This window comes from Apiospora aurea (assembly GCF_038362705.1).
Source record: "Apiospora aurea strain CBS 24483 chromosome Unknown utg000008l_segment0_segment0, whole genome shotgun sequence".
NCBI lineage: Eukaryota > Fungi > Ascomycota > Sordariomycetes > Amphisphaeriales > Apiosporaceae > Apiospora > Apiospora aurea.
Window position 1 is genome coordinate 3,345,318 of NW_027117395.1, and position 1,026,596 is coordinate 4,371,913.

Consider the following 1,026,596-nt stretch of genomic DNA (forward strand, 5'->3'; position numbering starts at 1 on the left):
TCTACCTAGGATCCGGATGGTAAAATTTAGTCAGAGAACGCGGGGATACACACGGTGCTACCATACATACGTTGTTGACGATTGATCGATGGGGTGCGGCAGCGTCCCGTAGTAGCGACTTGTTAGATCTGACCGCAATCTACACATCTACTAGGTAGACAGAACCAAGGACGTGTTTATTTTTTGTTAGCCAGCTTAACTTTTTTTCGATGCACGTACCTCTTTAGCCGGCTTATTCGAATTTTATTCGAAATAAGAATTAACGTTTCGGGAAATCGAGTGTACGTTAAGGGCCGAGCGTAAGTAATACTATACTTATTAATTTTAATGTACGCCTATTCGAGGACCGAGCGTGAGTAATACTACATAGTACCCTTTATAAGTTACAGTACCCTTTATAGGCTATAATACCCTTTATAGCACCCTTTATAGCGCCTTTTTTACGCCATGTAAGGCTTTGTAAGGCACTCGAAAAGTTGGATGAGCCGGACTAAGGTCGGTTGATGCTGTTGATCGAAAAAAAGCTGAGTAAGTCGATAGGATTGGTCGGTTGATGAGACGAGACGAAAAAAAACGAGATGACGGTTAGCCGGCTTTTTTACTCTTTTAGCCAAGGGGTCGAAGTAAGTATACTGCTAAACTGTTGGCTGATATGTAGAAAAAGGGGGCCGTTACCGGATATATGCTCCTAGCCCCTTTAAAGGGACGTGCGCGGCAGAAAATTAAGCTGGCTGACAAAAAGTAAACACGTCCCAAGTAAGCCCCCTTCTGCTAGGAGGGAAATTCGCCATGCACCCAAATAATGCCTAAACGACCTGCTGCTCGGCACTATTAGGCCAGGCTGTGTCCGAAATGAAACCAATCAATATGCAGGCAGATTGGCACATATTACTCCCCTTGCTGTCGCTACCTGGCTGTGCTAGGCTGTGCTAGGCTGTGCTTGGCTACAGCTACGCAGCAGCGCTGCAGCAAGCCGATTTGACCACAGAACAGAAATTACTTAATGCACTGCCGAGTTATTTTTAGGCCATCAGGCTGCGATCATTAAAGTCGCATACCATCCTGGAAGTACGCGCTTAACCAAAGCAAGTTGAATTCAACTGTTGTATAGAGCCCGGCAGTGTCACTTCATCATAGCAGTAAAAGTTATTGACGAACGAATTTTCTTCTTTTTCTTTCATGGTGAAAGCAGCTATCGATTCAGACCGACCCCAAAAGAGAGGATGGCGGAGGTATGAGGGTAAGTGAGGTGACTTCTTTCGCACCCCCGCCATTTCCGCCAGCCTGATTCCCATAACCCCGGGCGTTAGCAGTGTACCTATTTATGCAGTCTATCTGCAGTGCACCAAACTTGATTTAAGACACAGACATACCTCCCCGTTTCTAATCTTGGCATGACAGAGGACCCAGCCTTACTGCTGTACATAAACAATTGCTTGTTTCTGTCTTTCAAACCCTTTCGGTTCCAGGTTCTTATATCAATGAATAAAGTTGACGCGAAGCACGATAAAAGGAGACATAATGGATCCTATGTCATCTGCCAACCTCCTAGGCGCCCGTACCCCACCGGACAATGCCGAGTCACCTCGACACGGAGTTCCTCCCCCCGGCATGTCACATTCTACCGGCTCCGCGATGAAACTGGAGATGTCTCCCATAGACCCCGGCAGCCATGCCGGAGGAGAAAGTGTCGAGATAGCCAGGGACGAAAACCATGCTGATAAACAAGAGCCTAGACCTCCAACAGCAACTGTACCAGCTGCTTCGAGGCGATGGGAAACTGGAGTAATGACTAACCTACCCTGGACCTTCATAATTGCTCTTCTCGGTACTATCACTTGGTTCGGCGGCTGCATCGGAGTCGTCTCCGCCGCCGACCGAACCAAAACCAGCTCCTGGGCGGTATCCCCGACCGTTATTTTGGCCATACTCGGACCACTTGGGAGCATGATGCTGCAGTATGCTCTTTCCTGCGGGCTGGCCATAACATGGTGGCACTCGGCTCTGAACGGGACGACACTCGGTACCCTCCACAGGCAATGGGACCACGGGACCAGCGCCTGGGCCGCAGTCACGTCGAGAACGCACATGGACAAGATCGCTATCGCGAAGCTTGTGGTGCTGTCCGTCTTCGCCGTTAACCCACTACTCCAGCGAGCACTCACAACAAACCTTTCGACAGAACGTGAAGACGTGGTAGTGTCAACTGCCGCAGCCACAGATGTCAAGTCGCTACAGAGCATGAACTTCACAGACGCTTCCATAGATGGCTTCTTTAACCCAGTACAACTCTCCCCTCAAATGGCTTGGATTAAGCAACAGTTCACCGAGCGGGCACCCATATCTGGTGCTATATCCGGCTGCACTGGGAATTGCTCCGGAACCCTTACAGCTGCGGGAATCGATGCTCAATGCAATACGGTTCGCAACACGAGTTTCATTGCCAACTATGGCAAGGGGGCCGGGGGCGAAACACCGGTTTTCAAGACTGGGACAAATATCATGAACTCTCGAACGGGCGCCTTTTTCAACTTGACCATTTTCTACGCCGAGACAAACATAGACCAAGATGACAACTATTCGGCGTACGAGGAAATGAAATCATGCCGCGGAATGTCGACAACAGTTACCTGCGTTCTCCAGCACGCCATCGTAGCTTACCCGTTCGCGCAGAAAGACGGCGTCATCGTCCCCGAAACGCAGCCGGCTCGCATCCGCGTCCTCTCGACCGAGCCCGCGCTCGTGAGCGGCCACCAGCCGTCCGCGCCCGACCACGAGCCCATCTTTGGCGGCCTGAGCATCGCGGCTGACAGCATCCTCAACTCGACGGGCACGGTGCACACCATGGGCAAGTACGGCTGGGGGTTCCGCACGAGCGGGCCCCTCACGGCGACCTACCTCGTCCGCGGCGGGGACAAGCAAACCTGCGCCGTCGCGTTCGACGATCCGACCGACCACGTCCTCGCGAAGCTCCACGAGATCATGTTCCGCGTCGCCGTTGCGGCGCCCAACGCCTCCAGTCCCCGGGCCGAGTTCGTCGCGCAGCAGCAGACCGTGGCCATCATTTACGAGTCGCGCTACATTTACCTGTGGGGCGCGATGGCCATCACGATGTTGGCCATAGCGGCGGTTGGCTGGACCGCTGCCGGGTTCCAGAGCCTCGGGCGGCCCGTCTCGCTCAGCCCGCTGGAGATCGCGAATGCTTTCGGTCCACCACTTCTTCGGGATCCTGGGACTTCGAATATGACGATTGACGAGCTGATGGGGGCGTACCATGGCACCGGCGTTCAGTACATGACGACAGAGGTTGATCATGCCGGCGACCGTAAAGGTGGCACAGAGGATATGGATATCGAGGCAAGCGCCTCTGGCAAGAGATTGCAAATGTGTTTTCCGGGGCATGGGACAAGGCCACAAGCACAAGACTTGTTTACTGGTTGAAAGGGTTGATGTCGGTTTCTATTCAAGTCTGCCCTGTACGTCTCCAATGTATCCTTACAGCTGTGCTTGGGGTGCCCTGAAGAACTTCTTTAAGCAAGCATGTGCAGTTATCACATAAAATGACTAGGGTTGTGTTCCGGAACGCTCACAGCTGCCGGCATTTGACCCCCGCTGCGACACGGTTCGCAACACCAACCCGCAATGCTTTACTTCTACCAAGGTTAGATGTTGATGGTATATTCAAGTCGATCATGTACAAGCGAAGGGAGAGCGAAGGGAGATTCAAAAGGTTCTTTAGAGAAAATCGCTTGGTTTCTAGCATAAAAGGAATGCCATATACAAAATCCGAACTCGGGTAACTCCATCAAGAGCATCCAGACCCAAAACCCCCAGCCAGCCAGTCATGATCTCAAATCAAAAGCCAAATCCACCAAGAGACCAAATTGGTCTTGTCAAGAAGAAAAGTCAAGGATGGAACAACACGTCGCCACCAAGAAGAAAGCCAAAGATGCCCTGCAAGCATTGACACGCAGGATTGAAAAGCAAGATAAATTACCAAGTCACGGCTGTGGAGATATACTGGTGCATCGCTATTCTGAGTCAACAAACAACTTGAGGAAAGATAAAGTGTCCATCCTCGTGTTCGTTCTCCTTACGAGATACTTGAACAAAGGACAAATTGAGGCGTTTGCAGCCCATACACCCACACTACACAAGGCGTCGGGATGCCTGGAAAAGCAGGAAGAGTTCCCCTCTACCTGGTACGAGAACTACCTAAGATGGAAAAAAAACCAGTCCTAAGGCAGCATCTCTATATTTCAAAGGTACTAGAAGTGACGGTTCTTTCTATAACAGGATAAGCTAACATGATACAGAAGTTACGGAGCCTTTTCTCGGTCCGAGCTCGGTTTCTCTAGTATGTGTGGATGCGCCGGAGTTATGTTAAATTTATTGTCTATTATCGCTTTATATATAGCGATAGTTTAGCTTTAAGAGTTAATGCGTGCATTATTTTTAAAATAATGTTTATAAGCTAGTTTATTTATTATTAAACTGTGTTACTTATAGGCGTTATAGTTAATATTATTACGATTTAAGCGTTAATATTTTTCTATGGGGCGTTTTTAAAGAAAAGTTATTCTTAGCTTATAAGCGTTAATATAATTATTTTAAAAATTATTTTAATAATCCGGTAATTTAACTTAACGTAGTTTATTATTATATAACGTATATTATTTAATAACGCACTTTTTTTATTTCTTAACCTTTTTATATAAATTAATTTAATTATAATAACGTGGTTTACTATTACGCAATATATATTACTTAGCGATAGTCATGTAGCTAGGCCCCGCTAAGGCCGATGCACGTGGATTAATTAGTTGCTCGATGCAGTGCCCCACACATCACTACTTTACCCTTCGCACCGCATTAAAGCTAACCTTTTTTCCTCCTTCTTTCTTTTCCTCTCTAGCCTAATATATTATTAAATATCACGTGTATTAAATGGAAGCAGATATTATGTAGTTTAGAGTAATTTATTCTCCTCTATTTATCCTTGTAAAAGAGATTTTTTTAGTTATTTATACCCTTTTTAATTAAAGTTTTAAGGTATTAACTTAAACTCTGTGTATTAAAGTTATTATAGTAGGTAATTTATTAAGGTTTTCTATATTCTTTTAAAACTAGCCTTTTAAAGAAACCCTTTTATTTAATATACCCCTTTAATTATTAACCTCTTAAAATAGACGAGTTAATAACTAGTGATATTTGTTTTTCTTCTAATAATTAGCTTTTCGGCTGCTTCGAAGTTTTTTAAAGTTAAATTCCTTTTTTATTTAGCTTTAAGTTTTTCCCTTATATTTACTAGTTCGATTTATTCGATAAATCGTTAATGCTTTTAGTGAGAAAGTGTTTTCGTAAAACTATCGGTAATTATATGCTTTAATAAGGTATATATTACCTTAAAAGTCTCAGCACGAACTTTTTACCTTAGTTAATGGTTATAAATGTTTATATACTTTAGGCGAGTATTTAAAACCGTAACTTTCTCTTAGATTAACCGTATTATTTGTGAATTATCGCATTCTAAGCGAATTTTTTAGGTATTTAGCTTTACTCCTAATTTTTTTAATAGTTTAAAAATAAAATACCCTTTTTTAATAGTTTAAGTAAAGGAGAACAACTCCGCTTTCGTTGTAAAAGTAATCACGGTTTCTTATTTATTCGCTCGTTAATTAATAGTGCCGCTAAACAGTTTTATAGTATACGCTTATAAGCTTTTTCGGTTTAGTGAATTATCGGCGAAAAGAAGCGTCGCTTACTACAATAAAGTTATCGGATCCTCTTAGTTATAATACGAAATGCTTTATAAAATAAAAGTATTAAAAAACTCGGTCTGCTACAGTATAATATAACGGTTTAGAATTTATATTAAATTTAAATAAGCGAAAGGCGGTAAATACGATATTTAATCGAGTAATAATTACCGTATATAGGATCGAACCGATCTTTTTTTAATATAAATTAACCTCGCTTAGCCGTGTAAGTTCGTTAAAAGGTAAAAGTTCGTTTTAAGCTATAAAAGTTCGAAATAACCGCTTCGATAATTAATTTAATAGTTGCGTAATCTTATCGATATAGTCGACTTATAATAGCTAAATATATCTTTTAACGCGGTCTCAAATAACGTTAATTTCGAGAAACTATTAAAGTTTATTACCGCTCGTAAACTAGTAGTACTCCTTTAAAAGTATAATCGTTTAATTAACTATATACCTTTCTCGATTTTTAAATACTATAACGATATCGTTAACGTAAAAGAAAATTAATATATTCCCTTTTAAATAATAATAAAGTTTATAAGGGATTTAAACGAAACTAAGCTCGAGGAGCGTTTAAATAAGCTCTTTTTATTATAATAGTAGTAATTTTCAGAGCCCGTATAAGGCTTTATTTAACTTAGCTAATATAGTTATTTTCCTATAGCTAAAAGGCAGTCTTATATAAACGTCCTTATTAATTTTAACGTTAACGAACGCGTTTACGGTATTATACTGGATTAGTTTTAAGTCGAATTTAGCCGTAATAGCCATTAGTACTCGAAAAGAACGGCTAGCCAGCGTTAACGTATATATATTTTCGCATTTAAACATTATTTATTAATTATTACGCACGATTAAGCGTATTTTATATTTAATAAACCGGCCATATTTATCGAACTTATATACGTAAACTTATATATAGTTAAATATTTAATATCCTAGAGCTTAATGTAACGGAATTTCCGTTTATAATTTCATTTCTCGGTGGCTAAATAAATATTGCTTCTCTGCCTTTTTAAAGAGTATTCTATATAAGTGTATTATAAAGTTACGGTGATTCTTAAGTAAAGTCGGTATTTACCTCTTATAAAGTTTAATGCTTTTTAATAATGCCTTTAATATTTAATTAAAAGAAAATACCGAGGAGCTAAATTTTATTCTATTAGGTTAGCTCGGCTTTTAATTTAAAAATGCTTTAAATCGTGCCTTGCTTACGTTTTTCCCGTTAATTAAGCTTATAATAGTAGATACTCTTTCTACGTTAAACGTAAACTACTAGCTTATATATTAAACGGGAAGGGATTTTACTTTATTTAATGATACGCACCGGAGATCGGGCAGAACTATTTCCGGGCCTATGCGATTACGATCTCCGTTATTAGTAGAACTTTTAATAATATTAATAAAAAGGGAAGCCGGCCGGGTAAGCAATGCCTCGAGGGTTAAGAATAGGACGAAGGTTACGGTAATATAAGGGTAATTAATCCTTTTCGTTTCCTCTGTTCGTAGTTATTTATTAAAGAAACAGGATTTCTTTCTTATTTAATTTTCCGGGCTCGAACTACTCTTAATTATCGGATTATTTTTTTTTATTGTTAAAACTAGTCGATATGTCTTTATTTTCCTCTTAGGTCGCTATACTTAGCGTTAAGTTACTTTTTTTAAAAGCGTCGTTAATTATAGGAGCTAGCTTAGGGCTTAATAATTAATTTTTCGAAGATTATCCCGTAATTATTAGATAGCGCTATTAAAGACTGAGTTTTTATTAAATATTACGTTGCGAACGGCGAATATTTCGTTAATTAATAGATTTTATACCCTATAAATATTAGTTAAGTTATACTTAATAAGGTATTTAATTTATGCCTTCGGGTTTAGCCGCTTAAGCCGGTGTAATTTTTTTAGGGCGTTAATCGTTAAAGTATAAGCTTTATATTTATAAACTTTAAAATACGTTAAGTTTAATTACTTCTTCGCTTTAAAGCTGCCGTTTTTATATATTATATAAGCGTAAAGAGTTTTATATAGGATTTTTTAATAAAGGGAGTACTTAAGTATTCGGTTATTTAAATAAACTATTAATTTCCAAATCTTTTTCTATAGGAAATTCGGGAGCTTTAAGCTTACTCTTATCGCGCGAGCCTTTTTTTTAATTACACCCCCTAAGTGTTCGGCGGCTCTATTTTGTGACTAAATATACGGCGCCGAGGGCTCGAAAAGGATAAAGTGTTAGTTTTATAGCTAATGTGCTACGCCAGGAGTTTTAATTAGAATCTCGTTGTCGTATTTTATAATTCGAACCTTAAAGCTATATTATTTTTAAAAGAGCCTAATAAAATAGCGAAAAGTTATAATAAGAGTTATCGTTTCTCGATTTTTAAAATAATAGTTCCAAATTATTTTTATATATCGATTTATTGCGAATATAACGCTTTTATTACCGTTAGGGTTTAGTTCGAAATTATAAAAGTTTATTACGATATAATAACCTAGTTCGGTTAAATTTACTCTCGGGGATCGTTTAATTTAGCGTTTCGCTTTTAATACACCGCATACTTTATATTAAACGATAAAAAGTCCTTTTATTTTTACCCCCCGAGAGTAATTCGTTAAATATAAAATAGCTTCGGGTCTAAGATAGCTAAGTCGAAAGTGCTATTTATTATTTAATGCTAAGCTCGGAGCTTTTTTTATTTAAATGTTAATTTAGTTTTTACGCGTATAAAAAACTGCCGAGGTATAAAACTCTAAGATATCTTCGATAATAAACTAATTAAATTTTTCTACTAAGTGGTAAACGATTATGTTATTTTTTCGGCGTAGGCAGTTATTCGGAGCCTTATTATTCTATTAATACCCTTTTAGCCGTAGAAGCTTAAAGGATATTAGGTTATAGTTAAAGTTTTTATAATAGGCTACGTTTATTAATTTTATAATCGTTTTTTTTAAGCTATTAACGGTAATGTTAACGTTTCCGTAGCTAATAATTTAAACCGAGTTATTTCTTATATAGACTTAGTTATTTAAATACGCTTACCGGAATCGGTTAAATCGATTAATCTAATTAAAGATATAAATAGTAGTCTTTAAGTCCAGGATTACTAAGTTCCTTAAAGGGTAAATAGCCGTAATAAAAACTCTTTTAAATGCTTATTAAATAATAAAGTAACCTTTAATTTTACCGATTATTCGTAGCGCGAGTTATTAATTTAAAGAGTTTTTCGATTTCTTTAATCGCTTAACTTTTTTTATTAGCTTCGTATGTATGTTTATATTATATTTCACAAGTTTTTAAATTAGTTTTAATGCTCGCTATCCTTAAAAAGCTTTATTCGGGAAGAGATAGAAATAGTTAGTTAAAGTATATTTACCGAAGTATACTCCGTATTCCGTATCGGTCTCTTTTCTCTTTTTTTAACGCTTATCTTTTGGGCGTCCTTTCGTAATTATACTAATATCCTTTTCGAAGTAGTATTAAGACTAAATTTAAAGGCTTTCTAGTTCGTTATACTTTAATTAAAATTTTACGCATAAGGTTCGTTTTTAAGAACGTCTTTAAAGGTAATAAATAACCTTTTAAATATTCTTAATACCGGAGGAGCCTTTATTATTATTTTTTAAAAGATTTTTAGGTCGGAAACTATTTTCCGGTACTTTATCCGTCCCGAATAAATATTATTTTGCTTATTAAATTAAAAATTAGTAACCTAATTTTCTATAATAAGTTTAAAAATAACGATAAGGTTTTAATATTAAGCTTAAGAGTTAAATATTTTTAGCACTTTTTTTCGGATACTTTCGGCTATTACGGTTTCTTATTAAATAATCTAGGCATTAAAATCTCGAGGTATCTTAATAAGAGGCTTAATAAATGTACGGTAAACCTTTTTAGTTTCTATTATTTAATAGTTATCCTGAACCTTTTTAATTTCGCGAAGGGCGGTATATTAGCCGTTTAAATCGCTGTTTTTATCGTAGTAAGTTTTTTTATATATGTTAGACACGGTATTTAATACTTAATTAAAAAGCTTTTCGACCTTATTTCGATAATCTTTATATTTTTTTGTTTTATAGGTATATATAGTGTAATCGAGCTAAAAACTAATTCGGCCGTTATTTATTAAGTCGGTAATAAATATTATTAGTGAATCGTTTTAATTAAAAGCTAAACCTCCGCCGATATTAATAAATAATCGTTTATTCGGTTACGCTAGTCTTTTAGGATAATCGATTAAAAGTAGTCGTTACGGAGAAGATATTTAATCGATTTTTCGTTTTAAATTAATATATTCCTAGATTTTAAAAGCCTTAGCCTTTTTCCGAAACTCGGATCCTTAGGTATCCTAGTTATTTAGCGACTTACAGTAGGTTTTTTATGTATTATCGTTATTCGTTATTATATAAATCTAATTAAAGTCGTAATACCTTTTATTCGAGATTAATAGGAGTAATATAAAACTTTTAATTATTAAATATTACGTGTATTAAATAAAAGTAGATATTATATAGTTTAAAGTAATTTATTCTCCTCCGTTTATCCTTATAGAAGAGATTTCTCTTAGTTATTTATACCCTTCTTAATTAAGGTTTTAAAGCATTAACCTAAACTCCGTGTACTAGAGTTACTATAATAGGTGACTTATTAAGGTTTTCTATATTCTCTTAAAACCAGCCTTTCGAAGAAACCCTTTTATCTAATATATATTTTAATTTCACCTAACTGGCTAATTTCGCACATACTGCCGATGGCGCCATGTAACTGCGACGCACTTTAATTTAATTTTAATATAATTAAACTTTAACGCGTAATACCTTTATAATTATAATGCTTAATTAATCCTAAAAAAATCGAATAGTTTTAATAATTTAAGTAATACGAAACGGACCGAATTAAATAAGCTAAATAGTAACAGTAAAAGTTTATAATATACCCGAATTAAATTTATATTATTAAATTTACGGCCGAACTTTAAAACGCGAAATCTAACCGAAATAACGTAAAATAAATTTAATTAAAAAAGAGGTATTTCGTAAATATATAATTAATTTAAATATTCGAGGGATACCTCTTAATTTCGCTAATATAAAAAATATAGTTAATCTTTTTACCGCGTTATATAATAGCGACCGCGTCGATAAGCATTAAATTAAGCGTTTTATTAACCGTAACTTAAACTTAAAAATTAAAATAAATTATCGGTACGATTATTAAAGGGCTTTTTATAAGGATTCTAAAATTATTTCTGCTTAGTTTACGTTAATCGCGAATATAAAAGCGAAATACGGGATCGTCGACGAAAATATTTAAAATTTCGATAAAACCGGCTTTATAATAAATATAATCGGGTTAATACTTATTATAATACGCGCCGAACAATATAAAAAAGCGAAATTAATTCAGCTTAATAATTAAAAATAAATAACGGCGAATAAATATATTAATTCGTAAAGCTAATATATTCCGCCGTTTTTAATCGTTTAAAGCTAATATTACCTCGCGAACTAATCTCGCGAAACCGATTTACCGGGCGATTAAATAATTAAACCGACTTTTAATAATTAAACTAATAATAAAATAAGCTTAAACTAAATTAAATACTTCGATAAATATATTAAATCGTAAATAAAAGGCCGCTATCACCTTTTAATTCTTAATAATTATAAAAGCTATATTTCAGCTGAATTTAAAGTATATCACTAAAATAACGATATTATTATTATTAATAACGTGGTTTACTACTACGCGACGCATATTATTTGGCGACGCACTTTTTCTACTTCTCGACTTTTTTATATAAATTAATTTAATTATAACGCTTAAAATTAATTAAAATTACTCGTTATCCGATTTTTCGTTTAATTTTATATCTTTTTTACATGTTCGCGCATTATAACCTGTTTCGCCGTAAATATTACAGCGTTTTTTACCGGTCGCTCTCTATTTCGACGAACCCTTATTTTTATTTTTATCGGGCGTTAAACGTTTTTTTTTTACTTTTTCGTTTTGTAGCTGTTAAGATTCTTTAATAGTAAAAGCTTTTTTAAGCTAAACTCGCGATTTTTTAGTTCTCCGGCGTTTAAAAAGTATTAAATTAACCTCCTTTAATATATATATTTTATTACGTATAAGGGTTATTTTATAAACTATTTTAATTATACTCTTCGCTATTTAGTCTACCGCATTTAAAATCGGCGTCGAAAAGCTTCCTTAATAGGTAAACACCCTTTTTTTAATATAAATAAAGTATTTAATTGTTTATTAGGGGTTGAACGGCGTTTAAGGGTCGTAAATACTGGCCGTCCCTAGACGGGATAGGTTAAATATAGGCGTCCGGAAACGTACATCTAGCTTATTAATTACCTCGTTAGGGTTATAAAGTATTAAACTAGATGCGCTAAATCTAAATTTAATATTAACTTCCGTAAAAATAATAAAATACGCGGCTTTAAAAGCGATAAAGAATTCGAGCTTAGTAATATAGTTTATAAAAGCCTTAATAAATAACTCGATTTCTTTTAAATAAACACGTTTTAAAAACGAATAAAGTATTATATTAAAAGGTTAAAATAAATATAATAAATAGGGAGGTATACTAATAATAATAATATCGTTATCTTAATAATATACCTCGAATTCGGCCGAAATATAGCTTTCGTAGCCGTCGAGAATTAAAAGGCGGTAACGACTTTTCGTTTATAATTTAGTATATTTATTAAAGTATTTAATTTAGTCTAAACCTATCTCGTTATTAACCTAATTATTAAAAGTCGGTTTAATTATTTAATCGCCTAGTAAATCGGTTTCGCGGGATTAATTCGCGAAGTAATATTAACCTTAAACGATTAAAAACGGCGGAATATATTAACCCTATAAATTAATATATTTAATCGCCGTTACTTATTCCTAATTATTAAACTAAATCGACTTCGCTTTTTTACGCCGCTCGGCGCGTATTACGATAAGTATTAACCCGATTATATTTATTATAAAGCCGGTCTCGTCGAAATTTTAAATGTTTTCGTTAACGATTTCGTATTTCGCTTTTATATTTACGATTAACGTAAACCTAGTAGAAATAACTTTAAAATTCTCGTAAAAAGCTTTTTAATAATCGTACCGACGATTTATTTTAATTTTTAAGTCTAGGTTACGGTTAATAAAACGCTTAACCTAGTACTTACCGACGCGGTTACCGCCGCGCGACGTAGTAAAAAAATTAGCTATATTTTTTACATTAGCGAGATCGGGAGGCATCCCTCAGATATTTAAATTAATTATATATTTATAAAGTACCTCTTTTTTAATTAGATTTATTTTACGTCGTTTCGGTCGGATTTCGCGTTTTAAAGTTCGGCCGTAAATTCGATAACGTAAAATTAATTCGGGTATATTATAAGCTTTTATTACTACTTTTTAACTTATTTAATTCGGTCCGTTTCGTATCGCTTAAATTATTAAAACTATCTGATCTTTTTAGGATTAATTAAGTATTATAATTATAGAGGTATTACGCGTTAAAGTTTAATTGTATTAAAATTAAATTAAGGTGCGTCGCTAAGTGATATACGTCGCGTAGTAGTAAACCACGTTATATAAAAGAATTAAGAAATAAAAAAAGTAACCGGCGAAGTAATATAATTAATTTAGTAATAAACTACGTTATTTATATTATTAATATATTATTAAATTTTATTTTTATTATTATATTAGTTTTTATTATTATTAAACTTAAAAAAAAGATTTACTTTAATTTTCATTTTCTTTAACTTAAAGTAAATTATAAGTTTTTTATTAATAAATTCTTAAATTAATATAAACTTAGTGTAATTATAGCTTTAATATTTAAGCTTATTATATACTTTAAAGAGTAAATTATATTCTTTTAACCCCTTATTAAGTTAAACTAGCATTAGCCCTTATTAAAATATCACTCCCAGCCCTATAGTAACTCTACCTCCGTGTCCGAGAGTTAAACGAAACGTCTACCTAAGGGTTATATAAATAAGCATCCCATGATTCTTCGGTCAAGTCTCGAATGGGATTGTTTAATAATCAGAAAACGCAATCGAACCCGTCCGTATCCTATTCGCATGACGGGGCGCTAGACATTCCGTTTCACCCATATTCAAGCAACGGTGCTCAGCTTCTAGTCCATGGAAGCCCGGATGAGATGGGGCGATGGCACTAATTAGGACGTGTTTACTTTTTGTCAGCCAGCTTAACTTTCTGCCGCGCACGCACCTCTTCAGCAGCTTATTTTGTGCCAGCTTTTCGATCCGGCTTACCAGCTGATGCTCTCGTCGACGTCACCGGCGCCTTCCGTGCTGGCGTCGAAATAAGGCCAGCGTTCATCCGGTACGTTGACGGCCGAGCGCGAGCAATGCCACACTCACAGTACCCTCTACAGCACCCTCCAGCACCTTCTATAGCACCCTTTATAGCACCCTCTACAGCACCCTTTACAGAGCCCTCTACGCCCTATAAGGCCCTGTAAGGCCCTAGAAAAAGCTGGATCAGCCGGCCTAAGGTCGGCTGAACCATTCAGCCGAGATTCGTCGATCCGATTGGCCGGTTAATAGGAAGAGACGAAACGACGGCAGCCAGCTTTTTTTCACTTTCAGCCAAAGGGTCGAAGTAAACACACTGCTGAATTTTCGGCTGATATGTAAAAAAGGGGGCCGTCACCGGACATATGCTTCTAGCCCCTTTAAGGGGACGTGCGCGGCAAAAAGTTAAGCTGGCTGACAAAAAGTAAACACGTCCTTAGCATGGAGGTACGCTGAAAGATGTGATAAGGCCTTGAATTATGTATTTCCTCTCACAATGGCATTTTCATTTCCCTTTCCTTTGGGCAACAAACCCATCGTCCATGTGAATTCCCGTAACAGAATGATATCCATCAGCGTATCACGAGAAGCTTGTATCCTGATGTGTTGGCTTGGCAGGGCCTTGACGTATTAGGTGAAAGCCTCGCTATATCGACATGGGCACATCAAAAGTACCGGAATCCATTGATACGCGAACCAGGCAGCAGGAAGCAGGCAGCGGTAGGGCCGGCCCTCCCCGAGCCCGCCACGGGAAGGATTGAGTAGCATTCCGCATGCATTACAGTGGCACATGGAGTGAACACCTTCCCATGAGACCTTCGCAAGGCAACGTATGAATTGACGTCTCTCTTTCCGCTCTTCCCCCTCCCCCACGCTCTCATCAACCTAGCTTTTCGACCCCATCCAACCACTTTGATGCATGCATCAATCATCACATGCATGTGTACGGAGCATGGTATCGAGCGAATTGCTAGGGCAACATTTGGAGAAACAGCACTGTGTGCATCACGCCATGCGGTTATGCTGATATTGGTACGTTGTATGCAGCAGGCTGCAGGTTGTCAGCTTAAGGACTATGGTAAGAGTGGACTGAGAAATACGAGCCGCCCGCATCCCACGTCTTTGGCATTGATGGTGTTAGTGAAAGTTTCGTGACAAGGCATACATGTCTTCCCACCCTGATGTACTTACACACATGATTTGTATGATGTCAATTTCTCTACCCTGAGTGACGACCGAATCCTCGTAGGCATACCAGTTTGGAAGCAACAAGAGGTATGTAAGGTGCTGCAACGGTTTATGAGCAGAGTTGTATAAGGTGCCTTGGACGTAGAAAGCCGTCAGTCGCTTCAAATAGACGTAAAGCAAACGACCAAAAATGGCGTATTCTTCTGGACATGGAATATTGGGTGGCACCTTGTGCTTAAGAGGAGGTCTCCGGAATAGGAATGTGCCGAGCACGGCATAAGCGACGGCAGTTGTCTGTTCTGAGAAACAGTGTCAATGCCTCGGCCAAGCACCGCCGGTCTTCTCGGAGAGATTTCGAGCCCACGACAGGGATGAATCCATCGTGAGGTCCAGCGACACAGAACCGGACATCCGGGCAGTGATCTCCAGCTGAACATTGGGAGCCGGTTTGAAAGCCCAATCGCCAACAGTTCGGTGGCGTACTCCATTTGCAAGGGGCGCCCATCTGCCCTAAGCGGCGTAGAAGCACAAACAGCCGACACATTTACAGGCCAAACTGCTCGCTACAACTGCGGTTTCCACTGGCCGCTCGTGGCACCTCAACAGCGCCTTCCAGACCCAAGTAAAACAAATACGGAACCTCAGTACCCACGGGAAACCTGGACGGCGCCCCTGAAGATACTGCGCATATTAATTAATGTTTTGCTTATCAATCAACACACGGTTCCGGATGCGGTGCCCCAAGAAACGTGTAAGATTTATTGCCACTGTAGAGCAAAAGGAGGACAGTTGCCAACCGGTATATTGGCGCGAACTCTTGACCAAGAAAGGAGTGAATAGAGGACGCCACGAGGGCATTCAGAAACGCACTATTTACACGTAGTGAGAGAATTGCCCTGAGCCAGGGGCTGCATGTGGTGCTTTTGGAGGATTCTCAGTTGGAGACGTGCCCGAGTAATGACTATGCGACGACGTAAGTCCGTGCAATCAGGTCCCTGATATTCAACAAAACAGGGGCGAGATGGTGGCATAGGGCGTCATGTACAACCAGCCGTCCAGTGGTGTCTATCGTGTAAACATTTGGCCTCCTGGCGAAGAAAACATCGAGCATCTACGACGGGAACATGATTCAGGGATGACACTTACATGACTACGAGTACCGTTGGGCGGGTCAGCTGTCGCCTGTTTCACACCAGATCGAGGGGCTGAAGAAGACATGCATGGCTGGCTTGTGAGTCCCGTGCCTCGTCACAAGCATCCTTATGCGTGCCCCGTGGGCCTAAGATTAGTATCGTGGGACGAGGGGTTGAAATGAATATCTGTCTAATGCCTAGCCGTGAACCAGGACGCTTCTCAATTACTAGTAACGTATCTATTATCTCAGCCTCATTATCCTGCTTAATTTCTTCTGCACAGCAGAAGTTTATAAAATATAACCCGTATATAACTGACTTCCTGGGCATATTACTTACCTCTCGATCGGTATAAGAACGGGTACACTGCTATGAGCTCGACGTCGTCGGTGATGTCGCCCCATGCAAAGTTATCCATGTGCATGACTATAGCTTTAGGTCGGCCACAGTTTCGGCACATCTGGCAGGATGGAATGCAAATCGTATAGGAGGTGAACGGAAGACATCTGAAAGGACTTAGGGCCTTACGTCCTCAAATATACCAAAACAAGTGACCTCTTTACACAGGGCAAGAACGTACAGCAATACACCAATGTATCCCCTCCCTCCTCGCCAGAAAGAGACCCTCACAACTTCGCCTTCACCCTCCTCGCCCCCTCCACCTTCCTCTTCTTTTCCCTCTCCATCAGCACCGGCGCCTTCACCACCTCGCTCCCCCGCGCATCCAACAACGCCACCTGCCCGCGATACATCTCCTCCTTCAGCATCCCATACACCCCCATCTTCCCCTTGGTCGTCAACTTCCTCTCCTCCACCAGCTTCATCACCCCATCCTCCCACCCGCCAAGCACATCCACAATCCCCGCCTCCAGCGCCTCCCCGCCCCCAAACCGCCGCGCCTCGAGCGCGAGCGTCCGGTACACCGGCGCACTTAACTTTTCCCGGAAAATCCCCGCCATGGGCGGCAGCAGCGGCGCCCCGAACTCGAGCTCGTTGACGGCCATGTACCCGCGCACCCCGCCCCCGAACACGCGGTAATCATGGTGCATCGCCAGCATGAGCCCGCCCGCGAAGCAGTGCCCGTTCACCAGCGCGACCGTCGGCATCGGGTACGTCAAGAACCGGCGAAACAGCGGATACAGGCTCTCCTCCGTGAACCCGGGCGTGCCCATGGCGAGCTGCAGGTCCAGCCCGTTGGAATAAAACTTGGGAATCGCCGACGTCGTGACCAGGACGCCGTTCCGGAGCCCGCCGAACTCGGCGCGGTCCAGGGCCTCGAGCAGCGCCGCGCACAGGGGCGGCGTCAGCCGGTTGTCCGGCGGCGAGGCCAGGGTCAGCAGGTACACCTGCGGCGCGGGCTCGGTGCAGGTGACGGTGCCGCCGACGTGGCCCGGGATGGACGGGATCGTCACGGTGAAGTGGGTTTTGGACGCCATGCCTTTCTTTATTTGGCTGTCGGATCTGCAGGGCTGCAAGGTGTATTCCGGTGAATCAAGGGGCTCTTCTCAGAAGCGCGTAGGCGTAATGATCCGTTGAATATGTGGACCGTGCGTGGCCCCTTAATAGGCACGTTGGATCTGTCTTCTAGGCTGAAGCTGCAGGAATATGATTGGCGAAGAATGGGCAGCAGCAGCTTGGGTATGTTACGATGATGGGAATGTTATTTCATGCAAGGCAAGGTGGTAGTCGTCGGCCATCGGCATTCCACATCTACGAGACCCACTTTTGGCCGAGCATCACATGCGAAACGTGAGCTGACCTCAGCAGCAGGGGGCATTCAAGTCTGACAGCGACAAAAAACGTGCAGCGGGTTGGTTTCCTTCATCATTTATTAATTTTGGTATTTGTTTAGGTAGATGAAGGATCTACTGTGTTTTTACGGCATTTCCCCAGTCCTCTAGGTCTTGACATCGGGCTCGTCACGGCCAACAAACTCCTTGAACTTGAGCAGGTCCGTGGCGAACTTGATCTCGGGTGCGAGGAACTCCTGCGCATCGAGACCGTACTTGGACTTGTCGTCGGTGTATTGCTCAATGTACAGACGGATGGTCGCACCCGACGAGCCAGTACCCGACAGACGGACCACGATGCGGCTGCCGCTCGAGAAGCAGGCGTACAGGCCCTGGTTGGACGCAACGGAACCGTCGAGATCCGTGTAGGAGAAGTTTCCAGCATCAGTCACAGTGCGGTCTAAAAGTCTATTGTCAGTATTTTCTCGCGGATGGAGTAGGGCTGAATCTCTTGGCTTACCACCAATCTTGCTGCCCTTGAACTTGGGGTCGGCAACCAGGTCTTGGAGAACACCGACAACCTTGTTGGCACCCTCGGAGTCAACGTTCTCGTAATCGTAACGAGTGAAGAAGGTTCGGCCGTAGGTGTTCCAGAAGTCCTCCTGGATCTGCTTGATGCTGGGCTTGGTGTCGGGGTGAGCCTCGCCAAGACCAGCGATGATGTTGAGCCATGCGACAACGGCCCACAGACCATCCTTCTCACGGACGTGGTTGGATCCGGTACCGAAACTCTCCTCGCCGCAGATGCTGAGCTTGTCGGCATCGAACAGGGCGCAGAAGAACTTCCAACCGGTGGGCACCTCGTAGCAGTTCAGCTTCTGGGCCTTGGCCACCAGGTCGACGGCGCCGGAAGTGGGCATGCTGCGGGCAAGGCCGTAGACACCCTGCTTCTTGAAGTAGGGGATGAGCTGGGCGTGGTGGGCAATGATGGCCAAGCTGTCACCGGGCGAGACGAAGGCACCGGCACCGTAGATCATGTTGCGGTCACCATCACCGTCGGAGGCAGCTCCGAAGGGGATGCTCTCCTTGTCGACCTTCTCCACCAGAGAGTGGGCGTAGACAAGGTTGGGGTCGGGGTGGCCACCGTTGAAGTCGGGCGAGGGGATGCAGTTTTGCGTGGAACCGGGAAGACCCAGCTCCTCCTCGAAGATGGCCTTGCCGTAAGGGCCGGTCACACCATGCAGACCGTCAAACAGGACCTTGAAGTCCTTGTTGTTGGCGAAGAACTTCTTGATCAGGTCGAAGTCGAAGATGTCCTTGAGCATCTGCATGTAGTCGGCACAGCTGTCGATGACCTCGACCTCGAGGTTGCCGTATGTCTTGGTGCCGATGGTGGAGATGTCGACGTCGGGGATATCAGCCAGCTTGTACGAGGTCAGGGTCTTGGAGGTCTCGTAGATCTTGTTGGTGACGGACTCGGGGGCGGGGCCACCGTTGGCCAGGTTGTACTTGATGCCGAAATCTTGGGTGGGGCCTGGCGATCCATTATGTCAGTATCCGATAAAGCACAGGCAGCAAGACATTGGACAGATATAGAGAACTTACCACCGGGGTTGTGGCTGGCAGTCAGAAGAATACCACCGGTAGCCTTGCGCTTGCGGATGACATGGCTGGCGGCCGGGGTAGACAGGATACCGTTCTGGCCGATCAACAGCTTCTTCACGCCGTAGGCGGCACCGATCTTGGCAATCAGCTGGATCACCTCGGGGTTGTAGAATCGACCATCGCCACCAATGACGAGGAAAGCATCTAGGGGAGGTTAGGTATACGTCGAGAAGAGTCGAGTGGCCGGCGAGCCCAGCAAGGGGGAGCAGCTAACCTTGGGCGCCCTCGGGGATGGAGAGGAGGATGCTGGTGACGAAAGATTCACTGTAGTGAGGCTGCTGGAAGACCTTGACCTTCTTGCGAAGACCGGAACTGCATCAGTACTGTTAGTGGCAGGCGTCGAGATAAGAGACACGCAGCAACAAGGCCGGCCATCGTATCGTGAAGCGTCACGGTGACGGTGGTGGAGCTTTGTTGAGACGATGGACGGCGGGGTAGCTAAGGGGAGAGGAAGATCAGACGTACGTTCCGGGCTTCTGGTCGGCAAAGGACTTGAATTCGACGGTCTGGACGCTCATTTTGAAGTCTGTTGAATCGAATTGGACAGCAACAGTGATGGTGATGTTGGGAGAAGGGAGGGAGGAAGATAAATGGGAACACGAATGACGGAGGCCCGGTTGCTTAAGAGCAGGGTCAACAAGCTCCTATTACCTGAGAGAAACCGTGAGGGGAGCTTCAGGTCCTCAATGCAATAGCAAATAACCTAGCACCAGCACTCGTGTAGTGGGCTCCATAGCTGATTGGCAATGGGACCTCTGGTGGGTTGGTGGGGTAGCCACTCCCCAAGCGCAATGACTTCATCCCGCCAAATGGTGTTGAGGAAGCTGTCTTCTTGACTGGCCGGCTTTGATGTGGCGGCGAGAATCGTCGCGGTTATGCGTGCTACGTGATGCACATTCCGGATATCACTTTACTTGATACTGTGGGCTCTTGGTGTTCTGTTCCGTGTGCCATCTTTTATCCTCATATCCATCTATCATCTCTATCGTCCAGTGCCCATGTCAACCAACAAGATGGGCTAGATCTACCAGTAGGTATCGCTATCGCTTCCCGCCTTCAGCCACTGAATTGGCGAATCCAAGCCCACGGAATCCGCCACCACGCAACGCTTGCCTGACACACCCACCCAGAGCCACGTCGCAAGCCATTCCGGTACCGACCACCAAAGGTGGCGGTCTAGACCCCCCACCCTGCTCAAATTGACACTCAACGGAAAAGGGAGGCAGTATCTCAAAGAGGCTGAGAGGCTGAGAGGCTTCACGATGATAAGCCGATTGAGTTTCAACGTACCGATTTGGTTTCATTGCTTTAACATTTGGGCAGTTGTGACAGCCCGCCATGCGTGGCGGGCTGCTTATCTACTGCCCGCCCGCCGGCTTGCCCTGAAATATGACGTCCTTGTAGTACCTGGCCTCCTCAATGCTCTCGAGGATATCCTGCCTGGCCTCGTGGAGGCCCTGCTTCGCCGGCGCATTGCGGTTCACCTCGCGCGGGCACCAGCGCTTCGCCGCCTCCTTGAGGGTGCTCACGTCCAAAATACGGTGGTGCAGGTGCCGCGTGACCTTCTTGTAGGGCTCCTTGCGCAGAAAGGCCCGGTCCGCGTGCACGCTGTTGCCGGCCAGCAGGGCGCGCCGCTCGGGCACGTGCTTCTGGATGTAGGCCAGCAGCTCGTCGGCGGCCTGCTCGGGCGTGACGGTCGAGGCCAGCACTTTGGCCGTCAGGCCCGTCTTCTCGTGCGTCTTGGTGCACCACTCGTCCATCATGTCCATCCGCTCCTTGGTCTGGTGGATCACGGTGCCCCAGCCGGCCTCGTCCATGACATTGAGGTTGCCGTCGGTGATGATGCAGAAGATCTCGATAATCTCCTCCTTGTCGGGGTCGAGCCCCGTCATCTACACGCGCCAGATCTGGTTCAGCATGTCGGACATTCATGTAAAAAGCCGGCTTCCACACAAGGGAGAGCTCTCACCTCGCAATCAATCCATACTAGTGCATCGTTTGTCGACATTTTGAGACAGATTCAGCTGTTGTATAAATGATGGTTGCTGATATGTAATTTTGTCGTCCTACATTTATCGTAGATGAGCGTCCACGGCGAGGAGTCATGTACGTTGCCGACCCAGCTAAGTGGCCCTGCATTCACTGCACCAAGCAAATTGTAAGGCTAATAAAAGCCTCAGGCCAACTGCCACCTGGACACTTTCTGTAGCAGTTGCAGATGCCTGTGTCATAATGGAGTGCACTACTTCAATTCGGCCATTTCTGCCCAGAGATCCAATGGTTTTTACTTGGTCTTGATTGATTTATATATCGTTACATAGTAAACAGCCCGACGTTTTGTATGAATTAGAATTATGTTCAATACATGTGCATGTGTTGGTGAGCCCGGGCATCTCAATGGCTCTCGTCAATCATGGATAACCGCCTTTGCCTTTGCGCTCAAGGTTTGCGGTTCCAGCAAGAAGAAAAACAACAAAACAAAACAAAACAAAAAACAATTCCCTATACAGGGCCATCCCTCAATTCCCATGTTTGGAAATGGACTGGCTTCGTACTGACGCCTCGGTCCCAGGTTTAGAAAAGGATTGGCTTCTTACTGACGCCTCGGCCCCATGCTTGGAAAAGGACTGAGATCGTACTGAGGTCTCGTGTCCGCCCTCGGATCGGCTCGACGTCGTCGGCCGCACCTGCAACTCGTGATCGCCGCCCACCTCGCAGCTCGTCAGGCGCGCGATCTGGAACTCCCAGAGGCGGTCGAGCGTCGTCTTGAAGTCGTCCAGGATGACCGAGTCGGTGAGGCACTTGAAGATCATGGCCAGCTTCCACCACGGGTTCAGCCCGACGGCCGCAAAGTTCTTGAACGCGTCCGTTACGGACAGAATATCGACGACGATGAACACGATGCTGATGAACATGGCCGCCAGCATGACGGTGAACTTGGCCGACGCCATCAGCACGTGCGAGTACCGCATCTCGTACCGCTTCCGGATGTTGTGGATCAGCAGGATGCACGCGATCACCCACCACGGGTCGCGGAACAGCGCCTCGAACGGCCGCGTCCGGAGGAACATGTCGTTCATGCCGTGGAAGTAGGCGAAGTTCGCAAAGATCTCGACGACCCAGTACGGCTGGACGAGGATGATGGTGCCGATAAAGATGCGGCTTTGCCATCTGGATAGGAAGGGCCGCAGCTTCATCCAGGCGACGACGTTGTGAATCGACCAAGAGATGTTCAGTGGTATCGCGCCCACTGACAGGACCCATGCGTACAAGGGGTCGGGGAAGAAGATGTAAAAGCTTTGCCAATATCCGAGGACAAGCTATATCACCGTGGTCAGTCAGCTGCCGACAGGCACGTGGTAGTTGTGGCTCGGCTCGATGCGTACCTCGAGCAGAATGAGCTTATGCAAGAGCACACCCTTCTTCATATTGGCGACGGTAAGGAACGACATGATGATGAGGCATCCGAGCACTACGTTCGCCGGTCAGTATACGCCTTCGCGTGGCAGAGGATGCAGGTTGAGCACGTACTATCAAGATGTTAGCTGCTGGTTTCCGAAGCATGTTTGATATCGGTCACGATAACATCAGTTATCGGGGCACTACTTACCAGAATCCATTGGACCAAACCTCGACGACGAGGCCGACCTGGTCGACAATGGGAGGCTTCGACAGGGCCTGGTCGGCCGTGGCAGCAGTCGCCCGTGACTGAAGCCAGGAATCGCCATCGTGGGACGGTAGGATCATTGGGGCGATGGGTGAGACCGAGATTCTGGCCGAGGAAATCCACTTGTGCTGATCATCGTCTGGGGAAAGAACAGAGCTTCCTCTCTCTCTCTCTTTGGTGTAATGCATCGGGTCGCCCTTGAGTATGTATACCCCAGGCTTGGGGGAACTGGTGGGTGGCTCTGACCCCCTGTGGCGGCCTGTCGAAGGTCGCAACCGTTATTGGGCTAGTCTAACGTGGACGCCAGGGGCACGCAGGTACGTCGCTAGCGAGGGCGCCCGAAAGCGAGCGAACAGGAAAGGCCCTCACACCCAGGACCCTGCATGGGGCACCGCGTGTGAAATCCCGGAAAAGGAAGCAGCAGGAATCTAGATCCTGGACTTAGAGGGCGCCGTTAGATTGCTACTGCGCAACCGATCACATTATTGGGGTTCGTTTCTGCGTTCGGTCGACAGAGCCGACCAGGGTATCCCTCGGCTGTCGTATGTTTGCGTCGACCTCGAGGCTCGAGCGAAAGCCCTTCGAGGCCTGTGCCTGTATCCGAGAAGCAGCACACACCATCTCGGGCCACCCGGCTAGCCGCCCGAGCGAGATTCTATGCAATGGCAAACAAGTTGAAAGGGCATGTTGTGACCTTGTGAGTGTGAGCGATGCTCATCTCCCGATGCTTTGGGTGAGGTAAACTTTGTATCCCAGAATAGCGTGGCATGGCGTTCTTAGCCCTTGGCCATGCCTGTCTACTGACTAGGCAGTGCTGGGTACGGTATGGTCAATTCGAGATGTTAAAAACCGCGCAAATGTGCGTGTGTTGGAGACTGCCTGCTGCTGGTTTCGCTTAGTTTGGGGGGATATCCATCCGCCGTATATGGTGTGATCTCCTTCATTCCCCAGACGGGGCCCCGGGATAAGACGACAATACCACCCACACTCAGATCCACATTCACATCCACCGCAAAGCTCAGCAGGTCCCAGGGTTCTGGTAACTACTAAGCAAGCTCCCCTAAGGTCTTGGGCAGCTAGCTAATTTAATGGGTTGCGACACGTCTCTCCAGCGCACGCTATGCCTCTTAGCCAATCCGCTTGTCAATTCCACCCTCATTAGGCCATGGCCCATCCCCCGTTCAGCCCCTCTCTCGCGCGCGCGGAACGAAGCGGCACAACACTGTCGATTCAGAACCCATCTCGCGTGATAACGGGTGGCCGCCACCGCGTGGCATTCGCAAAGAGAGCCGAAATCGGGATCAAGTTGGCCAGGTGTGGTGGTTTTGTGATATTGGCATTTATGCACTTTTGCTCCTTCCCCTCCTTGCCTCCCTCCATCGAGAAATGGCGATCATCTCCTGCAGCTTCCATCCAACGAGATCATACCTTGTATTCCTTCCAAACACCGGCAGTCTGTTCGGTTTCGGCAGTTATGAAAAAGAAGGAAGAAGAAAAGGCCGGCCGCCCTGCCCGCCCGGATGGTTGAGACACTTTTCGCGACATGCACCCCTGATACTCTGCAGTTGATTGCAACACACCCATGCTCGCCATGTGTGCTTGATTTGGTGATCCGAACCAAACCAACCCATACCCCGGAGAGCGCCAATACTGCTACTCCATGTTGGGGAAGAAAGGCCGACGATCTCGCCGACCTGCCTTGGGCTGCTCTTCCCCACGCACACGGATTCTTAATTCCCCAGATTACAGAAGACTGTTTATTGCCAATAGCTTCTTGCATAAGCACATCAGGCAACATAACTAGAGCGCCATGGCCTGCCTATACGCGGGGATTATGCCTTTATTAGACGCCCATATCTGCTTCCTGAAAGGGACCATCACGTAATTTTTCAGAACTGGTCTTGAAATACTTAAGAGCAGCGATGTCGACGTCCAGCTGAGTGGGGTTCATATCCTTTCCGATACTAGCTTGCAGTTGCACGTTTTTTCTAGAAACCCATAGTACGTTCAACTATGGCCCATGGTTTAGTTGACGGGAGATCATCCGCGGCTCTTAAAGGGGGCTATAACGACTCAGGAAACCCCTCGCGAAAATTCTCCTCAGCTAATATATGTGTTATCACTCCGGTACAGGTCCTTGCATCCAGCCCTCATTTGATATCTAAAGCATTGTCCTAGCGGACAGCTAGCTCCAGTCCATCTACCCGCTTTAGCTAGGTCCTGTGAGTAGGCTACCTCTCACACGTCTCTTGGTGTCGTCGCTGTCGTCGTCGTCGTCGTCGTCGTCGTCGTCGTCGTCGTCGTACCATAATGGCACGAGACCCCGATCACACTCCAGCAGTTGAGAAATTTTGAAGATAGCCGAGCGAGTAGCGAGTGGGATAGCTGGCGATAGTTGGAGAACTAATCAGCTGCATAAGAGAGATAAACCTGGCACAGTAAGTGACTAGAAAGACTAGCTGGGCAAGGGGGTTCTAGCGGCTGGACCAGCTCAACGACTAAGAAGCCCTAGCAGCCCAAACAGCGCTGGGGGAATGGGCGGCTAGAAAAACACTTGCTTAGTAGCCGTCCAGGTCGCCTAACGACTGAATCGATGACTAAAGGAACAAGGAAAGGGTCAGCAGTAACCCAAAATGCCTAGAATCGCGAAGCGGCTGAGCTGCCGCTGAGATATGCCACAGTCACTATGGTCCAGCTATTAGTGCACGAGGTCTCGAAGTCTTATTTCTTATGACGATCACAAAGGAAGCATGGCCTCCCTTCCTGGGGTGATTCGAGCACTAGAATATGGATCATACACACAGAAGCCATCGACGGCTGACCTTCTACCCCAGCGTCATTGAAGCCGCTATTGATAATATCATTCGCCTTCCTCCCTGGTCCTCAGACAAGTGCGATATCCACCTCCCGGTTATAGTTGCGAAGCCCTGGGGTAGCCCCGTATGTAGGTACGATCAGGTAAGATGGTGCCATTTGGTGGCCCCCTTATTTTGGTCAAGATTTCGTTCCTGGACGGATTTACGTACAGTACATACCGACCATGAACCCTGACGAAGAGGGGTATGCGTTCTCGATCTGTATCCGGATATCCGGAGCTTGAGAAGAGGAAACCTCAGCCCCGAGTCTTCGTGTACTAAGTAAGAAGCTAGTTCATCGAGCCCACCGGCGACAGTTTTGCTCTCATGCGGTCATAGATACCAGAATTCGACCTGCTTACCCGCTGCTTATTCAGGCACGGACAATATTGCCTGAGCTACGCTACTCTGGTTTTGTATGTCTAGTCATTATTACTTTCAAGAATTCTCCGTAGGGGTTACGGGGGAGAGGGTTATTTTCTAGAATAGGGCATTGACAAACAGATGCGGGTGAATCGGGACGACTCCGACCTTTTTGGGGGGCGATGTTTCCCCAGTGGTATAGTGTTATACCCAGCTAACGTCCAGCCGCTCTCTTGTCTCTACACCCCTTCCTGATGGCCGGAACCGAGAGGGTTCATCTCGTATATGACGCAGATACAGACAGGCATCCACGAACCCACATCAACGACCAAACTGGGCCCCGTTGCAAGGACTGCAAGACACGGATATGGTAAAGCTCACTCTCGTGAGATCCCTTTGGGCCGAGGTACAGTTATCATACCGCCTTCTATGAGGACATCGAATCATCGTGCCATTCGGCTGTGGGTGATCGAAGTCACTACCCCAAGTCCCCGTCCCTGGAATCTGGAGTAAGATACTCTCCGTTAAACTCACAAGACCGTAGTTAGTTGGGGTACCCTGCTCGTTGTGAGCCTATTGGTTCTGATAGGTTGGCTTTGCATTTGTCAGAGTAAGAAACGGGATTGCTCCCAGGAGCTATTTGTTATCTATGAACAATAGTATGATACTAAGATATGTTCTCGGAAACCACACGGCAAGACCAAACAGGAGTGACCTTGTCTTGAAAATTAGCGACCTCCTCTTACTATGGAAGATAATTCGTCTTCTTACGAAGTCGAATACTGCTTTTGCCACGGGACGGATATGCGGCGAATTTACCAGATCTGACCAGATAAAAACACTACACGCAGATATCAAGCTGCACGTAGTCTGGCCGACGCCCCTGTTCTTAATATTTCAAACCGTTTCGTGACAATCGTCAAAGCAATGAAGTCACGAGTTCAAGATGGTTCAAATACCCTCCAAAATAGTCTGGCCAATGAAATCGAAACTACCATCATATGCCACAGATGATCTCCAGAGAGGCCGGCGTCGTGGGAGTAGTAACGACAAACTTTGACTATTCGTAAAGCCCCTGGTCACTATACACTCTGCAACCTTCTCTTTTTCAACTATGTGATCTGGTAGCCTCAATAGTCGAGAAAGAAAGATTGCATCTATTAGTCCTTCAGCCATGCCCCCATCAGCTAACCAGGATGTGAAGCACATCGAACTTCAGCGGCCCTGATACCTCTTGGAGCTCCATGAAGGTAGACAGTGCCGAGTTTTTGGCTATTGCCTGCTCGCCTACTACATAGTACCGAGATGCGATGAAAGCTGGCTACTCGTCAGTGGTCTAGACTAGTGAACTGAGTACTCATAGAAGCGTATGGGATTAGCCCCCGTCGCAGGTGTCATATCAGTGCGATGGTATCATTGTTGTCGCTGTCGTTCTCCGAATGACGCCTGCATCCTTGTGCAGTTTCATGGAGGAAGGCAGCAGCTGTGAACTACCTGGGCGGGGCGAGCCTGGCTGACAACAACACGCGGGTATTTCCATCACTGGCGTCATGAGCTTTTCAGTCGGCCTATGAGCCAAAGGTACTGTTGCATGATAGAAGCACTGGCGATTTCGAGCCACACGCGGTCAATCGTCCTGCTTTTCAAGCAAACATGTACGGTCGACTTCAAATCTACGCAGTTGCTCGCTTCTATTGGAGTTGTTTGGCAATAAATTGTTCACCGAAGTGACGATAAGGTTTCGCTTTGAGCTCTGATTCAAATCACTGGTTTAACAGGAATGCAGTGAAGTAGCTATAAGCTGTAATAATTGTGCATTACAGCATCCTCAAGCCAGAGAAAGCCTAGCTTGTGTAGTGTAGTGGCTATCACTCCAGATTCTGATTAACCATCAAAACTTCTGGCAACCCCTGTTCGATCCAGGGCACGAGCTCTCTTTTTTCAGCTTTTTGCACTTTGCACCCTCGGCTTCATCAAATCTGTACTTGTGAGGAATCTTTTTTCCGACTGGAACTCTTGTTCTAGATTACGTCGATCGCAGACTACGTGCTCCTAGGTGCAGTAATTGGCGACCCGGCTCCTCCCAAGTACTGGCGCTATGCAGTGCTACCGCCATGCCGGCTTGCGACAAACCAGCTTTTTATGCAAACAAGCCATGTCGTGAACTTGATTTTTGGCACTTTGCATAGCCACCCAAACCCCGAGCCAGCCTGATTTCGGGCAAGACACAGCGATCCGGGAATGTGTAGACACAAACATGACGAGTGATTATTTCGAAGACCTGCATGTCCCCATCCTATTAAACTCGGGCCTAAAAATCGATTCGTAGTCACAAGTGGCTACTAATACGTTGCAGGCGGCACAAGTCGTTCATTCACTCTGAATGTGTCAACACGTCACGGACAAGACAAAAAGACCGGCTAAGCCACACTGGTCACGTGACGGCAAACCTAGGAAACTGCGCTCCTGGGCGCTCTGGGCCTGTTGCTTGTCTCACTCTGTAACGCAACGGCTCCATCGGGAGGGGGATGATCTGACTGGTCCGTTGGGGTTTGCAATCAATGCCTTAATGGAAAAAAATGGGTGGGTGGTCGAAGGAGTGGCAGGGTGGTTGTGTGGAATCCAACGGCCGGGCAGATCGGGGGGCAGTCTGGTCTTGGTGGTGGTTGCTGGCCGTGTTCCCTCGACTAACCTTAGTGGGTGAGTTCCCTCCCACTACAAGTTGATGGCGGCGTCTGCTGCCTGCCCCGCGTCGTCAGCGCTCTTCACAGTCTTACTCGCTTCACCAGTCGTCGTCGCTAGCCAGTGCGCAGTAGAAGATCAACAGTCAAGTAACGTCTAGCCCGTCTGGCACCCAGTGACGGCGCAGGTGACCTCCAAAGTCGACGCCGGTGGTTACATGTACAGTTGCTGCAGGTCTCTGATTGACTGTACGTACATGGATGATGCATATTTGTGCATAACCTCGCGCGCCCGACAAGACATTTGATCACTCTCTTTCCTCCCATTCCATCCCATGTCTCTGGTCGTGTCGCCTGGCCTTGCCCTCTGGACAGTCCTCTGGAAATCCTCGGGTTTTTTTTCTGAACCTAACTCGACAACCCTTTTCCCATTCTGCTCCAAGTCCCTCGTCCTGTTTCCTCGTCTCACTCACTCTGGAAGTGTCCGGCCAGTCCGGCCAGCTTATTTCCTGTTACCTCTTCGATTCTTCGGCTTGACGTACCTTTTTTTTTTTTACCCCAGATTCCCGTTGTTATTTTTGTTTTATTTCCCGTTTTGCCTCTTTTTTTCGGTTGTTACCTACTTTCGGGACCCTGGCCTAACCAGCATATTAAGCAAAACCCGCCCCCCTCGACAGTCACATCGTTCTTTTTTTCTATTTTAGATTGCCTATCGCTGCACTTCTTTTTTTCCCCGGCCCCTCCTTCGCTGGTTAAGCAATGCTTCCTTCGCCTTCAGCGACATCTGGCGGCCAAGGTATACTACCCACCCCAGGCTCGACGGCGGGGACAAAGCGCCCGGCCACATCCGACCTGCATCGCGCTGCCGGCGCCACTTCCACGCCCACGAAGCGACATGCGACCAAAGGTTCCGTTGGCTCTGCCGCTGGTGCTGGCCTGGCCGGCGCCTCAATAATGCAGACTCCCACCACCGCTCCACCGGCGCCACCTCCGCCGCCCCTCCACCACCAGCCTCCTCCTCCGCAGTATCCTCACCAGCATGTCCTGGCGCCTGGTCCTGCCCATGCGCCCGCTCCCCCGATGCCCGCTGTCATCACCGAAGACCAGCTTGTGGGCAGGACTCCCGAGCAACTCATGGCCACCATCCTCCAGGTCCAGAACCAGCACCAGCAATACGTCGCAAGCATATCGGCGCAGTACGAGAGCATCACCCACCAATTAAACGAGCTCCGGAGCAGCCTGGCCGCCTTCTACAATGGCCAGTCGGCCGCACATCAAGCCGCTATCGCACATTTACAATCCTCGCCCCCAAACCCGTTTGGTGGAGACCATCCTCGACTGCCTCGAGTTCCCGTCGCTCCGGCTCCTCCGCCTATTGCGCCCCAGGCGCCTCAGTCGAGTCCTCCACGACCGCCAGCCTCTATGACCAACCGACCGACAAGGCACCCGCCGCAATCTCCGTTACAAACGCACAGCGATGCGCGACTTCTACCGAAACAATCCTCAGGGCAGGCGCCCCAGACCCCGGGCCCCCGGCTTATGACTACAGAACGGTCGGCACGGTGGAGGAGGTCTGGAAGGAGTACAGAGAGGGCATGGACGGCCAGCCCGCCATAGAAGAGCTGGACGCCACCTGGGGATCGCGATGGCGGCCTGAGCCGCGGGGTCGAACCTGGTACTCGCGACGCAAAGTGATATGGGATAAAATCAAGGATTTTATCGCCGAAGGAATGGAAGAGGACGAGGCGGTCAAGGAGGTAGAGAAGCTACGCGACGGAGGCACAATCAACAAGCTCATTCGCATGCTGCAGGAGGAGCGCAAAGATAAGGGTCTTCCAGACGACAGCATCACTACATGAGCATTGGCGGGCCCCAGTCAGCTAGTGGGTGGAGGCGCGAGGATGAGGCGCTAGGGTGGATTCCTGGATGAGCGAAACGCGCAGGGCGTGATGATGAAGACGATGAAGCTGATGATGACGAAGAAGGAGCAGATGAAGCAGGAGATGAAGCAGCAAGACAGAATGACGAGCACTCAAGGGAACGGCGTTTGTTTGAGGGCAGAATTTCAGTGATACCCAGGGTAAACGCACAAGGGGTGTGTTTTTTTGCATTCAAGGGCCTTTCAGTGGTATCTAGATGAAGGGGGAGACATCTCTGGGAATCGTTTATCCTTTGGTTTACTACTACTGTTTACCCGGTGGGATATTCCTATAGTTTGGCTGGCTGCATGAACCCAAGAGGTTGGATAGGGACGGGAGTTACAATAGGACAATAGCATTGTGTTTTGTGTCTTGTTTGTTCACAGGTTTTGGACAACAAAGAAACCAAAGGGTTGCTGCATTTCTCGGGCATTGTCTATCGAGTCCCCGCCATAGCTAACAAAATATATCACAAAGCCCCTGTTCAGCTGGCCTTCAAAGGCCCGGCGTATGGCGCGTGAAGGCTAGAAGTGATATTGACACGCTTAAATGGGTCGCCTGGCGACGTCCTAGCAGGCCGGATTGGGTCATATATCCAATCTTGCCACTTCTTGACTCGGGAAATCTTCTATCATGTGCCTAACGCTCTTTACCCACCACTGCTCCGTTGGGCACGAAACCCGGCCCCTGTGTATGCTCAACCCGGCGACGGACTGTACGGTCCGGAGCCCATACGTCGAGCCCGCGCGGAACCCGTGCCTGGCGCCGTGTAGCGGCATCGTCGTGGACGCCGCGAGCCAGTGCGCCTGGCATGGCAAGTGCTGCCGTCTCGTCCGGACGCCCATGTGCGGTGCCTTTGACCCTGGCGACTGCCCCAACAATGTCGCCTATCACCAGAGAAAAGAGCCCACGACGGCGGCCGATAACGACGGTGATGTCGAGATGGCCCCGCCACCGTTCCCGCCGCTGCCCGAGTTCAACGAGGAGCCGTGGTTCGTCGCGCTCCGCTGGGACTTCTTCCAGGCCGGTACGGACCTGCACAGCGTCGCCCAGCGAGGCCCGCACTACGCCGCGGCCATGGCCCGAGCCAAGTCCAAGCCCTCGGCCGAGGCCGCAGACGCCGCGGCGCGGCGGCAGGGATGGTTCAGGCAGGCGCGCAGGGGCTACCGCGAGAACGACAGCAAGTACCAGCACATCGCGCTCTACCTCGGGCAGCTGGCCCGGGTCTGGGACCGCAACGCGCAGTACGGCCTGTGCCGGCCGCGACCCGGGCGAAGGCCGGACCCCGCGCTCGCGTGGCCGGGGTATGCGCGGGTCGATCCGGACGAGGGGGTCTGGTCGATCGGGTTCGAGCTGGCGCGGAACGTGGAGAGTCCGGTCGTAAGGCCGCCGGAGGGGATGGGGGTGTTTGAGAGGCACCATGTGCCGCGCAGGGTAGGCGTCAATCCGGTGGATTGCGTGGCGCTGCTCCCGCCGCTTCCTGGTGTGGTATTAGAGGACGGTACTGACGATGGTGACAGCAGTGACTTGGACTCGATTTTGGCGCCTGAAACGGCTGTATGCCCGGTCTCGCCTGCCCCGACCGCTGCTTCCTGTTCGACTATGAACCCATATGCCTGTTCAGCTCCCTCCACGCCGCTGGCTCCTCCCCCGATCCCTCGTTGCATCGTCCCCGAGACCCCCGCTGCAGCGCTGGCGAGCCAAGCCTCGCTCGAGCGCTGCCTCGCGCTGCAAGATGCTGACATCACCCACCAGATCCAGATGACTGGGTTTCCGCAGCAGCTCTTTGCGCGGTACGTGGAGCAGAACCATCATAGCCATAGCCGTGATAACCACAACAATGACATGATCCCGGACGACGGACTGATCAGGCAGTGGGACCCCGTCATGCGAGATCGCGTGGCCGCGGCGCGCGATGAGGTGATTATCAGTCCGCAGTCGTCGACGATGGTTCTCATGCCGCAGCCTGGGGAGATGGAGACGCGGAGGGTCGGGGTCGGGGTTCAGATCAAGAGGAGGTCGGTGGAGGTGAAGATGGAAGATATTTCGTGGATGACTTGGTAGCGTACATGCGTAGTTACGTTCGGGCCCGGGAGGAATGAAAAAGCTCCAGTGGTGAGTAGAAAGGGACGGCCCTTCAAGATAGAATAGCTGTTTGTAAGTAAGCCTTCAGAACTCTGAATAGGGAGTAATCATCTGCCTCTACCCGCCAAAGACGGGTTTTCAGGGGTAACGCTGGTCGGTGGGCACATGTAACGAGCATATGCGACGACCCAGGCCTGGTAGCCAGGATAGAGAGCAGTATGATGAGCAGTAAGTAGCAAGGTAAACTAGGTGGGTAAGAGAAAATAGGAGATACTTTGACTAGCTTGCACCAGCTTGTCTATTTTTGATCGGTTTGTAACTTCTTCTCTGTGGCGAATTCCTTTTAATATGAACATTTGTGCTATACAAGCTTGGCATTTTGCTTACTATAGCTGAGACTTAGACGACATACCCTGGCCCAATTTGCTGATCAGAGTACGAACTGAATGATAATTTCCCGTTTGCCATCGCCACATATAAAAATAGAGACTCCGGCGTTCATGTTTGCTACGCAGAGGTAATTATGATTTCGATATTATTGGGGTCTTTGCTACACCCAGAGGATATTATGACATGATATGCTATGGCTATGAGCTGTTCCCATTGGAGGATGCCTCCAGCTCGAATATCCTCGCCAGAGCCTTCTTCATTGCCATTTCGAAGGCCGTGGCCACGTTCCCCGCACGCTCCTTGCCTGCGAGCACCTGCAGTCCCCTGGCCGTACAGCCTCCCGGTGTGGCCACTTCTTTTATCAGGTCGTCGGGGGTCTTGTTCTGAGCCAAGACCATCTCGGCAGCGCCTTTCATTGCCTGCGCCGCCATGCGGAGCGCGAGGTCCCCGTCGAGGCCCGCGGCCTTGCCCCCCCGCGGCGACTCCCTGCAGCACCGGGGCGTAGAAACCGACGGCGCAGCCCGCCGTGATGGTGCCGGCGGCCATGAGATTATGGGGCAGCTCGGTCACATGGCCGATGGACCCCAAGATCCAATCCGTCAGTACGTTGTACCGCTCCGGGAAGCCAGCCGGCCGGGGGTTGACGATAGTCTCCGACTGGCCCACGAGACTGGCGGCGTTGGGCATGGCGTGGACGAAGTAGTACTCCTCCCTTTTCCTCTCGGCGGCATCGGCACCACTAACACCGCTGGAAGAAGGAGGTTGACGGCTTATCATTTCCCAAAGCACCGTGTCCGTGATGCCCGCGCAAATGTTTAGCACCAGCTTCCCCCGCAGCGCGTCGGTCATGCCTTTCTCTGCCACGACTTGGGCGACCTGCGATGGCTGGCAGCCCAGGATGACGGCGCTGGCCTGGCGCACGGCCTCGACGTTGCGGTCGGCGCGCCAGATATTGACGACCTTCTTGTCGTCCTTCGTGTTATTGTACGCAGCAAACTGACCCTCGAGACGCGAGGCGCTCTCGGCCGTGCGGACGCAGGCCAGGAAGCGCGTGGGCAGCAGCGGCTCCTCGCTTCCGGAGTCGCTGCCGTCCCCCTGTTCGCTCTGCGGCTGCTCGTTGCTCGTCTCGAGCACGCGCTGGAGGATGGCGCTGCCGAGGCTGCCTATATGTGTGTGCGTGTGTGTGTTAGCGACGTGGCTGTTCGTGGTGACACCAGACCGGTGGTGAGGCAAACAAGTAAGTGTATGGGCAGGGTCGGCGAGAACGTACCGCAGCCGATGACAGCCATCGTGGGCTCTAGATCGACCGTCATGTTGAGATTGGATGGATGATCTCTTGCGTCGAGTGGAAGTCCTATTCAGCCCTCACGAGAGCTGTGAGGTGTCGAGCAATATCTCGTGATCTTTGGAAGAAGTACTATTCGGATTGGCTCCTGTCCGTATCTTCGTACTTGTTTGTGTACGTTTGCGAGACACTGGAAGTTGCGCGTGTAATACCGTATGGGTGGCAGTGAGTAAGTAGGTATGTAACGACGGTCAGGTCTCCTCCGGTACTAACCACCACAGGGGCCCCCAAATTTTGCCACGGGCATTCGGGGGTTGAAGTTCGAGCGGACGTTGCATCGACGCTCCATCGGCACTGCACCATCCTCGTACGGACCTGCTGTATACGGCATACGCGGCGGTTGCATATGACCAATGCACAGGACGTTTCGAAAGTGCCGATCTCCTGCCGTTTCTTTGGTAGTGCGGGCGCGACACCAGGCCAGACTGGATCAAGTATTCGCTGCGAATACTCCAGCCGTCGGCAGTCAGCTTACTCTATTGCTCACGCACTGGCACCGCTATGCAATCGCTCGTCACGATTATGCGGTGTATACGTTTCAGTTTCTTTTGGAGGTGGGTGGTGTGAGTGCAGATGACCGGTTGGGGATTGCTATGCAGTCAGACGGGTTCCCTCCCACCCTTAGCTCGGAGTGCCGGGTAACCAATCGTTGACCAGCCCCAGGGGAGGGATGGCGCTATAGTCGAATCTCGGATATTTTCCCCGGCGGACTTGGAGGAGATGCATGCTGCAACACTTGGCGCTGACCACCTTACGTTATGTAATGAGTTGGGGTTGAGGACCGATTACAGATCTAAGGCAGCAGGTTCCCGAGACCTCCTGCATCGGTCCCTGCCCGCCGATATGTCATCGACTATGAGCTGCCATAAGTGCATTGGGACTCTGGGCGTCTGGGGTACTTCGTCATTCGCTATTGAGGAGTAATGATGCATACTATCGCTTCGGCAGTTGAAGCGTTTTGGGGTCTATTCGTTTCAATTACATAGGATATCATATCGGTCATCAGCGTGAACACAGCCTCAGTGCTGCATCTTCTTGAACCCCAGCCCGAACCCGAACAAGGCAGACAGGGCCCCGCCCGCCGTTGCAACATAGAAGCACTGAGATATAGCCGAACTAAATGCGTCCCGGAAGACGTCGTGCTGCCCAGGGGGCGCCAGGTTGATGATCTCCGTCGCGCCCGTGTTGATAATCATCTCGCGCGTGAGCCTCTCGTCGACCTCGTGAAGCTGGGCATACACGCGCGACGCGAAGACGTTCTGCGTGATGCTCAGCATGACGGCCGAGCCGAGGGCCTGGAACAGGGTGACGGCCGCGATGGCAGTGGGGATGTCGCCCTGGTCCAGACCGATCTGAACAATGACGGCCCCCTGCTGCATCCCCAACCCGACGCCGATACCCACCATGGTCTGGTAGCCGATCCACTCCCCCGCACCGCTGTTGGGGTCGATGGTGCTCAGCAGCCCCGCGCCCGTAGCGGAGATGACGGCCGACACGAAGATGATAAGCGCGTAGTGGCCCGTCTTGGACACGATGACGCCCGAAACCAGTGAGAAGAGCACCGCGGCCGCAATGATGGGAATCAGCCGTATGCCCGAGTCCCTCGCCGTGATGCCCTTAATGGACTGGAACCAGATGGGCAGGAAATAGGCGACTACATAGTAGACGCTGTCGAGCATGAAGCAGTACATGGACGCGCTGACGACCCGCTTCATGCGCGCGATCCGCGGCGGCAACGTCCCGCGCTCCCCGAGCCATACCTGAACGCCCGCGAACGCGAGCAGCAGCATGCCAAAGACGACGAGCAGCGCAATGGGTGCGGGCGCGCTCCAGCCCGAGAAGCCGCTCACGTGCAGCGCGAAGAAGAGGCAGATGATGGCGCCCGTGAATAGCGACAGGCCGATGGGGTCCAGCATCCTGGCCCAGTCGGCCACGGAGAGCAGCTGATCCTTGTCTCTCGACGCGGTGCGAGGAGACGGGTGGTACAGGAGCAGGATGGCGAGAGCGACGGCGGCGCCGAGCGGGAGGTTGATGTAAAAGCACCAGCGCCAGGTGAGGCGGCTGTCGGTCAGGACACCGCCCAACAAGGGGCCGCAGATGGCCGCGACGCCGTAAATGCTGCCCACGGAGGAAGTGTAGATGGCGCGCTGGCGCAGGGGCACGACCTGCGAGACGATGATGAGAACACCGCTAACAATCCCGCTCGCCCCTATTCCCGCCACGACCCGACCGACAATGAGCGCGTCCGACGACGGCGCCGAGCCGCTGACGGCGCTGCCCACCTCGAAGACGAGCAGCGACGACAGCAGCACCCACTTGCTCGACAGGTGCTTGTACAGCTTGCCGAACGTGAGCTGGAAGCAGGCCATGGTCATCATGTAGCCGGACCCGTACCAGCCGACGTCGTTGAGCGAGTGGAAGCCGTCGGTGATGCGCGGGATGGCCGTCGCGATGATGGACTCGTCGAGCGCCATCAGGAACACCGACAGCGCCATGGCGAGGCTCAGGGTAACGAACTGCAGGCGGTTGAGGTGCTGGACGCCCGTCTCGTCGTGGCCACTACCGCCACTGCCAGTGCCATCGCTGGCGAAGGCCTCTTCGGGGCTGTCTCTGGTTGACCCTTGAGACGCATCCTTGGTTGACGGGTGAAGAATGGACTTCTCCATATCAGGGGTAGGGCCTTGGAGGCCAGCCTGCTCTATCTGCTTCTCCATTTCTGCGAAGGAATGTTTTCTTTCCCAGCGCAAGGAAGACAGGAAACAGAAATGGGCCGAGTGGAACTGGCTGTTGGAAAGACCCCTTCGGGAGCCTTCCTGGATACCGTGTGACTTGAAAAGGGGGATGGAGAGAAAAGACCTCCGGTGCGGCCACCGCCGGAAGGTAGAATGGTGTGCTTCAGGCGGTCTCAACGCCTGCAGTGTATTTTACCTATCACCTTGCAGTCTGGAACACCCTTGAGTAGTCCGCAGCGCTAGTTTCTGACAAGACAGGGTATAATATCCACTCCCTAGCCCAAGAGAGTGCATACTTCGTCGCGGGAGACCGGGGCAGCGAGCTACGAATACGGCGTTCGGCTCAGCACCTTCCTCTTTGGAAAATCATGGTGCACTGTTCCACTCCCTACTCGATTGATGTCCTCGATTCAGAAAGGTTGCCCAATCGCGTAAGTCCCCGGGAAGCCGAGGAGCCGTCGTTACTGGCGGATCCTCCCGCGCCCCCGTCGTTCATCGTCTCTTCAACGGAGGGTTCGTCTTGAACCGCGTCACTGGTTTCCACAAGGCAGGGTTCTAGATTCACTCCATACGAGGCCTATACCACAAGGACTATAGGCATACACTTACAGGATGCGGTTCCAGTTGGACTTCCGCCCACGGGCTTTCACGTTGCAGTCGTCCCCTTGATTGCCTTGGCGCGCCTGGCGGTCAAGGCGCAACAGAGATCCTGCAACCGGTATGGCTATGACCGTATGCGGCACGGCGATCCAGCGTGAGATTTTAGTAAGCCACAAGGATGCGAATGTCAACAGGCTGACAACGTCCCGTCCCCGGTGAGACACATCATGTAGGACGGCACGCATGTGGCTGCCGCAAGCAGGCACTCTGCAGGACCGTTGAAGTTGCTTTTTATTTCGAATATGCCGACGGGTTGGAACTCGTATGCGCTTATCCGATGGTGTCCGACATCGCTTACCTGCTGACCCCCTCGCCAACCGCGGCCGAGGTAGCCCGGGTGTTACGGGTGATCGATTCCGTTGCCTTAACGGCCATGGCATTATTTCAGCAAGCATGTAGGGTTGGCAAAATGCGAGGTATCTGCAGAATCGACTTCGCGACCTTGAGAGAACCATTCGTACCAGGCGCGCAAGAAGACTCAGTGTCCAAATCGATGCAGTAGTAGGCAAAATGACCTATGCCACCATTACCCCTATCTTCAGAGGCGGCGACGGCGGCGGCGACAGCCAGGCTCAGGTGTCCAATTTCATCGAAGCCCTCAAATTCAGCTTTTCTATCGTACTTCATCACTTCTATGACACGGACGAATATGCTGTCTTCCGCGAAGATATCAACTTGAGCGGAACGATCATCCAGAACGGGGACGCCAAAGCCAAGAAGAGCAGGGGCATTGGTAAAAGGATCGCATATGATCCTCACATGTATCAGAACGTCTCATGTTCTGAAGCTTTGGAGAACTCATCCTCACCTTCAAGTGGTGACGTGGACGTGGGCTCCTTGACAAGCCAGGTCAATGGTGAAAAGGGGACATCTCCCACCAGTACACCTTACCTCATGGTCCTCAATTGCGACCCACCTGCACCAACGAACAATGAAGCGCAATATGACGATATCGGCGTAAGTTCGTTAGAAATCAGTTCACCAAATTTCGCTTCGTGTCAAAAAAGCTAACCACGTATCACCCCGTAGTACGGCCTCCTCATTCACGTGCAGTGCACCCAGAAGTTACACAAAGTATCGCTCCGGCACAATGAATCCACTTACTCGGATTTCCAGATGCGCGGATTCGCCAGGACACTGAAGAAGCTTGTAGGCACCATGGCCGAGACACCTTCGCTCCCCGTCGCTAGCCTGGACCTCGCGGGTGATGAAGATTGTCAGATAATAGGCGACTGGAACCGGGAACCCACGATCGCTGAGAGGGCCTGTCTGCACCAGCTAGTCGAGCGGACGGCGAGAAGCCGCCCAGATGAGCCCGCGATTGTCTCCTGGGATGGCACCTTAAGCTACCGGGAGCTAGATTCACTCGCGGGCAGACTAGCTTCTCATCTCAGCACCAACTATGCCGTAGGCCCGGGAAAGAAGGTACCCCTCTGTTTCGAAAAGTCGCCCTATATGGTGGTCGCCATGCTGGGCGTGCTGAAAGCCGGCGGCGCCTACTGTTGTCTGGACCCGGCCCATCCCAGGGCCCGCCACGAGTACATCATCAAATCGGTTGACGCCTCGCTGATCATAGCCTCTCCACACCAGGACCACCTGTTCCAAAGGGTCCCAGGTGTATCGGTGTTGACACTCGACGCGCGAGCCCAGGATACACTGTCTCCCACGGCAGCAGCAACCTCTTTCTCCTGTAGCGCCGTCGGTCCCGACGACACGTGCATGATCGCCTTCACGTCGGGCAGCACCGGCGTACCCAAGGGTATCGTACACACCCATTCCACCGTGGCCACAGGCCTGGTCGAGAGCGCACCGCGCCAGCGTCTGAACCAGCCGGGGACCCGGGTATTCCAGTGGGCTGCGTACACGTTCGACGTGAGCCTGTCGGAGATCTTCTGCCCCCCTCCTCCACGGCGGCGTCATGTGCATCCCCTCCGAGGAAGAGCGATTGAACGACGTCGAGGGCGCCATGAACCGGATGCGGTGCGAGTGGGCCTTTTTCACGCCGACCTTCTCCCGCTTCTTCCGCCGCTACGACGTGCCCTCCCTCCAAACCCTGGCCATGGGCGGCGAGGCCGTCATGGACGACGACATTAACGCCTGGGTTGGGCGTGTCCGAAGCGTGTTGCAGGTCTACGGACCCGCCGAGTGCGTGACGTGGTTCATCAAGGAGTACACGGAGCCCACGTACACGACTATTTCCTTCGGGAAAGCGACCAATGCGCACTTATGGATCGTCGACCCCGATAATGCCGAGAGGCTGATGCCGGTCGGGGCCGTTGGCGAGCTCTTGATAGAGGGGCCGGCCGTGCATGTTGGGTATCTCAACGACGCCGCCAGAAACGAGGCGGCATTTGTACAGTCGCCACCCCAATGGCGTAAAGCCATAGGTGCGCCTTGCACTGACAGGATATACAAGTCTGGGGACCTCGTACGCTACCTTCCTGGTGGCGAGATGGCCTATGTCGGACGTAAGGATGCCATGGTCAAACTGCGCGGCCAACGCATCGACCTGGGGGAGATCGAGTCTGTGCTGCGCGTCACTTTGGGAGGCACCGCCGACGTCGCGGTCGACTTAATCGTACCGGCCGGCAAAAACCGCGACCAGGCGCTCGTCGCGTTTATCCGGTTTAGAGACCAAGAAGCACCCGCACAGGAGACGCTGGCACAGCTGGTACCCTCGTTGCAGATGGAATTGAGAAAGGACCTGCCGGAGTTCATGGTGCCTCGCATATTTTACCCCATGGAGGAATTGCCCTACAACGCCTCCCGAAAACTTGATCGTAAAGCGCTGCGCGAGTTCGGGTCGTCGCTAACTATCGAAGCCCTCATGAAACCAAACGCTGCGGCGGCTGCTCACACAAACGGCACACAACAGCACCCAGCGGTCCTTACACCAGCCGAACAGTGTTTCCAGAAGCTGTGGGCGGACTTGTTGCATGTGGAGCAGTCCGAGATCAAACTCGATGACAACTTCTTCGCTCTTGGCGGATCATCCCTTTCGGCCATCCGGTTGATCGCGTTCGCCCGAGACGCAGGCTACTCGGTCACGTACACGACCATCTTCAAGAGCCCGACGCTGCGAGAAGTCGCCAGTAGCGCCATCCCAAAGGTGGAACATCAATCGGCTGCGGCAATTGAACCTTTCGCATTGGTCCGAGAAGATCGCCGGAGTGCCGTGTTAGAGGAGGCTAGCACCCAATGTACGGTTCCACTGGCAGACATTACCGATGTCATCCCCATCACGCCACAGCAAGAAGGCCTATGGGCGCTGTCTCTAGCAAGTGACGGCAACGATGGAAGCTACGTCGCCCACTTCACCATCCGGCTGCGCGAGTCGACCGACGTGGCCAGGTTCTGCGCAGCCTGGGAAACGGTGGCAAACAATGCGGCTTTCATGCGGTCCCGATTCATGCAGTCCAACGCCGGTGCGCATCAAGTCGTGCTGAAGAACGCCGTGGCTTGGAAAGAGGGGCCATCAGTCCAGGAATTTGTTCAGTCGGAGTTGCAAGACTCGGTAGACTTTGGCAAGCCTGTAACCAGCTACGGACTCATAAGGGATGAGCCCACTCTGAACCCTGCCCTCGGTTTCTCAAACAATGTGGTCGTGTGGAAGTCCCACCATGGGCTCTACGACGGCCACTCCATTGTGTCGTTCCTCAACGCCGTGGCCCAAGTCTACCGAGGAGAAACCTTTGGGCCAGAAGTTCCGTTCCCACGGTTCATCCACCACCTGCAGACGATGGACGAACGCGCGTGTCGAAATTTCTGGAGATCGCGATACGAGGGGGTCGAGGCTGCCACGAACTTCCCCAAGATCCCCTACCCGACCTACAGGCCGCGGCCATCCGGGTTCTACCGGAGATCCATCACATTCCAGCAGCCGGACCACTCGCGCATCACCAAGGCCAACGTGCTACGCGGGGCGCTGGCACTGACCATCGCGCAAGTGACGGGCGCCTCCAACGTCAACTTCCTCGAGACGCTCGACGGCCGCTCCGTTGCCGTACCCGGCGTCGAGTCCATCATCGGCCCCACGTTCAACACGGTTCCGCGCAACACGGCCGTAGACCTCGGCCTGACCGTGGAAGGGTTCTTACTGCGCATGCAGGACACCAGCACCGAGATGATGCCTTTCTCTCTGTACGGTCTGCAGAAGATACACACGCTGTCACCGCAGTGCGCGTCCGCGTGCGAGTTCCAGTCGCTGCTGGTCATCGAGCCGTCGTATTTGCGCGAGTACACTGATGTGTTTGACTTCGACGAGACCGGAGGAGGCATCCACCGATTCACCAGCGACTGCATCCTCTGGAAATGCGACATGCATGATGCTGGGGTCGAACTCGGGACGAGTTTCGACGAACACGTCATTGATGCCAAGGAACTGAGATGGGTGGTCAACTTATTTGAAGAAAATCTTTACTTCCTCTGCAGCGGGGAGCAATCTCTGCCATTATCCGCCAATCCGGCCACGCTCATTGCATCGCACGCATTTGCGCATAAGACAACCAGCAACGGCGTTGCTGCGGCCCCTGAGCCTCCTGCTACAAATGGGACAACACCCGCGCTCATGAACGGGTCAGGTGGCCAAGTGTCGCAGCTTTTGAGTAAGGCCTGGATCAAAACTCTTGGTATGGAAGAGGACGAGTTCTCCTTGACCGACGACTTCTTCCTGAAGGGCGGTAACTCGATTCGAGCCATGGAGTTCGTTGCGGCAGCTAGGGCTCTGGGAATATCCATCACCGTCGCCAAGGTATTCCAGAATCCTTCTTTCCTTGCCCTGGTGAAAGTAGCGGCCTTGCAGAATATTGAAAGGGACGACGGAAGCCTGCCATTCTCAACAATAGGTCCGCAGTACCCCAAGGACGAACTCATCAGATTCGCAGTCACGCAATGCGACGTCAGCCCCTCTGAGATCGAGGACATCTTGCCTGCAACTCCCCTGCAAGCAGGTTTCATGGCGTCTTCGGTTAGAAAGAAAGGCGCCTGGATGACTCAAACCCAGTACACCTTCCCGAGAGACGTATCAGTCGAAATGATACGAGCCATCTGGACCAAGCTTCACGAACACTACCGTACGCTGCGCACTCGCCTTGTTCAGACCTCTTCAGGGGTCTACCAGGTAGTCACCCGATCACCGCCGCTGTGGCTCGTGTTTGACGATCATTCGGTTTATATGAACGCGGACCGTGAGATGACCATGAAGTATGGGGATGCCCTGACCCGCTACGCAATTGGCTCACCGGCGGCTACTGGCGGCAGGCGACGGTCAATTTTCACAATGCATCACTCCATTTATGATGGCTTCACGCTCGATAAGTTGCATCACGCTCTGAACCAAGCGATGAGTGGGCACCAGCTTCTCCCAGTACCGACGAGCACGCTCTTCATGCGGCACATTGCTGCTATCGACGAGGCAGCAGCCAAGACGTTTTGGCAAAGATATCTCTCGGGCTACTCGGGCAGTGACGCATTCCCGCCTCAAGTGAGCGTACCCCATGTTCCTGAGGCCAACCGCACGTTGAAGATCGGGATCAATCTTCCTAGTCATCGAGAGTGGCCCTCCATCACCCTGCCCACAATCATCTTGGGGGCGTGGGCGTTGGTGGCTGGCCACTACTCTGGCGAGACAGAGGACGTGGCATTTGGCACGAGAGTATCTGGCCGGGGCGCGCCGGTGCAGTCCGTCATGGACATGCTGGAGCCGACTATTGCACACGTCCCGGTGCGCGTCAAGATATCTCGCGATCAATCAGTGGGGAATTTCTTGCATCGTCTCCAGATCGAACAGTCGGAGGTTATGGCGTACGAGCAAACCGGCCTTGCCAAGATTGCGGCCTACGACGAGCACTGCCGGGCGGCCTGCTCGTTCCAGACTATGTTGGTGATCCAGAGACCCAGCGACGAAGTGGTTGATGGACTCGGACAGCGGATCGGGGTATACGAAGAGCTGTCCGATTACAAATACTTCAATGACTGGGCGTTGCTGGTGGATGTTTTCCCGTCGCTCGCGGGCGATGGAGCTCAGTTGGTGTTCTGTTACGATGCCTCTATTCTTAGCGACGGGCGGATCAAGGAAATGGCGCAGCGTTTGGAGCGGGCCATCGCTCTTCTCGCCTCATCCAAAGACGGCATAGCCGGTACCACGGAAGCAATAGGGTCGGATATAGATCTATGAGCTAGTGCGGAACAGAAGGCGAAATGGGTTGAAGATGGGAGATGCATTGCGGAAAGGGAATGAAGCAAGTGGGTTTGGCCGAGAAATGTACTTGTCGTTGACTCTCAAGTGTCGCTGTCTGGAGGCTGGCGCAGCTGAGGCTAGCGACGGAAACTGGGAAAGGGCAAGGTTGGGCAAGGTTGGTGGTCAAGCGGACAGTTCGAGGGAGCCCACTTCAAAAGGTTGGAGGCCGGGAAGGCACCAAGGCATTGGGTAAACTACTACAAGGAGGAATGCTGTAACCTAACTAGTGCTGGGAAGGAACAATACGACAGCGCGACGTCGAACAGGGTTTTAGAATAATAGAAAGATAAACCAATACCTGTCTCTTGAAGAAGAGTATGCACGTTATTTTGAAGTACCTTTTCTTTCGAGCCTCCCGTTTCTCTGGTATAGCTCGGTAAAGTCAAGTGGTTATCGCGAATACTTCGATACCAGCCTCCAGCCCGCCTGGTGCCTGCCAGGTGGAAGGGTCAACTCGGAAGAACAGGGCTTCTGAACTTGAGGGTCCTCTTTAGTGCCTTTAGTCGCTCGGGTGGGGAATCGTTGCTTCAAATCCGTGCGCTTGCAGAAGCACTGGTTCCTTTCTTTTCCCTCCCCTCCCCCCCCTCTTAGCTGGCAATCTGGCAATCCGTCAAGCGCCGGGGGCGCGCATCAACTCCAGTAATGCAAGAACTCCAGTAATGCAAGAACTCCAGTTCTGGGCGTCCCAATCATGCAATGCACACACGATTGGGTCCCGCACGAAACACCAGCAATCACCACAATCATGTGTGGATTGGGCAGCAAAGCAAAGGGCTGGGGCGGCTGGCCGAAGGAGGGGATGGGTCACTGGGGAGAGCGACTCTAGCGGCTGTCTGGCTAACTGACGTTTGGACGGATAAAGTGTCAACCCAATAGATCGACCCAGCCCGGCCAGTACATGCGCAGAATGGAGACGACTGGATGGGCCGGACGCGCCGGCGTCCACTTAGAACCCCGGCCTGCGATCAACGACGAGTCCCAAATCTTCGATACCTCACCGCTTGACACGTTCCCAACCCGGGCCCAAGCTTTTACGATGAATGATTCCTCATCTCCAGGGCGATGGAGTCGATCGTTGCATTGCGTCCTTTTTTCTTTTACCTACCTGCGCTGGACGCTGGCGGTATTCTGTGAAATTTCCAGCTACTGTTTACTCGTTTCTCTCTTTTTCCCATAGGCCCAGCCAGCAGCAGGGGAGCCCGAAGGAAAGGAAAGCTCGGCTGTTTCGACGACGATAACGGCCCTATCGCGGTAGCTGAAGCGAAGCCGGGAAACTCGGTCGTCCCTCTCAGGATGTGGGCATGCAACAAATCCTTGCCCGTCATCCCGGCCCCAGATGTCGTGGGCTTGGGTGTATTGATCGCTTTTGTCGGCTCGAGTAGTCTGGCAGTCGTGGGGTTGTTCATCCAATACCTATTCTTCTACAGCCCCAAGCATGAGATTTTGGCGACGCCCGAATTTCAGCAGCAATGGACCGCCACCAAACGACCAAATCCCATCGACGCCGTGTTCCTATGGAGGTTCCGATACGTGCTCCGCCAAATCGGCATCAAGTGCACGTGGGTACGGACCTCGCAGGAAAAAAGTGGTCTGGAGGCCGCTTTGGACCAGGTTGGTGCTAAACGGTAACCTTTTTGTGTTGGACTCGGAAACTGATTGGTGATGCAGTGCATATTAACGATGGCTGATACTCAGCTGGGAATGGGCATCGCGATGCTCATCTACGGTTTCGTGTTGCTCTCTTCCGGGTTATCAGCCTACACCTGGTGGAACATTGTCGGACTGGTCTGGTTCTCGTTGATCACGAACCTCGTTGCTCACTCGTACTTGCGCACCCACTACTCCGCACAACCCGGAAAGCGGCGATGGAGGTTGTGCCTGGTCATTGCTCTGCTTTTGGCCCTCATGGTTTCCATGGTCCCGACAGCGCGGATGAGGACTGTCACCATGGCGGCTCCTGAGCACCAATCACAACTGCTCACGACAAGGGCACTGTGCTACTTTCCCAAGCTGGGCGAAGGTCTGGACGTGAGTCGAGGTGATCGCTCGTCAGCACTTGCCGGAGCCTACGTGCTCGCACTCCTGTGCCTTGTCTCGATCTCGTCCCTTCTCCTACGGCTCTACGAAAGGCCGGGCAGTACGCTATACAACTGGTGTACGCAGTACCGGGGGAGACATGCGGAAGCCTCTCAGTGGGCATTGGATTGAGTGCGTGCGCTGTGAGCATCGCTACTTGCTCCTTGCTGTTCGGCCCTATCTGGCGTTCTGGCTCGTGCTACGCGTGTATACGGATTTGCTGAATTCCATCTTGACCGAGGTAAGCTTCAGACTATGTTCACTGTATTCGTTGGCAGCCGACTAACACACCGTAGCTACTCTGCAGTGGAGCTCTTCTTGCTTGGGTCGTTGTCCGTTACTTTTCGATTCGTGCCATCGACGGTTCAATTGGGATAGAGTGGTCGTTGACTCAATTCATTGCGCTGGTCTTCTTTGCTGCTCCCTTAAAAGCTCTGGCAGATTTGCTCTTCACACGTAAACCGACATTAGCGACAGTACCTGAGCCCAAGCTGCAGAAGCCTACCCCCTCCTCGGTCCTCGTGGTGGAGCCGGATCCGGTCGAACAAGCGAGCGCAGGAGCAGGGTGGCAACGTGGAAAGTGGTGAGACACAGTCATTGGTCACGCCATCTATGCAATTGGCAGGTTAGTAAACTCTCGACTATTTGGTTCGTCATAGGCTAACATAAATGAAGGCGAAACCGAGAGTGCCGTCGAGCCGACATCAGTACGATTGGAGGAAACCGATCACGCGGACCATGCCGAAGATGTGGACGTGAGTTCCTACAGCTACCTCTTCACGGGGCTGGAGGGGCAAATCTACTTCGGTACGCCGTGGTTTCCGGTAGCGCTGCCAACACTGGCATTTGCCACGGTGTTATACATCGCCCTCCTTTTCGCCCTGCCTCTGGTCAACGCGATGCTGCCAACAGAGATTGTGCGGTTGACGGGGATATGGTATCTCATCTATCACCCCGCATTGATTCTCATCTTCTTCCTGAGCTGCATGGCGGTTGAGGAACGGACAAGGTCGATCGAAAAAGCCCAAGCGACGTATCGGACCCTGGCAGCGGTTACAATGTTTCTCTCGGCTGTTGCGGTCATCGACACTATATTTGGACTGGGTGGAATCCCCATGTCTTACATTGCAATGGGTGCGCTCGGGCTATCCGCCCTGATTTACATACTATACGGCTGTGTGACAGGACCCGGGCGTCTGGCCAAGGGCAAGGACCGCTGCAACTACACGGGAGACGACGACGTTGAAGATCAGCGAACACCCTTACTCGGGCCTAGACAGGTCGCGCCGCCGCCTATTGCCCCGGTACGCACGTTTCCAGTTCGCAAGGCGATTCGCTACCACGGTCCTGCGAAACGAGCACGCCCTGGTAAGTCTGGCCTCAGCAAGAGCTACAGTTACGGCACGATTTCATGAGTATGTGCTACATCAACGATGCATGTGAATGACAGGTGTTTGGGTTTTGGTTTTGGGGTTTGGGGGTTTCTGATTTGGAACGAATTTCTTCTGTGGTATCATGAATGACTAGATGACGAACGAACTCAAAAGCGCTGGATTTAGAGGGGAACAAAAAAAGAGAGAAAAAGGAAGCAGTCACAAGAAAGAAGACTTGCAACCGTACATTGCATATAGAATAGATTGGATACCCCATACAAACATACATGGATGAAATTACAATTGAAGGTATACTTCACATTGTGTCTCGGGCTCTCATTTCGGGATGGGCGTTTCGCTATTGGATTGGTGCTGGGCGGGCTTCCGAATGTCTCTGTCACCTTTTCCTTTTCGCCCATCTCAATATCATTTGACAACGACCCTGACGATCCCGACGAGACGGGTGCACGGGAGAGGCGCATAACAAGCAACATGTTATTGGTTGCTTTTTATCCCAGTCCCGCCAAGAGCCTCCTGTCCACACCCCTCCACATTGGATCCACGGGATCCGACGGGGCCGATCAACCCAGGAGACTCCTTTCACGGATGTGTAGGCCAATCTTGATTAAGACAGGCGGGCACGTCGCAAGGATACCTTTCGTAAAAACCCCAGATCTCCCGCATCATCTTATTCTATAAACCTAGCCTTGTCCAAGCCCAATCGTCTGCTTCCGCTCAGACGTTGACAGGAGCCAAGACCGTTGAAAAGAACGGTTGCGATTCAATCTCCATCTAAGTGGTGAACAGCAATCCGCCATGTCGTGTTTCCGCCGCCGCGAGGGCGACGACGAGGGGACGATTCTCGCCGCCGCCAGACCCGAGGACGTTCTACGGCCCCTAGGCGCATTGTAATTATTCCCGTGTGCTCCTTTCGCTCTACTAAGAACGGGGTTGATTGATGATGACGGGCTTTTTCGCTGACCATTGGGCACTTACTTCCTTTCAACAGGGAGCAATTCAAGAGCGCCATGCACTCTCTCGGCATCTACTACGGGTGCGGCGTGACGTGCCGGTTCGCAATCCCGGCGGCCCTCAGAGGTGGCGGTGCCCAGTCCGAGGAGGCGCTGCGGGAGCACTTTGAGCGCGCCGTCGCGCTCGCGGTGCTCGACCACCCGCTGCTGCAGGTCGGCTTGGCCGGTGAGAGCACCAAGGCGCCTGTCTGGGTGCGCCTCGACCGGATCGACCTGCACAACCACATCCAGTGGCAGACTGTCGACGTCGATGACTTCGGGTCGAGTGCCAGTAACAGCAACAGCATGGACGCCGCCCTGGAAGATGTCATCAAGGTCCAGCACGACACGCCCTACCCGGACCTCGAGACGCGCCCCGGCTGGAAGATGGTGGTGCTGCGCTCGCCGCACCTGGACCACGTCGAGGCCTTCTTCGGGATCAACCACGCCAACGGCGACGGCGAGAGCGCCAAGATCTTCCACCAGACCCTACTCGAGAAGCTCAACCTCCTCTCCTCCTCCTCCTCGTCGCCGACGCCCGACGACCTGACCAGCTGCCTAAGCCCAGAGGGTGTACTGACATTACCATCCATGACCGCGTCGGCCTTCACGCCCGCGCACGAATCCCTCGTCGACCTCTCCGCCTCGGTGCCCTGGGTCCTCTCCAGCGCCCTCAAGCAGATGGCCCCCGCCTGGATGCGGTCGCAGCCCCTGCAGCCCCTGCCCTGGGCGCCTCAGCGTCCCGTCCCCGTGCGGACCGCGCTCCGGCTCGTTCATCTGGACGCCGCGGCGCTGCGCCACGTGCTCGACGCCTGTCGCAGCCACGACACCACGCTCACGGGTCTTCTTCAGGGCATGGCGGTGACTTCGCTCACCATGCGGACGCGGACGACGTCGCATGACACTACCGCCAAACAGAAGAAGAAAAATTCGACCTCGCACCCGCTTCCACTCGTCTTGGGAACCCCGGTGTCAATGCGCCGCTACATGCGGCGCCCCGACGCCACCTCCTCCTCCCAAAACGTGCCGGGCCCCCACCGGACCATGGTCAATTCGGTAACGTACTGTTTCCACAAGTACCACGGCCGCCGCCTGTCCACCCTCTACGACCTCGCCGGCAAGGTCGTGGGCCGCGACAACACCAACACCACCGCCTACAACGCCGAGCGCCGCCTCGAAGACGCCCTCTGGGAGCAGGCGGCCCGCGTCCGCCGCCAGCTCGAGCAGAAGCTGGCCAAGGGCACCCGCAACGACCTGACGGCGCTGATGGGGTACATCTCCGATTTACGCGGGCGCTTGGCAGAGGAGATGGCGGCGGATCGGCCGCGGGACGTGGCGCTGGAAGTGAGCAACTTGGGGGTCATTGACGGCAGTGGCCAGGATACGGTGAAGCCCAAGGCGTCGCTGCAGCAACAGCACACGGAGATGGTGTTGAAGGATTGTTGTAGTAGCAGTACCAGCTCCGTCGTCCCCGAGAAGGAAGGAGGAAGAGCGCAGGACTCTGCTGTGGAGGTCGGTGCCATCAGGAGAGAAGGGGAGCAAGAGGAAGAGGAAGGAATGGAGAGCCAGGGGGGAAAGGAGAAGTGGACGATCGAGCGCGCCATGTTTACGCAGAGCGGGACCCCGTACGGTGCGGGGTTGATTGTCAGCCCCGTCGCGGTCCAAGGGAAGGGGCTGACCATCGCCGTCAACTGGCAGGCGGGACTCGTCGACGACGGGGTGGCGGCGGGACTGGCGGCGGATTTGGAGGCTTGGTTGGGGAGTCTGGGGAGGGGGGACCATATCGCGTTCTCGGGCGGCAGGGTCAAGGCTGGGTAGTCATATATCTGAGGCTCGATTTGATGAAGGCTCAGATATGGGGTGGTAAGCAGGTGGTATGGCGTTTCGCGGTTTTCAGGGTCATGGCGTTCTATGTGGTCAGGATAATGAGTGGTACTTGGCTTCGGGGGCTCTACAATACCCATTCCAGCGACGTGAGGGATCTGCGTTCTTGAATATATCATTGTGTTTAGCCTTTTCACTATGGGTTTTGAATCTGCACACATAAACATATATGGCTTGGTGACAGCACACGCTTGTTCATTGACTGTTTTACTCATAAGGATGCCCCCCCTATAGATTCTACTGCTTCAATCATTCCCCTTCGCCATGGTAGATACTTATTGCAATCACGTCCTTACCTAGTTACTTACCTAATCGTCATGGCGATAGAACCGAGCCCCTGAGGGCGACTCGATAGCCTTCTCGACCTCATCGTTCTGCGAGATCCAGTCGAATTTGCTGCCCTTGCCATCGTCGTCCCAAATGCCCTCTCGGTTGCCAGGGATGGTAATAGGACCGACATTTGGCCGCTTCTTAATCTTCGTCCCGATCTCGCGGCTGGAGGTCCCCTGTCGGTTCTCCTCCAGATTTCGCTGCGCGTCTAAGTACTGGCGGCCTTCCTTTTCCACACGCTCGGGCGTGGGGCATTTTCCTTGGTCCTTGGACCGAACTTGACCTTCCATGATGGCGGATAGTTGATGGGGCTTGGGCTGCAGGGGTTGGTAACTGAATGGAAGGTCTTTGTTCAACAAGGAGATGGAGAACTAGCTTGGTATGGGATTGCTCAATTCTACATAACGTGGGAACGCTTATATAGCAGTGACGGGCTCACAAACAATGCCGAAGAAAGACTACTGTCCACCTTTTCCAATGGATATTGTGATCGAGCGAACACACGAAGGCTCCTTGTTCTACTCTGATACCACAATGCCTTTGTAATCACCACAGAGCCTCAACCTCCGTCGGGGCTAGACTCATCGAGAAACCGTCATCGAATAGTTTTGTTTATTATCATTACCATTGTAGTCGAGAACACGCAGTCGCACCTCCCAGTTTTAGCCCCCTTCTCGACTGGGCATTGCGCGGTTCCTTCTCCGTATCGTTCAGGGTGTAGTCATCCAGACGGCCATCCCTAACGGCCGCGTAGATGACGGACAACCGGGAGCCGATGATCTTCTTGGGTCGCCCGTGCCCCGAGGCCCGTGGTCAGCTGCGACCCCTTCAAAAAGTCGCGGGTGTTGTGGGCCGCCTCCATCTGTCCGCCATGGGGCCGGGCGTTGGCACCCAGCCCTTCGGCCGTCATGGCCGTGAGAAGCTGGCCGATCATACATAAGTTGTTGGCGTCATATCCGGCGAGGCTCGCGACGGCGGCCGACGGCGCCGTACCGTTGGTCAGCGAGAGGCCCTCCTTGGGCCCCAGGGTCACGGGGGTGATGCCCAGTCTTTGGAGCGCCTCATCTGCACCTTGATGTCGGGGTTACTTACCCATAACGCTCCCTGCGGTATAGAAGAGAGCCATGAGATCCTGCGAGGCCGAGATGAAACCCCGCAGGGAAACGAGCTGAGTACAGTCGGAGCCGACGAGCTGCGTAACGGCTTCCTTTTACTGCAGGTTTGCGGCGGCATTGCCGAGGTCGGTGCAGGTGCCCAGGTCTATTAGCCACTTCCCTTGCGTACTCAGTTGGGCCCTTGCGTAATTACATGTTACATGTTGTACCTATGTGCAAGTGCCCGAGATGTCTGATGTCGAGGCCTGTGTGGTTCGTTCCTACCATGACGTCGCAGCTGCCAGCTGCCGACCCGGCCCGTTATCGCAAGAGAGGTTCTAGGAAGCCGACTAGCGGTCAATCCTGGAATGGTTCCATGTTGTGTCATACATGTATTGGGTGAAGTTGGTAGTACAGGCATGACCTGAAATGATGAGGTACTTTTAATGTAATTTGTGTGCGCACTGCTGTCCACCAATGGATGACGTGGGTGAGTTGTCCATCTCGTCGCCACCAATCAAACAGCATCTGACGTATCTCTTCAGTGCGTCGTTGTTGATATTGTCAACTCTATATATAGCGCATACAGTTCGATTCTTCATGCCCGGGGCAAGATTCCAAGTTCAAGTCCGTGGGTTTGGTTTTATGTTTGTTATATACAGTGCCACCATCCAACTTTCGCATCATGTCGTCCAGCGTGAAAGCCGACAACTAGGAGCAAGCACCTCTTCCGCCCGAAACGCACCTCTATGGAAACAGAAATTCCTCCCGCGAAGAGGAGTAGCACCTGGATCGACAATTGCACGGCGTCCGCCTGTGTCTTGCTATGGGTAAGGAGAGACGCAGAGACCTGTGTCCAGACGGCTAATGTATCACTGATGCAATGCCAGACGTGACCCTGGTGTCGACCCTCTCCGCTACCATGGCGGACGCTTTCTCCGCACTATCCCTGGCCTCCTGGTTTGGCTCGTCCTACCTCATCGTCTCTGCCGTCGTTCAACCACCATGCGGGAAGTTGTCGGAAATGTACGGCCGCAGTTGTGGTTTCTTCGTTGCACTGGCCATGTTCGGTCTGGGCAACGTTGCCTGCGGGATTGCACCACGGGCCTGGGTGCTTCTTGCGGGAAGGATCATTGCGGGCCTCGGCGGAGGAGCGGGTAAGCAGCCACCTTGGTCTCATCCGTGACGTGACGGCTGTCGGTGACCTGCTACCAACGGCAGTCAATTGGTCACCACGGATCTCGTACCGCTCCGGCAAAGGACCGTGTGGTCGGGTATTGGGAACATTATATGGGCTGCAGGAATTGGTCTGGGTGGTGTGGTGTGGTGGGCGGCCAAGCTTGATCTCCTGGGCGCCGCGACTGTCACTGGAGCTGTTGCATGCCTGACTGTGGGCATTGCCCTGACTGAGCAAGGCAGTGTCGTCTTGACGTCGGGACTACTGGTTGCATCACTCCTCGCTATTTGCTTTGTTTACGTGGAGAGCGCACCGTTAGCACCCAACCCAATCATGCCCCTGTGCTTTCTCAAAGACCGCAGCATCTCGATGGTCTGTCTGGCAGACGTCTTCGTGGCAGGTTCCATGCATAACCTTCTTATTTCAGGTCAGGGGTTTCCGTGCATCCGAAATTGGTGTACAAATGCTTGGCGATCATGTAGGCGCATCCGTCGGTTCGCTAGCGACGGGTATTGTCATCAAGACCTTTGGGGGTTACAAAGCCGTGAAACCGATTGTGTTTATGCTCTATCTTGTTGCCCCCTGCGGTTTTACGCTGAGCGATCTGGTCACGAGACCTTGGGCCACGGTGGCCATCTTGGCCGCCATGGGAGCCGGCTTCGGCAGTGTGTTGACGGCGCTTCTGATCTCGGTTTTTTTTGCTGACGGAGCGACACGTTCAAGCTACAGAAACCAGCATGTTATATTGCACTCGTTAAACCGGTGCCGTATGCGGCGTCGCAAGCTCAGGCATCATCCTGGGGTTAGTTACGACGGCTCATGCTGGCCACCAGCCCGTGGATCTGCCCAATGTCGCGAGCAATGTGACAGGCATCTATTCCCAGGCCCCAATCGTCCACGCATATCGTCGTTTATGGCGATGGATTGCACCAATTATTCCTTTCACGGCCATTCTCGGTCTCGTCGGGCGAATCTGCAGCTTCATGATACGCAGCAAGTCACTTAGGTCACAGTGAGGTGAGACTGTTAGTGCTTGAACGACGGTCTTTCAGCACAGCTACCTTTCATAAGCACTGGCATGTAACATTGATAGAGGCACTGGATGATGTCATGTCATCCAGCTAGGGATCTGAGAGTTTTCGTGGCGAGTTGATTCGAAGCCTTCGAGGTCTATAAGCAGCTTCTGGTGACATACCCCAAAATTCATGCGACATTTCGTCCCGCATTCCTGCAGATCTCCATCCTGGTCCTGCAAGTCTTCTAATTCTGTAACTCAGAAGAAGCCTTTTGTATATATAGAGAGCTATACGGCAGTCCTCTTTTATCAGACCTTCTTCCAGAAGTCAGCACTTTATTACTCTTACTATTCGACCCCATACTCTCACCTGTGCTGCCTTTTGCTGCTCGTGTTAATGCGACAGACATTCTGTATACCAATCCTTGATCTTCAACTTACAGCCACCGAATCCGTCTGGACCGCAACCCGGACATCCATCTATACCAATCACTACCAGGCTCCAAGTCCTTTCGCCTGTTTCCTGCCAGTCTCTACGTCACGATGGATCCAATTCCAGCGCTCAAGGATGCAACCAATGCCGGCATTGTCAAGGGCCTGAAAGACATTTCGGGCGTCAAGCCTCGCCTTGACATTGATATCATGATTTGGGACCAGCCTGACACTTTCAATCTCTTCATCCTGGCTCTTGACAAGATGCAGAAGCCTGACTTTCAGCCCCATGTACTGCGATATGCAGGGATCTCCGGTAATTATACCCCTTTATCCAACCAAGACTTGTGTTTGATATGGACAAAGGGATTCATGGCATACCCATGAAACGATGGGATGGGGTGTCCGGTAAGGTGAACATGGACAAAGGCGACGATGCGGGTAGCGGGTATTGCCACCACGGCAGGTCCACGTTCCCAGTCTGGCATCGGCCGTACCTGGGTCTACTCGAGGTATGATTCAGATCATTCCACCCAATCAGATTGCATCATCTTCTGACTCGGTACCTACAGCAAATCCTCTTCATCACCATGGTGGAACTTGCCAAGCAGTGGAAGACGACGGAAAACAGGGAAAAATACCATCAGGCTGCCCTCGAGTTCAGACTGCCGTACTGGGACTACTACCGTCCAAGGGGCCCCCGGGTCAACTTTCCCGGCATCATCGAGAACGGAATGACGTCCTTCACCTACGACTACTCTTGCCCCATTGCTTTCACGGTGGAAAAGATCAATGTGCGCACCGCTCCGGACGACAAATGGACGGCAATGGGAAATCCTCTTCATCATTGGGATTTCGAGAAGGACTTCGTACCCGAGAAGGACTGGGTCGGCTCCAAAGCTTACATCCTGGATGAGGTACGCAAAGAATTCCTTTACAGAAGCAGAGTTCTGATCATCATAGCTCCTGTACGCCAGGGATAGGACTCACCGCTACCCATTAGCAGGGAAGGACAAGAAGCCTAGTCCTGAAATGGAATCCGCGAAGCTGCTCAATCAGGTACTCAACACTCTGCGCATAGATTCCAACCGCCTTGCCCTGGCCTTTCTGCTGAGTGAGGCTTACAATGACTGGGACCTGTTCGCACCCAACTCGACTCCCAAGGAAGGCTACACGAGCCACACGGACGCAGGCTACTACATGGAGTTGAAGGCATCAGGGTCCCTCAAATCTTTGCACAACCTCTACCACGGCCTTATTGGGGGAAACCCCAAGACCAAACGGGGAGACAACGAAGAAATCCTCGTTGGTGGCGGCGGAGGGCATATGTCGAAAGTGAGCACGGCGGCATTCGACCCCGTCTTTGTGAGTACTGCCCGTCACTGGCACCCATACTACCTATCCGGGTCCCGCTCGGCTAATCTGCATGATGACTGACTGCCTACGTAGTGGATGCACCATGGGTAATTATCTATCGAGCGCTTTTGTAACATCCTCTAAGTTGTCCTCCTACTAATGAAGTTGTCTAGTCAAGTGGAGAGGCTTGCCTCTATCTGGCAGGCTATCCACCGAGGCGAAGAGCACAGCTGGCTCAAAAAGGCCGATGATCGTGAACTCGCTCTCTTCCCGTTCCGCCAGTCACCAGGCATAGCCGCCGAAACCATGTGGAAGGCAGACATGTTGAGGGACCACGAGACTCTCGGATACACGTTCGACGACATCTAGGGAACCAAAGATGAGATCCGAGATAGGTTGAAGGACATGTACAGCTGGTCCATCTACGACCCTGACCGCCGCCGTAACTGTGAAGTCAAGGCGCCGGCCAACAGCGAGTCTCCTGTTCTTTAACCACCTTTGAGGTTCAAGGCTGACTCTTGTTCTCTTCATACCACAGTGGAGCCGATAGCTGTAGAAAAACGCAGTTCTTTGAACCTTTGATTGATGAACCGCCCATCCTCAGTGGCCAAGCACCTGGAGATAAGCTGCTATCACATGAAGACAAACCGGCCCCTGGGAAACACTTTGCCGTATTCCACCCGAAACACAACTCGCGAGAGTGGTACATAGACAACATGGTGACGAGGTATGCGATGCATCTATATATAGATGCGTGTCTCAATCGGTCGAGAGACGTCCTGGTTACTTACTTACTAACTGCTTCGGGCAGACAATTTCTCAACGACACGTTTACCGTCCTCTTCTTCATTTCCGCCGAAGCACACGGCGCCGCCCCCGACACGGCCCACGACGCGTTCCAGGCGCCCACTCTGGTGGGCGTCCACCACATCTTCACCGCGCCCGCCCAGATCTGCGGCAACTGCGGCGGCCACGCGGCGGCTGCGACGGTTGTGGAGACGACGATCCCTATCACTTCGATGCTGATCGACTTCCGAGCCCAGCGCGTCCTCCCCAGCCTCGAGCCGGAAGATGTGAAGCCCTTCCTCGCGAAGCGGCTCAAGTGGAGGATCTGTACAGTAAGTCTAGTATCCCCCCTTTCTTTTCCTCTTCGTTGGAAGAGGGTTGTGTGTGTGTATGTGTGTGTGGCTGATACGGACGAAAACAACAGGCCGACGGCAGGTTCTTCGATCCCCGCGTCATGGCTGGGACATCCACGTTTAAAGTCGGCATCAGCACCAAGTTCATTAAAGATGGACAGGTCTCCTACTCTCAGTGTGGAGACGTCATCGATTCCATTGTGGGCTCGGCATCCGCAACTTGTGATGCCGCCGCCGCTCTCGGTGATGGTCCCGGGGGTGCTGCTGGAGTGTTTGGTCCAGGCTAGGCCAGACTTGGAAGAAGTGTTACATTGGTGCCGCAGTCTCTTCGCGTGTACCAGGTGGATGAGGCATTACAATTCAGGGGGGGTTCAGTTGCTTGGAGAGGTACCAAAGATGTGGTCCTTAAGTTTGGTCACTGTATCTTGAGTCTACCACACTCGTTATGAATCTATGAACCCTGTAAAAGCTCAAGAAAGTCTACACCCCCGGGGAAAGGATAAGCAGACCGTAAACATATGGCAGTTAGAACGAACTGTTACGCTATATTATTATACATGGAGTGGGTGCTGATCACTAATTATACAACTGAGAAACTATAGCTGTTAACTCCCCGCTTGTGTGTTCAAACCACCCCGAGCGAGCCTGAGCCACCGCTAGAAATTCTGCAGTAAGTCGATGCACCCCCCTACGCTCACACCCCCTAACGGTCATCGGCGAAAAATAAAAACACCACAAGTAATAATATAGTAGATTAGTTTATAGAAAAACAACGAAAAATAGTAAAAATATAGAAATAACGTTATTTTATTTTAATTAAACTAAAGGCCTTACTTTTCGCATTAAAACTTAATTCTAGTGTTTCTTATAATAATATCGGCGGAGTTACACGCGCCGGCGTATACGAGCCACTTATATCCTCCCTCTTTACTTTTTTTACCTTTATTATTAATATATACTTCCGGTTAAGGTCGGGGATGAGCCTTTTCTTTTTTTTTTCTCTTTTTTTTTAAATTAGTTTTTAACTAAGCCTTCTCGTATTAAAGCTAGCCGACCTAGCCGTTTAAAGAGTCTAGGCTCTTTTAAAGCTTTTAAAACCGTACCCTTCGTATTGCGCTATCGAATCGCATATTATTATTCTTTAATTTCTCGGCTAAATTTTTAATCTGCCGGGAGCTAATTAAAATAACTAATAAAAGTGCCGTATATTCGGCCTCCGGATTCGGTATTGGTTTTTTAGCCGGTCCTACCGTTTACGAGGCCTCGAACTTTCGGAGCCGAAAGTTTAAGGGTTTATTAATATTACGAGGGAAAATACTAGCTGCTTTTTATTCGCCGGCGATAATATGTAGCTTAAAGGTAAAAGTTTTAGCCGCCGCGTAGTACTTTAGAAACTTTTTTTTATTTATTTTTATATTATTAAGCTTTAAATAGTACAGTATAACCTTTTAGTGGTATTTCTTTTTAAGTATATTAAACACTTTTAAATTTAAAGGTTATAAGAGGTGCGACGTGTAAGCCGAAAAAAAGGAGCTAAACTTTATTCTCGATATACGTTAATAAAAACTTTTTAGTCGAGTAGGAGGCGTAGCTATTTAGTATAAAGAGGCGTTATTAGTCGGTATTATCGGGGGTAGTTTAAGGGAAAAAGGTTTATTTAAGCTATATTAACGTTAGCTCGTTATTCGTTTAATCTTTCGGTAACGCCGCGAAGGTTTAGCCTTTTATTTAATCGGTGAAAGTATTATTTTCCTCGGGAAACCATTATAGTTAAAGTTATTAGCTTTTAAATATAATTATCGGTTTAATAGACCGGCTATCGGTATTAATTATTTTTATTATAATTACCTATTCTCGGTTAATAAAGCTTTTAATAATAACTCTTTGCACTCCGATAAAGCCGATTACTATTTAATTATTACCGGCATTTAACTATATACTAATTTCGTTATAGTTCTAAATAAAGGCCGGTGAGATAAACTTTAAGAAATCGTGTTTAAGCCTTTTGAAAAACTTTCGGATATTTTCCTTAAAAGTATTATTAATACGCCGAAAATCCATGGTATATAAAAAAATAGAATCTAAGTAAAAGTGGCGCTTAAAAAATTTATTAATCCAGCGTTTTTTTAATATATAATAACTTTTATTAGCTTTAAGTATACGTTAAATAAATATCTTAAAGTAAATATACGGTAATATAACACTTAATAAAACCTGTATAAGAGCCTAAGACGTAATTCGAAACTCCTCTACCGGAGTTAATACTTAAAGCGACTTATTTCTGTCTTTTCGAGTTAACCGGCCTTTTATCCGAGCTTTTAAAATTATACGGCTAACCCGGTGCTTTAAAACGGCTATACTAACACGCGCGCCGCGGGAAACGTCTTAAATCGCACGATTAAGGTTTAACTCGTTTACTATAACGTTAAGTGAAAAAAAAAAAAAAAAACGAAGAGAAAGAAGTAATTTAATTAAAAGTGCGACGAAAACTAACTTATATACAATTGCAGAAAGAAGGTGGTGTTGATCAGGGATAGTGTTTTTGCCTATGTCCGTTGGGGGGTGTGAGCGTAGGGGGGTGCATCGACTTAGAGGTCATTCCGGCTTCCAACAGGCGAATATATCCTGCTCCCAACCCGTGAGAGGCAGACTCTCGGCTGCGTCGATCAAGCCGCAATCCAGCCCAGCGCTTGGAATGCCGCCGCGAAGGCCAACACGGGGAACATGGCAGCCTCCCCATGCTGGCGGTAGTATAGGCCGATAGCCGACAGCATCAGTATGACGGGGGCGGTGAGGATCCTGATCTCGGATCTCGTGTAAAGGCCCTCGGACGACCAGCGGTAGTGTAGGTAGGCCATGTTCAGCATCAGCACCGCGATCCCGTAGAAGTTCGCCTTGTAGCTTGCCAGATCCTTTCCCGGCATGGATTGCGTGATGGAAGGCTTTTGGAAGAGCTCTAAGCCATATTGCTATTGCGGGTGTTCGTTGTTAGTATCCTGATATCATTATTTTGTTTACTCGTCGACGCCCCTATAAACAGGTAGTTGGAAGGAAAGGGGGAGTAGGGAGACGTACTACGTGCCCGGCGGCGAACACGACGTACCAGGCGGAAAGAGAACGGAAGAGGATTTTGCGGGTAGTGGTGGACATGGCGAATGGTGGGTCTGCTGTATATTGGAACAGGAGATATAAGCTGCTATTGTTTCTATTACCTTTTGTTATACATGCCAGGTGTGCACACTTTATAGTCGATCCTAGATTCCAAGTAAGCAATTATAGTGGCTCTGAGTCACTGGGACACAGTCCCGGGAGTTTCCGGTGTGAGCTAAATGCCTCTACCGCAACACACCGCCGAAGAAGCCGGAGGATCGCGAAGTAGAGTAAGCATGGAGGCTAGTGTTGCCCGACCCGAATAGGATCCACCATTCAGCTGACGGCTGACTTGGTGCTTCTGAAGAAATACCTGTCATCCACCCGACTTTACGAATACATCCAATGAACAGCCTGTTCATCTATTTAAGCTTAAATGCCGACTTAATTCCGCCCGGGTCAGGTTTCCCCGTCTTACCTCTGTGGTCAAAGATAGGTACCAAGGAGATTGGGTCTGAGTTGGTTTGGGGCTTCAAGGCACTGGCTGGACTCCGGGCGAGCCGTCTGAGAATGGGGAGAGACTTGCCCGCTAGCAGTGATGCATAAAATAGCAAGATCCCAAAAGACTGTTTCTGCTATTAACTGCCCAGATCTGTACGTTGATCAATCTCCCTTTGGATTTGGGCAAAATGTTCATATTTTGCAAAGCCGACGTCTGTAAATCAAACCCCTTTTTCTTTACTCGGGTCGACGGCTGCAGCCGAAGACTACTTGCTTGGATATATAATTTCGAATACAGCTTCCTTGACTGGATAATTTCTTCGTTTCCATCTTCAGCGCACCCGGTGGCAACCGTTGCTGGCCGAAGTCCACGGCGACTGCCTGTGCCCTAGCCTTTCCTCTGAATTTGAATTCAGTCTCAACCAGGACTCCGTAAGGACTCAGGGCAGACATCACCCACGCACTGGCTTCCCAGAGAGACATATAAGTCGCAATGATACCTGATTCTCTTGACCGGGCCGGGGTAGCCTAGCGGTAGTAGTCTTATTCCTATACTTAGAGGCAAAAGGGTTCAACTCCCTCTGCGGTCACTTTTCTTTTTTTTTTTTTTTTTTTTCTTTCATTTCCTCTCCCCCCTTTTCACTTCTGCCTTGATCCATTTCCTCGCACCCATACGAACATCACTTCCATTCGACTTCACCCGCATTAGTCACAAATATAATTACTTTTCCAACCTTTTTATTTTTATTTTAGTTCTTTGTTTATTCCTTGGCGAAACGAGCGTGGACGAGGGCGTCTGCGGGCGGCCTATCGTTGGTCTATTTCCTTTAAAAAGCAAGAGCTTCCTACCTGCCTTTGCGTACTTGTAGACGACTTGCAATGGCTGGCCGTGCCCGCTGCGTGCCGCCTTCCTCCACCTGCATGCGATCTTTCCATTCTTGTTTTGCGCCTTCCTTAACTTACTTGACTGCATCAACGCTGCTTGAGGCGGGGAACCGGGCAAGCCATGACCACTGACACGACCACCACCTCCACCAAGTCCTTTACAGTTGTACGGATTGTATAATCACAAGAAAAAATGGTATCAGCCTCGCGGACGACTTGGAGGCATCCGAATTGGCCAAGTCATCGACTTCAACCAACTCCCCAATCCATGACCGCCCCGACGACGCGTCTTATCTGTCCTGCAGTGCCGTCGCCAGGGCCGGCCCGGGGGCAGCACCGTCAGGGGGTATTGGCTCGCCAGCGCGTCGGTCTGGAATCGGTGGCATGACGATTGGGCCGGCAGCTGCTCATTGTACTGCGATACGTCCGGCTCGATGCATGGTTTCACTTCCAATGCGCCTTCTCCCATCCGTTCGCTTCTCGGTTCTTGTCGCTCTCCTTCGCCGTCGCCTTCGGCCATTTGGGGAAGGTGTGCGTGAGGAACCTCTAGCACGGATCCGAAGTCCACGCTGGGACCTTAGGTTAAGTACTTACTCATCTCGTGCGAGAAACGGGCCAGTCGGTTCTTTGCTTGCGCCTGGACCTCACAGCTGCGCGACATACACCCACGGCTCGCGTTCGGCCCCACCAAAGACTGTTTCCCAGCTATTCACGGCTACGAACACGCATCGTGGGCTCAGTACATGACGCAGATTCGCAATCCATTCTGCGCTCAGACTATGCTGCCGGCTCGCAATTCACGCTTGCCCATGCGAGCCCGGGCCTCGAGGGGCTGTGTTGGAAGCATTGCCATTCGCTTCAACAGTCTCATGGCGCGCGCGCCAACTGAACTGCAGGCCCGGCCGGTTGTTTCGCGCAACTATGGACTCGGTGGGTGAGACGCGAAAAGATCAATCACTGCGATGAATGGCAATCGGTACGCAGGGCGCACTTATTACACCGAAGACGGGATTCGACGGAGTGCAGAGACTGAGCGATGGGGAGTTAGACGGAAGCCCGAAGTCGAGATGACGCAGAAGCCGTTGGCGCAGGGGTCTTATTACTATCAATATACCTGCACGACATCCAATCCGACCGAGAATGCTGGGTCGATGAAAGAGAAGAAGCCGGGCGGTGGACCAACGAGACGGGCCGTGTGGGCCGCTAGGATGTGAATCAGCTCACTTTCTGAACTGACGATGCGACCGAGGCTTCTTGAACTTGTTTCCGAGGCGGCTCCAGGAGGGGGAGGAGCGACGGATATCGCAAGCAGAGAAGTCGGGGAAAGAGTCACACGGCATCTCCTGAGTCGGAAGCAGCCAAGCCCTTCCCAGGCCCCTTCTCCTCAATGATAGTCGTCCGACATGCCTATCCAGGACGCTGGGCAGTGGGTGAAGCGCTACTCCGTATCGCCCTCGCCAAAACGTGGGGTAGTGCTGAAAACAGCGGGTCCGTCTTCAGGCTTTATTGACTCTAGGCACTCTCGCAGGGCTACCAGCAGCTGCTACTTCCGTACGAGACTGCAGATAAACGGGGCCCGCGCCAAATCGATGGAGACGCATTCGCAACTGCTGACGATCACCTGAGGCCCTCACCCGTCGCCGTTTCGCCCGTCAAGGCGGATGGGTTCCTGATGGATTCCACGGGCTTTCTTTCTTTTCTTTGCCCGCGCCGTGGCGTGAGTGCGAGCGAATGATTTCGTTTCAATCACCACCGAGGCCGCGGAGTACCGGACTTTGCACGGCAATCGACTCAATCCATCGCTACTATGCGGGCGGGGAGCAGATAGCCGTGGGCGCGCCAAGTAAAACGATCGCTATTGCCCGTAGCACCGCACCATCACTGCCCCAAGCGAATGGTTGGCCCCGCCATGTCGCGCCTGGACCTGGACGCCGAGCCGCAGGGGGAGATTGAACCAACAACATTGCACTGACGAATTCGGGCTTTGATGGACGGTGTATTTGCTTCTGTCTCGGTTAATCAGATACCCCGTGACTAAAATCTCACCGGGGACCAATGGGCGAAAGGGAGAAGCAACCATGATAGGCTACGTGGGCTCTGGGCGTTGGCCCGGCCCAGCGCCTGCACCCTATCCCGCTTGCTGGATGGCCATGGATTACTACATAAGCATCGGCTCCGTCCTCCCGCTCACGAGAGATAGCTGACCTGGCCAAACACCTTGTTGGATCTCTATGCCCACCACCACCACTTCCCTGAACACTCTCGCCAGCTTACCTTGCTTACCTCGAGTTCTCTGACACCCATCTGGAAGACTAACAATACTGCCATTACATCACACCATTGGCCCTATAGCACCGGATCATACCATCTTCCTCATCAGCATCCATCATATATTTAGCCCGTCCGATTAACATGGACTCATACTTCGCCAGAGCCCCGGCCGAAGTCCGGCTGCTCATCTACAGCCACCTGTTCACCCACCCCAAGGACGTCGCCATTGAGATCCGCAACGCGGGGGGAGAACCGCCTGCCACGGACACCAACCCGGATCCGCAGCCGGTATCACGTGCTGGAGAAGCAGTCCATGCTGCAGCGCCGGTGCAGCTACGAGACCACGTACTACTACCACCAGCCGCAGGCCCCGCTCCCCCTTCCACCAGCAGCAGCGCTACCTGCCCGGAGTGCCGGCCAAAGCGAGAGCTGGAGAGCAGGAGAAGGACAGCAAGACCGCCGCGAAGGATGATGAGTACTATATCTGCGCGGCCCTCATGCGCGTGAGCCGCCTCGTCCACGAGGAGACGTCCCACCTGGTCTACGCGCAGCACTCTTTTGACTTCGGCGCCGACATGGAGTCCGTGGAGCCCTTCCTGTCGGACCTGACGCCCGCCTCGCGCGACATGGTGCGCGCCATCTCCCTGTACAAGCGCGGGCCCGTCGCCGGCTACGGCTTCGACAGCGACCGCTGCGAGTGGCGGTCCGTGTGCCGCTACCTGTCCAAACTGCTGCCAGCTTCCTTGAGTGGCGATAGCAGCGACGATGACGAGAAAACCCAAGAGCAGCAAAAGCAACTCGACCAGATCCAGCGCCAGCACCAGGGGATTCGCAAAATCCGCCTCGTGGTGCAGTGCGGCAAGCCCCCGGCCTCGTACCGGCACTCGGACGCCGGCCAGGCGGGGCCCCCGCGCGAGATGTCGGCCGAGGACTTCCAGCTGCTGGCCGACATCAAGCACGAGAGCCTCGACTGGGTCGCCGAGCTGGCCCAGGTCGGCGGCATCGAGGAGCTCGAGATTGTGCCGCACGTCGTGCACTGCCCCCCGCCCTCCAATACCAACATGATCCTCTTCGCCTCGCTCTACGCCAGCGTCGAGCGCGGGCTCGCCGAGTTCTTACGGAAGCAGTTGAGGCTGGTGGGTTGAATCGACCAAGGCTAGACTAGTCTCGCTGAACGAATTTCCTTCTTTGGCTCTTTCTTCCTCTGGAGTTTGGGGGTGGGAGGCCTTGGGCGCAATGGCTATGACTCGAGGGGAGTTAAGCGGGTTGTGGATTTCTTTTTCTCCATATCTGGGTGCTAGGTTTGGAACGATATATCCTGTTCTGGATAGGTTTTACGAATTATCATGCCATATATATACGTTTATAATGACTCTTCCTTTCGGATTTACGCAATCGCTTGTATTTATAGATCTGGACTTCAAACAGCAGCATAACAATGCGCTTTTTCAAATAATTGCCTGTTTATACATCTGAGGCCAAATGATGTGACTCCCGAGTCCCGCTATACACCACCAGCAATGTACAGAGAAACTACCGAATGCGTGCGTACGTACGATGCATACTTGCTACAGGTCAACTAACCACTGATTTGCCTTGATAACAGCACCGCTTGAGTAATAGCCCGCCGAGCCACTCTCTACCAGCAATCAATCCGCTTCAATAGGGATAGAGTAAACATGTAGTAAAAGACAAGGTTCAATAAATTTCCCCAATGCGCCGAGTAATGCATCTTTTACACACCTCGCAAGTTGGACTGAGACTACGAGTGGGCTCGCTCTCTCTCTCTCTCTCTCTCTGTCTCTTTTCGTACATCACGCCACAGAGAAAAACAAAAGGAAAAAAGGGCCTATATCAAGAGAGAAAGAAGAGCAGGCACCTAGGAAGAGGGCTTCTTCTTCTCCCGGACCAGCACCTTTGCCGCCTCCGATATAATCTTGCCCGTCTTCTCCGTGATGTTCTGCGCCAGCTCCAAGTCGCCCGCGTCCACCGCGTCCCGGATGGCCGGGAAGTACGCCTCGTCGTACCCGGACCACAGCTGCGGGCCGAAGACGACGTGGACGAATTGCGTCCGGTTTGGTATCTGTTGGTGCGGTGTTAATAACAAAGGAATAAACGAGGACAGAGTGGAGCTGAAGGAAGCAGCAGGAGGGTTGTTACTCACTCCACCGCCATACTCGAGGTCCAGCAGGGCCGTCTCAAAGTCGGCCAACCTCGTGTTGTACGCCGTCCGGAGCCGCCCCAGCGACGCGGGCTCCCACCCGTTCGCGTTCGTGACGTCCTCTTCCCACTTGATGGCCCAGAGCTGCGCCTGCATGACCGAGTTCTCGACCTCGTCGATGGCCTTCTTGATGGGCGTGAAGTCGAGCTTGACGCCCTTGGCCTCGCAAAACTTCCAGAGATCGCTCAAGTAACGGCCCATGGCGCGCGCGTAGGCGCCAACGTCGAACGCCAGAATGGGCCGGTCGGCGAGTTCGAGAATGAGTAGACCCAGAACCTGCCCCAGCAGGCCGTGGTACACAAACTCCGGGTCGCCGACGCGCTCCATCCAGTCGAAGTTGTCGTAGCTCGAGTGGTAGGGGTACTTGTCGCCCTCGAAACGGATATCAATGGAGCTCGTGCCCGCAATGTCTTGGAAGGCGACATAGTCGCTGCCGGCGCCCAGGCCTTCGAGCTTCGCCCGCTTCTCCTCCCAGAGTGTGCGCAGCGATGCGTTGCGCCGCGGGTCGTACACTCGCTCTAGGACCTTGGGCAGGACGGCCCTGAACATGGGCGAGCCGGAGGCGGCGAAGTCGGTACCGGTCACGGCCGTGTCGAGGTTGATGTAGGCCCACGCGTTGTCGCGGAGCTCGTCGAGGTTGTTTTCGACGTACTCGGTGCTGCCAATGAGGTTATACTCTTCCGCGTCCCAGCTCATGAACTCAATGGTCCGGAGTGGCCTCCAGCCTCGGGCAAGGAGATCACCAAATACGCGAGCCACCTCGAGGAACACGGCTTGACCGCTGCCGGGGTCCGTCGCACCGAAACCCCACGCATCGCGGTGGCTGCCGATAATGATGCTCTTCTCGTTTTGCTCGATGCCCACGATTTTTCCGTAGATGTTCCAGATGGGTTGCTGCTCGTTTTCATCCTGTTCGTTCTTCAGTCTGACAATCGGAGAAGACGAGTTGCCCGACCACCATTCGACATCGGGCACGCCACCGCGCCAATCGTCTGAGCACGGCTCGCCGAATCCCTGAATATGCTGCAGCAGAACCTGGGCGTCGCGCCAGGCCAGCGGAAGACTGGGGATCTGTACGAGGCCCTTGGTCTGTTTTGGTGTCATCCGCGGCTGGCCCTTCGTGCTGGCCCAGCCGGGCGTGAGCACGTCTCCGACCACCCAGCTCATCAAGCTGACGCCGCCCCGCTGGACGCCGTCCTTTGGCATGAACCTCCCCTCGGGCGCCGTCTTGCCCTTCACGAAACCATCATCGGCCGGGTCGCTGTAGATGATGCAGCCAGCAAATCCAGCAAGCTCGGCTGCCTTGATCTTCAGAGCCCGGTCGCCTTGTGTGCCGTAATACCGTACGAGGGCGATGGCGCCCTTTGTCTCGATGCCCTTGTCCTTGAGTTTCTGGAAGTCCTCCCGGCTGCCATAGTTGGCGTAGATGAGAGGGCCCTTGACGTCGCCCGACTTCGAGTGGCCGTGGAAGGCCAGGGTTTGCCTTCCGGCCGTAGCACCACCAGTGTCGTCCTCCTCCAGCTTGGCACTCCACTTCGCCTTCTTACCATCCTCGGACATGATCTCAACAGCCCGACCGTCCGGCTTCGGGTAGTTCAGATATACGTAGTACTCGTCAACACGAACGTCTTCCAGTCCGCTCTTCATGAGGGAGTTGCGGACGTCCATGGCCAATGCGAAATCGCCTTCGGTGCCCGCAATGTGAGCGTAGCTGGTGAAGTGTTCCAGGGTGTCGCGCATTCGCCCTGTGTTGATGGCCATCTGCACGTGTGTCCGGACGCTCTCCGGGTCGAACATCTTGCCACCCACGCGGCGGGAGAAATTGGCGAACATGTCGCTCACGAAAATCAGATATAGGAAACCTAGAACGAGGAAAACGGCCAGCAGTCGGCCAATGATTATCAGGACAGCGGCGCTGTCTATGCTAATTTTTGGTAAGTTCGGTAACCTCGATCTCAACCTCGTCGCGAGGGAACTCGTTTCCTGGGTGCCGGATTCGTTCCTTGATTCGGTGATGCCGTCGGTCTGTCGGGGGAGGCGCACGGTGAGACGCGGCAGGCGCCATCGCCACTTCCACTGGGGAAGCGAGAAGTTGATGCGTTTCCGCCATAACGAGGAATTACTGCCGGAATGGGAGCCGTTCAGCGGGTCCTCGACCTCCAGCTCCTGCATCTCCCGTCGCATCTGGGCATCTTCGGGCGCATCGTCGTCGTCGTCGCTCTCGAGGCTCCAATTCGACTCTTCATCGTCGGTCTCGACATGGGGCGGCCGGTAGCCGGCGGGCAGCCTGGGCCGTTGGCCGGCGGAGGAGGTTAGGAGGGACTGGGCTTCGGTTTCCGCGTTGGGCCGGAAGTCGGCGGGCGACCGTGGGGGCGGTTGCCAGTCATTGTTGGAGGCGGAGCTGTGGACGGCCTCGTCGTAGGTAGGGATGGGCGGCGCCGGGGTATAGTGCGACTTGTCGTCGGAAGGCATGGTGGCGAACGGGAACAGGAAATCATGGGGTGGTGACGATGTTGGTGGTGTCTTGCTTCGTTGCTCGGCTCGTCCTAGGGCAATAGGCTGTGTAACGTGGGCCGAGACTCATGTGGGTGTGGTGGAACAACAGAGTGCATGGAAAGTGGTCAGGTAGGTATGCAGTTGAACGAGCGATGTATGAGGATCGAATTGATTACGAAGCGATAAGGAGTGAAGGGTTGGAATAGACCAAGAACGTAGTGGTTAATCGACAAAGCGGCTCATCCAGTCCAAGCCACCAGTGCAAGGGACAGCGAAGTTCGAAATGTCGAAACGTTAAGCAGGGAGAGGGTAGGGGTCGGAAGTACATAGGGTAGATTATTAGGTCGGCAGTCCTACGTAGAGTAGACGGGGGATTGTCGCTCCATCGAAATCGAATCGGCCAGTGACTTGATGGATGGATCAATGGATCGTGGACGGTTTGGATGGGATTACTACTGACTGGACTGCCATCAATCAATCACTCAGCAATCGGCCATCTGCCCAAAGCCCAGGCGGCCACTTCTGACGCGCTGGTTCCATTTTTGGTCCAGTGCAGTTGCCCAAGGGCGTTAGTCCATCGCCTGAGCACAGCCACTCTTGGGGGACCTTTCTGGACCTGGGGGGATCCCTTGGCGCTGCACAACAGCGTGTTTAGCGTCTACCGCTGCAAGCTGCAGCTGCATCCAGTACTTACTCAAGTACTTATCCGGCTTTCCGGCACGGGGGAATCTGGATGGCGACTGACCAGAAGACTTACATTGCGATGTTCATATTTCAAACGTCTGCCCAATCTTCACTCTATCAAACAGTCCTGGGTAATTGTGCACATCCACTCACACGAATACGTACTATGAAGAGAGAATATCCAACTCTTACTATTGAACAGCTAACTAAGGGAACTTACCGACACGTACAAATAAACAATTGAATCCAGCGCACTAGCCTAAGTAGAGGACGCACCCCAACCCACTAACCCCTAACCCCTAACCCTCAAATCCAGCCCTTTCCAATATATATCCTCATTTGACACAGGCCATGAACAAATCCCACGCGTACGACAACTGCGGCAGGGGGATCGTGAGGTAGTACCACTCGTTGGCGTACTGCGCGCGCGTCAAGTGGTTGGCCGCCATCCAGAGGCTGGCCTTGTGGCCCTCGGCCCCCATCGTCAGGAAGGCGAGGATGGTGATGACGGCGCACAAGAACATCATGTTGTTGAATCCGTCCCAGTCTTCGGCTTGCGTCGCGGGCGTACCGGGTTCGCCGCCGCCGCCGCCGCCGCCGCCGCCGCCGCCGATACCAGTCCGACCTCGGTTGCCGGTGCCCACAGTACCACCCGCGCCGCCGTTGAAGAGGTTCGCGGCGCCGGTGAAGATGCTGTTGCGCAGAATGCCGCCCACGGGGGCCGTGACTCGCTCCGGCAGCACGACCTCGCCCATCGTCCTGACCGGACCCGCCGTACCCGCAGTTTCCGTTCCTCTCGATTCCGTAGCGGTGGTGGCGGTGGCGGTGGCGGCATTCGCGATAGCCGCAGCAGCGGCAGCCTCAGCAGCAGCGGCTTGGTTGGTTGCCTCCGTTGCCCGGGCGTCGGCAGCAACAGTAGCAGCCTGAGCGGCAGCGGCCTGAGTAGCAGCCTCCGCCGCCCTGGCATCAGCAGCTGTAGCAGCAGCCTGAGCGGTAGCCTCAGCAGTCTGAGAGGTCTTCTGAGCAGCTTTAGCCTCCGCAAGTTGCTTCTTCAGCGTTTCCACTTGGACCTCCCACTCGCCGGCCCGTTTCTCCGTGTGATTATAGCCCGATTGCAGGCGGGTAAGGTCACGCTTCATATCCCGGTTCTCCTTGGTCAACTTGCTGATCGTCTGCTGTGCCTCGGTAATCTGCTTGCGTTGCGCCTCGGTCGTCGTACCGGCCGTCTCCTCCTCCTCCTCCTCCTCCTCTTCGGTCAACGGCGTGAGGTCCTTGCCTTTGTCCTTGCCCTTGCCGCTGCCGCTGCCTGTGCTCGCCCCCTTGATCCGGCCTTCGAGCTCCTTTATCAGTTTCTTCTGGGTACCCTCCACCGCCGTGAGACGAGCTAAGGCAGCCTCGCGCTTCTTCGCCTCAGCCTGTAAACCTTTGATGTTAATCTGGAGACCATTTCTGGCTTGCTCCAGCTCTGCCACCCGTGTGTCCGATGCCCCCTTCTGCTTCTTGTGCTCGTCGCGGGTGACCTCCAACTCCTTAATCTGGCGCTCGAGGTCTTGTATCTTCTTTTCGGCGACCTTGCCGCCCGCCTTTGCGGCGGCAAGATTCGACAGCTGTTCCTTCTGTTCCTTCACGGTCGCATTCAGCTTCTCGTTGTCGGCCTTGACGGTGCTTTGGCTGTCCTCGAGAGCCTTGTTCTTCTTCTGGAGGTCTTGCAGCTGCTTCGCGCCGTCGGCCTCGAGCTGCTTGAGCTTCTTCTCCTTCTCCGCCATCGTCGCGTTCAGTTCCTTCCCCGCCTCCTGGAACTGGTCACGCTCCTTCTGGAGCCTGTCGCGCTCCTCCTTGGCAGCGGCCAGCTGCTTCTCGGCGTCGGCCGCGGCCGCCTTGGCGGCCTCGAGCTGCTTGAGCTGCTTGTTCTGCTCCGCCGTGATTGCTTTCAGACTGTTCTCAGCCTCCTTGTACTCTTTGCAGGTGGCCTTGAGCTGGTCGCGCTCCTTTTCGAGATCGGCCAGCTTCTTCGCGGCCTCTTTGTCGACCGCCGCCTTGCCGGTCTTCTGGGCCTTGACAACCTCGTGGTGCTTCTTGGTGAGCTCCTCGTGTTGCTTCTCAAGGTTGGCGTTCTTCTGTGTGATCTCGCGGTGGGTGGTTTCGAGCTGCTTGTGCTTCTCCTGGATGCTGGTCTTCTCCTCTCTCTCCTTGTCGGTGTCTTTCTTTACGGCATCGAGCTCCTCGCGGAGGCTCCGGATCAGGGTCTTCGCCGACTCGGCCTGCTTGCCCGCGTTGGACGCGTCCTCCTCCAACTTGGTCCGCTCGGTGGCCTTGGCGGCTTTCAGATCGTCGATCTCCTTCTTGTCCTTTGCAGCTTGCGCGCGCAGATTCTTGATGGTTTCCAGGTGCTCGGCCTCGTTGGAGCCACTACTAGATTTGGCCGTCTCTGTCTTGTAAGCCTCAAACTTCTCTTGGAGCTTCTCGTAATCTTCATTGGTCTCGTATCTGGCCGTTTGCGACTCCTTCAATTCGCCTTGCAGTTCTTTGAGCTCCTCCTCCCTATCGTTGAGTTGTTTTTGCCTCTCAATTAACGTATCCCTTTGCTCCTTCACCTCCTCTTCGAGCTTCTTCACACGACCCTGTGCTGACCCTTGCCCTTGATTCAGCTTCTTGGAGTTGGTTCTCTCTTTGTTGAGATCTTCTTGCAACTTGTAATTATCCGCCTCGAGTTGATCGATTATGTTGACTTCTTCTTGGTTCTTTTTCAACAAATTGTCGTATCTCGACTTCCAATCAGTTCCGTCCGTGTCAGGGTCATCCTGCATCTTCAGCTGTCCCTCGAGATTTTGGACTTTGCTCTCGAGGTCCTTGTTCGCTTGCTCGAGGTCCGCAAGCTGGTTTCGCTGTATCTGCTCAAGCTTGGTGGGCCCCCTGGACGGCTGATTCTTGAGCTTCCCCAGCTCCTTATCCATCTCCTCCGCCTCGCTGCTGAGGACCTGGACCCTCTGGATCGCGTTGGCCGCCACCTCGGCGGAGGCGTCCTTGTACATCTTGAACTCCTTCTTCTTCAAGATGTTGTCGAGCTCCTTGTCGAACTTCTCCACAAAGATGCCAACGAACTTGTCGTTGGCGGGCTTCGGCTTCTTGCTGTCGAGCCCCGGCAGCACGACCATGTCGTAAAAGGTCGCGTGGATGATGCTGCCCATGGTCGTCTTGAGGTCCGGGATCCCCTTGCTCTTGAGCTGCTTCCGCACCTCGGCCAGCTCCTTCTCCTTCAGGCGCGCGTCGAAGGACTTCCAGAAATCGTTGAGGAACTTGTTCTGGTTCAGCGGATTCGGCGACGCGGGCTGGCTCTTGAGGGCCTGGCCCACCGTCTCCACCACGGCCTGCTTGAGCGAATCAACCGTCGCCATGAGCTTGTCGTCCTTCTTCTTTCCCTCAAGGCTCTTGGTGACGGTGCTCCTGAATGTGGCTATGTACGCATCCATACCAGCTCCTCCTGACGCTTCGCCGGCCGAGCCGGCCCCCTTCCGGCGCTTTCGACATGGTAGACGACGCAGTATTGCTACTCTTTTTATTATCTCAAGGTTGGGAAGATCTTGTACACAAATGATATAGGGACAAAAAGAGCGAGAGAGAGAGAGATACAAGTGTTCGACTATTGGCTGCTTAGGATGATGCCAAAACGAAATTTCCTGATCACGGAGATGATGGGGGAAATCTAGGAGTCAAGTCCACACTGCGCATTTGCAATATGTTCACCTCGATGGGCCTCTCTTGCTGAAAGGCCGCGAGTAACCCTTTGTTGGCCGAGTGGTAGCTGTGTGCGGAACTCGAGGGGACCTTTCATTGTCAGGGGTTTCTTTGGTAGCAGGATATGGACACTGAGCGCACAAAGGGCCAGGGCTGTATAATGAGAGCATCATCGTCAACCCGATCGACACCAGCTATTCATCTGCATGCAACTGCGACAAAGGTAGTTCTGAGTCAACTCTTTGGTTGCCCGGGTACGAAAACGTAGCAGCACTTTTTGAGACAGTGCATTCCGTGGCGTATCGGCCATTTTCGGCTTTCAATGCCACCCTAAGCCAAACACGGGTAGCCATTTGAAGAAATCCAAGAGGATTCAAGTGAGCATAAGCGTTGGTCTTTTCACAAGCAGGCGGTGGGAAAAGTTTTATAGCTTAACTTGTATTTCTATAGGCGACCGGTGGAATGCTTCGGATTTAGGCCACGAAAAAGGGAATACAAAACATTGGGAACCTCGGGAGACCTGACCCAAGATTCCTTTGCTCGCAGCTTCAGAGTTATCGGTTTGTCGTTCTCATAGTTTAGGGCTAATAGACTTATCCAGCTACTAGCAGACGAAAATATTGCGACTAGCGATAAACGGAGAAATTATCGATAACTCGGTCGAATTATCGAATAATCGAAAATAAACCTTATTATTTAAATTTACGAGGTCGAATTGACCTAGCCGAACTTTTATCGAGGGGACGCAGTTAAGGCGCTACGGTATGGATAATTTAATAAATAATTCGATAGTTATTAATACCGGTCGCGCCGGATTCGTATAGAGTTAATATTACCCGCGAAGTAACGTCGCGGCGTATAATTAAGGATTTTAAACGTTTTAAACGCGTTTTAGTAGCGAAAATAGTTCGAGAAAAAGTATCGAAAAAAGATTAAAGTATTTAAAAAAACTAATCGCTAATTTAATAGCCTTTAATAGTAAGCGTAAAGAGATTTTTTAAATAATTAAGGAACTTTATACCGAAACGACCGAATTATAATCGTACTTCGATAACGACGATAACGCGCCGGTAATCCGCGGGGAATTACGAAAAATAGTCGGAAAAGTTATTGTTTAAATTACGTAGGATTTTAAAATTATATAAGTTAAGTTTTAGGCTTAAATTATATTTACGCCGCGTAATAGCGATTTTATTATTTAGTAATTAAAAGTTATTATTTTAACCCGCCGAAACCGCGAAGTAGTAATTAAAAACGTAAATTAATTTAACGATATTTAAAAAAGAGGTTAATAAATATCGTGTAAAGCGTTAATATAGTAATTAGATATAGTAAAGCTATTATAGTAAAGAAATTATTTAGCGGCGATATCGTTTTTTATTTTTAAAAAACGAGGCGAAGAAATATATAGAGAATAATAAATAGGTTTTAAACGTTTTTAAGATTAACGCGTAATTTATTTATAAAGAACTCGTAGTTATTGCGAAAAGGGTCCTAGCGAAAAACTGCGGGATATTTATAATAAAGCCGCGTTATTACGTAGTTTACTCGTAAATAAATATAACCCGAAAAAGATTTCGAAATATAAGCGTAGCTTACCGAAAAATTCCGAAGTACGCTACGCTTTTTTTATTTTATATACGAGCTTCGTTTAAACTGCGAAAGATTTATATAATAACGGTTTAATATAAGATTTCGAGATTTTTAATTACGAACTATATAACGCTAGCCTCCGTATTTAATAATGTTATCGCTGTTACGATTACGGTTACGTAGTTAAGTATTATCGAAAGTAGCAGCGATATAGTTACTGTTTTATAATAATATATTTTAAAGGAGATTAAAAATACCTTTAAAAAAAACTACGAGGTAGAAAACGTTACGTTAATTACGGCAGGGAATATACGGCGTAGGATCGCGGCTGCCTCGTAACGATCTAATAAAAAAACGCGTAAGAAAAATTTATACTTACCGGCCTTATTAATTTAAAGTTCGTAATACCGGCGACAGCTCGGTAGGAATAGGGCGTTTATTACTATCAATAACGCTTTTTATTAGCGATAAAAAAAGGTATATAGTAGTCTCGCGAAAGAGAAGCCGCCCGTAATTCGATTCGATAGCGAGTAATTAAGGTAAAAAATACGCTCGTAAAGCCGGCGCGGTACCGTCGTTTTTTTATTAGCGTAAAATATTATTATAGTTTTATAATTATAAGTTTATAAATAGTATATTAAAACGTTATAATATTAAAAATAATAACGGTATTTACTTTAATTAATTAAAAAGAGTACGATATATTAATACTATAAAAAGTATAAACGAACTTTTATATATAGGCTATGTATTATTTAAAAATAGTTAAGTATTAAGTAATTTACGGCGAGGGCTAAACGGTTATTTATATATATAAACGCTTCGATATCGTTAAACTAAAAATTAAGGCAGGCCTCGATTAGGCTGCCGTTATAATACCGAGGAAAAAAGTGGCCGTTTTACCGTATAGTTTATATATTCACTAATTTAAAAAACTTTTCGGTAGCGGAGCCCTTTAAGTAATTTCGATACGATTTCGTACCCCGGGCGACATTTACTCGTTAAAGATTTTAATATATACTACCCGCTTTGGAACGTGTATAGCAAGAAATCGTACGGAGCAAATAACCTTTTTACTTTTACGGATTAATAGAATTTAAAATTAACTACGCTATATAAAGAAATTATGAAATAACGCTATAAATAAAGAGATTTTACGTTAAACTTAACCTAAGTAACACGAGGAACGATAATTTTATATAAAAAAAACTTTAGCTTAAAAAGTTCCGATTATAAAGCGTAGGTTATTCGCGTCGAATTAAAAGCTAACTCATTACGAGGTAATAAAACGAAAATAAAAAAGATAAAACTAAACGATATTAAATAAAGGGCTAGCACGAGCGAAAGCCGGAGCACGTTTAACCGATATCGCCGAGCTAATAAGCCCGGAAAAACTAAATTAAGCTATCGATAACCTTATAAACAACCTACGAAAAATTACCGATATAATAGCCTTAAAAAAACCCCTATATTAATAAAAATACGCCTTAATAGTTATTAAAGGTTTAAAAAACGCAGATTATAACGAAATAACGATACCGAGCTTATTTCGCGGTACCCTCGTAATATACTTAAAATTAATATACCGAATCGAAATTAGACTTAGAAAAAATCGTTTAAAAAGCGAAAACGAAAAACTAGCGTTACGTAGTCGCCGCTACCTCCTACGATTTTAAAACATTTTAATCGCTCGAATAATAGGCCCGATTATAAAGCTAGACGTTACTATAAATAGCGGGAATCTTAAAATTACGACGTAGCGAAAAAGCTGTTATTAAGGCGCGAAGCTACGACGAAAAAGCTACGCTTTTTTCGGAGAGGTTTTTTTTAACTTAAAAGCCGACCTTACGAACTTAAATACCGTATTAAACTACGCCCCCTAGCTTTACCTCTATCGAGGTAAAGGTAACGGTTAAAGAAATAAAAAATATTATTAAATAAACGGGACTTTAAAAAGTTTTAAGGGAAAACTTTTTACTTATTAATTTCTTTAAAACGTGTGGGGGAACCCTTTTTTTAAACGTTAACCGGCTTAACGACAGCGAGTTTCCGGCTTATTTATTTCCTTAAACGTTTTTATACGGTAAAAGTTATCGTAATCTTAAAACTAAATAAAATAATAACCGAAAAATAAACACTTAGTGAATAAAGACCTATTTTATTACTTAATATAGTCGGGAAAGTAATAAAAATAACTATAAACTAACGAATTACCGGAATAGCCGAAAAGTATTCGTTTTTATTTAAAAACTAAATAAGGAATTAAACGTAACGGTTTATTAAGCTAATTATTCGATTAATTACCGATATTATTTATATAACGTAGTAATAAAAGGGCGTCGTTTTTTTTTTAGTTCGATATTAAAAGCGTTTTCGATATAGTTAATTATAAAAGACTAATTGTTACATTCCGCGAAAAAGGACTGCCGGATTAAGTTTATTGATAGGTTAAGAGCTTTATTACGAATAGATCGGTCCACTTTTATTTCGACGGCAAGTCGTTAAAGAGGATTTAGCTCCGCGTTAATATTTCGTAAAGCTTTCCGTTATTACCGATCTTTTTTATTTTTTATATTATTATATTATACGAGGAGCTAGAAACGTACGAGTAGTTTATTATCGTCGGATTTATAAATAATACGAATTTTATTATTATAAGGCTAAACTACGTTACGAATTACCGAAGCTTAAAAAAAGTTTAAGAGATATGTAGCCGCTAGGCACGCACGAAAGGGATAAAGTTTAAATTTAAAAAGAGCGAGCTTATTTATTTTATTAAAGCGCGAAAAGCTTATACGTTATAGGTACGCTTCGAAGACGTTATTATAACGCCGGTAATCTTTACGAAATTCTTTAGCGTTTAGTTTTATCGGAAATTATAATAGAAGGATTATATTTTAAAAATTAAAGTGAAAATAGTAATTTAAATATTAATTTTTACTAGGCTTGTAGCGTTAGCTTAAGAATGTTTAGTACGAAGGGTAAAAAAGTTTTATACGAAAGTAATACGTAGTATATTTACGTACGGAGCGTCGGTTTAGTATAGAGTAGGCGATATCGAAAAAAGGCTAGCTTTTAACTTTATAATAGTTTAAAACTCTTATTTTCGAACCGTAATAAGGGTATATAAAGCGACTTTTTAATATTATTTAGAAATTAAAGCGGTAGTTTCTTTTTTTCGACTTTTATTTAAGTGCGAGGGTAGTTAATTTCGAGATACGTACGGAGATTACCGGGAAACTATAATTTTTACGCGGCGCTTATATAAAAGCGATAAAGATTATTAATAAAAAACGTAGTATAAAAAGAAGGAGATAAAGGAAATTTTAAAAGGCTATTAACGAAGCCCCTATAATTTTATAGCTAAGCGACGTTTAATTAACGTTAATTAAATAATAATTAAATAATTAAACGGTTAAATAAGCGTTTAAAAAGAAATAGAAATAAAGATAGTTTTATACCGTTATTTCGACGCGAGGCCGCCGCGAATTAACTGTAAAGTCGCCGTTAAACTGGGGAGCGTGCCGTCGTTACGACGATATACTTAAGTACGAAGTATCGGTTTTAATATAAGTACGTATTAAAAGAATAGGGCTTAAATTGTTCCTGTTTACTTGTCGAGTTTTAAACGTTCTAACGCCGCTATATTATTACGGTAAAAAACGGGAGATAACCGAACACTTAATCTTATATTATAAAGACTTCGAGGGAAAATAAGAGTAATTAATAAAATAGTTAATACCTAATTTATTACGAACTCGTCACGATTTAGCGGCGCTTATTATAAAAAAAATACGGCGAAGGTTATCGCAAAATAGCTTTTACGGACCGGTTAACTACCGCTATATAAGTTAATAATAAAGATTAAGGGACCACTCGAACCTAGATAATTTCTTTAAACCTTAAAGTAAAGGTTACTAGGCTAGTAGGTAAGAATTAACATAGTAACGTTAAGCACGTGAAGTAAATTTTACGATATTAGCAACGTGTATTTTTAGTCTAACTTAAGCACGGTTTATTACACGAGGAACTAGGTAAATATACCGAAGGCCTTCGGCATACGGCGTACTATTAATAATAATAATAATATTGCGACTTTCGGCAGAGCAAGGGGATCCATGGCCATCTTGGGATAGAAGCACAACGCTTTTATCTTAAATTTACCCCACGATGTTTCCGTATTCTAGGCGCTAATATTTAACATCGAATTTGTGACAATGTCCGTCAATTAATCTAAGCCGAATCTCGCTTCCCCGTACCCTGGTACAATTATATCTTTAATAGCAGACGACCAGAACGTTGGGTAAGCATATCGTCATGGAGAGTAGCTAATTAAAAACAAATGGAAAAAATTTTCCGAAGACGAACGAGAGATGGGTACCGGAATGCAGAAAGGCCGGAACCGACCTCCGCGCCATACGCCAGAAGGAACAGGCACTGCCCATCTTCACTATAGTCCAGAACCTCTAACGTAAGGTGAGATAACTAACAACTTCATTGTTTGTGAAGGATAACACCACGCGGAAGTTTGAATAAGAAAAGAAAAATATTGCGCCCCTTTCCCTTTTACGTGAACTTGGGGTGTTTCCCCTAGCCCCCTGCTATACAGATAATATTGAATCTTTCTACTGATTTGTTTGAGTCCGGATCCGGTCACTATGACTGAATATCAATATTTAATGCACCTGTTACGTCTGTTAATGTTATATCACTTTTCGTTTACCTCTCGATTGCAGCAGCATGGCTAAAGGGAGTCCAAGAAACGCAGCGGCAAATTAATTACCCCTGATTCTACATAGAGTAGAATCGTACGATTCACTGACAAGAAGAATCTTGTTGCATATTCACACGTAAGTCCTTTTCGCATGCATACATCTAGCTGCGTAGGAGGGTATCTCTCTGTTGGTTTTCTTGGTCCCAATGGATAGCGCCATATATTAATTTTTTGACCCTCCTATTCCAGTCCAATGCCTGCTGCATGAGATAATGCGTTACAATACATGGCGTAGATATAATACAAACTGTCTTTGTTCTTTTTTCCTTTTTTTCTTCTTTCTCAGTGTCGCGTAAGCCGCGCGCTAGCGCTCTTATGCTTCTGCTTTCGCCCCTCAGTCGGTTCCGCCCTGGAGGCGCAGCTGCTGCTAGCGGGAATATCGGGCACAAAGGGGAACGGCGGCTCGCGCCTCTCCCTCTGCGACTCGGCGTCCCACTCCATGTTGACATGCAGGGTGCGCCAGATGCCCTTCTGCGAGGTATTGGACTCGTCGTCGTAGTTCCCCGTGTCCCCCGCCGCTGTTGTATCGTCCGTAGGCCCGGTCATGACCGCCGTGGTGCCCACCCGCAGCATGTCGGCGCTGTTGCCGCCCTTGTGGCCGACCTGCTCGAGCACCACGACGTCGTGGTGGTGGTCCTGGGCCTCCAGGTCGCGCGGGCCGAAGTCCAGCACCGAGTCGTCGAGCCGCCGGTGGTGCTTGTTGTGGCGGTTGCTGGAGAAGAAGGTGCTGCCGCTGAGCTTGGAGCCCGAGGCCCCGCTGCTGTGGGCGCCGCTGTGGGCGCCCGACGACTTCTCGCCCTTCCAGACTTTGTGGAAGAAGGGACGTAGGGTTGGGATGCAGGCGGCTACGATGACGACATTTTGTTCGATGAGGCCCCAGATGACGAGCGGTGCGACATCAAAGACTACCATGGAAAAAAGGGATTAGTTTGCGTCGAGGGAAGGATTGAAAAAGGGGGAGAAGCAAAGACCAGACTCTACTCACGTGGGTCAACCTTGTCATTGAACAAACTCAAATAAGTCGCCTTGACAACCGTCACGACAGCAGAGAGCAGCGTGAGCCCCATCATAATACAAACGCCGACCTTGGTGTTGTTGCGCATCTGGAGGCTCCAGAAGGACGAAATGGGCACCACGGCCAATACAATGTCGGTCAGCGTGGTGTAGGCCGAGAGAAAGTACGAGAAGTCATTGAGGACGTCGGGGCTCCAGCACGTGCCGGGGAGCTGCTTGTTCCACACCTTCGCCGTCGGCTGGCACTGCTTGAAGACGATGATGACCGAGATGAGCGCGATGACGACCTGGACGATGACCATGGCGTACAAAGCGCGGGATCGCGCCTTCCAGGGGTCGAGGAGCCGCACCACCAGGATGGCGATGGAGATGTTGGGGAAGCTGAAGGCGCCGATGTTGAAGGCTGGATAACCACGCGTGTCTCCTCGTCAGCAAAACAAATACCTCCACGTCCTTGACGAGAAACATTAGAGGAGACAAATATTGAACATACGATAGCCTAGCTGCTGCCACATGGCCGTGTTGACCAGACGTTCTGGTCCATCAGGTTCCATAGCCACCGCTATCGTGTGCCGGCCGAAGCCCAAGTGCACCGAGTACGACACGAAGGCGGATGCAATGATGCTGAGGGCCTAATAACCATATTTTCGTAAGCAAATGTTAAACCATTGTACAAACGTTGCCCTCCACGCTTCCGTTGTGAACTTTGTTATGTTTTCTTTCTCTTTTTACCAAAAGGGGGAATATCGACAGGGGGAACCGCGCTCACCAACGACAGGAAAATAAAGAAGTCATCCCATCCAACAATCTTCGTTACGCGAGCCCGGACAAAGAGTTTGAAGAAGACGACGGCGACGGCGACGCCTGTGCAAATCCAGGCGACGAGGTTGATCTCGAGCTGCCGGTTCTCGTTGAAGTCGACGTCGGTTCTGAAGGGCAGCGGCGGCGGTGCTGGCGCCGCGGGTGAGCCGCCCACGACTGGCTGTCCCGACATTTGTCGGAAGTTGTGGCCCCAAAGGGGGCTCTTGTGGAGGTGGAGCGCGTTACGGATCGACCGAAGAGGCAGGGAAAAATTGGGAAACCTCAGGGGGAGGATTTCCTACTGTTACTAGCTTCGTCTACGACGAGCGAGATGCGCGCGTTGTGCATCAGGTCTCCAGGACAGGAATCCAGCTCGTTCTTAACATATCATTAGTACAAAATCATGCCGCGGGCGGTTGCTGGAGAGCGTGTGCGACTTTCACGAACTTACAATAACAAGGAACGGAAACCCCTTGGCTGCTCTCTCATGAGTAAGTAGGGACCCTGTGTACGGTAGCATACAAAGAGAAACTATCCGACGACGACTCATGGCTACGTCGCATCCGACTTCATCTCATTACATGGCCGAGAAATAGAGGAAGAAGAATATGGTGAGCATGATTGTTGATTGTCTCCAGGGTTGCAGCAGAAGAAAGAGATCTATTGGGAGGAACCCTGTATTTCCCCCGTTCAAATCTGGCTATCAGCTGCAGCTGGGAACCTGGTCTCCCTCATCGCTGTTTGAAACCCCTGCCCCCATGCACTCTGTGCCGATAGGTATGTATATCTGAAATGGACAGTTCTGTGCCCCCGGTAGTGAAGTGCGGCTAGACCATTGGGGGGTTTAGAGAGTCGAGGCTAGAGCGATCCAAAGGGAATGGCGTCATTCCCTACTTCCCACTTCTTCTTCAGGATGTGAGCCAGGATGTGAGCCAGGGTATGGCGGAGAACCCAGCACGCGCATCGGTCCGGCCACTGGCCCCCGAGGGGATCCAGCATAGCTTGAGAAAGAGGAGTATGTGACGGGGGGAGGAATGGCTCCAGCCATGACGCCTCTGTCTCCCGATCAGGCCAACAAGACTGATTCCTGTAAGGCAGAGAAGAGATTACCTAAAGATGGGCTACAGGGAATAACGCTGTAAACCCCATATTCTAATCGCGCCCTAAGTATACATTAAGCCTTATAGTAAGGACAAGAGATGAGATCCGGCGTGGTTTACCACCACATTACTGGCTCAGCTAAACCCGGCTCCTTTCTTACTGCTTCCTGCATCACCATAGCGCACCCCTCCGGCTGGCCGGAAACGACTCTTTTGGCGCAGGGGTAACCACGGAGGGGAGTGGGGTCGGGCCGCCCTAGAGCTGCAACGGTGATATCTCCAGACGACGGTGGGAGGGACGGTTGACGACCGCCTGGGTATGGCCGGGAAGCAAAAGATCAGATCAAAGTTTTCTCTTGCAAAGTGCTGCAGCAACGGTACTGGCACCCATCATTACACAATATTGTGTCTTTGACCAGGTAACCCAGCTGACCCAGGGCAGCGGGAGAGCGATCTGGCCAGCCGAGTGGATCGTACATGAGTCGGCAACCGGAGCAGAATGCAACCCGGCAATACCGTCCCTGGCAGCCCGAGACACTATCATTTTGGCGCCGCCCGCTATACCGAGCACGGCCAATGATGGGCATCGACGGGTCTCTCTTTCGACTTGATAGGCGCCACAAGGGTTTCGCTTTTCATCGATAACCTGCCGATTTGCTTCGAGGACCACCTCGGGTTGCTACCATTTACTACATGCTCATCCTTGGATTGCTACTCTTTCAGATATCGTTTCGTTTAGGGGCCCTTGCACAAATTGTTCATGCGCTTCTATCCCGGGGCGTACGCAGTTGCGTATCTGCAATGCACTTCACTCTTGCTCAGTGTGAGTAACTCAGCAATATAGCCACACACATTGCATGGAATGAGTCATGCCCTCGATATAACCTACGCATCATCCCAAGGGGAACTAGTCAGCCCCCGTTGCGTAGCATATCAACACTGCAAGGGGCAGTCCAAATGTTCACAATATAGCAGTCGCATCATTGTGCAAAAATATGCCGAGTCAGGTCTATCCGTCCTGTATGTGTGCGGCAAGACATCCAATCTCTGTCTCCCAGACAGACAGACCCCTGTGCCACACGCATCTTCTTGTTCTCCTCCTAGTTTCTGCTGAGATCCTCCCGGGGCTCCCGACCGGAGGCTCCTCCTGCGATGGTCCTCTCAGCGGAGGTGGGCCATCGCCCACCCCCTCCAGGGAGAGGGGCCGACACCTATCACACACGCGAGAAAGTAAAAGACAGAGGTTCTCTCTCCCTCTCTCTGGTAGCTAGCTCCAGATGGCGGCGGAAACGGCGCGACTAGCAGATCGCATGAAGCGCTTGAGAAGGGGGCAGGGCACTGCAATTAAATAAAGAGGCGCACTAGACTGTCCATATCTAGCTTGGGGGTGTCGAAGTTGCTTATATATGCAAGCAGCAACAAGGCGTGATACGGATCAGCGTCACTCGCATCTGTTCGTGACGCACTAGAGCAACCAACCCATACATATCCAAGAATGAGCTCGCCATCCGTCTCCGCGCTGCTCGAGCGCATCGCCGCGGCCGGCAACGCTTACGAGCATAGCCAAGAGCCCGGCTCCCGCGAGGACCTGATTGACCTCAGCCAGTCCTTGGTCGCCGCGCTCGAGATCCCCAGTGAATTCATCCAGCGCAGCTTTTGGTCCGAGGTAAGCTGGGCTATTCTTACCCACCTGCCTTCATCAACTGGTGTTTACCGTGCACACACACATACTTGTATTCTGTAACCAAGGAGGCTCGACTAACACAACCATAACAGCCCGCCAAATCGGCCCACATCCGCCTAGCCGTCGACGTAAACCTCTTCCAGCACCTCCGCGAAGCCGGCGCCTGCGGCCTGACCGCCGAGTCCCTCTCCCACAAGACCGGCCTCGACGCCGCCCTCCTGCAGCGCATCCTGCGCCACCTGACCTCTACGAAACTCGTTCTCCTCCAGGACGGCCAGTGGCGCGGCACCCCCTGACCGACGGCCTCGCCGAGCCAAAGTACCAGCACAGCGTCGCGTTCTGCTACGACGTCGCGCGCCCCTCCTTCAACGGCTTCCCGGCCTACTTCAGGCGAACGGGCTACCGGCAGCCGACGTCCCTGACGGACGGGCCCTTCCAGGCCGCGCACGGCACCGACCTGCCCTTCTTCGACTGGCTCGTCGCGACGCCGCCGCACCTGGCGCACTTCGACTCCTTCATGTCGGCGTACCGCGCCGGCAAGCCGGACTGGTGGGACTTCTACCCCGTCACGGACCGGCTCGTCGCCGGCTTCGATCCCGTCGCCGCCAGCAACAGCGACGCCTTCCTCGTCGACGTCGGCGGCGGCCGGGGCCACGACCTGGTCCAGTTCGCGCGCGTGCACGGCGGCCACCCGGGCCGCCTCGTCCTGCAGGACCGCGCGCCCGTCATCGCGACGGCCGAGAGGAGCGACCGCTTCGAGGCCCAGGCGCACGACTTCTTCACGCCGCAGCCCGTCCGGTTCGCGCGCGCGTACGCGCTGCACTCGATCCTGCACGACTGGGGCGACGCGGAGGGCGTCAAGATCCTCGAGAAACTGCGGCCCGCGCTCAAGAAGGGCTACTCGCGCGTCCTGTTCAACGAGATCGTGCTGTCCGAGGAGAACCCGACGCTCGCGGCCACGTCCATGGACATGATGATGCTGGCGCACTTTGCGGTCAAGGAGCGCACAGAGAGGGAGTGGCGGGCTATTATTGAGAGCGCGGGGTTGAGGGTGGTTAAGATCTATAGCTACCCGGGCGTGGCGGAGAGTGTCATTGAAGCGGAATTGGCTTAGGTCATCGATACGAGCTTGGGAGTTGCGTTGGATTGACTAGCGTTATAGACAGTATATCTAATAGAGCAGAAAGAGAGAAACCGCCTATGTCACATGGCCCTACAGTTCGGCGTTGTTCAGGTATTACCTACCCGCCAGCAACCCCAAGATGCAACCGTCACGAGATATGCTGCCCGCCCGCCCCTTTTCCTGGCGGAAAGGCACGAGAAAGCCGTCCGGGTTCAGCATCACCACCCCGCCATTCATCATAAACCCCGAACCAGAGGCGAAACAACTAACGACGATGCATGTCCATTCGGTTCGGTATAACCCGAGACCCATCGCGCCGCTCGCTGTCCTGGCTTTCTCCCCAAGTCGAAGTTGAACATTGACGGTTGTTCAGCAGCCGGTGTCCGCTCACCCAGCCAAGGTCAACAACATCCGCAATAAACAAGCCGGCTCCCGCACCCACGAGTCAGCTTCCCCTCCGTCGTCCGATTGGTCGCATTCATTCCTACCTTGAACTGGCAAGGACCGGGTCGGTTCAACATCAAAGCAAGATGCATACACACGCACCCCTTTGATGATGCGACATCAGCCAGTCGGGCAATTAGAATAAACTTTCCTCCCACCGGGCATGATCCCCGACCTCCACCGGAACCTTCTTCCTCCAACCACCTACCGACTCACTCCGCTCCCACAACTACCGAGACGGCAGCGGTCCTGTCGGAACCCCTGAAAATCAAACCAAATATCTAACGAGCTCCCTGCCTCGCTTGCTGCCCCCTCCACTATGGATCTGTCCAATGCCTTCCGAGTCCCCGTCGACCACGGCATCTTGTGGGGGCTGGCTATTCATGCGACTCACCACGGCAGTGGGGGATTTCCAGCAGGGATGTCCCAGGAAGGAGAACCTCTGCATTGCAGAATGATGCGAGGAAAATACAGGAAATCTAGAGCGACTTGACAAACGCTAAAAGCCCAGTGATAATAACCAGGGGGGTAAGAAGGGAACGGACAACAACGTACCCCTCTCTTGCTCTCCTCGAGAACCTGCAGCTCATCGCGCCCAACCCGACACCACGCACACAGTCTCTCTTCCTCGCATTGCAAGCGAATTGTAATTGAACAAGATACAACTCAAGAACTACAACCCGTCCTGCGGTCAAACCAGTAGTCGCATTGGTAACCCCCGAGTAATCAGTTGTCATTGTGTACTCTCCAACGCGCGACGTCATCGTTCCGTGGTCATGTTTGTTGGCGGCGAGTACCGTGGTTGGACATATCCTTCCCATTTCTACATTGACATTCAATACTTGCTCGAGTACCGTCGCTGTCTACCCTGAGCGCGTCACCACACCGAGCCCTAGGTGAGTTCACATGAGGCAGGGCAAGTTGTCATCATCTCTCTCGCACCTCTCGCTTCAGCCCTTCACCCCCAAAAGAATCAAAGTGTGACCGAGATCGTAAAGTTCTGGTTATTATTGATGCTGCTGACGCTGTTCTGGATTCGTACAATAATCTGTGCCCTCCCCTTCCCTCCCCACCCAGAGAGAGAGCCCGCAAGCCATCTTCTTTCATTTTGCTCGTCTCCCCCGGCTACGATACGTCCGTTCGTTACGTCACGTCACGTTACGTTTAAAAAAAATCTTTCATCATTTCTGGGGATAGAGCACCACACCCTCGTACCCCCTACCGGCAATGTTTTCGAGGGTGTGCTTGAAGTGCTTTTTGCTGCTCTCCACGCTCGCCGACTCCTGCTGGTTCGTGCCCAGGTTCGAGTGAATGAGCTCGATGAGGCCGTTGAGATACTTGGTCGTGACCTGAGGTTTATCGTTAGTTATTTGGACACCGCCTTCACGATCGAGGAACTGTGTACTTACCGACTCGTTCTGCTGGTCGAAATAGTACACATATCGATCAAGAATCTCCACAAAGAGCTCAATTGAGGTAGCCTGCTCCATGCAGCTGTCCGCCACACGAAGGGCACGCTGTAAGCACTCGAGCACGCGTTTGCCGTCGCGGTAGAGACCCTCTTCCGATTCGTCGGTCGCCTGGATGGGCGTGGCCCACCACAAGTGACTCGCCAGGTAGACGGCGCGGCACTGATCCGGCTTCCTCAGGAGCTTGCTTCCGTGCAGGGCGCATTTCGTAATCAGGGTGTCGTAGTTCTCCTTGCCAAAGTTCCTCGTCTGGTGAAGAGCACTAGCAATAACACACACCGCTTGGAACTGGGCCTTGGAGTCGCTGATGGCCTCCTCGTATACCGTGAACGCCTGCGCGAAAAACTCGTAGGAGACTTCCTCGAAGCCGTTCATGTCCGCCGTCTGGCCACACGCAGAGAACAGACGCAGCGCGAGCTCGGCGGCACCAGCTCCGTTCACCCTTGCGTAGATGCTCGAGATGGCAGAGTGCATGAACTTGTAAAGCGCAGACGACTGCGTTTCCCAGTTGTCCTCATAATGCTCGCGCGCCTTGAAGCGGCGTGCCAACTTCATGCCCGCGGTGATCAGCGGTGGTGTAGTTGTTCGGATGCGCTCGTTGCCCTCGCCATACGCCTTTCGTGTCATCTGCAACAGCTTGAACTGCGTGTCGTTGTTCTCGCTGTCCAACAGATGAACAATCCTGGCCAACCAGCCCTGTTCCTCCATTGTCTCATCCGTCTCCACCGCGCGACGCTGGGGGCCTCCGGGGTAACCAGCCGGAGGCTGAGAGCCCTCCTTGATTAACACCTTTAGTACTTCTAGCACATTCTCAAGCTGGTCTGTCGTAGTAATTTTGGTGTGGTTGCGGAGAAGACTCGGGCGACTTCGCCAGCCACAGCCCTTTTTGTCGGGTAGGTTTGTGACTGGAGAAGGGGCACATATGTCGGTAAGGATAGCGCAGTAAACATAGAAACATATCTCTTCAGCGGCGCTTGTAGAAGTGCCAAAAGGCTGGCTTGCGCCGGTGGCGAGTGCAGATCGGCACTGTTGGCATGCTCCCGCACCTTGTGGTTGGCGTACTCCAGCACCTGATCTACATAGTCGAGCCGGTCGGGGTAGATGTTAAGTGCCAGGTTGGTAAGCGATACCAGCAGGGCGATAGTATCTTGTATCGGGAGATGTTGGGCCGTGACGAGGTTGTTGACTTGGTCAAAGAAGATCTCGTAGAGCTTGACATTCTGTGGTATGCCACGCTCCTTCTTGGGCGATGCCTCTTCTGCGCCCGCTTCGCCATCAACAGCTGTCGTCTCGGTTTCTGCGATCGACGGTGCCGTTTCTGTTTCCGACTCGGCAGGCTTATCTTCCGTCTGCTCGGCAGAATCGCCGTTCGTCCGTTCCTCCCCCGTTCGTGTCTGGCGCAGCCTCTGCGGATGGTTCTGGATTTGACTCTTGTTCTTCCTTGGCCAGCTTGACCTTCTCGAGCAGTTTCGAAAGCGCCTCCTCCTCCATTTTGCCCTTGTCTTCATTGACTTCAGCTTGCGACTCGCGCTCCGCGTAAGCAGACAGGCGGTCCATCAGGCCAATGACAATAGCCTTGACATTGACATGGGGGTTGAGCCGCGACACGGCGCCCAGGAACTGGTCCAGGGTGTGAAGGTGGAATTCGTCGGGGAAGACCTGCGTGATGATCTCCAGAAGGTATTCCTGCGCCAGCACATCGCGACACTGGACGACCTGCTCCAGTAGCGGACCCAAGATGCCATTGCTGTACGTCTCCAAATCCACCAATTGGCTCAAACGCACGATGTTGCTGCCGACGAGGAGCTGCAGTTCCTTGCGCTCTTTGGTGCGCTGTTCGCGTTCCCTAGAGTGGCCCTGGTGCTGCAGTCGTACCCATAGCTTGTTCATTTCGACGAAGTTGGTAAGGATGAAGTTGATGGAATCTTGGAGGTTGCCCTCGGGACCATCGCCTTCGCCGGTGGGGAGGAAGTCTCGGGCCTGGCCCGAGAGGAAGTAGCGGAGGAAGAGGCCACGGATAGGGTGTTGGACGCCGCGACTCATATCCATCATGTCCTTCATCAGCTCCTTGACGGGGGCCTCGGGTATGGCCATGTAGGCGGTCCCTACCGTCATCATAAGGTACAACCGGGGAACGATGTTGCCTGCATACTGGACAAGCTCATATAGATCGGCGAGGTGGTTGTGGGGGTGGTTCTCCTTGAGATGGACCGAAAGGTAGCGGAGTGCGTCGAAGACTGCCATGTACAGCTCGTAGTACTGTTTGGGGCCCAGGCTGCTTGTCCTGAGTTCGCTGACGAGGGTCGAGCTATATGACGAATCGAAAGGTCAGCCAGGATAAAGAGGGCACGGGTGGCCGTCCGGAGTCCGGGTCGGCGGGCAGGTCGCCAGCCACCAGAGCTGTGTGCTGCTGCATCATCACGAGGGTAGATGTAGATATATAGTTGCGTACCAGCACTTAAGAGCATCCATAAGCTTCGAGGGCGTGTCAAGACATTTGCGCATCAGCACTGTTTGTTGGCGCACGGCGATGAGGGCATCTTCGAGCAGTCGCGCCTGGTCCTCGGGCGGCGCAGGCGTGTTCGACATGACGACGGTTACGAGGGCTGGGCAACGCGGACGGGTAGGTAACGACGGCGATCGACTTCCTGGGCGAGATGCTGGATCCGACCATGCATTGGAGGACTCGGGATTGGCGTGTCGATGTTTGGAGCCGGATTGGTTTGAATAAAAGCGAGGAGGTAGGTGGAGGCGTGCGATTGCGCTGCTCTGTTTCCAATTGAAGGAAATCCGGGTGCCTTGGATGTCTGTCTCACTGGGGGGGATACGGGAATAGTGCCGCCTCGTTGGGGGGACTTTGAGGCTTAGGCTTCTGCAAATGGGAGCTTCGTCAACCTGCAATCGATGCACCCAATCCCTGCTCCAGTTGATGGTAGGGGCAGTCTGGACTTTGGACACTTGCTGTCAAATGCGTAAGCCACAGCTTCATTACATCAGCGTGCACGTGCACGGTTCTTCTGCACTCCAGTGCACCCACTGGACACCCTATCCACTAACCCACTACGCAGGGTCGCTAGGTTACTGCTATCCGTCCCGCTGTTCGTTGTCAACATGGCAGTTATTTAGTAGCATACATCAAGTCGTTTTCAGATCTGCATAGAACCATTCATTGAAATACAAATAGATTTAATAGTTAAATAGTAGTAATGTATGTACTGTTGTCCCCATTATGTGTTGTCGGGTAGTAGCTAATAAGTCAGTAAGTAATTCCAACGCATTCTAACCAGCCAGTCCAGCCCTCATTTGTTGCTGGGTAAGGGATGGCCAGCAACGTAAATGTAGGAAAAGCCCATTCGACAAAAACTGCCAGGAAATGCCAATGCCCGCCCTTCTGTTGATTCTCCGCCACGGAGAGAAAGTGTAAGTGTGTAAGACAAAGGAAAAAGCAACAGAGACCGTAAACAAATCCAAAATGTCCCAGGGGTATACTTGCTTAACGCCACAGTAAATGCATGCATCCATCACCACATCCAACGTATCGTGCGTGTCCCGGCACTGGCTTGGTCTCAAGAAGCCCGCTCCGTGTTCAACCTATCCAACACCACCCCTTGCTGCTCCAGCACGCCGTTGCTCTGCAAGACCGTAACTGTCTCGTCCTCCTCATCTTCTTCTGTCACCTCGTCCCGCTCTTCCTTGAGGATCCGCCTCAGCTTCTCCTGGATGACCGGGTCCTGCTCCAGCTCCTGCCACATCTCAAGGTGGAATTCCTCGAGGCTCTTGTCCGTCTCTGACTTCTTCCACGGCGGCCACCGCCACAGGCGGGCCAGGATCATGTTGCGCTTGACAGCCCTGTAGACCAGCTCCACGGTCATCAGCAAGGCGACGACAATGATAAGCGTCAGCCACCAGATGCCGTCGCCTCCAAAAGATCTAATGAAACCACCGCGCACAGCGTACGGGCTCACGCCCGGATTGTAAATGCCGCCCAGGAGCGCGCACCAAACCCACCACCCGATAATCGTGATAGCAAAGCCAATAAGGATGACCTTGGTTTTCGAGTGTGTTTCGATGATACTAGAAAAGTAGTAGTTAGCTTCGTTCGAGTTTCAGAATTGAGTAGATCAACAAGAGCAACCTACAAGAGCTTGTAGTTGATCCATATCACGTTCGCCGTGAAAGCCAAGTTCCCGAGCGCAAACAGGTTCTCATCGTCCACCATACCCATCACACCACCGTACCCAGCCCAGACCGCGAACCACACACCAATGCCCTCGGCGGCGCCGGCGACCATCCAGCCGATGTACTTGCGGACGTTGAGACCGGTGTTGCGCTGTCCGTAAACATACAACTCCGGGACGGCGAGGAGTGTTTGGGCGTCGAGATCCTGGTCAAACATAGCCGGCAAAATAACCGCCAAACTGGTAAACAGGATGTTAAAGACGGTCAAACTGGCCATCTCGTAAAGGGAAGTGCCCGTGTAGCCATTGTAGCGCTGGTACAGCGCCGTGGGCAGGTAAAAGTACATCTCCTTCCAGAAGGTCGCGAGGATGAACTTGGCGGTGCGGACGTAGTTCCAGCGGCCGTGCACGAGAAGTAATCTCTGCAGGAAGCGGAACTGCGCGATGGCGTAATCGGCGACACGGGCCGCTTGGAGGCCTTCCTTGCCAGAAATACCGACACCGACATGGGCGGCCGAGATCATCGCCAGATCGTTCGCGCCGTCACCGATGGCGAGCGTAAGCGCGCCAGGAACGCGGTGGCGGATGGCCTTGACGATGTCCGACTTCTGCGCCGGCGATGCTCGACAGCAAATGACGGAGTCAATCGTGGGGATGAGCGTGTAAAACAGGTTCCTGACAATGGGATCTTGCTCAACGACGCCAAGCGTATGGCCGTCAATGACCACAACACTGTGAATGCATCCGGTACGAATATCCTCCACAATACCAAGAATCTGCGCTTCAAGGCCGCCCTTGGTAGAATCCAGGATGAAGATATCAGACCCCGGGCGGCATATGCGAGCCGAGTGTGCAATATTGATGGCAGTCTCGCGCTTATCACCCGTAAGCATCCAGATCTTGACGTTGGCCCGGCGGAGCTTCTCGATAGTTTCCGGAACACCGATTTGCAGCTTGTCTTCGATCGCAGTGGCGCCGACTAAGTCCAAAGACTGCTCGATCATCTCACCCGCTTCTTCAATCAGCTCCTGGCGGTTCACCAGACTCGTCGTGGCATCGTTGTACACCTTGCGCCATGCGCGGTATTCGAGCGGCGCTATAAACTTGCGTGCGAACAGAAGCGTACGAAGGCCCTCCGAAGCGAAATCGTCCAAGTGCTTGAAGCAACGAGTGAAAACGGCCGAGTCGTCATTGATGAGGGGATCGTTGAGAAAGTCGAACCTGTCATCCTCCATAGGCGATGGCATCGTACCATGTACAGACAGCGTCTTGGAAATATCAAACGACACCGTTCTGACACCGAGAGACGGCCGCGGCTTGTCATCAGAGTGCCGGAGCTTGAACATCTCGACGGACTGACTCCGCTCAATGGCCGGTCGCTTCTTGGATAAGTTCGTTTGCGAAGAGCGCGCACCTATACTCTTACGGCTGAGGGTCATGCTTGGACGACCGCCAAAGCTGTTCCGCGGCTCCAGCTGCTCGCTGCGTCGCAACATCTCGTGTTCCAGATCGGCACTTTTCCGAACCTCGTTGGCCTTCATGAGAGCCAGGTTCGCCAGCTTGAGGCGTGGCAAGATAGCCGAGTCAGCGCCCTTGCAGATGAGGCAGATCCTGCCATCCGGGAACCGCACGACAATCGACATCCGCTTTCGCGCACTGCTGAACTCGATGATATCCAGGATTTCGTAGATTTCTGTCCTGTCGTCTCCGCCGAGCCCGGTAATCTTGAGTGTGATGGTTTGAGCCGATCGGTGGGCAACAAGGTACCCAAGCTCCTGGGCAGCGCGTACGAGCGCAAGCTCATCCGGCGAGGACGCCTGAAAATCGATTATTCCGTCCTTGACCTCGGGCAAACAAGTATGGCACAGCGCCATCGACAGTATGTAGTCGCGGGCCTTCCTCGAGAAGGGGGAGGCGGGTCTCAAGCGGATGTATTCGAGCAGATCCACTGTCGTGACATCTGGCTGCGGGCGGTCTGGCCGGCCGGTAGATCTCCATTGCGAGGAAGACCTGCGGCTTTGAAACGAGGGCCTCTGGGGAAATTCCGGGGAAGTGATCGTAATAGCGACCGGTGAGGTGACACCGTGCTCCTCGTCTTCCGCAATACATCGCGTAACTTCCCGGGACTTCCGTGGTACCGTTTTGCCCGACTCTCTCGTCGCTGTAGGAACAACGGGTTCAGTCGGCTCCTCCTTCTCCAGGTCCATCTCGTGTAACCATGAAGTCCCGGCGATGCTCACTTTTCGAAATTTCATAACGTTCTCCGTCAGGGTTCCAGTCTTGTCGGAGAAGACGTAGCTAATCTGGCCCAGGTTCTCCAGAATGGTGTTCGTGTTACATCGAGCCGGGGTATCCGTGGCTTCGTCGTACATCTCAATATCGTTGTTGAGCATAAGCATCTGTCCGATTTTGACGATTTCCAAACTAACGTAAAGCGCCAGCGGGATGACGTTATTGAACTGAATTGCGAAACCGATGATAATTTCCTTAAAAGGTACGGTAGCATCCTTCAGGTACCACGACCTGGTTTCGTTCGGATTCTTCCAGATGAGGTAGCCCATCGAGCACCCCACCGATAAAACAATGACATAGATCGCCAAGGTAATAACAATTTGATTCGAAATCCTCTCCAGAGCGGGCTTCTTGGCCTTGGGATGTTGGTTGGCGTTGAGGCGGATTTTGCATTCCTCGCCGGTATTGATCACCATGCCGATGGCGTGCTCGGTGTTCCTCAATGTGCTACCACGGTACACAACTTCGTTCGAAGTGACTGGCATGCTCCTCCCGTCAACCGTCACCTTACCCTCGAACCGGTACAGGTCCGGGTTCGGGTCCTCGAGGACAAACTCGCCGCTGACTCCGCGGAGCGCGGCAATCGAGTCGCATCCCTTGAAAGCACCCACCGAGCCCTTGCTCTTCAAGTTGGTCTCTCCATCCAGGGCCATGGTGTCGATGTATGCCAGCCCATTTTCTCCAGTCGCATGCAGGAGTACGATATCGGCCGGTACATCATCATCACGCGACAATCGAACAATATCGCCAACCCTAATGTTTCTCCACTGGATCTTGTTCCATTGATAGTCGTCGTCGAGATCGTGCTCTTCTTCTTCCAACTCTTCTTTCAACGGATCGACATCTTGCTGAGCCCTTTTGCCTCGTTTGAACCACGCTCGCCTGCTCTTCTTCGGCGCAGGCGTCTCATCCGACTTTGGCCGGCCTAGCACCCGAGCAATATTCGCATTCTCCAACGTATCGAGTCGGTGTCGCTTGTAATCATCGTATCCCTCCTTGAACACGGTCAAGAGCACGAAGAACAGCAACGGTAGGATAGTCGTGAAATTTCCCGTCGTACTCAGACCCGGGATGGTCTGCGGTACACCGACACAGAGGAAATAAAAGTTGGCCAGGCGCGTGAACTGGAAAATCAGCTGCTTCGGCAGGAAATCATATACGTTGTAGCGAGCAGTCCGGATTGAGTTCGAGATGTACGGGTTGGCCCGTCGCTCGTCGATGAGCGCCTCGCCGTGCTCGATGCGCAGGGGCACATGGCGCCCATCCTGGGATGGCGGCAGGGGTTTCTGGCGCAGCACGCCCTCGATGAAGTATTTCTGGTACCAGGCGGCCGAGTGGTCGGAGACGCACGCGCGGATCTTGTTCACGCTCTTCTTGGTTCGGCTGGCCGCGGCCACGGCAAGATTGCTGAACTGTTTTTCGTCGGTTCGGTCATCCTGGGAGGAGGTCTTCCCGACCGCTTCTCCCATCATCGTCGCCAAGCAGAGCGGGGACAGTTGTTTCGATCGCCAATTGCCCTTTCCACTGTCCGAATCATTGGCGCAATATCCAGAGTAACGTCCTGGTGAGGGAAGGTGATGGGACAAAATTTCTTTCGTTCAGAATCCCGGGCAGCGGATTGGGAACGCGCGGACCCAAGCGGGGGCCCTGGGTAATGAAGTAATCGTCAAGTCTCCGGCAGGGCCGGCTTAGATTCGACCCAAAAACGAACGTGCGGATCGCGAGCCACTTTTTAAGGGGTTGACCGCGTCTAAAAAGGAATTGTCGGTTCTCCCCGTCCAAAATGCCTAACAGCGACTGTGTCAAGAATCTCAAACGAGCGTTGGACGAGCGGCTGTAAGAAAAATCCTCATGGTGAGAGTAGGTGTGCGTCTAAAGGCAGCTAGACAGGTTGAGTTGACGGGTTGAAGTGATGGGCAAGCAAAGCAAACGAACGAACGAATGGAATGAGCGGCGGACCATCTAATCCATAACACTTACTACTAGCAATGCATGGCAGGGATTGTTAGGATCGGGACAGGATGGGTTTAGGATGGGGATAAGGGAATCAATGGGAAAAATGCATGCCAAGTCCAGACGAACCGGATTACAGCAGCACCAATGACCGCATCACATGCCCGTCCTGGCTTGTTTGGCCCGCCTGCCGCCTTCTGTGCCGCCTGCCGGGGACCCGTCAGAAGATAGCCTTGGCGGGATGGCGTTCTGAGAAATCGGGAGCCCAGCAGGTATGCAGTAGCAGCCAGTAGCTTTGCTCGGCCTGGGCTGGGCTGGGCTGCAATTACCTACCCCCTGTTCCCTAGCATCCTAGCTAAAGTAGCTAGGTTAGCTAAGTAGCCAGCATGCCAGCTAGCTCTCCTGCAGTCTGCTTTGCTATGTTTTGCTGTGCTTCGCTGTAAAATCGAAAAGTAATAAGTAAAGAAATAATCAATCCACTCACTACACGTGGGTTGAGCCGCTCCGACGTCAGACATGCATGGACAAGCCTCATTAATACGAGAGAGGCCCAAACGCTCCTCGGCTTTTGAGTTGCCAAAATGCCATTCGTCAACTCAATAAGTCCAGATAAGCATAACCAAACAATTCGTGCTCCAGTAGTTTCACGCCCTGAGCGTTTCCAGAACGCCCGGCTTCAATCAGCTGGCCTACTGTCTTTAGGGTTGTCAAAACAATCGGGCCCGTGTCATTTCAACAGCATCCTGTCTCACTCGAGTCGCGCCGCGAGAATGCCATTGGAGGCCGGTGTCAAACATGCAGTTCAGAACCCCCATATCAAAGCAACAGTTTCAAGACAGTGTAGGTATGGTGTTGTAGTATTATGAGGGGGTATTGTGAATCATCGACTGGACGCCGTGCTTGCAATGGCTGGCCAAGCGAATCCTGTAGCCCACAGAACCTCCCGTGCTCCCATACTATACGCAGTGTGACAATGGAAGCTTAATGATCCGGCAATTCCGTTTCAATCAGTAAGTAGACATGCGTCTGTTATCAAAGCCACAAAAAATGACATGTTTACGTGCTCAGTGCCAAGCAAGCATCAACTGCAAGACCGACTCTGCATGTCTTCGTTAGCCGACTTCTCATGGAAAGAAAACAAAACAAAGAAATGATCAACTTACCGCCCTTCTTTCTGGTACACCACATCACTAATGATGTCTCTGTCAAGATCGGGGAACATCCCAGCCAGGGTCTCTACTACATTGTGGTGCTCGGCTCGTGAGACACGTTGCGCTTCTGCAGCTTCGGCACTAGCCTGCCTGGCGGCCGCTTCCTGAGCCGATAGCTGCAATCGCGAGTCAAGTGAAGTTGTATTTTCACCGCTAGCGAGTGGGCTCGGCCTAGATGGTGCCGCATCTTGCTGTGGTGTACGCGCTGGTGAACTTGGTCCAGCTGCACTAGGTTCGTCAGAGAACATGCGGCCTATTGTCGACAGCGGCTTTTGTATCGTGCGGAGCAGGCCAGTAATGGCCGCCCCATCGTCAGACTGGTCGGATGAGGTAGACCTCCGTGGTGTCCCTGGGGATTCGGTATCCATGGACAGTCGCGCAGAATATTCTGCGCCCGAGCTCATTCCAGTCTTTTCCGACTGCTGTTCCGCTCGAGGAGAGGAGGCTTCCTCCGCTCGGTGCCTCTCCGCGATGGCAGACACGGCGGTTTCTACGTTCTTCTCAAACTCCTCATCGGTGATGGTAAGTGTGGTTCGGTCCATATTCTCGACGAACTGAATAGCCCCCATCTACATCCAAGTCAGCGTTGGCCGTCACTCATGGGAAATTGAAGTGTCACTTACAAGAGAAGAAAGATAGTAGCCGGCCTCCCCGCCTAGCTTTTCCTGGTTACGGAATCGCAGTATGTATTGGACGTTAGAGACCAGGTGGTCGGGGTTGCATTGCAGTACCACGTAGATCAGCAGAGGCATGAAGGAATCTGCAGACGTATCCGACTTCGCATTTTTGAGCAGTCCTAGGAGCGTTAGTAAAGGAGATGAGATATTGTCGTAGCGTGGAATCTACCTACCAAAGATGACCTTGCAGCAGTTAAGCACGCATATGATTTTGTCTCTAGGTGCTCGGTATGACCTGATTTTCAAAAGTTCTATAAATGACAAGTTAGCGAAGAGTTGCGTCCAAAAGGGGCGAAGAACAGCATCACAAACTGACCTTGCTGAGCCAAGTTGAGAAAACGCTTGCCGCTTTCGCTGACTGGCGGAATATCCAAATGCTCTTCTCTGACCCAGCCATAAATATTGATTTTCTGCGTGAGAATCTCGTCTCGTTCTACATCCTCTTGATGCTGACCTCTCCTACCGGGGCCCATCGGCGGTTCGCCGCCCCGGCGCCTGGGTTTCGCGCCAGGGATAGGCTGAGGAGGTGGTATCGCTGGCGAGAAGGTTTGGGTATATAATCGATTCATAACAAGTTTTTCCATGCCCTCTCTTGCATTATCGAACTCGGCATCCGACACGTCTCTCCACACTTCGCATTGTCCCATCTTGTTCGCAATGAAAGCCAGGAAATCGCCAATAATTTTGACCTGCTCATGAACCATCCATTGTCGCTTGCCAAACTCCTGCAGGAATGACTTCAGATACCTGGCCACTGGGTCGGCCTTCTTCTTCTGCAATTGCTCGAGGAAACGGTGAAAGTCGAAAGGGAGGCTTGGCTCAGGTTCAGGTTCTGGTGGGGGAGGTCGGTGTACTGTTGACGCAGGTGACATTGGGGGGTCCGAAGCAGACTTCTCATCGGAAGGACCATCCTTGGGTGGTACCGGGGGTCCCTGTTCGTCGGTGTCCCGTTCCTTCGTCTTCGAACGAACACTGGCAGGGGATTGAGAGTTGACCCGTAGCCCTTGTAAATCCTGGATCTGCTGTGCGATACTAGGAGCAAGAGGTTCAAGACTAGATTTCCGAGGCGGGTGCTGCGCTGGTGGACTGCCCAAGAAGGGGGAGGCGAAGGGAGAGGCAATTTCCAGACGGGGACTCATAACTTCATCGACATCGGGTCCACCACCTTCCTCGGGAAACTGCTCCATGATGCTCTGGATTTCCGATCTCGAAGCGCCTTCTTGTTCATCCTCGCTGGTGAATCGGCGGTCGTCGTAGCCAGCATCCGACCGCGTCGGAGATACCTCAGAGCCATGTTGCTTGGATTTGTGTGCCGAATTCGTCCTCGAGGGGGGTTTAGAGCCTGCGGGTGTCGGAGGAGTCGGGTCGACGTAGGGGGGTGTGTCAATCGTCAAGAACTGGTGTCGGGCCGGCTTTAAGGCTGCAACGGAGGAATCCATTGGCTCTGTGTTGGTAGCCATATCGCCAGATGGTGGTTTTCCGGACAAAGGAGCCTTGACATCTGCGGGTTGGTCTTTGGCGGGAGGTGGAGGGGGCGCATCGACAGTCTTGGTCTTTTCCCCTACATCGATGAGATCATTGCTGGTAGCCTGACTTTGGGGGCCAGCAGCGCTCGGTAGGTCAGGGTTTGGAGCTTGGACTTCATCTTTGACTTCGGGTGCCGGTTTCGCAGGCGGTGCTGCAGATATGGAGGTGGCCGTCGGTCCTGTTTCATCCGGTTTTGTTGGTGATGGCTGGGGGGGTGAGATGGGCAGCTCCGCCGCGGTTTGTTTGCTCATATTGGGGTCATTATAAGCTGTGCTTTCGGCAACCGATTGACTCGAGGGTTGCGAAGGTACAGAAGAAGCCTGCGCATGTTCTGGAGGAGGCATACAGGGCATAGGCAGCCCACCAGCGTCTCGGCGTTGCGTTGATGGGTGTTTGGGGTATGTTCCGGTTATCGTTATCTGACTTGGCGCAGTTCAAGGAAGGGGTCCTTTTGTGGCTGCCATTGTTGAAACGTGGCTTACCGCAGAGCTGCAGGCACAGCACGAGCCACAGTCTTGAGATCTCCATCCAAGGTTCTTACGTAAATACAATTACATATGCTGCTTCCAACCCCTAACCCCTTTTCTTCAATATGCATTGTGTCTGAGAATCTCAACTCATGGCCTACGAGATCCCAGCATATCACATAAACTGTTCTAACTATCGGATCTTATTATGAAGTGACTAGCTGAGAGCAGCGTTCGGCAGTAGTGGGAGAGAACACGGTATTGAAGGTGTCCAAAAGCCTAGCAGATTGTGGACAAACCTGTGAATCTTGCTTTATAATAGCAATAGCACTGCGCAGGTATTTCTTCCTCTAAATCACAGGTTGAGCATCCACAAGCAGAGAAACAGGAAAAATAGAAATCAAAACGCGCATAGGTCTTTGAGGGAGCGTCCCAAGTTGGTGGGTTGCCTGAGTGCACCACTAGAAGACCTCATCTTATGTTGCAAGGTGTTGTTGATATGCAATGATAGAATAGTAGTGTACCGAGGGCATTTTTTAGGAGAATTCAGCACCTACCTTAGCAATGGCCATGCCAAGTCCAAGCCCACAGCCTTAGGACAAAGCCACGTTGTCTCTTACTGTGTCGGAAACAAATGCCTTGTGAAAACTGGTCTTTATCATGTTGTATATACAAAGAACATATTTGTATATATACAACAGAGATTGTATACCAACAGCCTCCATGGCCGAATGGTAACGAAAACCTGACACAATGTGGCACTGTCTCCTTTCCAGCAACCTGCCTGGCATTGCTAACTTGTTCTCGTTGTACAAAACGCCGCCGACTTGTTTTGTCTGATATCCACAGAGGGGGGAGGTATTGTTACCGTCTCGTCATCATGTGTTTCATGATCAAGCGATACGCGGCGTGCGTGGTCTTTGGTCATTGTATCAAGGAAATGCCGTCGTACGACCGAGAAACCTGCGAGCAGGCGAGAGCCGAAGGTGCCTTCGGGTTCTGCAAGGAGGTCCGGGCCAAATTTGTTCCCGAGTTCACTTGTCCCTTCTGCCCAACCTGTTCCAGCATGGAAAGTTGGTTGTTCCACAGGGCGAAAGCAAGCGTGGCATCAAACCGAGCCGCTGGCAGGTTTGAGCAGCCCATATTCACTGAGGCATTGCTAGTACAGTTCCGCGGGATGATAGATGCGCCTGGTCATGCCCCGGTGGCTACGGTCGCCTCGCTGACCAGCTGGATGGAGACATGGGCTGTTGCCAGTATAGAGGAACAACAAGCCGAGCTAGCGGAGAGCTGGGTCGACCGTCAGATACGTTTGGCCAGTGATCGGGTAAGTATGGAGGGCATGACCGAGCAGTTCGCGAGCTGGGTGACGGCCGTATACAGGTTGAGTCTCATCGAGGACGCTATCTTCCTTGCCAAATGCGAGCAGGATGAACATCGCCTCCAGCTTCTGCACATGCTGGCCATGGACGCGGAGGTTCTCGGCTGCTACAAGGCTAGGCTAGAGTATCTTGGAGCCTGGCAATTGTTCTTGTCCTTCGCCGGGATTAGAATTTAGCTGGGTATAACGACGTAGAATGATGGTAATTTGTTAGCATACGGAGCTAATAACGTCTATAGGCGTGATTCCATATATATAAAGGTTAGTCTTTTATTGTTTTTCCAGTTCCTCCCTTTCGCATCTAATGTTCACAGAATAGATAGGCCAGTGACAAAGGCTACCAGCCCCTAACCATGTCGTTGCTTCTCGCTCTGCAGCGCCTGCCTGCCTGCCTGCATGCCTGCCTGCCTGCCTGCCTGCAATAACGGTCAATCGAGGCAGATCACCCAGACGGTCGACTTGAACCAGCTATACCCTCCATTTCTCTTCCCTTCCAGCTTTCTGCCTAAGTTGACACTCTTTCCCACCCCCATGAGGTCGATACTCCCTATTCACCCGTTTGCCACAATCTGAACCCGACTTTGAATGCGAGGATAACACTATGCATGCGAAAGCCCTGGACTAAGCCTGCCACGTAACCTTCCAGCACTCCGCCGGCCAGCTCTGTATACCAAACAGGCTACGATTTAGGAATCCATTGCCGACCCCCAGAATTGAGATGTGGCAGCCGTCGACGCTGGCGAAGTGAGCGCGCTCCGCCTCAGCCCGCGAACCTCTCGAGAGCGGCGAAGTACGTCTCTAGTTGGGCGCGGGCTAGACGCGCAGCGTCCACCACTGTGCCGTCAGCGTGGTAGGAGCGGTAGATGCCGTCCAGGTCGACGCTGGCGAAACCGTAGTTGTGTTCGGCCCTCATTAGATCAGGGAGCGGAGCGAGTGGAGTTTCGCTGGTTCGAGGAGACTAGGCCAACTAGTCAGTTTCGATTCGCATGCACAAAGAACCTTTAGGAAAACTGATAAACAAGCTTACAACCACAGCGCCTTGACTGATAGAGGCAGCCATCCCAGCAACGAAGGCAAGCTTTGTCACGAAGTACATCGTTGTAATGATGGGTTCGACTGTAAGATCTAGCGAGGAGAGATTTGGTAGAGAGGGCTATGTTGATATGAAGATAAACCTGATGTCTCAAGTCGAAGAGGCAGTCACTCGGGTTTTATACACAACACCTTACCTCCTTCTCTGTCCTTGGTGTCGCGGAGAGCTCGGATTAATACCAACTCAAGCTTTACACCAGTGATCTTTTTACTCCATCTCCAACCGAATGATCTCCTCTTAAACCTCTCTAGATTATTGATCGTTATAAGGAATCACTGTACTACAATCAGACGTGAGATGTATGGCAGCAACTACAGTAACCTTTGTGAAAGGCTTCGGCATTCACCACACGTGATGTTGACATCCAGGAGGGAGTTTCGCTTAGTGACTTTGTCTAAGCGAAGGTATGGTCATTTCTTGATTTGTATTGCCAACTCAGAAACCTCGTGATACATCTTCGCTCTTTAGATTTGATCTGTGTCGTGAATCCTGCGTAGAGGACTGACACTGCCTCCAAGAAAGAAATTGTAGCGGCCAGATGGAATGACGATCGGCGCAATGATGCGAGATTCTACTATACCTTGATGAATGAAGCGCACATTCATGGAACGATGGACGGAGAAACAGCCCGCGAACACCTTTCTTCTGGTTAGGGATAGAGACGGGTCTTCGAGATTCATCAATCGCAAGGTACAGGGGTGTATGGCAGTATATGGGGGCGGGCCGTGTATATTCTGAAGTTGATTAATATTTTGAACTCGCGTTTTATTACATACGACGAGTGCAAATCTTCACCATAATACTTCCCTGTTTATATTTTAAGGTACTTATATAGAGCCACATCATTGTACATACTAATATTAATGGTTATGGGGGCCAATCTACATACCTCAACTGATGCAGCTGACCTCAAATACTCTTGGTCACACAGAGCACAAGTCTGATCAAAGACGACATGGTGTTTTAAACGGAGAAGCGGTAGGCGGCATATGCGAGAACGGACATGCAGGCCTTGCTAAGAGAGCTCGTTGATTGCGATACGACTACTACGGACATTTCGGCCATGAGCCCCTTACTTGCGACAAAGCCTCCCCGTCTCCATCGTCAACCAGTCCTCCTGGCGCGTGATATACCAACCCTCCGATCCCACCGCAGTAGGCGCCCAAAACACATCCGAAGGATCGACCTCCCCTCTTGATCTCCAGAAGCCGCTCGTAGTTGGAACCGTAAAACGCCTGGCCAGGATTAGGCTCCATCACATCTCCCTCGTTCAGATACCCCCCTCCCCCCGGCGTGACCTTCCGCAGCCTCTCCATCCAGTCCCGCGAAATCTTGCGGTTCCCCGCCTCGACCTCGTCCGGCGTCGTGTCCTCGCTCCACGCGTACCCGATAATGCCGAACCAGACAGCCTCGCGCCACGCCGGGTTGACCGCGCTCTCGGGCGTGCCCTCGGGCGCGAGGCCCTGGATGTTGTACTGCACGAGCGCGGACCCTTCCTCGATGATGCTGCGGACGGCGCCCATGGTCGCGTTCAGCAGAGCGTCGTCGTCCCAGTTCTTCTTGGGGAACAGGCGGGACGCGGTGCGCACCCGGTCGACCGCGACGTTCTCGGTGGGAAAGTGTGTTTTCCACGTGTCGTAGAAGTTGTCGTGCTCGAAGTATTCCGGGGTGAAGTTCAGACCCAGCGCGGTCCACTCGGCGAAAAGGGGCGCGACCATGTCCTTGAACTCGGCGAGCGGCATGCCGGGGACGACCCAGGGGAGCATGCTCCAAGTGAAGCCGGTCTCGGTGGGGGAACATGATGGAGTAGCCGTACGTGTGCCGCGCGGCGTAGGACGGGAACTTGCGCCAGTAGGCGTACATGGCTTGCCAGTAGACCTCGTTGCTGTTCTCGGTGCCCGGGCCGCTGGCCAGCTCGAACGTGACCCCCGAGAAGCTCGAGGCCGGGTGCAGCTTGAGCACCATGCCCGTAACTACGCCGAAGGTCGAGCCGCCGCCACCGCGAAGTGCCCAGAACAGATCCGTGTTTTGGGTCTCATCCGCGGTCACAAAACGGCCATCGGGCAGCACGACGTCGACGCTGAGGACGGAGTCGGAACCCATTCCGTACTTGGAAATTAGGGGTCCGTGGCCGCCGCCGGCCATGTAGCCACCGGTGGCGCCGACGCCCTTGCACTCGCCGCCGACAGCAGTGTAGCCGAGTTCTCGAGTCAGATCGTACAGGTCGTGAATTTGGATTCCTGAGCCGACTTTGAGCGCAGGTCCCGTGTATGATGGCGTCTTGAACTCCTCGACAAACTCGGAACTCTTGAGGTGGTGCGTCCAGATTGACAGCGATCCAGAACCCATCGACTTCCCGAAGAAATCGTGGCCCGTGTTGTGTACAACCAATCGCATGTTGGTGTTGCGCGCGAAGTTGACGGCCAGCTGGATCTGCGCCACGGTGGAGACGTTCACCGCGTACTCCGGGAACCCGCCTATCTCGCAGGTGCTGTTGGCGTTGCCGCCATTCTGGGGCATGCACGTCTGGCCTTGGAGAAGGGGGATCATGACCGAGGTTGGATCACGAACGCTGGAAGTAGAGATTAGCCGTTGTTGTTTGTAATGGGGGCTGCATGTGCTGCATCATCGTGGATTCATGTGGTGACGAGCGTGGCGACTAAATACTCACTGAACTTCCGAGTCATGCCAACCGTCGAGGATCTCTTGACATTTCGCTGCGTCGTACGCCTCATGGCCGGGATAGCAGGCGGCACCGATCGGGACGGTCTTGATCAGTGCCCCGCCGGTCAGTTGATCGAAGGCGTCCCACTCGGACGCCGAAGGCCAGAGCTCGTCGCCGGGATAGGTTTTGCAGGCCGGGAATTTCCGGTGTTCCGTCCCGTTCTCGGGGAAGCCGAACAACGACAAGTCGACGTCAAGGTCGGCGTTTGCCTCCGCCAGGTCCTGCAGAACAGCATCTGTGAGTTGCAAGGATGCAGCGTCCCCTGAGGCCCAGGAGCCGCTCAGGGTCTCGGCAGCGAGTCCAAGCTTGACCTTGGCAGCAGCAGCTAGAAGGACCCAGTCGGTCAGTATGGTGCTTGGAGAGCAAAGCATAGTAGATCGAAGATCACTTACGTAACAGTTGGCCAACTACGCTGTTCTGGAGGGACGAGAAGAGCCCTAGAGCAGGGAGCACCGTTCGGCTAATGCGAGTCATAGTGAGCGAGCGGCAGATCAGCAACAACGAGTGGCGTGCCCAAGGGAGGCACGAGTAATGATCATCGCGCGCACTGTTACCACTATATATATGCAGATTGATCACTTGGTGGCATGTTGGGATATGCTGTGCCGTACAACGCTCCCCCTGACCCCGGCAGGGAAAGCTCCATTCTTTTCTTGCAGGCTAATGCACAACCGACAGGTACCAGGATGTCAACGTTGCATCCCCGGTTCCCGGTGCGGTACCCGGCGTTCTGTCACGACAGTGGTGCTAACCCTATTTCGACGATTCCGTCGACATGCATATATTTGCGGGGGTGTATACCACCCAAGCATGCACACGCGGGATGCCTACACTGTTCTGGGCAGCCGTGGGTTGCACAGCCAATTTAAACCAATTATCCCGGATGGAACAGCAAAAATCGCGAGAGCTCGAAAACGGGATCTCCAATGTCGATCGAAATCACAACGACTTCCTGCAAAGAAATGTCACATGTTATGGCCGCTGCTTTCGTCCAACGGCCCGAACGAAGCCTTTGCGAGAAAGACCATTCCCGTAGCTCGAGCCGGCCATGCAAGTAAAAATGCTGTTCGCTTGTCGATGCCGTAGTTCTTTCTGCCGTTGGAATTCCGTATTACTGACTAGTTCGGATTAATAAACAATAACAGTGGTGGCTTCTGCGAATATAACACCGGTCATACAGAGTTTGGCGTGTTTTGATGCTGCTCTATTGGCATGATACATCTGGGCGTAGCACGCATTGGCGAGTGGTTGCAATGGCACGAAACCCTGAAAACAACAGACTATCGAAAAAAACACACACAAGATAATACTCATGACCGGTCAGAATGCTACCCGCGTGAAGCTTCGTGTGCACTTGGGCTTGGAACCTACTCGCACCAGCCGATTACTGTGCCACGTACCATGGCTCGAGTCATTGATCCATCTGGAAGTGACGACTTGTGATCTTGAATACAATACAGGGCTAGGGAAACCGTGACCGAGTAATCAACCTCCTGTTGCAAGCACGACGTGGAATGAATGGGCAGTTTCGTAAAGAGCAAGAAAGCTATTTAGGAAGTCACTATTCGTGTATTTACCAGCTGTATTTCCCCGGGTTCAAATATAAACTCCATCCTGCATTTTCACCCACACCACTTTCATTACCCATCAACCTCCCGTCAATAAAACCGACTTTCACCAAACTCCCAGGACTCCAAAGACCCATACGTCTATAGGCAAGATGCTTTCCAAGATCATCAACTTTGCCCTTCTCTGGGCTCTCTTCTGCTGCGCCTTTGCCGCACTTGGCGTCGTGCGTTCTCCTGAACCCCATTTTATTAGGCTTTGCTGACACATATGGCAGGAGGCAGCTTCGCTGCCCAACGGCAAGAGAGGTCAATCCAGTCTCGTCAAGAGAGGTATTGGCAATGGCGACAGTCGAGGAATCCTGTTCAAGCTCGCCATCGAGGAGGGCGGTCCCATCATGGAATTCAACGGCACTCTCCAGGTAACGGAAATACCCTGCCGTAGATTCCGACCAGGAAACTTGTTGATGCTGACTGTCGGGATGTAGTCGGTCATGAAGCAGATCCAGGCCATCAAGCCCGACTTCAAGTTCACTCCCGTCCCCCCAGCCAACACCGTGGCCCACAACCAGCTAGACGTAAGCCTACTCCCATCCCAGACGCCACCTATTCTGACCGGTGATTGCCTCATATCTGTTTGCTCCCATTTTAACCGAAGACATGTTCTCCATATATAGATACACCGACAGTGCCTCGACCCACGCATCAACTTCGCCCGGGCCAGCAAGATCCAAGACGACATCAACTACCTCCGGGGCTTGGGCGACGCCATCTGCGGCGACCACGGCGGCAGCGACGGCACCCACTGCGGCCAGATCAGCTGCGAGTGGAACAGCGCCATCAAGTGGTGCAACAAGGGCCCCAAATACTACGAGACCCAGTGCAGCGTGTTTGCCGACTACGCCCAGGACATCTTGGCGCAGTGCACCAGCGAGGAGAATGGATCGACCGACAACGTGCACGGGCAGGAGGAGGATATCGTGCCCGATCACGACTTTCTCGTCGTGGTCGAGGCGTCCCAGTGCTAGGTTGGACGGCGTGTTGAGGAAGCGTGGGATAGGACAGCCACGTCACGGTTTATGTATTAAGTGGACATGATGCAATGTTAACTAGGTCGATAGCCAGGTAGAAGAGGACTGATACCCATCATCGTCACGTCACAAACACATAACATATATCACGTTGACCGGAGAGTGGCTGGAATATGTGACAAACAATGCCGCGTATCCATTTGGATCCCCCCCAAATCTATCAGAACCTCCGAGACATCAGCAAATCCGTTCCCTGTTGGCCCATGTTCCCCTCTACACTGGCCTCTTGGCAACCCAAACACCACAATCAGACTTCATCACCTGACCGTTGGGCAACGTCGACCCCTTGATCATCGTCCGCTCCATGACCCGGACGAACCCCGCCTTGGCCGCGACCCGCTCGCTCGGGACATTGCCCTCCTGGATGAATGCTATCACCTCCGCCGCCGCCGGCTTCGTCTCCCAGTACTTCTCCAGCATGAGTCCGACAGCCTCGGTGGCGACGCCAAGGCCCCGGCAGAGACCGGCCACCCACCAGCCGGCCTCCTCGGGCGCTACGCGGAGGACGCCGGCGACGCCGATCAACTTTGGCGGGTTGGTCTCTTCCCTCGGCCCCCCTGCTGTTGCTGAGGCGAGTCATCATTGGGGACGGCGGCGGTCGCTAGCCCATACAGCGGAGACTCGGGCCCGACCATGATGGCAAAGTTCACGATGCCGGGCTTGGCGCCGTAGGCGCGATCGCGGATCATGGTGCGGGTCACCTCTAGGGTCGGTGCTTTTTCCATGCTTCTATTGCCCCCGCGTCCGAAATGTAGTCAGTAAACAAACGGATATACATCATGTACGTGGTACATTGCCGAGCTGTCCTCACTCACGTTCCTTTGATATTGGCCGGATCGCTCCAGTGGTCGTAGACGCCCTGGGCGTGCTTCGCCTCCGACAGGGGCTCCAGATAGAACCGCGGAGATGGGTCGGCCATCTTCAGTTATGGAATAAATACGAAACTGGCGAATTCAATCTTGTGACTGTCGTTGGCCTTTATGACTTTTTTTCTCTTGTTCCTCTTCCAGAGCTTGGGCTTGCTGACAGGGACGTCGCATGTCAGACTTCTTGCTTGACAAATGAGTCATAGCCCCGCAGCTGCGGCTGCTGCTTATGTTATCCCGTATGGAAGCTGACGATCGTCGCTCAGCAGGGCTAGGCTGACATGGCCAAACATAAGCACTGGCTACATCGTGGAAGATAAGAGCATGTCGTTCCAATCGTTCCTCTTCGTTGCAACTTATTAGTGTCCTGGTGGGTCGTAGTTATCGTATGATTCTCTTGGATTATGAGATTTACCGCTGATAACAAACCCGCATTTGACCCCACGTACGGTGGAAGCCAGAATCGACTTTTGCCCTACGATTCATAAACAGATATGGCCTCAAGATGGTATATAAGTTAATGATAAATGATAACCTCAGAGCTTAGTAGTCTCAAGACGACGCAGCTTCCCCAGTAGTGATCTCCAATCCCTCGAGTCGCCCAGTACTCCTCCACTCCTCCAGGAACTCTGTCCATGCGTTGATGCCCAAGGGGTAAACCGCCGTCTTAGCAGCCTTGACAGCATCGTCGCCGACGTGAACGGCGCCCTCATCATTCCGATAACTGGGCAGACAGAGACTTACGGGCGCGAGAAAAGCGACATGCGAGAGGAGGCGGTTCACATACCCCTCCTCCGCCTCCTTGGACGGCTCAATAACGACCCTGTCTTCCTCGCGTCCCTCCTCCTCCTTCTTCTTCTTCTCGGCCTCGGCAAGCACGTAGGCCGCATGCCGCGCCGCCACGTCGTACATGTACGTGATATTCCCCGAGATGCCCTGCTGCGCGGGCCCCGTGAGCAGCAGGTTGGGAAACCCGCGCGTGAACAGGCCGTGCAGCGACCCGGGCCCGTCCTCGCGCCACTTGGCCGCGAGCGCGCGCCCGCCGCGGCCGGCGACGGGCGCGTTGGACATGGCGCTCGGCTCCGCGAGGGCGTGGGCGGGGCTCCGGTAGCCCGTCGCGAAGACGAGGACGTCGAGCGGGTACTCGCGGCCTTTCGTCACGAGGCCGGCGGGGGTGGCGCGGTGCAGGCCGTGGGACTCGGTGGGGACGAGGGTTACGTGGGGCTGGTTGAAGGTTTGGAGGTAGGTGTCGTGGAAGCAGGGCCTGGATAAAGAGAGAAAGAAAGAAAGAAGCAAGGGTCAGTATGGTGGATTGGGTAGAGAGGGGAGGAGAAAAGGGGGATAGACATACCTCTTGCACCAAGTCGGGTACCAAGGCTTGAGCGCCTCGACCGTCTCCTGGTCCTTGGTGACAAGATCCACCACCCGCTGCCGTATCCGATTAGACCGCGGCACGTCCTTCGCCAACATCCGCTCAATATGCCCCGGCACGTCCTCCGGCCGGAGCGGCTGGTGTCGCGCCCCGGCAGCCATGCTCATGGTCGGCGCCTTGGTCCAGCCGTCGTCCACGAGGTCCACCTCGGGCTCTGCGCCCACGACGGCGTCGATCCAGTTGATGTTGCGCCGCGTCCACCACCCGGGCTTCTGGCCGTCTTCCGTCACCTTGGCCCACGCCTCGGCCGTCATCTCGCGCTGGTCGCGCGCGTCGACGGTGCACGGCGTGCGCTGGAACACGTACACCTCGCTCGCCCACTTGGCGACCTCGGGCATGCACTGGACGCCGGTGGCGCCGGTCCCGATGATGCCGACCTTCTTGCCCTTGAGTTTCGTCAGGCTGGGGTCCGTGGGCGAACCGCCCGAGATGCTGTAATCCCAGCGGCTCGCGTGCATCATGGCGCCCTTGAAATTGTCGAGGCCCTCAATTTTGGGCGCCTTGGGGTGGTTGAGGATGCCGTTGGCGAGGATGACGTACTGCGCCGTGACGGTAAGACGAATGGAGTCCTTCACTTTCGGTCCGCGACATTGCTCCAGTGCAATGACCCAGCACCGCCGGTCTTCGTCCCAGGTCAGCCTGTCGACGCGGGTGCGGAAGACTCCTTTGCTGTCCAACCCCCACCTCTCCGCCACGCTCTCGAGGTAGCGCCGGATATCCTCACCGTACGCATATCGATGCTTGGGAACGTACCCCGTCCTCTCCAACCACGGCAGGTAGATAGAAGCCTCAATATCGCACGCGAGCCCGGGGAACCGGTTCCAGTACCAAGTCCCGCCGAATCCGCCAGCCACATCCACGAGCCGGATATCCTCGGGAACGAAAGCGCCCGTCTCAAGGAGATGCGTCGCATACACAAGGCCGCCGATGCCAGCGCCCAGCGAGAACACCTTGACATGCTGGCCGTCCACGAGGTTGGGAGGCTGCGCGTTGAGCGTACCATGATCCACCCAGGGGTCGTCGGCGAGGTGCCTCAGCCGGTCGTTCGCGCAGGCTTCGAACTCGTCGTACTGCGCGCTACCATCCGGGCGGATGCGCTTCGCCTTTTCCTCCTCGTACTTTTGAGTCAGAAACGACAATTCCGCCGCCGTCGGATCGTCACCTTTGCCACTGGTGCCATCGTCATGAGGTCTGGTGGCCATGTTGAGACAAGATCGAGTGCTTGTCACATATAGTACGAAAATGTAATGGTGGTGGGCAAACCCACCCCCCACGGGGGGCCTCGCAATCATTTATAATATGTAAGCGGAGAGTTGTCCATCCGCTTTTTGCCGTGCCTATTTGGAGTCGGGACAGACCTACACAGGCCCCCTATTGGGCGAGGAGCGCCCCAGTCTTAGGGCCAAGAAGGACCAAGAGGACCAGGGGTCGTCATCACTCCTCACATCAGAATAACCAGGTTAGCGCTGCATTGCTCGTGTGCCCCAAATAAGCCTCAGCCCCAATAGCGACACTTGATATGCGAACAGCGCAAGTGGGCGCGGCTCTCGCCTAGGCAACGCAATGCAACCACGTCGAGGGGAAAGAGTCATCTTGAACCAACACCAAGCGGGGTCAGGTCCAAGACCGTTCCATTGCATTGGGTGTTGGTGGCAGACGCGACGCCTTGTCGCCAAGGTTAGAAACGAGCACATAGTTCATTCGTTAGCTTACCCAGAAGATACCGTTGCTACCTTATGGAGGGGGGGACTCACCATCGATAATGGCGAGTTCTAGAAGTCGTGTGTTCAGAAAGGTGGTGGCTTGTTTATTCCCTGAGGCTCACGTATCATACATTGATCAAAACCACCAGTGGAGGTGAGCAGGAAGGGATAAGCGCCAGGATTGGCAATGCTATTATCAGCTATCAGGATAATCCAAGTATTTCGATTCAAATATCCAAGGAGAATCCTCCAGGCACAGATTCGCACGGAAATAACGAGACAAATGGTATCTACGTAACCCCAAAGCCCAAAGAAATAATGTCCGAAGAAGGGGGGTCGTAACGATTCGTGACCTTGCGCCGGCGCCCACGTTTCCGCCTAAACAGGCGCAAACAAAACAACCCAACCAAGGGGTCGTTCACTAGCCAGCCCAGTTCATACCTGTTGTCCCGTTGCTCCTCATATCAGTGCCGTAGCCCATTCCCCCGAGGCTAAGATATGTGTCAATGTCCGTCATTCCTTCGTTCTCCAAAACACCCATTAACTCCGCCTGCTGAGCGTGGCTTAGGCTGCCTTGTCGCTCTGGTGGCATGCCATGCATCTGTGTGTCGCCTAGCCCCATAACGCCGAGACCATTCGGGTTGTTCGAAGGTGCCCAGTATTCGTGGTGAATCGCGCCAAAAGTGTAGGGTGAAATAAACGGTGGCGGTGGATTGAACCAATCGTTAACGGTCGTCGTTTGTGGCAGTGGCCTTTGACCTTGAGGGTGGTGATTAGGTGGTAGGGGAGGTATAGCAAAAGCCGCTGGATTCCGTTGTTGCTGCTGTTGTTGTTGAGGATGGCCCATTGCGTGGTTCTGTGGCAGATTGACAGGGGACGCGTGTGTCAAGTTCGGTGTGGCCATGGCAGACGCGGGCAACATAGGTGTTGACATGGTAGGGGTAGCGCTAGCACCCGGTTGGACCGACTCAGGCGGGGTTGGGAGATGATTTGGTGGTGACAACAGAGGAGGAGATGCGTTGGTGTCCGACTCAGGAGGTGTGGATTCCTCAAGTAACAGATTCTCGTTCGATTGGGTGAACTCTGGAGGGAAATAGCTGAAGCGTCGACCAGAAGGATCACTGGGAGCCGGGTTATGGAAGATGGAGTTGGAGCGGAAAGTTGGCTGGCCAGCAAAAGGGTTGTCGAAACTGACTGGCTCCGGCGCGGTATTAAATACGTAGCCGAACTGCGGAGGGTTGAAAGCAGGCGCTCCATTTGTGGGACCTTGCCTAGACACGGTCGTCGCACTGGAGTTGTCAGAGGCTGATGGCGAGTTCATGTCTTGCTGTGATGATGGTGTTCCAAAAGTACTGGAGACTGACAGCACGGGGGTGTGTCTTGCCTCATAACTCCGAAGGCACGCTTTCGAGAACGTGGAATAGAGTTCAGATGCAGGCTTTATTCCGGGCCAACGATCTGCGCACTGGTCCAGGATATCAAGAGCCACGTTGACAAGCTCTTCGACTTCGTCCCGAGAGTGCGCGCCGCGGACATCGGGGTAAGCAGCAACACTCCAAAGTAGGGTGTTGAGTGCCATGTATAAGGTGAAGACAAATACCCATGTGATGTCGACTGCAGCCGCCATCATTTGCTTGCTGGATAGGTCGATGATGAACGCGGCAGAGTCGAAACACTTGACGGCTGACCTACTGGACGGCTTGGGTACCTGAGGCGACGGCCTGTGAAGTGAGATGACCATGGTATGGTATTTGCCGGTAAACCTGTACGGTGGTTAGCGATGCTGGACTGTCAAGCAGGGCAATGCTGGTGGTTGAGGTAAGATACTAACCATGGCTTACACCAAGCGGGACTTGCTGGGGAGGCGTCGAGCCACTGGTCCAGTTTGGTCTCCATTGCCGCAAACCAGGGATGGCGCTCGTCCCTGGGTTCTGGTTGCTTCTTCTCGTACAAGACTCGGTTGATTTCTGACTGACACAACCTCATCTTACAGAAATGTATCGCTATCAGCTTCTTTTCGTCGGCCGGGCCTTGCAATATGCCATGTTCGGTTATGTTTTCGTCTTTGGCGCTCTCAAAGAACTTCACATCAACAATATCGTCGCTCTTGGCAAAGCCGTTTGGCCGGCCCATGCTCGAGGCCAGCCCGAACTCGAACGCTGTGATGGTCCAGCTCAATCGCCTACGCATATCCAGCGTGAGGGGGTCCTCGGTGCCCATGGCTATTGTCTTTTCATCTGCTAGACCTAGCTGTTGACATATGCGCGTTGCTAGACCGATGATGTAGTAAACCGAGGTCCGAGTTGGGGTCAACAGTGAGTACTGCCCTATCAAAGCAAGGCACTGGATTGTTTTCAGGTCTTTTGGGCGGACGACTTCCTCAAAACGCTGCATAGAAGCGAGGTAGTAACTATCAGCAAGCCCTGCGTAGCCGGTATCGAGCTTCTGCATGCTGATGGCCATGACCATCCCAATCACGAAATGCTGGTATGCGTCCTGGCTTCCATTGTACACGTCGTCAAGGTCGCTGGCTAGCCTGTTTTCATGAAGAGTCGGTGTCAGGATTTGCCCTAATTTCACGTATTAGCAGTGTTCCTGCAGAGAATAGTTGTACGAGCTGCCGTACCACGCTGGCAGTACACTTCGACCAGTTTGTCTGCAATGGCCCGGCTGGGAAGACTATCTGCCGGGAAAGCACTGATCATGGGATAGCTCTTCTTCCTCGACATCATCGGGGGCGGTATGCTGAAGGATTGCGACCGTAGGCCCATATGACCTGGGCCGCCGACTGCCGCTTGACGCCGCCCTCGAACTTCGGGTATGAGCTGTGAGATGTGCTGAGAGTCCGTGTAGCGCTTGGCTTCTTCCATCAGGATCCGCGTCATGGCTATTCCACTCGAGGGTCCGAGGTAGCGGGGGGTCTCGTCTGTCTCGTTCAATCGAACCAAGCCTCCGGGGCCGACAATGTCGTCGTTGTTTTGAGGGAAACTATCCTCGTCCGTGTACTGGCCGAGCTCGGCTTCGAGAGCCCGCACACGTGCTTGGAGCTTGACGACATAGTACCGGCTGATCTTCTTGCCCTTGGTGGTGTCGAAGTATTCGCAAACAGATCCGGAGCGTTCGCATGGGAGGCAGCGGGGCAGCGTCGGGTCGCATCGCGTCTTTCTCTACATAATGCAAAGGGACAAGTCAGCAGGGCGGGTGCTGGAACGGAAATGTCGCAAACAAAAACCTGGCAGTTCATGCAAGTTCCCTTGCGTTGGAGAAGGACGGCACGTACCTGACGACAACGGCAACATGCCGTTAGAGTGTGCGCGATGCGATGTGAGCCATCTTCCTCCACGTGTTCATCCCGAATAGCAATGGCCGGGCGGCCGGGCGGGTGGTAGCCTTGCGGGAATCTCGGTTGGTATGTTCCTAGGCCCTCGATATGGCGGAACACATCGGAGGCGTCCATCTGTGTGCTTGTGCTCTAGTGGTATATCGGATGAGGTCGTCGCACGCGGTCGAAAAGGGAGCGAGAGGTAGAGAGAGTGTGGTGTCGCTGCGAGGTTGCATCAGCTGGACTGGATTGGGGGGTGTTGAGCATGCGATGCGATGGATGGGATAGAATACGCGGGGGATATCGTTATCTACGTCCCGCGCTGCTGTTGCAGTGCAACTGTACCTACGGCAGGGCAGGGCCGGCTGGCTGGGCGAGCATGTATGTACCTATTTTGCTACTGCTGGCTATCCCCTGTCAATGGAAGCTTCCAAGGTTCTAGTCGGGCGGGCAATACGCTGGCAATAGGACGTGCAATAAGGTTGTCGATCAAGGCCCCACGTGCGGAGGGGCGGTTCAAGTTGTCTTGTCTTGAAGGAGACACGGTTGTTTTGAAAATAAAAGATGGGCAAACTAGGGCACCAGGCCGATTTCATCGTCGCATCATCCAACCAAGAAGACCACAGGCCATGGGGCATGACTTTTGCACTGCCGGTCAGGCCAGTTTGAGCATCGACTTGGCGGAGAGGAACATGAATGGATTTGACGTTTGACGGCACAGCGCTAAGTTGGACGCGGATACAGTGGTTGTAGACCTTCTAGAAAGAAATCCATTGGTTCCAGGTTCCAAGCCCCTCCCTCCCCAAGCGACTTTTTGGGCATTCAGGTTCCCGTTCCCGTACTCCCCTTTACTCCTGCGTTTGGATGGGGCTCTTTTAGATTGTGAGTCCAGCCGTAAGTATGTGCGTAAGTGGACATGGCGACATGCGGTCACTTGTATGCTGTTTCGTTTCCTCTTTTTCTTCTTTCCCTTTTCCCTTTAGGGCCCGACGCTTTCTCCCAACTGTCTGTCTGCCCTTGCCGCGTTTCATCTTTGCTCCCTTACTCGATCTGGGTAGAGGGCGTGTTAAGATGCGGCAGGCCGCAGTTCGTTAGGAGCCTTCCCTGCCTGCAAATGCTGCGTGGCGCGGGAGTCTAGCGGGGCCTTAGGGGTCTGTCAGAACTCCATTTTCAACAAACAAAGACAGGTATCAACCCAGCAGTTGTTCATGCTCGGACGTACCGAGCTCGAGGTGACAACATCGAGTACTCGGCGCCTTCAGGATTTCTTGTCCTTTTTGATTATCTGCGACGAGGCTGCTTCACCGTTGGTCGATACACTAGTCACATTGGACCTCTCCACAGCCTACACTATGGGTGAACTAGAGATTATTGCAAGTTGGGAATAAATTTCCCAAGCACATGAGACGATTTCCCAAGCTGTCAAGCGACTCAACCCGCCAGGCCCTTTCGTTCACGCCCGGCCTGTCCGCACGCAGCCCGGCAAATCCTCGCTGTTTTTTTTTTTTTTTGGTTTTTTTTTTTTTGTTGGCGCGAAGTCGTAGTCGACGATAGCTTCATCGCCGGAGCCGCTAATTTGGGCGGTTTCGGAACTCAATCCAGCTACAATTCCAGTAAATCCAATGGACACTCTGCCATTGTGAACCCGGCATTCATATGTATCCTGTGACTTGCGTGGATTCTCCCCACCTCTGCACCCAATCGCCTGGCATGGAGATCTATGAATCCCAGATATGGGAACGGTTTGATATTCTTCTGATCACTTCATCTTTCTTTTTTGGCTGTTGCTAGCGCGATGGCGTAATGGCGCAATGAGCCCGACAGGTCGGGAGGAGACCACAGGAGGTGGGAGGTACTTGATGCGCACATATCCTCAGCTCGTATTGCTTTGGTACCGGCCTCATGAGGGGTTAGAGCAGTTCCACCTGGCTAGCCCGATAGATCTTAGAAGCGCCTGGGAGAACATGTCAAACTACGGCAAAAGTGCGCTAGCAAATGCTTCTAACACGATCTCGCAACATGAAACTGCCAGATTCGGAAAGTGAGTGACCTGCCCTTGGGGCCATTTTCCCAAGGGGTCTCTTCCATCATGGCCAGATCTCGAGATTGTTCGGACATAAAGTGAATCGTTGAGGTCTTCATGTCCCTCAGGTAGGACTCGATGAATTGGTCGGAACAACTGCCGATAGCCAGAGGCTACCCAGATCCGGCTGCATGTGCTTTGCGTTTTTCTGCTTCGCCTGCCTCGCCCAAGGTCCTGGTGATGAGAAATATATGTATGGTAGAAGAAGAATTAATCGCCCCGTCTTTGCCATTACTGAGCGTGACAAGATACGATATATGTATCTATATTCGCATATCGCTAGGCAGTACAGTCATGAGAAGAGAGCTTGGCCAGGATATAATCACTCTCAGTGTGCATCAAACAGGACGCGTACTACGTTGTCTCGATGCCTAACCTGCATGTCTATATCCAACGTCTGAATGAAAGGGGCTGCCCAGGACGACCAATACTCGGTACTACAAGTACATACAAGCAAGAAGCATGCATTTAATCAAGACAGACACGTGCAAGTCTAGTTTCCTTAATGAGCTGCAGCTACCTTCTAGCATGTATTGCGTAGAAGAAGGGCAATAGTGGGTTGGTGACTTTGCGTCCCGCCCCCGTGCGGCCGTGCCTGGCCAGGTAGAGTCCAGAGAGTCTACCTAAAGAGAGAGTCTACGCGGGATAGAGAGAGGCGTGCCATCCTAGCAGTAGCCGTCGGTCAATGTCTGCCATGGCCATGGCCACGGTCACGCTGCCACGCTTTTCTGAAGGTGATGCATGCATTACCTTACCCCACCCTGCTTATCCCTCATCCCTCATCCCTCATCCCTCATCCCTCATCCCTCCATCTCCCGAGGCGCGTCCCCTCTATCCCACCTAAAAAAGTAGCTGCCCCTTCCGGTCGATCACATTGTGCCCAGCGCCCAGCCCAAGTGCGGTTTGTCAGACGGGAAAGCGAGAATTGCAAGAGGGCCGGTGGAGCCGCGACGAGAATCCGCTCTCCCACCAACACCAACACCAACTTGCTAATCTTCATTTAGCCGCCTCTCCAGCTTTTGCGACTTGCTCGTCTCGTGAGGCTCTGTCCAATGTTCCCTGGTGTTGAACCCCATGATACCTACATAACTTTAACTCCCCGCAACTGCGACTGTTTCCGTCATTGACATCAGCAAACATTTCACTCGCACTCTCACAGTCACCCTCGCGACTCGCTTCCGCTAGCTTCGACCCACAGACGTCGTGTTTTCATCCCTACTTGGAACTACCGCTTCCAACCAGGTACCGCTTTCGCCAGGCTGTCGGAGTAGAGCGTGTTCGAAGGGATCCAAGCAAACCATCGGCGCCGGCCTTGCAGGGACGATCTTCGAGCCCATAGAGCGCCACCCCGATATCTGTCTCAAAGTCGCATTGCTGAGCTGATAACCACCTGCTCCTTTTCGGGCTATTGACCCTGCGATCCCGCGCCGCCGGCCGACCGCACGTGCAATGCCTCGCTCAAGCTTCTCAGACAACCCTTTACTTCGTGTATCACGCCCCGTCTCCGCCTGCTCAAGATGTAAGCTATTTCATATATGTGAACCCTTTGCCACTTTATGCATTCTACGGGGATCTCATGCTCATTCGGTAACAGGTCGATCTGCCAAAGTCAAGGTGAATAGAGCTGAGTCCGATGAGTTGATGAGTCTGCTGACTGACCTTGTGGGAGTAGTGTGACGGCAAACTGCCAGCATGCACGGCTTGCGAAAAGGCTGGCCGTGAGACCGAATGTTCAAGCGCAAATGATCAGTTTGCTAGAGGCAAGGAACGAAGGTTTGACGCCATCAGCCAGGAACTGCATGCAACCCTTACTAATACTGGCTCAGCTATGTTGCGGCCTTGGAGTTGCGCATTGAAAAGTTGGAAAGGCGCCTTACCTATGCGCGATCCAGAAAGGCATCGGTCTATCAGCACGAGACGGATGCACCTCCGAGAGAACCAGAACGCAAGGATTCTCTGGCAACTATCAGAGCCGCCATCCATCGCAATGCTGCCCGAAAACGCGAGACATCAGACGTCAACTCATTGCTGTCTGATTTTGGTTTCCTGTACGCCGAGAAGTCGTCACTCCGCCTCTTGTGCATTCACTGACTGCGTACAACTAGGTCCATCAATGCCACTACTAGGGATTTTGAGTCCATAGGCAACATGACCTTCGCGCGCCTGGTGCTAGCCGCTGCGTCGAATGATACCTTGCCAGACCCGCAAAGCTGGTCTCTGCCGCCGAGACAGACGGCGCTGGCCATTGCACAATATTATATGACCAACATTTACTCTCTATATCCGGCTTTCCCGGAAACAAGTCTATATAGCGTTCTCGATCAGATCTATATGACCCAGGACAGATACATCAAAGACCACGACTACTGGCTAGGCTACATGGTCCTTGCCGTCGGTTCTATGGCCCAGAGTCAGACAAGCCAAGATGAGCACTACGCCAACGGGTTACACTTTGTGGCAGAGGCTCTCCAATACGCTGACGGGGCCTTGATGCCAGGCCACGTTGCTCAAATCAGGTCATTGATCCTGCTGACGCAATACTCCATGCTTGACCCGGCACATTTTGACAGCTGGCATTTGATTGGATTCACGTGCCGAGCAGTGATTGATCTGGGCTTCCACCAAGACCCGCCCACGGAGCAGATGCCGGACAAGACGATGCTTGACATGAGGCGAAAGATGTTCTATTGCGTATACTCGCTCGACAGGTGCGCCTACCAACAACCCACTACTCGAGGAGGACTTCACTAACGATGCAGTAGGTCAATCAGCATGGTACATGCACGCGCTTTTTGTTTCCCTGATGCTGCAACCCATGTCGCCTGGCCGAGACCCTCCTCATTCAGTCGGCGAGCGTCCATTACTGGCCAAATTCTTTCGGGCTCTGAGCCGGCCTTCTTGCTTTTCCAGCTGCGTCGAGCGCAGTCGCAGTGGTACCAGATCCTTTTTCAGTCAGATCCTACGCCGATACATGACGCGACATCGTTCATCTGGCAGATGTGCCAGGATATGCGCGAGTGGGCAGATGCCCTTCCAAGCACGCTGCCAGTAGGTATGCGTGAGCTTTTCGATCTTGAGGTCCGCTATAGTCTGGTATATTGTCTCGCACCATCGGCCAGGGCCCCCACATCACCGACTACGGCCGTGTCTTGATTTTCGAACATACCCTTGCTTATCTCGACCGGATATACGAGGTTGCCCACAGTGGCAGAAGTGTTGCTTTTTACACCTACCACGATGCCCTCCGAGTGTTTTTCATGGCCAACCAGTTTGCTGCCGTTCTCCGCGACGCAGAAGATTTACTTTTGGCTGGGGTAAACGTTCCCCCGCCGGACACGGAACACGGCAAACCTCAACCACCTCCACTACCATCACGGCCTGGAGGCCCGGCGGGCGACAACCTCGAAAGAAGCATCGCCTGCTTAGAACGGACCTTGCAGCTGATGGCGAAGTTTGGCCAGCTATGGGCAAACTCGGCATCGCTAAAACAAAGCCTTGAGCTAAGCACGAGCGACTTGTTTGCTAGATTGCAAATGCGACAACAGATGCGGCAGCGATCCCCGCCACAGAATGTATCACCGCCTATGCCAAGGGAGATGAGGTGGGTCGGTGTTGATGTCGAAGCCATGATACGTGGGAACGCTGGCGGTTCAAGAAATGTGAAGTACGAGCAATGAACTACAACGGCACTTTAATAATATATAATGAGAGGATGGGCGCTTTGCCCAGCGAGATGAGCTGTGACGAACTACTGCTGGTCAAGGCGGTGTTGCGGCGGCGATATGCGGCGGTCAGCCGAGAAGAAGGAGCAACGTCAAGAAAGGCAGGGTTTCTCTCTCTTGCAAGGTTTCGTTGCTGTTGGAGTGCGTTCTTTTAAGCTAGTCTATTTGACCTGATACCCACCACGAGTCTTGATGTCTGTCGACATGATTCAGCAATTTGGGGAACGCAAAGCCAATCAGAGGTCATCGAGGCAGCGATCCACAGGCTCGGTGGCATGCAGCCATCGCGTTTCACCTTGAACCCTTTGACCGCCAACATGGAGCCCTGGGCTTTTCTAGTAGGCTAAATCCTTAATCTAATGATGGTCACTCACAAAACATGGGTGCCAATGAACAGGCGTAAAGTGGCCAGACCTTGGTACCCGCTCGCACAGCACGCACCCAGATGGCGAATTCAAAGTTCAGCATGAACCAGAGTGACTTGGTATCAGAGAGGATTGGCATAAGAGAACACTCACCTCTAGAACGTGGCATATTGAGTCTGGGAAAGCAGTGGCGCCATCGGGATGTCACCATGATACAGAGGTCAAATTATCCAAACAAACTGCGCCCTTCAAACGTCAGGTTTTATATCAACACTCTCAGTGGCTATACCTTGAGTGGCATCGATTGCCAGCTCGGAGGGGGGGGTATTCTCTGAATGGTGACTCGATGTGGGCAAAAGAGGAGTTAGAGGAAGGTTGGCTTCTGCCAAGGCATTCTTCGAACATTATGTAGGAAGATCTCGCTATCTCTACCTCTATGCTTCAAGAGTTTCTTTTAACATGGAAAGGAAGCACAACCAAGGCGTTCTTGAACCTAACCCTATGCCTTTTGGGTAGTCTACGTTTACGTTTATATAAAAATGGAAGGATAGAAGATGCTTGTGTTGTTCGAAATTTCATCCTGATTATTTCATCTTGGCTTTTTGGAGGAAAGAGCACGACTCTCTCTTTCGCGCACACACACTGAAAATGGCGTCCATATTCTCTCCCTCGCGGCTCATCGTGGCCTTCCCACTGTCGGTGATGGCCATTGCCACTATTCTTACCGGCTTATCTGTCATCCCCTTTTATATAATGTAAGAAATCCTCTCTGTTTTCCACCTCTCGTTTGCCCCTTTGCAATGACGACGATTATTATCTGTACACACCTCTACTCTATACTCACCAGGAGCTGCTTTTAACCTCTCTCTGTCTCTCTCTCTCTCTCTCTCTCTAGGCTATGGGTCTTGGAATTTGTCTTCCGGGTATTGGCTCAGCGGGCCGGGGAGCAAACGTGCCGCGTATGTCCGCAGCAACCCAGATGCCCAAAGCACGCGAAGGCTCATAAGCTCGCGCGCTTGGCGAGCACCATCGTGGCCGACCTAGAGGATTTTCGCAGCGGAATCCTCCGTTGGGGAGACAAGGTCCTCAGAAAATTTGAGGCTGTGGAGAAGACGCTGAAGAAGAAGCCCCTTGTTGCCCGGGAAAACAAATAATTTGTGAGGATGGGGGGGAAGCCTTGGGGGAAGGTGTAGGAGGCGTGGCTGTAAGGGAATCATGATTAAAGAAGGCTCTGGTGGTAGAACCCTAGGATCATGGCTTACCCGTTCTTGAAGGGAGATTATGGGGATCTGTAGATTAGAGAGTATGAAATCGGGGGCCGGCAAACATTGTATGCCTGCGTCGGGGCGATATAAGGGGCCTGTTTGGAATACGGGGCAAAGGCATATTTTCTTGGGATGTAGACAGATGCGGTGTCCAATATTCTTGAATCTTTTGTTGTCTTTTTGCTTCTTTTGCTTCTTGTTTCTTTTTTTCTTGTTTCTTGTTTTGCATATACCTCCCTGCTACTTGAAAATCATTTATCCTCGTCTATCCTCGTCTGTTGATTCAAGTCTCGTATGTCATGAACATATACAATCCTACTAGCTCAGGCATTAACTACATACAGCCAATGGAAGACTGGGTGAATGCAAATGAGGCTGGATCTAGAGAACCTGGGTGTGGCAAGAAGTGTTCGAAGAACATCTTACTATTCCAACTGGGGCGGAAAGGAGAAGCAGAAAGTTCTTGCACCGGCCCCACAGATCAGAAGTACGACTTTGTTTCCCGGTTCTTTTGCTTTTCGACTCATACCAGCGCAGGCCAGCAGCAGATCAGAAGTATGATTTGATCACTGTTGCCAACATCAACCTGTATCCTTCCTCATATTCCCACTCTAAGTATCTCTAACAATCCTGATTATATCGTTTGGCCCATGTTGAGCACTTTTGGACTCCCACCAGGAAGTTTCCATGACAGACGAGGAAGAAGAAATCTCCAATAGCGAAGAAGCAGCAAAACTGGCTGCCATCGAAACCGAGGAGGCGAAGGATGGAAAGAAGAGGAGCCTGAAATACCGGCGGAAGGTGAATGACCCTGGCCGAGAATCAACCTGTGGAGCAACGGGTACGCTATCCCCAGAGTCGCTGCTTCCCCGACTTTGTGCTGTGGGTCGTCCCTTCCATTCCACTGTAAACCTGGAGAAGGCATGGGGTAAGGGCTTGCGCCCAAAAGATTGCGGACAACATTGAAGCATCTTCAACTCCTTTGACTCCCGCCTCAGTTGTCGGGGAAACATACGAAAATACTCAGTCGCTGATAAGACGCATCCATCTCAACTGTCAGTCATGTTGAGCCGCATGGTTGCACTGCAGTCGAGATAAGGCGAGCGCCTAGCCGACGCTGCGCTCTTGACATTATTGTTGCCATGCTGCCACGCTTCTGCAGAACACGGTGCACAGAAGCACAGAACGGCGCCGTCCTTCCCGCCCGACACTGAGACGGGAAAACTGCCATTGGTGGGAATTCACCTCGCAATTTTACCGTCAGCAATCTCACCTGCGCTCACTTTCTGTCGACTGCCTCGCCCCTGCACATTGGTCTTGAAGTTGGTCTGGATCGGCCTAATTTCTTGGTACCGCAAGGAATTGTATCCTATTCCATCCATAGCACTATTTCCCCATCATCGTCACCAAGCAGAAAACCCCATTTCTGCCCCAACTCCCCGTTGTGGAGTGTCCTGGACTACCTCATGGGCAGAGGGCCAAGCACCAAGCTAGAATCCAGAGTCTGGGGTTGACCGATAGTCTATTCGACAGGCCTGGCATTGATGTGTGGCCATGGGGATAACTATCCGAGCCAATCATCGAGCGCTGTCGTGTAGTAAAGTCTGGACGGACGGGCCCTCCTGTACTCCTAGGATAACATGGAAGGGTACCGGGATGTAATCCTACTCTGCCTATGACAAGGGTTGGACGAGCGACACTGCATGCGGTGTAGTCGTATATCTACCATGATGTTCGCTGTTCTCCGTCTGCTACTTTGTCTGACCTACTCGCGATTATTTGCCGTTGTGGCGTCGCTCGGGACTGTATTTCCCAAATCTCCCTCTTTGGTATTCAGCTGGACGAGACCTGCTAATCTGGCACCATGGTGAGCTCAACGAGGGTGTACAATTGGTAAGTCTGTCTGATCCGTTATAGCAACTCTCAAGGGGCGCATCCGCCTGACATACCCATTCAGGTACATTTGCATGGTCGCAGCGACCTGCATGGTCCTCTACGGTTACGATGCCTCGGTCTTCAACGCTGCCCAAGGGTCAGCAAACTGGCTGAACTACTTCGACCTCCACAAAAAAGATGACGCCTACCTTATCGGCCTGGTCAATACGGCTTACACCATCGGTGCCATCGTTGGCGGTTTCTTCATGGCCGGGCCATTGGTAAGCCCTCTTCGTCTGGCTTTCGCGCAGAACATATCTGGGACAGAATTCCCACGAGACACCAGGAAAACGCTGACTAACCGACCTGGCGCAGGCGGACTACTTCGGACGACGTGTCGGTATGGCATCTGGATGTGTCCTGGTCATCATAGCGACATTCATGCAGGCGTTCGCACCTAGACACAATCTTGGCTGCTTCATTGGCGGCCGTGTGCTCATCGGTATTGGCCAGGGTCTCTCGCTGACCGCCGGTGCCACCTACATTAGCGAGGCGGCCCCTTCCGAAATCCGCGGCACGATCATGACCTTCTGGCAGCTCAACTACTCGGTGGGATCTTTCATCGCGTACTGGATCGCCTATGCGACGAGCTTGAACATCGAGAAGCTTGGCGACTGGGACTGGAAGCTCGTTGTCATCTTCCAGCTCTTGTGTCCCGTCACCATCTGCGCGCTCATCTTCCTGCAGCCCGAGTCGCCGCGATGGTGGATCCAGAGGCACAACGACGTTGCAAAGTGCCGAGCGGCCCTCACCAAGATTCGCGACACCGAGGCCGAGATTGAGGACGAAGTCCTCGCCATCCGCGAGGCAATCGAGTTCGAGAAGGAGGCAATAAGCAGCTCATACTGGGCCCTGTTCAAGGACCCCTCTGTCCGCCGCCGCCTATGGCTTGCCTTCGCCCTCAACATTGGTCAGCAACTGTCGGGCCAGGGCACTCTTAACTCCTACTCGACGAGCATCTACAGCAAGGTGTGGGATTCGAAGCAGACCATCAACCTCATCAATGCCTTGAACGCGACCTGTGGGATACTGGTAAGTAACTACGCCCCCTTGGAGTCAGGTTCTTTGATGTACCGCTATCTGCAGTGCACTCTTTATTTGTGGAGATACTGGTTCGCTAACATGCGGCGTTAACATAGTTCACATTGAACGCTGCTTGGACGGCTGATCGCTTTGGTCGACGATGGCTGCTGATCTTCGGTGCAGTCGGCATGGCCGTCTCCATCGGTGTTGTCGCCATCGTAGCCGGGGCGACGCCTTCAACCGAGAGCGGGGCCAAGTCGCAGCCCGTGGGCATCGCCATCGTGTTCCTGCTGTTCCTGTTCATCTTCTTCTACAAGCCATCGTGGGGCGCGACGGTGTGGATCTGGACGGCCGAGGTGTTCTCAATCAACGTGCGGGCGCAGGCCGTAGGCATGTGCTCGCAGATGCAGAACGTGGCCAACACCATCTTCCAGCAGTTCTTCCCCGTCTTCCTCGCGCGCGAGGGGCTCAAGTGCCTCTACTTCTTCATGGCCATCAACGTTGTGCTCGCCGTCTTCGTGTGGTTCCTCGTGCCCGAGACTAAGCAGGTATCTCTAGAGGAGATCGATGTGCTCTTCGGTGGCCAGAACCACGTCGAGAAGGGTGGGCAGATGATGGGCGTCCCGGACCCGCACCACGCGCCGGAGACGGTCGATGAGAAGGCGGCGGTGGAGATTAGAGAGGTTCGAAGCGTCTAATGGCTTTGAAAAGTGCTGGGGATATTTGTTTGGCTACTTGAAGAGACATTGATAGGATAGCTACCAGTAGAAGTGTTCATAGTATGTCGGGCTAGTAATGAGTGTAGCTAATCACGTTTGAACAGCCGACACTTGGCATCACATTATGCTGTTACCTCATGGATACTACTTGGTGTCGGCCTGCAGGACCCCAAGGACCAAGGCATGATTAGCTTGATTAACCTAATGAGTTCAAGTAGCATTGCATACAGCTGTACTCAGCTGTACTCGCCATCAAGTGCCGACTCGGCTGTTGGAGATGGCCTCTCTCCACCCCTTTTCTCCGCACGATATATATTAAAGAGCGGATTGGGCTGAAAATGATGCATCCCCATCCCATTCATCCAGACTTGGTTCAATTCTGGATATATAGCACACCGTTACCTAGCTTCTTTCGGAGCTGTAATGCGACTCCGTGTCGTGTCCAAGTCGTTCGAGGTCACCTCCTGTATCTCCACCTGATCCCACAGCTATATCTGTCAGTGGACCTGCCCCTTCTAACTCTTATCGCTGACCATGGATCCTACTTTGGATCGATAGTTCATGCCTTCAAAGTTGAAGATTGAGCAACTCAACCTCTCACCGCCCAGTTCAGCGCTGAGAACTGGACGTGTATTTGCTCTCAGTTACGTGAATATATGCCGCGGCAAGTGCGCTGCTGACGCATCTCCTTCTCCTTCCATTTCACCAACGCTCTCCTTCTCCTGGCAGTTCAAAGCAAGATAGGTATGCTATGTCTCCTTCCATCATGGTGTCTAGTCCGCTCGCATTAGCCACTCTCGAGACAACCCAAGCTGGTAGCCGAGCAGGCTGGCCAATTGTTGCTCCATCTCACGACCAAACGGGTTCAAGCCAGATTCTGAACGAGAAGTAATGTATATTTGCAGGTAATCTATATACAAGATTGAAAAATTGCAAGCTGGGGCGAGTCGCCCCAAGCTCGCATGGGATCCTCCACTTTGACCATGAGGGAAAATGTGCGAGAAAGGAGAAAGTGAAAAAGTATATACAACAAGAAAGTGGCCAACTTCATGCCGTCTGTCTACCCCCTTTCATGATGTCCATATGAGGATTCATGTTCTGTCTCTCATATCAAGTCATACATGTCATGAAGGTCATCATCCATTCATGCATCATCCACTGCCGGAGGAAGAGACTCTTCTGCTTAGTTCAAGCACTGGCTGTAGTAGTCGTTGGACTTCTTGCAAGTGCCCGAAGAGCAGCAAGTCGGGCCCGAGTACCCGTTACCGCCGCACTGCGCGTACAGAGCCGCGCAGTTGCCCGAGGGAGGCGAGGAGGTGGTGCCCGGGTTACCCGAGCGCGTGGTGGTGGTGGTGGTGGGCGGGTCGCTGGGCGTGCCCGGGTTGGAACCGCCGCCGTTGCCCGAGGTGGTGGAGCCGATGGGCCCGAACTTGATGTTGGAGTAGGTGACCTTGGCGTCCGGGTGATTCTTCTCGACGTCGGCGGGCGCGCCTGAGCTGGTCGCGCAGGAGCCGCGCTCGCTGCCGGGCTGGCCCGCCTTGTCGGCCGGGTAGGTCGAGTCGAGCCAGAGCATGTTGCTGGCGTGGTCGTCCCAGACAGACATGACGAGGACCATGGGCTTGGAGACGGCGTCGCCCATCTGGGCCAGGCCGCCCTTCTGGGCGAACACGTCAATGTCGCCGAACGCCGTCTTCTGCGCGGAGCAGTAGTCGGCCGTGATGGAGTTGCCGCCGGCGCCCGCGATGGTGGACTCGGAGTTGGGGATGGTCTTGCCGCCCTGCTGGTAGAAGCGCTTGATCTCGCTCAGGTTGCCGTCGGAGCCCTTGACGAACTGGGTCACGACGGTGACGGGCTTGGTGCTGTCGACGGTGAAGCCGGAGCCGGGGCCGTAGAAGGTCTTGTTGCCCTGGCGGTAGCTGTTGAAGTCGCAGCCGTCCGGGTCGCAATCGCCGGCGTAGCGGTCGTCCGAGTAGGTGCCGCCGCAGTCGTTGCCCAGGCACGAGTGGTAGGCCGAGTTCTGGCAGGGGTGCGGCGTGTAGGCCGTCGAGATGCTGTTGGCCTCCCAGATGTCCATCTCGGCGCAGCAGGAGCCCATCTGGCCCACGCCCGAGTTGGCGTCGTTGCTCGCGCCCTTCCACCCTTCGCTGTTGGCCTTGCCGTCGATGAACTTGAGGTCCTTGGGGCACTGCGAGTCGCAGTAGCCCGTGCCGTACTTGGCGCCGGCCGTGTTGGACTTGTGCGTGGCCGCGCCACCGTCCTCGTCCATGGAGACGAAGTAGACGGCACCGTTAAGGCCGCAACTAAATTCCCAAAGAGTAAGCTGATGATCTTCATGCCGTGACTGGCATTGGGGAATGAGGGATTGGTACATACGGCAACTTGGAGGCATCCACGTCGAAGGTGAACTCGTTGCCCAGAAGGGTGAACATCTGGTACTTGTTCTCGGACGCCATGAGGTAGAATCGGCTACCGATGTTGGTGCCCGAGGAGCCCTGCTTGAGGAACTGGAGCGACAGGGCGCTGCCGCTGGTGGTGGCGCCGTAGGTGCCGGCGTAGTCAGCGCCATCGACACAGCAGTTCTTGGTGCAAGTCGCGCCGTCGGGGCCTGTTATGCATCATTTCAGTCAGTTTTTCGTTCTCCTTTTCGAGGTTAGGCTGTGACTGGTTGTTTTTTACTTACACAGCGACGAGTCCCACTTGTTGCCGGTGTAGCAGTTGGTCGAGCCCGAGGTGCTGTGAGTCCATCGCCAGTTGGCATCGATGACAACGGAGCCCGACTTGCTGGTGCAGCTGCCGCCCGAACTGCACTGCTGCCAGGACATGGAAGGGTGCGTCTCGGCCGTGAGCGAGCAGGCGCTCTGGGCGCGGACCGAGGCCACAAGGGCCGCGATCGCCGCAAGCTTGGAGTGCATGGCGACGAGGGGCATGAAGAAACTGGGTGTGAGTGTTATGAAATGAAGGACAGTGAGAGAGAGTTGGTGGTGTTGGTGGATGGTGGTAGTAGTGGTTGTAAGAGATCCGAGGTTACAGCGGCGCAGGGCGATGGTTATATACTTGTCTCCCTTCACTTCATCTCACTTCATTCCAGGCAGGAGGGGGATGGATGTCGTCCCTTGCATCCGAGGCCATCTCCGCCTCGCCTCCTTGCCACACACGCAACGTCGACAGCTACTGCGGGCCAGGCCTCGCAAGGGCGGCACGACTAACGTACGCATATGGGGTCGCTCGGACACCAGAGGCCTTTGCTGGCACGTTAGGAGCAGACGACACCGGGTGGCGGCCCGGAGATACTCTGCGAATCGTTTCCCGTCCGGGCAAATCTGGGTGTCGAAGCCCATCGAGTAACTTGAAGTGGCTAAGCCTCGAAGACGATGGGGCCCTTCTCGCACGGCTCAGAGAAAAGAAGCAAGTGACAAGAGAGCTTACTCTGGCTACTCTCGTCGAGTATGCTTCCATCGTTGTGGGTCACCAGCAAGCTTGTGGGTACCGAGGACTGCGGTGACGGAGCACCGGTACCATTCGAGCTGCATCGTGGCTACACGGAGGAAAGAAAAAGTATGCGCATTGGATGTTTACCTTCAGACAGAGAGATTGAAGTTTCCAAAACCGGCATAGACTCCCATCGCTGATTGGAGGGTTTTTATTCCAGGGGTCCCAACCCAGAACGGAGGCCATCTGCCGGATGCGACGACGATGGCGAGATATACTTGTCTTATATGGCGCTAGGACCCAAGGTACCAACGGTCCATCGCCGTTGATTCGTTCGAGGCTTCCAGGGTCAAGCTCAACCCCACGCTGAACGTGACAAGTCTGCAGCATGCACGGAAGCCTGGGCAAAGCCAAAGGACATGTCGTTTCCACCCAACGCCGTTGGAGACTTCCCATCATGGTGCTTGTTGGCGTGCATGGCCCCCGGAATTGCAGGGATACTCCGCAGCGGTACAGCTGGTGGCCGTCGGCTTGTTCCTTTTTGTTTCCTATTTCCCCGCACACGTCCTTAACCTAATACGTGCGGGCAGGGGGTTGGAGTCGTTGTCTCTGCGTGCAGTCGGCTGGTAAACGAGCGCACCCTCATTCTGTCGGTTTGAGGTCACTCTCCTGCCGCCCAGTGTCCGCTTGGTGAGTCTTGGTTAATCTGCTGAGAGCTTGTTGTAGACGATCTTGACTGTACGCGATCGCTAAGCCTTTGAAAAATAGAGGACGGCAGGCGATTAAGCATCTGTCAAGAGTGCTAAGCTTGTTGGTGGCTAGGCCTGATATCGCCAGTTTAATGGCGATCCATAGTTGAGAGAAATTCAAGGTGAGGGTTTGCAGACTGTTCCTGGCTCCAAAGTTCGACACGAAAACGTACGGCATGATTGGATTAACACGCCGGCTGTATTACCCGGTAACCTGGAACACGCCTCATGTGAGCAATTAATATCTGATGGACGCCCCTGTTGGAGGTTAGCCTTCGATGTAAGGCGCTACTTTCAGTGGCCATTCCTTCTCCGTCAAATAGAGTGGTGTTTATGTGATTATAGACCGATAGTGATCTTTATTGCCCACCTACGGAAGCCGTGCCGACGGCGCCTTTATTAGGCCTCGTAAGCATCGCACGAGAAGGCGTGGGAAATGTTAAATGCGTAGAATTATATATTATTATAGGTTATATAACGTGGTTTACCACTACGCGACGTATATCACTTAGCGACGCACCTTTTCTATTTCTCGACCCTTTTATATAAATTAATTTAATCATAACGCTTAAAATTAATTAAAACTATTCGCTATTCGATTTTTCGCTTAATTTTATATTTTTTTTATATATTCGCGCATTATAACCTGTTTCGCCGTAAATATTATAACGTTTTTTACCGGTCGCCCTTCGTTTTAACGAACCTTTATTTTTATTTTTATTAGGCGTTAAACGCTTCCTTTTTACTTTTTCGTTTTATAGCTATTAAAATTTTTTAATAGTAAAAGCTTTTTTAAATTAAACTCGCGACTTTTTAGCTCTCCGGCGCTTAAAAAGTGTTAAATTAGCCTCCTTTAATATATATATTTTATCGCGTATAAAGGTTATTTTATAGGCTATTTTAATTATACCTTTCGTTATTTAGTTTACCGTATTTAAAATCGGCGTCGGAAAGCTTCTTTAATAAATAAACACCCTCTTTTTAATATAAGTAAAGTGCTTAATTATTTATTAAGGGTTAGACGGCGTTTAAAGGTCGTAAGTATTAGCTGTTCTTAGACGGAATAGGTTAAATATAGGCGTCCGAAAACGTATATTTAACTTATTAATTACCTCGTTAAAGTTATAAGGTATTAAACTAGATATATTAAATTTAAATTTAATATTAACTTTCGTAAAAATAATAAAATACGCGGCTTTAAAGGCGATAAAAAACTTAAGCTTAATAATATAGTTTATAAAAGCTTTAATAAATAGCTCGATTTTTTCGAATAAGTACGCTTTAAAGGCGAATAAAGTATTATATCGAAAAATTAAAGCAAATGCGATAAATAAAGAAATATATTAATAATAATAATATCGTTATTTTAATAATATACCTCGAATTCGGCCGAAATATAGCTCTCGTGGCCGTTAAAAATTAGGAGGCGGTAGCGACTTTTCGTTTACGATTTAATATATTTATTAAAGTGCTTAATTTAATTTAAGCCTATTTCGTTATTAATCCAGCTATTAAAAGTCGGCTTAACTACCTAGTCGCCCGGTAAATCGGTTTCGCGGGATTAGTTCACGAGGTAATATTAATTTTAAACGATTAAAAACGGCGGAATATATTAACCTTACGAATTAATATATTTAATCGCCGTTATTTATTCCCGATTATTAAGTTAAACTAATTTCGCTTTTTTATGTCGCTTAATGCGTATTATAACGAATATTAACCCGATTATACTTATTATAAAACCGGTCTCGTCGAAATTTTAAATGTTTTCGTTAATAATTCCGTATTTCGCCTTTATATTTACGATTAACGTAAATTAAATAAAAATAACTTTAAATTTTTTATAAAAAACCCTTTAATAATCGTATTAACGATTTATTTTAATTTTTAAGTTTAAGTTACGGTCGATAAAGCGCTTAACTTAGTACTTATTAACGCGGTCGCCGCCGCGCGACGCGGTAAAAAAATTAGCTATATTTTTTATACTAACGAAATCGAGAAATATCCTTCGAATATTTAAATTAATTATATATTTACGAAGTATCTCTTTTTAATTAAATTTATTTTACGTCGTTTCGGTTCAATTTCGCGTTTTAAAATTCGGCCATAAATTCGATAACGTAAAATTAATTCGGGTATATTATAAGCTTTTATTATTACTTTTTAGTTTATTTAATTTAGTCCGTTTCGTATTGTTTAAATTATTAAAACTATCCGATCTTTTTAGGATTAATTAAGCATTATAATTATAAAGGTATTACGCGTTAAAGTTTAATTATATTAGAATTAAATTAAGGTGCGTCGCTAAGTAATATACGTCGTATAATAATAAACTACGTTAATCTTTAATTTATAAAGGATTATATTTAATTTAAAAATATATTTAATAATTTATTTATATAATAAGGGTAAAGGGGACGGGGTACTTACGTACTAGTTCCGGCTTTACTTAGCCGCCTTATATATATAAAAACCTAAGCCCCTTAGAAATATAATAAGATAAGCGTTAGCTTTATCTTTTTATTACCTTTTACTTATCGTTACCACTTAAATTCGTACACCTTTCATAATTTATTAATATCGTTATAAAAGGAATTAAATATATAATTAACTCGTAATGTTTAATTATTAAGATTATATTAAAAAACGGAAAGGACGTTAATTAAATTATTAATAAGATATTTCCTATTAAATTTATTATTAATTAACTATTTTTAACTTTTTAATCTTTTCTTTTTACCGCACCGCTTTTACTATTAAATAAAACTTTAAAAAAGCGACTCTTTTATAATATTTTACGTAACCGTTAAAATACCTTTAAAGCTTTATTAAACTTAATTTTAAATACATTTTAAAGTTATAGTATTTAAATTCTAAACTATTTAAATAATTCTTATATTTTTTATCTTTAAATTAATTTTAAATATAATAATCTCGCTTATTATTAAATATTATAAAAAGTACACCGAGTAAAAATAAAACCGAGTAAAAATATTTTAAATAAAAATAATTATAAAGAAAAAATATTATTTTAATTAAATTAAATTAAAATAGCTTTTTAAACGTTAGGTAATAGTAAATATAATACTTAAGCTTTTTATTATAACGTATAATTAAGTAACTATCTTAAAACCCTAAATTTTTAATAATATAAGCACTAATTAAGGGGTATAGTCTAATTAATACACTATACGCATGCATGCGATTAATAGGCAGTGTTAGTCTTAATCCATATACCGTACGTTTTTAATACTAGACCCAAAGGGATCTTGGAAGCCTCACATGCAAGTCTCACGACAAATTGAAGCTGAAACCCTAATAAGCCATGGGTACTTTCTTGTAGTTTGCCACCAAGATGCATAATGATAAAAAGAGGCTTCGGAACGTCTGGGGTCTTTCACGGAATGTCGGGGTTGGCAGTATTCAAGACCTCGACCGAAGAGGCCGCCGCCCGCCGTTGCGCCTCCCTCTAGTTTGGAAAAGTCGAGATGACTGGCATGTTCAAGCCGCTATAACCAGTTTGTCCACAAATTTCAGGCCTTGAGTGCCCGAACGAAGTAAGGCTTAGGCGATTATGCTGGGCGGGAATCCGAATCCGAACCCATACTCGTGCATCGGCCGAATGATATGACAGCCAACATCGTATCATCCCTTCACCCTTGTGAATTTCCGGCGGTAGCCCCATTCGCTGCCACAGAACGCAGGTCAACGGAAACCCGTAGCTCAAATGCGGCAAGCATGTCGGAAATATGAGTTCCGCTCCCGTACCAGCTTTCGAGCGAGCTGCGGATTACTTATCATGCATTCATCGGTCCGTTTAGCGTCGTCAAAGTGGCATCACATTCAAGACATGCATACCAGACAGACAAAAACACCTGCTGGACAGTCAGCACACGACAAGCTGAGGCACGAACTCACTGGTCTTGGGCCAAAGAAATGTAGCAGTCGACTTGTGGACAAGACGTTGTATTATTTCCAGTAGATCACCTCGTACCGCTGTGCATGATAGTCCTTCCAAAACAAGAAGATACTACTTGCTGACTATGACATACGCTCACATCTTACAAATGATCTCTCGCCTCATTTCGTCCGTTGCGGCAGGACACTGTCGAGAGACTCCGTGCTGTTTGCGGGTGCGGCCACAGTGGGCTTTCTACCGGGGCGCTTCTTTCGCTTGGTGGTTGTTACGCCTGCTCCTGCGGGCGCTTCGCGCACCCATCGAGCCACGGCTTCCGCACGCTCAGTAAGAATGGGATACTCGCGCCCATCATCCACTGCCCACCTCTTCTGTGAGGGGACAACTGGAGAGGATGCCGAATTCCCGTTGCCGTTAGTGGCGGGGGCGGCGTTGGCGTGAGCGAGATCAGCCTCGGCCCTCCGCTGACGTGCGAGTATGGCAGCCTTGAAGCTTGCCTCATCGTGGACACGTTCATCTTCTAAAGCCTCTACTATGGCCTTGTGCTGCATAACCTTTTTGCGCTCTTCCTCCTCTGCCTCTGCTGAGCTTTTCCCTCCCGTCAGGGCAAGAGCGTTGGCATTTGCCGTGGCCGCCGGTACATACCCATCAAGTGACATTTGAGTTGGAAGCGGCGCCGGGGCACACAGAAATTCCCATGAAGTCGACAGCTCAATCCAGTTCTCCGCACGACGCAACACCTCGATCCAATCGGCTCTGGCCGGAGACCTGCTCGCTTGGAAAACAGGATAACCATCTGCAAGCCTCGCCAATCGAGCAACCATATGGGCGTGACGCTGAAGTTCTTTAGACGAAGTCTGAATAAGTGCGTGGCATAGAAGCAACGAGTGCAGCGCGTCGGTGAGAAGCGGGTGGTAAGTGACCATTTCTGTCGTGCTCGGGAGAATTCCCGGGCTAGATGCCGTGACGAGGTCCGTAACAGGGTACAGGGGGAGGTCCGCTGGGGGGTGTGGCAGAGAACAGCTCATGAAGCCGGTAAACATTGTGGGGTCCGAGTCCATCAGTAGGTGTACCGGGATCTTGAGTAAGATTCTGGCCACGATAGCGTCGGCCTCGGTTGTTGGCCTGGTTGACCTGCCGGGTGAAGTCATCTGACAGCTCGATAGGCATGTCGGGGGAATAATGAAGCGGCTCAAGATAAGCCATGTAGTCTCGAAGAGCGCGCTTAGCATAGAGCCTCACTCGCTTCATATTGCGACTCTCCTCTTCAGTTGGCTCATTCGATGATGCGCTGGCATCTGGGATGGTTTGCTCACCGGCCCCATTCGTGTTCCCAGTCGCATCGGGGCTCTCGGCCTCGGATACCGACTCCCTGGGTGTGGTCTCGCCCGCAGACTGCGGCAGGGATGGCTCCACATGATCGCATGCTAGTGTAAGGTAGCAACCTGCCCGTTGGAACAGGATCTGCACTTCTGTACTGCTAGGCTGGTCGCGCTCATCCAACGAGGGCAATTCCCGGCGTCGCCCATTCCTCCTCTCAAGTTGCTTGTTCTCATAGAGCAGCTTGTGAGAGGGCTGCTGGTGGAGTCGGAAGACATTCAAGGCAGAGGTCAAGTCGCGGGCAGCGCCTTCAAAATCCTCCTTGAACATGCGCACGATAGCTCGGGTCCTCAAAGGCTCGCAATCAGCTGGTCGCTGGCTTATGATGGAGTCCAGAGTGTGGAGGTCTGTACATTCGGCAAGTTGTCTGCTCGGGATCTTCTCGTGGAAGAAGTTGACGTAGTTGGCGTCGGCGTCATTCGGGGCCCTCTGCAACACCAGCGCCGCCACATTCTCGAGGGTCGAAGTGGATTGCATAGTGGCGACGCTGGAGGCGATCTCGTCTATGCGATAGGCCTTGGAGAGTTTCTGGGTCGCTTGCTCTCGTAATTTGTGCCGCCGCTCGGGACTGAGTTTCATACCACCTTGCCCGAAGCCCAAGCCTAGAGCGGCCATTTGATGGGCAGCTCCCCCGGCCAGGGAGCTCGTCTTGGGCGAAGTGGTGATGCCATTCGCAGCGCGCACAGCGAGATCGGTGGCATTGTCGACCAGTTGTCGAATCTTGACGAGGTCGTAGAAGACGGCGGGGTCGACGGGCCGGGGCAGGGGCATGTAGTAGTTCGCATTCGCTAAAGTCTCGAGGACTTCCAGTGGCAGTTGCAGCCACGGTCCATGGAACGATGATATGTAACGCCAATGCCTGAAGCCTCCATGTTAGAATCGCATTGGCGCAGGTTCGCAACCGCAGTTAATTACTCACTTGTTCCGGCAGATGACCAGGGCTGGCGACGGGGGCGCGGTCGCAGCAGCTCCCTTGGCGCCTTTTTTGGTGTTGGCATGGGAGTCCACCGATTGACTTGACGCATCGGCCGAGGCCTTCTGGTTCTTCTTGGGCATGGCGGAGGGGTGCTCTGCGGAATCTGGCGGATGGGTGATGCAATGGGCGATGCGGCGACTATGTCTTCATGGTTCTCGACATGTCTCGGGCGGAGGGCTACGCAATGCGACAAGCGACAAAGAATGCTCGGATTGGTAGGGGAATTGAGAATGCGATAGGTCCCTCCAAGTTCGGATTCGAACTCGACTCGACTAGGCTGGACGTTGTCGCAAAGTGCCCCGATAAGCTTCAAGTCCGAGTCCCAATAGGTTGGTGGCTCTTGACCCGCTGCTGCTTTTCCTGGAGGATGATCAACTAACCTAGGAGGGCACTGTACTTTACTTTTCCACTAAAAAACTACTGGAACTTTTTGGCGGGCAGGCGGGCGCTGGATGGAATAGTAGCCCACTATCACCACGTGATCTGCACCTGCAGTGCACCCGCAGGTACCCGGAGCGGGAGAGGACAAGATCATGCTCAGATCTTCATCTACTTCCTACGAATCCTACAGATGACTTGGCTTCATCCTTCATTCGATTTCTTTTGTGGCATGTGTCAACCAATACTACGCAAGACATGATACATGCCGTATAAAGCTTCGGGTGGTTCGAGCTGTATCATCGGCCGCAATGCATCGATAACTTGGAACTAACAACCTTTGACCAATGCTAAGAACCGAACCACCTGCAGTTGACCAGTCAAAGCGATAGATTTTATACCTAACCCACGCATTGGGTTACACTAACAAGCACTGCCGCTCAAGGACTACTGCCCACCCGGGCCAGCTCGCCATCCGTCATGTCCAGCCCCCGCCGCCCGCACCGATGCAGCCCGCTCACGACGCGGTTGTAGTACTTGATGGGCGCCGTGGCCGACTCGAAGGCGTAGTAGCCCTTGCTGCACACCCAGCGGGGGTACTCGGCGTCGCCGATGAACTTGGCCAGGATGTAGCGCTCCGCCTCGAGGCTCTTGACGTCGAGGTGCCACCCGAGCTCCCAGTTGAGCCGCAGGAACTCGACCAGCAGGTTGTCGTTGTCGTACTCGGCCACGCACCGCTTCAGCCGCTCGGCCTGGTCCCGCGGGAACTCCTCCGCCTCCGCCGCGTGCGCCGCCTGCAGCTGGTCGATGCTCTGGAGCAGGACCGCGCGCGAGAGGTGCTCGTATCTTCTGCCCTCTAGCTTCTCCGTCCAGAGCCATTTGAAGACGGCGATCTTAATGCCTAGAGAGCCCAGCTTTCTGGCCACGGGGAGGATGGCGTCGAAAATCGCGATGTCTCGCTTAAACGTTTTCTTCATAATTTCGGCTAGTGGCATCTAAGGGTCCTGAATTAGCAACTGCTAGGGTGCAATCACTGAGCTAGGTGGGAGATATATACCCTACGACGGAGACGTTTGATGAATATCCGGACCTCTTTATCGTCTCGTACGGGATATCCGATCTGGGAAAGCTGCCGGACCATCTGGTCGCCTCCCGATCTCGCCTGTTTCGGGTTCAGCGCCTTATAGTAGGTGAAGTACCCCCACATGAGGATCATCTTGAGCAGGTTGAAAGCACAGGCCCGCGCCGCCTTCTCCGGGAAGTCGCAGAGCGAGCCCATGATGCGCTCGTAGACGGGACCAATGACCTGATCCTCGACCCGCCTCGACGCCTCCTTGGCCTTCAGTCTCAGTGCGGCCCGCCGGGTGATCCAGGCGTTCCACTCCTCCGGCTGCCACAGCGATGGCGTCGTCGGTGTCGTCTGCGTCGTCGACGTGGGGCTGCGACACGACGACCAGAAGGAATGGACGGAGCTGTGGCCGTCGCTGTTGACGCGCTCTAGCTCGCTGCTCTCCGATCTATGCCCGTAGCGGCGGCGCCGATCGATGTCACTGCCGCTAGACATGGTGCAAGCTATTGCCACATTTATCTGACGGGGAATTTCAAGGAACCAGCCACTCATTCTCATTTCTTGGAAACAAATACAATGGACAGGCCTTGGGGCTTTTATTTATTTTACGATCTCCTTGAGTTGCAATACATCATCTACGAGTCATCTAGGTTGGTAGGGTTGCAGATCGATCTGGGCTCCTGCGCTACTTCCAGGGTTTTCTGTCCTGGATGCAGGAAGAAAGTCAACGCGACACCCTCTTCGCTACAAAGCGGAAGTATGTTTGGAAGAAGGCCCGTTTCGTTCCTCATGTTTTCATGTTTGGCATATCGGCATACATTCCCAGAAAGTCTCAATCAGCAGATTTGAAAGCACACTCTGCAGAGTGAACTGTTCCAGCCTTCCTGCGGCGTTGTAACGCGGCTCGATCCTGAACATTAAACCACTTTGAATTCTTTCACCTGTCGCCGACTGTTCCAAAGGCGGCTGTCAGACGCCACGTTCTGAACCTTGCGAGCTCTGCCATGCGAACTGCCGGTAAGTTTTGGAATAGGTATGAAGCAACGAAGCTCAACTGCCGTAGCGCTGGAGAGATCAGCATGTCAGTTGAAAATTCGCCAGACTCATATCACTCAAATCTAGGCCGGTAATACCTATATATTTCACATGACTATTATTACCGCAAGACCCCTCCCTCTATCTAGAATGTTTCGTGTGCCTATTGCGTTGTCGCTACGTAGGTAACATGCATTATCCGCTCCACCAACGACATCCCACCAACGTCATGGTCGGGACTATATCACCTCCATCGCCGAGTCATATGTATTCTCAACACAAGGCAATCATGTATTGCGATTGCCGCTCTGGGAAACTTCAAACTTTGTGTTCCGTTGGCGTCCTTGACGTGGTAATTACCTGCACTATCGCTTCTCAACCACCAAGGACGGCGAGCTGCCTTTCAAGCAAGACATACATTTCCAGACCAAGGCCTAGATAGAAGCTGGTTGACAGAACCCGCCTGTTTGATGACAGGACGCGAACTAGATCGGTAGCACTACAAAATAGCACAGGTGCTGATGAGGCATGCGATATGAGATATGGAAGCATTATACCAAAGCAGAACACGGCCTTGTAGATGATTTGAGGTACCGGTTTCTTCAAAGCTTTGTGTAATGAGGTGACTCCTCATAGATTCCTGAGAGGTACACCGGCCTATGTACAGAGATAGGCAGGGCCGACCGGCATAGCCAACCAGCAATCCGCTCACAACAAGAACGCCATCCCCTCCTCCGGCCGCGTCTCCCCCTTAGCCAACCTCTCCCAACCGCCCTTGACTGCCTCCATCCCCTCCCCCCACCGCACCTTGAACCCCTTGACCCCCTCCTCCTTAAACGCCGCATACGCCGCCTCGGTCCCCTCAAAGACGGTCCCGCGCCCGACCCGCACCGCGGCCCGCTCCCGCAGGTCGCCCGTGTTGACCTGCATGAACCACGGCGCCTCCGTCTCCTTCTCGCCGCCGTCGCCGCCGCCCTCTTTGGGCGCGAGGCGTTTCAGCACATCCGCCGGGGAATGCTCTCCGGCCTCGGACCCGATCCCGACCAGCAGGAAGCGGCCGGGCTGGCACAGCTTCCGAAACGCCGCGGCCCAGCGCTGCCCCACGCCCGCGCGGCCGCCGCAGTCGATGAGGACCACCTTCTCCCCGGCGTCCACATCGACGCCCAGTCTCTTGCCCAGGAACTCCGCATCCGGCGTCTCCGTCGTGGAAACCGTGGCGTCGTAGATCCCCGTCCCCTCTACAAACTCCCTCGACGCCTCGCTCGCCGCCCCCACGACCCGCTTCGGCCCCGCGCTTCCCGGCGCGGCCCGCTTCCGCATCGCAAAGCCCATCGCCAGCGCCGTCTTGCTCGCCGGCGCGAGCAGCACGACCGTCGCGCCCGTCAGGTCCGCCATCTCGCGCGTCCACGGCGTCTGCGCCGGCGCGTCGGGGCCCATGCCGGGGTGGGTCGGGTTCTGCGCGTCGAACATGAACTTGGCGACGAGGTGGCCGCACTCGAAGAGGGCGAAGTAGAGGGCGTCGAAGCCCAGACTGTCGTCGGAGAACGCTGCACTTTTGCTGCTGCTGCTGCTGCTGCTGCTGCTGCTGCTTTGGTTCTGGACCGCGGCGCGCAGCTGCGTGGCGACGGCCGAGTCGCGCGCCACGGGGAAGTAGCGGTTGTAGAACGGCATGAGCCGGGCGCGGTACGCGCTCGTCGCGAGGACGTGGCCGGGAACCTCGTCGTCGACGCGGAACTCGACGTCCTGGGCCAGGGTCGCGAGGGGCAGGTACCCGAAGACGAAATCGCCCTCTTGCGGGCCCCCCGCCAGCGTCGAGTCGAGGACCTCGGCGTACCCCCACGCGCTGACGCGGCCGTACTTTTCCGGGTCGTCGTAGGGGGCCGGGGTCAACCCTCCAGCGGGCAGCGGATGCGCGTCCCACCAGTGGACCAGGAACCCGAGGGCCGCGTAGGTGAGGTTGTTGTGGGTAAGGGAGACGACGCGGGTACGGAGGCGGAGCGAGGAGGGGGCCGTGAGGGGCGGGTACGGCACCGCGCCGGGGACGGGGACGAGGGCCTGGGTGAAGTAGTGGGCCTTTTCCAGGACCTGCATCACGGGGACTTCGGCTCCTTGGTTGGAGGCAGCCATGGTAGCGGTGTGACTGTGTGCGTTTGTCTGAGAGAGTACGTGTTTATTGGGAATTACAGAGCCGAGCTGGATAGTTTGTTGAAGTTGAAAATCAGGCTGCCAACACGAAAGGCGCCTTTGAATAAATACCTATATCCCGGGAGCCCCGGCGTCGGTTTGCTCCTCACTTCCTTCTGCCCTTACTTGTCCAGCCGGGTCGTGCTGCCAAGGGGGAGCCTGCATATGCGTGCTGACAGGCGCGGGGCAATTCGCTTACTGTTTCACGAACTCCGCACTGGTTAGTCCCGCGGGGCTGGAAAGACGAGGACAGAGACCGATCCATGAACACGTCAGAGCGCAATGGAACTTTCTGATAGTTCGATCAAGTCGCGCCGAATCCAGGCCGCGGCGGGTGGGGCAGAGATGCAGCAAGAGGCGCCTTCGTGGCATCCACTTTGCGCCGATAGAGATGTCGGAGATAAAAAGAGGACAAGAGCTCCGGCGAAACCACCCGGGTGGTTTCAGAAATATCTGCATAGTAGTGGCGCATACATAACTGTTCATTTCTCGTATTTTCTCGTATATTCTCCGGGTCATCTTGATCTGCTGTCTCTTTTTACATCAAACCCAGTCCCATCCCAATCATCCCATGATCGGGCGCCCAACGCCGCATCAAACATATAAAGATTCACACGCAGGTATCTACAATGGCAGGCGCTCGTGAAGGAACGGCTTCTTGCCATCGCCCTCGCCGTACGACCCGGCAACCTGTCCACGACCGCGGATCTTGTACTTGTAGATCATGAGGCCCTCGAGCCCGACGGGGCCACGCGAGTGGATCTTGTTGGTGCTGATGCCGACCTCGGTCCCGAAGCCGTAGCGCATGCCGTCCGCCATCCGTGTCGACGCGTTCCAGTAGGTGCCCGCGGCGTCGACGCTGTTCATGAAGCGCTCCGCCAGTTCTTGGGATGCTGTCAGGATCGCGTCCGTGTGCTTGGAGCCGTGCGTGTTGACGTGCGCGACGGCCTCCTCGAGGCCGGACACGGTCTTGACCGCCAGCTCGAGCGCCAGGAACTCGGTGTCGAAATCGGCGTCCTTGGCGTCTACGATCTTGTCGCCGTGCTGCGGGGCGAAGCTGGTCTTGGCGAGCGCCGCCTTGCTCTTGGGGTCGCAGCGCAGCATCACCCCCTTCGTAAGCAGAGCCTCGGCAGCGACGGGGAACAAGGTGCCGAGTGCGCTCTCCTGGACCAGGAGGGTTTCCAGGCTGTTGCAGGCTGCCGGGTAGTTGGCCTTGGAATCGACAATGACCTCGGCGGCCATTTTGGGGTCGGCCGACTGCTCCAAGAACATGGAGCACAGCCCGTCAGCGTGACCCAGCACCGGGATCTTGGTAGATGACTTGATGTAACGCACGAGCTCGTTGCCTCCACGGGGGATCACGAGATCAATGTACTGGTCCAAGTCGAGCAACTGCGGGATAACGTCTCTCGTCGTGACGAGCTGAATAGCGCCATTGGGCACCTGGGTCTTGGTCAGCGCCTCCGAGATGACCTTGGAGATGGCTTTGAAAGATTCCGTCGACTCCTTGCCTCCTGCGGAGATTGTTAGATAATCTGGTATCCCACAGCATCGTAACTGCCCTCGTCTTGCAAATACGTACCTTTGAGAATGGCAGAATTGCCCGACTTGACTGCCAATGAAGCAATGTTGGCAATAACCTCCGGTCGCGCCTCGAAGATGATGAGCAGAACGCCGATAGGACACGTAACCCGCTCCAAGTCCAGACCCTCATCCAGCCTCGTGCGCATCGTGACCTTGCCGACTAACACCAACAGTCAGTAAACAGAAATCCACACGACCGTACGCCGCACGCCGCACGCCACAACCCAAAACGGCGACCGCGGACTGGCACTGGCCGAGCACGAGAACTCACCAGGATCCTCCAGCCCCCGCACATCCAAGATCCCCTTGAGCATATCCTCAAACTTCCCCTTGCGGCCCAGGTCGAGCCGCGACACGAGGCTCTGGCTGAGCGGCTGGCCGTCGGCGGCCTGCCGGCGCGCGGCCTCGAGGTCCCGCGCGTTGGCCGCGAGGATGTCGTCGCGGGCGGCCTCGAGCCCGGCGTGGATGGCCGTGAGCGCGTCGTTGCGGGCCGCCGCCGGCAGCGTCGCCAGCACGTGGGACGCCGACTTGGCGTCGCGGGCGGCGTCCGCGGCGGAGGAGCTGGTCAGAGACATGTTCGCACTTCTGTTCTTGCGTCCCCTCGTTCTCTCTTATATGCAAAGAAAAATAAATAGAGATAGAATTTGAAGAAAGCAAACGACTATGGTCGACTTGGTCACGTGTTGCTCAAGAGGCTCAATCCAGGGGCTGGTAGTCGTAGGGTAAGGATGTAGGTAAGGTAGGTAGGTCATCGTTCAATTTGAAGCCCAGTTACTGAATGCGAGGCGGTTCAGCGGAGCACTGCCTGCAATTGCTCACAATTTTCGGTGGAGCTCCGAGTTCGCACTTTATTCGAGGTTACGCCAAACGTATAAGTTCTTCTCGCCTACTTGAGAAATCAATTGGCATGACAACATCACTAGGGCTTCGTATTACTGCCAGGAATCTTAATCCTGAGACACAGATTGAGAACGCTCTGCAGCTCTTACTGCTGACGGGCTCGGTTGCCCAGTACTCTACACATCAGATCAACAGTGACTATACTGCTCAAGCCGTGTGATTTATCGAAGAATTATGTGGTTTGGGTATATTATATGGACGGCATGCCATAATACTCATCTAGCTCGCCTTCCGTAACGAATTATAGTGCTCGCCGAGCCCGTAGCCATGACGATAATACGCCAACCATATCGTCTTGCGCTCGCCTTCACCCTCACCACTCAGCTCGCCCGGATCAATCGTCTCGGTCCGCTGCTCCTGCACCACCTTAATCTCGACCCCGTACGACCGAGCGAGGGCCATGAGCTCCAGCTGCCCGCCCCACTCCGCCGTATCGCGGATCCTGTCCACGTAGCGCCCAAACTCATCCTCCATGAACGGCGCAAAGTCGTCCTCGTGCGCCCGCATGTAGTCCGTAGCCCGCTTGCGCACCGTCCGGTACGGCAGCTCCCCCTTCGTCGTCGTATCTTCCGAGCCGCCTCCGAGCGGGATCGAGCACTCCCGCAGCTGGTCCGCGACCGCCGAGAACAAGCAGTGCCCGTCGGGCTGGATCTCCCTTCTCGTCCAGGCCGTGGGCCTTGAACTCCTTCAGCATGTACGTCTTCTCGACCTTGCGGTGGTCTGTCATGTTGGCGGCCTCCTCCTCGGCGGCCAGGGCGGCGGCCTCCTGTTCGGCGGCGCGGCGGGCCAGGCGCTCCTTTTGCCGGTTGCGCTTCTTGCCCGGCTGTTTTTGTGGTTCTTCTTCGGCGGGGGGCTCGGATATCGAGGTTTGTTGCAGCTTCTCAGCTATGCCGTTCGCGTTGTTCGCCGTCTCGTTCGACGGTTGTTCTCGGGCCTCATCTCCGTCGTTTTGCTCCTCTGGCTCCGCGACGTCGTTCGACTCCCCCGTTGAGCGCGGCTATTTCTTGTTGCTGCCGCTCCCTCAGCCGTAGCTCGAGATGGGCGCACTCGTCATTGACGCCCTTGCGCGTCTTCTTGGTCGCATTCTTCTTCTTGCTCGTGATGCGCGACTGCAGGTCCCGCTGCTCTTTGCGGTGGCGCGCCTGGACGGTCTCTAAGCTTTCCGTCGCCTCCATTTTGTTGTGTGATATAGCCGGATCGATCTTCTATCTCCTGGAACGACGGTCTTCCAAGAACAAAACAGCATAAACCGATTGTAAGAAGCCCGAATCTTTGGGCGGGATTTGTTAAGCGTGGGGTACATTCGTCACACTCAATTGACCAGTTGTTGGTGGGGTTATGCTTGCTGATCTTCAAGCCCAAGGTCCACTTAAGAGGGGTCCAAAAATAGAGCCCTGCTAAGTAACACGGCCAAGCAACAACTGCTCGTCACAAGGTCGATGTCGCCTAGAAGTCCCAAGTCACCAGGACATATCATATCGAGTCTCCAAAATAGAAGGAATACATCGCGTGTCTTCATCAGAACTGCCTAAAAACGGCGGAAACACTGTACAGTAGTGTCCGAAGAGGTGTGAAATGGTTTTGTACAAGAACATTAAATTAGAAGGGCGCGCCTCTCTCTGTCTCGAGTCGAGGGCCATTGGTTTCCGGTTTTTGAAAACCCCAACCACACCCGGGTTTGTTCGCCTGCTTGGTCCTCCGTAAGATCAAGCTTTCCCACCAGATACAGACTCGCTTCTACTAAAGCGGCCTCCCTTTCCTTCCATTGCCTTTGCTTTGCTGGGCGATCATGATCAAGATCCCTCCCATTCCATTCCATTCCTATATTTCCATCCGCCCCCCCTTTGTTGGTATACACTGCTATATAGAGCATCCCAAAAGAACAAGAAAAAGAAGAACGAAGACGAGAAAATAAACACAAGAGAATACGCCATAAGTGAGCCTGTAACCTAGGTTAGGCGCAGTTCATCTGCCGCCATTTCCCCTTTTCCTGGCTGGATCGATTGTACAGAACCAAAAGAGACAAAACTGAGTACATGGCAAGGAAGGTTGGTGGGAAATCCTAGGGGTGAAAAGAAAAAGAGATCCAGTTGGCTTGAATAAGGAGCGTGTCGCAAGGCAAACGAGTGGACGGGACACCTCACGGGGTAGGTGGGTGGGTGAGTGGTCGTGCCTCGTTAGCCAGCTTTTTCCTCGAAGCTCCCAAAACTCCATAGGTCTTCGGTAAGAGACCCAAGGGTGGAAATGCCAAGCATTGCGGCCCAGCAATAAATGTAATCCATGATGCCCTGAAAGAAGGTGGCGGGTCATCAGGATGAGAAATCACACGCTCGGGGTATCTTCATCTGCATATCAACGCCAGGCGGATGGTTTCCCCATATTTCGCCTCTTCATCTCCTTCAAGTATCATTCACTCAGAATCCCTTGAAGGGATCGTCTCGGAAGTAGTCTTCTTCTCTCCTCATACTGCTTGCCGCGTACCAGTCGTCGGTGCCGCGCGTCGTCCGGGAGTTGAAGCTGTCCCGGTGGCGGCTGCGACTCCTGCGTCGGCGCACCTCCTTGCTGCGCCGCCGGGCTCGGTATTGCATCTCGTTGTGCTCTTCTGGGTACTCCTGCACGCGGGGGAACGCCAGAGGGCTGATAAATGCCTCCATGCGGACCGTTCCTATCGCCTCGAAGAAGTTGTTATCCGGGCGAGAGGATGCCTCGGACATCCGTACCGACCCATTGGTGCTCATACCCCATGTGGAGCCGTGGCTGGCGCTGGATGTGACAGCGTAGTTGTCTGGGTTATCAGCCGTAAATACACTGTTGCCAGCGTTGCTGTCGCTTGCGGTATGGTAGCTGCCCGGGCCGCCGCTAGGTCCAGAGAAGCCGCGGAACGACAAGGGGGGTGGGATGTGCCCACCCGTGTTGCTTCGCTTGCGGCCATGAAGCACAACCTGGTTGGCACGCTCATGAACCCTCTCAGTAGAGCGGTCGTGATACCGAGGGATGAACGGCGGTTCTGCCACTTCTCTCGAAAGGTCACGCGCATGGTTCAACGTACTCAAGGCCTCGGGCGTCAGTTCATCTTCCAGTTGCTCGGAAGAGACAGGCAAGGGTACCGGCCTAGCCAGTTCTGGGTGCTTTCCCTTAGTGATTCGGATAGAATCTCGAATGGTCGGCTTCTTGGTCCGCGTTACTGGGGGCTCATGAGCAGGAGCGGATGTTGGCTTGAGCAATGGCTGTGAAGGTGCCGGGGACAAGCTCTCCGGGACAGCCTGAGACGAATGTGCCAAGAAGGACAGAGAAGTGAGCCACAAGTAGTGCCTCTCAGACGACGTGGCCGTAAACTTGAGCGCCCGTTGAGGCGTCAGAATCAAGATGGAGCGGTTAAAAAGCTGGCCTGCACCCTTGGGGGGCTGGGTTGTCGTCTTTGACGTCCAAAACTGATTGAATGCTCACTTGAAATCATTGTTAGTAAGGTCAACATAGAAGAAACAGATCGGCGGGTAGACAACTCACGTTTCCGGCCAGACTTCCCCATCAGGGCGCTGCCCGAAGAAGGCTGCTTGCTGCTCCAAAGGATGGCTCTCTCATAAGGAGCCAGCCAAACCCATCGCTTGTGGCGGTCATTGCTGGTCTCGTCCGCCTTCGTATCGGCCATGCCAAACGACTTTCGGCGTCTGACATATTTGTACATCCATTCTCCAACCATCGTCTGTGCGATGGCGTCAACGACACCCGAAGCTTGCGGACCACTTCCAACAGATCCGACGTTAGTATTATCCGTGTTGGCAGTGGTTGTCGATGGCTGAGATCGGTGGCCTCTATACCGTCCAGTCCCGTAGCCACGGCCCTTCTGCGGAGTAGTGATGTCATTCTTCGGCAGAGGAGGTAGGATTGGGCTCTCAGGTGCTTCCTCCGAGGGGGTCATGGGAGGGGGCGAACTACCCCGCCGCCTATTCCTGGCAGTGCGTGGCATTGCTGCGGCAGACCGCACTTTTCGGATACTGTTGGATCGGGTTCTAGGGCCGCGCCGCGGGTAACTCTCGGTCGCATAAGTCGGGCTGCGCTGTGCCTCTCTGGGGGGCACTGGAAGTGAAAGGGGGTTGGCGCGAGCTTGCCCTTGCAGGAATGGGGAACGGAGGATCGAGGGGCTCCCCAAGACTTGGGCTTCTGGAGCGGCCGTGAGATGTAATGCCGCTCTGTATCAAAGCAGACTTGCGCATAGCACCAGCTCGCGTAGAAGAGTTCATTGCCTTCTCGCCAGGCCGGGCTACTGCAGGCATACGGCCAACGGTATCCCTGTCTTCGGCCAAGTTGTAGCTTCTGTACACCTCGGTAGTTCCAATGTGCTTCGCTGTACTCCTTCCATGTCTCGGGATGGGTGGCATGGTGTCCATAGTAGAAGTTGTAGCCGCAGAGTCTCGCGACTTGTGGCCGGCAGATGATGAGATCGGTTTAGGGGCCGATAGAGCTGTTTGGAACTCGCCATCACTCAAGTCACCGTCCAATAGCTCATCGGCTTCGTCGGAAGTTGCGCCATCAAAACCAGCGAACAGACTGCTGATACGATGGGGTCGCCGCACTGGTGCCTTTTGGCTCGACAAGGGGCCATCGTCATTGTTGCCTGGGTAAGCGTCTTTGATAACAGGCTCAACAGTGGACGGCGAAGCCGGGGGCGAAGAGGTAGGACCGTTCCTCGACGTTAAACGCCGTGGGTTTCGAGGTGGCAGATTGCCCGGAGTTGGGCTAAAGACAAGTCCATCGTCCGCATTTGAAACCGCAGTAGGCGCACTCGGCGAAGTTGGTCGCGATGAGATAGCTGAGGGGTGTAGATGAGGCGGTAATCGGTCCAAGCGCTTGTCCACGCGAATCTCATCTGTTTGGACAGCAATGGAAGTAGTTTGTGTAGTCCGCATAAGAGACACCTGGCAGCCGAAATCTTTGACGTACTCTGGCAGACGGTGCTCCTTCGGCGTCTGTGGCCGACTTGTAGGGGGATGAACGCTGATACTCGGAATCAACAGAGGGAGCATTTCAGGTTGTTCAGGAGATGGTGCTGGACTAAGCTCCCGAGGCTGTCGTTTGTCCGTTTGTGTAGATACTGTCGACATGCGAGTCCGCAAAACGGGGAATGTTTCGTCTTGCTGCAGCTTCGGGGTTGTGGGAGGACTGAGCGGTGCCTCGACTGTTTGCGACGCTGCAGATACCATCGACTTCGAGGAGGTTTGGGGAAGCTCGAATGGAACCGGCTTCTGAATGTGTACGCGCTTCCTTCGCTGGTTAGCCTCGATCTCTGTGTCGCCACGTGGTGGGCTTTCGACCTCGATGGGCTTCTCGATCTTGACCATTGGCTCAGGGGTTGCTGGTTTGACTGGTACGATCTTCGGCGAAGGCGGTGGAGAGAACTGCACACCCGTATCAGTGTATTCGGGCTTCGGTGGCGGTGTTGTTTCGTCGTCCTCGCGGATGCCACCCTCGAGCCTATCGAGTACGTTCTGGTTGATGTACATCCTGCCGCGGGCCACGCTACCGGGTCGCATCTGGCTTTCACTGCTCATGTCGCGCCGGTGAGTCTTCTGCAGGGACATCACGCTATCCCGGCTGAACTGGCGGTTGTGATGGTTAGACAGAACACTTTCCCGACCCAGGATGCTCTCGCGGCCGACAATGCTTTCCCGGCCATCCGGTTCTGTCTGGTAACCGTCGGAGTCGAAGTTGAGTTCATCCGCGAGGCTGTTCCCAGGCGCTTCAGTTGGAATCGTCGAGAATTGTATGCTGTATGTTAAGCTATTCGTTCGCACACTGGCGGCATCGTTGTCCTTGGCTTCTTCTCTGTCAGTCTCGGTGTTGGTCTGGCGATTAACCTGAGCATCTTGGAGGTTGGCGACCTCTTCAAGAATGGTCTTCATCCGAGCGTCTGCAACATGCAATCTTCTCTCATACTTGAGCTTCTCCTCCTCCCACTCATCCCTTTCTTTGGCCCACTGTTCATGCACTCTCTGCGAATCCTCCTCATGGCTGCGAACCTTCTTCTGTGCTGTTTCCAGTCGTTTCTTGGTGTCAGTAACGGCATCCACAGCTTCATCCCGTTCTCTGGCGAGCTCGCCCAGGGCAGAGGATGTCCCGCCCTCGAGGAGGGCTAGTTGGCGCTTGAGGGATCTGTTTTCTTTTGATGTGCTGAGAAGGGAGGCCTGTTCAGTCTCTTGATCCTGTTTTGTTGAATGCAGGTCCACCTCGAGCCTCTCGATAATTTTCAGCTTGTCTTCCTGGTCCCTACGCAGGTTCAAGATCTCTGACACCAGGTTGGCGTGCAGGGTCGGAGTAAACCGGCGTGGGTCAAGCATGCTGTAGGGTTCTTCCGCTGTCATAATCTTGGAAGTTCGCTTGGAACTCTTCTCCGTTGGCATCGGCGGAGGCGATGAGCTGGCTCCTGGAGGCGTGGCTGAACGGCGTGAGCGCCTCGATGCGCGCGACGATTTCCGCGATGGTGTCTGGTATGGTGTGTCCGAAGGTGTTGGTAGTGATGCAGCAACGGGGCTGCTCACCTCTTCGTCCGTCTCCCATGCAGCCATGATCTCTCCTGGTGAGAACGACTTTGTGTCACTCTGCTCTCGAGTCTGATCAAGAAGCCTCCTCAACACTCAAGTGCATATGGGTCGGAGCAACCATATAACCTACCCAATCGCAACTCTTCGGTTGGATAACTTATCTTTTCTCGAAAACCGATCCGAGCACGTCACAATATTGGATTCTAATGCTCCTTCCCCTTGCACTTAGTCAGTGGAGTGCCCTAAAACCGTTGACACATGCACTGCCCCCGGCATATAATCCAACTGTCCCCAGTGTTAGCATTAATGTGTCTCAATGGTCGTATCGGCACTAGAAGATCCCACGAAACACCCAGGGGCCAGCCAGTTTTTAGCGTTGCCAGGCCGCATTGAAATGGGAAATCGGAATTTAGAAATGGAATGATACGGCCAACGATTCAGTCGCACGGAGGCCCTTGCCGACCACGCAAGGCCACCCCTCATGAAGTTCAAGTACCGCCAACTATTGCAGCGTACTATAAGTAGCGCTGCTACCCTAAAGAGGATCTCGAGTAAGAAGAAAGAACTTACAGTTTCTTTTCGGGGCTAATGCCGGTTATTGCTCGGGACTCTTGCCGGAGTTGTCGTCCAGTGTAGCGTTCCCTGGTGCAGAGGGCGGGTTGGCGCGGCCCAGTCATTGGCCAGTCGTTTATTCTCTGGAGCTCGACGTTTCCAGGTAACGGTCACCGTTTAGCTTGAGGTTCTGCTGACAAGAACAATACGACCAGCGATAATGACGTGTGGGGGCCGTAGAGTTATAAGTGCGAAGATGTTGCAGTGAAAACCAGCAGGACTGACGAAGGACGTTGACGCATGAACTGCAATGGCACTCTGGTCAGTCTTGTCGCCCGAGAGACCGGGCAGTAGACAGACTGGACACAACAGAGACGTAGAGTTGAGACAACCCAGGCAACCTCAGTTCCCCGTCTAAGACCTACGTTTCGAAGTATGCTTTGCCAGCCTCTCCGGCAACGAAGGGGGGAAATAGAAAGTGCCTTTGCAATTGCGATTCCCCGCAGCAATCCAATTCGAGTGAATCAGCTCAATGTCGATTAGACCTTGGGCGGATTGGGTTTGTGGGTGTGGGCGACTTTTGGGTTGTAGATGAGTTATCGAGGTGCCTGGCCCAGTGAAGGGTTGCGCAAAAGGGTTTCACCCACGACGAAACAAGTCGGCAGTCGAGGGGCAGTCGTACATGGCACAGCACCGAGGCAGACTTGCGCGAGCACGGTTGTCAAGAGCTTCAATGGCAGAGCTCGGCCTGTGAAACGCAGCAAGAAAAGAAAAGATGATTGAACTCGTGGAGAGAGCTTCTTGCAAGCGCAAGCAAGGGACCAAGAGAGGAAGAGTGCGGCGCTAATTGTAATGATAATATCCACTTCCTTGCCCACTCCAGACGGACGGGCCAGACCTTGCCAGTAGTATTGGCGACGAGCGAAGAGAGAGTGCTGTGGTAGGTACCGTAGATGGCGATGCGGATATTGTACGCATCAGTGGGTGAGTGCTACTGCAGCTGCTGCGGCCCATACATAAGCGTGATGAGTAGTGCCATGTACTCCAGGTGTCCCGAGATGCACACGACTGGACAACCTGTTCCCCTACTGCCCAAGGTGCTCCCCGAGGTGCTAGCAGTCGATCCTAGGGTTGGTTGGCTTTCGGTTGAAATGCCGGGGTGGACAAGGATACCTTGGATACCAGGTTGATGTGCAGGCCGCTGGTCATTGCAGTATGCGGCATACAGCTTGCGCCGAATAGCGTGGCCCGTGGGTGCCGCGACGAGATCAGAGCGCGGAGTTCGCTTGCGATCGGTACATTGAATTGATTGATGGCGACTGAAGGAAGTGGTGGGCAAGAACCAGTTGGAGAAGTTCGGGGCAGGACAGCCAAGCGGGCTGGCGGGCAGAGATCAAATCAAGTCCAGTCAAGTCAAGTCGACATCAGTCACTACAGTGAAGGCCCTACTTTAAATTCGGTGTCGCCATATTATCAAGGTCTCGCGGGATGTACAGTACAGTTGGTAAGTAGGCAACTCTCCTTTTTTTTTCCCTGTTTCTGCATCAATCAATCCTACATGCACCTAGGTACGTAGCACTTGGAGGCGTAGGTTAGATAGTGTATGTCTGCAACGAATTGCATGCCGCAAAACACAACCGACAGAGTTTTGAGACCATGGCTTCCTCGTCGAAATGAGGGCCCCCTGGGCGCTGCAACGTCGTGTCTCTAAGCTCTGAGTCTCTGAATTTCCCAACGAGCCTTATCCCTTTCGAGTCTGGTGACCAGCCTGAGAGTGGGCGAGCTAAGGATTCGTCAGGGGCAGGGTGTTCCCAGAGCGGCGGATAGTAAGCAAGTACCAACTTTACTGAGTGCCAGGGGTTTCACTAATAGGACCCTGGAATTAACAGGTGATTGCTCGATGGCAGAAAAAAAGGAGACAAGACTGCTCGCTATACGTGTACGACCGACAAGCCTACTTGAACGAGTACATAGGTATGAGCCAATCGATCAAATGGCCCTCTCGCTCCAACGGAACCTGCCGGGGAGGATTACTGCCCCATGACGGCGAGATAGACCTGCCGACGGGAGTTCAACGCATCCGCAGCCAATTGATGCGTCCCACCTGCAAGTACGACTCAGGGACCTACTACTTAGTATACGCTTCCACCAGCCACGGCCAACCGAGTGCGGTTGGAAGGGGGAGAACTTCAGGAGATGGCCACGAAAAGAATACTGCGCATGTGATATGAGTGCAGCGCAGCATGTTCGTCCCGGCCGCGTCGCAGCGTTGCAATTCCCTCACAATGTTCCATAGGCTAGTGTTGTGAGGAATCACCTTCCATGCGGCCAACGGCTAAGCCCAATGCGAGTGAGGCTTTTCAGGTGACGTCGAATAAGAGTCCGGGTCACCGTCCATTACAAGAAGCGCAATTTCTCAAGCGCTGATCATATTGGATCGACTCTCCGTCAGTGCAAGCAAACGGTTCCACACACTCTCTGCTGCTTACCAACTTGGGCCAAGCAACCCCTGCAACATCTTGCGTGGCACGAACATCCCATCGCAAAAGCACACCATGAGAGCATGTACATCGTATAGCAGATAGCTGATAGCAAGGTCTTTTCTGCGGACAAAGTACCTACAAGCACAAGCATTCAGCTCCAATATGCAGTGATAAAGCAGGATTATGGCAAAGCACTGGACACGTTCGTCTGCTGCACATTCATCCATGCCCACGTACCCGATTGCCAGCGGACAACTTGAAGATGCGTGTGCCTTACCTCCTAACAGGGCAGGTGTGCAGGCACTAAATTGCCCTTGTGCGGGATGGTCAACCTCAAACGAAGTTGGGTGCGATAAGTCGCAGCTGGAAATTAGCAAGTGCCAGCGGCGTGCGTTAGTCGTGCATCCACCTCGTGGGATGGCTGGCTTTGGGCTTCGATGCAGTAAACAGCTCGCAGTCATGTTGCCAGCAATAGCACAATTACTAACACGTGTGTAAGTCGCGGGCAATATCCTATCAGTTGGACGCCGTGCGCGGCTCAACTGTCCCCGGCTCTTAAGACAGCTCGTTATTATGCCCAACAACCCTCATTGGGAACGCCACTAGGAACTGAGGGTGCCCGTGTAATACCAATACGACTTCAATGCTATTTTGATCATGACATGCAAGTACAAGTACGAACTTGAACTCACTTCATCCTAGAGGTCATCTCTGTGCACGAACGGGGGCGCAATCTGTCCCCATTCTCTCAAGCAATAAGGAGGAGAGGCGGCAGAAGGGCAAAGAAAGACCCTGATTTGATTAGCCATGCCGCGCCGCATGCCAGCCAAGCAAGAAGTCGTGCTGGTGAGGCGGTTGACGGTGACGGATCCCAACGTGTGCCATCCATACTCATCTCTCCTTCCCTTCCCTTCCTTTCCCTTCTTCCCTCTCACGGCCTAAGTCCGACAAAACTCTTCATCAGCATGCCAATATATCCGTACGCCTCATGCATTCAAGGTACTTACTCGACCCCACGTGCCGACGGGAACCTCTCCTCTCGAGTCACCTGTCAATGTCCGCAAACGAACCATCCTCCACATAGCATCCAGCACCCCCAGTCGTCGGCCCACTGTGACAGCCCACGATAACCTTGCAGGCGGCGTGCTGTGCATCGGTTACAGGCATCGAGTTGGCAGGTCCAAAAAGAAAACCATAGCAATAAGGTTGGCTGCTGCGGGTGGGACCTACCCGAGACTGGCCTTGATCATCAATTGAAAAAATGGAGTTCCAATCTACGTAATCAATCAGGACCTTCCGCCTCCAAAGTTTGGTATGCAATAGGAACATTACGTGAGAGTGCCTTGTTGTCTATCATTGGGGATTGATCAACGCCGATTCTGGGTGAGCCAGTGCGGTTTTCATTTGGCCTTGAGTACCGCCGGCTAATCAGATCAACAAACAGCCGTCGAGCCAGAAGCGCCATGCCGACAGGCTCGTGGCTTTGGTCAGCTCAGCGGCGTGCATGCCCTGAAATCCTTTGTCGCTACCAAATCGCCGCTCTCGGTATCCTGTCGGACTTACTGCCCCTTTTCGACGATAGGTTGTGACGGGCCAGGCGTGGTCACACAATTTGGGGCCTTCGCAACCAACAGCGGCAACGGCTCAAACTTCCAGGCATCGGGGCTTCTGGCCTTTCCCACCAATCTCCGACATTCCCGTCCCTCCGTCTCAATTAGGGTCAAGCCTATCGTACTCGATTGGCCTAAACCCGATTCCCAAGAGAATCTTCAACGCATGCAAGGTTGGTATTAGTTGAAAACAGTGCATATCGGAGGGCGACAAGTGCAAAGAGAGGAGAAAGAAAGAAAGGGAGAACACCCCCATCGACACCCAACGCCGGCAAAGGAAATGACGCGCCTCGGTCTATAATACCTAATACCACCATCCCAGTGAGGCCAACGTCTGTGTGTATTCTGGATCTTCGTCCAAGGTTCCATTGGATGGCACTCTATTCCAATTTTTTCCAGCGAGAAACAGCGCGGCAGCGCGAGAAAAGGGTTAGGCTGCGACGAAGAAAGGCAGGCACGAGGACGGTGGCATCGGGATCAGTCCGTCCCAAGATTCAACTCGACCTGGATTCAAGGCCCTTCTGTGCGTCCTTCACGTTTCTTCGCCGTCCGTCCGTTTTGCGACTTTGCTGCATCTTTGGTTTTCATTTTCCTTCGATATCCCACTTTACCCCGGGAAGCACGGCCACTCATTAGGTGAAAAGAAACATGCAAGCCAGCGGCCTAGTTACATGTAGTTACCAGATTTCGGTTGATCAGGTCGAGCGGCGGCACCCTCGCCCGCTTCCCCGCCCTCGCAAAAAGCTGCTATCAAATGGTGTTAAAAGCTGCAAGCCAGATCACATCGAAGTAACCCCCTCTTGATTAGCTAGCTGTAGATCGTGAAACGGCAGGAATTCCAAAAAGAGAAGGAAAAAGGCAATTCAGCCCGTCTAAAGGCTGGTTCGTGGCTGGCTCAGTCTAGATGGAACAGCAGCAGTTTTCTATGTGTTACGGGACTAAATCAACACCAAACAGGACCGGCTAAAGAACCATCGACACACTATCCAACCGTGCCGTGGCGGCCCGTCGGGGCCTGGGTCTGCCTACTAACAATATTCATTGAGTGGCCGCCACTTACTAGTCGTAAGTTCTAGTTCACGAACCGCTCGGCCTAATGACTTCATATACTCCGATTTCCAGTTTTGTTCCCTGCTGCAAACTATCCTACCAAGTTAGAGCCGGCTGCGGTCGAGAAATAAATTGAATCATTGGAAATCAATGTCCAACAGAACCTCACCAATCTAAAAACTCACTCCTCACTCCCTCCATACCCAAAGCGGCGGATGGTGCACTTCCGATTCGCCACACTACGCCGGGGGCCACAATTACTTACAAACATGTATATCAGGTTCACGGTAAGGCTGCTGCTCCCATCGACTGAGTAGCATGGCCTCTCTAGCCTTTGCTTTTGGCACGTCAAACGCGAGATTGTGCAGACCCTGTGCATAGACCAGTTCCTAATATAACACTTTCCTAAATGTATGCTGCAGAGCGACGGTGAACGTTAGCGTGTTCACCGTCCGGGTCGTCCGTCCCTGAGCGAGACACGACTTGGGGGAGAAAAAGAAAGAAGCCCAGCATAAAAAAAGCACATATGTACTACAGATTATGTGCTGACTGCATACATATGCACGTTTGATGGGGGGCTTATGAAAGACACTTGATGAGCAAGAAGAAAGAAAGAAATAGATGGGCCCGTAATTACGTGACCAGGCCACATTCCGCATTCCAAGTCCAGAATGCCGGTAACTTGGAATTTACCTGCCCTCGCTGATGATATCCTAATATGAAATGCAATAAAGGTGTCACTAAACGGCTGCTGCTCATGCGCTCACGCAATCAATATTGACCGGAAACGGTTTTGTGGCTAAGAGAAGTCTCGGATCAGAGGAGAGATCACTTTAACTTTTGGCCTCTCCGTGTAACCAACCCCAAAGCAAAACACACACAAAAGGCAAACCATTCATGCAACATGTCCTAGACACAGCCCGTGCTTCGTCAACATGAATATGCTTAATACAGGCCGTTGGGTTTAGAAAGTCGGGCTCCCCTTGCATGCTTCGCTCTCGCTCTCTTCTTCCAGGAGGAGCTCAATCCCCCCCTTTTCCTTTGCAAGGTGGATGCTTAGGGAGACCCCCAGCATCAATCTCGATAAATCATATCAGGCTGTTGGTTACTGTTACTGACCGGGGGTGTTACCGGCTCTCTGGGACTGGAAGGTCGCATGCATGCAACAAAGCAAGCAAACAAAACATTGCTCCTCGTAAACCACGCGGTCGGGCCACTGAGGGCCGAGTAAGGAGGCGCCGAAGTGAATGATTTTGACGTGAGCAGGCAGCAAACTTGCAGTTATATCACCCATCGTCTCGGTTGCCCCCATTTCATGACACGAGGTTTGTACAAACATGTGTGTAACCTGGCTAAACAGCTAGTTGAAAGAAAGAGGAACAAACCAGCAGAAGATACAATCGGCTGGACCTTCTCCTCCATCCCGTGTCTTCCCCGTCACCCCTGCACTACATCAGTACATAGCCTGAGATGACGGTTCGGTGTGATAACGAAAGGCGATGGAAGATTGGAGCCGGACTAGAATCGTCTGATCTGATCCCCAACGATCAGTCTACAATCAATGGTAAGCGAGAAAAATTAGGGCAACCGTTATTTGTCCCGATTTGGAAGAGAATGTGTGTGATTCCATGCTTCCACCACACACATGGCGTTCCCACTGCTCACATGGCTGCATGGTCCGGGGAGTGTCCGCGAGGCTCGAACCGAGGTCAAGACACCCGTGTCTCTGATGGAGGAGCTAAGGGCTCAGGCCCGGCGTTCCTGACGATCATTCCAAACGAGAGAGAGCGCGCGAGAGAGTGTCAATTCAATCGGTCGGCCCTTGCGTCCGCTCTGTTCTCGGATCACTTAGCCAGCCCTGCGCTTTCCCTCGCCTATGATGATGGTGCGTGCGATTAGAATAGAGGGTCCCCTCTTCTTGATTTTTCTTCTTCTTTGATATGTATTCACAAACCCTTGGCGGCTTCAAAAATTGACGAGACAGATCACGTAGATACTTGGCATCCGTATGTGTATCAGGTTAGGAGTGATCGGCAATTCCAGGGCAAGCGTCCCTCCACTAGGCGGCGGGAAAGAGTTGATACACCGGATGACTCGCCGCATACATTTTTTGACAAATCCCAAGTCAAGACTTGGTTCACGTCACGGGAGCGCGGGTCCGATAGGTAAAGCTCTCCTCTCCCACAACTGGGCGGTCACAATTCCGTTCTTACGGCAGTGCTAGCTCCCGCACCGTTCAGAAACGCAAGACGTTGGCAAAAGGGATGAGCCGATCCGGGACCATAATATGTATCAAACATGTATTTATCTCTCAATCGATGGAGGCACTAAACGGTGAAGCGGTTGTTCGTGGACTCAGATGGACAGGTTCAGCTTGCGGGAGGTGAAACATTTGATCCAGCGCGTACTGGTAATTACTACAACCGTTTCTTGGCACAAGGAGGATGACCCCTGGAACTCAATATCTCGGAAATGTTGCCGTTGCTGATGCTCCGGTATGTGGTCCAGGTTGCGGGAGACTTCGGGTTTGGCTCGCCATTGGGAGTTTATTCTGGCACAGCTCACATGGTCTAAACCACAGCTGATGCGTACTGGATATGATGATCCAGAGGTCACCAAACTGATGACATGGAAGGGGCCATGTGCATTGTGCCTCGACCAAGTTTTTCGGTGAGTACGTGTTTGGACTTTCTGTGCAATAGATACCTAGTTATGCCATGGAGGATAGGAACTCGTGAGAGTATTGGAAACCTATACCAACTCGATAAGCAGGAAATGCAACCGCGGTTCTGATACAGTGTATATATGCAAATAAAATGACAATATTTTGGGGGTGTTTATAGAATAATATTGCCGACGAACTTAGCCGTAAGATAAGTTCGAGTTCAAGGAAAGGTATTAACCCTCTAGACATGCGGTATCGTAGATATCGACTTGCTCAGCACCACGGGATACTTGTCCAAGCTTTCGTACCACTGGATGATACTTCCGATCTAGTAAATAGTTAGCTAATAGTTGATCAATATAGAATACCGCATATGAACAACATCCCCAGAAGACGGAAGCGAGAAAAGGGGGGGGTTCACCATACCAGAAAAGCCCAGCTCCCGATAAACGTCGCCAGAGTAGACGCGTATTCCACCCCTTCATCCTCGATCGCAAACCCCAAAGCACCACAGGCCGTAAACCCCAGCGCCCCGACGAGGTTCCACAGTCCAATATGCCAGCCCAGCACCTTCGGCGCCGGCCGGTACCAGCTCGGCTGCACCTCGAGCATGAACAGGCAGCCAGACACGATAAAGCCTGTGCCGCCCACGACCTGCGGCAGCCAGAAGATGCCGTTGGCCACCGGCGCCGAGAGCGCGTCGAAGATGGGTGGAAGGCCGGTGAAGCCCGAGACCCAGAACACGGTGGCGCCGACGAACTGGGCCAGACAGGCCAGGAAGCCAATCTCGCGGAAGTAGTGCGTTGTGAGCTCGTTCCACGTGGGCCACCATTGCTGTTTCTCTTCACCTCTGCCGCCGCCGTCATCTTGCGTGACTTTGGGGGAGGAGAGAAGGGACCGCTTGTTGCTGTGGTGGTGAACACATTGACTCGGATGCGGACGTAGACTGAGCCGATCACCCGCTCCTTCTTCGGCAGAGCGAGTAGCAGCCGTAGTCTCTTTTTCGAGAGCCCAGCCGAAGCAGTCGGTGCAGTGCTCGTTGACGGCCTCGAGCATCAACAGGACCGAGCCCAACTCGAAAACCGTGGCGCCGATGAAGGCCGTGATCCCGCCTCCCAAGCTCGCCTCGTTCGCGAACGCGGTGGACGGGTCTTGCAGTGGCAGCCAGACGAAGAAGGCGTTGATGACCCAGATCACGCAACCTAGGAAGTTCATTTGGTCAGAAATGATGTTGCGACCCTTGACCCCCTTTTTTGAGAAGTAGAAAGGGGAAGGGGGGTGGGAGAGACAACTTACCTATTGTGAACATGATAGCGACATCGTAAGATACATCCCATACCGGATACCTCACAGCCATCCTCCAGATTCCGCTTAGGATCTTTCTTGGAGCATTCGTGGCCTTGGGCAACTCCAAACCTGTCCCCGCCGGATGCGACGGTACTCGGACAGCCACAGCATGTCTCCCCTTACGGTTATTGCGCGTCTGCCAGACATGATAGGCGGTACCCGGTGATGGCTTCTCGGTTGCAGCAGCTGTTGCACTGCCGTCGGTGGTAGTAGTTCTACTATTCGCATTGCTCGGTGTCGGCGATAAGCTGTTTCTCCTTCCATCCTCCACGGAATGGTGGTATGGACTTCCGGTCGCTGCCCTGCCACTCCGACTGACGGCTACGAAGCCAGCAGTGGGGTTGAGAAAGGAGACGGGGCCCCTGATATGGAGGGCATGCGACGGACAACGGCCAAGCCTCCTCCGTGGCCCCGAGGGAGCATGAGGCGACATGATGTTCAACGCCAGTCGTCAACGTATTCCTACTACACACAGATACACCACGTTCCCATGGCCCTGTCGACAAGCAGCTGTGCTGGCTCTAGGTTTGGCGTTCCATTAAATCCAATGATTCGTACCAGTTCGAGTGTGTCGGGGGTTATGTCCCGGCTCCAAGCACCTTTATCTGTTATTTATCTCGCCAAGTTTATGATGTTGAATGCACGCGATGCAGGGCGCCGGCAGGTGGTATCTCAGTGCCTCTTTTATGTTGTAGGATCTGGTGTTTTGACGTGAGGAGCCGGTCACGGGCATTGCTACGAACAGCCGCATTCGCCCGATTGGATGGCTGGTCATGCCAATCGTCCGGCGGTCATATCTACGTAATCGGTGCCTTTCTAGGCGATTCACTCAGCCTCAACAACCAAACACCGCATATGACTTTCATGTTGCACGCTGCTTCGTCTTGCTAGTCACCATCTAGCTATTTCAGTAGGGCACGGTCATGTTAGCTTCGACTGATGGGCTGGCGCTTCAGTTGCGCCTCGTTCTTCAGTAACCAGGCCAGTTCATCTACCTCACTGATGTACTTGCATAGCGTCAACCCTCGCGACTCCTGCCTCTCTTTAAGACTAGGAACAACACCCCCCCGGGGAAGCACTATGCATGCCTTGGGCACATGAAAAGACCATGGAGAACTTTTGCGTTAAGTCAATCTGTGGGGATCATGGCCATCCGGCTGTTTACTGCCCCTGGTTTCCCATTTCTTGGATGCCCCGGTTTGGCCCCGATGGCTCTACCCCCTAACTGCATAGCAGCTGGCTTTCACGCAGGCGCTCCTTTATATCCACCACCCCGAGCATAGCGAATCGGTCGTCAGTGCCTCGGGTCCACCCATGTCCTCGGCACTACCCGCATCACCGGCAATAACAAGCAGGGCCCCTTTCGCGTCGGATATACGAGAGGCGGGGTGCTTGGGCAGAGATGGTTGGGCAGATGGGCATCCATCAACCCAGTTTCCCACGAAGGCCTGAGCCGTTCTATTCCCGGGCTCCGTTGAAACGTCCCCGGTAATCTAGCCATTGGTAATCTCGGGCTCGCGTGGTTTGACGCGAAGGGAGGGTCCGAAGCGGAGGCAAGTGGATCACGTTCCCGAACTCCGTCATGGCATCGTATACCTATACTTACTTTTGCCGTTGGGGACTCGAGAGCCGGGGAAATCTGACGAATTCCTCCCTTGGGATGGCGAGCTCGGCACGCGGTATGGGAATGCGCAAGTGGGTAGAACTTCTCTGCACGTAAGATTCATAGGCAGTTTGGTGTGCGTGGAAGTATTCCGCACAAAAGTACGGTAATGGGACAACGACCAGGAACCATCTGGCACGGCAGTTTCTACCTGAATTGCCGAGCGCATGTGTGATATCTTTTCTAATATTACGATAAGCCCGCAAGGTGTCGCAGAGGTATGATGAAAGTGTACTGCACTTGTTGATAATCTTGAATGTATCTAAGATCCGGCACCCGTTCGTCGATCCCATGCAGCCTCCGTATACCGAACATCTCATATAACAGATATATGTGCTTATGGTTTCACGAAAGGCCAATGCAACACGGAAGTGCAACGTGGACTAGGGAACGTTTGCATGCCAAGATAGGGGTATGAAAAGCCTTTTGTTGGGCCGGATGGCTGGAGTTACAGAATAACAAACCAGAGCCCATGCCGTCCGGCAAAAACTCATAGAAAATGCCCATGCTTACGAAAGAAACGTTGCATGCTCTGCTTACAGTACGTGTCAAGAAATGTTAGCCCCCCCCCACTGTTTCCCGAAAGGCAATAGAATGCCATGCCCTTTACCGTATATTCTAGGCCGGTTTGATCAAAAGTTAACCTTTGCAGGCATAGATTTTCCCACTATACTTTAACTTTTCGGTAAACAGTGGAGGGGGGCTAGCATTTCTTGACACGTACATACTGTATGCCTGCATACTTATTCGGCCCATTCCTCGGGCATGCAAAAGCAGACCTTGAAAGGTGGGGGATGACATAGATATGGCACAGATTTGCAGTCCCAAGTTGTTGGAGACAAAAGGCCCAGCTCGGCATTCGCTAGGCTCCCAGACCTCCAGACCTGCAAGGTAAGCTTATTGCCGAAAAAGGACCTCCCCCACCTGTAACCCCGAGTGAATACAATTCCTCGATCATCAACAAATCAGGATCTCGGCACTTAATCAAACAAAACACCCCCACGGCGGCTCGGTCAACGGATCCAGGAAGGATGACGGACGCTACACCACTTCCAGGCGTCCAAGCGCTGCTCTTCGACGTGTTTGGCACCGTCGTGGACTGGCGCTCGACCGTCGTGGCCGAACTGATCAAGCGCGACAGGGAAAAGAGAGATGCTCCTGCCTCCTCCTCCAACTCGTCGCCCCCTTCGCTGCAGGCCCGCCTGGCGGAGCTGACCGACCAAGACTGGGCGACATTTGCGCAGCAGTGGCGGACCAGCTACGGCACGTTTACCAAGGGGTTCGTGCCGGGCGAGACGGCGTGGAAGGACATCGACACGCACCACTACGACAGCCTGCTCGAGCTCCTCGAGCGCTGGGGCCTGGCCGGGCTCTTCCGCGACGACGAGGAGACCCGGCCGCTCAGCCTGGTCTGGCACCGCCTGCAGCCGTGGGCAGACACGGCCAAAGGCCTGGCCCTGCTCGGGACGCGCTACACCACCTCGACGCTCTCAAACGGGAACCAGGAGCTGCTCCGGGACCTGAATGAGCACGGGCAGGGGCTCGGCTTCCGCCGGCTCATCTCCGCGGCCGACTTCGGGGCCTACAAGCCCAACCCCAAGACCTACCTCGGCGCCGTCGAGGCGCTGGGCCGGCAGCCCGGGGAGTGTGCCATGGTGGCGGCGCACCTCAACGATCTCAAGGCGGCGCGGTCGTGCGGGCTCCGGACCGTTTATGTAGAGCGGCCTCGGGAGGAGGACTGGGCGTCTCAGCCAGATTTGATCGAGGAGGCTCGCTCCTGGGTCAACGTATGGGTGTCCGCCGACCAGGATGGGTTCGTAGAGGTTGCGAGACAACTTGGGATCTCCGGGTAGGAGGTGATATCCAGATCGTCGACTTGGTGGAACGCATCGAGATCATAAATCCGTCCGTCCTTGCTTACAGCTTCGGGAAATAGTGGTGGTGGGGGGGTTCTTAACACATGGTTGGTGCAAGAAATCGAGAGTCGGTGAAGAAGGGGAGTTGAGTAGGTAGTGGTCAGCCCGTGGCCAAGCCTTTTCTCCCGCACCACTATTCCACGTGCGATGCTAGCTGGTTACACAGATAACCGGAGTAAATCAAGTGAGACAACCCAGAGTCATCTGCGTGCGTGTACGTCGAGCGAGCGTGCCGAACCTAGCGTACCCGGGGGTGGACTCCACGGTGACGGGTGTCTGCCTTGTTCGTTCAATAACGAAGCGAATACAGGTCCCACGTGCACATTACTGTACCTATCGTATCGTGGGGTGCGAGTTAACTCTTCCGTGTTTGCTATAAGTATAGCATACAGGTACATGTAGCTTGCCAGCCACTTTGGGGGGTTGCTAGACCCAGTTCATGCTCGGTATACATAATTATAGCTGGACGACAATAATAGCCTAAAGGCGTCTCCGCGGACGGTAAGCTGCATGAATCGCAAAAAAACAAACCTTGGCGTGGCTGGCACCAGTGTATGTCAGTCATCGGGCTTATTTCTCGACCACCAACAAGCAAATCAGGACCGTCCCATTCGGCAATCCAATGTAGAATAACGCACAACGTGGGTGTGTGCCACCACCTAGACATTTCTTTCACCGTTGAATGTAACTCCCTCTGGCAAAGCGGTCAACATGCCCAGCATGGAAGGCAAGAGGAGGTGGTCCTATATCCGAAGTGCTTAGATGTACCGTTTCGGGGGGCGAAGCAAAGATGGGGTGAGAAAACGCGAGAAAGAGAGAGAGAAACAGGGAGATCGAGGCCGTCATGCCTCGAGGAGCAGAGAAAGGCTCGGCGAGATGAGCCGATTGCAAACGTGACCGGCCAACTTCGGCCACTTGCCGGGCCTTGTCGCACAAACAGTCCAGTGGCTATGGCGGCGATGGCCCAGACGCGCTCACCCCCACGAGACGCCTAGTCCACCACATCGCTCACGCTGGGGCTCGTGTATCCATCTCGGCACGGATTGATAGGCAACGACGGACCAAACGCTATGTGAGGAGTTACTGCTTTGCAGATACACGCTAGCCAATGACCGTGCTGTCATCCCTCCGATTGTTGGAGGTTGGCTCGTGAACTCCCATAATAAAGTCCTTGGGCATCGCAGGCAACGTGACAGTGAGCCCGGATGAGTCCGTGGCTGAACCATAGTAGGTACGCCAGGTCCGTCTGTACGTTGAGGACGGCTGGGTTGGCAGTCAGTTGTAGAGGCACGCATGGTGCCTCTGCAGGGGCTCAGCAACGAAGATCGTGAACCACACTTCAGCTTGCTGAGAAGAGCAAGAGGAGGGTGCATGTGTGAGAGCGATACGATCTCGCTGAACCTTCCTGGCATTAGACGCTTGCCGCAGCAATCGGGCCAAGACCAAAAGCATTGTCTCTGCCATGCTTGATCTCTGTGAGGAAGCGGTCCCGACAGAATGGATTGTCTGATATCTCGTTTCGTTTAGGTATGCAAGGTTAGCAGGAAGGCATGGAACGGCTAGGGTAGCAGGACAAACTCCTCACGCGCAAGCAGGGGGTTGAGGCTCAGTTGAAAACGGCAGGAAGGAAGGTGGTGCATTTCATATCATCGATCTCTCTCCTTACGAGATAACCATGCTCCAGGCCATGCAGGCAAGTACTTGACTGCGTCATGGCTGCTGCAGCCACACTGGTCTGCTGCAACGCGATGGATCGTGTTCAAGCAAACATTCTCCCATCTCTCCCGGTCTGGTCTTTCGGGAAACGAGTACAACATGCTATGGCATGCCGTCAGGCATGTCATACTGTGCTCGCGTAAGTAAAGCAAGTACATACATGCATACCTATACGTGTGTATTAGTAGGCAGGTAGTAGTAATCTGGTTGTTAGATATTTGTGGCGCCATGTCCATGATCGGTCATCAATTTTATGGATGGTGGGCTGGTGGGGTTGGAGTGGCAGCTCGTCTTTTCTCCGATCCCCGACCCTGTTATATAAGGAATTTGGGATCACTCACTATCGGCCTAGCTTCCGGTATCCAGTTGTTTTGTATTTTCTCCTCCTTGGGTTCTTGTTTCGCCGTCTCTCTGGACCTCGGCCGGGTCGGGAGCGATCAGTTGATACTACCATGTACGGAGTAGGTGGCTATGTTAATTGCATGTAGGCAGCCTTTGTCACATTGCAATGCGTCAATGCCGTGCGGCAAGCGCTGGTAGGCAGCAGGCTCTTCCAGCCCGTTAGAAACGTTCAAGCAGGTGCGTGTGCCTTGGTGCCTTGGCTGGAGACGGGTGTTTTGCTTGTGCCCACCGTAAGTCGACCGTCACAGCACAGCACAGCAGGCAAGGCCGCTTGCTATAATCCCTTCGCGCGCACCCGCAAGCGAGATGTGATATATTCCTGCTATTGGGCGGCTCGACGCTGAGCTCTGCCCTATCATATCCCCCATCCTCATTCCCATTCCCAACCCCGACGCGGTTTCCGTTCGACCCCGTCGGCCAAAAAGTCCAAATCCGCGGCCATCTCGGCGTTTGGGCTGCTGCTGCTGCTGCGGGGTTGTGTGAAGACATCTTCGTACGTATGGCATGTATGGGTACGACTACTGTATGTCTAATGCCGGTTTGTCGATCAAAGGCAGTCACCAGCCGTGCGGTGCGCTTGGGTTTTCCTTTTCCAAGATCATCATTGCATCCTGCAACCAGCGAACCCGTCGATAACTCGGGTCGTGGTCGTTGGGCAACATCCGGGAAGGGAGAGAGGGAGGGGGCAAAAAAAAGTAGCAACAGCTGTTCTGATGCGATACGATACGTAATATTCTGAGTCGTGGTCGGGCAATTAGTATGGCTTCGTTATTGTTCCTTGTCCGTGTCCGCCGTGGTAATGGCTCTCGCTCCGTGGCTGATTGTTCCGAGTGCCGTAATTACAATAGCCACTGTAACCTGGAATCTACACCCCAACTGACCGAACAGGACTGCTGCTTTCCCACAAAAACCGTAACGGCCTCCGTAGCCAGGGATCCCTGAATGATATGCAGACCCATCCTGCATTTGATTGCTTTTATCGCTTCATTCCGCGGAAGAGGACAGTCACTTCATATCTGGTAAACAGCAGCTTGAACGGGCTGCTGGGTCATTGGCCCCAGAACAGGCGAGGCGTTATTGTGACTGTGCAGCCAGCCCATGTTCGCTCTTGGCTACGATCCAGTCCCTTGGATACTTCCGTACTTTTTAGTCGCGCTCTACTAATGTAGCATTCCAAGCTCTTTCTTTCTACTTATATATTGCCTACCTGCTACTATAATAACTCGAGGCCTGACCTAACCTGTTTGTTGTCCTTCTAGATTAGATCCGTGGGCATAAACATGGGTTGCACAGTCACGCCGGGCGCTATTGGTACTGTCTGACCTAACGACATCACAAGCAAGCGCGTGTGCTGTGCGATAGGACCTATCATATGCCCTTCTGCAACGCCAACAACAGCTTTTTTACACAGACCTCCCACCGGTGAAGTCTCCGGCTCCGTGCGATCTTCTCAGCCACTGCTGGCCCTCTTGTTTTGTCAGTCTTGTTCGCTTAGCGTCACCTGCCCAACAGAAGAGCGCGAGACAAACGGGTGGGAGTAGGAGGGAATAAAGAAAGAGAAGCGAACATGGCAAAGGTAACACCACGCGCATAAGGAACAAGCGCGGAAAAGCAGGCCAATAAGGTTTCGGGGGTCGTCAGCCATACGGCATAACGGAGTATCTGTCCGTCTACCTACCCGAGTGAGACCTGTCGCAACGCAACGCATAGAACACAACATAGCATTGCAACATTGGAGGATATACTCTCTGCCTCTTTTTGCCCCCGTTAGCTGTTCATACAGGGACACTACTGATGTACATGCATGACATGATGGCTTTGCGTGCGAGGTCAACTTCCTCCCCAAGTTCGCATCTACTACCCCACTAACCTAAGGGCTGGCTGACTGAGCTGGGTTGGGCGATGAAGAAAAACGGTGCTGGAGACGGGAGCTAGGCCGTCTAGTCCTTCCTGCTCTCTAGCTGTTGCTGTTAGGGGAGGGAGGCCAGATGCAGGTGCTTTCTGCTTTGATATCTTTCTTGCGTCACTACTTAAGTATGTACCTTGAATCTACATCTGTGAGCTGGTCTAGCTGCTGCTGCTACTGATACTACTACTGCCACCACCTGCCTGCTTTCCATGCAAAGCGCCGAGCCGAGTCTGGGCTGGTTACTTCTTCTGATACCTACTACCCAGCACCCAGCACCCAGCACCCAGCACCCAGCACCCAGCACCCAGCACCGACCGACCACCCCCAGTTCCCAGTCTGGTTTCTTTGGCCCCCCAGTTGAGCCACAACCCCCCCAAAAGCGACCCCGGCACTTTTTCCCTCCTCCACTTGGTTCGCAGCCAGTTGCTTGCTTGCTTGCTTGCTTGCTTGCTTGCTTGCTTGCTTGTAATCCTTGACCCTTGAGCACAGGAATTTTTTTGGCCCTTCTTGCTTGATCCTTGGCCAATTGGCATGGGTCGGTAGGCCGGTAGGTCGGTGCCTTTTGCACAAGAACAGAACTCATTACACTCCTCTTGGCTGGTCTACCTACCTGCCTGGCCGTTTGTGCTTTGCCTCGTCGGCGTTTCTCTAGCTGCGTAGTTGACCTTTTTAAGAAGTCTATCCCAAATACGATTGAGTGCACTGCCTGTCGCTATCGTTCGTCCTGTATTCGTTCCATAATCATCATCGTGTATTTATGTACCTGTGCTGATGGTCCAAAGGCTGTACGCGGATGGAGTATATCTATCTATCTAATCTGTCTGCATGTATGTACATACTTGACTGCAGGTAGCTGGTAGCAGGTGCTGGTGGCAGGTGCTGGTAGCTGGTAAAGTGGTAAGGCAGCACATGATTTGTTCTCGTTGACCTACCTACCTTATTTTGCTCCTGATTGTCTGGGCCGTCATCATTTGGATCCATGTCCCTCCAATTCGCGAAGAAACAGAAAGAATAAAAAGCAGGATACTCTGCTACATGCCTTCATACACGGCGACCCAAGGTACTGCCATCTCCCATCTGTACCGCAACCCTGCAGCTCACCATCTCCCAGAAAGACCGGTCCCTTATTACATTGGCGACTAGGTATATAAGGTATTGTTCCCCTACTGCGCATATACATACCACGACCGGGCCTGGGTCTCTCCTAAAAAGAACCGTCCAAGCTCAGACCCTCTTCTTTCCCTCGCCCTCTCTCTCCCGCTTACATTGGCTTCTCCACACCCGAGCTCGAGTCTCGCTATCCCTTCCAGCGTCCTGCCTCTTTTCTCCCACACACGAACCAAACCCCTCTGTTTTCCTGCTGCGTGCTGCTGCCGGTTTATTTTATTAGCCCAGCCCAGTCCCAGTCCACCCGGCCAGAGCAGTTCCCCAGTCTGCTTTCGTTGTTGTTATTAACTCTTTTCGCTCTTGACTTGAGCTTGACTTGCTTGACCCGAGAGAGCTGCTGCTACTTCTTTTGCTTGCTGCTGCTGCTGCTGCTGCTACCGCTACTGCTGCTGCTATTGCTGCTACTGCTGCATGCCACAATCCATCCCTACCGATCTACCTACCTAACAACCACCAACCACCACATCAACAAAACCCCATCCCTGAACCAGACAAGCAATAAACTCTCACGTTGTCTTGTTATCTCTTGCAGTGCGCGCTTGCTCCTCTCCCTCCCTCTCTCCCTCCCACGCCTCCTCCTATTATCCCTCCAACATCAGCTGCTGCGCACCCTTCTTAACCCCCTCCCTCCGCCTCCCGTTACGCAAGCATCCCAAGTGATTTGTTCTGATTGAACCCTCTGGATAGCCGGGATTGCCTTCCACAATCACAAGCGGCCTCCGCATTTTCCTCAGTGATCGCGACCGGAATCGACAGATCCAAGTGCACACTGTCTAAACACTGCTACCAATCTGCCCAATCGTCGTCGTCTATCGGTCTAATTGTCCGTCGCCTGGTCGGTCAGTCGGTCCCATCTGGACGCTACCATACGTTCGCTTGCTTTCCGTCGCTCCAAACCTTTTGGGAGTTGCTTGGATCCAACATTGGCTTTGCGGCCGTCTCCGACCCCTCTTTTTGGACAGACACTCAAAAACCAAGCCTACAACAACGCAACGCTCGTCCGCCCCTGTCTCGTCTCCTCCCTACTGTAAGGACACGGATTTAATTGACGGCCTGGTTGAGCCTTTTGGAAGATACACGAAATCCTCCACTATGGCGGGCAAGATGGTATTGTACAAGTTGGTGGTGCTGGGTGACGGTGGTGTTGGAAAGACAGCTCTGACGATTCAACTGTGTTTACAACATTTCGTCGAGACTGTAGGTCGCCCCCCCTCTCGCCCCGGTGCCCAATTGCGCAGCTTCTGCTTCGACTCGAGACTAACCTGTCACTGGAATGTAGTACGACCCCACGATCGAAGATTCGTACAGAAAACAAGTCGTGATAGATGGCCAGGCGTGCATGCTGGAGGTGCTCGACACAGCCGGCCAAGAAGAATACACGGCACTACGAGATCAGTGGATCCGGGACGGCGAAGGTTTCGTGTTGGTCTACAGCATATCGTCACGATCTTCTTTCTCACGCATCAAGAGGTTTCACCACCAGATTCAGCGGGTTAAGGAATCCGTCAACGCATCACCGACGTACCCCGGGTCCCCGATATCCAACGTGGCCGCTAACGCCAACGTCCCCATCATGTTGGTTGGCAACAAGAGCGACCGCGTGACAGAACGAGAAGTATCGACACAAGAAGGGCATGCTCTGGCACGCGAACTAGGCTGCGAATTCGTCGAGGCGTCGGCCAAGAACTGCATCAATGTCGAGAAGGCCTTTTACGATGTTGTACGGATACTCCGTCGCCAGCGACAAGCAGCTGCGCGGCCAACGCAACAAGATCGCCGCAATCCCGCCCCGAACGGTGCGTCGAGCGCACGCACAGGCAAAGCAGGAGGCAAAGGCAAGCGTAATTGTGTCGTATTATAAGCCTCTCGCGCCACCTACATTGCTCGCGGGGATAGGAACGCGCGGGCTCTGGAAGGGCATCTCACGGCGACAACTCGGTCGCACACGTTCTTCCCAGGTTTCGTATCGAGCCGGGTTGTGCAGAGACCCGAGACGGTCGGTGTCACTACGCACAAAGGTGCGCTGTGTGCATCCGCGACGTCGGCTTTGGTCGAGACCCTGTTTATACCACACATCATACGTTCATCTTTATCACAGCACCATATCAGAGATATCTACAACCAGCTTTCGGTCTGGCGAACGGCGTACGATAAAAAAAGAGGCATCTACGGGCGCAAGGTTCTTTTAGTTACCCCCTTTCGAATGCTAACGGCAAGGATGAGCAAAGGCAGCCGGGAGTCCTTGGTCTTGGATGCGGCAGGAAGCCCCGGTGGAGTGGTGATGTCTTGGAGGATATAGTTTGGCGTCGGGGAGGGGGCGAGCTTCGTGACTTCGGATCAGAACCCCGTGTGTCTGAAATGTCTTTTTTACGGCATGTTTGTGAGACGCCCAGTCTTAGTACGTACCTACCTGCCTGCATCTTGGATACTTGTTCCATTGTCGAGCACTGCAGGCCCCCATGGGGACATGGTCCCCCAGATACCTCTTGCGTTCACACGCGTTACAACCAATGGGCCGAGCCAACACATGCTCAATTGAATTCAAATTGCTGGGCAAAAGTCTATGTCTCTCCACCCTTGCCATATCGGAACCCAGTGACGGGCTGACTGCTGCCCATGACGAAAAACTTGGCCTTTGGACGCTCCAAGGCTCGGTGAGGCTGATTGGCAATCTATCTTATCTGCGTAGGCGACATGCGTGTATCATACTTGGCCGTACACGTTGGACTGGATGCTGTTGTTGTTGTTGTATGGTGGACGGACTAGGGGTAGTCGGAAATTGAGTGCCTGCCTTGCGGTCCTCGGCGCTATCAATCAACCCCACAGTCGCAGCTCTAAAACAGACGGCTCAGTACGAAACAGGCGCAGCCCTCGTCGAGATCATCGTCCCGCAGCCAAGTTGCGCCCCGTGCAGCGCAGTTTGGGATTCGGAGCTGGGGGTTCCAGGCCATTATGATCTGCTTTTCCCCGTGCAAACGTCACACCTATTATGGGCTTGGCCAGATACAATACGCAACAAGGAAGGACGAGCCTCATCACAGGGTTCTTCTGCCTAGGGGTCTTGTGCCTAAGGGTCTTTTTTACCCATTCGGAAGGAATTGCAGACAGCCCGTCGCTGTTGCTTCTCCTGGAGTTTGGAGCTTGGGGGCAGGCAGCCACCCCCGTTAACCCTCTCTCGTGCCAATCGTGCCAAGCTTGACGCAGCTTTATACGATCCTCCTGCCAGGCCATCTACATCCACTTACATATCATCCACCCTTCTTAGGGCTGGGGGGGGACTAATGGAAAGCGATCAGCTCTCGCCTTGCCGCCTCATTGGCCCCCGGGCTAGCATTTGTTCATGCCTTGAAGCAGTAGTCCGCTGCCAACGAACCACTACAGCCTGCCGGGCTCGCCCGCTAGGCTAGTCGAGGGCAAAGGCATGTTTGACTCGGCCGACGAGGGGAAGGGGGGGGGGCAAGCAAAGGCAAGAAGGAGGAGTAGGAGGCCAGGCGGCGACGGTGGAGGAGTAAGGAGAGAAAGCAATTAACCATATTCCATATTAGTAATTTTGATAATACGGTTACTAGGACATGGGGGGAAGGGCATTGACCGTTGTGAGTTAGCACGGCTTTGACTTGGGTACTTTTTTTTCTTCTTCTTTGTGCCTGGGCCCCGCCCTGTTCATTGGGCAGCAACGGGCAATACTACTTGACTACATACATACCTTACATACCCTCTTTCTTTTATTTCTCTGTCCCTTTTCACCTAATAATAAGTATTGTTCCGGGCGGAAACCAAGATCTACACTTTTGGGTATCCAGATAGGTCGACTAAGTATTTTAGTTTACGGAATAAAGTAATACAGTTCATCATCAATGCGCGTACGTAAGTGACTGACTGTACTCCGTACCTGTTTTTTATTCGTATACGCCAATGAAAGGCCTTTACCCTGTGGCCTGTTGTCCACCCTGGCTGGCTACTGCGCTGCCACGCGACGAACTCCTGCAAATGTACGGATTTAAGTAAGTACAGTACAGCAGTATGTATGGAGTAAGTAACCTATTAGGGAGCATGTACAGTAGTGGTGCAAGGAGTGCGTTGCCCCATATCTGTGTCGTTCACCTTTCGCTAGCACCTTATGCAAACCAGTTAGCCCGCTGTGGTGTAGCCCGCGCGCCGCCCCCTCTTCCCTTCTTCGCCCCTCTGGTGGTGACATTTTGCCAAACCGGATGAAGATAGCAAGTCGTCGTCGTCGTCGTCTTCGTCGAAACTTTGAGGCTCTCTTCTGTTTTTTTGTTTTTTTGGCGCATATTATAGAATTGATTACCAATGCCACTTGCTGCTAGGCGACGTGTGTCAGATATACAACAAGGCCCGCTGGACGCGACTATGTGCTGACTGTTAAGACCCGGGTTATTTCTACCGTAGCGTGCCGATAACTCCGATCCTCCATGAAAATGGAGCTACAATTATTACCGGTACTGGAAAGAGCAACGAAAAAAAAAAGGTACAGTAGCCATTTTCGCTCACCACTCAACCCAACCAACCAACCGGCTCTCTCACCTTGCATTCCCGGGTAGTCTTGAGGGGGGCCTCGGCCACTCACACCGACGGTTTGGGATACGGATACCTACCCAGGCCCGGCCCAGCCTCTTTTCCTTCTTCGTGCTGCTTTGCCGCCGTGCCCACTGAACAGGCGACCAGAGGCGACCAGAGGCGACCAGAGACCAGAGGCTGGCGGCTGTTCCGACATTCCGGAGGCGCTGCAAGACGAGAAGCCGTTCGTGAACCTTTTTTTGCTAGCTGCAGCACGCTAGTGCCCCTTCGGCCGCTGAGCTGTTGGTCGACTTTTTGTTTGCTGGTGTGCTTTTCTGGGGTTTGTTCATTTATTGATAAACTTGGGTTACTTACTACTGGCTTACTAACACGCCGGGATGGGCTGTTGTCGACTGTCATCGCCTTCTCCCCAGTATGAATGACGTAGAGAACGTCTGTTTCCGCAGCCGTCTTTCTTGTTTGCTCTGGTCTTCCTTTTCTCGCGCTATATCCCGTTGAGCTGATGTCATGCCAGAACTACACGCTCTCCTTGTCCATCAGGGATCTTGACGCAATAGAGCTGGGCTGGCCCTTCCAGGGAACGCAGCCGCGGGTGAACACGCCGTCGGTAAGACGGGCCCGTTACGAGAGGGACGGGATGCACATCGCCATACCCTCTCCCGGTTGTCATATGTTTTACAGGTTTTACTTGCGGACTATTCGCTCTGGCTGCCTTGCTTTTACACAACACCGGCCGGATCCTTGCTTGCTTACGTGCACTACAGCTACTTACTATACGGCGCGCGCTTGCTGCACGGCACTATTATTAAGTATCTAAAAAAGAATGGGCTGCAGTCGGCGGAAGTACAGTAGGCCGGCGAACGACCCAATTCCACAGCCGGCCTATATCGGGTACTCATATAGGGTATTTAATTTCGACATTGGAGAACCGACCCGCGGCAGTCTGGTCAAGTGGGCCCCGGGAGTTATTATAAGCTCCAGTCAAGTGATACATATACCAGACAGTTTGGCCATACCTACTTGAGTACGAGACAGACGATAGAGTACATACCTAGATGAGATTGGAAGAAGACTGCTAAAAGAAGAAAAAAGAGGAAGAATACCTAGCCCATTGCCCCATGAGGAAAGAGGTCGGCAGGTCGGTAAAGGGGCGCTTCGGTGAATGTCCAATTAGCAATTGAATAGCCGATGGACTGGCAAATCAATAATGTGAAAGAGAGAGAAGAAAAAAAAGTTCGAATCCCTCCGTCCACCCCTGCTGCGTGTCCACGTTGAATCCATCCGGCTTTGGTTGGGTCTTTACTCCGGTCCCCCACTTCCCGGAAGACCAGGACCCTGGGCCCGGTGGCTATCGTTGCATTGGGCCAATGAACCCTTTTTCTTTTCTTTTTTCATTTCTTTCTTTTTTTCTTCTTTTCGTTCTTGCGTTTCCCCCTCCAAAGTGACTAAGTAACCGAACTGTCTGTTCATCATGGCCCGGAAGAAACGAGGCAGGTGACCGTCTCATGTGTTGATGCTCGATAAGGAGTTTGATTTGTAACTTTGGGGGGCAGATGAGAGCCGTACGTCGGTGGTAAAAACAGTGATGCCAGTTTGTCGTAAGGACGACGGATGGATACATTAGCGCCGAGGCATAGCAACAAACAGACGCACGCTGCCTTCGCTTAATGTCTTGGCTTGCTCTCCATGCTGCTGCTGCATATGTATTGACTCGAGGGATTTTGATCTTCTTCGCATCTTGCACTCCTTTTGGGTTTTATCGTAGCCCCTTGCTTGGCCGGGAGGGAGGGAAGAGTCGTTCTGAAAATTGCTTGGTAGACGAATGCGTGCATGTACGTTCAGATAGCCAGCCACACGCCCGCTTCCCATCGACGACTTGCAGTCGTTAATCCTCGCAGCATATACCATGACTCTGTTGAATATATACAGCAAACATCCCAAGCGTCCCTGCTCGTCGCATGGCAAAAAACGTGGCCGGCCTGATCTAGAACCACGGGCATGGACTTTACCTTAACCCTACCTACTACTTTACCGTTCCGTACGTGTTCCAGCAGCGTTGTATAGGGACTGTCGGGAAGGGGGAGTGATCTTCACCCAGGCGTAACCATATGGGTACTGTTGTATATCGAAATCACCCCTTCTGGAAGCATGCCATCTGGTACCTAGTCAGGGCCACACGTCCGCCTTCCCACCCAGCAGCAATAAGGTTTCTGACTACCAAATACGCTCTCCCGGGGCCTATTATTACTCGCTCAAGACCCTTCTCTTCCTGTTCCCCCTTCTCTTCCTATCTCCTCCTCTTTCTTTCTTTCTTTCTTTCTTTCTTTCTTTCTCTCGGCCCTTTACATGGAAATGGGGGTAGGCAAGTCAGATTAAGCCAGTTGTGGATTCGGGGACTTTGTGTGACTTCGTGACCCCCACGAACAGATATGGCGGTATCGTATGTCCGATTCAAGGAAGGATCCCCCTCACCAAAACTTGGAACCCGCGAGTCGGTCTTGTCCATTGCCTGAGGCTTTCTCTTTCTCTTCAGCCGTTCTCTCCCGTCTTCCCATCTACCTACCCTCGCCGATTCGGACGGGGTCCGAACACGAGCAACCAATGGCAAACAAGTAGTGATGTCTGACTATCATAGCCCTGTGGGAATGCATACGGCGGCGCGCCACTGCTGCTCCTGCATCACATACATGCATGCAGAGATAAGCCCGTGGGCGTATGTTGCGTCTCATCCTTGGGCAGATGGATTGCTCTGCATACCACTTTATCAGGCGTCGTCGTCGGTTAGGGTTCTTCCCATCCCATAAAGAAATATGTCCGTTATGTAGACTAAGGGGCGGACTCCGCGCCCGCGCGTACATACCCCCGAATCGTGTGTATGGTGGACTCTCCCGGCTGTTGCGCGGCTCGAAACTTACGACGAGCGAGGCCCAGATATAAAAGTACAGTGCATATGTGTGTGTGTGTGTGTGTGTGTGTGTGTGTGCAATCCACTATCACCGAGCAGGCATCCGTTATCCCGGCTGGCGTTCCTTTCGCTATGCTCTTCCTTCTCCTCCACCTTCTATTGAACCCTGTGAACCATAATAAATGCGCAGTACAGAATTACTGGGGCTACCAGATGCGGCCTTCTCTCAATACACAAGGGGTTCATTGCACGTTATGTACGTTACGTTACTTACACCGGGTTTGCCGGGGATTTGCTGCCCTCTTCAAGGGGAAGTCCGGTCCGGGGGCTGACCTGCGCCGCATCCTACGTCCGTCCCAGAGTCTAGCCTGTCAGCCCTGTCAACTGGCCATCCGGTATTCCTTCTCGTTTGACTTCCTTCCCGTTCGGGTAACCACTGTACCATCCACCCCCTGGGAGAGACGGATGTTGCGTTGTAGTGAAGCGCACGTCCGTCTTCCAGCATCCGTCTCCGTCAGCCCTCTCCTGTCGGGGCAACGAGTTGAAAAGGGTCCTTGCATGGAAGTGAACAGAACCCTACTCTTCTCAACCGCTCAACCGGTGTAGGCAAGAAAGACAATGAGATTTGACGTCTTTCTCCTTTCGTGCACAATCTCCGTGAGAGTGAAGCAAGACGCCAGGGTTGCCATTTTCGCCTAAATGCAAAACCAAAGTCGAGCGTCTATGTAAGTAAGCCGTGGTAGTTGCGAAGTGACCAGAAACCCGTCAGACTGATGAGATGCCTTCCTGTCTCTGGATTCGGCTGAGGTAGGTATGTATGTATCTGCCAGGCGGGACGCGGCCGCGCTCGAGTTCACTTGGCGACGCATGTGAGAAGCAGCCAGCCATGCTGACGGCATATGCGCATGCCCTTGACGCAGCTTCGCTCCCCGAACACGGGGAGTGGACTCGGTTAACATGAAGAACCGTAGGCTTGCCACTGGCGCAATCTATCGTCATTCCTTGCATTGCAGACGCCTCGGGAGGCTACATACATACAGATACCTATCAGATAGTCGACCAGGTGTGGGGGTTAGTTAGTTGCTCCGGAGTTAGGATTCCGACGGGTCCATGCCCCGAGGTGCATATGTGTGAATCGCGTCTCCTCGGTAGGGGCAATGATAGTCGGGTTGTTGGGTCTCAGCTGTCTATCTAAATTCATTCGCTCGGTATCGTGAGCCACATGCATATGCACATGTGTCCCATCGAGAAGCTCCGGTCCAGTTTTTCTTGTTCCGTCATGCCGGGTGCGAAAAAGGATCTGCGTACTTATATTCCTACCAAACTCCTACTCCCAAATCCCATGTATGTATGTGCTGCATGTAACCTACCAGTCACACCCCCACTGCATAGGCGAATTCCATGTAGCCAAGGAGAGAGGGTTCCCTACCTCTCTCTATTTTCATTATATATGGATCTTCCACTGTGCCGGTGTTCGAGCCTGCAGATACCGTCAACCGTCGCGGTGGGATGGCGTGGCTGGCACCGAGACATGTAACTCACAGAGACAAGAAACTCCGACTGACGATCTTTCTTCGGTTGGTTCCCGAAATGTGGCATCCCGCATACGTCAAGCCAACCAGCACACTCTCTCCTTTCTTGCCCACCTTCTCATTTTCCCGTGAAAGGTCCTCGACCCGAGACACGGTGGCATACATGTGAGTAAGGCTATGTGTAAATCCCCGATACATGTGCAGCAGTCCCCGATATGCGAGAAGAGGCTGCATACAGGAAGGCCAAAGGAGAGAGGGAGAATAAGCTGCACGTCAGCCTTGTCTTGGCCCAACCAAAGATGACCCTGACGCGGGAAACCCGCCGTTTCCTCCCTTCCCCCAGGTTTCGGGGAACCAGGGTGATGCATTTCCGGAGGAACATTGCTGCTTGCAGGCAGCCGGGTTCGGGCAGCCTGGACACTTACTTGCTTCTGCGGCGCATTGCTGTTGGCTCAATGTCGGTCTACACACGCTGGCTACTTTCTCGGACGCCATCACATCCTCCCCATTATTGGCTGTTGAAGTGTCATTGGAAGAGAATGCCGTCATCGTCACTTGATGCCCAGCTAAGTCCATCCAATCCCTAGTTACTTACCCGTCATATTCCCTTACCTACCCAACATCAAATCCTATCATCACCATGTAAGTAAGTTCCTTACCTCAGAAGAGCCCCCAAAGATCTTGCGCGGCGCAGCCTCGTACTCCTCCTGCAATCCAAGCGGCGAAGTCTCAGCCCGAGCAACCACCTCGCGAAGGCCCGCCACCAGCCCCGCCACGTCGTCAACGACGCGCTCCATGCCCCTGATGAGCCGGACCTGCTCGTCCCCGGGACCGACGGCCACGGCGTCGTTCTCCGCCACCGGGCGGACGACCGGCAGGCTGTCCGCGAGCCGCGCCGCCCGCGCGACCAGCTCGTCCGAGCGCGCCCCGACCGCGGCTGTGCTCCGCTCCACGCGCCGCCGGAAGTAGGCGAGCGTCCCGGGTTTCACGGTGGGGGCGGCGGCGAGGTGCGGCGGGTTGGCCATCGGGCACAGGGGCCGCGTGGGTGGCGGCGATCGCGTCGACGAGGGCCGCGATGCGGCCGAACCGCTTGGCCTGTGCCACGTAAAAGGCATGCGTCTCCGTCAACAACACGCCGCCGTCCGTCAGGTGCCGCTGCAATGCGTTGCGGCGGCCGTGAGCGAAGGGGCCCCGCAGCTCGGCCTCGAGGGCGCCGGCGTACCGTGAGCGTAGCCCGCGGGCTACCAGGGCCAGCAGGGCGCACATGCGCTTGGCTTCGGGGATCTCGGGGTGTTGTTGCTCCAGGGCGGGCCTGACCCAGATTAGTTCGGCCAATGGCGGGGACGAAGAAGACGTGGCTATACCTGTATTGATTGCCACGACGATGATGAGGATGATTGTTACTGGTGCGGGTGCCGCAGGCCTTGTGCAGCCAGACGGAGATGTCACTGTAGTATGACACCTGCGATTTGCTGCAGGGTCGGCAGGGTAGGTCGGTCTTGACGGCCAGGGCCTGTGGTAGGACTGCTCGGTCCTGTAACTTCTTCCATATCTCGTGGGGCTTGGGATCGTTTTCTGCATGCCCACATGACTTGAAGGTAAAAGTAACGGGAGCCATCTTGCTGGGGACGGCAGACAGTATGCTAGTGAGTTACTGGCAGTGATAGTTATTGAAAAACGTAGCACAGGGGACTCTTAAACAATTAGGCCACTGTCTCTATGGATGACAGCTAGACCTTTCCTGAAAATGTTTATTGTCCCCTTAAGTGCTGCCCTCGAGCTCTTTTACGAACACAGTTATACAATGCGATTCATCAATACAATGTCTTTGGTTTTTGTCTAATACAAGAGCTGGCATTCTCTTTCAGCACACCCTTTGTTGTTGTATATAGGGATATCGATCAAGAATAGTGCCATTGGAGTCGAGAAAACCTTACAGGAAGTGATTCGTTTTGAGGAATTGACATCTCGTAACTCTTCTCGTCAAAGTATCCGAGGTCTGCTATTTGATAGGGGCTGTGTGGCTCTTAGTTGGAGTATTCAGTCCATGACCCGATCATGTCATCACCCGGAAGCCTTCTTTCCTCGACCTTGGATTGATTGAATTTATGAATCATTGGCCAAGAGACCGGCTGATAAGAGAAACGAACGACTAATGCCAGCATATATTTAGGTTGATCAAACTGCACAAATCTGAGAGATGTGTCATGAGGCAGAAGCTCAAGTAGACGTACTACTTGGACAGTATTGGAACAGTTTGAAGGAACCAATCAGCGATATTCCTGTCCTTTCCTTTCCTAGTGCTTATCTTCCTTTCATTCATGATACGAGCGGTTTCGCTAGTGGTATTTCGCTTTGGTAGCTGCACGGGAACTGCCCCTATTTGTTTTGCACCCTCCAGGACGTGAAACTACAAAGGCGCATGGCCAATGATAATTAACTATGCCTCAGCCGGAGATCGATGTTTCTGCCAGACCTCTGATATGGCTACCGTACGGTCGGATGAGGTCGGCGGCCCCCAAAATCCTGCAAGTAGGGTTCCAGCACATGCAATAGTTCGTCTGCTGGACATTCGGCGATGTGACTCTGCGGCGGGGAGTACGGTTGCAAGTACGGTTACAAATACGGTTGCACAAACTGCGAGGGGGGCTCTGGACCGACTGGTTCTTTCGCCCATCGGTGGTGATTTTGCCGTGTCGGTAGCTATATCGTTTCCCAGTATAGGACGGTCGTCCCCGGGACAGCCGGAGTTATAAGAATGATATCGTTACAATATAGTACATGGACAACTCTGTCAAAGCACCCAGGCCTCCTCCTTCTTGGTCATCGTCAACTCCTCAAGCCATCCCTATACTCATCATTGCGGCCCCAACTCATCCTGCCAACATGGACGGGCCCGGAACAGACGGCTGGTTCAAGGTAATCATCGTTGGCGCCGGCGTTGCCGGCCTGACCCTCGCCCATGCCTTCGACAAGGCGGCCGACATCGACTACGTCGTGCTGGACAAGCACCCCGTCGCGCCCGCGTGGGGCTCCAGTATCAGCATGTACCCGAACGGCGCCCGGATCCTGGACCAGCTGGGCCTCTACGATGTTATGGTTGCGAAGACGGCCGAGATGCAGGACTTCCACCTCCGCGGTTCGGACGGGAAGACCCATACCACCTCCCCTTTTCTCAAGGAAATATCGGATAGGTGAGCAGGTGTCTTAACAACACCGTCCCTTTCCGTACTTGCCTGTCATCATGTGTTCTCTGACTAGGGGGTTTATTCAAGAAACGGGTATCTCGCCATGACCTTCGAAAGAAGAGTCTTCCTCCAAACGCTCTATGACGAGCTCCCAGACAAGTCCAAAGTAATCGAACACGCCCGCGCCTCCAGCATCACCGAAGATGCGAGCCGCGTCAAAGTCGTGCTCGCCGACGGCGCGGTCCACGAGGGCGACATCGTCATCGGCTGCGACGGGATCCACAGCGCCGTGCGCGAGCTGATGTGGGAGCGCGCCCACCGGCTGTGCCCCGGCCTCATCACCGTCGACGAGAAGCAGAGCATCACGGCGACGTACACCTGCCTGACGGGCGTCGCGCCCTATCAGCACGGCCTGGGCGCCGACGCCGTCAGCGCCGTCTCCCACGACGGGTTTTCGTTCTTGTTCTTGACGCAGCCGGACCATGTCTACTTCTTCCTGTTCGTCAAGATGCCGCATGGACGGGTGAGCAAGCATCCCAACCGCCTGCGTTTCACCGAGGCCGACGCCGACGCCGAGGCGGCGCGGTATTTAGAGTGTCCCGTCTCCGAGACGCTGGTGTTCGGCGACGTCTGGAAGACCCGCACCTGCGGCGTGCTCGTGGCCCTCGACGAGGGTGTTCTGTCGCACTGGTTCCTCGGGCTGACCGTGCTATGCGGCGACAGCGCGCACAAGGTCACGCCCAACGGGGGTTCGGCGGCAACCTGGCCATGGAGAGCGCCGTCGTGCTGGCCAACGAGATCTACGCCGCCGTCGACCATCGTCGGCATCGATCGGACGACGAAAAGGAAAAGAAGCCCAGCGATAACGAGATACGTCGCGCGTTCCAGGACTACCAGGAGTCGCACATGCCCCGGATCAAGCTGTTTTACCACCTGAGCTGGGCGTGGACGCGGATGCAGGCGTACGACGGCTGGGGTTGGTACATGATGCAACGATGGATCCTACCGTGAGTGCCAAGCAAGCAAGCCATTACCGCCACTAGCAGAGCAACGCACGGTTCTAACACCGCCAATTCCTTGCAGTGCCTTGTTCGTGCCAGGGGCTAAGCAGGTCGCCGTGTTCCTGGCGTCCGCCCCGAAGCTGAGCTTCGTCCCCTTCGAAGAGCACATTGGGACGCGCAGCTGGGCGAAGCAGAAATGGGAACTTCCGGCGGCGAAGAAGAACAACAACGAGCCTCAACTTGGGTCTTCCGGGAGGACGGTCTTTTTCAAAGGGCTGGTTTTTCTCTTTGCCGTCTCGGCTTTCATCATTTACTCTGCAGGAGTCTGGTCTCTTGGGAGAGGAGCCAGGAGCCCGCTGGACTTGGAATAAGGGTATTGCCCGTAGCTGGGAATGCGTTATAAACCATGGACCCTTCAGAGGAATGCCCCCAGGGTACTGAGGGCGTCATCGGCCAGGGTAATTGGTAAGATGTGCCTTGTAGTGATGTGTGTATGGCGACTGGGTGGACGGTGACTTGAATAGCGTCGAGTCTTGCTGGGGAAAAGCCCGACATGCTTCTCCTGAGTATATGCTGTGTTTGTTACTGATCCAACTTTACCACACTATGTCGGCCTTGGGCATCGCGGCTCTTTCCGGTCTCGCAAGTCACCTCAAGGCATGGATAGATTTCCTAAACAGGTAACCGGAGACCTGGTCGCCCTTTTCTTATGCCAGCTTGGGGGACCAGGGTCCCGATGTCCCAAAGAGGAAACTACCGCTTGCAACTCAGAACATTCACGTATAGTAGGTGGATTTGGGTCGTCGTCAACGTGGCTGACTGGAGTTGCTACATATACAGACGCATACCGAGTGACCAGGGTCCCGGCATCCCAAAAGGGAAAGGAGGAACGATTTGCCCATGTCTGTCTGCTATAGACACCCAAGCATTGCCTACACGGTCAAAGCTTTTTTCTTACCTGTATGCATGCTTCCATGGCTTCAAAGAACGCGGCTGAGCATCCTCCTACTCCCAGCACCGACAAGAGCTTACTGTATAGGACTGACCGCCCAAGCAGCCCCACAGCTAGGCCCAGCTCGTCTCAGCTCAGCTGAGAACACACCCGCTAGGCAGATACAGACTGTTCGTTCTGCAACATCAATTCACAACATTTTGAGCAGTGTGTGTGAGAGAGGGAGAGAGAGGGTGTCGAAGGAATCCATGGTATCCAGCTGACATTGTGTAAACATTTCAAATCGTCCGTCGTTATCCTGTCTGAGCATGGCTCGGTCGGCTCCGCGCCGTTGGGAGTAAGCCGCAACATACAAGCACCAGCCAGGATCCCGGTTTCCGAAAAGGGAAATGCCACACTATTATAGTGCGGCTCAGCTCCCAAACCCAACGTCAAAGCTTCAGCCGCAGGCTGGTTGTTGGATCTCGAAAAGACCCATCTGTAAGTGTGCAGCATGAGCTGTGTGACCAGGGTACCGACATCTGCATTTGGGCAAGACTTGATGACGGGCCAGGGTTCATGTCTCCTGAATAGGAAAGACGTAGCAGCCTTTGCTTTTCGTCATATCCACAACTCCACAAGCCGCTGTGATGTTGGGATATTTTTTGGGGCTATATAAGTAAGGTGAATTAGGCTTTGGTGCTTGTATATGTCTTGCTGACCGCCAACTTGCTCATGCCAGAGGACATGGAGAGGAGGGTGAAGACAGTTGCTCCTTCTACGACCACGAGACACTCAATTGGACGTATGCTCGTCCAGCTGCAGTCTGGCCGATCTCATACGGAGATATCGCCTTGAATGGAGTTCATCGCTCCTGATAATATAGACCAGAATTGTCCAGGACCGGTGTTCTCTCAACCCAACGGTACCCAGCTCGATCACGACAGTAACCTTTCAAGAGGCTCCCCCTTTTCATGCCTTCGCCATCCTCGTATACGCAGAACGCCGAAAGCATGACCGAGAAAAGCCACCCCAACAGGCAGACGAACCAGAAAGACGGAGGGAGGCTTTTTTCCAATTCCGACTTCGAATAACACCGAGTCCCCTTTCAAGCACCGCTCCCCTTTTGTCCATCCATTCGTCTTCCGCGTCGCTCGAGTATGCACAACCGCGCCCGACTCCCCCAGCTTCAAGTTGGAGCCCACGCACAAGTAACGATGCACAGTCCCACGCTCGGTATCTCTCTCTCGGGCGTCGTTGCACGAAACTTTGTACGTCATAGTGGCGGAGCGGTAGTGACTGGCAAACTGAATAGGGACAGGTTGCTCATGCGGAACGTCTGAACGAATGAACGCATTGAAACCCCACAGGTAGGGAAGTATCGGTCTGGCGTATGATGATATGGGAATATCTCGCACGAATACTTGTAGACAGCATAGTTTGGGGTATACAGGAATCCGCAAGCTGCTGACGAACTAGGTACAGTATTCACTTCTGGTATTTATTTGGCCTCGCATGATAATACGTAGATCTGTGACACTATGAGGTCACGAATTGGTTTGTCATTCAAAAACATTGCATTTCTCGTCTCTATATCGAAGAAGATGCCGTATGGAACAAACGTCCTCCGAAAATAGCTTGAGGCGACCATATACTTCATGGTCTACAAGAAGGCCACACTATGAGAAGGCTGACCACTGAGTTCACATCATTCCTATTCGGAGATGCCAGGTAAAACGCCATAACCGCTTGCTCCGTGCCTTGGAAATAAATGATAAAAAGAAAGACAGGCTCGTTCAGGGGTTGCCATAGTGGCTGGCCCCAGAGGGATAAATAAAGATCTATCCAAAATAGATACTCGAAGAAAATATATGGGGTATAGTGTCGACATCTCAACGTCGGCAAAAGTGTCGTCGGGTTCTTGTTTTCTTTACACGGTACGAGTAGGTAGAGAATCCGAAAAGGTCTACTCTACTCTTTCACGGCGTGCTGGTCCCCAAAGGGGCTGGTGCATTCACGGGGCACCGAGGTCATCGAACGGGGTGCCGACGCCATCGAGTTCGTCCTGCTCTCAGCTGCCCGACGGGTGGCCTCTTCAATCAACCCACTCAAATCACTCTTTGTGCGAGGAGATTTGGGAGATTTGGGAGTTTTAGGGGGCTCGGAAGGTTTGGGAGGATCCGAGAAAGGCCCCTGGTCGACGGCTGGCGTGTCCTCGATCTCGGTAACAGCCTTTGAAACCCGGGCCGCGGCCTTGGCTTTCGGTGAGCCCTCGGCGCTTTCCGGTTCTTCAGCAATGGAATCAGTCGGAGTCTTTGTCTTGATAGAGACCTGCTTAGGGCCGCTACTGCCGACACTGACGACTTGAGGGCGAACTGCTGTGGCTGTAGACGCGCTTGCGTTCTTGAAGAATGTTGCTCCAATACTGAAGGCCGGCGATGGAGGGGGCTTGTCATTATCGTATTTGTTATAGTCGACCGAGGGTACAGGCGGCGTGACGCTTTCACCACTGCCAGCCTTGGACTTGACACTAATGATAGACGGCTTCAGAAGGGTGCCCTTTTGCGCAGGCATTTGCGACACCACCGCGTTCTTGCCGTAGATTGTCGACGCGACACTGGAGCGAGGAGCGTAAGAGGTGCGAGCCATTGACGTGCGGTCAGTGTAGCCTGAGATGCCAGAGTACGTCGAGTCGCGAAGATCGCCAGGCACAAAGAAATGCTGCTCCTGGTAAGGCGAAGGGCTTCCCGACTCGGAGTGAGCAAGAGGGATCGGCGGCACAGGGGGTACCAAGACGGTGGGCGATGTGGGCGTGGCTCGGTTGGTAACGCCTGGGATATAAGCGATCTGGATGATGTTCGAGGCCCGTGTAAGAACAGTCGAGGCAAGGGAATGGACCGAATGCGTTGATTGCCGTGCCGACCGTCTCGAAGCCATATCGTCGTTTCCTTCCTTGCTATGCTCCGGGTCCGTTTGCCATTGCTCTCCCTGGTAATCTCCCCGCTTGTTCTTTATGCAGAACCTCCAGACCAGGTATGTTAGAATGGCGATAGCTGCCAACCCTCCGATTACACCACCAACGATGGCACCCGTGTTTGGCGATGAGCTGCTGGTCGAGCCTCCTGACGAGTTTTGGTTTGCTGCGTCAGGGTCGAGGGCGCAATAGGCTTGCGGGCAGGCGTGGCATGATTTCGACGTGAACTGGCACACCTCGTTGTCTTTACAGTCGGGACATGTTGGACTAACGTTCAGGCAGTCTAGACAGCCTTCTTGTCGTGAGAAAAGAGAATGAATGGTATCTATGGCTCAATGTTAGTCTCGTAGGCTGACCATGGTTGTCGGTAGCTGAGGGTGGAGTCTCACCAGATGCGAGTGCCGCATGGCTCGCCATTGTGGGCAAGCGATATGGTGACAATATCTGACAAATTGAAAAGCGAGGGGCGTAGGAAGTGTTGATACTCGTCAACAAAAACCCAGGCGGTATATCGAAAATAGGCGAAGGCACTTGGCGAAGTATTGGGATGGCTCAGCGCAGATCCCGGTCGTGCCAAGCGTAGCAACCACCTTTTTCGGATGGTATCCCACTTCGATAATTTGCTATAGCGATGCGTGCGTGACGGCTTCCCACAGTATCCAAAAAATCCTAACGGCGGTCCGAGGAGAAGACGGGGGCGAAGGAGGATGGCGTATGACGAAATGTGGTGGTGGAAAGGGGTGGAGGATTGATGGCTGGTTGCTGGGCTGGTGAGGCTTGCTTCACCTGTGTTGCCGGGCGCAGGTGTTGTGCGTAGAGAATCAAACTGGAAACGAGTGGACTGAGAGACTAGCTCAAAAGAAATGGAACGAGACCGAGGTGGCTCTTAGATGATCATCCAGGACATCGGCAGCGTCGAAGTAGGAGACGGCGGCGAGAAAGAGGGCGATGACAAATGGTTGAGGCGGGTGGTGTTGGCGAAAAAGAGGCGCTCTCTCAGTGTGTCTCGCTCGTGGTGGTGGTAAGGTAAAGAAGAAGAGAATGGATGGGATGAATACAATGGGCTTGGGCCTCTCTCGAGACGGAAGACGGAGCAGAGCAGACGAACGAACGAACGAGCGGGTCGATGGATGGATGGATGGATGGATTGATGGATAGGATGGGGGTGGTGTGTGTGTGCGTTGCGTTGCGTGTCTGGGTGTGTGTCTGTCTGGGCTGGCGACGGGGGTGTTGTGTGGTGATCCGTCCGGGGGCACTCAGCTGATTCAGGGAGTCAGGAACGAAAGGTGCTAGGAAACGCCAAAGATTGCGGGTGCAGTGGCACTCTTAGCGAAACAAGTCGAGAGGGGCTGCCTGGCCTCCTATTCGCCCGACTCGTCGAGCATGCGCCAAGCAGGCCAAGGAGGGCAGACGGAGGGTAGCATCCTTGGACCGCCCAGGGACAGGAGGCCCACTCGGATCAGTGAGAGTGGCAGACGAGCGCCGCAGACGAGCGCAGACGAGCGCGCATGGAAATGACCACTCGGCGCCCAGGGCACTCATCTATTATCTGACCGTCTAACGATCGTGTTATTGCACACACCCCTCCTCGGAAATTTCAGCCGCTCAGGGCCAATCAGGGTTCTTTCTTGCGCCGCTAGGGGAGGCCCTAGAGAGGCCTTGGGGAGACATTGGCACGACCCCGGGCGTAGGCGGAGGAGCCCTTTGGCAGTCCTTTGGCAAGGCAGGCCAGAAGGCAGGCCACTGCAGGTGGCCAGTTGGCTCGCGGATGGTCGCCACCCCTGCAGCAGCGTGCGCTCTTTTTAGTTGCAGTTGCAAGCCCCCCTTCCTGCCAATGCAGCTCATCATGGCCAGAACATTCGCATCTACTGTCGATCCAAACCTGATAGTCCCGTACAATGGCTTATCCGAGACATTGAGACAGCCGACGTTCCTCGTTTTTGGCTTTTTTGACAGCCGTTCCATCTCCATGCCGGCAGAAACAATGTGAAGCAGCCACCGCCAAGGAACAAAAGGAAAGAATGAAAGCAGATCCAATCTCGAGACCGGGCCATTTCGCCAGCAATCGGAGATTTCGTACATACAGCAGGTGCTTAAGGTAGCGCGCATAGGCATAGGCTCTAAACTGAATTGGCTTTCCTGATTCCATGTTGCATCCCAGGACCGGTCTTGGCTTCAACTTGTGGAGGACGCGCGCGTTGACGACACCCGATGGCACGTAAAGTCGCAAGCAGCAAGCCAAATGCCGCCGTCGATTCAGTCAATCCAACGCGAACCCAGCAAACCCCAGTCCGCCTGGGGCCTACCGTGACCCTACCTTGGAGCTAAGCCTCCGACCGACAGCCCGAAAGCCAGCAGGCCCCCCCATGTTCCCATGTTGCTCTGCCAGAACTGCTGTCGGGCACCCTGTCAGCCAGCCAGCCCCCCCAAAGCTGCCAGGTATTGTTCAATGAACCGAAACAGGCCGTCAAGTGCAACGATGATCCCCGCCTCTGGCAGCCTGGCTTGATTATTGTTTCCCAGATTAACATGCTCGTATATGAACTATTTGCTGCCCTTGCCTGTTTGCCGAAATTAATTAACATGAGGTTACAAAGGCCAAATCGCTGGTTTCGAGTTCGATTAAAAAGCACATATGCATTCTCTATTCGATCCGGTCATTGGCCCCAACCCAGAGGTTGTTAATTCCCGGCGACACATTTGTCGGCATAAGGCAGAAGGCAGAACAAGATGCGATCGAACCCCTCCCTCCTGCCGTGCCTGCCTGCCTGCCTCCCTCATCACACCAGAGCAGAGCAGAGCAGAGCAGAGCAGAGCAGAGCAAGAGCGGTGCCGCTCCGACTTTGGGAAACTTGGTCAGGGCGCGCTTTGAATGTCGTGCTACGTATCACTTTGCTAAATTGAGTCCTGTGCAACCACGGGCTACGAGTATGCAGTCACCTGGTTGGTGTTACCGCAACCTCGGCCGGTCTGATTTATTGGCTTTTGCCTGACGTGCGAGCCAGGCTAGCCCAAACCTGGACAGTGACATGCCGTCCGGAGGTGTGACATTTTCATCTCGTCCTTTTTGACTTTGCGTGCCTGGCCCCCTTGCAGACCACGAGAGAAGCGGCCGGGATATGGGAAACAAGCCACAAAGAAGAAGAAAAAGTACGTACTGGATGGTGGCGGGAGAGATCGGAAGGGAACCAATTGTACGCCCGCCAGGTTCTGTCTGTTCAATTGGTTCTTTATCCTGCCGGGTCACCACTGTTCCGAGCAGATGTTGATAGGTGAACTCACGCTTCTGGCCTGTCCTTACTGCCTCTTGGACATTTCTTATTTCCGATTCGGCGGTCGGTAGTGGTGGGATTTTCGTACGAAGTAAAAAGTTCGCGCGGGGCAACAACTTTAAGATAAACTCTGGCTTGACAATCCGATCTGATACATGCGTTCAGGCCAATAAAGGGGCGGGAGACAGGAACTGGGACGAGATCATCAGACGTTCCTCTCATCGATGTCGTAATGCTATGGTTCCGAGCCATGTGGTTTGGCAGGGATACTGTCCATGTCCAGCCTGCTTCAGATCCTGCGTGGCAGCAACTTTATCTTAACACACACGCACACGCACACCAACCCTGAGGCTGGGCGTGCTGTACGCTGCACCATCAGTAGTACATACGCAGTTATGGTGCTTATATCAAGCCGGTTGTGCATTGTTGGTCGTGCTCACCCCTCAAGCCAATAAGCTACCATGACGGTTCCCTTTGTCTCGCAGGCTATTGGCGTTTATACCGATCTCCTACTAGGTGAATGAACTGACCCTGATATCATGATAGAATCCTTACTATATACAATGAACGGCCATTTTCATAACAACAGAGCGACTGCCAAATATTTTAGGTTCGCCCGCCGGGTTTCAGTCGTTTGCCCCCGAAGTTCTGACATATCGCACCCCTTTCCATAATTCATGGAAAGAAGGGGGGGTCGAGGCAGCCCAGAGTCCGCATGCGCTCGAGCACTGCTCATGAGGATACGCTGGTATGCGTGTGTACCATGCTACTAGACCCAGTCGAGCTCACTGCCTCGACATCAGCCGGATCACCTATAAGTGCGCCGATGCCGCCGCCGCTGTGACCCTCCGCACCATGCCGATCGTCACCTCGGTCATCTTCGGCGTCGGCTGGACCATGAGCCACAGCTACCGGGAGGACTTGCTGGACCTTCTCAAGGGTCTATGTGTAGTGATAATAGTGGCATAGTGATGAGCGTATCGGCCAGAGCATCCCCGGAAAAGGGGCTTCCGCCTTTGTTCGGGAGGAACGCGATTGGGAGAAAAGTCGGATATGTCACTCAACCTTTGATGGATAGTCGCTGGAAGGTATGCAGCGAGAGTATCCTACGCGGACATACGCTAGGCGTTTACTACGTCCTACACGCCATCTTCCAGGCTGAATCAAATTCCGGGACTACCCAGCCCGCCCCCTCGGAAGGAATCGATCCCATACAACAGTTATGCTGCGGAGTTTGGCCCGTTGACGTCCGCTTCTGGTGGGATACTGTTTGGTACTGTTCAGGCTGCTCCTCAGCAGCACCCCTGCCCCCGGCGCCAGCCATCGATGTTGCTCATTCGCCTAAGAAAATCCTTCCCAGTGTTATTTGCTTGTAGCAATCCCCTTCATTTGGGCTACCACAAGTTATATCCATCCCAGTCGTGTTATCTGCTATTCCGCTCGGCGTGACTCTGCCGCTTACTCTTGATCAACCCGCGATATACCTCACCGACCATTTCTTGTCTTCTAGAGGTGCGCGTCTAGTCCAGGGAGGTTGGATCATTGGGAAGGGATGTGTTAAGAGAGAGAAGATCCCAAGTTCGAAACTTGATTTCGACGGTGGGCGAATTATGTACTATCAGGTTCACGTGGGATAGAGCCAAGTAACGTTTGGAACACGATCATTGGAGGCCGTGATCGAAAGCTTCGACCACTCCATTGGTGACGTATCTGGTAGTTGGAATGTCTTTGAGGATCTCGAAAGAAACATTGAGAAGTGGTCTGATGTGTCGAAAGAACGAAGAAACGGCCTTAAAACGTGTATTAGACATGAGTGTCTAGCGTGACAGTTAAAGAGTTGAAGGACTTACAAGGCTAGAATCTCGAAATATATCCTTTATATTGTGAAATCTCCCAGGCCTTTAGGCTGTGATAGCCATGTCTCTATACAGTTTTGGTGTCGAGTTCTTACTACAAGCACATCGGCCAAGGATCCGACCCGACCTCATTCGCGGAGCGGCCATGTATAACCAGTTGTGCTTGTTTTGGGTGTGCTGTGGCGCGGCGATCATGTTGGGACCACGGTATATCGGATTCAATGAAGATCTATGGCAACTTCTCTGAGTTCGTCTTCTCGCTCTGCCCATCAGCTCGAGCGCCCATGCCCTCCCCTGGTGGCAGATATTGTACCCGTGACGGACCGCTTCGTAGTAAATAGATGTTCCTGGTGCCCTAAACCACCTGCCCTGCTCTCTTTTGGAATATGTCACTTCAAATTATGTGGCCCTCTCGGTAGGGTATGTCCCCGAGAGAGAGGTGCAAAGCATGCAGATGGGGAAGAAAGGTGACATGGCAGATATCATGGCAGGATTGGGACGTCTAACTTACCCCTATCTTTTTATATTCGACCTTATTAAATAATATTTCAGTACGTATATACAGCAACAACCACACATGTGTCTTTGGACCAAGATCTGCTGAGGATGGCTCCGAGCTCCATGAGGTAGATGACCCTCCTTCCAGAGAGGCAATATATCCGTCTTGGCTTCAGATTCTCATCTTGCAGCATACCAGTCGTTTCACTGTCTTAGGAGCGGCAAGCAGATCCCTGTGGCAGGTACTCTTTCTCCATTCCCTACTCAGAAACATATGGCTCGCATTTATCATTCGACGCGGAAGATTCGCAAAAGCCCCCACGCCATGGAGATCATCGGGATTATCGCTACCAAGTGCTTCGGGCTCAAGAGAGGGAGCGTCCATCAGGAATCAAGCAGAGGGCATCTCAGCCCTGTAAAGTTGACAACGCGACTCCAAGTGGGCATCTTGCGAGATATATCAGCACCTGCAGCGAGACTACCAGATTGATATGATATACCCATTACACGGCCTCTCGGAGTCGCCAAGGAGCAGATCCGCGCCAAGTCCCTACCGAAGATGAGGTCGTCTTGCTTCGCCGTGAAACCTAGCGAGAACAGCAACATTCAGTCCACGTAGGGGCAAATCATACGTCGGAATACATCGATTTCATGTCGTAGCTTTCCGAGTACAGCCCCAAAGCTCGAGAACCGATTTCATAGTGATCGACACACTGGCAACCAGCAACTGTAGGGTCATCTATAACGAGCAGAATAAACCCTGCGCTGTAAGCTTCAGCCGGGAGGCAACTACAGGATGACATGGCATCTATGCAGTTTCAGAGTCGTTAAGATCTTCAATACTAGGTACCGGTAGAGAAGAGTTCAAACAGTGTACATTCACGTGACCTCGGTTTCGGCGACAGATCCGACTTCTGCTGACTCTGGTGCGAGAGCGAAAAATGACGTGGATGCTGACGGCTTGGTCGCTGGCGACAGCGATAGTTGAGTGGTTGGCAAGTTACCTAGACCTCTGACAGCTGACAGCGGGATGGTCAGTACCAGTCCATCGTGGCCGCTGCTGTTGGCGTGGGAAGAGGGGAGGGGAGGGAGGATAAGGATGGCTGCGTGCGCCCCGTATTTGCATCTCGGGCCGACATTGTATGTGTGTTTTTGCTGTTGAAACGTCTGCCTAGTTGTGCGAACCAGCGGGCCGTGAAGGATCTGAAATGTTTCTATCGTATAAAGGGAGCCCTCCACACAGTAATACTAGTCTCCTTGAATTGCAATTGCATTGGGCATGAACCAGAAGCTTACTAAGATCGCGGGCTTGAGGCACAGGATCAGACTGACTAGCATCTAGCATGCGTCGGTCAATCCCGACATGGGATGGGACAAATCTGCTAATACGAATAAAACTTGGGGTAGCGGCAGGAATCCCAGGATAACTCAGGCATTTTTATTAGCGATACCTTTAATAAAATATTATATTAATAATAATTAATAGTATTTTTTAATAGTAACTTTATAATCTTTTAAAAATAATCTTTTAATAATATTAACGTGGTTTACCACTACGCGACGTATATTACTTAGCGATATACTTTAATTTAATTCTAATATAATTAAACTTTAACGCGTAATATTTCTATAACTATAATGCTTAATTAATTCTAAAAAGATCGGATAGTTTTAGTAATTTAAGCGATACGAAACGGACCGAATTAAATAAACTAAAGAGTAGCAGTAAAAGTTTATAATATACCCGAATTAACTTTACGTTATCGAATTTACGGCCGAACTTTAAAACGCGAAATTTAACCGAAACGATATAAAATAAATCTAATTAAAAAAGAAGTACTTTATAAATATATAATTAATTTAAATATTCGAGGGACGCCTTTTGATTTCGTTAGTATAAAAAATATAGCTAATTTTTTTACCGCGTCGCGCAGCGGCGACCGCGTTAATAAATATTAGATTAAACGCTTTATCGACCGTAACCCGGACTTAAAAATTAAAATAAATCGTTGGTACGATTATTAAAGAGTTTTTTACGAGGATTTTAAAATTATTTCTGCTTGGTTTACGTTAGTCGCGAATATAAAGGCGAAATACGGGATCGTTAACGAAAATATTTAAAATTTTAACGAGACCGGCTTTATAATAAATATAATCGGGTTAATACTCGTTGTAATACGCGCCGAGCGGTGTAGAAAGGCGAAGTCGGTTTAGTTTAGTAATCGAGAATAGGCAACGGCGATTAAATATATTAATTCGTAGGGCTAGTATATTCCGCCGTTTTTAATCGTTTAAAGTTAATATTATCTCGTAAACTAGTCCCGCGAAACCGATTTATTAGGCGACTAAATAATTAAGCCGATTTTTAATAGTTAAACTAATAACGAAATAAACTTAAACTAAATTAAGCACTTCGATAAATATATTAAATCGTAAACGAAAAGTCGTTACCGCCTTTTAATTCTCGACGGCTACGAGAACTATATTTCGGCCGAATTCGAAATATACTATTAAGATAACGATATTATTACTATTAATATACCTCCCTATTTATTATATTTACTTTAATTTTTCGATATAATATTTTATTCGCTTTTAAAGCGTATTTATTCGAAAAATCGAGTTATTTATTAAGGCTTTTATAAATTATATTATTAAGCTCGAGTTCTTTATCGCCTTTAAAGCCGCGCATTTTATTATTTTTATAAAAGCTAATATTAAATTTAAATTTAGCGTATTTAGTTTAATACCTTATAACTTTAACGAAGTAATTAATAAATTAAATATACGTCTCCGGACGCTTATATTTAACCTATCCTGTTTAGGGACGGCTAGTACTTATAACTTTTAAACGCTGTTTAACCCTTAATAAATAATTAAGCACTTTATTTATATTAAAAAAGGGTGTTTACCTATTAAGGAAGCTTTTTAACGCCGATTTTAAATGCGGTAAACTAAATAGTGAAGAGTATAATTAAAATAGCCTATAAAATAACCTTTATACGCGATAGGATATATATATTAAAAGAGGCTAATTTAGTACTTTTTAAGCGCCGGAGAGCTAAAAAGTCGCGAATTTAGCTTAAAAGAGCCCTTATTATTAAGGAATCTTAGCAGTTATAAGATAAGAAAGTAAAAAGGAAGCGTTTAGCGCCTAATAAAAATAAAAATAGGGGTTTATTAAAGCGGAAGGCGACCGGTAAAAGGCGCTATAGTATTTACGGCGAAATAAATTATAATGCGCGAATATATAAAAAGGATATAAATTAAGCGAAGAATCGAATAGCGAGTAGTTTTAATTAATTTTAAGCGTTATAATTAAATTAATTTATATAAAAAGGTCGAGAAGTAGAAAAGGTGCGTCGCTAAGTAATATACGTCGCGTAGTAATAAACCACGTTATTAAATTATTTATTAAAATATTAAATAAAAATATAAAATAATTAATTAAATATTATTACTTTTTAATTAACTAATTAATTATATTATTTAAATACATATAAAAATACTCTTTTATATATTAATATATAATATTTTAAGGTTTACCGTAATTATTATAATACCTATATATACACGCGTTTTATATATCGCTATTAGCAGGACGCGGGCACCTCCTTAACCTAAGCCCCACCGAGGACCGACTTTTAAACCCCCCCAGTATGTAGAGCACTGCTATTTTTAATTTAGCCCCTGACTTCTAGAAGGGCAGCTATCAGTCGCCAGCGCAACCGCACACAGCAAGCACGCAGAGCACACATAGTTGCATTGCACGCACACGAGGAATGTTTTTTCCGAACACGAAATCTCTCCGGAAGGAGCCTTGTGGAGGCCGACACACGTGTGCGAAGATCTCCTTCCAAGCGTTATGTTCCAGTGTATGTAGGACAGACAGCCTCCCATCGATCGAATAAGATTGAAGTGCCGATTGATGCGTCTCATGGAAGGGGGAGAATTTAGAAAAGCTGGCCGGGAAAAGCGAGGATCACCAAATACATGTACTCTAGAGAAAACGGTCTAGGGCGAGATCTAAAGTTTCAGGCTAGTCTGCTCCCGGTTTAATAAGGCTCGACGGGTCAATGTGAGCCTTTGTGAGGGGGGGGTCTCGGGGGATAGCCAGCTTGGCTACTGGCAACGACGCCAGACCACTCTGCCACTCGGCCAGTCATAGCCAGCAGCCAGGCGATTCGGGCTGGCTCTAGCGAAAAGGGGGGATAGTGTTGCCGGGCTAGAGATGGAGCTGGGACGAATTATGCGGCTAGGCGGCTGCTGGTATCATTGCTGGCTGGCTTTGCGTTTGCGAGCTTGCTTCTTTGCTTTGTTGCCTTGGTGCGCATTGTGGCTGTATCTCGACTTTCAGGTGGATTTGGATGGGTCGGGTTGAGTACAGCCGTCTGGCACGGTCTGTGTGCGTAGCCACTATTTTCTCACGCCCGGGATGGATTCGCGTCTGGTCTGGTCTGGTCCTGTCCTGGATCCTGGATTTTATGTAATGTACATTGCACTCACTTTACATTGATTGATTGATTGATGCATCCTCCACGGCTTTTTCCTATGCAGATGGATGCCATAATAATAGTAGTCACCACACCCTGACTCGCCCAGGTTTGCTGTATGTCTCTGCCTCGAGCACATGTCCCCAACCACGACCCCTCCAGCACCAGGACCTGCCCAAGCCGGTTTGTCAACTGTGCTGCCCGTGATGCCGGTCATGCGCCTATGGGGAGGGATCGGGTTTGGGATGACAGCTCTGACGTAGGGGATACTTTAAATCACGGTTTCGAGGTAACCTTTGGGCCAAGTGATTGGAATTATATCAGGGAACGGGTTCTGGAACGAGCAACGTGCATGGTCACAGTGTGGGTGTCCACGGCAATTGCGAGATCTCAGGTACAGCGGTGGCAGAGGTTGGCAGAGGCGGCCTCTTGACTGCCACCAGCTGTACTTTGCAGAGGCCCGGCGACAGTGCCGACGGGGGCCAATTATACTGTGGCTCCGCCGGCACCGCAGCGTGTATGCGTGTATGCAAGTTTTAGTTCCCCCTTCTCCTATCCATGCGATGCGCCGCGTCGCCAACGCATGTTGTGTGTTGCTGCGGCGTGTTAGCGACTGGGCACTCCTGCATCCCTCAGTGTCGACCGACTACTGCTAGACGCCCCCGTCACTCGATGAAGCGTAGGTAGTGAATACAATCAGGAGGAACAGTAAAAGATGGCAGGGCGAAGTATGTACATAGAGGCTGGCTAGCGAAGACCCAGGTGCTCGCGAACAGAACATCACCTACCGATTGATCAGAGGGATTCAATCAGCCAGTTCTTCTCTCGTAACCCGCTCCAGGTAGGCTTGACTGCTCGACTTGGCGGTGGGCAAGTAGCTTGTTGTTTTTCTCCCGTTGTTGTCCACCTCAATGCCCCCCCTGCTCCAAAAAACCAAGGCGCCCTGTTCACCCCATAGCATAGCTGAAGAGAGAGAGGTTGAGGTCTCCGTTCTATTCTGCAGGAGGGTACCCCGTTAGTCCCAAAAAGTGCTGGCCGTCCCAGACCAACCCTGAAAAAAATACGAAGCCGCCTGTCTCTTCACTTCTCCTGAACCCGAACGAGACACACGGGTCGACAAATCGTAATTCCCATCATCGAACCTTACTTTTGTCAAGCTTCATCCTCCCGCCCATCACCATCCATCCTCCCCTTGTGCATTGTTGTTGCATCTGCATTTGGGCCCCTTCGTCCCATCTAGCGCCTGTTGTCTGCCTGGCTTCCTTTGATTAGCCTGCCTTGATTTGTAGCCTCTGCTGCTGCAAACAGGCCACAATCGCTTGAAGGCCTGCAAGAAAAGAGCTCCTTTGTTCTTGCCAAATTTGCCGCAAGAGCCTGGCTTTCTACTTCTCAACCCTCGTTCGCCATTTCGTGCAACCGCAAGTTGACTGAGCACCGGCTTGACCACGCCCTGAAGCTCCGGTGACGCCTATTCTCGACACCCAACTCAGAACCTGTCGCTCGTTCCTTTTGCCTTATACAGGCTTCTGATTCCAGGCCACTGAGCCAGCTCTCCCATCGACATCATGGCGTACAATGGCCATCCAAACGATTTTGAGGGCCACAACCTGCAGGACATGCCTGCCAACAGCTCGGTAAGCCTCCAGAGACCCCTAGGGTTGAGGTGGAAGCGTAAAGCGTAAAGCACGAAACTAACGGGAAGCTATCTTCAACTACAGTATCACATCCCTCCCCAGGAAGTAGATGATGATGAGACCCAGCGGCATCTGCTCGGCAGCAATGCCCCCTATGCATATGACCAAGATCGACTTGGTGCCGGCACTCCCCAGTCCGCCCGGTCTCTGCCTACAGTCTTACCGAGTCCTACGCCCCTGGAGCCACCACCACACCGCAACCTCCGGTCTACAACACCGAGTACGCTGGCCAGGGAGGCTTCGCCACCGGGCAGCAGCTCGAAGACACGGGCTACGGCTACGGCAGGCCCGCATCCACCGTGAACGGCGAAGACGCCTGGGTACGTCGCCAGCAACCTGGTGGCAATGGCGGCGGCGGCGGCGGCGGTCTGGGCCGATCCAAGACCAGAAGGGTCAAGCTTGTTCAAGGTTCCGTCCTGAGTATCGACTACCCCGTTCCCAGTGCCATTCGCAATGCCGTTCAGCCTAAATACCGCGATGTCGAGGGCGGTACTGGAGAATTTGTCAACATGCGATACACCGCCGCTACTTGCGATCCCAACGACTTCACCCTGAAGAACGGCTACGATTTGCGCCCGCGAATGTATAACAGACATACCGAGTTGCTGATTGCTGTCACCTACTACAACGAAGACAAGGTGTTGTTCGCGCGAACAATGCACGGTGTCATGCAGAACATTCGCGACATCGTCAACCTGAAGAAGTCTACCTTCTGGAACAAGGGCGGTCCGGCCTGGCAGAAGATTGTCGTGTGTATAGTTTTCGACGGTATCGACAAGGCCGACAAGGACACCCTCGACGTCTTGGCCACTATTGGTGTCTACCAAGACGGTGTGGTCAAGAAGGACGTTAACGGCAAGGAGACCGTGGCTCACGTCTTCGAGTACACCACGCAGCTCTCGGTCACGCCTAACCAGCAGCTTATCCGACCCGTGGACGACAGCCCGCAGACGCTGCCGCCGGTCCAGATGATTTTCTGCTTGAAGCAGAAGAACACCAAGAAGATCAACTCGCATCGTTGGCTGTTCAATGCCTTCGGCCGAATCCTGAACCCCGAAGTCTGCATTCTGCTCGATGCTGGTACCAAGCCCGGCAACAAGTCGCTGCTTGCGCTTTGGGAGGGTTTCTACAACGACAAGGATCTCGGTGGTGCTTGCGGTGAAATCCACGCTATGCTGGGTAAGGGTGGCAAGAAGCTGATGAACCCGCTCGTCGCCGTCCAGAACTTCGAGTACAAGATCTCCAACATTCTGGACAAGCCCCTGGAAAGCTCTTTCGGCTACGTTAGTGTGTTGCCTGGTGCTTTCTCGGCCTATCGCTTCCGTGCTATTATGGGACGCCCGCTGGAGCAGTACTTCCACGGTGACCACACCCTCTCCAAGATTCTTGGTAAGAAGGGTATCGACGGCATGAACATTTTCAAGAAGAACATGTTCTTGGCCGAGGATCGTATCCTCTGTTTCGAGCTGGTCGCCAAGGCTGGTTCCAAGTGGCATTTGACGTACATCAAGGCTGCCAAGGGTGAGACAGATGTGCCCGAAGGTGCCCCTGAATTCATCAGTCAGCGTCGTCGATGGCTCAACGGTTCGTTCGCCGCCAGTTTGTACTCGCTGATGCATTTCGGTCGTATGTACAAGAGTGGCCACAACATCGTTCGCATGTTCTTCTTCCACGTCCAGCTTCTCTACAACATTGCCCAAGTCGCCTTCACCTGGTTCAGTTTGGCCTCCTACTACCTTACCACTACTGTCATCATGGATCTCGTCGGTACTCCTACTGCAGGAGGTCCTTCCAGTCAGTTGCATCATGGTTGGCCGTTCGGTGACCGCGCTACGCCCATCATCAACATGATCCTGCAATACCTGTACCTCGCTTTCGTTATCATGCAGTTCGTGCTGGCGCTGGGTAACCGTCCTAAGGGTTCCAAGTGGCAGTACATCTCGTCTTTCGCCCTCTTCGGTTTCATCCAGCTTTACATCCTCATCTTGTCCGGTTACCTTGTCGTCAACGCCTTCAGCAACTCGCAGGTCAACTTCGAAGATGATCTGAAACAGCTCTTGACCGGTCAGTCCCAGGTGGCCATTATCCTGCTCGCCTTGTTCGCCACCTTTGGTCTGTACTTTGTGGCCTCGTTCATGTACCTCGATCCTTGGCACATGTTCCACTCCTTCCCGGCTTACATGGTGCTCATGTCTACCTACATCAACATTCTCATGGTGTACGCGTTCAACAACTGGCACGATGTTTCTTGGGGTACCAAGGGTTCAGACAAAGCGGATGCACTTCCGTCAGCTCAAGTCGTCAAGACAGACAAGAACGAAGCTGCCATTGAAGAAGTCGATAGGCCCCAAGAGGATATTGACAGCCAGTTCGAGGCTACTGTCAAGCGTGCCCTTGCGCCTTTCATCGAGGTAGAAGAGGAGGAGGCTGGCGACATTGATGATTCCTACAAGGCTTTCAGAACCTCTCTGGTTCTGGCGTGGCTGTTCTCCAACGCCTTCCTTATTGTGGTCTTGACCAGCAACAGCTTCAACACTTTTGGAATCGGAGTAAGTAACGCCCTATCCCGGCACCTAGTGAATCTGATGCTAACATTTTACAGGGTACTACAACCAAGCGAACGGCAGCGTTCTTCCAGTTCTTGCTTATTTCCACCGCCATTCTGGCCGTTGTGCGTTTCATCGGCTGTGTCTGGTTCTTGGGTAAGACCGGTCTCATGTGCTGCTTCTCCAGGCGGTAAGCGAGGCCGTGTGCCAAGAAGTGTGTACGGCGGACTGAGCCAGGTCTGCCGGAACCAAGTTTGTATACAGGATTTCTTGTATTTGGGCTCCGGCGTCAGCAATGAGATTCTCCGCAAAGGACGGAGAGGAAAAGAAGAAGAAGAAGAAGAAGTTTGGCAGGGGGCATCCCCGATGACGACGACAACAAGAAGTTCTAAAAAGAGCCTGGATTGGCTGACCGAAACGATTGCTATTAATCATGGCGTTTTGATGTCTTGTCTTTTCTAGATACTTGGTATAATGAGATAAAACCCACATAGCTCTAGGCGTTGTATAATTTATGTAACTCGACAGATGACTTATGCTTTTACCTTTTTCATCCTTAGTTGCCTATTGTGTGTAGCTATATCCCGAGATCCCTATCTACCTCGTTGCAGGCTACGTTTTCGCTATTGTTAAACATCAGGGTCTCGCAAACGTACCTACATGTAGCATGTTTGAATGTTTCAGGATGACATAGATGTCTTACCATGCTATAGACAACCACCAATTAGTGATCTCTTTTCCTTTTGTGACACTGCGGCCTACCTTGGTAAAGTTTGGTGACTTCAGGGACCAACCGCAGCGTTACTGTAGGAGGGAGGTAAGCAAAGCGACAGCAGACGGACAAGGCTGTCGAGGCCAAGGTAGGAACCAACGTCGAATTGAAGTATTGGCGTCCCTTCCCTGCTAATGAGGTCAAGGTTGGTATTACCTAAGGCTAAAGCGCCCCTCCATTTGTGGTACCGCCTGGCGGGCAAGGCTCGCTCTCTGCCTAATCGTTTTCTAGGTCAATGTTCTTATCGGGCGGATTCCCCTCCAACCTACTCCATCATCGCTACCTTACCACACGTACTACCGCACGCGATCATACAAGCTTGCATTCACTGTCTTTTCATCCCACGACCACCCGACTCGGATCAAAGCTTTGGTCATTTCTGGCAACTTTCGTCCCTTGAGGTTTAGATCGCTGGTTCAGATCGCTTGTCATCTTCCTTCATTCCTTTTCTTTCCGACCGCAACGCCTAGAGTCCGTGACCGACAAACGTCGTCACCGTTATAGCCGCCATCATGTTAAAAATATGGTCCATGGTGCGTTCGCCTCTTCCTTACATGCGCGCCCGTAGCAACAGAAGCGGCAGAAGCTGACACCAACTACAGAAAAAGGAGCAGCAAAAGAAGGATAACGATGAAGCTGCTGCCGGGGGCAAGAAGAAGAAGGTTACCGCTGCGCAACTGCGAGTTCAAAAAGGTACGATGCGACGCCCAACACCAAACCCAACATTCGAACTTCACTTGGACTTGCGACAGAAACTAACAGTGCACTCTCTCCAGATCTGAACGAGCTCTCATTAGGCTCTACCATGACGACGGAATTCCCGGACCCCGACAACATTCTCGAGTTCATCCTGACTATCACGCCCGATGAGGGCCAGTACACCGGCGGCAAATTCACCTTTTCGTTCAACATGAGCCCAAGCTACCCACACGAGCCGCCCAAGGTGCGCTGCCAGCAGAAGATCTACCACCCCAATATCGATCTAGAGGGTAAGGTCTGCCTGAATATTCTGCGGGAGGACTGGAAGCCTGTCCTTAATCTGAACGCTGTAATTGTCGGCCTTCAGTTCCTCTTCTTGGAGCCCAACGCGTCGGACCCGCTGAACAAGGAGGCTGCGGACGATCTGCGCCAGAGCCGCGACAACTTTAGGCGAAACGTCAAGAACTCCATGGCCGGCGGCTCCATACGCGGAGTACAATACGACAGGGTGCTCCTTAAGTAGAGCGAATCGGGCACTTCCTCTCCGACGGAACAGACTCGCATCCCCCGCCGGAACCGAATACGCCCACTCCGACAGAGCCAGCGGTGCAGTCTGGTCTGTGTAGCAGACCATGGAATATCTTGTGCTGCGTTCAGATGTGGCATTGATTCCAGACCTCTGCCGGGGGGCATCTATTCCCGTACGAGGCGTTCCTGTTTAGCGGCATTTGCTTTTACATTTTTTGGGGGGGAGCTTGGGGGTTTGGAGTCGTGGGAGGCTCCTACAAGATTTGCTGCTTTTCCCGAGTTACTTGATCCGGGCTGTTTCCAAGCATAGCATCAGGGCAGCACTATAGACACAGGATGGCAGAATATAAAAACTTTACGCGACACTTGCATTCGATAGCGATGCTTGCTTTTGAGTTTCGCCGATGCAACGGCAATGTAGTTGACACGGATACGTTCTTGTTCTGGTTTGGTATGTATGTGACGAGACGAGAAGGTATTGCCTCGAACGATGGAGGAGGCCTACAAGGAAACGTCGTCATCCTATATCTGCTTCAGCCGATTCGGCGCATATGTGTGGATGCATAATAATTGGACCTTGGATGCCAGCTCCGAATCCAGGCGGTCCGAGAAGGAGTCACGGTCTCCCACTATCGAATCCAGCTACACGGGAGATGCCTGGCCCTCCGATAACCGTTCCCAAGAAGCAAGCATGTCGCCCATGTCGCAATTACTTGTGGGCAGGGGTCCAGCAGGCCGACGGGCAGTGTGATAGAGTGTGCAGCTGGACTGCGCAGGGTTGTGGATGGAGACGATCAGTACTTTTAGCGGTGACTCTGGCGCACTCTGCCCTCTGTTACTGCGCTGTTGCCAGTGCATCCCAGGCATCCCAGCAGGTCGAGCCTGCGCAGAGCCACCCCCAGCCAATTGGAATTGCCCCTATTGGCCCTGGCTGTACCCCAGGAAGGCCACTGGCCACTTGCGACCCAGCGCCGGGCCCCGCTTGTTTACACCCAGCTGTCGCCGAAATCGCTGTCAAGTGCCCTGCTAGCCCGCGTCTCCAAAAAAATTGTATGTTGCGAAAGCGCTGCAGCTCGACCTTTGCCTTCATCCATCCTCCCAGTAGTTAAATCCCGTGGGAACCTGGAATCTTGATCTTTTTCCCCTTCCCCCAATTCCTTAATCTTCTCTAGAAGCAAGAAACGAGCCTCTCCCCTCAATTCTTCTCTACCCCCGTCACAATGGCCTCCAGAAGCTTCACCAAGGCCCTGCGCTCGCCTCTGGCCCGCCAACTGGCCTCGCCCGCCGTTCAGCGCCGCACGTTCGTGGCTGCCGCTGGTGCCGTTAGAGCCTCCGCCGTCAAGGCCGCTGCCCGTCCTGCTCTGGCTGGCGCTGCCCAGCAGACTCGTGGTGTCAAGACCATCGACTTTGCTGGCACAAAGGAGGAGGTCTACGGTAAGCTCTTCCCCGCAGTGTGGACACGATCCGCAAATTTGCCTCAGTTTTGATGAGCTAACCAAGACGTCACATCACAGAGCGTGCCGACTGGCCCAAGGAGAAGCTCTTGGTAAGCCATCTCCCTGCTTTCTCAATGCCTCCCCAAAGGCTTTTTCGTGCTCGTAGAGCTATCTGACATGACCAATGGCTAACCCCCGCCGCAGGAGTACTTCAAGGACGACACCCTCGCCCTCATCGGCTACGGCTCGCAGGGTCACGGCCAGGGGCTCAACCTCCGCGACAACGGTCTCAACGTCATCGTCGGTGTCCGAAAGAACGGACAGTCCTGGAAGGATGCTGTGCAAGACGGCTGGGTCCCCGGCAAGAACCTGTTCGAGGTCGACGAGGCCATCACCCGCGGCTCCATCGTCATGAACCTCCTCAGTGACGCCGCCCAGAGCGAGACCTGGCCCGCCATCAAGCCCCAGCTGACCAAGGGCAAGACCCTCTACTTCTCCCACGGCTTCTCCCCCGTCTTCAAGGACGTCACCAACGTCGATGTCCCCAAGGACGTCGATGTCATCCTCGTCGCCCCCAAGGGCTCCGGCCGCACCGTCCGCTCCCTCTTCCGCGAGGGCCGTGGTATCAACTCCTCTTTCGCCGTCTACCAAGACGTCACTGGCAAGGCCGAGGAGAAGGCCATTGCCATGGGTGTCGCCGTCGGTTCCGGCTACCTCTACAAGACCACCTTCGAGAAGGAGGTCTACTCTGACCTGTACGGTGAGCGTGGTTGCCTGATGGGTGGTATCCACGGTATGTTCCTCGCTCAGTACGAGGTTCTCCGTGAGCGTGGCCACAGCCCCAGCGAGGCCTTCAACGAGACCGTCGAGGAGGCTACCCAGAGCTTGTACCCCCTCATCGGTGCCAACGGCATGGACTGGATGTACGAGGCCTGCTCTACCACCGCCCGCCGTGGTGCCATCGACTGGACTCCCCGCTTCAAGTCTGCCCTGAAGCCCGTCTTCAACCAGCTGTACGACGCTGTCCACGACGGTACCGAGACCAAGCGATCCCTCGAGTACAACAGCCAGAAGGACTACCGCCAGAAGTTCGAGGCTGAGATGGAGGAGATCCGCAACATGGAGATCTGGAAGGCCGGCAAGGCTGTCCGGTAAGTCTATACACTCCTCACCTTTGTCGAACATTTACTCCTAGACACAGCATGCTGACTCATATTTCTACTACAGATCTCTGCGCCCCGAGAACCAGAAATAAATGCGACTTGACATTCACGCATTCACATAGGGAGACACGACGGTACTGAAAAATGGGCTGAGATAATATTCCCCGGGAAAGAAAGCTTTTGTACTTATATTCAGGATTCCCAAAAAGGAGCTTTTAGAGGATCTTGGGAATATGGATCCCAAAAAGGTATCGCCGGCATTACGGCGTGGGAGTGTTTTCACAATATAGCGATCTTTCTTTTCTTCTCAATGGCCATTGCGACTTGACTCGGTGATTTATTAATGTTGTACGATTCGTGCGGCTATCTCTCCGTTATCGGCCGATAAGCACGGTAAGCCCCGTTCTAGTTATGACCGCATTCAATTACCAACATCGCCAACCCATGTGTGAAACAATGTAGTCCTCAGTATATAATTGTTGTCGGCTCGTCCCTCTTGCGGCACAGCATTTGATTTATTAACTGTTTCGATGGATACTATCGTTTATGCCTGACTCAAACTGCTTTCCATTCGGGGTAGAGTCGGCTTAGCGCCTTCACATCGGTTCCTCGGGTATTCTGAGACTGTATCTGTTAATATCCCTAGTCTAACGTCTTCTACCAATAAAACATACCTTCTCACAATAGCCCCTGGATTTTAGAGCTTGTCTCAGCAGAGGGCGACCATAGAAGTCAACCAATCAAAAGCGGAAAAGACATACAGACAGAGACATACCCCTTCCCCAAAAAGAATGGCCGACCCCGCGACCTCGCCGCCCCTCAACCGGGCCTCGGTGCAGGCGGCGCGCGAGCTGATCGCGCCGTACGTGCACCACACGCCGACGCTGACGAATCGGACGCTGACGGAGCTGGGGTCGACGGCGCGGACGCGGGAGGAGGTGCTGGCGCGGGGCGAGGGCCAGTGGGCCAAGATCGACCACCCGGCCAGCCCGAAGCTGCGGCTCTGGTTCAAGTGCGAGAACTTGCAGCGCGTGGGCGCGTTCAAGGCGCGCGGGGCGTTTCATGCGTTGGGGCGGTTGTTGGAGGAGGAGGGGGTTTGAGAGGGGGAGGGGGTGGTTACGCATTCTAGTGGTGAGTGAAACTGCATTTGGGGGTGTTTGGATATGATATCAGGGGTCAGGGAGGGGGCAACTTCGAGAGTGTCAAGATACTAAGTTCTTTCCACAGGCAACCATGCCCAGGCGCTGTCGCTCGCGGCCCGCACCCACAATGTCCCGGCCTACATCGTCATGCCGGAGATCTCAACACCGTCCAAGGTTGCGGCCACCAAGGGGTACGGCGCCAAGGTCATCTTTAGTGGGTCGACGTCCGTTGAGCGCGAGGCCGCTGCTGCGAAGGTCATTGAGGAGACTGGTGCCCGGCTCGTGCCGCCTTACGATCACCCGGATATCGTGTTGGGCCAGGGGACGCTGGGGCTGGAGTTGCAGGAGGACGCGGCGCGGATGATGGCGGAGCAGGGTCAAGGTCAGGACCAGGACCAGGAGGGCGGTCGGTGCAGCTTTGCTGCTCCCGTAACGAAGACTGACAATGCTACAGCCGGAAGGAAGAAGGTCGGCCTCGATGCCATCCTCGCCCCCTGCGGCGGCGGCGGCATGCTCTCGGGCGTCGCCCTCTCGTGCGAGGGGACCGGCATCCGCGTGTTCGGGTGCGAGCCGTGGTACCAAGGCGCCGACGACGCGAAGCGGGGCTACGAGTCCGGCGCGCGGGTCGAGGCCGTCTCGACGCTGACCGTGGCCGACGGGCTGCGGACGCCCCTGGGGAAAGTGCCGTGGCACGTCATCTACGAGCGGCGGCTGGTGAGCGGGTTCTACAGCGTGAGCGAGCGCGAGATCCGCGACGCGCTGCGGCTCGTGCTGGAGCGGCTCAAGATGGTCATAGAGCCGAGCGCCGCGGTGCCGCTCGCGGTGGCGCTGTATAACGAGGATTTCCGGGGGATGGTGGAGCGGGAGGCGGGGGAGGCGGGGTGGGATGTTGGGGTGGTGTTTAGTGGGGGGAATGTTAGTCTTGAGGCGCTGGGGAAGTTGTTTGCTAACGCGGAGGAGGGGAAGTAGTAGTGGTAGTATAGACGAGTGATTTCAGGGGTGGGAGATTGGGCAGACAGCTTTTACTATGAGGTATCAGCGTGCCCACTGTGTCCATGAGAGTAGCCAGATGCTCTGTACAACAGACAGGCCCATGAAATGTTTGCTTGAACTTCGCCTTGGCTTGGTAGACGTATCGTGAGCTGCGGGGCTTCGTATAGTCATAGAAGGATGGACGGAAACCCCTTAGTATCTTTTGCGGCTCTGTGAAGGCTACATGCTCTAGTTGGAATGGGAGCTTTCAATGCAAGGGCTCCAGGTACGAGTCAACAAGGGGGTAGCCGAGAGTATTGCAAGTCTTCCAATAACCGCGTGTAGCCCTGGTACAGCTATGGGAGGCAATGATATCAGTCGAGTCTGCTATCAGGAATGGTGAAGGGTGGCTAGTTCTGTGCGGTCTTGAACGGCTTAGCAAGGTAACAACATGGGCGAGGTGTATTTTGTAAAACGAAACCAAATATCGAAGGAGAGACGCCGAGCAGCAGCGATCATCTGTTGCATTCTGTTCCCTTGCATGCTAAGCGGGCGAATCAGGAGTAAGCTATAGTCAAACCATTGTATCGCTTCGCAGCCTTACGCAGCATCTCAAGACGTAAAATCTGGGCGGACGTATACTTCCGCTTCTCATCCAAGCATCGATGTTTCATCCCTAGCACCATCACGGCCTTGGACGTGTCCACCGTGTAGACATCCTCCAGCTAGCTGGGCCTGTGTTCCTCACGAGGATGGGCACGAGCGCCCGGATCGCGTCGACGGCGACCTGGGTCCTGCACGTTCTGCCTGACCTAGAAAGCGCTGCCCGCTGGCCTCGGGGACTTCGAGGGCGGAAACGTGGGCCGCGGCGAACCCGCTGCAGTCCAAAGGCGGCACCTCCTGGGCTCCCTCCTACCAGGTCTCACTTGAGGCACAGGAACTCGCTGAGGTGGCGAAGGTCATGACACCTTCGCCGTCACCCCCGCATAGTGGTCGAAGACCCAGGGCGATTTGATGGCCACGAGCTCAAAGTCCGGCTTGTTCGAAGCGGCCCAGTCCTACATGGCCCGCTCTGGGGCGCAGCTGAGCTCGTCGGCTGAGGCGGGGAACTGGTCCTGCCAATGCAGTTGCCGCTAGGATCGCAGCCCTTCCGGTCAATGCATTGAACCTGTCGGGAGGGAGCCCCTTGAAGTACGCCCTGGGCAAGCGCGGCTCTGTAAGTAAGCAGTCGTGTATGACAACCCTTTGGGGACATTCCCGAACGGAGAAAGGGGGTGTCCACCCGAACCACGGAAGTTCGCTTATCGCGAACCGGGGAATCGCTATGATGCGTAAGTGATAGCTCTGGCCCAGGGCGTACTTCAAGAGGTCCCTCCAGTATCGCACAGGGAGAAAGCCTGTCACGATTGACTATTCGTTCATATAGGTGCTCGGCATCATCAGCCTCTCCAACCATCCATCAGTGGTCATCGTTGCCTATGGTCATGTTAGGCCATGCAGGCATCGTTGGGCACCTTGCATAGATGGTGTGATTCCTCAATCTGTATCCTGGGTATCACGTTGGGTGAACTCGGGCCTTCCGGGCTCTGCTCAGCGACTGGAAACGTAAAGTCAGCCGTCTTGGCAGGCAAATCACACCAGAGAGAGGTTGGTTCGTAGCCACGACAAAATCGTACAATAGCGCAGTCTTCTTCGTATCGCCTATGAAATCAAAAATCAAGTAATGCATATATCGGAATGCCGAAATTGCAAATGGCTGCAGGCCAATTATCAAGTGCAGGTATTGGCCCTGAGCTGCTGTTGTTCGGTGGATGACGTTTCATCACCCTGGAAAACATACTTAGAAGTGAGTGCTATGCCGATGGAAAATAGATCAACGAATCGCTCGATTGCTTGACAAACAGATTTAGCAGAGACAGTTATGAACCATACACGAAGACCTTTTGCCAGCGTAGGTACGATACCTACCGAGGTACACTGAATGCATTCATCTTTTGAATCGTATATCAGATTTCGGAGCTGCCGCGAAGTTGTAACAATGTGCCGAGCACTTGTGTATCGTGACAACCCCTGAGCCTCTTGATATTAAAGAAAGGGGTTGTCGCATAAGTGAAGTGCCATGGCGATGCAGTCTTCTCAGAAGGATCTCCGACAGGAAGGGAATATTGAGACTTTGACTGGGTGGTTGTCCTTTTTTAGGTTGGACGCATGCAGCAGTAAGTTTGAATCTTCAGGTGTTGGTTGGGCTGACTCTGAGTTTGATTGCCACGACAGGAACAGGAGGAAGGAATGGGTGGATGGAGTCTGTCTGATCTCAGCTGACTGGAATTTAAGGCTGCGAGGATGATCGACGGCTAAGAAGAAAAATGGTCATTTCGCTGCTGGCAATGCGGAAAGTGGGATTGGCCAGTCCTGCCCGCGACGGAGACTGGGACAATTCCGGCAACTGGTGACTTGGGTCAAGGGTGGCATGACCGCCCACTTAGAGGGGTTCGCTCTACCTCGTGTAAGTGGTTACAGTGGTTACAGTGGGAAAGACTTTGATTTTATCACGTTATGACCCAGAACCACACCGGGCAGGTTGCTGGTCTCTGACGGAGTTTGGCAATGGAACAAAGGAAATATTGAATAAATAGAAAAAAAGAAAAAACCCTGGCTTGTGATTAAGCTGGGGTGTGTGTGCCAAAGCACCAAAGTACGAGCCGCAGCCGTAATCTGACCCCAATTTCCCTGTTTTTATGCCGAAGCGATGCTCAGGTACCAGCGGCCTAAGCAGAATGTGTGCCGCCAAGCAACAGCAGCAGCTGTACGCAGCTACGGTTGGTTACACACTTTAGTGACTTGACTTTTTCCTGGGCCCTGCCCGCGCCCGAATTCTTTGAATCTTTCCCTTCGACAACACCATTTTGGTGAATTAGCAACAGCCACGACCAACCAACACCACTCTCGACGCGCAGCACTCACGCGCAAATGCAGGATAAACAACAGCCAGAGAACCCTCTCTTTTCTTCGTTTCTCTCCTGGAGCCAGATGCGCCTTTCACAACAAAAGCGAATCCACGGCTTCCTCTTTGAACCTCGCGCCGACGCTGAACGCCGACGAGGCACTCACCTACCTTGAATCGGGGTAGGCTGAAGTGCTTCTTGCTTCTATAGAGCGATAGAAATATAGACGTCATTTCTACCACATTTACCTCCCACCATATAGACGGTCCCCGTCGCGACGCCCTCCATTAGCGCACTCCCCCCGCCAAAATGTCCAACATGTACCCGTCCGCCGCGCCTGCGCTTACCACCGTCCGCGGCTTTGGCCACACCCCATTGCAGTCCGGAGACGAGGACTCCGACAGCTGCAAGACGCCGCCACTGACTTCGCGCCGCACTCGCCCGCAACACATCGGCATTGATGACGTCGTCAGCGCAAACTGTTCTCCCGTCTTGCGCGGCCAGAACTCCCCCGCAGTCAGCGGGATTGCCAAGTTGCGCCTGCAGATGGACCCGCTGAGCCTCAACTGCGACTCGCCCTCCAGCACCATGACGCGCCTGAGCAGGACCAACAGCCACCAGAGCGTGCTCTACCGCAGCGACGACGACATTTCCGAAAACGGCTCGACGAGCTACGAGGTCCAGCTCGAGCACGATTTCGTGAGCGAGAGCGTGCGCGAGAAGCCCATGATTGGCGCCATCGAAGGTGGACTCGTCCAGCGTAAAATGCAAAACGACGATTTTGAGCCCCTGCGATGCCTGGGCAAGGGCACCTACGGCACGGTGCTGCTCGTGAAGCAACGCTCCACCGGCCGTCTGTACGCTCAGAAGCAGTTCAAGAAGGCGTCTGTCATAGTACACAAGAAGCTGGTCGAGCAGACCAAGACGGAGCGACAGATCCTCGAGTCGGTGAACCGACATCCATTCGTCGTGAAGCTCTTCTACGCCTTTCAGGACCACGAGAAGCTCTATCTCATTCTCGAGTATGGGCAGGGCGGTGAGCTCTTCACTCACCTCAACACCGAGAAGATGTTTCCCGAGCCGGTCGCCGCCTTCTACATGGCCGAGATGGCTTTGGCGCTGTCGCACTTGCACGATACGCTCGGGGTGGTGTACCGCGACTTGAAGCCTGAGAACTGTCTCCTGGATTCTCAAGGTCATCTTCTGCTGACAGACTTCGGACTGTCCAAGGTCGCGCTCGACGAGGACTCTGGATGTAAGTCCATCTTGGGGACGGTGGAATACATGGCCCCGGAAGTCGTGCAGGGACAGAAGTACGGCAAGGCGGTGGACTGGTGGTCGTTTGGTGCGCTGGGTTTCGATCTGATGACGGGCAACCCTCCTTTCCGTGGTGGAAACCACGCGAAGATCCAGCAGAACATCGTCAAGCAGAAGCTGGTCCTACCTTACTTCCTCAGCCCCGATGCCAAGGATCTGCTCACGCGTCTGCTGAGGAAGGACCCCGCCAAACGATTTGGCAGCAACATGCCCAAGGACCTTCTTGCCATGAAGAAGCACAGGTTCTTCCGCACGATCGACTGGAAGAAGCTTGCCGCCAGAGAGGTCGAGCCGCCGATCCAGCCCATGATCACAGACCCCGAGCTCGCGGAGAACTTCGCGCCCGAGTTCACCGAGTTGTCGCTCAGCCCCGTGATTACGGCCAAGGATCCCTGGGCCTCGATGGCAACCAAGGACGACAAGGATGACCCCTTTGGCGGGTTCAGCTTTGTGGCACCAAACAGTCTTCTGGAGAGCAATGGCTTCGCAATGATGGCGGAGGCATAATGGACCGGGATCCTACCACGTGTGTATTTGCTAGCGGCCGAGGCCTAGATACGAGCTTAGCGAGACAGAATCTCGCGGGATGAGATGACCAAGCGGGTGTAGACGGGAGATGGGGACAGATGGGCGCAACATAGCTACGGGTGCCTACTTGCACAGCCTGCCGCTTCTCGGGAGGTTATGACGCAAGGTGTGCGCGTCGTTTTAGAGAAAAGCGACAGAGATTGGTCGCAGGCGGGAGGAGAGGCAGAGCCGACTCAGCCGAGTCCTTGGGATATAGAATGAGGTGCTACAGGAGTTCTTGTTTGGTGGGAGGCCTCAGCTTCTTGGCTGTTTGGCAGGGCATTGCGTTTCTTTCTTTCCTTTCTTCCTAGGATATGTAGTGATAGACTGCGCAGATGTGCATGTTTTCCGCTTGATACGGCCTTCATCATCAAACAGTGCCCCCCCGCCCCCAGAGCCCCCAGAGCCCCCAGAAACCCCCCACTCGTGTGCCAGCTTCTTAGCTCGTTTGCTCGCTTGTTAGTGCCGAAGGGTCGGGTGGCAGTGTTGTGTGGTAGGGCAACCCCGTCCGCACCATTTCGAATCCAGCCGGTCGGAGTGGTACCTCAAGGCGGTAGTTGGCGCAAGAAATAGACGACGCCCCCCTCCTCGCCGGGCCCCCCGCAGAACCCCAGGGCCTAGAACCACTGATTATGGTTTCCCGCTAGCTTGTTAATTAGCCAATTTCTTCCGTTTAGGTTAATTGGCATATTCGTATCAAGGTCAGGGCGGCACTTGGAGCCCAGGCCTACAAGTTCCAGCCCGCCAGGCACAAGCTTTTTGCTGAATCGGGCATCGAGAGGGGACTCAACATTACCCAATGCGGACAATGAGAAATGGAAGCCTGGCCATTGGGTCAGGCTGAATTCCACCACTTTATCTTGCACTGCCTCTGAAACACTCTTGCCGGCTTGTCCTAGGTTGATGTTGTTGTTGGTGTCTTCATCTATCTTGGCTATTTATTGATGGGGGTTCTGGTACTTATACAGACTACAGTACACAAGATACTGTCCTTATGTCGCAATGATAGATAGTAATAAAGGACTGGACGAATGACGACAGCATGCTGCCAGCCGGTTAGGGTGGTATTATTTGGCGGGTTTGGCATGTTTGAGATCTTGCTCTTCTTCCTATTCGGCTCCGACCTGCAGACTGCAATATCATCCATCATCCATCCCACTCATCTAATTGGAGAGGGGGGTGACAGTGAACGAAGGGAAGGGGGAAAAAGGGACCTGCCCAATCGGGTCACTTCGCTTGTCCGATTTGGCATCACACCAAGATCTTGACGTGTTGCATCACGGCTACGATTCTACGAAGAGGAGGATTACAAACCTTTGACTAACACGCCGGGCCACGTATGGTCCTGTCTAGTCTGTGTAATGGATGGCGCATTGCATCTGTCTGGCATACCTCTTTGTGATGGGTGTCGATATGCATTGCATGCATATGCCAACGACTCCTTTTGTGGTCTTCAACTCCCCAAAGAAAGACAGGTCTCGGTGACGTTGAAGGGAGGGCAAAGTGCCAAAAGATAACGTCGGCGCTCGGGAGAGATCTCGCTTTTCCGTCGATCGTCTGTGCAGAAAACCCTCAGACGTTCTGTACTACGATGTACACCAGCCAGCAACGATACTCTCCATCGACCACTTTGGCGGTTCTTCGGTCCCGTCGGCCATCCTGCTGATAGGTATGGTTCTGAGTCTGGAATCATCCGGATCCTACTTTGATGGGAGCTCCAGGAAGGTGCCATTTTCGCAGATATCCATGACGAAATTGCACCAACTAGAAGGAAGGAACTTGAGGTAGTCTGTAGAGTACAGGCAAGAACCCAATCTTATCGCATCCAACTTCGCCTGCTTCCTTCCTCCACCAACTCGGGCATTATCAAGTCGAGCCTAACGGGGCTTCATTGGCACCTTCCCGGACTTGTCTCTAGTGCACCCAACACAGTTACCATTGGTCTCCTGTCTGCCCTCGACGGGTCATTATTCATCGACAAGCGTCGGCGAAGCCAGTGCAGGTCGCGAAGTCATGGAACTTGCAAGCGATGAGTAACCGCCCATGCATGCGTGCACTTAAAGAGACATCAGCGTGCCGCCTGTTTTCCCGCTGTTGCAAGATACTCAGCCGTGCACCTCTTGTCAGTCATGTACCCAGCAATTGGGCCATTCCCCGACTTGCCTGCCATTGACTTCATCCCCATTCCTCTTGGCGTCTACTGTATTCTTAAGCGTCCCGCCAATCACCTGCCGATCCACTCTTGGGATCATATACTCATCTGGGGGAGGAGAATACAACCTCGCATCAATCTGGAGACTTCAGCACCGTGCAAGCGCACCTCGTCCCTCCGGACCCCTACAACCCCCAAACATGGATATCGTGCCAAATCAAACACGGCAAACTCTATTGACATGCCCTGTCGACGTAACCTCCACGAAAGATACCGCTGCGGCTACTACTTAGCCAACGTCAGGGCACGAGCCGAGACAGCTTTAGTCAGCAGGTAACAAGCCACCGCATGCGACTCGTTTACGTGGCCGGCCCATAACGCGCTTCGCGGGCTTCACGGACGTTACGGTGGCCGATCGTGCTAGTATCTAGGCAATAGGCTTGCTAATGTACAGTAGTAGTAGAGACGACGGATAAGATTTGGGGGATGATGCTATGATGCAATGCAATGCAATGCCATGCCACCTTGGCACGTGTCTCTGCATGTGTACTGCATCTTCGGTCTCTCGCCTGGCCTGCCTGCCGCCTACCTGTCTGATGTTGCCCATGCCTGTCTCAGTTGCCGATCTAAGCGCTTCGACTTGTCTACATACTCGAGTACGAAGCAGGTACCTCCTCCCACCCAAGTCCGTCCGCCGTGGCTGGGCCATGGGGATGGTTTTGTGCCGACCAAAAACAAAAGTCAATGGGCTTGGCATCGCTAATGGCTGTCATTCCTGGCGTGCTCCCGTATTAAATGCCCGGCCACATCCCCATCGGCATTGCCTTGCTTTCTCTCCCGACCTAATGTCTATAGTACGAATCTGTGATCACTAAGAAGCAGTAGTCCAACATGCTCTCTCTTCGACGATCCGCGGTCTTGTGTAAGTCATTATCTTTGTACACCCTCTTCATTATGCCTCCATGACTCGGCTACACACCCACTGGACCATAACAGCAACTTCACTTCACTTCTGCCTCCTGCGTTGCTGTTGTACTGATAACTAGCTAACCCTTTCCCGCAGCCGCGCTCGCCTCCTATGCCGCTCTCACCCACGCCGCCACGCAGCAGACGTGCCCGACGACCGACGTCTGCTTCGCCGTCGGCGTGCCTGAGGCGTCGGCCAGTTCCGGCTCGGGCAACATCTACTTCCAAATCTCTGGGCCGACGACATACTCGTGGATCGCCCTGGCCACGGGCACACGCATGGCCGACTCCAACATGTTCGTAATGTACCAGGACGGCCAGGGGAATGTGACCATCTCGTCACGCCAGGGCACCAACCACCAGATGCCCGTCGAAGACACGAGCAGCACCGCGGCCAAGCTGACGCTGCTCGCGGGTTCGGGCGTCGTGGATGGCGGCAAGACGATGCGCGCCAACGTGGCGTGCTCCAACTGCAACTCGTGGGCCAACGGTGGCTCCATGCAGCTGAGCTCCTCGTCCACGCCCTGGATCGCGGCGTGGAAGGCGGGCGACTCGCTCGCTACGACGGATAAGGACGCTTCTATCAGTCGTCATGACGACTACGGATCCTGGTCGTACGACCTGACGAAGGCGACCGTCGCGAGCGACTCGAACCCCTTCATCAACGAGCAGCAGGGTGGTGGCAGCGGCAACGGCAGCGGCAGTGGCTTCGGGCCTAACGGCGGCAGTGGAGTACCCGGCGGTAGTGGGCCCGGTGTTATTCCCTCGGGCGGCGGCTTCAGCAGCGCCCGCGACGAGATCACGAGGCTACAGCGGGCCCACGGCATCATCATGGCTCTTGTCTTTGTCGTTCTGTACCCCGTCGGCTCCATCCTCATGCCGCTTCTGGGTAACTGGATCGGCCACGCCGCATTCCAGTTCTTCAACTTTATCTTGATGTGGGCCGGGTTCGGTCTTGGATACGTGCTCTCTCAGAAGACTTTCATGGTACGTCGCGTTTTAGTATTCTCATGGCAAAGTATAAAAAGAGTAGACACTAACAACTATCTGCAACGACACAGGGCTTCCGCGAAACCCACACTGTCTTCGGCACTGTCATCGTCTGCCTTATGGTGCTGCAGCCGATCGGTGGCTACCTGCACCACATGCACTACGTCAAACACCAGCGCCGAGGCGCCGTCTCGCACGTGCATATCTGGTACGGCCGCGCCCTGATGATCCTCGGCGTCATCAACGGCGGCCTCGGCATCGAGCTCGTGCGCAACAACGGCGGCGGCGGCACGGGGCTCATCGTGGCGTACTCGGTCGTTGCGGGCGTCATCGGGCTGCTGTATATCGCGGTTAAGGGGTTCACGAGCTTCCGCAAGCGGCGCGGGGGTAGGCTCGAGGGGTCGGGGGCTTATCCTGTTAGGAGGAAGGAGATGAGCAATGCTTCTTGATCGGTTGGTCGATAGATTGCGAGGAATCAAGGGCGGGTGGTTGTAGTCTAGTACAGTATAGGGTGGTGTTGTATGTACATGTCATTTATACCAGACAGCGTTGAGGTGTGCGTGCGATTTGGGGCAGGTACCTGGAGTTCAGATTATCTATGCATATGTTTAGCTCGCTACGAATGATCAATGTTATGTTAGGACTTTCATGATTGATACTTGCTTCTTCTACCGTGCACTGAGGAACTGGCGGGGTTGATTTGGACGTGCCGTGCGGCTCATCAAGGATCGACCAGCCGGAATGATAGATAGCGCGATGCAAGCTAAAGTGCATGCCGCATATCTTACTAATCGGCTCCGGTACGTCCGGACGGCATCGTCCAGGCTACACGGTATGGGTAGTGGCATTTCGGAATGCCTGTCATGCTTGGTAGCTTGAACACCGACATCTCGGCCCCGAGATGTCGATATGAATCGCTCGTCCAAACACACTTCATGGGACAGGTCGGATAGGTAGATCGAAGTGATCATCATCGCCGGGTCGGTGGGCGGGTCAATCGGTGTATTCCGAGTTTCAAAAAGAAGAAGATAAACGCCGAGTTCCGTGGTGTTGGAAGCATGGATGGATATCTGACGATGGAAGGGGATGCTCGGCACCGACGGCCATCGAGGTATATAAAAACAAGTTCCCACGGGCGCTTCCTTCTGGGTAGAGTGATGCTCCAATCGCCGTGTTTTTCGTTTGTTTGGAAAGGCTCCCGGTTTCATAACATCAGCTCAAACGAAACGAGAGAAAAAGGTTGGAGACGTTTGCGCTTTCCCGGATGGGCGTCAGGGCATCGAGAATCAAGTGTTCCCTTTCGTTTGAACTTGGCGAGATATAGCACCAGACCTCGGTATCTCCATGATACTTTTCCTTCCCGAAACAACGGTATCGTCGTTTTGGTGGTGCACGGAGGGGCTGGCAAGGGGCTCCGCGGCCGTGGTCTTGGGGCTGTGGTGTCGCAACGGTACTGTTTGATCTGATCTGATCTGATCTAGTTTCCCTGATCGTGCTGAATCGAAACGACTCGGGCTTGGCCCTCATTGGGGTGGCATATATAAGCCGGTCGTTCGACAGTCGACGTTTCCTCCAACATACTTACATGTTTCCCTATCATTGTACATAATTTGATATCATTATCCGTGTGTTCCTGATATTATCATACATCTCATCAGAAGTAATCATTAGTAGCGGTTCCTTGGTTCAATCACCAACCCAACCTCTGGACCAGTTTCCCATCTCCCTAGAGCAAAAAGCATGCATCTACCATCGCTGTTCTCCCTCTTCGCCGTGGCGGTAGCCGTGGCCGTGGCCCAGAGCCAGAACCAGACGGCCAGTGGGCCGCAGATGTTCCCCGCTGGCGTCGAGTCCTGTGATAACGGAGGGTATGTCTTCCCTCTTCTTTCTTATGCCCCAAGCAGGTCTTGAAAATATATCAACGATGGAGCTAACGTTCTGCTCTCTTTGCAGGAGCGATGTTGCATGCCGCTGTGACGACGGTAAGTAGCTCTCCTGCCAAAGGGAATTTCGGCGTGGGGAGTGAACAGGAAGAGAGACCCAATAGATGGTGGATGATACGTCGTCCTCGATCCTGGTGTCAACTGTTCTCTGCTTTCGCGAGACGAAATTACGTGGCGGCCTGCTAACGGGCGGTGGCTGCATTCAGGCAACTGCTACATGCGTGGCGCCGATGAGGACTGCAACCTCCCTGTCGGCCAGTTGGTCAAGTGTGACGAGTTCTACGACATGTCGGACTAGAGTTGGGGTCTAAGGGTGTCGTTGTTCCCTGCTTCTGCGTTTGACCGGAAGATTGAGACGGTGGAAAGGTCGATGGCGGCTTCATAGGGGGAGCAGGGGAGCAGGGCACTGGGCACTGTCGGCGCTCGATGTCAGCAACTTCGTTCGTTGTATATACATGGAACTGATCTTCTGTACATGCCTGGTTGGCGCGTTGTATATATGTATGTTCCACTTGGTCCTCGATACTGCTGCTCTGTTGAAGTTTCTCTATCTCGTGTCGATGCCCGTGTAGACTGATAGGGACCACGACCTCCGTATCATGGATATTTCGTAGCAGGCGAGGGTCGTAAGCAAGGCAGGATGGTATTTTCTTTTTTTGGCGTATTTACCCAGATGTTGAACAAGACCCTCATGTGGTAGGAATGCGCCCCTGAGCCTTGGACCTTTAGACGAGACGGCGGGTATGCTGGAGCAATGGCGTTGCCGTGATGGCGGATGAGCTGACCCGTGTGGGATACATCGTTATATGCATGATATCGGGAAATTTTTAATGCTGCCAGCATTGTACTTGGGAAAACGGATGGGGTGGGCACACTGCTATGGTGTTGTGTAAAGGATTCGCCTTCACGATGACTCGGAAAGTTTCCATATCTTATTCATACATATTGACTTGGAGAGATAATTCATTGGTGCTGCAGGTTTCTTCTGCTTTTTCAAGGCTGGATAGATGGTCTTCTGAGCTACCTTGGCCTGGCAGGGAAGCTTGATATTACCAGAGCAGAGGCCTTCAGGCGACCTCCCTTGGGAGTTGGTATGGTGATTTCCTCTACGTAGGATAACTCAAGCATTTATTAGTAATGTAGATTAATTCAGTAGCAGTGCCAGTGCATGGGAATGTGGATAAGCCGGCGAGCAGTAGGTCAACCAGCAGCAGCAGCAGTGGTCACCAACACCGCCAGTGACAGGCCTGCCTGCCCCCCCACCCCCTCTCACCCACTGTAACAATCAGGTTGGAAGCCATTCACAGATACCTAAGTACAATCAGATAGCTACAGCCTCAGGCAAGCTCCCATCGGCAATAGGGGAGCTCGGCTAATTGCTCGGGAAAACCAGAAGGAGACCTAATAGGTGCCAGTAGCAGGATGATTTCCCAAGCCGAGCGATCCCTCCACTGAAATCGTAACTTGATGGTCAGATGAAATACAATGAGTGACTCAGCTAGCACCTCCGACAGGCCCCTCCACTGAAGCCTGACTTGAGGAGGAGAGTCGCCAAGGTTCTTTCTCGATCCCGGGTCGTGCCTCACACAGCCTTCCCGGGTGCTCTTTTTGAAGTTTTTTTCTGCCATGCCACATGCTTCACGAATGCTTCCCTGCAATTGTTACGAGTTTTAAATTATTTTTGGGTCGGTGTTTTGGCATTCAATGTCTTATTGCATGCGCCCATGGCTGGTGCTGGCTGTGATGATATCTTGGTGTCTTTTGGATGAGCTGCACACCAGACCGTCACCTACCTTTTGTTCCTCCTGATATACGTACCCAAATTGCTTATGCATCCCAGTACAGGTGTACTTATTTTTCTGTTCTCGACATACCCATTGCGGTGCTGTAACGGCATGGTAGGCACGCAGTTGCTGCTGGATCTCGGCAGGCTGGCCATGCCTTGTACCTGCAGTTGACTTGACTTTTCCCGAGATACAAACCCAATACCAGTGCTTATAACCACATCTGCACCATATCCTACTTGGACTTTATTATGCTTGAATCCCTCACCAACACCAGTTGGCGAGGCTTGTAAGTGTAGCTATGCCCATTGTGTACTTACAAACAGCCATCGCTTCACCACGCAAATGGTATGGGAGTTGCAGACACCAACTAACGGGGGGCATTCTCAAGCTTCAAACGATTACAAGCCTTTCGTTTCAACTCGCAGAATTACAGGTCTCTTGTAATTGAGGTCCCAATGGCACTGATTATATGATATGTTCCAACGACGCCCCCCAGCTTTTGGGTGGCCCACCCCGATCGCCGCTAGATGATTAGCGGCGAGCACCACAACGCACACAACCAACGGCATGTCAGAATTTGACCTCCTCTTGGTTTGCTTGCAGTTATGCTCATCTTAGAATGATGATGCTGGACACGTTGGCGCCTCGTTAAATGGCTTTGGTCATATTTGCCCCGAATTGGTTCGTTCAAGCGGACTCTGGCTTGGTGTCATGGTAGGCACTGGTTAACATCCCTCGTACTAGGGACAGAGCAACTGGCCGGTGCATGTCAAACCACACATGAGTTGGGGAGTCAAGATGAGGATCTGTTTCTGGTAACTTTCCACGAGAAAGCGCATGAGGGGAACCGCAGCGCTGTGCAATCTGCTCCTAGCGCAAGGGGAAGGGTTTCCAGTGGCCAGTTGTCAGGCCCAACTCGGAATCACTCGGTATCTCTTGGCAGCATTGAGCTTCCAATGTTATGCGTACAATCAAATGAGAAAATAGAAGTCGGATTCAACGCATCTTACAAGAGCTAATCTGGACTTGGAGTCTGTTCAACAGATATACGAGCCACCCATATTCGAGAATCGGGAGACCAAGATAGGGGTAGCTTGTGCATCTCACGTCTGCCATATGGATTCCCATCAGATTTCTCGATTTTAAGCATAGAACTTCCGTTGTGGAGGTTTCATCACAGACGGAGGAGCATCCAAGCATCCCAATTCGTAGTATTTGTCATGGGGAAGGTCATGATCTGAATAATTGAACCACTCATGTTCTATAGCAGCTACAAGCAGGAAGAGTCCGTGAGAGTGACCGGCAATGGAGTGCACAATTCAAGCGCCGGTCCGGGGCTTCATGCCCTTTCCGAGAACGGAATCCGTTTCTATCTTGTGCATATGCGATAAGTCAACTTCCAACAGAAACAAAATTGATAACTCGTCGTCGTGGCCAATGTATTTTTAGGCCATATCACACCGTCAAGTCGGGGAAAGCAATGGCGGTGTAAACTGAGCCACCAACAACAAGGCACGTTGGGGAGGTCAAGGGCAATCCAGTCGTATCAACACACGGTGAGCCCTGGCCATCAGCAACAGCGCATAAACTAGTCGATGGGACTACCAGGAAGTCCTCATATCGCAAACGATGACGAGAATATCAGTCACTAGTCCAGCCCATGCTGACACTCGGATCCCAAAGTGAGGGGAGGGGGCTTGCTTCCCCCAGACCCCAATACCCGGGACCAGACCCACTTGAGAGGCGGCTGTTGACCATGCACATGCAAGTAAAGTAAAGTACCTACAGAGTACTGTAGTCTGGGGGACACCATGGATAGCACTTAATGAGTCACCAAGGCCAAGACCATCAGGGCTTTTTCCTTTTTTTCCTTTTTTTTTGGTCGACTTGAAAGAAGCCAAGTCTGACGGGAGCTAGGCGAAGGTTCCAAGGAATTTGAAAGGCACAGCACAACACGAGGGCAGAGGGCCTGCTGACCGCTAGAGAAGATCTTGTTTTAGCCAAGCTCCGTCATGGACCTAGCGGGATGATGCTATGGCTGGCCGCCATGATCAGGTGTTTGTGGTACATAGCTCCTGAAGGGAATTGACTAGGTAAGATGTTCGGGTGTAGTGTTGATATCATCGAATGTTGAAGCAGATATCTCGTAAAACCGTAAGCAAGTTTGGGTGCGGTTGGTCTATTCACGTGACCTCCGTCTTGGCGTGCGAGGTTGGAGAAAACAAAAGGTCCAAGCTTCTTTCTCCAGGTTGTGAGGAGCTGAGCGAGAGAGCTTTTACTGGGCAAAGTGGGTGCTCACTTCACTGCACTGTCAGTGAGCGACCTCTGCAGTGAGTGAGTGAGTGAAGGCCGTCCGTCCAATTTTCCCCGAAGCGCCGAGCAGCCGCAAAAACCTCAACCTGCCGACCACTTCACCTCCAACTAATCCTCGCCCATCATCATCACCACCCATCCCCCGCACATCCTCACCGACGACCACCCGTCGACCACACAGTCAATTGAGCATATCCCGATCTCCTCCATCCATCAAAATGCTCTTCCAACTCAGACCCTCGGTATGTGAAGCCCAATGGCAATGCCCCGCCCCCCAGTCAATTGATGCACCTCCGACGAAAGAGACACTAACCAGTTTTTGTCGCTCCGTAGACTGCCAGGTCGGCCGCCAGTGCCATCACTCGTGTTGCCCGCGTCAATGCTACCAGAACCTTCATCGCCCCTACTGTCTCGCGACGAGGTACGTTTGGAATTGCCACTCTTTTTTTCCAAGGAACGAAGCACCAGTCGGAGGTTGCGTATGGGAAGGAATGGACGACATCATAGAGCTCGGAAGTCAATTGCTTCCTTTCGCCGAGCTCCGAACGTCGAAAATCAAGATTTTTTTTTATCACCATTCGCAAACCCCGTCGTCGCAGCCGAGATATCGGCCCTCGACTACACTATATCCATCCCAGCAAGCCCAGCGACGACCATGTCTTCATGCAATCCCAGTCCGACTTGCTCTGATGGAAAATTCTTGCCTCTTTCCGCAGACACAGTTTGACTAACACATGACTTTCCGTATAGCCGACTTCGTCCAAGAGCTGTACCTGAAGGAGCTCAAGGCCTACAAGCCCACCCCCGTCAAGGACTCCGATGCCGTCGGTCAGGTCGCCACATTCTCCGCCCCCAAGACTCCCAAGTCCCCCGAGGAGGCCGACCTCGCCAGCAACCTGAAGGACTACGAGACTATGGCCGTCGAGGTTGAGGGTCAGGAGACCGCCACCCCCGGCTCCGCCGCGCCCGTCGTTGAGGACTGGCTCGAGGAGGAGGAGGAGGAGACCACGGCCGCCCACTAAATCCGAAAATTCTCTCGCGAGCATTATCGGTTAAAATCGAGCACGTTTACACGCTGGGGAATCCGGATTGAGTAGTGGTTTGTTCGCGAATGCATAGAAAGCGAACATGGTTCCTTAGACGGTACGAAATGGGGAAAGGCAGATGGTCGATCAATATTTTACGATCACACATGTGTTTCGATGGCAAAGACAATACAAATAACCGCCGCATGGCAGGGCGAGTTGGAGAGGCAAGAAAGGAAGGAAGAGGATGATATCTTTTGAGGAAAAGAAGTGTAATCCTTGTACATTTACTCCAGGATCGCTGTTGCTGAATCCGACATGAAACCAACTTCTGGTACCATCTTATACCCAAGGATGCCGTAATCGTCCGACATCCAGCAAAACGTGATCGCCACAGGATATATTCGTGCCAATGGGGTACACTTCGCTCCAGGGATGGGAATAAGGGTATGCCAAAAGTACTATGGTGTATGCAAGCCCGCTTGGGACAGCATGCGTGCTGATACTTACTTGTCCGCAGTTAAGGGGCAACAACCCCAACCTCTCGTTTGTGCCACCGCGCAGCCGGAGGAAATCGAGGAAGGACGGATGTATACATATGCCATTGGTGGTCCCAAACAAGTTGGGCCGTCACGGGTCGGTACCAGGGTCCCCAATCTAACTACGTCAAATATCGGCCCTGGCATACCATTGAAGTGATTGACGGCACCAGCTTTTTGCCTTCTCGGTGGTATACTCTCCCTATTCAATCCGTCCTGGCCAAGCCCGTGTCGATGGAGAAAGGGGAGACGGACAGAGGCGTCAACAGGCAGAGGTGCGCACCACCAGGTCTCCAAACGCGGACGCTTGACCTTGAAGGCGAGCAGCATGCATTTCTGCTCGATACAGGAACTTTTCCAATGCTCAATAAATAACACGAGATCACTTCATCTGCGACAACACCGATGATTGCTATTTCTTCTGGGCGGGAAACCACAGATTGAGCATCTCCCCCATCGTGAGACCACGACATTCCAGCTGCATACTGCCTACTAGGGGTTGCCGTGTTCCTCAAAAGTGCAAGCAAGGGGGAAGTAGAAGGAGGAGAGGATGGGAGAGGATGAGATAACTGCCTTGAAAGCCATCCCCCTCCCCCCTCTTCGTTGGGTTTCCTATCTCCCATAAAGAAGGAACAGCACCTAGGATGTAAGGTGCCTTCCTATGCTTTTCCTTCGCCACTCCCCCTTTTCACAGCCACCGACAGGGGCCGCAGAAGAGTGCTCTTGCTTGTGTATCCTGCCTGATTCCGTGGTGGTCCCTCCAGAAGGGGTTGACAAATGGGAGAAAAGGGGGAATGAGACGGGGACTCACTCCCCTTCCCAGCGGTACTGACCAGTCATGTATGTGGTCAATGATTTTGGTTCCTGGCATCAGGTAGGTAGAAAATAAGAAAGGACGCGAGAAGCTCAATGGTTGGTCTATCAAATACTGCAGAAGTTGAATTGTGTGAATGTGTCTGCCTACCTAGGTGAATCAGACACTTGTTCGTATTGCATCCAGGGCTGCTGTGCCATTCCTACCACCATTTCACAGGCAATCTCCCCCATCCCCGTCCATCCTTTTCTTCCTCCTACTAGTGTGCTTGTTTCCACTCTAGCTTACCCGTCATCCGGCTATCGTTAATACCCCGTCGAAAGGACTGGGCGCCAGTCACCAGGGTTCAATTACCTTGCATATCGAGAAAGATCAATATGTCACAAGGAAAGGTCATCATCCATCATTCAGGCGCTATCAAGATGCTCTGATACAAGCAGGGGGTTACTGCTATTCATATTATCATCACTCCATGACATGTACAAACATTGTGGCAGAGCGAGATTGGGTAGATGGAATCTTGATATATTCGAGTTTTACTATCTATCAAGAACTTATTAGGTGAATCCACCAGGCGCCATCATACCGCGGGTGCGTTTGCTCGACACTGTTCAGCAATCTGTCAGATGGCCGGCCCGTGTCAGGCCGGAACCACACGTGTCCCAGCGGCGCCACCGGTTCTGATGCTGGAAGCAGCATCAGCGCTTCTCAATGTCATGTTCGTTGAGAAGTTGGCCTGGAGGATACAGACTTGCACTTTCGACGGGGGTTCAAGGACCCAGGCACTGACGAGAAGGACAAGCATGGCTGGGCAGCTTTGGCCTGCCAACACGACAGTCCTGCATTTCAACATCTTTGCCGTACAGCGTGTTTCTGCTTGCGTAGCATTCTGTATGTGCCATTATTCCTCATATTTGCAAGACCTAACGCCTTTCAACCTCCCCACCATCCACTGGTGGCTGTGTTATACCCCATGCAACAATAGCCGGCTGATGCAATAATGCAGATCGTTATGAAATTTTTATCGCACGCAGACTGCTGGAAGAACGTTAAGGACCGTTGACAAAACCAAGACTCGCCCCGAAAACCAAATCAGGTGCATGGATATAGATAGGGCCTGGCAGCCCCTCACATATCGAAGTGCGAATTACCAAAAGGCTCGTCGTGTCCCCCTGTTCGTACAATGCCGCTCATGCGGTTGTTTGCTTTTCGAAGTTCATTTTCGTCGATGTCGTCCCAGTCATTACCCCGACGATCGGCATCCATTTCGTCATCATCGTAGCGCCCACCGAAGTGGTCGTCCAACGCGTTGTCATCAACAAAGGTGAAGCCCTGGAAGTGGGCTTGTGTCGTGGGAGAAAGCGGTGTGGAGTTCGCGAAGCCCGTCGAGAGTGCGTGGGCTCTTTCATTAAGGGAACCAGCCTGGCCCATGGCGTTTGTGAACTCGGGATCGAAATATGACACGTCCGTCTCCGACTTCAACTTGGGCTTAAAGGGCGGGGTGATGAGCTTCTTGGCCAAGGCCTCCCAGTCGACATCGGCAAAGAAGGGATGTCGCTTCAACTCATGCGCGTCCTCGACGGCTCCCAGACGATGTTTGGGGTTCCTGTTCAACAACCCCTTGACGAAATTCCTGCCCTCCTGCGACAACGTATCTCGGGGGAAACGGACTTTGCCAAATGCAATGTTCTTGTACATTTGTTGGGTATCCTCCGCGTAAAAGGGACTCCAGCCGCAGCACATCTCAAACACCAGAACGCCCAACGACCAGAAGTCCACCATCTTGGTGTATCCAGCCTCGTCCAACAGAACCTCGGGTGCTAAATACTCGGTGGTTCCACAGAAAGTGTTCGTCGTGTCGTTCTTGGTCAAGTTGGCTTTCGAAAGACCGAAGTCGCAAAGGGCGATGTGTCCGTTGGCGTCCAACAGGATGTTTTCGGGCTTGAGATCGCGGTACACAATATCGTTTTTGTGAAGGTGTTGTATGGCCAGGATCAGCTCCGCAATATAAAATTTGGCCCTCTTCTCGTCAAAACGGCCTTCTTTCTGTAGATGCCAGAATAGCTCGCCTCCAGACATATAGTCGGTGACCAAGAAAAGATCTCCAGAAGTTTGGAAAGAGAACTTAAGCCCCACGATGAAGGGCGAATCCGCCATGGCCGTTCGCACCAAAATGTTTCTTTCGCCGACTGTGTGCGCAACCTCTTTCTTTTGCACAATGACCTTCTTTGACAAGACCTTCATGGCGTATATGCGATTCGAGTCCTTCTTCCGAACTTGGTAAACTTGTCCGAATGTGCCCTTGCCAATCAGCCTGAGGATCTGGAAATCTTCAGGTCCGTAATGCTTCTTATCGGAATGCTGGAAAATCGTTTCGACGTAGATTTCACCCGTGGGTGCGTTTTCTTCCATGGTGTCGGCGTGGCCCTTCAGAGGGAACCATCCTCTGACAGGGATCTCCTTGGTGGCCTGGAAATCGATGTGTCCCAGGAGATCCTCCCCGTTCACACCGTGGTCATATACTGAGACGTCCACCGACATGTCCGTGTCCACGACGTCACTGGAAAATGTTAGTTGACCTGCTGCTTCGCATTGGTTAGCATTAGGATAGACTTACAAGAGTGCCTCGGCATCCCATTTAGGGCTGGTGAAAGATCGTCTGGGGCGATTTCGGAACGTATGCTGGTCAGACATGCTCGTGCTACTGCTTTGACGACTTTTCATGGGAATAGCCATTGGGCGACCGGAATCACTGGTCTGTCTCTGAATTGGGACGCCTCCAACCCCAGGCGGGGGTGCGTTCGCTTCGTCCTCATCCTCGAAAGTTCTTGGACCTGGTGAAATGAGCTCATTCCGCTGGAAGACGGCCACGACATATGGATCTCGGCTCTTGCGCAGGCCTCGACCTTCCAGGATTTTGATAATGAGTTTTCCTTTCTGCGTTTGGAGCCCAGAGCTGCCGCTATCTCCGCTCTTCTCAGATACGGGGGTTTCGCGACCACTAGCTGCCTCCACTACATCCCCATTGCTCCGCGACTGAGAGCTCTCCGAGCGCGAAAGCGGCTCAGGCTTAGCGGGGGGCTGTTGTGTGGAAGAGAGGGCTCGCGTGGGCGTGGATGGGCCACTCTTATTCGCGGCAACATTTGTTAGCTTCTTAAGCCGATCGACAGAAACGGACTTGGATGAAAGAGGACCAGCAGAATCCAAAGAAGGGCGGGATCCGGAAGGAGAACTGGGGGTGGTGGTGTTTGTGGTGGTAGAAGCAACGCAGCCGCTGGGATTGGACAAGTGGGTCGCATGGACAGACGAGGCGGTGACGACATTGGTAAGGGGACTGGCCAAGCTCGCTCTGCGGGACTGCATCTGGGCAAGTTCCGAGATCGACTTCTTCTGGCTTGTGTGGGCTTGGGAACCAACGTCAAAGCTGCCTCTCGATGACACACCCCCGGCATCACTGCCCACCTCGCTCAACCTCACGCCCGTCTCCGATGGGGTTTTGGAACAGGGCGGCGTGGGGTAGGGGTTGGTTTGTGATTGGGAGGCTGCCGGCTGTGAGGACTCGGCTTCTGCCGGCGGCGTTACTCTCTCATGAGGGAGGAGAGGTAAAGCCTCGGATGCGGAGTCCTTGTCATCTGTGCCGGGCAGTGGTTCCGGCAGAGTGGTCTTCTTATCGGCATCCTTCTCTTCCTGATGCGGGGCAGGAGAGGCGTCTTCAGTTTCTCGTGCTCGGGAGGTGGAGGGCGTACGAGAAAAGAAATTCAAGGAGGAAGAACCAACCTGGCTGAAATAACTCATGATACCCGGTAGCCTCTTGTCCTGTAGGTCGGGCTGCGGTGTTGCAATGCCTGACCGGGGAGTATCAGACCCTATCTGGTCCCCACTTTCCTCATCTCCCGCGCTTTGCCTGGGTTTATCGTTAGAGCCAGCCATGTTGACGAAGTTGTGAAGTTGCTTTCCCGGCAACGGCAACGAGGAGCAGTGTGACCAAAGTGTGATGTTTCAGTGCTGCAGGGCTAGAGACGTGCAGAAGAGATGGGTCGTGAGATGGGGGGTGCAAAAACGGCAAGAAGAAGAAAAATAACAACAGTAGTAGGACTGTCAACGCTAAAGCGAGCCACACGAAGGGAGAGGAAGTTAGGGTGGCTTTCGGATCAGGAGCATCTCAAAACAGCAGAGTTCGCAGTATGAGAAGTCGCTCATCCCTAGGTCACCACGATGCAAATGATGAGGTAGCGAGAAAAAGTAGGACAAGAGAACGTATGAGAGCTAGCACTCGCTGTATGGGAAAATGGGACATGTCACACAAGATTTTGCTCCGAGAATTTGAAGGGGACCAGGGCTTTCAGAGAGCAAATCCATGTGAAGAGCCATGTGGTGGAAGGGTTAAAAGTGGGGGGTGTATCGCGAAAGTCTCATTGTGAAGGTCGGTATGGGTGGGGAGAGAGCCCAATAGCCAGACAAGCGCATTTGCCCTGCAGCCTGCTTGGGGAGGAGGGGGTGGGATTGACTGAGGGAGAGAGCTATTTAGGTGACGCCGGGCGGCGAGTCAGACCCTCTTCTCTCTCGTCATCAGCCCCCGGGGGGGGGGGCAAGCGGCCTACCGAACAGGCTTGGCTCGCTGGGAAAAGCCCATGGCTGAACCCGCCGTCCCATGTAAGTTGGGAGTAGCAGTGGCTCGCTCTGCTGCTTGCTGCCCATATGGGCTCTCTCTCTCTTTCGCTGTAGCCCCATGGCGCGCCTATCGTGGCCAGGCGCCTGACAGTGCATCGACCCAACAATGGATGCCGTGTTCAAAACGCACTGCGCCCAACCCCCATGGTGCCAGCGAGGGCCACAGTGGCCGGTCGTCATGCAATGAATGCCCAGCACCCAGCAGCTTCATCGTTGCAAGCACTTGCCTGACTCGAACTCGAAGCGGAGCCCTGCCATGTAATGAAAGGCCGAGATGGGTACTCCTAGTGAAGGCGCCAAAACGGACCGCTTGAGTCGCTTCGGTACAAGGTGTGTGAACAGGCTACTGCTACGACTACTACCCCTCGCTCGTGAAATCTGCAACCTAGGGCCGCAGTCTTGGGGAAGATCAAGGGTCCATCTCTGGGACGCAAATCTGGCACTGGCATCCGCCGGGACCGCGGCAAAGAGGCATGGCTAAATGGGAAGGGGAGAGCGCGAGAGCAAAACACGTGTAACAAGAGGCCAGAGACCCGGCGATGGGGCCCTTCCCAGGTCTGATTAAGGGAACCGATAAGGGAATATGCAACAAGTCGAGGGGAAAATGGCTCGAATTGTGAAGCAGCCAGTGCATGGGATAGCGGAGCGAGGAAAAAAAGGCCCGTAATGAACGATATGGGGAGGGCGGATGCAAGGAAGTGAAGAAGTGGAAATTGATGTGCTTACTTTGACATCATTGCCTGAGTTGCCCGCCGAAGCAGGTCGTAGCCACCATCGGCACCAGACATTGTTTGCGGCGACCGAGAGGGAGGGATCGTTTTTCTTGTCGCCCAATGTCAGGTCCGCAGGCGAACGGGACAAAATGATTCCGGGGGGTTGGTTGGTGGATGGGCCAGTCGGTGAGGCAGGTCGATGGTTCGTCGCCTAAAACGAAAGGATGCTCTGCTGAGATTTGTTGGTGATGGTTGTTGTTGTAGCGGTTGTTTGGCGGGTGGGTTTGGCGTTGGGCGGTGGTGGTGGTTTGTGTGAGTGAGTTGCAGGGTGATATTGAAGATGATATGGGTTAAGTGCTGCTGTTACTTGCTACGGTTGCGGGCGTAGGGGGAGGTCTGATTTTTGGTGCGAGGTGAGGGGGCGGATTTGGTAGAGGCTGGTTCGCTCTGACGGGATGGATTTGATGACTGATGGAGATAGGCCAAGTGGGCAGGGGAAAAAGCTGGGCAGGCAAGGAACGGGATTGATTGATTGAAGAAAAAAAAGTGAGGGTCTCTCTGGGTGCACAATTGTTGGCAGGAACAACAACAATTGTAGGTAGGAACTAGCAGCTAAAGGAGACAGACACCACACAAAAACCCACCATACACATCAGAAAGATAGCAGGGGATGAGTGGATTGGCTCTCTGGCTGTGCTGCTGCGTCTGTTGTTGTTCCTGTTGTTGTACTTCTTCTTCTTCTTCTTCTTCTCCTTCTCCTTCTCGCACTCTCTCGCTCTCCGGGAATAGTTCCAATGTCTGTCTCCTGTCATGTCTGTCTCTCCCGTTAGGCTCTGGCTCTGGCCTTGACTTTCCGCTCCAAGGGCCAAGGGTCAGTCCAACCCAATGGCCGTGTGCAACTTCACCCGGCGTCTGTCTCGTTCTTCTTCTGCTCGACCTTGCAGAGACGAATAGGATCGATTGTACGGTCTGTAATGGCGGAGAGGGAAGGGGTCGAAGTGGGCTAGGCACTGGGCAGAGACAGGACCGACCCAAAAGACCAGGCAAGCCTAATGGCTGGGTTCGCCCGTATGGCGGGGCCTCAGCTCCGTAGTGAGGTAATTCAGTCAAATCGTGCAGCACTGGGTGAGGGTCCTTCGATTGATGCGAGAACAGGCTTCTTCTGCCTCCCAAGTCCCAGGGCCCTCTTTAAAACTAGCTGGCCCTTCTAGGTACCGTATTCTGCCGAAGTCGAACCCCGACAAAGCAATTCCGTGCGTCGTGATTCGATATAAGCCGCCAGCCAGGTGGACTATGCCCGATTACTGTAAGTAATCCACCCCACCTACCTAGACCTGACACTGGGTAATCGGCTCCCCCTACTGACCTCTCTACCGGCCTTTCTATGTACAGTGCGTTAGAGCCAGGGCAGTGTACACCTGTAGTCAGTGACAGGCAGGTAGCCTTGAGTAAGTTGTTTCTAGCTCAATTCGAGACGCCTTCCTTTTTTTTTTTTTCCTTTTTTAATATTAGATTCAAGCATTAAGAGACAAACAAGTGAGGGTCTTGTCTGCTAAGGAATATACGAAAACGTCTGCTATGTACTGTATATTCATAAACAGAAAAAGGGATTGATCGACAGTGGGGTGGCCCTTAACTGGAGCTGAGAATAAACTTGCTGTACATGGGCATACCTATGTAGGTATGTATGTAGACGGGCGGGTAGCAAGAGTGTGTCTTAAGTATCGGCATTGCCTAATCCAAGTTGATGGCCTACCTCCCTAAGGTAAACGCCGAGGTAGAATACATACATCCGAACGGGATAAAGGAACAGGCAGCCAGATGAAACGAGAAGACTATCTATGCCGAGCTGTTATTGATTTCTACGGATTGTCCATGACGATGAGATACGAGCACGATGAGATAAGTCGAGCTAATCTGTACCGTGGAAAAATATGGCGTCTAGAGTTCCGTCACGGCCCAAATCCCGTACTTATTTGAACTTCTGAAAGTACGTGTGCCGTGCACCGGCGACCGCATCAACGGATCAGAAATGCTGGGTCCCGTTGGATTGGTGGTGTGGTGTGGTGGTAGGAAACGATACCACTCTGCGTCTGCCATTTGCAGTTTCTCTGCTTCAACGATAAAAGACGGGTGGGCGGACGGTATGTGGAGCGGAAGGCAGATCGTGGCTAACTAGCTTTTAGCAGCGGGCGAGCGATCGATCTTCTTTTTTTTTCAACATTGCCGGGGGAATGATGATGAATATGATGTACTTTTTTGACACCATCAGAGCAGGCTGAATAAAGCGGCATCAGCGCCCACTTCTTCATCTTGCTTGGTGCTCTTCATTCCTGGTCGGTTGTTGCACCGCTGGCTGGTCGGCGTGCGTACGAACCCCAGGTAGGGCCCATGTATGCAAGTACATGCGTACTCGTACATACATACATGATACGACGGGATACAGAATTAATAAGCTGTAAGATGGACTTGAGATGAGGCGGCCTGGGTGCCGAGCCGCTTAGAAGGGACAGAAGGGACGAGATCCGGGAAAAGGGTCTTGTCTATTCCCCCTTTGACTAAAAAAGCCCAACTTGACTCCAAACGGAGCCCAGAAGGGGTTTTGGGGTCCGTCCGTAATCAGACCATCGGATTGAGATCAAAATACAACGTTGAAGGGGGTCTCTTGCTCGTCTTGTGCTCTCGGCCTTGTGATAGATGATATGTAGAGAATACCTGAGCAGTACCCGTTAACCAAGCCGTTTGGGAAAAAGTGATGAGCACAGTCAGCCAGCCCAGAGCAATCCCGACGCAAGAAAGGGCCTCAGCTACCAATTCTTCATGCAGGTGTACTTCATATAGGTCTGTCTGTAGCTAGGCCCCTTCGCTCGTGATACCGGATCGGGCAGCTCTATCGGTCTCTGTTCTGTCCAAAGAGGCTTTGAGGGACACCCCCGTGCTGCATGCCCTCCAACCCTCCCGCATCCCATCGTTTGCGATCAAACAGCCCAAGCATGGAAGCTAGACCGATAGATGATAGATAGATACCCTTGAGACCCCCAACATCATTCCGGCCTCTCATCGGACATACACAAGACGGCGTTTCCGACGTTTGGGGCCAGAAAAAAAAGGGGGGTCCTCACCGTCTCACGCAACCTTATCGGACTTGTTGATAGAAAGCGGCTCTTCTTTCGCCGCTTTCAACCCGCCCCCCTATGTCTCTGAGTGCCCTGTGCTGTATGTGTGCTGTACTTTGGGGCCGCTGAGTCGTGACGAGGATCTGACGGACCGCCCCCGGTGACGTGATGGCTCGCAGTAGTGGTAGTTGCAAGTAAGGTAAGTAGACCAGCCAGCCAGTCGGTCGGTCGGTCTGCCCAAGTCGAAGACCGCTTAGAGGATCGATGGGGAGGGAGGATCCGAATCACGACACGACGACACGACACGGACACGACAGGTATTGGGTTCGGGTTACCTAACTAACCTTGTTATTCGGTTGCTGGTATTACCGCATTGGGCGTGTATGCTTTTTTTTTGTCGCATGTCTCACCCGCGGACCTGTTTCAATTCACCGTTTCTTACCCTCGCCCTCGCTCTCGCTCGCGGAAGGCTGCCGAGGAACCAAGCAAGTCATCAGCCGCATTGGTGGTGCTGGATGCCGGAAAAAGCATATGTTGGACGCTGCGGAGTCGGCGGGGAGGGGCCATTTGTCTCTGTCTCTCCCTACTACTACCTCCTCCCTCGCTCTCTTTGTGCTGCTGCATCAATTCAGCTTGCACCTTGCCAAGCCACTCCTTTTCCCACCCACCTACGTAACATCACGTCGCGCATACATGCCGTTCGATCAGCGCATGCACATCCCGGAAAAGTGTATGTAGTCTAGATGTATTGTCGCAGTCCAACCGAACGAACAGCAGTGCAGTGCCAATGCGTGCGATATAAATAAGTCCGCATCATAGGTCGACTGGCCTTGCCTTCGTAGCATTGGGGTCTGGCTGCTGTCACCTGTGCTGTGGCCATGCACACCGCCATACTCAATTAGTGGATGTTGCTTCATCGATCCGCAAGGCCGGAAGCAAAGTCGAGATCTCGAGCAACCGATATTGCAGGCCATCCATGGCTATATCGGGATATATAGCAAAAGTACCTTTGGCGCGTAGGTAGCCAGCACCCACGACAACAACGGCGACGATGACCAGAAACAAAACCGTTCCCGGCATGGAAATTCTGTTGCAGTTATTATTCATTAATCATTATCGATATCCTCATTTCTGATTTCTGACTCCTGATTGATTCCTTGCCACCACGAGACAAAAGCCGCCTGCCATCAAATCCGATATGTACGACGTACCCGTACCACGAATAGGAAATGCCGTCCTGGTGCTCGTCAGTGGAAAACTCTGCTGAGTCATCATCCCTCGCAATCGCAACCTTGAGAGCGAGTCAGCGGCCAATCCTCTGGATTGGAAACACCGTCCAACCATTGGACGATTCACATGCCAATATCCAGTAGCCCACAAACCCACGCAGGGCCCGGTGAGCAGAGAATGCTTCTGGAATTTCTGTCAAAAGGCAGGCCTAAGGGGTGTGTGGTGCAAGTGCAAGTGCAAGAAACGGTCCCTCGGTCCCGCGGCAGGGATCGCTATCCTTCTTTTATCCCCCCTTCCCTTCCCGGGTAGCATCGAACATGTGTTGTCGTTCGGTCGTCAGTCAATTGTTGTCGTGTCGGTCTGCGGCTATCAGCTCACAGCCACGGAGCAGTCGAACGACATGGGCCGGTCTAGATTGCTTGTTTCTCCCGCCTCTTTCCCCATACGGGCTGGGCATCGCTGTCGAGTGAGCAGCAATGTGCGTGTCCGTCCAACCCTGCCTGCCCTGCCCGTAAGTAGAGCGATCTGCCTTCTTTTCCGCTTTGCAGTCGGGCCAAGGTGTCGGGAACGCTCTCTTCCTTTGTCTCCTGGCCGCCGCCGGCCACGAACGATCTCGAGCCAACCAACCAACCACCCCCTTCTTTCTTCTCCCCCAGTCTCGTCTCCCTGTTCCACCCCGGATTTTCGTCGTTCATCGTGCACGCTCCACACACACACTTACACACTCCTCTCGTTGTTCTTTGACACACCGCGCACGAGGGCCGAAGCGAAGCGAGAGAAGCGACTTGGATGAAACCACCTGCGCTTACCGCCGTGCATGTCTAGGCCGATCCCAACTGACGGGTCAGACCTGTTCGCATCGGGTCTTGTCCTGCGAATGCTAGCGTAATCTGCAACCCAAAAGTCAGGTCCAGCATAGAGCGCTCCCCTTACTGATGGGAGGAGCATGACTGCTTAGTTGTCATCATGGCCAGAGGGCACTGTACATGCCGATGGTGAAGTTGGAGTCCATTGAAGCTTAAATGGTGACCTAGTAGGGCCCGACTATGCGTTGTCCTTGTGCCTACTCTAATAGTGATCCCAACTCGGTCCCTTCTCGTCCATTGCGCTTGACGGTCATGTGCGTCTTGTACAAGGGTAGTAATGGAGGCGGCAAGGCCCATCTAAGACGAAACCACATCATCGTCTACAGAGACAGGGCACATATGAGATGGCCATGCTCATCTCTGACGGGTATACAGTATCGTTCACGGAGACAGTTTCACATATCAAGCTCATGGGGCAACAACATATCAGTAAAATCAATGCATTGATCGAGTGAGTCTATGTAAAATCCTCCTCGAAGTCTCAAGATCAATAGAGACGAGTCATTATCATTGTCAACGGCTGTAGTGAAATGATCCTTGAATAGCTCTTGTCTTCACCACCGCGACAAGCCAAAAAACAAAGGGGTATCGTGCAAATATCTGAACCGAACGCCCAGAAGAAAGGGAAGTGCAATCGCCCATGACCATATGTCCAGTCCATATAAGGGGCGTGTGTATGCGTGTATGTTTATCCGCCGAAAATGCATCATCATTATCATCCTTCCCCTTCCATGCAAGGTTGCTTGCTTCGTAGCGAACCTGATCCTCAACCGACGACACCAGGCATATAAGTCCTCAAGGAGCAAAGCAGAGCAGGCAGCGGGCCTCAGTGGAGATTGTCAAGGTCGACTCAACCGCCAGCTTAGAGGTGCGCGGCACCGCGGTGGCTCTTCTTGGCACGCTTCATCAGCGGCTTCTCGTCGTCGGGTGACATATCGCCAGCAGAAGAAGGCTTCCAGTTGCTTTCGGGCAGCTCCTTGCGCTTACGGCTGGTCTCCGTCGCCCGCTTCTTGATAGGCGTGGCGGCAGGGGTCCGAACAGAGGGGAAAGAAAGATCCGCTGCGCTCATCACCTCATCTTTGACTGGCTCCTTGATATCGTCATCTTCCTCGTCCTTCTTGGTGGGGGTAACAGAAGGTGCGAGAGCGGGATCGTACTTCGATACAGACGATGACTTCGGCTCATCCTTGAGCTTCTCGAGCATTCCGGGGCTCATGCTGTGAGGGAAAGACTTGCTGACCGGGTTGGGAGTCACGAACAGCGATGATTCAAGGGGGCCTGCGGCGTACGTCCAAGGGTGGCAGAACGGTCGAACTGAGCCATGAGGTCCTCGACCGGGGTGGCGACCATATCACCAGGGACCATATCACCAGGGACCGGGGACTCGGGCTTGGCAAAGAAAGTGGACGCGCTGACAGGAGCCCATAAGACAGGAGTAGGTTGCTCGTATTTGAGCTCGGGCGAAGACTCGGCGGCGGTGGCAGCAGCATCCAGTGCGTCCGCGGCCGTCTGTCCATTTACCTTGGCCTCGATGAGGACGTACTCGCCCTTGGATGCGTACTTCTTGATGGCGGGGAGGTAAGGTCGGAGCTCCTCGCGGCCGTTCTTGGATTGGTAGTAGGCGCGACGTTCGACAGCACCGTTGGGGTTGAAATCCGTATCATCCAACTGGGGGAAGCCGCGGAAAGCATTGGCGCGACGGACGATCTCGGGCATGTCGCCGTCATAATACTCCTCGAGGAGCCACCTATCAATGGTTAGTTTTGTTTATATACAAGTTGTATAAAGCAAGAGAGAAACTGTGAGTCCATGTGTGTTGGTGAGTGGTGTACTTACTCATAGTACTTCGTCATGTCATTACCCCCATCCCAGAAGAGGTTGGGTGCAACCACCATGAACTCATCATCAGGAAGAGAGTAAACAATGCTATCCATCAAGCGATTGAGATTCGCAGGCTTGTTCTTCGCCTGGATCTCGCGGTCCCTGGCCTTCTTCTTCTCGAGTGCCTTCAGTCGCCGCTCTTCAGATTCGTCTCGAACAATGCTTGTAGTCGATAGTTCGGTCTTCACAATTTGTGAGGGTTTGTCCTGGAAAATGCTCGCCGTGGACAGCTCGCTCTTCACAGATTGGTCGGACTCATCATGGCCAATGCTGATCTTGGGCAGATTCGTTTTCACGTACTGCATCTTGATCTCATTGGGATGACCCGCCATTTTCAATGCGAACTCGATCTCCTGTAATTATCGAGTCAGCCAGGCAAATTTGATGGGACAGAAGGAGGAGTGGGCCTTCACGGCTTGTGAGATAAAGATTCACTGACCTTGTCATTGGGGCCACCAAGGCGGCGCTGAGAGGAGGGGGTGACAGGTATGCGGCCTGGGCCTTCTTTTGGCGACGCTCCTCCTTGGAGGGAGGCGTGCTCAAAACGAAGCCAGAGTTGCGGTTGGAATTGAACGAAGACATTGTCACAACGTGGTAGTAGCTGAGATGTTGTTGTTGGGTACGGGTTGCAGGGTTGCAAGGTGCGTGTAGAGCTGGAAGAGGTGAAGATGTGGTGGTGATGGTGAAGTAACAGAGAAAGCACAAATTGGTATGCAGTATGAATGCGATGTTGAAGGGACAGAGAAGACAATTATCAACTGGTTTGTGTGATGGGTGAAGGGAAGAAGAGAGAGGTGTGCGAACTTGGATGTGTCAAGTAAGTTGTGGTGGAAGGAAGCAGATGGGTTGATGCGGTTGGGACGAACACAAGAGCAGTAGAATTTTTCTTCTTCTCTTTTGAATAAGTGAACGGCTGGGACTTGCAGAACTGGCTTGATTGTATTTATAACTTGATTTCTGTGGTATGTTGGGTTGTAGTCGCCCGTGATTGTTAACAACAATACTCATACTCCATTGTTCTGTTCAGACCACCATGTAAAAATGTCCAACTCTGGACCACGGTGGTTCCCACCGTGAACCACCAGTGAAGCAGCTACCCTTATTATTATTCCGGGCCATTGAAAGCCAAGCTATCTTCATGGTAAATGCAACACCTTCCCTCACATGAACCTATCCTCAGACTAACCTTCGTATCAGGGATATATATTATCCAGTTACGACGAGGTTGAAAATTGCAAGGCCCAGTCTTGGCTGGACATAGAGCACATAAGGACAAGGAGGAAAGCCAGTATCTGCTTTTCATCACTGCTTGGCATGCCATTGTAGAGATATTATGCGAGGTGTGTTAGTCCATACAAGCTGTGTTCAACCAGGACGGTCACCCGTCTATCTTATGTTGCGCCTGGAATTTATGTACAATTGCTTGCCCCTTCCGCCCTCCCCCAGGGACCAAATTACATGATAATGGCTGTATCTTGTCAGCCCTAATCATCTATAAGTGATTGATTCAAGGATACTGCTGGGGGGGTATGTATCGTGGGTAACATCCAAAGACGGACTTGGAGGGATAAGGGACAACCAACAAAGCGAGAAAGGTACCTTTCTCGAAGACCATCCATTAGTATGCTGTAGGAAATGCTCCTGACACTGAAGACAACATCCATACACAATTGAAGCCACATCCAAACCTCTAATGTAGCACCCCAAGTCTACCTACGCGGATCTCTCCGTGATTATACACAGATATCTGAGCCATGATGCTTGTTACTTCGTATTCGTCCATATACCATGGGTCACCTACCAATACCACACCAAGGGGGAAACATAACCCGTTGAGATATGATGGTGTCATACACCGGCGGCGAATGAGAGGGCCACCTTGCAACAACGTGATGACTCTGACGGTGGCTTCGAACGAGTTGGGAGCAACCAAACCTGCGACTAGAAGAAAGGTCTTCTCATCTGGATGTCCTCCCTCCGTCCCCTGCCACAGTAAACGATCAGCTCTGCCCGCATGATATCCGCGGTCCTCTTCGAGTTCTGAGCTCACCATATCATCACGCCTCCCTCAAACGGAAAGGGTACGACCAGTAGGAACGTAGTTTCTCGCATGTAGGCAAGTATGCCACTCGACCATCCGCATATCAATGCCAAATCCCGCTATCATCTGCTATTTGCCTACCAACCCTTCTCTGAGAAACCTGCTCAACACTGCGAATTGCCCATGTCAAACCTCTATGTGGATTCTTAGAATTGTGGCCTCAAACCCTGAGATCCAGTCCTAGTCGAGTTCAACTCGCGTGGTGAACAATGACGATACATGCCTCCCATCTTCCTCACATGTTGTACCCCAGTCATATTATCATCCATTGACTTCGTCTCTCACCTTACTTCCTACACCGTTTCTTACAATCACTCTCAGCCTCACCCCAATGCCAGGAGGAGAGTGATGTGCCCACACACACTCTCTCGCAACCGACAACAAGCACCACCATACCGTAGCGGTCATTGATCCGCACAACATCGCTGGTCGAGAAGGAATTTTCCCCTTTCAAGGACGTATACCATAAACCCAACATTCCAGTCTTGAGGCCAAGCCCGCTTCACACATTGACCCATAGGCAATGCTACCCATCATAAGTATACTCAGGGGCCCTTGACGGAGGACAAAGAAAGATATCGAGGCCTAGGGTAAATAGCCTTGTTTCTATTAGCCTGGACCAGTCAAGCGAACCTACCGATCTGAATCGTGGAAGACCAGGTACGTGGTGCGGTATCTACAACCACCCACTCATGCTGTCGAATGGGCGCTCCGTACATAGTACGCAGGGACGTAAGCAGTGCACTGGAGATTAAGATGTCACATAGCAGCAAAGTCGGTTACTAAATTGCTCACATTAGGTCTGCAAATATACAAAGGCAGGGAAACAAGTTCATAATCATCCAAAAATAACATCAATACCAGGCAAATTGGCGCAGGGGAAGAGCAAAGATTATGAATTCCATAAAACACGCGTATAGGAAGAAGGAAGTCTGTGTGTTGCGATGTGACCCTCATCCGCCCTGCTTCGTGCATCGAAGTACCATCTAGCAAAGGCGCGATGTTGGCTTCGGACCGTCCTCCCCACAGAGATGGGAAGACATCATTCGCATAAATGAATCGTGCTTGCTCTCTTTCTCTCTTCACCACTCCCTCCTCTTTCTGCGTAGTCAACCCCATGACTACTCCCCCTTGATCCTCCGTCCCCCCGAACAACAAAATAAGATCGATTGATTATATCGTAGGATAGCCTAGCCACATTCCGTCCTCGAGTGTGTGTTCGATGAAAGGGACGTGTGTATGCTCGTCGTGATGTAGTAAGGATTCGTGGCCGTGCGGCGCAGCGCGACCCGTCTTTTTCCATCTTCCCAAGACTTGGCTTTGACCTTGGCAATTGCTTGTTGTTGGATCGTCGCGTCATTGATCGTCGGCTCGAATAACTCGTCGATGTTTGTTTACAGACAAAGCTCGCAGCAGTCGGCGCAGCACTCGCAACCCTCTTCGCAGACGCAGCAACAGCACAGCGCGGCCAAGCAGGCGGTCAGGCAATTGGAAGAGCCCTGCTTCTGCTGGGGAGGAGGAGCCTGCTGCTGGTAGCCCATAGGGGGCTGGCCCTGGGGAGGGTAGTACTGTCCCGGGGGAGGACCGTAAGCCTAGCAAATAATACATGTCAGTAAATGCGCGCGCAATAATGATCTCAACCGAAGCCCTTCCAATCCGTCGAGGAAGCTGATTGCAAGCCATGTCGGCAACGCGAACAAAGAGCACCATAGCTTGGCGAGACACTGGTCTGCGACCTTCGCACCAAAGCTTCGGGAATCGTTGTCGCAATCACAACAACGGATCGGTCGGGCTGGCGGTAATTGACAGAGCAACAGGGAGAGAGAACGTACAGGCTGAGGCTGCTGAGGGTAGTAGCCCTGGGGAGGAGGGCCCTGCTGGTAGTAACCTTGGTTCGACATGATGAATGTGTTGTTGTTCTTGTTGGATTGCGCTGCAGGAAATCAAGTATTGTCAGTCTTGGCCGAGTCGCAAAATGATGCACGCCGAGAAAAAAATGTAAGATTGGCGAAAAGCAAGATAGAGAAAAAGGGAAATGCGAGTGAGGTTCAACCAAGCCTACCAAGCCTGCCAAGGCGAATGCCAATCCATCAATGCCAAGGCGGGTGGGAAGCCCGACTCGGGGGTTGGCGCGGTTCCATGTTCATCTGACAGGACAGGACAGGACAGGACAGGACAGGACAGGACAGGACAGGAAGAAAGCAGCAACAACGTACCGATGGAGTCGCAATGAATTATCGACTTTTGGTGATGGTGATGGAAATCTGTCGCAACGAGATTGCTGGTTTCTTTCTTCTTTCTTGAGACCGGTCAAGAAAGCAGAGGAAGGATGTCGATGGGTATTTTAGGAGAGTTGTACGTTCACACACAGACGACACAGGAATGAAGGAAAGTAAGAGGTAAGATGCCAGGATGGACGAACGGGCGAAACAACAAGAGGGCCAGGTTAAAGTCGGGGTGCCGTGCGGCGTAGGCGCAAAAAGTCAAGTTATGCTATGTATGTAGGTACATGCAGTACTTTGTTATTGCGAGAGGTATGCGAGGTAGGATCCTTGAATGCAGGACCCAGGCTTTCTTTCAAGGGCCACAGATGCAAACCAAAGATCCTCCTTTGAATGCCCCCCCAAGTTTCAACCCAGACTATCACCGAACCGATAATTAATCCCACATTCAATTCAATGTACATGCTGGACTACCTATATCAAGTAATACCCTGGTATACAGCTTACAGGTCCGTCCCGGCCTTGCTGGTGCTGCTCCCTCCAATGAGCTCTCTCGCCCTCCATCAAATGACACCGTTCCCACGCCCATTAGGCGCTGGTTGATGCGTTCAGGCTCCACCATGGCCACTCCGATGTTGATCAACCACAGAAGCATAACCACTCTCGAAACGCAGCTTTTCCCGCGGTGAGGGAAGAGACAATTATTGGAGTACGTATTAATAAAGATATTGGCCACCGGATGACTGATGTTGGCGGCGATGCTGATGCTATCGCGGGTAACCGTGGGCTCTGTTTCAAACCAGCCACAACCCTGGCGAGGGCGACGGGGGCCATGCGGGTTTCTAAGAGGCCTAAAGAGGCCTGATTTGCTGCTCTTGCGTGGTTTGCCTCACGCAAGCCTGAGCTGAGGCAAGTGACTGCATATCAGAAAACTCTTTTCCTCCTCGACCCTACATAGCCACTTGAGGCAATTTACAATACATACATACATCATCTGAACCCTATTGCTTGCATGCGTGCTTTTCCTCGTTGCGGGAAACTGGAAACAGATCGGGCGCGACCGGAAGCAGTCGCATGCCTCGCCCCCTTTGCGCTCGCTCTGCGATGCACACACACAACGAACGTGTGTAAGGTGTGGCTGAACTTTTGCATACCTCCTACCTCTACGTTGAGGCGTTTTCCTATTTTCGTCTCCGCTCTGCTTAGCCGAGTCCTTGTAAGACTGATGCTACGATTTCGGTTCGTCATGATCCTCGTTGTCCTTCTTGCCACAAAGGAACGGTTCGAACGAACCTCGGAAGTGCATCTCGGTTCCAGACCCCTTTGGCAGGCCACTTAACGGTTAGACGGCGCCCTAAGGACCCGTGGCTGCGAGACCTGGAGCTGGAGAGGCGGAACCTGCCTCTCTAACTGTTGGCGATGTACCGAGATTCTCCCATGGCAGGTCGTTCGCACGACCTTCGATTCGTCTTCCTTAGCAGGGCATGTATGTAATTACCTTATATTTCGATCTCCTTGGCTAGTCGAATGTTTCCCTCGTCTGGTTCCACGGGCTTCCTGATGTTTGGCAAGAGGTGACGCGAAACATTGATCAAATGGAAGTACATGCAGGTTCCTGACCCAAAAGACGTGACATGTACCTTTTTCTTACCCACTGCACGTGCCGAGATATCCGTCCCACTGAACGGGGGCCCGGGGGGGGGGTAATCTATCCATTAGTCGAGAAATTATAAGACGAAAGGCTTAGATTAGGTATTAAATATTTTTATGTCCCCGGCGTAACTATATAAGGTATGCTTTTTAATTAGATAGGGTACATTTAATTTAAATTAATAGTTAATTAATTAATATTAACGTGGTTTATTATTAAACGAGTTATATTATTAAACGAGCTATATTATTAAACGAGCTATTCTTTTTAATTTCTTATATATTTAAAATTTAACACGTAATATTTTTATAATTATAATACTTAACGTAATTTACTATTAAATCGATTATATCACTTCGCCGGTTATTAATCTAATTAATATTCCCTATTAACTTTTAATACGTTTTATTTTTATAACTATAATATTTAATTTTTTATTAATAAATAAGCTCGAGTTAATAATTTAAACGACGCGAAACTTTATAAAACTTATTAATTAAAAGGCTACTATAAAGGCTTTTAACGTCTTATAATCGATATTTAACGACTAATTAAACGGCTAAATTTTATAACGCGAAATTCGATATTTATAACGAAAATTAACGTTAATTAAAAGAAATACTTTAAAATTATATAATTAATTTAAATATTTAAAAAATACCTCCTAGTATTATTAATATAAAAAATATAGCTAATTTTTTTATTACGTCGCGTAACGATAAACGCGTTAATAAGTATTAAATTAACCGCTTTATTAACCGTAAGCCGGATTTTAAAACTTAAATAAACCATTAATATAATTATTAAAAAGCTTTTTATAAAGATTTAAATATTATTTCCGGTTAATTTACGCTAATCGCGAATATTAAAATTAAATACGGCATCGTAAAAAAAAATATAAATTTTAACGAAACCGGCTTTATAATAAATATAATCGAATTAATACTCGTCGTAATACGCGCCGATTAGTATAAAAAAATAAAATCGGTTTGATTAAATAATTAAAAATAAACGACGATAATTAAATATATTAGTTTATAAAACTAATATATTTCGCCGTTTTTAATCGTTTAAAATTAGTATTACTTTATAAACTAGTTTCGCGAATATAATTTATTAAACGATTAAATAATTAAATTAATTTTTAACGGTTAAATTAATAATGAAACGAGCTTAAATTAAATTCGATACTTCGATAAATATACGAAAAAAGCGAATAAAAAACACGAATCGCCTTTTAATTTTAAACGGTTATAAAAGTTATATTTCGGCCGAATTTAAAAAATATTATAAAAATAATAATGTTATTAAGCTTAATATAACGTAATTTATTACTAAATTAATTATACTACTTCGCCGGTTATTTTTTTATTTTTCGACCTTTTTATATAAATTAATTTAATTATAACGTTTAAAATTAAATAAAACTATTCGTTATTAGATTTTTTATTTAATTTTATATTTTTTTATATATTTACGTATTATAGCCTGTTTCGCCGTAAATCTTATAGCGTTTACCGCTCGTCGCGCGCCTTTTTAACGAACCTTTATTTTTATTTTTATTAAGCGTTAAACGTTTCCCTTTTACTTTTTCGTTTTATAACTATTAAAAACTTTTAATAATAAAAACTTTTTTAAACTAAACTCGCGATTTTTTAACCTTTCGGCGCTTAGAAAGTATTAAATTAACCTCTTTTAATATATATATTTTATTACGTATAAGGGTTATTTTATAAGTTATTTTAATTATTTTTATTATTATTTAGTTTACCGTATTTAAAGTCGGCGTTAAAAAGCTTTTCTAATAAATAAATACTGTGTTTTTAATATAAATAGAATGTTTAATTAATTATTAAAGGTTAAACGGCGTTTAAAAGTCGTAAGTATTAGCTATTTTTAAACGGGATAAATTAAATATAAACGTTCGAAAACGTATATTTAATTTATTAATTACCTCGTTAAAATATAAAAAATTAAAATAAAAGCGTTAAATTTAAATTTAATATTATTTTCCGTAAATATAGCGAAATACACGGCTTTAAAAGTGATAAAGAATTCGAGCTTCGTAATATAATTTATTGAGGCTTTTATAAATAGTTCGATTTCTTTTAAATATACACGCTTTAACGGCGAATAAAATATTATATTTAAAAGCTAAAAAAAACAAAAAGAAAAACAAGGAAGCATATTAAACGTAATAATAATATTATTTTTATAATATTCCTTGAATTCGGTTAAAATATAGCTTTTATAACCGTTTAAAATTAAAAAGCAATACGTATTTTTTATTTACTTTTTCGTATACTTATTAAAATACTGAATTTAATCTAGGCCCGTTTCGTTATCGGTTTAACCCTTAAAAATTAATTTAATTATTTAATCGCTTAATAAATCGTATGCGCGAAATTAATTTATAAAATAATATTAATTTTAAACGATTAAAAACGGCGGAATATATTAACTTTATAAAGTAATATATTTAATTATCGTCGCTTATTTTTAATTATTTAATTAAACCGATTTCGCTTTTTTACGTTAATCGGCGCGTATTACGACGAGTATTAACTCGATTATATTTATTATAAAACCGGTTTCGTCGAAATTTTATATATTTTCGTTTATAATACTATATTTAGTTTTAATATTCGTAATTAACGTAAGTTAACCGGAAATAGAACTTAAATTTTTATAAAAAGCCTTTTAATAATCGTATTAATAGTTTATTCGAGTTTTAAAGTTTAAATTACGGTTAATAAAGCGGCTAATTTAATACTTATTAACGCGCTTATTATTATATAACGCGATAAAAAATTAGCTATATTTTTTATATTAATAATATTAAAAAATATTTCTCGGGTATTTAAATTAATTATATAATTTTAAAGTACCTCTTTTTTAAGTAATATTAATTTTCGCTATAAGTATTAAATTTCGCGTCGTAAAACTTAGCCGTTTAATCGATTATTAATTATCGATTATAAAACGTTAAAAGCTTTCGTAATAGCCTTTTAATTAATAAGTTTTATAAGGTCTCGCGTTACTTAAATTATTAATTTAAACTTATTTATTTATAAAAAATTAAGTATTATAATTATAAAAATAAAACGTATTAAAGTTTAATAAAGAGTATTAATTAAATTAATAACCGGCGAAATAATATAACCGACTTAATAATAAACCACGTTATATATTAATATTAATATATATTAATATATATTATTAAAATATAATATAATTAATATAATTAATATAATTAATATAATTAATATAATTAATATAATTAATATAATTAATATAATTAATATAATTAATAACTATAATTAATATAATTAATATTTAACGTGGTTTATTACTACGCGACGTATATCACTTAGCGACGCACTTTAATTTAATTCTAATATAATTAAACTTTAACGCGTAATATCTCTATAATTATAATGTTTAATTAATCCTAAAAAGATCGGATAGTTTTAATAATTTAAGCGATACGAAACGGACCGAATTAAATAAGCTAAAAAACAGCAGTAAAAGTTTATAATATACTCGAATTAATTTTACGCTATCGAATTTATAGCCGAACTTTAAAACGCGAAATCCGATCGAAACGACGTAAAATAAATTTAATTAAAAAAGAGGTACTTCGTAAATATATAATTAATTTAAATATTCGAAGCATACCTCTCGATTTTATTAGTATAAAAAATATAGCTAATTTTTTTACCGCGTCGCGCGGCGGCGACCGCGTTAATAAGTATTAAGTTAGGCGTTTTATTAACCGTAACCCGAACTTAAAAATTAAAATAAATCGTCGGTACGATTATTAAAAGGTTTTTTATAAAGATTTTAAAATTATTTCTGTTTAGTTTACGCTAATTACGAATATAAAGGCGAAATACGGGATTATCGACGAAAATATTTAGAATTTCGACGAGACCGGTTTTATAATAGGCATAATCGGGTTAATATTCGTTATAATACGCGCTAAACGGCGTAAAAAAGCGAAATCGGTTTAGTTTAATAATTAAGAATAAGTAACGGCGATTAAATATATTAATTCGTAAAGCTAATATATTTTACCGTTTTTAATCGTTTAAAATTAATATTACCTTACGAATTAATTCCGCGAAACCGATTTACCGGGCGATTAAATAATTAAGCCGACTTTTAATAATTAAATTAATAACGAAATAAGCTTAAACTAAATTAAGTACTTCGATAAATATATTAAATTATAAACGAAAGGTCGCTACCGCCTCTTAATTCTTAACGACTACGAGAGCTATATTTCGGCCGAATTCGAGGTATATTACTAAAATAACGATATTATTATTATTAATATACTTCCTTATTTATCGCATTTATTTTAATTTTTCGATATAGTACTTTATTCGCTTTTAAAGCGTGCTTATTTAAAAAAAATTGAGCTATTTATTAAAGCTTTTATAAATTATATTATTAAGCTCGAGTTTTTTATTACTTTTAAAGCCGCGTATTTTATTGTTTTTACGGAAATTAATATTAAATTTAAATTTAGCGCATTTAGTTTAATACCTTATAACCTTAACGAGGTAATTAATAAGCTAAATATACGTTTTCGGACGCTTATACTTAACTTATCCCGTTTAGGGACGGCTAGTACTTACGATTTTTAAACGCCGTTTAACCCTTAATAAATAACTAAACACTTTATTTATATTAAAAAGAGGGTGTTTATTTATTAAAAAAGCTTTTTAACGCCGATTATAAATATAATAAACTAAATAGCGAAGGGTATAATTAAAATAGCCTATAAAATAACTTTTATACGTAATAAAATATATATATTAAAGGAAGTTAATTTAATACTTTTTAAGCGCCGAAAAGCTAAAAAGTCGCGAGTCTAATTTAAAGGAGCCCTTATTATTAAAGAATTTTAATAGTTATAGGACGAAAAGGCAAAAAAAAAGCGTTTAGCGCCCGATAAAAGTAAAAATAAGGGTTCGTTAAAGCGAAGGGCGACCGGTAAAAGGCACTGTAATATTTACGGCGAGATAAGTTATAATACGCGAATATATAAAAAAGATATAAAATTAAGCGAAGAATCGAATAACGAATAGTTTTAATTAATTTTAAGCGTTATAATTAAATTAATTTATATAAAAAAGTCGAAAAGTAGAAAAAGTGCGTCGCTAAGTAATATACGTCGCGTAGTAATAAACCACGTTAAAAGATTTTCGAAATAAATATAATTATTAAATATAATTTATAAAGTTAAAATATAATGTATTTAAAGTTAATAATAAAATATATAAAAAAAAAATATATAATGTCGGTGCGTTTACGCTAAGCGTTAATCTCGCATTGAAAAGTAGCTTAAAATATAAAAAATAAAAAGTCTTAGCGCTCCTTCCGTACTTAGTTAAGTATACCCTGCACAGTTAAGAGGCATACCCTGCACAATCACGCCGCATGTCCCAATCGAACCCGGCTTGGGAGCCTATCGAAGGGGTCCTACGTGCCAAGACCTGCGGTTATTTCTGTTCTTATGTGCTGCAACCTACAGAAACCTATCAAAGCGGATTTAGATCGATCTCTGATCCGCATCTCCAGCGCTTCGTCGCGACTTACTGTAAGCAGTAAGGAGCCTATGGGAAGAGAGGATGGATGGAGCTCACGACTTGGGAATCCGTCCACCGACCTTGCTTTGCGGATTACTACATTTGGTGTGTTGATTGAGTGGCTTTCCTCCTCCGGGAACATGGATTACTAGCACTCCTGATACAAGCTTTGTCCTTTAATAAAGTTTGCGCTAGGTAGCTTGTCTATTCCTGCCACGAGACGAGCCATCACGAAACGGGCTCTCCGGACGTTAATGCTCGCCCATTTCCCGGCGCTTGCGTCAATACTATCACCTCGTCCCAGGCGGGTTTGTGTGCACTGAGAAATAATATACATATTTTCAGAAAAGGCGCGCATCTGCAAACATTCATCAGGGATGATCGACACTTCAAGTCCCACGGCCGGATTACCAGCCACTCGAACTTGGTTTGCTCGTATGCGATTCGGACATGCTCCTTCATATATCTCTAGAAATAAGCAGGCTATTTTTCAGTTTTTCCCCCGCAAACACCGGCTTTCGATCGAAATTTTGGTCCTATTTGGTTAAGTAGGTAGTAGACGAACATAGAACTATGCTACACCTCATCTCTCCTCCATCTTGTGACGCTTATTGGTCCAGCTCGACGTAGTTGGCAGGGAATAGACCCGTGTCTCCGTTGTAGTGTCCGAACCACCAATCATCATCGGGGAACTCCAGGTTGGTGACGGTGGCTCCCTCAGGGAAGCTCAGCTCTGCAAGTTTGGTTAGTCAGGGGCCAACGTGAGGATCGAGTCTTCAATTGTGCACTTACCGTTGTCCTCAGCAGCCTCGTAGTCGAACTGGGCTGTGGCAGTTGGGCCGGAGCCGCCGGACTGTGCTGGCGCGGACTCGGGCTCAGCAGCAGCCGGAGGCGGAGGAGGGGGCATATGTTGCGCAGGGGCAGGCGCTTCCTCCTCCTCCTCGACCAGCTCGACGTAGTTGCTAGGGAAGAGACCGCTCTCGCCCGACGAGTTGGTACCCATCCACCAGTCCTCATCGACCATCTCGATGTTTGTGACATACTCGCCCTCGCGCAGTTCCAGCTCGTTGTCCTCCGCCTTCTCGTAATCGTATTGAATCAGAGCTCGGCGGCCTCCAGTTGCGTCACCTTGTACATCAGCGACTGCACCGTGGCCAAACTGTTCTTCTGCAACAGCGGCTGCCGATGCTCGAGGATCGTGTACTTCCTCCTCTTCTTGGAGCTCCTCCTCCCTCGGCAACTCCTGCTCGATAGGTCGCGTCGGGAGGGATCGCGGCGGCTCGGCAGCCGGCTCAAGTTCCGGCTCGGGACCGCGCGCAACAGGCATGGCAACCTGGATTGGCTCAGGCTCCTCTTCCTCCTCCTCGTCAGTAGGCGGAGGGGGCGAGATGGCAAACCGGGCAGCGCAAAGCCGCCCTGAGGCGCGTCTTCGTTGGGTCGAGTCCCCATGGGCGGAGGTGGTGGGCCGGAGTCCTCTTCCTCGTCGCCATGAGTCGCTGCGTATGCCGCAGCACCGGCACCAATACCAGCCGCCGCACCCACACCGGCAGCAGCTCCGATCGGCGCATTGCCCTTGAAGCGGTCGCGGATAGCGCCAATACCCCCTGAAGGAGACGCGGGAGCCTGCTGCTCCTGGCTTGGGGCTTCCTCACCAGTCTTCTGACCAGCAATACCCTTGCTGTATGTGGGAGGTTGGACGGGTGCCCAGCTCTTTCCGCTGTAACCGCTCTTCCAACCGCCTGCTTGACCACTAGCCTGAGGCGAAATTGGGTTGGAAGCCGGAGCCGGAGCAGGGCTGGGCGCACCACCTCCTTGAGCAGCCTTCTTCTCGGCCCACAGCTGTGCTGGGGTCTTGCCAGCCGAGTCGGCAAACTTCCTGCCCGCAGCACCAACCTGACCGCCACTGCTGCCGGTAGCGGTAGGACCAAGGAGACCAAAGCCTCCCGGGTTGAGGGGCTTCGTTCCAGTGAAGCTCGAGGCTCCGCCAAACTTGTTCGCGACCTTGGGCTTCGGCATCTCAGTTATGCGCTCAGCCTTGGGGGGCTGGCTGAAAGCTGCGCTGCGTTCTGAAACAGGTTTCGGCTGTTCGGGCGCCTCTTCTTCCTCTGCGGCCGGCTTCTGGGCTCGTGCTCGGATCGCGGCAATATCGACCTTTCCGACAGGCTCATAGGCACCCTTGACGGTGGTGGGACGATCGTCTTGCTTCTCCTTGGCGGCAGCGCGAATGGCAGCAATGTCGACCTTGCCAACGGGCTGGTAAGCTCCTCTGACAACACCGGGCCTGTCGTCTTCTTGAGCACCGCCCGATTGCGAGGGTTCTTGCTTCTGTTTGGTCAACTCGGCCATGTTGACCTTGGTAGGCTTGTAGGCAGGCTCGACCTTCTCCAGTTGAGTTCTCGAGACTTGAGGTGCGTCATCACCCCAGCCGTCCTCGTTGGTGTTCTGCCGTAGCTGCGCATTGCGTGCGGCGACTATGGGGTTGAAGGAGATGGTACCGGTGGCAGTCGTGGGAAACACGGGCTTGCTCTTCACTGGCGGGGGAGCACCACCGGCCGGTTTCACCGGAGCACTGCCTCCAGCTGTGTACTTGGCGCCCGAGGCATCAGCGATCTTCTGCAGGATGTTGGCGGGTTCGAGGTCGGTGTCGGAGCGAGCGGTGATTTGAACATGGTAGCCATGCAGAACTTTAGATACGGCATTCAGATGGCTTGTGAAGTAGCCCTTGGTGCGCTCTGGTACGCCGCCACCGCACTGTAACTCGGGGTAATTAGTTTGTGCAACATTAAAGGGGTTGACCGTAGAGAAGTGGAGGGGAAACGAACCCATGCGATCAAGGCATGCTTGGGAAGACCGGAGTTGGGGTCCTTGATCTTCAGAAAAGCGAACTGGACACGGCCCTCGTTGAAGTCCTCAATGAGCTCCTCGAGCTCGCCCTCGCCCTTGTCCTGGACCTTGAGGATGCTCTCCTTGTTGCCGCTGTCTTGGAAGGCGTTGGCAAGCGGGGCTTGGACGGAGAAGAGGGCCCAGTGAGCGTATGTCGAAGAGCTTCCAGCAGGAGGGGCCGGGGCGTTGATGACGCCCTGGTAGCTGCTCTTGATGGAGGGGCCGTTGATAGAGAGGTTAAGCGACGCCATGTTGGGTGACTTTCCCTGAGAAGATGTTCAGGGACTTGTTGTGAGAGTGGACAGGGGAAAAGTGACGAATCTCGTTGGAGGGAGAAGACAACGACCTGAGTGCCCAGTTGTGGGGGTGATGTCAGAGCGCTAACGCCGGGTACAGTTGGGCTGCCGGAGCTGTGGCCAGACCTAGGCAAACCTGGACTTCCAGGGAGCTTCAGCTCTTGGTACGCGGCAAACAGGGGACCAATGCGATCGATAGGAGGCAATGGAATGCGAGTGGAAGCAATAATGCGTATGCGGAGTGGAATTGGTATCAATGTTCAAGTACGGATGTTTGTAGGTACGAATTACAGTTGAAACAGAACGGTCATCCCAAAATCGGGAGGGGTCGGTGCAGGTGGTTGCTCAACTCTTTAATGAGCACATAGGAGCTATTGATCTATGTTTGTTTCTTCGACTGGCTTCAATCTTCTTCTACCTGCAGCCGGTGCCGACTCCTGAAGCGGTGCCTGGCCTGAACCGAAGCTGGGCAGGCAGCCTGGGTACTGCCTGGGCGTGTTCGTACCAGTTTCGTACCCCCATTACGACGGAAAGTGGGCAGTGCAGGCCCCCATTTTACAACATTGAACTTGCTCACTAATAACATGGAGAGTCTTTGGGGAAGGCACAGAAGCGACTCCATTAACACACCGCACTGCTCTCAAAGTCGCACACTCAGCCGGCTATAATCTCACCACGAGTAAGTCACCTTAACTAAGGCTTTATAAAATAAAGAATTTTTGTATATATTCTTAAGCGCCCTTAAATTATTACTATAATTCTTAACATTTTATTTGAGCGTTTATGGGCTTCAACGTGGCTGGTTAAAAGCAGGCTGTTATTTGGCGGTACACTTTAGGAGTGCGGTGTCTTGTTGGAGTCGCTTCTGGAAGGCAAACAACCAGCATCGACCAGGGGGTCAACTACTAAGTAGAACCTCAAGCCACGGTTTAACTGCCGAATAAGGCTACGAGAGCGTCTGTTGTACGTATGGATACCTGCCCCAAGCTGCCTGTACTCAATCGATATTACCAAATCAATCAATGGCTGAACATTGAACCATCGCAAACTGACAGTGAGTAAGTACCGTACGTTCGTTGGTGTAGGCGTTGATTTGAATGAAACGAACATTGAGTTGACTTGACAGTAGAGCTTCTTTTTTTTTTTTTTTTTTTGCAGCCTTGTCAACTGCATTCCAATAACCCAATCCAATCCAGTCTTGTCCATGCTTGATTGCCTAGACCATCTGAGGCCCATGACAACGCCCGACAAATAATTAATTGGTACCAAAACAGCTACTTATCATTCAAAGTCAAACGACATCCTCACCTCCCGCGACACAACAACCGCCGTCGATTGCGAATCTGACTACCATTGCCGATTCTCCATCAACGCCCGTTTTACCGTTGCGTCGCGTCGCGTAGTAGCCCACTCGCATTTGGTCGGAACTCTCGCCCACCATGGTCCTGCTCTCAGAATCCTCGTCGGAGATAAGCTCTCTATCGTCAGACTCCCCTGAGGCCGACAACGACTACGACTCGCCCCTACCACTGGAAGAGGAGCCGAGCCTGCTGCCCCCCTCGAAGCGCCAGAAGCTCGGCGCCGACGGCGCCTCGCGCGCCTCCTCGTCGGTGCACGTGGGCGAGCAGGAGCTGCACGCCCCGGACTCGGACGACGGCGGCGGCCCCGGCGGCGCTGGCGGGCCCGAGATCGCGGACGAGGGCGACATCTCGTCCGACACGGACGGCGACGTGCCCAACTCGCCCATCAACGCCAAGCTCGACGAGGAGGAATTCCAGGAGCAGGTCACGGTCTGCGCCTGGGACGGCTGCCGCGCCGGCGACCTCGGCAACATGGACAAGCTCGTCGAGCACATCCACAACGACCACATCGAGAGCCGGCAGAAGAAGTACACGTGCGAGTGGAACGGCTGCCCGCGCAAGAGCATGCCGCATGCTAGTGGCTACGCCCTGAAAGCTCACATGCGGAGCCACACGAGGGAGAAGCCCTTCTACTGCTATCTACCAGGTACGCTAGGAAAGAGAAAAGATGACACATCGGCCCCCATCTGGGATTTGTACATTTGCTGACACGAGAGACTTGCGCAGAATGCGACAGAGCCTTCACCCGATCCGACGCCTTGGCCAAGCACATGCGAACCGTCCACGAGACCGAAGCCCTGCGGCCCTCCGACCCCGTACCCAAGTCGATGCAGACGCGCGAGCCGGCGCGGGGCCCCAACAAACTCAAGATCATCCTCAAGACGCAGCAGCCGCACAAGTCGAGCGGCCACGGGGAGGACGGCCTGATGGGCGGCGACGACGGCGACGGCAGCGACGACAACATGGGCTCCGATTTCTACACGCCGCTCACGGAGCAGCAGGGGTTCACCGACAAGGAGCTCAAGATGGACACCAAGTCGCTCTGGAAGATCTGCGTGGCGCACCTCAAGTGGGCGACGGGCGACGGCGAGGCCCTGCGCGACGAGTGCCGCGAGCTCGAGGAGATCAGCCGGCTCGAGTGGCTCGAGAAGGAGGTCCTGCTCGACCAGGTCAAGCAGGTCGAGGAGGACTGGTGGCGGCGGCGCAAGGCGGTGCTGGCGGGCGAGGCGGACGTCAAGGTGAGCACTGAGACCCTCAAGACCACGCTGGAGCCCGAGGACGAAGGCAGCGCGGCACCGGAAGCGGTAGACTCCCGTGAGGACGACCCCATCGAGGTTGACGAATGAGGGAAGGATAGGAGGAAAAGAAAATACCGGGAGCGTCGGGTGCTGAGTCAAGCTTCAAGACACAGAGAGGTTTCCGGGAGGAAGGCGTTCCGGGTTCTATTATTATGGCGTTGTTCATATTCTGCTACTGAAGCAGAACTTTGTAAGAATGTAATTGCATGATATCACAAGACAGACACGATGATAACATGGGATTGGAATGGTCACGATTCGATGGGGCTATAGAAGCTCTCTTCCTAGGATATCTTCCTAGGAAGACAGACAAGGTGTCAAAAATTGAAAGATCCAAAACATTACAGCGAGGCAGCAACCACTGGCTGACTTTCCCGAACCATATCGTAGGCATTGGGATGAAATAGATGGTTTGCCTATTCTACACTATAAAGCCTGTGAATGCCATAGTGTGGCATTTCCTCACCATATTTCAACTATACACACTTTCATCGCTGAGCTTACAACACCTTCCCCCGCTGCTGCTTCTTCTTGTCCGGGTTGCCAAAGGGGAAGCCGCTGGTGCGCTTGTCGGCGCCGGTGCGGCGGCTGACGCGCGCCTTGTCCCCGCCGAAGAGGACGCACCAGAGCCCGAAGGCGGCGAGCACGGCGCTGCCGCTGAAGCCCAGCACGAACCCGGTCTGGGACGTCGCGTTGTACCGCGCCCAGCAGTAGAAGGCTTGGGCGCCGTGGTGCAGCGTGGTAAGGAGGATGACGGCGTTGGCGTAGGGGCTGTTGGAGTCCGTGGGGGCTGGATGAGAGTCGGGCTGGTCAGTTTGAGTTGTTCTTTAAATATAGAGCATGTTATAAGATCTCAATGTTGAGGATCCCAGTAGTAGGAAATCGGGTCTGTGGTGTGTATGCTCACTTTCAACCATGCTGGTCATGGGCAGCGCGCCGGTCAGGACCACGGTAACCATGCCCAGGGTAAGTTGGGCGAAGCCCAGGCAGCGCGCGAAGTAGAGCTCGACGCCCGACGCGGTGAGGCCCGCGGGGGAGGGGGCGTCGATGTTCAGCAGGCCGATGATGACCTGCGGCCAGACGATGAGGGGCACAGACTGGAGCATGTGCCAGCCGAGCGTGGCGAGCGAGTAGGCAGTCACGATCTTTATGGGCGAAGAGTATTTGATTAGTAGGAGTGTAGTTACACCAGGAGCAGAACAACTGCACTTACGTCCATGGTCGTTGGCTTTTCTGGTTTTCTTCTTTTAGTCGGAATTGTTCTTTCACAGTGAGTGGAGGTTGACTAGCAGCGAACAGCTTGAAGAAGTCAAGGCAGGTTGATAGAGAGAAGTCAATTGGTGTCAATGTCGAGACAGAATCTATAACAGACCCCAACCCGAGCTCAGTTTTGCAGAGGGTACGTAGTGGGATCTTATATACACACGATGACGCTGAAATGCTGTGGCCGAGACAACCGAGCCGCGGGGGGGGGTTTATCAAACCTATGCATCACAGCCCGCCTGTTCTCGACCTTGAGCCTCACCTGCGTGCGCACCTATGTGAAGTAACCTACCACTGGAAACGTATGGCGGATGCCGGTTACCCATGTCCGCGTACAATGCCTACGTCATGGGCGCTGGAGCTCCAGGCCGCTCGTATCCTCTGCTGTGATTGGGTAGATGATCCATTCCCAACCGCCAGACGACGTCCAGCTTGGACAGGTACGAGCCGTCCTTATTGCTAGGGGTCATTTAGTCCCGTAACCCGGTATTACGAGTGCCTGGCTGCTGTTGCCCGAACAGTGTGCAAGAGTGTAACCTAACGGGCTTGACGGGGACAGGCAGAGGGACGAAAAAAAGATACCTGTTACTCAGATCGATTTTCTCAACCCCACGTTTTAGCCCCGCCGCCACTATCCATCAGTTTCCGATTTCGCATGCAGGCCGTCCAAAAATTCGCATTGCATTTCAAAGCACGCCGTCACAGCAAAGATAGCGTCGCAAAAAGTAGGGCAGATAGTTGGAGCATCTCCGGGCAAACATTTGTTGCTCGTTTCTAGTCATAAACGTCTACTGGCCTTCACTTTCCCATACGATCAAGTTCTCCGCAACGTATTTTACAGCTTGAATCACCGGGCGTCCCACCGACTGATACGACACGCATTGATCGATCAAGTCTTCACTTAACTCCGAAAGCAGAGAGAGTCAGGAAGCAACGCGAGCTGTATTTCGATAGCCGGGAAACCCGCTTTGCGCGGCACTTCATTTACGCACACAGACAGACAGCCGACAACGTCCGCCCGCCGAGGCCCTCACCACAATGTCCGCCATCTTGTCAACCGACGATCTCAACGACTTCATCTCGCCCGGCGTTGCCTGTATCAAACCCGTCGAGGCCCTTCCCGCCGCCGCTCCCCCTACCGATGTCTCCCTCGAGCACGAAGTCATCCTGGATGGCACGCCAGCCGCCGCCGCCGCTGCCACTGCCAAATCGAATGCGCCGGCTGAAATCTCCCTTACCGACTGTCTCGCATGCTCTGGCTGCGTGACCTCGGCAGAAGCGGTGCTGGTCAGCCTCCAGAGTCACAGCGAGGTCCTGAGTCTATTGGATTCAGCGCCTGGCCTACAAATACGCCAAGATGAAGCATCCGGTAAATGGAGTGTCGAAGGACTCGAAGACCCCGACTCGAAGCTCTTCGTAGCGAGCGTGAGCCCTCAGGCCCGGGCAAACCTCGCTGCTGCCTGTGGAGGACGCATAGGAGAGCAGGCCGCTGGCGACATGATATCCCATCTTTTCTCAAGCAGGGACGGACTAAGAGCAGGCGGGAAACATGGTAACGGCTTCACATGGGTAGCAGACACCAATGCTACGCGCGAGGCCTGTCTTGTTCTTGGGGCGGAGGAGGCCCTCGGCGAGGCACTTGGAGGAGACAACAAGGCGTCGAAGCCGATCCTCAGTTCCAGCTGTCCTGGCTGGGTCTGCTATGCAGAGAAGACACACCCGCATGTATTGCCGCACCTCTCGCGAGTGAAATCACCACAAGCCCTAATGGGTACCCTCATCAAGACAACTTTAAGTCGAGTTTTGGGCATTACCCCAGACCGGATATGGCATTTGGCCGTCATGCCATGCTTTGACAAGAAGTTGGAGGCGAGCCGCGAAGAGCTCACAGACTCTGTCTGGGGAGGAGACGGCAACCCAGGGCGGGGAGTCCGTGATGTGGATTGCGTCATCACCAGCAAGGAGATTCTGATGTTGACCGAATCGCGAGGCCTTGATTTCTTCGCTTTACCACAAACGCCCGTGCCTCAAGCGCAACGAACCCCTTTTCCCGATCCTGGCATCCAGCAGTTCCTCTTCCCTCCCCACCGGAGGCGACAGGCAGAACCCGCGGCAGGGACCTCGGGTGGTAACCTGTACTATGCCCTCCAGTATGTTTCGGCAAAGAACCCGGGCTCCAAGATCGAGACTGTCCGTGGCAGGAATGCAGATGTTGTTGAATACAGTGTTGTTTCCGCTGCAGGCCAGCCGATCTTCAAAGCTGCGAGATATTATGGCTTCCGGAATATCCAAAACCTTGTCCGGAGACTGAAGCCTGCGCGCCCCTCGAGAATGCCGGGGGGAAAGCCTGTTGGAGGCTCACGTAAACAGCTGGAATACGCATACGTCGAGGTTATGGCATGCCCAGGAGGCTGCACAAACGGAGGTGGTCAAGTCAAGATTGACGATCCCGTCGTTGTCGAAAGAAAGGGCATAGTATCGAAGCCCGGCCCTCAGGAGCAGAAGGACTGGTTGGCCGAGGTTGACGAGGCGTACTTTTCCGCCGAGGACTCCAGTTGCGGAGAGGACTCCGTGTCTGGTGCAAAAGAGACAACGGAAGACTTGGTCGGTGGGATTTCGCCATCGAAAATTCGTGATACCCTGGCCCATTGGGCCAGTATAACTGGCATAGACGCGAATAGATTGGTGTCGACGACGTATCGAGAGGTGATTAGCGATGTGGGCAAAGACAAGTCGACTGACACGGAGAAGGTTGTCCAGCTGGCTAGCAAGATTGGCGGCGGTTGGTGATATTGCGCTGCCTCCTGCGTGTCCTTTACCAAGTATATAGATAGAACAACAATCGGACAAAGATACCCCCTACCAGCCAGCATCAGGAGGCGTTGACCCCCTTTCAACCTTCCTTGGCACCTCGTTTTGCAAACCCGAAGCCACCACGTCCTCCGTTATCAGAACCTGAAGTCGGTGGGCCGCGTGGTGCCCTTATGACTTGGTCGTCGTCCCTGGGTGTCGACCGTCCTGATAACGGAGCGCCTCCGCCAGTGTTGTTGTTTCTTCTGTCGAACGTAGAGGTGGGTTTTGGCGAATAGCCCGGATCGTAGAGCTCGCTGGCGACTCCGCCTCCTCCGGACTGGTTGATAGGCCGTTGATACTCGCTGCGCTCTCCGCCGCGATCAGCGAAACGGTCGTTGCCTCCGTCGCCGCTGCCGCCGCCGCCGCCACCACCACCACCTCGTCCACCGCGGTAGCCCCTCTGCCACGCCCACGGCCTCGCCCGCCGCCCCTTTGCGTCGGCGGCGTCACGTTGCCGGGAGTGCTGGTGCCCGAACTTCGTCCGCTTCCGCGACCGGCGCCAGACCCAGTGCCGCTGGTAGTGCTGTTGCTGGTCTCTCCGAAGATCTTGGCGCGCACCTCGTCGTAGCGCTTCTGCTTCTCCTCGCGCTCGCGCTGCTGCCGCGCCCGGATCTCCTCGGGCGTCTCCTGCGGCTTCTTGTTGGCCTCGTCGTCGTCGTCGTCGTCGTCCGCCATGGTCAGCCTCGAGAGCCCCGTCACCGGGTCCCGCTTCGCGATCATGGGTTTCCGGGCCAGCACCGTCATGGGCGGCTTGAAGGGCTGGGCCAGCGGCGGCGTCGGGGTGGAGGCGAGGAACTGGAGGGGCACGCCGTTGCCGGGGGTGTCACTGAAGAGAGCGAAATCTTAGTTTAGCTATATTGTAACCTCAGGGTGGTGGTATTTGGGGGACGAAGAAGAAGGGATAGAAGGGAAACCTACGCTGTCTCCCATATTTTGCGATTCAGCTCGGCATGCTGGGCAAGTCGCTCTTTCTTGGTGAGGGGCGCCGGCGGTGCTGGTGCGGCGGGTTCTTTGGCTTCCTTGTCGGCTTGCGATTCCCAATCGTCCTCCCAGGCGTCGGGAACACTGCTCTTTTTCACCATCTTGACTATCTTGTTGCCCACAACGGTGGTTTGGCAGAGGGTAAGATACGGTATAACAGCAATTGCCAAGATAGGTAACCAAGAGAAGATGGTGTAAGAGTATACCTAGTGCTTGCGTCCTCGGAGAATTATTTGAAGTACTTGAGGGCGGGTTGCTGCAATGGCAGCGAGGAACCGAAGTTGACGATTTGGCAGCTACTGGAGAAATGTGTGCCTGCGCTGGTCAAGGTTTTGGGTTGGAGGGGAGGGACTTGAACTGAAAATCAATTTAGCAGGGCGGCTCTGCTGTTTCAAAACTGCCTTCCAATGGAAAGCCACGATCAATGGGTTTTACTCGCACCAGGGTCCGAGTCCTGAACAGCAGGCAGGTTGGCAGGCAGCCTTGACGTCCAGCACCGGTGTGGGGTAATGTACACACGTACCTGTGGATTCCATATGTGAGGCGGGGCTGACCTATCCATTCAGTGCCCAGCTGGGTGCTGTTTCCAAGCTCAGCTCTCGAGAATTGACGCCCCTCCACTGTTGAAACGGACTGCCTTGATCAGGACATCTGGAACGCAACAACCTCACAATACTTACTTACATGTAACCTAGGTAGGTACTCACTGTTTGATATCAAAAAACGCCGCGTACCTGCTCGGCTATTATCCCCATATCTTGCAACAGGACCTAATCCGTCGGGTTCTCGTTCTCTTACTATTATTAGATCTATACCGGCTGTGTTGTTCCGGCCTCGGGCATCGAACATGTCAGATAAGGTGGTTAGTACTGTTAGATAAAAGTAGCGGTACATTGCCCGCTTTTACCGATAAATAGCCGAACTAGCTCTATAGGTATAAATTTATATTAGAATAATTAAATTAGATTAAACACGTAAGAATTATATAAATATATAATTCTACGCGTTTAATAAAATAAGCTATCTCGACTTAATAGCTTAAATATTATATTAATATAAAAACGTGTTTATTTTTTATTAATTAACTTAATTTTTTACCGATATATATATTTCTTTAGCCGGCTTAATCGAATTTTATTTAAATTTTATTTAAAATAAAAATTAACGTTTTAAAAGATTAAGCGTATATTAAAAGCTAAGCGTAAATAATATTATATTTATTAATTTTAATATACGCCGATTTAAAAATTAAGCGCGAGTAATATTATATTTACTCGTATAGTATTTTTTATATATTATAGTATTTATAATACTTTTTATAGTATTTCTTATAACGCTCTCTTTATACTTTATAAAGCTTTATAAAATTTTATAAAGCTTTAAAAAAGATAAATTAATTAAAAAATCGTAGTTAATATTATTAATTAAAAAAGCTAACGTAATCCACGGTTTAATTAAACACACGGTTTAATTAAACACTTTCTAAGGCCTCGTATAATAAAATATAAATCAATTCTATCACAACGCATTTAATATATTAAAATTAATCGGAATCTTCCTTTCTAGATATTTCTATATTATTTTAATAGGTACGCGTATTATACCCGGGCTCCCCGCAAATTTTATAGCGTCGCGGGCGCGTTTTAAGCCTTTTTATACGACTATTACTTCGGCGCGATTTATTCTATAACTATTTATTAACGTCTTTTTAAGATTATAAGTTTTTTTTTAGCTTATATACGAAGTAATCCTTTATTTTATAGCCGTTTTTTTTCGTACGGCGGCGCCGGCTAAGTATTTTATTTACCTCTCGTAATACGGTTATTTTACTTTTTAAAAAAGCGAGCTAGTATATTATTTATATTATACCTTTCGTAATTTAGTTAAGTCTAATTAAAATCGATGTCGGAGAGCTATTTTAATGCCGTATAATATAGTTTTAAACGTATTCGGTTTAAGATTAGGCTTTAATCGGGTTATTTAAAGTCTTTAATTCCTAAAAAATAAGTAAGCCGAAAAACGTCCCCGGAAATATTAAAGTACGTAACTTTACATTTAACTATAAAATAATATATTCCGGATCGTACGAAATAAATCCGGTCCCTCGAAAGCCTCCTTATATATTAAAAATAGTAAAAGTCGCCTAGAACGCTTTTAAAAACGCTAGTAAGAAATCCTCCTTTAAAATATAAGTAATATACGCCCGTATAAAACCTTTAATTTCTTTCCCGTACGCCTTTTTTAACGCATAAAAACAGCCGACATTAAAACATTAAAGCTTATATAATGAATAAAAAAATATATAAAATATAATAATCGAGTTTTCTTTATAATAAAACTCGAAAACTATCGAGTAATAACTTTTATAGCCGTTAAGTATTAATAAGCGATAAATACCCTTCGTACGAAACTTCGTATATTTATTAAAGTATCGAATCTAGTCTTTACCTCTTTTATTCGTAGTCTAGCTATTTTTAATAACTATAATTACCTAATCTTTCGGTAATAAGCTATTTTTATATTAAAAAAAGAGGTACGTTTTCCTGGTAAAAATAATATATAAAGGAATAACGTAACCGTGTAATTCGACGCCTTGTATCACTATAACCTATTCTCGGTTCCCTTACTGTACTATTTTAAGCCTTCCACGTCGATCGGAAATAATTACGACTATTTCGAACGAGATTTAACCTATAAAAAACCCGGTCTCGTCGAAATTATATATATCCTCCTTTTAAATTCTATATTTATTAATTATATTCCGTACGAAAATAAACTACGCGCGATACGCGTTAAAATCTTCGTAAAAAACTCTTTAATAATCGAATTTTCGGTTAAAACGCGTCTAGAAATCTAGTTATCGTCGTATAAAATTAGAGGCCCAGTTAACGCCGACGCGTCCCGCATCGCGTAAATTAAGTAATCGATTCGCTATATCTTTAACACCACTTATTTAAGGCGAAAACGATCGCGAATCTAAATTAATTATATATTATACGATTAATTACTCTTCGAAATTCATAAGTTTTTACATTAACGACTACGTATCTCGTCGTAAAATATCACCGTAACGCCGATAACGTAAAATTATATAAGGAATATTATATATTCGCGTTACGACTCGTACGCGTAATTTAAAGTCTTTTTTAAAGCGCTTAAAGCGCTAATTATATATCGTTCTCTTTTTATTAATTTACTATCGTAAATAATAAAAATATAAAGCATAAAATATAAGTTATACGGAATTAAAAAAAATATTCAATTAAACCGTGGATTACGTTACGTTAAATATATTAATAAAATTAATTAATTAATAAAATAAAACGAAAAAAAAACGAGATAATAATTAGCCGGCTTTTTTTCTTTTTCAATTAAAAAATCAAATAAACACACTATTAAACTATCGGCTAATATATAGAAAAAAGGGCCGTTACCGGACATATGCTCCTAGCCCCTTTAAAGGGACATGCGCGGCAGAAAGTTAAGCTGGCTAACAAAAAGTAAACACGTCCTAAGCGGTGCCACAACATTTCCCTCCCCTGATTTAAGCCAGTTGTAACCTACCCACCCCATCCTGTTACACCATAATATGCAACCGTACTACTAGGTAGCACAGCTGACAACTTATACAGCAATTACCTGAATTTCCGCGTTGGCAATCATGGAGCGTCAGAACTTGCCTCGGCTCCCCGCCCAGCTTCACACTCCGACGCAGTCGTTCAGCGAATCCCCCGGTACTGGTGCTGGCGGTGTCGCTACTCCCGACATGTCAGGTGCCGCTAGAGTGGCCGCCTTCAACGACAAGAAGTTCAAGGAGGAGTACGAGTATAACAAGTCCAGACTCTCCGATCAGAAATTCGACATCCGTATGTTTGCCTGTCCACATAACTATCTCCTGTCTTTTGATCTTTCTCCTCATCCCTTTTCATAACAGCTAACTTTGGGTTGCAAAAATAAGGGGACTATCCCGACCCTCTGCTGCCGAGAAACCCCCAGCAGGAGCCCTTCCTCCCGAGAGGGGTCACACCTGAGTTGGAGCAGCACCTCATCCAGCTTGTTCAGGACACCAAGCAAAGATTGGCTGCTTGAGGACTCATGTGTAGCAAGGATGGTGCGTGCATTGTGAGAAACCTCTGAAAAGTGAGGAGGCATGGCATGTGGGGTGTTTCGGCGTTGTGAGAGAAACGAATGCGAACACAGATGTGGTGATCGGCTGCTTCGTTAACTACTTGTTTTATCGCGATCAATTGAACTTGATTGAGCCATCCAGCCTGGCTACGGGATTCCTTGGCTGTATATCTGCCTGAATATAGGGGTGACATGTTCCTCTTCTGTCTAGAATCATAGCTTCCACGTGTATGTTGGCCAGTCCAAGAAAAAAACCCCTTTCCTTTTAAGTAGATGGTATCTGCAAGACAACGCGAGGCCACACGCTCGACATGGCAATTGTTGAGTGAGGTCTTTCGAGAACATTGATAGAACCAACATCAATACTACATAGCCAGAGCAATAGCCCAAGATCTAAATCGGGACACCAATATACGAACGCAAGGAATACGGGGTCGCAGGAGTATGGTACAGTCGAGAATTCGCCTCTTTGCTAGAGGTGGCACACTCAAGAGATGAATACGTTATTCGCCTTGGCTCGACGACCTCCGGATCTTCTAGCAGATGCCACATTGCTCTTGAAGGGTAGCTCGCAGTACCCCTACTTAGCCTCGTAGCCAACGGCAGGCCAGGAGGACGGGTTAGCTTATGTGGTGCTATAATAAGCCCTGTGTATATTTAATCTGTTCTATAACATGCTCGCAAACAACCAATGACAAGTCTCCCCTAGTTGCAGGCAGCGATTCCTGTGCAAGGATAGACAGGGGCGGGCAGTGCTCGGCCGGTTCTGCTGCTTATTGGTACATTCTGTATAGAGCTTGCTTTGATGACAAAGAGCGACCATAGAAGCTGATTGCGCTGTATACAATGGCTCATGTCGATGCCGGGATGACTCGGAGAAGTAGGAGGTCTGTGTCACCGAACGACGAGGCCCATGGCGCAGTAGAGCAGTAGAGTCACAACGGTGGACCATACACTGTTATCATGTCTCGTTCAGAATTTCACTCCACGTGAACATGTGCTACTCAAGTTGGCTTAGGGACCTTTATCTAAGGGGTGTGTTACATGTTCTGGAGATCTTGCTACTTGCTCTCAAGACGCCATGTGTATCTGGATATATAAGACGTTGAGATGCTTAAGCGACGGGTAGAATACCATGGTTCTCCTACCATATACATACGATTTCCGCATGGGAACAAGCTCATATTCCCACAATTAACCACGTGTGTGCGTGCTACGTAGGTTACCATGCACTCGGTAGGATCGGACCGCTGACTAGGTTCTTGCTTGCTCTCGTTGCAGCCAAGCCCAGTCGATTGACGAGTTACTGGGGTCGAGCATTGCCTCGATGAGGCAAGAGCTTACTGTCAAGTCCACCAAGACATTATACGGGATACCCATCTAGGCTGACCATGTAGAGAAGCCCGGTGTTTAGCCAAGAAGCTACATGGACACAATGCATCCTTCTCACCGCCCATATGTCGAGACCAATAGGCTTTTAGTATCTTGCCTGATATGCTGGTAGGAGAAAAACTATGTAGGGCTGCACCGCAGATGAGCTCGGCAGGCAGTAAGACCTGGGAAGCATGGTACTTTTTCTTCTTTGGGAAGCATAGTACTTTATAAGCTTATCCTTCTGACACATACATCCATTGCCGGATATGGTATTCCGTGGTTCGTGCTGGTCTTCATCTTCCTGCATAGACCCCGAAGACGAACCTTGGTTTCGACTACTGGGTGTGACCCGACACTAACACTTTCGTACCATACAGGCATGAGTATTTCAGATTGCTATTTCCCGATGGAGATATAACAACGTGTCGTCAACCTGTCTTTCCAGATGGTAATAAAGCCTATCTGGCTGGCCTTCTCCGTCGAACCTATTCATGCGGGGCGTAGAGCCTTTGCTTCGCACGTAGTCAGTCGCCGAGACTTGCTAGCGACGGATCACCATATATGACCCTGAATACCACCTGACGTATGCGGTTAAAGGCTCTACCGCACGTAGGATCCTTGCTGCGGATCTTCAGAGAAGTGGACTTCAAACCTCGCCGGCGCCGGCGAGCCAGCGTCAACATACATGTTCTGTTGAAGACTTGGCATCGTATCCGAGAATGACCGGCAAGTTTTGGCGAAGTGCTTGACCTAATCGATCTTGTAATTGGACTCTCTAGACCTGTCACCTTCTACATCACCCAATCCGGCTTGATAGAGGTCGATCCACGGCAGATCATGCTAAGCTCAGGCAACGCCAAGAAAAACGCCAAACTCGAGGACAAAACATATTTGAGGATTTGCGAAAAGCCGTTGACCCTAGATGATGTCGGTCAAAATGGTGTGATATTTTCCCATCCCCATGTTTTCTTTGTCAGCAAGGCATGGAGTGTGGTTGCCTGCCTCCTGTCATCCGAATCCAAGATAAGCAAGTATGCCATTCTCGGCATAGTGCCGTAGGACACGCTGGCTAATACGGTGGCTTTGGTCGAGAGGAGATGTCTTGTGCGTGCACTCGTGTCGCTGCGGTGTGGTTTCTCACAGGAATAGAATCCGAGCCTTGGCATTCCCATCGTCCATGCCCAATCACATCCCTCGACAACCAGAGGATTCGCAAACGTCTTACTCCCCCGCCTAATTCATTCAGACTTTGCACCCGCCGCATCCTCCCTGCAGCAGCAAGAAGCCGGGCCTGTGGGATCACTTATCTAATGTGCTCAAACCGAACATCATCCTGCATGAGAGCACATGGTAAGCCCGGCTTCTCCACCGACATCTTTCCCGTCCAATATAGCCGCACAGTGTCGCCATTATCGAGCCCTGCGATACCCATACTGTCTATAGTCACAGGCAGGCAAACGGTACTCCGTGCGTGCGACTCCATGACGAATCTTGCGTGCAAACCGAAAGTTCCTCGAGGGTTAGTCATCCGGTGTCATGGGTCGAGAGGCTCGTTGCTGTGAATCCAGCCAGGGACTGATACTATTTCCAAGCCTCGACGTAATGGTCTGGGATCCCTATGCACACGAACTTGTCGTAAATACACTATTTTCCCTGTGAGCGGCTCGACTCTCCCCGATCAACAATCCAGCTATAGCTTGATGCCGTTGCCGTAGACGGACATGTGGATTCCTCAAATACTCATCTCATGCCACGACGATCTGGACCGGGCCATGTCAGTCTTCTTGCATGACCCGTCTCTCATTAGCTGATCAGCACATCCGAGGTCGCGGGAACTCGCTACCAATTAACCGGAGCGGCATGGATCATTTCAACTCCACCGTCTTCAATGGGACTGTGGTGTCGACGAGACGGGGCTTCACGGTGACGAAGCAGAAACACAAGGGTTTATCGTTCGTCAACGCCTCCATACAGGATGCCGATACCAGGAGCAAACCACAAACAACAACGAAGACCGCCAACGTCTTGCCTCCCGCCGCTACTATTACTTTCGTCACCAACCAGGGAGAAGGGAAGAAGGGAACAGCTGGTCAGCTCAAGACGACAGCAGCAAGCAAGGGGGTTCGGAGCTCGCCAAAATCGGATATATCGAAACGACGACCAAAGACACAGACACGGAGAAGGTCGTGTTCCAGTTCTACCTCTGCAAGTACTCACAGCTCACTGGCTTCGGACATAGCTTTGAGAAACATACCTGATGGCCATGAGACCGGCAAGGGAAGCAATCCGCTGTCAAAACCTCTACCTCCCTGGGCCTCGTACAAGCGCCCACTAAGTCCGTTGGACTTCGTCAGGAGATTGAGATTCATGGCGTATGCGCTTACACCATGCAAAGCCTACACCCTCAATGAGTTTCGACTATCCGGGGAGGGATCGCTGAGTGTACCCGAAGAATTATGGCTCGAGAAAGATCCTACGAGTATACATTGCGCCACTACTCTAGGTGTTCTCTACGACACGTTGGCATCGGGGAAACGGGAGGCAGAGAGGCTGTCCTCACTTTCATCTCAGTTGGTCTGGGTTATCAACCGAAAGCTCAACGCCGCCGAGCAAACCAGAACTGCCAACAATGTTACAATACATGGAGTTTCCGCATTAGCTATAATAGCGGTAAGCATACCCCGAAGACGAATCGACGAGATCAGGGTTTGCTGATGGAAGATAGGGCTACCAAGGGAAGTATGTCCACTGGCAGGTACACATGAAGGGTCTCATGCGCCTTCTTGGGATTGCCGGGGATCAAGATAGGCTTGATGTTAGAACCGTCAACACGATACGCAAGTATGCATCCTTCCAGACCCTGGGTAAGATCGGCCCTCTAGGACTCATGGCTGACAACTCTGCAGAGCAGACTTCACAGGGGCCATCTCTTCTGCGACAAAACCGTGTATACCTTTCGCCAGGCTGCACCATGAGTTACTGGTGCCACCTATGGTATACGACACAGCCATGATCCGTGCTATCCAACAGCATCTTCAAGCTTGCGCCCTCGACCCTGCGACGGTCAAGACGATATCAGACCTTGCTCTGTTCAACAGGTACATGGACTACTTAACGACGCCCGGCAGCAGCTCTAAACACGACACCCAGACAGTCATCGAGGAATACTACTTTCTCAAACATCAACTGCTTTGTAAACCGAGACCCCTGAGGGAATCCGACGAAGCCATCTCAGCCGACGTCTCGTCGTCCGTGCCATTAGACCCAAATATGGACCCCTACACGAATTCGATGGAAGCAGCCGTACGGATATTATCGTTGTTGCTGATACGAGACCCAACATTTGATCTGCCATGTGAAACGGTACTCACGGACATCCTACACCAGCACACGAGGACCATTCTGGAATGCCGCCGTCAACAGCACCAAATCTTGAACACGATGGTCGACCCGAAGATGTTGCTGCAGGAGCCATCGGCCGTTCACCCACAGACCCCGACGCTGCTTTGGATATGCATCACGGGGCATTACCTCTCCATGCTCAAGGCGGGGGCTACCACAACATCATCATCGAAACAGGCGTGCTTCGTTTATAGGGAATTATTGATAGATATGCTCGGACCTGAGAAGGCAGCGCATCCGGAGCTCGTGTCGGACGGGGAGTTGGAGCTTTGCCGATATTTGAGTATGCGGCATCTGAGGGGTGAAAATTACAGCGAAAGGGGCGATGTAGGAAACTTGGCAAGGGCAACGAAGGCGGAGCAATATCTACCTGATTAGAAGTAAACCGGCAACGGTGATTGACTGAATTCAACCACATCACCTATTAAACGCCAAATCTGCATCCCCTAAGTGGTATTGTGGCATTCTCGCGCGACTGAGAGAACCCCTGGCCGTTCAGCTTGCTTGACCTACGGCAACATTGTGAATGGCCACCCAAAGCAATTCCGGGAAATGACGCAATAGGAAGCCCAGCGATTGATAAGACGCCAATTGATAATCAGGCACTAAATTTTACTGCCCCGCACCCAATCGGCGGTGCCTGGTACTTACTGTAGAAGCAAGCAGCAAACCCACCCCGCCATCACCGATGCCCGGCGGCCACCAAAAGTGTAAACTTGAGTCGTGACTGGAACTGAGGTGACCTCTCATGATTTTGCAATCAACCCTCCAAAAAATTCTCGACCAAGTACATACATACCAACCACATCGGACGTTTACCCTACGAACGAACGAGTCGAAATCCACCTCCACACACATCGTCAACGACAAAAACAACACAAGCAAACATGTCCACGATAAAAGAAATCACCAGCGAGGACGAGTGGCGCAGCCACGTCGCCTCGCTGCACAAGGAGACCCTCCTCATCATCTCCTTCCACGCGCCCTGGGCCGCCCCCTGCGCCCAGATGAGCACCGTCCTCAAGACCCTGGCGTCCGAGTACCCCGCGCCCACAGCCGACAACGCCACCAAGCCCGCCGCGACGAGCTGGGTCGCCATCAACGCCGAGGAGCTGAGCGACATCTCCGAGACGTACGACGTGACGGCCGTGCCGTACCTGGTGCTGCAGCGCAACGACAAGGTGCTCGAGACGGTGAGCGGCTCCAGCGCCGTCAAGGTGCGGGCCGCGATCGAGAAGCACGCGAACAGCAGCAACACCCAACAGCAGCAAAACGGCACAGCATCAGTAGTAGGCGGCGGCGCCTCGTCAATAGCCGACACCGCGACCAACGAGAAGAACGCCGCCGCCGGTGACGACGCGCCCGCGGACTCGGAGAGGGCAAAGGAGGAACTGTTCAAGCGGCTCGCGGAGTTGGTCAAGGCGGCGCCCGTCATGCTCTTCATGAAGGGCACGCCCAGCGCGCCGCAGTGCGGCTTCTCGCGGCAGCTGGTCGGCATCCTGCGGGACCGCTCCGTCAAGTACGGCTTCTTCAACATCCTGGCCGACGACGAGGTGCGGCAGGGGCTCAAGGAGTTCGCCGACTGGCCGACGTTCCCGCAGCTGTGGGTGGATGGGGAGCTGGTTGGTGGTCTCGATATCGTAAGTTTCTATTCTCCTGCTCTCTCTCATACATCTCTGCTGGGGCCGGTATTGTCATATTCTTGCGATGGTTTTACTAACCTAACTGTGCTATGTAGATCAAGGAGGAGTTGGAGAGCAACCCCGAGTTCCTGAAGGCATACAGCGTGGCCAAGGAGGGAACTGCTGCGGCTTGAGGGCTCGAGGGACGATGATAACGAAGATCGACGAAGTGATGGACTAGATTTCTTCGCGAAGAATAACGCTTGTGTGGTATCCTGACTTTGAGCTCGGTTCCATATGAGAGATATGGGCATTTGATCAGTACGGGAACAGAGATTGCATCTCAACAAACAGAATACTGCGTGTTAGTCACATAAATGCCGCGCCATGGCTTGGTAGTCTCAGCTGGGCCACATTTAACGCTACAACTGCCTTCAGAGTGTTAGACTGATACTTCACGAATCTCAATAAATTGCTGTTAAAACCATTATGTATCCAAAAGTGCATTCCTTCGTGCTTCTTTCTCTATATAGACGTATCTCCATCCTTGGGTATAAACAAGTAATGCTATGTACATATCTGCAAACAATAAAGCAGAAGAAAATAATATATATATATATCCAGTATATGGTAAAGTCCTGGTGGTGGGCACCTTCAGTCATATAATCCCCTCCAGAAACCGATTTATTCATCATGGAAGCCGGCGAAGACCTCGTCCGGCGGCGCGGCCCCCAAGCTCAGCACGTCGGGCGCCGCGTCGCACAGCTGCCGGTTGGCCTCGGGAACTTCCCAGCCCTTCAGGTCGCGCAGGCGGCTGATGACCTGCAGGCCCATGCCGGCCTCGGCGTGCCAGACCATGTGGCAGTGGAAGAGCCAGACGCCCGGGTTGTCGGCGACGAAGCGCAGCAGGGTCCAGCCGAAGCCCTCGAGGGTGACGGTGTCGCGGCGCAGCGGGTTGGCGACGACGGTGTCGTTGGCCGGGTCGAGCAGTCCCTTGCCGTGGGGCTTCAGGCCCAGGGCCTCGTAGCCGGGAAAGTAGCCGTGGCCCTGGCCCAGGACCCAGAGGGGCATGCCGTGTAGGTGGAAGGGGTGGTTGCCCTCGTCGACGTTCTGGAGGATGATGTCGACGGTCTCGATGCGCTCGTGCGAGAGGACGAGCTCGTGCTCCGGGTGGAAGGCGGCGTCGTTGACGGTGGCGTCCTTGCCGGCGGCGCTAAAGGAGTCGTTGCCCGAGGCCAGGCCGTCGACGAGACGGTGCAGCGTTGGTTGCTTCAGGTCAGCGCGGAAGGAGGACTGGTTCATGAAGCCGCGCTCTAGTCGCCAGTCGCCGATGGCCATGTTGACCCGGAAGTACCAGGAGTGGTCCGCAACGGCGGGGGCCGGCAGCGCGGGCACGGGCTTGTAGACGTTGCGCGCCGTCATGTCCTTGCACTGCATGGCGTAGTCGACAAGCGAGTTGGTGCTCGTGGGGAGAACCTGAGAGACGGCCGTACCATTGTTACTGACAGTATTAGTCGGCACAGTGGCATTAGAAGGCGCTTCGGGAGTCCCGTCCATGCCGGTCGGCATGACGTAGCGCATGATCATCTTGGCCTCGCTCACGCCGTTGTCGGGCAGCTTCGGATCGGAGAAGCAGCCCTCGATCATGCGGGCGCGCAGCCAGTACTCGGTGAAGTCGAAGCCGGCCTGATCGGTCGCGAAGGTGACGCTGTAGCGCTGACCGGGTGAGAGCGTGATGTCGGCTTCCTGGAACTGCTTGACGGGCGTGCCATCCACCTCGTGCACCAGCAGGCGCAGGTGGTCATCGATGGCGACCTGGAACCAGGCGAAGCCGCCCGCGTTGACGAAGCGCAGGCGGTGGTACGCGCCCGCCATCATATCCATGCTGGGAAGGAGGGTATTGGCCGTGTCGCACGTCCGGTTCGGGTGCAGTGCGCAGTCGACCTTGTTCATGCCGTTGATGAGCGCGCCATTGGGAATCGGCGAGTTCTCGTTGCCCGGAGAGAGCGAGTCGCGCAGCAGGGCCTCGGCTGGGTCATGGTACCAGTCCTGCAGCAATATCACCCGGTCTGTGGTGTAGGGATCTGTGCTAGTGGCGGATTCGTTCTTACTGTGAATGACGAGCGGGCCTACAAGCCCGCTCAACATTTGGACTCCTTGGTGAGCGTGATAGTAATCTTGATGGAATTATCAGTAATCAAGATCTTCATAAGCCACTGCTGGTATGCTTTCAGAACTTACAGGTTCCCTGCTGTCCCGTGAGAGTGAAGTTATACTGGAACGAGCCTCCTGGCGCAATCGGGCATTGCGTAACACCTCCCACCCCGTCCATGAAGTTCGTTCCGTTCTGGAGCAGGCCGTGCCAGTGAATGCCGGTAGCGTTCTTCGCAGCGTTCTTCACATTGACGATCACCGTGTCGCCTTCGTTGACCTCCATCATCGGACCGGGGAATTGTCCGTTGATCATCATCATCGGCTTGTAGACGCCGTCCGGGTTCCCTTGCTTGTCGACGATCGTCCAGTTGTACGTCCGGACTTGCGGGGGCGCCTCGAAATCCCATTTCGGGTTTAGAATATACTCCTCCTCCGGCCGCTGAAACGGGATTCTCATCAGCGCGTCGAGATGAGGGTCCGTCGAGGTAGGCGGACTTGACTGTGTCTTGTCGTGCGGTACGAAGAAAAGCCAGGCGTCAAAGGCCATTAACACGGTCAGCATGATGCCTGCAACAACGATCCAGAACCGTTTCCGATCCTCCCCGTCTACCACTGGCGTCGTAGGACCCAACTTCTCCATGTCGCGCGTCCCTGATGACAAAAGCCCTTCGCTCTGCTCTGCCTCAAGATTTTCGGGACCCGGCTTCTCCATACTGTTGCGCTGCTCCTCAGACAGCCTCTGCCCCGCGGGCTCTGGGGAGGCAGAGCGCACAGCGTCGTAGCGAGCCATATTGATAATTTTGAAGTGATCCCAAAGCAATTCCCAGAAATGCAAACGGTAGTGATTAACTTCCAAGGCTGGAGTTAAAGCTTTCCTTCCACCACCAGGGTATACACAGAGAGCCGTGAAATATAAAGTCGATTAGGGTAGGGGGTATTATTGCATGACCGACAAGGGCATGGAAGGCTCGCTGCGCTCTCAATAAAACAAGGCAGGACAGCAGCAGTTGACGAGAATCCAGTGCTATGCTCTCAAAAATGCCCGTCGCAGAATCTACCAGAGCCGCGACTTTGGAAAACGAATCGAAAAGGAATACAACGGAACAATGAATCAAATGCCGACAGAATGGTCACCGCATACTGAGGAACAGATGGCAAAGTAGAGAAAGGAAGTAAATTGTTTCCCGAGGTTGCGACAGGTTAAAGTCTGACAACTGGAAAAGGGCGCCAAGAGGATTAGCGAATGGGGGGCCCGACACTGCGAAACACTTTTGGGTTGGACCCCTGCACCCTCCTGAAACAACTGCCGGCCAATAAAGAAGAGGCGACTGGCACGACCAAAGGAGCTTCGGACCGGTCCAGATGATATAAGATTCGATCGACGAAGAAGCACCTCGGCCTGGATTTTTTCAACTGATCGTTCATGATTGAGTTATGTGTCGTCTATTCAAAGACGGGATTGTGAACGGGCGGACTCCTGTCACTTGTCATCCTGTTCAGACGATTCGGGGAGCTGCTTTGAAACGTGGTTCGCAGGACCTGTATCATTGGCTGGATTGCTTGGCGAGCGCTACAGCCTGCCTGCTCGCCCGCCCTGCTGCTTACCTAAAAAACTGGAGGGGGGCGTGATGCACTGATCGCTTTAGGGGACTTTAGGGGGCCCGACCCGTATGCGGTGCCTTTTCGGGGCTCCAAGCCGGGCGGTTCGATGAGGAGGGTTAGCGGTCCACTGCACCGAGCCTTAGCCTCCGTGTCTCTTCCACTTCTCTGCAACGTGCTCAGATATCTTGGTACTCGGAGATGAATATTATCAAGACAGTAATCGTTGGCCGGCGAATAGTTGTGTAGTGTTCATAAAACTATTTATAGTTCTCTCTTATTGAATTGAGGGTTCCAATGGCCACACTTCATGTATACTGTAGATCTGGGATTGAAGCGATAATGAGCTCCATCTAATATATCCCATTTCCCATGTAATACAATGACCAGCTATGGTTGGCTATGTCAGCCACGGCCCGATGGCCTCGAAAACCGAATCGATAGAACGATAAAGCATTCAATCAACAACGATATTATAGAGCGCTACACGAGTCACACTGAATGCATGCGGTTTATAGCTGTACACTTAGGAGAGCAGATCTTCCAAGCATGTGCATTCAAAATCGCAATGCGTACATGCCAAGCATCTGAGCCTCCCATCGACTGACGGGCAACGCAGTCGACTGCTGCCTGCCTAGCCGACCTCTGCTAATAACTAACTCCCCTGAAATGCATAGCTAGTCAGTCAGGCCACATATGGAAGTTACTGAATGCTGATAGTCAAGAAGCATTAAAGATAATGCCTGGTCTTAGTGCAGATGACGGACTTAAGGCTTAAGCCCGGGCAAAGTGGAGGGCCCCCAATTTGCGTGAGTCATCTGGGCTGCATTCTAATAGCGGGAGTTGATTAGAGTCATGCAGATCGTGAGGCTGAAGCTCTTCCGTGTTAGGGTCGGTACTGCATGTGGTGAAAGACGCGGTTATCCAGCCCTAGCTGTACTCGGGGAGAAGGGGAACTGCTTCTGGATACATGTAGTGCTGCTAATCAAGCCCCAGGCAGAGGGAGTCTGCAAGATACCTCCTGAGGAGTGGAAGAAGGAATTGTTATTGAATAAGAGATTTAAAATGGCGTTATATTATAGTCAATGCATTATCATATATGCCTGAGATTGTAAGCAGACACCTGGGAGTTTGGGATCGATATCAAGACTATCAAGAGTGTTTCCCGTACTTACCTACTTCTATCTAATTGCCAGCTAGCTTCCGCTCTCTGGGGGAAAGGCAGCGATAGTACTCGCAATAACCAGCATGTATCCTTGTAAGAAGTCGGTAGGTAGGAGTGAAGGAAACCAGAGTAAGCACTTGGCATTTTACGTGTAAACGTTCCGATTGCCCATCCGGCGCCACTCCACCACCCTTTTCCCATTCTGTCTCTCACTCTCGACTGTCATTCTTGCATTTGGCGCTAGTCGCAGAGTGGCCGCATTGCAGAGGCAAAGGCACATTTCAAATGTTCTCCCGCTTTCTTCTCCCAGTCGCAAACCACGACTTCATCCTCTCTCTTGACGATTCCTGGTGACCTTGCGCATTCGGTCAGGCCTAGAAACCAGGCCTACATCTGCATTGGGGGCCTCGTTGAAGCTGACCTATCCGCACTGCTCGCAGTTTTGCGACGGCATATATGCCTAACTTGGTCGCATCTTACTGCCCCTCTTCTCATACAAACTGAGGTCGCGCGACTCGAGCTGACGACTGAATTTGGTCGAATCGTACGGTTTCAAAGGCAGGAACTTGAAGCTGCGAGTGCCCATCTCCACCACGATACCGCTGTCCCGGTACAGCACTCCATCTGGCCATCCGATCTCTTTGCTTCAGTTGTCGATCAACATCCGCAATCGAATCGGCGGGGTTCTAGGCTTCCAGCTCGCGACACCACTCACAACGCTACCCCAATCCCAACCCCAACCCCAACCCTGGGACGCGACTTCCCAGGTTATTGTCGCCAGCGGCTATCAATCCTCATAGCTGGTCCCAATTAACTCGATTCATCCCAAGTGCATGATAACTGGATGGAGTCTTTGCGCCGAGCTCGAGAGACTTGCACGCATTGCCGGCCAAACAACCGCCCTACCATGATCAGTCAGCTCTGATTGCAACACCAATCGCAAGAAACATTCGATTTGGCCGTGGAATCCGAGGTGCACTGCTGGCCACCGCTGCACATATACTGGATTGTTGAACTTGGGCGACACGAACTGTTGCGCGCATATAGACCGAGGACCTTACGAATCACTTATAAGTTGAAAAGCACCCGCCAAAATGGCTCCTACACCGCCTTCTGCCTCTTCATCTGGAGGTCATTCGCCTGAAGAACAGTTTCGGGTTGTCAGGCGCAGGAACCGGGTGCCCCTCAGTTGCTTGCCGTGCCGCACAAGAAAGTAAGTGGCTTACGAGTTGAAAGAGGAGAAGGAATCATTGATACCGGTACCCCATTTTCAAGACAAGACGAATTGCTGCTCAAATTTGAAAGGAGTTTTGCTGACATGTGCCAGGCTGAAATGCAACAGGGGAACGCCGAGTTGCGAGAATTGTGTTAAGCGTGGTGATACTCAGTCTTGCACTTATGCGAGCCCCGCTAGTCGAAGGAGAAACCAGTCCAATGCGACCGCGAATGCGACTCCTGATGACATGCAAAACCGCATCGACCGGCTCGAGGGGCTGGTTCTGAGCCTGATGCACGGAGGTGCTAGTATCGATGCATCTTCCATCGAAGCGCCTGCTGCGAATGCCCACGCCTCGGGGGCTTCCATGACGGATAGCAGTGGCCCGAGGCTCGACAGAGACGATGAGGCTTCCATGAGGGACGAGGTGGATGAAGACAGCGATGTAGACGACGGGCTCGCCACGTCGCTCGGTGTGTTGAAGGTCGATGCGGACCGGGGCAAGTCAATGTATATCGGCCAGGAACATTGGCACACGTTGCTAGCCGATATTACCGAAGTCAAGAGCTTCTTCGCCTCACGCAAGAAGGAACTCGAGAAGAGTTACGAGAGGGTTCTGTCTTCGAAGCCAGCGGCCGCCAGAGACTCGCCCATCTTCTTGCTTTCGTCTCCACCTGCTACCGAGACCGAGCTCCGTGCTGAGCTTCCTGCTAAAACTGCCATTACCACGCTGGTTTCACGGTACTTCAACTCGCTCGATACGGCCGTGAGTATTGTACATGGACCGACGTTCCAGCAGCAGCTACGGAACCATTGGCAGGATCCCACCAAATCGCCGATAATGTGGGTAGGGTTGGTATACTCGATGTTGACGTTGGCCATGCTGTCCTATCACAAAGTCGGCGACGAGCCTCCGGAGTGGAAAGGCAGGTCACTCGAGCTCGCTGCCGAGTACCGATTGCGGACGGTGCAGTGCCTTGTAGTCGCAGACTATACCAAGCCTGTCGACTACACGGTGGAGACGATGATGCTTTACTTGTTTGGAGAATGGTCTTCGCGATGGGATGCTGATCTTGGCTTGTGGCTTATTGCCGCTTTGATAACACGGGTAGCGTTCAGAATGGGATACCATCGTGATGCGGAATGGTTCCCTTCCATAACGCCATTTCAAGGTGTATGTTGATCCCTCTCATGCCCCCCTAGCACAGAGACGTTTCGGAAGCTGACCGAGAGGCAGGAAATGAGACGAAGAACCTGGGCGCTGATCCGCATGTCGGACACTATGTTCTCCCATCAAGTATGTATATGATGGAATTACTCTTGTTTCCTGGCGTTCTGCTAACAGTACAAGGTGTCCTTACCCACCATGATCTACGATCATAGCACGGACACGAAACTTCCTCATAACCTGTTTGATGAGGAGTTTGGTCCAGATACAAAGATCTTACCGCCCGCGCGACCACCGAATGAGCCGACTCCTATTGCTTATATGATTGCCAAGACCAAACTTACGATCGAGTTTGGCTCCATCTTACAAGCTGTCACTCGAGTGGGGAAACCAGTGTCATATGATGAGATCCTTGGACATGACCGGAAGCTTCGAGACATCATGGACGAGCTCCCTCCGCATCTGAGAGTCCAGCCTTTAGAATCTTCGCATGATCCAGTAAAACTCATCGTGGCAAGATACAATGTATCCATGCTGTACAACAGGATCATATGTATGCTTCACCGCAAACACTCACTCCGTGCCCGGCAGAATCCGCGTTATGCTCATTCCCGCCGTGCCGCCGTGGAGGCCTCACTGGAGACGCTCAAGAACCTCAGAACTATACACTATGAATGCCAGGTAGTCAATGGCCGATTGCGAAGCATGACTTGGTTCGTGCAGTCTTGCGCGAAGGAAGCGTTGTTGCCAACAATGCTGGTTGCGCTTGACCTTCATCATGAGAATCAGGCCACGGTCAGCACTACTACACGCCAGAACTCGCAGTCCATGTTCTTTTGGACTCCAGAACAGCGTCTCGAGATGTTGGGTCTGCTCGAGGAGATCAGGGATATCTGGAAGGCAATGAAGGAATCTTCAGTGGAGGCTTTCAAGGCTTCCAACATCCTCGATATCATGATCGAAAAGATCAAGAATCCCGCCCCGGCCGCCACATTACCGGCAGCGCATGTGAAAACTGATCATTTTAGAGGATTTGAAACAGCAGAGGCAGAGTTACAACCGGAGCATTCCGCTGCTATGACTCTTGGCATGCTCTCGACTGGACTGACGCCCAATTATCAATCACCGGGTGGGACCACCTATCCACCACTTGAAACGGTAACAGGCACGGGGCTTACGCCCGATTTCTCTGGTGACGTGATGGGTGGTTTCAACAGCAATGCGACTCCGTTCTCGATGTTCACCAATCTTGGATCGGCGGACATGAACATTGACGAGAACTTTGACTGGGTAAGTTTGGCACGCCAACAACTCGCGATCTGTGCATGGAGTCACAAGACTAACGGGACGCACAGAACGCATTCGAGAACTACACACAGAACGCCAACTGGGTGACGGAGCAGACATCGTTTGGACTATTCGACCCGAACAACCAAGAAGCTCAACATGGCTCGTCTACAAGCGGGTCATTCTTCATGAATGCAAACACGCCCAACTCAGGGAAGTCGACTTAATCGGAGAACAGACTGTGCTTGCTTTAGCCGAAGGCCTGGGGGACATACTACTGGCAATGTAACACAAGAGTTATCGGCCTTGGCATGGTTGGAGTGCTGAAGAAAAGGGGGTGAAAGAAAAAGAAAACGGGGATAAGTAGGGCCGAGCGCGAGTAAGCTGAATATCATAATTGCATGAATATAAGGACTCTGCTTTATTGCTGACATGAGATGTACAGGCAACTTTGGTCAAAGTTGACGTTGGATCATGGCTTGTTCCACCGAATATGGCAAGTTGATCGACATGACATGCGAAACTCAACCTCCACGTGATGATAGCCGAGCCCCAGACGGCACTGCTGTCGCAGTTATATTACCGAGCGGCATTGCCCTGGTCGCTCGGTAATTAGGACCAGCAGGCCTGCTTACTCTAAGCAAAAGAGGATAGATTCGGCCCTACTTGCATTGTGCGGTCTGACATGGGGAATCTCTCATTGGAACTCCGCCTCCCGCAACTCGTCTTGCTACACGACACGTCATATTTCCATGGCACACTTGTCTGTCGATGACAGTTTTCGAATTGGCCAGCTCTGCGACGATAGCCGCTCTGGAAGGACATGTGTATGTGTGCCATGACGCCAAGGAGTAGCCAAGGGACACAGGGGAGGTCGAACGATTCGGGCCTTCTCTGGCAGTACCGATCATGTCGGAATCCTGGCCGGCTTGCCTGTCGAGTACCACCAAAGCCAGATCAGACTCCGTCAGTGGTCTCCCGTCCTGGTGGTTGTGGGGTTGGACGGGGGTGTTCCCCAAAACTGTGGGGTCGGCCCGTAGGCCGGACTGTGATGCCCAATCCGGGGTAGTCTTGGTGGTCTAGTGACAGACTTAGTCATCGGCCACGACGAGGGTCACGAGGCTTGCCTCCGTTTCCAGTTACATCCAGGGTGGTGCCCGTCAGCGAGCCCACGCCTCCCTCCCCACGACGAGACACACCACACACCATACTATTTGCTAGCTTGCTTGCTGTTCTTGACCTAACCGTTACTCTATTCCCAACTTCCCATACCCGCCCGCGCCGCGCCGTGACCCTTACTTGAACTGAACAAGTGCCTATGCCCCCCCTGCCTTGCCTTCCTATAAGGTGATCGAAGTCCCGCCTCGAGAAAAACTCCGACACCCCAGATTAGAACACGGCCACATCTCGGTCGGTCGTTGGTGTCGTGGGTTGTTTGGTGGCCTACGCTTGGAATTTGGAGATCGTTTGGTTGCTTTTTCGACAAAGTTCCAGGGCGCTTGGGTGACGATGGCTTAATGACGGGTGTGGATGAATCGCCGACAACTGCCTCATTGCACATTCGATCTCGCGGCAGGCACATATGTTAGAGAAAATACCACAACCGAGCAAAAGAGTTTGGGAGGAGGTGATATAAATATCACGTCGGCGTCCTGTCTTCAGTCCTGATTCTGCTTCTTCAGCCCAGGTCAACACAATAACACAAGTTGAGTCCCAGCCACTCACTCGCTGTCCTCTCAGTATCTTGCCCCCGTTGCCTAAAAGCCATCTGGTCGACTTCAAAAGACACCTCAGTTCCTATACACTCGCGGATTCCACTCTCCGTCGGTTTCGCCCAGTATGAAGCTGTCGCCCGCCTCGCTCCTCTTGGGCGCCGCCTCGGTCGCACAGGCCCTGAGCGGCGCCGAGTGGCAGAAGCAGTCCATCTACCAGATCCTCACGGACCGCTTCGCCCGCACCGACGGCTCGACCACCGAGCAGTGCGCCATTACGAGCTACTGCGGCGGTACCTACAAGGGACTGATCAACCACCTGGATTATATCCAGGGCATGGGCTTCACTGCGGTAAGAGATTGCTCGACTTCTGGCCTGTCATGGCACCATGCTGGATTTGTCATGTGTGTAAGACTTCGAATACTAATGCAATGGTTATTCTAGGTCTGGATCTCCCCTATCGTCAAGAACCTTGAAGGAGACACTCCCCACGGGTAAGTACTGTTTCTGCAGCAGAATATGGAAGCCCCCAGCCTGGCGAAGCGCATACTGATGGTATTTTGTCGTCAGAACCGCGTACCACGGCTATTGGGCCCAGGACATCTACTCGCTGAACGAGAACTTCGGCACTGAGCAAGACCTGATCGACCTGTCGGCGGCGCTGCACGCGCGCGGCATGTATCTCATGGTGGACATCGTGACGAACCACATGGGCTACAACGGCTGCGGCGACTGCGTCGACTACTCCCTGCTCAAGCCCTTCGACAACAGCGGCTACTACCACCCGTTCTGCGAGATCAACTACGACGACGACAACTCGGTCCGGACCTGCTGGGAGGGCGACAACCAGGTCAGCCTGCCGGACCTCAAGACGGAGGACAGCAATATCCGTAGCACCTTTAGCGAATGGATCCAGGACCTTGTTGCCAAGTACTCCATCGACGGTATGCGCATTGATAGCGTCAAACACGTTGAGAAGGACTTTTGGCCTGGGTTCTTGGAGGCGGCGGGTATCTACGGTATCGGCGAGGTAAGTTTCACTCTCATGACCTTGAGGAACATGAAGGGCACAGCACCTATTCAGCTGTTCATCCGGGGGGCATGGTGGCTAATCTCTCATGTGCGCCCTGCAGGTTCTTGACGGTAACCCAGCCATCTATGGCGACTGGCAGCAGTACATGCAAGGCTTGATGAACTACCCCCTCTTTTACTGGGTGCAGGAGACGTTCTCGAACCCCTCGGCTACCATGGACAACCTCGTCAACGGCATCAACACCCTGAAGGGACAAGCCGACACGGCCGCCCTGGGTGTCTTCATTGAGAACCACGACCAGAAGCGATTCGCCTCCTTGACCGGCGATATGTCCCTCGCCAAGAACGCCATCGCCTTCACCCTCCTCTCCGACGGCATCCCGATCCTGTATCAAGGCCAGGAGCAGCACTTCTCGGGCGGCGACACGCCCAACCAGCGCGAGGCGCTCTGGACCTCGGGCTACAACACGGAGTCGGAGCTGTACCAGCTCGTCGCGACGGTGAACCAGGTGCGCAACCACACGCTCGCGGCGCGCAACGCCGAGTCCGGCTACGTCAAGTACCAGGCCTGGTCCGTCTACTCGGACAGCCACAGCGTCGCCATGCGCAAGGGCGACGTCATCGGCGTCTTCAGCAACCTCGGCAGCGGCGGCAGCGGCTACCAGATTACCATCTCGGGCGGCAACACGGGCTACGCCGGCGGCGAGGAGGTCGTCCAGGTCCTCGGCGGGGATTGCAACGTCGTTACGGCTGATGGGGCTGGGGGGCTGAATGTGGATGTTGGGCCGGATCCGGTGGTGTTGTATAAGGCTTCGGCGCTGGAGGGAAGTGGGCTTTGTGGACGTTAAGATGGGTTGCGTGGCTCTTCTCACGGGGATATTCGGTTGATCTTAGGACGAGAGTTGATGTTCGCTTCATCCAGTGAGCAGGTATGCCTGGGTGCTGTCGTAAGTGACCATGCCGGCTCACTTCGAGACCGAGTTAGGGTTTCAGGGTACATAAGGCGGACTATGTTCTCCTAAAGTGCTGTTCTGGAGGGAGATGCACTTCGATGTATATACAAACGGATTCATATTTCATGCGTCAATGGGCTACAATATATTGGCTTCTACGTATCATACAGTGGTCGTATATTTGCCCAGTAAGCACTTGTCGCCTCCAAGGGGCATATTACACAGTTGCAGAAATTCGTTCTCATCATCATATTGCGTCTCGGGTATCTCATGATACATCAGGGAGACTAATTCCCATATAGTACATGTGCTTGTCGTAAAGCTCCCGAGTAATACTGAATGGCCCTTCTACCTCTTCTTCTCCTTCGTCCTCGGGAGGGCCATAGGGGCCGTTTCCCATGGACGGCTTCCAGTCAATCTTCCCACCGAGAATAGTGACGGAGTTCTTGTGGGAACCAGAGACTATCTTGATTCGCTGATTCAGGCACACATGGATGTAAGCCATGCGTACACCCGTCCACCCCTGTGCCAGATCCTCCGGGGCCGGCGCGAGCAGCTTCTTGAGCACTTTCAGAGCGGTAAAGTCGGGCCTACCCCTCTTCAATCTCCAGCTGGATGTGAGGATCTCGGAGCCGCCCAGTTGGAGAATGAGCCCGATGGTGTCTATAGCTTCGTCGACTTGTTGGGGATAGTCGTAATCTTCGATCGAATATCCGGCTGGAGAGAAGTCGGGAGAGAAGTGGATGAGCAGCTTCTGCAGAAAAACGCTGCCTTCTCGCGGATGACGGCATCAACGCGAGTTCTCGCGCATCCACGAAGTATCTGGATGTGTTCGTATCTGCCGTAGTCGCATGCGATCTCAAGGATGTCGAACAGGTCTGCGTCGTCCGTCTCGTTACTAATTGTGAGTTTGCATAACTCGCGGAAGAATCCGAGCCGGCCGCCTTGCTTCAAGCGTGTACCGAAGGGGAAGCCGATGCCGCCACGGTCGCCCTCTGATCGGAAGGGATTACCGCCTCGCTCCAGGAGCGCACGCAGGACGCCCACGTCGTCGCCCCATCTCCCCTCCCAAGCGTCTGGTCCGTAGTGACGTTTCTCGGGGTCGAGATGGGAAACCATGAGTCTGTTTGGGTCTTCGCCCAGGTCCAGCAGCCGTTTCGTGAGCTCTGCACAACCATGATGAGTAGCGTAGAAAAGCGCCGTTCTGTCACCCAGTGGGTCAAAGTGGTAACAACCGCCGCTGTCGAGGTAGTCCAGGGTTGCCTCTTCTCCGCTACTGCAGTCCAGAAACTTGTGGCAGAGCTCCTTGAATGTCTTGCTGGATCGCAGCAGAACCTCGCTGCCGCCCAGTTGGAAAAGGAACTTCAGGCAGCGGAGACGCCGGTCTATCAGCGGGGTTGGGTCTTCTATCCACCACGTACTTGTGACTATGCTGAAGAAGAACCACATCTGTTGCTCGGTACATTCTGTGTAGGCGAAATCGACTACTTTTGCCAGCTCTTCCAGTATGCCGTACTGACCTCTGTCTAAGCAGATATAGAACAGCTCGAGGGCAGGCGGAAAGCTGCAGGTCGGCTGCGAATTGTAGTGGCGAGGCGCCCGCAGATTAGTCGTGCGCAGTCTCTTTCGTGTATTTGGACATCTTCTGGCACCTCTGTGTTATCATAATAATCATAGACAACATTGCAGCATAAGTTTTTCAATGTGGTGATGTAGGAACTGGTGTCTTCCGAGTCCGTGCAGCCTCTGCTGAATAAGAGCGTGATGAGCTCTTGCAGCTCGGGGCATGGGCTGCAGTGGTAGCATGCGTAGTCCACCAAGCTTTGCTGATGGGCATACCTTCCGGTATCAAAGAAACAAGAGTCATAATGGAAGTCTTCAGATCCAATCTGTGCCAAGGGGAATGGCGGTCGGATCTCAAAGGGCGTCCCCTCAAGCATTGTCGAGCTTTCTATACCAGCATCAAGTAGCAGAGATACCAGTGCTGGAGTCGGCCATCCAAGGGCATATTCCATGACTTCAAGGAGTGTCCTTCTCTGTGATCTAAGGTGCATCTTGCATACCTTGATTGCATCAACCATCTGTGACACTGCTATGGTGTGGTCGGTGTGGTAATCCCAGCTCAAGCGTGTAGAATGCTGGAAACTGGGGCTATCGAGGCACAGCCTGAGTGGTTGACGTCCTGCCCTGTCCGGCTTGCTGGGGTCGCTACCATGGTGAACCAACTTGATTACAACATCCCAACGGCTCTCAAGGCATGCTTGATGCAGCAATTCAGAAGCGGTCGGATTATCGTTTGCTCGAAACCAGAAATGGTTCATCTTTGGAAGCAGTGTGCTGGCGCCCTCAGCAAGTAGGTAGTCGAAGACATCGTCCTTGAAGTTTCGATAGGCGTACGCGATCGCCGACCAACCATCCTCATCTTGCTCATTAATCACCGCCTTGTGTCCACCCTCGATGATAGCCTTGGCTGTTGCCAGTGAGCCATGGATCGCACAAAAGTGAAGAGCCGTAATCCTGCCGCACTCCTGCCCATATGGTTTTCCGTCATGCCCATTTTGGTCGACGTAGATTGAAGTCTTGTTGGCTAACAACAAATGGGCGATTTCTTCTTGGCCTGTGCAAATCGCGAGGTGTAGAGCTGTATATTTACTACTGGTCGAAGGCTCTTTGCAACAGCAGTAATTCTTCGACACGGCATCGATCCATGCTCCATGATGTAGGAGGGTTTCGACGATCTCTTTCCGGCCGTGGCGTACGGCAACGTGAAGTGGCTTCCAGCAGGAATTCCAGTGAAGACTAGTGCCGACGGCGTGGATGTTGTCCATATAGGGAAAGGAAGGCGTATCCTCCCAGGTATTGGTTAGCACCCTGCTCATGGAGTTCGTTGAGATAGAAGGCTGGAGTGCGATCTTTCATTTTATGAAAATTGCCCACTTGGAGGTTGAGGTTAGGAGTCTGTCGCGACTCCAGCAGTCGATTGAGGGCTCGGGTGCTTCCTGCGGCGCATGCCCACATGAAAATTCGGTTCCTCTTATCTTGGTCGATGCTGTCCCAGAAGCGCTTTATGGCGAGGTAGTAGAAGCCACGGTTCACGGCAGCCAATGTCTTCCACTCCTGACCAGTGTTGATGTATCCGGTAATCTCAAGAAAGAGCTCCAAAGGGAGCTCGAGTAGCCCGACCATCGTGGCGGGTTGTCGCGGTTCACTGGCTAGACAAAGCAAGTGTGATGAAGGAGAGGAGGAGGTGAGGGACAGCAAGTGAGAGAAGTCGGCGATCTATATATGCTGGCAGGGCGCGCATTGAATGCATTGAGAAAGTGAATAATACAGTTAAAACAAGAAGTGCAATTGAATACAGAAGCAGCTAATGCAGCGACGTCTAGCTGCAAGCCTGTCTAGCAAGCGCACATTGTCCACACAAGGCATTCACAGCACATTGAGATCAGAAGTATTGTTATTACCTGTGGGTTTCTTCCATCCTGCCTACTTTCAGTCTATTTCCAAGATCTCTGTTAGTAAGCGTCGTCACCTTTCTCCTCGCAGATGCAACCCCCACGTCAACGGGATCTCCTCGAGCAGGTCCCATTCTGCCTCGTCTGCTGGCACATTGGGATCATTCAGCTGAGATGGCCGCGTGATTGTTCCACCCTTGATTGTGACATTCGTCTTCCCCGTGATTGTATCGATCTTGATTCGTTGGTCCAAGCACCAACGGATTCTGTAGAGATACCTTTTCTGAATATCATCGCAAGGCCAGTTGAAATCGCCATCAGGGTGCGGATTCTCGGGTGTAAGCAGCTTTTCAAGCAGCTCGAAAGCGAAACCCCGATGATGGCCATTCTTCTTGCCCAGTCTCCATCTGGGCGTAAAGGTGCTGGTGATCCCCAGCTCAAGAATCAGTTGGTTGAGACCAATGACCGCGTCCAATTACCTCATTTACTTCTACATAATAGGTTTCATCCTAAGGGAAGTAGGCCTCTGTCAGCAGCGGTTGCAAGAAGGATATTTCTCTGTGGACAAACAGATCTAACAATACTGGCCAGGTTTTTGATGTATATAGTGGACGTGCTGTCCTGGAGGGTTTTTTTAAGTGAACAATCAATTACCACAGCTGATGTCGTCCCCAGCAGGTTATGTGGCACATACAAAAAGAATGACAAAAAGAAAGAAAAAATTGTTGTCTTCACTAAATCCCATTGAGCCTGTCCTAATTAATCCATAACTCGAAATCTTCTAGATAGTAGGTCTGGATTTGGGGGAGCCTGCTCGTTCTTTTCTCTCTTCTTCTGAAGGCTCGTAACAATCTTTTCCTTCTACCAGGCCACCTGAGTCCCGCATCAAGGACCGTATGTTCCATATTGCCTATCAAGCACCTCAATTATCCGCATCTCATGCAGACACTCCTTGTACTTTCGGCCTCAGTCCGAGTACAAGCAGTGTCTGCAGCCCCTCTGCGTACGAATTCTCTCGAATACACCGTACATCTCTTCGGCATATTCGGGGCTATCAGCCGGCCCCTTAAAGTCCTCGGGCCACTGGATTCGCTGGCCGAGTATCGTTACGACAAGTCTGCCCGGGCCTGTCTCGGTACTAATACGCTCACTGAGGCACCAGAATATCCTGTATTGCAGTCGCTGATGGAATTCGCACTTACCCCAGGAGCTTTCCAGGCGCGTATGAGGATTCTCCGGGGGCGTGAGGAGCTTCTGGAGGACCTTGAGCGCGGTGAAGTCCTCTCGGCCTTGCTTCAATCTCCAGCTCGAGTTGAGGGTGCTGCGGGGACCCAGCCGAAGAATGAGGCCGATTGTGTCAATGGCCTCGTCCATGTCCATTATGGTCCTAAAGTAGCCAGCGAGGCGATCATTGATCGGGGTCATGTTGATCAAGAGTTTCTGGAGGAAGAGAGCGGCCTTCTCGCGGATCACAGCATCTACTCGACTCTTTGCGTGTAGGCGCATCTCCTGGATGCAATGGTAATAACCATGGGAGCATGCGAAATCGAGGAGGTAGAATAAGTCCCCGTCATCGGTGTCTTCATTGAGTGTAAGTCTACACATGTCCTGAAAGATCGCAAAGTCATCGTTGTCTCCTCGCATAAACTCCTTGAAAAGACAGTCTAAACCGGGCTTCTCTTCGGCCATTCTGAGAGGGTTGAAGCCTCTTTCAATCAGCAGCCGTATGAACGTTGGTTCGCGTGCGTCCCAGAAGAAAGCCCATCCGCAGTGGCCTGGGAGCTGGCGCGTGGTGAATTTGTTGGGATCATGTCCCAGGTCCAGCAGCCTTTCCGCGAGCTTCACGCAGCCCGAGTTTGTGGCCGCAAAAAGCGCCGTGCTGCCATCCTCGAAAGTGAAGTTATAACGACCACCGCGGTCGAGGAAGTCTAAGATAACACTTTCGCCATCGTCGTTACGGCGCAAGAAGATATCGCAAAGTGTCTCGAACGCTCGATTGTGCTGAAGAATGCGGCCGTCTCTACCTTCTTGGAGCAAAACGTTCACGCAATGGGCACGTCGGCTGCCTGAGGAAGTGCCATGTTGTCTCATGGCCTCTAGGAGTCGCCAAATCTCTTCTTCGCTGTAGGCCGAATAATTCATGTCGAAAACCTTGACCAGCTCTTCTAGTATGGTGTCCCGGCCGAATGCGAGGCAAACAAAGAGCAGATCGACTGGCATCTGGGGTTCGTGGTGTTTATCGGATTCGTTTTTGGGGGCAGAGGGGATGTATGAGCAAATTATTCCCGCAGAGTGTTGCAATATTGGTAGACCATCGTTAACCTCATGAGTTTTGTCGAGGCGACTCACGTGGCAGCAGAGATTCTTTAATGCGCGCACGTAGCAACCCAGCCCCCCCTGACTTTATGTAGCCTCTAGACAGCAGTAAGCTAATGGTCTTTTGGATGCCTTGGCTGTGGGCGAACTGTGGCAGACAATCCTCGAGCAGGGTGGTAATGTCTAAACCATTGTCGAGGAGAAAAGACAGGAATGGATAGAGCCCTCCACCAACAGCATACTTTGAGGCGGTGTTAAGAGTCTTTCTGTTCACCCCGACATGCATTTTGCATGACTCGACTATGCTGATCATCTTCTGCGTTTCGACATGCCCCTGCTCATCGATCTCTGTAATGTGGTGTCGGCTTATAGGTGCGAAGCCGGAAATGCAATACTGGAGTGGTTGTAAGCCATCCTCGTCAGGCAGGAGTGGATCAGTACCATGCTCTACCAACTTGACCACGAGCTGCCATCGATTATCCAGGCAGGCTTGGTATAGTAATGTAGAGGACCAGAGTACAAATGGACGTGATTCGTTTTGCGCGACACGCAGGCTGGCACCCTCTCCAAGGAGGAACACAAGAAAGTCTGCTTGGTCGAAGTGGTAGGCGTACATCGGAGGCGAGCAGCCGTACTCATCAAGTTCGTCAATTGCGTCCCCATAGCCCATATTAATTAAAAGCTCGGCCGTGGACACCAGGCCTTTGAACGCACAAAGATGGGAGGCAGTAATTCTACCGCGTTCTGGGTGGAGCTCGGTTTCTGGCGTTTGGATGATCCTATGGTCGACATAGATCGAGGCGCCATTACACGGTTCACTGCTCGTTTGGCTCCTGCCGCGCATGCCCATAAGAATATCTTGTAGTATTTTGTTGCGTTGGTCGCACCCCAGATCTTCTTGATGACCAGTTCGTAGAAGTCATGCCTGACACATCCCAGGGATACCCAGTCCTTGGCATCGTCAAGGTTGTCGAGCACGAGAAACATGAGCTCCCAAGGGAGCTCATGAATATCGGCCATGGTTGCGCGTAGTTGGTGTGTGTATGATGGAACAGGAGGGTTAATGTCAATTAGCCAGAGGAATTGCTGCTAATGGATGAGAAAGGATAGGTGGGGGAAAGAGGAGATGGTTGGTTGATGTGAGGCAGGGGAGAACCGGCGATTTATATATGTTGTCAAGTTGGTGGTGGAAACACCCGACATTGAATGCATTGAAGGGGTGAATACAATAGCCAAGTACCAGTGCTTCAAAGGAATATCTGGCTAGTCAACTGATCACCCTTCATTCACCACGAAAATAATTTTAAGAGATAGAAATGAAGCCACAATGAATCTCCGGGCAATAAATTGTATGGCATTGAGACTGCCACCGGCCATGGACATTGATACCAAGAACTGGTGCCATTTTCAACTCCCTGCTGCCTACCAAGCTTGAGGCACCGAGTCCTTTGTGATTGTGCCTGTCGCAATGCAATAACTAGAGCAGTCAGAAAAGGTAGGTGGCAGGAAAATTTATATTGTACATACAACTCATACAACTCAAACAGGATGAGGTGCCTAAATCGGCCTTCTGCCTTCTATGGACGAAATCTACCTATTCATGGTCGTAGTCAACGACCCCAAGAAGCCCAAGAAGAAAACGATATCCCGCCGAAAGCCGAAGAAGTCTACGGCCAGTACCAATTATATCCGATATCTCGGACTCTGGTGTTCTCAGCTAACTCACAGATGCATTTCCATGGCATGGGTATCTCTTGCAGATATCCACGTTTCGCATCATCCAATTCGTTTTCTGGCCTCGCATAGGGCTCGTACCAATCCTTTGGCCAGGCGATTTCCCCACCAAGGATTGTCACAGCGGTTCGCCCATGGACCGATTCCGTCTTGATCCGCTCGTTCAGGCACCAGGCGATCCGGCCTCGGTATCGGACCGCCAGTTGGTCGCAATGATTCCTGTCGTATTCGTCGATATGCGGGTTGTCAGGGTGTGTGAGGAGCGTCTCGAGCAGGCGGAGTGCGGTCAGCCCCTCGATGCGAGGCTCTTCCAATCTCCAGCGGGACTCGAGAACGTCGGAAGGACCCAGCTCGAGAAGAAGCCGGATGGTGTCGATCACTTCGTCCATGTCCTCGACGGAGACATACTTTCGGTAGAACACATCGTCGCTCTCATGGTCCGTGTCACCATCCTCGTCGAAGACATACAGGTTAGCCAGAAGCTTCTGTAGGAAAGGCACCGCGTTGTCTCGGATGATCGTATCGACTCGGTTGCGGGCGCGCGAGCGCAGTTTCTGGATGCCGGCATGCTTTCCCCTGGCACAAACAAGCCCAACAATGTTGACGAGGTCATTCTCATTGGTTTCGTCATTGATGGCGAGTTGGCAAAGCTCTTGATAGAATCCAAATTCCTCATCAGACCCTTCCAGGTATACGGAAAAGGGGGAATGAATGCCAAATTTCGTGTTGCCTCCTCGAAATGGGTTGCATTCTACGAATGGATTGCCGCCTCTCTCAAGAAGGAGCCGCAGTACTTCCAGGTTGTTGTCGTTTAGGTACCAGAGACTACGCCAGTAAAAATGTCGCTTTTCGTCCGGGGCCAGATTGTTGGGGTCTGCCCCCCCATGTCCAGAAGTCTCTTGGCGAGCTGTACACTGCTCGTAGCGCAGGCTTTGTAGAGAGCCGAGCTGCTTTCATCGTCCTCGAAAGTAAAGCAGTAGCGACCGCCGCGGTCGAGATAGTCCAGAACGGCCTGTTCTCCCCCTTCGTGGCGGAGGAGAAATTTGCAGAGCTTCTCGAATGTATGCTCATGCTGTAGGAGGAAGTTACTCTTATCCGCTTGGAAGACGAGCCCCAGGTCACTGAGTCGTTGCCTTCTACTTCCATCGTAACCGTAATCAAAGTCCTCCACAAGAGTGAGGAAGAAATGCATAAGCGCTTCCTCGCCGTAGACCACGTTGTGGAAATCGAAAACCTGTAGCAGCTCATCCAGAACAAAAGGGCGGCTCGCTTTAAGGCAAACATAGAAGAGATCAGCTGCGGTCGCGGGATCCCGCTCTTGATGGAAGCAGAGAGATGAGAACAGATCGTCTGCACGCAGTGTTGTAGATGCGAATTGGACGCTTCCGACCGGTAGGTTTGATTACAGCAAAGGTTCTTGACTGCACGCACGTAGGGCTGGGCATCTCCGTGTTTGACACAGCCTCTAGTGAGCAGCAGTTCGATAACATCTTCCAGATCTTCGGACAGCTTATTGTGGTAGCAGACATATTCAAGAAGTGTCTGTTGCGTTTTAGCCCTCCCGGTGTCATTGTAATGAGAACCGGGGAGTTCTGCTTCGGGTGCTTGCCCATCATTACAGCACTTATCCCAATCCCACTCTATCCAGCGATACTTCCAATTATGGAGCCATTGGTCTTCCTCATGTGCTGGAACTTTTGTCGAGATGTCGAGGCCATAATCGAGAAGCGAGGAAAGGAGTGGCGCCACTGATCCCCTGAGGGCATATTTCGCAACGGCAACAAGCTTCTCTTGAGGTATGTTAACATGCATTCCGCATGCCTCAACTGTGCTGATCATTCTGTTCAACTCCGTGGGAAATAAGGATTCGCCTCGACTCTGGCCATAGAGAATCTCGTGGAGATGGGATTTGATCCATATGATCATTGGAGGATCGCCGTTTCCGTTCAACTCAAGTGGATCGCTGCCTTGGTCGACCAGTCTGGTTACAGCCTCCCATCGAGCATCATGGCAAGCCTGATGCAAGATTGAACGGGCATCTGGCTTGAAAATAGTCAGAGTTGGTGTGTCGGTGAGTTGAGGATTGGCGCCTTGGGACAGGAGGTAGTTGAACACGTCGTCGGAACGGAAGTGGTAAGCGTACATCAACGGAGAGTAGCCAAATTCATCAAGTTGGTCAATTCCCGTCTCGCAGTACCCTTGTTCCACGATGAACTTGGCCGTCGACAACAAGCCGTAACTTGCACAAAGATGCAAAGCAGTAATTCTACCGCGGTTGAAGCCGCATGTTCGGTATGATCGATATATATGATGGTCGACATACATCGTAGCACCGTGGGAAATCAAGGCCATGGCGGTTTCCTCTTGACCTCTGCACAGGGCTACATGTAGGGGCGTGAATTGTCCGAGATCTTTGGGCGCACCGTCTGGGAATATGGGTCGGGTACATTTGCAGTAGTTCATTGATGTTGCATCAATCGACGCTCCATGCTGAAGCAGGGTTTCGGTAATTTGGCTCTGGCCATAGTGCGCAGCAACATGGAGAGGCTTCCAGAACTGAGCATTGTTTCGACCCGAGAAAGGTGCGGCAGGATCGTAGTAGTCGTCCATGTAGGGTATGCAGGCATACGAATCGATCCAACCGGCCTGAGCCAAGCTGGGGTTGGGTGGAAGTCGAAGGTAGAATTCTGGCGTCAACTCCTCCAGGTTCGTGTCATCCTTCAACTGGAAATTGAGGTTTGTCGTGAAGCCCAAGTCGAGGAGCCGACGCAGTGCTCGCAGGCTCCCGGAGGCACATGCCCACACGAAGATTCGGTAGCGATGGTCTTTATCGGCACGAGCCCAAATGCGGTCGATAGCCAGCACATAAAAGGACGGGGTGACGCATGCCAAAGATTTCAAATCGTCGATATCGGTAAGGTGGCCGAAGGCCTCAAGCACGAGCTCAACGGGAAGCTCGAGAATCTTGTTAGCCATGGTTGGGTGTTGTCATGCCATGCCTTGTCTTGTCATGCAATGTCTCGTGTGTTTCGCAATAATGGGTGGGTAGGATGGTGGATGCAAGCAAGGAGCAATAAGCAGAGCAAAGGGTTTACAAGTTGAAGAGGTTCCCAGGCTGATTCGGAGAGCAAGGGAAGTACATTGTATGGCTTAAATACAACCAAAGGAGTGAAATTGAATGCATGGACTGCGGTACTGTAAGGGGATATCGACCGACCGCTCACCCTTTGCTCACTACGAAGAGACTTTTAGGTAACGAGACAGAAATCATAACACGACAGCGAAAAGGCAATCAATTATGTAGCGAATAATACAGATGCGAAATGTTGGTGTCATTTCCAGCCTGTTGCTTACTTATCTAGCTTGAGGCACTGGCTTCTTCGTAAGGATCCTATGGTACATACTCTACAGAAACACACTGAGCTGCTGAGGACTGTCTGTCTTTGGGATACCACTTATTGCGATATGCCGCTGTCCTCCGTACGGAACCCTCCTTAGCTGTATGGATCATACGGCGGCTCACAGTCACAACTCCACGGTGAAGGGATCCAAGACAGAACCCATGCTTGATCTTCATAGTACGGGCTCTCAGTGTCAACTTCCCACTCCAAAGGCCATGTGATTCTTTGATCCAGGATTGTGATGCTCGGGTTCCCACCAGAGTTTGTGCTGCACTCCATGCGCTGTGTAAGGCACCAGTGGAATTTGTAGCGCCGCTTATCAGCATCGTCACATCTCGCAAGGCCGCCCAGGTGCGGGTTCTCCGGATCCGCAAGAAGCCTTTTGAGTAATTCGAGTGCAGTCCAATCATCCTGGCCGTCCTTAAGCTGCCAGCTAGACGTCAGCATACCTGAGGGGCCTAGGTCAATGAGGAGCTTGACCGTGTCGATTGCTTCGTCCATTCGGTGGATGTTGCGGAAGTCGGCGTTGGACTCTTCTAACTCAGTGTGCGGAGACAGGTTGAGCAGTAGCCTCTGCAAGAAGAGTGCCGCATTCGCTCGAAGGACATCGTCAACTCGGGTCTTGGCGCACGCGCGCATTTCCTGGATGTAGTTATACCTGCCGCGGGCACAGGCAAGTTCCAGGACCTCGCAAAGATGCCTGTCGTCTGTATCATCGTTGATTGAAGATTGACATAGCTCTCGGAAGAGCGCTGGGAGGATTTCGTCTCGTTCTCCATCGGCTTCCAAGCACGCATCGAAGGGAAATCCAAGGCCCGGGTCTTCTCCGTCCATTTTGAAAGGATTGGCGCCTCTCTGGAGCAGCAGGTGCAAAATCGCAACTTGATCACCCGGGTGATATGACCACATCGCGACTGAGCCGTAGTTCTCGTACTCTGTTCCGGGCTCGATGAATTTGTCGGGGTTAGCTCCTAGGTCTAGAAGCTTTTCAACCAGCTGCAAACTGCCTTTGTCGCAGGCTACCAAGAGAGCCGACTGATCGATCGAGAAGGTGAAGGAACACTTGCCACCGCGGTTGAGGTAGTCTAAGATAGCTTCTTCACCCCCATCGTGACCTAGATATGCGTCACATAGCCCCTCAAAGGTGTCGTCGTGTTTCATTAGATAGTTATCGACATCGACTGGGTAGAGGAACTTGAGGCAGTTGAGACGGGGGATGGTAACACCACACTCACGCCGAGGGCGCGTCAAAGCCTTGAATAGACGGAGCGGTTCATTCTTGATGTAGCCTACATTGTCAAACGTGAACGTTTTGGCTAGCTCTTCCAGCATGCCTCTCAGGTCTCTCGCGAAACAGAGGTATAGCAGATCGACCGGCATTCGGGGTCTCTCGAGATCACCCTGAAGCCCAGCAGAGAGATGTGCACATACAGTCCTAGCACATTGCTGTACTGATTCCGTGCGCCAGTAAAAGCCCAGTCCCCCAGCGGCCAGATTCTTCAGGGCACGCACATGGCCACCGATGTCTCCCGACCTCAGACAGCCTTTGATGAGCAGAAAATTAACCAGTCTATGAGGCTCTATGGCTATACCCGACACGGCATAAAAACAGGCATAATCTATCAGTGTCAGTTCTGCTAGGTGATGTCCAGTGTCGTCGTAATAAAGCTTGGAGTCGGGATCGGAAGCTTCGGGCGTACCCTGTCGCTTCGGGTGTGGTCTCCATGTGCCAGGCGGGAGCTGTAGCGGGTCCGTTATCGGGTTCTCAAGCAGTGTCGAAGCGTCTACTCCGGCTTCCATGAGAAATGAAACAAGCGGTATCAACACGCAGTCCAAAGCGTAACCCATAGCGTCGACTAGGGTCTTTCGTTGTACGTGGAGATGCAGTCCGCGTGATTTGATATTGCGGATCATGTTTCGTAGCTCGACGAGCTTCCGCTTGGCAATTCCAGGCTCCCTCCTCCAAGAGCCTAAGTCCACGGCGCGATATAGGTCCACCACAAAGGATACGACACAAATAAGCAGTGCTTGTCGCCCTTTCTTGTCGAGCTCGAGTGTATCATGACCATGATTGATCAATTGATCCACCGTGTCCCATCGGAAACTGAAGCAAGCCTCGTGTAGTATTGAGGCAGCATATGGCTCAATAGCACTGTTGATGCCGCGTACCCGGTTACCATTCCACCCCTTCGACGGTGTTGCAATACGTGTGCTGGCACCTTGGGTGAGAAGGTAAGTGACCACACTATCTCGGCGACAGCAGTATGCATACATGAGCGCAGAAAACCCGAACTCATCCAGATCGTCAATGGCCGCTTCGTATCCTTGCTGGACCAAGTATCTAGTCGTATGTAGTAGGCCCTTGGAAGCACAAAGGTGAAAAGCCGTGAGTCTCTTGTGGTCGATGCAATGGGCCTGTTGCGTACTTTTTCTCGATGATCGACATATATGGACGCGCCGCTAGATACCAATGACTTTGCCATCTCTTCTTGGCCTGTGCAAAGAGCCACATGGAGGGGTATATATTGACCCAAGTCTCCTGACCACCAGTTATCTCGGGATTCTATCAAAGGCCATGAGTCTTCGGTGAACCCCTCCGCTGCCCCATCGATCCATGCTTTGTTTTGTAGCAGGATGTCGACAATATGCTTCTGGCCATGATACACAGCCACATGTAGAGCTTTCCAGTCTGCATAGCCGCCCCTGTAGAAATAAGGTGTGAGTGATGTGTCGAAACCATCACCGTCAGGCCGGAAGGCAGCTCCAGAGGGAGCTGGAACAACCTAGACATCATGTCTAGGTTGTTACGGTTTCTGCTGCTGTTCGTTGGCAAGATAGGCTAGTGAGATGAAGGAAGGATGGAAAGGTGAAAAAGTCGGCAAGTGGGAGGGATGCATGGCTTAAGTACTGGTGGGAATGAGGTGAATGCTTCAGTCAATTGAATACAGTAAAACATTATTTGTGGGTACTCATGTTCTTATGACTGACCGGCCACCCTCTATTCACTTTCAAGGGTTCATCCGTTTTATAGAAGAAAAGCCCATTGAGGGGAAGACACACCAGACCGGCAAATTAGATACTATAAAATCAAAATCGAAAAGGCGATTCCATAGTAGACGACGTAGCGAGTTGAATATCGTGACTGCCGCCGCTTCAGCGAGTTGAAGAACCTGGTGTCACCAAGATCTGAAAAGCTGTATCAGAGAGACACAGGCATCCGAGGCATTGGCTGCTGAGATATTTAACCTAAGTGACGCCAACAACTCTGGAATATGTAAATGAAGCTTATAATTCCCTTGGTTTCAGTGCTGGTCAGGGGGTATTATATCGAGGTACACACTCACTGGTTGCTGCGTCCATACAGCTTCACTCCAGCAGAAAAACGATAACTGCAGTTGAAAGTAATCTTGAACTCGTATCTGATGTCCTATAGGTGTCCGGAGAGGCATCTGGACTCAGCACAGAAGCTGCTTGCATTTTGTATGTGTATCCTGCGACGCTTGCGGTTTCCTTTTTACCCTGGCTGTAAGTCCTGCAGGTGTTCAGCAAAGCCTTCATTCAATAACAATAAGCGTCATTTGCCAGACAACAACAGTCCATCAAAGGTAGTCTTGATTGGCAAAATTCGCATCGCCATACATTCGTCTCCTGTTGAGGATGCATGATTTGAGTCACATCTCGCTCTCGATTGTCAAGACGAGCTAGATCTTTGGTGCTTGAGGTTTACCTTGCTGTAACTCGTTTGCAGGTACAGCCCAGGCTCATTACCATACACGCAAAGATTAACTAGCCGTGGTGACTATTGTCATGTTTCCCTGGCCTGAGATTCCAGCCAAGCATCCATACACGTCAAGAGCGCGGTGGCACTGGGGTTGGGGGCCAATGACACTGACCAAGTGCTTCAATGTTGCTGGACTGAGGTCGCTACCGGGGGACCACATTTGGCCGATCCTCAACTCGCTATTTCAACCACTTAGCTGCCCGATCGGTTTCTGGGAGACTTGAATGATTCCCATCTGCAGCAGCTCAAGATTCCCATCGGCTGACGGGGCGGCCGAGTTGATGGAGTTATGGTCGTTGCTGGCCCTCGCTTCGAGTTAGTGCACTGCTAGCTAGCTTCCTGTGTAAGTTAATGCGCGCCCAAAATAGCACACAGAGGACATTTTGAGTCGGTGTAGACCATCGGGCTGCGTACCGTATCTCCTTGCGAAAAAAAGTCTGGCCACCCAGCTTGGATAATGCAGAGGATCGCATAGGACACATATCCAATCAGTCAAACGGATGAAGTTCGCCATCCAGCACCGCCATCTCTCCAACACGGATCAAGCCACACCCGCAGGCGGGTGACAAAAAAGAATGCACCGCAAAACCAGACAGCAGGTTTACCATACAGCAACGCTTCCACGTAGGGTTGTAAAAAATGTGAAAAAATTTATAATACATTCTAATTTTGATAAAGAGTAATGCATTTATTTTTTCATATCTTTCCAGTTTTTTGTTGTCTCGATATGGACTCTCAAAGATGAGGTGGTAATAAGGAGTACTTTGGTACAAGCCCATTTGCGGTGCATTCTTTTTTGTCACCCGCCTGACCCGAGCACTCGAGTTGTGGCAGTGCTCTACTTTTTTTTCTTCGTAGCGACGATCTACCTAGACCCAGAACATTAGGTTGCCATTGCGAAGACAAGACCCACCGCCGCACGCGACACCTACAGCAACCAGGTCACGGCTCTTCACTATCTACATACTATTTCCAATGGGTCATCAACACAGACACCAATAATTGACTGCTATTGATCAATTGCTTCCAGTACCTGAGTTACCTTACTTTGAAGCTTTTTGGGCACGAGGGTCCGGAAGGGCCAAAGACACCAAATCGAAGAGATCCTTCAATGTTCCAGTGGTCCCTCCCATTTCCCATCATTGTCTCCTACCGCCTACATACCTAGGTAGGTAGCCTGCTGGCGTGGCGTGACGTAGGTCTGTTGGTGGTTGAACCAGAGTTGGGCTGTTGTTACTCCATGCGTTTCATCGAATGATCGGTCAGCGAATATCGGTTTCCATGTGCTGTTTGGCTCGCAGCACTAGCAAAAATGCCGTCGTCGCTTGGAGGGACGCCTCCAGGGCGGACCAGAAGGCGGACGACCGTCCTCGCCTGTCATTCGATCAGATCTCCCCGGTGTCGTCATACTCGGAGCGCCCCCTGCCACCTGATCCCTGCCGCAATTGACCATCCTAACCGCTCGCTTCGACCTAAACTCGCAATGACCAGCAAAACCACAATTCAGGTTTCGGAACCACCATTGCAATAGTTCCTCTCACTGTTACCAATTGATGCAATCCGTTTAACGGGCATGATGTAGCCCGCAGGAGCCCCTGTCTAGCCCTATGTCCTGTCCCCTATGGAAACGTCCCAAATGCGCAGCCCTCGTCCGCTCGAGGTAGCAGAGGATGTAGTTGCCCACCAACTTCGCGAGCTTCTCTACTTCAAAGCCGCCCTCCCGTAACGTAGTAGTAATAGCCCGGAGCATGGTCCATTACTGTATCCCCGCGTGCTGGCTTACTTGCCGGCATTTGCCTCCAGGGTTTCTCCTGCATTTCGAGAGAATGCGCCGCGTCTGTCTGGTCGGGCATTTAAAGAGCTGCTGCGTGACCTCATCCTAATGTCCATCATTCTCCACCAGTAAAAGCACCAGGTTGTGACTCCCCATCCTTTCTTCTACTCGTATTGCGATTGCGTTGCCTGCCAAAATAAAGCGGATAATGGCCTGAGCGATAATGTTTGAAATATGTCGCCAGCAGCCAACATGAGTTTCAACAATCTTCCCTCTCGCAGTAATAATCCCATTTCCTCATCACCGGGCGTCGAGAATCGGCCTGAAGCACCGTCGCTGCGCCCCAGATTCGACTCTACCAAGACTTCCCACCGCCTACGCGAGGGCCTGCCGCAACAACTACCCTCATTCTCAATGTCTAGCATAAGGAAAGGACGGAGGTCGATATTCAAGGAGATAGGCCTGGGCGACGACGACGAATTCGGAAACGACCACTATGGAGCACGATCCTCATCCTCGGCCGCCTCCCGCATGATGACCGAAAGAGAATTCCACGAGATCATCGGCCTCTCGTTCGAGGACCAGCACGCCAACCCGCCGCGCCCTCGGGAACGACGAGACTCGAGCGACGACGAAGGAGGAGACGAGATGTCCAAGACGAGGCTAGGCTGGTTGTCGAAACTGTCGCCGAAACGGCCCAAGATAAAGTCCGCTGCCGGTGCGCCCCCTTCCGCTGTGTCGGGCCTCCACCGTCTCACTATGATTGCGTTGCTCATTGCTGTTTTTATTCCTGCCATCAGTTATCGCCATGGTTATGAAAAGGTTGAGATCAGCGGTGCAGATGCAGGCGTCATTCCGGTAAAACGCGACATCGTCCTCGACACCCGCGCCGACAGCCCCGTCGATGTCTGTCTGAGATGGGCACATCAATGTGAGTAGAGTACCTGGAAACCGAATAGGAAGATAAGATTAAAGTATATTTGACTGACTGCATACAGCCGCCATGGTCAACGGCACAATATACATCTATGGAGGCCAGGCCAAAACCGAAGGCGACCAGAAGCAGAACACTTGGAGTAAGAAGAGAGTTTGCTGCAGGGGAAAAGTAAAATGGCTGACAATAGAACAGACAATAACCTACTGATTCTGGATACTACCAAATCATGGGAAATCAGCTCGCCAGCCATGACTGGTCTGGCAAAACCGTCCGGTCCACCAGCCGTCTCTCTTGGCTACCTGTGGAACGACTACAACAACCTCTTCCTGTACGGTGGAGAATTTGCTGACAACCCTTACACCGAGCCGGAGCCGTACTCTACATGGAAGTACGACATCGCCGCCAAGTCCTGGACCGAGTTCAACAACCCGAAGACGTCGGCCGGAAACGCCTCGGAGCCCGCCGGCGTGCCGATCCAGCGCGCCGGCGAGGGCGCGGGCGTCTCCGTCCCCGAGCTCGGGCGCAGCTGGTACTTTGGCGGCCACCTCGACCTCGCCACGACGCAGGGCTGGTCCAACCAGATCGACCGTGTCTACCTCAAGGGCCTGCTTGAGTTCACGCATCCGGGCTACGCCAACGATGGTGTCGACTCGCTGCACGCTTCGGGCGCGGGCGAGGGCGGCGCCTACCGCAACATCACCGAGGGCGGGATCCAAGACTCGTCGGGCTTCACTGAGCGGGCCGACGGGCAGCTGGTGTTTGTACCCGGCTGGGGCCCCAGCGGGATCCTGCTGGGTCTCGGTGGTGGCTCGACCGCTAACAAGGACTCGACTGCCGAGTTCGCTAGCATGTCCACTATCGACGTGTACGATATCCAGACCAGCGTGTGGTACCACCAGCAGACGCGCGGTGAAGCCCCGCCAGTGCGTGTGAACCCCTGCGCGGTCGTCTTCTCGGCCCCTGACGCCTCATCGTTCAATGTTTACCTGTATGGCGGTCAGAACCTGCTGCCTGTTGCGGGTCAAACTCAATACACCGATCTTTGGATCCTCACAGTGCCCTCCTTTACCTGGATCAAAGTCGACATCGAAAAGGACGGCGAGCCACCAGCGCGTGCGGGACATACATGCCATGCGCGCGACGGTCAGATGATCGTCGTGGGCGGCTACATCGGGCAGACTACTCAGTGTGACGGTGCAGGCGTCTACAACTTCAACGCCTCCTCCCTCAAGTGGCAGAATGAGTTCGCCGCCGCTGACCATCCAGCCGATCTGTCAGCGGACAACACGATTCTGGCCGACAGCTACGGCTACCAAGTCCCCGACGTCGTACAATCTGTCATTGGAGGTAACTCTGATGGTGGTGCTACAGCCACGCATCCAGCATCCGGACCCGCAAGTGACGGACCCTTCGCCACGGGCAAGCCCCCCGTCTTCACGGTAACAGCGCCAGGCAGCGGCGCGACCGTGACCTCGCTCCCGCCCGGCGTGAACTCAGACGGCAGCCCGAGCGGCGCCCCCAAGGGCGCCCTCATCGCCGCCGGCGTCGTCGCGGGCGTGCTCGGCGTCGCGGCGCTCTATTTGGGCTTCTGCGCCTGGCTGTACCGCCGCCAGGTCTCGGCCTACAAGAAGCACATGCTGGCGGCCAACCGGTACAGCGGCGCCGTCATTCCCGAGGAGGGCGGCGACGCCCCCGACAACGGCCTCGCGCACGACTTTAACAGCACGACCTACGGCGGGGCCGGGGCGGCGCTGGCCGGTGCTGGCGGCGCGGCCGCCATCAAGGAGAAGCTGCGCAAGAACAAGCGGCCGGGCGGCAGTTCGGGCGGCGGGAGCGCGCGCGAGCAGTTCGGCTGGGTCGGGCAGCAGCAGCGCCCCGACAACGGCGCGAACCAGCCGTTCCTGAGCGAGCCCAAGTGGAACTCCGACGACCCGTCGCCTGGTGTTTCTTCGTCGGCTACCGGGGGGGCCGGTACCGCGTCGTCGCATCACAAGTACAGCAGCAGTGACAAGGCGCCGCGGCCGAGCGAGGACCGGAACCCGTGGGGCTGGTTCGAGAGTCCCAGCTCAGGCAACACGGGCGGCGGCGTCTCGCGGAACAAGAGCAGCGCGACGCGCAGCACGGCGAGCGGGCACTCGACGGAGGGGCTGCTGGATGGCCGGGAGCCGAACTTTTTCAGCGTGGTGTTGGGGCCCCGGCGGGCGCTGCGGGTGGTGAATGGGATGGAGGAGTGATGATTACGAAAGAGATATCCATTGCTTTTTTGCTTCAAGCTTGTTAAAAGTATACGACGCGATGATATGTTTCAGACGTTTTTTTTCTCTGTATTCTTTTATTATTTGGTAAAGTGTATTACTGTTGGGTACATGTATGGACAGTGGGGTTTTGTACATATAAGATTATTGTGTCATGATGATAATGAAAACTGCTGTACTACTACTACTACTACTACTACTACTACTACCCCTGAAGAAGACTTGTGATATTGATGTCTGCGTATGTGTTAGACTTTGGAGCCATAATCCAGTTTCTCAAGAGTTTGATAGGGGTGTTGTTTGTCATGTTTGATCACGAGTCGTGATGTTTTTGAATCAGGAGCAGCCAACACATGGAACATTCCTTCGGTACAGCTGAATACCTAATCTACAGGTACTGATACTACAATAGCTCGGTAGATGGTCTATCACGCGGGTATCTGCATCTTGATTCGGGGGTTTTCATACACGGCCTTGCCATTCATTTTAAAAAATGCTTCTGGAAGCATTTGCCTTGGCGACTTGACTTCACCAGGACCAGGGGGTTACGATAAGAGAGACTGAGAGATGCCCGATAGAAAACAGAGGCCCCAGTTCTAGAGGGAATTGACTGTGGGGTTGGGCGAGAAAGCTCCAGCTGCATAGCGACCCACACAGTCTCTCCTGGGAGATTCCCCGTGTCACCTCGTATACCGAATGAGGGAGGTGCCCTCGTAGACAGGCCGAGGCCACTGGATGCAGTAAGGGCATTCATGCGATGCTGGGAAAATATTTTCATGGGATCTAGAAGGATCGTATGTGTATGTTAACTGTCAAAGAATCTGCTTCGATTATACCGGTGCTATTAAGTCAACCACATAGTCGCTAGGTATACACAGAGTGGTAGACATCTAGACGTCTAGACATCTAGACACGTCGAATACCACGCACTGTCACCTCCAAGCTATGCCCCTGTCGCCTGCCCTGGTCTAAGGGTCCATGGCGGGGCGAGTGGCCAGATAACGTCCACCCACCAGCCCACTGTGTTTGGGGCGGAGCGCAGGAAATCTGAAAAGGGAAAAGGAAATTGCCTGTATTGGATAAACGCCATTCTCGCCCACTCCCCAACCGTCCCTCCGAGATGCAAATGCCATCCTCACGCCACGATGCCACGATAAACTGTCTGCAGCAGTGACCTTGCCTGCTCGAAAGTGTCTGGGCGCAACTGACGGGCTGGGGCTGGGCTGGCAAGCTGGGCAGACTATTGATCCAATGGACCTAAAAGTAAAAGCCCGGCTACGGCCAGCTGTCAATTCCCCCTCTTCCAGAAACGTTCGATTGCATAATAAATAAATGTCACGACCACCCAAGGCTCGCCCTTCTAAGGGATCTTGGGAATGCAACCTACCGGAGGGAAGGAAGGGGCAGGGGGGAGAACAAACGAATGGTGGTTGAGTCCACGAGTCCTTTTGCAAAACCCCTCACAGCGACCTGCATAGCAGCTGCAGGTCTAGCTGACCTCGATTGCGTAAACCAGAAACCTGCTGCTGCTGCTGCTGACGTTGGTCGGAACAGTTTGTCCTGCAAGATGACCTCCCCAGACAGAGGCAGAACAGTTGCTGAATGATGTTCGCTTATCGTTTGCTCCATGTACAGTCGGGGTCGGGTAGTTGTACATTCGGACCATGTACACGTTGTTCTTGTAGGGGTGGTCCCTTTCCCATTGATCATCCGCCGCACCCCAGAATGCAAACCCACCAGGCCCAATTTGGCCGTCTCTCGCTCATTTCCTTTGGTGATGTACAGGCGATGAAACAAACAGTCGAAATCCTGCAATTGATCGCTCGTGAACAAAACCGGGTTTCAAGATATGCAAATGTAGCAACAACCAGGGCCCTAGCATCAACGAAAAAAAGTAAAGTGGCAAGAGAGAGAGAGACATACGGCCGCATCTGCACCTTCTTTGAGCCCCAGCGACTGCGCATTCCCTCATTATTATTGCCAGTTGCAGCCCATCTCGGGTGGCGCCTCAATATCAATCTACCTCAAATCTGTCGCATCCCACCTTACCCGGTCTTTCGTCACTCTAGCAGGCTAGTTTCGCAAATCTCCATTATTCGGATCGCCGAAGCCGTTGTCTTGCATTAGCAGTGCACCAGGCCGAGAGGAAGGGAGCATCTGTGGCATCCCCCCACACTCCTTTTTCCCTCGCTCGGTACACATGGACTGATAGATTGGACGCATGCCTGCCCTGCCTGCCCTGCCGACGCCTACGCCGAATCCCTCCCATCCCTAAACACTGCCATTCCCATCGTCCATTGGAACAAGCATCAGATGTCGGTGTAGTGTCCACCCGCGCAACAGACGGCACTGGATCAAATCAACGAAACTCGACTCGAGCATCACCACCACGTTTTTTCTGCCGATTATCCCAATCTCCTGCCTCTGCCCTGGTCTTCGTCCCACCTTGGCAGCGTGCATCTCCCACTACTTTAGCCTCCCACCGCTGAAACTTGGGCATCTGGGGCTGAGGAGCGAGGTGAGGCAAGGTCAGGCCTTTATTCTCCAGTTCAGTCCGGTTCGTGTCTGTTACATACAGCGGAGTACCTACCTACCTACTCTACACGTACGAGTCTGAGTCTGTCTGTCTACTCACATCAATACTCCCCCTTCTTCACTCCCTGTGTCCTTGTCTGTCCCTGTCTGCGCAGAAATCCCGTGCTTTGCACCAGCCGCTCAACCAAATCAGATCGGGTTGCTGTTGTTACCACCACCTCACATCACCCAAACCTTCTTTTTGGATCCGTTCAATCAGACCAACAAGGTGACAGTGACAGGCATCCCCGTGATCTTCGCGCTGTCCAACACACAACCACATTCCCTTGTGCTTCCTGCCCCAGCCGAGCCGGTGTGTTTCCAAAGGAGGGAAAAGCCCGTCTCGTTGTCGTACAGTTAATTGCCTCTGGTCACTTCCCTGTGTGCGCGTGTGTGTGTGTCTTGCCTGGTGTGTGTTTGGTTCCTCCGTTCCATGACACCGAACCGGCACTGCCACCATTTTTCCGTAACAAACATCCAAGTACGATCAGCAGCAAATCATCAACCACTCACCCGCTCACTCTACATCATCCTCTCACCCACCAGGACGAATACACGTCGATCAATTGCGTACGCCTGACCGACAATCGACTCCTTCTTTTCGGGTTTTAACTCTTTGTTTCACTTTACCTTCTGTTATCCCAACCTTAACCCTCCTCTTTGGATTCCAAAACCATTTGTTTGTTTCTCCGAATGTATACTTCGAATCGGCCGGCCCTCTTAACATAAACAGCCCTTGGGCTTTTTGTCCCCCTCCTGCGTCCATCCCACCCCTATATTCCCCCCATATAGGCACTACACCACACAACCGCCACAATGTCTTTCGGTGTTGCGTTACAGTCGGCCATCTTCTATGTGGTGGCCTGCACACCATGTGCCCAGGCGAGGGAACATCGCGACTCGAAGAAAAAAGCAAAGAAGGACAGGGAGGAGAAGATGCGGATGCAAACCGAGATGCCCGAATTATATCAACATCCAGATCCCTTCAACACAAATCCGTACTGGTCGGAAGAAATAACGATGGGACCACGTTTACCGACGAAAAAGAACACCACTGCGAGTAAGAACACAAGCCAGAGAGCACTGAATAGTTCAGGAAGGGAAAGTAGGAGCACAACAGCCAGCAGTATAGGTCTGGACAGCACACATTTAGGGAGCAGTCCGACAATTATACCAGAGGGCGAGGAACTGCGGCAATCTATCAGTATAGGTTGGTCTGACGACTGGAACAAGAAACGATACCAACGCGAAGACGAAGAATTATGGGGTCGCGAGAGCTTTTCTACGCGGCATAAGTTTGTGGACGCTATCAAGCAGACGGGACGCAGGCTCGAGGCAAGTCTCGGTATGGAGAAGGAACCGAAGAACGTGACCGAGGAGGAGCGAACCGACTTCTACGCCCCCGTCAGGAACCCGCCTGTCAACGACTACCACCCTCCGGTTGTCAGCCAGCGACCTCTGCACAGGGATGCCGCTAAGTGGATGCTGCAGCCTCCGCCACCGGCCAAGATCATGGAGGGCAAGGTTCCTAGCAGGAGTATGAGTCTTGCCAGCCAGGCCAGCCGACGGACCGCCGCAAGCGCGCGAAGCGCACGGAGCGCCCGTACCATGACCAACGAAGGACCTCCTCTCGGAAAGCGGATGCACGAGAAGATGGTCGAGAAGAAGCTGCGCCAGGGAAGCGATACGCCCACCGAGGCCGAGCTTCAGGCTGCCTTGAACAGGCCCTCAACTGCGCGCAGGAGCACCAACGCGAGCCGTAGCGGTTTGAGCCAGCGTAGCGGTTTGAGCCAGCATAGCACCAGGAGCCGCAGCCTGTCCAACGAGTCGTCAGATACCACTTCGCCCGAGTTGAAAAAGACGACGACGCGCCGCAAGCGACGCTCGCGAGTGCCGATCACGGTCGAGAGCGATTCTTCCGACGACGAAGAGTTCTACCGAGGCAACAGCATCGAGTCGTTGGGCGCCATGACCAAGGCGGCACAGAGACCCAAGCTGGAGACCATCTTCAGCTCGCAGAACAGCGCCCCCAAGACGGAGCAGAACAACCGCCCGTCGACACCGGATAGCCACATCGCCAACAAGGTCCGCTCGCCCTCGCAAGAGACTTTCAACAAGGTCCCTGCCACCATTGCTGCGCCGATTAAGGATGTCAACATGGCATCTGGCGTTGCCGTCCAAGCTTCGGCCTAGGTTGCTGACGACCGGACAAATATGGTGACATTGCGGGACGTTTTGGAACTGCGTCCTCGAACCGAGAGATGCTGGAACGTCGTCGCGGCGAATCCTCGTCCTATTTCACTTCATTCCTTGTAGGAAAAGCCCTTTTTAAGAAGACACGACGTGGGAGTAAGCAAGCAAGCAATTGTTTACTTGCTCCACGATGGGTCCCACCAATTTTTCTTCTTTTTCACACTTCTCCAACGGGCGGTGTTTTTTATTCCAATTATTTTGTGTTGTCCAATTGGGGGAAAGCATACTTCTGCATGCGAGGCGTTCTGGATGGGTCCGAAAGGAAAAACGAAGCATAAACAAGGGGAGTTTTTTGATGGTGTGTTTTCATTTTTTAATTTTTTGTCCCGGCATAGATTTACATTGGCATGAGATGGATGGACGGAGAGAAGAGTAGTATGGAGAGCATTCTTTTGGTATATGTTTCCCAAGAAAAGAAAAGCATGTGTATGTAGCTATGTCGGCGGCAAGTTGACGGACGGACTGGCGAGAGATGCAAAAAAGGAATGGAATATATCTCGACGAAGCTGTTAAACATCAGTTCTCTATGGCTTTTTATCGCTCGTGAATGCTCCCTTATGTGATTTGTAACTGGCACGCTGGCATTGAGGCCATTCTCTGTTAACACATGATTGACTGGCTGGCTGTTGTGCGAGCAGATACTGTAGAACCCAGAGGAGCCTCTCTGCCTTGTCCTGGACGTGTTAATTTGCAATCAACAAGTCTACAGTTGCCACTGGACAACACCTCCTAACCAACACATTGCCATGGAGATTGCCGATTAAGGACAAGAGTCTCCCTAGAAACCATAAGGTTGATCTTGAGTTTCGGAATTGCATATGTATGGCTGATCATTTCATTAATTGACTGCAGTGATCTGCGGCCAGGGGGTCGCATGCATAGACACTTACATACGTACTCATTAGGATTATTATTACATTAGATACATCTTCATCTTACACATGCTTACCTATGCATGGCGTTTTTGACAGACAAAAAAGAAAGCAATTCCTGTGAGGCGGAAGACAAGTGGCAAGCAGGAGAACATTCATTCGGCACTATCGCATATCACATAAGCCATTCATTCATTCGCATTCGCATTCATTCATTCACTCCGACCAGGGAAATGACTGACATGTGCACAAAATGAACACCTCCAATTATTGGTTGTCGTTCTGCTCTGCCTTCTAGAAAGTTTTTCCACACGAGAGAGAGAGAAAAAAAAGGATGATGCGGTCTTTCCTCCGCTTCCCAATCTTTGCTCGTGATGAGAACAATCTCAAGCATATCAAGCGAACCACCGATGACGACCCCTTGGAAGTTGGTTGGATGGTTATGGCTCCACCACTACCAGTGTCTCATCCATCCAGGCCACCCAGATCGCCGCCGAGCTTTAAGTGGCCCCAGTCCTCCTCTTCGTCTCCTCCCTATTGCCACGTAACTGAAGGAAATATGGTGGTTTGATGTCTTGCCCTCGTACACTGCACTGCAAACGAAATGCAAATTTCTCGCTAAACAAGCGAGAGCGATGCAAATATAAGGGAAACTGGTCGTCACTTGTGGTTCGTCGTGATGTGCGGTGCTCGTTCGGATCCTCATCCTGGAAAACACAAGTGCATTCGCCTTTTACAGCGAATAGGGGAGTCTGGTTGAAACAAGTTGTGGTTGGGTTGTACAATACAAAAATGCAACGAGTCTGGAATCTCTCGTATGGCCAGCTCAAATAAGGCCTAAACTCCGTCCCGATCCAAGCCGAACTTTTTGGTCTGAATGCCCATGCCTGTGAAATATAATCGCCTAGTTTGAGAAAGAGATCTGCGACGCAGTGTACAATGCGATCTCGAGAAAGTAATGTACGTTGACAGAATGGGGTGTAAAAGGTCGCTCATTAATATCCATGCCCGACTGACAACGTCGAATCATCATTGTCGTTTAGGAATGACGAGTTCATACCTCCCACTCCTCCTCAATCTCGTTATCGTCAGTCGTCTCATCGGGGGTCAGGGCAGCGAACGAAGAGCTGCTGCTGAGAGTGGGCTTGGTCTTGCTGTTGCCGTTGACAGGGGCCTTGGGGGCCGGAGCAACAGCCGGAGTCGCAGTGGCAGCGACATTCTCCGTAGAGGAGGCCAGGTTGGCGGAGCTGTCGTTGGCCTTCTTTCCCTTCTTGCTCTTCTTGGTGGTGACCTCGTTCCAGGAGTCTTCGTCCTGGAGCAGCTTCATCTGCTCCTCCTCAGAGGGGACGGCGGACATCCAAGAAGAATTGGTTGCAGAAGATGATGGCTTGGGAGCGTTCACGCTGGCAGCCTTGGGAGCGGGCTTCTGCTCCTCAGTGTCAAGAAGCTCTACACGCTTGGCAGACTCTTCTTCAGGCTTGGGCTTCCAGACGCTCTCCTTGTTGGCAGCGGCCATGAAGCCAGAGCCGTCCTTGGCAGCACGGCCCTCGGCAATGCGGGCCTGTCGACGCTGGGCCTCTTCAAGCTTCTTGCGCTCGATTTCTTCCTCTTCCCTCGCAGCCTTAGCAGCCTCCGCCTTCTTGCGGTTTTGACGCTGCTTCTTAGACTCGACAACCTCTGCCTTCTTCTCCTTCTTCTGTTTGGCCTTGACAGCCTCGGTGTCCGTAATGCGCATCACCGAGGGTCCGGGAGAAGTCTGCTCAAGCATGTCTGAAACATCACGGCTATCGGCAGCTTTGACCTCGGGCGAGTTTGCTTCGGAGAGATCGTCGTCGGCATCGCCAGTCGTGGAGGACGGGACCGAAATCTTGTCATCGGGAACCTCGATCTCCCGGGCGCGCGACTGCTTGATCGACTTGGCCTTCTTGTCGTCTCTCTTCGCGGCCTCGAATTTGGTACCCGACTTGGCATTGGCATACTGACGGGCAAACTCGTCGTTCGCCCTCTTGTTCGCAATAGCCTCGGCCTCGGGGTCGTAATCGGTACCTGACGTCTTGGCAGTGTCGGCATTGGTAGTCGTGGTGGAGGCCGCTGGCTTGGGCTTGGGCTTGAGGGCCTTCTCAGCCTTCTTCTTGGTAGCGGTAGCAGCAGCAGCTACATTCTTCTCGTAATCGCCTGTGGGGATCTTGGCATGTGACGAGCTGCTCTTGCTGGCTGGCTGCCGGCGACCTGCCTTAGTCTGAGCTCTGTAGTAAATCAGGCCACCGACGCCAATGATGACCGCCCATCCTCCGACCGTGGTCAGGGTGCTGGTGCTGATGTTCTCCATTGTGACAATTATTGGGTAATTGGTGCTGTGGAAAGGACGTCTGGGGTCACGATCACAAGATCAGTGGCAGTGTCGATCTACTTGCCAATAACAGACAGCTAGCTGTCGCAAGTTGGACAGGATGGATCTGGTGCTTGGGGACAAATGGGACACTAGCGACAATGTCGTTTAAGTGCTACGCCAATGACGGATGTCAGAATGCGAAGGAGAAGGTTGTGAAGCGTTGCTCTGGGTAGTCGCAACTAATTGTGAAGGTGTGTAAAAGGATCAAGAGAGCTAACACATCTGGTGGATTGGGGGAAGGAAGCTGTGTGTCAAGTAGATCGGGAATTTAGGAATCCGATTAGCCGATTGTTCTGCTGACACTGGAGTGTGGTATGATGGGTGCACTACTATAATAGTGAGAGTGTGTGGAAAGAGGGAGGGATGGATGGCAGAATGGCCGCTGGTGAAGCCGAATAAATGGTAGGGCGGGAGAATATTGAATATTGTTTCGATCAGGATGGATTGAATGTTAGAGAAGGGGAAGCTGTAAATGGCAAAGTCTTGGCGCTCTGCTTGACTCTCTCAACGTGGCCATTGGGAATAGTGGATCGGACGGAGATACTCCAGTCAAATTCCCCGGCTCTCCAAATTCACGTAAGGCAACGAACTCTCCGACCTGGAGTCGATTTGAGACCCAGGTGCCAGCCAGGCCACCAAGCACGCCAGGCCCGACCGAGACAAAGCGAGGGCCAGAACCTCACGACAACTCGACCCCGAAGAGGGCTCAAGCGCGATAACAATCGAAAGATCAATTTATGCAGTGTGCTGTCTACAGTAGATTTGTTCAGAATCATTAACATTGAAAGTAGTACATCTGGGCAGGTAGGTTAATGAAACCTAATGTATTCACATGTGCCTTTCCGAACTGAGGCAGTATCTGATACGCTGTGTGTGAGCAACCAACATTGATGAAGTCCCTCTCCTGCTATCTACCGGTGTCCCGCCCGTGCTCCTTGTACTTCCCGATCGGTATACAAGACAACTAGCCAGGGACGTAATCTGGAGATGCTTTTTTATGTGTTGCACGGGAATGCAAGCGGGACGTTTCCCATATCCACTGCAGGCGGTTTATTTGCTTTTTGCGAACCTGGGTGGTTTGGGGGTTTGGAGCTTTGGTCATTGCAGTCCCGACAACCTGCAGTCAGAACTGCAGTGATACATGGGCAATCGGTATCTGTGCGTCAGATTGAGTGTGTATGTACGTAAACTCCGCACGAAAAGTGATCAAAGCACGTATTCCAACGCCTGTGTGACCAACATCTGCACCAAGATCATTAGTTGCAGGCAACGAGACATCAATCCACCTCTAGATTCAGGAAACAGATCAGCGGGATACCAAGTTAGGGGCAAACAGGGGCAACAACTGCTGACTGTCGGGTAGCAGCACGATTTGCACGCTACTGTACTTGTTGAACAGCCTAACATCTCCCTGAGCTCTCTCACTACCTCCAAGAGTAGCGCCATTCAATGCTACCCTAAAGTAGGCAGAACAAGGTCTGCATAAATAGAACAGGTGCAGTGGCACTGAGAGAGATTGCGGGGTAGTTGATTAGCCCCGCCTCAACTCTACAAGAAATCTACATGCAAGCACAAAGCATCAGACAGAGCCTCATCGGTTGACAGAGAGCTGGGAAATAGGAGAGAGATCGGGCGACCTGACGATATATATTCGGCCAGTGGAATCTACGTACATGATTGTATGCTTTCTAGATGAAATCGAAGATGCCTTACTTCCGTGTGACCGGTGGCCCTGGTGGGCTTCATTGAATGCTTTAACTGGGCCGCCGCGGCTTATCTATCGGAGTAAGGGCATCATAGCTCCAGGAAAACAGCTTGGAGCACTTCCCAGTCAACTTTCACTTGCTTTAACTGAACAGGTGAACTCGCGTATATACTGGCAGTCGTTTACACTGCGCCTGACTGTCTAACTGTTTTCTTCCCAGCGGCATTCTCATAGAAATCATTCCAAACTTACTTTGGCCGCGCTCGCCCTAGAATCCGCTTTTTATACCTATTCGTCGCTGTTGCTCCTATTTTGGGAATTTCGGTCAAGCATCGATAGCATATCCATCATGGCGCCTAAGCAGAGAGTCATCTTCGACACCGATCCGGGTAAGTCTCTTCCTTTGAGAGTTGCATTTCGAGAGATTTCTGCAATGTTACTCACCATCAATGTGACCCAGGTGTCGATGACATGATTGCTATGCTCCTTGCTCTTGCTTCATCGCCAGAAGATCTGGAGCTGGTCATGCTCAGCGTGACGTATGGCAACGTGAACCTCAAGAGCTGCCTCAAGAACGTCGTCGCCATGTTCCACGTGCTCGACAAGGAAATGGAATGGCGCAAGTCTCAGGGCCGGCCCCTGGGCTTCGATGCTTTGAGGGCGTACAAGCCCATCGTGGCTATCGGACCGGAGCACGCTCTTGAGGAGGAGATATTGATGGAAGATGGCTTCCGTGAGTCTACTTCCTCGGCTATATCCCAAAGTACGAGGGAAACTAACATTATTTAGATGGTTCGGATGGCCTGCACGGAGTTCATGAAACTGTACGTTGACAATACCTTCTAACATACCGATTGATCTGCGGAAGCTGACATCAAGACCTAGCACCCCCACCTAAATCCGGCGGATACATGGAAGTCGCTCTTCCATGACGACGCCCCCGGCGCATCAGAGGACCCTTCTTTCTACTCCTACTTCAAGCCCTCCAAGCTGCCTGCGCACAAGGAGATCCTCCGGATCCTCAAGGAGGAGCCTGAGGGCAGCATCACCATCTGCGCAGTCGGTCCCATGACCAACGTCGCCATGGCCGCCGCCGAGGACCCCGAGACCTTCCTGCGGGTGAAGGAGCTCGTCGTTATGGGCGGCGCCCTCGAGTGCCCCGGCAACGTAACACCCGTGGCCGAGTTCAACACGTACGCCGACGCCATCGCCACTGCTCGCGTCTTCGCCCTGACCTCGGCCGCACCGGCTTCGACCATGCCCGTGGTCCCCGAGAAGATTGCGCGACTGGGCCCTTACCCCGAGAAGCTCTCCAAACAGCTGCGACTGAGCCTATTCCCGCTGGATCTTACGACGCCCCATTTGCTGAACCGCGGCTTCTTCTTCGACACCATCACCCCCACGTCAATGCGGGAAGCCCGCTCGCCACCTGGGTGAACACCATGATGAGCGGCGTGTTCCGCAAGGTTCTGGGCAGCTACGGGGACGAGGTCGAGCCGGGTCTCTCGCTGCACGACCCCGTGACAATCTGGTACATGCTGACCCACGACCACCCGGGCTGGAAGACGGTGGCCGGTGCCCCGGAGGATATCCGAGTGGAGACTTCAGGACAGTGGACGCACGGCATGCATCTGATTGACCGCCGAGGCCGCAAGAGAGCGGGCGAGCCTTCGGCTGTCGGTGTTTCTACGGACGCTTCAGGGGCTGTGGATGTCGAGGAGGTCCCGGGCGACGACTTCGGCTGGCTGAGCGCAAGGAGGGGAAACAGAGTGCACCGATTCGCTGAGAGCCCCGGACCTGAGACGTTCGCGCCCTTCCTGATGCAGCAGCTCTTTGGCAAGATTTAGATTTGACATCATAAGCGATCCATAAATAGCACTGCATCCTATTAGACATATTGGTTCTCCAGAATAGACAAATGTCAGCATGACGCAAAGATGTGTGGTATCATTGAGGCAGGGCGTACCCCTGCCAGGAGTTTTGGTATCGAATTCCTATAGCCGCCAACCAAAAATAAAAGAGAAAAATAAAAGGCATTACAATTTTCCTTAACGCCCTAAATATGCAAGAAGACTCCCCCTTCCCCCTCGCCCCTCATGTTCGTCCGATCGATCGTTCGTGGTCCCGGCGTTCGCTGGCGTTTAGATATGCTTGATGCCGCCGATGGCCTCGCCCTTGACCTTTGTCCAGTCGATGCTGTTGTCCAGATCCTCCACCACGAGACCGATGGTGCAGACGTTGTCGCCGCGCACAATGTAGAGGCCGCCCATGGGGACTTCGCTCGAGGGTTCGTCGTCGTCTTGCGAGCGGATCACGCGCTCTACGGCTTTTAACAACACCTGTTCCGCCACCATGGTCAGCCATCCGCAAACGCCAGGATACGTGTGGGAGAGGAATGAGGCCGAGCTTGCTAAACTTACCAGGTTGGTTTGCGTGTCGTAACTGGAGAGCTCGCCGACCAGGATCCGGGAATCAGCCGTCATCACGCATACTTTCTCTACCAAGCTGTCAGAATCCCCATGCTGTAAGCTCGTATACGAACTATTTTCGGTAGAATTGGAGGAGGGGGCGGAGTAGTGGACTTGTGGGAAGCTTAAACTTACTGTTAAGATAGGGTGCGAGCGACATGTTGACTTGTTGATCCTACCGATATGGCATGTATGTACGTAGGTATGTGTTTGTGTGTACACCACCAGGCAATGGGCAGACAGGTAATAACGCACGGGCTGGAGCACAAACAAGGAGGATATGACGCTAGCTTTTTGGGTAGATGGCGGTCTTCGGTATGTAAGTACAACGGAGTTGCGATCGTATGTACTTTTGCTTGCTGCTGTGTTGAAATGAGTGTGGTGTTCCAACTTCCAATGTGCTAGGTCCCTGCCTTGTTCATGCTGGCTGGCTGGCTGAAGCTTCAAAATCCGCAAGGCTCAAAAAGAAGGTCGTCCAGTCCGTCCTGCTGCTGGCTGGCTGACAGTTCAGTGGAGCTTAAAGTCACAGGCGGCCGCCCGATGGGATGGCCCAAGCTTCTTTTGACTGGTGGGGGCGTACGACGCTCGGAAGTGTCACTGTCACTTTGGCTTTGGCTTTGGCTTTGGGGGCCAACGGCCAGTGCCAGCGGCGCAAGCGGCGCATACAGTAATTCAATGGAGAAGAGGCTCCTATTTCCGAATACAGAAATAGGTCAATCGACTACATCTCATAGCAATGCCCAGTCTACAGATCTGATCACATTCCTTCGTATGCTGGTAGGAACAGTAGGAATAACATATACGTAGCCTGCATGTCATCCTCATCTTTGATGTAGTAATTCAAAAGACCTTTTCTTTTGCATATGACCATGATAGTAATCATGAGCCGCAGGGCCTCCTCGGCAAGCGGCAATGGGCATCAGCCAGTGCTTGCTCGTGTATGTGTGCTGCGCCTTGCAATCATCACCAAGGACCAGGAACGGTTCGGAGGTAGCGGCTCTTTCTGGCCCCCTGATCCGACCTAGGCCATATGCACTATGCTCGTTGGTTCCTGCGCAAGTGTGCAAACCAGGAGCATAACTAATGAATGGTCCAGCCCGAAAGAAAAATAAGAGAGAATTAAACAATCAAACCCCATCAACGGCCATAACATCGAACGAACTGGTAGGACGATGTGCAACAAGTGCAGCTGGAGGCTTGTGGCCAATCATTCCGTTGGCTGTTGGTGATGAGCTTTGTTTCAAGTGCGTCCGCTGTTTCACCAGGCCTCGGGCAAACGAGACGGAGGCCACCAATTGGCTGGGCGAAAAGCTTGTCTGCACTCCACACGGCTTTCCCGCCCAGTGGCGTCCTCTCTAGTACGAGAGTTCTGGAGAGGACCCCCAAAGCCCCCTGTAGACTGCCTGTAGCCCACCCCTGCACAGCCAGACGGCTGGACCTCCAGTGGTGAGTGGCCCTCAGCTATCACAATGCAACTCCTGCAGATCCCGGTTCATATGGCCCGAAGGTAATCGATCCGCCGCCTCTCTTTCGCCGCAAAAGTTGGCCTGGATCCGTAGCCATGGGTCACATTAGGGGTCAGGTACATATCCCTTCGTATGTCGGCTAGCAGCTAGTCGGTAAGGTACTACGACCCGACGAGCCAAAGCGCCCTTCGAGTCAGGGAGGGTGGAAATACAAAAAGAAGGAGCAGCGCCACTAAGATCTGACTTGATATTCATTCACTCGTGTCTCTCATCATCTCGTCTACTCCTCCTCACCTGTCCTTCCTTTCATCAACCTCCGTTCATTCATTCACCTCGGTCCAGAGCCTCGTCTTTGTCCGTCAACTTAAACCTGACCCGTGACTTCCCTACACGATTGATTGTTGTCTACGCCACTCTTTGTCTACTCCGCCAAGGTCATCATTAGCAATCGCTTTGGTTCCTTGCGTCGAGCTATCAAGACCTTCAGTCCGCCGTTAGAGAAAGCAACCGAGTTGCGGGATTACTTATTCGAGCAAATCGAACAAAAAGGACATAGACAGATCGTCCGAGACGGTCATCATCCACATTCATCCAAAAATTTTCACCTTGACACAGAGCTAGTCTCTCATTTCACCTTCATCATGCAATTCACTTTCGCCACCTCCCTCCTCCTGGCCGGCCTCGCCGCCGCCAGCCCCATCGAGCGCCGCGGAGGCTCCGCCGTCGACATGGTCCTCGCCATCGCGCCCGGCTCCAAGTCGTGCGACGGCTCGGCCGACTGCCGCACCGCCCAGCAGGCCGCCCCGTTCATGATCCAGTCCTTTCAGGACTATAAGGTCTACGCCGCGGGCCAGATCGCCGGCGTCCTGGCCCTCATGGCCTACGAGTCGGGCGACTTCAAGTACAAGCACAACGTCAGCCCCGGCCGCCCCGGCCAGGGCACCGCCAACATGCAGATGTACCCCAACAACGTCAAGTACGCCGCCTCGATCCCCGACCTCAAGGCCAAGGCCGCCAGCTTCACCGAGAACAGCCCGGACGCCCAGAAGAACGAGCTCCTGGCCATGGTCACCGACGACAAGTACAACTTCGGCTCCGGCGCCTGGTACCTCATGACCCAGTGCGACTCGGCCACCCAGTCTGCCCTGGCCAAGGGAGACGATGAGGGCTTTGCTGCCTACATGAAGTGCGTCGGCGTTACCGTCACTGACGACCGCAATGCCTACTGGCAGCGTGCCAAGAAGGCCTTCAGCCTTTAAGGAACCTGGACCAACAACAGATCAGAGGCATGTCCTGTCTGCCTGTCGAGAATGCAAATGATGGCCCGGAAAGCATACAAACATGCCGGGTTGGAATACAGCACAACTAGGATTGCCCTCCATTTGCCAAAGCTCGTTGACTTCGAGCAATGGCATCTTTTACACATCCCTGATTCTCGGGGTTTTCTCTTCTAAATGTATATACCTTCTTCTACTTCTCTTACGATATCCCATGAGCGCGATGATACGTGATGTACCAATACGTCACTAAGACACAAGAACAAAAACAATGGTTCATATTTCACTTGATCTTACTAGATTGAAGACTTAGTAGTGTTGTCAACTGTTTCCCCATTGACACATGTGAGGACTTCTTCTGATTGAGACACTTCAGTCGGCCTAGGCAAGGAACATCCCTAGTTAAAGTAGTTTTAGATGTGGAGGTTCGTCGTCTTCGTTCATGACTCTTAAGTCGCACAATCAATCAATCAATCTTTAATACGCGCGGGTAAAGTGAACGGCACTCTGGCACGGGTTTGATTTTATTCAATGAGGACTTCGTATCATTCTTTACAACAAAAGCACCTAAGGTGTCATTTTCAGAAGTATTCTTTGACTCTATTAGTATTCAGCCAACCTGAATGAAGTAAATGCCTTTTTGAATTGGAGTTAGTATCTCATTACATGAAGACATTTCCCGGCGATATAGCTGGATATATACGATGAGTGTCTGGTATGAGTCCTACAAGTCTCCTTTGACTTTACTGCCATTGAGGGCAATCCAAGCCTATTTAACGACGAACCTTATGAAGGCGTACACGACTGGAACACCAAGCATGGTAAGTATCTTGAACCGGTCATGCCACGAACCTTCGCAATGGGCACATACCCAAATCTGCGCGCATGATCCAAACTACTAACTCGTACATGCACCGTTTTTCGTCCTTTCGTACCCTTCTCAACACCAACCAATCCCAGCAACCTCAAACTACGACGACGACAACTGATCATGGCGCATATCTCGTTCGCGTTCCAGGCGTCGGCCATGAACGCATCGCTCAGTATAGGCTGGGGCTTCAGAATGGCCTGGGCGACGGCACCTTCCTCTAATAATATCGCCATTACGAACGACACAGCAGCAATGGCCAGCGTCATCGATACCACCACCAACACCATCATTATCACCACTACCACTCTGGTAGATGACCAACTCCGCCGCCAGCCACCATCACCACCTCTTCTCCAATGGATGATGGCCAAAGCATGCCAGCTGATGTTGCTACGTCGGTAGACAATCATCGAGCCACGACGACAGATACCGTCAGTTCGTCGATAGACTACGATGACGATCTACCCCCGCCGCCCGCCGCCTTCCATCCGTCAGATGATTACGGCATGCCACCGACTGTATGGGGAATGATTACCCACGTCGTCGGCGGCGTGCTGTTCTTTTTTGGGCTCGGCCTACTCGCCATGATGACGATCGCAGTCGCCGGGGGCGCGCTTCTGCTCGTCTTGTTTGGGCTCGGCACCGGCGTCTACCACGGTTACAGCTGGCTTAACGTGCGGTGGAAGCAGTGTCGTCGTCGTCGTCGTCGTCGTCGATCGGAACTGATAGCGGCGGTGGCGGAGGAGGGGCAGGATATGACAGAAGAGGATGATGATGATGATGATGATTCCGACGACTCTGACTCCGACGACTCTGACGACTCTGACGGCGACTCAAAAGAAGAGAAGAACACCCCGTCTACGTCATCGGCCTCCTCGTCATCGTGCTCCGTCTCCGGTGCAGCCGGCGCCCTGGCGAGAAGAGGTGCAGGCGCCCCTCGGCCATCAAAGTTACCCAAAAGGACAGGGTGAACAGTTTGACGGTGCTTTGCGACCTCTCATACTGGCGCGGGAAACATGCGTCTTTCTTTTCCCTAGCGCCTATGCACTCCCAGAATGAATATCCTGTCGATTCATCATTCAAAGATCTGGAAGAGAGATTAGGGGCTGGGGAGGGGAAGGAAAGTCCAACGCAATGACACACGCTTGTGATTAGATATACTTAGCTCTATCCAAAACCCCAATCTTTTTCAGGCTCAAAGAACCGGGACGCTTCTAATACTGTCTCTATCGTCCCACGTTATCTGCGTAGCTGAAGGGTATATTCTGCCGCCATCCTCATCACTGCCACTCGTCTCTTTCTCTCCCGCGTTCTCTTCTAAATCATCATCCACGGTCTGGAGTTTCGTCGTCTCCGCGGACGGACTCTCCGCGACCGCGGTGGCGTACGACTGCCTGTGTCCCGATCCGCTCTCCTCCTTCTCCCACTACTTCCCCGCCCCGCGCGACCCCCGGAAACAGCCGGTGGTGTTTTATCGGGACCATCCCGAGGTCGATCTCGAGCATTTCGAGCGAGTCCAGCCCGCTGAGCGAGCGCGTCGGCCGCGGCCGCTTCATGCCGCCCAGGGCGCTCGTAATTGGCGGGGGCGGAGGCGGGGGCGACGAGGGCTCGCACGCCGTCGTGGTCCACTCGAGGTCGGTCACGTTGAGGGGGTTGGTGGCCTGGACGACCTTGGCGATCAGCTCGGCCAGATTCAGCTCGATGTGGAGCTTGATGAGGTAGGTGAGCGGGTGGAATTGGATGTAGCTGGGGACAGGACAGCACATGTTAGCAGCACGAAACATGGGGTTCTAGGAGTAGGGGCTCTTGAGAGGCTCACATGAGGCCGCTTGGGAGTGACATGGATCCGATCAGGATCAACTGTTTAATGTCTAAGTACGGTTTCTCTCCCCGTTATAGTCAGTGGTATATGCTTCTCACTCACATCCAAAGAGATCGAGACGCAGATCATGGCGATGTTGTAGCGGAAGAGGGCCCAGTACTTGGTGAGGCCGTTGGCGATGAGCTTGGTGCGGACGACCCAGAGGAAGTACGCGTTGAGGCCGGCGTCGATGGCAGCGAAGACGGCCTTTTCCGTGCGGTCCCAGATGTCGTTGATGTGGGTGTAGCGGTTCGAGATCTGCAGCTGGGCCGGGATCCAGATGCAGAAGACGCTGATGTTGATCATGGTGATGGCGACGAAGGTGGCCAGCTGCAGCTGCCGCGCCCGGCGCCGGTCCAGGGTCAGTATCGAGACGCGGTTGAGGATGATCTGGAGGATGCATTGCATCTGGGGTGGGTTTCGCGTGTTAGCCAGGCGCACGTAGTGAGGAATGCAGATACACAGAGAGCGAAATAGGGGGTAAACTTGCCTGTATAGTCCATAAACATACTGAAATTGATATGCCGAGGTTAGCATAGTCCATGAGAACAGTTTTCGCCCTGGGAACACATACAAATTGCAAAGAACAGCCAAAAGCTAATCAACGGCAGTATGTCAGCCCAAGTGCCCCAAAAACTCGAGGGGCGATGGAAGGAGAGAGAGAGAGAGAGAGAGAGAGAGAGGGTTGCACAACCTTTTCTATTCCATTCTCTTTCTTTTGGGAATAGAAAGAAGGATCAGAGGAATACGAAAAGTGTGCGTATCATTGTAACGTGCTGCTCGTCAGCCTACTGACCTGGGGTTGATGTTCCCCTTGAGGAACAACCAGCAGACGATAGATATCGTAACGCTGGAGATCCACTCGGCCCAGATCATGACGATGTAGGCGCTGACGCGCCGCTTGCGCCGGCACACCGTCCACGTCTGATGGGCCGCTTTCGCAGCGGTGAAGACGGCGCAACACAAGGAAGCGCCCCAGATTATGCTGCAGAGCTCCATGTCGGCCGCCTGGGGCCGGCCGCTGCGGTACCACGGGGGCACCAAGAAACCTGTCCCGGCCATGGACGGCGGTGTCACATAACTGGGTTTCGAAGATTATGTGTATGTTTATGTGTGTATCGCTCGATGGAGTCGGCGCCGACAAGACTGCAGGGGCCCGGCGACGGTGGGGCTGTAACTAGGTATGTGACGGGGGGTCGGGAATAGAGATGATGCTATATTTGTTTCTTGTTCCTCGGAGATGCTGGAGTGGTCAGGGGGAGGCTCTTCTTCTTCTTCTTCTGGAACGACGTAGCAGGCGTGAGGCTCTATGGATCAACGAGAAGCAGCCAGACACACATCGTGAGGTGGGAGTTGGCAGCAAGTACAAACATATGCGGGAGTGCGTACAACAGATACCTACTTGACATGGATAATCGACGAATCCTCCATATTATTAAGTTTCTTCCAGCTTGGACCGTTCAAGACGGGATGCCGACGCCGCGCCCTACAGTACGTGTCAAGAAAGATTAACACCGCCCCTGCTAGATCCCGAAAAGTCAAATATTAAACAGAGATTCTATACCTACCAAGGCTAACTTTTGGAGAAGTTCAATACTAAACAGAGAATTTATACCTACCAAGGTCAAGTTTCGCCGTCTAGTATTTGACTTTTCGGGATCTAGCAGGGGGGGTTAATCTTTCTTGACACGTACTGTATCTGGCAGCACGACCCGATCAGATGCAGCCTGAGCCAAGTTGAAGCAGATAGAATTTCCAGGGTCCCACCGGGTCGCCCGCCCGGCATGTTGCGGGAAGGGGAGAAGTATGATGTAGGGCGGATGCCAAACGCACATGCAATGCGATGCGATGCGATGCGATGCGATGCGATGCCAGACGAGACAAGACCAGGCAAGACACAACACGACACACAGGCAACTTCTACAAGAGAACGAGTGACAGAGTCTAGTAGAGCAGAGTTCGTCCGCCCCCCGCACTGGCTTCCCCCAGGTTGCCAACTAGTCAGCATGTTGTGTGTAAGTGCGTTTAGCATGCGGGCCCTGCGCCGAGCGGGCAATCCGGGGGTCTGTTTACTCTCCCTCTTTTCCTGTCGCCAAAATCTCCTCGGCCTGGTCACGAGATACGTCATTGGGTGGTGGCAGCGCGGCCGAGTCAGGCACCGGCAGCCATGATGTGGGGTCATTCGGATGCTGTCCCCCTTGACTTTCTCGAGGTTAACCTTCACCTGTCACTTTTTTTTTTTTTTTTTTTTTTTGACTTCGCAATGTGAGCCCACGACTGCATGCGGGTCGACGTGCGTAAAAAGGATAAAAATACGAAACCAGCGAACCAGGCGACGCCGTTCTATCAATCTCTTTGTCGCTCGCCCCGGCTGCCAATTATTTGTATCAACTTCTTTTCCTTCGTCCGTGATGAGTTCCTGCGAGTCGAGTCTCACCATACTGAACTCCAAATTCATTTTCGCCGTCATCGGGTCTCTCGTAGTCCCAAGTCTCGAGTCTCGACTTGTCGCCTCTCGAGAGTCTCATATCGACTATTTCCTTTTCCGCATCCACGCAATGAGGACCCCTATTTCCAATCATCAGATCAATCAAACCATACTAATGGACTCGCGATGGGTTTTGGGAGGGACGGAATGATATCACATCTTCGCCGCCGTGAGTTGGTCCCCTTGTCACTCTCTCCTCTCCCGCCGCGGCATTTGCCGGCACGAAGGCTGGTAAACGTCGGGAACTGTCTGGGGAGGCGGAGGCGGAGGAAGTGGAGGCAGCTATGATGAAATCCCATCCAGGTCCTCGGTGTCAAGAAACCGCAATGTGCGTTTGCTCCTCACTCGAGTCGGGGCCCCGAGTTGTTCCTTCGCTGGCCACGCAAGGTCCCGGGCCATGACCATGCTGTTCGCGCTGACGATCCCGACGATCCTTCTCGGCTCTTTCTTTTGCCTATCCCTTTCACCTTTTCTCGTAGTTGTCGTATGAGCGACGATTCAGTCAGAGGGGCAGCGAAGACGTCTTTCACCACGCCAAGCCGTCCCGCCGTCTCGCCGTCTTGTCCTTTCGTCATCCCGTGGTCACAAACGCATACCAGGTAAGACGTCACTGATGCCATCGTGATACCTCACGGAAACATACATCTACCCAAATCCTCCGATGACGAAATCCCGTTCTATGGCAATTTGAGAATTGGGTGATTTTTGAGGGGAGAGAAACGCGATGCCGAGGGGACTCCCGGCGCTTGCAGCCCTCTAGCGGCGGCAGCTACTCAATAAGCTATGCACATTGAAACGAGTTGGCGCCCACGCGGGACCCCTATTTCGCCTCACACAGTCACGCCTATCAATGTCATCAATGTGCAACTAGCCGGGCTTGACGTAACGTAGGTGGATTGAAGCGAGACCTACCCTCGACCACAGACTTGACTGGAAGGGGCATTATTAAGGGCATGGCGTATGTCTCCCGAATCATTCGGGCGTACGAAAGGTGATAAGTCAGGTGCCGTGGCTGCCGGCGAGGCTAAAGAGATAGAGTAATCAAGTAGGCAAGTATCCAAAGTATCCACCCGACGGCTTGTTTGATTGCTTAGCCTGTAGATATAGAGATAATGGAGAATCGCCGATTCCTGCGACGGCTGATTTCGCGATGTTTTTTGGTTATGCGCCTATTGTAGGTTGTCACGGACTAGCGGCTTCAAGCATCCAGTCAAAGGGGCCTATGCAGAACGCCACAAATCGTCGTGGGGATGAAATAGCCGTAGATGAATGCAGGGTCTTATGCAATGCCGCCAAGGGTCGCCTATCAGCTTAACAGCTCGACTGTCACGATGGTTTCGGCAAATATAGCCTATATGCATGCACATTTGCCGGCATGGCGACAAGAAGGTCGAGGTCAAGGTCAAGGTCTCTCACTCTGACTCTCTCTATTGAACAACACCCACGTGGCCATCTCCCCGAAACACTTGCGAGAACAGGACACGCAGCGAACCAACACGATTGCCTCTTTTCTCTCTGTTATGCTTATGAGTTTGCAAGATCTCCAGTTCATGCCGAACGTATGGATGAGACGATCTAGGACAGGGACAAGGCGATGTGGGGGTGGATGTGTTGGGCAGTGGTGATTTCGCGCATATCTGAAACCGGCGTCTGTTACCGCGGGCATCTGAGACGATCGTACCCGGCCGTTCATGCAGCCCGACCAATAGATTCCGTAACTGCAGCTTCGTGCCCATCTTGAACGTAACTTGAGAAAATATCAGGCTTTTGTTGTTCTGTATGTATGTGTGTGTGTGTGTGTGTGTGTGTGTGCGCGCATCAAGTTCCCCCCCTCTCTTTCGCTGCCAAATACGTACCCAACTGCCGAATAAAAGGGATGAACATCCCCACGGAAGGCTTGGCATCAATGTATTCGTTCAGCTCGACGAGGACCAGGACTACACGACGATACGGCCGGATTGAAGTTGAAGAAAAAAAGGCCAATGAGCAAAGGCACCAGGTCGTATTTCAGCGAGGCCTCGTTCGGGAGCCTGGACGAATTGACCAGCGCAGCGCCCGAACCGTCCCGGAAGAACCGGCGCAAGTCGTCGATCGGAGGAGTCGTGGGCGAGATCCTGGGCGGCGGCAAGAAGAACAAGATGTCGGCACCAAATAACGTCGCGAGCGGGCCCTCGGCGGCGGCAGACAAGAACCGAAATGTGTGGGCGAACCACATCAAGAACGGCGACGACCGGACCCACGTGCCGCCGATGGGCAAGAAGGTGTTGATCATCCGGGTCGTGCAGCTCGTCTTCGCCGTCGTGTTTCTGGTCCTGGCGGCCTTTGCGGCGTTCACGCTGAATATGGGAAATGTAAGTGTGTGTGTGTCAGAGAAGAGAAGAAAACCGACAATTTTCGGTGGTGATCGTTTGGGGAGTTGAAAGAAGCCATTTGACGAGGAACATCTGCTAATGCAACGTCCCCCCTTTTCTCCAATTGTAGCTCCCGGCATTCGGTACGTAGCACTCCTTCTGCTATCGGCACGTACTGCCAAGGCCAAACGTCCCTAGGGATTGGGACCATGCTGACCAGTTTGCAGGTCTATCATTTTTCGTATTCTCTTGGACCGTGGTCTATTTCGTGTGGCTGGGCTTGTCGATACTCTTCTACCCCGTTCTCTATCACTGGATCGCCCATATGTGAGTTGTCAACCCATCTCCCCTCCCCTACTTCTCCGTCCTTTTCGAAGCGCACATTGTTAATGCCAACCACCCCCTTCGCACCAGAGTCATCGAAGGCCTCGCCAACGTCTTCTGGCTAGCCGCCTGGGCCTCGCTGGCGAGCCTCGCCTCGGCCCTCAACGTCGCGCGCGCGGGCTACTACTACGTCCTCGCCGCGAGGCAGACGCTGGGCACCGGCGTGTATCAGCCGCAACGACCGCCGCCGCCGCCGCCCCACGAGATCGGCGTTCCGCCGGACGGTGGCCGTGGGCCCGGCGGCGCTGGCGCTGGCGCTGGGGCAAGTTCCGCGGCGGCAGCTTCGGCGGCGGCGGCGACGGCGCGGTCGACAACCCAGGCGGCCAAGGTCGCCATCTGCGTGGACGCCGGGCTGGGCGCGCTGATCTGGGTCTTGTTCGTCACTACGCTTATAGCTACCAGTGAGTTCTTTTCCTTCTCTCTGTCTTGCTTACCTTACTCCCGGCCTACTTATGCGCTTCGCTTCTACCGCCGCTTTCTTTGCCGTACCGACTGGCTGCCCCTACTAACACGACGCGAAGGCACGTCCATTATAAACCACCGGAAGAACAACAGGGCCACCAAGAAGGGCAAAGGGCCGGAGGTAGCGGAGGTGTAGGTAATGTGTAAAACAAGGAAAGCAAATGTCTGTGTTCTTTTGTGGCAGGTTCCCCTCCCGCGGAGCTGCAGGACAGCGGCTTTGTTTTGTGCATGCTTAGGTAGTGCCTGATTTCCAGCGTTCGGGAGCATGTCATGGTAGGCGCGTTTCTGAACTTATCTTTTGATACCGCTTATTGTTTATGACATATGAAGGAGACCAATTCAGCAGGCGAATGTTTTCTTCTTCTTCTTTTTACTTTCCGGCCAGGCTATGATGGCTTGGGCATAAGTGTATGAGCTCGCCAGCTAGGTACTGACACAACCCGCTGGCTGTGGGAGCCGAGGCCTTGGGCCAGCCGCACTAGCTGGCGTGACTCAACCGGCGAGATTCCACTAACAAGATCAAAGCCCACTGCCCACTGAAATGGAAGTATATAATCATATCCAAGTTTCTGAAGTCGCGGGAACGTCCAGAGGTAAAGAGAGAAAAAGAACACACTACCCAATAATAACAGCATCGATTCTTAAAAGCTGCAAGGTTATCAATACCTTAGTAGCTCCAAGATGCCGGTGCCGCCGCCGCCGTCAATAACACCACCCCCACCCTACCGCCAGATCCGCGCCCTCCACGACGCCGAGACCATCACCGTCTACCAGGCCTACAACGCCGAGATCGCGTCGGCGGCCGTCGCCCAGCAGCGCCTCGACGCCTCGCCCCGCTTCCGGACGGCGCGCATGACCTGGATCAAGCCCAGCTGGTGCTGGATGCTGTACCGGGCGGGCTACTCGTACAAGGACCCGAACCAGGCGCGCATCCTGGCCCTGCGGATGCGGCGCGCGGGCTTTTGGGAGCTGCTCCGGCGGGGGGGTGCTTAGCAACCACGCCGGCGGCGACGACGAGGCATCGAGGACCGCGGAGGAGGAGGAGGAGGAGGTCCGGATCCAGTGGGACCCCGAGCGCTCGGGCCCGGCTCGAGAAGCTGGGGTACCGCAGCATCCAGATCGGCGTGCCGGCGGCGCTGCAGGCGCGGTGGGTGGCGGAGTGGATCGAGAGCATCGAGGACGTGACGGAGAAGGCGCGCGAGCTGAAGCGGGTATTGGACGAGGGAAACAGGACGGCCGGATGGTGTTGCGATAACCGACGACGCCGCACTGGTGGGACGGGGGCTGCTGCCCCAAGAGACCGAGTTCGTCGTTCCGCCGGATCTTCAGGAGGTTCTGGGGATGGCGATGGTCAAGGCATGAGAGAAAAGGTTCACGTATTCGGAAAAAAAAGAAAAAAACTACCCACCCGAGATTGTATTATTGCGAATCTTATGAGCTGCACCTTCATTACCTACGTTTATGGAAAACCCCAAGGCATTGAGGGCTGCGAATTGTCGCAAACCACTGGACCAAGAACAGAAAGAAATTGAGTTTACTGGTGTTTTCTGGATTTGCCTATCAGGAAGAGCTATGGCTCATTTATCCCTGCCGCATGATGATGTGTTATACATGTACGCATTAGCTAATCGTCGTAGAAAACCGTCGTCTCAGACCTCCAATACAGAATCCCTCCTCCGCCTCGCCGACTCCTCCAAATAGCAATCCATTGGTCGTGTATCCTACTCAGGGGTGGGTTCGTCAAAAGAGCCTTGCTGCGCCGGATATTGTTTACTGCTGTTGGTGTAGTCCTATTACAGCAATCACATCCGGTTTTCTTCCATGCTGCCCACGAATGCTCTCAAAGCGGCAGTAGCGGCTCCGTTCTGAGAGCCATCGTGGAACCCACTTGTCTCTGGTGCCAGGCGAGGGTCTTCTCCCGGAACTCGGCACTGGCGTCGGCCACGACCGGCTCGAGCGACATGACGCGGCCGAAGTCGCCGCCGAAGAGCTTGCAGAACTTGGCCACGATCCAGTGCTGGAGGAGCGCGTCGGTCCAGACGTGTTAGGCGGCGTCGAAGTCCCGAACCGCCTGGACGAGAAGCCCGTCCTTCTTCTCCTCGTCCTCCTCGGTGGTGTCGTCGTCGGTCGGGAGGCGGAGCTGGCCCAGCAGCTTCGGGGCGGCGCGGAGGATCGAGTGCTGGATCACGGCGCACTTGAACAGCTCGGCCACGCGGGCCACGCGGGCCAGGGCCACGAGGCTGGCGACGCGGGTCCCGTCCGGGCCGAAGATGTCGATGGCGACGTAGGTGTGGTGGTGGGGACCTAGGCGGTGCAGGACGTCGATGAACCACTCGATGGTCTCGGTCGCGACCTCGTCCTTGCTCCAGGGCAGGGTGATGGGGCTGCGCAGATCCTTGGGGGACTGGATGCGGATGTCGGCCTGCTCTCTGATGACGTAACAGTGGTTCCAGAGGAGCTGGCGAGCCACGTGGAAGACCTCGTCGCCATGTCGCAGGGCGATGTACAGCCTGGTGGTGAAAGTGGGCACCTGTTAGTGTCGGGAGGGAAGGATGGCTTCCCCATCCGGGGGGCGTATTGCTGGTTCATGGAGGCACTTCCTGGTCCAAAGTCATGAAGCTAAGCATGCGACAGAGTGTATCAGGGCCTGAGCCCGCGCCTCCGCGACGCTCGGGGTCGAAGCTGTCGCTCATCTTAGTGTGTCTGTTTGACTAGGAGCTCACTGGACGAGTTGGGCTTGTTGACTTGTGATCTGAGGAGAAAGAAAAGGTTACTTTCTGCAAGGTGAATTGCTCCCTATTTATGCCCCCAATGGAAAAGGTGAAGCTCAGCGGCGCCCCAAGCCAGACATTGAATACAACAGTCACAGGCCTACCCGGAATCATCTAGCTAACCTTAACATAGTAGTGAGTAGAGCGCGCATAAGAAAAACCGGAGTCTTCAGTCAGTGTTCAGACCTCAGCCGCGAACCCCTTACTGGCGCAGCCGCAGTTTTATAAGGCGGGGCTCATGCTACAGTCACAATGAAAGGATACTATGATACTGGATTACTATTCTGTTTCTATCCTCTTTCCAACATGAATGGGCGCATTCGTAGTCTCCGAAGTCATGGGAGTGAGTGTGGCGAGTCACCTGAGAAACAAAGGCGTTGAGCTTCGATCGAGATTTTCTGGATTGCTGTTGAAGGAGCTTTGATTTAATTTGTTGACTTTGTTCGGCGTCATGGAAAGAGAAATCAGATGATTCTGCCTTCATACATACATGCCGGACAATATCCATCAGTCTCTTGATTTCCGGTCACCACTATATGTCCACCCCTTTTCGGAAATCAGGGACTGACAGCCGTCTCTCGGTGATGGCTCTACCCGATCAAGGATCTTGGACAGTCTCCTCTATGTCACCACCAATTACACTCCAAAGACAGAGTCAGTGACATCAGCATTGTGTTCGACCGAAGGCTTCTGGTGGTAGGCAAGAGCCTTTTCTCGGAACTCGTCGCTGATGGCCGGCTCGAGAGAGATCGCGCGAGGGATATCGTCGACAACCTTGCAGAACTTCATGAAGATCCATTGCTTGACGAGCGTGTCCGACCAGGCGATGTAGGCCGCGTCGAACTGCCGGACCGACTGCTTCATCTCGGCGTCGGTGTCTTGCGGGACGTGGATCTGCCGAATGATCCTTACGCCGGCGCGTCGGACGAGGACCGGGATGTCAGGACACCCGAGCAGCTCAGCAAGCTCCTGCAGTCGAGGCAGAGCAGCGAGGCACTCGAGTCGGTTCTCCTCTGGGCCATAGATTGTCACGGAGCGGATATCGTAGCTGTTGTCGTATATCTCCGACAGTACCTTAAGGAACCATTCCATGGTCTCGGGCGCGACACGATCGCCCCAAGGCAAGTCAATGGGAGCCCCGAGGTAGCCTCCGGGAGCCCCGAGGACCTGCCCATCAGCATAGTTCAAGACCTTCCGGATGTATTTACTCCACGTGGTGGTTTTGCGGGACACGCAGAAGGCTTTATCGCCTAGTCTCAGCGCGACAAGGTCCCTAGGAGAAGTTGGTAAGTTCAGAGGTAGGGATCTCGCTATTTTTTATTTTATTTTTCTTTCTTTTTTCTCCGGCCGTTCACTTACATGTTGATTGCCTTGGGCTGCTCGTTCGGCTTGACCTCCGTGGTCGTGGGCGTGGTATTGTTCATCTTGTATGATGTCGTGTTGGGTGATGTTACGAGTTGGCGTGCTAGTTGGTAATGCAGCTAGATTGCGTTGGCATGCTAACCGTTTTCCTATCGTACATGTGACCTATGAGAGAACCAAAGGCAGGAAGGATATATATGCTTTGGGAACAAAGGAAGGTCTCATGGGGGTGAGGTGGCTGCCATATCTGACTTGCATCCACGGACGCAGATACAAGGCCACCTGCAAGGACTAGGACAATCAGAAACATGACCATGGAAATGAACAAAAAGCGAACTGTTCATGAAGACAGTCAATTCCAGCGTAGAAAGAACATATCTGCCCCTAAAAGCTGGACCTATGTCCCATGCCCCTGACAAACAGGCATAGGTGTGAAAGAAACGAACAACTCAGGGTACCAATCTTGCAGTCGCCATCAGAATCTCCTACGAAATTAATCATCTGACTTATATTCGTTGTTTCTGTACACAAGCCGTGTCACCGACTTGGTACATATATGTCTCCGCATTCCATCTCGCTGCTTTTCGCGTTTCCGCCCGTAATCTTTGTCCATGGAACACAAGGAGACATCCATACACTGTTCTATTGGAAACATAACAGTTAAGGTGCTAGTATAGTACCACCATTGAGTTCCGTCCGTTTGAGTCGAAGCTGTAGGCTTCGGGATCATTGGCAGCAATTGGATCGCCTGTATCGATAGCTCTGCCGATAGGATGCTCTCAGGGGCTGTAGGACGTCATGGGCTTGCTGCACGCAGACACAACAGCAGTCAATTGACCGAAAAGCAGCAAGTGTATGATGTCTACGAGGCGTGCCTCTAAAATGGCAGCCTTTTCTATGCTGTCTATCTGCATCCCTCTCTTTAAGTGGGAGTAAGATCCCATCCTCGCGGAATCTAGTATAAGAATCTAAAGCCCCTGGACGTCGCTCTGCCCTGTTGCACACGCATCGCGCGATCTATGTTTCTACCCGTCTCGCTCTCAAGTCGTGGGGCTTCTGTCGATCCACCCGTCTAGTCATCATCGTCTCATGCATCAGCTACCGGCCCGGCCATCTATCGAAACCCGCCTACAACTTCGCTCCGCCCGCCCTCCGACGGTACTTCTCATTCTCCTTCTGCAGCGGCGCCGCCTCATCGCCCGTCTGGCCCGAACCCTGCGACTTCGCCGGCGCCTCGGGCGCATCGCTCTTCTTGGGCGCGCTGCGGTACCCGTCCTCGACATTCTCCTCGTTGGCCACGCGACCCTGGGCATCGCGCTGGATCCCCAGCTCGAGCAACTTCGCGAAAACAGCCGCAAAGTCCCGGAAGAACAAGTCCTGGTCCGCCGCGTACTTCTCGACCCAGGCCCGGAACTTGGGATCGCTAATCAGACTCATATCCGTCGGCAGCATCATCAGCCCCTCCTCCTTTTCTCCTTCCCCCTCCTCGCCCGCCGCCAGATCCTCATCCACGTAAACGAACTGCTGCAGCCCATTCGCCAACGTCGTCTTCTTCCACTCGCCCTCGAACTTGAGCAGCAACTTGAAGTACTGGTTCGAGAACCGGGTAGGGTTATTGACCCACTTCCCCTCGAACCCGCTGCGGTCGCCGTGGCACCTCCCCAAATTGTGCGCGCCGCTCAGCGCGACGATCTCCTGGTCGCTGAAGCCCATGCGGTAGAAGATGAAACGCAGGTGGTCCGCGCCCTGCGCGCCGTCGGGCAGGCGGCCCCGCGGCGGCACTTTGGCGTCGTCGGCGTAGTCGGTGCGCCCGCCCTGCCAGGGCACCGCGGGCCCGCCCATTTCCGCGACGGCCACCGTCGCCGCGAGCGTCCAGAGGTCGGCGTAGGAGATGAAGGGGAACTGCGACTTGACGGGCTCGAGGAAGGCGCGGGCGTGCTGGAGGCCGGCGTTGGCTGGGTCGCCCTATTAAATGCGATTTGCGTCAGCATACATACACATTTTATTGTCTTCTTGTTGTTGTCTCGTAGTCATAACTCGGGTGGGCGCAAAAACTTACACCTTCCTTCTCGTATCGCATACCCGCCCCGTTCGAACCCCCGGTATTCGTCTCCTTGCAGTACGTGCCGGCCGAGTGCCAGGCGAGCCGGACGAGCACCGGTCCCGCGGAGCCGTCGTCGTACTCGGGCTGGTGCAGCAGGGCGCGAACGGCGGCCTTGACGGGCTCGAGCTGTTCGGCGGTAGGCGCCGCCCCGGGGGCAGGAGCGTCTTGAGGCATGGCTTTCTTTTTCGTTCTTCTTTTTGTTATGCGACCGAGTACTTCGTCGTCGGTTACTGCTGGGAAAATGAGCGGTCTAAAGCGCGGGTTTGCCTGGGGGATTCAGCGAACGTAGGGTCGGTCTATCGGTAAAAACACAGGAAGGGAGAGGAACGAGAAAAAGGAACGACGAAGTCGGTGGCTAAACCAGTCTGGACATGTGAAAGACGGACAAAAACACCCCAGATTCATGGCCATCCACGGGTTCCACTTGCTCTCTCTACGACATAACTAGGTTAGCCTCGGCAAAGATGACGCTCACTCCCGTCCGGATGGGCTTGGTTTGCCTTCCCGATATCGTGAGCCTTATCGTCGGGTGGTCCATTTTAATTTAGCGGGCTAGATCTGCGTGTCACTATTCCGCTAGCATGGCTGGTACCTGTGTTAGTATCAAGTCGCGAGTCATTCAAATTCATCCTGTAGGGGGTGGGTGCCTTGCAGGTCATCAGCAGCTGTCCTTAGCGGAAGGCGAATATTGGACAAGGGCAATCATATTCAACAGGAGGTTTTGACTTTTCGACCTTTTTAAAAAAAGATAAATATCAGACTAGTAAGGTGGTACATAGCCTATTATTATCCCTAACCCAGACACCGCCCAAAGAATCAAGTAGAATGAACAAAGGTATCAATAGAAGAATTCCCTAAACCCTACAAATGCAATGCAAATTGTGCTATGCCAATGCTTGAATGCCCTCATCACGCTAATTTTCGCCGCTGGAAAGTTTCCCAGTACGACTCGTCTATCAGGTCCAAAAGTGAGAAGTAACCCCTTATGATGAACCACCTTCCATGCTGCCTTCCAATATGTCTCTTGAAAAGAAGAAGAAGAAAAAATTCAATCTTGAATCGCTTATCAATCCAGACAACTTCCAATTGTATATGCAAATAATCCTACAAAGTCAGGTGTCGTTACGTCGTGCGCATCCCCCTACTCGAAACAAACCAACAGCCTTTAGAAAGCTTGTCCATGGTAACCTTGGTTGTAGCCCTGCTGGCCGCGACCCTGCTGCTGTGGGCTCATCACCCTAGGAATCTGCCCAGGTGGCGGGCTAAACGGGGGCGAGAACTGACCCTGTGGCGCCGCGTAGCCTCCTTGGCGGGGCGAGTTGGGTCCCGGGCTGTTCCATCCACCGCCCTGGGCATACGCTTGGCCTCCGCCTCCGACAAAGTTCTGGGGGTATCCCATAGCTTGGGGCCCAGGTGACTGGGGGAATCCCATAGCTTGTGGCCCCGGTGACTGGGGGTTAGCCAGCATATTCCGGCTTGTGTTCATGCTCGAGTACATCCCAGCTGGAGGTGGCATGCCTCCAGGAGACATGGGCTGTGCATAGTTCTGATAGCTCTGCTGCTGCTGCTGATGCTGCTGCTGCTGCTGCTGCTGCTGCTGCTGCATCATCCGGCGCTGGTCGATTGCTTGTTGGATAGCTTGTCCGCTGTATCCTTGCTTCGCTTGCTGCCTCTCCCGCTCCCTAGCTTCGATGGCACCGACGAGACCGGGTCCTTGTTGCTGTTGCGGTGGAGTCCTGTTGGATGCCATGTTGACCAATGGTGTACCCGTCATGCGTGCTACCTGCTCTTGCTCTCTTGCTGAGAGGTGCGAGTCGCCCTGGCCGCCCTGGCCTCCCAAGACAGCCCCGGCTCCTCTCGAGCTGGGCCGCTGAAGTAGATCCTGCGAGGTGGACCGAGAGTGGCTGCCCATATAGTCGCGGGCACCTTGGCTTCGCTCGAGGGGTGGCGTTGGTGTTCCAGTGCGATACCCGCTGAGCGAAAAGCCCGAAGACTGGCGCTGGTGGGCGTACAACGGCGTGGATGCGGCAACAGCACGTTGCTGAACGAACTGCTCAGCCGAGAGACCACGACTACCCGAGCTGTCAGAGCCTTGTTGCGCCCCCGCAGGTTGCCATACCACACTCTGGCGATTTGAACTGTCTTCGATGATTGCCGATTGTGATTGCTGCCGATTGTGCGAGACTTCAGGGACCGGGGACTTCCTCATCGGCTGCAGCGGCGCAGGGGAGAAAGATCGGGGACCAGGCGAGAATGATGGTGCGGGTGAAGCAAACCCGGGAGTTGGTGTTTTATTGCGAGCCGGATTCGCGAAGTTGAAGGTAGGTCCGAAATCAACGTTCGGAATGTCCGGCCTAGACGCATTATGAGATTCGTCGCCGACGGTCCGGAGAACGCCAGCCCGAGGTTTATCCACTTGTCTCTCCACGGAGGGAGCTGTGTCTATCGAGGGCCTGGTACTAGCATAATCCGGGCTTTCGGTCGAGTCGTAGCTACTCGCATAGCTTTGACCCGTGTTCTTGCGACGCATCACTCCTATGACGCCCTGTTCAGGTACTATACCTTGGGGTAGGTCTGGTAGCTGTTGGGGTGGGGGTGTGCTTCTGCTGCTGGAGTTACTCGCATGGATTTGGGCGAGTACAGTGGGATCAAGCGCACGGGTGAAACTGCCGTTACTCGAGGCTGCCGATGAGGCAGGAACTGAGTCGTCCAACCGGCTCTGGAGGCTGTCGGACCGGGTTGGTAGTGGCTTCCGGTGAATGGGAGGCGATGTGTTCACAGGGGCTGGTGGCGGCCGCCGGCTTCCACCAGGGGTTGTTGGCCTTGATCCTGGTCCTCCAGGGCCCGGCGGTGGACCGCGGTAACCCCCCCGTCCCATATGAGGCGGAGGGCCACCTGGTCCAGGGGGTCCACGACCCGGTGGTGGTCCCATGTTTCCTGGGGGAGGTCCACGTCCATTCATCATGTGAGGAGGCTGTCCACGCCCAGGCGGCGGTCGGTCAAAGCCAGGACCAGCTCCCGGCCCATAAGCCGGGCTGCGCCTATCGGGAGTCTGTGGGCGGGAGCCTGGACTGGGCCCACGAAAGACCGGACTCGGAGGATACATCTCATGATTCAAAGATGACTTAGATGGCTTTGTATTGAGACGAAGTCCGGGAGGGGGCAGGGCAGGTGAGTGTGGCTGGTCTTGGTTCCCGTTGTCACGATAGCCGGCATTAGCAGCCATCCCAGAGCTGGGACCGTGTGCAGGTACCGGAGGGCCACGTTGGTCCGCCTGAGGAACAGCTAGAGGGCCGTTAGCTCTTTCCCCCAGCTTCTCAGCGTTCCAACCCTGCTGCTCGCCAACTCCGCCAATGCCACCAGCTTGCGCCAGCTGCTGTAGTGTATTGACGGACATGCGACTGTTTGCGCGACGCATCTCGGGCGAATGATATGGCCTTTGGTTCGGCCTTGCTCCTGGAGCATGGGAGAAAGCAGGTGGCTGGGATACTGGTTCCGGTGTCTGAAGCGCCCGCATTGCTTCCAGGCTCGGAGGCTCTCGATCTTCGTCCGAGCTCATTCGTTCTGGGGTCGCGGCCAGATCATTCACGAACTGGCGCGGTGGGCCCCGTCCAAGAGGGCCGTTGCCCACAGGGAAATCGGAAGAAGCGATATTGGAGTCGGACGCATTTCTAGCATGTCCAGACTTCGTAGCGCCTGCCATTGCCGAAGGTGCACGTTCGCGATTGTGATCCGGAGGAGCCGAATCGGTCCTGGGCAGAGGTCGGCTGGTAAGTGACATCGATCGCGAAGAACGAGCGGAGGAAGGGCTGCCCTCGGCAAAGCCCACACGTGGTTTGCCTGCACCATCCGCACCCTGTCCGAAACTCAGTCTCTTCGTCCTGCTATTCGTTCTGCTGTGAGTGGCGCTGCCGGGTTCGTCACTGATGCTGGTCATACGCTGCCCTGTCAAATCTTTGAGTCGCTTTCTCCAGTCCCTCTCCGACCAGGCTTGGCTCCCGTCCGACGATATCAGCCCGTTGACATCCATTACCTCCAAGTATCCGTAGCGTCTGTGCTTTGGCATAGCAAACATCAACGATCGAGAGTCTATGGTGCTGGCGACCAGCCGGCCAGGACGACCATAGAGGCCAAACGTGTCCCAGCAGGGAAATAGAGATCGCAGCATCGTCTCGAAGCCACTCACTGCCGGGTGGACTTCTGGCATGATGAATACAAATCCCTCCGTCGATGAAGGTGGATCCGAATGAATCGTGATGTCGCCTTCGATCTTGATCAATGTGGAAGCGTCAATCAGGGACTTTGCCTGAGGGTAGATGGCGTAGGCCGAATAAGCATCCGTGATAGTCGCAACTGGCTTTGCCTTTTTCAGCTTCTTTCCTTCCACCTTGCTCTCGTAGAACCGGATGTCGCCTTTGAGTATGGGCGCATGCGAGCGATCGTACGGGGACCTCTTCTTCATCTCTTTCTGAAGCTTTATATATTCCTTCTCATCCGGAGGCGAGATCACGCACCAGCAGCGTTTCCATGGCACTCCAGCACCAAAGCGAACTCGTACCCATTCCTGGGTTACGACTCGGGATCTTTCCATTATTATGGCAATGTTGTTCAGTGTCTTTCCCTTGCCAGCGATCAGCGCTCCCGTGTAGGCTTCCTGCAGTGTCGAGTGCTCGTAAATCGAAAGTCGGATGCTGGCAGTCCATTGAACAAGGGAGTGACGCGAGTTGAAATGCAGCAAGTATCGGTTCCTTCCAGCCGTGTTGATGCTCAGGATATTCTGCAGTGGCTTCTCTTCGGGAGATCGCGTCGGTAACGAGTCGATCTATCACTCAAGTTAGCACTGCATTCTGCCTGCACGAAAGGTGCGGGGTCGTGATTCCAAGGGTATACCGCCACTTCCTATACATACCATCTTGATTGTCGCGTCAGTCAAATTAATGAATTTGGGGAGTACCTCGCCCTCCTCGCCGGCGGTGTCCAGTTCGCTGGCATCCCATAGCGACAACACCGTGCCGACGAGCTGGGCGAAACATTCTGTCCATGTCCTGTCTGGGTTCGGACGACCCTCTGAACCGGGGTGTTAGCACCATGCATGACTTGACTTGACTCGCAGCATCAACAATCGGACGGTCGCCTCGGAAAATTTTACGCACGTATGTTTTGGTCGTCAAGCTTCAGGAAGTAGCCCTCTTGGTACAGCTTGTTCGCATGGCTGTTGAGGAAGGTGAAAATGGGCTGCAGCTCCGGGATGGTATCTTCGGTGACGTCCATGAGGTGCGGTTGGTAGGTCTGCACCATAGACAAGGGTCGCGACGAACTTCTGTTGCGGCCTGGTATGCGCTTGGGGGCTTGAATCGGGGAGTCGCCAGCTAGGGGAGATATATCATGTTTGTCGCGAATGGGCGACGAGGGCACGGGCGTGGATGGCAGACGTGCTGAGTTGGAGCGAAATCTGCCAAAAGCCGGGAGCGAGGAGCGCTCGCCGCGTTGATTGAGACCAAAGTCGGGTTTCCGGTCGGAGTCGTTGGCAGGTGATGTTGAATTCGGCGATGCAGTAAAGGAGTCTCTAGGATTATTCCCAGAAAGCTGGGACATAAAAGAGAGGACTGTTTGGCTCAATAGGGCATGATTAGCATGATGCTCATTGCAGATTATTATTATGGCATCGGCTTGGCAAAACGTCCTAATTAACAGGAAATGCCGAGCAAAACGAATGGATGCCCAGCAGTGCCTAAAGGGAGGGTGGGTGCTGGCTGTCTTTGTCCGGCACGCTGAGCCGAGCTGCTGGAATTGCTGCTGCTTAATGACTAACTGATATGTGATGGGCCCTTTTTGGGAATAACTCCTGCACTTGAGGAATGTGAAATTGAAATGCGCTTCAAAACAAGTAATGGGTCTGGGAGGGAAGCGTGGCAAATAAATATGTAGCGAACGGTCGCCGGTGCAGCTCAGCAAACAAGCAACAAAAGCTCGTCGTCAGCCGTAGGTCAAAGCCGCAAGCAAGCGATCAATAACTCCCGGGCGGTCTCTCAACTTTTTTCCCCCGCAGGCGTCTGTGTGCGCATTCACCGACGGGCAGATAGCAACACTCAAGCCAGCTGGCTCTATTATCATCGGCATAGAAGCTGAAGAGAGAGACAAACGCGCCCGGCCTAAGTAAGCTATTGGCTTGTGCTGCAAGCGCCATTCAAGAACACGCATAGGCAAAGGGCATGTCATGTCATTTGCTGCCCTGAATACAGCTGCACCAATGTTCTTCACATCTTCATACAGTATGCGTGCTGAAGCTCCGTGATACAGGGGAAGCCAAGTCCAAGTGACGCACCAGCTAATAATACTCCCAAGTCCCGGGAATGGATCAAGAGGAATTGGAAGTACCATGGTGGGCCGATGGGAAGATGAAAGGCGGGACTGTATCACTTCATAGCAGGTGGATGGGGGAGTAGAAAAGTCCAAGAAGAATCCGAGAAGAAGGGAAGAATATACGAACCTCGCTTTCGCACCATCGTGAACCGCACACTCTCGGCAAACCTGCCTGGAGGTTGATTCTGGGTGGTTGTTGTCGACACGCTCTGCCAGCAGCAGCAGCAGCGATGTGGTAGACCCGAGACTCAAGTGCGCTGAGCTGCCGGTGCAGCAGGCAAGACCCACCACAGAGAATTGCAGTCTTGGTCGCTTATCTCTACCATGCACACTCGATCATCAGCCTTCGTCAACCAGGCCAAACTTGCGTGTCCGTCCGTCCGTCGCCGTTGTTTGTCCCCTCTGCGCAGTTGGTCGTCCTAGTGCAAAGTTAAGGGGAGGATGGGCAGAATGGACCGAAGGGCTTCCCCGGGCTCAGCGTGGAGATATTACAAAGCTGCCAGCGAGGCGTCCCGCTTCACTGAGAGCTCCGCGGGACGAGAAAACGAGGAGAGCAAGGGGTTGGTAGGTATGGGTGGATTTTGGCCGAATTCGTAACTTGTTCGCCGTTCAGGTGAGGTCTCCTTGGCACCAGGGGGCAGAGGGGGAGACTCGGGCGGACTGGGACTTGGCTTCGGCTTATAGAGGGAGAGCATCAACTACTCACATTTGCTGGCTTCAGCTGTTCGTCGGATTGGCGGCGCAAGACAGATGTGGTCATCAAGAGGCGAAAACGAATGTCGATGTAGAAAGCCCCCGAGACAAACAATATGTGATAGAGGAAGAAATGCCCGCCGGCTGCTGAAACTTGCACTTCCCCAGCGATAGTTCCTGAATCAGGTTTCGCTCAAACGAGGTGCGAGTAATAAGTGCGCGTCAACCGTATTCTATTGGACACCCGAGTTCGGATTGACTGTCTGTCGTCGTCTCAGGATGGGATTTCGCGGAAGAGTCGGGGGCGGACTCTAAAAAGATTTAATCCTGGTCGTCCGGTCTCAAAATGTCAAAGAGGGTTCTCCCGTGGCTCGAAAGCCCAAAACTCAAACCTCGGTAGCTGCGTAGGAGCCGATTCGACCTCAAGACGGGCAAGGCTATCTGGTGCTGTTCCAATCTGGAAGAAGGCAGGGCGGCCGGGAAGGGAATGAAAAAGAAGGTTTGTCGCAAGCTCGAGAGGGTCCCAGTTCAAGCAGGAGGAAAATCTGCAGCAGGTGCGATGAAATATATTCTCGTCGGCCGTCTCTCTATGATCACGACCGACCGGCCTACTGCTACACACTTGCGCACTTACGTACCTAGGGTAGCCAAGATTGACCCGTCCAACAAGCCAGCCCAACCACGGGCGGATTGGCTACGTAGCTCTGGAGGTGTATCACTATTGGCTGCATGGGAATAATGGGAGGCGGTGGTGTAAGTCGTATGACGCTATCCGATCTTTCCTGCTAGCAGTGTTGACAGGGACACGAACAAGCGCGGGACTAGAGGGGAAACCACGCCCCACTACCCAGCGCGCGCAACAAGGGCCGGAATTCTACTCTCACCTTGAAGCAGGCAAGGTACTGTAGGTAGCGGAGGTTTTTCGACCTTGAAGCGTGCCGGAGGTAAAAAATAAAATAAACTCGCTCCAATCTTTCCTTATTGTATGGGCATCGTGATGTCGCAGCGGCAGCACATCATACACAGATCCGGAACAGCTCTATTTGAACTCTACATTGGAAGACCTGTAGGACAGAAAGAAGCAAAGGCACAGTCAGTTTCTAGTAGAGCAGAGGTGAAATACGAACCCATGCCTTTCCGGCCACCTCTTTTTCTCTGTTGCGGATAAGAAAAGCCAAGATGGCCTAGCTCCGTCTATGACAGGCACAACTGTTCTTACTACAGCACCCATCACTTTCACTTACACGGCCCCCGGGCTCGGCGACGCTTTTGGGCAAGGCCTACATACTATATCGCGTACGTGCAGCAATACGTGTATTTGCATTGCTTGGCCCATATCAAGAAAAAGCAAGGATACGCGCAGGCTTTTGGGCAGGAAGCGCTTGGTCTAAGATAGGCCTTGCCAACGAGCGTGCGCTTGCGATGCCATTGTACGGGGAAACGTAGAAGTGAGACCTGGGAGATATCACGGCCACCGTCGCCCTGACAGCTGAGCTTTCATTGTCTGTCTTATACGAGGCATAATAACCATATTCGATACATAAAATTATAAAAGTGCCCTCATGTACGGGAGGTATTTCTTAGCCGACAATGGCTAACATACATTACTTGCATTCTCAGCTGATATGTAAGTATTACAAAGCTAAGTCACTCCACCGCAATGAAGTTCTCCATGCTGCCCCTGCTGCCCCTGTTTGTTACCGAACCAAACCATTGGGTTGGAAGCAGCTCGGGTGAGACGGATAACCAGAAAGCAACAGCCACATGCCTCTACATACAGCAGACGAATGCTTTTGTGTGAACAGCATCCTCGTGTCTCATGTCTCTAGCTGTGAAATGCCATGGTATCCGATAGTGCCGGTAACACCGGCATGTTGCAACCTTGTTGTTGCAATTTTCAGAAGACCTCAAAACCCCAACCCCCTAAGCCCCTCAGCGGTGGGGACGCAAAGTCTAGGCCGCATCTCCAGCGCCAAAAGTCCTGGCGCCCACCGTTATTGACCAAACACTGGCTACGCTGGGAATGGGCGTTAGCTTCGATATCAACCATGTTGAACTGCAAATGGCAATTCTGTGTATCGACACGTTTAATGCACATCCGAAAGATGATTTGTCTCCCACCTACTGTGGCTAAATGTTCGGCACACACTTAAAGTATGTTTCATCCAGATATATCTTTGGAGTGCATACCGACCTCATCATTCTCTCTTAAGGACCGTGTAAGCATCACGTAGGTCGAGCCTCAGCTTGGCAGGCTTGGCGCAGTGACACGAGTTGCTTCCAATTCGCCCACACGCGGATAACGGCTTGATGGAATCGTCTGGGTATGTTCTCTCGTCGGCATTGACTAGGTCAAGTCTGCCGGTTGACTATCAGCTGCCCCCAAAGTCCGATCCTCCTGTCTAAGCCCACCGGGACGCGCGTTTCCACTGCAGCCATCCTGTTCTGCGAATTGCGATGTTCCCAAGCCCACCACGGTATTTGTAGATCTTACAATACTCCTGCCCCGGGCACCTGGCTCAGGACGTCGCTGATCGTGAACGCCCGTCATCATCCGTATGAGCTGCCGCCGTTCTTGACCCGGGAAAGACGAGGCTGAGGACGGGAAACTATTGTCCCAAAGCTTCCTCATCGACGTCATCTGATATTACCTCCCTGGTCAAAGCCATCTGGGGGAGATTCTAGACCATTTACTGACTCAATTTCTTGAATGCGAACGAGATTACACGAACGAAATTTCTTCTTCCATTCTCCTCCATGGCAGGGTTGCGGCAGTGGCAGCGAATGTTCCATTTCGACAAGCCTTCATTTCACGTTAATGGGCTACACACCCAACATGTCTACTTTTCGTCACAGGCTACGACATGCAATTTATTTGCTAAGGATTCAGCCGCATGCTGAGATGATGTCATGCACACATTGGTTCGAATCTTGAGGCAGAGTAGAGCAGAAACGGGCAAACATAAACCGTGTATGCCATACCCAGGTACAGACTGAATTGGGTAAGTGAGAGTTAATGTAGATGTCCATCCCAATGGGATTGGCGTTGAAACACGCCATGTGAATGTCAATGTCTCGCCATTGTCCTGCGAGCTCGGAGTAGGGGGGACCCATGATTACGGCGGCTTACAGCAGGTGCCGATGGCTCTAGCAGCCTTCCCCAAATGCCGTCATCGGATCTCCGGAGCACCACTTTACGACTTTCCAGCGTGCAACACCAGAACACTGGTACACGATCTCGTATCGCACCGCGCAACAAGTTTCTGGCTGCATCGGAAGTTCGCTCCTAGGTCTTGATTGACCTGGTCGCGGGAATGAGGAGGTCACCTCTCCCAATCCACCTCCTGGCGTCCACCCCCTTCAAACTAGCAGCGTTAGCCAGCCCTCCCCAACGGGCCTTTCTCCATTTTACTTGTCGATCGTATGTCGTCCACACGCGAGCGCCGCAGCAAGTCGCCGTCCGCAGCAGCGACCAACTTGAAGAAGATGAAGAACTATTGAGCTCCTCTGCCGTCGCATCCTCGCCGCCGCCCTCGTCAGGCTCATCCCCTGCGCGACTCCCCTTCCGCTTTGAGACGGGCTTCGCCCTGTTCGCGAAACGAGCGCCGCGCCCCTTTCCGCCGCCGTTCTACAGCCCGCCGGCGGGCTCCTTCAGCGACCCCCTCAGCACGCACCACCAGAGCCGCGACAAGCGCGTCTTCGTGGGCGGCGAGCTGATCCGCGGCTGGACCAACGGCGACGACGCCGTCTACGAGAGCGACCGCTTCCTCTGCGCCAATGACGGCGTGGGTGCGTGGTCGCGTCGCCCGCGGGGCCACGCCGGGCTCTGGTCCCGGCTGATCCTGCACTTCTGGGTGTCGGCGATGGAGGAGGACATCACAAAGTCGCGGCGAAGCGGGGGAGCCGTATACGCCGAGCCCGCTCTCGTACCTCCAGGCGGCGTACGAGCGGACCCTGGAGGCCACGAGCGGCCCCGCGGAATGCTTGGGGACTACGACGGCGTGCGGCGCGCAGCTGCACTACAAGAACAGTGACGAGCCGAAACCCCTATTGTACGTGACGAACCTGGGTGACTCGCAGGTCATGGTCGTGCGCCCCAGCCAGCGCGAGATGGTCTACAAAACTACGGAACAGTGGCATTGGTTCGACTGCCCCCGCCAATTGGGCACCAACAGTCCAGATACCCCCAACGACAACGCCGTCGTGGAGACGGTGGAGCTGAAAGAAGGAGACATCGTGCTTGCCATGTCGGACGGGGTCATTGACAACCTGTGGTCGCATGAGATCGTCGAGAACGTGTCTGCGAGCGTGGAGCGCTGGGAGAGCGGGCAAGGCGGCCAAGCCGGCGGCGACAGGAAACATTGTGCCAATGGGGGCATGGACTTCGTCGCTGAGGAGCTCATGAAGGCTGCAAAAGTCATTGCAACTGACCCCTTTGCGGAGAGCCCGTTCATGGAACATGCCATCGACGAAGGCTTAGCAAGCGAAGGAGGTAAGTTATCCTGTCAGCCGGGAGAAGGCGAAAGCGTGGTGCTAATACGATTAGGGAAACTTGACGACATCAGCGTGGTTGCTGGACTCTGCCAGCGTAATAGTGAATAAGGACCTCAAAAGATTGAGACCGAGATCCGCATCGTTGCGATGCTATAATGTGGTAACAACCCAACAGCTTTTATCTTCAGGGGGTTACCGGTATAACTACAATAGGTATTGTGCGAGGAGCACATGGAATGGGTGACTAGCAGATTTCAAGGCGACATTGCAGCAAGCGAGGCATTTGGTGTTTACAGGTTCAGTGTGTTAATAGATTTCAACATCGTGGGCGGCAGCCAGTCCATGGCGTTAAACGGCGTTACGGCTACATAGCAAGAATGAATTCAAGTTCAAGTTGGTAGTATCGGAATTGGTTCCGAGGTATGGCGTCCAAGACAACTAGCTGCAGGGCGGCAGGGTGGGGGGTAAATTTATATAGTGGAGCCATATCTCTTATCTAATCGAAGCTCCAGTCAAATTTCCAAATGGAACTTTTTCGACAACATCTCGAGCATCAGTGACGGCAGCAGTGCTCAATAGACCCGGCAACTTTGTCGAACACCTTCACGCGCAGCCCAAATCTGACAAGTATCTACCGATTCGGCCCATCTTGATATCCAATAACTGCCCAAGATGCCTCGCGCGAAGAGAGCCAAGCAGTACCGCAAGGTCATGTCGCAGTACTGCATGAACTTTGGCTTCAGACAACCCTACCAAGTCCTCGTGGACTCTTCAATCCGTAAGTCGCTTCAGGATCTCGAGTCGTCCCCGATGTGTCACTAACCTCAAGCAGTGGCGGATGCATGCCGATTCAAAATGGACTTCACCAAAGGTCTCCAGCAAAACTTGCAAGCCAAGGAGATCAAGCCGCTCGTTACCACCTGCACGATGAGGAAGTTATACGAGAGCAAAGGCGAGCCAGGCGTAGAGGACGCGATCACTTTGGGAAAGACATTCGAAAGACGCAGATGCGGCCACACTCCAGAAACACACCCTGAACCGTTACCCGAACTCGAGTGCCTGTCAAGCTGTATCGATCCGAAGGGCTCCGGAAAAAACAGCTTCCATTACTGCCTAGGAACCAACGATATCAATATTCGCAGCTACTTCCGCGGCGTCCAAGGCGTGCCGCTGCTTTACATCACGCGCAGTGTCCTCATTCTGGAGCCTATGGCGCCAGGCTCGGTTGCCCAACGATCGCGGGATGAGCGAGCCAAGCTACGCGCCGAAATCCTTCGACCTGGAGGTAAGAGAAAGAGAGATGAAGACGAGGAAGACGAGCCCCGAAGCGGCGAACGTATTGGTGGAAAGTTGGTCAAGAAGGCAAAGGGCCCCAACCCGTTGTCAGTGAAGAAGCCAAAGAAGAAACCGGCTACCGAGGGCCTTACATCCAAACCCAAGACAACCTCGACGACCGCAGAGGGCGCAGAATCGGCGGAGGGACCCAAGCGGAAGCGCAAGCGGAAAAACAAGTCCACAGCCGGTTCCAAGGACGAAGCTGCAGAAACCACCGAGGCTGGAGAATCCCATGGTACTGAGGAGGCTGTTGAGGCATAATGATATGTACTTAGCACATAAAGTGATCGACTACTGGCGGATTACACGATTCGCAACCATTTCTATAGGCATTGCTAGGCGTTTGTGGTTATGAAAAGGGGCGACCACCATTCACGAAGGATGGGTCACCTATGGATTTAGAGAGCAATTGATACCATCTATAAGCTCCTGTATGATGTTGGATAATTGACTTGCATTTGCCTGTGTATCTTCTGATGCCGGACGCCGATCACTGCCTACATTGGTATCCCTTCAGGTATGTAGGTAAAGCTCCTCAAGGCGTCGCACTAAGAGTGCATCCATGTGGTCGACTTGCCCGAATTGTATTGTTCGAAAGCAGATTAGAAGCAGGCTGGCAGGTGAAGCCAGCTTTGTGTCGGCATGCGGCTTATGTCGGATTCCTGTGCCGAGTCTATCCAACTTGAGCAATTGCGACAGCAAGCCCGAGGTGCTGTAGCACATCGGATGTTTGATGCGCCCCCTAGGAGTCTAGGACCCTCCTTTAGTGGAGTAGCTTTCATGTGGCCCTGCCTGGCACTGGCGATTTGACCCCCCAAAACTCCATCCTTTGAGACCTCGGAATTCAGGAACAGCACCAGGCCATCGCTTTGACCCAACGTAAAATGGAGATTGCCGGCTGTCTTTGAAAGGGAGGCACGTGGGAAGATCGCAGAGGATTGCTTTTTCTTTATGGAAAAAGCTGTTGTCGATGGGAACCATTGAAGGAATGGGTCGTTTCACCCTGGATGTTGCTAGTTACATACAGATGTTAGGTTAGGCAAGCAGGCAACTAAACTGGAGTTCCATTATTTATTTAATTGCATCAACAACCTCCTAGAGTCGGGCGATTCTGCGCCGCTGCATGCCGGGACCCTTGAATGCTACACTACTTCCTACAATTGATTGCGCCAACCTACCCACCACTAACACCACCCATCCACCTCTCCTCCTGTCTGCAACTTGCATGCGAAGTCTTCTTGTCTTGTCGTTGAATTGCATGTCCAACTTCCAACATATAAACCCCCCCCGGCAGACTGCAGCAACTTTTTGGAGCCAAGCAATTCCCTCGAACTCCCTCTGGGGAATACTATGCCCGATACTGAGGAAATCTGACCCCCGTCGAACCCAACAACCTTGGCAAAAAACCTCAAGAAAAACAGCAGGCCGTAGTAGACCCGAATTCACATGCGAAGCAAGACATACCAATGGCGGCGGTAGCACCAGTTCAGGAATTCGACGACTTCGGGTTGCCCATAAGAAAATATGCCAGCCCCCCACCCGAACCAGAACCCGCCGATCCGGGGCGCAACGACGTAGCCAAAGATAAGAAGAGTGCGGACAAGCAGTCCACCAAAAGCTCCTCTGAGCGTGGGCCGGGCGAGGAGACCAAGCCCAAGCCCAAGGCCGAAGGATTGACCGTCCCGACCAAGCCGGAAAAGGAGGGAAAATCATCGGCCGGGAACAGCGATGACGACGACTTTCAAGATGCACCCACAACTCCAACCCCGCGAACGCCCAACCCCGAACCTGCAACAGAGAACGACGGCTCCAAAACACCCGTGCCGACTGCGACGGCGACTTTCCCGACCATGGCGGCCCCAGCCCAGAGCGACAGCAAACCCAAGGACGAGCCGGAGCCTACAGAGTCGGCGACCTCCGCCCGGCAGAGAGCGGATACGGCCACGTCCATATCCGGACCCTCGCACAAAGAGATAGAGGCTGCGAAGAAGAAGTCCGAGGAATCGAGCAAGGGCCCTGTTGTCGATCACAGCCGCGACAACAGCACAGCAAGCTCGGCGCACATAATGTCCGAGTTCTCCCATCAGCAATTGACGGCGCCCCACAAAGAGGAAGAAGAGGATCGCGATGAGGGCTGGCAGACGATGCCGGCGTATGCGCCGTACGATATTTACGACGACGACGATAGACTGGTTGCCAAGGAACACAACGAAGAGGAGGATGAGAAGTACGTCTATGCTGGGCTGGGCGGTGCCGGCAAGGGGTACACGCGTGTGCTCGTCGACGACGACGCTGATTCCGAGACAAGCATGGACGGTAACACAAAGTACCTGTTTAAAGAACACAGTAGCACCAGCGCCATCGACCTGGACGAACAGAGAGATGCCGTGTCGCAACTACAGGCAACTAAGGATCTGCTGACTGAGGGCCAACGAATCGCGTACGTGGGTGCAACACGACTGGAGTTGTCCGAGATGCTGAAGGAGGCAGAGTCGATGGAAAAGACGAAGAAGGCGAAGAAGGATATCACCATGGCAGCCGAGGCTATGAAGATGTGGTCTCAGAAGATCATGGTTCGACTCTACGCGCATATGGAGATTAGCCCGGCCGAACAGGTCATGATCGAACAATTGGCAGAACATGGCGTTATGCCGCAGGACCTCACCCCCGCGCTCATGCACAACGCGAGAGTGAAGAACCCCATGGCGGATTCCACGCCCAGCTCTGCGGCGGCCAGCATTGCGAGTCCGAGGTCTTCCATCGCCCCGAAGTTCGGCGAGGAGAAAGCGGCGGAGATGCCTCCGCCCTACGAAGTGCACGATGGCGAGGAAATGCCGGATGTCAAGACTCCGTCGCAGCTACCCGGCACCGCCAAGCTGGATATCGATCTCCGCTGGACCGTGCTCTGCGATCTCTTCCTGGTGCTGATCGCCGACTCCATATACGATGCCCGGTCGAGAGTCCTGTTAGAACGCGTGGGCAAGGATATCGACATCCCCTGGATAGACATTTGCCGCTTCGAGAAACGTGTCACAGACGCCCTCGAGATGCAACAGCAGGCCGAGTCCGAGAACTGGAACGAAGATGAGCATCTTGAGAGTAGAAGGAAATTGGCCCTCAAGCGCAAGTATGTCATGATGGGTCTCGCTACCGTAGGCGGTGGTCTGGTCATTGGCTTGTCCGCAGGTCTCCTTGCGCCCCTTATTGGTGCTGGTCTTGCAGCTGGCTTTACAACCATCGGCGTGGGTGGAACTGGCTCTTTCTTGGCCGGCGCCGGCGGTGCTGCCATTATCACTTCATCGGCTGCTGCGTCTGGTAGTGTCATTGGTGGCCGAGCTGCGAATAAGAGAATGGGCGCCGTGAGGACGTTTGAGTACCGGCCTCTGCACAACAACAAGCGAGTGAACCTGATCGTCACGATTTCTGGGTGGATGACCAGTACGAACGATGATGTTCGATTGCCTTTTAGCACGGTCGACCCAATCATGGGCGACATCTACTCGATTCTTTGGGAGCCTGAAATGCTTACCAGTATGGGTGACACCATCAATATTCTGGCTACAGAGGTATGATAAACTAGTTTCTACATCGACACCTCGTTGCTAACTCATCACACCAGGCTCTTACTCAAGGTCTCCAACAAGTATTGGGAAGTACCATCCTGATCAGTCTGATGGCTGCCCTGCAGCTACCGGTGGTGCTTACCAAGCTGGCGTACCTGATCGACAATCCCTGGGCGGTCTCTCTCGATCGTGCCTGGTCTGCAGGTCTGATTCTAGCGGATTCGCTGATCGACCGCAACTTGGGAACTAGACCCATTACACTTGTGGGCTACTCCCTCGGCTCCCGAGTCATCTTCTCTTGCCTCTTGGAGCTGGCAAGAAAGGGCGCATATGGCCTCGTCCAGAACGTGTACCTCTTCGGTGCACCCCTAATCACGAAGCAGGACGAATGGCTAAAGTGCCGTACCGTCGTCGCGGGCAGGTTCCTAAATGGATATAACCGCAACGACTGGATCCTGGGCTACCTCTTCCGCCTCACCAACGGCGGCATTCGTAAGGTCACCGGCCTAGGAGAGGTGCAGGGGATCCCTGGCGTTGAGAACATGGATTGCTCCGAGTTCGTGGTCGGCCACATGGACTACAGACAAGCCATGCCGAGGCTTCTGCGCGAAGCTGGATGGCTCGTCGAAAGCGACGAGTTCACGGAAATTGAGGACCCCGACCCAGATCAGCACCGGGAACAGCAGCGGGAGCTGATCGAAGAGATCGAGGAGGCCCGCAAGGAGCTCGACAAGGAGGGCAGCGGGAAGAAGGGCGCGTTCGGCGGGTTCTTCTCGCGCAAGAAGAAGGCCAAGCGGGAAGACTGGGAGGTCTACGAGGACGCCTACAAGAACCAAAAGGGGGCGGCAGCCGCAGCGCCCGCCGAAAACTCGCGGACCGAGGACAAGTTTGGCAACAACCACGGCGTCCTGTTCGACGTGGACGCGATGCGCGCCGAGCTCGCGCGGGACGCGGACCGCGCCAGCGGCGCCGACGAGATCGCGCCCAAGGAGCTCAGGTCGACGCTGCCGCCCATGAAGCTCGACGTTGCTTCTCCGGAGAGCAACCCGCGCAGCAGCCTGCGGGAGACGAAGAGCGATGACGCCACGCGGACGCTGCGGACGTCGCACTCGCCCGGCCTACGGGTCTCGTCAGAGCGGACGCCGACTTTGTCTAGCGGGTTCGGGTACACGAGCCCGCTCCCGTCGGCGGCATACTTTGAGCCTGAGGATTCACCTGTCCATATGAGCTTCGATACCTCGTTCCATGAGGATCCGCTGTCGTCGTCGCCGCCGGCACCGCCGCCTAAGGACTCGCTGTACTCGTCTTCGCGGCCAGAGATCAAGTCGAGCCAGACGGTGCCGAACATTGCGGTGCATGATCCGTGGGCGGATAGTGATGATGACTTTGGCAAGGAGAAGGAGATTTCCATGACCTTTGCTTAGCCTCAGCCTCATTTTGAAATCTGCCCCGGATGGGACTTGAGGCGCATCCCGCAGGGGACGCTCGAGTTGAGTTTGGGTACTCAGTTGCTGGGCTAAATTATCCGTCACACTTTCTACTGGGGGTAGTGATTATCAGACAGACAGACGCGCATAGCATTTCGGCGTTTTGCACATGGGCAATGGAGTTTCTTTGACACATTTTGCTACTACATACATAGTTATTACGCGTCATGAGGCCAGATATGGAGGGAGGATGCGCTGCAGTACTCGCTTGTCTGGCCGGTTATTACGTTACTTACGAGAAAGACAACGGAGGGTAGGTGGGAGATACATGTAAGGAAAGCAAGCAAGCAAGAAAGAAGGGAAGAGTGAGTTGAGTAAAGTGGTTGATCCAAGGAGACTGATTACACGGCTAACCTGGGCGCGGGTGTTGGAGGAGAGTGCAAGATTATAAGTATATGGACCTGCCGAAAAGATAATTCGGGACTGTAGATAGGATGATGGGATGGATCGGTCGATCCACTGGCTGGAATAATAAAACTCCATATGTATCTACGACAGAGAATACCAGCAACATACCTATATTCGACTACATTTACTATGATGCCTCTAACAGTAAGACTGGCGATTCGCGGAGCTCTCTTCTGTGGCGGCGGGTCGACTTTTGCGCGCGCGCTTGGCCGCTCCTCGGACGGCCGCTCCTTGCATTCAATCTCTGCTTGCGACTAGGCCACGCCGTTGGGCCCGAGAAGCCTTCCCGGCGCTATCTTGACGAACCGGTCGGCGCCTGGGTTGGGTCTGCCGGTTGTTTCATCGACCACACAGGCCAGGAAGACTGTTGGGTTCTTGCTCTTTCATGAAACCTGGGGTAAGATTGGGCAGACTGTCACTACGGCATACCTGCCGGTGATGGTGCTGGATCTCCACACGCACCAATTACATGAGGCGATGCTGCTTTGGGCGCGTAGGGCTGGGGACCATCTGCATGTACGTAAGAGGGCTGCTGCAAGTCTGCACGGCATCGATGTCATTGGTCAGGCTGTTGAGAGGAATATGATGATACACTACCTCTGAGCATACAAGGTGGATGTTGGCTTCTCAACACGTAGAGACATGACACCCATTGCTTATTACTCCGCGGCACAAGCGAGTTGCTAGCAACCATACATAGTATCCATACGGAGAGATATATCGGGAAAAGGGGAACGCCAGTCAGCATCCCACGGAGATAAGGAAATGTGCAGGCCGGTCTAGGCAGTCAGGAGAGCACCGTGGATGTGGCTATGATTGCCTTTTTCCAACCTTTGGGATTTGCCGTACGTAACACGAACCAATCACAGGTGTATTGGTGATGGCTCATGCTCGGGGGCCCAAATATGTGAGATCTGCGGAAGATCTTTGGGGACCTTGGCAGGTTTTCTTTCCATCGGCCCGTTTGCTGGTTGGCTTCGATAATTTTGCACAATCGCGGCACATCCCCAAGGTAACCCTCGCGCCTCCACATAGCCTTGCTCTCAGTAGGGATGAGTTGGGCATCTGGAGCATACTCTTACTCGGTATAACCAAGCAGTCTTCGGTGTACTGACTCAGCCTATGGGAAGAGAAATCGGTATCGAGCTTTTCTTTTCTTCTTCTGCAAATTAATTTCTCATTGATTGATATAGCGACCAGGTATGTAAGATATAGCCTGGCGGTGTTGGAGTTTCTAAAATTAAAAAATGGCACTTGTCGTTCGGCTGCGGGCATGGATATGGAGGGGTAAGAACAAAGAAGGGGGGAGGAGGCGCCAGAAATGGAAACTTGGGTCCACTAATCCAGACGAGGACTGGCGCAACACCAGCGCCCGGATGGACCCCCGTCTTAGGGCTTAGGTGAGACGCTTGGGGCTGGTCCAGCACAGTAAAAGACCGACTCTCGATGTTGAGACTGGAAGCAATACTGGGGCGATGAATATGCTGTGTGATATCCAGAAGGCTGCATATCGTGCATACATGTTCTTCTTCATCGTTTCTCTGGAGTCTGGGCTCTGCATCTACATATACATAAGAACAGAAGGTCGAGACCAACCACGGCAGAAGAAAGAAAATGGATCGGGGTGGCAGGGCTGGCTGCTGCGTCTTAAAAGTAGCGCGGCTCAGCCGTACGCGCTAACGAGGCAGGCATAGGCAGGCAGGGTATGGCAGTCGATACATATGCAAGGCTCGGGTCTCTCCATGATTCCGAGCATGCCACCCATCTGCAGGCCTGTACGATGACACACCAAACTCAATGGCACACATACATGTCGACTACAATACTCGAAACATACCTACTTGAACATTGTGCATATCTCGATTTCGCGCGCGCGCACTTTCCGGGCCTTACTCAGGACCGAATTGTGGCTGTATCGACAGCCTGGTCGTCAGTTGTCAGATGTCATATTGGGCAATTTTCCTACTGGGACTAGGTCTTACTGTATAAAGTCGTCTTTTTTGCTTTTGGCCCAATAGCGAGTCCCGACTAGCTGTCAACCCGCCTCCTATCCACCCCCAAGGGTCGAGTGGGGTTCCTCGCTCAGAGAGGAAAAAAGATATGGAGCCCGTGTGTAAGTCTGTATGCCTAATCAGATGTCGTTCGTCATCACATAATATCAGGAAATGGAAGGTGTTCCAAACGTCTTGAAGAATGAATGAAATGGTGGGTGAATACAAGAGTGGCTTGCCCGAACCGCGTGATCTCAAGACAGACAAGTCGTACGATATTGACGCTGGGGGGGTCTCAGCGGGTGGTAGGCAGGCGTGTGACAGAAGGAAAAGGCGGCGTAGGACGAGGCCCGGAGTGGACAGCGAATTGTTCGTTTTGACGACGATCATCCAGAGGCGCAGCAAGCCGCACATGCGGTTGGTCTTGGTGACACCAGAACACAAGGAGGAGAGACTCAATCAGCCCAGTCGACCAATCAATTATCGCCAATTCCCGGTTTGCTGTACCTACATACTTACTCCTACCTACTTCCCCCAACCAGCCCGACGAACCCTTGGTTCCCAGACAGGCACCACCGTACCCAATGGTCGTCACCTCTTCACCCACAGATACGCTCCCTGCATCTAACCTTGCAGTTGGGTGTTTGAAGTACTTCCAAAGTGACCATTATTGATTGATTGGGAAGCAAGACGATCGACTGCGGCGCGGCACTTCCACAACCTGGCGTCTTCTCTTTCCCACAGACGTGGTAACTAGCAGCCTGCCGAGCCTACCTACCTTGCTCGCTAATTCCTGACTACTTCCCAAGTTATACGGCTGAGAGATTGGTCAAGCTGACACCGCACACACACATACATTCACACATCCACAACCAAGGGTTCGGCACTAGTGCACCACGCCGCAGTTTGCCCCCACCCCCCCCTGCCTGCATCCCGCTGGTCTTTTTTCGTCTCCCCCGATCCCTTCCCACCCCCCCATTACGATCTGTGTGTTGCTTCTCTTTTCACATTTCCGTCTCTACTGCTTCTGTTTCTCCTGATTCTATGCTATTCCGTTCGTGAATTTTATATACTAATTCTGTTCTACGTCGTCTTGCTCGTTCGACACCTTGCGTCTCGCAACAAGTTCGTTGCTTGGCTTGTCGGTTTTCGCTTACACGGCCATAATCGAAGAAAGGACTCGCGGGGTGGGAGTTTCGTTGGTGTCAAACTCCATACATTCAACGTACGGGTGGCCATGAGTCTGGTGGCATAGAGAAGGAAGCATCATACAAACTTTGATCAGTGTCGTTATCGACGAACGACGGTCCCATTGAAACCGGGCTGAATTGGGGCATCAACATACGACAGACATGCGACTCAATGCCGCGATATTCGGGCTCGTCGCCTGGCTAGGTGAAGCGGCGGCGTCAACCACCACGACAAACACGCCTCCGTCACTCGTGAGTGATTCTACCGCGACTACCAAACCGACAACATCTGTCTCACCCAATACCCACGTCAAGTTTTGGTATAACTGGAGCCAGCAGACCCCCCGTGTTTTTGTCGCCCCGCCGGGGCAAAGGCCACAACCTCAACTAGGTTGGACAGTCAATGATGGCTATCAACTTAACATAAGTAGAGCCTCGCTGTACGTAGTCGAAACCGACAATGACACCGACAAGGGAAGGGTAATCGCTACTTCCACTCCCAGTCCCACTGTAAAAAGAGACGTTGAGAACCCTGTGTCGTCAAGTGAAGCGGCAGACTCGGCGAGCGGTGGCGACGAGGATAGGGAAACCATTTCCTGGATTCATATTATTGGAAAGGCCTCCTGGAAAGCAAGAACCACCACAGCCAGCTAATATGCCATGTATGACCCCCAAATACCATATCCTCCAAACCCCTGGGGACTAACGATGCCCTGACGGGTTTTATGTCCGAATCTGCTAACCACCCCTGAACAGACGACGATGAACCTGGTGGAGCTGGATCTGTGACCATCATCCCGTCCAGCTATCGAGACCTAGCTGGCTTGGGAAAACGGCTGTACCTATCTCTGGAATGGTATGACAGTATAGCTCAAACCAAAGGTAGCAGCTTCACGTCGCTTTTTGCTGCAAGCGAACTGGCTCCGGGCCAACCGGGTACTGAATCCCTAACCGAATTGCTGGCCGAACTGGCGAAGACGGATCAGAACGTACCTTACCAGCCGGAAGGTCCCATGAATTCCACTCCGTTGGATGCTACAAGCGCTAGCACTAATACGGTCGTGCAATCATCACCTACGCCAACCAGTGACAACGGCGCTGATCTCACTGAAGGTCAGCAGTCCGGAGGAGGTGGTGGTGGCTTGAATCCAGGCGCCATAGCCGGTATCGTTGTCGGGTCTGTTATCGGAGCCCTGCTCATCATCGGCGCCCTCGCCTACTTCCTGTGCTTCCGTCGGCGTGCTGGCGGGAAGCAGCAGCGCCGCCACATCCACGGCGACGTGGGCTATGCCTCGGACAGCGGTGCCGCCGCCATGATGATGCGCGAAAAGGAGATGCCCGGAGTCAATCACAGCACTCCGCATTCCGCGTACGCCGACGACGGCGGCCGCATGCACGAACGCGGTGGCGTTGGCCAAGACAACGACTCGATCAGCTACTCCTTAAACACGCCGGTATACCAGGAAGAACGAGGGATGGCAGCGGCCGGAATCAGTACGCAGCAGCGGCAGAGCCGAGATAACAGCTTGCACCGGAACGAGTACAACCGGCCACAGTCGTACGCTGCCGACAGCGCGATCGGGGTGGCGGTCTCCGGAGGGGCGGCACCCAACAACACTGCTGCCGAGAGGGAACGCAACGGGAGCGTGGGCGGCGCAGCGGTGGGACGGGCGAGCCACCAGACCAGCCGGCCGGGGTCCGAGGTACGGTCGCCGAGCCGCTACGCGCATCTGATCGAGGAGGGCATGACGGAGGACGAGGTCCGGCGTCTCGAGGACGAGGAGAGGCAGCTTGACGCCGCCATTGAGGATGCGGGGCGGCATGGTAGGCCGAAGTGAGTTACGCTGGTCGGTAAGCAGTCGAAGGGTACTAAATGAAAGCGGGCCATGATCTATTTACATTATTAAGGGGTGGGAGGCTTGGTAGTTTCCGGGGAAGGTTGAATGAAACATGTATGCAGCGTTTTTCGTCGTTCTTCTTGTCTATGATATGAGATCTCTTCTTATTTGGGTAATTGAAATGGCCTCTGCTGGCGCTGTGTTGCCTCTAACTTCCGAGGAATGACTTTGTTCGCCATTGAACGCCTGACGAGAAACATCCAGTGACGACTGTCCACAGACTGACTGGCTGACTTGCTGGCCTCTTCATAGGAAAATGAGTTCCCAATATTCTCCTGTACGTACTGCAAAGGCATTGCCACGATAGGCTTTGTATGTCTAGGATGTCGGATTACAAAACGACGTACATGACAAAATGCCCATCATCAATTCCCAATTTGGTAGGAATAGAGAAGGGGAGAAAGAGGGAAAGAGTTGGCCTTCCTATTCACAAAACAGTTCATCTGACGGCCCTGTGTAGCAGAATCACCGCTTCAACAAGGCACCGCCGGTTTCTACCAGTCCAGTCACAGTATTGTAGCTCGCTGGATTCTGCCTTCCATGGATCGTTTGGTAGGGGCTAGCACCTGAAATTGAATACAAGGTGCAGCCTGTCCAAGCCTTGTGTAGGTAGGGGTTGCTGGGGAGCAACTATTGTTGCATAGGTAGGCAGATAGGGGAGGGTAAGTAAACCAGAAACACTTCGAGATGGGATCAATGCCACATTTGATAAGAACGGTAATTCCGGATACTTGAGTTTGGCCACCTTTCGTGGAAGACCCGAGTCATCCCGCGAGCACGTGCCTGTTCCACGCATATTTATTGTACATACAAATTCCCCTAACTCCGGCCCGCTCGAATCTAAGGGGCAGAACCCAATGTTGGTGATATCGCGTACATAGAATATAAGCCCCTAATGCGCCGACTTGCTTCTTTTGTTGGTAGTGTCCGTTGAACCCTTGCCGCTTTCCCCGTGGCAGCCCATTGCTGCCACTCTGTCTTGCGTGTCCTGTGATGCGCGCGTCGTCCGTCCTTCGATGCTATCATGAAGCCATGGTTGGTCCATGTATAACTCGGTGTATTATTACCGCCCGAACAATCGACCGGCCATGTTGCTCGCGATGCTGCCTGCCAGGGATCCGCCGTATAGCGCACTTCCGGCCATGTTGGAGGCTTGGCTGAACTTATCGCAGCGCGAGAAGGCCAGCGTGTTGGTGACGGTCAGAACGAGGGCGATTGCTATAAATAAGGGTTCAATTAGTCTTCTTCTCTTCCCCAAGATCTTCCAATGAACAATGCTAGAATGGATTGGTACTACTCACCAACCAGAGGCAGCCAGATGAACTTGAGGCGCACGAGGGCGAGAATGGCCAGGGCGATCCAGAGGACGGGCTGGGCGTACATGGCGAGCCAGAAGAAGCGGCTGTCGGTGGCGTTGATGGTCTTGGTGGCCGGGTCGCTGCTCTCAAAGACCCAGTGGCTGTCGCCCGACTGGGGGTCGACCTCGTTCCACCAGCGCAGGCCGACCAGGCGGCGGCCCGCAATGTTCTTGAGGTAGTAGAAGTCGGCCGCCAGCAGCAGGATCGTGATAATGAAGATCATGACCAGGTTCTCGGTGAAGAGCATGCCGAAGAGGTAGACGAGCAGGGAGGCTAGAGAGAGGGAAGAGCACAGGGGGTTTTCAATTAGCAGCTGCTCGGACAGTTTCCAACTGGAGGCCGGGGTTTTGGAGGGCATGTGACGGTGCCGTCTGTCCATGCTGGGAGGTGCGAATGCCTGCGCGACATTACTTACAGATGCGAAAGGCGAGGAAGCAGAGGAGCGTTATGGGATGCGAGCTGAGGCGCCAGCTCAGCGAGCCCGGCGCATTCTGCTGCTGTGGTTGTTGTTCCATGGTGGTCGGATGTGTGTCTTGAACGCGGCTGTCGTCAATGTCGTCGTCGTCTATGGCATGACTCTCTGGGAGGAAGTGCAGTTGCGAGAGCCTCCAAGCGTGAGAGATGGCAATAGGGATTGATTACGAACCGCAACTGTCGTCTGTCGTGGTTGAAGCTAGGTACAGCTGTTCACTGCACATGGGGCCCACTTAATTAACGTGTCGCCGGTGCTTCTGCCGCAGATCATTTGCCTTACGTAACCCGTGACCAAGCTAGTCGTCACTCATCGCACTTATTCCCACATATCATTGGTTCTTTCAGTCATGTTACGGACATATCATACATTGGGGAAAAGCAATATTAGATTCCACCCGTCTTGTTCAAGTCGAGCTTCATGGGTTACTTGAATGTAGCTATGAGGTACAAAGTACATAACCCATAACGCTGAACTGCTCAATAAGTGCGTCTACGAAGCGAGTCTGCTTCGTCAACATTTACCAGCTTAGACAGTGATTGTATATTCTATGAATGGTGATCTAGGGGAAATTCTCTTCATGTCTTCCGGACGAACTCCATAGATACCATGATATCAGTTTACTCTCTCGGGTGGCTGTTTGCTTGAGTTCCTGCTTCACCCCCTGAGCAACCTGGAGACCTTCCCGTTAAAAACCGCTACGCTTCGAAAACGAATAGCAACGGCATAGCGATTCATATGACGTTGCAACTTAGATTCAAATGATGATTTAATGAAACATAAGACTCAATGTCGTTATTTGGCAGTAGCGATTAGTGGCCATTCCAGGTAAGGGACCTGGACAGGCGGCAGACAATTTTATATCTCCGGTCCAAGGCTGGGAGGCGTCTCAGAAAATTCCAGGATACAATACTATACAGAAGGGCTGGGCATGGTATCCGACATTATAAAAGTTTCCCCTATATATGTGCGTCGATATTGTCCCCAGCATGTATAATCAAAACCGCGAATCTAACTAGTGAAGCGTTACATCGCCAAGACGGAGCTGTATGTACACCTCCCCGCAGCTCGCTTCGGAGCAGCTGGACAATTTTGCCTCTCCCCATCCCGAGGTCTATAGAAGGAAGCAATAACATCTCCCAGGGCCAAGGGGTGTTACCTGAAAGCCCGCTTCTATACCGTACATAACATGAGTACAGATGGTACGGACCCTCGCAAAAGGATGACAAGCAACAAAGCAACTCTCCTCTTCCTCCACGGATCCATGCACACCGGCCAGGTCTGGGAACGAGTGGTGTCCCTGCTAGAGGCGAAAGGTTACACCCGCTGCCTGACGCCGCAACTCTGCTTCTGCGGGACCCCCGAGCCGGTACCGTCCATCGCGCCCTGCATATCACAAGTTCAGTCCCTAATCGCCGACGAAATCAAGGCGGGCCGCGACGTGGTCGTGATCAACCACTCCTTCGCCGGCATCGTGGGCTGCAGCGCCGTAAAGGGATTTACAGCAGGTCCCCCTCAAGGCAGGGGCAGAGTCATCGGCCTAATAATGATCTCCGCCTTCGCCGTCCCGAGCAACACCTCCCTCCTAGACTTCATCCGAACCTTCGGCGGCATGACCCCCATGGCCCGTCCGGGGCCGGACGGCCGGGACGTCCTGACAAAGGATCCGCTCGACATCTTCTACCACGACCTGCCACCCGACGACGCCGCGCTGTGGAACAGCCGACTCCTGCGGCACTCGTCCGCCACCAGGTCCACAGCCGAGGGTGTCTACGCCGGGTGGAAAAACGGCGATGATGTGCCGGTCTGGTTCATCGTGACGACGCGAGATCACTGCATACCCCCAGACTTCCAGGAGAGGATGGTCGACATGATGGACGCGGAGAGGATGGAAGCCTCTCAGCCGGCCGTTCATAGAAGGACGATGGACAGCGGTCACTCGCCCATGCTCAGTCAGCCGGAACAGACGGCACACATCCTGGAGGAAGCTGCCGAGGCCATGTTGCGTTGAGAAAATTTGTGTTGGTCCCTGGCATTCTCGAAGAGAAAATCCGCACACGTTCAATTATGCCGTACTCGAAGCGCTGACTGGACACTGCTTCATATAGTTAAAAATTGTTACTTCGTGTAGCAAGGGAACAAGCTGACGCTTCTGGTACTCTTCGTCAGGTTTATCGGCCGCAGCTCACAGGACTCTGAACACAAACTGCTTTGGGTCTCATCACTGTTGATTTGAATAGTCGACTGTGTTGCAAATGCGAGGAATGGCAATCAAGGCATTTTTAGGCGACCAGTCACAGCGGCATCGACTTTCTAGTGGAACGTGGGTAGTCATGCTGCTCAAATTTTTTATTCTTCATTTTTTGCATGATTCTTCTCTTTAACTCTTGGCAGCACCGGCCTTGATAAGCAAGATATCGCCGTCTTCGACGACGTAATCCTTACCCTTGGTCATGATCTTGCCCTTGGCCTTAACCTCGGCTTCATCACCAAGTTCCTTCAGTATGTTGAAGTTGTAAACGATGGCCTGGATGAAGGTCTTCTCGAAATCGCCGTGGATAACACCAGCGGCTTGGGGTGCCTTAGTGCCGTTACGGATCGTCCATTGACGGACTTCATCAGTACCAGTTGTGAAGAAACTGCCCAGGTTGAGAACCTTGCGCATCTGGAGAATAATCTTAGGCAGCGCTGACTCAACGCCAACCTTCTTGCACTCCTCAAGAGCCTCGGCCTCAGTCTCGAATTGAGTAAGGCGCTCCTCGAAGCACACCGACACAGGCAGAATGGGATCGCCGGCAGCGTGCTCCTTCATCCACTCGGCAATCTTGGCCAAGTGCTTGTTCTTCTTGCGGATGTAGTCCTTCTCAGACAGGTTGACCAGGTACACAACGGGCTTGGCAGAGAGCAAGAAGAGAGGGTTGATGACCTCGATCTATTATGCCTGATTAGCTGGGTTCAAGAGTAATCATGGAGCAAAATAAAGGGCGATGTTTGTTGTGATCAGAGTGTGTTTTTTATCTCAGCATGGCCTCTGCGTTTATAAATTGAGGCCACGTCGAAGAGCTGGGATTATTCAGGCACTATGGCCCTTTGTCATCATGTAGAGAGTGCGTTGCAGTAAAAGAAAAGAATCAGTCTTACCTCCTTAGGAGACCAGTTGCCCTTCCGGACATCCTTGCCATCCTTGAGCATGTCAAGAATCTTGACAATAGTAGCCTCTTCTTCTCTGGCCTTCTTGACTTCAAGACTCTGACCGCCCACGCGGGTCTTCTTCTTCTGGTTCTCGAGAGCCTTCTCGACGAACTCAATATCCTTCAACCGCAGCTCCTCGGCAATAATGTCGAGATCTCTGCAGGGGTTGACGTCACCCTCGACGTGGATAATCTCGGCATCGTCGAAACAACGCACAACCTGGAAGATGGCATCGACAGCGCGAATGTGGGACAAGAAAGCGTTACCAAGACCAGCACCGGTGGAGGCGCCCTTGGTCAGGCCGGCGATATCGTAAACAGTCAAGTTGGCAGGTACGCGCGACTTGGGGTTGTACTTCTCGCAGAGCCAGTCGTACCGCTCATCGGGGACAATGACACGGGCCTCTTCAGGCTCAATGGTGGCGTAGGGGAAGTTGGCAGGGTTTCCGAGATGGCACTTGGTGATGGCTTGGAACAGCGTCGATTTGCCGACGTTGGCCAGACCAACAATACCACTCTTCAGGTTGTTTCCGGGGCGTCCCAGCAGGAGCTTCTCCTCGGTGACGTTCTTCTTGGGAGGCATCTTGGGCTTCGCTCGTTTTGCGTACGTGCGATGTGAAATGTAGATGGTAGTAACAGTGCAGCTGGGCACGCTGTGGGAGAAGGCAGAACTAGCTGCGAACGGCCGAAAGAGTCGTGGGAGAGAAGAGAAGGGAGAGGTGGTCGACCGGAGGGAAGACGTGGTGAAAAAAGTGCCAGGCCGAATTGAATTCAGCCTCTGAAGATCAGCACCAACAAACGCTCAATGAAGAGGTGTGTCGGTCTATTGGGGGTATCTCGGGAGTGGTACGGGAAAAGGTAGTTACAGCCTTGTTGTCCGCTCTCTCTCTCATATGAGAAAAGAGAGGGAAGAGAGCTTTGCGAGAAAGTTCTGGCAATGGAGGGGTAGAACAGAAGAAACTTGCTTCGACCAGTGAGAGAAAAAAAAAGCTCTGCAGTTACTTGTGTGGGGTTTGTTGCGCAGCGCTCGAGCAATTTCGGCCTGACTGTTGTTACGAGCCCACTGAACGTGCAGGCTAGCCAGAACCCACTGGGGGGGGGTTGCTCAATCGAAGGCTGGTTGTGGTACGGCCCGCCGGAGGTCGGTGATTCAATCTGCCGACTGGGCTGGACCTCTGCCTTCTCAGCTTCTCACCTGAGGTAATCAAAGGATGCAGAGGCAATGAGGGGACAAGGCGTGCAAGGGACACACGGTCACATGAGGTGGGGTTGGGTTGGGTCATCTTGGGTCAGCAATCAATGTAATGTACCCTCCGTGTTGCGACCCTGGACCGGGTACTGGACGAAACTCGAAACAACTCTTGGTCTTGCATCGCTTACGGCATAATAGGCTCGTTAGGTTGGTCTCACCTCGCGCTGCTAGGCCGCAAACCCTGAGGAGGCCGGGGAGAAGCTGACCCCAAGCAGCCAATGACCTGCAAAATCCCCATTCCAATGGGCTCAATGGGGTACCACTGCGTTGGAGACTCCCATCCCAAATGTCCCGCATTCAGGTGTGCATTCGTCTCAAGTCGTGGCTGATGGATGCTTGAACCGCGCCTGAGCAGCTAGCCTGAGGCCCTGAGCTCTTTTTTAAGACGAAGGAAGGATGGAATGCGAGCAACAGGATCGCACACCGAGACACATCTCCCACAGCTGCAATCTATTCATGGAATCCCTTCCTGCATCACCATCAGCTTCACTTCGTCTTACCTTTGGTCAAATGGTTGCCTGTTTGCCTGACCTGGCTGGCAACATTACTCGACTCGACTCGACTCAACCTGAAAGGTGGCAAAGGTTTCTCTTCAAATTACTACTGTACTTTCAAATACCTACATACCTACTTACTTTACCTACCTACCTATCGCATCTACCTACACAGTACCTAGCTTCGTCTACCTTCCCCGGATTACAGAACTCACTACCCTAGCCGCCTCCACCAACTATTGATTGATCACCTCCGGCTTCTTGACTTACCTACATCATAGCTACCATACACAAAAGGTAGCTGCAACCACCAACAACCGATGCGCCCATTGTTGACGTGCTCAACAATACTACACCCCAACCATGTCGTCGTCTAAGAAGTCCAGCCGTCCTTCGGTCACTCGGAACTCCAGATCTGGGTCTCACAGATCTACTTTATCACTCACCCGAACCGAGATCATTATCAACGTATACGACTTATTACCTGTAAGCACTTCACTCGATCACACGCAACATCGCCTCGAGCCGAGACTATATCTCGCAATGCTTTGGGCTACCCTTTCTACGGTCCGCTTCAGTGATTAATGTTGCTAATGATCTTTCGACCTCCAGCCTGGCCGATTAGCCTCTATTCTCTGGACTGTTGGGTCCTCCCTCCTCCACACCGGCGTCGTCATCAATGGACGCGAATACGCCTACGGAGGTCATGATCATCCGAATACAACAGGCGTCTACTGGACTGCGCCGCAGACTATCCCGCCGGGAGGCACGTTCAAGATGGAAATTCTACAGGGCTTCACCTTCGCACCCCAGCACGAGATCGACCAAATAATCAAGTCGACCTCGGAAGACTTTCCCGGCACCGCCTACAACCTTCTTACCAAAAACTGCAACCACTTTACTCAGAGCTTGTGCGAAAGGCTTACGGGCCAGAAAGGGCCCGCCTGGCTTAATCGTGCCGCCTCGATCGGCGTGGCACTGCCTTGCATGGTACCGCGAGATTGGGTCGAGCCGCCAGACTATGGTACAACCGATGGGGCGCTGGTAGAAGAGGACGAGGATGACCTGGACGCCGATGAGGGAACAGGCTTCCTTAGTAGGGAAAACAGCTACAGACGTAGCCTCGGAGATGACGATGGTCGGGGTGCCAACGCACAAAACAAAAGCAGCGACAGGTCTTCGCGGACACGTGATTCTAGCGGGCGAGCATTGCCCCCGGCAGAGATAGCGCCGGCAAGCTAGTCGCATTCAAAATGGTAGGTTACGGCATTGCATCGGTTCAGATATGCTGGGTTTGGGTGAGTTACGGCTGCAAAGGAACAACATGCATTTGGGGGGCGTTGGGGGGCGTTACAATTTCTGAACAGGGCATGTTTTGAGTTTGCTACAAGGGTGACATGGTCCTAAGCGATTGATACCAGATGTGTGTTTTTTTCTTCTTCTTCCCTTTGTTGCGAGTTGAATTCGAGAGCTGCGGCGCGATTTGCTTTTATCTCTTATACAATGTACAACCGACTGTGGTACAGAAATACATATCAGCGTATGATACAGATGATGCTTCTATAGAGCCGTTCCTCCCTTGTTTTTGATACAGAATTGCGCAATGCAACGCTCCGCCAAACCTCGCCCCGTGCCCATCCGATCCGCAAGACTCCCCTTTAACCCAGACGTCTGGGCTTGGGACTCCTGGTACCACCAAACTTGAGTCGGGTAGCATCGCTGACCTTGGTGATGCTGCTGCGCAGCAGGCGGCCCTCGCTGCCGAGCAGGACCTTGGTGGCGGCCTCGCGGCCGTGGCCGAAGCCGCGGAGGACGACCTCCATCTTCTTGATCTCGTTGTGCCAGTTGCCCTGGTGCAGCTTGTCGATGACGTAGGCGGCGAGCTGGTAGGCGGCGTCGTAGGTGCCGCGCTTGGACTTGCGGAAGCCGATCTGGCCCGCGCTGATGGAGATGATGGCGTTGCGGTCCGGCTTGGTGACGGTGATGTGGGTGTTGTGCTTGTGCCCGTAGATGTGGAAGTGGAAGGGCTCCTCGCCCCAGTTGTTCTGGCCGCTCTGGCCTGGCTTCTTGTCCCCCATCAGCATCTCGGAGAATGTGGGCTGGTTCCGGGCGCGGTTGATGGCGTCGACGCCTAACCGGCTGGCTGCTGCGTTTTGGGAAGAGGGAGAAGAAGAGGAGGAGACGGCGGAGCCGAGGCCTCGGAGGCCGCCGCTGCTTGGACTCGGGGCATAGGGAGAGCTCGGCTCGGAGAGGTCATCGAGGATGGACCGTGTTGTCGTGGCGGGACCGGCCGAAGTGGGTGCAGAGGTGGCCGCCTCTCGCTCCATCTCGCCAGGGGTGGCTTCGGGCGTCGTCCGCACGGCGTTCGACGGCGGTTGTGTCGTGTTTATGTCGGAGTCGGCCCGCCGCTTGCAGGTCTGCGAAAAGGAGCGGACGGCATAGCGGGAGAAGCTGTGCTGTGTGTGTGATATCTGGGCGGAGGTGGTCGCTAAAAAGCGACTCCATGGTTGGCTCATGGTGGGCTGGCGACGCAAAGGGAGCCCTGGCCGCTGCAATTGGGTGTTGTAATTGGTGGAGGGAGCGACGGTGTCGAGAGGGGAGGGGCGTGTTTGTTATCGTCGTGAGGTCAGCTTCACTTTGTCTCTCTTTCTCTCGTCTAGCAAGTCCCGAACCGCGATCGCCTTTGGGACGGAAAGCTCGAATTTTTGAGACAGGGCCTCGATAAAGCCGTAGCCCCAATTGACCGGGGTCTGTCCCTCTCTCTCTCCAGTCTCCTCCCCTACCAAAACCAGGCCTGGATCAATTGAGCGCCAATCGGCAGGGTGGGGAAAAAAGAAGTCGGAGCACGGCCAATCACTGGCTCCGATTTTCCTAGATTTTTTTGGCCCAGTAGCTTCCATTTGCAGCTGTCAGTTAATCCCTGCTCTCGGGGTTTGGAGGCGAGAGAAAAAGAATGCGACCCAGTCGGATTCGCTTCAAACCCTCTCAGCCAGACAGCAGGGGACCAAAGTCGTACGTCGTGAACCTCTCACGGTTTTCCTACCTTTTGCCCGCATTCGCATTCGCATTTTCCTTCCTATAGAATTTTCTCTCTTCACTTCTCCAACTCTACTATTGGAGAGAGGTTGCCCAATTGCAACAATATACCACCAAGCTATGGCCTCCGTACGGCAAGCTGCACGTAATGTGCCCTCTACGACAGCCTTGAGGACGCCTTCGCTGGCTTCTTCCTCTTACGGCAGATCCCCAGCTTATCGGAGGTTATTGTCAACGGCACAACAGAATGGGAACGCCTTCACAACGTCGCGGGTCACCATGACCCCGCTCACGACTCTTCGGTCACCTTTCATGCCCGAATCAGTAGCGACGATCCAGTCCCGCGGCTTCCACCAGACACTGAGATGGCAGCAAGAGCAACCGCAGCAGGCGCCTAAGGCGGAGCCGAAGCCCGCCGAACCTGAAGAGAAGGCGGAGGCGAAGCCGGAGCAGGCCGAAGCCGAGTCTGAGGCCAAGCCCGAATCCGAGGGCAAGAAGGAGGGCGAGAAGCAAGGTGAGGGCGAGGGCGAAGGTGAGGGTGAAGGCGAAAAGAAAGAGAAGAAGGAGGATGCAGCCCCACCCCCCTCCGCATGGCGACAAGACCCCATGGCAGGTGTTCATGGAGACCATGCAAACCGAGTTCAAGGCCTCCAAGGAGTGGAACGACTCGACAAAGCAGCTTGCCGCCGGCGCTCATGACTTCATCGAGAGCGAAAGAGTCCGCAAGGCCAGAGAGGCTTACGAGGCGACCACCGGTGCCGTATCCACGACTGCCGGAAAGGTCCTGAAGACGAGTGCCACGGCTATCGGCAAGGGTGCTTCGTGGACGTGGGACACTTCGGTTATGAAGGGCGTCCGCAAGGGTGCCAACGTCACGGGCGAGGCGCTCGACAAGGCCACGAAGCCCCTGCGAGAGACCGAGGCATACAAGAACGTCAAGGATGTTATCGACGACGGTAGCAGCTCGAGATATGGTGGTTGGGTCGAAAAGGAAGAACGACGCAAGGCCAGAGAGCTGAGAGCACAGCAGGCTGCTTCCATCCACGGCGTCAAGCCGGAGGATATGGTCGAGGACCCCAAGTATGTCTTGAACTCCCGACCTTTGCTACATGGCTGAGTGGCTGCTAACTATTTCAAGTGCTGGAACCAATGTGACTTTGCATAAGGATGCCGCATGGAAAGAGGCCTGGAAAGATTTCCGCGACCAAAACAAATACGTTCAGGGTATCTTCAGCGCCGGTAAGATCTACCAAGAGTCAGAGAACCCTCTGATTTCTACCGCGCGAAGCATCACCGACCGTATCGCTGGCTTCTTCGCCGAAAACGAGACGGCCATGGTCATCAAGAAGTTCCGATCCATGGACCCCAACTTCCAGATCGAACCCTTCCTCCAAGAGCTCCGTGAATACATCCTGCCAGAAGTCCTCGACGCATATGTCAAGGGCGATATCGAGACCCTGAAGATGTGGCTCTCTGCTGCACAATATTCAGTCTACGAAGCCCTGACCAAGCAATACCTGCAAGCCGGCATGAAGTCTGATGGACGGATCCTCGATATCCGTCACGTCGATATCCTCAAAGCCCGCATGCTCGAGCCTGGTGAGATCCCGGTCTTCATCATCACCTGCCGTACCCAAGAAGTCCACGTCTACCGCAATGCCAAGACCAATGAGCTGGCTGCGGGCATGGAAGACAAGGTCCAGCTGGTGACATACGCCATCGGTATCACGAGGATCCCGGAGGAAGTCAGCAACCCCGAGACACGCGGCTGGAGGTTGATCGAGATGCAGAAGAGCGGACGCGACTACATCTAAAAAACCAAAAGCGCTTTTTGATCTTCATGTGCATTTAAAGGCGAGCGGGCACGGATACCCTTGCCTTTGGATGACAGATACCAACATATGTTCTAATAGTGTACAAAAATGTGGGCGGTAGACGGAAGGACGCCCAATGAACGGGACATGACGACCGTGGCGGCAAGCCTCGGTTTCTCAAAACACCACTCAGGCCTTTGGCATCAAGGCGTTTTCGCATTTCCGGTGTTATGTATGATGTGGACATTACATGATATTACTACTGTATGATAGACAAAACAAAACACTGCCGCATCCCCCACAAGGGGGCTGCGAACGATGCTAATGCCCAAAACCAATAAACCACACCAAACTTCCTCCTTGTTCACTAGTGCTGGCGTAGACTGAGCCAATCAGGTTGGAGGATACCTCGGGCCCGAAACTAGGAGAAGCCTCCTATTGCAAGCGGCGGGTGGTTCTTTGAATCAACCCAAATACCGTGATCTATTACGTAGCTCCGTCTGTGTTGAAGTCGTATATATAATGGCTTCGTCAACCGATTACTTCCCCAGGGACACCAGACCTCTATCGTTAACTTCTATACTTTGAGCAGGCTTTTCAACGCCAATAACACCCTTCCCATTGGTTATTCACCCCGTGAGCCTAAAACCGGTCCATATGGCCCCCGTAGAGATCCTGATCGTCGGCTGCGGCATCGCCGGCCCGACGATGGCCACGTTCCTGCTCCTAATCGACGATGTGCCCGCGGCGCAGAAGCCGCGCATCACCGTCCTGGAGCGGGCCTCGGAGCGCGTCGCCCACGCCCGCGGACAGAACATCGATGTCCGCGGCGCGGGGGTGACGGTCCTGCGCAGGCTGGGCATCGAGGCGCTGGTGCGGCGCAGCACGACGGGCGAGGAGGGCGTAAGGCTTGTAGACGAAAGGGATCGGGTCTGGGCGGAGTCGGCGGCGGGTCCGACGGGGCCGACGGCGGATATTGAGATCCTCAGGGGAAGGCTGAGTGGGATTTGTTGGGGGAATTGTTTGAGGGTGGAAAGAGAGACAGGGGGGCAGGGTGGTAGGGGGTTTGAGTATATCTTTGGGGACTATGTCGAGGAGCTGGATCAGGGGAATGGCGACAAGGTTCATGTACGCTTCGCCAAAAGCGGTGTCAGGAGGAGTTTCGATCTCGTGGTCGGGGCGGATGGGCTGCATAGCCGGACGCGGAAGCTGGCCTGGGGTAAGGAGGGCGAGAAGGACAGGGTTAGGCGGCTGGGCATGTACGCCGGTTTCTTTAGCATCCCGCGCGAGGAGAAGACGGACGACCAGTGGCGGCGGTGGTTCCATGCGCCGGGTCGGAGGGGCGTCATGCTGAGGCCGGATGGAACGGGCACGCGGACCACTGTGATCATGTCCGTGGTCAAGGACAGCGAGAAGGAAAGCGAGAAGCTGGCTGAGCTGGCGGCGAAGGGACATGCCGGGGTCTCGGCTCAGAAGGCTCTGCTCGAGGAGCATTTTCGCGATGCTGGGTGGGAGTGCGAAAGGGTTCTACGCGAGATGGAGACAACGGATGACTTTTACTTCGACATGGTGGCTCAAGTGAAGATGGACAGGTGGAGTAAAGGGAGAGTAGTGCTCCTAGGAGACGCAGGGTAAGGCCTTCCATCCCTCAGAGACACCAGGTGGCTGTCGACTAACACCGAGGTGTAGATATTGCGCTTCCCCTATTTCCGGTCTTGGCACCATGCTCGCCTTCACTGCCGCATACAACCTCGCCGGGTGCCTCCAAGACTACATCAAGGGGGTCACCCCTGACCCGTCCTCTGGGTTGGCCGGGTACGAAGCGAAGATGCGTCCCATCGTCGACGAGGCGCAGGGCCTTGCCCCTGGCCAGGCCTACCTGATGCACCCGGAGACGGCTTGGGGGATTTGGACGTTGCACCTGTTCGCCAGCTTCGTGTTCTATATGAAGAAACTTTCGACGTTCCTGGGGAATCTTGTCTTTCCTAGGATTGGGCCACAGATGGCGAACGATGTGCCACTTGCGGACTACGGGTTCAAGGTCATGCCGGAGTGGGAGGACCTGGAAGAGGAATCATTGCAACGGGAATTGAAGTAGTAGGGGAGACTATTCGGATGCTGTATTAATACTAGGCTTCACTCAAATCTGGTCATTGACATATCAGTAGCTGTTTGCTTATGTCATCCTCACCCCCTTAGCCTCTGAGTAGTTACGAAGCGGATGAAGCCGTCATCATAAATTGCATCCTTTTTCCTTCCCTGTCAAACAATTCGATATTGCCAGAAGCCCCAGAAAGATTGGAATGAGAATACATGAGTGAACCAAGACTGTCATTCTGATCAGGAGAATGTGTCCTTCATGATGACTCCCCAGCTCATCGAACCCGGTCTTATCGCAACCCCGCGCAACCGCCCGATCGCGATGGCTCCGGCGATGCCAAGCTCCGAGCCCCGGCGTTCCCTGGATGAGGTGTCTGGACCTCGGGAACGAGCCTTCATTTCATCATTCGCATGCACATCGTGTGTACGCAGGAAGGTCAGATGCGACAGGTCACTGCCCGCGTGCTCGACCTGCGTCAAGACCAAGGCGGAGTGCGTCTACCGCGCACCCCCCGCCTCAACGACGCCGACGCAGGCTAGGCCAGAACTTGGACAGCCAGAGAAAGGCCGCGACAGCGTCGGATGAGCAGAGCGACCGTAAGGCTCGATTGGCACAGTATGAACAGATACTACGTGAGCATGGCTTATTGCCGGACTCGGGACAACCTGTTGAATCCGGTGAGACTGGGACATCTGAACGGGAAAGGAATGGGCGATTGATTTCCAAGGGCGGCAAGTCCAGGTATGTTAGCAGCAGCATCTGGCTCGACGCCGATGAGGCCGAATTGCACGAATTGGCCGAACACGATGACTCTGATGAAACCGAAGATGCTCATTTCGAAGTACCATCACCAGTCGACCCTCTTTCGGCTGCGCTGCTTGAAAACGTCCAGAGTCTTCTAGACTCTCATCCAGCCACCGCGATGCGCAGAAGCTTTGGACATTACATGTTAGCAATGTCGAGCCGCTGTGCAAGATTCTCCATATTCCCACAGCCGCAAAGATGGTCGAAGAAGTCACTCTACGTCCCGCGAATGCGACCAAAGAAGAAGAATGCCTGCTATTCGCAATCTACCACTTTGCTGTGTTTTCCATGTCTGACGAGGAGTGCCTCTATGAGTTTGGCGAGGCCCGCTCTATTTTGCTCTTGAGATATCGCTTCGCTCTCCGGCAAGCGTTGGTAAATGCGTCTTGGCTCAAAACCACCGACATGCTCGTTCTACAGGCTCTCGTACTGTATCTCATTGCCTCTCGCCTGACGAGCGACCCGCATACCTACTGGATCATGACTGGGGTCGCTGTTGGCATCGCCCAGCGAATGGGACTGCATCGCGACGGGGAGGAGACCGAGCTATCACCATACGACGTCGAAATGCGCCGGCGGCTCTTCTGGCAAGTTATCCCGCTGGATGGCTACGCCGGCCAACTTTGCGGGACGAGCATTTCCCTTCCGCCCAATAGCTGGGAGACCAAACAGCCCCTGAACATCAACGACGGCCAGATCTGGCCTGGAATGACGGAGGAGCCAGTGGCACAGGAGGGCCCCACGGAGATGATCTTCTGCCTCGTCAAGGCGCAGCTTTCCAACCTGTATAACCGCACCGGCGTGAAAATGGCAAGCTTCGGCCCCACCGTCGACCTCAAGCCAGGCGCGGAGCTAGACAAGATCATCGACGAGGTCGAGGGGGCCATCGAGATCAAGTACCTACGGTACTGCGATATCGGCAACCCGCTGCACTTCCTGCTCCTCGGCAACGTGAGGTCAGCCGCCAATGCGGTACGGCTGCGCAGCCGGCTATCCCGCTTAGCTACGCGAACCGACGCCAGCGACCACGAAATGCGAGACTTGTGCGCCCTCGCCGACAAGATCATAGAGACCGACAGCGCGCTCTACCGCAACCCGAGTGTCCGGGGGTTCCGCTGGAAGATCGACTCGCTCTTCATCTGGGACGCGCTGAAGTGCGTCCTGATGGGCCTGTCGCGGCCCGGGTTCTACCCGGCGACCACCGGGGAGCTGGACGCGGCGTGGGATAAGATCGCCGAGGTGTACTCGAACCACGGCGAGATCACGGAGGCGAGGAGGGGCGCCATGCAGGCTATTGTGGGCAAGGCGACGCTTCGGGTTTGGGAGGCGAATCCGCCGAGTCTTGCCACTGCTTCGGAGCCGACGTTTATCACGATGCTTCGCTCACGACACCAGAAGAAGAAGGCTGATGTTCCAGAACCGTTGGGTGCCGGTACTTGTGGCAATGGGAATACTGGGTACGATGGAATGTCGTTTCCCCTTTACGAGTATTTTGGTCCTTCTGCTGGATTGGACTTCAATATGGACGATTATCTGAATACCGACTCGATGAACTGGATGCTCTGGGACCCATCGTCAGCCTGATGAGCAAGTTACTGAAACCCCCCCCCCCACTGCCTCTCTTACCAAAAGAGTCTATCTGTCAGGGGTGGACGTTGCGTTGGATGGATAGGGCCGAGCCTTGCGAGATCTTTGTTTGAAATCTACTTCTTAGTACGGATATACAGGGATTATCATTTATATTTTAGCCCCCACTGCAACATCGTATCGACCGACCTTTGAAGGATTATGCAGAAGACCAACTTCAAAAATAGGAGCATAACACGTTCTGTACTCTGATCCATATACCTTACCTATAATGGAAGTCACGTCCGTAGCAGTTTTTGCTTTTCATGGGCGGGATCCCTATATTGCAGGCATTCTATTACAGGCAAACAATGCGAGCCTGGCAGCAGGGAAGTGCTGCAGAGATTGCAATCGTACCATACACAGCATGGTCAAGCACCGATGGTAAGATGCAACCCCTACTGGCTGCCCCCCCTTCACTGACCCCCCTAAAATAGATGTAAAAATCAACAACAACAGCAATAGATAGGTCAATTGAGCAACACACACTGCATTTTAAGGTCTGTTTCGGCTCGTGCGCACTACAATAGAGTTACCCTTACCACCAGCTCGATTTGCATTAATTTCCACCACTTCACCGGCGCCCCTTTTCGGCCTTTTCCTTAGCCGACCTTCCCGAATATCCCTTTAAACCTCCCTAATGTTTAATATATAAATAAAGCCTTTATTGGGGTCCTCGTCGACCTTTCTCTTCTTTTAAACTCTTATTTTCTTTAGATCTGCCTCTAAACCGGCTTTTTCCTGCTCTAACCGGCCGATCCGGGCCGTCAAATCATCAACACTCTTGCCGAGCTTCGTTTACAACTGCCTCCTAATAGCATCAAAGTGTGTCACCTCCTTATTAAGCACCGTCATCGCTAAATCTTTAACCTACCGGCTGGTCCTAAGTGTCACCACCTGCCCTAGCCCTTTTTAAGTAGGCCGGCGTGCATCCTCGGCCTTATTAACGTCGTCGATAGCTCGAAACATAGCAGCCCTTTTAAGCCTATTATTCATCGATTTATCTATATTAATCGGCCAAAGCCTTAATACTAACTAACTATTAATAATAGTACTAGGGATAAAGGCAACCTTTTGAGCTTTATCTTAAACGCGAAGGAAGTTTCCCTTTTTAACGTAGCTGTTATTAATAATAACGTACGCTAAATTGAGCTCCCTCCGAAACCTCTTTTTCAGCACCTTAAAATAACTAATATTTAAAGGCTAAAAAAATATAGCTACTATATAATAGCAAATAAAAGAGCTAGATCTTAGCCTTTAAGGCCGCTAATATAAAATCCTCGTTAATATAACTATCGTGGCCGTTTAAAATTAATAACCTTTATTACTCGGGGTTATTAAACTAGGTAAGGGGGATAAACATCTTTTTTAGCCACTTTAAAGTAATAGGGTTAAAAGTTTACCTTTTAAGGGAAGCTTTAAAGGCCTAGCCTTTATAAAGGCAGTTAACTTTATTATTATCCTAAAAGAATTACTACTATTATACCGATTAGCCCTTAAAAATAATTAAAAAAAGGTAGAAACTCTTCGAAAGCATTAATACACTTTAAAATAGTTACCCACTTGCGATTAGCGGCGTTATTACGTATTAACGATTTATAAGCGGTAAATCCGATTACTATAATACCTTCCCTTATCGTTATCGTAGTTTTTACTTTATCGGCGTTAAATTTAAATCGAGGGGGTATACTATTAATAATAATAGTATTAAGCCGATTAAAAAACCCTTATATAGCCCCGTTTAATGTGTATACGAGACGCCGGAAATTTATCGCTTTAGCACGCACAGTCTTAAAGGCCGGATAACGTTTTAAAAAACGGTGCACCCATCGTTTGCCGATAAGGTAATCGACCTTTTTTATAAAAAAATGCGCTAAGCGTATATACGAAACAGCCGATACGTTAATACGTAGCCTAAACTAGCCTAAAAAAGGCCCATTTAATTAAAAAGGTCTCTTCGGCAGGGGTAAATAACTGTAAAGCTTTATATTTCTTTTTTTTATTAAGGTTCTCCTTAATTCGGTTGCGAAGGGTGCCCCTATTAACGTTATAGTTTTTAGCCGCACGATTAATGCTTCCGCCGGCCAGCACGGCCTAGACCGCCTGCGCAATGCGAGCTTTTTTAATTATATTAATAATAGTAAAAAGAGGAAAAAAAGAGGAAGAAATTAATCTACTTCAATTAACAGACGAGTGAGATTTGACCCCTTTATATACTATTGTTGTTGCTCAGGGGCTCTAGAATCATCTGAAATCAGGAGGGGTCAATCAGAGGGGGGGCAGCCAGTAGGGGTTGCATCTTAAGGCAGATTTCATCGAAGATGTTCAACCAGGCGCCCCCTCCACTAGAATGTGTGAGATTTGTTCAAATGGCATGCCAAAAACCATAACTCGGGTTTGCTCAAGCTTTTGGGTTATCAGATACTATATAAGTACTGGGCTCATGGCGCACATTTCCATGGCTCAATCAAGTCCTGTCTGTCACCCAACAGGCCCGAGAGCGATACCGTTGAGTCAACTAAAAAAGATGGAAGTCCCGAGGGCCGGGATATGGGAAAGGAGTCTGGCCTTACTGATCCTCCTTTTGACGAATACGGCATCTACAACCTTGCTTATTCTGGATCAGTCTGAATGGAGAGGGTCGGACCATGGGGCTTCGTGGTTCAGTGAAAACCAGTCGACAACCGCGCTTTTGGTGCAAGTGACATCAAACATCTTCGGAGCATTGTTGGTCATGTCTCTCAGTAAGTAGCCCTCTTCGTCTTCAACCCATCGGTTTGCCCCCATCATTGAGACTAGCTAAACTCTGACCTAGCAACCACAATTAACCTGAGCGTTAGACGAAGACTAGCGAAGACAGGTCTAAAGCTAGAGACTTTACGATTAACCAACAACCTCACGATACCGCGAATCGGCTGGTCGCTAACCGTCCCGCATCTTGTGATAACAATCGGCTTCTTCATCCTGAGCTGCGTTCCCGCAGCTGTGTGGTCTGGTGCCTTTACCCCCGTTGCATCAACCCGACAACTTGAAGCAACAATTGCCGTGCCGAGCTACAACGAGACCTGGTCATTGCGACAGGTATGGGGCGACGACGCAAACTACACCAAGATAACACCACAAGGAGAGTTCACATTCGTCCCACATTTAAGGCAAGAGGGGGTCATCATTGACCACGCGAAGAGTACCATTACCCCTGAAGGAGGTATCGCCTCCCAGCCGAAACTGGACCGAACTGGGTACACCTACACGACTCGCAGTTATGGCGTCGGCAGCTCCGTCGGGCTGGTGGACAGCTTCCAGCCATCACCCAAGGGGTATCGGTACTCAGAGATAGGCGTACACGCTACCGTCGAGTGTCTGTATAACTACTCTTCTCAGTATCACCTGCAGCGCGAAGGCAAGCCCACCCACTGGTCGCTCAATGTCTATACCACGAATGGTTCCTTCCCAAACCACGGCACATTCGTATACGCTGCTACTGCTTGGGACGACAAGGAGGCGTGTGTCATGGGTACGACGTCCGAGCCAGCCACTGAGGAAGGCACGTACTATGCTGTGTTCGCCACCTTGCCCAACAGCACGTACCAGTTCCTCGACAAGCTGCAGTGCCAAATCCTTTACGAGTCGACTGTGTTCGACTTAGCAGTCAACGTAACGAACCAGACAATCGAGGTTCGACCAAATCACACGGTGGAGGGATGGGAAGGTCGGGTCCCCTTGGCTCGCGCCGCGACCCGGAGGCTGAACATGATGGGCCAGGTCTTCGGCGCCACCCAATGGAAGTCGCTCCTTTGCGACACGTTTCTCACGAACGTCGCGACCTTTCAGTCTCTCCCCGGCGGTGGTAGTCGGAACGGCTCGACGCCGTACGGTGTCTCATTTGCCCTAGAGTCCATGGTGGACAGCGTACTCGGGGCGCTCTCTGCCGCCCAGTTCGTGGTCCTGTCGGAACGCTACAACGTTACGGCTAACCTGGACTCCCCCGCCTACCGCATCGGCACGCGCATCTACGTTTTGGTCAACTTTATTCTGAATGGTGTTGTCACCCTGATCGTGTTTCTGGAGATCGTTCGGACGCGTCTCTGGCACGACGCCCCGGACTTCAACCCCATGGACGTCGAGAACGTGATTTCCGCATCTCTGGCCGGTCGCAGCAAAGGTGCACGACTCTTCCGCCGGAGTAGGGTAGAGGACCAAACGCGCAAGGTTAAGGTAAACCTGTTGGGAGGCATAGATCCAAATCCGGGACATGAACCGAATCCCGGGGATAATTACAAGATAGCGGTCAACCCCGAGTCGCGAAACACAGCTATATGATCTAAATTGATGTCGCAAGTTCAAGTTGGACAGACCATGACGCAAACTCGGACCCCCAGGATCGCCTTGGGTACGTATGTTAAGTACACACTTGCTACCTAAAGTACCTACCTACCTACCTACCTAAGGTAGGTAGGTAATTGTGTTGAATGCCCTGACCAAGCTTTTCCGCTCTTTCTTGTTCAGCCCGCCACGAGTTGGAGCTCCACATGCGCCTTTGGTAGCCAGAAAAAGCAACTTCGCGCCTTCTCAAAACTTACGCTCTGGACGTTCCTGTTTCCTATCAAGTTTTTCCAGATCTTCGCGAGATGGATGGCCCCAGCGTGAAGCCTGCAAGCCTACGTACCATATCGTTATTCGAGCTCGAGTCTGGTTCCGTCTCGGAAGAGGACAAGTTGCTCCAAACATGCACAGAAGACGGATTCTTCTACTTGGACCTCACGCACCCAAGTCAATCGCCACTTCTCAGCGAAGTCGATACCGTTCTCGCATTGTCCAAGGATCTATTCGATTACCCGCTCGACATCAAAACCTTGTTTGACGTGGACAAGGTCTCTGACTTGAAAGTCAACGGCTACAAGCCCAAAGGCCGGAACATCGCAACCAAGACCGGCAAGACCGATGGATTTGAGACTTGGGTGGTAAGTTTAAGGCTGCATAGGGGTACTGATAGGCAAAAACAGATATCTACCACATACCGTGCTAATTTCCCTCTAGCTTCCACGCAACGGGCTTCTTCATCTCACTGATGCCCCATTTACTTACCCCTCTCTGATCGCCAGTAACCTCGCTCCGCTTCGTGGGATGATCCAGAGACTCTCCTCCGCTGCCAAAATTATCTTCAGCTCCCTCTCGGCTTCCCTCTATCTCCCAGAAGGTCAACGCTTCGAGAATTTCCAGGGCCTTACCCGGCCTTCGCCCGATATCCTGCGCTTGCTCAAATACCACGCCGATGCTGATACCACCTGCCAGCCTCACGTGCCACATACGGACACGGGCAGCCTGACCTTCGTCTTCTCCAGCCAGCCGGGTCTCCAAATCTTGCCCCGCGGCGTCTCCAAGAAGGTTCAAGCACAAGTTGACGGCAGCCAACGTGGGTCGTCGTCCCAGCTGCCGTGGCAGTACGTGGCGCCGCGGTCTGGCCACGCCGTCGTAAACGTCGGAGACTGCCTACCCAAAATGACAAACGGGCTCCTGAAGAGCGCCCTGCACCGCGTCGGCCCTATCGAGGGGTGTCCCATGAACGAGCGCTACAGCATCGACTACCTGATGCGCCCCGAGGACCACACGGTCCTCCGACTCCTAGACAGCCCGACGATCCCGCCGCCATCGCCATCGTCAAGCCCAGAGAGTCCGATCACGAGCGGCGAGTGGATTCGACAGAAGTTCAAGGCTCTTAGGGGAGAGCGTGACGACGCGAACACACTCGATCAGATCATGACTGGAGGGCGCGAGGTGTTGAATTAGAGCAAGCACGAGAGAACGATGGACGTGACTTTAGAACCAATTGCTCTGTGTCATCTGGGAATATTCCCATTTTTCATGTGGAAGTATTGTGCTTCACTTTCGATTTTGAGGCCATGATAACCGGTTTGGAAGCCCACAGACGTGAGGTGATGTGTCAAGCACAGGGCGTTTACATATATTTGCATTATATTTGAGACGTCCCTTCACGAGATGTTCATCTCAATCTTAACCAGTAGAATGCTATCAGTGGCCATCCCCTGACTATTCTTCAAACGAATGAAGCGATACCCACTCTTCATCCGATCCAGCCGGAGGCATGCTCCCGCCAGAACGGGATCCGGTCCGGGCTGGTCGTTCCAGACTTGGAACGTCACAAAGGACAGTTCCGGCGTCACGCCCTCGATTTCGTGGAAAGTGAGCACCTCCTGCGCAAAGTCGGGGTTGACCCCCTGCTGCACCTGGGTCCGCACGCTGCACGGTTCCCGATTCGTGGTGTCGAGCGGGTGCGGCTCGACGGACAGGTCCATGACGAGGTATGGGTGGAGCTCGTCGCTGCTGCGCACGTTGTCGGGCACGGGCAGGTGCTGCACGGCCAGGACGTGGACGGCTAAGCGGTGCAGCGTCCGGTGCAGAATTGTGGACGTCGGCATTGCTCCTTCGGTTTCTTCCCGGTATCCGTCAGGTTTCAGCACATAGCCGCGGCTGCCATCGAACATGGCGTCGTTCATCATCATGCCGCGATCCCAGTTCTGCCAGTTGAGGGCGGCGATCTGGATGCCTTTCCGCCAGTGGCCGGCCGGGTCCGGATTGGACGAGTCGACGCGGGTGCCGGCCGGGTAGCTCCGCATGAGGAAGTGCTTGTTGTGGTTGAAGAATCTCTCGGGTACCTGCTGGTGCGTGTTTTCCACCATTGACTCGGACAGCGAGAAGATGTGGTGCGGCATCTCGGCCTCGACCTGCTCCATGTCCTTGAACGAGACGCCGCGGGTGAAGATCCCCATTTTACCGAGGCGCTGGATAATCTTGGTCGTCTTCGCCTGCTTGGCCTGCTTCGCGGCAGACGCGCCCTCTTCGGACTCTAGACCTTCGATACCCCCCAGGCCTTCTGGACCCTCCGTCGCGGTGGCTTTGTCTGCGTAGCCCCCGCGACCCTGCTTGGATGGGACGTACTTAACCTTGATCAGGATCTTGTTGCGCAGGTCCTCAGGCGAGGGCGCGGTCCGTTCTATGTCCTCGAGCTCCATGGGCGGGAGAAGGTGCTCGCCCCAGATCTCCTGCATGATGGCCACCATCATCTCCTGCTGCTCCGGGGAGCAGTGCACCTCGAGGCTGACGATGATGGGGAGGTCGCTGGTCCGGAAGCCGTACTCCTTGACCGTCTGGCAGACGTCGCGGAACGAGACCTCTTTGGTGAGGGTGTTGCCGTGCAGCACGCGGGGCTCGGCGCCGACCATTTTGGCCCAGTTCGCCTGGATCTCCGCCATGTCCCGCTTGCCCTTCTCGTTCAGGAGATTGTCCGTTACCCAGCCGCTCACCTTCATCATGGTGCGCAGCCCGAAGCCCACCTTCTCCCCGGCCATTTCGTTCGGGCTCCTCACCGCCCCTTCCACGCCTGCCTCGACACTGTCGCCCTCCGACGCGGCGTCCGTGAACCGCTCCCCGCCGTCCCACACGTCGATCTCGATGCAGCGGCAGCCGCGAAGCAGGACCTTCTTGTAGGCGTCCGTGGTCGCGTCGCTGGCCAGCTGGTTGCCCTCGAGGTAGGTGTTGTGGCTGCTGCTGATGAAGTAGCTGTTGAGGGGCCAGGACAGGTCCTGCGTCGTCCGTACCGGCGCCGGGCCCAGGGCCTCGGCCGCCGGCGACGTCATGTAGCGCACAAAGTTGCCAAAGTCGAGACCCCCATCTAGTTCATGAGCGGGACCATCCGCCTGGACGTGGTGGAAAAAGTTTTCGACTTGCGCCTTGTTCCACGTCCGGTCGGGCTCCGCGTGCTGGTCGAAGACGTCCTGGAGACGGGCCAGGAGAGGCGCGTCGAACTGGGGAGCGCCACGCCCAGAAGCCATTATGTCGACTGCAGGTTGTGCAGAAAGGAGAAAGACGCGCGTCGACGGATTTTGGACGAGCAGTAAGGGCGGTGTGACGACTTGCAGTCGAATTGGCTACACAGATGGACGAACGATTCGAATTTCAAACCTGAAATTGGGTGCGCCTTGCCCAATATAAAGAAACCCCTTCTTGCCGTTCCGGATATTACGGGTGCTGGGGTGTGGTCTGCCGCCCTACCCGACCGGCCTGACCCTAGGTAGAACGATATATGAATGAGGCTGAGTGCGTGGTGGATATCGGCTATGGGGCAGGAATCCACAACCTGGGGTCTGGGGTCTACCAGGCAGGTGAGGAAGTGATGGGAAACAAATATAGAGATAAAGATGACCCTTCGTCACTATATCTCTACTGAGTATCTTGTCTAGTATAAGATGTTGGGGTGTAGCTCTTAACTATAAACTGCCCCCCTTACGATGTGGACTCCATCCTACTGCACATGCGGTCTGTGTGTACCATGTATGCCGATGATTACGTGGCTGTGCTTCTACTTCGCGGTGGGTCTCAGTGCTAATTACGGCTTAGTCCCGCTCCACTTATGGCCAGAGAGTAGTATTCGAGTGACATGTCACCGGGCATTCAAAGACGGCGAAGGGCTCGACACAAGCCACCGGGAAGCCACGGTACGGACTTGGCCGGTCGGCCCCTCAAGGCCGCCATTGCATACGGATTGAACGTTGCGGGTGTGGAAATGAACTGCGCGTGAGGTCAGGAAGATGATCATTCAGGGGGTGGAACTTTTGGGAGGCCTCCTGTGCTGTTGCCCTCCGCGGATCGACACAGATACTGCACTGCAAGATTTTGTTATCTAGAGCAGCCGATAGAGGTAGGCCCTTATCATATCTTGTGCTTTGGTTAGGACGGAGATGCTTTAGCTGTGAACTTGAATAAGGCGACAGCAGTGGGCTGGTTGCTATGCTCATGGAGGAAGAGCCGAGAGCGCGCCCAGTCATCACGACAGGAGCTTTATCAGCAGGCTTTCGATCTTTTAATCACTCATTTCCATGGTAGCATGTTCTTGGTGGCTGTCATAGCGATTGTCTGTACACTGTTTCCCGATTGGCTGGAGAAGCCTAGGCTTTTTGCAAGTTGCCCCTTTTGGCCACAGTCGAAGGCATGGCGAGTTCTAAAGGTGCTGCAAATGTCCGATGCGGCAGACTGCCTTTACCGAGTTGGGTGGGAAAACTCTTAATCATCACAGTGTTGAGTCGTTAGTAAAAGATGCGTGTTTAAAGCAAAAACTGTGCAAGCTATTCTAAAGTCTTCAGCTCTTTAAAAGGTTCCCATCAATCAAGGCCATATAGGCAGGTTTAATCTTTAGCTTGTAACATTACATGATCATGTGCGCTGACTGTAAATAGAGGAGAAGATATTTCGGGTTATGTCAAGGGGCTCTTCTTAGTCATTGCCCATATGAAAATAGTGCCCCCTTTTCGTCAAGTTAAACTAATCGGCAGATCTAGAACGCAGCTGCTGCCATATCGACTGATCAGAAACAAAAGCTATACAAAAATTGCAAACGAGTGGATTGGGCAAGACTGAGACTCCTGAAGACTTGAGAACGAGAGACATAGCTGAGAAGATCATTGGCGGCAATTGCGATGTGTTTTATACCACGAGTTTGTGGCGGCATGCTTGTTGTATAGAGTTGCCAGTCCCGGAAGCATATGGGGTTAACAGAACATAGTGGGACCGACAATTGGCACTTGGCCAATTAGGAACTGGGGCCACTGCATACTAGGTACTCGACTGACTGCATCAGCTCAGCACGAATCGTAACCCACCAAGATGTTCATCTTCTGACAACAGCGTTTTGGTGATGCTGCACACCTTATCTGTACTCCAATAGCGACATTCCTTCCAACAACCAACCACCGACCAATCGTCTCAGCGATTGGATCAATAGCTCGGTTAGCTCAGTTGGTTAGAGCGTCGTACTAATATCCTCTCACGAGAATACTTAAGTAATGCGAAGGCCATGAGTTCAAGCCTCATACTGAGCAGCTTTCTTTTTTTGCTTTTCTTCACACCGTGACCAGCTTGCGGTGCATTTGTAGGAACTGCAATGCTCCCTTTTTTGTCTTTCTTTGCCCCCTCATGCACTACGTACGACTCGTCACAATTTGACTTCAGAGCACCAGCCAGTGGTACTGGAGTAGAACATCGGACGATTCCGTCATCCAAACATTTCATTTGATACAAATGGCCTTTCCATATTAGGTATGGACCGCATTTAACATTCAACGAGATGATGCTTAATTCGAGTTCACCATTCGTCACTACTAGTCAATGTGTAGTCGTCGTTTCGATTTTACAAGCACAAAATGCGCACGCAGTGTATAGCTTCCTCCCTTGAGTTGGTCTCACTCTTCTGGTTGTCGTATGAGTTGGCGACCTAGATCGGGTGTCTCTCCGAATAGTCTCTCCGGATAGTCTCTCCGAATAACGTGCAAGCATTTTCATGTGGGACTAATAGACGTTGCTGCCTTGCCAGTTATCAGCTGCTCACATCACACCGTCCGCACGCATCCTTTTCTCACATCAATACCCTCATCACCAGCGGCTTCCCCAGCTTCTCCAGCTTCTCAAATCTGGCTCCCTGATTCCACTTTCGCAGTGATTAGCAGCCCATCCTGTCTACCCGTGCACCTCCCAGTACCAGAAGGAAACTCACCATGTCCGGGCTGGATGACATTCGTTATTTCGCGGGACGAGACCATCTCGGCCGTTCGCGGCTACTATACTTTCCTCAGCAAGATGTATCTCAACGACACTGAAATCGTAGAGCCGCCCGCAGCAGGCTGGTCGCATATTGACCATCTGCGATGCATGGGGAAAACGGACGAGGTGTATGAGTTGCTGCGCCGTCTTCCCTACCTACGGGTGTCCAGGACTGGAGAAACCCCGGAAGCTGCCGCGAGATGCCACTTCGCCAATTGGGCGCAGATTGCTCAATATGCATCCTCCACATCATCGTCAGGTTACGATGGGGACGGTCATCGAATATGCTCGGAACCTCCTGAGCTCATCGACACGACCCCGCCCTGCGTCATCGGCTTGACCTATGGCGGGCGCGACAACCCCCTGCTTCTTGCTGGGCACCGTGCGGGGCATCGTGCACTGGTACGAGTGCGATGGAGCCATCCGAGATAACAAGGGCAACAGCTGCCCGAACTGGGTCGCGTCGGTCTCCGACGTGGACGACCCGTTCGACTAGGACATACCCGAGGACGAGGCGGACTGGCGCCGCGCACACCCGGCCTGGTCCGTCCCGGACTTCTTCGACCTCCTCCCCGGGCAGTTCCAGAACTTGAACTTTGTGCCCATCGGCTCGCGCGAGGTGTTCGAGATCCACGCGAGGGGCCCAGGTAACCCACCCGCTTTGCTGGCTGCGGTCCAGGACATTTACCGCCGGCACGGGTGGCCGGAGCTGGCCAACTTTCGCAAACGGGAGTGTCTACGGGCTGTGAGGAGGACGTTGCGCGAGGAGTTCCCGTTCTTTTTCAGAGAGGTTTCCTGGGAAGAAGACGGAGAAGGGGATGAAGAGTGATTTGCCATACATTGGCTTAAAACGGGACATCATCTTTGGTGTTCCTGAAAAAGATGCAACCAATGTTTCTTGAGCAACCAGCTATGCAGCAGGTTACACAGATGAGGGGGCTGACACTGTTGATGCCTAGTCCTCGGACAACCAATCTAATTGTCGTCCCTCTTTCACGCGTTTGCTTCTGTTGGGTTGCCTGAAACCCCGCATTTTGTTCGTGCTGGTTGCCCAACATAACCTGAGCATCAGCAGCAGCAGCGGTTGTATGTCTCCATCCCTTGTCAGCTTCAGCGCAAAACAACCTCGTAGGAAGGCCAATTTTTTATCATGAGCTTTCCATTGTCTCATAACGAAGGCCGAAATGAAGACTATAAAGCCGTGGTAAACCGTGATGAAAGGTAAATAAAATAACTGGTTGTTGCTGTACCTAGTTGACACTGATTGCCAGGCTCCTCAAGACCGGCGAGTATGCAGATTTAAGGGTTACCTGCGGGGACCGCGAATGGAACCTGCACCGCAATATCCTTGCCTCTCGATGCGACTGGTTCGATAAAGCTCTAGGCGGGAACTTCAAGGTAAGGGGACGATTTTGAGTGAATGTCTCGGCTGTTGTTGACCATGTCCGCCATCTAGGAGGCTCACACGCAAGAAATTGCAATACACGAGTTTGACCCCGGCGACATTGAGCTGTTGCTTGAGTGTATTTACACTGGATGTACGTTTCTCTTCCCCAAGGAATATTGAGTATGGCCTGACACTCGCAAGCTATCGACTTTGAGCAGAAAAGGGGGAGACTCCGTTGGTCGACATCTGCATCCGGCTCTATGACGTCGCCGATTTCTTCCTCCTCCCCAAGCTGCAAGAGCGTTGCCTTGTCCAGTTTCGCAACTACAACTCCCGGAAATGCGCCACCTTACAGAACCAATACTGGGTGCAAGACATCGACAACATCGGCGACATCCTCCACGACCTCCGAGCGGCATACAGCCAAAATACGGCAGCCGCGGACGCCTTCCGCGGCCTACTGAAGACCTTCGTCCACGAGACGCGGTACCGCCTCTTCCGCAGCCGGCCGTTCATCGAGCTCCTCGACGAGCTCCCCGAGCTGGCGGCCGACGTGCTGACCACCATGATCCGGAGCGGCGAGTTTATGCGCCTCACGTACCCCGAGGTTTGCTCCTCTTGCGGCGCGCGCAAGTCGGGGGAAGAGCACCATTCGCACACCATCATCTCCAGCATGAGCAGGCCGTACACGCTGTGCCGGGCATGCGTCGGTGGAAGGGCGGTGGCACCGTCGACGGAAGATTAGGACGGGAGATGGTCGGAGTGGGAGCTTTGCAATGCAATGTTGACTCCAAGATGATGAAGAGGGGGAGGGGTCATTGTGTTCGCTTTATGCGGCAGATTTGTCGGAACTCATGGAAAGCCAGGCTTAATTCGCAAATATGAGCCATTAAAAGCCTCTTTCAGGGAGTAAATTCAAATCTTTAGCTACTGTGCCTGGGAATGTCGGCATCTGGCAGATGGGCCTTATCCCACGCTATCATATCGCTAGGCAGGTGTTCGGGAGCCGATTGCTTTGCATCTCCTCCACTCGTAAACGATTTCCAATGGCCAAGCTACCGCATCAAGGCGTGTAGGGAAGAACAGTAATGTAGGGGACACCATCCAGATCCCAAATATCCCAGTCATCCGAGTGCGATGGTTCCGCAAAGGGGATAAGAGCCGCGATCCGCCAACTATAGATAACATTAGCACCCGCCATTCAACCTAGGAGGCGTCTATAAATCGAAGGGTCGGGATTAAAAATATCTATGTAAACGCTATAAGAGGGGGCGAAAAAGAAGAGAGAGAAAGGCCAGAGAATGATTAGCTTACTAGTAGTCACCAGGCGCGATGTACGACCCGTTGGCCAGCTTCCCGAACCACCAGAGGCTGTAGGTGTTGTGGTAGGTGGGCATGTCGCCGCGCACCAGATCGAACATGGGCAGCGGGAGCGTGTCCTCCTTGTCCCCGGCCGCCGGGTCGAAGGCCCAGCTCTGGCCCGAGTGCGCGTAGATGGCGGCGGAACCGACGTAGCCCGGGGTCTGGCCGAGGGTGGGCGGGTATTGCCAGTTGGACTCGTTCCAGCCATTTTCGAAGATCTGCCATGTTGATACAACTACTCAGTATCCCCTTGAATATGTTCGGTCCCTAATTCTATGCCGAGAGTTTGTATGCGTGTCAACAAAGGAAAATTCAACTTACATCCCATCGAAGCTCTTTCGAACCGTAGCTCAAATCCACTTTGAGCTTGGGGAAATTATGGTTGTCCGAGCTGAGGTTGAAGTCGTAGCTAATCTCTGTATTAGTCGTTGCACTGTAGCCGGGGCTGTGTCCCGTAGTTAGAGGGACCAAGCATACGTGTGGAACTCCGGTAAAGGTAGCCTGTCAACACCTCCCAGGTGTTCTGGGCTATTCTCCGGGAACATGTTCTGGCGGTAATGGCTCTGCAGGTCTGCCGCCATGCCTATTGGAATGGTTTGGGATTAGCACCACACTCAGCATACCATCTGGGCTTCCGTTTCTGGTACTAACCTAAGTACGGAACGGACAGTTCTTCTCTGTTGCTGCCAGATATCAAAATCTTTCCACTGTACAATCCCAGCTTCGTCGGGTCATAGTCCGGGTACGTGAAATGGAATCTATTATAATAAAAAAGGGTTAGTACTTGCCATGAAACGCATGTAAATTCCTGCTTGGATTGGCTCACTGCGCGGTCCGAGTCTCTCCAGGCTGAATCTTGAACTCGCCCAACGGAAAGCTGACGTTCGGCACAATCACCCGCGGTGCCAGGTCATGCGAGTCCACGATGTAGTCCTCATACAGCGGCGACTGCGCATCCACGCCCGCCCAAGGCTGCAGACTGAAACGGTACGTGACGGCCTCGTGCCCGGCATTGGTGATGTCGACCCGGTGGTTCCCCTCGAAGTGGGCCGTATCGTTGAGCTCCATCTTCTCGAACGCCAGCGACGTTGTGTAGTTCAGCACCTTGACGGCATTGACCATCCCCGCCCCGACCTGGGAGACGGGCGCCCACGCCGTCGTGGCAGGGGTGGTGGCGTTGGTGTTCCCATTCTGCGGCGCCGGGTCGAGGACGGACCAGGCGACGGCGCCGCCGCTGGAGACGATGCGGTCGGCCAGCGTCTTGGCGAAGCCGGGCCCGTGGACGCGGCGGCCGCCGTGCTGGCTGACGTAGAGCGCCGCGACGCCGGCGACGTACGGGCACGCCATGCTCGTCCCGCTCAGCGTGGCCCAGCCGCCGCCGGGGTACGTGCTGTAGATGTTGCGGCCGGGCGCCGCGACGTCGGGCTTGCTGTCGAGCTCGTACGTGGGGCCCCACGTCGTAAAGTAGCTCGGGACGCCGCCGGCCGAGTTGAAGGCGCCGACGACGCGGCCCGTGCCCGACTCGTCCTCGAACCGGGCGGTGGCGTGGCCGCCCGCGGCCACGGTGTCGATGATGGCGTGCGCGGCGTGGGACTCGACCATGGCGACCATGGAGGCGGTGCTGGCGAAGAGGGTCTGGATCGGGTCGGCGTCCGAGTAGAGCAGGATGAGGTCGGCGTCGTACTTTTGTAGGCGGCGTTGCTGGTCTGTGACGGTGCAGTTGCCTAGGGGGGCTAGGACGACCACTTGCGACAGGTTGGATGTGGTGTTGGGTAAATGATCGCAGAGATCGACCAGGTAGGGGAGAATCGGCGTCCAGGGCAGCAGATAGGGCTCGCTCGGGGCGCGGGTGCTAGCCGGTAGGTATGCCAGAGTCGAAACGTTGGAAGTGCCATCCAAGTTGAAACTGCAACATGTCAACGTCAGTTGATACATTGGACCTTGACTTCAACGAAACGCCTAGGAGACGGCAGCCCCATTTACTTACGAGACTTCGAACGGCAGCGCCGGCACCACGCTCGCATCGATCGAGGCGACAGCCAGTACGTTTTTGCCAGACGCACCGTTGCTGGCGTAGAAGGGGCCGTAGTCCCCTTCGTTGCCAGCGGAGATCGTGACCACGACCCCCTGATCGACGAGTCGCGATGCCACCATGGCCCATGGCCCATCGGTCCATCCATTGGTACCTCCGATACTGGCGGTGATGATGTCGGCCCAAACGCATGAAATTTAGTCAGCCATCGACTACAGTTTGATGCCAATGGACGGCCTTTGTACTCACCCCTGCCTCGTACGCCATTAGGAAAGCTTCGATCAGAGTGTCGTCATCCACGGACCTCTGATCTATCATGTCAGTATAATCGATGAGAATTGTCAAAGTTGGTATTAGTAATAACGTACGTCGCCCTGGTCTGAAAAGACCTTGTACGAAAGGATAGAGGCGTCTGGCGCGACTCCAGTATACCTGTATGGCAATATGTCAGACGGGAGCGACTGCTTTGTCGTAGTTACTCACCAATCGCTTTTTCCAGCGAGTATACCTGCCACATGGGTTCCATGGCCTATAGTCACGTCGATAGGATCGTTATCTGGCTCTTTGGGCGACGCCGGCCAGTCTTTTTAGGTCTTTTGTCAGCGGCCACGGACATTCTCTCAGAAGAAGAAAGGGATTGTAACTCACCGCCATCCCCAACCAAATCGTAGCCCCCCGCAACCTTGAAACCAGGACCAAATCCCCCGCCAAGCTGTCCCAACGGCGATTTTGTGATTAGCCATGGGAAATACAGAAGCGGGCGTGCTGGGGTCTTGGCTTACAGCAGGATGGCGGTAGTCAGTACCCGTATCCACAATTGCCACCGTCACCCCCCTTTCCGAAGTTCCCCGTGGCATGCACCTTGTCCACGCCCGTCCATTCGTGTACTGAGTAGTTGGCCGCGGCGGCGTCGTCCGAGAAGGTGGCCAAGGGCGTCGCGGGGGCCAGTTTGATCCTGCCGATGGGCCATGCCTTGGATACCTCGACGAATGCTTGAAAGGTGTGTACATTTTCCTCGGCGGCCTCGATGCTCAGGCCTTTGAAGATGCCCGATTTGAAGCTCTTTGTGACTTTGACGCCGGCCGACTCGACCTTGGCGGCCAGTGTTTCGACATTTGCATTCTGCGACCCGGCGTATCAGTTATGTAGTCACGAGACGGGTGGGAATTTCTTTCTTACATCTTTTGCTTCCAAGACGAATCTCTTCGGGGCGAGGGACTTGGTTCTATTTGAGATGCCAGCGCCGGGAACGTCTCGAATAACTGCAGCAAAGCTGCTCAAACATATCGAAAGAGGCAAAAGGAAACGCATTGTATCAATGCAGGAAATTATAGTCAGGGTAAACTGTCAGTGGCCGGTTGAGTTCTATCAGTATACCAAGACTATAAAAGCATCTTGGTATACTTATATATCGCCACTGCAATTCCCAGTAAGCCTCAGTTAGTCCGATCAGTGGTGTAGTTATCGCCAAGCTGTCAAACCCACGCGGGATGGTGCGATATCAATGATACCTTCCGCAATAGGCCTTGACCGTGGGTTGTCGTTGAAAATGTCGTAGTCGTCGTAAGAGGGCGGCGACGCTGAAATTCTACAACAATCAAATTGATGCAAACATCTCCATGCGAGTGATCGCTGGGCTGCATACCCTTACCTCGGTGTTTGATATTACTGGTGCGGTAATTCGGCTCGCGAGCCTTTCTCACGAGACGAAGCTTCGCAGTTAATATAAAACAAGCGGCATCGGGTCGGATCAGCACATCACTTTCGCTTAAGCAATCGCTGCAGGTTTGCGGTCTGCATTACCCCTGAGACACCTTCCCATTGGGGATCGATTGTCGAAATGCACGCGCGACATTTCATTCTCGGTCAAGGAACCGATGAACCATCTTATCGTATCTCAAGACTCGCCAACCTGCGGGAACTCATCTTGTGCGTTAGCGACTGGTGTTCTTGGTGAGGGATTTCCGAGATCCCCTGCAGAGTCGCATTTCTCCTGGGGCCCTTGCACCTGGTTTGCTGGCATCGGCCGAGTGCAGCGATCAATCGCCTGAGCGGGGGTCCCGGCTTCCATGCCGATTAATTACTTCTTCTCTTCGTCCTCCAGGATGCAGCCACCAGATGGAAATTCCGGAACTGTCAGGAGAGTAGCCCGGTTCTAATATTAGGTAGTTGCATCCATCGGTGGGCATCCTTGGCCGTGTTCAGGATGGCAGGATGGTCCAGGTAGTGCATGATCACATGACGCACCTCCAGTTTATGGTTGACATCGTCGCGAGGGGCTAAGCAGCACAATTGATCTTATTGGCCAAATGGAATGACCTCGACTTATATTGAGAAATGAGGCCTTCGTGAACGCCGTGTACGCAGTTTGACACATTTGGGCCACAAGGAACCGGGCACTCCCAGTTGGGAAGAGTGCACATGCTAAATGAGGAATTGGTAGTTCGGTTCCTGAGGGAAGGCTCAATGCGGTTTGCGTCGATGCGTCACCGGAATGACGTTGCTGACTTTCCATGACGTACCTGTGGCGCACCCTGATGCCTGCCAACACACGAAATCCGAACGCGCGCGACGGACGTCCATCTTCCCACTGCACACCAACAAAAAGCACCAACAAACCGTCTCTTTTCCCCATACATCCATCCATCAATCAATTCTTCGAATCAAGAAAACCAACCATACCCATTCACCATGTACATTCCCAATGCCCAGAGTGTCCTCACCGCCGGCCTGGCCATGACTGGTCTGCTCACCGAGCGTAAGTCCATGCCTTGTTCCATTGTCTTCCCCAACGTCACCGCAGCAGCTACACCTACCGTCTCACCCAACTGAGCGCCAATGCTGACTGCCCGAAACAGCCTCCCGCGTCGCCAAGGGCGAGGTCATGGACTACGCAGTCGAGAAGTGCCTCGATAAGGACGGCAACATCCGCTGCTCCAAGCCCTTCACCGTCGCCAAGTCGACGTGCTACAGGATGGAGTGGAACACCGAGGGCACCCTGACCCACACCACCGCCGAGGTCCGCGACGCCGGCTCCGGCGAGCTCGTCTACTACCGCGACACCAACGGCGACTGGACCCCCGACAAGGGCGAGGTGAGTGGCCCCAAACCCCAAGCCTAATCGCACGAGGTATCCGTCAGCAAGTAGAATGCAATTAGAACTAACAATGACACAGCTCGTCTACTTGGACTTCAAGCCCAAGGTCGTCGCGACCGGCAACCAGACCGTCAGCTACGAGGTCAAGACTTGCGAGTAGAGGATTGCGTCGGCGCAGTACCAATAAGGGATACTGGTCCATCATCATCATTCTGGCGTTCGGGTGAAAGGCTGTTCGAGGGTCGGTTACATAATCAGACGGAACGAGGGCTTTGTCTGTTCTATATCTAATAATTTGAGGCACACTCAATTGATTCATCGTCGCAATCAATATTAATGCGCGAGAGTGGTCAAGGTTTCTTTCCAATTTCATCTGAATCTTGCCAGTGATGTTACCTGCCATCTGACGGCCTTAAGGCTGTGGATTTGCTCGGCTGTCCGGGTACATATCCCCTTACGCCCTTTCTGTCGATATATTTACTGTTAATAATCACAACCAAGGAATGACAGCATGCCACCACAGAAAAGAGGCGATCTTTGTGTTCCCCTTTCCAGGTCCTACGACAATGCGCATCACGTCGGGGTCTGAGGAATAGATAGGTACTACCATGTATTTGCAATGACGATGACAGCTTAACATAGAAGTGATAATGCCCGGCTAGCCAGTATACAGTCCACAGGGCAAATCGGTACCGCCAGGGGACCAAGCTGTAGCTGAGAAAGAGCTTCAGGCTTGATTGGTGCAATTACACAATTCCATTGTTTGGCAAACAGGGGGTTGAGCAGTCGAACAATGCCTCATTGTCCTCGAAACCCATTTGTTGCTGCCGAACTTGTCCATTGTCACCCTCAGGGATGAGGCTCAACTGACGAGCTTATAAGCCCCGACGCTGCTCAGTCTCTCGCAGGATGTTTGGACATAGTACCCAACAGTATAATATAGAACCGAATCTGGCTTTTTTCCATTGGACCGTGTATTACCCGGCGCTTTCTAAGTGACAACCACCACCACCTGAAACATTCCACAACCATCACCATGGCTCCCTGTCTGTCATTGAACTTATTCCTCCGCACGCCGCGTCCTGGTCGCGCGGCTGCTGCTGGGGCTGACTCTCCGCCAGAGTATACGCAAGACTCGCCGGCCATCTCCGTCAATGGAGATCAACCTAGTGACCTTACCTTTGCCACCGTGGTGTACCATATCCAGGCCGCTCCACCTGCCGGAGAACAGGACCGCGAGGTACGTCACAACTGCGACTTTATCGACGTGAGTGAACGCTGTGTTACCCTGCCCAGACCCATGCGCAGCTTCCTCGTCAACTTCGTGGTCGAGGACGCCGCACGGGCACAAGTTGAGGGCCGTCAGCTGTCGGGGGGCTCTCTGCTCGCCATGCTGGAAACGTGTCGAGGATGCCGTCCGGGAGTTCACGTTTGTGGGGGTAGACCCCGCGACTGGCGAGCATGTGGTGGCGAGACCGCGTTCCTTCTACAAGGCAAGTATGCATGTGCCGCAGGCCGTGGCTTCACGACTTACCGGCAATACTGAGAGCGATTGGGGCCTCATACTGGAGGCATTCGTCGCCCAGGATCATGGGATGAACATCTCGATCCTGATCGAGAGGGGTCCTGCTGGGATCTAAATACGATCTCAAGGGGGATTGAGAGAGGTCACGATGGCTTTTAGGATACGGCTCTCGACAAGTTGAGGTGCATTGATACAAATTGAAAGAGCTTGGGTAAGGTATATTCGGAAGTTAAATCGATTTGGATCTTGTGATGTTGATTACGTAGGATCGGAATAACCACAACCAGTGAAAATAACCATTGCCCACTATGTTTTAGAAGAATGCAACTTGGTCCCACTAGATCGTGAATATCCAAAAAATGGCCCCATATTCAAGGCCGAAGCCGATGTTCCAGCTCCTCCGCACCGGACCTCAGGGTAGTATTAACCGCATTATCGGAACAAAGGACCGTACACAATAGTAAATCACGTCTTTTGTCATTCAGTTGTACAATGAAGTGGTTCGTCCTTTCTTTTGTTAGCCGCCCATCAAAGCCGAGGTAACAATCTACTTTCCATGGGATGAGATCCACAATGGCGTTCGTAGGTGTTCGACTGACATTAGTTCCCCCCTGATCGCGCAGAAGCGTGGAGATTATGAAGGGGACTGCGCAGCTCGTCTGCCCCATGGCTGCTATTCGACCCGATTGGCCCAGCCCAACGAGCCCGGCCAGGCCTGCCTGGACTTGATAATTCCCACGAACATTACTAGTTGTCTGCGCGCATTCTCATTCTCTTGCCCCGGCTCGGCTCGGCTCGGCTCTTTGCTCACGTATAGGCATCCGTTGGCTGTTTTGCTAGATCATGGCGGATGACCGCGGGCCGCTCATCGACGGCGTCTCCTGGGGCCTTGTGTCTCTGTCGGGGGCCATTCTGGGCCTGAGAGTCTACGCCAAGCTATCCCGGCATCGCGGGCTGTGGTGGGATGATTGCATTGCCCTGTTCTCTTGGGTACGTGGTTCTACCAACTACCGCGACACTATGTTCGTCGATCGATATTTACGCCATGGCAACAACGGGCTTTGACACTTGGGTCTCTAACAGCCTGTTTCTATTCGTAGTTTATTCAACTGGTTTGCGCCATTCTCATATCCATCAACATCAGCCATGGGTTCGGAAAGCACGCATCGGAGCTCAAGCTCACCTACCCCCAAGTCGTCCAAATGTCCCTGCGCGGCGCCATCAACGGTTCGCTGCTTATCCTGGGCGCGGCCTGGTCCAAGAGCTCATTTGCCGTCACTCTGCTGCGCATGACGAAAGGGGGGCTGAAATGGAGTATGATTACCATCATGGCCACCATGAACGCTTTTGTACGTCTTTCACCGTTATTGGAAAATACACTACGCCATTTGACCGTTGGATAATGTCGTTTTAGGAGAACCATATGCTGGCTTTGCCTCTGCTCAAAGCTGATTGCCAGCATTTTCATCAACTATTTCAGCTGCAACCCTCCGAGCAAGACAATTGACCCAATGACTCCCGGTGTATGCTCGGATGAATCGATCCACATCGCCGTGGACGTGGCCGCCTCTGGTGGGTTCAAAACCCGCGAATACAATGATGGGATAAAAACTGACGGATTCAAACAGGATATTCCGCGGCATGCGAGTGAGTGACCAAGCCTTCGTTCTGGATCCTTGCTTCTGAACATCCTTGACACTGACTCTCACTGCCCAGCCTCTTCTTCGCCCTCGTCCCCTGGCTTGTCTTAGCAAACCTACAGATGAAGTTCAAGGAAAAGATTGGTGTAGGCGTGGCAATGAGCCTAGGAGTATTGTAAGTTGCCCATAACCCTATCTACATAGAATCGTCTGCTCATACCCTTCTCTTCGCAGCGCCGCTGCCACCGGTATTGTCAAGACCGTCAAACTCGACAACCTGAGAAACGAGGACTTTTCTTGTAAGTTTGCCGCAACTTGTTCTCCGTCCCCAGGAAAGACCCCAAACTAACCGGTTACGCCACCCAACAGACAACGGTGGCGACCTACAAATCTGGAGCATCGTCGAAATCCCCATGACCCTCCCTCATCGCGGCCTCGATCCCCGTCCTGCGCCCCTTCCTGCGCGACGCCATCTCCTCGGCGGGCCGCTACATATCGGCCGACGCGAGCGATGCCCGCACCGATGCCTACGGCAGGCGCAAAAGCCAGGGCACGGCGAGCACGAGCACCCGCACCCGTGCGCGTACCAAGACGAACCCGACACCGCCCCGTATAAGTCCCTCTTCGGCCCGGCGTTCGTCCCAGACCGGAGGGGTCGGTACGGGAGGCGACTTGGAGACCGGTCTTGGCGGCGCCATCGACGAGAGGCCGACGAGCGATATGAGCGCGGAGCTGAGGAAGATTATTGGCGCGGACGCGAGGGGGCCAGGGGTGGCGTTGAACCCGACGCCGAGCTTGGATGTCGAGTTGCAGGATATGAGCAAGAACAAGAATAGGACTTGGCTGGATATTTGATAGAGTGGTTTTGGGTTTACACTGGCGCCGACGTACGGCGCGAGACGGTTAACGAGGAGCATAGTATTATGATTCTTACACATGCATAATCCGGCGTATAAAAAGGGCTTCAATATACCATTTCATTTGACTATCCATAAAATTTTGAAACAAGACGAAACTCTTCACTTGCCTCTTCTGCTGGCCTGTTCCGGTATGAGTCGAAAAGCGGAAAGAAGAAGAAGAAGAAGAAGAAAACAAATGGCGGTACGTGGGGGACTGATAGCCACTCGAGGCGCGAAAACCGGCCAGCCCCTTTTTTCGTTTCGGGCGGACGTTCCCAAACAGCTTATTAGATTCCTCACACTATGAACAGAAATCATATCCCATGAACCTGGAGACATCCATATAGGTAAGCCTGGCGGAAACGACTGGCTCTCTGTGAGCTGGTGGTCTCCCTCATATACTGACTGGGTCCCTATCCTTAGTAGACCCTACAACCTCCCCGTCCAACGGCTTCCGGGCATAGACGCATCGTATGGGCACATAGGTATGAACATGCGGGCTGAGAAGGTCGAGTCGGACTTCGTCCACCATCTTGTCGATCTCCTCGGTGGACATCCCCGCAGACCGTAGCATGGCGAAGCTGATCCCCCTCACGCCGTCGTAGATGTCCCTCTCGATGAAGCGTCTGTCAGCGTTAGCGTGTTCTCTTCTACCATTCGTCTGTTGGTAGCATGTGTTGCTGAGGGTATTGTTGATGTTGGGAGGCTTGGGTGAAAGGGGGCACATACCCGGCTAGCTTTAGTTTTGGATCCTTAGCCCATCCACCCTGTGGCGCCGCCAGTACCCTTTCCACGGCATCGACGACTGATCAAGGGAACGACATGGTTAGGAGGACTTTTTCGGACAATGAACGAGGGAAAAGGCTGGGGAACACTTACAGCCGATTTCTTGCATCCAGCGTTTGTAGCTTTTGGCAACATTCGGATTTCTTCCCTTGCGAATCATTCCTTGCGAGAAGAGCTGGGCCCATCTCTGGATCGCTGTACCTATTGGCATATTTCTGTCAGTTGCTGGACGTGGCCAAAGTGAACCTCCGTGGAGCCAGCGTACCCTCGTGAGAGCCATCCAAGCTCGCTTCTATAAACGTCTAGTGAGTTGCGATGGAGACATTAGCAAACCATTTGCTCATACAGATCTCGTGTCGGGGACCTGTTTTGTCTTACCCCGTCCAGGTACTCGATCCAACCTCCCGGCTCAAGGAACTGGAAGGCCTGTTCCATCACGCCTTTCGGGTTATCGAAGCAGGTGAGACAATGCCGCGCATGGATGTAGTCGAACTTGTAAGGAAAGACCCAGGGGTCGTCGACATCCTCCCGGATGAACTTCACATTCGGCAGCGCGGTCTCGGGCTGGATTAGGCTGAGATCAGTCCCGATAACCTCGGCCTGGGGGTGCTCTCGGGCTGTTACACCCAAGTTCGGCATGTCAGCATTCCCTCTCGAAGCATGGACGAAGGGAAATTGGAAACGCACCGAAGTCGATTGCCCATATACCAGTGCCGGTCGCTAGGTCGAGCACGCGCCGGGGCTCTTTGATCGGCGCCAAATACAACCTGTCTCCAAGCAAGACGGTGAAAGCCCTGTGCTGCAGGTCCAGCCGGTCTTGTTCTGCCTGGCTATTTGTTAGCGCGGTTTGGTACTCCTGCACCCGAGTAGAGTGCACTCACGGCATCATTCGGCAAGAAATACCTAGATACGTAGTCAATATGCTTGATCAATCAGTGTTTCTCGAAGCGACTCCCGGCTCGTACTTACTTCCCTTCCTTATATCCGTGATACAGTCTTCCGGACTCTCCCGCGACCGAGTTGGGCTCAAAGACCGACGCGCCGCTGGATTCTCGGTAGATCTCCGACGGAATCCATTGTTCCGGCGGGATGCCAGTCTGACTCTGGGGAGAGCGGTGGCGGAAACGAGGTCGGGGTCGAGATACTTTGGGTCTATCACCGGGACGTCTTCGGGAAGAAACTCGTCGGGGTTGAACTCCATTAACTCTGTCAACTCGCCATGGGATCCGCCTTGTAAGATTGTGCCAGTCTTTGAGTCCCCTTCGAAGGTGTTAGTCAGTCTATGAGGTTTCGTCAAGTTGAATTTCTATAAACACCAACCGCATGTCGTGAAACGGTGGATGCGCGCTGTGGTGGTACCTGGTGCTCGGAAGTTAATGTTACTCACCAGGTGCCGGAGACTTATCACCGGACTTGTCCTCCAATTTGATTGGCTTGTCGCCTCCTGTCTGTGAACCCGACATCTTTGCTTGGTTGGTGGCTGCTAAGGCCTGACAGCGGAAACACAGAACTTTGCTGAAGAATGACGAGTTTGAAGGGATGTGCGGGGTTAAATGAACTGATCCCAAGTTCAGAAACGGTTTTATCCATGGCGTGCGCTCGCTTACATGGGTCTGGGGATCCCTCGGTTATCAGATAAATGTGCGAGTTTCGACAGGGGTTGACCACTGCGTCGGTATCGCATTTATGGGTATCCCCTGGATGGCGACAAACGCTGCCCCTACCATATCGTGTCGTCCTGTATGGACTAGGGAATAACCAGTACCGTGGCATAATGTTTATTTAATTAGTAGTATTAGGTATTATCCCAAGGCCAGCGTCGTCGCCATCAAGGGGATACCATACCCTCACTACCTTTATTTTCCTAAGGCGGAGTAATCAGCTAGCTTGATCCGCCACTACAATCCTCTTGAGCCATGAAGACAACGCAGTTGTTCTCACATATCTTACTGACCTCCGGACGGCACCTGAATCTGTTTCATTGGATCCCATTAGCCATACAGAACCCGGAAACCTCGTACTGCTCGGTCCGATCTTCGAGCGCGCCGCCCTCAACCATGTCACCGTGTACAACGACCTCGAGCGGAACGAGATCAGGCAGCTCGTCTCGGCGGGGCCCGGAAAACTCGCACGACAGAGCTTCCATGACGGCCCGCTCCCTCGCAGTCGTCCCCGGCACGTGCAGGACAAGCCCCCGCAGCGTCAGCGGCACGTTGGTTGCCATTAACGATGTCCTCGACAGGATCCGACCTGCACCCGGGTTCCGACATGTTAATGTAGCAGTCGACGCCGTTGGTAGTGAATAGCTTGGCGTCCAGCTCGAGGCAGGTCAGGGCCCGAAAGCCGTGCAGGTCCTCCGGGTCGCCGTTGTCAGGCAGCAGCAGCCTCGTTGTTTTTGTAGTCTCTGCATGTTAGTTGCGGCTGGTACTGTGTGTGTGTGTGTGTGTGTATGTGTGTGTGTGACGACACGGTATGCACGTACGCTGACGCCCCAAATCCAACTTTGTGATTCCTTGTTAGCTACCAATTGCCCATCGTGGATGCAAACCAAGTCAAGAGGACATACACAGTCTCAACCTCCATACCATAATGCAATTTCAGGAGCGTATATGTGCTTGGATGTCTATGCGATGGACTCAAAGTCATAGAGTAGTGCATGTTGGAGGATTCGAAACAGGAGCCCATTAGGGAGAGTGTTCGCCATTGCATTTGACTTGATTTCGCACAATTCGGGGATGATTGGCGAGCAGCGATCATGACATGCGCATGTGGCGTGGGTAGGATCTTGGACACTTGATTCAGGCACGCGTTTACGGCTGTCTGGCAAGGGGCATTACACCTGTCAGCTAACAGACCACAGCTGGCTTTCTCGCGCGGCAGCGCCATCACCAAGCCCGCGGTCGTTACGCGCGTGCCAGCCATGGCCTCGGAATCGGCATCATTGAGGCCGACTTCATCGCGCATCGATGCATGGGCCCCCATCTCCGTTGGTGTTAAGTAGTACAGCGGCAACGTCGGCCCCGAAGCGGAACTGCTGGCGGGCGGGTGGACGGAGGTGTTGCTGTTGCTACTGGTGCGGGTATGCTGAAGCTCTACCAGGAGAGGGGCAAGACGCATGATGTGACGTCGGCCGAGATCTAGATCCGGGTCGGGTCAAGTAGATGCTGACTGTCTCATTCCAATGCCACAGAAACGAGGCCAAGAGTTGGAGACTAATTGGAGTTATGAAGTAAATGGTCAATTCCCTTGAAAGACCCGTCACCACGCCCGTCGTCAAATCTCGCTTATCGGGTTGACGGCTGATTCGTGGAGTGAGACAAAGACAGGGACGGGACGCTTCTCCTCTCCCCGCATTCTCCGCACTTCCCCAAGGAGCGAGTCGGTCGATCTCTGGTCCTCATGAGGAGACTATTGTAGTATTCCAGAGAGGACTTGGTCCGTATGCATACTTACCCGTCTTAGAGGGTGGATCTCATGCAACCCCGGGGTAAAACTCATCGACATTCACATTTACCCGCCCGGGTCAAACCAGCTAGTGGCATGTTCTCTACCGGGCAGCGTCTGCGACCACCCACGCTATTCGGATGGGGACCTGCTAGTTCAATCATGAATATAGGTCTGGGCTATTACTTAAAGACTCGTAGCGCCGTTCCTCCAGCCACGATGTTGCGTTGTTTCTGTATTGTCGTCTTGCACATCCAGCAGGCACTGTCGTTCTCAGCGGAAGAGTATCCCATCGGACACGGAGTGGGTACATCGCACCACCCTCCTTCTACTCATCCTCAAGCAGCAGTAATGGTGAAGCAACCAGGCCCCCCCCGCCGCCCTGGCGACGTTGTTGTTGTCAGCGGCGTCAGGGGTGGCAGGCCAGGAGAAGCCCTTCGTCTGCGATGGCTCGGGTGCGGCCCCATACGAGGCGACTAAGGAATACCTTGGGTGCTTCCGAGATCCCAACGTGAGCATCCTCGGCGAAGCCAAGATCAGCACCATCGCCATGACCCCCCAATACTGCGCCAATTGGTGCGGTTCGCGCGGGTTCGGGTTCAGCGGCATGATTTTCGGGACGTAAGTCGGAAAAGGCCCCAATATCCACATCGTGTAGAAGCTCTCTGCTGCAAAAGACTGACTCGACGATGTACGGCTAGTCAATGCTTCTGCGGTTCGACGCCAGACTACAGCAGAGCGACCAACACGAGCGACGACGCATGCAGCTCGAAATGTGCCATTCAGCCATCGCTCTACTGCGGCGGCCAGTATACGTAGGTCACAGCCAGCAACTCTTTGCAGGACGCTTCGTATCTAATGGGGTTTAGAAACTCCTTATACAAGATCACGAACCCCAAGGGTGAGCCATCCGACGGGACCAATAGCTCCCCGAACCCGCCGGCATGCCAAATCAACCCCCTCTGCAGCCACGCCGTCTGCGACACATCAAAGAGCATCTCGGAACGTGTCGCGGCTCTCGTCAACGACTTCAGTCCGCAGGAGAAGATCTTGAACCTCATCGATGCGTCCGCGGGATCCGCGCGCCTCGGTCTCCCGGCGCACGAGTGGTGGAGCGAAGCCACGCACGGCGTCGGCTCGGCCCCGGGTGTCCAGTTCCCCAAAGCGCCGCGTGAATTCAACCACGCGACCAGTTTCCCCGCTCCCATCCTGACGGCGGCCTCCTTTGACGACGCGCTAATGCGGGCCGTCGGGGACGTGGTAGGGATCGAGGGTCGCGCCTTCGCGAACCACGGGTTCTCCGGATTCAATTACTGGGCGCCCAACATGAACCCGTTCCGCGAGCCGCGGTGGGGACGGGGCCAGGAGACGCCCGGCGAGGACGTATTGCTGGTACGGCGCTACGTGCAGAGCTACGTGACGGGCATGCAGGGCGAAGACCCCGAGGACAAGCTCATCATCGCCAACTGCAAGCACTACGCCGCCTACGACCTCGAGAGCGGCCGGCACGGCAACAACTACAACCCGTCCCAGCAGGACCTGGCCGACTACTACCTCTCGGCCTTCAAGACGTGCGTGCGCGACACGCACGTGGGCTCCATCATGTGCTCCTACAACGCCGTCGGCGGCATGCCCACGTGCGCGAGCCCGTACCTGCTGCAGGACGTGCTGCGGGAGCACTGGGGCTTCGACCAGAAGGACTACCACTTCGTCGTCTCGGACTGCTCGGCCGTGACAGACATCTGGCAGTGGCACAATTTTACGGATACCGAGCAGGCGGCGGCGTCGGTCGCGCTCAATGCGGGGACGGACCTCGAGTGCGGTAACTCGTACCTCAAATTGAACGAGTCGCTTGCCGACGGCGAGACTACTGAGGCGCGCATGGACGAGGCGCTAACGCGGCTTTACAAGGCCTTGTTCACGGTGGGCTACTTCGACGGCGGCGCCCATAGCGCCCTGGGCTGGTCTGACGTCTCGACGGCAAAGGCCACCGAGCTCGCCTATCGTGCGGCTGTCGAGGGCATGACCCTCATCAAAAACGACGGTCTCCTGCCGCTGACCAACAACTACAAGTCCGTCGGGCTGGTCGGGCCTTTTGCCAATGCCACGACGCAGATGCAAGGCGATTACTCGGGCAAGGCCCCCTTCCTGCGCAGCCCCCTGATCGCCTTCACAAGCGGTAACCAGAGCTGGACGGTGAACTATGCGTTGGGCACAGGCATCAGCGGAACCAACACGACGGGATTCGCTGCCGCGCTCGAGGCCGCCGAGAAATCGGACCTGGTCATCTACTGCGGTGGCGTCGATAACAGCATCGAGAACGAGACGCTGGACCGCAAGAACATCGCCTGGCCGGGCAACCAGTTGGAACTCGTGAGCGAGCTCGCGAAGCTGGGCAAGCCGCTGGTGGTCGCGCAGTTCGGCGCGGGCCAGGTCGACGACTCGGCCTTACTTGCAGATGAGAGTGTCAACGCGCTGCTCTGGGCCGGCTACCCTAGCCAGGATGGCGGCACGGCGCTGCTCGATATTCTGACCGGCAAGAAGTCGCCCGCTGGACGGTTGCCCATCACGCAGTACCCCGCCACTTACGCCGACGAGGTCAGCATGTTCAATATCGAGCTGCGGCCGAACACGACTGCCAAGTTCCCGGGCCGCACCTACATGTGGTACACGGGTGAGCCAGTGGTCCCGTTCGGGCACGGGCTGCACTACACCAAGTTCAACTTCACGTGGGAGTCGACCGTCGAAAAATCATACGCCATCGCCGACGTGGTAGCCGCCGCCAAGGGTGATGATGGCGGTGTGTTGAACGACATAGCGCCCTTCGCGAAAGTGTCGGCGCGCGTGACCAATACGGGCCAGCGCGCATCCGACTACGTCGGGCTCCTGTACATCTCGAGCCAGAACGCGGGACCGGAACCGCGGCCCAACAAGGTGCTGGTGTCGTACGACCGGTTGCACGACCTCGAGGCCGAGGGTGGCGAAACACTGCTGGAACTTCCCTCACGCTCGGCTCGCTGGCCCGCGCCGACGAGAACGGCGACCTGACCATCTTCCCCGGCGACTACAAGCTGGCGGTCGACAACGACGAGAGCTTGACGTTTGAGTTCTCGTTGGCGGGCGAGCCGGCGGTCATTGAAACGTTGCCCACGCCCAAAGAGAGCTATGAGTTCAGCGTGCCGGTCCATATGCAGCCGGAATCGACGGAGGCTATGAGTCCTAGCTAGGTTAGCCTTCAGTATTTTGGTAAAACACAAGTGTATTAGATTGACGAGTAAATCAATGATTCAGGCTTACTGCAATATAAAGTGCTGAAAATGATTCAACGAGCGAGCATCAAAGGCAGAATGGATGTGTGCAATGAGTGGTGACAATTTCGATATATTGACCCCAAGTCTGAGAAGTTAGGATGCCTACTATCGCCCCTTCCATCGCATCTTTGCCACCCACTTGGCAAACTGCACAATCTCGTCCTGCTCGAGTAGGCGATCGACAGTGTAGTAGTGCCGCGCCAGGTCTTCGTGGGAAGCAAAGCGGTGGACGGCGCGATGGCACGCGGCGCAGAGCCAGGCGACGTTCTGCAAGTCTTCCGGCTTGTGCCAGCCGCGCTTGACAGCCTTGGCGTGCACGAAGCGCGGGATCAGGTGGTGGTACGTCAGGGGCACCCAGTCGCGTCCGCATAGCTCACAGCCGGCCTCCTGCGCGGCCTTCTTGGACGCCGAGGGCGCGGGCGGGACCGCCGTGACCGCTTCCAACAGAGAGGCGAGGGCGGGCGTCAGGAGAGTCGCGAGGTCCTCTTGCGTCGCCTCGCGCAGGAGGCCGTACGCGTGCAGCGACTCGGCGACCGAGGGGTCCAAGGTCGGCAGCAGGAGGGCCGACGAGACGTCGCTGCTCGTCAGGGGCAGGGTGTAGCGCGACTGCAGGGGCCCGTCGTCCTTCTGGTCCTGCTTCCAGATGTAGTGGTCCAGGGCCTGCAGGTCGGGCGGGAGACTGCTGTAGATCTCAGTGGCGATGTAGTCTACGAAGTCCGCCAGGTCTTCCGCGGTGGTATCCTGTGCCGTGCTTGGCGAGGGTTCCAGGTTGCTGTCTGATATCGACGTCCCGATGTTGGGGCGCGTCGCAGATGGGGCAGATGCAGACGCAGGCGCGGTGCTGCCTCGGGACGTAGCTTTGGCTCTGCGTCTCGCCTTCGGCTGGGGTTTGGAGACCTTTTCGATGAGGACGGTGGCCAGACAATCCCGAAAGAGGTCAAAGTTCTTCTGGTAATCTTGCTCTGGCTCCGACTCTCCCGCCATTTTCCTTCACATGTTGGGTCGACGGGAGTATATGAACGGGGTCTTGCTCAATAAACCAAGAAAAGAGCAGCACAGGTATTGGAAGCTCAGAGGCTCTGTGGTTCAGAGGTAGGTATGCACCAATTACTTATTTGGCGGGGGCGGGGTCCTTGGTTGCCACACAGCTGAAATCTAGCCCCGCAGACCCTCAGCTCCAGGGCTGTCGCCACTTGAAAAATTCCATTTCAAGCCATTCTGGAAAGTATGTACACTCATACATAAGACCAGAACTTGCTTATTCTCGATATTTTTCCCGATTTCTTTGAGTCCAGCTCATGGGAAGTGCTGTAGCGTTATTGGCGTCGAATGCATGGACCAGTCGGTGCTGCTCGTTCGCAGTTAGTCGAGGATACTTACTTCTCAACCCCTTCAACTTCAGGGCAAGTTCATGTTCATTGCTTAGACCGGGCAAAGAGATATGGTGGCCTGCTGCTTCCCATAGGACAGATGGTAGGCGGCAATTGCCCCGAGTTCTGTGTTGGATAAAGAGAAAATAATTCTTCCTCATCATTTTGACCGTTTCACCAGAGCGACAAGTACCATTCTCTACGTAACCTAAGTCATCCGATTGCAATGATGTCGGAAGTCAAGTCCTACCCCTATTTTATGTTGGCGGGCAGTCAATTGGGCCTCCATGCCCCGCGATTCTCCCGCATTCACGCATTCACGCATTCACGCATTCACGGCGCGGGGCCTCAATATTATCCCCAGTGGACACTTGCTGGGTGTGGTACTGACCTGCTTGGTTCTTCGCAGGCTGGTTGACAACAGGAAACATCCCGCCGCAGCAGCTAGACTGGTGGGCTGACGCCGTCTTTGGATCGGACCCGAGTGCCCTCCATGGCAACCTGCGCCCCGACGTTTTCCACTTGTTAACTGAAAATCTTGGCCTCTTCATGTTCGATTGCTCTATTCGTGGCCCATGTTGACTCAGATCGGTGTGTAGAGAACCATTTTGGGCAATGAACAGCTTGACTTGAAGATTTTCTGGATCGCTAGCGGCAAGCGGCGGTGGAAATAAACCGGTCAGTGTACAGATTTCAAATTTTAACAGCACTTTCAAAATCAATTTATTTTACCACGGGCACCCTATATTAAAAGTCCTTTAAATTTTAACATAAAAGAATTTATGCTTTGCTTTATATTATAGTACTTTTTCTCAATTTTTAATTCCCTCTCGTGAATAAAGAGTCTATTAAAAGCATGTACCGTCGGGATAAGCAACGACCGGTTTTTTTCTCGCGGGGGTGGCGGCAGGAAACTGCGAAAGATGTACATGTATTCGACCTGTTTTAGGCGCTGGAAGGAAGGAGGAGCCCGTCATTTTAAGCAGTGTGAACCCCCAACCCAAACCCCGCATCAGCAGTGCTTTACGGCAATGTGACGTCTCTTCGGGCATTTCGCTTTGCCGTCTTACCATCGAACCATCGACGGAGTGGATGGAGCATCGTCTGCTACCTTCTACCAAATTCACATCACCGATGCAGCAGAAGACAGTTATGTCTCCCGGCAAAGTCGTCATCGCCTTCGACCTGTACGGCACCCTGCTGTCCACCGAGTCAATTGCACACGAACTGGCCCAGCTTTACGGCGAGCAGGCGGCCAAGACCCTTGCTGCGTTATGGCGTCAATACCAGCTCGAATACACCTGGAGAATCAATTGCATGGGTGAGTGATCCTGAGAACATTCTATGCATCTTCGTACGTTGCCCAAGATGGACGTCACTCACGCTATGCTTTGCATTTTTGGTCCATCACAGGGCAGTACAGGTCGTTCCATGAGATCACGCACAGTGCGCTGAAGCACGCATTGGCCGAACACGCACTCGAGATCTCGGAGCAGGACTCCCGTGAGCTCATGAAGGCATACGACAGACTGCATGTCTTTCCCGAGGTATCAGCCGCGATGGAGCTCTTGAGGGAGAACAGCGACCAGATCGACGTCTACGTATTCTCTAACGGCACTGACGCCATGGTGGGCAACTCTGTCAAGTCTTCCCCAGACCTCGGTCCCCACGCGGGCTTATTCAGATCCCTGGTCACGGTGGAAACCGTCAAGGCCTACAAGCCTGATATGCGAGTCTACGCGCACTTAGTCGAGCAGGTCGGCAAGCAAGGCAGCAACAGCGACGTTTGGGTTGTGAGCGCCAATCCATTCGATATCACGGGCGCCAAAGCTGCAGGCTTGAAGACTGCTTTTATTGACAGACCTGGCAAAGGATGGATTGATCGCCTCGACGAGACCAGCCAGCCGACCATTGTTGCTTTTGGGGTCGAGGGGGCCGTAAAATCGATTCTTTCCACAGCCGGCAGCTCATGATTAGCCTGGCCAATATCTCGATATGACCTGTCGATCGCCGAACATGACGATATCGCTCCTCTGCTCCGGTGCTCTCCGCAGAGCCACGAGCTCACCTGACCAGTCTGCAAGATTCAAACATCGAGTGACCCATTTTCGTTGATCCGATCTTTAAGAAGGGGGGCGGTGTCTCAAATTCTCTCCCGTTTACTAGTAACGTCACAGGGAATAATTCCGATATTCCACCTGCACTTACTTACCTTATCGCCTACACTCGGCGACTCGGCGGCTTCGAACTTGTCACGGCTGGCAATGGCCTGCGGCCCAGTTGATGCACACCATCCAGGCCGATCGGCGTACCATTTAATGCTATTTCTACCTTTTGCTGCACATTTACGGGGTTTCAATCGGTACAGACGAAATTTGCAGGGGGTTGCGCAGCCTGTTGGGTCTTCTACTACGTATGAGGGGAGCAAAGTGAGACATTGGTCGGAACTATTCATCCACGGCAACAGGTACGGGCTGGGCCGCAGAACCCAGCCTCTTCATTGGATAGAAATTGAGAGTCCAATGGCAAACAGCAAACAACAATTTGGATCCAGGGAATTCCATGATAACCAAGATCACCAGTAGCCGCCTCGCCCACCCCTGGCCCCGAGGGTTTGACCTTGCTTCCGCTGAAATGCAAGTGGTCCGATGCGAAAAGATCAGACAGCAAAAACGTGCGAGGTCGTGTTTCTATGCTCTGAACTGAGTTATCTACAACCTGGGTATCCTTGTATCCAGGAAGGTGTTCGTGAACTATTTAAGATAGGTTGACTTCGGCAGCGACGACAATATCTACGGCGGGTAAGTTGATGAAGGGGTCTGTACCACTCGACAGAGCACCGGAGACATGATATTCGTTTTGCTCCAGTTGGTTGGTTCTCGCGTGTGGCGCATGTCAACCACGTAAAAGCGTCCAAACTCGATTCGAAATCGAGAAGGCGTTGCCGATCGAATGCCATACACGCCCCCAAAGGGGCTGGCCCATGATAGGGTTCAAGACATTTTTGAATCGTCCGGTCGGTTAAGGTTGTTGACTGCTCCACTCCATCTCCTTTGGAAAAGTTAAGGCTCAGCGGGTGGTCCAGTCAGCACGGTAATGAAAAAAATATTCGGGAGGCTGACTCTGAGGTGGGATGCTGCTTGCTCGATTCGACCGGCCAAAACGTCTCACCGCAGTGGCAATGATCGTCGAGAACGCCAGGAGCTTTTGCGAGCCACACGGAAATACGGAACTATCTTTGAATCTGTTTGCTGAGGAGCAGCTGCAAATTGCTTTACGAATCCAGTCCAAGCCAAGGCCGTGGTTCGTATGGCAGACTAACGAATGATTCGATAAAGTAGGCACCTGGAGCATCTTCCCATGCATAGGTCCCCTGAATACGAAATCTGCGACAAGGGTACCGCAACTAGCCTTTCTCGGCACGTTCATGGCAACCCGAGAAGGGTCTTAGCAGCCTCATCGGTCTCTGTCCTCGGAGTAAGACGGTAGTAAACTTGCTAAGATACCGACCAACCCCATGTCCCTGCTTCACACCACTATGCAACGCATGGTGGCGAGGAGAGACAACCTCGTGGGTCGTCCCAAAGGTGGTCGGTTGCCAGATCCTTCCCCATTCCATCTTCAGGGTACTTTAAAGAAGGAGTTCCGGGCTTTCTATTGTCAATATTCTACATCAAGATCCTCATTCATTCTCTACTGCAACATAGAGAAGAGTGCCCAAAATCATGTATTCCTTTCCGAAAGCACTGGCTCTGGGCTTGCTCCTGCCGGGAGAAGTCTTTGCGGCCGTCAGGAACTTCCATTGGAACCTGACCTACGAGCCCATTCCCGGAACGGCGAAAGAAGCGATTCTCATAAACGGCAAATGGCCACCAGAGTCGATCGAGGTGAACCAGCACGATAAAATTGTCTTGACGGTCGTCAACGACGCCTTGAAGGGGGTTGCAGATGGCGTCACGATGCACGCACATGGCTTCTGGCAGGAAGATAACAACTGGCAAGATGGCCCCTTGGGGGTAACACAATGGTGAGAAGTTTCGATGTTATTCATTGGCTCCCAGTTACTGACAATTTCGAAGTGATATTAAGCAAGGAGACAAACAAACGTAACTTGATATATATGTGTATGCCAAAGCGTATCGTCAAATACTTACTCAATATGTCTAGATACACATGGAATGCCACCAATGCAGGCACCTATTGGTTCCACAGTCACCATCCAGCGTAAGCTTTTCCTCTTGTGAGCCTGTCCCTTTTTGTCAATATGCACTAATATTCCCTCAGGCAATATCCACATGGCCTACGATCACCTCTTATTGTACGATCGGCAGAAGAGCCGGCATATTACGGCTACGACGCCCAGTCTGACTACGTGATGGATGTGACCGATAATGTAAGAACTCCGGAAAATAAGTGAGAGTGGCATGAACTGGGCCGAACTGACACCCGCTAGTGGCTTCAATCCATGAAGGATGTCGATGCGGATTTTAAGACCGGCCGCTGCTGTTTCGATTACGAAGAGTATACGCTCTGCGGAATGGAAGTCCCGCCTGACAGTGAGCAGTAGCCTTTCTCGGTTCCAGCCAAGAGAGATGCTAATATGTCGACCTCCTAGATGCTTTGGTACACGACGATCTCAGCACCGTTCACACTTACCAAGCGCAGAAGTCCAAGTACATGCGAGTCCGGATCATCAATATGTCGGCCTCTTCTTCCTTTTACGTTTTCGCCGACAACGAGGCGGTCGAGATGATTGTCATCGAGAGCGACGGCGTGCCGCTCAAGAACACCAAGGACGCCATTGTCAAGTCCCTCCAGGTCCACCCCGGCCAGCGCTACAGCGTGCTCGTCCGGTCGGACAAGAGCTTCAACATCTACTCCGTCGTGGACCCTGATCAGTACTCGGGTAACTCCTGCCAGCAACTGTTCGACTTCCCCTCGGGGGCGGACAAGAATGTCGGAGCCGGTTTCCGCAGCGGGCGGGCCCATGGTGGTGATGTCCACTCGAGATGCCTTGAGATCGATGGTCCCGCTGGAAGCCATGCTGATAATGGTAATGCAAAACGCTGGGGCGCCGCTTGGGGGGCTCAGGCGCATGGCAAGACACATACCCCAGGTAATGCTCAAGGCGCTGGCCGCGCTCAAGCCCCTGGCAAAGCTCATCAGGCGCATCGCGGCGGTTGGGGCGGTTTCCGGGGAAGCGGCAACGGCTATTTCCCTAAAGGCAAGGGAAAAGACAGCATGTATGACGAGAGAGATGGTGTCGACGACAAAACGCCTGCCGACAAAGGCCAGAAGACGACCGACAAGGGCAGCAAGACCGAAGATACCAAGGATGATAAGACTCAAGATAAGGGCGACACTACGAAGGATACCGACACCACAAAGGACAGCGAGACTACGAATACAACCGAGGCTAGCGGGTGGAATTATGCCCTCATGGCAACGGCTCACTTCGACCTTGGAGATGGCAAGGTTCCCAAGCCATATTTCCGCCCGACGACTTTCTGCAAGGACACGAGCAAGCCGTGCTACGTGCGATACACGGATGATAGGCGCCAGAGTCTGATTAATCTCCCTATCCACGCCGCAGACGTACGTCAACAGCTGGATGAGTCTTGGTCTACCAACGGGAGGCTGCAGCCGAAGAACGCTGAACCCCGTCTCCTGTTTGACGATAACTCCATCATCATCGATGTCCGCCTCACAGCCCGCCCGGGAGCCCTGCGGTTCGGTAGCATGAACGACAAGGACTGGGAGGTCCCCGAGGTCCCACTCCTGCTGCGCCAGACGAAGGCGCGGTTTGATTGCCCGAAGTTGAACTTGGTTTCGAGCGATGAAGTTGATATGGCGTACGGTTCAAACAACACCTGGTACGCGAAGAAGGGCACCAAGGTTTTCTTCATCGTCGGGTCTGAGACCGGTCCTCACCCATGTAAGTCAAGATACCCCCACCCACACTACATCAAGGGAACCCCGTTGAGGCCTGAAGTAACTGACACACGACGTAATCTAGTCCACTTGCACGGCCATGATTTCCAAGGTAAGTTCAACTTTAGCCCTATCGCCTGCACGCGTGAAAGCCGAGCAATACGCTAACAATGGAACAGTTCTCCACGTGGGTAAACCGGATCCCGCTCTGGCTCCCGTAGACCGCCTCAACTCTACCGTCGTCCCCCTCCCCACAGCCGACGATCTCAGATCCGGTAACATCACTATGCTGGACAACCCCTCCGTCGCGATACCATCTTCATCAACAGCAAGACATACTCCATCATTGCCATTACGGCCAACAACCCTGGCGCGTAAGTAGAATCATCCTTTCACCCTGCACTCTTACAGTTACATCTTTCAGATTCTCTCATCGGTATATATGCAACTAACACCCTTTTAACAGTTGGTTTTTCCACTGCCACAACGACTTCCACTCCGACACGGGCATGGCCGGTACTCTCATCGTCGACTCTCCCGATGACGGCAAGTGGAACAACCACAAGGCCGGCCAGGCTGTCTGGGACCAGTGCGGTTTCAAGATGCCCAACGGCGGCGGCTTCAACGAGTGGAAGACAACGTGCTGCTCCGACCTCAACACCTGTTACCCGGCAGCCAACCCCTTGACATAACGACATGTCACCCTGGACCTAACGATATCTCACGGTGCTGAACCTCAAGCTTTTTTTGGGGGGGCACTCAAAGCAGAGAAGAGTGGGTCTCTGATTGGTCTGATATTGTACAGGGGATCGAGATGGGGACCGGGGGCGCCGAACGCTCTCTTGACGTGTATATGACTTGTTTTTGCTTTTACTTTAATTTCTGTTATGACATTTATATTACGACGATGACGACACAAACTCTCGGTTGGAGCAAGTTCTTAATTATTCAATTAGATGCGTCGTATATAGATCAAAAGCCTCATGCACTAGCCGTCCTTCATTGGCAATAATACTACGCTTTTTCAAGTTTATTCCCCACCAATCCTCCAGGCAGTGCTTTGACCTTTGTAACCTCGAAAAACTAAAAAAAAACAAGAAGATTTAGTAGATGACGGGCCATCCGCCGTCGTAGCGGAGGAGGTTGAGTCCGATCTGCGCCGTGCCGGCGTTGTTGTAGTAGTGGTACGCGAGCACGTCGGCGTCGTTGTCGGTGAAGACGGCGTTGTGTCCGGGGCCGTGCACGGCGCCGTGGCTGGACATCATCTGGGTGCCGCCGCCCCGCATCATGTCGACGCCGGCCTTGTCGAGGAAGGGCCCCGTGACGCTGTTGGAGCGGCCGACCATGATGCGGTAGGTGCTCTGGGCGCCCTGGCAGCACTTGTCGAAGGAGACCCAGAGGTAGTAGAAGTTGTCGTGGCGGGTGATGAAGGGGGCCTCGACGGCGCCGCCGGCGTTGGGGCGCGAGGCGAGGTTGATGAGCGGCCGGCTGTCGGCGCGCTTGCCCGTCGCGGGGTCCAGCGCCACCATCTTGATGCCCGACCAGAAGGAGCCGAAGGAGAGGAACCAGCGGCCCTGCGCGTCGACGACGAGGTTGGGGTCGATGGCGTTGAAGTCGCTCTTGGCGTTGGACTCGACGACGACGCCGTGGTCGGTCCAGGACCCGGACGCGCCGGTCGGGCTCGTGGCCAGGAAGATGGCCGACTTGGTGGTGCCGAAGCTCGAGGCGGAGTAGTACATGTAGTACTGGTTGTTGTGGAAGGACAGGTCGGGGGCCCAGAGGTTGCGCTGGCCCCGGCCGGTGTAGGGCTCGGTCCAGGGCGCGCCGTTGGGGAAGGCGGCCCCCGCGTCGCGCCAGACGGTGCGGTCCGTCGACGTCTTGAGGCCGATGTTGTCGGCCGTGAAGGCGGCCAGGTAGCCGCCGTCGGGCTTCTTGATCACGGTCGGGTCGTGCCAGAAGGTGTCGCCGCTCACGGGGCCCGGGCCGATGTTCTGGCGGTTCTGGAGGAGCGGCGGGTAGGCCAGGGCGGCCCCGCTGAGCAGGGCCCAGACGGCGGAGCGCAGGGTGAACATGGTGAGCGAACGAGTGGTGGTGGGTGGGTTATTATAGCGAATGGATGTGATCGATTTGTGGTGATCGTCAGGAATGAAGAAGCAGTATGGCGATCACGAACATGGCCATCTTCTTATACAATATAGAAGCAGTAGGGCTGCTTGGCGCTCGTTACGGTCTTGAGGCTGACGGTAATTATGGGAGAGATGGTCCATCCAGGGTGTTTCGGCATTGATATAATCTCGGGCATTTCGCTGCAACTGGCTTGGTGCCGTGACGGGGTCAAGCGCAAATCCCACCAATCGCAAGCGCTGGCGCGCGACTCCGTCCACCAATTGCGCAGAAACTCGAGAAACCACGGTTGGCGTTCGGGGGGACAGGCTCCGTGCGTCTTGTATCAGGACAGCGCGACTCGTGGGAGGGTGACAGCCATCGGCCCCTGCGGCGATCTCTTTCAACGGTCCCCTTGAACGGCGCCACCAGCCCGGGCGTTTCAGACAGGGCCATCGCTCCTGGGACCCGCACCCATGGGAACCGCGCGATGGCCGTCCGATGATCTGGACACACCCGGGAACTTGGTCGTGCTATAGCATTCTCACATCGCGCGGCATTTAGCTATGGCCTACACGGCAAAACACGATGCAAAAGGGGCCAAAGTTACTATGAGGTGAGCGCAGTTGGGCGTGGTATTTAGCCGGGAAAATCATTTCGGGGCGGACCGCTAGTGGACATGGCCCCCTGTCCCCTTGCCCCCAGTTTTCCTTTTCCAGATGCAACCTTCGAGATTTACACATCGAAAATGTAATTCATCAATGCCGGAGAGACCGCAGTCTTAATACCGAATATCCGCACCTTTAGGTAGACTCTCAGAAAGAAGAACCCCCTAACGTCCGAAGGCAATCAGGTCGATTTCGGCCGCCCATGACGCCCGACCTGAACCGTCTTTGGAGGTCCTGAACTCGGGATACGGGTCGGTAGGTAGCAGTGTACACTCATCTTCGAAGCATCCAACCGGAGAAGGCAACACCAATCATTCCCTTTATCTTGCCCTAGCCTGTCCGAGTTTTGGTGTTGTAGACAGAGAGTATCAGTCCGTCTGCCAGCTGATGCTGTAGCATAGGTTCAGGCAGCACCGGCAGCCCTCGCCATTTGCTGAACCGTCTTCCTCTCTAAGCGCCCACAACACCGCCACAGGTACTTACTATGGAAGATTTGAGCTGCCCTTATATGGCCATGACTTCACCGACCGATATGACATGCATGTAGACAGTGCCATGATCTCTGATGTCCTGCTCGTGTCGAACCACTTTGGGAAGTGACGGGCCAGTTTTGGCAGTCGGATTTGCTATGTGACCAATCAAATTACACGAGTCAAAGGTTTGGGCCCACCACCCCTGTTCAAACTTTGACCGTCGGTCGCGCCTATCAGCCTTCCAAACTTCCGACATAACCCGCCATAGTGGCTGCATTTTTCAACAAATACGAACCATCGCCTGGTTAGCTCAATCGGTAGAGCGTGAGACTCTTACGTAAGCTGCCTCGGGCGTTTGCAAGAGACAATCTCAAGGCTGCGGGTTCGACCCCCGCATCGGGCTCAATTCCTGATGCACCTCACCCAGTGAGGTAACCCTTTCTTTTTGCCGTTTTTCTGTTTTCCCTTTGGCCGAGTCTTCTGATCCGGAAAACTCGCGTAACAACGTCCTGAACCTTTTTTACCCCTCCCAAAATCACGGGATATTTTTTGGGGGGCGGCACTTTCTTAGTCTCCCTTTCGAAGAGCCGTGACTCACTTACCCCGACATCCTTGACTCCTCCTGGCGTACATGCATGTATACGAGTGCATGGGGATAAGATCGAGACGTGGGCTATGTAGTTCTAGGCGCACATCTCTTATTGATAGGAGAGATGCTTAAGGAGACACGGGAGGCCATTGGAGCTCTTGGACTGCCGATGCCACAGTATAGAGAAGACTGCCAACGAGTGTCGGATGCTTTCACCCATCCATACTTGATATTTTACTTAACCTAGCTTTAACAAGACACTGGGCTGTATAATCACCTGAAAGTCGGCGTAGAACCAACCACGACCCAGAATGCATAATTCTCACTAGGTATCGTATGGGTTTGCCTCAATATTACTCCTGGACTTTGATCCAGGGCGGCGGGATATTTCAATTGCCTGGGGCGGATTGCTACCCCAAACCTGGAAGACAGCGCTAAATCGCGTAAATGCACCCACCACTAAAGAGATGTGCTAACCAGCGTCAACTCAGCGCCGACCTTTGTAGAATTGCGCACTTCTTTATCATTGCTGGAAGCATCATCTGTCACCGCAGGAAAGTAGCCACAACAGCAAAATATACTCAACGACCACTATGGCGGCCTGGCAGCCACTTGCGCCCGACGACGTCGAAGCCGTACTGCGCATTGCTGACGTGGTCCACTCCGAGCTCCCCGAGGGCGAGCATGTCTTCGCCGAACGTATCAGGCTCTTCCCCGAGGGCTGCCTGGCACTCGTGAAGCAGGGGAATGGCAATGCCGACAGGGAGCTCTGCGGCTACGCCATTTCGCATCCCATCCGACGCCACCAACCGCCGGCTCTGGACGCTGTGCTCGGGGCCATTCCGCCCGACGCCAGCCAATACTACATCCATGACTTCTGCGTCCTCCCCGAGTTCCGGGGCCAGGGTCTTGCGGGACAGGGCATCCGCAGGCTCCTCTCTGTGGCTTCTGCCAACCCCGAGCGCTTCCCGGACGGCGCTTGTCTCGTGTCGGTCTACGGGACTGTGCCATTCTGGGTCCGTTACGGGTTCTCCCCGCCCGAGCCTGCTATTGACGCGGCGCTGGCGGAGAAGGTGCGTGGCTACGGTGAGGACGCCCAGTACCTCGAGCGACCTACAGCGTCGCCATGATGACTGAACTGGCAATGGCAGGTCGGGCAACGGAATGAGGACAAGATCCAACATGTGTATGTGTTAGGGTCAGTAATTGCGCATATATCATAAAGCCATACCACATTGAATATGAATGCACTGTAATCACCCGGTTACTCCGTGGCTTGTTTGTCACACGCCACTAGACCAAAGAGACGACTGTACGAATACCGACCCAGGTCGCCAGAAACTGCGCCTACGGTATGTATCATCGAATGCTTTAGAAGCAAAACGTACTTAAATAAAGGCGTAAGAATTGGCACCTAGTGTTTCTTGAGGATGGAGTGCATTGGCATATTTCGGTTGGGCATGGCAGGTTATGGCTTCCGTGAAGGAATATGTAGATGGCAAAAAGAGGGAAAGCGCACACACGGAATGCAGGCAGCACTCCATTATTTTCTCCACTTGGTAGGTAGTTGCACATTCCAAAAATGCAAAAGTAAATGTGCCCCCACGCCGGATTGAACGACGGACCTTTGCATATCGATTGGAGAGCAAATCTCCCGTTACAAGTGCAACGCTCTACCACTGAGCTATAAGGGCATAAAACCTGTATCACGTATACATGTTCTGGTGGGATACCAAATCTGCCGTTATTGGCCTAGAATACAGCACACCCGAATGTGGGTCCATACAATGCACTCTTCAGAAATGGATGAACTGTTTAGGAAAGAAGTTTACCAAATGCTGAGGGGACGCCATCACATGCAGATTTGATCTAATGATTTAAGTCGTAGCCTACGAAATACAAGAGACGTGCTATCATCCGCTTCCTCCCCAACCCTCCTTTTTGCGTCACCGCAGGAATCCCTCCTACTTACCAGTGAATCGTGCAGTTCGTGGGACCGAGGTGCTGGCTCAGGGCCTGGATGACTCTGACGCGCCTGCTCAGTCTCACGTCCGGGCGCCATCTGCCAAGGACCCGAGCGACCGTGTTGATGGCCACGGGGCTGCTGTTGGGGAGGCGGTGGGCGCACGCCACGTTCTCGCCCGGCACCAGCATAGAATTTCCTCGCCCGTAGTTGCGCGCTTGGGTGGTGATGGTGGCGTACTGGCTGTGCGCGAGGAAGGGCAAAACCATTATCAGCGTCATGTGGCCTATTGTTTTAATCCGTGCGATCGGGAAATCGCAGATAATGGTCAAGAAGTGGGCAGAGAGGGAAAGGATGCCTGCGACTTACTGGAAGACCGCCTGCCAGTTGGGCTCGATGGTGGCGAACCCCCCGTTGGGCCCCTGCACGTTCTCGTTGAGGACCGCGACGACGGTGCTCTGCGCAACGTCCTCGACCGTGTCGGTCGCGGAGTAGTCGTCGGGCACGTGCGAGTCCTGGGCGTAGTTGTCGGCCCAGAGCGCGCTGCCTGACAGCAGGCTGCCGCCGTAGCCGCCGTTGAGGTCTACCGCATGCGCCGTCTCGTGGATCATGGTCGTCACCATCGAGTCCGTGGGGCGCATGAACACAGTGTTGCCCTTGTCCATGTACGCCCAGCCCATCTTGTCGGGGATCGTGACCACGTGCTTGACCTATGGATAAGGGGGGGCGCGGGGACCCGGGTGTCAGTCGGAGAAAGGGAAACTAATGGGGCTCTTGGACCGCGGTCTGAGAAGTCCAAGCAAAACGCAAATGACGGGTAGTGCTTTGCGTTTTCTTCTCACGCAAAGGCTTTGGGAGGGGCTGGTTTTCGATGTTCATGCTAAACTTACCCATTCTCTCATCTGGATGGGAATCCTCCCAAACTGCTTGGCAATATTCTCAATGGACGTCTCGGAGTCCTTGTGGTAACACATGATCCAAGGATCACCACAGTCATTGTACTGGACCTGGTAAATGATGAAATCTGCCGCGCTGACGTTGTGGCTGTCGGCGTAGCCGTTGCAGTCCGAGGGGATCCAGCCCCTCGCCCTGCGTTACATCCCACAGATGTTAGTTCACACCGGCATGCATTGATGGCAAGATAGGATAAGTCTGGTGAAGAACACATTTGCTTACCATACGGAGATGTTGTATTTTGTCTCGGGGAGGTTTGCTACCAGCAAGGGCTCGAAACCAGTGAAGTCTTTCCGCACAGCGGGTTTGTCGAGCCGGGCCCAGATGTCGACTTTGGCCGTGGCCCCGTTGGTGGTAGCCACAGCCAGGCCGAGAGAGATGAGTAATTTGATAAGCACCATGATGATTTAACGAAGTTGAGAGCGGGTATTTGGAAGAAGAGAAAGTGTCCGGGCACTTCTCGCGGCGGCGACGACAGTCGTCACTGGAAAAGGGGGAAACGAGTGAAAGAAAAGAAAGGAGGCACAGCCCACTTGTTGTCTCTATCAGAAGGGATATCATCTTGAAAAGTGTCGCGGAGGCTGCATGGTTAAATAGAATTGCTCAGTGTATCCTGAACACAACAAGATGCGACTGGCAATCCGGCATCCTCTGCCAATATTCCGTCTGAACCGGCGGATGCAGCATATTAAAGAACTTCGGATACTAATAGCTAGGCTCGTGTCATGGATGATGGACTCGAAGGACTGGCTTGGTACCTGTCAATGTTTAAGTTGACAGCAAGGAATGAAGCCACACTCTCTAGCGAAGGTAAATCGGCGGTTGAACACAGGTTCTCGTGAAGCCACTCCCACTTCAGGAGTCTAACCTCAAAGTTGAGCATGTCCGCTAGAAGCGTAGGATTTCTGACTTGGCTAGGCACCATCAACGCATAGGCAGCCCCGGAGGATTCTCCACTGCAGCTTGTCAAATTCTCTTCTTAGGACGGCAGTGCTTTTCGTGTACGTCGTGAGCTACTGCTTTTTAGATCAGGTTTAAGTGCGATGGCGTCCCTGGGCTTTACGAAGCTCAGCGTTAAATCTTTCAGACTGGCCATTTTGTTTCTGGCTTTCTATTAATAGGTTCCAGGTTAGGAATACCCAATGCCTCTCAATGCCTTGCCTTTCTTGCGTATAATATATTACATACCAGGTACACTAAAGCATTTTCAATGTATACATAAACGAAGCATCTCCATAAATCTTACAGAAGACACACTAGGAGTGTTATATTTACCTGACTTGAAGTACCGGATCAGGCATCACGATGCATGCATCTCAGTATGCAGCTTTGGCGCCAAAAAGCGAATACCGGCATTGAATTTGCGGCAACGCCTAGATACGAGCTTCCTCTGGAAGGTGTACCTAGACAGAGCCTGGGACTACCATGTACGTGGCTCCGTATCTGGAAACCCGACATATCATTGCATCCCCCCCTGCATACACCTGCTAACCTCTCCTGGGACGAACCCAAACTCCTTTCTTTCTAGCGGTCCCGAGCCTCCCGACTAGTATGCGAGAGAGCGGCACAGACCGGTGTGAAAGCCTCTCCGCTTCCTGCATGCACGTATTCTTGAGGCACCGTACGGTACCCGCCACTCCGCTTCCCAACCCCACTGGTCGGGCTCTTCCCGCTCACACACCCACAGCAAGACAGGCGGGTGGTGGTATACGTCGGAAATACGTAATAAAAGCCCTGACCGAAGCATCTTGTCAAAGTCGAGTGCTTAGGCGGATCATATTGATCATGGTCAGATTGGTTCCCATCCCCCAAAGGTTCCGCCCCTCCACGGAGAAGGCGGACGATGTATGTCTAGTTCAGCTCACGTGCTGTGATCTAGGACATGTTTACATTTTACTAGCCAGCTTAACTTATCGGCCGATGTACGCACCTCTCCAGCCGGCTTATTTGAATTTTATTCGAAATAAAAATTAACGTTTCGAGAGATCGAGCGTATATTAAAGGCTGAGCGTAAGTAATACTATACTTATTAATTTTAATGCACGTTAATTTAAGGATTAAGCACGAATAATATTATACTTACTTTTATAGTATTTTTTATAAACTATAATATTTATAGTACCTTTTATAATACTTTTTATAATACTTTTTATAATATTTTCTACGTTTTATAACGCTTTATAAAGCTTTTAAAAAGTTAAATTAATTAGAAAATCGTAGTTAATATTATTAATCGAAAAAAAGCTAAGTAAATTAATAAAATTAATTAATTAATAAAACGAGACCAAAAAAAACGAGATAATAATTAACCGACTTTTTTTTTACTAAAGAATTAAGTAAATACACTATTAAACTATCGGCTAATATATAAAAAAAGAGGGCCGTTACCGAATATATACTCTTAGCCCCTTTAAGGAGACGTGCACGGCAGAAAGTTAAGCTGGCTAATAAAAAGTAAACACATCCCTAGATCCCGTAAGACCGAAGTGATATGGATCCGTTCCGCACAACCCTTGTAATCGCGGGGAGTCGGCAATACAATATAGTACATTTTTATTTGCGGCTGACAAAACAATAGTCAACCAACCATCAGATCTTGGCCCGATTCGTTTTAAGACGGCCAATGTGACGTGAGTGGGACAGTTCAAGTGAAGCACATAAGCACACAGCTTCCTAAATAGGCATTTGGGTGTAGCTTGGAGACAGGGGAAGTCGGGGTGGTCCGACTCCTATCACGTCGACCCCTGCATTCAATATGCTGCGGTGAAGTTATCGAGGTCATTGTGACAGGACAATGCTTCGTAGTGGTGTATTCAACCTCACAGTTCTTTATATCAATAGGCCTGACTCTGCAGTCCTCCATCGGCCTAAGGCATCGCCACGAAAGAAATCTACAATACAAGGGTATACCTTCGAGCAATCCCTTGGTGATATTCACTATTGAGCAACTATGCAGCCAACAACAGCGATGAGCTTGGCAGGAGTAGCCGCAGGCATTGCGTTCCACCACCTCTACGCCCGCCGCGTCGAGGTAGATTTCGTCCTGGTTCCTCTAATCCTCATTTTCGGGGCCGCCTGTTTCTTGGCCCTGTACGTTGGCGTCTCATGGTTGCACTTGCCGGCCACCATAGCCCGGTACTACCTCTCCGTGTTCGTGGGGACTTTCGCCTTGAGCACTGCCGGCTCCATTCTGCTGTACCGTGCCCACTTCCACCGCCTGAAGCACATTCCCGGGCCGTACCTGGCGCGGCTCAGTACTTTCTGGACGGCCCGTAAAGCCTCTGGGGACTACCGGTTCCACGCCAGGTTGCAGGCGCTCCACCAACAGTACGGAGATGTTGTTAGAATAGGTGAGTACACCGACACATACATCTACACACGTATAGACTAATCAGCATGGACTGCAGGCCCGCGCCTCGTCTCCCTCGCCCGAGCCGACGCCCTGCCCCAGACGTCGGCGCTGCGCAAGTCCACCTTCTGGGCGCACGCCGAGACCGACGACCGCAAGAAGAGCTTCGCCATGTCGCGCGACCCGGAGGACCACCGGGGCCGGCGACGGCCCTGGGAGCTCGCCTTCAGCCCCAAGCACCTGTCGAAGCACGACGCGGCGGTACAGGAGGCCATCGGGCTGTTCATCGACCGCCTGCTCACACCCGGACACGACAACGCAAGGGAAACTCGCATGATTGACACCACCGACGCCGTCTCGCGGCTCACGTTCGACGTCACGGGCATCGTCGGCTTCGGACACAGTTTCGGCGCCACGACGCGCGTGGGGGACGGGCCACACCCGGCGCTGGCGGACCTGCGCAAGGCGCATGCGGTGTTGGGGTCGCTGCGCTTCGTGCCCTGGCTGTTGAGCTTGCTGTTGAAGATACCCGGAGCCGGCGGCGACTTCGCACCGTTTCTGAAGCTATGCGAAGGTGTAATGAACGAGCATCGGGCCGAGAGAAGAGAGAGACAGAAGCTCGAGAAAACTGAGAAAGAAAACTTGGTCGAAGAAGAAGAAGAAGCAAACCTTGAAGAAGAGACCCGCGGCCAAGGAGGGGACCCGAAACCCGTCATAGCCTTCGTGCTGGACGCGCTCGAGAGGGGAGACCCCAGCGCCGCGCCCACCCCCCGAGGCCCTGGCCGACGAGAGCCGGTCCATGGTCGCGGCGGGCGCGGACACGACGCAGAGCGCGATGACCAATATGCTCGGGTTCGTGGCGGCGCGAAGCGACATCCGGAAACGCCTACGGGAGCTCGTGGATGCTTCGTTTCCCAACGGACCCTCGTCGTTTACGTACGCGAGACTGCTCGCCGCGACCGAGACGCTGGGTTGGATCGACGCCATTATCAACGAGACCCTGCGGATTCAGCCCTCGGCGCCGACGGCCAATCCGAGAGTGACACCACGACAAGGACTGGAGATCGCCGAGAGCGCCTTCGGACCGCGGATCTGGATCCCCGGCGACGTCGAGATCCTGCAGTCGCCGTACGTGATCCATCGCGACTCGCGCTGGTTCGAGCGGCCGGACGAGTTCCTGCCCGAGAGATGGCTGCCGGGCTCGGATATCAAGTGCGACAGGGCTGCTTACTTTCCCTTCCATTTAGGTAAGAAGACCGTACCGTGCGAGATGCTGCAGAAACCGCATTTATTGCGAATTGGAACTGACAGAATCTGAAACTTATCTGATAACAGGTAAACATGCATGCATCGGAAAGCCCATGGCCATGGAGGAGATGCGAAGCGTGCTTGCGCGACTGGCGCTCCAATTCGACATGGACTTGGCACCGGGTCAAGATTGGGAGGAACACCAGGAGAGAATCATGGACCATTTCACCATGTCGCTACCCAAGCTCTATCTGTCGTTTAGGCAAAGGACATGACATCGGACAGACAGAGATTGCATGCGGCCTCGTGGCCGTTGATGATTGAACACGGTGAAACCTCCTTCGAGCAATGACTAAAATCAGGCCTACTGCATATTCTGCGATTGAACCTCGCAACGCAGTCGATACTGATGCACAATCGTATGCAGTTCTGGAGGTAGCGCAAAATTCATTTTAGCTAGTAGCAGGTACTGGGTATTGCATTTTTACATGGCATACGTGTTCCATCATCATCATCATATATAATCACGTAGTGTTGTGGCAGAAATGTATCGATCGAAAAATTTCTCCAGACATCCAATGGCGGCCGGAGCCGCGAGCAGAGCAGAGGGTAAGTAATCGAAAAGTGTGTTGGTCTATCCTCCCATTTCCCCTCCAACATGCCATTGTAGAAAGACGTAAAGCCAGAGTGAATAGGGAGGAAGTGTTTGTTTTATGTGAGGAGAGAAAGGGAAGAAATTTTCCAAAGCGCAGAACGGCTGCGCAGACATTTGACCTGTCTGGCGGGTGGGGTCTCGAGAGAGCGGAGGAAGGATTGTTCCGGCGGAACTCGATGTCTAGGTGGGGGGTACGTACTTGTATGGCAGGCTGGGCTGGCAGGTGCTTTACGGAGCCAAATCCGAGTGTGGCGGCAGGTGCTGCGTCTGTAGTTCGTGACTGACCAGTATCAAAGGCATTGCAGCCATGACACGGGTTGCAACTACTCAGTAGGTTAGGTACTTAAGTAGGTATACTGTGGAATTCATTTGGAAGGATTTATCATAATTCTCTCGTAGCTCTTTCCTCTACCCGGACAGCTTTCCGCGATCCTAGAAAACTTGAAGGTCTGATAAAAGCTCCGGTTCTTGCCAGAAGGAAAGCAGGTATCGCAGCATAAGGTGGCCCTGATAGTAAAATGATTCCAATATACATGTAGATTTGAGTAACAGGTAAGGTGGACAAGGGAATGCAAATGCCATGCCTTAAAAAGGCAAAACCAATTGCAACCCCTTACGCCTGGATAACAGGCCATTGAATGCTCTTCGCTCTTGCACAACTGCCTATGAATGAGTCACTTTGGGCCGCCACCCAATCAGGACACTGCTAAAGGCAATTTGTGCCCCGCCACTCTACTAATCAGGCGTGAGCCCAGTAATGTTGGTCTCTGAGAATCAGATCTTGCGCCTTCATTACGTCGCTTTCTTCAGCCTGACAAAAGGATTTACTTCTTAGACAAGCATATTGTTTGCAAACCACAACTCGACAAGGCAATTGAATATCGTCTTGCTCTGCGGTTTGCTCATCAGTCTTATGTATATCAGTCTTGCGCGACTGCTTCGACTTCTCGACAAATCACCCCACCATCCCACTTCTACTTACTGAATACCCCTCCTTGTTACATCCAATCCCTCCCAATCAACAAACACCACAAACCACCACATCATCATCAATATGTCTGGACGCGGCGGACCCGGTGGCAGCTCAAGGGGGCGAGGTGGAAAGTTCAAGAAGCCCACGAGAGGAGGTAAGTACAATCCATTCCTTGATATCTGCCCCTCCCCAATCCTTCCCTAGTCTATTTGCTAACACGTACCTCAGGCGGCAAGCACTTCTCCCGTAACCTGCGACCCCTCGACGCCGATGGCAACGAAGTCAGCATGTGGAGCGAGAACCCCACCACGAAGGACGAAGACGACTCTTCCGAAGAGGAGTCCTCCGAAGAAGAATCCGAGTCGGACGAGGACGCCGGCCCTTCGTCCAAGGCGCCCGCCGCCGAGCTGAGCCGCGAGGAGCGTAGGAAGCAGAAGGCCGAGCAAAAGGCCGCCGCCATCGCCAAGAAGAAGAAGGGCGCCGTGCAGGTGGGCGACTTGCCGAGCGATGACTCGGAGGAGTCTTCGGACGACGATTCGGCCCCCATGCCCGCGAACCCCAACCACTCCAAGGCCTCCCGGAACATGACCAAGGCGCCGCGCACAGCCGACGACGAAGACGTCGCTGCCGCCACCCAGGGAATGAAGAAGCTGTCCACAAAGTCGGCCGGCCCCGCGTCGGGCGTGCCCATGAGCCGTCGCGAGCGCGAGTCCATGGAGGCCGCGGCCGCCAAGGAGCGGTACCGCAAGCTGCACGAGGCTGGTAAGACGGACGAGGCCAAGGCCGACATGGCGCGCCTCGCCCTGATCCGCGAGAAGCGCGCGGCCGAGGCGGCCCGCAAGCAGGCCGAGAAGGAGGAGCGCGAGGAGTCCGAGAAGGCCCGCCGCCAGGAGATTGAGGCCAAGGAGGCCAAGAAGCGCGAGGCAGCGCTGGGCAAGCCGGCCAAGAAGGGCAAGAAATAAACATGGACGTCCCCGGAAGGAAAGTAGTTGAGCCGGAAGGCACGGAAGGAAGAAAGTCTCTCGTTGGAACCACGGGCTTAACAGGAATGAAATATCATCTACTGAATCAGTCTTGAGACAAAAAGCGTAGTAGTAGCGAAAACGAGATTCATGCACGATGGAAGTCATGCGGACTCAATCAATGGTATTAGTTAAACGTCTTAATTGCTAGCTGCTGTGACCAACTGCTCTCATGTTTCAATGCTATAGTGATGGGTATATGGAACCGACGCGCCGAAGGGAACCAAAAACAGTATTGGCAGATGCTGACTTTTTACATTCCTGCGATCCCGTCTGTGCCGACACTTTCCTTCCAGAATGTGTCGAAATCGATGCCTTCCTTGCCAAAGAGATCCCGGACTTCCTGCGCCACAATCTCCTGCCTTTCGGGCGTGAACCCACCGGGCCGCGTGACTTCGAACTGCACGACCTCGATCCAGCGGAAGAAGAGGTCCTCCTTGCCGACGGCAGACAGCGCATCGCGGAACAAGAAGATCTGCCGCCGGCGCTCCTCCTCCTCGGGCGAGACGGGCTTGGCGCCGTCGCTCAGGTCGACGGCGAGCCAGCCAAACTCGTCGGAGTGGACGAGGGCGAGGAGGCGGAAGGTGTCGAGGGTGGCCATCTTCTTGTCGATCATAGTGTGGGCGTCGACCATGACGCCCCAGTCGAGGTTCCAGGCCTTGTTCATCATGAGGTAGCCCGTCTTCTCGCGCAGGTACTCGGGGGAAGCCGCGAGCGCGACTTGGGCCAGCAGCAGGTCGCGGGCCTTCTCTGAGAGGGCGACGTCGTCCTTGGTGAGCGCGGCGTCCCAGCGCCGGCTGCGGCGCACGACGACCTCGTCGTTGCGGAAGCCAACGTTCCAGCGCCAGTTGACGGGGTTGCCGTGGCGGGAGCCGAGGAAGAACTCGACGGGCCAGGGCCAGACGAAGACGAAGAGGACGGTGTCGAGCAGGAAGTGGCTAGAGCGCCACGCGATGGCGGGCATGACGACCTCCCAGAAGTCGTGCTCGGCGGCGACGATGGTGGTCTCGTTGGGGTAGCCGAGCGTCGAGGCCAGCAGCTGCAGGTACCACGTGCCCATGGCGTAGAGGCGCCAGCAGAAGAGCGCGGCGACGGCCAGGTTCATGGCGACGGGCACGGCGAAGATCTGCCGCTTGAAGGCGGCCGGCTTGTCGTCCACGTGGATCAGGTACGCGTGCTTCTCCTCCAGCGTCTCGAGCAGCGGCTTCAGGGACTCGGGCGGGCTCCGCAGCGGCGCCGGCGGCTTGCCCGAGGAGAGCTTGCTGCGCTTCTTGGCGGGCTTGGCCGTGGCCGACGTGCTGGTGGCCAAGGGCGACTTGGCCAGCTTTCGTTGCTTGGCCATGGCGCCAATGGGTAAAACAAGAACGTAGCTTGTTGGGTTTCCCTCAGGCCGTGGTAATTGTTTGAGGGAAAAGAAAGAAAGAAAGATGAGTTGTTGTCGCGTGTCACGAGGGTAATCAGAGATGAGGCTGATAGGGGTTCGGGTCGAAAGGCAACTCTTATAAAGACGTGGCTTGGAGCTTAGGTCCGGAGCTTGGTAATACTTGTACTTTAGTTGAATTGGCAGGGGTTTTGTTGGTTGGCCTTTTGGCTTTCGACAGGGGACCAGGGTTGGCGACGTCAATTGGATGTAGTCAAGGTCCACTTAAATTTCGACGGCAAATCCGCATCTCCAAGATCGATTAGATCGCCGCCCTCATCAAATTGATTCCGAGCAAGAGCAGCTTTTCTTTCAGCTTGCTGTTTTCAATGGGAGGTTGCCACAGCAGTAAACCGACATGATGCTCCGTAGCAGGAGGTTACCAGTGGTAAGTCCAACCGCCAATTCACAACTCACCAACTGCGGGCATGCGTCCTATGATTTATGCAGACTGACTGACTTCTTCAATTTAGCAGCGCAACCCGTCGATATGCGCCTTCTGCCAGCACCGACTTGCGCTGCGACCAGCCCGACCCCAATTTCACCAACGGCTACTGTCTACGACAGCACCCCTCCGAGAAGGCGAAAACGACCCGTCCAAACAAGATGGCCCTGCGAACCAGTCCTCCTCATGGGGTTCTGGAGGAATCCCGGGAGCTAGTCGAGGCTGGGGTTCCTCGCCCACCTTTGCGAGCTCTAAACTGTCCACAGGCATTGAACTCCTGCCGCACGAGATAGCAGCACGCCGCCGATTAGAGGAACAGGCGGCGGCTAAGAAGCCAGCCGACAGGACAAGGCCGCGCATGGTGTTCAACCCGGAAAGGCAACAGCGGAACCGCGAGTTCATCAAGGCCGAGCAGACCGAGATGAAATCCAACGTGATATCGGGCAAGATGCCTCCGCCGCCTCCTGGGAAACCGGCTGTGCCAGAGATCGCCAAGAAGGATTGGTTAACACCCTCCATCGGGGTAGATGTTGGACTCAAGACACCGAGACAGAGACCAGCCAGGATTAAACGATTTGTTGACCGCACCATGGAGATGCCGTCGTCGGAAACCTCAAGTTTTACCGCAAGAACTGGTCCAGGCCCATTGGGAGTGAATCGCCAACAGCCCGATGCGCCTGCTGCAGCATCAGACAGCACTGCTCGGACCTCTCCAGAGTCTCGAGAGACTCCACGGCCACTTGTCAGGGAGGTAGCGACCAGGCGAGAGAATGAGGCAGAAGAGCAATCTGATGTCACTCTTGGTAAATCTCGTGATAACACCTTTTATTCTCGAGACTCGTGGAAGGCTTCGCTTTCAAGTAAAAACCCAAAGATTGACCCCGCCATCGAAGATAAACTCATTACCTCCCACCGTCATTTTGAGGGGTTGTTCGAAGAGTCGCCCGAGAAGTCGAAGGATCTACCAAAGGAACCCGAAATCTCCAGCACGTGGGGATCTTTAGCCCGGAAACAGGCGACGAATAAGTCCAACAAGGAGGATTTCTGGGCCAAAATGGATGCCTTCAGCCGCCCTGCCCCATCTCCGCAGCCCTTTTCGCAACCCGCATCCAAACCGAGCGAGTCATTCGAAACAGCGTTTGACAATGCATTTTATAAGTCACCAGATTCCTCGCACGCAGAAGGTCGAAAACAGTACAACGATGATTGGTCAATGGAGCCTCCCCGAAACCGAGACAATACAAGGCAATCTTCCAGGCCTGAGTCTGAGTTCGCGGAGAATCAGCCGCAAAGCGATGCGACGGACCGATCTGGTGATGGACGCCGCAAAGCGCGGGGTAAAAATGAGCGGGATGTTGAGCCGACGTTCGAGGAAAGGCAACAAGCCCCACAGCGCAATGACCGTGGTCGTGGCGGCGGCAAGCAACGTGGTGGACGAGGCGGTGGCGATCGACACTCGCGGTGGGAGGATGACATGAATGACGGGGATACCCACGCTGCGTACGAAGAGCAACTGGCGAGACAGAGGGAGAAGGCGGAGCGAAAGGCGCGGAAAGAGGCTGAGCGCACCGGGCCTATTCCCATTGTGCTGCCTGAGTTGATCAGCATCTCGAATCTGGCCTCGGCCTTGAAAATCGAGAAAGACCTGTTCCTCGAGCAATTGGCCGAGCTGGGCTTCGAGGGCGTCAACCTGGAGAGTATCATGGCTGGCGACACGGCAGGTCTTGTAGCCCAGGAATACGGCTACGAGCCCACCATCGTATCCGATGACCAGGATCTCAAGGCGCGTCCTCCCCCGCCGACCCCAGTATATTACCCCCTCGTCCACCCGTTGTCACCATCATGGGGCACGTCGATCACGGAAAGACGACACTGCTTGATTACCTTCGAAAATCGTCGGTTGCGCTTCAGGAGCATGGTGGTATCACTCAACACATTGGTGCCTTCTCTGTGAACCTGACGGACGGAAAGAACATCACGTTCTTGGACACTCCTGGTCACGCAGCATTCTTGACAATGCGACAGCGAGGCGCCAATGTCACGGATATTGTGGTTCTGGTCGTTGCAGCTGACGACAGTGTCAAGCCGCAGACCATCGAAGCCATTAAGCATGCCAGGGCAGCCAAGGTGCCAATCATTGTGGCGATCAACAAGGTCGATAAAGAGGGGGCTCGCATTGATCATGTCAAGGCTGACCTGGCAAGCAATGGCGTCGAGATTGAAGACTATGGCGGCGATGTTCAGGTTGTTTGTGTTTCAGGCAAGACTGGCCAAGGCATGGACGACCTTGAGGAGAACATCCTGGTCCTCTCTGAGATGCTAGATATGCGGGCCGAGACCGATGGGCCTGCGGAGGGTTGGATTCTGGAGAGTAGTCTGAAGCCGATCGGCAGGGCAGCCACTATTCTTGTAAAGCGTGGCACCCTCCGCCCTGGCGACTACATTGCCGCTGGCACGACATGGGCCAAAATTCGCCACCTCCGCAACGAGGCTGGCGACGATATCACAGAGGCACCGCCTGGAACTCCCGTCGAAATCCTCGGCTGGCGCGACCTTCCCGCCGCTGGAGACGAAGTGCTTCAGGCGCCCGACGAGGGCCGTGCCAAGGCCGCTGTGGAGTACCGCGAAGGCCTGCGCGACCGCGAGAAGGACGCCAAGGCGCACGAGCAAATCGTCGAGCAGCGCCGACTTCTGCAAGAGCAGCGCGCCCTCGAGGAGGACGACGAAGGCAAAGCCCGCCGTGAGTACGGCACCTGGGGCACCATGGAGGTGGCCTCCGTCGAGGGCGGCGCCAAGACGGTCAACTTTGTGGTTAAGGGCGACGTGCACGGCTCCGTCGAGGCCGTCTGCGCCAGCATCCTCGAGATCGGGTCCAACGAGGTGCGGCCGCGCATCCTGCGGTCCGGCCCCGGCCACATCATCGAGAGCGATGTCGAGCACGCGGCGGCGTCGCGCTCGACGCTCGTCAATTTCAATTTGCCGATCGCGGGCCACATCAAGGCGCTGGCCGAGGCCAACGGGGTGCCCATCCTCGACCACACGGTCATTTACCACCTGCACGACGACGTCAAGGACGTGCTCTCGTCCCACCTGGCGCCGGCGCTCTCGATCAAGGTCCTCGGCGAGGCCGAGGTCCTCCAGGTCTTCCCCATCAACGTCAAGGGCCGCAAGTACAAGAACATTGCGGGCTGCCGGATCCGCAACGGCGCGGTCGCCAAGGCGAACCGGTTCCGGGTCGTGCGGGGTGGGCAGACGCTGTATGATGGTACGTTCTTACCCCTTTCTTTCCTACTTCCTGCTACCTTGGCTATCATATCCCATTGAGAGTATGTTTACTAATGCGGTTTAACTAATGCAGGCGAACTTGAGTCTCTCATGCACGGCAAGAAGGAAATCATGGATGCCAAGAAGGGCGGCGAGTGCGGTATCGGCTTTGCGGAGTTCCAGGACTTCGAGGTCGGCGATTTAGTCCAGGCGTACGAGGAGGTGTCGACCGAGAGGAAACTCTAAGCCGGTGTCTCAATGTCCCTCGCGATGCAGATCGCGAGGGCAGGGTTTCCCGCTCTTTTCCCGGTCTACGAAATACGCCGCTAAATGCAAGATATGGTGAGTAAGCCCCGACAAAGAGATGCGGCGAACTTGTTGTCGGGCCCTCGCAGTGTCAGAACACTGGCTGGGCCCTGATGCTCCAAGGTCGATGGACATCTCGGGCGGGGTGTGCCACTCACCCTTTCGACCTAGCAGTGCGCCAGACACGGACGATGCGGAGTGTACATTTGAAGAGCAACCCGACGCGAATACGTCTGGTTCTGTACTTCTAGGTGTTGGTCGATATTGAAGAAACATTATATATCATATAGAAACCCATTGTACAAAACTACCTACCCGATGTATAGAGATACAGGTCGGGGGATGACAAGATGGTGAAGGGAGACGCAAATATTCCCGATCTCAAACACTGTATATAGTTAGAGTAGAGACAGTCAATTCCACTATACCACATATAAGTGAAACCAACCACGCCTCTTCTATTTTCATGGGTTATCGGTCCCCTTTTGCCAAACTGTCACCCTAGCCCTCTTTTCTATCAATTTCACCGAGTATGTAAGACAAGAGGAACCATGTTATCGGCTGAGTTGAAATAAGGGTTGCTTTAACAGTGTTCTGTTTTTCCATGTAGAAATAAGTCACTTTAGTTCTCTCCTTGGTCTCTCAGATACATTTGAGTCCAGGCAGTTTTCATGCGTTGAAAGACCTGCTGCTGTTGTATTGAATCCCTCTGCTCATCATCCCAACTTATCACTACCCACCTACGCAATCCCAAACTCCGCCACGTCGCCCATCTCGTTCTTCGTCTCAGAGCCCAGTTTGTAGCTGACGCGCCACCTCAGCTTGATGGTCTCGACCTTCTTGGACTTGTCGCCCGCATGCCACACCTGCATGTTCTGCGTGACGCCGTACTTCTGGCTGGGCTGCAGGTTGCGGCCCGTTTGGGGTTGGAGTTGGAGTTCGTAGCCCTGTAGTAGGTTAGTCAGCACTCTGGTGTTTGATAGGCATAAATCATGAATCATCAATCATCAAAGATATACATACCTTGGTAACGGCGAGCTGGAAATGGAGCTCGCTGATGGGTTGGGCGGTGTTGTTGGAGAAGGCAAACGACAAGGCCAGCGCATTGGGTGACTGCACAGACCTCGCGGCCTTCATGTCAATCTGCACTTCGCCGGGCTTGACGACTGCCGAGTGGTCCTTGGGAAGAGAGGGCGCCTCTGGTGGTAGGGCCGAGGAGAACGACCATTCGTCGTCCTCGTTTGCCGCTGCAGGGGCAGGTGCCGCAGGCGGGGGTGCGGCAGCCATTGCTGACGGTTGTGGCGTGGCGGGCTTCGATCCAAACATGGGGGAAGTCAAAGCAGCGAACGGGTCCGCGGCCCTTGGGGGCGGTTGGCTGAAGGCGGATAGAGCTTGAGGTTGAGGGGTATTGGATTGAGATCCTGCAGGAGGCGAGGTGAAGCCAGAGAATTGGGTGTAAGAGGGAGGAGTCGGGGCATTAACAGCGCCAGTTGCATTCGAGTTTTGGGTCATAGACGAGAGTAAAGGTTGACCGGGAATGTCTATTTCAGGGGTTAGCAATACTTCTTCTATTTGGGGATCGTGGGAGGACATACTGCTGTTAGCACCGAAACCGAGTGAAATACCACCGCCCTGTCCAAACGAGCTGCCACCATCGAGTGACAAGCCCAATAAGTCGTTCTCGACGCCAGCGGCCTGGGAGCTGGATTCACCGTTGTTGCCAGACCCATTGGTCCCTGAAGCGTCGGCGTCGAAATCGATAAGTGACAGCTCATTTGCTGCAGAGCTACTGGCCTGGCCTCCGCTACTTTGCAGTGATTGTATAGGCGCGCCTTGCGCAATCGCATTGGCGCCTTCGATATCACCCTTCTTCAGCAGCTTCCACCGCTCGACAGTTCGGTGTATACTATCATTGATTTCGAGCAGCTTTGCGACAGCCTCGTGATCGTCGGACTCCTCTTCGCACATCTTTTGGATTTTCGGTTGGGCGCTGGACAGTGCCGACGCCAGTTCCTCGAAGACATCGCCCTCGGTCATCTTGTCGCCGGGCTTGAAAGCAGCCAGTCTTTCCTCCAGCAAACGGGCCTTGGCTTGGATCTTTCCGACATCCTCGGCGGCTTTCGCGCGGTAGTCCGTCTTGCTCCTCGTGTCAAAGCCAGCCATAATCTTCATAAGGCGGTTGGCTTCTTGCAGGTCTTCGGGGTTGCCGCGCCGAATGAGTTCCTGGAGCTTAGCAGACTGGGCTTCGCGCTCCTCTTCTTCCATCTCCTCGGCTGATTTCAGGTTCTATTACATGTTAGGTATGGTAAAGGGAGTTTATTGAACTTCGCTGAGCAGCTTACATCACTTGGGTTCAATACGGCCGCATCGTCGCGCCGCACTTCGGGGAAAGCGTAGCCCTTGTAGCTGAGGAGCCGGTGCATATCCCGGATGAAACCCAAATCCTCCTTGTACCGACTCGTCTCGCATATTGTGCTCCTCCATTCTTCAATGGCTTCGAGGATCTTGGTCTGGACTCGCGTCGGGCGGATGGGTGGTCGTTCGGGGAATCTCCTGACCAATTCGTTCAGGAACTCCTTAGTGCTGATTTGCAAATGGAAAGGGTAGCCGCAGTTCTTGACGCAGATGTCGAGCAGGTTGATAGCAAGCAATGCGACGTTGGTGTTGCGATGGTTGATGTAGCCGACAATGGCGACGGCGGCTTCGCGTGGCGCAGTCCCCTTCTTGCTGTTGATCAGATCGGCAATCTCGAGATTCAGGGCCAGATTAGGTTCGTAATTCTCCGGACTACAGGCGCTCTGGATGAAGCGCTGCAGTTGCGAAGGCCGGGGAAGCCCATCTCGTTCCAGCGGTCTCTGGCCGCGGCGCGAGCGGAGGCAGCCTCCATGACTGCGGTTTGCGGCGGCGACGATAGTGTGTGCTGTCGGGTCGCGGGTTTGGATGGATATAGTCGTCGATTTGTTGGGTGTGCAAGCAAGGCGGAATGATGTCAGACAGACGAGACCCAAATCAGGTACGGCCCGCTGCGCAAGATGCCAATCAATTCAAATAAAATAAAATACTGGACTTGGGCTACGACGTGGTCACGCAGTTGGGAAAGCCATCAGTGACGTCTCGAAAAGCCACCTAGCCGCAGCTTCGATAAGTGGTAAGGTAGATTGATGGGATACCAAGGATACCGAATGCAAGTGGGTAACGTGTTGGTAGGCAGGCCGCGCTACTGCGATCAATCCGAAATGAGGGACACTGTTGCTGTTGCTGCTGGCTGGGGACACCAAACAGGCGAACGGGCGAACAGGCATCTTCCACTTGCTGTTGCCGTCTGTCCCAATCGCAGAATGGCAAGGCGCCTGGTGCCTGGAGCCTTCTGGCCTGGGCACTTCTGCAGCGCCTCAGTGGCTTGGGCAGGGAGCTTGGATATTCGCTTGCCTGCCCCGAACTATCTTCAATCAGTCTTAGCGTCTAGGCCCTCTTGGCCTCCAGCTGGCGGGCTGAGACGCTGAGATATCCCTTATCGTTATCGATCAACAGCACCCCCACGTAAAGATCCAGATCTCAAAGTGACGCCAACATTTCCAGAGTCGTTGGCTCAGACCTGTCCTGTCGTCTTACATTTGTCGCACATCGAAACAAGACCCAACCGATCCCACAAACTCCCCGTCGCTGCAATCACAATGGTTCGGCACAAGAAAGACAAGTTCACCGGCCGCGGCGGCAAGTCGCATGGCCCTCCTCGCAACTCACGACCCCGCGGCGACGATTCTGAAGACCCCACCAACGCCGGCCGCCCCCCATTCAAAGCCGCCTGCTGGGACCTCAACCATTGCGACCCGAAGCGATGTTCCGGAAAGAAGCTGATCAAGCTGGGTTTGATGCGCGACCTGCATGCTGGTCAGAGGCATAACGGCGTCATCATCACACCCAATGGGAAGCATACGATATCTCCCGCCGACAAGGAGCTGATGGACCAGTACGGCGCCGCGGTCGTCGAGTGCTCCTGGGCGCGCACACAGGAGATCCAATGGAGCAAGTTCGGCGGCAAGTGCGAGCGCTTGCTGCCCTACCTGGTCGCCGCCAACTCGGTCAACTACGGCAAGCCCTGGCGGCTCAACTGTGTCGAGGCCCTGGCCGCCGCCTTCTACATCTGCCGACACCCCGACTGGGCCGAGCAGATCCTGGCCCCCTTCAACTACGGCGAGTCCTTCCTCAAGATCAACTCGAAGCTGCTTAAGAAGTACGCCGCGTGCGAGGACGAGGCTGGCATCAAGAAGGCCGAGGCCGACTGGATGGAGCGGCTGGAGCGCGAATACGCCGAGAACCGAGGGGACGAGGATGGCGACGATCTGTGGAAGGGCGGTAACCTCAACCACAGGATAGAAGTGCCGTCGGACGACGATGAAGAAGAAGACGAGGACGATAGCTCCGAAGATGACGAAGACGCGGACAGCGACAAGGAGAGCGTCGACGGCATATACCTGGGCAAGAAGAAGCAGCCTCAGTCGCAATGGCCAAGACCCGGCGAGTCATCCGGCGCGCAAGAAGACGAAGACAAAGACCCCTTCGCCATCTCGGACGACAGCGACGACGATATGGAAGAGATACGGCGCAGGGTACTCGCGTCCAAGACGTTCACGAACCCCGACAACAACGCCACCCAAAAGAAGAAACCTGAGACCGTGCCTCGGCCGCAACAGCAGAAGTTCCAAGTCGACCCCAATGCCGAGCCCGACTCGGACAACGGCGAGGATGACGACGAGGACGGCGATGATGACTTCGACAACATCATCGATGCCACGCCCGTTACGGACAGAGTCGGCCTGGCGAAGCTGGAGAAGGAACGCGCCCGGGCCAATGTCGTCACCAGCCGGTCCTTTGTGACGGGAGGCGCAGAGGCGCCCAAGAAGTGGTAGAAGCTGTCCGTCCAATAAGACCAAAAGCAATCCTTCATATCGAACTGTACCGTGATTCCCGATTTAGATTGCCTAGACCTATAGATCTCTGCCAAAGACAGGATATCGTCTGTCCCCTACTCACATCGACCAGCCTAACCCAGGTCATCCACTTCAACACAAGTGTAAGTCGGGTAGGTATCACATGTTCCCTTCCATTTTCGAGGCCCACCCAATCATCCATTTCCCATCCACCTCCAACCCGTTGATCCCATTCTTCTTAGCTTGACGACGAAGCTTTGTCTCCACCAAGGGTTGGCCACGAGCAAACAGTTTTTTTCTGCTTTCCCCTCGACGCTGAACATTCTACAACCGTATCATAACTTCACATAAGTCGTCGTTTCTTCAACAAACAGTAACCATCCGATGTGGTGTAGTGGTTAACATTAGACGCTCTCACCGTCTAGCCCGGGGTTCGATTCCCCGCATCGGAATAGATTTCTCTTTTTGCACTTTTTGCGGTTTTGCTCCCTATATCCCACTCCTTGATGGCGAAGACGCCGCTTTTTCGAATGATATTTTCCGCCAAGGCACAATATTATATTCTGTGGAATAACATTATGTCAATCCAGGGCACTAGATGTTACCTAATCCGTACAGTACCTACGACCTGACATGGTGGGAGCAGAGCTTTCGCTGTCATGGGGAAGGGGAATAGATAGTACGACTTATATAACATTGCGATATGTAACTGGAGTCAAACACATATCTGATGGGGAGCTGTTAAATCAACAATGGTCGGTCACATTGTCAGGGCATCACATTCACGTATGAAGCAGCAATATTTTGTCGTCGCGCATTCTAGCAGTTATTACATGGCTTGAGGGTGTCTATTGCACTGCCTAGCTATCATCATTATCAAGAAGCATTTTCTGGTGTCGGCCAAGGACGCCCGTCGGGCTCGTCTGACACTCTGGGCTTCTCGATTTCTCATTATCCGTTTCCTCATCATAGTGTTCATCTGGTGTTCCTTGAAGGTTCACCAATCAGTTGCTGAGCTATCGTATAGTAGGCCAACCACGAAAACCCGTCGACTTGTTCTCCAGAACCATTCTGGACCTCCATGCTCCTATGCCAAGTAGGTATAGCGAATAAGAATCTAAATGTCCCACGGCGAGACGATTGTCGCTGCCTCGGGGTCGTGTCGGTTCTTCTGGAGGAAGTCGTTCCAGTGTCCGGTGAGGCGACCGAGCTCGTCGCCGGTCAACTTCTCGCCTTTCTTGAGGTGCTCCTGCAAGGACTCGACCATGTCGCCAAACTCGGCGTCCGGCATGCGATTGGTGACGCGTATCTCGGTTAACCAAGCCTGAAACCACTGGAGATGCAGAGGGCGGATCTTTGCGCCGTTCGCGTGATGGATGATGAGCGTTCCCAGTTCCGAACCGCGTTCGTCCAAGTTCTTCGGCTCCATCGAGGTTAGGAACGGGTCGGAATGGGTCGCCGCCATGGGGAACCACTGAACGGCTTCGTTCTTCAGATCGGGGTCCTTGATCGTCAGGTTCGTATAGGGTCTGCGAAGCATCCAAGGGAGGCCGAGCAGATGAGGCCAGGCCATGAGCAGTTGCTGGGTCTCAAGGTCCGCGGACGGTACAAAGGCATCCTGGTACCGGTCCAAAGACCTTCCGTGTGGCAGGAAAGGACTGAGGCGCTCGATGTCGCCGTCGCAGTTGACCTTGATGGCGGGCCACATCTCGCAGTTGTAGAAGCCGGCGGGGAATCGCGCAGGGTTGCCAATGCACGGGTTCGCTTTCATGGACTGGAAGAAGTCGGCGACAGACCGCAAGTCTCTGGCAGTGAAGTCCAGGTGTTAGACTGCCGGCGGCGAGGTTGAGTGATGAGAATAGATGAGCACATCGCCGAACTGGATCTTGGTGCTGCCGAGCGTCGGCGCCAGGCGTATGATGGACCCGTTTATGGGTTCCTTGCCCATGAGCCGCGTGCCGCGGTCAAAGGACAGGAGACAGAGACCGTGGCCGCATTTGCGGAAGGGCATGGTGTAATTCATGACGATGGGGTCCAAGGCGAGATTGTCGAGGACTTCGCTGCCCCATACGAACTTGGGCGCCGCTTCGGTGGCGGATAAGAACAGGCAGCGGTAGTGCCGGGAACCGGGGCGTTGGGATACGGCGTAGCGGCCCGCCAAGTCGCGGCAGAAGGCCTTGTGAAGCGGCCAGTCCTCGGCTTGGCACCCCTTGGAACAGTAGCCCGCGCCGCAGCGGCCGCACTTTTGCAGGCCTGGCTTGTCGCACATGACGCACAGGTTGTCGATGCTGGAGTCGTGTTGCTCCAATGTTCTTCCATCGTCGGGCACGGGGAAGAAGGTTCCGCTGTAGAGTTTGCTCGTGTATTGGAGCAACGTGCGGCGGTAGTCCATGGTCACGAGGTAATGCGCGTATATATACGCTGTCTAAAAAAGGCATTAGAGAGAAATATTTCGAACTTGTTGAGATGAGGTGTTACAGAATGCCTTGGTTATTAGGCAACGCTGAGTAGTGAGGAACCGTGACCTACTTACCTTAGGATGGGATATTCTGTATTGAGACCTAAGAAGTTGTCTCAAATTATTCTGTAGTGGACGAGACGTTCATGAGACTTGCACGAACAGTCTGAATTGCAAGACCAATGCAGCGCCAAAGCAAAACGCGTGTGTGATATCAAAATGGAAGCGAAAGCCCACCACAATGGTTGTTTGTAAGGTGAGTAAATTCTGAGGGGGGAAGAGTATTCTGAAGGGTTTAAACCAGCTTGTTCCACAAGCACGGTTACCTGAGAACAATGCCTCGATTTCTGCCTTGGATGTGTTTTAGGATATGACCTCCAGGTGAAGTTCAAGTGACGGCCCCTCGACCCAGTTTACCTGTGCCTCACATCTTTTTGAATATCTGATTTTAAATCATGTAACATGGATAATACTCGTCTGTTCCAGTCACTGCCACCCGAATTTTTGATTACAGTCCTGAAATGACTCATAGGGCCCGTTGTGATGCCCTGCATCTCTAACTCTCTTTCCTCTGACCATCCGGGAAACACAAACTGCTCCACGTAGTTCTTGTTGCTCAATGATTGCAGCCTTAGAACTACCAGAACTACCATATTGGTACTAATGTCTCACAATCATATCAAACCACATTGAAAAAGAGTTGCTACAATAAGCTGACGTCGTGGTTGGCCTAGGAGATCTGTCGCTGGACCCTTGGTCATGATATAATATATCATTCTTACTTTCGTATAGCAAAAGCCAACTGAAAACTCACTTTCATACGCGTTAGCCATCATTCTTAGTACTCCATCCGTTGCTGGCGTTCCATCAAGGTAGATCCACCATCAGGAGTCGGCATAAACAACTCATGAGTCTCCCTCGTGTGGCCACTCTCGCTGACCTCATATATGTTGCTGGCCGGTCGCTGCTCCTGCGGCTGCTGCTGCTGGCATGCATCCTGGTCCGTCGTCGGACCCTTGGGCTCACCTCCCCCGCCGCTTCCATCCTGTGCCTTTCTTCTCCGACGCAGTAGCATCCAGCCGCCGACGGCACCGCCCAGCAGCATCAACCCGCCCAGAGCGGCACCGATCCCTATCCCGGCATAGGCGCCGCTGCTCAGCCCCGAGGGCGCAGGATTATCGGATGGACTCGACGTTGTCGGCGCCGCGGGATTGGTCGGCCTTGGCGTCGTTGCTGTCGCCGCCGCTGTATTAGGCGATGTCGCGGGGCGGTCTTCCGCCCGCCAGTTGATCTGGATCAGCGGGGCGTAGATGTTGTGGTACGTGGTCGAGGTCGCGTACCAGGTCCCGGCGACCGTGCCCGGTGGCGCCGCCCCGCCACAGGAGGACTGGTCCATCACGCCGTAGCTGTTGTTCCATTTGGCCAGGGCCGAGCAGACTTGGCCTTGCCAGGCCACGCAGGACGGCGACTGGCAGTAGCCGGCTATCGGCGTCACGCAGGTCGGGTTCGGGGTAAAGACGGTGGTGAGAGGCCCCAGGACATTGCGTGTGACTGACACATCGACGGGTGCGTCTCGATTGGGATCTGGATCGTGAACTTCCATTCCGGGTGAGCGTTACTGAACATAGGGTTGATACGAAGAGTCATTTGCGGAATAGAAACGAAAGAAGCAGAGCTGAACAAGTTTTCAAGTTTCATTATCCAACTGCCGAGGGCTATTCATGGTAACTGAAGGCTTGCAAGCCCCTGACAGCTGTACAGCTGGGGAAACCACCCGCGACGCTATGTCCAACGCCAACAAATGGCGCCCTGAGATATACATGGGCGGCAGCACTAAGGTACACGTACGCAGCTTACTCGTTACCACACGCACCCCCATTTCAATGTGTAATCGATACTGAGGTTGGGTGTACAATACTCCACCTCTGTGTCGGGTATCTTCGTCCCAACAGTGCCCGATGTACACGTTGCGTCTGCCCACTTCTTGCACTTCAGCCGCCCCGTGTAATGGTGGTTTTTGATCTTAGTAGTGTCCGCAACGAAGTCACACGTGTCGCCAAACACGGACAATCCGTTGTAATCTCCGTCCTTGGGTGGGTTGTTCGCGTCCGCGATCCAGGCAAAGCTAGAGTCCGCCATGCTGCACAGACCCTCCACTCTCCTGGCGTGGGCGTTGAGGCCCCGGTTCTGATAGATTCTCGGCTTGCTATCGGCGTCTGAGTAGGTGTATATGTTGTAGTGTGGGTGGCCCTCGTTGGTGGTCGGCGGCACGCTGCTCGTGGGGACGGCGGGATCGGCTGTAGGAGGAAAACGTGGTCAGCCAACGGCTCTGTCATGACGGGCGGTCCGGGGATGGCGGGTGGTGGAAGGTGGAAGGCGGAAGGGGGACGAGAGGAAAGCAGCGACTAGACACTTACGATAGTCTGGGGGCGTGCCCTTGGGTTCGGCGTCGCAGTAATACCCCGTGCAGTAGCTACCGCAGCCGGCCGTGCACGTCGGCGAGGGCGAGCCCTGGCTGAAGGTGAACTCGCCTCCCGAGGTACCCCCCGAGTCGCCTCCCGAGGCATTTCCACTGCCGGGCTCGCGGAGCCTCTCACAATCCTCGGCGTTCAAATTCAAGAGACACGATTCGAGGAGCGACTGGCCGTTCCACACGGAGGTGTCGGCCGTGGTAGCCCACTCATCTACATTTACGGTATCAATGGCCAAGGCGCGCGCGAGCTTGTACAGGAGCCCCTTTACGTATCTGGGCCGTTGGAGCGGGATGGTCAGAGAACTGCCAGGAAGACTGCGCATGTAGGCGACCACGCCAGCTACCAATGGTGCCGCTGTCGCAAGGGGGTGGGGAGTTAGCATGGGCCCAGAAGAGCGCAGCAGGACAGAAATTGGTAATAAACAGCGAATTCTTACCAAAGGAAGTGCCAGTGGCGGTATTGTAGCCAGAACCTGGGACGGCAATGGGACTGAGAAGGAGATGTGTCAGTGACCAAAACAACATCGGACATCGGATCATGGGATGCGGGAGCTTTGGCTTACACTTTGTACCCCGGCGCGTAGAGTATTTTCGGCTTGGAGTTCGTGAAACGGCTGGAGATGCCAGCATACTGGGCATTGTAATCCGTGGCGCCGATGACGAGGGCATCCGGCAAGCTACCGTCCCACACGAGGCGCTGTGGGTAGTACCGCTCGGACGCATACCCGTCTTCATTCTTGCCATCGTTGCCGGCGGCCATGACGATGACTGCCCCCAGGTCGGTTTGCAGGCTCTGCAGCAGGTTGCCTGCGCCACGCCAAAGCGGGATGAGAGTTAGCCAAGCCTGCGACGGAGGAGGGAAGCGAGAGATGGTTTCGACAAAGGACGTACGCATGACTCTAACAAAAGGCGGGACCGCGGCGGTCCAGTCGACGCCTATGCCCCAGCTCAAGTTTAGGACCGCCTTGCCGTTTCGGTTGTTGCCGCGGATGTGCTCCGCGGTGAGAAGCAGGGCATGGAGCGCGCCCTCGAGCGGGAACTTCCAAGCATCAAAGATAGGTCCCATGACGACGGGGACCAAGGTGGCCTTGGGGGCGGAGCCGATGTTTTGGCCTACGGCTGCCGCTGCCACGGCGGTGCCGTGACCCTGGTCGCCCTCTGGCACATTGAGCCCGTAATTGGGCACCGTCAGCGGCGTCTCGTGGGACGCGCCTTGAAGTTCCTCCTACACTCGCGCGCGTCAGTCTGCGTCAGTCTGCGTCCAAACAGCGGATCCGTTCGGTATCGGGGGCCGCGACATACCTGGTTTTGCGCAAAGGCCTGCTCCAGCACATATATGTACTGTCCTTGGCCGGCGCTGTCGTCATACCAATACTTGTACTTGTGACTAGCTCCATCGCGGTTGACATAGTCCTCATTGTCGTACCAATCGATCCCCGGCGGAACCGAAATCTGAGAAGTCGCCCATCCTATTTCGTTTTCTCGAGTAAGCCTCTTGTGCAGTCGCGTCAAGGTCGAGTTGGCTGCATGCTCTTCATCGCGGTTGGCGGGCCTGGATTCTCCCTTTCTCCGGCCGATGACACCAGCAGCCTTGATACCCTTGAGCTGACGGTTGTACTCGGCGTAGTCGTAGACTAACTCGACCTGTGACATCGCTTGGATCTTCCTTAGGAGCGACCTGGGCATGTTCAGGATGAAGAAGAAGGCGGTGAAATCCAGGCTGTCAGAACGGGCCTCGGTGAAGTCATAGCCGTTGGTGCCTCTCCACCTCTGCAATCTAGCCCGGATCACATTCACCTCTCCGTCCGTGTGCCCCTTCGTGTAAAGGATGTAATTCGACTCCTCTCCCGGACAGTTCATGTCGTCTGCCCATTGTACAGGGTTGTCTTGGCTGAAGGGGCTATCGCCTCGCCCCGAGACGTGCGCCTGGGGCTCCGCCGTCGGCTCTGCTGTAGGCAAGGCCGTCGCGGCGTCGCGCTTACCGACGGAACAGGCCGAGATGGTCGGTGTATACTCGGGAACCTCGCAGCCGTAGACGACGCCCGTGCGGGTGATGGTCGAGACGGTGGTGGTAACCGTCTTGCCGTTGGACACGGAGAGCCCCTCGGAGACGGTTTTGAACTCCACCTCCTGACTGACGGTCGTGCAGTCCTGGGGCTTGTCGGGCTTATTGACGGAGGGGTTTGATCCCGGCGAACGCGTGATGACCGGCCATGGTGGGAGCGTGCCCTTGACCGAGACGGTCCAACCATCCTTCTGAATGATGTTGGGTGGAGGCGGCCCCGGGCCGATGATTCCCTCCGGAAGGATGATCTTCCACTTCGGGACCTTGAGCTCGGGGAAATCGATGCAGAAGGAGAAGAACCAAAAGCCGTCGCAGGGGACCACTACGGCCTGATCGGTATCGTCATCGTCCTTGGTGTCCTCCGGCTCAATTTTGCTGGGGGAAAGTTGGTCCACGTTGGCAGCGGCGTGCTCACTGGCGTAGGGTCGGGCAGGGGAGGAGGAGGAAAGGAATGATGCAAAGTCGTGGCACCAGCGCCCTTTGTAACCCATACGGCGCATGTCGACGACCATTTCTCGGGCGGGCCCTGAGTGATCTGGGGCCAGGGGGAAGCGATAGCTTTCTGGTGCTGATGGTCGTCACCGCATCGGTCACGTAGGTGAGCGTCACATCGACGGGTTCGACGGAAATGCTGGGACAGGCATTGAAAGCGCCTGTAGTCTCTGTCACGGGTACGTTGTAGTACCCGGACGCTGTGGTGATGATGTCGGTCACAGTGACGATGATGGTGGTGGTGGTCGTGCCAACTTGTAAAGAGGTGGTATACGGCGGGATGCGTATGGTTGTCGGGCTTGGCAAAGTCGTCGGAGGTAGCACCAGCACGCAAGGCGGCTCACACAACGCCGTCGGTTGCGTAAAGATCTCCGTTCCGACGTAGACCGGATTTCCCTCCACGTGGTCGTTGCCCTTCTCGACACAAGGGCCGGGCGGGCAGTAGTCTCTGCTGCAGGCGAACTGACAAATGTCGTCGTAAATCTTGGGTTCCTTTCCATCCGCGGCTTTGCCTGTCTTTTCCCCTGCAGCCGGCGGTGCGTTCAGCGGGCCTGTTTCTGTGCAAGTGCAGGAGTGAATAGGGCAAAAGCCGAAGTTGCATGCGAAACTGCAGAGTCCTCCCAAGTCACCCTCGCCGGTACCCTTGACACACGCATCGGGCGTGAAGGGCGAAACGGACGGCAGGACGGTCGGGTGTTCGGCGGTGTCACAATATGGGCTTGGGCAATGCCCGAGGTCGCAGGCGAAACTGCACAAGCCCCCGTAGCTAGGAGACATACCCTCGCCTGGGTACCCTACGGTCCCATATCCTGGCGTGTCTGGACCCGGCTTCTCTCTTTGAGGGCCCATGGACTTGCAGTAGCACGCACCCGGGGGGCAGTACCCATATCTGCAGGTGAACTGGCACAAATCGTCGAACGCGGCGGCGCCGGGGGCGCCTCCTTCAGTGCAGACCCAGAGCGATATGTCGACCTCCTTGTTGACGGCCGCCCCTGATTGACTGCCCACCCAGGCATTCCAGTTGGTTTGACCGTTCTGACCCGGCACATCGTTACAAGATGTAGAGATGTCGCGCCCACGGACCGTCATGGACCCAACGGTGACGACGACAGGGCCCGAATTCCCGCCATAGCTGTTCTCTGTCAGTCCGACGATCTCGTGATCACGATGCATGCGTGGTAAAAATTTTCCACTTACGAGGCACTGCCGTGATACATGCCGCTGCCATAGGCAGGTTGAGAGGTCCATTCTGCAGCCACCTGCGCACCGCCCACGGTGACGGTGACGGGTTGATGAGCTGCCAGCAGGGCGGAGAAGAAAACCTTGTCCTGGGCAACCTCGGCAGGCGGAAACTCGAGCAGCAATTGGCTGGCTGTGTTGCCCACCGTCCAACCATCGCCACAGGCTGCGGCAGGAGATGGGCGATACCACACCGACAACCCTTCATTCTTGATGGTCGCCTTTCGGTTCTTGTACAGGTCAATGACAAAAGGGAGGAAGAGGCGCCATCCATCGTGGGGCATGTCGGCGGCATAATTGAACGGAGCCTTGCCGACGGTGAAGGCTTCATAGTCGTTACCCTCCACGTATAAGGGGCCGATGTAGTGGGACTCTCCGAAGTCGTTCCATCTGTGAGGCGAAGCAGTTAGTATCGGACACTCCCAGGGTCCTGCTATACAAAGAGGAAGGCATAGTTACGTTAGAATTTCGACGTAATCCGGGTTGAGAAAAATGACTTCTTGCCAACGATCAAACCACAGGTCGCTGTCGAGTAGTCGAATTAGCATCTCCCATCAAGGTGGCCTCCATTCCGTAGCGAAACTCACTCTCCTCTCCATATCCAGTTCTTGTCGTAGCCAGGCAGATTGGTATAGAACCAAGGGCTTGCAGGCATCACTGTACACAAGTCAGCTAGGGGTTACAGCCGAGTATGGCCATGAGGGCACGTTACTGAATTTTAGGTCTTTGCCGTAGTCTTTGCCGCCCTGCTCAAGGAACTGGATGTAGGAGGCGTCGACATAGGTGTTGGAGTCCATGTTGCCCCACGGCCACGCCGCCCAGCTGAAGAGACCGTCGATGACGCCCTTGGATGCGTCAATAGCCTGCTTGGCGCCGAGTGAAGACCAGTCGGGGAGAAGCATGCAGTTGGTCTTTTTCTTGATGAGCTCCCAGTCCTGGGCCTGATCCGGGCCCTCAAAGGTGGACACTAGGGGCTTCCCTCCCTCGTGGAAGTAGGACCCATATGCGGAAAATTGGTTGATAGCTTGAGCGACGTTGGCGGGACTCCATGGGCCACCACCGGCATAGTCGAACGACAGAATCATCTTGAAGCCTCCCACCGAGTCGGCGGCGGAGTAAGCGCGGTTCAGAGAGTCCCAGTAGGAGCGGTCATCTTGTCGGATGTTGAGGGCAAAGCCGTCAATATGTGCGTCCTTGGCCAGACGAATGTCGTTTGCCCACTGGCTCTGATCCCAGGATTTGGCATTCTCGACCTGACGATAGCAGTTAGTCCGCGTGTCTTGCCCGATTTGGACAATTGGTAGATCTCACCATGAAATGAGCAAAGACTGCCTTGGTTGCTTGCACACGAAGGCAGAGCAGAAGCACTGCCAGAAGTCCCAGCGGCCACATTGTAGCTGCCAACTTCAAGTCTTGTAACCGACAAGTTCAGGCTTGGTTGCACAGCGGCTGCGAGACTGAGGGTGAGTGCTGGAGTCCATGGCGAGAAACTCCAGGATATATATACTTATATGGGTGCACATGCATCGTCGTGTGCAGTCCTTTTCGACATTTGAGTGCTTGTATACAGGGCTGGGCAATAGCGTAGCCCGTTACCGGCAATGGTGTGACCTGGCGGAAATACTCTGTATAGTCAGTCTTTTTCGGGCTAGATGTCAAAGGTCGTTGAAGGAGCCTCGAATTTAATATGGGCATCACATCGGAAAAGGACCATTTGACTAGCCACAAACGGAAAAAACCCCCGTCTATTCTCGTGTCTAGCCATAAACGGAAAAATCCCCCATCTATTCTCGTTCGTGTCTAATCAAAGCAATTCTGTTGCCAAATGCTGTACGGTTGCGGCACAGTTGAGAACCATGCAGCTTTCTTATCCACTCAGATTGCCCCCGGAGCCAAAAGAGGCGGTGTGTGCTAGTATCACAAGCTTCGCGGCAATGCACCCGTTATGTACCCTCTATATCACCCAGAAGCTCCATTTATCTATCATTGAACGACACCCATCTAGCCTCGAGAAGCTTGAGTTAGCATGCCCGCCATCATACGACCTCAGCCGTCCCAAGTAGGCCAGGCTCGAACCCTTCTAACGCAAAACCGCGCAGAGATACTAGCTGAAGTCTCGTACGTCCATCGCTTTCATCAAGTCCTGCACGATCCTTTGGCCGACTTGGGGTCCGCATCAACGCCTGCCATCTCGCCTCGCGAGAATGGCTTCGTCTATACTGTTCTGCACGCCTCTCATCGCGCCAATCGGGGTGGTGAGAGGTCGGGCATGAGTAGGACGACCCACCCTTGTGATTAGGGTATAAAACTTCTTTTTGAGTCGATATGTGTTAAGTTTGCTCTGTTTTGAGTCACTTGCTCCTGCTGGCCTGCGCTGGTATGAGTTCAAAAGCAAAGTATTAAAAACAGTCAATGTTTATTATATAATAAGATGCACTCACTAAAAAGACATAATAATTGCTGTTCAAACTCGTCTGCTATACTTGTCAAAATGGCTGGGCAATCTCGTCCATCCCTCAGCAAGCTCGAGGGACTGCCCGTTGAATTACTGAGCGGCATCTTGTCGGAAGCCACTGTGGACGGTCTCTATGCGTTGATTCGCGCGTCCCCTACTGTGTACCATGTCTTCCGCCGGACGAAAGCGTCTACCCTGTTCAAGGTCTGCGCCAATGATCTTGGTCCGGCCATTCGAGATGCCATCATCTTAGCGTCCGTCGGATCTGCCCCATGGGACGAAACCAGGGCTGCGTGGGCGGGCCGTCTTCTATCAAGGAAAGACCAGTGGCTGGCCGGCGTCTCAAATGACGAAGCCCTGGCTACAAGAGTTGCTACGATCAACAGGACCACTCAGTACTTCGTCGACTTTTACGCTCGAACCCGGTTCAACTTCTTTGAAGAGTGTGGTAGAGTACAACCAAGCAAGGCCTGTACTCAGCCTCTGAGCGCGACAGAGCGCGGAAACCTGTCGCAAGCCCTCATCCGTCGCCAGGCCATCGTGGGTCTGTACCTCCAGGCCAAAGGCTCGCGTCCAGCCGGCGACCACGCCGTCGTCAACAGCATCCTGGCCCTCTTTGAGGCATGGGAGAAGGAGCAAATCGCGCAGGCTGACGCCTTCGTACGCGACTTGGTCATGGCCTTCCAGGCGTGCAAGAAGACAATGGAACAAAGGCTGCGGAGAGAGTGGTTTGCTTTCGTTCCGGGCGACGCCATTCTTTATGACTTACCCAGAGACGAGTTTTGAACGAATACTACCCCCAGCTTCCGGTGCTGCGGCGGAGGATGACGCAAGCGGCGGCCGTCGACCCGGACTTCCTCGACCGAATGCTGTCATTGGACCTCTCTCGCGGCCCCCGGTTCTGGGGACAGGTCGGAAGCAACGGCTGGCTATTCCTGCAACGCAACCGCCCACTCCCATTGCCGATCATGGGGAGCTCGTGGCCGCCTCCTCCTCCTCCTCCTCCTCCTCCTCCTCTTCCCCCTCTGGTGTCTCCATTCCCGTGCAACGTGGCTTCGCAGTCGCCAGTAGAGCCCCCATGGGGCTGGAAAGAGAAGTTCGGCCGCACCAAAAATCGATGGGGCCAAGACCTGCCCATTAGACCGTCCCATCGCCCCCACCGTTTGGGGTATCTACTCAGATATCAGGAGGAGGAGACGTTCGCAAAGTGGCGGTGGGCCGGTTTTGTCTTTTGGGATAGGGGCCGGGCCGAGACGCTGCGTCGCGGCTTCTGCCTTGAGTCATTTGCTTCTGCTGGACTGTTTCTTTGAGTCGAAAGACTTGAAGGAAGACGACTAAGGGCAAGGTCAAAGGCAATAGCAAGGAACTATGTAATTCACAACCAGGTCACATATACCCACCCCTATCTATTGCTGGATTTCAGCTTGGCATGGACAGTGCTGGCTGGGTGCAACTTACTGACAAGCGTACGGATGCATGTTGTTTTGAAAGCGGAATGGCAGCATCGAAGCATATATCGATATGGGTGTGAATGAAAGAGCAATGCCAAATTTACATGCCTCGAGAGTTACTGATAGAGAGGGGTAGCTAGATGTTTTTATTATCACGGTTGTTCATTATTTACAACGTTGCAACATGTAAATTTATGGTATGGAAACTGCCTGACAACGCTTAGTGAGTGAGACATAATGTCCTAAGATCTGCAAAGATTCAGCCAGATTAGGGGGTATGCCAGCCCGTCTGCCCTCGGCAACCCCTGACAGGTCAATAGCAGTTGCAACTGAGCTGTCAGTCACCCGCCTTCACAGCCGTGTAGTGCCATGTTACTTGCAGGAAAGCCTTAAGGCCGAATAAATTGGGCTTTTAGGCTACTGCCACCGAGCGGAGAACACAAGTCGTATTTCCTTCCTAGAACTAATCCCATCACCATCAGTTATTTCATCTGTCGCATCCCCGCGTACAAAACCTGTCGTCAGAATCACCCTCAACAAACATGAACGGCATCAACTCGGCTGGAGTATATCGTGATCTGTTCGACAGCTTCACCAAAGAGCACGACTTCTCCGCACTCCGGACTATGGACGCGCTTCCTTGTGTCTCGTCGCAAAACTGCCGCTGCACCTCGGACATTTTGTAGAGTTGCCTCCTGACCATGTTGCATCTATACCGCGCCCCATCTCAATATAGCCACAGGAAGTGCTAGGAAGCGCACCAGTCCAATGTCTACAGGCAACTACACTTTAGCCAGCGGCTTTCCGTGATCCTCCTGCTCTTCCTCCCGGCTCTGTACGGCGGCATCCACCTTAGCGCCTGGAACTACATGTTTGGCACCGCCGCCGAGACGGTCATGTGACGGTGTTTGGCCGTGGTGACCATGACGGAATACCCACTGTTCTGCGCCCTGGTGTTTAGCCTGGGTAAGCTGATGGAGGTTGACAAGCGCGACGACTACTTGGGCACAGCCTTTCTGGTCTTCGGAATGTGGTGCGTGATGTTGGCATATGTTGCCGCAAGGGCCACCATCGTCGCAGAGGCGTGTATCAGCTAATTCCAGCTCCTAATCCCAAATCGGATTTCTTTGTGAAGTATGGATCTTTTCAAACAAAGAAACACTCTGTGACAACGCAAACAAAGAAATGGACCAAAAGCTCTCACCTAGACCAAATTCCATGAGCTTTCTAACAATCTTGATTAAACCTATTCACAATTGGTTCAGGGAGTATTCTCCTTCTGTTGTCGCCCAAGCCGAGTTGCTCCAGTACGTCAACCATAAAGACAAGATGTGCTTCACACTGTATAATGAGGCGGGAGGCCGACGGAGACCAGGAGACTCGGCAAGAAGATTCGAAGACAAGCAAACGACTTCACGACGACTCCGTCCGAAATAACCAAGACCACAAACCACCACCAGCCAAGCGACGCTTTCGCCCCGAGAGTGTTTCCAGCCGAGTAACGGACTGGATAGACCAGATCTCTACCGAAATTTCCAGGACATCTCCCCCCCACCCCCCTCTCGCTACACAAGACCTTACAGATCCAGGCGCAGGACCGTCCGATCTAGCAAATATGGCACCACAGGCACCTTCCTCCCAGTATGCGCCCGACAGTGCCGAGGCTTCTAGGGACCCAGGGACAACAGCCACATCCAGTCGCAAACAGCGGCTGGTAGAGCAAACCAATTACAGGGATAAATATCTGGAAGAAAGTGATATCTTCTTTGTTCTACCTGAGGATGCCAAGCCCGCTCTCCCAGAGTGGGCAGCTCAAGATTGCGAGAAAATACTGGGCGCTCGTAGCCCACCCGAGCGACTCTTTGAGGTGAACTCGAGGGGTTTACAATCGATGCAGAGAGGAGATGCAGGAACGGAAGTCGAGACCCTTGACTGGCTCAAGAGGCATTTGTTCCCGGAGAACGATAACATCATGGAACTCGGGCTGAGACTGCAGGGAGGTATGCCTTTCAAGCGTACATATTTGCCTGGAGGCTACGCCCCCAACCCGGTCTCTGAACCGGTACCAGACCTAGCCTACGGGTACACGCTCCAAAAGCGCCACAGGCTGTTTACTGGCACTCAAATGATCGCTAGCGAAGCAATGGATCCAAGCCAGGGCCAGCCAGGCAACTACGACCTTTGTTTCCCCTTCCTTATCATCGAGTGCAAAGTGGATGCAGCTACCAAAGGCTGCCTAAAAGTGGAAGAGAATCAGTGCCTGGGTGCTTCTGCCGCCTGTGTTTCGATTATCAACAGGCTAAACAGCCTATTGGAACTGAAACGTGAGGGGGCCGAGAAGGTGCGCAATACCATCTTCAGTATTGCCGTCAACCAGGATGTCGTCCGATTGTACGTTTCGTGGATGGGGAATGACGATATCTACTATATGAAGAGGATCTGCCTGATTGATTTGTGGTTAGAGTCCGGCCGCCGCGACTTGGCGCGCTACGCTGAAAACATAATGGACTGGGGGAAAGGAGCACGTTTCGAAGATATCCAGCGGGCTCTTGATATCATCAGTGATGAGGCAAGTGATTCCTTGTTCAAGAAAGGTGTTTATTCGTCCCGAACTTTGGCCCCCTAAACTGTCATTTATTACTTCCTGCGCCGAGGTCTTAGGTTATATCTGTTTGCCATGGTTTCCTTCTCCTTCCTTGTCATGGCCTCCTCTTTTTCTGTCGTGGCTTTGTCTTCTTCTTTTGTTTTTGCCTCGTCCTCTTTCCTTTCCAACTCGACCAAGTAATCAAGCGCGGCCAGGATCTGCCGCAATCGATGGCCCTTCCCCCAATCCACAATATTCTTGACATATCGGCGGAATTTGATGAAGTGGTCTGGATCGCTCAGCAGAAAGCTAGCAACCCGTCTCGTGTAGTAGCAGTCGTCCCCGTCTTTATCGGACGCAAGGTACGAGACGAGCAGTTCGGCCGTGTACTGGTTCGCAGCGATGCTGAAGATGGCATCGTCCACTTGGGGGCCCGGGGCCCACCCCGCTCCTGGATCAACCGGTTCAGCTTGTTGATCGCCTCGACACAGGTGGCGGCCCCCCGAGGCACTGGTTGATCGCGACCCACAGGCCACCCCCGTCTTCTGGGCCACCGGATGCGATCTCTATAACGAAAAAGGGAAATCCGACGTGCGGCCCTGCCACGTTGGCGATGCTCGGGTGCAATCCCTCGCAGTCGTGGTCCTCGAGTCGGGCAAATGGCGATATCCGATGATATATCGTGTCGTAGCCATACAGCATGTCTGGCTGCGGTACAGCAACTCTACCAGCAGCGGCACCCCCGAGAACACAGCCAGGTTCGAACGGCCCCCGGCCTTATAAAGGGCTCCACCCGATAGGTATACGTAGTCCCTGAACCAGGCCTCAAGCTCGTATCCCCTTGTGCCATCTTCCTGAAACTCTAGCAGTGTCGAAAACCACTCTCCTTCTAGTACTTGTTCACGTGACGGCTCTGTCTCATCGCGGGGCCTCTGCAAAAGGTCGCATGCTTCCGAGACAGTCGCTGGAACAGGTGGCCCAGATCCAGCTGGAGCGTAGATGATATTGTTCCCGTCTAAATGCCGATGCCTGTAATCCGCCTTCTCGACCAGCAACTTCTCAGTGATGCCGGTGTAGCAACTGTAACAAGTGCGTACTTCGCTGATGTGGCTCGTACTCGGTGTCCACTGAGAAAAGGGGGGTGTCACCGTTCCCCTGGAAGCCTCCTCTACCGGTAGTCGTCTCGCGGCGTCCAGCCGGACCGGTTGCCGATGAGCCCGGGATCAGATCTAGCCACTCCCGTACCCGGAGAGCAAGGCGCTCCCCGTAGGAGGGGCGCTTTTTGGGTGGTTCGATATCTTCAGTGACCTGGAACGCGGTCAAGGGCCGTTTGCCGCTGGGCCTTTGGAATTCATCGCCATACGTGTGGTCCATCTGACTTCCCCACGATGTGTCTACCGCAACTGATTTGGTAGAAGGACTGGTCAGGTTGCGCGCTTAGATTGAGGTTGCGGCTGGTAAATGGCGGCATTGACGAAATCAAGTCATGAGGGCTTTCTTTGATGAGGACAAAGAGTTTGCCCGAACACGGAACTCATCGTCCCAAAAGTCAAACCACCAGCATGATGGCGAATGCTGTATATAAGGCTCTTGTCGGGAACTGCTATTGTCCTGTCTTCGTTTTGGAACAAAAGGAGCTCAATGTGAAATATGCTATTCAAAACTACAGCACCTCTGTTCGTCGCGCACGGTGAATCGCAACATTGCTTACCCCTACACATTGCGGTATGCAAAAGCGATGAAAACAGCAATAGTTTATGGCACTGCATGGCACTGCATGAACAGTGTGTATTAGAAGGTATATACAAAACGGCTGTATCATATTTAAGTACAAGACACCCATCCATGAAGAACATTTCACCAAATTGAACGACAGTCTAAATGTTCTAGATTTTCCCTCGGGATCGTAGTCATCGTGAAGCCTTACAGAAGATAAAAGGAAAATAGCATCTCATTCTTGGCCAAAAAAAAACCCCGAAACATTATATATCCAACTCCTTCCTTGCCCCCTCTCCGACTCTAACTCTCCTCCCTCGACTTGGCACTCTCGACACAGCTCTGCCAGCGGATCATGCGCATATACACGAGCTCGATGACCGCGATCGCCGCGACGCCGAGCCCGAGCCCGAGCCAGACGCCGACGAGCTCGAGCCCCGGCGCGCCGAGCGAGAGCCAGACGGCGAGGGGCACGGCGGCGACGTAGTTGACGGGGAAGACGACCCAGCCCGCGACGCCCTGGCGGCCGAGCCCGCGCAGCATGCCGTTGCAGCCGCAGGCGGCCGAGTCGACGACCTGGAACGCGACGACGGCGAGGATGGAGCGGGCCGCGATGGCGCAGACCTCGGCGTCCCCGGAGAAGAAGCGCGGCAGCCGGTTGCGCAGCGCGAACATGAGGGCGCCGTCGAAGACGCCAATCGCCAAAAACACGGCCGCGTACAGCACGGCGGCGCGGCGCGCCGCCGCGACCTGGCCCGCGCCGATCAGGTGGCCGACGCGGGTGCTGATGGCGACGCTGACCGAAAACGGGATGTGCCAGGTGATGACGGAGACGGTGGACAGGATGGTCTGGGCGGCGAGGTGGGCGGTGCTGATGTAGCTGGTGCTGAAGGTCATGATCTCGAAGGCGAACCACTCGCCCAGGTTGACGACGGAGCCGGCGACCGAGAGGCGGACCATGGGCCCCCCACTTGCGGAAGGCGTCGCGGGAGAAGCCGCCCCAGCAGGCGTGGGACCAGCGGCCCCAGGGCGAGGCGATGTAGGCCAGCAGCAGGACGGGGCGGAGGTCGTTGGTGAGGGCCTGGCCCAGGGCGGCGCCCTCGAGCCCGAGGCCCAGCTGGAAGGCGAAGAGCCAGCTCAGCAGGGCGTTGACGCCGGTGCAGACGACGAGGACGACGAGGGCGGCGTTGCAGTCGCCCTGGGCCTGCAGGAAGCGCTTGAGGGCCTCGAAGGAGGCGTAGCCGGGCAGCCCGATCAGGCTGACCTGCAGGAAGACGCCGGCCTTGGCGGCGAGCTCGGGCTGCTTGACGAAGAGGGTGAGGATCCAGGGGGAGGCGAGCCAGAAAGCGCCGATGGGGACGAGGGCGGCGAGCATGAGCAGCAGCATGCGCTGGATGTGCAGGCCGACGCCCTTGAGGTTGCCGGAGCCGTAGGCCTGGGCGCACAGGGTGTCGAGGGCGGTGGCCATGCCCTCGAAGGTGGCCAGGCCGACGATGTTGAGGGTGGTCAGGCCGATGCTGGTGGCGGCCAGGTCGGCGGCGCTCAGGTGGCCGGCGACGGCGGTGGTGATGACGGTCTGGGAGTACTGCAGCAGGTAGGTGCCGATCAGGGGCAGCGAGTACTGCAGCAGGATCCAGAGCTCGGACGACGAGGTCTCAGCCTCGGTTTCTGTAAGCGCATCGTCGTGGTCGTGGTCGGGCGGTGATGATGACCGTGGTGGCAGCAATGCGTCCGTCTCGGATGGGCGCCGTTGACGACCGTTGCGGTCGGGCGCTGAAGGCTTGCCATTGGCGGTTTGCAGGGGCATTGTCGGAAAGCCGATTGGTTTAGGGGAGAAGTGTTTCTCTTTTTCTTTTTCTTTTTCCTTACCCCTTAGCCCCTTCTGCAATTGACGGCTGCACTTTGCTTCGGCAACGTTGAAACTCAACCAACGAAGGGCCACCGACAGTTGCGTTCGTGGGGACTTTGAGTTTGCTCCTGCCTGCCTGCCTCCGCAACCAAAGCCAAAATTTATTCGGCTTCTCCACTGCTGACGCTAATCCCTTCTCCAATTGAATGGGCACGGCTCGCATTGGCGGGTTTGGCCTGATCCGTCGTGCCACTTGTGGATTCGCCTTCCCGGGAGTCCTGCCGGCTCCACCTTTGCCTCTCCGGATATCGGACGATTTAAGGCGCGAGCTAGCCCAGCCGAAGGTGCCTTAGGTAAGCGTAAGCCTGCCTGCATATGCAGACTCGAGACGGTTCTCATCAATATCGCTGATAATCCTAGAAGCCAAACTGTAATGACATCTCTATCCATCCCTCGGAATGCCGTAACTCGGGCAGTCTACATTTATACGCCTACGAAATCATAAATTTAGCACACTTGATGATACAGGCCACGGATGTAACTGTTCAACCTTGCTTGTAAGAACGCTTGCACGACATAGAGTCATCTTCCATTCGTCGGTGTAGCGAGAATTACGGCAGTGGCCCGCCGACCGGGTATTACCATGGAAACGTGCGGACTCTTGGAATCGATCCATCTATTGTAATACCTCAGTGGCTGGACCCTCGAAACTAGCCAGCAATCATCTAGCCGTTTTTATTTTGAGTTGGTCCCTCTGATTGCCTCAAGCCCCAATGAGCTAAGTTGACAATGACAACAAAAGAGCCATGAAGCCCCTTTGTTACTTCAGATGCTTTGTTCATCGCGGCCGAGACAGCCCCCCAACATAAAGAGACACGCGAAGGCATTGTTCGATAGACATAGAGACGTGGACAATCGTTATATCATGTCTCTTTCAGCCATGGCAAGTCATATAAGCGGTGAAATCCCACAGTGAAACAAGCTAACTATACTCAAACAACAATTGTCCATAATTCCTAGTGAAAAGAAACGTAAACCCATTTTTTTATTTCTATTTTTCTTATACTTCGTAAAAAGCATGTCAGGACATGAATATCTTCCCGGCTTCCTCCCCTACGGAGCCCTGCCCGACTGGGGCATGTCGGACTACGCCTTTAAGCTCCACCGCCAGCTGCTGCTAGCCCAGACCAGCAGCCGCAAGTCCAAGGGCGCGAAATCCAACGCCTCCGGGGCGGATGACGGCCAGCCCCGGCCCGCCCTCTGCGCCGTGTGCCGCAGCCTGCGCCGTCTCAACTGCACGCACGTGAGCGCGAAGCGCTGCGCCAACCTGCGACCCGCGTCGAAGCGGAAGCCGGCCGCTCCCTCCAAGGACGAGCATGACGAAAGTCTGGAATGCTACGACTTCTACGCGTGCGGGGACATCTTCGCGCGCGGCACGTACGACGAGCTGATCACGGACGCGAACCGGCCCCTCTTCCGCGCGGACCGGGGCGACCGCCGCTGCGCCGACCTGTGCCCTCTGTGCTGGACGGAGGCGTGCTGGGGCGAGCGGGGAGCGCAGCGGTGCGTCCGGCTGACGGTGCGGGCGCCGCTGCGGCTGCGGCGGCAGCGTCTGATCCGGCAGGGGAAGCTGACGGAGGACGGGTCGGCCACGGAGGGGACGGCGGCGCCGGACCCCAAGGCGGATACCACCATCGTGCGGCGGGTGCGCGCCGGCCAGGAGCTGAAGAAGTGGCGCGTGCGGGGCCTGATGAAGGGGAAGGTGCAGGTCGTCATGGACGAGGAGTACCGCATCCAGCGCCGCGATAGGAGGCGGACGAAGCACTACGATATCTGCTAGACAGACATTTCTTTCGCCGTACATAGTTAGAGCATAGATTGCATAGAGCATGGGATAGCATTTGGTTAGGTAAGCGTTTTGGTTTAGTGGAATACACTCCGTACAGATTACATGTACTTGTTGATTCTCTCCATGTAGAAAAGATTGGCTCGCGATTTGTCTGGACCTTGCAGCATATCTCCCTCAATCAGCCCGGCACCGAAACAAGGACCAATATCAGTTTGCACCCACTGCGGTACCCTTAGCCAATATCGCCTAGAGCCTCCTAGCCGTCATCTATGTTGGGTCCCGATACTGCCCAAGGCACTGCCCTTGTACGATACAAAAGGGTAGTCCTACACCGCAGGGCTAGCATGGTGGAGTGGACCAAGGTCGTGAGCGGTTTGGGAACCGATAGGCATGGAGGGCCAGTATCCAACAACGATGACAACAAAAACAACATAATCTGCTTTACTTGCGCGGCTACCAAATATTCAAAAACACTGTGGAACAGGTAGCGAACGTTTCTCAACTAAAAGCTTGCCTCTCACATCACGATGCGGTGCTTTAAGCCCTTCGCATCAGCAGGTCAGCTTAGAGTTCTTGTTGGCGTTTCTCTTCCACGCCACTCTAAAGCTCTTCAACCAATAAAATCAGCGCATCTGGCAGCGTCCCTTCCGGATCAGGCCGGCTGTGTCGATGACTTGCTGTAGCTTACTGGCCCCAATGATCACGCCGTCGTCGTCCTGCAGGCTGGAGTGGTGAGCTAGCCATCGGAGTGCCACTTCAGCTGGAGTGAGCCCCTGAGCCTTAACCGCGACATCGAACTTCTTCATAGCGCTCGTCATATCTTCATCACCAAAGTGCTTACGCACCATAGGTCCGAATGGGTGATCGTCTCCGAAACGGGTCCCTGAGTGTTCGTTGTTGACCAGCTTACCGGTCAGAAAACCGGCAGCTAGGGGCCTTTGATTGTAGTTCGGTCAGATTAGCCTTTACGCGGTAGTGTAGGCGGAACTTGCGTTATCAACATACTGGAAGGCATTATACTTGATACCATGGTCCCGGAGGAGTGGGAGCAGCAGCTTCTCCATCCCACGCGTTATCTGGTAGCAGACGAGCTTCTGCCATCCATTCTTGTCGCACAACTGCAGCATCTCGGATAGAATCGCAGGGGGGTACATTGGAGGCAGCCCACTGATGACGACAGGTTGTCAGTCTGGTGCCTGTTAAAGGATAGAATCCTCTTATGGGGGGTGGAACCTACCGCTTTGCAGCGCCCCTGTGATATCTGGTCATTGAAGCTCCTGACCTGCTCCTCGAGAGGGGTTGCAGGATCATGGCGATGGATGTGAAGCACGTTACCCTGTTTGTTTGGGGATGAGAGAGTAAGTTGGCGGCGTAGTTCTAGGTGGCCTGCCGTTCATTACTCACAGCTTCCCGTCTCAAGCGGTGGAGGCTGGTGACGGTGGATCGGTCGATGGCGTCTTTGGTCAAGTCGCCGCTGCCATCGGTTGCCGTATCGGTGAAGATCTTGGTATCAACTGAGAACTTCTTGCTCAACTGGGCGTTCTCACCAAGAAGCATTTCGACCCGGCCCGGGCTGTTGGGGGGTCAGCGCGTGCCAGAATCAAGCCTCGTGATGGCCAAGTCCTGGAGTATATGAAGCAACTCCTTAACAGTTTCGGCGTCTTGGAATGATGCGGACATTGGCATTCCCAAGGAAGTTGTGCCGAATATGACCTGTGGTGCCATGGTTAACTTATCGAGTTGGGGCTTGGCAGCTCTGGGAATGGTAAACGAGGCAAGGAAGCAACCAAGCGGATTAATAGTCCGTGAATTCTTCAAATTGAGGTTGCTGTTTCGACTTTGCAGGGACTTGGGGAAAGTGGAGTAAGATGTTATTTCTCAGTTATTGGTACGGTAAAAGAGCATGGGGTATATAGGAAGTATTTAGTAATTTATAATCTCATGTTCAGGTATCTGTTATGTATATAATGAGCAAACTAAGTACTGTAAGAAGTAAGTACTAGTACCGTATTATCTGTACTTCTCCAGGGCGCTTTAGGGGATTTAGGTACCAGCGGCCCTGTAGCTCCGGGGCGTTTTAAGGGCCCCAGGCGCTGGAGGCTCTTGTGCATGAAGCAAGGAGTGATATTGGAGCGATTGAGTGACCCAATAGACTTGCCGGTGATGCGGGGTTCAAGTAGGTGTGTGTATCTTAAACGCAACGTCAGCGTAAGAAGGCCATGCCAGTTCCTCCGAGGTAGTGTAGTCCCCATGAAGACACGCAATACATTGCCTACATCCTGGATGTTTTCCATACACAGTCTCCCGGCATCTCCATATTCCGTGCCAATGTAGCCTCGCTTATGCAATATTGGCCTAGGGAGGGATGTTGGGCGCGGAAGAACTCCCATGCAGGCAGGTATGCTGCCTATTCTATTCTCATCCCTTGGTGGCCAAGCCGCGCCGTATTGTTGCACCAACAGAACCGGGCACGGTAATTAAGGACGGGCAAGGCCCCGAGAGCCACCCAACATCACCTTCCCTCAGTACTCTCACCTCGCTGACCAGAAGCTCCCGCTGAGTGACCATTGACTGTGCACCAAACGCTTCAGTCACTGGCACTGGCACTGGCACTATCCCGCCCAGCAAGATGTCTTCCTCTACCACCATCTGGTCGTCTCAGCCCTTTCGAACCCTCTACACGGTAGGGTTCTGGTCCGTCAACATTCCCCACCTGCTCTACCTTGCCCTGCGCAACAGCATCGCCCCAATCCGGGCCGTGCCGCAATGGGGCTATCAAACCAGCATGGGCGCGGCCATCCTGCGCGCCCTGTTCCGCTACCTCGCCGTCATCCGCTACCAGCAGCCCCGGCAAATGGTCCCCGGAAAGGCACAAGGCCGCTTTGTCCTGATCGCGCCCCCAGCCGCCACTCTCTTCCGCGGCGCCCTGGGCGCCCCAGCTACCGCCACAAAGCCCGAACCCGTGAGTGCCGTGTGGTCCCCCGACGAGAACTCCAAGAACATCTCGGCGCTCGCGACCGACCACTTTGACCACGCCGCCCACGTGCTGTACGCGCAGTACCGGCTCGCGTCGCGCGCGCACCCGTTCCCCGCCGCCGTCCAGGGCCTCCTCACCGCGTACCAGCACGTGCTGGGCCTCGGCGTGCCGCCGCGGGACGTCATCCTCATGGGGGACTCGGCGGGGGCCAACCTCGTCCTGGCCGTGCTGCGCTATCTGACGGCTCAGGGGCTGCAGCAGCCGGGTACGTAAATTGGCCCGTCTTTCCTTCTTCTTTTCTCTTGTTCAATTTTCGCCGGCCATGACAACTCCTGCCCGACGACTATGGGGTGGAGAGCGGCAGGCGAGATCACCCTATGCTGACGCTATAAGCGCAATACAGGCTGTGCCGTGCTCTTCTCACCCTGGGCCGAGGTGACGGCGGAGGCCGTCCAGAGATACAGCCGCTCGGTCGCAAGTCGACACGACATTCTCGACGTGCCCCTCCTCGAGTGGGGCGTAGACGCGTACCGGCCCCAGGGGAAACCCTTGACGCGGGAAGAGGAGGGCTACATCTCGCCGCTGCATCATCCGTTCCCGCTGGAGACGCGCCTGTACGTGGACGCGGGCAGTCTGGACGGCGTCTATGAGTCCATCAGCCTCTTTGCGAGGCAGATGGCAGACGTGGCGGGGAACCGGGTGCGGTTCCACACCACGGAGAACATGCCGCACGACTACTTCCCGACGTACCCGCTCCTGGGTACTAAGGAAGAGGCATGTGCCGCCTTGAGGGATGCGAGAGATTTCCTTCGCGGTGAGAGAGAATCGTAGGGCTCCGTGGGGCACGGGGAGCTTGATCATTGGCCTCTGTCGCGTCACGCTGTGGCGTGAGGAGGCAGGCCGGCGATGACCCAAAGTAAGTACCCAGGCAACGTCAGGCAAATGGCTTCAAGACCAAATCAAGGTATGCGACTTCAATTGATCAATCGGAGCTGTAGCTATGTAGCAGGCATACGCCAGCCAATCTATTCTCTGCGTGTCTATCTAGAGATACATCATCATGCAGCCTGAGGTGCCGCTTGATGCGCCACCTCGGTGATCATTTCAACAAGCTCCTCCGTCTTGCTTAGCATGGCCGAGTGGCCTGAGGCCAGGCGGCGCACCGTAGACCCGGCGCTATGGCCGAACGCCTCCTGATACGGCGGCGGCACGGCCTGGTCGTTGTCACAGACGACGTATGTCGACGGGACATGGCGGAAGGACGCGCGAGTGAGTCTCGTCTTCTGCACCCCGTAGGCCTGGTCGATCATCTTCGAGTTCCAATGGCCGGCCTCGTCTTTGGGTAGGTCGTTGTAGATGACGCTCGAGTCCTTGAGGCAGAAACGGCCGTTGGGCCGTACATCATTGTTGGGCGAGTCGCCGAATACGTCGAGGACGGATTGGCCTTCGGCGAGAATAAAGGCGGCAAAGAAGAACAGGTGGAAGACCCCGCCGGCCAGTCCACGGCTCTTCCGGTTGCTCCAGCTGAGATCCTCCGGTACTCCCTCGGTCCCGACCAGCCCTCCATAGGAGTGCATCAGAACCAGTACGTTGCGATGTTCGTCCTCGACCAAGCGACGGAGAACGGATTGGGCCTGGTCGGCATCGGTTGCGAGGGACTTTGACGCGAAGTCTGGCTCGTCCTGACCCGACAGGCTTGGCAAGGTGGGATGGACAACAGGAAAGCCCTTCTTCTTCAGTGCTGCAGTCAGTCGGCCGTAAACCTCCGGGAGTTGGAATGAGCCTTGCAGCAGCAGAATGGTAGGTTGAGACATGATGATTCGAACGGGACTTGGTCAGAAGACGAAGGTTTCCGAGAGTCAATTCACTTGGGGATGGCGATTTAAGTTGGATAGCAAATGAGTCTTGAGTTATTTGTTTCCACAAATAAATACCTACGTAAAAGAAGTTGGCCCGGCGGGGCTTGTGACACCCCTTGCGTCCGTACATATATACTGTTACATGCAGAACCAACTGACATGCATATCGGCCCAACTACAACACCACGTTCCTAGGGCTACGGTGCTTAGTAGGAAATGGCCCTTGTCAAAGGACCTCAGCATTGTGTATATAAACCTCACATCAGACCTCCCTTTAAGGGGTAAGAGACCAGAGCCCTCAGAAATGCCATAAACTGCCTGCCGCATGATACAAGTCGGGCTGCAACTCTAGAAATGACGTGACTAACGTTCTTGAACTATCCGGTCGACCGACGAGGCCGGAAAGAGAAATCAGTAGGGTTTGGGGGCCGGAAGCCCCTCAGCACCGTCCGGGCACGGTCTTGGTGGCTCGAGGCCCATACACCTCCCACCGCCGAAAAGTGGCGCGTCCACTCTCCCGTAGACAAGAATGCTCTCTGCTGCTTATATATGGGATAGCGGACGGGATCCCCAGCATTCAGCAGGATATGGTATCAGATTAGTGTATTATCGTAGCCCCTGTTGTCATGAATCTGGCTGCGAAAATGCCCTGACAGCACTCCATGGCCTCTCAGATCTCCCCCTTTCAAGTTCGTATCCACTTATTTTAACACAAAAGAGGTATTATGAAAGCCTCATTACTGCATAGACTTGTAGGACAGATGGACCTCCATAGCACCCTCGATGCTCTGCACCAGGCCGAAGAACAAGGTCGAGGCAAAGACCAGCACAGCCACCCAGAACGTGTACCACTGCACCCCATCACGACGATCCCACCACCACTGCGAGAGCGTCCGGGGCTTGGCGTCGTCAAAGGCCTGCTTGAGATTGACGAGCCGGTCATGCCAGTAAAGGAAGCGCTCAAGCCGCCTGTCCCGAGATCGCAGCGTGCCGCACTTGGCCACCGTCAGATCAACGACACCCGACCGACCGTCGTCGCCCGCCAAACGGAGCCACGAAGACACGATCCGGTCGCTCTGCGGAAAGAGCAATGCCAGGGTGCGTAGGGTCTCTTCCACGAACCCGCTGGGGTATAAGGTCCCGCCGACGCTATGGATTGGCGTGTGTAAATCAGGATCGTTGGTAAAAGCTCTGCTACATTCGAATAGAAAGGATGCGACTAACCTCTGGTACATCTTCAGGAAACTGGCATGATGATATATAAACACCGCCGTATCATCTTCAGTCAACCGTAAGTGGTTTGCGAGGTTGTTGGTCCAGAAGATCTTGATTCCACCGATGCACGCTAGATTGGGCCCGGTAAAGACGCCGTCCAGTTTCACATCGCGCGCCTCCAGAGATCTTTTCGCAATGAAGTGCAAAATTAGCGTATCGTGCAGACGTCCCGTACTCCAGGCGACAAAGTCTTGCATGGACAGTTTGAAGGTGCACCCGCCGACATCCGCCATAGTCAGCAGGGTGGCACACAGATCGACCGAGTGTTCGGCGTAGCAGCGGCTGTAGGTCATCGTCTGGCAGCCATCGTCTTCCAACGAGCTGACGTAGGTCAGAATGTCCTCTCTTGCGTCTCGGCCCAAGATAGGGTCGCTGATGTTCACCACGTCTGCATGCGTACGTTGAAAGACATTTCTCCCACCATCTGTAAGGTATTCCAGGCACTTAGACGAGTAAAAGTCGAAATATGGCTGCGAGTCGGTTTGGGGGTTGACTGCACTGCAACTGGTAGGACCCTACAGCCATTTCTTGAGGTCACTGACGGTGGGCTTGGGGATTGGGCTCGCTAGAAGTGACCTTTCCAAGGGGGAGTTCTGCATTTTGTTACTTTCCGAAGATCGTCACAGCAGTATGTTGAACTACAGTCAGCAGCAGATGGTGTTCTCAGTGCTGAGCTATTGAAAGGCACAATATCTACACAAAGGAAAGTGGTGGCTAAGCAAGTAACCCCTGCGAGGGTGCTCTACCCCTGCAAGTATGCCTCGCAACACAATCGTGATGATGCAACGACTTAGATCTTGTAACGACTTGATCATGTAGATTCGGCCATCCACGCCTTCTTCAACCTCGGACTTCCAGTCTCCTCGGGCACAACCATTGCGTTGCTGCCCAACGCCGTCACGTTGAATTTCTGAGCCAAGATCCGGGCAGACAAATGTAAAAACCACCTGGCAGATTGCCTGACCCGAGCAGATGAACTATTGGCTGATGCCCTCTAAGTCCCCTCTGCCATGTCAGCATACCTGCATGCCCTGCCTTCAAGAACCATCGACAGATCGTACAGTTGCTACTACAAAAATGGGCCAACCGGCCCTGGAACCAAAGGCCTGGCAGTACTCAGACTCGTCAATCGGCCGATATCTTGGCAGCTTGCGGATCTCCTCTGTTCGAAGAGTGGATTACTGGGACGCGGTAGGCCGCGCCAGAGAAGAGTTCATTGAAGTCATTCGGCCACAACTGATTAAGTACCTGGAAGCTGAAATTTCCACGTCAAACTCCATAGTCAACTTGTCTCTCTTTATGATTGGCAAGCCACCGCTGAAAACAAAGCCTACAGTTATGTTTGTCTCAGAGGACAAGAAAGTCCGCAAAGAGGCACTGGACTTGGTGAAGAAGAGCCATTTCCCCCTAGATTATCCAGGGTTTGCTTTCGGAGAGTGTCGACTCATCGCAGAGTTTGAAGGGCAGCGTCAGATCGGCGATCACGGCGACAAATCCACGTCTCCCAGTGGTGGCAAAACTCTTCGGTCATGTGGTGGCTGCCAGCGTGGGGAATGCCGTCATCACCATCACGCCTGCAAGAGATGTGTTCAGGGACATCTTAGTACGGCTCACGCCGAAAACAATCGGGGATACAAGGCAATATGGGGAGACGCAACTGTCTCCCCATAAAGCAACCATTGCTCCAGGACCGGAGCCTTTCTCTGATTCTTCTCCGTCAGCTGGGATCGGTTCTCAGGACATATACGACTTCTTAGCAGCCATTCCACCTCGTGACGACGAACGCGCTTGCAAGCTTGGGGACAATCCCGACCACCTTTTCTTCATGATGGTGCTTCAAGCGTAGACTTGAACTCGGACCATATGGGACATGTTCATTCTATCGCTTCATCAACACGCGGATGCAGTACGCTATCAACATCGGTATTGATATCGGCACCGGCATCGACACCGCCATCGACACAACGTACTTGGCCGACAAGAAGTGCTTCGTCAAGGACCTCAGCCAAGCCCTATCATACCAGTCTGTTTTCTTCTCTGAGCGCTACAGCAACACTTCCCTCGGTATTCCATGACCATGCCACTGCCAATCCACCACATGACCCACAGGCTAGGCTCCCGTGCGAGTATAAACGTCTTGGGCTATGCAACGAAACCTTCCGGCTTGAGGAGACAGACTTTTGGGGGTGGCATATTGGAACTGAGCATCTACAAGACAATCTGCCACCTCACTGTATCTGCTGGTTCTGCGACCAAGAATTCTCCTCCTCAAAAGACCACGACGGTGACGCGAGAAGGAACTTTCGTGCTCGGCTCGATCACATCAGGGACCACGTTAGTCGAGGAAGTCTATCATGATAACGAAAAGGAAGAGAGGCGCCGACGTCGACGTCGACTACAAGAACCGCAAAGGTCTGCGTCTCACATACAAGCGGACGACGTCGCCCACGACAGGGCGTTGCGTTCTAGCGATGTTGAAGCCTGTCGATGAAGAGAAGATATTTACGCTGAGCAGAGGAGAAAAGCGAAGCCCGTTCAGTCAAGCTGAGAGAGACTTGTAACATAATGTGGAGAGCGGTCTGTTTACACCTAGACTGGAGTTGTTCCCTGCCAGGACTTGCTCACACACGGACCTCATGGTGACATTGCGTAGGTAGGAAGCAAAGTCACGATCCAGGCTGTAGGCTACGAATCAGGCACTCAACTATCAAAATATCTTTCTCTGGGGGTTTGGATATCTTTCAATGTGAAGAGAGGATGTCGTCAGACCAGACTATCTAAATACAACGGAAGATTGTCGGGCGAGAACTTCCACCACTGTCGACCTGCGACAGGGACTGCCGAGCCACTACGGTTTCCAGTCCCGGTCCTGCACCCCACGCAGGGGGCCACCACATCGTCGATTATGAGCCTCTTCCAGCCTAGGCCGTGTAGGCCCATCCACACTCAAAACCCACAAAGAATCTACCTGTAGTATTTCGAAGCAAGTGAAACACGGCCGCCTCGCCGAGCAGGGCGCCCGTCAGCCTGTCCTTGCCCATTTGGGCGCCCAATCAGTCGATTTGTGGGGGAGCCACCGACCATCGCGTGGCCGATCGCTATGTTGGCACATCCCACCATCACCTTTTGACAGGAAAGCTTGGTGTTGGCAATTGGCACATTGGGCATGCATCTTGATTTGATTTATTTCAGCTGGACTGGTGGAGCAGCTGAGTAGCGATACATAAACCCATTTCCTTCCCTGCTCCCGTCTAATCTTGCCGCTGAAGATCTCGTGCTCCAGGATCTCTTCACGTTCACTTCTCTCACTATCTTTCACCCACAACACTCTTTCTCACGTCCCATTCATAAACGCATACTTATATACTAGCCGGGCTAGTCCTCCTCCTTTGCAAAGTACCTACATTCCCACCATGCATACCCCCTCGATCCTCGTCTCCGCCCTGGCCCTGGCCCAGGCCGCCGCCGCCGCGCCCGCGCCCTCGGCGATGCCCCGACAGGCCCCCGCCAACTGCACCCACGTCCAGGTCTTCGTCGCGCGCGGCTCCCTCGAGGAGATCCCCGGCCGCCAGGGCAAGCTCGTCGACGCCGTGTGCAAGGATATGCCCGCGGGCATGACCTGCGCCTCCACCGACATCCAGTACCCGGCCACCTTTGACGCCTACTGCAAGTCGGTCGGCTCCGGCGTCGCGTTCGCCCTCAAGGCCGTCGAGGACTACGCCAAGGCTTGCCCGGATTCCAAGATGGTTCTTACTGGCTACTCTCAGGTAAGCCTTTCGAACCCGATGCTAACTAAGTTTTGAAAGTGGCTAACGATGGTACCGAAAATGACAGGGCGCGCATCTCATGGGTGATGTCTTGAGCGGTGCGGGTGGTCTCATCCCCAACCAGAACTGCACGCAAGCCAAGACGGCGCCGCTGGCTGCTGATGTCGCCAAGAAGGGTAAGTCGTCCCACTCCCCGACCATCAGGTCTGGTGTGCGCTCCCGCGTACACTCGCTAACACCCGTTGCAGTCGCGGCCGTTACGCTGTTCGGAGATGTCCGCCATACCGGAAACCAAACCTACAACCTCGCCGAGGGTGCCGGAAAGTCTGGTGTAAGTAGTAGCCCATCATCTTCACTGCGTGACAAGGCGGCTAACAGTGAAAAACACAGATTCTCCCCCGCGTCGGCGCTCAGCTGACCGGCTTGAACGTCTACTCCAACAAGATCCACTCGTGGTGCAATGGACAAGATCCCGTGTGCTCGAGCGGCAACGACATGAATCAGCATCTGACGTACTTCGACCAGTTCACTCCCGATGCGGCTGCGTTCATCAAGAGCAAGCTGTAAACTGTCTAGAGCGTGGAAGGTGTAGATATTGTATACTAACTAGTATCGATGGATGATAAATATATTTCAGAGCCAAAACTTATAACTACGCCGTCGATATATTTTCTTGCAAGCGTCCTTCCAGCACACCGGTTTCCTCTTCTTCGGCCGGTACTGGCCGAATGCCCCTCCGCCCCTGTTCCAAGGCTATTGCTCGGCGTCCTCGCTTTTGCCCCTTGATGTGCCCACGTCTCACTTGCTTCTGGCCATAGAGCTCGGTAAGGGTTTCGCAGACATTTTGAAAAATGCAGAAGAGGCTTGGAGCATTAACTATCTGTGCGTCATATTCAAGACTAGATTAAGTGGTTGATGGCTAGGAGAAGAAAAACAAATATCGAACCCCCTTTCTATAATATGCCTCATGAATCAAAGATGAATTCATCCAGAGGAAGAAGTATTTGACGCTGGAAAGAAAAGCTCGCCGACGCATAGGACGGTTTGCTCAAGATCCTCAGCGTATGCTGACACATCTACAAGGGAAATACATTGGGGAGGTCAACTGGTTACTGATCAGTAGTGTGGTGACATTTGGGCAAGGCGTTTATCTACAACCATCAATGCATTCGCCAACCATTACGAGGAATAGAGAGCAGTAGGAAAGTACATAATGGACCGCGGTTGTATTAGATGGATTCATAGAACTTTATAGTATTGCTAGATCTTTCAGTCGAAGACAACATAGTGAGGTTTCTTTTTTTTTTCTGGCATGTGGGAAGTCCGAGAGCCTCCTAAATCACTGTGCAAGTGAATGCCTGATGCCATGTCACATTATTCGCACTTCCTGTTCAATATAACATGCGACTGGTCTCATCTCTAACGATAGACATGCCCCACGAGATCCTTGTGAGTCTGCTGTTGGGCTCCAATCAGCATCGATCCTAGAAACTGCAGTCCCGCAACTTCAACGTAGCAAGTCGGCCCAGCAGAAATGGCGAAGCATACGGTAGATGGGATTTGTATACGTTCCTTCAAAAAAGCTAAGGTTAAAGAAGGAAGAACTCCACTGTAACCATATACTATACATGTTTCCATGTGAACAATAACGACATGAAAAAAACAATCTATGTTCTTATGGCTGATGGCTATACGAGAGCTCGTAGACCTTGACGAAGGGAACATACTCGCATAGCCGAATGTATGTGTCACCCATTGTGTACTCAACCCTTGGCCAGCGATTTGTGAGTCGAGGGTGGCGGGCAGTTCGCCCCTGGCTGACGAATAAAACTCCCAGCTACAGCTATCTCGACGACAAAGGAGCAAAGATCCGGCCTAGAAACAAACAACGCTTGCATATCTACTTCCCCGAGCTCGAGATCCGCGTCCGTGGTACTTCACTATCGTCCGCCAAGCTCGACTTGGCGCCGAGCATGTTGGATGAAGCAATCAATCTGGAGGGTGCCAGGAGACCTTCTGTCTCAATGGAAAGGTCCTTTCAGTGCATTTCATGGCAGAAGGCGACTGAATAGGAGAGCATGTCGGACTATGTATTGTTATGTGAGGCTCTCTGGGGCTTCATGCCAAAGAAGGAAATACACAGAACGGAGCTCTGAGAACCCCATGGGGGCCCATTTACAAGTTTCTTGGGCTAGAAATCGATTTAGTCAAATTGAGGATATGCAATATAACCGCCAGACCTTCGCCCTCGATGTGGTATCGGCACCACCGATGATACGCAAGGGACACAAGGACCAAGTAGAGTAGAGCGTACATCGAACATATCAAGATGATGAGCAATTCAAAAAAAAAGTGGTTACCTTGGGTTATTACTCCGATATCAACTTCTGAACTCCCGACTCCAGGCTGCACCGTTCTCGATACCCCCTTTGTCCAGCCCTTGAAGGCGACCTCCATCTTCAGAGTACTCGCTGGGCTAGGTTAGTTGTTCAGCAGCGCTGTTGTGAAGATCGAAGCCATCAACATCGTGATAGTCATTTACTCATAGCTAACCAATTTCCTTCCTCCATGGGGCCTTGTCGGTGTGGCCATCGGTCCCTGTGGAGCATCTTAGATTACACGAACGACGTGTGGGAGTCTACCCATTACCTGCACTGGCACCATGTTCATGAGAGCTTTCTGGGGGTGGCGGTCCCTACCTCCAAATACTCCGAGTCTGATGTCGTGGTTTAGGACCAGAATTTGCAAAATCCCCATGTGTAGCGCCGTTTGCTGGATGGGCATGCGATCCCATGGTATCTTTATCTACCCAGATGGCGGGGAGAGTATCCAATGAAGAAGGCATTGGGTTCATCTCGGGGCAGTTTGATCATCTCGACGGCGGGGTTGGTAAGGCCAGGACATGGCTACTTGAATAGCGCGAGAAGTCAGGCATCCCTCCCCAAGAATAAATAAGTAGGCAATGACAGAGATAACTCCCTGGAGTGTGGCTGTACCTTGTCGGGCCGGGTCGCAAGGGATCATGGTTCCGGTTTCTTATCGGCTAACCCCCGATAAGAAAAGGAGTCTTCTGGATCAGGTGTTTTCTCATCTGCCACTCTCACATGCAGGACTACTAGGGATATGCCAGTCAGAATAGCGTACGTGATCATGCGACGGTGGGGAGGGTGGCTTATCGGCTACAATGGTGAGCCCGGCTGTCGGTTAGACAAACCTGTCAGGTCAGATGTGTCTTATGTTGAATAAAGTAGAAACATCAATGTTCTAGTTTGCGGAAACCGACTTGTTTGCTCGCCGGGTTGGGGTCGACAGGTACGAGCAACCAACGTCGTTCGTGGAAATCCAGAAGGTCTCGCGCTACTACTCCTACCTAGCAGTCTGCACGATCGGGTTCTCTTACTAAAATCCCGAGGGAGCTAGAGCGACGCAGGGTCTTCGCCGGGCCCTAAAAATAAGTGATATTATTCCTGTCAGTGACGCTAGGAGGAAAAAAAACGAAGGAAGATCATCGTTAGATTTGGTGCAAGTGGAACGTCATCTTACCGTGCCATTCATGGCGGGCTGGCAGGTGGGGTGGCAGTCGAGCAGTAATCACACCCAGACAGCATCTGAAACGCTAAACCGTCCATGGCGCTGCGGTGGATGGAAAGCCACCACTGAGGCACTTTCACTTGGCCATGTCAGGAGATGGAGTAATAAAAAGCCATGTGCCCATGAACTGAAGGGGGCGTCGAGTAGTTTGTGCACTCCATCGAAGCTAGCTTGGATAGTGACGACGAGCTGAACAAACAGCTCGATGGCCAAGATGGCCAGTTATTTTAGCCTGTACCGCCGTGTTGGGGTAAGTATATGAGCCTGTGAAGAGGAGGGCGTCAGCTTACATGGAATAAAGAAATTGACCGGGGCTTTTCAACTGCATTGATGTCTTGACAGAATTGTTTGGTTTTCTCGTTTGGCATCTCAATCGCAAACACGGGAAGTTGACAGCTTGATGTTTATTCGACTGCCCAGGTGCTATGGGATCAAACCTTATTAGCAAACACCTGCCTGCTGGCGTTGATTGTGAAACGAGTGCCTTTCTTGTGGGACTTTGAGGGATGCTGGGCATTCTGTCGTCGCTATTTCTCGCAACGCAATCAATGCAGGTATCGCGTTGTATCGTGATCCTGTCTCCTGTGCATCCTCCCACGACCAACGCCAGGAACGCCAACGGGATGCGCCTCAAGAGATGCCTGTCGGCTTGTCGGCACCGCGAGGGATTCAACGGTCATCTACGGAGCAATCTAAGAATAAAGTAAGACTGGAGTCTGATTGATTGAATGGTTGAAATTGACATGGGGCATTTCTGTAACGGCTCGGTGGAACCAACCATATCCCTTCCAGCGCCCCTGCTCTTTTGCTCCCCTGCTCCCCTAGCGCTGGGCCCGTATTACCTAAGGTAAGTCACATCGCTAAAAGGTTGGAGGGTCTCGGTGTGTGTGGTGTGTGATCGCAGAACAGATTCCCATTAGGTAGCTAGACAAGGAAACGGGGACTGCAAGCGCTGCATTGCGATCCAGCAACTCCAGACGTCGGACTCCGCGATGCCACTCATGACTTCTGAGTGGTTACCTCCCGTGAGTCTGCTATAGCTTCCAGAGAAGCTGTCACACTGGTGGGCGCCGATGTTCAGACGGTTTACGCATGAATGTTTGCGGCCACGGCATGAATGACGAACGGCGCTCTTGTCCAGACAAGAAACACCACCCGGCTCTGCATGCTGCTGGCAGGGACAGCTGCCTCTTTTGGGAACGGAATTGTCGCATGTGATCTTTATGTGCCACTCAGGATTTTGCGCATATACAATACTGCTACTAAGCCACCCAACGTGGAGGTTGCCTACCTACCGGCCGCGGTTCACACCACATCTGGCCGTTGCTCGGTGGTTTGCTACTGTAGACACGAGGCACTTCGATGCCTGGAACCCTTCTGGTTCGGTCTGGCCATCGGGCCATAGCCACCACCGCAAAAGGGTATTTCTCGGGCAATGGTTGATGCGATCAGAAGAAATACGACCCCGTTAGGAAGGGGATGGTTCTGGACGGGATTGGTGGAGGCTTGGCTGCTTGGCGCTGGCCGGAGCGAGTCGAGGTTGGTGGTGTGTGTTCTAGGGTCCCGGCTTAGCTGAGTGGTCCCCTGGGGAGGATCACCCACTTTGGGCTGTGTAAGCGAGTTCCATCTTGATTGAGGGGTCGTCGGTCCCCTGTCGCCCATATGCAAGCACTCTTTCTTTCTTTCCCTCGCGCCCTCACGCTGCGCGTTTGCACCTGCATCTGCTGAAAAGAGAAGGATGGCTTACTCTCCCATGCATTTGGTACGTCATTTGCCTCAGTCTCGTCAACGTTGCTTTCTTTGTTCACGACGCGCAAACAACTCCTCTATTCACTTTGCGCATCGAGATTGCAGGCTCCCTTGGGTACCGGCACCGAAGCATACTTATTGACAGCCAAGTGCAAATAGCACGTTTTAGCCACCAGCCATTTGCAGGCGCCCAGACAAGAGGGCACTATAATACGATGCGGTAAGAAATAAAATAAGGAATGGGGTCGTCCGGTTGCCATGCTATGAGAGGTGCTCGTCGCGCCCATATTACGCCGAGGCGGGTAGCTAGAAACATGCCATTTGCCCATGCTTTGCCCATGCTTTGGACATGCTTTGCACAAATTGTATTATTGTTTAGGTAGTCGCTTTTTTTTTTGCTTTTTTTTTTTCCCACGCCACACTGCCCATAAGGGGTGCAACCATTCGCAGGCAGCGAGTAAATATCCGTGCTCTCGCTCGCGTGGTGGGTGAATCAATGGTTCGGCTCGGGAGGACGGAACGAACACACGGGGCATGGTAGCAACGGGTTTGGGGGCCTTCGAGCTTTCTCAAACTCTTTTGTCCAGTGGCAGTTTGAAGTTGATATCATCGTCGCGGACGATCATGTCTGTTCCCGTGGTTTGCAAAGGATATATGACACCATCTCCGTCATAATAGCCAGGGGGCCGGGGCCGCGCGAGAGCCGTTGCTGCTGGTTTTAGTCGACGACGCGAAGCCGACGACGCTGCGTGTGTCGTGTCGTTTGTCTGTTCGTTCCCCTGGTTATGCTCACCTCAGCATCCAAACATAGGATTAGCACACCTCGTAATTGCGTGTACGAAGCAAAGCAGGCAATCGTGTTTCCCAGTAGGGCTAGCAACAACCAAATTGCGCGTGGGTCGCTTTTCATCTGCGCGACCGTAGATTTGAAGAAATCTCGAGGTTTATCCTCAGTTCTAGTCAAGTCAATTAGAGCAAGCGCCTTGCAAGGTGATCGGAGGAGCCAGAGGATGTTGTCCCTCTCTCCCCTGGCATTTTGGATCCCCGTCGCATGAACCAAGGCTACCAGCAAGCCCCCCCACTAACAGCCCACACCCACTGAACTGAAGGGGCCGCGGGCTGGCTGGCAACTGGACAGGCCAGTTGGGCCCTTTTGACTTCTGACAGCTAGGGAAGCTAGGGAAGCTAGGGGAGCATGGGAGCATGGGAGCATGGGGGGAGCCAGCCAGTAGCAGCCAACCGCCGCTAGTTGGCCTGCAGGAGCTCCAGGGGATCTCCCGGGCCCCGTCCGCCATGGCCATTTGCAGTGCAGCGCGCAGTTTGATCGTGCTGCTGGCCGCTGCTCGTCTGGCTTATAGAAAAGAGCCCAGCAAGCCCACTCGGAGCGTGGGACCTGGTCCGAAAGAGAAGTTGGGCTGCTTTCCCTCCCTTCCTGGCTCTTCTTCAGCTTCGTATAATAAATCGGCTGCTCTTGCTACCATTTTGCCTTGCGTCCCGCATCGCATCTCGCATCTCTCCGTCGGTGTTGCACACGTATCGAGTATTGGAGTTCCGGTCCTGCCTAATCCGCACCAGCCTCCCCGAGCTGCCTCCTCCGACTCACTGGCCCAATCTTCCACTCTCTTTAACCACCAACCCCAAACTGACCTACCTACCTTCCTTACTCTGACCACCACGCCCGTCGGCGACATCATCTTTCTTCGGGAACAGATCCCACCTGACCAGGCCTCTGCCTTCTTTTCGACAAGCCGGTAGTTGATATTTCGACCCATCGCCCTCGTGCATTCACTTCTTCGACGGCCTAGCGCTGCAAACTAAACAACTTGACCATCCATCTTATTTCAATCCGCCTTAGGATCGAACTTGCATCACTCGACGCAATCGCCTGGACTGCTGCGACTTGGAACCGACAGGAAAAGAACACGACAGTTTTCTTGAGTAACCCAGTCTCAAGACCGATCATCTTGTCCTCGTCACCGACAAGACCAATCTTTTCTCTGGGCCCGTCAGTGCCTGTCACTGCCAATTCCGCCGGACGCGAAACACGAACATCCCCGACTGATTGATTGGACGACCATGCAAAGCGCTGTGGCACTTTGATGAAATTCGTCCTACTCACGCTTCATCCGTCTCGTCCACGTTCAGCTTCAATTATTTTCGTCAATCGGGTGCTTCCTGACCAGACTCTTTTTCGAGATACCCCCTTTCCAAAACTTCTCACGTCTTCTTCTTTTCTCTTCATCGCTGGGCGGTTCATCATCTGCATTAACCTTTCCACCTCTCTTATTACAGTCGTCTGACTGCGCCTCCGAGCCACCATTTACTACACCAACCAAAACCTCTCCTAACCCGTCTGACCGGCGCTCAATTCCTGTCCCAGGAATCGCCGATTTATATTCGATTCTGCCCTTCCGACCAGATCTCTTTTTACCTTCTGGTCATTTGGTACCATGTATCCCAGTGTAGCACTGTTCGCGGCGGCCCTCTTCTGGGGCAATGTCTTGGCCCAGGGTGACATGAACGCTTGTGCGGTACGTCTTTTATTTTCGCCTGTCTCGGTTTCCCTCTTTAGCACACCTGCCCGCCTTTGATTGGTCAGTCACCGCAGCGACTAACACTTGCGCTACAGAAAGGATGTGTGGTCAACATCTTTGCCGATCCCTCCCGCCTCGGATGCAAGCCTGAAGATAAGAACTGTGCTTGCCATTCCGGCGATAACCTCAAGTTCGGCGTTCGAGACTGCATCACCCAAGCATGCAGTTTGAGTGGCGATGCTCTTAACGAGCAGATCTCAATGTCCGACACGTACACCAACGAAATCTGTCAGCCATTCACCGGTGGTAAGTTACATCCTTATGGTAACCATGTCAACTTGTTCCGGACTTGGTTTGCTGACCACCCAATTGTAGCTGCCGCAGCTCCCCTGCTACGACTGCTCCCCCGGCTGATCCGGCCGCAGCCGCACCACCTGCGACCACCGATCCTCCGGCTGCTGCTCCGGCTGCAACCACGGCTGCAACCACGGCTGACCCGGCCAAGACGACTGCCGCCGGATCGCCCGAGGCCAAAGACCCTCCCGCATCCAACGAGCCGGCGACAGCTACTCAAGCCGGCGCAACCTCGGCTGCGACTTCTCAGGCAACCACCGGAGCATCTGCGGCATCCACCGACAGCCCGAGCGGTACCGTCGATGCCAGCTCGGTAAGTTTACCCGAGTCCATCTGTGCTTCGTTGCAGTGCAGTGACTAATTGTCTCAGGCTGCCTCATCCCATGCTGCCGGTGTTTCCGCCCCCACTGCGTCTTCCACGAGCAGTAAATCTGCAGACAAGGAAGAGAAAGAATCCTCTGAGGAGGGCCTGTCTGTTGCCGCCAAGGCCGGCATTGGTGCCGGTGCTGGTGTCGTCGTCGTCATGGCTGCTATCACCCTTTGCTGCATCATGATGCGACGCAGACGAGATGCCCGCAACGCCGCCAAAGGTCCCACCCGTCCCACTCGCAGCCCTCTGCCTTGCAACATCTCCAAGCCGGTCGCGGGCGGAAGACACTACGCGGAAGATGTGGAGTCACCCGCTGACTTGAACTTCCCGTTCCCCGCCGCCGCCGCAGTCAATGAGAAGTCGTCGCCCAAGTCGGCCTCGCACGAAGATCACTACAGCGTCCACGGCAACCGATACGAAGACATGCTGCCTCGCACTCAACCTAGAACGATGATCTAGCGAAGGTTGCATATCTGACTTCCCTTGAAACCTAGCGGCACATAAAAAATTCCCACTACTGGCGGCGGCTCGACTCCCAAATATCTAATGGCAAAGGACATAACATGGTGGTAGCTAAACATACTTGAACGGGGAATCTGGCGAGCACGACTCGTGCTGCCCCCCCCCGGCTGTGAGCAGTCTGGGAGATCTGAGAGGCTCGTTTTTCGATGGTTTTAGTTGGTGGCTGTTTTATTTGGTGGGCGATGTCACAGCTTACGATATAACCCCATGCATGCGCGCCGCGAGAGAAAAAAAGATATTTTCACCTCCTCCCCTGGCCTGTCATCGCTCATATAGTGGAGAGAAAATAAGAAACCAAAGTCCAGTCAACATTACATTCTTCTATTGTGACGTAAGGCTCCACTACCTAGTAGACCAAATTCGCGATCGGATGGAAATGTGTATACTCTGTTCATGTTGTAGTCCTGACTGGCAATGTTTTAGCACCCGGGTCGGAACTCACTCAGATTGAAACTGTGAGGGTTCCCTCTTCCCTGTAAAACAATTCGTTGCTTGACTCTAAAAGTCTGACATAGCCATCTTGTGATGTTGTTCCTCTACTGGGGCGTCACATGGGCTTGCTTTCACGAACCAACAACGGAATTACACATCTATGATGAGCTACTTGGATGATACGCGAAAAGAGTATCACGTCCTGTCAGTATGTACCTAGCTAGTGTCACGATACATACAGTTGTCGAGGGAAACTGGGTCGGGTTTTCAGATTTGCATTAAAACACTATCTATCTCTCGCTAGCAAGTGACTGGGACAGTCCATCATGATCTCGTTGCCATCGAGCGATGCAAGGGATATGTAGATACCCAACTTATCTCTCATCTTGAAAGCTCCTCTCTCCTTTCTCCTCGCTGGATGCTGCCTCGGTCGCGCACAACTAGGTGTTGACGAAAAGGGGGAGCCGATCTTGTCTCATGAGTTTCCCTCGAGTTGCGAAGGAGATCCATCATGCCATGGACATATCCATCTATCGTACGGCAGAGAGCGTCAGATGATACATAAAGTGCTAGCTAAAAGAAAGAAAGAAAAGGACAAAAGAGAAAGGCACTACGGTGCTAATAAATACACAAATGAGATGTCTAGCGTAGCGCGCTAGGCGCGTCAAGGGGCGAACCCATGTCTCCATCCAGCTGCGACACCATCCCCGTCCCCGCTTCACCTTCCATATTCCCCGATGTCCCCCGGACACGCGCCCAAGAAAGACAGCAGGGTAGTTGTGTCGACGCGGAACTGAAGTGCACCCCCCCCACCCCCCAATGACCAGGCACCTAGACGAAGGACTTCGTCGCCTCCTTGTCGCCGCTGTCCGGGCCCGGGGCCGTCTTGCCACCAACGTCGGGAACGGCAACGGCCAGCTGCTGCTGGTGCTGCTGCTGCTGCTTGGTCATGTCCTGGTTGAATCTGTCCTTCAGATCGCGGAGGGCCTGGGTCTGGGCGGCGAGCATATCTTCGGTCTCGGCTTTGATGGCCTGGAAAGAGGATGGCGACAAAAATGTCTTGCCGTCAGCAGTGTGTCGTTTTGCGGGCGGAGTGGCGCCGCCCGATGTAGCATCGACTGCAGAGCCAGCCGCGTCGAGACTGCCGATGGCGTTGTTGCAGTCGCCGCTGGTCATGCGGCGAGGGCGGGAGGGAAGAAGAGGCGGATTGGGGTTGGAGCTGGTGGTGGTGGGGGTGCGTACCTCGGCGGACTGGATGGGGGTGGTATCCCCGGTGGTCGTGGTCGTGGTGTGCTCCTGGTTGGCGGAGGTGCTGTCGGAAGACATCTCGACGGCTGTATTGGCCAGTGGGTTGCTTTTGGGAGGTGGCGGTTGCGGAATGATGCAGGAGGTTGTTGGGATGACTGGGTTACGAGTAGACAGAGAGATCCTTGGCTCGTGAAGTTGTCTCGTACGGAAAGGAGAGCGAGAAGAGCATTTTCGTAATAGGAAGATGTACGGCTACTTATACAGCGTTGCAGCCAGCGAGTCTTGATAAAGTCGGGATGTTTGGTAGTCCATGTAGAAATGACAACTGTAGCTTCTTCTAGCGTCATATACACACTATTTCCTTTTCTTGCAAACCAACACAGATAGATGCGTCTATAACAAACCAAACGGATAACACACATCGCGAATCAGGAGGTGCATGCAAGCGGAGGTGAAAGATTCCACGAGCTACCCCTACTTAATGTCTAAACCAAGCAGTATGTCTAGTAGCAAGCAATTATCCCAGCCTAATGTGCCAACGAGTTTGTAATTGCGTCCTGGGCCTATCTATAATACTAGTCTTTTAGTAAAGGGGAGGTAATGTGCGCTGTATTCCTGTAACTAATGACAATTATTACTTGGGCATATGTACATACAGATGAGGTTTGCCTACAGCTCGCAGCAGCAAACCAGGACCTGTGATAGATGGAAGGATCATACGCCAGCCTAGAGTACGTCTTGATAAGTTCAGTCTCAAAACAAACAATTTCTTTGCGATTGTCAAAATGTTTAAAGAAGGATAGGTTATTGCTCTCGTTCAGCTCACACCATAGTGGCATAGCGTCTCGGTGATATGCATCTAGCACATTGGCTCGTCCTCTACAGCATTCAAACAAAGCCCTCAGCAACTCTTGCGGCATCCCCATCGCATCGATAATTCCCAACCGCTAAAATCTAGCTCGTAGTACGGGCGTTCTTGGTGTCGGCGTGTATCAGCACCAATGAGCATAGGCGCGATGTCCCTGTATCTCCCTGGCCTTCAACAGGCGAGGAGAAAACACAAGAGACGAAAGATCTGCTATAGTATACATAATGTATTCGTAACCGAGCGAGTAACTGGACATGTGAACAAAGCTGAGCTGTAAATCTGTACTGTACAAGGCATTTCATGACGACATATAAAGTGCATTTTCCCGATTCCCCGAACATCATTGCACAAATCCGTGACCGAACCAAACCAAAAGTAGTCAACAAGCCTAGATGCCATGACCTCACATCTGTTCATCCTCATCGTCATCATCACCATCATCATCGCCGTCATCATGGAGAAGCCCGCTCGTACGGGAGAGTATCTGTCGTTTCCATCCTCTTCTTTCCCGCCCCACCTACCGATTTCCTTCTATTTGTTGTGCAAACGTCGCTCCATCTCCTTGCGGAGATACTTCTCCCCCTCCTGCTTGATAATGGGCACCGCCGTCGACACCAGCAGCCCGCCGGCCTTCTTGGCCCACGGCGGGATGGTACGCTCCTTCTTCGCGGCCTCGCCGCCCCGACCGCTGCCGCCAGCGGGGCCGCCGTAACTCTTCCCTCGGGGCCGCCGCGGGTCCGCCACCTCTTCGTACGGGGCGCGGGGATCGCGCGGGTCGCGGGGTGGCGTGATCCACCACCACCACGGCGGTCGTGGAAGTCGTAGTACGGGTCCTGGGGATACGCCGCGGACCGCGCCCGGTGTTTATCTTCAGGGCCGCCACGGGGGGCATGGCGTGTAGAGCCGCTGCGCGTAGGCGCAGGTTCGCCACGACCGCCGTAGGGCGGGTCGTCGTCGTACATGGCTTTGGGAGGGAGACTGGCTCCCCGCCGGTGGCCTGGTGGACCGCGCGACGACGATGATCGGGGCGGCGGCGGCTCGTCATAGCGCCCACCACCGCGCTCTGGCGATGGCGCCCTGTAAGAAGCCGGCGGCGGGGAGCGACGGCGCGACGAGTGAGGCTCGCCTCGGGGAGGTGGGGGTACCCCGCCGTATCGATCGCCTCGATCCCTGTCCCTGTTGTAGTCTGGGGGTAGACTTTGGCGTGCGGAGCGGTCTTTGTTGCGGCGACTCTTGGGTGCATCCGACGTGTATCCTCGGTCGCCGATATCCTCGTGGTAGGTAGGTGGTGGCCTGTCACGCGGTCTCCGGGGTGGTTCTTCGTGCCTGCGTCCCGACCGTGTGGATGCGGCGGCGGCTGCGGCTCCTGCAGCCCCAGCCCCCGCACCCAATGCAGCATCGTATGGGTCTGGGCCGCCTCTGCGGCTTGCGCCACCCACAGGTGGGGGCGGCAGGTGGCTATCTCTTCCTCCTGCACCACCCAACCCGTAGGGATCGTTATCATCGCCGTCATCGTAGATGGCTCGATCGCCGCGCGACGACTTGAGGTTACGGTGCGTCCTGCCCTCTTCTGCCTCGAATCCGTCCCGCCTAGCGCGGAAGTCTCGGAATTGCGGACCGTCCTTCTCTTCCAGATCCGAGACGCGGGTTCTGGGCTTGGGGCGTCGAGCGCTGCTGTTGCTGTTCAATTTCCTGTCGGTGGCCTCGTCGGGGACGTACTCGACGCGGCCGTCGCGGTGTCGGACCTTGCGGCCGGGGTCTGCGGGTGGTGGTGGAGGAGCACCACCTCCACCGCCGCCGCGGGGCCTGCTGCTGTGGTGGTAGCGGGGATCGTCATCGTCGCTGCTGTCGTCGAGCTCGGGCTCCTGGAGGCGGACCTGGGAGTGCGAGCGGTGCCGGCGGCGGGGGGCGCCGCCGCGGTCGCGCTCGGCCGGGTCGACGAGGATGGAGCCCCTGCGCGGTCGTCGCGCGCTGGCGCCGGGCTCCGGGTAATACGGATCGGCAGCAGTAACGGGCGGGGGGCCGCCGTAGTCGTAGCCGCGGTCTCGCGGGGGTGGGCGGTCATAATATGACGCCATGTCGTTTCTTTCTTTCTCTGCTAGTGAAGAGTTGAGACTGGTCTGCTAAGTAGTTCTGGTTCTTTGCTTCTTCTGTGCGAGTCAAGGGGTAGAAGAAAGAAACAATCAGTATCAAGGGTAGGGATTGACGGCTCGAGTTGTAGGGGGGTCCGATCAGATCATATTTGCATTGCTCAAGTCGGCAGTTGGAAGGGGGGATTGTCTCATTGCAGCCCGATGGGAAGGGGAAAAGGAAAGAGTTTCGGAAGTGGTGTGGGAGCTGACCGCCTGATGGGCATGATCGGCTGTCCAGCTGACGTCATTTTGCGGCAGCTGGGCCCGGGGGGGCAGATTCGAGTCTTCGCAAGTCTTCTTCGAGTCTCAGGTCTCAAACAACGCCCAGAATGAACCCCTGGTTAGCCGTTGGCTTCTCAATCTCTGACAGCAATTGCTGACTGGGCATCGGTTGCATCAATGCCAATACTGGTGGTACGTGTTTCGACCATCGCGAATGGTTCTCTCCTTTCCCAGGTGATGTTCTCTGATCCCCAGCTCCCACGAACCAAAACCTTGCAACTCAATCTCGGTTTGCCTTCTCCGCATCCTCCCGGCCGCATCCTGCCATCGGCTGCTAATCGCCTACAAGCTCAGTGCATTGACCCACGGCCCCCAGGGCTTAACCTCAGAATTTAGGGAGGGGGCCTTCTGAGGGGGCTGGCACTCACTCACCCACTGGGGCTGGGTTAGGTTAGTGGATGCGACAGAATGCCCGAACCAGCAACTATTGGCAATTGGGACATGCCAGCGCATTCAACTCCCCCATCCTATGAGAGGCCCTGCAACTGCATGTCATCGTCGTCATTGCAATCTTTGCCAGGCAGTCCACGACAGCACAGTTTTGCCATCCCGAGGAGCCAGGGCCAGTGAGCTTCCCTCCGCTCCTGCAGCGGCTGCAAGTCAGCAACACGGCTAATTTCCCTTGGGCGCTTAGCAGGCACGGCCACGACGGACTGTTGGGTAGAGACGCCTTATTAGCCGTCTCACACACAACGTTGTCCCAAATCCCGTGTCCCGCGCATAGCCACAATTCGTTTGAGAACGCACGCGCGGGTTGCCTTATGTCATTCAGCAGTTATTATAGCCAGCTGAGTTCTACTCCAACCGGGTGCTTGGATCGAGTCCAGAAGAGCGGCCGGTCCCAGGCTGTCGGGCCCTGCCGAGAGCCGCGTGATCCGAGCCCGTCATGGCGCAGTCATGTGGTATATGTTGGTACACCTGAGAGCCCCAATATCGTGAAGAGGTTGAAAACAGACCTGCGTATTGACATAACTTGTCATACTGCATGCTCGTATTCTGGATACCAGTCCGACAACGGCTTGCTGAAGGACGTAATAGTAATGGCAAACCTGAGCAGCCGGTCAAATCAAGTCGAGCCAAGCCGTTAATGAACCAGTCAGGTTGCCGATGTTGAAGCATATTGCATCGGTTCTCGTAACCACAGGGATCATCTCGAGAAAATCTCCTTGGTGGTACAAGGCCGTCTGCGTCTGGGGAAGATCTTATTACGTTTCCCTACTTCTGGGTTTCGGGAGGGACGGTAGATCACTAATCGACTGGACGACACTGGCAGTATTTCCTTCATTTTGTCCTGGTCTAAAAGTGAGGAATGCCTTGTTGGGCATCACGATATTTAGTCATCGACGGGCGTTCTCCCCTGTTGCACACCACGAGTCAGTAACCGAAACAGGGCAGACTTTATATCTCGGGGTTCCCGCACCGAAAACAGGTAGCTATTGTTCAATGTTATTTTTGTCTGACTCTTGGTATTGTGGACTACGTAGAGGTATTAAGTTGTTTTTACGTGTCTGCTTGTATCGATTTGCATTTGCTATTTGGTTCTTCATGAGACAACGGTTGGCAGAAGTTGAAATGACCTATCAAGGCATGAAACTCAGTCTGTTGCTCGCCATTTCTTGATGGGAAGGTACGGATTATTACAAAATAAGCCAGTGCCGCAGGATATCGGAAGTGCATACCCCCTGTCGTCATATACACTATGTCTGCATCCCTCCATGGTACCCTACTGGACAAAACTAACTCGCAAGTACACGAAGAGCAAAGGACACCACATTGGTGTCATATGAGATTACTGGTTCAGGAAAATGGACACACACCAGGGCCTAGAAACAAGATGTCCAATCATTCAGGGCAGAAGTTGTGGTACAGCGAGAGGGAATGAGAAAAGGGGGGAAGGGGAAGATTGCCGACTTGTCTTTTGGGATACAGCGATGGTCTAGATAATAAATATCTCTACCAAATGCCATATAGTTATACATGATTTCTCTGCGTTGAAGGCCTATGATTGCTGTTCGATATGTCAGTAAAGAATGAGCAATGCTTTTCGGGGGCACCTTCAGTCCCCCAGCCAGGGCAGCTCCCTTTGCGACCCGGCTGGCCATCCCGTACCTGGGAAAGGAGAAGGAACACGATGAGGCAATCATGGTATCCTAATGATAGTAAATTAAATTATCTCGTACCTGAATTTATGTAAAAGTCCAGGCCGGTGTCCAAAACAGCCCAGTCCCATCCTAGCTCAACTCATGGGCTTGCGGCGCTTGGCCCATTTCGTAGACGATGTTTCTGTTCGGTTGTTGTTCTTGTTCTTGTTGCTGCTGTCCTGCACCATCTCCCGTCTTGGGCTGATCTCCCAACCCCCCTCCCGTTTCGTTCTGTCCTCTGCTTCGCCTCCGGCGTGACAAGATGAGGTAAACGGCACCTCCAAGCAGTAGCAACCCAGCCACCGCCGCCCCGATTCCTATCCCCACTTCGGCCCCCGTACTCAGCCCCGAAGAAGCAGGGGTTTCGGTCGTGCCCGTCGTCGCCGGCCCCGTTCCCGTGGTGGCCGATTGCGACGTGGTTGTGGTCGCTGCTGCCCCGGGCAGATCGCTCGCCTGCCAGTTCATCTGGATCATCGGGGCTTTCAGCATGTGGAAGGTCGCGCCCGCCGCCGTCCGGGACGTGGCGTCGTCCCCGGCGATATGGTGCCCCCGCAGCTCACGACGGGGTAGGACGCCCGCGTCATGATGCGCGTGCACGTCTGCGCCGCCTGCGCGCCGGCGGGGCGGGTGGAGCAGGCGTACGAGGACGGGCAGCACCCGACCGCGGTCTCGCCCGCCGTGGGCGGGAACTGGAACGCGAAATCGCCATCGCCATCGCCGTCGCCGCCAGCCCACGTCTTGGAGCAGGCGCGCACGTGGCCGGACGGGCACGAGAGGCCGGGAGAGTACAGGCCACGGCCGCTAAGGGGCCCGATCGACGACGCATCGATGCCTTTCGTGACCGGGGGCCAGCAGGCGGCCTGGTCAGAGACCGTGAAGCTGCCGGCCGAGAGGTGGCACGTCTGGCCCGCCCAGCCGTAGCACGTGGTCTGGTCGCAGGGGCCGGTCATGGGTGTTACACATGTCGGGTCGGGCGTGAAGACGGTGGTGAGGGGCCCGAGGACCGTACACGTGGCGGTCGTGGCCATTGCTTCCAAGAGGTTGGAGGAACCGGACTTTGTCTGGATATTGGCCTTCTCCTGGGTCTGGGGGCCGGTTGCCAAAGAGGAGAGATCACACCCATAATCCTCTCGGCGGGGGAAGTTCTAAAAACATAATAAGGCCGCGCAGGAAGAGAGTTGGCGTCGTACAGGGACACCGACCACTTTATGCAGTGCCACCGCCAACGATAAAGAACCACTGAGCGAACCGCCCCCAATGAAACTAGTAATCTCAGTGGGAAGCTGATACGAGCCGGGGCGGCAGATCGGGACAATCCCGGCGGTGTGATAGGTTCAAGGTCAGCATGTCAGCTTTGCTGTCTCTTCCTTTTCTTTTCTTTTTCTTTCTCCGTTTTCTTTTTCCTTTTCAAGGACGCGAGTTCAGACCTGGGCAGCCCTGATGCCAAATAAGCCGCAGTACCTGATCGGCACAGTACTACTCCTTTTATGAATTTATCTTCATTCGGAGTAATAGAAGAAAATTAACAACAACTAGATCGTCTTGTATCGCTGCTCGACATCAGCCCTTGTTTAATATATACCGCTTACATCACGTGAGATTTCCACATTACACTGCTCCACGGCAGTATTATTAATTAATAACAGGAATAGATTATCCGTGTCTGGAAGATTCGGGTACAATATCACAACCGCCTTGAGTGAACAGACCAGAACTGAATTGAACAAGGAGGGTATATATATCGTTCCAACAACGCCATGGAGAGAAACCCGTCGTGATCAAGCACATCGTCACAAGTCCCCGAACATTCGCATGTGTATGTATCGTAGCAAAGAGCTTCTCAGAAGCGTCTCATCTTTCCAAGATCCGCTTATGGACAGGCAGCCCCGATCTTTCCTTCCATCTTGTGTTTTGTGTTATTGAATTTTTTACTATTACTTTTCATATACTCATTCCTATTCCCATTTCTTGTTTATTGGACTTTTCTTTAACAGGAATTGACCGGGCAGGCTATTTGGGAACCCTTAAGCTTGCCACCCACCCCGGCCAACGTCAGGATAGCCTGGATGACACCTCCGAGACCCTCGCCGGCTACCAGGCCACCAGCGATGGCGAAGCAGTAGCGGTCCCAGGTGACGGGGCTCTTTCTGTTCCAGACGTGGGAGATGACGGCGCCCATCAGCATGGCCGTCGAGTACTGCGTCGCGGGCAGCACAAAGGCGACGCCGATGGACATCCAGTTGGGGAGCCAGTCGCGGTACTTCTCGCGGGCCCCGACGAGGTAGTAGCGCTTGACCGCCACCTGGATCACGCAGATGACGCCGAGGACGATGGCGAAAATGCCCGAGCTGAGGGGGGATGCGGAACTGGGGCGCCGTGACGGCCTCGGCAACGGCTTTCCAGGCGGTGACGGACGGGGCGGGGAACTCGCAGTGGCCCTTGTACTTCGGGTTGGAGAGATCCAGGATGCAAGGGTACGCCTTGGCGAACAAGACAAAGATGCCGGGTGCGAGGAACATGGCAATGATGCAGCCGCAACACTGCGCATAGAACTGCAGCTTGGGCGGGGTGCGCAGCAGGAATCCGGTTCGGAAATCGCCGGTCAGGGCGGTAGACATGTCGGCACCGGAAGAAGCAATGATGCCAGCAAGAAGATTGGCGGTTTGCGCCGAGGTTATATCGTGACTCTTGGTAACGCCACCGAAGACCAGCTGGGAAGCCTTGGAGGAGGCGGTCAGAGGTGTAACGTCAGTGACGGCACCACCGTGGATAGACATGAAGGCGAAGATGAGAGCCAGGATTGAAGCCAGAACAGCGAGACCGCCATTGATGTGGAACTGAACCTCGAAGATGATGACGGAGATGATGATGACCACAAGAGCGCCAAGAGACCAAGCCCAAGCCGGCACCTGTTGGTCCTTGGTTGCGAAGTCTTCGACCAGATTGCCGTTATCGTTCACTGACTTGTTGGCTTGCTTCTCAAGCCAAGGACTGGCCTTGCCGCGCTTGGTCAAGGATGCGTTGATGGTACCAGCTGTATCGACCCAGGCGTACTTCACACCGAACCAGAGAATCTTCCAGTGGAACACGAACTCGGCCATGGAATAGCAAAGCAGAACCATGACACCAGGCCACAGGAGCCAGTATCGAGGACTGGGAGTAACATCAGGATCCTGGATATTCGACATGGAGAAATAAGACATGGACCTGTGCCACTTCTCGTGAAGCTCCCCATCCTCGGGGCTGGTGAGTGGGACACCAACGGCTTCGCCAGTGTAGACAAGCAAAGGTCCAATGATGCCCCAGGCCGCGAAGCTACCAAGGAAGTACGAAATGCCGACATTGAGACCGACCAGGAGACCGGAACCTAGGGGGTTAGTTAGGGGTCATGACCCGAAGAAGATGCATTTGTGAGGGCATACCGATGAAAGCGGGTGTCCATTCGATCCACCAACCCCAGTTCTCAATAACAATAGCGTAGTTGTTGTAGTTGCCCCAGATGAAGAACCAGGTGAAGATATGCCAATCCCAGAGGATGCCCAGGGCATAATCAGAAACAACGCGGAGAGTGATTGCTCCAGTGAAGGCATATCCCAGTGCCTTGACCTTGGCCAGAGCTTCGGCGGCGCCCGATCCGACGGCATGCATGGAGCGAATCGTCAGGGCGGTAGCGGTTGCTATGGCAAGGGTTAGATTGCGACTGCTCATCCATCAGGATTGGGTTATTCACAGGACTTACGGGTGGGGAACATGAGCTTCAGCTCGCGCGCAACGTTGATCACGAAGAACTTGCGCAGCGGGACGGCGAAGAAGAGACCGAAGAATGAGCCGACTAGGGTGAGGGTGAGAATGCGACCAAAGTCTTCCTGGGGGTTTTAAGCAGTTCCATATTGTACATGGCAGGCAAAGCGGCGACGAAGATGCCACTTAGACCACCAGCACCAACGGCGGCAGCTTGGATGATACTATTCTCCTGCGGGCCGAAGGAGCCGCCCAAGATTGGGGTGTTTTCGGGTACGGCCTTAGAGATGGACTTGATGATTGCGAAACCGAAGATGGAACCAAACATGCCGGCGGGGAAAGTGAACCCCGTCTTGAGACCTGTGCGGGCGCGGGGCGGTTAGAATGACGACACGGCAGCTTGGGGAAGAGAAGGCGCAGGTTGAGTTGGTGTATTCTTACCAAGATAGACATTGGCGGCGTTAATCAATGAGCCAAACACGATACCGGTGACAACAGCACGGATGGTGAATGGGTACGGTTCCTCTTTTACGCCCTTCAAAACCGGTAGGGGCTTGTACAAATCGAACACCTCGACCTCATGCTCGGCCTCGCTGACCCTCATGACAGCCTCCTTCTCGTTGGTGTCGTTGGACAACCTGGGATGCGAGAGCACGTCTTTCTCGTTGGTGGTGTGGTGGGCGCCATCGCTGTCGTCCGAAACGGGTGGCTTGGGTGCCAGCGACTCCCTGTAGGTGTCGGCATCGCGCTCCGTGACGGCCGTGTCGGCCAGGGGCACGGTGTGGTCGTGAATCACCGGAGTAGTCATTGCGAATCGCAAAGTACCAAGCGCGCCGGAGGGTGCTCGGGGGAGAAGTCGCAATTCAATGCGACGACGGGTGTACTGCTACTCAATGCCTTGCGAGAAACCCAGCAACGGCAGCATTCAAAAGGAAGCAGAAGGCTGGAGAATCGCGAGCCACCCAGCTTCGGCGTGGAGTCCTCAATGGTTTTATATATACAGATGCAAGCCGAGAGATCGCGTGGCAATCTCTCGTTCTGGGCCATAGTACTGGTACAATATTGGCCCAATCTCTTCCCCAATCCCAAAACGGGATGGATAAAGCAATCAATGCTGGCTGCCAAGGGTCGAGGAGGGACGATTAGAGGGTGAAGATCCCTGCTCACTCGTATCCTGGACTAGAGGCCACTTGAGGTAACTCCCCATCATCCATGGCCGTCCAAGGTGAGGGCCACCTTAGGGAGCCCCCCCCTTCATCCTTCTGGCGTCCAACCGGCATGGTGGCCCCAATCTGAAAGGATCCATCTGGAACTTGGCCCGATGTGGCAGGTGTGCGACTCGCCCGCCAGTCGTCGGTAGCGATTGGGTGTCTTGGCCCGTCTGCTCGCACGCGGCGGCGATTGGGGCGTCGAGGACGGAGGACTCTTTGGAATATTCGGTGCAGGAGAATCGAGAGACACGCGATAGAGGGCGGCCAGGCAAATCGATCGTCTGGTTGCATCGGAGCATGCTGATTGTTGCTTGTCTGGGCCTGTGTCGCACCACATAGGGTAATTGAGCAGAAGGGTGTGCGTGCTACCTGGCGCATGTGGGATGCAGGGGACTGGACTCACTAGACTCACTAGGAATCTCGGCAAGTGGGTGGTTTTGGCCGTGCACAGTGCTGGAGACTGGAGTGTTCAGCTGCTGGCTCTTTTTTTTTCAACCGTGCTTCAGCCTTTTTCGATGGGCGCGGGGAATACACAGCACACAGGCGCAGGAGACGCAGATACGATGCAGCAAGCAAAAGCAGGAAACAGGACGCCGTGTCTGCCGTACCACGCGAGCGTGATTGGTTTTTTATGCAGTTTATTAATAGGACGAGGCCTATTGGCTGTATTCACCCTTTCGCGCCGGGAGTTTTTGTTTGCTGCAGCCCCTTGAGCCCCTCACTGCAGTACTGGACTCAGCTGAACGCCACCACCGGCCACCGGTCAGCAAGCCCTCGAGACATCCGTTGTCGCTGCGAATGGGCAGTGTACGTGGCTTGCACCACTATGAATAGGTGTCATGTTATGGAACCTGGCCTTCAATGCGAGCTCGACCAGGGATGTTGAAGCATCCTGCCAACAGGCAAATTGCAGTTGGACTTGAGATGGCGCCTGCGGTGCGAGATAGGTCAGTTGGCTTGATTGAGGGCATCCACTGAGATGGAGCCCGGCCGGACCTCCTACTAGTAGACAGAGGCTGGTGCGAGTGGGCGAAGTGGGCATGTTGGCATGGGAAAGCGGGACAAACCGTATGTAGCTAACATAGTGCAGAAGCAGTCAGCAAGCAACCGCAACAGCGGCACCTTCCTCACTCGTTCGCTGGCACTGCAAGGGCCTGAGTGCCTGAAAGCTGCAATACAACCCTTGCCTTCAAATTGTCATCTCATGTGCTAACTCCATTACTGCCCCCTTGGAAAACGAAACGAGCTTCTGCAGCTGGCCGTTTCAAAGAGCGCCTCATTCGATCCTCCGGCTGGCCAGGCCTGCATCCCTTCTCTGCTTCTGTGATAGTTAATTGGAAAATGTGAATAGGATTCTGGTTTGTATCAGATATCGCAAAACCGCCGTCTCTAGCCCTAGATTTCTTCATGGCGCCATTTAGAGGCCGTGAACAAACAGTTTACTCCACTGGTCCACCAACGTCCCCTGGAAAACTGCCAAAACCAGGGCGCGCCGCTTTCTGCACCAGGCTGGCAGGGAGCGACGTGAAGCTATGGCCGATTTTGAACCAACCATGTCTATGTTGGGACCAGGCCTCGGTCAATGCTTGTCAATTAATCAACTAAGCTTGATTTCTTGCCCTCCGTTATCACTCACACAGCCGGACCGTAGCAAGCCGAGGACGGAGTTCTGGACGGGGGTGCGACTCAGTTATCTATGTACCCAAGTCGCCTCTTGGGTTCAGTCTGCCCTGCCAGTAAGCCGGACCAGATGCCTCTTTTCGAATGGCAGGCCATTCTCTATCTTTACTACCTGCTCTTATCGGCAAGCGCGTAGTCGCTATTGGGCGTGAGATTACGGCCGACATAGCCGCCCAGAAACCTTGGCTCGGCTCTAATAACTGAGAGGGTCTTGGCGTCTATGGCTTCGAAATGGGGACATGCAGGCATGTTCTTCTGCTTCTTGCCTCGCCCTTACATCGGGGTCGCCTCAAGCTGCTTTTAGCCGAGCGGTACTCCGTATTGGCCCTCTCCTTATCCCGGAATATCCCAACAAGGTCGCCACATCTGAGATAAGTTGGCAGCGATAGCGCTGATTAGATGGTGCACTCCTCTTTCACCTCGGCACCAACCCGTGTTGCTTCGCTGGGTGTCTCTCACCTATCCTCATCGGGAAGCCAGTTATCCCAGGTCTCACGACCGTACCGTCGGTTTGGTACGGGTTGCCCCAACATACACACCACCATGAGCCGAAACGGAAGGTGTCTTTTGTTTTTGACGTATCATTGTTTCATCCTGCAAAACTTGACATGTTTGCGCGATCGACCGATGGACACGGGATATTGCTTGAAGGTCGCAAATCGCCGGGAACATATCGGGTCTGCCTGTCAGCCTGTAAGCATGTCAGATGTTTATCTCTCATCTCTGTGGCAGAAGGGACCCCAAAAATACACCGCACAGCTGACTTGTACCGCCAAAGCCCCTATGCAACTCCACGCACTGTAACTGCTTCAAATAACGGCGTAAAAAAACACAAAAAATATCTATATTCAATCCATATTGGAAGTATACGACTTGAATTTTCCCAGTTTTTATAACGCTGCGTTGCTGTAAATAAAGGTAGGTTAAAACATGCGACTCCTAAGCGGCACCTTGGAGCTGTACGGTGTATTTTTGGTGTGGCTACTGTCTGTGGCACTGTCGCACGGCCCCGGGGATAAGCCAAAACTGGACACCCGCTTCCTTCCTCATCCTCATTCAGTATCTCTTAATATTGTGGCCAATTGGTGGTTGCGATTGAGGATTTCATTATCTTTATCACGCGAGGACATCATATGGTGGTGATTTGACCTCGGCCCGCGTGCGCAGTAGGGACGTTGACGGTTTATCTGGAGTGCCGTCATCAAAAGCACTTTTGGTGTGGGCTCTTCATTAGTGTAAGCAACCTGGCAACCTAGGGTAGCTACCGGGTAATATTTGCCCGTCCAATTACTATCTACTAGGAAGTAGGCACTACCTGCAACTGCATACAAGCACTACTGTACATGGCGCATCACGCCATGTGTCAATTAATCGCGTTGCAACTTGCCGAAGCTATCATCGCAAGCTCCCGCTTGCCGTTGACATGGAATGATGCAACGCCCAACCATTTTAGCAGACCGAGCTACGCCGAAAGCTTCTTTTCTACTTGCAGAAAGGACCCGTAGGATCAATGAAGGGTCCTCCAAGAAAGCCACGCCGAAACGCCGTCGATGGAGCCAACCATGATTTTGAGATCCCGCCTCCATCTTCCGCGCTTCCGTCAGCCCACCCAATTCGGGCCACCTTTGTAAGGCAGAGGAATCATTGGCTATCAGGTGCAGCTCTGGTCGCATATGTACGCAATCAATGCTGCAGACAACCATGTCAGCAATTGTCAGGCGGATGGACACCACCACCACTTTTTGTCCACCCACTATCGATGCAGCTTCCTTGAAGGCTCAGTACTGCTGGCAGCCCCCAAGGCCGGCCGAGAGCCTGGAACGGCCAAATGAGCATATCCCAAATAAGGAAGCCATGTGAATGTGATGATTGTGATTGACCAAGGAGCCCCGTCTTGCTGACCTGACCAGAAAACGACAACAGAATAGGCGCCGGGGCTTTGTCTACAAACACATCCATCTCGTCTATTTACGGGCCCCAATCATGATGTCCATATTATATAGCTTTCGCACCGAACACCGAGTGCCCACCTGGTGTCTCAAACCACCAACGACTGGATGTCGGCTCAAGCCATCCGGGAGCCGGCCGAGAGATGATCGTCACTCTCAGCTTCTCGCCCCCCGACCGATGTAACGAGCAAAGCAGCGCCGTGCAGCCGTGGGCCAGCGCACCAGGCAGGCTTGACCACATCCAGAAGGCGGGCGGATTCAGTGTTGGACACCCACCCGATCAGCCGCAATGGGTGGTTGCCATGGTCGAATGAAGTCGTCAAGAACGTCGATCGTAGTCGGGTCCTCATGTAGACCCAGACTCCCTCTCTTGCATCGACGCTGCGATGAAGTCTGCTGCCGCAAAGGTTGATCGATATTGGACGAAGCCACTGGACGAATTCACGAAACAGGCATAAAACGGGTTGAGAGCATTCAAGGCCATCGCATCATGAGCGTTTTATCGTAGCGTTACTTCCTGAGCGTCACAGGCACCTTCAAATTAAGGTTGTCGGTTGCACGATAGCCCGCCAGGCTCAATAGCGCCACGTGCGATCGCAGTAGAGGTCTCTGTTTTAAGTCTCTTCGAGATTGACCGGCTACCAGCTGACAAGCCAGTGGATGCGACCTGGAGAATCCCAACTCGTAATGATGGACGGGATTCTCTCGAGAAAAGACATTCTCATCAACCTTGAAGGCGTCACAAGCGTCAGCAAGAAACGCAATAGGCCAAGCTGTGACGAATGACCTACGTGACTTGAGAAGTTCCCGTTATTGCGGGGGCTTGGGGATGCGCCGCGGATGGGCTGTCATGATAAACGAGATTTGCATCAAACGGCTGACGATGGCATTGATGCACTACATACGATAAGCTGACACTGATGTAGCTCGTCTCGCCAAGTTCGACGGTATGGTGGGCGTGCTGCGTTCTTCGCCGAACCTGACTCCTGAGTAGGTCTCGCCTATGCTCGCCCGTCCGCCTGAGGCTGGGCGCAACGCATGCGGACTAGACGGTGGACTTGATACGATGGGCTGCACATAGGCTCCCAGCTTTGGAGAACTCATTCTCACAGACCATGGAATGTGTCGATCAGCGATACCCGACTTTGAGGGTGCCCTCGTGCCCTCATTGCAGCACAGAAGCTCTTGAACTCCTGCGTGGCGTGCAGCCCGGGACCTCCAATCCATCCATACGAGACTCTACACTGCGGGTCCTGGGACATTAACTGAACGGGAACATCGCGCTCCAGGTGTCAGATCACATTCTACTTGATTTTTTGGTTTGCGACGTGTGTTATTTTTTGCCTTACTTAACTACATCGGAAGCACTCGGAAAACATTGCCCTTCACCAATGCTTGGCCACCAGCATCCCCAAACCGGCGTCCCCATCGTCTCCGCGACGCACGAAACTTGCATAGCTTCGCCAGTCACCTTGCAACGAAATCCTACTCCTGCTTGAACTGCTGGAAGAAAGCCCAACTCTCATCTGCCGCAAACGTCTTGCTCTCCCCCTTATCCATCGGCTGCGGCGTGTGCGGCCCATCGAACGCGACAAACGTGGTCGGGTACTTGCACCCCTCAAAGACGGTCTTGATGTGCGTCCCGGAGCCCTTGGCCGGTTCCGGCACCGTCTTCTTGGTGCACCCGTTGTTGGTGACGTACTGGTCGCGCATCTGCCTCCCCAGCGCAATGGGCAGCACCTGGTCGCTCACGCCGTGCTGGTTGTACCAAGCGATCGGGTCCTTCCCGCCCGTGCACCCGGACATAGGCCCGCCCGAGAGCACAGCGACGGCCCGGAAGTCCTTGGCGCGCGCGCACGCGATCGCATACGACATGGACGCGCCGTACGAGAAGCCCGTCGAGTACCGATGCTCCGTATCGACGCAGAGGTCCGCCTCGACCGTCTTGATCATAGCGTCCGTGAATGCCAGATCCTCGCCCCCCTGGTTCCCCCACCCCAGGTTCAGCCCGTTGGGGGCGACGTAGATGGCCGTGTTGTCCGTGTCGAGCGCGGGCAAGCCGTACCAGGGCAGGTACCCGCCCGTGCCGGCGACGACCTGCGAGGCCTGGCCGCCGAGCGCGTGGAAGGTGAAGATGAGTTTGTAGGGGTGCGTGTTGTTGTACGCGGGCGGCAACTTGATGTAGTACTGCCGCTGCTTGCTGTTCACCGTCAGGCTGTACGGCGACGTGCCCGTCAGGGTGGGCTCTTTGCCGCAGCCGGCGGAGGAGGCGGCGGAGGCGGTTTGGGCGAGGAGGGAGGCGGATGCGGCCGCGAGGGCGAGCAGGCTCTTGAGGAGGGCCATGTCTCGAGATGTTGTTGATGAGTTAGATCTGTCTGTTTCGCAAGCCGAGGGAGGAAGATATCACAGTCCGGTTGCAGTGCGATGGGGTTGGATTACAATCAACCGACTCCCATCGTCATTAAGCCATCACATATATATTCGCCCATCAGCATTTATCTATGTGAGGATGTCTCTGGCAGACTGCTGCGGCAAAGCTCCATCCGACAGAGGGGCAATTTGCCGATTGGCTAGGATGGCGTTCCGCTGGCCAGATTTGGCGAAAGGAACCAAACCTGGGACAACCCGGGTGATGAGGCGGCAACCGCACTCGCACCAGGTGAAGGACTCAGCAATCTGCACCCCGCATGGACAGGGAAATGGCTAAGACGGCTTAATGAGCAATATGCAGCGCCATGGGGATTTGGTAGCATCCCGCTGCATCGGTCCTCAGTAGCGTGCGATGCGAAGTGGTACGGCATGCTGCATCGGCTCTGGTAGCAGGTTGCTGTAATCAACAGGTCTACTACTCATGATGGGTTGTTATCCCCTGCTGTATTGGGCAGCTTCGCCAGGAGCAGTCGCGCAGTTATTAAAGCGAATGATATTTACATTGCGGATAAATGGTGAACTATGTACACGAATCCATGTCTGCTGCTCTACTGGCAACAGCGACAGGAGATGGAATTTGTGTTGCGACCCGCGCAGGTACTCTAGAAACCCTGCCCTTGATGATACCAGCGCCGGCCCAAGTCTCGTGGGTGGCCCTTCGCATTGATGGCTGCCGCCGTTTGCGTCGTGGTGGCGATCACATTGTGCCCAGGAGCAGAAGTTTTGCGGACGAGTTCATCGACCGTGACGGGCGTCCCCGATGCCGTCGGGACCGGGTGGCTGAGCGATGCAGTAACCGCATCGCTGATCAAAGTTGGTCCCGGGATCGGGTAATTCTGCAGCCCCGTGCTGATGTTGAGCTGGACGCCGGGGTCGCTCGCCCGGTACAGACTCTCCCCGGGAGTGCCAGCGGGGACCTCAGTCTCCCCAGCGCCCTGGATCTCGAGGTTGAAGCATTGCGGGTAGTTCTGGGCGCCGTCCGAGTAAGACGCATTGTGCAGCGCGATGATCTCGGTGCGCAGGACGTAGAAACCCGGTTTGATCCGAGGCGGAATCTCCACGACCCATGAGTTGTTGTTGGCGATGAGCTGGTCGCTGGCCCAGTACCCAAAAGAAGGCACCCTACTGCCACCCTTCTCTTTCGTGGCCGGCGTCACCAGGCCGGCCTGGCTGATCTTGAAGAATTGGAGCTGCGTCTTGTCGACGGTCTCGCAGCCCGACGCGCCGCAGTCGGCCAGGTAGTCCAGGACGGGCCCCCGGTGGTTCTGCGGCCAGCCATTCCACTGCACGTGGATCTGGCCGCCGGCCTTGACGGGGGCGTGGCCGTGGCCGTTGGCGCCGCCGCGGTGGCAGATGATGTCGGGGCTCTGATAGCTCGTTTGGTTGACGTAACCTTGGTCCTCGGCCGTCGTCGACCAAGCCGTCAGGAGGGGGCGGGTTCTGGTACCCGGGGAGCGGGTGGAAGCCCTGGTAGGAACGACCATCGATGTTGATGTTGGAGACGAAACTGTGTGCAGAGACCAAGGTCGCGCCTACACTGACCAGAGCTGCGAGAAGCCGGAGGGGAGTGAAGGAAGGCATTGCGACGTTCTGAAGAAGTAGAAGTGAATAGAACGAGAGACCTACACTAGGTAGATGATGTAGGGCTCTCTGAAGCCATAAAGGAAGAAAGGATGTACACGAGCGAAGTATATAGGAGCCAACAACCCGGTTGGAACCATAGGCAGATGAAGGATCAGCTACGAAAGCAACAAAACCAAGTACCCAACCTACCCTCTTGTGCGACGATGGACGAACGACATAATTAAGCCACCTGTACGAAGGCGTCTCATGAACCTTGGAATGGGGCCTGCTGAGGACAAGAGGCCATTTTGCCTAATAGCCTCATCTATATGAAAGCGGGCGGGCTGATCGTTTGTCAGGCCGCTAGCCAGCGCTGATCCTGTATTGCTTGCGGAAATGGGGCCTCAAGGTTGAACATGGAATCGCTGCAGCTGCATCAGCATATTGCGGCCCCCGGGCCTTCGCAGATGGTGAACTCCATGATCTTCATGGCTCAAGCATGCTTTCGGTGGATTGACCGACTTGCTTTTCGGTATGTACCTTGGCGCGAGACTGACGGAGACAGGGACGGCGAGGATCTACAGGAGTGTCTGGCCGTCGGATCTCGTCGTCTCGTAGCCTGCGGTCAGAGTCGGCCGAGTCTCTTCGGCTTGGCAGCATAGTCCACATTTCAGGGAGATCTCCATGGTGAAAACCGGGACTGGACGATGGGTCTTCCCATGGTGATCATGAGGCAGCGTACCTCACATCGTCGCGACAACCTGGATGCCCGACGATGGAACTCGTACTGATCCCCGAGCCAAGATTTCGTCAGATGCAAGGTGCACCAAGCGTTTGCCGGACTGACCTCGCCCAAGGCATTGCGCAAAGATGTAATAAGTATGGTTCTGGTAAACGAAGGTCAATTTATTCGAGATGCCGTCCCATGCTAGTTGGTTGTAGAAGTGCCGGTTTTACGACTGGTTTTTGCAGGGGGGATCCTGACAGTTGCAGTCCCCTCTTGGCGGTTCGCAGGTCCCTCCTCCGCAACCTCTTTCTGGGGAGATCTTCGTCGGTGGTTGATTGACGCGAGGGACTTAGCTAAAGATGTGCTTCCCAGGGCTAATCAGGGCCCTGGTCTTACATAAGTAAGTGTTTGGACCCCCAAGTGGGCATGATCCATTTGCTGCTGTGGCTGCCGCCGAGCGAGTGCGGCACATCTTCAGTGGCACTCCGTGGTACTCAGTGGCATCTTGTGGCTTAAAACCGCCCAAACCTCAGCTGACAGGTTCTAGCGCCCGTCCACTGTCATGGCCTGTTCTTCTAGCGCCCCTAGGCTGCTAGGGCCCTAGGTGCTAGGTGCTCGAGCTCAAAAGCCAGCCCGCGCCCCCCCTCCCCCCAAAAACGCGCCTCACCTCGAGCGTTTGCGCGGGAGCGAAAGAAAAATAAAATAGGGCGGGCGGGAAGACCAAGGCCCCCTTCTGGCCCCCGTCTGGCCAATGACAGCGGTTTGACGTCAATTGTTGACATTTTGGCAGTCGCATGGAGCTGTCCCCCAGCTAGACGCGTCCTGGTCCAGACAGAGGCCGCTAAAGAAGGCGAAGCTCCAGTTCGCTCCAGCGTGCAGTTGCTGCTTGCTGCTTCCTGTACCTACGTCAAAAGTCAACTCTGTTTGCACTTGCCTTTTGCGATTGAAACTTCTTGAGGGGACCAGACCAGACAGAAAAAAAATCCCAGTCGTGCGCGTCTGCCTATTTCCATTCGGTATCTCGACTTCCATGTCCATTGCATCCCACCAGGCCCGACCATAGAAAGACAACTATTTCCAAATCATCCATCCTTCAATTAAATTTAGCTCTCATCTCATAGCACCGTACCGTCGGTCTCTCTTCCTATCTGAGACCTGGTTCTCCTTCAACTTATACCTACAAGACAGGGTTGGACAATCGGATGCACGCGGCAGCGCAATCAGCAGCATCCGAATCCATTTGAATCCCGCAAAACCCAACCCAAATCCCGGAAAGCAAACCGACAAACAGGCACACAGTCAGCCATGTCTTCTTCCGGCTGGTCCTGGGATCCGGCCCGCCCCCTAGGCGATCGAGACGTCAACGTCCTGTGGCCGAGCTTGATGCCGGCGGCCCAGAACTCAGCCAACGGCAACAACGCCCCCAACGGCACAAACGGCATCAACGGCCATCATCATTCCTTCTCCGCACCCGTGCGTCTTTGATCCCATCCATCCAGCCCTTGCTCCCCCCAGATGTCTCACTGACACGCGCACCCAAAAACAGCCACCGCCCCAGTCCCATCTCGATAACGGCATTGAAAACGAATATGCCGGGGCCGCCCAATCTCCCAATAGCGCCAAGCCTGCAGCCACCCCCCAGAGTCCCGCCTCCGACTCCAAACCTACCAAGACTTCCGCCCCCAGAAAGCGCAAGTCCGACGCCGTGGTCATCGAGGAACCCAGTCCCGAAGACCTCCCCGAAATTCCTGACGATGACCCGCGCCTCGAGGAGATCGACCAATCATGCAACCAGATCCGGAGCAAGATTCGCCGCTTCATCGAATCGGGCGTCATGAAGGTCGGCGAATTCCAGAACGCCATCGATGTCTCGGCTGCTTCCTATCGTCGCTTCATGAATCAGACGGGCGTCCACCAGGGAGAGGGGTCCGATGCGTACTTGAACGCGTGCCGCTTCTTCAAGAAGCGCGAGCTGCAGGGCTTGAAGGCCGTCCCGCCCAAGAAGAAGGCGCGATCCTCGATAGGAGGCAAAGATGCCGGCAAGACGGACAAGCAAAAGGCCGCCGAGGCCCTCGACACGGGCGATATCAAGCTCGAGGGCGAGGACGAAGGCGACGTGCCTGTCTACGAAACCTGTGATGAGTTGCGCAAGAAGATTCGTGCATTCTTGAAGAAGGACGGAGTCACACAGGCGGCTCTCTGTCGTGCCATCAGCGCATGTCTCCCCGATGACCAAGTCGTGCAGGCCCGCCAGCTGAACACCTTCATGGGTAAGAGCGGCCCAAGTGTGGGAAACCACAGCCCCATCTTCTACGGTGGCTACATCTTCTTTGAGAAGCTGCGCATCAAGGAGGACAAGCCCAAGAGCAAATTCCGCCTTGAGATGGAGGATATCTTCGGTCCCGGACGAGGTGGCCGTAAGAAGTCCCTCAGCCACCGAGAGGATGGCAAGCCTGGTTTCGAGACCAAGTCGGACCTGAACGGCCCCATGTTCATGCAAGACAACGAGCGCCTGAGCGAGGACAAGCATGGGCAGCTGTTCTTGATTACAGTGGGACGGTAAAATGTAGGTAGTTTTTTCTTCCCTACCGGCGGCGTAATCGGGTTACGGGTGTTCTAAGTGTCGAAAAAGCGTTTAAGCGCGCATGTGCTATTGTTGCTCAGCTTCTTTATTGTACGATACCTGCACGAGATATCGCTGCTTTAGACGATACATGGGTCAGAAGGTCATCTTAACGGAATAGGGCCATCTCACATCTCTGGTGGTGTATCTACTACTCTTGCTGGGGCCACATCAAACTGAGTCGGAAAATTCAAAGTGTGCTGTTCACAATCTGCCCGTCCTACTGGGGAAAGCCTTCTGCCGAGACCCGTGCTATGTGTATCACCATGCAGACACCAATATGGTCAACCGTCCCGCCTCCGTGGCAGGAAGGTGAGTTTTGAACCAGCCACCCAGTCCCGTGAACGGATAATCCCTGTGGCCCAGGATCTATCAGTCAAAATAGGAGGTCTTGCCGTCCGGGAACGCACCAGGCGTAGGGGTTGTGGGCAGGGCACGCAAGCCCACCATGAAGCCCATGTTGCTGAGGACGCGCATCTGGCGGTCGCGCGGGACGGCGTTGGTCGAGACGCAGCCTGCGCTTATGGCGCCGTCGGAGCCGCAGCAGGTCCAGTTGTATCGACCCAGGACGGAGCCGTCGGGGTTGATGGAGTCGGGGAAGAAGATGGCTTCACCTTTGCGGTGCAAGTGAGTTAAGGCCAGCGAACGGTTTGAAGCAGGTACCAAAGCAGAGGGGATGGTTCGGTCACGGGAGCCCAATGTGCCTGGCCACTTACCGGTGTGGTAGACGAACTGGCCGTCTTTGTCGCGGTACTGCTCCAGGCCGCCCTCGCCCTGGGCCAGCTCCCGCAGGTCGGCGGAGGCCACCTTGGGCAGCGGCGTCGAGAGCTTGAGCCGCATGTACCGGGCGCCGCCTTCTTGCACCTCTCGCTCCTGCTCGGCGCGGTTGCGCTCGAGGATCGCGAGGGCTAGTTGGTGGGCCGAGGCCAGCAGCGTCTTGCTCTTGTCCTGGCTTGCTAGTTTGAGGACGAGCTCGCGCAGGTCGCTCTGGGTGAGCTTGTTTAGATCGGCGGTTATGGAGGTCATGGTGTGGACGATGGGGTTGAGGGGTGTTCAGTCAGTGTCGTGTATTGTTTGAATTAGGTATATTTTGATAGACACAGGCTCATGTGTTATTGGTCGTGCCAGTGCGAGGACCTCTGGTTTTGCTCAAGTATTAATTAATATGTTCGGGAAGGTTTATCAGTGATATAAGCAATGGGGGAGACGTGAGGTTGGAAGGGCTTGCGCGCTTCGGGACACTCGATTAGGATCACCATGGCGGCTGGCTGATTCAACTCGACGAGCTCGGAACCTATAGATGCCATGACAATTGATCCCGCTTGCGTCACAATTCGTTTTCAAGTATATTCAGTGTGTGTCATGGCTTTCAGGACAGCCCACACGTAGATCGGGAAGAGACGTGTCATGGGCACCACCCCCTTATGCAACACTCAATACGCACTCCTAAGAAACTCGTCATCATCAAGCGGTAATATTGTTCAGCAATTGCTTCGCTGAGGTTGCTATCTTGCTATCTATATCGAATCTGCGTCTTCCGGGCATCATGCCCGGGGCCATTCACCTGCCGCGCCAGCCGTCGGAATGAGCCTGAATGCTAATGTCCCCCTGGTACCATGAACGCTAAAGGTCCCGAATAAAATGCAGATGCTTAAAACCATGTTAAGTCGGGAGATGCAATTCCAAATCTCCCTCGCTGTGCTTTTCAACTCCATCAAGGGGGCAGGCGCTTGTCACGACTCGGCCTCAGATGCCGAAGAACTCAGCCAATTTCCAATTCACCCAGCTGTTGTAGCTACCGCCCACCATTGAACCAATCGCCAGTCTCCCATATAAGCCCCGTCGAAGCATAATGTTTCCTTTGCCGATGTTATGACCAACATTGCTCGTCAGTCTTCTCCGTCGCCAGACTCGATATCGCTCAGTCCGGTGGCGTGTTTGTCCTTGGGTCGGGGTTCGTGGTCCAGCTCAATGCATGGTGGGCAGTCCGGGCCCACGCCTCTGCAGCAAGACCAGTGGAAACCGTGAGGGATCAGCCTGCGGCCAAGCCCGTTATCGTAATCGCTAGGGACATAGCCGCGCTCCAGAGTCCTCCAGATAAGAGAGTTTGGATTGAGAACGACCGTCCCTGCGGCAGTGATAGTTAGATAGCTGCGACTGACATTGAGGCTTAGTTCGGACACACCTGGATGGAGCTTGCAGGCCTTGTTTGTGTTCGTGGTCGCCGAAAACCAGTGATCGCATCTCTTACACTTCTGGCGAGTGTTAGAAGTGGTATTTACAGAGCTCGCGCGGCTTGCATGCTCCTTGGGCGGTTCCAACCCTTGGCTCTGGGCATACGGTGTGGGAAGAGTCCAGCTAGAGGACGGCTTGGATGGTTGTGGTTTAGCAAGCTTCTTTGCTCGATCTTTCGGAAGGAGCCCAGTGACTGCTTCCTTATGCTTGGGATCAAGACATAACCTCCACAAGATTCGCCGGAGATCGATTGCTCCAAGCTGATCGATCTTCTCAGCCAGCTCGTCCTCCATATCGAAAAAGCCCTTGTACTGGCTATGTGCTGATGCAGAGGTACGACGATGATGATCGCACGGTTGGAGCTGGAAGTTGATCTTGGAAGGAACCACCCGGCTTTGGTGTGGAGAGTGACTGGCAAAAGCTCGGCTTGCGATTCTTCGGGGTAGAATTTGTTGTTCTGATGGGGGGAAAGAAATGAAGCACTGATACCGTTTGATGGCAATGTTCGACACTTTCCAGGAGATTTGGCGGCAGGGAAGTGTCGATGGCGAAAGAGGCATCAGGGTAGATGGGGTTTGATGTGGGAGGTGTACCTTCCCCCACTGGTGCCTTCCACTCTACTGTTACGTAACATCCATGTTGGCTCGACTTGAAGTTACAAGTGTTCCATCTATGAGATATAAAGTAAGTAAGTTCTCTTGCCCTACAGATCATGGCCAGCCATCACGGCCTGGCCACAGGTGTGTCTTGCCGAAATACCAACCCCAGTCTGAAGACAGCTGAAACTCGGTGGACGATGAGAAGACACCTTGTTACGTGCTTTCGTTCATTTGAAGCCCATCCTGTAACATCAGGCCGTCATGTTGCCCTTGTTGTTCTTTTGTCCTTTTGCTTTTCGACGCATACCGGCGCAGGATAGCAAAAACAAGTGACTCAAACCCGAGCAAACTCAACACACACATGGACTCAAAAAGGTATTACACCCTAATACCCTCCAAACTCTACAACAAGCCAACATTTAATCAAGACATATGGAAGGTTGTGCCAGCATCCCTTGCAGTATGGAATGAAGCCACAGATCGTCCATCATCTGGCACCAATGTCGAGCTTGAAGATAAAGTCGACACAACATCATTATCTCGGCCACCTTGACAACTTTCAGGTGCGGGGCCCCGCCGCCTCAACTCTTCCGCCTGCGCAAGTGCGTTGTTGTATTCCACCTCCCGTTCCTCCAAGCCCTCCAGTCCCCTATCTCGATGCACGCGACAATGGGTCGACCGGATATACGTCTTCGCCCTGAAGAAGACGTCAGGGTCCCACTCTCCCTCCATGATCCGTTCGCCGTAGCTCGCCATGTACGCCTCGGGATTCTCGGTCGTGTGGCATTCCAGCAGCTTTTGACAGAGGTCGAGCGAGCCTGGCTGTTTGGCGCCGATGCAGTATCGGAACCCGTCCACGGGACTCAGGGTCTCGGCTATCATTAAGTCCATGATGAGGTGGCGGACTTTCCGCTTGCAGTCGTCGGTGGCGAGTCTGGCTTCCATCGGCTTTTTGTCTCGAAACTCACTCGAAGCCCCCGGTGATATTATTGTTTGAATGTGATTTTTTGAGTTTTAACATGACCAAATGCTTCCCCCTGGAACTAAGCTCAGGAGTCGGAATTTATATTGTTCAGTATTGCTGGCCCCCAAGGCTCAGCAGGCTTCCATATAACGACTAACGCGCGGTTTGGTCTCTATATATGCACATATAAGGAGACTTGTGTGGCATTTTTTACCCCAGACTTGCGATTTGAACTGATTGATTGGACAGATAGGGTCCCTGATGATGTATGACCGCGATTATTGTTGCACGGCCACCCCGATTGGCTCAACGAGTCAGTGCCTCCGTCGTCGCATGAGACACCACCAATCTATTCTTACCCGTGTCATCGGGTGTCGCTTGTGAGGTGACGCAGGGTGTTTAGACCATTCTTCCTGGGCGGCAATAGACTCGCGAGATACCAATTCTCTTCCACAGCATGTTTCATGTTTGGACTCTAAGAGTGTACATAGCATGGCAGCGGCAGGACTTGGCAGCGGAAACAAGATTTTTCAATGGAGATAAGGGGAGCTTATGTAAGTACACGAACCACTTACTAAGTGCTGGGCAGGTCGGCGACCAGGGGGTGGGGGGCAGCAGGCAATTACCTAACGCCTAACGGTGAACCGCTCCAGGGGCAGTAGCTGATAGGTCGGCCCGTCTCTGTCATTGTGTGCCCACCAGCCTACGACGGAGCCCACCGCAGCAGCGTCCGAAAGCTACCAGCTGAGGCTCTCGCTCAGGCCCTCGTTCCCCTGCGCGCCCCGTGCGGCGGGCAATCTGGGTACGATCGTGTGCATGGAAGTGGAGGAAACGGGGAATTCATTCCCTGCATGCGCACGACATTCGACTCTCGACCCGGAAACAGGCTGCCCCTTCAGAGACCCTTTGAGAGAAGCACCCTCTCGCCTTCTCGACTCAGGCTTATTGACTACAGAACAGAGCGACATGCCGTCGCCCAAGAATCCCCGGCGACGTTGCAGTCTTCGCCAGCCGTCGTTTTTCTAGAACACCAAATGCCCGCGGAGTCCTGTCACATCACATCCCCTTCTGTCAATGTGCCAAGAAGTCCGACGTGTCGCGTGGCATCGTACATCTATTTTCCCTTTTCATTTCGCTTGGCTCTTTTGTTTTGCTTCTCCCACTCACCCATTTGCCTCGGATCTTATGTAGATCTGAAGGCACTTGTGCGGCACAGCTACGCACCATGCCGCCGCCCTTGACAATACCCACCATCCCGGGTCCTGATGGCTTTGGCATGAGTGCAGAGGAATGGGAGCGCCTGCCCCACGACAGCATGGCCAGCCTGCCCATCTCCGTCGCCGCCGTGTGCACCTCCTTGTCGACGCTGGCCGTCGCGCTGAGGCTGTACACCCGGGGCTACATTATGCGTGGCGAAATCGGCAAGGACGACATATTCGCCATTATTGCTTTGGTAAGATATTCTCTCTCACAAAGACCCTCATCCTGGAGACGGGAAATCGCGACACCGTCTAACGCCGTTTCTCTCGCAGGTCTTCGTCTACGTGAACAACGGCTTGGCGATAGCGCATACGTATTTCGGCCTGGGCACACACGGCTACGACCTGGCCGGTGGCATGGAGACCATTGTCATGTTTTTCAAGATCTTGTACGCGCAGCAGATCCTCTACCACACGAACCTGCTCTTCATCAAGCTCACCCTCCTGCTCCAATACTACCGGCTCGTCCACCTCATCGACCAGTACAAGAGACCCTACATGATCATCATGTCCATCTCGGTGCTCTGGGCCTTCGTCTCCGTTTGCCTCCTCGCCTTCTCGTGCTACCCGATCGCCTCCTTCTGGGACAAAACGATCCCCGGCTTCACCTGCAACTTCGCCACAGGCCTGGTCGCCACTATCGGCAACATCATCACCGACTTCGTCATCCTGATCCTGCCGATCCCCGTCGTCCTCGAGCTGAACATGACCACGGCCCAAAAGGGCGCCACCCTGTGCATCTTCACCGTCGGCTCCTTCGCCTGCATCGTCTCGATCCTCCGCCTCGTGCTCCTGCCCTCCGCCCTTGACGTCACGTACAGCGCCGCCGTCACCGCGTCCTGGACCCTGGCCGAGCTGACCGCGGGGCTCATCTGCCCCTGTCTGATGACGCTGGGGCCGCTCCTCCGACGCTTGATCCCCATGTTCGCCATCCTCTCTAACCGCGGTCGCGGCCGCTCCTCGGAGCGGACGGCGGCCACCGGCAGCAGCCATAATCCGTCCAAGTTCGGTCGGCGCGAGGGGTACAAGCTGCAGTCCTTGGGGAAACGGTCGGGGACGACGTCGTCGCGTCCGACACAGCGGGCGAATTTCGACACGAGCGAGGAGGAACTCACGTTGCACGACATGTTCGGCACCAGCCGGGCGACGACTCACGACCAGCACCATCAACAACAACAACCACAACAAGAAAACAACAGCACAGCGGCAGCAGGGACATCCACATCAACAGCACTAGGGAGCCCGGAACTGTCATCGGCAACTTGTCCCGCGCTCGCATCTCCGCTTTCTTCGCACCCGGTGTCCTCGCCCACCGCTCGCGGTCCTCTTCTCGAGCACCGCAGGAGCTAGTCGTTCCACTTGGACAAGTTCCGCCTGCCGCCGGGCGTGAGGACGGAGATTAGCGCCGGGCCGGCATCGTGTGACGGTGTCGTGATGGGCTCGGGCTCAGGAGATGATGCGAAGGGCAACCGAAGTTGGATCTTTGGAGGCAGCCGTCGGTAGGCATCCCTATAAAACGGGACTGGGTAATACAGGTTAATGATAATGCGAAGGGCCGTGCTGGCGCTGGAGGTGGTCGGTGATGATTGAGATCACCACACATATAGACACGGACGGACAACCGGACTTGGAAAATCAAATGATATGTTGGATGGACAATGACTTGGATGATATTTAGATACTAGTACAGCGGTTGTACTGGATATGGATACCCATATATATTATACACCATACTTAGGCGTTACTATATGAATTTAATCAGTGTAAATAAAACAAGGGGGCAGGTTGGCACAGTGAGCATGAGTCTCCTGATTCAAGTATAATATCTTCTTTTTGTGCCTACGTGTCTGCCGGTTCTGCCCTAAGTCATTGCTTTTGCCGGCTTTCCTGTACGAGTCGAAAAACGAAAAAAAGAGGGAAAAAGGAGAAAGGAGCGATTCATGGCAGTCACCGGCATATTCCATCTGATGTTAGTCTGTCGGTTATAATAACGACTCTAAGACTACTGAAAGGTCCTGCCGGCGCCGAGACTCTACAGGGCCTAAATACGGCGGCATCAATCTCTTCGGTCTCTTACCACGGCTACCAGCCACTATATGTTTGCCTCTGGTTTTGATATCATCATGTTTCAGCCCGACGCGACTTGCCGGTCATCCTTGTGATCAAACAGCTTTAGAGGCCCTGTATGATTTCGGTGGCTGCCAGCCGAGCCGTCGGCTTGATTGTCGAGAGAGAATCCAAGGCAAAGCATAGACTGAGGGTGCCTGTTGATTGCTTTGAAGCCGGGTTAGACGAATCAGATCGGACAGCGTGAGGGCCAGAAACGTTGAAGCGCTCTAGACGAGTCCCTTATCGCACTAAGGTTAGCTGGAGGTGCTCCGCAAGTCTGGCGAATCTAGGGGCTTTGGCCCGAGCTCCATACCTAGGCAGAACGCAAAGGGGCTGCCAGCGCCATGGGCCGGCGTGAAGCCACGGCGTACAGCCACCGCAGGGTCACCAGTCTTTGTGTGACTGGCCCCAACGGGAACTTGGAACTGGTCGTGGGGAAGAAGTAAAAGTTACTACATGATATGAATAAATTTTTCGTAAAGCCACTTGGATGATATTTGCCACTTCTCTTTCCATTCCTTTTCCTTTTGGTAAGATAACTCCCGGGTTGTTTGACCCATTGCTTTTTAGATGCAGCTCAAATAGTGTCATCTCTCTACACCGTGGCAATCATCCTTCTCCCAGTTATTTTCTGCGAGTCTCTCAGTACCTGTAAAGCTAAATGTGACCATGTTCCTCCTGCTCGGTAAGAATATATCCGCAAAATGTGGCATGATATCTTAGCAGAAGCATGGACCATCCAACGGTGGGTGTTGGTGGCTCACGTGCATTTCGAAGGGAGACCCGCTCGCTTATTTTCTGAAAAGTCGCTCTCCAGCCTTTGCGTCGTCCTTGGTAGTTGATGGGATACGTTGCTCCTTTTCCATGTCACATCTCGATGTTGGTGCTACTTCTACTCTTGCACCGTTAGACCAAGTTCTTCCATCCCATATCCGAGGTTTTGGCTCTTATTAGCGACACTCTTCCAGCTCAGGCAGCCCGATGATCAGATTGGACCAGGTTTGACGAATCCGCGGACATGGAATCGAAATGGGCATTCTCGTGGCAGGAACAAAGTTTGGTACCTCCCAGTAAACACATTTTGTCGGCAGATACAGCGACCACCGAAGCCTCATAAGGCTTGGCGGGTATAAGCGAAGCGCACGGATCGCAACCTTTGCGCATCGACCAGTAAAGGACCACTCACTGGAAGGGCCTGGGAAGCTGCGCGTCTCTTGAATCCTTCGACCCCGACGTCCCTCCAATCTGGGAGTCAACATACCCCGAAGGTTGGCACACTAGACTTTGAGAGGATTCGCTCTTCGCTGCGATAGGTCCCAGGCCATGCAGAAGAGTCCATCTAGAAGAAAAGGGGCTTTCAAAAGAAGGGCAGAACCCCCCCACGATCTTGATTGTGCATTTCACCGCGAACCCTTGGGTTAGATTAAGGTACGGCCTAATCTAACAGATCCAATTGCGGTGGGGGAGTGTCTCATTGGCTGGGTTGGCCGCACGCCGTCATCCCTTTTCTGCGCGGGCTTTGATTGGCGCATGAACTGTCGATGGGGCGCAAAAAGGGGCCCGACCCGTTTTTGGCGGCAGGGGGCCGTCGGGGTTCAATGGGGCGGCAGCCTGTCACTTCGTCCACATTGGCTCCTGGGCCCTAATTAGCCGTCGCATTGGTGAGCCGATCGACGCCCTTCTCATACCAATGCCGAGTCCCGGCTGCTACCGCTGAGAGGGATCGACAGTATGCTGTTTACCCCGTTTTCGGTCGTTGGGACTGGTGATGTCGAGGAGGCCGCATTTCCCGTTTATTTAAAAAGCATGTCGAGATGCGCTCGCTCCAGTTTCTAGGACAATCCCGTTCCAACTCCAAGTTCTGAAGGATCATCACCACCACACTCTTTTACCAACCAACCAACCAACCCAAGTCACTCATTAACACAATACTCGGATAGCACATCTGAAACTCACTCGACAAGATGAAGTACGCTACCGCCGCCGCCGCCGTCCTGCCCTTGGCTTGGGCCGCCAACATCGATGCCCGCGGCGACACCAAGTACAACATCAGCAAGCTGGAGGCATCATGCGACTCTGACGATAAGTGCTCGTTCGTACCCCCTCTCACCCCTCTGAACACCGCCCCCTCTTCATATGTACACAGCCAAGGCGCGCGAATTTCATGAAAACTTAACTGACACTGGGCTCCGATCTACAGGTACAACATGCAGATCGCCACCGGCGACGACTCCGACTCGACCAGCTGCAGCCTGAAGAGCATCATGAAGCTGGGCGCCGCCCCGGAGTCCAAGTGCGGCCCCTACACCGTCTCGGCCGTCAAGCCGCACGACGGCGGCATCAACTTCCTCGTCAACCAGGGCGACAAGGGCCTCAAGGGCGTCTTCACCGTCTACCCCAAGGACATGAAGAAGACCGAGTCGGACGACGGCGAGGTCATGTCCTACAAGGGCGGCGACGCCTTCGACGTCGCGGCCAAGGCCAGCGGCGCCCCGGCCAAGACGGACGGCGACAAGTCGTCCGACGACGACGGCGACAAGACCGAGGCCGACGCCCCCAAGGTCTCGACCATCATGTCCCACGCTGCCATGGAACCGCCCTCGGGCACCACCAAGCTGTCTTCCATCGCCTCCGTCGGCGCTCCCATTGACGAGTTGCCCACCGCGGCCCCCACTGGCACTCTCAAGGTCGCCCCGTCCGCGGCCCCCACGGCTGGCTCGGGCGGCTCCACCCTCGCGACCGCGACCGCGACCGCGACCGGCTCTTCTTCGTCCGCCACTTCCTCCAGCGCTGCCTCGGACGATGACGACAAGTCGTCTTCCTCCTCTTCCTCTTCGGGCTCTTCGGGCTCTTCTTCCTCCGGCACCGAGACTTCCAGCTCCGACAGCTCTGCCAGCTCCGACGAGAGCAGCGGCGCGAGCCACCAGAGCGCCTTCGCTGCCGTCATGGCCGCCGTTGGCCTGCTGGCTTTTGCTCTCTAGATGGAAGGTTTCGCTTTCTAGATCAAGAATTTCGTTCCACGCCGGCGCGCCCTTTGATGAGGGGATTATATACCCTGTTTTTATACTCTAATTGAATGAATATATATAGCGTCATATAGATGCAGTATCTATGAACACATAAATGTCTTGTCCCAACTCGGTAGGACATGCGGGGGTTGCTATTGAATCAGTGCACTTCTTTTAACCGGCCCAACGGCACAAGTGATACCATACAGCTCACATGGCTTTCAGGGCCAGGCAGCCAACACGACAGTCTTTTTAGAAATGGTTGAACAAGCATGCTGAACACTATGAATCTAGATCATCGTATACATGTGAACACTACCCTTTTCACTCGCTCTGGCATGTTTTATCGTCTGCCAACTGTACCATTGAGAGGTATTAATGAATACAAGTCGAACGCCAGCCTGGCTAGCGGCACAATGCGGCGAGATAAACAGGTTGTTGATTGGCTGTACCAAAGAAATGCAGGTGCAGGGGGCTTATATCGTTCCTTCTCAGGGCAATCGGCTGTTGGGGCTGTTACGTGCCTTGCGATGGCATTGGGGCTGCTTGGTTATATTGTGCTGTAGATATGTGATAATTAACAATACAGCCTGCACCCCAGGCCAGTGCCGAGTGGACAAATTGCTTTCCCCGGTCCAATATCAGATAACCCCGATGAGCTGTCAATTTAATCTTCTTGGCTACATGAGACTCATTTGGGTTCCTCGGGAGCCTGTCCTTAAGAGCCCCGGAAGATTAGAGTAGCAGGCACTAGCATAAGCGTTGAACTTGTTTCTAAAGCCGCCTTGTTCATCCGAATAAAAAGCGAGCCGCTCGGGTTGTAGCGTATTTTGGCTTGGGTTAGTTTAGACCAGTCTCCTCCGAACGTAACGCAGGGTTAAGCATTTGGCGATGCTGCTGCACGCTGCCCAATCTGGCAAGGCCAAGATCATTCTGCATCTATCAGATCGCCCCCCCGATCTAAACCGAATCTGATCTGATCTGTAAGACAGGCAGCCTCGAGCGGGGTATTTCCGCACCTCCATATGCACGCTTCGCCAAGAGTCCGTGATGGGGAACAATAATAATGCCGCAGTCGTCGTTGGAGTTCTCCGCTACCAGCAGGGTATTCGCCTCCTTTGATAATCATCTCCTTCTTGAGTAACCAGATCACAGGCGACAAAACCAGAGTACCCATCCAGCATGCAACGGGATCCACTGGTAGACACCCTCCTGAGGGACATCTCGCAGCTGGGAGACGCTTACCAGAACGGCGAGCAGGGTGCACGGGAGCGCCTCATGAGCAGTTGCCAGTCTCTCTTCTCGAACCTCATCCTCCCCGCCGAGAGCATGCTGATGACGCAGTGGGCCCATCCCACCCACAACGCCGTCATCCGGCTGGGCTTGGACATCCACCTGTTCGAAGCGCTACAGGGAGAAGTTGGCGCCGGCGACGAAGACGTCGCTCCCCAGTCCCAGTCGACGTCCGCCATCGCCGCGCGAACCAGCCCAAAGACGGACCCCGCGCTCGTAGGCCGCATGCTGCGCCAACTAGCCTCCATGGGCACCGTCCGCGAGACGGGCCCGGACGCCTTCGCCCCCACACCGTTCGCGCGCGCCCTGACGCGCGAGAACTTCCGGGACATGGTGCTGTTCATCCAGGACGATTACCAGCCGTGCCTGAGCCAGTGGCCCGACTTCTTCCGCCAGAACCAGTACGCGCTGCCGGCGTCCAGCCTGGAGACGCCCTTTACGTACACCAACGGCTGCTTCGGGCAGATGAACTACTTCGAGTACTTCGGCCGGTGCGCGCCGCGCATGGGGAAGCGGTTTGCCGGGATGATGGACGTGTGGAGCCGGGATCGGCCCAAGTGGTTCCAGGACGGGTACTACCCGGTTCGGGAGCGGCTGGTGGAGGGGGCCGCTAGTGGGGGAGGATCGTGGGCAGGTGTTCCTGGTCGATGTCGGCGGTGGGTCCGGGCACGATCTGCAGCAGCTGCTGGAGAGGTTCCACGAGGAGATCCCGGGGAGGCTGATCTTGCAGGACCGGCCGGAGATTGTCCAGATCGCCGATACTGGGGCCGAGATTGAGAAAATGGGTCATGACTTCTTGAATGAGCAACCAGTCAAAGGTGAGATATGTCCTGGTCCAATTGGCGGTGCACACACACAATATGTACTAATTACGAAATATGGATATAGGCGCCCGAGCATACTATCTGCACTCCATCATCCAAGACTGGGACGACGATACCAACATCCGGATCCTCCGATCCCTCCTCCCCGCCATGAGGAGAGGCTACTCCAAGATCCTGATCAACGACTACATCATCCCGAACGAAGGCGCGCACTGGCTCCAGACGTCGCTGGACTGCAATCTGATGAGCACGCTGGGGGCGCGGCATCGCACCGAGGCGGAGATGCGCAAGATGATCGATGGGGCGGGGTTGGCGGTAAAGGGGATCTTTCGACATCCGTTGAGCTTGGACTGTGTTGTGGAAATTGAGATCGAATGAAGGAACGACCTCATCTGATAATACAGGTATTGCCGTATGGCGGCGAGGGAGGTCTTGGATGGTGTTGACTTACAGTGTGACCAAGGCTCGGCCCTGCGAGTAAAGAAGAACAACACCATGCTGGCCGCTATTCTGACGGCGGTTGTACTGGCTCTGTCTTAGTCTGAAGTAAGTTTGACAAGGAGCGAGCTATGTGCCGTGGTTACCACAGCGAAACTACGAGCCGATAAGGTCCTTTTGAGGACGTAGTCTTTGCCCGAAAGCGATGTGGACAGAATAATTAATGTTTTCTTCTCTTTGCGCGGGATGAATTGAACCAGCCTTGTCGTGACTTTCCTAGCCACCGCACAGAGACACCGGGGTAACATTTCAGGTTATGACAGGGGCGGCTCAAGCTGCCCACTGCCCCGTCTGCAGGACTGTGAGCTCATGGGTCACTATAGAGCGCCCTGGAAATTCAGAACGATATTCAGGGGAACCCTGTGCAGAAACTTGTATACGACGGTCTAAAACATGTTGGCGCTGAGCCTCGTGCATATGCCTCCCCACTCTTCCGATCATGAACGGACGGCGCGATGCTACTTTGTCATCTCCCATTTTCTCAATTTCCGCGTTAACCGTGCAGGCTGACATCTCACATCCCACATCCCGCATGGCCATGACATGAAGAGTATGGTAACCGTAAATATCCAGACAGCTTCAGTTTGTGTCGAAGGCGGGGAGAGCACCAAATGTCATGCAAAACTGAGAGCCGTCTTGGAAGATGTAAGGTAGCTCATACGCAATAAGAATATAATATTATAGTTTCGAATAATCAACAAATGAGTCCTCAAGAACGCTGTAACTTTTCCGATCCGCTAGCCTAGCACAAATAGCCCTTCTAGTCATAGGACACCCTGACAGAAGTAGTCTGTATAATGATCGCCTTCTCACTCCCCCCGTCATCATGACACCCCTTCCGCTCATCCCAAGTCGGATTCGACGGTGACGCCCCGCCCGCCTCCGCCTTGGCCGTGTTCCCGTAGGTCCCGTCCAGCGGGGACGGCGCCCGGTCCGTGAACGACCTGAGCTCGTTCTCGCCCCCCTCGAACCGCTCGTAGGGGTCCCGCGGCCGGGAGGTCTGGCGCCGGGCGCTGCGGCTCCCCGAGGCGTAGCCCGGCATGTAGGCGGACCCTTTGCCGGTCCGGCCCTTGGAGCCCTCGGAGGAGTAGCCGATCACCTTGGGCGCGACGTGGCGGAAGAAGCGGCGGAGGGTCGTCATGTTGCCGCAGATGACTAGGAGGTTCGCTTCGATGACGCTGGTTTGATAATTCGGATTAGTAAACATCCCAGAGAGAGAGAGATAGAGAGAGAGAGATAAGTCGGTTTGGCGGAGATACTCACATCCACATGGTGGCAAAGGAGATGGCCCAGGTCTGATCCGGATCGTAGAGCATCCCGGGGAGGATCGCGGTTCGTATGATGGAGGTAACGACGGTTCTGGTTTCGAACAGCATCAGTCCGTAAATGCGCCCACTGCTTTGGGGGAAACAAGACTTACGTGGAGCCAATAGCAAAGACGAAGAAGAGGCCGGCCTTCTGCATCTTGGGCATATGCAGCTTGACCACCAGCGGGATCGGCAGCACGAACAGGATGACGTCGGACACGATGTTGGCGACGGCGGTGGCGATGTACAAGGCGGCCTGGTTGATGCAACTGCCCTCGGTCTCGAGGACGTCCCAGCTCCGGCGCATCGGGTTGCAGGAGAATACAAAACTGAAGAAGAGGCCGATCGTGTAGGACGCGATGAAGGCCATGGTCGCGGCGACCAGGTACCGGAACGTCTTCTGGGGCGAGAGGCGGATGTAGACGACCAGCAGGGACAGCTTGGCGAAGCTGCCGGTGAGGGTGTAGATGATGGCGGCGACCCAGACGGCCTGAAAAGCGGCAATGCTGTGATTAGCCACGCAAAGTCCGGATGAAGCTGAAAATTGGGCCGTTTCGACTTACCAACATGAATTGACCGAACTGTTCGACTGAAATCTCGAAGTAGTGCACACCGCCTACGCCTTCGAAGAATATGTCTTTGGGTTGTTAGAACTGTGCGGTCCCTGAGGTATGCGGCGACGATAATAACGTACAAATGCAGAGAAGCTGGGTCGCCAGCCCTGTGAGCTAATCGTACCAATGTCCTGTCAGTTTCGGTCGGATCTCAAGGAACGATCGTATGGAGCATGTCCTACCCATGCAAGTAAAATAAAGACTGAAATTGCTTGTTAGCCAATACTGTCACAAGCCTTTCCGGCTCTTCGTTTGCGAAACATACCATCATCCAGTTGCAAACTTTTCACGATGTGAAGCTTAGTGTAGAAGCGTTGCGCCAGAAAGATGAGCGCCAAAAGGTTGCCGACGCCGAAGCACCAGTACGTCTGGATATCTGCCCGTCTCTGCGGATGTTCGAAGTTGACCACATACCCGTCCGGTGGTGGGGCGAGAGTGACGATTTCGTCAGCCCGAGTCGTCAACATGGTTGTCGATTTCGGGTGTCTGCGCTGGTTAGGCCCGATGGCGACTGGGACAAGCGGGATGGGCCAGGCGGAGGATCGTTATATCGATCAACGAACAACGCGATGGTGTAATGATGCTTGAGCCAAACATCCAACAGCAGAAAGGGGGATAAGAAACAGGAAGAGGGCAAAGCATACTTAGTTATGATGAAGAACTATCTGGATCTGTATGCCTGTAGCTTAACTCGCTCTATAATATTGAAACCGGATCCTGCATGCATATGACATGCTAAGCGACATGAGAGAATCCCAATTGTATTGCCACTTCCGGCGAAAGGATTGGGTGTTGTTACATCGACCCTCGGAGTGTAGTCCAAGCAAAAATCCATGGTAACTTCATCCTTATCATCCATTTGCACATCACATGCATCGTTTGATGAAGAACGTCCGTGTTCGATAGCAAAAGTTAATTTCTTGAATTCTCCGAAGACTGCTCGTAGACCTGTATTGTGCATTAGCAGAGTTGCCATCGGCAGTGGTTATGGGGGGATTGTCCCGTCGACTTGCTCTCGTTGGTGTGTGTATCCACTCCAGGACCTTCCTTGGGATGTCATAGTTGCAGATATATGCAACCAGTACTGATAAGGGCAAGGATCGGATCATGCAGAAGCTCGATCCGCAGGAACTTCATCATCAGAACGAACGGCTGCAGCGGCTCAGAAATAAGTTGCTTCCAGGTGCCTGAACATCAAGAAGTTGGCTTCTACCAGCCGTTGGCTATTCCGATCAAAAGTAAGGTCTTGAATGACTTACAGCAAGCAATCCATGTTTCGACATGACTGCCAGTTAGTGCCGCAGACCCTGGAATTGTTTGATCCAGCTCTCCTGCCCGGCTGGGATGATGTGGACTGGTAGGATCGCATACCTGGGTCATTGGCATTGATAAGATTTTCGGAAGCGCTACCATGCCTGGCTTAGCAGAGTCCTCCGCCCATGTAACTCGTAAACACGGCGCAGCAAGCAAGCCATGCCTACCCCTGAGTATTAGGGCGGTGGCTAGTTGACAGCACAAGCATCGCCCATGTTGCGTCCGAGGTGGAAGAGGAAATAGGTAGATGACAGCGGGAGTACTACTCGATACATTTCCGACACGAAAAGTCCCTTGAGGATGGCAGGGTAGACGGAACCCCCCACGATGACCCGGGCCGACGGCGATTTAGCTGACAGCGCTATTACCCCACAGATTGCGGCACAGGCGGGTCGGCCCACCCCCGTAGTCCCCTTGGAGCAAGACGGTTCCCCCTTCCGTCCACGTCGTTCCACACGAGTCACGCCACTGCTTTGCGCAGGCGGGCATGCCTTCTGACGAAGAGTAGTAGGCTCGGCAGCTCGGCATTGCTGGGGACCCAAGAGAAAGCTCGAGTCAGAAGGTTAACCTGAGGTCTTACACATTGCCTCACGCATGCTGCAGTGTCCACGGGCATGGAGGTGCGAGGCCGTCGGCGGAGTTGCTTCCTTACCTGCTGCTCGAAAGGGCGAGGAATGATTGCAGCGACGAGAATACGCAATGGCTTTATCTGGAAGAAAACAAAATCAAAGTGGTATAATATCAATGGTGGCTGCTGCAGGAACACGGGAGTCGGAGCAACCCCTGCCTAAGTGGTGCAACCCAGCGAGCCGCCAATACCACACAAAGAACAGAGCTTTCTCTGCCTTATGCACGAGCGGAATGCTACTCCAGCTTCTCCATGGTCGGCCCCTTGAGCGATGGATATAATGCAAATAATAGGAACCGGTCGAGGTACCGTCCCCGGGGATTGTATTGCGCCTTGTCTCGAATGCGCCCGCTTGAACGTTCAAATAGAGTGCCCGATCGGGCGGACCACCACGACCTATCTGGACTAGTTGGACATGTTGTCAGGTCAAAGCCCAAGCTTACCATGTATAGACTGTAGTTGGCGGGGCCAGACCAGAGCAAAGGACTCGTGAGGCATCATCCCCGAGTCGCCTACAATGCCACTCTAGAGGACCGGAAATCCCCGGATAGCGTTTGATTTCCGGCCAACGTACCGCCATGACAGGTGGCACTCCAGTCCGCGGGGCTGGGGCCGAATCGAGTAACATCTTCGCCCATTGGCCCTGTCGGGTTGTCCTGCAGTTCAATGTATAGGTAGCACAGGAAGCGGGCTGGTCATCATGCAGCTTTGATTAGCCTAGTGACGTTGCAGTCGACCACCGCGACCAGCTTGTATTCGCCTGTAGATTCGCTTGATAAAACGCTGCACTCCCGCGACGCTGCTTGGCGAGAGAAGAAGAGAAACGCTTGGTGTGTTGCATCGCCTAACTGCAGCAAGACTTGTTGATCGCCGCCGATCGCTATTGCCTGCTGTCCTACCCTCCTTTACACACTCACTCCCCAATCAACGCTCATTAAAAAAACAGGAAGAATTTCTTGTTTCTTCCGTCCTGTCGCTATGAAGTCAAACCAAGCTTTGCGTGCAGCAGTCACCGTCACTATGCAGGCTGCTCTCACACTCTCTGCCCCTGCCACCCTCAGCAACCAATGCGTGAGCCATTCCTGTCTGGTTCCAGATTTCTGACATTTCATGCTGACTTGATGTCTCTTAGTGCAATGCGCTGCAAGCGAGCTGCCTGAAGGACCGCGTCTTCCTCCCCGACGGCGCCACCTACACCGACCGGCTGGACACGTACTGGTCCGTCAGCGCCGCCCTGGAGCCCTGGTGCATGGTGATGCCCTCCACCGCCGAGGAGGCGTCCGAAGTCATCATGGTGCTCTCCAAGAACGAGTGCCCCTTCGGGATCCGCGGCGGCGGCCACGGCGCCGATGCCTACTCCAACGGCATCGACAAGGGTGTCACCATCGACTTTGGTAAACGATCCGAGTCCCCCCACGTTCGAAATTGCTCGACTGACCCCCTTTGCACCATAGGCCTCATGAACGCCACCACCTACGACGCCGACCGCAAGATCGCCTCGATCCAGCCCGGCACGCACTGGCAGCCCGTCTACGAGACCCTCTCGCCCTTCGGCGTGACCGTGACGGGCGGGCGCGCCGGCACCGTCGGCGCCTCGGGCTTCATCTCCGGCGGCGGCAACTCCTTCCACTCGGCGTCGCACGGGTTCGCCGCCGACAACGTGCAGAACTTCGAGGTCGTCCTCGGCGATGGCAGGATCGTCAACGCCAACGCCGAGGAGAACGCGGACCTCTGGCAGGCGATGAAGGGCGGGTCCGGCAACTACGGCCTGATTACGCGTTACGACATGTACGCTATCGAGTTCCCGGACCGCGATTCTACTGATATTGTGAGTCGCATTGATACTGGATAGACCCGAAGCCTCCCTCCAATCTCGGTGTTGTCCCGAGAAACTCGAAGTCTAGGTCACAGAGGACCGCTAGCTGACAATTACTGGATAGTGGGGCGGCATCGTCATCTACGACGTCGCCGAGCAGGAAGCCGTCATCGACAGCTACGTCAAGTTCGCCGAGAACAGCGGCCAGGACCAGAACAGCACCTCGATCGTCTACTGGGCCTACATCCCCGCCATGAGCGGCATGATGCTCAACGTGGCCCTGGAAAACACCGTCAACGCCGCCGCCCCGGCCGCCTTCGACGACTACCTAAACACGCCGGGCATCACGTCCAAGACGCTGCGGTCCGCGCCCATGGCCGAGATCACCATGGAGCTCGGCTCGGGCCAGCCGGCCGGGTTCCGCAACATCTGGTACACGGGCGCGTACGACAACGACGCGCGGCTCATCAAGTTCGCGGTCGAGAAGCACGCGGCCATGGTCGCGGAGCTGGAAAAGATCATGTCGGCCGACAGCGGCTTCAACACGCTCTGCATGTTCCAGCCCATCTCGCCCAACATGGTGCGGCACGGCGTGGAGCGCGGCGGCAACAGCATGGGGCTCGAGGAGCGCGTCTTCGGCAACGCCGAGGGCACCGGCGAGGATGGCAAGACGGGCGTCATGTTCCTGGCCACCTTCGCGGTCAACGGCGCGGAGAACGAGGAGAAGGCCCGGCCGCTCGTGAAGGACTGGCAGGACTCGATCGATGCGTACGCCGACTCCATCGGCGTCAACTGGGACTGGCGGTTCCTGAACTACGCCAACCATGACCAGAACCCGCTCGCGTCGTTCGGCGAGAGGTCCATCGCGAAGATGCGCGCTGTGTCGGCCAAGTATGACCCGGACCAGGTCTTCCAGAAGCTGAGGCAGACGGGCCACAAGATTCCGGCTTGAAAGATGGCGGCAACTCACAGCTTGACGAACCGATACGTGTTGAAGTAATGACTACCGTATATACATTCTATACGAAACATATGAAACCCATCTGCTCTGATCTCCGCGATTGTTACTCAAACCCTGTCTCGCTTGTCCTGCCAGTAGTGTCCTCGAAGTGGATGTGTGTCTTGCTGACCGGCTTCCCATCCCGGTAAGCATCCAGCACCTCATTGACCGCCGCAGCACTAAAGTCCTTCACGGCGAACTTGAGCGGCTTGATCTGACCGGACTCGAGATATCCCGGAAGCCGTTCCCAGAACGTAAGGGCCTCATCCTGCTGGTAGACCGACATCCCGATCGCGTCGCGCAGCTCGAACCCGGCCTTCTTCCCAACGACCTGCGCCTCGTCCACGGAGCCTGTCGGCACCAACCGCGTTATGGCCCCCTTCTTATGGCTTGGCAGGGCGTTGAGGCCCAGCGTCTGCCCCGCGGGGTCGTTGACGGTATCGTACGCATAGACCAGGTCATCCCCCACAACGGCGCGAATACGCGCCAGCATCGTCTCACTCCCGCCGTGGCGGTCCAGTACATGCGTAGCCCCATAGGACGCGAGCTCGGCCTCGTCGCCGCCCACGACGACAATGCGGCCGGTACCCGCGAGTTTGGCAATCTGGACGCCGAAGCGGCCGTTATTGCTGCCGCCGCCGATGATGAGCAGCGTCGTGCCCGCGTAATCAAACCCGGCCGCGGCCTCGGTCCACGGCGCCGGAAATGCCCAGGAGCCGGTAGAGAGCGACGACGGACGGCATCACGTTGATCGGCAACGTAGCCGCCTCATCATCCGAGACGCCCGGCGGGATCTTGGCCATGGCGCCCACGTTCGCGAGCGCGTACTCCTGCAGGCCCGGCTCGGAGGACCTGGGCTCGGTCCAGCTGCCCATGCGGGCGTGGCTCACGACGCGGTCGCCGACCTGGTAGTCGGTGACGCCCGCGCCGAGCTGGGTGACGACGCCGACGACGTCGTTGGCGAGGACCTGGGGCAGGCTGCCGTCGGCCACGAACAGGCCGGCGTCGCGCGTCTTCTGGTCGTGCGGGTTGAGGCCCGCGACGGCGACTTTGAGCTGGACTTGGTTGGGGCCCGGGTGGGGGATGGGTTGGTTCGAGATGAGGACGGCGGGTTGGCCGATTTCGGTTACGAGATGGTTTTTGGAGGGTGGGTATGGCGATTAGGCGTGATGGCAGGTGCTTTGTGTTGTCTAAGTTGACGTTGGGTACTTTGAATTGACTTTGAGATTATGGTTCAGTGATGCTTTGGTTTGTTCGAAGGGATGGAGCATGTAAACGGCGGCAGTCATGGAAATATATAGCATGTAGTTGATCATAGCACCATTCCATGAACCGTAACATTTTCCTGTGTCAGCTTGCGCGCCGAAGCGCGAGCTTGGTCATCAAGATTGTTCCTAGATATGGTATCATGGAATAGTACTATTTGCGTGTGCTCTTGAAGCGACCGGATTCCACATTGGATAGGCGCGAGAGGCCCGGCTTCAGATCTTGAAGATTCCATGCATCTTGATCGTGTAAAGAGACCCCTGTGCATGCCACGCTCCCCCTGGACTTGACAAAGCAAAGGCGTTGGGCTAAGAGCGAAAGCCCGAGACTAGCGCCAGTGCTGACCAAGCCAAGATGAACCTCCCCCAACGGCGTGGTGGCGTCGGAAGTGCAGGGACCAAAAACCCTACCCTCAAAACACAGAAACTCCAAAAGAAGACTGGATGCTGGAAACTGAAGTTTTTGATCAGATAGAACAGGTGCTAGATCGAACAAAACGCTACACTAATGTGAATGATATACTACGCCCCCCTGTTCCACGGGGCTGTACTGCTCATCTCCAGCACCGTAGTATGCCGTAACCTGCTCCCGCACCTGCTTGTCCCGCCGCCTACCCACTCCTGCTTCCACGTCATCTCCGGCCATGGTTTTCGTCTCTCCCTCGCCCTCCACAACGAAGATCCCAAACCGCCTAAACCCATTCTCGCTCTCCCCACCCAACGCCCGCCCCCTCCAAGTCCGGCACCAGCCCCCACCCGATCCAAAATCTCGGCCTTTCATCGCCCCTGTCCCCAGCCGTCTCCGCGTTGAGCGCAGCGGCGATCTCTCGGTTGGTTCGCCACTCCGCGTCCCCCGGCAGCCTCTCCAGCAGGTTCCCCCCGCCACCAGCGCCGCCACCGACGCGATGCTCGTCGGCGCCCGCGGCAGCACGTCCGTCTCGCGCACGAAGCCCCACCCCACGAGCAGCAGCCCGAGCGCCACGCCCAAAAGCGCCTCGAGCGCCCGCGTCGACGCCGCGTCCTGCACCACGCGGTGCCGGCCCGTCGGGTCCGTCGCGTTGGCCGCGTACCGGGGCTGCGCGTCGCTCGCGTTCTTCGGGGCAGAGCCGGACGAGGACGTGGATGCGGTGAGGGTGGCGTCGGACCACGCGGCGGGCACGCGCTGCGCCGCGAGGTTCTGCGCGTGGATGACGCCGTGCTGGAAGCGGATCGCGGCCGCGACGCGCTCGTCGGCTTCGGGCCGGCCGAGGTCGGCGACGGGGATGGCGTAGCGCGAGGAGACGAGCAGGCCGAAGAAGTGGTTGAGGGCCTCGGGGTCGGTGCGGGTTCCTGCGAGGTTGTTGTAGATGCCGTACAGCGAGCTGGTGCCGTCGCCGAACTCGGGCGCGCCGATCCGCATCGACGAGGGCCGCGCCGTCTCCTCGCGGGGGCGGGGCGCCTTGCCCGGGGTCGACGTGTCGAGTTTCAGGTCCGGGCCCGAGAAGGTGGCCTCGACGTCGACGCGCTCGAAGGTCAGGTTGCAGCCGAGGGAGGAGAGGTGCGTCACGGCGGGCTTGGGGCGAGCGGAGTAGTCGAGCTGGCCCCAGGAGTAGAGCAGGTGGCTGCAGCCGACGACTGGTTGGTACATTTCCTGAACGAGGCCGGGTGTTAGTATATCTCCGGTGAAATCTGATAATGGAACAGAACGGGGCCAACATACCGTCGTGTCTCCAATACCGACGTACGTGGTATTGGGGTAAGTCGTGAAGAGGATATTGTATTTCCCTTTTTCCTCATCGTCTTTAAGCTTACACTCTTCGCCCTCAATCCACGCGCCCAGGGGATTCTCGACGTACATAGCCGTAGCATTGCTATTGATGGTAAAGTTGAGCCGGTGTTTGGACATGTCGTAGAGCCGACAGTCCAACCTAGGCCGGACCGCGGGGACCACCGCCGTGATAGACACCGTGGACGCGTTGAACGTCGCGTTCGACTTGATGGGCAGGTCCGACACCAATTGCGGGAAGGCGAGGTCCTCGTGCGTAAAGGCCGGGTACGAGAGGTTGCTCTCGAGGATCAGCGAGGGGATCGAGGCGCCGAAGCGGGCGGAGCCCTGGTAGGGCGCGCCGCCGAAGGGGGTCAGATCGAAGGACTGGTTGGCTCGCAGCGTGATGGAGCCGGTGCTGGGGATGGCGAGGGCTTGGAACAGGGAGCCGGAGAAGATGGTGAACAGGGAGGCGACCAGCAACATGGTCGTCGTTGCCAGTGCGCCCAAGTTGCCGGATCGGGCTTCTTTGAAGATGGTACGGGGGATTGACATGTCCTATCACGATTCGGGGTCAGCTTCCGCCGGATGTAGAACAATAGTCTTCCGTGAGGAAGGGCTTGACGTAAAAGCCGAGAAGGTACTAACCAGATGATCGAGTGCCATGAACGCATCAGTCCCGACAGTCTTCTTAAGCAACATGTATGGCGCCAGGGATCGGATTTGGAAGTCCATGGAGGAGAAAGCCATCGCCACCAAACCGAAAGTGAGTGCTGGCAGTGTCGTCCACAGGTAGTGTATGTAAGTATCATTCCCGACGTCGCCCAAACCATCTTCGCGATCGGACTTCTGCAGCAAAAGCTCGAGCGCAATGATAAGGCCGATCACTATCAAGCACAAGGTCGCTCGGGTAGCAGGGTGAAGAATGCCCGGGTGTAGGTTGCGTCTGGCTCGGACCAGCGGTGTGCCCGGGTCTCGAGGAGATGCGTCGTTGGTGAATTGCTGTTGGTCAAGTATGGCGAACTCCGCCCGGCTTGTCGCGGGGTTCTGAATAACTCCGGATTGAAAGCTGTGCCGCTCCAGGTTCTGCACTAGAGACTTTTCATCCGCGGCGCCAAGATCACGCACTCTTCTTTGCAGATCGGGGCTATGGAGAATGAGCGATGCCATGTCCGGGATGTTACTCGGGTTCCGGGGAAGAACGCCCTGCCTCGGAACGGTGAACAGCAGCACAACCGAGAGAACCAAGCAAGCCGTGGTCAGGCCCGCCATCCACTGGGCCGACCAGTCGCGGACCAAAAGCCGGTTGGCCATGAAGACGGCCGTCCCCGTGATGTCGATCGCGGCGGGCTCCGTGAGCGACTGCTTGGCTATGATGGCGGCGAACTGGCGATAATAGCGTCCCGCAAACTGCCCCAGGAAGTCACGGTCGAACATGTCCGACACCTGCGCGGTGGTATTGGGGCCGAACTGGCTGTCTATTGCCACGCCGAAGTACTCGTCCACATCCACCTCCACCATCGACAGGTTCGTCGTATGCCCCCACGTCGAGGCGGACGATCCCTCCAGCCTGTTATTGTACTGTAAGGTTGAGTATTATTAGTCTGCGGGCGTCTGAGGAATAATTGGAGCTACCGGAGTAAGTGGTCAATCCCAGGGGTGCTTACCGCGGAGAAATGAGCGTCCATGATGGCCCAAGGGCGAATGGAATCTAGGGTCCTGCTTTTGCCACCGGGGGATAGCTCCACGCTCTGGGTCTGCGAGCCATTCCGGACCACATCGACGGAACTTATGGTATAAGTTGGGACGCAGAGCATCTGGGCACTCTGAGGCAGCTTTGCCAGCAGTGGGTAGGTGGGATTTCTACCCGTGTAGTCCATAGTCGGCTTCTTAGAATAGTCCCTCGCGTAGGTAATATTACCGAACATGAGTAACACCCTCGCGCCTTCCTCGCCTGTAGTGCCGTCGCATTGCGTCTTGACGAACCGGCCAAAATTGCAAGTGGAAAAGTTCCCGGCATAGCCGGAGCAAGTCGGACCCGACAGCTGCAGAGCCCGCATATCGCAACCGGGAGAGGTAACGGTGAGATTCATCTGTGAATTTGGGTCGCGCGGGTCCTTCGGTTTGGCACCCGTCAGCACCACGTCCGCCGGGACGCACTCGAGGCCGTTGGTGAACCCGTCGACGGTGACCCGCGTCTCCGCCGAGTCGGGGAGGCCCGTCACCACGGACTGGTAGGCGTAGTCCACGGACATGCCCTCCGGGTAGGTGAAGTTCTGCCCGATGAGCCCCTTCATGACGAAGTAGGACAGCGAGCCCGCCTTGGACAGCCGGGCGCCGCCGCCGCCGGCCGCGAAGGCGTCCCGCGCCACCATCGGGTGGTTGTCCAGGTGGACGCCGGTCCACGAGAGCGTGATGAGGCCCGTAGAGATGACGATCAGGACCTTCATCAGGAGCGAGACGGCGATCGTGACGGAGACGGTCCAGTCCCTGTTGCGGAGCGCCGTGAAGACGACAAAGGGCGGGAAGCCGGACACGTAGTCCAGCAGCAGGGTCCGCTTGGCGTCCGCGGACGGCTGCGCCAGGCGGAGCCACGGCGCGACCAGCTTGCTCTGGTACTCGGCGCGCCCCCCAGAGGGCCGCGACCAAGGTGAGGAAGGCGATGGGGCCGTACGTCCAGAGGTAGTGCTGGTCCGGGTGGCTCGTGGCGATGCCGTCGGACTTGTTCGATATCGCGAGTAGGACCTCTATCGCCGCAATGATGAGGGCGAAGACGGTGATGAAGCCCACGATGATATAACGCCGGAGGTAGCTGGGCCGCCACGATAACCGCGTGGCCGCCGAGCTCTGCTCGGCATCCTTGGTCTCGGTTGTCCGTGATGGCGGGTAGTCGGACTGCGACTCCCATGGGTGGTATACCGGCAGCTGGTGTAAGCGTGGTGGTGGTGCTGCTCCCTCCCCGGATCGGCCTCGGGCGGCTTCCATCGTCTCGCAAAATCCGATGTCCGGTCACAGTGTTGGTGTGTGACTATACGAGGTTCATGTTAGGAGGCCCTATCTGAACCTCGGGCTTTTCTCTTGGTCAAACATTAAGAGGGGAATGGTGCGCGAGATGGGACTTGAAAGCTTAATAGAACAAATCCAGACGGCAGTGGAATTGCAGAAACGCCTACTGAAACACGCGAGCTCCCGTCGGGCCCAAGTGCATGCATAATTAGTCCCAGGTCCGAATGCAGGCTGATTGGTTAAGGCTCCCTGTAGTATTGTGGTTTCGAGAGCAACATATGGGGTGGCACAGTAAGCACTAATCTGATCGGAGGAACTTGGTGGCCCAGATGGAGGAACTGTTGGACTATCCCCAGAACCAACGCATCATTCTAGCCGCCGTACCGCCGCCTGCGCCGCACGCGCCGCCCCCCAGGACGAGTTTGATCAGCCAGGAGATCAAAACGGTATTTGCATTTCCCGTCAACTAACGTGCTGTGAGCCTGCTTGTAGGTGTTGAATTTGGCCAATTGTGCAATACGGTCCTTGGGGTCGGGTTGGCCTTGTCCCGATGCGGTGGAAAGCCCTTAGACGCTGGTTATGTTGGGCAAAGCAACAAGCGGGGGCTGCGTGGACCCCTGTGGGATGATATTTTCAAGTCAACTCCCGGCAATTATGATATCACGGCGCGTAAATCTTCCAATTGCATATGGCCCAGCAGGACCTACTGTGGAGTTGTTATCTGGGCTGGAAATAATCATTGGCTCCGGTACTTAGAAGTGGATATGAGACAGTGGCGCGCGAAATAACAACATTTGATATGGTAGCGCAGATTAACTACACTGTAGCTTCGCGGCACAGCATGAAGAGGTCGCTACCGACGTCTACATTTTGCAATAGGCGTAGACCGGAGCTTGGGCACAGACAATACCGTATCAACCCGTTTACCTTGGACACAAGGCAAGAACTGTCTCTCATGCTAAGCCTATCTACTAACTAGGCGGCCGGCTTGCGTGGAGGACTTGACGCTCGTGGACGGGGTTCGTTCTTCAGCGTTTGCACATCTAGATGTATAGTATTCGGACATGAGTATACCTGGCTAGATACATGATTAGAAGCCTACCATTTGGTTAGGGGCGCTTCATAGCTTCGGGCCATCCCCCTTCAGCCGAATTAAAGCCTCCTGCTCGCACGTCATGACCAGCCTCCCGGTGCCCAAATCCCACGTCCGCTGATCGCCTGCGAGGATGCCGAAGATGCGGTAGTCGAACGCCTCGACCTCGGAGCTGAGGGGCTGCAGGGGCGAGTCCGGGCTCGAGCCGTCGGCCAGGATCTTGCGGTTCAGGTCCGCGGGCACGTCCGTCGGCTTCAGGCCGTCGAGGTCGGGCATGGGCGGACCGTAGTCCAGGACGTTTCCGGCTCCGGCGGGGTCGCTGTTCTGGAACGCGACGGTGGCGATGTAGACACAGGCGCTTTGATTGCCCTGGGTCGCGCGCACGACGCGGGTGGCGTACGAGCGGCCGTCGGCGATACGGTCGACGTGGTACAGGACCCGGTCCTTGACCGTGGCGGCGACGGGACGGAGGAAGTGCCTATTGCTGTATCTAACATCCAGGTTTTGCCAAAAGGGTTCACATACTCTTCATTCGCATACGTGTCAGGACCAGCATACGGTGGATGCTGACCGCCGACGCGCCTTTCTATTGTTGCAGCTGATGCCATCATGAGGAGTGTGGAAGCGGTACTGGGGGAAGAATTGAAATGTGTCGGACTGTCACTTTTTAGTTTCTAGATCGGCTGATTTGAAGAGCCGCCGGTCGGTCTTGCCTCGGCACCTTGTTGTTGTTGTTGATGATGTTGGGCCCGAGAGTTTGGTTCAGCTGTACCCCTTGCAGTATTGATGGAGTATTTTAGGTGACGATCGCGGCCTTTAGAGCCAACGAAACTGTCTAGTTGGAAGCAAGTACCCCATCTTCCCCTCTCCGTCCATGTTACTGTAACGTAGAGATAGGAAGTGGTCTGTCCGAGAATCCCGGTGTGATGTTGGTCCTGAATCTCCGTAGGAGCTATCATAGCACATAAAGGATTCGCCCAACCCCGCACATCCGCTTCGGAAGTAGAATAATTTGACCAGTACTTGCTCACTTTCTGCGATTCATCATCGTTCAAGATGGAGTCTTGGAAGGAAAAAGCCGAAGCGAAGCAAAAGTCGATCCTAGCCAAGATCCCGGCGCAATGGCACTTGCCGGAGGCCATGTGCGCCATGCCCACCACGCCGGACGGCCCATACCTCAACGTCACGACCGACGCTTTCATGGGCGAGGCAGGGCTCAGTCTCAGGGAGATCACCGTCACCTCCAAAACCAGCATCCCGGAGATCCTAGCCAACTATGAAGCTCAAGAGGTCTCCGCCGAGGAACTCGTCACCACTTTCTGTCACCGCGCTGCCATCAGCCACCAGACGACTGAGTGTTTGGCGGAAATCCGTTTCGCTGAGGCAATCGCCGAGGCTAAGGCGCAAGACGAGTATCGGCGCGTGCACAAGAAGCTCGTCGGGCCCCTGCATGGCATCCCCGTCAGCCTGAAGGACCAATTCCGCGTCGAGGGGCTGGAATCGGCCATCAGCTACATCGGATGGTTGGGCAAGTTCGAGACTGCCGAGACTGAGAGCTTGATCACCAAACAGGTCAAGGAATTGGGAGGAATCATCATCGGCAAGGTAAACTCGGAATCGCCTGGCCGGGTCCCGTCCCTGCTCAATACTAATGCTCTCATAGACGCATGTTCCGCAAACTCTGCTCTTGGCAGAATTGCAGTCCAACCTGCACCGTCCGGGAATGAACCCCCACAACCGCCTGCTGTCGCCCGGAGGAAGCTCCGGTGGCGAGGGAGTTCTGCTCGCATGCCGCGGCTCCGTGATCGGGATGGGGACCGACATGGGCGGTTCGATCCGGGTCCATCCGCCTACAACCACCTCTTCGGGCTGAAGCCGAGCCCCGGTCGCTTCTCGTACTGAGACCTCGCCAGCTCCCTCAGCGGAAAGCCAGTGGTGCCTCCAGTCCCCGGACCCATGTCCGCCAGCCTGGACAACGTCATCCACCTCGCCCAGTCGGTCCTCGGCAACACCGAGGCCTGGCGCCGCGATCCCGGATTGGTTCCGCTGCGCTGGCGCGCACCCGTCCTAGACCTGGTCCGAGCTGACGCCGCAACTCCCGAGAAAGGCCTCTGCTTCGCAGCCTTCCCCGGCGCCGGCGACGACGGCGTCATGCGCCTGCACCCACCCGTCGCCCGCGGCGTCGCAATGGCCGTGCGCGCCGCACGCGAGGCCAGACACCGGGTCATCGACTGGCAGCCGCCCAGCCACGTGGAAGGCGCGATCATCTACGGCGGCCTGCGTTTCCCGACGACCTACGACAACGAAGACGCGCTCAAGTCGAGCGGCGAGCCGATGATTGGCGCCGTCGAGGCCATGCTGCGGCCGACCGAGAAGTATCGGCCCAAGAATATGGGGGAGTACTATGAGCTCGTTAAGAAGATGAAGAAGTACCAGGAGGATTATGCGGACTATTGGGAGTTTACCAAGGCTCTCACGGGAACTGGTAAGCATTTGAATGAAAGGTGTTTGGTGGGCAGAAGACCGGGTGATTACATGTACTGATACGTTTGCCATCCAGGTCGACCTGTGGATGGAATCATTGCCCCAGTGGCTGCGACTGCTGCCGTGCACCATAACTCGGCCTATGCTTTCAGTGAGTGTACCTTTGGCATGTCCAATAGGTCAAGGTGCGCGTATCTAATCCTACCAGGTTACGCCATCGTATACAACGTCCTCGACTACTCCATCCTCACGGTTCCGGTTATTTTTGCAGACAAGAACATTGACGTGGCCGATCCGCACGATGCTCCTCGGAGCCCCATCGACGAGATGAGCTGGGGTCCCTGTAAGATATCTTCAACCCCATCCCTAGCGAACTTTAACTAACAAGGGTGGCCGGTAGACGATGCAGATGTGTATCACGGTGCCCCTGTTGGGGTGCAGATTGTGGGTAGACGATTCGAAGAGGAGAAGGTCCTGGCCCTCGGAGAAGCACTTTCCAGCGCACTGAAGGCTATGAGCGTAGAATAACGACGTCCAGATCGTTGGATTTGCTTGCGATGTTTGATACCTGTAGATGCCTGACCTCGTGGCTTGAGAAGGACTTATTACTGTTATCATCGCCATCAGTCTGAGATGTATCCAACTTGGCTCGGTTTATGTTATTTCCCTCTGCATCATTTCTCAATGCACCACTATTATGGGTCGATAATGTTTGCTGGGCCACGTTCGTTGTCGCATTGTAGACCAAAAAGGGAAAAAGAAGAAAAGGTTCCGGGAAGGGTAAAAAATAGTTGTGACAAGAGTGGGATTCGAACCCACGCCAGTTTCCTGACTACGATGCTCGCAAACTCGGACGAATTTCCTGAACGTAGCGCCTTAGACCGCTCGGCCATCTTGCCTTTCATGCCCTTGTGGGCGAGGTTCGTTGATAGTTGTGGCTTTACCACAGGCTATGTTACTTAGGTGGGCGTCGTGGTGGGTTGAGGTAGTAAGGATGGTGCGATGGCTTGGGGATGCTTCCATTACTTACCAACATTCGTTTTCAATACTCAGTTGGCTGATGGTTCGGAATTATACCCACACACTTTGAATTAGACTCACGACTTTCCATGTGGCTGCCAATCTGAGCTTATACCCTCAAAGTGTAAATTAGACTCGCAAGTGGCTTCCATCTGAAGCAAGCAGCACGAAACGATCCGAACCGTTTGAGTTCCCTAGGTTGGCAAAACCTTAATCATAAATCGCAGCATCCAGACTTACGGAGAAAGCCACCCTTGCCAATCTCAGATACGACGGCATGAAAACTTGGGTATATAAACAAACGCCATACGAAGTTTTGGCTGTATATGCCTTCTCCATCCCCATCCCCATCTCTCCTGTGCTCTCCATGGCAGAGAAGCAAACATGTCTGGCGGTGCTCTAGTCAGTCGATTCGGCGGTCTTCAGATTCCCCCAAGGAGAAGCCCGACAAGATACCACCGCCGCCTCCTCCAGAAAAGCAAGCATACCTTGCCATCCACGAGGCACTGCGGCGCAAAACGCCACATGTGCTGGAACCGTTCCATGAGCAGCAGACTACACGTGCGCATGAAAGACCCCAAAAGGCCATGCCGCGGCTCCAACGCCTCTCCGTCCGGAAACCCGGATCGAGCCAACCCTCCCAGGAAGTCATCATAGATACGGAAGTATACGCAGAGGGCACCTACAAGACCGCCTGCAAGGGCCGATTCACCGCCGGCCCCCGCAACGGCCAAGCCTGCGTGGCCAAGACGTTCCTGAAGCCGAAGTACGGGTCCTTCGCCGAGCAGTGGGCGGGCGAGCTCCGCGCCGTCCGCACCGCGCAGCGCATCGTCGAGGCCTGGAACGACGCCGGCATCATCAAGGAGCAGCTGTACGTCCTGGTCCCAGAGGTCATGAGCAGCAACGACGGCGGCGCCCGCGAGCAGCGCATGGTCGAGCCGCTGATCCGCGACTACGAGAAGAACAACAACAACGCCGGCTGGGTCAACGCCTCTCCCGACCCCTGGAACGAGGTCATGCAGGCCTTGAGCCACTTTTCGTACCACGCGACCGGTGGCCGCCGTCTGCTGTGCGACATCCAGGGCGGGCCCGTCAGGGGGGTGTATGCACTGACGGACCCGGCCGTGCATTCCACCACCGGTGACCAGTTCGGCCCGACGGATCACGGATGGGAGGGCTTTCTGAAGTTTTTCGACACTCATTGCTGCAACCGGTTCTGTAGGCCCAGTTGGTTGAAAGCGGATAGATTGATAAACCTAGCGCCAGACCCAGAGCCACGTGCCCCCGAGAAAGGGCGGCCGCGTTGGAAGGCTTCCCCAAGACGGGGCAAGGTGGGGATTTGAGGGTTGTCACGAGATTATCGTTTTTCGTTCCTGTTACAATCGATAGACAAGAAACGAAACAGCGCCTATGTTATATAGTTGGTGTTCCTCGCTATAGTAGATTCGTGTCTTGTCACTCCCTCTGAGACGTTCATGAAACTGATCACGGCGATTCTCCAGTTCTATTAGATGTATTGATGTGCTGTGCGTTAGCCCTCAGTAGATATTGGGGATGAGAGAAAAGCAAAGGAGCCAAAACTCCGATCCGTGGCTAATGAAACGACTCCACGGCTGTGGTGTAAACTGGTCATTGAGAAATTCTGCTCCCACTTTCCTGTGTTTGGTTTTCAGCTACCCACGCCATATGAGCTGGCAATTGCCAGTGGATGGTTTGAGATACGCCACCTTCGCCCAGCTGATCTTGGCTGAGAGATATGCTAATGCAGCCGCATTGGCAGCTGAACATACCATTGCCACATATGTCGATCTCAGGAAGAGTTTGATCTATGGTATGTGAACGGAAGAAGAGAGTGGCTGAAAGCTGTGACCAAAACTGAGGCTCTGATCGGTAGACTTTTGGTCCTTTCTGTTAAGTCATTAGAATCTGCATAAATCGGACCACACCCGGGCGTGGCCACCGTATTCACGGCGCCAACCCCTTTTCAGCACCCAAATTAACGTTTTTATATTATGCATTTTACACTTCGTACCACACACTACGTTTCTAGGTCAACTTAAATCGGCATCCCCGACTAGGCAACGATCGATGGCGCCTCCATATATCCTGACTCATATCTATCTAATAGGTATACTAAAGTAAGGTGGCTAGGATATTCAAGTATCGGAGTCACGACGACGAAGTCAACAACGAAAGACGAGATCGAAACGACGGAGGTGAAGGTATCGTAACGACGATAACGGTAACGATGACCGCGATGACGGAAATGACGGTAACGATGACGATGAGGCCTACCAGCGAGCCGATATACGCACTGCCTAGCCCTTTTTATGCATTTCACATGTACTCATTATTCTCAGCAAACGGCTAACCGATCAGAGCCTGGATCCAAGTAGCTGCAGCCCACCACCCCCTTCCCACTCGGTGAGCTCGCACATGTTTTCTGGCTTATAAGCTGAAAGCTCTTGCCGCCCGAAGGAGCCACTAATTTATTGAGTACTTGGCTTCCCCATTCCATCGAAGCCCCCGCGTCGACATATTCTTCCAATTGTGGTTTCTACCATTCCAGCAACGGCTCGTTCCCGACGAAAATGTTCCACAATTCACGTAAATTCTGTCGTGGTATACGACAAAAACACACATCCCAGACTGTCGAACTGAACAATGAGCAGACGCCGAATCTCAACAGCGCACATAACCAGTCGGCCAATGTAGACGCCCCGTCAGGCGCCGCTAGCTCCAGCGGAAACCAGTATGACTATATTTATCATCTATTCAACTGTGTTAGATCGTTGGCTAACTACCGATTCCATAAAAAGAATGATTATTGAACATGAGCCTCTACCGCCCGCACCATATACACTCGGTGATGGGAAAGAGATACTTCCAACCCCCGAGTATGACCACACCAATCCCAGGCACAATATATATTGCGAGAGAGATACATGCCAGCATTTGGAAACAGAGGTAAAGAACGTCTATACAAGGTGCAATGTCCACAAAGGGCACGGCGTGTTCCAACATACCTGCGGGAAGAGGTTCGTCTCCGAAAAGAAAACCGTGTGTCAGAATCAACGATGCTCAGACTGCAAGGTTGAGCCAACGGGAGTGAAAGACTGCGGTAGGCACGGGCAGGGGCCACATTTGTATGGTGCCTACAAAATGGGTACATGGGATAACCAACGAGACTAGGTTGTTGTTATGGTATGGTCGTTAATACAGGTATCAGACCACTGATGTTGGAGTTCACGTAGTGATGGCTAGGACCGCGCGTGATATGGTCTTCGTCAATAAGCTTCCTTTTATCGTACCGACAGCATTCAAACTTCCGCGCTGCCGAGTTCTAGAAAGACCACCAACACTGCAGAATATCTGTATATGTTGTATCAGCTCCCATACTTCTCCCTCCCTGGAAGGTGGCCCACTTACCCTGCCGTGGCCGCCAGGATTTCGAAAGGCTTCGCCAGTGTAGCCGATGTGAGAACTCCTAGCAGGACTGCAATGAACGCGGTGATGACCCCAAGCCGCTTGAACATGTCGTGCGTAACGGAGAGGGTCCACAACGGAGCAATGAGCGTGACCATGCCCACAACAAAGACGGAAGCGGAGGCGATGGCTTCCATCGGCTCGTCGCTACCGTAGATGTTCGTCTGTTCGGGGCCATTGCGCTCGCCCAAGAGACCGAAGAGGCCTCTCGTCGGAATCAGTACGTATTCTTCAAAGAGTTGTCTCAGAAGCGACTTCTGTGAGCGGGCAACGGGGATGAGGTCCTTGGCCTTCAGGGACTCCACTTCCGCATCTTCTATGGGATAACAGTTATTCGATAACCATGTGTTGATGTTGTTGATGTTCCCCTTAGGGACACTTGGTGCCGATTTCAGCTCCTTGTAGCTGAGCAACATTCTGGCTTGAATTGCATCAGTGGATGAACTTGGGTATGATATCCTCAGGGGTTGATGCCATATTTACTGTATATCTTCAATTCCTTGGCGATTTCCTCTACTAGGAGCTGCCTCTCCGGCTGATCATTGCGTACTGTCCCATTGTTGACATCAGGTGTTTGGCGGCTGTGCTTTTCGTCCAGCTCGTCCAGTCTCTCCTCCAGAACAGCAATCCGCTGCTGTAGAGTAAGGAGCACTCTGCAATGTAATCGGTCGTACTTTCGGAGGACAAAGTACCCGTCTGCCAATGATGAATATCTCGCAAATCCTTTGTATCCAATGTACTTCCTGTGTGCGACAGATGAGGGTCCCTGGCGTTCAATGTCTTGGGTCTGGCAATTGCTTACCGTGGCTTCTGATCCAAGTCCTCTTGCCTAATCTTGTTCGATTCAATGTCCGTGTCTCCAGGTTCGTGGATAGTCCCCATTATCTGCCAGGGCTAGATTGGTGAGTCTAGCTGAACGTGTCAAAACATTATTTCTGAGGCAAAAGGGCTCACAGAATGACTGCTTCGGAATTTTGGATGTTTGTTCACGGCAGGAGTCTGCGGGCTACGGGTCGCCTCATGTGTTACCCAATCTGATGCAGAACATGCATACGTACACAAAAGCTCGATATTATACAGTATCTGCACTTGACATCGAATCATTACTACCTCATGCACGTCCGCCTCAAATTCTGTGGCTCCGCCTGCCGAGCAGATCGGTTCGTTGTACCGATAGTGGCTGTGATCTGGTGCCCGGCTATCCTCAAGTTTGCCGAAACTTGTGCCGGGGTGTGGCTTTGCCACTTTCGAGCTGCAGTAGCTCCCATATTATATTCCCCATGACTTACCCCAACCCTTCAACTCCGCCACCTCCGTCTTCTCGGTTCTATTAAAGGAATGTGAAAGTACCTCCTGGCAAGGCTGGCTTACGCTTACTCTTCGCCCTTCACCCCCTCACGGCCGCCCAACGCAACTTTGCAATTTCCGAATCAAACCAGATTTGTCTCCCCCTGTATGACATTGCCGTGACTAGAAGTTACATTTGAAGCTGCCCCCACCTGAGCTGCAGAGCGTACATTTCTGAACCGAGGTAAGATATGACTTGCTAGTGGGAACGAGAATGAACAGGCTGACTGTTTTCAACTAGAAAGGAAAGATACAGGAACCATGTTGCAGGGTTCCACACCGGGGGTTACAGCTTGGGGTGGGACAAAGCCTCAGTCCCCGAAACCGAAGAAACCGGTCGCTCGAGCGAGACTCTAACCCCGAGATGGACACTTGTAAGTCAGATCTGTAGCAAATCAGCATTGATTTTGACCACCGGTACTTGCTAAACTGTTCAGATATACTATGTTCTTGGACTTGACCGTCTCTTCTGCCCCTTGCTTGGCCCGAAGCCGCTCATCCCCTGAATACACCGAATGCTGTATTTACCTGACCATGATTTGATGCTGATGCGACAGCGGCAGTGCCCATAGGTATGGTTCAAAGGACTGCCGGTTCATAGTCCACCACGTCCAACTTTAGCGAAACTCGATTGGGGTTTGGCTGCGACTGGCAGTTTAGGCGGTTCCCTGACCGATGCGCTTATGAACTGAGCCAGAGAAAGGGTGACAACCCATCTATGTATGGGACAAAGCAGTTAGCTGTGTATGCTGTTACCTCAAGGTCCAGTCGGACATTTGAGCTTTTTTGTCATTATCCCTTTAAGTCTCATAGGACAATGAAAAGGTTTAGCGCATCCGTAGTACAATGGGAACTCTCCCGCTCAAGTTCTAATGCGTAGCAATTGAGAAAAGTATCTACATGTCACTCTTTGGATATCAAAATTTCTTACCGGCATATTTTCTATTCTTCGGGCTTGCCGGCATCCCCCTTGAGCGAGACCGCGTTGCTTACATTTTCACCCTGGTAGAGCGAGTCCGGGCCCGGTCGCATCGCATACTATGTTTAGAGCTTTCTTTGGGATAAAGAAAAAGACAAAGAAGAAGGATAAGCTCAAGCGGGAAAAGAGGCACCGTAGAGAGCGAGAAATAGCGGAACCTGACGAGCCGGTCGACCCGTTTTCTACGGAAGGGATCAAAGCCAGTCTCAAGAAGCATTTCAGGGGCCGCCAAAACGACCTCAAGTTCCGGCGTATCATTGGCAACGGCGCGTTCGGGGTCACCGCCCTCCTCCACGATGTCCGGGAGAAACCCCGAAACCGTTCATCATCAAGCGGGCCCTTCAAGCCGGGGCCGTGGACGATCTCCGCCTGGAGATTCAAGCTCTCAGGGTGAGTTGAAAAGGGAAGAACTGAAAATGAGATTTGGCCTCAACACTGACGATGTGGTCTAGCGTTTCCGAGGGGCGGCGCACATCACACAAATGACGAGCTACCGCGACCGCGACATCAATGATCGCGGGAAAAACGACGACGAGATACCCGGCCCGTACCTCATCATGGATTACTTGGAGCATGGGACGTTCAAGGACTTCTTTGAACGGATCGTCGCGGCCAAGGTACGGGTGCCGAACCGAGTACTTTGGTATCTTATGCTATGTTGTATATCTACCCCCTCGTGCCAGCCATCTTGACCAAGGCTTACACTGATTCGTTTCACAAATGCCAGTCATCAGGGCTTGCTGCGCTCTCGCGTGGCCTCCGAAAGGCAGAGGAGGCGCAGAGGAAGAGCTCGAGGTCGCTCATACTTTTGACGGGCCTCCCGCCTCGTTTGCCCACAACGATATGCACATGGGCAACGGTAAGGATACCCCCGAGGGGAGAAGCACATTGGACAAGTCTCCATAAGCTCTTAACACCCCCATATCATATGAGTAGAAAAGACGAATTGCAATCAGGCTGCTAATACTGCGACGCATAGTCATGTTTGGAAGCCTAGAGCCCGACGTAGATGAGCACTCTGTCGTCCCTCCGCTCAAGCTGATTGATTTCGGGCGGGCTACGACTAGAGACATTTGGCCGGGCCCTCCTGATACAAACAACGCCAACGCGTATCAAGGCTACCCTTCCAATCAGAAACACGCGGCAACTGTAAGTTTTTCAAGAATCCCTTTCCACACATCAATATTCGTAACACTTATCTGTTTCATGCTGTCCTGGACCGTTTGTACTCACGGGTGATTTCTTTTCATAGATAATGATGCAACTGATCACCGGGCACACCGGGCGCCTATCCCATAGATCGGTCACCATGTCCATCACCGTGCCGGACGCGGCCGGCAACCCGACGACCGTCAACGTCCCGACGCAAGCGTACCTGCTGTGGCAGCCCGGAGCACAGCAGTTCTACCCTTTCCTGGACGCGCAGCTGCGGCAGGAGATCGGCTCCATGATGGCCCTCTACTACAGCAACCGTCCGTTCCTGCAGTACCTGCTCAACACCGCGATCCACGCCGTCTCGACGCGCCGCTCGACCGACTATCACCCGTGTATCCAGAAGGAGGAGACGGGAAGGGCGCTCAGGGCGTTTGTGAGGCGCTTCTTTTTGGATGCGGATGGTGATGACGATGACTAGTCCTTCATGATGGTGCACATTATAGTGGTCAGGGGGTGGTAATATAGTTGTTACAGGTATCAGAGTATAGAAAAGCTAAGCGTATGCTAGTTGAACGTATGCTAGTTGAGCGTATGCTAGTTGAGCGTATGATCAGTTGTGCTGCGTCTGAAGTGATTGAGACGTCGCCAGATGCAAGAGAACCTGTTAGGCCTTGGAGTGCACGTGGGCGCGGATCGAAAGGTAGTACAACAACGAACACCGACCAGCACATTGTCGAATGATTCCTAGTGTTTGTCAGATTCAATCCTGATTTACTACCTTTGGGAGTTGAGCACAATCGAGTCTGGTTGTGGACCGGGAACGTCGAAATAGACTGGGTGGGTCACATCCATTGCAAAACATCGCTGAGGTAGTGGTCAATTACCCTGCAACGTGTGGCCAGCAGGCGAAGGCCTAGCTGAAAAAAGTATATACAGCCTCTGGCTTGACGATGCAAGTATCGCATGCAGGAGCATCCAGCTCGTTGGAGGATATCATCTACTCCCTTTGGCTCCGCGCGCGTCGCAGCGCTGCGACGCGACGGCGGTTGTGACGAAACAGGTCGACTGCTGAAGGAAGCAGCGCCAGTGGCGGCCCTTCAGCGCGCAGGCGCCGAGACCGTCGTCCTGGGCACCAAAACCATGTACTCGAAATCGCAGGGCATCGAGGCTGCATCGAACCTCCCGCCATTGCACGTCGCCGACCCGACCGCTGAGCGCATCGTCCGCACAGGATCCCGGGCCGTGGGTCTACTGGGGACTGGTTTACCATGGAGCGAGTCTTCTTTCTACCGCGGCGCGCCTGCGCGACCAATTCGGGCTCGCGGTCGTGGTGCCGGACGAAGCGGGGCGGGCCTGTGAGGCTGTGAGAGGTGTGAAACGGGATCGTCGTTAAACATTGGCGCGAAACATACCGCCGGGTTATTGCGGGCCTCAAAGCTGAAAGAGGTGGGTGCCGAATGTTTGATCCTGGGTTCCACCCAGATTGGATCGCTGCTGAGTGATTGATGAGAAGGAGAGGCCGAGGGCACTACCAAAATTCATGCAGTGGCTGTAGTAGTAGGAGACTGGGCGGGCTCTAGGCGGGCTGGGCACTGGAGGTTGGCGACCAAGACAGAAAGAAAACAAAAGGCTTGGAAACGAAACAAATCTTAAGGTTATTTATCTCCTCGGCGCAGAAACCAGCCCGTTATTTCCACCCGATTGGCGCCCGTGTCGCGAGAGGTTCTTCAGACGAAGTTTCTCTGACAGGTAGAGCGGAAACAGGGGGTTGCATTTCAGTGGATGGCGGGGGTGGTGGCGGGCCTCTTTAGCGCCCGTCGCCGTCTCGCCCGTCAATGCAGTGGGCAGCAAAGTCGCAGAACAGGCGGCTGTGCAAGGGGTCTTGAAGGGGTCTTAAACTCCACTGCCCAGCTCGCGAGCCCCTGACGCAGAGTGTCTCAGAACATCAAAATCAGGACGGGTCGGCCATTTTCTTTTTTTGCCTTCTCTTTCTCTTCTTCTCAACCACTTCGTTCATTCAAGGCAGCACCGTTGACGGTTGATCCGATTTCGACTCCCGACTTCTCTTCTTTACCCCTCCTTTTTAACCTCTTCACCTTCTCTTCTCTACTCCGCTAGCCGGTAGTTCCCACCTATTCCGTCCCTTCACCTACCTACGATTGCTACGGTATACCTTCACCAGCAACAAATAGAAACCATGAATACCCACTTTTGCCGCCATGCCGATGCCTCGCTCGGGCCCGTGATTCCCGCAGGCTGCCGGATGGCTTCGGGCGACAGCTTCGACTTCACCCTCCTCTTCGAGCAGGTCGCCCTCACCATCGTCCCCTGCGGCCTGTTCCTGACCGGTGCTCTCTTGCGCGTGCGGGACTTGTACGACGCCCGCCGCGTCTCCGAGACCGACTGGCGGCACCAGGCCAAGCTCACCACGGCCTCCCTCTACGCCGTCCTGAAGCTGGCCATCCTGGTGCTGTGGTGCCTGCCCTCCTCGGGGCTCCTCTCCGGCGCCTCCGTCATGTCGGCCGTTTTCTCCCTCCTCGTCGCCGTCTCGCTGCCGGCCGTGTCCCACTACGAACACACCCGGACCGCCACGCCCTCCAATCTGCTGTCGGCCTACCTCAACTTCACCTTCATCTTCGACGCCGCCATCGCCCGCACGCTCTGGCTCACGCAGAAGTCCCTGCCGCTCCCTGCCGTGTTCACCGCCGGCGTCGCCGTCAAGGGCGCGCTGCTGCTGCTCGAGGCGTGTGCCAAGACCCCGCTCGCCTGTTCCCGCGGCAAGGCGACGCCGCCCGAGACGCTGGGCTCCGTCTACTTCCAGGGCTTCTTTGGGTGGGCCACCCCGCTGGTCCGCATGCGGACCAGCCGGGGCGCGATCGACCTCGAGGATCTGGAGGCGCTGGACAGCGCTTCGGAGAAATCAGACCCTCGCGATGAGGTCATCGTCATCACCATATAAGTATGACTCGATCTTTGACTGTTTGGGACTCCCATCTCTATGGTCAAGCTGGATTGTGGCCGAGGACCTCGCGTCCCAGGACTGCATCATGCCGAAACTCAACACCGTGGGATAAGTTAGGGGCTTTTGGTTGGATACGAAATTTGGTCTTATCAATGGAGAGAAAGCCCATGTACAACCAGGTAGACCCGGGATTTAGCTACACCTCCCGTTCCAGAATAACGAATGCTATGCCTCATCAGCCCCGGCTGACTGCTGAATATGAATCGAATTTTCCAAATTCTCCCCGAGCGCTTGTGATGTTGCTGCCGCCTACCTAATCGTCTCCAAACTTCACTTAACAAAATCACCTCGACGCCTCTACCAATGCCACAGGAGACGCTACGCTACTTTCGAAAGGCGTCGCTTTCACACCCGTCAATGCCTTTTTACCGCGAATTTTCTTCACCTTTCACCTCACCGCCATCGTGACCGCAATATCAAACGCATTCTGCATGCTAGTGACCGACGCCATATTCTTCCCCACAATGTCAAACGCCGTCCCATGCGCCGGCGTCGCCACCGGGATCGGCAACCCGCCTTGCACCGTGACGCCCCCATCAAACCCCAGTAGCTTCATCGCGATCTGCCCCTGGTCGTGGTACATAGTGACAACCGCATCGAACTCCTCCCGCTTCAAGAAGATGGTGTCGCACGGCAACGGCCCCTGCACATCCATCCCCCGCGCCCGCGCCAGCCCCACGGCCGGCGCGATGTGGTCGATCTCGTGCCGCCCGAACGCCCCGCCCTCGCCGTTGTGCGGGTTCAGCGCGCAGACGCCCAGTCGCGGCTTCTCGATGCCCGACTCCCAGCGCAGCCGGTGCGTCAGCTCGATGGTCTCGAGCACCGCGGTCATGGTGACGCGGGCCGCGACGTCTTCGAGGCCGACGTGGCTCGTCACGCGGCTCGTCCAGAGCGGCGACGCGGGGCCGCCGCTCGCGGTGGTGGCGGGGGCGGCGATGATGTTGATCTCGCTGGTCCGGCCCGCGAAGCCGAGTTGGTTCGCGAACCAGCGGAGCTCGTCCTCCTCGGCCATGCCCGCCTGCTTCAGTGAGCTCTTGTTCAGCGGCGCGAAGACGATGGCGTCGACCTCGCCGGCTTGGGCTAGGCTGAGGGCTCGCTTCAGTTGGTGCAGGCTGCGCGCGCCGCTGGCTTTGGACACCTCGCCCCGCGCTGTACGGTACTCGGACGTGGTGCCATCATCCAGGACCTGGACGCCTCGAGGGTCCGTTGGCGTATGGCCCTCGGAAACGGCGATATGCACGCCGCCAGCATCACCTATGGCCGAGTCCAATTCAGGCTTGTCGGCCAGTACCACAATGTCGGCGCGTTGGGCATTGGCGGGATTGCTCAGAAGTTTGGCTGCGACCTCGGGCCCGATACCTGAGGGGTCGCCCAGCGTGACGGCGATCCGCGGTCTGCGTGTACGCGGTTCCAGTTCCATTGTGAGCTTAGGCTTGCGATTGACTCGGGGGTGGTGGCTCCGGGTCGGGTTGCGTAACAGTGTTCGGACGCTAGATATCAACGGTCTAAGTTGATAACGCAAGATGAGAGTTCAGAATCCCCTCGGCATTTCCACCGAAGGGCTGCCTAAAGAGTTTCAGTCTTTCTACCGATCGTCCTTCTTTTGGAGCAACCCGGCGTAAGAACATAAGCCTTTGCCTGCACGAGTCAATCAAAAGCTGGCACATGATTGGTCGATACCCCTCAATGTCTCTCCTCATGCATTCGATGTTGGGCAGATGGCGCTGACCCTAACGCAGTCAGCGACTTGGCGGCCCAGGGAAACATCCGATGACTTTCTTGAGACAAGAACCTGTCGAAAGCTACACTCACCCACCCCCCAACGGACCCCAAGGGGATGATCCCGGACTTGATATCCGTCCCTACCCCACATCTGGGGGCAGCACAAAGTGCCACAAGCGGTGAGTAAATACGTACGTATCAGACACCATAGGCAGCCCAATGTGCTTTGAGACGAAATGAAGATTACGATTGAAATGGGGATGGAGTAGAGACTTAACAACTGCATCAACATTACAATCATGGCATCTTCCATCGACAAACACTTGAAAAAGACCCCTTCGGGCGCCTCTGTCAAGATGATCGAGGATAGAGCCTCCCCCGAATCGGACGACGCTGCCGCAGACTTGAACCATGCCCAACGGCTCGCTGCTCGATGGGTCGATGGAACGGCCGAAGAAAGGAGGTTGAAACGGAAGGTGGACTGGCGCATTCTTCCGTGTACATGGGTTTTATATGTTCTTGGGTATCTGGACAGATCCAATATTGGGTAGGTAAAAGTTCGAATCTCCTTCGCTCCCTCCCTGTTTATATCCATAGGGGGGGCAAAGGATCAAAAGTCGACTGAAAAATGGCTGATAAGATGACAAGAAATGCGAAGACGGGTGGTCTGGCGAGAGATTTTGCTCTCAGTTCAGAACAATACTCCATCATAGTACTGGTCTTCTTCATATCCTACCTCATTTTCGAAATCCCAGCCAACATGGCCCTCATGCGGGTCCGGCCGAGCGTTCTCCTACCCGGCCTCGGGGTCATCTGGGGAACATTCGCAGCTCTGATGGGCGCTACACAGACCTGGGGTCAGCTAGCGGGCTTGCGGTTTCTTATGGGTGTTGCCGAGGTAAGCAGTTCGCGGATTACTCGTGTACTAGCCTTCTCTCCGACGCAGACTGACCTAAAGGCGACCAGGCCGGATTCGCCCCTGGCAGCGCCTTCTATCTTAGCTGCTGGTATCGCAAGTACGAGCTGGCGACCCGGTACGCCGTTCTCTACACAGCAGTGCCGATCGCGGGGGCGGTATCGGGATTGCTGGCAGGCCTCATCACGCAACACATGGATGGCAGCGCTGGGGTAGCGGGATGGCGTTGGCTTTTCGTAAGTCCACATTTCTGGTTTTTGCCCAATACACGATATACTGAAAGAGCTGCAAGATACTCGAGGGCGTTGCATCGGTCATAGCTGCCATGGTCATCTACTTCTTGATGCCGGACTTCCCCTCAAACAGCGGACGCTTCTTGTCACAGGAGGAGTCGCTGCTGGCCTGCAACCGTCTTGCTGTGGACGGTATCGCTCTAGCCCAGGGTGCAGGTGGGGAAGGAATTACCCACTGGGAGTCCTTCAAGATGGCGTGCAGCGACTGGCGAGTCTGGGTACAGTGCTTCCTTTTCGTCCTGGTGACGGGTGCCCAAACCATGCAATACTTCATACCGACTTTAGTGGGAAGCTTCGGCTGGACCGGGCACATAGGCCAATACTACACCATCCCCGCCTACATGGCCGCGCTCGTGTACGTCGTCGCCTGCTGCTGGCTCGCCGACAAGTACCAGACCAAGTGGCCGTTCATCTGCGCCCTCTCGGGCCTCGGCTGCGTCCTCTTCGTCGCGGTGACGACGACGGCCCACGACAAGACGGCGCAGTACGTCCTGACCGTCTTCGCGTTCGGCACCATCTACGGCTGCTCCCCGCTGGTCAAGACGTGGATCGCGGACGTGATCCCGCAGCCGGCGGCCAAGCGCGCCGTGGCCATCGCGCTCATCAACGCCATCGGCAACGCGTCGTCCATCTACTCGACCTGGCTCTGGCCCGACGCGGACGCGCCGCGCTATATCCCGGGCTTCGTCACGACCACCACCTGGCTCGGGGTCCTGAGCGTCAGCACCGTCGGCGCGGCGTACTTCTTCAAGAAGCACCCCATCGAGGGCGCGAGCCACTTGGACACTATGGCCGCCGAGCTACGGGCGCGGAGAGAGGCAGGTGCGAAGGCTTCGCGGGTTTAGTTAAGATGCAATGAGTTGAGCCGAACGCGATGACTATGGCGTGACACACACACTCGCAATGCGTATAAGAATGCCGTTCCTGTTACACTGGAGACTACATGAGAGAGGATAGGTTCGATTCCTGACAGCGCTATTGGTTATCTCTCTCATCTTCTGTTACTACGCTAGGGTTCGCAAACCGCCCAAGGTAATTGAAACAAGCATACAGTTTCTCGGGAGTACGGGCGTTGCTTTCGGGAGGCCGGTTGTATTTACACTAAACAAAAGTAATTTTTGTCTGAAGTCTGTCTTCTATCCTAAACTCCGATTCGCAATTGCGTCTGCTGCCTTTGACAGAACTTGTTCCCACGCGAGCCATGGATACCGATACATAAACTCCGATCTGCAACCAGTGGACGTCCGCGACCGCGGTGAAACTGCCTTGCGGACATCGTTGAATCATGTTCAGAAGAATGCCATGACTCATACGTCAGCTATAGAGAGGGTGCAGGGGTAGCTGATGCCTGCGAGAGAGCGGGCGGGGTTTACCTACATCCGCCGTAGGGCGATGGGCATGCTTACTGCATCATCACTATTCCTACCGGTTTGGAGAGGCCTGGCAATTGCCATCCATTAGCTTTTGAGACGCATCCTATCAAAATTGCCGTGAACGACGACTAGGCACACGCATTTGGGCGTCATGTTCGACTCCAAGGCCGACAGAGTGGCAATCCAAGAGCTTCTGAATATCGAAGCACCGCTGCAGCTCCAACTGTCGCCGGACTGCAAATCGGTTGTTTACAGAACGAGTTTGAAGTGGTATCATAGGATTGACGACGGCCCGCCTCGCACCATCCCCATCTGGATCGCCGACGCGGGCGTCGCAAACTCGGCCCGGCACTTGACCGGCGGGCTGCACAACGACCGGATGCCGCTGTGGTCTCCTCTGGGACATCAGATCGCCTTCCTCTCCGATTGGGCGGTTGATAGTGGGAAGTCGAACGCTCTGTCCCTGCTCGACCTGGACGCAACGGAGCCCCGTCGGCTTACGCCGGTGGACAGTGAACGGGTCATTACGAAATTCGCCTTCAGCCCGGATGGAAAGGATTGCATATATGACCGCCGACGCGGGGTTCGAGGAAGCCAAGAGCCGGAAAGAGGCGACTGGTCAGGCCTCTGTCTGGGGCGAGGATTGGGACTACATTAGCTTGAAGCTCATTGACATCGAGAGCGAGGAGATCAGAACCATTGTCAGCAGTCGCACCCATGTGGTGGACTTTTGTTGGTGCCCTGACGACTCCGACAAGGTGGCTATTGTTACTCACCGGACTCCTCACCCTGAAAGCCACAATGTCCACGGCGCCACTATCGCGACTGTGGACATTGCCATCAGGAGAGGTCAAAGTCGTTGCTCATGTCCCGGGCAGGGTTTCTGACATCGTCTGGACCGGACCTGCGTTATACTTCCTGGCGAACAACGTACCCAAGGAGGCCACATCCGGCCTTGCAGTTTACAAAATACTACTTCCGGGCGGTGTTAACGATGTCGGCTCCCTCTATGAGAAGGTCAATATAGGTCAGGATTGCTGTCCCGCATCGCTTCAGCAGGTCGGGGGTGGCGTTTTGATGGAGATACAGAAAGGCCTGGAGCAAGAGCTACGTCCCCTGGGCGAGAGCAATCCCCTACTCAGCGAGAAGAAATCATCAAACAGTTTCATGGAGGACGAGCACAGAACGGGGGCATTGCTCTTGCCCGCGCACTGGGAGATGTAAATAACCCCACGGAGCTGTTTTCATTTGTCTCGGGGAACATGGTACAGCTGTCAGATCATGGGTGGGCTTTCAGCGACAGAGGCCGCGGTCATTGCGTTTTCGTGGAATGCGACTCAGCTGATGGCAAGGAGAGGCTACAGGGGGGTCCACGTGCTACCCAGCCAGTTTGTGTCAGCTGATGGCACACCAACAAAGCCGCTTCCAACGTTTGTGCTGTTACATGGTGGCCCCTATGATCGACTCGGGGATGTCTTCGATGCGTTTGATCCACTAACATTCATCACGCCACTTTTATTGGCAAAGGGGTTTGCTGTCCTCATGCCGAACTATCGTGGAAGCAGCGGCCGGGGCCAGCGGTTTGCCAGCTATTCGAGAGGTGGCATGGGAGCATACGACGAGCCAGATTTGGTCAGTATGACGCAGCATTTGGTGGCTCAAGGGTGGGCGGACAAGGATCGGCTTGTGGTCGGTGGGTGGTCGCAGGGTGGCTACCTTTCCTATCTGAGCGCCGTCCGCAACGGCGCGCATGACCTGGACTGGAAGTTCCGGGGTGCCATCTGCGGGGCCGGCGTGAGCGGCTGGGACACAATGGTCATGACGTCCGACATCGGCTACGAGCAGGCGCAATACGCGGGCCGGGCACCCTGGGCCGCCACCGCCAAGCATGATGCTTTGTCCAGATCCGGCTCCGCGATTTGGGAGTTCCGAGAAGCTGCCGAGGCGAGACGGATGCCTCCGCTGTTAATACTACATGGACAAGACGATAAAAGAGTCCCTGTCAGCCAGGCCCACGGGTTTCGACGGGCATTGGATCAGACGGGACTGATGGGTCAGACGGAATTTGTCACGTTCGTATCCCTGTCAAGTATGCATATCTCCCATCGCACAGAGTTGACCAACATCAAACACAGATATCCGAGGGAGGGTCATCATTTTACTGAGAGGAAGCATGTCGAGGATATGATGGGAAGGATGGTATCGTTTATTGCCAAGAACCTCGAATAAGTAGGGAACCAGTCCACCGCAGCTCCTAATGCCTGGGGAGCAGTGCTCTAAGGAACTTCTCTCATAGTTATTATCATATATTCATTTACGAATTCCATGATGCCCGGGCATTGTATTCAAGTTCGGGAATTGGGTTGACAAAAGGATGCTTGCCGTTCCAACGAAGGAGAAACCCTTCCTCGGCCCAATAGAGTTGTTGGTTCTGTCCCGTCGCATGTCAGCAGTTGCAAGCTGCGTTGGGTGTGTCCATAGAGGTGACCCGATCACAGCTCAGAATGATCGACATATCAAATGAGGGGTACTTGGATCAGCCAGCGAGTAGGAAAAGCACCTGGCTTCGGCTGTTGGAACTTGTTGTTGGGAATGCCTTTGTTGTATTGCAGCCTGATGTCACCTGCAAGCGTCATCGACCGGGCACAACACTGAGGTACTACCATCACTTGAGATTTGGCTGATGGCGCTCAATTCAAGTGATGATACGAGGTCTCGGGATCACCTCCGGTTCGTCGACTTCCCTCACTATCGCCTTACAAATGAGCCATATCTGCACTGTGACATGATGATTTCACGCTAGTGTTGGTTCCATCGCGTTGGTTCCTCACATCTTCCCCTCCCTCAGCAAATATAAGACAGTATTAGCCAATGAATGATTTGACCTCTACAGCGATCGACAAATTTGTGCCGGAAACGTGCTCGATCAAAACGATTCTGGACTGCATAACCGTATCGGAGAAGTACCAATACACCTGTACCACTGAGCGGGTTGGACCTGGCTTCTAATAGTATTGTTGCATTTATTCACAGAAGCAGCGGGGTATTCCCATCGTTCACACCTTCGCAAGCCGAATATTTGTGTAGCAGTTCAGACGTCGCTTGCAATTTCTGAAGTGTAGCCTTAAGGGCCAAAGTGAAATGGATTAAGAAGCACACTGGGTATTAAAGACAGACCATCACCTATTTCAAGTTCATTGTCCCATCCTTTAGAGACAAGCCTAGCCAGATTCAACAACAAGACTTCACCCCATTCTAAGACCATATCCAAGCAACAATGAAGGGCCTTATCACGTTGGCAATCCTTTCGGCAGTCGCAACTACTGGGCTGACTGTGCCTCTGAATCTTCGTGTGAGTGTCTGTCCTGCCGACCCAAGAGATATAAAACTTGCTAACAATGCATATTTAGGATACCGTTGAAGTCCTTAACGGCAATGCCGGATGGACGCCGCCTCCAGACAAACGTGTGCGTCCTTCGCTCCCCGGTCTCCCTACTTTCAAGTCTCATTAGTGTCTAGGACACCGGCGATGTTTTGAATGGCAATGCTGGTTGGACCCCTCCACCTGACAGGCGTGTAAGTCGTCGAACTTCTTCGATATTCCGATACAATACTCACTAGGATTCAGGATACTGTCGACGTGCTCAACGACAACGCCGGCTGGACACCTCCTCCCGACAAGGCCTGAACTTCAGAGGCAAAAGTGGCATGGGTTGATTGATTTCACTTGCTTTCTGCGCCACTAGGATGGTCACTTTGCTGAGCTTCAGTCGTTGTGCTTACGTTGGGAAATCACTGATTTGGACTTCTATCTCTATGCCGGTAGCTTAGCCACCATCATTTAATAATACACGACAAGAACTTGCTTCTATTATAATCCAGTTCCATATTTCTGCTTATTGATTTGGTATTAATCTTGTTCTTTTGCAAAGTTGCCTCGGCATCAAAATTTGAAAAGGGAAATTTGAAAAGACAATACAATTCCTACGTTGCTCATGGCACATTTCTCACTCTCATTATTCACATGTCTCCCGTGAATATCGATCCAGGATCTTTGTTATCACATCTATTTCGTTATGATCGATGCGCTAGTTGGCAAACCTAATCAGATGGATCGCTGAGCTCATCCTCCACATGGACGTCTGCCTTGAATTCCACGACCGCCCTATTCTTTGTGGATCAGTCATGGATGATTCTTTGTGGACCAGTCATGGATGCTTTCGAAGTTGCGGCAGGTGTGGACGATATCGCCATGACCTAAAGCCCTCTGGGCCTTGTGATTCCACTTCCAAGTGATAACACTGATATCAGACGCACACATGATGGCTTCCCGAAGAGCATCGAGACAGTGACTAATGTGATCCCTGCCATACGAGCCCTCGGCAGGGTCAAAGTGGGATGAATCTAGGACAGTGCGATAGTAGTCCTGGGAAAGGGAGATTCGGATGGCATTCTGTGACATTTGCTCAGCAAACAAATGTTCCGGGCGGAGAGGGCCGGGGCTTTCTAGTCCTTACCAGGCAGTGTAACTGGTGGAAAACCGCAAGTTCTCCGATGTAATATCCATCATCTTCTCCAACGTACGGATACGTTTTGTTCGGAAGACGTTCGGCTTGCGACTTGTCTAAACGGATGATTCCAACAGCTTGACAGCATTAGTCTTGCTTTCCACTTTAGTGTTGCAATTAGAACTGGCAGGATGTACAGTCATATAGAGCCTCCCACTCAGCATCAACTTCCGGCGACGGATCTCCTTGGTATATGGTCTTGTCTAATCCAAAGCCTCTGTGAAACTTCTTGACCTCGTAATAGACAGCTTCTCGAGCGGGGGCTGGTAGGTGGCACGTAGGTCAGCATGTTTGTTAGCAATTCGGGTGGCTTATCTCAAACATACAATACAGAATTTGAGTTGGGTCACGGTTTCTTGTAAATCCCAGAACAAGTATGAACCCAAAGGAGATGAGGTTCAGGAGGACAGAAGCGAGTAGAAAAACTTTGATCCATTGAGGCAAAGCCCAGCTTGGTCCAATAGTGGTTCCCTCTTCGAGCAATTTGCACTCCTCTTCTTCCTCGTGGCTCTTTGAGGACTGGAATGGGAGTTTGGGAAGGTCTATTGTCCACATTCTCACACGGCGATCAAAGTGGTCACTATTGATGGATTGGTTCGAGAAAGAAAGCCGCCCTCTATTCAAAAAGTCGTCGACATGGTCCTCTTAGTACGTCATGTTGGGAAGCACCCCTTGATCAGTTATCAGGCACTTAATCAACTGAGATATTTGCCCGGCAGTGGGTGAGCAGGTGTTGGATTGCGTCATGCAGCCAGCTCCAGTTGCATAGGCTAAATTATGTATCATGCAGTTGGTTCTCGAAGAACCCTATTATAGGCAGCCGAACATCTACTCGTAACTTACAAGTAACGTACAGGTACTTGCCAGTAATGTAAGGGGTAAAGTTGATATGACAAGCAAACAGGGGGAGATCTCGATTCCTACAGTCAGTCAATGGCACCTACCTAAAGCAGTTGTTGGTTATAACATGCTCGGTAAGCCTCCCAAGGAAACACGCTGGCGACTGATTTACTGACCACCGAGCACCGTAACCGGTATATGGGGTTCACACCCAGCATGGGAAGCACCATCAGTGAAGGTGGTCAAGCCTGGGATGCGTACTGTTTAATCTCGTCTTAAAGGACTTGAATCTTCTAGAAGTGAAGCAGTCACAGCTTCGAGTCTAAGGCATTATCAAAGGAAACACAAAGAATGAGTTGTCAGTCAGCTTTCATCCGTTCTATGGCGGTTTTCGTGGCCGTTGCTCTTACTCTCCTGCTTGCCTTGGGCTATCATTGCGATTTCTCGAACCATGCTTGCCAAACCTTTAGCATGCCACTTAGTCGAACTCGGATCGAACGGCAGGTTACCAAAACTTTTGAACAAGTGTCTGCCCTCGAGGACATGACACACGAGAATGATGAAGCCTGGACATCGACTCTTATGCCACCAAATGACGGCTTCGTATTGGTGAAACATAATGAAAATCTGGACCTCAGAGTGGGCATATCAATGTTCCATGCTTTGCACTGTCTCTCTCTAGTAAGGGCCGTGCTACAAGACATCCCATCGCCAACACACCGCCATGGCTCTCTCGGTCCTCGTGGCAAAGCTGGCTCTGAGCACTTCCTACAGAAGACTCATCTGCCGCACTGTTTGATGTACATTGCTCAGGTTCGTTCTAGCGCTTGACACTCAGTATTGTTTGCGTGTTAGCTAAATGTTCTGCAGTCACTTATGTGTGCTGGCGATAGCACCCTGGAGCCGTCGTGGCTCAGAACTGACAAGGACGGAAATATTGTGCTGCATGGCGTGGATGGCCTTGGGGTCCAGCATCAATGCAAGGACACGAAATCGCTTTGGGATGCGGCCCGAAGGTCGAGCAAAGGGTCCATACAGCCATGGGGTTGGAAAGCTGGGGATACAGTGGAGAGCGTGTTTGGATAGAGTGGTAGATCAAGCATACTCGTTGATACGACCATGCAATACTACAAATCAAAATTTGCGCCGTTTCTTCGAGTGCTTCCCTGGCAGGAAACGTTGGAAGGCTGGTACTACGTGCATTTGTCCATATGTCAGGGGATGTCGAATGGTGATCATGCCCAGTCTTTCCAGGCTATCAACCGGCTCGCGTCAGGATCGGCTCGGTCACGGAAAAATAACCGCACCTTCCTTTCCTGGCCCAACAGCGCTGATCGATTATCCTGTGCATCCATGTAACCATACAGCCTGAACGTGTAGCTGTTGGTTGGCACTGTATATGCGTCACCCGGAACGAAAAGGATACACGGATTGGAGTAGCGCAGTTAGCTGCCATTTCGCCCAAATTGGACTATCCCGTGCTAGGTGGCGTCTACGAGCAAATCCTAGCCTCACCCCTATCCCAATCCAGCGATGCACGTGGGAAACACCGGAGATAACATCCGTGCCATCCGTGAATAATGTTTAAAAGATGGTTGATCTACAACAGCACATTGGAAACAATCAAAGATTGGTATATCCTATATTCTAGTGACAGCTTCCTTGTGTACCCAAGATCGCATCATGTTCGAGGGTATGATACGTTTGCTACTTGGTTTAGTGGCCGCTCTAGGAGCTCAGTGTGCCATTCATGAATTTCGTTCACGACCCCCAAGTGGGTGGTTGACATCTGGCACTCCTTTATAGACTTTCGGTGTAATATATCCACGGCCAACACTCTCTTGAATGCGTCCTATTACTATTACACAAACCCGGGCTCCACCAAATTACGCACACTGTCCTATTCTATACCCAATGAGCTCCAGCCAGACATCGCTCTAATCGATCCTGGGACGTACTTCGGCTGGGCTGACCCTCCCACCCCCACCCCTGTCGTCGTGAGCTCCAGCGGGGCAAGGAGGCATGACCTCACGGACATATTCGCGAGCGTGGATTGTGAAACTTCCATTAGGCCCTCATGTCTGCAGCAAATGTACAACATTACCGGTCACGTGCCAACAGCGAACTCGCGGAGCCAAATAGGCTTTGCCAGCTTCCTGAACCAGACTGCAAGATACGATGATCTGTTTTAATTCGAGGAGCACAATGACATACCCGAACAGAACATATCTGTCAAACTCTTTGAGGGCGCGAAGGATAACCAATCTTCAACGGAATGCACAGAGGCAAACCTGGATGCCCAGGTCATCGTGGGACTGGCCCATCCCCTAGGTGTGACTGAGTATCTTACAGGAGGCTCTCCGTAGGCAGTTCTGTCCCATTTTTCAACCCGGTGGCTGACATATCACCAGGCCGTTCAAGGAAAACCTCGATCATCCAACGGAGAAGAAGAATTACAATGAGCCATGGGTACCATATTATCGAAGTCTGGTATCTACTTCAGTGCGTGATATACCACAGGTTCTATCACACTCGTACGGTGAGCTAGAGGATGTAAGTGATATCTATATTTATGATCGCGGTGCTCCAGGAAGGTCCAAACCATAAGAAAGCCTGTATCGCATCCGATCTCTAGATATCAACCTTAATCGCAATCTGAACCTCAACCCTATCTTGAGCTGAAGCCCGTCAACTCCATCCCAGTCCCAATCATGTAACGAATTATGTCGAACTAGACTTTATCCAGTCAGTACCCAAACGCTACGCCACCTTCACCTGCAATCTTATCGGGATCATGGGCCTGAGAGGCATCACCATCATCCAAGCTTCCGGCGACAGCGGCGTCGGCGCCGGGTGCCTGGCCACCGACTTCAAAACGACGCAGTTCGACGCCATATTCCCTGCGACGTGCCCATGGCTGACCAGCGTCGGCGGCACCGCGGGTGTCTCTCCCAAGCGGGCGTGGAACGCTAGCTCCGGCGGTTTCAGCAACTATTTCCCTCGGGCGGCGTACCAGATTGACACGATCGCCGCCTACATAAACACCACCGTCGCTCCTGACGCATACGACTACTATGGACAGTACACCAACTGGGGCGGGCGCGGCTTCCCGGACGTGACGGCGCACAGCGTGGACCCGACATTCGAAGTCGTATATGTTGGCGAGCAGGCAGCCAGCTGCGGTACTAGCGCCTCGGCGCCGGTGTGGGCAGCCATCGTGGGCCTCTTGAACGATGCGCGGCTGGCTGCGGGTAAGCCTGTGCTCGGATGGCTGAACCCCTTGGTATACCGGTACGGCCCCGAGGTTTTGACTGATATCACGGAGGGGCATAGCGTTGGTTGTGATGGCGTGCACCCGGGATCTGGGGTGGCGGAGCCAGAGGGGGCTGCTATCATGGCCGGGGCGAGGTGGAATGCGACCGCTGGCTGGGACACGACTACTGGGTTCGGAGCGCCAGATTTTGTCAAGTTGAAAGACCTTATTCTGACGCTCTGACGACAACTCGAGCTGCTGATCATGTGTCGACGTTGAGCAGTTTGAGCCAACTGCCTCAAGGAACATTTCGGTCAAGAATTTCGGGGTCCTTCAGTGTTGATACTTGGATGAAAGCTGCTTCAACACCGTATTCGCCCTCTAAATTTCAGCGTTTGACCACACCGCCATGATATTTATTAAGGCCTGGCGCACCACAGAAATCTCAAACGACATTATCGGACGGCAGGCTAGTACAGATACCGCGAATCGTGCAATCATTCGGAACGCATCCTAAGTTCCTACAAACGGCATATTTGCAAGTGTTTGAAATGAAAGAGATCAACCAAAACGAAAATAGCTCTTCGCGCCGAACTAGAATTAAGCGGCTAAGCAGACCCCCGTTTTGGGGCGCGAGACTAATGTTGTGGCCGGGCGTCCTGACTACATGTGCTACTTAGACTGCGGCTGAGAGCTACTTCTTTTGGTCTTAATCGTGGAAACTTTGCCGTTGCGTTTTCGAATATTGCATTCATCCTGGAGGACCGAGTACTTGGGCCAAGCCGCCAGTGTCCAAGGTTCATTCCATTCCTACGGCCCGAACCCTAACATCATAGTCTTCAACCTTATTGTATAATGAGTGATGGCTGATGGGCGTTGTTCAAATAACAATACAGTATATATCATTTTGAATGGCTCGGGTAGTTTCTACTTGTATAAGTCACGGGTACATCGTGTTCGTTTAATGTGTGCCCAGCTGAGGTTCTTCACTTTTCTGGGAAGATAGACGCGATGGCTTGGGAGGCTTTTGTAAAGCAAACAAACCAACTAATACTGGTAGCAAACTTGCTTGAATCGAAAAGAAAATCTTCCTGGATCAGAAAAGTAGGAATCCAGATTTCAACAATGTTACATCAGAATCGCATGAAAAAATGAACACCAACAGTCAATTACCAACAGGGCAGTGCTGTGCCGAAATGAGCACCTTGGTGTTTCTACAGGCTTTACAGGAGCTCCTGGGCCACCATCGGATCGCCTCGATCCGTCCTTTCCACATCCATCTCGAAGACTTGGGAAGTGATGGTTCGAATTTGCATATAAAAGCGGCAGTAACTACTGGGGTCGCACCCTCCAGTCCGCCAAATACAACGGGGAGCACCGGACCTGTTGCGTGCAAGAGCCCTTTGCTGGGCCAAGAAGTGGTATGAAAACCCAGAGAGCCGGTATGCAGTTTACAGTGTCACTAACAAAATGCGCTTGCCCTGTGAAATAAGCCCACCATGGACTATACACGTTCTCTGCCCGATTTGCAATCATTTCCGAGCAGCACATGGGTTGACTTACATCAGGGGCTCGATTTGGACAACCTGCCTTACTTAGGCTCTCCATTCCTATTTTTCAGTGGCCAACTTCCTGGATTGCCATCACTTTCCGATGGAGAATCAATGCATGGATTTAACACCTTACCTTGGGAAGCCTCGGAGCCTTTGTACACCTCAGTCGCACCGATCACCACAGGAGAGGGCATGCTCCTGAGCTCACGTGACACTATTCTGGGCACCACATTCAGTTCTGATGATGGGCTGGGCACTCGAGGCGCAATTAGAAGCGCAACTGTTTCTTGTTCGAGTGGCGAAACGCATCCCAAGATGAACTCTCGGGTTGAAAAAGCCACCAAGTCCAGACAACATGATTCCACGGAAGCTACCGTTCGGTCAATCTCCAATGATATTCTTTGTGAAAATTACAAAGATATACTCAAGTCGGAACTACCGCACTGGATCGCCCATAGACTCTGGAACGAGCCCGCAGAAGCCCTGGGGCCGCCACCTGAGGGGCACCCAAAGCTCGAGAGGGCGTATCTGGCTGTCTGTTAGTTGGAGGCGCGGATGGACCATGATATCGTCCGGAGCCGTATGGCTTTGGTCAAGCTTTACCAGGGATACACCCGGACGCACAAGGTGCGTGGTTGCCCAGAGGATTCCGCGGCAGTGTCTTGTACTGTTGGGCGAGGCACCTCATCCCAGGTCATCGATCAAATCCTCAAGAACATCAACGGCGACTGGAGTACTCTGGACCATCGACGCCAGTCAGATCTGCGCGCAAAATTCCACTTCAGGAAGAAGTACGGCAGACGATGGGCTCAGCTTGCTGATACGTTGGGGCGAGGTATCTTACTCCTTGCGTCAGCTAAGCTGGCTAGTGCCGTGTAGGTGCATATCCTATACTCCCATGTCAAATCCACTCGGGGCCGGCTGGCTAACAATATGGCGACGTCAGGAAAAGCACTAGAGTCACATCGAAGATGCTAGACGATATAGCCCTAAAGATCAAGACCACGGGTGCCCGAGAGATGAAGGTCTTGCGGATACTTGATCCTCTAGCGGGCGGCCTGATGGAAAACGAAGGATTTCGGCATTTCAAAGCCGCCGACATTTTGCATGAGCTTTGAGGGGCCCGTACGCATAAAGATTCCAGACTCTCAAAGACCCAAGCAACAACTGAGTGCGAATGCCACGGGAATCAGGGAGAGGAATCCGAGTGGGGGCCAGAAAGGAATGCATGTTCAGCCGATACCTTTTCACAGCTGAATCTGGCAAACATGGGTTTCGTGGAATTCTCTCCACGAAATGCACTATGCAGCCAAGACTCTGTTGTGCAACCACACAATCCGGTCCCAATCGACCATGCGACCGACGCCACCAGTGTTGGTTGGTACAAACAACGACACCGCCTATTTGGGGCAATTCCAGTGGCCAGTAACCTCTCAGATGAGCTTTCATGAATCAATATTTCAACAATTGACGCCAGTCTAAACCACATTTACATAGCATTTTACTGTGTTGCGTTCGATTGTACCCTCTATTCCCCCATTCATGTGGACGCGGTGTTTGCCCAAGCGGTTTGATCAAGTTTTTGAAAGGGCATAGCAGTATGACAAACCATGGCCCTCATGTAGGTACGCAGTAGACTCTGCTGGATGTCTCGCCTCAACACTGCGCTGGTCTGTATGATCGGTCCTTGTCCAGGTTCTGCATCCCGTAGCGGCTCGTGACCTGGGTATACCAGACCTCCATCCCGATGATCCAAGAGACACACCCGTCCCGCACGACGCGAAAGTGCTCATCGTTCGTCTCGTCCTCGAGCCTCGGCAAGTTCTCGCAAAGCCGAACAAACTGCCGCACGAGGTCCCCCGTCTCGCGCCCGAGGCAGTCCATGGCCTCCTGCACGCCGAGCCCGCGCTCCTCCATGAGCACGCGCACGCCGTTGTGCCCGTCCTCGCCCCGGGCCCGCTCCTTGTCGAAGCTGTACATGTCGTTCTGATGGATCAAGATGAGAACGGTCAGGCCCATGAGCGACTTGGCGACGTCCAGGTCCAGGAACCCGGGTTGCAGCTCGCACTCGATCAGGGCCATAGCCATGCCCGGGAGCACGCCGATGGTCTTGGTCCGGAGGGCGAGGTAGCCTGCCCGCGAGAGGATCGGCTTGTCGCGGGCGGCGGCCTCGTCGACGACGCCGTCGAGGTAGTCGACGAAGGTGTCGACGAAGAACTGCCAGGACGTACGGGTGCCGATGGCGTGGTATCTAGCACTGATGTCGGCGGCCATGCGGACACCGACCCACGTGTCCGCGGGCATGGAGGCGAGCGAGTCCGGGTTCCGAAGCGCCCGGGCCATTGCATCGGCCTTCTCCCGCACCGCGGCATCTCCCTCGTGGTCGGTCACTTCGTCGATGACGAAGAAGTGGAGCATGATGAGCGCCTGGAGCAGACAATGCTCTCTCGTCTGGTGTCCGTAGATGAGGCAGGCGATGTCAGGGAAGCGGCCCCGGATGATTTTGTCGACGAATGCGCCCTCGATGCCGTCGTAGCTACGCATCCACTGCTCTGACTCAGCTTTGATACTTTCAGACTCGACGTGGGGTGTTGCATCCCAAGGCCAGCCTTTCCCGGAGGAGGGCCATGAGGCCATGAAGTTGGGGATCGTGATTCGGGTATCCGTAGATGGCATATTTGACGTTCTACTAGGATGTAAACTGGAGACAAGAGGAAGAATAAAAGGGCCTGGGTGACTGGCCGGGTCGATGTAATGGATGGATGGCTGTTGGCGCTTGTCCCTTGGCATGCTCTTTTCGTCGAGAGGTTCCTCCGAGCAGTCTACATATACATCGAGATGACATACTGCATCCAATACCATCTCTAGCATTTCACCCATTACGTACGTGACCGGGTCCTAGGAAAGGGCTACTTTTACACCGAAGTCAACGCCTCGATCGATTCGCCTTTGATCATCTCGGCCGTGTTCCTGCTAGTCTGTCCGAACGTCGTCATCATTTCAACCGATCGACTTCAGCCCAGGGATCCCAGCCTCGGACTTGATTTATAAGTGAAGACATAAATCCGATTCATAAGCTGCTGTACGATTTGACTCGCTGCGGTTCCTCAACTCAGTCCCACTGTGTCCGGGTAGCAGCCGGTAGGGCTGTCCAATTACAGATGTCGGGTCGTAGGGAAGCTCCCGGCACCTAAGACGGCCGTATTCTCGGCCTCCGTGACAAACGTCAGCAGAATGCTTGATTTCGGGTAGCCTCAAATACATATCTGTTGTATAGTATTAGTAAGACTCCGTTGTTTTCGCAGCATGTACCATACAACTGGAATGAAGCACATCCAACTATGATATACTATGGTACACTATGATCATTTCAATTCCTGTCCTTTCGACGCCGTTACACAAGACGCTTGCCCTAGTTGGCTATGAGGTTACATCTGATACGCCGTACTTTACCCTCGCCAGATCTTACCTGTATGACCTCAATTGTATTATACAACTCGGGTTACCGCCATAAAAATAAATTGCCTCCTCCATGGTCAGTTGCCCTAATGCCGGATATTACGGAGTCAGCAAGTCTATCATCCTTTCCCACAATGTATGTGCTGAGTGGACTGTTTGCCTTTTCTGTGCTCCCCGTGCTGGCCTCAGTATCAGCAACGATCAGCTGGATCACGATGATGCCCAAACTGCCACGACTTAACAAGCTCGTGAAACCCCTTATCGCCCATTACACCTGCCAAGTGCGTACCAGTGGCACTGCTTAGCTGGAAGCCGCGTTTGTGTCTCGCGGGACGGCCCATGAGGCTCTTGTGTAGACGCCAAAGGACAATGCCTAGCTTATTGTGGATCCATGGGGTCTGAGTAATCACCGAAGGCACCTGACCTTGACATTCAACTAGTTCTGAGACCCCCACGTATTGGCGCTCGGGGGTACTTGAAACGATCAACACAGGATTTCCCTAACAGGAAAGAATACCACTTTGGGCACTTCCGGCGAGCAGAATACGAGAGCAAGATAGCCAATGGGAGGATGAATGTTTGTGTAACTCTGTCATTATTGCACATTAAATCATGGGATGTCTAAGTATGTAAGTTCACGCGTATACTATTATTCGTTTCCAGCCCCCTGCCACTACAATCAAGACACGACACTCGGCTTTCGCTGCTGCGCTCCTCCCGCTCTCCGCTTGACCTGCACCTTGACGTCGCCTCCGTGGCTGATGACGCCCGTGCCGCTGTACGAGGGCAGGTGGGGCGGGATCTTGTACGCCTCCCCGGCGATCGGCGCGAGCTCGAAGTTGAGGAGCACCAGCGCCACCGCGGTGAAGACCTCGCGCTTGGCGAAGACGCGGCCGGGGCACATGGTGCGCCCGCCGCCAAAGGGGATCATCTTGGCGCCCGCGGCGCCCAGGCTGAAGGCGTACGGCTTCCTGCTGACCTTGGCCGCCTTCTCGTCGTCGGGGTGGCCGGGGGCCTCGTCGCTGTCGTTGGCGGGGACCAGGAAGCGCTCCCCGTCGAACTCGTCGACGGGGGCGCCGGCGTAGCCGTTGGGGTCGTAGTGGTTCACGTACGAGGGCGCCATGGCGACGGTGCCCTTCTTGAGCAGCAGCTTCCTCTGGCCGTCCTCGGTCGGCAGCTTCATGTCCTGGTACACGCCGCGCGTGATGAGCACGTCGACGTAGAGGCGGAGGACCTCGTGGAACATGCCTGCAGCAGCGGCTGGTTGAGGAGGGTGGGCAGGTCGAAGTCCAGCGCGCCGCTGGCGTCGCCGACGTCGACGGCCTCTTGTATCTCCTCCATGATCCGGGGGAGGATGTCGGGCGTTCTCGGGTCGAGGATGTGGATCAGCAGCCAGCCCGAGGCCGGGACGGCGTTGGCGTTGAGCGCGAACATCATGCCCAGCTCGAAACTGGCCCGGCCGGCGGCGCTAATGCCGAGGCTCTTGAAGAGCGCCTCGCGGGCACGCACGAGGCGGCTACCCCAGCGAGGCTCCCAGTCCACGTCCGGAGCATCGGGGCTGGGCACCTTGTCGCCCATGGCCCGGTCGTTGGCCTCGACCCAGGCGGTCATGCCCCTGTGCACCTTCTGCTGTAGGGTGTGGGGTACGGAGTTGACAAACTTGGGGACGCCGAACAGGAGGTCGAGAAACATCGGCTCGAATTCCCAGAAGTCGCTCATGAGCCCGGGGTACTCTTTGAAGAGGTGTTCGCCGAAGAAGGACGTGGCCGAGGCCTTGAACATGAAGCTGCGGAGCCATGGGAAGAGGATGAGTGCCTCCCCCGTCTTGCTGTCCCCTGCACCACTGGCGAGGCGTGTGCTTTCTTCCATGATTCCGGCTTTCATGAATCGGGAGAATGACCGCACGAGGACGTCGGCTCCGGTCGGGCGCAGCAGGTACTTGTTGGATATCTCGTGCTCCAGGTGACGGCCATGGCCGACGTACTTTGCGTATTCTTGACCGGACAAGCCCAGTCCCTTGCAAATCATGTCTTTGATCATGGTGTCACTGTTTGCGACGTCGGTCTTTGCCTTCATTAGGGCCTGGACGGCCGTTGTCGAGAAAATGAGCCGGACGTCTCGACCGGCCAGCTTCATCGAGGCACCGCCGTGCTCTCTCGAGTACCACGACAGCAACTTGCGGAAGAACCGGCCCGGTGCCGGCGTCAGGAAACCGAATACATGGCCTAGCCAGGGGATGGTGTGCGGTAGTATCGGTGGTACCTTTTCGTTCCTCTTGTCCCGGATGGCGATTTGATAGAGCAGATTAGTCCTCAAAAACGTGAACAAGCAAAGGGCGGCGAACCCCAAGGGTACCATAAGGAGTGCTTGGAAACCCATGTTTAGGCAGACGGGGGTTAGACGGCGTGAGGTTACAGAAGGTTGTCGTCGTACGTAGTATACAGCCAGTATGTAGAAGGAAGGATCAGAGCTGGTCCATGGCAGGGGCTGGGATGGCAGCAGCTGGGTTTACATAGCTACCATTTGCCTCGGCACCTCTGGAGGCTGATCTCCGTGCGGCATCTTGACTGAGACAATGTCGCTGTTCAGTCCCTGACCGGGATCCTCCGCCGCCAAGGCACCGTGGCAGTGATTGGGCATCGGCGACGTGTGGATGACGGCGGTAGGACATTGGGGTACCTACAAATATGGAAAATATGGAAATCATGTGTTTCTTTTCTGATTAGAGACTTGGCTTGTCTCAGACACGGGTGGCAATGAATTCTACATTGGTCATTGACACGGATTCGCTCCGAGATTAAGTACTCGCACATATACCGTATACATACACACAAGATGGCCCAGTCGCTCTGGCCGTGGCCTTATTCACATCATCGCAGAAGCCATCGATTCTACCAATGGATATTTATTCATCCCTGGCCCTCATTCGTTTCTTCGAAGCTCTTGGGTCAGTGCCATTGCTCTCTCTGGACAATAGCATGTGGCAAATAAAGCACTGGGACGAATGTGGCATGCTTATAGCGGAGGTGCCAACTTAGGGTTTAATACGGGGTGGTCGGAGATTATGCCGAGCTGAAGCAAACAGCAGAGCTGAGACCTGTCAGCCCAGCCGCTAGTGACCTTGTGCGGGTCGTGGTTCATCTGATACGGGAGACAATCCTAGTAGATACGCAGACCCCCTGCCATATCGCCTTTGATCCCAGTGGTGTGATGTGCGCAAAACGCGGCGGTGACTCTTTGGGCGCTCTTCTATCAGGGCTTCTCTATACTTACCCGGGCTCAGTGTCAACGACTTCAGAAGAGGCAACTCGCGAAAGAGTCCACTTCAATATCTACACACCGGCTTCATTCCACCTTCATCTCAGTGCTTCCAATATTAAACCCTTGGCATTCATTGATTGCTGGAGCAGACACTTCATGTTTCGGACTCCCGAGTCTCCCCTAAAAGAATGGCTACACCGGTTGCAGTGGAGGGTGAGTGGACACCTGCAGCCAAAAGGAAGCGCACACCACCTAGCGTTGAAGATCCGATAAGCAAAAGCAACCACCACCCGCCCCTTCTGACGAATATTGCTTTTTGAACCCGGCTGGAGGTGCACGCTCCTACGTTGCGCTTTCCTTTATTGGCTGTTGGAACGTCGAAAAGGCACACTTGCTACGTGGCATCCGGCAGAAGGCGGGCAATGCTGACGGCTATGCCGAACATGATGGTATTATTCTAAGCTGGTGTATCCTGCCTGATAAACTTGATCTTGCTTTTCGGGGACCGTGGATGACACTAGTCAGTGCTCAAGTTATGGCTACTGAAGAACCCTTTGTTGTCGGCATACCAAACCTCAAATCCCGCTCGAATTGTCCAAAACCAAGTCATGGAACCATCATCTCCAGGAAAGCTTGGAATATAACAGAGGGGTTTGAAATCAACATTGAACAGGATTCCCCGTAAGTGATTCCACCAGGGTATTCATACATGAACAATTGTGTCTTTTGACTCCGTGAGTTAGTCAGCTTGGCAAGGCCGGTTCCCAAGGGGTGGCTGGCGGTCGGGCGTACCGAGCACTGCACCGTCCGAGGGCGATTTGACTTCGATCGACTCGCCATTCATATCCCTAGTTCTAGACATATCAATCTAATAAGTATTATTATCGCTTGTATCCATTTCAGATCGGTCATGTAGCATGGGCCCAGAATGCACAAACATGCACCATGCATGTAAGCGCGGACGTTGTCATTTCGCTGCTGAAAGCTGAAAACCAATATGATATGCTGATCTGCATGAAAGTCAGCGGAATCTCCAGGCCAGGCAGTCCGCGCAGAGTGTGATCGTCCGCATCAAGCTCCTTTTTGGTCAGCGCTCTGAAACAAGATCACTAATAATACCCACGCACGTCAGCCACATCTGGTAATCCGGTGGTTCTAACTAGGTCGTGTTCTTCATATGGAAAACACGCCGGTGATCTTACGAACAGTACGACGTCTCGCGACTCCGCAACTTGCCATCCTCACTGGGCTCAAACACCCTCATTGCCAAGAGCCAAGGATATGAATATAATCAGTCACTTGTATCATAATCATGTCTAATTTACCCTCGTTCATCCCAGCACGCCAATCCTCCGATGACTAAGATTTGCCTGCAACCAATCAGCTCTATCACCGGGTGCGAGAACCTTTCCAGCCTCTATGATCCATCCCAGTACATCGCCCGGGAAGTCGAAGAATTCCGGGTGTCGGAGGAGCCCTACAATACCCCCGAAGAGGAGGGATGGTCAGTATCGTTTCGGGGACTCTTAATAAGTAAACTATATACAGAAATCCACACATACCAGTGATTTCATAGACAGCCCGTCGCTGGCCTTCGGGGATAGCGATCCATGCACCGTCGTTGCCAGGGAGCGCGGCCGTTCCATCGTGGGCCGCGAGCTGTGCCACACTGAACTGCCTGTCGGGCGCCGGCGGCGCCGGCACATACTTGCCCACCGCGGCCGCTCGGCGGCGGTTGTACAGCAAGTCGAGGGAGGGCGCATCCGGCGAGCCGGCCCAGTCCTCGGGGCGGACGTCCTGGCCGGCCCAGCGCGCCTGGACCGCGGCGAGCACGCTCAGGTCGGCCAGCGCGAACACGTAGCCGCCCAGCGCGACCTGGTCGGCGCGGACGGCGCTCTGGGCCGGGACGAGGCGGCCCACCTCGCGCACGGCGGTCTTGGCGGGGCCGGTCGTGGCCACGGTCAAGGTATGGGGGTGGTTGTTGTTGAATATGGCCGTGATGTCGCGCCCGCCCCATTGCGCCAGTATGGAGTACGCTGCTGGATGGTGGTGCAGGTATTCTGAGTACGAGAAGAGTCAATACGCTTTCGTTCAACGGGCTTGAAATTGATGCAACGTGGGTCGAGAAGAAAGGTGAGATAGCATACCTGATATATCGTAGATTGTATTGTTGTAAGCCACATAGACGCCTGCACGGGTTCCGGAGGATGGGAATGTCAGTTTTCAAAATTAAACAAAGGCCTCCTGATCAACTTGTATCACTGGAAATCCAACTCACCCGTGTCCGGAGTATCGTAGTGCGACAGTTCCCTCTCAGTCAAAACCAGATCGTCTACCACGGGAAATTGCGTGGCAGGCTCGTTATCTGGTCTCACACAACCACATCGATAATAGCTTAGTGTCTCCATTTGGCCTTCGTCAAGCATGCTAAGATCCATTTCCACCGGGCGTGGACCTCTGACCGCGTCTTTAATATGGTCCGGTATACTGCTATCACGGAGAAAGTCTAACGAGAAAGGGGGTTGAAAACATCAGCACGATTGTGCGGAAGGAGGCTTCACACGCTCGGGGGGGACATAAACACGACTCACTGGTAATATTGTAAACAGACCCGTTGTGTATACGCCAGATGGGGATGGCCAAAGTTCCGTCAAACTCGGCCACCTAGAGAGATGTCAGTCAATACCGTCTGGGCGTAATGTGACGAGGGTTTCACCCCGCCAGCAGAAAGTCTCGCACCTCGCTCTCTCTGTACCAAGGCATCACGACTCCCTCCGGCTCCTCGTTCTTTCTCAAGTCGTCGCGGAAGGCCCTCACCGCAGCATCATCGCCGTCTCTCAGGGCCCTTCCGTACATCATTGGCTCCGTGACATTGTTTACCTCGCTTTGGAGGTGTTCGGGCACGTCGTAGCACAGCCAGCCCTGAGGGTTGCCTCCCCGTATCAAGACCAATCCTTCTTCGGCGATCTCCCTGGGGGGTGAAGAAAGCCTCCGCGGGTTGGATCTGCTTCCAATATTCCTTGGGCCTCAGCCGAGGCGCGCCTTTAATAGGGCGGGGCCACGAGGTCTTCACGCTCAGAAGCCGATCGTCGGGTGCGAAATCCGGAACCTTGAACCCAAATTCGGCCCAGGACTCGGGGTCGGATCCGGGTTGGCGGAGTCGCTTGAGTTCCGCGAAGGCCTGTTTGCAAGCTGCGGTCCATGTTCGGTGTACTGCCGCATATCGTCGGTCGAGGTTCGGGAGTATCTGTGTCTCCATCACACTCAGGTACTGTCCGGGCTCATTCAGATCTTGGACAAGTGTGCCGTCGGCGCTGTAGACATGGTATTCCTCCTCTTCCCAGCTTCGCTCGATTGTGTCAGCAAGCAAATCTCCCTGCCCCGGTCCCTGCCACGTTTGCTGAATTACAGACCTTCCGGCCTCAAGTTTCGCAGCAGGCAGGCTTGCCGACATCCTTTGGACCATCAGCTCCGGCAACGCAAAAAAGAAAAAAAAAAAAAAGAAAAAAAAGAAAAAAAGAAAGTTGGGAAGAGGGGAATGGAGAGTCTTACAGGTAACCTATGGCAAGGCCAATCTGAGGGGCAAACCGTGAATTTATCTGCTCACGACGACGTGACATCTGGATCAACCCTTCAGTGACCTGTCGACATGCATTTAAATCTCTGCGCAGATGGTACGCTTTGAACAGAGCAATGTTCTTTCTCACAACGACGTCGCCCCAAATACTTGCAGTCCACATCTTTTCGTCCTTGTCAGCGTTCCGGTTCTTGGCCCGGTATCGTGCCTTTACTACACGCGTCGTCCTGGTCATCGCCCCTTGCACATGCGCCAACATGCCTCGGAATTCGTCTATCCCGTGGCGTGCCGACTTCAATGACCCGGACCAGTCGTCAGGGGTGGGCACGAAGGTCAGGCGTGCGTGCTTCAGCGCGTTGGTGCCTTTCTTGCTCACCACGTTGTCCCAGTAGTTCTGTTCGAATAAGTAGGAGCAGTAGAGCGCCGGTACGACCCACTCGGGGGATCTGCTGTCCATGCCGTACGGCTGCCTGTCCCACCCATCCCGCGGAGTTTGGAAGTACAGGCGGTTAAGGAAATTGTCAGGGTCGGGCCAGTTGAACGAACCCAGGGTGAAAAACTGGCCACAAGGCGCCCCAATCCGGGTTTTGGGCAGCCGGTGAGGCCTGCTGTCAGCCCCGAATATTTGCGTGGTGAAGCTGAAGCCGAGTTCCCTCATCTGCTCCTCCCCTACATACGGCTCCACCGTCTGTAAGCCAATATTGGCCATGTACTGCTGGCGACGGACGCGCCATATAGCGTGCGCAAGTTCGTGTAGAATGATTTCGGCCGAGTGGAAACGCGCTAACGACGCGTCGGCCGGCGAAGGGTCCCTTTCCACCAGGAGGCGCATTTCTGTCTAGAAGCTTTTGTGAGCTGTATGGACCGACAGACAAACGGGAGGGCTTGGGTTGTGCATCATTACCACGTCAAGCCGGATTACAGGGCGCCATGTATTTCCTGTACTAAACCATCCAGTCTCGCCGAACGGATACGGGGTCGCGTACGTATCCATCTCAACGTCCCAGCTCGTTTCATCTATGTACGTCAGTTTAATCAGCAACGGCACAAGGCTCGGACCAATCAGGGTGAAGGCAAACTGACCGCGGAAGCAGAATACAAGCTGTTCTGTGAAGTTTATAAGACTGTCCCGGGCCTCGTCAAAGTATAACTGCCGAGGAGGCATTTCAGCCGGACTGCGATATCGGATGCCGTAAGTGGGATTACTACTTGGAGGAGGCCCAGGGTTGATTGCCAGTGGCACCGGCGTTCCGCTGGAGTAGTCCATGACTTCTCCAAATAGTAGAGCGTCAAGCCTATCCTACTTATGAGCACCAAAAACAAATATGTTGTGAGACCAGGCTCCTCACCAGGGGTTCCTCTCTTCCAGAAGCTTGATCAAGGTTCTATTGCAGAATTCCAGAATGATCTGTAGCTCGGACCAAATCTGGTCGCTTCGGGGATCCCAGCTCTGAATGGGATTTGGTCGTCTCCTGTCGATGAGCGGCTGGTCGTTCAAAGCCCACCACCTAGACTTCTGCAAGAAAGGAAGCCAATCTGCTTCGTTTACCGTGAGGAGATTCGCCCGATGAGCGTTTTGGTTCTGGACACGGTCGTATCCGGCGGAATGGCCGCCGTGTATTCGTGGGCCCAAGTATTCGTTCAGCACGCCGAGGTGGTACGAATGAACTCCGAGCTCGTCCTAGCATTCGCGTTAGAGCTACGTTTGACTGCCAAAGGACGAAGACTGCCTAAGTTGGAATTTCGCGGTGGCTTACGGAGTGTAGAACCTTATGGTAGAGATATGTATCAATATTCGGTTGTCCTGCATCTTGGCTCGGCAGATCGGCGTAGAAAACAGGATGCAGCCGGGGAAACACCGGATTCATGAGGGAGTGTTGACGGCCGTCCCCAGAGTCGCTGAAGATTGAAGTTCCGTACTCTCTCGCCCACGGAGAGACGGGCCTCGGCGGCGTATTGTTTTGGCCAGACATCTGGTTTGGCGACGGTTGAGAATCAACCAGGTCAGCTAGAACTAAGTCAGACCAGAATCTGTATCTAGACTCGTTTGGTAGAATACGCTGCGAGTTCGACAAATGGAGAACGTGTCGAACCAGTTGCATTATTCTAGGGGCAACGCTAGAGCGACATCCCATTAAACAAAGGGAAATGCACTTTTGACGGAACCAGAACCCTAATCGCCGACGGACAAGGATATAGGAATGTCAGAAATCACGTCTTTGTTCTCAACTACATCTTCACAGGCCGTGACACTACGGACCCCAAAAACGTAATGTAGAACCAGTAGCCTTCTCACGGACCGTATGTATGGGCTGGTTATATGCAAAATTCAATGGTTAAAGATAGTTTTCTGTCAAGCACAAGCCACGGTTCTGCCATACGTAGACCTGCGCATTGAGAGGACGACCCCAAAGAGCTGAGGGCTAACGGACCCGGTTCAAGTAGCCGTCATCCCCTTGCTGCCCGTATCGCGCGCGCAGCGAGGATGGCCAAGCTCCCCAAGGAAAGCGCCAACCCAGCCCAGATCCAAGAAGCCGCGTACCCAAATCTCCCCTGCAACACCCCGCTGATCGGCGACCCGAACAGCAACGCGACCGAGAGCACCGTGAACGCCATGCCGAAGCGCGTCCCCATGACCCGCATGTCCGCGGTCAGGCCGACGAAGCACGTGGGCTGGAGGGCGAAGAAGGAGCCCGTGAAGAAGCCGTAGAGGCACGCGACGGCGTAGACGCTGGCGATGCTCCGGCATCCGATAAAAGCCAGCGCGCATGCGCCCAGGGCCACGGCGGTGCCGACCATGACCGGCAGCGCCGCCCCGCTCCCCAGCCGTTGGGCCAGGAGCGGCGGCGCGACGCGGCCCGGGATCGAGGCCAGGTTCATGGCCATGACGATGTAGAAGGCCTCGTTGCGCGGCGTGTATCCGGCCTTGGCGGCGAAAGCCGGCACGTAGAAGAAGGGCGTGTAGAGGCCGAGAAAGACGAGGAAACAGGCTAGGACGAACAGGACGTAGGGCCAGTCCGTCAGCGAGGCCGTGTCGATCAAACGTCGACGGCGTCCGGATGCGGGAGGGATCCGGAGCACGACGTTGGCTAGGCCGAGGAGGACCAGGTTCACGAGTGCTATTGACCGGACGGTCCACCCGAAGCCAATTTTCGGTAGCAGGTTGCGAACCATGATGGGGAAGATCACTCTACATCCGAATCAGCAGCCAACAACAGTGACACACGCCCACTGTGAGTGCACATTCAGGACTTACCCGCCCAACCCGCTACCAATGCCTGCAATACCGTTGGCGATTGGAAGCCTGGTCGTAAACCACAACGACGGAATGGCGACGCTCAAGACGGACAAAGCGCCGCACCCGATGCCGATGCACAGCCCCTGCGCCAGCAGCAGCTGCCACAGCGTAGAGCAGAAGCTCTGACAGATGGTCCCAACGACGATGAGCGCCGAGCCGGCCACGAGCAGGTGCCGCGCGTAGCCCGCATCGTAGAGGGGGGCCGGCCAGGAAGCCGAGGAAGACGAGGACGAAGCTCTGCAGCGAGCCGATGGTGGAGACCTGGAAGGCCGTGTTGGCGGCCAGGAGCTCGGTCTCGTAGTAGGCCTGGAAGCTGCCAAAGGTGGACAAGAGCCCTGCGCGCTCGTGTGTCGCATGGTTAGTCAACGGCAAAACGCATCCTTTGGGAGACAGGGGCATACACACCCCACGTGTTGAAGTAGAGGCAGAAGGCTCCCAGGACCTGCAGCCAAGCAGCGACACCCGAGTTGGGAACCGGGCGGGATACGTTCCCAGCAGCATCTTCCTTTCCTCGGGTGTCCTGGGCAGTAGGTGCCGCTACGGCCGCCGATTTGTCAGCCATTTGATCTCGCGTGGCTGACTGCTGGAAATGACTCGGCGGGTTGCAGCGAGCCAAGTTTGTCATCGAGCTCTGCCGAACAACATCTGCCAACATCTGAATGAAAAGCCGTTGCTAGATAAATACTAGGTAAGGATATGGGGGCATAATAGAGCGGTCCGCGGTGGATATGATAAGGTTGCATTCATAATGGGTTCACGCTCGGTATTGCTGCCATTCTATTGGATACATAACTGCATATCTCCCCGGGCATCCTGCCAATACAGTCTAGCATCGAGGGCCTGTTGTCAAAGCAAAAGGTTTAGCAGGTATTCCGCTGCACCTTCTGCCTCGCCGACATAGCCGATGTACATGTCGGGTCGCACAAGGACAGTGAACGAGTCCCCAGCAGCCACCAGGTCGGACGCGTAGGTCGTCGGACAGCTGCCGGCGCTGTCGTCTTGGCCGCCCCCAAACGCACCCACCTCGGCCGCGCTAACCAAGGCCAACATATCCGCAGCGTGCCGGAACCGTTGAAACGCATGTAGACCGTTTGATGCACCACCGATGGCCAGGATCTGGAACCGGCCATAGCGGGCCAACGAGTAAAGCCGCCGCTGCTGCTGCAGTTGGTCGTCGGCCAATCTCCGGCTGGCCAGGGTCAGATCGGGACATCGCCTGCCTGCCTTCCAGATGCCCCGTTCCGAGTCTACTATCAGGCGAGATCCAAGCGCGCTGTAGGCCACGCCCATGCCTGTACACATGTGCAGATGGAGATTAGATTTGTCAAGCGTTAGTCAAGATGGGGAGGACGGAGGCGCTGACCAGTAATATACCCCGCGTTTTTCTCAATGGTCGCAACGTATTGCTTGGCAGTGTGCATCGTATCACGCACGAGCCGGGCTGCGACGTTGATAACGTCCTGGGCCACCGTCCGTCGTTCGAGGTCGTACGTACTGACCACACCTCCCCGGTCAGCCCCAGCGCCTTCCTCCTCCCCTCTGCAGGCCAGCGCGAGGCGCCAGACTAGACCGAAGGCGTCCGCGATCCCTGTGTTGAGGCCCTGGCCGCCGTTGACTGAGTGCACATGCGCCGCGTCCCCTGCCAGCACAATCCGGCCCTTGCCCTCTTTGGTTACGAACGCCGATGCGATCCGCTCCCGAACTGGCATCGGACGGGGGTTAGCATCCACACTAAGCAGCGACAAGCACGAGCACCGTGCACCCACTACCACCCCAGACTTAATCAGACGACCAGGAGAAAGAAGTTGCCGGCTTACCTTCAAAGGTGCTAAACCACTCCGTCCGCACAAAGTCCACCCGATAGGGCGCCAAATGCTGCCGAATCGACGCCTCGGCCTTTTCCTGGGTGACATCGCCATCCAGCAAGACATAGAACCGCGACATGCCCCTCTCGCGCGGAATCCACGAGACGCGCGACTGGCCATTCAGCTGGAACGTGATGATTTCCGAGCAGACTGGGAAGTCCGTATCGAGGAAGGCGTCCAGGACCGCCCAGATCATTTCCGGTTTCGTGCCCTGAAAGCCGATGCCCAGGCCTTGGCGCACGCCCGACCTGGCCCCGTCGGCGCCAATGGCGTACTTGGCGCGCGTGGAACGGCCAGCCTCTGTGGTCACGGTCACGCCGTCGTCGTCTTCGTGGATGGAGGCGACCCGCTCGCCGAAGCGGACAGGGGTGTCGAGCTGGTGCAGCAGCGCCTTCTCGACTTCGGGCTGGCCTATCATCAGGAAGTTCTTGTGGTGGCAGTGGTCGAGGCTGGTCCACCACTTGCTCTGCCGGGACTTGAAGTCTCCCTCGGCGAAGGTCGAGCTGGCTGTCGGTCATGTAGCATGTAAGTCGACGTAGCCCCGCATGTGGGTGGGTGTGTTACACCCACCCTTCCTCCAGGGTAGTAAAGACTCACTATTGCATTCGATCCCTTTTGGTCGTAACTCCTTGAGCGTCCCCGCCACTTCGAGGTACTGCTGCGTCCTGGCGTTCAAGGCGTCGGCGCGGCCGACTTGTAATGACGACGGCTTCTCGTCTGGGATTCGGTCAAGGTCAACAGATGTTTCTTCTAAGAGCGAGCAAGGTTATGCATGGCCATACCTATGACGCAAACCGAGAGGCCCAGCTGCCGAGCCAAGACGGCAGAGAGCAGCCCTGTTGGACCACCTATTTGCGCATTAGCAGACATATCTCGGAAGGTTTGGTGGACTGGAGCATTGTAGGCTTACCGCCAACTATGGCAATGTCAACGCATTCAGGGGCTTGTGAACCCATGATTCTATCTCTCGAGGATGGTGTTTCTGACACGATCAGGTGTCCTCCTTGCGCACTAGGCAAAGCAGAACGGATGGAAATCAGTACGATATTTAATAAGCGATCCGTCACACCATGGTACACAGACTGGGCACTTGCGTGTGGGTATGCATGTAACTTAGACACATGCATGAACCTCTGTAAGCTGTATAGTGTCTCCACCCGAGGCCGGCAATGCCTCTGCCGTGATCCTTGAGTCTCGGCATGCATGGCCCATACGTATCCCAACCACTCCTTTCTCAAGAAAATTTGAACGGGGTGTGGCCGCCTGCTGCACCGGCTCTTACGGCTAGGATTCTTGTAGTATCGCGCAGGGGCTGTAGTATGATCACGCACTCGCAAGGATTGGTCCCCATCTGGGACGACACCAACCTTATTAAACAGAAAGTCACCACCCTCCCCTACGGATCGGGAATGCTTAAGCCTTACAGGGAATATAGATAGCGACAGCAATAAAGCTGCAGGCTCAGCGGAAGGTCGAACCTGCGTTCCTCTTTTGACAACGCATGATCTGCCTTAAGCTACATTGTCTTAGTGAAGGCCTCAAGCGAGCCGAAATCAGATCTTCATGTCGACTACCACGCTAACCACCATCCCAGCCACGGTGGAACACCATGTCCTCCAGCATACCCCGAGCCTGGTTTCGGAGCGTAGCCACGAAAAGCCCGCTGTCCCAGGCAACGATACGGCCTCCAGAATACTTGCTATTATAGAGCGGTACCGGCTGCTACGCCCCGGCCAGTCGGACATCTCCTCCGAGAGCAATGCGAGGTTGTCGGAGAAAATCGCCGCCAGCGTTTCGGCCGGGCAACCGATTCGCATGTGCCTCCCGGCCTTCCCCTTCAAGTCTCCCAACACTTTAACAAAGGTACTGGGACGGCTGCCGGACAAGGCCGAGGAGTTCGCACTCGCCCACCTCCACGGCATGTGCGCCGCGATTCAGGATATCTACAGTCCCGGGGCCAAGCTCACCGTCATCTCGGATGGGCTTGTATACAATGGTGAGTGCTTCGCTTCCACCGTGAGCCCTTACAATATCTCTGTCCCTCCAGCTTCCCCTCGTCTTTTGGTTCTTCCCTTTTAGTTTCCGTTCTTTCTTCACTTCTTCAGTGTGCCGCCCCCGAGCAGTGATATAGCGGATCATTAACCGAATGAACTAGACCTGCTCGGCGTCTCAGACCGCGATGTCTGGGCCTACGGCACCGCCCTGCGACAGATGAGCGCCGAGAAGGGCTTCTCCCGGCATATCGGCTTCGCGCGCCTCAAGGACGTGGTGCAGATCCAGGCGGACCTGCCCGACGAGCTGGACGAGATCGTCTACGTCTGCAACGCGAGCAACTTCCGCCACGCCTTCCTGGCCGCATTCGGCGACGAGCGGCTGGACGTCTCGTGCCGGATCAAGGAGGACGACGATACGTGCATGACGTATCGGGGCTACATCCGGTTCCTGTCGACGGACTTGCAAAATGTCTACCCGACGGGGCCGGGGCGGTCCAAGTCCCAGTACAAGAAGGGTGTACAATATATCGCCAAGATGATGCTGAAGAGGGGTGATGTAGGTGTTACTCTTTTTTTTTTTTTTTTTTTTCTTTTTCTTTCTTCCTTTTTTTTCCTTTTTTCCCCTATTGTTTTGCTATGCCCAGCTCCCGCTGACATCAAGATTCGATAGGCATTCGCACGCGCCGTGAAAGAAAACTTCTCAGACCAGCTGCGGCTCTCCATCCACCCCTCAACGTTTGAAAACAAGATATCCATCAACCTACTGCCAACGGACACCTCCTTTACCACCCCGTGGCACTGCACCATCGCCTTCTGGCTCGACGGGACCGCGACGACAGGCCACCGGGAACTGTTCGAGCACGACGACGCCTGGGAGTTGGTCCACGAGAACGGGCGCCCCAGCTTCTTCCGCGAGCGTTCGGATCTGTATTCGCTGGTGCGCGGCAAAGAAGAGGACGACGACCATCAGTGCTCCGTCTCCGTGAGTCCGATCTATCCGGCGGGCTTGCTGGTCCGACCGGCGGACGACGGCAGCAGCCGTCGTCTATCGATAGTCGACATCGACGCCCAAAGGCTACGGAACCTGTCGGAGCGCAACTCCCCCGTGGTATTCCGGGGCTTCGCCGGGACGACGGACCGCGACCGCTTCGTCGCCAAAGCGCACGAGCTCGGCGTGCCGACGCCGTGGAAGTTCGGGCTCGTCCTCGAGGTCAAGGACGAGGACGCGAGCACGCAGGGGCTCAACAACGTCCTGTCGGCGGAGTGGATGCCGTGGCATTACGACGGACTGTTCAAGACGGAGACGCGGACCAATCCCGCCGACGGGTCCGAGACGGTGGTTTCGATACCTCCGAAGTAAGTTGCGCCCGACATATGACCTTGGACTAACTGCTGCTGCGTCCTCCCGTTACCGGCACCTTGATTCGTCACCGAAAACACCCCCGCTGACAGAAGGCTGCAGATTCCAGATGTTCACCTCCATCGACCCCTCCCCCAAAGACACCGGCTACACCCTCTTCGCTTCCTCCGCCCTAATCACCAAGTACCTCCCCCGTCTCTCCCCCTCTCGAGTCCCTGCGCCCCCTCAAATGGACCGTCCGAACCGGCGGCTTCGGCGGCCTGCAACTGACCAACCTGCCGCTGTTCGCGGACCACCCGACGACGGGGCGTCCGTGCCTCCGGTTTCACGAGCCCTGGCCCCAGTCGCGGACGCGGTTCCAGCCGACATCGATCACGATCCAGGACCGCGAGCCCGAGGCGAGCGAGCGGATCTGCGCGGGCCTTGCGGAGCTGCTGCATGATCGGCGCGTGGCGTACTACCACGCCTGGGAGAAAGGGGACTTACTGGTTAGTGATAATATCCTGGCACTGCATACGAGGAGCGACTTTACGGCCGGTTGCAGCAGGGAGTTGTGGCGCATTCATTTCGATTGAGAACGACAGATAGAATGCGCGGATAGCTCAAACGTGCGAGTTACATCGGCATGGGCGTCGTGAAGTCGCAGTAGCGTTCCATGGTGTGGAGGTTTACCAGCGATGTATTTACCAAAGCCTGGGGATGGCATCTGTTGGACGTCTTCCCGGCAGTAGGCTTCGGGCCTCTGTCTGCCCATGTTTTTCCCGCGTCCGGATTCATAGTGAGTAGGTGGATTTTACTGTACTTGATGGGATGTTTGATACTGAAGGGCTTTGGAGGCATATATAAAATGTTCTATTATGCAAATCCATTCAAGCTGGGCTCAACTGGCAGGATTATACGAGTTGGACGGGTGAAATGTCCCGGAGAGGTGTCGGTGATATTTTACAATAATAACAGTGACCCCGGATTAATTCCACGCTTTCAAATCTGTCACGCATCACAGTCGTCCCGGGCCCTCCCCCTCTGTACCGCAGTATTGTACCCCCAGTCCGCCCTCGACAGCCCCCCGTCCTCGTCGCCATTCGCAGCCGACGACTCCCGGACCGTGACCTGGTGCAGTACCGCGATGCCGTTCCCGTTGGCGGCGACGAACTCGGGCTCGCCGGGCCGGATACTCGACGACACCGAGGCCGCGTCCTGCCCGTGCCGCAGAATGTGCTCGTCGCTCTCCCAGGCGGCCACGCTCGAGGTGCCTAGGCTCTTCTCCGACACCTTGCCCGCCCGCGAGGAGATGCTCGTGAAATGGCCGTGTCCGCTCTTCGGATTCTTCGTCTTCGTACTCAGCTCTTGCAGCTGGAACGCCCCCTTCCGGTTCTGCGACTTGGACATGCTGGCCGCCCCTCCCGTCCCGGTCCGGTCCGCGCTGCGGGCGCTGCGCGAGCGCGAGGAGCCGGTGACCCAGTTCTTGGTCCACTTGTAGGCGTGGAGGATGGCGCGGATCTTGGGGTGGATGAAGGGCATGTTGGTCACGACGATGGCGACGAAGGTCTCGCGGACGGCCCAGCGGGAGCCCGCGGCGGCGCCGTCGGGGCCGGACTAGATGGAGATAGATGTCAGGAGGAGGGTGAGAAGGGGGAAAGGGGAATAGTACGTACATTGAGAATGACATTGGCACGGATGCTACCGGCAATACCTATAAACAGTCCGCCGCTGAACAGAGCCATCAGGGGAAGACGCTTGCGGAGCCCGATGTTTACCTGCCATAGTAACTAGAAAACGAGGCACGCATTGCTTGTGGTTAGTGGACTGATTTACTCTTGGCGGATGTTGTCTTGTAGAGAGAGATGGTCGGTAATCTTACCGGCAAAGGAATTGAGAGCAAATACGCATCAGTCAGCACGTTCAAGATGACAACCACTAGCACATAGACGCTCGATCTGGTCGGCTGGCACAGGTCTGCGTTTCGATAAGAATCGTCAGTACTGTAATCGGCGAAGACACGGATATATACGGAACGGGTAGACAAGGTAGGCAGGCGACTTACTTCCCGGGTCGGGGTAGATTTGCCAGAATTTATGAAACGGTTGGCATGACAGTAGGATAGACAAGGCCACAATCAGGTACGTGCCGCCGAGCAGGTAATAAGCAATGTTGATGAGGAGTCTTGATTTCTTGATGGTTGTTCGCTCACTTTTGTGTTTCCGGGACGCGTTAGTAATCTGCGAATGTGGCAGCCTAGAGGACAAGCACCTACAATAGCCTCTTGTAAGAAGTTGCAAGACACAGTTTCAGCGACCAAAGGATCAAGGCATAGAAAGACCACCCTAGGACCTGGATCTTGGATCCCCACACGCGCTTGTAGAACTCGGTCGAGTTTGGGTCGAGGCGGGCACGTTGTTCGTCCGTCACTACACGAAGAAGGTTGGATGTCAGTAATTGGTCACGGTTTAGCAGGTAGGGCTGTGAGAGACGTGGGCTTGGCATAGACTCGATGACGGCTTAGAGCATCGGAAAGCTTACTTACTGTAACTGTTGGTAAGACCGTCAAACAGGGCACCCACCAAGTATGCAGCTATTGTCTCGGCAATGAAGACAAGCTGCAGCGAAATGCATGATTAGCAAAGCATCCTAGCGTACCAAAGGGCCGGAAAGTAGCCCATGGTGGTTTGTGACAAAAGCTGTTATGTGTCAAGTTGCTAGGAAAGGAGGATAGCTTACCCCAGTTATGCAGACCAAGTAGTCGTCAAATGCGAAGTTGCGAATGCCCACCATCTCCCAGCGCACCCATATTCGGAGGCCGATGATCCAGATGCCCAGGCTCAGGAGGATCCAGGCTTCATTCTCTTGTGAGCCCATGGTCTCGTTCCCAGCCCTGAGGCTTTCAGATGCCACCAATGATGTCCTCGTCGGGAATCGGGGTGGTGGGTTTGTTTCTGTCAGGGTCCTGTGCGGACTTGTTAGCACTTGTTACGCAATGCGATACAATCAATGCAAGACAGGAGTGAGTATGTAATAGTGAAGCACGAGAAGCAAAGAAAGAAGGAAAAGAGAGAACAAAGTGAAGGGGGGAAAAGGGCCGGCGCATGACATTCTTTTGTTTGAACCAAGACACCGGCTCTTGTGAGTCAAACACACCAGCGTCCGATCTGCCGGGCGTAACTACTTTGACAGGCGGGTGAGGCGTAGCCAATTCCTCCCCTCTGACGACAGGCATAGACAGCCGGCTATTGGAAAATATTAGTTCGCGCCCTAGAACGCATATAGGGTCAGGATACGCTCCCATGGCTGCAACGAACCAACAACCGCCGTTTTGCTTCTGGTCACAACACGACAATCAGTAAGCTATAATGGTGCTAAGTGGTAGCGTAGGTTGATCATATAGTGATCATCTGCGAAGTTACGTTGCGTTGCGAATGGGCTAAAGCAGGCCTAGCAAGGGTCTTCACTCGAGGAAGAAATACACTCTCGCGAGACTGTCCCGAACGAGTCTCGTGTTATCGGCAGTCCCGCCGGAAACATACTAGCGTTTTCAGCCCGGCGAGGCGTGCGGGTCCCAACTGCCTTATCGCCTCCATTAGCACCGAAGATCATGGGGCGTTTTATGGGCTATAAACTAGCCGGCCGGGTTTCCAGCTCTTACAGCCGCTGAGCCGAGCTGCAAAGGTGGATACATATAGCCCCTAGCCCTGAGCCCACGTTGATGAGTAAGGCTAAACCGAGAACTGTCTTGGGGGCGGGGCTGTTGGAGACTGGTGTGACTGGAGACTGGGCTTGGCAGGGAGAACCAGGTCATAATTCAGGGACCGAGAGGTTTGGTTGGGGTTCAGCCACGGGACATTAATAACCGAGCCAGCGACCGACCAGTTACTGCAGCACATGGCATTATGTATACCCCGTTCACCGTCGCCCCCCTCCCGTAAGCACTAAATCTGCTAGATCCGACCCTCAAGAGCGGGTCAAACCTATACGCGCTGTTCGTGATTGGATCTACGGATGGTTCGCCATGTCTTGGCGTCTGCGAGTCTACTCGACTTGCTGCAACTAGTCGGCGATTCAAAAAGGGGGCCCGACTTCTGAGACTACAGGAAAGAACGAACTTGGCCCTATTCTTGGGAAACAGCTCGGAAGGTGTCCAAGGCTAGCCGGCGCCGTCTCAGGGCACCACCTAAATCGAGTCCGACGACCTTAGGGCTATAGAACACAGGGTCTCTCTGCCACTAGCCCCCTAGCCCTATGCTGACGGCTAGTACTTTTACCCATACAGGCCCTAACGCCAAAACACCTGTAGCACTGCCGTTGGTCCATGGCACACACCAGACAGGCCAGGGTGGGGGAGCTTTATGCACCACCCCTCAATCTCCTTCAATTTGATGCATAGGGAGGACTGGGCGTACACCAGAAAAAGAAACTGGATTGCGAGTGACAGGCCCCACAAGATGGCCCCCGGTACGCCTACCCGGGTGCACCGATTGCGGACATAAAGTTGGCGAGATCCGGGTCGTGCAATCTGTACCTGATCGCTCTCCGTGTTCATGCTTCCGATACAAATCTTGTGCTTCGTTCTTTTTGACACTTCTGTATTGTTTGTAATCGAACCTGGACCCCTGACCAACACACCATGGCGACGTACGACTTCATTGTTGTGGGCAGTATGTCTTCTATGCCTACATATCCATATGGCTTTCCCGTACGTACCTTAAACTGACTGTTATTTGCTTCCAAGGTGGCCCTGCGGGCAGCGCCCTCGCCTCCTCCCTCTCCCGCACCGGCGCCAAGCCGTCGGTGCTGCTCCTCGAGGCGGGCGGGAAGAACTCGGACCCCAACCTCCGCGTGGACGGGAAGCGGTGGCTCACCTTCACCAACGAGGAGATGAACTGGGGCTTCAAGACGGCGCCGCAGGAGCACTGCGACGGCCGGACCATCGACTACTCGGGCGGCCGCGGCCTGGGCGGGAGCTCGGCTATCAACTTTGGCGTCTTCACCATTGGTGCGCGGGATGACTACGAGGAGTGGGCACGCGTGGCCGGTAACGATACCGCGTTTGGCTGGAATGCCAGTAAGTCTTTCACTCATCGGATTCAGAACTTATCATAAGAAGAGCATGGGCTCATCTTACTTATTATGAAAAAGTGCAAAAACGCTTCAAGCAGCTCGAGAACTTCAGCGAGAAGCGGCCGGCGCACGTGGCCGAGAAGTTCGCCAAGCCGGACATGGGGAACCACGGCACCCACGGCTCGCTCAAAGTTGGGTTCGCGGCCGAGTGGGAGGACGACGTGGTGCCGATGCTCGAGGTCTTCGAGAAGGGGGCTTCCCCATAAACCCCGATCACAACTCGGGCGACCCCATTGGCATGTCGGCGCTCATCAGCTCGGCACACAAAGGCAGGCGGTCGACGGCGCAGGACCTGTACGCCGACAAGCCCGAGAATCTGACCATTGTGACGTGCGAGAAGGTCCGGAAACTGCTTCTTGAGGGTCGCAAGGTCGTTGGTGTCGAGACCAAGGATACGAAATGTGAGTGAGAACCGGCGTGCCTGTTTGTCTTTGCTCGCTTGGGAGAGTAGTTTTGTATGCGGCTGACCCCATCTTAGACCATGCCAGCAAGGAAGTGATCATCTCTGCTGGTACCCTCAACTCACCCGCCATCCTTATGCACTCCGGCATTGGGCCCAAGAGCCAACTGGAACAGCACAACATCCCCGTCGTCCTCGACGTCCCCGCCGTCGGCCAAGGCCTCCGCGACCACAACTTCTGCCCCCTGGTCTACAGCCGCAGCGAGACCAGCACAGCCCGCAAAGCCTTCTACGGCGACCAGAAGACCATGGACGCCGCCCTGGAGCAGTGGAAGCAAGACGGCACGGGTCCCTGGTCCAAGTTTGCCTGCCAAGCCGGCATCGGTTTCTTCAAGCTGCCCGCGCTGCCGGCCCACCCGTCCTTCCGGGCCTTGCCCGCGTCGGAACAGGCGCTCCTCCAGAAGCCGACGGTGCCGCACTACGAGGTCTTCACCCACTTCCCCATGCACTGGTTCCTGCCCGCGTTCCCGCCCGAGAAGCTGAGCTACTCGTGCCTGCTCGTGTTTTTGTACAACGCCCAGGCCCGCGGCGAGGTCACGCTGCAGTCGGCCGACCCGGACGTGCCGCTCAAGTTCGACCCGCGCGTGCTGAGCGAGGAGTTCGACCGGACCGCGGCCGTCATGGCGCTGCGCGATATCCTGGATCGGGTCGTCAAGAGCGAGGAGTACCAGAAGGACACGGTCGAGGCGATGGCGGTACCGACAGGCGATAGCGATGAGGAGCTGCTGGCTTATTGGAAGTACGTATTTGCACTTTGTGATGCCAAACCCGTTTCGAGACACGAGCGCAGGAAAGCTAACAGTGCAATAGGAAAACCATTTCATCGTCGTGGCACATGACGGGCACCCTAAAGATGGGCCCCGCCGGCGGCGCTCCTGATGCCGTAGTGGACCCGGACTTCCGCGTCGTCGGAATTGAGGGGCTACGGGTGGCCGACATGTCGGTGGCGCCCGTGTTGATCAGCGGGCACATCCAAGCGGCGGCCTACGCGACAGGCTTGACGTGTGCTGAGAAAGTAATCCAACATCACGGGCTAAACGCTTAGTTGGATGGTCGCGTGACCGGCTCTTTGGTGGGGAGATGGATCTCGTAGAATCGATAAATGCCTGCAGTGTGTTTTAGCGGAATGGTTTTGGACTAGAGAAACCCACAGTCAGCTTTGATGGACATACCAATATTTGACAACGGACGATTCTGAATCACTCTTTTCAATGACGTGTACCTACTCTAAGCTGGTATCAGTTATCTCGCCAGTTTCCCTGTGCGCTTGTAATGGGAGTCGACAGTGGCGGTTGAAAGGGTCGAATATAGGGGCAACACTCGCTAGACTTGAGGTGAGCCGCCGTTGTGGCTGCGTATTCATCGCTCCCTCCGTAGGATGGAGAGAGATTATAGTGCTTATCTACTTCTCCGGGCCACGTGCAGATATGGTGTGGGATATCTGACGTATAGCAAGCTTACATGCTTACCCAAACGGCTGGAGGTTTGTAGTTTATCCCTGTGAGTGCGATTCATAAGATGCAACCCCTATCGGCTGCCCCCCCTCAAATGACCCCTCCAGATTTCAGATGATTCTAGAGCCCCTGAGCAATAACAACAGTATATAAAGGGGTCAAATCTTACTCGTCTATCAATTGAAGTAGATCAATCTCTTCCTCTTTTTTTCCTCTTTTCACCACTACCAATATAACCAAAGAAGCTCGCATTGCCTAAGCGGTCCAGGCCGTGCTGGCCGGCGGAAGCATTAACCGTGCGGCCAAAGACCACAACATTAACAGGGGTACCCTTCGTAACCGACTCAGGGGTCAACATTTAAAAAAAGAGCAGGATAAAACTCGGCAGTTATTCACCCCTATAAAAGAGACTTTTTTAGCTAAATAGGCCTTTTTCCAGGCCAGCCTAGGCTACGTACCAACGTACCGGCTGTTTCGCATATACGCTCAGCGTATCCTCCTTATAAAAAGAGTCGATCACTTTATCGACAAACGATGGGTGCACCGTTTTTTAAAACGTCATCCAGCCTTTAGGGCCGTGCGTGCCAAAGCGATAGATTTTCGGCGTTTCGTATATATATTAAACGGGGCTATGCGAGAGTTTTTTAATCGGTTTAATACTACTATTATTAATAGTATACCCCCTCGATTTAAATTTAACGCCGATAAAATAAAAATTGCGATAATAATAAGGAAAAATATTATAATAATCGGCCCTGCCGCTTATTAAAGTCTAATACGGAACGACTCGGCTAATCGCGAATAGGTAATTATTTTAAAGTATATTAATACTGTTAATAATATCTTGCCGCTTTTAATTATATTTAAAAGCTAATCGGTCTAATAATAATAGTTCCCTTAAAAGGAGGATAAAGTTAATTACGAGTATAAAAACTAAGCCTTTAAAGCGTTACTAAAAAGATAGACTTTTAATTCTATAGCCTTAAAATAGCTAAAAAAATCTTTATTCCCTTAATTAAGCCTAATAACTTTAATTAATAAAGGCTTTTAATTCTGGATAAATATAGAAGTTATATCGATAATAATTTTATATTAACAGCGTTAAAAGCTAAAGTATAGCTCTTTTATTTATTATTATATAATTCTTATATACTTTAGCCTCTAGATATTAATTATTTTAAGGTTTTAAAAAAAAAGGTTCCGAAAGGAGCTCGACCTAGTATACGCCGTTATTAATAATAGTTACGTTAAAAAAGGGGACTTCCTTCGAGCCTGGGTTAAAATATATAAAATAGCCTTTACCTTTAAAATTATCGCTGATAAATAAGTAGTAATTGGTATCTACCCCTTTAATATCGATAAGTCGATAAATAATAAGCTCTATCGCACTAATATAGTGCGAGCTATCGATAAGGCCATCGCCGCCGAGGATGCACGCCAGCCGGCCGAACCGAAGGCTGAAAGGATCGAGACGCCTAAAAATAGCCGGCAGGTTAAAAATTTAGGGGCTGCGATGCTTGGTGTAAAGGTTACCACCGGTGATTTAATTAAAAGGTTGCTGTGGAAAAAGCTCGGCAAGAGTGTTAATAATTTAACGGCTCGGGTCGGCCGGTTGGAGCAGGAGAAAGCCGGTCTAGAGGTAGATTTAAAGAAAACAAAGGCTTAGAAGAGGAGGAAGATCGATAAGGACCCTAATAAGGGCTTTATATATATACTAAACATTAAAGAGGTTTAAGAGGACGTTAAAAAAGGAAGGCTAAGGAAGAGGCCGAAAAGGCCGAAAAGGCGCGCCGATAAAGTGGTGGAAAGTAATATAAATCGAGCTAGTGGTAAGGGTGATTCTATTGTAGTACGCACCAGCCGAAACAGGCCTTAAAATGCAGTGTGCGTTGTTCAATTGACCTATCTATTGCTGATGTTGTTGATTTTTACATCTATTTTAGGTATGTCATTTGAGGGGGGGCAGCCGATAGGGGTTGCATCTTACCTCCTTTCCTGGCTGGTGCTCACAGGAATAAATTTTACCCTTGTTACTCTCATATGATGCCAAGCAGATCATCTGGGAAGAAAATACTACTGATATAGTCAAAGATGTGTAGCAGACGAGCTCATTGCCCCCTTTGTTAACCTAGTTCAGCATTCAGCCAGCTATGCCAAGTATTACACCTGATGTCGTGAACCTCGTGTGGCCAAAGAATTTGAAAACTCTTCATGTACTTCAAAGAGCTTCAGGGTGTTTTCCATCGTATCTCCCAGGTAGGTAGGTAATACGCAGTTGCCAAGGCTACGGCCGTAGTTCAGTGTTTATAAATATTGGGCAAATGCCCCCAGATGCTGGAACTTGTCAAGCAAACCTCAAAGCATCATTGCAATAACCACACTTTAAGCCAAATCGGCCCTCATCCTACATCAATTGTTCGTTCTTTCTTCAAGATGGCACCGGATTCCTTTCGAACCCCAGGAGTAGCCGTTCTCATCGGATCCGGTCAGTATTACCCATCCCCCAAACAACGCATTTAGATCCATAATGCTAAGCATCCGTTCAGCGAGCGGGATTGGAAAAGCCACTGCACTTGCATACGCGCGCAACGGTGCCCGCGGACTCATCCTAGCTGACTTCAACGAGCCCGGGGTCCAAAAGACTGCGGCGCAGGCCAAGCAGGAGGCAACCCACGAGGACTTTGCTGTTCTCACGCTGCGCGTGGACGTGCGGGACTACGTCAGCGTCGAGAACGTCTTCGAGGAGGGTATCAAGAAGTTTGGGCGGATCGACTACAGTGTGACCGCGGCTGGTGTAAGTCCAGGCACGAGAGCACACATACGATGTGATCCCCATCGTACACGGCTTTACTTGGCATCAATCAGACATACGGCTAATTCCTATCGCAAATCACAGATCTTCGTAGGCCAGGGTTTTCTCGCCGACAACCCTCTCGACCTTTACGATGACGTCCAGGAGACCAACGCCAAGGGGGTTCTGCACCACACCAAGGCCGCCATCCGCGTCATGCTGAAGCAGGAACCGCTGGTGATTCAAGATGTGGACCGCGCCCGTATCATTGGCCGCGGTGCCATTGTCAACATCTGCTCCATCGCTGGGCTCGTGTCCGTACCCGGCAACATCGAGTACGTGGCGTCCAAGTTCGCAGCGGTTGGCATTACCAAAACAGCAGGTATGCACTCGCAGGTTCTTTATATACATACCGTTGCAACTTTCTTTTGTTTAGGGTTTGGTCCTACAAGCGGTCGTATTGATCAGTTTATGTTGCCGTTTCTCTTACCCCGTACCAACGAGAACCCAGGTCGACTGACCCTTATGGGACTACCAGCAGGCGAGTACGGCAGCTCCCAGATCCGCATCAACGCCGTCTGTCCGGGGGCCATCGAAACGCCCTTGCTTGAGCGGGCTCTCGCTCTTGCGCCAGAATCGAGGACCGCCTTCACCAACGGCGCCTCGCTCAAGCGCGTGGGGGATGTGGAGGAGGTGGCGGACGCCATCCTGTTCCTCACGAGCAATGCGGGCAGCTTCCTCCACGGCAGTTCTATGACGGTCGATGGCGGATATGCCAACAACGGACCGATCTAAGGGGACTATCATGGATGCCCGATCTATTACCCTCCACAACACAAGGCCTGAGACTGCGGTCTTATCCATAGAAATGTAATATATTTGAGACAAGTATTGCGTCGATCCGGTGTTACGCCGACTGGCATTGCGGCTTGGCAGAACTATATATCTATCTCATCAACCAATGATTTCGGATAGTTATCCCCTTCATGGCGACAACGCCGCCCCACTATATCGTGTCGTCCCGTATAGATTAGAGAATAACCAATGCCGTGGTATAATGTTTATCCAATTAGTAGCATGATACCTATTCTTATTAAACAATACGATTACTATATAATTAGGCCAGTTAATTACTTGTAGTAGATACTTACTTATCTATGTTATACCGAGGACAGCGTTGTCGCCATTAAGGGTATAGTTGAGTCCAACTTAATCGCTTAATACGAGTACCTTTATATGACGTCTCTGATAGGTCAAGTTCGACTCTCGCATTGGTTTGAAAGCGCGAAAACTCAAGTTGCTCGGGCATTTCATGCAATGCCGCCAAGGGGAGTTAAACTATGCTGCGCAGCCCAACTTGCAGTATTTAGCGTTCGGGACTAACGATGTTCCGCTGTGTTTCGACGATATCCATGTACTGGTCCATGCTCTGATGAACAAACTTTGCTCCTTGTTTGGGGATCAAGCCACTTCTCTTCCTGAACAACATAGGATTGTTAATCGTGACCATGACCGGCGACGATATTCAAAAGGCGGAAGAAACCCGCATACGGGGGAACAAATTATACAAAACGGGCAAGTTGAGTGACGGTATGTCGCCCCGCATCAATTGACCGAAGACTGTCGACCCGACTCTGACTCCGACTCTGGCTCAAAGCAATCCAGGCTTACACCGAGGCCTGCGAACTGGACAATTCGATTTACTTGCCGGTATCCAATCTGTCTGCCGCCTATTATGAAGTTGGCAAGTATCGCGAGTCCATCGTCTCCGCGAAAAAGGCGTTGCAGATGATCGCGGAGACACCCGAGTCTGACACGGCAAAGCAGAAGCTTCTCGTCAGGATCGCCAAAAGCTTTCTTTACTTGCAGGACTTGGAGACAATTGAGCTCATTGTGGACACGATAGAGTCGGAAAGTGAGCGCGCCAACCTGCGGTGTTTAATTGAAAGGATTCATGATTTGCAAGGAGTCGACGACATCGGCAGGTCAGGGTTGAGATTGGGCCTTATGAAGCTTCCCAGTTATATACCATAGATGTGAGTTCATGATATTCCGGCATCGTCCCGCATACACTAACTATACAGGCATGACGAGGCAGAATACTTCTGCGTTGGGCATGACATCCCAAAGTCACAGCTTGCGAGAGACTTATTAATTCGAAATCTGAAGCCGGACGAGCCTGCATCCATCCTTTTCTGCGGCATAGGAGACGCCCGCAATATGTTTCAGACGACCATTGAGCTCCCAGACGATCAAACCAGACGGCTCTATTTCACGGTTCTGGATCACAAGCCATCCGTGATTGCGAGAAATCTCATATTTTTCCACTTGTTTAACGAGGCCGCCATGGAGAAGGACGAAGAAAAGTCTCGTCTGCTATTCCGGATCCTAGCGTATCTGTTCACTGTGTCGATTATCCCACCATTCGCTTGGGAGAAGTTGCAGATGACAATCACGACGCTTTTGGATGACCTTGAAAGCGGCAATCAACCAATAGCGTGGGCCAACATTGGGAAAGAGGACATTAGACCGTTATGCCGCGTATTACGCCAATGGCAGCCAGTCCCCAAGGGGTCCTATTCGCCCAAGAACATACGCGGCTTGGTGGCTCGTGGCCAGCTTGTCAACGAAATTGATTCTTGGGGAAGCGATTGGAAATTTGACCATCAGTTCTTCAAATACTTTGGGACAGTCAAATTGCACCCTTCATAGGCAGAGAGGATCGAGCCACATCTGGCCGAGCCACTGAGGGCGTATTTGAACAAGACACAGGGAGGCAAGGCTCAGCTCAGCACTTATATCAACAATACGTGGAAGACGAACATCACAATGATCGACATTGACTGGGAGGACAAGAGGGGAGGGTTTGGCGAACCGGATATGAGTATGAACCCTCTCATGACTGCGGAGATGCTGTCTTCAGCCATGGCCAAAACCCAATATAGGAAGTACGTGATGAAAGGCAGCGTCGTCGAAGCCATTGTCAGGTACTTCGCGCTGGCGGGGTCTAGGTTTAGGGGCATGCACGAACGGCTCCAGGTCGAGGAGCGGATTCAGGAGATGGCTGATGCATTGGAGAGTATGAGATGCGACCTGCTCCAAAACCCAGAGCCTGGCAGCGACATCGTGCCTGGAGGCGGAGCCCAGCCTCCGAGGCGGTATCATGTCATTCACATGAGCAACATTCCGTGAGTCTCCCATGTCCCAAGACTGCGACAGTATATGCAGAAACCGAGCTGACGATCAAGGTAGTGATTACACTGGAGGGCCACTGACATCATTCTTATATGGCGTGCCCGGTTTATTAAATGTAAAGCACGTTTAGTCGTGCGTGGTAACTAGTAAACAGTGTTTAAATACGAAAACATATATACGTTAACGCTGGCTAGCCGTTCTTTTCGAGTATTAATAGCTATTGCGGCTAGATTCGACTTAAAACTAATCTAGTATAATACCGTGAACGCGTTTGTTAACGCTAAAATTAACAAGGACGTTTACATAAAACTACCTCCTAGCTATAAAAAAACAGTTATATTAACTAAGTTAAATAAAGCCTTATACGGGCTCCGAGAATCACTACTATTATAATAAAAAAAGTTTACTTAAACGCTCCTCGAGCTTAGTTTCGTTTAAATCCCCTATAAACCTTATTATTATTTAAAAAGGAATATATTAATTTTCTTTTATATCGACGATATCATTATAATATTTAAAGATTAAAAGAGGCATATAGTTAATTAAACGAGTATACTTTTAAAGGAGTATTATTAGTTTACGGGCGGTAATAAACTGTAATAGTTCCTCGGAATTAATATTATTCGAAACCGCGCTAAAGGATTATTATTATTATTATTATTATTATTATTATTATTAATAGTACGCCGTATGCCGAAGGCCTTCGGTACATCTACTTAGTTCCTCGTGTAATAAACCGTGCCGAAGCTGGACTAAAAATACACGCTGCTAATATCGTAAAATTTACCTTACGTGCTCAACGTTACTATGCTGGTTCTTACCCATCAGCCTAGTGACCCTTGTTTTAGGGCTTGAAAAGAGATTATCTAGGTTCGGGTGGTCCCCTAATCTCTATTATTAACTTATATAGCGGTAGTCGACCGGTCCGTAAAAGCTATTTTGCGATAACTTTCGCCGTATCTTTTTTTATAATAAGCGCCGCTAAATCGCGACGAGTTCGCAGCGGATTAGGTGTTAGTTGTTTTACTAACTGTTCTTATTTTCCTTCGAAGTCTTTGCAGTATAAGATCAGGTATTCGGCTGTTTCCCGTCCTTTACCGCAGTTATATAGCGGCGTCGGGACGTTTAGAACCCGACAGGTAAACAGGAACGATTTGAGCCTTATTCTTCCAGTGCGTGCTTGTATTAAAACCGATGCTTCGTATTTAAACATATCGTCGTAACGACGGCACGCTCCCCAGTTTAACGGCGACTCTATAACTAATTCGCGGCGGCCTCGCGTCGGAGTAACGGCATAAAACTATTTTTATTCCCATTTCTTTTTAAGCGCTTATTCGACCGTTTAATTATTTAATTATTATCTAGCTAACGTTAATTAAGCGTCGCTTAGCTATAAAATCGTGGGGGCTTCGCTAATAGCTTTTTAGGGTCTCCTTTATCTTTTTCTTTTTACGTTACGTTTTTTATTAATAATCTCTACCGCTTTTATATAAGCGCCGCGTAAAAATTATAGCTTCCCGGTAATCTCCGTGCGTATCTCGAAATTAATTACCCTCGCACTTAAATAAAAGTCGAAGGGGGGAACTACCGTTTTAATTTTTAAATAACATTAAAAAGTCGCCTTATATACCCCTATTACGGTCCGGAAATAAGAGTTTTAAACTATTATAAAGTTAAAGGTTAACCCTTTTTCGATATCGCCCACTTTATACCAAACCGACGCTCCGTACGCGAGTACGCTACGTATTACTTTCGTATAAAGCTCTTTTGCCTTTCGTACCAAATATCCCTAAACTAACGCTGCGAGCCTAGTAAAAGCTAATATCTAAGTTACCATTTTCGTTTTAATTTTTAAGATATAGTCTTTTTATTATAGTTTTCGATAAAACTAAACGCCGAAGAATTTCGTAAAAGTTACCGGCGTTATAACAGCGTTTTCAAGGCGTACCTACAGTATACAAGCTTCTCGCGCTTTAATAAAATAGATAAGCTCGCTTTTTTTAAGTTCGAACTCTATCCCTTTCGTACGTGCCCAGCGGTTATAAATTTCCCAGGCTTTTTTTAGGTTTCGGTAATTCGTAACGTAATCTAGCCCTACGGTAATAAAATTCGTATCATCCGCGAATCCGACGATAATAAGCTACTCGTATACTTTTAACTCTTCGTATAATGTAGCGATATAGAGAATAAAAAGGATCGGTGATAACGGGGAGTTTTACGGAATACTAGCGCGAAGCTGGATCCTTTTTAACGACTTGCCGTCGAAATGAAGGTAGACCGATCTGTCCGTAATAAAGCTTTCGACTTATCGGCAAACCCAATCCGGCAGTCCCTTTTCGCAAAGTATAATAATTAGTTTTTTATAATTAACTATATCGAAAACGTTTTTAATATCGAGCTAAAAAAGGAAAACGACGCTTTTTTATTACTACGTTATACGAACGACGTTAATAATTAATCGAATAATTAACTCGGTAAACCGCTACGTTCGGTTTTTTATCTAGCTTTTAGGTAAAAACGAGTACTTTTCGGTTATTTCGGTAATTCGCCGGTTTATAGCTATCTCTATTATTTTCCCGACCGTACTAAGTAATAAAATAGGTTTTTATCCACCAGGTGTTTACTTTTCGGTTACTGTTTTATTTGGCTTTGGGATCACGATAACCTTTGCCGTACGGAAACGTTTAGGGAAGTAGGCAAGCCGGAAGCTCGCTGTCGCCAAGTCGGCTAACGTCCGAAAAAGGGGTTCCCTATACGCTTTAAGGAAACTAGGAGGTAAAAAGTTTTCCCCTAAAGCCTTCTAGGGTCCCGTTTACTTAATAATATCTCTTATTTCTTTAACCGTTACCTCTACCTCGATAAGGGTAAGGCTAAGGGCGTAATTCGGTACGGTATTTAAATCCGTAAGGTCGGCTTCTAGGTTAAAAAAAAACCTCTCCGAAAAGAGCGTAGCTTTTTCGTCGTAGCTTCGCGCCTCGTTAACAGCTCTTTCGCTACGTCGTAATTTTAGGATTCCCGCTGTTTGTGGTGGCGTCCAGCTCTATAGTTGGGCTTATCGTTCGAGCGATTAAAGTGTTTTAAAATCGTAAAAAGCAGCGGCGATTACGTAGCGCCAACTTTTTGTTTTCGCTATTTAAACTATTCTCTCCAGGTCCGTTTTCGACTCGGTGTATTGGTTTTAAGTATATTGTAAGGGTATTGCGAGATAAGCTCGGTATCGTTATTTCGTTATAGTTTACGCTTTTTAAACCTCCGGTAACCATTAAGGCGTACTTTTATTAGTATAAGGGGTCTTTTTTAAAGCTGCTATATCGGCAATTTTTTATAAGTCGTTTATAAAGTTATTAATAGTTTAATCTAGCTTTTCCGAGTTTATTAGCTCGGCGATATCGGTTAAACGTGCTCCGGTTTCCGCCCGTGCCAGCCCCCTTATTTAATATCGTTTAGTTTTATCCCTCTACTTTCGTTTTATTATCTCGTAACGAGTTAGCTTTTTAGTTCAACGCGGATAATTTATACCCTGTAGTTAAAACCTTTTAAACCAGGGTTTTTTTTATATAAAATTATCGTTCCTCGTGTTACCCAGGCTAGGTCTAGCGTAGAATCTTTTTATCTGTAGCGTTGTTTCGTGATTTTTTTATATAGCGTGGCTAGCTTTAAGTTTTATTAGTTCGTAAAGGTAAGAAGGTTATTTATTCCGTACGATTTCTTGCTATGTACGTTCCAGAGCGGATAGTGTATATTAAAGTTTCCGACGAGCAAGTATCGCCCGGGGTACGAGGTCGTATCGAAGTCGTTTAGAAGGCTCCGCTATCGAGAAATTTCTTAAATTAGCGAATATATAAATTATATAGTAAAGCGGCCACTTTTTCCTTTCGGTATTGTAACGGTAGCCTAATCGGGACCTACCTTAGTTTTTAGTTTAGTAATATCGAAGCGTTTATATATATAAATAGCCGCTCGGCTTTCGCCGTAAATTATTTAATACTTAACTATTTTTAAGTAGTACGCGGTCTGCGTGCGAGGGTTTGTTTATATTTTTTATAGTGCTAATATATCGTATTTTTTTAGTTGGTTAAGGTAAGTACCGTTGTTGTTTTTAATACTACGACGTTTTAGTATGTTATTCGTAAGCTTATAATTATAAGATTATAATAGTGTTCTACGTTAATAGGGGAGCGACGATACCGCGCCGGCTTTGCGAGCGTGTTTTTTTACTTTGGCTGCTCGTTATCGAATCGAATCGCGGGCGGCTTTTTTTCCGCGAGATTACTGTATACCTTTTTTTATCGCTAGTAAAGAGCGTCGTCGGTAGTAATAAACGCTTTATTCTTACCGAGCTGTCGCCGGTATTACGGACTTCGAACTAGCAAAGCCGGTAGGTATAAGCTTTTTTTACGCGTTTTTTTTATTAGATCGCTACGGGGTAGCCGCGATCTTACGCCGTGTGTTCCCTGCCGTAATTAATACAACGTTTCCTGCCTCGTAGTCCTTTCTAGGGGCACTCTTAGTCTCCTTTAGGGTGTGCTGCTGTAGAGTAGTAGTTATATCGCTGCTGCTTTCGATAATACTTAGCTACGTGGCCGTAGCCGTAGTAGCGGTAGTACTATTGGATGCGGAGGCTGGCGTTATACGGTTCGTAATTAAAGATCTCGGAATCCTATATTAAGCCGTTATCGTATAAGTCTTTCGCAGTTTAGACGGAGCTCGTATGCAGGATAAGGGAAACGTAGCGTACTTCGGGATTTTTTAGCAGGCTACGTTTATATTTCGAGATCTTTTTCGGGTTATATTTATTTACGAGTAAGCTACGTAGTAACGCGGCTTCGTTATGGGTATCCCGTAGCTTTTTCGCTAGGACTTTTTTCGCGATAACTACGAATTTTTTATAAATAAACTACGCGTTAATTCTAAAGGCGTTTAAAACCTATCTATTATTTTTTATATATTTTTTCGCTTCGTTTTTAAAAGTAAAAACGATATCGCCGCTAAGTAATTTTTTTATTACGATAGCCTCGCTATACTCGATTACTGTATTAACGTTCTATATAATATTTACTGGCCTTTTTTTTAAATATCGTTAAATTAATTTACGTTTTTAATTACTACTTCGCGGTTTCGGCGGGCTAGAACGATAATTTTTGGTTGTTAAGCAATAAGATCATTACTACGCAGCGTAAATATAATTTAAGCCTAAAATTTAGTTTATATAGCTTTAAAATTCTGCGTAGTTTAAACGATAGCTTCTTCGATTATTTTTCGCAATTCCCCGCGGGTTATTAGCGCGTTATTATCGTTATCGAGGTACGGTCGTAATTCGGTCGCTTCGGTACAAAATTCCCTAATTATTTAAAAAATCTTTTTACGCTTACTATTAAGGGCTATTAAATTAGCGATTAATTTCTCTAAATACTTTAATCTTTTTTTGATACCTCTTTTCGAGCCATTTTCGTTACTAGGACGCGTTTAAAGCGTTTAAGGTCCTTGGTTATACGCCGTGACGTTGCTTCGCGGGTAGTGCTAGCTCTACGCGAATCCGGCGCGATCAGTATCAATAACCATCGAATTATCTATCGGATCATCCATACCGTAGCGCCTTGGCTGCGTCCCCTCGATAAAGGTTCGGCTAGGTCAATTCGACCTCGTAGATTTAAATAATAAAGTTTATTTTCGATTATTCGATGGTTCGACCGAGTTATCGATCTTTTCCCTTTCCTCGTGCTGTGCGGTAAAAATATATCGCGCTAAAGGATATATCTAGCTATCACAAGCCGACTATATTAATAAGATTACGTAATTATTAAATTAATTACCGGAGCGGTTATTTCGAACTCTTATAGCTTAAAACGAGCTTTTACCTTTTAACGAACTTATACGGCTAAGCGAGGTTAACCTATACTAAAAAAAATCGGTTTAATTTTATATGCGGCAATTATTACTCGACTAGATATCGCATTTACCGCCTCTCGCTTATCTAGATTTAGTATAAATCCTAAACCGTTATATTATATTATAATAAACCGAGTCTTTTAATACTTTTACTCTATAAAGCATCTCGTATTATAACTAAAAGGATCCGATAACTTTATCGTGGTAAGCGACGTTTCTTTCGCCGATAATTCACTAAACCGAAAAAGCTTATAAACGTATACCATGAAACTGTTTAACGGCACTATTAATTAACGAATAAATAAATAAAAGACCGTAACTATTTCTATAACGGAAACGAAGTTACTTTTCCTTGTTTAAACTATTAAAAAAGGGTATTTTATTTCTAAACTATTAAAAAAATTAGGAGTAAGGCTAAATACTTAAAAAATTCGCCTGGAATGCGATAATTCATAAATAATACGGCTAATTTAAAATGAAGTTACGGTTTTAAATACTCGCTTAAAGCATGTGGATATCTATAATTACTAGCTAAGGTAAGAGGTTCGTGCTGGGACTTTTACGGTTATATATACCCCGTTAAAATATATGATTACCGATAATTTTACGAAAACATTTCTTTATTAAAAGCATTAACGATTTATCGAATAGATTAAACTAGTAAATATAAAGGAAAGGCTTAAGGCTAAATAAGAAAGGAATTTAACTTTAAAAAACTTCGAAGCAGCCGAAGAGCTAATTATTAAAGGAAAAATAAATGTTATTAATTATTAACTCGTCTATTTTAAAAGGTTAATAACTAAGGGGGTGTGTTAAATAAAAAGGTTTTCCGAAAGGCTAGTTTTAAGAAAATATGGAAAACCTTAACAAGTTATTTATTATAGTAACTCCAGTACACGGAGTTCAGGTTAATGCCTTAGAACTTTAATTAGAGAGGGATAAAAGGAGAAAAGAAAATCTCTTCTACAAGGACAGACAGAAGAAAAGAGATCACTCTAAACTACACAATATTTACTTCTATTTGATACACGTGATATCTAACAGTTCTATTAGCTAAGCCATTGTCCATTCCCCATTGCTCATCATCTTACACATTTATTTGCATACAGAGTAGAAAGGGTTCTATGACACGTCCCTTGCCTGTTATGCTGCTTACCTATCCCCTTAAGTGCTGAACACAAATAGATGCCAGTCATTTTAGACTAGTAAAGCTCCATTCGCAGTTTCCAAACATACATCAACCAGCTCTGTAATATACACCACTAGGAACGCCCCCCTAGGAACGACTCTGGACACACTTTTCTGCGTTTTCACCATCCCCGTTCCGTGCCCCACTCGAAGGTATTCCAATAGACCTGATTGTTGAAATCCAAGTCCAGAGGAACGCTGTTACTGAACAGCAAGGGGTCGGGACTCGTCTCCTCGTAGGTAGTGGCGCTGTCCTGCATCACCCGATCGAAAGTGTACGTCAGGTTCGGGTTGGCGCCGAAGCCGCTCATGGGCATCGCCATGATGAAGTTGCTAAAGTCCAGGTCGGTGTCCATCAGCGCGCTGCTGCCGACACTACTGCCCCCCGACCTCGTCAGATCCGGCGTGCTGATCGAGGTCACGGTTCTGTTGGCAGCAGCGCGCGTCTTCTGAGCCTCTTGCTGAGCCATCTCGGCCAGCATCTCCCGGATCATAGGCACCAAAGGCGGCGGCGTCATGTCGGGCGGGGCATCTTCGCTACTGCCGCCCTCGCCCTTCGTCGTCGTTATGGCACGCCTTCGCGCCGCCTCGAACGCGTCCCACGCCCGCAAGATGAAGTTGCCAAAGATCTTGAACATGGGCACGAACTGCGGGTCAACAGGTTGGAACCGCGCTAAATAGCTGTCGCTCATGACGCGCCAGGCCTGTTGCGCGTGGCGGGCTAGGGGCCGGCGCTTGATCTCCTGCACAACAAACACGTACGCAGGAAAAGGGAAAACGTCACTGTTGAACCATCCGAATCCTTTCGTCAGGGGCGACCCCATCATCTTCTCGTCGCACTGCAGCATGGCGAGCGCGTACGAGAGCGCGGCGGCTCGCTGCGCCTCGGTCGGCGGCAGCGGCTGCGAGGCGCCAGGCGGGTTCGAGAACTGAGCATAGTAGGCCAGCAGCCGGTTCTTGGCAATGTAGGACCGAACCGTCCACTTGGCCATGAACTGCAGCGGGTTGTCGTCATCGCAATTCTTGAGGTGCTTTTCCTCGATGAGGCGGTGCAGGGCAGCGACGTCACCACCCTCGGGCAGCGGTTGCGCAATGGGCTTGAGGATGGGCATGGTAAACTCGAGGTGCGATGGCGTGTTGCGCACAAAGTCGGCCATCTCGGCGCGGACGACAGCGAAGAGGGCCTCAGTCGGCTTGCCGTGGGCCTCCTCGGTGGGCGGCTCCTTCATCTCGGGGCGCAGGTCGCTGTCGTTGACGTTGAGGGGCACCTTGCAGTCCCACGTCGGCACAAGGGATGTCGCGTGCATGTGCGACTTCTCGCGCGTGCGGTGGTCGAAGATGACGAGGGACCACCACAGCCGCCGGCGCATCTCGGCCTCGAGGACGCTGTGCTTGGCGAGTTCGGCCTCACTGTCGAGGCCCATGCGCTCAGCGATGCGGATGGCTATACTGAGCAGCGACGAGAGCGACGAGGGCATGGTAAGGGTTCTCACCGACAGCTGTGATGGGTTAGTTCAGTTCGTGTCTGATGTAGGTGACGGTCGCCACTTGCCAGGTAAAGGAACAACGCAGTCAAGCAATCTCGGTCACTACACCGTAGAAAACTCGCATTCGATAAAGCTTGGTGACAGGCGAATTGATATTTGGTAGACAGGTCCTTCTTCGGTAAACCGAACATGCTTTCGCATTCGTCGTTGTCAAGGCTGAGAATGGCCATTGAGTAGATGCTAAACATTAGGGCCTCCAGGTTCGGATCGATGCCCCCTAACTTGCTCGCCGCTTCGACAATACGCCCCTGCAGGGTCGGGGTGTGTGTGACCTTGAGGAGAGGGTTCACATTGTCGAGATAGACCTGCCAGAGCCGGAAGATCTGGATGGGCTCCGGGTGCAGCGTCGAGAGATCGACGGCGTTGTGGCTGTTCCGCGACCCGAACAGTAGGTGGTCGTCGTTTTCGTACATTTGGTTCATGGCCGAATGTACCATGAGCCTACTGATTCCTAGAGTTAATGTTTCAATGTCGTTGGTGACATCGGTATCTCTGAACTATCATGCGGTAAAACGGGAGAGTTAGTAAGACCTCCACGGAATTCAGAGTCCCTGCGTCATCGGAGAGCAAAAGCGTACCGCTGAGCCCATGGCTTGCCAAAAGTCCCTGCATGATATGTTAGTCATATGTAAGATACCTAGGGAACAGAGAAGATGAGTGTGAGGGGCCACTTGGGTTGCGCAACGACACGAAGACAGAAGACAGACATACTTGGCTTGGTATGAAGCCGCGGGAGGCGGCGACGAGCCTACAGTAGCGACAGGCTCGGTCTGTTCGTCGCCCGACTCATAGCTGCCCTGCGGCGAGTCTTTATCGTCGTCATCATGAGCCGCCGCCGACGGCCCGTGCAGGGGATCGAACTTGATCTTATTCGAGCTCAGGAGTTCTTCGTAATACCTAAGGCGGGCAAGGAGATCGCGCTCCGGGAAGCGCCGCCTTCGCCTGCGGGTCTGGGTGGCAGGTATACATTGGACGTTGTGTTTGGCGCAACCCGAGCACGGGAACTTGCGGTCGCATTTCACCTTGCGCTGTTGGCAGAGGACGCAGGCTAGGACCCGCTGCGACTTGACGGCGGCTGGTGCTGGTGCTGCGTCCTCCGGGCTATGCGACGAGGACATGATGAAAAAGAAAGAACAACGGGATATGCCACCGAACCAAAGACTCGGGATCTGAGATCAGCGAAAGACCATTTGACTAATCTTGGGCTGGAATGAAATACATATCTCTGCATGAACCGCGACGTCAGGTCAGTTCCTTCATTGAGTCAGCCTCTCAGCGCACCTCGGGCTTTGGCAATGTCCGAGCTTACTACCCCTGGGCTGCCTTGACCTTTGCCTAGAGGAGTAAGACCCCAGTCGAAGTGGGGTTGGCCAGTGTGCGTGGAGATGGGGATCTCGAACAGTGACCACATCCTTGCGTGCCAGTCAGCTTACAGACGAAAGAAAACTGTCTGAGAACCAAATAATGTAGAAATAGATGGATGGAGCTGGAAACTGGAAGGTTTTCGGTTTCCCTCTTCTTCGTCAAGGCCAATTGGTGGGTAAATGGCGGGCTACGAAATCGTGATGGTCCTCTCCACGGCCTCCTCTAGCCAGAGCGGAAGCTCTTCGACCTGGTCAACCTCTTCGAGGGGCGAACCATCGCTATCCACATAAACGGTCTGCGGATCCGAGTCACCAACGGCCGCCGGGCGTGTCTTCGTGAACCCTGAGACCCGTACGAGGCCGATGCGCCGGTAGTGTTGTTCTTGCTGTGCGGCTTGTTTCAAAAGGAGGATGGCGTTTTTTCGGCTTGACCATGGCGGGCGAAGGACGAGCCCCAGTACCCTATCGACAAGCGGAATATCCTCATCCATGTACGCGTAGGCCATTTGCGTGACTCCCTCGCCGATTGGCAGCACCGCGTGCACTCCGTCACGGAAGCTCATCCCCGCAAGACGGCTTTGGTTGCTTAGGGTTTTATTGAGCTCTGTCCAGCTTTTCCTCACGCATTGGACCTGGACTGCCAGAGCAGTGACAGACAGCAGGGAGGAAGCATTCACGCTCGATAGGTCTGGGTCTCGTAAATCGTGATTGAGCCAGTCACGCAATGGAAAGACGGTATCGCTATCTCTTCTCACCAGCCCGAGATCGCAGTCACCCGGAACGCAGATATCGAACTCGCTCATGCGGATACCGCCTTCCCAACCACTCCAGCTCCAGCTTGGAAATCCAGGTCGCCGCCTCGATACTTCCGCTTCGTGGTGCCAGGCAAGAGGAAATTCGAGCCAAGAGCATTCCCCTTTTCGAACCTTGCGGACGGGTACACCGTGGAGGTGCCGAATCCCGCTCGGCTGCAGCGCGCGAAAGAGCCCGAGGATCGCGTTAAGCGAGTCGCTCTCGTTGGTAAGCTGACGCCTCGTGTAGTTGACCAGCTGTTCTTGCTTCAGGTCTTCCCATTGCCTTCCGACTTTCGAGTCGCCACGACCGCGGCCAGTAGAACTGAGCGCCGCGCTAGGGATCATGTCCAGGAAGTTTGACTTGCTTGCTTTCAGCTCGATACGAGAGAGTCTCTTCGGCTTCTGTATTGACTCGGCATGGTGCGCCACGTTACAGAGGAAGGAGACCTGTTGGTCGGTAAAGACCAGTCGCCGCGGAGACAGGTAGCCTTCCTGGTAGGTCCACCCACGCCGGGCCCAGGTCGCGCTGTCGAGCTCGGCTGAGGTATGCGGGAAGATTTGGATTAGGTCGACGTTCTCAGTAACGGGAATATGACCTTGGGGGTGGCGCTGCTTGTCACCAACCCCGGGCAGTCCGTACGAGGCGTCATGGCCAGCTGCCGCCACAATGGTCAGATATGCGTGGGCGTATATCTTATCCATCTGAGCAATCTGGCTCGCCCTCATGGGCCCGTCGATCTGGTCGATGCACTATTCGCTCCCTGTGGTGAGAAGGTGTCTTAATTTGTCAATTGAGGATTGAAAGGTGCTTGTTGCTACTTACCAACTTGTCAACCCATAGATACTGCTCACCGAGGGATTTAGTCAGAGTAATGGCGTCGATGATTACGCGGGGTATAACTTCGACAGCTTGTTTGAAATTGCCACTCTCTCCTTGAGGTGTAGGGGGTGAAGGCTTCCCCCAAACGTATGACAGTGCCACATACTGACACGTCGAAGGCGCCTCCACGGTCTTAAAAACCTCGGAGTAGCAATCAATGACACGCAGCCCTTCCACATCACTACTACCACCGACGCCAGGCTCGCAAGTAGCGGCGGGGTGATGTGTCTTGCAGTCCGCCCACCAGCGCTTGACGAGCCCAAAGTCCACTTTCGACGATATTCTCCTAGGTCCTGTCACCGGAATCTGGTTTTCGTTGCCAGCGGAGGCCACAAGCGCCAAGCAGCCACCCTCGTACCAATCCCGGCTTATGCGCTGCCCGGCCGTCTTGTCGGCGAACTTAGCCTCCAGCACGGGGTATAGGACGGTGCAGTCCGAGTAGTCCACGCGCTCGGGGGCGCGAACCTGGCGGCCCAGGATCGCCAGCGACGACGACAGTGCGACGAGCCGGCAATGCTGGCCGTCCAGGCTTGGCGGCGTGATTGCGGCGAGTAAACGACAGACGGGACATTGTGACTCGCTGAGAGCGTCGCGGTCGACCGAGAGCAGGTCTGCTGCTTTCCTGCCAATCCTGCTGGCTGGTGGAATCGCAGCCAGATCCTCCCATTGGATTTGGCGGCAACGATCGCACAAGGCAAGGTCACTGCTGGCGGAAGCATCTAACAGCTTTCGTTTTCGGGCAGGAGATGCGCATTCATCCACAAACGTTCCCCGTTTTCGAGCGCCGCCGGGAGGCAGGGAGGGCTCCATCACTGTAGGAATCCATTCAGGTATACTTTGTTGTTTGGATGTGCCAGGCGGTGACGCAGAAATCTCGGTGCATGCGAACTGAGGTCATTGAACAGAGACGAAGGAGCGGCTAAAGCTAATGCGTCCCTTCCTACTGCACAGCCCTGCTTGCTGTAGGGCATTGGGAGCTGCATAAGTAGGAAAGCACAGTGTGGGTTTGCGACGTTCTTGCCGTCAAATTTCTTATTTCCAGCCGTTCAGCTCTTTAGCTCGGTGTTTTCTGGTAGTCCGCCTAGCAAGCCGCCAAAACAGCAGGGCATTGGATCCTTCTAGCGTTCAGCCAGGGCATGCAGCATCTTGCTACAGGGGGCAATGTCCGACCAGTTCAATTGACTTTTGGGGCTCTCTGCTCCTCGCTGAATACATGTTATCTAATATATTGTACACATCTATAGACCACCCGTATATCTACGTTATATTCCACACCCAAGCAATGACTAAAGTGAATGTCCAGATAAATGTTGATCAAGCTCGGATGCACGTGCCCAGAAAAAGGGAGAAAAAAATCCCCCGAGAACCAATCCTCATACATAGATGCAGCAACTCCCACATCACGCCGTGTTTTTTAGATACATAGAATGCCCACATAGTTGACTTGTATGAGCCACGATATAGAAATACCCTTCCACCTTCCAGTCTGCCAGTGATAGCCTAATGTGTAAATGCCCAGCTCAGTACTTTTCCAGAACGCGCGCCCTCGACTTGGAAGGCTTCGACACGGAAGGCATGGCCTTGAACATCAATGCCCCCTCCTTCGACCCTCCCAACAAGCCCGCCTCCTCCTCCTCGTCTTCGTGTACAGGACCGCTGGGCCCCCAGACCCCACGGCGGCGCGCGCGCCTCGCCCTGCCGCGGCAGCACAAGCGGATGACGGGCAGGCCCGCGAACCAGAGCCCCATGTCGGGTGTGCCGGCGCGCACCCACAGACCCAAAATAGCGAGAGTACCGACGACGCAGAGGATGAGCAGGGCCATCGGCTCCCTGACGAGGTAGAAGAACGGCAAGGGCAGGTAGAACGTCGGCACGAACAGCGGGCCGCAGATGGTGTGCCGGACCGGCCACGTGGTCGAGGGGAACTCGCCCTTGATCCCGCTGACCTCGACGTCGACCGTCTTGGCCCGGTTGGCGGCGCCGTCGATCCGCTCGAGCGTGACGTGGTCGAACGCGGCCAGTAGCCCGATCATGCGGTCGGTCTCGCGGATCGCGCTGGGGCCCGGAAACCCGCCCCAGAGGCTCAGCTCCTTCCAGATCTCGACCGTGCCGCTGCCGGCGTGGCTGTAGACGCGGAGGTCGACCTCCTTGTCGCCGGACCCGTGCAGGACGTCGCCCACGAGGACCTTGTCCGTCCACCGGAACCAGGGCATGTTGATGAAGTCGTCGGTCGTGCCGTGGCGCACGTGGGCCGTGATGCGGTCGCTCAGGTAGAACTCGGGGGGCTGCTGCTTATCGGGGTTGGCAACGGAGCTCTGGAGGGCGGCGTCGGTGAGGTTGAGGCGGGCGTCGCCCAGGCGGAGGAGGAGGGCGTCGGACTTGGTGTCGGCGATGAGATGCCAGTCGAGGATCAGGGCGCCGCAGTCCTCGCAGGCGGACCCGCGCACGCGGTCAATCGTGCCCTTGTAGAAGTCGCTGTACGGGTGCAGCGTCGTCAGGGCGCCGCCCGTTCGTAGGGTCTGCTGGATGTAGGCATCGCGGTGGATGGAGGGGACCTCGGGGAACGGCAGGAAGAGCCAGGTGCCGACGAGACAGAGCCAGGTCAAGGGCAGTAACCCAAGAACTCGCGTGATCGAACAGCGAGGCATGCAGGATGTGGGCGAGTTAGTTTTTCAACGAATGGACGCAACAGACCCGTCGCAACAAATTCGGCTGGGATGGTGTAGCAGACAGCGGTATGGCACAAGAAGAGATTCCATGATTTCATGGAGGGTGAAAGGGTTCTGGCCGAATTGAATCTTAGGGGGCTCCCTTAGCGGCTCCAGTGCACGTTTCAGTGGGGCATATCGGATGAAACAGGCATGAGGACCGCTGATCCTCTCAGGGCCGATATCTCCGGGCAATTGGCTAGCTCGCAGTGTGCATCTTCTGTGTAGATCAAATCCACACTTGTGATTGTAGCACTGCTGTTGCACTATTTGCCATTCACGAACGAGAGGCCGTCTGTGGACCACTACCATTTGCTGTACCTTGTATGGAATATCGCGGCTGATCCGGTTAACCACAGCATCTGTGCGTTATTTGCAGCAGGAAGCCTACCGTGCCGGGATCAGCAGCAAGTTCTTCTTGTGGTAGACGACGATAATTCCATGCCACGGGTCGTAGCTTCCCCAATCCATACGTACAAATTGCTAAGCAAAATGAATGGGTTTGACGGCAACATATCCATGCTTTTGTCGTCTCCATGTGAGAGGTGAGCATCTACAAGGTAATGAAGGGGACCTAGATTGGATCCTGTGTCAACGCCTGTTGCGACTGCGTCAGGTCATGAACATATGACCCAAGCATCTGGCGAATCAGACGAGTTTCCAAGCAATCACCTCCGGTGTACTGGGGGACACCAACGGCCGGAGTTATTTCGTCGCGATGGCTGTACAAAAACATATATCAGTCGAGTTACGCTTATTTGGTATTGGGCTTCTTTACCTCGTCCGCCACAATCTCTGGCGGAATCAATAGACCAACAAGGCCATGTTGAAGGACAAACTGCTACGCAGTTGATAACGACCCTGCATTCTCATCGCCCGGGCCTTTGTGGCACCACTGGGAGCTCTTCCATCGTGGAAATTGATGTACTTCGAAGAAGCCCAGCGCAGCTTCGAATCCAGATACTCATGAATGAGTATGTCACCTAGTTCATCAAGCCGGATGTGGAGAAAGACTGGCTGGCCCTGCTTGCGAATTGGATCTTTCTGGGGCTCTTCCATCGGAATAGTTACGTCTCGGTTACGCAAGGCTTCGAGATATCCAGCCTTGGTTTTGGCGGCTCTGGGGAGATCCTGGAGTCTTTAGTACATATCTATGGAATTTGGGCGAAGATTGTTATGTATTTACCTGAGTGAAAGATCCAACACGCCCGCATCCTACCTCTACAGCCCGTCATGTTTTCTCCTTCGCAGTACACCTTTCGGAGGTCTGTGTCTTTCATCGCAGGTTATCAAGTATATAGGATGTCCCGATTATTTCGCCAACCTACTTTCCACGTACGGTCATTCTAACTTGTTCCAAAAGACGATACCTGCAGAGACACCTAACAACTTTTCAACCTCGGAAGGAGTCCAGCCCGGTCCACGGACACCACGCATAAGCAACGCAGCCATGAATCACACCCAAGCCACCATAGATAGTACGACGTGTGGCACGCAAAACCGAAGATATTGGGCAAGAAGAAAAAGCATGGGCTCAACAGAGAATCGCCGAGTAGTTTTAACAGCAGCCCGGCGGGGACGTAGCTGTCACCGATTAGCTCGCCGCTTAGATATTAGGCGATATCTCTCAGGACTGCTGGGACAGTTCGCAGGTGCCGGAAAGACCCAAAACCACCGACGAAGCCCGCCGCAGTTGCAAGGGTAGGCCGCTTCACCCAAGACAACCCAACTGCACCGTACGGCCCAAAGCGAAAGGCGTATGCTGAAGGCAGCCGGCCTAATAAGGAGCGCGAGACTCGCGGTACGAAGCCCGGCACTTCTGTGGCACGACACAAGGGAGCGCCTCTCTATGCCGGAGTTAATGGCAATGGTGGCGACATCAGCTTCCGGAAGATTGACCAGCCGAGCGCTCTTGTCGTTGCCGACTTCATGACCCGCGATGCGCCGGATGGGAAGGTTAGCTCCGACTTTATGGCCCGCGTCATCGCCACGCGTGACCGGAAGGAGATGCAGTGGCAGCGGCAGCAGTTCTTTTGCTTTCCGGCTCATACCAGCGCAGGCCCGCAGAAGCAAGTGACTCAAAACATACCTGCCTATACTGTGGTGGAGGCCAGCTCTATCTTGACTGCAAAGGCGGGTGTCTGTTCTTTTGGCCTAAACGTCGGCCGCAGTTACTGTGACGCGAATGTGTTGACCAAATCAGAGAGGAGAAGCTGTACGTAGTGGACTTTGAATAGGCATATGGCGGAGGTTTTGTTTCGGGCTTTGCAAGAAGCATATAAATTACAGCTGACTCTTGCTGAAACTACAGTTAATGGATTCCATACCTTGTGCCCCAACCATGCGGTCCCCCTCGCCCCCGTGAACCCCCTCGACCCTGGCCCCGTCCCCGTCCCCGACCACGCCCTCGTGGGTGCAAGTGTCCGCAGGGTCTTAAAAATAGGGGGGTGGGGGAGTGCCGAAAATGCTCCTTCTGACGATTCTTGAAGTCTTGTTTACGGTCTTCGCAAACATCAATTATTTAATAATCACGGGTATACTGATAAAGGCAAGGGAATGGCTGAACATATAGGCGGAAACACTCCGTTTTTTTTTGTCATTAATGGCTTCGCCCCGGAGGACTACCTTTCTTGTGGTGACATGACACTTGAACGAGGCTCTGGCTAGCGAATAACAAAATCTTCTTACCCTGTCTTACGAGTAGCATCCACCAGGCGCTTGCCATTCTCGTCCATATCCGCCGCCCTCGTCCCCGACATACCTTCCACCCAAACCACTCCAACCATAATGAAATAGGTATCTTCTCCTGGCGATACCTCGACCCAGGCCTGCACTTCCCGTCTCAGCCCAATGACCGGGCCGTCTCATGTAGGCAGGACCAGCACGTCACCCTCCACGGCACGTCCCGACACGATGCAAGCGATGGATGCGGCCCCTTGCTCCCCATCGGACAGGGCCACGGCGTCAAACAGAGCTACGGTCCTGCCGGCTAAGGGCTGCAGGATTGATTTCTCGAAGAACCCTGGTGATATTTTCCAATCATGTCCGATCTCCCCACGTTCCGATGGGGGCTGCGAATGGTACTGCAACATATCTTGCAATAGTGCCTCGTTTCGAGTTATCCGCTCGATATCGATGAACGACGCAAAGGCCGACCGGATGCGCATATAATACTCATCATTCTTTTCTAGAAGTTGCAAGAGCTCTCCTGCCAGCGCAATCCTGTCATGGCTCAGCCATAGGGAACTTGAGCAGGTCCCCATAGCATGGGACGGAAGCGTAAGCGTTACTCAGGTCACGGTGGGTTCCCTGAGTTTGGGACTGTAGTGACCTGGTTCCGGCGAATCGGGGACGATCAACATCGGTACTTTGGTGGGAAAGTCGAATGGTTTGTTGAAATCCAGGGCCCACGATGGGACCGACACACCTACGGGCTCTGGGTTGTGAAGTGCGAAGCCCGTGTAAAGGATCATGCCCGACAGCTGGATGCTGGCAGCCGTGGGTTGGTACATCAGGACGCAGGACGGCTTGTTGTATTCGACGGGTAGATTTCCTGCAATCGAGGTGTGAATGCATAAAGCCCGTAGATCCGGTCGCGAACGTTGGTGCATTGGCGGCCCGTGGTGTGCAACAATGTGAGCGTGAACGCTTTCTCCGGGCTCGGATGCTCTCCGTTGCCATACAGCTCAAGCATAAACCCATACTGCAACCCGGCCAGCATTTGTTCTTCCATCACCCTTTCCAGCTGATTCCATTCTGCCGATAGGCTCGCATCAACGTGTTTCGAGGCATTTGGGGTGAAATACACATTCCGTATGATCGTTTGCGCATCCCATCGTTTCGAACGGAGTAGGAGTTCGAAGGCAAGAGTTCCGCACATGACAACTGTCTTCTTTGGCAACCAAAACTCCTGGTACGTCCAGATACGAGTCCAGTATGAAAACTTGGAGACGAGGATGGTAGCCAGTGCCAGCTTGCGGTAGTAAATGTTTCTTCACATTCTGTTGTTACTGGAAGCGCAGGCCATCACATCCCGGTACAGCTTGAGCGCCTTCTCACGCCAGTACCGCACAGAAAGACACGGGCTCATCAGCGAGATAACGGGCATCATCTCGGGGGTTGGCAGGCCCAGCCAGGCGACAGTCTGCGAACAGTGCGAGTAGAGTAGGCCCATCAACGGCACTTGCTGGCCCTTCTCCAGAATGTCGGCCTGGTTGATGCAGATGGCATCCGCCCACAGAGTGCGCGGTCTCTGGTGGTGGCGCAAATACCGGAGGGCAGTTGCCAGATTCGAGGTGACTTGCATGAGGTGGCCATTGACATAGACGGGCTTTGTCACTCGGGCATCACCCCAGACGTATGACAGTGCCTCGTACTTGGGGTGATTCTTCAAGGAACAAGCCCGCAAGCTACAGTGGACAGGCTGGTCGAACACGTCAGGCAGCAACTCCAGAGATCTTACTTCCGAAGTAGCTGCATCATCTGACGTAGCTGGATTGAGAGGTGTGTAGAGATTGTCTCCCGGAAGCTCGAGTGGGACGGGCATATCCCACAAGTCACCCAGCGGTGGCCGGTGCGTAGCAGGGACATCCACAGATTCGCAATGCCGTGCGCCGATCAAGCACGGAGAATCCGCCAACACCAGCAAAACCGGGCCAAGCGAAGGCGTTATAGATAGTATGGGTTAACCAGCCGTGAGCCATGCTTGGGATCCAAAACATCAAACAGATCTGGGGAGAACGATCGTGTGGGTGAAGCGGCACCCCTCTTGGAGGCGGGGGAACCCATTGGGATAGTAGGGACGAGACAACGCTTGGCTCAAGACCGAAAGCTGAAAGCTGAAACTCGAAAGCCCTACAATGCCTTTTTTTTCTTTTGCGGGTGCGCGCACTTCTTCTTCCTCATTCTGTCTCCGATTCTCGTGTTACCCCTCTGGCCATACGTGACTTCTGAATTTGCCGATGCATCGCACCGTGCCTCCCATTGATAGCCCACTTGTCGAAGGTCCAATTGACCCCTCATGCCCGCTAGAAAATACCGCTCCGGGGACGGGAATGTCAAGCAATGACCAGCTGTCACGAAGGTGTTGATTCGGTGGAGAGTTCGACCAAGTCATCTGCTTCTCAGAATGGCAATTGGTGAAGGTGACCGACCAGCTTGGTCGACTGGCCTGAACGCTCGTGTGCGAGCCCAGCAGCCCAGCTCGCCGAGTAGCTTGGATGGCTGTGTACATTACCTAACGTGCGATTTTCCACTTTCCCGTTTATTAGTATCGTGTCCACGGGAACGCACAGGGCTCATGACTGAAAGTAAGGGTCCCAGAAGGAGCACGAGGTATTAATTGAGGGATTGGCAGGGGGATTGACATACATACAATCAGGCCGCGTTGGTGACGCGATGATCGTTATGAAAGGCCTCATTCTCGGTCGGCTGTTTTGGTGCGTGCGATCAGCAGTGTGGTGGTCTCCCCCACAGTTAGCCGTAGGAGCTTGCAGCTTGGGAGGTATTGCCGGGAACGGCTGAAATAAATTCTTAGTCAAAAAATCCCTTGGGACCGCTCAGGTCACTCGATCGCCAACGCTTCTAGACCTTCTGGAGCTCGGGGAGCTCTCGTATCGGACCATGATCAGCTTCTGAGCAGCCCTGGCAGCGGTGGAGTCCGGGTGGCCGGGTTCGCTTGTTAGGTAACAGAATGATCAGCGATTGCATCAACCGAATGGCTGAGTTACGGTGGACGCGTAGCTGATTCTCCATCCCGGCAGATCCGTTGCCTGTCCCGGCCTTGGTTCGCCAGAGATTCGCTAGATTCGACCTGATTCGGGGTTTCGCTGGAGTGCCATCGCGGGATTGGGTGACAATTCAATGACAACCGTAACCGGGAAGAGGCCAATCGTCGTGGGGGCTGCTAGAGTCTTCGGTGGGTCTGCAAGTCGTCTGCACCACCTGCATCGGGTGCAACGTGAATAAGTTATCCTCTTGGGAGCAGTAGATATAAAAGCAGATGCCCATGGCTCATCTCTGGAACGGTTCGGTATGCATATATCATCTATATACTCCGTATTGAGCGGCGAATACTATAAAGTCACGAAACACACATCCGTCCACAACTTATATGTCAATTGATCCAACATCGCCCACTGGCCGCCGCACACGACGGTCTGTATCCTCCCCCGGTCACAGTTCTCCCGGCCGCGGACGCACTCCCGACCGGCCACAGCAAAATGGCGACTCCTATACCAGGCACATGAGGAATGTCTCGGCCACCTCCTTCAGCTCGTCCGACGAAGATCCTCCGCGCGTGGCGCGGTTGCCGTCTGGACTGAAGACACGCCTGAGCCTGCTTCGCAAGTCGGAGCAGAAGCGGCAGCAGCAACTCGACCCGACTCGGCTATCGCCCCTGTCAGCTCGGCCCCCGTGCGAAACCCGTACGGGCGCAATAGCTGGTACTCGACTGGGTATGAGAATTCGCCGTGTTGGAGTCTGGATTCGGTGGTGCTAGATCACAGGCCCCAATCCGCTCCCCCGCCAGGTGAGCTTTACCCCACCACCTACCTACCAATTGGTCCCCAATTGTGCCCCCAATCCCCCAATTGTACGAGGCATCTCATTCACTAACACGCTGGACAATGTGTAGAGTACGAACACCACCCCAAACCCATGCGCCACCATGAAGTCGACCCGTACAAAGGTCAAGTTGCCTTCTACAAGGACAGCATCTCGATGTCGCCGCAGGGCCGGCGCGAGCGGGAGAAGCGGCGCGAGGCCGACGCGAAGCCCTGCTGCTGCGGCCTCTTCGAGGTCGGCACCGTCAACACGGCCGCCGCCTGGATCGGGTCCTGGCTCACGGGCGTGGGCACCATCATGCTGTACGGGCTGGCGGCGTCGGGCAAGTGTTTTGGCGGGTGCCTTCACTGAGTCAGTCAGTCATTGATGCGCTCTGATACTACCATAGGAACACTCGGTGCATTGGGGACCCTGGAGAGAACAAGGGTTCCTCCAAGTGGTTGGGAAAAGGGGATAGATAAAACTGGTTCATGGTCCAAAGATAGATTACGATCCTGGGAATATAATAAAAAAAGCTTCCAGCCACAGGCATTGCGTCATCCAACAGTGACTTCATAGAACGCATCGCGTCATCCCTCCAGTTCCAAGGATCGTATTCCATTTCTATGACGGGTTTATTTTTCTTTTTGCCCTGCTTGTTGGAGGTGACCTCAATTTCATGTGAACACAGCTCGGGGAGCGGGAGTCTGCCGCTCGTGGGGCGAGAGTTCGGCAGGTTGGCAGGTTAAGGGGTACGTAGGTCCCATCAATCGGAATAAAGACTGCCCTTCGGGAGAAAGACAAATGACTCAGGCAAAGGGTAAAGAAACTGGTCCTCGGAGCAATGCCATACAGTCTCGTCACACCCCGGACCCCGTCCCCTTCGTCCTCGGACTCGAGGGGAAACCCACCGAAACCACCACCATTACCCACCAAACGAGTCGAACCCGTCGTCGACCATCTCGCCCCCCCTTCCACCTAGTAATGCCCCGGCCCCGGCTCCGGCTCCTATACGCCACCATCCCCGCCCCGTACCCCTCGACGAACTCCAGCCGGGGCCGCGTATAGGACAGCAGCTCACGGGCCCGTTTGCTGCCGCGGCGCTGATCGACCAGACGTAGGTGACGGAGGCGGGGGCCCAGCTTCTCGTCACTGGTCAGCGAGCTGACGGTCTGGTCCGTGATCCGCCCCAAGCCGCGGTCGTGGCCCGTCACGCCGACGGAGCGCACGTCCGGGCACCGCCGCAGCAGCGCGAGGAGGCCGCGGTCCGTGATGCGCGTGCACGACTCGAGCTCCGCGTTCTGCAGGCCCGACAGCGCTTTCGCGACGGCGAGGAGGCCGCTGTCGCTCAGGCCGCGGCCGTACCCGGCAAGGGTGTCGCCGCACTGGATGCTGACGATGGTACGGGCGGAAGTCAAAGGGGGCGACGGCGAGCGCCTTGAAGTAAGTGTTCGCTGTTGCGATAGCATCGAGGTTAGGAGGTGCTTTCCCCGCTACTCGAGAGTGCTTGCTACTTACTCTTGGATCCGGAATCCGGGCCCGAACCAGACCTTCTTTTTGCCGGCGCGCCGTTTGGCAGTCTCCCAGTTCTTCCCCCAGTCCTCGGCATCCTTAAAATACAACTGTGATGTGTTTTGGAAGCGCGGATGTAACTCATCGCATAGACTAGACTCCCCATAGCCGACAACGCATTCCGGGATATAGTCCTTCTCAGACACGAGTTCCAGCAGATTGTCAAAGTATTGCTCCACTTCTTCCTCGTCCTCTCCAGACGTGTCATCGTACGCATTATACCATCCGTCGTCAGTCGTATCGTCGCTGTCGGCATCATCATCGGGCTGGTATTGGGTCGTCGTGTTGGCCTGGTTCCCGGCGCTGTCACCGTCGTCAACGTCGGTGGAAATGCAGTTTGCGGGCCGTTTCAAATGTGGGTTTGTCGTGTGCCGTTTGCCAGCAGCCGCAGGAGCGTTGCGTGGCCCTCGAACTCTCTTCGCCATCGTGGAGATTGCTGAATGATGATAAATCATAAAAGAGAAAGATGGGTACGGATGCTCCAAGCGGTCAAGATCGCGGGCTCTTGGTGGGTCGAATAGGGGCAGGAGGGTCCAGGATCTGCACGAAGACTGGGGGTGGGGTTTGGCCACCTTCGGGGTGTTTGGCCAGGGCAGTGCGTTTGAGCATGCGGACTGCGGCCTCGATGGAAACGCCGGGGACCTGGCTCTGCATCCACTTGCCGAAGTCGCCGTTCAAGACTTTCTCATCGTGGTCGTCCTTCAGGAGCGCCTCGCACATCTTCAGCGCGGCTCTATATTCGAATTCGTTGAGCTCGAGGATGTCCGCGGCACGAACCCCCTCAAAAGAGGGTGGGTTTCTGTAGCTGGACGCTATGATCGACGACGACAGGTTTTCCGCCGGTCGGGCCTGTCGCTCTTGCTGCCGCGCCAATTGATACTGGTGGTACTCTTCACATTGCCACAGATGCCTCCTCAGCACCGTCACATTACTAGGAGGCTGCTGGACTTTGCAATGGAGGCAGCGATAATGAGTGCGGTAGATGCTGTCCGTGAATACCTCCTCAAATTGGGCCCACGTCGCGTGGTCCTTGTTCGTCCTGAAGTTTCCCGACATTTGGCGTCCCGAGTTTCGCGTCGCTTGAATTCTTTTGTTCCTCAACTCTGCTCACGGCAATCAAAAGCGGTGTGGGGCATGTAGAAAGATCAAGACCGGGCCGTTGCCCCTTATTAATCGAGGCTGTACGCTTTGTTGCTGGGGGCTTGGGGACCGAACCGTAACACGACACGTCAAACGCACCCCGTGTGAGATGGCAGGCGGGGAACGTTACAAGGGGTAATTTTGCATAGGCCGTGCATCGAGTCGCAAAGTTGGTTTTGACTGAAAACATAGGACAGCCAATCTGATGTTAAGTTCGGCTCTGTTACTCACCATAAAGTTACCTGGCGAGGGGAGTTATGCTTATGCATGTTGAGTCGTACGATCTGGCAGGAGTTCAGATACTGCTCAGACAGGCAGGGGGTTAGTAAGACGAGGGAGAGTTGTTATGCACCGCACGATGCATTTCACGATCCTATCGCCTTCACTGCCGGAAGTCCGCTGTAATAATGCAATGTATATAGCAAAGTGACAACAAAACCCCTGTCCTACCAAACATACCGAAAGTGCAAATTCTCTTTATCCGTAAGGTCCTTGAAGTCCGTATTCCTATGAACCCTCTCCCCAGCCGTCACATCACCCACCCGATCCCTCCTCCGATTCTCGTAGACGCAGTAAGCCGCATACAGGATGATGAAAGCAGCCGAGAGGACGTAACTGCCCAAGATCACCGCGATGCCTAGCGGGTAGACGGGCGCCTGGCTCGAGAGAAAGAACTGTGGCGCCATGATGTTGGAGACGCAGTACGAGACGAAGACAAGAGCGTTGGTCGTGACTTTCTTGGTGTGGCCCGCCGTGTTGGCCGTGTTGATGCCCAGGGACACAACGTACGGCCCAAAGTAGAAGTAGGCCATGTAGAGCGCCGCCAGCCGCCCGCTGTAGTCGTCCACGGCCAGTGTGTGTAGGAATACGGTCGAGACCAGCCCGACTAGGATGCCCAGAAGGACCCAAGCGGCGCGGGTGTGGTAGTTTGGGAGATACTTCAGGCAGAGGAACACGCCGCCGTTGCACAGGTAGGAGGCTACGGTCTGCACCACTCCAGTCGGCATCATGAGCAGCGTGGATCGCTGTGACGTGTAGCCCAGCCCCTTGATGACCAGGGCTGCGAAGTTGGTCAGGCCGCCATTGGGGATGCTGATAGTGAGGTGGAAGAGGAACATGAGCCAGGTCTTGGGGTCGGCGAAGGTCTCCATCATCTGCTTCTTGTTGAACGTCTTGTTCTCGATGCCCGTCTGGTCCGCCCGCAGCCGCTCGATCGCGACGGCCTTTTCTCGCGGCTGCACGAACTTGGCTTGGACGGGGTTGTCCGGTAGGAAGATACCGATGACGACGGCCCAGGCGATGGTCATGGCTCCCGTGATCCAAAACATGGCGCGCCATTGGTGGTCGTCATGGAGGAACCCGATGGCCCATCCTATAGGCCCGGTGAAGCAGACGGAGAGCCCGGTTAACATTAGACCGGTGCGCAAGGGTTGCTCGGCACGTGTGTACCACTGTAGTCACATTACTCAGAGGTCTTCTAGCAAAGACATTGGCTCAAGGGCGAGTCAAAGTGGGGAGTAATACGCACTACCGAGGATGAGAAAATTGCCTGGTACGATGGGAGCCTCCAACGCCCCCAGCAGCACGCGCAAGGCAATCAAGCCAGCAAAGCTATTCGCGAAGCCCGTCGAGATGAGTATACAGCCCCAGAGGAGCTGGACCATGCAGAGCACCTTGGCCAAGGGGAGCTTCTGGAGGAGCGAGCCGCTTGGTAGACACCAGATCAGGTATCCGAACTGACAGCATTAGCGTGGTCGTATTCGGGTCCAGTAGATCACCCCCCAACCCAATTGTTGGGCTGAGCAGGATAGGGGTAGTACACACGTAGAATGCACTCCCGACCCAGCTATACTTGTCTCCATCAAGACCGGTATCCTGACGGAAATTGTACAGGGCGGCAGTCGAGGTTGTCACCTTGTCCATGGAACCCAGGGTGACGTTGAACCACAACAGGGGTACGAGGCGGAGGTCGATTTTCCAGCGCAGCCGCCGCTCATCCCTTTGTGAATACGTCTCGCCACTGTTGGTAAAGTGGTTGGCGTACTGGGCTGCGACATCCGTATGAATCTCGTCGCCTTCCGTGTTTGAGATGGCCGCAGGCCAGCCCTCACGTTTCTCTTGGATGTGAAAACTGTAGCTCATGATGGGCTCGTTTTTCGCTGATGTTTCCGCATCGCTTGGTTTCTCTATGTAGTTCACTCAGATCCCTGAATATGAGGCAAAAGCTCGGATGCCAAAAGGCGTTCTGGCATCAGCTACGTAAAGAAGACTTCAGATGATGATATGAAGGGCAATTGTATTCTTAAGGGGGAGAGGACGGAGATATCCCCACAAATGACGTGGGAAAGGTTCACAATGATGGATTCGGGTACTCCAATAGCCCCAAGGGCTTACGATAAGATAAACCAGTGTGATGGAAGATAGAGCGATGCGGAGATGGTGGTATTGTGTAACCGTGATCGGATGTCGGTAAAATGGTGATGTTATTGGTGAAGTCAGATGCAGCCAAGCTGTCAAGCTTATTGTTTTTAGGGGTACGATGACCGCAACCCGAACTCACCAACCACTACTACAAAAGATCATCACTCAACCCAATCAGTCCGGAGACGAAATCCATCGTCCTTCTCTATACGCAGAGGCCAAGAACGAAAGTGGACAGTTCAATACCACAAGCTCTTTGAGATACTTCGCTTGAAGCCAATACTCCTTAAATATGACCGCAACTCCCGAGAGCGCAGAGATTTCGTCTGGGCATTCGCACATCTCCAAGTACAGCATGACGCTTCCATTATTAAACAGAGATAATCATGAAATAATCTCGCATTGTCTAGACTGTGTATCAAACGCCGTCCCTCTAATAGTACCCATGGGTTTTGTTAGCCACCAACGCCTCCCCATGGGTAGCCATAGGTAGCCATGGGTTTTTGGGTAGGTGCCCATGACCGAACCACAGTCTTTGGATGTTGTTTTAATAAAGCACACAGCTCGGCTCTTGATTTATGCCGCTCTACGGCCCGAGGCACCAGTACGGCGGATGTTATGTATACCCTGTGTCGTGCCCAAGGAAGCGCCTTGATGCAATCCTTCACACAAGCATTATCACCTATTCAAAGCTACCAGTTAACCTCCGGCAGCACGCAGAAACCAGGAGAAATCAAGCATAGAGCAGTACGCACACACGTGGTCCTGAACGTCCATGTTTTGTCATGTCTTGTATCGGCGACATCGTCCGTACCTGCATGAAGGAAAAGCACTTTCGCGGAATCCCAGGCCGGGACAGGGCTGACTCCGGGGTTGGTTGGTTGCTGTTACGCTAACAACAGTCTCGACTACCATATCAAGTGGGTATTGACGTGGGCGGGCATGTCCGCCGAGAATACGCCGCTTGGACTTCATCAAAAATGCGGTTAGGGAGATCATGCTAGATCGGGAGATGGGCGATTAAATATCGGGTCGCATCGAAATGCCAAATGAAAAGGCACTGTGCCGGCCCACCGTCTATTTCACCGCCCGGCCAGCCACCCCTTACGATATCTGGTAGCAGTTATGCGAAGACACCGATGAAGCGGAGAGGTGCCACAGAAGATGGCTCATACCTAGCCAAAATCCGGGCTTGATTGGCCGCCTTGCCGCCCTAAAATCGTGGGCCTTCTGGTAGACGGTCGTGGCAGCAAGCCATTCAACCAACGGCGCCGGGACCCAATGAAATGCTCGGGCCTAGGCGTCTTTTCCTCCCTCAGCCCGTTGCCACCAGCAAGTCCAACTAACCTAGATATGTACTCCCAACCTCACTCGAGTTTCCATCCCCCGATCCACGGATTTCGCTACCATCCATCTCCAATTCTTCACATCCCATTTTGCCCATTGCCCACCAGACGGCAATAATTTTCGACGACGATACTCGCGACCATGACGGCAAACCCGCGTGCCAACATTACACGGACATCGTCTGTGGTCTCCAGACATCCCAGCATCTATCCGCCGTCGGTCATGCGCACACAAGGCCGCCGCAAAACGTGGGGAGCATGGAATGCGACCGCGGATCCCATGGCCGCCTCGACGTCGTCCCTTGATGGCCACGAGGAAACCGGAGAGGACTTCAAGACGAACGAGCCGGCGCCCGTTGTCCCTACCAGTCCCCACAGTGTGGCGAACGATCATATGCCCGTCTTGGCCCCGGTGTCGTCTGCGGGCAGCTGCTGCCCCTGCACCGCGGCCAAGCTCGACAAGGGGAAGGGCAAGGCCCATTATTTCGACGAGGCGGAAGAGGAGGTCGGCGGCACGACCGGTGCGGCACCCGCTGTAGGTGACCGTCCCCGCAGCAGCGCGGCGGAGAGCGATCTGTCCGTCATCGCGCCGGAGCCGTCGGTGGTCGGCAGTCCCCGCGCCATGAGCGACAACGCGTGGGACGACTCCGTCCCGTGGCCCGGCAATACCTACATGATCATCGACAAAGCCACCGGGCGGCCCATCACGCTCAAGGAGAACGGCATGATCTACCTGCCTGGGGACGAGGAGGAGATCCGCAGCCCAGCAGAGGTCGCACCGACGGCGGACAACACGTGGTACTGCGCCGAGAGCCAGAACTACCTGGGCTTCCTCAACCGGGCCACGGGGCGCTACATGGGCCACAACGTGTTCCGCACCATGCAGGCCAGCGCGTTCAGCCTGCGCGCCTGGGAGCTGTTCACGGCGCGGCCGCATCCCAAGGGCGGGTATCACTTGATGACGCCGCTGTGGTCGAATGCACTGCAGGTGGTAGACATGGCGCCGGACGGGCGTCACTTGATCCGCAGAATGCACGGTGGGGTGTTGTGGGAGTTCCGCAAGGTTGAGAAATAGGCGCGCCGATTTGATCAGTTGGGTACACATCCGATTGCCCAAATGGATCACGTGACTGATCGGGGCTTGGACGGCCGATTGCTCGATGTTTTTTGGGGGTCGCGCAACCTGTGAGCCAATTGCACCATGTCCCAATTACGCCTATCGATCACCCCCTTGCCCCCTCGTCTGCCTTATCAGGCCAAGACGCGACACAAACAAACCATGCCGCAAGCCAAACCCACCGGCGCCATGTCAAGCTGGCTTGTGAAGCTTGACACGACCTTGGCTCTTTCTTGCGCATCTCTCGGCTAACTTGGCTTAAAGCTTGACACAATTGTTTGGCCAATGCCCAGACGTGTGTGAGCCGCATTCGACTCGGGTGTAATTGAGATGCGTTTCTTGAGTTCGAAACAGTTCTGATCGCTTGTCAGTGGTGTTTGGAGTCTGGACCAGTCTCGGAGCCGACTGTGAGTGGGTATTGTTGGTGACTGGGTAAGCTGGCCCTATCGCGCGCGAGGCTCGGTGTGCTGACAGGCGCATTGCTCGCTAGGAGGAACTTCAAGGGAAGCGGCACAATTGTACGAGACATCATTGGCTGGTCAGAAGGAATGCATCCCTGAGACTGGAGCTGCTGGGTGTTTGTCAACATTTCGAACGTGCCGCGGTCCATCTGTGTCGAAGAGGTCTACATAGGTCCATGCTGATCTGTTCTGGAGGGCCTGATGGAACACGGGGCCCCGACACGAAACGAAACGAACCGAAACGTCGCTCCCGTCATCAGTTTGACCTCTTGCATTTCGAGCTAGATATTATTCGCCGGTCGGAGGGATGGCACGGTACTCGAGCAAGTAAATGTATGTGTAACTTCACAACTAACTTCGGCCGAAAAAGCAAGCCTGCTACGACCTGCCACCTGGCTGCTACCACCCCGCCAGCAACCTTAGACAACTTTCTCATCTTCTGATTCCTCGTTACACACCATGCAGGTGCAATCATCGTGGCTTCTTCAATCGGCCATTCACGGCGTTATGTTATCTGTTCTAGAAGGGTTCGAAGACATCAACATCGTATAAACCACCACATGACCGGGTGACCCCCCTTGCGTTGGTTCTCACCATGTAGTCGACAGCTAACTGTCTCACACCTTCTGCATCGATCCAGTCGTCGCCTTGCCCAGCCCCTTGGCCAGCGGGCAAAACAAGCTTGGATATCTCTGAGCCCAGCCTTGGCGCGCCTACGCCAAGTCGGGTGAGGGCTCTCAGCTCCCTATTCTGGTTAGGTCTGTTTCTCCATCCCTCGTCTCCCTGTATTACGCCAAGCAGGGCCAAGGCCAACCAGCACCGGATATTTCTCCCAACCGGGGAACCATGCGTGTGCGATAGAAAGGCTCGATTATGTCGTCGACGGCCCATGGGCAGCGCGATATGGGCGGCAATTGGCCGCTGCACGACGGAGATTGGCCTCTATCGGGCAGAGCTCATCTCCATATCAAACCAAGTCTCGTCCTCCATCGACCCAGAACGCCGGGTCTCTGGTAGACGACAGCGATGGTTTGCTGATAAAGGAAGCTGGCTGCATCTAGCCATGCGCTGTGGTGAGCCGACTGGACCTTGGCGCGCGCAGCTGAGAGAGTGGGTGTAACGTGAATCGTGAGGAGCTGCTGCAGTACTTATATTCGGCCCGTCGCTGCTTGGGTCTCAGACTGTCTCTTCCACTCCAGCCCAGCTCTCATCCCGCCTCATTCGGTTCGGAACAGCGTTGAGCCTAGCAAAGCCCCGAAGCCTCAACCGAAGAGCCAGCAGGGTGCCCCATCCACGATGGGTGAGTTGTACCATGAACCACGCACCTCCCCTGCCCCGTCTCGGTTGAATCGTGACGACCGAAACGGGAGCTGGGTGTGCCCCAATGGACAAGAAGAATGTATACTGACAAAAGCCCAGCCGATACCAACACCACCCTCACCAACCGCAACTCCATCGGCGCCGTCCACGCTGCGCCGCACCACGATGTCGACGCCGTCATCGGCGACGCCAAGGAGGTGCACGAGGTGCAGCTCGCGGGTGTCAAGGAGGAGCGCGAGACCTTCCACGGCCTGATCCTGCCGACGCCCGAGGAGAAGTCGACGCTGCGCCGCGTCGCCGGCAAGATGCCCGCCTCGTGCTACTACCTCTGCGCCGTCGAGTTCGCCGAGCGCGCCTCCTACTACGGCTGCAACCAGGTCTACAAGAACTTCATCCGCGCGCCCCTGCCGCCCGACGGGCCGGGGACGGGCGCCGCGGGGTCGCTGTCCTCGAAATACGGGGCCGGGGCCTTGGGTAAAGGGTCGAGCACGGCCAGTGCGATGACGGAGGCGTTCAAGTTTCTGTCTTACGCGTTGCCCATATTCTTTGGATGGCTCGCCGACACCAAGTATGGTCGTTTCAAGATGATCTGCTGGGGTGTTGCCATCTGCGGTGTTGCTCACAGTAAGTGCAATCCACACACGAGCACTTGCATCCTCGTGGCCGCCTACTGACACAGTTTGACGTATAGTCATCATGATCATCTCTGCCCTGCCCCCGGTTCTCCAGTCCGGCAAGGCCATGGGCCCCTTCGCCCTGTCTCTCTACATGCTCTCGATTGGCGCGGCCCAGTTCAAGCCCAACATCTCGCCGACCGTCATGGATCAGTCGCCCCACAAGGTCGCCCACGTCATCACCAACGCCAAGGGCGAGAAGGTCATCGTCGACCCCGAGGAGTCCATCAACAGCGTCATGCTGTGGTTCTACCTGCTCGTCAACATCGGCGCCGCCACGGGCATCGCCACCACCTACCTCGCCAAGGGCGTCGGCTACTGGGCCGCGTACCTGATCCCCACCATCCTGTACCTGATGCTGCCGCCGCTGCTGTGGTACCTTAACTCGCGCCTGGTGAAGCAGCCGCCCGGCGGCTCCGACCTCGGCAACGTCTTCAAGGTCCTCGGCGACATCCTGACGCACGGCGGCCTCCGGAGCATCGGCCGCCACGGCTTCTGGGAGGCCGGCAAGCCCAGCGTGCGCCGGGCCGCGGGCAGCACCAAGGAGTACGGCTACGACGACGTCTTCGTCGACGACGTGCGGCGCACCTTCCAGGCCTGCGGCATCTTCATCTTCCAGCCCATCTTCCAGATCAACGACACCGGGCTCGGCGCCGCCGGCAACGCCCTGACCGCGGGCATGGAGAACAGCGGCATGCCCAACGACCTGCTCGACAACCTCAACTCGGTCGCCATCGTCTTCACCGTGCCGGTCATGAACCACCTCATCTACCCGCTGCTCCGCCGCTTCAACATCCACTGGGGCCCCATCTCCCGCATGACCTTCGGCTTCCTCCTGGCCACCTTCGGCTCCGTCGGCTACTCGGTCCTGCAGTACCGCGTCTACCAGACCTCGCCGTGCGGCTACAACGCCACCACCTGCGCCGAGCTCCTGCCCGAGGGCGAGAACCCCCTCTCCACCGTCCCGATCGAGCTCTACTCCATCCCCGTCATTCTGGGCGCCTGCTCCGAGGTCTTCATCAACGTCACCGCCTACGGTATCGCCTACAGCCGATCTCCCAAGAAGTAAGTCCCTCCCGCTTGCCCATCCCGTCTAACATGATCCATCACTATCCACAAAACGCCCACCTGCTAACCTCTACCTTCCCTTCCTCCCAATCAGCATGAAAGGCCTCGTCGCCTCCATCAACCTCTTCATGACGGCCATCCAGGCCATCATCGGCCTGGCCACGGCGCCCGCCGTCAAGGACCCCCTACCTCATCTGGTGCTTCGCGGGCCCGACCATTGCGGGCTTCGTGCTGGCCATCATCTTCTACTTCACCTTCCGCCACATCGACAAGGAGGAGTTTGTCATCAACACCGACTTTGGCGACATGAAGCGCGACTCAGACGTCGACAGTGACGTCGAGCGCGCGCACCACCGGAACCAGGACCAGCCGCAGCTGCTGACGGAGGAGAAGAAGGCGCTGAGTTGATAAGAATCTCTGGGATCATCGGAAGGGATGAGATTTGGATTCAAGATCTTCCAGGAAGGTCTGAGAAACCTGGTTGGGGTTTGGCATTTACCTAAGATACCATATACATATTAATGAAGATGAATCTAGTGGGATGTGTCGGCGCAGTCCGTGCTGACTTCCTATCCGCCTACCACTGCCCTTTATTCGAACATCGTCGCATTTACTTACGCAAGTCCTTGATACTAAACATTGTTTCCCGAAGTATCGGATTTCCGGAAAGGGCGTCTCGCAAGCCTTATGCTGTGGCAATTTTGGCCGCTTCAAGACCCATAACTTTCAGCGAGTTGAATCAACACATTTTGAGGCCCAAATGGACGTAGCACTATCAGTGGTGGGTGAGGCTTATTGCTGACATGAAAACAATGAGGCAGACCGCGCAAGGCAGATATTACACGGGCGCGCACTGCTTCCCCCTCACGAGGCCTCCATTTGGCTCTATGGAATCCAAGCCACCAATACGAATCGACATCGCTGAGGCCAAAATTTGGGTTCGTTACATTATAGCGACCGGAACCATCGCCTGCCACTACAGCCCAACCTTATATAAGTCATTCTTCCCCCTTGCCTTTCTTGTTGAGCTTTCGTTCCATAAACTTAGAGGCAATCCGCATACCGAATCAATTCAGCTGACTCTAAATCTTTCGCATACTACACAGAAGTGCAAATTCGCCGCCCAAACATCACACACACTATGCCCACTTCTCTGTACATGTATTCTCAACTCGCCTTTCGTATTCATAACTTGATACCAAATCAAAACTTGATACCCCCTGTAAGCATATCTCCAACTCCATCCGTCCTGGCAACTTGTTAATTAACAATCGGGCGAATATGCGTAGAGCGCGAAAGAACCTCCCGGGGATGTTGATAACAGCAACGGGCTTGAATTGTAATCACTCCAGCCACCACCAGCACCCGCCTGCTTAGTCTTGGCTCAACCACCTTAGTCGATTGCCACCGGATCCTGGGTATTACACTACCTTTTGGGATCTGGCCAAGTCGGTCAGTGTGCATTGCCGTCCCAGGCAAGGCCTTCATCCTGACTACATAGATACCCTACGTGCACCTGCCAACGGGTACACTACCCTACGAGCTCGGCGACGGAAGCTGATATCTGGCCCGAAGCAAACTTCCGGTTCTTTGATTTGATTTCATTGAAAACATATTCTTCCTCTCTTTGCCTGTTGTCTTGCCCGGCCCAACACCGGGCGGACTGCTATTTCAGGATTTCCCTTTGATGATCATCACCCAAATCCATCATATTTCACCAACTTTCAGGACTACGAGACTTTCGACTTCCTCTCCGGCAATGATGACTTTGACGTCGTGTCCTTCCTGGAAGGCCTCGAGGACTTCAAAGCCGACTTACACCTTTCGACCGTTGGCTGGCAACAATCACCGGACGACCACACCACCTGGGCTGATGCGGCTTCCGAGTCCGTATGCTCAGCATGCATGAACCCCTCGTCAACATTGACGCACACGCCCAGCGACGGTTCTTCGCTTGACAATCGCTGCATCTCACTGTCCCAAACGACCCCGCCAACGGCAGAATCGCTGCCATGCGAGGGCCCCGAGCGCACAAGGCAACCCTCCTCTCCCCAGCCCACCACGGCAGCCCTTGAATACGAGCTGCCAATTACCTGCCGATACTGCGAGCGCCTCTTCGCGCCCCAGAGTATGCCACGCCATCTCGTCTCGAAACACAGCTTCGACTGCGAACGGGGCTGCGAAAACCAAGCCTTCGAGACGAAGCGGGATCTGGAGCGTCACTACAAGACCCTGAAGCACCGAGCGTCGTCGGGGAATAGCCACAACGGGGCCGCCAACGCCGGGGGAGCCGGCTACCAGTGCGCTTGCGGGAAGCCCGACTTCCGCAAGGACCTCCACAAGCGACACGTGCAGAAGTGCAAGAAGACGGGCCGCGGGACCTTCCACTGCGGGCGCTGCGATCACCATGTCGGCAGCAGAGGGCTCCACGAGGCGCATTTGGCGGCCTGCTTGAGGCAGAGAGGGCGCGGACGGAAGAATCACGGTGGCGACAGCCAACCCAACCGCCATTAAGCTCAGTATGGGTCTTCACAAATCAGCTGATCTCACATCAACTTCGATTTCTTTTTTTTCCGGGTCGAGAAGGAAGAGAGTAAAACCCGGGCTTGCTCTCCTTCTCGTCCCACCCTAGCCTCGGTTGAGTGTTGGGCTAGGCGTGGACGAGAAGGGGGCAGTCCGGGCCTTGGTTACTCCTGGATGATGGTTTGAGACATCTTGGCTGCGCTTGAGCGATCATCTTTTTTTATTTTGTTGTATTCCCTATGTCGTTATGTTGGTTAGCAGTAGGCGGGCATCACACAGGAGACTGGCTTGACAGTATACTCCATTTTCGAGCAACACTCATTAGCCCCCAACCCCGTTGTCGCGACAGACCATACTGTGTTGGGAGGTCTGGCGACAGCGTCCACTCATTCCTAACCAACAGGTAGTTCCAGAAAATAGAAAAGCCCGCTCGACCGAAAACACCGTATCCTTTGGTATTGTGCACTGTGAATCGTTCGAAAATAAGATATTTCTCTCTTGAAAAGGGGCAATTAGGGGCAGTGGCAATGGCGTGGCGACTTCTCAGAGGTAAAAGAGTTCGGATTTATGCACGAAACAATGCTAATATGAAAATTCATAAACACATGCGGCATGTGCAAACCAAGTGTCAATCAGTCGGCTAGCGATATGCATATGCGGCTCCGGATTTGGCGACACATTGATGCTTCATTATGACCTCATCGACCGGCGGATTGGCATGTGGGGCAACGCACTAGTTGTACGCATCACCACGACCTCAACCAGCGTCACCAGTAAGGAGTCCGCATTTATCTGGTACTTAAACCGAGTGACCGTCCTATCTGGTTTCATCTCATCTCATTTCATTTCCCATATCCGCGTTCACGACCAGTGGCCATTAGAGAACGTAAAACATATCTTCATATCACCCCACCCAGTCACAAACTTCCTAACTGTCAACATGCCTCAACCAGGACAAGGCGGCATGGCCGGAGCCGCCAAGACCCCCGCCACGGCGGGTATCGGCGAGGACAAGCCCAAGGCCTTCGACGCCCAGGGAGCGATTGGAAAGCAGTTCACCGGTATGTTCGCTCAACCTCTCTTGATCCCACGCGCCTTCCATGAAGCCCGTATACTAATATTACCTCTCCTCCATGAAGACAAGGGCGCGATCGGCGGAACTGCCGCAGCTATTGGCGGGCCGTTGGCCAAGGACGGCATGATCGGAAAGCAGTTCACCACTGAGGGTGGCATCGGTGGCAACGTCCAGAATGCCATGGGAGGCACCAAGGGTCCTGGAAGCAACTAGATGCCGATGTTCAACGTGATACGAAAGTTACGACAGCGTCATTATGACGCCATAGATGCGGGTACGAGAGTCTCGTCATTCAACTCATCCATAATAGTTTCTTATAATAATACAATCCAAGAATACATGTGGAATTTATCTTGCCGAGCAAACATTGGATTCGAACATTGATACATGTCCATTCCCCTTGTCAGTCAAACTAACTTCTTTCTCCCTGACGATTTGTCCTAGAATGATACCAATATATGCTACACAACCGAGACTAATGTATGACTAGAACCATCATGCAACCCAGTCACAAAGAACAAGTGAGCATATCGTGGGATAGCAGTACAACAGGAATGCTCATTCAGGGGTATGGCACGCCCTGGTGAACTCCTTTATCAAGGACTGCATGGTATTAGTACGGGAAACTTGAGGTGAGCAGATTGATACATACAGTGAAGTCGTGGTCTTCCAATGAGCCGAAGACGCTGTTGTTCTGGAGCTTGAGCTTCATAACCCGGGGGGCTCTTGATGCCGAACGCCACTCGGGCCAAGAACCTCGGATCGTCCCGGACGTCGCAAGCCTTTAGGACCGCCTGGATGCCAGCAATGTCTACTTTGACAGGCGGCTTGGGTGGCAGCTCGATGGCCTTCTTGGTCGTGCAGAACGTACAGTGTCCACAAGAGGTCTTGCCGTCTGGCAGAGACATGCCGAAATGCTCGGCAAGCGCTGCAGCAAAGCATCTCTCCCCAGTGATGAGATCCACTACATCCTGGGCACGTTTCAATGCATCAAGCTCCCGGCTCTCCATGTCGGCGTATAGTTCCTTGACCAGTTTGCTATACTCAGCGTTGGTACGGGGAAGCGTCTTGAGGACACGATAACGGTGCTCGACGCCACCCGTCTTGAGCATGATGGCCCCCGCATCGTTCCAGTGGTTCAGTTTGCGCACCAAGTCGGCTCTGGACAGACCCCCTGCCATCGCCGCTTTAATGTCGAATGTGTACCACTTTCTCGCCCTCTTGGCGTGCTTGTAGATGGCCTTGGCTTCAGGCGAGCCATCGTTGGCCGCCATCTTGTTGTAGAATCCTCGATCCTCGAACTGGTAAGAAGAGTACTCCGGCGTGATGGCTCGGAGGAGACCGTAACGGAGCTCAAGGGTCGCGAACAAGATCGACAGCGGACTTGCCCTGATGTCCCATGCCTGTGAGAGTTCATTGTGGTTGAGCTTGATAACATCCTCTCCGTCTCGCCCTTTTATCATCTCGCGGGTGAAAACATCGTGTAGCAGCCCATCCAGTGACGATTTGCAGGGGAGATCACCGCGGGCAAAGTTCTCCTTGATGTACCAATCTTCGTGGCTGATGTACATCATACAGTAGCTGGGAAGCCCGTCTCGTCCAGCGCGACCAACTTGTTGGCTGTATTCCTCCACGGTACCTGACGTGTTGAAGTGGATAATATTGCGGATGTCCGCTTTGTCGATACCCATCCCGAATGCGATGGTGGCAACCACAATGCGCACCTTGGATGCCATAAATCGGTCCTGGATGGAGGTCTTCTGCTCGACCTTCATTCCGGCATGGAAAGCCTCTGCATTATGCCCCTTTCCCCTTAACGTAGTAGCGAGTTCCTCAGCCTGACGCTGAACTGTGACGTAGACCAGGGTGGAGCCATCATGCTTATCCAAATACGCGAGTAGCTCAGCGATTTTGGCTTTCTCGTTGGGAGTCGACTTTGCCTGGAGGTGCAGGTTGGGTCGATAGGGCGAAGTTCGGAAGACATTGGATTTGTCTATCTTGAACTGTTTGCAGATATCATCGGCAACCTTGGGGGTAGCAGTCGCTGTCAAGCAAACCACTCTCTCTGCCTTGATCTCGTCGACGAATCGGGCGACTTTCAAGTAGTCGGGGCGGAAACTGTGACCCCATTCTGAGATACAGTGAGCCTCATCGACGGCCAACAGACGAATACCACCAGGTACGTATTTGAGACTTTCTACAAAGCCCTCGTTGTTCAGCTTCTCCGGTGAGCAGTACAGCATTCGGAGTTTGCCGCTCCTGATGTCGGAGCTGATCTGTTGCAGCTGCTCGAATGTCTTTGTGGAGTCGTTGCATTCAGCAGCAATGCCTTTCCGCTTCAAGGCATCCGTCTGGTCCTTCATGAGGGCAATGAGCGGTGAAACGACAATGGTGATGCCAGAGAAGTCCCGGTCCTCGCCATTCAATTTGTCGACTTCCTCAAAAGCGATGGCCGGGATCTGTGATTTGGACCGTTAGCCGGAATCCAAGTCGTGAAAAAGGCGCGGAAGGGGCTTCAGAGTAATACGGACCTGGTAACACAACGACTTGCCGGCACCGGTAGGAAAGATGACCAAGGTGTTCTCGCCCTTCAGCACACTTCCAATGGCGCCTTCCTGTTCGTGACGGAATTTGTCATAACCAAACTTTTCACGCAAGAGCTTTTGACCAACGCCGACAAGGTCCAGGCGTTGGCGCTTGCTATTGCCATGGCTGTCGTCGTTGCCATTTGCAGTAAGGCCCTGAGAAGCGGGTCTCTTGTTCTGGGTGACAAGCTCGTCGGCGTTAACGTTGTCGAACAGGTCGTCCCCGGAATCAAAATCGTCGTCCATGATGCACGAGGTCCGGATGGCCGTGCGCGCCTTGAAGATAAGGCTAGATTGAATGGCTGACGAATCTGGCTTCCAGGTTGGTGTTCTTCCGAGGTTCAGATAATTGCTGCGCTCAAGTTGCTGTTTGACCTGGAGCTCGTCATCGCAATGTCCAAGCGTGTTCTGAGACGCGTCTGATTTGGCAGTTGCTGTCACTGCCCTGACAGTTGGTGGATCTCAAGATCCAGCGCACCCGGCGCTGGAATGATTGCCCCGCCCCCCGCCTCTAGCTCCCCAGGCGACAGCTGGAATGGCCCCCACCCCCCTACTGGCAAAAGGGCGCCTAGTGTTTTAGTGACTCAGCGCATCGAATGGATTTAGGTAGGCCTGGCTATTTGCAACGGCCACTGAGAACCGTGAAGTGTCCCTTGTTCAACATGTTGCTCTTGGAAGCACTCCTGCTCGCGATGTGCAAATGCTGGCTGTGCGGCATGAGGTCTAGTGTACGGATAAGTACAGATGATGACGGGAGGCTCTATAGGAATGATCAGTCACAGGTGAAAGGTAATTGTTCCCAGAAAGGAAGCAGAGCTCTGTTGCACAGGATTACCATGGTCGCGTCGCCAGAGAAAAGTACACGGCAGTGGCCACAGTGGCAGACTTGTACACAACACAATAGTTCAGCCTTTGGGACGGCGACATTCGAATTGCCTCCCATGATTGATACAGCAAGTAATTGCTACATTGTCCATCGCGGCGCCGCTCACATCGAATGAGTTTTCGTAGTGCAGTACTCTGCATAGGGTGGTGGTTGGCAATCAACCAATTGCATAGTGTCCGGGCCAAACCTCATTTTCTTCCGGCTAAAGGCATACTTCCGTGTCCCAAAAGAGGCCAATCGGGACCATCTTCGGCTTCATGTAAATGACAACTACCGTGAGACCCCCTATCTCGCGGACCCCAGTGACATCAGGAGGTAGACATGCATGCATGGCAGCTTTTGACCGCGGGCCAGCACCCTCCTTCTATGTCACCTCATGGCGCTGCTCTCCATCAAGCTCTCGTGATCCAGCTTCTCGCTGTAGACATCGCGATAGTATTCCCCTCCAATACTAAATACACCCCACAATGATGCACATTTGCCTCATTTTGGCAATTGTATGTGCGGCTTCGGCCCTCCCTGCTTTCGATGCTGCCACACCTGCCATTCTACTCCAGCCACCAGCCGCGGATGGAGCCGACGTGACATACGCCGTCCCGGAATGCCCCCTGCGACAGCGAGACTCAGTGGCCACTGTCGCCGCCGCCAACTTCGTCGTCCGCGAGTTCGCGTACCTGAAATACGTGGGGGCGCCCGGCCAGATCGACCCCCTGCCCAACACGACCCAGGTGGCCTTCGCGTTGGACAACTCGGCGGCGGCCGTCACGACGGCGTGCAGCTTCAATCGCGGCACGCACGACGACGGGGAGGCTTGGTACCCCTGCGGCGACCGCACCATCGAGACGACAACGGCGGCGGCGCCTGAGGATGGCGCGCAACAGCAACGGAGCCAGTATACGGTGAAGACGAGCGCGCGGTTCGAGTGGGATCGTTGGGTCTTGGCAGTGAGGCAGAGCTGGGTTTGCGGGGGAAGCATGTAAGTTTTCTTCTGCTTTCCTGACTGGGCAACAACCCTTTATCGCACCCCAACTTTGAGCAACATCGCGAAGACGTCTCTTCTCACGGTGCCTGTTTTAATGTTGTGAAATGGAATACTACTTCTATCATCCCATGTTACATGATTGCATCGGGTTATATACCTGGCCCCTGGTGGTGGACGTCTCAGTTTATGCTGCCTCGATTCACGATTGCTAAACGCCGACAAGGTCCCCGGTATCAGCGCAAGCTGTCACAACCGTGCAGCCGGCCTGCCAGACTTCGGATACGGGCTCTTACACCATCCAGCAGTGCACGGCCCCGGACGCGACTATTGGGGCTGACTTCGACTAAGAGCAGTCGACACTTGCAGCATCTGCAAAGTTGGCATACGCGACACAAGGGAAAGGTTGGTTATTGGTTCCTAGGGTTTTGATGGCGGAATTGTCGGCATGTGCGTACAATGGTTTCAGTGTGCAACCACGACGGGAAAAAAAAAAAAAAAAAAAAAAACCTAGCAACTCAAGGTATGTAAGTAAGGAAAGATAGCCTGACAAATCAAGTGCACCGACATTGATACGCTTCCAAGGACTTGCCCATCTCGAGTAGGCACCTCTTACTGTCATCGATGTGTACGGAATTCCAGACTTTCTATTTTAGTCTGATTTGTTTCACTCTTCGGATTAACTATGAATCAAGTGCGTCGAAGGCGTCAAACCGAAGCTGACAAGTGCCGACATCTGAGACAGCATAATGGATGACGCGGTGAATGGTCAACGGCTGATCCAGATGCATTGATTCAGAGCAGCAGAGAAAGATCTGCGCTCTAACCAGCACGTCCGAAATCGCCAAGTCTGAAACGGTTTCAGGTACGAAACTCTATCGAAATCTGGCAGGCCCCCCCCCCTTGCTTCCTTCCCCGCCCAACGGTCCACTGACCACTCTCGTCCGACTCGGGGGCCAAATCAAGGGGAGGAAAAAAGTCAAAGGAAACATCCGACGTTTTGATGCCAAGGACTTGCCAAGATGTTACATCAACTCTATTCGCTGGGAACATCGTCGAATTCTATCGTGATATGGGACGGACTATTCGTACCATCGTTGGGCTAGCGCAGGTACAGCCAAACAGACAGGTCTCTAATGTAGCACTGATTGAACAGCACGCTTCAGCACAAAGTGCCGGTGACCACACTACCGCACTACTACTCCAGCATCCCTGGTGAACATCCTAACAATGACTGCCCCTGCACCTGCAGCCGTAGCACGCAATCGTGCGGTCCAACCTAGGTCTCATGCGTTTGAACTTTCGGTTTCTTCTGTGAAGGTGATGGCTATTTCCGAGCAGCAAACTTTTGCTGTCATGCCCATTCATTTCTCGTATCCTCGTTGAAGCCTCATGTCGCGGGTGTATATACTTTATAACAAAAATGCCGATCACCGATAGAGCCAACACCGCCGTGATAAGGGTGGCTCAGGCCGCTCTCCTCCTCCTTATCTGGGTCTCCCTCGTCCACCTGCGCGGGCCCAACCTATTCTACCACGACCCCGAGTCCCTCACCCCAGCGCAGCAGGAGGAAGACGACGCCTTCATCCAGACGGCCGCGGCCGTCGAGTTCCCGGCCCCCATCGACTACGCGCCCATCCGCGAAGCGTGCACGCGCGTCCGCCCCGCGCACTTCCGGCCGGGCCTGGTGTTCACGTGCGAGGACCAGCACGGCGGCGTCGGCATGCTGCGGTTGCAGATCCTCAAGTGCGTGCGGTACGCCATCCACGCGGGGGCCGCGGTGGTGATCCCGTCCCTGTCGAAGCGCAACCCGCGCGACATCACCGACATCGAGACGACAGTGCAGGTCCCGCTCGACTACCTGTTCGACCGAGACGCTTTTGTTGGTCACCTCACGCAGGGGTGCCCAGGCATGCGGCTCTACGACCGCGTCGAGGACTTTCCCAACTACGAGCGGCGCGCGGTGGAGCCCTTATCGGTGGTGGGTGATCAGTTTGAAAAACAGAGCTCCAGCAAGAGCAGGAAGAGTAGCGGCGCGATCAGCGCCAGCAACAAGGAGGATGACGAGAGCCTACTGCTGTTCCCGCGCGAGTGGCGCAACTACTTCGACAGCTGGCTCGCCCAGCAAAACATCAATATCAGCCCGGAAGCGCCCGTGCACATCCAGTTAGGGCAGACGTACCTCGAGTACCCAGTGCGGGAGGACGGCGACGCGTTCGCGGGCGAGTTCGGGAAGATCTTGTCCTTCCGAAACGAGACGCGTGTCATGGCGGCCAGGGCTCTTGCTGCACTGCGTAGGCGGATAGGCGCAGACAACTCGGCCCAGCAGCATTCGATCGACCCCAGTTTGGCCATCAGTCCACATGCCTACTACGGCGCCCACCTGCGCTTGGAGAAGGATGCCGTATCCGCTTGGAATCCGGATCTGTACCGCTTCGCACGCATGGAGGATCAGTTCGAAGAGCAATACCAAAACCTGAAGCGCACTGGCCTTGAGGCCGTGTACGTCGCCAGCGGAAACCGAACCGTGGTTGATCTATTCGCCGAGTATCTGCAGCGACGGATTACCGAAGAGGAGACCAATGGTGAAGTACTACGTGACCGGGGCAACAAAACCAGCAGCAGCAGCCGCAGCCACATCCGCAACGTCACAGTGGTTACCAAGCAAGACCTGCTGCGGGGCGACTCCCTCCAGGAGCTCGAGCAGATGACGTTCGACCAGCAGGGGCTAGTCGACTTTCTGATGATGTTCAAGTCGAGCGCCTTTATGGGCGTGGCCTACTCGAGCTTCCCTTGGACCGTGGCGCTGCGCCGCCACGAGCTGAGCCAGTACAGGGGGATACGCAATCTGGGATCCGACATTTTGAGGGACGAGTACAGTGAGCTTATGGGGATGCGGGCTGACTACCCGAGCGTCGATCCGTTCGACCGGGGGTTATGGCCATAGAAACGAAGATGCCAAGACAGTACATACGAGCTGAGAATGACATAATAGAGACACAATAGTATGCACGTACTTGGAACAGAGAAGTGGCACCCTACATATCCGTTAGTAATGTTTGGAAACCTTTGATATAACTAGTAGTATTTAGCCAGTGTATATAATTCAGGGAATGATGCAATGATTAGTGACTGAAAGATTTGCGAATTTAGGTGATGGGGATTATGGTAAACGGGACAAAATAATAAGATGCTTCAAGGATTGCATATCATTTGTACAGATCATGATCACTTTGGAGGATGTGCAACTTTTGGTATTTCAAAGCGATTGATTTGATACGAGGCAAACCGGCTTGTCAAACTCAGGATAGGGGCAAAAGGGTGAAAAGAGGGCAGAGAAGGGAAATGGAAATTTCGTGCCAGCAATGAAGACGGTCTGTTCTCTGCGCAGGTTTCTGATATTGTTACGAGCAAGGCTAATAGCAAGGCTAACTAACTATCAAAACTGAAAATGAAGGTGTATCGTGGCCACGATTATCGAGACAGGTGCAAGCACCAAGAGACGATGGTACAATAATGAAAAAGCTCCTCCGACTGCGATGCAACGCTCCTGCACCCTTCCTGTTCCACCCTTCAACATTGTGGCCGAGCAAGCAGACAACCAATCCCACTACCATTGGGGATTTACTCGCACCCATCGAGGTTTGGCAAATACCAAGGTGTTCGAGTCAAGCAACTACTGCAGAGTTACTAGACGCTTACAGGAGCTTGAGGCAGTTGAGGGCCTGGATGTTGATGATGGATCCCTGGCGTTGGAGAAGTGATATTAGTACCTGTCACTGAGAAATATTCGATAGGAGGAAGTGGACTTACAGTGCCGGCGGAGGTGTTGCAGCAGTAGACGCCGCCGGAGCACTGGGAGCCCAGGACCTGGACAACGCAGTTGAGAAGACCGTTGCAGCAAGTCTGGTGAAGTAGTGTGTTAGTAAAGCTCTTAAGACCGGAATGTACATCGGAGGACCCACCTGCTTGGTGTTGCCGGAGCAGGTCTTGGTGCTGCCACCGCCGCCGCCAGTGCGGACGACCAGGTCAGCGGGCTCCATGGGCGGGGAGCAGCGACGGGGCTGGCAATGGCGGCGGCGGCCATGAAGATGGTGGAGATGATGGTGAACTGCATTTTGAAGGTGGTGGGTTGGTATTTGCGAAGGAGCAAAGAGTAGGTGATAGTGAAGTGGTAGTGGAAGTTGTTGGTGATGTTGGATGATTGAGTGCTGGATGAGGAGAGAGAAGAGCTGGATGTTTACCGGGCAGAACGTCGTCCTTATATACACGAAATGGCCATCGCGAGGAGGCCTTGTGGTGCTTGATGAAAAGCATTTTCATCGTGAACGTCTTCCTACATCCATCCCCCTGGAGCCCGCAGGCAAGCAACGATCCCGCACCGCCGGTGACTCCATTCGCAGGCCATGACGTTGTCGATCACGAAGATTGTTTCCTTGATTGTCGATGTTCCTACATTTCCAAGATCGATCTGGGGGAGGACTGCACTATCCGGCACCATGGTTCCTGGGTGTCTGAGCTGCCGCGCAGTGGAATGCTGCAGGACACGGCTGACATGCGGGCATGCCAAGGCCGCATACTGTCTCTTGCCCGACCCATCCACCCAGGTCCGTTCGACGCGGCAGAGCATCTTGGACAATCCTGTTTTCGAGCGCGCAGGATGCATCACACCTTGGCTGCTATTCCTTCAGGGGCACAGTACGCCTGGGCAAGCAACTCACCTCCGCCCATTCGCAGTTTCCCTATTTTCTTTCGACCAACAAATCAGCTGCGTCCTCCTTGTTGGGATTTTTCCCCTTTACCGCTAAACTATTGTTTTTTTCTTCTTCAGTCTCACCACTTAATTTGCTACGCACAAGTATTATCGCCGAGAGTGTATATTACCCATTTGTCTTGGCGGGCCGCTGTATATTGATGTTGCAAGATGGTGCCACACCCGGTCCAAGGTGTTGCCATCGGCGGTATACTGTACTACCCAAATAGGACGATTTGCATGCACCCCCCATAAGCCCTAGTCTCAGGACGTGTTTACTCTGGTCAGCCAGCTGAGCTTTTGGGCCGCGCACGTCCCCTTAAAGGGGCTAGAAGCATGCGTCCGGTGACGGCCCCTTTTTTACATATCAGCCGAAAATCCAGCAGTGTGTTTACTTCGACCCCTTGGCTGAAAGTGAAAAAAAGCCGGCTGACCGTTGTCTCGTCTCGGGACCGGCCAATCGTATCTAATTGTATCGACGAATCTTGGCTGAATGATTCAGTCGACCTTAGGCCGGCTGATCCAGCTTTTTGAGGGCGTTACAGGGCGTAGAGGGTGCTGTAAAGGGTGCTGTAGCCTGGAAAGGGTGCTATGTGAGTAGGTGCGGCATTGCTCGCGCTCGGCCCTTGACGTCCGCTCGATCGTGTGCTCGATCTCCCGAAACGTTACTTTTATTTCGAATAAGCTTCGAATCAGCTGGCTGAAGAGGTGGGTGCGTCGGCCGATAAGCTGGAAGCTGGCTGACTAGAGTAAGCACGTCCCTAGTCTCAGTCGAGCGGTTCAGATCGGGTGTGGGCTAGATGCGCCCATAGAGTCGGGGTCACAACTGAGACATTCTGCTCCCCTGAACGGTTATATAGTAGCAAGTAGAAGAAGAAAGATGTGCGGCTGAGGACTAGTAAATGGCACCCTGGTTACCAGACCAGGGATTCGCCTGCGTCGTATCATTCTTTCATCAGCGGCTCAACCTCGCAGTGTCGGCATGTCTAATCCGATAGGGCCTCTTCCAGCCCTTGGTCCAGCTCCGTAGCCGCTTGCTTATGCCTAGCTGCCTGGCCTGCCTGGCCCCTCGCTGCCGAAGAATTTGAAGTACGCCCGGATCTTTGCCTCCACGATCTAAAGGCCGTACGGGCGCTTCGGACGAGATGGGCTGGGCCTGTCTCGGCTATCATTGGCCGAAGATCTCCGTCACGCTCAAACCATGTGATTTGCCATGTGCGGATCGGGGGAGCGGTGAAATTGTGAACACCCTTGCCAGTACGCCACATGGGAGCGTGGCTGGGTCGTATTCGTTTACACCTGATGCAGAATCGGTGATTGTTTGTGCACGTATCAATACGATGGCTACGTGCACTTGGGGCTGCTGTGTTACACCATCTTTGCGTAGCATAGCGCAGACGTGATGCCGTGAACCAGGGGGCTTTGGCGCCTTTCGCACGGCGGGCGGCAAGAAACGGAGCTTGTGGTGATTGTTCTAGCCACCGGTAACGTTCTTTCCACGAATTCCTTTTACCACCCGTGACTCGTCGTGCATGCGCTGGTCTCAAATCCCTGACACGGGTTGCTTCTTCTGCAGCAGCTGAAAGACATCCCTGGAAAGATCACCGACTGATGAATGCGACCGGTGGCTATGTACCCTCTACGTAATCTCACTGGATGGTGTAAGCCAGCTCTGGTTTTCAATTACACGACAAATATCTCGAGCCTCATGATCAGTAGACAGTATCGTGCCATTTATCCTGAACTGCGCAACTCCGAATGTAGGTGGCCGGCCAAAAACAAGCCGATGCCGGGCCAAACTCGTGTTGGAGACCCGCGCCACCCCTCGAGCTGGGCCGCCAGTGGGAGGCTGCAGCCAAGCAAAGGCAGCAGGGGGGGTCGAGTTGGGGTAGTCGGAAATGGATGGGGCCTGCCAGTCTATGCGTGCCGCCTGGCGAGCCAAGAATGGAACACCACCGAGCAATCTTCACCATCTTCCTTGGACCAGAAACCGTGCCAGAGGCATAGCAAGCCGCATGGCATCCAGCAGCAACGGTCGCCCAGGCCGCTGTGCAGATGCTGGAGGCCACCCGTTCCAGTCGAACCACATCGCCACCAGCTGACCGAGGGGAAACAGGATTTCCCTTCCCGCCAGACTTCATTCACCGACCACCCTCACCCGCGAATCATACTTCCATTCCTCCACTGCCTGTCACAACTGGCTTGCCGTCGACCGGTCCCTTCTTCTGAGCCGCGGTGGCGCTACGGAACACGTCCTATTGCTGCGTTCCGAGTCGAACCGTCTCACCGGCTGCGCTAGACGCCTAGGCGCACAAGACAGAGATAAATGATGACGATAGGTTCTGTCTTGTTGCTGGCATTCCTGATCCTGCTGCTGCTCATTGTACGAGACGCTCCTGGGCTGTTCCAACCGGCTCTGCTTTTCCTCAGGCCTCACAGCGCCGACGGGAAAGATCTCAGCCTCAGTCATTGCTTCGCGCGGGCTAGGGAAACCTCACGGCCATCTGGCGCAGAACAACGCAGATCTGCGGCTTGATACTTTCAATTGCCTCAAAGGGCCGGTCACCACAATGCTGCACCCGGGCTAGCTATCTGCGTCGCTTCGCCTGACATTCACTTGACGGCCAAGTCATCAGTCACCATTAGAGCCTGTGGTATCAGCCAATCCTGTTCCTCCGGTGATCCGGACTAACCGAAGACTCGTCTAACTGCCACAAGAAGTCGTTATACTAGGACAGCACATCGAGCTCTGAGCCCCTGAGCCGCCCGCTATCGATCGCCTTTACAAGCACCCGGCCGTGCATTACTCCAGGCATCGTCTTATCCTTCAATTTATGACCCGCCAGAAGTGCACTGTTATGATTCTCGTCCTCAGCGACGGCGATGAGACCGTGTCGCCGTGCCAGGGAGAACATGGTCGCGAGGTGGTATATACTTACCGAGTACCCCCTTCGAGCACGGCCCGTTGATTATTCGGGAATTCGAACACCTTCGATGGCCTCGCCCTCACTATTCAACGCAAGAACCTTCAAACGGTCTTATATTACTTGCCGAATGGGACAGGGCCTGCCTTTCTGACTGTGCGAGGACTTGATCAGGAGCGACCCCTAGGCAACCTGGTAGCCACTAGGTTACTGGCTCGTGATTTACTGAAATCGCCCGATATTAGTACCTCCCTCCTAGTTGGTCGACTTCAGAAAGCGCTACGTTGGTCTGGGAGCGAGGTAAATGTTTAGTAAATGTGGCCACAGGGGACGACCTCGTAAGATGGTCCAAATCAAACCCAGCGCGAAGACCTTTCACTGCCCTTCCTGATTCCAGCCGTTTACGTATTACTGTTAGAGACTCAGGACGAACGCAACATCTTTAGCTTCGAACATTGTGGAGAAATTCTGAAAACGGATAATCCCTACCTGGTCACACCTTCGACGTGGAATTTTGAGGTGTGCCAGCAATTCGGGCGCTTGATACTTATAATTGTGGTGTGTTGGTGACTAATTAACGACGAATTGAGCGAAAATATATGCTGCTTATTTAGAGAGCTTACATTCAAGATGGAAACGAGTTGTTGTCTCGTGGAACACCACCTAGAATCAGCTGTTGAAGCGCTCAAGTCCGTGTATGACTCTCCCAGTAATAGCGACGAGAAACTGTAGTAGCTAAGTCGTTAATAGAGACTAATTGAATCACTTATAAAATACACGTAAGGCTTCGCCATCAGTGACACCCCTGTATGTGTCAAAACAACGCGGCCCTACAATATTCCTAAGAATCGAGCGGCGACTTGCGCTCTGGTTTATTGTCGGAACGTGATTCCATCGTCGGACCAAACATTTGTTGAGTTGATGTATCCGAGGGAGATATGTGCTCTCGGTCCTTTGCTTTTGCTGGGTTGCCTGGTATGGCTTGAGAAATCTCGATGGGGAAAGGAATCCCCTGATTGGCCCTCCGCTTTAGGGGCTGACAGATGACAGCTTTTCTCCCCTCGGCGTGTCTTGACGGGCCTAGCCGCGTGAGTACCAAGCGCCACTTTGCAAGGGGCTTTTGCGACCGCCTCTACCACGTGTGGCCATCTCCTGAACACAACATGGCGTTTCGCCGTACTGGATCTCTGAGCCCCTGATATCTAACCCTGCTTGGCTGTCAGATATGTTTATTCACTAGCAGTAATTGCTCAAATTAGGCGGGGCGTACATTGCGAAGGGGCGTTTCTAGTTTATTGTAGGGCTCCGGAGCTTTACTAACTTGCGGCACTCGTGTCATCTGGGTGCTCGAGTAAGTAGGGGTAGCATATCATGGTGTGTCTAGGTACATATAGAATGACACTGGTCCACTGCTGCTACGTTGCTATGGAGCCATCGACTGTGGCTTCATACACCACGAGATTCAAGTGGATGTTGTATGATTGCAACCCAAATATCGTATATTGGAAATACGCATCAAACCAGGCCACTATAAAGCCTCAAGTCCTTCTGGGGTCAAAGCCATACATACTCTTTCACACAACAAAACAACAGATTCCAGTGAACAGCGAAACATACCACAACATCAGAATGCAGTTTCAAAATCTCAAGAGCCCCCTTATATAGCCAGGGATACCAACCAGGCCGAGCTGGAGGCGGTGGCGGAACCGATCTACCGCAATGTTAAGTCCTCACACAAGCCCAACTTCTCCATTTAGGACACCAGCTCGCCATTGATAAGATCGAGGCATAAGCCCATCCCCATGACGAGAAAGCGATTATACTAACAATATATGCTGGGTACTAGGCAGTGGGGCATGCCCGGCTGCGGGACGAACCATGCTATCCCAGACCAGAACGTAGCCAACGGCTACGACGGCCTCGCTAGACCCCACTACCATAACACACCCGGAGCCGGATTCCAGCCGGGCCCATACGGCTCGCCGGCGTACATGTATCCCCAGACAGGGGCATACGGTCCATATACTGGATACCCAGGGGCATGGGGGCCTCAGCGATAGGTGGATACTTGCAATAACAACAAACCCCTGGAGGAAGCGAATCCACGAACAGTATGGACAGCCAGAGTTACTGAAACCAAAGCAGTCACATTGACTCTGCCACCTTGAGGTGCATCGCAGTTAGATCAAGTAGTGCACTGAAACATAGTTGCTCATAGAGGGGTAGTATAGTCAAACACAGGCCAACTGGCGAGTTCACTAGACTAAATCCTGATTCACGTAAACTGGACTGTGCGTACAATTATCGCAATGCTTCGCATGGCCGCTTCCCATACGGACATCTGATAGAGCTGTATTCGGAGCCAGTTCTCTCGAGTCGCGCAGAAAGGCAGCAGAAGCCCCTGACATATCATGAGTTGCCATGATATGCCACACAAACTACGAGGATTATGATGGGTCGCCTACCAAATATCGACGTTTCTGCACGTGGAAAACTATAGCTACTCGACTCAAAACGGCTCCGTTAAGACAATCGGTAGATACCGTGGTGCTCTATCTTGAAGAGCTTGTGCCACAACCGGACCGAGAGCATGGCACCTATGGCAGCCACAGTAAAAGCCATGATGGCTCCACCAACGGCGGCTTGGTTCATTTGAGCATGGTCCAAAACGACGGCGACGCCTTTGGGTATGGACTAGCGTTTGTGCTCTTGGCGGCATGGTCCGCTTCGAAACGCCACAGCGTGGCAGCCGCAGTCTGAACGATGTCCCAGCCGTTGTGGCACTCGTGGCGTTCTCTGACGCTCGTGGGAACTGGCTACCTAGGTATCTACCTATACATCTGCTTCGGGACCTTACGGAAAAGGCTTGCCCAATAGCCCGGGCCATGCCGATGCGGCTACAGGGCACGACGCGGCGACTTGGTCATTGTTGGGGCCGTTCGTCTGCCTCTTACCTCTTATCGCGACGACCCCTTGTCTCTGTCACGTACTGGAATCGTTGTAAGTTTGGGACAGAGCGGGCTGATCAAGCCAAGGATGCCTCCACCTACAGGAGTCCAGACGTGACAAGGCGTGAGTGAGCGCAAGCGAATGCGATAGGAAGATGGCGTTTTACCGATGGTCAAGGTCAAGCTAGGGTTTGAAATGGCCATGAGTTAGTTCGACAGCTTCTTCGGTGAGCAATTGATTAAATAAATCTCAGTGGGGTCGAAATATCACGTAATGCGATCTTCCGTGTGTCGCAACTACATATCAATATTCACTGGTAAATGTTGGCGATGTATCCCAGGTTTCGAGAGTGTCGTTTTGATGAAGTGTCTAACACCGGCGTCAATCAGCTCTGCCTGCAGCGTTTTAGTGCACGGTTGGCTGGGCTTCAGGCATCCCTTTTGCGGTTGCAGGCAGGCCTCTGGGCGGCGTTTTAGGTGCTTTTGGGGTCACAAATCAGGGCCTGGAATGCAGCCCCAACCGCATGTAACGCCTTGTGGCAGTTTGGAAAATCAGTTAGACGGGTGTGCCTTTCTTGGTCGGCCCATGTTTTTCACCGACGGCGCCAGCCGGTTTGGCAGCTTGGGTTATTGAAGTTGCTTGATGGGACATTGGGCGATGCACCATGATGAGAGACAAGTTGACCTGATCATGTTCTGCAACTAAGCTTCCAGCAAGTGTGTTGTAGTATTCGCCTTAGCTGAGTCGCGATGCGAATCTAATGCATTGCCAGGATGGTATTTCTCAGCCCTGGAGGATTAAAGAAGATCCGGCCTGTCCAAAAGCTCGATCCAATCGTTTGGGACCCGGATTGCGGGTGAAGCCTACAGAAGCCCCGCTGTAAGCCCGGCAGTCAGCAGAGTCAGCAGAGTCAGCAGTTCAGCACCGAACCACCCTCGTACGCTTTTGCTGCCGTTCCCCAACAAATGCCACCCCAACACTGAAGACTGGCCGACGGGAATCGGGGGATCACACGTTTCTTACATCTGCCTTTCCCCGATTGGACCCGGCGCTTGGGACCCCATTCAGAATGTGCACCAGATGCACTCGCCGAGACACCGAGACGCCTATCCGTTGCGCTGTCGCAAGTGTCAAGCTGGCTTCTGCTTGGGGCAACTCGGGGCTCTAGGGCTACAAGGCTAGTAGGGGCCCTGCCGAATCCAGCCCATCCCAACCATCTCGGCTGTTTCTCCATCACGGACGGGCCAGACCTGCACTGCTGATCAACCCCGCCAAACCGCCACATTCGCATGGTAGAAGAGATTTGTTGTACATCGACATTTGTTGAATTCGCCTATGACGGGAGGGTACGGTAACAAACCGCTAGACTGAGTAGGAGGATCTCGTTCATATATCAAGGGTTTGGCACTCTCGCTGCTCCCCGGAATGTATGTAGCTTTGTTCAGTATCTCGCGCAACTCTCTTTGCTATCTCCCGTAATTAGGCCAAGCCACTCCCGTCTTGGCCTTCTACTTTGAAGATGGCGGCGCCCAAAGTGCCACACATCAGTGAACAGCCGGTCACACTACGAAACTGGTATCAACACCTCAACTGGTTGAACATCTACTTCGTCATCATAATACCTACCATTGGCTTCATCGGCGCCTACTTCGTCCCGCTCCAGACCTATACCTTCATCTTCGCCGTGGCGTACTACTTCAACAGCGGTCTGGGTGTCACTGCAGGTGAGCTAAAACTCTAAACCCCACGACAACCACCCTCCTTTCCTGCCACACAAAGACTAACAACAAGCCACCACGTGGCGTTCCCCCCTTTCTAGGTTACCATCGACTGTGGTCCCACACGTGCTACAAAGCCACCGTCCCGCTGCAACTCTACCTCTGCGCCGTCGGCACCGCGGCCGTCGAGGGCTCCATCCGGAAGTGGTCGCGCGAGCACCGGTCCCACCACCGCTACACCGACACGGACAAGGACCCCTACTCGGTCAAGAAGGGCCTCTGGTACTCGCACATGGGCTGGATGCTGATGCAGCAGGACCCCAAGCGCATCGGCCGCTCCGACATCACCGACCTCAACGAGGACCCCCTCTGCGTCTGGCAGCACCGCCACTACGGCTCCCTGGTCCTCCTCATGGCCTACGTCCTGCCCGCCGTCGTCTGCGGGCTCGGCTGGGGCGACTGGTGGGGCGGCCTCATCTACGCCGGCATGCTCCGTGTTTGCTTTATCCAGCAGGCTACCTTCTGCATCAACTCGTTGGCGCACGTCCTCGGTGACCAGCCCTTCGATGACCGCAACTCTCCTCGCGACAGTAAGTGACGTGCATACGCCTGGGACCCATGCTGAACGGTGCTAATGCGACTGTCCTATTATAGACTGGATCACTGCCCTCGTCACTCTTGGTGAGGGTTACCATAACTTCCACCACGAGTTCCCCTCAGACTACCGCAACGCCATCCAATGGTATCAGTATGACCCCACCAAGTGGTAAGTCAAATTCCCCTCATCTCATATTCAGGATACACGAAACTGACCGTGGTTCTGTCTTATAGGATGATCTGGCTATGGAAGCAAGTCGGCCTCGCCTACGACCTCAAGACCTTCCGCCAAAACGAGATCGAGAAGGGTCGCGTCCAGCAGCAGCAAAAGAAGCTGGACCAGCGCCGCGCCAAGCTCGACTGGGGCGTGCCCCTCGAGAAGCTGCCCGTCATGTCCTGGAGCGAGTACACAGCCGAGGCCCAGAACCCCGAGTCCGGCCGTGCCCTCGTCGCCATCGCGGGTGTCATCCACGACGTCTCTGCGTTTATCGCTGACCACCCGGGCGGCAAGGCGCTGATTGGCTCTGCTGTCGGCAAGGACGCGACGGCTATCTTCAACGGGGGCGTTTATAACCACTCGAATGCGGCGCACAACTTGTTGTCTACGATGAGGGTTGGTGTGTTGCGTGGCGGTGGTGAGGTCGAGATTTGGAAGAATAGCCGGTCGGCTGCGGCGTCGGAGAAGAAGCTGGAGTCGATGCTCCGCAATGAGTGCAGCCAACGGACGCGAGTCGCGACTTCGTCATGAGGCTACCTTGCAGGTCCGGGGATGAGTGGCAGAGAAGAGGTTGAATCAGAGGCTAAGGGCGGTATTCAAACCTAGAGCCTGAAGTGCTGAGGACCCAATGCCATGGTCGATTATGAGTCCAGATATGGCTGGAAGGCGTTGCTTTTACATGTTTCGGGGTTTGGAGGGCGTTCAAAGAGTTCAAGTCGGGCCAATCGAATTACGAGGTTGAGCATAGAGTTGGACTTCAAGGACTGGTGGAACTCAAATCAAACAACCCTTCCGTTTTCAAGTACGTGGCTCCCTTAGGTCGTGGCTTAGTCCGCTTCTCTACCGAGGACAGAGCTTCCAACTCCTAATCACATATCCGCCTCATGGCGACAGCGCTGCCTTTGGTGTAACATCCGGTAGAATAAGCAGTGTGCCCATTGGAATACACATTATAACACGGCATTTAACATACCTTATTGTATATAGGACGAATGGTCCAGTGGGGGCAGCGCTGTAGCCATTAAGAGGATATGTTAGTCTAGGTTGCCTCGCCCTATTCTTGGAAAGCAGGTGATGGAACGCCCCGAGGGTGGAGTCAAGGAGGATGATGGGACACAACAACTTCACTTCCTGACATTCAATGCGAGTTATCCCGTGAAGATTTTGCAGATATCTTATATGTAAAAAGGATGGCCTACGTTGCGAACTGCCAGTTCAATGCCAGGCACACGAGTAGGACTAGGTATGTTGACAAGTACGGGAGATGGCAGAGAAAAGGGGGGTAAAACACTTTCCATGCTACTAGCGGACTGATCTAAAGTCCTGAAGGGTGCCGACAGGTCACACTCGCCGTAGGTACCTGGATCCAGTAGATGTTAAAAGGCAGATACTTTATTGGAGACGTTCAATGAACTACGTCAGGGAAGCATAGTCAGTGCCATTGGGATGGAGTTTCGTCGTTGGAATCCTACCATTCAAAATACGTATTCCTTCTCCCTCAGATAACAACTGCGTCATATCTGTAGAATACAGCGCATCATGAGGGGTCCTACTGACCGCCGCCATTTTGATTGCTGAACTGCCTTCCAATACCCTGTAGGTAGTACTGAGTGTGGTGACTGGAGCCGTCACCTCCGTCACTGGTCCCCTGATCGGTAGTGTGACCCTGAGCATCCGAGAAGGACATCGTGGATGCCGTATGGCTCGTGTTGACGATCATACTGGAGCTCGTACTTCGCTTCGAGGACCTAGTGGTATAGAGGGTGCATCCAAGTTAGTCACAGGCCTCATGCTTAGTTGGTCCGTTGAGGGACTTCGACGGCCGGGGTGTGCTTCTGGGAGACATTTCGACTGACTGTTTATTCTTGTGCCCACTACGCTTCTCCTGGGTTGAGGTGGACTTCTTTGACGTGCTCGGCATCTTCGATCTTGCAAAGAATCAGGTTGCTTCGGGGTGGTAGGGTATAGACAAATACACGTATATAGGATGATATGTATATATCAGGTGTGATTTACATTAGGACTAAGATGATGGTGGAGGAGTTGAGTTGGCATGAACTATTTACTGGACTTTCATGGGGCTTTGAGTGGTTTATATATTTGAGAAATGCATGTTCGAGGAGAGAGAACGAGAGCTTATGACAGAGCCAACCAAGGAGGGCCGAATGCATCGAGGCGTACTGATGGGGCTCCAGGGGTGGTGGGATTCAGTTGAAAACCCGGGGGTAAATGGCCATCTTCTCGAACATGCTGAGTTGAAAAAGGGCAACTTCCAAGGATTTCGAGCCTCCTTGCCAAGGCATCAGGGATGCGATAGAGCATGTACCGCCATTGTGTTTTCCGAACCAAGTGTCTGCTATTGGCCAGTGGTCTTTTTTTGCTTGTGTAGTCGCTGTTTGCTTGCTCGAATATTCGACACCGAAATGTAGGGCTCATTGTGTTTGGGTGGTGCTCTATGTCCGACCATGCGATGATAGCCAAGGAGACTGGTCCTGATTGGATATTGGTCTTTTGTCAGTCGAACTACGCTTGTACCTGGTAGATACAGTGACATTCTACTTGGGTCCCTGGAGCGGGATCTCTCCTTGGATGACCTGGCCCAGCGACCCATTTATTAGGATCTGTAGCGAATCGGGCAAGATAGGCGCTCGTTCGGTAAGTCGCGTTGCCTCCCACCTACATGAGTGTACCCGCACTCCCCAGCAAGCAGGCAAAGGCTTATTCTGAGGTCCGGCTGGAGACCCCCGTTGTGTGTGGCATTCGTATGCCTCGCAGCCATCAGACCCACTGCACGTCTTTGATCCGACAGGCTTATTGGATTCTGTACTTTTGTTCGACATGGGTATGAGCAGTCACAGCTACAGCCTGCCTCGATCATGGAGGGTAGGAGCCCCTGCTCTAACTATGTTAGGTATGGTTGCAATCTGCACCTTCCGAGACCGATCGTCGATGGCAATACTCGGGAGCTCCCTTCGTGCCCCCTCATTGGCCAGTGGTCTTTTGTAGAGCCGGGTAGGCATTTGAAGTGCGCAGCCGGGTCCTCGATTGATCCCTAACCCTAGCTTACTGCCTGACGCGCCTGCTTTATGTCAGGCTGGGGCAGACCACGAACGAATACATAACCAACGCCCGATTCCACAGTCCCGACTGGAACCTCGAAGCAAGTCGCCCACCCTCTTTCCAATTCCCCAATCTCTTGTATGCCTCATCAAGCAACCCCATGCCACCATGGATCCCACAGGCTCAAATGAGCCTGATCGTCGATATTTACACATCAAATTCTCCCAACGATGGCACTACCATCGCGAAAAGATCCAGAAGATGTACATCGATGATGGTCTCTCCACCAAGGATATTGCCTTGAAGATGAAGGAGGAATACATGTTTGATGCAGAGTAAGCACCCACACTTTGGTCCTTCTCCAACATCCTTTCATCTACAGCCATGCTTTTTCTTTCAACGTACCTCCTTTCCAAGCGAATACCTGTCCCTAACCGTACCAGTGTCCGACAATACAAGTACCACATCAACAAATGGGGATTGAACAAGAACGTTTCGTCCACTGCCAAAGAGCAAGCCATTAAAGCCCTCGAGAAGAGACAGCGAAAAGGCACAGCCACCGGGGAAGTTCGTTACAAAGGTGAGCCCGTCGACAAGAAGAAGCTCAGACGGCACCTACAGGCAATGTCTCGTGTCGAGCCGAAGCTGTCTTCTGATGCAATCATGTAGGTTTTGCACTCCGCGATTCTGTGAACTGTTCTAACTCATTAATGCAAAGCTTCGCTCGTTCGGACTTCCTTACCCAAGCACATTGGGCTATGCTTGATGCACTAGACCACCAATCCCCAGCCGGATCAACACCAAGTGCCATTTCCGTGCTCAGTCTACCTCAGATGCCAACGAGGTCGTCTCCTGCCACAGTCCTGCCCCCCAACAACGCTGCTACGCCAACCACAATCGCAATCCGAGACAGAACCTGGAATAATCGGGCAACAAGTCTGCTAGAAGGGCGGTATGGGGACTTTTTGGGAAACATGTCTACGAAAGAGCGAAGGTCTGTCATCCCCTTAAGCTACTTTTTTGTACACAATAAGCTGATTACCTGTTAGAATATCAATAGCATGGCTAGACCAGTTCTGGTACTTTTCCTTCAAAACGTTCAAACACTGGGGGAAAGGTCCCAGATACTGGACATCAACTATGCTGCAATTTGACGATCTGCTCAATATGGCATCTTCACCAAACACTCCTGGTGCTATCACTAGTTCTCATGAACATGCTTCGAGCGTGTATGGTGCCTCTCCCGACGGTAATGGCCATCTTAAACCCGTTGCTTTGTGTCGGTGGAGTATCCACATCAGTGACGAAGCGCTTTTCTACGGTGAAGCACCATCGACTCCCACAGAGCCATCAGACCAATACGATGTCAACAACCCCGACGGATGGCCATCATGGCCAAAGGAGTCGCCACCTGCCAATCCGGTAACACATCTCCAAGAAGCCCTACATACGAATGCGTTCAGCAACATTGAAGTTGATCAGCTGCCCCTTTCTTCCACTCAGGTAGCCAAAGCAGCTGCACGATCCCCGGAAGAGCTGCAGGTTGAATCTGTCGGGTTTGCCATCATGGCTCGTAATGTCGACCTACTAGGCGATATATAAAATGCAATGCAAGGTCCGATGACTTCAAACTTAAGAAGTTATACCCATTCCATCTGGCAGCCAGTTACCTTGATGGCGCCCGCTCATGTTGCGGTATCATGAACACATTGGTTCGTGACACGACGGCACATAACAAAATCAAGAGCCTATTCACCAACAACTTGGGGCATACCGTCCTGGACGCTCTTATGATGACTATACTCAAGGGTCACTCTTCATGCTCACCCGAAGTCGTTGATGGAGAGTTCCGAGGGCAACAACAATTTGCTGGGGCAGAGGTGGATCTATGCGGCCGCTGGGATGCTGACTCGCCCTGCATCCGACACTCCAACGCATCTTCACGAGACCATATCCCCCATTCGTGGAAGCACATGTTCTGTCACACTTCGGTCCAAGCCATATGTCATTCAATCACCAGCGTGTACCGATCTTCCGGAGCACCGGACATTGGGACTCGGAGTGGGCTCTTCGTCAAATCATGTGTCCATTGCGGCAATCGACTAGAGCCTCTGCCGCTGCATACGCTGGTATTGGTTACCTTCTACCTCGCTCAAAACTCGTGCGAGGGCGAAACGCTTTTCGGCTCACTGGCGTGTCTAGTTTGTCTCTTAGTTCATGAAGCGGACCCGCTAATGACGGCTGAGATTTCCGTTCAGGCTCTCCTTGGAGCCGACGAAGGGGAAAGGTGTACGCACCAGGCGCTCGATCCACTCCAACTTGCCGAATGCGTGCCTCACACAGTCTTAGCAACTTGGTCCAAAGAGCTGCGGCTTGGTTGGGACGTTTTCCTCGCTGTCTTACATCTGGCCCAGCACAACAGACGTGCAGGGGAACCATACGAGCGATACTACGACTATGAACACCTTAGCAACAAATATAACCGTCTCAATCAAGAACAAAAGGATGTATACAATTGTCTCTCCTGTAAACATGGGAGCAGAAGACCCGATAGACTCATCTGGACTCTCTGGGCGAGTATTCAGACCGAATATCTGACATACCGGAGACTGGATGAAGGGGAACCATGGATGTCTGAGAACTTCTCCATGATTTCCATCATTGAGGACATACGATGCGGTCGAGACTTCGCATCACTTCCTCTCATTAACCGGCAAATGATGGAACCGCATTGCATATGTGGTCGTTTTATCAGAAGCGTAGGTGATGCTGATTACTACGATAGTCGTCCGACAACTGAGGATGCGTGTGCGTTTTACTTCTCGAACCTGGAGGTCTGGAACCGCTCTACATTCCTACCTTATTAGTCCATTCTTTTCTTTCCAGGTTTTGGTTTTCTTTCCTTTTCGCATTTTACCCATTTTATAGTGTTCAATTTGACATAATGTTTCTTTTCCTGTCCTTGTATGGTACAGAAGGGATATGCCGAGCTGAGTCAATAGACAACCACGAGTGTTGGCGGCACAGAGCCGTCTCGTGGTCCGAGTTCGAGGTCACACGTGTATGTTGAACACAGCTCTTCTCTATAAATCTGACCACCGGATTTTGATGCAATGTCTCCTATGGAGCAAGAAGCGAAGTTGGACGGGGGGTAATGGCATAACTAAACACACCTGTCATAATTTTTGGACTAAGCCTGCACCCAATGTATATACAACGAGATTCTTAAAAAACATGTTGCTACATCTGTTATAACGAAACTTCTTTACAGCTACCGCGTTCCGAATATTTCCAGTGTTTTTTACCTTGCCGGCTAATGCGGCGCATACGCCGGCACTGACTGGCCGATGTGATGCCGCAATACCGACCCCTCAACACCAAAAAGCATCACGACTTTCGCTGCCGGTGTATGCTCCAACAACAACAGACCTATGCGATACGTCAGAACCCAAAGCGAATCTCGCAATGCTTTTTGTTGTTGCTCAGGGCAGCTAGCGACACGCCCACACCACCAAAATTCGTGATGTGCCCCCCGCCCCCCCTCTCTGTTGTTCAAGGGTGACTGGTATGGTTGACGGTGCTGGCAATCTTACTGTATCGGAAATATTTAGCTACACGCATAAAATCAAGTGTGGTGTGAAGACCATGCATTGCAGCTGGCGACGGGGAATAGTCGGGCCAATGAGCGTGGTGACATAGTAGACGTAGCACATTTTCTTTAGAAGGTGTGGAGGGAGGTGATTCTGGGTGATATAGCCGCTACTGGTCTATCTCTATCTCATGTGCAGTACTGTCTAACTACGCTCGTTGTTTGCTACTGCAAAACAGAACCCTTAAAAAATGGCAACCAACGCCGACTCCGCATCGTCTCGCTCATCAGTTCATGACCTTGAAACCGTAAAAAGAAAAGAAGAAGAAAAAGGGCAAACCAAAAACAGTCCCCACTACAAAAACATCGCCCGCTGATCAGCATCCTTCCTGGAAGCCCCCGGCGCCGTATAATCGATCCCACTAAGGTTCGTCAGGTCCGCCTCGAAGCGGGCCTGGATCTTGGTGACCTCCTGCAGCTGCTCCATGTTGAGGGGCTTGGCCTCAAAGGCCGCCAGGCTCTCGGCCGCCTTGATGACGTTCTTGATCTGCCGGCCGTTGAGGTCGTGCTCGGCCAGGATGGCGATGTCCTTCTCGCTGACGAGGGGCTGCTTCTTGGTGGCATCGGCATCGTCGCCCTCTCCCTCGCCCTCGCCACCACGAGGCACGCGCGCCAGGAAGCTACGCCAGATCTGTAGCCGCGACTCCTGCGACAGGTTGGTGTAGCGGATCGGGATATGGATGCGGCTCTTGAAGGCCTCGTCGAACGAGGAGACGCGGTTCGTGGTCAGGAACAGGATGCCGGAAAAGTACTCCAGCAGGCGCAGGAAGACGCTGACCATGGCGTTGCGGTGCAAGTTATGCGGTGAACGCTCCTCCAGGAATACGTCGGCCTCGTCGATGAGCAAGACGGCGCGCCAGGTTGCCGTCATGCGCATGATGCGTGCCAACGCGCGATCAAGGTTGCTAGCGTCCACGCCCAGGTCGCCCGACGACACCATATAGAGCGGGCGCTGGACGAACTCGGCCACGCATTCCGCCGTCAGCGTCTTGCCCACACCGGGCGGGCCGTGCAGCACGCACACCAAGCCCTGCCCCTTGCCCTTCACAATGTCGTCGAAGCTGGATTGCTTTGTCGAGTGCATCGACACCAGCGCCTGCACGGTCCGCTTCGTGCCTGAGTCAAGCACCAGCTCATCGAAACACCGTTTGTTCCACACAATCTCTGAGAGTTCTTCCACGAAGAAATCCAGGAACTCCTTGTTGGCAAAGGCGTATCCGCGCACCAGCGGCGTGGCGATAATGGCCTCCTCGTCCGTCAGCGGCCGCAGCTCCGGCTTCTCCTTCGCTCCCTTGATCGTCATATCGGCTGCGTTTCGCCGCAATGCGCGCTTCTCCGCTCGTCGCTCGGCAGTCTCCTCGTCCCGTGGCGGCAGCTCCTTCACGTTGAAAGCGTGGTTGGGCCTTTCTTCATGAAAGGTCTTGCAATCGATCATGACGCGACTGTTCACGTGGATTCGCTGAATGCCATTGCTATCACGCTTCAAAGCCACGCCGTTGTAGTGCAGAAAGTGCTGACCGGTGTAGCCTTCCATCATCCTTCCACGCTTCAACAGTTGCTCACGCTCGGCTCCTGCGTCCTCCATAAGCGCTAGTGGCATCGTGCTGAGTTCGGACAGCTCGCGAGTGCCAGTGTACTTTGGGAGGAAGAGTTCGACGCTGCGTGTGCCCACGTCCTCGCCATCGAAGTCAATGTACTCGACGCGCAGTACCAGGCCGGTGGATTCGTCCTCGCCATAGTCGTCGGCCTCCCAGTGGTCCCAGACGCGGAAGGCGCGGGGGCTGTTTAGCATCTTGGCATGGACAAGCGTGCTGGGGCGGAAGAGTGTCCACAGCTTGTCGAAGGCGATGGCTTTGACTTGGTTGGCCACGCAGCGCTCGTAGGCGGTGATCTCGAGCTCGAAATGCTTCTTGATCCAGTCCAGCAGCATGGTCAGTTGCTTGAGGGACTCATCGTCGCCGTCCGCTTTGAAGCGTGCCATGCCCTCGGCCTCCAGCTCCTTGCGGTAGTGGAAGAGACAGTGGTAGGGGGCGCTGATCTGGACGTCCTCGACATCGATGGGCTCGCATGGGTAGTTGCCGATAACGTCGTACACCAATTGTCGCAAGGACTTTGGGTTGATGTACATACGTGTTTCGTCCATGATATCGCCATAATCAAAGTGCCGCACGATGCAGAAAGCGTACAGACGCCACCAGTCCTTCTGCTCGGGCTTCTCGATCTCGTCCTTGCGCTGTAGGTATGAAGTCAGTAGTGCGCGACGGGGGAGCTGGGGGTGAGTTGCTTGCCTCGGCAAAGAATGCCTCATCCTTGTCGTCGTACTTGCGGTCCAGATGCTTAATCTCGCACTTCATGGTCTGGTCTTGGGCCTCCTTGTCCTCCTCGGCGTCGCCTTCCTTCTTCTCCCCCGTCTCATCGTCCTTCTGTTCCTTGGTCTTGGAGTCTGTGGATGCTTCTTTCTTGTTGTCTTCGGCCTTTTCCTTCACGGCTTCCTTGGAACGGAGCTGGCAACAACAACAGCATTTTTGGTGTTGCTGCTCTTCGGCATGGGCATGGCCGGTTGTGGTGGCTGCAAGGGAAGTTGCCTCCTCCGTGGCTTCAGTTTTGTCTTCCTTGGGTCGAAGTGCTACGCCGGTGGTTCCATTGGAAGCCTCGTCGTCAACAACGCCAGGCGCCATGATGTGCTGAGGTTGGCCAGGTAAAGATGGAAGGTGTGTGATGTTATTGATGATGCCGGGGTGTTGAACCAAACAGGTTAGTGGGGCAGTTCTCAAATGTGGTGCTGGGGTGTTAGACTGGGATATCAATCAGCACGTCAAGTCTGAGGCGAAATAATGTATCAGATGTGTAGTATCGGCGTGGACCAAATTGGGGGACATAGGCATTTAAATAATGCAGGTGCTACTTAGGCAGCGAGGCCGGGTGCATTGAAGGTACTTGAATCCAAGTACAAAAGGCTTCAATATTCGTTGGTGGTCAAGCGGCCAAGAGTCATAGGCCGTGCCAATGGAGCCTACTCCAGACTTGACTGGTAGGGGTGTCTTTGTTGCACCTGTGGAAGCAGGTGCCCGCTGAAAATTGGTTCAGTTCAAGAAAAAAAAAGACCTCACTCCGCTAGTTCGCTTTCTCCAATTCACCATGTGCTTCCAAAACCCTTCATGCCTGTACGTTGGAGCACAACAAGTGACTGGTCAACGTTGTAGGTAGGCTAGGCTCAGCAGGCTGCGCTGCATCAGCACTGCCAGCGGCCCCATCAGGAGGCTTGCAGGCAACAATGGTTGCCTGGTTTTGAGCCTGGTTTTACACACACACACACACACACACACCACGAAAAACACACGGCAGCCAGGGCGTCAGCCTCATTGAACTACCTGTAAGGCAGACACGGACGTGCAGGCCAAGCTGTGTAGGCGCAGCGCAGTCAGCAAGTCGGTATCTGCTGGCACAAGAAGATTGGAGGTTGAGCAACGGGAGATTCCCTGTCGCATCGAATGGGGCCTCCCGTGCTGCGGGGGCTGTGGGGTACTAGGCCAATGACCCCACGCTGCGCTTTTAGCCCATCAAGACAGAAACCCTTGACCGAGACTGCATCTCGGGACTTCATGTCGGGCCCCGATCCATATAAGATCTCCTTGAGCAAGTGGCTCTATCCAGCAGTGGAAATCAACCTCAAGTTCGATGTGTTTTATTCTACACATATTCAAGTCATGTTCCCTTTGTCCAGCTGGATACCGCCCCGTCGACGTGCTCACTACATCGGGTGCTAATTCTAGTTTTCATGCCGCTTCCATCCACTGGAACCCTCTGTTATGACTTGCATGGGAGACAGGCCTAAAGATGCAACACCCAACAAGATACGTCCCTTTTTATATCCGGAGGCTAGTTCTGGCACCAATCTGGTTCTGATCGGTCGTTTCCCGCACGCCTAAGCTGATATGTTCAGTCCTACCCACCCCCCAGATCTGCCCGATCGAAAAAAAGAAAGGTTACAACTCACCAAAATTTGGTTCAGATGCCGCTCTGCCTGGATTGCAGCTGACTCGGTAGAAATTACTTGTCCAAATCCACCAGATGCAACCAACCTGGCCAAACCCAATCCAATGCCATGTATATTCCGACTCGCTTCCACTGCTGTCCCGGCAATAGGACCAGAAGCCGACGAGTCCTTTGCTAATGTTCCTCTGGAGGCACGCGAAGTGACCTCCGCCCCTCTCAAGCCCAACCCAGAAAGAGATGGACTCTTCTAGTCCTCCGTCCGCCAGATGTTGGCAGACATGGTGAGCGAATGTGCTGGTGGATGGGATGTGGGCTTTGTGCTATGTTAAGACTCGGCTCAAGCAGACGGAAAAGAGATCGAGGAAAGGCTCTTATACGCAGGCTACTAATTTTATTTTTCAGTGTTCTCCCTTTTTCTTTCCTGCGCATTGTCCCGCAGGTTGCCCTTCAGACTTTGCTGATCTTTGGGTTTCGTAAATCGTAATAGTCGGAATTTTTATAGGGCTTGGAAGGGATCAGGTATGATACCTTCTTTTTGAGTCCATATATGGATTGGCTCCCTTGCTCGGCTGGGAATAATAATGCTTCTGCTGGCCTGCCGGTATGAGCTGAGAAGCAAAAGGGGGAGGCGAGAGCGGGGGTTCGAGCCCTCTCCGTGTTTCAATATGTTGCAAAGAATCCCAGACTATAGTTGCGGTCTATCGAATTCCTAAAATGAAACTTGTAAAGCATCCCTAACGAAAGGGCGCGACGTCACCTCGGCGCTCTTCAAACCCAGTCCGTCCGACTGCCGATCTCAGAAATCCGTCCGCCAGACGAAGAGAAGCCAGTCCTCCCCGACCATCTCCGCCATATCGCCCCGGCGCAGCCAAAACGTCGCGGTCTGGCGGTCTGTAGACCAGTTGAACGTGGTCACGACACGCACGACCTCGCTCCGGACGAAGCGGGCGGAGGTGGTCGTGTCCCCATCCTCGTCGTCCAGGAGGAGCGGACGGAGGTTGGCAGGGGGGCTCTCGAGCTTCTGCTGGTTCCAGAAGACCAGCATGAAGTGCGGGAGGTGTCCGGACTCGGGATGGAAGAATGGGTGGGGGAACCTGGCCGTGTACTCGTGGATCTCATCCAGGGGCGCGAGCAGGCGGCAAGACGAGATCAGTCCGAACGGAAGCAATGGCTGCCAGATGCTGATCAGGGCGGCAAACTCCATCGTCCAGGGCTTGACCGACACCTTCCGAGGTGGGTGGACCTTGTCGACGTCCTGGGTCTTGAGCACGTATCTCCGAGGCGCCCGGGCCGTCGTCGTCACTTCGCCACCGAGAAGGTTGTTGATCAGCGTGGAGAGCCAGTGCGCTGGGTAGCCTAGCTCCGACACATGAACGAGGAGACGGATGAACATGGTCAGGTTGAGAGGCGCGTAAACCAAGTCAAAGGCCGGCCCCCGCTCGTAAGGAAGGCATATCTTGACGAAATGCGAGTAGAGCCATCTGGTCAGCGATGCCTGGGGCATGAGCTCTTCAAATTTCAGGGCTTTCGATGGCGCTGCAACGCGCTCCCACTTGTAGTATGGCATTAGTGGGTACATGTCGTCCTCGTAACCTTCGGGCGTGGTGGCCGAGAGTTTCACACCAAAGTGAGTCCCAATCAGCTTACGATCGTACATCAAGAGATACTCCGCAAGATACTGGTTGATCGAGTCCCATCGGGGAGGATTCTTTAATACCGATGCCATAAGGCCGGTTCCAAGGCCAGTTTCCAGCACGGCTATACTTATCGAACTTATATACGTAAACCTATATATAATTAAATATTTAGTATTTTAAAGCCTAGTGTAACGGAATCTCCGTTTATAATTTTATTTCTCGGTAGCTAAATAAATATTATTTTTCTACCTCTTTAAAAAAGTATTCTATATAGGTATATTATAAAATTACGGTAATTCTTAAGTAAAATCGGTATTTACCTCCTATAAAGTTTAATGCCCTTTAATAGTACCTTTAATATTTAATTAAAAAAAAACACCGAGGAGCTAAATTCTATTCTATTAGGTTAGCTCGGCTTTTAATTTAAAAGTGCTTTAAATCGTGTTTTACTTACGTTTTTCCCGTTAACTAAACTTATAGTAGTAGACACTCTTTCTACGTTAAACGTAAACTGTTAGCTTACATATCGAACGGGAAGGAATTTTACCCTATTTAATGATACGCACTAGAAATCGGGCAGGATTATTTCCGGGCCTATATAATTACGATTTCCGTTATTAATAAAACTCCTAATAATATTAATAAAAAAGAAAGCCGGCCGGGTAGACAATGTTTTAGGGGTTAAAAATAGGACAAAGGTTACGATAATATAAAGGTAATTAATCCTTTCCGTTCCCTTCGTCCGTAACTACTTATTAAGGAAACAAGATTTCCCTTTTATTTAACCTTCCGGGCTCGAATTACTCTTAACTATCGAATTATTTTTTTTACTGTTAAAATTAATCGATATATCCTTATCTTCCTTTTAAATCGCTGCACTTAGCGTTAAGTTACCTCCTTTTAAAAGCGCCGTTAATTATAAAAGCTAGCTTAGGGCTTAATAGTTAATTTTTTAAAAATTATCCCGTAGTCGTTAAATAGCGCTATTAAAAATTAAGTCTTCGTCGAATATTACGTCGCGAACGGCGAATACCTCGTTAATTAATAAATTCTACACCTTATAAATATTAGTTAAATTATACTTAATAAAGTATTTAATCTATACTTTCGGGTTTAGCCGTTTAAACCGGTGTAATTTCTTTAAGGCGTTAACCGTTAAATTATAAGCTTTATATTCGTAGATTTTAAAATAAGCTAAGTTTAGTTACCTTTTCGCCTTAGAGCTACCGTTTTTATATGCTATATAAGCGTAAAAGTTTTATATAGAGTTTTCTAGTAAAGGGAGTACTTAGGTGTTCGGTTATTTAAATAAACTATTAATCTCTAGATTTTTTTCCACAGGAAATTCGGGAGCTTTAAGCCTGCTTTTATCGCGCGAGCCTTCTCTTTAATTATACCCCCGAGCGTTCGGCGGCTCTATTTTATAACTAAGTATACGGCGCCGAAGGCTCGAAAAGGATAAAGTGTTAATTTTATAGTTAATATGCTACGCTAAAAGTTTTAACCAGAATTTCGTTATTATACTCTATAATTTAAACCTTAAAGCTATATTACTTTTAAAAAAGCTTAATAAAATAGCGAAAAGTTATAATAAAAATTATCGTTTTTCGATCTTTAAAATAATAATCCTAAATTATCTTTATATATTAATTTATCGCGAGTATAACGCTTTTATTACCGTTAAGGTTTAATTCGAAGTTATAAAAGTTTATTATAATATAGTGACCTAGTTCGGTTAAATTTATTCTCGAGGATCGTTTAATTTAACGTTTCGCTTTTAATACACCGTATACTTTATATTAAACGGTAAAAAGTCCCTTTATTTTTACCCCCCGAGAGTAATTCGTTAAGTGTAAAATAACTTCGGGTCCAGGATAACTAAGTCGAAGGTACTATTTATTATTTAACGCTGAGCTCGGAGTTCTTTTCGTTTAAAAATTAATTTAGTTTTTACGCGTATAAAAAACTACCGAGGTATAAAACTTTAAAATATTTTTAATAATAAACTAATTAAATCTTTTTATTAAATAGTAAACGATTATATTATCTTTTCGGCGTAAGTAGTTATTTAGAGCTTTATTATTCTATTAATACCCTTTTAACTATAAAAGCTTAAAAGATACTAAGTTATAATTAAAGTCTTTATAGTAAACCACGTCTATTAATTTTATAATCGTTTTTTCTTTTAAACTATTAACGGTAATATTAATATCTCTATAGCCGATAATTTAAACCGAGTTATCTCTTATATAGACCTAGTTATCTAAGTGTGCTTACCGGAATCGGTTAAATCGACTAATTTAGTTAAAGATATAAATAATAGTCCCTAAGTCTAGGATTACTAAGTTCCTTAAAAGGTAAATGGCCGCAGTAAAAGCTCCTTTAAATACTTATTAAATAATAAAGCACCCTTTAGTTTTACCGACTATTCGGAGCGCGAGTTATTAATTTAAAGAGTCTTTCGACTTTTTTAATCGCTTAACTTCTTCTACTAACTCTATATATATACTTATATTATATTTTATAAGTCTTTAAATTAATTTTAATGCTCTTTATCCTTAAAAAGCTTTATTCGGGAAGAAATAAAAACAGTTAATTAAAGTGTATTTACCGAAGTATACTCCGTATTCTATATCGGTCTCCTCTCTCTTTCTTTTAACGCTTATTTTTTAAGCGTCTTTTTATAACTATACTAATATCCCTTTCAAGGCAGTATTAAGACTAAACCTAGAGGCTTTTTAACCCGTCGTATTTTAATTAGAGTTTTACGTATGAGGTTCGTTTTTAAAAACGTCCCTAAAAATAATAAATAACCCTTTAAATACTTTTAATATCGGAGGAGCCCTTATTATTATTTTCTAAAAAATTCTCAGGTCGAAAGCCACTTTTCGGTATTCTATCCGTCCCGAATAAATGTTATTTTACCTATTAAATTAAAAATTAGTAACCTAATTTTCTATAATAAGTTTAAAAGTAATAATAAAATTTTAACATTAGGCTTAAAAGTTAAATATTTCTAACACCCCTTTTCGAATACCTTCGGCTATTGCGGTTTTTTATTAAATAACCTAAGCATTAAAATCTCGAGGCATTTTAGTAAAAGGCTTAATAAATGCACGGTAAACCTCTCTAGCTTCCGTTATTTAATAACTGTCCTAAACCTTTTTAATTTCGCAAAGGGCAGTATACTAACCGTCTAAGTCGCTATTCTCATCGCAGCAAGTCTTTTTATATATATCGAACACAGTACTTAATACTTAATTAAAAAGCTTTTCGACCTTATTCCGATAATTTTTATATTTTTTACTTTATAAGTATATATAATATAATCGAGCTAGAAACTAAATCGGCCGTTATTTATTAAGTCGATAATAAATATTATTAGTAAATCGTTTTAATTAAAAACTAAACCTCCGCCGACATTAATAAATAATCGTTTATTCGGTTACGCTAGTCTCTTAGAATAGTCGATTAAAAGTAGTCGTTGCGGAGGAGACATTTAATCGATCTTTCGTTCTGGATTAATATATTCCTAGATTTCGAGAGCCTTAGCCTTTTTCCGGAACTCGGATCCCCAGGTATCCTAGTCGTTTAGCGACTTAAAATAAATCTTTTATGTATTATCGTTATTCGTTATTATATAAATCCGATTAAGGTCGTGATACCTCTTATTCGAAATTAATTAAAGTAATATAAAACTTTTAATTATTAAATATTACGTGTATTAAATAAAAATAAATATTATGTAATTTAAAATAATCTCTTCTCTTCTATCTATCCTTATAGAAGAGATTTTCTCTTCTCCTTTTATCCCTCTCTAATTAAGGTTTTAAGGCATTAACCTAAACTCCGTGTACTAAAATTACTATAGTAAATAACTTGTTAAGGTTTTCTATATTCTCTTAAAACCAGCCTTTCGGAGAACCCTTTTATCCAACAAGAACATGTACTATTATATATGTACGATTGCGGTAGCTAACGGCTCTCTATTAAAAAATGATAGTAAATATTTTAAATAATTATTATTAACGAATATTCATTTAGTTTCCGTACGTGGCCCTCTTTAATTCTAGGCATTTATAGTAAAATAATATAATATAAGCATTTAAAATTAAATATATACGCTACTTTAATCTTATAACTTTAAGCTTAGTATATTCACGGACTCGTTTATAAGCTCGGGGACTCGATAATTATATAATATAGTGGCTATAATAACTAAATAGCCTTAAAAGCTTACTTAATACCGACGGCGGGGAAATAAAGAGTGGCTCGTAAAAAGTCTATTACGGTAATAACTTATAAAAAGTTCGTTATAATAACCTCGTTAATTATAATAAAAGCGTTATAAATACGTGCTTTAATATTATATTAAAGATTAAATATAAAACGTTATAATTATATTATTTAATGTTTTCTTTATATTATAAAATTATTATTTTACGTAACGTGGTTTACTACTACGCGACGTATATTACTTAGCGACGTATTTTTTTACTTCTCGACTTTTTTTATATAAATTAATTTAATTATAACGTTTAAAATTAATTAAAACTACTCGCTATTTAATTCCTCGCTTAATTTTATATCCTTTTTATATATTCGCGTATTATGACTTATTTCGCCGTAAATACCACAGCGTTTTTTACCGGTCGCCCTCCGCTTCGACGAACCCCTATTTTTATTTTTATTGGGCGTTAAACGCTTTTTTTTACCTTTTCGTCTTATAGTTATTAAAATTCTTTAATAATAAGGGCTTTTTTAAGCTAGACTCGCGATTTTTTAACTCTCCGGCGCTTAGAAAGTATTAAATTAGCTTTTTTTAATATATATATTTTATCGCGTATAAGGGTTATTTTATAAGCTATTTTAATTATACTCTTCGCTATTTAGTTTACCGTATTTAAAATCGGCGTCGGAGAGCTTTTTAATAGGTAAACACCCTCTTTTTAGAATAAATAGAGTGCTTAATTATTTATTAAGGGTTAAACGGCGTTTAAAGGTCGTAAGTACTAGCCGTCCCTAAATAAAATAGGTTAAGTATAAACGTCCGGAGATACACATTTAACTTATTAATTATTTTATTAGGGTTATAAAGTATTAAACTAAATGCGTTAAATTTAAATTTAATATTAACTTCTGTAAAAATAATAAAATACGCGGCTTTAAAGGCAATAAAGAATTCGAGTTTAATAATATAATTTATAAAAGTTTTAATAAATAGCTCGATTTTTTTCGAATAAGTACGTTTTAAAAGCGAATAAAATACTATATTAAAAGGTTAAAATAAGTATAATAAATAAGGAGGTATATTAATAATAATAATATCGTTATTTTAGTAATATACTTTAAATTCGGCCGAAATATAGCTTTCGTAACCGTTAAAAATTAAGAGGCGGTAACGACTTTTTATTTACGATTTAATATATTTATCGAAATATTTAATCTAGTTTAAGCCTATCTTATTATTAATTTAATTATTAAAAGTCGGCTTAATTATTTAATCGCCTAATAAATCGGTTTCGCGAAACTAATTCGCGAAATAATATTAGCTTTAAACGATTAAAAACGGCGGAATATATTAGCCTTATAAATTAATATATTTAATCGCCGTTACCTATTCCCGATTATTAAACTAAACCGACTTTGCTTTTCTACGCTGCTCGGCGCGTATTACGACGAGTATTAACCCGATTATATTTATTATAAAGCCGGTTTTATCGAAATTTTAAATATTTTCGTTAATAATCCCGTATTTCGTCTTTATATTCGCGATTAGCGTAAACTAAGTAAAAATAACTTTAAAATCTTTATAAAAAGCTCTTTAATAATTATACCGACGATTTATTTTAATCTTTAAGTCCGGGTTACGGTTAATAAAACGCCTAACCTAGTACTTATCGACGCGGTCGCCGCCGCGCGACGTAATAAAAAAATTAACTATATTTTCTATATTAGCGAAATCGAGAGGTATTCCTCGAATATTTAAATTAATTATATGTTTACGAAGTACCTTTTTTTTAATTAGATTTATTTTATATCGTTTCGGTTAGATTTTACGTTTTAAAGTTCGGCCGTAAATTTAATAGCGTAAAATTAATTCGGGTATATTATAAACTTTTATTACTATTTTTTAATTTATTTAATTCGGTTTAATTCGTATCGTTTAAACTATTAAAACTATCCGATTTTTTAGGATTAATTAAGTATTATAATTATAAAGGTATTACGCGTTAAAGTTTAATTATATTAAAATTAAATTAAGGTGCGTCGCTAAGTAATATACGTCGCGTAGTAGTAAACCACGTTATATTAATTTTATTATTAACTATTTTATTATTAACTTTATATATAATTAATTTAAATACCTCTTTCTTTTTCCTTTATTATTTTATATAATTACGTTACCCCTTTATATAATATTAATACTTAAAAACTAATAAGTCGAATTTTATTACTTAATAATATTTAAAAGAATAAAAAGATAATTATAAACTACTTTTTATTTAAAAATTTAAATAAATAATTAAAAATAAAAATAACTAATTAAAAAGAGAATAATAAAAGAACGAGCTATTAAATTATTTAAGTATTTTAATCTTATAAGTTTTAAAATACCCGCGTGCTTAATTAAAACGTAACACGGTTAAAGTTAAGGGGTATCCTTTATTCCTATAGCGGCTGCGGCTGCTGCTACTACTATTACTAAATCTAGTTCTCTAGCTGCCCGATTCGCAGCTGCTATTACTACTGGTACTGCCATATCTCCTCCAGCTGCTCCTATATTATCGGTTGTGGCTCAGGGGCCACTTGCGGCTTTTTACATCAAGCGACCAGGCCGTTCCCCAACTTTCAAAGGGCACTCATGGTGGCCTTTAACTATCTGGATAGGCTGCCCACCACCTTGTTCTGTCTCTAGAGGAACAACAGACTGCAGAAGATTACGCCGGAAAAAAGCCCGCCCAATGCTACTGCTGCTGGATCCGGTTCTCCAGCTTCAGAATGCGCTGTTACTGTTGGTATTAAAAGTGCTGTTGTTGAAGAAACTTACAAGTACTTAATTGTGTCTAATAATTTCTATTTGAGAACCGGAGAAGCTTTCTTTTATTAAATAAACATAGACACATATGCACACACATACTCTCTTTCGTTTTCTCTCTCTCTCCTCTCTCTCTCTAGCATATTTGAGCTTCATTAGTCACCAGAATATCGACAAAGGGACTTTAATGGGGCATTAAACGATGAACCGCTGGTACGCCAACCAAATTTGACGCCCCCAAAATAAGATTTTCGATTTGCTTGGTTGAACTGATAATGCCCAAACTGTTTGACATCTCCGGTATTCATGTATATATTGATTCGACTTGGTTACTAGGAGGTTCCTCTTTTCAAGTTCCCAGCAATTTCGACGCCCGACGAGACTCTGATCACCTCTAGCCCAAGCACACCCTCTCTCCCGGGGAAAGCCGTCGTCATGTCCTCATCCCCAGCCCAGCATCACCAGCCGCCACAGGATGCTGGCTCGCGACCGAATGGTCCACGTCGGCACTGGGACGGCCACCTGCCCTGCGTCAGCCATTCCACCAGGGGTTGCCATTGCCACAAAGACCCAGCAATGTTCTACAACCCGCTGCTGCCACCCAATGCGCCAATGAAGTTGTTGGACGATGGCGGCCGACGGTATGTCGTGGATCAGGTTGTCGAGCCTGTCGTGGGACAGGTTGACAGACCTGCCACGCAACGCGTGACGCCAGGTCCTTTTGCTTTCATCCGGTTCCTACCATCCAAGCTCCCGAAGTCTCTGTCACGTACCTTCGCCTTCAATCGAAAGAACACGGCAGCGGACCGCGTGTCGCCAACCAGTGCCCAAGAAGAGGCTCTGCAATGCGTCGAGGAGCAGCAAAATGAATCACCACCGCCGTACTCATCTGGCAGGACCCCCGCTCGTGAGATACGCTATTACCCAGAGCAGCTCCCTGGGGATACGTCGTTGAGTGTAGAAGGCGCCGGCTTCATATACCCGTGGGGAGCTATTCTGCCATTCGATTTCGCATCGTTTGGGACACTGGCGCCCATGTGCCAAGCCATGCCCTACCACCTTGCTTTCTACCACTTACATACTGCGCGCCGCATAATCGTGTACCAAGGTTGGGCAAGTATTTCATGTCTTATCCGGCCAATGAGTTGCTGCAGCCCGGTCGAATCCCCGACCCCCAACAGCCCCATCTGTCGATGGTCAAGTGAACTGTGCTTGTCGGTGGAATGTCTTCAGAAGCAAGAGTTCAGCTACGTTGTCTCTCTGAATAACGCGGATCCTCAGGATATAACCATCACCATGTGCCCTCACATCAACGTTGCGCTGACAAATGTCGCGTTACGACCGGGTCGAGATGGTTGGCCTACGGCCTCAGCGCACATACAGCACACGGAGCGCTTGTCGCACAAACAGAAAACGATTTTCGATGAACAATACCGATACGACACCCACCTGCCCGCTCTGCGTCGCCGTAGTAAAACCGCCGCGGATATCCGCTGGGACAGCAAGACGGGCAGGCTAGCCGACCTTCACACCTGCGAGGTTTGCCACTGCGATTTGGAGCGGAGCCTCGAGGTCCGCGGCCACGAGCTCCACGTCGGCTTCACTGTGTACAGGAACCTGGGGACAGGACTCGACCGGTACGATCCCAAATGGAGATCGCTCTTGACGGGCGAAGGCGACCCGAGGCCGCCGCGACGCCTGGCGGAGAGTTACTACGGCGTGTACCGGCAAGTGATGCAAGTGGCGTATGAGTTCGAACGACCAAATCTTCACCCTGTGACATTCCGGACACCGCACGGTGACTTCTGGGTGTCACGCGGAGGCGCCAGCAACACCGATCATAATCCACCCCGGGTCAAGGCCGACCCAAGAACAATAAGGGGTGATCCGAAACGGGGACGCATACGAGATGATCCTATCAAAAGACTAGACGAGGTTCAGCGAGATTTATTTTAAGAAAGTATGTGACTATACTATTTCATTGATTTATTAGCTGAGAGTAATCGTCTCGACAAGCGACACCATCATAACTATTACCGCCACCGTTGCCCTTACCATTACCACAACTCACGCAAGAGAAACCCCCGTTGGCCGAGACTTGGCCCGCACCGTGATTGGTATGTATGCAGCTTTCTGCCGTTTACCTAAATATGGGACTGAATCTCAACCAAAACCGGTCCATGTTGAGACATATGCTCGACATGGTGTACAGCGCTCCCGACCGTCCGATGACCCCGGAGAAGTTTTCTTCTCATCCGAAGTACACCGGCACCTCCTCCACCCCGACGTTCATCGTGGGCTCCGAATACGCCAATTCCGTCTCCCCCTTCGCCAGCCGCAGCCCCGGCAACCGCTTGAATAACTTAGAAAACACAATCTCCAGCTGTGCCCGCGAGAAGAACTCGGCCTGGCACCGGTGAGGGCCGAAACCAAACCCCAGCGTGTCTTCGGGTCTCATCCCGGGCCGGTGGATGTCGAACCTGTCGGGGTCCGCGAACTTGTCCCCGTCCCGGTTCGCGGCCTGGACGGCGCAGATGACGCCTTCGCCCCGTTTGAACAGCTGTCCGCCGATCACGACGTCTTCCTTCACCGCCCGCCGGCTGTTCAGCCCAGACGCGGTGTGGTACCGCGTGATCTCCGTCACGAGCCGCGACGCCAGCTCCTCGGGCCGCCTCTTAAAGTCGGCCAGCTGGTCCGGGTGCTGCAGCAGCGTCAGGACGCCAAGAGCAATACTGTTGATCAGCGCGGCGTTGCCGGCCGTCAGCACGAGGAACGCGAGGGTCGCGACCTGGTCCTCGGTGAGGTGGCCGGGCCTCAGCTGCTCCGCCACCAGCTTGCTGATGATGTCGTCGTCATCGCCGCCCGGCTGTGCCATCTTCTGCTTGACGAGGCCGGCAATGTACTTCTGGAGCTCCAGGTTCGCCGTCTCGGCCGCGTTCCGGCTGGTGCTGTTCCGGATCTCGCTATCGCGCGACAGGCGCGCCACGTCCGCCGCCGGCACGCCGAGGGCCCTGTAGATGATGCGCGTCGGCGCGTGGACGGCGAACTCCTTGACGAGGCCAACCGGCTCGCCCTTTTCTCCCTCCTTCTCGCCCTTGGCGACGAACTCGTCCAGCACCGCGCCCACGACCTCTTCCATCACGGGCCGCCACTTGCGGCGCACCGTCTCGGGCGTGAACTCGTCCTCGAGCATCGCCCGCTGCGCCGCGTGGTCCGGGTCGTCCATGTTGACGAAGGTCGGGACCGCCTCCTTGGCCTTGTGGCCGCCCGCGTGGATCTCGGGGTAGCCCGGGGGCGCGGCGGTCGGCGCTGAGCTGGGGGCTCGCGAGGGCTTCGCAGCAGTCCTGGTGCTTGACGATCAGCCAGGCGAGCTTGCCGTCGTACAGCTTCACCTGCGAGATGGGGGCGTCTTTGAGGAGTCTGGCGTAGATGGGCGAGGGGTGATACGTCTCTTCACGGGCGAATGGGAAGCTTGGGATGTCTATATATTCCTGTCAGTTTAGGTGTAGATGAAGCCTGAGAAGGGCGGCTGCTTACCTTGCAATGCCATCTTTGCGGCTTCGGACTTGGTGATGTTATGTCGCGGAAGGGCGGTGGTTATCGGTTGCCGGTAGAAACGAGAGGCAATGAGATCGATGATTCTAGGGAGCCTCTCGACTGGGGTTACGCGATTTGAGATTTGAGATTTCGTGCTTGAGTCTAGGGGTTTTCAATAATAATCGTTTTTGCAGAAAACCAGTTGCCTAAATACTAACCCGCAGGACTCAACTAGACGTTCCATCGCCGACCTGGCCAACATAGTATTCTGCCAACTCCGTTGGCCTGAGGTCGCCGATGGTGGCACGGCCTCGTATGTTTCGGCATTTGATCGTGTCATGGTGTCGGCTTTGAGTTCTTCCCAATCCAGGCCGCTCGCAGTGTAGGCAAATCGAGCAACTCCGCGGAGTTGACGTTGGTATGACACAACCTCCCGCCTCCCCCCGAAAGCATCCGACAACGTACTACACATCGCAACGCTGCATTTCGCATAGCTTATAAATCATGGACCGAGACATCCCTTTCCACAAGTCATATCGGTGCCATAATGGCGTGCTGGGCCACCGCGTTAACCCTGAGCGTCAGGCAGCCGTAGCCCAGAGTCCACCGTGCGGAGCGGTTGCCTGTTACCGGCGGCAGCATGGCTTTACGGAGCCGAGAAACCCGGGGTCCTCTTTGCGTGTCGCGTTCGTATTCGCATTCAGCTGAGCCTTCTGCTGTAGTTAGGCTGTGCACCGAGCTGTATAATACCTCCCGCAGGCATCTGCAATGCTGATTCTCGCGATGATGATGGACTGCTGGCGAGTTGTAGCTAAATCGAAGATGTATTCGTTAGCCGGATAGGTAGCGGCCCTAGGAAGACGAGGAATCATCCTCGCCAAATACCAGGATCCTGTCGAGGGTGACCTAGGGCCTCTTGGAGGCCAAGCAAGACTTGGCGCCGTCTGTCGCACCATCTAGGCCAGTCATTTATTTACCTTCGGGCTGCAAGTCATGAGGTGTCATTGAAGTGGACAATTTGGTCATCAACAGTCATTCGCACCAGTCACCATGCAGAAGCGAAGTAATGTATCATAAAAGTAGGTTCATTGAGCGCCCGTAATGGGAAGCAAATACATAAAAACGACACCAACATTCATTACCATAGAAATGTCAACCGTAAAAACTCCTACACAATGCTCGAGAAACAACCATAACTTATGCTGACCATCTTGAATGTAATGCAGGTCTCCGTGACACCATTGTTTGCTGCCTCCGTAAATACAACCTTCCAACAAAGCCCCCAGGCGGCCCTGGTACGCTTCACCGCCATGCTAGGAATACCAATGTTTTCTCCATTAAACGCCTCGCTTGCAACGCAGGGTTGCCTGCCACGACACTCGCGCCCTCCTCAAAGAGCCCATGTTGCGCTCTCTTGACGTAGGCAATGCCGGGCCATGATACCCGATAGGCTTCGCTAGCCCCAACGCCGTGCCATGACAAGCAGTTCAAAGAATAACGACAGGTTCGTATCGCGAACCGTAAAAGAGGAAATGAAATGCACCAGAGTTCGCGTTGCGAAGCAAATGCGAATTAATGTGGTTTTAGCAACGCCAATACCCGCCGACAACACCGAGCGCCTCAGTTGTTATCCTCGGCTTCAGCTTCTCGGGCAAGCTCATTAGACTGCAGCACGATTCGCTTGCCAAGCTCAGCAGGGTTTTTGCCGTCACGAACGGCGCCAAAATCGAGAATCTACCGGAACATGTTAGCAGGAAGATCAACATGGCCAACAGGGGGAAACGTACCTCTACATATGTCAACTGGTTTCGTTGTACGGCAGCAACACATCGTCGCTCATCGAAGCGCACCTGCCAAACCCCACTAAGGTCTGTAAGCAAGTCTTGGATGCACTCTCCTGATTTGATGTCCCACATCTTGAGTGTCCTGTCGCTGCCGCTAATGACCTTGCGGCCATCGTGTTGGAAACAAGTGATGGCGCCCGTATGGGCGGTCAGAGTGGACTGGCATCGTCCAGTGACAGGATCCCAGATACGCAAGGTCGAGTCAGCGGCGGCAGACACCAGACGCTCGTCGCGGAGATCCAGCAGGCCAACGAGAAGGGAATGTCCCTCAAGAGTATGGAGGCAGCTGCCCGTCTCGAGGTCCCAAATCTTGACAAAGCTGTCCATACTGCCCGAGATGCAACGATTGCGCTCCGTGTCCAGTACTACGCTATAGACCTTTTGCGAATGTCCCTGGAGTACGTGGACGGTTTCTCCGGTGCTGATGCGCCAAACCCGAACCGTATTGTCGTAACTGCCACTCACTAGAGTGTCGGCGTGGGCAGCGATGGCGCGAACCGAATGGGTATGTCCTTGAAGCGTACGAATAAAGTAGGGGCAGTCGGCATCGTTCGCAGGGGGACCAGTCTGGATATAACGCCTTGAACCAGCTTCAGGAAGGCGCCACACTCGCAGTTGGCTGTCGCGCGATCCGGTAATGATCAAAGGCTTTGGTGGCATCATGACCGGTGCACCGTCCTGAACCTTGCCGGTGTCTTTCGGCATGAGGATCTGCAAGCATCGCACAGTGCTAGTGTGGCCATAGAAGACCTGCGAGCACAGTCCCTTCTCGATGTCCCAGACACGGACCGAGCGATCGGTCGAGCCAGACACCAAGGTGTTGCCCTCGTACTGCAGTGCCCAGACACCTCCTTCGTGGCCTTCCAGACGCTTGCGCAACTTGCCAGTCTGGGTGTCGTAGACGTGGATCAGCTGGTCATCGCTACCAGTGATAATCTTGTCTTCATCGAACTGCAAGCATGTGATAACATGGCGAGGATGGGCGGGGAAGGCGACATGACTGGGCTTCACCTTGCCGCTGGTCCAACTCTTGCGAATCATGTAATGCCGCCGGTACAGCGACTTGAAGAGATGCAGCTTTCGCAGACTCAAAAGTCCGATGTGAGGGTCTGGCACGGCCAAAGCCGCGGCATTTGCTGCCGAGATTGGACCCTCAGACTTGTGCATCTTGGGGGAGGCCTGCTGAGGCTCTTCCTTCTCCTTTTTCATGAAGTTGTCACTGATACGCCGCTTGGTGGTTCGGTCGCTGATGTTATGGAAGCCCAACCTCTTACGCTTGGTTGTCCGTGACGACTTCGCCTGAGAAGGCGATGATGCGTCGGCCTTGGACGAGGATCGGAGTTCTGCCTCGCTGGAAGCCATCCGCTTTTGGAGGCTGAAGTCACGCTCACACCCCTCGGGCCCAACGGGGTCCTGCCAGCCCCAGCCTTCCCTGACGGCTCTGTCCAACTCGCCTGGTGGAAGAGTGAAGCCGTCGCGATCGAACAATTCCTTCCATCCCGTCTCGTCGCTGTCGATGATGCTACGCCAGGTCTTAGACACCTGGCTGGCACGACAGCGATCTTGGGCATCAAGGTAGGATATAATGTGCAGCGTCAGTTCGCCAGGGAGGTCCTTGAGAATATCGCACTTGAGTGCGGGGCCGACAACGTCCGCAACCACATGCAGGGTTTTTCTTGGGCATCGACGAAGGAACTGGTAGATCATGAACGATTTCATCTCGGCAGGCATGGCATCAAAGGACTCGAGCATCAAGCGACTGTCCATGATGCCGGATTGAATAGCATGGGAGCTGGCATGTTGGGAGTTGAGCATTTGTGATCGGAACTCGGCAAGAGCTGACGGGTGATCGTATTCCTCGTCGGCAATGTCTTGGCTGTCGTCGTGAACAACGACTGACATGCTCTCTTCGTCGCCCTCGTCTTGAGGATCGGCGGTGTGGAGCTGAGCAGCCTGTAGGGTGGGGGACAACCGCGGGCTAGGCAGGCTCGCATCCTGAGCGGCCAGCGTATTAATCGGCCGTGGATGTTGCAAAGCACGGATCGACTGCTGCAATGTTTCGTCGGCGTCGGTAAGGGGCTCCGGGTCTGCATCGGTAATGGGTGGTGTCGCTACGTTGCTGCTGAAAACGGTATGAGTATCGCTGCCGGCGGGGCTGGAAATATCAAAATATTCGTGCTGATGAGCCTGGCTAGGATCGGATTCAGGCGTCTCGAAGGAATCAAGGTGGCTCCGTCCAAGACGGTGTGGCCTTTCCGGGTATTCTTGAGAGCCAGTTGGCCCGGCTAGTTCTGTCGTGTCGGGGGTCACCGGGAAACCACTGGCAGGACGCACTGCGGTGCCAAGCTCCCTATCACCATCCCTGCGCGGCCCATTTGCCAACGTTCTCCTCAGCTTGTCGGAGACAGCAGTGGAGAGACTCGGGCCTTGCGATCTAGCAACAGGCCTCTGAGACTTTTTCCGCACCGAGCCGGATACGATGGGTGAAGCGGAGCGGGTGCCCATCTTATGAGATCTGCGTGTTGCTAACTCCATAGGGGCTTTGGATGATCGGCGGCGAGTCTGGGAAATTTCGAGGCCGGGTTCCGTCTTAATTTCGTCCTGCATCTGCTCGTCGCCACTCGTGGTACCAGTAGACTGGAAGGACTGGAATGTAATGTGTCAGCCAAATGAGAACCTGAAAGAGTCTAGATTTGTGTCTATTAGGGAAATGTGTGGAACAAAACGTACCTCGTGTTGCTGCCCTTGTTCGTCGGCAACAGGCCACGACAAGGCGCCATACTTGTCCAGGTCGAAAGAGAACTTGGCCAACTCGGGTGGCGTGGGCTTCTGAGCCAGCGGGTATTCTTTGGAGTCGAGGGTTGCTAAGGATCTCGGCTCTCGGACGAATAATGGTGGATAGGACCGCTTCGTGGTAGTTGTGGTGGTGATGGTCTTTGTCTCGATGCATTCGGCCACCTCGAACTTCATGCGAGGTCGAGGGGAGAGGGAATCGCCATCGTCCCAGTTCATGGAAATGGTGGTTTGACTGGAGCGAGGTCGAGATCGTGCGGATTGCTGGGCCGAGGAAGAAGCGACTGTCTGTTGGGGCTCCATGGCCTCACTGGGCCTTCGGGGCGTCGATCTCATATTCGTGAAGATTGATTACTGCTTCACAAACATGTGCTGGGGAGTTGGGTTGGGAGTCGTTGGTAGTCGGATGGGCCTCGAAGAACGGTGAAGAAAGGATCAAGGGATGCCAAAGCCCATGCAGATGTCAGGCGGGCGTATGTGTGAGAGCGTGAGGGAGTGTTTAAGAGCCCACTCGGACAAGAATGGTAATAAGACAAATTGTTCGATTGACTCGGTGAGCAAGGGCAACAGGTTGCTGCTGATGGCTGATGGCTGACGGCTGATGGGAGATGCAGCCACGGGGGAGAGATTGGTCGGGCTCGGAGGGTTTAGGACCGGTGCTAGTCTTGCTGCGTTGCCTTTTGGGGGAGGGCCACCGAATTCAGGACCCGAGAGGGCTTGGTTGCGGTCGAGTCGAGAAAGAAAATAGGTATCAGCCCCGACAGCAAGAAACCGCGAGCCGGCTCGATATAAAAGTGCGTGTTAGGCGCAGCGTAGGAACCAGATAAGAGGGTAAAAAGCCGGGTGGGAGAGATGGGGTTTGGCCAGACGTTAATCGCGTGTTGTGGTATCTGTTTCCAGGCAAGGCCAACGGCGAGTGGGAAATATTACTAGAGCCCAGGCGGGTGATGGGCGGCTTTAAGTTTAGTGTCAGGCAGCCGGGCCCAGCGAAAGCCAGGACCAACTCCAAAAATCTCGTCTGGTTCGAACAAGGCAACGACAGAACCCCCCAGGAAGCCGTTGAACAGCTGCACCCGATCAAATGGACCGGCTAACTTCCAAGGCAGGTAGTGTAGAGTAGAGCGCCTGCTGGAGGTTGGCTATTTCTATGGACATGTATTGCATTGTATGTATTGATGTAATGCACGGACAGAAAACAGGCAGGCCAGGCTTGCATCTACATAGCACGTCAAGTCAAGTCAGGTCAAGTGGGTTCCGACACAAATGAGCAAATGTGAGTTGAGTGACTTGAACCGTCAGAGTCGGCAGGCTAGATGAATGGGACCTTGGCCCTTGAGTGTGAGAAGCCTGAGAGGGGCAGGGGGGGTTGAGGATTGGGGTCGGGTCGATTTGATTGATTGATTGAGGCAAGGCCGTGGAGCAGTGGCAGTAACCAGGTGCGCCTGCAGCAAGCAGCAGCAGCAGCAGTTTGCAGGCCATTGCAGGCCTTTGCAGGCCTTTGCAGCGAGTAAGCAGCGCTGCAGCCGAACAAAATAACCTAGGTGCTAGGTGTTAGGCTGGGCTTAGGTAAGGAAACCACAGCCGACAAGTGTTCGCTGTCTGCAGGCTGGCAGGTCTGCTTACCATAGCCTCTCCTGGAAAAGAACAGGAGAAAAGTGCTACTGAAAGGTGCATCCACCATGTGGTAAGAGCCACTTGCAGACTGGACGAACCGCCGCGCCCACTTTGCGCCATTCCATGACCAACTAGGCTGGCCAACTGGACGCGTTCGTTCGGAGCAATGGCCACCCCAAGCAGCCAAGAAAGACCACACCTCCACAAATCGACATCCACAGACCCCCCCTTACCCTCCCCACCTGCACTAACCTCAAACCGATCTTCCCCTTGCCGATGTCCACCTTTTCCTCCCAGGCAGGGCTGGCAAGGCTCCCCTCCCTCTCTGGCTGTTGCATCAACACCAATATCAATCGTGGTTCATCTGTTATATGGATATTGCTTCTTGTTGACTCGACCTGGCCCACATGGCGCATAGCAACCTTTGATGCATAGGTATTAACACGTCGGAGTGACAGGCCGGATGCAGACAGGAGGTATCATGTATGCAGAGAACTTCCAAGATATGTAGGTATATAGCCCACCCACTAGGCAGGAGGAGGTAGGTCATGCACTGCATATATACGGTTGGAAAGGATCGTGCGTGCAGTTGGAGAGGTCCTGGTCATATCATGTGGGAATAAGGTCGGATGGTGGTATTCTCGCTTCTAATATGTAAGCACGGCTACGGCTTACATGCCCACTGCAGTCAAGCGATGTTGACCTACCCTCTCATCCCTCCCTCTCTGTGTTCTAGGAGATCTCGCGAAAACCCGAGCGTAGGCGACTGCTGCGGCCTCCATGCCCTGCCAAAGCTAATGAACGGTCGTAAGCTGACAAGCGACATGTCGATATTGGCTCATGAAACCTCGACTCGTCCGTGAAACGAGCTTATTCTCTTTTGGCGGTGTTGCATGCACGTGTTTTTGGGTGTTGGGTGATGCGCCATGCAGCTGTCACTCATTACCTCCAACACGAGTTTGAGTATCTCCCAACATCTACACGTACCTATCTAATACTTACCTTTTGCCATCCCTGGCGTCTTTTCGATCCGTGCCTGTGACCTGAACTCTCTTGCCGCTGTCCGCAAGGGACTAGAGCCACTCATAGCCCTCAAAATGTCCCCCGTCAGCGCGTCGGCGGCTGGATGATTTGAAAGAGACATCATCCATCACCTGTGGATCAGCGAGCGCGTCACCTTTCCTTGCCAGCGATAATAGGGGGTCGGCTGCGCTAAACTCGGTTCTAGAATTGACCGACCTTCCACTCCTTCCCACGAGCCGCTCGCGGGGTCAACCTATTCCTGGTCGGATCTCCTGTTTTTTCCCATTCTTCACCGTGGTGAGGCGAGGACCGTGAAGGACTTGGCAGCCCTAGTTTCTTGCCTAAAACAGCCCAAAGTCAATTATCCCATCCTTATCACGCAAATCCTGATTATGGGATCGATATTGCTCGTTTGCCACAGGCAGCAGCGCCGAATACATCAATTAGCGATGCGTTTCCCATCATATACTTGGTCACGTTCGTCTCGACATCGACAGTTTCGCACTGATTTTCGCTCAAGCATCTACAAGAACCTTGCTGGGCAGGGTCTTAGTGGCGATTTCTTCTCACACAACACTGGCGTCTCCTAAAAAAACAACAGTGGGCACAAACTTGCATCTGCGCCCTTCGGTATCCCGCCAAAACGTCTCGTCTCGTCCCAGCCTGCCCCCTCGATTCCCGGAGTTCTGGGATTCCGTCAAAGTGCAGGTGTCGTCTATTTTCCAGGAATCAGAACATAAAAGGAATACCAGTAGCGCTGTCAGGATCCGAACCCAATCCCCCTCATGTAGCGACTTCAGTGAATCTTCGTCATTACTACCCCAGGTTCGTCATGGCAAATTTAGGCGTTTAACATCCATGGGAAGTCGGCAAATCCCGTGCCCATCTGGCCACCAGGGCCTCTCCTGAGTATCCTCCCATGGATCAGGTGACGTTCTTTCAACCAGATCGGCTATTTCGCAAGCAAGATGGGCATCGTGCCAAGAACGGGGTCTTATCTACCCCATACCGTCATTTTCACCCAGACGGGCTTTGTTTGCCCCGCTTGAACGTCAAGTGGTTCATCGCAAGCGCACCAGGTATCTCGAAACCAAGTGTAACGAACTGCTCAAGAGCGCTGATTAGAAGTGGATGGTATTCGAAATTGTGGCCTATGACCCAATTGCTTGTCGCCAGTAGGTCACGCATGTAGTGAGTGTATCGCTCCTGACTCCTCTCCTGTGTGACCGACTCTTCTTGCTCGTGATGATTACTATTTTTCCCCCCAGCCTGACCCAATGCCAAGGCCCGTGTATTAGCTCGCCGTACTAAACTTGGGGCTCATTTAGTGGGGTTTGTTCTATTTCAAGCCACGGGTGGTGCCTGTTGCCAGCTGAAAACGACGAGCTTGTGCGAACTCCCATTCAAAACCAGGGTGGTTCTGACTGTGTTCCTGGCCAGATTCATGCAGTATTATGTTCTTGAACTTCGGCTTGTTTCTACTGCGTCGTTTGTGAGGGTCCGTCCTGCAGCGTAAGCCACCACTAGCAGCTTGGCTACTCTTTGAATCGGTCACCCGCAGCTTTGGGTCCGGGGTCCCACCGTGCCACGTCTCGGGCGCCTTGAATATGCAGAACCACGGCCGCGATGCCGAATATAGGCCTCCGCTGCCACCCCGCAGCGCGAGACCGCCATTGGCAGCCTCTTATCCTGGAGAACACAGATTCACCAGCTTTCCGCCGCCGCCCGGGCCACCACCCCCTCGAAGCCAAAGCTCATCGCCGGTATCTCCGGAGGGGCCACCTCCTACTCTTCCCCCACGACGTCCTGCGGGCTTTGGGGGCGCTGCGGTGTATGGCCAAAGGCCGCCCGACGGCCGTTCGGCATCGGGGTCCAATCTTTCTCCTCATTGGAACTCAGAAAGACCGACGCTGCTGAGCTTTCCACCACCTCCCCCTCGCCTAGCAGGCCACATTCATCTCATGGAAGACCACATTCGTCCCATGGGAGCAAGCCTCCTCCGCTGCCTCCCCGTCCTGCAGCGAAACCAATAGAGCTTGGCGCGACACCGCCCAGCACCGTCCCCAGCACTGCAGCATCGTCACCCCGGCTTTCGAGCGCGCAAAGTCCTCCCAACCTGACAAGCTTCCCTCCACCTCCACCCGGACCTCCTCCGCCAATCCCATCCCCATCTCAGTCGCCTGCTTTAGGAGCAGCCCCCGCGGCAACGGATGTCTCATCAAACCCTCCAAACCCTTCTTCTTCATCCAACCTATTGCCACTTGATAGCAATAGTAATGTGCAGCCTGGGACTGACTCCAGGGTCTCTTTGGCGACCTCACTCGTGAACTCTCTGCCGCCCTCTTGTACGCCGTCGCCCGCACTTGAGCCTCAAGCTGCGCCTGCGCCGGTACCCCCGGTGGCTGTCACTTCTCCTGCGCCAGACGGAGAAACACCGGTGTCAAACCCGCAATCTCCCAATGAACTATCATTCTTCCCGATACCGCCGCTCAAGACGCCAACATGCCCGGACGAACATATCGAGGATTTGCTGGAGCAGATGATGGGCCCGGCTATTGAACTCACGGATGCCGATACCGTCCCTTTACCCGGTCATGGTGATGACGCATTGGTGGTGCGGCCGCTCTCCAGGCAGTCATACAGTGGACACAGTTCGGAGCCGGAGTTCAGCTCAAACCCCATTGCCCCGCTGAAGCCACCGAAGACGCCACTCAACTCGAAGAGGCCGGCGTCAGTCTCACTATCGTCCGCTGGCGACTTCAGGACACCTTCTCCCTCTGGTTCTGATTTCACCAACCGAAGAGATCAGGACAATGACACATCAGCTGCAGAGCCCGCCAACCACGCAGGGGACCACTCAACACCCGACATATTCAAAACCGCACCTTCGTCTCCTGCGATTGGCACTTCAGCTAAGACACCATCAGCGCCGTATGAAGTGCATGCTATTGATTATTACTACCCATTTCCTAGCCAAGACCATGGCATTTCCCCTGACCAGGATACCAGCCCAGGCGACACACGTGCATTATCTTCAGCCGCGTCCCGGCCAGTCACCACCTGCATCGACGCGCCCGTCACATTCAACACCACGTGGTACTCGCATTCCGCCGCTCCCGAGTTCTTCATCTGCTCGCGGTGCTATGCCGACCACATCGAATCCTCCCAATTCCGCGACGCCTTCCTCATCTCTGCGCCCGCGGAGGGCAAGCCGCGCGTGTGCCGCTTCAGTAGCCCGCGCATGAAGGACGACCTGTGGAAGAAGGCGGTCGCGTCAGACTATCTCCAGCCCGTCACGGACTGGATGCAGCTCCGGAGCCGCGTCCTCGACTGCCGGGGCGCCAAGGGTGCCAAGGCGAGCGAGGGCGCGAAGTGGTATGCGCCGAAGCCCGGCGCCTACCCGTCCTGGTTCGGGGTGTGCCAGGCGTGCTACGAGGACCGCGTCAAGGTGTTCCCCAAGCTCAGCGCCCACTTTGGGCCGCACCCGGAAACGCCGCCGCCGAATGATACGTGGTACTGCGACTTTGCCGTCCCCTTCGTCCAGAAGGAGTACGAGAAGCAGGGCCCCGCGGGCGACTGGCCGACCTTTGTCCGGGAAGCCAGGGCACGCTCGGAGATGCCCGCCTGCCCCGGGCAGGAGAGCACCTTGGCCTACGGCAAGGCCTGGTTCCGGCCCGTGCATGGGCCGGACTGGCTCCTCATCTGCTCGGCCTGCTTCTGCGACCGCGTGTTCCACACCGCCGACGCCGGCAAGTGGGCGCCCGACGAGCAGCTGTCCCACACGCCGGAGCAGATGGTCCGCTGCCCCATGGCCCAGTTCAACATCAGCATGGCCATGTCGCGCGCGCACGACCTCAAGGACTTTGCCGTCTTCTGGGACGCCATGGCCAAGCTGAGCCAGGAGAAGTTCTGCGGCCCCCACGGCATCACCGACGGCGTCTGGTACACGCTCCACGGGGTCGAGGCGGATTCGAGCTACCAGGTCTGCAGCTCCTGCTACGTGAGCGTCGCGGAGCCTTTGGGCTTGAGCCAGTTCTTTCGCCGCAAGATCAATATCCCGCCCGGCGCCAAACTGCCCTGCTGCATGAACCCATCGCACCCACGCGCCCGCGACTTCGTCCCACTGCTGCTCGAGACGTACTACATCCAGTCCCCGGCCGCGCTCGCGGCGTACGCCGACGAGTACGCCGCGATCCCGCCCTGTCCCGGGACCCGCGAGGTCAAGGGCCGTCGCTGGTACGGCTGGGAGGGGTGCGCCATCTGTCCGGAGTGCCACCACGACTTCGCGCGTAAGTACGAGGGGCTCGCGGGGCTCATGCCGCTGAAGAATGCGCCGATCGAGGAGGGCAGAAGCGTCATGTGCGAGATGTACTCGCCCCGCATGCGCGACCTGTACCTCCTGTGCAACGGCACCGCGCAGGCCGCGTCGGACCCGAAGCCGCTGCTCGAGTTCGCGGAGAGGCGGCGGCGGGTCTTCGCGGAGACGTATTTGCGGCTTTGCATGATGTCGCCCGGGGCGCGACTGGGGATGGACCGGGAGGAGGTGGAGGCGCTGGAGAAGAGGTGGAGGAGCGTTGAGTAAGTAGAGACCTGCCTACATATCTAGATTTGATTGATACCGCATGTTGGAAAGCGTCTACGGGGCATTTAGTGTACTATATATATACATCGCAGATATCCGTTATAGATCTCATTGCAGCTTACGTCCGTCGTGTGTTTCCTCATCCAACGTCTACGGTTGCCAAGCCCACAAGCATGGACTGGCACGGACTGACCCTACGAGTGATGCGATGATAGATGCCGAGCATTCTTTTGCGGATTGATGTCACGACACAAGGAGCAGCGCCGGCGCATTCGTATTCAGACAAAACAAACCCTCTTGCTTACTGCTTACTCCCCCGCTTTTCAGCCGCTCGAGTGCCCACGTCGCTGGGTATTGGTGTTGGAAGCTAGTGACCCCCCCGACCGGGTGCTTGTACACGAGAGGCAGCTGCTCCAGACAAAGCGCCTGCCGATAAATACGTGTTCTTCGCATCCTTACGTTACTACTTAAGGCATCTCTTGTGCCCGCGAAAGAAAGGGAGATAGAAAACGATCACGTAACATCAGCTACGATGGACTATTCGGACCCCGACGCATTCACCCTGCCCAACCAGCTGACCAAGCAAGTCCGCCGGGATGTCTACCCGCGGTTAGAGCCGACCCAGCCCGAGCTGTCGGCGCAAGGGAAAACAGTACTCATTACCGGCGTTTCGGGGGGCATCGGTAAGGTAAGCAACGGTTTCCGGGGGGGGGGTTCCAAGTCCTTTCCCTCTTTTCCCCCCGTGACCAATAGATTGATGTGCAGGTCATCGCCGAATCGTGGGCCTTCGCGGGGGCGTCTTGTATCGTAATCACCGGGCCCAAGGCCGACGTGCTCGAGAGCATCGCGGCCCAGCTCCAGAGCCTTTCCCCGCCCCCCGGCACCACCGCCACCAAAGTCCTCGCCCACGCGGCCGACATCACCGACGCATCCTCCGTCGCCGCGCTCTTCGCTGCCGCCGCGGCCTCCGTCGGCAAGACCGACATCCTAATCGACAGCGCCGGCAGCCCAGCCCTCGGCCCCGTCGGGGCCGCGGACCCCGCGAAGTTCTTCCACGACTTCCAGGTCAACGTGCTGGGGGCGTACCGCGTGACGCACCACTTCCTCGCGCAGGCCGGCGGGGCGGGCACCGTCATCAGCCTGAACACAATGGCCATCGCGCACGTCTTCCCCGGCATGGCGGGCTACACGGCGTCCAAGCTGGCCCTGACGCGCGTCATGGACAACCTGCACGCCGAGCAGCCGGGCGTGCGCGTCTTCATGCTCGTGCCGGGCATCGTGCAGACCGAGATGACGGTCGAGGCGTTGAAGCCGTACACCCAGGACAGCGCCGAGCTCAGTGGCGGCTGGACGCTCTTTCTGTCGACGCCGCGCGCCGAATGGATGCGCGGCGGCATCGTCAGCGTGAATTGTGAGTACCGCCCGCCTTCATTCACAGTGCTCCAAAACTTGATACGGCACTTGCTGACATGGGACTGGCATCGCAAAGGGGATATCGAGGAGATGGAGGCTTATAAAGATCAGACTGTTGGCGACAATCTGCTCGGTCGGGCGTTTCTGAACGCCCCAGCTGGGAAAGGATGGGCACCCCTGGACGTGAGGTGGCGGTTACAGGGCATTAGATCCCTTCCTCATCTCTCATCTCCTACCCTATCTATATTACCTAGTTATCAGAGTACCAACGATCACGACAAGATACGTCTTTGCCCTGACATTCTCACCGAATGCGTGGCAGTGATTCGAGTAGCGAAGCCACACCGAACCTTAGCGAGCGTGTCGGCACGGACGAAGTGGGGCTAAGGGGTAACTTATCTGCGTTGGGGATACAGTGGCTTGCTTACACCAAGCCAAACGGCCAACGAGCAACCGAGGACCTTGCCACTGAAGAAACGCGATCCTCAGCTCCCGTGAGCACTAAATAGGACTCCTAGTCCCTGGGACTGTCTCATCAAGGGGTGAACCAATTGATCTGGAACTGCCAGAGTTGAAAGTCGACCAGCCGAGCTAAAGGTTCTAGAACATGGGATATCGACTACACACCACGTAAGGGGTGGCAGTGTACGAGACACACTAACTGCATAACAAAGAAAAGCAAGCGCCCCGCACCTCCCACCGTATTCCTTGTTTCCCTGTGCCTGAGACAGGCTTGTCTGAGCATACTGACCTACGATCACCATGATACCCGAGTTTACAGAGCTGCGCGAGCGCATTACCCGGGGCAAGATGCTGACGCCCGGCGACGAAGGCTACGAGGCCAGCCTGGAGCGATGGAGCACCACCTGCATCAAACAAGCCGTACGTACGCCCAATCCCCTCCATCCCTTCGTCCGCCCTCTCCCCCCTAGTCTCGCTGCCCTGCTCACCCAACACATACTCTCCCGCACAGGCCGTGGTCGTCAAGCCCGCCGACGCGCAGGAAGCTAGCCTAGCCGTCAAGTTCGCCACCGCCCACGCCATCCCCCTCGTCGTCCGCGGCGGCGGCCACAGCCCGAGCGGCTCCTCGGCCATCGAGGGCGGCATGGTGATCGACCTCGGCCTGCTCCGGTCCGTCTCCGTCGACACCGCGGACCGGACCGTCACCTTCGGCGGCGGCTGCCTCTGGGAAGACGTCGACGGCGCCCTCTGGGACGAGGGGTTCGCGACCGTCGGCGGCACCGTCAGCCACACCGGCGTCGGCGGCCTCATCCTCGGCGGCGGCTTCGGGCAGCTGACGGGCCGGCACGGCCTGAGCATCGACGTGCTGGTGCGCTGCGAGGTCGTGCTCGCGAGCGGCGAGGTCGTCGCGGCCAGCGAGACGGAGAACCCGGACCTGTTCTGGGCGCTCCGCGGCGCCGGCCACAGCTTCGGCGTCGTCACGTCGTTCACCTCGCGCATCTTCCCGCAGGGCATGGCTTGGGGCGGCGTCCTGGTCCTGCCCATCGGCGCGCTGCCGGACTTGGTTTCGTTTATTAACGCGTTCGGCGAGAAGAACGACGGCGACCAGGCCATGATGCCGATGCTCGCGTGCCACCCCGCCACGCTCGAGCCCTGTGTCGCCACGACCATGTTCTTCAACGGCCCCAAGGAGGCCGCCGAGGCCTTCTACGCGCCCCTACTCCGGCTGGAGGGCGCCATCATGAACACCACGGCCGTCATCCCGTACCCCGTCGCGAACACGTTCCCGAACCCGAAGGCGCCCCCGGGCAAGCGGTACCTGTTCAGCGGGGCCAACTTCGTCTACCCGCTCGACCTCAAGATGGTGCAGGAGGTGTCCGACATGTTTCACGCGGCGCTCGCGCCGGAGGAGAACCGCGAGATGCGGGCCGGGAGCATGGTCGCCTTCGAGCTGATCCCGCACGGCAAAGTCAGCGCCGTCGACACCGCGGCCACGGCGTTTGCCGGGCGCGACGGTCAGGCCATGAACATGATCATCAACGTGGCGTGGCAGAGCCCCGAGAAGGACGACGAGGCGAGGCGCATCTGCTCGGAACTGACGCACTACCTCAAAGACAGAGGTTGGCGGGGCGATGAGGCGGGAGACCGCGGGGGCACGTACCTGAACTACCTGAGTGAGTTGCCCTCTTTTACTCACCCAGTATGTGTGTGTTGGAGCTGACAATGACCACAATTTAGTCCCGGCAACGGAGGCGGACAGAGCCTACACCAGGGCCGATCGAGTGTTCGGACCCAACATCGAGCGATTGCGCGAACTCAAGGTTAAATACGACCCCAGCAATGTGTTCAATAAAGCCGTGAATCTCCTTCCTCCGGCGACTGGGAAGGCGAGTGGGAAGGCGAGCGGCGAACTATGATAGCGCCTCCGAGTGCTGCACCCGTATGGATTACCGGGGTCAATCGCAGCTTATATAAACCGTCCAAACATATCCACCCTCGTTTGCCAATGTTCCGATGTGACTTGCGTTAGTGCACTGTACTCATATGGTAGTGTCTGGGTTCAATGGTACTGTTTCTTTCTCGAGGATTGGCATTTCGATCAATCCGACTTATCCTTCCAGTCCTCCTTGACGAACTCCGCACACCTCTCCGCCACCATGTACGTCGCCGCCATAGTATGCGCAGCCGGGATCCGGGGAAACACGCTCGCATCCGCGACGCGCAAGTTGCGGAACCCATGCACCCGCAGCCGGTCATCGACCACGCCGCCGTCCCCTTCCGGCGCCATGCGACACGTGCACCCGAGATGCAGGACCGACTGGACCGCGTCTTGCGCAAACGCATCCAGCTCGTCGTCGCCGAGATCCCGCCACTTGCCGATGTCCCGTCGTCCGGCCTGGACCCCGGGCGCGTAGAACAGCTCCGCGGCGTGCCGGTACCCGGACTTGAGCGCGAACTGCTCCGCGAGGTGCAGGGCGAACCGGAGGGCCTTGCGCGCCGCGGCCCGGTCGTGCTCGCCGTCGAGGGCGCGGTAGTGGATCAGGGGACTGTGCTCGGGATCGGTCCCCGAGGCCAGCGTCACGCGGCCCGTCGTCCGCGGCCGCACAAGGCAGGTGTAGAAGCTGCAGAGCGGCAGGCCCTGGAACCGGTCGAGCACGGTCCCCGCGGGTATCACCATGATCTCGACGTCGGGGACGTTCTCTGGGAGGGAAGAGTTGGCGGCGTCATGGTCGGAGTAAGGTCCGGTCCTCATCGTGGAGGTCTGCGTGTCGATGTGGGATGTGTTGACGTAGATCGTGGCGGCGGTTGTGCCCGACTTCAGTATGCCCGTCTTGTTCCAGATCCAGAGGATAACCTGCCAGATGGCGAAGAGGAGGTTACTTTGAAGCCGGTGAAGTGTCTGCGAGAAGGGGATCTGCATCATGATCGGAATGCCGTGATGGTCGCTTAAGCGCGCCCCGACTCCGGGGAGGTTCTTGTGCACTGGAACGCCGAGTGGCTCAAGCTGCTCCGCGGACCCAATACCACTAAGCATTAGGAGTTGCGGGGAGCATATTGCGCCACTGCAAATGATGACTTCCCGTTCGGCTTTGATAAGCGTTGAGCCGCCTTTAGACCCGACGGATCTGACATGTACACCCCGGACGCATTGTTGCGACGCATCAACCTCTAGCGTAGAGGCGACCACTCCAGTACAGACGGCCAGCCTGTCCCGCCTTTCGAGAGCGATCTCTTTCGGCAGATATGCGCTGTACGCGCTATGCCGAGCACCGTTTCGGTCAATCGTCGAGTCGAGAGCGAAGTACCCCGAAGGCGGCGCTTCTGGATCATTGACGTCATTATCAATCGACAGCCCCAGCGCCGCGGCGGCCTTGTCGACGTGGTCGTAAATCTCGAACTGCGGCTCATGCCTCCGCAGATGCACCGGTCCGCCGCGCCCCAAGTATGTGCGAGTGTGGCGACCGGACGACGACGCTTCCGCGGCCGCGTCTTCGATCTTGCGGAAGAAAGGCTCGACCTTCTCCCAGCTCCAGTCCGGGTGCCCTAGCTCCTCGGCCCAGGAATTGTACATGCCCGGCGCTCCGCGGGTCCAGAGCATCTGGTTAATGCGGGAGGCGCCGCCGAGGGCCTCGGCCGTGCGCAGGTCTGCGCGACGAGGATGCTTCGCCGACGCCCCGTCGCCGCCGTCGGGTCGTTCCGAAAGCCGCTGCACGAGCTGGAAGAGAGATGCGCCGCCCAGCAGCGAGCCTGAGATGAGTGGGATGCGCGACAGCCAGTGGTCGCGGACCTTGCCGCGCTCCAAGACGAGAACGCGCACGTTGGGGTCCTCGCTCAATCGCGATGCGACGGCACATCCTGCAGTGCCGCCACCGACGATGACGTAATCGAAGGTTTGGCCCGAGATGTCGCTGAGGGTGCGTTCTGGATACGAAGGGGAGAAAGGGCACATGATGGGCAATGTTGGAATGTGGTTGTCATAATTGGGAGTCAAGTAGCGAAGTTGAAGGGGTGGTGCATCCAGTCATTGATTGCTACAGCAGCTGTTTCAATTGCCCCTCGTCATTCGGCGTGCGACTTAAGCTAAGAGTTACCTTCCACGACATCAAACAGGCCAACATGCCATAAGTATCCAATGAAACTTCTTCAAATTGCCTTTTCCCACCCATGAGTCGTTCGATACTGCCATAGATCACCTACTATCTAATGATGTGATTCCCTCTTGCCGGCCCGACCAATCCTAAAGATGTGGTTTCTTTGCTCCCTCAAACCGCACATCGACGCCGCAACCGCACCATGAGCGGCCCCTTCTCGTAAACGTCGAACACGCGCTGCTTCTCCACCCAGTCGTCCTGCCCCTCGACGAGCTCAATGTCGAAGTTCCACAGCAGCCGCGCGAGAATGAGCCGCATCTCCGCCTTGGCCAGGTTCTTGCCGATGCAGTCGCGCGGCCCATACGAGAAGGGCCGGAAGCCCGAGTGGTCGTCCGATGCGTACCGGGCATCGTACCGCGGGTGCGCCGCGGGCAGCCAGCGCTCGGGCGCGAAGGTCTCGGGGTCCCGGAAGTTGCGCGGGTTGTGGCACGTCGCCCAGTTGGAGATGGCGATGATGGTCTGGGTTGGGGGGTTCGGTTGCGCCCAGGCTGTTAGTGACATACACGGGTTGACGAATGTGTTGAAAGGGGGAAGGGGGAAGGGGGGAATGGGGTGGGTAAGCACTTACCCCTTTAGGTACGTATTTCCCGTCAAGCATGGCGCCGGGGCACAAGCGTGCTGGGACTGTTGTCGCCGGCGGATAGATCCGCAGCACTTCCTCGATGCACGCGTTCAAGTACGGCAGTCCCGCGACAGACTTGATATTGGTCTCATTCTCCGAGGCAAACGAAGTCCGGATCTCGTCGACCAGCGCCCGGTAGACGTGCGGGTTCCGCGGCAAATGAAACGTAATCGCCGACATGGCCGACGCCGTAGTCTCGCTGCCCGCCACGATGAGGGAGCGCGCGTTGGTCGTGAGCTCCTCGTGCGTCATCCCCTTCACGTCGTCGCTGTTGTAGCGCAGCACGTACGACATGATGTCCCGGCGGGCGTCGTCCTTCATCGCCAGCCGCTTCTCCGCCTTGGTCGCCGAGAGCTGCACGCTCGCAGCGCGGTTCTTCGCGTTCTGCTGCATGGCGCCGGTCATGAGGAACGGCTTCAGGTAGCGGTAGTGCACGAAGAAGAGCATCTGCCGGCTGCTTTTGACGGTGCTGTAGAGCATCTTGACCCAGGGGTGGTACTTGCTGTTCTGCAGCGAGTCGAAGGGGTCGGCGAACGCGAGCTCGCTGATGATGTCGAACGTCGTGAAGTTGTACCATTGTACCATATCCACGGGCGCGCCAATCTCGGCCCGCTCCTTGAGCCGCGTCATCAGGAGGTCGAGGTAGTACTTGATGTACGTCTCCTGCTCCGCGAGCGCCGTTTCGGAGAAGGCGTGCGACAGCAGCCGTCGCTGCCGCCGGTGGTTTTCCCGCTCGGCCACCATGATGCCGATGGGCTTGGCGAACCCGTACGTCTCGGGAATCTTGGCATACTCCTCCTGGTCGGGGCGGCGGGCGAAGGCTTGCGGATAGCCGACGGTCCCCTCTAGCGAGAGGCGATCGGGCGTTACCCGCACGATCGGCCCATACTTCATGTGCAGTCTCAACAGGTCTTTGGCAAAGGTACCGCGAATGGCGTTTCGGTACAGGTAGGGGAAGTAAGTGGCGGCGTAGAGCTTGGGGCCGGGGAACTTTGCGAGGGGGTGGAAGAAAACGCGGTAGATGATCAGGACCAATCGGTAAACAGCGGCCTACATCGAAGGCGTTAATGGCATACTTGGCGAACTTCTTATGAAATGTCTGAGCTTACAGTTCCGATAAGAAACACTGCCAAAGGCCCTACTGGTAGGTTTGAGATGTTAAGATTACTGAATATCGCCATGATGTGATGATGATACCAAAGGCCATGAGAAGATTACTGGATTGGGCTTGAGAACGAAGGCGATCGGGCGAGATTGATATATCAGAGCCCCTCATCGCACATCCATCAGGTTTATCACCATATACGCAAACTATGCAACCCAATAGGAGACTGCATGTGATGTACGTTGTCGCACCCATCAACGAATGGCACTCAGGTTCTATTGTTACATCGCGGATGCGATGCAACCGTCGTGCAGTGCATATCAGCCCTTTACTGACCAAGCTAGGTTTCCGGTTCAAGAAAAGTGACGGCAGGCGGTTTCTGGGTGAAAGGTAACAGCAGCGTTTGATCGCGTATAACTGCTTTTGCAGAAGCATAATGAAGCGTCATTCCAACGTTAAGGGGGTGCCGAAGACGGGGGTCCTTGTAACTCCGTAGCGAGCAAGCCCAGTAACGTGAAGCCATACTCCGCAGCGGAACATCGCCCATGCCTAAAGGCTTTTGCCCGCCAGTGCCATACGTAATGGCTGAGACATTCGAATGCCGAGCCAATGTCAGCCGCTGAAGCCATGCGCGCATATGTACCCCAATTTTGCAGGTCTTTTCACAGGGGCCCGCTGGATACCCCAAGACGTAGCGAAGGTATTTTTCCTTCTTTTGAATATACCAGTGGAAATACTCCCGAGGTTGCATTGCGTAAATCCGAGAGGAAGATGGCGACCAAAGAGGAAGCCCCGGTTTGACTGGAACCTTTCGATACCAACCGAAGCTGAAGAAGCGCTGCGATGCATATTTCGTATGGCGAAGGCCGTCCTGTAGAATCGCCATCTGTATCTGGGATGCAATTTAATGCGTACAATCACTTACCGATCTTTTTGTCCAATTAAGAAACGGAAAAGTCCCCCGTCAATGGATCTGGAATGCATTGATTATTTCCGGGACGTTGAGGTACCATCGTTGGCTTGTGTCCATGAGCCATCATTTCTAACAAATCGCGGTAGCGCTGACCAGCATGGAATAGTCAAACCACCTCGACCACCAAAATGGAACAACTCATGCCCCCCTTCACCCGAGTCTAACTCGGTCTGGACCAACACTCCGGATCTCATTACCCGTTTCGCTCAGCTCGAGTCCGCCGTACCTTTCGGCGACACGGCCATGCCTCCCTCTGACCGTTTGCTTCTCCTCGACCGCCGCTGGTTTAACTGGCCCACGCGTCGAACTGGGGGGCTCAAAATTCGCCCGTTTGCGCGCCACTGGGGCAAGTGTAGTTGTACACTCACATCATGATGTCGACCGACACGGTCGCGAGCACAGGATGAGCCGTCGACCACTAAGACGTCGTTGGCGCAGCGACTCTAGCGCCTGGAGGCAGTCGGGTTGGCACCTGTGCGTCACCTCCTCCGTGTCGGGGAAGCAGCCGCCATAGGCCACGCGCGGCAGCGTCGTGTCGCACATGAGACGCGCATGTAAAAGGTCAAATTCCCCTGGCTTGATAATATTGTCGGGCGCCGGGAGCGTGAGCGGAATGCTGCTCTCGTCACTGTTGCTGAAAACAAACACTTGGCCGAGCACCAAGTGGTTGAGCAGCAACAGCGACGCCGGCCCAAGATGGTAAAGGCATGATGTCTCTTGCGATGAAAGGGCTTTAAGAGCAGGTGAGGAAGCGAGGAAACGAGGACACGAGTAAACGAGGAGAAGAAAGAACGAGAGGGAGGGGGGAGAACGGCTCGGCTCGACCAGCAACCCAACCGTCATGTACAACCTGGAGAAGAGCCTCAATGTCGTCAAGGGCCGTGTCTACACGACCGAGGGCAACCCCACCTCGGACGACCAGATGCACGCGCTGATGCAGAGTCCAACCCAGCAGGCCGCCGAGGCCGTCCTCTCGGTCCTCACCTCCGCCATTCCCTTCTTCAACGTCATGAACAGCGCCCAGGTTAACGACGGACCCGCCGCCGGCCAGTTCGACGCCCGGTTTCGCCGCCACATTCCCCCCACCGGCCCGCTCGCATGCGCCCGCTGCTGGCCCAGTTCATCGCCCAGTGGAACGTCCGCGCCACCAACTTTGCTCGTCGCGCCGTCGACTTGCGGGTTCACTGGGATGTTCAGAAACATGAGGCGCGGGACTCAAGCCCCGCTGTCCTAGTTGTCGTTCTGCACACATGCAGTGACTGAAAGTCACCACACTCCTGCCAGATGAATTCACATGGTTTGAAGGGCTGCCTGTGGATAGCGCTTTCCTCATTGGAACTACACCTAGACCGGTGTTGAGGGTATACCAGCGACGGCCCGGTCCCAACATAAAGGCTCCTGACGAAAAATTCTATCACATACGACCATATCCTGCTGAGTACTAGGGATCCCGTCCGCTCTCCCATATATAAGCAGCAGAGAGCCGAATTAGTACTAGGGTCGGTGACGACCTGGGAATCCTCGGTGTTGTATGTTTTTGACGTTTTCACTTGTTCTTTTTGGTGGGCGTCGACACAGTCGTTTTGGACTGCCCAATATCCCGGGGCCACGATGCAAGACGTGAGACTCTAGATCTATATGGCCCGGAAATATCAAGCAGGCCCAAAAGGCTCCCTAGCGAGGCTTTCATGCACACCGTGCTGGCAGATGTACCAATGCGTTATATTCCCTTAGAAGCCTCTCTAAGTAAACAGCTGGAAGGCAGGAAAGGGAAAAGATCGATAACTCGGTCGAACCATCGAATAATCGAAAACAAACTTTATTATTTAAATCTACGAGGTCGAATTAACCTAGCCGAACCTTTATCGAGGGGACGCAGCCAAGGCGCTACGGTATAAATGATCCGATAGATGATCCGATGATTATTGATACCGGCCGCGCCGGACTCGCGCAGAGCCAGCACTACCCGCGAAACAACGTCACGGCGTACAACCAAAGACCTCAAACGCCTCAAACGCGTCCTAGTAGCGAAAATGGCTCGAAAAAAGGTATCGAAAAAAGATTAAAGCATTTAGAGAAACTGATCGCCAATCTAATAGCCCCCAGCAGTAAACGTAAAGAGATTTTCTAAGTAATTAGGGAATTTCGCACCGAAGCGACTAAACTACGACCGCACCTCGACGACGACGATAACGCGCCAGTAACCCGCGGGGAATTGCGAAAAATAATCGGAGAAGCTATCGCCTAAGCTACGCAGGATCCCAAAGCTATATAGACCAAGTCCTAGGCTTAAGTTACATTTACGCCGCGTAGCAGCGATCCTACTACCTAGCAACCGAAAGTTATCGTCCTAGCCCGCCGAAACCGCGAAGTAGTAATTAAAAGCGTAAATTAATCCAACGACATTTAAAAAAAAAAGCCAGTAAATATCGTACAGAGCGTTAATATAGTAATCGAACATAACGAGGTTATCGTAACGAAGAAACTACCTAACGGCGATATCGTCTTTACTTTTAAAAACGAAGCGAAGAAATATACAGAGAATAATAGATAGGTTTTAAACGCCTTCGGGACCAACGCGCAGCTTACTTACAGAAAACTCGCAGTTATTGCGAAAAGGGTCCCAGCGAAAAAGCTGCGGGATACCCACGACGAAGCCGCGTTACTACGTAGCTTACTCGCAAATAAATACAACCCGAAAAAGATCTCGAAATATAAGCGTAGCCTGCCAAAGAATCCCGAAGCACGCTACGCCTCCTTTATCCTATATACGAGCTCCGTTTAAACTGCGAAAAACTTGTGCAACAACGGCTTAATATAGGATTCCGAAATCTTCGACTACGAACCGTATAACGCCAGCCTCCGCATCCAATAGTGCTACCGTTATTACGGCTACGGCTACGTAATTAAGTATTATCGGAAGCAGCAGCGATATAGTTACTGCTCTATAACAGCACACCCTAGGGGAGACTAAAAGTGCCCCCAAAGAGGACCACGAGGCAGGAAACGTTATATTAATTACGGCAAGGAACACACGGCGTAAAATCGCGGCTGCCTCGTAACGATCCAGCAGAGAAAACGCGTAAAAGAAGTTTATGCCCACCGGCCTCGCCAGTTCGAAGTCCGTAGCACCGGCGACAGCTCGGCAGGAATAAGGCGTTTATCACTACCGATAACGCTCCCTACCAGCGATAGAAAAGGGTATATAGTAGTCTCGTAAAAAGAGGCCGCCCGCGATTCGATTCGACAGCGAGCAGCCAAGGTAGAGAAACACGCTCGCAAAGCCGACGCGGCACTATCGCTCCCCTATTAACGCAAAACACCATTATAATCTTATAATTATGAGCTTACGAATAGTATACTAAAACGTCGCAACATCAAAAATAACAACGGCATTTACTTTAATTAACTAAAAAGAATACGATATATTAACACTATAAAAAGTATAAACGAACCCTCGCACGTAAACCGCGTACTACCCAAAAACAGCCAGGTATCGAATAATCTACGGCGAGGGCCGAGCGGCTATCTATATACATAAACGCCTCGATATCGCCAAACTAAAAACTAAAACAAGCCCCGATTAGGCTGCCATTACGATACCGAGGGAAAAAAATAGCCGCTTTACTATATAGTTTATATATTCGCCAATCCAAAAAACTTCTCGATAGCGGAGCCCCCTAAACGACCTCGATACGACCTCGTACCCCGGGCGACACTTACTCGTCGAAAACTTTAACATACACCATCCGCTCTAAAACGTACATAGCAAAAAATCGTACGGAACAGACAACCTTCTTACCTTTACGGACCAATAAAACCTAAAGCTAGTTACGCTATATAGAGAAATTACGAAACGACGCCACGGACAAAAAGATTCCACGCTAAACCTAGCCTGGGTAACACGAGGAACGATAATTTTATATAAAGGAGACCCTGGCTTAAAAGGTTTTAATTATAAGGCACAGGTCGTCCGCGTCGAACTAAAAACCAACTCGCTACGAGGTAATAAAACGAAAACAGAGGGATAAAACTAAACGATATTAAATAAAGGGCTAACACGGGCGGAAACCGGAGCACGTTTAATCGATATCGCTGAGCTAATAAGCTTAAAAGAGCTAGATTAAACTATCGATAACCTTATAAACGACCTACGAAAGATTACCGATATAGTAGCCCTAAAAAAAACCCCTATACTGGTAAAGGTACGCCCTAGTGGTTACCGGAGGTCCAAAAAGCGTAAACTATAACGAAACAACGATACCGAGCCTATTTCGCGGTACCCTCGCAATATACTTAAAACCAATACACCGAGTCGAAAACGAACCTAGAAAGAATCGTTTAAATAGCGAAAACGAAAAGCTGGCGCTACGTAATCGCCGCTGCCTCCCACGATTCTAAAACACTTTAATCGCTCGAACAATAGGCCCGACTACGGAGCTAAACGCCACTATAAACAGCGGGAATCCCAGAATTACGACGTAGCAAAAAAGCTACTAACGAAGCGCGAAGCCACGACGAAAAAACTACGCTCCTTTCGAAAAAGTTCTTCCTTAACCCAAAAGCCGACCTTACGGACTTAAATACCGTACCGAACCACGCCCCTAGCCTTACCCCTATCGAAGCAAAAATAACGGCTAAAGAAATAAAAAATATTATTAAATAAACGGGACCCTGGAAAGCTCCAAGGGAAAACCTTTTACCTCCTGGTTTCCTCAAAGCGTATAGGGAACCCCTTTTCCGAACGTTAGCCGGCTTGGCGACAGCGAGCTTCCGGCTTACCTACTTCCCTAAACGTTTCCGTACGGTAAAGGTTATTGTAATCCCAAAGCCAAATAAAACAGCAACCGAAAAACAAACACTTGATAGATAGAGACCTATTTTATTACTTAGTACAGTCGGGAAAGTAATAAAGACAGCTATAAACCGGCGAATTACCGGAATAGCCGAGGAGTACTCGCTTTTACCTAAAGGCTAAATAGGGAACCGGACGTAACGGTCTACCGAGCTAGCTATTCGACTAATTATCGACGTCGTCCGTACAACGTAGCAATAAAAAGGCGTCGCTTCCCTCCTCTAACTTAATATTAAAAGCGTTTTTAATATAGTTAACCATAAAAAATTAATTACTACACTCCGCGAAAAAGGATTGCCGGATTAAGTCTGCCGATAGGTCGAGAGCTTTATTACGAATAAATCGGTCCACCTTTATTTCGACGGCAAGTCGTTAAAGAAGATCCAGCTCCGCGCTAGTATTCCGTAAAGCTCCCCGCTATCACCGATCCTTTTTATTTTCTATATCGCTACACTATACGAAGAGCTAAAAGCGCACGAGCAGTTTATTATCGTCGGATTCGCGGATGATACGAATCTTATTACCGTAAAGCCAGACCACGTTACGAATTACCGAAACCTAAAAAAAGCCTAAGAAACTTATAACCGCTAGGCACGCACGAAAAGAATAGAGTTCGAACCTAAAAAAAGCGAGCTTATCCATTTTATTAAAGCGCGAAAAGCCTATACGCTACAGGTACGCCTCGGAAACGCTACTATAACGCCGATAACCTCTACGAGATTCCTCGGCGTTTAGCTCCATCAAAAGCTACAATAAAAAGACCACATTTTAAAAATCAAAGCGAAAATAGCAATTCAAACATTAACTCTTACCAAGCTCGTAGCGTTAACTTAGGAATATTCGGTACGAAAGGCAAAAAAGCTTTATATAAAAGTAATACGTAGCGTACTCGCGTACGGAGCGTCGGCTTAACATAAAGTGGGCGATACCGAAAAAAAGCCAGCCCTTAACTTTATAATAGTCCAAAACTCCTATCTCCGGACCGTAACAGGGGTATATAAGGCGACCCCCTAATGCTACTTAAAAACTAAAGCGGCAGTTCCCCCCTCGACCTCTATCTAAGTACAAGGGCAGCTAACTTCGAGATACGCACGAAAACTACCGGGAAACTACAACTTTTACGCGGCGCCTATATAAAAGCGGCAGAGATCATTAATAAAAAACGTAGCGTAAAGAAAAGGAGACAAAAGAAACCCTAAAGGGCCACTAGTAAAGCCCCCACGACTCTATAGCTAAACGACGCTCAATTAACGTTAGCTAGATAATGGCTAAATAATTAAACGGTCGAACAAGCGCTTAAAGAGAAATAAGAATAAAAATAGTTCTATACCGTTACTCCGACGTAAGGCCGCCGCGAATTAATTATAAAGTCGCCGCTAAACTAGGGAACGTGCCGTCGTTACGACGATATACTTAAGCACGAAACATCGGTCTTAATATAAGCACGCACTAAAAAAATAGGGCTTAAATCGTTTCTGTTTACTTATCGGGTTTTAGACGTCCCGACGCCGCTATATAACTGCGGTAAAAAACGGGAGACAGCCGAACACCTAATCTTATACTGCAAAGACTTCGAGGGAAAATAAGAGCAGCTAGCAAAACAGCTAGCACTTAATCCGCTACGAACTCGTCGCGATCTAGCGGCGCTTACTACAAAAAAAGATACGGCGAAGGTTATCGCAAAATGGCTTTTACGAACCGGTCGACTGCCGCTGTATAAGTTAACAATAAAGATTAGGGGACCACCCGAACCTAGATAATCTCTCTTCAGGCCCTAAAGCAAGGGTCACTAAGCTAATAGGTAAAAACCAGCATAATAACGTCGAGCACGTAAAGTAAATTTTACGATATTAACAACGTGTATTTTTAGTCCAGCTTCGGCACGGTTTATTACACGAGGAACTAGGTAGATGTACCGAAGGCCTTCGGCATACGGCGTACTATTAATAATAATAATAATAATATATTCCCTTAATGGCCACAACACTGTCTTTACGAACTTGTACGGTACCACGGTTGTTGTCTGCCAATAACCGACAAGTGTGTTCGTCTAAGGAGGCGCTGTTTCTAATACGATAAGCATTTTGCCCAGTGAGATAAACATTACACCACGACACTAAGTATTCTTCAATGTGTACAGGACGGCATTACATAGTGAGGGCAGCGCTGTCGCCATCAAAGGGATACTTGCTGTACGTTTGGTCGCTCCGGCAGGAGTGACTACTGCCCCTAAGAGATGATGCTGCGACTTGTGGCAACACGACTTGAGATGTCCAAAAAGGTACAGGCAGTGGATCGCTACTCAGGGGCGAAAGGACTGCAAAGGGGGTGAATATGGCTTCTGGTCGGTCGGAAAAGAAAGAGTGGGTTTCGAACCATCATCAACATTACCCAGGGCAGGCAAATAGGGGCAAAATCGTGCAGAGGGGTTTATGGAGAGCCATCTCGATTCGACGTATTTCTACTAATCTAAAGGTAGATGCATTTGAATTGCATTGTTGGAGCAGCAATTGCCAACACTTTAGAACCATACTTTCACTGAAAAGAAATCGGGTATCCCCTTTTCTTGATTACTTGCCACTGATCCCGAAGCCCAGACAGCCCACTGCGAAGTCTTAATACAATCTTCAATCTTCGAACAATTCTAGTGCCTAGTTGACAGGTTTCTGTACGAACGTAGTTTTCTCTTTCCTCCCCTTCACTGGTTTTGATTTGTTTCCTACTTCCGCTCAGCTCAAGCCCCGGCAAACTGCGCAAACGGGTCATCGCCCGCGTCCGTATCGCGCCGGTACTCGGAGTGGTCCGCGACGGACTGCGCCGCGCCCTCCCCGTAAACTGCCGCCATGAACGCCAGCGTCATGTCGATGCCCGCCGAGATGCCCGAGGACGTCCAGATGTTGCCGTCCGTGACCCAGCGCGCCTCGAGCACCCAGTTCACCTCCAGTCCTTGACAGGTCGCCTAAACGATTTGAAATCGTGTTAGCTTATAAGAGAAGTTGGATGAAGAAAGTAGCCTTGAAAGGGGGGAGAAAGAAGAAAAGTCCGGCTTACCCATTTGAAAGACTTTTTGTTGGTGGTGGCCCGCTTCCCGTCCAGAAGTCCCGTCTTGGCCACCAGTGCGCTCCCGGTACAAACGGTCAAGAGATACCGCAGCTTGGGAAAGACCTTCTTAACGTATGCCATGGCCGGCGCAATGGCGTCGTCGTCCCGGGTGCCGGGTCCGCCGGGCACGATCAGGACCTCGATGTCGTCGGGGGCGTTGTCGAAGGTGTGGGTCGGCACGACCCGCTGGCCGCACCCGTCGGCCGGCAGGAGGTTGGACGGGACCGGGTCCAGGGTAGAGGAGAGCATCACGATGCTCAGGGCGTTGAAGCGCGAGTGCGTGGCCAAGAGGTCGCACGGCCCAAAGACGCCGAGGGACTGGAAGCCCGGGAACAGGACCACGCCATACTTCGTAGGGGGCTTGCTGTCAGCTGACATGATGGAAGCAGCTGGGTTGTATGGATCAAAGACCACAATATGCAGTATCTATGTCGAGAATAAGAGCACGTAGGAATGGAAGATTCTCCAGAAAATCGCGGGGTGAGGTCGAGCTTTCTATGAGCCGCTTCAGGTCTGGACTCCAGCTCTGACTAGAGCTTTATCGGACGAAAACGAGGAGGAGAAAAAGGCAATGTCTCGCGAGTAACTGCATGATTGGGATGAATTTGCTGCGCCATTTAGCTTCCTGTTTGCTGCTGACGATGCAGGTGCCCGACGGCTGTACCGCTGACTACATCATTGCCAGCTTCTTGTCTTACCAAAACGCGGCAGCTCAATCGACCCCGCGTTTGAGAACTCATCCCCGAAACTGTCATGAATCGAGGCTCGACGTAACAAGAGAGTCTGCTACGCGGAATCTGTGTTACTGGTGGTTCAGTGGAAGACGTTAATGAGGCAATTAAGGATACGGGCAGTAACGTCGGCCCAGGAAGGTTTGGGGTAGCTTCAATGCTTGCTGCCTCCAGGCCTGCCTAGAAGGTCCGTCGCACTGATCCCCTCTAAACCCGCGCTGTTTCCGTGTGAGGTGTTCTACCATTTCTTCCAGAGTGAATCAAGACCTCCGCGACCCCCGCTTCGACAACTCGGCCGCCGATGGATGCGACGACTGTGCATGAGTGTGTCACGACCAATTTGGGACGATGCTAGGACTTGTAGACTAATGGGAAAAAAGGTTATTTCAACTTCGATTGACTGCTGGCTTGTAAAGAAGCCACCTACTGTATATAGAAGCTGGTTCGTAAAACCAATTAGGAACTGCAGAGTCAATGGTACGGCCATGTGCTGCTCCAGCCATTAGCCGGTCTCTCCTGAGTGGCCGATTGGGGTGGGTGTAATATTAGTTACATTCGTGGCTTGGAGTGACCAGCCATAACCGATGGTTAGAGGAGAGCAGACAATAACTGCACATTTGTAACTTCTCAGGCGAGCTTGCTCGAAGGGGAATTTGGCATCTTTTTCCCCTAGATTGCGATTGCTACTGGTCTTGTTGGCAATGACACGGTAGTCTTGGTCTACGATCTTACCTGCTATCTCGTCAGCTTGATCTTCGTCGAGTTTGGCAACTGGAACATGCGGCTTGTACCTGCCACGAATGAGGCTATGGCGCAGCCAACCCCGAAAGGTATGTAGATCAAGCCAGCAACCAGGCCGGTAACCTGATATGTCTGCACAAACACCGTCGAGAGAGATGCCTGCAAGCAGGAATGGTCCATATAGTAGACTCCGAAGCAGATCGATGAAATCAAGGTCCCGCGTTCTTTCAGCACTTCTACGGCTGAAAGCGGGTTGAATTTCTTGCCAGTGTCGCTACTGTCCGCCACCGAAGACAGCTCCAGTTGTTCTTGCCTGGGAGGGCTTAAGATCGAAAACAAAGGTGTGCCAACAAGAAAGATGGCTCGTCTTCCAACGCTAACAAGGTTCCTTCCAGTCTCGGCAGCGCCGCGATCATGACTATCAGGACAGCGAACGAAGCTATGGCTAAGAATCAGAAGATTGACGGCCATGTCCATCTGAGCAGAAGGAGTCCGCTGACCGTGGGTGCAACGCTCGGAGGAGTATTCAAGCTAGTACTGGTTAGTATATAATATCAACAATAATAGAATGTTGGCGCCAGGGTAGATACAATATGGAGGCACCCCCGGAATATCCTCCGCGCTCCTCGGCGGAGGTTAGATCTCCCAGAATGCCATAGGTTATAGAGTATCCCCCCTATAGAAACAGAATGTCAGCAGCTCTCATCGGGAATCAATGGATACTGGCGCAATTGGTACGGTCTCTTACCAGATATCGCCGCGCTTTGTAGCATTCTCAGAACTAACAGAGCTGGAAAGGATCTCCGAAGTGTCAATGCAACGTTTGTGACAACATAAACAGATATGGTCACCACCAAGGTAATTCGACGTCCATACCGATCGGCTAGGGTGCCTACTATCGTAGGAAACAGCCCGGAAGCAATCATGTAGGATGTCACGGTGAGGTTGATCTGTTCCACTGAAACTCCCATCTGGGTGACCATGAAGGGGATGGCGGGATAGTAGATAAAGCTGCTGGCCGTGGAAAACCAGCCTGCCCACGGAGCAATGGATATGATCCATATCTTCTGCACGTCAACGCCCGCGCTGATAACCTGCCCGTCAGCCAGATAACGAAAGAAGGTGATTTGATATCGACATTGAGACGAAGAGCCAACGCTTGTTTTCTTTGGGTGAGACTCGTGCTGGACGAACTGGAGACAGTGTATTCCAACGAAAGCATTCTACAGGTGCTTGAGAGCATACCAGAAGGCATGATCCCATACTACGAGAGAACGACGCGCGTCATGTCAGGCAACAAACACGAGAAGCACATCGCCAAAGCCGTTTTGCTGTAGGTCGTGGCGAGCTCACGGGTCCTGGCCATGGCCGAGCTCTCTCAAGCTCTTGAGCTGGATACCAGCACGAACCTCGGTAGTGCCAAGACCGCCGTGGAAGGCCTCTGTGGTCATCTTTGCACAGTTGATGAAGGCTCGGGTCTTGTGGAGTTGGTGCATCCCACGGTCAGAGAGTTTCTCCTTTCGGAAGCTGCAGGCGACTTCTTCATCTCGAAGGCGGACGCAAACCACAGGATTGCCATTACATGTTTGGAACTCTTGTCTTCCGACAAGCTGCAACCGCCGCGCAATCGAAGACAGCTGGCGCGTCGTCGGGAAAGGGGCCATACACCGCTGCTACAATACGCGGCTACCCAATTCTCGGAACATATTTATACTGCTCGTACGGAGAGCGATGAGCTCCTTATTGCTCCACATCGCTTCCTGACAACCAACACACTATCTTGGATCGAGTATGTCGCTCAAAGTGGGGATCTATACCCCATCATTCGGGTCTCAAAGAACCTGAAGAGCTACCTTGTGCGACCGGCGAAGTGCAAGTCTCCGCTCAACAGCCAAGTACGAGATGTCGAAAATTGGGCAACGGATCTCAGCCGGCTGGCTACAAGATTCGGAGAATCTCTTATGCAAAGCCCTTCTTCCATCTACTACATTATGCCCCCGCTTTGCTCAACCAGCTCGGCCATCAGCCGGCATGCTGCCAATCGACTGGATGGACTCAGTATTCCAGGATACAGAGAATCAGTATGGGGTGACTGTACCGCCGCAGTCAGCTTTGAGGACGGAAAGACGGCTGCAGCCATATCCTGCGGCGAAAGGCTGATTGGCGTTGGGATGGAATCTGGTGACATCGATCTCTACGACATCCGCAGCTGTCAACGAGAAGGCATTTTGCAACTACAAAAGCACCCCATTGATCTTACTCATTTCTCAGACCGACTGATCGTTATACCCAAAACCCGTACCGTGGCCGCTCTGGATCGTAGAGGATCTATCCAGTGGCAATAGAAGATCCGGTTTCGCTGCATTCTTTTGACACCCACTCCCACTTCTGTTCTCGCCGTCTCCCAGCACGGACATGTTATTAAGTGGAATATTCATACAGGTGCGCTCGTGGAAGACCATGTATTCCACTACCAAAGTCCCGAGGACGAAGTGCACGATGCGCCCCGACTCAAAGCGCCCGACGTTGCTTCACTCTCGCCAGACATGGGTATGCTGGCACTGGGATATCGGTGGGGCACCATCTGTCTATGGGAAGTTCAGACAAACGATTTTGTCAAGTCCGTCCGAGTCAGCGATCCCAACATAGTGCCCGTTCTGCTATTTAATCCCAATCCCAGCATCGGCCTACTGCTCGTGGTGTACAAGCAGCGTGAGCTCGTACTATACGAAACATCGAACGGCGACTTGGTCAAGAGACAGCTTACCTCGGGCGAATCAGGCATCATCTCTGTCACCTGTTCTCCTGATGGGCGGACCCTCGCCAGCACCGACACCCATGGAACACTGCAGGTATGGGATTTCGAGTCTCTCGATCTATTGCGTCAGGTGGCAACTCCAGCTGCGAGCTTTCGCACCTTGCAGTTTGCCTCGGATGGCTCTAGCGTTATCGATATGATGGACACTGGCGTGCGAATATAGACCCCTGCTATACTGATACGACGGAACATCGACGAAGACCAGAGCGTCAGCGACGACGCTCCTAACCTGACCGCAATTGAAGGCGACTGCGAGTCAACAAGAAAGACCAAGATCACGGTCATATGCGTCCACCCCTCACTGCCAGCCATCTTGGCTGGAAACCGCCAAGGCCAAGTGACAAGCTTCGACCCTAGGACTGGCGCCAAAATGGGACTTCTTTATTCACACAATCACGCGGCACTTGTGAAACATATCACTGTTAATAAGGACAGCGTTATAGCATCGAGCGATGCTAATTGGGCGGTTGAGGTGTGGTCCCTCAAGGATGATCGAGATTCCGCCATACATAATGCGACTCCGATCTTCAAGATCTATCCGGGGAATCACATACGCCAGTTGTGCTGGAGCACATACGAAAAGCACCTTCTAGTTGCCACTCCAGACACCGACCTGGTTTACTCAGTTCGGACGAAGTCCGTGGTTGGGAAGCTCGAATTTGACATGCGGAAGAGGCACGTTTGGCGGTGGATGAAAATTTCAAAGGCCAGAGACGATGGGACGGACCAATTCGCTTTGCTCGCTGGTTCGAGCATCAAGTATTATGATGCTGATCGCTTTCCATCAAATCCGGAGGCATCCCGCGAAGTTAAAATCGACTACGCAACCGAGGACCACCTTCAAGCATTGGATATGAACAACGTTTTCATATCTGAGGATCCGCCGAGTCTGGTTTTGGACGTCCACTATATGCCGGGATTTGTGGAAATGTCCACAATGCTCCTCTTCGATCTGGGCGGCGCCTTAGCCCCCGGGGATTCCGCCACTCCTAACACGAGGCTGGAGCCGCACTTGAGAGATGGGTTCGTGAAGCACTGCAGGATTTTGGGGGGGGGGTTCATCGAGAGGTCGAAGACCTTTCTATTCATTGACCACCACTCGTGGCTATGCAGCTTCGATATGGACAGCCTAACCCAGGGGCGCTTTACGCGCCACTTTCTTGTGCCCAGTAAATACCTTCCAGGAACAAAGGTCATGCCCGTGAGGACAGTGGATGACAGCATAGTCTTTTGTCTACAAGGTGGGCTTTCGGTTGTGAGGAACGGGCTGAATTTCCGTGAAGCCAGGGAGCTATGAAGTTGGACATGTTGTAGTTCATCGAACACATGCCCAAAAAGGATGAAGCGCAACGACACGAGTAAAAACAACATTATGATAGGCAGCCTCGTACCTCTTGGGCCGTGGCAGGTCTTGACCATCCTGCTGATCACATTTCATGAGACAAAGAGATAGTTAGTGTATAAGTGATTTAAATCAGCTAGGATATGTGATACCCGGCTAGTTAGCAGGCTGCTTGTAATTGATGTGGGCGTGCTCTTGATAAGTCACATTTCTGTGCTTGGCTGTTCTGGTATAAGATGATAAATCTAAAGAAAACAAAGAAAAAGGGCTCATGGCGCAGAGATGAAGTTTCCAGTGTGCACATTAGCCAGGCAGCTCACTTGCATTTCCCTGATGGCGTAGAGCTGGTACTTCCAAGTCCTGTGCTGGTGACTCTAGATGACAGGGGTAATTACAGCAGGCGGTTACGGCGCGGCTGGCATCTGGGTTGCGGTTTCCGTAACCTTCTCCTGTTCTTTATTGGAACAACAAGAGCCGGAAGTTTCGATTTCCACCTTCAGAGGAGTTCTCTCTCATCCCACCCCAACCCGATGACAAGATGGCCAACTACACACACCACTACTCTAAAGCTGGTTCGCTGCACTCGTCGCAAATAACACTTGAGACCATGAACGAATCGGTACTTTTCAAAGAATCTCCTGCCGCACGACTTCTTAGGGTCAGTGACCATGATCGACGCTTGTTTACACCGGATATCAGGCAAGCAACGGGGGTTTCTCAACATAAGAAACCGCAGATCTGGGATAGGCTAAGCTACTCCGGAGCGGCCGTTCTGGTACTGGGGACCACAATACTGCTCGCGATTTGCGGGTTCCTTCTATACTTCTGGACGGAAGCATTGAATTGGCCGAATACCCAGACTACCAGTTCTCGGTGGAGGCAGATCGTGGATGCCGAATGGACTACCCGTGTAGTCACTATCAGCACCACGGTCATTCGTACCGTTGTGTCCCTGCAAGCAGGCTTCGCTATGGCCATGATCGCCGCCCTGTTTCTAGAGTCGGCCGGATCCAACCCTTATAGATTGCCAGAACTTTCGGTTTACCGGGCCACCTTTCCCAACCCTACAAGCCTTCTGCGCCTTCTGCGATTTACAAACATGACTTCTTGCGCGTACTCGATCTTGGTCGTGCTCACTGCCCTCCTGGTTACCATCAGCCAGTTCACTTCGACGATCCTGATATCGGACTTCAGCAGCACGAATATCACGAAATCCTTCGAGTCCATCACGGTGAACTACAATATGCTGGTGCAGCAGGATAATATCAACTTCGCAGGCTCTGCGCCCTCGGCCTTCTGGCGGTTCGCCGAGAAGACGGAACCCCCTACGAAAGGGGACGGGATAGCCGACACAGGGCCGTCGCTCCGAGGGATGATCCCCTGGGCGGACGCGAGCCGTCGACGCAAGCTGCGATTCTACGAGGGCCCGGCCGTCGTCTTGGATGCCAGGGTTGCTTGCATACGCCCCGGCTTGTCTGACACCACCTTGGGTGACCCCGAAGATCCCAATGGCGGCGTGGGACGATTCCTCCGCGGCAACATAACCTTAGGCACGGAATACGCCGCCTTGGGGGCAAGCACTGCTGCTTCGAACGACGAGGACTTTCACGATAGCACTAGCTTTGGCTGCATGCTAGGCGTGGGTTCGCATCATGCCTTTGGCTCAAAGGGTACATCGTCCATTTGCGAAGTCCGTTGCCCGCAGTCCTTGCCAGGTTCATCCTTGTTCAACCAAACAAGTGGAAGCCCCTATCTTATCGTAAAAACGGAGGGCAAAGGCCTCGACACCGATGGCTTCGTTTGGGAGGAGTTGGTGGCCAGCGACCGTGGTGTCTGGAAATCCTTCTCCACCCGGGACGATCGTCGGGTCTTGTCCCTCAGCGTCTGCTTCGCCCAGTCCGCGTATGGCGGCGTCAATGTTACCATGCGTGGACTGAGCACCCGGGATGAGCCAACGATAGCGTGGAATCCGTCACTTTCTGATACGCGAGATTTGGGCACCATATCCACCCTGGCCGTCCGGGAACATTTTGGGGTCACAAACAAGAATCTTTCTCTGCCTGAACGTGGGGTCATGTCACTAGATGTACGAATGTCGCAGCCGGTGGATTACAGATTGTTCCTGCCTGGCTTTGGTCGCTATTTCGACACCCTCCTGCTGGGGTTCAATGATGACATGCCTACAAGAAAGGTGTCTGCCGCACACGATACAGTGATTGCACTCTTTGAACAAATCACAGACGAGACGGACAATCCGGCCTATGCCATGCAAACGCTCTTTACGATACTGTTCCAAATGCAGTATTATGACAGGAACTACGCTTTTGGCGCCGCGGGCCTGGCGAACTACGACATAGGCGAAAGCGTGTCGATACCCGTCCGGTGGACCGGACTGTGCGGCACGTTGGCAATTCTGGCCCTTCACCTCTTCGTGGTCTTTACTACCCTCGCCCTCTTTCTCGCCCGCACCGAGGTGTCCTTGTTGGGAAACTACTGGCCAGCTGTCGCCCAGGTTGTGTCAGACGACACTGCGCCGCTTCTTAAACAGGCCGACGGCATGCGGGACAAGGAGGTGAAGAAGCTCATGAAGGGGTATGCACACGAAGAAGGTGTTCTCCGAGAACGCAGGAACCGAAGAAGGGAATTCGGGGCACGGTAAGCAGCCATGGCTCAAGAACGCTGAAAGGGGCATGCAATATGGATATTTATCTTGTGTTTATGGAGGCATCTTTTGATGTGAACTTTGTAAGAGCGCGGGTTGGGACGGTGCTTCATAGGCCTTTCGGTCAATGACCGGAACCGGAAGATGGGCCTGCTGGAAAAAGGGAGCACACTTTGAGTTTGGACCAGACATATTATTGAGTACCCAACAAGGTATTGAAATGTTATTGCTGCTTTTCTCATCTGCACCAGTGACTCCGTCATCCACCGTGATAGCGCATGGTAATACTGTATTAACCCCGGGCTGATGCCCCACGAGTCGCCCCCTCCAGTTCTCTACTTGTGTCTACCTCTGAGGGCTCGGGTGCGTGGCGACGCGGGTTTACCCCAGTGCATTCCTCCGGGCCTGGCCCAGCCAAAACATATTCATATCCAATGACACTGCTCGCTGCCCTGGCGAGGTCGTATACCCCATCGCGGCGCCTTCCAAGGTCTGCACCGCAGCCCGGGATCCGCTAGGCAGCTTGGTCATCTCGTAGGAGTCTTGGCGCTGGGACGCCCTCGAAGCCTTCCGCTCGATGCAGCACCCCATGCGCTGGAACAAGGGGCGCATCAGGGGCAGACAGGCTTCGACGCAAGTGGAGCTGAGTGTTAGTAGTCCCATAAATACCTAGTCAAGGGGTAGAAAATGGCAACCTACCGGTAATGATACTCAGGTTGATCTCCACGGCAGACCACAGCGCCGGGTCCGTCTCGAGCCAGAAGACGTCGCGGGATTCCGCGTCGTACGTGATTCCCGCCGACATCATCTTGGCCGAGGAAAAGCACACTCTTCAAGTGAAGTTCTTAGATCAGCTGGAATCAATTCCACCACGTCGTAGGTGTGTGTGTGTGCACATACACGCATCCGAAAAGGAAAAGCGCTGTTATGCTCAGTTTCTCCAGCAACGGGAGGTGGAGTTTACGGATTTGCCCTGGATGTCAACTCGTGTCAGCTTCCATTGGCCATGCATTCGTGGGAGATGGATTTCTACTCACAGGCTGGCAGGATCATGAGTAAGACGTCGATGATGAGATGGGAGGTCACGGTTGCGAGAAAGAACTTTCCGGTATCGATAGGGCAGTTGTCCCCTTTGACCGAGTAGGACCATTTTGCTTCGGGCGGGTTACACTGGAACGTGACGATGAAGATCTGTCCAATCCAAGCCATAGTGTCAGCGGCCAGCCTGGCCAGAAGTTCCTCCGCAAACGGGCGTGAAAAAAGCAAAAAAAAGGAGAAGCGGCACTCTTACTCTGCATAAGAACCACAGGATGGAGCAAGAGGCAATCGCGACTATGCACAGCCGGCTCTCCAAGGCAGGCCCGAACGCTCGCCAGTACAGCGCCAAGAGGGAGAGCTGCGACCCGGCGATCGATACCGTGTAGGCCTGCTCCAGGATGAACTGGAAGAGCTCGCGGTAGTGGTCTGCCAGTTCGAAAGAGATGTGGATTTCATCCAAATGAAGGCCCAAGCCGAGTTCGAGCCCTGTGGCAGGTTGTTTAGACTGTAACGACCGGAGTCCCCAGTCACGATAACCCGGTATGGGAATAGCTTACATATGAAAGCCCCGATGTCATATGCCAGAGCAGCAGCCTATGCGGGGCAGCAGCCCCTTTTTCATTAGCGACCGGGTAGCTGGGAAAGTGGCCACGCGGGAATCCCCCAAAAAGCAGGGTTTTCAACTCCGTCCACTCACCCACGCGGTTATTGCCAAGTAGTCATCATACCAGAGGGCGATCCTCTTCATTCTCCGGGCGATCAAGCGCAGGGCCAAGGCAGATGTCGAGGCGATCAGCGTGATGGTGACGGCGCCGTAGATCTCGGGCTGACGGCTCTCCATGGTGCGTGCGTGCGCCACACACTGGAGGAGGCTGTCATACCCTTGCTTTTCGTCAATTTCGGGGAAACAGTTCAAGATCCTGCGGCGGAGGAATCTGGAATTGCGCATTTACGACATTCTGGCCGAATTGAGCCTGTCGACACTTTGAGACATGGGGATTAAGAAGGGAGGTCGTGGGGACAGATGAGAAGTGCAAGAAACGAAACACCACCCCAACGCAGAGATAAGATACACACGCGGCCGACGTAAGCAAAAGCTGCCGTGCGACAATCTGTTTGTTCGAGTCGTCGCCTGGGCGATGGCAGCGGCAGGATCTATGGCAATTTACCGACCGCTCATGTCCTACAGGTGTACCCCCGCGTCATCACACAGCGGTGCGATCATCCGCGATTGACCAAAAGTAGAAGTCCTGCCAGCTCATTCGCTGTATCGTCTTCCCCAAAGATTACCGCTCGGCAACCCAACCCGAACTCGTGTATCCATTCTTATTCCATGTAACCCCTCAAAAGACAAGAAGCAGTAATGACAGGCAGATCATCATTCCACCATTTCTTGGGATATTGTGTTGTCGTTGCTGGCCTCTGGAGGCTGCGTAATCTGTCAGCTTTGAGCAGAAATAACCGACCTGTGCCACAGAGGTTCCCCCAAGGATCAGTGTCACTTTCGATACCGTGGCTGCCCCTAAACTGCCACACCCGCGCCCTAATAGTGGTGGTTTTGGCGGGGAGGCGCAACGCTGCATGCTCAGTCGACGGTACTTCTTAAACTTCTTCATTTCACACAATCGATTGATTGACGGCGATGGGGATGATTGGAGGCAAAAGAGCCTATATGTCAGCCAACGATCGCCTCATCATTGTCTTTTCGAGGCGTCGTCGTTATCAGCATGTAGTTCGAGTGGTATGCGGCTTTTGTCATCTTCAAGATGTCAGCTCCATCCGACGACGGCTCCAAGAGTATGATGTTCCAGCTGGAGATGTACTGAGTTGCCTTGTTGCTAGGCTGCTCGAGTGCGCTGATGCAGGGCTCAGGGGCGAGGCTGTTTTGGCAAGTCAGTGTAGTATCGAGCACTGAGAGCAGCCGTCAGCCCCTGTACCACTGAAGACCCGACCGTTCCATTGGGAAGATAAGCTTAGATTAAATGCACAGCTACTTAATATAAAGGTCCCACTTCACCATACCCTCCCTCTGCGAGTGGTTTCGAGAAGACCTTCCTCTTGTACTCAAGCTACACATGTGTGGTCCGCCACCAATTCAACTCAACAGCACCATCACAGCCCCACCTATCGAACCGCATCCGATTAGACCTTGGATGTAATGAAGCTGACGGCGGGCGCGACGCTGCTGATGTAGTCGCTGTGGGCCCCGGTGATGATAAGGGTGCCCTCGCAGACGCGGTCGCCGTCGTTGCAGAAGATGCGGGTTTTGGCGGCATCGATGGTGGGGACACGGGCGTTGTCCTGAGCCTTCTGGGTGTCGCCGAAGGTGACGGCGGCGGCGACCCGGGCCCGCGCAGCCGCGGTGAGCTTCTCGGCCGCGCGGTGCACCATGGCGGCGCCCTGTGAGTAGCCGGAGATGACGATGGAGGAGGACGGGCACTGGGAGGCGACCTGGCCGATCAGAGTGGCCATCGATTGCGCCTCGCTGGCGGGCGCGCCGCCGCTGTTGAGGTTGCCGAGTAGGGAGGCCGAGTACGCCACTCCCTGGGCCGCGACGCGGGCATCGCCCAATGCCGACTTCAAGGCATTGGCCAAAGCAGGTCCGGGCATATCTCCCTGTAGCATCAATCAGTATTATGCTCAGAAATTCAGCAGTGAGTAGCTCCAGGCTCCAGGCTCCAGGCTCCAGGCTCCAGGCTCCAGGCTCCAGGCTCCAGGCTCCAGGCTCCAGGCTCCAGGCTCCAGGCTCGAGGGGACGAGGTGGGTCAAGCGCGGAATACTAACCATGTTGCCAGACTGGCCAGTGCCTCGAGCGAAGACGAGGACTACATCGCGGCACCCGCCGTCGAGGAACTCGTTGGCTGTAGTTCCAACGGTGGCAAGGATCTCGGCCTCGTAGGCCTGAGCCTTGGCCACGTCTTGCTCGCTGATGTCGAACACGACGGACTTGTTCTCGATGGGCTTGGCAGACACGGAAGCCGCAAGGGCCGCGGTCATGAGCGAGGCGGTGAACTTCATGGTCACGGACGGTGGTTTAAGGAGGATCTGGAGTCGCGTAGATCTGAAGGTCTGAGCTGGAGGCGGGCTGTTGGAAAGAATGGAAAGCCGAGGGAGAGCTGGAGTTTGAGTGAACGTGGGACAGGCGCAGAGGGCTAGTTACCAGAAACCTTCCAAGACCAGCATTACGGGTAGAGGATGAGAAGACATTTATACGCTTTTGCTTTCGCAACTTCCCTCATCGTCGCTCTCCCACTCACATCAACATGCTATCTCTTGGCAGCGCTTTGACGGTGCTGCGGAGTGCTGCCGAGAGGTCGGTCGGCCTGCAAAGACGGAGGTCGTGGCACAATTCGCACACACCCTCCGGCCCCGTGTGCCCATGCACACCAGCCAGGCACACTGCTTGCCGGGCGAGCTGCTACCTCAAACGGGTAGGTAATGAAGGTTAACCGCCAAAAAGCGCCCACATCAGAGCGGGAGCGAGTGTTTTCCCTTGCTTCTTGCATCATCTTGGTAGCTCTTTGGTTGCCACCCGTGTTCTGACGCGAGCCAGACGAAGCCAGCATTGGACGATGATGTGGTATGTAGAGGCAATGGGCTTGGCGACGGTACCACCTGCTACAATTGCATCTGCGCGTTCCAATGCCGTCGCATTCGCGATCCCAAGAATAGGCATTCTGCCGATAGGCTTATTCTTCCCGGGGCTCTAGCGTTCCGATAATTCTGCCACCAGATGTAAAGATCTGCGACAGGTTCCACGTCGGCGCTGGTATTCGCGGGCATTGGTTGCTCTTCGGGCAAGTGCCAAGCTGCGACCCCATCACTGCGGTTTCGCATACATACGGCCGGCCTTCGCGGGTATAAGAGCCAGGGTTGTGTTGGGACAACCGCCTCTGCGAAAGGTACAGCATTTTGAGCCGCTTGAACGGTGTGCCACAGTGTCGCTCCCCGTGCCATCTTTTTGGGATGCTTCACCTTCATCTGGGAATGTCTGGCCTGAATCCAGAGAATAGTCGACGGGCCTGTTGCCCATCTGCTCACCATCTGAGCTCGCTTGCTTTGCGGGGAATGGAAAAATGCCATCGCTAGCATGGCAAATGCTGGTTCAAAGGCCTATTATGGGTCTCCCGTCCATCTCCGCCTAGCGAATCAATCTGACAGGGCGGAGGAGTCGGATCTGGGGAAATATTGTGGGTGGGTGTTGACATGGTTATTAGTGGGCTATTAGTACCTAAAGTAGTGCGGGGAGCGATTGCAACCACCCCCGGCTGTCATTCCGAAACAGTTACAATGGTCGTATTGAACCCAATCGTGTGGGTGTCAATGCCGCAAACATCGCAAGTGCGGCATGGAAGCTAGCTACTCTCTCTTGGAGAGGGAGCGAGATAGCAGATATGCACTTGCAAACATACCATCCGCTGTGACGCTGCAGAATGCAAATGACGGTGAGCACTCGCGACCGCACTATTGCCCGGGTTGCTTGCAGAAAAGTAGGATAGCATATTTTGAGTTTGTCGACGTGTTCAATACCGCCTGCTTTCTGGGGAGAGTTGCGGAGCAAACGGGCGGACAAGGGCAGCTTGGCAAGTTGAACAATGCCGACCTGCCCTTTCCGGCTTAGACTCGCAGAAGTCATATCGAATTCGTCCACGGCCAATTAACTTCTTGTATGTAGCAGCGGGCCAGAGATGCCAAATGAAGCAGGTTCGACTTTGGCACTATGGCTGTTAGGATAGCGCGGCCAATGGGTTACGCAACGTGTAGCAGGAGCAATCGTCGGCGCTCGCGAAAACATGCAAAGACGGATCTCGAGCAAGGTAAGGCAGGTCGAGAATGGAGGAAAACAGATGGGTGCCTGGTCTGCGTGCCACTGACAGTGAACAAAGTGAATGGTGAAAAAATCCACCGTTCTTCAAATAACAATTATAATTGACCTATGCATATGCTTCGCTATGCTAAACGCCAGTAAATGCCCTTTGCACAAGCCATGAGTCTTCGCTTGTAAAACAATGCGCAAGCAGTAAAGTAAAGAGACAAAAACGACGCGGTAACCACAGCCGCTTGCTCCATTTTGAGCTCGCGTATTACCAGATCCTCTTCGCAATCATCTCGTACCGCGTCACCTTCTCGAGCCCATCATCCCCCATCTCCATCTTCTTCGCCGCCTCCGCGCCCTTGCGGTCGCGCGCCTCCATGCGCTTCAGCCCCTCGGCATCGTCGGCGTAGATCATGCGCCGGCGGTCCTCGCCGAGCTCCACAGCGCCCCAGCCGCCGATGCGCTTGCCCGGCTGGTAGAAGCTCTCGCGCTTCTCGTGGCCCGACACGATGCTCTGCTCCTTCATCCGCGTCGCCGCGTAGCGGTCCCGCGAGTACCGGAGCAGCGCCATGCCCAGGATCAGCTTCACCACCAGCAGCACCACCCAGGCTAGGAAGAAGAACGTCGCCATGGTCAGCAGGGCGATGGCGTCGTCCGACGTGAAGACCCAGAACGGTCGTTCCTGGGGGAGGAGTAGGGATGTCCGTAGACAGCACGCCCTAGTGCATTGCGGATGACGGAATCGAGGTGCTCGAGCGCAGCCATCATAGCGGGGGATGATGGAGCCGACGATTCCACAGATAGATCTGTTGACGCTGTCGACGTTGGCATAGGCGGTGGTAAGTGCGTCGACAGGAACATATGGTAAATCTGTACAGATGCCCGAATGAAGAGGCACGAAAGAGGCAGCAGTGGAAGCCCGATTCTCCGAGTCAGTGCTGGGGCGCCAAAAGCCTACACAAATGTTGTCAGTCAGTGTTGTCCAGTAGTCAATCAGAGAAGCTGTTTTCGCAACGTACATTGGTGTAGTAGTCTTTGCACAATATGTCCAGCATTCGACGGTAGATGGTGGGTTTGACATTGTTGAACTTGTTGATGTACGCATGCTTGATCCAGTCGACCAACATCTCGCTACCGATCACTATCAGAAAAGGCGAGAGGACTTCACCCGAGAACATCCAGGAGGGGAGCAGGGTGAAGCTGGCAGGCAAGTTAGACGCTGTGTGTACGGGGCCTGGACCCGAACCCATCCCATCCGCTTCGCTACCGGCTCCAGGCACAGACAAACCTCCTACCTCTACGATGTTGCGTAGACCAATGATGATCAAGATGATCCATAGCTGGAATCTTTCGACAACATCGGCGCAGGTAAGCTGAAAGAGATTTTCTTTCTCGATGCGCTTGAAAACGCTGCCCTTGATCTCGACGAACTGATTCGACATCAAGAGAGAAAGTAGGGCGTTGGAGTAAGAGTTGACAGCCACATTAAGAGTGATGACTTGGTAGAACAAGCAGACAGCATGTATCACATTGTATGCCAGTGTCAACAGAAACATGCCAAATGGCAGGAGGATCTTGGATCGGCCAGAGCTGTTCCTCGATAATGTCTCAGAGCTAAAGAGGCACTCGAGAATGTCCTGTCCTATGGCTGTCAGTAGACGGTCACCAACCTCGAGCAGGTTGAAGATGACGTAAAGTTTCATGGCCGACTGCGCTCGGATGAAGTGGTACATGCGACTCGCATCGACATTCATCAGCGCAAGCGAACTGCAAACAATGACTGCGCCCTGAAGAAGATCGGCCTTGTGGAAGGAGGTGAGGTTCGACGGCATGGACTTCGTCCTACGATGTCGTGCTCCCGTCGGCGTGTTCCTCGGAAGTGCATGCTTTGGTGGGTGCAGTCCACCGTTTCCATTCAGGCGTGCCGTGTCTGAGATCGAACTGACCTTGGCATCAATGGAATGGCGATTCTCCCTTACGCGGCTCCGACTTCTTTCTCCTTCGCTGGCGGTCCGGCTGTCACCGCCATTGCGGGAGTTTCGGGACAGACTTCGACCGCGGCGGCCCCGCCTCCACAGACGCCAGATGCCCTGGTACACATAACCCACCACCCACTTGACCTCTTTCCAGACCATGTAGGCCCACCACTTCAGAAGGACCCCGACAGCAATGACAAACCTAAGAGGAAGCAAGGTAAACGTGTACAGAAAGGCATCCAGGCACGCCAAAGCGCCAAAAGTCAGAACGGATTCGAGATATGGAGGCAAGAGCAAGGCATTGAGCAGCCGCTCGAACTTGAGCGCACTGGACTCGTATGGTATGTCCTCGGACTGATGGCGATATATGTACAATGGGCTAGGTCGCACTCCAGCTAGCTCAAGTTGCAAGTGGGTATGTAGAGACATGGGAGGAAGGGGTACAGATCCTTGAATCGGAGCTGAAGGCGTCGGGTCGACGTTGTGCCCTCGGTCAAGCTCTGGAGGATCCGTTTTCTGCTTCGTGGAAACCCTCCGCTTAGGTACAGAGTCGTGGCTACTGGACACACCCAGGTTTAAAGGGGCCGGCCGAGGTGAAGGATTGAATGAATTGCGACGGGTACTCTTGGGATTAGTGGTGATGGGGCCCATAGGAGTCATGCGATTGATGGGAGGGGTCGACAGAGTTCTAGAGCCAACAGCAGGTCGTCTAAACTCAGATGCCATCTTGGGATTCATGTTAATCGCCTCCGAAAGTGCATGAGGTCGCAGGGGCTCAGGCTGAGTCCTCGTGATTGGGGTCGAGTTCGGAGTCTTGCTCTTTTTCTGAGCGTTCATGGCGAATTGAATGCCATCTTGGAGCTGCTCAGCCATCGAGGGCCGCGCTGTGGACTCAACAGCACCAGCCGACATGGGATATTCTCCTCCATTTGGTTTGCGCGGGAGGCTAACGGGTACTGCAGTGGCCGGCTGCTCGTCCCCCGGAACCACAGCGACTGGCAGTGAGTCAGGTGAAGCTGCCAACGCCTGCATTTGCGATGCTGACAGTTTACGAACCCTTTCACCGGCGCCTTCTTTCTTGCTAGTTGATGGCGCCCAAGACTTGACTTCCGGGCGAGCCGGCGCCTTGTGATCTGTCGGGGGTACCGGCTGGCGGTTGTCCACGTCGGCGTTGTCGGTATTGGTGACAGCCTCATTCGACGAGGTGCTCCCATCTGATACAGCCGGATGCTCCTCTATTTTGTGACTGTCCTTGTGGCCATTGGCTCGAGGCTCCGGTCTAGGGGCTTGCGACGACACTGGGGTAGAGGCGGTGACTTCGAAAGTGGGAAAAGGATCGGTCGGAGGTGGCGTTCGGGACGGCGACGGGAGCTGTTGCTTTTCGGTTACCCGTAACAGACTACGACCTGCTCGTTCTTCTCTTTCTTGCTTTTCCCTTTCGCTGTCCCTCTCCCTGTGGGGGTTGCCGTTCTCCGCTGCCACGGACTGCGGTATGGCATGTGTGCCATTAATTGCTTCCATGGCCGCGGGCATTATCGCAATGGATCGGGCTTCGTCGGCAGTAGCATCTTAGACAGCCCCTCGACTAAAAAAAAACGTCTGTGTCGGTAAGAATCTCCGTGCAATAGTTCAATCGAAAGAAGGCGATCTTGCTGTCTCGAATTGGGTTGTGATTCGGAATTGGCATCGCAATCCCACGAGGCTAATCTCCTATTTGGTAAACAGAGGCCAGCTTTCGATAAGGATCCTTGGTATAGAAACTACAGGGTCCTTATCGCCCAGCCAGTTACAGTAGCTAGCATAAATACAGTGCGCAGCTTCTCTGTACCCCACTAATGCGCCTAGCTACTGGCCTTTTTACAGGTACTGGATCTGACGTCACCCGCTAAGAAGAACGCTGTAGCTGGAGTGCGTGTAACTTAACCAGCTTCACACTGTGTGAGCCAGCTTCTCTTGCGTGCCTGCATGTCCATGTCTTCTTCTCTAGGCAACTGTTGACCCAATCGCCAAACTGCCCGACACTACTTCCAGGAACCAACATAACAGCAGCGTTGTTAAATCAATGCGACGATGGCAGCCAATGTGACCATTCACGTCTGTTTTCAGCCCTTGGCCGATAGGCTGAGATGTGACCCGTACACTTCATGTTGCTTCCTTTGATCGTATGTTTGCGTTCATAAGAATTCGATGTCACTGCCCGGCCCCATTCCAAAGTGGCAGTAAACCACCCAAGAGTTTCGGTTCCAACTCCAGGGACTTGCTGGCGGTCGTCTATGTATGGGTATCGCCTTGGCTTATACTGTTTTCGTGTCCATACTATCAAAGTGGCCGAATGTGAACCCTTTGGTCCAACGGCGAGGACGGCAACGAGAGGGCCTACTACCTTCAGATCATGACCCTGCCAGGTCGAGGTACGAGATGCAATCATCAACCCATGTGCTCTCATGAGTGCCTACGTTTGCTGTCATCAATGCAGAGCGGAAGTGTGATGGCTGCACGTCCGAACCTTACCAAGGCAGGCTTCGTTTGGTATGGACCACGTCAGAGGACCTCTGCACACAAGCCCGGTGCGCCCAACAACAACTCCTGGCCACATCGAGCACATCGAGCAGAGGATATCATTATCGACTACACTAAAAGCTTGAGAACAGCTTGGTACAGCCTAGACAGTACTGCCACATCGCTGTTCCATGCCTAGTCAGGGGGTTAGCCAGGGGCGGCATGGAAGAAGGCAAAGGGGCAAGCTGCATCTGCAAAGTATCAGCATCACGATATACTTCTATCATTTCCTGTCACCGATGGAGATTGTCGATCTTTCCCTGTCGTCACCATATGACTACCCGTCACTCGAACCGAATAGCCGACAACAACCGCACTGACTGACAGGCCTCACCCCGTCGACACTGCTATTACTTTGTGGGCATGTGCAGGACTCGAGCGTATTGTCCTGTATGCGCAATCACCTTGCTGCTGCCTTTCACACATCATGCTGCAATGACCTGGGGACCCCAAATTAGGTCTCGCAGTTATGCGGTGCACCAGCTCTCCTGCACTCCCGTCATTGAGACGCAAGCCCTCGAAGTCTGAACATTCAGCATGCCAATCTCGAACTTCAAATAGGACCGTCCGACGCCCACCTTCGTCTCAAAAACAAATTATCCAACACATCACATTCTCATCTATACAGTGGACTTCAGTCACTCGTTCGACCATCATCAACACTCGGCTTCCAATCTCTCGCTAGTCACCCTCACGTTCCATCATTCTCAACAACAACTGTCACTTCGACAAATCATCAACAGACAACAACCGCCATCATGCAGTTCAAGAACCTCGTCGTCGCCGCCGCTGCGACTGCCACCACCGTCAACGCCGGCGGCTGCGTCCAGCGCAGCCCTCAGGGCGGCTATCCCGTTCAGGCACCTCCCCGGGCTATCCGGTTTCCTCCCCGCCCTCGGGTTCTGCTCCTGGTGGTGGCGCTAGCCCGCCGACCTCGACTCCTGGTGGTTCCCTCCCCACGCCTTCCGCCTCGGTGCCCGCCCCTGGTGGCGGTGCCGGCAGCTCGTCCGTTCCTGCCCCAGGTGGTGGCGCCGGTAGCTCTTCCGTGCCCGGCGCTGGGTACCCTGCCTCTTCCATGCCCGGTTCATCGGTGCCCGGCTCGATGACCGTCTCTACCACCGTGCCCGGCTCGTCCGCGCCCGCTGGCGGCAGCAGTACTACCAAGCCCACCACATATGCGCCTGCCGGCGGCAGCGGCACCGCCTCCGCCCCCGGTGGCAGCAGCACCGGGGCCAGCTCGATGACCATGCCTCCTGGTGGTGGAGCTGGAACCCCTGGCTCTTCTGCGCCCGGCGGTGGTGCTGGTGGATACCCGGCCTCCTCTATGCCCGGTATGCCCGGTGGTGGTGCTGGAACTCCCAGCTCGTCCGCTCCTGGTGGTGGAGCTGGAACCCCTGGCTCTTCTGCGCCTGGCGGTGGTGCTGGAACTCCCGGCACTTCTGCGCCCGGTGGTGGTGCTGGAACTCCCGGCACTTCTGCGCCCGGCGGTGGTGCTGGAACTCCCGGCTCTTCTGCGCCCGGCGGCGGCAACGGTGGTGGCTACCCTGTCGTCACTCCTCCCAGCGGTGGTGCTGGTGCTGGCTCCAGCAGCGGGACTGGCGCCGGCCCTACACCCACTGGCGGTGCTGGCGGTCCTCCTGCTGGTGGCTCCGGCTCCGGCACCCCGCCGCCGGCCACCCAGGTTCCGACCGCTATGGCTGCCGGTGTCCAGGTCGGCACCATGACTCTGGCTGGAGTGGTCGTTGGTGCTCTGTACATGGGTTTCATGTAAAGGACGCGCAATGATCACGATGATGTGGCGGTGATCTTTCCTCCTCCCGCATCTTGGAAAATGGCCTTCCCATCCAAATCCCCAACCCCTTCTACATCTTTTAGGCGGGTTGGGTCTTTCTCTACTTTCACTTCTTCAGCCCCTATTTTAATATTGATGTGGTAGCTTTTAAAGAACTTTTTCCCTAGGTAGCTTATTGACTAATTAATTACACACATGACGCCTTGCATGATTCAACCATTTTGCTGTTGTGATTGCTTGACCGTGACTCCATTTTACGACGATGAATAAATGTGCTACAGATTAATAGCTGAGTACGGAGCACCGAAAGGCATCTTCGCCAACCATGCGATCCCGGCTCTATGAGTAAAATGGCCCTTGGTTGGAGTTAGCGAAAACAGATTCTAGCAACGCCTTGATCTGAACTTGAACAAAATATGCAGCCCCCGGCAATGGCGTTGGGCTTTGTGCAGCCTAATGGCCCGTCCCGTTAGCTTAGCAAGCCTCTTCAACGACGTCGGTCTAGTGGTACTGGGACAAGATACTAGATGCTAGCGTCATGACCTAGCGGATAGTGGCGCCTCTGGTGCTGGGGAACCAGATCGAGCGTCGGCCGGTTGTTCTTTGCTCCTTTGGGATACCGGATCCAAGATCAAAATGGTTATGACTTCGCGCATTTATTCCTAGCAGAGGAATGTTTCCGACTGCTGCATATTCGGATTGGCACAGTTATATGGCTAAGGCGGCTGGCGATGCAGTGGTTCAGCGCAGTCCGTCATCACTGAATAATCGAACAGAGGAAGTCGGAACGCGGGGTACCGAGAAGTATCTACCTAGAGACACATGTAAGCTACCTGTCTTTCCACCACATCAATTGATCTATTCGGCGCTGATACAATGATTACTCGCTAACACCGGCATCCCCACCAGGATGTCCGAGGGGTCAGATCTCCGGACATCCCAGGACAAGCGCGTCACATAAGTCTGCAGCATGAGATGCGTCCATGACTGCACCTCCACTGCGCCATGCAACTCATCCGATACATTGCTCTGTTCTCGCGTTCTGCATCTTCAAGGAGTACTGGTCACACCTAACTTTCTCAGCCTGCAGGAACGGACATTGATTGTCATAGGAAACCAGTCAGGATCGCCTGCACTCCGTCGCATCCAACCTACTTGACTCGGGACCACCTTCTAGAACCGGATTGAAAGATGGCAGGCCCAGGCGGCAACTTCTGGATCCAGGATAAGCTCTCCACGCCGGCGGTGCATCACCAGAGCTTCAAGGCACTATGGGAGACGAAATGGAAGCCGGTGGTACAGTCGCTCCCATCTCGTTTCAGCGGCCAATGGCATGGTCAATATCCAACTAACCTATTGGCAGTGCGACATGGGCGTATACCCATTCATGTTCGGCGCCACCAAGGATTTCCAGCCAGTGGCAGATGAGATCATCAAGGTCCGTTTGTCCCTTCTACGATTGTGCTATGTCCGTCCACGTCAGTGATGCGTCAGTCGCTGAAACCAAGATTTGAGAACAGAGGGACCTCAAGGAACCCTACGACTGGGACGAGTACGCGCAGTGCTTCTTCCCCAAAGCCGAGGAGCTCGTCGCAGAGGCAGCCTCTGCCGAGAAGGGTGGCGACAAGCCGAAGGCATCGGAGCTTTACCTGTAAGCTTGTTGACCGCGTCTACGCCGGATTGACTGTTGCTGATAGTGAATGACCATAACAGGCGAGCCTCAGCGCTTTACAGGATCGCGCGCTTTCCGGCCCCGAGGTCCGAGAAGCAGCGTTACGCCTGGGAAATGGGCAAAGAGTCCGCCCGAAAGGGCTTAGGGTTAGTACTCATCTTTTTTGTCTACTCAGTTTGGTGGTTCATGAGTATCGCTAACTAGAGGACTTCCTACCCGTTTACTCAGTCTCCACGAGTTCCCCATGACCGAAATCACCATCCCCCACACCAAACACGCCGCGCCCGGCGACGGTACCACCCTACCAGGGTTCTACCACCTCCCCGCCGGCGCCTCTGCGACGAACCAAGTCCCGCTCGTCATCATCTTCACGGGCCTGGACGGGTACCGGACGGAGCTGGCGGTGTGGAAGGAAGGGTGGCGCCAGGTCGGGTGCGCGACGCTCATCGTCGAGATCCCCGGCACCGGCGACAACCCGGGCCTCGCGTCCGATCCCGAAAGCCCCGACCGCGTCTGGAGCAGCATGTTCGACTGGGTCGCGCAGCAGGCGGGGATCGACCAGGACCGCGTCGTCAATTGGGGGTTCAGCACGGGCGGCTACTACAGCATCCGCGTGGCGCACACGCATGCGGACAAGCTGAGGTGCGCAGTCGCGCTTGGGGGCGGGTGCCATTACATGTTCGACCCTGCCTGGCTTGACAATGCGGATCATCTGGAGTACCCTTTCGAGTGAGTGTTCTCTTTAGATTGCCATCCTTCATACAGAATGTCTAACGTAAAAACCCGCAGCCTGGCACATACGCTCTGCTACAAGTTTGGCTACGGCAAGGACTTCACGAGGTTCAAGAAGGAGGCGATGGAGAAGTTCTCTCTCCTCAACGACGGGACGCTTGACAAGCCTTGCGCGAAACTACTGCTAGTTAATGGTACCGAGGACGAGATTTTCCCGATCGACGATTACCATCTCTGTCTCCAGCACGGCAGCCCCAAGAGAGCTAGGTAGGACCGCTGATATCTTTGAAAGGGAGCTTTATTTATTATTGGTCACTGACTGTTTCACTTGTACAGGTTCATACGCGATCGGAAACATATGGGGGAGCCAGAGTCCTTCATGATCATCTTGCAAGAGCTGTTTGCCGTACTCGATATCGAAGGAAACCCTGGAAAATTCTTGTCCACTCTGCCTTTCCAGCCCAAGTACTGAGTTTTGATAGCGCCGGTTGAATTTAGTATTTATTGATGTCATAAACCATCGTAGACACATAGAGCCAGCTAGAAGGCGACATCTTAGTCACATTCTGAGACATACTGCTCACCTGCTCAATATATCTGTCATGACGGCATTTGTTTTCGTCCTACTTTCATACTCCAGTATTGATTGTTTACGCACGCCATTACCCACAAACAACCAAGGTGGTTGTCCTTGTACTGGCAGGGTCACCATTGATCGACCTTATGTTGGCCATATTCCAGTAACCAGCTATTGGCAATGACCTTGAATCCCCAGGTATTACTCGGCAAGCGAAAGATGAGACCCTCACGCTTCTTGCCCAAGACACCTCTCCCCTCCGCTTTCTCCAGGAGCTCATCCAATGATTGCGCAAAGTTCGAGAGTTTCATCCGACCCACTACCGGTGCATGTGTCAGGTTCAGTTGCTTGCAAAGGCTGGAGGCCTTGTCGGCGCTCATCCAAGCATCCCTGTCGATGTCGTAGACGCCGAAAACGTAAAAGCGGTGCTGTCCCTCGGCGAAACCCATGCTGTTGGACATGATGCTGGATCCGCATAGCTCGCCTTGGACGGCAATGTTCTTGCCGAGCCGTTTAAGCTTTTCGATCATGTTCTGCTGCTTAGCCGCCAACCAGAAAACATACTTTTCGTGTTGGATGTAGTCGCTCTCGCGGCCGCACACGCCAAACTCTGGCCGCTCCTTGCTGCTGTCACGGTCTTGCGGAAGGGCGCGATAGAACTTGGAGCTTTTCCGCACGTGGTAGAAGGTCATGGGGAGGCCGTCAAGCTTTTCGGTGATCTGGAACAATGTGTCACCGAATCGCTCGAACAGGCCGGTGACGTTCTGGGCGCGCTCGCAGCCTGGCTGCGGGAAGAACGGCGGGGGTTTACCGTAACAGCCAGCGGCATCAAAGTACACCGAGTCGTACTTTTTCACGCCCAGAGTCGCGGCGAAGTCTATTTGAAGCAAGGCGTCCACGGCCTTTTCACTGTTGCCGAGTTTGGCCTCCAGTTCCTGCTGGGCCTTTTGGATCTCCGGGAACAAGTACAGGGAAAGAACGATGCCCTGCGAGACCCGGCCGTGCTTCATGAAGGTCTTGACGACATAGCCGCATTGGCCGTTGTATTCTTGCACCTTGTGGGGCTGGCAGTACTCCCAGAAGCGCTCCTCCGTGTTGGGCAAGAAGCTGTCGACCTCGAAGTAGAGGACAAGCTGCCCGATTTGGTACTCCCCCTTCAGAACGACGACGCTCCAGCCGTCGACCTTGGCGACCTCGACGTGGCGGTTGCCTTTGATGGGCTGAAGATCGGCGACGCGGCGGACGGTGACGAGCTTTCGGGTCGGACATTGTGGTGATCGTGAGTAGGCATTCGCGGTTGTAGCCATGATTGGTTTCGTAGTGATGCTGATTGGGCTTTCGATGTCGTTGTGCTGCTGTGAGTTGGGGGTCGCCGTTTTGTGAACCAGGTATCTGCGTCTTCGGAGAATAATGAGGGAAGAGAGTCAATGGTTTGAATTTTGTATGAAGCATGCATTTTTTATTCATCAGATCGATTGTTGGACCAATTACTATCCACGCATACGCTGTTGGCCGATGTACCCACTCCATGCCTAATGTTATTAACAAACGGCTGACTCACTTCGACGACGGCAAACCCACCACAATTCACCAAACCAGATGATGCACCTCATTTCAGACGTTGAGGCTTAATGAAAAGCATGTGAGGGCCAATTATGCCTCGTATACATATTCGAACTTGGTTGTGGAAACCATCCATGTTAAACTAGATACCAGCCGTGATTGAGCGAATGTAGAAGTGCACAAAGTCCACCTATCCCTCAGCACCTATAACGAGAGACTTTCTGCTGATATACCTTCTTCTTTCAGTGAAAGATCATTCATTTCCACTCTGCATCGAGCGGGCTGTACTCTAGCCAGCCGTTGAAGTCGCCCAAACCTAGGCGCGATGCTATCCTCCGACACGCCTATCAAGGGTGCTTGAATATAACGGGATTGCTGTTCTGGACCTTCACGTAGTCGTAGTCCCGAGGCTTGATCAAGGTGCCGTAGATTCTCGACCTGTTTCCGCAGACGGAGAAGTCTGGCGGCTTTGAGAAGAGGGCTTTGCAGTACGTCCGTGATTTATCGCTATATTTTAGATTTCAAGCTTAGTACCAACGCAACGGGGAATCGAAATAGGGGGGGCAATCCATCGCGAGCCCTTGGGATAAAACTTACTAGCCTTGAAACGTGATCCTCGCATATTTCTCGTACGGGACGCGAGTGCGACTCCAGGCTGTTGAGATGATAGTTTTCTGGACTTTGTCGTGGCATGGTGATTAGCCCCAACGTCGTAACTGAGGTAGATTTTCCCAAATGAATGAGTTCTTACTGTCTTGGTCGCCTTTCTCGGCGGACATGAGGTGCGCACCGGCGCCACCGGCCATCATGCTGGCCCAGGGGAACTCTTCGGCGCTGGTCGTGCCGGCGTTGATCCGCGTCGTCTGCCGCTTGGCCAGATTTTGCGTGTAGAAGGGTCGCGTGTTCGTCCCGGCGTCTCGCCGGTGGTACGGCGCCTCTTCCTTTCTTCCCCTCTGCCTGTCCAAGGGGCAAGAGTGGTCAGCATTCTCTTCCCCCTTCTACTTTGCAGCTTTGGTCCAAGATGCGGGGACTTGGTGCCTTACCATACGCGCTCACCCCCATAATCACAGAGCATCACGTAGCAATTCAACTCAGCCATATCCTGGATCTACGACACATCGACGACCATGTTGTAGGGATCGCTCTTGTCGCCCTTCGCTCGCTTCTCCAGGCCATCTTTCGTCTCTGATTCCTCAGCCTGGTCGGCCTCGTCAGCCCAGAGGTCGATTCCCTCTTCAGCAGTTCCGGATTTGGAGTCCAAAGAGGCCTCGGCGCGCTCAGAAATCTCGCCTGGGCTTCGCGCATCCAGAGAGCTCACCCTCGTGGGAGCTCCGCTCGCTGTAGCCCAGAGCAAGGTGAGAGCCATGCCAATGGCTGAAGCCCGTGCAGACACCATCATGGAAGTCGGGGTAACGTGAAGCTATGACAGTGATAGATTGATATAGGGGTCTGAGAAAGGGGTTCTAGGATGGGAAAGGGGACGCAGCCCGCAGACGATGCTGCTCGGCTGATAAAATGGAAAGATGCGTATATAACTAACAGCGAAGGTAGAGTCCAAGTACTACACCGCAATACAAAGTCTCTTGGAGTATAGTCAGTTAAATGAGATAAGTAATTTGCGTCCTTAACGATGGGCTTCATATATATAATCATATGGCACTATGTCCTTCAACCTGTATTATTGACCTTCGCCTTCGAATTTGCCAGTCGTCGATACATGTTAGTGTCATTCTCGCAAGCACCCATTTCTATTTTGATGCGCAAATGTAGTCAGGGATGTTGCCTATCATGAATCTGCCGCTGATCATGAGATGATGCACATCGACAGACTGTTGGTAGCAGTACCGCTTCCATGTCGGAAGGTTTGGGATAGTCGAATTAGGAAGCATATACAATCGCTAGATGAGGCAGTAATATGCAACTTTCTTACGACCGTGACGTAGGTATGTAGGCTGTAGTCCTCTATATATTGTATGAACTGCTTGGTCTACTTGAAAATGTTGTCCCCGACTGCCCACAGGTGCCTACAGGGTCAAATTCCCAGGCAAGTTCGAAAGGATGATGATAAATCCCAATGCTCTATAATTGGCAACCATGGGGCCAATATGCCTAGGAAATGTGCTGCGGATTCCTTTAGGACGGCACAGCTCACGGATATAGTACTGGCGTTGAATCCCTGGTAGATCTGTTGGTTGATCCGGCTGGTGGCTGTGCTTGCCATGGAATTAGGAACCAACTCTGTAACATACCGTGCAAGAGACACGGTGTTGCAAAGTGCTGGCCCGACGGAACATCTGCATTATGACGTCGGCAATCGCGAAAACAGCTTGCTCGGATATTCCAGAAAGCCTCGCAGTAGAAATGCATCCAACGTCTTCCCTCTTCGCTCACAAACCTGAGCGTTCTATCGACCTTCCGCAACGTTTTCCACCAAACCAGCCGAAATGGCCTACATTCTACTCTTCTGCACAGCCGAGGAGGCCAAGCCAGTGAGCCATCGTCACACCTCCGATCCCTTCTACGCAGTTGGAACTGACTCGGAAAATCTAGTTGGTCCCTGAGGTTATGAACATTGACGAGAAGGAAGACTACTGGCAGCCCTACTTCCTGGCCGAGACTCGCGAGGGCCCCGCCGAGGGCGAGCAACTCCGCGAGCACCTGGCTGAGGGCGAGGAGGACTTCGCCAACGACTTCCTCGGCGCCTCGATCGAGGAGTGCGGCGCCTTCGAGCTCGAGCAGCAGGAGGGGAACGACATGATGGACGAGAACAAGATTGTCCTGCTTGACGCGCGCAGCGCCCGGGAAAAGACCGTCCTCTTCTGCTACCACGTTCGCGCCAGACACGCCTACTTGTTGCCCAAAGATGAGAAGGGCGATATTTGGTACGCATTCCGGGTCCATTACACCAAGGTCTTCTCCCTGGCGAACTTTTTCCCGCCGTGCGGGGACGCGGACGAGAATTGGGGCGTTATCATCCACCGTAAGGAGGAGCTCACAGGCGAAGACGGGATCTTTGATCTGGATAGGGCTACCGAGCTTTGCGCCCAGGGCGAGGGGTACGTGCCGGGCATAGAGGATTTGGATGATGATGATGTATGAAAGGGGGTAGTGATTGTTGTAGCTAGCATATGCAATTTCGTTTGCCCTGCCATTGGTAACCTCTCGCACGAATAGTGAAAATGCTCATGTTTCTATTGATACCAGTTCTTGAAAATCAACGAAGGGGAATGATTCACACAAGCAGAAGGCATATTTTCAAGGTACTATTGCTAAAGGTTGTAACACAGTGCCCACGTCGACTAAGCGAATTGGGGGATCTCAGCGACATTCCTACTCTAGGAACAAATGCGCAACGCCACGGATAGCCCGGTGGTCTATAAATAGAATGGATACATGAATAACGATGGATCAGTGCCGGGTAGCGAGTAATCCCCGTAGATTTCTGCCCCTGCCCCCTGAGCCGAATGGCGTGATGAAATCCCTCCGGTGTTTGCACCCCTGCAGCACCAAGTCCTTCTGTGGGTACTGACTTATCTCCAGCCATTATCATGATGAAATAATACTTAGTTGTAAGGATACTATGATGAAAAGAGAATTTACTGGGAGACTGTACACGGATGTGAGCGACACACCCTGGACCCCCTGAGCCATAAATGTGGCATGCAACATTGAGGGCAGCGCCGGCACTGCAAATATCATGATTTACACGATAATACCTTGAGCTGACACTTGCACAGTCAAACGCGCTGTCTTCCAATCTCACCACATCGCAAGTGGCGTTTCTGTACTTCACAGGACGACAGTCGATATACGACTACGTCATGGTCAACCGAAGACCGTTCTTGGCTTTCGCCATACCTAGATCCTATCGATGGTCGATCAGATCCTTCCTACCAGAAAGACAAACCAACAGCCATTGGACCTATGAGATAGACCGTCTTGGTCGTCGAGAGGATGCTTTCGAAGAGGCTATGGCTGCGGGTGAACGATCCTTGGGTCTTGCACAATGACATTGTCACAATGGAGACAGCAAGATCATGATAGCTATGACGTTCTCATGGTTGAATATTTTGCAAGGTGGGAAGGGGGGAGAAGTACTATAAGAGAGCATCGGACGTCGTCAAGTCTGCTCGAATCAGCAGAACAATCACAACATCCACACAAACAAACACAACCACACTACATAGCCACCACCACTATTTCTCACTATTATCTATCTCAATACCAAAGACCAGCTCAATACTTCAGAATGCAGTTCACCGTCGCCTCCTTATCTTGATCAGCGCTGTCAGCGTCGCCGCTTCCCCTGTCGTGGGATCAGAAAGCACCGGCCGTGTGCTGGGCAGGCGCGAGCTCGTCGGCTACACCGAAGACGGGCTTAACAACAAGCGTGCCCTGCTCGGGTACGCCGAAGACGATGAGGTCGGCCAGGCTATCGGCCGGCGTGCCGACCCAGGGGAAGAGGAGTACTACGGTGAAGCCGACGAAGGGGACGACGGCATGGTCCTGCTACGACGCGACGAGCGCGGGGGCAACGGGACCGGCATCGAATACTTCGGCGTCGACCCGTACGCCGAGACGCCGGGGACGCCGACCCGGACCGTGTGGAGCGGCGAGCTCCGAAGTACACCGTCGTGCGGCCGACGCCGTCGTGCGACGCGAACAAGAACCAGGCGCAGAACAAGCTGTGCAACTCCTTGCTGAGCGACCTGGCCGCGCAGTCGGACCAGCGCGTCGACAAGAGCTGGCGCAAGATCTGCTACCTGGGCGAGAGCGGCAAGTGCTGCACCGCCTGGAGCAACGAGGTCAGCGGGCTGCGCCAGGGCGACCTGACCAAGTACGCGCAGAGCATCATGGAGAGCTGCTCGGCCGACGGCATCTCGGGCAAGGTCTACGGGGTCTGGGCCGCGGGGGTGTGCATCAACCAGTGCGTCAACAGCGGGCACAAGTGCTCTACTTGAGCGCTCGGTATTCATTGCGAGGGCGCTGCGGTGGTGAGATATAGGATTAAGGGGTAAGGCTAGGTTACTGTTCGTGCTTGAATTATTGTTAGGGTTTTGTTTTGGTGTATACTAGCCGTAGGTGCTCAGGGGGCTCGCTTTAGACAATCGTTCAACGCTGCCCCCATCGTGCCGTCCTGTATAGACTAGGGAAGAATTAATGCCGTGGTATTATGCTACTATACCAAGGGCAGCGTTGTCACCATGAAGGGGGTATCAGGTAGGTGATTCTTGATTGCAACTATTACTTTCGCCTATATACCTCACTCAAGCTCGATAGGGCCTCCGTACGAGTGATGCTGACCATACGTCTCCCGGGTATTATTATATAGGAGCCGGTTATAATAGCAGTCGCCTATGAACCGATGCCGCCTTTTTATGTAGTCGAACGCGCAGTGGCCAATGTGGCCCGGGTATCTGATTTCGCATCTGGCATGCTTTGGCTGCGCGTATACGTGGCTCTCCCGCACAAGCATCATGGAGCTTTCGGCGCCATCGACGCAATGGAGGCTGTACAACGCCACGCAGTCTTCTCCGATATCTTCAAGCAACCTGTTTTGAACCCAGTGGCGAGCTTTCCACACAGCGTTGAGGGCCATGACCACGTCGCCTGGCTGTGCGTGGCTCGGTACGACGCCCAGGCCAGGCCATCCCATCCCATCCACACGGGCTGCCCCGTGGGTGAGATGGTCGATGATGCAGACTGAGCGGCCTCTCATTATTCTCTGGACCATGTCTTGTATGTCCCCCAGTACTGTGCAGGCGGCGAAGCGTTCATTGTCATCCAAGCCGTCGGCCTTGTCCAGTTCGTCACGCATTTCCTCGCCTGCGCCGTTCAGCTGGAGGTGTATGTCGGAGACTATGTAAGATCTGGCCGACTTGTTTAATTTTTTTTTTTTTTTGAGTTCCACGTGATCGAAGTTCGTGCGGTCGTGGGGAAGAACAAACACGGCATCCAATAGCTGCTCCAGAAGCATATCCTGCTTGGCTGGGGGAATGGAATTCCCGGGTTATGAGCGTGAACCCATTCAAGAACGTTCTTCCACGTCTCACGAACCCAGGCCATCGCCTCCTCGTGAGTGGAAGCCCCCGTGAAGGCGTCATAGACGGTCGATACTTCCCCCAGGCTACGAAGTCTTGACAGAGTAATAAGTATTTGGCGTCTTCGGGGGACGATTTGATACTCTGGGGATCTCCAAATGTCCCTAAAAACTGGCGTTTACAATCAGCCCAAAGTGATGCCCTTACCCTTGGTTCCCTCCAGTCAAGTGCCCATGTCGGGCCTGGCGTATCTCCCCCCGCGGATCGTTTTCCGACCATTGCCAGGATACGGGAGACATTGTTTGAGTTTGCAATAACAAGCCTCGCTACAGCATCCATATAGGTCGCCGTTGTCGGTTTTCTATAGTCGACCTTGATGCGAAGCATATAAGTGTCCTCGTGGCGGGCAGTCTCCCCAGACTGTCCATGGCGTATGTCCGTGCAATAGTGCGTGTCGTACGCCAAACCCGCAATTGCGAAGAGATGGTCCTTATCATCCGCGCATTCCAGGTCATCGTAGTCCTCAAGGAGCGCCGTCAGATCAAAGCGGTTGTCGTGATTCCCCCTACCCAGGTACTGCATCTTCCACCTCACGGCCATCCTGTATATTGTCAACTTATCGTGATGGAACCAAGCCAACCGCTCATCTATGAGGACCCGATACAACCGCAGCCACGGCATCGTGGCCTTGCCACAAAACATGGTGATGTTGGTGCTCCATACCAGTTCCTGCACTACCCATAGCCTGTGAAACCAGGGCAGCTTTTGCAGACGGTGCAAGGCTTCACGGACCTGGGGAAGAGGGCCGCCCCCCCCGGGACAGCATCTCAAGCCACCGGAAACAGTTCGCGCCGTCCTCGCTATGACCAAGCCAGATCAAGACGCCCGAGGCGTGGTTGTAGATTTCGGTCATATACCCAATTTGAGTGGTCTTCTCTGCATCGTTTTCCTAGTCAATGCAGAGGGCGTCCACCCGGAGCCTCCGTACCCGACCATGGTCCCGGAATCTCAATCTCAACAGCGCGTCTCGGAGGTTCGTCGTGACGTACTTCACAGCCCCTTGCTGCGAGGTAGCGCCGCCGCGTAGTATCAGGGGTTCCGTGAAAAGGGGCTCGCCCCAGCAGTAGGAAACCGCTTCATAGTTAAAGTTGGCCTCGTAATCAAACTCGGAGTACTCGTTAAAGCCGGAACTGATGTTGGCGCCAACCAGCTTGGCTTCAAGCGGAGCCGAGGGGTCTCTCGAAGGCTGGAGCTCGAGGATCCGGATGTTGGAGCCGGCTGGCAATGGCTGATAGGCAAAGACCGGGACTATTTCATCATCAATCCCTGCGATGGTGGCTGGTCCAGGCAAGTCCTGGGTGCGTGCGGTCGTAGTGGCTTCCATTATGCTCAGTAAGCAGTACTCGTACACCTACTCAAGACCACGATGGAACTGGGGTGGATACTAGTTAGTTGACTTGGATCTCGTGCATTCGGGCCGCAGGCATCTGCCTAAACTACCCCTCATCGAAAGACGTAAGGGCCCAAGCCTCATTGATACCTCGAATCATGTGACTGTTCACAGGCGACCCATTATGTCGGTAAGCAGGGACACAGTGGGCGACTGACTTGATACTCTCTGACAGCACTTGTATCATGGCGCAGAACTTAGCAAGCCTGGATCAAGGCCATACACGACCGCGGGGGGTAGGGAATTCCATTTTTCCTTTTTTTTATTACTGGACTGTGCAGCGGGTCTTCAGAAGACAGGAGAAAAGGCATCTCTTCCTACGATCTACTCAGCTGTCGCCACAGGCACTGTTGACCATTGAGCCTTCACTTCACATCGCTGGCAATATTGGCAATTGGGTGTATTTGGAATTCAGGGGGCATACAATTCTAGTCAAGCATACCTTCATCAAACATCTGTAGTACCCTCGCTAATCCGATTTCCCCTCCACCTTCTTCGCCTCCTTACCCGCAGCCCCCAGCCTCTCCATCGCTCTCGCCTTAACCTTCTGCACAGCCTCCTGCAGCCTCCTCCGCAACTTGACCAGACTGACCTCGGGCCCCTCGTCGCGGCCCACGAACCTCCGGACCAGGATGTTGTACAGCCCGCCGAACGCGAGCGCGATGCACGTGCTCGTGAAGATGATGACATTGTACGGCATGCTGAAGTCGGGCGTGGGCAGGTTGAGCAGCATGCTCGTCGTGCGGAGGTTGCTCGTCCTCCGGGCCGTGGTCGTCGTCGTCGAGTTGGACGGCAGGATCGTGATGACGGCGGCCGCCACGTCGAACCCGCGGTTGGCATCGGGCGGGTACTCGGTGTATCGGAGAATGGTCTTTTCGAAGTCGTAGGCCATGAACACGGTGCTCCCCGGCGGTATCTTCATCCTGATCTCCAGTTGGGTGCCGCGCTGCCGGTCGAGGAAAGGTCTGTAGTAGATCTCCTTGATGACATCATCATCGTCGCGTAGAGTCTGGCCAGCATCGGAGCCAGTTCGATGGGAGATGCGAGCCTTGAGGGTATGCAGGTAGATGCGCATGAACCACGGCAGGCTTTCCATGTAGACGAACTCGACCTCGGCATCAGGCGAGGGGTTGGTCAAAATGGCCTGGACACCACCATGCTCTTGGCCATGGCCAGTCAAGCTGCGCTCTGCATAGAGTAAGGGCGTCGCCGGCTGAACAAATTCGTCGGCATCCGTCTTGGGGCGGTCCCCGTCACGTGGCATAAATGGCAGCGAAAGGTGAAACTCTTCATCGTTGGATGGCAGCAGATAGCACCGCTGGTTTTCGTTGCCCGGCTCTGTGAGCTCCTCGACACCCATCGACGTGAATACATCGCGGGTATGAGGGGCTTGTATGCAGACCGGCGGGGTCTTGGGGTTAGTGAGGGGGCAATTGCCCAGCATGGGTTTACCGAATATTTGATTCAGGTTCCACTCCTGGGCATTGAGGGAATCAGTAGGAAAGCATGTATCATCGGCATGATAGGGCTTGGTGGTGTTGCACTTGAGCTCATGACTCGGAGGTGGGCGAGGGATGGGATTGTCTGGCAGATATTATTAGCTTGTGTTTATAAAAAGGGGCCGATGCAGGAAAACTTGGAATCTTACCCCTTGGTCGTTTGGACCGTTCAATGTCGAGCACCATGTCAATGGTCTGCTCAATCTGTAGCACACACTCCTCTCCGGCTGGGCAGACTGGCTTTACGTCGATGGCCATACTCTGCCAAGAGGCGTCAAACAGCTTATGGCCGTCCAACAAACTCGAGATACCGGCCTTCCCCTTACACGGCAGTAGCTTCAGGAACGGCGTCAGGTTCTCGGTACAGACCACCTCGCGGGGCAGAACGCCGTGGAGCAAATGCATGTTGGCCATGGTAGTGTTGGGATGATCGCCCTCCGGCCGGAACGACATGACCGGTCGAGTAGTACGAGTCGAGTCGATGAAGTTGAGCGAAGCGCAGAAGAGACCCGAGAGGGCATTGGTCAGAGTCAACCACTTGTGGTCCACCCTGTTCGCATATTAGCACCGCTAGACACATCCTTCAGTTGGGCATGCCTCACTCATCGTCAGACTCGGCCTCCAGCCAAGCCCAGAGCTCTACGCCTGTACCTCCCTCCTTTGTGCCATCCCACGGTCTTGCGCCCCAAGTCTCGGCATCCCAGCGACCCAGACTGAACCTCAGGTGCAGCTCTCTTGTGCCCGCGTGTTGCAGGATCTGGCCGAGCGAACGCGGGAAGAAGCGGAAGTTGTGCGCTTCGAACTCGGGCAGGCTCGTGTTCGACCGGAAGTTGAAGCTGGCCAGAAGGGAGTTCTGGGGCAGCGGCTTGAGGTTCAATTGCTCATGGTAATCGGCGGCGGGCGCAGCGGAGGCAACGACAAAGGACACAAGAAACGTCAAGAGGGGTACCAAGGAAGAAAGGGAGAAGGATTGCATTATGAAGAAGAAGAAGGTGGTGGTCTGCAGTCCATTCGGGCAGCTTTTTCGATGCCCCGACCGTTCGTCTCGAAATGTTTCTTGGGGGTTTGCAAATGCGCCGCTGATCGAGCCGACCGAACCAGACAAATTACTGACGACGTGGAGGTTGCACAGCGACAAGGCTTCCGGCTGTCAGGCGGGTTCAGCGCCTCAATGCGCTAAAAGAGCTGCCTGCCCCTGCAGCAATGGCCCCCGCTAATTGGCCCCCGCAGTCGCTAGGCGGAAGCTTCGCCGACAAGGGGACGGAAGCTTGGGCGCGTTTTTGAACTTTTACTGCTGCCACTGCCAGGTGCAATTCAGATCCAGCCTCGTCGCATTTTCGTCACATCATAACCATCTGTAGCAAGCATCCTGTTTGGTATTTCACCACTGCTACTGTACCAGCGACTTGCATTGATTACAGCCGACCGATACTAGCAGTCGTTCTCCATAAACTCGAACAAAATCTTTTACATCGACACCCAGGCACCCTCAAGAACCCCTACGCAGAGAAAGAGCCCTTCGCCAACCAAGGCGCGCACCTCCCGCCGCCCCCGACCGACCACCATGGCCGCCGAACAACGCAAGCTGCTCGAGCAGCTGATGGGCAACCCCATGACGACGTCGCGGGGCTCCTACACCCTCACGGACGCCAAAGTGTGCCGCTCCTACCTCGCCGGCACCTGCCCGCACGACCTCTTCACCAACACGAAGCAGGACCTGGGCCCCTGCCCCAAGGTGCACTCGGAGCCCCTCAAGGCCGAATACGAGGCGCTCGACGCGGCCCAGAAGCAGAAATACGGCTTCGACTGGGACTACATGCGGGACCTGCAAAAGTACATCGACGAGTGCAACCGGCGCATCGACAGCGCCCAGCGCCGGCTCGAGAAGACGCCCGACGAGATCCGGCAGACCAACGTGCTCCTGAAACAGATCGGCGACCTGGCCGCGAGCGTCGCCGCCGGCCTCGCCGAGGTCGAGGTCCTGGGCGACATGGGCGAGGTCTCGCGCGCGTACGACGAGTACTTCCGCTCGCGCCAGGCCGTCCAGCAGAAGCTCGAGCGCGAGCGCGAGCTGAAAGCCCTCAGCGACACCTCGGGTCCCAGCGGCCACCAGAAGCTGCAGGTCTGCGACGTCTGCGGCGCCTACCTCAGCCGGCTCGACAACGACCGCCGCCTCGCGGACCACTTCTACGGCAAGATGCATCTAGGCTACGCGCAGATGCGCAAGACGTACGAGCAGTTCCCCAAGGAGATGAAGAGCCGGTCGAGACCTGGCGGCGGCGGCGGCGGTATGATGGATGAACCAATGGGAGGACGTGATGATTACGGCGGAGGCGGCGGTGACTGGAAAGGCCCTCGGGGTCCGCGTAGGGGCGGCTACGGCGGCGGCGGCGGCGGTGGTGGCGGTGGCCGGGGTAGGGGTTATCGGGGCGGGTGGTGAGATTGAGTGCCCAGGAAAGCACTGCTCATGCACATGTAGGATGAAGAAGCCATTGCAGATCTCGAGGCGCGCCTTCAGCAACAAAGCCGAGCGACAGCAGATGGCGAACACAAGTTTCAGGCGTATGGCGTTTTTGGAAGAGTTTTCTCGGCAGTAAGTCGATATGTCATCCATCAGACAAAAAGCCGCTCCATGCTAATAACACTCAGATTGAGACATTAGATCGACATACCATTGGTACAAGATCACGCAGTGAAGCAACCCAAGTTTCGTGATAGCATAGAGGTGTCAAGCCTGAGTGGCGGTGAAGACTGCCTGAAATAATACATAAGCATCAAGTTTACATGTCGATGTAACTCGCATCAAATAAGATCGCTGTGGTATAATCTACCTCATACTATATAACCTCGTATCCACAATGCTAGAATAGCAAGATTGCATTGCAAAGCCCAGCAAGCCCGCTCGTGCTCTTTTGTCGTGTGCTAGGCCTTCACAGGCCAGCCCGTAACTAACGCTTGCCAGGTATCAATATTTTGTTTTTGTTTTTTTACTTCGTGGCCAAGTGACATCCAAAGGGGGGTGGGAGGAGACAAGCGCCGGGTTTAATGATCGATCGGTCCAGTTTCACATCGTTACTGGTCGAACGCACCGGCCATATCTGCTGGATCCTTGGGCCAGCCTTCCGCCCATTTCAGACACTTCACCTGCGCTGCGAACCACCAGTGGTTCTCCCGTGCATATCCCGCCTCGCCAAAATAGTAAACCGCCCAATTCCGCAACGCTTGGTCCTCTTGCCAGCGCAAACAGATCGAGTTGTAAACGATGGCAGCAAACGGGACGGGCGGCGGAGCACGGACGTCCCAGTGGGAGTGGCCGAACTCCAACGGTCGGTCAGCCTATGACGTGGAGGCATTCCGGACGGTTTCCGTGGCCTTGTCGTCGTCTGATTCCATCTCCTCGTCCCATTTGCCAATGGGGCCTGCCGAGAACTCCGGTAGTTTCGGCTGCTCTATAGGCTTCGTGGCGGTGTCCAGCTTAGGCGGCGCACTAGGTGGCAGAGCCGGGAAGTCTGTCTGCTTCGGCACCGCTTGAGGGGGTACTGGTTTCGCCGACGTTCCATTCTGCGGGCGCTCGTTCTCACCACGGCCGCCCCGCCCGCCGCCTCTGGCATCCCCGCGTCCTCGGCCGCCTCGCCCCCCTCGCCCGCCGCGACCTCTGAATTCGCCGGGGCCAAACTCTCTCGGCCCATTGTCGAAGTCGCTGTCCCTGTCGCTGAATCGGCCTCCTTCGTAGCCACCACCGCCGCCTCGGCGCTCGCCCCTCACACCCCCATTGGCGCCCCGGAATCCACGCCTGTCCTCTGGTTGCTGCTCGGCACCCTTTTCTTGGTCCCAGCTGCCCATAGCTTTGAGCTTCCTCGCGCGGTTTTTCTCGCGCTCCTCATCGAGCTTCTTCTGCATCTCCTCCCCGCGCTTCTTCCGCTCAGCCTCCTCGGCTCGTCGCTTTCTACGTTCTTCCATTCCCTTCTCGTAGGCGACAGCATGGGAGCGCGAGTCCTGCTCGGCCTGTTCGAACTTTCGCGTCTTCTCGGCGTTGATGATGCGCATCTGCTCCATCTTGGCTGCGAGCTCGTCGGATGTCAGTTTGGTGCGCGGGTTCGCGCCTGAGAGGTACCTGTTGGGACCGGCCGTGTTGGCGCCAGGTGTTGCTGCTGAGGGGCCGGTCGGCGCATTGGCAGGCGCAGAGTTCGATGGCGACGCTGCTGTTGCGGCTGGTGGTTCGGCGGCTGGCGCGACGGGCTTCGGAGTGGAGGGTGTAGGAGAGCGCTTCGGTTTGCGGTTTCGCGGCTGCTGTTGGTTTCGCGGCTGCTGTTGATGCTGGTTCTGCGCGGCAGAGGGAGGTTGCGGCGCGTGTCGCGATTGCATCATGCCATTTGGCTTCCTGGGTGCAGCAGCCGCAGGTGCGACTGGCGCCGCAGTGGCTGGCGCTGGCTCATCTTTCGGGGCTTCTGCTGGGAGGTGCTGTGCTTCTTCTGCGGCGGGCGCGACGGGAGGCGGGGGCGGTGGTTCGTTCACCGACTCGAACTCATCGGCGAAGAGATCGTCGTCGGTACGGCCGCCAAAGTCATCCATTGCGATGTTGGTAGCGGAGCGAGCAAAGAGCTAGAGGTGGCGGGGAGGAGCAAGATGATGCTGACGGATAATGAAGCCACGGCGGGACAAGACAGCAGTTAAGCGCAGAGCCGGGCAATTAAAGAAGGATGTTTGAATAGAAAGGTTGTGGTGGTGAGCGACGGTTGCGATCAAGCTGGATCAAGTGGTTGTGGGATGATGTATGATCTTGGATCTCTGCGAATTATCCATAGTAGTATCTGGATGCAATGCAAACCCCGCGATGCGATTGCCATGGGGACGAGTCCAGGTTAGTGGCCAATCGGCTTATTAATGGCCGGCACCCACGCTTTTTGCAAGGGATATTTGGCAGGTCCTTCCGAGTCTGTGACTGGACAGGCGCCGTAGTCCAGGCCCGCAATTTCCCAGTTCAACCAGCAGCATAGCCTCCTGGGCAGTGTCATTGCATTGCCATTGAACATTCTGCGTCGTGACTGTCGGCTCAACTCTTGCACAAGTTCGGAAAAGATCGGATTGCTGATTGATAAGCCAAAGAAAGACAGACAGATCTCACAAGAGCTCCGTGCAAAGTTTTACTTGTCAGCTCCATGTGCAGTGTAGGTGAAGGGCTCAAAGTCCATTTCGGTAGCAGAGTAGGAAGCGAATGCACTCAACTACATACTTACTTGCTAACCCAAGTGATGGTTACCTCAACCGGCGAGAGTGACATCAGGGCGCAGTAGCGGGTGTTAAAGTCGAAGCCTGTCAGGTCGCTCTACATAGCCGTTGACGTTGGACTATGGGTTCGAGGCAGAAACCAGGTCGCCTTCGCCTCGCACCGGCCCTGCCACCGTAAACATAGGCCCGTCGCTATTGCCCCGCAATAATCCCATTCGCCCAGGACCCTTCAAGCTCTGTTTCATTTTATAACAGTAACCATCGACCAGGTCGAGGTCGAGGTCGAGGAGCCGCCTCCACCCATCGTTAAAAGAGCCGGTGTTCTTCACTTTATTTATCTTCTATCATAGGTAGGATGTGTAGGGATCAACTATGACCGACCTATGTACGAAAGTCGACAAGCCGAGCCATTTCCAAGCCGGCGTTCTTCGCTTTATTAGTCTTCTATCTTCTACAGCGACTCGGGCACCTTGCCTCAGAAAATGTGTTTAACCCGCGAGTCTTCATCGCCCGCTGGCGCCCGTGCTCCTCGCCATTGATACGGGGCAGTTTCGATCGTGAATTGGCGGGCGTTGACATATTCAAGCTTTCCCTCCCTCTGATCTTGAACAATACACAAGTTCTTTCAAGCGGCACATGAGTTGCCGGAAACACTTCGATAACCACAAGACCCCAACAATGCCATACTCTGTAGGAAGGGTGAGAGAGAATGGTTACCCACTTGCATCCATCGTAGATAAAAATGCACCAGCGCAGGGTTACCCCATCAGGAATCTCTCCGGTCGATCATCTTCGCAGGCGGCGTTTAAATAACGTCTTTGCTGACAGGTCGTCAGAGGCACAGCCAGCTACAAGGATATCTGGATGGATGGATGTCAGCCAGTCAAGCATAATATGTTCCAGGCGTACCCAGCCAACCAATCTTGGGCTTACACGTCTCTAGGCTACAGGCTTCAGCCCCAAACACAGAGCGGCACAGCACAAACCCAGACGTGCAAGCAATGCGCTCTTCCAGTCTGTGCCGACAATGCGGCCTTCCTACCACGTTTCTTCAAGTTTATTTATTCGGGACTTCCACTGGAATTGAACTTGATGTCGATTCGGACTGCAGAGTCAAGACTTTTGTCCTGACTGACCCTGAACATAAGTACTACTCAAGATTTCGTACCTTCAACCATCACTCGGCGATCCTACGATAACCGAAGACTATGTCTGGCGGTGATGGCGTATTCGGCTACCGGCATGGCATAGCTACCGCTCAGCTCATTTTTTTCTTTATATCATTGTGTCTCAGCATCTACTTCAAGGTGGGCCACCGCAACGGCTGGTTCTGCATCGGCGTGTTCTCCATCTTCCGAGTCGTCGGCGCCGGGTGCATGCTCGGCACCATCACCAACGATGCGTCCAGCGTGTGGGCCGGGGTGTTCGTGTGCGAATCCTTGGGGATGGTCCTGATTGTCTTCTTGTTGTTGGAATTCATGGCCAGAGCGTAAGTGTTTCTCTCTCAACCTCCCTTTCCCCATCTTCGCAGGCCGTTGGACTGACGTTTATTGTGCGACAAGCAACAACGCTGTTCCAACGGTCCACGCTCGCTGGTTCTGGTATCCGCAGGTCATCACGTGGGCAGATATCGGCCTTGCTATCGGCGGCTTCGCGTCCGCATCCAAGTCAGACTCTCTGGACCCGACCAGATACACACAGGCCAGCTTCGGCCTCTTCACCGGACTCTACCTCATCGTGGTCTACACGTTTTGGCAGTTCTGGCGCGCTTGGGCCACCTTTCCCCGAGACGAAAAGCTGGTCATTCGATGCGTCGGAGTATGCCTCCCTTTACTGGCGGTCCGGACGGCGTACTCCCTCATCTACCAGATCACGGGCGACCGGACCTGGAATGCCGTCAAGGGAAAACCTACCCCTTACCTCTGCATGACGTTCCTCCCGGAGCTGGCTATCATCTTTTTATGCATCGGGGCGATTTTCCAGGTACACCCTCCGCCTAGAGAGGAGAAGAGCAAGCGGAATGTGCGTGAGCGGCTCCGCGGGTACGTTATGATTGGTTCGGATCGAGAGTCTCGGGGAAACCAAACAGATCAGACTAAACCGCAACAATCGGTTTAGATTGCACCTTTCTCTACGTGATTCTGTATACTATAGCATCTAGTTTTCAACATGCTCCTTCTTAAAACAACTGGGTCTGGAGACAGTATAAAAGGGAGGTTGAAAAGAAACATACGACCTACCCCTATTTCACGTAGCGCATCAAACCGTCAAACAAGGATAGCTCGTGCATTCTGTCCAACCTCTATGCATGACGAACAGTTTCTTTAGACTGCTTGCTCAACGGCCACAAACTCCAACACATGAACCCAAACGAAATGTACTTGGGGGTCTCGTATCGTGTTGTGTCCCAAACTGAGGAACGTCAACGGCATACACAAGCATCCTCTCCACGATGTTCACGACACCATCATATCAACCCACTCACGCAGAAGCAAATGTTTTACTTGCATAAGGATGGTAAGGGGACATGTGTGTGTGTCTAAGAGTAATCTTCCTGAAAACGCGATGTGCAAAAAGAAAAAAATTAAATGACAAGAGTGGGATTCGAACCCACGCCAGTTTCCTGACTACGATGCTCGTGGACTCTGATGAATTTCCTGAACGTAGCGCCTTAGACCGCTCGGCCATCTTGCCTATCTCAGAGTATCCTGGAACGTTGAGAAGTCTGAGTTTAGTAGGGTCTATATCGCAGCTGGGTGGGCGACGACGAGGTTGGCATCTGCGAGGCTTCGACTGATGTGGTCAGTGGAATCAAGAGGCACACTGAAGTCGACTCAGCTTTTGCCTCCTGTCATGACCAATTTTATTAAGATCATCTCCTTTCTCTGTGCATCTAGCCATTGAAGATTGTCGGTAACAAGAACGATCTTGGGACTTATATGGACTCTCTGGTACGTGAAGTTTGAGTTTAGGATTCCTAAGAACAACATATCCTCAGAGCACATATCACGGAGTATTTTACGTGATACCTTATTCATGCTTACTTGTTTCGATCAATGGCTGAGCAGGATCTGCGCAACTTCGCTTTTGGACATAATCTTTGACGTGGTATTTTCCCACTATCCACTATCCATGATATATTCATGCAAGATGTGATTGCCAACCTAGAACATAATGGATCCATACATTAACTTGTCCTTTCCAGCTTTTACTTCCCATATATCAATTAGCCCTCATGTCAGTTTTGCCTGAAGGAGGTTCCTAGGAATGATCTTGGTTTACTTGTGCCTGGAACACCGTGGCGGTTATGCATTGGCAAAAGCAATGTTAGCCATGAAACCAAGGAGATGTATTGTCGGTAGTGACAGACGGTAGGTTCTAGTAAGCTTGTATCATCACCAGTGCGTGCAACAATTCACGATTTTCACTCAGCACCATGAGAAATATGCCGGGACCGCCCGGGATCCCGCCCCATCAACCCGAATTCTCGACTCATTTTCACTCGTTCATGGGAATTCCTCAAGCCCTTACCCGCAGCAGTGGCTGGCCCGCCGGCAGCACAGCAGGACTCGACTGCATCTTGTGCCCGCTCCCTTTCTGGCCAGCCTGGCTCAGCTTCTCCAGGACGATCAGCACGGCATGGTCGCCCCGCGCTTGCACGTAGTCGATAATGTCGGCGCTGACGACCCGGACCAAGCTCTCGGCCTCGAGCGCCTCGATCTCGCGCTTGAAGCCGCCCGACTCCCAGATGGCGTCGATGATGGTCGCGACGACGACGCCGTCCGTCTTGACGATCCGGACGAACTCGCGCAGGGCGGGCGACGGGCCGACGTGGCCGTGGGTGAAGGTGCCCGCGCACGTCACGATGTCGTAGCGCTCGTCCGCGATGTCGACGGGCCGGGTCAGGTCGCCCACGAACAACTTCTGGTAAACGCCCGTCTTGCCGGCCTCGGCCAGCATCGCGGGGCTGAGGTCCAGGCCGTCGATGGAGCTGGCGCCGCCGCGGGCCAGCACCTCGGCCACCAGCCCCGTCCCGCAGCCGGCGTCGAGTATCGAGCCCGTGGCGCTCGAGGCGAAGCTGAGCGCGGCTTGGGCCGTCAGGGTCGGGGCGATGTAGACGTTGGCGGGGAGGTCGGCGTTGTAGCTCGCGGCCCATTCCTTGTAGAGGGCCTTGTTGTCGGTGCCGCTGTGGCTGGCGCGGGCCTGTGCGAGGCGCGAACCTTCACCGGTGCGTGTCGACATTGTGTTAGCTGGGAATTGTGTGGGTTGCTAGTTGGTATGTTGCTGGGGAAGCTGTGCTGGAAATCGGATGATGGTTGTGCTAGGGGTGTATCTGTATTTTCATCAACTACGAGATGTCAATCAAAGTCAGTCGAGAATGCATAGGATATTTATACGGCCTTTGCGATATCTTCACATGGGAACCGTCGTCCTTATGTGACGACATAGTCGAGGCTTGGAAAGCAAACGATGCGGCCCCTTTTGGTTTGTTTCTATCCACCTAGTGGCAAGGATTCCAAAGATTCACTGGCATCTGGCGTCGCTAGTGGTCAATTCATTTGCGCGAAATCAACGCCATGCTGAAAAGCCCCATGCAGTAAGCCGTAACGTCGTGATAGACTCCACACGCGCCCGTGGGGAAGATAAGCAATTGCTGGCTTGGCGGTTACGACGAAGTACAAGAGCGGATGTACACAGCTGCAGTGTTGCCTTGTCGGAGTAGGCCCGTCCATTCGTACGTCGGAGTCCTCACTGTCTACCGAGGAAGCGGTTTGCGCGCACGCCATCCGCTCAACAAACGTCTCGGGTCCAATTATGCCTCATAGTAGCAGGGCAATCAATACCCTCAGCCTAGGTACTGATGAGAGGAACATAGGGTATTCTCGGCGCTGAAACGTCCGAGGTGGCTCGTCTCACCATCTGCTGTGTAACCTCTGCCTGCTACATACTCTAGCCGGATCTGCGAAGCCAATTACCGCTGCGGTGGGTAGTACGAGACAGGCAAGTGTCGGTCCAAAGGGGCTCAGCAGCAGGTTTGCGGCAAGGGATATTTGGCTTCTACAGCACCGATGACGACTCTCTCCATGCCCTGTGAAACCTCGTACGCGTCGAGATTGTTGGGACGAGGGCGGACGGATGAAGTCGGTCGACGGCACCCCCACGCCCCCTCTCCTTCGCCGTTCCGGAACCCCACTTCTGACCGGTTTGGTTTATAATTACCGTCGATAATCGCCATGCCGTCTCCACTCACATCGGAACCTCCTTTGCATATTCCGACTCGAACTATTGCTGCCGGGAAGAGGAGTCGGTAGGTATCGCCCCAAGGGCCATGGCCGTCTAGCGTGCCCCTGCCCCTGCTCCTACCCCTGTCAAGCTCGCTTACAACTCGCTTAGCAACCAATGCCTGGACCTCATCGCATCATGCCTTTCGAGCGCGCGACCCTCTGGATTTATTCAGACTTGTTCGCGCACTATCCGACAGTAATCGTATGGCGCATTCCTAAGGCCCATTAGGTGATGATCCTTTCCTGACCACATGCTTTTCCACTCTTTCACTTGCATGTTGGTTAGATGATTGGAAGGCATTCCTGGTTACCGTAGTTTCCATTACACTCAGCAGTCTCGATCCGATCCCCCCATGAGCCGAACAGCCGGCTCCACAGCGTGATCTGTTCCCCGTAGTTGATATCCATTTCCCGTCATCGCGTGCGGCGGTGTAGGTCGTATTCTCACCCGTCTCCTGTCCTGATGAAGCCGTGTAACTCCTTCCCGCGGGTCTGGCCCTCAGCGGTGACCCTACTCTATCACAACAATATACCGCATAATCCACCCTAGCACATGCCGAAGCCGCTCCAATGGCACCTACTTCCCTTACGACACGAAGGAATTCGTCCATTTCGCTGACATTCGAACCCTCAGACAAATCGTCTCTATTTTCACCATTGAAGAAAAAGGACCCTATCCGTACAAACCGCCCTACCAAAGCTCCGACGCGTTGAATTACCAACCCAGCGACCAGTGGATCGCCTTCGAGATTTCCATTGGTTCGAAGGTGGAGATGATGGGAGGTGCCAGGTGCCCGGCCCACGGGTAGTAGGTAGACAGAAGAATCGTCTTCGTTGCGCATCCAGTGTTCACAATCCAACTGGATCGTGAACCGCTTCCGACTGGCCTCTAGGGTCATATCAGCGTCCCCATAAATGGTAGTGCAGGCCTGGGTGTTAGCCGGATCACCTCTAGAGGGTACAAGAAGAGAACCATACACCAGCGCGGAACATGCCAGTGTCAGCTCGCCGCCTGATACTGCACCGAAGATGCCAGGGCCTATCGACTTTCTCCATTAGAATTTGAGGCGTTCGGAAACTCTAGACACGTCTCCTGGCGACGGTGCGGGTAACTCCAGCACAAAATGGCACGTACGCAACCCCCGCGAAAACCCGGCTCGGAGACGATAAACGCAAAAAGAACACTTACCGGATGGGTTTGCCCATACATCTAGTACATTAATGAACAAGTCTTCCTGACTTGATCCGGCCAGTCAAAAAAATCAGGATCCACCACACCGTCCACAGAAACCCATGACCATGTAAGAGCCCTCCAGCTCGGTCTCGTATGGCGATTTAGGTATCCATGATAATGTGATTGTACCATCCACGTGATCTGGTGGACGAGGGTTCTTCGCCACATGCCCGCAAGGTATTGGTCTTTGGTCAACTCAGAGTGTCGTCTGGCCACACCAGCCAATGCAGGAAGGCGGTCAGAGCGAACAGTCAGCTGGGCAGGGGTACATGATTCTACAATCTCATTCCAGTCCCAACCCTCGTATTCCGGACAGACCAGCTTGCTTCTGTAGAAAAAGTCATTGAAGCCGTCAGGCAGATGACTGGTCAAAGCGGCGGAGCGGCACTCCCATATCCCATAGAGCTCCATGCTCCCCAAAGTGGATTGTACGCGGTGCCAACAACCTCTCCTGATAGGCCCAGGCCCGTTTGGACAGGTTTGACTCAGATGCCGTGAGAAGAAGGCTCATATCAGAAAAGATTCGCCAATACGATCCCTCGCTGGTGGTGATAGGGGCCTTGAGGCCCCCTATATATCCCGTTGGCTCGGTAAAACATCCTTGAGTCACGTCCGTGACAGAGGATGCGGCAATGTTGATATAGGAGCCGCCGTAGATTGATCGCATCCGGCCAGATTCGCAGAGCCAGTCACTGTGACCCTCCTGCCGCTGGATGGTACAGAGTGCATCAATCCATGGGCGTGTTTACTCTGGTCAGCCAGCTGAACTTTTGGGCCGCGTACGTCCCCTTAAAGGGGCTAGAAGCATACGTCCGGTGACGGCCCCCTTTTTTATATATCAGCCGAAAACCTAGTAGTGTGTTTACTTCGACCCCTTGGCTGAAAGTGAAAAAAAAGCTGGCTAACCGTCGTTTTGTCTTTTTTCGTCTCGTTTCGGGACCGGCTAATCGTATTTAATTATATCGACGAATTTTAGTTAAATAAAATAGCCGACCTTAGGCCGGCTGATCTAGCTTTTCGACTGCCTTACAGGGCCTTACAGGGCGTAAAGGGGGCGCTGTAAAGGGTGCTATAAAGGGTGCTGTAGCTAGCGATGTATAAAACGCGTATATATATACGTTTTACATTAATCGCGGTAAACCCTAGAATATTACGTTACGCTATATAAATAGGTGTTTTTTACGTATATTTAAATAGTATAACGTAGAGCCAGTTAGTTAATACGTTAATTTTACTATATAATAACGTTCGAAATACCGTTTTATCGTAAGCCGATATCCTTTAATTCTTTCTTTCTCTTTTTTTACTTACTTATTTAATAAGAGGCCGTAAAAAACCTAAAAACCTAGGGTTAATTTAACGTTTTACCGAAGAGGATAGTATACGCGAGAGATATTAAAGTAAAGTATAAATACTATAAACATCGTTTATATACCGTATTTAAATCGTCACGGATAAAGTCTTACTTAAAAGGATATATTAAGTATTTATATACGTAGTATAACGGTGTTATTCGTAATGTTTTTAATAATAATAATAATAAAATTAATAAGCTTATACCCCGGAAATTAATAATCGCTTTATAAAAAACACTCGTAAACGCTATCCTTAAAAGCGGTTAATCCTTTAATAACTTATATAGTAAAGTAGGTAATTAGATTTATAATAATATATTTAATATAAAGAAAATACTTAATAAACGTTTAATTAACGGTATATACTTAACGTAATCCACGGTCTAATTAAATATACGGCTTAATTAAATACTTTTTAAAGCTTTATATAACGAAATATAAATTAATTCTATTATAACGTATTTAATATATTAAAATTAATCGGAATCCTTTTTTTAAATACTTTTATATTATTTTAATAGGTACGTGTATTATATCCGGGCTCCCCGTAGATTTTATAGCGTCGCGGGCGCGTTTTAAGCTTTTTCGTATAACTATTATTTCGACGCGATTTATCCTATAATTATTTATTAACGTCTTTTTAAGACTATAAGTTTTTTTAGGTTATATATAAAATAATCCTTTATTTTATAATCGTTTTTTTTTCGTACGGCGGCGCCGATTAAGTATTTTATTTACTTCTCGTAATACAGTTATTTTACCTTTTAAAAAACGAGCCGGTACATTACTTACGTTATACTTTTCGTAATTTAATTAAGTTTAATTAAAATCGACGTCGGAGAGCTATTTTAATGCCGTATAACACGGTTCCGAATATATTCGGTTTAAAATTAAGCCTTAATCGAGTTATTTAAGGTTTTTAATTCTTAAAAAATAAATAGGCCGAAAAACGTCCCTAAAAATATTAAAGTACGTAGTTTTATATTTAATTATAAAATAATATATTCCGGATTATACGGGATAAGTCTTATCTCTTAAAAGCTTCCTTATATATTCGAAACGGTAAAAGTCGCCTAGAACGCTTTTAAAAATATTAATAAAAAATTCTCTTTTAAAATATATGTTATAGTTGCAGCAATTCGGGAGGCAAGGCTATAGGTTATTGCTTTATTGTGGAAAACCGAAAAAGATGGGGAAAAAGGAAAAGGTTTAGCCTTGCCGGGACGATTTCCTTATTTAAATAAGTAGGGAAAAGTCAGGTAACGCTCGAGCCATCTCTCGCACGCCCTTGCCCCACTCTGCTTGGTAAAGCCACTAAAGGCTTATTCCGAGGTGCGCCGTAGCAATATAAATAATATACGCCCGTATAAAACCTTTAATTTTTTTCCCGTACGCCTTTTTTAATGTACGAAAATAATCGATATTAAGAGATTAGAGCTTATACAACGAATAAAAAGGTATATAGAGTATAATAATTAAGTTTTTTTTATAATAAAACTCGAAAGCTATTAAATAATAGCTTTTATAATCGTTAAATATTAATAAGCGGTAAGTACTTTTTATATAAAACTTCGTATATTTATCGAAGTATCGAATCTAATCTTTACCTTTTTTATTTATAATCTAGCTATTTTTAATAATTACGATTACCTAGTTTTTTAATAATAGGCTGTTTTCGTATTAGGAAAAAAGGTGCTTTTTCCCGGAAAAAATAATATACGAAAAGATAGCGTAAGCGTATAATCCGACGCCTTATATTATTATAACCTATTCCCGGTTTTTTTACTATATTATTTTAAGCTTTTCGCGTTAATCGGAAGTAGTTACGATTATTTCGAACGAAACTTAGCTTATAAAAAACCCGGTTTCGTTAAAATTATATATATTCTCTTTTTAAATTCTATACTTATTAATTATATTCTATATAAAAATAAATTACGCGCGATATACGTCGAGATTTTCGCAAAGGATTTTTTAATAATCGACTTTTCGGTTAAAACGCGTTTAGAGATTTAATTATTATCGTATAAAATTAAAAGCTTAATTAACGCCGATACGTCCCGCGTTATATAGATTAAGTAATTAATTCGCTATAACGTAATCCACGGTCTAATTAAACACACGGTTTAATTAAATACTTTTTAAGGCCTCGTACAACGAAATATAAATTAATTCCACCACAACGCATTTAATATATTAAAATTAATCGGAATCCTTTTTTCTAAATATTTTTATATTATTTTAATAGGTGCGCGTATTATACCCGGGCTCCCCGTAAATTTTATAGCGTCGCGGGCGCGTTTTAAGCCTTTTTATACGACTATTACTTCGGCGCGATTTATTTTGTAATTATTTATTAATATCCCTTTAAGACTGTAAGTTTTCTCTAGTTTATATACGAAGTAATCCTTTATCCTATAACCGTTTTTTTTCGTACGACGGCGCCGGCTAAGTATTTTATTTACCTTTTATAGTGCGATTACTTTACCTTTTAAAAAAGCGAGCCGGTGTATTATTTACATTATACTTTTCGTAATTTAGTTAAATTTAATTAAAATCGACGTCGGAGAGTTATTTTAATACCGTATAATACGGTTTTAAACGTATTCGGTTTAAGATTAAGCCTTAATTAGGTTGTTTAAGGTTTTTAATTTTTAAAGAATAGGTAAGCCGGAAAACGTCCCCGGAGGTATTAAAGTACGTAGCTTTATATTTAACTGTAAAATAATATATTCCGGATCGTACGGAACGAGTCCGGTCCCTCGAAAGCTTCTTTATATATTCGAAACGGTAAAAATCGCCTAGAACGCTTTTAAAAACGCTAATAGGAAATCCTCCTTTAAAATATAGGTAATATACGCCCGTATAAGACCTTTAATTTCTTTCCCGTATACCTTTTTTAACGCACGAAAACAGCCGACATTAAAAAGCTAGAGCTTATACGACAAATAAAAAAGTATGCAAAGTATAATAATCGAGTTTTCTTTATAATAAAACTCGAAAGCTGTCGAATAATAACTTTTATAGCCGTTAAAGATTAACAGGCGGTAAATACCCTTCGTATAAAACTTCGTGTATTTATCGAAATATCGAATTTAATCCTCGCTTTTTTATTCGTAATCCAGTTATTTTTAATAACTACGATTACCTAATTTTTTAGTAATAAACTATTTTTGTACTAGGGAAAAAGGTACGTTTTTTCAGTAAAAATAATATACGAAAAAATAACGTAACCGTATAATTCGACGCTCTATATTATTATAACCTATTCCCGGTTCCTTTATTATACTATTTTAGGCTTTCCGCGTTAATAAAAAGTAGTTACGACTATTTCGAATGAAATTTAACTTATAAAAAACCCGGTTTCGTTAAAATTATATATATCCTCTTTTTAAATTTTATATTTATTAATTATATTCCGTACGAAAATAAACTACGCGTAATACGCGTCGAAATTTTCTTAAAAGACTTTTTAATAATCGATTTTTCGGTTAAAACGCGTCCGGAAATTTAGTTATCGTCGTATAAAATTAGAGGCTTAATTAACGCCGACGCGTTCCGCGTCGCGTAAATTAAGTAATCGATTCGCTATATTTTTAATACTATTTATTTGAAGTAAAAACGATCGCGAATTTAAATTAATTATATATTATACGATTAACGTGGTTTACCACTACGCGACGCATATTACTTAACGACGCACCTTTTTCACTTCTTAACCTTTTTATATAAATTAATTTAATTATAACGCTTAAAATTAATTAAAATTACTCGTTATTCGATTCCTCGCTTAATTTTATATTTTTTTTATATATTCGCGCATTATAACTTATTTCGCCGTAAATATTACAACGCTTTTTACTGGTCGCCCTCCGCTTTAACGAACCCCTATTTTTACTTTTATCGGGCGTTAAACGCTTCTTTTTTACCTTTTCGTTTTATAGCTATTAAAATTTTTTAATAATAAAGGCTCTTTTAAGCTAAATTCGCGACTTTTTAGTTTTTCGGCGTTTAAAAAGTACTAAATTAGCTTTTTTTAATATATACATTTTATTACGTATAAAGGTTATTTTATAAGCTATTTTAATTATATTTTTCGCTATTTAGTCTACCGTATTTAAAATCGACGTCGAAAAGCTTCTTTAATAGGTAAACACCCTCTTTTTAATATAAATAAAATGCTTAGTTATTTATTAAGGGTTAAACGGCGTTTAAAAGTCGTAGGTACTGGCCGTCTTTAAACGGGATAGGTTAAGTATAAGCGTTTGGAGACGTATATTTAGTTTATTAATTACCTCGTTAAGGTTATAAGGTACTAAATTAAATACGTTAAATCTAGATTTAATATTAGTTTTCGTAAAAATAATAAAATACGCGGCTTTAAAAGCGATAAAGAACTCGAGCTTAGTAATATAGTTTATAAAAGTTTTAATAAATAGCTCGATTTTTTTAAATAAGTACGCTTTAAAAGCGAATAAAGTATTATATTAAAAGGTTAAAGTAAGTGTAATAAATAGGGAGGTATATTAATAGTAATAATATCGTTATCCTGGCAGTATATTTCGAATTCGGCCGAAATATAGCTTTCGTGGCCGTCGAGAATTAAGAGGCGGTAGCGACCTTTCGTTTACGATTTAGTATATTTATTAAAGTATTTAATCTAGTTTAAGCTTATTTCGTTATTAGTTTAATTATTAAAAATCGGCTTAATTACTTAATTACTCGGTAAATCGGTTTCGCGGGATTAGTTTACGAAGTAATATTAGCCTTAAACGATTAAAAACGGCGGAATATATTAGCCTTATAAATTAATATATTTAATCGCCGTTATTTATTCTTAATTATTAAATTAAACCGACTTCGTTTTTTTACGCCGCTCGGCGCGTATTACGACGAGTATTAACCCGATTATACCTATTATAAAGCCGGTTTCGTTAAAATTCTAAATATTTTCGTTAACGATCCCGTATTTCGCCTTTATATTTATAACTAGTATAAATTAAATAAAAATAACTTGAAAATCTTCGTAAAAAGCTTTTTTAATAATCGTACCGACGATTTATTTTAATTTTTAAATCCGGGTTACGGTCGATAAAGCGCTTAACCTAGTATTTATTAACGCGGTCGCCGCCGCGCGACGCGGTAAAAAGATTAGTTATATTTTTTATACTAGCGAAATTAGGAGGTATCCTTCGGATATTTAAATTAATTATATATTTACGAAGTATCTCTTTTTTAATTAGATTTATTTTACGTTGTTTCGGTCGGATTTCGCGTTTTAAAGTTCGGCTATAAATTCGATAACGTAAAATTAATTCGGGTATATTATAAGCTTTTATTATTACTTTTTAGTTTATTTAATTCGGTCCGTTTCGTATCGCTTAAATTATTAAAACTATCCGATTTTTTTAGGATTAATTAAGTATTATAATTATAAAAGTATTACGCGTTAAAGTTTAATTATATTAGAATTAAATTAAGGTGCGTCGCCAAGTAATATACGTCGCGTAGTGGTAAACTACGTTAATTATTCTTCGGAATTCGTAAACTTTTACGTTAACGACTACGTATTTCGTCGTAAAATACTACCGCGACGCCGGTAACGTAAGGTTATATAAAGGATATTATATATTCGCGCTGCGGCTCGTACGCGTAATTTAGAATCTTTTTAAAGCGTTTAAAGCGTTAATTATATATCGTTCTCTTTCTATTAATTTACCATCGTGGGTAATAAAAATATAAGGTATAAAATATAAATTATACGAAATTAAAAGAAAGTGTTTAATTAAACCGTGTGTTTAATTAGACCGTGTGTTTAATTAAACCGTAAATTACGTTATTTTTAATATTATTTATCTAAGGCGGAAACGATCGCGAATTTAAATTAATTATATATTATACGATTAATTACTTTTCGAAATTTATAAGTTTTTACGTTAACGATTATATATTTCGTTATAAAATACTACCGCGACGCCGGTAACGTAAGGTTATATAGAAGATATTATATATTTATACTACGGTTTATACGCGTAATTTAAGGTTTTTTTAAAACGCTTAAAGCGTTAATTATATATCTTTCTCTTTCTATTAATTTACTATCGTAAGTGGTAGAAATATAAAGTATAAAATGTGAGTTATACGGAATTAAAAAAAAGTATTTAATTAAACCGTGTATTTAATTAGACCGTGGATTACGTTAAAATTAAAAGAAAGTATTTAATTAGACTATATATTTAATTAAACCGTGGATTACGTTAACGAATTTATATAATATAATTAAAAAAGAGATTATAAATATTACTCGTTAATTACACTATATTAACGTTACTTTCGATAGAGCCGATAATTTTATAAAGCATCGAATTATTAATATCTCTTTTAATACGATCGATAATATACGTTTTATTAGAAAATATCGATATTAATAATTTAAAAATAAATATTAGTAATGAATTTAAAGTGGTGAAGCCTTACTTATTAAAATTCTTCGATAATAACTTAAAACGCATTAACTAGATCTATATTAATACTTACTGGGTAGTTAATAAAAGTAATTTATCGTTAATTCCATTAAAATTTAAACCTTTTTTACGTTTTTATTATTCTTTATAACTCTTACAGCCTTTAATTATTAATAAAAGACGTTATCGATATAGCGGAATAAAAACAATTATATAGTTTAACGAAATCTTTTATTAATAAATTTCGTAACGCCACTAAGTAATATACGAGATTAAAAGAAACGTTTAAAAAAAAGACCGGCTAGAAAATTACGTTACTTTAAACGTAAGTCGATCGGAATCGATTTATATTAATTTCGCATTAAAAACTAATAAGAAAGCTTTATTAACCTATATTTTTTAAAGGTACGCTTCGCGTTAATGGTTAATCTAACGGATTATTACTTTTACCTTTATTTACCGACCTATTATCGATAAATACTTACTTTAACTTAATATACTTACTAAGTTATTAAAAAGAAGTAATAACTTCGTCGATTTTATTACTTAAATAATTAATTTAAAGAATAATATTAAGTTTTAATAATAATTATAAATACTAAAGCTAATTTTAACGCCTATCACCGAGGCTCTTAAAATAAGCGAGTTTAATAAAGCTAACTTACCTAGTATACTCGATCGATAGCGTTACATTTATAATACCTAGAAAACGATAGAAAAATAACACGATTTAATTTATAGATCGGTCGATTAATAAGGTTTAAAGATTATTTACCACGCTTATTATAATCTATAAAAGATTAATAAGCATTAAATAGCTTAAGCTTTATAATAAAATAATCGCGACGAAATCACCACTTTAATAAATATATAAAGAATTAAGAACGTAATTAAAATATAATACCGCGAATTAAAATATATTTTAAAAGAGTTTTATAATTTTTAAATTTGAGCAGGTTATATTTATTTTAATTATAACATTATATTTGTTAATATTAACGATATAAAATTAACGTGGTTTACCACTACGCGACGCATATTACTTAGCGACGCACTTTAATTTAATTTCAATATAATTAAACTTTAACGCGTAATACCTTTATAACTATAATACCTAATTAATCCCAAAAAGATCGGATAGTTTTAATAATTTAAGCGATACGAAACGGACCGAATCAAATAAGCTAAAGAGTAATAATAAAAGCTTATAATATACCCGAATTAATTTTACGTTATCGAATTTACGGCCGAACTTTAAAACGCGAAATCCGACTGAAACGACGTAAAATAAATCCAATTAAAAAAAAGGTACTTCGTAAATATATAATTAATTTAAATATTCGAAGGATGCCTCTCGATTTCGCTAGTGTAAAAAATATAGCTAATTTTTTTACTGCGTTACGCGGCGGCGACCGCGTTAATAAATATTAGGTTAAGCGTTTTATTAACCGTAACCTGGACTTAAAAACTAAAATAAATCGTCGGTACGATTATTAAAAGGTTTTTTACGAGGATTTTAAAATTATTTTTACTTAGTTTACGCTAGTCGCGAATATAAAAGCGAAATACGGGATCGTTAACGAAAACATTTAAAATTTCGACGAAACCGGCTTTATAATAAGTATAATCGGGTTAATACTCGTCGTAATACGCGCCGAGCGGCGTAAAAAAGCGAAGTCGGTTTAACCTAATAATCGAGAATAAATAACGGCGATTAAATATATTAATTTGTAAAGTTAATATATTCCGCCGTTTTTAATCGTTTAAGGTTAATATTACTTCGCGAACTAGTCCCGCGAAACCGATTTACCGGGTAATTAAATAATTAAGCCGATTTTTAATGGCTAGACTAATAACGAAATAAGCCTAGACTAAATTAAACACTTCGATAAATATATTAAATCGTAAACGAAAGGTCGCTACCGCCTTTTAATTCTTAACGGCTACGAAAGCTATATTTCGGCCGAATTCGAGGTATATTATTAAAATAACGATATTATTATTATTAATATACCTCCTTATTTATTATATTTACTTTAACTTTTCAATATAGCATTTTATTCGCCTTTAAAGCGTACTTATTCGAAAGAAATCGAGTTATTTATTAAGGCTTTTATAAATTATATTACTAAACTCGAGTTCTTTATCGCCTTTAAAACCGCGCATTTTACTATTTTTACGGAAATTAATATTAAATTTAAATTCAACGTATTTAGTTTAATATTTTATAACCTTAACGAGATAATTAATAAGCTAAATGTGCGTCTCCGGACGTTTACACTTAACCTATTCTGTTTAGGGACGGCTAGTACCTACGACCTTTAAACGTTATTTAACCCTTAATAAATAATTAAGTACTCTATTTATATTAAAAAAAGGGTGTTTATCTATTAAAAAAGCTCTCCGACGCCGATTTTAAATGCGGTAAATTAAATAGCGAAGGGTATAATTAAAATAGCTTATAAAATAACCTTTATACGCGATAAAATATATATATTAAAGGAAGCTAATTTAGCACTTTTTAAGCGCCGGAGAGCTAAAAAATCGCGAGTTTAGCTTAAAAAGCCCTTACTATTAAAGAATCTTAACAGTTATAGGACGAAAAAGTAAAAAAAAAGCGTTTAGCGCCCGATAAAAATAAAAATAAAGGTTCGTCGAAACGGAGGACGACCGGTAGAAGGCGTTATAATATTTACGGCGAAACAGATTATAATGCGCGAATATATAAAAAAGGATATAAACTTAAGCGAGGAATCGAATAGCGAGTAGTTTTAATTAATTTTAAGCGTTGTAATTAAATTAATTTATATAAAAAGGTCGAGAAGTAAAAAAGGTGCGTCGCTAAATAATATACGTCGCGTAGTAGTAAACCACGTTATATTAATCTAAAGTATATAAATATAATAATCTTTTAATTACCTTAACTCTTCGGCTTTATAATATCCTTTTAATAAAAACACTTTCTAAACGAGCCTTTTTTCTAATAAACTTTATTAAGAGCTATTTTAAAAACAGACTTTCGAGTAAGAAAATAAATATAAAGGCCTTTATTTATATTAATATATATATATTAACGTATATATATATAAATATATATTCGCCGAGATTTAATAACCTTTAAATTATTAATATAAAATCCCTTAAGAAAAATTTATATAATAGCAGGCGTTTTACACTATAACTACATTAAAATTAATAAAAAAGAATATCTCCCCTTTAAAATTAACGCATTAACCTCCTTAGTCTAATATAAAATAGCCTAAGCGCTGTTTTCTACGTAAAAACGTGGAATGCATATACTGCAATATACGCATACTGCGTTACGCAAAACGCATTCGTACATCGCTAGCTGTAGCCTGTAAAGGGTGCTGTGTGGCATTACTCGCGCTCGGTCCTCGAACCGGCGTGCGTTAAAATTGGTGAGTGTAGCATTGTTCACGCTCGGCCCTTAACGTACGCTCGATCTCCCGAAACGTTGATTCTTATTTCGAATAAGATTCGAATAAGCCGGCTGAATAGGTGCGTGGATCGAAAAAAAAGTTAAGCTGGCTGACAAAAAGTAAACACGTCCTCAATGTTCCGAAATGCCCCAGCATATCCAGGCCCGAGCCGATTCAAGAGGAATGAACAGAGCTTGCATCCCGCGCTGCTTGCCGCTGTAGGGTCAAGGATGTTCACTTGCCATAGGTCCACGGGATGCTGGCCGGCATCGCGAGGCCAACTTGCAAGACCGCATCGACACGAGGCGCAGAAGCCTTCTGTTACGACAACATCAGACGCCAGATCCCTTGTTTGGTTCTCGTCATCCTCCTCGTCCGGCCAGTCGCCCAAGAAAGGGACGATACCATGCGTGTCTCCCAAAAGCCAATCGAATGCAGTATAAACATTGTACCAAAAAGCATGCAGTCTACCAACAGAAGATCTTCTTTCCATGTTGGGAAACAGATCTGCGAGATTGCCGAATCCGGTGGGATGGGAGCGGTTACAAATAACAAAGTAGGGCTACCCTTGGTCGAGGTGGTCGAGTTGACTTGTAGCCGAACTCAGCCCGTCAAGAAGGATATCTCAATAAATAGATAAGTAGAACAACAAACTGGACTTGCCAAATAAGTACCATAAATAGAACCTCCATGCTCCATAAAGCTGACAGCACGTAGTAAGCACTGGCCCAAAACAGACTAGCGCAGCTTCGATGGCTTTCCAGGCCGGACCTCGACATTTGTTGGATCCAGCAAATGACCCGAACCCGTCCCTCTTGATCACTAACTCTTGGCTAATGGGTCGGTTCTCCTCGCCGCAAGAACTCGAAGAAGCCCGTCGACAAACCCCCTTGAAACTCGGCCTAGCCTCGGGACGAGAATGTCGCCCGCGACGACCGCGCAGATCGTGCAAGCGCCGGCCCCAGACCCCGCACCCATCCACCCCCACACCGTCTTCCTAGCCGGCACCACCACCGCGGCCAACGACGGGAGCGGCGACTGGCGCGTCGCCCTGTGCACCACCCTGTCCACGCACCCCATCACGTTCTACAACCCGTTGCGGCCCGACTGGGACGCGAGCTGGCGCAACGACGCGGCCTGCGCCCCCTTCCGCGAGCAGACGCAGTGGGAGCTGGACCGCCAGACGCGCGCCGGCCTCGTCGTCGTCTACCTGGGCCCGCATACCGACGCGCCCGTCAGCCTGCTGGAGCTGGGGCTCGTGGCTGGACTTGCGGCTGCGGCGGCGGCGACGAAGGGAGATCAGGAGGATGGAAAAAGAAGGTGACGAATAAGCAGGTGCTCGTCTGTGCACATGAGGGGTACAAGAAAAGGGGCAACGTGCAGTTGCTGTGTCAAAAGTTCGGCATAGAGATGGTGGATACGACCGCGGACTTCCCTTTGGCTATATTGCGCATGCTGAATTTGTGAGCATCGAAGAGGGCCCTCAACTAAGCTTCGCACCAAGATTCACGATATTGTTGCTTTCAAGCAAGTCAAGCAGCGTGGTATCTGGCTTGAACCGGACTTTGGCACCGGCTTGGAGCAACCCTTGTCGTCAAAACAGCCTTATACTAACGCAATCCCCAATGGCGATCGTGGTTTGACTTACCCTGGAACACTCCCTCCCCCGGCTCCCCGGGGCAATGCGTAGGCACAAGCATGCCTAATCCAATGTCCACTCTATGCCCACTGCAATTAAGAGACACCCACTTGAACCAAAACATACTATTTCACCCTCGCCAACCCGATTCACCAAGCTGCTGCAACCGCCATCGCAGATGGTTGCGCGCCGCCCTTCCTGCACCGCCTGCCGATGGAGGTTTTGTACCTCGTTCTTGCGCAGTTCTGTGAGCACTGCCGCTGGGAGGATGGCCTATGTGCACCTGTCACCCCTTCCGGTCGCGGCGGCCATTGGATGGACGAGGAACGGTAAATTGCCGACACGCAGGACCTGCGGTCCCTGTGTTTAGACTCGAGCGCCTTGCGCGGGCCCGCCCAATCTGTTTTGCATCATATGTGCATGGGTGGCTTCGGTCCCGATTACCGGTACGCCCTCCGATACACGCAACTCTTTCGCCTCGTCGGGTCAGTTGCGGCGAATAATACCCCGTCTCGCCTGGTCCGCCAGGTGAAGGTGCTCGTTGGGTCATGGCCATCTCCAGAAGATGCCCAAGGTCTGGCGCAGGAGCTTGAGCATGCCCGAAGCAGCCCACCTGCGAGCTTTCATGGCGTCCGAATCCGACAAACCAACGAAATCGCCAAGGTCGACTTCATTGCGAAGCTGATCACCACGTTTCCATCTCTGACCCATCTCAGCCTTGGCGAAAGCGCCGACGACTCGAGCGACCGTGTGCCCTCTTGCCTCGCGGAAGTTGAGGAGCTGCCACTTACGAGCATTCATGTGTGCGCCAATCCCGGTACGGGGTCCAATAGGTTCACGACGCCACACGGCCTTGAGGAGCTGACTGCGACACTCATCGCCCGCTCCAAAGGTTTGCGGATGCTGGCGGGCGATTGCTGTATCGACACCGCCCCCATATTCGGATCGCTGCAACCGCGACTTCCCCTTGCCCAGCTTCGAGTGCTCCGCCTCACGGCCGCCTGGTTCGATGAAGAGGAGCTGCGACAGATCATTACCGCTTGCCCCATTCTTTGTGGACTCGTGTACTCAGAAAATGGTTATGGTCCCCGAGGGGGGTGGCCAGAGAAAGCCCTACTCGAGCCGGTTGGAGCAGTACGAGCCCTAGCTTCTTGCCGGCACACCCTTCGGTCCCTTGACCTCCAACTGGCGACTGCGAAGAGACACGACGATATGAGAGGCATCATCAACAGCAGACTGGCGGCCTCTTTCGCTGGCTTTACCGCCCTGCAGGAACTAACCGTGCAGTGGTGCACCGTCCGCGGCCCCATCTCCGACGAAGAGCCCGACGACGACGACGACGACGACGAGGGATGGCAGCAGCTGCTGGTCCGAGCCGTGCCCGACGGCATTCGGCCTCTTTCCGTCATCGGCTGCGCGGCCGAAACGCGCCCCGAGAGATTCGGGCTGTTCGATCCGGGCAATGATATCCGAGAGGCGCTGGGCGCCGCAGGGGTGCGCGGGGTGGAGTACAGCATGGCGTGGCGGACGGGGTTTCGGTCGCGCGCGTGGAACCGGGCGGAGCGCAGGTTGAGAGAGATTGACATCTGCAGGGCAGGTATGCACGATTTCGGGCCGCGAAATGTCGTGCCTGATTCGGACCAGTCGGACTGGAGTGACCTCTAGATAGAACGTCAGTGGGTATGATGGAGACGACCGAGATGTGATAATTATAACGGACTGGCCCCACACAGCCGCGCAATGCCCAAGCGTGCAAGGGGACTGAACCCGGGAGGTACGACATCGTGTTCTCGACAACGGAGGAAGTACCTTACGGGTACAAGCCAACGTGCTTTCCTTCACGTAGGAGGTAGAAAACACATAGACCGTACCTACACTTCTCCCCACTTACCCGCCTTTGTATGATTACCAATCGGTATAGGGACATTCAAGGGAGGCACGATGCGAATCAAACGTTGGGTAGCGGTTGGTCCACGCGATAGGCATATTCTTCGCACGAATTTGATACCAAAGCAACCTCTCCCACTCGACCCATCGGCAGAGAAGATTTGCTCAAAACCAAGAATCCCTCAAGTTTCAACCACTTAGCTACTTGACGATTGCGCACGTCTCTGGCAGCCAGGGTATTGGCATTCAATGCAACGATCCGCAGCACCCACTCCGGGCGAAATGGCCGGCCTCATACCCATGCCGGGCCAACCGGACGCTCCGCTACCCACTGAGGAGGAGATGAGCGCCCAACTGGCCGGCTCCTGGCGAATCCGCTCCTTCGAACTGACGAACGACCCGAACTCGACCGCGCGCATCACGACAGTCAATCGACCCTGCGGCCGACGGCCGCTCGGGAGCCTCGTCCTAAGCCGAGACCCTCCGTACCTGTGCTGCATGCTCACCTCGGCGGAAGCCGCGCAGCCCATCCCGTCGCCCATCTACACCACCGCCTCGGACGCGGAGGTGCTGCGGGTGGCCCGGCCCCTCCTGGCGTGCATGGGGCGATACGAACTGTTGAGGAAAGAAGGCGGGCAGGGGTGGTTGCTGAAGACCTCGGTGGACGTGGCCGTCGATCCGAACTGGATGGGTACCGATCAGATACAGACGATCGGATTGCGAGAGGAGGACGGTAACCTGATCATGGTGCTCCGACCAATCCAGCCTTTCCTGTTGCGCGTGAGTTCGGTCTCTGGCAGGATCTCCATAATCAAGCATTTCAACTGGGGGTGTACTAATTGATGTGTGGTCATCAGAGCGGAAGCCTGTTTGTGGCAAGACTCGAGTGGGAGAAGATCACTGCCTGAGCTTTATTCGTCTGCTCTACTGGCTCACTTGCTAGACTTTGCTCTGTTCCCGTGGGGGAAACATCGTAACTGCGATATATGTTTCGGGGTACCATACTCCTCCTCAGCCTTTTGTTTCTGCAACTTGGTCGTCCTCCCGTTGAAGAGAGGTGTGAGAAGGTTCGGGGATATGTACTTATCAAACACCTTAGCGCATCAACCACGAGGTTGTTGCTTGTAGCGAAATCAGACAACTCTTTATGGACTGGAGCCCCCTGTTGAACATATGGATGTGCTGTCCCCGGGAGTTTGTCTGTTCTACTCAGCGTTTCCTGTTGACCGACAGGGAAGCTACCTCGGCTTACTGATCATGACTCCATATCTGAATCTTAGGTGCTCAGTACACATGGCACCATCCTCATTTCTACGAGAAGCCGCCGGCCCCGCTTTACTCTTTACTTGGAAATTGTAATGAGATATCAGTTTCGCGGAACTCCCATTGATAGATATTCCGCCTCACGACTACTTTGGTGCTTTCAGGGGGGCTTCTTGCCCGCGCACACTATTCTCTTGAGAGGCAACGTGGCAATAGGATTGGTTCGCCGCCACTCTTCCGTGTATTCTTCGGCTTCTCAGTCGACGCCTTGACCGTGTTCGGACCGGTGAACGTTCTTTTATGGCCTGTGAGTAAGCGAGGTGGGCTTTTACCTAAACTTTTGTCCCGTGTGTCCGATTCCTGTTACTTCGTACCCTGCAATTCGTCTGAAGTGCAACACGGTATCCGCCAATCAACAAAAGAAGGGGCAAAATACGGCAACTGGCCCTACTGTGTAGGGTGTTCTCCGAATTTCCTAATTGCCAGTGGCGGTTCGGTCGGAAACATGTTCTGGTGAGGGACTGCCCCGCCCCTATTGCATAAAGGGTCCGCGTGTGCAGAAGCATGGTGGTACTCTTCCCGCCTTTGGGGTAGCATTCTTCCTCCTTTGGGGACTCACATACAGTGGCGCGGGGTAATAGATAACCAGATGTTACGCTGGTTAAGTACGTCAACACCATTTGCCAATAGGTCGGGGTGCGTGTTAGATACGGACCTCGAGCTTCTGCTAGCTCATGTGATTGTTGTTTCCCCCGGGCACTCCATGCTGTTCGCTTGTTTATTGGCCTTCTTTTCTTTTTCTTTCGATCTTTCCACGAGGTCGCTGGGGCAAGCGCAGTGAAACATGACAGAAGCTTCTTGTCCATGATCGTTTTAGTCGATACTCCAGTTTTATACTCTTTGAGGACTAGTACGCAACGTGGCGTTGAGGTAAAAAGATGAAACGGTTTCAGTATACAGTAGGATCCCCGAGATGCTCACACCACCACGGCCCCATGGATCACAAAATAGAACGCTCTAGAATGGCGGTGGCCGAAAACGGCCAACGGCGCGGATGCTTGTTTCCCCTCAACCCGCCTAGCGCGTTCCGATGGTTGATCTGATGATGTTCCGGACCTCCATGGCGCAGTGCATGGCAGCACCACTTTGGACGACGACGCGCATCCTCGTGGCCACCTTGCATAGATTGGCAAGCAGCCAACGACGAAAAATTTAGAGTGCTTACCACGGCGATCCATATCAGCAGGTTTCCAAGTTAAATTGTGGTATTGGCGGTCTACCACTCTTGTATTGACTATACCTCCCTCAGACCAGGGGTGAAAGTCTTATCGCGGAGTACTATAGGTCAACTCCGACCAAGTCACGCTTCGAGATCCACGAACGTGTAGGTAATTGCAAACCCATGTGCTTCAAAGGCAGCGAGAAGCGCCAAGATCCCCGTGGTGGCAGGTTGCCGTCACAAGATCGAGTGTCGCCGCGCTTGCCGTGCTGGGCGCCAAGGAGCCTTCGATGGACATCTCGGTGGGTCTGATATTTATCAGATTGTTTACCGGCATGGATGAGACCGCCGCTGAATTGTATAAAAGAAACCCGCACCGCGGTAGTGGTACGCATGCCAGGCCTACTTGACAGCGCAATTGTTGCGTCACCACTCCCTACTTATTGCCCCTCAAAGAACCCATCATCCGATATGGTTTTCAGTGTCTTTTGGCTGTGGGCTACCGTTGCTGCTCCGTTTATTCTATTCCTCTGCCGGATCGTGTACAATGTGTTTTTCCATCCCTTGCGGAAGTTCCCGGGGCCGGCCATGGCCGGGGGCGACCGGGCTCTGGAGAGCATACAAGGAGGTGATACTGAAACAAAATTTGGCTCAGGAACTACTCGAGCTACACACGCAATATGGTAAGAACAATCATCAAGCATGTCCTCTCTCTGTCTGCTAACATGCCGAGGCAGGTGACATCATCCGAGTCTCGCCAAATGAGGTAAGCCATCCGCATTAAACAAGTTATTCGTCGTTGACATCCGAGACCGCAGCTCCATTTCGGGAACCCATCCGCGTTCCACGAGATATACAACATGACCAAACGATGGGATAAGGACGATGAGCTATACAACGTGACCGGATTCAAGTCTGGCTCGTTTGTGTATCGAAAATACGCCCAGGCCAAAGGTCAGTAGTTGAACAACCCCCTTTTTTCGCAAAGATCCGCTTACTCAGCAGGCGGAACAGAACGGAGAGAGGTCCTCATGCCCATGTTTTCCAAGAAAGCCATCCATAACATCGAGGGACTAGTATGGGAGAATGTGAGCATCGACCAACTCTTCGGCAGTCACCTGCTTCTCACAGTGCACTAATCGGGAAATAGGCAACTAAGCTCGCGTCTGCCATTGCCAGTGTGAATAGGGCGCGACAATCCATCGATCTCCTCTACGCGTTTCGTTCCTTCACCCTCGACACCATCATGTCCTTCACCTTCGGCAACAACATCGGCGCCCTGGATGCGCCCCATTTCCGGGACCCCCTGATCCTCGGCATGGACGCCACCCTCCCCGCCCTCCCCATGCTCAAGAACTTCAGCTGGGTCCGGAAACTCACCTACGCCTTCCCGCCCACGCTGGTCATGAAGCTCCTGCCCAACGCGGACGCGATCGCCCCGCGGGTGTACCAGGTCCGCGACGTCATCCACCGGCAGCTGCAGGCGGTCCTGAACTCACCCGAGAAGCTCGAGGACGCGCAGCACCAGACCATCTTCCACCGCATGCTCGACGCCAACGCGTGGCGCACCAAGGTCCTGCCCGAACTCACCGATCTGCACGACGAGGGCTTCACGCTCGTCTTCGCCGGGTCCAACACCGTCGCCGACACCCTGGTCATGGGCCACTGGCACCTGCTCCAACAGCCCGAGCTGCTCGCGGCCCTGCGGGAGGAGCTGCTCACCGTCTGGCCCTTCCCAGGCACGAGGCCGAGCCTCGCGGACCTGGAGGCCCTGCCCCTCCTGACCGCGACCCTCAAGGAGTCGCTCCGCTTCATCCCCTCGGGCGTGTCCCTGACGCGCGTCGTGCCGGCCCAGGGCGCCGTCCTGTGCGGGCAGCACATCCCCGGCGGCGCCGCGGTGGGCATGGGGATCCTGCACGTGCACCAGTCCGAGGCCGTCTTCGCGGACGCGCTGGCCTTCCAGCCGGCGCGCTGGCTGGCCGGCGAGCACAAGCCGCACAACCTCGAGCACTGGCTCGTGCCGTTCAGCCGGGGCCCCCGCGCGTGCTTCGGCGTCAACCTGTCCATGTGCGAGCTCTACATCGCGTACGCGACCATGCTGCGCCACTTCGACATGAGCCTGGACGGGACCACGGCCGAGGACATGCAGTGGCGGGAGTGCATAGCGGCGGCCTACCCCAGGAGGCATCTGCATGCTTGGTGTCGCCCAGTCGAGAGTTAAGTGTTTCTAATAGAGGGCTTAGATACCCGTGTCGTTTTGTTTAGCGTTAATACACTATTCAGCCACAGATTTCATGACTCGCATATACGTACTGATCGTGTGTTTTACGAAAGGTACGTACGTAAATGACCTTGGTTTCAAGATAAGTGCCAAGGGGTATTATATCGCTGCTGAATAAACGGCCTAATATTAGAGCGAACTCGGAGTAAGAAACACATTTAGCGGTAGTAAGATATATGAGAACTTCATGAGACCTCGTGATTCCCCACTGCATCAAGAAGCTGCATGACATTGCCAACTGAAGGGGCTGGGGGTGATGAGAGTTCGACGAGGAATCTTTTCGTGTTCAGGGAGTTCGTATCTGCCACCCATTTACGATACCGTAAGCGGATTTGCTCGTCCTCTCCTGCTGAACGCTGTAGGCGACTACAAGGAGGCCCTTGGTTAATCTGTACTTCGACGAAAGGAGGTATCCGGTTCCAATTAAAAAAAACAGGCTGGAGTATTGAAACCAGACTTTGGAGAGATGCATGCAATAATGCAAAGTTACTTCACACGAGCAGATGTGGCGCAAGTCTTGCGTTTCATATTTTGCCATCCCCTCGCTAGATGCACCGGCTTGCCGGCCGGGAGCAAAAGACCCGGCAGACCATGAACGGTTCACTCTTCATATCAAGGGCATTAGAAGTGGAAAGTGTGCGCGGTTCCCATATTTGCGCGGAGCATAGTCGGTATGCATTGAGGTGACCGGCACGTCCTCGTGAACAGGTAGTCGTACATGCTCGTCAGCCGTACGCCCGATGTTGACGAAAGCAATAGTTCGATCGTGTTTGGCAGAATACAAGCGAATACTCACATGATCCTTTGGGCAGACCAAGCTCATGAAGTTCATCAAGAAGATTATCGTTAAGAAGGACCTCCAGATGTTCCAGGAGATTGCCGAGGACAAGGCGTAGTTCGAAAAGTTCTGCAGCGCTTTCGCCAGGGCCCTCAAGCCCAGTATCTACAAGGACTCCCAGAACCGCCAGATCCAATGACCACCGGTGGCTACATCCAGCAGGGCCGTGGTGCCCTAGGAACAGGCGATCGAAATGTTGATATCGTCATTTTATCTGCCATTGAAGTTGAATCTATTTCGGTGCCGATGATATAGGCGGCTCCTATCCACGGTCCTGCATATTCCAAAACCTGTCGGTTCGTATAGGCTTCTGGGCGCCTAGGGTCTATAGGATGGTTAGCAAACTTTGAACAAACTTGGTTATAGGCCAGCCCCATTGGTAGATTTGTCGTCGAAGTCGCCTGTGAGCCCAATGTTTCCGTCGGGCCCCTTAAGGGCCCGTCTCAGTTCCGGTGGCATCTGCCATGACGTGTCAAAGTCCCTGCGAGCCAAGGCATACCAATAAGGCCCATTGCCCTCGCCGTCCGCTTGTGGAAAATACATCAGACTCAGCGGTGCTCTACTATTCCTCCCAATCTTGACGGCGAAGCTGCGCAGACTGGGCATGCCGTGCACGACGCCGTCGGCAAAGGACTGCAAGAGCGCCGAGTAGGGCGGTTCCGGATGGAAGCGGAACCAGGTTCCTGGTACATCTCCATCTTGCTTGTCCCACTCGAACTCGGGCGGGTAGTCCGACGTGTCCGAGTCGTCTGAATCAAAGGCGGCGGGTTCCTCTTCTTCCGCGTCGGAATCGCAATAGCCGTCTTCTTCGATGCCTGCCTCGGGATCCCCCGACATCATCCATTGGCCTCCCGGTGTGGTTCTAGCGCATTCGATATACAAGTGTTCGAGGGAAGGACAGTGGAGTTCAGCGAGACCCGCGTGCTTACCTAGCGCGACGGGCGACAGAATCCAGTGATCTTCCAGACGCAGTGTGCGGATCGTAGGCAGTTGGCAGATGCGCCGCACGGCCAGGCTGAGGTCATCTGCATCTTCGGCATCCTCGCCAAAGCTGCCCGGGTCGAAATGCTCGTTCCCAGGGTCTTGGTCCGACAGGTAGATCTCGACGGTGGCAAGCGTTTGCGGCAAGTCAGCGTGTTGCAGGGCGTGCGCCAGGGCCGACCGGATCTCGCGGCGTTCCGAAGTGAGGCGCCTCCCAGGGAGAAAGAGCCGCCACTCGAGTCTCTCGAGTCGGGCCTGGGCGGACAAGAGGGCGGAGAGCACGCTGGGATGGAAGTCATAGTTGCTGGCCACGTCGAACTCGGACACACAGGCCACCTTGGGCAGGGGCGGGGCGTCGGGCGTGAACTGGACGTAGCGGTAGCTGTCTCGCAAGTCCCAGATGGGCGGACCGAACTGGTTGTGCAGCTGGTCCAGGCCGCCGCTGGCGACCAGCTCCTGGATCAGGGCGCGGTTGAGCGACCGTGTCGTCACTGTCAACTTGATGCCGCCGCCCGGCCTGCGGGGCTCCCAGGTGGCTAGGGCTCGGAAGAAGGCCGCAGCGGCGTGCGTGAAGACGGCGTTGTTGGCGGCCGTCTCGGCGTTGCTTTGCATCTTCTTGAGCCGCTTGACGCTGGTTCGGGGCAGCAAGACCTCAAAGTGGATCTCCTTGATACGGGCCTGCTTGCCAGGGTCAGAGAATGCGGCATCAAACCAAGCGAAACCTTCGTCGGTGCTCTGGACGCAGATAGAGGAATCTGTCGAATCCTCCATGTTGAGTGTGGTGTTTCTCTGGTATGGTACAGTCTCAATCAGAGGCAGGCGATTGGAGCGGTTTGGTTTGTTGGTTTGGAAGCGACGCTTGTAAGTACTTCAGTACTAACCGTGCGCACCCTCCCTGCAAACGCACCCGCCATCAGGCAGATTCAACTTCGAACCACGAATGTTGCCTTTCCAGATATGATACATGAACACAACCAGGATAGCACGCTCGAATGTTGAGCCTCCACTGAGCAGGCAATGCATATGAGCAGCTACGCCAGTGATTCAATTGAGTTCAGCCCTAAGTTTGGGTATCCGTGAGGCTCAACTCATAGGCTGCTTCAGTGGCTTTTTAGCGAGGGTGCTGGGAAATTAGCACGCTGATCGAACCCCGGGGGCCCCAGCAGCCGAAACACAGAAGGTCACACAACCAACCTCCATAAATTCAACAACTCCCCCCCCAGGTCATCGCTGGTCGCACTTCCTCTCCTCCTCTCCTCCATCTACCCTACATCTATCAACTCTTTACAATCATTCTTGCATTCCCACCTTCAGACTACAGTCATGGAGCCAACCACAAAGTCCCCTTCTTCTTCTTCTTCTGCATCCGCGAAGCGCGTCAACTCTAACACGGACCACCATGGCAGCAAGAAGACGCGCCGCACCTTCGACAACGACAGGTAATGTTGATGCTCATCACATCCCTCCCACTCCCCCATTTCGATACCTGGCCGGTGTTTTTTGTTCCCGCGGTTCTACGGGTTAGTGAACCATATTGTGTTACTTTTATTGTGTCTTGCAGTGGGCCAAGGGCTTGAATGATATCCTACCTTTACCGGCTGGTGTCGTTCATGCCTGGACGTCCATTTATTGTTTTACTCTGTGGGTTGCTGTCTTCTCTCTGCCGCTGACCTCAGTCTCGACAGAGCGTTGCAGCAATGCAAGTCTCCCTTTCTGAGAAGGCAAAGGCTCTTCATACCGCGCCCTCGGCCGCCCCTGAAGAACGAGATGCATGAGTTCAAAAAAACAAGTGCGGCATTGAAGAGTAAACTTGTCCTCTTCAGTGCTGGCACCTGAAGCACTCGCCCTGGCATGGTTTCTATAACCAAGCCAGGTGCCGAGAGATTATACCTGGTGTACTCACCTGGCAACACAGTGATTGCAATACCTGCTGTCACTATCTAGTCGCGACGGGCCTAGCATGTTCTCTGGGGAGAAAAGCTAGACCGGCAAGCAGGCAATTGCGACGACAGAGAGCATTCGCCCTCGTGTTGGAGCACTGACGCCAGTCTCTTGGGTACCGTACCCCCTGCTCCTTCCACATGGCCACTCTTTCAGGGGTGGTCCGAAGCGGGTGCTCGGCTGATGTCGGGAGAAGCGATCGGTCGATTGCGGCCGCCCTTCGGCGCCGTCTCATGCAACACCAGAAGCATAGCTGGACACGCACCAGCTTCAGATGTACGTACTGCATTTCAACTCTTGATTTTATTCAGCCTACTTCGCTACGGTTGCTCTCAGGCAAGGCGAGACTGGTATTATCGCTCTCATTTGTGCCGAAGCGATGCGTTTGCTACAATAGCAGTAGATTGCCACCATCTTTCTGTGCACCAGCACTCCGGAAGGTTCCATCGCGCGTCGTTTACAGAGAAGAAACAGCCCTGATGTATCCTTCATTACTAGAGCTACTAAGTTGACCAAGCTGATTTGGACCATCATCGACCTATCAAAGCAGCATCGGCCTGGGCCACCACATCTCCTGGAGGAGACCTACCAGGTTGCTGGGCCAAAAGTTTCCCCTTCGGGGACGGTCTTCAGCCAGCTTGTGTACGACGCATCCTGTGTTCGGGTGGTCAGCTAAGATGAACACAGAAAGGCGGTTTGACAGCAGAGTGCCAATGTACAAAGCCACTTACCACGGTGTTATAGATGTCAACGTTACCCCACCACTGCGGTATCTTCACATTCGGCAGTGTGATGGCGAAGAAGATGACCGCGGTCGATATCACCAGCCCAGCATCAAGACCTGCGGCCGTAAGGTAGTTGTACGTACGCCACCAGCCGTTCCAGCGCTTTTTTATCCAGTAATTGAAGATCAGGCCAAAGATGGCCCAGGTCGAGAACGACAAGGGGGTAGCGGGCGGCAGCCAGGACATGGCCCCTAGCATAATCGGGGCGTTGAAGTGATGCGCATGGGGGACACGCAGTTTCCGTATCAAGACCCATAGCAGAACCGGCAATCCTGCGCCAACCAGCCAGAACCAGTTGAACTTGGCATAGATCGATCCCGGCCCAAACATGCGCTGCGGTCCAATGACCCCCACACGATGGACGAGGAGAAGAAGGCTCGTCCGTTCGGACAGGTGAAATGGTCCTTTTGGTTGCTGGTTCGATGTCAACACACAGCTTCGATAGAATACTAGCAAAGGTAATGGTGGTTCAGCTTACTTAGCGCAAACGTCGGGAATGTTGCCCAGGGTCCAATTCATCACGGCAATCTGGACGAAGGCGGCCCAGATGGTGGCCATGACTTGGCACCAGAACGTTACTTTCGGAGGAATCTTCATGTAGTGGGCCAACTTCAAATCTCCGCTGTAGGTCTGGTGCAATTCAAACGTGAGCTCTTGTCCCTCCAGGTATACTGGGTCAGTGGAAAGTACTGACCTGGGCCTGTCCGAGGGTGATTGTGCTAAAGACCTTGAACATCATAACGCCGATTGGTCGTCCTGGGATCATAAACCCGGCCAGGAAAGGGGAAATGACGTTTAGTGACAAGTAGATATTCGAGATACCCAGGATCATGCAGGTAGGTATGATGAATACCAAAGCAACGATAATCGACACAAAGAATGCCCACTATTCGATATCAGTGGTTAGCAGACACGTTTCCATAAATAAGCCCATCAGGGGTCATGTATAGAAGGGCATGTAAGCGAGGACATTGAACGGGGGCTCACCCATGGTAACTGCGAATTGTATCCAAGGACCGTGCCAAGGCCCATCGCAATGGACCCTACAAATAGCATGACGTACCACCAGTCGGGCGCTTCTTCATACTTCTTCATCAAGCGCAGGTGGATATCAGGCTCCTGGTTGCGTGCCGCTTTGAAACGATACCAGATCTCCTTCCCATGGAACAGGCCTATGTGCACCAGAGCCGCGGTCAACGCGGCAAAAGATAAGCCGTAGTTCAGGGCGAACGCAGGCGGGAGGAATAGGGGCGAGTAATCCTTGTATTTGGCTATGTCAAAGGTGAAGCCGCTACCCAAGATGCGACTGACATTGTAGGCTTGCTGGGTATTGTCGTACGTCTGACTTGTTACCATAGGCAGGTAGTCGGCGTAGATTGCGCCCGAGTATGTGATGCCAATGGTGGCGAGGATGACGAAAAAGAAAAGGCCAAAGAGGGTGTTGATATGCGAGTGCGTGGGTGAAAGCAGGGGGTCTTGCAAGTATGCAGAGACGTACGTCCAGTCGAATGTGATGGGGATGAGACTGAGTCCAGTAACGCCGCCAAAGAGTTGGTTGAGCACCACGTTATCTGGTCGGATCCAAGTGACAAAAGCGAAGACCGACAGGCCTTGGAACAACACAGCAGGAATCCAGTAATAGCAAAACATGCCGGCGACGACAATGAAGAAGTAGCGATAGCGGCTGATGTACCAGCCGTTGGTACTGACACCGTCGCTCTTGCTCCTGTCATGCAAGGCGTAGAACAAGGCCGTGTTGGAAAATTGGTTGGGCCACATCATTGCCGAAGGCCAGACCAGGAACCGCCGGAATATGCCTGAGAGGGCGATTCCGATAAGCTGGGAGCTCAAGGTGAACAGAAGCGAGAAGCCCCATCCCAAGTTGATGTTGTAGAACGGTTTGCCCTGGAGTGCTAGCAACGCGTCGGTGCTATACGCATAGCTGATGCAGACGTTGGACATCAGAACAATGACGACATGTTCCTTGATATTGAAGGGGCCCGTGTTGAGAGTCCATCGGAGTCCGAATGTGTTGAAGACTCGGGTCGGCATCACCCTGGCCCATATGCAGCCGACAGGGTAAACCAACAGGAGAATGACAAGGGCGGGGAAGCTGATGGCGGGACTCCGCATGCTCAGAAACATGTTGAGACCACTGCCGAGGGTGACGAAGATGAAGCCGAGAATCCATGCGCGGACGGTGCTGGCGACCTCGCCTCCATCAGTGTTGCGTACAGCTGAACGAACCTCTTCGTAGGGGGAATCCTCGGTGAACATGGCATCGGCTGCCAGGATGTCGTCGGCGTTGCCATGTTCAATGGCTTTCTTAGCAGCATCCAGCGTCTCCGAGGGGAGATTGGGATCGAATTGGTGGTCGTTAATGATCTTTTCCAAATCCGCTGCTGCCGCTGTGACGCGCAGCCCGGGGTCGCTTTTGGTATTCCCCGGGGAACTGTGGCCCGACTCATGTTCGGCAGGATGAATCTCAGTAGGAGAGGCAGCTGTGCTCTCCTCTTTGCTGAAAGGTAGCCGCATGGTGACTCAATTCGAGAAGGCCCAATCCTGTATCCTTTACTGCGTCTCGATAGTTTGGCGGCCGCCGGGAGAGGCGCTTGCTGAGCACATGTGGAGATGCAAAGACGAATATGTAGCTCTCAATGAGATGGTCTGCAGGCCAGTCCAGTAGCCATGGAGGCGACGCGCTGCAAGACCGACGGGCGATTGAACGCGGCACAGCAGGTGTCGCTTATCATTTTGTCACTTATCCCCGGGACAGCACTACCCGGGTATCTTGGATCCACAATCAGCGACAGGGTCCGGGGGCCATGATAAGTAAGTAGCGACGGGTTTTGCGAGCCCTTGGCCGTTCGTGGAAGGTGACAAGAGGCGCCTCGTTCATTGGCGGGGTCGCTGTCATGCTCGTTGGGGAGGTTTTATCGGCCATGGCCGGCCAAAACCGTCCGATCTTACGTTGGCTGCTACCAAGCATTATCAGCCAGACGTCAATATCATTGGCGAAAGCTTCGTCCGGACGGGTAGCCGTCTCGGCAATCTTGCAGGGGGAAGGAAGCCCCGCTTCGTGCAACCGCTGATGAGAGACTGGGTTTTGTCATGGCCGTACAAGGTCGTCAATCCACGTAGCAGCTGTTGACGGACTGGTTGCACGTGCGGCCTGATCTCCGATGATTGAATTCTGGGGGCAAGCTATGTTTGCCACCACTGATACTTTACATGCCTTTCGGTTCGGTTACTTATCTAAAGTACTTACCTATCTAGCCCAACCCTCGGCAGCCACTAGTTGGTTTATCAGCGCTACTCCTGCACTACCCCAGGACTCTGCAGTCCCACTGAATCGGTCGTGGGATCCAAGAGGACGTCGTGGTTCTTCTGCTTCCTTTCCTTGCTGTTTGTGTATTACAAGTTGATGAGGCTGATCATCATGGGCTGATGTACACTTCCGTGTCCCGAACCCTCGCTGTTCTGGCGAGCTCTAGAACTGTCTCTTCAATATCAGTTCTCATTAAAGGACTTCGAGATTATCCTAAGTAGAAACCGTCTTCACTGGTGTATCATGGTAGACGAAAATGACTTCGAAGCAACATTCTTCCCATACCTGATATTTCAACTTTTGTATACATGTGACAAGCTGTGGAATCTCGTGCTGGTTGGAATTTTCTGTGTACAGGCGACATTTATACTCAAAACTAGTACTGGGTGGAAGAGCAACGATGACTATGCAACATTCGTAGAATAGGGGCTCCAGGCCCCCACGGATCCTGCCGAGGTGGCCTTGGATACAGTGATCATCCATATCCTGCCGGAGGCCTAGTCAATGGCTATTGTGGCTCATGTAGTTGATGTTCCCTGATGCCTCATGAGCTGTGTTTCTTTTTCAGAGCGTTTACATTCACCCCTCGTAGTACTCCTACAGTAAGTAGGTAAGCCAAGCACGCATCCACATTGGCCGGAGGTTGTTTTGCGGGATTCTTCGTATCTGAGACAGTCCTGTTGGAATCCGTGCTAGGCTGAGTAGTATCGGTATCAGGTAGCTTATGGCTTCTAGGCTCCGGATAAGACATGATACCAACAGGAGCCGCTGGGTTCCAAGCCTTGGTGTGCGTTTTCAGCTGGACGAAAAGGGGCACAAGGGGAAAGAGGATATGGGCAAATGCTAATGCATTATTGGAAGTGCACAATACGTAGATGGTGCTATAATCTCGCCTTGATTATTTGTTGATGCTTGACAGATGTGACGACAACTGGTAGCTGTTCGGAAAGAAAATTCATTGCAACCATTTCCCGCAACTCGAGTAGAGGGACGTCTGAAGACCAACCTTCGATCCAAGCCGTACGCCTGGTCTCGGTGCACCCTGCTCGTTTCTCAACGAGCCTCGTTCCAACTTTGCTTCGAGTCATTCATTATGATGCCACGTAGTAACTCGCCGCATCGTTTTGATTAATTCAATGGACTTATACTACTTTCATTGTCAGAGTTCTGCCATGGCCCCGTTCGCATCTTGGCCTGGCACAGGGCGTCTAATACCAAGGTATCGACTTGCAACTTGTCCAAATTTTCTTTTGTTAAAACGAGTTGACCCTGGGCTTCCAATTCGTGATCACTGTCCTTATTCCAGGCATATGATAATACTCCAACTTCTGGTATTTTGAGCCTCAAAGGATCATCCCCGGTATGGAGCAAATGCAAGCCCAACTTGCCGAAGCGACTATCTGGATTGGTGTAAATATTGAACGCAACCAAGGTCCATAGTGAATGCCATTGGAGGGCCAGAAAATCCATTTCACCACCGGTATTTCTGTCGTGTACAAGTGATCAAGGAGCCCCTAATTCACCCAGCTGTAGGACTCAACCGGAGTTCGAGATAGAATGGCCCATTACTACTGCATCCCATAAACTGTATTGACATGTATTCAAGGCCCAGTGCCGTTGATTAACGGAATGACTTGTCCTCCCGGGTTTTGGCCAGCAACTGAGGCCTTTGCTTCAACATAGTCTATATTCAAACCTCGAAGCCCTTAGCCAGGCAAAGGGCTAAATTGAAGAGCGGAAAGGCAAAAGACAACAATACAGAGCGAGGACACCACAGCTGTAGACTGTCTCTTTCAAAATCCGGATCATCACTTACTCCAACCGTTCTTGTTAAGACAACTTATGCTTGAAGGGTAACTCCTCGTCAGCAGAGCAGCTGCGTCCGTGCTGCCGGGCAAAAGGCATTTGCCTGTACGACTACAGTGTCACCTCGATGCCGCTTCGGCTCAGTACCCCTCAACAGATATATAGTACCACTAGAATCTAATACCAAGTCCAGTCAAGATGATGACTTTCGAGAGTTAGCCACCACGTAAAAACTGGACGTAGCCATAAACTGACTCTGCACAAGAGTACAAGATGACAAATTGGACTTTGACAAGGTCAAGCAATCCAGCAGAAGATTCAGCGATCTATATGTCTTCTCTTGAGTATAGTCAGCCCTGGATATTACTTCTCACTATTCACATCATTTGCCTGGCATATGCATATAGCAAAATGCATAAACTCCTTCTACTTCCCATGTGCACTACTCCCTTGTTGCCCATACCACTATGCAAACACGTACCAGACCGCAACGGATACCCACGATAACCCTGCCCACTAGTCTGGCCGATGTACATACAGCACACCCTCATCTCTCCGGAATTGATCGATTCAATTGGCAAACACTAGGTACTCCAGAACTCGGGGCTACTTGCCCAGTATCCGTAACACAACGAATAAGCCCGCCCCCCTTGGACTCCATAGTCTCCTCACTCTATCGACAAGGAGGAGGAGGATATAGCGACAGCCGATCACTTTTCAAAAGGAGTGCTCCGCCAGACCAGACGCGCATCCTCCGCCTCTTTTCCCTCCCGCCCCCTTCGAACGGCCTTTTTGCCAAGGCAAAAAAAAAAAGCCGGATCCTACTTCACAGTACTTGGGGTCCCCAAACAGCAGCCAGCCTGGTAGGTCCCGTACGTAAGCAAAACATTTCGGGTTCCCCGAAAGGAGAGGACCGCCCGCCCCACTTCCCTTGATCCCTATCCGGGTCAGAGGGAGCAATCAACCCGGATAAGCAAGAAGCAAGAAAGAGGAGATGCGAGAGGAGATGTGAGAGGAGAGGAAGGAGGAGGGAAAGGAGGAGGGAAAGAGGAGGGATCGCCCACCGCACGTCCCGTTTTCTGCGCCGGTCAAGCCGTATAAGCCGCATCCCCTCCCCACCATGATGCCACCTGTCACCCGTCATTGGGTTGAGCAAAAGATGGGCGTACCTTAGCCCAGGTAGTGCTCCTCCCAGAAATCCACTCACGGTCAGCTGTCAAAACCCAGGTTTTTGGGTCGGCCACGCTCGCAGGGCCCCATCGTCAGACCCTCTTCGTGTCAAAACACGAGCCACCCCAATGTTGCCATACCGAGGCGTCATATGATGTTGGATCGACCTCACCGAAAGAAAGATAGCCCTCATCTGCTCGGTCGCGTATCATGCCGCCGTCACTGCCCCCCTGACGATGCCTGTCTTAGAATGCCTTCCTATAGCACATCGCTGCAAGACAACGGAAGGGGCCGCAGAGGCGCAGTCTCCGGGAAGGGGGGCAGGCAGGCAGGTAGGTAGCAGCTGTTATATTATAGACTACAGCATGTAACCCCGAAGGCTTCGTCAAGTTTCACCGCCGGAAACGAGGCCGAAGGCCTAGTCCTCACGTTGCTGTCGTTCATCTGATATTCCGACCCCTTGCTATGTTAATGTTTCAGAGGACCCCGAAACGAGCTAAACGCAAGTTTCGAAACACGGAGAGCCAGCAAAGACTGGCAATTGGCCAGTGCACCGTCTCGCGGCATCCAGTGCGATTAGGTATAGTTATCACCGCTGCGTTATATCTTATCAGAAAATGTCAGTCAATATCAGGTTTTGACTGGGCGCACAGACTCGTGCACGCACCGCACACTCCCCTCCATATCTGGCCGCGATATGATAAGCAGTCTGTTATTACGTTGCGTCCAGAGAAGTAACAAAGGGTGACAACGGAGCCTGCGTCGCAACAAATGTTCCGATGTGACGCACCCAATGCCTGAGCACATCGACTCATCGTTCTCACCTTGTTCCGTTGCGGCATGCGACTTGGGCCCAGTTAACCGTCACCATCTTCGCTCAGGCCATCCCGCAAAATGCATCGACAGGATTTGCAGATGACTGCATGCAAAGACACTAGAACGCGGCCGCCAAAACGACCCGAAGGGATGGGCAAGATGCGCGTACCACCGAGGGGCTAATCGTTCTGGTCGGATCAAGAGAGGGAGCTCGAAACGTGCATGTCAACCGGCCAGAGCGACAGCAAAGCACCATAATTGACCGCTATAGCAGAGGAACATATCACGTGTGACTGTCGCCAAATGCATTCGAAGTCACAAACACACGCCGCTTGCTGAATCATGGTGAGGGACCAAGTGACTTGCCCGACTGACGGCGTCTGGTCACATATCACATCGTGGCACGTTGCTTTTTGCCCTTTCGGAGAATTATGGATATTCTTTATCGATAAGAACAGAGATTGAAAGCGACGGCATGCTACAACAATAAAATGATAGGGAGGCAAAAATAGGTGACATGCGTGAGTGTCGGTACACAATGGCATGTAGCCGTAGCTGTTGAGCTTTAGCGAGCGCAGCATCAGCCTCCTCCTTTGCTCCCCGGCTGGTCATTGGTCTGCAAGTCCAGTCATGAGTAGCCTCGCTTACACATGCGGAATAGAGACGAGCAAGGTTACACTGACGTCTAACGTGATGTCGGGTAACGACGTGCGGCCGACAGGCTCGTTTCCGGAGTACACTATTGGATTTCCATCCCATGGTTCCCTCAATTTCACTAGGAATCAATAGAAGCAAAAGAAGGTGGGTGGTGGTGATGGCTCAATAGGGTGTATTTCGGAGGCGCGTCATTTCATCGAGAAATGGCAGATACATACTGGTACATGCTGAATACTTGGCGCTGCCAGTCACCTAGTTTCCAGGCTCTGGCTGCGGCTGGTGCGGCGATTTTCGGCTTCGTCCCGGCCTAGCTAAGATCTTGGGAAAAGACGGCATCTGACGTGCACGGCAATGGCCGACTGCGGTCGAAGGATGGTTGTGGCTGGCAGAGCCGTTCCGAGTATGCAGAACGGAGAGGAGAGGCCGAGATGGCACGTTCAACAAGATTATGATGAACGGATGGGAACCGCTGGGAGATTTCTGATGACGGTCCAGAGTGCTGAATGGGATTGTCGACTTCCCGAGGTAGGCAAATTGGCAGGTTTGCAAGTGAAGATAGGGTAGGATTGCGAGTGGAGTTGGCGCCTTTTGGCGTTGCACTGCACGGCGTGGCGCGTCCAGCTCATTCCACTTTCCGTGCCCTTTCCAAGCTGGCTTCGGGGGCCATGGTGGGATGAGGGCTCAGAAGGGACAAAGGAATGCAACCCGTTCGGGCCATTGTGTTTAACGACTGGGTAGCTCGCCATCAACTGTCCGAGTAAGAGCCACAGACCGAAATGCCCATTCGACTCGTGCCGGTCGAGGCTGAGGCACTCAACGTCACCGAGTAAGTGGGGCTTGGGAAATATGGGCTCCGCGAGTCAGAGAGGTCGGGACACGCGATACTCGCTGGGCTGGTGTGCGGAGATGAACGGACGGCGAAGAGCTCCTGGATGTGAAGTGAAGCGAGGCTTTGTCGGTGGACAGGGAGCCAGTCGCGTAGGGCTAGTGTGTGTGTGCGCGCGCTTTCTGGAAGGGTTGATGGAATGCGTCAATTACCTGCTTGGCGGTGCTGAGATCCGCAAATGTCCTTTGACAGAAGCCGACTAGCCAGGTAGCCTTACTCGTCAAGCGCGCTGGGAAAAGACCCCCTGAAGGCTTAATATGGACGATCCATGGTTGCAAGCCATCAAGACCAAGCTCCCAGGGACCCCCAAACTGCCTAGTGGCACGTCACTATTCCCACGCCCGCCCGAAGCGAGCCAGCAGTGGGCGGTAAGCAACGGGTTTGTGGACGATCATTGGAAACCTTGGACCTTACAGAGGTCATCCCAAAACCTCTTTCTGTCAAACCCTCTTTTCGCGCTGATCATATGTATAAGACAGGTCGCTATAGGGCTGGGGTTAGGGTCGCATTGGCCGTATGATGTGTCGGAGATAATGTTCGAAAGGGGCAAGCGCCCGCAGGGCGGATCGACGTGAGTAAGGCAGGTCGTATCCATTCTGGAACCCCATACTGGCAAACCCTCGAGGTATCCAAGAACGAAACCACATTTGGACAGGCTTTTGCTGCGAGTCCAGTTCGAGCTCTACGCAAGTGAAACCGGGCATGGTGAACAAACGCCCCGGAGAGTGTCCCGCCGACCAATTGCACCTCGCGGATTCGCCCGCGATGCACCTTTGGCAGCCGACGCAAGCGACGCCGAGGACGAACTGATTGTAGCAAGGGGCAAATAACCAAGTATCCAGAGATTGAATGGTTACATACAGGGATAACCTCAAATGTCGGCTGGCAGATCAATTCACCATACCTTGTCTGCTGACCCTGGTATCGACGGCCTGTTCTTGGACTTGCACGCCTGCCAGCCTGCCATCCGTGATCTGAAGGTGATGATAGACTTAGGGTTGCAGTTAGCCTCCCCCACACAGGAGCCTTTCGACAGCAAATCCCGGATAAGGTTGAATGACTGAGGATCCATCGGCAGTAGCAGGTGGCGTTGATAGTGGGCTGAGAGATTGCCCAGCATCTGGGTCGGGCTGTATTTAATGGGAAGTTATTGGATGCTTTGGGGCTGAGCTCAGGGACGTGCGAGAAACCGAACAGCACCCGATCAGTAGTGCCGTACACGTAGGTTCCCAAGTGCCGGAGCTGTGCCGGGGAGCAACAGAACTATCGCCGCGAGATTGGGCAGTGTAACCCAACGCCCTGGTCGAGTTTGATTCGTGACCGGTAGGTAATAATAGCTGAGCGGGCTTGGTGATCGAGTCCGTGGCGACTGGTCCAGGGAGTTCGTGACATTCGACGATGTGCGAAACTCAGTCAGCAGGCACCGGGGCAGTCCTTTGGTGCAGGTATGGAGTCCCGGACAGTACAAATCCTATTCGACTTGTCGAGAATGATTCCCACTTCCAAGGGAAATCGAAACGTTCCTTGGGGTATTGTATTGGAAGTACCCGAGAATAGCGCCTGGTGATGCTGCTCGAAGGCCACACCTCAGGTGCCCCAGCGTGAGAACAAGAGCTGTACCAATCCTTCAAATTCCAAGGTTAATCGTTAGGTTTCATTATTGCTTGACCTTGGTGGTGTAAGAGGAAGGCCAATTTCATATCCACAAACGTTAGATGTGTACACCGTAATGCTACGTCACAGTTCGCACTCGCCCAGGCATCCCTGCATCTGGAGCCCCAGCCACCAGAAAACTGGCCGACGTGAGAGGGTACGGTACTTGTGGTTTGAAAGCCACAGGTAGCCTGGGGAATTAGGTCGGAGGCTATGCCCGGATATGATCACCAGTAAGCAGCCCGGTCTGTCACCAGGCTGGGCCCCTGTCAAAAGGCAGAGGGCTCAACACGGAGCACAGGAGGAACCCCCCTGACGTTCTCCTCTCAATGACCTGTGCTTTCCTCCCTTGTCGGCATGAATGATCGCTGCTGGCTTTCCATTACAGTGTTGTGTCGATCTCGCCAACCCGCACTTCGACACGGGATGGATGACCGTTGAGTGGATCGCTGTCCGGGTTCAGGGAACTCGTAACGAGCATGGGTTCCAACGACACCAGTCGAAAATCAGACGACGACGAGCATCGGGGAATCCAGGATTAGACCAACCTGGATGCGAAACCCGGTTTCCACCTTGATTTGTGCGTGCTTGACTATCGAGCTATGCATGTATGGCACAAGGGGCCTATGTAGGTACTGCGATGGCCCATTTGTGGCACGCTATTGAGTTATGTAGTCGAATCACCTGTCCCTGGACAACACACCTTCTGGTCGACAGACATGCTCATCCACAAAGGCCGGTTCTTTGGGTCCAAGGATCGCATGGCTTGCGTGTCCGTCGAGCCTGAATACTTCAGGAAATTGGTACCTGAGCGGGAAGATGGTTTAATCTCCATAGGCGCGGGGGGCCTTATTGGTTCGAGACTCATTCCCCAATGCCAGCAAACACTCGTGCTATTTGCTTCGGGGCAACGTCTTCTACATCACCTTGGGCTCCGAGTGGATCTGGGAGGAGACGAAGTCTATCATGTCGACGAATAGGTGCCTCTGGCACGATGAGCTGCGGGGCCAGCTTGACAAAATTGTTCATCGCAGCAAGTGTGCGTCGCATCAGAGGCAGGCTTCGGGGCAAAGCGGCGCTGGTACCGGACCGTGAGTGGTCTGTTTTGGCCTTCGTTACCTCTAGGAAGGTGCTAGTGCATCCAAGGCTACCAACAAGCGTGGTGTGTCGTCAGCACCGCCATTGTCGGTGTTTGATACGAATCACCTATCCTTGTGTATGCGGATGGATGATGTCTGCAGCAGCTCACAGCAGGTTGGGCATGAAGGGGCCACTCTCGAATGAATTGCCAGAGAGACATGGATAAGTAAGTAAGTATGCACCTAGGGTCAGTCCGACTGTGATGTATCACTACTGTATGGCGACGGGTTAGTCGTGTCCGCAGTATGTCCGCAGCAGGCGACTTTTGCAGTTCCGCTTGCAGAGTTTTTGCAAAGGTAGGGTCTGAGTGGCTATGGGGGTGTGTGTCGAGAAAAGTCGCATGTTGCTTGGTAATGCAGGCAGGAAACGGCACACCAGACTTGAGTGCCAAAAGTAGCCGCCTGCATCCTTGTTTTCCGATCGCAAGTAGGTAGACTTCGGATGGGAGGGCAACCGAGAAACGACAAATCTTGGACTTGGGGTTGGTGGATTCATGTCTGCTGCACCGTCAGCGACAGCGAAGATACCACATGGGATGACAGGGTATGCACGTAGTCGTAGAGAGGTAGGTAAATAAACCAATATATCGTTTTGGCCAGCATCACCGAAGACATGATAGGCTTGCATCCCTGGGCAAAGATAATGCACTCCAAATGGGCACTCCAAATGGGCCCTCATAGGTACATTTTGTCAACAAACACAATCGGGAAGGAGCCTGAGAGTGGCAGGTATTGACGACTTGAGGGATCTTGGTACACTAAGGCAGGCTTCCCGTCCAAATACCAATGTCCAAGGCAGCGAGGAACCTATTGCTCACTGTAGCATTGGTGCCTACCATAGGTAAAGTAGGAAGGTACAATTGATACATATTTACTTTGGGCAGGTAACATCCATCAAATTGGTAGAGCGATTACTTGGTAACATGGAAGTGACACGGTAACACCTAGTTTGGATCTAGACCATTTTCGAGAGCTCCTGCCTACTTATCAACATATATCGATACAAATATGTAAAGTAGGTAGGTAGCCATCGACCTCGACCCCCTGAAGGGACAAACAAAACTACTAAACACTGCACCTGCGGGATTGTACCTACCTATGTACTTACACAACATGCTCTCCTCACTTAGTACTACATATGGTACCCAATATCACTTTTATTTCCTTTATTCTACTTGCCTATTTCCTTGCTTGTTTAAAGCAGTGTGGAATATTGTAGACGATGCCAGTCGTATCCGGCCTTTGCATACAAGGCCACATCGCTAGGATGGTCCGGTTAGCCATGTCGGATCTACATTGCGTCACGCTGGAGAAGGCTTCATGAGTAGTGTGCAGTGATGCTGTATTTCTATCTATGTTGTATATCTATCGGCCCGATCCAACCGTTGTTCTGCTTCGCTGATCACAGCTCCAAGCCGCTATTACTACTGTTGTGAGGCCGATTGTTTCTGGGGGGATGGATGAGACGAGACTTGAGTTGTGGGGGACGCGGGGCCTTGTAGCCCATGGTAAAGTTGGGACAAGTCAAGAATGAAGTCCCGGGTATCATGCCCAAGGAGAGAAAGCTTTTCCCCCTCCGGTCCCGTGGAAAAACAAAGTAAAAAGCAATGTAGCACCCACCCACGATCACCATGACCGTTATGCAGTTGGGAAATCATGATCCTCCGATACTCTTTGAACGCCAACACAAACTCCTGTGACCATGCAAAACCCGAACAATGCCTGATACTTTTGCGTACAAAATTAACCCCTGTTCGCCTTCCTTGGGTTGCCTCGAATCTTATTCGAGACGGTAATGAAAAGGGTGAAAGCCCAGTAGCAGCCCCAGAGCCCGTAAGCGGCCGCCGTGCGATTAGGATATTATAAGCAGAAGGGCACCCCGTGGGAAACATAACAAATGTGTTATAAACATTAGAGAACAACGTGACGGGAACGTGACGGGAGCGAATTCCGTATCGTGAACCGAATTAGCCAGAACCACGGGCGTTGCTCATGCGCCTTGGCTGTACTTCTGATCGGCGAGGTGACCAGAGAAGCCAGATCCGTTGAAAGACCCGGCTTCGGACATGCCGGCTCCTAATGGCGTCCGCATGCCAGGAATGCCGTGTCTGGAGTCATTGTCTGACACTCCGGCGCTGCTGTACTGCCCGGGATGAGACATGAAGTCGTTGCCTGTAGCATAGCTTGGTTGCTGGGAACCACTGCCTGGGTAGCCTGAGCCCGCGCCAATGGTGTACGCGTTGTCAATGGGCGACCCAGTACTCGATGTCGGGGTGTCCGTAGGAATACCCGCTACCCGTGGCGATGTGTTTGAGTCATGGGGGCTCGAGGATTGTAGGCCCGGCTGTGACGTAGTGTCCATCGGAGGCAAGCCGTGAGTAGACGGGTTCGGCATCGCAAAGGTGAAATTCGAGTTCTGTGGCGAGAATTGAGATTGCCCAGGGAAGCTACCAAAGTTGAAAGGTGACATGCTAGGCGACCTACCGCCAGGGAACTGAGGCGTCAGGGGGCCGTTGTTGTAGAGTGGCTGTACTCGCTGGGGGCCAGGGGGCCCCATAGGTTGCTGGCTGTCGCGGAAAGCTACTTGCATGGGATTTCCCATATGGGGAGCGCTGTGGGTAGCATATGTTGGGCTCGACGTCATGCCTCCGTGCGTAAGTGAATATGATGGCGCAGTGGCATGGAGAGTCGGGGGGAAGTTGGCATATGAGGTGCCGCCCGAAATCGGCGAAGGTGAAGGATTGCTGTATCCTGTGGATGAAGTTCTTTGCCTCTTGGCAGATCCTGCATCGCCGAGCAGGCTGTCATAAGGGACCTCCTCCTGCACGTCGCTTTTTAAATGTCTTGCGACATCGTGGTTTCGCTTCTTAACCGTGACTTGTCGTGAGTCCTTGCGTAACCGAATCCTCACTCCCTGATCACTAAAGGATCGAGTCATGAAAGTCGACTCCGCCATGCCCGGAAACGTCCGTGCGGTGTGGACCTGGAAGGGCTTCGAATGGATGTTGCAGATTGTAATCCAACTCCCATCGAATCCGGCTGTATCGATTCGGTTCTCGTTTCTGTTCTCTTCCATGGTCATCAAGGTAAACCGGATCCGGTACCAGCCCTCCTTCTTCACCGTGAGATCGGGGAAAATGAAGAAGCCGCTGTCGCGATTGTCCGTGTCTTTCAGACGATGAAGGGAAGAGACTGTCGAGCCAGCCATGTACGCGCCGATAGTCTTGGACTCTTCGTCTCGGTTGGCGTCCCTATCTCCACTGTCCTTTGGCGTCGTCTTGCCCAGTGGCTTCGTCGATGGGGCATTGTCCACCTGTTCGAGGAATGCGATTAGAATTAGGTAAGGGTCTATCACTATACGTTAGCTGAAGGTCCCGTCAAAAGCAAAGAGAGGAAATCTCATGGGGATCGGCGTACTTTGCAGGAACAAGCGATTCCGATCTTGTTCCGTGGGAACAACCAGTTCAACAATCGGGGGAGGGTCGATCGGCTTCTTGTCTGTAGGCTAGTTAGCACGTTGATGATAAAGCGTCCAGGGTGGTAGGGCTCCGTACCTTTCTCTTTTCCGAGTGCAACCTTTCCTCGTTCAGGTTCTTGCCTCACTTCGAGATGGTATCCAGAGTACAGTGGCGGACTGGAAGGAAGGGTTTGGTGGTCCATGACGGACCCAAGCTGTGGGTATGAAGGGGCCGGAGGCATCTGAGCCCATTGGGCGGGATATTGGCTGTTATCCATCTTCCGTTTTGTTGGCGAAGTCAGAATAATACCAATCGGCGCGCGAACCAGCTGGTTGGTCTACTATAGCAGGCGAGGCCGAGCACTGTACCAGACCAGGCGCTGAATTGTAGCTGCAACGAGGACTAGCTTGGAGTTGGTTAGCGTGCCGTTGCGCAGAGCGTGTTGGATAATGGCGTCCCGAAGGAATAGAAAGGCCTTTGGTTTGATGAAGGGAAAAGAAGACGGACAGAAATGGAAAGGGGAAAAAGGTACCTTTGTACCTTGCGGTTTATATAAAGGGAAAAAACCAGAACACAACTTTAATGGTAAGCTTAAGTCGCGTCTATCTCCACGTGGGATGACCCTTAGTTGGCCTCAACCAGGTCTCCGTTAGGGCGGAGGTGGTCCCGTGGTGCAGTGAGGAAGACGTGATAGGGTGAATGGTGGTGACTGAGAGGTTATTTCAGCTGCAAGCTCGGGAGAAATCCTCGCTTTCCAGATCAGAATCAAACTCTAATCGCGAAAAAAAGGAACAACGGAGAAAACACCGCCGCCGGTTGTGCCCTAAAAAGTCCACAGGTCAGAAAGAGCCCTATGTGAAGAGAAGAAGGCGGAGGAAGAAGCAGGTAGAACGAATCGCGAAACAGGGATCTCGTCGTTGTTGCAAGGAAAGGCCGGAGAGGAAGAGTCGACCTACTGCTTTCGATGTCGCAAAAAGGCGCTGGACCAAGAAGGTACGAGTTTATCCTGGTGCTGTTTCCCCCACTTGCCAGTTGTAATGCTCAACTGGCCGGTGTACTCAGAAAAGGTGTGTAGTGTAGGTGCAAGACAGGTAGGCCAAGGTAGCTTGCAGGTAGAGAAACCTGGGATGTTCGACTCGATGGTTTTCGTCTTTTCTCGTCTTCAACCAGGTCGGGCGACTACCAACTGTTCTCGGAGCCACTGAAGCAATGCGCAAAGAGGATGCTGGGTCGATGTTCAATCGCTGTGAGGTGAAGCGGGCAACAATGCAACCAACAAGGTCCGACGCGAAGGTGTGTTCCTCGCTCTTGGGTTGTTCAAGGCTGGTCCAACTCTCAGTAGCCTCCAAGATACTCTCGAGCTTGTGAACACACAAACAGAACTCGTGACGGCCGTGGCAGATAGTGGCGGCCCAAGGATGGCTGGTACTTCCAGATACCACTTCGCGAGGTGACCAGGTGGTGAAGGAAGTAAAGTTCGAGATGCTTGGTGGTAACAGCTGCCGACTAGGTACAGGTAGGTGGCTATCTTGGTGTTGGTGAAGGCCGGGGTATGTCGAGGGGCAAAGAAGACTGCGGTATGAGGAGGTGGTCGAGTCAACCGTGGTCCAGGTATCCTTGGGGCTTGAAGTCGAGTCGCTGCTACTATATAAAGTAGGCAGTGACAAGCTTTGAGTTGACCGTGGAATGGATTTGGGCGTGAAGTACCAAAGATGAAGCTGGCAGAAAAAGTACGCTCCTCGGCGCAAGACAGAGGTTGCAAATGACGAAGGAATTGAGTTGATTGCCGACAGGGGGGTGTGCCGCGTCGAGAAGCAGTGGTGGAGTGTGAACAGAAAGCAGAGCACGGAATGCGACAATCGTGGACCCGATGGGCTCCTGTTCAGCAAATATGTAGACTAGGTCGGACAGGACTGCGGCAGGTACACTCGGTGAGAGAGAGGGGAGAGGGAGAGAAGACCTTGAGGCGTGGATCGTGTGGATGGAGGGGGTGGCCATATAACTTCTAATCGAGTCGAGTCGGGAGGCAGTCAAAAGAGAGAGTCGAGCCCAGTGTGGGGAGTGCTTCCGGGCTTGCACTGCTCGTAGGGGCTAGGCTGGATACAGGCGGGAGCTGTCAGTGGCTAAGAATAAGGACTGACCCTGAACTGGACATGCCGCGAAGGCTTGATAGCGGGTTCGATGATCCAGTACTTATAACGGATTTGCATATGATGGTCGTCTGTCCAGGAGGAGTGTGGGGTTGACCATTGGGATGAGATTCGGGAGATTTAGACTGGGGCTAGGGTGTCGATGATTTCCCTGGATCATTGAATGCAACTGTACTTGGGGGGCCGTTGCACTATCTCTCGTCTCCGTAAGTAATTCTGGAGCTGTCTGCTCACTGTGATAGTCGCTAATTTGGGAGCGAAAAGAGAGGGCACTGAGGCAGTACTAGTAGCTGTCAGTCAGCGAGTTCCATCACCGCAGTATTGATGAAGGCCCCCACTGCTCTTCTTCTTGCGTGGGGGAACGAACCACCCACCGGAGGGGATGTCAGTTCATCAAAATAAGGAGGGTCGGTCGTGTGTACGGATAGACATGTACTTACACGCCCGTTCGTCAGCGCCGCCGTCTGCTGCTGGTGGATAAGCAGGCCTCTAGTCGCAGGCGACGTCTGGTCTACCGTCTCGTACACGCCCAGGAGGCTCATGGACCGGTGGTGGCCGTACTAGCGTAGCTCCCGCGGATCGTCGACGGAGAGCATCAAAACGAGGGAAGAAACTGTCCAACGGCGCTGAACCTTGTCAAGCTCCTTCGAGAAGATTTCCACGACCAAGCATGGGCCGTTTCTTCTGGAAGACTTATCTATGTCCGCTTATTACGACCACAGATGACCGTCCAAAGGATACGACCGTTACGCTTGTGATGTGCGCTAGTGGATGACTAAGTTGGCTACAGACTCCGAGATGGGATGGGATGGAGAGAGAGAGCAACGGCGGCGGTGGTATGTCTGTTCGTGGCTGGTGGATGGGCCTACCTACCTGTAAGGACGATGGACCGATGCGGAATTGCGCCTCGGGGAACAGGGCAAAAAGCAGTCACTTCGGTAAGCGAGAAACGGGTGTAAAACGAAGACTGCCGCAAGCGACTGTGAGAGCCTGCCTTGTGGTGGTGAACTGGCCAGAGAGAAAGCTGTCGCGCGGCTTGTCGAGAGATGGACTCGGCACTGCAGGAGTCTGTCCCTGGAGATGAACAGGTCTAGGACGTGTACATTCAAGTGCCCGTCAGCAAAGAGAGGCAATAAGCCAATCATGAAGATCTACAAGCTGGGGAAGTATTTCGGTCATGGTTCCCGCACTAACACGCAGGTCACTCTACCTCGAAGACCAGACGAAGTCCCGCAGCATTGCGACCTAGAGCAGGGTGCCAATTGACGCAGATGGGCGCAGCACACCCCATCTACTGTATACAACAACATGCCTGCGAGGGAAGGCAGGTAGTACCGATACTTTTGCGAGCTGGCATGGTGGCCCACGGGAATACTTGGGGGTATGGTACTCGAACGGTGGTGACCGGGGTCCTACTTCCTGGTGAAGCAGGGGGGGCTTGTATCGCTGGATGCGCGTGCAGGGGCTGCGAAAATCAACAGGGCATGCCTGGCTCCCAGTTGTCTGTGCGGTTCAACGGGGGTTAGTGAAGTCGCAGCCATTGTTGCCGCAAGGCTCAGACCACCTTTACCCAGGTTAATCTGCCAAAACCCCGTGAGCCAGCCATGAGACACGTACAAGCAGGCAACGAGGTCTGAATGGTATTGTGTCGACTCGCCGTGCCCGCATCTTTGCATCGAGTCAGTTCCATGGGTCGGGGCTGGAAGGCCTGACTACCCGAGCTGAGATGGGGTATTAGCCAAGGAGGAAGCATCTGTTTGCGGGAAAGCAAGATCAAACGAACGCGTTGCTAGGAGTGTTCATATTCTCGAGCTGGACCATGGCACCTACATGCAAACGGGCATTAATGCAAGGCTGGAAAGGTACCGAAGAAACCTTATTGTTGCTTCCTGGTAGAATACTCCCACACACACACAGACACACCAGACGCTCAGGCTGTTCACCCTCGTCTGCTTGTAGGTACTTGGAGTTGAGTGTTTGCATCCTGGCCTAATCCCGCCAGTTATTCAAGCATAAAACCCAAGCTCCATAAATGCACAGACATCTCTCGACTTGAGTTTATTCACCCAATATGCAATGCGAAACGAAACGCATTGATGGCTGACTGATTGAGAAACCCGGCGGCGCCTGCAGACGAATAGCTTTCCTTCCCATCCGGGCTGAAGTCCTCTTAATTGTTGCCAGAAACTCAGGGAATGGCGTTCTCCCTCACGAACAGCACAACCTTACACACAGTAGGTACCTGCTACAGCAAGAGAGCCTCGTAAGGCCCCCAAAGAGATAGCAGAGAAAGCGCCCCACCGACGACATTGAACGATACCACGTAGCAATTACAGGTAGTGGACTACCTGGCCTTCACAGTTGTACTTACAGTAGCGTGCAATCCAATACGTACTTGACGTGTAGGACAGCAAATAGTCAAATCAGTGCAGCGCAGTGGTGGAGTGCGCTCTAAAATTGTACCTAACACGACAAGGACCTTTGAGTCTTAACGGACGACTTCAAGTCGCTAAGCGCGGCCAGACAGGAAGCCCCGGCTCGTCGTCGCCGTTTGACCGCTACTGGGCAGGCCGGATGGCTCCAGCCATGTAACCTACACCGGGTTTAATTCTTTACAGCTGGTTTTGGAATCAGATGTTGTCGTTGATTGACCCTATCTGTCTGTCCCGTCCGTCCAGCATTGGGGCCAGCCGCCGCATGCAGACACCTCAGTCTCCAAGTGCGCGTGTCTAAAATTGGTACTGGCGTGCAGCAGCACCTCCAGTCTGGAAGCGATGCCGAGAGGCTAGAGGGCAAAGCCGACCGGGATGTGTTGGAAATTGTCCGCCCGCCTTAGTGCCAATTGAGTGGCCCCCTGGGAAAGGCCTGGTGATCGAAATCCAGCATCAAGTTTTCCCCCTTCTGTTCCGTCTCTTCCTCTTCATTTTCTGCATGCATTCCTTATCCTGTCCACTGACGACATAAATAACAGTTCACCTTGCCCGATCGCTACGAAGGCGACGTAGACCTCAGCATCGATCCTTTGGCCAGCACACCCCGAGGTCTGGGAACCCCATGTTGTCTACCTCATATCACAGTGCATACTTGGGCACGTTCGTCACGTAAGTCGGTGTGGGATATCGTACCAGACCGAAGATCTTCTACATCATCCATTGCCTTCAACCTTGTCACGTTCATCTTGGTCGTCTTTGGCCTTGACAGGTGGGAGATGCCGGCTAAAAGGAAGTTCAAATAAAAGTTGGTTTTGATGGGATGACAGCTCGGGGCCAGCTCGGCAGCTAGGCCGAAGTTCTAGAGTGGGTTTTAGAAGCTTCTCCTGCTCTCCCGTCCCATTTTCAATTTCAATGACGGCTGGCCTGGCCTGGCCCAAGGCACCCAAACTCAATTTTCTTCTCGTGTCTATGGCAAACCTGGCTTGTCTGTCCGACATCAAATTCAATGTAGGGACACCCCGGCGGTGCAAGTGCTAGTTATACACATGAATGAGTACATTGATGTACCCCGGCAGACTTGCGCCGCCATGGACTCGTCGCGACCGCGTGTAGGGCAAACATCCTTCAGTCTTCTTTTCTTTGCGTTGCTTCTACTGCCTGCGATGACCCGCTGCCAACCCGGCCAATTTATTCCCCTTGGGGTTTGACACGACTTGGCTGCAGGCGAGACGAAACAAGGGCCGGCCTGTATGATGATCATTTGGGCGGGGGTGTTCGGCGGCGGCGGGCGCTGGGGGCTGCGATCAGGGGTCCATGCCAGGCGGCCTGCATTTTTCGCTGCAGCCCAGTCGCTGCCGCCAGCATCTGCTGGGTTCCTCGAGGTTGGCTAACATTGCATTTTACGGAACTTTCGTACATGCAACAAGGTGCACCCCAGCATCATTGCCATCAACCTTGATTGAAGTTCAATATGTCTTCGAAGGGCAGCAGGAGGGCAATGCACCACGTATTGAACTGACATACATACTTCCTACTTGCAAAGAAGGGCCGGATGAACTGTTTGGCATACGGAGACCACCAACGGAACAAGACGAAGAAGGATGGGGTTCTGGAAGTTGACATCATTTGGTGAAGTCTACGCAGCTGAAGCAGATACCAGTTGCCTACCTGCATCAGTAATAGCATGAAACTACTCCGTACAGCACGCAGTATCTTGGTTGCCTGTTGGCCATATCGCAATCAAGGATCTCAAATCGGGCCATTGATGTTAGTCGAGATGGATGGGTGCCGACCAAGTCCAAGTCGTCAACTTTTAATTTCGACACTGCAACCGGATCTTGGTTCATCCCTAATTGACATGTAGCATTGATGGTGCATTGATCGCGGCCTCTCCCACACAGACAGTGTCCTCCGTTTGTGCGATAGTTCCATCAAGCAAAGCGGCATGGGCATGGGCATCCCATCACACGCGACTCGCTTGCTCCAACGTCAATCAATGTCTTACACCGATGCCTGGCAGCCTGGCCCATTGGGTTGTGACGTGCTACTGATATACCCGTTATCGCTAGGGATATTTGAGTCAGATGAATCATGCTTCTTCTTCAACAGTTGCCGGCCATCTCTTCATTTTACATCTGGCCACCGGCAAACGAAAAACCTGGTCTGGATGCGTCGTCTCTAACCCCATTAAGTAAGAGGCAACGGGCGTTGAGATGAAGAGGCGCCACAGTGGCCGTCTAGCGCGTGACCATCATTTAACAGGCAAAGTCGGCAGTTGTGTGTGCCGTCTGGCTAATGGCGGCAGTGAGAATGAAAGGTGGAAAAAATGCGTATCAAAACCTGATCAGTCAGGCTTCATTCCACTTGGCTCTCCGAGATGTAATAAATCGAGCCCAGATCTGAATCATCAAAGCTCTTCTCTTAGATACGATGGATATCTCCATACATAATCCTTTTGCTGAATGCATGCACATGCACACTGAGCGCTACAGGTGACAGGAGTCCATACTCGACGTCCGGAACCTGGACGAATGGGCACAATGACAGGCACAACTAGGAGCACAACTAGGACAAGCGCAGTTAAACTGGGCAGATTTGCACCTGGTTCAGGGACTTGCTGCATATGCGGGATACAAGTCCCGAGCGGCCGCCAGGGCTGCTCGGAACGAAAAGAGAAGAGGGTAAAGAAAGACAAGGACAGAAAAAGATGCGGCATGGGTATGCGCTCTCGGTCTGCCTCTTCAACACCACACCCTTTCGGATCCTGGTGCTGAATGAGATGGGATGATCGCCAACCCCCTCGACTGGGCACAAGGCAGGAAACCCTCCAAGCTCCTTGCATACCTGCCCAAATTAGGCCTTCTCCACAGCTTCAAGCAACCCGTTTCGGGAAATGTGCAGGGCCGATCTTGTTCGTTTTTCCTGTTTCTATCGTGAAGCTGCGGACGAATTCAGACGGTAACCCCACGTGTGAGGGGGAGTTAAAGTACACATGATGCGGGGCTTCACGTCAGTCTCTTCGGCGACAGCTCAAGCACTGGGATGCATATGCGCACACGTACCTATGTATGCATCCTGCTGCTGTGCTGGGACGTCATGAGTGAGTGCAAAGCTTCTGGCTACAATCCCCCGAGAGATATCACATACGTTGGATCCAAGGGTCAATTCTGGCGAGAAGTGCCCCTGCCGCCGCCATGCCCCCAGGCGTCGCTCAGCAGGTGCCCTACGGCCTTGACTGAGGTTTATCTCGCCTGATAATAACAGCTTGATTTGTAAACCTATGTAGTAATAATAAGAATAATACTTTGCGGTAGCATTGCCATCATCACCAGACTTTGAACACTCCATCATGATTAATCGTACTTGGAGTACCGTATTCTCTTAGAAAATTCGTCGCTTGTACCACTTTTCTTTGAGCCTTTGCAGAGCTCTTATTGGCTGGAAAGCTTCGCTTCTCGGTTTTACTGGGTATGGTCACTTTTTAACTGACTACCCCACGAACGTTGACCAATCAGCGCTCCCAAATAAAAGTGGTGCGAGCAACGAATTTACTGAGAGAATACAGTAGTACAATCTTCTTTCTCCAGCTGACCTGGCCTGACGGGACCTTAAGCTCATGCTCATGCTGGCCCAACTCGCTAATCGTCGCTGACAGCAGCCACTAACAGCCCTGGACGGGCCCTGGAGCCAGTGGGCAGTGGGGGGTTGCAGCCACTGACCGCTCAGCCTGCTGCCGTTACTTAATTGCCAACTTAATTGCCAAGGGACGCTCCCGACCGTCCAATGTCGGCGCTAGCGGTTTCACAAAGTGCGCAAAGACAAGACGAAAACAACAACCGCGTCAGCCATGCCAAGATGCTTGCAATGGGACCGTCGACAACGGCTTTCCATACGTTCCAGTCCACGTCAAATGCGACGTCCCCTTCTCCTTCATCAAATCGATCTTGATTCCTGATACCACCCGATCGAAGCTCCCTCACACCCTCACCGATTCGATTGGCACGCCAAAATCGGCGGGAACGGCATTCTCCCGCCTACCATCATCTCCGCCGCCTGTTTCATTAGGCCCATAGAGCGACCCTCATCGTCCCTCGTCCCTAGCCTAGCGGCCCGACGTGGACCGGCACCTCAAGTCTGCAGCATGCATGTTAGCAGAATGCCCGTTGTCTTCTGGCCTCAATCTACAGTCATGTTCCCATCCGTGACTGGCTGGTCCCCGGACCATCAACCATTCTTCCGTCTTTGCGCCCTGCGGTCCAGGCCCCATACATACAGCTTTTTCTTGACTCGCCTAAGCCCGGACGCCGCCTGGGCTCCTCGAATTGAAATGCACACTCGTGCGCTCACTCTACGTAAGCATTTCTTTGGAGCCTGAAATTCGTATTTTTTTTCAGCTTACGAACGGTGGCTCAATTGGCTGGCAAGAAACAGTCATTACCAGAGGTTCTTTGGATCCGATTTGACACCCCGCCCTGCATTCTTTCACAGCTGCAGGTTCCCGTCTGGCACATTACACAGCATGTTATTCCCCGAGAAGGGCGGTGACATGGACCGAATCGGCTCACGCCCCCAGCTTCATGCGATTTACATGATTTCTCTAGCTTTTCAGCGTGCAATCATACATTCCCGCATGCAAAAGTTCAGACTTTCACGACGACGCATTAGGTCTGCCTGTCCTATTTCACCATTCTCTGGCGAACTTTTGGAATCATTATCTCAAGTGAAGAGACGGTCAAACGATCGTACCAAGTGTCTGGCATTGACGCAATGCTCGCTAGAGGTTCTTACCCATTCGTGTTTTTCCGTATTTGATATTCTTCGGCCCCCTTCAACGTCATGTCGCTTGCATCTGTAACTGTCCACGACAGCCTGTGTCCCTTACCTCGTCCTGCCTGTTCATTGCTCAGTGCCCCGGAAGCATATATGATATGCATCAACTGTCATGGTACAGTTCTTTCACAATTGGCAAAGCGGCATTGCCTTGGCTGTATTAAATGGCAGTGGCGATGGCCAGCTAGTGCTATCGGTCACAATGCGTCTTCTCACACCCGCACCTTGTCAGCGCCGCATTAACGGTGGTAAGCAGTGGTGCATGAAGGCAAGATGACGCTTTGATGGTGAGAGTATATCAACCTTATTATGGTCAAAGCGGAAGAAGCTGTCAGTCGTGCTGTGTGCTCCTTGTTGCTGGTCATATGCAAGTCACCCGCTCTGATGCTAAATGCATCCGCTGATAGGCTCAGGGTTCCGGTTCGTCTCTCCCCCTACCTACTCGTCCCTGGTCAGGGACGGAATTGGAACCAGCCGCCCAAGCCGCGTTCTTAGCTTTCCCGTTTGCTTGCCAGGCGCCCTTCCCGAACTTTGTTTGCTTGTCAATCGCTGTTGGAGTAGGCACGAAGGCTGGATGAAGATCATGCTGACCGTTATCTGGCTGTGTCGCGGCAAAGCTCCGGCACTAACGCGTATGATTGTCGCGAAACCAAACCGCTGTTGCTTTTTTTTATGCCGGAGACACTTACCTTGATTCGGACCGTAGCCTGCCGTGACATTCAACATCCATTACGAAACCCGGCTCGGAGGTTTGGCTGCTCTCCCCGACTACCAGCTCCATTTGGCTCTGTGGCAGAGCGTGATACGCGGAACGACGCCACTCCCCGGCTGTGCACGAACCGCGCAATGTCTGTAACTTGACAAGAGTCGTGTTTTCAAACACAGGCATTCACTTGTTCCAATTTGGCCTGTGCCGGATGAAGCATCCAGCTCCAGACTCATGGGTAAGATGCACTCATGGGAAAGTTGGCGGAGAGCCAGCTCCTGCCCCGCGAACCAAACAGCTCGTCATTTTGATCAGGAGCTATAACGGCCATATGTTATGGCCATTATTCGTCGCACCATCGCAAAGACCATTCTTACAAGCCCAATTATCGTAACCTTTGTCGCTACCCTGACTGGTGACCTGGCAGCATCCGCATTTTCCAAACAAGAAATTGCGACCTTGGCATTCCAGCCATATCGTCATCCTGTCCCCTCGCTAGACTACGCTGGCATCCTTGATGAGTATGCAGAAAATGGCGCCTGCTATAGGTGGCGCTGCGACTGCAGCTTGGTGTCTATCAATTGTGCTCCGGGTTAGTACCCGACATTGTGCGGTGTGCGTTGTTTCGGCTCCCTGTCATCGCGTCGAGGCCAGTGTACCGCTACAACACCACATGTGCTTTGCGATAGCCGGCCACTCAGACCCAGTGGTGTCTTAAGAGCATTTCCCACTTGGAGTTTCTCATTGCTCATATGCCTTGTCAAGCGAGAACTGCCAATCATATGATCCTACATAGTGTGTTGTCTAAATAGTGTTGTGATGTGCCGCCAACCGAGTGGCGATCTGCCCTGTACTGATACTCGAGAATTTGATTGAATGAGCTTGAATTGCGGCACTGGCCGCCAGTTCTTGTGCTGCCATTTCGGAATCGTCGTTGAAGTTCTCGAAGCGGGACAGGTATAGCAACGTCAAACATACGTGAGGAGAGAGTTGGTAACCTCGAGGTGCGATGACCATGCGACTCTGGGACTTTAAGCAGTCACAGGGCTTGCCATAGGCCAGATTTGTATACAGGTAATGATCATGATTACTTGGGGACGAAGTGCTTAGGATCTTTGACAACATCCACGGGTGCTTGCAGCCGAAAAGCTCGAATAGAGCCATCTGCCTCCCCCACATGCACATTCAACTGCCGTCCCGCCTCCTTGCCGGGAGTAATCGGGATACATGGCCTGACACTTGGGAGCGATGCTGCCTCGCTCTGATAAGAGAAAGAATTGAGCGGCAATGAAGACATCACCTAATCGAGATCTGAGTAATCTATCTGGATGTCCTTGTTTGGAGACGTGCGCGGAATGACGTTTGTTCTTTGCTGGACTGTAAAGTTAAGTCAGTCTGCCAGCCCCCCGAGGGAGAAAGATGCGGGATTAGGTCTTGGCTGTCGTCCCCTTTCTCTTGCGACCGCGTATATTTGCCTACGATCTTGCGGTGAACTGAAGACAGCGCATTGTAGAGGATCAATCGCATGATTATCGATATGGCGTTGACAAAGCACTATTCCCGTTTTGGACCACAAGGCAGTCAAATATATCTCAGCTATAGGGTTGCAATGTTTCCTTCTGTTCTGCCCGGACACATGGCCCTCCACCTTCTTCCCCTCTTGGTTCGTGAGCATCCATCTTTTCGTCTTTCCTCCCCCTTAACTGTCTGTATGGGATGCAAGGACGTGGAGCTCGCTCGGCTCGGCGGTAGATCGATCGTCGGAGGGGGCGGTCTCGGGGGTGGCTGGCGGCACTCCGTCGGTCGATTGGCAGCAACGGTATGGACGCCTATGGAGACGTGTCATCCTTGCGGGAGCGGCTCATTACATATTCTTCGTTGCGCACGTCTTGAATCTCGGTCGATCAACTTCCATAAGCTCTGGTCGGCAGCGGCACGCTCGCGGAAAGAGACGCGTCTCTTTTCATCGGTCTCGGATCGCCTTGCGGTGAAGGGAGTGCGGTCGACCGTACTGTGCGGTGCTGTCTCGGCGTAGCAATACTTTCTTCGTCTGTTGTTTCGCTCAATCGTTGTCGTTGTGGCCGATCCACGGCATGAGGCTCAGTCGACCCCCCGGCAAACACCAAGTGCCAATGGCCGTGAACAATAGTTGAATTAGGATGGACAGTCAGTAGAAGCGTGCGGGGGAATAGCCTAATTTCTATCTACAGAAATCTGCCTGTCTTTCCTGTTGGCAGCTCTATGCGGTGGTAGTAAGCAGCGTACACGTCGCTATGAGGCAGGACACTACTGCAGCCCTTACCATCCGTTCTTTCTTCCTGGCTTCCCATCTCGTCCCCAATGACAATCGGATCTCGGTTCGCTACTGACTGATATCGCAACGCCCTTCAGCCTACCCCCTTTTTCCTTCAAAGTTATATGACTCGGCATATTGGGTATCTCCTGCGCCCCCCTTTAAAGCACCGTCCTCCTTCGTCTCTTCTCTCCTGAGGCGAACGAACAGGCGGCCATGGCTGCTGCAATGTGGATGCCGATCTGTGCCGCGTAACACTGCCCAGACGCGGATATTGCCTGGGTGAAAGTCTAGGGCTCACACAGTCCAGTGGTTCGTTTCGTCGTAGGCCCTCTTCGTGTTTGGCTGGACCCAAAGTGTGCCCAAGTTTGGTTCACTCTTTTAGCCCGGTCTGTCTCACTACTACCGAACCAACAGTAAACCGCACAGGCAGATACCCACTCGCCCCCCTTCGAGAGATCTATGCATGTCCACGTATGTAGCGACGGGCGCCTCCAATGTTTGGATGGGGTCGATCTAGCAATCATCATGGGTCGGTTGCTGTTTTAGGGGTGCACTATGTGTCCATAGATTACCGGTTCGTATCTAGCAAGAGGTACACTGTGCTACTTACTACACGCGGACTTGGCGGAACAACATGGATCATCGAGTTCTCCTGTAATGCCTGTCTGTATTCCACTGGGTACATCGGCAATGGGGTCGCTCCCCAATTGGCAGTGGTTGACCCGGGCCCGTACCTGGAGCTAGAAACCGGTGCGCCCTGAAGATCGGGGACAGTGGCATTTGCGGCTCTTGAGAGATCAGACGAAAACCCCTGGCGTAGCAACATTATAGAAACTATAAATTGAAAGCACGGATCAACTATAGTGCCTTGTGAGGACAGTATAGGACACAAGGGAATTTGGGGTACATTCTGGCCTTTCCCTTCCACCTGTGCTCCCTATTGCCTCATTTCCGACACCAAACCCTGAAGTTCAAAGGTCTTCGTAAAAGCACTTGGACGTTACCTATGTTGTTCATCAGGAGTCAACTACATCTTAGACCGGGTAGGTGCTACAGGTTCTCATCGCCCAGCAGCACCACCCCACACTCCATTATGTAGATATTGACACATCTGCTACTTCATGCTCATTCTTAACACGATGCCGAGACCACTTGTAGACTTTTCAAGCAGTCCTACAGTTTTCCGGGTCGAAACTGCCAAAGTCAACTGCCAAAGTCAACTGTCAAAGATGGCTCTCGTTACCCTATGTAAGAAGATGTGGATAGGCTGAAAGACCCGAAGACCCGGAGACTATGCAGATCCTGAGGTGGCCCTGGATTAACTTAAGTATTTACATATGAGGATGGTCAGCCATAGCGTTCCAGTATGCAAAGCCGTCTTGCGTTAATAAAAGGTCGAAAAGGATCACCGTACCCTCGTCGGAATTTTTTCTCTTGCTTATTGTTTCATACCGGGCACCTGAGCAGGAACCAAAGACCCGTAAAGATGAAATGACCGTCGAAATACACTGGTCATGTATCCCCTGCGTCTATATCAGCACGATGAACCCCTGAGGGTATGCCACCCAAACACTCGATTGAGCTGGACTGTCCACACTTGAATGTGCACGTGCAGCAATACTCCTAAAGATAGTTCTTTACAATGGAATCAAATCATATCTTGGCATACCCGGTGGTGTCTGTAGTGTTGCAACGGTTTAAGGGGCGGCAAGATGTTCCAAACAAGCGTCTGACTATAGTGATTTACCACCATGCAGAAGCCATCTCAGTCTCGCTCAGATGCGCACATGAGGAATTTACAATTAGGGCTGGATTCAGTTCAATAGGCTATCGATCAAAAGAAACCGAGCGCGGTCGTGTATCCTTGGAGGCCAAGTACTCTGCCACCTAAGCTCTCTGTGGGGACATAAGTTTTATAGTCACTTCTCGCCATCATGTTTGTCGTGGCAGGCAGTCTTGAAGTTGTTGGACAGGAATAGGGGAGTTCTGGTGTGACTTTGCCACTCGGCAGCTCTGGCAGGTCCTATAGCCTCTCTCATGAGCCCAAGTTTTGTGACAAGCCATACATATGCCCTTCTTCGGCTTGCTAAGAGCTCGTTCGCTTTTCTTTCGACCCTTTTTAGTCTCCTCAGCGCAAGCCTCACAGGACGCATCATTGTCGTTGCCTTCCAGAACCGAATGACATCTTGAAGAGGACTCGCTGGCCTTAGTACCTGCGATGCGCCTGTACCACAACCGGTCTTTCTTGCTGCATTTATGGTAGCGAGATCTGCCTTCAACACAAAGTCTCCCGCCGCGTCTGGTGCACACTTTCATCGCGACCCTGTCCTCATATAATCGGCGGTTGTACGCGCGTTTGCAGTTGTTGCAGTAACAGCCTGATCTTTTGACGGCAACCTGGCCACATAGGCTGCATAATAGCCCTTCGGTGCCGTCCGAGGGGGCGCTGGACATTGTCTGGACTGAGAGTTGGTCTGGAGGGGTTTCTGGCATGATGGTTCCAATGATGTGTTTCTCTTATAGATGGTTCTGACAGTCAATCGTTGACTAGCATCCTAATATATCTATGAACAGTCCTACTAACACGTGGCATGTGCCAAATTAATAAAACATACAAGGGATAATGCGATAAAGGGCATACAACGTCTTTCACGCCCCGGCTGACTTCATCGTTCAGTCTCATCCTGGCACAAAGCATTGTATGAATAAAGGGGCTCAGCCTGGTAATACTACAGACACTGCTTTAACCGGCTTCTAGGACTCAACTACCTGGGTCTCGAGTGGTATCAATGCCAAACACAATTCTTCTGGCACCCCTATATTGCCAAATCCTCCTTTTATGATGCAGCAACCTTATACAAAGATGGTCGGGCTTTAGCAGCCGGGGTCGGACACGTGAAACTCCGGCTTTCCTGCGCATGTTTTCGCGCCACGAGAAGTAACGGAGATAGGCGGGGTAGGCAGGGTAGATGGAAACTGCGCTGCGGAACCGTGGCCAGATGGCGGCGTACTCGGACGAGAGAAGGCCAGCCTGAAGGCCCGGAGTGGCCGGAATGTACGGCGCGTTCATCTCATCAATGGGGGCCGGGAACCTTGACGGCTAAGCAGGGCTTTCCGTGGGCGATGGAAGAACTGGAGCAGGTCATTGGTACCTCGTGGCCGTTTCATCCGACCTCGATGGCTATTTCAGTCGGATTCCACTGCAGCCTAAGAAGATCCAATTGAAGAAAGACTAGGTAAGTAAGTAGGTACCTAACCTGGCACTACCTAAATTTCAGATACACTCAGATATACATGCCTACCTAATGGCCTTGAACGCCCTCACGTACAACCAGGAAACCATCGGTTCCTCCAAAGCCCTCACCTAGCATTGGCACCTAATGTCTTGACCCGTCCTTATTTGCTTGAATCCTGAGAAGACCAGACTACTTAACCGACGGTCCAAGTTAGGACAGCGTGTCTACTCATTTGCCACCCCCCATCTTCCTACCTACCTAGTTAAGTATGTAGTGGTTAGCGCCCCCATTGCACTGGCCGTCCTCCGTTTGAAACCTCGGAGAACAAGAATCGCCAATCCCTGGCCACATTCTGCGGCCCAAAGAAGTCAAGGCCATGGACCCCCGGCAGCGCATGGCCCTGAATGCACCTACGAGGCGCTGGAAAATGGTCAGTCGATATCCGAAGATCACAAACTTCCTCGAGAGGGCTACTGAACAGAGGTAGCTGGAATCCCTCAGGAGCAAGTGTCCGGCTCAAATACCTCGTGCTATGTCGGTTCCTTCACAAAAGATTACGCCGACATGCTCAGCACCGACCAGTACAATCTGCCAATCTACCAGCCGACCGGAAATGGAAACGCCATCATGTCAAACTGCACCTCGAAACCCCTCGAGCTTGCCATCAAGAATGGCGATGTTATTCGCGGTGTGATTAGGAATTCGGCCGTGCATCAAGATGGGCTTACCAATGGTATTACTCTTCCTTCTTCCGTCGCCCAGCAAGCCCTTATCCGCAGGGTCTACGCCGATGCTGGGCTAAGCCTCGCTCATACGGCTTACATCGAAGCCCATGGCACTGGCACTCCAGCTGGCGACCCCATTGAGGCGGAGGCCCTGGGAAAGACCTTGGGAAAGGCAAGGCAGCGCGGCGACCCGGCATACCTCGGATCGATCAAGTCCAATGTGGGACATCTTGAGTGTGGAGCTGGCTTGGCGCAAATGATCAAAGCAGTCAAGATGCTTGAGCATGGCAAGATCCCCGCTTCCCTTCACTACGAGAAGCCCAATCCTAATATACCCATGGACGAGTGGAACCTTCGAGTACCTACAGAGCTACCCCCTGGCCCGGTGCTGGTATTCGGCGGATTAGCATCATCTCTTTTGGCTTTGGAGGTACCAACGCCCATGTCATCACCGACGACGCTTGTAGCTACATGAAGGCGAACCAGCTGGCCGGCAACCACGATTTCCAGGCTGCTGCTGAGTCGTCTCCTGCGGCCTCGCATGATTCTGGTATGTCCCTCGGTGAAGTTATTAATCCCATGATGCTGGATAACTCCACGGTCGGGCGGGAAGCAGAGCCCGCCAGAAAGACCTCATCGACCCCTAGTCTTCTCCCTTTGAGCTCTAATGATCTGGAGGGCATAGACCGCACACGCAAAGCGTTTTTTTAAATATCTTAGTTCGAAGCTTGGTGAGCTCAAGGGCAGGCAGACGTCAGATGTCTTTAGCAGACTTGTATGCACACTTACTGCTCGACGAAGTCGACTGCCGTGGAATTCCTTCGTCGTCGCCTCTTCTCTCGAGGGGACCATCAGTACCCTTGAGGGTCCAATTCTAAAGCCGGTGCTTTCCCCGGACAGCGAGAAAACACCACCACTTGTCTTTGTTTTCATTGGCCAGGGTGCTCACAATGGGACGAGAACTTCTTCACACCCCAGTCTTCCAAGAAAGGGTTTGTGAGGCGGACAGTTACTTCAAAAGTCTAGGCGCATCTAGGTCTCTCGAAGGTAAGTGGTGTCCACGGCATTATTATAATTACCTGATGGATACTGATCTAAAATGCAGCTGAGTTACAGCATGATTCGGAAAACAGTCGGCTCGGACTTGCTCACATAAGTCAGCCTGCATGCACTGCGTTACAAGTAGCCTTGATTGATCTTTTGCATCAATGGAACATATTTCCTGATGCCGTGATAGGCCATTCGAGCGGCAAGATCGCCGCTGCCTATGCTAAGAAGGCCATCACGCGTCAAGATGCCTGGGCAATCGCATACCATAGGGGGCGCTTGGCAAGCCACGTAGGAATTGCCGGAGCAATGATGGCTACTGGTCTGGGATATTATGACGCAGCTGCCTACATCGACCGCCACGTCCCCGGGTCAGGTAGTCATCGGATGTGCCAATAGCCCACAAAGCACGACAATCTCAGGAAACGCAGAAGCCATCGACAAGTTGGAAACCATAATCAAAGGGGACGGTCACTTCGCTCGCAAACTGGAAAAGGTTGATGTTGCTTATCATTCGGAGCACATGCGAGTCATCGCCGAAACCCACCGCGAAGCTTTGGTCCACATTCCACCATTAATACCTGAGGACCCAAGAGGGATTAAGATGTATTCTTCTTTGCACTCAAAAGTTGTCAGCAGTGATATGCTAGGGCCAGACTATTGGGTAGACAATATGACGAGCCCAGTCAACTTCTTGGGTGGCATGCAAGCCTTGGTGAAGAGCCCAGTCATCGCCAAGAATCGACGTCGAAATAACCAGAAGGGCCCTCGAGATTGGGCCTCATGGTGCACTGCACGGCCCACTACGTCAGATATTCGCTTGTGGGTCCGATAACTCAGCATCGGTAAAGGAGTTGAACTACCAATCGATCTTGGAAAGGGGCAAGAGTGCGACGGAAACAAGTCTGACTCTCGGTGGCAAGCTGTTTGAAATGGGCTACCCCATTGACGTTGAGGCCGTGAACGGGCCTACAGCCAGTGCTGGCACCCCTTTCCTGGTTGACCTCCCCCTTTTAGCTGGAACCATAGTTTGAAATATTGGTATGAGTCGCATATGTCCCGAGCTCATCGGTTCAGGAAACACCCGCGCACCGATCTCCTCGGCTACCAGACACTAGACATGCTGGACTATGAGCCTAGGTTTCGCAATTTTCTGCGGGGGGCGAGGTGCCTTGGATGCGGGAACACAAAATCCACGGGACGACCCTGTACCCCGCAACGGGCATGGTGGTCATGGCAATCGAGGCCATGCGCTAAAAGGCGGACCCGGCTCGAGAGATATAGGGATACGAGCTGCGGGACACCGTGATTGGCAAGGCTCTCATAGTGCCCGAAGTTGACGATGAAGGCGGCGTGGAGACGATGTTGACCGTGAGCCCGTCCCAAAACGCGTCCGCTTGGCAGGAGTGCCATATGTACTCCCTCAGGGACGCATGGGAGCGCAATTTCTCCGGCCGGATGCGCATACGGTACAAGTCGAGCCGGAATTCAGCCTTCGCGAGCGAGGACGAGATCCTGGCCGCCAAGTACAGGAAGGGACACGAGCGCATCACCAAAGAGTACTCGCGTTACCAAAAGCCTCGGCAGTTCTACAGCAACCTGGAATCAATCGGATATCAATACGGCCCGGTACTCCAAGGGCTCGTTAGCATCGAAAAAGGCGATTACCAGTCCGTATGCACCATCAAGATCCCGGACACCAAAAACACGATGGGGCATAACTTCGAATATCCTCATGTGATCCATCCGGCCACATTGGACAGCGTTGTTCAAATGAGCTTCCTTTCCATCTTGGCCGTCAACAAGGACATGTCTGTTGCCGTGGTGCCATTAAGCATTGGGCGCGTGTACGTGTCTGCTGGTATGCCTACCGAACCAGGTATCGAGTTTCCCGGCTTCTCGTGTGCTCATAAGACTGAGTCGGGCAAGCGCAAGGGTCTGCTGGTGATGGGCCAAGATACGCAGTGGAGCAAGCCACTTGTCATTATGGAGGACATTCAAGCCACGGATCTTCCCTCGCCGTCTGATACCCAGAAATTCCCAAAGCTGGTATCAGCTTTCCACTGGGAGCTAGATGCGACCTTACTGAACTCGAGCCAAATCAAGAAGTTGTGCCAAGACAGGTGTGACAGTCGAGGGACACTTGATAAAGCCTTTCCCATCGACCTGGACCTTGAGAGAGCATGCTTGATCATAATCAGGCGAACCATAGCAGAGATCCGACCTGAAGAGTCTGCCGCGTTTGTCGGACGTTTCAAGCTCTATTGGGATTACATGAATCAATGTCATGAAAAGGGCTTGCTGGACCAACTCTGGCACCGAATTCCGGCATTGAATAGAGGCTTGGACATGAACATGGATGCCGAGACCGAGGAAGAATTCCTGTCACGCGTGTCGCGCACTACGGCAGACGGGGCGGCCTCGTGGAGCATGGAAGACATCTGCCTCGAATTTTCAGGGGGGAAGTGGGACCTCACGAGGTTCTCATGAAAGACAACCTTCTCTACGACTTCTACCAAGAAGGAATGAGCGCAGAGAAAGGTGCGGAATCGGCCTACTACGTGGACTTGATGGTTCACAAGAATCCAAACATGAAGATCTTGGAGGTGGGCGCCGGTACCGCCGGCACCAGACTAGGATTGCTCCAACTTCTTGGCAGTACAGACGGCACATCTCCGCGGCTTGGCAACTACACATTTACCGACATGAGCCCGGGTTATTTCGAGAAGACCCGGCAGAAGCTTGCGCCGTGGTCGTCGTTCTTGCAGTTTGCCGTGCTGGATATCGAAAAGAGCCCCGACGCGTTGCAGTTCAAGCCATACTCGTACGACTTGGTCCTTGCTTTTAATGTGCTCCATGCCACCAGATACATCAAACGGACGCTGGCAGATGCTCGAAAGCTCCTGAAGGCCGGTGGAATATTAATACTGACAGAAATCACGAACCCTGCCCAGAAGATGCGTTATCATATGACGGTGGGATCGTATGAAGGGTGGTGGTACGGTGAGTAAATACCACATTCTTGAAAGCCTTTTCTATTCAGTCAGTACTAGCGGCGTATCGTGGGATAGGAGAAGAGGACGGCCGCCACGGCGGTCCTACACTGTCACTAAGCGAATGGGACGATGCGATGAAGTCAACTGGCTTCACTGGAGTGGACTTCGACTTTGGAGATTACCCGACTAAGCGTGACCTCAGCACTTCGTTGATCGTAACTACTGCCCGTCAGGATTCAGGTGAACCTATCACTCCCGAGGTCCTGACGATCCTACCTAACCAGCACGATGAGGAGGTGCTGTCCCTCACGGACCAACTAGGCGAGCCCCTAGGGAACCGGGACGGCAAGGTTCTGGTGCGGCAACTACACGAGACGACCGACCTTGAGCTGAAGAATTGCTCCTCCTTTGTTTTGCTCGACGCTTCCAAGCAGGAAGGATGCCTTCCGAGCATCTCAAAGCAAGACTGGGAAGCCCTGCAGCACATCATCCTGTCCTCGCGTGACACCATCTACGTAACGCGTGGGGGCGCGGTCGAGTGCCAGAATCCGTCCGCGAGTCTCATGACCGGGCTGGCGAGAGCCATTCGCTCCGAGAATTTCGATGGCCGCCTTTCGACGCTCGATCTCGACTACGAATCGCCGGTAGACACACAGGGAACGGTCTCTGCCGTCCACAAAGTGTCCATCAAGGCTTGCAATGCCAAAAACGGGGAACAGTTCGATTGGGAGGTAGCTGTTCGCAAGGGCTTGCCTAAGATACCGCGCGTCGTGGTAGGTAAGGAGATGAATGAAGTCATAGCAGAATTGAACGGACCGCCTGCACCACGCGAAATGCCGTTCCATCAGGAGGGGCGGCCCTTGACGCTGACGATCGGGAAGCCCGGGCGACTCGACACCCTCCATTTCCGGGAAGACCCGAGGACCGCCGCACAGGTTCCCCTGGGCGAGACCGAGGTTGAGATCGAAGTCAAGGCGGTGGGCCTCAACTTTAAGGACATCATGGTGGCCATGGGTCACCCGGAGGAACCCGCCCTTGGTCTGGATTGCAGTGGCATTGTCCGCCGCGTCGGCCGTGGCGTCACACAGGTGGACGTGGGCCATGCTGTGATGACCTGTAAGGTGGGTACTCTTGGGAACAGGGTTTGGGCCGAGGAATCCATGGTCCAGCCTGTACCTCAGGGCATGGACCTGGTCACGGCAGCTTCTCTACCGCTTGTCTATAGCACCGCCCATTATGCTCTCTCTCATATCGCGCGCCTACGACGAGGAGAAACCGTCCTGATACATGGCGCAGCGGGCGGTGTAGGGCAGGCTTCTATCATGCTAGCACAACACATCGGCGCGCAGGCCTTTGTGACGGTATCCTCAGAGGAGAAGAAACAGCTTCTTATCAGAGAATATGGGATTGCCGAACAGAACATATTCGATAGCCGAGATACCCAATTCGCATCGGGAGTCTTGCGCATGGCCAAGGGCAGGGGAGTAGATGTGGTGCTGAACTCGCTGGCGGGCGAGCCACTGCAACTGTCCTGGCACTGCATCGCACGCTTTGGTCGATTCGTCGAGTTGGGTAGAGATGAACATCGTGGGCAACACCGGGCTCGATATGAAGCCCTTTGCGCGGAACGTGTCCTTCTGCGGGGTCGATATACTTGATCTGCTCGACTATGACCCGGCGACGGCGTCTCGCATGTTCTCCGAGGTTCGGGACCTACTGCAGCAGAAGTTTATTCAGCCGGTCCATCCTATCACCGACTTGGATCTGCACGAGAACATACCGATCACCTCTTTGGCACGGAAAGTCGCCACGCGGTCCAAGGCGGTACCCGAAGCGGCAAAGCGCCAGGGTGGCGATGTATCTACCAACGGCGGAACCAGCGGCGATAACATGCTTGATGTTTGATGTCGTCTGTCTGGGGCGATCTCACAATATCTTTCATTTGTTGGTTTCTTGTTTTTCACCTTTATGTTAGCTGCTATCTATCTCCTGGATATTGCCTGTACATTCTTACTACTGGGAGTATCCTGCGAAAGCATGGGTCAACTTTGTAGTACTGGAGCCCGTCATGCGTTGCAGGTACGAAAGTATCTGCCGAGGACATTGTCACAGGGGTCCATGCACAACACCTATGTGTTCCGACCTGGTACGCGAACCCAGAGCTCTCTGGTCGCATGCACCTTGTTGGCAATGAGTTTGACGGGCCCGCAGGTTGGTGCGCCCATGCCCATGCGCCCTTTGAGCACATTGATGGCATGTTGGGAATACGTATGTGTGTATTAGGCACAGATCAGGAAGGCGGTATTGGTCTTGTGTTCTTCTCCTCGTTTGACAATTTGGTTAACGAAGGTAGTTGCCCCTTTTGTGAGTCATGCATCGAAGGCGCCATGGCCTACCTTTGGTGGGACCAACTCGGCGTTTCCTTCCCGCTTTATGCTTGCCATACTGAGTGTCCCTGGTAGCGCGACAGTGCAGGCGCCTCCCTTCCCACGCACGCACCGAATCATTCATCGTGGGGGCAATCCTGGTGGTGATAGATGTATCGAGTCCCGCTCGCCTTCGTCTTGTGCACAGTCAGATTCCGGCTATCCCAATACTCCCGCCCATAGTTGACCAGGATCTCCTCCCCGGCCTTCAGTCCCACGCCGCCGCCATCAGCAGCACCACCTTTCCGCCGCGCCCCGGTCGTCGCCGCCAGACCGGCCGGACAGACGAAGATGCCGACCCTGCGCTCCCACTTCCACCCTTCCCGCCGCCGGTCGGACTGCACCTGCACCAGGCAGTCGCGGAACTCGGCATTGGCCCTGTCCGCGATGCCGTGGAAGTCGTTGGCCATGCGGGACTCGTTGCCGCCGTGCGTCGCGTCGATGCTGAGGCCGCCCCCGCCACTTGCGCCGCCGAAGTCCTCCTTGTCGAGCTGGTGGAAGCTCAGGTCGTAGTGGCTGCGCGTGTCCGTGTCCTCCCGTGCGTCGGTGTGCACGCGTCCGACGTACAGGCAGAGGAAGGCCGACGGGGCCATGTCGGCCGCGGCGAAGAGGCCGCGCTGGCCGAGCGCGGGGTGGTGCGCCGGGCTCGTGATGGTGCGGATGCTGACGCGGGCCCCGTTGTTGGGACCGGAGATGAGGGCGCTGGGGATCTTGTCTAGGGACTCGGCGGTGGTGGAGGGCTGGCCGAGGGCGTTGCGCATGTCTGGCGTCACGGCGGGGGAGTAGATCAGGTCCGTGAGATACTGCACTTCTTCGGGCCAGTTCTCGGGAGGACTGCCCGCTGCCGCGGGACCGATGGCGGCCATCTCTCCTTGCGTGGGTGGAGGGTTCTTGACACCTGCGAGATGGTCGTCCAGCGGCGATAAGTGGAGCTCGACCAATTTTCTATGAGAGTGGTAGACTCGAGCTTTTCCCACAGACTAATGGAAAGGGAACGTTGGAGGATTAGCTAAGGCGATGGATCCCGAGATATTGGGTGGTTCTAGTCAGACTAGTCTCGGTATCGAAGTTGGGACGGAAGATTGAGTGACAGCCAATCGTTAAAGTCAAGCCGAGGGGCTAGTCCCCTTTGGGTGAGTGACGAGCTGAAGCCGAGGTCGAAAGGGGTTAGACCGTTTCTTGGGCAAGCCGAGCTGCCCCTGGTGAGTCCTGATAGCCAATCAGAGCCCGCTTGCCAATATCAGGGCGTCCAGGTGTAAGCCGAGACACCAGATACACGTCAAGAGATGATCAGAAACTATCAGTATATATACTGAGCCTGCTGCGCTCTTCAACGATGGCTAGCCTTTTTGATCCCTCGGACCCAGTTCAAATGTTTAAGAACACAGGACGCCAACGCAGAATATGAGTGAAACACCTTCAGCGCAGCCGACAACGGCAAACTATGGAACCATGGAAGACGCTCATCCTGATACTGACGGTAACATCGAGCCCAGAGATGTCCCAGATGGTGACCAACCCAAGCGTTCTCCGTTCCGTATTTATACCACCTTTGTCGCTCTTTGCGTATGTGCTTTCGCTAATCTCCCTGTCCCTGCTGGTATATCCCGTTCCCCCTAGCTAACGCCCTCTTCTGCTCCCAGCTCGACCTCTTCGTCGCCGCCCTAAACCAAACCATCGTCTCCACCACCATCCCCTCCATCACCGCCGACCTCCCCGGCGCCGCCGCCGGCTACACCTGGATCGGCGGCGCCTACCTCCTCGCCAACGCCGCCAGCGGGCCCATCTGGGCGCGCGGCAGCGACATCTGGGGCCGCAAGCCCGCCATGCTGGTCGCCCTCGCCCTCTTCTCGGCCGCCACCACCTTCGTCGCCGCGAGCGCCGACATGGCCACCCTGCTGACCGGCCGCGCCCTGCAGGGGCGCCGCCGCGGGGGGCCTCATGCAGCTCGTCACCATCACCCTCTCGGACCTGCTCAGCGTCCGGCGCCGCTCCCTCGCGCTCAGCGCCCTGGGGCTCGTCTGGGTCGTGGCCGGCACCGCCGGCCCCGTCGTCGGCGGCGCCCTGTCGCAGTACGCGACGTGGCGCTGGTGCTTCTGGCTGAGCCTGCCCGTCTGCGGCGTCACCTTCCTCGTCATGGCGGCGTTCCTCGACGTGCATAACCCGCGCACCCCGCTGGCCGAGGGGCTGCACGCCGTCGACTGGTTCGGCATCGTCTCCATGCTGGCGGCAACACTACTGTTGCTTTTGGGGCTCGACCTGGGTGGTATCGTGTATCCCTGGGGCAGTCCTGTCATCATCTGCATGGTGGTGATCGGGGCATGCATGGTTCCTATCTTCCTCTACGTCGAGAAGAGCATGGCGAGACTCCCTCTCATCCACCTGGCCATGTTCCACGACGTATCCAATGTCGCCACCGTCGTAGTTGCCTTCACCCACAGCATCTCATCTTTCGGCACCGAATACTACTTGCCCCTCTACTTCCAAGCCGTCAAGCAAAGCACGCCGTTTCAGAGCGGGTTCCTGATCCTGCCCCTGATCATCACTTGTGTGATTGTGGACATTCTGAGTAGTGTCTATATGTTTAAGTTCGGTCGTTACAGGGAGCTCATCTGGGCCGGGACAGCCTTGTTGACTCTGGGAACAGGCCTGTATATTGCCTACGACGCCAACACAAGCACGGCCGCCATCATTGGATTTCAGATAGTCCATGGTCTGGGCATGTCTTCTCTGTTTCAGACGCCCCTGATGTCTCTCCAGAGCAGCGTAACTCAAGCCGACACAGCAACAGCCACAGCAACCATGGGCTTCCTCCGCAACCTGGGCATGTGCCTCTCAACGGTAGTCGGCGGCGTCGTGTTCCAGAATAGTATGGCGTCCTGGCGGTCGCGTCTCGCCGCCAGCGGGCTCGGCGAGGCCCAGCTCCAGGCCTTGTCGGGGTATGAAGCCACTGCGCACGTCAATCTGCCCCAGTCCCTGACAGACCCGGTGCAGCGCCAGACAGTCATCGACGCCTTCGCCTGGAGCGTTCGCAACATGTTCATCATGTACACGTGCATTGCGGGAGTTGGTCTACTCGCCTCTGTATTCATAAAGCAGAGATACATGAGCAAGGAGCACACCGAGACGAGGACTGGTGTTGAGAATTTGACCGACCAGAGGAAAGCCAAGGGTGTGTCTAGTGTTGAAGGGTTGGGAGAATGAGAGCAACAACATGCGCCTTCTTCACTACACTTATGTAGGCAAAACATCGGTGGGTGCCTTTGTATACTAGAGACGATGGCGAAGATGTCTCTGAGAAAGTGGGGTGGTCATTGACTAGAATTCGACTTGACTTGATCGCACGCATGAAGTTGGCCTCGACAGACGGCGCGCCCAGCTGATTCATGTAAACTGCAAGTAAGACTACAACTTCCACGCATGGTAGGTAGCATCGTTGCTCTATGTTAGTATTTCAAAATAATATGCCTGGGGGTATTGGTTTCGGTTACCAGAGACAGTCCCTCACCTTGGAAGTTTTCCGTGGTTGCTGCAAGATCAAATTCGCGTTTCATTATGCTCGCTTCTTGTGCGTTGAGACAGACCACAAGCCCCGACGACTGGACACTGACAGCTGGCCACGACTGGGATGGAATCAAACAAGCTTGCCGCCAGAATCAGGCGTCAACACAAGCCGCGCGTTCTGGAACAACAAATCGCGCCATATCCGGAATTTGCCTCTATCCACGAGCGAACCCGGTCGATTGGGGTTGTTCAGCCAAAGCTTCGTGGTGCCAAGTGTGGCGTCTCCGAAATTGGTGATCTGTCGAAGATAGAAGCCTGCCCATGGGTTGACCCGCATGGTGTCGACAGAGAGCTGTCGTTGTTCGCGAGCGCAGTTCACGGCCTCGCGCTCATAGTCCTCAAGATTCTCCCCAGATAGACAGGTCAGCAGGCGGTTCGCGGACGACAATAGCTCCAGGTTGGCACCAAGCAGCTCGGTCCTCACGTCTGTATCGAACATGGCCACGTTTCGTATATTGCCGGTCGCAGCGACGATCGCGTTAAACTCCTTGCGCCATTGATGTAACTCAGCCCTGAACGCCAGGACACGTTCATAAAGCACGGTTTGATCATTCTGGGTATCGCCATATATCAAGTTGGTGACATCACGGAGAAGTCGTGGGAACTTGATAAAAATACACCACGAGAAGATGGCGATGTGGCTTCGAGCCGACAATATCTCATCGGGGCTGACCACGTACTTGAGCAGGCGCTGCCATGGCTCTTCGTCCAGGAAGCATGCTTGGTTCAAGCGACAGCTCTCGAAAACCTATATTAGACATAAGCATATCGAAGTGCAAACATTGGACGCCAATCCAGACCAAAGGACAGGGCACTTACCAATGGACCCATCAAACTGAACAGCAGCGACATATCGTATGGCGACAAGAAGCGCATAGGCCCTCGCATCTGAATGAGGCGGGCAGCGCCGGCAATGTGCCGTTCCCAGGCATGAGAACGTTGCGCCTCCAGTAACTAGGCTCGTGAAGTCAGCAATGACGAGTTCAGAGACGGAGTACAATCCTGCTCCACTGACCTCGTACAAGCAGAGAAGTTCGACGGTGCACAGCACATCCGCGTTATGCCAATTCGGGCCATTCACGGCATCTTGTAGGCTCTGCAGAGCGCGCCCATACTGTAACATCTCCTGTGCTTCGGGGGGCCTCGCTGACGGTACCAGGACGCGCCGGGCGCGCATGGCTAGGCATCGCACCGCGTCGTCTAGGTAGGGGCTGTGGCCGTACTTGATGGGCACAAATGAGAGGTAGGATCTGCGGCGGCGACTCACGAGACCACTCAGCTCGTTGGATTGCAGTTCAAGAATGGCCGAAGCAGTCTGACCCACTTGGACCATGGTCAAGGCCGAGAGGTCGAGGATGTTCAATCCCGTCTTGGCCGTCACCGTCTCGAGCCCCATCGGCGGCATTGCCCTGGGTGGCCTGTTTTGGCGAGGCCGCCGCAATAGGGCTTTGGGGTTGCCATGCTGGGAGGCGAGGTGCGACGAGGACGATGCTGCCTCTGTTGATGTCGGTAATTCGACTACTCCGTCGTCGTCCGGCTCCGACTTGACATGCGCATTGTGTGGCTGCTGCTGCGGGGTAGCTGTAGCTGAAGCAGCACTAGCAGATGCCGTCGTGGGGGGTTCCACGAATATTGGCACTTGGCGAAGATTTTGCTTGCCCCAGCTGGCGGAGCCCTTGCGAGCCGCGGCCGTGGCCTTCATGGCCTTCTTCCGAATCTTATCGCGTGCCTTGCCATCGATGCCACGATTGTTCTGGTCCGTGACGATAAACTCAAAGTTGCCGCCGCCGCTGCTGCTAGCCATGTCGACTCTCCGATTAGAGTGTTGTAGGGCTGATCCAGGGATGCACTTCTTGTGTTAGGGGGGTCGTAAAGTTCCAAGCGTGGGCGTTCCCGCAAAAAAAAAAAAAAAAAAAAAACAGGCGCTACAGGTTCAGCTCGTCGTTTTGTCGTCCCAGCTTACTTCGATGTCGAATCCGTCAGATTTCAATGTCTCCAATTACGCATTCCAAAAAAGAAGAAGACGGATCAAAGCTCGAAAGAAAGGGTCAATCAAGGATCAGAGAGAACTATCAACTCCGTCCCTCTTTTGTTTTGGGGCGCGCTCTCCAGACTTAATACGGGCACGGCAATTGGCGCGTGCCCGACGGCATTTTGTACTGTACGACAGGACAACACTGGCCCCAGCCCGACCAAGCTAAATATGCCATTTGAAGAGAGGAATGCCCTATCGCTGTCCCGCGCCCAAGACTGTCCTTTTTCTAGGCCTTCTGCACGCCAAATCCCACTAGCGAATGCGAGGCCCGTTTCGACATGGAATCAAGGTTTGCTCGGATGTAGGTAGTAGGGGGTAGTAGTACAGTTCATCCTGATGAGGGCCCGGATCAAGATTGGATGTTGTGGGACCTACTTAAGCGAACTTCGAATATTTCCAACACATCACATATTTTACTTTGCTTTTCCAACCAGTCGGCCATTGAACGAAGCTGAGCTCACCGCATAATCCTCTTAATCCATCACAAAACAACTGTCTCTAAGTAGAAGATGCGAATCCGACAAGAGGGAATCTTGATTGATCGGTCCATTGAAATGAGTGTGCATGTGCAAAGCTGTCAGACGGAATTTGCCGTTAACAGATCATTGCGCCATCCCACCACTGCCAGGAGGTGGATCTATTTACGGTAACAATAGTCTCACAGGGCCTGCAGGGCGAGGAGAGCGAGGAGCGAGCTCCGTCCACCCCTCCCACCCCCACGAACCTGCGTGCCTCTACCTACGTCCGATGGTGCCGCAGACACGAGTTATGCTTAAGTCAGATGCTGCTATCGCTCTTAAAGCCCCGAGAATTCCGGCAATCGGTTGACTAGGATGTGAGAGAGATGATTCCCGCATCCAATTAGGGCCGACAGTGGCAAAAGCGTCACGGGGTGAGCAGATGCATCGAACGAGGACAGCCAAAGTCTCACTCGATGGCCACCCAGCGCAAGCTCACGACATCAGTTTTATTGACACGTACATGCATACTTAATCATCAAAAGCTGCAAACCTCCCGCCCCCGGCGCACCATCTGTTCAGCCGTTGTCTGCTATCGCGTAGCCGCACCACCTGGCCTCATTCCTGCTAAAATTGAAGTCATGGCAACGGCCGACCACCTGCAGTTTCACTTGCAGCCATATAAATAAATGACGTACTGTACATATTTAGGATATGTATAAAGTAGCCAATCCTTCAATATAACCGAATAAATAGAGTAATTATTCCAGTGAGCGACCGGACATAAAAAGCCGTATGATATGTTCCTGGTCATGAAAAGGAATGTACTGTGTGTGCTTAGTTTTGCTCCTTTACCTAAGTCGTACGGCCACATCAGTATTTGGAAAGGGGTGGGGGAAAGACAAGACTGGTTTCATTTTCCCTCAGGATTTAATTTCCTCTCCTTGAGCTTTTAAGTGATGGAATGAAGAAACACAGGACTTGCTGCCCTAAGATATTGACTTTTTTTTCTCTCTCCTTTTTTTTCTTATGTCCGACTCATACTAGCGCAGGCTAGCAGAAGCAAGTGACTCAAGCCCGAGCTAACCCAACATATATCGACTCAAAAAGGAGGTATTATAACCGATAGATTGCTGCTGGCGCCAGTCACTGCGTACACGAATATAGGTACGAGGTGGAAGACGCTCTATTGCATCGGTTGCCCGTAGAATACTATTGTGTTGTGGAGTTCATGTATGCAGGTTCGTAAGTGAACGGGCACACATAAAGCGTGGTCGATGGAAGTGTATTGAGTTTAGCTTTTCATATCCTGTACAGTCAAATCGATGGCTGGATAACGAACCGTCCTTTAATTCCATCGCCCCCGGACCAGTCATTACAAATTATGGAATAATCACAGTATGTTATGATCTCTTTTGCGGTGGTTCTTGAAACTTTCCCAAGGCATCACAGTTAACAAGCAGAGACGAAGCGATGCCCATGCGTCACACCCTCTTGCAGAAGCTGTTCCTGCCAAGCCACCTACCATGACCGGAGTCACAGAATTTGATCCCATTGGTACGCCGCTGCTAAGCTACGGAGACGTGTGCCCTGGTTCCGTTGAAGCCAGCATTGGAGTCGTGACAGATGCATAACTAATCCCGTAAGCTCCCCAACCCCAAAACAGTAGATAAGGTAATGCATCGAGTGGATGACGAGCTCAAGAAATGCAAACAAGTTACGGATACTGAAAACATACAACCCGTACGAGGGGAGTCGTGGTCGGCACTCGCTGACTCTGCATGGGGAACAGAGCAGCACGCGGCCTACTGTATCATTGCAGCTTGGTGTAGAAGTATTGAACGAACGTAAGTGGTGAGAAAAGAGTGCATATTTCTGATCTGTCTATCCTACAGTACTGGGCGTCAGGTTTTTGGTGATATACCCCTTGGAGTCACGTGCAACTCCGCCACTTCGAGCCACACTAGGCCTCACGATCCCTAGCCCTGCTACAATACCCATCGAGTTTCTTCTAGCATTCGTCAACTGTGCTGTTTTGCCGCATGCCGGGTATCTGAAAGTTATCGGGGCCACTCAAATATTATGGTGGAGGAACGCGGAAAAGCGAACCACAGCGAGATTGACAAGTTATTTAACCTTAGTATGAAGCCGATCACCCCAAAGTGTCTGATAGATGTCATCAATATAACAGTAAATGCCTTTGTGGAAGTTGCAGGATAGGTCATGGCGGAAAGGCAGTGGAGTAACCACTGGTAGGTGAGAGGAGAGTTTCACTTCATGAGATACTCAATATATCGAGCGGTAGTGCGAATATGTACACGTCTGGCCGAGTACAGGATATTTCCACTGTCGACCTTGGACGGCCTCGCCTTCGCTGCTAGTTGCTATAATGGGGCCGGCAACAGCTACTCCCAGGTCGCCGAGAGTTTCTGCGCCGCCCCTAGTGCGTGGCTCGCATTAGCATCGTCTCCGTAAACGATTATGTTTCCTTTTATACTGTTGCGGCTGCCCTCGAGCCAAGAGCATTTAGTGCGGCTGTTATGGCTGCAGTTGATCCGGCTGTGCTTGGCGTCGCGATCAGAAAGTCCGTGGCCCGTAATCGTAGCCACCAGCGGAGACGAGAAGCCTAGACTACCAAAAAGAAAACAAAAGTAAAAAAAAAAAAAAGAGAGAGAGCGAGGTCCGCGAACGATTCTCGAGAAACATGACCGCCTCTAAGCCGGCGATACCAACAACTAGGTCGTCGACAAGATTGCTAATGATCGCTAATAATGGCATCCTCGCCCGGGATGGCACTCTGCAGGTTGTTGTTGTTGCCTAGAATCGGAGCACCCGCGCTCTCCACCCATTGCTACTTGTTTCTAGTATGCTGACTTGCCTAGAATATCTGCTGCGTGTGTCCTGCCATGTTACGTGTAGGCATGATAAGCCTTCATCGCGAGACTTGTCTTATATGTCTTGCATGGTACCGTGTGTGCTGTAGTCGTGATGTTTCATGGTGTTGAGCTTGCACACGTTCAATTGCGCCTACGGTACTTAGTTCGGATATTCTGGCACCTGGCATCTGATGTATTGCTTACCTACTTATGTACATACTGACTGTGGCAACCAAGCTCGGATCCAAGGTGAAATGCGTAACACCTGATGAAGTCAATGGATCAGTTGAGGTACGCAGGACTCTGGTTGACGGATGATGAATGTTGCATTTCGCGATCCTGTTTTTGCCGAGGTGCAGACTCCTTGCATTTCCCCACACGCCCCAAATGGGATGCCCCAACTTTCCCCATCTTTCCCCCAACTTTCTGTCCCAGTGCTGTGTCACCGGTAATTGCCGTTCAACCTCAATGCGCGGAATTTGGCAAAGTTTTCTGATGCGTGCAACAGTTCATCGTATCTGTTCGAGCCGCTCTCTAGGGCCGCTTGGGATGGGAGGAGTTTCATCGGGCTATTTTCGCCTTTGTTCTGCAATTGAGCATTCGACTATCACCCAACTCTCACGTCTTCCACTTCTCCATCGTACGTTGCTGTGCCCCAGAGGTTTTTCTCTGTCATCACTGACAGAGAGACCCGGTGCCTCGGTCATTACTTCAACGCCCGGTGCTAGCAAGGGTCAACACCATGGGGAAATGCCAACGCCCCCCCCGCAGACCAGCTTTTCCCTCTGACTTCCACCCCACCCCAAGAGTTGCATGCCTGTTTTACCCCGACATCCCCGACATAATGGAGAATTTGACAGTCTCGTGGTCGATTGTTCGAGGCCGGCTCGATTAGGCTGTCGATGCCCCGGCCCCCTTTACCGCCTTTCTCCCGACAACATTGCTCACCAACGGCTCAACCATCGAATCATCTCACAGCTGCCGCCCGGCATGTTGCTCTATCACCTAGTTGCCTTAGCCTATAGCGGTAGTGGCCCGACACACTAGGCCGCTTCTGACGTCCTCCTCCAGAGTGGTCGCCAGGCACAACGACAGAACCCCCTGTGCCATACCAGCACTCCTTGTTATGACGGAGGAATAAAGTGACGGGGTGGGTTCGTGGTAGGTTGATAAATACGTGACTTGCCCGCCCCGGGGCGTTTGGATGATTTGATGTTCCTCACGGGTCGACAAAAGCGAAAGTGAGCACCGAGCTCCCCAGTATTTGCAACCATGTTGCATTCCCTCGTTCCTGGTTTAGCTTGCTTGTCAGCTGTCGCTGCTGCCCAGAATAGCCTCATCACCGAAGATGCCTTCTTTTATGGACAGTCTGAGCCGGTGTATCCAACTCGTAGGTCTCCGCTGGTAGTACACCACTGATAGAAGGGCACTGATCACAAATCCACAGCACAAATGGCCACAGATGGCGCTTGGGCAGATGCTGTATCACGAGCCAAAGAGTTGGTCGCTCAGATGACTCTGGAAGAAAAGGTACTGTCCCTTATCCTCGATTAGCTCTATGCCTATGCTCACAGCCATTCTCAGGTGAATCTGACCGGCGGCGCTACGGTTGACAACGGATGCTCGGGTTTTATCCCGAGTGTACCACGGCTTGGTTTCCCAGGTTCGTTCATCAAGAAATAGCGATGGTGCTTCCTCTAACAAGCGGTTCAGGATTGTGTTTAGCAGATGCCGGTAATGGCGTTAGAGCAACAGACTATGTCCACTCGTGGCCTTCCGGTATGCACGCTGGTGCAAGGTAAGTTTTCTACTGTATGAGGTCCTCGGTTGGGAAGGTTTAGCTAATCTGGACTCCTAGTTGGAACAAGGAGCTCACGCACCAGAGAGCCCGGTTCATGGGAGGTGAGGCCAGGACTAAAGGAGTGAATGTCCTACTCGGGCCTTGCATAGGTCCAATGGGACGTACCGCTCGTGGTGGCAGAAACTGGGAAAGTGTGTTCAGCCTTCCAAGATGTCAAACGTGTCAATTATGCTAATTATTGGTGTCGTGAAGGCTTCTCAGCCGACCCGTACCTCGATGGTAGTCTGGTCTACGAGACTGTGACTGGTGTTCAGGGAATGGGCGTTATCACAAGTACTAAGGTAAGATATAATATGTTGTATTGCCCACTCATTCAGCTGACATAAATAAGCATTTTATCGCCCAAGAACAAGAAACACATCGTCTTGCAACTCGATCTGGAGAACACGTAGAAGCTGTCAGTTCCAACGTCGATGATAAGACGATACACGAGCTGTATCTCTGGTAAGTCAGCTTCCTTTGATTTTTGTTGCTTTCTAACACGGTGTGAAGGCCTTTTGCGGACGCCGTCAGAGCTGGCACCGGGAACATCATGTGCGCTGAGCATCGGCTCAACAACTCTTACGCGTGTCAAAACAGTAAGGCTCAAAATGGTCTCTTGAAGGGAGAACTTGGCTTCCAAGTAAGAATTTCCCGCGGATATTACTAAACGTATGTTAACCACGTTCTCTTAGGGCTGGGTGGTGTCTGACTGGGGCGCTCAACACTCCGGTGTGTCCTCGGCTCTTGGTGGACTCGATGTAGCGATGCCAAGCGGTAGCGAATTCTGGGCTGGCAACCTCACACAAGCTGTAAACAATGGCTCCGTCCCCGAAGCTCAGCTCGACAACATGGTGACCAGGTAATAGGGTCCTATCTCCTGCCATATGTATATGAAGCTAATGCGTGTTAGGATTGTTGCCTCTTGGTATCAGATGGGGCAAGATAAACCCGAATTTCCCGAACCTGGCATAGGAATGCCCAAAGACCCCCTCAAGCCTCATCGTGTTGTCGACGCTCGAAACTCCAGCGCGAGGCCCACACTCTTCGACGGGGCAGCCGAAGGTCACGTTTTGGTCAAGAATACGAATGGAGCACTTCCTCTAGATTCATCCAAGATGAAGCTCATCTCGCTATATGGGTACTCTGCCAAGTCACCCAGTCGCAACAACCCGGACGTCGCGACGTCTGGAGAGACCTTTGCCCCGTGGGCAATGGGCGCCGAGTCTGCAAATGTTACCCAACTTGGCATCGGCTTCTTTGGTGACCTTAGTGTGGCGTACTCAGCCATTGCCGTCAACGGGACTATTGTCTCGGGTGGTGGTTCAGGGGCGACGGCGCAAAATCTTATCAGCTCACCCCACGATGCACTGGTCGCTCAGGCATACGAGGACGGAACGGCGCTGTTCTGGAACTTTGAGTCGGAGAATCCGGGCGTGAACCCAACCTCGGATGCCTGTATCGTGGTTGGAAATGTATGGGCCACAGAAGGCCACGACCGACCAAACCTTCGAGACGAGTTCACCGACAAGCTCATCGTGAATGTTGCGGACCAATGCGCCAACACGATTGTGGTTTTCCACAATGCCGGCATCCGCATGGTCGATACATTCGTCGATCATCCGAACGTAACAGCCATAATCTACGCTCATCTTCCCGGGCAGGACAGCGGCAAGGCATTGGTTTCGCTCCTGTACGGCAAGACCAACCCATCTGGCCGCCTTCCGTACACGGTTGCACGCGACGAGTCCGACTACGGCGCACTACTTGACCCAAGCCAGTTCACGCCACCTGAGCAGTACAAGAAGTTCCCGCAAGCCGACTTTGAAGAGGGGGTGTTCATTGATTACCGCCATTTCGATGCGCGTAACATTACTCCGCGCTACGAATTTGGGTTCGGTTTGAGCTACACGACTTTTGAGTATGCCGACCTGGCCGTTGCCAAGACCGATGCCCCATCCCAAGCCTACCCAGTAGGTGCCATTGCCGAGGGTGGCCAGACCGACCTATGGGACGTTGTGGCGACAGCCAGCGCTAGGGTGTCAAATACCGGTAGTATGGACGGCAAGGAGGTGGCGCAATTGTACCTTGGTATCCCCGGGGAGGGCAATCCGATCCGACAGTTACGCGGATTCGAGAAGCCGCTCATCAAGAAGGGCGAGGCAGCAACGGTAAAGTTCGAGCTCACGAGACGCGACTTGAGTATCTGGGATGTTGCGGCGCAGAAGTGGAAGCTCCAGGCCGGCGAGTACAAAGTCTATGTTGGTAGCAGCAGCAGGAACCTCCCGCTCACGTCAGCTCTGGTCATCTAGATTACAGTCAGACGGTACTGAGGGGTGGAGTTTGATGAGCAATGGCTATAACGAGAAGACAATAATCAATAATGTATGCACAAATAATAGACCTGTTATCTACTTTCGCGGTTTGAGCCATACCCTCTGCCTTTATCTCCTTGCGAACAGGTAGATACCAGGTGGCCAAACCTGCCGGTTGTCATGATATGTCCAGCGCATGATTGCAATATCAGGTAAAGGGAGGCATTCATTTCTCGAGAAAGGGGGGAGGAAAAGAAGAAGGCGGGATACAGAAAGCTGCTAACCTGTTAGTGCCTATTATGGAGGAATGGAAACGTGAACACCCGATCATCATGTGTAGTAAGCAAGCAGGTAGGGTACATCGAGTTTGGATTGGAGGTGCAAAGGTGTCAGACGAAGCCCCTGGTTAACCGTTAGCATGCCGCTAATCTACTGAGACATGGGCTAATCGTGGTATTTTTAGCAATTCCCCGTCTAAGGTGCGATGGCTAAGCTTCTGGCTACAAGGGTAGCGCACCAAAAGATGAATTGGCTGGTGGGGATGGATGATCTTTTCCTTTGCCATCACCCATTCCCATCTCCATAATAATCTCACTCTGACCAGATACACGACGGTGACAGAAATCTCAGTCCCCCTCCACTGTTGCGCGAAAAGCCAAAGGTTGGTCGAAGAATCCATTCCTAGGAAAGCTCGAGTTTTGATCTTGTCGACGCTAAACTGGCTTAGAGTATACGACAAAAGGCATAGCAGACTTTGGACTTTCGGGAAACAGTGGAGGGGGGCCTGCCAAGATTTCTGTCATCGTACTGTACATACCACGCTCGATCCGCTCCCCAGCCCGTCCAGACTTCTCCCCACCTAAGCCTTGTTTTTTACGGAGCTGAAGTGGCTACGTATGTAAGGCGGAGCAATTCAGATCTCTGCCGCAATACTAAAATTTGACATCGTCTGACTACGCTAGATGAAACGGGCAAGATGAACGGCTTCGCAACTTGGCTACCAAATAGCAGCGCTCTGCTAGCTGCCTAGCCATGCTTCTCTAGACTGGAGATTATGGTCACCGCCAGGTCGTGGGCTTTGGTTAAAGACCATGGCCCGCAAGAATGTGCCGCCAACAATTTCCACCATGACTTCCGACACCAATACTTCAGTTCATGATTCGCCCTCGGTCGGTCGACCCAAGTCTACCCGTCAGATTCGACACGCATTAGCACATCCTGAAAGGTCCCGGATCCCTCTCGATCTCTTTCACAGCTACCCTGCTCCAGTCATGTCGGCACTCAGCTGGGTGAGCGCGGGTGACCTTCCCCAGGATCCCTACTTTCCTCAGTTCCCACCAAAGGGGCCTGCCTTTCTCGATACCGAGGCGTGTCTGTGTGCCTTGAGGCCGGCGGATCCAACCCGCCCAACAGGAGTAGCTTGGCAATGCATCGGAAACCAGACCCAGGGGGTCTACAACGTGACAACGGGAAAATGGTTCGAGCCTCTGCACGATGGCGCGAAACTGGGCTCCAGAATCGACGACGCATCTAATGGGCCCAACACGGCCAAGCCCTTGAGATGGGATGGAAACAACAAGTCATTTTTCCCCGATGACGCCACTTTGGGCGTATACGACGAAGCGTGCACAGGCCAGAACCAGACCACATTCTCAACCGCCTTCTATCGCGCCGCCGAGCAACAGAAGAACAAAAAGCCCATGATCGATGCGGCTCCTTGTTGGAGGGAAGGCGCTGTTCCCATGCAGATCCAGACGGTGGAGTCGTGGCAGAAGGACGGGTGCAGTGAGGGTTTCCTGTGCAGAAACAACACGGTGAACTCGTTGCCGCAGTTCTGCCCCCTCTCACCGTCTGCCAGCAGTCGAGGCTAGCGGGTGACGCCTGTGCACTTGATGGCATCACAGTCGGCATGGGGCCTTTCGAGCCCGTCGTCTGTCCCGCGGGTTACTATTGCCCAAAAGGCGGAAAGGAGATGATACGGTGTCCGGAGCGAAATTACTGCCAGCCAGGCGCTTCTGCCCCTACCCCGTGCAGCGGCGGGAGCAGGTGCCCGGAGGGATCAAGTTTCGAAGTCTTCCTCATCCCACTGGGGATACTCGTTATAATAGATGGTCTACTCATCATTGGCGTCGTTCTGTTGACTCTTCGCGCAAGGGGCCGCAAGTGGAAATCCAGCGCTGGACCAGGTCTCTTGAAAACGTCGAGGACGCTAGGTGGCGGCATCAAACGGGCCATGACACGTTATCGGGCGTTGCCGGAAGAGCGCGACCAGGAATCTCTGCCCATGGATGCCACATACTACCCCCGAGACGGTACATGGGGCGGTTTCCAGGATGTTATGCAAATGGCAGAGCTACAGGGAAGGCCCATTGAGGAGATGCAAGACGAGCTACCGAATCAGCTGCGAGGCTTCGTCGAATCCATGAGGAAATCCACGGATGCGTCCAGACTTGGTCTGTCTTTCGCGTACTCAGGCTTGCAGTTCCACCCGCGAAAGGCGCAAAAGCCCATCCTGCAGGGTGTCACGGGCTCCATCGAGCGCGGTACGCTCACCGCCGTCATGGGTGGATCGGGTGCGGGCAAGTCGACATTTGTGCGCCTCCTCATGGGCAAGATCACTAACACGGGCGGTGCCGTCATGGTAAACAACAGCCCGGGCAGGATCAAGCGCTACAAGAAGCTCATCGGCTACGTTCCCCAGGACGACATCGTGCTGCCCGAGCTGACCGTCTACGAGAACATCCTCCACTCGGCCCAGATCCGGCTGCCGCGCACCTGGACGCCTGCCGAGATCGAAAGCCACGTCAACTCTGTCATTGAGTGCCTCGAGCTCTCGCACGTGCGCGACTCGCTGGTCGGCAGCGTGGGTAAGCCTGTGATTTCCGGTGGTCAGCGTAAGCGCGTCAGTATCGGCATGGAGCTGGCGGCGGCGCCCATGTCCATCTTCCTCGACGAACCCACGAGCGGCCTCGACGCGACGTCCGCCGTGTCCATGATGAGGACGCTCCAAGCCATTGCGCGCCTGGGCCTATCTATCATCGTGATCATCCACCAGCCACGCATGGAGATATTTGAAATGCTTGACAGTCTGATCCTGCTAGGCAACGGCCAGCTCCTGTACGAGGGTCCTGAGAAGGGAGTCCAACGCTACTTTGAAAACCTAGGTTTCCACTTCCCCACCCATTGCAACGCAGGCGACGTCGTCACGGATATCATCACGGGCAACGGCCGCGACTATAAGAAGAGCGGCGAAGTCTCCAAGGAGAGCCTCATCGCGCATTGGGCCAGCGCTTCGGCCAACAAGAACAGCGCCGAGGGCAAACACCCGCGCGATAAGCACGGCTCCGTCCTCTCCCTCGCTACGTCGGATAATTCGGCCATTCACCAGGCTCTCAAGAAGCGCGGCGCCCCTTACATCAAGCAGATGGTACTCTGCTTCCGCCGCGCTATGCTTCAGCAGTACCGCACCAAGACCGCCTTCGTTTTCGAGATGGGCTTGTCCTCGCTAGCAGGGTTCCTGATTGGATTGGCTGTCAATGGGAAAAAAGGAGTCATGTTCAAAGGTGAGAAAAACCGGCTGTTATTTGTGTATTTGGCTGTGAAAGGGCCATCTAGTTGCTAACATTAAGCGTGCTACTACAGGTTTCTACAAAGCGCCCTACGATGTCCTCTCTATAGCGGCCGACTTTCAGGCCGCCCCCGAGTTCGCCTTGCTGACGGCCATCGCCATCGGCCTCTCGGCTGCCTCGCCCGCCGTCCGCGTATTCTCCGAAGAGACGCTCCTGTACCGCCGCGAGGCCGAGGCGGGCCACTCGCGCCTCGCCTACTACCTCGCCAAGATCGCCGCCGTCATCCCGCGCATGGCCCTGTCTTGCTTGCACCTGACCACGTTCCTGATCGGCCTGGCCCACCCGGGCGGCCTCTCCTGGGGCGTCGCCTTCATCACCAACCTGGCCTACATCTGGGCCATCTACGGCCTGGCCGCGGTCGTGTCCATGGTGGCGCGGCGCGAGGACGCGCCTTTGTTCGCCACCATCCTGAGCCTGGTCGTGGGCATCCTGAGCGGGGCCGCGCCCAGTCTGGCCCAGGTGCGCGACTGGGGCATGGTATGGCTCTGGCGCGCGAGCCCGGGAACCTGGTTCGCGGAGCTCTACTTTGGCCAGATGGTCTCGCCATTCACGTATCTGTACCAGGTCGATCTCGCGTCTCAGGCGACGGGCTTTGGGCTGAACCGGCTGGGGTTGAATGTGTTGGTTATTTTCTGCATTGGGCTGCTGTATCGCGTCATTGCGTTCATTGGGCTGCTCGTGGGGCATCGGTTACGGATATGATATGCAGACGATTGGATGAATGTCTCGTGTCAATTGCTTCCCTTGAAATAGTTGTGTAATTATACAAAATCAATTAATCAACATTTAGAAAGACATGAAATATCACCCGTGGGACCATGGTGGCTTCGTAGGCATGCTAGCTAGCTATATTACAAATCATTATAACAGCAGTTTCAAGCAACAACATGGCTCAGTGGTAGTGATTACGCTCCTTCATTTCTCCCATTACCCCCTGACCAGTTGTGGGTTCAACTCCCTCCTCAGCAGGCTCGTTGGTCTCGCCATGCCAATGTTTGTTTCTGTAGTCTCTGGCGTCTTACGCTCAGTAAATATCCATTCGGTGGGGGGATGGTATTTGCAGCTTACGTGTGTGGGATGCCAACTGTCTGGTGCTATAAGATCAAGATCCTTTCTTTTTGTAATTTCTTTTTGACATCCTCTTCGTCCCCTATGAGGCCCACGATCCAGCTGATCTGTTTTGTATACTCACTTTCATCTAGCCATAGTAGGACATCCAGTACCCCAGGTCTACCATCACTTGCTTATTAAAATAGTACACGCCTGAATAAAAGAACATGAAAGGTATAAACTTGTGTTTGCTGCATACTATTGAACTGTTAGGGTTGTGTCGTGTCGTTGCGGCAGGCATCCCCGGAATCTCCGTCGGACCCGAGTTTCACCGACGGGGTTTTGTGTTACTGCCTGTACTACGCCGCCACTAGAGCCCAGATAGGCAGCAGCTGACGTAAACCCAGGATCGGCTGTGCAATTCCTCCTCGACAATTCCACCGGCTTACACAACGCGTATTTAATCCAAGCTGGAAGCGGAAACGGCCTGACTTATCATCCCCAGTGTCACTACATACCTAGTGTACCTTTCATTCCAAGATGGCAGCCGAGCCGCGAGAGGTCATCTTCCGCAAGTACAGCACCGAGGAGGGGAAGCACTATGCAAACTTCCGCCCGACTTACCATGAGAACCTCTACAAGCTCGTCATCGACCACCACGCCTCTACCGGCGGCCAATTTGATACCATCGTCGACCTAGGTTGCGGGCCCGGCAACTCGGTCCGCAAGCTCGCCTCCAAGTTCCAGCATGCATTCGGCCTCGACCCGTCCGAGGGCATGATCGGCGCCGCGCGGTCGCTGGGCGGCACCACGGCCACGGGCGAGCCCATCCGCTTCGAGACGTCGTCGGCCGAGGAGATCGGGTCGCAGCTGTCGCCCGCCGCCATCCCCGACGGCAGCGTGGACGTCATCGTCGCCTCGACGGCCGCCCACTGGTTCAACCTGGCGCGCTTCTGGCCCCGCGCCGCCGCCGTCCTCAAGCCCGGCGGCACCGTCGCCTTCTGGGGCTCCAACGCCAACTACGCACACCCGTCCATGCCCGATTACAAGGCCGTCACCGCCGTCCTACACCACTACGAGGAGCACTACTTCCGGCCCTACTACCAGCCGGGCAACTTCGCGGCCTCGGACCTGTACAGGAGCTTCACGTACCCCTGGACCATGGACCCGCCCCTTCCCGAGTTCGATCAGGCGGATTTCTTCCGCAAGGAGTGGGATCCTGAGGCCTGGGAGAGCGACTTCCTCATCCAGCCGCCGGCCAACATGGACACGATGGAGAAGGTCATGGCCACGGTCAGTCCCGTCCAAAGATGGCGCGAGGCTCATCCGGACTTGGTGGGGACGGAGAAGGACGTGGTCAGGATGTTGAGACGAGACATCGAGAAGATTCTCCACGAGGCAGGCGTCGAGAAGGGTAAGGAGTCGCTCAAGGTCGGTATTGCTGGAGTTCTGGTCATGGCCAAGAAGAAGCTATAGGGAACAATGGTGGACCCAGTTTTTGGACGACTCGCCCTTTCGTTGCGATAGGTACCGTATTGACGCCTTCCTTGAAAGAGCCAGTTGATGAGCAAGGAGACCGAGGTCTATTGATGGGCTTAAGGTGTAATGTCAATCTGGGGATCAGGTCCAGGACATGGGTCCATTGTTCCAGGGTATCATCACGTGCTCTCGTGTCTGAAGCTTTGACGCCCAAAATGGCTAGACGTGTCACAATCTAAACAGACTTCTGAACAGACGTCATTTGAATCAAATAGAAGTTGGGATGACTAGGTCGACGACCCCTCTTCAATTGGATTAAAAACATCCAAACTTTATCCATCTGCCCATTTTCTTTTCGGCTACGTTTACAGGCATTGCAACTCTGTTTGATATTGAAGTCGGAAGTGTGTGCTTTCTTACAGCTTCCTTAGCCACGATATCTCGCGCTCCAAAGCGTAAGAGTGACATCATTGTCATCTCGTCCGACGATGAACCATCTCCCAAGAAAACCAAGACTTCTTCGGCCGAGGCTGTGTCTGCTTCTCATGCTGAGAGCTCAACAGCAGGCGCGAATGCTGCTGCGCAGTCTCGGCAGCAGCGGCCCACGACCCCGGACCTGGAGTTTGACTATGATCGGAGTCAACTGCGGGACCCGCGGCCCACGCCCGGCCGGGTGAAGCGGCCGAGATATGAGGATCGTGATTTGACCGAGTCGCAACGCGCGAGGTTCAAGCCCCTCCCCCGTCCAAGCCCAAGGGACGTCTCGACAGCTTTCAGAAAAACGAGCTGTTCAGAGAGGAGGCATTCCGCGACTCGACACACGACTTCCACCACTTGTATGTGTGCCACCGCAAGGGACGCCAAGCCCCCTCCCCACCTACGACCCTGCTGGCTTCGAGCTCGATTACGACAAGGTTGACAAGTGGATGAAGCCCCAGGCGTACAACAAGAAGCGTATGGTCAAGGGCATGGAGAAGCGGGTTTCGGAAGCACAGGAGTTTGACAGTCGCATGCTTGATATGTTCTTCGAAGAGGGAGACGAAGCGATGGAAAAGCAAAAGCATAGGACCTTTGTCTTCACCAGCTGCGTCAAAGACAAAATCTCGAAGGACTTGAACATCCCTTGGCACAAGATCGGGATGGCGGAGCTTGACCTGTGGGAGCAAAAGGGCTTCCCGAAGGAGAAGCTTGCAGATTGGTTGGTCTTCACGGAGGAGGACAAAAAGAGGGCTTTAAAGATGCTGGGCGGCGCTAGACTCAGGAAGTGATGACACTATGGCCAAATGTTAGCCGATATGTTACATCTCTTCTGATAGACCTCCAGTCATAGCCAGTCTAGAAACTCATCCTGACAAGCCCTTGACTGGCTTGGTAGCACAGACCGGAGAAAGCCCCTATAAGTAGATGCCGTCCTAAGCCCGAGACACCCCATCACTTCAGGCCAAAACATCAGATCAAATACACACCGCAGCATAATAAAGCAACACATCACGATAGCATCGGCTCAACGCATTCACAGTAGCAAATTAGCTAGAGCAAACAAGGCATCAAGCAACCAACCATGCCCTACTAATTACAACCCCAACTGGCCCAACCCCCCGCCGCAGCCCTTCCAGTTCAACCCCGCCGCCTCGACCTTCTACCCGCAGAGCTTCCTGCCGGCCAACCCGCCCTTCAGCACGTACCAGCCGACCCTGTCCAACGGCGTGGCCTCGCCCTGGGTCGTGCAGCCTGGCAGCAGCAGCGGGTGGGGCGGGCACTCGTTGACGGGGCTGAACCCGGCCGGGCAGCACTATCCGCCCGCGAGCTGGCCGGCTGCTTATCCGAACCCTAATACGCATCGGTACCAGTGAAGGCCCAAAGGGCCACAGTAGTTTTAGGATATGCGGTTTGGGTTTTGGACGGGCGATAGGATAGATGTCCGCTGCTTAGGTGTCTATTAGAAAACGTTGTCAGAGAGTGTATTTAAATAGTACACGAAAACTCTTAAAACAGTATTCAATCTTTATAAGAATAAGAGCCTTTTAAAAATGGTATCATGTTTTAAGTATAGACAGTGACCTATAAAGAATGATACCTAGGTTGTGTAGCAGGTCACCCAAATTCCAGGTTACTAGGTCACCTGGTCATCAAGCATTAATATCATCGTGGCTCAGGGGTATGGGGCTGGCAGTCACTGTGGCAGTGACGACTTCCAAGGACTTCAACGACCAGGACCTCACGTAGAATTTATCTGATTTTAAGGGGGGACAGTGATATATAATATAAGCAATTGCTGGTAAAGTTCGCGTACTGTAGCGAGTGATCGAAAGCGACTGCTTGAGGACATGGTAAATTACCCCCTGTGATCTACGCTAACATAACTAGGGTGATAGCAGCTCCCTTGAGTCCGTCCCGAAGGCGGCCAGAAGAGATAACATGTTGATACACTTGGCCATGCCAAAGTCGTAGCAGAAACAGCGCTTACTTTCATAGAACTTTGTTCAATAACAACTAAATATTAAATGTATGAAGTAAAGATAATGAGAATCATTGACTCGAAGCATGCTGCCAGTATACCAACGACGAACGCAAACAACAACAAGTCTGTAAGTCTTTCGACTGCCTCAAGACCAAGAATGCCTATAACCCGGACGTCCCGGACAAGTGCGTCCTCTTCCTACGGACGACGGCGGGCGACTCTCCGGCGAGACGTACGTCAACTGCCCCAACGATGACGGGTACGGCGACAGCCCGGGCCCCCGGGAGCGCCTGCTACATCGGACGGGCGGCAAGACTTCCGCCACGACCTCGTCGGCGGCATCCCCTTGACCTTCTCACGGGTCGGACGGTAAGAATGGGACTAAGGAGGACGAGTAAGTGGTGATGAACCCACCCACTCCATTTCATATCAACGAAGCGACGTTCTCTCCGACACTGACACACTACACCCAGCAACAAGACTCCATCACCCCATCCCTCAGTTCGCTCCCTGAATAACTGAGAAGGGATGAAAGTCCAAGACATCCTCGAAACCCAGAAGAAGTCCGGCAAGAACGAGGGCAAGCTCTGCACCGGGCGCGACGAGAAAGTCGTGGAGATGGGGCGTCCCACAGCCCAAACGGGCCAGCGTCAGTGCCCTTTGACATCAACCTTGTGAACCTCGGCGCTAGATAGAACTTCTATAGTCCCGGTGCTTGTACGTTGTTGATGTCCTTCCTTTTCTCTCGCTCTCCCGGCTCGTGGACCCTCTCCCCTAGTCCCATGCATGTTCTTTTCTTGCTGACAGCAATCTAAAAAATAAAACCAAAAAGAGAAAAGAAAACTCCAACTTGACCAAGCACTGCTCATGTCATCAAGTATCAGGGAAATCAGTACGGCGATGGGGATAAGTTCGCCGTCGGAGTGCAGCTCTTCGACGGAGCCAGCGTCTAGATCGGGCACTACAAGAAGACCGTGGTCGACGACAACAGCTGGCTCTCGGTCAAATCCAAATTGACATGCACATTCGATCTGCAGGCCGGCAAGGGCGACCAGGACGCTGTGACATTCAGGTACAACGGGCAGACCTGGGACTGCGGCGGCGACAAGAGCAGCAGCAGCGGTGGCAGCCACCAGTGCACCCTGAAGAAGTCGGGCTACGAGAGCGGAGACCGCGAAGGAATCATTGGGGTTCAATACATAGACCATGCGCCACTGTGGAATGAGAGCATGGTATGGCTACTTAGTGGCTTTTTTTTGTAATTATTTAACGTAATATCGTGTCGCGTGGTCTCTCAAACAATCCATGTCCGAAAACCTATATCAAAACGTGTCTCATCTACGGGACTCGTGATCTAACGTGAGCTGTCTAGATTTGCAGGACACTATGCCTGTGAAGGCAAGCATCTTCTGCCCTATGCCCAATTACACCCAAAACGCCATTGTTGGAAGCAACGTCATATTACAAGACGGTTCCGAAACTGCGACACAGTTAGAAAAGCCTGTTTGCATCATACTCGAGATGACTTACCCAAAGGTCTGCTTGATGCTGCGGACATAGTATTCGCCCCAGTTGCGCTTAGTCACATCCTCCTGACCAACAGGAACCCCAGTCCAGGTGACGCGCATGTTGGTAACGCCGTCAGCATCGTTCTGATCGAACTCGAGGGTCTGCTGGGAGAAGTGTCCAGCAGGCCACTGGTTCAGGCGCCACGTCTGGACAATCTTGGTGGGCGTGAGCTCGACAAACTCTCCCGAGACGTTGCCATCGAACAACTCGAACTTGCCACCCTTCTGGGCACCTTCGAATTTCTTGGGAGGCGCACGAGTAAAGGCGGCAAGTCGCTGGGGATCGGTAAAGGTCTGATACAGCTGGTCGGCCGTGGTCTTGAACTCCTCGGACTCAACAAGCGTAGTAGTGTTCACCACACCACCCTTGGACTCCTGGGCAGCAGCGGCGCCGGCGCCGGCGTTGGCTACCTTAGCACTGGTTGGGACATGCTTGGGAGTGGAGAAACCACTGGAAGGGTTGGAGCCAGGCTGGTGCTGGATATCCTTACCATGCTCCGCGATCAGAGCAGGCGTGAGCTTCTTAAGCTCCTCGACCAATTTAGGCTTGAGCTGGGATCTGATGAGCTCCCGGACGGGTTGCTTCTCAGCCGACTCCGAGTGGATGGTGAGGTCCTCGATCTGGAGACAGATAAGCCACAGGCCAATTTACGACTACTACTACAAGACATGCACTTACCACAATATTCTCATCATCATGGGTGACTTCCGGGATGGTGAAGGATCCCGAAACGTCCTCTACGCCAGGAGCGTTGCCTTGACCTGGTCAGTCTCGACTTGGCAACCAAATGACAGCTATCGAACATACCAGAGAACTCTAATACCAGCTTGACGTCGTAGTAGGTAATGACCTTTCCCTTTCGCTGACTGACGTTGACGTCGCCATCAGCGCTGACAACCTTGCTGATCTTGACATTGACATCCCCTTGCTCAGCCGCAATATCTACCAAGTTCTTGTTGAACCAATCTCTTGCCCACTCAATAACATCCTTATCGACCCAGTGCCAGTTGTTGGGGTTGTGAAGAGCCATGATGGAAATCGGATGGAAAGGGACCGTACGGAGAGGTAGTAGCCTATGTGAAGCGCGAAGTGTCAGCTGGAGGTTCCGCCAATTCAATGCAACAACATAATTGGGTTGGGTTGAAGGATATCAGAGAGAGGTCGTAGACCAAAGCATTGTGGTCATCAATGGAGGGAGTACAAGTCACCCTATGACTGGTGCCAGCTGGGTTCTCATCATGTAAAGGGAAAACTCTGCATATCATTTTGATATGCAGAGATTGCGTTGCAGAGCGACTTACCGAACAAGGAGCTGCTGACGGTGGGATCAGATCAGTTTGGTCCGAAGCAGTGATGGTTTCTCAGCAACCTATCGCAATCTACTGTATGTTCTCGAGTTGTAGGAGGGACAGTTGACTTTGTAGCTTGGAGAAGGCGGCTGAGGGGGCACGAGGCCACGAGGAGAGGAAGAGGAGAAGAAGATGGAAGGGCAGAGAGGAAAGTTGAGGGAAAGATCTAGAAAATCCAGCATGCCGCATCAAGGCTGCGCGAGCTGTGGCCCCTCTCTGCCCATTGACCTAAGCGGGCCTCAGCACGGGATTGGCCAGACCACTCCAGCCCCCACTAGCGAGATGTGCCTAACCGCATTCAGCTGCTTGCTCTTGCTTGCAGCCGGCCAGCCTTGCTATCTGCCAGGAACACCGAGGAAAGGCATAGCAGCAGCTTCAGCAGCCAGCCAGGCCAGATGCACGATGACTTGTACGATTGGAAGTTCTCATCAGCAGGCTGATGTCCAGCTCGAACTGGGTATTTCATAATGGAAGAAATATTTTTGCTAGGTGAAAATTCGATCGCCCCGTTAAATATTATGAAGACGGCAACTCGGACCGACTGATGACCCTGATTGCTGATTGCCCGATAACCTAGACCCGTCAAAAAAGTTTAGCAGAGATATTCGCATTGTGCTCACTGCTGCTGGTCGCAGAATGCCACAATAGGCCCTTGAACACCAAAGGAAAATGCAAGACATGTCGATGTACATGTAGCTCATGATACACCTATGTCCCCAGGATTTGGTTCTATTCTGATCCATTGCGACGTTCAATCTTGAAATCACAGTTGCAGCTCAGCAGTTCCGACTGATCATTTCGCTTTTGGCACCCCAGCTTGCAAGGCACGGACATAGCAACGGAGCACTCTCCGTTCGACGCAAGGCTTGCGTCCCTCCCTGGGTTGTAACAGTTTGATGAAAACAGATAGTCCAGCCAATCTTGCCTGGCCGCTGATGGTGCTCTATATCCTTCTATATATAGCATTGCACATCGTCGCTCCGGATGGCAATTCAGTGGCTCATCTCCAGGGCTCTGGGTTAATGTTCAAATCCTTGCTTGCCCGAGTCCAAGTCCGCTTGGAACAACCAAATGTCATATTTGGGATGAATTGCCTATCTCGCCGAGCTCCTTTTGCTGAGCGTTGAAGTATTCACGCGGAGTAACTTATCAATCTTATCTGAGACGGAGTACTGGTTTTCCGTGCTAAATATATACCTCCGCCGAACGCTGGGTCAACGCCCACTACTGTCCACGTTGCTCTTCCTGGCCAGCGGGTGTGGATTGCGGGGAGAAATATTGACCAGTCTTCAGTCAAGACTGTCAAGTGCCGCCCGTAGTCCTCTATATTTGGTACACTGGTAGAAAGGGCTGACGAATATGGCCGCCGCTTAACGCAGAACAAGCAAGCAAGGCGATGACGAGGGCTTCATGGCGCGGAGCTATATCCCTGGGGAGTCAGCAGCCCGAAAATCTCGGAAAACTCGACATCCGTGATTAGCTTCAGCTCCGTGCTTATTAAAAGAGAGGGAATGCGGGATTATATGAGGCATGCTATCAAGTTATGCCAGCATGAACTCACCGGCATGTCTCGATATGTGAGGCCCCCACGGCTCCTATGGTAATGGAACCCCAAGCCTATGTAACTTGCGGCCATGACTGCATTGGGCTTGCATACCCGCCGTCGCGCGAATATATAAAATCAAGGTGCGACACCTTAATCATACAGTAGGATGGCTATATTACCATTGCTTAAACGTGTAGTCAGCACTCAATGTTGGTTGCTGGTTGGGGTTGCTTCGCATAGCATGGCGAGAAAGGAATGCGTTCTCGAAGTTCGACTTGCCACCGTCCCTGATTGACACCCTCCCCTCTCTTTAGTGCTTGGGGTGGATTCGCCGGGGTAAATTACAGCAGCCAATTGCTGTTCCCAGCTGTACAGGGGCAATGGAGCCGGTAAGCGCCGGCAGCCAGCCAACCAATGGGAGGCGAGTCTGGCGAGAACTGTGAGAGCCTGGCGAGAGGAGTCTAACTGAGAAAGACAAAGTGATCCAAATTTAGAACGTCCCCACCGTGTGTTCTGGCCAATATCATCGACAAGATGCCGACCAACAGCCCATCCTCTCTCTTGGCCCCCGGTCCCTTCTCCCGCCCCCTCCATTTGATCGCTGATCGCGCTCCAGCTCTTGTGTAACGAAGACAGGGCTAGAGGCCGAACGGGCTGGTTCGGTGCCAACAATGGACTGACTTGCAGGTAGGTGCCTGGCCAAAGGCGGTCCAGCTTCTGGTCCAGCTAGGGCAGTTGGCGTCGGCGTCGCCTGCAGTGCAAATTGGGAGCCCGTCTGCCCGTAGCCCGGCACTTTACATGCAGGACGCCGAGACTGCCCATCGCGTCGACAACATTCGTTCGATGTACGTTCATCCCGATGCCACTCACGCATGATTAGACGTGCATGAGTACCGTCGTATTTTGCTTCCTTTGTCGGCTAAGCTAAAGTCCTAGTCTTCAACAGTCCCATATTTGTGACCAACATCGCAGAGCTGTGGTCGAGAGGGGCACTCGCTCAATCCCTACCCATATACTGCCGTCTTCGGTGTTGCTCCCGCATGTGCGTGTTTCGCTCTTGGCGGCATGTACGTGAAGGGGAACCTTCATGCAGCCCGAGACCAGGGTATCAGGAGACTAGATCGTTTGCTGTCTTCCCGCCTATCCAATTTAACCTCCGTCCTGCATCCAATTCTCTCTTTTCGTCCCTTCTGCGCAAGTGTTACCAGTGTCGCATCTCGACCGCGACGACTTCCCATCACTACCCGTATCACAACTGTTCATTATCAGCAATTGACGGGCAATGCATGTCGCCATTTGAAGCAGATTTCTCCACGTCTGTACTATACAGGAAGAGATAACCTCTCGTCGGGACACATCGGCGGCGGTTGGCAGTTCCGGAACTCTTTCGCGACGCTCCGGATTGATCCCCGCGCGGCTTAGTTGACGACTGTCGTCTCTTTCTCGAGACGACCACACCTAGTGAACTCCTGCTTAACGACCAAATATGAGTACTAGTCGCGACTCGACATCAAGGCTTCGTCAGACGCTTAATCCCCTACTGACGACTTCGCTTGGCGGGACGTATGGCCAGCACACGCCCCATTCCGCCGTCTCGGTGTCTTCGCCGTATGCCTACTCGTCAACCCACACTTCTTTAAGTTCCGTACAGCCATACAATCCTCAAGAATGGGCGCCATCTCCCGCTGTTGGCCCCGAGCGGACACATCAATATACCCCACCTGAGCCGCCTCAATGTAAGTCGATCGGATCATGTTCATTTAAACGCTTGCTGGATACTGATGTGCCGCCAGCATCGCCACTCCCACCTCCTCCCTATTCTCCACCGCGTAGCCAGAGGCCCGTAAGTACGGCATTTGAGTCCACACCAGCAAATATATCGGCCCCGCGCGTACCTGCCACCAATTTGCATAGGCCGTCGCCGGAACCGCCGAATAGTCAAAATTTCCCACCACCACCCAACTCCGGTGGCCGGGGTGCGTCGCGGGAGAGGCGTTTTGGCCTTCCATCGTTTGGGAGACGTCGGGAAACTGCTGAAGCCCAGACCCCACCAGATACTCATCAACATGCACCTATTCCTAGGCCACAGCCCCTCACGTTAAACATACCACGCAGACTTGAGCGATCTGACACAGATTCTTCCGCGGTTCCACCGAGCGCGCGGCGGGCTGCATCGGCAAGCGCAGTCGAAACGCCAACGTCTGCTCGATCACGATCCACATCGCAATCAAGATGGGAGCCAGGTTTGCCGCTACCGCCCCCTCCACCGGGGCCACCTCCATCAACTTCCAGGTCTCAAAGCTTGAACCGGACAACCGAGCCTATTGCATCGCCACCCACAAGGCGACCGGTCCCCGAGGGTATCACAGCACTCGGCCCTGTGCCGCCTACGCCAGCAGATTGGATCGAACAGGACCGCCAGCCGAAAGGCAAACAGCCTCAGCCTGTCTTGAACATCGATACATCGGGTGCTGCTAGTTCTTCGTCCCCACAGCCTCTCGAATCCGCTTCGGCTTCCAGTTCTGCGGGTGGCCAACTCTCGAGAAACGGTGCTGTAAGGCTTGAGAAGACTCTGCGTGAAAGACGAGCTGAGAGCCGCACGAGACCTGGTCCCATCGATTCCGGTGGCATCATTCAACCACTATCTGATATCGTTGTTCCACATGGCACTCACCCTGCTCGGCTCTCCGGGCACAAAGTTCCATACAGTGGTGGGCGGACGGGCCAAGATACACCAGGCACAGGTAGTCGGATTGGTGAACACCGGATTGATTCCCACCACTCAACGCCGCGCCGTTCAGCTGGATTACCTCCGGAGACTCCCACCCCGCCCTTTTCCCCTTTACCACACAAGATGTATCCCATAACACCCCATACTCATCCAATGGCACCCAAAGCCTTGCCAACACCGCCTCCTCAAAGCCGCTCCGCCTCAAGCTCTAGCATTCGACCAGATTTGCTGAATTCAACAGGGAGTTTGGCGGGCATGCTTTCCTCAACACCCGTGACCAAGCATGCCGTTGTCAGTCAAACGGCTGACCAGTTCTGTACTGCGTCGATTGAGCGCTTCCAAGCCTTTGCCCGACACGAGGCAACCGCAGCTTCAGATGCTGACCGAGTGAAACTGTTTGCTGAGTTCTTCGTCAATGAGTCCAGGGTCCGCCGAGAAAGATACAATTCTGCCATTGGGGCGATGGGCTCCGAGATTTTCGACTTGACACGAGATCTATTCCGTCCTATGCGGACCAGGAGGGACTCCGACACATCTCAGACGAGCGAATGGGCACCTCAAATGTCAGAGTCCAGGTCACACCGCAATTCTATGAATTCTATCTTTGGGCAGGAAGCCGTGCAGCAACAATCGCACTCTGCTCCCGCCTCAGCCAGTATCCCTGTTTCTCCAATCAGCGGTCCTTCTAGCAACACTAACTGGCAATCAAATTCGAACTTCATGCCCTCGTTATCGCCCATTCTCAGTATGAGCATCAGTGAGGCTGCTGATGAGTCCAGCTCTCGCGGACGGACGGCAAGCCGCTGGTGGGAGGCCGACTCCACTGGCGATCAATCGCAGCGGCTCGAAAGATCCAAGCGAGAATCCAAGTACATGGGTGTGCCAAAGGAAGCTCGCGAAGCTCTTCAATGGCGCGATGGGCCAAATGACGGGGCTGGTCCTGCTAGCTCCAACGTTTACGAACCATCCAGCGAATATCCACCGGAGAAAGTCGGTTGGCACGAGGCAGAACAATCCCAAACTCCGCAACCATATAGGAGGTCTTTATTGTCCCTACCGGCATCTACGCCGAACACGCCAAGCCCGTCCCATTTGGATGTCTCTCGCCTTGTAACGTTGCCGCCACCTTACCCACGTCACCATCCCGCTGTTAACAATAACCACCCTGAATTGACCTCCATCCGTACTATTGTACGCTCTTTGAGCGATATGACACAGCTTCAAGAGACTAAAGAGCACTTCAAGCAGGACAGTCAGAAGATCCGAGAGGAGGCTGCTGAAGCAGCCAGCCAACGACGGCAGGCCCTGCGTGTAAACTTGCAGCAAGAAATCAACAGTGGCAATATGTCATACGGTGAAGCCGCTGCTATCGAAGCTGACTCGAGTGAGACAGAGCAAGTACAGGTGAAAGACCTGGACAAGCAAGAATTTGAACGTTTTCAGTCAGAGGTAGTCAGACCCCTCAACGAGATGCTTACGACACGCATCGCGAAGGCCACCTCCCTGTTCAATGAGCTGCGGTCTCGGCTTTTCGTTGATACGCACGCCTCAGACCCAAACCTTCCTCAAGAAGAAGGCGACGAGCAGCCTGAGTTGCTGGAGAAGCTGACACTTTTGAAATGGATTTTTGAGGCACGCGAGTCATTGCACAGGGACGTATATGACCTCTTGAGTGATCGCAATGACCGATACCGCGACATAATTGTGACGCCGTATCAGCAAGCGGGTAATGAAGAAAAAGCGGCTACTGCTATCAACTTCTTCGCCAAGGACGCGGCGACGCGGCGCTTAACGTTCGCAAACGAGGTACTGCAGCGAACCTGCGAGTTCCGAGACGTAGTATCCGAAAACGTCGAGCGCGGCGTCGACATGCAGCTCAATGCCTTTTGGGATATTGCGACGCCGCTCAATAGTCTGCTGGAAAAGATCCCACCCGTCGTCGACGAGCGCTTCCACGTCCACATCCCACCAACCGAGTACGACGAGACGCCCAGCTACCACCAGCACCCGCTGCAGTACCTATTCAGTCTCCTGCTCCATGCCGAGAAGAGCACGTACCAGTTCATTGAGAGTCAGACCAACCTCCTGTGCCTGTTGCACGAGGTGAAGGAGGCCATCTTGATAGCCCGGTCCAAGGTCAAGGAGGCCGAGGGCCGCGAACAGCATGTCGTGGACGACGAGCGACGCCAGGAGCAGGAGCAAGAGACCGATGATCTCAAGGAGAAGGTGCGTGTCGTCCACGATCAGTGGGAGGGTGCGCTCGGTGACGCCATGACCGGAGTTAAGGAGAGGGTCGGCGAATGGCTGTTGAGTACTGGCGGCTGGGACGAGAGCCTCGAAGACGGCGGTGTTGGCGGGTGCTGAGTAGTTGCGATGCCGAGAAGAGATGAGAGAGGGACAGGTCGATTTGCAGTTTCCTGTTTTTTTGATTTCTGCCGGTCGTCGACTCCAAGAGAAGACTGACTTGACCGGCTCACTACATGCGATACCCCTGTTGTTGAAGACTGACCTTAACTGTCTTGCTTGAAGTACGAACGGATGAATGTCTGGATACGGATGTAGAAACCCTTTTACTACTGTTGCTGTTAGATTGTAGGCGCTGTTGGGCATCTCAGGATCATGGGATGGAAGGTCTTGTGCACTATCTCGTCAAGTTTATATATTGGATAGCTCCTCAATCTCCTATCATTCTTGCACTGTCCGTCCAATGTGTGCGATTGAGCTTTGGAACCCGAAAGTGAATTCGCTCAGGTCCGTCCTCCTACTGATCGAATCTGGTTCCTTGCACACCGTAACGAATCGGGGCAGCCAATCATGGTGACATGAATAAACATGATGTGCTGGAAGCCAGTAACCAGACGGATCGTCCTATCCTGTGTGTTCCGACCACCATGGGACGCCGTTGTGTGGATCGTCCCGAGCCCTCGACCATATGGGATGTTTACCATCGGGACCGGACCTTAGATTAAAGTTGCCTCATCTTATATGTCCATTGCAGCTGGGTCTCGGTAAGCCCCGGGACTGCCTATCTTGTTACGGCCTACTTGCACGCACGTGGCGGTATATATAAATCGATCCGTTGCTGGAGACCAGCTATCAACAGGGATATCCTGCGCTGTAACTCTCGAGGGCTGTTGGCGGCGTATCATTCGTGTAAACAACTGGTCGAGAGGATGGAACTGTGGTAACGTAACCGGATTACGACAATGGAATGCGTCGTCGTCAAATAGGGTAACGAGACACGCCTCAGATAATCTCCTTATCGGGTTCTTTCGCGGGCTTGCTGTGCTTTCCGAAGTTATTCTGCATGTGGGATACGACGAACTGACTCGAACTGTTGTTGGGTTGTGATGTTGTGATCCGCCCGGTGGGGGTCGGTCATCCTTACCACCCGAAACTGAAGGCAGTCGGACCAGGTGATCCTACGAGAGGTGGTCAAAGTGCGTAAATATGGCTTCAAAAAACCCCGAAAGGCTCGAATATTTTTCTGACAATGCTTCAATGCTTCCAGTTTTGGGAGTCATGAAACACGCAGTCGTTTATGCTTAAGTGACATCCCGAGCTTCTCGAGACCACAGCCAACCAAGCGCACTAACTTACCAGCCGGTCCGATTTTCGACCCATAGGCTCCATACGTCGCCCTCAACCGAGATCCAACCATGCGAATCGCATCAACTAGATGGGTACTTTCGATGGATGCCGATGCCGCGCGGCATTCACAGGAATCGGGTGAGTTTCAAGTTACGTACCATATGTCCTGAGGCCAATTCCCCATCGTTATCGAAATAGGGGAAACAACAATTGCATCGCATCGCACGGCACACCAGGGTATGGCTGTAGTATTATGGCTTTTGCAATGGTCAAGCATTGAGACCAATATTCAATTGAAATACAGTGTGTCGCTAAATCTTCGTATAAAACGCCCTTGCGCGACAGGGTGGGAAATTTCCCACGCTGGGGGGTTCCTTCATGGTATCATGTAACATACAAGCCAGCTCTTTCTTACAGAGATATTCCTTACCGACTCCCCGTTTCTGGTATATGAAGTATAAATGTTCTTCCTCTGCTCCTCTTGTGTTCATGTTCTTCTACAGAGCCATGGCCACGACGGCGGCAGCCAGACCGGCACCGACCATGTTGCGGCCGGCGGCAGCAGGCGTAGGGGTCGAGGTCGAGGCGGCGTGCGATGCGGTGGCGGTGATGTCGCCGTAGACCGAGGTGGCCTTGGCGCTAGCGGTCGACAGAGCGCCGCCGATGGCGGTGGAAGCGCCCGAGGCGAGGGAGCTGACGGCAGAGCCGACTTGCGCGCCGCCGACCTTGGCGCAGATCTTGCCGGATAGCTCAATGGTTTCTAGGTAGAAGAAGGCAGTCAGTAAGCATGGCGCTTGAGAATTGGCGATTGAAGGCGATCGTATCCCCGGACTGCTGCCTGCGCGGCAAGGGAGAGAGTCTAAAACAACGGGTAGAACATACTGCTCATGTCATCGTCGATGCAAGCGATGATGCAAGGAGCGGCCTTCGCGGTCAGGTCCTCGAGCTTTCCGCACTGGCACTTGTTGTCGCTGGCGTCGCAGCCGATCTGCTTGGAGGCGTCGTCCAGGCACTTCTTGGTGCAGGCCGGGATCTGGGCGACAAGCTCCTGGATGCTCTCGGCGGCGGCGAGAGCCACGAAGGCGGAGAGGACGATGGTCTTGAACTGCATGTTGATGGATGTGCTGGTGGTGGGTATCAGAAAAAGATGGGTGTTAGCTTGAACAAGACGCACGAATCCACGGACTGTAGATGTATGGAAATAGTAATAGATGATGGAATTTTGATCTATGGCAAATAAGGAGTGACGAAAGATAAAGGGACCGAGCTGGAACAAGACTAAAACATGCTTCTACTCAGCCTACTATTTAACGAACACGAGTGCGCAATGCGCAGTAAAGGGTGACCCATGGCAGAGGATGATAGGATCCTAGGATCCATGGCCCTGGTTGGTCGGATTCGAACTCGTCGAATTGGGATGTGATGTGATGGTGTTTTGGGGGAGCTAGTGTTACATCTTCGTTTACCCGTTCAGGGGCTCCAGTGTCAGGGTGTCCCCGCGTAGCTGAAGACGGTGTAGCGTGGTCCTCCTGTGGCTGATCTTAGCTCTCTTTCCAAGACCCTTGTTCTCTAGGCCTGCCTGCCCTGGACTAGGTACCTACTACTCGGACTCTGGCCTTGGCGTTATACTTGGCAAAATCTATTTCCTACTTCGCTTGACCCGACACTGCGGGCGAGTCACCAGATCAATCCCACCACTAAAACAGCCAGTCGCCATCGGTACAAGAACGGGAAAATGTATCACTATCGCATTTCTTAACGTGTCTTCCAGTTTATACAGTAAGCCATGCGTTTGAGTGATGGGAATCAACTGCATTGCTAAGATCTCGCAAGCTCGGAGGACTCTAGGTCAAAGTGCCGACTTCATGCTAAGCACACCCCAAATGCTTGGTCCAATTGACGAACCCCTGTCTTAAGTCACAGAAAGCGATGATCCAGCTGATGTGCCACTCCAGTGTTCACTGCAGTTCAGCCCCTCGCCTTCTCATCATCACCGACTGGGCTGATTCGGCGCCCTCTCGTCTGGCGCGAGTAACGTTGGTCAGTCCGTTGTGGAAGAGGCGGTGGCTACCGGTGGCTAGTTGGCATTGGCATAAAGAATATGCTCTTGATGGACATGATGGCGGTAGGTAAAATGGCAGTATTCGAGCAGCACTTCATCTTACAGTGTACACACCAGTGGAGACTTCGTGATACCCCTTCTTCCCAACCTTGAAAGTTAGATCGCTTCTCCATTCTTCGCCTGTCCTGATCTTGTTCACTGCATTTTGGATGGTATACTGTGGCTGCCATCCCAGTTCCTGTATGGCCTTGGACGAGTCATAAACCCGATCGAGCCTAGGCAAGAACCGCCACCCTTTCTTCTCGAAGGTTTCCTTGATACCTGGTACACACTCGACGTATACCTCCTCGGCGTCGCTGTCCAGTCGTTTCAGGATCTCGGGATCGTTACCAAATGGAGGCGGTGCGCTGATGACGTACTTTGCCCAGTGGAGTTCCTGAGCCTTACGCATGGCGCACACGCATGCCGATACAACATCGGCGATGTCAACGCGCCGGTATGCCAGCTCCAGCAGTTTGAGGTTTTCGTCGCCATCGCCATCGTCGCCACCCCCTACGAGGGCGCGCCGGTCAGCGTCGTCATCTGCCTCAGGAAAGAAGCGGCTCGTGCGCAGCACCACCACAGGCAGGCCCGTCTGCGCCTGCACGAGGCGGCACATGTCCTCGGCCGCCACCTTGGTCACGCCGTAGATGTTCTTCGGGATCGGCACCACGTCCTCGGTGATCCAGGCGGCCGGTTCTCCGGGCCGCGGGCTCAGCGCACGGCCGAAGGCCGACGTGGTCGACGTGAAGACGAAGGAATCGATCGCCTTGTTGCCATTCTTGGCGGCGGCGGCAGCTTCCTCGAGGAGGTTCAGCGTGCCGGTGATATTGACGTCCACGAAGTCGGATTTGCTGTGGGAGTCCACGTGTGGTTTGTGGAGCGTGGCTACGTGCAGGATATGCTGGATGGAGGGGTACCGGTTGAAGAGCGATGCGACAAAGTCACGGTCGGCGATAGACCCTACATGGGTCGTGGTCTCGGAAGCGAGGATATCAATGCCAATCGGCGTGTAACCAAGCGATGGAAGCGAAAGCATCAGGGCGCAGCCTAGATGCCCTGCCGAGCCGGTTACGAGGACGTTGGGGTCGCCCATGACTAGCTGAAAGATGCTGCTGCCCGACTACATACCTACGGCAGGTAGGTTAAACGATTTGAAGTCGTCGCAATATGGTATTAAGGTTGCATCGTGTTTCTCAGCGAGTGGCTGCTAACTTAGGGACTCTGAGTCACCGACGACCCGGCCAAGGCCACCAACTGGCGATGTTTTAGCGTACCGGCCCCCCCCTACCGGCTGCATGCGTCCCGTTCACCCAAAGCATCGCGCAATTCGTACGATTAACACAGCGAATAGCTATTTTGCAACTGCATGAGATGCACAGTTAGATTCCATCATGTTGCAGATATCGCAATCTCCGTGTATGCTTTAGCAGTAGGTAAGTAAGCAGTACCTGGTACCTATAAGTACATGTAGCTGGATGTTTCATGGCGAACCCACAAAACCGAACGGGATCGACCCGCTGACACCGGCTTCGAACATTTGAATATAAAGGCCCAAGATAGAAACCCATCAATTGAACGGGCTCCAGCTAACAGCTTCGTAGTGGTTCGGGCTCGAGCTGCCCGGGTTGAGTGCTTCCGCACATGATCAGAGATCGGTTCGATTCGCCAAGGCTTTCCGTACAAGGAGCCGGCATGTCTGTGGTCAATGGCATGTAATGCCGAGAAATAAACGGAGGCACTCCACACAGCCAACCCTTCCAAACTCATCGGTCTTGTGCCTGGCGCGCGCGCTGTCAGCTCGCAGTTCGCAGCCTGTCAGGCCCTGTGCCGCGCTCCACCATGGCTTAGCCCATTGCTAATGTTACTGTACAGTAGCACAAGAAGGAACGGAGAGCCCGTCCAGCATCAATTATGGCTGCCTGGGACCCAGCACTAACGCGGTGGGGATGATGCCCAGACCAAATTTGGCTGGCATTCCAGAAATGAGGGAAGGCGGGAGTCGCACAATGCCTATTCAGGCTTACTTCATGACGATACGCATTCCCTCAATCTGACCTACTACATGTATTTCTTTCCCAGCCAGATGTAGCCCCAAGCGAACGATGCTAGGACCACCGACCAAAGGGCCAACTCAGGTACTACGTGCAGCTGCAGCCGCCGTATTGGGTAGCCTGATCTCCCACCACGTTGCAACTAAGGAGACCGAACTCCACTCCGAGTTGCTGTGCTGGATTCTCCTTCCGCTCTTATCCCGAGTCCAATGGCCGCAATCCGGAACGGGACGGCTCTCCAAACCGGTATTGGACGGTAGACCCTCTGCTGCGCTTCCGTCCTCGGGCTTGCTGTGGGTACTGGCTTTCTGCATCAGTCTCGCAGCTGTCTGCAAATCGGAGAATGGCGAGGGTGAGCTGCAGGTTGGTCATCTTCCACCCGGCTGGAGACATATCAAACTCTAATTGCACGATACCCTGCAGCCGCTACTGACCCCGTTACTTCTGACGCTGCAAGGACACTATGCTGTCGCGGCCCTCTCACCTACCCTTGGCAGCACGAAAGGCCATGGCCATGACACAGGCACACTTCAATCGAGAGTCTATGGTGCAGTTGTCGTGTCCGCAATCGCCGTCCTGAGCTTGCTGCGATGGGATCTGAAGGGGATAGCCCTCCATGCTATCCCTCTGGCTTCCCTCTACTTTGCCTACACCATTCTCCTGCGAAGAGCGAACGGCTCCTCGTTGCGGAATGGGAACCTCGCAAAGTTCACCACAAGCCTTTCTTTGAGGACAGCTTTCATCTTGAAAGCTCTGGTTTCACTCGAGGTGCTCCTCCTCGGCTTCCCCACTGTCGCATTGAGAAGTGTCGTCTTGGGTGGTCTCGCTAAGGCTGTCTTCTGGCATTTCGTAACCCAGACAGTGAGTATAGCCACTGCGCTGCATTCTCGATAATGGCAATAAGGCTGACATCCTGTGACAGGCGCAATCCATGACATGGTGCATCGCCCCGGCGATCGAGACGTTCGGTATCCTGGCAAGCCGCACCGCATGGGCCCAGTCTTCAGAACTCCAGGCGCTCGTGCAGATCGTTGCTTCTGTTCTTGCCCTGGGTCAGGTCCTTTACATGCTTCCGCGTCATGTGAAAGCCAAGTCTTTTCTCTGGCTTCTTATGCTTTTCCCCATCATTCAGCTTATAGAGGATGCATATACTGCCCGGACAACACGATTGCTGGCACACCAAAGCTTTGATTATTATCATGAACACCCAGTTGAGGCTCTCATGGCTAATGGTAACGAGGCCTTCCGTGGGCTCTTACAGCGACAATCGCAAAACTATACGGCGGCATGCGACGAGTATCGACGTCGCTACAAGATGGAGCCTCCTCCTGGATTCCAATCATGGTACGAGTTTGCTGCGTCGAACGATTCGCCTATCATCGATGAGTTCGACAACATATACGACTCAATCGCTCCGTTCTGGGGTATTGACGGTGCTGAAGTGTCCGAGAAGATGACGGAAGCATTCGACATGGCGAACAGCGAGCTCTGGCTTTGCAGCGTGTCTGGTGCCAGCGCGGAATTTGGCTGTAGCCATCCATTTCGCACCCATGACCGACACATGGTGGCGACATTTAACAAGCTTCTCGGCGGTCTTTCGGGCAAGCTTCCTGACGTGAGGTTCTTGGTGAATCATTTCGACGAACCAGCCGTCCTTCTCCCACCAACTAGTGGTCAGAGTCCTGATAGGACTGACTTGACTTACTTGTCCCAATCGAGTACGTGGGATGCACTCACGAAACATTGCAAACTCGGTCGAGATTATGGGAAACACCCAGTCAGCCGGGGAGTTCGAACCTATGGACTCCCCTTTGTCCACGATATCGAAGCAGCCAATGACATATGCAAACACCCTGAGTACAGTTCCATGCACGGCCTCTTAGTGAGTCCAACGTCGTTTCGCCTGATTGAGGGCTTGGTTCCTGTGATGTCAACTGGCTCGCTCTCGACCATGGGCGACATTCTGTTCCCAAGCCCTGCCTACACAGACGACGAGTTCCGGTACAACAGCGCAGGCGACATTGATTGGGAGGATAAACAGAATAATTTGTACTGGGCAGGCTCGACCACAGGCGGCTATGTTAGGGAGGAGCACACGTGGAGCCAGTTCCACCGTCAGAGGTTTGTCATGGTAGCGCAGAACCTAAGGGACCGTGAGAACATTTACCTCCGCGCAAGCGAAACGGGCGTGGTACGGCCCGTGGCGTCGGGCTTTCTAAACCGCCGCCTTTTCGACGTGGCTTTCACGCAGATCTTCTCGTGCACATGGCGGCAATGCCGCGACCAGCGGCGTCGCTTGGACGTGCGGCCCTGGGCTGACCGGGATGCGCCGCTGCGCTCGCGGCTCGCGTTCGACCTCGACGGCAACGGCATCAGTGGGCGCTTCTACCGGCTTTTGGCGTCACAGTCGGCGCCGCTTAAGCAGACGCTGCTACGCGAGTGGCACGACGAGCGCCTTGTTCCCTGGGTGCACTACATCCCCGTCAGTCAGGGGCTCGGCGAGTTGCCCGAGCTCGTCCTCTACCTCACCTCCACCGAGACCGGGCAGCAACGGGCCCGCGAGATTGCCGATAACGGCCGCAACTGGTTCCAGAAGGCGTTTCGTGAGGTCGACTTCACGATCTACCTATACCGGCTGTTGCTCGAGCTGGCCAGGCTGCAGGACCCGGAGCGCAAAGCTACAGTGAAAGACACGCCGTAGGACCCTAGGAATACTTGGATTAGTGTTTTGACACCTAGACTAGCAGGACAAAGTAGCTTTTATGCAAGTTTTCATTAGCTTCACTATAATGTATTTCTCTTTATGCTGATTTCGCCTTCTCGCAAACACCAAAATGCCTCTCTGAACTCATTGAAACTATTAATACAAACAACACATTGCGATAACAAGCAGGTCTCATAAACTCGAGTGATTTTTATGAGATCTAAGAGAACCTGCCTAAAACTTCAATGCATTCCCAAAGCAACCAATCTCGATCGACGATACCAGTTATGCGTCCTGATCGCTTTCGTCGGGGTCCTTGGATGGATCATGGACTTTATTATCGATGCCAACACGGTATGGGTTAACATAGACCCTTGAATCGACGGGCTTTTTACCGCGGCCAGCTTTGGAGGCCACGGCAGCATAGGTTGGTGGTTGACTGCGGGCGAACGCCTTCCTCTCCAGCTCCGCCTGCTCGGCGTGGAAGCGCCTCTCGCGCTCGCGCTTGTCGCGCAGGCGGCGCTCGGCCTTCTGGTTCTCGATCTGGCGCAGGATCTTCTGCCGGTGCTCCGCCTCGCGCTGCTTGTTGAGCCGGTACTCCTCGGCGTGCTTCTGCTGCACGCGCTTTCTGTCGTCGAGCGCCTTCTGCTTGTCGGCGCCGGCCTTGTCGTCGCTGTGGCCCTCGATGGGGCCCGATACTACCGGCTTCGAGGAGGGCGACGGGGGAGAAGCGGGGGAGAAGGAGGAGGAGGAGGAGGAGGGTGTCTTGGTCCTGGCCCCGGCTGTGGTGTCGATGTCGAGGGGGCTTGACCCGGGCGACGCCGACGCGGGCCGCCCCACATGGCCGAGGTGTCCGTGTAGCCGCCGCGGATGAACTCGTGCGGCGTGTTGCGGATGAGGTCGTTGCTGAAGCTGTTGCCGTTCTTGGCGGAGTACGGGTTGCTGCCGCCGAGGTTGCACACGAGGCTGAAGTCGCGCTGGTCCCGCGGCACCTGGTCGTTGTCGGGGTGCATGCCGACGTAGCCTGCGAGCTTCCAGGGCTGGGGCTCGCCGTTGTCCTTGTCCTCGTCCTCGTCCTCGGCGTGGAGACGCATCTGCTCCTCGACGAAGGCGTGCATGGCGGTCTCCGGCGCGTACGCGCCCATGGTCTTGCGGAGGCGGTCCAGGGCGTCGTGGGCCGCGAGCGCGGTCTCGCCCTGGCCGCCGAGAACGACGCGGTCGAGGCCGCCGGCGCGCTGGGCCTCCTGCAGGACGAGCTGGGCGACGTAAGGGGCCGAGGGGCCGAGCTCGAGCCCCGCGGCGGCGCAGTCCTCGGGCGTGAGGTTGGCCCAGTGCTTGGGGTTGGGGCCGTTCATGATGGGGTGGCCGCCGCCCTCGCCCTCGGCGTCGAGGTGCAGCTTGGCGTGGGGGAAGACCCAGCGGACCGAGGGGAACTGCAGGCGCAGGGTCTGGCCGTCTTGGGTGCGCTTGGCGGAGAGGACCTTGGTGCGCAGGGACTCGGGCTCGGTGGCGGCGGGGTGGCGGTGCAGGAAGATGACGGTGTGGGTGTGGGGGTGGCCCTTCAGGGGCTCGACCACGAAGGGCTTGGTGAGGGTCTGTTGGAGAGCCATTGTTGAGTTTTGGTTGGTGAGATAGTGAAGTGAGGTTTGGTTTGGTTTGGGTTGATGTTGGGTTGTGCAGTGATGAAGCTGTGCAGTAATGAAGTTGTGCAGTGATGGAGTGATGGTTTGGTTGAGTTTGGTTTGGTTGTCTGAAGGCTCTGTTCCTGAGGGCTCAATACGTGATGAGTAGATAGATGTCTGATGAGGAGGAGAGAATGTGAAAACTGGCAGGAATGCTGTCAGATTATATATCTAATCCGATAGGGAACGGACAAAGACTCTAAATTGCTGTTTTGCTTGTATTCAATCTCCGTTGCCCTCAGTGATTGATATCTGCCTACCTGCGTTAAGTAAGTTTAAGGCTGCTCCGGTTTCCAGGGAGTTAAAGTAATGGCTACCCCGTACTTGATCCAGAGTCATAAATAGGAAAACGCTCTCCGGAATGCACAATAGATTAATGCTGGTTATTATTCAGTGTCCTTGGGCGAAGTTTCTCGAACAATAAGCTAGTATACACAAGTTGAGTCTAGAATGGTCGAGCATCGTAATTTTATCATACATGAGCACATTATTTCTATTGCCATCAAATAGCACAGTTCATGAGAATCTATACGAGAGCTTATCCAGTTTCTGCTCAAAACATACAATCACATCGCTGCATTCAACCTCTGCGTAGCAAGCACTCCTTTCTCCATAACATTGGGTAGTCATGCAACATAAGTGGCATCATGACCACTTGAACAGCATATAATAATCTCCCAAAGGTAATCCAGATCATCTAGCATTGTTCCAGCAGTCTGAACGAAGTCTGACTCATAAATTCCAGCATCGTAGAAACATATCTCCGACGACACCCCCCAAGGACGAGTTCAGACTCTAGTCTGTAATTCTTTCCACTCCATTTTCCTACCCCATACTCGCCACAATATTCAGGACGCCGTGTAACCAATCCGGCTGTTTCGGCCTCACATGGCTGACCCGGACATACACTCGGGGGTGCGTTGACATAAGATGCCACTTGAGTTGTCCGCAGGGTAGATGATATGTGCTTTGCGAGCTCCTGGATACTATTTATTGCCAGAAATTCGTCTACAGTCTACCCGTCAACTATTTTTATAATTATTGCGATGTACAAAACCTCACACGACTTAGGAGGAGACTAAACGCGTTTCTGCCCAACTTCTCACCGTCGTATAACTCTGATGCTGGGACAGATTTGCCCTCGGGCACTCCAACATACCGGGAAATTACAATCTGATAGTGCGTTTGGCGCATATATCCCTAGAACCCGAGTTTGGTCCATGAAGGTCGTTGATCTTGTCCGTATCGTGTAGCGAGCAGGAAGCACCCGCCCTTTCTCTTTCGCTGAAATCATCTGCAATACATCGGATGATCCATCGTCATAATGAGGACTTCTTGTCGTATTTCTAACCCGAAGTCCAATGGCTTGCCGCTACGTGGGCTTGCCTCAATGGCTCTCTAGTGTTCGACGGGTGCTCGCGGAGAATATTCGGGTGGGTGCGCTTCCTGGCATGCAGTGTAATATATTGCCGTTGGAGCTGGTCTTTTCTCTTTATTTTCGTGTCCTTTTTGATGGGCTTATAGCATCGCTTGTCGTCCTCTCGGCTCCATGATTTCCTTTTTACCTACCTTTTCAACTGCGTTCCTCCCTGTTCTGTAGCCTATGCTCGATGCTTGGTAGAAACCGTTGGGAGAAATGGAGACCGGTGTGATATGAACTGCAGATGTACGGTCCAAGCCGGTGTTCATTGTACAAAGGTGTGGACGATTGATTTCAGTCGGCATACGGAAATTAACGAGGTGGTTCGTTGTTGGATGGACAGGATAGAAACGTTAGCTTTGGAATATCGCCCATAAATAATACTAGTGGGCTCCTGGACCCCACTAGCTGCGTTGGGCACATGCAAAGTCCCGAATATGGAAACGCTCGAATCATGACGGTTCCAGAAAAGCCACTCTCCTGACTCTTGGTAGCGTTAAGCACTTGGCTGTTTAAGACATGCCTCTCTTGCCCACGCGGTGCGGGCTTAGTATCCGGAAGGGCCGCTCCTGTGTGTTGATGGGAGGCGATTTGCTGCATGTCTGTCTGAGATGCTGTGGAAAAGGTTTTGCGCGGGCTGCCGGCAGATGTCTCGGCGGTGTACTTGTATGTGCATGCACGTAAGATTGATTAGCTCACATCAATGGCCCGGCACAGCGACGCGGCGCCCGGCGTGAGTCACTAGCCTGCCTGTCTACGTGTAGTGTTCTTGGTTTGGGCCGTTTCCTCGAGTTTTCTTATTATCATCCATGGTCCTTCCTTTTCTTATGGCTTGCGATATCTGACTGGTTCTAGATAAGTCGCGAGATGGCGCCAATAGGAACATGTCTTCCGTCAGCGACCCGCATACGATGCTTGCGCAATTTCCAATGTCTCGCTCCGTCGTAAAAGTGTACCTCCTCTCAATGCCAGGCTACTTGAGTCCGCTTTCATCAGATCAGGTGTCGGTACATGTGAATTGGCCAGAGAAGAACCAAAGAAAGTACGTCGATAAAAGTTTGAAGTAGAGTTGATGTCAGGAGGTACTGTGCGCCTTGTCTCCACCCGAAGGTGCCGCAAATGCAGGCTGGGATGAGATGCTTATGTATGTACTTCTTGCAGCTCTTGAGCTCCCAGCCGGCTGGGCACATGGATGCCATCTGATCTGCCTCGAGTCGAGATTGACTTTGCCGTAGGAACTATTGTTGTTCCTGCCTCAGCATCACGGATCCTTGGCATGAGAAAGATGCCAACTCATCTCAACGATGTAGAGCCCCATCGTGGCTCAATTATTTTTGAATTATTAATGCGATACTTTGGCTCCCATTGCCCAAGCCGACCGTCCGATGGACCGACTGCTTGGCTCCCCGGCTAGGCTAGCGGAGATAGCGGATGAAAGACAGTGTGCCATAGGTGCCTTTTTTAGGCGTCTTCAGGTGCCCCAGCACTGGAGTCCATGACGATGGAGGGACCACTCAAAGAACCCAAACTTCCAGCAGTGCTCCACACAGATCGGCAGCGCACTTACTGCATCAGGCCATGGCCCTGAGTCTACGACACGACGGAAGACGTGATGGGCCTCGATTAGAAATCCAATACACGATTGCTTATTTCCAAAGTCCGTGGCTAGTCGTATGGACGGTCACCATGCTCTCTGCCTATGCATTTGGCGTCACTGCCGGGTCGGTGAAACATCATTCTTCAGTAATGTCTTCCTCGGCTGTTTGGATAATAAGGACCGGCTCTCCCAGCACCCCAACACCTAGTCCGTCCCATTGGGTCCAACTTCTGCAGTACTTATTCGTCTGCCTTATATGCCCTACCTAGACTAATACGCCCACTGTCGGTACTCTCGTTCTTACCTGCAGCTTGGCCGCATTCAACCTCGCCTGCCCAATATGTGGGGCCACCCTATGGACCAGAATGCCTTGCGCCGCACCGAGTCGGCCATGCAGTCCCAACAGTTGCATCGCGGCGATGTGCCGGCCAATGCTCAACCAGTTGGTGATGATAGTAAAGAGAACGGGGCCCAAGATGGGGACCCTGCGGCCGCTGGTACTTGGGGGGGAGCGAGACGTCGGAGGCTTCAACGAGCAAGAGGCAAGACAAGAGTTCGAGGCCCTCAGAAGCAACCTCGGCCAGCTACAAAGGACCAGAACACAGGAGACTCAAACCAGCAAGGCGGGGAAACTGCGAAGCCACGGGGGTAAAGCCTTGTCGAGGACCCAGACGAGGCAATCAGCAACAACAAGTCACACAACAGACGAGGCCGACGTCGAGGCCGGCGAAGGCGATGCCGATGCCGATGCTGACTTCGAGCTCAGCAATTTTATGCGCGAGGGTCACTTCGAGAAACGCACAGATGATGGATCCGCGAAGAAGGTCGGCGTTCTCTACAAGGACCTCACCGTCAAGGGTGTTGGCAGCGCGACGGCATTCGTCCGCACCGTCCCCGACGCCGTCATTGGCACTTTTGGTCCGGACCTGTACCACATCATTACACGGTTCATCCCCTCACTCAAGTTTGGCAAGACCACCACTCGAACGCTGATCAACGACTTCACCGGCTGTGTGAGAGACGGGGAGATGATGCTTGTCCTCGGCAGGCCCGGGGCTGGCTGCAGTACCTTTCTCAAAGCCATCAGCAACAACCGGAAATCATATGCCTCGGTGGAAGGTGACGTTTCGTACGGAGGAATATCAGCAGAAAAGCAGCACAAGACATACCGAGGCGAAGTCAACTACAACCCCGAGGATGACTTGCACTTCGCTCCTCTCAGCGTGTGGCAGACCCTTACCTTCGCTTTGATGAACAAAACCAAGAAGGACTCGCGCGAAGAGGTCTCTATCATTGCTACTGCACTTATGAGAATGTTTGGCATCAGCCACACCAAATACACTGCCGTAGGCGACGAGTATACCAGAGGTGTGTCTGGTGGTGAGCGGAAACGTGTTTCGATTGCGGAAACCCTGGCCTCCAAGTCGACAGTCGCAACGTGGGACAACTCAACCAGAGGCTTGGACGCATCCACCGCACTCGACTATGCGCGCTCACTACGAATAATGACGGATATCAGCAACCGAACGACACTGGTAACTCTCTACCAGGCCGGTGAGGGTATCTATGAGCTGATGGACAAGGTATTGGTCATCGACCAGGGTCGGGAAATCTTCTCAGGCCCCGCGAAGGAGGCCAAACAGTACTTTATCGACTTGGGATACGAATGCCCAGAGCGCCAGACCACGGCAGACTTCTTGACGGCTGTCACCGACCCAATCGAGCGGAAATTCCGACCAGGATTTGAAGGCAAGGCTCCCAAATCACCCGAGGAATTGGAGAGCGCCTTCCGCAACTCCCCGCACTACAAGAGATTGCTGGCTGATGTCGCTGACTACGAGAGCCATCTCAAACGAACCAACTATGATGATACCAAGAAGTTCGAAGGGGCTGTACAGGAAAGCAAGTCCAAGATGGTTTCCAAGAAGTCGCCATACACAGTCTCGTTTCCTCGGCAAGTCATCGCCTGTACCAAACGCGAGTTCTGGTTGCTTTTCGGCGATAGGACGAGTCTGTACACCAAGGTATTCATCATCCTGTCAAACGGTCTTATTGTCGGGTCACTGTTCTACAACCAGCCGGAAGACACAGAAGGCAACTTCACTCGCGGCGGCGCCATATTCTTTTCTATCTTGTTCTTGGGCTGGCTTCAACTGTCCGAACTGATGAAGGCGGTGTCTGGCAGAGCTGTTGCTGCACGTCATCAAGAATACGCCTTCTACCGGCCATCTGCTGTTGCCATTGCCAGAGTCATCCAAGACATACCCGTTATCGCCGTCCAGGTGTGCATCTTTGGTCTTATTATGTACTTCATGACCAATCTGGATATTGAGGCTGGCAAGTTCTGGATCTATATGCTGTTCGTGTTCACCAATACTCTCATGATCACGGCTCTCTACCGAGCCTTCGCTAGCTTGAGCCCAGAGATCGACACTGCCGTACGATTCTCCGGTATTGCGCTCAATCTGCTAGTGATCTACACCGGATACGTCATTCCGAAAACGCAGCTTTTGGGCGACTATATTTGGTTTGGATGGCTGTATTGGATAAACCCTATCTCTTACAGCTTCGAGTCGGTCATATCAAATGAGTTCTCGGGCAAAACCATTGAGTGTGCTCCAAGCCAGCTAGTTCCTCAGGGTCCAGGTATCCAGCCAGAGTATCAAGGATGTGCAACGACTGGAGCCAACGTGAATTCCCGATCGGTCGCCGGGAGTGACTACATCGGAGCTTCGTTTGGCTACACCAGGGCAAACCTATGGCGAAACTTCGGCGTAGTCATTGCTTTCACTGTTATTTACATCCTCGTTACAGTCGCGGCCACGGAGCTGTTTGACTTCTCTGGTGGCGATGGTGGCGCCTTGATATTCAAGAAAAGCCGCAGATCGAAGAAGCAGGCCCAGAGGCTCAGCGCCCCCGATGATGAAGAAAAGCGAGCGGAAATCGGGACTCCCAGTGGAACTTCCTCGACTGAGAATGGCAGCTCCCCTCAAACGGTCGAAGAGGAGAACGAAGATATGGAGAAAATCACTAAAAGCGATTCGATCTTCACATGGCGTGATGTGGAATACACCGTGCCCTATATGGGAGGCGAGCGCAAGCTGTTGAATAACGTCAACGGATACGCCAAGCCTGGCATCATGGTGGCCCTGATGGGAGCCAGCGGTGCTGGCAAGACCACCTTACTCAACACCCTGGCACAGCGTCAGAAGACGGGTGTTGTGGCGGGAGAGATGTTCGTGGATGGTCGCCCCTTGGGGCCCGACTTTCAGAGGAACACTGGGTTCTGTCTCCAAGGCGACCTCCACGACGGCACCCAAACCATCAGGGAAGCAATTGAGTTCTCAGCTTTGCTCCGACAAGAAGCATCCGTGCCGCGAGCAGAGAAGATTGCTTATGTTGACAAAATTGTCGACTTGCTTGAGCTTAATGATCTGCAGGACGCCATTATCTCGAGTCTAGGAGTTGAGCAGCGGAAGAGACTGACTATTGGTGTGGAACTGGCAGCCAAACCGTCGCTTCTCCTTTTCCTGGACGAGCCTACATCCGGACTTGATTCGCAGTCCGCATATTCAATCGTACGGTTCCTGAGAAAGCTCAGCAAGGCTGGCCAAGCCATCGTCTGTACCATCCATCAGCCCTCATCGGTCCTTCTGCAGCAATTCGACATGGTGCTTGCTCTCAACCCGGGTGGCAACACCTTCTACTTTGGGCCCATCGGTGAGAATGGCAATGACATCGTCAAGTACTTTGCCGATCGAGGCGCGACATGCCCACCCAACAAGAACATTGCCGAGTTCCTCCTAGAGACGGCCGCGAGGCCCCACAAGAAACCTGATGGCACCAAGGTCAACTGGAACGAGGAGTGGCGGAACAGTGCGCAGGCGGAAGCCGTCATCGAGGAGATCGACGGCCTGAAGAAGGTCCGCAGCCGTGCCTCGCAGCCCGACAGGCCGTCGAAGGAGCAGGAGCTCGAGTTCGCGGCGCCCGTGTGGCTGCAGACGACGGAGCTGACGAAGCGTATGTTCCGGCAGTACTGGCGCGACCCGTCGTACCTGTACGGCAAGTTCTTCACGTCGGTCATCATGGGCATCTTCAACGGTTTTACTTTTTGGCAGCTGGGTTACTCGATCCAGGACATGCAGAACCGCATGTTCACTTGTTTCCTTATCATCACCATCCCGGCGACCGTGGTCAACGCCGTCGTACCCAAGTTCTTTGGAAACATGGCCCTCTGGCAGGCGCGCGAGTACCCTTCGCGCATCTACGGCTGGTTCGCTTTCTGCACCGCCAACGTCGTTGCTGAGATCCCCTCCGCCATATTCTCGGGGTTCCTTTATTGGGTCCTCTGGTATTGGGCCACTGGTCTGCCTACAGAGAGCTCCGTCTCTGGATACTCCTTTCTCATGACAATCCTCTTTTTCTTGTTCATGAATAGCTGGGGACAGTGGATTTGCGCTTTCGCGCCTAGCTTCACGGTCATTTCCAACGTAAGTCGTTTAGTTTTCCGGTAATATGGCTGCAGAAGACTAACTGTAAACTTCAGGTGCTTCCCTTCTTCTTCGTAATGTTTGGTCTCTTCAACGGTGTTGTGCGGCCTTACTCACAACTCCCTGTCTTCGTAAGTCCATCTGGTTTCACTTGTACGCACTCTTCGTGGCTATTCAACAACTAACATCAAATCCATTAGTGGCGATATTGGATGTACTGGGTCAACCCGTCGACCTACTGGATCGGCGGCATGCTGGCCGCGACTCTGGACGGCAGCCCAGTCGAGTGCGACCCGAAGGAGACGGCGCAATTCGACTCCCCTCCCGGTCAGACCTGCCAGTCGTATGCGGGCGCGTTCGCCGAGGCCGCGGGGGGGCAAACTGCTGAACCCGGATGCGAATACGGGGTGCATGTACTGTCCCTACACGAGCGGGAACCAGTACTTGGCCACGCTGAACCTCGACGCCGGGCAGAAGTGGCGCGACTTTGGCATTTTCCTCGCCTTCTGCATCTCCAACTGGTTCCTCGTCTACTTCTTCATCTACACGGTCCGTGTCCGCGGCTGGAGCTTCGGGTTTGGATACGTCTTTGGCGGGCTTGGGAAGCTTGTGGGGCTCGTCAAGAAGCCTTTCACGAAATTCAAGAAGAATAAGTGCGAGAATAAGAGCGAAGCGTAAGCTATCGGCGTGCACGCAGGCACTGCCGTACTGAATGAATGGCTTTGCTTGGTGGAATTTATGAGTGTTGTCAGCCAGCGTTAAGTTCGGTGTGCAAATATCATGTTTCTTAGATTTCGGGGAGATTCAGGGAGATACCAGAGAAAGATTTGGACGATCATTCACCCATCATAGAGGGAACATTAGAGGGTCTTGTGACAAAAGGGACTCTCGGAGATCGAAGGATCCGGAGATATAGAGGTTTCGTATAAGCCAGAATCATAATACCCTTGATACACATTCCTACAGGCTCGAGAAGTAACCCTAACCCCAACCCAGGCGCCCTGTATGTTTTTATAGAGCCGAGGGATGCCAATGGTTTTGGTCTAAGCTGTCTCTAGTCTACGCTGATACGATTGTGCTGGTTAGAGTATCTTGCGGCAGAGTAGACGCCCCAAACACTTTCAAGTCAGACCGACGGGCACTGACATCCTTTAAAACATATGCAGTATGCATTATAAATTGTACATAGATCGGCCGGTCTTGCCCATGGTAACCAGCCGAACGACTCGCAAAGTGGTGTTTCCCCAGATGCTCGGATACTGGGCCCTCCATGTTGGTGATGCTCCTTATACCAGTTCATGTATCCCGGGAAACGTTCGATTTGGCCCATTATTTGTAAAACTCGTGGTATCGACGCGGGGTGGTGATGCTGGTGGTGGTCCATTTTCGACTCGAGTATAAAACCAAGCGCAAGGACCAATTGGCTTCGGTATATAACTTCCGGCTTCTTATTTTCATGTTTCACTGTCTTGTTCTCTCGTGCCTCTATTTCTTCTCGCCATCGACATCATCCTCGGCCGAGTATTCGACCGGCAGATCCATGCCGACCCTCCTCGCCGTGAGCCGCGTGCGCTCCTCCTCGTCCATGCCCATGCCCGGGTTGTAGCGCTCGATGAGGGTGACGTACTGGCGCTGCGCCTTCAGGTACTGCACGAACTGATCGGTCTGCTCGGCGGCGATGCTGGGGTGTTGCTGCGAGGAAGAAGAGGCTTGGCTAGAGAAGGACTCGCGGAGACGGTGGTGCAGAAGGGAGCGGGGCTGGCCCGGGCGCGGGGGCAGCTCGCGCAGGAGGTTGCGGTAGAGGGAGCGCATGGTGGCTTGTGACGACGACATGGTTGTAATTGGGCGTGTTTGCGATTGACGTCGGGGACTGAGTCTTTGGTGGCCGCGAAGAATGGGCGGGTTGATGCGGGATTGCGACACACAAAAAGTTAGAGCTTCAAGGTCGCGCCACAGGCCCGGCGATTAGATGCGATAAGATAGAAGCTCCGGCGGGCAGCTCGGCCAGCCACAGCCTGCTAATAATTTGGTTGGAGCGTCTTGCAGCACAGCAGCACTGCCATTGATTGTATTGTCGCATCGAACGTACATTTGCGTATGCGATACATGACGAACTTCGAGAGCAATGCTGTCCGGCATTGACTACTCTTGTACATATTGGATTATTGCCCATTATGCGAGTATAGCGGCCCGCTTGGTCTAATCCCGACTTGTGCATTATATTGCATGCGATTCCAGCATGGCGCCTCGCCAATTGAGGGCACTCTTGGCCATGCCACCTGCTCTGCGGCCCTTGCTGCTCACATCGCCCAATTCGACTGCACTATGGCCTACGAATAGAGGCTTCGAGATCATATGGCGCTCGTATGCCAGCCGCCGACCTCTGGCAGTGGGCGCCTTCGTCATACCGCCGACGCCTAACCTGCCCTTGACCGAAGTCCCCGTCGAACAGCTTCTCGAGTCCCCCACGCCCGACAAGACCCTGCACGCCGACTTGAACGCCCTCTTCACTCGGAACCCCGCCACCTTCTACCACGGCACCTCGGACTTCTACTCGCTCAAGAAGAACACGCAGGTCCCCGAGATCTGCATCCTGGGCCGCTCCAATGTCGGCAAGTCGACCTTTGTCAACGCCCTCGCAAACCGGCGGGGCAACGAGCTGGCGCACACGAGCGCCAAGGCGGGCAAGACCCGGGCTATGAACGCCTACGGTTTCGGCCCGCCGCCCCCGCCGGTCCAGCTGCTCGCCGCCGACACCGACGTCAAGCGGACCGAGGACATGCCCAAGCACAGCCTCTTCATCGTCGACATGCCCGGCTACGGCCACAAATCGCTCAAGGAGTGGGGCAAGAACATCACGCTCTACCTCAACAAGCGCCAGTCGATCAAGGGCGCCGTCGTCCTGATCGACGGCGAGGTCGGCCCAAAACAGGGCGACCTGATGGCGCTCAAGATGCTGAGCGAGGCCGGGCTCAAGACTATGATCGTCCTGACCAAGGCCGACAAGGTCAAGCATGAGGAGATGCTGAAGAAGACTTGCCAGACCCTCTGGGCCTTCATGCGCGACACGGCCGCAACGGACCCCGAGAGCGATTGGCAGTGGGACAGGGATTTCTTCGTGACGGCCGTGGGTGCAACAAAGAAGGAAGTAGGCATTGCTAGTGTCGACATTGCGCGGCTCGCAGTTGCACGCCTTGCCGGGCTAATAGAAGAGAAGGCGCGCCCAGAGCCCGAATACCCCAAGAGCTGGAGTGGGAAGGTTGTGTCATTCGACGACCTGGAGATCCGACCGGCGCCTACGACAAGGTCACCACCAACCCCTGGTGTTAGCGAGGCTGTAACAGCACCGAAATCCGACCTGGACGACAGCTCGACCTGGACTGATCTGGAACGTGCCGCGCGCGAGAGGTACCTGTCACAAGTCTCCCACAGTATCCCCTCCAAACCACGAGATCCTGAGCCCCAAGGGGACTCGGGGTGGGCGTCGTTGGAGCAAGCAGCGTGGACGCAGAAAGAAACCCGGGATAGCCTTCGGGCACCTCTTGTTTCAGAATCTAGGGCACCTCCGCGACCAACCGCGTCCGCGTTCGCTAGACCCTCCAGGCGGATGACTCCCTCCTCGATATCCAGACCCTCTAGACGAGCAGCTCCCTCATCAAATCGTCGTACACAGTCACGAGGTCTTCACACAACCGCAGGTCTCAAGCGGCCACCGCGAGAATCGAAAGAAGTCAAAGATGTCCGACGTGAGGTTGTAGAAGCCGAACTCGCGGCGCGCGATGACCCGGTCCAGGATGAAGAGTCTAAAAGGCTTCATAGCCTGGCCCATCAATATATCATCGAGCTACGAGCTCGGAGCCTGCCGAACGTCAAGACGCGCCTCAAGTCCTCGAAACACGATCCCAGTAAAGAAAAGAAGCTGGCGAATGCTGGTAGCAGTGCGCCTCCGAAAAAGCGCAACGCCATCTTCAACCCCCTCGTGAGCCGCAAGAAGTTCACCCCGGAGCATAAGAAGAAGGTGCGCGAGAAGGCCAAGGCGATGAAGAAGCGCGCCCTCGAGATCGCCGACGACCGCGTCGAGAAGGAGGAGCGGCGCAAGCTGGTCCAGGCCGAGCAGGAGCGGCGCGCGGCCGAGCAGGAGGCCATGGGGCTGGCGCGGCCGTCGCATTCGCGCGGCGGTGCTGCTGCTCGTGACCGCGACGAGGATGCGGAAGAGCGGCTGGATAGCCGCTCGTTCGCCGAGTCGTTTGAGCAGATCGATACGGCGCAACGGCAGCTTAAGGGCAAGAAGGCCAAGGCTGAGGCGAAGAAGCAGAAGAAGGCGGAGCGGATGACGAAGGATCGGCCCAAGGAGGAGGAGGTGGAGGAGGATCCCTTCCTGGCCAAGTTTGCCAACGTCAAGTAAAGTGAAGCAGTGGACGGAACGAGCTGCTCGATTTATCTCAACATTACTGTTGTTGTAAATGTCACATCGCCATGTAGCATATAGATTTAGAGTCACGTCCGTGAGATGACAGATTTGCACATCTCCGCTGTATATTCTTAGCCTCATACTAGACAGATACTTATATTACCCTGGCTCGCGCTCCTCAAGATGCATCCATCATACACTGCTTACTTATCCCCTTGACTGCTAGATACTGGTACTTGGTCGCGTGGTCCAGGGTATTGCCCATCGCTCTGCCAAGCGTTGGGGAGCGTGGGGGAAAGACTATGGCTCGCTCCCTTTCACGAATACGTTTGCGGGGTAGATGCAGCTCTACTCCTAATCATAGTGGCTGATTGCTGCATCATGCAGCTGCGATTGGACGACTCTACTCTGCTACTGCCCCTAAAGGGCTCCCTTGAGTGCTATTTTCAATAAGGGGCGCTTCTGGCGGAAGGCCTGTGACCTCCTAATGGCCTGCAGAGTGTTCCGACTTCCCCGCTTGGACCAGGAAACTGTATGCGAGCATGTCGCTTGAGGACGACTTGCATCTGAGCGGCTTGGTCAGGAGTCTGACCGTCTCAACCTCATTATCTATGCCCAGTTAGAAGGAAGTGACGTGCGCGTACATGCAGCAACATGTAGGACTCTCGTCCGCGAAATGAAAGGGGAAAGGGCGACGCAGAGACCCCTCACTTAAGTAACAACAGCTTTGGAAGTTGACTCGACCTCAGAGTTCGGGCTACTCACGTCATGTTTTGGAAATACAAACTCCAACTCATCAATCCCCAACTACTACGGCATAGACCTCAAACAAACAACTACCTCGTCTATCTGTAGCCCTTTGGGTGAATATCCCATAAACACCTATCATCGAATTCAACCAACAATTGCTACTATGGCGCCAACTGCTGTTCATGTTGAGCGAGGCTCGACCGGCAGTCCTGGCAAGCCACGGATCCTGGTACCCGAAAAAGTGTCGCCGGATGGCCTGTCCATGCTCACCTCGGACTTCGAGGTCGACCTGCGGCCCGGGCTTTCCGCCGACGAGCTGTTGGACTCCATCTCCTCGTACCACGGTCTGATCGTCCGATCCGAGACCAAGGTGACGGCCCAGATCCTGGCCGCCGGCACCAAGCTCCGCGTCGTGGCCCGGGCCGGCGTCGGGGTGGACAACATCGACGTGGACGCGGCGACGGCGCAGGGCATCATCGTCGTCAACTCGCCCTCGGGCAACATCGTGGCGGCCGCAGAGCACACGGTGGCCCTCCTGCTCGCGACGGCGCGCCACATCGGGCGCGCGGACCGGACGTTCAAGGAGGGCAGGTGGGAGCGCGGCAAGCTCGTCGGCGTCGAGGTCGGCCACAAGACGCTCGGCATCATCGGGCTCGGCAAGGTCGGCATGAAGGTCGCCCGCATGTGCGTCGGGCTCGGGATGAAGGTCGTGGCCGTCGACCCCTACGCGAGCGCCGACCTAGCGCGGCAGGCCAACGTCGAGCTGGTGCCGACGTTGGAGGAAGTGCTCCCCATGGTGGATTTCTTGACCATTCACACGCCGCTGCTCGCCAGCACCCTGGATCTGCTGGGCGAGAAGGAGCTCAAGAAGATGAAGAAGACTGCTCGTGTCTTGAATGTCGCACGTGGCGGCGTTTACAATGAGGCCGCCTTGCTGAAGGCCTTGGACGAGGGTTGGATCGCCGGGGCCGGGCTTGATGTCTTCACGAAGGAGCCGCCCGAAGAGGGCAGTGTGGCTGCGCAGCTGGCGAAGCACCCCAAAGTCGTTGCCACGCCTCATTTAGGCGCGAGCACGGTCGAAGCCCAGGAAAATGTCAGTCTCGACGTATGCGGACAGGTGCTTCTCATCTTGAAAGGCGGTCTTCCAACCAGCGCCGTCAATGCACCGCTGATCTTGCCAGAAGAGTACAGGAAACTTCAACCCTTTGTCAAATTGGTTGAGAAGATGGGAGGTCTGTATACACAACATTACGTCGGCGCCAAGGGCAAAATGCTTGGCGGTCGCAAGTTCGAGCTTGTGTACCAGGGTGATCTGGCGTCCATTACCAATACGCGGCCCCTGTTCGCAGCTCTTGTCAAGGGGCTGGTCTCGACCATATCCGACTCTGGAGGTCGGGATGTGAACATTGTCAACGCGAACCTCATTGCGAAGGAAAAGGGGCTCGTCATCAACGAGATGCACACGCACGAGACGAGCGATAGCCAGACGTTCGCCTCGCTCGTGACCTTGCGCTCTGTCGATAAGGACAAGCGGAGCGAGCAGGTCATTGAGGGATACGTGTCGGGCAACACAGTCTACATCTCGAAGCTGGACAAGTTCACCGCCAGCTTCACCCCCGAGGGCACATTGCTTATTCTGCACAACTACGACGAGCCGGGAAAGATCGGGGGCGTGGGCACGGCGCTTGGGAAACACGGGATCAACATCCGATTCATGACAGTCGCGAGCTTGGAGTCGGAAGGGGAAGCAGTCATGGGCGACCTGACCCGAGTGGACTCGGCCGTGGCTGGGGTAGATCCCGCTGCCGCCCTGAACGGAAAAGGGGGCGACGAAGCGCTTATGATCCTGGGGGTCAACGGCGTTGTTGGAAAGGCGGTGGTGGAGGACCTGAAGACTGCCGAGGGCATCTTGGACGTCAGTCTGGTCCAACTGTAGATGAAAGTACCTATGTAGGTACGCAACTCCTAATAGGCCGCACTACGCATTCTCAACAATGCCGCATGGATGAGACCTTGGTGGGAGGCATAGATAGACGCAGTTGTTTCCGGAACAAATTGCTTTGCCTACGGCGCTGTACCGGATGTGAATCCAAAAAGTGTCCGACTTGAACTATAAATACGATGTCGTCTAGATGTAACCAGCAAATCCAGGCCATGTTCCAATCTCAGGATCCAAACATGCCCTTACCAATAATACGACATTAGCAATGCTGTGCAACTTCCTAAGAAGGGCTGTTATCGGAGAAGATGGAAGGTGCATCCGAGTCAACTTTTGGCTGGTCTGCAACTGCGACTTTCCTTTTCGATTGCACAACGTGGAAACAACATTGGAAGGCCTGGATTTGGAAACAACATCACCAGCGGCCAGCAGATTGGTGCGACCAAGACCAAAACAACAAGGACAAGTGGCAGTTGGAGACAATTGCAGTCTCTCCCAGGTCGAACTTGGTCTGCTTGACAACTGCCGAGTGTTGGCAGCAGCAGTCTAGCGGAGCGCTTTTATGCAGGACTCGCGGTGCATTTGAGCAAGGTGCGCAGGTGCGCATCCGGCATGCGGCAATTGCTCGAGATAATTCCCCCCCAAGGTAGGAGATAGCAAGGAGACATTTTCCGAGCCTGAGAGCCGAGGGTGGATCTGTGTTTCGAGCCGCGGGCCCAGACAGGTATACTTTTGCTTTCGTTACGGTCATCGGTGACAAGAGGTCGGTCACCAAGCAGCGGAGATCCGGACACAAAGGGGATGTGCAAATGCAAGATGATCGCGCTTCATCGAAAACCTTCCAACCCCGGCCCAGCTGGAGATTGGGAAGCCTGCCCGGCAGCTGAGGGTGAATTAATATCCCCAACCTGCCTCTTCCACCAATCAGCCCGAGGCAAACGGCCAATACAGCGTGCCCGCCTGCCCGCCTGCCCGCCGCGAATTACCGTCCCCATCGTACCAAGGCACAGCAAGGCCTGCACTATTTCCCAATTCTGGGGAAACCGCTGCTAGTTCGCCGCGCCTCCACTCAGCCTATTGGATCACACATCTGCCGAAACCTCCAATCCAACGCCGTCGCGGTGGGTGTCAGCAGCAGAGCAGCATCGCTTCAACGCTGTCTGGCCGCTGTCCAGTCCCAGTCTCATTCAGTCACGACTAAGCGGCGAGCCCGTTATTCCCATGCTCCTCCACCCTAAGCCACCTACCGACCGCTGGCCGCGGTCATGCGAGCGACCCCACCCCCACACCCACGCCAATGACGTTGGAGAGCCGCGCATCCCAGTCTGCCATGGTGGCCCAGACCCCGGGCTTGGAAGCCATCGTCGAAACAGCCCTGCTGGGCGGGCTATGAAATGAATGCATTATACGCAAACACAAGGAAAGCTACGTCTATGGCGGCCGGCATGTTCGAAGGCCACTTGATGCCGAGATGGTCTCTATCAATGTACTTCACTCGCAAACTTTCAGTGCCCTGGTCCTTGACATGCATTGCTGGCCCGAGTCACGACAGCTGGCTGTCTTCAGGCCGAGCGAAACGAGGGTATCCCACCGGCTCGGTTGGACCGCATACCTGGCCAGCGGCCACTAAGAAGTAGCTTTCCGATAACCCCATATACAGTATCCAGACTACATCCGCACCTTGCCGCGGCCACCTAGTACATGGCCAGTCTCGACAAAGTGTCTTTATATCTGAACATCCGTCCCTACCCTTCTTGATCCTCTACTTCTTTTCATTTACTTCCTCATCCCAGCTTGCCCACTTCGTCGTACTTCCCTACACGAGACGACTCATCATAAGGGGTTTCAACAACCCACTGTAGACCGCCGAGACCCGAGGGCCTTCATCCACCCAGCGGCACTCTTCCCCGTGACAATTGGACCGAGATAAGAGGTACACACCATGGAACGAAACGGCGAGTCCGTTCATGGCGGTGCCAGCAGGTCGATTCTTCTCAACGTCATCACTCAGTACTGGCTTCCGATCATCATCGCGGTGACACTAGGATGGCTCGTCAAAAACAGGCTCAACCGCGGCTTGAATCGGTACCCAGGACCTTTCCTGGCTTCGCTCACAGACTGGTGGAGGTTCTGGGATGTCTATGGTCAACGACCAGAAGTCACCCATCAGCAACTGCACGCCAAATACGGCGATGTAGTTCGGCTAGGCCCCAACTCACTTTCGTTCGCCGACCCCAAGGCCCTTAAGACCATATATGGTCTCAACAAGGGATTTGTCAAGGTAAAACCATCATCTACCACCTCTACAACGCCAGATAGCTTATACTGATTCGCATACTACAGTCTGACTTCTATGTGGTTCAACAATCCGTAGTCAAGGGACACAGCCTAGCGTCCCTCTTCAGCACAACAGACAATAATTTTCATTCGCAGTTCCGGCGATGTATCAACGCAGCATTCAGCATGTCGGCGCTGGTCCAGTACGAGCCTTTCGTCGATAATACCACGAAGCTCTTCTTGGACCAGACAGAGCGACTCTTCGCCAACAACATAGACGGATGCGACTTCACCAAGTGGCTGCAATTTTACGCCTTTGATGTGATCGGCGAGATTACTTACAGCAAGCGGCATGGTTTCATAGAGAACAACGAGGATATTGACGGCATAGTCAGCTATCTTAGCAAACTGTTTCTCTATGTTGCTCCTGTGAGTACCCATTTTCTTACACCGTACGATAAGACATGTCTAATGAGCTACAAGATCGGACAAATCCCATTCCTCGATCGCCTTCTTCTGAAGAACCCGATCTACTTGAAGCTATCACAGTGGGGTTTCATCGACTCGACATTCCCCGTTGCGAAATTCGCCCGCACCCGCATGGCCGAACGCCTAGGCCCCGGCTACCTCAATGACCCCAGGGGCCCTCTCCTCCCCGTGGCGGACGCCAAGGTAGACACCAAGTCGCCTGACCTGCTCTCCAAGTTCCTGGCCGCACGCGAGGCGCGGCCCGAATTCATGAGCGACACCCTGGTCCAGACCATGGCCGTATCCATGGCGTTTGCGGGCTCGGAGACGACGGCCATCTCCCTCGGCAGCGTCTTCTACTACCTTCTTCGCAACCCGGCGGCGCTGGACTCGCTGCGGAAGGAGCTCGATGAATTTGCGCGCCGCGGCGAGTTCTCGGACTACGAGACGGGGCTCGTCACATGGGGCGAGTCGCAGAAGCTGCCCTACCTCGACGCCTGCATCAAGGAGGCGTTCCGCATGCACCCGGCTGCCGGCCTGCCGCTCGAGCGCATCGTGCCTCCTCAAGGCGCCGAGATTGCGGGACACTTCGTCAAGGGTGGCATCATTGTCGGATGCTCCGCGTGGATCATCCACCGGCGGCCCGAGATCTGGGGCGAGGACGTCGAGGCCTACCGCCCGGAGCGCTGGCTCGTGGATGAGGAGACGGCGGCGCCGGGCTCTGCCGAGCGCGATGAGCAGGAGAAGAAGATTCGCGAGATGAACGGTATGATGTTCCAGTTCGGCATGGGTAGCCGGACTTGTATCGGCAAGAACATCAGTCTGCTGGAGATCTACAAGGTGGTCCCGAGTCTGTTGCGGCGGTTTGAGGTAAAGTTTCCCCTTCACACTGTATGCTGTCGGTCTTTCTTGCTAACGTAAGTGCGACTTTTAGATTCGGTTCAAGGACCCCAATGAGGAGTGGAAACTTGTCAACGCTTGGTTCGTCAAGCAGCAGAACTTCCAGGCTATGTTCGAGCCCAGAGAGATGGTACGGCCAAAGGGCTATGATGCTGAAAAAGTGACAGTGCCAGCACACGCCTAGACGACATGTGTTCTATGAATTGTTCCAAGACATTTACGATAGACTGCAAGGTGTCCACACATGTTGAATGAGTACCGATGGGCAATGATGCACACGTGGGATTTCGTGAGCGGTATGAGGCCATGCCGAGTTTCTCCAACGCGAGTTGCAGTCGTGAATGCAGGACAGTCGTGGGGCTGTCATCAGCAGTAAATGTCCGAGGCAGGAAAGCAATGTTGACCTGAGTGAGCAACGGGGTATATATATGCAATAACGAGTAGAATACAAGAAAGGGACAGTGCTTCATTGAATAATCTAACCGAGATTTCGTCGATTCCGTCGCCCCCCACCAGGAGCCAACAACATGTAGTCATACTCTGTACATCGTTCATTAAGAGAGAGAAAAGGGACGTCGTGAAGAAGAGAAAAGGCATTGGATGAATTAATAATATGTGTAATGACGGGCGAGGTGGGTGAGATCGACCGCTACCAAGGCCACAGGTAGCCGAACAGTCGTTGCCGCAGTGCAGAGAAAAGATGCCATAATACCACACCGAGATCCGTCTAGGAGTCGGGGGCCGTTGCCTGCGTCGCTTCGGTGATGGACCTCAGCATGCTGCAAAGAGACAACAAACGCGCGTTAGTAAACACTCCCCAGCTGGCTAGTTTGAAAGAAAAGTCGTGTCAACATACCGCTGGTTTCTTTCCCGCATATCGTTGTCGATCTCTTGCATCTGCTTGAGCGTCACGTTACACTGCGCCAGCTACAGGTAAAATGCACATATTAGTTGCTACAGTTACGACGGAGTACACTGCGACTGGGTTGAGCGGGACTGGCGGGTGGGAGTGAGCAGGTGATACAGGTAGGTGTCAAAGGGGGTTACAAGGGGGTCCTGCGCACCGAAGCCATGGCTGTCGAGAAATTTTCGGGCTCCTCACCTTCACCCGCGGGAGATGATGGGTCAGAGGCAGTGCCGTCCTCCGAGTTGGCAAACCTGCTCTGGGCAAGACCGCCCTTCGGTTTGGCCGCCGATGCTGCCTAAAACATAGCTTCAAGTTAACCACGCATACATAGCTCGCACAGAAGGTCAACAAACCTTGGCCTCGGCGATCTCAGCGTCCTTGACTTTCAAATGTGCCTCCATCTCGGCAAATCTCGTCTTGATGTCGTTCGCCTCCTTGATGGCCCCTGCCAGCTTCTTCTGCTCTTCCTCCAGCGCCACAAATTTCGCGTTCATCTCGTCGGCCTCCTTCACAGCAGCTGCCAGCTTCTTCTGTTCCTCTTCTACCATGGCGGTCATGCTCTCATAAATATCTTTGTAGTCAACTTCGTGTTTCTTAATCTTTGCGTCAGTCTCGTTCTTGTGCGTTTCAAACTCCTTTTGGGCGACAGCAAGGTCTTGCTTGGTGGCTTGGTGCTGCTCAGTGAGCAGCGCCAACTCCTTGTGCTTGGCCTCGAGTTCTTGGCTGAGTTTTTGGGTCTCACCACTTGATTGCTGGGACGCAGCCTGGAGCTTTGCGAGGTCCTCATCGTGTCTCTGCTTCATCGCCTGCAGTTCGGCCTTGAGGTTGTCGACCACCGATGTGTCTGGCCTCTGGTTCTTGACGGCATCGAGTTCCGCCTCAAGCTCGAACCTCATCATCTTTGCCTCAGCGAGCTGGCCTCTATAATCGTCGGCCTCATCCTTGGCCTTCGCCAGCTCCCCGGCAAATTCCTCCTTGGCCTTCGCCAGCTCCCCGGCAGATGCCTCCTTGGCCGATGAAAGCTCAGCCGCCAGACTCTCGACCTGTCCCTGCGCCTTGGACAGGGCTTCCTGAGCAGCGGCGATCGTCGCTTCGTGTTCGGAGGCAGATGACTGATGCTTCGACAGATCCGCTGCCGCGGCAGCAAGCTTGCCTTCGTGCTCCCTCGTCAGGTCCTCGATGGCCTGGATATGCTTGGCTTCAAGGGCGGCGATTTCGTCGGCGTGTGAACCGGATGCCTCCTTCTTGGCAGCATCAAGCGCTTCTGACTGCATACCAATCAGCTTCTCAACCTCGGCAGAATGGGCTTCGTCGCTTTGTTTCTTGAAGGCCTCCAATGCTTCAGCATGGCTCGTCTTGGCTGCTTCGATCTCAGCTTGGGCCTTCTCGAGGGCCTGCTTCAGGGAAGCCAACTCCTCGGAAGAAACGCTGCCATCGGCCTCCTTAGCAGAGAGCTCGGCGGCATGACTCGCTTGCAGCTCGGCGATGCGAGACTCGAAATCCTGCTTGTTCGAGTCCAAGACCGCAGCATGGGATGCGTTCAGCTTCTCGAGTTCCTCGGCCAGTTTGGCTTCACTCTCAGCCTTGGAGACCTCGATGGCCTTGGCATGGCTAGCCTTCAGCTCCTCCAACTCAGCAAGCTGAGTCTCCTTATCCGCGGTTGTACCACTCTTGGCTGCCTCCAATTCCATAGCGTGGCTGGCTTGAAGGGCATCTAAGGCCTTTTGATGCTCTTCCTGGCTGCTCTGCAGGGCAGCCACAGCGGCAGCATGCTCGGTTTTGGCTGCCTCGAGCGCCTCGGCCTGAGCTTTAGCTGTATCGGCGTGGGTGCCATTCAGCTCGTCATATTTGGAGACGAAGTTCAAGTGAGTACCGGTCAGCTCTTTGTGCTTCGACTCTAGGTCTGCATGAGAACCGGTCAGTTCATTGAGCTTGGATTCGAGAGCTGAATGAGTGCCGGTAAGGCCTTCATGTTCCTTGACCAATTCGTCGTGCTTGGCCTCGAGATCTTGGAACTTTCGCTTAAAGTGGGCTTCGCCTTTCAGACTTTCAATCTCGTTTTCGTAATCCTCCGAGATGGATTTGAGCTGAGCCTCATGATGTGTGATCGCGGTGCTATGTTCCTGCTTAAGCTTCTCGAGTTCCTCAGTTACGTCACCACTGGATTTGGCGGCTTCCTGGGCCTTGGTAAGGTCTTCCTTGAGCGTGGTGAATTCGGCCTGAACGGCGGCCAGCTCGGCCTTGGTTGATTCCATCAACTCCGTAGCCTCGGCAAGCTTGGTCTTCAACTCTTCTGACTCGGCTTGCGCAGCAGCCAAAGCAGCCTTATCCTGCTCGGAGGTAGCCTTGAGCTCAGCGAGTTCTGCCTCCAACGCTGAGATCTTGGAAGTTGTTTCTGCCCCTGCACTCTCGGTCGACGATGCAAGTTCGTCAACCTTTGATTGGAGAGCCTCGTTGGCAGCCTTCAGATCCTCGAGCGCCTTTTCGTGGTCGGCCGCGGCCGCCTTGCTGCCATCGAGCTCCGAAGCGTGGGCAGCTTTGAGAGCTTCGACAGCGGCCTGGTGCTGTTCTTCGAGCGATTTCTGAAGCTCTTGAAGCTTCGAAGCGTGCTCCTCGGAAACCTTGGATAATGCGCCCTCGTTATCCTTCGCAATGGCTGCTTTCTCGGCCGTAATGGCCTCGAGCTGGGCCTGAAGCTCCGCAACCTTGCTATCATTGCCTTCTTGCGGGGCAGCCGTGCCATTCACCTGCGACTTATGAGCCTCGAGCTCAGCCTCGGCAATCTTGAGCTTCTCCAAAGCCTCAGCGACCTCGTTCTTCAGGGCTTCCTTCTCCTTCGCATTCTCGCCCTCCAAAGATTCGAACAGCTCGTCAATATCCTTGTCAGCAGCATCTCCGGTGTTTTGGGCACCTTTGCTTGCGGCTGTCTTGATCTTGTCCTCGAGCTCGCTGATCTTTTCCTGGGACGAGGAGACCTGAGTCTTCAGGGCCTCAATCTCGGTTTCTTTCTCTGTCAGCTGCGATTTCAGATCCTCCACAGCTTTAGCAGACTCCGCGGCGGCAGTTGACGACGATGCAGTAGATGGTCTTGCGGCATGTCTGGCAGCTGTGGTAGTGCCCGTGATGCCAGCTGTAGATAGACGCTTTTTCGCATCCGCAACGGTGCCCGTGCTGGAGGTAGTTCGAGTAGCAGATGCCGCTGGTCGTGTCGATGGGGCGCTAGTAGAGGACATTGAAGCCCTGCTAACAGTGCTGGGTCGCGGAGAAGCAGCGCTGGGAGCAGACGCAGCGGGTCGTCGCGTAGATGTGGTCGACTGAGCAGTAGGAGGCCTAGCAGGCTTTGAGGGCGATGACGCCGTCGCACTGGGGACCGTCGATGTGCGGCGGGCAGCAGCGGAGGTCAGAGTTGATTTTCTTCTCTCGTCCTCAGACACGGACGGCTGTGACCTGTGGCTAGACAAGGTTCCCGCAGGCTTCTTCACAGCAGCCCCGGCCGGCGGTCGGGTAGGAGGCTTGGCCATGCCGGATCCTGTTTTCGCGGCCGTGGTTGATGTTCGCGACGCGGCAGTGGTACCAGATGCAGCGGGCCGGCGAAGGGTGGAGGTGGCCGATCCAGCAGGGCGCTTCGTGACAGTCGATCCTTCAGGTTTGGTGCCATTGGCTGTTTTCTTCACTGCGGGCTTTGATGCTGGTGCCACCGTCTCTGCGGCAGACTCGGCGCCAGTATCTGCGCCCGTACCAGCGGTGCCAGTCGTCTCCTCCCCTGAGAGGACAGACTCGTCATGCTGGACAACCTCGAAGCCTTCGGACTCCGACATGTTTACAAGATATTGAGCCGGGTGCGATGGTCGTAATCCGTACAGAGAGTTTCGGAAGGGGGTAGGTGGTGTTTGCAGCTAGTAATCTCTAAATCCAGTCCCCTGCGTTAGCTTGTTTGTTGAAGCGGGTAGAGTCTATTGTCCACCGCGAAGAACTATGTATTAGGGGTTCGTTCGTATGCGAGAGAATGGGGAAAAGCTGGAGGTCGGGCAGTGAGAAGACACGCCCAGAACTTAGAAGCTGCTGGCCGCCAGTTGCAGGTCGCTTCCCCCTCATGTATAGCTGCCGGGCCAGTCAAGCAAGCAGGGTATGATTGGCACCGGCAGAGTCAATCACAGGGAGGGGGGGCGCGCGCGCGCGCAATTGCTGGTTGGCTGGAGGAAGGTGCTGGTGGCGGTGGTTATCCATTATTTACTGACCTGTCAAGATCCCTTCTCTTCTGCGCGGTGACGGCGCGACGGAATCGCGACGGAAACAAAGAGACGGTTGCGTTTGGAAAACGAGGGAACGGCAAACGTACGTCACGGAAACCGGGAAAAGAAGAGAGGGAGAAAGGGACGGGGAAAAAAACCAGGCAGTCGGGGTCCTTCCTTGCTATATCCTTCCTGGAGTTGACTTATTGAACTTGCAACGGTGGCCGAAAGGAGAGATCGGATTGTACAAGCATCAGTCCAGGTAGATCGCAAGGACAGAAAAGACGAATAGTAATTTGTTTCAAGAACTAGCTTGAGCAGGACGGCAGGGTCTGGGTTCGATAGCGCAGGAGGTTCGGGGTCGGTGGCTCAGTGGGCTCAGTGGTCGGTCAGCTTCTGGTCAGGTCAGGTCGGCACGGGTCAAGTCCCTGTTGGAGCTAGGCCTGGCCAAGGGGGCCATTCCAATTAAAAGCCGACAGGGGTGCCTGCTGGGCAGAACTGGGCTCGGGGGCAATCGCGAGTGGCGGGAAGCCGTGGGATGGATGGGTTGACGTTAGGAGTAGACAGTACTGGGCAGATCTGGGCAGCCGACGTGGCGTGCTCCAGTGCCAGTTTTAATTTCCTGCTCTATATCCGGGCCAGCGCTAGCAGATGTATCACAATTGACCCAAGCTGACCTTCGATATTGGGAGCGTGATGCTATTCTTCACTGTCCGCAGCGCAGGTCACAAGCAAAGTCAGCCCATGCTTACATAACATGCTATTCATGCACGCCGGTTTCAATTGGCATCCGGCTGTGTCAGACTGAGCCAAAGAATCAATGCCATCTGCCGTGCCAGCATAGCTTCATGTACAAGGGCCATCCTGTGCCTGCTGTGCCTGCTGTGCTGCGACAAGTACATGCAGCCTTGTATTTGAGGTGGCTTAGGAGGTAGGTAGCTTGAGGGTATTGATTCTAGGTAGGTGGGGGTGCTTTTTTAAGGTGACGGGAAGGAATCAAACTTCAAGTGACAGCTGATATCTGGCGCTGCTTCTTTCCAGCGCGTATCATGCGCGAGTGTCGCGACGTAATCTGCACCTGTTTTCTTCAAATGCTTTTTTTTATTATTCATGTAGACATATACGCAATTCGATTCATTGGACTTTTCTGTAAACAGCCCCAAATGTACAATCCTCAGCCATGCACGAAGCTCTAAATAACGGAGGCTCTCTGGGAGTACCAACGGCCAAACCGAGAACACGACCTCTAGCAGTGGAGTTGATGGCAGTTCAGGGGACTGGCACGCACGACCCCTTACCGAAGACACCGACCTTTGTTTTTCAACGGCCGAGGGTCCGAGATGCAAAACAAAGAACAAGCAGCTATCGTGACACAAGACACGGTCGGCTTTTACGACATCCTATATCACGCGGGAAAGTCAAATTGACACAAGATGCATTATATGAGTAAAGCAGCCTGCATTTCCTAGCCTATCTAGCCAAACGGAAACACGCTTCGCAGCAACATCAAGGGGTATCTTCAATGCTTCATAAAACGTCATCACCTAGCCAACGCCAAAGCCAAACGTATTGCTGCTGTGGGCTTCCACCGACCGAATCATTCCCATTGGCGCATAATCGCTTGCACCCTATTATGGACCTCTTCTCCGCTCAGCGAACCCTTGCTTCCGCGGCTCACAATGGCATGCAGCAGCTCTCGTGCCTTGTCCACCGTTTCCTCTCGAGTATGCCCGACCACAGTAGCCGTGTTGTGCAGGCTCGGCAGTCTTGGATTCGGAGTGGAGAAGCTTGCTATAAGCTTTTCACACAAGACATGCTCTTCCTCACCCCGCCACACAGTCTCTTCAACACCAATAGCTGCGGGTGAAGACTGCACTTGCTGCGAGACAGCTCTCTCGCGGTGCTGTTCTTCTTGATGGCTGGGTACGTCTTCGTTCAGACTTCGCCTTCCCTCGAACCTTCTCCCTTGTTCTTGTCGAATGAACTGTACAACCTCCTGATTCCGGCGTCGCCTGGCCTCGACCTTTTCGTCCCCATCCTGCTGCCTCTGTAACTCCAGCTCTTTCTGTCTTAGTAGATCTTTTTGTCGATCGGCCTTCTGGAGTGCTTGTGACTCTTCTTCTTGTTCTAGCAATTCAGGGGCGTCGGCCAACTGTTGACGAAGTTGCTTCATGGGGGTTTCGAATTCTTCCCTTATATTCTTCCATGGTGCAGAGTCTTCCATTGCTCGTAGCTCCCTGATGAAAGGCCTATACAGCTGCTCAATCCATCCAGCCACTCTTGCTAGGAGTTGAATGGAAAAGCTATCAAATGAGCTGCGCCGCTCATTCTTGCCGCAGGGACCCCATATTCTCGTAAGAAGCCGGAAAATCGTGGGAATATGAAGGCTGGCTATTTCTTCTGTCATCTCCTCCCGCTTCTCCTTGCATTTACTTAAAAAGCTTTGCATTTTTGAAAATGAAAGTCTTTGGTCCTGAATGAAGGTAATGCAATTATGAAGCATGGAGAAGCAGTATTTCAGGAAATCAGCGTGTTCTCTGTACACCCGGTTTCGCTTTTCTTGGGATGGAGCTATCAAGGCCGACCGGATCAGGCGCTCCATCTTTTCTGTGAAATGGAAAAGGACCTTTCCTACAGCGGTGACCGACTCGGAACCCCCTCGTAGTCGGCGTTCCCAATCATTGTGCAGCTTGGTTTCCCAATCGAGAAATGTGCCATCTGCAGCTTTTGCTCGTCCCACCCAACCCTTCCTGTTGATGATCTTACGAAGGGTTTCGAGGTTTTTTGACGAGAGGAATATAGTTGTAGATGAAGGACTTTCGGGGGGTTCAAAAAGAAGCGAGTCATTGAAGTCACCTGCTCTGGAGCAGAACCTTTCGACGTCTTGCGCCAAACACTCCCGGGGAGACATGTCACCATACTCAATGTCGAGATTAGACTCAACTTCAAAGTCCACATCAGAGTCGATATCCATGTCCTCGGTATCGTCTTGTCCACTTCCTTGGCTGTTGGATCTGCCGACGTCGCCAACTAGCTGAGCTTCCAGTATGTCGGCGTCTCGGCGCGACTGTTCAGCATTGGGCACACTTCCGCCGTGATGTCCACGAACAGGTGACTCTGGGAGTTCGTAAGGATCATAATGGCCATGCTGGATGCCTGAAATGGCCGTAGCGTCATTGTTATCCTGGTTCGTGCTCGAGTCGCCCTCACCCAGAGAATCGTAATAGTGACTGTCGTTTTCTGGCTCGTTCTGTTGCACGCTACGCTCATCGTCCGGTTCGAGCGCATCTTCTTTGCTTCCACTCTGGTCAAGTCCTTCAATGTCATCTGAACCCACCCAAGGCATTGCTTCAGCTGAAAGATCTTTATCCCCATCTATGTCGATGTTTGAGTAGGCGTTGTCTTCCGCATATGCGGCATTGATCGGCGCAGAACCTGAAGCTAATTCATCTTGCTCGGAATCGTCCAGTTCAGGTTCATGTTGTTCGGAGTTCTCCTGCTGGGGGTCTTCCATATCAAAGTCTTCCTGCTCAGGTTCAGGTTCTTCCTGCTCCGGCTCTTGTCTAGCTTCTTGCTGCAGTTGCTGGCTCGGCGACGGGGGCGCTTCGACTGGCTTTCGCTTGAGCATCTTGCTATTCACCAATTCGAACAGCGCGAGGTCGACTTCGTTATCGGACGAGGACTCCCCGCGGACACGTAGTGAGGCCCTCTTGTTCGGGGCAGTGATCGCACGCGAGGGTGCTGGTGAGGCAAGACCTGTGTCTTTCCGGGCCTCAGGTTGTGAACGACGTCGCAGAGGACTTGACGCAATGCCATTGTTTCTGGGCCTCTTGGCGCTCGGGTTATGGTCGATGGTAGCATCTTCGGGGTGTCTTTTGAAGGGGCGCGACGGCCTAAGGCTAGGCCCATTGGCACCTGCGACGACCTTATGCGGCGAAATGGTGGCGGGGATGAATTCATTGTCGTCATTCTCGTCGTCTTTGTCGTCACTAGAACTCGCAATAGCGTAGGAGTCGGCGGCGCTGTGCGTGCTAGTTTTGGGTCGAGAGTTCGGTACGGGGCCATGCAGTCGCGCACTGCGCCTTGTGCTGGAGGGTGACATCTCATCGGCGCGGCAACCGGTGTAAGTCGGCGGATACCAGGTATAGTCCAATAGTTTGCAGGAGGTATACGCAATTGCAAGCCCCTTAATCAAACCATGAAAAGCGTCTGGAATATAGCAAATGGTTGCGACAGGACGCGCGCAGCGAAATTATTCGCATTGCCCTGACCAGAACCCTGGATCGCCGAGAGGCATCAGGTGCGGCGATTGTGAAAGTTGGAAGTATTGATGTAAATAAATCGACGAGGGTCCGTGCAGTTACCTGGACAAAGTGCTTGCTCTTGCCATTGTTCGTGGTGGGGTTCAATCGCGGTACCCACTCAAGCTTAACTTCAATTGCCTTTACTTGACGTGGGGTAGCTACCTAACATTGGAAACAGCACTGCCGGATCTGTACCAGGTAAGCGTCCTGCTTGGGTACTGTTCGTCCATCATACACCGGCACTACCATGAAAACGACGACATCGTACCAAGGTTAATCTTCTTACCACTCCTGAACTGAGGCTCGACCAGAAAACTCCAATATTCCTCTCCTTATACCGGGATGACCACGATGGCGACAAGCCAGGCCACCCCCGGGAGGTTCCCGGCTCTGGAAGTGCTCGATCCCGCGACGCCACATACCTTCATCAAGCCCGCCAAGCGTATAAATGAGGGTCCGGATGTCAACACCTTCCTCACGACCAAGGCATATCGCGATATCGGCATCTTCGTGATGCAACTGAACCGAGCCATGTGTCCAAGGAAAGTCAAGGACGAGAGTGGGAAGGAGACGACGGAAACCTTCCAGATCGGTTCACAGTACGAAACACAGCCCGTGGAATCTGTACGAAAGATCCAGGAGTTGCTGGCCAAGCTGGATTCCATCATTGGCGAAGCTCCTCCGGATCCCGGCCCAAGGCGTTTTGGCAATGTCAGTTGTCGCAAGTGGCACCAGATAATGGAGGAGAGGGTCTCCACCCTTCTTCGAGACCATGTTCCCGAGTCTGTACTCAAGTTCGCTCCTACAGCTGGATCTGCAACGTCTGCAGAGGACGAGCTTACGTCGTACTTGCTTGGCTCATTCGGTAGCGCTCAAAGACTCGACTATGGCACCGGCCACGAGCTGAGTTTCCTGGCTTTCATTGGCTGTCTGTGGAAGCTTGGGGCTTTCGGTGACGGAAAGGCACACGGTGAGATCGAGCGGAGCATCGTGCTAGGCATCTTCGAGCCTTACCTGAGAGTGGTTCGACGCCTCATCTTGACGTACACTTTGGAGCCTGCTGGATCGCATGGTGTTTGGGGCCTCGATGACCATTCATTCCAGCCCTACATCTATGGTTCGGCGCAGCTTACCCGCCCCATCACTGATGAGGAGCCAATGCCGTTAGAAGGCTCTGTTCTACGTGCTCCGAAGCCCGGTCAGATCGTGAAGGCAGATATAGTCGACCAGGAACGGAAGAGGAACATGTACTTCTCTGCCGTCGGCTTTATCAATGATGTCAAAACAGGGCCATTCTGGGAACACAGCCCTATGCTGTTTGACATATCTGGGGTAAGAGATGGGTGGGGAAAGATCAACAAGGTAACACCCATCCCAATTCTTAGAATTCCAGTAATTAACATATACGCAGGGGATGATCAAGATGTTCAACGCAGAAGTACTGTCGAAGTTCCCAGTCGTTCAGCATTTCACATTCGGATCTCTGTTTCCATGGGAGCAAGACCCAGAAGCACTCGAGCCCCAACAGTCTGTTCACATGACCAACCAACCTAGTGTACCCGTTTCAGGGACAATGCCAGCACCAGGCGGTGCCGTTGGCATGGCTGCACCGTGGGCGCAAGCCACTTCCATGCCACCCCCTGGGCCCGGAGTACCGTATTCCAGAATACCTCCTGCCGGACGGCCTACAAGCAGACCCGGACCACCTGGCTCTCAACCAGGACCGACAGGTTTGCCAACGACACGGGCACCGTGGTCAAAGTAGCTCTAGGGGTTTCCTGACGAGTCAGTGACAAGATTATACAGGCACTGCTCAATCGATATACCTTTTGGCATCAACTATTTCTCGTGATCAAAATCGAATTAACATGAAATGTGGTTCTTGTGTGCGTGGCAATGATAAGCATTCACAATCCAAGACTGCCAATTTCCACATATTCAAACAGCCGTATCGTTGCCTCGGTGCAGAGCACACATTTATCAAGCAACCCACCAGGCCATATAACCTGACCTCAACGATGAGTTCAGTCAGGTTACGACTTAGCCACTTTTGCCAGCAAGGTTACATGACAAAGCGCGATAGAAAAAGCCAGTCGCAGTAGTATATGAAAAGATTTTGTTATTTCCGCGATATACTGTGAGGGAGGTGTCAGAACCGTACTCCTGAAAAATACTGCTTGACATATGTGCCCGTTATGGTCCGGGGATCGGAACAGTAGCGATCATGTTTGATAAGTAAGTTTGGTGGAGATAACACACTGTTTCTGTTAACACTTACATCAATGCAATCAACTGTCTCGCATGTTTCCCTTCAACTTTGTAACGGCCTGGTAGTGACATGACACCCCTTCTCTGATAACAATAACCCTCCTGGGTGCACATTTCAAGCCTTATCCTCTCCAAATCAATAGCAGAGTATAGGTTCCAAGCCTACATTTCATACATCTAAGACAAATATTAAAAAGTAACAAGACCTTACTTATCTCTGATCAAAGGGTGTCATAAATTCTTAAAGGCAAGATGGCTCGATGCATACTATTCGTGTTGATGACCCCTGGATTCGCACACCCAGCCCCCTATTCTTCTTATACTGTAATACCAACAGGACGGCACTTTGAGAAATCCTGAAAACCCCAATAATTCCAAAGGCAAGCAACATGGAATAAGTGCTGCACAGCGGAGGTCAAGTTGCCGAGTAGGCAAACTTGCCATGAACACGCCTTGCTAGGGAAGGGAAACCGTTTTGTTTTCTATCTCCTTATTTATTTGATCCTTAATACCAACGACATTCACACTCCCAGATTTTGGAACTCGCATCCATGTATGTGCAGCAACTAGTCCTACGTAACAGCAATTTCGAATTTCGCCCATTTGAGTTATACCCCATGGTTCAAATTCCCAACTTCCTTGTTCCCCATACGGCACTGCTACTCCCTATTCCCACATCGTTCACCTCCCAGATCCCCACTCACTTCAAGTTCAGCCTCGAAGGTCTCAGCCCCCGAATGCTCCGGCGCCTCGACGGCGGCTGCACCAGCGGCGGCGTGTCGGGCGTGAGCCCGCACCCCTTATTGACGCAAGCGGAGACGGTGTGGACGTAGCGGATCTTGCCGCCCTCGACGCGGAACGTGTGGCTGTCGGGGGCCGGCTGCGTGCCGACGGAGCGGTCGAGCCCAGGGAACCCGACGAACAGACTGACGACGCCCATGACCTCGTCGACGACGTACCGGCGGTTCGTGACCACGATGCCCTGCGGCATGCCCGCCGCCGTGCACGAGTCGCCGCCGTTGGTCATGTTCATGAGGCGCGCGGTGGAATCGCCGCCCTCGAGGCGGGAGCACGGGTTGCCGAAGGGCACCGTCACGTTTACGCGGTCGAAGCGGTCAAAGTAGGCGTCGCCCGCGGCCTTGACGACGGCGCGCGAGTCCCGCTTCGCCTCGGGGATCGGGTCCCACGTCTCGAGCGCGTTCCAGTAGGCGTAGCCCGTCGCGTTGAAGAGCCAGTCGCCCTCGTCCGTCACGATGGACTCGACGGCCGTGATGCGCTCGCGCTCGCCGTTGTACACGATGCGCGTGCCGATGACGTAGGGGTGGCCCGCGTTGTGCTCCGCGATCAGCTCCGTCCAGGTGGCGCACTGCTCTGTGTCGTAGATGCTGCGGTGCGTGTCCACGGCGATGGCCTGCGTGAGGGTGCCTTTGCCGACGCCCACGCTCAGGTCGTTCTCCGTGTAGCTTGCCGAGTCCACCATGAGGGACGAGATGTCCTCAGCGCGGCCGTTGATCTGCGCGTTGACATAGCGTTCGGCGGCTTTCTCTAGGAACGCGCGGTCGCAGGCGGCGGCGGAGGTCTTGATCAGGCCCAGAGTGGCCAGGAGCAAGGAGCGTACCATTTCTGCTTCTTTGTGACGACGGGACGTGAATATTGCTCCTGCCTGAAGGCTGTAGTGTGTATCCAAGCGAGAACGTCGGGTTGAGTGAGGATCTTCCTCGCATTATATATGCTTCTAGGTGCGGTGCCGGACACATAGAACGTAGTATCCCGTCATTAGATTAGATACGCGGCGCTTGCATAACCGCGGCGTGAGTCTCTTCAATAGAGTCACATCCCGGAGCATCACGACTTTAGCATATTAGGCGGCTGCACCTCTATATGATCCAGTTGCATGCGGGGGTCCCGGCATTTCTCTCGCGACTTGTTATAGTCCCGTAGATAATGGCACACACGTTTAGCCGCGTGGGGTTTAATCAAGCAGGTCCGGGTTGTTTTCCGATACCATCAGCATCTTCGTCTCCAGCCATCTGCTCGCAAAGCTGACACAATGAGGGATCTCACCGGTGCATCTCCCCAACCCGGGTTTTTCAACTGCCGGTGTGGCAAAAGAAAAGGCCGCGTATTCGATCTTGTTCATTAGCCTGGCTTCTACTCCAACTCCCGTAAAAGAACCTCTGGCAACTCGTCCGCCTCTTTTTCAAGACCCCTCTCTCTATAGGAGTGCTGGACCTCAAGCAGAGATGTCTTTGTGCGATGGTGTTCTGGCCCTTCTCCTTTGTAGCACAGTTGGAGGTATTCGTGGCTGTACTTTTTATAGCCGTCCCACGTCCCCGTATCCCACTCAATTAGGTACAGTAGGCGCAGTGGATGGTAGGTCAACCACAACATACGTCCTTCAGGCGGAAGAGTCTGCCGCCACTGCAGAACCTCGGTTGCGAGGGCCCTCGCTTCGTCATATCGCTTATGCCGCCAATATAGATATCCAAGGGTCGTTTTCAGAATTACGGCTGCCTCCATGCTTCCTTGCCTCTCCAGGGTCTGCATGGCGTTGCGTGATCTGGCTATTATCTCTTCTGTGTCACTGGTCAGAGTTTTATCCTTGTCTTTGATGAAGTCGAACATGTCGTATGTGCGTCCTGCGACGAGAATCCCCTCTGCTTTGGATTTATATGGCGAATCCTCCATGATATCGAAATGTGTTTTTATGGAGTAGTACGCATTTCTCTCCATATCTCCTGTTTCCGACTCTCGAAACTTGTTCCACATGAGCGCGAGAGGATGACCTTTTGGTAGCTTGATACCGGATAGCCTGGCCACGTAAGTTATGAAATGTCTCTTGAGTTCAGGTGGTAATCGTAGGAAGCACAGGTATATGGCGGGTATGAGGGTTGGCTCTGGATTCTGCAGCAAGGGCCCTAGTTTGTCGAAGCAGTCACTCAGAATAGCCAGGCCCCCTCGATAATCCTGCGAGTCCAGAAGCCGGGCCGCACTCTCTAACTGGCCCCACCATAGTATAGTTCGCTCCGATGTGTATCCTACTTGCAGCTCTGCGTTGCCGACCATGAACTGCTTCGAGAGCCGCAGGAACGCCTCGGTAAGCGAAGTTGCATCTGGCGTGGTATACAGTCTCGTGTGCGAATAAGCTGCCTTACTACGGAAGGCTTGACCCGAACGCTTGGAGAAGGCTGGGAAGTCAGGTGTCGATTCGACTTTGATAGCCACAGCATCACCTGAGTACACATGCGCTGACGGCCCAAGGATTGACGGGTGGTTCGTTTTAAGGAGAGGTGGTTGTTTTCCCTCTTCGACCTTCGTAGATCGGCCTCGTCTTTGAGCCAATGACCGGCTATGTGCTGACTCGGATGGCCCTAACGCGTTATATTTATATAACGACCATTGTTTGAACCGGTCCCTGCAATCATTCTGGTTAGAGCAAAGACTTGGAGACAGTAGCTTGTGATGCGAGGCGGCAAAAGCTGCGAGGACGATACGACCTAGGACTACTCACTGTAAGACGTTTAGCATCGACTCTGGTGAGACGGCTGCAGCAGCTTACCTTGTACATCTTCGCAGTAGCCTTGAAGCCATGGTCCCTCTCAAGTATGTCGATGACTTCCTTCAGCGGTTTCCCTTCTTCAATATATAGGTGGGAAATCAACGGGCGATGTCGGTCCCAATCCGCCTGCGATGCCCATTGACCACGCGACCCTCTGCCTGCCATGGCGGGAAAATCAATTATCGATTTTGTTGAAGGGTACAGGCTTTCAGAATGTTGTTGCAGGAGGATCAGTAGCGAAACCGCTGGGGCATGGTACATGCATTGACAGGTCGAATGCCATGGGCAGATCTGCAAGGGGCAAACTCCAAAAGGCTGTGCCGCCGGCTTGCCTCGAGGGAGGAACCGAAACTGTCAGAGAAGGCGGGGGTGCAGCTGAACGGGCTTGGCAATGCACCAGAATCCACAACTGCCGGGGTGTGAACCCACAACAGCAATAGGCCTGGATCAAAGGACGACAATATGGAGGAGTCAGGAAGGTCAGCAAAGGAGAGGACATGAGACGCACGAAATAAGCATGAGCTGAGTGCTGACATACACTAATTCACCGACTAATGTGTGCAGGACCGCATATGTCACGTCTTGTGGTTGGCTAATGCCAAAGGGAATGGTAAGATTGATTGCCCGATAAGCAGGAGATGTATGTAGCATTGCAGCCAGTGACTCGATATCCACGGGCAGCTAAGAGAAGGTCAGCAGGAAGCCAGATCGACTGTTGGACAAGTAGGTACACGTACCGAATGTGGCAATGATCTGTGCACCCGGATCATGTAGCATCGTCCAATCCCAATGCAGCAACAACCTTGACTAGCAAGGAATCTGGAATATGCGTAAAGAAAAAGGTGACGAACTCAATATCACTGTGTATGAGATTCATTGGGTCCTTTTCTCCCCTGAAGGCCATAATCACATGGGTAATTCGACAGCGACAGTTCGCAGTTGTTCACAATAAGTCGCTTGCTTGCCATCGGGGTCATGACAACCAACTGTGCAAGTTCTACATGTATGGTTTGTGACTCAAATAAACAAAGGCTGCGAGTAAATTGGCTACGTGTATGCGGTTCATGATGCTTCTTCCATTGCGGTCATTATTCAGTTTGTCAAGGCTGTCCAGAAGCCACGATGGACTAATCAGTTGGGTACAAAATATTACCTGGTATTTGTCTTGGTAGGCAGGAACAACAGTTTTGCAATCTCAGAAGTTGCAGCTTCCTAAATGATGGCCTTTCAAGACAACGAAGGGCCGTTGATATCTCAAATGGGTGATCACACCTCAAAATAATATCCATGCTTTTATTATTGTTTTGCCGTTGCATATGAGCCTCTGCAGAACTTTTCGATTATGAGTAGAAGAAGGCCTCTCTGACCTATTCTTGCAGCATATCAACAGCAGACATTGCGGGAAGCAGCATACCTTTCCAGCAAGTATCAGGTTTCTTACTCACATTTGAAGCTTGCACGGCTATCCCAATACCACTTACACGCAAACGGCCAGCTAGGACCAAGATATTACCACTGAATTTGCCTGCTTTCTAGCATCATGGCCCACCTAGATGATCCAATCATGGCCCTAGAGGACCACCAAGGTGACCTCACTTTTGGGGTGGAAATTGAGTTTCTCACACCGGTCATCGAGACCATCGAAGACGGTGAGTATTGGCTGGACAAAGATGAGGAGGCCTGCTGACTCCTGGTTATTCTAGACCCCCATCCAGCTGAATCCCGTGAAGTACTTCGTGTCTCGAAATGCGACTCCAACAACTACGAATGGATTGCCGAGTTGAGCCGTTTCCTCTTGAGCTCACTCCAGGAGATCCCCGACCTTGCAGTGGAAGGAGAAGACGGAGACGAATACGTGGCTCCCCATGACAACGTACTGAAATACGACCATTGGCGGTTGATCGGAGACTCGTCAGTCCAGATCTGTACGAAGCCTGGTAGTCCGGCATCACGGTTTCCCGCTTATCACTGGGACGGCAAAGAGGTCACATCGGAGGTTCTGTCGTCCACCGACCCCGACCGCTTCCGGAAAGTCACCGAGGTCTGCCGCGCGATCAGGTCCCATCGCGTTCACCTGAACGAGAGTACGTCCATCCACGTCCATGTCGGCCGCGGCGACGATGGCTTCACCTTGACGACAATCAAGAAGATTATCACGTTCCTCTGGTTCGCAGACATCAAATTATTCGACCTCCATCATCCCTCTCGACTGAAAAATCTGCACTGTCGACCCATTTCAGAGTATTCAAAACTGACTGAAGTCGACCACACCGGTATCATGGGCATAGTTGACCCCGAGGGCCTGAAACAAATGTTACGGCATGTACCTGAGATTATGGCCACCATGAACGACGGCGTATACCGAAACAGATACATACAACTCGAGCAGATGTGGGGACGTGACGAAATTACGGAGGTTGCAAAGTCCATGCTGATAAAGAAGACCGCCATCAACCTTGTTCAGCCACGTGGCTCTGTGGGCTTCCGGCGTTTTATGCCACAAGGCAAGACGGGAGGAAACACCAACACGTTCGAGTTCCGACACATGGCGGGCAGCCTCGATCCTGAGCACATACTACACTGGGCCCACGTCTGCATTGGAATTGTAGACTTTGCCCGCAACACTGACGCATCGGTCTTCCGAGCGCAGATCGCGAAATTCCTTAATCCACCGCCAGGGTACGGAGGCGCAGAGGTTCTCGAAGATATCGGACTGACCAAGGAGGCCAAATATTTCCGTTCTAAGACTGATTCATTCAAGAGCAAGGATTTCAAAGCCTACAGAGATGGTGACAAGGACACATTCTTCGTTCCTCCCATGTAAGCTATACGGGTATAGCGTATATTGAAATCACATATAGTCAACGACTTCAAGAGCGTCCTGAATTAAACAGAGTTAGCCTATTCTTTTTGAATTTTCAAATCCGCCTTCTGTCGTGACGGTCCAGGGGTAGGATGGCATAACCTTTCTTGATTGCTCTAGGCCAGCTGAAATCTGATCATGAATAGCTCGGCGGGAATTCTCATTTGTTTCTGCACAAGTGAGGCTTGTTGCAATTAAAACAACCATAGAATCTCATTAAAACTCCAAGGCATTGGAGTAAATCCTAAGGCAGCTAGCTGTGCCCTGCCCTATTCTGGTGGAACTGAAGCAAAAGTGGCAATCAAAGCAGTAACAAGCAGAACAATTACAATAAGTATATTGACTCAATCATAGACTTGAATGAACTCCAGAACAATATACAGGGCATTGAAGCCGGTAAGTGGGCCAACATTGGTGGCTTCTTGATGCGTAAATTTGCTTCTCTCCCCTCGTGCCTTCACCTTTTTCTCTTCACATCATCCAACTTCCCACGCTACCTACAAATCTACAAACCTACCTCTCTCCCTCTCTCACCACAGCTGGCCTGTTAAATCTCATCTTACCCTATCTCACACCATCTCATCTCATCTGCCAAAGCTCTTGATGCACATATTCACATTCACACACCTACACACACACAATCGGCTGGTCCGCAATCCTCTTCTTCCACAACTTCATCATGTCTTTCAACGCTTACAACAACGGCGCCTTGGCCCCCGGCGCCAGCCACGAGAACCTCGCTGAGATAAAGCGCCACGTCCAGAGGCTCGAGAAGTGCGCCAATGCGTACTTCCGCGACATCCAGCGCGACATGAAGCGCGGCCCAGACTACGACCTCCAGTGCCGCTTTACCGACTGGAACTACGTGGAGCTCGCCATGGAGCGCATCACCGACGACTTCAGTAAGCGCTTGGAAGCCCGCGCCCGCCAACCTGCTCCTGCTCCTATCAACATGTGGGAGGCCGTCCAACCCAAGTACAGCAAGCATGACAGCGACTGGCAGCGTTCAGCACCCAGAACCTCACGTCGAAGCAGGAATTTCGTCGAGGAGGTCAGACCAGAGGCGCTCTGGTACGAGCCGAGCAATGACTTTGCCTCGCCTGCCAAGCTATTTACAGAGCGCGTGCCCGAGATTTCGCCACTTCCTCGCTTAACTGCCGCAGCTCCCAAGAACACGCCCCCCGTCGAGGATAAGATGCCCAAGACAAGCAGCACCACCAAGACCTTGGCCACCTCAGTCAAACCCAAGACCGTTGCCAATTCAGAGTCCAAGCCAAGCGACTGGGTGCCTCCTCATCTACGCGGACCTCAGAAGAAGACGCCGACCGCCCCTGAGAAGCACGCCAAGTCCGAGTCAGTCGACAAGACGGTCAAGCCGAAGCAGCAGAGCGCCTGGGTGCCGCCTCACCTGCGTGGCGCCCCCCACTACTAAGAAGCCTGTTGCTACCTCGAACGTCGCCGCCGCTACGGGACTCGTGAAACCCAAGGAGGAAAAGGTCCCGCCCCATCTCCGGGGCAGTGCTAAGCCGTCGGCGGCCAAGGTGACTCACAATCAAAGCCGTGCACCCGTGACCCCTCCTCCCGCTGCTGCTGCCTCTACCGCATCTTCTGGCGCCGCTAGTAGTGCTAACAGTCCCGTCTCGAGCAGTAGTGAGAGCTCCTCGAACGTGCTGATCGACATCTCCGACTCGCCCGCGACCGTGTTCGAGACCTCGGCTGGCAACATGGCGACGCACGGGACGAAGGATGTCTGGGAGGCTCTGATGCAGCTCACCAACGAGGGTTTGCTGATGAACACTTCGACTATCGGAATTCAGGCATGGTGAATGATGCCTTGCATGGAATGGAAAGGAACAAGATGGAAATAAGGCCGGACCTTATGGAAATGTTTGCTTGGAGGGCTTATGTTATTGATTGATTCCCGCCTAGAGGGCATGGACACACCAGCGATTTGGTTTTCTTTATTAGGGTTTACTTCAACTGGCAACATGTACAGGGGGTTCGTACGTTGTATAGCACGAATATGAACAGGAGACAACGCAGTCAAAACCACACAGCTGCCCATCTTAATGTGCCATTGTGATTGCGCAGTCTGTCATTTATGTTCTAGTCTTAACGTAGCAAGGTAGCCCTCCCTCCATGGGCAGCGTGAGGCTGCTCTTGCTGACACGCTTCGTAGAGTAAGCGGGCATGAAGTCAAAGGTCAGGATCATGGTCGCGATAACCTGCGCGGCCATCAGCTCGGCCATCTTCTTCCCCAGACAGGTTCGCGCACCGCCGTTGAAGACGGGAAACTCCGAGGCGCTCTTGGTCACGAGCTTGCCGTCGACCAGCCACCGCTCCGGCCGGAACTCGTCCGCGTCTTCGCCCCAGCTTATGCGGGATCTGTTCATGGCCCAGGGGCAGAACACCAGCACAGACTTGGACGGCAGGAAGGTGCCGTCCGGCAGAGTCGTGGCTTTCTCGCATTGTTTTATCTCGAATGGGATCGGTGGGTAGAGCCGGAGGGACTCGTAGAAGACGGCCATGGTGTATGGCAGCGCGACTGGCGTGAAGTTTACCGATAAGGCAGGATTGACTCCATCGCCTGCTTCATCCAAGCCGTCCAGGCTCTGGACCAGCTGCTGGACCTCGTCCCGCACTTCCCCAGTGGCCGACCGGTTGTGCATCAGCAACATCATGGTCCAAGTCAGCGCCTGGGCAACTGTGTCCCTGCCAGCGGATAGATAGTTCAGTGCCGCTTCAGCGACGAACTCCTCGTTGGTAATCGTGCCCAGAAAGGATTGTATCAGTGTGCCGGATACCTCATCCAGCTTGTTCACAGATGATTTATGCTTCTCGCTGCGACGATCCTCAATCGCGCTCCTCACAATCTTCTTGCCGAAGGACTTGACAGTGGCCAGCGACCTGCGGAACCGAGCGCCCGTGACCAGCTCGGTCACGAACCAGAGCGGGTTCTGGAACCGCTCCGCCGTCACGCCTGAAGCATAATCAAACGCCTTGGTGAACTCGTCATCGGCGTGCATCTCCATATTGTACGCCATCTTGCCCATGAGCTGGCTCGTGATCTCGTGAAACACGTACTGCAGATCGACCACGCCCCCCTCCTCGCCCCCGTGCCGCTGGAGCGCCGCCACGCTCGCGCCCAGGTACCGCGGCAGCGCGACGTCTGTGAGCACGCGCAGGTTCGCCGCGTTGAGGAAGCCCAGCCCGGCCCGGCGCTGCGCGCGCCAGGGCTCGCCGTCGACGTTGATAATGCCGCGGCCGAAGAGGTCCCAGGAGCGCTGCTTGAAGAAGTCGCCCTTGCCGAAGACGCCCTCGTGCTTGAAGACGTACTCGAGGTTGCGGGGGTCGTTGATGACGACGCCCGGCGGCAGGCTGGGCACCGAGATCTGGAACGTCTCGTGGCCGAACTGGCGCTCGCATTTGACGAACCACGCGAACAGCTTCTGGCGGGCCTGCAGGAACAGGATGCCGTTGCCCACGAGGGGCAGCGTGTTTGGCGGTTTCGGGAGGGGAACACCGTCTCGCAGCAGGGCGGGGGTTCGGAAGAGGAATCGGTAGCTGAGGAGAATGCCGATTACACCGAGCAGGACCAGGCCAGGCCCTTCTAGGAGACCCATGGTGACTGTATGGCAAAGATAGCCTTGGGGATCTCCGAGCGGGCACGGGCGAGTAGCTTTTGCTAGCCCAAGCTTGACTGCAGTATGCACCCCAGGTGGCACAGATATATCCTTTGCCGCCAGCGACACTCTGAAATCAAATCTGGGTGCAGATGGATACGAGCATGACTCGGAAAGATGCCGACGTGCCGAGTGAAACGAAGACCTTTGGGTGACACGCGCTCGGGCGTAGAAGCACAATATAGAAACAAAAACCAGTTGACGCTATCACGTATAAGCGAGTGTCGGATATAGAAGATGGCGCATGCTCCAATCCATCGCGAAGTCATATACGTCGTCGAATGTAGACAAGAGTTGCGCCTGGGCCGTGCCGTAGATCATGCAGGTAGGCCAGTCGCTCCACTGAGCTACGAACCCTTACAGGGATGTCGGGGGTCTAGTTTCGACATTACGTAGCCCGGCATCAGAGCTCTCTCTCTCCGAGCTCCCCTGGTGCCTGGTCTGTTTCAGAGCCGTCTCTTGGTGTCACTACATCTTGTTGAAGAGAGAATTCTTGGCCTGACGTCTCCCACACATTATTTTTCGTACTCAGTTGACATTGAAATATACACCACGTAACGGAAGCCCAGGCATAATAATCAATCCAGCCTCCAGCAGTTGTCAGACCGGAGAAGTCCCCAGCGAACTCTCGATTGGATCGCAACCATGGCGCCCTTAATCCCGCGCATGCATCTCTTCGAGATCGACGACCAACCATGGTGCGTACTCCATATACCCAGCTCAGAGTGCTGTGTGACCCAGCAAGGTGTCAGCAATCGGAGAGACACCTAATCAAGTCCCTCCGCAAAGGCCTCCTATGATTCCCCAAACTTGCCATCAAAGCAAGCCACGAAACTCCGAAGACTAACAATCTGTTCCGCACCAGGTTCCCCTCCTACCTCCGATCCCTCGTCCAAGAAGGCCTCTACCACGCCTGGACGACGAGCCTGCCGATAATCCAGCCCCAAGGCAGCCCCGCCTCCCTCGTCGCCCGCACCCTGCAGCAGGTCCTCGGCCGCCGCAATGTCTCGCGCTACACCTACATCGACTTCTGCGCTGGCGCCGGCGGGCCCACGCCCGTCATCGAGAAGGCCCTGAACGCCTCGCTGGCGAAGCAGCAGAAGGAGACCGAAAACGGCGGCGGCGGCGCGCCCGACTCGCACTCCGACCCCAAGTCCTCGCACAGCTACGCCAACGTCGCCTCGACCTCGTCCTCGTCGGGGAAGCAATCCTCATCCTCCAACGGTGACAGCAGCGACAACTCCACCGCCCCCGTCAACTTCGTCATGACCGACCTCCACCCCCACCCCAAAGCCTGGGCCGCCTCGGCCAGCAAGTCCCAAAACCTCACCTACGAGCCCGAGTCCGTCGACGCCTCGAACGCGCCCGCCGCCCTGATCGACCGGTACCGCCAGGCCGACAAGAACCAGCCCGGCGGCCGCATCTTCCGGCTCTTCAACCTGGCCTTCCACCACTTCGACGACCCCCTCGCCCGCGCCATCCTCAAGAACACCGTCGAGACGAGCGACGCCATCGGCATCTTCGAGATGCAGGACCGGAACCTTTCGAGTATCGTGACGTGCGCACTGTTCGGCCTCTTCATCCCGCTCGTGGCCCCGGTGCTTTACTGGTGGGCCCCGTGGCGCCTGTTCTGGGTCTACATCATTCCCATTGTGCCCTTCGTCCTTGTGTTTGATGGTCTCATTTCGTCGCTACGTACACGAACCCCTGAAGAGATCGAGGTGTTGCTACGAACCTGCGGTGCGGACACGACAGACTGGGAGGTTAAGAGCGGACGAGAGTGTTTCATGTGGCCCACAGGTTATATGTCTTGGACCATGTGTATCAAGAAGCACAAGGGCGACGAATAAAGCAGACAGTGAGCTCTGTATACTAGGCAAACCAAGTATTACTGTGTTAAAAGAGTCACACTCCCAAGTGAGCTTGAACCTATAAACCTAGCTTCGTTCAAATATGTACGACTGGTATCCTTAATTCAAGCCCTCGGTGTCCCTCGTTATGAATGAATTCTGTAATGATCGACAAAACACCACCAGCGCCTACCACAAAGTATTTCAATCCTCCCAACACCGGATCGGGAAAACCACAAGACAAAAGAGACGAGACAAAAGAGACGAGACACAAGCCAACTATACCAAGTGAGGATGGCTCTTACTTGGTCAGGAAACCAAGATAATCCGCAACGATCAACGTTATCATCCTACATGTCAAATTAGCGAACCACGTTCCCAGGATTGACAACAGCAGATATGACAGCCACTTACGCATGCGGCGCAATGCGCACATAGTACGTTCCAAAGCCACGGTAGAATCTCAGCAGACCCTCCTGGCGCGCCACCTTCTGAGCGCAATCGAACATGGACTTGTACGGGAGTTTGCCATCTGGTCCCTTCTGTTGCTTCTGCAGCCGCGTCTTGATGAAGTCAAACGGCAAGCTGAGGAACGAAGCGAAGAAGCCGGCCACGGCACTGGCGGCCAGGCTCTGTGAGTTCTTGCTCCATGTGGTGCGCGCAGCCAGCTGAGCCTTGGCCTCGGAGAAGAAGGCCAACTGTCCCAGGTTGAGCGACATGGCTCGAACCACGGTGGGGGTTGCGCCGGCCCAGAGCGCCGTGATGCCCTCGGTGCGCACAATCGAGGTGACGGCGTCGACGACAGACTTGTAGTTTTTGCGCTGGGCTAAGGGCTTAAGCCCGTCAGACTGCATCCGGATAAGCGCCAGATCGGCCGGGTTTCCAATAAAGGCGGCGAGACCACCAGCGGCAATACCAGCGGAGGCCCGTTCAGCAAAGCCAATACTAGTGCCATTTTCCTTGGCCCGCTGTGTCAGTCTGACCATGAAGGTGTCGAAGAAGCCCAGCCGGGCCGTTGTATACACGGCTTGGCGCACAAGGCCGGCTGAGATGCCCGTGTACAAGTCGAGCACCTTGCCCTGAGCCAGAATCTCTCGCGTGACGCTGATGGGAGTCGGCTTGGGGCCCGTCGCAACACCCTCGCCCGCGAGTTGGAGTCGGACCTTGATCATGTCGACGGGCTGGATGCAAGAGGTGGCGACCATGCCTGAGAGCCCTCCATTGACGAAGGGGAGGGCCGCCCGCACCAGCGGGGTGTGAAGGAAGTCGGCAGCAGCAACCGACTCGCCCTGTTTGCTCATCTTGCTTCGCGCAGACTCCGCGGCTTGCTTGATTGTGTTACTCATAATGACACTGAGCGGACGGAAGCGATGGTGAGGGTGATAGAGAGCAGTTGGAAGGATGAAGTTGCAAGTCAAGAGCCAAGAGCTAGACAGAAGGTAAATGTCCTATTAGTATATGAGCAGCAGCATGTATGTGGGTTTAACATCTCGACTGCGAGGTAAACAGTCCCCTTGTCCTGCAGGCGCGCAGCTCCGATGGTGGAGACCCAACAACCTTCGGCATGATGGTATCATTGGTATCAATGGTACCATTGGACTGCCCAGATCTGAATCTCGGAACTGGAGCCCATGAACCGAGGTGGAGGGTCGGTATGTTGGGCCACATGCAGAGCTGGATGAACGGCAAGATTCGGAGCTCGCGGGTGGATATGACAAGCGCCTTGAGTTCAAGTCATTCTGGGACTCGCAGGACTTTTCTTGGCGGGATGGGATAGGACTCATAGGAGAGGTGATGGATGTGGATCCAACAGTTGGGTGTTGAGGATAACGGAAACCCAATGCCACCAGCACACGAGTCTGGCCAACTTACTTGAGATGTAAACGGAAACTCAAAGACGGCCCGTCCCAAAACAGCAGTGAACGGCCAACGCCTGTGAGATACGTAGGAATCCTCCTGAGGCAAAAGGCGATTGAACTGATAAGCCCCCCCAAAAAACCAATACGAGAATTGAGGACGGTTGTGTATTCTGCCCGCAGAAGTTGAGCAGTCGATGATGAATCGTGGAGGAGTAGTTGCAAATTGCACGCGGGGGACAAGCTCGAGCAAAAAGGATCAAATAGAGAAGACTTGAAATAACGTTAGAGTTGGAAACCGAAAACGTAGAACATGGCAGTGTCGATCGGCAACCACCATCCATTAAGTAGGACTGTAGGAGGCAGGCATGTACAGTAAGTAGCTGCACACAAACCTCCAATACTCCAGTCCAACATCCATTTGCCAGCCAACCAGGCCTTCTCCTCACTGGACTCGCTGGAGTCTGGCCCAGTGGCCCCCATGATCACCCCCATCTCCATTCGAGGGCTCCTGTGAAACGCGTTGCACGTCGAGCCGAGAGGATGAGCTGTGGTAGACTGGTAGTCGCCAAAGTGCTACCAGTCACAGCAACCGTTCCTAGCGCTCCAAGAAATGAAGCGGGGAAAGAAGGGGAAGGGAAGTAGCTGCCATTCTCGAGTTGGCCCTTTGCCCAGCTTCACGGTTGCCTTTCGCCCGCCTACTCAAGTAGGCAAAAGTAGCCTCCGTGTAGCTGTAATCTGTCGTTGGCAGTGATACATGCCTGTTGGAGACACTCAGTCTACTGAACCTTCGCCCACTTAGGCGACACTGATGAAGCTAATACGTGGTAGTCAGACTTGTGGAGACAACGATGGTAAGTAACTCCCTCCGAAACTCCTCTTTGCTGTCCCAGAATGATGAAAATCACCCATCTTCACTAAAACTGAAGCTTCAACTTGAGGCCTCCGGTTTAGCAGCGGTTTGTCGGACTGATATCGCCGGCTATCGCGCCGACATAGCTCCACTGAGAGCCGCCTATACACCGGAAGAAGCAATGCGGCCATGCGCAAGCCGTGAGGGCGCCGTAGTAGCTGTCATACCAGAGTCGCTTGACTTTGCGGCAGACAGAGTCACATGCTATCTGCCCCTGCATTTTTGTCTGCTTCTGACGATCGCGTTCCTTTGGCATCATATCCTCCGACACCGCGACCGCTCAGCAGACTGATCAATGCGCAACTTACATACTCGTGTTAGTCAGAGGTACATCTGGAGTACCGATGCTCGCGTGCCGGACTGGCATCATGCCATTGTTCCCATCCAATCAACGCCGACCCTCCACTTGGCCGACAATGCGGGGTAGCCCACAGAACAGAGTCCCACGAGCGCAACGTCATGGTTCGATACCTCGTTGTATCTGCGTCCGACTTTGCGCACCGTCATTGGCGAAACGGAGCAGAACTTGGCAGAGATTTCTCGAGAATGCTCCTAGAAGTCCCGACCGACGCTCACATTCAAAACGGTACTGGTCCAAGTAGCCGAAGAGCTGTTTGCAAATATCCAGACATACATGTGGCCCGAGCTTGTCTCCTTTTCGATGGGTTATTCATGTGTTGATGACAACCGGCAGCAGGGGTCTGCTAAAAATGGGCCGAAAAGCTGGGGGACAATGGCATGTTATGCATGATGCAAGGCCAATCAACGCGCCAGCTTGACTCATGTCCAATCTGCAGGGCCTGGCTAAATGCTGAGGCCATGCGAAGTCAGCCCCGAGAGACGCTAACACGCATGGCTTTGTGTTCCTGGCCACCGGACTGCTCGGGGCAATATCAGCCACGCACAGGACAGGGCATCCAGCGCCGTACCTATCTTCGACAATCTTCATGTCAGCGAACATGAGCAAAGTCCGACACAAGTTGCATGCTGACCATGAGCTCGGGCCCGGTCAAGCGAGATGATATCAGATCATGGCTCCGCCTAGAAGGCTCCAAGCTCCGACACAGTCATATACATCTAATCTCGAACTTGACCCTCCATGCTTGTCGGGAACGTGGACGCAGATTGATTCCAATCATATCTTCATATGGCCGACGTAGGGCCAGATCTATTGATTGCAGCACCGCACTGAGCAAATTTCCACTTGTCGCTGGGCCACCTAGCTCACAATCGCCCGATTCTGGTGCCATGGACATATCCGATGGACGGAGCTGGCTCTCAGCATCCAGAATGGCGTCCAAACGCCTTGACGCAAAGATGACTACTGTTACTCATACCACCGGGGCTTCTGGACCTTCCAAATTACGGCTGCTGACGATGAGGCTTTCGGTTTCGCATACATGGGGTTCGCAATCTTACCTCAACGCGTCGTCATCCAGGTCTCGAGGGTAGGCATCCGGCGAGAGAGCTAAGGTATCCTTTTTCATTCGGCCCTTCCATACTGGCAACGATCCTCAACATGTTTTCGTCTCGGCTTGTCCGACGGATATAGAAGTGGAAGGACAACAGGTATAGTGACTAATATCAACACCGATGGTCGGATCCCACGATACTTCGTAGGCGCCCTTCTCTCCCTTGGATTCAAACATGATACCCTTCACCACGGAGGTGCGCGATCCTAGCTTCGTCATTCAGTCAACCGCTCTCGCTAGAATGACGGGCGACGGAAACCGTAGAGCAGCGCCATCTGAGGTTTGCTCAAGCTTTCGTCCACCAAAGACCCAGCCGCAATATCTCCTGGGTGTGAGAAAATGAATATACTACATTGGGACATCAAAGTACACCAATTGTGCTTGCTAATCCATTGATGCTCTTCTCATTTCGGCTTGTAGCCACGAGTGGCAGTTCCGGGAAGCCCAAGGCATTGTTCTTTGTCCTGCAACAATGCGGCCAATCTTTGCCAAACCATAACCACAAAGAGCAGCACTCGACCGTTCACCGATGATGAAGAACAAGAACCAACTGCAAAGGCGGTGGGCTATCACATGATATTTACTTACGTTCATATAGGAAATACGAAAAACATACACAGCAGCATTTACTCCAGTGCACTCGTATCCTTTGAATGGGATCGTATTCCCATCGAGAACCCATTGTAGTTGTTGTACTTTCTCCATCCATGTTGTCAGAAACCGACAAGCGTAAACCGCGAAGGCCGTCGGATCTGTATGGAGGACTCGCAACGGTAGCCGAGAGCGGATTGCTTATTTCGCCAACATCGGAATGGAATCTAAAACAGAGGCGCGTTTGGCCACCGACGCCTTGTCAGGCGTACTGCAAAAACCACTTCCTGCAAGAGTGCCTGGTGTACTATTCACTGGAAATAGAAACAATCGAGGAATACGACAAGAAGAAAAGAACGGAGAAGAACAAGGTCTCTGAGAAGGAGACCGAGTCGTTACCTGCTGCCGCTGCTACATCGAGCACAGCGCAGAAGCAGCCTACACGTGTCCAGCCCAGGCGACGGGCAAAGGGGTCTGCTTCGGCATCCGCCCCGACCGGGACTCGGGACTATGGCCCTTCTTCTTCTTCTTCACGCCGACGGACGTATCAGGAGTTCGGCGATGACGAGTATGAGAAGATGGAGAGGCGGCAAGAGCTCTGCCTGGACATCTCGTGGGCCGAGTTCCACGACAAGCTCGAGGCTCTGATCAAACGGGTCAGCAAGAAGTTGAGTCGCAAGAGGAAGCGGTCGCCGCACGTCAGCAAGACGGCCGCGGCGAAGAAGAAAGAGGGTTCCCCGCCGGATTCAGCGGACGCGGAAGGAGCAGCTCCTGATGATGATGCGGACCACTGTCCATTCCAGGGGTTAATCAAGGTCGAGTGCAGATACTGCGAGCACCGGCCCGAAGTCAAAGGCGACGGCGACGGTAAAGATGCCGCTGACGATCCGACGAGGCCGCCGTCGCTGCCGCCGAATCGGGGGGCACCGGTCGCCCCGATGCATATACTCCAGGCCGCCGACTTTGGCCCAGATCAGACTTGCACGTTCGGCGGCCTGACTTTCGCCGTGGATGTATGCGGCGGAGCGGAGTCGATGTTTGTCGTGCTCATTGAGATGAGGAGGTTTGACCTAGAACGAAAAGATGGCGAAGCTCTGGAGCATGGCGGGGATGAACTCGTGTTCGTATCGGACATGTATCCCGATAGCAACAAGAAGGCAAAGACGGAAAGGAAACAAGGAAAGTGTGAAGACCTCAGTTGGATACCCGAGGAAGAAGAGTGAATGACAACGTTTCGTTTAAACGCACGTTGCTCCAGCCGATTAGAAACCAACTACATTGCCCAGATAATGGTAATGGAGTAAATTAACATCAACGCCGATGAACCACGATTGACCATCTACTGATGTATTGCCTAGCGAGGTTTTGCCCCCAAGGACTCAAATCTTGCCGAAGTAGCCTCAGTGACATTATATACATAGGCTTCAGAAAACCAAGAAGCGAAGAGACTACCTCACTACGAGCAGTATGTTGCTAGGTAGGTGCTGCTTGAACTTACTGTTATACGATCTTCGCGTCCCACGAGAGATACCGGGCTGGCTCGGGGGTTGTCGCCTTTTACTGTACCCCATTTGAAGCGCGATTTACTATCACTTGGCTTACGATGATGTTCGCAAGATTCGAGTTATGTATAGAGTATGCATGAGTGAGGCGACGGGGAGCCTATCATTCTTTAAACCAGTGAAGCGAAGTCTCCTTGCCAAGTGTCAGCGCACGGAACAAGGGGTCACGGCTGATTCGTCGGAGGGTCGATCTTATCATTGGCCTCGATGTACAGTTTCAAATGTAGCGCGTCGAACGGGGCCGATATGGTAGAAGATTTGTATGGATGTAGATAGACTGGCGCTTGAGCAACTCCATAGACTGATGCCCGGTGCAGACGATCCAAGCTGTCGGTAACGTGGCCATCCTTCCATAATGCTGCCCACGTTCCTAGCCACTGGCACTCAGTCAAAGCCTGCCATATATGCCAGTCACCTTTCCCATTACTATCAACATCAAATTGCACGCATTGGTACGGCGTACAGGATCAGGACCCGCACTGAAGATCTCTTATGAGACAGATCTGAGATGTATGGTAACCAGGATCTGGGCTTGAACAAGCGTCTGATTCGACGGAAGGGCCTAGAGAGTGCGGCGGGCCTGTATGGTAGTAGGTAGTACGCACGAAGTAGTACATGCGCGTATCGAGAAACACCTGACAGATGTCAATGTGGCTTGGCGTGGAAGGATCTAGAAATGGCTGGGTCCAACAACTAATCTCCTCCTGTCCGCTGCCGGGCAAGACAAAACGGGGCAGAATGTTGTGCCGGTAGGTCCCCTAACAGTGCCACCCCGGCGCTAGAGGTTTACTTACAGGGGCTCGTAGAGAATGATCTCGATAGATCTCGATAACTTCTAGCCGATGTGGACTGCAATGGGTGGTTCCAATCTGTGCACATACTCTGACCATAACATGATTAGGACCCTGTCTGCTTGTCGACAGTGATTCAGGGCTTCTTCATAGACCGGAGATACGAGGCGCTTTCGGCTGCCTCAGATCCACAGTTCCCAAGACGGCGGAGAATCGGCATCGGGGGTTGCCCTGGATTTTGATCGTAGTGGGCAAATATCACGCATGAGGATGGATATCCGGTGACGGGCAACGAGCCTCCTTTGAGCGTGCCTGCCGAGAATACATGCTGAAAAGGACCCCTCATAAGAGATGAGACCTCCATCTGCTGTAGGCCAAGCCAAGTTCTGCATAGGGACGCAGAAGAACCGAGGTATGAAAACATATCTTGTGGCTGGAATGAGTGAGATCGATAAGGCTCGAAGTTGTTTGGCCCAAGACTCTTGGGCATACGTCAATGGCCACTTGGGGGAAGATGTGCATGCGTCTCACCCACCAGATGACATCGTCCGTGTAGCGCGGGGGGCTCCTGGTATGGGATATCACTCGCTCATGTGGGATAGCGGCGAATAGTCGTAGTCGAAGAGCCGATCTAGCATCTTCATGGTGGGCTCGGCAGTGACATCCCCTCGTTCCAGTTGCCTGGTCTTATTACCTCACGGCGTGACTGATGGCAATAAATGATTGCGCAATGGGCGCTCTCAGAACCTGGAATAGGATCTCCAAGGGAACTTCCAAGGTTGTTTCGCGTTGAACGTTGATCCACGAACAAGGTCACGAGAGGCTACGTGTATGGCGTCACAGCCAATTCGGTAGGGACAAAGAAAAGGGTCTCAGGGTTCAGATGAGAGGCTGAGGTTCACGCAAAAAGGCCGCGCCCAGCAACATCCCTACTGTATGTACGATTAGATGAAGTATTGGTAGCGCAAGCGAAGAATGTGGCGGCGGTGTTTGTGCGTGCAACGGATAATGGCAAGCAGCCCCACGATATGCGCTTGACCGTCTCTTTTCCTCTTTGTCCAGACTTTGTCCAGGTGGCTAAGCCAGGTCATGAGCGGTGGGGGGGATGGCTCGGGATCCGCGTGCGGCACTAGGGAAGTTGCAGCGGCCTTTCAAACAGCCATTGCCCATCAGCAGGCCTGTTAGTGTCAAAGCGGAGAGGCCAGAGAGGGCCAGGTGTGCTAGCAAAGGGACCTGAGACCGGTTGACCACCCCCTCAATTGGGTTGTACGCAGAAATGGTGCATGCATTGTGCACATTTCACGCGAAAAGAGCGCAGCAGTACAGCGTTGCCGGCCAATCAGAGGAGGAGCCCTGCGTGGCGTGGTCCGCCGGAATGCGCTGAGATGGGGGTCCCAGGTATGTCCCTATTGCCTATATAAGGGTCTTGTCCAACCCTTCGCTCTGCCCGTATCTTTTTTCCCAAAACCAACAAGATCATCAAGACTCAAGACTCAATCCTCAATAACCAACCATCTTCAACGTCTTTCAAGACCTTCACCACCAACCAAACCAACCATCAAAATGAAGGGTGACTGCGGATGCTCCGGCGCTTCCAGCTGTAAGTCCCCCTCCCTGGACGCCAAAAAACACCATACCCCGCTACTGGCTGGCGATTACCCCGCCTATTCCGGCTTTCACCGGTTTGGGGGGTTCAATTCTACCTATAGTAGGAACTGCGACTGACAAAATTCATCTTCATAGGCAACTGCGGCGCTGACTGCTCTTGCTCCGGCTGCGGCAAATAAGCCATCGACAATCTGATTGCTTCGTTGCATATCAAAACACTTCGATTCCAATCTATCAACAAACACTTTTGGCGGCCACACCACGACGGGTTTACGCTTTATCGGTCACGATGGGACGCTATGACTTCTAGTGCGATTAGGGGCCGGTCTATGTGATAAGGTTATCGGAAATTTCAGAAAAACAACGTCCTGTTACTGTTTTGTGCAGGAGCGAGACGACGGGCGGTTGATGCTAGTCACTCCTTGGGATACCCAATACATTTTCTCATTTGAGACCCATTCTGCGTACTTAACTTTGCTTACTCTGCTCTTGCCCGCGCTCTTCGTATGTCGGCCTCGAGGCCTCTTCGTCTGACGGCTTTTCTCAAAGTGACCCAACGTCTGCCATCTAGCTTCACGTTTATCTGCGCAGGTTATGATATCACTCGGCCACACCGATTTGCTCGTTTCGTAGGACTCGCACATGTTGCTGACTGCCGCAGCCTATGAGGTAAACTGAACCACCGCAACCCTTTCAGCCAATGAACGATCGCTTGCACCGGCGGACATGCGCTTCAGGACTCCTGGAACCATGAGAGACACAAATCACAAGAAGCTATCAACCACGCCAAGGACCACAGTTGCGAACCACACACTTGACAGCCCATAAAACGCTTACTATGTATGCACAGGAGCTCTTGCCCATCCATGTCCAGACCTGAGTTTACCTTTTCCAACCATGTCGTCGGGACCCATCCACAAGCGAACTAGACACTCTTCCCACCAATTGCGCTGAGCCAGATATCCGCCATGTATACGAACAACGCATAAAACCAGGGACTATCCGAAATTAGGCCCGTTTGCGGGGGTTGGTCAGCCCCGGCAATTACTATGATATACGTGAATATTTCTTATATAAGTAGAGAGGACGGGGACCCAGACATCAGAGCGTCTGTGGGCCACCTGCAGTGCATCTCTATAAATCAACTTGCTCGATATAATGTCCAAAGGAACGGTTTTCATCACTGGAGCGACGGGCTTCCTCGGCTCCATCTTCCTTCTCGAGGCCCTCAAGAAGGGCTACTCGGCCCATGTGGTGGTCCGGAGCCAGTCCAAGGGTGAAATCGTCAAGGATTTCGTTGCCAGCCATGGGTTCTCGAACGAGCCCGCCGAGGGCAAGCCTCACTGCGCATACTTCATCGTGCCCGACCTGACCCTCCCCGGCGCCCTGGACGAGGCAGTCCGCGGCACCGACTGCATCCTGCACTGCGCGTCGCCGCTGCCCTTCGCCGATCTTCCGGCGGACCGCCAGCAGGCCGAGATGATCGATCCGGCCATCGCATGCACCCTGAACATGCTCGAGAGCGTGCGGACGGCGGGCGGCGCCACTGTGAAGCGTGTCGTCGTGCTCGCGTCCTTGATCGCCTTCGCCAACGCCGACGTCATGGGCCCGACCTGGGTGCCCGCCGAGGGCCAGGAAATTTATCCCAACGAGGACACGCTCAACGACTATATCTCGCCCCCGTTCCCCAACCTACTCATCGCATACTGCGCGGCGAAGACTGCGGCGCTGCGCAGCAGCCTCGACTGGATGAGCAGCAAGCAGGCCGAGGGGACCCCCTCGGCTTCGACCTGGTTAACTTGGCGCCGGCCTACGTCGTGGGCCGCCACCCGCTCGCGCGCACGACCGCGGACCTGATGGGGACCAGCAATTCCATGCTGCTGGCCCCCGTCGTGGGCCGGGCCTCGGACCCCCAGGGACCCCTCTGCGTGGGCGGAGCCGTGCACGTGGACGACCTGACGGAGATCTGCCTCGAGTCCCTCGACCCGGCCGGCAAGGTGAGGACGCCGGCGTCGGGGCCCGACCGGGGCGTCGCCAACTTCTGCATCAGCGTCGACGTCGTGTGGAACGACGCCAAGCGCTCGGTGGCGGCCAAGTGGCCGGCGCACGTCGAGAGCGGGCTGCTGCCCAACCAGGGCGACTTCCCGACCAAGCCGCGGATCCGTTTCGCCTCGCGCAAGACGGAGGAGACGTTCGGGATCAAGCTCAAGGGGCTCGAGGAGATGGTTGAAACCATCGTGCCCCAGTACGTAGAGCTGCTACAAAAAATTAAAAAAAGGGGGGAAACTTGATTCACAGTCGGTGCTTATTAGGTGCTTCGTTGAGCGTCCTATAGCGTGTCTTGTGTTCGAATTTATATACTAGATCGCTTTTACAGTCCTACCTTTCTTTACAATACCACGAATGATGCCTTCCAGTTCTATCACGTTTCTACACTTACCTCAGAACCATCCCACCTTGATCATAACGTGAAAAGCACCCTGGACAGCTTGGGGCAACGCCTACTTGCTGCGTTTTCTACACCTTACCTAACGTGACCTAAGGATCCGGTTTCTTCGCCGGCCTGGCACTATGACTGAAAATGTGGCCGTCGCCGTCAAATCCGTTGAGCATCTCAAGCTCAATATAGCGGATCAGATGCGGGACGTTGCCGAGCTTGCGCAGCAGGTCGAAGACGTCAAACTTGGCCGAGTACCGCGTCTGGCTGCCGAACGGGACGCGCGGGGCCTCGATGTCGGGGTTCTGCTGCTGCCCGCCCTCGCGCACGAGCTCGAAGGCGGGCGGCATCAGCTGGCACAGCGTCGCCCAGTCGCGGTGCGCGGCCTGCGAGAAGACGCCGGCCACGATGAACATCCAGGCGCTGATGTCGCCGCCGTGCAGCGTCGCGGGCGCCATCCGCACGCAGACGCTGCGCTTGGGGCCCGGCGGGTCCGCGCCCAGCGCGGGCGCGGCGTAGTTGGCCAGGTCCAGGTACCCGTGCGTCGGCGTGCGCGGGTGCGCGCCCACTGACATCATGAGCGCGACGGCCGGCGACGACGCCGCGCGCTGGATCCGGTCGATGACTTCGTGCCGCCGCAGGCGCCACAGGTTCGCGCGCTGGCCCGTCGTGTTGCCGTCCCAGTCCGTCGGTTGGCAGCTGAAGAAGGTGTTGGCGGGCGCGACGCCGTTGTGCACGACGGTCGTGCCGCGGGCGACGAGACGGGCCTCCGCCTCGTCGTAGATGCCGGGCTCGTCCGGCCCGTTGTTGGCCAGGTCGTCTTCTGACTGTGTAGGCTCCGGGCACTTCAGAGACTCCAGCATCGGGTAGGCCGGGAACTTGGACCCGTTCTCGGCGAGCCGGCAGAGCCAGTTGGTCCGGTCTGGGGGGCTCGCCCCAGGCGACGCGGCAGCGGCCGTGGGTCGGTTCGGCCGTGGCGGTGTTGGCGAAGAGCGAGGAGAGGTACGGCTCGCACGCGTACCAGAAGCTCGCCATGTTGCGCAGCTGCTGCGTGGAGAAGTGCCTGCCCTTCGCCGGCCCCACCTCGACGCGCGTGTTGAAGTATTTCGAGGCGGGACACCACTGGAGCCGGTCCTGCAGCGTGGTGAACATGAGAATCGGCTCCGCGTACCAGTCATCCGTCTGAGTCGTCGAGTAGGCCGGGGAGGTGATGGTGAATTTGTACATCCCCACGTCTCGGTTCATCTCGAATGGCGGCTCAGTCGGCGTGTAGTAGCCCTGCGGCTCCACGTTCCAGTACCACCGCTCTTGGTCATCCGTGAGGGCCACGCTCGGGTTGGCGTTCTTGTCCTGCTGCGACGCAGTGTTCCAGGACCACGCAAAGTATGGTCTTCTCTCCCCATTTTGGAGCTGAGCCAGTCCGACTTCACCCATACGCTGCTGGATGATCCCCAGCAGCGTGTTTCTCGCGAGGTCCTCCCGGGGAAGTAAGCTCAAATCTTTCACCGCCGTCCCATTAGGGACGTTAATACCGTATGGCATTTTACCATTGGCCCAGGTGGTTTGTGCCGACTGCGAACCCGACCAGAGCCAGGCGCAAGGAACCAAGATGTCTATCTGCGCGGAAACCCACAAGCTCTTCTTCTCGTCCTCCGTGTGCACGAACTTGAGCTCGGGCGGCGGCAGCCGCTCCATGAAGGCCTCGAGGTGCCTCAGCCTCTGGTCCAGGGTGCCCGCGGCCGGGTAGCGGTTCAGCGGGAACGCCTGCGCGAGCCAGTTATCAACCCGTGTCCACGCCGGGTTCTTCATTCGCGGATCGCCCGGGAAGCGAGCTCGGGTCTCCGGGAATGGCGGCCCCGTAGCCTCCGTTGGGATCGAGCGGGTTGGCGACTCCGCCCTCGACGTGCCCCGGCTGCGGTGGGTTCGGCCCCATGATCGCCTGCAGCCCCTGCCACAGCATGATAGGATCGGTGTAGTCTATGGGAGCCAATCGGACAGGCAGTTGCTGTTCAGGGGCGGTGGGGAGGGGCGCATCGGGGCCTGTTACGTCGGCCATGTCAAAGGTGCCGTCCGGGTTGTCCAGCACTTGCAGAAACCCGCCAGCCCCGCCAATGAACGACCAGCTTCTGTCCCCGTTCAGATACATACGATGCCCATATTCGTCGACGCGGATATGACCAACGGGAAGCCGCTGGCCATTGACATCCACAAAGTTTTCAGGTCCCGACACGCCTCGGAGGAATGCGCCTGTGCCCTCTTCGACCCAGTATCGTCCTTCCGGGCCCCACTCGATCCATCTGCCGCGGGCAGGCCGGGACCTGACCTCTCTGATTTCTTCGTCGACATAGTACCACTGGCTGTCCCTGAGCACCTCGAATCCGTATTGGGAACTCCACGCCCAAATCCCCTCGACCAAGGCCAAAGCACCATACGCATCTCCCCCAGCGGGCTGAGCAAAGTTATGGTATAGGTAAGGTTGGAATACCCTGTGGCCTAGAGCGTTTTGGTTTGTCGCGAAGCCTGGTGGAGGTTGGACTAGGTCTGGTGGAGGGATACCGGTTTGTTATGCCATTGTATAGAAAGTGGCAAAATACTGACCTAGTGTTCAGGTAGTTGTTTCTAGTAGTAAAGTGTTGATGGTCTTGACTGTGATGCTAAGATGTGTGGCTTTCGATTTGGATCAGCCGACCGCCGACTCTTATAGACTCGCGGCCAGCTATGAGCGGTTCGTGGATGGGTTTGGCTATCACAGCGACATAAAGAGACAGTTCACAAGAGGCTTTTCGGGGGAAAGGGCATGCTACTCTGCACAATACCCCCCTGATCCTTTGAGCTCGGATGCACACAAGCCATTGCGTTCCGATGATGAGCTACATGCGCACTAGGTGGACGAAGACAATGGCCTTTCTTCATGTGGTTGGCATTATCGGACGCTTGTGGAAACATGGAAAGTCTATAGTCTATACTGCAAATAAATATGAGAAACATTTACGAGTTGTCGTTGGGTATCATCGCGTGATGTCGGTTGTACTTCATCTTCCACACAAAAAGAGAATAGCAGGCGGTGGCTACTATGATCATTGAGTAGCTGATCAATACAGGGTAAAGGAACTGGTCAGGACGGGAGAATATGGTGGTAGTAACACAGGCGAACAGTTCGAAGAGCTGCTGGCAGGCTACCTCGGTGGTCGAGAGCACGGCGCGCGATTGAGGCGGCGTAGTCTAGAATCTCGCAATTAGCCAACAAGCGCATATCAAAACAAGTCACCTAGAGTTGTGAGGTGTCCCCCAAAATGATGGATTGTCGGAATGCGAGAGGGGGGACATACGGCTTGTACCATGTACTGTATGGAGAGGTCTGTACCCCAGAGCCCCAACCGCTTGAAGGTGATGCCGAGGGCGAGCGCCAGCCCGACGAATTTCGTGGTGATGCCGTGAGTGATGACGGGCCCGGCGAAGATGGCCAAGCAGACCACCTGCCAGAAGAGGAAGAACAAACCCGCTCGCGCCGGGCCGACCTTGTCCATCATGATCGGCGCCATCCAGGTCCCGCCGAGCTCGGACAGGACCGACGCCATTCGCAGCATCGTGACCTCCATTGAGGTAAAGCCGAGGCTAAAGAGATAGCTGATAATCTGACCACCGAAGTAAAGAACAGTGAAATAGAGAATACAACCTGAAAAGGAAGCGAGAAAGACGGGCGACCTGACATACTCTCGCCACGGTGTTAACGAGAAAAGCACGGGCGCCGCCGGCGTGGGGGTAGATGCACTTGGTTCAGCCAGAAGAGACTGCGAGAAAGCCAACAGTTCCTTCTCGTCCTCCAGCTTTTCTGTCGTGGTCGATGTCGAAGACGAGGACGACGTAGACGATGACGATTTGTGGGCCAACTGCGGCGTCCTGCTGTACACTCGTCTCGTGGCCCAGAACTCGACGGCGATGGAGCACACGTTCCAGATCAAGACGACACACATGGCCAGCTGGGACCAGTACGTATCCAAGAAGCCGACGAGCGAGGGTGCGAACAGCTTGCAGCCGAGGTCGACCCGACGGAGCGAGGCGTTGAAATTCTGCCGCCGGAGCCCGTGCGCTTCGGCCACTACGACGACCCAATCCCTTTCCCAGGCCACGAAGTTGGCCATGGCCGCGACCTTCTCGACACACGCCAGGGCGAAGAACAGGCACAGGCAGACGTGCAGAGTCAAGCCGTGGGCCTCGGTTAAGGAGTGCTGCATGCGGCGGACCATGAGCATCAGGGCGCAGGACAGCACGACAGAGGCGCGCTGGCAGAAGACGGCCCGGTGCATGGCGCGGAGGCGGTCCTGCCTATCGACGAAGGCGCCGACCCAGGGCCCGAGGAGGACGGCCGCCAGCGACCGGCCAATGCCGTGGATGGAGACATACAACAGGGTGCCCGGGAAGGTGCCGGCGAGGAAGAGCACCAGACTGAATTCGGAGCTGCGGATGGCCCAGGAGGCGAGGAGCTGGATGAGGTAGACATCCCGCACAACGGGCCCAGGGAAGCAGAATCCCGTGGTGCGAGGTGCCATTATGGGAGTGGGATGGTGTGCGAAGACGTGGAAAAGAGATTCCTGAAACCGGTCTTGCAACTTGGCAGCAAAGGAAAAGGTGTCCGTGATGTATGTTTGTTGAGTCACGTGACGCTCGGCGGGACCTTTGGGATTCAGGGGCGCTTTCTGCCAGGCTGGACGGACCCTTATTTGGCTCCCGTCAAAGGAGGCTCAATTGTCAAGCGGAGATCTTTAATTTACGGCCGCTGGACCCGTAATCTTACAATACGTTGACGTAAGGTCAGTCGATAGGGCGCAGCTGCTTGTTTTTCCGCTTTATTGAGGACTGGTGCCAATCAATCAATCCATGTCACCTTGCTTTTTCCCCCTCAGGCTTCACTGCCGTCCGGTGTAGTAAACGGTTCGCCCGTCTGACTCTTCCAGGCCTGGGTCACGTACCTAGCAGCGGCCACCGCGTCTTAGTACAAGTACAAGCCAGCCCGGCCAAAACTGCACATTGATAAGGGTGAACATACTTTGTGTGGCTGCCGCGCGCAGCAAGCTCTCCTTTGGCGTTTTGGAAAATAACAGAGGTGTACGCGAGCGTCTTTCCCACTGCGTCCATATGAGCATGCGCATCTCCAATCAATTGGGGGGGGCAAATGGAATGGGTGTGTTGTCGTACTTTTGTCGCATGAAGCGGTCGCCTGGATCTTATCGCCGACTTTACCTCCACCACTCAAGTAGGTCACTGCGCCTATTTTTAGCGACCGGGGCTGTTACGGAGCATATGCTATGGGTAGACGTAGACCAGAGGTAAGGAACAAAAGAAGTAGGGACTGACTGACCATTGAGGTCCGTTGAGACGCCCGTGGCGAACAGGCCCATGGAAGCGACAGCAAGTGAGCCACCAAGATCGACCATGCTGGCGATGGTGCCGCCATGGATGATCTTCAGCCGGTTCTTGAGTTATGGAAAGTCAGTAGGCACCATCGGTCTAGCACTTGCACACCTACCGTGTGGTCCTTGGTGATATCCAGTTCAAAGTCGACTTTGCCGGGTACCGCGTTGGTGATTCGGAGCTACCGTCCATTAGCGCCGACCATACCTCGTATTCTACTGAGCGAGCTATGGATCTTACGTGAGGCCCAAACAGTCTGCAGCGATTGATCAGCTTTGGGTACGGAGGGGAGCCGAGCGAGGCGGTGCTGCGTTGTCAATTACCTTGGCTCGAGGCCCGATTCCGACATGAAGCTCTTGAGAACCTATGGGGGATTAGACATGGAAACCAACGGCTGTGAGCACGACTATTATGCGGTGGATCGCGAACATACGGTGCGGACAAAAGGCAGGGGAGGGAGTTTGGGCGCCATGGTGAGCAGTAGGAAGAAACTTTAAAATAAGAGGCAACAAGACCCAGAAACCTTGAATCTTTCGGATGATAGTCTATGTCCAGTTGACACTCGTTGGGATGAGAAACATGGAGGAGAAGGGACAGTCACAATCCTATTCCATGACGGCGATCAGATAAGGAAGCTTTTAGAAATCCAGTCTGTCCAGTCTGTCCAGTCTAACCGTCGGTGAAGATCCGTGCGCTCCCGCCCTCTCACCGAGACAAACAGCGGGGCTGGCTTGGGAAGCAGCAGAAAAATAAAAATGGAACCCACCCAGCTGCTCTCTCCAACAAATTTAGCCGCCAGGAGAAGAAAACGAAGACGAGAGGCGTGCATCGCGTATACTCTGGCTCGGTTGCTGTCTGACTCTGACTTGGCCCTGCCATCCCAATGGCGATAGGCACTGAGAAGTCTACCTCCAAGTCCGTCCCGTTCGTCGCCGACAAGGACGGCTACACGCGCCTGCATATCGCACCTCTGGACCCCGAACTGACGCGCCTTGTCATATCGTCGGCCGTTCGACCGCTTACCCGCAACATCTCCTACCACACCCTCGAGGCTTTCCCCGAAAGGTGCTACGGCTTCGTCGAGGTTCCCCTGGCCGAAGCGGAGAAGCTGAAGAAGAAGTTCCACGGCGCCACCCTGCGAGGCCACAAGATGCGCGTCGAACAAGCCAGGCCGGAGTCCATTCCGCCGCCCACGGGCGTCGTCGCCGAGGAGGATGCCAAGCCGAAGAAGAGCCACAAGAAGGAGAAGAAGGAGAAGAAGCGGAAGCGAGGAGAACCCGAGGTGGTCGACGGCGTCGCACTGAGCGATCGCAAGATCAAGCGAGGCTGGACAGTCTCGGAGGGCGAGATGATCAAAGAGAAGAGGAAGGACAAGGACATGAACAGGAGCGCCAAGGAGAAGAAGGAAAAGAAAGAAAAGAAGGAAAAGAAAGACAAGAAGGAGAAGCGAACCGCCGTCAAGTCCAAGTACACCGACGGCTCCGAATGCCTTTTCAAGCAAAAGCTGCCCGAGCTTCCCAGCGCCAAAAAGCCTACCGAGGGCGAGGAGGAAGGGGAGAGCTCACACAAGCGGAAGAAGAGAAAAAGCGATCGCGAGGTTGTCGTCCACGAGTTCGAGCGATCGACCAAGTACCCTTCGTTCTTGCGATCTACAGTAGACGAGACGAAAAAGTCGGAACCCCTCACATTTGAGGAGGGCAAGGGTTGGGTTGATGGCACCGGCACTGTGGTCGAACCGTTGAAGGTCACAAAAGTCCCCGAGTTGCCCAAGCCAAAGTCTCGATTGCCTAAGTCGCCTAAAGCAAAGAAGTCGAATACCCCCGCCTGCGCCAACGCCTACCCCGGTAGAAGACGACGAGACGAGCAGAAGTGGCTCATCCTCCGAGTCTGATGCGGAAGAGGCCCCGAAGCCAACGAACACCAAAGAATCGAAGCACACAGTGCCGGCCGCTTCCGACGACGAGGATGACACAAGCAGCAGTGAAGGCTCCTCGGACTCCGAGGCCGAGGAACCAACAAAGCCACAGAAGGTCGCCAAGAAACAGGAGGCCAAGTCAGAAGTACCCGTACAGGACCAGGAAGATGAGACTAGCAGCAGTGGTTCTTCGGATTCCGACTCCGAATCGGAATCTGACACGGAAACAAGCCCTTCCAAGGTTCGGACACCTGCCAAAAACCTTCGAATTGAGACCGAGGGTGCCAGCAGTCCCGCTTCGGGGACCAAACTCGATTCATCCCGCCCGAAGTCATCCAGTTCAATGACCAGCCTCACGATCAAGATCCCACCGCCGATAACGCCCGCATCTGGAAAGACCGTGCATCCACTCGAGGCTTTGTACAAGCGTAATCAGGGAGAAAACGAGAACGGCGCGGCAGCCGACACTCAACCTTTCAGCTTCTTCAACAACGATGATGATATTGAGGACGAGGCTGAGGCTGGCCCGCCCGCTCAAATCCCCATGACCCCGTACAGCAAGCAAGACTTTGAGTTCAGGAATGTTCGGAGCGCGGCGCCGACGCCTGATACTGCCCATCCAAGTCGCTCCTATCTTCCCTGGTCTACCCAAGAGGATGATCTCGCCGAAGAAGATGAGGACGAAGCCGAGGCCGACGGAGAGGATGCAGAAGATGCGGACGGAGATATGGCCATGGCTGGGGCTGCGACGAGTGCTGGCCCGTCGAAGGCCACACCGGCTACCGACTTCCAGAATTTCTTCTGGGAGAACCGAGGAGATCTGAACCGCAAATGGAAGAAGCGGAGGAAGACGGCGCTCAAGGAGAGGCGAAACCGTGAGAACCGGGCTCGCGCTGCTCGAGCTATCTAATGTAATGATGGAACTTACTAGAGCTTAAAAGGGGCATTTTCTACAGCCACGTAATATTACATATCACATTTCTGGACGGGGAATTTCACATAAGACATGGAGATGAGGCACAAACGTCATGTATTAACGTTATCGTATCGTGAAGAGCTTTGCGGACCCCCGTACCACCGCCGTCGTACCACCACCACCACCACCATATTACTCCGCCTTTCTGCCCAACCCGTGTCGTGTGCCTTGTGAAGAAACCAAGAAATAACTCAATCGCAAATGAATAACCACTGTCTGCCATTCCTCCCAAATCCGGATCCGTTGTCAACCCAATTCCTCCTCGTCTCGGGCAGAAGTAATGGACTTGATGTCCCAACCGTGCAGCCTGTGTGAGAACGAAGGAGAGCGTGAGAGGGTGAAAACGGAGATCCACCTCGAAGGGGGAAGATCAATCGCAAAGAGGGAAGAAGCTGCGGAAGGGAGGAGGACTGTAAGCGAAAAGGTTGATTGCTCATTTTGCTCTCGTTGGTGGGCCTTTTTTCCCCCTTCACGAAAGATGTCGAAAGTGCTTGGGTGTTTCCTCTAGTCGTACAATGTCATTGAGAATCGTGTCGCCGCGGTCATAAGGTTCGTCTTTGCGCAAAAGCATCGTTGCAAGGGAAATCGTTCTTCGCCGTCATCTTCGTGAAAACTCCTCGAGCTTCGCTGCAATCGTAGAGTCGCGAGTTCATGCAGTGATCATGGTTCACTGCTGAGGGTTTCTCAGGCTATCTTCTCTTGGTAGAAAAGATCACTGAAATGCTCGTTTCGTCCTTAGCAACATCCATCGTATGCGGGCGAAAAGAAACAGACTCCAAAGAGGCCAGTATGCGTTTCGTGGCCAGGTAATAGGGGGCGACATGCAAGGGTTGGGGCAAAGATAGAGATCTCATCGATCAAATCAACGTTGAACTTGTCGTGTATCAAGTAGGAACCATATCTCGTATAGCTCATACTGAATGTTGCGAGTTGTTGCTCAACGTTGCCACCCAGTGCTGCCCGCCGCGCATGTTTCGCAGAGAATAACAAACTGAAGGAGAGACAACCAACGCGAATCGCCTGAAATGAAGGGAAAGAAGAAGATCGATCGAAAAAGCAGGTGAATGCCAAGGGCGGGTATCTCTTCGTCGTATGCAAGGAAATCAGATGGAAGGTTCGCGTTTCCTAGATGCGAAAGCCTCCTTTGAAGTAGAAGAAACGGGGGTAGATGAGAATGATCAGAGCGATCAAATGATTCAAGCGAGCATAGGCTCGCCACGCTCTTTGATCGTGGTCATACGTCGGCGACGACCGGACGTGTCCGTGTAAGCGTTATCGTTGTCTTGGGCGACGCCAGGGTCGACGTACTCCGGGAATCGCTCCGTGCTCTTCTGTGAATCAGGGGTGCCAACCTCTGTCACGATCTGTTGCGGCGGTCGGGGAAGCTCCATCAGGCGTCTGTAGGGATTATTGCTGCTTACCGACCGCGGGACCGGGTGAGAACCCAGAGCCTCTTGAGGGCGCGGGGCGCTGTTGTAGGCTGTGGTGTACGGAGCACCGGAAGCACCTCGGGCGGTCGGAGCTCTCTCGCTATCGTCGGCGTAGGAGCTGATCAGAGAGGCCAGAGTCGAGTTGGTGTCGACGGCGGGCATAGCAGGGAGTTTGGTCCCAGACGACAAGTCGGGAACAGCGACCGAGTGAGGGATTCTAGCAGAAACTAGGTTGTCCGACGACGAAGCCAGGGGCTCTGCATCCTTGGACTGCTCAGACAGCTGGGGCGAGTGGGAGGACTCAATCTCACGAGAGAGACCGACGATGATCATAGGGGCCTCGGTGTTCGTTGACTCGTAGGTGCGCACGGTGTTATCCGACTCCGCGCTATGGGAGCGGTTGCGATCCTCAGCTCGGTTTTTATCATCGGAAGGGGCAGCCTCTTGCTGTTGATCACGTCGGGTATCAACTCCCCGGCGACGGGCAATAGAACGGATGAGGGAGTCACTACGGGCGACGCCGATGGGGGTACCGTTGGCTCGCATGGGAGCAGCAGCAACACGTCTAGCCTCAATTACGCTTTGTGCGCAGAGCGCGGTCCGGACCGACTCGGCGTCGAAAATGCCACTAGCACGCTTGCTTTGGGTCGAGTTGGGAGGTGCGGCGAGATTGGTGAGGCCCTGGGCGACGATTCTGCTGCTCTGGCGGATATGAACTGGCTCAGGGGTCGTGATGCCACCTGAGAGACGGAGAGCTCTCTCGTTCTGATCTGCAGCAGCAGCCTCTGAAGTGCGGCGCTGGGCCATGTCGTCAAGTTCAATGGCGGGGTCGCTGTTGTGGACGCGTGTGGGAGTAGAAATGCTGTGTCTAATGATGTCCCTCATCTCCCCTATCTCTTCCTCTCGCTGGCCGTAGAGGTGGTTTGCCATAACCCGAGAGCTGACGCGGCGAGCATAAGTGATTGCGACTGCGGTCATGGAGGTAAAGCACAAGGTCACGGACAAGGCGATCCAGACTGCCTCTTGGTGTGAGATGACCTTACTCTCATTGCTGTGAAGGAGGATGCTTGTGATGGCAGACACAGTTGAGAAGGATGTGATACAAACTGCCAAAATAGAGACCGAAAGAGCGATGCCCAAGGAGATGAAGAGAGTTTTGATGGTATGACAGATATCGAGGCTAGGCATCTTGCAGGCACGCTGGCGCTGAGCTGCGGGGGTTGGTCAGGTCGACGGACTTGAACAGTTGCTGGAGTGACTGTCTGTGACGAGAAGGGATTGAAGCTGTTGCGGCTAGATCCATGGCCATAACCAGCATCGAACTGAGACTCATCAATAGGCGAAGTGACATTCGGCATCGCGACCGGAAGAGAGGTATGATTATTAATACGACTGTCGGTGCGCACATCGAGGAGAACACGATGCGTTTGGTTCAGAGTAGCTTCCGGGTCAGGGTCGGGACCGGGGTCAACACCGCCCATTGGTCCTCCGCCGTGCTCGGCGCTAGCGACATGACGGAAATCGTACGGGGCGCTAATTCTGGCCTTGGAGGGCGACTCGGACATGAACGGGAAGAATGATCCGGCGCTGCTGAAGACCTGGGCTCCACGCGAGAACCCGGTGGCCAAGCCGTTCATGATGCGGTTGGTGCTGGTCTCGCGGACAGGCGGGCCAATCGGGGCATCACTGCCTGCAGACTCGGAGCTGATACTTCCCATGGAATTGAAGGATCGCTTCATTCCGAATCGAGTAGGTGGGCGGGCCGTTTCCCCGGCCCGGGAAGGAGCTGCGGAGCCGGAAGGAGTCGTGACCGAATCGTAGGCTCCGGGAATTGTGGGTCCATCGCGGACTTGGTCCCGGGCAGAAGCGGGACGGTGGAACTGCCACTCCGGGACCGGATGCGAATTGAGCGCCTGACTGTCACGGAGCACCGGAGTGGGGTGTCCGGCCTGAGAGGTGTAGCTCCGGCGAGTCTTGGGTCGTTCTAAAGCGGCCGGGCCGAGCGTGGCGTCACTGTTCTCACTGGCCAAAGGCCAGTCTGCCGATTGGGCCGCCATGGTTGCGCCGGATGATGAAGGTGACGGATCACGGGGGCACGGGGCAAGAGCTCTCTCGTTGGATCTCATTTTTCTGGCGTGAGCGGTAGGCATTGTACCAGGTTGGTGGAAAGAGTTGCTTGGTTGACAGTGTTCCGTTCTGGCTTTGTTGGGTTGCGGTGCGGAATGTGTGCGGCAAGTAGCAGTTATTCCGTTATGAGTGTTGATTGTTGGCTTGTTGGAATAAATGCCGGTTGCACTTGGCTCTGAACCTACCAGATATTAGTTGATGCACCGGATGTGTCAAAATATGAGATGTTGAACAATTGAAAGTGGTTTCATGGGACAGAAGGAAGATGTGTTCGGAAGGTGAGAAAATTGTGAAGATGTGTGTGGGGGGAGATGCCTTTTTGGGGAGGGTGCTGGCTAATGTCGTCGATGATCGAAAAGGGCGGAAGTCCTTTTTGGATTGGTTAATGTCGTCGATGACCGAAAAAGGCGTACTTTGCACTGGGCCTACCAAATATTAGTTCATGCACCGAAAGTGTTAAAGTAGGAGATGTTGAACAATTGAAGGTTGAGATGCCTTTTGTTGGTGCTGGCTAATGTCGTCGATGACGGAAAAGGGCGGAAGACCTTTTTGGATTGGTTGATGTCGTCGATGGCCGAAAAGGGCGGATCAGGAAGAAGGTTGAGATGTGTGTATGAAGAAAGATGTGTTCGGAAGGAGGTGAGAAGATTGTGAAGATGTGTGTTGGGGGAGATACCTTTCTCGGAATTACTGGCTGATGTCGTTAATTACCGAAAAGGGCGCGTTGGGAAGATGTGCGAGATTCGTGAAGATGTATATCGGGGGAGAAATGTGAGGGTGTGCATTTATTGATCTAGCTGCACGACAAGATACTTTTCTTTATTATTTTATTATTAACTTTTTATTATTCTTTCTTTATTTGATTTTTCTTTTTGGTGCTTGGTCATGTCGACGATGCCCGAAAGGGGCATATTGGGAAGATGCGAGTTGGAAGATAGATTGAGCAGAGGCAAAGTGGATTCCCGTAAGGGGCAGAGGTTAACGTCAGAAGGAGTGTGTGGTTGGGAGAATGAGGGTCAGAGAATGTTCCTCTCCGAGAGCAATGGAGGCAAGGGCGGAGGGAGGACAATAGCGCGGGTGAGAGAAAAGTAGGTTGGAAGGGAAAGGTGAACATACCGGATGCAAGTTTGTGTTGTAGGACAAACACGGAGACGTACCAACTCACGATAGGCAACGATCAAAACCGTGGTTTGATCACTAGATCAGTCCGTGAACTTGGGAAGCAGCACCTTCACGATGTATGATTGTCAGATCCACATTTTGATCACTTCGTGATGGCCTTGCCGTGGAAACGGGAAGCTACTTGGAGCGCGTGATTGGACGCAGGGCGGGTACGCGGGTCCGCGTTTTGTGTTTATTTCGTGGGCCACGATAGGGGGGGTTGGAGGGTGCGAGGAGTCAACAGGATAGAATGGCCACAGGAGCCATGCAGAGGACGAGCACACGCGCTAAACGTGCAATTTGATCGTTACGCGTTGCTGCGGGACACCAAGAGCGCTCATTGAATCTTAATGGTTGCGGAAAACAACTTCAGCTCGCCGAGAATGGATTCGAAACAAATGTTAAACAGGAAGAGAAGTCGAGTAAATCTTTAATAATTTATGTGAAAAATATGATGACTGGCCTCCCTTTTTGTCTTTGATGGGAGGCAGAAAGAATAGGCATTGGAAACAGCATATAGATAAGCCTGATGTCACGATACATTTCCACCCCCATTATGTGAACAGGATTAATAAATGTGTCCAAATAGTATCTCGATGCTGCTCTTACAGACCCCCTCCTCCTAAACAGGGAGCAATCGCAGAGACGTGTGATAGCAGACTAAATGCGAGGACATATGAAGCTTCATATTTGGTACGCAAGGCACCGTTTCTCATAGATGTAGACATATATCTTCTGACATAGGCAGCATGAAATGAATCACCTCTCTGGTTATCGTTGCTGGCCTTAATAAGTCGATATATAGCCTGCTGGTAAATATTCTGAATAGCTGAGTGCATATATTTTACATTTCCTTGGTCTGGCTCTGCATATGAAATATATCAAAGATGGAGAAAGAATAAATAATAAAAAGGAGAGAGAGGGGGGGGAGGGGAAGGAAGAAGAAAGAGAAAGTAGGACACCCCAGGAACTATCATGCGACCTCCTCATACCAAGGCTCCCAAACTCGTTTGCTCATTCTGCCGAGGAACCCTACAGAGGTGCCCATTCTGCGAAGGCAGAAAATCCTCCGTCTCGACCGCCCAGCCCTCGCTACTGACAGTGTTCGGCGCCCAAAACAGGCCCCAGGGATCATACTTTCGCTTGATGGCCACCAGGCCGGGGTACTTGTCGCCCCAGAACGCCTGCTGCCAGTGCGGCTCCAGCAGGTCCGCCTCGTTGACGTACACGCCCGCGTCCGGCGACGCCGCGCGCCACCGCGCCATCGACTCGTTGAACCGGGCATAGCTGGCGAGGGCTTTGGCTCGGGTCGAGGTGTAGTTCCCTACCCGGTCAAACAGGTCCGCGTGCATGGTGGCCCGGCGCCACGCCGCGCTCACGGCGCTGTCAGGGGCACTACCCGAGCCGTACCCCGCCGCCGCTGATGCTTCCGTCGGCGCGAGGTGGATGCCGTGGAACTGGTTCCCGGCTTCGATGGAGTACCGCAGCGCGGCCACGACGTCGGCGTACATCTCGGGGTCCTCCCAGTCCCGTACCGAAAACAGCCGGCTCGCGAATACCGAGTTCCCCGGGACATCGCCGCGGCCCCTGCTCGCGTCTGCCCAGCGGGTCGACACGATTGGTTGGGGCACGGGAATGGAGATGCCGAGGCGCGCGAGCTCGTTGATGTGCGGTGCGATGAGTGCCGTGATCTCGGCGAGGGACTTGTTGGGGAACTCGTATGTCGTGGTGTAAGAAAAGCGGTTAGTACTGTTGTTGCCCGAGACATAGCTGTAGCCGGTGCCGTGGTAGGGATTCTCGGTCACTCGCTTGCCGAACTGGTTCTCGGCGGCGAAGGCGCGCCAAAACGCTTCTAGCGTCCCGTTGTCTGGGGTGACAAAGGTAATTGTTGCGGAGTTGAAGCTGAGATGGGGGTAGGCTTTAACGACTGCTGAGGTGACGATGCCGTAGGTGCCTAAAATGTAGATACAGACGTAAGCATGTGAGTTATGTCATCAAGTCAGTCTGCTGGGACAAAAAGGTACACATTACTCACCAGGGCCACCACCACGTAGCGCGTAGTATAAGTCCGAGTTGGTCTCCGGATCAGCCGTGACGAATCTGCCATCGGCAGTGACGACTTGGAGCGAAAGGGGTTGGTCTGCACCCAGGCCATACAGGGAGGCGATGGGGGAGTGGCCCCCGCCCGTCATCCATCCACCATAGGCGCCGACGGTGCTATCACTCGGCACCACCAGCGTCATGTTGTGGCGCTCCATGAAGCTGAACATCTCCCACGACTCAAATCCGGACGAGACCCTGGCAGCTATCCCCCTGAAGCCGCCTTGCTCGTACTGGGGTAAAGACTCAAAATCCTTGAGATGGTGAGTCCATACCGAGAGGGACCCAGCGCCAAATGACCTGCCGACAAAGTCGTGGCCCGTGTTCCTATGGGTTATTAGATGGAGTAGGGTTAGAAGAGGAAGTCCCTTTCTTCAAGCTACAGGATTTCCCGGACTTGGTAGTAGCACTCACTTGACAACCAGCCTCAAATTTCTATTCCTGGCAAAGTTGACTGCTATCTGCACATGTTTCACGGTTGTGGCATTAATCTGAGACATAGTCGTTGCTCAGCATTGACATTGAAAGAATGGAGAATGATAAGATAGACACGATTTGAACTTACTACATGGACCGGGAAACCCCCTTGAGTGCAGTTGCCCTGCGTATTGTTCGCCACCAAACAAGTTCGGCCCTCTGCCCAGACGGTGAAACCCGACACTGGATCGTCAATGTAAAAGCGGCTGCTTCTGGCACCTGTAAGAATGTCATTGCAAGAACCCTGGTCATAGTACTGAGAGGTACTGTAGCAAACCGCTCCCGGTGGATGAGACGCCAAGAGTGTACCGTCCAAGGACTCGTTCAGTTTGTTCCATTCCTCCTCCGGCGGCCAGCTCGGTTCGCCGGGAAAGGCCCGGCATCTGCTTTGCAGGTCTTGTATGGGACGAGCGTATTCTACATCGCCGAAGGCAATGGCAGAAAACCCTTCCGTGTCGGCTGGGGCCAGCTGGACTGCCTCAAAAGGGAAGTTGTAGCCCCATGTCTTCTTCCAACCAAGGACACAAACTGCAACCAACAATAAGAACTGCATAACTGCAATGTGGCCAAAGTACATGCAGTTGTCGAAGCGAATACACAAGGTTTACGGTTATGAATTAGCTGCCTCTTTCGGGGCCTGCTGGGCATGCAGGATATTATTATACTTTAAGCTGCTGTGCGAGCGGGGGGTTCGCATTTCCAATAATCCCTCACTATTCTGTTCCCGAGACTGAATCGCAAGTTAATAGGATACTAGAGCAAGAGTTTACGGGGGCTGCAGGCCCACTACTGGAAAACCACATTGTGTGCTACCATCCTAGGTCTGATCCCATTTACATTATAGATTTCTTACACTCCATGGGGTTTTGAATCGCAGTCTCTGTGGTTTAGACGTTGTAATTTGCAAATCAACGGACAAGTCCGGGTATTCTCCTGTATCCCTAAATGCATGTATACAAAGGGAGAAATTCACGACTTATACGAGCTTGGCATGGCTTGTATTCAAAAAGTAACAGGGCTGGTTTAAGGAGAATGATTGGAGATGATCTATAAAAGGCGGAGACGAACGCCCGACAACTAAGTCAGTAACAGAGGGCGAATGTAACCTCGGGGTAGCATTTATGTAAGCCTGCATACATCATACCGGTGGTGCTTTCTGATCACATGGAAAGCCCAACCAGCAAGGAGATGACATATGTGAGAGGTCACCTTCCACAGGAGGCGTCGGTACTCAAAACCATGCGTCACTCAAAGCCATGCGCTCAGAAGATTCAGACTTCCTTCAAGTTCAAGTTCAAAGAGGGGCTTGTAACTTTTGCAGCCTTTAGTCCTCAGGGGACTTCTGGTTCATCCTTTTCCAGGCAACCCAATATCATGATGTGGCGGGGGATGCAAAGGTAATAATCTGCCCCCATATGCTTGCCTCTGGTTGGGTTCGAATACAATATTCCTTGAAGGCGCTGACTTTGACCTATGTGGTCTTCCTTCCTACCCTAGGCCCGTTTGAATATCTATTTTTGGGACTGCATCACGAGGGGAGTACTAGTGATATGGCCTACCATTGGCTTGGGCTTTCTTCCTCACCCTTCTCCAAGGTATCAGCATACGTTGGCTCGGTTTGGCGTTTCTGTCACCTTATTCTGGCCAGTACTGAGTTCGTGGATCACTTAGACAAGCCTGTCATACTTTTCCCTGTCTTGTGTACGGTAAACTGACATGTGGCGTGTTGTGGCCAGTTCACAGTTTCTAGAACATTTTCCTGTGTTTGGTGATGCAGGATTGTTCCGAATGCCATCACGTAATAGTAAGCCGCTTTGAGAGCCAAACATATCTGGCGATGGGTTCATACAGCTTTTTAGTCGTAAGCTTGGGTATGAGGCTGACTTGATCGCCTATGAGTCAATGATCGCTGGGCAGCATCTGACGGGCGGATGTCCGGGCCTGTATCCGCGGCATAAGCCACATTATTACACGCCACAAATGTTCTCACATCCTTATTGGAGGAAAGACTTTGACCCCGAGCTTGACTGCAGCTTCTAGTGGAGCGAGGAGATAACACGGGGTTGACTAATCAAACGGTTTGTCGTTGCGCGCGAGGCGACTAGGATTGCTTACAGAGTTCTTATTAGATGATGAGAAATGCAGCATCCATCATGGTATCGTGTCGCACGAGGGTAGAGATGGGCACTCATTTCGGATCCGGTGCAATGTTAGGCAGGCGGCACTACCCTCTCTGCCGATAGAGCTCCCCGCTGACCGTGTGGTTCCTCAAGTTGTCCCCGCGCTGCCAGGGGGGTTCGGATGGCACGGTGGCCCACCCACCCTCGAGGTCGGGATGGGTGGCCCATTCCCTGTTTAAGACCTCGCAGCTTACATGAACTATTGGATCCTCAAGACTGTCGAGGACTTTTCGAAGATCCAGTCGAATCGCGAGGTTGAACGCGGTGATAGGGTCGTCACAAACCATATCACATTGATTCTTTTGGAAGCAACATCGTATGGGACCGGTCTAGGTAAGTTCAGCGGGAGAACCGGCGGGATTCCAGAAGGATTTCAGCAAGGGTGCAAGCCATTCTCTACCCCCAGTTCCATTGGTGCCTAGAAGACGAGAAGAGTTAGTCTGAATTATAACGTTGGCCATCTATTTTACGAGATCTCGCTTTCATCGACTCCAACAGCTTGGGGTTAATTCCCGATAGCGCCGACGATCTACTCCCTATCGTGAATGCATCGGATTGCTGTGTCCGACGACCGGGCAGAACGCTTGACAGGACGCGGACAGGTGGGGGGTAGGAAGGAAGGCGTTTCCCCTCGAGCTTGAGAAATGACGGAGGGGGCGTAGCATGTGGCATGAGGCGTGGCGGTCTCAAGCAGTCGTTACACTGCGTCATGCAGTCTGTCCTTCGTGTCACGAGCATGGAGAAGCAGAGAAAACCATGCCTGATGCGACTAAAGGAGGGGCCGCCTGGGTAGCGAAACGGTGGCTGCCGTGCTTGCTCATGGATGCTTGTCAAGGGGCGGACGCGGCCCGCAGCACTGGTGATTGCTTTTTCAATGTTTCTTGCAGGGACGCTTGGCCCGTCAAGACAACACGAGGTGGCCCAAGATGGTGGTTCGAGGTTGTGACCATGGCATTGCCGCAGCCGCAACCTCGGGTCGGGTGCAATTTAATCGCCGCGCCGGTACTGCGCTGGCCGATACACGCCTAGCAAAGCAACGCTCCAAGTCAGGATGTCGGGCTTAGAATATGACGACTGAGCACAAGAACTTCAAGTCGGAAGCTTGCAATGCATCAAGGATGGCGGGAACTAACCTAGGACCTTAGGTAGGAACAACTAGTGTGGACATGTTTCAAAGCTTAATCCGACGGGAACGCCCCTTCCTGCATTGGCTCGAAATTGAAAAGATGCTTCGTTTAATATAAAATAGATAGGCAATCAAGACTGCGTCGAAGGTTGGTATGAATCTCAGTGAGCAAAGATGGGTAGCGACATGCATTGGAACTCTCCAGCGCATACCGCTCCATAAGTATACGTACATGTATGTAATACAGCCATCTCCCTCCTCTCCCAGGGACATGGGTCCTGCATTGCGTGCAGCCGGGAAGGAAAGCGAGAGGCCGGTCAAATCCCTGGAACTGCCCACTTGTGGCGCTGAACTTTCGCTTGTACTGGGCTTGTCGCCCTTGTCCGGCCCAACTCGCCTCTTCCCCCGTGTCGTTTCCAAGAACACGGGATCAGCTCCGCTCTCACTGCCCAGGTGACCGTAGCCCGTCTTCAGCTCCAGGGTTCCAACGTTGTTCAAGGTTTTCGCGGCGGCCTCCCCAGCAGCAGGCCAATATCAATATGTACAGGGCTATCCATATTACCTTAGCTGAGGACCCGGATTGTCGGGTCCTTGCGAATTGCGACATTTATATTTATCCCTACATTTATCCCCGATACACGTGGCTATCCGCCTCATGAGGACACTCTCATCCTTTAGCTCAACCCCCCTCGTCAGCACCATGGGGCAGCTGAGCCAGAGCGAAATATTGCTTCGACAAAGGCACACACTTACTTAACTACCTAACCACCACGAACGAAGAAACAAGCGAATGACTGCATCCATGTAGATCTCTCGTCTCTTCTGCGGCAGCAAATTCGGTGAAGGCTGACCGCTTTCTCGATAAGCAAGGCTCCATATCCGTGCGGTGCAGTCGAATGGACTGTCCGCTCTTGGCCTTGCATTTCGACCGCAGCTCGTAGCTCTCTTCCGATGCTGCCTGGCTTGCATTGAATCGGTGCTTATCGGTACTGACTGACTCCTTAGCTGCGCTGTTATGACATCGGAACAACTCGCTCTTGACTTGCGGCAGCTTTTGTATTATCTTGGCCTCGCTCAACGCGCCAGCTCTTAGTCACTATGCGTGTCAGGGATCGCTGCTGCACGAAATCTCCCCAATGTAATAACACAAGATCCCTGCATTAAAGTACGTAAACCATGCCGGGCGGTAGGCTGGGCCAAGGATATATTTAGAAGACACAATAGAGAACCCCTGCCACTATCCAGTCTCTGCTCGCACCGCTAGAACAATTCCCGATGGGATTTATTGGTTATTGGGTGCAAACGCAGCCAGGCCAAGAAACCGGCATATGGCAAAGTCGATTCGAGTTGCCCGATCAGGCAGAGTTGGAGTCAAGTCTCTGCGGCTGGTTCCTGCAGTGTCGGCCAAGCACGCAGGACCGAGCCGATGTTTGCTTGATACATCATAATTCCGGTGGCTGTAACACCCGCGGGAACCGGATATGAGCTGGCCACCTGGAGAGGCATGGTACTTTCTAGCTCTGACTGCCTGTAACGAACCCGGCGTGCAGCGCTCTCATTGGACCACCGGCCAGTCCAGCTGCATCGCCGTGGTTGGAACTCGTTCTCTAGACGTCAACCCAAGGCCAGCTGATGCTATACTACGCCCTGCCATAACCTCCACGGCTTGTGGCTTTTTGACAGCTACCAAATACGGTAGCCCATTCGCGGATGTCCAGGTCTAACTGTCACAGCTAAGGGGTTGGTTCTTGTGTGGCTTGGTCTCTTGACCCCCCAAGGAATGAACCCTGCGTCTGGATCTGCATGTAGTACGTTTGACCGAGTACAAAGTTAAGCCACGGAACGCCTCTCAACTAAATGTCTCGATCATGTACAATATTCTTGGTATGCTGGTGGGGGTGGTCATCGGTGCGCCCTTGACGGCGAGCCGCCCCTTTTATCGAGCAGCCACATTGCGTTGACGCAGGGCATACCGGAAATCCAGCTGCATGCGCTCCCTGCATCGACAGCCGCATTACTTTTTTATTAGCCCGTATTACGCTGTTCTGACGACGACGAATACTAACCCCGGGACAAGTTGGACGCCATGGTGTTCTCATAGACTTATGCAGGGTTCCCCCTGTCTTGAGAATCCGCTAAACCACGATCTTCATCTGCTTTTGAAGCCTTCTGACTTGGTAACTCGGGCATCATGAGGGAATGGCAAGGTCCAGTACGTATCTTTATAGGAGACAGGGCTTCGGACGTTACTGGCATCACCCGCAGAGTTACACGGCGACTTGAATCTTCAAGCTGTATATTGGAAAGATGCTGTTGCCCCTTAGCTCTCAGCATATGCACAGTTATCCGAAAACAATGGACCTTCTGCTGTGACTATTCCTTCCGTGATCAACATGTCCATGCCTGTTGATCTTTGAGCTCCCTTTTCAGGTCAGGTCAACCTTTCCTGCACACCCCTTCACATCGGCTGGCGCCTACACACAAGGACTATCGATTCGTGTACCCTGTTCCTGCTGGATTTGGATCCTGACCTGGGCAAAATCGATGGCATGGGGGGTGACCGGCAAACCTGGCCTTGACCCCCCGGTGGTGGGTTTGGTTTATCGTCGTCTTTGTCATGGAATTATACGGGCATCCTAACACGACGATGCTGCGTGATGGTGTTGTCAGCAGGCCCATCGAGCGATGCTTGCTTTGGATATCCACGAGAGGGGGGCATGGTTGACGGCTTTCCAGGGGCCTTCTTGTTGGATTCTCGACCTTGTGGTTCATTACCACAAACTCATCATGATCGGGCCAACTAATACAAGGCCGCATATCGAGGCCATCTTAGCCTGTGCTGTTACTTATGTGTTATGCCACATCGGTTCTCTATATAACCTCCTTGGTTTCCCAACTTCTGGAGGTCTTGTTTGTGGACACCATCAAGCATCATTCTAGTTCCTTTTCCAAGATTCCCACTTCGATCATTCTTTGAGACATCTTCTCTTCGAGGCACTCGCTGTACCCCCTTCAACGCAATATATTGCTTTAATTGCCAACCTTCTGCTGTTATCCAAGCTTAATAACCCCATCATGTGGGCACTACCATCCCTTACGGGCATTGCCTCCATCTCCCTCTTCGTGAGCCTGTGTGCAGCTGCTCCCGCTCCTGCTCTCGAGGTCTCCGAGATCGAGACGCGGGCTGCCAGCACTTGCAACACTCCTGACAACCGAGGTTGTTGGACGGACAATTTCAACATCCAAACGGACTATGAGACGTCCACGCCACCTGCCAGCTCAGCCCCCAAGACCTTTGACTGGGAAGTTACCGAGCAGGATAACTGGGAGACACCGGATGGTCGTATCCTCCCCAAGGTGATGCTCGTCAACGGCCAGTTCCCTGGTCCTACCCTTCAGGCTGACTGGGGCGACGACATTGTTGTCAACATCAAGAACAGTCTGAGGACAAATGGGTAAGAAATGCCCGTCTTATAGGAGCAGGCGGTACTAATACCTGGTCCTAGGACGTCCTTCCACTGGCATGGCATCCGTCAGTTCCACAACAACATCCACGATGGAGCCAACGGAGTCACCGAGTGCCCGCTTGCGCCGGGCAAGAGCAAGACCTATCGCTGGCGGGCCACCCAGTACGGCACATCCTGGTACCACTCTCACTTCTCGGCGCAGTACGGAAACGGCGTCTGGGGACCCATCGTGATCAATGGGCCGTCCTCCGACAACTGGGACGTTGACCTCGGTCCTTTCCCCATCAGCGACTCGTATGACCAGTCGGCGGACGAGATCATCCATTTCACACAGACCGCGGGAGCCCCTGCGAGCAACAACATTCTCTTCAATGGCACCAATATCAACCCTGACGACCCCACCAAGGGCAGGTATGCGCGTGTTCAGCTCCAGCCGGGTAGGCGCCATCTCCTGCGACTGATGAACCCCTCGGTGGAGAACAACTTCCACGTCAAGCTGGTCGGCCACCAGTTTCGTGTCATGGCCACCGACATGGTACCTATCAACCCCATTACAACGGACAGCCTGTTCATGGGCGTTGGTCAGAGATATGATGTCATGATCGACGCAGACCAGGCATCGGGCAACTACTGGTTCAACGTCACTGTAAGTTGCCATGCTTCCCTACTTACTGACCTTTGTTTACGCACGTTTCCACCTCGGCCGCTAACATCTACGGTACAGTTCCCGGAAAGCAAACTCTGCGGCACCTCGCTCAACAACTTCCCAGCCGCCGTCTTCACCTACGCCGACGCCGCAGACCAAGACGGTCTGCCCACGACCCAGGGCCAACCCCTCAACGACACCTCCTGCCAGGACCGCACCGACTTCGCCCCCGTCATCACCCGCAACGCCCCCGACTTCGCCCTCGACCCCAACCGGGACCTGAAGATCACCCTCGACGGCCCGCCCTTCCTCTGGAGGGTCAACGGCAGCGACGTCAACGTCGACTGGGACCGCCCCGTGCTCGACTACGTCCTCGAGGGCAACACGTCGTACCCGCGCCGAGAAAACCTGTACATCGTCAACGAGCGCGACGTCTACACGTACTGGGTCATCGAGAACCAGAACGCGCTGCCGCACCCGATGCACCTGCACGGGCACGACTTCTTGATCCTGGGCCACTCGGCCCCGCAGGGCGAGCCGACCGCGTTCAGCGGCGGGCAGCTCAACCTCGTCAACCCGACCCGGCGCGACGTTACGATGCTGCCTGGCAATGGCTGGTTGGTGGTCGCTTTCCGCGCGGATAACCCCGGCAACTGGCTCTTCCACTGCCACATCGCTTGGCACGTCAGCAGTGGCCTCGGCGTCGACTTCCTCGAGCGTGCTGGCGAGCAGGCGGACCAGATCAGCCAACAAGACCTTGCTGAGTACCAGCAGACCTGCCAGGAATGGCGCGATTACTTCCCGTCGCAGGACCCGTTCCCCAAGTCCGACTCGGGCATTTGAGCGAGGCATCGCTCCGGGCCCTAATATTGCGAACCATTGGTCACTCATTTACTTTCGCTCACTTACCATTCGCTTCTTATTTGCTCCTCCTTCACTCCTTATGGAGGAGCAAACGTTGGTGTTGCCACATTTGCTCTCCGACTTCAAAGCTTGACATGGTTTGGTGGTTGTATTACATGGGAACATTCCTTTACTCTGTTTCATTCTCTGCACATACTTCACTCAGTACTTACACTTTCCTACTCTGTCTATCCTCGATATAAGCTCCACAACATTTTATTTCATTGCTATATTTCCATCTTGCCTTTGGCAGCCTTCTCTTTTCTATAAGCAGACCCCGTCTGGCGCATCTTCTCCGTCGGTGTGCTCATTGAGATATATTGGATTCCTGTCTTTCGCTACACAATGTCTGCTTTCTACAGTCCATATATCACACGCCTTTAGCCGATCTGCCTGGGTTGCTCATTATTCAGGTTCTGTTCGTTCTCTTGAGCGTACATAGTAAACTTCTACGGTATATATAGGAGCTATGTGCTTATATCTACAAATCTTATTTCATCACTACTCACCCATGTTTTAATACAACGCCTTAGGCACATAATCCAGACACAGGAATTAATGCTGTGAGATGACAGGGTTGTATCGACTTGATAATTTCTTGTAGCTTATACTTCCTCATATACATGCTTGTTTTAAGTGCTGTATCACCCAGCTTAGTATCTGGGTTGTTGGTAGCCACGGTCTGACTGAAGGTTTTGAACAACACAGCCATTGGCTTTTACCTACAGACAGACAAGACTTTGCAGAAACAGCTGGGCGGCATACTTTACCAGTCAGTAAGAGCTCAGCCGTACTTTGGTATCAAAGAATGATAGCATCAACAAAAGTAAAACAATGCCTGTACACACCAGATGGCTATCAGTTTGAGCAAGGGTAGGGTCAGGGTTACTGCCTCCTTCTCTAATGAGTTGTAGAAACACACCTGCTTATCAGCTTGAGGCATTCTCGTTGTGAGTTGCGACCATGGTTCTGTTTGCCCTGCAGAATTTCGACTCAACGGAAAGGAAACAAAGTGAGATCAACTGTTGCTTTGGTGATCACACGCGTATGGGGCGTCTGCCTCTCTGTCGTTGCAGAGGTCCCACTGGGAGGGGAGGGCTTATCCAGAGATGCCATTAGCCTGCGGGCATCTCGGCAACCAACCACACTTGTCCATGTCACGACGAAACCGTTGAATTAAGGACTTAAGGATGGAAATACTGACAGGATTTGAAAACTATCGTCTCTTCCCCCTTTCTTTTAAAGCTAGCTCAATGCATGATGAAATCAACGCACCTACCTCTACCTGTGACCTGTTTTTGTTGCTGCATACTTCAAATAACCGCAAATAACATTGCATGGAAGGAGATGCCCGAATCCGATGGCAACCCCTGCCTGGAAAAATTCCAAGCGACCCCTCAGCAAACGCTTTGTGATTGCTGTTGCTGAGAATCAACTTGACTGTGAACCAACTTCGACTTGCAAACAAATCGTGTCATTCGTTCCTGCCTGGGGGTTCCCGAGCTATCCTATCCTACGATGGAAGAAGAATGCTGCAAAGTGTTAACCTAGTACAGGTGATGGCGGCCAGACAGCGAGCCCCGTCCGAAACCGAAGGAAACCAATGGGGATTACAGAATCACTCATGCTGTGTGTGACCAGGCAGGCCCAGAGACTTCTCTCATTGGTCTCTTGTTGATGCATAACGCACGGGTCACCCACGTCAACATGCCGTCGTCTTATTGATTCAATTCAACCACAGCAGATCCCTGGCCCTGGCCCTGGCCCTGGTCTCCTAGAATTGCTTTTGGATTGTTCCCACGTCATATGGCAAGACAAACCCGAAGGGGATTGGAAAGTAGCATCCATTTTGGCATGGGAGACAGGCAGACGCTAGAGCATATATACCCGATTCTCATAGCAATTCCACGCGACTCAACGCAACGCACCAATCAAGGCCTATCTTGCAGCCCAACCCGGCAAGCGCGTATCGGAGAGCAGGAGAGGAGGAGAGACACAGCAGGAGCTAAGCAGCTACTACTGTAAGCTCCAGCTACTAGGCAGACTGGACGAGCTCCTCCGACAGCAGGTTTCATGGGCCCCGTCTAGGACTCCAGTTATTCCTTAGGCTAGGACAGTCAAGTCAGGCGATCCGTCGGTCGATCGGTCGGTCGGTCGAGCTGTGAGCAAGCAGCAGCAGAGCTTTAACCTAGCTTTTGAATGCCGAAGCGCAGTCCGCAGCTCTTTTACTTGATTTGATTTGATTGATTGTCCCAAGCTGGCGATGGCTCCGCGTTGGTACTGTAGGTAAACACCCTCCGAACACCAACCCAGTGCCAGCTCCAGCAGTCTCTTGCGCGAACAAAAACACATTCTCAAACCGACCTAAGTTAACACCTAACTTTCTTAGGTGACCTGCCTTGGGATCTCACACACCATCAATTCAACCAAGGTTGCCAACAACTTCTGTGGCCCTTGCATCAATCATTATACGCCCTTCAACTCCAGGTTGTCAATCAACCCAAAAAGGATCCATCACACTTGGGAATTAATCCCACTCCCCAATCCGAGTCAAGTCGCGGATAGCGTTGTTACCTCTTTTTTTTTTTTTTTTTTTTTTTTTCCTCCCCTTTCTACAGTACCTAAAAGACAGGCGCCCACAACACACCGCAAACCGCCCGAACCGACCGACACCGACTCAGCTTTTTGGCTGGGAAACCGAACCTACCTGGGCTTTCCATTCCAGTTTGTATCCACTTTTGCGACACTTCGTCAGCGCCTCCGCCCGTACCCAACCATCCCATAATTGCTGCTGTAGATGATGTCCACCATTCTCAGCAACCTGAAAGGCTTGATGTCGCCATCCAAACCTTCATCGGTCAACGGCGATAATCACCTAAACAACGAAGACAAGATGAGTCGCGGACTCAAGCGAAAGGCAGATCCCTATGACGTCGTGGCCGACGAGGAAGGTTGGTTCCTTTATTACCTATACTCTCAAAAGTCGCGTTTGGCTTGCTGCCGCCGCCCCCCAATGCGGCAGAACCTAGCAACAACCAAGTGTCGCGCAACCATCAACACAACACCCCAGGACTAACCAACGCGACTCAATCAGATGACACGCCGCAGCCTTCGTCATCCACGGGCAAACAGCGCGTTAGCAGATCGCGAGTTTCCATGGATGCGCCTCCTCCGTCCAGCGCCAAAGCGCGTCCCTCGGCTGGCAAGATTAGTGAGTTGCTTCTAACCCCCGACCATCCCGGCTGCCACGATAGACCTGACCCTTATTAATCTTTTCTCTATCGTGTAGAGCGTCGCAGTCGATCGTCGGGCAAGCCTGCTGGAGTAGAACTTGACTCCAGCCCATCCAAACCTTCGGCAAGCCAATCAACAGCTACGGCGCAATCCAACGGGGATGCTGCAGAGGAGGACAAGGCGAAAGCGTCCAAGGTGCCTGTTGCCGATATGGGTGGTGAAGGTTTGTTGCAGTCCCGCATCTTCTCTTGGATCCTTCTGATCGCATACTAATGTGCAATGCGATACGCAGAGCTGTTACAAGGCAACGGCGACGCGCCCGCTGAATCGGATAAGCCCAACCATCACGACGCTGACGAAATGATCCAGAACGCGCTCGAGAAGCGGGAATTCGCCAACACTGCGGAGGATGGCGAGACCGAGATCGACAAACTGCTGAAGCACCGCCGCCTGGCCGACGGCTCCATTGAGATCTTGGTTAAATGGGTAGACGAGCCCGAGGAGGACGCTACGTACGAACCCGAAGAGGAGATCCAGCGCGGCGCGGCCGAGACTCTGTATGATTACTGGAAGGCGCATGGAGGTCGCACCGACGCTTTGTTCTACCGGGGCAAGACCGCGATGGCTGAAACCTACCACGTCTTCAAGATCCTGCGCCACGAGAAGAAGAAGACCATCTTCCAGTTCGAGGTGCAGTGGGTCGGCTACCCTGCCACGCCCGGCAACACCTCGATCGAGCCCGAAACCAAGCTTAAGAAGATTTGCCCGGAGCTCTTGAATGAGTACTGGGCCTCGAAGGGTGGTCGCGAGGCGCACTTGGCCAAACGGGGTCGCGCCAAGAAGGCTCGCAACGACTGAAGTCCTTGATGGATGGGCCTTGTATATCAGCACCAAGTTATCGTGTACATAAATACTGCCTGAGAGTTTGGAGGGAGAGGAGGAGGCCAAAAAGGAGTCGGTGGATGCCGTCCGGTGGGTGGGTTTGGCGTTCATGCGTTCACACTTTGGCTGTAGTTTCTTGCTTTTAGCCCTCCAGAGAAAACGAAACGTAGCGAAATAGCGATTGATATGATGTCCCCGACATCTACATATAATACGGCATTTCACACCCCGCAAACAATTGAGACAACGAATTTGGGAAAGGAAAGAACATGTGGTGCTGCACTTTCAATGTTGAGTTGAATGTTGGCAGGTAGGTTGGGGATAGGTCTGTCCAGCCGATGGTGGGATGATTGTTGCGACGGCCACTCGTGTGTTATATGATTCGCCAGCGGAAGCAATGAAATATGACATCATTCAGCTCTTTGCCCTATCTATGTACCTACCTAGTTGTTTTTATCAGTCCCAATCAATACCCGCCAGCCTGGTTCGACTTTGCTGCAAGCCAGGCAAGGCTGTGGATGGGTTCGGGGGTGGTCAAGCAACGACAGAGGCCCGCCTACCAAACGTTTTGTCAGCGGCACAGCAGCAGCAGCAGCAGCAGCAGCTGGCACTGGCGGTGGTAGTGGTGGTAGTGGCCGACTTGAACCACTAACGCAGCGCATCTGAGAAGCAAACAGCACTAACCCGCATCTGGGGGTACCCGGAAGTGGGACCAGGACCGTTGCTCATTTCCAGCGATCTCACGATTCACGAACCCTTCGGGCTTTTGGTTCGGACCCTGATTTCCACTTTCCTGCCCTCCCGTTCAATGTTCGATCTTCGCCGTCGCAACTTACCTATGCTCCAGAGGCCCAGGGCGATGTCTGCGAAACTATAGATCTGTAGCCTCGTATACTTAGGCGCGGGCTATGTCACTCGTTATTAATGAACACTCGTAGTTCACTTCCACTCATTTACCTTCGTTCGCGACAGAAGAGCGCGCGGTGTTATCGCATTTTCGCTCTCCAAGCCTTTGCCAGGCTTGCATTCGCCGCGCGAAGATACGCTCACGATATTCATCACTCATTCGTTGCTCAAAAATCTAAATCAAATCAAATGCGCAATGTCGCATCTTTCTCCCGCGCTGCTGGCCGATACCATCCTCTGGTCAGCAGCGCATATAGTAGCCGGCGCCGCAGCGGGCGGCAGCGGAACTGTCTGGGCGACGCCGCACGACAGCTACTCCTCGTCGGTCGGGGTGCTGGGCTGCAAAGTCGACACGAACCGCATCGCGTACTGGCCCTCGTCGGTCAGCTGCGACGCGCTGTGCGTCGAGCTCTCGTACGAGGGCCGCTCGGTGAAGCTGCTCAAGGTCGACCAGTCCGGCGGCGCGTTCGACGTCAGCTACGACGCCTGGAACTACCTGTACACGGGCCACGGCGCCCGCGAACAGCCCGCGGCGGGCGGCGCGGTGCCGATGCAGTACCGCGACTTGGACGCCGGCGAGTGCGCCGGCCTGATCCACACGGATGGGAACCGGTTGCCACTCAGCGGCGCCAACAGCATGAACTTCCTCTCGAGCTGCCTGGAGCAGCCGGGCGGCTCGTGGGTCGGCCGGAACTACCAGCTGTTCAACATCCTGGACCCCATCTGCACCTGGGGCAAGGACGAGGCGTGCGAGCTGAAGGACTGGCCCAGCGCGAACCAGGGGACGTGCCCGAGCACGCTGGGCGAGCCCGTCGCGCTCACGAGCGACCCGGTCTACAATATCCGGTACCCCTCCGGCCAGGAATTTGCGGCGGGCTCGGGCGAGCTGCGCAAGGATAGCGGCGCGGTTGGGGGTCGTATTGGCGGTTCCGCGAAGAAGGCGGCGGGGATGATGGGCTGGGCTGTATGTGTCACGACTATGTTGGTCGGGCATTTTGTTTTATGATGATCCCACGATATCAGCGTTCTCCTTTTCCTCCTCCTTCTTCCTTGATACCCCCTTAATATGGCTTTTATGCGCATGCGACGACTTGCTTCTGGGGGGCTTGTCGCAGATATGTTTTGTCTTTTTGTTCTCGTCGTCGTTTCTGATATCACGACGTCCACATAATTCACTTCCAATACTGGTAATACCTGGTAGTACACATACATATTTACTCAATCGCTTAGAGATATAGCAGCAGTCCTGTTGCTTTCATTCTTACCAACTACACTGCGTCGGGGTCGCCTTCCGCAGAGGGGCATGCCTGACTCAGGTATTTGCTGGTCTGCGCGGAACTTGTTGCGCGACTGCCAGCTTGCCCCTTACATAATCCTTGGGTCTTTTGTTTTTGGGTGGTGGCTAAGTTGGCATTGGATATAAGTTCGTCGAACAACAAACACTTCTTAGCATTCCTTGTGTAAGTTACTAACATATAGTAGCGCTGGTTCTTCGTATTGATATAGACGTAAACAGTGAGTTCGGGTCTAAATCAAGCCCCTGGGATCTTGCACGATGCTGGACGCTGTTAGTCCCTGCGTCGCAGTAGCAGGCCCCGTGTCCACTCTTATCATGCACTAAACCCCGGTTTTGGCGCCAATCAATGAGGGGGGCGGGAGGAGGAGCAGGGAGGAACAGATCAATACTTGATGCATGTTGGCTGGACCGTACACGGCGCTAGCCCCGGTAACTTCCAACTGCCGTCTCGCGCTGCCTCAGCTGCTGTTTATCGATAAACAAGTTCACTGCAAATGAAAAGACCCAAGGCCCGAGGTTGGAGGTTGGAGGTTGGAGGTTGGGGGGAGACTGGAAACTACCGGCCGGCGGCTCAATTGGGCGGAAATCAAATCAGAGTTACAGTTACCGACAGCCTACTAGGGACATGCAGCCGCTCGGAGACGCTTAAACGTTTCCACGCTGTACGTGTCGTGCCGATCACCCATCTCACCCTCTCACCCTCTCTCTCTCTCTCTCTCTCGCCTAAGGAGTGAGGGCTGGCTTGCATGAAAGGTGGTTGACCATTGTCCTCCTAGTCATTTGTTGTTTGTCTTACATTGTATACCTAAACTATACCTATCTACTGCTTCGTGTATTTGAGTAGAGGTACACCTGCGAAAGACAACTGATTCACTCTAGGTCTTTAGCTGCTGGGCCCAATCACATTCCAAGCAATTGAGTGGCGTAGCAAACCGTTGAGATGGCGGCGCTCGGTGAGTCGCTTCTGCCCTTATCTCCGAGACGTCTCAACTCTATTCCCCCAGGCCCCGTCGCAAGAAAGAATGCCGGCTAACCAATTGATGATATAGCAGTGGCATCTGCGGCCGCCACTACCGCTGCTCTGTCCTACTTGGATGCGAAATACCACATCCGTCAAGATTGGAAGATCATCAGCGGCAAGAAGAAGGCCGGCAAGCTTCTCGAGCAAGCCAGTACGTAATCTGTTTTGTTTGCCGTATTCCCTTTCCCTGCCCCGGAGCCTGGTTCTTTTCTTTTGTCTAACCATCGCACGCAGTCAAGGACAAGCGCGTGTCACAATGGTACTTCTTCGAGAAGCACGCGCAGGCCAAGCCCAATGAAGAGTGCATCTGGTGGCGCCCGGGCAGCTACACCTGGGCCGAGGCCTACCACCGGTCCTGCCAGTTCGCGCAGTACTTCTTGAGCCAGGGCGTGAAGCCCGGCGACCTCGTGGCCTTGTTCATGGCCAACAGCCCGGACTTCCTCTTCGCCTGGCTGGGCCTCTTCGCCATCGGCGCCGCGCCCGCCATGATCAACCACAATCTCAGCAAAGCCGCGCTGCTGCACTGTCTCGGCATCGCTGAGACGCCGCTCATCGTTGCCGACGGCCGGCCGGAGCTGCTTGAGCGCATAGATGAGGTCCAGGAGGAGCTGGCTGCCAAGGGCGTCAAGGTTGTCAAGCTGGCTGAGGCGAGGGCTGAGATCGACGCGTTGAAGGGCGAGAGGCCGGGGAATGAGCTGAGAGACCACGTGGGCCCTATGTCGCCATTCGGTCTCTTTTACACAAGGTATGGCCTCCCCCCGCCGCGCCCCTGGTGATCTCTAAGCATGCGATAAGATGGTGAGCCAACGAAGTGCAGTGGAACGACCGGTATGCCCAAAGCCTGCATTATTCCGGGCACGGCTGGTTTCTTCCATGGTGTCAGCGTAGGTCTCGATGTGCCTTCCTCTGAGTGACGGACTCTGACCTGGACTATAGAAAGACTGTGGTATTTCGTATGTACAGGGTGAAAACCAGAGGTACTACGACTGCATGGTAAGAGGATCGACGCACAAACTTGCTACCCTTATACTAACATGAACAGCCGCTTTACCACGGAACTGGAGCCATCAGTGGCATGACCCAAATCCTGGTAGGTGAATTCCTGACTTTAGGTGATTCGTGGTGCTTACATGGGATCCCAGACGGGCGTGACGTTATGCCTCGCTCCCAAGTTCAGTGCCTCGCGATTCTGGGACGATATCAGAGACTCGAAGGCCACGTGGTTCGTCTACGTCGGAGAGACTGTGCGTTACCTGCTAGCAGCCCCTCCATCGCCGCGAGACAAGGACCACAACGTGCATTCCATCTACGGCAACGGCCTACGGCCCGACGTCTGGAAGCCCTTCCGCGACCGGTTCGGCATCGAGAAGATCTTCGAGTTCTTCAACAGCACCGAAGGCATGCTCACCCTCGACAACCCCGCCCGCGGCGACTACCGGGCGCACTCGGTCGGCCACCACGGCCTGCTTCTGCGGAACCGGTTCCACAACACCTACATCCCCGTCGCTATCGACCCCGACACGGGCGATATCGTGAGGAACCCCAAGACGGGCTTCGCGACCAGGGTCCCGTACGACGCCGGCGGTGAGATCCTCGTGGCTCAACCGAGCCCTTACGCGCCGCCGTTCGTTGGCTATCACGGGAACAAGGAGGCCTCCGAGAAGAAGTTTGTCCGCGATGTCTTCAAGAAAGGGGACAGGTACTACCGGACCGGCGATGCGCTGAGACGAGATGGCGACGGAAGGTGGTTCTTCATGGACAGGTGAGCGGATCTCGCCTGGGCTGGTGTGGCATAACCTGTTCAACAACTGACTCTGTGTAGGCTCGGCGACACATTCCGATGGAAGGGCGAGAACGTCTCTACGGCCGAGGTGTCGGAAGTGCTCGGCAGGCACCCCGGTGTGCTGGAGGCTACCGTATACGGTGTCGGTTTGCCTGGCCATGACGGGAAAGCGGGCATGGCCGCCATCTACATCGACCCGTCAGCAACGTCGTTTGACTACGACGGACTGCTCAAGTAAGAAGCATCGCGAAGTAATGGCCCCCTCATCCAGTGAGCTGACGAGAATTTCTAGGCACGCACGGACACACCTCCCGAAGTACGCCGTGCCCATCTTCGTGCGACGGATCAAGGAGCGTTCGGCCACCCACAACAACAAGCAGAACAAGGTGCCCCTCAAGAACGAAGGCATCGACCCGTCCAAGGTTAACGGCGACCCGCTGTTCTGGGTCAGCGAGAACGGGAAGGGCAATTCGTATGCGCCTTTCACGGAGAAGGAATTAGAGGAGCTGAATGCGGGCAAGGCGAAGTTGTAGGATCCCTGTTTCATTGGTACGAGCGGACAGGTTCGAAAGAGGTTGGAATTGGGTCGGATTCAGTCGGATTGCCCCGGTATACTGAAGCAGATATAGAAGAGCGACTGTAACACAACACTTGAAGATTGATAAAATGAATATAACGCGATTTATTCATTTCATTGAGTCGAAACCCACGGGCCTATGCAATCGACATCTTCATACCGCCGTTCGCGCACACCACGCTCCCCGTCGTCCAGCCCGCCTCCTCCGAGCACAGCATATCGATCGTCCCCGCGATCTCGCTTGTGAACCCCGGCCGTCTCCCGCCCATCTTGTCCCGGACGAGGCTGTCGAACCGCTGCAGCTCGGCGTCCTTGTCCTGGGTACCGTCACCCATCAGCTCCTTCACCTCCGCCGCCGTTTCCGCGCTCCCGCCCGCGTAGGCCTGCAGCGGCGCCGCGTCGCAGTACGCCTGGTTGATCCGCCAGAACTTCTCCCCGGCCTCGGCGTACATGTCCCCCAAGCCGGGCCCGGATTGACCGCATTCACCGTCGCCCGCCCCGCCAGCTCGCGGCTCCAGCAGCGCGTCATGGCCTCGAGCGCGGCCTTGGTGCCGGCGTAGACGCTCTGGCCCTCGTAGCCGATGGAGCTCGACACGCTCGAGACGTTGACGACGCGGCCCCTGGTCTGGACGAACGAGCCCGACGCGGGAGACGCCGGCCGCGGGAAGTACGGCGCCAGGGCCTGCGTCAGCAGCAGCGGCGCGAGCACGTTGACGTTGTACACGCGCGCGAACTCGGCCTCGGCGATGGCGCCCTTGTCCGCGTCGTTGAGGAACTGGTTCGACGAGACGCCCGCGTTGTTGACCAGGATGTCGACCTGCAGCTCCCCGTCCCTCCGCAGCGAGGCGTGGAAGCCCCGAGCGGCCGCGACTATCTTCTCGCACGCCGCGCCGGCCTGCGACAGGTCCGCCTGCACCTGCGCGCAGCTCACCCGGTGCTGCTCGTAGAGGTCGGCGCACAGCGCCTGGACGAGGTCCTTGGACGAGTCCGAGGTGAAGACGAGCAGGAGGTTGCAACCCTTGGCGGCCAGGCGCTTGGCGACGGCGGCTCCGATTCCTGTGAGTGTGTTAGTGTGTGTATTGAGGTTTGGGCGGATTGGTGCTAGTATAAGTAGGCCAGGCGGTTTCTCCCGGTAAACTCGTGAAAGGACTCACCTCTAGAGCCGCCGGTCACGATCCCCAGCTTTCCATCATACGGACGGGGCGACATCATATAAGTCGAAGAAGCGAGGATACTGCGAGGTCTTGGAGATGCACTACAGAAAGTGTGTTGCTGTGTCGTCTTCGAACAGACTGAGAAAGAGGAACTGGACGCTTTTAAGCTCTTGCCAGTCGACATGCACGTGAACTCCGGAGCCGTCGTGGCACGGGAGGGGCATATGAGGGGAAGAGGGGCAATGTCCTATATATTGATCTATTAGCGGGCCAACCCCATTCTTTCCCAGGCCCCATCCAGGTCCACAGCTTGGTCCGAAGAAGAAAAAGGGGCGACTCAACATCCATAGGCTCCCAGTAGGGTATCTCAATAGCCAATCGTATAAGCACCCGAAGTCGTACAGAAGGGGAAGATTATGACCGAAGACTTAATAGAATCGCAGAGTTCGCATTTTCGGCAGTGATCTAGGATACCATCGACATTTTCCTTCGGTGAATACCTACATGTCCATCTCAGGTCATCGCTTCAAGCCCTATACACAAGGCCAAATATGTTTTGCTTCCCCTTTCTATACACCTCCCACTTCGTACAAAACCCCGCCTACACATCTGCACAACACAAAACGTACTTATCATGCTGTTTCGGCTGGGACCCTCCTCAGCTGGGGGCGGAGCGTCTAGCCCATTCCCCAGTATGTCCGAAAGGCCTAAGAAACTCACACGTTAGAGCAGGTTTGCTTATTGGGGAATAACGCTCACTTGTGAGGCTGCTCCGAGGATCGTCTTGGCTTGTCGACAAGACTCAAGAGCTTCTTCGCCGACCTGGAGACGCGTACGTTTGTGTTTAAAACACTCGGGGTTCCGGATCGCTTCACGCTGCTGGTATCGGCTCTGTCTCCTTCGGCCTAGTGCACACGATTAGCAACTCTCTGGCATCGATACGCATTTTCGAGTAAACATACCTGATCCTGAAAATCAGTCGGCGTAGGATCACGGCCCTGTGCCATTTGATTATAAGAAAGACGTGGAAGTCGACGTAGGTTGTGTCGGGGCTTTCCCGGCTCGGAAGCGCTTCCCTCCAGTTCTCCTTCAGTGATGTCGCTGGGACCAGAGCCATTGTCGGAATCCCAGCCATGGTGACCAAGAGATGGACTTCGTTCCAAGTCGAACGTGACCGTCTTGGAGACCCGACGGGGTGAGCCTGGCCGGGGTGGCGTAGATCTGGCGTCGGGCAGCCTGTCCTTGGGAGTGCCTGTTGATCATGTCAGCTGAAGGGCCTCAAACCAATGGGGCCAAGTGGACGTACACTCTGGAATTTCGGTGCCATTAGATCTGGCGGCAATTGCCTCCTCCGTAGCATCCTCGACTGGTTAGGGCATTAGTATGGTAGTATGGTGTGGTATTTACGAAAGCAAGTTCGTACCTTGGTAGGCAAATTCCTCGAAGATGTGCTCCTCGGACTGCGGCTGTTTCAGGTGCTTTGAGTTGAAGTGGTTGAAGGCTCTCTTGTACTTGAAGGGCGCCGTATCTGAAATCCGAAGACTGCACTCCGGCTCCAGGCAGCGAATAACAAAGAAGCCGTCCCGACCTGCGTGACGGAAGACGCATTCTATGGCGTCTAAGTCCTGCATCCGCAGTCTACGGGGTATCTCTGAGTTCGCAGTGGGTGCGGGCTCCTTTACATAAAGGTGAGCATCGTCTCGGATGGGAATGCCGTTGAACGAGGCGTTTACTTACATGGTCCGAGGAAGTCTTGGCTTTCTTGGTCTCGTGCTCAGGGTCCTCTGACGGTTCGTGTGGGCGTTTCTCTCGACGGACTACAAGAGCCCGAGAGCTGGGGCTTGCTTTCACTCTGGCGGCTTCAGGATCCTCGCGCTTGTCAGCTGCCTGCGTTCCGGACTGCGTATCGCTCTTCGAGACAACCCCTGGCGTGACCTTGGCGCCATTACCGCGGTTAGAGACAGCATCACTGCCCGCCGAGTCCGGCTGTGGAGGCTTAGCAGTCTCGGCAGGCCCAGACTCAGGCGGAGAGGCGGCCGGGGTGAGTGGGCGGGATTCCAAGTGCAAAGTGGAGACGGTAGGGATGAGAGAAAGGAGAGGGGGTGACGAGGTGGCAGCAATGTCGGAAAGTGTGGTATTGACGACGGCCGCATCGACCTGCAGGGAGGTCAGAGTGGCGCGCAGACCTTCGAGCAGGTTGCTCTTGTTCTCTTGGAACTTGGTGCGCTTCTGGTCGACGTGGTCCAGCAGGGCACGAAGCTGATTGAGATCCCCATCTAGCTCTTGGTTTACCTCATCAGCAAGCGCAGTTACCTTTTCTCTGATTAGGCGAATGGAGAAATCGGATGCGGCACCATTGAGGTCGAACGCAGACGCCATGACGAGCTGAGATGGGGGCACAGCCCAGTATGCCTAGGTACCTGTATATATCAATAGGACGGAAGGTTGGGTTCTGCCTTTGTTCACCGATAAAAGCATAATTGTTCCAGCTCGTGGTCGACCGGTGAAGCAAGTAGTAGCTCGCTCAGGTCGACAAACGGGCGGGGATGCTGCTGATGTGTTCGATTGTGGTGCGTGCGTGTGAATCCATGTGCTGGTTGGTGCCTGTCTGTGTCGAATCAACGACGGTAGGCTGCGGCTGCTGTTAAAGTTCAGGTCGTTGCTGCAGCTTTCCAGAATGGGAATGGGCAGCAGCATTAAATGCGCTGTGGAATCCAGCAGACGTGGACCCTCCTGGTACATTGAATACAGCATTGAGCTCCTCTACGCCGACGCACACCAGACCAGGATGCGCCGAGCCTTCCAAAATGGTTACCTCATTTGTGGGCAGTTTCCAGGGATCGATTCTCATTGGGCGATTCCGTACATTAAGTATTCCGTTACTTATGCACGTCCATCCTGCTCGTGGGTGTCGGACTTCTCGTTTGTACACACCTATATATCTTCAAGACATCAGGTGACAAGCCACATGCCCTGCTGCCATTTGGATGTACATGGCATTGCCAATATAGATAGCCCCCCTATCTTGGCACGGGCGCGAATGAAAAGCGCCTGGTTACTGTATATAGTTGCTCTATAGACAGCTAACGCTTATAGTGATATGGCCTATCAATAGATGCGTCTTTAATAGAATGGACAGAATGGGCCCTAGTAGACAATAAACAACTCCATGTATAGTATAGATAAGCCATACACTATTAAGGGGATGAACCAAGTCCTCGAAGGCCATAGAGATAGCCATATCATGCAAGTACCGTTTCATTGGTACTCGATCCCGTACAACAACTACAACAAAAATAGCCACTGCGCCCTATTCCAAGGCTGAGAAGGAAGATAGGATCAAACCTGGGCATATGAAAGTACGTTGTGCAAAGCATTTCTAGGATAATAAGAATGGTATTGGTGAAATGCCTGTGTGCGTGTTAGAAGATAATACGCCGTAACAACACTTTGTGACCGTTTACTCTAGGAAGGTTGGGTATACCAGAGCCAAACGATGGACACTCTACCCAAAAGAGTCATTGGCCAGGATATCTATTGGCTCCTCATGTATACCGCTGCAACATGTCAAAGGGGGCCTAGAAGATTTGAACCGAAGCGCACGCCTGACACCTTCGAATCTGAATACCATGACCAAGCACCGTAAGAGACACACAGCCAAGCAACCTACGCACAAGAACAGACAGTTTTGTTTAGAGTCTGGAGAATTCAAGTGTGTCACTTGTAATAATATGTCAAGTCACCAGCTGTGCGATGTAACGGTATCGTATAATTATTTCGAAACTCGCCTAGATCACTGAAATTAATAAATCTTCTACAGCCAAACCAACATGGCAAGCAAACCTCTCTATCGCGTATGCACCTTCCGATACCTCACCACCTCATTCCCCTCCTCATCCTCAATCCTCTCCGCCACGACCTTGTACCCGCCAACCGCAGGCCAAATCTTGGTCCAGCAGACCCAGTAGACGCCACCGAGCAGCAGCACGCCGACGCCCACGACGGGAAAGACGTAGTACGGGTACCCGTCGGCGTCCCAGTCGCCCTCGGGCGGGATGAAGGGCACGAGCGCGAGGAAGACGTTGGACAGCAGGAACAGCACCGCGATGGGCAGGTATGTGTGCCACGGCGACGTCCACTGCTCCGACTTCTTGTAGTGCAGGTAGATGAGCCCCCCGGCCACGAATGCGTTGATCCACGCGCCCGGGTACGTGTACAGCTGGACGATGAAGTTGTAGGCCGGGCCCGGCGGGGGCGCGACCAGGACGATGACGGTGACGAGCCAGTGCAGGAACAACTGAAAAGGGGGCGACGAAGATTAGTATGTATCCATGTTATCAAAATCTACTTTCAGCTAGCCGGATTCTGCTGCGCGTCCTGGTCGATCCTGAACAGGGTTGGTAAAAAGGTAGGCAAAACTTACAGAAGCAGCAGGAGCTCCAAACGGCTTAACCGAAGCCCAGAACCGACTCCAAGGCAACAGACCCTCCTTACCAAACTCCTGGTTCAGACGAGCGTGCGCGAAGCTGACGGCGAGAACGTTGCCCATGTTGCTGAGCGCCACGAAGACAGGCAAACTGCGCGCAGCAGCGCTGTCGCCAAACATGTTGCGGAAGAAGATGCCGGCGACAATGACCTCGGAGCTAGCCATCTCCTCCTTGGAGATGGCGGCGAAGTAAGCGACATTGGCGAGGACGTAGAGGTTAGTCACGCCGCCGATAGCGATGGGCGCCGCCACGACGAGCGTCTTGCGCGGGTGCTTGAGCTCGCCAATCACGTAGTTCGCGTTCTCCCAGCCCTTGTAGCTGTAGATGACATTGAGCAGCGCGGTCGAGTAGGTGTAGGCGCCGCCGCCGCCCCAGCCGTCGCCCGTCTCGGGACGGAACGCGTTGTCGAAGTTGTGCGGGTCGGGCACGCGGCGGCGTCCGGCCAGAGCTGCGAAGCCGGAGAAGACGATGACCAGCAGGACGACGACCTTGAAGACGCCCAGGACGTTGACGAGGCGCAGGCCCCAGCGGGGGAGCACGGAGTGCAGCACCGTCGCGAAGGTCACGCAGGCGACGCCGATGCCGCGGCCGATCCAGCTGTCCTCCTCGTGGCCGGCGGCCAGCAGGATGTAGCGCCCGAAGGCCAGGGAGTTGCCGGACGAGAAGCCCAGAAGGATCATCTGCGAGGCGAGGACACAGGTCGCTAGATACCGCGGGTGACGGTACACGCGCTCCAGGTAGTTTTTCTCTCCTCCTGAGCGCGGAATGGCGAGGCCGAACTCGAGGAATACGCTCAAGCCACAGAAGGTCAAGACGCCGCCTGTACGGTAAAGCCAGTGTTAGTCGGTTCCGAGTATTTCGTTACTTCAGGTCGGAAACCAAGCGCCACATATATGCATACCTATGACCCATAGCATGATAGCGACACCAACAGAGCCGGTGGCAGCAAAGACGCTAGACGGGGTGGAGAAGACTATATCACATGCTGTTAGCGGGGGATGGAACTTGGCAGTATAAGTGCAGATGAGATCAGATAAGACTTACTACCCGTGCCGATCATCTTATTCAAGATGAGGAAAACAGCACCCGTAATCCCGATCTTCCTCGAGTCGGCGATGGCAATCTTCTGCACTCTTTGCTCTCCGGTCTCAGCAAAGGAGCCGTCCTCGTCCACCACCGTGTGGTGGTGCCCATGGCCCGAATCGGCGTCTGGCTTGATGTCTTTGGATTTGGGCAACATGACTTGACTACGCTTCTGATGCCAGTCCAGCACCGTCAACACATCAATCCAATGTACGATTCCTTGTGGCAGAGAGACATCCACGGAAGAGCGATTAGGGGACCCTTTGGTATTTATTTGTCTCTGTCTGCTGCATGCTTTTGGCATGCATCTTTTTTCCACCGGAACGTTCCACGCATGCGCAAGGGCTGGTCGCATCGCAATGTGGGGCTGCTCTTGCGCCATCGCCCTTGTTGCCCGAGTTGTGCGCCGTAAGATGAGGAGCCAAGGAAGAGATGCTGACAGCTGATGGCTGGACTTCAGAGACATCAGACCAATTGACGCTGTGCGCATATATATATATCTCTCTCTTGTGCGTGCGGAGTAGGTCTTGGCGCGGCATCAGTGCATGCATAGAGTGTGCATTGTCGTATCCGGAAAGTGGTGCTGGGTACCACTGCCAGCAAATTGTCCGGATTGACGTTTGGCATTCTTCTCGTTAGATTCATGAATGTACCTAGGTAGACGTATTTGATGTGAAGTGATCGCCCCCTGAACAAGGTTGGCAGTCTCTTAGGTACAGGCAGGCTCAGCCAAGCTTTGGGGGAGGACCACCCCTTGGCCAATAAGCAGCCAGTCCGCAGCCCTGTGCCGCCTAATGTGCTTGATCACGTCAATTGCATCTTATATTTCTGTGACCAGTTTTTCCCTCGATCCGTAACATAACGCTGGCTTTTGGACGAGACTCTGTGCGCCGAGACTCTCAGCTTGCCAAGAGGTCGTACGACTCAAGTCGCGAGACAAACTGAAGACCCTTCCTCGACTGTCATGAATCCAACAAACATCCGTCGTACCCAGGCCAAATCCAACAGCAGACAAGGCACACACAATCCTCTGCGTTCCAGAGATCCCACAAGAATGCCAGCATCGTATCTTTCCATGATGCCCGATCTATTCAACGTGATAAAGTGATGAGGTATGTATTAACAAAAAGCGTGTATGGGTATCCAGTAAAACAAGATATGAGGTGTAGCCGCCCTTCTATCAATGAACCAGCTCTGTGCCGAAAACGCTTTCTTCTGCGAACCCATTACTCTAGACCTTCACCGCCAGCTTCAGTCCGGCCTGCTGGATCCGGAGGCCTATGAAGATGACACCACCGGCCAGACTACAGACACCTCCATAGATCCAGAGGCTCCTCCAATCAGGATTGTCGCCCATCCCCAGAATACCGCCGCTGCCGGGGCCACCAGCAAGGGTACCAAGACCGGAAAGAGCGAAGCCCAGTCCCATTCTGCTGCCGATCTTGCTCTTGTCCTTGGTCAGAGCAATGAAGAGCACCGGGGGAAGCGCGATGAAGACGCCCGAGAAGAACCCAAAGGCAAGCGCAACTACGATGACCCCGCCGACGGTGTGGACTTTGAGCATAACGAGATTGAGGATACCGCAGACGAAGGCGCCCGGGATGACGAGGTTCAGGGGTCCCGTCTTGTCCGACAAGGCGTTGGGCAGGGTCCGTCCGAACATGGAGGCGGCGTTCAATATGGCGACCAAGTAGAACGAGAGCGACGAATCGGTGATGCCCTGCTGCGCGCTGAAGTACGAAAGATAGAAGAGCATGACATATAGGCCGATAAAGCCAAGCATCGAGCCGAATATGTAGATGAGAAAGGGTATGTCCGTGAAGATGGTGGTGTCGAACCTGGCACGTGCCCCTGGAGGCTTGACGCGTATCTTCATGAAGAAAATAGGGATCATCATGGTAGCAAGCGCGATGAAGCCCAGAACTCGGACACTCCACCCGAAGCCAATCTGGTTGACGAGTCGGTAGAAAGCGATGGGGTATATGATACCACCAAAGGAACTACCAGAAGCTGCCAGTCCCATAGCGAGGCCCAGTTTCGTGTTGAAATAGCCAGGCAGCACAGAAATAGCTGGTACGAACATGGCACCAGCACCTAGACCGATACACTATAAAATCATAGCCAATCAGTAAGCCTCCCTTGGAGCCAATACCACGAGTTCAGTCAAGGCGTGACTCACAAACCCCTGGGCCAGAAGAGCCTGCCAGTAAGTATGGACAAGAGACAGCATCATGTGGCCGAAGACGACCCCGAAACCACCGAGGGTAAGCAGCGTCTTGATATAGCCTTTATCGTAGAATGGCCCGGCGATCAGACCTCCCAGCAGCACCAAGTAGGCCTGGATAGACCCGATCCACGAGATATTAGAGGAGGACGTGGTAAACAGCTGCCCGGATTCATAGTACGTCTGATAGACACCGAACGTGTTCAAGATGCCCCATGAGTTGAAGAAGATCATGAATGCGCCCAGCACTTGGAGCCAGGCTGTGATGCCGCCATTAGGCGCCGGCGGTGGGCCAGCCTGAGGCTGAGCCGGGGCCGGCGGTGCGGATTCGAGATCCGGATTGGTCTGCTGGCCGTTCTCGAGTGTCGTCTGGGACTCATCGGATGCGACGGCCTTCTTCTCGCCTCCTGCCATTTCGTTCGATTCAGTCGACATCTTTCCCACGAGATGCGGCAGGCTGAGATGCGACTGCCCAGAGCTTTGGTAGTTAACAAGAGTTGGTTGAACTCACCAGGCGACGGAAAGTATAGTATGATTGCGGCACGCAGAGGGTCTTTATTTGTCCCGGTAGGGTGCGTTGGTTGTGTAAAGCGCAGATCGGAAAGAGGATGCGATGGCTCGGGGCGTAAGCAAGCAGTCGGTTTTCGGATAATCGTCGCGAAAGCGCGAGGCGGCTTGCTTCGTTCGTGCCGACCGCTACCCAAACTCCTAGACTTCATCCGAGGGCATTTTGGTGTGTCGGATTAACGACCGGAGGTAGTGATAGTCTAGTCGGAGATAACATAGTGGATGATGGGTGCACACTTAGGGCTTTTCGTGCATTCTTTGGCTTGTCTCGTTGTCATAGATAGTACATGGTTTCTGTCCATGTCATTATTCTCACCTTAGAGCCGATGTACAGTTGCATCGAGTCATATGATAGACTCTCGGGCCCAACCCCTTGGTTATGAACCAACATGGTCTGCGCGGTCTGTCGATTACTTTCAAGCACTCGCCATGCCATGCCTGCCATGCCTGCCATGCATCTTGCCCCTTTTAACAATGGCCATACCGAAGATACCGTTGATACCATTTGCTGTATTACAAGCTGCAAATTGCTTACTAAATGTAAACGGGTGTTTCTCATGGTGTGTCGCAGAGCAGAGGTAGTGACATCTCCAGCCCGGACAGGCTGCACTGCTGCTGCGAGCAAGTCGGGGCCCTGCATCTGCAAGGGGGGTCAAGCACCATGCTCGCTTATTAATAGCTGACCCAAATCTCCGGGCAACCGTTTCGTTGGGAGTATGCGCTTCCTCGCAGCGCTCGGCTTTATAACGCATTGGCCGAGGTTATCTCCGCCAGCGACCACCCCAAACCCCAATTGCGAATAGGCCGCCGAGGAAAAGCCTTCTGCTGCAATGTTGACAAGAGCTTTGCCAGCAGTCTTCGTTCCTATATGTTTTGATATATACCAAATTCCATGGATATATATCATACAAGTGTGCCGTGGTGTTCATCGAGTAGATATTTATCATGATTGGAAGGTAAGCGTGGAACAGCGTCAAATCCGTGCAACTTACCACAAGCCAGCGCCAAACGGGGCATAGGTGCGCCTTGCCGCTCCGAGGCGCCAGCCTCCCCTGACATGGGCGTGCATGCATATGTATCAATATGAGTGTCAACAGTGCCGTTGGGCACGTGAAGAGAGTGCCGATGACTTACAAATCCAGCCCTGATGCAGGTTGTTAATGTTAAGCTGGATGGAGGTTAGGCGGGCCAGCCAGTCTACAAATGCAAACATGCCCTGCTTGTTGAAATGTCGGGTATTGCTTGTTGGAGCGACACGGAAACGCGCTGCACTTCAAGTTTGGGTACGTCCAGGGCACTACGTTGGAAACAGCTTGCTACACAGGGGCTGGTACTTGTCAACTTGATCGGTCGGGCTCTAATGCAAGTAGTTGTGGAAGGCTGCATCTGCGCTACGAAAAATACGGCCTCTGGCAACATCAGGCTGCATGCCCACCCAAGAAGATTTCATACCGCCAGACGTGCATTTATGAAGTTGTTCTATGCTCCCCAGGCGCAAAATGCAGTCAGTCAGTGGATCAGATCAAGTGATGGGGTTCCCCAGAAATCCATTTCAGTGGGTTGCGGGGAGAAAATCGTCCACTAAAGAGCAGCGGGGTTTTGGTGCCAGCGACTAAGGTCCTGACTTACTTCCCCAAGTAACCTCGTGTGCTCACAAGATTTCTCGCAGCGTTATGGACTCAATAGAATATTGTCTCAGGAATACCACTATTTCGGGTTCTCTTCAGCTTAGGCGGTCTATCTTCTGATGCAACATGCTGTTCTGTGTAAGTACGTTGCATCTACTACCAGAAATGCCAAAACCCGGGTGCCGCAGAAATTCATCCAGCAAACAACCCTTTATGTCAAGTCGAGGGTTTTGCCAAAACCCAACCACGTATCCTTGCGAGTTACCTCTTCTTTATTCGTGACCCATAATCGAATCGCCATCAAGATTCTTCCGGCCCTCCTCACCAACACGGTCTCTCTTCCTCTTGAGCACCCGGCCCCGCTTGAGCGCCCTCTCCTCCTCCTGGATATGCTCCGCGCTCTTCCCTCCAAACTCCTGACAGACGCGCTCCAGGTACAGCTCCTGGACCGTCGGCAGGGGCCTGCCGTATCCGTGCGGGTGGTCAACCGGGTCGACGTTGCGCCTGTGGCACGTGGCCGCGAGGGCCGCGAGGGCGTTGTAGTCGTAGCACCCGTAGAGGCGAATCTTGCTGTCGCCCACCTGGCTCTCGTGCGCCTCGCGGATGGCGCGGAGGCGCGGGACGATGACGTACTTCCAATGCTTCTCGAGATCCTCCATGCCGAAGCCCCAGTTGGCGCTCTCCATCTTCTCGAGGACCTCGGGCCAGTCGGTCACCTCGTCGAGCTCCGGCATCTTCTTCTGCAGCTTGATCAGCTCGACGCTGCTCATGTCGGTGTCGCTGCCATCATCCTCGTCTGTGGTTTCCTCATAATCGTATTCGCTCTCATCCTGAGGAGTGACCACGACGTCGCCGTAGAAAAGGGCAAAGATGATCAAGTCGCACTCCGCATGGTAGCACCACTCGCGGTTCGTCATGTAGCGGATGTCGTTGTGCCATCCGTTCATGTCCCCAATGTCATGGTCAATTACTTGAATGATTGGGGAGCCGTTCCCGTACTTCTCGCCGTCGGGCGACATGTAACGCGCGCACATATAGTAAATTGACATTGTGGCATTAGACAGAACTGGAGTTCTTGATGTTAGCGTTCAGTTATGCGTTGTAGCTTTCCTCTGGGAAAGGCAGTAAAGTGAAGTTACCCTATGACGAGTACTGAGAGAATTTGATAAGGTCACTCACAAGCAGGCAGCTGGATGTTACTTATCTGATTGTCCAGAAATCATTCCACCAAGGAGACTGTTCTTATTGTTTGGTGAGATGAAATCAACAACTTGCTGCTTTTTTTGTTGTCGAGGTGGTGCAGAATTCGAAACAACAGGAACGGCCCGCAGGTGTGAGGTACCAAAGGGTGGAAGAGGCGGGTCAATCAGCCAGTCCTTTGACTGTTGACGCATAGGCGATGCCTTGTTGGTCCCCAATACGCACAATCAGGATGGATCGCCCCTATACCAGGTTGTAAATCTTATCAAAATCCTCTGTTGCACCAGTAGCTAGTAGATCCCAATACAGCCGTGTATTCTTCTACTTTAGTCAAACTGCCTTCTTATTTTATTTTTCGAAGCCAATCTATGATTTGCCTTTCTCGTCCTCCTTCTTGACCCCGTCGGTCTTCATTTGCCCAGGCCCGTCTTGCTTTTCGGGCTGAGGAATCCGTTTCTCTTCTACACCACCTTCCACATCTTCTTGGCCCGGCCGTTCCTGGGGCCTTTCTCCTTCTTGGGCGGCCTTCATTGTCTTATTGCTCAAGTTCCAGCCTCCCCGCCAGCCGAGCCACCTCTTTTCGTGCGGGCCACGGACGATGGTGATGACCAGCGAGAATCCCACGAGCCCGATGCTGAGCGCGCCGCTGTGTACCCAGCCGCCCTCGGCATACAGCCGGTTGCCCACTGCGGTGCCGAACAGCTGCCCGCAAAATGTGAAGACCATATACACGGAGTTGACGGCATTCTGGGCCTTCGGGTCGACCGAGGCGATGGCCATGCGGTTGGCCACGACGACGGTGGTCATGCCCAAATCCCCCAAGAAGGCCCACGCCACGGGGCCCGCGAGGGAAAAGGTGCCTACGAAGGTGCCCACGACGACGGCGGGGATGGTGGCGACGAAATGGGCGAGGAGTAGAGTGCCCGTGGGATGGATGCGCGACGTCACATATCGCGAAACGAGAGGGTTCAGAAACGCAGGCGCGATGCCGATCAATGCGAACAGGGCCACGGCCAGTGTCGAGAGATGGAAGGGCCCTACAAGCTGGAAGGTGAGCGTCGTCCAGAAGGACGTGAACATGCCCATGGTCATGAAGGCGATCAGGCTTGATTGTGTCAGCACAGGGTGGCGGAGCGGCATCTTTACGATGGCGAGCAAGGTGTGCGGGTACGAGCCGTCCGGTTGTAGGACCGGGTAATCGGGCATCATGACGTAGAGCAACACGAGAACCAGCGTCTGCAACCCGAAGGACAGCCAATAGACGTTGCGCCAGGAGGAATACTGGGTGATTATTCCCGAGAGCAGACGCGCGAGTAAGATCCCGAACACAATGCCGGACATGACTATAGAGGTCATGGTGGCGCGATGCCGCGGCGGCGCGTACTGCACGGCAATTGGGAACATGAGCTGCGGCGTGACCGTGAGCATACCGACCACGAACGATAGCCCCAGGAAAACGGAGAATGATCCAGTCAGGGTTAAGCCGAGCCACTGCATGCAACTTATGTCAGCGATATGAAAACACTATCGAAACAGGTGGTGAAAAGGGCTCACGAATAGGGCGGTCACGAAAACGAGACCAAGGATCATGGGCCGGCGATGAACAATGTCCCCGAGGGGGGATGATGAAGAGTAGTCCCCCAGCATACCGAGCTTGCATTATGGTAGGTACGAGCGAGGCGCGCTCGTCTGGAACACCAAACTCGTCTGCGAGGACGTCCAAGATGGGATGCGTGTAGTAGAGGTTTCCCACGCTGAATGCCGCAACCTGGAATCATACAAGTTAGATCATGAGTCACTGCGTTGAAGAAAAGTCTGCTGACAACTTACGCATCCATATATAATATTCTGGCTCCAGGTCAGGTCATGGTGGGCTTGGGGATCCCATTGCAGCCATGGGGGCGTTGCCAGAGAGCGCATAGTGGCGATGGGGCCTGCACCTCGCCGTGGTCGCTTCGCGTCGGCTTGATTCTCCGCCATTATGGTGTAGGGGTCAAGGCCGTATACTCATGCATAAAAGATCTGAAGTTTCAGTAAGCAACGCGGCCCCTGCTGGTGGGCGAACAGAGGTTTGTTCTAATCCGTCGTCTTGGGGGCTGCTCTCTTAAAGCCGATGGCACTAGCGCATTTCCCGCGTCGGTCGTCATCGATCGGTTATTACCCGTACCTGCCACAACTTCATATACCGGGGCAACGATTGGTCCGACAAAGAATTGATGTTCAAGTCAGACCCCTTGCTTGGTCTAGGGACTTGAGGGACTTGCGAACACATACATCGAAACCAAACAGCGCGGTGCAGCGCTTCGTGGAATGCCCGCTGGCCAAGCAACCCCCGGAGGTCCTGGTTGTGTCGACATGGTCAGGTGGTTTCTTCACTGCCACGACGACCGATGCCATCCCATATACGGCCCGGAACAAGGATCCTTTGGGAGTCCCGTCTGAATTGTTCCATGTTCCCCTGTCCGATTCGCCGAGGCGCTGCACATGCGGGCGGGCTTGTGCTGGCACCAGAACCGCCAGGGTTGTCAGTGTTGGAAGTCAACCAGCCCTCTTTCCGCCCATCTGCAGAACTGATATTCATGCATCTGACCCGTCCGCAATTCCCCGCGTGCTCCCCGACTAGATCGTCGGAATTGATGCCGTTGATACTAGGCGGCGGCTCGGTGACACCTCGTGCGCGTGGCTCTTCGGTGAACATGGCTAGTTCGGCATCGAAATCGAGTACCGGCGCAGCTGTCATTTCCGGCGCACCGCTTGCGGTGCTTTCATCTTCCTGAAGAAATACAGTGGTTCTTTCCGACACTCCGACGCTATTCCTTTTCCTGAGGATGCTAAAGCGCTGGTAGATAGTTCGAGGCCGGTTCTGCGATGCCCTACGTGCAGTCGCCCTCTCGAAAATCAAGTTGATTGACGGGAGACAGAGACATACCATTCCTATTGTTATCTCGACGGTGCTGCCATGAAAGGAAGGCGAGTTAGTTATGTGCGATTGCCTCGGATGGCCGGCACTCACCCGCAGAGGTTCATCACCACGAAGTCCCTGGTCACGTCGGTTGACCATTGGAAGATATAGATCTTGTATTCGCGAAAGCAAGCTACCGCCACAGCGATTCCGCCTGCCCCCAACATTGCAGTCACTTTCATCTTCTTCCGTAGCGGCATGTTTAGTTTCCATGTCAGTGGTATGGGTATTACCAGTATGATGAAGTCAGTAACGAACGCGAGAGCGGTATCAGTGAGGAAAACTTTTGGTTGGTCAAGACAGCGGCCAGGTACGGCAGGGTTCCAATAACGGGCAATCGGCCAGCAGATAAAGATCTTGACGAACTGAACGGGTGTATAGGCGATCAGGAGAAACCATAAGTAAAGGCGAATGCATGTTGCGGTACGCCTGTAGATAGAGAATAGCCGTGCAGTCATCAACAACAAGGAAGCTTTGGTGAAGAAAGCAGCCGGTATCCAGAGAACAGAGCTAGCATACAACCACTATTACAGTCCAAAACGGTCAGTAATTCCAATGGACATGAACTGATTTGGACTGACCTTGAGTACCGCCTGGTAGTCTTCACGCGTCAACTCCCAGGCGTGATGCCCTTCTCCATAATATCCCACTTTGGATAGAGAGACCCTGTCAGCTGCTGGTACAGTCCACGGGCGTGAAGTTGGCACAGCTTACTGATGTAGCACGTAGCGATATAGAAGTTCACCAGTAACTTCAGGCTCAAGTCAGCAGAAGTTGGAAGCAGACATCATGAGAGTGTCAGTTGAATGCCGCACCAATGCTACTAAGGTAGTCCCTATGGCCACCGAGGTTAGTTTATAACGAGGATCTAGTCTCTTCGCGAAGGTGGCTTACAATCTTCAACGGTTGTGGATGCCCTAAGAGTATACTTGGAATAACAGCGTAGAATATAGAAGACTAGAACGATGGCATTGCAGGTTATGAGGCCGGCAATGTTTACTGTCCAGAGACCGTCGGCCGGATGAGCAAAGTTCGGAGTAACTCCTGCTGGTGGCGGTACGGCACCTATTGATTTCGGCGTCAGTGTTCGTGGCCGCGCATTCACAACTGCAAAGCCAGTCCAAGCAGCGCATGAGAAGCACGAAGGGTTGCTCACCAATCTTCGGTTCCTCCCGAGTTGATGTGCCGCTCATTTCGCGGGTCTGTCATATCGGGGATGTCCGGCCAAGACAGTGAAGCATCCTGAGATGAGAACTCCCATTTCCTGATGTTTCTAAGTGTAGGGAGCTGAGGAGACTCCAGACCCCGTCGATCAGTATCATTTCCACGACGAAGAAGGCCGATGGCCTTGATCCGGCCCTTTGGTTGAAGGGGTGTCCAAACTCAAATGCCGAGCCTCCCACCATGGCCTCGTTTATGACATCAATGAGAGCTTCTTGAGTCGTGATACGAATGATGAGATGAATTGGTAAATGTAGCGGGTAGTCAACAAATTTGGCGGAGTTTGGGGTGGCTGGCTCATTGGTGGTTTCTGGCCAGAGAGTTTCCCGCTACCCACGACTTGCCCAAATCAGGCTTCGCCGCAAAATCCATCAAGACCTCGGATTTGGCGATTCAGGCTCCTTACGCACTCAAACCGTCCGGCCATCGCAAGGCCCAAATAACCTTCGCTAGACTCTCAGACCTCCATTAAAGGCGTTGGAAGTCCGGCGGCACTGCATGTATGTACCATGGCGGGTTATTCTACAGTGATCTTCATGGCCGCATTCTTGCTGATCGTCACCATATGCATAATTGAATATCAATTCCTTGCCAAGTCAAAAGGTGTCTACTACCAGACGAGCAGGTCGCGGGCGGTCGGTCTCACCAGACTTCTATTGTAGGAACGCCCATAGACGCTGGATTGCGCCATCGGCGTGCCCAACACGTTGGCAAAATATCTAGACTTATGCTACCGGACGGTCATGTATGCATCACTAGTGCCCACGTAGGCATGCTACATCGGATAGACATCGGACTTTGATGCCAAATGTTATCGTTACATTTGCGTGCTACATTGACTTGTTTGGCGTTTTCCCATATCCGAGGAGAATATTGCTCAGTGACAAATCCTACCACTATTTTTCGAGTGTTCCTAGGGGGTACACATCTGAGAAGTCCTCTCCCCCAATCCTGTCATAAGGCACAAATACAAGTGGCCTCCCTCTTCACGCCTCGCGATGCCGCGTCCCAAATGCAATGGTGTGTATGATACAAACTGCCGCTTCATCGGTACAATCCCACCAGTAAAGAATATCCCCTCAACCGCCCGATTCCATAGAATTCGGTTCCTTCAAGGTCATCTCCTGGCCAGTAGCGTTGCGCAGGGCATCATCAAAGTGTTCCTGGAGGGGGCTTTTCTGCGTTGTATGTTAGCTTCGAGCAGTTTCTCAGCGGAAAATGATTCCTGATGCTTACTTTTTCCGTTCCGAGGACATGGGCTTCGGTGAGCAGGTAGTTCTCGCGTTCCTGGGCGGCCATGGACCAGTTTTGTTGGTGCTCTGCGAGGAATGCCGAGATCTCCTTGACGGTGAGGCTGTATTCATCGGGTTGTGTTATGCCTCCATGCTCGTCCATGGCGGACATCTTATGTGCGTGGATGAGCTGGTACAACAACTCCATGAAAGATCCGAGTCTCACGTTTTTTGCCCATTTGATCTCCTTTCTGATGGCAACGGCAAAGGTGTAGAAGCCACCTCCGGTCAAGCCACTCTTCAAGTGCTTGCTGACGCTGGGTGTTCGGGCAATCTTGATCATGCTGGCGAGTACACGATCCACGACGTGCTTGCCCTTGTTCAAGTCCTTGAAAATCTTGCTCGAGCCGGCCTTCTTGGACCAAGCGCGGTAGATCTCGAGATCGAAGCGAGGAGATCGTAGGATGGACCGGCCAGAACGGTATCGCATACCGCGCTTAGGCAGAAGATCGCGGAGAGGGAGCTTGCGATAACCCATGTTTGTGAGTTCTGTGGTGTACAAGAGATGGAAGTGTTGGTGTTGGGATAGGTGAAATGTGATGTTCAGGAGGAATGTTGATTTTCAAAGATCGGGGGGAAATCAACGTTTGTATGAGATTTAATGGTTTAACTGACAAATAATCAGTTCGTGCCAGTGGGCTTGAAGTGAAAGGACGGGTGTTGAGCAAGAGCAAGGGCCGCATCTTAGTTCAAGCTGCCGCGTTGAGATCCAGGCATCCATCAGCCAAACAGCAGGGTGGCTGTTCCATGCCGAAATGGCAGGGGCCAATAGACTACTAATACACCAAGAAAAGTCGCCGCCGAGGAGGGGTGACAAATCCATGAACACGCGGTGTTTGCCAGGAAAGTCTCCTTCAGGAGTTGGCGTTGACCTACTAAGAAAACGGAATAAGATCACAAACGTACATGATATCGGTATGAAACATTTTTATTTCTGATCCTATATGTGAAAGTGATTTCGTAGGCTGTACAGGCAGAAGCTGCCTGGTTTGTGGTGCTTTCTACAAGTAGTGTGGCGAGGTCGGCGATAACCTCGGCCAACTCAACGTATGTTAATGTCCCGGACCTCGACTGCACATAAGCTCTGTCCATCCTGAGAGACCAAGCCAGAATGCCATACAAATCCTAGAGTATATAATGTCTTCCGATATATATGAGACAGCTCACTATACGATTCTTGAGATGTATGGTCTTGACTGGACATCCATTACTCACAACCCAACGTCGTTTCGCCGTGAGGTAGGTGGACTCAAATCATGGGGGAAGCCCCAATATGGAGCACCAATAGTGCAATGCAGGTAAGAAAGACAACGGACCTGCCAGCGAAGAGCTGCTTTTCCATCTCGGCGGCCTTGGTAAACTGACACATTGCTTTTGAAAAGCAACAGGTGTACTCTGTAACTCGAGCCTGGGAGCAAACGAGACTTGATAAACGACACAAAAGCGCAAGCTAAAGGACCTGCTTGCGTCATGGTATATGAATATCTGAGCTCCTGCCAAGTAAGCCTGGTTTATGTGTGCTTCCCTAACAGACAGGCCGGGAGTATCCACTACGCGACAGCCAGCTAACATCAATTGGCAATACAAAGAAACGAGCACTTGGCTACGTATCAAATAAATATCTAGTGTTTCTATTAGTTTTATACCAAACCACGAGACACGCTCCTGGGCGATGTATAGTTCATGCCATAACCTCTACCCCCTAACCCCTATTTTTCATCCTCATTACAGTATCCGTCCCATGCCACCCACAAAACGCGCCGGTTTCCCATCCGAAGCCCATCTAGTCACTCTCCGAGTGAGCCCGTATCATTGACTCCCAGGCTTGGGTTTGGGCTTGGGCTGGGCCGCCCCCAGCGCGCCCATGTTAAGCGGCGCGGGCTCGACAGCCTCGACACCGCACCGGACCTCGACGCTGCGGATGATGCCGCCCACGGTGCGCAGTTCGGGCATGAAGACGACGAGGTTCTCGAACTCCTTGCAGTCCCAGTCGGCGAACACGCGGGCCTCGCAGCCGTCCTCCTTCTCGGCCATGAAGGTGCCGCAGTTGGCCGGCAGCCGGGGAATGTTGTAGCACTGCGGCGCCGTCGTGTTGGAGACGCGCCGCGATATCGGGATCCGCACCATGGGCGAGCCGCGACACTGCTTGGGGCCTGGCGGTCCGGCGTACAGGAGCGCCGCGATAGGGATGGGGGCCTTCTTGGGAGGCTCGGGCTTCGCGTCCGGATCCGGCTGGCCCGTGGGCACGACGTCGGCGCCCGGGATGAATGTGGCGTTGGCTGATGCGGCGTTGAGGCTGCTGGCGTTGGAGGGCGGTAGGACCGATTCGATCATGGCGTTGTTGCCCTTTTGCGCGTCCGCTGCGTTGACGGCTCCGTGGACCATGATCGGAGTGGTGGTCTGGGCAACGCGTTGCCGCTGCGCACAGGCTGGCGTGTTGTAGAGGGCGCCGAGCGCCGTGACGAAGATTGTCGCCGTATTGGGACGCATTTTGATCGGATGGTGAGATGCGTGATGCCAGTTGAAGCTGTCTGGTGTGCAACAGACACTTTAGAAACTTTTGATTACTTACTTGATTAATAAACCTAACGATCGTGGGGGATCTCGTAACTCGGGATCCGGGGACTTTTATGTGTCGTCTCATGATACACGCCAAGCTTTTCAGCGTTGCGATCTTGGCGTTTCATGATGCCGGCGCACGGTATCGACATCGTTTCCACTGCGCCACCAATTAGGCTACCTGTAGAAGATGTTTCATTTCCCACGAGAAGAACAATCCGGCTGCAACCCCATCTTATCGGCAGGAGTTACCAGTTGGCAACGGTACCCTATGAGCAGCAAAAGCGTGTACCTATTGTAGGACGGCCATCTTCGCGGTGGGCAATCCCCTTGTCGCGCATCGTCTGCCTGGAGGCTTCAGGGACGGACTTTTGTGCTTGGCTGTGAGCGTCTTTATGAATTTTCCTGGTTGGTCTTTACAGAAAAGGCTCAGCCGTTAACGTTGGCGACCAGCACAGTCAGCCCTCCTGATCTTGTTGTGTTCTTTTCAGACTGGACTCCCAGTACATGGTGGGGAAACAGGACGTAGGTAACCTCAAGGCCTAGCCCTCATTTACTAGGCCCATCTTCGAAGCTTGATGTGGTCGCCCATAATACACAATTTTCATAATGTCCACCAAGCGCATCATCAACTTGGCCCCCGGTATATTCCATGAATATAAGTAAGTAAACAGCCCCTGGATTGTATTCCCCAAGGGAATAACATAATGATTGAAGCCGGTCTCGGGAAGGCACCGCCTATCGCAGGTTGCCGGACTGGGGCGTACCAACGGCTAGCTGTGAAACTAGCCTCAAGAAAAGGGCGCTATCTCAACCAGCTTAAGTTCTGGTACCCCTTATTGATGCAACCGTTGTGGCATCGAGGCCATATAGTCGCATATCCTGATGGGCAAAAACCAAATACTTGATCTGTAAAAGAGGAAAGGGAGGGCCGTCGGGAGAGAGCAAACCTCAGATCTCATCGACCCCTCGTTGCCTTCAAGCATGTCGGCGATATTAGCACATTGCCACTATATTCAATTAACCGAACCGAGTGTCGACGATCTTCGCCTCGGCATAAACGGGGCTTGTCCCTGCATTCAATCCGCATTCCAAGGACGGTGGGGCTTATCCATCCTTATCGCATAACCACGGATGATGCTTCACTCTAAACCGGACCAAGGTAAGGTTAAGTCGTCATTGTCTAAATGCGGCTTTGCTCGGGCTGCTCCTGTGACTCCGACGTGGACTGGTCAGGTCAGGTCATTTGACACCCGGCCCGCCATTAGCACTGGCATTGGCATCTCCTCTTCGTTCTCCCAACGCACTTTGACCAAAGAAAGGAACGCATCTATCAACTCCTTTCAATCCTGACATCTCACGCTTACGTGCATTTATATCCGAGCACGACAAAGCTTCCCCTCCTCCGCCTCGGCTGCTCAGCTGCCCAACACCGAACTACCATCTTGGCACAGATCAACCAACGACCCCCCGTTTCCACCGCGGTACGACAACCAACTTCCCTACGATCCCCGATCTCGACATTGCACATTCATCCTAGACCGATCTACGAGAACCACCGCCGCCAAGATGAGTAGTCCAAGGAGACGTATCGAGACTGATGTAAGTCGTTTGGCGAAACCTGACTTGGCCATCTACTGACATGCTTCTTTAGGTCATGAAGTATGCTTGCTCCATACTAACCTACCATAACCCCACGTTGTACATTTGACTGACTGCTCTACAGGATGTACGAGATCCCCCCGGCCTCTACAATCCTTTCTCGCGACTAACCAGTTTGACAAAGGCTCATGAGCGACTATGAGGTTACTCTAATCAACGACAACAGTAAGTCTCCTTCTTCGTGTTAGCCAGACGCGAGCCTTGCGGTTGACTAACATTTGGTTTCTAGTGTAAGGCTTACTCCCCGACCAACGAACGATCAACTCGCGAGCAACGATAACTAATACCCGGCCAGGCAGGAGTTCTATGTCCGGTTTAAGGGACCTACAGAGAGTTAGTTCAGGGTGGTCTGCAAGCTTCGTTGTCGACATTATACTGAGAGTTGGCAGCTCCTTTCGAGAACGGTTCCTGGAAGATCCACGTCGAACTCCCCGATCAGTACCCCTACAAGTCGCCCAGCATCGGATTCGTGAACAGAATATACCACCCCAACATTGACGAGCTGTAAGTGTGGACAGGGGGAGAGAGCGCTCGGGAAGGGAGGAGTTTACTAAGAGTTGGTTAAGGTCTGGTTCGGTCTGCCTCGATGTCATCAACCAAACCTGGTCGCCCATGTTCGACATGATCAACATCTTCGAGGTCTTCCTGCCGCAGCTCCTGCGATACCCGAACCCCTCCGATCCCCTGAACGGCGAGGCTGCTGCCTTACTCATGAGGGAGCCGAAGAGCTACGACGCAAAAGTCAAGGGTTAGTTTTGAACATTGTTACTCCGCTGGGAGTCTCGGGATTGCCCCTTACTGACACTCATGGTAGAGTACGTCCAGAAGTACGCCAGCAAAGACGCTGCCAACGAGGCTGGTAACGAAAGCGAAGATGACGACGATATGTCTTCTGTTGCCAGCTTCGGCGACGAGGACGACGAGCCGGCCGGGCAGATGGACGATGTGTAAACGGCCGACTACACTCCGAGAATACCCTAACGTACTCGATTGACAGTCATCACGTTGCGAGTTGGAGCTCAGGAGTTTTGCGTTTCGTTTATTTGGCACACGGTCGGGATGGAGTACAATGTAGGATTTGCATATTGAAGTCGATCATAGACTCCATGCTGCTTTCATGCGCTGGAGTCCGAGTCTTCTTCCTCTTTTTTGGGACAAGGATCGCTTTTCGTTAAGGGGTTTGTTTTCTGCGGAATTCTAGTGACTTTTGGAATCAAACAACAAATACTCTCCTGTCGAGTTTCAGTTCACAATGGTGACTAGGAAGTTGTAATAAAACATGTACAATTCTACTCATAGCGAGGGGGCCCAGTATTGGAAACCAAATACTCCCCAACAATGCGCTCATATATATATACTTGAAACGCCTCTTAACGCCATTGCCCCTGGGTATCTTAAAAATGCAAACCGAATCGAGCCTTCTCACCTTTAGGAAGAATCCGAATCATAAGTGACCAACGCCGTAGATGCCTTTTTCATGCCGGTATCCTCCTTAGGGAGCTCTTTGCACGGAGGTTCCGTCTCTTTCTCCTCTATACGCTTTCTCTTGATCCCTGATAGCCTGGCTGCTACGCCGTTCGAAGAACTGGGAACGAGGAAAGGGTCATGTGCAGCTCGTGTGTTCCCAACAATCTCGGAAACCAGACTTTCCTTCATCCGCGCCGTAGCGGTCTCCGATTTAAGTCGCCTTTTGACCCCTGAGGATGGTGTTTTCTGCGCCGCGGCGGCGCCGTTTCCAAATAGCGGCTTCGAGAGGGCGGCATTGTCTCCTGTACCGTTGCTGTTCGCAACTGGGTTGAACTCCACCAAAGCAGCGCGCCTCGCGTCGTCCTCGTGCGCAGGCACCAGGTCGATTCCCAGGCTCATGCGATCGCGCAGATCCTCCGACGCCCTGCCCTCTTTCTCGCGCGCGTGCCGACCGACCCTGAACTCCCGCCGCAGCCGCCGGTTCTGCTCATACGGGTCCTCCCAGACGCGGCTCGCGTCCTCGAGCTCCTCGATGCGCAACTTCGCATGCGCCAGCTGCTCGCGGTCCTCGATGGTCTTCTCGAGCTTGGCGAACGCGCTGCTCCGCAGCTTCTCTCGTTCTTGGTCCGTTATGATCTCCAACCGGCCCCCTTCCCCATCGGGCTCGTCGGTCCGGTCTTCGCGCCGCCGCCCGCCCTCGACCACCTCGTACGCCGTGTTCTTGGGGTCGGTGCGGATCTCGAGGGCGCCGCCGCACTGGGCGTGGCGCATGCGGAAGCTGTAGATGGGGGTGCTGTAGTAGTTGCCGACCTTCTTCTTCTCGGCGTTGAAGCGCACGCCCTGCCCGATGATGGTCGGTTTCGGGCAGTGCCCGCACCACATAGCGAACGGCATCTCGAAGCGCACCGTCAGGATGCCCTGCGAGGCGAGCTTGGAGGCGCGGTGGCCGAGGGCGTGCTTGCGGTTCACTTGGTTGCCGGACGCGGTCCCCTCGAGGTCCGGGGGGACGTATCGGCCCATGTTGAAGCCCTGCATTTTGGCGGCGGCGGGCGGTCGGTGACGGGGGGCAGGGAGGCTTTTTCGAGTCGCTAGTTGTTTATGATTCGTTTGCTCGTGAGGCGGCTGTCGTTGGGTTCGATACGGTGGTTTGCGTTGTCTTTGTTGGTGGGAATGTCGATGCGATATGACGATATGACGACAGGCGTGTGGGAATGATTAGTGATTTTGAGGATGGCCAGGCTTCCCTAAGACCCCGCCAGAGGCCTGCTTCCGTAAGACTCCACATCAATTCATTCCTATCTCCAGAAGCGCCCAGAGTTGGTACGGTTTGAACTCTATCCTCCTGGAATCGAGTATTCGCTTCCACTTAAAAGATGATATTCTGTGGTATGGAATGGTGCCTGGCCTTTGTATTGTTCAACCAGTCCAGCAAACACTCGAATGAAGTAATGCTGTCAGTATTACGGAATATGCAAGTAGCGGGGCTTGGTGGGGTGAAGTCAAGTCCCCATGCCTCAACGTTTGCTTGCTATCACATGGTATTATCACTTCTCCGACATCGGTTAAGCATGCGGACTTCCAAGCCAGAGATCAGTCTTCTTAGTTCATTAGGTACTGCAAAGGGTCCCGTACTATACAAGAGTTAGCGGTTTCGCAACATATTGGTTCATGCACGCAATACCCTGAAATAGACAGCACCCAATCGGACTGGGAAAGCAGCCTGCCTCGCCTCACTGGAAGTTGGCGGTGGCTGTGATGGACCTGATGGTGGCCAGGTGCTATACTTGGAGCGTAGCCAAGTCCCCTAGCCCAAGCCCAAATTTCTGTAGCGCCGGCTTGACAGATGGACCCCGAATGCTCGTTGATGATTGATCCTCCATCCCCCACCAGCCTTATCCGCACGTTTCATGGACTGCCTTCCTCTTGAGGCAGCTCGTAGAGCATATCCACTTGTAAGCCAACCTCGACCGGGACAGACCTGAATGCAGGGGACAGGAACTAACGTATTCACCTACGGTTGTCGCATACACGTGTCCCCGGCAGTGTCTCTCCGTGGGATGCCAATTTCAATGGTTGCATTCGGCCTGCCGTGTCTAACTGCAAATGTGCCTGACGTTTCGAGCTGACATCCTGACCGTATTCTTAAAGAGGAAAGTCGAGAATATGATCTGCACGACAATAGCGCTAACAGCCCCGAGTATACCGTTGAGGAATCGAGTATATATGAGAGCAGTCTCTAAGGTTCTCGCTCCCGAATCTATCCCTTTCCTTTGTTGCCCGACTCTCATTCTTCCCGCTCGTGCCTGTATTAGTAACCCTGCTCCCCTGCTCCCCCGCTTCCTGCAAAGTAGATCCCGTGGCCCGCAAAGCACTTGACAAAATGCAGTTCATACTAGCCCTCGTCCCCTTATTGGCCGCCTTCGTCACTGCCGCCCCTGCCGCCGCGGTTCTCGAGGACCGCGCCGCCACCACCTGCGGCAAGACCTCCTACAGCGCCGCCCAGGTCAACGCCGCGTCCCAGCAGGCCTGCACCTACTACAAGAACAACCAGCAGGCCAACAGCTATCCCCATACCTACAACAACTACGAGGGCTTCAACTTCCGTGTCGCGGGCCCCTACCAAGAGTTCCCCATCAAGAGCAGCGGCGTGTACACCGGTGGTGAGTAGAATTGATAGGCCCTACTCGACATGAAGGGAAAATGGCTCGACTGACATGTATACTTTACTGTTTTGTAGGGAGCCCCGGTGCTGACCGTGTGATCATCAACACCAATTGCGAACAGGCCGGTGCCATCACCCACACAGGGGCAAAGGGGAACAACTTCGTCGGGTGCTCTGGTACCAGTTAGGATGTGCTCGCTTTTGGGTATGGTTTATAAGTGAAGGGACAAGTAGGGATTTACACCCTCTCCTGGCTTATCATAGAAAAGGGGTTGACCCCTCTGGAACATATTCTAGCTTAATCTATGACATTGATAGTTGATTTTTGGGTGAGGAATATTAGGCTACAGTTATACATTCACCTGGTCTTGGGGTTCGAAACTGATCTGCTTGAGCTTCGTCTTTTTAACGATATCACGAATTTCCCGCGGCTGAATTGCCCCTTGGAGACGGTCAATACGACCCTGGTCACTGACATGCAGGAAATCTTCCGGGCGGGATTTCCCCTCTCGCTTTGTGGCACAGCTACCCAAACCGATGATGCCGAATTCATCTTTGATGACCATTGATTGAGAGGGAACATCAGTATCTTTCCGATTGACAAACGCGCTCAAATCACCACAATGGATGCAAGAGTTGCCAGAGCTCGAATACTTCCGCTCCGTCCCCTGGTGCGCAAAGCATCTTGACCGGGACAATCTACGGGTTCTGCCCATCATTCGGCCGTCGCCTGGGGCCGCCTCCGCCGAAGGCGGCACGACTCCCGGCTCTGACCAGTTCTTCCTCAAGACATTGCACACACCCGAGACCATTGCGCATCTTCTGGCCACCGTGGAAGTACCAGCTGGCGACCCAGCCCACAAGCAGCCAATCGACGAAGTCAACTTGTTCCTCGCAATCGGCGCCGGCGTCATGGGCTTCAAGGGCATGGCCCATGGGGCTTTCCTGGCCGGCATCTTCGACTTCGCGACCATCATCAAGCTCGGCACGGAAGGGGCCGGCGCGGCCGTGATGAAGCCGCCGCCCGTCGTGACGTCGTCCCTGAACATACGGTACCGCGCGCCGCTGCGCGTCGATCCGGAGGCTGGCAGGCTGTCGCATATGCGGGTTGTGGTCAGGACGAAGTCGAGGCAGGAGAAGCCTGCGAAGCGGCTCGTTTTCGAGGCGGTTATGGATTGTGAGGGGTTGGTTGTCGCTACTGCGGAGGCGGTATATGTCGAGCCTAGGCCGAGGCTTTGATGGGTTGATGGGGCGACTAGTCACGGCATGTATAACAGTTTTATGACGTGTCCAAGAATGTTCTTTAGTCTACCTTAAATATAACAGGATTCTCGTTTGTTTTAGTGAAAACGTATATCGTTCCTCGAAGATTTACTCACCTTCTACCGAAGAATAGCTAGGTAGTATTCAATTATGTAAGGCTTACAGTACAGGCAGTCGCCAAACTGGTACTTATTTTGGCAGAGGACGTCCAGTGAATATAGAAACGCTTCAGCAAAGCTGAATTTCCTCCCCCTTGAGGAACAAATTGTGGGCGAGATACATGTCGCCAGACTGGCCGTGGCTCTCAGCAACAATGCTCGTGTAACTTGAACCATAGTATGAGCACATGGCTGATTATGATTGATAAGTCGTATCTGAATAGCATAGTATGACTCATGAGCAAATGCGCATGTATATACAGGTATGTGTGCCCTTGCTAGTGTGTCTGCTTCATTCAGGGGCAAACAGCCAAAACAGGACTAATGGGCTGCCCAAAATATAGGAAACCTGTTGCCAATGTGCCGTACTGCCGTACTTATAGGCAGGCTACCTAGGTATATAGGCAAGAGCCTCTCAGGAACCCAAGGGCCACTCATTATAGAGTATACCTGGTCCAATGACTATAACTACCCCACGAGCTGCTTTGTTTAGTGAACACAGGAGTTAACACCATTCGGTACCTAGCTCATTGCATAACCTCGTTCCCTTTCTTCGGTTTCCCGTAGAGACAGCAAAACTCGGTGGTCTATGTCTTAACATAGTACTGTACGCCATTCTCTATCAGTGCCTGTAAATCTTGCCCCTTTACATGGGTATTATATCCCAGAATAGTGCCAGGTATGCTATTACTCGGTGCCCCTTGAAAACATACCCATTCTAAGAACCACAAGTGAATGTGACTGCTCGGTGCTCTACTCATTTAATAACCAACGTTGACAATAGCAATCAATGTTCATGGCCTTCGACGTTCACAGCATTCAACGTTCACGGCATTCAACATTCACATCATCCAATGTTTAAACAGTATTCAATCCCAAAACAGGGCACAAAAGGTTTTCCACTGTCGCCGACTCCCAACTGACCTTTCTCACCCACAAAACATCTCGACTGAAACATCGTCAGCATCGGCGACTCCTTTGCGACACATCAATACTACTCAAGCTTGTCTCACACCTCCATCTAGTACAGCATGGTCAGTACCCTTCGGCGATTATATTACGCAGAGTATAAGTTAATCTTGAACTAAATCAGGAGCTCATTTCAGTCATTCCGGCCAAAGGCTTGACTATCACCTTTGGTGCTGATGTCACCAGCAAAGAGGCTGACGGCCTGATTCTCGGCGCTCTCAAGGGGGTCTGCGACGACCATACCAACTTGGTCAAGTTTCGCGCTGTTGTCGACGATGTTCTCGCCGACATGTTCAAGAAGGCCTCTGCGGAGCCCCTTATCTCTACGCTTCTCAGGGACAACGAGGGCTTAGACTACCTCACGAAGCTTCAAGCTCAGGTGACCTGGGCTAAGCAACTGGAGGAGACTGTTTTCGCTGTCTTCTTCCACAGCCTGGTGAAGGCCCACAAGAAGTGGGAGAAGGACGTCGGACGGAGCAAGGAGCTCCTGTTGAGTGAGGCCAGCAAGACGGCCAAGGAAATCGTTGATTTTCTTAATACTATCGGCAACAACAAGTGGGAGGGTCTGGACGCAGAAGTCCAATTCCTGAAGTTCGTCTATCCGGAGGAATCGTGATAACGACTCTAGCTAAGTTATACCTAGATGGCCTTGCCGATCGACTACAGATCGTCAAAGATGAGGGAGAACGACCATGAGAAGTTGCTAAAAAGTAATTAGATAATGGAGTCAAAAAGCGGCTAATTTAGTCACTTAGTTTACCTCCCTAAAAGCACCAAACACATTCCCAGACATATGATCATTGATCCGTTCCAAAGCTACAGTTGCATGTCATGGTGCTTGTATAAGATAGGGGCTGATGTCCCGATATGACGATATTCCTTGGTGTGTATGCATTTACCGGGGTATCCCGCTTAAGTCGTTTTTCCCGACCGAGGGATGCCAAAGGTTTAGGTTGGTGGATTGCGCAGCTCCTCCAAGCAGCAACAGAACGCCACTACCTATTCCGACCGAATTGATTGAATCCACCACCAAGCTTCCAACCAACATCCACATCTCCAGAGGGCTTCGTACAACCCGTTACGAATGATTGATTTGTTATTTGCGACGCTCGGATTCTCGCCTCTTGACCGCTACCATGGCTGATATCGCAAGCATCCAAGATGACATCAAGCAGTACCAAGAGCAGGTCAGTGCCGTCCACCCCCCCATTTCACAGCCTGTTTGCCTTTGCTCCTGATCGCCAACTAACTGATGCGTATCCCAGGTCGATTTTGTGAACGCAGGGCTCAAAGACGACCCTGGCAATGCCGAGCTTCTCGCTCTGAAATCTGAGTTAGACGATGCGCTCAACCTCTTGAACGAGACCCTTGCTGAACTAAAGCCTGCGAAAGCAGCACCTCCGCCAAAGCCCAAGGCGCCCTCTCCACCACCCGCCCAAGAGAAATGGTCGCGTGAGAACCACCCCGCATTCAAGAAGGCTGCGCCCGCCGAGGAGAAGGATGTCGACGCTGGTCCTGTCAACTACAAGGTCAACGACACTGTCACGGCGAAATGGGTTTCGGGCGACAAAGGCTTCTACACCGCACGCATCACATCCATCACTGGTTCATCCACCGATCCTATCTACATCGTCAAGTTCAAGAGTTACGATACGATCGAGCAGCTACGGTCCAAGGATATCCGACCGATCGCCCAGAAACGCAAGGCCGACGGTACGCCTGTTCAGAGCAGCACGCCCTTTGCTGCACCCTCAGCCACTCCCCCGCCATCGAACCCGGCTCCGGGTGTCATCTCGGCAGCTGCTAGCATCAATCCCGAATTGGCCCAGAAGAACCGCGAAGCTGCTGAGAAGCCGGCCGATGATGCGAAGCCCAAGTTCAAGAAGATCAAGGCAACCAAGGAGCTCGAGGCCGGCAAGAGCAAATGGCAAGAGTTCAACTCCAAGTCTAAATTTGCCAAGGGCCACAAGACCAAGAAGGACAGCATGTTCCGGACCCCTGATGGTGTACATGGTAGAGGTAGGCCAAGATTTCACCCCCTAGCTCGTCCAGCAATGACAGTCTGCTAACCGATGGCACAGTTGGTTTTACTGGCTCAGGACAGGCCATGCGCAAAGATCCCACCAGAAGCCGCCACATCTACCAAGCGAACGAAGAATTGGATTAAACGACTAACGCTGCCTGCAGGTAGCCTTTGCATATATGGAACATGCCGTTTGTACAAAGGGCAGTCTAGATAATCAGGCGTTGAGCGGCGCAAGCATGGAATGGAGTTTTAGGATTTGATCCCCCTTCCTTCTTGATTTTCGAGCGTTTCTTTGATGGATGCTAACATGGTCTGCGAGCAAGACGGATCCGTCAATCACTTCTCTCAAGACGGACCCTGAGATGTGTTTCATTTAGCACCAGCCAAGATAGCGAAACAGAGGTTAATTTGATTTTAATGTCCTTTGTGCCGAGTCGACATGCTAAAAAGTTGCGACCACAGGCTTTGCATCAGCTCTCTGACTGGATGCGTTTCTCTACGTTGTGCGATAGATGATCCGTCAAGTTAGGTATACCCCTGACATCCAGAGCGTATCCAAGTCTGCCAGTGCTCTACCTATGTCCCATGCCCCAGTCGTAGTCCCTATCTCCTACTCTGTCGGTAAAACTTTACAAGCCTATTTGTGCACTGATATTCTTGGCAATCTGCATGAATGCCGCTGCCCTTGCGCTATCAGGCTCAGCAACGACTGTGGGTTTGCCTCTATCCCCATCATCTCCTATGCCCTGATGTAAAGGGATGTCGCCCAAAACGTCTATATTGTGTTCGCTGCACACTTTGTGGACTCTCTCATTTGAACCGAACACTGCGGTATCATGATGGCAGTGTGGGCAGTTGAAGAGCGACATGTTTTGTACCATCCCAAGGATGGGGACGTTCACCTTCTTGAACATGTTGATTCCCTTGACCGCGTCCTTTACAGCCAGTGTGTGGGGCGTGGTGACGATTACGGAACCTATTGAGTATTAGCCTGACTGGTGTAGGAGGAAGGTCGACTATTGAGGGCGACTTGCCGTCGAGGACTATTTGTTGCGTCACACTCAATTGCGTATCTCCTGTTCCTGGAGGAAGATCGAGGACTAAAACGTCGAGACCACCCCACTCAACTTCGTGCAATAGCTGCTGCAATGCCTTCATGACCATCAGGCCGCGCCAGACCACGGGGGGCATCCTCTCCTACGAGGTAGCCCATGGACATAGTCTTGACGCCGTAGTTTGATAGGGGAATAAGTTGGTTATCTGCCCAGTTTATTAGACTCTCATTACTCTAGATGTGGGTAGTTGCTGCTCACTGGATGATAACCGTGGCTCCTCAAACAGGTTGAACAAAGTCGGGATCGAAGGCCCGAAGATGTCCGTGTCCAGGATGCCGGTACGGTGGCCTTGCCGAGCAAACGCCAAAGACAGATTCGCTTTGGTTTTGTCAATACATATTCATATTGTTCAGCTTCGGCTTAAGTACCTGCTACTGTGCTTTTGCCTACACCACCCTTGGCTGACGATACTGCAACTACCTTCTTGACATCTTTGATCGGGCGCCGCTCTGGCAAGCCTCTCTGCATGCGTGGGATTGTACCAGTACGCGGCAGTCCCTATTTCTGGCATCAGTCAAGGTCTGGTCGAGAGCAGGCTGGCAATGACTTTACAAGAGGATTCTCATGTTGAAGCGCCCTTAGCGTATGGAAGAAGCGAGATGCGCCGAACTTGGAACTCATACTGGCGGTTCAATCTAGTCCAAGTTTTCAAGAGTCGTATCAGACAAAGAATTGACTTCAGAGGCAGGAGGCTCTTAGAGCATGGAGGCAAATATACTGGTATTCAAGCGAAGCAATCACATCTATCAGATCCAGTTGAGATTGCGTCGCGACCAGGATTACATACCATCGTTTGTTCATCATTGAGGCTCCAAGCTCAGCGAACTGCTAACTTTGGGTCCCACTACCGCCCATAAAACTAGCACCCAACCCCTGCAGATTTAGTGCCATGCACGTCCAGCCAAAAGTTTCTGCCGTCTGTTGCCGACAAAATTTCTCGAGAGGAATTTGTACAAGAACATAGTGGGGCATGATTATAGCTGAAGAACCAACTTCTTCTGGTCCAGCCAACGATCTGCCATTGGAAAGGACAACGCTGTAAAAAATGGCGAAAACAAAGGGCAGGGCGAAGCAATTCGAAGATTGGGAAGAAAAGCCTGCAAAGGGTAAGCTGATACCCGCCACCGCGCATTCGGTCTCTTTGTGTAAGCTTCCTAGCTAACGGTATCTTGCGACAGACTACGACCCGGAAGATGCCCCTGCCACAGACAACGAAGACAGCGGCAGCGATGGTGCCAGCGTTGACGAGAATGCCGGCACCGAACACTACGCACCGGTTGGCAAGTCCAAGCTAAGGCGCAAGCAAGACGTCAAGCTCGGCCCTGAATACCGTGGTACCCGCGTCAGCCGTGACGCCCTGGAAGAATCGTCCGAGGGTTCCGAGTCGGAAGGCTTCGAGGATACCCTCGAGGATCTGCTGAACGGGAACGAAGACTCCGAAGAGGATGACTCGGACGGGGAAGACGGCGAAGACTTTGTCGATCCCGACAACGCCGATCTCGAGCGCGACCAAAAGGAGTACGGCGGCGAAGATGCCGAGATTGACAGCGACGAGGCCTTTGGCGAGACCGACGAGGAAAACTTCTCCAAATTGGGATACACCTTCCGCGGCAGCTCGCAGCCCATGCCCGTCAAGGGGAAGAGAGTAGCCAGGCCTACCGCCGCCGATTTCCTCGATGACGAGGCCGAGCTTTCGGAAGACGGAGAAGGGCCTGAGGAGGAAGACGACGATGAGGACGATGATGAAGATGAGGAGGAGGCTTCTGATGATGACATGGGCGACTTCATCGATGACGGCGAGTCGGACGAAAATTCAGATGACGAGGACCAAGAAGATGCCGAAGATTCCGATAACAGTGCCGAGGATGCTCCCAAAAAAGCCTTCGAAACTTGAAAGGGATTTTGCCAAATTGGAAATGAAGGCCGATGGCAAGAATGGCGTTACCGGCTCGCTTGTGGACTCCATGCAGAAGGATGTCGCAAAGGGTCTGGCGGTTCGCCAACAACGCAAAGCTTTCGATGCTGCTCTCAACGTTCGGATACGTCTTCAAAAGGCCATTGTCGCCTCCAATACGATACCTACGGTGGATCAATCCGATGACCAAAACGAGCCATATGAGGCCGCCGAGGCTGCCGCGATCAAGCTATGGAATGCTATTGACGCATTCCGTACAGATATGCAACCCGGTGCTGGTCAGAAGCGAAAGCGAACAATTGAAATAGACGATTCAAGCGAGGACATCTGGGAGAAGATGCAAGACATGGAGAACAAGGCGCTTGTGCGCCGGAAGAATGTTCTCGAGAACTGGGATGAAAAGGTCAAGAAGGCGCGCATGGACCCTGCAGCCCAGCATGGTTTCAGGAACAAGCAGTCCAAGGGTCAACAAAACCTGACCACTTGGTTGGAGCAAAAGATGCAAGACCCTGAAGGCACTGAGAGACTTGTCAAGCGTACGCGTACACCACGCTCCTGTGCGCCTGCTCAGGTTGCAAAGAAGGTCGCCGAGGATCCGGATATCTACGACGATGCCGATTTCTACCAGCTCCTTCTGAAGGAGCTCGTTGACCAGCGTACTGCTGATGCGTCTGCCGCTACTGGACAAACAGCCACGCTTCGGTATGCCGCTGTGAAGGAGGCCAAGACCAAGAAGCATGTCGACACGAAGGCAAGCAAGGGAAGGAAGATGAGGTTCAACGTCCACGAAAAGCTCCAAGAGTTCATGGCACCAGAGGACCGCAGGCAATGGGAACCGTCCGCCATTGACCGCCTGTTTGGTACGCTCTTTGGGCAACAAGTCGAGAATGTGTTGGACGAAGACGCAGTTTCCGAGGACGAGGAAATGGGCGGTGTTACTGCTGAGGAGGCTGGCCTGAGATTATTCCGTAGCTAAGTCCTGAAGATCTGTTCGAGTTTACCATCACGCCCATGTTAGAATAAACGCGATACCCATATTTCTCAACATTTGAAGATCATGTTAATCACCTATACATTCTCAGATGAAAGCTGCGGGGAAGGAGACTGTGATGTACAAGTAAAAAGTACGTGGAAGAAGTCCCGTAGGGTCGCTCCCTCCATGGCTCAAAACAGTTGGCCTAACTCCCGAGGTCATTTGACGTTCACCAAGAGTGAAGCAACCCTCACTGTCACTTACCACAAAAGCCGTTTGATCATTCCCCGGCTTGTACACAGCAAAGTCCTTGGTATGTCCCGAAGTTTGCTCAAACCCGCATGAATCATTGCCATACACACAGGCTTCACTTGAAATGCCGGCCGACTTCAATCGACGTACATGAACGTCGCGACACATTTCATGCTACCTTTTTCTACTACCACCTACTCGAACCACTCGAGCACAAAACTCTTGAAGTTGCACACATTTATGGCCATTTAATCCAGTGTACCTGCACTGGTATCATTTGCCCAGCATGTGTGAAGTCCTCCTCGAGTTTGACGACCAGGGCTGCATCTCTGCCATCAAGACGACATACTGCACTAACCATCCAGCCTGCTGCAGTCTAGTAGGCCGTCTCAGCCGCCCTGTACGCATCGAGTTTAAGCACCCGCAGCAGTACAACAGGCGGGCAGAGATCCTCTCGCCGAAGCCCTCCTTCGGCTCCCTCCACCACCATCATCATGGCAGCAGCGAAAGCCCCAAAGCACCATCGTCGCCTGCTTCAGCCATCTTTGGCAAGCACCTCACCCCGTCCTTGAACCTTCCGGTGCCAAACGTCGCTCATCGAAGACATGTCTCGTCGCGGTCCCTCCTGCGAACGGTCTCGGACGTGGCACAGCAGTCGCTCAAGCGCTCCATCTCGGCGCCGCAATCCTCGCGCTCGCCGTCCCCGACCAGGGTGCCGTCCTCGTCTACACCCAGCACTCCGCGTCTGGACGTGACCAATCCCGACGATGGCTACTTCAACGACTACTTCGACAACCATGCATCGTCTCCAGCCCAGGCCCAGGCCCAGACCAGTACCAATACCACCTCTTACCAGTCCCCCGTACCGTACCAGGCCAACTACTGCATCTGCCTCACCTTCGTCTACCGGTGCGGCCACCCCGTCGACGACCTGAAACCGTCCTCGGGCAACGGCGGCCGGGCCAGCAGCATGAAGGGCAAGCACATGATCTGCGGCTGGGCCTGCACCAAGGAGGGCCAGTGCCGCCACACGCGCGTCACGCACGCGGTGCAGGTGCCGTTGGCGTTTGGGTGCAGCTTTGGTGAGGGGTGTCACGCTACTACTAGAGATGGCGGGTTCGGCCCGTGGGCGGTGGTGAACACGACGCGGCTGTGCGGTATTGGTGGTAGTAGTGGTTCCGAGCTCAAGGAATCTGCTGGAGGAGGGGGAGGGGTGGTGGGGAAGGGGGTCATGGAGGTTCTGTTGGAGAGTCAGGGGGATGTGTGGCGTTAGGCGGTAGGATCGCGGGGATTAAGGGAGTGCGAGAGATGATGGCTGTGTACGATTAGGTTGATGAATTTGGCGTTTCGATTATGAAGAGGACGGGGATATGTGTTTTTCACGAGTGCAGACAGGGAGTGTCAGTGTACAAGAAAAGCCTAGGTAGTCGGGTGTATGCATATGTGGCAGGCGTGTCCTCACCACGTCCTTTGTATGAAGCAATACAGATCATGAGCGGCGTGCCTTCGTCATTGGTTGAAGCGATTCATTGCTACCTAGTACGCACATGCTCGAGTATCTGGCAACTTTTCTTTATGAGTGATCTGGGATGGGCTACGAGGATGTATTCCATGCAGGAGTATTCCTAGCTACATGCACCTACACAACGTACACCAGCATGAGCACGGCTCCTAAACAAAACTACGGCCCGTATTACGGACTTAATGATTGAACACCTCAATGATTGGTCAAGTCAATTGTATAATGGAATGTTTATTTGCTATCTAGGTGACTACCTACACTAAGCTCGGATCAGTCACATCGTGAAGTCAGCAAACCACGCAATAAACGCGAGGGAGCGAGGGCAAACAACGTACTATGAAAAGAGAGGAACGAACAAGAGCGAGCAGGAAAGAGAGAGGAAATTAGGACTACCGATCTCCAAACCTCATGCCAGTCCCAGGACACGTTGCAGTTGCGACCACCGTTGCAGCCAGTTACGATGGTGGGGCTTTGCAGAAGTGAAAGGACTTACGGAACGACCGTGGGCACGCCAGGCAAGGGCCGCGACCATACCAAAAGACAAGGCGAGGATCCAATCTCGAAGAGATCAAAGGCCGCCTTTCTCTTGGCAGGGTCGAAGTCCTAGTCTCTGTACGTCCACGGTCCTAACCGTAGGGGCAGTACGTCCTTTCACTTCTGCAAATCCCGCCCAACGAGTTGTCTGTCGGTATGGTGTCAACTACAACGGCTCTGGAACTCACATGAGGCTGGAGAGGTTGGTAGTCGGTATCGAGTTTGGTGATGTGAACTGAAGGAAGGAAGGAAGGAAGGAAAGAGCAAAGATGTGTGTGAATAAAAAAAAGTAAGTAACAAACAGGAAGAAGGAATTATTATTTCTCTGGAGCAGTGGGAGGTATTTATACCATTTGCCAAATAGACTTTCGTCACCTACCAATTCCCACCATGCCAATGTCCAAGTCGATGCTGAGGCCATTCTGAGGCAGCAGCGAGAAATGTTTCGACGCAGTTTAGATATATCTGGCTGGCCTTCCAACTGTCGTATCGGTGTGAGTGGTTCTGAGCGTGCAATCATACATGACCCGATCCACTGGAACTGCGGGGGGGGGACGGGGGTCTTCAGACTTCCAACGTCCTCCAACGTCTTTTTTCGCCCTCAATCACCAAAAGAAGCAAGAGCTAAGCCAATGGGCAGCGTTCTTGCCTTGAAATAAGCCTTGGATATATATATTCGCTCAATGGCTAGCGAACAGACTCCACTGCTGGGGACTGGGGAGACGAGCGGCGGCGACGCCCCCGAGAGACAACGCCACCACCCACAAGAAGGAATCCCTCGAAGCATCACCCGGGCCCTTTATGTGTCGCATGTATTGTCAGCGTGGAACTCGCGCCTCTTCCAGTTTGGCGCTGTGCTCTATCTCGCCGCCATCTTCCCGGGCACGCTGTTGCCCATGTCCATCTATGCCATCACCCGCGGGCTGGCCGCGATCGTCTTCGCGCCTGCTGTGGGGCACTACATCGACCACGGCGACCGCCTCCAGGTGGTCAGGGTCTCCATTGTCGGCGAGCGCCTTGCCGTGGCTCTGTCCTGTGCCATCTTTGGCCTCCTTGTCATGCGCGGGTCGCTGAGCTCTCGATGGAAAGTGGGTTTGCTGGCACTATTGGCCTTCCTGGCTTGCATCGAGAAGCTGTGTTCCACCTTGAACCTGATTTCAATAGAGAAGGATTGGGTGAGTATTCAATCCGGGTCATTTCGTCTTATACTTCAAGTCTCAGACGCTAAAAGCAGGGCGTGCCCCGTCCACAGGTAGTCGTTATTACTGGCAATGACGAGGCGGCTCTGAGATCCCTCAATGCGCAAATGCGACGCATCGATCTATTATGCAAGCTATTCGGCCCTCTTTTTATCGCCCTACTAGCAGGAATCTCTACAGGGTTTGCGGTTTGGGTCAATCTAAGTATGAGCCTCACATCTGTCGTTGTCGAATACTTCACTATCGCACGAGTCTACCGTGAGGTGGACGGGCTCCAGATCCCCAAGAACGGGCCGCAGGTCAGCCGACCGGATACGCCCATTGACGACGGCCGAGCCGCGAGCTGCACCCTACCACACTGGAGACGCATCCAAGCCATTTTCAGAAAGTCTGCCGCAGACTTCCACCTTTACTTCCGCCATCGTGCCCTCCTCCCTTCCATGGCTTGCGCCCTGCTCTATTTTACCGTTCTCAGCTTCGGGGGCCAGATGGTCACCTTCCTGCTCGCTTCGGGCTACGACTCGACACGGATCGGTGTCACGAGGACGTTTAGCGTCGTCTTTGAAGTTTTGGCCACGTGGGTAGCCCCATGGCTGATGAGCGCACTCGGCACCGTCCGAGCAGGGCTATGGTTCAGTACCTTGCAGATCACCATGCTGGTAGCTGGTATGGCTGTATTCATGGCGTACCGCGAGGACGATCCTGTTCTCGCGGCGACCGGTATGGTAGGCGGTACGGTTCTCAGTCGCATAAGTCTGAGAGGCTTTGATCTCTGTACGCAAATTATCGTGCAAGAGGTAAGATCTCGCCACCAGCGCCATATGGATGACACACATACCAGCTAACACATATAATTCAATCATCAGGACGTCGAAGCGGATATCCGAGGTACCTTTTCGTCCGTAGAGTCAGCCTGGCAAAATGCATTCGAACTCCTTTCCTACGCATCGACGATGGTCTTCTCTCGTCCGCAACAGTTCATGATCCCGGCTCTCGCTTCCATCGGTGCGACCGCTGCGGCCAGTTTCTGCTACACTTACTTTGTCTATATACGGAGAGGCCACCTTCTGCATCCGGAGAAGCTGGCGGGGGCATGCGGGTGCCGGCCAGTCAGGGAGAGACAACGGGAAAGACTACTTGATCATATCAATTCCGAAAGAGATATATAGTGCTTAATACTACGGGCTTGGTAAGGGCTACTTGTACAGGAGAGCATTCGCATGAAACGTTTGTGGGTATTGGATAAAAGAGGCATGGATAGTCCAAACTCTTGAATATACGATACGTGCCTGCGTTGAATTATATAATTGTTCTATTTATAGCGATTCTATAGTTAGAAATCCCATTAGATCTTAGGACATCACCATCCTGGTAGAGAAAGAATCGGATATATACTGGCCCTACAGTCTTGAATTATGATGCCTCCTACTATCGTCATTGACAGGGGATTGGCGAGGTGGCATACGGTTCCTCCTATTGTTGCCATACACGACTCTGGCAGCTCTGGGCACAATTTCGGTTCAAGAGGTCAGTCAATACTATCTTTCATTCTATGTTAAGTCTGAAGTCTGCTGTGCAACCGGGTAGCATGCATTTTCCCCAACGAGGTCATGCAGGATTCATTTCCTTTTGCCTGTCTGAGCTGCACGGAGAAAAGGGGCCAAAGAATCAGGGCAGGCATTACGACACTGGTGCCAAGATGGGAGTAGGAGCGTAGCATCCTGTCAACCCAAATGAACCAGGCCAATCGGGTGTTGTGCATAGATTGCAACCACGAGGATCCCAAATGCCGACATCCCCCACCCCGCTTCATCAGGGGCAATATAGGTCTAATATGAATGACCGTTGGGTGACTTGCCGGCCGTATCGGTCAAGATACAAAACCTCTGCCGGATAACACCACTCTTGGCAATTAAATACCATGTACCTCCAAGTCCAAGCATGTCATAACGGGGCAGACTGTTCCGGCTTAGCTCTGGATGCCTTCACTATATCACTTGCATCCCTCTCCTGGAACCATAGCCCATCAGAATCCAGAAAGATCTAACGTTGCCAGAGCTACCTCAGATCTTCAAGACTTGAGTATTCATCATGATTCTGATCAAGGCACTATTCAGCGCAGTGGCGCTACTCCTGATGGGAGTTGGTAAGCAACAAACATTGCCTTTCCCGATCTTCTCTCTCGGAACCCTGTCTAATACCATGAGTAGGCCACGCCCAAGCTCAACTCGACCCCCTGCCCTTGCCGACCACTTGCAGCGGCGTCTCCCGAATGAGATACACCTATACCCTAGGCTCAGGATGGAGCGTCGTCAAGGTCGCCGGCAACCTGCGCCAACCCCGGACGATCGTCTGGGACCCCCTGGGCAACATGCTCGTGTCCGAGAGCGGCAAGGGCATCTCGGTGCACACCTTTGGCGCCGACGGGTGTCTCAACAGCAGCAGCACGCTGATCGCCCTGGGCCAGCTGAACCACGGCCTCGCCATCACGCCCGACGGCAAGACGCTCTACGCCAGCACCGAGCGCGTGGCGTACCAGTGGGCGTACGACGCGGCCACGCGCAGGGTCAGCGGCCAGAAGACCGTCGTCAGCGGCATGGTCTCGGGCATCCACTCGACGCGCAACTTGCTCGTCGTGCCGCAGAAGCCCAACATGGTCCTGCTGCAGACGGGGAGCACGTCCAACTTGGATCAGCAGGCGCTGAATATGGGGAGTGGACGGGCGCTCATCAAAATCTTCGACATGGACAAGGTCCCTGCCAATGGGTACAACTACAACAGCGGAGGAGAGGTGATGGCTTACGGACTGCGGAATGAGATCGGCTTTATCGCGGACCCGAACGGAATGGTCTGGTAAGTACATGACGGCCCCATCCGGCACCTTATTGGGCACTCACTTACACATTGTTCAGGGGCGTGGAGAACAGCGGCGATGTAGGTAACCATGCACTCTGGAGCGAATACCTCTACTAATCGGAATACATGTAGGACCTCCGACGAACCGTGAATGGTCAGTCGAGGGATATCCACAAGGACAACCCAGCCGAGAAACTGAACTACTGTGAGTTAACTACCTTCACTCTTCCATAATATTCTGTCTAATACGTTCCCCCAGTCGGCGACCCGCTCACCACCCGCAACGCCTGGTACGGCTACCCGACCTGCTTCGCGGTGTGGGACAAGGCGGCCTTCACCGACAACACGGCGCTCAAGACGGGCAACCACTTCGTGATGGCGCCCAACAACACCTTCAAGGACGCCGACTGCGACAAGACGGCGACGCCGCCGCGCCTGACGTTCCAGGCGCACAGCGCGCCCATCTGGAACGCCTTCGACGCCAACGCGACCAACATGTACGTCACCTTCCACGGCAGCTGGGACCGGCAGCCGCCCACGGGCTTCAAGGTCGTCCAGATCCCCTTCACCAAGAAGAGCGACGGCGGCTACGACCCCGTCGCGGCCGCCGACAGCACGCAGGGGTACACCGACATCTTCTCGGCCACGAACCCGGGCAGCTGCACGGCCAACGGGCTCACGATGAGCAACTGCTTCCGCCTGACGGCGGCGTCTTGGGACCCGCGGGGCCGCGGGCTGTTCGTGGGCAGCGATAACAGCGCCGAGGGGGAGATCTATCTCTTGTCGAAGAAGTGAGAGGGTCTCGGATGGATTGACGGGTGACGTTTGGCACGGTGGAAATTGCGGTACACACAGACAGCATGGGCAGTCCATGCCGGAAACAGGTATTACTTGGTGGATTTCTGGTATACTTTCTTGATCACAAATGTACATACCGTGAATACTATCCATGGATACTACGATTCAATTAACCCCCTATTGTGAACTCCATTGATTCATATCGGAGCGTATCTCCTTATCTCCACTGTGGCTATCCTAGTCTAACCGCTGCGGGCCACAGGGCGTGAAGTCTCGGCCAGTCTACGATGAAGCGCACGCCGAAGCCTTGTCATGTCCTTTTCGCTGGAGATGCTGAGGATCTTCCAGCAACAGCAGGACTGGGAGAGCGGAACAGCCCCTACCAGGCGATGGGGATATCGACCCACATGGTAGAGCGCATCAACCACAGCGTGTTCAAGGTCGTCGATCGTGGCCGAGAGACTGGCATCATCAACCGATCGTCCCCAGATACCAGGGTCATGGGTGGCTGTTACTGGGGCAAATGCAACGGTCTGCGGACATACGGTTAGCTCGACTTATGCAGGGGGGTACTAGGTATTCTGGTCTCACTCACGACTGACTTTACGGATCACGGGTCTTGGGAGAGATAAGCTTGCGTATGATGCTGAAGGGGTTTTGTTGTTTTACCAATTCGTGCCACTACATTCAGTCATAACTGTAGGATGTTGGGAGGAGCTGTGGTTTTGTTCCCATGTCCTCGGGTCTCGAAAGGGGGCTATGTTTTTGCCCGAGCTTGCTCATGTCTGCTTGGTTGGAGAAGGAGGCTTCTCCGAATGGTCGACCTTGGGGCTTGGGTGGTCAGTCGGTGCTTCTGTTGACTCTTGCGGCTTCTTCTTTTCGTCAGACGACTTATCGTTTGATGATGATGTGGCGGCCGTTCCTTGCGTCTTGGCTAGCCGGGCCGGGTTTCGTGCGGGAATGGGTGGCGGCGGCTCCCCGTGCGTGTCAAGGAAGTCCTCCTCGACCGCATCCAGCCAGGCCTGGATCGTGCTTCTCGACATTGTGAACGGCAGGTTTGTGGCTTTGTCGATTTGCGGTGCTTGATGCCTGGCGGAGAGTTGTCGCCAACATTGAGAAACGGGGCCTCTCTTAAGGGTTACGGGGCAAGGCAGGTTGTGATTCAGCCGCCCCGGGGATTTTCACAACACCGTTCTTTGACACCCATTGAGGTCTCCGCGCAGCTAACGGAGCTGCAAAGACCATTGTGCACCGAAGTCCGGTTGAAAGGCGCTGAAATGCCTTTCTTTCACAGTTGGGACAAGTGGAGTTCTCGAACGCATTGAATGTGGTCAACAAAAGTCGGTGTCCGAGGGAACACGAACGTTCACCCAGAGACGTTGCTCTTTTGGTAAACTTATAGCCGTTGCCATCATCGTGACCCGTGACATGCAGACGTCCTTACTATGTGTTCCACTAACAAGAAAGTGTGTATTAGGTGATCAAGTACAGAACAAACGCAGTCATGTCGGTTAGAAAGACCGGAAGCCAATAAAAACAAAACACCACAGGAGTTTCGGCAACGTAGAGGTGCTGCAAAAGGAGAGATGCACCTCATAAATGAGACAAAAAGAAAATTGATGACAAGAGTGGGATTCGAACCCACGCCAGTTTCCTGACTACGATGCTCGCTAAACCCATGAAGGTTTACCTGAACGTAGCGCCTTAGACCGCTCGGCCATCTTGCCTATTACTTGGATGGAAGGGTAATTGCTTACAGCAGGCTATTATTCGTCGCCGATCGATAGGAAGAGCCTTCTTAACTTTGCATGCAGCTTGGGGGATTATTACCTTGGTGGGTATCGTAGGCAGCTGAATTAACCCCGCTATGCCAGAGTAAGTAACCTTCACGTTCTACCTACGACAAGAGGACATTAAGTTGTCATTACGGTAGGGGGCATTTACGAGCCTGATAATCACTCGTAGAATCGGATCGCTAAGAACATACATCCTGTGGTGTGCTTAGTATTCAGGCAGGTATCGCAAATTCAAGACATGAAGACGTTCGTAGCAGCTGCATCTGAAGCCCAGTATGGCTGGCGCGCAGAGGCGGGACGGTTACAGTCGCGGAAACGGTTCCGTAAGTCCAGCTAAGCGGGGCCAAAATTTTCGAGATGCATCTCGCAGCAAAAAAAAGTATCTAGCGACTGGACCAAGAAGCAACAGTGAAGCGCAAACAAATAATACCAATTCTGCGCAAGGCATTTTCAAATACCACGACAACAAATACACAGGGCCCTCGATTCCGACAACTTCTTTCTGACGGAAGGATCAATAAATGCCCAACGGACACGCCACCAATTCTTTCTCTTTCACCTATATCTTTTCGGTCAATCTGTCCAACCGTCAAAATGGCGTCCGACGAGAGGAGCATGCCCTTTATAAAAAACCTCGCCTCGAGTGGTAAGTCCTCCTGATATACGAAACCGCGGCCCCTTACCTTGCGGCTCTATTCCAAGTAGAAGAAACCAAAGCTAACGCAAACCTCTTCTCCCAACCAACAGAGCGCAAAGTCCGCACCGAAGCCCTCGACACCCTGCGCACCTTCCTGACGGCGTCGACGACGACCCGGACCCTGTCGCCCCTCGACCACCTGAAGCTCTGGAAGGGCCTGTTCTATGCGCTCTGGATGGCGGACCGGCCGATCCCGCAGCAGAACCTGTGCGCGGAGCTGGCCGCGCTCGTAGGCGTCCTGCCCGATGACGCCGTCGTGCCCTTCCTGCGCGCCTTCTGGGAGACGCTGAGCCGCCAGTGGACCAGCATCGATGTCCTGCGCATGGAGAAGTTCATGCTGCTCGTGCGTCGCGTGCTCGGCGCCAGCTTCGCCTGGGCGCGCGAGAACAAGGTCATCAAGACCAAGAACGGCAAGAGCACCACCAAGGAGACCAGGGCGGAGGCCATGCTCGCGCTCCTGCGCGAGTGGCCCATCGAGGAGACGGGCGACCTCGCCAAGGTCTCGGTCGGCCTCCGGCTGCACGTCCTGGACATCTGGGTGGACGAGGTGGAGCGCGCGGGCATGACGGGCGAGGACGCCACAGAGGACGACGCCAAGTTCCTCGAGGGCGTCAAGGCCGTCGTCGAGAAGCAGATCAAGAGCCCCAGCAAGCCCTGCCGCGCGAGGGCCAAGGACGGTCTCGCGGACGAGCGCCTACCGTGGAACGAGAAGACGGCCGAGGACGAGGAGATGGGAGAGGACGGCGAGGAGGAGGAAAAGAAGGAGGTTGGAGAAAAGGACGGCTGGGGCGGCTTCGACGACTGATTGTTGTTGCCGGAACATATCTATATTATAGAGTACCGGCTGGCTCTTCTTTCATGTGAATTGGGTCAGGAGTTTCAGGAGTTCCTGGTCACGAGGTCTAGATATCCATGCAAATGCGACACACTTTTCCGATCTAGTAGTAGAATCTGTTTGCCAAACGCTGTTCTTAATAATACTATAGAAAGTGTAAGGCCTATTGAAAAAGGAGCTATAAGTACAGGCCTGGTGAAAACAAGAAACGTCGTCCATCAAGCATGTTCTATATGGGTATATCGTCTTCCGTCTCTCGTCCTTGTCGTTCTCATTTTTCTTCGCTTTATGATAAACAAAAGGCTTGCGAACATTTTTTCGAAAGCGCGAACACTAGGGCGCCGCCGTGACTGTGTCCTTAGCTGCCAGGTCGGCTTTCTCCCACCCCATGGGCCCAGGAGCCTCGTACTTTCCGTTCTTGGAAATTACCGTGGCGAGGCCTTGGTGCACTTCGGCCTGGAATGGCTCGAAGGGCACACGTTCGCCATCCACACTGATGTAGCCCTCCTTGGAGCGTGGTGTGATGCGGTACGCCACCACCTTCCTGTACGAGGTAGCGGGCTTGTCGAAGAACTGGCCGGATTCGACAGAGGTCATTAGGTCCAAGTATTTCAGGGGAGATATGTTGCCGTCGTTGGTGACGAGGTCCATGAGGCCATCGTTGGCGCAGGCCGCGGAGAAGAAATTGGCATTGGGCGCCATCCACGCCATCTGGGAATCCGTTAGCCCAGAATTGAAGAAGCCATGTATGGCGAGAACTTACATTTCCACAGTAGAAGTTGCCCAAGTTCTCGTGCGTGACAGTTTCCCAATCGCTCGGTACTTTGTCTTTGATGGTTCCATATTTCAGGGGCGGAAGACCATCTCCACTCTCAGCAGAGGTAGACATCGAGTCATCCTCGGTCGACTCAGCACGACCGCTAGATGTGGCCTCCTTGCGCGTAGTGTAGTCAACACTCTCGTACTCTGTCTTGTAGTGGCTCTTGATTTCATCTTTGTTCGATATCTCGACCTTGACCGAGATTTCGCAAGGGTAAGTCTTCTTCGCAAAGATCCTCTGCACGACACCGACATCGAACCTGGCAGCACCCATCCAGCGCATGTTCTCCGTCCCCAGATCGGCCTCCGCGATGATGCCAAGCGACTGGCTCAAGAAACTCAGAATTCTGTTGCCCCCTTGAGAGAGGCTCACAAGATCCATAGGTGTCCGAACCCCCTTGACGATAGCCAGAGCGGCCAAACTGGGGTTGGGAGTACCATTCAGGTTACAGCTCATGCCGTTGCCGCTACCGCAAGGGATATGCGCCACAGCAAGCTGTTGCAACGCGCGGCGCGCATCAGGCCGCTTGCCCAGACCGTTGAAAACTTCGTGTGGTAATCCATCGCCAGAACAAGGAATAACAACATCGTAGTCATCGATGTTAAGCTCCTGGCAGAGACCAACTGCCTCCCCGGAGAAGGTGGTGTGGGTAATGTCAAGTGCCATGCGCGCCGAGTCAAAAATCGGCTTCACCTCGTTGTCCCAGATCTTGACCGCGCCTCCAGGGCCGGCGTGTGGGTTGACCAGCACCTTCGCTTGTTTCCGCCTCTGTGCGCCGCCGTATGCACGGTTCAACAGTTCTTCGATCCACGGGGTGATGGCGGCTTCGGAGACATCGTGGATGGTAAACGTGAGCTTCAAAGGACGTGTCTGCTTCTTCGACACGGTCGCAATGTCGATAAAGACGGCGTTTCCGAGGAGCTCGGCCCAGAGGACATTGTAAAAGGGGACGACATACTCGGAGGGCGATGCGCCAATAGGTATGCCGCAGATCTTGGATCGTTGTTTCTTCGTAAGGGTTTTGTCTGTTCGGCTCGCGGTCAGTAAGGCTGATGTCGGTCTCTGGGTTGCCAGTGCGCTTTAAGCTTTTGGTGTTTGTGACCTGCCTTTTATCACCAAGGAATCGCCCTTGAAAGCCAACGACACGCCTGGGCCGAGGACTAACACGTCCTTGATGCCAGCTTCGGGCTGGACAGATGCAGCTTGGCCCGGCAGAGTATTTGATGTTGGAGACGTAAGAAGAGCTGCGTCGTCAGCCACGCTGGGTCGGGTGGTGGCCATGCCTCCAACAACAGAGTTTCACACGGCCGATTGGGGTGGTTTCGGTTGCTGCGGTGGAAATAAATTGAGTCGAGTTAATCGAAGACGGACCGGGCACTACTGTACAGCAAGATGTTGTCGCGAGAGGCAGGGCAAGAGAGGATGGTATATTACACGTAACGAATGACTATTTGGGGGAAAGAGAGGGAAGGCTTGCAACGCGACGACGACAGCACAATTCCAGATCGATAATGCTATATGCGCGAGGTCATGTCTCAGAAGCAAGACGGGAAGTGCATCAATGCAATTGATCCATCAATCAATCGAATCGCATCAGTGCTAGAGAGAACTGGAGGTGAAGCCCCAAAAAGCACCTTAGCAGTGCCTGCGGAAGGACCGGGGCCCGCAAATTCCATGTTCCAGTGGGCCAAGTCAAGTCGCCCCCAGTGCAGGGTGGCAGATGCCCAGAAGGTGCCCATCATTGATGGGTCCCACCGTTCCCTACCGCGGCTGCTAGTTGCCGCAGCCGGCTGCCGGAGGCGGGCAAGCAAATCGACACTTGCATCGGATCTGGTCCTGATGGGTGCATCTTGTATATAATACGAAAAGGTTTAGAGGATTAATATACACCGCCACGCTATACTTATAGCCTAGAATGCCTTGCGACCGACCTGAGGAGACACTCCAGTTAGCCACTATTGACTTGAAAGACTATTACCCCTGACCAAAAACGGATATAATGGCAATACATATAGGTATAGTGTGCTGTGAGATTAGCTAAGACGTTGGGGACTATCGTATTATTGTAGACATCGTATGTTAGGCTCCCGGAAGATCCCATTTTGGCCCTGGCTGCAGTGTTTGCGGGCTTCTTTCTCGACGGTGGAAGTTAGATCAAAGGTGCTGTAGCTGCTGCAGGGGTGCAGACCACACAAGCACGCGAGCATCTGCCCAAAGACCCATTTCGCGGCCTCGCAAAATTTATGTAACAAAGCGGAACCTGGCTGTTGGTAATTGTGTGGTATAACATAATTCCCGCTTGGTTTGCTCTTGATTGTTGGCCGATTCTAGGTAACATTGAAGGTTCTAACTGCTCCTGGAAGCTTTTCATGGTTGGTTAGGTTCGTAGAGCAGAGCAGCTGAATCTCGGCACGTCGTTTGTCAGATGCCCTCGAACAAACCGCGGCTGTACGTCGCCCTGTTTGCGCGCGGGGGGCCCTCCGACGATGCCCAACTTCGAGGATAAGTATGTCGTAGCTGCGCAGCAACTGGCTCGAAAATGAAGCTGATGGCATGGTAGGTATCATTGGTCGTTCATCGTCGGACCAAAGAACGAATCGGAAGCGAGTAGGGGCACCAAATTCCACGTCAAGAACTCCGTCGGGTCACAGAATGGTGTCGTCGGTTCTATGTGGCAGTATGAGGAGACAGAGGTTCCCATAGCCCCAGTGAACGGGCTGCTCGTCCGCGTGATGATTGCAAAGGTCAATGACAAGAACCGGCTCCAAGAAATCTTTCGTGGCATACCGGAACGACCCGACGTGCCTGGATGGAACTGCGTCGGATGGGTTAAGGAAGCAGTAGAGGCACTTGCATCAGATCCAAGGGCTCTCGGCACCTCTGCAACAGCTTGGGATCCGATCAGGGACGCTGCAATGCGCTCGCTATGTTGAGAGGAAACATGCCGATGAGCGATTTGGCAAGAACTGCGATTCCTCAAAGATACCAACGTGGGATTTAATAAAGGGGGTAGAGGCAATAACCTAAGATACTGGCATCTGGAAGAATTACTTCATCTTCACGTGGTTGTCCTGCTTTGAGTGGGTGCGGCCAGCACCATCAAAGAAACCTCGAGATACGTACAACGGTTCCATCGGGGAACGGCTCGGGCCCGTCTCCGACAGACAAAGATGCCGCTTAAACCGGCTTGGCTCTCTTGCAACAGCTATCGCACCTGAAAGATCCAGATTTACACTAGTACAAGCGCCGCTACTTGATAGAGAGTGGTACATATGATTCAGACAGACTGATCTCGCTAATTCCAAGTCTTGTTTCGTCCAAAGTCGATGGGGTCATCGGCTGAGAGAAGCTGGGACGGGACAGCATCAGACCGGACGGTCGGTCAATTCAATTTACTTCGCACTTAAGTCGAACTCCAGGACGCGTCCTCAGTCAATCAAATGTATTCCATATTTTGATCGGGTTAGTAGCCTTACGGAATGCTGCATGAAAGCAAGGCGTATGTTTGCTTTCCGAGATTGCAAGAGGATTCGAAGAAGCTGGGGCCACATACCCGGGAGCCACTTCAGGACTAAACGGACAGGGGAGCTGCAGGGATTGGTCGTTTGCATGGGGGTTTGGTTTGCTGGCCATGGGAACCAACTCCATCATGTTTCCTTCTCCTTGGTCGGTCTTTATGGTGACGGCCCATCGTGAGACTCAAAGGAACATCCAATTGCTGTTGTGACGTCTTGGCAGCATGTCTGGCGTTGTGGTTTCTTTTCCTCCTTCGTGACATGATACATATGGTTTTCCTCATCTGCACACCCCTGAAGCAATCTTTCTTCTCTTTTTATCTGGTATCCCTTAGGACCTAGCAGCAGATTATTTTTTGAGTGCGGCCCGACTGGCTCTGGTACCTCTTGGCCAAGTTGGAAGCTCCCCCTGCCTGAATCGCCCTGATATTTCGCGGGCTTGGCATACGTCTTCTTGATATATACGGCACGCCCACTGCCGCTCGTCCTTTTCAAATCTTACCAGTCCTCGATCTCTCGTCCAAGTGATACCCTCGGTGACTTTCGCGTTCTGGCAACTAAGCCGTTTAAGTTGCTGATCAGCGCAACGGTTACCCATCACAGCTGCTAGCAACGCAAGCAATAACCTTGGCAATTGCCGGCGCGACAGAATCTCCAGCTGCTGTACGCGTTGTGACCGACAGTCTCTCTTTTAGTGACGCTCCCACGAGAAGCGCCTGTTCAGAACGCTCAATTTCTTTACGCCCGACCGTTTTTTATTACTAGCGACGCTCAACATGTCGTCGCATGCCGACAGGGATCCCCTTGCGGAAGCCGATCATTCGAGCCAGTATGCGTCTGCGAGCCAATGGCGACATCAAGAGTCGTCTTCATTCCACCGCCACGTTGTTCCCCGGGATGCGCAACTTGCGAGTGCCGATACCCAGGACCTGAGCAGCTTCCTGAACAAGTCGAGAGTTGAAGGCGACCGACCTTCGACACAGGACACGGGCAACTTCAAGCCTATCGTGATTGGCGATACTAATGGTGCCAACGATGGCGCTGCCGATACTGCTGCGGTCGACGACGGGAAGGAGGTCGTGTGTGGTCCCCTGATCAACTTCCGACACATAGAAAATGGTGTCTGGTACGGTAGCGCTCTCATCGTCACAAAAGGGGGAGGCAAGACACAGGAGTTCAAGCCTACCCTCAACATTGGCCGTGTCGAGGCAGCCCACAGCTTGCAACAAGGTCTTACCGGAGAAGGCGTCGGAGCAAATGGTGCTGAGTCGGCCTTGGCGAACCACGCGAACGGTATTAGGAGTGATCACGGAACGGATGTCGCAGGCAACTGTTTGTACTCTGATCCCCGGAACACCTTTTGGCAATTCTCTCTTACTTGCGATGTTCACGAAACCGAGACGAAATGGGCCTACTCAATTGCCGATGTACGGTACAAGAGCACAACAAAGCCCAAGGTCAACTATTTCTTTGTGCCTGCTGCCAGCGAGTCGATGCGCATGATGTTTCATTCTTGCAACGGCTTCAGCGTGGGAACCGACGAAGATGCGTGGAGTGGTGCCGCATTGTGGAACGACGTCCAGCGTCGCCATGCCGAAAACCCGTTTCATGTCATGATTGGTGGTGGTGATCAGATTTACAACGACGGAATTCGAGTTGACGGCCCTCTTCGAGCTTGGACGGACATTGGAAATCCAAAGGCGCGAAGAGACTACCCCTTCCCGGAGTCACTCCGGCAAGCCTGCGACGATTACTACCTCAACAACTACATCCGGTGGTACTCAACTGAGCCTTTTGCGACAGCAAATGGGCAAATTCCGGCGCTCAACATATGGGACGATCACGATATCATCGACGGATTCGGATCTTACGTCAACGATTTCATGAAGTGCGATGTGTTCCGTGGCATTGGTGGCACCGCGCACAAATACTACATGCTCTTCCAGCACCATCTTGCGCCCCCGTCTTCGACCTATACCACAGATGCGCCGCAGACGATGGAGGCGGGCGACAATGCCGACCATGCTCAGCTCAAGGACACCTTTGTCGCCAAGCAAACTCTTGGCACTGAACAAGGCTACATTATTGGCAAACAGCCGGGTCCCTATGTCGCCGAACATTCCATGAACATGTTCGCCAGGTTGGGAGCCAGAGTAGCCTTTGTGGGCATCGATGCTCGGACAGAGCGAACCCGCCATCAGGTCAACTACCCTGAGACGTACGATATGATATTTGATCGACTCCGACAAGAACTTTCGACCGCCGAACAGTCGGGCCAAGGATACAAGCACTTGATCGTCCTTCTCGGAATCCCCATTGCGTATCCTGTAAGTCTACCGAGTCCATCGCAACTGAAACCTATTGACCATACGTAGCGTCTCACTTGGTTGGAGAACATTTTCTCAAGCCCAATGATCGCCCCGATCAAGTTCCTTAACAGACGCTTCGGCTTTGGTAAGTGAATATCTTGGACCACGTATACACCTGAGACTAACAGACCTGGAAAGGCGGTGGTGTGTTTAATCATTTCGACGGAAGCGTCGATCTCCTCGATGATTTGGACGACCATTACACAGCAAGAACTCACAAGAAGGAGCGCAATGCATTCATCGAGCGACTGCAAGGTGTTGCCGCCGAGCACTCGGTCCGAGTTACCATCCTGGGAGGCGATGTTCATCTGGCTGCTCTAGGCCGGTTCTATTCCAACCCCAAGTTGCACATTCCTGCTGAAGAAGACCATCGATACATCGTCAACGTCGTCTCGTCGGCTATTGTCAACAAGCCACCGCCTAATGCAATTGCCAATCTTCTTGCGAGACGCAACAAGATTCACCATCTCAACCAGGATACGGATGAGACCCTGATGAATCTCTTCAACAAGGACCCCGGTGACACCACCAAGACGGCCAGCTCGAACCACGTAACAATGCCGAGCCGCAACTTTGCCATCATCACGGAGAACTCGCCCAACAATCGCGGAACAACGGCCAACGGTGATGCGGAAGCAAAAGCTGCTGCTGCCACTGGAAACGAGTTCGAGGGCAAGGATGGCCATTCGTTCCTGCACAAAGGAGAGCGCAACGCAGGAACTGACCACAAAGCGTCGCGCCTTGAGACGCATGGCAAGGGCAATGATGGATCCCTCGACTGCTGCATCCGTGTCGAGATCGACCAGCACAACGCGGAAGGGCTCACTCAGCCTTACGGCCTGACGATTCCAGCGTTGAACTACGAAGCCGGGAAGTACGCCAGCCGCAAGGCTCGCTCTATCCGGTCTCACGCATCAAAGGCAGGCACGGCGAGGCCTGGCACCCAACACGCTGGGAGCGCGGCACCGTCAGTCCGCAGGGCTAGCCAATAGAGCTTGGTTGGAGCGCCTATAATCGTCCTGTTCTAGGTGCTTGAACTGCGCCCTTTGATTGTGTTCGAAGAGGAAGAGTGACCGGGGATTACGATGTTGTGTGATTCCCAGCAGTGTTGGATGGTGTCTTGACAGAAAGGCGTGTGGAAAGAGGAGTAGATGATACCCAGCTCTGGCGGAGAGTAATGAAGGGCAGTGCCTGTTTGGTGTGTTGCGTGTTGTTAATCGAAATAAGAGTAATGTCGTGGGACTTCGACTAACCTGCAGGCTGCAAGCAACCGCGATGAACGGGATAGGTGCCAGCTCGTAGCTCAATTGGTTCCTTTATCTCCAGAGTCGATGAGCTAACAGGAATAGTTTGCTCCACATGGGAGGGATCCTACTCGCCGTGTACCGACTCAGGCCGAACTTGAATAGGCGCAGGCCGTTTGGAGGGCCAATGCACGAGAAACGGGTCCGATGATAGGAGGTGCTGAGTCGCATAGGATTGTGATCGCAAGCATGTTTGGGCCTGCCGTGCATGTTGCTGCAGGATCCCGAGCTCGGCTTCAACGGGGCTTCAGCCTACCCCACAGTCGTTATCGGGGCCAGGATAGCGTCATTGGTCAATCCCGATGGACTGCCAGAGCCCCGCACAAAGCCGCAACAAAGCGAGCGTCTTGCAGTTCAACCCTTCCAGTACTATCTCCAAACTGCCTTCAAAAGGGCCCCTGATCCTATTTGATATTCAGAATTTCGGAGAAGAGCGAGTATACCCAAGATCTGTCCTTGTAATATATACCGTACCATATTGTGATACTTTTCGCGTGCTGTACGGCTGTCTAATCGACCTCCGACTTCCCATTCTCTCCACTCTCCAGCGTCGCTTCACTCACATTCATCATCATGGCGGGGTTCAGAGGATCTCCCAACCTGCAAGCCGTGAGGGCATTGCAGTCGACCTCTAGGTTGCAAGCGACTTCCGGATGCGGCCTGCGCCGACAGATCCCTTCTGTGCGTGCGCCCACGCGGTCTTTGAGCACCAGCAGCCCAAGACTTGTCCAATTGGCAACTTTCCAGACCCCCAAGGTCTTCAACGAGCCCAACGTAAGTGTACCGCCCGTCCGAAGACTTCGAGATCGTTATGCTTACCAATGCCTGTAGCACCACTATGCCAAGGGTTCATCACAGCGAGAAGGTCTGACGGCTTCCTACGAGTCTATGAAGAAGAGCCTTCCGCTAGAGGTGCCTCTCGTAATTGGGGGCAAAGAGGTATGATATACTTCCCATTGGCCATGGTGTGATCGGCACTCCTAACCTCCTTTCAGATCAAATCTTCGCAGACCGCGACACAGCAGAACCCCTCAGATCATTCACAAACCGTCGCTTCATACTCCCTGGCGAGCCCTGCAGATGTCAACAACGCTATTGAGGCCGCTCTCGCAGCCAAGCCCGCCTGGGAGGCCTTGCCCTTTGCCGACCGCGCAGCTGTCTTCCTCAAGGCGGCAGACCTGATCTCTGGCAAGTACCGCTATGATATCATGGCTGCTACCATGCTGGGACAAGGCAAGAATGCCTGGCAGGCCGAGATTGATGCGGCTGCTGAGCTGGCCGACTTCTTCCGCTTCAACGTCGCCTACGCCGAGGAACTCTATGCCCAGCAGCCTCAGCACAACTCCCCGGGTGTCTGGAACCGTGTCGAGTACCGACCGCTCGAGGGTTTCGTGTATGCCATCAGCCCCTTCAACTTCACTGCCATCGCAGGTAACCTGGTTGGCGCCCCCGCTCTTCTGGGCAATGTCGTCGTTTGGAAGCCGTCCGACTTCGCCATCGCCTCCAACTGGCTGCTCTACCAGATCCTCCTCGAGGCTGGTCTACCCCCGAACGTTATCCAATTCGTACCCGGTCCCCCTGAGGAGGTTACGAAGACGGTTCTTGCCCACAAGGACTTTGCCTCTCTGCATTACACTGGAAGCACAGCCATTTTCCGCAAGCTGTTTGGACAGATTGGCCAAGGCACCTCCGAGGGCAGGTACAAGGGCTACCCCCGTATCGTGGGTGAGACTGGCGGCAAGAACTTCCACTTGGTTCACAACACTGCCGAGGTCCGAAATGCTGCCGTACAAACCGTCCGCGGTGCATTCGAGTTCCAGGGCCAGAAGTGCAGCGCTACTAGCCGTGCCTACGTACCCAAGTCTCTGTGGCCCGAGTTCAAGTCCCAGCTTGTAGCGGAGGTCGAGGCCCTCAAGGTTGGCGAGCCTTCGAAGCCCGAACACTTCAACGGACCGGTTATCCATGCCAACAGCTTCAAGAAGCTCTCGGGCGTGATTGATGAGGCCAAAAACGATAGCGATCTTGAGCTTGTTATTGGAGGCAAATACGACGACAGCAAGGGCTACTTCATCCACCCCACCCTCTACGCTACCACCAACCCTAACCACAAGCTTCTGTCCACTGAGCTTTTCGGACCTATCCTTTGCGTCCATGTTTACGATGATGCCGGCCCCAAGGCATTCGAAGAGATCTGCAAGGTTGTCGACACAACGGGCGAGTACGGCTTGACAGGATCGGTTTTCGCACAGGACAGGCAAGCCATCCGCACAGCTGAGGAGGCTCTGCGCAACTCGGCAGGCAACTTCTATATTAACTGCAAGAGCACTGGTGCTGTTGTCGGCCAGCAGCCGTTCGGTGGCGCCCGTGCGTCCGGTACCAACGACAAGGCCGGAAGCGCCAACTTCTTGACAAGGTTCGTGAGCGTGAGGACGATGAAGGAGGAGTTCAACTCGACTACGAAGGTTGCCTATCCCAGCAACGAGGTATAAACAAAAGGACGGGATGTCCAGCTTCGATTAACTTGGTTCCGGGTTTGGTTTCAGCGATGAATTGCTTCATGATCAAATGATTGTATCCTAGGCGTATTGTTTCTCCGTCGTCGGTTGACGTTGATTGCTAGTTATACCAATTTTTACCACGTATCAATGCGGCCAACCGTACATTTTTGAATTACAGGAGATAAGAAAGGGGTACATATTCTCGGAGCCGTTCGCCCTGCTTCACAACAACTCCTTGCCGATTTGATCAAACTCATGGCGCCACTCGCTAATGTTCTCAACCTTCTTGAAGCGGTCCGCGTTCATCGCCTCACTGTCGACATACACGCTGTCCCCGAGCCTCAGTGTGCCACGGCCGACAAAGTTGTCAGCCGTTACCAACTTCTTGACGTCGAAGGTCTTGGCAGATCGGCTCGGATCCTTCCAAACGCTAACTTGGAACGTCGCGCCGGGGCGGAAGAAGAACGCGGATCCTCGCGCGGATGCGCTTCGGGTCTCCGAGGTCACCACTTTAGCGGCCGTGTGCAGTTTCGGCGCGGTATCTTCGTCGTGCTTCAGCGCCTCCACCCCGTTGCCGTCTTGGCCGTTCTTCGGCTGACCCCTGGGGCGGGTGATTGCTTCCTTGTAGGAAGCGTCTTCCGGAGAAGCAGAGACCCCGTTCGTCGCGCCATTGGACATGCCGCCGTTGTGGAGTGGTTTCTCGACTCCGTCGCTCATGTTGTGGAGCTTGGCTGCCTGCTTCTTGGCCGCCAGCTTCTTGGCGTCCACGTGGTAGCTCTCGTGGGATACGATGGCGCCGTTCTTGCTGCCTATCTCGCTGTTTGATGGGAATGGCTGCATGGGTTCCTCGCGGACATTCTCCATGAGCAGAATCAGATCCCTCTTCCAGATGGCACTCTCGTCTTCAACTTCCTGGTAGAGTTGAAGTTGGCAGCGGCCCGCAGACAGCTGCGTGTTGGGTGCGCGAACAAGGATATGGTCAATATTGGCTTCGCTTGCTGGGGTTTTTCTGTCAGTTCACCGGCAACACTGCCACGAGGTTTGGGAATTCCAGCGACCGCGAGACTTACCGGTTCCGTAGAGATAGAATGGCATGTACGTATCCGGATACGTTTCGAGGCGCCGCTTGGACCTAAGCGACCGAGTGACAACCTTCGCCTCCAAGGACACGTCTACGTCCTGGAGGATAATGCCGCTATCCAGCTCATCAGCGTCTGCTTGCAACCCACCGCCACGTATGTCCCAGTCGACATTGTCAAAAAGGGGGGCAGAGAGAGAGAGAGACATACGACGCCTTTGTCATGATATTCGCCTGGAACTTGTCGCTCTTGTTGAACGCGTCCTTGAGCATGATCTTCTTCGTGGTCACGAGGATTAGGGGCTCCGTCGGGTTCGCCTGCTTCATGACGTCGTACTTGGCCTTGGCGGCCGCGTCGAAGCTGGCCGAGACGATGAGCTGCCGGCGGTGGTTTGCCTCGTGGAACATGGGCAGGTGGATCAGGTAGATCTTCTCGACGCCCTGGATGAGGAACTTGTGGATATCCGGAGCGAACTTGTTGCGCTGACGGACAATCTGCGCGGTGTTATTGTCAGTTCTGGTCTCAAAGAATGAGAAAGTGGCATGCACGTAGCGAAACGAACCTCGGTCTCTCTTTCGACAATATCGTAGAAAGTCTGAGCAAGCTTGCGTATGAAGTTCTTGTCCGTCGGGAACGGAGACATGACCACGTTTCGCAACACCATCAGATCCTGCGTGCTCGGCGAGAGCTTGAGCCGCTTCACAAAGTTCTCCTTGCACTTGCCGTACAGCTCGTCGGAGAACTCGGTCGAGGTGAGGAAGAGCGGGATCTGGGTCGGGTCGTCGGTCGGGCTCTCGACGGAGAAGGCGCGGACGACGCGCGACATGAGGTAGTTGGCCTCCTCGATGTCCTTGTTCAGGGACCCGTCCTCGTGGCGGAAGTTGAGCGCGAAGGCGTTGATGTTGAGGTCAGACCCCAGCGCCCGCATGAGCGTCATCGATTTGCTGTACTCGCCGTCGTCGGGCCGCGTCGCGTCCACGGCGACGATTTCGTGGTTGGTCTTGTTGACGATCTCGTGGCGGATGCGGGTCTTTTCGGCTTCGATCTTGGCCTCGCTTGTGTGCTCGCCCACCTCGGAGGGAAGCATATTGAAGGGGACGCAGGTAAAGGGGCTCTGTGGGGTCGTCAAAGAGGCCCATTCTGCCGATAGCTGTGTGTTTGGTGCCGCGGTCAAGAGTCAGCAGTCAAACGGAAAGTGATCAAGCAGAGAAGGAGTCGGATCCATACCCTTGTGCATGTCCATGTGACCTCTCCCAGGAGGGCGCCGTAGCCCTCTGGATTGAGACCGATGGTCTTATTAGCGAGCCACGTCGACATGGCCGCCGCACCGGGCTTGCTTCCCTCGACGCCATAAATACCGATACTCGTGACCGAGCCGCGCGACAAGTAGGGGCTGGTCCAAGTGACCAGGAAGCGCATGCGCCCATCACGATAACATAGCCCACCAGCCGGGTACGGGATGTACCCGGCCTTGTGTGGGTCCACAGTGATGGAGTCGGCGAACCGCATGGCATACAGGTCCTCTTGGGTCTCTACACGCAGGCTCGAGTCGGGGACGAACCCGTCGGCCGCGCCCAGCTCGGTAGGGAGGTTAGTACAGTCTCCGGGCTCGTAGTTCCGGGGCAGCATGGAGCAGAAGTATCCGCCCCAAGCGGCGTCGGCGTGAACCACGAACGACAGGCCCTCGGTTTGGAACTGCTTGCGCAGAGCAAGGATGCCGCTTAGTCTGTCCACGGCACCCTCTTCAAGATGAACTCGAGTCAGCCTGCTGAGATATTCAGGGGTCATACCGCGTGGGTCTCTCACCTTCTGTCGAGCCGATTATTGCCACGACCGCCAGCACCGGCTGCTTCTCTTCTAAGTTACGCCTTAGACTCTTCTCGAGCTCTCCCAAGTCGAGACGCGCCCCGAGGTCCACAGGGATGCCGATCACATTGTCAGAGCCAATGCCGCAAATAGCTATCGAAGTGTACGTTGCTTAGCACCTCATATAATTGGGTTGGTACAGAACAGTGTAGACTTACCAGCTCCTTTGGGCCAAGAGTAGTGCCGGGTAGTCGACAGCATATATTGGCACGGCTTCGTCAAGCCCAACTCCCGTTCCAGCTCGTCCTTCCCTGTCGACTGGATGGTGAACTCGTTCATGATCTCTGACAGAAATTTGCTGGATACACCGTGCTCTAGATAGAGCCGGTCCGGAAGGTCGAGAATGTCATTGGGCTTCAGGTTCAGCAGTTCCCAGTTCGACATGTGGGTGAAGAGCTTACGCTCTCCTTGGCATGTCTCGACATGGAACTCATCGGAAAGGAAGTTGAGTTTCTGGTTTGGACCGAATGCTTTGCGGAGTGCGAGTGGGTAGAACTTCAAGTTTCGTGCTGTGGTATGGTAAGTCTACTAACGTAAGATAGTTCTATGTGTCTGCGTCTAGCACCTACCAACCCTATACGAAGTTACGAATCAGCATGTGTTCTTGGTCTTCATGGAGTTTATCATCTTACCACATGGACTCGAGGTTGGCCACTGTGCCACCACAAGTCACATGGCCCCATGCTGTAGGAGCCTCGGGGTTGTCCTCCTGGGTGTTGTAACCAAAGAGATTACACAGCTGCTCTCCGACCTCGATCTCTGCCACGGTCGAGACGGGGCTGGCTTCGATGGCGACGTTGTTGGGATTGTACAGCGTGGTCATGAAGTAGCCCAGCAATGATGCCATGCTCAGGTCGGTGCACCTAGATAGTTGCGCTCGTCATCAGCAACGAACGATGTTCGCGTGTATAGCATTAAAGAGTGACCAACATATGTCCCTGATAACGAGGCGACCAGAACGGAATGCTGGCTCTGGCAATGATCTTGGACGCCTTTTGGACTGCATTCTTGAGTTTATCTTGGGATCGAGTGAAAGCCTTCGTCTGTTGCGTCTTCTCGGTGATGAATTTCTACATCACATGAGTCAGTACATCCGAAGTGATAGGCGTGGTATGATGGAGCCTGCTCGCTACACACCCCGTCGCTCGGGAAATAGTCATGTCGGGCGCTCTCGAGCTCGTCCAAGATAACGCGGATGTTATCCCTGAAGTATCCCAGGTTCTCGGCCTGGGGCCCAATGAAGTACGACGAGATGATCTGGTGGGACTTGTCTTCGTGGGTGGCCGTCATGTTGTAGGTGTTTCCAGGTGTGACCTGAGGACGGACGATCCCGTTCGGAGCCTCCTTTTTGGATGCCATGATGAATTTGGCTGGGGGATATTGGGTGAAGAGCTAGGTTATGATGTAGGTAATCGGTGGGCTTAGGTGTCCTTAAGTAGAAGTGAGTCCCTCTGCTGCTCAGGCTCTCTGGCGAAACAGAGGGACGAAGGCTGTTAGGATCAACATGGCTGCCGTGTCGATCCGACTGGGCGTAAAACACGAACCGACCTCTATGACCTCTGGTTTCTGGCGACCATACAAGTGTGACGATATCCCATAGCGCACCCGCGGACTGTACTCCTGAGATTGGTAACCCTTGGACTTGAAAAGTAAGTTCTACTGGTTCCCTTACTACTGTACCCTTCCCGTGGCGGATGCATGTTTCACGCGGGTGCGAGCCGTTAGGAGGTGGACATGCGTATTCGTGGCGCCCTACAGCCAATGAATATAGAGCAAACCACCGATCCGTTCTTTTTATGTGACATACATGCGGATCGTGCCGCTCAAGTTGATATGTTCACTTCTAAGTTTCCCTGTGCTTCAGTTGGTGTGGTCATTGTTCTCAAGTCGTAGTATTCGGATACGTACTCAGAAACCAAGTGTAATAAGTGGAACGAAATCGAGTTTCCGTTGGCCTTTTTAAGAGCTTGGACAACTGACGATATTGGGTAAGTGGTCGGGAATCGTGAATATACTAAGTAGCGTACATCGTACTTACCGAGGAGATCGAGGAATCTGCCTTGGCCATCTTGTAAAACCACACCGGTAACGAGGTGACTCACCGGTGCATGGAAATCCAAGTCCGTTCCCGTCGTCGAACACGGCTCAAGCTACTGTATGCGTACATGCCATGTCTTTCCCAAGCCACGAAAGGCTGTGCAACGTTGGCTTCTCCGCAAATACTGCCCCTATTATCGTCAATGCGGCGATGTAGTCTGCCCATTCGTCAATGCGGCGATGTAGTCTGCCCATTCGTCAATGGAAATCGCCGAAGACATTTGTGGCGGACGTTGAACTTCGTCATGCTTTCCCCAAAGACTCAGGTGCAGCTCCCATGTGTAAAAGCCGGGTACTTATCTCTTATGTCCTAAGAGGCCCAATTCGATATCTCCCGATGTATGCGGACACTGAGGGACGGGGTTTCGAGAGCATTTTTGTGTTGGGCTGGTACTCTTGAAGGTACACCTCATTGTAACATTATTCAGAGGTGGACTTCTACGTACAAGGACACCAGATGGTGTAAATAGGATACCCTGTACTCATACCAGTCCAGAAGACTACGGCTCGATGGGCCAGTCTCCAGCCTGAAACGGAAAAGCTCCTATCCACCGAGAGTTACCCTTCATTGACCGCCCACCTCTTCGGCATCGTATGAGATACGCAGCGCTGTGGGCCACCGATGTCTCGGATTTGCCTTCTACCTTGGTTAACTCACACTTCCCCTCATAGTCAATTGACCACGGTCGGGTTGCTGTAACACTTTATTTGCCAGCAGATCATAGGAGAACAAGATGTTGACTACTATTCTCACCTTAGTAGGCCTTGTCTGGACTTTATTTACCCTGTCGGGAGCTGTGAAGCTAGTCAGACTGTACCTATTGACGCCTTCAAAGCTTCACCGTTAAGTATACCACAGCAGCACCAGCAACAGCAGCGTCAGAGACCAGAAAGAGCAACAGAAGGAGCCGTGGGCCGTCGTCACTGGCGCCTCGGATGGTATTGGGCGCGTCCTCGCCTAGGAACTCGCCACCGCGGGTCTGAATGTTGTCCTGCACGGTCGCAATACCACCAAGCTCGAAAAGGTTCAGGCGGAGCTGAAGAAAGCGCACCCGGTGCGGTCGTTCCGTCTACTGGTGGCGGACGCGAGCCTCGTACGCGGCGCTGCCAACTTACCGATGAACGCTGACTCTGGCGGGGACCATGATAAGGACCCATTGTTGGGATTAGATGTGAAGGCTATGGCAAAGAAAGAGCTCGACGGCCTACACATTACCGTCCTGGTCAACAACGTTGGCGGTGGAATAAAGAACCCGCTCATGGGCGACTTCCTCGAGTATTCGCATCGTCAGAACGCCGAGGCCGTCAGCAAGGAGTCGCTCTTCGCGATGCACCTGACGCACGCGCTGCTGCCCCAACTCCGGAAGAACCGCCCCGGCGGCGCCCTGATCATCAGTGTGGGGTCAATGGCCGACGTGGGCATGCCGCTCACGGCGATGTACTCGGCGTGCAAGGCGTTCAACAAGACGCTGTTCGAAACTTTGGCTCTAGAGGACAAGCTTGCCAGGGTAAATGACGGGAGAGGCAATGAGGACGAAAGAAGCAACGTCGAGATCATGCACGTGCGGCTCGGGGACGTGACGGATGTCTCGTGGCGCCGCGGTGCGGGGACCCTGATCATGCCCACGCCCGAACGGCGGCGCGCGCGATTCTTGCCCGCGTCGGGTGCGGCAAGAGTGTTGTGACAGCGTACTGGGCGCACGAGCTCATCAGGCTCAGTACCGGGGCGCTGCCGGACTGGCTTTGGGAGAGACTCTTGCTGTCGATCATAAGCGGCTGGGGAGCGAGTGTAGAGCGCAATGGCGGGGATGCGTCGGCTTCGATAGTAGGTAACGGGTTCTTTCAGTAACTGCCCTGGTCACACTCAAGAGCTAAGGAGATTCAATGCCTCGGTGGCAAGAAAGCAAGAACATCTGTTCGTTCTATGCCGAATCACCCGGGACAAGTGGACAATCTGCTACATCGTCAGCACTGCTACAATTTGCTAAAGCATATAAGCAGTCCCTTGCAGTATCTTTTAAAAATTGGCTGGGTTGTGGGCGGTAATATATTGTTTGGTTTATATCGAATAGATAATGGTGCCTAGTATCGAAACAAGCGTGTAGCCAACGTAAGAGGGTTTTTAGCCAGTAGGAAAACTTCTTAGCATATCGTATATCCTCCTTTGCACGTCACCGGAAGCTATCGGAGGTCTTCCGCCGGAAGCACGGCGAAAGCGGTTGTCGGGGTGGGCCCGACCCGTTCAGTAACCCCAAGTATCTTGTTGGCATATCTGGGCACGAACTTGGAATGCGGAGGTGGGGATATGCGAGCGGATGCCATAGGTGCAGCATGTACTTACATCAGGACACAATCTACAGTAGGCACAGGAGTTCCGAATCTGGATCTCGGGCCCCTGTCTCAATGGGGATTTGCATGCCCAGCACCACGATCGGGATCGTGCGTGCCGGCATATCAAGTCCCCTGCACCTTGAGCAAGGAAGTGAGACACAATAAGGAGGGGTTTGAAAGTTGTGATAAAGTCCTTTGCTACCCGCCTTAATAGATTGGCATGCTCGAAGGACTCAATGAAATCCGCCGTGTCATTCCTAGGATCGATCGAGGAAAAGCTTTGTTCGGCTCGCCATCATGGGTCTTCCTTCGCTATGGAAGTCCAGCGACCTGGGCAAAGAGTTAACCCTCCCTCTGATCGCCGTCAGCGGCTATTCGGGCCTGGCCGGCGCCGGGTTCGGCTGGGATAACTGCTACTGGTCCGGCTTCCTGGGCATGCAGCAGTTCGCCAAAGACTTTGGAGTCCTCAACACCACCACGGGGACCTACTCGATTCCCACCTCTTGGCAGTCGGCGGGCAGCGGCGCCCCGATGGCCGGGATTGCGCTCGGGTGTCTGTTCTCCGGATTTGTTGGCCACAAGTACGGCCGCATCAAGACCTTCCTGCTGGCGGCCGCCATCGCCGTTGTCGGCATCTTGGTCCAGGTGACTGCCATCGGGAAGTTCTGGCAGCTCATGGCGGGGCGAATCATCAACAGTGTCAGCATGGGGTTGGTCTGCAAGTAAGTCCCCGATGGTGCTCACTGCCGGTTTTGGGGCAACTGGCTAATACGGTCTGGGCTTCAAGTGTCGTTCCGACCTACCAGAGCGAAGTAGCACCAGCCAAGATCCGAGGATCATTGATCAATATATATCAGTTCTGTAAGTTATTGACGGAATACGCCTCATGGGGCCGCTCTCTGACTTCTTGTACCCAGGGCAGCTTGTTGGGGCCACGATGGCAGCCGTCTCGAATTGGGGCTTCAAGGACCGAACCGATCAATGGGCGTACCGCGTCACAATCATCCTCCAGTTCATCATCCCCGCCGTCCTCATCTTCGGAAGAATATTCTTGCCCGAATCGCCACGGTGGCTCATAGGCCAGCAGCGCAATGAGGAGGCCCGGAAGGTTCTGCACTTCCTCCGACGCGGGACCCCCGAAGCACTAATAGACGAGGAGCTGCAACTGCTCGTAGCGGCGGAAGAGCAGGATCGGGAACTATACGCGCACTCGTCGTGGGCCGACACCTTCACCGGCACCAACTTGCGCCGCACCGCGATATCGGCTGGCGTGCAATGCCTCCAGCAGGCGCAGGGCAACTCCTTCATCATCCAATATGCCGTTGTGTTTCTTCAGTCGATCGGCGTCCAGGACAGCTTTGAAGTCCTGATCCTGCTCTACTTTGTCAATTGCGTGGCGTCGAGTATGGCCTTCTACTTCGTCGACCAGATCGGGCGACGCCCGCTGATGGTCGGTGGAGCCTGCATCATGGCGGCAAGCATGTTCATTCTGGCTGGGCTCACTGGGTTCCAGGCGCAGAGTCTCGCCGCCCAAAAGGGCGCGCTGGCATGCCTCTTCGTTTGGCAGTTTGTACAGGCCGTAGCATGGGCATCATGGTAAGTGACCAAGCCCAGATCTCCTGAATTTGGACTCCAATAGAAACTAACCTTGCGTTGCCTCTTCAATAGTGTCTGGATCGTCTGCGCCGAGGTGCCGACCCTCGCTGTCCGCGAAAAGACCGTGACGACCGCCACGTTCAGCGGTTTCTCGGTCGGCGTGCTGGTGACCTTCGTCAGCCCCTACATGCAGAACGCCGGCTATGGGAACCTGCAGGGCAAGATCGGCTTCGTCTGGGGCGCGGGTTCCTTAGTCGCGGCGACGTGGGCCTTCTTCGTCCTGCCGGAGCTCAAGGGCCGCACGCTCGAGGAGCTCGACGATATGTTCCAGAAGCGCGTGGGCGTGTTCGCCTTTGGCAAGTACCAGACTGCCGGCGCCAGCGCGCAGCTTCGGGTCGTCGAGGCCCTGGCCGTTGAGTTGGGCGAGAATGAGAATGAGAAATCGGCGGCGGAGATCACTGAACAAGGGATGGGCGCAAAGAAAGGTCTATATGCAGAGTAAATACCCCAGTACAAGTACTTAAGTAGGTTACTGAGTTTCCTCGAAGTTGCGGTGCCGATTCCCAGAATTCAATGTACTTGAGAGCAGCTATATGATGATTTGAGGTGGCATCCGTAAGCGGATGGGTTTTAGGCTACAATGATCCCTGGAAGAGCTATTTGGTGGACAATTTTAATGGCTAATAGCGTCCCTGCCTTTGAAGCAAACACTGGGTGCACCCGCGTTCAACGCTATCCATTACCCACCAACCCACCCACCTGTAGTTTTGGCGCCTCCTAGTCGCACTGCCTAACCTCTATACAAACTGACAGCTCCGATACTCAAACTCGGGTATCAGACCCATCGCTACCTGCGAGACTGTATGAGTTTCTGATATATTTCGCAAGCCATTGAAGTGGCAGGATACGGTGAGCGGCAATATGGGGACTTCCCCGCTTCTCGTCAATGCCTGCATTGGCACGCTGTTGGCTGTCATCGCCATACAAGCCGTAGCTTTCTTGGCGGACACATGGAAAAAGCGAAGTCTCATGAAGAGACTCAGCAATCAAGGCAAGGTATGCCACATGGGATTATTGGCCAATGGCCATCACTCGACCAAATACTGATACTCCCTCCAGCCCATGCCCCCCTTCAACACCCTCATGGGCCACCTCCTAGCCGCCAAGTCCGCCGTAGACGAGCTGCCCCCCCGAGGCGCACAGCGTCTACATCCTGAACCGGCTGGCGGCCAAGCACGCGCCCCAGGGCGCCTACTATGTCGACTTCACGCCCATGGCCTGGCCGATGCTGGTCGTGACGGACCCAGTGTTGGCCACGCAGGTCGTCGAGCACCCGATCGTCGGCGCCGCCAAGCCCGACGAGCTCTACGCCTGGTTCCACCCCATCACCAACGGCGCGTCGCTCTTCACCCAGAACGGCGCCGCGTGGAAGCGGGACCGGGACTACTTCCTGCCCTTCTTCAGCAACCAGAACCTCGACGCATCAGTGCCCTTCGTCGTCGGCCAGATGGCTATCTTCCGCGACAAGCTTCGGGAGAAGGCCAGGGAGGGAAGTAACGGCAGCGGAATGTTCGTCCTCGAACCGCTTATTCTGTCCATGATGAACGACATCATCGGCAAACTGGTCTTGAATGCCGATCTGGGTACTCAACACGGCTCTCACCCGCTTGCTACCACCATGCTACGACAACTGCGGCTCAAGTTCGCCGTCAACAACCCCCTGGACAATCTGGGCCAACTGAATCCCATGAAGGTTTTTAACTTGTGGAACAACAGCCGTATGCTTGACAACCACATCAAGTCACAAATCGATACAAGGCTGCAAGCCTGGCGTTTGAAGAAAGCTCAAGACGAGCAAAACGACTTCAAGTCTTTGTTAGACGTCGCGCTAGAAACATACATGAACCAAGACAGCACCTCCTCGTCCCAGACCGACGTCAGCGCCGCCTTCTCCAAAACCCTCTGCTCCCAAATGCGCATGTTCTTCTTCGCCGGCTACGACTCGACCGCCTCCACCATGGCCTACGGCTGCTACACCGTCTGGCAACACCCCGACGCCCTCCGCAAACTGCGCGCCGAGCACGACCAAGTCTTCGGCCCGCGCCCGGACGCCGCCCTGGACGCCATCAGCGCGAACCCGGCCATCCTGAACGCCCTCCCCTACACCACGGCCGTGGTCAAGGAGACGATGCGCCTGTTCCCCGCCGCCAACGGCATCCGCCAAGGCCACCGCGACCTCGTTCTGCGCGACGCGCACGGCAACCAGTACCCGACCGACGGCTGCTCCGTCCAGATGCTGCACTACGCGATCCAGCGCAGCCCGAAGGCGTGGGCGCGGCCCGCCGAGTTCCTGCCGGAGCGGTTCCTCGTCGAGCCCGGGCACGAGCTGTACCCGGCCAAGGGCGCCTGGCGGCCGTTCGAGTACGGCCCGCGCCTGTGCACGGGGCAGCAGCTCGTCATGAAGGAGCTCAAGGCGTTCCTGGTTCTCCTCGCCCGCGAGTTCGATATCAAGGAATGCTACGGCGAGATCGACGGGGACAGCAAGAGGGATCTGACACATGTAGATTTCGAGAAGGCGCACTTGGTCGAAGCAGGAGCCGCGCACCCACGGGCGAACTTCCCGTGTAGGGTATCGTTCAGCGGATATCAGACTTCAACTTCCATTTGATCGAATACACTAATAATAATAATACCATTTCTTAGCTTAGTCCTCCCGGCAGTATTGCTACTTTTCTATTCGAGAGGTGAACCCTCTGGACCCCCGGAAAGCACGTCTAATCGTTGATATGCTGAAGGTCAACGGATATTCCTACCTTAGCCAAGGTCAACCACTAATGACTGGGCTGATGGTGAGAAAGTAGAGTCATGAAAAAGCGAGGGTACAATCTATTACTCTTAGAGGACAACTACCACTCCGCTATTGTCTTTAAGGTCTACAATACAGTAGATCCCCAATACTTAAGCCAGGCTTAAATGCTGGAATAAAGCTCGAACAGACAGGCCTATTTGTGAATTTATGAGCGCAAAATACGTTCATAGATTTGATGATCCACCTAATCCTGCACTTCACATGCCCGTCCCTGTCTTTTATCCAACAAGAGGTTGCATATTGAGAGCGCACACCTAGATCGAGCTAGGCTGGCGCGCATGAGGGAAAACCACATTACCCGCGCGGTTTAACCGGGCGCTGCTCCCCGTGATATTGGGATCCGGACCCAGCATATCGTGCGGGAACCCGACGTCGAACGGCTTCACGCTTTCCAGGTAGCGGGTTTGCTCCTCCGTCAGCTTGATACTCAGCGCCGCGATGTTCTGCTTCAGGTGCTCGATCTTGCGCCCGCCCACGAGGGGGAACACGTGGTCGGCCTTGGAACGCACGTAGCCCAGCGCGATGGCGGTCACGGAGTCGGTGCCGTGCTCCGCGGCGACCTTGGCGAGGGCCTCGCTCATCTTGACCTCGTCCTCGGTCTGCTCGCCCTCGTTGTACAGCTTGCGCAGGCCCTCGCCGGCGTTCTTGCGGCGCTCGAGCTCGGTTTTGGTCTGGAACTTTCCTCCGCCTAGAACATCCCACCTGTACGTTTGGTTCAACTGTTAGTATGAGTTCATCGCATGTTCTGGGGTCTATCCAAAAGACATATGGACGGACTTACGGAGCAAGTGCCATGCCAAACATGCGAGCCATGGGGATAATTTCCCTCTCCATGTCCCTCAAAATGACATTCCAGCGCCCCTGGTAGATGCTGAAGGGTGTCTTGCCGTGCGCGACCGCGTACGTGTTAGCTGCCGAGACCACCCAGGCCGGGGTGTCACTGATGCCCAGGTAGAGGATCTTGCCCTGCTCGACGAGTATATGCAAACTATCCATGATCTCCTTGATGGACGTCGTATGGTCCCACCAGTGCAGGTATAAGATGTCGAGGTAGTCTGTGCCCAGCTTCGCCAGCGAGTCGCGCACACTAACGTGCAAGGCCCGGCGCGAGTTGCCCGTGTGGTTCGCGGCGCCGGGGCCTTTACCCAGGGCGTGGCTCCGGTAGTCGCTCGTGTACTTGGTCGCCAGGACCAGGCTATCGCGGTTGTTTCTAGCGCGCATCCACTCGCCGAGCCAGGTCTCGGACTGCTCGTCCTGGTAGCTGTTGGCGGTGTCAATGAAATTGCCGCCGGCCTCGACGAAGGCGTCCAGCAGCGCGAACGACGAGGTCTTGTCCATGGACCCCATGACGTCGGACCAGGCGTCGCCGATTGACATGGCGCCCAGCTGCAACGGCGAGACGCGTACCGCGGCGTTGGGCGACAGCACGCGCAGGCGGCCGAGCTCGGTGGTCGGCTCAGGTGCCGGAGCGAGGATACGACTGAGGGATGTCATGTTGGTTTATTGTGTTGGTGGTTCTATATGTTGGAGCGGGTATACTTGGGTCTTTCGGTAGGTTTGCATTCAGTCCAAGACAGGGAGCGATGATTGGCAGCAGTGACCATCTTGCACAGTCTCGAACCCTTCTAATATAGGAAGCGACTTGGTGCAAATATTTCCGTTCACTGTGCCGTATATACGGGGCGTTGGCAGGTCTCACGGTGATTACCCGTCTTAATTCCTATCACCGGCGATGTTGGCAACGCTGATCTGGGGTGAGGGGTTGGCCGTCATAAACTCCGCATGCACTCGCGGGGCGTTCCAACATGCCTTGAGACGTGCCTGCCTTGATATTGCATACACGTTACCAGTATGGGATTTCAACTGCAGTGGCAGCCTTCGATGGGAGGCCAAGCGGAGAATACCAAGGGACGTCGTTCCGCGCCTCCCCACATGGGATATCCCCTTGATGACGAAACTGCTGCTTTTCCTATCGCACCCCCCGTGAATGGTGTATCGGCTGGTTTATCCAGTAAGACCATACACCAAGTGAAGCATGGAAACGTTGGAAAGCGATATTCCAAGGGGGCTAACTCATCCCTGACCAGTACAGCACGGCGTCACCTGATGAGAGCCGCGCTCTCTCCGTCAAGAGAATCGAGGTCCAACGAACAGGTGAAATAAGCTATCGGTGCGGAGGAGCGTCAACATGGCTGTTCTGCCGCATATCAGAGCGCGGTGGCTTCCTCGGGTTGAAGCTGCAGCGATGTGCCATCCCCTCTGCAGAAAGAGGCGCTTCCAAAGTTCTCTTTCTGACTGTCAGTATTGCTGAAGCAGGGAAGGTAGGAAAGGCTGAACTTATCACAGCACTCGGTAACGACTGAGGAAGGTACTTTACAACCTGTTTCCAATGCAGTTGCCCAACCCTTCATCTGTATACCTCCTACCTTACCTATGGCAATCGCGCGGGCTCAACAGATTCTGTCTTGTCTGGCTCACCCACCATTTCTACATCACCAGAAGTTCACTTCCAACACTCGTGTTTTGGCCCATTCACTTTTTGGAACATACGCAGCCGCTGCTCCAATATTCTGCAACCCAGACACAATTTCTGCTCGACCTCCCGCAATCGAGCATTTTTCCCGCCTCCTCAATCACACCATGGTTACTCAAGTCGGGGGTCCATTGCCGAATGGCATGCTTGTCTTCTTGATTCGAACCAGGGAGGAGCTGTCTTCTTACGCCGAAAGCCTCGCTGAGCTAATGGTATACTGCATGCATGAGAACCAGGTGGACGAGTCTTTTCCATGGAAGACCGTTTTCCAGCTGGGGGCCAACCTCTACTATCAGCATGTTCTTGCGAGTTATATATGATTGTTGCCAGCCCAGAACCTCGCCGGCCGCTCACAGATGGATCCGCCCCTTCCCTACCGCGAGCACCTCCTCTTTGTCATCGCCGATCCGCTCGAGATCTACACTGCTGTAGCGTCACTCGAAGTCATGGTGGAAGTAGACTCATTAACACGCAATGCCCACCTGGCCAACCTGTTGGTGGCGAGGGAGCACCGATGCGAGGACTTGGGCTTTACTCTCTTGCATATGGCCGTGAGCTGCGTGCTACGTTATTGGGACTGTCAATTCTTCTCGGCCCTGGCCCAAGCCGGGAAGCCCGCCTACCGGTTGTACGAGCGCATGGGTTTCTAGGAACGAACAGTCTTCACACCCGACAGACGCGATGCCGCAAGCCTCTCACTACTCGGGTTCATTATGCCCCCTTAGGGTTGGGGTATGTTTCGACGAAGACACCTGCTAACTATATGGTGTTGCTGACGAGTATACAGTATAGAGGGAAAACAGTCCAACTTGACAAACGAGAGAAGAGCACGAATAAGACACTACGGAGGAGCATACGGAAGAGACAACAGAGGACGCAGATATGGGATCCCGATAGCTCTGGTAACTTGCCTAATGCTTACATTAAAGTCTAGGTATAACTATACACGCCAGGCTCATAATAACCAATTGACTTTGGGTGACTACATATCTACACTTGTGTCCGGTTCAGAGTGGCACCACTGGCATACTGGTCTCGTGTTCATGGTAGGCAGCTTGGTAGCCAATTTGAACCTCTTCTATTCCTGAAAATACTTTCCTGCCTCAAATAGTTGATAAGGCAAGAAAACTCGTCTCATCGATCAAACCCCCTCGACGCGAAAACTGCTTTTGACATTGTCTGTAAAACGATTGACGAGACGTTTTACCCAGTCAGGCAATTATATCCAGTGAGATATACCTCATGTCCATGACACTAGATTACTATTGATATATACAGTACGTATGATAGAGCGGGAGCTGCGATGTCGCCACCGAGGGGGTATTGAGGCTTTGTAACGAAATATCACGCTGCCACGCAAACCTTTTACAAGTCGAATGCTTTGAAGCTCTCTGTGATACTCCTGGATGCATGTCAGGTTTCGTGAAAACCGAGTCTAGTACATTGCGATAAAGAAGTGTGGCTCAGTAGATAGGTCAGCCTGAAGGCATGTGAGAGTTCTGGAAAGAAATGGCTCGATATTGATGTTGGGGATGAGTGGAACCGCAGCGGACGTCTTTGGCTTCACACAACAAGAACAGAACCGATTTGTACATATGCATGCATATGTATTTGTAGTATCAAGAATGAGTGTATCATTAAAAAATAAGTAAGCTCTGATGTTGTAACCATCGTAATCTGCTGTTGGATCTGATAATGAATGCTCCAGTCCAATGACAAATCCCTAAAACACCACCCCCTTATTTTCATCAAGGCCCATCATCGTTTCCCGTCATCATCATAAAATCTCGTCGTAAACCCATATCCCCAGTCATTATCCCTTAATCTAAAAATGTGCGTGAAAAAGGACCTGGGAACCAGCCTAGGTCTTCTTCTTCTTTCCCCAAGCCGACCAAGTCACACTCCCTTAACAGCCACCGTATCGCACACCGCGCTTGCCTAGTTCCTTGCGTCCCACGGGGTCCTCGGGGAGCACCCAGCCGCGAGCCCGCTTGGCTTCGCGCTTCTCGGCAAGCTGGGGCTGCGGCATCCAGTCGTCCTTGGGCAGGGCCTTGCGGCGCGTGCCCTCGGCCGGCGCGCCAATCTCGGACTTCCAGGGAGCCTGGCCCGGGGCCGGCTCATCGTTGGCCATCATGCACAGGCCCCAAAGGGCGAGGCAGGCGGTCAACTTCGGCTCGCCGTCCTCGCTGTTTTCATCATTAGCGCCCGTGGCCGCCAGCTGGACGCTGGTGACCTCGAGGTAGCCGAAGTGGGGCACGCTCTCGCTGCCGTTGCGCACGATGACGAGCTCGATCTCGGTGAGGATGAAGCCGTAGCGGCAGCCGTGCTCGCGCATGGTGTGGTGCAGGTGCGCGAGCCCGCGCAGATACTCGACGCGCTTGATGTTGCCCTCGACGCGCATGCCCGTGTTGAAGCGGTCGAAGCTCTTGACCAAGCCGACCACGCGAGCAGTGGGCTTGCCGCCGAAGATGGTGGCGGCGCTTGAAAACTCTCCAGCCACGTTGGCAACGAAGATGTGGTCTGTATTGGGGGACATTGACTTGGTAGAAGGGACAGAGAACTGCAGCGGGCGCTGCGAGGATATTGAGAGCGCCGCGTTGAGCTTGGGCAGGTAGTACGCGCTGTAGATGCCATGAAGGGCGGCCTCTGTCTCCGGGTTTCTCGCCGAGGTTGAAGGCTGAGACAGAAGAGGCGAAGGGACAGGGCAGTTAAGGAGAGCCGAGGCACTGGGCAGAGACAGGATGGTGGAGGCATTGAAGGAGCTCCAGGGACGGATCTGTCTTACATCCCACCAGAAGTGCTTGGTGTTGGGATCCCTCAGAGGGAACGAGATTGTGCGCACCAAGGACGGGGCCGGGTTGGAGGTGGTGAGGTAGTTCATGAGCGTCGTGGACTGGACAGGCTCGGGAGTGGATGCCATGCTGAGGGGCGACGGCGCGCGGGGCGTGTACTGGGGAGCATACATGAACTGCTCAGCCTGGGGCTGAGGGGCCGACGGCACATAGGATGGCATCTGGCGGTAGGTGGGAAAACCATACTTCTCAAGCGCTGGGCCATCGAGGCTACAAGAAGACGCGCGGCGGGAGTGCAGGTCATCCTGGGGGGAAATTACTGGAGAGCACATGAGCGACTGGGAGAATTGGTTCTGCTCCTCAGCAGCGGGGGCGAAGTAAGAGTTGGCGAAGTGGTTCAAGGTCTCAGGGTTGGTGTAGCTACGAGCATGAGACGGGCGAGAAGCTGCCTGGCGCCTGGACTTGGACTTGGAAATGGGCGTCGGCGTGGTCTTGACACGCTTAGGAGGGTTCTCAATGGCCTGGTCTTGAGATCGGATCTTGGGCAACAAGACGGGGCCATGTTGGCGGATGGGAGGAGGAGACCTCGACGGCGTGGTGACGCGGGTGCTGACGGAGTCGGAGGGCGACGACTCGATGGTGGAGTAGAAGGAGCCATACGAGCTTGAGCGAGCATGCCCGGGATGGAAGGGGATCTCGAGCAGAGACGGGTCAAAAGAGAAGCTCGGCGGGGTGGCCGGCTCGCAGGATGGGTATGTGAAGTCTTGGAAGTCAAAAGACATGTCTGCTGCCAGACTGTGGGTGGATGTGGCGTTAGTCCAATCATCATCCTCCGTGTAAGTGAGGGTGGAAATAGTGGGACTGGGATACTTACGAAGCCATGTCGAGAGATGTGGATGGGCTGCTGTCTAGCTAGGACAGCAGTGGATTTGGATTATCGTAGATGTTGGAAACAAGGGGTTTGGAGACCAGCTCCGGCGTGCGTGTTTCTTGTTTGCTTTCTTTTGCTTTGTTTTGTTTTTGTCGTTGCTGTTGCTATCGTTGATGCTGTGAAGCAAGATATGTACGAGATGATGGCGAGATATGTTTTTGGGTGTGTAAGTTGCTGTGAAGCAAGAAGAGGGATATCCAGGGTCGCGTAACTGGCGGCCAACCTCTTTATGGAGATCTAGTAACAAGTTTCAAACAAGAGACGGCAAGGAGCAAATAGGAAAGAACTGTATTGGACTGGAGCAGTTGGATGGAGAGAGCATACGGACGAAAAGGGAACGACAGGTTGAGAGGGAGGAAGTCGGTCCTCTTATCCTCGCGAGGCATAGGCCATCATCAGCCCACCCGGGCCACGAGAGACTGTACATGAATGCCGCATTTCTGAAACGTGGAGAAGGAAAAGATACAAGCCCATTCGGCTCGTGTGTTTTTTTCTTCTTCTTCAAGTGTGTGTGCGTATGCAACAGGCCGAACCCGTTTTGTGGATGGGTTTCTTGGTCCAGACGGGAGGCCGGCCTAGCATTGGGCTGGGTTGAGGTTGATGAGCGGCTTCTCATCCTTCACCTACACCTGCAGTAGGTAGAGTGGAGCCATAAAGCATGAGTACATGCCACGCAGGCGGCAGATGGATAGATCTTGGGCGTATTCCGACCTGGTATAGACGGTCTGGCTCCCTGCGGCCAGAACGGAAGCCATGCAGCAAGCAACAGTACATCGTCGTTCCCCGTTTGCCGTTGATAGTCGTTGGCGACCCCTGTCCGGCCACCAGAGACAATCAGCCTATCAGAGACCAGAGGCGCCAGAGCTCAGCACCGTCCGAGGTCGAACTGGCGCACGCGGTGGATATTCGCCGGGTTGGCACAGGATTCAGAGCCTTTTCCAGGGTTGATTTCCCCTTCTGCCAATACAGCAATACAGTATGAACCCCATCCAGGTCGGTAATGGCGGTCGCCAATCCCATCGCTCAATGCAGACCTTGTAGAAAAGCCTGCATCGTTCCATGCAGCTAGCCAGAGGGACTGGCGTCTATGACTCACAAAATAGCAACACATGGCGGGTCACGGCTGCATTAGCCTCGTTTTCCTCGTTGCTTTTTTGGTTTTTTTGTGGGATGGGATTCATCTGGCATCCTGGTCCGCCAAACGCGCTGTGGGGGGGATACACACACACACACACACACACACACACAGAGCCGGTAACGTGGGTGACTTGAGCTAAACTCCAATTCGACACGTCCATCCATCGCCGGACACTCGTCCACGTCGCGATGCGATGCGATGCGTGCCCGTGTCGGAGGAAGGGTGTTGTCGCGACGAACCAGAGCTACCTCGCGACACCGTTGCCCTTCCTGACAGGACAATGGCTAGCGTGACTTGGGCAGCAGTGCTTTTGTGCACGCACCTGCTCGGCCATGGAAGCCATTCATCATTGACTTATGCCTGCATTGCGTTGCGCGGTACCGTAGTATTCCTTCAAGCGCCAGTACTACCAGTCAAAGTTCTCGTCTAGTGGTAGGTAGTAGCAGTATTGAAGCTGGCACTGCCTGTGCGTGTCCTGCTGACTACTACCCACCTGTGTCCATTCGATAACTGTATGTCAAGCTTGCGGGTGATTTGCCGCTTCACTTCGACAATCGATTTCATTGCAGAGCGCATCATCGACTGCCCGCTACTATTTTTGTCGCCCGCTTAAGCTTTGGGGGTTAGTAGGTAAAAAGTAGGCGCCTACGGAAATGAGACTGCCCCAGAGGGCCCGGCCGGCGAGCGACAGTGCAAGAGAGGAGAGAATGCGAATTTGCGTTGCGTGTAGCCGCCCGCGCGGTTAGCCAGTCAGCGGCTACGAGACACAATGTGAGCATAAGCCAAAAAAAAAAAAACTGGGCCGATCGGCCTTGCTCTACCAAGCTCAGCAAATTCCGGTGCATAAAATGGTGGAAATTGGGGGCAGATCGGCTGCTACAGCGCCTAAAGGTTCCCTGTGACAATCGCCCTGAAGCAGCAGCTGTGTGTGTAAGATTGTGCCCGGCCGGTTCTTGTCAGCGAGCGCTTGTCTCGTAAGGCGAGGGCGGGCGAGGGCACGGCACGGGTTGGGGTCCTGGGTCAGCTATGTACTGCTGTGCGCTTCCAAGTGCTATACCGAACGGACCCGTGACAGCTTCCGGGGTCCGGGGCCAGCCAGCCCGTCTGATTTTCGTGCGTCATCTCACCATCTCCATGCCACCGGTGTGTGCGCGTATGAGTGTATGAGTATGTGTGCAACCGCGCGCGCGAATGCTTCCTTTGCACAGCCGCACTCGCTCTCTCTCTCTTCGCGGGCGCGTAAAATCTTTCGCCCTACCCTTCCTTCACTAGCTACCACACAACACTAGCCACCACGTGAAGATAGAGCTCGAGTGAGGCGCGCGAAGGTTGAGCGGAAAAAGCACAGCGAGCGTCCCCCCCCCTCTTGGCCTTGGCGAGATCTGATTGGCACATTAGCACGCGCCCACATCCCATGCGGCGCGAGCTTGACTTCAGCCCAATCGGGAGGTCGGACCCCGTCCACCCCACCGTCGCGAGCGTGTCGATTTCGGGTCGATTGGCCTGCAAGCCTTGGAGTCGTTTCCTTAGCATTTTAGCTCGCCTGTCCACTCCCGGATTGGCGGGAAGGCCCATCAGACTTCTTGAAACATTTTTGTTTGACTGTTTCAGGTTTCCCATCCCGGCACTCGAGGCTCTCTCCTGGGCTGCTCGTGGCCTTAGGCTGCATGCAAGTATGACTGGTTTTCTACCCGTCGGTGCATCTCCTTACCAGGGTTCGCTCTGTCGGGAGCTATGGCCAGCAACCAGCGCATCGTCATGATCGTCTTTCGGGGGGTCGGTTCTGCATATTGCGACTAGGAACAATGACTCACTGACTAGTCCATCTACTATCGCAATATGCATTACCCATGTTCCTAGTATACAACTCACATACAATCGGGGGCGGAGGAATACGCCGGCTCGAGTCTGGCTCAACACAAACATCATCCCGTCCGGGACTGATCCCAAATCCAAAACTCAAGTGGCTGGGAAGCCACGTCGTTCACTACAACTCGTATGCAGGGGGCCAAACCATCCAGATAGATGGTGTTAGTGTCCGCCGGCTTTTCAGGATACTTTCCTTGGACACATCAGCTATATGGACTGGATGGAAGTAGCGGTGATCTTTCTTGTCTTGTGTGATCTGGCCCGACCTCATCGGAACTGCTCGGGCTTATGTTATGGGTCTGGTGATGGCATGGCCCATTACTCGACCTACTCCGAAACCAAAGTACCGACACTGCCACTTCTGAAGAGCTGATCTCACGCTTCGGAGAATTGATAAAGCCCTTCTGGGCTGCCTCCAACTGGTTATGCGTGCATATGTGTGTAGTAGCTTCGTGGTGGATGGCTGCCGCGTTGTCCCACCCTCGTTTCGCTCGCAGGACAACGCCACTCGACGGCCTGCCATCAGTCTGGAAGCTCGCCACCGGACCGCCTCGCCTCCTGTAGTAGAGGGTCTAGGCTTGTAGATGTGGCCCTTCGGTACTGGCACGCAACGCTGGGGGCTCTCTTGCTCATGTGAAGGTGAGCCGGATGGCTGCTCTATTCAAATGGGTCATGTCCAAGTCGCGTTGTCTACGCGTCTATTCTATCATCGTCTGATCGTAATGACAACGGCCACCCGACATGCGTCTATAGCGTAGCATTCAAGGTAGCCCCTCCAGCAGCACCCATGGCACTTGACTCGCCACCCTCACTTGAGGCTGGCGCCCCTTGGGTACTACCGTTCTCCATGGGAATGAGGGGCTCGCCACCCGGCACGTCTTCCTGGGTAGCCGAGGCTGCTCTGACTGCCTGGACCTCCTCATTATCGGCACGTCCTCCTTGCCTCGCCTTGATCATCTCGAGTTCATCCACGACGCCGTCAACCTGAGTAGCGGCAGGATGCTCCACTTCCACTGGGCCTGGATCGACCTCCTTCAGCCTCCTCAGCGCCCTCCGTAGCCCCTCGAGTCTGCATCTCTCTTGGACCACCATGCCTCTGGCGTACTCCCGGATTGCTCGCCTGGCCATCTTTTCGTGCATCTCTTGCCAGCCCGCAAGCTCCCCTGCCACGACTTGTTGGGTGTATCGGAGCTCCCTGCCTAGCTCCTCTACCTCCTTCACCTTTTCTTTGGCACGTTCCTCCTTCTCTTCGTTCATCCGTTGGCGGGTCTCATCTAGCAAGCCTAGTGGCCATCGTGTAGATCGTGAAAGTGAGTTGTATGAGCGCTCAATGCTTTTCCGAGTAGAAACGATCTGTGATACAAGCTGTGGAGGGCGCGCGAGGGCCGCCAGCATTGCAGCAATAGTGGACTGAAGTGCTAAGAGTGAAGAATGTAGGGTAGTGGAAGGCAATGACGCTTGTGGTTGAAGGTTGCGTGTATAAGTTTCAAAGGCTGAAATATACGTCGGCGGTAAGAATGCCAGGTTGGAGACTTGCTTTGACAGTAGCGCTGTAGCATCGTAAAGGTCTATCACTCGAGGTTCAGCTTGGGGTTTCAATATGGGGCGGGGGAGAGAGATAGACTAAACTTACCCGTAGCAACAACGCTCAGCGCATTGGATCGCCTCGCAACGCTCTTCGTCGAGTAGTTGACACTTCGAACCATATCCCGCGCATGGTCGACAAACTGTTCGACCTCTCGCATATCTTCCAGTGGTTCCATCTCTTCACGCACCTTCTCTGCCCTTGTCTCGGCCTTTAGCCTACTGCGTTGCTCCATCATTTCAGCCTGCAGATCTGGAACCAGGAAGAATTCCCAAAGCATCTCATGCGTTGCAAAGGTAGGGTGCGCAAGGAGGATCTTGAGGAACCAGTCTGTACGTGTTTGGATATCTTTGAGCACTGCGCGAGATGGTTTGCTGGGTATCTGGAAAGGTGAGCGTTGACCGGCAGGGTTGGGAATCCAGGATGCTGGGTTCTCAATTGAGAGTAGGTGAGCCAGCCGGTCAAAATCGGCCATAGACCGCCGACAGGTGGTCACGGTGAAGCTATTGTCATTGTTGGGAGCCCCGGACTTGATTACGAGGCGGATAGTAGCATCCTCGACGAAGAAAGACCGGACTACGCCTGTCACGCGAGCATCGTCGCCTGAAGGCATCGAGAACAGAGTCAGATCATCGATCCTATTCCGTACCTCGTCGTCTTTTGCCAATTCGACGGCTGTCAAACCGCGTAGCTCTTTGGCCGCAACATCGACACGCGGGTCTCCGTAAAGCGAGCGAACGACATCAAAACGGCCATACTTGCTAGCTACCATGAGCGCCGTGAACCTCTTCTCGTTGGTAGCGTTAACGTCCACATCGCAATGGTGTAGAATCTTCATGATCAGCAGCGCGTCGTGCACAATATGCAACAACGTGTTGCCTTTCGAGTCCACGTGATCATCCAAGTGTAGTGGTTGCCCGTCGCCTTGCGCTTCGGTGGCCGCTTCAAGCCCGGCTTCGACCATGGCATAGTAATCTACATGGTCATATGATCTGCATAATGCAAAGAGCGGCGTCAGACCGTTTTTGTCTTTTTGCCTCCAAGGTAGTAACTTGCCGATGCGCCGGATCAGATATGGTGCGTGGAATAAGTAATGCGCGATGCTCCGTCCCATATTGTCCTGTAGCGCTAGATACCTCTTGACTTGCGCGGGGCCAACTGAGTTATTGATAAAGTCCAGTATTATGTCGATCAGTTCGGTATGACCAAGCTGGACGGCAGCGCTGAGGAGTGTAGTGTTTGAATTGTTGACGTCCTGCAAAATCATCTCCGGCGGGTAGAAATCTTTCAGCGACAGAAGATATCTCAAGGTCTCAGGTCGTGTGTTCTGAATTGCCATCATTGGCACAGACTCCCCGAAGGAATCCTGTGTTTGGCAAAGGCGAGCAGCAGATGTGTCACCCTCAAGGCCACTACCTGTTGTCACGATACTGGTAGCTCTGGAACGATATGAGTACTCTGATCCGCTGGACATACTCCGAACATCCATCGAGACCTTTTTGACCCGTTTTCGGATTGGACTTTGCACCTCTGTAGTCCCATCGGTTTGAAAAGGGAACACATGGCTGAGTCCAGATCCTTTGGAGTATGGCTCTGACATAGTATAGGTGCCAGAAGACCTCCTAGAGGAGCCGTTGACCATACTCCAACTCACAGAAGGAGCCCGGCTCGAGACTGGCGATCGCTCGACCTCATCCTCTATGTCATCTTCAACTGCATCGGCGTCCGGGTCCATGATTCTCTTCAATTCCCCTAGTTCGCCTTTCGACGCCGCGTCCCAAAGAGCTTTATTGCGGCGACTCGCACGTCTGAGGCCGCTAGAATCTCGTTGAAGGTAAGACAGGACAGCTTCGAAGGTGCTCACGGCATATCCCATTTCCCCGCTTTCGACATCATCGATAAAAATGAAGTGACGAATGTAATTCAACCGAGCCTGGAGATTCTTGACACCGGCTCTGATTACCACGAAAAGAAGCAATGATACAAGTGTGTCGGCGTTGATAGTAAGGGGCGGCTTTTCTGCTGCTGAAGTACCCTTGGTCTCTGGCCGTGCGTGTTCGGTTAGGTTCGTAACGGACTTCATTGTGGACAACAGTAGCTCCATCATTTCTTGCGGGCATAAGGCGGTAGACATCTTTCCGAATTCTTCCACGGCTCGGCCAATACTGACTACAAGCAGATGCTTCTCTGGTAAGCCGCCCTCTATAGCCAGGCCAAGTTGTGAAATGTCGATATGCTCCATTTGGCGGATCTTGGCTTCCAACTCTAGATCCTCATGGCGACGCATGGCTGCTAATCGCGTCCATATGAAGTTGTGGACATTTTCGGCCACATATCGCTCAATGAGACGCTCAACTAAGGGCCCCGTAAGCTCCGTGGTGGCACCCAACATTGACAGTTGCTGCTTATCAACGTTTTGGAAAAGGTCGATTGCTGTGGTCACGGCCGTCTCTAAAGAGGCTCTCATAACATCCTCATCTTCTTCGGAGAAGAAACTTCCAGCCATCTGATCATCTTCAGCCCCATTAAGACTCTGGACACTCTGCCTCCGCACGGATACGCTGTTCGACCGGGCCCTCTTCATGGCGGTGGTGATGGGACCGTCTGGCATAGGATCGGGAATGTGGGAAGCGGAGGGCGGCGGGGGAAGAGGCCGCTCAAAGACGGTGGTGAACTCGCGGAAGAGCTTCTCGAGGCCGGGCTGCATCTGTCGTGCGATAGCGGGGAAGTGGTTCAGGAGGTCATGGAAGCTCTTGACTTCTTTCTTCCTCGGCAGGCTGGGTTCTCCGTTCTCGATGGCGGCGAGCTCCTTGGTATGAGCCAGTATTTGCTTCGCCATGCCCTCTATGAAGATGGCTTTCGGAATTGGGATCTCCTCCCATGTCCCCACCAACGGCCGGGAAATGTAGTAGATGAGCCATTGTCTCGGTTCGAGCGCGTCAGCGTACCATATTATATCGCCAAGAATCTGGGCTTGAGCCAGTGTTCGAAATCCTGCGAGCATCAAGTCAGTCAGGGCTGGGCGGGAAGGGGGCTACGGGTCGAGTAGTGTAGCATGCCAGAAGAACCATACAAACCTTTGTTGCTGTAGACGAAGGCATCCTTAATGACGACGCTCCTCCCATTTACGGTGTTGTATTGGCGCGCCTTGCCTCTCAGCTCGCGCAAGTTGCCGACACCGGCATCTTTCCCTCCCGCTGTGGCCGCGCTGCTGGGGATCTTGAGCACATGGCTTCCGAGGAAATCTTCAGACGCAATAACCTCTGCAGTCGGCGATCCAGCCTCGGTCTCGCGGGAGGTAAGAAGGAACTCGGCAGTCGGGACGAGGATGATATAGTGGTGGACGGGCGAGCACTGGCCGACAATGGGGTTGCCCGGTCGGAAGAAGGCGGCCAGGAAGGGGTTCAAGGGTTGCATTCAGGCAATTTGTCCTGATGATGCGAGAGGACTCTCTACCATATTCTCCCAGCTTCGGGCTGTCGCTGGGGCCCTGGCGCTTCGATGGCAAGGCTGGCGGGCGGGTTTGGAAGCGTCGGTTACGGTAGTCGAAGAGCCGGGTCGGTAGGTGAGTAGGTAGGTTGATCCAAGTTCGGTCGGGCAGTTCGCTCACGTCGTCCGTCAGTCAGGCAAGGCAAGACAAGGCAAGACAAAGGCAAGACAAGGCAAGGCACGGCAAGGTACCCTGAGGTCCGCAATTGACGAGCTACGGCAGTAGTATGGTAGGTACCAAGCACTAGGTTCAGGGCTTATCGCTGACGCTTTTTGATGGAGCTGCCAAGCGGCAGGCAGGCGCAGAAGCAGAGGGACAAGACAGCAACTCAGCAACTCCGCTATGCTTCGCGCGGTGATCTAATACAAGTGGACAAGACGTTTTGCATGCGCTCTCTAGGCTCTATGCGGGCTGAAAGGGCACAGTCGAGCGGCTGAAGGTGCATTGATGAGCAGAAATGGCGGTTTGATCTATCAGCCCCCGAGATGAGTGACGCACGGTACGTAGATCTGCCACTAGGCCTCCAACCTTGAAGGGAGTGGAAGCATCCTGGTTCCCACCCAGGGCGCGAAGTTACCTAAAATGGGTAGCCAGGTAGTCACGGAACCCGGCAGTCCATTTTCCCCGGATCATTCTGTATCACATGTTTTTATCCAACATTCCGCCATCTTCTCAAACTGTTTCGCCTTTCCATGGATCTTCGGGAATGAGCTAAGTACCTGGAGATGGCAATGAGAAGCAATCGTCTCTACCCATGGAGCCATGGCTGGTTGATGCGCCTACGTACACAATCTTCATTTCCCAGTATTGCCAGTGCCAAGAACCAGTCATCTGGTCCATTGAAAACATCAAAACATGGGACGGATGTGTGTATGAACGTAGATTGACTCATGGCCCAATATGGGAAGAATTGGGCATGAAGTAATTGGAATTGCAATACTGTCATATTTCATCCTGTCTCAGGAAAGCACTGTCTCCCGCGCAGCCATGAGTAGTAGAGTAGAGAAGAAACAAAGGCCTCTCGATCTCCATCTTCCACTCCGGCCTCCCCCCCAGATCCTCCAGCCACTACTCAGGAGAGATTGCCGTAGGTAAGTACGTGGTCACGGTACGGTGAGCCTTCCGGGGCGCCCTCGTGGTGATAACCCGTCCAGCCACCAGAATCGCCGCTCCGAATCCCGGTCCCCGGCTCCGTCTTCCTATTGGCGGTGACCGGCGCCGCTCTGTAAAAGTTGCGCTGCAACTGGTGCGTCGGCGCCGTGACTTTCGGGTGCTCGATCTCGCATACCATCTCATCTTCCCGCCAAACTCGAGGCCCTCCGCAATACCCTCGGTGAGCTGGGGCAGGTTGGCGAGGCAGTGGGACGTTAGCAAGCTGAAGACGTCATATGTGGTTCCTCTTTCCAGGGGGGAAAACCTGCTGCAGCTTATCCAAGTCCGCTTGCACATACTCGACGACGCCCTTTGCCTCTCCTCTTCCAGCTCTCGCAGGTTCTCCTAGAATAGTACGTAGTAGCAGCCGTCGTAACTATCGCAATGCTCAATCCCGCGCAATGCGAAGGCATGCATTTATTTGGACAGTTCAACAGCCATAAGCTGATGTTAGCAGTGCGATTCATCCACATATATTAGCATTTGGAATCTCGGTCGTGTTAATCCTTTGCTCACAACAGCGCTCGGATGATTTTGATTCTCATCTCGATTGTATATAACAAAAGCAGTCTACTGACTACCAAAGAAGACTATCCGGCACGTTACTCAGCGCTACCCGTCCCAGATCCTTCAACCAGTACATCCATTCATTATACACAGCCGATCATACACGATACCACCATGTTCTAACATTGTCCAGTGACATGTCAATGCGTCTATTCCTACACACTCATCCGTCTACCCCCGCCAGTGCAGGTAGCTTGCTTCTTTAGCTACTATGCGAACGGCAAGGCAAGCTGGTTTCTTCTTCGTGGTATCAGCCTCTCTTATGACAAGGCCGATTTCTCTATACTACACCCAGCTCCTATACTCCCGCTCTCGCCTATATAGTAAGCTAGCGTGCTGTCCAGCTAATCGGCAAATGCAACACGTGCCGTTTTCTTCGTTCTCTTAGTAGCAGACTCGTCCAAGGCGGCTTCTTCGGCTTCGGCTTCGTCTGTTCCAGTTCCCGTTGCTCCGCTACCAAACATAGAGGAATAGGATCTCTTCGCGCCTCTAGGTAGACTCCGTTTGGTATACCGGGTCGTCGCCTCCGGGTTTTCGCCTTTATCCCTCACGTTGCTCGCCGACTTGCCCTTGCCCTTGCCCTCTGGCGATGGGAGCACCAAGCCCTCGTCGGGGTGGATTTCGCGCCCGAACCCGCGCCCGAAGATGAGTTGCGGCGTCTCCAGCTTTGATGTCTGGGCCGCGTCAGGAAGGCTCTCAGGCATGGGCATGATGCGGGCGTTCAAGATCCAGTCGTATATGGGCTTGTCGTCGAGAATGGACTTGATCCTGCGATGCTCTGCTTGCGGAATGGCCTCTCGTCGCTCAACGATCAGCTCCTCTATGCTTCCCTTCAACACTAGCGTTTCCACGCTGATCGGCTTGGGCTGTGTCAATCGTCGGGCCCGGCCAATGGCCTGCTGCTCGACTTGAGGATTGAGAACTGGCGTCAAGAAGTAGATCCGGGATGCGGTTCTCATATCCAGCCCGAACGCTGCTTGCGAAAGATCCATCAGGCAAACGCGAAATTTGTCGTTTTCTAGGAAGGTCTGGATATATTGCCCACGGCGTTGAGCGCTGAGTCCTTGGCGAGTATAGATGAGATGCTGTACTTGCAACTAGCCAGACATGTTAGTCAATCCGTCGTTCTGGGGTTTGAGCTGACTTACTATCTCAAGAACCTGGGCCAAGTAGTAGGCAACGTTGTCATTTTCGAAGAAAACGATGATCTTCTCTTCGCTCTGATACTTGACAATAGAATCGATGAGATATGTGAGTTTCGCCGATACTGTCGACACAATTTGAGTCTTCGTCAAGGCCGCCGCAATCTCGACGGTGCCGTGTGGAGGAACGTTGTCGTCCACTTGGTCCAGGTCCTGATCTGGTTGTGAATCCATCTTTAGGGGTTGGGATATGGTGTGGTAATCTACGCCAACGGCGGTGCTCCCGGCCAAGGTAGACGAAGCCGGATCGCCTTCAACACTTCCGGCCATGCTTAGCATTCTCTGCTTCTCGGAGAGACCTTGGCGCGCCATTGCACCAGTATCCATCATCAGCTGCAGAGAAGTTGGTGCATCGATCATAGGATTCAGGAATCTCTGTAGCGCTTGTATTAAGCCGGCGTCGGTGCATATAAGCTCCCCGTCTTGGGGGTCTTCATCGGCAAGAGACCAGGCCTTCGCATGGTCGTTACCACCGGGGAAGTTCTCGAGGTATAAAGGAAGCGCATGGTATGTGTTACTGATGTCCTTCAAGCCATTTTCGCTTGCCAATTTCCCAAAAGCGATGGCATCCGCCAGCAATGCTTTGTCCGCATCGCTGATAGGGACCTTCTTGTTTGCCAAGAACTCCTCGGCTCTTTCCAAGGCGTGGCCAATTTCTTCGTCGGAGTAGAAGACACCCCCGAAAAAGCTGGCTTGCTTTAGGTTGCTGACCAACTGAAGAAGTGCCGGGCGTTGTTTCGGGTGGAAGAAGTAGTCCATGTCTGTGCGCTGGGATTGGACCGAGTTGAATATGATCATCATCGAGAAGAGATTCAAGGCAAGCTTGTCCTGGTATGATCCCTCCAAGATGACATTCCTCGTTTGAACTGGTGGAAGGGCTGCTTCAACGTCCGATAAGCGGTGCCGGACCATCAGAGACTTCAGTGTTGTCTCAAGGCAATGTATACTGCCACAGCTTTTCTTGGAGTGTTTCGGCTGTAACACGTAAACACTCCAGTCTGCCTGGCTATCTCCTCCGGCTTCATGCTTCATATTCGACCACGGGTGAACTTTCAGAAACTTCGCAGCAATGTTGCCTATGCGTAGGAGGTCGTCTCGTTCTTGAACAGCAGCGGGTGTTTCATCATCACCTTGGCGGGCACCCTTCCCAGCGGTGCTGCGCTTTCTGCCCTCGGGGTTCAACTCCAGCGGGATCGAAACTCCATACAGTCCTTTCGTAGGTGTGCCCGTTACCACCCAGCGTATATCGATCTCAAGCGCATCAAGCAAGACCATGAAGTCTGTCCGCCACTGCCGGCTTCCATTGCCAAGCCCATGGCCCTCGTCAATGATGCAACGCTTGAATCGTAGGCCTTGGAGAATGCTGATCTCGTAACCTTGGTCGGTGTCGCGGTCCCTCTCGATCTTCTCAACCCTGCTTTTGGATAGTAGTATGATATCATACGTTTTCAGGATGGAAGCAACTGGTATCTCCGACTTCAAGTCCTCAAGTACTAGGGTCGAAAGGCCGGCAGTGTGTTTCTTGATCTCCTTTTGCCACTGTCGGACAAGATTGTTTGGCACAATGACGAGAGTAGAACTCGTGATCTGCACTTCTCTGCCATACTGCGAGTGGGAAGCGCCGTTTCGTCTCCCTCTCCTTGGTTGAACTAGGGTGTTAACAGCAGGTTCCAGTTTGTAGAAGGCACGGTTCTTGTTCTTCTCGAGGGCTTCCACACACATAGGGGGAATGTCTTGGAAGAGATCCTGGCGTTGACGCCAAGGGACTGAATAGCGGTTTACAGCGGCAGCCGCCATATCCATGAGGGTTGCTTTCTTCTCACGCTTCGGGTTTGATGCAGTATAAGGCTCTGGCGCTGTTGTCGGCATGCCCTTCGTGGCGCATATCACGGACAAGCACATTATAGTTTTGCCAAGTCCCATCTCTTCGCAAAGAAGCCCTCCTCGAACGGCATCGTAGTAACGAGGTTCTCTTAGTACCTCACCTTTGACGAAGTCTGAGTACCAAAAATTGCCGTTCTGGTCTGTCCTCTCCAGTAGTCTGGGATCCAGCACTTGTCTCGGGGCTAGCTCGCGCCGAAGCATCTCTGCGACTGACTTCCGTTGGATAGGTATTAGTGTAGTCGTGATTCCAAAGATCTTGCTGTCGAGAACGTCTCTAATCAATCCTTTGTCAAAGGTATTCGCGACATCGTGGATTTGAGGATCAGGCGACGGGAATTGGTTGAAGCGTTCAAGTAGAGACAGATCATCGCCTTCTTCCTTATTGTCATTCGACCCAGTCGCGCCATGGCTCTCTTCGCTTCCATTCCAAGTAGCGGGTGAGTAATCCAGTTGCTTCAGCAGAATTCCCAGGTCCTTGGGCAGCCTGGCGCCTTTTCGTTCAATCGATGTCCGATCTACATCATGAGGCAGGACGTAGACACGGACGATGTGGCCCTTCAACTCAAGCTGTATCCATTTGGCTCGAAACATGGCAGCAAAAGGAGCGAGTGTTTGCAACGCCAACAGCTGAGACCGGTGAGCCGTCGGAACGGAGAGATCTTCTGGGACATCATCACGATTATCTCGGCTCAGAAATCGCCAGCCATTAGCCGGGGGCCGAGTCCCGGTCTCATCATCGGCCGGAAGGCTGTTCTTCTCATAGGATGTCAATTGAAGGCACCCGGCCGGGATGTACTTGGAAAGCCAAGGCCGGTCCATGGTAACATCGGCCATATGAGGGACTCGAAGCTGTAGTTAGCCTAGGCTGCAGGCTGTACAGGAAGTGGTCGAGGATGGGATGCGGCCAGAGATGTGGCAACATGCATGTATGCCGGGTTGCATTCACCGGCGTTGTCGAAAAAGGTGCATCACACCGGTCACTATGACCACGGGAGTGAATAGGGGCCCAGGGGGCAGATTGGTGTCCGAGTATCGATTATCGATAGCGAGGTTGGGATTTATCGATAAGTTGTGAAGTCGAGTAAGATACGAACTTGAGGTGACGTTCCGTTGTCTGCCTGTTTCTCCAGCGTGCCTTCCCTGTGAGCAGGGCGGGTTTAGGGGAGATGCCACCCACTATTTTACCCGCGTGGGGGTTTCCGGATGGAGTAAGGTGGCGCCGATAGGCACTCCTGTACCTGCAGCACCCTTGCATTCAATGTCCTGGTCTATCTAAAAAGGAACCCATCAAAGGAGTGTCAGAACGCCATTATGCCGTCCAGCTCGATCTTCACTTTATTATTATTGTCCCTTACTCACTCAGTAGTAGACTGTCAATGAATTGAGGTTGAGATGGTTGAATCGCTTCCGGTTTTGTGGGGTATCACAGAGGAAAGCAATGCACGAAACAGGTAAGTAGCTCCCATGCAGGGGCAAAAGCAAATATTATGCCACAATAATGTATCAAATTCAGTACTCTCGAGGTTAGCTCATATTGACACCTGCATACCTACTGCCTGTGCTCCGTCCAGCCCAACTGTAACTTGTCAATTCCATCCTCCCGCCTGCCACCTACACACCCATAAATCGTGGAACTCAACCAGTCTGGTTAAAGTAGTTCCCAGCAATCGGCGCCGACAGCCCAGCCGCCTTCTGGAACGCCGGCACATTGAACGCCGTCTTGCCGGTCTGGAGCTGCGTCTGCGCGGCCTGGGGGATGACCCAGTTCTCCGGCTGCTCCCACAGGAGGTGAGTGTAGCGATGAGGGTGCGGGGGGATTCTCCGCCGGAGGAGCCGGCGCCTGTCCCAGTAAGTAGCGCTCGATTAGCTACATGCGGGCGGCAAAAAGCTCAAGGTGGCCGGCCAACTTACAAACCACGCCACGGGCCCGGTGGCTCTCGTGGTCAACGTGTAGACGCCGCTGTCCGTCTTCTGGCCGCTGGCCTTGAAGTCCCTCAGCACCGTGTGAAGATAGGTGGCAGGCTTCCCTTGCTTAGGGTTGAAGGGGTTCGTCGACCTGTGACATAGCAAACGATGTCAGTATCTTGGTTTCTTGATGAGTGCTCACTCGCGTGTCAATGGAACGCTACGTACGCATCGAGATCTGCACTTTGTAGTCAGCCCAACATCCCCACACACTGGCAATAGGGGAGGGAAAGGGGGCAACGGAGTACCTACCAATCATCATCCAAACATAGGTCCCGTTCGGTTGCGCCTTCAGTCCGATCGTGGGCGCCCTCGCTGTGTCTGTGACATGTTAGTCATCGACGGATCCAGCAGCGTACACTCTCTCTGCGACCGAGCTCTCAACAGATACTGCTGCGGCGTGAGGGGGGAATGCTCACCACTTTTCGTCAGTGACATCCCCGGAGTAACCTCTTTCGAACCGAAGATGACATCCAAGTGGGGAGTGACCTGCGGTTCGAACCCATCTGGAGTCTGCGCGGCGGATAGACCCGCGAGCACAGCAAGCGCGTAAATCCCAGAGAACTTCATATTGCTACGTCCTTGGTTTTCGACAGAGTTGGGTAACTTGGGGAAATAGAAGGCCCGCAAGAACTCCCACTGCAGGGAAATGGTGAGTTATATTCCGAAGACCTGGTGTCGGAATGTCCTTCATATCCCAGGTCCTGGAACCGGTATACTAAAGCATTTCTTATAGTGATGGCTAAATCGGCAATGACGCGATTGGCTGGCATGGCGATATTGGATCGTCCATCACCCGCCTTGGCGAATCAGTTTTGCGTCCTGGCTATATGCACCCCGCTGTCTACTCGGCAGTGCTTCTCTGTGAGTTCTTCTAGTTATGCCATGAGTCGGCTCCGTTCATAAATCACCAAGCGGCATAGATGGGACAGGTAGAGGATAGGTATCATGAATAAGTTTATAAATTAGAGAGCCTTGACAAGAGCTACCAAGAATCTAGTCCTGGGAGTTCTGTAAAGCAGAACGAAGCTTGCAATCATGTCTTCATCATCATCATCAGTCAAAACAGTAACTAGTACATACAAGACCCATTGACAATAGGACATGGGGCACCCAAAAACACATACAGAGAATCATATATCCGTCCCAACTCGTCCCTAACACGACCATGGCGTAGCACTATCCCTCGTTATATCCAGGAAAGTTCAAGTGCCACCCGAGTATCATCACTTCCACCTCTTCCACGGATGACCTGCCGCCGATGAGGTCAAATAATGGGCCTTGGCAGGCCTGGGTATCATATTGGGCGCCGAAATGTTGTTGACGATGTCTAATCGCCCCGAGCGCGGTAGTTGCCCATCTTCTCGATCGAGCTCATGATACCGCTCCGTCCGCTCATGCCGCTCCCCGGCCTGCTCAGCCCACTTCCGGGCCTCGGCAGGCCACCGCCACTCATGCTTTTGGTGTTTGCGTGGTTCCCTAAGCCACCAATACGACTCTCCGTTTGGGACTTGGGGAGAGCACTGCCGGGTGCCCGTATGCCGGTGGGGCCAGGTCGGGTAAGACTGCTCCGGAAAGCTTGTTTTTGCGCAGGCGAGGCCCCCATGCTGCGAACGCTGTTGCTACGCGCCGGTGTTGCCTTTACTGGTGTACGAGAGGTCGGGGGCGGAACCGGAGCCGACATCCGTGCTGCCTTCACAGGTGTACGGCGCACTTCCTCCTCTACCTTGGGCTCAGGCTTCGGCTCCGCCTTGGCCTGGTTGGCGGCGACGAATGAGTGCTGCATCTCCATCATTTCCTCTGCCAACTGAACAAGTTCGCCCTTTTCCACGCGCTCGCGCTCCAGAAGGACGATGAGTTCATGGTTATCTTGCTTCACGCTGGACACAATTGCTTCGAGCTTCTGTACCTCAGCGCCAAGCTCCCTAATTTGCGCAGCATCTCTGCTGGACTGGGCCTTGAGTTCGGCAGTCTCGTTCGCAACAGCCTGGCCAAACTCAACACGCGTCATAGTTGCATCTCGACCCACCTTGAGGCGTTCGTTGTCATCGGTCAGCTCCTCGATTTGGCGTTCCAATTCGCGGATCTTCTTCTCCCAGCGTGCCTCGTAGCTCTTCTTGAGGGCCGTAACCTTCGTCTCGTGCTTTGATTTGTAGAGTGCGTGCAGCTCTCTAGCGACGCGTTCCATGTTCTCGGCCTCGCGTTGAGCTGCCACCCTGCTATCGGATCTCTCGGGCGATTTGACGTCTGGGGTAGACCGCCCTGCGCGGAGACTGGCTATCTTCGATTCGGCCTCTTGCGCCATCATCTCAGCTGCCTCCCTCCTCTTCTCGCTTTCGTCCAACTTGGATTCAAGCTCGTCGCGTTCATGCTGGTTGTGGACGATTTCCGACTTCACCTTGCGCAGAACGGACTCCATTTCACGTCCCCGCTTCTCCCATGACTCTTTCTCGTCTGTAATTGACTCTTTCAAGCATTCTGCCTCTCGCAGCTTCTCCATAGTCTGACCGACTCGCTTCTCTGCATCACCAACGGCGGTCTTGAGAGATGTGACCTCGGCTTCTTTACCGGAAAGTGAAGCCTTCAGGCTGCTTATCTCAGACAGGAATGCTGACTTGAGGGACTCGACCTCACGAGGCGTCACCGTAGGTACGCTTCGCGGGGTAGGCATTGGTGGGATATCGAAGTCAAGTAAGTTCACGTCACCCCTCTTCGGGGTTGAGTTGGCGTGATGCCCGTTGGTCTTGCCTGGTGAACGTGAACGCCCTCTCTTTGTAGGTGACGAGGGTCTATAATGTGCTGAAATGGCGGACATCTGCTCGGTGAAGTCCAACAGACTGGTTGTATCACCGACGTTTTCTGTGTCAGATTTACGAGCCGACCTAGCAGTTGAGGGATCATAGCGACCTCGTGGCCGCGGGGTAGTTAGGCTATCGAACTTGTTTGGGCTCGTACCCATCTTGGCGAACGTCGTCAGGTTCGGGATGACCGAGAAGTTACTGTAGGTGCTAATCATGGACTCGTCTGGGACGGCAGATTCATCGATCTTATCCAAATGATGGTCGTCCACGGTCATCGAGGTCACGTCGGCATCATCTAGCCCCTCGCCTGATTCCAACATGGTGGAATCGTCCTCGAATATCTGAATAGCATGCTTCAAGCCGTCGTTTGACGCCAGAGCTTCCTCGAAGGTCATCTCTTGCTTCACGACCGATCCGTTTGACGATGATCTGGGTGTTGGGGAGTCTCGCGGGGTATCATTGTTAGGTGTTGACTCCGCCGCAGGGGAATCTTGTGTCGTAGCCTCTTTCTGGGCGGACTTTGCTGCTGGCGAATCTTGCGGCGGAGAATTGCTGCTGCTGCTGCCACTGTTCGCGCGGACAGGGAAACCAGTGTTGACCTTGACGGGAAAGCGTCGCAGGGGACTTTTTGGCGACGGAATCAATGGCCATGGGTGCTAAGCCGCACTCGGAAGTGAATTTATCCTCGCGCGGGCTGAGAATCCTCAGGGGCGCAATGCCGTTGCCCGACAGTATTCTAGAATGGCGCTGCTTGCCCGGCGAGGAGGTGTTCTCCTGCTCTTGTTCTTCTCGCGGAGGGTTGTTTTCTGTTTGGGGTTCTGGCGTTGTTGCCTTCATTGGCGAACTCATACTCATATCGACGTCTGGCGAGGTCGACTCGCAGTTGTTTGTGGGAGTTTCCATCATGGGGTTGAAGTTGTGGCGCGCGGACAGAGGGGTAGGTTGGATATTCAGCGACGCGCTTGGCGCAGGTGTGAGAGGCGAAGCCATATATCGATTCTGGCGGAATATAATAGAAGTGCAAGCCTTTTGGGCTATTCAAATGTCGACGGCAGCGGTGATTGCGCCGGCGGTCATTGAAGCGATTGGTGCGGTGTTTAAATTGGTATGGGGTTGAGAGACACCAGATTGGGTACGGGAATTAAATTGGAGGAGGCAGGAGGTAATTAAAGGCAGGAGCCCGACCCAATGGAAGTACAAGAGGAAATCAACCTGGGCTGTTTTTGGCAGCAGGGCGGAGGGGGGCTGCAGGGGACGTTGCTAGGGGCGATACGTGTACCCCACAGGCGCTGCACAGGGCACAGGGCACAGGTGCAGGTGCAAGGCACGCAGCACGCAGGGCTTGGCTGGGCAGCACCTCAAGTGGCAGCACGACTCATCCTGTGTTGGCCTGGTCGTGCTGCCTGTCCTCTTCGTCCTCACCACAAAAACGTCACTTCTGACTGGCGACTCGCGCTACGGTGCGCTACAGCCTCTAGAGTGCTGCATCTTCCATGGTTTGCGCTGGTTGACTGGCAACTACCGAACAAAGACAGATTCTGGCACCTCCCCGAGACGATGCGGCCCCAGTGTCAACATGGACCTAGACTCCACCGTACAAGCAACTGATCGTTGCTACACAAACCCAACCGTGGTTGCCCGCCCGCCTTCAATCAGACCTGCCACGATGCATTCTCAGTTGGCCGTATCAAGTCATTTCTGACAACATAAGACATCGCTCGCTTCCATGTTTCAAGGGATGGTTCGTAAAGAAAACGCAATGGTCAACATGATTGATTGCCTGCCGTGTCTTACGCAAGTACATGCCAGGGCATGTTGTTAGACAAAGGAGAGAGAAGGTTAACCAACAACAGCCACCAACGACGCCCGATGATAACTCCATACTAAAATGATTACTGGAAAATTTGATTCTCATTTCCCAGATGCATTTGATATATACAGACCTTGCCGACTCGCTTCTCTCTGTAGTTGGCGGGCGTATCGTCGCCTCCGGAACTCGATGCCGACATGTCCACCAACACCACGGAAAGGCCACTGCCCTATTTACCCGCTGAGATCTGGGTAATCGTCTTCAGAAGCCTAGCCAACAGCCAGGACTTTGCCGACGTCTGGAACAATGGTCGTCGCACATGCCGTCATTTCAAAACCCTCATCGAGTCAGTGTTTCGCATCCATATTCTTCCAGTGATGGTAGCCAATCTATCTCTTCGCGGCTGTCCAGCCTGGGCTGGTTCCGACCGGGCGCTGCTCGAATTCAAGGGACTCTCCGACGATGGCGAGCGCGCCTGCTTCGGAGAAAAAGACCAGGCTAGCAGAGGAACGGGTGGGTCCAAGCTGCAGCGCAATGAAATCCGCCGTGGCTTGGGCGCGGACCAATTTAGCAACATGGCACCACCGAGCTTGCCGTGCAGCCCTCCAGTTCTGATCGAGTGGGCATCTCATCTTTGCGTCTCCGTCGCCCGTGGTCCCACCGGTTTCGTTGGCAACCATGGGACGGAGGAGCCAGCCCATCACGCTTGGTTCGAGCCCGGGGTTGCCCCGGCAATGCAGATGCGGGTCGATCAGCGCGCTGCGGAGGTCTCGTTCCTCTGGAAGTCCTTGTTGAGCAACTTCGCAGCCAGTCTTGAGAACCACACCATATCTCCAGGCCCAAAAGTATGCCCTTTGTGTCTGTAGTAGTCGCACGCTGGAGAATCCTCTTGCCAGGTTCATCTCGACGACCACCCGTGGAGCTCAAGGCCGTAGCTCATGGTATCAAGCAGCGACCGGTACAGCTGCTACGCATCAAACGGCGTGCGGCTCCGGCTGCCGCAGTTGAGACCTGGATGGGGACAATACTTTATTGCAATGGGAGTAGAGAATGCTGCTGATAGGGGAATCTCAGTTTGGTGCTCATAGTTATCTTCAGCCTCAATCTTCAATACTAATAGCCATACACCCCCAGCACAGGGCATGTATAGAAAGACTAGGGCGCAGGTTCCATGCCCACCACAGGAACGTATGATGGAAACCGTCACGCACATTCATCGGTCGTTTCCTCCTTCCAATCGCCGGTAACTACCGAGAAGTTGAGTGCAGCAAGATAAGCCAATCGGGTTGCCTGCAATCACCTGATGGTGGGTGTGGTTCCTGGACGTTTAGCGGGTAAGCTGCAGGCTCCGTGGCAAATCGTATGCGCCCTGAGACTGGCATTGGGGCAGTAGATTCGTGCAACGTATCGATGCTCGGCTCCTACTGGTGTCAAGTATGAGCAGTTACGTGATCCCAATGACGCCTTTAAAGGTGTATGTACTATATATGTCTTCGGCTTTGGCCATGATTGCGTTGATTTCGTCGGGATGCTTCCCAACAAGAGCAGGCATTACGATCTCTACGCTCGTGCCAGCTTTGGGCCCCAGTCACTTCAATGACATGCGGCTTGGGTTATATGAGTGTAGGTATCTCTGGTTGCTACATGAAAATCAACTCGGCAAACATCCCCAGTCGTGGTTGTTGGAAACCAGAGGGGGGGGGTTCGCGATTCAAAGTCCTGGGTGGCTCAGCGCATGTTACAGCTGCCATGTTAAATGAAAGTAAATATTAGGTCAGAGGAGTAATCAGTGGATCTCGATCTACTTGTTCGGGTATTGGTGTTAAGGGAACAAAAATATAAAATGTATAATGGGAAAAGGGGGGGCGGAGGGGAGAATCGAAGAAAAAAATAGAAATTAAAAAATAAAAGTGACCGCAGAGGGAGTTGAACCCTCTTGCCTTTAAGTATAATAGAATAATGATACTAACCGCTAGGCTACACCGGCCCGGTCAAAGAAGAGGTGTATTATTTTAATTTATAAACTCAGGTTGGGACTGAGAGTAGTAAGTATGATTCGCGGGTGGGCGGTTATGCCATCAAAGTTCAACAATATCATGGTTCGTTAAGCAGGTTTCCACTGCGAAACCTAATAATATACGTGAGCGCTTAACCTGGGTACTTCATACAGTACTAACAGATGTTACGGTCATCCGACGTCGACTGAGTTGCCTACGCGAGATCTTTCCTAGTGGGAAAGACCAAGTTCGGCAGGAAGAAGATTTATCAGACACAACCAAGCTGGAACTGTTTATGGAAGCAGCTCCTTCCCTTTCTGGGAACACCCGGAGTGTCGACAATTTAGATAATCATCCTGAAAAACAGCAAGCGCGGTTGTTTTCAGCTGCTGATTGGGTTCATTACACTTAATGCTAAAAAGCCCCTGAGCTAAGTGGTTTCTTTGGCAGACCGAATATGTTTAGGCAATTTCAGTTAAGGAGAATGATTCGTTTGCAATATAAGATGCAACCCCTACTGGCTGCCCCCCCCTTTCACTGACCCCCCTAAAATAGATGTAAAAATTAATAATAACAGTAATAGATAGGTTAATTAAGTAACATACACTGCATTTTAAGGTTTATTTCAGCTCGTGCATATTATAATAAAGTTACCCTTATTACTAGCTCGATTTATATTAATTTCCACCACTTTACCGGCGCCCCTTTTCGGCCTTTTCTTTAGCCTTTCTTTTTTAACGTTCTTTTAAACCTCTTTAATGTTTACTATATAAATAAAGCCTTTATTAAAGTCCTTATTAACCTTCCTCTTCTTTTAAGCCTTTATTTTCTTTAAATTTACCTTTAAACCGGCCTTTTCCTATTTTAACCGGCCGATTTAAGCTATTAAATTATTAACACTTTTACCGAGCTTTTTTTATAATAACCTTTTAATTAAATTACCGGTAATAACTTTTATACTAAGTATCGTAACCCTTAAATCTTTAATTTACCGGCTATTTTTCGGCATTTCAATCCTTTTAGCCTTTAATTCGGCCGGCTAGCGCGTATCCTCGGTAATAATAGGTTTATTAATAATTCGTATTATATTAAAACGCCGAAACTTATTATTTATCGGTTTTTCGATATTAAAAGAATAAATACTAATTATTACTTATTTATTAACAATAACCTTAAAAATAAAGGTTATTTTATATACTTTAACCTAAGCTCGAAAGAAATCCCCTTTCTTAACGTAGTTATTATTAATAATAATATATATTAAATCAAGCTCCCTTTAAAACCTTTTTTTTTAAACTTTAAAATAATTAATATTTAAAGGCTAAAATATATAAAAGCTATATAATAATAAATAAAAAAGCTATACTTTAGTTTTTAACGCCGTTAATATAAAGTTATTATTAATATAACCTTTATATTTATTAAAAATTAAAAGCCTCTATTAATTAAAATTAATGCTACGGCGCACCTTAAAATAGGCCTTTAGTGGCCTTGTTAACTAGAGTGGGGCAAGAGCATGCGAGAGATGGCCCGAGCGCTACTTAACTTTTCTCTACTTATTTAAATAAGGAAATCGTTCCGGTAAAGCTGGACCTTTTTTTTTCCCTATTTTTTCGGTTTTCTATAATAAAGTAATAATTTATAGCTTTACTTTTCGAATTACTATAATTATAATATTACCGAAAAAGATTTAATTTACTAAGCTTAAAAAAGCTTTATAAATATCTTATTCTTTTAAAAATTAGAACCTAGATTAATTTCGATTAAATAAAGTAATTAATTAAAATAGCCGCCGGCTTAAAAAAGCGCGATGCGCGCGTAGAATAGGCTCGTAAGTCGGTGCGTTTTAGTATCGACGATATTAACCGTTTTTTCGCGAGCCTAGAAAAACGTGCCGCGCGAAACTCCCTATTAATTAAACGCGTATCCTTCGTTTACTTTAACATAAACCCGATAAACGTAAATAATTAAAGCGTTATTACCGGGCGTGAAAGCGAAAACTTATTATTCGATATTAAAAGTAACTTAGAATAAAAAGTTACCGCCTTTAAATTATCTTATTAACTATATTAAGTCGAGGCTAAACTTAAACTATAAACGCTTTTTTTTTCAATAATTTCCTTAACGTTATAAACAAAAATATCGAAAAAAAATTAAACGATTAACTATTATATATAATCTTTACTATAATACTTTCGCGATGTTTTTCGCAGCTTTTATTAAAACCGCGAAAACTTAATAGCTTAAACGCGAAGGCTTAATTATCGAAGGATATTTCGATAAAATGTATAAAAAAACCCGACCGCTATTTAAAAAGAGTTTAAGCTGCGAACTTTTTTTATAATAAGCTTTAAAAACTAAGCCCTTAATTTAATAAAGATTTCTAAAAACCTTAATACTAGTTTAAAAAAAGCTATATATAAACTGCCGTCTTCGGCGAAAAGGACTTAAATAACGACGTTAATTAAAAAGATGGTTAAAATAAAGGACTAGACAAGGACGGTGAGTTTATCGAGAGAGAGAAGGACTTTATACTAGTCGTTATAAAGAGAGATGAGGAAATTTAACAATTAAATTAATATATCGTTAATTTTTTAATCCGAAACCGAAAAGTTTTAGTTTAAATAAAAGGGACGACCCGTACCGGCGTTACGTTGCTTAGTGGTTTTAAGCGAAGTATTAAGATGTTTAACCCCTCTTTATTTATTAATAAAAAGGATTTTAAAGTTAAGTTCGATTATTAGTTTATAACCTTAAAGGGTAAATTAAAAACGAATACTGACTATTATTTTACCGATAAGAATAAGTGTACTTATATTATTAGCCGGGTTAACGGTAAAGCCGTTAAGAATTTATACCTTTTTATTATTAACGAGTAAAATAACCCTTTAATTAAAATTTTTAAAGACCTTTTAAATTATTTATATAAATAATACTATAACCTTAACGTTTACGAGAAGGCCCGTAAGGCTTTCCGAAACTTAACTATAAAGCTTAATAATAGCTTCTAAACCTTTCGATTTAAATTCGTTAAGCTAGCCGAACACGCCCGCGTTAAAAAGACGACTATAAACGGAAGTTTAATAATAAATTACCCGCTCGATTAAATAAGAAAGTGGTTATTAACTATTATAACGACGATATTTCGTTTAATAAGTTCTATTTTATTATTTTTTAATACGATTATTAATAAAATCGTAACTACGTTTAGCGTAACAACGTCAAAAAAAAAGGATAACATTAGAATTACTAGAAAGAGTACTGAACGAAATACTGCCCTTAAAACTAATTCCGCCGGTGGCTCCGCTGCCGGATCGTTTAAGCAGACCGATATTTTCCGTCGTATTCCTACCGTTAAGATAAAAGAGTTTTTAATTAAAAGAGTATGCTTTAATTATAAAAAGACCGGATATTTTTCTCGGAATTATCTTAATAAAAAAACTTTCGATTAATAGTATACTAAGCGAATTAACGGATTAATAATTTTAATAGGATATAATTTTATTAATTTTAAATCGATCGTTCCGTTTAACTTTGCCCGTTTAAAAGAGGATTTCTGTAACGAACGCTATCTGGGTTCCAAAGGAAACCTAGTAAGACGTACTGGGGTTTATGTTTAGCAATACGAGAGAATATCTAAACGTGCGATAAAAGTCCACTCCTATCGATACAATATGCAATAGCCGTAGGAACAAAAGGTAACTGAGGTGCGTAGACTTAAAGGGATTCACAATAAAGTCGTTAAGGCTGTTTACTTCACTAATAGGTTAAATTAATGCTTAGATTAATCACTGAAATAGAAAGTGTCTATCTAAAATATATAGGGAGCGTCTATCGTTATATATCTAATCTCTTCTTTATTAATTCCTTTGGGTTTTATTAAATATCCGCGATCTAATATATTTTATCCTGGCTCGTACTAGATATCCGCGATCCAATATATCCCTATCTTATCTTCACGTAACCAGTGTTATCCTACTATCCTTTCCTAGCTATCCAGTCCGTGCTGTCCAACTCGTACTGTCCAACTCGTGCTGTCCTGGGGTGGCTGCGTCGGGTGCTGCTTATCGTCGTTAGTGTTAGTTATCGTCGTAGCTTAATCGTCGTAGGTCTTTACTGATTAGTAGGGTCGCGATAATTAGTGGGGCTTTACTGACTGGTGGGGCTTCGCTAACTGGTATAGTTTAAAATGTTACTGGGTCTTTATGCAGGGTTTCGGGGTATCGTAAAGCCGTGCCGTAGGGTGGGTTCTAGGCCGCATGGTTGGGCCAGGTTGTAATACTATTCCCTCCCTCCTGTTTACTTTATCCCTAAAGCAGTTTTGGTCGCTATAAATACCTACGGGTTTGCCGTCGTATTAAGATTTTTCGTAAGTTTCTTCCTTCCTGCTTTTTATTGTAATATATGCTCATCATATCGTCTAGTCGCGTTAAAAAACGCAAATCTCGCTCTAAAAAAACTAAACAACGCGACGCTTTGTTATCTGCCATCCTACAGCATTCCGTTACCATGCCGTCGTGTTCTTATTGCGAAGGCCGTGGCTTTTCTTCTTGCGAGGTTTCGGTGCAGGATTCGTCCCGTTATGCTGAATACGTTCGTTAAAGTCGGTCTCGTTACGACGTCCAAGGTATTACTCCTACTAAGTTACGAAAAATCGCCGAGCAACATCAAAAACTAGAGAATAAGCTTTAAGCTGCGGAGGAAAAAGTCCTTCGCCTTTAAAAATAAAAGAAACTTTGGTTCGAGAAGATAATGCGGGCGGTTCGTCGTAGTATTAACAGTATCGAGGAGCTCGAGCGCGTTGAGCGCGAGGAGGCTAATAAAAAGGCTCGTCGTAAGGCTATATCCGAACTGGCTCCCGAGGAAGTTCCGACATTGCCTTCCGACTTCTCGTTCGACTAGAACGCTGTGTATCCTGACGTGCTGCTGAAGCCGTCGTTGCTGGCGGAGTTTAGGGTCGTCCCTCGAACTTCTAAAGCTCCTTAGCGGCGTTCCCCAAGTGTTTCCTAGGTTCCCAAGTGTTATTTTCTATTGGGTAATCCTTCCACTTGACGAGATACTTCCATCCCTTCCCGACCCGTCTTTTGTCGAAGATCGTCTCGACTTTATACTCGTACTGATCCGTCTCGACCTCTAGCTGTGTCTCGGTTTTTATATTTTCAAGGGTTGGTTCGAGTAATAAGATATAAAATATGGGGTATATCCGTATTATTTTAGGTAGCGATAGTCGGTAGTTAGTTTTTAAAATAACTTCTGCGATTTTAAATAGTCCGATCTTTTTAAAGTTTAGTTTTTTGCTTAGTCGTTTAGTTTTAATGTTTCGTCGTAGGAAGTAAACTTTTCCTCCCTCTTCCAAGGTTGGTCCTTTTAACCTAGTTCGGTCGGCGTACTGCTTTATTCGTTATTGGAAAAAGGTGAGGTCTTGCTATAGTACTGTCTGCAGTTCTTTCAGTTTTTCGACTTATATAGTCGCGACAGGTGCTAGCTCTCCTTCCAAAAGTGTTCTGGTAATTTTTAGGTTATACCCGTAGTTTACCCGAAATAGTAATATACGGGTAGCTTCGTTATCTACGCTATTATAAGCGAACTGTACTATAGGTAACAACTATACCCAGTTATTCTGTTTATAATTAACGTAGCAGCGCAAGTACTGCTCCAGGGTCTAGTTTATTCGTTCGGTCTGCCCGTCCGTTTAGGGGTGGTAGGCCGTGGATAATTTATGTTTCACGCCGAGTTACGCTATAAGCGATTTCTAAAACTTGGCGGTGAACAGCTTATCTCGGTCGGAAATGATCGTCTCAAACAATCCATACTAATTAACGATTATTCGTAAGAACGTATAAGCTAAGTCGCTAATATTACTAAATTCTTTGTACGGTAAAAAGTAAGTGTACTTCGTAAGTTTATCCGTAATTACCAGGATACTGTCGTAATTAACCTTGGTCAGGGGTTCCTCTAATAGGGGCAGCTTAACTATAAAATCAAGTGCGATTATCTTTCACGCCCTATCTAGCGATAGGATCGGCTATAATTCTCCGTATAGTCAATATCGGGCGGCCTTAGCCTTATTATAAAAGTCGCACTCGCTAATTACCTTAATTATAGTTGGCTTAAGGTTTCCGCAGTCGAATTACCTGGTAATCCGTTTCCAGGTTTTAAATACTCCTTGGTATCCGTGCGCGGGATGCTCGTAGAATTCCTTAATAAAGCTCTCACGGTACTGCTCGGGGATATGGATCTTGTTTCGGTAGAAGACGAGGTTGTTTCGTTTCTCGAGGCGATCCCTAGTGTAGTTAGTAAGATCCGGGGTCTATTCTAGTTATCGGAACTTAGAGACCTAATCGTCGTTATACTATACGGAACTCGTGGCACTCAGTTATCGTAACGGCGTAAGGTTGCCGTTCTGGTCATAGGTCAGGATAGTCCGTGTCTCAGGTGGGACCTCCTCCTAATAGTCTAGTCGTCGGCTTAGTGCGTCGGCGCGACCGTTCTCGTTACCCTTACGGTAGATAATAGTAAGGTTAAATCCTGAGAGGAATTTAGACTATTGTACTTATTATTTATTCAGCTCCTTTATCGTAGTAAACGTAGTGAGGTTCTTGTGATCGGTATAGACCTTAACTGGTTCTACCGTTCCGCTAAGGTAATATCGCCATTCTTCGCAAGCTTTGATAATGGCCATCAATTCCTTATCATAGATCTGGTAGTTAAATTCTGGTCCATTAAGCTTCTTCGAAAAGAATGCGATAAGGTGCGACTTTCCGTTGTCGTCCCGTTAGCTGAGTTACCCTCCGATCGCATAATCCGATACGTCGGTCTCGACCTCAAAAGGCTTAGCAGGATCTACTACGCGAAGCACTAGTTCGCTAAAGATTCGCTCCTTAATATCGTGGAAAGCTTAGTCTTCCTTCTCTATCCATTGGAATGGTTCGTCTTTCTTCGTCAGGTTCGTTAGAGGTATCGCTAACCTGCTAAATCCGGGGACAAATATCCGGTAATAGTTAGCTAATCCTAAAAAGGATCTGACCTCTGTAGCGCTTATAAGCGTGGGCTACTCTCTAACTGCTAAAATTTTGGAAGGTTCCATCCGGATTTCTCCAGGGGATATCACGTATTCCATAAATATAACGGATCGTTAATGGAACTCGCTCTTTTCTGGGTTGATTAGTAGGTTAGCGTCCTACAGTTTCCGGAGTACTAATTTTACGTGCTTTCGGTACTGCTTATCGTCCTCGGAGTAAATTAGGATATCATTGAAATATACTACGATAAACTTATCGAGGTACTCCCGTAAAACGTGGTTAATTATTGCCTAAAAGCTAACTAGTGCGTTAATCAAGCTAAACGGCATAGCTTAGTACTCGAAATATCCGTATTTAGTTCAAAACGCAGTTTTCTATTCCTCTCCTTCCTTAATACGGATTAGGTTATATACGTTAGGGAGGTCAAGTGCTGTGAAAATCTTGGCGTGTAGCAGCTTGTCTCGCAAATCGCTAATCAAGGGTAAGGGGTACCGGTTTTTGATAGTAATTTCGTTAAGCTTCCGGTAATCGATGCATATACGCCACTTAGGTTTCCCGTCCTTGCTTTTCTTTAAAACGAAAAGTATAGGGAAGCCTACTAGTGACGTAGATAGTCGTATAACTCCTTTCTCGAGATTTTCCGTGATGTACTCCTTTAGGGCTTATTCGTACTCCTGATTAAGTTTATATATGGGTATAAATAAGGGTTCCTTCCTATCCTTAAAGGGTATCTCATGATCCCACCGTGTATAAAGCGGTAAGCCTGTCTTTAGTTTCCTACTAAAAAGAGCTTCGAATTGCCGGTACTTTTCCGGTATAGTCGTCGTAACGTTTAGCTTAAGCTCTTTAACAATGATATATGCCCTAAAGACCTTAGGTTTATTGGGGGGTCGCTTCCTGGACCGCTGCCCATCGATTAAACCTCTTCCTGGTATATCCCACTAAAGTTAGCCTATTCTCTAGTTAACTCTAGGATTACTCACCCGCAATCAGGGTATCCCCAAAATTATATCGTATCCTGCGACGTCCGTGATATTACACGTGATTCGTTTATAACGTCCTCCGATATTAATTAAAAAGTTCGCGACTTCCCTTCGTACGTCTCTATTATCGTACGTTATAAGTCCTCCATCGACGGTCCTAAATCGGTATAGGGCGTCCTTTTCCTGCTATTCCAAGGCTAGGCTATTAACGATTCGTGGTGAAATGTAATTATCTTACGCTCCGCTATCTAGTAGCGCTCGAATGATAACTCTTTTAATTTCGACCATCAGTATAATGTAGTCGTGGATATCCTGGTCATCCGTTATTAAACATAGGGATCTATCGTGTCCCGTCGGGTGTCGTTCCTTTATAACCGGCGGAAGTCGTTTCCCGACTATTATAGTAGGTTTCGTTCGTCGGCCATTCGTTAGTGGCGACGGATCTGTGCGTACAGTGTCTCGTGGTCGTACGGTGGTGGCGGTGTTTAAAGTCCTGTTATTATAGCAGGTCCCTTAACCTAAGAGTCTTAGGTATCCTGGAAACATTGTGCGCTTTCTTTAAACGTTTAGTAAGCTTGTGACTTCTCCTAAGCGTACTATAAACACTCGTCGTTAATACAGTCCCTCTAGTCCTATCTCTCCAGGTAGCATTCTCAGGGCCACTATAGAGTCCTTTCGACTAAAAGGTAGGCTCGTCGGGGGTTAAGTATAGTTTTCTTAACCTTCCCGATAAAGTGGTCGAGGTGTGGCTACCTAATTAAGTGCTTGCCAATCCTCTTAGAGAACCACCCTTTTTCGAGCTTCTCTACCAAGTATTCGGTGCAACTATCGTAGATATAGCCAATCTAAGCGAATAGGAAATAGTTGTTATATATTGGCGAAATTCGGGGATCGTCGCCGACAGCGTAATTTCCTTTTACTCCTTATTCAAGTCCGTGCATAATAAATACTTGCCGCAGCTTTCGTAATTTAGGAAGTGCAACTCTTAAAATCGCTAGCCATCCGTCGATATTTAGGTTTCGGGGCTTCGCTACTTCTACGGCGAGTTCGGGTGCAGGCAGTCTAACGAGCCGTTTAAAATCCTCTAGTCGGCGCTCGCCGCGGGCTAAGTTACTCCTCGGGCTTTTATCTTCGCTACTGCCCTCGCTGCTTTTATTATTATAAAGGGGTTATCGTTATATCATCGCGAAGGTGCGCGTAATACCTTACCGTTTAGGGGCTTTTAAAAAACCATCCCGTCCCTTCCTTGTCTGCCAAGTGGTCGTGGCAACCATCGTCGTAACAGGCTGTCCAGGATAGGCTACCGTGGGGCACGTTTAGCGTACTATTAGCGCTGCCACCTTTAATAACTATAAGGTTTAGTTAACCACTGGTAACATTAACTTATCGCCCATCCGGGACTCTCCGGAAATCCTTTTTCGGGGATCGGCAGTTTCGAGCGAAATATCCCTGTTTTTAATAGTTATAGCAAGTAACGTTTAGCTTTTTGTTGTGCTTATCGTGTCTAGTAGCGTCGAGGTCTATAGGTCCACTGTGATAGCCATGCGCCGTACTGTTCTTCGGTAGCATATTGTAGTAGTAACGTGGTCGTTCTATGTTAGTTTAAACTCGACTGG

General features: G+C 53.0%; 327 protein-coding genes across 327 annotated transcripts; 168 read left to right on the forward strand and 159 right to left on the reverse strand.

The window, feature by feature from the left end:
- Nucleotides 1-1,521: 1,521 nt before the first annotated feature.
- PG986_012498 (uncharacterized protein) lies at nt 1,522-3,441 on the forward strand (the record flags this gene model as incomplete). The annotated part of the gene is made up of 1 exon (XM_066848720.1): nt 1,522-3,441. The coding sequence occupies one exon, from the start codon at nt 1,522-1,524 to the stop codon at nt 3,439-3,441; it is 1,920 nt and encodes a 639-aa protein (XP_066695416.1).
- Nucleotides 3,442-17,040: 13,599 nt separating this feature from the next.
- PG986_012499 (Hydroxycinnamoyl-CoA hydratase-lyase) lies at nt 17,041-17,850 on the reverse strand (the record flags this gene model as incomplete). The annotated part of the gene is made up of 1 exon (XM_066848721.1): nt 17,041-17,850. One exon carries the CDS (start codon nt 17,848-17,850, stop codon nt 17,041-17,043), a length of 810 nt encoding a protein of 269 aa, XP_066695417.1.
- Nucleotides 17,851-18,311: 461 nt separating this feature from the next.
- PG986_012500 (Phosphoglucomutase) lies at nt 18,312-20,327 on the reverse strand (the record flags this gene model as incomplete). Its single annotated transcript, XM_066848722.1, has 5 exons — nt 18,312-18,604; nt 18,665-19,678; nt 19,750-19,953; nt 20,024-20,121; nt 20,275-20,327. 5 exons carry the CDS (start codon nt 20,325-20,327, stop codon nt 18,312-18,314), a joined length of 1,662 nt encoding a protein of 553 aa, XP_066695418.1.
- Nucleotides 20,328-21,167: 840 nt separating this feature from the next.
- PG986_012501 (ribonuclease H-like protein) lies at nt 21,168-23,261 on the reverse strand (the record flags this gene model as incomplete). Its single annotated transcript, XM_066848723.1, has 3 exons — nt 21,168-21,701; nt 22,407-23,129; nt 23,196-23,261. 3 exons carry the CDS (start codon nt 23,259-23,261, stop codon nt 21,168-21,170), a joined length of 1,323 nt encoding a protein of 440 aa, XP_066695419.1.
- Nucleotides 23,262-23,281: 20 nt separating this feature from the next.
- Nucleotides 23,282-23,664, reverse strand: PG986_012502 (uncharacterized protein; the record flags this gene model as incomplete). Its single annotated transcript, XM_066848724.1, has 2 exons — nt 23,282-23,339; nt 23,420-23,664. The coding sequence occupies 2 exons, from the start codon at nt 23,662-23,664 to the stop codon at nt 23,282-23,284; spliced, it is 303 nt and encodes a 100-aa protein (XP_066695420.1).
- Nucleotides 23,665-30,134: 6,470 nt separating this feature from the next.
- Nucleotides 30,135-31,234, forward strand: PG986_012503 (uncharacterized protein; the record flags this gene model as incomplete). Its single annotated transcript, XM_066848725.1, has 2 exons — nt 30,135-30,835; nt 30,883-31,234. 2 exons carry the CDS (start codon nt 30,135-30,137, stop codon nt 31,232-31,234), a joined length of 1,053 nt encoding a protein of 350 aa, XP_066695421.1.
- A 693-nt stretch (nt 31,235-31,927) lies between these two features.
- PG986_012504 (uncharacterized protein) lies at nt 31,928-33,358 on the forward strand (the record flags this gene model as incomplete). Its single annotated transcript, XM_066848726.1, has 1 exon — nt 31,928-33,358. The coding sequence occupies one exon, from the start codon at nt 31,928-31,930 to the stop codon at nt 33,356-33,358; it is 1,431 nt and encodes a 476-aa protein (XP_066695422.1).
- Nucleotides 33,359-33,966: 608 nt separating this feature from the next.
- On the reverse strand, nt 33,967-35,082 carry PG986_012505 (pyrroline-5-carboxylate reductase; the record flags this gene model as incomplete). Its single annotated transcript, XM_066848727.1, is given in 3 exon segments — nt 33,967-34,251; nt 34,265-34,932; nt 35,040-35,082. 3 exon segments carry the CDS (start codon nt 35,080-35,082, stop codon nt 33,967-33,969), a joined length of 996 nt encoding a protein of 331 aa, XP_066695423.1.
- A 1,051-nt stretch (nt 35,083-36,133) lies between these two features.
- On the reverse strand, nt 36,134-37,828 carry PG986_012506 (DHA14-like major facilitator; the record flags this gene model as incomplete). Its single annotated transcript, XM_066848728.1, has 1 exon — nt 36,134-37,828. The coding sequence occupies one exon, from the start codon at nt 37,826-37,828 to the stop codon at nt 36,134-36,136; it is 1,695 nt and encodes a 564-aa protein (XP_066695424.1).
- Nucleotides 37,829-39,016: 1,188 nt separating this feature from the next.
- PG986_012507 (uncharacterized protein) lies at nt 39,017-44,681 on the forward strand (the record flags this gene model as incomplete). Its single annotated transcript, XM_066848729.1, has 3 exons — nt 39,017-39,463; nt 39,623-40,378; nt 40,443-44,681. The coding sequence occupies 3 exons, from the start codon at nt 39,017-39,019 to the stop codon at nt 44,679-44,681; spliced, it is 5,442 nt and encodes a 1,813-aa protein (XP_066695425.1).
- A 1,356-nt stretch (nt 44,682-46,037) lies between these two features.
- Nucleotides 46,038-48,235, forward strand: PG986_012508 (uncharacterized protein; the record flags this gene model as incomplete). The annotated part of the gene is made up of 3 exons (XM_066848730.1): nt 46,038-46,355; nt 46,413-46,881; nt 47,496-48,235. 3 exons carry the CDS (start codon nt 46,038-46,040, stop codon nt 48,233-48,235), a joined length of 1,527 nt encoding a protein of 508 aa, XP_066695426.1.
- A 774-nt stretch (nt 48,236-49,009) lies between these two features.
- Nucleotides 49,010-51,021, forward strand: PG986_012509 (uncharacterized protein; the record flags this gene model as incomplete). The annotated part of the gene is made up of 2 exons (XM_066848731.1): nt 49,010-49,101; nt 49,203-51,021. 2 exons carry the CDS (start codon nt 49,010-49,012, stop codon nt 51,019-51,021), a joined length of 1,911 nt encoding a protein of 636 aa, XP_066695427.1.
- Nucleotides 51,022-51,395: 374 nt separating this feature from the next.
- PG986_012510 (uncharacterized protein) lies at nt 51,396-52,543 on the reverse strand (the record flags this gene model as incomplete). The annotated part of the gene is made up of 3 exons (XM_066848732.1): nt 51,396-51,734; nt 52,181-52,482; nt 52,510-52,543. 3 exons carry the CDS (start codon nt 52,541-52,543, stop codon nt 51,396-51,398), a joined length of 675 nt encoding a protein of 224 aa, XP_066695428.1.
- A 911-nt stretch (nt 52,544-53,454) lies between these two features.
- On the reverse strand, nt 53,455-54,053 carry PG986_012511 (uncharacterized protein; the record flags this gene model as incomplete). Its single annotated transcript, XM_066848733.1, has 2 exons — nt 53,455-53,917; nt 53,989-54,053. 2 exons carry the CDS (start codon nt 54,051-54,053, stop codon nt 53,455-53,457), a joined length of 528 nt encoding a protein of 175 aa, XP_066695429.1.
- Nucleotides 54,054-55,246: 1,193 nt separating this feature from the next.
- Nucleotides 55,247-56,860, forward strand: PG986_012512 (Tyrosinase; the record flags this gene model as incomplete). Its single annotated transcript, XM_066848734.1, has 6 exons — nt 55,247-55,451; nt 55,565-55,647; nt 55,708-56,052; nt 56,099-56,500; nt 56,585-56,598; nt 56,665-56,860. The coding sequence occupies 6 exons, from the start codon at nt 55,247-55,249 to the stop codon at nt 56,858-56,860; spliced, it is 1,245 nt and encodes a 414-aa protein (XP_066695430.1).
- A 347-nt stretch (nt 56,861-57,207) lies between these two features.
- PG986_012513 (uncharacterized protein) lies at nt 57,208-57,917 on the forward strand (the record flags this gene model as incomplete). Its single annotated transcript, XM_066848735.1, has 3 exons — nt 57,208-57,218; nt 57,303-57,609; nt 57,702-57,917. The coding sequence occupies 3 exons, from the start codon at nt 57,208-57,210 to the stop codon at nt 57,915-57,917; spliced, it is 534 nt and encodes a 177-aa protein (XP_066695431.1).
- A 2,379-nt stretch (nt 57,918-60,296) lies between these two features.
- On the reverse strand, nt 60,297-60,780 carry PG986_012514 (uncharacterized protein; the record flags this gene model as incomplete). Its single annotated transcript, XM_066848736.1, has 2 exons — nt 60,297-60,599; nt 60,706-60,780. The coding sequence occupies 2 exons, from the start codon at nt 60,778-60,780 to the stop codon at nt 60,297-60,299; spliced, it is 378 nt and encodes a 125-aa protein (XP_066695432.1).
- A 1,779-nt stretch (nt 60,781-62,559) lies between these two features.
- On the forward strand, nt 62,560-63,320 carry PG986_012515 (uncharacterized protein; the record flags this gene model as incomplete). The annotated part of the gene is made up of 3 exons (XM_066848737.1): nt 62,560-62,637; nt 62,688-63,036; nt 63,091-63,320. The coding sequence occupies 3 exons, from the start codon at nt 62,560-62,562 to the stop codon at nt 63,318-63,320; spliced, it is 657 nt and encodes a 218-aa protein (XP_066695433.1).
- Nucleotides 63,321-64,518: 1,198 nt separating this feature from the next.
- On the forward strand, nt 64,519-65,522 carry PG986_012516 (uncharacterized protein; the record flags this gene model as incomplete). Its single annotated transcript, XM_066848738.1, has 2 exons — nt 64,519-64,665; nt 64,770-65,522. The coding sequence occupies 2 exons, from the start codon at nt 64,519-64,521 to the stop codon at nt 65,520-65,522; spliced, it is 900 nt and encodes a 299-aa protein (XP_066695434.1).
- A 734-nt stretch (nt 65,523-66,256) lies between these two features.
- Nucleotides 66,257-69,070, reverse strand: PG986_012517 (glutamate carboxypeptidase; the record flags this gene model as incomplete). The annotated part of the gene is made up of 2 exons (XM_066848739.1): nt 66,257-66,460; nt 66,542-69,070. 2 exons carry the CDS (start codon nt 69,068-69,070, stop codon nt 66,257-66,259), a joined length of 2,733 nt encoding a protein of 910 aa, XP_066695435.1.
- Nucleotides 69,071-70,113: 1,043 nt separating this feature from the next.
- Nucleotides 70,114-73,248, reverse strand: PG986_012518 (uncharacterized protein; the record flags this gene model as incomplete). Its single annotated transcript, XM_066848740.1, has 1 exon — nt 70,114-73,248. The coding sequence occupies one exon, from the start codon at nt 73,246-73,248 to the stop codon at nt 70,114-70,116; it is 3,135 nt and encodes a 1,044-aa protein (XP_066695436.1).
- Nucleotides 73,249-80,162: 6,914 nt separating this feature from the next.
- On the reverse strand, nt 80,163-81,888 carry PG986_012519 (uncharacterized protein; the record flags this gene model as incomplete). Its single annotated transcript, XM_066848741.1, has 4 exons — nt 80,163-80,785; nt 80,866-81,297; nt 81,388-81,526; nt 81,664-81,888. The coding sequence occupies 4 exons, from the start codon at nt 81,886-81,888 to the stop codon at nt 80,163-80,165; spliced, it is 1,419 nt and encodes a 472-aa protein (XP_066695437.1).
- Nucleotides 81,889-84,290: 2,402 nt separating this feature from the next.
- On the forward strand, nt 84,291-85,593 carry PG986_012520 (O-methyltransferase; the record flags this gene model as incomplete). Its single annotated transcript, XM_066848742.1, has 3 exons — nt 84,291-84,461; nt 84,572-84,736; nt 84,793-85,593. The coding sequence occupies 3 exons, from the start codon at nt 84,291-84,293 to the stop codon at nt 85,591-85,593; spliced, it is 1,137 nt and encodes a 378-aa protein (XP_066695438.1).
- Nucleotides 85,594-87,227: 1,634 nt separating this feature from the next.
- PG986_012521 (uncharacterized protein) lies at nt 87,228-90,104 on the reverse strand (the record flags this gene model as incomplete). Its single annotated transcript, XM_066848743.1, has 5 exons — nt 87,228-87,395; nt 87,456-88,508; nt 88,562-88,921; nt 88,971-89,823; nt 89,968-90,104. The coding sequence occupies 5 exons, from the start codon at nt 90,102-90,104 to the stop codon at nt 87,228-87,230; spliced, it is 2,571 nt and encodes an 856-aa protein (XP_066695439.1).
- Nucleotides 90,105-91,081: 977 nt separating this feature from the next.
- Nucleotides 91,082-95,457, reverse strand: PG986_012522 (P-type ATPase; the record flags this gene model as incomplete). The annotated part of the gene is made up of 2 exons (XM_066848744.1): nt 91,082-91,589; nt 91,655-95,457. 2 exons carry the CDS (start codon nt 95,455-95,457, stop codon nt 91,082-91,084), a joined length of 4,311 nt encoding a protein of 1,436 aa, XP_066695440.1.
- Nucleotides 95,458-96,994: 1,537 nt separating this feature from the next.
- Nucleotides 96,995-99,697, reverse strand: PG986_012523 (uncharacterized protein; the record flags this gene model as incomplete). Its single annotated transcript, XM_066848745.1, has 5 exons — nt 96,995-97,037; nt 97,102-97,718; nt 97,773-97,945; nt 98,000-98,077; nt 98,143-99,697. 5 exons carry the CDS (start codon nt 99,695-99,697, stop codon nt 96,995-96,997), a joined length of 2,466 nt encoding a protein of 821 aa, XP_066695441.1.
- A 1,003-nt stretch (nt 99,698-100,700) lies between these two features.
- On the forward strand, nt 100,701-101,378 carry PG986_012524 (uncharacterized protein; the record flags this gene model as incomplete). The annotated part of the gene is made up of 1 exon (XM_066848746.1): nt 100,701-101,378. The coding sequence occupies one exon, from the start codon at nt 100,701-100,703 to the stop codon at nt 101,376-101,378; it is 678 nt and encodes a 225-aa protein (XP_066695442.1).
- A 583-nt stretch (nt 101,379-101,961) lies between these two features.
- PG986_012525 (uncharacterized protein) lies at nt 101,962-102,297 on the reverse strand (the record flags this gene model as incomplete). The annotated part of the gene is made up of 2 exons (XM_066848747.1): nt 101,962-102,159; nt 102,229-102,297. The coding sequence occupies 2 exons, from the start codon at nt 102,295-102,297 to the stop codon at nt 101,962-101,964; spliced, it is 267 nt and encodes an 88-aa protein (XP_066695443.1).
- Nucleotides 102,298-103,340: 1,043 nt separating this feature from the next.
- Nucleotides 103,341-105,493, reverse strand: PG986_012526 (FAD binding domain-containing protein; the record flags this gene model as incomplete). The annotated part of the gene is made up of 4 exons (XM_066848748.1): nt 103,341-104,061; nt 104,111-104,866; nt 104,966-105,344; nt 105,412-105,493. 4 exons carry the CDS (start codon nt 105,491-105,493, stop codon nt 103,341-103,343), a joined length of 1,938 nt encoding a protein of 645 aa, XP_066695444.1.
- A 1,246-nt stretch (nt 105,494-106,739) lies between these two features.
- Nucleotides 106,740-107,612, forward strand: PG986_012527 (uncharacterized protein; the record flags this gene model as incomplete). Its single annotated transcript, XM_066848749.1, has 4 exons — nt 106,740-106,811; nt 106,863-107,006; nt 107,073-107,162; nt 107,274-107,612. 4 exons carry the CDS (start codon nt 106,740-106,742, stop codon nt 107,610-107,612), a joined length of 645 nt encoding a protein of 214 aa, XP_066695445.1.
- A 276-nt stretch (nt 107,613-107,888) lies between these two features.
- Nucleotides 107,889-108,594, reverse strand: PG986_012528 (uncharacterized protein; the record flags this gene model as incomplete). The annotated part of the gene is made up of 3 exons (XM_066848750.1): nt 107,889-108,222; nt 108,288-108,404; nt 108,491-108,594. 3 exons carry the CDS (start codon nt 108,592-108,594, stop codon nt 107,889-107,891), a joined length of 555 nt encoding a protein of 184 aa, XP_066695446.1.
- A 499-nt stretch (nt 108,595-109,093) lies between these two features.
- Nucleotides 109,094-111,175, reverse strand: PG986_012529 (uncharacterized protein; the record flags this gene model as incomplete). Its single annotated transcript, XM_066848751.1, has 2 exons — nt 109,094-109,805; nt 109,893-111,175. The coding sequence occupies 2 exons, from the start codon at nt 111,173-111,175 to the stop codon at nt 109,094-109,096; spliced, it is 1,995 nt and encodes a 664-aa protein (XP_066695447.1).
- Nucleotides 111,176-112,097: 922 nt separating this feature from the next.
- On the reverse strand, nt 112,098-115,133 carry PG986_012530 (uncharacterized protein; the record flags this gene model as incomplete). Its single annotated transcript, XM_066848752.1, has 4 exons — nt 112,098-113,439; nt 113,508-114,246; nt 114,303-114,843; nt 114,957-115,133. 4 exons carry the CDS (start codon nt 115,131-115,133, stop codon nt 112,098-112,100), a joined length of 2,799 nt encoding a protein of 932 aa, XP_066695448.1.
- A 3,397-nt stretch (nt 115,134-118,530) lies between these two features.
- Nucleotides 118,531-120,758, forward strand: PG986_012531 (uncharacterized protein; the record flags this gene model as incomplete). The annotated part of the gene is made up of 7 exons (XM_066848753.1): nt 118,531-118,600; nt 118,676-118,695; nt 118,754-118,854; nt 118,908-119,129; nt 119,187-119,789; nt 119,844-120,159; nt 120,201-120,758. The coding sequence occupies 7 exons, from the start codon at nt 118,531-118,533 to the stop codon at nt 120,756-120,758; spliced, it is 1,890 nt and encodes a 629-aa protein (XP_066695449.1).
- A 1,058-nt stretch (nt 120,759-121,816) lies between these two features.
- Nucleotides 121,817-122,322, forward strand: PG986_012532 (uncharacterized protein; the record flags this gene model as incomplete). The annotated part of the gene is made up of 3 exons (XM_066848754.1): nt 121,817-121,923; nt 122,064-122,127; nt 122,158-122,322. The coding sequence occupies 3 exons, from the start codon at nt 121,817-121,819 to the stop codon at nt 122,320-122,322; spliced, it is 336 nt and encodes a 111-aa protein (XP_066695450.1).
- Nucleotides 122,323-124,297: 1,975 nt separating this feature from the next.
- PG986_012533 (quinate permease) lies at nt 124,298-126,089 on the forward strand (the record flags this gene model as incomplete). Its single annotated transcript, XM_066848755.1, has 4 exons — nt 124,298-124,326; nt 124,391-124,589; nt 124,684-125,400; nt 125,508-126,089. The coding sequence occupies 4 exons, from the start codon at nt 124,298-124,300 to the stop codon at nt 126,087-126,089; spliced, it is 1,527 nt and encodes a 508-aa protein (XP_066695451.1).
- Nucleotides 126,090-127,293: 1,204 nt separating this feature from the next.
- PG986_012534 (uncharacterized protein) lies at nt 127,294-129,022 on the reverse strand (the record flags this gene model as incomplete). The annotated part of the gene is made up of 3 exons (XM_066848756.1): nt 127,294-128,410; nt 128,484-128,715; nt 128,791-129,022. 3 exons carry the CDS (start codon nt 129,020-129,022, stop codon nt 127,294-127,296), a joined length of 1,581 nt encoding a protein of 526 aa, XP_066695452.1.
- A 5,346-nt stretch (nt 129,023-134,368) lies between these two features.
- On the reverse strand, nt 134,369-138,502 carry PG986_012535 (uncharacterized protein; the record flags this gene model as incomplete). The annotated part of the gene is made up of 6 exons (XM_066848757.1): nt 134,369-135,204; nt 135,278-136,443; nt 136,504-136,663; nt 137,274-137,304; nt 137,460-137,933; nt 137,996-138,502. 6 exons carry the CDS (start codon nt 138,500-138,502, stop codon nt 134,369-134,371), a joined length of 3,174 nt encoding a protein of 1,057 aa, XP_066695453.1.
- A 1,248-nt stretch (nt 138,503-139,750) lies between these two features.
- Nucleotides 139,751-141,169, reverse strand: PG986_012536 (uncharacterized protein; the record flags this gene model as incomplete). Its single annotated transcript, XM_066848758.1, has 1 exon — nt 139,751-141,169. One exon carries the CDS (start codon nt 141,167-141,169, stop codon nt 139,751-139,753), a length of 1,419 nt encoding a protein of 472 aa, XP_066695454.1.
- A 681-nt stretch (nt 141,170-141,850) lies between these two features.
- PG986_012537 (gamma-glutamyl phosphate reductase) lies at nt 141,851-143,385 on the reverse strand (the record flags this gene model as incomplete). Its single annotated transcript, XM_066848759.1, has 3 exons — nt 141,851-142,740; nt 142,809-142,970; nt 143,082-143,385. 3 exons carry the CDS (start codon nt 143,383-143,385, stop codon nt 141,851-141,853), a joined length of 1,356 nt encoding a protein of 451 aa, XP_066695455.1.
- Nucleotides 143,386-143,929: 544 nt separating this feature from the next.
- On the reverse strand, nt 143,930-144,885 carry PG986_012538 (uncharacterized protein; the record flags this gene model as incomplete). Its single annotated transcript, XM_066848760.1, has 3 exons — nt 143,930-144,386; nt 144,409-144,620; nt 144,691-144,885. The coding sequence occupies 3 exons, from the start codon at nt 144,883-144,885 to the stop codon at nt 143,930-143,932; spliced, it is 864 nt and encodes a 287-aa protein (XP_066695456.1).
- Nucleotides 144,886-146,124: 1,239 nt separating this feature from the next.
- On the reverse strand, nt 146,125-150,273 carry PG986_012539 (uncharacterized protein; the record flags this gene model as incomplete). Its single annotated transcript, XM_066848761.1, has 3 exons — nt 146,125-147,152; nt 147,218-147,777; nt 147,839-150,273. The coding sequence occupies 3 exons, from the start codon at nt 150,271-150,273 to the stop codon at nt 146,125-146,127; spliced, it is 4,023 nt and encodes a 1,340-aa protein (XP_066695457.1).
- Nucleotides 150,274-158,850: 8,577 nt separating this feature from the next.
- Nucleotides 158,851-160,389, reverse strand: PG986_012540 (uncharacterized protein; the record flags this gene model as incomplete). Its single annotated transcript, XM_066848762.1, has 3 exons — nt 158,851-158,937; nt 159,036-159,811; nt 159,906-160,389. The coding sequence occupies 3 exons, from the start codon at nt 160,387-160,389 to the stop codon at nt 158,851-158,853; spliced, it is 1,347 nt and encodes a 448-aa protein (XP_066695458.1).
- A 2,261-nt stretch (nt 160,390-162,650) lies between these two features.
- On the forward strand, nt 162,651-163,472 carry PG986_012541 (haloacid dehalogenase; the record flags this gene model as incomplete). The annotated part of the gene is made up of 1 exon (XM_066848763.1): nt 162,651-163,472. One exon carries the CDS (start codon nt 162,651-162,653, stop codon nt 163,470-163,472), a length of 822 nt encoding a protein of 273 aa, XP_066695459.1.
- Nucleotides 163,473-169,821: 6,349 nt separating this feature from the next.
- PG986_012542 (uncharacterized protein) lies at nt 169,822-170,590 on the forward strand (the record flags this gene model as incomplete). The annotated part of the gene is made up of 2 exons (XM_066848764.1): nt 169,822-169,926; nt 170,009-170,590. 2 exons carry the CDS (start codon nt 169,822-169,824, stop codon nt 170,588-170,590), a joined length of 687 nt encoding a protein of 228 aa, XP_066695460.1.
- A 7,750-nt stretch (nt 170,591-178,340) lies between these two features.
- PG986_012543 (uncharacterized protein) lies at nt 178,341-179,286 on the reverse strand (the record flags this gene model as incomplete). The annotated part of the gene is made up of 2 exons (XM_066848765.1): nt 178,341-178,642; nt 178,695-179,286. The coding sequence occupies 2 exons, from the start codon at nt 179,284-179,286 to the stop codon at nt 178,341-178,343; spliced, it is 894 nt and encodes a 297-aa protein (XP_066695461.1).
- A 1,305-nt stretch (nt 179,287-180,591) lies between these two features.
- PG986_012544 (FAD binding domain protein) lies at nt 180,592-182,265 on the forward strand (the record flags this gene model as incomplete). Its single annotated transcript, XM_066848766.1, has 4 exons — nt 180,592-180,899; nt 180,981-181,569; nt 181,617-181,900; nt 181,977-182,265. The coding sequence occupies 4 exons, from the start codon at nt 180,592-180,594 to the stop codon at nt 182,263-182,265; spliced, it is 1,470 nt and encodes a 489-aa protein (XP_066695462.1).
- Nucleotides 182,266-184,796: 2,531 nt separating this feature from the next.
- Nucleotides 184,797-186,216, reverse strand: PG986_012545 (uncharacterized protein; the record flags this gene model as incomplete). The annotated part of the gene is made up of 2 exons (XM_066848767.1): nt 184,797-186,124; nt 186,189-186,216. The coding sequence occupies 2 exons, from the start codon at nt 186,214-186,216 to the stop codon at nt 184,797-184,799; spliced, it is 1,356 nt and encodes a 451-aa protein (XP_066695463.1).
- A 3,605-nt stretch (nt 186,217-189,821) lies between these two features.
- PG986_012546 (uncharacterized protein) lies at nt 189,822-190,040 on the forward strand (the record flags this gene model as incomplete). The annotated part of the gene is made up of 1 exon (XM_066848768.1): nt 189,822-190,040. One exon carries the CDS (start codon nt 189,822-189,824, stop codon nt 190,038-190,040), a length of 219 nt encoding a protein of 72 aa, XP_066695464.1.
- Nucleotides 190,041-197,483: 7,443 nt separating this feature from the next.
- On the forward strand, nt 197,484-200,352 carry PG986_012547 (uncharacterized protein; the record flags this gene model as incomplete). Its single annotated transcript, XM_066848769.1, has 3 exons — nt 197,484-197,552; nt 197,780-200,161; nt 200,215-200,352. 3 exons carry the CDS (start codon nt 197,484-197,486, stop codon nt 200,350-200,352), a joined length of 2,589 nt encoding a protein of 862 aa, XP_066695465.1.
- Nucleotides 200,353-201,442: 1,090 nt separating this feature from the next.
- Nucleotides 201,443-202,152, forward strand: PG986_012548 (uncharacterized protein; the record flags this gene model as incomplete). The annotated part of the gene is made up of 3 exons (XM_066848770.1): nt 201,443-201,463; nt 201,533-201,623; nt 201,707-202,152. The coding sequence occupies 3 exons, from the start codon at nt 201,443-201,445 to the stop codon at nt 202,150-202,152; spliced, it is 558 nt and encodes a 185-aa protein (XP_066695466.1).
- A 1,225-nt stretch (nt 202,153-203,377) lies between these two features.
- Nucleotides 203,378-204,848, forward strand: PG986_012549 (ketol-acid reductoisomerase- mitochondrial; the record flags this gene model as incomplete). The annotated part of the gene is made up of 4 exons (XM_066848771.1): nt 203,378-203,591; nt 203,672-203,703; nt 203,798-204,744; nt 204,821-204,848. The coding sequence occupies 4 exons, from the start codon at nt 203,378-203,380 to the stop codon at nt 204,846-204,848; spliced, it is 1,221 nt and encodes a 406-aa protein (XP_066695467.1).
- Nucleotides 204,849-205,547: 699 nt separating this feature from the next.
- On the forward strand, nt 205,548-206,867 carry PG986_012550 (IlvA- threonine dehydratase; the record flags this gene model as incomplete). The annotated part of the gene is made up of 3 exons (XM_066848772.1): nt 205,548-205,850; nt 205,998-206,304; nt 206,353-206,867. The coding sequence occupies 3 exons, from the start codon at nt 205,548-205,550 to the stop codon at nt 206,865-206,867; spliced, it is 1,125 nt and encodes a 374-aa protein (XP_066695468.1).
- A 3,257-nt stretch (nt 206,868-210,124) lies between these two features.
- On the forward strand, nt 210,125-211,639 carry PG986_012551 (serine/threonine-protein kinase psk1; the record flags this gene model as incomplete). Its single annotated transcript, XM_066848773.1, has 1 exon — nt 210,125-211,639. The coding sequence occupies one exon, from the start codon at nt 210,125-210,127 to the stop codon at nt 211,637-211,639; it is 1,515 nt and encodes a 504-aa protein (XP_066695469.1).
- A 3,277-nt stretch (nt 211,640-214,916) lies between these two features.
- On the forward strand, nt 214,917-216,256 carry PG986_012552 (uncharacterized protein; the record flags this gene model as incomplete). The annotated part of the gene is made up of 2 exons (XM_066848774.1): nt 214,917-215,804; nt 215,879-216,256. Coding segments are annotated over 2 exons (1,266 nt in total), but the record flags the coding sequence as incomplete, so codon positions are not given.
- A 1,291-nt stretch (nt 216,257-217,547) lies between these two features.
- PG986_012553 (uncharacterized protein) lies at nt 217,548-218,048 on the forward strand (the record flags this gene model as incomplete). The annotated part of the gene is made up of 3 exons (XM_066848775.1): nt 217,548-217,675; nt 217,761-217,789; nt 217,912-218,048. 3 exons carry the CDS (start codon nt 217,548-217,550, stop codon nt 218,046-218,048), a joined length of 294 nt encoding a protein of 97 aa, XP_066695471.1.
- Nucleotides 218,049-222,068: 4,020 nt separating this feature from the next.
- Nucleotides 222,069-222,872, forward strand: PG986_012554 (ATP synthase complex subunit H; the record flags this gene model as incomplete). The annotated part of the gene is made up of 3 exons (XM_066848776.1): nt 222,069-222,092; nt 222,184-222,271; nt 222,601-222,872. The coding sequence occupies 3 exons, from the start codon at nt 222,069-222,071 to the stop codon at nt 222,870-222,872; spliced, it is 384 nt and encodes a 127-aa protein (XP_066695472.1).
- A 2,484-nt stretch (nt 222,873-225,356) lies between these two features.
- On the reverse strand, nt 225,357-228,158 carry PG986_012555 (uncharacterized protein; the record flags this gene model as incomplete). The annotated part of the gene is made up of 2 exons (XM_066848777.1): nt 225,357-226,788; nt 226,846-228,158. 2 exons carry the CDS (start codon nt 228,156-228,158, stop codon nt 225,357-225,359), a joined length of 2,745 nt encoding a protein of 914 aa, XP_066695473.1.
- Nucleotides 228,159-235,686: 7,528 nt separating this feature from the next.
- PG986_012556 (uncharacterized protein) lies at nt 235,687-237,287 on the reverse strand (the record flags this gene model as incomplete). The annotated part of the gene is made up of 4 exons (XM_066848778.1): nt 235,687-236,041; nt 236,080-236,571; nt 236,661-237,058; nt 237,162-237,287. The coding sequence occupies 4 exons, from the start codon at nt 237,285-237,287 to the stop codon at nt 235,687-235,689; spliced, it is 1,371 nt and encodes a 456-aa protein (XP_066695474.1).
- Nucleotides 237,288-240,200: 2,913 nt separating this feature from the next.
- On the reverse strand, nt 240,201-240,707 carry PG986_012557 (uncharacterized protein; the record flags this gene model as incomplete). The annotated part of the gene is made up of 2 exons (XM_066848779.1): nt 240,201-240,398; nt 240,639-240,707. The coding sequence occupies 2 exons, from the start codon at nt 240,705-240,707 to the stop codon at nt 240,201-240,203; spliced, it is 267 nt and encodes an 88-aa protein (XP_066695475.1).
- An 8,177-nt stretch (nt 240,708-248,884) lies between these two features.
- Nucleotides 248,885-251,410, reverse strand: PG986_012558 (uncharacterized protein; the record flags this gene model as incomplete). The annotated part of the gene is made up of 4 exons (XM_066848780.1): nt 248,885-249,009; nt 249,069-249,629; nt 249,674-251,027; nt 251,099-251,410. The coding sequence occupies 4 exons, from the start codon at nt 251,408-251,410 to the stop codon at nt 248,885-248,887; spliced, it is 2,352 nt and encodes a 783-aa protein (XP_066695476.1).
- A 1,484-nt stretch (nt 251,411-252,894) lies between these two features.
- PG986_012559 (INO80 complex subunit 1) lies at nt 252,895-254,162 on the forward strand (the record flags this gene model as incomplete). The annotated part of the gene is made up of 2 exons (XM_066848781.1): nt 252,895-253,462; nt 253,543-254,162. 2 exons carry the CDS (start codon nt 252,895-252,897, stop codon nt 254,160-254,162), a joined length of 1,188 nt encoding a protein of 395 aa, XP_066695477.1.
- A 452-nt stretch (nt 254,163-254,614) lies between these two features.
- Nucleotides 254,615-255,333, reverse strand: PG986_012560 (uncharacterized protein; the record flags this gene model as incomplete). Its single annotated transcript, XM_066848782.1, has 3 exons — nt 254,615-254,904; nt 255,022-255,259; nt 255,328-255,333. 3 exons carry the CDS (start codon nt 255,331-255,333, stop codon nt 254,615-254,617), a joined length of 534 nt encoding a protein of 177 aa, XP_066695478.1.
- A 1,082-nt stretch (nt 255,334-256,415) lies between these two features.
- Nucleotides 256,416-258,167, forward strand: PG986_012561 (iron only hydrogenase large subunit domain-containing protein; the record flags this gene model as incomplete). Its single annotated transcript, XM_066848783.1, has 1 exon — nt 256,416-258,167. One exon carries the CDS (start codon nt 256,416-256,418, stop codon nt 258,165-258,167), a length of 1,752 nt encoding a protein of 583 aa, XP_066695479.1.
- A 103-nt stretch (nt 258,168-258,270) lies between these two features.
- Nucleotides 258,271-259,312, reverse strand: PG986_012562 (uncharacterized protein; the record flags this gene model as incomplete). The annotated part of the gene is made up of 3 exons (XM_066848784.1): nt 258,271-258,630; nt 258,681-259,056; nt 259,149-259,312. The coding sequence occupies 3 exons, from the start codon at nt 259,310-259,312 to the stop codon at nt 258,271-258,273; spliced, it is 900 nt and encodes a 299-aa protein (XP_066695480.1).
- Nucleotides 259,313-262,872: 3,560 nt separating this feature from the next.
- On the forward strand, nt 262,873-263,300 carry PG986_012563 (uncharacterized protein; the record flags this gene model as incomplete). The annotated part of the gene is made up of 2 exons (XM_066848785.1): nt 262,873-263,077; nt 263,170-263,300. The coding sequence occupies 2 exons, from the start codon at nt 262,873-262,875 to the stop codon at nt 263,298-263,300; spliced, it is 336 nt and encodes a 111-aa protein (XP_066695481.1).
- Nucleotides 263,301-266,573: 3,273 nt separating this feature from the next.
- On the forward strand, nt 266,574-268,309 carry PG986_012564 (uncharacterized protein; the record flags this gene model as incomplete). The annotated part of the gene is made up of 4 exons (XM_066848786.1): nt 266,574-267,383; nt 267,439-267,554; nt 267,620-267,906; nt 268,101-268,309. The coding sequence occupies 4 exons, from the start codon at nt 266,574-266,576 to the stop codon at nt 268,307-268,309; spliced, it is 1,422 nt and encodes a 473-aa protein (XP_066695482.1).
- Nucleotides 268,310-269,002: 693 nt separating this feature from the next.
- On the forward strand, nt 269,003-269,931 carry PG986_012565 (monothiol glutaredoxin-4; the record flags this gene model as incomplete). The annotated part of the gene is made up of 2 exons (XM_066848787.1): nt 269,003-269,755; nt 269,854-269,931. 2 exons carry the CDS (start codon nt 269,003-269,005, stop codon nt 269,929-269,931), a joined length of 831 nt encoding a protein of 276 aa, XP_066695483.1.
- Nucleotides 269,932-270,421: 490 nt separating this feature from the next.
- On the reverse strand, nt 270,422-272,681 carry PG986_012566 (Laccase-1; the record flags this gene model as incomplete). Its single annotated transcript, XM_066848788.1, has 2 exons — nt 270,422-271,914; nt 271,979-272,681. The coding sequence occupies 2 exons, from the start codon at nt 272,679-272,681 to the stop codon at nt 270,422-270,424; spliced, it is 2,196 nt and encodes a 731-aa protein (XP_066695484.1).
- A 3,068-nt stretch (nt 272,682-275,749) lies between these two features.
- PG986_012567 (uncharacterized protein) lies at nt 275,750-278,553 on the forward strand (the record flags this gene model as incomplete). The annotated part of the gene is made up of 5 exons (XM_066848789.1): nt 275,750-275,868; nt 275,983-277,045; nt 277,109-277,168; nt 277,223-278,329; nt 278,395-278,553. The coding sequence occupies 5 exons, from the start codon at nt 275,750-275,752 to the stop codon at nt 278,551-278,553; spliced, it is 2,508 nt and encodes an 835-aa protein (XP_066695485.1).
- A 1,612-nt stretch (nt 278,554-280,165) lies between these two features.
- On the forward strand, nt 280,166-281,919 carry PG986_012568 (uncharacterized protein; the record flags this gene model as incomplete). The annotated part of the gene is made up of 4 exons (XM_066848790.1): nt 280,166-280,390; nt 280,484-280,533; nt 280,610-281,069; nt 281,173-281,919. The coding sequence occupies 4 exons, from the start codon at nt 280,166-280,168 to the stop codon at nt 281,917-281,919; spliced, it is 1,482 nt and encodes a 493-aa protein (XP_066695486.1).
- Nucleotides 281,920-282,292: 373 nt separating this feature from the next.
- Nucleotides 282,293-285,210, reverse strand: PG986_012569 (uncharacterized protein; the record flags this gene model as incomplete). Its single annotated transcript, XM_066848791.1, has 4 exons — nt 282,293-282,741; nt 282,840-283,678; nt 283,864-284,924; nt 284,962-285,210. The coding sequence occupies 4 exons, from the start codon at nt 285,208-285,210 to the stop codon at nt 282,293-282,295; spliced, it is 2,598 nt and encodes an 865-aa protein (XP_066695487.1).
- A 342-nt stretch (nt 285,211-285,552) lies between these two features.
- On the reverse strand, nt 285,553-288,815 carry PG986_012570 (uncharacterized protein; the record flags this gene model as incomplete). Its single annotated transcript, XM_066848792.1, has 4 exons — nt 285,553-285,901; nt 286,510-287,823; nt 287,882-288,497; nt 288,683-288,815. 4 exons carry the CDS (start codon nt 288,813-288,815, stop codon nt 285,553-285,555), a joined length of 2,412 nt encoding a protein of 803 aa, XP_066695488.1.
- A 647-nt stretch (nt 288,816-289,462) lies between these two features.
- On the reverse strand, nt 289,463-292,505 carry PG986_012571 (ankyrin repeat protein; the record flags this gene model as incomplete). The annotated part of the gene is made up of 3 exons (XM_066848793.1): nt 289,463-290,280; nt 290,349-290,879; nt 290,936-292,505. The coding sequence occupies 3 exons, from the start codon at nt 292,503-292,505 to the stop codon at nt 289,463-289,465; spliced, it is 2,919 nt and encodes a 972-aa protein (XP_066695489.1).
- A 518-nt stretch (nt 292,506-293,023) lies between these two features.
- On the reverse strand, nt 293,024-294,310 carry PG986_012572 (uncharacterized protein; the record flags this gene model as incomplete). Its single annotated transcript, XM_066848794.1, has 1 exon — nt 293,024-294,310. One exon carries the CDS (start codon nt 294,308-294,310, stop codon nt 293,024-293,026), a length of 1,287 nt encoding a protein of 428 aa, XP_066695490.1.
- A 4,427-nt stretch (nt 294,311-298,737) lies between these two features.
- Nucleotides 298,738-301,656, forward strand: PG986_012573 (uncharacterized protein; the record flags this gene model as incomplete). The annotated part of the gene is made up of 3 exons (XM_066848795.1): nt 298,738-299,416; nt 299,484-299,561; nt 299,615-301,656. 3 exons carry the CDS (start codon nt 298,738-298,740, stop codon nt 301,654-301,656), a joined length of 2,799 nt encoding a protein of 932 aa, XP_066695491.1.
- A 3,411-nt stretch (nt 301,657-305,067) lies between these two features.
- PG986_012574 (uncharacterized protein) lies at nt 305,068-306,444 on the forward strand (the record flags this gene model as incomplete). The annotated part of the gene is made up of 1 exon (XM_066848796.1): nt 305,068-306,444. The coding sequence occupies one exon, from the start codon at nt 305,068-305,070 to the stop codon at nt 306,442-306,444; it is 1,377 nt and encodes a 458-aa protein (XP_066695492.1).
- A 1,986-nt stretch (nt 306,445-308,430) lies between these two features.
- PG986_012575 (uncharacterized protein) lies at nt 308,431-309,705 on the reverse strand (the record flags this gene model as incomplete). The annotated part of the gene is made up of 1 exon (XM_066848797.1): nt 308,431-309,705. One exon carries the CDS (start codon nt 309,703-309,705, stop codon nt 308,431-308,433), a length of 1,275 nt encoding a protein of 424 aa, XP_066695493.1.
- Nucleotides 309,706-311,822: 2,117 nt separating this feature from the next.
- On the forward strand, nt 311,823-313,320 carry PG986_012576 (Inosine/uridine-preferring nucleoside hydrolase domain-containing protein; the record flags this gene model as incomplete). Its single annotated transcript, XM_066848798.1, has 5 exons — nt 311,823-311,862; nt 311,934-312,206; nt 312,263-312,297; nt 312,359-312,876; nt 312,924-313,320. The coding sequence occupies 5 exons, from the start codon at nt 311,823-311,825 to the stop codon at nt 313,318-313,320; spliced, it is 1,263 nt and encodes a 420-aa protein (XP_066695494.1).
- Nucleotides 313,321-313,614: 294 nt separating this feature from the next.
- On the reverse strand, nt 313,615-314,101 carry PG986_012577 (Sm-like ribonucleoprotein; the record flags this gene model as incomplete). Its single annotated transcript, XM_066848799.1, has 3 exons — nt 313,615-313,812; nt 313,894-313,970; nt 314,077-314,101. The coding sequence occupies 3 exons, from the start codon at nt 314,099-314,101 to the stop codon at nt 313,615-313,617; spliced, it is 300 nt and encodes a 99-aa protein (XP_066695495.1).
- A 1,947-nt stretch (nt 314,102-316,048) lies between these two features.
- PG986_012578 (uncharacterized protein) lies at nt 316,049-316,666 on the forward strand (the record flags this gene model as incomplete). The annotated part of the gene is made up of 1 exon (XM_066848800.1): nt 316,049-316,666. One exon carries the CDS (start codon nt 316,049-316,051, stop codon nt 316,664-316,666), a length of 618 nt encoding a protein of 205 aa, XP_066695496.1.
- Nucleotides 316,667-317,929: 1,263 nt separating this feature from the next.
- Nucleotides 317,930-318,526, forward strand: PG986_012579 (uncharacterized protein; the record flags this gene model as incomplete). Its single annotated transcript, XM_066848801.1, has 1 exon — nt 317,930-318,526. One exon carries the CDS (start codon nt 317,930-317,932, stop codon nt 318,524-318,526), a length of 597 nt encoding a protein of 198 aa, XP_066695497.1.
- Nucleotides 318,527-318,880: 354 nt separating this feature from the next.
- On the reverse strand, nt 318,881-320,478 carry PG986_012580 (uncharacterized protein; the record flags this gene model as incomplete). The annotated part of the gene is made up of 5 exons (XM_066848802.1): nt 318,881-319,301; nt 319,375-319,415; nt 319,480-319,824; nt 319,928-319,976; nt 320,213-320,478. The coding sequence occupies 5 exons, from the start codon at nt 320,476-320,478 to the stop codon at nt 318,881-318,883; spliced, it is 1,122 nt and encodes a 373-aa protein (XP_066695498.1).
- A 3,408-nt stretch (nt 320,479-323,886) lies between these two features.
- Nucleotides 323,887-325,237, forward strand: PG986_012581 (uncharacterized protein; the record flags this gene model as incomplete). The annotated part of the gene is made up of 4 exons (XM_066848803.1): nt 323,887-324,255; nt 324,386-324,398; nt 324,483-324,582; nt 324,670-325,237. The coding sequence occupies 4 exons, from the start codon at nt 323,887-323,889 to the stop codon at nt 325,235-325,237; spliced, it is 1,050 nt and encodes a 349-aa protein (XP_066695499.1).
- A 545-nt stretch (nt 325,238-325,782) lies between these two features.
- On the forward strand, nt 325,783-326,463 carry PG986_012582 (uncharacterized protein; the record flags this gene model as incomplete). The annotated part of the gene is made up of 3 exons (XM_066848804.1): nt 325,783-326,086; nt 326,128-326,312; nt 326,407-326,463. 3 exons carry the CDS (start codon nt 325,783-325,785, stop codon nt 326,461-326,463), a joined length of 546 nt encoding a protein of 181 aa, XP_066695500.1.
- A 478-nt stretch (nt 326,464-326,941) lies between these two features.
- On the reverse strand, nt 326,942-327,794 carry PG986_012583 (uncharacterized protein; the record flags this gene model as incomplete). Its single annotated transcript, XM_066848805.1, has 3 exons — nt 326,942-327,118; nt 327,170-327,631; nt 327,699-327,794. The coding sequence occupies 3 exons, from the start codon at nt 327,792-327,794 to the stop codon at nt 326,942-326,944; spliced, it is 735 nt and encodes a 244-aa protein (XP_066695501.1).
- A 714-nt stretch (nt 327,795-328,508) lies between these two features.
- Nucleotides 328,509-329,296, reverse strand: PG986_012584 (uncharacterized protein; the record flags this gene model as incomplete). Its single annotated transcript, XM_066848806.1, has 2 exons — nt 328,509-329,145; nt 329,232-329,296. The coding sequence occupies 2 exons, from the start codon at nt 329,294-329,296 to the stop codon at nt 328,509-328,511; spliced, it is 702 nt and encodes a 233-aa protein (XP_066695502.1).
- A 1,066-nt stretch (nt 329,297-330,362) lies between these two features.
- On the reverse strand, nt 330,363-331,512 carry PG986_012585 (uncharacterized protein; the record flags this gene model as incomplete). The annotated part of the gene is made up of 2 exons (XM_066848807.1): nt 330,363-331,199; nt 331,294-331,512. 2 exons carry the CDS (start codon nt 331,510-331,512, stop codon nt 330,363-330,365), a joined length of 1,056 nt encoding a protein of 351 aa, XP_066695503.1.
- Nucleotides 331,513-332,503: 991 nt separating this feature from the next.
- PG986_012586 (Protein SKG3) lies at nt 332,504-336,933 on the reverse strand (the record flags this gene model as incomplete). Its single annotated transcript, XM_066848808.1, has 3 exons — nt 332,504-336,160; nt 336,248-336,405; nt 336,492-336,933. The coding sequence occupies 3 exons, from the start codon at nt 336,931-336,933 to the stop codon at nt 332,504-332,506; spliced, it is 4,257 nt and encodes a 1,418-aa protein (XP_066695504.1).
- A 4,625-nt stretch (nt 336,934-341,558) lies between these two features.
- Nucleotides 341,559-342,996, forward strand: PG986_012587 (uncharacterized protein; the record flags this gene model as incomplete). Its single annotated transcript, XM_066848809.1, is given in 4 exon segments — nt 341,559-341,672; nt 341,844-342,320; nt 342,331-342,886; nt 342,941-342,996. The coding sequence occupies 4 exon segments, from the start codon at nt 341,559-341,561 to the stop codon at nt 342,994-342,996; spliced, it is 1,203 nt and encodes a 400-aa protein (XP_066695505.1).
- A 564-nt stretch (nt 342,997-343,560) lies between these two features.
- PG986_012588 (rRNA-processing UTP23) lies at nt 343,561-344,484 on the forward strand (the record flags this gene model as incomplete). Its single annotated transcript, XM_066848810.1, has 2 exons — nt 343,561-343,666; nt 343,721-344,484. The coding sequence occupies 2 exons, from the start codon at nt 343,561-343,563 to the stop codon at nt 344,482-344,484; spliced, it is 870 nt and encodes a 289-aa protein (XP_066695506.1).
- Nucleotides 344,485-345,689: 1,205 nt separating this feature from the next.
- On the forward strand, nt 345,690-349,210 carry PG986_012589 (uncharacterized protein; the record flags this gene model as incomplete). The annotated part of the gene is made up of 2 exons (XM_066848811.1): nt 345,690-347,789; nt 347,843-349,210. 2 exons carry the CDS (start codon nt 345,690-345,692, stop codon nt 349,208-349,210), a joined length of 3,468 nt encoding a protein of 1,155 aa, XP_066695507.1.
- A 3,814-nt stretch (nt 349,211-353,024) lies between these two features.
- Nucleotides 353,025-354,700, forward strand: PG986_012590 (uncharacterized protein; the record flags this gene model as incomplete). Its single annotated transcript, XM_066848812.1, has 2 exons — nt 353,025-353,253; nt 353,619-354,700. 2 exons carry the CDS (start codon nt 353,025-353,027, stop codon nt 354,698-354,700), a joined length of 1,311 nt encoding a protein of 436 aa, XP_066695508.1.
- A 1,123-nt stretch (nt 354,701-355,823) lies between these two features.
- PG986_012591 (Golgi apparatus membrane protein TVP23) lies at nt 355,824-356,633 on the reverse strand (the record flags this gene model as incomplete). The annotated part of the gene is made up of 3 exons (XM_066848813.1): nt 355,824-355,978; nt 356,062-356,391; nt 356,534-356,633. 3 exons carry the CDS (start codon nt 356,631-356,633, stop codon nt 355,824-355,826), a joined length of 585 nt encoding a protein of 194 aa, XP_066695509.1.
- Nucleotides 356,634-357,812: 1,179 nt separating this feature from the next.
- Nucleotides 357,813-358,601, forward strand: PG986_012592 (uncharacterized protein; the record flags this gene model as incomplete). Its single annotated transcript, XM_066848814.1, has 1 exon — nt 357,813-358,601. One exon carries the CDS (start codon nt 357,813-357,815, stop codon nt 358,599-358,601), a length of 789 nt encoding a protein of 262 aa, XP_066695510.1.
- A 369-nt stretch (nt 358,602-358,970) lies between these two features.
- Nucleotides 358,971-360,364, reverse strand: PG986_012593 (obg-like ATPase 1; the record flags this gene model as incomplete). Its single annotated transcript, XM_066848815.1, has 2 exons — nt 358,971-359,522; nt 359,732-360,364. 2 exons carry the CDS (start codon nt 360,362-360,364, stop codon nt 358,971-358,973), a joined length of 1,185 nt encoding a protein of 394 aa, XP_066695511.1.
- A 1,526-nt stretch (nt 360,365-361,890) lies between these two features.
- PG986_012594 (DeSI-like protein) lies at nt 361,891-362,769 on the forward strand (the record flags this gene model as incomplete). The annotated part of the gene is made up of 2 exons (XM_066848816.1): nt 361,891-362,013; nt 362,140-362,769. The coding sequence occupies 2 exons, from the start codon at nt 361,891-361,893 to the stop codon at nt 362,767-362,769; spliced, it is 753 nt and encodes a 250-aa protein (XP_066695512.1).
- Nucleotides 362,770-363,185: 416 nt separating this feature from the next.
- PG986_012595 (mitochondrial 37S ribosomal protein uS11m) lies at nt 363,186-364,043 on the reverse strand (the record flags this gene model as incomplete). Its single annotated transcript, XM_066848817.1, has 1 exon — nt 363,186-364,043. The coding sequence occupies one exon, from the start codon at nt 364,041-364,043 to the stop codon at nt 363,186-363,188; it is 858 nt and encodes a 285-aa protein (XP_066695513.1).
- A 640-nt stretch (nt 364,044-364,683) lies between these two features.
- On the forward strand, nt 364,684-366,377 carry PG986_012596 (uncharacterized protein; the record flags this gene model as incomplete). Its single annotated transcript, XM_066848818.1, is given in 3 exon segments — nt 364,684-365,178; nt 365,189-365,643; nt 365,702-366,377. The coding sequence occupies 3 exon segments, from the start codon at nt 364,684-364,686 to the stop codon at nt 366,375-366,377; spliced, it is 1,626 nt and encodes a 541-aa protein (XP_066695514.1).
- Nucleotides 366,378-367,034: 657 nt separating this feature from the next.
- PG986_012597 (uncharacterized protein) lies at nt 367,035-368,475 on the forward strand (the record flags this gene model as incomplete). The annotated part of the gene is made up of 2 exons (XM_066848819.1): nt 367,035-368,008; nt 368,067-368,475. The coding sequence occupies 2 exons, from the start codon at nt 367,035-367,037 to the stop codon at nt 368,473-368,475; spliced, it is 1,383 nt and encodes a 460-aa protein (XP_066695515.1).
- Nucleotides 368,476-369,284: 809 nt separating this feature from the next.
- Nucleotides 369,285-370,866, forward strand: PG986_012598 (uncharacterized protein; the record flags this gene model as incomplete). Its single annotated transcript, XM_066848820.1, has 2 exons — nt 369,285-369,319; nt 369,393-370,866. 2 exons carry the CDS (start codon nt 369,285-369,287, stop codon nt 370,864-370,866), a joined length of 1,509 nt encoding a protein of 502 aa, XP_066695516.1.
- A 2,776-nt stretch (nt 370,867-373,642) lies between these two features.
- Nucleotides 373,643-375,228, forward strand: PG986_012599 (uncharacterized protein; the record flags this gene model as incomplete). Its single annotated transcript, XM_066848821.1, has 2 exons — nt 373,643-373,652; nt 373,892-375,228. The coding sequence occupies 2 exons, from the start codon at nt 373,643-373,645 to the stop codon at nt 375,226-375,228; spliced, it is 1,347 nt and encodes a 448-aa protein (XP_066695517.1).
- Nucleotides 375,229-375,536: 308 nt separating this feature from the next.
- PG986_012600 (oxidoreductase- 2OG-Fe(II) oxygenase family) lies at nt 375,537-376,695 on the forward strand (the record flags this gene model as incomplete). The annotated part of the gene is made up of 2 exons (XM_066848822.1): nt 375,537-375,869; nt 375,946-376,695. 2 exons carry the CDS (start codon nt 375,537-375,539, stop codon nt 376,693-376,695), a joined length of 1,083 nt encoding a protein of 360 aa, XP_066695518.1.
- A 203-nt stretch (nt 376,696-376,898) lies between these two features.
- On the reverse strand, nt 376,899-378,758 carry PG986_012601 (uncharacterized protein; the record flags this gene model as incomplete). The annotated part of the gene is made up of 1 exon (XM_066848823.1): nt 376,899-378,758. One exon carries the CDS (start codon nt 378,756-378,758, stop codon nt 376,899-376,901), a length of 1,860 nt encoding a protein of 619 aa, XP_066695519.1.
- A 2,797-nt stretch (nt 378,759-381,555) lies between these two features.
- Nucleotides 381,556-382,348, forward strand: PG986_012602 (uncharacterized protein; the record flags this gene model as incomplete). The annotated part of the gene is made up of 2 exons (XM_066848824.1): nt 381,556-381,921; nt 382,016-382,348. 2 exons carry the CDS (start codon nt 381,556-381,558, stop codon nt 382,346-382,348), a joined length of 699 nt encoding a protein of 232 aa, XP_066695520.1.
- Nucleotides 382,349-382,669: 321 nt separating this feature from the next.
- Nucleotides 382,670-383,651, forward strand: PG986_012603 (uncharacterized protein; the record flags this gene model as incomplete). The annotated part of the gene is made up of 3 exons (XM_066848825.1): nt 382,670-382,740; nt 382,791-382,917; nt 383,130-383,651. The coding sequence occupies 3 exons, from the start codon at nt 382,670-382,672 to the stop codon at nt 383,649-383,651; spliced, it is 720 nt and encodes a 239-aa protein (XP_066695521.1).
- A 568-nt stretch (nt 383,652-384,219) lies between these two features.
- On the reverse strand, nt 384,220-387,611 carry PG986_012604 (serine endopeptidase; the record flags this gene model as incomplete). Its single annotated transcript, XM_066848826.1, has 12 exons — nt 384,220-384,486; nt 384,590-384,677; nt 384,746-384,851; nt 384,920-385,026; nt 385,095-386,174; nt 386,256-386,462; nt 386,563-386,606; nt 386,669-386,732; nt 386,784-386,883; nt 386,949-387,012; nt 387,162-387,422; nt 387,480-387,611. The coding sequence occupies 12 exons, from the start codon at nt 387,609-387,611 to the stop codon at nt 384,220-384,222; spliced, it is 2,520 nt and encodes an 839-aa protein (XP_066695522.1).
- Nucleotides 387,612-388,991: 1,380 nt separating this feature from the next.
- Nucleotides 388,992-389,557, forward strand: PG986_012605 (uncharacterized protein; the record flags this gene model as incomplete). The annotated part of the gene is made up of 3 exons (XM_066848827.1): nt 388,992-389,058; nt 389,159-389,394; nt 389,477-389,557. The coding sequence occupies 3 exons, from the start codon at nt 388,992-388,994 to the stop codon at nt 389,555-389,557; spliced, it is 384 nt and encodes a 127-aa protein (XP_066695523.1).
- Nucleotides 389,558-390,433: 876 nt separating this feature from the next.
- On the forward strand, nt 390,434-391,037 carry PG986_012606 (uncharacterized protein; the record flags this gene model as incomplete). The annotated part of the gene is made up of 2 exons (XM_066848828.1): nt 390,434-390,668; nt 390,706-391,037. 2 exons carry the CDS (start codon nt 390,434-390,436, stop codon nt 391,035-391,037), a joined length of 567 nt encoding a protein of 188 aa, XP_066695524.1.
- Nucleotides 391,038-391,765: 728 nt separating this feature from the next.
- Nucleotides 391,766-393,398, forward strand: PG986_012607 (uncharacterized protein; the record flags this gene model as incomplete). Its single annotated transcript, XM_066848829.1, has 7 exons — nt 391,766-391,912; nt 392,023-392,271; nt 392,371-392,494; nt 392,551-392,569; nt 392,639-392,737; nt 392,797-392,861; nt 392,932-393,398. The coding sequence occupies 7 exons, from the start codon at nt 391,766-391,768 to the stop codon at nt 393,396-393,398; spliced, it is 1,170 nt and encodes a 389-aa protein (XP_066695525.1).
- A 469-nt stretch (nt 393,399-393,867) lies between these two features.
- On the reverse strand, nt 393,868-395,710 carry PG986_012608 (S-adenosyl-L-methionine-dependent methyltransferase; the record flags this gene model as incomplete). Its single annotated transcript, XM_066848830.1, has 8 exons — nt 393,868-394,111; nt 394,191-394,266; nt 394,341-394,539; nt 394,626-394,864; nt 394,935-395,073; nt 395,129-395,150; nt 395,213-395,507; nt 395,635-395,710. Coding segments are annotated over 8 exons (1,290 nt in total), but the record flags the coding sequence as incomplete, so codon positions are not given.
- Nucleotides 395,711-396,225: 515 nt separating this feature from the next.
- Nucleotides 396,226-397,364, reverse strand: PG986_012609 (uncharacterized protein; the record flags this gene model as incomplete). Its single annotated transcript, XM_066848831.1, has 2 exons — nt 396,226-396,497; nt 397,103-397,364. The coding sequence occupies 2 exons, from the start codon at nt 397,362-397,364 to the stop codon at nt 396,226-396,228; spliced, it is 534 nt and encodes a 177-aa protein (XP_066695527.1).
- A 546-nt stretch (nt 397,365-397,910) lies between these two features.
- On the forward strand, nt 397,911-400,918 carry PG986_012610 (glycoside hydrolase family 3 protein; the record flags this gene model as incomplete). Its single annotated transcript, XM_066848832.1, is given in 5 exon segments — nt 397,911-397,994; nt 398,059-398,312; nt 398,393-398,506; nt 398,522-400,568; nt 400,592-400,918. 5 exon segments carry the CDS (start codon nt 397,911-397,913, stop codon nt 400,916-400,918), a joined length of 2,826 nt encoding a protein of 941 aa, XP_066695528.1.
- A 189-nt stretch (nt 400,919-401,107) lies between these two features.
- On the reverse strand, nt 401,108-401,986 carry PG986_012611 (YisB protein; the record flags this gene model as incomplete). Its single annotated transcript, XM_066848833.1, has 1 exon — nt 401,108-401,986. One exon carries the CDS (start codon nt 401,984-401,986, stop codon nt 401,108-401,110), a length of 879 nt encoding a protein of 292 aa, XP_066695529.1.
- A 1,538-nt stretch (nt 401,987-403,524) lies between these two features.
- Nucleotides 403,525-404,345, forward strand: PG986_012612 (haloacid dehalogenase- type II; the record flags this gene model as incomplete). Its single annotated transcript, XM_066848834.1, has 2 exons — nt 403,525-403,693; nt 403,786-404,345. The coding sequence occupies 2 exons, from the start codon at nt 403,525-403,527 to the stop codon at nt 404,343-404,345; spliced, it is 729 nt and encodes a 242-aa protein (XP_066695530.1).
- Nucleotides 404,346-406,097: 1,752 nt separating this feature from the next.
- On the forward strand, nt 406,098-408,995 carry PG986_012613 (uncharacterized protein; the record flags this gene model as incomplete). The annotated part of the gene is given in 8 exon segments (XM_066848835.1): nt 406,098-406,399; nt 406,657-406,765; nt 406,826-406,928; nt 406,988-408,307; nt 408,389-408,415; nt 408,432-408,607; nt 408,637-408,677; nt 408,770-408,995. 8 exon segments carry the CDS (start codon nt 406,098-406,100, stop codon nt 408,993-408,995), a joined length of 2,304 nt encoding a protein of 767 aa, XP_066695531.1.
- A 411-nt stretch (nt 408,996-409,406) lies between these two features.
- PG986_012614 (uncharacterized protein) lies at nt 409,407-410,375 on the reverse strand (the record flags this gene model as incomplete). The annotated part of the gene is made up of 1 exon (XM_066848836.1): nt 409,407-410,375. The coding sequence occupies one exon, from the start codon at nt 410,373-410,375 to the stop codon at nt 409,407-409,409; it is 969 nt and encodes a 322-aa protein (XP_066695532.1).
- A 2,354-nt stretch (nt 410,376-412,729) lies between these two features.
- On the forward strand, nt 412,730-413,266 carry PG986_012615 (acyl-CoA N-acyltransferase; the record flags this gene model as incomplete). The annotated part of the gene is made up of 1 exon (XM_066848837.1): nt 412,730-413,266. One exon carries the CDS (start codon nt 412,730-412,732, stop codon nt 413,264-413,266), a length of 537 nt encoding a protein of 178 aa, XP_066695533.1.
- Nucleotides 413,267-414,104: 838 nt separating this feature from the next.
- Nucleotides 414,105-415,454, reverse strand: PG986_012616 (uncharacterized protein; the record flags this gene model as incomplete). The annotated part of the gene is made up of 4 exons (XM_066848838.1): nt 414,105-414,342; nt 414,469-414,809; nt 414,990-415,188; nt 415,276-415,454. The coding sequence occupies 4 exons, from the start codon at nt 415,452-415,454 to the stop codon at nt 414,105-414,107; spliced, it is 957 nt and encodes a 318-aa protein (XP_066695534.1).
- A 2,549-nt stretch (nt 415,455-418,003) lies between these two features.
- PG986_012617 (uncharacterized protein) lies at nt 418,004-419,925 on the forward strand (the record flags this gene model as incomplete). The annotated part of the gene is made up of 4 exons (XM_066848839.1): nt 418,004-418,403; nt 418,461-419,254; nt 419,298-419,649; nt 419,738-419,925. 4 exons carry the CDS (start codon nt 418,004-418,006, stop codon nt 419,923-419,925), a joined length of 1,734 nt encoding a protein of 577 aa, XP_066695535.1.
- A 1,434-nt stretch (nt 419,926-421,359) lies between these two features.
- On the forward strand, nt 421,360-422,240 carry PG986_012618 (casein kinase substrate phosphoprotein pp28 protein; the record flags this gene model as incomplete). The annotated part of the gene is made up of 2 exons (XM_066848840.1): nt 421,360-421,432; nt 421,507-422,240. The coding sequence occupies 2 exons, from the start codon at nt 421,360-421,362 to the stop codon at nt 422,238-422,240; spliced, it is 807 nt and encodes a 268-aa protein (XP_066695536.1).
- A 313-nt stretch (nt 422,241-422,553) lies between these two features.
- On the reverse strand, nt 422,554-423,642 carry PG986_012619 (uncharacterized protein; the record flags this gene model as incomplete). Its single annotated transcript, XM_066848841.1, has 1 exon — nt 422,554-423,642. One exon carries the CDS (start codon nt 423,640-423,642, stop codon nt 422,554-422,556), a length of 1,089 nt encoding a protein of 362 aa, XP_066695537.1.
- Nucleotides 423,643-424,078: 436 nt separating this feature from the next.
- Nucleotides 424,079-427,675, forward strand: PG986_012620 (Translation initiation factor IF-2; the record flags this gene model as incomplete). The annotated part of the gene is made up of 4 exons (XM_066848842.1): nt 424,079-424,108; nt 424,194-425,972; nt 426,032-427,430; nt 427,524-427,675. The coding sequence occupies 4 exons, from the start codon at nt 424,079-424,081 to the stop codon at nt 427,673-427,675; spliced, it is 3,360 nt and encodes a 1,119-aa protein (XP_066695538.1).
- Nucleotides 427,676-428,475: 800 nt separating this feature from the next.
- On the reverse strand, nt 428,476-430,653 carry PG986_012621 (ADP-ribosylation factor-binding protein; the record flags this gene model as incomplete). Its single annotated transcript, XM_066848843.1, has 4 exons — nt 428,476-428,682; nt 428,759-429,276; nt 429,331-430,021; nt 430,078-430,653. Coding segments are annotated over 4 exons (1,992 nt in total), but the record flags the coding sequence as incomplete, so codon positions are not given.
- A 756-nt stretch (nt 430,654-431,409) lies between these two features.
- Nucleotides 431,410-432,645, forward strand: PG986_012622 (uncharacterized protein; the record flags this gene model as incomplete). Its single annotated transcript, XM_066848844.1, has 1 exon — nt 431,410-432,645. The coding sequence occupies one exon, from the start codon at nt 431,410-431,412 to the stop codon at nt 432,643-432,645; it is 1,236 nt and encodes a 411-aa protein (XP_066695540.1).
- A 1,138-nt stretch (nt 432,646-433,783) lies between these two features.
- PG986_012623 (uncharacterized protein) lies at nt 433,784-435,058 on the reverse strand (the record flags this gene model as incomplete). Its single annotated transcript, XM_066848845.1, has 2 exons — nt 433,784-434,440; nt 434,537-435,058. 2 exons carry the CDS (start codon nt 435,056-435,058, stop codon nt 433,784-433,786), a joined length of 1,179 nt encoding a protein of 392 aa, XP_066695541.1.
- Nucleotides 435,059-435,962: 904 nt separating this feature from the next.
- On the reverse strand, nt 435,963-436,727 carry PG986_012624 (uncharacterized protein; the record flags this gene model as incomplete). Its single annotated transcript, XM_066848846.1, has 1 exon — nt 435,963-436,727. The coding sequence occupies one exon, from the start codon at nt 436,725-436,727 to the stop codon at nt 435,963-435,965; it is 765 nt and encodes a 254-aa protein (XP_066695542.1).
- Nucleotides 436,728-436,984: 257 nt separating this feature from the next.
- On the reverse strand, nt 436,985-442,785 carry PG986_012625 (uncharacterized protein; the record flags this gene model as incomplete). Its single annotated transcript, XM_066848847.1, has 12 exons — nt 436,985-437,421; nt 437,542-437,952; nt 438,035-438,087; nt 438,161-438,404; nt 438,489-438,822; nt 438,900-440,220; nt 440,348-441,286; nt 441,352-441,783; nt 441,853-441,918; nt 441,981-442,050; nt 442,106-442,646; nt 442,705-442,785. 12 exons carry the CDS (start codon nt 442,783-442,785, stop codon nt 436,985-436,987), a joined length of 4,929 nt encoding a protein of 1,642 aa, XP_066695543.1.
- Nucleotides 442,786-443,884: 1,099 nt separating this feature from the next.
- PG986_012626 (uncharacterized protein) lies at nt 443,885-445,158 on the forward strand (the record flags this gene model as incomplete). Its single annotated transcript, XM_066848848.1, has 2 exons — nt 443,885-444,508; nt 444,622-445,158. 2 exons carry the CDS (start codon nt 443,885-443,887, stop codon nt 445,156-445,158), a joined length of 1,161 nt encoding a protein of 386 aa, XP_066695544.1.
- Nucleotides 445,159-445,841: 683 nt separating this feature from the next.
- On the forward strand, nt 445,842-446,201 carry PG986_012627 (uncharacterized protein; the record flags this gene model as incomplete). Its single annotated transcript, XM_066848849.1, has 2 exons — nt 445,842-445,981; nt 446,078-446,201. The coding sequence occupies 2 exons, from the start codon at nt 445,842-445,844 to the stop codon at nt 446,199-446,201; spliced, it is 264 nt and encodes an 87-aa protein (XP_066695545.1).
- A 713-nt stretch (nt 446,202-446,914) lies between these two features.
- PG986_012628 (uncharacterized protein) lies at nt 446,915-447,925 on the forward strand (the record flags this gene model as incomplete). The annotated part of the gene is made up of 1 exon (XM_066848850.1): nt 446,915-447,925. The coding sequence occupies one exon, from the start codon at nt 446,915-446,917 to the stop codon at nt 447,923-447,925; it is 1,011 nt and encodes a 336-aa protein (XP_066695546.1).
- Nucleotides 447,926-447,936: 11 nt separating this feature from the next.
- PG986_012629 (uncharacterized protein) lies at nt 447,937-449,257 on the reverse strand (the record flags this gene model as incomplete). Its single annotated transcript, XM_066848851.1, has 2 exons — nt 447,937-448,334; nt 448,981-449,257. 2 exons carry the CDS (start codon nt 449,255-449,257, stop codon nt 447,937-447,939), a joined length of 675 nt encoding a protein of 224 aa, XP_066695547.1.
- A 645-nt stretch (nt 449,258-449,902) lies between these two features.
- PG986_012630 (mate efflux family protein) lies at nt 449,903-451,406 on the reverse strand (the record flags this gene model as incomplete). The annotated part of the gene is made up of 2 exons (XM_066848852.1): nt 449,903-450,569; nt 450,616-451,406. The coding sequence occupies 2 exons, from the start codon at nt 451,404-451,406 to the stop codon at nt 449,903-449,905; spliced, it is 1,458 nt and encodes a 485-aa protein (XP_066695548.1).
- A 1,120-nt stretch (nt 451,407-452,526) lies between these two features.
- Nucleotides 452,527-453,288, forward strand: PG986_012631 (uncharacterized protein; the record flags this gene model as incomplete). The annotated part of the gene is made up of 1 exon (XM_066848853.1): nt 452,527-453,288. One exon carries the CDS (start codon nt 452,527-452,529, stop codon nt 453,286-453,288), a length of 762 nt encoding a protein of 253 aa, XP_066695549.1.
- Nucleotides 453,289-453,920: 632 nt separating this feature from the next.
- On the reverse strand, nt 453,921-455,022 carry PG986_012632 (Aldo/keto reductase; the record flags this gene model as incomplete). The annotated part of the gene is made up of 6 exons (XM_066848854.1): nt 453,921-454,233; nt 454,303-454,391; nt 454,450-454,464; nt 454,535-454,633; nt 454,702-454,870; nt 454,940-455,022. 6 exons carry the CDS (start codon nt 455,020-455,022, stop codon nt 453,921-453,923), a joined length of 768 nt encoding a protein of 255 aa, XP_066695550.1.
- Nucleotides 455,023-455,926: 904 nt separating this feature from the next.
- On the forward strand, nt 455,927-457,105 carry PG986_012633 (Alpha/Beta hydrolase protein; the record flags this gene model as incomplete). Its single annotated transcript, XM_066848855.1, has 2 exons — nt 455,927-456,539; nt 456,678-457,105. The coding sequence occupies 2 exons, from the start codon at nt 455,927-455,929 to the stop codon at nt 457,103-457,105; spliced, it is 1,041 nt and encodes a 346-aa protein (XP_066695551.1).
- Nucleotides 457,106-457,332: 227 nt separating this feature from the next.
- Nucleotides 457,333-458,088, reverse strand: PG986_012634 (uncharacterized protein; the record flags this gene model as incomplete). Its single annotated transcript, XM_066848856.1, has 1 exon — nt 457,333-458,088. One exon carries the CDS (start codon nt 458,086-458,088, stop codon nt 457,333-457,335), a length of 756 nt encoding a protein of 251 aa, XP_066695552.1.
- A 782-nt stretch (nt 458,089-458,870) lies between these two features.
- On the reverse strand, nt 458,871-459,701 carry PG986_012635 (uncharacterized protein; the record flags this gene model as incomplete). Its single annotated transcript, XM_066848857.1, has 2 exons — nt 458,871-459,282; nt 459,358-459,701. 2 exons carry the CDS (start codon nt 459,699-459,701, stop codon nt 458,871-458,873), a joined length of 756 nt encoding a protein of 251 aa, XP_066695553.1.
- Nucleotides 459,702-460,485: 784 nt separating this feature from the next.
- PG986_012636 (uncharacterized protein) lies at nt 460,486-461,899 on the forward strand (the record flags this gene model as incomplete). The annotated part of the gene is made up of 4 exons (XM_066848858.1): nt 460,486-460,954; nt 461,097-461,239; nt 461,316-461,472; nt 461,523-461,899. The coding sequence occupies 4 exons, from the start codon at nt 460,486-460,488 to the stop codon at nt 461,897-461,899; spliced, it is 1,146 nt and encodes a 381-aa protein (XP_066695554.1).
- Nucleotides 461,900-462,821: 922 nt separating this feature from the next.
- Nucleotides 462,822-463,742, forward strand: PG986_012637 (acetylxylan esterase precursor; the record flags this gene model as incomplete). Its single annotated transcript, XM_066848859.1, has 4 exons — nt 462,822-463,175; nt 463,243-463,351; nt 463,424-463,506; nt 463,566-463,742. The coding sequence occupies 4 exons, from the start codon at nt 462,822-462,824 to the stop codon at nt 463,740-463,742; spliced, it is 723 nt and encodes a 240-aa protein (XP_066695555.1).
- Nucleotides 463,743-469,808: 6,066 nt separating this feature from the next.
- PG986_012638 (uncharacterized protein) lies at nt 469,809-470,270 on the forward strand (the record flags this gene model as incomplete). The annotated part of the gene is made up of 1 exon (XM_066848860.1): nt 469,809-470,270. The coding sequence occupies one exon, from the start codon at nt 469,809-469,811 to the stop codon at nt 470,268-470,270; it is 462 nt and encodes a 153-aa protein (XP_066695556.1).
- Nucleotides 470,271-470,965: 695 nt separating this feature from the next.
- Nucleotides 470,966-472,232, forward strand: PG986_012639 (uncharacterized protein; the record flags this gene model as incomplete). Its single annotated transcript, XM_066848861.1, has 4 exons — nt 470,966-471,046; nt 471,145-471,355; nt 471,475-471,716; nt 471,774-472,232. The coding sequence occupies 4 exons, from the start codon at nt 470,966-470,968 to the stop codon at nt 472,230-472,232; spliced, it is 993 nt and encodes a 330-aa protein (XP_066695557.1).
- A 1,326-nt stretch (nt 472,233-473,558) lies between these two features.
- PG986_012640 (uncharacterized protein) lies at nt 473,559-474,053 on the reverse strand (the record flags this gene model as incomplete). Its single annotated transcript, XM_066848862.1, has 1 exon — nt 473,559-474,053. One exon carries the CDS (start codon nt 474,051-474,053, stop codon nt 473,559-473,561), a length of 495 nt encoding a protein of 164 aa, XP_066695558.1.
- Nucleotides 474,054-475,374: 1,321 nt separating this feature from the next.
- PG986_012641 (uncharacterized protein) lies at nt 475,375-476,921 on the reverse strand (the record flags this gene model as incomplete). Its single annotated transcript, XM_066848863.1, has 2 exons — nt 475,375-475,589; nt 475,649-476,921. 2 exons carry the CDS (start codon nt 476,919-476,921, stop codon nt 475,375-475,377), a joined length of 1,488 nt encoding a protein of 495 aa, XP_066695559.1.
- A 2,567-nt stretch (nt 476,922-479,488) lies between these two features.
- Nucleotides 479,489-479,872, reverse strand: PG986_012642 (uncharacterized protein; the record flags this gene model as incomplete). The annotated part of the gene is made up of 1 exon (XM_066848864.1): nt 479,489-479,872. One exon carries the CDS (start codon nt 479,870-479,872, stop codon nt 479,489-479,491), a length of 384 nt encoding a protein of 127 aa, XP_066695560.1.
- Nucleotides 479,873-479,880: 8 nt separating this feature from the next.
- Nucleotides 479,881-480,426, reverse strand: PG986_012643 (uncharacterized protein; the record flags this gene model as incomplete). Its single annotated transcript, XM_066848865.1, has 1 exon — nt 479,881-480,426. One exon carries the CDS (start codon nt 480,424-480,426, stop codon nt 479,881-479,883), a length of 546 nt encoding a protein of 181 aa, XP_066695561.1.
- A 959-nt stretch (nt 480,427-481,385) lies between these two features.
- On the reverse strand, nt 481,386-483,947 carry PG986_012644 (oligopeptide transporter; the record flags this gene model as incomplete). Its single annotated transcript, XM_066848866.1, has 6 exons — nt 481,386-481,764; nt 481,814-482,765; nt 482,821-483,075; nt 483,138-483,264; nt 483,315-483,499; nt 483,581-483,947. The coding sequence occupies 6 exons, from the start codon at nt 483,945-483,947 to the stop codon at nt 481,386-481,388; spliced, it is 2,265 nt and encodes a 754-aa protein (XP_066695562.1).
- Nucleotides 483,948-489,464: 5,517 nt separating this feature from the next.
- Nucleotides 489,465-490,322, reverse strand: PG986_012645 (alpha/beta-hydrolase; the record flags this gene model as incomplete). The annotated part of the gene is made up of 1 exon (XM_066848867.1): nt 489,465-490,322. The coding sequence occupies one exon, from the start codon at nt 490,320-490,322 to the stop codon at nt 489,465-489,467; it is 858 nt and encodes a 285-aa protein (XP_066695563.1).
- Nucleotides 490,323-491,011: 689 nt separating this feature from the next.
- On the reverse strand, nt 491,012-491,893 carry PG986_012646 (endo-1-4-beta-glucanase; the record flags this gene model as incomplete). The annotated part of the gene is made up of 1 exon (XM_066848868.1): nt 491,012-491,893. One exon carries the CDS (start codon nt 491,891-491,893, stop codon nt 491,012-491,014), a length of 882 nt encoding a protein of 293 aa, XP_066695564.1.
- Nucleotides 491,894-494,004: 2,111 nt separating this feature from the next.
- On the forward strand, nt 494,005-495,262 carry PG986_012647 (uncharacterized protein; the record flags this gene model as incomplete). Its single annotated transcript, XM_066848869.1, has 2 exons — nt 494,005-494,172; nt 494,246-495,262. The coding sequence occupies 2 exons, from the start codon at nt 494,005-494,007 to the stop codon at nt 495,260-495,262; spliced, it is 1,185 nt and encodes a 394-aa protein (XP_066695565.1).
- A 432-nt stretch (nt 495,263-495,694) lies between these two features.
- Nucleotides 495,695-496,348, reverse strand: PG986_012648 (uncharacterized protein; the record flags this gene model as incomplete). The annotated part of the gene is made up of 1 exon (XM_066848870.1): nt 495,695-496,348. One exon carries the CDS (start codon nt 496,346-496,348, stop codon nt 495,695-495,697), a length of 654 nt encoding a protein of 217 aa, XP_066695566.1.
- An 863-nt stretch (nt 496,349-497,211) lies between these two features.
- PG986_012649 (uncharacterized protein) lies at nt 497,212-499,047 on the reverse strand (the record flags this gene model as incomplete). The annotated part of the gene is made up of 4 exons (XM_066848871.1): nt 497,212-497,450; nt 497,508-498,014; nt 498,070-498,227; nt 498,845-499,047. The coding sequence occupies 4 exons, from the start codon at nt 499,045-499,047 to the stop codon at nt 497,212-497,214; spliced, it is 1,107 nt and encodes a 368-aa protein (XP_066695567.1).
- A 1,298-nt stretch (nt 499,048-500,345) lies between these two features.
- Nucleotides 500,346-501,782, forward strand: PG986_012650 (uncharacterized protein; the record flags this gene model as incomplete). The annotated part of the gene is made up of 3 exons (XM_066848872.1): nt 500,346-500,573; nt 500,653-501,428; nt 501,611-501,782. 3 exons carry the CDS (start codon nt 500,346-500,348, stop codon nt 501,780-501,782), a joined length of 1,176 nt encoding a protein of 391 aa, XP_066695568.1.
- A 2,670-nt stretch (nt 501,783-504,452) lies between these two features.
- PG986_012651 (uncharacterized protein) lies at nt 504,453-505,469 on the forward strand (the record flags this gene model as incomplete). Its single annotated transcript, XM_066848873.1, has 2 exons — nt 504,453-504,580; nt 504,689-505,469. 2 exons carry the CDS (start codon nt 504,453-504,455, stop codon nt 505,467-505,469), a joined length of 909 nt encoding a protein of 302 aa, XP_066695569.1.
- A 1,209-nt stretch (nt 505,470-506,678) lies between these two features.
- Nucleotides 506,679-507,991, forward strand: PG986_012652 (Demethylsterigmatocystin 6-O-methyltransferase; the record flags this gene model as incomplete). The annotated part of the gene is made up of 3 exons (XM_066848874.1): nt 506,679-507,371; nt 507,424-507,607; nt 507,678-507,991. The coding sequence occupies 3 exons, from the start codon at nt 506,679-506,681 to the stop codon at nt 507,989-507,991; spliced, it is 1,191 nt and encodes a 396-aa protein (XP_066695570.1).
- Nucleotides 507,992-508,871: 880 nt separating this feature from the next.
- On the reverse strand, nt 508,872-510,499 carry PG986_012653 (uncharacterized protein; the record flags this gene model as incomplete). The annotated part of the gene is made up of 6 exons (XM_066848875.1): nt 508,872-509,289; nt 509,375-509,470; nt 509,532-509,908; nt 509,982-510,055; nt 510,113-510,139; nt 510,298-510,499. The coding sequence occupies 6 exons, from the start codon at nt 510,497-510,499 to the stop codon at nt 508,872-508,874; spliced, it is 1,194 nt and encodes a 397-aa protein (XP_066695571.1).
- A 2,495-nt stretch (nt 510,500-512,994) lies between these two features.
- PG986_012654 (uncharacterized protein) lies at nt 512,995-514,742 on the forward strand (the record flags this gene model as incomplete). Its single annotated transcript, XM_066848876.1, has 4 exons — nt 512,995-513,045; nt 513,107-513,368; nt 513,429-513,802; nt 513,915-514,742. The coding sequence occupies 4 exons, from the start codon at nt 512,995-512,997 to the stop codon at nt 514,740-514,742; spliced, it is 1,515 nt and encodes a 504-aa protein (XP_066695572.1).
- A 112-nt stretch (nt 514,743-514,854) lies between these two features.
- PG986_012655 (uncharacterized protein) lies at nt 514,855-520,784 on the reverse strand (the record flags this gene model as incomplete). Its single annotated transcript, XM_066848877.1, has 6 exons — nt 514,855-515,475; nt 515,537-515,850; nt 516,671-518,357; nt 518,448-519,380; nt 519,467-520,375; nt 520,419-520,784. The coding sequence occupies 6 exons, from the start codon at nt 520,782-520,784 to the stop codon at nt 514,855-514,857; spliced, it is 4,830 nt and encodes a 1,609-aa protein (XP_066695573.1).
- Nucleotides 520,785-521,925: 1,141 nt separating this feature from the next.
- PG986_012656 (Acyl-CoA thioesterase) lies at nt 521,926-522,506 on the reverse strand (the record flags this gene model as incomplete). Its single annotated transcript, XM_066848878.1, has 2 exons — nt 521,926-522,376; nt 522,424-522,506. The coding sequence occupies 2 exons, from the start codon at nt 522,504-522,506 to the stop codon at nt 521,926-521,928; spliced, it is 534 nt and encodes a 177-aa protein (XP_066695574.1).
- A 448-nt stretch (nt 522,507-522,954) lies between these two features.
- PG986_012657 (uncharacterized protein) lies at nt 522,955-524,910 on the forward strand (the record flags this gene model as incomplete). The annotated part of the gene is made up of 5 exons (XM_066848879.1): nt 522,955-523,727; nt 523,812-524,383; nt 524,459-524,533; nt 524,591-524,725; nt 524,771-524,910. The coding sequence occupies 5 exons, from the start codon at nt 522,955-522,957 to the stop codon at nt 524,908-524,910; spliced, it is 1,695 nt and encodes a 564-aa protein (XP_066695575.1).
- Nucleotides 524,911-525,786: 876 nt separating this feature from the next.
- Nucleotides 525,787-526,745, forward strand: PG986_012658 (kinase-like domain-containing protein; the record flags this gene model as incomplete). The annotated part of the gene is made up of 2 exons (XM_066848880.1): nt 525,787-525,804; nt 525,840-526,745. 2 exons carry the CDS (start codon nt 525,787-525,789, stop codon nt 526,743-526,745), a joined length of 924 nt encoding a protein of 307 aa, XP_066695576.1.
- A 1,977-nt stretch (nt 526,746-528,722) lies between these two features.
- Nucleotides 528,723-529,770, reverse strand: PG986_012659 (uncharacterized protein; the record flags this gene model as incomplete). The annotated part of the gene is made up of 4 exons (XM_066848881.1): nt 528,723-528,774; nt 528,832-529,309; nt 529,372-529,631; nt 529,691-529,770. 4 exons carry the CDS (start codon nt 529,768-529,770, stop codon nt 528,723-528,725), a joined length of 870 nt encoding a protein of 289 aa, XP_066695577.1.
- A 1,505-nt stretch (nt 529,771-531,275) lies between these two features.
- Nucleotides 531,276-531,608, forward strand: PG986_012660 (uncharacterized protein; the record flags this gene model as incomplete). The annotated part of the gene is made up of 1 exon (XM_066848882.1): nt 531,276-531,608. The coding sequence occupies one exon, from the start codon at nt 531,276-531,278 to the stop codon at nt 531,606-531,608; it is 333 nt and encodes a 110-aa protein (XP_066695578.1).
- A 326-nt stretch (nt 531,609-531,934) lies between these two features.
- On the forward strand, nt 531,935-532,847 carry PG986_012661 (uncharacterized protein; the record flags this gene model as incomplete). The annotated part of the gene is made up of 3 exons (XM_066848883.1): nt 531,935-532,073; nt 532,194-532,363; nt 532,467-532,847. 3 exons carry the CDS (start codon nt 531,935-531,937, stop codon nt 532,845-532,847), a joined length of 690 nt encoding a protein of 229 aa, XP_066695579.1.
- A 485-nt stretch (nt 532,848-533,332) lies between these two features.
- On the forward strand, nt 533,333-533,728 carry PG986_012662 (uncharacterized protein; the record flags this gene model as incomplete). Its single annotated transcript, XM_066848884.1, has 1 exon — nt 533,333-533,728. The coding sequence occupies one exon, from the start codon at nt 533,333-533,335 to the stop codon at nt 533,726-533,728; it is 396 nt and encodes a 131-aa protein (XP_066695580.1).
- An 838-nt stretch (nt 533,729-534,566) lies between these two features.
- Nucleotides 534,567-535,328, forward strand: PG986_012663 (ABC transporter; the record flags this gene model as incomplete). The annotated part of the gene is made up of 1 exon (XM_066848885.1): nt 534,567-535,328. One exon carries the CDS (start codon nt 534,567-534,569, stop codon nt 535,326-535,328), a length of 762 nt encoding a protein of 253 aa, XP_066695581.1.
- Nucleotides 535,329-535,779: 451 nt separating this feature from the next.
- On the reverse strand, nt 535,780-536,811 carry PG986_012664 (4-hydroxythreonine-4-phosphate dehydrogenase protein; the record flags this gene model as incomplete). The annotated part of the gene is made up of 1 exon (XM_066848886.1): nt 535,780-536,811. The coding sequence occupies one exon, from the start codon at nt 536,809-536,811 to the stop codon at nt 535,780-535,782; it is 1,032 nt and encodes a 343-aa protein (XP_066695582.1).
- Nucleotides 536,812-537,412: 601 nt separating this feature from the next.
- Nucleotides 537,413-539,167, forward strand: PG986_012665 (MFS transporter prlL; the record flags this gene model as incomplete). Its single annotated transcript, XM_066848887.1, has 4 exons — nt 537,413-537,611; nt 537,827-538,011; nt 538,080-538,265; nt 538,322-539,167. The coding sequence occupies 4 exons, from the start codon at nt 537,413-537,415 to the stop codon at nt 539,165-539,167; spliced, it is 1,416 nt and encodes a 471-aa protein (XP_066695583.1).
- A 679-nt stretch (nt 539,168-539,846) lies between these two features.
- On the forward strand, nt 539,847-540,353 carry PG986_012666 (acylamino-acid-releasing enzyme; the record flags this gene model as incomplete). Its single annotated transcript, XM_066848888.1, has 1 exon — nt 539,847-540,353. One exon carries the CDS (start codon nt 539,847-539,849, stop codon nt 540,351-540,353), a length of 507 nt encoding a protein of 168 aa, XP_066695584.1.
- Nucleotides 540,354-540,496: 143 nt separating this feature from the next.
- Nucleotides 540,497-540,919, forward strand: PG986_012667 (acylamino-acid-releasing enzyme; the record flags this gene model as incomplete). The annotated part of the gene is made up of 1 exon (XM_066848889.1): nt 540,497-540,919. The coding sequence occupies one exon, from the start codon at nt 540,497-540,499 to the stop codon at nt 540,917-540,919; it is 423 nt and encodes a 140-aa protein (XP_066695585.1).
- Nucleotides 540,920-541,237: 318 nt separating this feature from the next.
- Nucleotides 541,238-541,924, forward strand: PG986_012668 (acylamino-acid-releasing enzyme; the record flags this gene model as incomplete). The annotated part of the gene is made up of 2 exons (XM_066848890.1): nt 541,238-541,784; nt 541,809-541,924. 2 exons carry the CDS (start codon nt 541,238-541,240, stop codon nt 541,922-541,924), a joined length of 663 nt encoding a protein of 220 aa, XP_066695586.1.
- A 1,048-nt stretch (nt 541,925-542,972) lies between these two features.
- On the forward strand, nt 542,973-543,383 carry PG986_012669 (uncharacterized protein; the record flags this gene model as incomplete). The annotated part of the gene is made up of 4 exons (XM_066848891.1): nt 542,973-543,047; nt 543,106-543,162; nt 543,215-543,271; nt 543,324-543,383. The coding sequence occupies 4 exons, from the start codon at nt 542,973-542,975 to the stop codon at nt 543,381-543,383; spliced, it is 249 nt and encodes an 82-aa protein (XP_066695587.1).
- A 495-nt stretch (nt 543,384-543,878) lies between these two features.
- On the reverse strand, nt 543,879-544,818 carry PG986_012670 (uncharacterized protein; the record flags this gene model as incomplete). Its single annotated transcript, XM_066848892.1, has 4 exons — nt 543,879-544,148; nt 544,213-544,340; nt 544,401-544,526; nt 544,590-544,818. 4 exons carry the CDS (start codon nt 544,816-544,818, stop codon nt 543,879-543,881), a joined length of 753 nt encoding a protein of 250 aa, XP_066695588.1.
- A 756-nt stretch (nt 544,819-545,574) lies between these two features.
- On the forward strand, nt 545,575-546,189 carry PG986_012671 (Piwi domain family protein; the record flags this gene model as incomplete). The annotated part of the gene is made up of 2 exons (XM_066848893.1): nt 545,575-545,916; nt 545,974-546,189. 2 exons carry the CDS (start codon nt 545,575-545,577, stop codon nt 546,187-546,189), a joined length of 558 nt encoding a protein of 185 aa, XP_066695589.1.
- Nucleotides 546,190-546,786: 597 nt separating this feature from the next.
- On the forward strand, nt 546,787-548,599 carry PG986_012672 (tripeptidyl peptidase a protein; the record flags this gene model as incomplete). Its single annotated transcript, XM_066848894.1, has 5 exons — nt 546,787-546,796; nt 546,910-547,100; nt 547,326-547,465; nt 547,515-547,656; nt 547,850-548,599. 5 exons carry the CDS (start codon nt 546,787-546,789, stop codon nt 548,597-548,599), a joined length of 1,233 nt encoding a protein of 410 aa, XP_066695590.1.
- Nucleotides 548,600-549,855: 1,256 nt separating this feature from the next.
- On the forward strand, nt 549,856-551,027 carry PG986_012673 (uncharacterized protein; the record flags this gene model as incomplete). Its single annotated transcript, XM_066848895.1, has 3 exons — nt 549,856-550,447; nt 550,589-550,784; nt 550,856-551,027. 3 exons carry the CDS (start codon nt 549,856-549,858, stop codon nt 551,025-551,027), a joined length of 960 nt encoding a protein of 319 aa, XP_066695591.1.
- A 538-nt stretch (nt 551,028-551,565) lies between these two features.
- Nucleotides 551,566-552,585, reverse strand: PG986_012674 (terpenoid synthase; the record flags this gene model as incomplete). The annotated part of the gene is made up of 1 exon (XM_066848896.1): nt 551,566-552,585. The coding sequence occupies one exon, from the start codon at nt 552,583-552,585 to the stop codon at nt 551,566-551,568; it is 1,020 nt and encodes a 339-aa protein (XP_066695592.1).
- Nucleotides 552,586-554,047: 1,462 nt separating this feature from the next.
- On the reverse strand, nt 554,048-555,747 carry PG986_012675 (uncharacterized protein; the record flags this gene model as incomplete). Its single annotated transcript, XM_066848897.1, is given in 2 exon segments — nt 554,048-554,668; nt 554,683-555,747. 2 exon segments carry the CDS (start codon nt 555,745-555,747, stop codon nt 554,048-554,050), a joined length of 1,686 nt encoding a protein of 561 aa, XP_066695593.1.
- Nucleotides 555,748-557,146: 1,399 nt separating this feature from the next.
- PG986_012676 (uncharacterized protein) lies at nt 557,147-560,083 on the reverse strand (the record flags this gene model as incomplete). The annotated part of the gene is made up of 5 exons (XM_066848898.1): nt 557,147-557,214; nt 558,192-558,689; nt 559,221-559,293; nt 559,369-559,600; nt 559,692-560,083. 5 exons carry the CDS (start codon nt 560,081-560,083, stop codon nt 557,147-557,149), a joined length of 1,263 nt encoding a protein of 420 aa, XP_066695594.1.
- Nucleotides 560,084-560,177: 94 nt separating this feature from the next.
- Nucleotides 560,178-561,038, reverse strand: PG986_012677 (uncharacterized protein; the record flags this gene model as incomplete). The annotated part of the gene is made up of 1 exon (XM_066848899.1): nt 560,178-561,038. The coding sequence occupies one exon, from the start codon at nt 561,036-561,038 to the stop codon at nt 560,178-560,180; it is 861 nt and encodes a 286-aa protein (XP_066695595.1).
- Nucleotides 561,039-562,654: 1,616 nt separating this feature from the next.
- Nucleotides 562,655-563,380, reverse strand: PG986_012678 (uncharacterized protein; the record flags this gene model as incomplete). The annotated part of the gene is made up of 1 exon (XM_066848900.1): nt 562,655-563,380. One exon carries the CDS (start codon nt 563,378-563,380, stop codon nt 562,655-562,657), a length of 726 nt encoding a protein of 241 aa, XP_066695596.1.
- A 94-nt stretch (nt 563,381-563,474) lies between these two features.
- On the reverse strand, nt 563,475-564,066 carry PG986_012679 (MFS general substrate transporter; the record flags this gene model as incomplete). Its single annotated transcript, XM_066848901.1, has 2 exons — nt 563,475-563,839; nt 563,910-564,066. 2 exons carry the CDS (start codon nt 564,064-564,066, stop codon nt 563,475-563,477), a joined length of 522 nt encoding a protein of 173 aa, XP_066695597.1.
- A 284-nt stretch (nt 564,067-564,350) lies between these two features.
- PG986_012680 (FAD monooxygenase) lies at nt 564,351-566,325 on the reverse strand (the record flags this gene model as incomplete). The annotated part of the gene is made up of 6 exons (XM_066848902.1): nt 564,351-564,796; nt 564,868-565,206; nt 565,322-565,876; nt 565,967-566,086; nt 566,152-566,217; nt 566,280-566,325. The coding sequence occupies 6 exons, from the start codon at nt 566,323-566,325 to the stop codon at nt 564,351-564,353; spliced, it is 1,572 nt and encodes a 523-aa protein (XP_066695598.1).
- Nucleotides 566,326-566,932: 607 nt separating this feature from the next.
- Nucleotides 566,933-569,298, forward strand: PG986_012681 (uncharacterized protein; the record flags this gene model as incomplete). Its single annotated transcript, XM_066848903.1, has 5 exons — nt 566,933-567,365; nt 567,525-567,919; nt 568,034-568,719; nt 568,864-568,906; nt 568,936-569,298. 5 exons carry the CDS (start codon nt 566,933-566,935, stop codon nt 569,296-569,298), a joined length of 1,920 nt encoding a protein of 639 aa, XP_066695599.1.
- A 415-nt stretch (nt 569,299-569,713) lies between these two features.
- PG986_012682 (uncharacterized protein) lies at nt 569,714-571,579 on the reverse strand (the record flags this gene model as incomplete). The annotated part of the gene is made up of 7 exons (XM_066848904.1): nt 569,714-570,319; nt 570,379-570,492; nt 570,585-570,679; nt 570,768-570,913; nt 570,978-571,131; nt 571,248-571,320; nt 571,442-571,579. 7 exons carry the CDS (start codon nt 571,577-571,579, stop codon nt 569,714-569,716), a joined length of 1,326 nt encoding a protein of 441 aa, XP_066695600.1.
- A 1,762-nt stretch (nt 571,580-573,341) lies between these two features.
- PG986_012683 (uncharacterized protein) lies at nt 573,342-575,340 on the forward strand (the record flags this gene model as incomplete). Its single annotated transcript, XM_066848905.1, has 5 exons — nt 573,342-573,372; nt 573,447-573,779; nt 573,874-574,236; nt 574,314-575,034; nt 575,106-575,340. The coding sequence occupies 5 exons, from the start codon at nt 573,342-573,344 to the stop codon at nt 575,338-575,340; spliced, it is 1,683 nt and encodes a 560-aa protein (XP_066695601.1).
- A 2,842-nt stretch (nt 575,341-578,182) lies between these two features.
- PG986_012684 (oxidoreductase) lies at nt 578,183-579,335 on the forward strand (the record flags this gene model as incomplete). The annotated part of the gene is made up of 4 exons (XM_066848906.1): nt 578,183-578,234; nt 578,296-578,543; nt 578,646-578,922; nt 578,977-579,335. 4 exons carry the CDS (start codon nt 578,183-578,185, stop codon nt 579,333-579,335), a joined length of 936 nt encoding a protein of 311 aa, XP_066695602.1.
- A 713-nt stretch (nt 579,336-580,048) lies between these two features.
- PG986_012685 (uncharacterized protein) lies at nt 580,049-581,732 on the forward strand (the record flags this gene model as incomplete). Its single annotated transcript, XM_066848907.1, has 4 exons — nt 580,049-580,130; nt 580,198-580,525; nt 580,625-581,081; nt 581,253-581,732. The coding sequence occupies 4 exons, from the start codon at nt 580,049-580,051 to the stop codon at nt 581,730-581,732; spliced, it is 1,347 nt and encodes a 448-aa protein (XP_066695603.1).
- Nucleotides 581,733-588,934: 7,202 nt separating this feature from the next.
- PG986_012686 (uncharacterized protein) lies at nt 588,935-591,477 on the reverse strand (the record flags this gene model as incomplete). The annotated part of the gene is made up of 4 exons (XM_066848908.1): nt 588,935-590,311; nt 590,422-590,856; nt 590,938-590,965; nt 591,071-591,477. 4 exons carry the CDS (start codon nt 591,475-591,477, stop codon nt 588,935-588,937), a joined length of 2,247 nt encoding a protein of 748 aa, XP_066695604.1.
- Nucleotides 591,478-591,911: 434 nt separating this feature from the next.
- Nucleotides 591,912-594,207, reverse strand: PG986_012687 (uncharacterized protein; the record flags this gene model as incomplete). The annotated part of the gene is made up of 2 exons (XM_066848909.1): nt 591,912-593,267; nt 593,341-594,207. 2 exons carry the CDS (start codon nt 594,205-594,207, stop codon nt 591,912-591,914), a joined length of 2,223 nt encoding a protein of 740 aa, XP_066695605.1.
- A 710-nt stretch (nt 594,208-594,917) lies between these two features.
- PG986_012688 (uncharacterized protein) lies at nt 594,918-596,045 on the reverse strand (the record flags this gene model as incomplete). Its single annotated transcript, XM_066848910.1, has 1 exon — nt 594,918-596,045. The coding sequence occupies one exon, from the start codon at nt 596,043-596,045 to the stop codon at nt 594,918-594,920; it is 1,128 nt and encodes a 375-aa protein (XP_066695606.1).
- Nucleotides 596,046-597,338: 1,293 nt separating this feature from the next.
- On the forward strand, nt 597,339-599,098 carry PG986_012689 (uncharacterized protein; the record flags this gene model as incomplete). The annotated part of the gene is made up of 3 exons (XM_066848911.1): nt 597,339-597,370; nt 597,758-598,061; nt 598,820-599,098. The coding sequence occupies 3 exons, from the start codon at nt 597,339-597,341 to the stop codon at nt 599,096-599,098; spliced, it is 615 nt and encodes a 204-aa protein (XP_066695607.1).
- Nucleotides 599,099-602,349: 3,251 nt separating this feature from the next.
- On the forward strand, nt 602,350-603,020 carry PG986_012690 (uncharacterized protein; the record flags this gene model as incomplete). Its single annotated transcript, XM_066848912.1, has 2 exons — nt 602,350-602,560; nt 602,740-603,020. The coding sequence occupies 2 exons, from the start codon at nt 602,350-602,352 to the stop codon at nt 603,018-603,020; spliced, it is 492 nt and encodes a 163-aa protein (XP_066695608.1).
- A 488-nt stretch (nt 603,021-603,508) lies between these two features.
- On the reverse strand, nt 603,509-604,645 carry PG986_012691 (uncharacterized protein; the record flags this gene model as incomplete). The annotated part of the gene is made up of 2 exons (XM_066848913.1): nt 603,509-604,085; nt 604,167-604,645. The coding sequence occupies 2 exons, from the start codon at nt 604,643-604,645 to the stop codon at nt 603,509-603,511; spliced, it is 1,056 nt and encodes a 351-aa protein (XP_066695609.1).
- A 64-nt stretch (nt 604,646-604,709) lies between these two features.
- PG986_012692 (uncharacterized protein) lies at nt 604,710-605,276 on the reverse strand (the record flags this gene model as incomplete). The annotated part of the gene is made up of 1 exon (XM_066848914.1): nt 604,710-605,276. The coding sequence occupies one exon, from the start codon at nt 605,274-605,276 to the stop codon at nt 604,710-604,712; it is 567 nt and encodes a 188-aa protein (XP_066695610.1).
- A 530-nt stretch (nt 605,277-605,806) lies between these two features.
- On the reverse strand, nt 605,807-607,502 carry PG986_012693 (uncharacterized protein; the record flags this gene model as incomplete). Its single annotated transcript, XM_066848915.1, has 3 exons — nt 605,807-606,732; nt 606,889-607,096; nt 607,185-607,502. 3 exons carry the CDS (start codon nt 607,500-607,502, stop codon nt 605,807-605,809), a joined length of 1,452 nt encoding a protein of 483 aa, XP_066695611.1.
- A 1,767-nt stretch (nt 607,503-609,269) lies between these two features.
- On the forward strand, nt 609,270-610,202 carry PG986_012694 (uncharacterized protein; the record flags this gene model as incomplete). The annotated part of the gene is made up of 1 exon (XM_066848916.1): nt 609,270-610,202. The coding sequence occupies one exon, from the start codon at nt 609,270-609,272 to the stop codon at nt 610,200-610,202; it is 933 nt and encodes a 310-aa protein (XP_066695612.1).
- Nucleotides 610,203-612,001: 1,799 nt separating this feature from the next.
- On the forward strand, nt 612,002-614,175 carry PG986_012695 (general substrate transporter; the record flags this gene model as incomplete). Its single annotated transcript, XM_066848917.1, has 4 exons — nt 612,002-612,005; nt 612,125-612,649; nt 612,717-613,764; nt 613,911-614,175. 4 exons carry the CDS (start codon nt 612,002-612,004, stop codon nt 614,173-614,175), a joined length of 1,842 nt encoding a protein of 613 aa, XP_066695613.1.
- Nucleotides 614,176-614,527: 352 nt separating this feature from the next.
- On the forward strand, nt 614,528-616,281 carry PG986_012696 (uncharacterized protein; the record flags this gene model as incomplete). The annotated part of the gene is made up of 2 exons (XM_066848918.1): nt 614,528-614,548; nt 615,496-616,281. The coding sequence occupies 2 exons, from the start codon at nt 614,528-614,530 to the stop codon at nt 616,279-616,281; spliced, it is 807 nt and encodes a 268-aa protein (XP_066695614.1).
- Nucleotides 616,282-617,230: 949 nt separating this feature from the next.
- Nucleotides 617,231-617,578, forward strand: PG986_012697 (uncharacterized protein; the record flags this gene model as incomplete). The annotated part of the gene is made up of 1 exon (XM_066848919.1): nt 617,231-617,578. The coding sequence occupies one exon, from the start codon at nt 617,231-617,233 to the stop codon at nt 617,576-617,578; it is 348 nt and encodes a 115-aa protein (XP_066695615.1).
- A 262-nt stretch (nt 617,579-617,840) lies between these two features.
- PG986_012698 (ATP-dependent DNA helicase) lies at nt 617,841-620,196 on the reverse strand (the record flags this gene model as incomplete). The annotated part of the gene is made up of 3 exons (XM_066848920.1): nt 617,841-617,851; nt 618,018-619,824; nt 619,897-620,196. The coding sequence occupies 3 exons, from the start codon at nt 620,194-620,196 to the stop codon at nt 617,841-617,843; spliced, it is 2,118 nt and encodes a 705-aa protein (XP_066695616.1).
- Nucleotides 620,197-621,303: 1,107 nt separating this feature from the next.
- On the forward strand, nt 621,304-622,165 carry PG986_012699 (uncharacterized protein; the record flags this gene model as incomplete). Its single annotated transcript, XM_066848921.1, has 2 exons — nt 621,304-621,812; nt 622,042-622,165. The coding sequence occupies 2 exons, from the start codon at nt 621,304-621,306 to the stop codon at nt 622,163-622,165; spliced, it is 633 nt and encodes a 210-aa protein (XP_066695617.1).
- A 1,073-nt stretch (nt 622,166-623,238) lies between these two features.
- PG986_012700 (uncharacterized protein) lies at nt 623,239-624,762 on the forward strand (the record flags this gene model as incomplete). The annotated part of the gene is made up of 1 exon (XM_066848922.1): nt 623,239-624,762. One exon carries the CDS (start codon nt 623,239-623,241, stop codon nt 624,760-624,762), a length of 1,524 nt encoding a protein of 507 aa, XP_066695618.1.
- A 751-nt stretch (nt 624,763-625,513) lies between these two features.
- PG986_012701 (uncharacterized protein) lies at nt 625,514-625,858 on the reverse strand (the record flags this gene model as incomplete). Its single annotated transcript, XM_066848923.1, has 3 exons — nt 625,514-625,561; nt 625,629-625,721; nt 625,781-625,858. 3 exons carry the CDS (start codon nt 625,856-625,858, stop codon nt 625,514-625,516), a joined length of 219 nt encoding a protein of 72 aa, XP_066695619.1.
- Nucleotides 625,859-629,297: 3,439 nt separating this feature from the next.
- Nucleotides 629,298-629,483, reverse strand: PG986_012702 (uncharacterized protein; the record flags this gene model as incomplete). Its single annotated transcript, XM_066848924.1, has 1 exon — nt 629,298-629,483. The coding sequence occupies one exon, from the start codon at nt 629,481-629,483 to the stop codon at nt 629,298-629,300; it is 186 nt and encodes a 61-aa protein (XP_066695620.1).
- Nucleotides 629,484-633,960: 4,477 nt separating this feature from the next.
- On the forward strand, nt 633,961-635,504 carry PG986_012703 (delta-9 fatty acid desaturase; the record flags this gene model as incomplete). Its single annotated transcript, XM_066848925.1, has 4 exons — nt 633,961-634,165; nt 634,261-634,749; nt 634,814-634,925; nt 634,991-635,504. 4 exons carry the CDS (start codon nt 633,961-633,963, stop codon nt 635,502-635,504), a joined length of 1,320 nt encoding a protein of 439 aa, XP_066695621.1.
- A 2,697-nt stretch (nt 635,505-638,201) lies between these two features.
- On the forward strand, nt 638,202-640,900 carry PG986_012704 (uncharacterized protein; the record flags this gene model as incomplete). The annotated part of the gene is made up of 5 exons (XM_066848926.1): nt 638,202-638,368; nt 638,477-638,698; nt 638,752-639,027; nt 639,083-639,589; nt 639,649-640,900. The coding sequence occupies 5 exons, from the start codon at nt 638,202-638,204 to the stop codon at nt 640,898-640,900; spliced, it is 2,424 nt and encodes an 807-aa protein (XP_066695622.1).
- Nucleotides 640,901-641,977: 1,077 nt separating this feature from the next.
- PG986_012705 (P-loop containing nucleoside triphosphate hydrolase protein) lies at nt 641,978-643,825 on the reverse strand (the record flags this gene model as incomplete). The annotated part of the gene is made up of 1 exon (XM_066848927.1): nt 641,978-643,825. The coding sequence occupies one exon, from the start codon at nt 643,823-643,825 to the stop codon at nt 641,978-641,980; it is 1,848 nt and encodes a 615-aa protein (XP_066695623.1).
- A 13-nt stretch (nt 643,826-643,838) lies between these two features.
- PG986_012706 (uncharacterized protein) lies at nt 643,839-644,360 on the reverse strand (the record flags this gene model as incomplete). The annotated part of the gene is made up of 1 exon (XM_066848928.1): nt 643,839-644,360. The coding sequence occupies one exon, from the start codon at nt 644,358-644,360 to the stop codon at nt 643,839-643,841; it is 522 nt and encodes a 173-aa protein (XP_066695624.1).
- Nucleotides 644,361-646,474: 2,114 nt separating this feature from the next.
- PG986_012707 (uncharacterized protein) lies at nt 646,475-647,335 on the reverse strand (the record flags this gene model as incomplete). The annotated part of the gene is made up of 1 exon (XM_066848929.1): nt 646,475-647,335. One exon carries the CDS (start codon nt 647,333-647,335, stop codon nt 646,475-646,477), a length of 861 nt encoding a protein of 286 aa, XP_066695625.1.
- Nucleotides 647,336-654,930: 7,595 nt separating this feature from the next.
- Nucleotides 654,931-656,310, forward strand: PG986_012708 (uncharacterized protein; the record flags this gene model as incomplete). Its single annotated transcript, XM_066848930.1, has 1 exon — nt 654,931-656,310. The coding sequence occupies one exon, from the start codon at nt 654,931-654,933 to the stop codon at nt 656,308-656,310; it is 1,380 nt and encodes a 459-aa protein (XP_066695626.1).
- Nucleotides 656,311-656,605: 295 nt separating this feature from the next.
- On the reverse strand, nt 656,606-657,904 carry PG986_012709 (uncharacterized protein; the record flags this gene model as incomplete). The annotated part of the gene is made up of 2 exons (XM_066848931.1): nt 656,606-657,675; nt 657,892-657,904. 2 exons carry the CDS (start codon nt 657,902-657,904, stop codon nt 656,606-656,608), a joined length of 1,083 nt encoding a protein of 360 aa, XP_066695627.1.
- A 1,607-nt stretch (nt 657,905-659,511) lies between these two features.
- PG986_012710 (cell division control protein) lies at nt 659,512-662,831 on the reverse strand (the record flags this gene model as incomplete). Its single annotated transcript, XM_066848932.1, has 3 exons — nt 659,512-659,625; nt 659,679-662,381; nt 662,466-662,831. The coding sequence occupies 3 exons, from the start codon at nt 662,829-662,831 to the stop codon at nt 659,512-659,514; spliced, it is 3,183 nt and encodes a 1,060-aa protein (XP_066695628.1).
- A 4,876-nt stretch (nt 662,832-667,707) lies between these two features.
- PG986_012711 (uncharacterized protein) lies at nt 667,708-669,747 on the forward strand (the record flags this gene model as incomplete). Its single annotated transcript, XM_066848933.1, has 1 exon — nt 667,708-669,747. One exon carries the CDS (start codon nt 667,708-667,710, stop codon nt 669,745-669,747), a length of 2,040 nt encoding a protein of 679 aa, XP_066695629.1.
- A 532-nt stretch (nt 669,748-670,279) lies between these two features.
- Nucleotides 670,280-671,485, forward strand: PG986_012712 (uncharacterized protein; the record flags this gene model as incomplete). The annotated part of the gene is made up of 3 exons (XM_066848934.1): nt 670,280-670,435; nt 670,513-671,348; nt 671,422-671,485. 3 exons carry the CDS (start codon nt 670,280-670,282, stop codon nt 671,483-671,485), a joined length of 1,056 nt encoding a protein of 351 aa, XP_066695630.1.
- Nucleotides 671,486-671,922: 437 nt separating this feature from the next.
- PG986_012713 (uncharacterized protein) lies at nt 671,923-673,538 on the forward strand (the record flags this gene model as incomplete). Its single annotated transcript, XM_066848935.1, has 3 exons — nt 671,923-672,042; nt 672,134-673,295; nt 673,360-673,538. The coding sequence occupies 3 exons, from the start codon at nt 671,923-671,925 to the stop codon at nt 673,536-673,538; spliced, it is 1,461 nt and encodes a 486-aa protein (XP_066695631.1).
- Nucleotides 673,539-673,720: 182 nt separating this feature from the next.
- Nucleotides 673,721-675,571, reverse strand: PG986_012714 (GMC oxidoreductase; the record flags this gene model as incomplete). The annotated part of the gene is made up of 1 exon (XM_066848936.1): nt 673,721-675,571. The coding sequence occupies one exon, from the start codon at nt 675,569-675,571 to the stop codon at nt 673,721-673,723; it is 1,851 nt and encodes a 616-aa protein (XP_066695632.1).
- Nucleotides 675,572-675,884: 313 nt separating this feature from the next.
- On the reverse strand, nt 675,885-677,576 carry PG986_012715 (Cytochrome P450; the record flags this gene model as incomplete). Its single annotated transcript, XM_066848937.1, has 3 exons — nt 675,885-676,232; nt 676,342-677,445; nt 677,505-677,576. 3 exons carry the CDS (start codon nt 677,574-677,576, stop codon nt 675,885-675,887), a joined length of 1,524 nt encoding a protein of 507 aa, XP_066695633.1.
- Nucleotides 677,577-679,314: 1,738 nt separating this feature from the next.
- Nucleotides 679,315-679,707, forward strand: PG986_012716 (uncharacterized protein; the record flags this gene model as incomplete). Its single annotated transcript, XM_066848938.1, has 1 exon — nt 679,315-679,707. The coding sequence occupies one exon, from the start codon at nt 679,315-679,317 to the stop codon at nt 679,705-679,707; it is 393 nt and encodes a 130-aa protein (XP_066695634.1).
- Nucleotides 679,708-686,062: 6,355 nt separating this feature from the next.
- On the reverse strand, nt 686,063-686,808 carry PG986_012717 (ThiJ/PfpI family protein; the record flags this gene model as incomplete). Its single annotated transcript, XM_066848939.1, has 2 exons — nt 686,063-686,287; nt 686,380-686,808. 2 exons carry the CDS (start codon nt 686,806-686,808, stop codon nt 686,063-686,065), a joined length of 654 nt encoding a protein of 217 aa, XP_066695635.1.
- An 855-nt stretch (nt 686,809-687,663) lies between these two features.
- PG986_012718 (uncharacterized protein) lies at nt 687,664-688,996 on the reverse strand (the record flags this gene model as incomplete). Its single annotated transcript, XM_066848940.1, has 4 exons — nt 687,664-687,932; nt 687,953-688,433; nt 688,493-688,578; nt 688,651-688,996. Coding segments are annotated over 4 exons (1,182 nt in total), but the record flags the coding sequence as incomplete, so codon positions are not given.
- A 270-nt stretch (nt 688,997-689,266) lies between these two features.
- PG986_012719 (uncharacterized protein) lies at nt 689,267-690,883 on the forward strand (the record flags this gene model as incomplete). Its single annotated transcript, XM_066848941.1, has 2 exons — nt 689,267-690,221; nt 690,345-690,883. The coding sequence occupies 2 exons, from the start codon at nt 689,267-689,269 to the stop codon at nt 690,881-690,883; spliced, it is 1,494 nt and encodes a 497-aa protein (XP_066695637.1).
- A 2,278-nt stretch (nt 690,884-693,161) lies between these two features.
- Nucleotides 693,162-694,721, forward strand: PG986_012720 (uncharacterized protein; the record flags this gene model as incomplete). Its single annotated transcript, XM_066848942.1, has 1 exon — nt 693,162-694,721. One exon carries the CDS (start codon nt 693,162-693,164, stop codon nt 694,719-694,721), a length of 1,560 nt encoding a protein of 519 aa, XP_066695638.1.
- Nucleotides 694,722-695,335: 614 nt separating this feature from the next.
- On the reverse strand, nt 695,336-696,603 carry PG986_012721 (uncharacterized protein; the record flags this gene model as incomplete). Its single annotated transcript, XM_066848943.1, has 6 exons — nt 695,336-695,367; nt 695,424-695,552; nt 695,762-695,915; nt 696,016-696,248; nt 696,320-696,356; nt 696,460-696,603. The coding sequence occupies 6 exons, from the start codon at nt 696,601-696,603 to the stop codon at nt 695,336-695,338; spliced, it is 729 nt and encodes a 242-aa protein (XP_066695639.1).
- Nucleotides 696,604-697,904: 1,301 nt separating this feature from the next.
- PG986_012722 (cutinase) lies at nt 697,905-698,780 on the reverse strand (the record flags this gene model as incomplete). The annotated part of the gene is made up of 2 exons (XM_066848944.1): nt 697,905-698,378; nt 698,547-698,780. 2 exons carry the CDS (start codon nt 698,778-698,780, stop codon nt 697,905-697,907), a joined length of 708 nt encoding a protein of 235 aa, XP_066695640.1.
- Nucleotides 698,781-700,846: 2,066 nt separating this feature from the next.
- On the reverse strand, nt 700,847-704,087 carry PG986_012723 (uncharacterized protein; the record flags this gene model as incomplete). Its single annotated transcript, XM_066848945.1, has 2 exons — nt 700,847-701,532; nt 701,594-704,087. The coding sequence occupies 2 exons, from the start codon at nt 704,085-704,087 to the stop codon at nt 700,847-700,849; spliced, it is 3,180 nt and encodes a 1,059-aa protein (XP_066695641.1).
- Nucleotides 704,088-705,986: 1,899 nt separating this feature from the next.
- Nucleotides 705,987-706,871, reverse strand: PG986_012724 (uncharacterized protein; the record flags this gene model as incomplete). Its single annotated transcript, XM_066848946.1, has 2 exons — nt 705,987-706,652; nt 706,731-706,871. 2 exons carry the CDS (start codon nt 706,869-706,871, stop codon nt 705,987-705,989), a joined length of 807 nt encoding a protein of 268 aa, XP_066695642.1.
- A 1,225-nt stretch (nt 706,872-708,096) lies between these two features.
- PG986_012725 (uncharacterized protein) lies at nt 708,097-709,781 on the forward strand (the record flags this gene model as incomplete). The annotated part of the gene is made up of 7 exons (XM_066848947.1): nt 708,097-708,201; nt 708,269-708,343; nt 708,426-708,556; nt 708,619-708,723; nt 708,806-709,306; nt 709,367-709,576; nt 709,646-709,781. 7 exons carry the CDS (start codon nt 708,097-708,099, stop codon nt 709,779-709,781), a joined length of 1,263 nt encoding a protein of 420 aa, XP_066695643.1.
- Nucleotides 709,782-710,014: 233 nt separating this feature from the next.
- On the reverse strand, nt 710,015-711,193 carry PG986_012726 (uncharacterized protein; the record flags this gene model as incomplete). The annotated part of the gene is made up of 1 exon (XM_066848948.1): nt 710,015-711,193. One exon carries the CDS (start codon nt 711,191-711,193, stop codon nt 710,015-710,017), a length of 1,179 nt encoding a protein of 392 aa, XP_066695644.1.
- Nucleotides 711,194-711,796: 603 nt separating this feature from the next.
- Nucleotides 711,797-712,845, reverse strand: PG986_012727 (uncharacterized protein; the record flags this gene model as incomplete). The annotated part of the gene is made up of 4 exons (XM_066848949.1): nt 711,797-711,956; nt 712,047-712,104; nt 712,201-712,406; nt 712,562-712,845. 4 exons carry the CDS (start codon nt 712,843-712,845, stop codon nt 711,797-711,799), a joined length of 708 nt encoding a protein of 235 aa, XP_066695645.1.
- A 1,048-nt stretch (nt 712,846-713,893) lies between these two features.
- Nucleotides 713,894-715,459, forward strand: PG986_012728 (uncharacterized protein; the record flags this gene model as incomplete). Its single annotated transcript, XM_066848950.1, has 3 exons — nt 713,894-713,938; nt 714,000-714,542; nt 715,187-715,459. 3 exons carry the CDS (start codon nt 713,894-713,896, stop codon nt 715,457-715,459), a joined length of 861 nt encoding a protein of 286 aa, XP_066695646.1.
- Nucleotides 715,460-715,766: 307 nt separating this feature from the next.
- On the reverse strand, nt 715,767-718,874 carry PG986_012729 (uncharacterized protein; the record flags this gene model as incomplete). Its single annotated transcript, XM_066848951.1, has 6 exons — nt 715,767-715,958; nt 716,045-716,435; nt 717,002-717,288; nt 717,698-718,235; nt 718,327-718,439; nt 718,479-718,874. The coding sequence occupies 6 exons, from the start codon at nt 718,872-718,874 to the stop codon at nt 715,767-715,769; spliced, it is 1,917 nt and encodes a 638-aa protein (XP_066695647.1).
- A 535-nt stretch (nt 718,875-719,409) lies between these two features.
- Nucleotides 719,410-721,415, reverse strand: PG986_012730 (GPI transamidase component GPI16; the record flags this gene model as incomplete). Its single annotated transcript, XM_066848952.1, has 3 exons — nt 719,410-720,524; nt 720,589-720,989; nt 721,042-721,415. The coding sequence occupies 3 exons, from the start codon at nt 721,413-721,415 to the stop codon at nt 719,410-719,412; spliced, it is 1,890 nt and encodes a 629-aa protein (XP_066695648.1).
- Nucleotides 721,416-722,003: 588 nt separating this feature from the next.
- Nucleotides 722,004-722,879, forward strand: PG986_012731 (U1 snRNP splicing complex subunit; the record flags this gene model as incomplete). Its single annotated transcript, XM_066848953.1, has 1 exon — nt 722,004-722,879. The coding sequence occupies one exon, from the start codon at nt 722,004-722,006 to the stop codon at nt 722,877-722,879; it is 876 nt and encodes a 291-aa protein (XP_066695649.1).
- Nucleotides 722,880-723,775: 896 nt separating this feature from the next.
- On the reverse strand, nt 723,776-725,011 carry PG986_012732 (uncharacterized protein; the record flags this gene model as incomplete). The annotated part of the gene is made up of 1 exon (XM_066848954.1): nt 723,776-725,011. One exon carries the CDS (start codon nt 725,009-725,011, stop codon nt 723,776-723,778), a length of 1,236 nt encoding a protein of 411 aa, XP_066695650.1.
- Nucleotides 725,012-726,876: 1,865 nt separating this feature from the next.
- On the forward strand, nt 726,877-727,786 carry PG986_012733 (uncharacterized protein; the record flags this gene model as incomplete). The annotated part of the gene is made up of 2 exons (XM_066848955.1): nt 726,877-727,157; nt 727,231-727,786. 2 exons carry the CDS (start codon nt 726,877-726,879, stop codon nt 727,784-727,786), a joined length of 837 nt encoding a protein of 278 aa, XP_066695651.1.
- Nucleotides 727,787-729,187: 1,401 nt separating this feature from the next.
- Nucleotides 729,188-729,910, reverse strand: PG986_012734 (S-adenosyl-L-methionine-dependent methyltransferase; the record flags this gene model as incomplete). The annotated part of the gene is made up of 1 exon (XM_066848956.1): nt 729,188-729,910. One exon carries the CDS (start codon nt 729,908-729,910, stop codon nt 729,188-729,190), a length of 723 nt encoding a protein of 240 aa, XP_066695652.1.
- Nucleotides 729,911-744,365: 14,455 nt separating this feature from the next.
- Nucleotides 744,366-744,913, forward strand: PG986_012735 (uncharacterized protein; the record flags this gene model as incomplete). Its single annotated transcript, XM_066848957.1, has 2 exons — nt 744,366-744,704; nt 744,767-744,913. The coding sequence occupies 2 exons, from the start codon at nt 744,366-744,368 to the stop codon at nt 744,911-744,913; spliced, it is 486 nt and encodes a 161-aa protein (XP_066695653.1).
- Nucleotides 744,914-745,505: 592 nt separating this feature from the next.
- On the forward strand, nt 745,506-746,750 carry PG986_012736 (uncharacterized protein; the record flags this gene model as incomplete). Its single annotated transcript, XM_066848958.1, has 1 exon — nt 745,506-746,750. The coding sequence occupies one exon, from the start codon at nt 745,506-745,508 to the stop codon at nt 746,748-746,750; it is 1,245 nt and encodes a 414-aa protein (XP_066695654.1).
- Nucleotides 746,751-747,254: 504 nt separating this feature from the next.
- PG986_012737 (uncharacterized protein) lies at nt 747,255-747,880 on the forward strand (the record flags this gene model as incomplete). Its single annotated transcript, XM_066848959.1, has 2 exons — nt 747,255-747,752; nt 747,830-747,880. 2 exons carry the CDS (start codon nt 747,255-747,257, stop codon nt 747,878-747,880), a joined length of 549 nt encoding a protein of 182 aa, XP_066695655.1.
- Nucleotides 747,881-750,314: 2,434 nt separating this feature from the next.
- PG986_012738 (uncharacterized protein) lies at nt 750,315-751,675 on the forward strand (the record flags this gene model as incomplete). The annotated part of the gene is made up of 3 exons (XM_066848960.1): nt 750,315-750,408; nt 750,469-750,542; nt 750,605-751,675. 3 exons carry the CDS (start codon nt 750,315-750,317, stop codon nt 751,673-751,675), a joined length of 1,239 nt encoding a protein of 412 aa, XP_066695656.1.
- Nucleotides 751,676-752,933: 1,258 nt separating this feature from the next.
- PG986_012739 (uncharacterized protein) lies at nt 752,934-754,325 on the reverse strand (the record flags this gene model as incomplete). Its single annotated transcript, XM_066848961.1, has 1 exon — nt 752,934-754,325. The coding sequence occupies one exon, from the start codon at nt 754,323-754,325 to the stop codon at nt 752,934-752,936; it is 1,392 nt and encodes a 463-aa protein (XP_066695657.1).
- Nucleotides 754,326-756,080: 1,755 nt separating this feature from the next.
- On the reverse strand, nt 756,081-758,815 carry PG986_012740 (small oligopeptide transporter- OPT family protein; the record flags this gene model as incomplete). The annotated part of the gene is made up of 5 exons (XM_066848962.1): nt 756,081-756,167; nt 756,227-756,716; nt 756,759-756,910; nt 756,975-757,166; nt 757,268-758,815. The coding sequence occupies 5 exons, from the start codon at nt 758,813-758,815 to the stop codon at nt 756,081-756,083; spliced, it is 2,469 nt and encodes an 822-aa protein (XP_066695658.1).
- Nucleotides 758,816-769,725: 10,910 nt separating this feature from the next.
- Nucleotides 769,726-771,395, reverse strand: PG986_012741 (developmental regulator; the record flags this gene model as incomplete). The annotated part of the gene is made up of 3 exons (XM_066848963.1): nt 769,726-771,083; nt 771,153-771,233; nt 771,290-771,395. 3 exons carry the CDS (start codon nt 771,393-771,395, stop codon nt 769,726-769,728), a joined length of 1,545 nt encoding a protein of 514 aa, XP_066695659.1.
- A 16,012-nt stretch (nt 771,396-787,407) lies between these two features.
- On the forward strand, nt 787,408-793,516 carry PG986_012742 (polyketide synthase; the record flags this gene model as incomplete). The annotated part of the gene is made up of 9 exons (XM_066848964.1): nt 787,408-787,998; nt 788,055-788,118; nt 788,806-788,991; nt 789,038-789,441; nt 789,900-790,738; nt 790,817-790,999; nt 791,074-791,618; nt 791,687-793,104; nt 793,226-793,516. The coding sequence occupies 9 exons, from the start codon at nt 787,408-787,410 to the stop codon at nt 793,514-793,516; spliced, it is 4,521 nt and encodes a 1,506-aa protein (XP_066695660.1).
- A 598-nt stretch (nt 793,517-794,114) lies between these two features.
- PG986_012743 (uncharacterized protein) lies at nt 794,115-794,903 on the reverse strand (the record flags this gene model as incomplete). Its single annotated transcript, XM_066848965.1, has 1 exon — nt 794,115-794,903. The coding sequence occupies one exon, from the start codon at nt 794,901-794,903 to the stop codon at nt 794,115-794,117; it is 789 nt and encodes a 262-aa protein (XP_066695661.1).
- A 586-nt stretch (nt 794,904-795,489) lies between these two features.
- Nucleotides 795,490-797,241, forward strand: PG986_012744 (major facilitator superfamily domain-containing protein; the record flags this gene model as incomplete). The annotated part of the gene is made up of 3 exons (XM_066848966.1): nt 795,490-795,603; nt 795,681-795,905; nt 795,985-797,241. The coding sequence occupies 3 exons, from the start codon at nt 795,490-795,492 to the stop codon at nt 797,239-797,241; spliced, it is 1,596 nt and encodes a 531-aa protein (XP_066695662.1).
- Nucleotides 797,242-797,671: 430 nt separating this feature from the next.
- PG986_012745 (uncharacterized protein) lies at nt 797,672-799,405 on the reverse strand (the record flags this gene model as incomplete). Its single annotated transcript, XM_066848967.1, has 3 exons — nt 797,672-798,349; nt 798,421-798,555; nt 798,617-799,405. The coding sequence occupies 3 exons, from the start codon at nt 799,403-799,405 to the stop codon at nt 797,672-797,674; spliced, it is 1,602 nt and encodes a 533-aa protein (XP_066695663.1).
- A 4,828-nt stretch (nt 799,406-804,233) lies between these two features.
- On the forward strand, nt 804,234-807,122 carry PG986_012746 (beta-glucosidase precursor; the record flags this gene model as incomplete). Its single annotated transcript, XM_066848968.1, has 10 exons — nt 804,234-804,360; nt 804,418-804,500; nt 804,555-804,633; nt 804,684-804,768; nt 804,829-804,962; nt 805,024-805,112; nt 805,163-805,275; nt 805,324-805,453; nt 805,506-805,672; nt 805,724-807,122. Coding segments are annotated over 10 exons (2,406 nt in total), but the record flags the coding sequence as incomplete, so codon positions are not given.
- Nucleotides 807,123-808,396: 1,274 nt separating this feature from the next.
- PG986_012747 (uncharacterized protein) lies at nt 808,397-811,456 on the forward strand (the record flags this gene model as incomplete). Its single annotated transcript, XM_066848969.1, has 3 exons — nt 808,397-808,910; nt 808,958-810,688; nt 810,768-811,456. 3 exons carry the CDS (start codon nt 808,397-808,399, stop codon nt 811,454-811,456), a joined length of 2,934 nt encoding a protein of 977 aa, XP_066695665.1.
- An 888-nt stretch (nt 811,457-812,344) lies between these two features.
- PG986_012748 (methyltransferase domain-containing protein) lies at nt 812,345-813,280 on the forward strand (the record flags this gene model as incomplete). The annotated part of the gene is made up of 1 exon (XM_066848970.1): nt 812,345-813,280. One exon carries the CDS (start codon nt 812,345-812,347, stop codon nt 813,278-813,280), a length of 936 nt encoding a protein of 311 aa, XP_066695666.1.
- Nucleotides 813,281-813,498: 218 nt separating this feature from the next.
- On the forward strand, nt 813,499-814,551 carry PG986_012749 (uncharacterized protein; the record flags this gene model as incomplete). The annotated part of the gene is given in 3 exon segments (XM_066848971.1): nt 813,499-813,510; nt 813,738-814,119; nt 814,139-814,551. The coding sequence occupies 3 exon segments, from the start codon at nt 813,499-813,501 to the stop codon at nt 814,549-814,551; spliced, it is 807 nt and encodes a 268-aa protein (XP_066695667.1).
- Nucleotides 814,552-815,827: 1,276 nt separating this feature from the next.
- Nucleotides 815,828-816,094, forward strand: PG986_012750 (uncharacterized protein; the record flags this gene model as incomplete). The annotated part of the gene is made up of 2 exons (XM_066848972.1): nt 815,828-815,867; nt 815,931-816,094. 2 exons carry the CDS (start codon nt 815,828-815,830, stop codon nt 816,092-816,094), a joined length of 204 nt encoding a protein of 67 aa, XP_066695668.1.
- Nucleotides 816,095-816,272: 178 nt separating this feature from the next.
- Nucleotides 816,273-817,006, forward strand: PG986_012751 (uncharacterized protein; the record flags this gene model as incomplete). The annotated part of the gene is made up of 3 exons (XM_066848973.1): nt 816,273-816,393; nt 816,451-816,461; nt 816,698-817,006. The coding sequence occupies 3 exons, from the start codon at nt 816,273-816,275 to the stop codon at nt 817,004-817,006; spliced, it is 441 nt and encodes a 146-aa protein (XP_066695669.1).
- A 264-nt stretch (nt 817,007-817,270) lies between these two features.
- Nucleotides 817,271-818,343, reverse strand: PG986_012752 (activator of Hsp90 ATPase; the record flags this gene model as incomplete). The annotated part of the gene is made up of 3 exons (XM_066848974.1): nt 817,271-817,933; nt 817,992-818,068; nt 818,121-818,343. The coding sequence occupies 3 exons, from the start codon at nt 818,341-818,343 to the stop codon at nt 817,271-817,273; spliced, it is 963 nt and encodes a 320-aa protein (XP_066695670.1).
- Nucleotides 818,344-821,694: 3,351 nt separating this feature from the next.
- PG986_012753 (uncharacterized protein) lies at nt 821,695-825,303 on the forward strand (the record flags this gene model as incomplete). Its single annotated transcript, XM_066848975.1, has 2 exons — nt 821,695-821,944; nt 822,002-825,303. The coding sequence occupies 2 exons, from the start codon at nt 821,695-821,697 to the stop codon at nt 825,301-825,303; spliced, it is 3,552 nt and encodes a 1,183-aa protein (XP_066695671.1).
- A 1,724-nt stretch (nt 825,304-827,027) lies between these two features.
- PG986_012754 (uncharacterized protein) lies at nt 827,028-827,641 on the reverse strand (the record flags this gene model as incomplete). Its single annotated transcript, XM_066848976.1, has 2 exons — nt 827,028-827,290; nt 827,413-827,641. 2 exons carry the CDS (start codon nt 827,639-827,641, stop codon nt 827,028-827,030), a joined length of 492 nt encoding a protein of 163 aa, XP_066695672.1.
- A 1,045-nt stretch (nt 827,642-828,686) lies between these two features.
- On the reverse strand, nt 828,687-829,727 carry PG986_012755 (uncharacterized protein; the record flags this gene model as incomplete). Its single annotated transcript, XM_066848977.1, has 1 exon — nt 828,687-829,727. One exon carries the CDS (start codon nt 829,725-829,727, stop codon nt 828,687-828,689), a length of 1,041 nt encoding a protein of 346 aa, XP_066695673.1.
- A 1,009-nt stretch (nt 829,728-830,736) lies between these two features.
- Nucleotides 830,737-833,386, forward strand: PG986_012756 (glycosyltransferase family 90 protein; the record flags this gene model as incomplete). Its single annotated transcript, XM_066848978.1, has 3 exons — nt 830,737-831,048; nt 831,109-831,546; nt 831,608-833,386. The coding sequence occupies 3 exons, from the start codon at nt 830,737-830,739 to the stop codon at nt 833,384-833,386; spliced, it is 2,529 nt and encodes an 842-aa protein (XP_066695674.1).
- A 288-nt stretch (nt 833,387-833,674) lies between these two features.
- PG986_012757 (uncharacterized protein) lies at nt 833,675-834,999 on the reverse strand (the record flags this gene model as incomplete). The annotated part of the gene is made up of 2 exons (XM_066848979.1): nt 833,675-834,171; nt 834,216-834,999. The coding sequence occupies 2 exons, from the start codon at nt 834,997-834,999 to the stop codon at nt 833,675-833,677; spliced, it is 1,281 nt and encodes a 426-aa protein (XP_066695675.1).
- Nucleotides 835,000-838,428: 3,429 nt separating this feature from the next.
- PG986_012758 (ABC-2 type transporter-domain-containing protein) lies at nt 838,429-843,557 on the forward strand (the record flags this gene model as incomplete). The annotated part of the gene is made up of 6 exons (XM_066848980.1): nt 838,429-838,736; nt 838,783-842,578; nt 842,635-842,709; nt 842,779-842,985; nt 843,053-843,252; nt 843,545-843,557. The coding sequence occupies 6 exons, from the start codon at nt 838,429-838,431 to the stop codon at nt 843,555-843,557; spliced, it is 4,599 nt and encodes a 1,532-aa protein (XP_066695676.1).
- A 506-nt stretch (nt 843,558-844,063) lies between these two features.
- Nucleotides 844,064-844,411, reverse strand: PG986_012759 (uncharacterized protein; the record flags this gene model as incomplete). Its single annotated transcript, XM_066848981.1, has 1 exon — nt 844,064-844,411. The coding sequence occupies one exon, from the start codon at nt 844,409-844,411 to the stop codon at nt 844,064-844,066; it is 348 nt and encodes a 115-aa protein (XP_066695677.1).
- A 406-nt stretch (nt 844,412-844,817) lies between these two features.
- Nucleotides 844,818-846,983, forward strand: PG986_012760 (uncharacterized protein; the record flags this gene model as incomplete). The annotated part of the gene is made up of 1 exon (XM_066848982.1): nt 844,818-846,983. One exon carries the CDS (start codon nt 844,818-844,820, stop codon nt 846,981-846,983), a length of 2,166 nt encoding a protein of 721 aa, XP_066695678.1.
- A 919-nt stretch (nt 846,984-847,902) lies between these two features.
- On the forward strand, nt 847,903-849,675 carry PG986_012761 (uncharacterized protein; the record flags this gene model as incomplete). Its single annotated transcript, XM_066848983.1, has 1 exon — nt 847,903-849,675. The coding sequence occupies one exon, from the start codon at nt 847,903-847,905 to the stop codon at nt 849,673-849,675; it is 1,773 nt and encodes a 590-aa protein (XP_066695679.1).
- A 1,945-nt stretch (nt 849,676-851,620) lies between these two features.
- Nucleotides 851,621-853,507, forward strand: PG986_012762 (cytochrome P450; the record flags this gene model as incomplete). Its single annotated transcript, XM_066848984.1, has 4 exons — nt 851,621-851,959; nt 852,022-852,384; nt 852,439-853,293; nt 853,358-853,507. The coding sequence occupies 4 exons, from the start codon at nt 851,621-851,623 to the stop codon at nt 853,505-853,507; spliced, it is 1,707 nt and encodes a 568-aa protein (XP_066695680.1).
- An 859-nt stretch (nt 853,508-854,366) lies between these two features.
- PG986_012763 (uncharacterized protein) lies at nt 854,367-858,048 on the reverse strand (the record flags this gene model as incomplete). Its single annotated transcript, XM_066848985.1, has 2 exons — nt 854,367-854,525; nt 854,584-858,048. 2 exons carry the CDS (start codon nt 858,046-858,048, stop codon nt 854,367-854,369), a joined length of 3,624 nt encoding a protein of 1,207 aa, XP_066695681.1.
- A 2,011-nt stretch (nt 858,049-860,059) lies between these two features.
- PG986_012764 (uncharacterized protein) lies at nt 860,060-862,564 on the reverse strand (the record flags this gene model as incomplete). The annotated part of the gene is made up of 1 exon (XM_066848986.1): nt 860,060-862,564. The coding sequence occupies one exon, from the start codon at nt 862,562-862,564 to the stop codon at nt 860,060-860,062; it is 2,505 nt and encodes an 834-aa protein (XP_066695682.1).
- A 553-nt stretch (nt 862,565-863,117) lies between these two features.
- Nucleotides 863,118-864,531, forward strand: PG986_012765 (uncharacterized protein; the record flags this gene model as incomplete). The annotated part of the gene is made up of 2 exons (XM_066848987.1): nt 863,118-864,098; nt 864,178-864,531. 2 exons carry the CDS (start codon nt 863,118-863,120, stop codon nt 864,529-864,531), a joined length of 1,335 nt encoding a protein of 444 aa, XP_066695683.1.
- Nucleotides 864,532-865,734: 1,203 nt separating this feature from the next.
- PG986_012766 (uncharacterized protein) lies at nt 865,735-866,655 on the reverse strand (the record flags this gene model as incomplete). The annotated part of the gene is made up of 1 exon (XM_066848988.1): nt 865,735-866,655. One exon carries the CDS (start codon nt 866,653-866,655, stop codon nt 865,735-865,737), a length of 921 nt encoding a protein of 306 aa, XP_066695684.1.
- Nucleotides 866,656-867,185: 530 nt separating this feature from the next.
- PG986_012767 (uncharacterized protein) lies at nt 867,186-868,758 on the reverse strand (the record flags this gene model as incomplete). The annotated part of the gene is made up of 2 exons (XM_066848989.1): nt 867,186-868,346; nt 868,594-868,758. The coding sequence occupies 2 exons, from the start codon at nt 868,756-868,758 to the stop codon at nt 867,186-867,188; spliced, it is 1,326 nt and encodes a 441-aa protein (XP_066695685.1).
- A 1,375-nt stretch (nt 868,759-870,133) lies between these two features.
- Nucleotides 870,134-871,417, forward strand: PG986_012768 (uncharacterized protein; the record flags this gene model as incomplete). Its single annotated transcript, XM_066848990.1, has 2 exons — nt 870,134-870,242; nt 870,297-871,417. 2 exons carry the CDS (start codon nt 870,134-870,136, stop codon nt 871,415-871,417), a joined length of 1,230 nt encoding a protein of 409 aa, XP_066695686.1.
- A 718-nt stretch (nt 871,418-872,135) lies between these two features.
- PG986_012769 (uncharacterized protein) lies at nt 872,136-873,282 on the forward strand (the record flags this gene model as incomplete). Its single annotated transcript, XM_066848991.1, has 2 exons — nt 872,136-872,852; nt 872,893-873,282. The coding sequence occupies 2 exons, from the start codon at nt 872,136-872,138 to the stop codon at nt 873,280-873,282; spliced, it is 1,107 nt and encodes a 368-aa protein (XP_066695687.1).
- A 273-nt stretch (nt 873,283-873,555) lies between these two features.
- Nucleotides 873,556-875,079, reverse strand: PG986_012770 (Cytochrome P450 94A1; the record flags this gene model as incomplete). The annotated part of the gene is made up of 1 exon (XM_066848992.1): nt 873,556-875,079. One exon carries the CDS (start codon nt 875,077-875,079, stop codon nt 873,556-873,558), a length of 1,524 nt encoding a protein of 507 aa, XP_066695688.1.
- A 705-nt stretch (nt 875,080-875,784) lies between these two features.
- On the forward strand, nt 875,785-876,989 carry PG986_012771 (uncharacterized protein; the record flags this gene model as incomplete). The annotated part of the gene is made up of 2 exons (XM_066848993.1): nt 875,785-875,837; nt 876,005-876,989. The coding sequence occupies 2 exons, from the start codon at nt 875,785-875,787 to the stop codon at nt 876,987-876,989; spliced, it is 1,038 nt and encodes a 345-aa protein (XP_066695689.1).
- Nucleotides 876,990-877,290: 301 nt separating this feature from the next.
- On the reverse strand, nt 877,291-878,335 carry PG986_012772 (mitochondrial 2-oxoglutarate/malate carrier protein; the record flags this gene model as incomplete). Its single annotated transcript, XM_066848994.1, has 2 exons — nt 877,291-877,339; nt 877,404-878,335. 2 exons carry the CDS (start codon nt 878,333-878,335, stop codon nt 877,291-877,293), a joined length of 981 nt encoding a protein of 326 aa, XP_066695690.1.
- Nucleotides 878,336-881,937: 3,602 nt separating this feature from the next.
- On the forward strand, nt 881,938-883,044 carry PG986_012773 (uncharacterized protein; the record flags this gene model as incomplete). The annotated part of the gene is made up of 1 exon (XM_066848995.1): nt 881,938-883,044. One exon carries the CDS (start codon nt 881,938-881,940, stop codon nt 883,042-883,044), a length of 1,107 nt encoding a protein of 368 aa, XP_066695691.1.
- A 3,896-nt stretch (nt 883,045-886,940) lies between these two features.
- PG986_012774 (uncharacterized protein) lies at nt 886,941-888,243 on the forward strand (the record flags this gene model as incomplete). The annotated part of the gene is made up of 3 exons (XM_066848996.1): nt 886,941-887,599; nt 887,650-888,027; nt 888,228-888,243. The coding sequence occupies 3 exons, from the start codon at nt 886,941-886,943 to the stop codon at nt 888,241-888,243; spliced, it is 1,053 nt and encodes a 350-aa protein (XP_066695692.1).
- Nucleotides 888,244-888,320: 77 nt separating this feature from the next.
- PG986_012775 (iron transporter) lies at nt 888,321-892,769 on the reverse strand (the record flags this gene model as incomplete). The annotated part of the gene is made up of 4 exons (XM_066848997.1): nt 888,321-889,109; nt 889,165-890,058; nt 890,111-890,590; nt 891,549-892,769. The coding sequence occupies 4 exons, from the start codon at nt 892,767-892,769 to the stop codon at nt 888,321-888,323; spliced, it is 3,384 nt and encodes a 1,127-aa protein (XP_066695693.1).
- Nucleotides 892,770-893,119: 350 nt separating this feature from the next.
- PG986_012776 (uncharacterized protein) lies at nt 893,120-894,103 on the reverse strand (the record flags this gene model as incomplete). Its single annotated transcript, XM_066848998.1, has 8 exons — nt 893,120-893,189; nt 893,267-893,345; nt 893,416-893,481; nt 893,579-893,693; nt 893,747-893,812; nt 893,872-893,887; nt 893,955-893,995; nt 894,065-894,103. The coding sequence occupies 8 exons, from the start codon at nt 894,101-894,103 to the stop codon at nt 893,120-893,122; spliced, it is 492 nt and encodes a 163-aa protein (XP_066695694.1).
- A 411-nt stretch (nt 894,104-894,514) lies between these two features.
- Nucleotides 894,515-896,456, forward strand: PG986_012777 (MFS transporter; the record flags this gene model as incomplete). The annotated part of the gene is made up of 2 exons (XM_066848999.1): nt 894,515-895,375; nt 895,434-896,456. 2 exons carry the CDS (start codon nt 894,515-894,517, stop codon nt 896,454-896,456), a joined length of 1,884 nt encoding a protein of 627 aa, XP_066695695.1.
- Nucleotides 896,457-897,718: 1,262 nt separating this feature from the next.
- On the reverse strand, nt 897,719-900,102 carry PG986_012778 (uncharacterized protein; the record flags this gene model as incomplete). Its single annotated transcript, XM_066849000.1, has 2 exons — nt 897,719-899,003; nt 899,060-900,102. The coding sequence occupies 2 exons, from the start codon at nt 900,100-900,102 to the stop codon at nt 897,719-897,721; spliced, it is 2,328 nt and encodes a 775-aa protein (XP_066695696.1).
- Nucleotides 900,103-902,226: 2,124 nt separating this feature from the next.
- Nucleotides 902,227-904,370, reverse strand: PG986_012779 (FAD-binding domain-containing protein; the record flags this gene model as incomplete). The annotated part of the gene is made up of 4 exons (XM_066849001.1): nt 902,227-903,194; nt 903,276-903,667; nt 903,755-903,801; nt 903,906-904,370. The coding sequence occupies 4 exons, from the start codon at nt 904,368-904,370 to the stop codon at nt 902,227-902,229; spliced, it is 1,872 nt and encodes a 623-aa protein (XP_066695697.1).
- Nucleotides 904,371-910,198: 5,828 nt separating this feature from the next.
- Nucleotides 910,199-912,079, forward strand: PG986_012780 (Laccase; the record flags this gene model as incomplete). The annotated part of the gene is made up of 3 exons (XM_066849002.1): nt 910,199-910,578; nt 910,630-911,236; nt 911,315-912,079. The coding sequence occupies 3 exons, from the start codon at nt 910,199-910,201 to the stop codon at nt 912,077-912,079; spliced, it is 1,752 nt and encodes a 583-aa protein (XP_066695698.1).
- Nucleotides 912,080-914,939: 2,860 nt separating this feature from the next.
- On the forward strand, nt 914,940-916,231 carry PG986_012781 (uncharacterized protein; the record flags this gene model as incomplete). The annotated part of the gene is made up of 4 exons (XM_066849003.1): nt 914,940-915,090; nt 915,234-915,350; nt 915,429-915,596; nt 915,666-916,231. 4 exons carry the CDS (start codon nt 914,940-914,942, stop codon nt 916,229-916,231), a joined length of 1,002 nt encoding a protein of 333 aa, XP_066695699.1.
- A 1,126-nt stretch (nt 916,232-917,357) lies between these two features.
- PG986_012782 (uncharacterized protein) lies at nt 917,358-918,167 on the forward strand (the record flags this gene model as incomplete). The annotated part of the gene is made up of 1 exon (XM_066849004.1): nt 917,358-918,167. The coding sequence occupies one exon, from the start codon at nt 917,358-917,360 to the stop codon at nt 918,165-918,167; it is 810 nt and encodes a 269-aa protein (XP_066695700.1).
- A 1,345-nt stretch (nt 918,168-919,512) lies between these two features.
- Nucleotides 919,513-921,795, forward strand: PG986_012783 (uncharacterized protein; the record flags this gene model as incomplete). The annotated part of the gene is made up of 8 exons (XM_066849005.1): nt 919,513-919,630; nt 919,714-920,224; nt 920,297-920,363; nt 920,416-920,472; nt 920,522-920,569; nt 920,622-921,241; nt 921,302-921,496; nt 921,555-921,795. Coding segments are annotated over 8 exons (1,857 nt in total), but the record flags the coding sequence as incomplete, so codon positions are not given.
- Nucleotides 921,796-921,976: 181 nt separating this feature from the next.
- PG986_012784 (3-oxoacyl- reductase) lies at nt 921,977-923,048 on the reverse strand (the record flags this gene model as incomplete). The annotated part of the gene is made up of 3 exons (XM_066849006.1): nt 921,977-922,279; nt 922,327-922,895; nt 922,994-923,048. 3 exons carry the CDS (start codon nt 923,046-923,048, stop codon nt 921,977-921,979), a joined length of 927 nt encoding a protein of 308 aa, XP_066695702.1.
- A 700-nt stretch (nt 923,049-923,748) lies between these two features.
- PG986_012785 (uncharacterized protein) lies at nt 923,749-925,372 on the reverse strand (the record flags this gene model as incomplete). Its single annotated transcript, XM_066849007.1, has 5 exons — nt 923,749-923,898; nt 923,956-924,245; nt 924,300-924,359; nt 924,417-924,618; nt 924,731-925,372. 5 exons carry the CDS (start codon nt 925,370-925,372, stop codon nt 923,749-923,751), a joined length of 1,344 nt encoding a protein of 447 aa, XP_066695703.1.
- A 1,468-nt stretch (nt 925,373-926,840) lies between these two features.
- Nucleotides 926,841-928,720, reverse strand: PG986_012786 (amino acid transporter; the record flags this gene model as incomplete). The annotated part of the gene is made up of 4 exons (XM_066849008.1): nt 926,841-927,290; nt 927,417-928,300; nt 928,382-928,453; nt 928,525-928,720. The coding sequence occupies 4 exons, from the start codon at nt 928,718-928,720 to the stop codon at nt 926,841-926,843; spliced, it is 1,602 nt and encodes a 533-aa protein (XP_066695704.1).
- Nucleotides 928,721-929,794: 1,074 nt separating this feature from the next.
- PG986_012787 (uncharacterized protein) lies at nt 929,795-931,222 on the reverse strand (the record flags this gene model as incomplete). The annotated part of the gene is made up of 2 exons (XM_066849009.1): nt 929,795-930,670; nt 930,716-931,222. The coding sequence occupies 2 exons, from the start codon at nt 931,220-931,222 to the stop codon at nt 929,795-929,797; spliced, it is 1,383 nt and encodes a 460-aa protein (XP_066695705.1).
- A 2,032-nt stretch (nt 931,223-933,254) lies between these two features.
- Nucleotides 933,255-934,031, reverse strand: PG986_012788 (uncharacterized protein; the record flags this gene model as incomplete). Its single annotated transcript, XM_066849010.1, has 1 exon — nt 933,255-934,031. One exon carries the CDS (start codon nt 934,029-934,031, stop codon nt 933,255-933,257), a length of 777 nt encoding a protein of 258 aa, XP_066695706.1.
- Nucleotides 934,032-934,548: 517 nt separating this feature from the next.
- On the reverse strand, nt 934,549-936,162 carry PG986_012789 (MFS general substrate transporter; the record flags this gene model as incomplete). The annotated part of the gene is made up of 3 exons (XM_066849011.1): nt 934,549-935,673; nt 935,855-935,950; nt 936,013-936,162. 3 exons carry the CDS (start codon nt 936,160-936,162, stop codon nt 934,549-934,551), a joined length of 1,371 nt encoding a protein of 456 aa, XP_066695707.1.
- A 558-nt stretch (nt 936,163-936,720) lies between these two features.
- On the reverse strand, nt 936,721-938,337 carry PG986_012790 (uncharacterized protein; the record flags this gene model as incomplete). Its single annotated transcript, XM_066849012.1, has 6 exons — nt 936,721-936,744; nt 936,773-937,136; nt 937,196-937,668; nt 937,726-937,853; nt 938,039-938,251; nt 938,301-938,337. The coding sequence occupies 6 exons, from the start codon at nt 938,335-938,337 to the stop codon at nt 936,721-936,723; spliced, it is 1,239 nt and encodes a 412-aa protein (XP_066695708.1).
- A 1,107-nt stretch (nt 938,338-939,444) lies between these two features.
- PG986_012791 (uncharacterized protein) lies at nt 939,445-940,135 on the reverse strand (the record flags this gene model as incomplete). The annotated part of the gene is made up of 2 exons (XM_066849013.1): nt 939,445-939,543; nt 939,602-940,135. The coding sequence occupies 2 exons, from the start codon at nt 940,133-940,135 to the stop codon at nt 939,445-939,447; spliced, it is 633 nt and encodes a 210-aa protein (XP_066695709.1).
- A 1,331-nt stretch (nt 940,136-941,466) lies between these two features.
- On the reverse strand, nt 941,467-942,147 carry PG986_012792 (uncharacterized protein; the record flags this gene model as incomplete). Its single annotated transcript, XM_066849014.1, has 1 exon — nt 941,467-942,147. The coding sequence occupies one exon, from the start codon at nt 942,145-942,147 to the stop codon at nt 941,467-941,469; it is 681 nt and encodes a 226-aa protein (XP_066695710.1).
- A 1,638-nt stretch (nt 942,148-943,785) lies between these two features.
- Nucleotides 943,786-944,829, forward strand: PG986_012793 (ubiquitin-conjugating enzyme; the record flags this gene model as incomplete). The annotated part of the gene is made up of 5 exons (XM_066849015.1): nt 943,786-943,818; nt 944,178-944,211; nt 944,268-944,382; nt 944,445-944,626; nt 944,693-944,829. 5 exons carry the CDS (start codon nt 943,786-943,788, stop codon nt 944,827-944,829), a joined length of 501 nt encoding a protein of 166 aa, XP_066695711.1.
- A 477-nt stretch (nt 944,830-945,306) lies between these two features.
- PG986_012794 (uncharacterized protein) lies at nt 945,307-946,380 on the reverse strand (the record flags this gene model as incomplete). Its single annotated transcript, XM_066849016.1, has 1 exon — nt 945,307-946,380. One exon carries the CDS (start codon nt 946,378-946,380, stop codon nt 945,307-945,309), a length of 1,074 nt encoding a protein of 357 aa, XP_066695712.1.
- Nucleotides 946,381-947,725: 1,345 nt separating this feature from the next.
- PG986_012795 (Guanyl-specific ribonuclease F1) lies at nt 947,726-948,195 on the forward strand (the record flags this gene model as incomplete). The annotated part of the gene is made up of 2 exons (XM_066849017.1): nt 947,726-948,005; nt 948,083-948,195. 2 exons carry the CDS (start codon nt 947,726-947,728, stop codon nt 948,193-948,195), a joined length of 393 nt encoding a protein of 130 aa, XP_066695713.1.
- A 439-nt stretch (nt 948,196-948,634) lies between these two features.
- On the forward strand, nt 948,635-949,246 carry PG986_012796 (uncharacterized protein; the record flags this gene model as incomplete). The annotated part of the gene is made up of 1 exon (XM_066849018.1): nt 948,635-949,246. One exon carries the CDS (start codon nt 948,635-948,637, stop codon nt 949,244-949,246), a length of 612 nt encoding a protein of 203 aa, XP_066695714.1.
- A 1,213-nt stretch (nt 949,247-950,459) lies between these two features.
- PG986_012797 (uncharacterized protein) lies at nt 950,460-951,013 on the forward strand (the record flags this gene model as incomplete). The annotated part of the gene is made up of 2 exons (XM_066849019.1): nt 950,460-950,462; nt 950,522-951,013. The coding sequence occupies 2 exons, from the start codon at nt 950,460-950,462 to the stop codon at nt 951,011-951,013; spliced, it is 495 nt and encodes a 164-aa protein (XP_066695715.1).
- Nucleotides 951,014-951,533: 520 nt separating this feature from the next.
- On the forward strand, nt 951,534-952,564 carry PG986_012798 (uncharacterized protein; the record flags this gene model as incomplete). Its single annotated transcript, XM_066849020.1, has 3 exons — nt 951,534-951,584; nt 951,663-952,416; nt 952,479-952,564. The coding sequence occupies 3 exons, from the start codon at nt 951,534-951,536 to the stop codon at nt 952,562-952,564; spliced, it is 891 nt and encodes a 296-aa protein (XP_066695716.1).
- Nucleotides 952,565-953,546: 982 nt separating this feature from the next.
- Nucleotides 953,547-954,159, reverse strand: PG986_012799 (uncharacterized protein; the record flags this gene model as incomplete). The annotated part of the gene is made up of 4 exons (XM_066849021.1): nt 953,547-953,683; nt 953,737-953,856; nt 953,907-954,036; nt 954,091-954,159. The coding sequence occupies 4 exons, from the start codon at nt 954,157-954,159 to the stop codon at nt 953,547-953,549; spliced, it is 456 nt and encodes a 151-aa protein (XP_066695717.1).
- A 424-nt stretch (nt 954,160-954,583) lies between these two features.
- PG986_012800 (uncharacterized protein) lies at nt 954,584-955,432 on the forward strand (the record flags this gene model as incomplete). Its single annotated transcript, XM_066849022.1, has 2 exons — nt 954,584-954,644; nt 954,717-955,432. 2 exons carry the CDS (start codon nt 954,584-954,586, stop codon nt 955,430-955,432), a joined length of 777 nt encoding a protein of 258 aa, XP_066695718.1.
- Nucleotides 955,433-955,454: 22 nt separating this feature from the next.
- Nucleotides 955,455-956,429, forward strand: PG986_012801 (TRAUB domain-containing protein; the record flags this gene model as incomplete). The annotated part of the gene is made up of 1 exon (XM_066849023.1): nt 955,455-956,429. One exon carries the CDS (start codon nt 955,455-955,457, stop codon nt 956,427-956,429), a length of 975 nt encoding a protein of 324 aa, XP_066695719.1.
- A 535-nt stretch (nt 956,430-956,964) lies between these two features.
- On the forward strand, nt 956,965-957,951 carry PG986_012802 (uncharacterized protein; the record flags this gene model as incomplete). The annotated part of the gene is made up of 1 exon (XM_066849024.1): nt 956,965-957,951. One exon carries the CDS (start codon nt 956,965-956,967, stop codon nt 957,949-957,951), a length of 987 nt encoding a protein of 328 aa, XP_066695720.1.
- A 1,466-nt stretch (nt 957,952-959,417) lies between these two features.
- On the forward strand, nt 959,418-961,102 carry PG986_012803 (uncharacterized protein; the record flags this gene model as incomplete). The annotated part of the gene is made up of 3 exons (XM_066849025.1): nt 959,418-959,909; nt 959,987-960,730; nt 960,800-961,102. The coding sequence occupies 3 exons, from the start codon at nt 959,418-959,420 to the stop codon at nt 961,100-961,102; spliced, it is 1,539 nt and encodes a 512-aa protein (XP_066695721.1).
- Nucleotides 961,103-962,024: 922 nt separating this feature from the next.
- Nucleotides 962,025-963,584, forward strand: PG986_012804 (uncharacterized protein; the record flags this gene model as incomplete). Its single annotated transcript, XM_066849026.1, has 5 exons — nt 962,025-962,079; nt 962,144-962,786; nt 962,846-962,867; nt 962,922-962,994; nt 963,049-963,584. The coding sequence occupies 5 exons, from the start codon at nt 962,025-962,027 to the stop codon at nt 963,582-963,584; spliced, it is 1,329 nt and encodes a 442-aa protein (XP_066695722.1).
- Nucleotides 963,585-963,874: 290 nt separating this feature from the next.
- Nucleotides 963,875-964,138, forward strand: PG986_012805 (uncharacterized protein; the record flags this gene model as incomplete). The annotated part of the gene is made up of 1 exon (XM_066849027.1): nt 963,875-964,138. One exon carries the CDS (start codon nt 963,875-963,877, stop codon nt 964,136-964,138), a length of 264 nt encoding a protein of 87 aa, XP_066695723.1.
- A 228-nt stretch (nt 964,139-964,366) lies between these two features.
- On the reverse strand, nt 964,367-964,630 carry PG986_012806 (uncharacterized protein; the record flags this gene model as incomplete). Its single annotated transcript, XM_066849028.1, has 1 exon — nt 964,367-964,630. One exon carries the CDS (start codon nt 964,628-964,630, stop codon nt 964,367-964,369), a length of 264 nt encoding a protein of 87 aa, XP_066695724.1.
- Nucleotides 964,631-965,977: 1,347 nt separating this feature from the next.
- Nucleotides 965,978-966,885, forward strand: PG986_012807 (Ribosomal RNA-processing protein 1-like protein; the record flags this gene model as incomplete). The annotated part of the gene is made up of 2 exons (XM_066849029.1): nt 965,978-966,029; nt 966,131-966,885. 2 exons carry the CDS (start codon nt 965,978-965,980, stop codon nt 966,883-966,885), a joined length of 807 nt encoding a protein of 268 aa, XP_066695725.1.
- A 363-nt stretch (nt 966,886-967,248) lies between these two features.
- Nucleotides 967,249-969,016, reverse strand: PG986_012808 (diacylglycerol kinase catalytic domain-containing protein; the record flags this gene model as incomplete). The annotated part of the gene is made up of 3 exons (XM_066849030.1): nt 967,249-967,626; nt 967,679-968,813; nt 968,838-969,016. The coding sequence occupies 3 exons, from the start codon at nt 969,014-969,016 to the stop codon at nt 967,249-967,251; spliced, it is 1,692 nt and encodes a 563-aa protein (XP_066695726.1).
- A 1,205-nt stretch (nt 969,017-970,221) lies between these two features.
- PG986_012809 (uncharacterized protein) lies at nt 970,222-970,668 on the forward strand (the record flags this gene model as incomplete). The annotated part of the gene is made up of 2 exons (XM_066849031.1): nt 970,222-970,241; nt 970,296-970,668. 2 exons carry the CDS (start codon nt 970,222-970,224, stop codon nt 970,666-970,668), a joined length of 393 nt encoding a protein of 130 aa, XP_066695727.1.
- Nucleotides 970,669-972,026: 1,358 nt separating this feature from the next.
- Nucleotides 972,027-974,611, forward strand: PG986_012810 (transcription factor protein; the record flags this gene model as incomplete). Its single annotated transcript, XM_066849032.1, has 3 exons — nt 972,027-973,577; nt 973,626-973,704; nt 973,758-974,611. 3 exons carry the CDS (start codon nt 972,027-972,029, stop codon nt 974,609-974,611), a joined length of 2,484 nt encoding a protein of 827 aa, XP_066695728.1.
- An 885-nt stretch (nt 974,612-975,496) lies between these two features.
- Nucleotides 975,497-977,412, forward strand: PG986_012811 (Aldehyde/histidinol dehydrogenase; the record flags this gene model as incomplete). Its single annotated transcript, XM_066849033.1, has 3 exons — nt 975,497-975,697; nt 975,755-975,862; nt 975,919-977,412. 3 exons carry the CDS (start codon nt 975,497-975,499, stop codon nt 977,410-977,412), a joined length of 1,803 nt encoding a protein of 600 aa, XP_066695729.1.
- A 231-nt stretch (nt 977,413-977,643) lies between these two features.
- On the reverse strand, nt 977,644-981,725 carry PG986_012812 (pyridoxal-dependent decarboxylase conserved domain protein; the record flags this gene model as incomplete). The annotated part of the gene is made up of 10 exons (XM_066849034.1): nt 977,644-978,419; nt 978,492-978,616; nt 978,711-978,994; nt 979,063-979,650; nt 979,728-980,242; nt 980,307-980,459; nt 980,525-980,891; nt 981,040-981,229; nt 981,297-981,436; nt 981,504-981,725. The coding sequence occupies 10 exons, from the start codon at nt 981,723-981,725 to the stop codon at nt 977,644-977,646; spliced, it is 3,360 nt and encodes a 1,119-aa protein (XP_066695730.1).
- A 1,472-nt stretch (nt 981,726-983,197) lies between these two features.
- Nucleotides 983,198-984,148, forward strand: PG986_012813 (short chain dehydrogenase/reductase; the record flags this gene model as incomplete). Its single annotated transcript, XM_066849035.1, has 2 exons — nt 983,198-983,221; nt 983,426-984,148. The coding sequence occupies 2 exons, from the start codon at nt 983,198-983,200 to the stop codon at nt 984,146-984,148; spliced, it is 747 nt and encodes a 248-aa protein (XP_066695731.1).
- Nucleotides 984,149-985,091: 943 nt separating this feature from the next.
- PG986_012814 (uncharacterized protein) lies at nt 985,092-986,892 on the forward strand (the record flags this gene model as incomplete). Its single annotated transcript, XM_066849036.1, has 4 exons — nt 985,092-985,516; nt 985,582-985,655; nt 985,712-986,390; nt 986,463-986,892. 4 exons carry the CDS (start codon nt 985,092-985,094, stop codon nt 986,890-986,892), a joined length of 1,608 nt encoding a protein of 535 aa, XP_066695732.1.
- A 419-nt stretch (nt 986,893-987,311) lies between these two features.
- On the forward strand, nt 987,312-989,058 carry PG986_012815 (thiamine diphosphate-binding protein; the record flags this gene model as incomplete). The annotated part of the gene is made up of 3 exons (XM_066849037.1): nt 987,312-987,446; nt 987,510-987,563; nt 987,586-989,058. The coding sequence occupies 3 exons, from the start codon at nt 987,312-987,314 to the stop codon at nt 989,056-989,058; spliced, it is 1,662 nt and encodes a 553-aa protein (XP_066695733.1).
- Nucleotides 989,059-989,513: 455 nt separating this feature from the next.
- Nucleotides 989,514-990,753, reverse strand: PG986_012816 (aryl-alcohol dehydrogenase; the record flags this gene model as incomplete). The annotated part of the gene is made up of 2 exons (XM_066849038.1): nt 989,514-989,961; nt 990,041-990,753. The coding sequence occupies 2 exons, from the start codon at nt 990,751-990,753 to the stop codon at nt 989,514-989,516; spliced, it is 1,161 nt and encodes a 386-aa protein (XP_066695734.1).
- Nucleotides 990,754-992,148: 1,395 nt separating this feature from the next.
- On the forward strand, nt 992,149-992,442 carry PG986_012817 (uncharacterized protein; the record flags this gene model as incomplete). Its single annotated transcript, XM_066849039.1, has 1 exon — nt 992,149-992,442. One exon carries the CDS (start codon nt 992,149-992,151, stop codon nt 992,440-992,442), a length of 294 nt encoding a protein of 97 aa, XP_066695735.1.
- A 1,256-nt stretch (nt 992,443-993,698) lies between these two features.
- On the reverse strand, nt 993,699-995,466 carry PG986_012818 (uncharacterized protein; the record flags this gene model as incomplete). Its single annotated transcript, XM_066849040.1, has 2 exons — nt 993,699-995,379; nt 995,459-995,466. The coding sequence occupies 2 exons, from the start codon at nt 995,464-995,466 to the stop codon at nt 993,699-993,701; spliced, it is 1,689 nt and encodes a 562-aa protein (XP_066695736.1).
- A 3,803-nt stretch (nt 995,467-999,269) lies between these two features.
- Nucleotides 999,270-1,003,524, reverse strand: PG986_012819 (uncharacterized protein; the record flags this gene model as incomplete). The annotated part of the gene is made up of 3 exons (XM_066849041.1): nt 999,270-1,000,090; nt 1,000,156-1,003,101; nt 1,003,185-1,003,524. 3 exons carry the CDS (start codon nt 1,003,522-1,003,524, stop codon nt 999,270-999,272), a joined length of 4,107 nt encoding a protein of 1,368 aa, XP_066695737.1.
- Nucleotides 1,003,525-1,004,669: 1,145 nt separating this feature from the next.
- On the reverse strand, nt 1,004,670-1,004,888 carry PG986_012820 (uncharacterized protein; the record flags this gene model as incomplete). The annotated part of the gene is made up of 1 exon (XM_066849042.1): nt 1,004,670-1,004,888. The coding sequence occupies one exon, from the start codon at nt 1,004,886-1,004,888 to the stop codon at nt 1,004,670-1,004,672; it is 219 nt and encodes a 72-aa protein (XP_066695738.1).
- Nucleotides 1,004,889-1,005,660: 772 nt separating this feature from the next.
- PG986_012821 (uncharacterized protein) lies at nt 1,005,661-1,009,221 on the reverse strand (the record flags this gene model as incomplete). Its single annotated transcript, XM_066849043.1, has 2 exons — nt 1,005,661-1,006,413; nt 1,006,465-1,009,221. The coding sequence occupies 2 exons, from the start codon at nt 1,009,219-1,009,221 to the stop codon at nt 1,005,661-1,005,663; spliced, it is 3,510 nt and encodes a 1,169-aa protein (XP_066695739.1).
- Nucleotides 1,009,222-1,010,037: 816 nt separating this feature from the next.
- Nucleotides 1,010,038-1,010,937, reverse strand: PG986_012822 (uncharacterized protein; the record flags this gene model as incomplete). Its single annotated transcript, XM_066849044.1, has 4 exons — nt 1,010,038-1,010,242; nt 1,010,318-1,010,458; nt 1,010,616-1,010,682; nt 1,010,787-1,010,937. 4 exons carry the CDS (start codon nt 1,010,935-1,010,937, stop codon nt 1,010,038-1,010,040), a joined length of 564 nt encoding a protein of 187 aa, XP_066695740.1.
- A 760-nt stretch (nt 1,010,938-1,011,697) lies between these two features.
- Nucleotides 1,011,698-1,014,158, reverse strand: PG986_012823 (uncharacterized protein; the record flags this gene model as incomplete). The annotated part of the gene is made up of 2 exons (XM_066849045.1): nt 1,011,698-1,013,792; nt 1,013,836-1,014,158. 2 exons carry the CDS (start codon nt 1,014,156-1,014,158, stop codon nt 1,011,698-1,011,700), a joined length of 2,418 nt encoding a protein of 805 aa, XP_066695741.1.
- Nucleotides 1,014,159-1,015,175: 1,017 nt separating this feature from the next.
- On the forward strand, nt 1,015,176-1,015,844 carry PG986_012824 (uncharacterized protein; the record flags this gene model as incomplete). Its single annotated transcript, XM_066849046.1, has 1 exon — nt 1,015,176-1,015,844. One exon carries the CDS (start codon nt 1,015,176-1,015,178, stop codon nt 1,015,842-1,015,844), a length of 669 nt encoding a protein of 222 aa, XP_066695742.1.
- Nucleotides 1,015,845-1,026,596: the final 10,752 nt, after the last annotated feature.